Genomic DNA, 1,142,867 nt, shown 5'->3' with positions numbered 1-1,142,867 from the left:
CTAAAATGATGCTACAGGTTTAGATCTATGGTCTGTGTTACAATTAAACCATTTCTAGGGGCCCCTGAGTGTCTGGAGGCCCCTGAATGGCCCCTACCAGCAGCTACTAAGTTTTCTTTGCCTTGATATTCCAGTCTTATAATTCTAGGTCTCAGAGGTGCTAACATAAAAAATTATAAAGAGTTCACCCCTTTGAGCGTGTTGGATCTATAAATCAGTCTGCAGCCAGGTTGTTCTAGAGGTTATATAGATATTATTAGGGCTTCATTAGTAAAATGGCAGCAAATTAGCTTATTTCCTAACTTCATAACCTTTGACCTTCTCTCCTCCGGTCTGTTTAACAGCGACAGTCTCAGATCAGCTCGGCCCTCCAGGACTGTCAGCAGCAGAAACAGAAACTTTATACCTGTTGGGGAAAATATAGATTATATTTGCTTTGCATTTCCCTGCATGATGGCATTGATATAGTAGGATCCAATTAGATTCTTGATTAATATGGGTTGTTGCTGTGTTGTTGTATGGTGTTTTTGTTCAATGTGCCCCTTTTTTAAATTTGAGCCCCTGCTCTTCCATAGGTTTCTGCACGGCCCTGTAGGCAACGTCAAACATTGAGAAGTTTTAATTATTATTATCAAACATTATGAAGCAAAACAATAAAAAATAGAGCCAACCACGAGATTCAACTCTTTTTTGTATTTGTGTGAAAGCTCAGTTTCACACAAATACAAAGCAAAGCAGCCGCTTAGTTTGCCTTGCTTTGGTCCGGCCCTGCAGATAACAGCAATTGTTCTTCATCAGGCCGACTCCGTTCATTTCCATCTGCCTGAAAGTCTCGCTGATACATCTCAATGGCGAGTCCAAACATCCAAATTTGTGGCCAGTTCCACCAAGCCGAGCTTGAAACTCCTCCAAGGTCGAGTTCAGGAACCGTAGCACGTCTGCGATTCTGTAACAGGATTGAATCCAGTTTGCGATTCTGCTCAGACAGCATCTGAAGCTCTATTCTAACAGCGCTGTAAAATCAACACCCATACTCTAAAAACTTTACAGCACTTGATGTTCCACAAAATCCAGGTTATTGTCTCACATTTAGACCCTCACAGCATGTACTTTTTTAATGCACCAACATAAATGAGCTGATAATGGCACTACGCTCTAAAATGTACATACTCTTTTCTTCTTCAGTTCTCTCATAAAGACTGCTTATGGCAGATTATTGGCTTAGCGCTGGATCTATATTACAGAAACATCTGTAGGAGACTCCTTGATGTCCCATTTGTTGCAGTGACAGCAGCTCCGTCTGCCTCTGGGGGGAGGAACATATATTCAAGATTAGTCAAAGTAGAGGCTGTGACAAAAATGAACATTTTGCATTTGTCTCATTTGTTTAAATCCAGGCCTTGGCACTGACAGAGGCCAGTTTTTGGTAAGTAAAACCAAAAACATTCATTTTCAGTTCAAAATGAATGAAAACTGTTTGTACCTCCTGTGGAAACAGAGCCGTTTGTTCGTCCTGACCTTTGTGCTTCATGACTCCCGACCAGAACAGACAATCTCAGTGAACCAGATCTGCCAGTGGGACAGAGTTCAGTTTTTGATCCGTTTTGATTAGAAAAGCAGTGGTTGTGGCACGTTCACAATGTTTGCACGTTACTTAGACACACAGTTTAGTGTTTCCAAAGAACAGAGCAACACACCATTTTGGTATCATATTTCTATTTATATACATGCATTTACATTTTCAATCAAAAAAAATTTAAGAAGTCAACTTTGTTAGATTCTCTGAGAGGATTTCAGAAAGCCTTGCACTCTTTAAGAATAATATAGAGTCAGGGTGATCGTCATACAAAAAACATTTGAGTATGCTCTTTAAAGCTCACAAAAATAAATAAATAAATTACATTTTGTCATTGTATGTGTATTTTGTAATGGGGGAAACATATGGCACACCTTCAACCTTTCAACGATGTTAAAATGTGAACACCAGAGGGCGACAAAAATCTCCTAAAACTTGTTGACAGCAGGCATTGAAAGCCAGAGCATGTAAGGTCTGATGAGGTTAATATTTTTGATCGTGTGTAGATTTACAAAGCACAAAACAGTTTTAGTTACTTAATCTTCTGCAGTCAGTGAAGTTCAAAATGACTTAATGTTTGCTTTTTGGGTATCCCGACTTTCCCAAACAGTCCCCCCCAAAAAAAGACTCTTTGCTTCACTGGTTTTATTTCTTTCGTACTTTGACTGCTGGAGACTTGCACCAGTTGCCCATCTATAAACATGCAATGGGTGAAAACATTTCACTGTCAGACAGCAACTGATCTGTAACCTGTTTCTGCAGGTTACGTTTATCTTCCTCTGGTTAGAGTCCAACCATAGTCTAAGGACACAGATCTTGATCCCAAAAAGTGACTTAAAGTCTGTTAAAGCAAACTAATACAGCTTTAATCTTTCATTGTTTCACAGTGGTTGCTGCTCCAAACTATTTGAAAATACGTTGCAAGAGGAACCTGAAACCTTAAAAAAAAAAAAAAAAAAAAAGACCTGCGATTCTTTTGAAACTATTTATGCAATGAGACTGCAAAGCATGCAAGACCTTCCACTTTGCAGAGATCCTCTCTTCAGGCAGAAATTTGTTTTTTAAATTACCGCTCATTATCTTTTATCCTTCTCAAGATATTTATTTCTGACCTTCAGTTCTAGGACTTCCTGTGGTATTGTGGGATCCAAACCTTACAGTTTAGTCGGGCCTCCAGGAATATCCAATATGATGACGCTTCTGAATCATTCAAAACCACCAGTGTTGCCATTTGGCTCCGGTTTATTAGAATCCCAGACTAACTACATCCATCTGCAGGTACCTGTAATGTGTCACAACTTGGTTTATACAAATGATCAATACTATGTCTCTTCTTTTAAACAAACACAAATGCTGCAGATTTTGGTTTTAGTAGATTTGATTCTTCAAAGCACTTCAAACATGTATATACGGACTTCTACCACAACACACATATACAGTACAGTGCTGCTAAGAGATTAGTGTGATTGACATCTTGTCACATGGTTACAGGATTTCACACTAAGGGTACTATGCAGGAAGATGCAAGGTGGACACACCTGAGATGCTACAGCCTGTCCTTTTTCCTCTGGACAAAATAAGGTTCCCCGCTGAAATCATGTTTTCTTTTTACAGCATATCCATCTTTTTCCTCGCCCCCATGAGGATGGGTGCGACTTCCACCGCAAACCAGAACGGCCGTTTGTTTACGTATTAGCAACGCGCTAACCAGCGCATCACCAGTGTCCCACATTTTTGTGACTTTGTTCTACAAGGCTACAAGAAATTTATTTGAAGTTTGTACACTGTTTGGTCCGTTTTCATATGATCAGCCTGATGACAATTTGGAAAATTGGCTATTTGTCCCAGGGCCACACATTTCTCTTACTCCCATACTGAATCTACAATTAATATAAAGCACCGCTACATTTTCAACATTGTTATTTGAATCCCAGTCAGATGACAGTAGTAGAAACTGCTGGCTTCGACCACCAACACAACCAGCTTCGGTTTGATTGAAATCAAAGTCTCATAAATTTACATTGACTGCAAATGCAAATAAGAAACTTCACAAGGTTTGATCTGATTGATATCAGTCACTTGCAACTTTTCGTGGGTGTGTGCTGATGGCAATAATTTACAAGCAAAAAAAATAATAGGTGACTAATATTCTTACTACTAAACAAGTTCTTCTCCATCTAATTAGGAAAATTGCCTTTCCTCGACCGAACCAGAGCAGAAAAGTCAGGCTCATATGGCACGATTGTCTGTTTTTAAGGCATTCGTGTGTGAGAAGCTGGATTCATACGGATATGTTGATCCAAAACATTGTTATATAGATATTTATTTTATATATGTGGCTACTTCTCTGTGACAAAAATACTTTTTTTCAAAACTCTGTGCATCCTTCTTCCAGAAGAGAATCTTTCAGATCATAGGAACCGTCTTCGATGTGATGCAGCTTCAGGAACTCTCCTGTTTTGGTGGAAATCCTGCTGGATGGATTCCTTGTCAGATAATATTAAAACACGTCTGATACGATACCAAAAAAAACAACAAACCTTGATACATACTGTGTTTACACACACACACACACACACACACACACACACACACACACACATATTTGGGATGAAGAGTCCCATGTAAGTTTTCACCTGCACATGTACACAACTGGCAGAGTGACAGGAGAGCTTGCAGTTTTACAAGGTCCTAGTTAAAGCAAACTTTTTCTTCTCTGTGTAAAAATGATTAAATAAAATAAAGGCCTAAGTTTGTTTTTCCAAAAGGGATTTTGACAACAAAAAAAAAGACTCAGGCCATTATTTTAGGAAGGTGACGGTCTCTAATTTGCAACATGCTTGCTATCTTTCCAAAGACACATTTTATCTTTTTTTTCCCCTCAGAGTTCCTTTATTTACAGTAAGGATAAGAAAACTGATTCAGTTCAAGCCCTCCTTGAACTGAATTCAAGGAGTTCAAGGAGTTCAAGGAGTTCCATAGACTCTATGGAAATTAATAGACCGGTGGGACTTGACAAGTGACCCTCAGTATGACTGTACTAAACGAAACCTTAAGCTTTCTGATAATGACACCAAAACTGAGAACTTTAGTTTAGACTTTCTGTTCGCTGGATCAAATGACAGGCCTCATCTGCCATATTGCCCAGTGAGTCATAGGAAAAACTAACGTGTATGAAAGTTTGTTGTTGTGATTTGTGGGCAATGTAATATTACTACCAGTAGCCATGTGGCAAACTTTAATTTCAATCTCTCGCGGCTGTTTTGCCTTTTCCACATTTCTAATCTTTACAGCCGGTGGTCACGGTCAGTGGAGCTAAATGCAGGACAATAGCTGAGAAAATCACAGAGAGGCAAATGTTAATGCACTGCAAACTTTTCAGAATTTATTTTTTGTAAGAAAATAAATAAAAACCACACATCTTTCCATTTTACATGGATCCACTGGCAACCAAACGACGCTGAACCTTTTGGCTGTGACAAAGTTACTTTTGCAGGGCTCGCAAAAGCCCTGTTTGCCAAAAACAAATCGACTTGATGATCCGAGCACAGGAAGGTGAACGTTTGTTTCATTTTAAGTATTTATCAGCTACAAATTGCACACAATAAAATGAAAGAGCGACAAGAACGAAAAAATAAGAGCTAGTGCGGTGGAGCTCAAAACAAACGTCAACTTTTGCAGTTTTTCAGATTTGCAGCTCTGTTGGCTCTGAACGCACAAGTCAGTGGATCTTCTCCGTTCTTTGTAACGTAATCTTTTTCCTTCAAGGACAGCGCCATTTATTATCAAGACAACACTCATAGACAGAGTCAGAGAGTGTGTCTCTGAAACTGGGACGTTCTCCCAAATAACAGCAGCAGAGCTCCATCCCATCGCTGCAGGGACTGCACCCTTTTTTCTGACACTTCACCAACAACAACTCGTAGGGGGTCCACCACGTCTCGACTATTTTAGTCAGCACAAAAGCGTTCCTGGAATATACAGTATGCATTAAAATCTACGAATTGCTCATATGCCAATAAAGATGTGCACGACGCTTCAGAAGCTGGATTGAGAAGTTCACAGAGGCGAGCAGGGAGCTGCATGTGGGGGGGATTCCCATCCAACAGCATCAAGCTCTAAAAGCCTGTTTAGGGAGGGCAACACTTACAGCAGTTAGGAGACAACAAAAGCCCACTCATGATGCAAGATAAAGCTTCCAGCCTGGTGGGGACGTGGGAGAGCAAGCCCCACCACAGTGGCTGAACCTCGGGGGGATTCCCCTGTCCATATATTGGAAACCTATCTCTCTTTCTCCGTCTTTGACACTCTCTGCCTGACCCCCTTTTTCAGTAGTCGTGTTTCATCTTTCTGCCTTTTCATGTCTGCTCCGCTCTTTCAAGGCCAGACTAAGGTGGGATCCTCTCGACTGTTTCTGTTTGTTTCCTCTCTCTCTCTCTCTCTGCCACCATATTCTCACCTATTGATTTTCCGCAGAAAGTTGTTAGGTGTTTATCTGGGTTTCTCTCTCCGCTCTCACTTGCTCACTCTCCCTTGGAGTCCCTCTGACACTGATGCATAAATTGGCTTCGTAATGACTCAGCCGCCAGCAGAAACCTGTTCAACTCTGCTCTCTGCAGTCCCCACAGCCATCACACATGGTGTTTTGGCATACCAATAGCAAACAGCGTGGGTGTGTTGTCCAAGAAATGTGCCCATCGTCTCCCTGTGTGAATGAAATGGAAAGTGTGCATTTACCAGAAATGTAGGTTGCAGATCATTAGATTAAATAAATCATTTCTACAAATAACTAAGCATCTTTTTCTTTTTTCTTTTTTTTTTTTTGGTCAATCAGCAGAGAGAGTTGCTGCAAATTGTAAAACATTTTTCATTTCCAACAAAGAATTTTCACTGAGCAACCAATTTCATTGACACATTCATTCACGTCACAATCACAATTTAGGATTATTTTCGTCAGATTTTCCTTGACAGAACAACAACAACAACAACAACAACAACAAAGGTGTAGGAAGAAAAAAATGAGGCATGATTTTCAGAAATGTTCTCATTGCATTTGTACTCTGACACCCCCACAACGAAATCCAACAGTTCAAACAAAGAAAATGCAAACCTTCCAAGACATGGCGGTCCACCTAAACCCATATATTTTCCAAGGAGAGCTCTAATCAATAAAGACAGATAGATGAATAGATACAACCACATGTGCAGATCAGGCCTGTGGTAACGTTGAAGGAGTTGCAGAGATTCACAGCTCAGGTCAGAGAATCCGTCGACAGATCAGTCGTACACCAATTGTTTGCAACAGCAGAAAAAACAAAACCTATGAGGAAAGTCATTTAAAAGTACTGTCTGCAGGTGGAAACTAATGATGGCAAACAGGCAGACTAGATCAAGGAGCTTTGGTCATGTGAAACAGAAATGGAGCTGGAAAAGCACCTTTGTGGTAGGAAACTGTCACTGCACATCACCCTCCACAGCCCATCTCCGTGCCGACATGTTTTAGTTATAGAACAACCCCAGAGGTAGGGTTTGTCTTGGCAGGGGCCAGAAAGGTTAACGGAGTTGCAGGCGAGGTGTGTGGAGACAAGCCTTAAAGTAAATCTGTCAGAGGCTGGAAAAAAATTTAAAACGAGGCTTACGGTAAGAACAGATCCTCAGCCTCAGACTTTTCTGTGGTGGTGGCAGGAATGAAATCATAAGATGTTTTTGCTCCTTAAAAATGGTCTTTTAAAATAGTGAAAATAAATAGTTTGTATCAGCACATGTGAGCAAGCTTCAAAAAATGATGAGCTCAATGAGGTTCCAGTTTATTTGAACTAAAAAAAGAAGTCAAATATCTTTGCACCAAAGTGCAGCCTTGCAGCAGAATAACGTCAAAGTCTCAACACCACATTCAACAGAGACATTTTAGTCAATTAATTAGCAAAACATTCAGTAATTAATTTTTGTAGCCAGTATCACAATCTACTTCCTGCATCTTTAAAGAGGCTGTATTATGTATTTTCCAGGTGCGTAGCATAATCAGGTAACTATGTTAACTTACATTGTTATAAAAATTCTCTATATATCCAACATGACTTAAGAGAAATTGGACTTCGCAATTGGGCTTCTGTCTCTTTAAGAAGCTCCTACTCGTTCTGACGCGCCGCCTTCAAGCCCTTTACTACGTTCTCCGGAAAGTTACACTGGGAAGTAGTTCATATGATGAGCTCAGCAGACATGTAGTTTTCCACCAGGTATTTACTAACTGCTGCTGCCACTAGTCTGGAGGAGCTGAGTGGGTGATTTTCAGAGGGCTCTGTTTTTGTCTCTGGGAACAGACAAATAACATTTTCTAGACCAACAAAATGGAAAAGATTTGACCCTGAAAATTTTGGAAAGTATTTAAGACACTTTTTCAGACCTACGATATTTTTTCTTCTTTTATCAAAATATTGCTGAGAAGGTTAAAAAAAAATATTCACTATAAAATAATTAACGCCAACCTCCCCTCATTGCCTCTGTCCTTGTACAAAAATGCATGAAGACGGAAAAACAGGTCGTCTTATTCCAACCTTGAAGAGTTTTGTGAAAGGAGCTTGTGGCAAGATTTCAACATAGATGTTTTTCATCCAGTCTGGTTGACCTTGGGCCATTTTGCAAAGGAGAATGGCAAACATTTCCAGTCTTCAGCTGTGCAAAAACTGGTGGGAACTCAACACAACACTTTCAGCTGTAATTCCAGTCAAATGTACTTAAACCGTCACAAATGCACAGCACAGTTTCCAATTATTTGCCAAACGTGTTAAAAACTGTCGTTTTCCTTCGACCTCACAATTATTCTCTCTTTGCTTTTGTTGTCGCCTAAAATTTGTGACAAAATCTGATTTTAAACGGGCATGAATAATTTTGTGAGGCATTGATATTTCAGAGCCGGCTCCCAATAAGGTGCTAAAGATGCAGGATGTTTTTTCACTATTTCACCTTTGATGTTTACACAAGTTCACCTACAGACGGTTGATGGTTTTAAGCTACTGGAAAAAAACAAATCTAGCAATTCTGCCATACTTTTGGAAGTTTCTGACTGATTTAGTTTGTATCAAGATGAGTACCCAAAGGCAAGGTGTGGGCAGAGCTACTTGACTGATTATTGGAGTGAATCATCGTGGGGGCAGAAAAAACAAGAGCAACTGCAAAATAAGGGCACTGGGACACCATGAAATCACGAAACAAGCTGAAAATAGACCATTAAAAGCAAAATGATCTGAGAATGAGCCAGGATGTGCAAAAACTGACAAAATATTTTGATAGCGATGTAGCATTGTCTCAAACCGAAAAATTTAATTTTATTGTCTCAAACTTTAATCTGTGTCACCTCATATTTATAAGGCACAACTTACTCTTTAAACCTTTTTAGACACTCTAAGCAACTTAAAGTATTAATTTTAATTTAAGTGGTTAGCTCGGAGAAATTTGTGCTGTCGGTGATTGTGCTAAAAACTATTTCTTAACAAATATTTCCTTAAATAGGATTTTCTTCGCATTGATATTTCAGTGCAAGAATAACTATTAAAATTAAGAGCTACCAATAAAATTGTCTTTGTCTTTATTCTTAAAATGTCAGTACACAGTGCACAGGGTATGAAAACAAATATTGTTTTTTTTTTTTTGTATTAAAGTTGGTCCCATGTTGATGTAAGCTACATAGCAAGAGAGAATCATTAGCAATAAATAGATTTAGTTTGTCTCTACCTTGATGGATCTTTTCTGATGAAAAATGGTTTTACTAGTCTCGACTTCATTGTCATTATGTATTGAGAAAGAAAAATAAGATTCAGAGTTTAAAACAAACAGACAAAAAGCATGATGGAAAGTTTAATATGTAGGAATAGTTAATACATCTGGATTCATGTTTGGATGCGAAAAAATTTGTTTGAGAACTTTGCGCAGAGGTCAATCCAGTGAACTCCTGACACCCTTCAGCATTACTTTTTCTTTTAAATTAATGCTTCCTTGTACATGTTTCTCTTTTTGCAATGTCTCCAGCATCCATTCATTGTCCAACTTGGAACCTGTAAGTGTCTATAAGAGAGATAGAGAGATAAGATTTATTTGTCATTGTCATCAACAGATTACAACGAGATTGAGATTTGCTCGACTCGAGTTAAGATGCAGGTTATGTGTGTATATATAATATACAAAGATAAAGAAATAAATAGTACAAAATGAGAAATAAATAGACATCAGAAGATGGTTGCAGCGCCTGGAGGTGTCGCAACAGAATATATGAATGAATGATGAACATAAGCAGCAAATAGTTTGTCTTTGTGCTGAAAAACAGTGAAGCAGCTCTGAAAAGCTGAAGAACATGAAAACTCCTGAGCCTTGAAGCCTGCATTATATCAAGAGTAGATCCAAAATTCATCCTCCAATGATTATGACATCACATCTTTTTTTTACATTTTTTTATAAGATGTGATTAGTTTTCAAACCATGACTGAAATTCATGTCCTCATTACAGCAAACATCTGCAGTTTCCAGCACAACGCACGCCCGCCTTGTTGGCTAATGAGTTACTCCTCGCTAGGAGCGGGTGTCACGTAGGGGTGAAGTTACCAAGTCCTGGCTTTGAAAGAAACATCCGCCCACCTTTTCTCTGATATTTCATTCATGTCACCATCTGCGTCTCGCTAAATATTTGCACCGGGTTTGACTGACATTTGCCTTCAGACTTGCTTTCGTTCTTTGTGGCGTGTAGTAGAATATGAGGGATTTTTGAACAAGAGCTATGGTAGTTCACATGACGGCGTAATGCTGCAGACCCATCAGATGACTCTCCTGCTGTGAACTCAACATTAAGGTACCAGTTTGAGACAGAACGCTGTGACATGCGGCTGCAGAGAGCCACCAGACGACAGGCCCACTGATCCCTCTTTTCTTTGAGTTTTACATATTCAGGTGGGAGGCATCATGAAGCACAGGAAATGCATAATGATACAGGACTTTCCATTTAATACCATGCCAAGTTCTGTTCTCGTAAGTATCCAAATGGCTTCTTCTTAGAGAACCCTGTGCATGAAATCCCAAAAATTCATTACTTCTGGACCTGAAGGTTGATGCTGTTGTCTGTCAGCTTTATATTTCGTTCTTACAACTCTTCAGAGAAGCCTCACTTTCAGCTAACATGCTTACCGTGTTTATTTTGTTGTTGTTGTTGTTGTTTTGGAGAGCTGTTTCAGCCCAGATCATTTCAGGTTAAAGCACAATCTGAATGCAAATGAAAACGTTATGAATAGGAGGATATCATCAAAAGGCCTAATATGTGTTTGGAAAATGATACAGGATGGCTACAGGGCAGCAAAGGTTAATTAACAAGAAAATTAAGCATTAAAGTTGCACTAGAAATGTGAAAATAATGAAAAAAGTTATTATAGATTAAAACGTCAAGAAAATATGAGTAGTAAATGAAATAGTTCACATAAAAGATGTTTAAAAACATATTCCAAAAATGCAGACGGAGTCTTTTGGGTATTCAGTAATTTGGTTTCTTTGATGCTGATCCAATGGTTTCATAGTTTTGGGACAAAGTTACCAAAGGTTGAGCCTCCTTTCTTTTTTTATGCCTGTTATAGGAAATTTGCAGTAGATTGTCACTTTAATGGCTATAAAGCAGGTTTGTGATCTGGTTTGGTACAAAGCCACTTAAAGGTTTGGATAAGAATCTTTATCTTAAGTCTAAAAGTAATGGGATTTGATGTGTTTTCTCTTGTTTTGTGTCAGTAGCCCAGAAGTAATATATTGGGCAATTTTGAAGCAAATTTGACCTTTCGAATACTCACTCATATACTAAGATAAGCACCTAGAAAATATTGCATTGTTTATCTATTCCTGTTGATGCAGAGGCAAGAGTCATGTTTTTTATATTTTTGTTAAATTCCTCAGTTGGAGTTTAAGTTAAATAAATTACAGGTTAATTGGAAAACCGTAATGGTGACCACAGACATTTTCCCTCTCCATTCTTGACCTCTTCCAGGTTTTCATCATCACAAATGTTTTCACATTCACATAAATATGCAATCTGAAAGCTATCCTTTGTTTTCCAGTTGCCTGATGAGAATATTTTCATAGATAGCTCAAAATGTGAGATCAAGTGTGAGTTGTTTCTGTGGTTTGTTTTAGAAATGCTTGCATGCAAAGAAACATTTATGGTCTTCAGTGTTGAAGTTTAAAAATGGAAACGCCTGCCCAGCGCAGACTGATGGCAGACACTGAACACAGCATGGCCTCTTCTGTCGTACAAACCATTTATAAATCACCAAACATGTCAGGTAGGCAACAAGATGAAGATACTTCAGCAAATATTTTATCACGAGTTGCATTCGACCGCAAAAAAAAGTCAAATTGCAGTCGCTGCTGATTCTTTTTTATTATTATTATTATTTTTATCTAGACGTGTGATCGTTTTCTCAACCACAGGTGGTCTGAGACGGCGGCTCAGCTAGAAGGACAGCATTACCTGTGCCGCAGCAGGCAGACACAGAGGAAATCAGCTGACCTGCGTGGTTTAAACTCTGGTGACACGTAGGGGATGTTTATGTGTCATAGCGGAAAGACAGACCATGACAGTGGTGTGCATGCTAGGTTCCAGCTTAACCTCCCCCGGTAGATCAGAAGTAAAGGAAATGGATGATGGTGGAGAGATGTTATGTAGGCGTGCCCCGGTTTGACAGTACACACACACACACACACACACATGCACACACAACAGGGGGGATGTATAAAGCCGATCAGATGGGCAACCTGTTGGACTGTGGTATAAATGGAAAAATGAAGAGCTTAGTGACGTACGGCATCGCACCACAGACTTTCCCAAATACACGATAGAGGAAAAAAATCATCCGCTGACTCCTACTTGCCCCTGATAATAATGCTAAACATACATATAAAAATGTGGTTAGAAATAAGTTCACTGAGGACAACTTAAATGTCATACTTTCCATTTCTATGGTTAGTTAATAACATCATATTATGACACTTTAGCTCATACTACTGTTACTGTAACTGAGCATTTCAATAAATACCTAAATGCTACTGAGAGTGTGCAATAACTACCTTTTACATAATATTAATATTAGTGGCTTAGAGCAACCTCTCCACGTGACAAACCACTACCCTGCAAATATGGTTTTTACTGAATCCAATTTACTCCATTCAGATCAGTTCAATTCACTGTAACACAATCCATTTAAATATCTGTATTCTACAAAAAAATACCATTTGAAAGTCTGTGTTCCCTCTAGAACGAGATTTGGTTGAAATTGAATTTATGAGCTTTATATCATGCTATGATGTCATTCTCTCATCAAAAACACACCTGGAGGGGCGTGCCGTGGTGGCGGAGGGGTTAGCGCGACCCACATTCAGAGGCAACATGGCCTCGACGCGGCCGTCGCGGGTTCGACTCCCGGACCCGACGACATTTACCGCATGTCTTCCCCCCTCTCCTTCCCCCTTTCCTGTCAGCCTACTTTGAAAAAGGGACACTAGAGCCCACAAAAAGACCCCTTGCGGGGCGATAACAAAAAGAAAGAAAAAAAAAAAGTAAAAAAAAAACACACCTGGAGCGTCGCTTTGACTCATGCATGGCGTTTTGAGGAACCCTTGCATCTCCCGTGGCAACCATTTGAGGGTCCCTAAACACTTCCTGATGAGAGGCACCGCCTATTTCCCCAAAGCCGTCCCACACAGGACCCCTCCCCCACAACACAGCTCCACAAAAACCTGGTGCAGGGTAGATCTATGGGGCAAATACCCCCCACACCCATGTTAATTTACCAAAAATATATAATTGTAAGCACCAAGGGTGTAAGAAAATGGATGGATGTAATTGTAAATATAATCTCAGGTTCCTGAAAAGCATAGTTACGGCCCTGCATCAAACACAGCAGCACCTGCTGGTGCTGACACATTTAGGAGGCTGTTATTAGGAAAAACATAAAACAAATGTAACTTAAATTGCATAACCAGAAAGGCATACTTATACCTTTCACAATAAAGGATAGAAGCATTTTCTATCTTCCAGTCCTGTTTTTTAAATTAAACATAAAAACAGCAGCCATTAACCAAAGTGCTAAACAAAATGATTAAAATAGAACATGAGAATTAAATACAAATAAAATTATTAAAATTGTAATACAATACAATTCGGATTAAAATGAATTTAACAACTTATACCAGGTAAAAAGCCAAAGAGTGTAAATGGGTGTTAAGAGCGGATTTAAAATTGTGTGGTGAAGATTTTCTCATCAAACTGCAGCGGTAAAACTACAACGTGAAACGTCTGATTTTCTGAGCTTCAGCCGTTTCCTCAACACTTCCAACCACATCTGGTCAGCTGATCTGAGCGACCGAGAAGCGGATTGTTTTTATTTTGGCCAGTTGCATCCTTTAGTATGAAAAACATCACACTGACCCGGTCTAACTTTCCACTGTTCACCTGTAAATGTGACGATAGGCGTGCTGCTGCACTGTATGGGGTTAAACATAAACCCCCCACCCAAAAAAACAACACTTTGACCAGCTGCCAGTTCAGCCTGGAAACGATCAGGAAACCTCCTGAGCCCTGGACAGGAGAACAGGCGAGTAGTTGATCCATGAAGTGCGCCGTTACCTTGAACTGAATCTTTTCATTGAAGTAAACGGATATTCCCCTCCACACTGTCCAGGTACAAGCATTCGTTTAGGACTCTGAAAGCATGATATAAAAGTTTAATATAAGCACCACTGAAGACATTTCTCAAACAGTGTTATGAGTCACTTTTGGAACCACATTAACATGTGAGATAAAATTGTGACCATCTGTTACATCCCCCAGGCAGTCTAGGGGTTTTAGAGGGGGGGCTGTAACAATAGATAAACCAGAGAGAAATGAAGAGACAAAACCAGGAGGGTAAAGTTAAAGGTTTATTCTTTAAGTGGGATCGGAAGAAGTCTCAAAGGTGAAAATGAGAACCTAAAAGAAAAGATAGGGGAGAATAACAACAAACACCAGGGTTTCTAGCAGACAAATCCTCCATCACAGCACCACAAAGCTGCAGCACACATGCTGCCCAATTGGCCAAGAGGCCCTGAAAGTCAGTTTCCCAACTAGCCTTATACTCTGCTAATCAAGAACCTGAATTGGGGGGAAATACTACATGCAGCCACCACTGCATGTAACACCATCCACAAATGAAGCTAAGGTGGTTTGCTTTTCCATTCGTCTACCAAAAATGTGTTCATTTCCGATCACGGAAATAAGGCAGTTTTTCTATTTTTTTTTTATTTAAAGGTTAGACATACCACTCACTGTCCCAGCGGTTCTGACCAGTTTCCTACTTCACCAGCTGAACATTAATCCACCCCCACTTCACTGACTGAGTGGGCAGCCTGCTTTCATTCTTCTGAGAAACCTTAATACATGACCAGAGATGTTGATGCTTTTTAGAGACAGAAAGAAATAGTGAAAGTTTTCTTTGGTCATATGGTTGAAAATCAAAGTCTGGATGTTTGATTTAGGTTTTATTTTTCATATTACTGCCTTTTGTCTGTAATCCATAACTGAAAAAAAATACTGGAGCAACAAGCGTTAATTAAGGTAAAGTGTAAATGTTTTAGAAGGCGATACTTCATTGAGGACTTTAATAGAAAATGGAAATAAAAGTTCCCATGTGCTCACTTCTTTATCATCTCATCATCCTCCAAACACACCCTCACTTCATTTAAATGAGTGGAGGTGGATGTTAATACACACTCAATTACCGTAGAATTAAAAAATAAACTTCTGGAGCAGGAGTGGGCAATTATTTTTCCAAAAGGGTGTGTGTGTGTGTGTGTGTGTGTGTGTGTGTGTGTGTGTGTGTTGGTATATATGGTTTAGCCTGCCTTTTGACCTGAATACGTACTTACGTTACGCGGACCTAGGGGTAATACACGGACAGTGCCAATGTCCGCATAAATCATGGAGTGTATTTTAAATTTTGAGTATCTAAACAACACTTTTTCTCATAAATCTAAAGTTTTATAGGAACTATGCCAGTGTTTGCATGATTTGGACCATGTATTTGTACTTTTCATTGAATAAACAGCGTGATATCTCACTTTCTTTAATTGTCCTTTTATACCTGTAACCTGAGTTTTGTGTATTCCAGTGTATAACACAGCGCCACCTGATGTCAGTGTATGAATTGCAGTTTTACACACATTTTTATACACTACGCGCGCTTTTAGCCGGTCATCATCTGATTGGCTGGAAAAAAACTGTGGGTGTGTCTTATTACCAAACCATCCCAGACGCAAGGTTTTTAAAAATTAAATCCTCATTTGAAGCCGCAGCCCTCAATATGGACGTGTTGGTGGAATAACTGTGCACAGGTAAGCATTAATGGTAAATTAAAATAATTTTTGCCTAGATGAAGTTATTTACAAGTAAATAACTGCAGATGCAAGAAAGGTTTTTGAGCAAAATGAAATATTTTAGATTTTAATTTAGGTAACATTAAAGCTAAGCAACTTATTTTAGATATTTGCATCAAGTAGCTTAAATATGTATGCTTTTATGACTGAAAAGACTTACCTGAAGCAGTATAGTTTTTATTTCGAGTGTTTTAAAGTAAGAGACTAGCTGGGCTAGGAGAGCTAGCTTCCTAGCTAGAGCTAGCCTCCTAGCTAGAAACAGGTGTTTGACAAGTTGACAATATTTGGGGTAGGTGGTACCTGTGTGGTACCTACTACCTAGCTTTTGGTGATAAAAGTTGGGTGATGAACTGTAAGGTTTTCATCATTATATTTAACAATATTGGCGAACTGCTTGCTTTATGTTAGCTAATTGCACCGTAGTGATGCTTGTTAAGCTCGTTAAGCTTGATTTCAAGCAGGAGATTAATAAGAAGCAAACCCACAGGTTTCTGTGAAACTTGTTTATCTTTTGGAAAAGCACCAATGGTTGAAGGTTTTAATAATTGGCTGCAATAGGGCTGGTGCATCAATGGCTTTAAAGCTGTGTACTGTAATCACTTTCATGACTTAAATGCTGAAAGTGTAAATCAAGAGTCCTCAAATTTAGGCAAATATCGGTGTCCTTCAATTTTTAAATGTGTATTTGTACCTGAATCAATTAGCTGAATAACCTCCTCATATGCAGCCAAATTCTCCAGATTTCTGACCACATTATTTGACTTAGGTGTGTTGAAGCAGAGATGCATCTAAAAGTTGGAGGAGACTGTCCCTGGAAGACTGATTAAAACTGTTTAATTAAAGATAAATTGGACTTCTCTAATAAAATTCATTTGTGCAACAAACTACCCTTTTTCCTTAAAGTATGGCTCAAATGTTCTTGTAAGGCTGTACTATTGGCTGAACAACAATATATTGAACACTGAACTATTTGTAGATGGTAAAGCACTTTTTTAAATCAGTGATTAAATAAATTATAGTGTTGGTGTTTTATCTGAGCTGTGTGTCTTGCATGCATAACATGTTTCCATATTTATAATTAAATTTTTAGCTTTAACATTTGTAGGAATTACAAAGAAGCTTGTAATTCCTTCTTTGACTGTTATAACTTTTCATACATGTCAGTAAAACATGCAGAGGCGAAGACGCATAAATCCGAAGGAAGATGCCAAATATTATATTGATACCAAAACGGACAAAGTGGGGCTTGACGTCACGTACATCAATGCCTTTAAAGGTATGGGGATTTCTTTGGAGTGGTTTAAATACAATCAAGCCTTTATACTGTTTACTCTTTCTACTATTATTTTTGCTTTCTTCTTTAGGTCGTGGTATCTTTGCCACAACCTCTTTTCAGAAAGGAGACTTTCTGTGTGAATATCGAGGTGAACTGATCAGTAAAGAGGAATGTGAGAGGAGACAGAGAGTTTACCATGACAACCTTAAAGTATTCTTGTTTGAATTCTATTTTAATGGAAAACTCTGGTGGTTAGTATGTTTGTATCAGAAGTCTAATTAGAACTAAATGGCATATATATATATAAATGAATATTTTAATATTTAAAATTAAATGTTATGTATTTGCAGTGTTGATGCAGCAAAAGAAGATTGCTCCCTTGGAAGGCTTATAAACGATGACAATATCAGCCCAAATGCCAAAATGAAGTATCTGACCGTCCAACAGAAACCACATTTGTGTTTATTTGCAACTCGAGATATCAATCAGGGAGAAGAGATTACGTACAATTATGGGGACTCAGACTGGCCATGGCGACTCAAGGTACTAAAAAAATAAAAATGTATGAATCTTAAGACAATGTTCATTTAAGAAATGCACTAATAATGATGATTTACAACCTGAACCTCCTTTGTTTTACCATTCTTTTCACAACACTAGATGGCTGACTATACAAGACATTACTGGGCAAATTAACCAGTTGCCCACAAATGTATAATAAATAATTACAGTATAGTAGTATTTACAGTAGTGTTTTACGTACTCTCAAAACATTGTTACATCTACAATGAATTTGATATATATTCAAATTCAACAGAACTCCAGTGGGATGTCTTCAACTGGACAAGATGTTGAGGTGCCATCCACATCACAGTTGGTTTCATACTATGGACCGGTATCAAGCAAAGACCAAATAAAGGTGTGGGAAAATGATATTATTGAAAGTTTTAAGACAAAATCTGAATATAAGTGAGGGTATCTCTGTGAATTAATCTAGGGCAGTATGGTGTTGACTTGTATTTATTTTCTGTTTCAGATCAGAGCTGAAAATGACCCGGATCAGATGATAACCAGTGTCAAAAACGAGACAGATCCAGTCCTGGATTCACTCCCCATCAAGGTTGTGAATATTGGTTTGACCTCTGATAAATGTTGACTTGGCATCACAGAATATATTGGGAGAGTAAAAATTTTAATTTCTTAAAGGTTATAGAAAATATTTTTATTTTTGGTGATTTTAATCAAACAGAATCAGACTTCAATTTGGTCAGTGCTGGTGAAATTATAATAGTCAACTTGTTTCTTAGCATTCGTCTTGCAGACTGTTTCCAGAATTCAAAACACTTGGGTTAACCACCAAATTATTTTCTCTGCTACATCAGAAAATCTTCTGTGGGGATAAAACAATCAATCTTTCTTCTTTTTCACAGGAATTGGAGAAAGAAATGTCCCAAAGTCCTGACTGCACTCATTCAACTTCTACGGCTGGCAACACAGAACAGGTACAGAAGTTGGGTTTTCATTTTGAATTTACCAAACATTTTGGCTGGATTTAAAACTAGTTTCCTTCCATGGGTGATGGTTCTCATAGAACAATCATTTAAGTGAAAATATCTCTGTGAAGTAGTCAAGGGCAGTATGGTGTTGACTTGTATTTATTTTCTGTTTCAGATCAGAGCTGAAAATGATCAGGATCAGATGACAACCAGTGTCCCAAATGAGACAGACCCTGTCCTGGATTCACTCCCCATCAATTCAGAGGTATTTTATATTTAAGGTGCAGCTAAATGATGTCAGTCAGCCAACCTGTTCAACTTCAGTGTGTCTGTGTGTGGACCTGAATGCCATGTGGTTTATCTGGACATTGGTTTGTAAGGACAGTCTCATGTCATGGTTTTCAGTTTGTAAGTTCAGCGTGTGTATGTGTGTGTTTCATGGTCACCTGCCCCAATGTGATACAGGAGGACCATATTGTATATGGGGACCTTGCGTTATTGAATTGATAAAAACATATGTTTTGGTTCTTGTGACCTTGTGAATATTGGTTTGACCTCTGATAAATGTTGACTTGGCATTACAGAATATATTGGGAGAGTAAATATTTTAATTTCTTAAAGGTTAAAGTAGATGCATAGATTTTTGCTAAAATTTCTTTTAATTTCACAACAGAATCAGACTTCAATCTTGTCAATGCTGGTGAAATTGGAGTATTTTGAATATTTGTTAAAGTTTGCTTTCATTCAATGTGTATAACGTTCATCTTTTAAGGTGTTTCCAGGATTTAAAACACTTGAGTTACAATCGGACTATTTTCTCTGCTGCATCACAGAATTTCTGTGGAGAAAAAAATCAATCTTCTTTTTCACAGGAATTGGAGAAAGAAATGACCCAAAGTCCTGACTGTCCTTGTACAACTTCTTCAGCTGGCAACACAGAACAGGTACAGAAGTTGGGTTTTCATTTTGAAATTACCAAACATTTTGGCTGGATTTAAAACTAGTTTCCTTTCATGGGTGTTTTCTCTCATAGAACAATCATTTAAGTGGAGATATCTCTGTGAAGTAATCAAGGGCAGTATGGTGTTGACTTGTATTTATTTTCTGTTTCAGATCAGAGCTGAAAATGATCAGGATCAGATGACAACCAGTGTCCCAAATGAGATAGACCCTGTCCTGGATTCACTCCCCATCAATTCAGAGGTATTTTATATTTAAGGTGCAGCTAAATGATGTCAGTCAGCCAACCTGTTCAACTTCAGTGTGTCTGTGTGTGGACCTGAATGCCATGTGGTTTATCTGGACATTGGTTTGTAAGGACAGTCTCATGTCATGGTTTTCAGTTTGTAAGTTCAGCGTGTGTATGTGTGTGTTTCATGGTCATCTGTCCCAATGTGATACAGGAGGACCATATTGTATATGGGGACCTTGCGCTATTGAACTGATAAAAACATATGTTTTGGTTCTTGTGACCTTGTGAATATTAATTTGACCTCTGATAAATGTTGACTTGGTATTACAGAATATATTGGGAGAGCAAATATTTTAATTTCTTAAAGGTTAAAGTAGATGCATAGATTTTTGCTAAAATTTCTTTTAATTTCACAACAGAATCAGACTTCAATCTTGTCAATGCTGGTGAAATTGGAGTATTTTGAATATTTGTTAAAGTTTGCTGTCATTCAATGTGTATAACGTTCATCTTTTAAGGTGTTTCCAGGATTTAAAACACTTGAGTCACAATCGGACTATTTTCTCTGCTGCATCACAGAATTTCTGGGGAGAAAAAAAATCAAATTTTCTTCTTTTTCACAGGAATTGGAGGAAGAAATGTCCCAAAGTCCTGACTGTCCTTGTACAACTTCTTCAGCTGGCAACACAGAACAGGTACAGAAGTTGGGTTTTCATTTTGAAATTACCAAACATTTTGGCTGGATTTAAAACTAGTTTCCTTTCATGGGTGTTTTCTCTCATAGAACAATCATTTAAGTGGAGATATCTCTGTGAAGTAATCAAGGGCAGTATGGTGTTGACTTGTATTTATTTTCTGTTTCAGATCAGAGCTGAAAATGATCAGGATCAGATGACAACGAGTGTCCCAAATGAGATAGACCCTGTCCTGGATTCACTCCCCATCAATTCAGAGGTATTTTATGTTTAAGGTGCAGCTAAATGATGTCAGTCAGCCAACCTGTTCAACTTCAGTGTGTCTGTGTGTGGACCTGAATGCCATGTGGTTTATCTGGACATTGGTTTGTAAGGACAGTCTCATGTCATGGTTTTCAGTTTGTAAGTTCAGCGTGTGTATGTGTGTGTTTCATGGTCACCGGCACCAATGTGATACAGGAGGACCATATTGTATATGGGGACCTTGCGCTATTGAACTGATAAAAACATATGTTTTGGTTCTTGTGACTTTGTGAATATTGGTTTGACCTCTGAAAAATGTTGACTTGGTATTACAGAATATATTGGGAGAGTAAATATTTTAATTTCTTAAAGGTTAAAGTAGATGCATACATTTTCGGTAACATTTTTTTTAATTTCACAACAGAATCAGACTTCAATTTGGTCAGTGCTGGTGAAATTGTAGTATTTTGAATATTTGTTAAAGTTTGCTGTCAGTCAATGTGTTTACCGTTCATCCTTTAGGTTGTTTCCAGGATTCAAAACACTTGAGTCACAATCGGACTATTTTCTCTGCTGCATTACAGAATTTCTCTGGGGTGAAAAAAATCAATTTTTCTTCTTTTTCACAGGAATTGGAGGAAGAAATGTCCCAAAGTCCTGACTGTCCTCATACAACTTCTTCAGCTGGCAACACAGAACAGGTACAGAAGTTGGATTTCATTTTTAATTTACCGAACATTTTGGCTGGATTTAAAACTAGTTTCCTTCCATGGTTGTTGGCTCTCATAGCACAATCATTTAAGTGAAGATATCTCTGTGAAGTAATCAACCATTTCATATATGGGGACCTTGCTTTATTGAATAGATAAAAACATATGTTTTGGTTCTTGTGAGGTTGAGAATATTGGTTTGACTTCTGATAAATGTTGACTTGGTGGCACAGAATATAATCTTAGAAAAATGTTTTAAATGTTGTCAAAGTTAAAATATATATATATATATATATATATATATATATATATATATATATATATATATATATAAATTTTGTCTTTTGTATTTATCTACATCTTTACCACACAATATTTTTAATTCAACTATTTAAAAGTTTGCAGAAAAAGTTGTTTTTTATGACTGGAACCCTCTGTAATTATTTGTCTCATTTATTATCCAATATAGTATGATCCCAAAGGGGAAATTGCTTATTCATTGAAAAGCTACTCCATCTGAGCTAATAAATATAAATAATAAAATATGTCTGTCTGTCTGTGAAAACGTTTGGGCACCCCTATTAATCTTAATTATTTTATTTCTAAATATTTGGGGTTTTGCAACAGCTACTTCAGTTTGATATATCTAATAACTGATGGAAACAGTAATATTCCAGTATTGAATTGAGGTTTATTGTACTAACAGAAAATGTGCAATATGCATTAAAACAGAATTTGACAGGTGCAAAAATGTGGGTACCCTTATCATTTTATTGATTTGAAAACTCCCAACTACTTTTCACTGACTTACTGAAACACAAAATTGGTTTGGTAACCTCATTAAGCTTTGAACTTCATAGACAAGTGTATCCAATCATGAGAAAATGTATTTAAGGTGGCCAGTTGCAAGTTGTTCTCCTATTTGAGTCTCCTCTGAAGAGTGGTATCATGGGCACCTCAAAACAACTCTCAAATGATCTGAATACAAAGATTGTTCAACATAGTTGTTTAGGGGAAGGATACAAAAAGTTGTCTCAGAGATTTAAACTGTCAGTTTCCACTGTGAGGAACATAGTAAGGAAATGGAAAACCACAGGGACAATTCTTGTTAAGCCCAGAAGTGGCAGGCCAAGAAAAATATCAGAGAGGCAGAGAAGAAGAATGGTGAGAACAATCAAAGACAACCCACAGACCACCTCCAAAGACCTGCAGCATCATCTTGCTGCAGATGGTGTCACTGTGCATTGTTCAACAATTCAGCGCACTTTGCACAAGGAGAAGCTGTATGGGAGAGTGATGCGACAGAAGCCTTTTCTGCAAGCATGCCACAAACAGTCGCTTGAGGTATGCAAAAGCACATTTGGACAAGCCGGTTTCATTTTGGAACAAGGTCCTGTGGACTGATGAAACAAAGATTGAGGGGTTCCGGTGACGTCAACTTCCGAGATGGCAGCTTGAGCTGACTGCACCTCCAGTAAATCTTAATTTGACCGCCATTAATTGCCAAATATAACAAAAAATGAGTAAAATGGAATCTATAAGGGGGTCTAGAATGGGGAAAAGGGACGGGAATAAGAAAACCACGAATAAAGAATTGGCAAAAGAAAGAAAGACGGCAGGTAGCTCACCAACACATCAGCACCTCGGCGAAGCTAATGCTAATAAGCTTTCCACTGACTCAACTGCACTAGCGCAAATCCTGGGGGAGTTACGGGATTTCCGAAAAGATATGAAACAACAGCTTGATGACATTAAGTCAGAACTCATCAACATACACCAAAAAATTAAGGAGACGGATGACCGAGTCAAAACGCAAACCATTATCATGTCTTCTGGGACTACCCAATCATAAAAGATTACTGGAAAGAGATAAATAGTGCCTTACAAGATATTTTCAAGCAGAACATTCCTTTTGAGATCAAGCTTATGTATTTTACATAATTTCTTCAAAAAGAAATAAATATTTAATGACTATTTTATTAATAGCAAGTAAGAAAAACATTACAAGAAAATGGTTATCACAAGACAAACCAACTTTCGACGACTGGATCGACATAACATTTAACATGTATAAAATGGAAAAGAATCAACAGTCACAGGACTGAACAATTCTGTCAGTGGTGGCAGATTTGGGTAGAGATCTGATTTCATTTTTAGAGACCAAACTTGATTAAATCTCCTATGACAGCCATACTTCATAATTATTTTATACTATGTCTTTCGTTTATGTATTTCTTTTTTTTCTGGTTTGCTCTTTACATTTCTAACTTGATTCCTTTCTCTATTTTTGGTTTCTTCTTTCACACTCTCTTTATTCCTTGCTTTATAATCTTTCTCAGGGAAGTGAAGTTGCATTTTTGTTTTGACTGTTATTATGCAATGGTCTACATGTCTACCTTATTACAAATGTTGAAGTTAATCCTGTGATGTAGAGACCTAAGTTCATGTAAGTGATACTTTCTTGAGAATCAATAAAGATAAAATAAAAAAAAGAAACAAAGATTGAGTTGTTTAGTCATAAAAAATGGCGTTATGCATGGCAGCAAAAAAATACAGCGTTTCAAGAAAAACACTTGCTACCCACTGTAAAATGTGGTGGAGGTTTCATCATGCTTTGGGGCTGTGTGGCCAATGTCAGCACTGGGGATCTTGTTAAAGTTGAGGGTTGCATGGATTTCACTCAATATCAACAGATTCTTGAGAATAATGTTCAAGAATCAGTTACGAAGTTGAAGTTGTGCTGGGATATTTCAGCAAGACAATGATCCAAAACACCGCTCCAAATCTACTCGGGCATTCATGCAGAGGAACAATTACAATGTTCTGGAATGGCCATCCCAATCCCCAGACCTGAATATCATTGAACATCTGTGGGATGATTTGAAGCAGGCTGTAAATGCTTGGCGACCATCAAACTTAACTGAACTGGAATTGTTTTGCAAAGAAGAATGGTCAAAAATACCTTGATCCAGGAACTCATTAAAAGCTACAGGAAGTGACTAGAGGCTGTTATTTTTGCAAAAGGAGGATCTGCTAAATATTAATGCCACTTTTCTGTTGAAGTGCCCATATTTCTGCACCTGTCAAATTCTGTTTTAATGCATACTTCACATTTTCTGTTAGTACAATAAACCTCAATTCAGTACTGAAATATTACTTATGTCCATCAGATATATCAAACTGAAATAGCTGTTGCAAACACCCAAATATTTAGATATAAAAATAAGTAAGTTTAATAGGGCTGCCCAAACTTTTTCATATGACTGTATATATATGTATATGTGTGTGTATTTTTAAATATATGTTTAATTTGTTCTTTGTAGTGTCAAAAACATCACTTGATGTGCACAACAGTATCCTCTTTGGAGAAGTGTACTCAGTGTTTTGGACCTTGTTCTTCATTCAAGTGGGTTGGCTACCAGTGCAAAGGTAAGATATTTAGTTAATTTGTACTGTGAATTAATTAATTTTAATAGGATGTATGTCTTTGTTGAACTGTTGACCATGAACAAATTACAGTTTCAGAATTGAGTACATAGTTTTCAATACAATGCAATTTATGTCATCATGGTGACTTTCAAAGCAGTGGAAGTTTTCAAAGTACCTTAAAGCCTTTAACCGTGATCTTTATTTAAAACAGAACATAAAAATTTTATCCAGAATGTTCAATTTTGCACATTTGAAAAAAAAAAATTGTTAATCTATATTTAACTATTCCATCTGATCTAAACGTAAGGTGTAATGGTTTATTTGAGATTTTGGATTTTGCTTGTCTTCTGTGGTTTTTTACATTTAAATTTTTTCACAGGTTGTTCAAAAGTCTGGCATTCATCCTGCCTTAAACAAATTATAAAGGATGATGGATCTCAGGTGAATATCCACATACGTTTTTTTAGCTTTGCCTTCTAAGTCTCCATTATAACATAAATTATATTTCCCACTTCCCACTCCCAATTTCAGGCAAAAGAACTGTTTAAGTATTCCATAGCTGACTCCTCATCAGATAACAACACATCACCTTCCAAAGAATGTGAAATGTCAGATGATGACCATGCATCTGATATTGACTACATACCAAATTCAGAATCTGCAGAAGCTGATGAAGACTCAGATGTTAGCATCCCTCTTCAGCCCATCAAGTCTAAAGTTGGACAACTTCAAGGAAACCCAACAATACCCGATCTCACTTCATTCTTGCCAGACTCAAGTTCTGTGGTTGAACCTTGCACATCAAATTACTGGCCTCCTTTTCACACAGATGATATGGGTGATGGCACATTCGAAACATTCAGCCCAGCCAAGTCTACCAAAGACTCAAACAATAAACCAAAAAGTCAAAAGGAGCTTCACAAACAGGAATCCTCACAGCATATTTTGAGTGCTAAGAACTATTGCTTTGTATGTGGTAGGCCACAGAGCAAAATTTCACGCCATTTAAAAACCCACAAGACACATGCTGAAATTGCTTATGCCTTTTCCCTTCCGGAAGACTCAAAAGAGCGCAATGTTCTTCTAGAAAAAATGAGAAACAAGGGGAACTTCAAACATAACTGTGAGGTTTTACAAAGTGGGAAAGGATCGTTGAAAGTTAAGAGAAAGCCAAAAGCAAAGACTGGAACATTTATACATTGTATGTACTGCCAAGGTATGTACATTCGAAAGGAACTATGGAGACATGTGCAAAGATGCCCCTGTAAGCCACAAAATGAAGATTTGAACCAAGGACATGGAAGAACCAAAGTACTGGGTTTTGCTATGGCTCAAGAGTCTGCATTCTGTCAAGAGATTTCAAGTGGGGTTTGGAAGCTCCTCGGTCCCATGAAGCAGGATGATGTAGCCACAGTTGTGAGAAATGACCTGACCATTATTCAGTTTGCCCAGTCTCTCTACAACAGACATGGACAAGACCCTACTAAGTATGAGTACATCCGACAGAAGCTCCGTGAAATTGGACGTCTGTTAATATGTCTACGGTCTGAATTCTCTATACATAACTTGGAGGAAGCTGTGAAACCTGCTAACTTCCAAAGAGTTGTCCAGGCAGTAAAGATTGTCTGCGGTTTTGATGAAGAAAAGCATTCATACCAAACACCAAGTCTTGCACTAAAACTGGGACATACACTACAGAAAATCAGTGACATTATCCATTGCCGAGCGCTCATGGCAGAAGATGAAGAACTGATTAAGTCAACAGACACTTTCAAAAAGCTGTATACATCCAAGTGGTCTGAGTTAGTGTCACATACTGCCTTGAACACTCTGAGTCATGCCAAATATAATAAGCCATTAACCTTACCATTCACAGAAGATGTTCAGAGTCTTCATAGGTACCTTAAGAAATCTGGAGAAAATGCATTTTCTAACTTGAAAGAAGAGGTCAGCCCCCAGAATTATGCAGAACTTGCAAAAGTTACTCTTGCACAGGTCATTGTGTTCAATCGAAGACGAGCTGGAGAAGTCTCAAAGATGCGTCTCAGAGGTTTCCAGCAGAGAGATGACTCCAAGCTCCATGAAGATGTTGCTGCTGGATTGTCCAAGGTTGAAAAAAGGCTCTGTAGCTACTTCAGCCGTGTTGAAATAATTGGAAAAAGAGGTCGAAAAGTTGCGGTTCTCCTTTCTCCAGATGTGGTGGATGCTCTGACTCTGCTGGTCAGCAAAAGAGAGCAATGTGGTGTTTGCTCCACAAACATCTTTCTTTTTGCCCGACCAAGATCTCAAAGTCACTACAGGGGCCAAGACTGTTTGCGTGTTTATGGAAGCCAATGTGGGGCGAAGCATCCCGAGTTCCTCAGGTCCACGCAACTCAGGAAGCATGTTGCCACATTGTCACAAGTCCTCAACCTCAAAAATAATGAAATTGACCAGGTGGCTGACTTCCTGGGACATGATATTCGTGTCCACAGGGAATTTTATCGCTTACCTGTGCCAACAACACAACTGGCAAAGATTTCTAAGCTTCTTTTGTCCATGGAGAAAGGACACGTATCTACCCTGCAAGGAAAATCCCTTGATGACATCGAAATCGAAGGTTATTGCTGAATTTCTTTTGTGATCTTATTTCCATTAGTAGGACTTGTCTGACATAATCAACATTCATAAAACTGGTGGATTTAAATAAATGATTATTATTGGAAAATATTACAGTAGGGATTCTCTGTTAGAAAATACTAATAAATACAAAATGTGTTTTAAGCCTCATTTTGGTAATGCTTAGATATAATTTTATGTATGGCACTCATTTGTATTCTAATAATGCCTTTCAGATGAAATAGAACTAAGTGAGGATGAAGAAAAGGAAGATTTAAGTGATTTGGATGACTGCGATTCTGTGGAACCTGAGGAACCCATGGAAACCGTGGAATCTGTGGAACCTGAGGAACCTGTGGAACCTGAGGAACCTGTGGAACCTGAGGAACCTGTGGAGCCTGTGGAACCTGAGCAAAGCAAGAATATGGATGATTTGTGTATGTTACTTGAATCCAAAGATGCTATAACTTTTTGTCTATCTGTTTTTTGTTTTTTAAACTTTTGTTGTTTGTCTTAGTGGGAGCAGTGTCATCGACAGCAGAGGAAACTGTCCCTCCTGTTGAAGGCAAGTCAAGTTTCCTTATGAGTCTGTGTTTTGATCCTAGCTACATTTAGTTAAAGCATAATTCTACTGCGCTGACCATATTAACTAGTTCATGCTTAAAGGCCATGCAGTCTAGATGACCTCAAACTATATGCCATTTGCTTGAGACATGTGCCAACCTAGTGAAGAGTGTTACGACCGGCTCTTTGAGCCATACCAAAGACAGGAAGACACGGAGTTCAACAATAAATAAGCTCTTTATTGAGCACAAGCATGAAATAAAACTAAACTGAAACAACTTGTTTTTTGTCCACATGCCTCCATTTGGGAGATTGCTTTTGTTTCTGCTTGGACATTTCTCATTGTCCTTCTTCTCCACCCAATTTCCAGTAATTTCACATTTTTGAAGCATTGTATTCCAAATTTTTGTCCACTTTCTCAGTTAGTTGATTAGTAGAGAAACTTACAAACATGCTTGGCCAGCAGCCATCTTGAATGTTTTTCATTTTTTGTTTTAATAAACTGTTTTAATCATTTTTCTCTTTACTTTTTTCCCTTCAGAGACCTCCTCTGCTGCACCCAGAAGACAACCAAAAAAACCATGGTCAAGTGCTGAGGTTTCTGCTGTTATGAGGCATTTTAAAGCTCACATAGGTAAAGGAAAACTTGCCACTAAAAATGAGTGCAAACACTGCAAGTTGGTGGAAGGTCCTGTGCTGGCTCAAAGAACAGCACAAAATATCAGGGACTTTGTGAGAAACCGTGGAATAACTGCTATGAGGCAGGCACAAAAGAAAAGGCTCTAGATTTTATGTGAAGTAATCATTTGTTCAAAAGTGTTCCATTTTGTTCATGCTACTAAAACATTTTTTTTGTTGCCTATCGAACAATATTATCTGTAAAGTCCCGTGACTTAGAGGCTGTTTAAATGTATTTGTGTTGATAGGCAGAAAAGCGTTTTTCTAATGGTGAGGCATTTTTCTGTTGTCCAGCATAAAAATTATTCGAAAAGGTGGCAGAATTTTAATTTAACATTCTTTTACTTATTTATTTATATTCAGAATATTTGGCAACAGTCTGCACCCTAAAGCCCTTATTTTACTTTTGTGTACGTTTTGTTGAGGCACTTAAATTAGATTGTTTTTCTTTTGGTAATTTCAATTTGAGGCTTACTTTTATTTTTTAAAGAAAAATAATTGAATTATTTGGTCATATTTACCTAATAAAATATGTTCTGTTAATGCTTTGTGCTGTCAGGTTGTGTATTTATGCTAATCAGCAGGTTTTTAAATATGACGTAGTTGTCCCTTTAAAGTTCTCACAATACTTTGTTTTGTTCTCATAAACCACATTTGCTGATGTCCATACAAGCCACCATGTTGTCAGGCTGCTGAAAGAAAGGCTGTGTAGCTGCTATCTGAAACCTAAAGTGAGCTAAATTTTTTTCAGATTTTTTGCAGTGTTTTAAGCCACCTCCCATTGCTCTAGCTACTTGGGAAAGGGTAGTCCAGCTAAACCACCGTCGGGCCTGTTTGGCGAAAAAGGCAGGCTATACCTTATATACCTGTAGGGGTGTGTGTGCGTGTGTGTGTGTGTGTTTGTTATTTCATATACTAAGATAAGCACCTAGATTATTAAGTGGAGATCATAAATCTCGTCCAAGGAAAGTCCAAATTCTCCAAACACAATTTGGGTTTTCTCTCGATTTCTTTTGTAGCTCAAGCACAGTGTCCAGGTTTCCACTGGAGTCTTGGTAAATAAAACTAAAGTATTTATCAGGATAAGTAATTAAAATACTCACCTAGGATACTTAGTTAGTAATTGTGTTTTTATTGTTTTGTATTTGAGAGTCCCTTACATCTGCTGATAAAGGAAATATTACCAAATTGACCATCGAAGACCATTTCTGGGACCTATTTATAAGTCATTTGATCACAACACCTACATGCTGTATAAAATAGGATGAACAACGCATAATGTGTGAAGAAAAAAAAATCCCCTCACTGTCACAGTTTTTCTGTGGTTTGGAAAATAAATATACGTGCCACAAAGTCAAGTTTGGGTGAAAGGAACATCAGCAGACTTTGTCCCAGAAGAGTGCAAAATTTTGGAAAGCAAGGCTTAACAGGTGTTTTTTGGGGGGGAAATACAGAAAAAAAATGTTTTGTTTTCTCTTGTGCAAATGTTGTGGTATAGTTATTTGAGTGCAGAGGCAGAGCAACCAGCAGTTTACATCATACCAGAGAAATGGGTTTAACAACAGAGCAGGTAAACAGTCACCGTACATATTCAATGACTCCACACACTCTCCACTGACTGTTGGGATGTCAGGCAACTGTACAGATTGCGACGTTATTCGTGACAAAGTCCATCATTTCCCACAATCCAAACAAACACTGGCAAGTTTGATGAGTTAGCTGGATTAGCTTAGCCCCCCTTTCTCCTCCGCCAGGTCATCCACCGCAAACCGGCAGCCAGCAGCAGTACGGCTGGTGCTCGTCTTCGCGACTCTCAACCTTATCAACTCAAGAAGTTTCCAATAAACACAGATTCCCGGCGAGCAGATTGAAGATGCCTCTGAGCACACGTGTCAGGTAGACATCCACTCTGAGTCTGTTTTGACCTCAGCAGAATGAAGTTAGTTTGGTTATGTGGTTGCTCTTAATTGATGCAATAAGATTACTTATCATTCAAGCACTCGGATTGCACAAGCAATCAAGACAGAGTGGCCTGACTTGTCACTCCAGAGAACACGTCTCCGGCGCTTTAAGAATTTAGTTCCGGCATGTTGTAAACCATTTCCGGTGTCCCTAAGTTTCAATGCACTTAGGGACATAAACCTTGGAAACAGCTTCTTGGACTTGGAAACCCGATCCATTTGAATAGAAACAAAATATTCTTCATTATCCCACGATGGGGGAAATTTCTGTGCAACAGCAACAAAGTGGCAGGCAATCAAAGCAGGTGGACTCTCAGTGGATATAGAAACCGAATAAAAACTTTTGTGGCTTTACCACTTTGTGGTGAGGCCACAAAGTTGACTTTATTACCAGTCACGTTTACGCTATTATAACTTTATTATGACTGTGGAGTATTTTGAAGCGATGATCCTTTCAGGACGAGGGTAAAGTCTTTTTGTGGTAGTAAGCTGGAGCTCTCGAGAATGATCCGTTCTTTTGAAAATCTTTAGAGAAGATGCATGTAGGCATGCACACTGAATTTTATACACCAGTCACTGTGGAAGTTGCCCGGCCATTGCCTTCCAATGCAACTTCACTTGATTTAAACCTCTTTTCACTTCTCAGTTTGGGTTTTCTCTCATTGACTTAGACTCCTCCAGTGGAGTTTGCACTGGGCCGATCAGCCAAATAAATCACCCCAGACACCCGGATACACACTCAGTCAAAGAAACGCCCAACACCAGCAACTCGCACAGCACAAAGGACCAGAACCCCTGGAGGCCCTCTTAGCCCTCTTATTCAAAGAAAAGAAATACTACAGTTTATAAAAATTTACAAGGACTAAATAAAGTCATCCCAACCTCAAGCATATACCTCCATTAAATGTCAAGGCTTTAATTAAATGACTTAAAACCAAGGCCACTACCAACAGCTGGAGGCAACACAGAGCAACCCCAAATGAAAAAATAACCCCAAGCAAACAAACGTAGCAAGACAATTGATTTTGTTTAATTCACAACAAAATGCAGCCCCAAAACACGTTGGGGCTGCATTTTGGTATATGCAGCCCCAACGTGTTAGGCCAAAGCAGCTGAAGGTTGAATGTCTGCTGGCGATTTTTGTTTCACAAAACTGGGGAAACAAAACAGCAGGGAAACAAAACAGGGTGTCCACCAAGCTGCTGCAGCTTTCTATCTGAAATGGCATTTTAATAAGCCAGTTTAGGCAAATAGTAGCATGAAGAGGAAGCAGCAGCTTTCGCCTACCAGAGCTGGTTTACGCCAACTAGAGAGCTCCTTCCTGCCCAACGGCAGCAGCAGGATCAGCTTGCCAGTGATTTGCAGGGGATGCAGGGGAAACAATGCTTACTGACGTTAGCAGTTCATGCTGAAGTGTGACCATGTCAGGGTGTAAAGCAACAGGTGAAAGAGCCAAGTCAGCAGGTTTTGTAAAGGCCTGGTTGCTAAACATTTATTTGATCAAGAAGAATTGAATAAATCTGAGTGTTATTTCCCCCAGATGAAGCAACGCATGCAGGGCTTGTGGGCGCACGTGTTAGACAGAACCTGCGGTGTTACTTCTGGCATTACGTCACAATCACGGCATGCCGCTTTGCAGCTCCAACCTATCACGATTTGCATGTGAATTCACATAAGACGTTATCAGGGGAAGTTTATTTTGGTATATGCAGCCCCAACGTGTTAGGCCAAAGCAGCGGAAGGTTGAGCGTCTGCTGGTGATTTCAATAGCAAAAGAAACTTCTTCGTTAATACACAAGTGTAATACGCAGCTATAACACGTACGGTGCAAAAACACCACATTTTAAGACACGTTTCTGGTCTAGATTTGAGTTAAAATATGTTAGTGCACTTGATGTAAGACAAGACTAACTTATAACTAACTTTTTTTTAAGTTTTGTTGGCTCTAGGGGCCTTTATTTGAAAGTAGTTTGACAGGAAACAGGGTAATGAGAGAGGGGGAAGACATGAGGCAAATGTCGCCAGGCCGGGAATCGAACCTGCGACCACCGCCGCAAGGACCACAGCACCCTATAAGTAACTTTTAAGCAAAGTTGTAAATTAGTTTTGTCTTAATCCAGTTGCCCTAAGATATTTGCCGTAGAAATTAGACCAAAATGCTTGGTAAGATTTTGTGTTTTTGAAGTACACAATAACATAACATACAGTATATACAAGTCAAAACAGTATTTTAAATAGTATCTGTAGTCCAGGGGAATAAAAAAATTAAAAATATGTAACAGTAGCTGTAATTTTAGTGATTATATGTTGTCAATAACGGTAATAATCCTTTTGAATAGTCGTTTTTCTTTGCCTTCCTTTCCTTTCTGGTTTTGGCTGCTATTTTAAAGTGTTTGAAATCATTTTAGCCTATCATTTTCTGCACTTCTTTGTGGGTTTTCCACTCTTTTACTAGTTTCTTAATCAAAGAACACTCTCCCTCTGAACAGTGTCTCGAGCGACCCATTTCACTCTGTTTTTCAAGGACAAACTCACATCCGGCATCATGCAGCTTCAGTAGCCTTCCTCCTTAAATAAAGGTCACCTGCTTAACACCTGTCTCTTTCACATAACCAATGACCTCGCCAATTGAACTCGGCACTGTGTTTTGTTTTGTTTTTTTAACATGCCCCGTTCAGTAAATGATTTAGTTTCACAGAATCAGCAGCATGCACATCTTGCCTGTTGGATCTGTTGGTTTTCTACATTTTTGCTAAACCTTCTAGAAACGTGAAGAAATTTCAACTAAAACTGTGTTTTATCTTGCTAGTGATGTGGGACTGCTATTATTTAGGACACAACTGTGTATATATATATATATATTTCATTATAGTTAGAAAAAAAAAAAAAAAAGATACACACCAGAATTGTTTGCTAAATTACACAGAAATTTTACTGGACTGAAACGCAGTAAAATTGAAAATGAGACACACATATAACTATACTGCAGACAAACAAAACAAAGTTATTTTTAGTTGTTTTTTTTTATATATATATAATTTAGTATACATAAAAAATCAAGGTACATTGTACAGTATTGTACAGCGTATTTACAGCAGTACGTTAAATTAATTCCCCAATTTTTGAAAACTCAAAATTTAATAAAATACAAAAACATTGTTATAATTGAAAGAAGAATGTACAGAGAGAGAGAAAAAATAAACACATTAAAAGTTTACACGTTATTTTAGGCAACGTTTTTACACCATTGCGTCTGTTTCGGATTATTTTTTTACAACCTTTTAATGAACTGTGCTGTCAATTCACAGGTTACAGGTTTTCATCTTGAGAGATGAAGATGACTGTCAAGGATTCTCTCTTTGGTTCTGTTGGTGCGAAAGTGAGATTAACGCACACTTCGCTATTCCAGCGGTGACTGACAAGAAAGCAGAGCGCATTATGAATTGCCTTCTATATTTACCTGTTATTGAAATACTTTTACAAGCTGCAGGCTCGATTTTCGGGGTGAATCTCCCCAAACGGAAGCTTTGTGTTGATGTGGGCTCATCACAGGAGGTGAGTCTGCTTCCTTAGTGTGAGCTTTCACACCTACCTCTGCCTGTACGCAACTTTAAAAACAGCCTCATGTCAAGCGAAAGCAGGTATGCACTTGTCAAACTTGATTAATCTCTGCACAGCATAGTTTCACAAGTTATTTAGAAACATTTCAAAGCCATCCCGATCACACTTTATAAACATGAAAACGGCTGTCTGTGCAAGATTTGAGTTTGCCAGGAACGAAGAGACTTAATTTTGTGTTTTTGATCACTGGCATCTCTTCAAAGACAAAGAAGACGGTCTGTGTTTGGTCCGCTGTCATTTTCACTTCTCGCTTGTCGTTCTTATCAAAGTGGATGAGAGTGAGCTGCTGATGGGTAACCTCAGAAAACTTCACCCAGCCGTAGACTAGATACTTTGCAGAGTCGTCTGCTGTAAATATATCGTATGTTTCCTTGCGGTCACTCTCTAAAGAAGAAGTGAAAATAATTCCCAGTGAGTGCACTCAGACAACACAACGTTTCATCACTAGCAGCAGAGAAACGATAAACTGCACTCACCTTTCCATGTGCAATTTGTCATTAGTGTTCCAGGATCCCTCGCAGGTGGAGCTCCCTGTGTCTGATAGCAGGAAGCCACAGGAATAAGCAGGTAGAACCAGTATTAATACATGAACAAGAAGAGGGGAAAGCACAGACAGTATTTTTAGTATTGCAAATTATCATTTTTTCCTACCTGAAAGAAGCAGTAGATGAAGGCAGTCAGCAAAACCACAATGAGCAGTCCCATCACAGCAACCAAAGCAAGCACCAGCTTAAAACGTTGCTTTGATCTACTTGATCCACCAGTGGCTTCCAGAGCCCCCGGTGTCATCCTCTTGCCCATCAGCGTCTCTTCCAGTGCCACTTGCTGCTTTTCCATGATGCAAACTGTGAAAGCCACAGGTGAGGATGCCTTAATATAGCCGTCTTCCCACACACACAGAGACAGTGTGGGAATCCCACACTCAGACTCCGCCCTTGAGCAATAAGGAAAGAAAACAGAAATGAACGAGGGAATCCCTCTGCAGCTACTTGCCAAAAGCTGTTTAATTATTAAACCTGACCACAAGGAGCCGTCCCTACTTATCAGGAAGTTTTTCCTCAGGCAAAGGGAAGGTGACGGAGGCATTACCTGCCTTCTGGAAGTTGGAAACAAGTCCCAGTGTGTGATTTCTCTTTCCAAATCTAATCCTGAAACACATTCCTATACGGTTATAGCACAATGAATGACGTTACAATCAGAAAGAGAATTTGCTTCACTAATTCAATGCAGAAAGTGAAATTCAAGCGTTTTACAGAGTCATTGTGCACAGCGATATGTGTTGGATATTTTTATTTTTCTTTACAATCATGGGGGAGACAGGTGTCACTGAGGCCTCCACAAAGAGGTTAAGTCACAGGAGCTTGTTGTTAAAGATGCTGGCTGTTCAGACAGCCTCGCAAGTACGATAATGGAAAGTTGAGTCTTGTTTTTTTTTAAAAAAGAAAGCACAAGAAACGGAGATAACTGCAGACCTGACAGGACTTTGAAGCAAAGTCTTTCCATTCAAGAGATTTGGAAGAACAAGCCGCTTCCTGAACGTGGACTGCAACTTTTACACTCCTTTTGTTTAGCCATTTTTGATCCAGAGATCGTCTTAGTTAATGTCTTACCTGGGCCGAGGAGACAAAGAGCTGGACTACTACTCGGTCCAAAGTCCTCTTTTCAGATAAAAGGACACTCTGTGATTTCTTTAGGTAATCAAGATTTCAGAGTGCGGAGGAAGACGCAGAATACAAGTTGCTTAAGGTTCAGTGTAGTTTCCACAGTCTGGCTGTTTCAGAGGCCATGTTGGTCCACTGGGTTTCATCAAGGCCAAAGTCAATGAGGGAATTTTAAGGGTCTTCCATCTTCTGACAAGTTTCAAAGGGATTTCATTTCCCAGCTGGACTTGGAAGCTGCGCACACTGCCTGAAGCACCAATACCTGCTGTGATGACTGTGGTACCGGCAAGGCCCAGTGACAGACTGGAGGCTATGGACTGCCTCTCGCCCAATGACAGCCAGATATTATAGACGCTGTTTCCATTGAGACTCTTCTATGCATAGATTAATGCATATTCTATGCTAAATGTACTTAGAATATAGGACTGCCCCAAAGAGGCATGCAGATTTAGCTTGCACTTATCATCAAGTTTAGGATGAGATCATTTGCTAATGTTCTTTGTTTCTTCCTGCCCCTTGATTACTTTTGATTTTTCTTTTTAATAATTAGCTTCTAAACTAATATATATGTGTTTAATTATACAAATCATTACAGTTTTTTTCTACACTGTGATGTTTACGTGCACAGCACGGACTTTATGTCTTGCAGATCAGGCAGCTGTGCTATAGAGAAAACTGTTGATTCGAGGTGTAATTCGGACCCCATCACAATAATTCTGACACCTGAAGACACTCATCTCTGGCTTCTGTTATGATTTGTAACCTTTTCATAATCCCCATGCATAGAAACCGAACGGGCTGAGAGAAAGTTATTGACAGCCTTCCACAGCACCAGTGAGCCTGCACAACCTCCCATTCTGCTGCACCCAGGATATTATTACTCCTCCTCTATTTCCGCAAGATGCTTCAGTCCAAATGTAATGGTGAGAAAACCGAAACCCTGACTGAAACACAAAGGTACAGTGAAACATGAAGGTGGGCCCCCATCTATGTTTTTTCTGTTCTCTGCGCCGTAGCCTTGAAATACTTGGCAGGATCCTCCACGAGAGAAACTGCAGTGTTACATCACAGTCGTCATCCCGCCCACTCACAGAGATTAACCTCCCACTGACTCCCCCAGTTGCGTCATTTATCAGTCTTGACTTCCAGTCTCACTGCCGGTCATGCTTGCAGCGAACATTTCTGACAAAAACTGCAGATCTTTCTGCTTCTATTGTTGTTTTTCTTACATTACCTGAAACACTTCCTTATCTTGTTTGTGACTGTCCTGAGTTTCAGGTTTGGTGGTTTGAGTGCAGTTACACTTGGAGTTGGTTTCACACAAAAACATCACATATTTTATTGGAAGCTGCTGGTTACTATTATTGATTGCTGCCTGTTTTTTTTTTTTGTTTTTTTGGCAGTTCGAGATTCGTCAGCGATGAAATAATACAATGAGGAAAGCGTTTCACTCAAAAATCTAATTTAGATTTTTCCAGCTGTCAATAAAACCTCTTTTTTATTCTGTTAAATTTAACAAGTGGTGGTTAGCTACTAATATTATAAAGGTTTCCACTTGTCAAATGTTTCTATGAGTTTTCAACCATTTTATCACATTTTAACCACAAACGTCAATATATTTTGTTCCTTTTTTTTGAGTGGCAGACCAACGCAAAGTGGTGCCTAAAAGTGAAGTAGGAGCAAAAGTAAATGTGGTGTTAGTTCCACAAATAAGTGTAAAAAATGGTGGCGTGCTTTTGCACTCTGACCCCTTTACTCTGGTACCCATAAATAAAGTGCAGCTAGCAAAAACGGGCTGCAACACATTTCAGAAACTAACCTGCAACTAAATTAAACTGTGCTTACAATTTCTTAGCTTTTTCACAATATTTTACATGCAGAATAACTAAATATTCTTGAAAACACAAAAGAATAACTTTTTATGCAATAGTACATAGCCTACCAGCACAATGCATGTCCTAGTATGCTATGTACTGGCTGTGCACTGTGCATTAATCACGTGTAAAAGCAAAGTGACGAGACAAGATAAGATGTGGTAAAAAAAAAAAAAAAAAAAAATCACAATGTTTTGTCATTTATTTGAAGTGACTGTGGATTGTGAACAAACTGGACTGGCTTCTAAAATCTCTATTTTCTCAGCAGGAATGTCCGTTTTGCAAAAGGGAGTGGACCAACCCTAATAATCAAATTAGCCCAGACATGCAGATGGTTGATCTTTGGTTGAAACACTTGACAGTAAAAAAAAAAAAGAAAGATCTGCACTGCATTGTCTTATGCGGTGAAAAATTGTGATTAATGTCGCTGCATCTCTGCCTGCTGAAGACACAAATACAGGCATGCACCCCCTCAGCTAGGTTCCCTTGATGCTTCACATGTGGTTTTAATTCTGTCTGTCTGTGCAGCACATTGTCTGACACCTTTGCACATAACAGACAAGCTAAATACAAAATAAATACAAAAAATAAAAAACACGTGGCTGAAACAAAGGAACGCATGTTGATCACTACGTTTTGGTTAAGAGTTGAATTTTGGTTTAAGAAAGACTCAACCAGAAACATGTTTGAATTAAATTCGAAGGATAAAATGGTGAACTCTAGATTTTTTTTTTTTTTTTTAACAAAAAAGGGTTTTTTTTCACCCCTGATTTTTCCAATTAGAGCATATTCTAGTTTATATATTTTTTTTCTGTCAAAAAGCAAAACTGGGGGAGTGGAGTACAGAACCTTTTTTTTTTTGATAAAGAAAGAAACATCTCCTTCTTTCTAGGGTTCTTTCTGGATTAAGCTAAAGTGTTTGATAGATGTGAATTTAGTCACATTTTCCTTAAAAGTTACCATCTTATAGGCATGTTTCACAGTGACATCTATATTATCTGATCCATAGGGAGGCTGCAAAGGCTTCTGATACTGCAGCAGTATGCAAAATCAGAAACACCATCTGTGAAAAACATATGAAGTGAAAGATGAATAAAAAAGGCCTTCGTTTGTAAGGAAAAGCAGACCAAAGTGAAACTCTTTGCTGCAAAACGATAGAAAGCAATTCATGTTTTACCTCTCAGCCTTTGTTCTTTTTGTGGTTGCAAAAGGCAAGAGCAAAACAGCAGCACCGTAAAATGTCAGAGTTCAAGGTCTGCGTTTCTTTTTCTTCTTTTATACAACAACCGTTGCCAATTTTAGGACATTATCCGGTGAGCGAGACACTGCAGCAAGACATAGGAAAATTCTACTGGTTCGATCGGAAAGAGAAACTTGCCGATGTTGCAACTTACATAAATGTCAAAAGGCCAAGACTTTGCCACTAGGAAACTGCCCTGGGGAAACCTGTCCTGTGTTCGTACGCATGTCATCAAATTTCTTGTTCTACCAGGCGTCTTTTGCTGATGTAACATGCATGTTGTAACACGCAGAAGCTTCTTATTTTCTTTCTCTTTTTTTTTAATCCGTAAAAACAGATTTTATATCTTGAATGGGACTTTCTATAGTTGGGAAAAGGATCCATAAAAGGCAATTAAAATAAGATTAAAATGGCATTTACTACCAGTTGGCACCTGGCTGTTGTTTACTTTAACTGTAGTTTAAGAAACATTTATCCAGAACGGGGTCAAGTTGTGTTTTGTTTTACAGCTGTGCTCATCTGTTGACATTTAATAGCAGAATTTTAGATTTTTTCACAATTTGTTTCAGAGAATATGACTAACACCAGGTGTTTTTCACTTGTGGTTAGTGGTTAGGTGAAGCTATTTATTGTCAAACAATTGTACCACTTTACAAGTCATTATGACTACAGAAGCTACCCCAAATACCCTCATTAAAAGTTTACATGCCTTGGTGATTTTGACCTTATAACATGCACACAAGCTGGCATAGATGGGTCTGAATGGCTACTAAAGGAAACCATCTTCATCTGTGATTTGTTTACTTGTAATCAGTGTGTGCGTGTGTGTGTGTGTGTGTGTGGTGGGGGGGGGGGGGTGATTTTCTGGGTTCCAGACAGACCCTTGCATCTTTCCCCCAGTGCAGCATCGATGTTTCTGACTCACGGGGGAAAGTGAAAGAAATGTGAAATGCTCTGCTGGGAAAGGCGATTGAACAGTTTAATGCAGGAAATGGAGACACAAAGATGTCCAAGGAACTGAGAATCCCAGTCAGAGGTGAACAAACTCTAAAAATGCAACATGAGGGATTCTGTTGAAACCAAACCGCAGTCAGGTAGTCCAGCAAAAGTACAGCCACAGCTGCCGGGAAAACTGTCTGAAAACCCACAAATAACTTCAGCTGAAATGCAGAACTTCCTGAAAAAAGTAAAATAAAATGGCCGAGGCCGTTTCCAGATGCACTTGAAGAGAAATGGACTGCGTGCTAGAGTTGCCAGAAGAAGGGCATCACGACGCAAATGCAGCAAAGGTTCTCATTTGCTATACACCAAGCAGCGCAGAGACAAGCCTCAACCACAACCACAAACTTTACATTTGGAGACAAATCATCAAGGCCCTACGATGAAAGGTGTGGCATTCCTGCTGTGCAACACAGAGGTGGATTGCTGACGTTTTTGGGGGCCTGCAAAGGCACATGATGGCTGGTCAGAGTTACTGATGAGTTGAACGAAATACTGGAGAAAAATTTCCACTCATCTGCCAGAAAGCTGCGCACAGGAAACCCAAGGCCAAGTCAACCAGTTATTGGCTGCAGCAGGACACAGTGGTGTTTCTGGAGTGGACGTCTTAGTCTCCTGACCTCAGTACCCTACAGCCAGTCTGAGGAGAACTCAAACGCACACTTCATGCAAGACAGCCCAGTAGATTACAGGAACTGGAGGCTTTCTGCTAAGAAGAATAAGTAAGCTTTACCATCAGAGAAAATAAGGAACCTCGTCCGCAACGACCGTAAACGACTCCAAGTTGTCGCTGATGACAAAGGAGGCAACATATGAAATTACAAGCCGCGGTGTGTAAACTGCTGATCAGGGTCAATTGGGTAGTTTCTGTTGTCATTACGATTTAAAAGAGCAAACAGCTGTTGGACAGAAAATGGCTTCACCCACCTACTAAACTTGAGTCGTCATATTTTCTGAAAAATGGCCAAAATATCAAACAAATTAAACCAGGGTGTGTAAACATGTGAGGACATTTGTTCACTTCAGCTGTTGTTTTTCCTGTATGGATAGTTTGTAGCTTGAAATATCAATTAAATGCATATTCTTTTCATTTTAACATACAAAAATGTATATTTCTGACACCCAAGAAGAAAACAAAAACACATGCATGCACGCACTATTACCCAAAGGCGGTTAGAGTTGGTATCTAATCTAACTTGCGTGTTTTTGAAATGTCGATTAAAAACAGGAGTACCTTGAGAAAAGCCAATGAATGCATCGGGAGAAAACCCATACAGGAACAACAATCCTTTAACCACAACATTTTTACGTTGGAGGGACAGATGTTTTGCTTTTGATGCATCAAAGAAATGCTCCAAATTAGTATGAAGTGGTATTTGTTATGTTTTTACATTTGTAATAACAAGTGATTATGTCTGGGTTACTGTATTCTGTTTGGTCTCGGTGCTTTGATGACATACTGTAGGACTTTTCACTGCTTCTGGATCTCAGATCAAATGTTTAGCACAGGGAATTATTATTATTATTATTATTATTGCAGATCCAACTGTTTCAAAAAGCCACTTTAATAAAACTGCCAGGTTAAAATTTTGTCAAACAGGCTTGCGACCAGTGTTATAGTCAAGACCACCTAATCCGAGGCCGAGTCAAGAGCAAGACCGGTGCCCCGCGCTACATGACACAATAAAACGTGAAATATGATCAAAATTGCTTCTCAAATTGCTCTGAAAGATCCATATTCTCATAAAAAAAAACACCTAAATGTTAAATGCTTAGAGTTTAAATAAATTATAATTATTAATTCAAATTCTTCTTTCTTCTGTTTTGCTTCCATCTCTGTGCCACAATCTGCAGAGGTCTCAGATCATTTTGTTATCCTACAAGATAACGCCCTGGGTGGTTGCTCACATGGCCAAAGTCAGGAACCACCACTGTCTGCACCATTAAACACAACAATCATGACAATGCTCTAACAGTAAGCAACGCTCAACTATGAACACTGACCAAGGAGCAACAAGCAAGAAGTAACCAAGCACACGGAGCGCACAGTGACTGTTGTCACTCTGTCTCCCGCTGCATGAAGCCAGGCAGCGCACAGATGACAAATGATGAAAATAATCAAAGATAAATGAGCATTCTCTTTGTGTGATCTTACGGTCTTATTTATTTATTCGATGATTAAACAAATAATAATAATAATAATAATAATAATAGCTACTGCAGTGTGCGCAAAGCATTACAAAAACAAAGAACTGTTCTCAGTCCTGTTGTTCACATTGAAGAGCCGTTCAGAAGAATCGGCTCGTTCTTGAATCATTACATTCCAGACTTTGGTTACAGCTTCGTCGCACATGTGCAACACGTCAGTCAACACCCCCACAATAAGCGCAGGAAGTGCCTGCCAGCGTTTAGAATTGGAAATACAACATATGTGTCACTGTACAGCTAGCTTAGCTAACAGCCACATAGCTTAGCTAACAGCCACATAGCTTAGTTAACGTCCACATAGCTTAGCTAACGTCCACATAGCTTAGCTAACATCCACATAGCTTAGCTAACATCCACATAGCTTAGCTAACAGCCACATAGCTTAGCTAACATCCACATAGCTTAGCTAACATCCACATAGCTTAGCTAACAGCCACATAGCTTAGCTAACAGCCACATAGCTTAGCTAACGTCCACATAGCTTAGTTAATGTCCACATAGCTTAGCTAACATCCACATAGCTTAGCTAACAGCCACATAGCTTAGCTAACATCCACATAGCGTAGCTAACATCCACATAGCTTAGCTAACATCCACATAGCGTAGCTAACATCCACATAGCTTAGCTAACGTCCACATAGCTTAGTTAACATCCACATAGCTTAGCTAACAGCCACATAGCTTAGCTAACAGCCACATAGCTTAGCTAACGTCCACATAGCTTAGCTAACATCCACATAGCTTAGCTAACATCCACATAGCTTAGCTAACGTCCACATAGCTTAGCTAACGTCCACATAGCTTAGCTAACATCCACATAGCGTAGCTAACATCCACATAGCTTAGCTAACAGCCACATAGCTTAGCTAACGTCCACATAGCTTAGCTAACGTCCACATAGCTTAGCTAACATCCACATAGCGTAGCTAACATCCACATAGCTTAGCTAACGTCCACATAGCTTAGCTAACATCCACATAGCTTAGCTAACGTCCACATAGCGTAGCTAACATCCACATAGCTTAGCTAACGTCCACATAGCTTAGCTAACATCCACATAGCTTACCTTTCTTTGAGCTTCCTTTCAAAGTGACGCCAGAAGTTGGACATAGTCCCACCGTCTTTGAAAGCAAAGTGCTGCTGAATTCACATGTCATCAGATGCTTTCTTATGATTTATGTAGGTAAATTTATTACCGACGATTAGACACATCATCTCCCGCTCCGAGACAAACACTGGGCTTTCTCCCAGAGTGGCGAGGAGGGGGAAGCGACAGGTGGCAGTGGGAACAAAAACACTAATTACTTAAGTCACGTTACTGCTTGGACTTTGATCCAAGTGTTTTGCATCCAGTGAGAACAAGAATATTGACAAATGAACCGAACAGTATGCTGACAATTTTGTGACATTTCCACAGTTGTGGTCAGAACACCGGTCTTGAAATAAAATCCTGAGTCCTCAACGCCGAGACAGAGACCATCAAAAAGTGGTCTGGAGACTCCAGTACTACAAAACTACTTGCAACAGTTTGGAAATTGAACCAACACTGATTTCATTTTACAGTTTATTTGCATTTTTTCCCCACTATCTCCTAAAAGATTAATTGCATCATTTTGCAATTTTAGCTACAACTACAAATACATACTTTCCACCATTTGTTGTATAATATCTTGTCTGTTTGATGGTCATACGTAATGCTACATTTCTGCACGTCTGCTGCAATGCATATCGCCCCTCGTACTTTGAGCTCTCTGTCGACCATTGTTGCACTTCATGGGGTCTGACTCATGACAGCATCCAGGAAGCAATGCTTTGTCTGTTACTTAAGAGTAAAACATGAAAATGCATGCAATCCTTTTGTTGGATGGACCAGTACCTGAATCTCACTGTTCCACCACATGACTGGGTTGTGGGGTTTCAGTCTGTGCAGTTTAACCCCAAGATAAAGTCTAAGACATTGGACAAAGCTAGGATCACTAATGCTAACAGCCTGGTTCGATTAATTTGAAACCACAGGGATTTTTACAACAACAGCTTTGGCTTCACATCCATAGTTCAGTAGTTCTGCAGAACAGCGATGCGAAATGCCAGACATGTAATCAGCAGCGGTTTAGAGATCCCACAAGTGCGGACGATTGAGTTTTGATGTGCTTAAGAGTCTGTTGCTAGCTTTCCGAGGGCAGCAGCCAGCGTCAGGCCAATGTCGGCATTTGTTCCTTTTGGTTGCATAAACAATGTACAGGTTTCTCTGCACAGACAGACTGCTGATAGATGCACCAGAAATAGAAAGTCGACACAAAGTTGTTTTTTTCCCCCCACTAATTACAGCTGTAGGTTTTGGAGTATGTCTCTAACAGCTCTGCGCATTCAGTGACTGAAATTTTGTACGTTGTTGGCCTATTTTCGATTTAAAAATGTTATTGCATTAATTTTGACCCTGTGGGAATCCCCACGGGCCTCAGGGTGAACTGAGACAAAATACTTTTTAAAATTACTAGTCAAGTGCGAACCATGAAGCCCTGGAGCTCAGGAACAAAGCGCCTGGAAACCTAAGATGTACAGAAACATTTGGGTCTTTTAAAATCAGCCCCCCAAAAACATTTCTGTTTACTGCAGCTTACTGTAACAGGCCAAAGTTGCTTTATCACCGTGTCATTGCTTAAGCTTGCCTAAATGTTTCATTATATTTTTTGTAATTCAGAGTTGCGTTTTATTCATGACACTTAATTTGGCTCACTTTGATGCATCTCTGCTCTTTTCCAGTGCTCTGTGCTACACAAGTGAACTTGCCTTGAAGCAAAGCAGGAGTGCAGGTCAGGTTCAAACTTGTTGCTTTCACATGTATACGTAGGAAAGATTTTGTAACGTTTGCTGCTTTCGTCAGATGCACCTTTCAGAGAAAACAAAACCAAACCTTTTGATCTATTTATAGAACACAAAAGTTATAGGGCTAAAAATGCCGAACAGATTGTCCTGTTCAAACAAGAAACTAACTGCTGCTGCGAAATGAAAAACAACCTGAGGGTGTCTGATCCTAACTGGTTTCTATTTTTTGCAGGCTTGCATGTTTAGACAATGGACTATTTTTATGCCACTCTTATTTAAACCCTGGAGCAAACTTGTAATCAACGTTAATAAAAATGAACATTCAGAAGCGAACAGAGAAGACCTGCATGCAGTGCCTATAAAAAAAAAGGTTTTGGTGTTTACGTACGTTTTCGTTTACTTGTCATTGTTTTGGAGAAATCAGTTTTCAGTTTGACATAAAAAAATTTTTTGTTTTGTTTTGTTTGTCAGAAAGGCCAGATTTTGTTGGCCAAAAAAAAAAAAAGAAAAAGAAAAGAAAAAAAAAAAAGTACCAAAAAGATATCCAAATTGGTGAAAACTTTTTAAATGAACTGTACTTGAAGATTTACAGAGCTAAACATATTTGCCCATTTTTGCCCAGCATTCAGAAAGAGAAGAGCTTGTTTTAAGTCAGTGATTCTTGACTGTTCGTTAAAAGCAGCACTAGTAGTTTCTCTGGCAGATCTTTTCACTTATAACAAAACACTTTTCTCAATTGTGAACAAATCTGCCAATAAAACCCATAGTAGAATTACTGACTTAAAACAAGCTCTTATATCTTGCTGAAAAGTTACTTGTAGGTTAGTTCAGTTTTATTACAAGTGCACTGAGATATTTGCACTAGAAACTAGACAGACAATTCCTAGTAACACTTTCTGTTTTTTGCAGGGAAATATAACATAAGGGCCTGAATAAAATGCTGCGGCATGACCTCAAACAGGTGGAACTCATGAACATTTTTTTTTTACAAATTTCCCACGCAGTCTTTTCGGCCTTTGTGGCAAAACCAGCAACTGGTTTTATAGGACTTCTTCTTGCACAGGTGCACAAAATAAATCACTTAACATTAGTTTTGTACAAACCGACATCCTAATCTGACATGAAATCACGTCCGACACATCTGAAACATTATACCGTAACAACAGTGAAAACATTTGCAAGGGAAACAAATGCGTCTCGCATGTATTTACAGAGATGTCTCTCGCATTCAGATTTAATTTCAGGGCTCAGCAAAGATGACAGACGGCCGCCTGAAGCAAAACAGACGGTGTTGCAACACCGGGTCACTGCGTGACGTGACTGCTGGGCTTCCCCCCCCCCATCACCCCCCCTCTCTCAGCTCACTTTCACTTTTGGTTGAAGAGCGTTTGACGTATCAAAGCAGAGATGATGAAACTGTCTGGTCTCGCGGCAGACCCACACACACACACACGTGCCGCCCGAGGAGGCGTCACGACAAAAAACAAGGAGCAGGCAAAGATAGCAAGAGGGAAACTTGTTTTTATTAACGTTTCAACACAGAGACGAGCTGTGCCAGAGGTCAAAGGGGAGAATCAGCGCTGTAATCCCTGGGGTAAAGTACACAGGTCGTATCACGTCACACGGTAGTAGTTTCAATAAGGTCGGCTTTATTTCCCCCCCGTTTTTGCACAACCGCAAGTGAATACAACAGTAAACCTCTTATGTGCTTCACATTTTACAATAAGGATACAATCAATTGATGAGCTGCAACATCATTCATAATAATAATAATAATAGTAATAATAAAGAAAACATACAATCGCACACCATAATCCAGTACTTAAGAAACAAATGTCTGCACCATGAGTGAAGAACCAATAATAATAATAATAATAATAATAAAGATTCATTCATCTCCTGTCTGGCCTTTTCCCTTTGGCTTGTGTGCGCCAGTCCGGTTGTAACGTCAAACGAGTCTGAGATCAGTTTCCACAGACAGTGTTAAGACTCCACAGACACACCGGCACCGGATGAGTCGGGTCAGGTCGTGGACGTTTGGACGTTTACTGGAGGTAAAACTGTGGAGTGATCCGGCCGGACCGGCGCGCACGCAAAGGTTACAGGGTCAGAGCGGAGCTTCAGTGCACCAACAGCAAAATACATTCATTTGGTTCCATCCAGCAGTCAAGATCAAGTACAACCAGGGGAGCAGCTCAGCAGTGCAGAGCTGATGAGCGTCCGTGTGGTTTTCCCAGCTGCATAGTCAGATTTAGCTCTGCTGTTTCATGTCATGCGAAAATATGGAGAGTCAGTTATCATTTGGCATTCAAGTCACCCTAAAGCAATAACACCAAAACGCACCATCCGGCTATAGCTTTTGGGAAATGGTTTCTCCGAGCTTGCAGGAGAACCAGCAGAGCAACGTGTTGGTCACGCAGGCAATGCGACACGAAACTGTCACCGCAGCACCAAGAAACTGTGGCATTCCTTGCTTGGTTTGAGTATTAAATAACAACAATAATAATTATGATAGTAATAATAAAAATAATACAGATACATTTTTGATAAATTAAGAATTAGCTTCATAACTTGTTTTCAAAAGCCTTAAATATAAATGAACAAAGAAAGAAAACATTTAAAATACAGAACAAGGCACTTTGTTAAGGAGGTAAAATAGCTTCTTTTTTTTGTTTGTTTGTTTGTTTGTTTCGTTTTTTTAAGTGAGAAATTAAGACTAAATGTCTTCAACTGAGATGCATTGATTTGCTCTTGTTTGGACACGGACATTTCCTGCCGACAGTCAAACCACGAGGCTCAGCAACTCCGGCAGAGGAAATCAAACCAGACAGTCTCTTAGCAGGAATCAATCCCCCTCACTGGCTCCGTGTGTCTTCTCTTAATCCATCCAGATCCGGTGTCTTCATCTCATCCGCATTATTACTTTTTTGTTATTATTATTATTTTTATTTTTCATTTTTTTCATTCTTTGGATGGAGTCAATATTCACATTTATTCCCAAGCAGGTAGCTCAGGCCCATACTCACGTTAACCATCCGAAACCCCTTTTGTGAGGAAAAGCGGAATCTGACTACATCTTCCGCCATCAGGTAGACGATACTGTGGAGCCCCCTGCAGACCACATCTCGCGTTGCGTCCATGGCGAAGGAGCTGACTGGCAGAGTGTGTTTCACCAGCAGCGTCAGGCTCCCGCTGACGTTCGCGGTATTTCCCATGCTCTCGTAGCAGCCCTGCATGTGCCAAACGTAGGGCCCCGTGCACCTGATGGTGACGTTGCCGTTGTTGTTCTGCAGCTTGTTCCCGCTGGACGTCAACAACTCCAGATGTGTGTTTGATCTCAACGCTGGAAGATAAAAATATATATTTAAAAAGATAAAAATGAAATGGTAAAACTGAGGAGGAAAAAAAAGGTTACAACGTTTGGGGGAGGGAAGTGGGGCGGGTCCCCCAATGTTTGAGTTTTTGAAAGGAGGAATATTGAGAGTTAAGGTAATGTCCTCACCTGAGTGCGCTTGAAACTGTATGTACACGGTGTCTTCTGGTTGCTTAGAGAGAGACAGACAGAGGGACATATCAGAGACACGTGGTGGGTGTCTTGTGTTTTCTCCTGATGCTAGCTGGCCCCTCAAAGGCAGCGTGACTAACGAGAGCTGCAGAAAAGGTCACGCAGCGCAGCTCTGAGTGGGGATCCCTTGATGTTTCGTCTCAGGGAAGGAGAGACGGAACATCAAGCTTGTTTGTTTGATACCGTGGTTTAGCTTATGCAGTGTGAAAATAGACATGTTGACAGAAACCAGGGAAAATTTCACAGTGGGTGATTAATAGCAGTAGTGAGAGCAGTGTATCACAAACCAAACAGCACAGTGTAAAAGTAGAGCAGATGTTAGTCACAGAAAGCTGACATGTCACACAGAGCAGCGCTCAGCAAAGCTCCGGGGTTAACATGTCCGTTTAGTCATGTTCATGTGTTTCTTCCTCTGACACCGACTTTGACTCATTCAGATTCACGGACGCTTTTTGCAACTTAACGTGCACGACTGTGGCGTACGAGCCAGCTGCGAGTCACGTGACCTTTGAGTTAAAGCACAAAAACTTTTCAATTTGTTGTCAGGGTTTTTTGTTGTTGTTTTGTTTGTCATGTTTTTTTGTTTGTTTGTTTTTTTAACAGATGAGTCTTAATCTGTCCCATATTTTCTCAGTAGCTGTGTTTTGCTTTTTTAAAAAAAAAAACTTTTTCTGCAAGTTGCGGTTTTCAGCGTGAGAAGAAGAAGAGGAAAAAAAAGCACACGGAAATCCCAGGTTCACGCCGCAGGTTGATTTCACAGGACCGAGTCCTGCAGGATTAGAGCTTCCGTAGAATCTGTCCATCCGATTTGAACGACGAAAAGTTTGAAATTTCACACACAGATCCTTCTTTCACTGACTTACAAAAAAGTCCAGCTCATCATTAATGTCCAGCCCTATTTCTTCTTTTAATGCAAAAAGTATATATAAAGTAAATAGTAAACATGCACGTCCAGACTTCAAAACTGTAAGTTTCCCAAAACGTCTGCTTTACATTTTAAAATGTGGTTTTCCCAAATATGAGATGGAAGACAGATTTACAAACTCAGTCGGAAAACAGGTGAGCATAAATGTCACACATTAAAATTATTCATTCATTTATAACCAGGTTGTTTTTTTCTTCCTTTTACTTATATTCAGACGTCTTGCCCCCTGGTACCGCTAATTATCCTGCAACAGCCCTGCTGAGATAAACTTGTCCGTGCAGGAATTTATCTGAAAGGACTCATCTGGAACAAAATAAACCCTCATCGTGACTTTTAACTCTTCTCACAAGTTTAACAACAACATTAAACATTTCCCCGCCGCCGCCGTGCTGAACTCACCAACGCCAGAGACTCCAGGTAAAGGTAAGCGGTGACCAGCAGGCAGGTGACCACCAGCAGGTTCTGCACGGCCACCACGATCGCCAGCCTCCCCACTCTGCTGCTCCGTCGGACCGCGCGACCTCCCTCGGCATCCATCGTCCTCTGGTCGATCAGCGCTCTGAGCTCCCAGCCGGAGCTGCGGGGCTTTTTTAACTCGAGTGGGCTCGCTGAAAGGTGGGGAGTGACTGGAAAGAAATTGCTCATGATCGACCCTTTATTTTGTCTGAGCTTGTGTGGGTGGGGGCGGGCGAGGGGGGCGCCGATCGCGCGACATTCACGCCGATTCTCTCTCTCTCTCTCTCTCTCTCTCTCTCTCTCTCTCTCTCTCTCTCTCTCTCACACACACACACACACACACACACACACACACACACAAACAAACAAACACACGCGCGCGCGCACGCATACAGACACTTCTGCGCGAGCGCACTCTGAGGAGAATCGGGAGCGAAACCAGCGCACCGGACGCTGATTGGTTGACAGTGCGCTCATGCTGCGCGGGGATCCTCAGCTGCACAACGCTGGCACTCGAGACCGAAGCGAGTGAAACCTCCCACGTCGCGCAGAACTTTACGCTTCAATCACGGCCATGTTCCCGTCGTGCTCGCTCGGGAGGCGCGGGGACAGATGTGAGCCCGCCGAGAAAGTGAAGGCACGAGTTGTTTCTAAGAAACCAGAGGCACTTCACTCTAACCCGTTCAGTAGTGAGTGAGGGGGGGAAAGACGGTGGTCGTTCGTTTCAGTTCGTTTGACGAAGCCTGGAGTAGGTCAGAGGTCAATCTGATGCTGTGAGCATCTTTGGGAAGGACGTCACCGAGTCTGGTTGGCTGGTCAGAAATGCGTAACCTTGTCTCAAGGATGAAGGAGGCCATATTGGCGCAGATATACAGTACAGACAACAGCTGTGTGATTAACTTTTGTTTTATCAGTCAAATCACATCCGTAAAGCACCAAGCCGCAGCAACGCCAAGAGACGTTAAATAGTATTTACTTTTAAGAAGTGGGCAGGAATGCAGAGGAAGCTGTAATATTGTAAGTTTCGGCCCTGTGTGAGAACATTCATGACCTCAACTCATTAAACTGAGTTTTATGGCTGTTACTTTGAACTGCTCCCAATGTTGTCGCTCCATAACCACAAACATTAGCTTTTTGTAGAAATGTTATTTCATAAACCAACAAACGGGACTCAATTGTGAAGTGGAAGGAGGTAATAAAAGTTTTAGAATAAGGTGGGACACGGTAATAAATGCTGTTTAGGGAGCGTGTCCAAATGGATCTTTGTGGTTTTACATATTTACATGACTTAATGATGAAGCTGTAGCCGAGTCACCTTAATTCTACCATGCCAAACGTAACGTTTGACAGAGTTAAGTTGTAAAACAATGACAGCTCCTGGTTACCATGGAGACGCTGCAGAGAGCCACAGCTCGGGTGGGAGATTCTGGCAACTGTGACTTGTGCCTCCCCCCTCCCCCAAAAGTCACATTTACAAGCCACACATTAACCACCCGAAAGGCGTTGTGGTCAGATGAGACTAGAATTGAACCTGCCTGCAAAAACCCTGCTATGCCGCATTACCCTGACCCCAAAGTGAAGCATGGCGGTGGCAGCGTCATGCCGCAAGGAGAAGAAAAGCTGGTCAGAGCTGATGGATGGAAGTTAAATACGGAACAGTTTTGAACAAAAAGTCAACAGTTGAAAATCAAAATGATGTTTGCACTCTCCACCCGGTCTGATTAACCTTCAGTCAGTTTTGCTATAAATGAGGCAAAAACGTTAGTCTCACCTTAGTATGTGCTCAAGTTACACTGACGTATTCTAGAAGACCTTTGGGATACATCTCTATCAGCCGAGATAAAAATGACTGTCATGTTTTCACTTGTTAAGAAAAAAAACTGAATTTTTTCCCCCCTCTGTTCCCCTTAAAAGTTATTCTGTCCTTCGCATTGTCCTGCAGGGAGGTTCAATGAGGACGGGGAACTCGGTCAGCCGATTCATCTGTCTCCTCGGCGGTGATTGCCATGCACTCCCCCTCCAATGGAGCTACAGAAAGCGAAAGGACGTTCCACGTGTGAACACTCCCAACATGTAACCCGTTCTGACATGACGCAGCCTCCTCTCCGGTCAGCGCGTCTCTCCTGCAGTTTAACTTTTTTGGTGCAGCGCAGTGAAAGTTGCGCTGATATTTGGCCTGAATTGTCATGATTCACCCTTCTCGATTTCCATTGCTTCTCTTTCCCTTAGTAGCAACAAAAATGCTGTCTGCTGAAATCTTGAAAGGCGATATGAATCAATCCGAATGTTTGAAATAGGTCAGCCTGTACAGAAACGTACATAACGACACAATGCGAAGGGTTGTATACATTCGTCTCAACCAAGAAACAGCCTTCGCTGCTGCCAGGAGGCATAAATATTTTGAGCAGACATTTACTCGTGGGGTTTCCCCTGTCCTTCTGTGCTGTATGTGCTTGTAAACCACCTAAACAGATTTACGAAGCCAAGAGTTCAACCTGAAATGGAGAACTTCTAGAACATCCCTTTCCCTTGATGCAGGCTGTGCCGCTCGAACTGTTGCTCAGGTTTCGAGGCAAAGGAGGCATTTTATTGATAAGAATTGTACACTTGTGCACTTTATCAGTGAAATCTTTGCTTTGAATAACAACGAGTGAAAAGAGTGCAACTTAAAGAAACCCAGCTGATGGTTAAATCTACCAGCCAAGAGACTCTCGTAGCTTGATGGCTCAGGGTTCTGTGTCCAATTCTCAAACTATCCAATTTCTCTTGAGGAGCCAAAGCCAAAGCGGAGGAGGTCGTTCTTTTAAACTACCACATGCTAAGTACAAAATAACTGTAATCAGTTTAGCTTGGTCACACCCAGAAAAAAACAACAACATTTGTCTCATAATTTTATTGGCAGTTGTACAAAGTCCAAACGTTAAGACTTAGTTTTTGATACTAGCATATTCAAAACTTGAGGGACTTAGTACTTGCCTCTAAAATCTGCTCTAATTGAATTTTAAACACTCCATAGATTTCGATATGCAGAAAAAAAAAACTGTGATTGTAGTTTAAAAAAAATAAATTGTAAATTTAAAAAAAGAGTCGGTTTTGGTAACATGTGGTAGAGCGCCCGGTGTTTTTGATTTACCGCCATTAGTGCCAGTCCTCCTCCATTTCCTGCCTGATTACGGTGAATAAAGGCCACTGGAGCAGAGGCAGTAAACGCTGTTTAAGCATGCTGTTATGACGCATCCAAAATGCTTTTTTGTGGCTGCAGCATGACCTCTTGATGATGTTTTTGAAGGTTTTGTTGGCTCTAGTGGCCTTTTTATGAAAGTAGTTTGACAGGAAAGAGGGTAATGAGAGAGGAGGAAGACATGCAGTAAATGCCGCCAGGCTGGGAATCGAACCTGCAACCACCGGCACGAGGACTAAGGCCTCAATACATGGATTGGGCTTTGCCCCTGCACCACCACAGCACCCCAATGACAATGTTTTTAATGATGAGAACTTATCCGAGTGCTTATAATGCCAAATGTATCATTTGAAAATGTCTGACACCTGTAACTGTTTGGAAAAGAAGTTTGAACTATAGTAAGATCTTTTACATATCCTGGGAATGGCTACATATCCAGCAATTCCCAGCATTTTTCATGTAAATGAGTGACAGAGGTTTGTGGAATTCAGATGCTGATTAGAACCATTGGGCCTCCTTCCACAGCCCCACCACCTCTTAGGCCCGTGATTCATTTCTAGCAGTTCTTTTCTCTGGCACAGAGAAAAGCAAACACGGTCCGTAAATAGCTGTTAATTGCTGGGAATTGATCGAGTTAGTGGGTGTTCACAGGACAGGAAATCTGTTTTTTCTTTCTGTGTCATGTGTTTTTCTTGTGTGTATTCCTAATCAAAAGATGATTTCCTAATCTTTTGATTAGGAAATGTGAGCCAAAACAAGCCTAACATGTCAATTATTACACACACTAAATGAACTAGGTGAATCTATATATTTTTGTGACTTAAATCTGCAAATAAAGGGATCATTTATGTTAACTTGATGTTTTTCTACATTAATGTCTTGCATCAGGGCTTTAGCGGGCAAGTGTCACTTTAGTTTGTTGCAATTTTAAATTATGAACAATGGGATCCAGGATAAATGGTGTGCAGCAGGCGAAAATAAAAAGTGAGTGGAGGGGGGGGGGATGTAATATAGCTTTAAAAAAATTAGCCAGAATGACCATTGGTGACAAATTTACTGTGCTGTCCTTAACCACACTTCAGTTCATTGCCTACTTGCAAAAAAGTGAAAACACAATAAAGTTTTTCAAAATAGATACAAAACACCAGCGAGATCTACATCGACAACGCTTTTGACAAATCTGACCTTTGAAGGAGGTAAACATGTTAAACTGGTCAAATGAGTCCAAAATGAAACTCTTTGGCCTTCAAGCTAATGCTAATGCTAATGTAGGGATGTGTGTATTCAGCCCTGATGCCGGTCAGAGTCGATACATGGCGATAAACAAAAGGTGATCCTGGAAGAAAACCTTCTAGAGGTCACAAAATGCCACTAAGGCAAAAGGCAACTTCCTGCAGGATGTGGATTTAATTTTCAGTTCAGTTTATTGCAGTAGTGTCACATCAAATGTCACAAAGCCCTTTACAAGGCAGTCAGACGATCTATGTTGCATATTGCCTGAATAGGCAGAGTCGACGTTAGTTACATTCCTAGCTTGGTGTTGATCCTAGTTATAAAACAATACCTTCAAGGTTAGATATTAAGTTTTGTACAAACTGTTAAAACATTTTCTGCCCATAGAAACCCAGGTGACTGCATCGAGCTAAAAGCAAGCATGCATGTGGCAGCGGCGGAAAGGGAATCCCCCCTTTAACAGGAAGAAACCTCCAGCAGAACCTGGCTCGGTATGAGTAGTCATCTGATAAGACTGAATGGGGGTTTGAGGATACAGAGCACACACACACACACACACACACACACAAACACAAACAGTGATGACGGAGTTCTTCCTGCGTTAAAGAAAGAGCAGAGTTAGTGGCAGCAGTGGCTCCTCTTCATCTGGGAGAGAAACCGCTAAGCAGATGCGGCAGATCCTTCCATTGCAGAGTCGAGACCAAACGTTTCATTTCTAGAGGGAAAATGTGAAGTTACCGGGATGACGGTGGCTGGAGTTCGTCCTGCTCCGTATGTCTACAATATAGCTCAACACCGTCGGTGCATGAAAGTCTGAATGTAGTGTAAAGTGCTTTGTAGTCCTCTGGACTTGATAAAGAACACAGACCATTCTCCATTTATTGGCAGCAGTAGCTCCACTAATGCCCTTCAGAACATCAGGCCAGATGTAGCTTCTATGAAGAGGAAAAGAAAAAAAAAAACAAACAAACAAAAGCAGAACAACAACCTAAGACAAACAAACCTCCATTTACTGCTTTTATACCTTTATAATTTTGGCTGTATTACCTATTTAGGGATCATATTTTTCAATTTTTTTTGTTTTCAGGGCGTTTAAGTAATGTACTGTATATGTGTTCAGATTCAGACGTAGCCCTCAAAGGGGCTACGTCTGAATTTATTTCACAGCCACGCGACAAAGGCTTTTCAAATCAAAAGGTCTTTTTTTTTTTTTAAAAGGTTTTATTGTCTCTGGTGCCGTTATTTGAGAGAGGTCCTACAGGAAAGCGGGTTGTGAGAGAGGCTGAAACCTGTCAAAGTCATCTGCCACATCGTGGACCGAGGCCTCTCTGTGCATGGCTCTACTCCTGCAGCGTAGCGTCCCACAGACATGTTTTTTTTTATGTAATTTTTTAAAAATGAATTTAATTCATTAATTCATTTAATTAAAGAAAAAGGATTATATAAATAATGTAAAACTCAGCAAGATTTCAAGCTTGTGTTTTGCTTCATCACAGCAAATTCGGCAAATTCAGCTTTGCCGAATTTGCAGCTTCGGCAAAGCTGCAAATTAATCTGAAACTTAGGCCAAACTGTTTCACCATCGCTCACTTTGGTCTTCATTAGCTGGATGAAGCTTGGCCTTTTCCTCACAGAGGAGTTTTAGATTTCAATAAAAAGATTAACTGTGGTAACTGGTGCAGACCTGCTTCACAACCACGGCAAAACACATACATTTTGAATATTTCAGTAACAGTGATAGTTTAATTTATTTTGAAAGTTTTGAAAGTTAATTTATTTTGAAATAAATTAACTTTACTAATAAAGTTAATTTATTAATTAACTGACAAACCCACAGATTTTAAATGGCAAAACGTCTCAGTTTGGTGCTTAAATAAGCCCTGTAAACAGACCGGTTGTGTGTTTAATTGCGTAAAGTATGACGGGTTTTTGTCATTCTCAAAGGCCAAGCATAGGTCGTGTCAACGTATGACTTACCGAGGCAGAAACAGCAGAGTGATGAAACCAGCCTGCAAAGCCTCCTACGTTTTGGTAAAGAAGCCACCTTGGGGCTGTAATTGCATCATCTTTCGCCTCAGTGGTCTATCAGCGGTGGATGTAATCTATCCCCTTATGGCTTTGTACTTTCACATGACATCAATGTTCAACAAAGGCGTTACCAAGTCTGGGTTCTGTGCTGAAGAGGTTTAATGAATCATAGGTCAGTTCGGGGATATTAATTAAGAAACATCTCTCTGAAAACAGCCACATTAAAGGATCGGACCGCCAGAAGTGGTGATGGAGATTGCTGTGGAATATTACGAGAAACTCTAGCTCACTGGAAGCAAAACAAAAGGAAGCGTGAGGGGCAGGAGAGGCTGATGACATTGTTATACTTCAAAGTAAAGAACAAGAGATGTGTTGTTTTTTTTAATGAAATATCCCACATTGCTTTTTTGCTCAGAAAAATGACCCTCACTGCCTCATTTATAGACCGATAGCAAGTGAGCCTGTGGCACTTGGTTTGAGTCAAAACCCTCGGTGCCATTTCACTGCTTTATTGTAAGATACGACACATGAAAGGTCTGGTGATTTCTGCAAGCGTTGGGACTTGTACAGTGGCTGCCGCATTCAGTATTGGATTTAAAGTGCATAGTTCTGGGTTGACTACACTTCAATCCTCGTTTTTCTGAAATGTGTTTACTGCTTGTAAGCCACAAATGGATGGTAAACATAGAAGGGGGGGTCCGTGCTGTGGTGGCGGAGGGGATAGTGCAATCCACGTTTGGAGGCCTTGAGTCCTCGACGCGACCGTCGCGGGTTCTATTCCCGGACCCGGCGACATTTGCCGCATATCTTCCCCCCTTTCCTGTCAGCCTACTTTCATATAAGGGCACTAGAGCCCACAAAAAGACCCCCTGGAGGGGAGAAAAAAAATTATATATATAGAAGCGGGAAACAAAACTAACAGCACTGATGTGAAGATCGCAACCTTGTACTGTAAAGTGACACTCTGTGACAAGAAGGAATGATTCGAATGCCATTCTTCAAGACCATCAGAAGACCCTTTAATCCACCTCTGTGTAGAAGTGTTGCTTTTTCTTTGAACGTGTGCTTTGACATGACCTGACATGCCCCAACATGACAAACATTGTGGTTTTGTTCAAAGTTTCAATGTTTTGATATGTGTCCAAAGTAAAACACCTGCTTAGCAGAACCGAAACAGGTGTCCCACATCAGGAGGATGTACAACCACACAACAGAAACACACACGCACGCACCCCCCTGCACACACACACACACACACACACACACACGCATGAGATGCTGGATGAGGCAAGAAGACAGCTGAGAAAGAACATCTGCTCGTGGGAAAAGGGAGAGGGGTGTCTGCATACTTCATGGTTTCATAATGATGTTTCCCCTTCCATAAGCGCAACAAACACAGCTCAGGCAAAGCGTGCACGCTTTGCAGTCACGGTGCCAGCCCTGGCCATTGTTAAACACTTTAAAAGTAAATGTCAAGCGATAAGAATTAGCTGCTGTGGTGAAAGATGATGTGTATCAGGAGAGCATGCTCAGACGGGGAAAGTCCTTAGCAAGAGATACTGTAACAGTGGTGGATTAGCAGGGATGAGGGAGTTTTTTCTCTCTGTCGTTGGACACAACACGGGTATTTCTGCTTTAGCTGACACACTAAAACGGACTAGGAAAGATTGAGTCTGTGTTGGAGCAGTGAGATTTTGGTTATTCGTCGGCAGCCCACGCACATCCTGAAGGGTGCTCAGCCGGGTTTCTAAAATGTGACGACTCATGATCTCGCACCTGCTTGCTCGAGTCGGCCCCGGGTCTGGAGTCAGATCTTGAAGACAGGTGGAAGAGGTCGGCCCGCTTGCAGGTGCCCTAACCACAGCTGAACTCGATCAATCGCAGTGCATTACCCACAATACCTCACAACAATATTTCTGGTGGTTGTTTTGATGTCTAACTGAGCACCTCACCGCACAGCGGGGGACATTTTAGTTGTTTTGCTCCACCGATTTGCGAGCAATTTGTGAGCAGAAATTAAATCTGGATCTGACTGAAAGCTGGAAAAGTGAAAGTAAAAGGTTTGCAGAAGGCAAGCCTCATGAAGATGAAAAGTAAACTAGATTATTAGAAATGAGAGGAAAGTAACAAGTCCTGCGCCCGAGATAAGAGCCGTGACACATTCTGTGTCAAATCTGAGTGAAATAAAACACGGCAAACAATAAAAGTAAAAGTAAAACGAAAGTCCCTTCCAGAAAGCCCAGCATTTACTGTCTAGACAGAGACGGGGCTCTGAGAAACCAGCAGTGCTTTAACAGAAATCCTCTGCTTTGGTTTTTCTTGGCACTTTCAGACCGTGAGACAAAAACATTTTCAAATTCTGATTTCATTCATTAGTTGAAGAAGATAGCTGGTGGTGTCCACCGTGGCAGCAGCAACAGTGGATGGATTTTGGCCCACTCTTGTTTGCTATTGTTTGGATAACATGAATATCTGGTTTCATCACCATGCCAGTCAGACCACCATCGTTTTTCAGTAACGAGTAATCTAACGCGTTGCTATTTCCAATCCAGTAGTCAGACTACAGTTACTTATCGAAATCACTGTGCGTTACTATCTTCTTTTGGATTTTAATCGTATTTCCTCTACGCCTCTTGTCGAGTGACCGACGTCTCTATGCGACAGAAATGTAAACAATGGAGGGAGATGCGCATTTTGTTGGTGGACAAACTGGAACTATTTTGAGTTTCTGTCGCCAAGTCCGATTATTATAAGCGGCTTTGGGCTTTTTTTTTTATTTTATTTTATTTTTTAAGTAACTTGCAAATTTAATGAGTGGCGGGTTGCGCCTTTTTGGGCTCGTTTTTGAACGTGAAGTTACTCATTTGGGCTTGGAAATAAGCAGAGACTCATAATAAATCCCAGAATTTGTCCGTCATTAAGGTCAGGCTCTCCCTGCCCATCATTTCCCGGATGATCCGCCCTGCGGTGTCTTTGTTAATGTCAAGTTAATATATTACCTCTGAATGACGTCGAGCTTCGCGTTGCGCGCCAGAAAACTGCAAACATCGAGACTAATTTGAACAGCGCAATAAACGTGTCCGTAGTTGCCAATAATTATAATGGCAACTTAACGCCATTATAACTATTAATATTAAGATAAGTGTCACAAATCAGTGCAGCCATCTGAGTTGTGGAGCCGCAGGAGGAGCTCTGTGCGCTGCGCTTTGACACCAAACATAGGGCCGTAACGCAGAACCTGGAGGCTGGGGGGAGATATGGGGGCTTTAAAATCCTTCTTAGAGTTTTCCAGACAACAGTGGACCATGCAAATTACTCACGTTTTGTTTTTTTTGTACTGTTATAACCATTAAACAATCTCCTCTTCAGTTCAACCTTATAAATGGAGACACATTGTTGTTGTTACCATTATAAAATAGATTACAATTAAGTATTGGCAAAGATCAATGTCATTTTCACAGTGTTGTTGTCAGCAGCCGCTGAAAGTAACTATAAAAGTTACTTTTAATGTAACTTAGTTACTTTCCAAATCAAGTAGTCAGTAATCTAACTGAGTTACTTTTTCAAGGAGTAATCAGTAATTCGATTGAAGATACTTTTTCAAAGTAACTATGCCAAGTTGATATATATATATATATATATATAATATATTTTTTATATTTTATTCATAAATTATTGTTTGTATTTATGCCTAAGGAGAATTTAGAAACCAATTAACTAAAGAGTCATGATTTCAGACTGTGGCAGGAAGCCGGAGCGCCCGGAGAGAAACCTGCAAATGTCACGGTGAGAGGTTACCAGGACTCGAAGGCAAGCAACAACTACGGACACCAAACGCAGTTTAACAGATTTATTGAATAATGAGTGCAAATGGGGAGAGAATAGAGAGGTGTTGATCTGCAGCAGCAGGGAGGAACCGGGCCAGAGGAGGAACTGAGGAAAGGTGAGTGGTTAAACAGGGAAGCAAATGAAGGGAATGATGGTGTAACCTGGTGATGGCTTTCTGTCTGAGGGTTAGGATAAGCAGAGGTGGGTACATGGGTTTTCCAGCAGTCGGTGCAGTGTGGGATTTCCAGGTGGAGGAGTTCCAGCACGAGACTGAGGGTGGACAGGCAGCAGCTGGCTGGTGGTCGTGGAGGTATCCAGGAGCTAGTTTTAGCGGAGCAGCAAGGATCAGGTAATTTAGGTAGTCTGAGCACCAGGGGGTGATCAGAGCTGGTTCTCACTATTAAAGCAAACTCATCCGGCGTCTGCCTCAGGGAAGCCACTCCTATTTAAGGCCTTCGCTGATTGGTCTTGATGAGCACCAGCTGGATCCCGTCAGCCTGCCACCCTGTAAATGTAGAGAAACCACTCCCCTGCAGAACCCAACAGCAAACTGGAAACTACTTTTTGATATTTATGAAATTTAATTACAAAATGTATTTTTGACATTTGCTCAAAGTAGTTTTGGCCCTAGTAGCGAAACTACTTTAAGCAAAAGAGAGGGGAGAAGACATGGGGCAAAGGTCAGCTAGTCATCTTTTTTTACTATGGGAGGAAGCCGGAGAACCCGGAGAGAGAACCCTCTAATGCACTTGGAGAACATGCAAACTCATGAAGACAGAAGAACCCAGGCAGGGATTCAAACCCAGGGAACTGTTTTATTCACAAAAATAAATGTTTTAATCACACTAACAGAATTTAGAGACCAATTAACTAAACAGTTGTGATTTCAGACTGTGGCAGGAAGCCGGAGTTCCCGGAGAGAAACCTGCAAACAGGAAACCTGTCAAATCTTTTTACCCTTTTGTCCCGTAAATTTAAGTCATGTTTGGTCCCAGTCAGATTTCTCCAGCCTCAAGATGGTTACTAATTAGGTCTTCTAGGAATTTTTCTTCTTCTGAATTCAATATTTTTGGCTCCTCTCCAAAGGCACCTTTATCATCTTCCAGAGGAAAGGCTGGAGAAACTGTAACATCCGGTGTCTCATCATTTCTTACCTTCTCGTAAATGTAGATCAATCCATTTTTGGACATGTCTTCACTGCAATCGTCGTCTGCAGTGAAGACATGCCCTCCTTTTATTAAATAAGAGTAGAACTGGGTTGGCTTTGAATCCCCACAGATAATGGAGGAAAGGTGGAACCTCTCACTTCCACATTCACAATCTGCAGGCACATCCATGGTCTGATTGGCAACTACCTGGTGTATCCTGGTCTGCCTTTGGAGAAAAAACACCAGCACGTTGTTATCCGTCAGGCAGTGTTTCTTCTGTAAGGCTGACCAGCTGCCTGAACAGCGACCTTTGGCCCCCAAATCCAACCAACTGTTAAAAAGTTCAACTATGTCTGTTGGATACGTTGCCGATGGAAGGGCAACCAGGGGGCCGCTGTTCAGAAGTTCAGACATCTTGTGGGAGCAAGACCTTGCTTCAACAATCAGACGTAAAGTCTTGCGTCTGATTGTTGCTATGGAAACGATCAGATCAGTTCTGTATGACTCAAGCTGACATAAATGCTTAAATAAAAAGCTATTTTTTTTTAATTTATTATAAAGAGATTAATAGATTTGTATATGATTTAATTTTTGCATTTGTGGTTTTCCATACGTGCTGTGGTAAAGCATCAGGCAGTGATCAGACTCCATCAGGGAGGACTGTTTGCTAGAAAGTAGTGGGAGCAACTTTTTTGGCAAACACCTGAGACCACAGAACTTCACTGTCCACTAGACTTTGCAACCCATTCGAGCTTGAAGACGTCAGCAACTTTTCTTCTGGTTGGCGAGACGTGAAGCTCTTTGTAGTCTTATTTCATGTCACCAGATAGATTTGTTTGTTTTAGTAAATTTCTTGATTTGACAAGTGAGGTAGTAATTAGTGCTGGGCTTGGCTTGTGAGACTCCACGATAATAATCTGATTAATCACATTTACTACACATTTGACTTCACACGCAATGGCGTGATTAAGTGACCTTTTGCTATCTCACGTGAAAGAATAATGTGGGAGGTCAGCCCGCCTCTGTTATGCTATTCACTCACCAAATAAATGAAGAAGTCGGAGACCCGGATCGGCTTCACGAGTCGACGAGTGTTATAGCGATGACCAATGACCAGTTACTTTCTGACAAAGAAAGTGATATAATTTAAATTTGATGCGTTTGCTCAACTGTCAATAGGATCCTTACATCATTAGTGTAGGGTTTCACCAACTCAAACTTAAGATCTTCTAAGATAATTTTGAACAGAATTTAAGACCCATATCTCCACAGAAACTGCGATGGACTGGCGACCTGATGACTGGCCAGGGTGACACTAGCCTCTCGCTTGTTGACCGCTGGCGACAGGCACCAGCAGCCCTGGCAACCCCACTAGGGACAGGCGCGTTAGATTGGTGGATGGATGGATCTCCACAGAAATGTACAGATTTCGTTCAGCCAACTCAGAGTAAATTTGCACTTACTCATGATAGACGCAAAAAAGCTAGCTAGCTAGCTAGTCACAGAATGCAATGAAGATGCCCGAGTGTGACTCAAAGTTCGATGTGAAAACTAAAAAATAAAAGGGATTAACCCTCCCGCCTCCTTAAGAGACGGGGTTAATAGCAGGGTCATTGCAGGTTGGCACTGACCTCAAGTACACTTTTACAATTTTCTTTTATGTGTGTGGTTTCGGGAACTGACGGTCTGATGGGACACCACACTTTCCTGCTGTTAAACCATGACGATACTTTCCGAGGGTCACGCTAAGACCATTGGAGGGTCTAATAGTCCTGTTAATTCAAAATTTAAACCCTTTGATTAACGTATTAAAGGTCAACTTACTTTTCTGAACCAATTTAAGACATTTTAAGGCTTTAATTTGAATGTAACACTTTTTGCGGACTCCCTGTAATGTTTTGAAAAGAATACTATGAAGTCTTCCAATGCCTCCTGTACTGCCCACTATATTGTTTAAAACTCATTTGTACTTGATGTCACCATCTCCTTCTCTTATGATTTACAGTCACAGGAAACTCAAGAGGCAGCTTTTCTTGGCACGTTGATGAAGGAAATGTGTTGTGATAGAGATTACAGTTAACTCCACACTCAAAGCAAAGAATATTTTCACATAGGCTCATTGACTTGGATTGATTTCTTGCCATAATCAACAAATCCCCATTTGAAAATTGCTTTTAGGTGAAAGTCTAATGGCAAATTATTTTGGTGACCAGACTAAGAAAAAGACAACTTAGGTAGACAGATGTAGACCATAGTTTAATGCCAAAAATGAACTAAAACACCCTAAAACCTCTGACCCCCACCAAGATTCAAGTCTGTCATGTCAGTAGCTTTGAGTTACGGCACAGTATGGCACATCATCTCATTCTCTCCTTTTTACTCTCTCTCTCACACACACACACACTAAATTTCATTTAATATTATAGTCCAAATATTTATATCCCATCAGTTCATTAATCTACATCACTACTTAAATATGTACAATACTGAGCAAAAATGAGTCAACTATCAGTTCCGTTTAAAAGTCAAAATAAATTGGAGTATTTATATATATATATATATAATTAAAGTAACTTCTCAGTTTATTGGCTCCTTCAGATCTGGTCAGATGTGTGCCTTTCACAGAGATGTCGGAGTCTCATTTCAAGCTTTCACACTTCTTCATCCGTCGTCTGCGGATAATGAGGCGTACATCAACAAGCATGACCGATGAGGGAGGATTTGGCACGAGGTGGGAGGAACATCGACACCAGCAGTAGTAGAATTTGCTCGCAGTGTTTGCTTTCCTTTTCACAGCGGTCCTGAGAGGCTGGATGTGAAACAGTCGCACTCTCTGACTCTTTGGCCAGGGTTCTCCATTGAGGATGGCATTTCTCAGAGAGTCGATAAACGGATGGAGGGTGAAGAAACGTGGCGCCTTTCGCCCACCGTGCCGTTTCATTTGCTGCTCCTGCTTCCCCCGAAGCTGCAGAGCCACTGTCTGAAGACGGCTGTTCGGACGAGCCTCGCCGCTTGTTTTTGCTTTCCTACGGATGCGGGAGGTTCATCCGATCCTCTATCAGCGCGTTGTCTGGGCCTTGTGCTTCCATGCACTGCTTCACAGTTGCTATGACTCCGTTCAGACGCCTGTCCAGAGCTGCGAGGTGAGGCTCCGCCAGGACGGGATTAATGGGATCAAAAGCGAGCGCCTGTCGCATGGCCGAACTCAGGACTCCACCTTTCAGGAAGCTCAACCTGTTCCAGGTGGAAACACGAATCCTGCCGCAGGGAGTTGAAAGCAACAAAACACGCAGAGGCGATTGGTTATGGGAGAGACCAATCTGATGAATGTGACTTGACCGTGCGGGGACTTACATGCAGCACTGGTAGAGGGGCGCCAGGATGCTTCGCTCATCCAAAGAAGGATTGCCGAAGCTGCCGAGAAAACACAACAGAGATGAACAAGAGAAGTTAAAGGTGTGTGAATACTCCATGCATACATAGAACTATTGAGCTCTTGCCTCAAAATTATTGAGAAAGGACTATTTTAAAAAAGAAAGTCTTTATACTGAGCACCAATAGACAATAGATACATGTTAATGTTGCTCATATTTTTACACTTATAGGTGAAACACTCAGCCCCCTTCATTCGACCCACCAACATCAGGATCACTCATCCAAAGAAGCAAAAGTCATCAGACCGTGACCTACTAGTAAGGCCTCACATTATTCACGCTATTTTGCATGGGCAACCACCGTTAAGACAAAGAAAAGTACAAAAATGTAAATAATAATTATAATTACTGAAGAAATGAAATAACTATACAAATAAATAAAAAAAATAAAAGTAAAATCCCTGCTTGATGAGATTAAGAAGGTTTGGCTTTGAGTCTGCCTAGGCTTCCTGGATTCCAGAGAGAGAATAATAATTTATCCCTACAGCTTGTTAGTGTATGTCTGATATTTTTGTTTAAACTGCATCAGATCTCCTCGCTTTAGACCAGTTTTTATAGGGTCTTTGGATTTATATTTGTAATAAATATCCATGTGTGTGCAAGCAAAGTAGTGAAAGCAATGGTGTGTGTACGACTTTTCCTAATTATGAGGAAATATAGCCATTGCTGCTTTGGGTTGTGGATTAGTATTTAACCACTATGGCAAACAGGAAGAACTATTCAAGGAATAGATCTTCCTCAAAACTAAAGAAGTAGAAACTGTTGTGAGATATTGTCACATTCTCACTTTAATTGAAGACATTAATTGCCTTTCCTTTTACTCCATTTTCCTCCATTTTTCATCTGTGGCTCTGTTTTCTTTTCATGCTCCACTTCTTTTCCATAATCTCCTCCTTCTCAGATGTTCTTCCCCCCCACAGTAATAACTTTGTTGAAATAAAATTCTCCAATAGGCTTAAACCTCTGACTTTGTTTGTCTTTCTCGACTTCTCAGTTTGTGTCGCACCAAATGCTGCTCCAAAACCGCTAGCAGCAGTAGCAGCACGACCGTTTTCTGTGTCGAGATTTTCTTCTTTTTTTTTTTTTTGTTGCACAAAAATGCAACATTGTACGGGTTGGCAACGGAAGCGAGCCAAAGGCAAAAACCAACGTCGTCCCAACTGGCAATAAATTTGCAGTCGACTCAAACTGTTGCCTGACGAAAACTCCTGTGAGGAAAAACAAAACCCTACATGAAAGATACGAGATTAAATAGTCCTGCCACTACAATATTTTAAGACCTATGGGGAATGCATTTAAAACCATCTTATGTGTTTTTAAGTGAATTTAAGACTTTTTAAGGCCTTGAATTTTACGATTACGGCTTTTTAAGGAGGTATAAGTTATTTAAGGTGACTTGCTAGAGAATAATCCTCATCATCCACCCAATGTAAAACCAACACTCCCTCATCCTACCACAGCAGCAAAAACGAAGTGGTTCAATGTTCAGATGAATATCTGCTGTTTGGTCTAGAAGCAAAAAAAATAAAACAAAATAAAAAAAAAATCAGATACGAAATAATGTATTTGTTCTGCCAGGGAGAGACTTTAAAACCAGACAAAAAAAAAAAAAAGCCTGACACCATGCTTCTCAGAAAAAAAAGAGAAGTTATCAGTAAAACTGTTCACAAACCAGACTGTGTTTATAAAACAAACCAATTTAAGAGCAAGACTAGAAAAACCCTCTTCTTTCCATCCGAGGAGTGGGTGTGTATGACTCAGTTATAAAGCGGTTTCAGTGGCGGTAAGTTCTTGAAAAAGAGATGGGCAAACTGGAAGAGATGAGTGACAATTTAACAGGATATCAAAAGTGAGATGTAAAAAGTGGATTAACAATATCCTTATGGTGCCGATACGTTTACTAAAAAGGAGAATTTTACTGTAACTCTTCAGGAGTGACTAATCTGTTTGTTCAGTGTCAACGCTGCACACAGACTCCGCTCCAGAGTCTCAGTTACGGTAAAAAAACAAGGGACTTCTTTAAATTTGATGCAAAACAAACATGGTACGACTTCAAAGAATAAACGAATAAATAAAAAATGCAATCAAAATAATTTCATCTTGTGGTTTCATCACTCCTCACCTCTTGGCGTTATCTAGCAGGATGAGCATGCTGGCTCCGCCGTCATTCTGGAAACTCTCGTAGTGATGGCGATCGGCGTTGCCGATCAGATAGTCAAAAACGGCTGTATCAATCACATCAAGCAGCCGCGGCCCCGCGTCGTATGGGGGCATTTTCTTCACCGCTTCGCAGTAGCTTTCATCATACTCCCACCTATGTGGAAAAACAAACATAAAAGTTCTTTTGATAGATTAAAATAAGTTTGTTTGCAATGGCAACTGGAAGTACCTTCCTGTCAGCCCACAAAAGATAAGATCAGGTGGTTAGAGCCGCACTTAAGAAGGAAGCTAGGTTGACAGAAAAGTCATTAAATTACAGACATCACAGAAACTAAACGGCCAAATGAATTTTACAAGACAGGAAATGAGGTGAAACGTCGGGTCTGCAGCTCCGTTTTCTTCTCCCAATATGATTTCCTTGAAGCTCTTATTGCACAACAGGAGCCGGTGGAGTGTGCTCGTAGCTGCCCTCTGTCTACACGGTGCAGCTGTGCACACACAGGAGCCAGAAAGGAGAAACCAGAATTCACACAGACAGGAAGAAAAGTCAGTTAGGCTAAATTTAGATAAAGGGGAACAAACTTGTAGGTCTGGGCTGATGTGAGTTAAATTACTCAGAAGAGGGTACTGGCAGCCACTTAATATAGTTATTTCATGGGTTTTTAGCTCAGCACGTAGCAGCATGTTTGAAGAAATAAAATAAAATAAAATAATAAAAATAAATTGAGAATAAAATGCAAAATAAATGGCCATGGAGGAAGGTGTACACTTCTGCCAAGAATATCGAAAATATTGAGATTAATTTGACATTTTTAATATTAAAGAAACTTGGATATTGCCTGACGTCAAAGTCAAAGCCCAGAGAAAAATCTCTATACATTTACGATATTAAAAAGACATTCTGGGCGTGCCGTGGTGGCGTAGCGGTTAGCGCGACCCACATTTGGAGGCATTGAGTCCTCGACGCGGCCGTCGCGGGTTCGACTCCCGGACCCGACAACATTTGCCGCATGTCTTCTCCCCTCTGCTTCCCCGTTTCCTGTCAGCCTACTATCATATAAGGGACACTAGAGCCCACAAAAAGACCCCTGGAGGGGTAAAAAAAAAAAAAAAGACATTCTGACATGGTCAAGTCAAAATTTTGAAAAAGAAAAACAAAGTTGTCTGAAATTCTAAAGTCCACTTTCAGGTAGAACTTGGTTTTTTTTCTGCGTCAAAACATCTGAGGACCAGATTCGATGCAGCCACGTGTTTCTTACAAGTTTCTGAATTTACAATATCAAAGACTACCCTAGTTTTAATTTCATAAATATATATGCCTTTAATCATGATGAACTGTAACTTTGTTTTTCATGCAAATGTACAACTTTTCAACATCAAATAACATCACATTCTTTTGTTGTAAGCATTCTTTGGGCAGAAATTTATGCCTCAGTGGAGTTTTTTTCCCCTTTGATCTGTATTAATCATAACGGCTCAAAATTCTTTTAGTAAAATTACTATAATGATTTCTACACATGAAAATGCTTTGCACTCTATTACGCAGCATTCCCTGATCAAATTTGTTATTAATCTACAGAAACTGAGAAAAAAGTGACAAGCTGTTCAAATAAAACTAACTTTTTCTTTACAAATTTCCTGTATAGGTTGAAAAACATTTGAAGTTTTAACTTTTCTTTGGCTCACTTTTATACTTGTAAAGTATTTATATATTAAATACATTATTCCCATGTGCAAATATAGTCCTGGTAAGAGCTACTAACAAACATTATTTAGGTCTCCAAAAGTTCTAATTAATCTTGTCTGGTATTTCAGATTAGTATTATTAATTGTCAAAAGTTATTTAAAAGTAGGCATTACTACAGTATATTCAACAAGAAAATGCAGCCCAGTCTTGACCGAGTCTTCACTGGAGGTGGAAGAGTTTCATTTTTAAAAACTTTCCGTTAACCTTCAAAAACATTTAGTAGGTTAAGCTTCACCCACTGGTTCTAATAACGTCATTTCTGGTGCAATAAATGGCCAGGGAGTCTGCCAAATTACACAGTTTACAAACCACTTGTTGATGTTTGACAGATAAGCCGGTTTCATCATAGACCAAGCTTATTTGGCATTTATTAAAATGCATCTTTTGTTTTGGAGTAACGTTGGAGTCTTTCGTTATTGTCCAAATCAAAAACCTAGCAATAATGTTGTGATGTGTCTTTAATGCGTTAAAAATCAAGCTAACGATTTGAAGGAATCGTTCGCCCACCTGTAGGTGGATTTATATGACTACATTTTGAACAGAACCACTAGTAATCACCTGGAAATTTTTTTGGGGAAATATCCTGTAATTTGCTACTTTTATTGCATCCAGTTAATTTCTCTTTCCCAAAAATCAAATTCAGGGACTTCCTCTTTACGATGATTTTTTCACTGACGTCATTAAAGAATGTTACTGTGCTAGAAGTTCCCAGGCAAAATACCATTTCACAATAAAGATTCACCAGGACATCTCACTCTACATGGGTAATGATGCTTCCCTACATGTATCAGTCATCTGGACCTCCTCTGACTTGAACAGTCTTGGATTTATTGATACTCCTCTCTCCTTTCTGCCATCTCTTAACTAAGAGTAACTAATAAAATATTCTTCTTCACATAGACATGCTGTACTTTTTCTTCTACGGCACAATATTTAATTACCCATCATAAAAAAATACACCCACTAACGTTCCTGCTATCCGACAACATAAGCTCTTCGTGACCAGCAGTCCATTTTTCTAAAGCTTTTGACACCATCGTCCACTTCACATCACTCAAATGTCTTCCAGATGTTTATCCTAAACAAACTGTGAAAGGTTTGGAAATGATCTCATAAGTAGTACCAGGCAGTTCAGATGGACGGTTCTATTCGGACCCATTGCAAATACCCAAGGGAGTCCCACAAGGCTTAATTCTTGGCCCATTGGGGTTTTTTCTCTTGTTTTTAAAAGACAAAAACAAAATAACCTGGGAGAATTTAAACGTTAAGCTCGCCAGATATTCAAAAGTAAGACATGAATTGGAATAGAGAAGTGTTAGGTTCCAATCTTCGGAATGGAACAACCTGGCAAAACAAAGTCAAATATATAAAATAATGAGCAATATCAGCGTTGAGGACTGAAGATGTGGTAAGGCATTTTAGGGATCAGTATCTCCAGAATGTTTACTTCCCATTTTCTAGCTTGCAACATAAATGTACAGTTCCATAAAAAAGTATTTTTCCTCTTTTCTGACAGGTGTATACTTTGTAGATCAATAAACAAATTTTAATAGATGGTTAATAACAACAATTGCCGTGGAAGTGTGTCTCCTGTTTAAGGTCAAGCTAAACCGTCAATATATTGTTAGTCTGGACTTTGACTTTGCCTCTCTGAAATAACAATTTTGGTAATTTTTCTGGACTTGTTAATGTGTTTCAGATGATAATTCTATGTAGTAAAAAAAAAAAATCTTCTCCCAGCTATTTCATCACAAAACAAACAGAAATAAATAAAATAAATAAAAAAATGAACTGAAATCTAAAATTCTGACGGGTTTTTACAAAGATTAGCACATTGGTTGTCGTGGTGAGATAAGAGATCTGGTCAATTTTTCAACATATTATTATATTTTCTTACAACAGCTATTACTTCAGTAACAGTGGCTAATAATTTAGACATAAATGCTAATGACTTTGTCTTTCATCCATTGATGAATTGCTTTAACTGGCCAACTTCATGTTATCAGAGAGGTTCCATTTGTGTGACATCTTGATTCATGCGGGCCAGGGCGCCATCAGGCCTGGTTGATCTCAGTTATTTTTATTGGGGGACAGCCCTTGTTTTTCAAATGAGACCATTTTAAAAATAGCTTTTGAATTTACATCATGTCTGTTGTTACTTGAGTGCAATGAGGAAGCAAAAGCAGAATAAAGTAGGGGTCAGGGCTTCATGAGAAGTTGTGGAATGATTGTGATAACGACAAAAGTGACGATACAAACTATTCGGTTCTTTTTTAGGCAACTGAATGTCCAGCAATCATAGCTCCACAAATACAAATAATGCTCTTGAAGATTGGTAATGTGCTTCTTTGGGACACCAGTCATAAAAAAAAGTGTGATTTGTATGACTAAACTGTACACAGCAACTACATCTAATCATATTTTCAAATTTATTGATACGTTCACTGAACAAACAGCGATACAAACAATAATAGCAAAACTGACAATGCCGACAGTACAGATGCTTTTGTTTTTTTTTGTTTTTTTTAAACAGCGTTAATTGGAATTTATTGTGACAACTAATTAGCTTTCTTGTTATAAGAGGTTTTTCACTTTTAATGGCAAATTATATGATGAATGCCCAACCCTTAGAATAAATACTCCAATCCTTTCTGACAAAACGCAAAACATTTCCTCTTTGTGCAATAATTGCTAAAAGAGAAGCAGACCACCATCATCTATACCGCAGGTTTCTGCTCCATTCACCCATGTGAAAGCCACACTAACCATCAGAGGTCTCTTGGGAAATGATGGGATGTCTGAGTCTGCAGAAGGGAATTTGTTGCTGCAAAGCAGAACTGTGTGTAACTTCCCTCACCAGCCGAAACAGCGTACACACCCGAACTGCATTCTGACCTCATGCTATGAGCAATCAAAGCTCAACCACATTCAGGCATCAGCCTGAACAACGCAACATTTAAATGTTTCTTGATAACCATCAAACCGAATCGCGCTTGTGTCACAGAATTGTCCCAGGCGGCCATAAATTCCACACCCACCTGGCCAGTTTGCCCTCTCTGTATGTGCGGCCCCACGGGTGTCTGTGTTTCTGCAGGGGCCACACGTCCGGCAGCCAGAGGGTCAGCGAGCCCTCCATGGTCTCACCGTCCGCACACGCCGGCTCCGTCTCCCGGCAGTAGTAGCACTTCCCATAGAAACACGTGTTGTTACCTGAAGAGAGACACGATGAGAACGGGAATGACACGGCTGCTGTGATTTAGCACAAAAAAACAACAAAAAAAAACTTAAAATATACGTTTCGTCAGGAATAAGTCATGAAACTGACATTTTACGGAAAGTTGTTAAAAATATTCCAACTTCATGGGCAGCAGTGAAGTTATTGTGTTTTTTTTCATCGTCATAGAAAATGTACTCTGAAAGTTGCAGGTTTGACTGACGAGTTCAAACTTCATATGTTGCTCATTTGCATTATAGTAAAGCAAAAAGGAAAAACAACGAAGCAGAATATTAACCCGGGTTCAGAGATGAGTCAGCGTGACGTACTGAACCAGCGGTGAATTCACAAGGCGTTTAGATGCCCCAGTGAACCATTTTATTTTTTCATTTTTATTTTTTCTTTCCCCCTGCGGTGTGATGTGAAAAAAAAAAAGCTTTCCCAGATTTGTATGATGTTTTCAGATGATTTATCAGAGTGACTAAAATCTACAAAGATTAAATGTTTCTGTAAGATTTCAGAGTTGATAAAAAAAAAAAAAAACAAGGCATAAACTGTCCAGAAAGAAAGAAAGAAAAATACTAAATCAGCCAGAAAAGCTATTGTACCACTTGGTGTTTTGGTTGACAAAAATAAAATGTAAAAATCAAGACAAAAATCTAGTAGAGTAATTACAATAAGAGTCAGCAAAGGTCTGACGATGGCAAGTAAATTAATGTTAGCAAATTAAAAACTGTAAATATAGAACGGGTCCGAGTCAATTCAGCCCTTCATCCAGTCCAGGGGCCTCCAACCTGCGGCTCCGGAGATGCAAATGGATCTTTGAACCTTCTGCAGTGGCTCTTAATAACTTTGGCTAAAAATGAAAAAGAACCAGCTAATGTTTTTAAATTTGGAAATAATAACCAACACAGGTCTTTTAACAGTTACTTAGTCTATTTCTACAACATTTGCATTGAATTCTAACAAAGAATGACACTAAAAGTACTAGTAATATGTTTTTTGTCATTAATTTGTAATCTGTTTTATTTTACTTTTAAAAACAATCCATCCTCTTTTTGCTAAATTTTATGTTTATTTTAAATTCTACAAACAGAAATAAAATGGTTGCCGTGTAAAAATAGCTAATTTCCTACAGTAGACATTTACCTAAAATTATAAGTTGTTCTTTTAGTCCTACTTCCTGTTTCCTGTCTATGATCTGCCATTTCAGACAAAAAAAAACCCTTGCTACCCAGATACTGAACCACAGCGGATCCGTCTACTTTTCTCCACAATTTCGCATCAAAAAGATGCTCAGATTTTGCAGATAATTTAGTTCTACATTTTATCACCGTTTCAATTGAACTGGTTCTAATCCCACTTTGGATTGAAGGCTCTTACGATATGTCAGATTGTGACCTGGGACCAAAACTAAATAACTGCGAGACCTCCTGCAGGAGAACCCAAGTTACCACATTTTAACCTGAAACACTAAAACCTGTTTGTGTATGAAAAGGTGAAGGGCTGAAAATGATCTTCTCACAAAAACACTGAAGTTATGAAATGAGTCACAAAAATAAAAACAACACAAACATAATCGATAAGTCAAGTTGGTGACACAGAGCGAACTCGTGTGATTTAAATGGGCAACTTTGCTGCACTGTGTAATAAAAAAAAAGTGAGCCAGAGCTGCCTCTCTACATACTTCACAGAAAAAAACTCTCATATGCAAATTTCTACACATTCTGGATTTTCTCTGCCAGTCTAACACTCACACTGTAAGATATCACCTTTACCTGTGATACAACCTGATAAAGCTGCACAGTAATATAAAAGCCTCATCGATCATCATTTAACGTCTGAACTGCAACTCACCGACATGGAACTCTGTCGACTGTATTTATCTTCTAAGGTGGTTTTATGTAAAGCTTCTCCCAAATATATTGATTCGGTCTCCAGATCAGTGATTAAATGAATCATTTCAGCCAATCAGGCTGGAGAACTCGACAATCCCCAAAGGAAATGAAAATGATCGGCCATAAAGTTTCCACACTCCCCCCAACATCAACCTGTGTATAAAAATCGGCCTTTTTGCTTTTGTTTTATTTCAGGGATAATCGCAAAACTAATTATACTTTTCCATGTAAATTTCTGCCATCTGCCTGAAACTTGACATGTTTACCAGAGTCATGCGTTGATTAAACCTGCCATCTTCTGTAATAATTCGATTTGCTTCTTTTCCCTCGCTTTGATTTGATTTAGTCTAGAAACGTTATAAGATTCCTGCAAAGATGAATATATTCTCGCAATTGATCTTCTGTTTATTTTAGATTTATCAACCGTAATATTAACTAGATCTGGATTACTTTCTTCTACGACTGAAATATGTTCTAATTTTAAGGTATCTAAAAAGAAAAAGTTTTTTATCCCCTGAGAAAGTAAAATACCACTGACGTAAAAACACATCGTACATCGAGTATCTTTAATACAGAGTCAATGCATTTCTTAATCCTGCTATGGGAGTGTGGTGTGGGTTTTATGACTGAACTGAAAGGGCAAATAAAACCACATTTTTGAAATGTCTGAAATAAATAACAATAGATAACAGAATCAAACGCTTTTTCAGCATCACAAATCAAAATGATTGATTTTTCATTTTACTAATGTGTCCCATTAAATATAAAGCTCATCCTGCATCTGTTTGTCTTTAAGAAATTCTGTTTGGTCTAGCAATTATTTGCAATATTTAGTTTATGCTTGTTAGTTTAAAAAGAGTGCAATCAAAATGACTTGGTCTGACTTTTCCCCAAAAGAAATTTTAAGGAACAGAAACACTGGTTTGCTTCCACACGTCCAAAAATGGAGGAGGAGCAGCAGCTCCTCTTCATCTTTATGAAATAAAAACGGACTTACAGAGCAGATAAAGAACAAAGAGCATTTTTTATACAGCTCTTCTCTAAAATGAGGAGCCTCTCTGGTAAAGGCATCTACAAAGACTTAAAATAAATTCATCTTTTATTGTTGTGACATAATCACACTCTGAAAGGTCTAGAAAAAAAAAAATCGGGGTTCAATTTGAGTTCAACGGGGGAAATCCCACAAACACAGAATATAATAAAACATTTTATTAAAGAAATTAATCTCAGTAGTTTGACTCAACATGTGTTTATTTGTGTCTCAGAAAATCCAGATATTACAAAAATATATACATATAAATATATATACACTGCTCAAAAAAATAAAGGGAACAGTCAAATAACACATCCTAGATCTGAATGAAAGAAATATTCTCATTGAATACTTTGTTCTGTACAAAGTTGAATGTGCTGACAACAAAATCACACAAAAATCATCAATGGAAATCAAATTTATTAACCAGTGGAGGCCTGGATTTGGACCCACACACAAAATTAAAGTGAAATAACACTACACGTTGATCCAACTTTAATGTAATGTCCTTAAAACAAGTCAAAATGAGGCTCAGTATTGTGTGTGGCCTCCACGTGCCTGTATGACCTCCCTACAACGCCTGGGCATGCTCCTGATGAGGTGGCGGATGGTCTCCTGAGGGATCTCCTCCCAGACCTGGACTAAAGCATCCGCCAACTCCTGGACAGTCTGTGGTGCAACGTGACGTTGGTGGATGGAACGAGACATGATGTCCCAGATGTGCTCAATCGGATTCAGGTCTGGGGAACGGGCTGGCCAGTCCATAGCTTCAATGCCTTCATCTTGCAGGAACTGCTGACACACTCCAGCCACATGAGGTCTAGCATTGTCCTGCATTAGGAGGAACCCAGGGCCAACCGCACCAGCATATGGTCTCACAAGGGGTCTGAGGATCTCATCTCGGTACCTAATGGCAGTCAGGCTACCTCTGGTGAGCACATGGAGGGCTGTGCGGCCCTCCAAAGAAATGCCACCTCACACCATTTACTGACCCACTGCCAAACCGGTCATGCTGAAGGATGTTGCAGGCAGCAGACCGCTCTCCACGGCGTCTCCAGACTCTGTCACGTCTGTCACATGTGCTCAGTGTGAACCTGCTTTCATCTGTGAAGAGCACAAGGCGCCAGTGGCGAATTTGCCAATCCTGGTGTTCTCTGGCAAATGCCAAGCGTCCTGCACGGTGTTGGGCTGTGAGCACAACCCCCATCTGTGGACGTCAGGCCCTCATACCATCCTCATGGAGTCGGTTTCTAACCGTTTGTGCAGACACATGCACATTTGTGGCCTGCTGGAGGTCATTTTGCAGGGCTCTGGCAGTGCTCCTCCTGTTCCTTCTTGCACAAAGGCGGAGGTAGTGGTCCTGCTGCTGGGTTGTTGCCCTCCTACGGGCTCCTCCACGTCTCCTGGTGTACTGGCCTGTCTCCTGGTAGCGCCTCCAGCCTCTGGACACTACCTGACAGACACAGCAAACCTTCTTGCCACAGCTCGCATTGATGTGCCATCCTGGATGAGCTGCACTACCTGAGCCACTTGTGTGGGTTGTGGAGTCCGTCTCATGCTACCACGAGTGTGAAAGCACCACCAACATTCAAAACTGACCAAAACATCAGCCAGACAGCATAGGTACTGAGAAGTGGTCTGTGGTCCCAACTGCAGAACCACTCCTTTATTGAGTGTGTCTTGCTAATTGCCAATAATTTCCACCTGTTGTCTATTCCATTTGCACAACAGCAGGTGAAATTGATTGTCAATCAGTGTTGCTTCCTAAGTGGACAGTTTGATTTCACAGAAGTTTGATTTACTTGGAGTTATATTGTGTTGTTTAAGTGTTCCCTTTATTTTTTTGAGCAGTGTATATATAAAAAAAAACATAAAAGGATTTTTACATTTTGGTCCCGACTAGTAAAGACCGATACATAGTTTGTGCTACAGACAGAACGATCTCCACAAAATGGAAAACCAAGAAAACGTCGAAGCAGAAGGAGCTGGATGCTCAGAATGCTGCACCTGTTCATGGAAAATTGAGTGGAAGCGAAAAATGTGGCAGAAGGTTCACAAGCAATGAATCTGACTGAGAATCTGCAGAGTATTTTCAGGAGGAAGGTGTGAGAAGTAATGATTCAAAAAGATCAGAAATGAAAGTTTGGACGATCTCATACCGTGAGATTCACTTTCTGAATAGCACTCCAGAAATAAATTAGCGGTTTGATATTCTAATTCAAAGAGGCGCACCTGTTCCTTAGAGCTGGTGTGAAACCGAGCTGTACAGTAATATCAAAATAACATCATCATTCATCAGATTAGCCTGTCACCAACACATTGCACTTCATGCTACTTTTCTTCAAACTAATCTTCTCAATCTTAAGTCAAACTCTCTCCTGCAGTGGTGTGATAAATGTTCTCCCCCGCATTAAAATGTTTGACTTAGCAAATTCTAATATTGGATAAAGATAACCTGAGTCAATACAAAAAGACGTTTTTAAATGATTTTATCCTTAAGTGTGGGTGGGGGGAAATGAATCAAACCAGCCTGGGCCTCTAAATCATAAATCAGATGTCAGTAAAGTACATTTTTATGAAAGCTGAGCTCAATTTTAGAAGCCAAACTAAGGCCTGATAATCATCTGACCTTATATATTTTAAATAGAGTCTCTCTGAAGGCTGAAAGATTTCAAACAGTTACACATCATGTAAAACAATGTAAAAAAAACCTAAAGGTTACAAAATCATCATTTTAGACAAAGTCTAATAGAAGCTGCAGCAGTGCTGACCCTCCCAAGAAGAACTACTCCTAGAGCACATTGACAACGTTTTTCCCATGATTAAACTAAAGGTTGAATTTTTTTAAACTAATGATAGATAGATTTTTTTTATATACAAGCGTTCGAAGTGAGCATCTCTCATAGGGTGGAGGAGAAACCCAGAACTGACTGGAGAGGCTCGATTTCCCGTTGGGTCTGGGAGCGCCTCGGGATCCCCAGAATGAGCCGGAGGACTGGATGGATTTTCATAAAGTCGTTAAGGCTTTTATACTTACAGTAACTGTGGTGTTAAAGGTGGAAAAGTCCTGAAAATGTTTACAGAACATGACGCATCATCATAAAAATACAACTTTATAAAAATTTATTGTTTTTTTGGATGACCAAAATCAGAAAATCCTTGTTGATGCATGTCTGAAGACTTTTACAGACTACAGTTTCTGTGGTGTTTAATTTGACCTTTGTACCTGCAAAAAAAAAACCCCGAATTGGATCATCTGTAGGTTCCAAAAATAAAGAAAAGATTGTTATAGATAAAACAGACTTTTATCTATAAAAACCAGCTGAACTAACTTTAATCAGCTCTATTCCAAAATTTCAAAGTAAAGAATGGAGTATAGTACGCTGATAATAGATGTTTTTAATGCAGAGTTTGGACACTTTTTACCTTTAATTAGTTTGTCAAACTCTAAAAACAATTGTGCAAAGTCCTTGGTTTGGATGTCTAGACAGGAGATGAAACTGAACTTTTTCTGATTTCTTAATGCGCGTACATTCAGTCATTGTGTAAAAAAGCAAAATACTGATGGCTAAAATGTGAAACTCCTGGTATGATGTTGCAATTCAAAAATCAAGAATGTTGATTTCACATAAAGTAAAGGTGCCAACTGTGAAAACCGCTGCATTTCTTCAGCGTTTTTTTAATCTTTGTGCATCAAAACAAACACTATTTCTCCAACTCTTATCATTTCCATGTTCCATGGGAAATTATACAAGCAGATTCCCGGCTCAGGAAGAATAATAATTTGGTGTTTATGATGTACTTTGTCTTTTTAAATCTCAAGCTGGTCCGATGCATACTTCAAAGGAGATTCACACAACAGGTTTCAGATTATTTAGATGAAGCTGGTGCACCCAGACTGGTCAAACATGTTTATTCGGGTCATTCTCACATCCGTAATTGAAATTCTCCAGAGTTTTGCTTCATCACAAGCATCACCGATGCCACGCCCCTACGGGGTGGATTTCTAGACTTTATTCAGACTCAATGTGCGGCGAGACGAAGCCAGAGAAATACAGGACATGCCAGTTTGACGGAGAGTGAATTTGAGTCTCACAAAGCTCAAAACAAACTCGGAACGAGAAGAAAACTTGACAGAAATATACGAGGATCTTTTTTTCCAGACTCAAAGCCAGAGGACTGAAAACGCTCACCTCTCGTAAGAAATTTGCATGCGGAGCGGAAGGAAAGTGCAGACTCACCCTGCATGAGGAAAGTGCTCAGCAGTTGATCGGTGGCGACGGGTTTGATCTCCGTTCGCAGGTTGACGTATCGGCCCACCACCAGGGGCGCCCTCCTGAACCCCAGGATTCTGAGGATGAAAGGAAACGTCACGTATCGTTTTGAGCGAGAATAAAAGACAGCGATGTGTGACGCTCACATAAACACACACACACACACACACCTGTCCAGGTGGAAAGCAGCCACCTCTGCATTGTGTCTGTCGTATCCTGCGTACGGCTCGCCTTCAACCACGTAGTCTCTTTTGTATCTGAGCAAGAAAATCAGACAAAGTCAGAATTTTAACCACTTTAAATGGACAAGAACGCCACAGATGGATGCAAGCAATTACAAATTAATAATTACAATTAATAATTTATAATTTATAATAATAATATTTATAATTTATATTTATAATTTATTTATTTATAATTACAATTAATATAATTATAATTAATAATTTATTAGATCAAAATTAGTTCCAATCAATTAGCTAATAATGTCTGCTTAGATCTTGCTTTAGTGTTGTAGTTTGGCCTCCATCCAGCAGAAGGCGCTGCTGGTCATCCTTAACATCAGCCAATAGATACAGAAATAAAGAAGGCAGAGCCATACAAGGATGGGAAAAAGAAACGGTCCAAACAGAGTCCGGTGTGGGATGTAACATGAACTTTATGCTGTTTTGTTTTGAAATATAAACACTTGAAAAGCTCCTTTAGTTTCATCTTAACACTCATTCAGCCGAGCAGAATCAACTCCTCATTCAAAACTTACTCATGTGCCGCGAAGGCGAGGATGTGGTGAAAGAAAAACAGAGGTTGTTACGCAGAAAAATTATTTATGATCGGAAAAAAAACATGTCAATTAGCATGATTGATTTTAAAGACTATCACGACTTAACGCACTTCATGGAGCAAAATTTTACTATTCCGTCAAGAGCAGCCGCACCATGAACATATCTGTTCATGGTGGATTAAGTGTTTCACATATTTTCATCTTTTATTCTATTCAACAGGAGGGTCCTGTTTGGTTATATTTTCTAAATACGTGAGAAAAATCACAAATCTCTTTTTTATTCAGTCAGTTAATACAGTTGACAAAATAATGTTAAAATGCTATTTTAGTTTTTTTTAATTCAGCACATTATGAAAAGTGCATCCATGCCTTCATGTGTCAAAACCCAGGGTTTAAAGACGATGCTCATCAATTCATCGTAAGTCGATCAATCAACACATTAATCGATATCTAATCCCAGAATGATCTGAAGTCTGACCTCTTGGGTTTAAAGACCACTTTCTGGCCTCCGTCCAGCACCAGCAGGGCTTTGAGCTGCGTGCCTTTGTAGCCCACGTCGGCGCGCTCTATCCTGGCCGTGCTCAGCGAGGTGAGCACGGCGGCCAGCTCGGGGGTCTCCTCGGGGTACACCTCTCGGGGGCCCACCCACTGGCTCGCTATCTCCCACGGAGACTGGAGAGTGTGTGTGAGGTGGGCTCCCCGGGGCAGAGAGAGACCCGACTCCATCTGTGGGGATTATCGCGCAGTTATGAAAGCAGAATGTAAACACGGAACAGATGGACGGATGAACTGCCAAACAGATGAGGAAAGCTTTATACAACAAAAAAAAATTATTTTTATGCACAATCTCTTTCATTTTTATTGTGTGAAATCCTTTTTGATAAGACTTTATTTGAAGGGGTGTGCATAAGACTGACATGACAACACTTGTCATGAACATGAAGGAGTCTTCATGAATGCGGTCATGAAGTGTCAGTCGGTAAATAATGACACTTTTAATGCAAAAAAATCACACATTTATTGTAACTTTTCTTTAAAAGTGTCATTATCCACAGAATGACACTTCATGGCAACGGCCACAAGCATTCATGAAGACTCCTTCATGTTCATAACAAATGTTTTATGGTTATGACAGGGTGGTGTCACTGTCATGCACACCCCTTCATATAAAGTGTTACCACCTTTTCCAGGAACAGGAACCCTGTCAGCTAAGTATGTGCTGACCTTCCGGAAGGCGCGGAGGTCCCGCCGACTGGCCGCAGAGCCCTCCCCTCCATCCAGCAGGAAGATCTTGGCCAGGCCCAGAAGCAGGAGCACGGCACACAGCACCACCATGCGCTGTTTGAGCTTCATCTCCGCCTCTCCCGACGGCGTGTGTGTGTGTGTGTGTCCCTCGCAACGAGTCGGCCCTCACCGTCGACACATGGCGACCGTCCCCGACCTGCCGCAGCTGCCCCGGAGGATCGAATCTGTCGTCCCGGATTTTTTGCCTTTTTTTTCCCCCCCCTCGTGGACGTCAAACTTTTGAGTGTTCCCTGCAGGGAAAGAGGAGGGAAAGGAAAATGAGAGACGGAGCAGAACCAATCAGGACAGTTGTGCTGCTGATAACGTGTGATGAGGAAGGGATTGATCTGCTGCCCCGGTGGGTTATTCCCCTCCATCCTCTCTGCTGGGGGCGGGGGGCGACCCAGTTCTTCTGCCGCTCAGTGGAAGCCTACCCAGCATATAACCCTGTTTCAGTAACGACCGCGGCTTTATTTCAACAGCAGATAAAACAGGAGCTACTGCATCGAAAACCTTTGAAACCTTGTGCAAACTTTAGAAAACTGTTCTTTTTAGCTGTGAATATGACAACTGAAAATATCGTATCTACATTTTGTTTCCTAATTTAATAAGTCAATGATTTTATTTTTTGTCCTTGCATTGAATTTGTTTTTATCTTGTTTGATATGTTTTCAAACTCTCTTGATTTTTCTGCAAAGCACTTTGAATTGCCTTGGACACAAAATGTGCCACACAAATACATTTTTCTTGCCTAGAAAACTCCTGGAGTCGATTACATGAAACATGGAGAAGAAAAGTTTTTGGCAGAAAGAAAAAAGAGATAAATCATGCAAATGGAAATTATTGAGCTCGTTTTAATTTATCATGCAATTAATTGATTTATTGATTATTGTGACAGGCCTGGATAGCCTGTATGTATTTAGTGCTCGGCAGCAGCATAAACAGGTTACTATGCAACGTTATGATCCCATACACATGACGACATCATGTCCTTTATCTCCGATTCTGTTCTCAGGTGGGACTGAGATGGAGTCATCAGCAACAGACACACCAGGTGGGCTTGGTGTAAGACCAAGGATGAACAATATAGTACTGAAAGAAGCTAACGCTCACTAGCCGCGTTTCCGTCAATGTTTTTTTCATCCGCAAAACAGCAAAATTCAAAATAGTTTCTCCAGCTTTGCAAAAGAAAAAAATATAACAAGTTGGAGAATATGAACTCTTTTAAATACCATGGTATTGAAATAACCAGATTATTCAGGATGGATAATCTGAAAAGCAATGCAGATGTGGCTCACCATGCAGGAACTAAACCTTCTGACTCAACCACCACAGTCTCCAAAATGATGAGAGCCAATATCCTCTAGGAACAGGAAATTACTGAGCAGGCTTTTAATGCAACACACACCCACGCGCTCCACCATGTTGCCAGCATCAGATTAGACTACATAAAATGCTACTCTGAACATATGCTACACTTAAATAACAGGTAGTATAGCTGTCAGACGTTAAGGAGACCCTCAGTTGTATGTCAGATGAATGTCTCAGAATTACTTCGGCCGTTAATCTGGCTGTCAGTTTTTTTGGGTTTTTTGGCAATATTGAAAGTTGATGTTCAGAGAAATATTTCCAACCCCTTTGTTATTTTGCAAAGAGGAAATCGAAGTGCAAAGCTGATTACCGAAAAGGCTTGCAGCAAAAGCTGCTCTGTGACGTATCAACTCAGGCCTGAAAACAGATGCCTGCCACACTTTTCAGATTGTATTTAATAATTATGTGCCAGTTATGTGATGCTTTCTGTTGGTCATGCTCAGTCTCAAACACATATATTGAGGTTTGTGGTTGTTTTGACAGAATGTGGTTATTGACTGTTTTGTAAGAAAATATGTGTCGGTAGAGACTGTAATTTACATTTTAAACAGAACAATAACTTCACAAGAAATAACATTTATGTACACAAGAATCTGACATAAAACTCGGCTACTGTAAACTGGGTCACAGTAAGACCATTAAACGTATCTGGGTCCAGCGACACCAACACTGCGAGGCAACAGCCTCCTGACTTACTCTGACTCAGATAATAGACATATCATGATCCCCAGCAGTGGAGACTAGACATTATACGATGAATAATGATTCAAAACTTGTTCTGTCTGCTAAATATATTCATAAATATGGGTTCAACCTGGGTTACACTGTTGCATCACTTATAATATTTACCTGCCACGTTAGCCAGAATGTTAGCTAAGGCTGTCACACCCAGGGTAATCCTGTCAGGCTGACAGGTCAACATTTACAATACCGTAAATATGTGGCGTGTGAGCCACGCAGGCAGGCGGTCCTAAACAATCGCTCTTTCATGATGCTGCTGCTTAACACCTCAGAGAAAACCAATCCAGGGGTTAAGATCCATGAAAACAGTCTAAACCTTCCCACACTGCTTTAAACCAGACGCACGCCTACGTTTTCGCCCTATTAGGTCACTAAACCCTCCGCATCTCCCCGAAGAAAGCTACCAGCCTAGCAAGCCGCGGCTCATTTATTGCATTAGCTAAAAGAAGCCGCTAGCAGGATAGCTTCCGCTGGGTTCACGGACCGGGCTGACTTACCTTACGGCCTTTTTATGCGGCTCATCGTAAATGGAGCGGCCTCTTGGTTTATCGGTAATGACGTGAAAGCCAGGCATAAATTATTTCGGCTGCTAGATTAAAGCCAGTGTCATTTCCACAATCCAGTCGGCTGCTCCCGTTTCTCCGCCCTCTCCCTCGATCCCAGCTCTGCCGTTGAGCGTTCACTTCCGAAACACTTCCTCCTGCTGCCGCAGGGGCAGCAGCCGCCCGCCAGGTGGCGCTGTTTCACCGCTGCGCCATGACGCCAGGCGGCTTGCAAGCTAATCAGCTGGAAACAAACTGCACTTGAGTCACGGTGGTTCACATGTGGGTGTGACACCAAAACCACAGGATTGAATGGTCCACTATGAAACTATTTATCATTGTTATAACAAACCATATCCAGAGGCGTAACATCAAATTATGCGTGATATGGTTTTTTTAATGATTGCAGAGGAAATTCCAGTCTTTTATCAAGATTAAAAACCCCAGTTTTTATCTTCATATTATGTCTAAATAAATATATTTGAATCTTATGCTCTGACCTTTCACTTGTTGAGCTGGTCCCTTGATGGAAAGTTGGTACATTATGTGCTATGAAGAAAAAACAAAACACTAATGTAATGTGGTTTTGTGGCTTAAAAAACCGTTCAGTGCTCTATATCACGTCTGTGTTACAGAGAATAAGCTTAGATAATTAATAAGTCAAATATTTTTAACAACTCCCCGATTACAGTTACAGCTCAATAAAGGAGAACATCTTACAAATAATTTATTTCAGTAATTCAATTCAAAGAGAGAAATTAATTTATAAATCTATTTTTTTAAAGAATTAATTCCAGTTAATTTTGGTTATCATGACTTTCGATAATGAAGTGCTATGTTGTGATCACTGTCAGGAGGGGGAGCGCCACAAAAGGGGATTGTTAAAGAGGCCAGTTCGCAGAGCATTATATCCAAAATACGTTACTGGAAAGTTTAGTGGAAGGAAAAAGTGCAAAATTAATAGAAATAACTGCAACCTTCAGAGGGTTGTGAAAGTCCTTATAGGGTTTGATAGAGATTCACAAGGCGTGAGCGGCTTGTGAAGTCAATTTTTCAAGAGTCAGGAAAATGGGTTATAACTGTTGCATTGCTTGTGTTAAACCACTCTCTAACCAGAAAAAATGTCAGAAACATCTTAAGCCAAGGAGAAAAAGGACTGACCCATAGTCCTGTTTTCAGAGGAAAACACATTTTACGTTTTATCTCAAAGTCCCAGATCCCTGAAGACAGTGGAAGGACGTAGAGCTCTATCCATCTATCGATTAGTCCAGCTTCCACAGTCAGTGATTACTTTTGGAGCTCTGACATTTGCTGGTGTGGGATTTATAACTTTCAAAATGAAAAGAAATAACCAAACCACATGCAAAGATTTGAAACATATCACTCTGTGTGTATTGATAGATATATCGCTCAGATTTGAGCTGAATTACTGAAGCAAGCTGACATTTCAGTGACATTTGAGATTCACTTGTATTTTAAACAAGCCACTGTCAGATGGATCCCATCACATCACACGTCTCATGGTTTCTTTTATGTGGCCACATGGGGAAATCCCACTTTTTTTATCACACCATTTTAATTATTCTCACTTCTAAATATAAAACCTTGCATCATATACGTTGACCTTTTACGTGCTTATCTGGTGGCCTGTCTGCATGATGACCCCTTTGTGGAATATTGGTACATTTTGTCCTTCAAAGACAAACCAACAGACTGATCTGAGTTATTTCTGCAGCTCATGTATGAGGAAGAGGAAATATCTTGAGGTAACATCAATAAGATGAAGCTCAGTGATAGCTTTCCGTGTACTTCTGTGTATATTCATATAAATAAATGTATTGCATGTATAGATAAGAACACACAAGTTAATATTTATTCCTTAGAGGCTTTTGAATGAATGTTTAAAGTAATAAATACAGTGTACTTAAATCTGTTTTTATGTAAATACATGTAGAATGATCAGTAGGTTCTAAGCTACAATCAATTTTTTTAGTTCAGACTTTTTAAATTTTTCTTTGGCTTTTACTAAAGTTTATGTTACACCATCTAATGATGTGATTCTTAGCTTTTTTTATTTGTAAGTTAGCATCAATAGATCATGGATATAAAGAATAGATAAATAAAACAGCTGAGTTTTTCAGTACAACCTTTTCTGACAGAAAGCATAGAGCAATTTGAGAGCCAAATGCTTCACTGCATTTACACATAAATCTTAAAAAAAACTAACATGATATACTTTCTTTAATTTAGCACAATTATTCCTTTTATTTCATATTACTGTCAGCATAGTGTTAACTATAGCACACTGATTCCCATAAGTAAAATGAAGAAAAAACAATAATCTAAAGGATCACTAAAATTATGAGTAGTTTTAAAATAAGTGTGCGTATTGCACATAATACATTTTTTGTCTTTCTGCTCTAGGTATGAAGTAAACTGAGCTGATATTAGCTGTTCATTTAATCCGGCTCTCTGCTCAGGCCGCCTCTACGCAGCGAAATGTTCATTTGTTTCTTAAGCAATACAGTAAATGGTAGCAGCCTTCACCGACTCACCTCAGCAACAGGTGGGGGAGGGGAGCTGCTGCGACACTTTACGCTCCGACCAGCAGAAGAAAACTGGTCACTCTGGTACTTCCATTAAACCTCGTCGGGATCACAAATCCTTTAGCAAATTACACAAAAAGTAATAAAATGACTTTTTTTTCACTTAGATAAGTTTTATTTAATAATTAGGAGAGTAAGTGATGGTTTCACTCAATGTTGAGTAAACTGATCTAATTTTGAAAAGATTGTAAGGAAAATGACGCTGTAGCTTTTCTAGCAGCTTTGAGGTTTTCCAAACAGAGCAGCTTCCTGAAACGTGAGCCGTCTGTCACAGAACCGTCGGTCCGTTTTTATTCTGCTTGGCGACGTCCTCATCCTGAATAATGTCCCTTTTATCACCATCCCTCCTTTTGACTGATGCAGTGGAAAAATTCCCTGTATGACTGTACATTTCCTGCAGAGGTAATGGCTGCCATCTGTCCTGACCCGACACTCCACATCATCAGTATCTGGGAACACGGGCTGGTTTCCTTCAGCCAGACGCCTTCAGATGACACCAAATAAAAGCTCGGACATCTTTTCTAATGCAGATTCACTTTCATCATCCATGACCTCTACAACCCACTGAAAGCTTTTCATTTGTCCCTCTGTGGGTGTTTTTATTGGGCTTTTCAGGACGATTGGCTTCAGACGTTTTCTTCCCGTTCACCTTTTCCTTTTTATGTTGTGTATTTTCTATTGTCAAGGAATCTTGATTTGAGCTTTCAGTCCCAAAGATTCAATATCTTCCTTGGTCTTGCAATCTTCCCCTGATAGATTTTAAATAAAAAAAAAAAATCAAACTTCAATAATTGTTTAAAATACATGTTTAAGCTGTTAGGAAGTTTACGTTGGAGAACGCAGCATTGGTGCCAGATGGGATGATGGCACAGAGCAGAAATGTAAAAAAATGTAAATTACAACTTCTACAAACCAAATGTAGTGCTGTTCTTCACTTAAATGATAAATAGTTAAGAACAATTAAAGAAAATACTGTCAAAACTTTAATTTTAAAGTAGTTTGAATACTCATTATGTGCAACACAGGTATGTATTGCCTTACTGATCATAGTTCCTCAGATTTGTGCCGCTTAAATTTTTGCCAACTTTAGTAAAAATAGTTCTCTTTAAATGTAGACTATTTATTTTATCCCAGAGCTGCAGCTAATGAGTATTTGACAGTCAATAAATCAGTCAAAACGTTAAATTAGTAGCTGATTAGCCAGGGATTTAAATCCAGCCCAGATTTCTGCAGCAGCTGCACCTTCTGATACGAAAACATTTTCAAAAACTCCCACAAATTAAAATGACTCTTCAAATGTAAATTGGACAAATCAAAAATGTAGACCACCTTGGGTTAGGTAACGCCGACTAACTATGTCGATGAGAAAGTGGATAATATTTTTTTAATGAATAATAACTCAAGAAGAGAAATTAGCTTCAATTAATCAGAACTCAGTCTGTCTCTCTTTGAGCATGTTGTGAATCTGTGACTCGGTTCAGGCCTCTTTTCTGCTTCCCACCGGCCCACATTCAGCCCGCTTTCAAAGCTTCCTGGAAACGTCTCTGCTCAGCAGTAAAATGATTTTGAATTTCCCGAAAGATTAGGGCTATATTTACTAACCAGGTGACTTCTGAAGGCAACTGATTGCATTGGATTTAATTAGGAGAATCACAGACGAGGACTGGCTCCATATTCATGCCTCACTTTAAATTTCAAGTAGTGAACATAATTTTAAAGTTAAGTCAAAACTTTCTTGAACTTTACATCATGTTACATTATTTCCTCATCAAAGTCATATTTTTGAGAGTTGCCTTGATTGTTCAAGGCATGTTTGAGAAATCTAATCTCCCGTGGCAAATATTCAGCTGTGCCTGCGTGGGACCTAGTCCCGCCTTTAGAGACAAAGTTCTTCCTTGGTTTTCAAGATTCCCTCACTCAGTTCCTTCAGACTAGCCAGGAGCAATTAGCAAACACCTTATGGAAGCGCACATCTCCTGAGCTCATTATGCAAGCTACCTCTCTGTGATGACTTCCTGAAGGCAGCGTTTCAGAAAGAGGAGCTTTTAAAGAGACAGAGGCCCCATTTCATGGTGTTAAATCACATAGACAAAGTTCTTTTTAAGTCATATTTGACATCATTTTTATAACAACTGAAGTTAACATGGTAACTTGATTGTGCTATAAAATGATGTGGCTGGAAAACGCATTCATCCTTTTAATTCCCCTCAGTTACGCATCACTTTGTGCTGGTTCACTGAATAAAATCCCAGTAAAACACATTGTAGTCTTGGGGGCTTGGGGGGGAAAATTAATCATTTTTGCTAAACACTTACTAAAACAGTCTGAATATTAAACTTTAAAGAGAACAAAAACACAGAGCTGAAGTGTGGAGTAAAAGTAAAATAATAATAATAAAAAAAACAGGGCAGAGTGTTTATTGGTTCTCAGTCTTCACACCAGGCAGCGCATCACTCAGAGGAGAGATCACAGCGCTCGCCACGGCCGCGACACAAGTAGACAGAGACACACGGAGTCAGCTGAAGGTCAAGCCGTCGTAGCCGTTCTTGGTAAACAGTGAATGAAACCCGACAGGTGGCACAGAGTCACATTGGTTCAAAGAATAAACTAACACTTCCTCGGGGTTGAACGCTTTTGCTCGACTGAACTCAGGTTAGCGACACAAAGCGGGTAATACGGTGGAAGCTGTGCGTGTGCAGAGAGTATGGTCAGTTTAAAGGAAACAGTCTGGTGAAGCAGAGAAAAGTAAAGCCTGGCGCTTTAAGCTCTAAAGGGAGACCAATACTTGCAGTTTCTACTCCTACACAAAACAAAAATGGATCTCATGTCAATGTCGGCTCAGTATCTACGACTGAAACATCCCAAAATTAATTCAATGCGTTTCCATTATGTTGACCATACGCTGTACAGAAGTGAATAATAATAATAATAATAATAATAAAAAACAATGTAAACCCAGGTAACAGTGAGGGGAAAACGTCACAAAAAGTGCTTGTCATGATCATTAAACTCAAATTCACAGATAACCCATAAAGTACTTATTTGCTCTGGTATAAAACTCAGTTACATAGGTTGTAATTTCATTTGTCATTGTCAATTAGCATCAGATAAAGCAAATGCAAAGAAAGGTGATCGCCGTCAGGATGGGGATCCGTTCCCCCAGCTACTTTGCTCCACAGTCCTCTCTGCAGATTCTCACATCCTTCGCTTTGATTCTCATGCAGTCACCCGGTGCCTCACCGGCGCCGTCCGGTTAGGAAAACGGCCTCCAGCGTCCCCAGGGTTAAATACACTTTAACCTTCTTTGTCTCTTCGGGCCAAACCCCCGGCCGGGCCCGTCTCCACAGTTTGTGGCACTGTCCCTCTAAGCAGTCCCTTGTTCTGATCCGGTTCAGTTCCCACTTCCGAGTCCACCTTTTCTTCACACGTCCAGCGCAAAGCAAGCCGGCGTGGAGCCGTAGCGTCAGCCGTTAGTCACACGGATGATTGGGTAAACTGGCCGCCCGCCACCACTGCTCAGCAGTGGCAGGCCGCCTCACCTGGCTTTGATTACATTGCGTTTTTTTAAAAAAAATAATAGAGAAGTATGAACAGGCTCTCTCCCTCACACACACACTTGCAGAGACACATTACACATGCCTTTCTTTGGCTTCCTCATTCATTCTTCCACAGGTTCGTCCACCATAACATCTCTTTTTCTCTCATTTGTTTTCCTAACCTGATCCTGTCCATCTACATAATGTCTGACCTAAACAAAAGTGGCTCTTTTGAACCATTAAACTGTACAGTATGCTGGGCTAAAGGACAGATTTTCTACATCAGGGTGTGTGTCTGTGACGTTGGGGATCACCTCAGAGATGAAGGACAGGAGGTAAGAGTTAGTTCTGAGATTTGCCTCCCATTAACCACCTGCTCTGCTCCAGCACTGTACCTCAGAGACAGGCCACACATGTGCCTGTGCACAAATCAGCTCCTACTAGTACGGTACAGCGGGCAGAGTGAAGGGGTTAGGCTGTATAAACACACTGGTGCATCTAAATAAATTACTATTCCACTGAAAATGTGGCTTACTTCAGTAATTCAGTGACGTATAACTCATATTATATAGATTTATTATAAACAGGGCGATAAGTGGCAAGGTTTTATTTCTGTTAATTTGAACAAATGTAGCTAATGGAAAAGGTTACTGCTCAGGTCGGGTAAGCCACACAAAGTTGCTGCTAAAGAAGCTGGTCGTTCACTTGAGTATCCAGGCAGATTAAGGAAGGTTTAGTGGAAGGAAAAGATGCCCATTCAAGAATTTGGAAGTGATTCCGAAGGAGTGCCTGACTTTATGTAACAATTTCAATTGAAATAAGCTAACTTTTTGACAATTTTACAATTTACTGAGATGCACCAGTACAATGTAAACAAACACCTGCTCATAAAATGATTTGCTATTTCTGAATATCACTCCGCCCTCCTCTCCTCTCTACCAGGTTCTGCTCGTGAATCACGGTAGGATTTCTGCGGCCCACAGACTTTAGCTGATAACCCTTCAATGCCTCGTCAACCAGAGGAGGGAAAAGAAAAAAAGCAGTCAGGCTGATGTCACTTGGCACTAATCCCCACCTATGAGGCTTCCTTTTTTCCACCCAAGGCGCCACTTCGTTAGGAGCCTAAAACTGAGCCGGGATTAGTTAAAGCGGACAAGCAAAATTGATTTTTTTTTTTTTCTGAAAATTTCCTCACATCATTAATAAAGGGTTCAAAGAAAATATTCCAAAAGTAGAAAAAGAAAACAAACAAAAAAAAACATTCGTATGTAACAGACAAACCTCCGTTGCTGGGCAACAGTAATACTGTGAACTGCACCATCCCTCTCTCCCAGAAGAAAAAAAACCCCCAAAAAACTAAAACAACAAAAACATATACCGAACAACACAGAAAATAATAATAATAAAAAAAAAAAACAGCCTAAAAACAGACTCTGTATGGCTCCGGGTAGCTTCGAGTGTCTGCTCCAGAACGGAGGCTCCAACAAACCAAATGGGCCAGAGGGGAGCAGAGGAGATAAAATCACGAGTCATTAGTTCTTGTTTCTTTCCCTCCTGGACTTTTCACAGCTTCAAGTCTTTAGTGTTTTGAATGCGCGAGTCCAGGAAACGCAGCATTTCCTCTCTGGTGAAAACATTGGAATAATAATAATAATTAAAAAAAAACGACAACAAACAAACAAACTGGAAAGCATCCGTCCAACCACGAACTTAGCTTAGATTCTGGGTTTATCGTACCACTGTGGACCACAGACGAGATTTCTGAAAAATCCAAAGAAGCTCCGCCCACCCTGATGCAGTTGTACAAACATCTAGTAAATTCAGTAAATGACAGAAAAACAAGGGCAAGTTCTCCACTAAAAACTGTACACACTCAGGAATGGAGGGAATTGTTCCTGCAGAAGCTGGAGCCCTTACGTTCACACCGGTGTGATAACAGAACGTTGCGTGTGTGTTTCTCTGTGTGTGTGATCCAAGTAATCGTTAAGCAAAAACAAGCAACTAAAACTGTAACATTCAAGCAGAAATGGCTCTGGAGCGTGTTCTGACCGAATGTGAGCTGGAAGAAGACGTGATTAAAATGAGCTCGCCTCTTCAGAAAGAATACTAATGAAGCTGCAGATGTTGACATCGGGGTGTGTGTGTGTGTGTGTGTGTGTGTGTGTGGGGGGTGGGGGGTGGGGGGGGGGGGGGGGGGGGGGGGGGGGGAGATAGAAGTGTAAGGGCTCCGCTGGAGTGCTGAACAAAAGACACGGAGAGCGAGTGGGAGTCGGGAGCAGTGGTGCAGGTCCTTGTTCAGTGGTCAGCACATCCAAAGCAGTCGCTTGTCTCCACACAGACCTGCGCTCACACACACAGACACAACTAGGAACTCTGGTTAAGGCAGTAGTGGCAGGTGAGGCTGCGGTGAGGTCGGAGGGGGGTGAGAGTCGGTCTGTCGGGGCTCATGGCAGTGAAAGCTTCCACTTCCTCGTCCTCCTCGCTTCCGTTTCCTCAACCCTCTCTTCTCACCGTCCGCTCACTCAAATGACATCAGATTGGCTGGCACCTGCATTAAGAAACAATAATTTACAGAAAGCACGCAGTGCGTTTGTGTGCATCTGTGACCCATATGGTGTGTGGGTTTTTTTTTTCTCTTTCTTTTTACCTGTTGCCTATTGCTCTGACAGGCAGCACTAAGATGTTTGAACCAGAGCAAAGCGTTCATCCTGTTTCCTGCCTGGTACTTGTAGGTGTTACCTAGACAACAGAGAGAGAGAAAAAAAAAAAATAGGGTGAAAAGAGGAGCGCCTCGTTTCCACCAGCGCTCTCAGTGGTCTGCAAAGACGGCTGAAGTGCTGCTCGACTTTCAGGGACCCAGTAAAATGAAAGCAAAGCGACAGTGGATGCTACTCTCATGAGGAATGCCAGATTTGGAAACTTTATATGAATTTGTCCTCCTAAATAAAATCCAGTTTGACCGATTTTTGCCAAAAGTTCCCTAAATTGTACAGATGCCTATAAAAAGAATTCACTCCCCTCGGATGTTTTACACTTATATTGGTTTTACAAATCGGCACGTTTATTTGTTGTGAAATCAGATTTCGCTTTGACTGTTTTTTTTTTTGTCAAAAAAACCCTAATTTCGTCGATTCTAATTATTTTTAAAAGCAACAACAAAAGGGTAAAACATCCAAAGGGGATGAATACTTTTTACATGCACCTGACATATAGACTGGGGAAGTTCTTTGTTAAGTAATTTAACTATGTTTTAGATTAATATGTCTCATTTCACTTTGAGGGAAGCAAATCCAGTAAGCCGACTACAACACAAGACATTGTAGGTGAAGATAAATTATCCTCACAGCCACAGCTGGCCATAACTGAAATAACATAAACATCAAAGTAGCTGAGGTTGTATTTTTCGAGTCTCACCTTGCTCAGAGTCGGTCAGCAAGAAGACGTCAGGATGTTCTGGATCGTCGGCCATCATGGCCATGAGACCCACCACACACACGCTCTTGCTGGACGTGGACTTAAACTGAGAGGAGGACAAATAAAATGGACACAGTTAGTTTTTGCAGAAGCCTCAGAAGCCGACATCCTCCATAAAATCACTTCTGGATGAGAATAAAAACATAGTACTATGACTGCATCAGGAAAAAAAGGGGAAACGCCATGACTAGTGTTTGCATTTTTTTAAACAGTCGTTGTAGGTTCTAGATATTTTAGGGTAGATATCTTAATATTAGGACCAAACACTAAGTAAGTAACACAGTAAGTAACATTACGTGCTTTAAGTGAAAACACTTCTATTTGTCAAATATGATTTTATCCATTATACAAAGTGGAGCTACAACTCTGGTAATCAGTCTATTGAGAGTTTACGTTTAATTACATAAAGAAACCCTTTCTAGCTTCACTTTGAGCTTTTCTTAAGGAAAATTGTAAAACTTGTTTTTGTTTTTTTAAAACTCAAATGCTATAAAATGCATAAATATAAATATTTGCACTTACTCATGACAGTAAATGTGACTTTTTATTTCTCGCTGTATAGATCACGGGATAATGTCCGACATTAACTAAGGCTGCGGCAGCCGTTTAGTACAAATAAGAACATTTTCGATAATTTTTGAGAAAAATCTGGAATAAATCCCCAATTATTAGTGCAAAAAAGTGCAGGGATTTGTTGGTTTTGCGTGAATTTCCATAATAATTCTGAAGAAACTGTAGGGACTGATTGATATAATTTGGCAGTAAACAGATAGAAACTGCACTGATTTTATTGATAACATAATATTCTGCAGGAATAAATCACAATTAATGTTTAGGCTAGAATCTAGAGGGCCAAATAAAAAGCTACGGCAGGCCGGATTTGGCCTATGAGCCTCGAGTTTGACTCGTGCTCCAAAGGTTCCCCATAGAGAAAATACTAAAAAGAAGTTGGATGTATACAGGAGAATGATTTACTATACACATTATTGGGATACACAGTTTGTGAGGACTCCTGCTAAACTATTCAGCTATAATAAATGAGATGCAGGTAGGTTTTTTTTTCCTGTATGCTCTCTTTCATTTCTCTACTTTCCTAAAAGCCACTTATTAACAGAGGAAGCCTCTAAAAGCTCAAACTGAAGTGGAAGAATTACTGACAAAAGCTTTGTGTGAAGCCACTTAGACACGGCTCCTATTATCTTCTCTGCGCAAACTACGACCGGTCACTTCACACGAACCCAACAGCCTCTGGACATCTTGTCCCCTCGGCTGTTCCCTTCTCCAACCTTTCGGTTTTACTGAATCTTTTCTTCCTTCAAATTACCGAGCAGAACGATCCAGGGCATCACATAACATCTCGTTGAACAGCTTAAAAAGAAAAAAAAGAGGATGTAGCTTTTTGCCTTTGTTTTCTGTTAACAAGAACAAGCAAAGTGTTTTTCTCTGAGTTCATCGGGTAATTAAGCTGTTTTTAGAGGCAAGTAATGACCATCATGTGTTCACTCCTTATAAAATACACAGACGCTTTTGGAGCATTCCTCTCACAACTGCAGCTCATATGGAGAACGAGACACTGTGAGTCTCTGTGTTCTGTTTGTTGCCCTTGTCTGCCAAAACAACTAAAACAACCTTGGGCAGCGCTCTCCAAAACGCAAGCGATGACTGAAGGTTTCAGTATGACTTACATGCTTCCTCTCTGTGGCCTTCAGGGACTTGGCAGGGTAGTAGTAAAGCTGAGTTCCACAAAGCGCGACCCAGTATTTGGTCCAAGATGCCACCTGGACGCACAAAGACATATTAAAATGAACCCAACAGTGAATAAGTAGCCTCATTTTTTAAAAATCAATAGAGAAAGCACAAAAAAATATGTGTGTTCAGAAATATATGTAAAAGAAAAGTAACCCGAAAATTATTCGTTTTGATGGACTGTAAAAAAGCTTGCATGTCTGTTGCATGTTGTAACAGACATGCAAAACCAGAAAAAAACACCTGATATATTTTCATAGTGTTGCACAGGAAACAGAGGCATTCAGCAGATCATATTCTTCCTGCACCCATTCTACACATCCGTTCTACACTACCCAGGTGTTTCTGTATCAAGTTTTTACATATAAAAAACACACGGATGCACACTGCATGCTCCTGATTTAAATAAGCGTATCGGCATGTTCTCACGGTTGGTTTCTTGCCCTCTTTGAGCACGGTCTTCCGTCTCAGCACCCCTTGGACGGTGACGGCTCCGGGATAAAGGTGAACGGCAAGTTCCTCCGACTCAGCCGAGCTGCAACAGAACAGAGCCAGACATCACACGCCGTATAAACAAAGTCCCATGCATCGCCATGCAGAGCAATGAACCAGAATAAAATCGGAGAGAGACCAACAATAAAAGCAGAAACAATCTGCACAGCTACCTTTAATCCCGCCTGTGCGGAACTGTAACGTTTTTATGGAACATTTTTCTGTCTGCCTTTGACAGAACTGATATTTCACAGATATAAATCTTAACGCTGCCGTTTGCGGAGGCATGAAAAGACGCGGGGAAGGTGGTGTGCAGATTGTGTCTGTCTGGAGGATCAGAGCAGGAAACTCAGTGAAGAAGGCTGACAGATAAAGAGAACCACAGGCTTAAATATTCACCCTACAAGAAAAATATATGGAAGCAGAAAGCAGCCGTCCCCACTTTATAATATTATTGTTACTGTAACTAGTTTTGTTATGTCATATTGACAGATTCTAAGCACATGATGAAAAATATATGGTGAGGTTCGTCTTTAATTCAGTTTAATTCGTTAACCCTTGTTTGCTCTCCAGAGCTTTCCAGGGTTCCTACAGCTCATGTCATAGCTTCCAAAGTTCCCAGTCTCATTATTCATTGTGAAACAAAACTGTGAAGTTCACTGTGAACTTTTGGACAGATACATACAGACAGAGCGCGAGCTAGGTAGCAAGATAGACAGTCATCCATCTATCTCTCTAGCTGTCTATCTAGTTAGCTAGCTAAATTCCAGACTTTTTCCATATACATAACTAGCTACCTATTTTTTCATATTTTCCCAGTCAGAGTAAGAAACCAGCCTCTTTGTGGCAACACCTGCAGATAGCTATGATGATGCATTTAGGGACTTATCATAAACTATGTAACTCAAACTTGTTATAAAAACTTTATTTTCTTATTGCTAACAGATAACTTCACTGTAGTCCAGCTAAAAAATTTCCAAGATTTAACAATGTGATGTTTGATTATTTTGGATCACCACCACAGGACAGCCTACTGATGTTATGGGCAAATTATTGAACTTTGTGCATCCATATTTTTAAATCTTAAACATAAGTTTTAAGCATAACTGGATCTCTGTACTTCTCAGGATTTATTTGTATAGACAGATGTGTGTTTTTGATTGCTGACTTGGAGATTTCAGTCAAAGCTTTCACAACCAGATTAATTCTGCTATAAATTTCAAAGCCATCTGCAGTGAAGTTTTCTGACAGCAACACGAGATGACTCTTTTATAGCCAATTTAGTGTGAATGATGTAGTTTACTGGCTGTAATTAAATGCACTGTCACGGCTAGTCTGTATTTGTAGCCACATAACGCTCTGCGGAAGAGCAAACATGTCGACACCATGAACAGATGAACAGAAGGGGAGGATCAACAATTTGTCATTTTTTTGGACTAAAACATTGATCTCCAGACAAACAGCTTATCATGAAAAAACTTATTTCCTTTCAACATGAAAAATACGTTATTTTCCAATAATGAGATCCCAAGAAAAGCACATAAAAAAATAACAGCATTGACGGCCGGTTTCTGCTTCCGTAGGAATGTCTTCACTGATTCTCTTCGTTTCTCCATCAGCAATCAAGATCTACTTTGTGTCCATTAATATGAGGAGCGCAGCGTATCTGCAGGGATTCATTATGGCTCCAAGCTGTAGAATACTTTGGAATTACATTAAGAGCTAAAGTTTACAGTCTAGAAAGATCAGAATTGACACATAAGATGTCTCCCACCCCCCCTATCTAAAGCTTTAAAGTAATTTATTACCAGATAATATATACATAATTGTTCAACCTAGGAGTGGGCGATGTGACAGAAATATCAACATCATCGATTTACCGCAAATTCACTATCATGATTTTCACTCAATTTTCCAAGCAAAAAAACATTTAACAAAGCTTTCAAGTGGAAGAACTTTAAAAAAATAAATAAAAAGATTTTCATTCATTTGTGCAATTTTGCCAACTTCCATCAACCACGACTCAAACTGAAAAAGCACTCAGCCTCAGACTGTAGAGCCAAACTCAAAGCCTGCATTTTAATTAAAAAGGCAAACAACACCACTTAGGTAAATCTCACTGCAACTGTTTATAGCCGGTTTTATGAATCCAAAGCTGAAAGCTGCTTTAAGCTGCAATGGACAGAATTGCCTCACACAGGGTCTAACACTGTGCTGTTTAAAAAAAGTATTGAACCCCTCACAGATTTCTTTGGTTTTTGCTTTTTGTCAAACTGAAATGTTTCAATTAATCAAACGGATGTTAATATCAGACAACAGTGACACAAAACGCAGTTTTCAAATTATGATTTAAGTTATTAGGGAGGGGGAAAAAAAGCTGTCCATACCAATATGACCTTAAATGAGAAAGTTATTGCTGTGTTGTTTTTTGAGATGCTTTAGTTACTTTTTGTTGTCAGACAGGTTCATTTTAGATGATTTCATAACAGTGTTCAAGGCCAGGTCAATTTGATCATTATTTTTTCTTCCTAAGATATGGAATCATAACTATAAATCTGGTTTTTTGCACTTACTCACATTTGATACTTCATATTTATATAAATATGAAACAGGGTTGAGCAATATGGGCTTAGAATTTTATCTTGACATTTTGTGGTGCTGTTGTGAAACCGGTAACAATGTTTTATAACTATAGATTATTTCTCTTTTACTGTATGGCTGTGAACGCATCATTCATAGCACCGCAAACAAATTGTGTTCTTGAAAGCATTTCCTTTTCAAACAGGCTTCTTCAGGACACCACTCAGTTAAAGCAGTGTGATTTATATCACTAAGCTGCACACAGCAACAGCGTTTAACCACATTTTCAAATTTACTGATATTTATTGAAGCTTTCGTGGAACAGTGGAGAAAATAAAAAAAAAACATTTCTGATAATAATGTCAGTTATATATGTTTTTTTTTTAAACATCGCTAATTGGAATTTTTCAACAATGAAATCAAAAAACCTTCTACAATTGATCAACAATACGATAAATGCCCACCCCCTAGTAAGATATGGCATTGTACTTACTTTGACATTAAAACTGGTTTGTTTGACAAATGACAAAAAAGAAAAATCTGTAAGAATTAAAATATTTTTCACAGCACTAAATATAATCAAACGTTTATTGGCATTTATTTCCAAGTTGTTGTCATTACAAAGGGAGAAAAAGATCCCAGATTCCATCTACAAATTGTATCATATTCTCTGTTTTATAGCAGTTTTCTTATTAATTTCTCTACTGCTGTAATCAGGCCAGATTTGGCAGCTAAAATGTTTTAAAAACATTATCACATCGCCCACTCCTACTTTAAGCTGCAGCTCTAGTCATCCTTTCTGTTCAAAGCTATCGGAGGCCCACACCTCCATTTTAACCCCCCACCATGTGTGTGTGAGTGACAGACATGCAAGAACAAGAAAATCTAAGAAAAGCTGCAGTTAGAATACAGAACAACAGCAGCAAAAAGACAGGAACCTGCAGCCCCGAAGAGAACCTCTTCTCTGTGTCCCACCAACACCCGGCACTATCACCCCAAACCCCCAGATTATGCCTCAACTCTACACCGGCTAAGCACCAGCACGCAGCGGCTCGGCAGCGAATGAAGCGTGCGGGAAACAAAAAACAAACAAACAAAAAAAAAAAAACAAACAAAAAGGCTGAGAGAGATTTTTGGATCAGATGGAAGTTGGTTCTGGTCGAGGTGGGTGTACCTGCTGGGCCTCAGGACTCCTCTGTACGGGATGCGGGCCACACGGGTCACTGGGCCCAGAGAGTGATAGAACCGAGTCCTGTTCAGAAATTGGATAAGATAGGACAGGATAGGATACGGGGCACGGGTCACTGTTAATCTGTGTGTGGGTTTTTGTTTTTTTCCCCCGTTCAAACTGCACAGGTTAGCTCTGAATGAAGAGTGGTCAGTTAGTTGGAGGATTTAAAAATGGATGTGAGGTACTTTAAAAACAAAACAAAAACAATGGTGCTTTGGGAAAAGAGGTTAGGATGATTCTTCAGGCTTGTGGAGTTTTTAAAATGTTATTCCCGATCAGGTCAGTGTGGCTCCGTACGTTTCACACGCGCGCACACAAGGGGGCATTAGTAAAAAGATTTATCGAAGCACAGAAATGCATTTTTAGGCTGCTGGACAAGCAGTAGCGTCTGCATATCGTCGCTCGTTTTTGAGAGCAGGAGTGGCGGGATGAGGCGTGACGGCCTGAAAGCAAACGCTGGGATTGTTTAAAAGATTTATTGCAGTTTATTTGCACAGGCTTCTTTTAAAAAAAAAAAACAGACATGTGATCACAGCGATGACAGTGTTTTATGATCTGCACGGTAACCTGCAGAAATGGGATGCATTACCTCTCAAAAGCTGGCCAAGACATCTCTTCACTGAGCTCGGAGCCCTCACTGCTCCCTGTACCGGGGACAGAAACCATAAGGTGAATGTCACCGTGATGCAACCTGGCTACCGCTGTGGCTTTTTCATCAAGGTTACGGAGGCTTCAGTCTCACCGAGTGAAATGCCACTGGACAGAGTTGAGCTCTCTGCCTGTCCCCTGCTGGGACTGTGGCTCTCCAACACACTGTCATCCAGCAGATGACGGGAGCCAGCGTTGGGAAATGTGGCGCTTTTAAACTCTACTGTGTTCATCTTATGGATAAAACTGAGGAGACACAACACAGCAGAGAGGAGGGACATAAAGGGAGCTGACAGCACTGCTGTAGGATAGAAGAAAAATTAAAAAAAACCTTCGCTTCTCGCTTTCTAGCTAACTTAAAGCCATGATTGAGGGGGAGCTTAGGGGGTGGGAAATTAATAAATGAATGAATAACATAAATACGTGAATGAATAAATGGATGAAAGAATCGATGAGTGAAGACAAAAGTCAGACTGACTTGTAGCCCAGGCTGTGGCACTTCCTGTGTCCGTAGGGCAGCAGGTTCCTGGGGGACGGAGGAGTGGCGGGGACGTCGGCCGCTACGGAACCCTTACGACCGCAGAGAGGGGAGGACGACACTTCCTGACCTGTTAAAAAAAATGAAAATACAAATAAATTGAAAATTACAAAAGTAGAAGAGAGATCCAATAATTCTGACTTACCAACAAGATCCTCTTTGGAGGCGTTGGCTCGAGGGGTGCTGGTGCCTGGCTCGATCTTCTGAGACAACCTGGGTGAAAACTGTGAAATTAGGCGCTTTCTTTAAATTAAAAATGAGATGAATAGTGATTGTCGTTGCAATAACAGAGAGCTGGAAACCAAATCAGATTAGCACTGTGAAGCATTTTGGTGCCTCAGTGGAAGAAAGTTGTTTCAGTTAAATAACCAGCATAACGAGGGAAGATTAAAAAAGGCATAAAAACTTTTTTTGGGAGGAAAGCATGATACTGCCACCACCGTGTCTGGGATGGTGCTCAGGGTTGTTCGTGGAAACTCCTTCTCAAATATGTCTTTCAATGAATATGTCACATATAAGCATAGTAGAATGTGTTGAAGTCATTTAAGAGTATTTTTATCGCAAAACTGTTCTTGATTCTACATGAACGGTTCCTTGAAACACCACAAATATAAATATATTAAAAGCATCTGATGTGTGGCTTGCTTAAAAATACAAGTAGCTCTTATGGAGACTTGAAAACCCCTGAGATGTCCCTCTTAGAGGAACTTTGCCAATTCAGTGTTGTTTTTTTCCCTTTTTATCTTTTCTGATTATGCAAATAAATTTTGGGTCTTTATTGTCACAGTCCAGTTGTTTTAAACTTTTAAGTGTTTGTAGATGTGACTAAATTTAGGTAAATAGTTCATTTTGTGTCTCATGGAGATTTCCACACATGATGCACATGTCCTTTTGTCTTTCCTATTGTTAACAGTAGAGGTGTATGACATGGCTATATCTCAACAAAACAGAAACAGAAACATTAGCTAGAAACTAATGTAAAAAGTTTCAGTTTTAATTCCATTCTTTTGGTGCTAAATAAGTGAGCGACTTAAGTGTGTCTTACTTGTAATTTTCATCCTCCACAAACTTCTGCAGCTCCTCGATGTACCTGACAGAGTTCAAATACTTCTGGATGTGAGGCAACACTGGGATATCTGAGAGAGAAGACACATTCATGCACCAGAGCTGAAACATGAGTGAATTAATTCAATTTACAACAAAACAATAAAAAAAACCTCAAGATTCTGGTCTTAAGAGCCGGCAAAGGAATGGACGCACTCACCCAAAAAGCTACAATTTCCAGACTACTTCCTCTTTTAATCCAAAAATACTGATTTAAAACAATGATTTCTTTTTCTTTTCTTCTTTATTTCTCATTTAGGAATAGTTCAAAAGTTGTACTATGCCAGTATTTGTTTCAATATTGACGGTGTTCACCCTATGGGATTTTGTGGAATAAAAAACTCGCTGAACTATAAGAGGTAACGTCACAGTCTTCCCTCTTAGGGAACAGGAAATGAAGCGAAGAGATTGCGATTCTCGTTCCTCGTCTTTTTACCCCCTCTTTATTTTATTTTTTATCCTTAGTGTTTTGAATCAGCTTTCATCATGAAAAATATTTACATTTTTAAATTAAAAAAAATGCATAATGTCCACTTTAATGGATATGAAGGTGTCTTAATTTTCTCTAAACAACATATTAATTTAAAACTGCCAATAGTTGTTAAATGACATGAGATATCTATGTGCTGTTATCTATAGTCATGTATTACAAAATATGAACAAAATAGTCCTCAATTGATCCGACTGCTGGATATTCTGGCTCAGAGAAATCAACTGTGAACATCAGTGGGTATCCAGTAGGGGGCAGCGTACAGGGCGGCTAATATCTAATGTCTAATCAAGTAGCTTACAGTCCCAGTATAACCAGTAGGGTTGCATAAGGTTTGAACATTTAATGTCCAAAGGTAGTTAAATTTAAAGGGATTTTTTTAAGTATTCAAATTTGGAAGCTTTCCATGAGAATTCATTTATTTAAAGACACTGGATCATATTAAAACATTTTTGTTTGTCCTAGGTTAGTAAGGTCAACATCTGTTGTTACTATTGTTTTTAGTCTTTATTACTGTACAGAGTCTGAGTGTCTTGAAAAGCACTTTATAAATAAAATGTCTGATTATTATTATTATTATTATTATTATTATTATATGTAAAAAATATGAATCTTATAAAATCTGCAAAATTTTATTTAACGTATGTAGTTCATAAACCAAAATGTGTTTAGAATAAGTCTTGAGCTCTGAACTACAGCTATAGAGAATGTAGGGGGCATGGCCTCAATACCTCAGCAGTCAGCAGTGCGAGATGATCGTCTCATTTAAGAAAAGCATCTATATTCAAGGGTAAATACAGAAAATCTTGCTTGTTTTTTCTGACAACTGTCTTGTGAAACAGATCTTCCCTGACTGTAAACTGCCACATTAAATCGTTTTAAATTCCAAGTTTATCGCCGTTTATTTCCAAACAAATCCATTCTAATTCCTGTGAATTTCAGTTAATCTTCTTTGAAAGTTTCAAACGTTTTGAACATGACTGAAATATTGCCACCCAATCTACAATCAACACCCACACGCATCGAAGCAAACTACGTCCGTGAGTGCGTCTCACCGTAGGTGCAAGATCTCTGCAGGTCCGATATGATTCGGAGGATGTTGTTCATCAGGTTGGACCGCTGCTCGTTCTCCAATATGCTGCCTGTGGACGGGTAGGCCGAGTCGATGTAGGTCACGTCGGACAGGTACATCCCTGGAAGGAGGAGGAGGAGGAAGAAGAGATGTTTTATTGGGAGAGCAGAGCTCAGATCAATGGGTAAGCCCGGACGAGACGACGGAGCAAAATATCTCTAGGTTCACTCATTCAGGTGGGATGCGTTCGGTGTAAAACCAGCAGGCATCTTCAGACTATTTGAGTCTACATGTGTTAGATGACCACAAACAAAGCAGCTTTTTGAACAGACGTTGCTCCAGTATAAGCAGACAATGACAGATCTTGTTTTTTTGGCAGCCACTCAGAGCGAAAGGTAAAGGTTTATTACATAAATGATGACTTTAGGGGACAAACGCGGGAGCTGCTTCCCGCCACACTGGGAGATCCATGAACGATGAGCACATTTCAGGAGCAGTCTGATGGGGGACGTTTTTCTTACCCTCTTGTCTTACTCAATGGCTCTTTCACACGCCAGGCCAGAGATTGAACGCAGATGTGCAAAGTTTATCACTTAGCAGATGAGAAGAAATCTTTCAGTTGTTTATCCTCCTGGAGAACAGAGCCGTTCTCAGATGCTTGGACAAGCTAATGGCCGAAGTCCAGGACCAGAAACCAAAACAAAGATGTGTAGGAAAGGTTAAGTGGAAGAAGAAAAATGTTTTTTTGTGCATCAGGGTTTTCTACAACATGGCTGAAAACATATGACGATGTCAGCGTTTCATATCAGTCGATAGCCAATTATTGAATTTCTTTGGTTTTTAATATCTGAAATACCTCATATCTAGTTTCACTCCATGCTGTTGTTTTTATTTTTAAGCAAGTTTTTATTTTATTTATGAGGCAATAAATAAAATAAACCTTAAACTGCCTCGGCGCATGTTACTCAGCAGGTTGTTGCTAGGCAACCAAAGAGTGAGCGAGTTCGTTGATGCTACCAGCCTTGATCAGCTGGCTGTGAGGCTAAAGTCTGTCCACTGCCTGCACGCCGCAGAATGCTGAGCGGTTCTGGATCAGTGGAATTATTGAACATTTTATCAGATGCATCATCTATTGACATTGATCAGTTGTCTATCGCAACTTAAATTGTTATTGATTTATTGTCCAGTCCTACAACAACCCATTGAGGGCAAATGGGAAATGTTGCAGAACAAGCTCTGCTTGCACGAGACCCATTTAGAACTTGTTTGCATACAATGTTTTGGTTATGTGTAATGGAAAACCCAACACCCTGAACCCTCCATTCCCATTGTAAAACACGGTGATGGCAGCACCATGCTGTCAGAATGCTATTCTTTATTGCATTAGGAAGATGCATGGAGCAAAATACAAGACCGACACTGGAACCAGTTTCAGCAGGACAACAAACCTGAAGACGCGTCCAGAGCTACAGGGAAACAAAACATTCATACACAACATTCGTCACAATGGCCCAGTCAAAGACCAGGACGAAATCCAATTGAGAACATTTGACAAAACCTAAAAACTGATGCAGTCTGAGATTGAGATAGTATACGATGAAGAACGATTCAAAATGTCCATCTGTACATAACCAAAAAGACTAGAAGCAACACAGATGGGAGCTAAATACAAACGGACGCTTCATTTTATAGATTTCTATTTGTAAACCATTTTGTAAAGAATAAACTGTGAATGAAATGATGATGATGCACTAGTCTGTGTTGGTCTATGACATAAAATCCCCTCCAAAAATAAATCTAAGTTTCTGATTTTAAGCTACAGAGGTGTGAATACTTTTACAACACACCATGTTCAGCAGTCAAAGCTGAAAGAAGAACAGAACCGTGTTAAATAAACTCAGATAAAGAAAAGGGTGGGAAAGTGAGAATCATTTACAGGAATTTGGAGGCTGTAGCCGGGAATGTGAGAGCCTGACAGGGGAGGAGGGAAAGGATCCCAGAGGCTTAGCTGCTCTAGCTGCTTTCTGTGAGCAGAACAGCAGCTGGCTGGAACAGCAGCACAGCGTGGCCTCATGTTCAGGGAACCTGTGGTTAGGATGGTTGTTACGTGAGTTTACATGCACTGAAGCCAAGAGGATCAATAAAAGTCAGAGAAGTGAGACGGTTAAGAGCGAACTTCTTCCCCCCTCTGTCCTGTCTTTGTCTCTTGAGTTTACTGCTTAAAGAGGATAAGTCCACTATTCCTTTTTGTAGGAACATGACAGCGGTGATAAAACAAAACAAGCTGTCAACAAGTCTCAGGCAACACCTGGAGCGAGCGCTCTGCCGCGATAGCGCCACAAATCAGTTTTATCCGGCCGCTTGTGTCCAGCTGTTCTCGACAGGAAGGCGCCCGAAGAACACCCCGGCGGCATAACAAGCAACCCCTGTGGTTGCTACAGAAGACGGCTACTAAACAAGAGGAGGACATTCTCAGGCGTCGTACACTTGTAAAAGTCAAGCTCTTTTCAAGGTAAGTTTTCAAACTTTTACAGCACCACATTTTGGATATAAAAGCAAGACAGATAATATGAAGAAAGACTATTTCAATTCATTATTATCTGATATAATTCAGGGTTTCCTCAAGGAGTTTTTTACACCATGGATGTGGCGTTCTGGAGGATGGATGGGTGGGTGGGGGGGTGACAAAATGCTGCTGACTAAATGTAATCATGGAGTTTTCCAAAATGGATTTGAAACATTGCGGCCTACAATAGGCCAAATTATATTGACTACGTTGCTGTCGTTCAAATGCAACAAACATTAAGCTCATTTTCACAGGATTGAACTAAAAAATGCATTCAACTTCATTTTCTTTAGGTACCTTTCTTTGAATTTTTCACTCTGTTAAGTTTTCCTTCAATTCTGAGAGGAGCGAAGTGCACAGTAGCCATCTCCGCATATGTAGAGCGCATGCTTTTTGCTGTCAACATGTATGTTAATCAAAGAAAGAAACTTAATTCTGAAGGTGTGACAGATTTTGTTTTGGCTTATTAATGTCTTGTGATGGTATTCTACAGCAGGAACAAGTTAAATAAAAGATAATTTTATGTTTTGAAATGTTGGGACCTGACTGGTCCAAGAACAAAACACAAATTTAACAAAGAAAATTAAATAATGCTGTTTAACATATAAAACACAAACTAACCTTTAACTCAATCACAGACAAGATGCCACTTACATTGAAACAAGGCAAACACATTTTGTTAAAGTGACTGTACTACTCAAATTATGTGTTTAAAAATAATAATAAAAAGCAAGCAAAAAATAAACCACCCCGAAAAAAACAAATGTTAAATTTCCTGGCATTTTGTAAATAGAAATAATTTTGAAAATTCTAACTGAAAACAAGAAAAAAAGTCTCTTTTTTTATTAGGCGTATGAAAATATCTGGTTTCAATTGAAAATAATGTTTTCCAAATTTAGGCTTTTAATCAAACGCTAGATTGCACTTTATTACCAAACTGTACAGTTTGAATATGAAGCCATTTCAAGAACCTGACGCAAAAATTAAGAACTTTCCAAACCTTCAAGAACACCTCATTGAAATTCCAGCCTTCTCAAGGGATTTCAGGCACCTGAACGAACCCTGCATTCAAGACAAAACGTGACTCATTCCTGCTGCTCAAAACTCAGCCAACAGCCTGAGAAAAAAAACAGGCCTTCAATGTTTTTTTCATTTCAAGTCACTGGCATAGTAAGAGAAGCACCACCGCTACTGTTGAGGAAGCAAAGTTTAATGAAGTACCTCTCTGATTGTGTTTTATGGGTTTCTTTTCCTCAGTGACATCAGAGGGAGGCCGGACAACTCCCCCAAAAAAATAAACCGAGGGAGAGAGAGAGAAAGAAAAACAAGCAAAGCCCTCACTGCCCTCCCTCTCCGACATCCCCCCCCCTCATCCTTTGTGAAAAAGCTCAAGGCATCAGCGGTTGGAGCTCAGTCCGCTGAAGAGGCTGGCTTTTGAACCATGCCCCCAGCCTGAGCCCCGGTGCAGCCGACGCTTTAAGGAAGCAGGGCCTGTGCTAAAAGGCTGGCGGCTTGCTGCTACGCACGGGACGGAAGGGGCAAGTGAGGGGGGGAGCGGCTCAAACCACAAGGGACACGAAAAAAGGGATGATTCCTGGGCAGCACAACTCAATGAAACCTCAACACAACAGGCACGCTAAACCATAACCGGAGAAAACCAGCACCGACCCCACGACTGGTGTCCAAGCAGGTAAAAGTTGCAGAAGTTTGCTGTGGAAATTGGGGGTGAATGTGTGTGTGAGGGTGTGTGTGTGTGTGTGTGTGTGCGCGCAGAGGTCTTGTGATCAGAGTCTGCAGCTGCAGACAGGTATTTAGCAGTGCTGCTTCTCCTTTCCTCTAGAGTCTGTAGTATTCTGTAAGCAGCGTGCAAGGATGTGCAACACTGAGGATACTGGAGGAGATTTAAAAAGTTAAAACCCTTATATGGACAAGTCTGGAAAGAAAGGGAGGGAATGTCAAGAGAAATGCATTCCAGAAACTCTCGCAAATGATGCTGATATGATCAGATGGAAAGATCAGATTACTTGCAGCAGGGATTGTTTTTCGTTATGGTTTTTGGAAGGTCGTAATACAGCACCGTCTGAGTTCTGACTCTAAGAGAGAAGATAGTTTGCATAGTGAAGGTCCCATCCAGTCAGACATACAGATATGTACTGCAGCTTCTAAAATCCGGCATATCAGAAGCACAAGGACGCAGTAATTAACATCCCGTGGATGAAAGACACTTCAATCACAACTCTGGCTTCTCAGAAAAAGCTTTGAAGACCAACTACATCAATCTGGTGTTTCCACATCTTACAAATGTCTTCAAATGTTCCCACCGACTTCCTGCTGCAATGGTTGGAGACACATCTGCGAGCCCCAGACCTGACCACAAGCGACGCACGGCGGCCAGTAGGCAGAGGCCCGAGAAAAAAGCATAAGCTTCCTCGGTTTTCCCTCGCAGCAATAAATCCTAATATCGGTAACTCCAATAACTCAGGCTGAAGCAGAGAAGAAAAAGATAAAGAGGAGGTCGGAGGCATGGCCAGAACATTCCGTGCTGGAGTGCCGGAGAGCCTGGCCCCGACGTTCAGCGGGACCTTGAGGAGCAAGGAGACAGGGTGGGGTGGCTTTCAATGGGTCATTAGTATCAAACCAAACACCAACTATTGTCTTAACCTTCCACCTCTGCTTGATGTCGCTTCTGGGTAACGCTTTGGAAACTTCCCCAGTAAGTGGCAGTCAAGTAAGGACGTTCTGTTGTACTGCAGAGCCTGACTGATCGCTCATCCAGTCTGCAACAACCAGCTGTGGTCTTTGGAGGACAGGCATGCGAATAATCATATTTTACTGCTGAACCTGAGCCTGCGAGCTCCCACAGGAGGCAGAAAGCGATAGTACGCGTTGGATGCAGCCACAGATTGGACTGAAACCACTAATCCTGCCCGCTGACCACATGAGGTCAGATCCAGCCGCAGACCACCGCTCTGGACTCGTTATAGCGCCTGAAGCGAACAGACTCCAAACATGAGGAGTTACTAAAACTTTTTTTTTTCTTTTTAAGGTTGCAGCACAAACTCTGCAGCCACATGATGAAGCTCACTCTGAATCCCCCTTAATGAGGTTCTGGACACAGCCGAACAGACGGGTCACAACAGGGAGCGGTAAACACAGGAGGCACGTAACTCAGCCGAGGAGCTGGGTAGGGGGGCAAAGAGCTTATGCTGCAAATTTACGAGCTCCTCCGTGTTGATCCAGCTAATAGGAGACATGTGTGGCGTAAGAAGCGTAAGGGTGAGGTGTGACTCAGAGGAGAAATAAATACCAGCCGAGAGACTGCGAGAGGCTACGAGTCATCCACTGAATCAGAAAGTTTAAAAGCCAAAACGGAACGCCGTAACTTTTTAAATGCTCTCTCTTCCCGGCTCTCCGGTCTCTCCTGACTCCCCTCCAGATCTTTTTGGAGGCTGAAATGTTTGGTCAAAGCCAAGCATCCTCAAAGCAGTTCAAGACGCAAGCCACCTGTCACCCTGGGCAACAATACAACACATGAGACAAGGGCTTGGGAGGGAAAACGAGGCAAAAAAGTTGTTGGGATTTGATAAAAGAGAATAGATGAAGTATTATTGTAGTGGAAAGTATTTGCAGGCAGATATTTTATACTGTAATGGAAGAGAAACTAATGGTCCGAGTTACCAAAAAACCAGTTGGTTTTAACAGGATCAGCCTTTACATGTGACAAGTGAGGTGAATCTTTTTCCAACCATTAAACGCACCATGTTGTGCTAGCAAAAACACTCTTTTGTGGACGTTTTAGGAAGTGGACAGAGTTGGCCATTTCCAGTAACTAGGAAGAAAATAAAAAAATAAACTATTTTCTCCTGAAGCATGCCAGCTGCTACAAAACAGCCTAGTGGTAATTTTGCAATTTTGCCATTTTATGCTTGGAAAAACCCAACAGCTTGGTGCGTTTTCTGTCCAAAAGGTTATTGTGCTGCAGGGCGTAACTTCGTACCCGCCCAGGAAACACTTCATAGAATGGGCGAAGGAATGAACTGACCTCAAGCTGACTTCGGTAAAAATTAGGGAAAGTGAACGGCAAATGTATTGATTTATTTGTTTTTAGTACATTTGAACTTTTAACATAATTTCTCAGTATATTAAGAGTAAGAAGGGTTAAATGTCTGCCTTGTTTTGGGAATACTCACAGGGACTGCTGCTCATAGTTAGCCAAGCTAACCATGCTAATTGTGTTACTCACTGGTACAAAATGCTAAAGACTGTACATTTGTCACATTTAAAATGAGGAAGAAAAATTACAGCTGAAAACAGAAACAACTTAAGAGAGACCTAAACTGCATAAAAAAAAAGAATCAAAGTCAAAACTTTACAAAACCCAAATATTAGAGGTCGGTGACAGATCTGTGTAGCTTAGAGTCCTAGAAGAAGAGAAATAGTCAGCCTTATGTGAACCTCGGCCACCAGAATCCCATAAAGCTCCCCGCAAAACATATTTTTTTCCGTGGCTGTGAATGCTGTGCATGACGAGAAAGAGGGGGACCCCCGCTTCCCACAAAGACCAATTGATTGCAGGGTGTGTGAAGTGTTTGAGTGGGTGGGTAAAGGAGAGGAAGGGTGGGTCTACATGCCAAATCCCACATAGAGACCTCTGACCCCAACATCAGCCCACATGTTTAGCGTCTCTCTACACAAGAAGCAAAACAGATGAGTCCACCCAGTGGGGGGCCAGGAGGTGTTTTTTTTTTTTCCCTTACTCTTCACTTATACGGCATAGAGAGGGATGAGGTCTCTTTGCCTAGAGATGAATGCTTGGAAAACTATTAGAAAAAGAAACAAAAAAGAAACAACGTTAATAAGATGTGTCGAGAGGCAGGATTTAATCTCCGGGAACCTTGACGGTTTTGTTTCAGATTCCCGTTTATGAGTTTTCCTTCTTATTATTCCTCAGTGTGCGACGGTGTTGTTTTTTTTTTCTCCACCCATTAATTGTTTTTATAATGTCAGTTGTTTTTTAATGCATTGCCCGCTCATGCTGAGTGGGTTCCTCTTCGAAGCTTTGAACCGATTTGACCGCCACCTTTTGGAGTCTAACTCGCTTCCTCTTGTGGAACCGTTACCAAGCCTTCTGGCGAGAACATAAAACATTGCATGACTAATAATGTCGTTAACGCGTCTCTGTGAGCAGAAACGGTGCCTGGTGACATCACGCAATGGATGTTTCACTGGAAGGACGTCTGCATCCAGCTGTGCAGACACACAAAGGTTGACTCACATCCATGCTGGTTACCTTAAAGCCAAGTCGTTGTGGATTACACTCTTCTTTTGCTCTTACAGACAATATCTCCTCTTTTATTGCTTTTTTTATGAAAAACAATGAATCTTTCAGGATTGTTGGGGGTTTTTTTGTTTTTGGCTTCACTGTAAGAAAGTCTGAGGACCAGATAGGGGGCGGCGTGGAAGCACTGGATTTTGACTCTACTATAAAAATCCAAATGTATTGTTATACAAGTTTATGGTTCCCTGCAGCAGCAGTCAGTCAGGCTGCAGACTGGTAAATCTTTGCAGGAGATCTCGACAACAGGAGCCCTCAGACTAACGCAATGCAGATATGACTTTGGCAGACATAATGCCTGCGTGTTTCACACTTGGTTGAGAAGAGAGTAAAATACCAAGTCCAAAAGTTTTAAGTTTCCAACACAATCCACCGATAGACATTTATTTTTCAGTCTTACATTAATATTTTTCATCACTACAAATTTAGGACAGTTAGAGCCAACTAGCTGAAACATCTGTTACACTTTTTTTTATGTCTACATTAATTTTTTGTCGGTTTTGGGGTAACGCAGCACTGCACCTTCCCTATCTGTTGCTGGGTACTGCAGAAAAACTGGCTGAAAAAAGACTCCAACATATATATATTCCTTTATTTAATCAGGTAAACCCCGTTGAGATCTAGATCTCATTTTCAAGAGGGACCTCTCTTGTCAAAGAGAAAGACTAATTTGATTGTTTGAAAATATTTCCACTTACAAGAGAAACAACAACTGACGATATATGGGCGACATGACTGTAAAGCATCGGAGGGTAGGCTAGTTAACCACCAAACTAAACACTTAATGTACCGCTCTCTAAATAACAGAAAAAAGGTGTATTTTGTGCAGCATAGTTACACAACAAAATTCAAAATCATAACAACAGAAAAAGGATACTACATTATTTTGGCTTCAGATGAACACTTCAGCTTTTTCTTTTAAACAAAATAATCTTTGTCCAAATACTTTGAAATTGAGCTATTTTGTCGTAATATCGTACCTTGAGAATCTCGTACCAGTTATGTTTAGACAGCAGCATTAGAAACCTGCTTAAATGTTTTCATGCTATCAGCATCCCCACCATCTGGCCAATCCTTTAGAAACTTTCTGGAGGCGCCCACAAAAATCGAGTCCAAAAGTTCACTGGTTTGCCTCCAACCAGACACCTGCAGGGAGTCAGATTTCCACACAAACAGTTTGAATTGCACGTATATTAATCAATTTGTTTGGGGAAAAACTGATTTGTTCGGTGTTACAGGCTTTATGCCAATAAATGCAGTGTAACCCAAGGCAGTAGGATTGTCACATGGCTGTCTTTGTGAGGTACATCTACCATTCATATAGCAAGTTAAATAAAAGTTCAAAGCTGACTTTTCCTGTCTGGAAGGTACCCAAGCAGCCAGTTTACTAAATGACTCTTGTTCAAAACATGTAGGAAACAATTTAATATCACTTTCCAACCCAAAGATCCATGAGTAAAATCAGCTGCCACACACAGACTCAAGATGGATGAAATATTGTTTGTCTTGAGGGAAAAAAAATGCAAACCAAGATAAATGGAGTGGGGCGAAAGCGTTCTGGAAAAGTTAGTTATCTCAACATCACCTCATTTCTGTGAAGAAAGAGTCTAGAGGCCCCAAACTCTTAACACTGACTGGTTTAAACAGCAACTCAACAGGGATATAATGAGCAGAAACAATCAATCAAAGCACATATTGGATTATAAGTTTTATTTGCTTTAAACAAAGAAAACAAAAAGGAACATTGTTCAACTGGAACCGATTCCCAGCTGAAAGAGCGTGTTTTGTAGAGGAAGTAGGTTTAACCCTTCAGGCTGACCTTATTATTGACATAAGAATCAAGTGACCCAAAAGCATGGAGATAAAAAGCGAGTGAAGAGGAATTAAAGAGATAACCAAACACATTTCATCATAATTAGGAATTAGTATGGAGTGAAGACATCATGAAGCAACAGCGAAGATGTTCACAGATGTTGCCAAAACACAAGCCAGGCCAAGTGAACTGCAAATCCTTTTTTCCAGACGTTATTTCACTGCTTGCACAATGATATTATGACAATAAATAAAGTGTGTCGGCAAAAGCCGAGCCAACAGGATGAAGAATAATTCATATTAGCTTCAGGGGGAAAAGAATGTTCAAAGTTTCTATGAATCGTTAAATTAATAGCAGTGCTTGACTTCCATACGTATTTCAATATAGATGAAAAAGAATGGAATCGGAGAAAGGAAATACAGAGGACTGTAATCGAAACAAAGAGAGAAAAGAGTGCGATGGAAGGCTACAGCTGAAATGATGACGTAAAATAGGATTTCTCAGAAGTTATGCTGATGGCCCCTGGCCAGGTGGGATAAAGAGCCATAAGTTATTTTCTGATCACTACTTAGCTTTTCTTCCATTATCTGAATCCTGAGCTTTCTCTTTAATTGTTCATGATTTGTTTCTGCCTTGCACCAAAGAACCCAAAGCTCTGTGCAATGCAGCAAAATCATTTCTTCAAGATCAGAGTAAGAATGTCGGAATAAACCTGGCCACAAAGAACAGCTGCAGTACAATAGCAGCACCCTGCAAAAGTATCCATACTGCTTTTTTAAAAAAAACAAAAAACTTTTTGCCATGTTACGTTCAGAATTTAATGGATTTTAGCAGATTTTATATGATATGCCCACAAAAAGTACTGTACCTTTTACTGCATACATAAAATCCCCCAAAATTAGAGGCCGAACCATGACTTTTTTTTTTGAGAAAAAAAAATTGTTTTAAGCAAACTTTGTATACTCTATACCTTCATGTGACCTCTCAGCATTTCCTGGAATGCCTTTGATATGTTGTGGTTTCATGAAAGACGTGAGGCCCTTCATAGTCAAAGCCTCCAACTGCATTGGAGGAATTCAGACAAAAAAAAATTTCAATAAAAAATGAGGAGTAGCTGTGTCCGGCTCACAGATGAACTCCAACTCTGACCGTCTCGTTCATGCCCACCTAAGCGTTTTGCGAGCAGAGACTTTATAAAGCAAAGAGGTTTCGAAGAAAAGACACACAGGAGAAGAGATGCTGCTGGTAAAGTCATTAGCAGCTCTTACTGAGGTCAGCTGGGATACAGTACCTGGTTCCGCTGTCAGACACACAGTCTGCTGGAAAGAAAAAAGAAAAAAAAAAAGAAGAAAACCCCAACCATGAAAAATGTCTCCAAATAGTTATGCAAACACACACACGGCATATTCAATCACACAGACAGCCGTGCAAGCTTATTGCCTTGAAGCGTGCATGCACTCACGCAAAAAAGCTGCAGCACTGGCTGCCCTCCGGTCTCTCCCTTCAACATTGTTCCAAGTGACATAACGGCCAGAATTCCTGAGGAACCACAATGGCGTCATACGAGAGACACACGGGGCCTGGGCTTTTCGGGGCGGAGGCGCGGCTCAATGATGTGGCACCGCTGGGAAGGCCAAACGGAGTTGGTCTTACACGGCTCGAGGAGATGAATGCAGGCGTAGCGGGTCTGGCGGGGTTGTGTTTTTGCTGTGTTTATATAGTAAACAGAACAAGAATCGATGGGGGAGGAGGATGAAGGTGCAGAGAGCTACACCTCAAACAAAGATGAAAGAGGATTTGCTTTGTTTCACACCACTAGGGTGACGGGCTGCCACAGTGCGAGAGTCCCTCAAATCTTTCAAGTAAAATACAAACACCGCCTGCTGCCCAGCATCCCCATCGGCATGTTTAACCCGTCTCACGGGAAGCTGCACAGGAATTTAGGGTCGAGGGTTTTCTGCAGGGGGTTGTGTGATGGGAGTGGATGGCAACACTGAAAGAGCCTGCATGAGTGAACCCAAGGTTAAAACAGTCTTGTACAAAACACATGAACTTTTTCATGGTTTTTACATAACTGTACATACTACATCAACTTGTGTTTATGTCCACCCAATTGACTATTGCCTCTGAACAGAATCCAGCAACAACTTGCCTTCAGAGTCGGTGGACCTACTGAGTCCACCTGCATGAGATTTACGGTGCATTCACACCAGCCCCGTTTACTCCACTTTAATCAAACTCTGGAAAGTCCAGTTCGTTTGGGGAGGTGGGAATGCGCAATCAAACTGATGCGGACCAAAAAAGGGAATTCTGGTCTGCATAAAAACCTGGGTCTCAGTTCGGTTGAAGTGAACTCTGGCGCGGTTTGAATGCGTTGTTTGAACACAAATGGACTGGAGACTGAACTAAAAGCAGGAAGTGAACTATAGCACTGGGCAAACTGGGAGAACACAACGAACGCTTAGGACACATGACCCACACTACAGTGCTCCAAATGGAGGAGTCTGGTTTGAAGTTTTATTTATGCTTATTTACATATCTCATTTATAAACTGAGAAAGAAAGGCTAGAGTTTGAGGAGATTGAGCCTTGCTGTTTTCCAGAGACCACAACTAAGGCATTCTGAAAAGTTTCAAAAATGCTTCCAGGAAACAGTTTTACAGAGCTATGCCTGATGTCGGACTGTTAAAGAAACGCATTCTAAGATCACTGGAGAAAATGCAAGCATAAGGACAGAAAGACAAAGTAGAGGGACTTCTGGATCAGCAGGTCGTATTAGAGGAAATGGAGCAGAAAAATGAGCTGGGTGTCAACTGAGAATTCATCGGAGACAGAAAGCAGACCTCGTCCAGTTGGCCGGACAGAGAAGATTCTTTATGTCACTCTTTCCACCCAAAATTTATTCAGAAGACAACTCTGCTACTTCAGGCTTGTCAATTAAAAAAATCCTATACCTATTCATTACACTGGAGTAAAGGTTGGTCCAGGAATAACACACAATAAACAGCCTTCCTGGCTTCACTCCTTTTGTTAGTCACCGTTTCCTTAACCCATAAGGTCTTGTATTCTTTCAGGGAGGCCTGGAGGGAGCCCCAGTAGCCGTCCGTCAATCCATCCAGCCAGCCGGCAGCGATGCAGGGGCCGATCTGGAGCCTGTGCGCCTTGCTCTGCCTCTCTCTGTGGGAGGAAAGTTTCTGCAGGAGCTCAAGGGACACCCGGAGAACCAAAGAGTTCTCCCTCCAGAGGAGTAAAAGAGCAGCTCAGGATGCGGATGACAAAAAATGTTCCTATACATTCCTGGTGCCTGAGCAGAGAATCACAGGTACATAAAATGCAACCTCTTGGACGAATTCCAGTTTCTTGTTCCTCCCTTAAATGATTCATTTCTGTCATCAGGTCCGATCTGTGCCAGTACAACAGGCCCAGAGCCAGACAAAGACAGAGTGACCCGCATGGACATCGCAGATGTGCGGGAGGTACTCAACAAGCAGCGGCGCGAGATTGAGACACTGCAGCTGGTGGTGGAGGTAGATGGCAACTTGGTGAACGAAATGAAGCTGCTGCGGAAAGAGAGCAGGAACATGAACTCCAGAGTGACCCAGCTCTACATGCAGCTGCTGCATGAGATCATACGGAAGAGAGACAATTCTCTGGAGCTGGCCCAGCTGGAGAACCGCGTTCTGAACGTGACCTCGGAGATGATGCGACTGGCTTCGCGGTACAAGGAGCTAGAGGCCCGCTTCGCCACCATGGCCGGGGTGGTTAACAATCAGTCCATTCTCATCGCCGCTTTGGAGGAACAATGCATGAGGACGTTGGGACGGAGCGAGCTGCCCCCAGTTCCTCCGCTGGTGCAGGTGGTGCCGGAGAACATACCCCTTGATAACCGCTTCACCAATGAGATCGTGAGGAACAATCGGGCCTTCCTCAGAGACTCTCGCATGGAGGCACCTACAGCTAGACCCTTTGATCCCCCGCCACCCCAAGGGACGATCACCTCTGATGGTATGTACCACTTCACTGTGATTCCCCAGTGTGTTTTTGTTCCTTATGTAACCCACTTAAGCACAATTAGCAAAGGACAGCAAATTAAAATGCATTTTCTCACCCTAGTCACTAGTGCTGAGGCACAGTTGGCTTTCCCTTGGCATGCTACAGAGGCAATGAAATAATGCATTCCTCTGTTCCCACTTGGCTGTCTGTACTGGCTGCACTGCCTTCAACATATGTACTACATTAGAAGGATGTCGACTAAGTCTCTTTGAACAGCTCTGGGAGACACCTACTGCTTGGTTTGGACCAGAATATACACTAACTGTAGGAGGCCTGGTGAGGTAGAAGAAGAGTCACAGATCTGACAGGATGTCAGAAATTCATCAATCTACACCTGTCTGAAATAAACCATGAGTCCTTTAGCACAGAAAAGGTTTTCCCCCGAAGCTAATGCCCATTTCCCAGAGCTCGTCTCACTGTGACATCTGAAACGGATCATCTCTGAAATGTAACTCATTTGCAACTTTCAAATTTTACTTGGAGGGAATTCCTAAACCTCAGTTCAAGAAGTTATGTTTTTGCTGGCACTGAGAGTATGTCGGGGAATGCTGACGAGGTTCATCCGACCTGTAAGTGAAATGGATGAAGCATTCATAACATCCATGAGACAGAAGGAAGAAAGCTTTTCTGGACTAAAGGGTGGTAACCTAGTAAGGGGATATCATGTTTTCTGAGGCAATTTATTGACATTAATTGGACTAGTCATCTAGAAGTTGCATTAGTCGATGCTTCCACTGTCCTCATCCTCGCTGTAACCTAAACAAGGCTTTGAAGTAAAACCTAACAAAGAATTACGTTGGAAACATTTGGTGATGTAGGAACAGGAACCCAAAACTTTCCAATTTTATCGAGCTGTATTTGATTTTCATAGTGGTTTGCTTCATCTATTTACCTTGTTTCTAACTCAAATGTCTTGGAGTACTAGCATTGTTTGTGAAAGTTTGGGGATATTAGTTTCTCCTGCGACTTTGGTACATTTCTAGTCAGCAGATTAATCAGATTGACCTTGATTTAAAATCTATTTCACTTTTTACTTATTTTTAATTACCCAAGCATAATGTGAATTGTGATTAAATCCAAAGTTTTATGGATATCACCGTCTTTCAGAAAGCGGGTGTTTGTCAAATTCTATTGATTTTTAGCTCCAATACTGAGAAGCAGATGTGCAAAAAGGAAAAAGGCAGAGGTGGGAAAGTTTGTCTAAGAGGTAAAAAGGTGGGTGGAAGGAATTTGACTTCAATGGCATTTGAAAGATTCCTAAAAGAAAGAGACAGCAATAAAAAAAAGAAAAAAGACAGTAAAAGTTAAATTTTTCCATTTCACCAACTATTTATGCATAGCCACCGTAGACAGCAAAATATCAAACACTACTTCTAAATAGGTTCCATGTAGGTTCAAGCAGAACTATAATTACACCCTGCAGGACCACAGTTTGGTCTACTTAAACACGTTTTAGGTCAGCATGTAACACTTGATTTATTTAGAGCTTCCGCCTGAAGAACTTGAGGATGTTTGAAGAAGACACAGCTGGACAAAAACAAGCGTGTGCCGTTAGGTTTTAGATTTCTGTCCAGAGGCATTACTCTGGGTCCGTTCAGTCCAGAGACATTTTTGAACCAATCTACCAAAAGCCTGTAAGGTCTTTAGACCCTCCACCCCCAACACACGCACACAAAGCCTGTGTTCATGCTGATCTAATAAGTATTCCCACAAGGCGGAAACAGTGAATATACTGTATGTTGGTATAGGTTCAGCTGGTTCAGTTTTGGGTAAAGCTACATAATAGAATCAATTGAGGTTTTAAAGCCTATCCCCAGATGAATATCCGTGTACCAATTTAAGCATGCAAATTCATAGAAAGACATCGTTAGGCCAGCATGTGTTTGTTTTTGGATGGCCTAACTAAAAGCAGAGCTCACTTTAACAGTTTCAAGCCAACCATAACAGAATAAGGTATACAAATATAGCAGATTTTTCAATAGTGATGGCACTTAGTTTGATATGTCTCAAAAGTTGAACACCAGATCTGGTTATACAATGTCTTGAGTGTAATACTCACTGCAACTGAGAAGACCAGTGGGATTTTCTAATTATTGCTGTGTTGACTATTACTGGTGCAAATCAATAACGAATGAAGGAGTAAGTTTGGAAATAGAGGTAGGTAAAATGAAATCCCCATTGTCAAAAGTGCAAATAAACAATATACCTGAAACTTTCATCACACTTTACATCTCTAGCAGTCACATTATACAATAAACACAGGAAGCGACCTGTGAGGTCAAAACTCACACCAAGTCACCACTTTCTCTTCTTAGTCACCCGTCTACCCAATGATGTTTTTTTGTTGTTGTTTTTTTTAAATCAAGTACTCACTTTGCTTGAAGAATGACCTTAATGACTCTCTCACCCCAGGACCTTTCAAGGACTGTTACCAGGTGCGACGGGCGGGTCACTCCACCAATGGTATGTACCTGCTTAAGACTGATAACAACGAAAGCCTAATCCAAGTCTGGTGTGAGCATAGCCTCGACAACGGAGGATGGACAGTGTTGCAAAAGAGGAAAGATGGCTCCGTCAACTTCTTTCGGAACTGGGAGAATTACAAAGTAAGTTTATTAATGGAAGGATTTCGTTTTAGGAAGGAAAAACTAGTGAACCTTTCCCACAGTTTATGCTATTGTTCCTTCATCAGTGACCCAGTCTAAGCAGTTCAGTTTAGAGGCTCTAACCAAGCACTTACTCCAATAGATTAACATCCTACACAGTAAACTTGCAGCCAAGAAAAGCATCCAGAGACCAATGTACAAACAGATGCAATCTCCAAAGACTTGGAGGTTAAAGTAGCTCTCAAGTTGCTCTCAGTGCTTTTTACCCTGAGCTGATGTCCAAAAGTAAACTTAGGAGGGACAATTATGAAACGGATACCTTTCCCCGCAACAGAAAATGACACCAAAACCTACAATTAAAAGCTACTGGTCTTAGCTTTCTTTTTCAGGAATAAAAGGGAAATAAGCTAAGAGGTTTCCTCTGTCATAAAAATCAGGCTTTGAAATCAATACTAGCGTACTTTTTGAAATGGAAACAAAAGTTTGTCTAAGCAGCTCTGACTTTGCAGCATTTACTCTGTCAGGCGTCTGCCAGATCGCCAAAGCCTCAGACTTTTAGCTAATTTGTTGAGCGAAAGGTTGAGAATCACTTTAGAGTCCCAATTGGAAGCAGATGTGAAATTGTGTTGCTTGATTACAAGCACCAGCTACATTAAAATTCAACATTCTGAAATTTCATTAAACTCATTCAGGTTTATAATTTGTGTTCTTTGGACTGCACAACACCTACCACTAGATTAATGCCATACTGAAAACGCTGTGACATTTGAAAACTACTTTCTGTTTCCTACAGAAAGGTTTTGGCAACATAGATGGGGAACACTGGCTTGGGCTGGACAATATCTACAGCTTGGCAAAACAGGGCGACTACAAGCTGATGGTAGAGCTGGAGGACTGGACAGGGAAGAAGGTGTACGCCGAGTACAGCAGCTTCTACCTGGAGCCCGAGAGTGAAGGTTATAAGCTAAGGTTGGGGACCTACCAGGGAAACGCTGGTGACTCCTTCAGCAGCAACAACGGCAAACAGTTCACCACCCTCGACCGTGACAGGGACGAATTCTCTGGTAGGTCGACGCACCAGACAAATAATCTTCACATACCCACTGATTTTGTCTCCTGATCCTGTGTTCTTCTTCTCTTCAGGAAACTGCGCGCACTTTCATAAAGGTGGCTGGTGGTACAACGCTTGCGGTCAGACCAATCTAAACGGAGTTTGGTACAGCGGTGGAGTCTACCGCAGCAAATTTCAGGACGGGATCTTCTGGGCGGCCTACGGAGGGGGCTTTTACTCTCTAAAGTCTGTCCGTCTCCTGATCCGGCCAATTGACTGAGACTTGGGATGGTGGTTCATCCTTGCTACATCTTCTACCCATAAATAAATAATATCAAGAGGTGGAATCAGGAATCCTTGCCATCATAACAGAGTAAAAATCAGCTGAGAGACATTGGTCTATTGCCAGACAATAATAACTCTAGCAGATCAGCTGAAATGAATATTGTCTCCTACGATCTCGGGCGGTTCCGGGCTATCAGTATCCCTGAGGCCATTCAGTATTACTCCAATACATTTTACTTGATTCTGTCTTTCAAGACCAAGTATGTAATAAAGGAAAATGGTAATTTACTACAGATATGAGATCTCTCTTGAGCAGCTAATGATGACTTATTGAAAGTAGTGCTTCTTATATCAAGTGGCACCGGATATTTGTGCAACATAGTGAATGAACAACAATGAACAATATGAGTTGATGCCATTTTAATTTGAAATGTTAAAATGCCTAAAACAAAATCTAACAATGGAAGATGGATCTTGCTCAATTTACTGTCAAATTGTTTGTACGATTACTATAATTTTTTTTTTTTTACAACCAAAAGAAAGTGAACTCATCGATATGTGTGCTTGTTGATTGTGCATAAGGCTAAGCTGGCTTTAGTATGTAAATATTGTTGGCTTTAATTGTTTAATTTAAAAAAAAAAAGATATGACTCGACTCAGGCCTCATGTTCAGTGTTCCCACTCTGCTATTCTTTGTTGTTATTTATCAGTGTATTTATAGTAATTGTAGTTATCTCTGGCAAATTTATATCTATTCTTGTAACAGTACAAATGTTCTTATGTTTTTATCCCTTGTAGAGGTGCATTAGAAACCCCAGAACAGATGTACGCAGGGGAAAGAAAAAAATAAGGAGTGCACGTCTGTTTGACAAGTGGATGGAAAACATATGATGTGAACCCTCATCCAGGAAAAAATAAAACACTTAAAAAAAATCCTGAATGGTCTTTCAGGTTTCACTTTTAGTAGTATTCTGGGATTGCATCGATATTGGCCTGCAGAGGTATTTTGTTTTATTACAACCACAAATTTATTCTGACTTTTTGTAAATGGCCAAAACAAAGTAGTGCATAATTGTGAAGTGAAATGGAAAAATAGGCACGGCTTTCAAAATATATTTTTACAGTCAAATCCTGTTATCTTACTACACTTGAATAAAAAGAACATGAAAAAGTCAGAACATGGACAAATGAAGGGATGGCCTCCTAAACTCATGATATACGAGATCAAATATGTCTTTCACTGCCCATCATCCCTATGAAACTTGGTGGAGGCAGAATTATGCTGTGGGGATTGTTTGTTTTCTGCTAGTAGGGACTGAGAAGCTGGATAAAGTTGATGGAAAGATGGATGTGAGAGCGATAAAAAGCTGCTACACACACACACACACACACACACACACACACACACACACACGTTTGTAGCTCACATAAAATCCCAATGAAATAAGTTGTGAAACAAGGTAAACTAATGTATAACTAAAATAACCAACACTGTTCAAATGTACAACATTACATCGAGATAATATATATATGATAGTTTTGAAGTTATCTTAGCACTTCAATAAATATATAAATACCGCTGGATTAAATAATTTAAGCATTGTGAGAAGGATAATTCAGTCTATATATCCCCGAGGCACTTCACAACAAAAAACAAAAGTCAATCCATAAACATGGACTGAGGCAGCATTTTAAAATTCACATTATCCTTGGATGGAAAAATAGAGACGCCTGAAGGAAGTAAGACGCTTCAAAGAATTATACCAACAGAAAAAAAGAAAACTTTTCATAGGAAAATGGGCCCATATCAGAGAGAGAGCTGTAGATTAGAGCGGATGTTAATTAACGCTGTCGTGAAGGAATTTAGTCTAAATTGGAAGCTGAAAGAGACAGCAGCAAACTTGATAAAAACCAAGAAACATCTGGAGAAGACTCAGAGGAACATTCTTTTCACATGAAGCGTATATTGGGGAAGAATAAAAAATAAAAAGAATATAGGCATGTGTTGAAATGAGGGTTCTTCTCTGAACATCTTCTTCAAGCGGCACCGAAAAATCAGAAAAGATCAAAGCTTTCTGACTTAAAAAAAAAACAACAACTAATAAGACCACAGCAAACACTCAACACAATGTGCCTCATGAATTCAAAATAACAAACCAAGAAGGCAGATAAGCTTGCATCAAAAATGCGGCACAGTCGCAGGGGCCCCGACCTTGGCGAGGACCGGCTGTACTGGCTCGCAACACGTAGATCCATGTGTCAAAAGAGCCAGATGGGAAATTAGTCTCTCAGTTGGCTGACGTTTTTGATCGGAGACAACACTTTAATCCTGATGTTTTCCATTACATTGGTTGTTCCATACACGGCTGTCCGTGTCCCAAGGCAACCGTAACTCAGAGTAAACACAAATGAAGCCCTAGTGCATGCTTCTGGCCTTCGGCGAGGTCTTTCTCCACTGAACGATGCCAAACATTAAAAGAAGAATGGATCAGCTCATCATTAAACACAATAAATTTACACAGGGACCATAAAATATTAACAAGGCAAGTCACAAAAGCGCCATGTATTTTCATTGTTTCTCATTAGTTTCATTGAGTACATCAGTTTCTATTTTAACAACAGTAAAATTTAAAAAAGCTGAACCTGTACAACTGCTATCAAATGCTTATTTAGAGAGTTCAATTACTTTTGTTTTACACTGTTTGCCTACCTGCTGAGATATATATCTAGTTTCAAGCTCATTAAACTTAACTGCGTCATGCATTCACAGAGGAAAAACAGAAACTCGGTTACTGGAGATACCTGTTCCCCTTTCGCCCCACTTGTTAGAACAAGAGGTATTACTTTCAGCATTGTTTCTGTGCCTCTGGACAGACCTTGTCCAACTTCCAGCTGGCACGTTAACGGACTGTCCTTGTTTAACCGCCAACTGTTACTTTGTTTTGATTGAGTACAAACTATTGTTGGATTTGAAATGTGGATGCTATAGCGATATAATGACACATCCAGCTCATGAGAGAACAGTGCAGATGCTGAAATCCTCAATGAGAAAAGATGTTAGCAATATAATATAGCCAATATAGCCGACCAGCTCTCTCCCCATGATTTCAGCCCAAAGCATGACTCCACCACCTCCTTGCTGACGTCACAGCCGTGTTGGGATGTGGTGGCCATCCACCACCAATCCAGTACTGTGTCCATCTGGACCATCCAGGGTTACACAGCAGTCATCAGTGAACAAGTGTGTTTGAAAATTAATCTTCATGTACAGCTGGGCCCACTGCCACCGTTTCTGTTTGTCTGCTCTGGTTATTGGTGGCCGAATAGTAGCTTCATGCACCGCAAGCCTCTGGATCCTCCACCTTGAGGTTCCAGAGGCTCCAGCAGCTTCAAATAACCGTTTGCTGCTTTGTAAGGGCATTTTAACAGCTGATCTCTTAATCCGATGAATTTGTCTGACAGATATCTTCCTCATTATGCCTTTATCCGTACAAACCCATCTTTGTTCTGAATCAGCCACAAATCTCTTCACAGAACGATGATAACGCTTCAGTTTTTGTTAAATATCTAATGTTTTCATACCTTGTCATACGGCACTACACTATCTGATGATTTTCATCAGCAGAGAGATTCTTTCTCTTTCCCATATTGCTTGAAACCTGTGGCCTGCTTAATAATGTGGAACATCCTTCTTAAGTAGATTTCCTTTAATTGAGCTCAGCAGACAAACTAATCAACCAGCTCTCTGAAATTAATTATAGTGATTCAAAGAGCCCTGACACACAATACCATCTATAAGCTTAATAGCACAACAAAAAATTTAATCTTTATGACACTTAAATTCAATTTGCATAATAATTTGGAACCCGGTGTAGATGCTATGGCAACAATGGTATAACCCATTTCAAATGTAAAAGTGAAACACAGCCTTCTTTAGTCATTGATTAATATGGAAAGAAAAATGATATTTAGTTAAAAAATGTAGAAATGACACCAGTGAACTGGTAAGTAAGTATTTTTTCAGCATAAAGGGTTTTTTTTACCTCTGAATATTTTTTGTCATCGTTCAGATTTATTTTTATAAGTGACATTTTTGCTATTACATTTAACAACAACTTTATTTTAAGACTTCCTAGCATCTTTACCTGGGGTCTTTACGAATCTTTACCAATCAATATGGCGGTGATGTTAAAAAGCAGTCAATTTTATGTTGCAAATTAGATGCAAAGGAGCAAAAACATAACTCAAAGTTACAAAAGCATCCCAGAAATACATTTTCAAAATGTCAAATCCTTCTGTCTAGAAAAACACAGCAGCCATTCAAACTACATCCTGCGAGCTCTCACCAATTTAGACACAAATTAAGCGACTTCTCATTTGCAAACACACCAGGAAGCCCTCCCCCAGGTGTATTATTTATGCAAGCAGTGGTGAAGCTTACATTAGCAGAGAAGCACTGGAACAAGCTTCACTGTTTAAATCTCTCAGAGTGATCGAGAGAATTTATGATGAAGGGAAACGTTCCAGAGTGAGCCAGTGGCGATTTCCCTCCTCTCAGCCAACTTGGCCCGTTTCATCCCCAAAGACAGCCAGACGGTCACACAGCACACATGTGTTCACATCACTAAAAAGCTCATGTCATAGGGAAACACCATCCCACTCATACATTAATACTCAACGAGGCTCCACCCTGTGACAGAGCAGCTGGTCGCAAATCATCCAAACGCTTAGCGAACGGAAAGTCTTTCCCTTCTAACACGCAGTGAAGACATACAGTTAAAGCTGGGTGATGCGCGCTGCTTCACAGCCCCGAGTTTGCGTTCGTCTCGAGGAAAATGGCCACCTCCGGCTTTCTGTAGCGACAATAAAGCTTTTGGGCTGGTGTCCGTGTTTGTTTGTGCATATTTAAGTCTGCGTGCTTGAACCGCAACGGCAGCGATGAAGCAGGGCCTGATGGCTAAAGAGGAAGAAAAAAAACCAAACTGTTTGGCAATAAAGAACATCAAAGTCATCGTCGAGCCCAAACAAGAACAAACAGTACGGCAGTAAAACCACACACATGGACGCGAGCGTTTTCCCCTGCACTCCTCATCAGGGATTCCTGTGTGATGTCAGCCAGTCCAGCCAAAAATAAAAGAAAGCTTTTACATACAGAAGACAAAAAAGATGATTTTTTTCCTCCCTCTTCTTACTAATTCATGTGTTTGTTCTTGTTTAAAGGAACCTTGAGATGTTTCTCAACAGAGCACCAAATTTATGAGCAACATTTACTCCTCGTCTCAATTCCAAGAAGCCAAGCAAAACAAACAAAAAAAAAAAGAGAGGCAAAGACAGTAAACGAAGGAGCACAGGAAAAGCAAAAGCTGCAGCAGAAAGGTACAGCAACCTGAGAAAAAGAGAGAACATTAAATGATAAAACACGACCGACCGGCGTACTTAATAATCCGTACGATCAGAATACCAGGCACAGCTGCAGGGCCAGTCAGATGCTTAATACGCCGTTAATCATAAACCTGAAAACAGTTCGTAAAGTTTAAAAGGCTGGATTTTTAACGCAACTCAAAGACTTTTCAATACTGTTTCATAACATGCACGGCTGATATAAGGATCACTGTCAAGAATCTAGTTTCTAAAGGGTTTTTCTTGGGTTTCTATAAAACTAAATACGCCAAACGCTCTGAAGCACAGGACCACAAACGTGATGAGCAGCTGAAGAGACAAAACCCAGAGCTACTGACGAATGACCACCGAGACAAATCAACTTTAATTTTTCATTAATCTGCAGGAATCCCCTCTATGAATCAAACATGTTGTCGTCCTGCTACTTCTCCCCTGAGTAAACATTTCTGGAAAAACTTAGCACATTTGCACATTTGTCTGATTAACAGCAAGCCTGCGTATTAATGTGCAGGCTTTGTTCAGACGACCAAATAAAATTTGCTTCATTCCATTTTAACCAAACTGAATGGTGTAGAGAATGTTAAGATCTAAATGAACCAACTTTGAAACCAGACAAATTCTTGAACAACTTCACACATGAACATTTTATTTGTAAGTAAATAAATGGTAAGGACTTCTGTTTATTTTATTTTGTCATACTAGACGTGATTTTTTTGGGGGGGCGGGGGGGGGGGGGTCGTTATAGGTAGAAATATTGGTTTCTCTTACCTAGGTACGGTATGCAAGAGACCATGCTCTGGCTGCTGATGAAGTCTCTCAGACGTTTGTAGTTGTCTTCTTTGGACATCAGGTAGTCGAGCCTATCAAACGTAGACTTGTCCTTTCGACTCAGTAACTGTTAATAATAAGGCAAAACCAGAAGGCAAGAAAAGGGAATTAGAGCAAAAAGCATTTTTACAATTACAGTGTGTCAATTAAGCTGCCATATTTCACTGGAAGTGGTGCAAAACTCATTGGGCATTCCATAACCACATGTTTTAACAGTAAGGTAAATACACTCACCGCCCACGTTTTTGTGAGCCTGAAGATGGGCGCACTTTGTAACCCCGACACCACCGCCATGACAGCGTGGAGGTTGTTCATGTCACACAGTTTCTGTGAAAAGTTACACGACATCGAGCAGACATTTAGACACGTTCGCACAGTAAGACAGCCGTGCTCTGAATTTTTATTTTATTTTAGTTAATGCGTGATCCAAGTCGTTCAAGAATGGAAAGAAAGTTGAACATTCACAGTCTGATACTTAATAAAAATCAATAAAAGCAGCATCTATAAAGCAGTGATCCTCCAGACTTCGGTCATCCTAATGGCGGCACTTTATGCCAGCAGGAGTTTCTGTAGGTCTGAATTTTGTTTCCCCAACATATAACCGACTAAAACATGAAGCTAGTTATTACTAAACTCGTGTTTTGCTCCTGCTGTTGCCATCTGTAAAGGTGATAGGCCACGAGTCTGAATCCTTCAGACTCCAAAGGGACATTTTTGCCTTCAGTCCAGCTACATATGGCTCACTTAGAGCCACAAACGTTACAGGACCTTTTTTTAAAAGACAACATATAACTTTTCTTAAAATATCTACAAAAATAAATGTGTTGCTAGTAAAGAGCCAACATTTTTTGAAGGTTTTCAAATTAAGGAAGACATTAAACATTTGTGAAGAGGATAAATACATTTTATTCTGATATTTGTGGAAAATTATGCTCAAAAACATTTGCAAATTTTCAAAACAACAAAAAAAATAGATAAATTATACATTATTGGTACTTTTAGTGTCAATGTGGTGGAATATCAATGTAATTATTCCATAAAAAAAACTGCTAAAACTTGCATTTGTTATTATCAAAGTTGTATTGAAAGACATTAGCTGAGTCATTGTGGCCCCAGAGCTGCAGATTGCAGACCTCTGTGCTAGGCTAACTTTAGCAAGTTTGTTGTCCGTTTTGCTATGACTTGTTAATAATTGGCTCACAACATACCACAGTAAAATAACGCTTTCCAACTATAGAAATCTAGCGCTGTATTTAAACATAATAGAAGTTAATGAATAATCCCTCAGCTGCTTTCTTTGCAGCTGAAAACTTTGCAGCAAAAAAGTTGTCCAATATTTCAGCATAGCACACAGAGCAGGTCACACCTACAGAGGAAGCTACAGCAGCCAGTGTAGTCTCTCTTTTACAATTAATCTGATTATATAAAAAGGTAAATGAAACTTTCTAATATTTGTGTGAATTACAGTATTAATGTTGTGTTTTGAGTGGAGATGCATACCTTGGCAGTGCGGATGTACAGACTCAGCACTTCGGCTCGGATCTTCAGCGTTTGAGCGTGGAGGATCTCTCTTACCACCCAGAAACTTGTCTAAGAAAAAAAAAAATAAATAAATAAATAAAACACACACACCCCTTAGAGATTACTGCACCAAGCAACACAAAAGACCAAACAACAAACAAACTGGGAAACCATCAAAAGTTATAATCTGCAACGCAGAATCAGGACTTCAGGTATGTAAAAACAGGGATTGTTCTCCATCACTTGATGATCCCTTAATCTCTGAGCCAAAGTTGCAGCAAGCCGTGAAGCTCTGGGCTTGGCGTGGTCGAAAGTAAATCAATTCACCACAGGACAGCAACGCCTCATTTAGGCCAATTAGAAACGAGCTCTTGATAAAAAAAAAAAAACAAACAAACACAGGATCACAATCAGTTGGTAGATACAGTCAGGAACGCATGAAATGCCAATTGGTAAAGGAGAGAGAAAAAAAACAAAAAAAAACAGAAGCACACGTGTTTGTTCAGAGCACTTGGCCAGACAGTGAGGGATGTCGGAAATCTGTCTCTTTGGGGAAACTGCTGGCAAGACAAGATTCTGATTGCACATACGCAGTTAAACAGGTCAGTCAATCAATCTTGTTTAAACCCTGGGGATGGATGGAGGGAATGGGAAGAGGGGGTAGTGGGGAGAGAAATTTAACTTGAGGACTGAGGCCAGCAGCTGTCTGGACATTGTGTTCTGAACAGAGACAAAAAAAGGCAGTCTGTCTATCTTTGTGTCTTCTTCTGAGATAATCGTACTTTTAACTCCAACACTGTCTAAATTTAAACTTCTACCTTTTAAAATCCATGTAGAGGGGCAGTATTATGTTTTTTTTATAGCACAATCAAATAACTGTTAACTTCAGTCATAAAAAAAAAATGCTACATCTAAAATACGACTTAGAAGAAGTGTGACTTCATAACTTTGAAATTGCATGTATTGAGCTCAGCAGATGCCCGGTTCCACCAGGCAGTTGCTAATTTCTGCTGGCTAGTCTTAAGGAGCTAAATCTGAGCTTATACTGGCTTTGATTTTCCTGGCAACAACACTAAGGCTCAGTGTTTCACGAAAAAAGATAAGGAGTAGTGAGAGTATCTATCCCCTCATTTCTGCTATAAACACAATACCAAACTCAAACCAAGCTTAAATTACGAGAACAAAGTCTCAAAAAAGCCCAATCACAGCAATAGTGTTTAAAATGAAATCAAATGAAGTCTTCCAGACAAAATTATACTTCAACAAGTGCTAATCATTTCTCTCCTTTCGCGTTTTTTTAGTTTTGATTGTTTCTCACTACTCGATGCCGGGAAGGTTGACTGAATTACGGGCTGGTTGCCCCGTTTGATACATTTCACTTTTTAACCTCCATCTGTCATGGAAAACACTGGCGTTGGACATGTTGGCCATGTTTGGACATCTCAGTTAAACAAATCTCACATCTTTCGTGCTGGATTTATAAGCGTACCAAGTCCGCCAGATGAGAAGCTCCCAGTGTTTCAATAATCCTAAATAAGGTGGAGCAGCCAAAGCAAACACAGATGCATCGGCTGTAGATCAACCAATTTTCTGGTTTAATGGAAGAAACTGGTGAAGATGAAAGTCTTGCATATAAAAACTGTAACGATACGAGTCAAATAATCATCCAATCTCTGGCTGGGGAGCAATAGAGGTCTACAGAACAAACTGAGAAGTTAAAACCTAGCGTTCTCATTTGACCATAAATATTAACTCTTTTGGTAAGCTTTAAGGAACAGGTTACAGAGCATTTATCGTAGTGGTTTAAACTTGCTGGCAAATTGTCTCCTTTATTGGCTCCTAAAAGCACCAAGTCAACAAAAAATTTGAATCAGGGGGGGAAAAAAACAAAAATGGCCGCAGTTAATCTGGAATGGGCTTTCTGGGACTCTCTGCCTCGACAGGCCAAGACCGTCTGTCCAAAAAGCTCATTTTCCTTGGCTCGCAGCGGCCGAATGCGTGCGGCAAACATCTTGAATCACCGTTTGGGATCTGCCATAAAGAAATTTCCACAGAAACACATTCTTCTTGGATCATATTTACATGTGAGGTTGGTGAAGTGGGGCTCAGAAAAGACTGGCAAAAACAGAGAAAGTGGATTAAAGGGGATGGCTGCCCCTTGAATCATTCCCCACAGCTTCCCGTTGACGTAACTGGGTAAGGAGAGAAAGATTCTTCAACATGTGCACAGTCATTTGTTTACTCTTCAAAAATATTTACACCCTAACATTTTGCAACGCTGGCAGACTCGGACATTTGTGTCTTTGGGTGAAATAGAGAGAAAATCTAAATCGTGTGGAGTTATATTCAACTCTCAATGGTTGAAGAACAAACTTTTTTATTACAATAGCAGCTGCAGTAAAGTTTTCTTTTTGTTTTTTGCTTCCACCAGCTTTACTTATTTTGCTCAGAAGCCATCTCAAACTCATTCAGATTAAATTAGACACCTCCAGCATCACATTATTGCATTTTATCAGTATTCAAGTCTTGCTACAGATTCTCTTTTAGACTCTTTCCATTTTCACATAATGGGCAGAACAGAGCTTTTCAAAGCTGGGATATTAACTACTTCCCTCTGCTTATAGCAGAGGGTCTTGTAACCTGTTTTTATGCATTTTCTGTCTGTTGCTTAATTATTTCGTGTGTGTAAATGTTGGTTTCTTTCTACTTTTTTTAATAGAACTACATGCGCAGTGTTCCGTCCTGTACAGTGAGATGCTTTGTGTTTTTGTATTGACTTGTCTTAGGAGGACAAAGGTTGAAATGTAGCTATTGTGTCAATTCCTGCATATTTACACTGCCATGAATTGTGGTAATGTTGATTAATGTGCACTCTCCTAATCAAATACATCAAATCAAACTAAAATATGTTCGTCTGATGTGTTCCTTGGTCTTCTTGAAGCTGTTTGTTCCTGAATGTTCTCTGACATACTCAAAAGAGCAGCTTTCATTCAAAAACTTAGTTACAAAGGAGGCATCGATTCAATAATTATGCGATTTATAAAGCCAACTGGATTCATGTTAGGTGTATCAGAGTAAAGGGGACTGAATTTAAAAACTTTGTGAACAAAAAATAAAAAATAAAACCAAGTACACCTCTCTGCCACTTCTTAGTAATTCACTACTTCATGTTGGTCTATCACATAAAACCTCAATAAAACATATTAAATTGTGGCTTTAATGTGACAAAATGCAAAAGTAGTGTCAACATGTTTGCAAGAAACTACATAAATGTGAGTAGCTGAGGATACAAAGATGTCTGCCTTCAGACACGCGTCACCTGGGGACCACTTGTGATGTGCATAAGAGCATTTCACGTGCAAGGAGAAGACACAGGGAACCTTAGGAGCTGCCATGATAAACACAGCTTCAAAAACAAGCACATCTGGGAGAACTGGGGTGATGACTTGAGAGCAGGAGGATGGAGACGGAGGGCATGATGGAAATACGAGCTGTCATCCCCTCAAATCTCAATAGCCAAGCCTCATAAATCTCCACAACCGCAGGGAGGAAGACTTTCCCCTTCTTCTCTCTATTTTTGGGGGGCGAGACTTCAGATTGAACTCGGCTGCGAACGCCGAGGATGTCGGGGTCTCACCTGATTGAACCTGCGGGTGAAGGCCACGACATTCGGAGCGGAGCTGTGCTTCTCCTTCTTGTTCCAGCCACAGCTAGAAAGCTCCTGTAAACAACAAATGAAATCCAGATTACGTTCTGAGACAAAGGGAACGTTGTGGACGCACACATGCCGCTAATGCGTTTCACAGCGCAGTGGGAAGATTTGCTTTAGGAGATGGAAAAGAGGGAAGGACCAAGACATGACAGTAGAGGAAAGCGGCGGAGGAGGAGAAAGAATAGATGAGTGAAGACTGAAGACTTAAAGGGATAAATGAGGGAAAGAAAAACAAACAAACAGGTGAGGTCATACGGGAACATGTCTGTTTTAAATATGCAGCAAATATTTCTCTGCTCTTATAACACCGTCGTAAAGCTTACAGTAACAGGTAGGAGAGCACAAACAGGACACATTTTGGCACAATTCAAAAATTCTAAGGGTTTATTTGAGAGCTAAAAATATCTACAACACAATCTAACTTCAAAGTAACTAATTCAAGTTTAAGTGGCAACAGTTTTCAAGCCCTACTAAGTTTTTGAGTAGTTACAGGTTTTAAAAAACACAAGAGGAGTTTAAAGTCCTTTAATGAGAGGCCAGAAACATGAGGAGAGCAATGCTAGCTACTGATGAGTAAAGGCCACTAGTGACAAAACAAACCTAAAAAAGCAAAAATCTTTTTAAACTGCTGTTGCTAGCATACACAACTGTGGCCAAGTCTCGTCAGAAAACTAAAATCAACCCCAAAAATTCTGATTGATGCATCTCTACTTTTTATACTTTCTGTATTTTCTACAAAGAACTGCACAGCACAAATACCTAATATTCTGTCTGATAAGCACGATTGCTTTGAAATGCTAATAAATTTAGTGAGTGTTTCTTTTTAAGTTTACATATCAAAATAAATAAAAAATCTTTAAAAATAAAAATCTCATTATCCCCTTACGTATCATGGTACATTACAGTGGAAGCAGTAGGAATATGTTTTTAGTTTGTTTGCTTTAAATCAAAACAAATAGATCATGTTGTATCTCAGTATAAATGGTATTACATTACAGTGGCCCATGTCTACTCAACACGCAAAAATGTCTGCAAAAATCATCTGAGCTGAGACAGGAGAATGTTTGAGCTATCATAACTTATGACAGCTTTAATGACTCTGTTGCTAAGATGTGTATTGGTTGTTTTTTTAATTTTTATTAAAAAGTTTACAAATGCCCTAATAATGCTCTTACAAAGCAGCAGCAGCTGTGGACAGTGTGTTTTCTGTAAACTTGATTAAAAACAAAAGCCGTCGGAACGTTGGAAGATGAACAGAGAAAATTCCACCAACACTCAAACATTCATTTGTTTCTGTCTCAGAACCAGGCTGGAAGTCCATTCGGCCTTCAGCTGCCGTCCTCAGCAACGAGGTAGAACTGCACATCCAGTCCAAAGGGAACCCAGGTCCAACCCGGGCCCTCCACAGGATGTCCCAGAGACCAGGGACAGTGACATAACGTTGGTGGTGGTGGGGGGGGGGACTTTGTGTGAGCCCTCCTGCTAAACATTTCTCCAGCTCGGCTTACTTGGGACGCGGCCTGAACAGCTGAATCAGCCTGCAGCCGCTCAGTGACTCATGGCGACTGTCTGGAAGCAGCAGCGTCCAGTAAACCTCGCTGAGCTCCCCCGGAGCTGGACTGCATCAGCGTTATTTTTTTCGTTTGGTTTTGTTTGCAACGAAAGCCTGTGTTCATTCAGGGCTAAGTCTCAGAGTCCGAATATCAGATGCAGATGTTAAAAGCAGACATTCATGCGTGGGTGAGGTCAAGCTTTAAGTCTATGTTCAACGGTTAAGAGCGGAGATGTAGGAAAAAGAGGGGGGGAAAAAAAGGCTATAAAACTGAAACTGTCGAAGAACCGAGCGGGTCTTTTCACAACGACTTTTAAAATCAATGACATGAAGCATCACAGGTTTGCTTAATGAGACAAAGTTCAAACAGAGCAGGACATTTCAGCTCATTTCTATATTATTATTATTTTTAAATTAACCCTTACATTTATTTTATAAACCTTTTATTTCCTATACTTAGAGGCGAGTTGGTTTGTTTTCTCTGAGCCTCATGGCTCCGCCCTCTCTCTGCCACCCAGGCAGCGCAGTGGAAGCCACATTTACTGGCACCCCAGGTAAACACGCAAAAGCCTAAAAATAAAAATAATCTTTTAATGCAGCTGCATCATCTCACACTGAAAAATCCAACCGTTATTGGTGTTCACATTTATGCAGTAGGATGAAGGTAGCTGAAAGATTTAGTTTTTTAACTTGACTTAAATTTCTCAGATCCTAGAAAGGCTTAAATTCCAGTTTGTTTGTTTTTTTTTAAGTTAAACAGGTTTCCTTCATGTTTGTAATGTAAGAAGTGCAGAGCTGTAAAACTTTTTAGTGAATTTTTAAAATATAAATGACACAAAGAAGTGAAATGCATCGGTACCTGTTCGTTTCCGATACCGATACAGATATCTGAGGCTTGGTATTGGCCGATACCGATCCGATACAGAAAAACAGTGCCGAGTTGACTTAAAACGTCAGGCATGTAAAAACAACAACTTTAATTTGTTCAGTCAGTGCAATTAGGGTTAGTATAGAAACCAATGAAAAAATAAAGAAGCTGAAAATGACAAAAACAATAGACTGACTATCTTGGTCAAATGCACAAAAGTAAACTGCAACAAACCCTCTTTCAAATGGTCCAGAAAGTACAATTAGGAATTCTAAATATAATGTAAAATATAAAATATTTCAAGCAAATGGTCACAGACACCTGATCTAGAATTGTTTTCGATATTGGGACTGATACAGGTCGGATATCGGATCGGTGCATCTCTGCGAGGAGTGATGGACAGAGTAACAGAAGGCTGAACATGAAAAAAGGATGCAATGAAATGGCACAGATTGAAGGAAGGAACCTTTTGACACTAGAATAGGAAATTAAGTCTAGAAAAGCAAATATTTTTCCAGATTCACGTTTTCTTTCCCGTACCTCTCCAGATTGCATAGAAATCCTGTATAATAATGCCACAGTGGCCCATTTCCTTTGGGCACTAAGCTGGACAAGGATCCATTTACCTTGGCACCACAAATAGTGAGGATGGTGACGGTAAAAAGAAAAAAAAGAAAAGAAAAAGTCCCCAAGTTTCCATTTCATCTTTTAAACCAGGATGCCAACCAGTTGCTTGTAAGGAAAAAGCCCTTTCTGTCCTTCCATCGCATCATAAAAATGAGAAAATGAGATGCCTCTTGACTGAAAGTTAAACTAAACATTCTTCATTGTGAATAAAATGCAACCAAACTGAAGTTTGCAAATTATGACATTTTACAGTTTGACATTAAGAAGCTGCACTAAAAGACTAATTTGGTTTTTAACAGGTCTGTACTGTAGGTGCCAATAAAGAATTTTTTTCCTTTTTTTTTTTTTAACAACCCAGCAGAAACCTTGACACCAGACCGCTCGGTCCTCCTGTCCTCTCACTTTAACACACATCAAGTCCGTCCGGGTCGTTTTCCAGTTGAAGTCATTTCAAGCCTTCCTGTTGTTCGGTGGCATTATTAGAGAGTCCAGCTGCCCTGATCCGCAGCCATTCCAAAACCTATTAGGATTTCATTTCCTTAAATTTACTCGTGACTTTACTGCCTCTCCTGACAAAACTCCTGCCAACATAAAGGAGAGAAAGAGAAAAAAAGAAAAGAAAAAAACAACAACACTGGATCGCTCTGAGAAAGGCTTTGAAAAAGGCGAAGGTTTTAAACGCTGCAGTAAAACAGTGCAGTAAAATAGTTTGCTCTGCGAAACCACAGACAGCCAGTCATTTCCTCACGTTGCTTGAACCGAACACTTTTCCCCCCCGCCTAAGCAAAATCCTGCAGGTTTGAGAGAAAGTCGACTCCATCATCAACACTTTACTGAAGTAGAATTAACACAGAGGCTGTCAAAAAAAAAAAGTAATAACTGATCTCACTTCTGGCTTGGAAATAGGCAATTATCTACAAAAACAATTAAACAATATAAAAGATGCATCCGAACTAGAATGAGACAAAGGAGATTCACAAGCTAACAATTACAAAGTGAAATCTGAACAAAGTGAGGTTCTGCTGCGGAGCCGCAAATAGCGATGAGATCATGTGTGATGCCACAAGAATCCTCTTTGTTTTACGCCTGCTCTGTAAGTGGAAAACTGTGCGCCGGGACCCCCGGGGAGCCCCACTTGGAGGCCAAGGGCCACGGCAGGAAGCCCTGATAAAGATGAGCAACTTTATTGGAGGGGTAGAAGAAAAAAAAAAGGAGAAAAGAATAAAATAAAAATTGCTGCAATAAAGGAGGGTATAGCAGCGAAGAGATTTACAGGGGATGACAGGGAGGACCGCTGTGAAAAATGATCCGAGTTGTTTCTGTTCTCTGATTAGTGCTTTAGGATGAAGTGCGATGGAGGAACGCTGGGCTGATTGCCTGGTTATGCTTAATTTATGGCAGATCTGACTCCCTGCAAATCTGCAGGCCAGGAAAAACATGGGATGGCAAAAAAGAAAAGATAAGGGGAGAAGAGGAGGAGTAAAAATCTGCTTTTAAGCAATTTTTTTCCCTCTGCCTTAAACTTTCAGAAACCTTTAAACTAGCAGTCACCTCCGCTGCAAACCGCAGAGATCTGTTTTATTTTTCTTTCCCTTTCTTTCTAGGAAAAGACGCATTTGTTGACTCGCGTATGGAGATGGAAGGTGGCGATCAAAACCAGTTATCGGCAAGCCATAAACTTAAAATACATGCGTTTTCTTCTGATTGGTAAACCACATCGAGGCATGACCATGTCACGGCAAAATAAGCAACTTTTGATGCAGATGGTGACTTTGTTTTCAGTACCACTGACAAATTCTCCATAATGAAATCAGACGCAGCACAGTGTTATGGACATTTATGTTGAATCTTTTGTTTCTATTAATTTAGCTTTTTCCTTAAAGAAGTTACAATTTTGGGAACCTAAATGTGTAATTTGTTATATTTGGAAATGTTACGATTATTTTGTGGCTTCCTCCCATTAATTAAAGAGTTTAAAAACACACATGGACATGTGGTGGAGATGTTTTTGGTTGTCAAGGGGCAGGGGGGGTAAAGATGGGGTTTTTTTTACCACTTTTTGAACTTGTAAGATCGGGTTAAATCACCTCCAAGTTGTAAGAAATGTTCAGTTATTACTGTGTTTCCTGTCGCCACCCACAGATTTTTCTTGGAATAATTTTATTTTCGACGCCCCGACACACTGAGAAAAACAAACTAGAGCTCCAGGAAATACTGAATAATTATAATTAGCACAAAAAACCTGTTGGCCAAAACTGTTCACACGCCTGGCAGGTGTAGATTTGTGCTTAGAATGAAAGCCAAAAAATGATCAGGCGGTAAATAAATCTCAAAAGTCAGTAGAACAGAAAATCACTCATCAGTTCATCTCTACTCTTTAGTTTTGGTTTTTCCCCTTTCTAGTACATCGGAGAATGTGTTCAAGTTTATTCTCCTCGTAACTGTTGGTTCACACTTGAAGACGGCATTAAATATAATGACGAAATTACATCAACGGCGGTGGAAGAAATCCACCCGGACAATGGAAAACTTGTCACTCTGGGTTTTTTTTCGCTCTCTCCTGCCAAAGCGTTATTTCTCTCCCACTCCGACAGTGATAAATGCGTCCGGAGCTCGCAACTGACAGACTCCAGTCCGGCAGGGGGGAGGAGTGCGGGGGGTTCCTTCTTGTTTTTGTTGCATAGCGATCACTGTCCAAACAACATGCGCGGACTGTGAGGATCTGCACTGAGCTGTGAGCCAACAGCCTGATAGCCTCTTTCATGCACGGCTTCCCATCAAATGTGTCGGTGTCGGCTGGAAAATACAACTGGTACTGTAATTTTGTGACATTCTGTGGCAGACACTGAACTCTAGCAACACTTTTATATCGCTTTACACATAAACCACACGTGTGTGTGTGTGTGTGAACTGATTTGTGCGTACAGTAGTGGTGGTTTAATTCAAAACTTTTGTTCCAACTGTTTTACCAAAATTAGCTAGCAGTAGAAGCAGCTTATTGTTTCTCAGCGTCTCGGCCAACAGAACAAAGGAAAACTTTGAATAAAAGCATCTGATCTGCAGCCCAGATCCGTCCTCTGCCTGGGAAGACGTCGATATTTTCAGCTGTGGCTTTCGCCAACACAACGCAGCTAGAAATGAGAATATTATGAGAGAAAATGATGAGCTGGATTTGCATTATGGCAGACAAATCAGCGACACTGGAGAGGTTGTTCTGATAAATGTAGAACGGGAAGACTTGATTGATTGTGTTTTGGGTCCCCCGCCCCATTCATCACACTTTTTCCACAACTGTATCTTTGGCACGATAATATAAATCTCAATGTCCAGGATAGTCTTGTAAAGGATTTTTGATCTGGATGAGTCTTTTCCAGGTGAAATAAAATCCAATAAAATGACATCTCTTAATTATTCGCTGGAGGTATACCAATAGCTGCTTTCTGGCCAATCACGATCTTTAAAAAAAAAATAAAACCTGACAGCCTGATTCCGATATTTGTTTGTCTTAAAAAGGCAGTAAGTTGACAACAGTGGGGTGACTATTAACCACGTTAACAGTCTTCTCAAATGTGACTGAATCCTTTCAGTTGAACAGATTCAGAAACTTATTAAGAAGAGATCATGGACGCACCAATCCACTTTTTCACTTTTGATACAAATACCAATATCTGAAGTTTAGTATTGGCAAAAAAAAAAACAGCCCTGAAGTGACTCAAAACCTTTTTTTTTTTGTTTCTTTAAAACGCAGACGTAAATATACTGAATTACAAATTTATTTGACAACTCTGCTCCAGCACGGCACACATAAGCACACCAACAGCTTCACAAAACTGCTGGTCAGACATGTTTAAACAACTTTAATTTGTTCAGTCAGTGCAATTGGGAGCATAGCAGCCGATGTAAAATAAATAATAAAGACACTGGCAAAAAACGACAGGCTGACCATCTTGGTCAAACATGCAGAAATAAACCTCAACAAACCTCCTTTCAAAGTATAATAAGAAATTTTAAGTATAAAGTAAAATAAATAAAGCATAATGTCAATCAGAGCACAAAGCGTAGAATTACACTGAATAGATCTACCCTTATAGATTGGACACACTGGCACCGATACCGGATTTAGAATTGTTCTCAATAATGGGACTGGTCCACGTTAACATCAGATCGGTGCATCTATGCAAAAGATGGTGGCATTCTGATCTGTGCGTGTTTGAGCCGGGCTCGTGAAAAAGAAACATTGCCTGCCTTCAACTAGAAAGCCATCATTCTCTGCGACCTTCAGCGTGCTCAGAGGAGATCTGCTGTGGCTGATAGGACATGTGAGGAAGGCCACATAGTTCTGGGCCGTATGTAAAATGCAACCTGACTGCTGTTCCCTGAGAGCTGCAGCAAAGACCGCCGGCCAAAGCCGCTAAATCACTCAGCTTGGCTGTTGCCATGACTCTTGTGTTAAAAACAAAAGGCAGAGCTCTCTCTCTCTCTCTCTCTCTCCCTGAAGCCCCTCTCCATCACTCACACTCCCCCCCCTCTCAGCCACTATTTCATAAACATCCAGCTGCAGATCGTCAGCAGCGTGTCTGATTACAAAATCGGAAAAACAGAGAGGGAAAGAATGGGTTCTATTGTTTTCCCCCCGAATCAAAGTTCTTTTCTACTTTCACTTAACACATCATTTCGTCTCCTCCTCCGCGTCGGCACAGTTCATCTAAGTGGAGTCGCCAGCAGTAATCGCCGCTTCGTAAATTCAGATGAGCGGGAGAGATTTCCTTCTAGTCCCTTGCATTCATCCCTCCCTCCTCACTGTGATCCATGTTATCATATGTCATTATAATGGCATTTCACTCTGCTAAACGACAGCCAAGGAACATAACCGCCATTCACCGGAGGGCCGTAAATTAAACGACAGTCTGCTCTGCAGCATCGATTATTCTACGTCCCAAAAAAATACCGTCTTCTGTTGCCATCGATTGCGCATTCCTCTCTACTGAGTGAATGGCTTTCGCCGCTCGGCCGGCAAAGGGCTCCGTCCCGTTCACGTGGAAACGGCGCTCCTGGATCGATGTTTTGTTCGCTCGCCGAGTCTGCGGCGTCACGCCGAGACGTGTCTTGAAGATGAAATCCCTCTATCAAAGAGAGCTAGCGGCAGGTCTCTCCAAGTACAGGAGTACAGGATGTACAATTTTCTGGATCGTATGAAATAAGATGTTTACTTCCTGTCCAAAAGTCCTGGTTGGACTTTATAGTAGCCAGGACTTATGGACAGGAAGTCCTGTCCTCCTGTGAGGAGCAGGAGGGTTACCCAAAATGCTGGACAACTCATCCTTGAGGTCAGAAAGAACCCAGAAAAACACCTAAAGTTTTTAACAGTTTTCACTCCGTATCACTTTTTCTTTTGTTCACGTGGAAAGAGAAAACGCATCTTTTGTGGAAACTGACATTATTAGCCAAACCTCTAACCTGAGCTATGACCCTCAAACGCATCACATATAACAGCAGCAGCAGGTTACATGTTCATTGAGACGCTGCAGCAGCAACATTTTCTACAGCGTCAATTTATTGTTCACCATCCTGCTTTTCTTGTCGTGTTTATCGCTGACCTCACATGGGTGGACTTCCCATGTTCTATATTTAGCGCCACTTAAAGACCCGACAGAGTAAAAACAGCGTTTTGGGCCAATTTCAGTGTTTCTGTGTGGATGGGGAAAAAAAACACAAAAAAAACGTCTCTGGCATCTGTGGGATAACTCCGAGCTCAAAACCACTGCTGATCAAAAAGAACATCAAGGTCTCATATTTGCCCAAAAACCTCCTGATGATCCCAAAGACTTAGGAAACTATTCTGTGAGCTTGCAAAACAAAAGGGTAAGACTTTTCAGACTGTGTCCCTCCAGCCACAGTTTTCTGTAAAACTCGGGAGCATTTTAGAAAAGAGCATCACATTAACAGCTGAAGGGTACCAACGTGGCGGTCTGGACTAAATTTTTACCTGAATGTAAATTAATGGAACCATGAATTCTGCTGGAAAATCCTGAAGGAAAACGTCTGGCCATCCATTTGTCCCCCTAATATCAAGCATGCTGAGGTTACGCAGCAGTGCAATAACCTCTTAAAGTGGCCTAATCAAAGTCTGGACTTGAATCCTTGGATTTAAAAAAAGGAACGAGTCTGGCTGAATTGATACAAATCGGAAACGACAGGTGTGTCAAAACACCCTCACAAACCTCGAGGCCAGTGAGCGGAAACACTCGACGGCAGCTGTTGCCGCAGAGCGTGGCACGGCCGGTTGTTGCGTTTAGAGTGGGATTACTTTGCACTCAGGGCCGGGTCGGTTTGGATAGCATCCCTTCTGACATCGAATCATCGTGTGAAAACCGCGTTTTGTTTCCACATTCTCAGCACGACCTCCTCTGCAGTAAAAACAGTTTCTTTGATAATCCGAAAAATTTAAAGGCGATCAAACCTGTAAGGGTGCAAGCACTGCGCCACCTCCACTCAGCCCTGGACATAAATTCACAGCTTGAATGCTGTTTTTTGTTGATTTTTTTTTTCCCCACTGCCTTCACGGCACAAGGTGAGAATTTCTTCTTGATCCACGACGTCTGGCTGGACGTCCCAGGCTCTTCTCCATACATCTGCTTCGAGTCAGCGATGAAACGTTTAAGCTATTATCTTCTGTTCTACTGCAACATTGTCGGGATCATTTAGGCAAGTAAAAGTGAATCAGTGAGGGCTGTTGCTCTCCTAAAGAGTCTCACACGGGCTCTCTGTGTGATCTTGTGATAGTTATGAAGTGTTTATGGAGACTGAGTGAAGGAAAACAAACACTTTAATAAAAGCGCTAACAGCCCAAGTTATGAAGTCACGGTATTTAAATCTAGCAATAGCAGGATTATAAAATCCAGCCAAAATGTCTTGTAAAGGCATTTCTCTTTGTTGTCTCGCAAAAACAGAAAAGAAAAGATAGATGAAATTTATTGAAAATGTTGATTCCACTTTTTTCCTTTTAATTAACTTTTGGAGTTATGTTACTAAAAAAAAATCAGCCCTCAAAACATCTGGATTTGTTAAGAGAGTTTATAAAAGCAATAAAAATCTCCATTGAACGCGAACTGCCTTAAAGCTATGAAACAAAACGAGAGTGACATCATGCAGCGTCATGGAAACGCGAGCGATCACGGCCTCGTTTCCACTCTCTCACCTAAAGGGAATTATACACAATGTAAAAATGCCTCGGAAAAAAAAATATCCACGCCTCCTGAATTTTTCCACATTCTGCCAAGTTATGGCCTGAAAACTTCCAGGAATTTTATTGGGATTTTAAGTAACCTGACCAACGCTACACGCACGCCACAGGAAACATCACTTGTGCTCGCCCCCTTTAGTCAGATACCCCAAAATGAACCAAATCCCTTCAGACGATTAGCAAACAGAGCCATTTTATGTATTTATTATTGAAATAACTAGAGTGAAGTCATGAAAACATTGTTTTGGCTTAAACTAAAATAGAGTCCCAGAGAAATGAATTAAAATGTGTGGTTGTAACAGGATGTGGACTTGGGATTTTATTGTGATATTTTGTTGCATAATTTTCATAACGTTAAAATTATGATCTAAAAAATGATTTTCTTTGCTTCTTTTTTAGACAAATGCTAGATCTAAAACAGCATTCATAGCAGTACAAATAAATACTGTTCATGAACATCTTTCCTATTTGAAATCTTCTTCAAGATGCCACTCACTTAAAGACACTTAAACTGCACACATTACCTGCATTTAATCAGAATTTTAAACTTACTGATATTTATTGATCCTCCGGTGGAACAAACTGAGTGAGAAAATGTCAAAAATAACATTTCTGATAATGCTGTCACTTTTGTGTGGAGACAACGATGAATCAAAATTCTTCTAAGAAATTTTTTATGATAAATGATTGAACTTTTTCACATTTTGTCAAACGGTAGGAAATCTTTAGCGAGGTGCTGCACCAAGTTCACCTTCACGCAACATTCAATGAAACTAAACGGTCAGAGGTTAAAAGAAAAAAAAAAAAAAAGAAGAAAAAATGGGAAAATGGGCTGGAAGTCAATAAAAACACTATTGCATAACTCGTGGAATTGAGTTATTTAACATTTTGGGCCGTGAACAGAGCGAAGCGGCAGGCGTGCCTGAAGACGCACGCCCGGCTGCTTTTCCCATTATAACTTTGCAACGAGGACACGAGGAAGACAGCGGTGGAAGCTCAAGCAGAGTTCCCTTCAGTCATAGCGAAGTGTGTTTTCTCGACGAGACGGAAGAAAAACCAAAGCGCAGAGAGGCTCCATGGTCCGCTCTGCTGGGTCACACACTCTCTGCTCCTTCTCTCTCCCTCCAACACCAATCGGACTTCGACGTAAAATACCCAGTCCGCCTCAATTTTAACTCCTGAACAAGCTGGAAAAGCTACGGCAAACTAAAGGTATGCCAGAGCTCCGACTTTTCTGTTGTTTCCAGCAAAAAAAGAAATGTGCGAGACTCGAAAAGAAAACAGGATGACAATGAATGACAGCAAGTGCTGAACACAGTTTCCAGCATTACACAGATATGTTGGCATGCCGTTTCTCTAAGGCTACAGTGGTAAACCTTAAACCCTGCTAATCCGGACCTGCTGTCAAAAAGGCCCCAGCAGCTCAAAGGGGAAGACAGATGAGATCACAGTGACTCTCGATGGGCCAAATACCAAGAAACGGTGGGACACCCTTCTTCTGCATAGCTGTGATATGTACAGCGGGTTTGGGGGACTTTGGTTACTGATAACAAAAGTTGAAAGCAAGTGATAGGGGCACGAGATAGCAGATTTTGGAAAATTGGAAGAACTTTTAACCTCCAAAGCTGATAATTTTATTTGACTTATATACATTTTCATTTCAGAGAAAAGGGCATGAGGTCAGTTATTATTTTTTTTTTTTTAGACACAACTTTCTATAATATTTTTATAACACTGAGAATTTGAGCAAAATCTATTAAGTTTCTACATGCATCAAACGCAGACCGGTTTCTGAAAGTTTCACCAACTCATATTTAAGACTTTTTAAAGACCTTTATGAATGAAATTGAAGACCTGCATCACGACAGAAATTTGAAGAAAATTCTCTCGACAGCCTTAACCCCATAGAGTCGAGCTTTTTTTTACACAGAATGCACCGAGCATCGTATGGGTTGGCAAAAGAAGTCAGTCAATAGCGAAGGCGAACGTTGTCCAGCCAGCTGGCTACAGGTTTGAACTTTGCCATGACAAACAAAAAAAAGCAAAACAAACTTTGCTATATAGCTAGCAAGGCTAAATTAGCAGTTAATAGTTATTAGCTAGTTAGCGTTAGCCTCAACCGTCGCAGAACGCAATGAAGATGAGACTCAAACTTCATTTTAAAAAAATTAAATAAACAGAATTTAAGATCTATGATTAACATATTTAAGGTCAACTTACTTTTCCCAACAAACTGAATTTAAGACATTTTAAGGCCTTAATTTTAGATTCACACGTTTAAGACGACCTGTAATATCTGTAGGTTCCACAGCTTATGGAAAAGAAAAAAACAATCCTTTATTTTGCTTAAGATTTCTGTAGTGTGATAGTTTTACTGCTCTTTTAAAATTTAAAACTTCTGGACATTTTAATATAAGTAACTGAATAACCTAAAATAAATGATAATTTCTTTAGAAAAAATAGTGTCAATTTTGCTGCATTTATTCACTGGTTAAAACTCCTAAAAAAAAAAAAAAAAAGTCACAGGTTTTGTGCTTCACTAAAACTAAGACACCCAGCCTAAGAGACACAAGTTCAACCTGAATTTAAAAATGTGTGGCGGCCAAACAGGTCTTACTTATGACCATAATGTTAAATTTAATGTGTGAAATGAAAATACAAGAAAAAAAAAGATAAGTTAATACAGATCAATGTGAAAAATTTAATTTATCAATAAAATACAATAATGAACAGTAAAATAATAAAAGACAATTCCACGCTTCCAAAAAACAACCAACTCACTGACAAACTTCTGCTTATTTAAACTCAATAAACCAAGTTTCCCGCCATGAGTTGGACGCCTCTAACTAGTCATCCTACCAATGTTGGACACCTCATCCGTCCCTGTGCCACGCCACACACCAACACTAAATTGGGTTGAGGTCAGGTGAGCTCAGAGAGACGCCTATAACAGGCAACACCTCTGAGTCCACTGAGTATTTATGTCCACTTTACTGCTGTGGTGTAAATCCCCAAACCAGTGGGGGACAATGTCTGTGAGCAATAGAGAGATACTCTTTATTTGTCGAGTTTCACCAACTCAAATACATGCCGATTAACGCATATAGTTGAGTCGCTACATGTGGCCAGTCAGTGTATCATCATCATAGTGCTTCACTCTTTACATCAGCAGACACATTTACTGCTGAAAGTAAGATACAAGTCCGTAAACAGGAGCTTTTACAACCTCGACTTTACAGTTGTGGTGTACTTTGTTTTGGTCTATTACATGCAGCCTCAATAACATGCATTAAAATGTGCAACTGTAGAAAAGTACATTGCAAAAACAAAATCTTACCAAGTACTTCTGTTCCAGTTTCTAGTGCAAATATCCCAGTGCACTTGAAATAAGACAGAACTTCAAAGTTAATTTTCAGGAAAAAAACAGGAGATTGCTTTAAGTTAAAAAGTTTTTAAAAATCCTTAATATTGAAAAAGTATTAGTGGAACTAGCATTAATTATGCTAGTTCCACTAGCATAATTAAGGAATTATTGACTTAAAACAACCTCTTATATCTTGTTGAACAAATATTTGTAAGTTAGTTCTGTCGTATTACAAGTGTACCAAGATATTTGCACTAGAAAGTTGGCCAAAAATACTAGGGAAGATTGTCTTTTTGCAGTGTTGGACAAGTTCAAAGGGCGGTTCCGTTTCTACTCCAGAGGAATGTTAAAAGCATTTTTTATCATCTTCTGAGTTCGCCAGAACTCATTGTGGTTTCTGATGACTAATGCTGACTGGACTCGGTATCCAGCGGATGTTGGACAGTCTGACGGTGAGGTCTTTAATCAGGCAGCTGGCTCCTGTTAACAGCCGCATGATACGCCGCGGGCTTGGCGAATGGCACGATTACCTTGTAAGCCATGATAAATAAACACTTGACGAAACAATGTTCTCGTCTTTCTGCTTCTAGCTTTAATGTAAACTTTGACCTCAGATGAATGCGTGGAATTAGCTATTAATTACTGCAGTCCACGCAGCTCTTGTGAAATTCTTATTACTCAACTTTAATATTACAATGAATCTGCAACATACTGCCTTCCTAATTTGTAATCAACAACAGACGTTCAAGATTAAATCAATGAATGATGAAACATTTACAGTGGAGATGTTTTAGGTGGGAAAACAAGATTGTATTGAGCTGGATCTCTGGCTGCGGAAAACCAAACTGGCTCTTTAATAGAACCAGTAAGGAACAGAGTCCTGGTTTAGCACTGGCTCTGCTTTGATTAAAAAAAATAAATTAAAAAAAACCAATTACTGCATGCGACTGCGGTTTCAGGTCATGCTGCGCCTTCTTAGAAAGTTTAACCCAACCCAGTCCTGGGTTTAACATTCTCACTTCTGACAAAATTGCCCTTCAAATGTTGTCGGTGCTCACGTAATTTTATGATTAAACCAAATCCACCTTACAGGTTAAAGCATCCCACTTACAGACATTTAACAAAACTAGTGTCATTTTTTTTTCCTATTTTGCAAAGTGTGAAAACCCTGAAGTGTGAAAACTAGCTAAAATAAAAGAACTAAAGCTAATAATAATATCTATACTTGCTTGATTATAAAAATACACTCAAAGGATAAAGTTTGTAGTTATTAGCCTGAGAACCCCAGCCAATGCCTCTCACTCAGTTGAGAGAACTATATTAATTTAATGGTGTTAAATAAGCCGTTATCGCATCATATAGTTTGGAGACTCACGTCTGGTTGGATGGCTTTGAACACAGGAGCGTCCATGAGGGTGATCTGGCCCTGAAGGAAACAACACAGCAGATGTTAGACTTTCAGAAAAGAAGAAGATTGAAGTCACAGCTTTCCTCAACAACAAACCTCCAACATCAACATCATTGTTAATAACTCTTTTCAGCACACAGCTTTTTCAAGCTAGACCAGGCGTCTGCAACCGTAACAGTCAAAGTAGATATTTTTCCTCCCAGTTCAGCTAAATAAAAGTAATTTAGAGCAGCCAATGTTAAATGAAGTTTTCATTTTTGATAAATATTTGCCATACATTTTTGAAAACAAATTAAAACTTGACAACCTTCGTAAAAAAAAAAGTTTAAATCAAAAATGAATGGGATGTCAATGCAACTATGTAAAAAGAATAAAAAATGCATTTAGGTTCAACCTAATGACAAGACAAATAGTCATTAGCTACTTTTAGTGTCATTCTGTTGAAGAAATTCAATGCAATTATTACATTAAAAAATAAAAAAAGCTTCAAAAACATGAATTTGTTCATATGTGTCTTTAAAAATATTAAATGTAGTTCAAGTTTTAAAGAGCCATTGTTGAAGGTCCAAAGAGCCACAGGTTGCAGACTCTTGAGCTAGACACTTCTCAACTACTAGAAAACAACTCATTGAGGTCTAAGAGTGATTTTAAAACCTTGAGCACATTAGAAATGCCTTTAAATCTTAGAGAGGAAGGAGTTTGACACAAAACCGAAGATCAGACTGCCATCTTGTGGTCACAAACGGCAGAACAAGCAACAGCAAAACGTTTTAACCAGAGATCAAGAAAAGATCCTCGTTTGAATTATCACAAAAGGGAATTGGGAATCGCGGAATAAAGCCTGTAAAGTATTACAGATGTGACTCTGAAGTTTATTTAGAGACACCATTGGAGAGTGTGTGCAGTGGCAGCTGAGGGAATTCCCTGAGCGCCAACTTGGCACTGCCAAACATCATTAATTATTGCTGCTCCAGACCTCATTTCCTCTTATATCACTCCATCTCAGCTCAGCACTTCCCATCTGAGCTTACTGAACCACTCTGCTTTTAAACACTCACACGGACGGTTTAACTAGACGAACGGAAGGAAGCGGCAGATGACTTCGAACTGGACTCACCGCATACTCCTCGGGAGTGACCTTCAACACGTCGAACACGACGGCGTCAAAACTCTTCTTCAGCTCGGAAGAGGCCTTATCGCTGAGAGACTCTGAGCTGCTGCTCTTCTGTGAGGGAAAAACAAACAAAGTCAGGAATTATGGACAGATTTTTTTCATGATCAAATAGAGATTTACTATTTTTCTTTGATGATTGAAAGATTTCTGCTCATTTCAGTTTTACATGACTTCCTGAGGGTCACAATGAACAAGTGCATAATGGATTATGTACATACCCTTTCTAACTATGTGTAGTTATCTATATCGGGTCACTGAAACCTTTACAAACCAAAGAGCCGTTTTGGCCCGTATACCAGCAGAATGAAACCCGTTTAGAGCCGCAAATGGTACACAGGCTTTAATTTAAAAAAAAAAAAAAGTATAAACATCTACAATAAGAAATTTCAGGTCACTTTGTCATCATTTTATTTCTCTTTTCAGGTTTTAAGGCAAAATGAAAAAAAAATATTAAAAGAGGATTGATCATGTTTCTTCAGTAGGATGTTGTTTGTGGGAAATTATTTAAAACAATAAAAGCACTTCGTTTGAAACGTAATGATGAGAGAGAGAACTTACAGCTCTCGAGAAAATTATGAGCACTTAAAATGATCAGTTTCTCTGATTTTACTCTTTACAGGTTTATGTTTGAGTAAAATGAACATTGTTCCTTTATTCTATGAATTACTGACAACATGTCTCCAAAATCCCAAGCAAAAATGTAGTATGCATTTGCAGAAAATGAAAGTGTTTGTAAGCAAAAATAATAATAATTAAGGTTATTAATTGTTTTTTTAATAAACATAAATGAAAATTTTTTTCTTACATTTTAGCATTATGACATGGTGACAGTCAAGCCAATAGGGGAAAGTCTGATTGATTCTGATGTGGGGGCAGTGAACCCGTCCTCTACAGTCACTGAGACAAGACTATAAGAGATGTTGTGCAAAGGGGATGAGATGATCTGGGCGCAGGTGCGGCCTTACCTCAGAGGCTGTTGCAGCCGTGTTGGAGATGCTTGATTGGCCATTAGGGAGGTCCATCATTCCCATACCATCGAGCTTCAACGCAGGAGACCAGTCATCGCTCTCAGCTGCGGTAAAGCCTGCTCGGCCTCTCTGGACAGAAACACAACATCTCATACAACGTCCTCGTCGTCACTGCCATTAACCCTACAGTGCAGCAGCAGCACCCCCTAGTGGATAAAATGGGCATATTTATCACTCGTCTTGAGATCAAATCATTACAACAGCTCGAACTAAATGTACTCTTTAAAGAACGATCATTTGTGATTGTGATAAGAGTGTGTGTAGGCTCAGCTGCTGTCCGAGGAGCCATATGGACGGCCACTTTCACGGCCGGTCTTTACTACACACTTGAGGTCAACAGAGCAGAAGGAGCTTAGGCTTCAGCATTAAAGATCTCATGTTCAAGAAGTTTGGAGTTTGTTACGTCCACGGCACGAAACGTGGCTTAATCGACCTGCTGCCACGCAGAACAACAACAACAAAAAAAATGTTTTAAAGCACCGCAGAAATGAGGAGGTTATTTTTGTCTTTCAATTTATAAACCACACAGAGTAAACTAATTTTTAAAAAAAAGCTTATGTTGAAAATTTTGGTTTAAGTTTCTAGGTTAAAAGAAAATAAATAAAATCACAACTTTATCCTTTTCAAGGAATCTAGTCCTGTTATAAATAGACTGAAATTCAACTTAATGATATTTTAACAAGAATTTATTGATAAATACTTTTTCTAGCTCAGGACTGAAATCACCTTTATTTATTTATTTTTTTTAAGGAACAAGCTACTTCATAATCGTAATAGTCTAAAAATACAAATATATCAGTGCACTCAGTAATGTTGTTGCGACATCTTAATGCTATTCGAACAACAGATTTAACATCACATTTATTTTTTTTTAAATGCACCAATTCTGACTCATAAGGAGACAATTTAAACTAATAATTATTTTTACTTCTTTTTACTTCCACTTTACAATAATTATTTTTTTTATCTAACCTGTGTTCGTACCGTTTAAAATCCTTTTCATTAATAACTAGAAGGTGCTGGTTTGACTTGTTTCCAAACGTTGCTGCACATTGCCGGTCAGCTGGCTGAAAGAAGGCAACAACACTTTTACATCACTTCTGATAAAGACACATCTGATTCTTTGAAAAAACTCCCAGTCGCTTAAAAAAAAAAAAAAAAACGCAGACAGCCATGGAGTGGACACTAAAGGAGGGCCACCATCACACTTACTGAGGTAACAATGATCATAATTATAGTTTGTAATTGAATGCATAAACGAGATTAAACCTGATCTATTTATCCAAAGACCAACTTGTAACACCTGTTTGGATCGTCCAAACTGGTTTTCTTTCCTTTATTAGAGGATCAGAAAAGTGAGCCAACATTAAGTCGGTTCGATGCCAATGTGTCGAGCTGAGAGAACGAGACCATGCAAAGCTACACAACAGGTTAGTGGCAGGTTTCAACGTCAATGGAGATGATCATCAGACGAAATCCTAAGTTCTGGTATTGATTAATAACAACTGATCTTGTTTGACGACCCCAGAGTGCATTTTCCCCTCATGAATGGATTGTGCTTTAAGGACCATTAGCAGGCTTCCACCGCTGCTGCCCAGCAAAAAGCAAACAGCGTTACGTCATGCGAGCTGTCGGACAGCAGAGCCTGATTGCACAGGAAGCAATCGCTCCCTTGTGTTTACAAGTCTGAGTCTGTGGTTTATTAAATCTCATGTCTGTAATTATCTTTCTTTACTTCCTGCTCTGATGCCTTATGGATGCCTTGTTCTGTTCCAGACGTAATAATTTAGATTCTTCAGCACACTAAACATCATGATTTGTATAAATTCACATATGAACAGATTCCTTTTCCTCCATCGGTGGTGGGTCCTGAACCTTTTTTGTGTCGTGTTTCTTTCATTTTGTTTTGGCATAACTTTGTGCAAATGGCACAACATCTGACTGAGTTGTGTATTTTTGGAATGAGTAGTAATTTTTCATGATTGTTTTCTTTTCCACTGAAATAAGATTTCTATTTTTACTTTTAACTCCCTTTATAAATCTTTTCTAAATGATGTTTTTCCATATTTCATAAACTGAAAATATTAATTGGAATGAATAGGATTGAAAAGAGAAAAAAAAACACTATTTAAGGGGTTGGTAATTCAAGAAATATATAAATATATTGAGAAGAACTAAAATTCATAATGACTTTTATAAATAAATGTGGATATTTACTCTTGGAGTGATTTATTTAACTATTTTTAATCACAATCACTGCTACTGCAAAGATTTTTTTATTATTATTATTTTTCCAGTCTCAAAACCACATAAATCCCCCTTAAAATTACACGTTGCAAGTAGAGGGATAAGAAAATAGAAAATTACTAAAATGAAAAACAAATTTCCACTTTTTATCATAAATCTAGAAAAAATATACATTTTAGTTGGCAGAACTGATATTTAAGGAATATTAGTTAATATAAGTTAGTTAGCTAATTGTATTCAGAAAAGAAAGAAACATTTCAACTGTAATTATCAAAACTGAACCAGATGAAAGAAAACTGAAGGAATCAACAATTACAAGAACCTAATGTGTGTTTTTATGGATCATCCAGCTACCAATAAAAAGCTCAGATTCTGAAATATTCTTAAAGATGGTGGTGAAATACTCCTAAAATACCAAAATGACATATTACCTGAGAGGCAGAAACATTGAGCCACTGGAAACAAAGCACCACATAAAAAATATATATAAATAAATTAAAATAAGCTGTCCATACCTAGTAGATGTGTGTCAGATGCACATAGTGCCAGAGGGGAAGCTGCTTGTTTCTCTGTATTCTCTTCTCTCCCTCTCTATCGGGTCCACTCCTTCTCAGAGGTCTGCTTCTGCAGCCTGGGTGGAAGAAAAAGAGAGAGAAGCTGAAAATGGAAAGGAAAGCAGCACGATTGTTTTCTAAGAAAACCAAAAAAAGTAGCTGTAGCATGTGGCACACAGACCAAAAATCCCCAATAACACATCATAACACTCACCTTATTATGCTCAGCTCTTATTGTCCCTACATTACCAAAAGTGGCCAGTAGGTGGCTCACTACGCTCAGGGATTACAGCTCGTGTGATGAAATGAAAGCAATGTGTGCCTGCTGGCAGACTGACGCTGGCCTTTAGACTTCATACAGCGTCTCAGATCTCTTCATCATCACGATCAGCAGCAGATCAAACAAAAGATCAACATTCATACTAATCACAGTCATCTTTAAGGGCTTTGTTGGCCAAATCACAGGCCTTTCTTTCTGATCTTCTACCTTTACAACAAAAAACTGTGGATTCGCGTTTTTGAAGGGTAGAAAAGGCTTATAGCAAACTGCGTTCATAAAGTCTACGTCACTGTCGCACAGCAAGCCTGACCTCAGCGGTGTAAAAGCTCCAGGTTGAATGCAGGACTTTGCTCGTCAGTGTCATTCATTTCACCTGGAGCCGCTTGTCAGCCTTGGATTCAACCGTCCTCCAAGCGGCTTACGACTCCTTAAAGGAGCAGTACAGGTTTTGGGAAGTGAATTTCCAAGAAGTTATCAGCGACCAGACACGGAGTTAGAAATAAAGAAGTGGAAACAATAACATAATAAGGTGAACCATACAGCGAGCTGCTGTATATGTCCACCTGGTGCTGCGGCAGCATCTGATTTAGGACATTAAAGCCAAAACTATTTTTATTACTGAAAAAAAACCACTAGTACCTCGATTGGAAGTATGGATGAGGATTTTTTCCCCCCCAAAATGCCAGATTACTTCTTTCAGCCAGCTGACTAGCAGTGTGCAGCAACATGTGGGGGAGGGGCAGAGTTACTCAATGCTCTGCAGAGGCAAGGAGAAGTCCCGTCACTCCACCACTTTCTCTGTCGCCTCATCCTGGTTTTACAACTGTAACTTTTACCAAACTTTACTGCTTGATGTTGGACATCGTGTGACTGGGTACAACTGTGACGTTCAGCATTGTCAGGCATCTACTGCAGTCAGGCTTCATCCAATAAGCTGAATATCACAATACTTAAAATCATATCAGTAAACAATTATGGCATTTTGAAGCATTCTTTTGGATTAAGGGTGCACCGATAAATCGGCAACAAATTTCCTTAATTTTGGGAGAAACACGAGAAACTGATCTTTTCCACTGACCTTTTTACCTCAGCCCACCAGGCTGCACCTGTAACAGTAACCCCACTGTTGCCAACATTGCCGCAATATTTGACAGTTTTTCAGACAAAAAAATAAAATAAATAAATTAGTGTTAGCCAAAATCAGAATCGCCGGGTCAGATTTTACTAAAAATGATAACACCAGTGAAATCCAACATCTCCAACAGTATCCCATGTTAACTTTATTACAAACATCACTAGTAGCGATATCTTCCCATAGTTACAACAGTCACTTTAAAAAACCCCCACTGTGTAGGGTTTTTTTTATGGGTGCAGTCACAACCAGCCCTCACTTCTGATAGAAAAGTCCTGTTGTCTGACATCGACACACCTGCCAGGAAAGCAGACTGTTTAATGTACGGTGACATAATTCCTCAGGGCCGAGTGTTTGGCTTCCTGAGGTTCAGAGTCCAGGGAATGTTAAGTGTTCAGCTGACAGAATTTGAAGCATGCGGTGATAAGGATTTGGTTTGTATTTGGGCAGCCGCCAAAGCTCAACATGAGCCACGACAATGTTTTAGAAGAGCAAGCACGTCTTAAATAAGGCGAGCTGGGAACTGAAGGATGAAGCTGGAAAATACCAGAGGAAGAGTGACAGAATGTAGAGCAATTCGAGTTGAGGCTTGTAGGACAGAGATGTGTCATTAAACTGAATATGACTCATGGCAGTTGTCTTAAATAAGAGCCATTTCTCCCTCTATTCACATTCTAAGACATCACAAGCACATAAACTGAACTTCACATGCTCAAATACAGGCCAAGCTGCTGAGAGGTACATTTAGATGACTAGATTTTTTTTTTTAATGCCCCAATATGCCTGCGCTGGCATATTTGCGCATGCAACACACTCCGGGTACTGCGACAAGCATTTACACTCATCTCTCTGGAGGCTCAGAAAAGCAGGTCTTCAACACCTTCATCTAACAAACCCACTGTCCTCTTTACACTTCTTATCCTGTGTCCTTTTTCTCTTCACCTCAACCTGCCTTTACATACAACCGTTTCATCTGTTGAACTTAAACAGCATATAACACGATTTGTACCTTTTACCCAACAGTTATTGGATTGAACCTCACAATTGTGTATTTTAGTAGCTATTCTCATGTCTACAGCTGAGAAATGTATTTTTTTTAAAAGAACACGTACTAAAGAAATCAAGCACAAAGAAAGAGGTGGTTGGAAATTCTCCAAGTCAAAAATGAATTCATAAACAGCAGATTTCTGATTTCTCCAGTAAAGACGAGGAAGCCAGGAGAAATGTTTTCCGAAAGCCGTAGCTCTGTAACATCGCAAACCGGCATCTTTTCCGGGAATTTAAAAGCACTCTGGTGAACCCAGAGTACTTAGAATACATTTAACATATTTACTTATTACAAGATTTGTTTTAATACATTTAAAATGTGCAGATATATCTGCAACACCATTATTTAAAGCTAATCTACAGCTTGTTTTCTCAAAAGGATATGCAATTTAGTTTTTTTTAAAAAAGTAGCTTCAAGCTAATGCTACACAATACCGATGACAATCTGTTGTTCACTTGGCTCAGACACTGAGAAAAATTCAATGCTGGTGCAGATAATTTCTATTGGTAAACATGCTGGGGGAATTATCTGGAAACTAAATTGTCAACCAACACCCAGAGTCAGCAATAGACAATGGAAAAGCTGGCTGTGATCTACTTTTGTACCTTAGTTTTAATAATTTTTTTAGTTTTCTGCCTCTAAAGTACAGTATTTGAACACTGAAAGGTTTTTCTTTATAACAAATTTCTAAATATGCCAGCGCTACAGGAAATAACAATTACATGAAAACAAATGTGCATATTCTCAATCATTAAAGTCATTAAGCAGTCAAGATTGTCACTGCCCTGCACCCAGGAGACAACCTGAGGGTTAAAACATTTCTAAAGAAAAATGTTCCATTCGTCTTTCTCTTCTAAAACCATCTGTTGTTCATTGTGCAATTATTTGGATCCAACGTTTCCAAGGTTATTTTCATAATTTATTAATCTGTGGCAGCCATAACAGAGCTGTGGCACTGCTTCCCAGATGGTGCTGGGAATCAGGCATTCAGACCCAATGCTGCTCCACGGCGTTCCCTAATGTTAAGACAGAAACCGGAATCATCATGTTTTACCGCGTAAAGCTCCTCATGTGTCCAAAGAGCTAACTTTGGGATTCTCTCTATGCCCAGCATCGTGCGATCATAAACAAATCTCAAGCTGTCAAGGCTTTATATAAAGGGTCTGGTATGTTTAGCATTCAGCGCGAACAGAGCGGTTGTGACAGCTCTGCCAGTCGCAGTCTGCGGCACCACATTTGACACCTAACAGCCCGACGAGTCTCATGTCTGAATCTGTGCCCGCCGTGTGAGAGAATGCCACAAAACGCCCTCCCTCTCTCCCCCATGCTCGCAGATACGAGCGGTCATTTGAAGCTCGCGTGTTTCTGCGTTGCACGTTTTAGCTACCTGTGCTGTTTGTGTGTATTGTTTAAGAGTGTTCGCCTTCGAAGGAGAGCTTGCTGCAGTTGGTAAAGAAAAAAAAAAAAAAAACTGCAGCAAATGCACCAAAGTCAGGGAGCCAAAGTGGGTCAGTGTGCTGAGCTGAGCGGAGAAGGATGTGACAGGCCATTAAGCCGTGCTCCCATCGTCTTCTCTTTAGAGCACACGGATACAAAAAGCACCGACAGGGTCAAAGCGATAGTTTCATTTCTTTCTTTTTTTTTATTTCTTTTTCTACCTGGGAAGTAGGGCTGAAATGATTAATTGGATTGATTGTGATGAATCGATTACTAAATTAGTTGACATTTATCTCAATAACCAATTCATTGTTAATTGGACTCAAAAAGGTAATTTGCTGAAAGCAGCACCACAGAGCAGTAATTAAGACAAAACTGTATGAAAAACTATTTACATTTTGCATTTAAGAAAAAGAAAATCTTCAATATGCTCTACTCCGATCTCTTCAAGTCGCATAGATTTAGCTTCACCTGGTTCAAATTATGCAATCCAAATAATCTCCAATTAATCTTTTGCTATCAATTAATAGCACAAGATTCCTGCATGCAAGTATTTTTTTAGATGCATTCTTTGCTACAAGTGATCAAGCATTCACTAAAGGAATTCTATATCGTCGCATTTTAGCCAACATGTCCACATTTTTATTTGAAAAAACTATTTGTTTATTTGGATTCTCATGCGTTTTTAATATTGCATGAAATAAACTTAAGCAGTTAAAATGAAAAATTTACAGAAAGTGCCAAATTTTCTTTTATCTGATTAAATAAATAGAATAAATGGTAACTAAAATAATCATTAGCTGCAGCCTTACTGGGAACAGGTTCATTCAGTAACAAAAACAAGGGTTACATCCAGATTTGGCCACAGTGCATCTGTCATGAGGCTGTTAACCAACAGGGACTGAGTCAGCAGAGCTCCAAAGTAATTCTGTTAAAAACTGGATCCTCATTAAGCTGCTCGGGTTTGGCCGGGGGCCAAGGGGAGCCGTATCGATCCGGAACCACGAGGGGGCCAGGCTGATCACACATGCTCACTAATAGCACACAGGCTCGGTAATGAACCGAGCGTCACAGCAGCTCGATATGCGATGCTTCCACTCAGCAGGTCGGCCATTCAATCAGGGGCTGGTGGCGCAGCCTGTGGAGTAACTGGTGTGAGCATGTGTGAGAGTGTGTGCGACTTTGCTGCTGTTCAGGGAACATAACGAACAGCCCCTTTGCACCATCACTTAACATGCCGCTGATGTTCTGACCTCCTCTGAAGGTCAACAAGAGAATAGGAGCAGCTTCATGGTACTTTACACTCAGCGGACAAGAGAAGCACAGAATATGTTACAGCCGCAGCCATCACAGGTAAACAGTCATGGTGGCTCTATTCTAACGTTTTACGAGGCATGTTCTGCACACCGCTCTCCCTCGGTGTATTAGAAGACGTGCTACTTTCAGCAGAGGTGGTTAGTCTTTGCAGTGTTTATTATGAGACTATACAAGAGATTTTGTAAACATAATTGTTCTGTGAATTGATATGGCAACGTGAAACCATTTTCAAATATTTACCTTCGTCATGCCACTATGATGAACTGCACGTATTTACACATTCTGCCTGGCAACCGGGATACAAGTACACAGGGTAGGTTGAATGCTCAGAAACGTTCAACGCCTCTACAATAAAGGCTAATAAATTTCTAGGAATTGCTGAGTAGAAACTACTAAATCTGGGCAAATGTGTGCACTTGAGACATTTGGAGAGTGGGGAGAAGAGTTTATTTGATCTCAACAAGCAAAACCAACGTATAGTCCGTTTAACTGCTGTGTTAAACAGTTAAAGATCCAATGAGAGCATATTCAAGTTTAAACCAACAGACTGTACTGGAGTTGTGAAGTATGCAAACACAAGCATAATTGTTTAGTCTTTTATTTTAATTTTTTTTTCTAGGTTTAACATTTATGCCAAATTTGTACACACATCTTAAAATATTTTCCAGTTACTCTCGATTGTCAATGTGCTTACATTTACTTCTTAAGTTAATTGTATCTGTACTTTTACTGCACTGCGCCTGTTCTCATAAAGCTCCGCCCATTTCCACCAAGCTCCTCCTTGGAGTTGCAGTCTCTAGCTTTCTTAAAGAGACGGAAGCTAATTTAAAGCCGTCAAATTGCTGTCAAGTCATGTCTGATATACACAACATTTTAACAAACAAAGGTAACAACTTGATTGTGGGGCAAAACTATGTGCATGCCATTTTATAATATTGCTCCTTTAAAAATCTCTGGTGCTTCCCTCATAGAATAGAATAGAATTCAACTTTATTGTCATTGTACTGTCACAAGTACAAGCAACGAGATGTAGTTTGCATCTATCCAGAAGTGCTCTACGAGATATAAATATTTATTTACAGATGTACAAGACTATGTACGTATGGACTATAAGGGGTTATAGCAAAGAGATATAGATATTGTGTATAAATATAAATATGGGAGCTATATGTACAGATTATACAGATTATACAGAATATACAAGAATGTTAGGGAATGGATTATATATTTATATAATATAATACAAGATAAATAATGGCAGATAAAATTTACAGGTTGTATGTGTGTGTGAAGAAAACAGTCCGTGATGTGTGTGTGAGGATAGTCCATGTGTTATTGTTGTATCTACAGTCACCACTGTTTACTATTAATTAAACTAGTTCTTTTGCCTTGTATGATCTTGCTAAGCTCATTACTCTCTTTTTTCTTATCCATTATAAAACATTTGTGTTGACCTCACTGGTTATGAAAAGGGCTCTCTAAATAAAACCAAGTTACAGAAACCATCTCAATCCATAATTACTCAAAGTGGAATTGTGTGAATGTAATAAAACACAAACCATGCTTATACTTCTAAACTACAGCAGGTTAGACTGCATTTTCTCTGTGTTAACGGAAACCTTATAGAGTTCTTAATCCCCCATTATAAACCAAACTACAGCTTTTTGACCAGTTTCTCCTTCTTATGAAGATGCTTTAAATAATTTTTTTTTTTAAATTGTGAGGAATTCTAGTGTTTTTCTATGGAAAACTAAGACTGCATTTAGATGCAAGTTCTTTTTAAATGCGAGAGTGGCCATTAAACAGCACAAGAAGGAGAATCAGAGGAGTTTTCTCCAGTTTCCTTACGGCTATGTACATATTCACTGAACCAGAGTTTCGCCCAGCAACTCCTTCCCCTCAGGAGATTAGCAATAAGTTACAACACGACACCGTAATCTCCAGGATGTGTAGGACCAGACTTTCTAATCAGTAAAGCGAGATAATTTGGCTGTTTTAGGATGCTGAACTGACCAGTTGAACTGTATAGTTGTTGCCATATCTATGTGGCCAGTATCAGTCCTTCAAAAAAAAAAAAAGCAGCTACTGCAGTAAACGTGAGCTAAAATAGTTCATGTTTTGTTTTACAGTAAATTTATTACAGACGACGCTTTTCGTTTACAAAAGCAGAAAATGTTTTCTGCAAGTATTAGCTTGGCCTGGTAAGCTCATTAAAAAACAGAAACGGTGATGAATCAACCTAGTTGATTCATCATCAACATGGCAGCTGAAGCAAGATGCAAGTTGTTCCAGTCAAAACAAGTTGGGGTGCAACAGTGGAGCGGGCGCCAAGTGTGCAGAGACCGCAGGTCGTCAACACGGGCGATCTTAGCTGCTTACCTTCTTTCTTTTCCCATTTCCTGTCTGAATACGGTTGTCAACAGCCACAAGTGGCTCAAAAATTAAAAAAATAAAGAAATATGCTGTTGGGATGGAAATAATACATTTCATTTCTTCACAAAGCTGAATGGACAACTCCATATCTGGGCTGTGTGTTTGAATCACTGCTTACAGTTTTAAGAAACAACTAAAAACATATTACAAGAATAATTTGTTATAATTCTAATAGGTATATATGTACAGTATGTGTTTGTGTATTTACATGAATATCATAGCATATAACAGAGTAGACACCACTGTAAATTAATGTATACGTTTCTGCCATGTATGGAAAATCTAAAAATATTTCGCCATCTTAAACTATCAATTTTCTTTAAAAGTGATGGAAATATTTCATCTGTAATATGATTTCTTGCAAAGGTAAACTGACCCCAAGCAGAATAGCTGGTGCTAATCAGGATCTCAATAAACAGAAATATTGCGACATACACCAACATAATTGCATGTTTTCCAGATATCATGCACAATAACCTTTTACTAAGACTTAAAAAAACCCCACAAATATATGTTGTGCCATGGTGTCTTTCATCTCTTCACTACTCTCAATGCTAAGTAATCTAAGTGAAGATGGTCATCTTTATAAAAGGTTCTCGTGAAGACGTAATGTCGCAGCAGCCTACACTGATGTGATTCAACTTTTTTTATATATATATATTTTTTATTAGAGACACAGGCTTTCCTCCTCCTTATTCCTCCATTTGAGCATCCTAATGCTTCGATAATTAGAGGCCAGGCTGCAGAGACACGCTGCTCAGGCTTGTCCCTTCCTCCGACACATCCCACTGTGACAGAGTCACTTGGTATGTACCGTCACACACCTAGCTAACACCTTCAATCAACACCTCCATGCACCCCAGCTGCAATCTACAGCTCAGAGACGCCTTGGAAATGAATGAAAAAGCAGCTGCCACAGGATCCAAATGACATTGTCCATTTATCCATAAAATGAGCCAAAAAAAACAACAACAAAAAAACGGTTGAGTGGTGCCAAGCTATGGAGAAGTGGCATGAGGCAGGCCCTCAGAGCAGAAGGCTGTCACGTGTGGGCAAAGTACTGCTGTACAGTGTGTGTGTGTATTGGCTTGAGTTTGATTTGTGGCCCAAATGGGAGCAGGCAGCCAGCCCAGCCCAAGTTCAACCCCACTGCTGAGGCCTGGGCGACCTGAGCGCGGTGACAGATGAGAGCAGGGTGGAAAGGCAGAAGGAGAGGAAGAGGAGGAAGTGGGGAGGAAAGGGGGAGGAAGTACGATGCTGGCAGCGGCGCTGTTGTTTGTGGTCATTCCTCGCACGGGCTGTTAACAAGGAAAGGGCCGACGAACAATGCAGGGCAACAGAGCAGTCAGTCAGAGCCGTAATGTTTAGAGGAAGCCGATAGGATCTCTATGTCTTCCTCTATGAGCCTCAGCGGACTGGCACAGTCATAAGGGCTGAGCAAGCCTTGCTTTGAGTTAAAGTTAATGTCTTGAGAAAATTGCTGAAATGCTAAAAAGAGAAATATTGTCTTCCTAAATTCCTGCTTTCTACCAGCGAGAAAAAAACTCAGTAGGGCTTAAGACAAATGAGTGCCACGCTTCTTCGATTTTAATAAGGTAAGGTTTTAAGATGAGACCAAATTTCCCACCGCTACAATCCAGTTTTGATTATATTTTTATGATAAAAGAACAAAGCTTCAAACTAAAGTAAACTATGAAGTCCACTTTGCGAGCATTCCTTGACAATAATCTGGGAGTCATTTGTCAAGGTTTTGGAAGAAGTGCTTTTGAAAACAAACTATTGATGGACATTAGCACGCCTGTCGCGGTAACAAGTTTTGCTGGATGATAAATTGTTCCAGAATAAACAATATTATTGTTTTGAGATCATTTTCAAGTGATCTTATGGTAACGGCATAATAATGCAAGAACACATTCTCAAAGACCAATAAATGTTAAATTCCAATGGACATTTAACGCTGGAACTGCAAGACATTTTAAATATCCCAAACAAATGAAACAAAAACAGAAATGACAAATAAAGGCAAGTATGAAGTGTCTGTAAACAAAATTGTCCTAAACAAAATGGTGAGTTGAGACCAAAGACTTGTCATCCAATTTTAGAAAGAGAGAAAAGAAAAAAAAACACAGAAATTATGTACACGGAGAATATTGAGCTTGCTTTTATTTATAATGCAATTAATTTAATTATTCCAACAGGCCTAGACATCATAAGCTTTGGGTGTACAATCCAGTATGTCATTATCAAAGCAGTGCTTTGTTATTAATAATCAGATTAGAGTACAGTACAAGTTTGCAGTGATACAAGTTTGCAGAAATAAATAGAAACTTTTGTTTCTACAGCTTGATGTGCTTTAGAGGACATGACATTGTCAGAATATTAATGCACAATAACTACTTATGGTTGTGGACAAGTGAAGAAACATTTTTATTTGAAAACAGAAGAAAAAAAAACAATAACGAGAAATTGCATGCAAGTTTTATCCCCCACAGACAGGGGGCGCTAAGAGGATGGTGTTTTAAGGTGAGTAAAAGACAAACCAAACATTTGTGCAAACATTTGATGAAATAAAAAGGAAGCCAGGGCTACAAAATCCTCCAGATTTTCAGTTTCTCACTTTCCGCTTACACATTTCTAGGTAGACGAGAAAGGCGGCGACAAAATGAAACTCTGCACCCGACACGCTTAATATCGACACATGATGCTAAAGTTCACAGCCAATCAGTCCTGCTTCATGGACGGCTGTGAAACATGTACAGGTGTCCATGTTAATATGTAAGGTCAGGAAATAACTAGTGATACTAGTTCCAGATCTGACCCAGATTTCTCAGAAAAAGAAAAGTAGAGTTCAGCTAGTAGTTTCCCAGGTGTCTGTACCATTTTCAAATCTAATTAAAACACACCTATGTTTATAACATTTCTGCGATTAATTGTACCCTTTCTCAACACTTGTAACCAAAAAAAAACTGGTTCCCATGGCTACTCATCCTTACCATTGGGTCAGGTCTTTACGTCTCCTGCCACAAAATAAACTTTCCATTGATACAACCACGAAGACACAGTCTCAGATTTTCCCAGGACTCGACTCCCTCTGGGCTTTAGACCGAGAGCTTTTGACTCAACAGAAAGAGCATGCTGCAACCTGACAGACTGAACCATTATGTGGAAGAAAGAAAACATATAAACCCCCTACAATCCCACTGCAACAATGCCAATTCCAGACATGACAAACTAGGAAAATCCAGGCGGAAACTGGACAAATCCTGGATGTAAAAGCTTGATCCTATCATACAAAAGGTTCGTAGCTACTTTATTTTTCTGCTGAACGCTTACTTCAATGCAATTATTATGTGTACGACCTTTAAAAGGTTTTGAAAAGGGCTAATCTTGAATGTAAACTGGTACCTTTATGAAGAAGGAGGGATTGAGGAACATAAAGAAGGAAAATAAAAGAGGATTTCTTTAAACACAGGAAAGACATCAGTTCTTAAAAACAGCAGTCAAGTCCTATCTCTGTATCACCATAAGCCAACTTTGCTCTTAAGATAAGATGCTTAACCCAAAGCAGATGTACGAAAGCCATTAGTGTTCCTACCTGTTCAACATTTTCATGTTGAAAACAGAAACTTTTCTTATTGGGTGACAGACCAACACAAGATTTAATTAAACCCTTAGAAAACCTGTTTGTCTTCCTGCCTGCGGTGGCGCTGCATCAAGAACTACTGAAGGAAACAACACAAAAACATCCAAAGAAGACAGTGAGCGCAACTTTGTTGTTCACAAAACGTAAACAAAAACGGAGCGATTTTAGCGGTTGTAGCTTTTGTCGTTGGTAAATGACCATTAGCCATTTCTCCGGCTAGAACTACACCGTGTTCCAAATTATTATGCAAGTGATATTTTCTCAGATTTTCTTAAATGGTCACTGCAAATGATGGTCAGTATAATTTTCAAGTCATGAACTAGTCAAAATTCAAATCAAATTTTACTGAACAAAGCTCCCCATGAGAACAGTATTTTTTTCAAAAATAAAAAACTCAAAATGCATTGTTCCACATTATTATGCACAGCAGATTTTCTAAACATGTTATGGATTATAAAGAACTGCAAATGGTCATTCTTTGAATGTGCAGCATTAAGTTATCACATGTACTAAAATCAAAGCTATTTCAATCAAAAACATCTTAACAGACTGAGTAACATGTTGACATAGGACCCCTACTTTGATATCACCTGCACAATTATTGATCCATTGAACTTGTGAGTTTGTGGAAAGTTTCTGCATGAATTTCTTTGTAGGATGTCAGAATATCTTCCCAGCGCTGCTGGTTGGATATGAACTGCATTCAGATCTTCTGCTTGAGGAAACTCCAAAGGTTCTCAATAGGGTTGAGGTCAGAGGTCAGAGGAGGATGGTGACCATACCATGTGTTTCTCCCCTTTTATGCCCATAGCAGCCAATGACACAATGAACCATCTCATCCTTGCAGCATGAGATGGTGCATTGACATGCATGAAGATCATTTTGCTACTGAAGGTACGGCTCTTCTTTTTGAACCATGAAAGAAAGTGATCAGTCAGAAACTCCATATACTTTGCTGAGGTCTTTTTCACACCTTCAGGGACTCTGAAGGGGCTGACCAATGATTCTCTCCCCATGATTTCAGCCCAAAGCATGACTCCACCACCTCCTTGCTGACATCACAGCCGTGTTGGGATGTGGTGGCCATCCACCACCAATCCACCACTGCGTCCATCTGGACCATCCAGGGTTGCACAGCAGTCATCAGTGAACAAGTGCGTTTGAAAATTAATCTTCATGTACAGCAGGGCCCACTGCGACCGTTTCTGCTTTTGAGCTCTGGTTAGTGGTGGCCGAATAGTAGCTTCATGCACCGCAAGCCTCTGGAGGGTCCTCCACCTTGAGGTTCCAGAGGCTCCAGCAGCTTCAAATAACTGTTTGCTGCTTTGTAAGGGCATTTTAGCAGCTGCTCTCTTAATCCGATGAATTTGTCTAACAGAAACCTTCCTCATTATGCCTTTATCCGTACAAACCCATCATTGTTCTGAATCAGCCACAAATCTCTTCACAGAACGATAAATGACTCAGTTTTTGTTAAATATCTAATGTTTTTATATCTTGTCATACGACACTACACTATCTGATGATTTTCATCAGCAGAGATTCTTTCTCTTTCCCATATTGCTTGAAACCTGTGGCCTGCTTAATAATGTGGAACATCCTTCTTAAGTAGATTTCCTTTAATTGAGCTCAGCAGACAAACTAATCAACCAGCTCTCTGAAATTAATTATAGTGATTCAAAGAACCCTGACACACAATAAAATCTATGAATTTAATAGCACAACAAAAAAATTTATCTTTATGACACTTAAATCCAATTTGCATAATAATTTGGAAAACAGTGTACAGTATTTTTTTGTTGTTGTTTTGATGAAAAATTGTTAATGTCTAGATGCACAAAGAAAAATACTGCGACTTTAACTGCGGTACGTCCTAAAAAAAGACTTTTAAGACTTTTTAGAAACCTTTCAAAAACAATGTTTTGGTTTCCTTACACTTGGGTCCAATGTATTACATTTAGTTTATGTAAAGGGACGAAAAGGGTGTGAATACATTTTTCAGAGAGAGCGAAGCAAAGAATGTTTTTCAGCAACTTTTAACCTGAAAATTCAAGCGACTTTGAAGTTGCTTAACTGAGCAAGACGGAGTAAGATAACCGGGTCTCCACGCAGCAAGAGGCTGCACCGCACGCCTCACTTCCCCTAACACAGCACTGCCTGTGCTCCACCACCCGAAAGTTTAAAAATAATAAAAAAGTGAAACCTGCAGTGGGTACTACCAGGGAGGTGAAGCAGAAAGAAAATGAAATAAAAACAGAGTGGGCAGATGATGAAGTCTGCGATCAAAGTGTGTCAACATCTTACACCTGTTTTTAGCAGAGCGCCAAGAATGAGAGTCAAAGTCTTTCAAGAACCCTCGAACTACACACCGACACACAGAGCTGTTTGCTCCGAAAGGTCAGGGGGGTCAGAGATCACAAGGGGAGGAATAAAACTTGACACCGGCAACACACACAGAGGACTTCAGAGAAGAAAATGACAAAAAAACGCTGAAGATTTTCCTCAAATGACTTTGCGTTTACAGGGACGGGAAGATCCGCTCGGATTCTTCCATATCTGGTGCTGACTGGCCTGGCGTACTAATATGGAGAAGGAGTTACGATTCCCATCAGATAGCAGCAGGAGAGGGGTAAACTCTTTCATCTTCCTCTCCGAGCGAAGGACGGCGTTACACAGTGTGTCTCTTCCTGTTAGGGCGCTGGCGTGCGTCAGAGATAAAGGGAGAAAGCGAGTCTGCCTCGAATAAGAAGAGCAACAGCTGAGACGGGAGAAACAGCTGTACCGCTTCAATCCCCTCCCCCTCAAACCGCTTTTCTTCTTCTTCATCCTCGCTGCTCTCTTTTCACACACCCTTGTTCTGATCCTCTTCTCCCACAGAGCGCGTGTTGCCGCAGATATCACCGCGTTCCCTCGAGACGGCATTACCGGCAGAAATGTCGCTTTTGCTGTCCTTCATCACGAAATCCTTTTCAACCCCACTTTGGCTGGGGTTTACCCAACCTTTTGTTTTTCAGGAGCAAAGGTAAATCAGATGCAAGCCTGTCCGTCAAGTTTGTCTTCCCAGAAGTAGTTCATTCAGCAACACAGTCACACCTCCCTGAATCAGTTCCTTTCAAATTGTCACCAAACAAACACAACAGAATAATGCGATGACTTTCTAAAAACCTGACCAATGTAGTGACTTCATTTCCACTCTGACAGTTGGCAATGTCGAGCGTGAAACTCGGGGCATGCGCCTACAAGCCCGCGGCAGCAAGCGGAGACGTGAACTGCGGGAAATCCGACGACGGCGACAGGAAACGAGTGCCAGTGACAAAAGTATGAATGGACCCTTTAAGAATCGCGGGAACGTGTCGGTTTCATTTGTGAATCCTTAGCCATTCATGAAAAGTATTTGTCATCCTCTCTTAGATCAAACATATTCTATTGTGACACTGTAAAATGAAATCGCAGTTTTAAAATCCTTCATGAAGGGGGGGAAAAAGTCATCCACGCTTCAACCATAGTTAACCGGATGGGGGTATTTTTGGGTTCAGTTCACCTAGACAAACCCAGGCCAGCCTGATCTGTCCGACAACATGAAGGGTAAAAATATATTTTTAAATAAAGACTAAGTTCAGAAAAAGATCCTCATATTCACAGTCCACTCAATTTAGGATTTAGGGGGTAAATACTTTTTCGCATAGGTTCAGATTGGTTTAGGTAGCTTGTTTCCCCCCCTTAAAAACCATCAAAATGTGGAAGCTGCTTTTATTAACTCATTATCTTTGTCTGATTATCCAAAACATTTAAATGTGACATTTAAACATAACAAAGAAATGAAATTGTCTTTTTATTTTCTGCTTCTGTTTGTTGAGTTTTATTTTGGAAATATTAAATGTCTTCCACTTGAGGTGAGGAATATTCTGTATAAAATTAAAGTTTTAGACTTTAAGAAAGCAAACTTACATTATTATGCCATTATCAAATACTTGAAAATGGTCTTGAAATGACAATATTATCATTCATCGCAATAGTTTCTGAGACAATTTATCATCCAGCAAAATATGTTATTATGACGAGCCTAATTACATCATTACATTAGAAACGCATTAAAAGATAAATATATCCTGCAGGTTAGCTTATAGATAAAGTGGATTTGATTCAAATTGAGAAAAAACTAAATTACATGGTTAATTCATCCAACTATCAAAGTACTTATCCAACTTCATCTTTTTTGATTTGCTAGTTTTGATTCATTTACTGTAAAAGGAGAAAAACAAACATCTGATTTGTGGTCATTTCATTTGCCGGTCACTAATCGGAGCACGTCGAGAGAAAATAATCGTCTGATTCCGACATCCGTGCAATTAACCGGTGCGCTTTAGCAGAAAACCGGGAAGCCGGTTGTGTCTCAGGGGATAAAATGTGCAAAAGCAGAACGCAAAAAAGAAGGCGAGCACCGAGAGAACGGAGTGCTGCAGCCACGTCTGCGTGTGATATATTGTCTTTGGCTGCGGAGCGGCCCCCCCCCCGAGTTCACGAGTTTCCATGACATAGCCGGCGCTCAGCTCCAACGCGAGCCAAACTACTCCGAGACAGATAGATGAGGCCACACGCTGCGAGGCCAGAAAAGACCCGTCGGATGTCTGATCCAAACCGGTGGATCAGGACAATATGCAGAGGAAGTGGAAGGGTGAGGCATCTGTCTGTTTATGCTCATTTCAGCCGGTGTATAAAAGCTTTCTATTTGTAGAAGAAAAACGGCCCTGACACTTGCTATGCTAAAAGACATGAGGATTCACGTTGTTCCAGTGCCGCAGATTAATCGCAGAACTTGAGGCTGCAGGAGTTTTTAAATGGCAGAAGACACCCATGCTTTTCTTTAGCAGAGAAAGGATGCTGCAAGTAAAGGATGGAAGGAAATCCTGAAAACAAAACCTGCAAAAACTGGAGTGGGAGGTAATGGTCCAGTTAAAGTTCAGATCTACATCCGGTTGAGAATCTGTGGCAAAACCTTAGAAGCTGATTGTCAAACATGCTCTCTCTAGTCAACCTCACTAAACCCTGGTCCAATAAAGTCATTATAAAAATACTAAAAATTACAAGATATGAGAAAGGTCAAGAGGTCAAATATTTTTGCAAGGCACTGCAAAGTGTGCATTGCACTAGACTTAAAGCAACAGATTTAAGTCTAGTGCAGATTTTGAGTGGAAATGTACACTGCTGACCAGAAAAATCAAACACTGCTCCCTTCACTGATGCACACAAGAAATTCCAACCGTTTGAACTAGATACTCAGGTTGTATTAATGTGCAGTGAAAGTTTACTATTGAAGGAAATCCATGTTTGAGCGAGAGCCCAGAAGTTGCCTGCACAGCTATCAAGTGGGACATGTACATGTTTTTCATTGACAATCTTCAAAACAAAAAAATTAAAAGAAAAGGTAGAAAAGGAGGACATGCAGTTCAAGAAAGGCAGAAATAGATACTCCCATATTCAAAATCAAAGCAAAAATGTGAAACTTTTAAACTAATTGGAACTGTAACAAACAAGGACGGAGGAGACTATGCAGTCTCACTCAGTCCCATAAAGAACTGTAGAACCAGAACTGTAGGACTTCAGGTGTTTTTTAACGTTGGATACTTTTGCAGCAACTTTAAAGGAGGACAGGAGAATGTAGATTTGCCATAAAGAGCTACGTACATTAAATTTTGAGCATTATGGTACATTCAAATAATATCCCAGTTACATAGGTTTGAGAAAGAAAAGTTGCATACTAAAAAAAATACAAGATTAAACTAAAACTGGGACGTTTCACTGATAAATAAATCGGGGTATAATATTAATAATATTCAATCCCTGCTGAAAAACTGATCAAGAGCCGGGTGGTTTTTCCTTTGCTGCATAACATGCTGGTACCGACCAAAACAAACACAAACAAACAAAAAGCGAAACTGCTCTGCTGCATGAGCGGCACACACCATAAGAGTTATTACAATAGATACAGATGAGGAACGATTCAACAAGCACCATACAACCATAATGTGCAAGGAGAGTTTTGTTGTCTCAAATTTGACTAGGCTTATCCAGCAACACCAGTTTGGTCATCTCTGATAATAAGCACACCAATTTTCTCCCCAAACTCTCAGATATTCACCTTTCAGTAAATGAAAGAAATAATAAACAAAGAAATAATAATATTCGCCTGTAGCTCTCCATGTGGAAGCCGTAACAGTCCAGTCGATAAATGATGATAAAGCGCTACACGCTTTAAGGTCTATTGTTTTCACTCGCTCACTGACACAAGAACTCCCAACAGTCCAGAACTGTACACACAGACTGTCTGATGCATTTTAAAACCATGTTAATATTACAGGCAAAGTGAGCTTCAGTGTTTAGGCCAGGATGTTCAGACAGGAGGAACGGCTGTCTCTCCAACTGGAAGGAAAGGTCAGTACATGCAGTGCTGGCCACATTTACTGGCAGATGCTTAAAACACCTTAAAATAAGTGTATCTTTTACTGCAATGGGATGTCACACTGAAATTTTGAGGAAAATTCAACATTTTTGTGTTTTGTTTTGTTTTTCCCCCAGTCGGGGGATACGTGATAATTGCTTAGACCAAAACTAGTCGCAGGACAGCACAGTCCTGTGGGATGGAACAAACTCATATTGTAATGACGAGTGAAATTCAATTTATTGTGAATCTGTAGTTTAAACATGAGCAAATGAAGAGGCTTTTTTTAAACACCAAAAAGTTTAAGTATGTGTGACGTTTTTGAGCTGCTTCCAGTTTGACCAGTGTGAGTGTACTGGTATCAAGGGTGTGGCATTCAGCGTTTAAATGAGTAAGAACAGGGCATGTTATTTCTCCCATGAAGCCATCTTCATGTTAGCGTCACACCAAACCCAGAGGGAGAGGGAAAACCCAAAAATGGAAAGGCGTCAATCTTAGGCTGATTTGACCAAAGTATGTGGTATAAGTTGAAGTGCTGGACGATACAGATAGTGACCAAAGAGTTTCATATCAGCCAGTATTAATAATTGTCGCTAAGATTTTTGTTTCAAGTCTGAAATACTACCAAGCTGGTGATGTGACCATTCCTGTCCCACTCTTTTTGTCCTTTTATTTTTAAGCACTTATGAGGCACAGTGGTGAAACCTGAAACTCCAAGTTACTCAACAAGTTGTTGCTAGGTGACCAATAAGAGTGAGTTAGTTGATGCCACCAACCTAGCTGACCTCACACCTGCTCGACCAGTGTGAGGTTGAGCAGGTGAAGCCTTTCCTCTGCCTACCCCAGAATGTTGTGTGAGTTTCTGGAATCGGAGTCCAGTGAAATTATGAAACACTGTATCGGGCATATTTCTATCGATACTGTTCACGTGTCTATCGTTACACATATTGTTATTGATTTGTTGCCCAGCCCCAAGTTGAAGTCTCAACGACAACATTTAGGATTTATGCCAGAAACACCTTTTCTGTCCCGTTACAAACAGGTGTAGATATCGTCTAACTGGCTTTTTGTTCCAGTTTTTTAAAAGCGCACTTTGGAGAGTTTTGTGTTTTGCTTAGGTTTCTAGGATTAGACTCTCCTAGAAACTTTGATCAACTTAAGAAAAACAAAACTAGCAACATAAAAAAAAGCTTTGCTCACATTTATTTTAAAGCAATTGCTAAGGTTACCAAGAATTGTGACTCCAGTGATCTTATAGTAAATAATTATTTCCTACACAAGACTTATTTTCCCTCATCAATAAATGTATTCCAGATTTTTCAGTCAACATTTTTCAGTCAGATTTTATGATTGCAACACAGTAAAATAGGATAAAATCAAAGCCATACGTATATTTTTCCCCCTGCTGTGTATTTAGTGTGAATGACTGAGATTCTACTCTAACTTAAGCCTATGCTACAACTCTGCCTGTGGCCAGCAGCTCTCGGTGGCCTCTACTTCTCCTAAACAGTAGCTGTGATGACAACACAACAGGAACCACATGGCAAACATACACTCACACACAACGAGAGGGCAGCAGGGGAAACACCGTAGCATTACTTCCTCAAACGTCGTAGTGAATAAAAATGCAAGTAGCTCAGTCTGCACCTTGCAACGTGGTGCAAGCCTCTGAGACTTAAGAAGTGGAATCCTGCATTATCCTCCCCTCTTACCGTCCTGCTGCACATTTGCACACAGTCGTGCAGGCAGCTAATCAGGTGCTGGCCGAGCCCTGGATTGATGACACCCACTTCACCCGACTCCCGGCTGACATACAGTCCTCACCAAACCCACGGTCGTCCACAGTACTTTTATCAGTGTTCCAAAACAAGTCGTCGCGCGCCGCAGACCGTGTTTGCCCGTTCCCGACAGGAACAGAGAGAAGGCCGCTAAAAGAATAGGAAAAAAAAAAACAAACAACAACAAAAAGTGTGTGACGACATGTGACTTCTCAGTTCCATCTGTGCTGAATGGATATGCCAGACTCAAGCATTAAGTTACCGTGGCAACAGAGCTACGGCCCTGATTGGAGGTCACGCAGAGATGAAAGCTGACGCGGACTAGAGAAAAAAAAAAAAGGCTCAAAGACTATCTATAGCAGCCAACATGAAGATGGCTTGTTAACTCACCTGCACGCGCATCTAGAACCAACCACAAGATTGTTAGAAACACGCCTGCCATGACGGGACATGATGCAATACAGCATGGAGGAACATAATCTGAGAGACCGGGGCCTGCACTCGATGACGCAGAGGCCCCTTCAGCGCTTTATCCTGTTCTCTTGTAAACACGAAGCTCTGATTGTGAGAGGGGAGTTTCATTTCACACACACACACATACGCAGAGATGTAATCTCTGACTAATCACATTTGCAGACCTGAGACCGAGCAGTTACACCGCGGTCCTGGGCAGATGGGCCAGCGTTCGTCAGGCAACGCTGGGATTAAGTGGAGGTGCGGAGTGTAGCTACCGATGGGTGGCTTCCTCCAACCGGCCGCCGGCCTGAGTACATTACAGGGAATCTGTGTTGTTACTGCGTTCCTACACAGCTTTAATGAATCAAAGGCATTGTTATTAGTATTAGGGCTGAAACAACTCAAATTAAGTGTGATGAATAACTGGTATAAACCGACTCAAAAAGGCAATTTGCTGAAAGAACACAGTACTACACATTACTAAATGTCAAGGAAGATGGTTAAGAAAAAAGAGTGGGATTGTATCAGTCTCCTCTGAACAACACTACAGCTCTGTAAAAAGGCACGCTAGTCATGAGTCTGAACCTGAGACCTCTGGGTCATTTGTGAAGCGTCTAGAACAACAAACTCACACAGCCGTATGAAATATCAAAACGTAACGTTCTTGAATTTCTCAAAAGAAAAATCTCGAGTGGAGAAGAGGGAGATACGATGTCACCATACGGGGAGGCCGTTTGTGTGTGAGGGTGTAGAGGGGAATGCAATAGTGAAAGCCCCCAGAGCATTATTGTAGGTCTTTCAAAATCACATCTAGCTATTATGCAGCAAACAGAGTGCAATGTGTCGATATAGCAGCTAGAAATTGCTTAGGCATTCCATGGGTGGTTTATTTTCATTTATCCAATTCACAATACGAAATCATGGAAAAATGTAAACAATGGTCCTCTGAATAATATTCTCTCTACTCTATTCTCTGAATAATCAGAACAGCAATCAGGAAGCATTAAGGGATAAAATCGAGTCCTAGTCAGGGTGGCGCAGGACGTTTTCAAACCGAGTGTTCATGACTGCTCATACAGCATGCTCAAACAGCTGAGAGTCAAAGAGAAACTAACCAAAGGAAAGTTAACCTTCAACAGATATTCATGCACTATGCCCCTAGAACCTTTTCCACATTATCTCGCTTTACAACCACTAACTTCAACGTGTTTTACTCAGACTTTATAGAGAAAGCCACAATTGTAAAGTGGAAAGTTGTGTTCAGGTTGTGCGCTCAAAAAGTCGTGGGAACAAGCAGAAGTTTTAAAAGAAATTCCATAAGGAGGTTTGCATATATTAAATTAAAAAAATAATTTTTTTTTTTTTGGTCCATGTGTCCATTTTTCCTGTGTGTGGAGGAAAACTAATATTCACATTACTCTGAATACACCATCCTCATGATATAACATGGTGGTAGCTGCATCTTTGGTGATGCTTTTCTTTAGCAGGAAATAGGGAAGTTGGTTAGAGTTGATGGAAAAACTAAATAAAATGGCAATCCTGGACGAGGATACAAAAGACCCAAGATGAAGGAAGCCAAAACCTACAGACACAATGCAATGTCTTCAATCCAATTCATGTGTTACAGTCACACAAAGTCTATATCAAAAACCATAAGAGAAGTTGAGGGAAGACTTAAAAATTTACTTTAAAAATTTATGCTCCCCATCCAGTCAGTCTGGGAGAAAATGTTGTGAAATTGTCAATCATGTGCAAAACCGGTAGAGACATAACCCCAAAAGAAGTTGCAACGGATGTTTCTGCAAGTAATGGAGAAACAGAGATCCTGAATAAGAAGAGAGGTCATACTCATCACGTGTTGAGTATGGAAGAAAAAAACAAAACAAAGAAAGCCATGTATGCTTTTCATTTCACTTCCCAATTACGTGCTACTTTGTGTTGGGTCTATTAAAGAAAGTTAAAATGAAAATGCATTATTTTTGTAACGTGATGACATTTCTGATTCTGACTGTTTAGCTACAGTAGTGTTAACAGAAAACAAACATTTATAATTTACACAGTTTTTTTTTCCGACTGTCTACTTAATTTCAGGTCGAAAACCGCTTCCGGCCCATTTCCCAATTTCAAAATTCTCCTACTTTTCCTGTCGCATAGCTTTCTCCGATATGCTAAGGCTAAGTTTGGGGTAAGCCAAGGCTGCCCCCTCGGTATTGTTTGCGGGTGAACCCCCCGCCACACCCATAGCGTCCCCCCTCCTGAAGGGAGCTGTGCGGGGGGTTCATCGCCTATGAGCTCTCGGAGGAGGCAGCAGGTACTGAGCCTGCAGTGGCTGCTAACAGCGAGCTAACTAAACTGGCTGCCCCACGTAAACCCAGCGGCCTTTGAATCACATGCTGAATATGAACGAACAAAGAGAAAGAGAGGGAGAAAAACATAAATAAATCAGCAATGTTCACTCTCAGAGTCTCCCTCGCTGCTATTTATACGCCTCCATATTAGCATGTCACAAATACTGCTAACTAGCTTGACTCACTAGCTTGTAAAAGAAGGAGGGGGCGCATGATTTACTGCTGGCATCAGATCAAACACCCTCTGCGCTCCCTCTCTCTGTGTTTTAACCTCACCTGGCTGAGTGAAGAAAAATAAAATAAAAGCTTTAATACATCTCTGCACCTATAGCCACAGATACCAACAGTCTGCGCAAGAAAATCATCCCTGCATTAAGCGTGTCGGTTCTAATCACGCTTTCATTGTGGATTCACGGTGCTTTGCTTCTATATATATATATATATATATATATATATAAAGGAGCATCCTGTGAATAAAAACAAACACACCCAAATCCGTCCATGGGGATTTAACGTTGCCTTAGCTAGCTAGCTCGATGCGCGGGGGATTACCGAATTATGCGGCTCACGATATCCAAGTTGCCCCACCGGGCCATGGTGTGCGGTAAACTCACTGAAATGCCCCGTTTTCCTCCGTCTCCGTCTGATGGTACTCCAGCGGGCACATCAGAGGACGGCGCTTCGCAGTTTGCTATAAACCACAACGCTCCGCTGCACAACAGCGCGTCTCGCAACAGCTGTGTTGTGTTTTGAATGAGAGCTGAGGAGGCGCACAGCCGACCGACGGGCGGAGCTTCCAGGGTGCTAACTGGGGCAGGCTGCTCATCATCCTCAGCAGACCTGCCTTTAGTATCTTCAAGTACAGAGATCTCTTGTCATTCTCGGCATTATTGTTGACTAGTACAGTGTCGGTTTGACAGATGGGGGCCGCGTTTCTCTTTTGTTTATTGTTGCAGGCAGGGTGCAGCAGAACGCTTCCATGGGGCTTTGAAATGAGAGTAAAGTTCAAGTGTTTGATTCTGCTTCCCTCTAGTGGTGAAACCTTTTTACTTTTAGTTTGGTAGAAACAAAACTACCACAGGTGCATCTCGGTAGAGGTTGGTAGAGTCGACTACCCAAAAATTCTCAACTTTTCCAGTAGAATTTTGCAAATGTTTTACTTTTATCTGTTATTTTAAATGTTTCCTGTCACTGGAGGCTATTTTTAAGCTGTTTGTGACTGAGATGCAGCTTCTTAGGGGACATTTAAACAAATACCATCAGCTGCACATCTGGTGTTAATCAGTTAATCATTTTTACGTTACATAAAATCCACAATAAGCTCAAACATGTGTACCCAGAATAAAATCATTTCACCCTGGAAAAAGAACAGCTCAAAAATGTTTTAATAAGAACACAGCAACACCTTATTGTGCTTTGTTTCTCAATAACATTTTACTGTAACCTTATCCGTACTTTCTTTTAACAACTACAGGTTACAAATTGTAGAAGTACAGAACAAAAATATTAGAATTTCATTCATTTATTGTTTGGACATCAACAATTTTCTATATCACACAAATGTACACATTTCTGACAATCTTCCCATCTACAGATTGTAGTGAGGCAAACAGATGCATTGAAACAACAGCGTATCGGTATCCCTTAACTGCAGTTATCCCGTTTTACTCCAACAAAACTGCAGGAAGTGAAACATCGTGTGGCAGCGTAAAAATAAAAAAAAACAATCAAGCCATCATTTGACAGCACCGTGTCTAAAATCAATCCCCAAATTTCAGCTGCCTTTCCTTTTCTACACTGTGCAGCTCCCTCGCTCGGTTCTTCAGATCCTCTGCTTTCTTCTCGTCCTTCTCCGTGCCGTCCCCGAGTTTGCACATCCGACTGGCGTTGGCACACCCCCACACGTGTCCGAGCTCGCAAGCCCTGCTGGCGTACTTGAAGGCTTGACTCATGTCCGGTGGCGGCCCTTTGGCGTTGCCCTCGATGAACATGGCGCTGAGGTTGAAGCAGGATGGTGCGAAGCCGCCGGCGCAGGCCTTCTCGTAGTACTCCCGGGCCAATGTGGCGTCGGGGCCGCCGTCCAGAGCTCGCCCGTCGTGGGCCAGCAGACCGACGTTATGGCATGCGTCTATAGACTTCTTTCCTCCAGTGTTGCAGGAGCGCACGAAGCAGGAGTAGGCGGTTTTCAGACACTTGGTCACTCCACCTGGTGAACAGATTCAGCAGAGACTCACTAAGACGACAGAAATCTGTTATAACACTTAAAGTCTAAAAATTTAATTTAAATTCATATTAATTTAAAACAGTAAATGTAACTATTTATGAACAGAAAAACAGTCCATACACATCCCACGGTTCATTTGTGTAGTTTGTATGTGTTAAAGATGCATTAAATTGTATCTTTAATAGGATTAGGATCAGGAATACATAAGTAATTTATTAACTTAAGAATATATGTACAAGTACAACAATCCACAAGTCTGATTCATACTTGGGTACCAAAAGGGGAAAAAAAATCCAGAGGAACTTACTTGTTCCTCATCATCTTACTTATCAGTTTACTGTATGAGCAGGACATGCTGGGAAGCTGTGGCTGCACTTTTGTTTTTCAAGAATTCATAAAAAAATATTTAAGACAAAATACTTTAAATATCGCGTACAACAACGAAAGGGCAGATAACAAAACCAGAAGGAAAGTTTTTGTTGGAATGTTGAAGCAAAAATAAATCCATTTCAAACACTGACATGAAAAAAAGCTGACAAGTCATTGCTGGAGAGAAGGGCTTTCAATTCTAGGGTTTTTACATATCAGGACAGAAATGTTATCTAAAAAACTGTTGGAAAACAATTCTGGCTAAGTTTAATTGTTGGACTGATGGCCTCATATTTGACATACAAAGTGGTTCAAGGCCAAGTCAGTAGCTGCGAACTGAAATCATGACACCTCCACCACCATACGTCACAGTTGCTGTCCAGGGCTTTTCTACGACCTTATGTAGAGTCTTTAATGTGTTTGATTGGAAATCAAGTGATTGTCTTTGATTAGACGCTAATCAAAGACGTGGGCCAGCAGACGTCGGTCTGCTGGCCCACTGTCATTAGTTGTCAGAGTCAACTAATGACAGTGTTGACTCTGTGTAATGTTTTTACACATTTTAGGCAGTAATTAAGTAACTTTAGAGCCTGATTAAGGCCATGTGATTGAAAGCTAACAGTTTAAAAAGTGAGGCCGTTCTTTCTTTCCTTCTGGAAAAGCGGTCTGTTCACACACCTTTGCCGACGACATGGTAAGCTCCGAGTTTATAGCAGCTCTCTGAGTGTCCGTTTGTGTCACAGTTGTGTTTCAGGACTTGTGCTGCAGAATCATAGTTTTTCTTCACGCCATCCAAATAGTCTGCCAGCCTCTGGCACCCTAAGGACACGCATCAGAAAGTTAGTGACACAGAGGCAAACATAAGAACATGTCATTAAACTAAAACTATGACTCTGGGATTTGTATATATTATTTAAATGCATGTTGTTTGTTCTTTGTGTGTCCATTTTATCTTATATTTATTCTCCATCATTCTGAAAAACCTTTAAATCTTCTACTTTCTTTAAAAACCTTTACTATTATTGAGATATACATGTATTAAACGCTATAATACACGTAAACTGTAATATTGGGCAAATATCCGATTCCAACATATTATCATAACTTAAAAACAACAAAAACAGCATAAAAGCATAAAACAGATATATCTCTTAAAATAAAATAACTGATTATACAATAACTTAAAACAACAGTATGCTATAACGTATAGTAATATAAGGTAACAACAAAATATAGTAACTTGGAATGACAAAAGAATAACTTAAAATAATCTTAAAACTGTGTAAATTAAATAAAATAAATAGCATTGCAAAACATGAAAAGAACGACATAAGAATATAAAAGGCACAACTTTAAATAACATAAAATATAAAAAAAAACATAGCCTTATCTCACAGCATTACATAACAGTACAGTCATATAAAATACTGCAGCTCTATATCGTATAATAACGTAAAACACCATGAAACAACATAAAATAGCAAATCTTAAAGTAACATTATTCAGTCTGCTTAACAACGTGAACAGCTCAGGGTTGTAGTTACCTTCAGGGTCCTTCTCCTTGTAACACTGGTAACTGTACTCCACTCCCAGGTTGTCCAAGAACTGCTTCACCTCCTCCTCATCCTCAAAGTTTATAAGTCCAGCCATGACTCAACTTCTGCCAAGTCCGCAGTACAACAGAAACCTGAGCTGGAGCTGCTCAACAACACCAGTTGTGTGTGTGCTACCAAAGCCTCTCCTGCATGTGGACCCGGTCTGGTTCTGCTAGCACCAAAGCTGTCAGCTACCTTCCCTCATGTGCTGCTTAACCTCTAAAACCGAGGAGCGTTAGCGCTTTCGTAACCGTCCTGTGCGGGCTTCCGTAGTGCCGCCTCCTCTCCTAATGTATTTCCTGTGTTGTGACCTTTGTTTACTGTCTGTCTCTTCGCTTCAGCCAGAGAGAGAGAGGGGGGGAAACCAGACGTCGCTCGCAGTGGAAACGTCGCTCCTATCTCGTTCCTCATTTTGCAGGTTTTCTGTCGCTGCGGCGCTTTGGTCGACATGAACTCCGCCACCTCGGGAGGCTTCGGGTGTTTTAGCAGCGGGGCAGGTTTCTCAGCTCAGTGGCAACAACAAGTAAGCTAGCTGCTAGGTCCGGTCTTATCGCTCGTCCTACTTTCACTGCTGTCCCTCCGCTCCGCTCAGCTCTGTGTCAGAACAGGCAGGTGAAAAAGAAACTGAAAAGCTCTGATACAGACAGAAAACAAGCGAAGCTGCATTTCTCCTAGTTCTTTCTGACGCCAGCCCTCTGCTGCTTTCAAGCTACAACTATCCTCTTTATTTTCTCTATTACGCTATGGCTATGGCTTCTCTGTTTTTAAACACGGTAGGTTGTAATTTTCTTTTATTTTTTGCCAGTATGTTTTTTCCCCCCCTTCATTTGGAAAATCAACAGATAAACAAAAACACTTCTGCATTGGTTTCCAGGATGACGCCTCCCCGGCGGCTCTGACAGACCTGTGCCTCACCTATGTGAGCCAGAACCTGGAGTGTTTCTGCGTGAAGCTGCCTGACGGCTCCTTGTGCTTCAGGGAGGCTGTGCTCTTCCCTCAGGAGCTGGCAGACCAGCTTCTGGCCAAGATGGCCACTGAAGGTGAGCCTAACCTATATGGATAAGGGGATGCATGCTGTGGGAATCTGGGAGAGGCAGGTCAGCGAGAATTTGATGATTCTTAATAAACTGAGTGGATGCAAAAAGCCTAAAGGCACTCATTTCCATCTCAGTGTAGAAATGTTTCATTGCTGTGAAGAAATAATGTTCCCCTACACATGCTTTTTTTTTTTATTTGCATCTACTGATTTCAATGTTTTTCATTTATTGTTTACTTTCCTTATGGCTTTATTTTGTTTAATTAAGTTAACTTTTAAATCATTTCTCATTCGTCAACACTCTCTTGTCCGTCAACATTTGCGCATTTTACCCCTGTTACAGTTATGAACTTGTGCAGAATCAAAGTGAAGATGAAGAATTATAAGTCTGTTTTGAGAGTATCATCTCAGAGCAGCATCAGAGCCAGGGACCTAAAAAGGCTCAACAATCTGATTAAAAAAAAAAGAAAGTCTGGGTCAGTTCTGGGGATGACCGTGGGACCTATGGAGAAGAATCTTACATAAAATCAAGAAAATTATGGATAACCCTGACCATCCTCTTCATGAGATTGTCATAGAAAAACAGGGTCTTCAGTCAGAGGTTTCTTCAAATTTGCTACAACACACACCGCTACAGCATCTACAACTCCTTGAAGAAACTTGAATAATTTGAGTTACAACATTTAATTTCCTACAGGAAAGTGTTTTTGAAATGGAAAAGAATACATAGTCCTCAACATTTTTACAAATCTACATCTAAAAGAAACAGTCAATACTTCTAGCTGCAGTTACAGCTACCAGCTTTGCATGTCAAATAGATGTAAGTAAGACCTTAAATACATTTTCTTCCCTTTACTTGTCTTCATCCAAATATATGTTGAACACTGACCAGCTGCTCTGCACCTGCCACAACAATGTTTCACACATTTCGCATAGTATTTTGCATGCAAGTTAGAAAGGTGAATTTTTCTCTCATTTGACATCTTCCACATGCTTGGAGTGTTTCTGCTGCTGCTCCAGAGTCAAAACAGGCCTCTTGGCTGCTTCTCTTTTTACGGCTGTGCTTTGGCATGTTTTTGGTTCTGGGATGTTCCCGTCTGCTGTGCTTCTTGGTCTTCATGATGCTGTTTGTTCACTGATGTTCTCTAACAAGGCTCATGGACTCATGTTTATAGTTATATACAGGTGTACTCTATTTTATAATTAGCTGACTTTTGAAGTCAATTGGTGTGGTTGAATTTTACCGTTTGCTATATACAGTTTTGTTTTTTGTTTTTTTAAGAAATTTAAAAGCAATGTATGATTTTTACTTTCATTTCACACTTGTGTGATACTTTGTGTTAATTCATCAGATAAGAAACCCACTTCACAGGGAGACTTCAGCTAAAATACACACCTTTTATGTCATTTGAGATTTAATTAATTTGAAAAAAATATATAATACACTGACTGCCACAGATTATTGTATTTTACTAAATCTTTTGGTCATGTTAACAGGCTTCTGAATTGAAACACAAGGTTTTGTCGTGTTTAAATATTGGCTCCGACATTTCACTGTTACCTCCTCATGTCAGGTGTATCTGTTCCTCAAATAAAAAACAATGAAATGTTGACATGTTGAGAAATTGTGACGGATGATGCTTCATTCCCCTCCAGGTCTCCTGAATGACAGCACCGTAGGGGTGTTCAGGAACTGTCAGTATCTGCGGCTGAGACGAGCCTGCATCCGCACGGCCCGGATCTCTGCCGAGGCGTTCCAGAAAGCCCTCTGCCCGCACAGACTGCTGGAGCTGGACGCCGCAAGGGTCAACGCGGACCTCACCATTCCTGACATCCTGCAGGGATTGGCTACCAACAAATACTGTCAGGTAAAATAAACTGGGAGGTGTCACCTGCTAAGAACTCCATTCGTTGTACAACTTGAAGTCAGTCTGAATTTTTCTTTTTTTCTCTCTCCATGCAGGAGTCTCTCCAGCGGTTAATCTTGACCGGACTCACCATGGCTTCTCTGGAGGAACCGAGCTGGTACCGTTTCAGCGCCCTGCGCGGCCTGCGCTCTCTGTCTCTAGCCAACGTGGAGTTCTACGACTCCGGCCTTGTCGACGTCTGCTCCCTGCCTCGACTGGAGAGCCTGGATCTCTCCAACACGTCGGTGACCAACCTGAGCCCGCTGCTGGGCCTGAAGGAGCGCCTCCGCTCGCTAACGCTGCACCAGCTGAAGAGGCTGGAGATGAGCACGGCTCAGCTGCTCGGAGTCATAGGCCAGCTGAATGTGCTGCAGGTTGGTAGCCATCATTCTGGTGTTGCTAGGAAATGCACATTTACGGCAGCAGAGCGAGAACTCATGCTTGTGCTCAATGCAGCACCTGGACATCAGCGACGATAAGCAGTTTACCTCCGACGTGGCCTGTCAGCTGCTGGCACAGCGGGGGATCCTTCCTGCTCTCGTTTCCCTGGACGTCTCAGGCAGGAAACAGGTGCGTTTTCTTCATCAGGGCTGTTTCTTTTTCTTGTTTTTCTTAACAAGAAAAAGAAACACAAAACTTTTACAAACAATTGAGTTTTTAAAAAACACGCAGTCATCTATTAGAAAACGATTAACAGTGAAGAATACAAGGATGGGAGGAGTGGGGGAGGGAGTGGAGACGATTAATCGCGATGAATCGGTTATTGAAATAATAGTCAACTAATTTAGTAATCAATTAATCATTAACTGGAGTACACAGACTAAAGAAAAAAGTAATTTGCTAAAAATACATACATTTTGCATTTGAGACAAAAATAAATAAGCTTTGTCTGTAGAGACGTTTGACCCAGAACTCCTGAAATGGAAAAGTTTCAGCTTCACACAGTTAAAATTCTGGAAAAGAAATAAAACAATCTCCTATTAAGCACCTTTTGCTATCCAGTTATTAATTAGTTAATCAATACAACAGTATAATAGATCAGTCCTATGCTGAATTGATAAGTCGAGCAGAAAAAGCTGAGTTTTCACATGTTGATGTTAAAAGTATTTTTAACCTGCAGGTGCATCCTTTGTTACAAATGATCAATGATTCACAAAAGAAATGCTGTTGTATTTGACGCAAAACACATATTTGCTTTGTTATTTTAAAAAAGCATCTTTTAATGTATTTTATAGTATGAAAAAGGTTTAAGCAGATAAATGGAAAATCTGCAGAATGTGCCAATTATTATTATTTCTTTTTTTCAGATTATTCTTTAGAATATTCGATAGATCAATGGATTACTAAAGTATAATCGATTACTAAAAGTGTATATGTTCTGTCTTCATTTGTTGCAGGTGTCCGATAAAGCCGTCAGGGCGTTTGTCGAAGAGAGGCCCGGGATGACCTTTGTGGGCCTTTTGGCCACAGACGCCGGCTTTTCCGACTTCCTCTCCGGAGAAGGAAATCTTAAGGTAGGAGCAGGCACACAAGGATTAACGTGGAAACAAAGTGGAGGATTTTGGGTCTGCTGAGGCTTTTTCTGCATGGTAACAGGTAACAGGAGAAGCCAACGAGACTCAGATCTGCGAGGCGTTGCGGCGATACAGCGAGAGGGAGGGATTCGTCAGGGAAGCTCTGTTTCATCTGTTCAGCCTGACTCACGTCATGGAGAAACCGCGGCCTGACATTCTAAAGGTAAATAGTTCCCTCAAAATAATGCGGAAGGAAAAAAAAAAACAATTTTGCCATGGTTGACAAACAACAAAACATGGGATCTGTTGTTTCTAAGCAACCTTCAGACAGTTTCCCTTTAAATTTTGCCTTTGACTTTCTGTGCAGCTTGTAGTTTTGGGCATGAAGAATCACCCGGCCACTCTAAACGTCCAGCTGGCCGCCAGCGCGTGTGTGTTCAACTTGACAAAGCAGGACCTGGCAGCAGGGATGCCGGTCCGGCTGTTGAGTACCGTCACCCAGCTCCTCCTGGAGGCCATGAGGACGTTCCCCAACCACCAACAGGTAAAACGTCAGGAGTCCTTCATTGCTGCTCCGTCATAAAGTGCACATGTGCTTGAGTAATCTTCTACATGAGTCTGTGTGGATGCTTGCTATCATTCTTTACCCCATTTCTCTTTTTCTGCAACAAAAGCAGTGAAGTTGAAAGGTGCTTTTATCTGTCTAATGCTTGCTACATTTTATATTTTCACTGAACTTGGAGTGATTTTTAAAACTGCTAAGGATCAGCAAAGAGTTGCCACCCTTTTAGCACCAAATGTAATTTACACGAAACGCAGCAGAAGTCAAAACACAACTGTGAGGGTTTTGCATAAACCAGCCAGAGAGACATTGATGAAAATTCAAAATATAATCTTAATTTATTAACAAAAAGAATCCAAAAATGATAAATTGGGCCCAAACTGAGGTCAACATAACAAAGTACAACTCAGGTGGTAACAGAACAAACTCAAGCACAAACTGACCTAACAAACAACACATGAGGGGAACTTAAATAGTGGCTGATCAGACCATTAACACACACTAGGGGGTAATTAAACACACAAAAATCTAACAAATATTGGTCAGAATATTACTAAATCTATAAATGAAATAAATATCAGAATTTAACTAACTTTCCAAAAGAAGAAACATTAAATAAATGGTAAAATTAAACTAAAGACCAAATTTCCCCCTCCCCTGGTGAACAAATGGAACGGCCCGCTGAGGAAGTTTGACAACCATATATGGACACCAATCAGCTGGAGCTCATCTCTGATTTTCAGCCACAGGTCCAGAGGAAACTGGTAACTCAAAAGAAAAATAATTAATTTGTTGTGTTTAACAAAATATACAAAGAACTGACACATAAAGTTAACTAAATGGGTGCACAACAAATAGTTAACTAAAGAGTCAGACTAATGAAAACAAATTTAAAGATAAAAATCTAAACTACTCACTAATCAATATATAAAGTAATATTATGGGAAAACAAAAAACCATTACCAACAGTGTCTGCTTGTGACAGTCGGGACAGCTGTCACAGCAACCAACAAAAAGCCCAGAGAAAGTCCAGGGCAGGGCTGCATTTAGAAGAATCTGGAGCCAGTTTTGGTTCCCTATCCATTAAAAATGTATTTTACACATGAAAATTACAGTACACTGATTGGTAGACCAGCACATTGGTGGGTACAAATCAATGCATTGTTGGTTTAAAACGTCTGGTAGGCTGCTACATGCTAAAGGATGTTCTATAATTACATTATCTTCACATTCTGTTGATTTAATGACCTATATTGTTTATAAAAAATCACCAATATAAAAACACCTCTCTTGATGTAGGTCTATGAGTTTTGTAAGACCCAAACATGTCAGTTTGTAATATTGTTTATTATTGTATGCCTTTTGCATACTTAGATATTTTCTTAACAATAAGGTTTTATTTTAGTATGTTTTTTGTAGAAAAGGGCCACCTAAAGGACGTAATTGAAAATATATGAAAAGTGCTGTTTCACTTAGTCCAGAAAGAAAATTGAATGTGGTCTGGTTAATTGAGCTCTACACAGTTTTTGACCGTCAAATGTGGAATGCTGCGCAAGATTAAAAAATCCTTATGTAATGTCTGCTCAAAGAAAAGCCCTGAAGAAAAGTAAAGTTCGTCATTCGTCAGACTTTGTGTGGACTAGTAAGTGCTTCTTTAATGCACAAGAGCATATCGTTGGACAGAAACGCGTCAGCTGAGAGCTAAGCTAATGAACATCAACAAAAGAAAGAAAACCTTAGCTTGTTGAACAATATAGTGGCTTTACACCAAAACAAACAAACCAAAGCACTACAAGTTTGCTTGCAAAATATGTATCCATAAAAAAAAAATCTTTGGGTCCCCGAAACACTTGGGTAAGCAGTTTTTAAAATCTAGCCCCAGTCGTAGACAATAATTTTCAGTATGGTAGAAGATGGGGTCCATTAACTTCACTTTCATACATTTCTTAAACTGATTGTGGGAGGTGACAGGTGGAAATATAACAATTAAAGTTGAAACATTTTTGCCAGATTTATTGTCTTTATTCTCCCAGTTTGGGATATATTGTTGGTTTCAGAACAACTCGGCGTGATTGTAAGGAGCATTTTTGCTGCTCTTTTTATGGAACAAAATTTGACACGGCAAAACTCTTTGCTTGTACAATGTAAGCTTTTCTGATCACACACTCAGCAGGAGCATAAGCGACCCCTCTGGGACTCACAGAGCAGAGGAATTCTTTGCCACTGTGCTTTCCTGAGCAGAAAATGATTATATGAGAGCCTCATTTATCAGCAGCTATCTTAAATGATTATATCAATACCTCATACATCAACAAGTATCCGAATAATAATTAGAAAACGATCCGCGGCGGATACAGAGAGAGGTTAGATCATCACTTATTTAGTCCAACCAATCATTGTGTTGAACATGTACGCACTGAACGATCAAAGCTCTGTTTTCGGGAATTTGTGTGCGCCTTAGCGACGTGCAGGGAGTGGAACAGAGAGCGAGACCTCGTGGGACTAAAACCGTCGTTCTGAATAAATTGGCGACAGAGAGAAGTAGCTTTGTGATCTGTTCTCACATGACCAAATATCCAGAACCAGGTCTAACATGCAGATTTGAGCTGATCTGAACTGTTGGTGCTTTACTTTAACAAGAGTGTTGATTGGCACGACTTCAGTTTCCACCGTCGGTGTCAAATTTGAGATTTTATGTAAGTGATGGGAACGTGTAGCAGTTTTCTCTAGGCCAGCTGTGTGGCAGTGTGCAGGTGGGGTAGCGATGCCATACTCTGCTCCAGACAGTTGTATAAACCTCTGGGACGTATTACCTTATTTATACAAGGAAATATTTGTTTATTTGCATATTTAAATGCATTTCTAATATTGTACAAATAGGCTTAAGTGGTTAAATTTTTCTTTTTTTATCCGATTAATTGTCAGAATAATCGATTGAAATGTCGATCACTAAAATAATTGCTAGTTCCGGCTGTATAATGTACATCAGACATCACTTGCCTGAATTTGTAGCAGTAATAGTTGTCACCTTTGTGGTTCTGTCCCGGAAAACGCCAGAATATGGAAAAACTAACCGGTGTGAATCTGAAACTTTAAATGCAAACATGTGTTGTGACATCTTAAAATTTGAATGGAGGAACTTTCAACAATCAGAATTTTTAGCTTCCCTTTTCTTGTTCTGTTTTAATCTTTCACAACCAAATTTATGGGTCTAAGTGGAACTTTTTTGGCAACAACATGAAGATGTGTTTTGTTTTTTTTACGGGTTCTGAAATGTCTGTTTTGCTTTCTCTTTTTGCAGCTGCAGAAAAACTGCCTGCTGTCTCTGTGCAGCGATCGCATCTTACAAGAAGTTCCGTTCAACAGGTGAGAAACAGATCTTCGCACCGTCTCTAAATAATTCACATCCCACTATTTAACATCGTCGGGCAAAGTCTGGATTGTGAGTCGTCGTGCCTTTGTTCACAAGGTTCGAAGCAGCCAAACTGGTGATGCAGTGGCTCTGCAACCACGAAGATCAGAACATGCAGAGGATGGCTGTGGCTATCATCTCCATACTGGCTGCTAAGGTACACGTTGACTGGCTCACAGTCTTTTCTGCATTCCAGATCTTTTTCACGGTCGTGTTTGATCTTTGCAGCTGTCCACCGAACAGACCGCCCAGCTGGGAGCCGAGCTGTTCATCGTGAAGGTACGACTCCTCTCACGTCTGGAAAAATAATCACAAGTTTACCATAAAAGTCGACAACTTTAGACTAAATACACGCTCTCTCCCCGGCTTGCAGCAACTGCTGCACATTGTGCGTCAGAAGGCAAACCAGAACGTCGTGGATGCGACGCTGAAATTTACGCTGAGCGCGCTCTGGAACCTCACAGATGAATCGCCAACGACTTGCCGCCATTTTATTGAGAACCAAGGCTTGGATCTGTTCATTAAAGTGCTGGAGGTACACAGAAGCCTTAAAAATAAGACTCTGCATGCTGATTCCTACAGGAGTTAATCATCATTAGCAGCACATAGCACATTTGCATATCACTGTAAGGCATTGTGACTCACTTTTATTTTCCATCCTTCCCCTCCTCCATCGCTGCAGTCTTTCCCCAATGAATCTTCCATCCAGCAGAAGGTGCTAGGTCTTCTGGTATGTTTACTGACCTTTTCCTGCCCTTCCGAAAAAAACTCTAGTTTGCTTGACCGGCCAACTTAAGGGCCTCGACATTCCTTTTTCGCCCTCTGCCATGCAGAACAACATAGCAGAAGTCAGGGAACTGCACGGGGAGCTGATGGTGCAGAGCTTTCTGGACCACATCAGCGCTCTGCTGCACAGCCCCGAGGTGGAGGTCAGCTACTTCGCCGCCGGGATCCTCGCACACCTGACATCACGAGGCGAGGAGGCCTGGTCGCTCAGCCCGGCTCTGCGGAGCTCGCTGCTCGAGCAGCTGGTAGGAGTTCAGCAGAACCTCTTCAAAGTGATGGATGTAAAACATACGAAGCACCGTGGTCATTTACGTGTCCGCCTTTTCTAGCATGCTGTCATTATGAAGTGGCCCCCTCCGGAGTGTGAAATGGTGGCCTACAGGTAAGCTGCAGATGTGGAGATTTTATACAGCGCATGCTTGAAAACTTTTAAATTCGTCTATCTGAAATTAATTCCTTAAAATATTGTAAATTCATTTTTTAAAAATTAAGTTTACCTTAGATACGTTAATCACAGGTAATGTTTTGTCATGGCAGGACTATTTACTCTCATATATTCTATGTAGTTTGTTTGTTTTTTGAAACTTTTCTATCAGGCAAACATTTGAGTCGCACTCCGAAACTTCATTACGTTTTGTGATTTGAGGTGGTTGAGGCTACCGCTAACTAGTTGCTAACAAAACCTTCATAGCTTCTTAGCATCAATCATTGGTAAATGTTAATTATCACCAGTTGACCCAACGACATTCGTCTTTGTCATTGGACAACTTATGTTGCTAACCTGTTTGATGCTATGTGCTCTATGGGCAAAAACGCCTGACAGTGCCATATGAAATATGACATTTTCTTTTGTACATTTCTGTCATGAAACAGGTCTTAAATTTCATTCATAATGGTCTTAAAAATTTATTAAATCTGAGTTGGTGAAACCTGCAGAGACCCTGACCTTCCATCCGTCATAATAAAAAGTAGACATTATTGCTACTGTGGTTGTTTAGTAAATCTTTACAGCTTGTGAAAAAAGTTTAAAGTGAACTTGTCCTTCTCTTGTTCCTCAGGTCTTTTAACCCGTTCTTTCCCCTGCTGGAGTGTTTTCACACACCTGGCGTCCAGCTGTGGGCAGCCTGGGCCATGCAGCATGTGTGCAGCAAAAATGGTGAGACTCGGGACACTTTTAAATAGCGTTTCTTACACATCTGTTTTTTCTGCGCTGATGTACTGTATCGTAAACAGTCTGTCTTTTTCAGTGCTCAATACATGCACACATTATGTACATTTGTAGAAAAGTCATCAGACTCAGTTGTACGTCCTTTGGATCGCGAGTCCAATACTTTTATTTCTAATAAGTGGATAGTATTTTCTGTTTTAGTCTTATGCAGTATATTATTATTATTGTTATTTTTAACACTTTAAGAAATTTTAAACTTCATGTTGCCGTTGCACCTTAATTTCCCTTCGTAAGACAATTAAGGTGGCTCCTGTGCTATTCAGATAAAAGTAAAGGTATTGGTAATCCTTGACTTTTGGGGGATATGTGAGTTTTTGTCAAGATTTGTAAGTTCAAAGACGTTTTTTATGCGTTCTGCCTAAATAGATTGGCTAAAAGTTGGCTTACGCAGACCCCAAACTCAGGCTGGAAACAAATACCTGCCACACTTTTCAGATTTTTATCAGGTGAATATTTTGAAAACCCAGCATCCATTTCTTCACACCACCCCGCTCACCTCTCCGATGCTCCGTTGCCACTTTCCTGCAGCGTCTCGCTACTGCAGCATGCTGTTGGAGGAGGGCGGCTTGGACCAGCTCGAGCTCGTTCACACGCACCCGCAGACGCACAAAGACGTGAAACTGCTGGCCGAAAGCATCCTGGAGAACCTGCAGCGACATAGAGCGCGCACCGGCCAGCCCGCGCACACAAGTCATCGTCCGCCCGCGCAGTAACGCCACACAGGTGAAGAAAACTCAAAAAAAAAAAAAAAGACTTACAGCTTCAAAGACGTCTCATGATCTCACGTCTTCCCTTTCAGAAAACGGTGAGCCCTGATGAAGAAGAGGAGCCGGAACGCGGTCTCGTCACGGAAAAGGGAGTCGTGTGAGAGCGCATGCGTGGGCGATTGTGACGCCTGTCGCTCACGCAAACGCTCTCGGATGCTTCTGAAGAAAACAGGAGCAAAAGACAGAGAAAACGCAAACGTTTGCACACTCTAAACCTTATTTATTTCCTTTGTGTTCATTTCAAGACAGAAATATTTTGAGCCCAGCGATGGAGAAAATTGAAATCTTGATAAGCTGGGTTTTGTATTTGTGCTCGCTCTCGTTCGCCCGAGCACTTGGATGTTTCTCACGCCAGAAAACGCTGAGGTGTGTGGAACCCCAAACCGACTGACTAAGCGGTAGGGGGGAGCTTTCGATGGCTCCAGCTGTGTTGCCAACTTCTTTATTGTCTGAAATGGGGGGTAAACTTTAAATATATGCATGACACTGCTAAGAGCTCAAGCATGCTGGTGTGAATGCTCGTACTATTGGTTTTAATAAACGCCTGCACGCTTGATTGTAGCGGAGCTCCGAGCACTAAAATCATGCCTCTGCAGCGCCCGCTTTGTCTCCCTGCTAAAGGGGAACTTGATACGGATGTGCTCGGAGGGTCAAAATGTTCCCCAAAATTACTGAGAATTTCTAGTACATTGATATTTTCTATACTGGTTTTGAAACAAATCAGTTCCAAAACTCAGAAGCAGATTTTATTGGAATATTTAGCCCATTATGTCTGTTGTTTTGTGCAAGTATATTCTTCTGGACACAAATGCTAGTAATGACCTGGGCAGAGTAGGTGTCATCTGTTTTCTCCTTGGGAAACGTGTGTGTGTATGTATGTTTACGTTTTGCTCCGCTTCCCAACGTGCATTTTCTATATAGTGTATTATATAATGAGGCCAAAATAGTTCTCTGCCAAGGACGATTTCAGTTTTTGCATGCAGTTCTATTCAAATATTTTTATTTTTTTTCACCCCTAACATAAATAGGAATCGTGTTGAAGAGAAAAACTGCTGACTGTGATGCCACACCGTGTTGGATGCCTCTGCTGTCCTCAGATGCCTCTGCTGTCCGTACAGATGCTTGTTTTGTCCATACAGCTTTAAATCTGAAACACTTTTTAATTGTAGAGGACATATCACAGGACCACACAGAGTTGAGGTTCAGCATTGTGGGAGGGGCCATTTGCAGCAGCTTATTTTAAAATCTCTCAAACAAAATACCTTGCTAATACCTTATTCAATACTATTTGAACTTATAAAAATGTTTTTCCATTACAGCTTATTAATGAGCAGAGTGACATACTGATTTCATACCACGTCCAATTTTTTTTTAGATAGTTATGCATACCTTCCCTTCTTCAACAATGTACTACTTTGTTGCTTTGTGTTGGTCCATCACACAGAATTTAAATAAAATAGTTTGAGGTTTGTGGCTAACTGAATGAAAAATATTTGCTGCAAATGCAGTTTTTGTTCTCACTTAATTTATTAGTAGTTTGGAATCACTGCTTTGATATAAACATTTTTTTATACCCAAATGTATTTCTTTTAAATGCTTAACCAGACTTTGAATAATACGAGTTAATTGCATGTCCAGACTACATAGGAACCCTGAGGCCAGAGGCTGCCACTATAATTATTCACTAATTAGTTTCTCACCTTGCATTTTCTATGCAAGTCACATCAACCTCTGTTTTACAAACTGCGGTTAAAAACCGTGATGCCATAAAGGACAGGTCAGTTTGCATACATAACCAGGTGAACTATGACAGCAGGTCCAGAAACCAAAAAATATATATATATGTATATACTAGTCAGCAAAGCTTACCTACTGTACACCGCCTCATCTGCTCAGTGAGTTATGGCCTTATGGTTTTGTTAAATCTGTCATGTCACGTTTGTTATGCATCCAACTGGGACTGGATTATGAGTTTTAGTAAGGATTTCTGTCTCTTTCGTTGAATTTGGCTGTTTCGTCCATTGCTTGAACATTGCTCAGATTTAAAGCCAGTTTTAGTTTTCTTACAATTTATTTCAACTAGAAAAGGAAAGGGGTAAAAAAAAATAAAAAATACCGTATGTATGCCAAGACTGTGCCACACTGCTGCTCAGTCATATTTTCAAGTATGAAAATAAAGAATGTATGTTGCCATATAAACTGGTTTGCTTTTTTTTTTTTAGTCCACTCAAAAGATCATGAGCTATAAGATATAACACAATAAAAACATGGCCTGTGATATCAGTTTTCATAAAACTTAGGTACAGACTATCAGGAAAGCAGATCAAGAATATTTCTGACCAATGCCAATTAGTAGTTTTGAACATTTTCATTTATTTTATTTTTCTAAACACATAAAAAGAGCTATTGGTTCCTCAATAGAGGAGATATTTTTGCACAAAATAAAATATCTCCAACTAATCAAAACATATGCTTCTGCTGTTACAAAAATAAAGTTAAATTATCTACTTATGATCGATAACGACGATAGATTTGATCAACAGAACCCACCCACTCATATCCTACAATATTTCCTTCTGAACTTTGGGTCAACTAAGTAAAAAATAATTTTGCAGCCATCACTGACCAAGAACTTTAAAAGCTTCGTTGGATTTGGGGGGGGGGGAAATAATTATTTTGCAAACAGTGTTTTATAAATATCTTTCTTCAACTTTATGTTGGTATGCCGGTGGAGCGCTTTCATTCCCCAGTATAACGTGGCGGTCTCTTCTCGATGAATGCCGCCATGCCTTCCTGTCGGTCCCGTGTGGGAATGACCTGAGAAAGAAGAGACGCCACGAGAGGATTTGATCGATTTCAAGTGAAGGCAGTAAAGCTCTTCCTAACAAGTATGTCACATGGGAAGACAAAACCATTGGAATTGTCCACTTCTTTACATTAAAACAATGATTCGGAAACATCGCCGGAAAACTTACCCTGGCGTAACACAGTCTCTCTATCGCCATTGCTGACCCAATGTCAACCTGCGGGAAACGGATTGCAGTCACTCCTTGTTTTGATATAAAGACATTGCAAGAAGCAGATTATGAAGATGAATCCCTCGTGCATCACCTCAACGCCTCTATTTATTGCTTCTTTGGCCATCCGCACAGCAAAAGGAGCCTGGTGATCACAAAGGAAACAATGTTGGGTTTTACCATTTTTTAAATAGATGTATTTAAAACTAGACACAAAACCTTTTCAGTTTTTTTAATCAAACAAAGAACAAATTAAGGGGTCAGGAAAAGAACAAAAATATCACACGTACATTACTTCATATCCATGGCTTTCTCAATCAGGTCACAGTTTTGCAGAATGGAGTGTTATCAAGGCTCCATTTACTTCCTGAACTGTTTATGAAATACATTTCTGGTCACATTCTTAAAAGATTTAAAAGGATTAAAGATGTATATTTTTTATTACAATAGCGTCATCTTCCACTTACATAAAGTTTCATAAGTTTTATATTAAAAGAAATTGATTTGGATTATTTATTTCCCTTTTCATTTTGCCTAATTTTGTTATTTTGTAATCATTATTTAAATTATTCTCATTTTGGTCCTTTAAATAAAATACCAACATTTCCACATAACTTTATATATTATCCATCTGATAAGGTTATTTTTAAAATATTAAATGACTGATGTTTTGTTTTTACTTGAGTAGTCTTTTTACCAAATAGCTTTTTTTACTCGAGTAAATTTTCAGACAGCTATTTTTAAAATATGTTGAGGACCTTTTTTATGTACTCTACCCACCACTGGTCCATATTTATATCCCACTCTGGTCCTTCAGAACATTCAGATGATAAGACTGGACGGCCATGTTAGAATAATTATGTTTTGTTATTCTTACACAAGTAGTTACCAGCTTGTTTTGCATCTAAAGGTTTAGTATTCACACCCCAGCGAGGAGAAATTTGTTAAACCGTGTGAAAGACAAAACTTGCTTTTTCCCTAAACCTTGAAGCTGCAGCTGCTTATCTTGGGTTACTCCTTAAACTGCTTGTGTGTAGAATGTAGTTCTTCCTTGTTTCAGAATAGCCATTCTTTGATTTATCCCTCTCCCACATTTCACTCTCGACTCCCTTCTTTCTCCTGCTTAATAAAAGGACAGGCTTTGCTGAAGGGAGTCAGAACGCATGGTAAACACCTTGGAGGAGTGGTTTGCTATGTTTTCTCCTTCTGCAGAAGCTTGGTTGAAAACTCATGTCTGTGGTTCTCGTTTTATGTAGGTTTGAGAAATACCTATCAGGCCACCACTTATTAATTTGCAGCTAAAAATAGACAAACTGTGATCTAACCTGGGGTAGTATCTCTCTGGCCAGGGTCAGAGCCTCTTTGTAAGCAGCATCTCCGCTCTGGTTCTGTTCTACGGCTCTGTTTACAAGCCCCAACTTGAGAGCGGCCTGCCCTCCCACACGCCTACCTGAAAACACACAGAGACGGACAACCGCACTGCTCCATCAGACCCTCTGAATCTGCTCAGACGTCTGCAATTCTGTCTCACCACCACCTGTGAATATGAGCTCCTTGGCCAGAGTGACGCCGACCATCCGTGGCAGCCGCTGACTGCCCCCTGCAGAAAAACCCCGTCAAGGTGAACTTCTCGCAGCTCCTTCGTAAAACAAAATCTGTGCGGCTCGGGGTGATTTCTGTGAGCTCTGGTGGACTTACCCGCTCCCGGGAGGAGCCCTCGTGTTGTCTCAATCAGACCCATCTGGGCAGAAGTTGCTGAAAGACACGCACGCAAAACAGAGGACGGGTGAAGGTCAACGTCTGAGTGATGCCTCTGTCAGAGCGTCAGACCCAAACACCTGCTCACCTCGCTCAGCCGTACTCAACCAATCACTGAAGTGCCACATCTAATATAACCTATCGCACGGTGATGTATGTACATGCGCAGCTGGGCAGATGGCTATCATTAGAGCCACGGCTCCACGCCAGGTCATTAAAACACCTGAGACATTAAAAGGAATAGAAAACTTAACCCCTTTACTGCCTGAATTATTTGCTGCTATGTAAAGAAATAGATTGTAGATATAATATAGAGATATTTAGTGGGGAGAAAATCAGTTAAACCTTGACCACTAGATGGCGACAAAAGCTTCCAATATCACCTTTGGATAGTGTGGAATTTGCATCATCAGGCATTAGTTAGATAAATTAAGACTGGATAATATATGCTGGGAATTCACAATAAACTATCCGATGACCAAAAGTTATTGACTTAATTTCCTCCTAATCTCTAACATAGGCATTAGAACCCTAACTTCCCATCTGTTAAACTTGCATTTTCCATAGGTAAATGTTTTTAGATTCATATTACAAAGAGTTTCACTAACTTTCCCCACCCAAAAAAACTTCTTGTATCCAGAAAATGTTATAGTACTGTATACCAGCTTAATTTTGTCATCAGACTGAACAATTATTTACTGTAACATGGCTGAAATCTGCTTTTAAAAAAAAGCCCCAGTGTGGTTAACATTTAGCCTTCCTGCTCCATGACGATTTATCCTTGTTTCTTCAGTCAGTTTGGTAAGATACTGAAAACAGGCAAGTACCTCACATATCCCCGCCACTGTAAAAAGAAAACCCAAGCTATTCTGTTATTGCCGTTCACTGTTGATTTTTAGGAATCTTGTTCATTCTCGTTTTCTGCACACATGGATAATTTTTCAAATGGAAACATTTGTGCTGCGCTCTCACTTGGATAGTTTCCAAGGTCCTTTAAATTCCTCAGTGAAAAGGGAAGATAAACATGTTTGGTTTTTTTTGTTTTTTTTACAGCAGATCAGCGTTGGTACTGACAGGCACCTATGGTTCCTTGCAAGTATTTGCCCCACTTCAAATTTTCCACCTATTGCCATGTTTAAGCTACAAACTCCAATGTATTATATAACACAGAGAGGTGCATAAATATTTAGAGCAAGAAAAATGACAAGACTTTCCAATTTTTTACATAAGAAAAAGTAAGCATAACTCTGATCTTGAAAAGCTGTGCATAAGAATCGATGCTTTGAATTAACCCACATTAGGGTCCAGCACTTCCACTTCACGGTTTTTGTATGCTTTTTTTAATGGGATTTCATATAAAATACCATTAAAATACATTGAGATGGGGCGTGCTGTGGTGGCGTAGGGGTTAGCGCGACCCATGTTTGGAGGCCTTGAGTCCTTGACGCAGCCGTCGCGGGTTCGATTCCCAGACCCGGTGATATTTGCCGCATGTCTTCCCCCCTCTTCTTCCCTGTTTCCTGTCAGCCTACTTTCATATAAGGGACACTAGAGCCCACAAAAGACCCCCTGGAGGGGAGAAAAAAAAAATACATTGAGATTTGGGGTTGTTACCTCACAAAATGTGAATGTTAAAAACAGACGAATACTTTTGCAGGTTATATGCCCACTGAGAATATTTTTTTGTGAGACCTTGGGATGCACCAGTACTTCGCGGTGAGCGCCACTGCTCTGAGCAACACTGATGCAATCTGGGAACTGTCAGTCTAACGCAAAGACTGAAAATGGAAGTTCCTATCCTCCGTCACCCTGTGTAAACTCACCCGCTGACCTTATATGACTGGATTACTGACAGCTGCAAAGAGAACATGACGTCCCCCTTCCAGCTGAATTAGCGTCACCTGACTGAGCAGCCGTGCGCCTTTTTCCAGCCAGGCTTTTGAAAGGTGAGGTCACTCACAGGCAGTGCGCAGGTCGCAGGCCAGCGCGAGCTCCAGTCCACCTCCCAGGGCGACGCCGTCCATCGCTGCGATGGTGGGCGTGGGTAATATCGCTGCCGAGGCAGTAAGACGAGGTGAGGAAAGTTCAAAGCTCCACTCCAAACTCATCATTCAACCCCGTATATTGATTCTCTCACTACCTATTTGAGTCATGAGGGAGCGCAGGCTGTGAACAAACAGATCGGACTCGGAGTTGTCCATCAACGCTCGTTCTTTCAGGTCGGCACCTGTGAACAGAAATTGTTATTGGTTCACAGATTCACTGAGAACTTTCCTGCAGAGTCTGGTCTCCCACCCCTCACCTGCACAGAAGACCCCCGGCACCAAACTCCTGAAGATCACCACACGAGCCGCTGAGTCATGGGACAGAGTGGACACCAGCTCCCTCATCTGCACACAAAAGAGTTCAGGTCTGTGTCTGTACTGCGAGTGTGTGAATGTGTGTGATGTAGACAGGTCTGCTCACCTGTGACACAAACGTGTGACCGAGAGCGTTCCTTGCTCTGTGTCGGCACATCAGCACCTCCACTATTCCTGGGGGGCAAACAAAACAGAAGACGTTAACCCGAATGGTTAATAATGAACGGATTCATTAAACCTGTAGGTGTATAAGCTACTGATTGTCAGCAAAGTTCATCACCCCTTCCCTGCTCTGGCTGTGTGCAGTGGAAGTAGACTAGTCACTTCCTATTTTCTGTGAGTTTGATTTGTTGGAACTGGTGTGAAAATATTGAGCCAGCATGGGATTCCCAAACAGGAAAGCGACAATTATTCCTACAGCCGCTTATTTTATTATATTTGATTTAAACTTTATTAAACATCTGTTGTTTTTTTTGGAACCAGAAATATTTCTAAACAGTTTGTGTGTATTAACTTTTACTCAGCCAGCTGACAGGCAGTGTGCTTTGAAGTTTCCCCAAAGCACACTTGAATTCTCACACATTATACATCTCAAATTTTACATTTGCTGATAAAGAGCAGGCCTCTGAAACAGCTCATTTAGAATAGCTGATTTATAGACTTTAAATTGACCACTAGGGGTTCACTAGTTACCAATAGACCATCTCATATTAAATGTCCAGACAACAAACAATCAACGATGGACCATATTAAAAGATGTCAGCAGTGGTGGGTTTGACCGGAAGTGAAGCCCCCTAAAGGAAGTTCTTCTCAAGGCTCCATTGAACTTTGGCCCGGCTGTGGTTTCAGGTATAGCCGCACAAAGACATAATTTACTCTCTGATTTCCCTTGTGAGACAAACACAACTCTACCTTCTAATAATAATCCAGAAGTGGGTCACCTGTGGGAATGCTGCTGCTTCTTCCTTTATAAGTAACCAAGTAGCTGCGCGGATGCTTGCACTCCATACAAAAGATTTAACTATTAGGAAATAACCCACCAAATGAATAACATGTACCAGCTAACATGACTGCTGTCGAGCTATAATTATGATAATAATAACAATGTGGTTTTTTTTTTTTTTAAATGTGTCCCTACCCTCGTCCTGTCCCTCTAGCCGCTTTAGGTCCACCTCCACGGACACCTCCGCCGCTGTGTGCTGTGAGCGGCTGTCGGCGCGGCTGCAGGCCGCGAGAGAGCGACTTCCCCCGGCTACCAGTCGCGTCCCGTCCCGGTGCAACCCATGGTGTTCAAGTCGTTGCGTTTCCCGCCGTGGCACAGCCAAGCGCCCCAACAGAGAGCACCTCGGTACTGCCAGCCTGTAAAGGACAGATGCCATGTTCAGTTTTAAAAAAAAATATTTGGTCCTAAAAGAAGCGGAGTGAGAGGAACTAGGGAAAAAAGTGTCTGGTCGAGGGCAGCAGGAAGTTTGCTGCAGGTTCCTTCCTGAGGAAGGAGGGACTTGCCTGCTCCTGGACGCAGTCAACAACGACAGCAGCGACAACGCCGAGTGAGCGACGCCTTTTATTCACGGTTATGATCAGTTTAACTTACATTTATATAAATAGACGCATATCGAAATTATTTTAACTATTACTAGTGTGTTCACAGGGTTTTTTTTTCATGCTATACCTGCTAACTTTAATGCATTTTTGAATGTGAGAGACCTACACAAAGTAAAGAAAGTAAATAACGCATGGTTTTCAGAATGTTTACTAAACATGCAGTGGTAGTCACTATACTTTACCTTGATACCCACAAATAAAATGCAGCGCAAACAACAGCCTTCAGAGGTTACTTATTGATAAAATGGCACCCAACTCTGTTTAATCTCAAATAATTCAGCTGTTCCATGAAAGTTTTGCTGGAGAGCATCAGTGATCAAACATTAGTGAACAAGCAGCACCATGAAGACCAAGACGGCGGATAGGTCTACCCAACCAATCATCCAAAAGTTTGAGCACTATCTACAAAGAAACTTGACTCTCACACGTTTGCTGGCATTGGTCATTTTGGACCAAGCAGACACACACATGCAACTGAGCCACAGGTTGCAGCCGGACCTCTAGTTTTGTTGTTGAGGTAAGGTTTTCCATCAGACTGCTTCTGTCTAGTCTGACCATGCATTATTGAGCGCATCTTTTACAAGTTATGCAATCAGTCAGTGACAGAGGCACGTCGTTTGGAAGAGGAGAGAGAGAGAGAGAGAGAGAGAGAGAGAGAGAGCTGGATATCTGCATGCACGTCCACATGATCCGGGCAACCTGACAGAATCTGACCGGTTTTCAATCAGACTCCTTTTCTGTCTGTCACAACGATTTTCGGTGTCGGTTTTTTTTATTGCCGCCTGGCTTTGTTTGCTGCCCCTAATTAACTTTGATGCCGCCGAGTCTGTGTAGTGAATCACACTAATTAGCAATTGTGACGTAAATGAATGCTATGTGAAGAGTGTTCAGAGTGCAGGTGGCTGTGTGTAAAACTGTAGTGAAACTGAAACACCAATGAGGGGTTGCACATGTTCTTATGCTTGCCACACACTAGTCACTGAAATGTGGGAGAGAAAAAGATATATATATATATATATATATACAGTATATACTGTATATATAGTACAGACCAAAAATTTGGACACACCTTCTAATTCAATGGGTTTTCTTTATTTTCATGACTATTTATAAGGCAATAAATCCCACTTATTAACCTGCCAGGGCAGGTTGACCTATGAAGTGAAAACCATTTCAGGTGACTACCTCTTGAAGCTCATCAAGAAAATGCAGAGTGTGTGCAAAGCAGTAATCACAGCAAAAGGTTGATACTTTGAAGAAACTAGAGTATAAGGGGTATTTTCAGTTGTTTTACACGTTTTTGTTTAGTGCATATTTCCACATGTGTTATTCATAGTTTTGATGCCTTCAGTGTGAATCTACAATGTCAATAGTCATGAAAATAAAGGAAACTCATTGAATTAAAAGGTGTGTCCAAACTTTCGGTCTGTACTGTATATTGGAAAAATAATTTAAGAATCAGTCTTTTAAGTTGAAGTTTGAGTAAACTTGTGGGTGGAAATCGCAGCTGGAGACCGGCCTACAGGTTCTGCTGCGTGCGGCCGGCGCTGCGATGCGATACCTGTAGGATTTAGAGCAGAACATGTCGTTCAGATTTGATGTCTGGCATGTTTTCATTCATGTGCACCACGAGACGGAAAGTGACCCTGGCAGCTTGAGAGTGAGGCTGTCTGAGTGACAGACACCGAGCCTGATGGAGTACACTGCAGACGGTTTGTTCCTGGAAAAAAAAAAAAAAAAAGATGCACAAGTTGGACGCCAGAACCGCGCTCTGCTCTGACGCAAACACGTCAAGGTTGCTTAACGTCGCCTTGATTGTCAACAAAGCAGTTGCCTTCACGTCAAATCGAGTTGCACGCTGATTTTAATTTTAGGCTTGAGTTGGATCCGTTCGCACTCTCGCCTGCATGCTGTGCTTTTTTCTTTTTTTCCCCGCCTGAGGCTACTCCACACACCATTTTCCTCTCTGGTCCTCCAGAGGTCACCCTCATAACAGCAGGTTCCCAATGAGCTCATCAACATCTTTGAGCTTTTCTCCCATTTCTGCTGAGCCACATCTGAATCAGGTCTTTATTTGACTTTAATGTAACACAAAACATCCGCTTTCTTCCTCGTTTCTTTCTTCCCCGTTTCCTTCTTCCCGTCTCTTCGGATGCAGGAGCGAGTTGCTCACAGCCCTTTGTGTTCTCAGCTTCATCAAAGCCCAGGGCTGAATGCAAGCAGGGAGGCCTGGTGACAGGGTATGAGGTCAAGCATGAGTCACGGGGATGAAATGTCTGTAAGGAGGAAGATGGCAGGCACAGTGATGATCTGCTCAGGGCGAGTGCAATGAGTTTGACCTTTGTGTCTGATGATAGTAGAACGTAATTCTCTTGTTGGCTTTGCCTGCACCTTTAGATTCGGCTCAACATGTCGCACACACACACAGTTTACACTCCGATGAAGGCTACTGAAAAGCTCTTCCTCGGGACGTTAGATTGATCTTAAATAACTCTTTTTTTTCTCTTTTTTTTTGCTTGAAATGATTAGAACATGAATTGTTGATGACCCTCCAGTTGTTCTAATGCCATTTATATGTCAATAAATGCATGTATTTTTTTATTGTGATATAGAAAAATCTGTTAAATATTTTAAGATCAAGTGAGCAGACACAAAAACAAAATGAAATGTGCAAAAAAAAAAGCTGTGTGCTTTAGGTATTCAGTGTTTTTTCGTTGATATAGCAGAGAAAGAAAGGTAAAAAAAAAAAAAGTTTTACACAGGAAAAAATATACATAAAAGTTGTTGATTAAATTCCTGGTCATAATAAAAATACCAATACTTCTAATGATAGTGACACTAATAATAATAAAGCAATAATATTATTAGCTATGATAAATTCAAATTTTGGATTTCTTCTTTGTTTCTATTTTGACCACATCTTGCCATCTCAACCTTTTCCTTGTAAGTTTACCTATTTCCATCTCTTTGAATTTGTTTTCTTAGGTTAGTTTTTCTTTAAAATTGATTTTTTAAAAATCTGTTTCAGGTCTTATGTATTTCTTTACCTGCCTTCCTCCATTTCCTCTTTCATCTATCACCTCCCCTCAGCCTGCTTTCCACTTGGTCCAAAATAATTATTTAGTGCCTTATCAATTATAACATTTCATGAGCCCTGTTGGTGACTGTTTCGGGTTCCCAACCTACACTTTAGAAAGGAAAAACTCAATTCTTCACCCATTGGCATATTATGTGTATCATAGGAGAGAGCTGGAAAAGCTAAAGAAAATCTCAGATGATTATTAATTTAAGGTGCAACTTACTTGTCTGCATGAGAAAGGACGGGATGATACGTCTCTAGTCATGTGAGCCCGTCAGCACTCGGCCAAAGTACGTAAAAGTCCTTCTGCTGGTGTGGATTGCGTTACCAGTGTGTGTCGATACTGGAAATGCAATAGCTTTGAGCTTCCCAGCAGAACATCCCAACCTCAGAAGATCATACATGTTTCAGCAAACCTCAATGCCGGTCAGGAGCTGCTGGTCATTTTCAGTTGTTTTTTTTTCTTCTTTTCTTTTTTTTTAAACAATTCAGGGTGTTATTAGCTCATGCAGGGAGAGAGTAGGAGGTGGGGAGCAATATGGACTTATAATTTCATTGTGATATTTTGTGGTACTATTGTGATACTAATTATTAATTATTTAATGCTTTTTGTTTTTTTAGGTAACTGTATAGCTGTGACTGCATGGCACAACATTCACAGTGCCGCAAACACAAATGTTGTCCTTGGAAAAACATTCCCATTTGACACAGGTTTCTTCACCTAAATAACTTAAAGAAGTGTAATTCTCACAAAGTAACTGCATATAATGTTTTCGAAGTTATTGGTGTTATTGACGTTCTTGTGGAACAAACGGTAAAGAAAATAGTACAAATAACACTTCCGATAAAGCTGTCAGTTTAAAAAAAGAAGTCAGTAATTGAAGTTTACTGAGAAAACAATAAATCAAAATTCTTGTCATGATAAATTTTACATGAGAAATGAGGAACTCTAGGGTCAGTGATGACCTGATTATTGTGTGTTGAAGCAGAAACGCGTCTAAAAGCTGCAGGACCTCTGGTGTGTCACATAAAATCTCAACAAAATGCATTGAAATTTACGTATGTACTATAGCAAAAACGGACAAAGTGCAAAAGAGCGAGTTATTTTTAGCCATATTCTGATCCAAAAAGTGAAATCAAATGTCCCGTCTCTTCATGTCGATTCTTCTCCCTTTCCTTTCCAGACGATGATCACACAGCACTGAGCCGGTCAAGATGCACGGATCACTGACTGGTCTTGATCCAAATACATTAGAACGATGGAACCGGACTCACGACCCAAAGGACGCAGACTGATTGGACGAGAAGAAGAGAGGGGGAGAGTTACAGATCAGTCAGCTACCTTGGTAGGAAATAAGTTTCATTATTGATTCTAGTAAATCTCCCAAAGTAAAGAAAAACTGACCATGTGAGGTAATGGAGAGGCAGCAAAGGTGACACCTGCGCTGGCATGAGGTTGCCTCCTTCAAAGGTCGGGAGGATCAGGCAGCTGACAGAGGAGACGGAACACACCCTTAATAAAAAAATAAAGACACCTCACTGATCACGTTCTCAGAAGCCCATCCGTCAATTCGAGGAATGCGTGTGTGCCCCCTTGCCCTCCCCGTGCGTCCTTGCACGTGGGCCTGCGCTGCACACAAAGCCCTCTGGAAGCTGACACCGTTTAGAGCAGCCAGAGAGGAAAGTTTTACATTAAAGATTCTAATGGCCCATGGCTTCACCAAGCCAAACAAGAGCCAAACAAGCTCGTTTTCCTCCTGCTGTCTCTGCACTCGGCCGAGCTTTGCTTTAATAATGACACATCAGAGTCCAGATAGATAGCCGCGCCCGACCTCAGCGGCTCTAAAATGGAACGATGTTTGTGTCAGGGCTGCAGTATGTGAGCCTGTGTCGTAAAACCACCTCTGATTTATTTTCCTCTAGCCACAGGTTGCTAGTCTGGGAACTTTAAGAGCTGCTTTTTACTACCTTTGATTACTTTATTCAAGCAGTTCCTTATGGATGCAGAGCAGCAGGTAGTCTTAGAATAAATTTTAAGGAATGGATAAAAAAATAAAGAGAGAAAAAAAAACACAGTAGAATCCACTTTTTTGAAGGGAATCTGTTTTACAGTGTCCTTTTCACATTTCAGCTTCAAATTTCAATGTATTTCATTAGGATTTTATGCTGGAGTCCAACACGAACTACACTATGAAAGCGAGGCGTTACCGTGAATTAAACTGGAAAGGACATGTGGCTTTTAATAGTTTTACAAAAAGAACATTTTAAAAATCTGGCCTGCATTTGAATTCAGCAACACTAAATCAATGCTCTCTTAGGCTGGGATTCCAGCTGCATGTCTGTAGGGGTTTTTCTACGCCAGTTTACACATTGAATGACTGATGTTTATGTTTCTTTTCTCTTTGCAAAATAGTTCAAGCTCAGGTTAGAAGAAGATACTTTTCCTGTTGAAGTTTATTCACTAATGTTCTCTTAGCAGACCTCTGAAACATTCATGGAACGACTGGATTAATACCGAGATTAAATTCCAAACTCTGTTTGCCACTTATATCACTTCTGTGGCATGAAACACACATTCATGCCACACTTTTCAGATTTTTATTAGTAAAAACAACTGAAGGTTGTGCAGTGTTTGTGTCGATCCATAACGTGAAGGCTCAACAAAATGCCGTGAAGTTTGTGGCTGTAACATTACAATGAGATTATGAGTGGCTACTTCTGTGCAAACACCGTAATCCTCAAAAACCTTGCAATGATTTTATTTTTTTTAATCTAATTTAATCGGTGACCAGGTGGAAACTTAATAATGACACTCCAGCTGTATTCATCCACAGTTCGTCCACATGGATCAGTGTATTGTCAATATGTAGCTGAAATTTGGTTTGATTAATGTTAAACTATATTCGCATTTATTTTGGACTTGTCTTTGCTTACAGCCCCAGTTAGGTAAAAGTGATTTTTGGAGGCAACAGTAACTCACATGGGGATCAACAAAAAGTGATTTTTTTTCATTAGGATCCTCTGTCTCGTCTTCTTATGGTTTTTGGTTGCTTGTTAGTGGAAGTCTCCACTCCTCTCTCAATAGGAGGGAGGGAGTGGCCTCCATGTTACTGTTTCTGCAAGAGCTCTGCAGGCCTCCTTTGATCCGTCTCATCATTGCTTTCAAGGCACAATCACTGCAGCCTCCTGCAGACACAGTCCAACTTCTTGCACTGTTTTGCAGCAGCCATCCCTACTGCAAGCTAAGTGATTTAATTGAGATAGTCGAAGTCTCTGGGTCGAGTCCAGGAGTCTGTAGCTTTGGTTTTGGGGTGACATCCATCTCTTCGGTCTCTGCAGTGGATGTGTTTACACTGGCTCTCCAAACTGCACACACACCCCTGCTAAAACACCAGGAGCTTTGTCATGTAAAGAAAATCGAGCTTAATCATTTTTAAAACCTTCCGTACGGCTTAGGTACAATTATCTCAAAGGTGCACATGAGTACAATACTTTTTAAGCACTTAAAAAAAAATTCAGTTTCAACATTCAGCTTTCTAGAGTTCATGTCACATATTTTGAATGTGATTAATCAAATCCCACTCTCCTAATAAGATGATCCTGTATTCTGATGATATTAGGTGAAGCTGTAGTTTGCAGAAAGGTTGTGAAGAATCAAACATTGCAAAAAGCTATCAGAAGTAAGATGCAACAAAACTGTGACAGAGAAAAGCAAAACTTTTGTCTTTGCTGACCAGTCAAAGGTGCTGGTGCACTGCAGCAACATGGATGACTGGTTATTCAGGCATGGCTGCTTTAGGTATGGCACTTGTCAATCAATCTTTACCTAACAAAATCTCTATAAATTAATCATTATAACACAGTGCATCTCCAAGCCTCGAGATCCAACTTACAGACTCAAACTAATGTGATCGTCACGTTAATCATTTGCCGTCCTGCTTAGTTTTAAGGGTTTAAATCAATCGGACCTAATCATCTTTCTTACGTAACGTATTTAATTGCCTGAGGCTGACCTCAGTTCCAGCATTTAAGCTTCCAGTTTCAAGAGCGTCCTCATCAAAATGACTGTTTGGAGAATCAGGGAGCACAAGTGGTGACACTGGTGACAATACCGTGAGGCTATTGAGTTTATCAGCAAATAAATAAACGCATGCATTTTGACAGCTAAGCGTGTGTGACTTCACTTCCTTCCTCAATTAAAAATTCCACAATGCCAAACAATTAAGAGCCTAACAGAGCAAACACAATCCAATCTGAATGCGTTGCATTGTCAAGAAGCTCCGGGGGACACGCACACGGAGGAGAAATTAACCAGCGGACCAGATGAGATAAGGCCCTTTACGTCTGTGTGTGTGTGTGTGTGTGTGTGTGTGTGTGTGTGTGTGTGTGTGTGTGTGTGTGTGTGTGTGTGTGTGTGTGGCTAATGCCGCCTGCTTTCAAATGGGACTATGTACATTATTTTGTATTTGTTTTGCTTTTTTTTTTTTTTAAACAGTCCAACCACCCCCACAAACCCCAGCCTCCACATAAACACAGCAGCCAATCTTGGGCCCTAAACAGAATCTATTTGGGAGACGACAATTTACCACAAAGTCAGCTAATGTTCTCTTCATATCATCCGTGTTCAAAGCTCAAGCATTAGAGGTTGGGTGTAATCATTGTTATTGTCATGAAATGCAGTAGTAGATGGTGAGGTAGACGCAATGGACCCAGGTTTGGTGGGAGAAATGATGATGATTTAACGATCAAAAGCACAATGATCCAAAATCAAGGCAGCACAGAATGAGCGGAAGGCTAATAGCCCAATGCTGGTAGCAACTGGTAACAGGACAAACAACTGATGACGGACTTGACAGCTTGACAAGATGTCAAAACAAGGAATACAGGTGGGTTTAAATACACAGGGAGACAATCAGGGAAAACAAGGAACAGGTGTAACTATTCCAGGGGTAGACAGGACAACACAGAGACTCCACAGATCACAGAAACCTAAATAAACACACAGAAAATCTCAAATCCTCGCAGTTATAGTTTGTAACTGTAACCAAATGTGTTTTCTAACTAAGACAGAGTTAAAACATTTACCCTTCTTGTACTTAGTGTTGCCTTCTGGTTGCAGTAACTTCAGTGAGACATTGTCATCTAGTCTCTGAAGTCGGTCTGACAAAGGTTTGCTCCACTCCTCGTTTTCATCTGTGAGACGTTTGTGTGGTTTCTTACAAGCCACTCCAAGCATTTCTCAGTAAATATAAGATCTTGTTTCTTTCTCTCAACTCTCAGCTAGTTCTGGGTGGATTATTTTTATTATTTTTTGCAGATGGCCTCAGCTCTGTGGGCAGACTCACCTGCTCCTGGAGCTCCGGTGATCCCTGCATCGGTAAGATCTGCCCTCGTGGAACCTTCAGACTTCATCATCATCACTTTTTGTAATTAAAACTATTTCTTGCATTAGTTCTGCTGATGCATTGAGTCTGGACTGAACCATGACAAGCCAAGTAAAGGATAATAATCATCAAACTGGAGTCTGATAACTTCATCCTGGGTCACTTCTGAAAATTAAAAGCTGCAAATTGTTTCACTCTGGATCTATATATGGGATGATATGACATTCCAGTATCACATGACTGAGTTTTAACAAAAAATCTAAAGCTAAATTGGTAACATTTGCTTTATTGTGAAATGGAAAGGCAGCTATTAATTTCTTCTACTGCTAAAATCAAACAATATATTAAATGTTGAAACTATAATAATGTTATCAGACATTTGTTTTCTAGATTTTGAAACACAAAAACAGAGAATAAACAGCTGACAAATTATAAATGTGTTTATGAATATCAACTTTTTGTATGATCAGCAGTACATTTTTACTGCTAGGTATTATGTTAAATTCACATCATTCGTGATGTGAATTATTTTATATTCATTCTAGATGCAGTGCTATATACATTACACTAATCTCCATTATGCTGGAGGACACTTTAATCACTCTGCGACCTTCTCTGGCATCCTAATAATAATAATAATAATAATAATAATAATAATAATAATGTGTTAAATCGATCGACTTATGCGGCATGGTTCGCTTCTGCCTCGGGCCGGCCCTGCTTCTCACATTTTGTTTGCGCATCTGTGCACCGGTCGTCTGGTTTTCTGAAAAGGGCATCACCTTGTGACGTCACCAGCACAAATCACCTACATGGCTGAGTCACACACGGACACACACGTAGAGGCGTGTGTGTCCGTGTGTGTGCGTGTGTGTGTGTGTGTGTGTAGCTGTGGTTTGAGCGCGTATATGCAGAGGAGGAGGAGGAGGGGGGAGCGCAGTGGGGCGCGCTGAGCGGCAGACAGAGCGTCAGTACAGCGCAGCAGAGCGTCGCGGTCACACCGGGGAAGGACGCACCGATCTCCGAGGAGAGGGGGGGAAGTCGGCTTTTGTTTGCTGGACAGCGTCACACACACCTGACAGGCGACGATAACAAGACAAACAACAACAAAAGGGAGGTTGCGCAAAAGTAGTTGCAACATTCAGGATTTCAGCCAATTTCTGCAAGTCGTGGCATTTGTTTGGGAACTAGTCAAACAATGCACTCTGTCGGAGACGGCTGATGCCCCAAGATGAGACTCGGAGGAAGTTTTTGGCGACGTCCCGCTGTTTTGTGGTCCTCAGGTGGGACAAAGTCTGGTAGGTCTCTCCGGTCACCTTCTGCTATAATGCCTTGTGGCGGCGCGCCGGCGTGCGTGTGACTGACTGACTGACTGACAGTCTGCCCAAGAGAGAAAGAGAGGCTGGATAGAAACAGCAGACAGGCTGTCAGGCAGAGACGGCTGGACTCCCAGCGCAGGCTTCTCTCCTCTCTCCCCGCTCCCCAGACTCATGCAGGATGCCCGGGAAGCGCCGCCGGGGAGCGCTGGTCCAGCTCAGCCCGAGTTCATGACGCCCTGGGCGGCCTCGTCATGTGTTTCTTGCCCGAGCCCAGCGCCCATTCCCTCCGGCTTCTCTTCCTCTTTATCTTCGTGATGGGGGTGGCCCCCTCTCCGGCGCTCACAGCCGGCTGTCCCGACGGATGCGTGTGCGACGACCAGCTGGTGGTCCAGTGTGCCGGGCAGGATCTCACGCTGTTCCCCAACGACCTGCCCCTGGCGACCCGGCAGCTCATCCTCTCCAACAACCGCATCGCGGACCTGCCGCCCCTTCAGCTCAACTACCTGTCCGACCTGGTCTATCTCGATTGTAGCAACAACTCGCTGACAGACATCTCCGAGTCTACTTTCGGGAACTTGCGGAAACTCGCTTACTTGGACTTGTCTTTCAACACGCTCCTGCAGATCGAGGACCGGACTTTCGGGCCCCTGGCTTCCCTGGTGATGCTCCGGTTGACGGACAATCCGAATCTGGGGGAGATCCACCCGGACGCCTTTTCGGAGAACTTTGCCCTGCAGGTCCTGGACGTGAGTCGGAACAACCTGACGGTCTTGAACATCAGCAGTCTGATCGCCCTGCCCGCTCTGCGCTCTCTGGGCCTCAGCGGGAACCCGTGGAGGTGCGATTGTGACACCGAAGACCTCTGCCTGTGGGTGCAGATAGAGGGATTCAAGTTCCAAGGTGAGTTCGGTCAAAACCTGTCAGATTAGGCAGTTTTCAGCAATCATTGTTGATGGATGTAGGGGTAGGCGATATGGACTTAAAGTTTTCGATATTATCGCGGCGGGCGGGGAGGGGGGGGGGGGGGAGGGGGTATTTATTACCACCTTTTTAGGTAATTGTATGACTGTGACTGTGTGTCACAGCAATAACAGTGTTACAAACACAAACATGCTCGTGAAATCCCCAATTTTGATCCACCCGTCCAAGAAGTGTGTGTGTGTGTGTGTGTGTGTTTGTTTTAATCACTGAGCTGCACATGGTAACTGTATTATTATTGAACAAACAGTGGAACAAAGGGTAACACTATCAATCCTGCCAGGACAGTTTTGGGAGATTTTAAACATCATTCATTTGAATTGATCATAAATCAAAAATTTCTATCAAAAGTAATTTGTCACGATAAATGATAAATGATACAATAAATGCCTACCCCTAATGCATATCAAGTTATTTTTTATTTATTTATTGCAAGAAACATTCCAACATAAAATATCTTATGCATTGTTATTTGTTGAAAATGCCTCTATGTGGCATCTTTTCCTTTTTCTGGCTTGGAGAGTAAATATAAATCTATAAGCCAAAGCACCCCTATGCTCTTATCGACACTTTCACTCAGATAATCAGTTCTATTAATTTAGCTACTAATGAATGGCATCTTTGCTCTTTATGCATTTTGTGAATGTGCATGCACATCCTCTTTGTGTCTTAACAGCCTTGCAAGAATATTTATTAATTTTACCCATCTTGTCACATCACAACTGCAGCCGTAGTGCATAATTGTGAAGTCGAATAACAACAGCATGATTATTGTTTGTAATTTTCTTTACACCTTTACTCTGACATCGCTAAGCAAAATCCAGTGCATCCGGCGTCCTCTTAAAGTCAGCTAATAGAGCCCAGCTGGCTCTTAATGAATGAGCAAACTGCACCAAAGCCCAGGAACGCAGCAGGCAGGTCAGGAAGAAAGTTGTGGAGGAGTTTAACAGAACAATATCCTTAACTCTGAACTTCTCATGGAGCACAAGTCAAGCACAAGTCCGAACCTACCGAGACGTGGCCATGCACCTAAACTCACAGGCCAGGCAAGGAAGCCTTACTTGTGCATAAATATGAATTCAACAAGTCTGTCCTTTGTTAATGAGTTGCAACAAAATGCATTGTTGAATTGTAGTCACTAAAAAGTGCCATTGAAAGTTTGTCTCAAACTATAAGGGGAACACGTCATGCATGTGGAAGTAGGACGTTTTGACAACGTTTTGGCCTCTACAAAGTAGAGGAAGATCCTCCTGGTGGCAGCAGCAGGCTGTGTGGGTGTTTTTTTAAACGTGAACGCTGGTCAGACGGTTGGAGCATTTCTGGAATTAAACCATAAGAGGCTGCATAAACCTTGAGCGGACAACTACGAGGACAATACTGAGTATCGGAACTGATTAGGTCAAAGCATATTCGGTTTTTTGTTGGTTTTTTTTAAGAATGGCCTAGTCAAAGTAAGTCCAATTGAGAAAGTCTGAAGAGTTTCTTACCATGCTTCCTGCAACACACTCCCCTCAAGCTGCCCTTCACTACTCAATAAGGGTTTAGCGGGTTTTTGCCAACATGTCCATTAAAATGTAAAGAGGGACTTTGTCAGAGCGATTCCTCGAATAAGATAAACCAGGACATTTCCCTCCGATTGAGGACTAGCCCAGACGAGCTGTCTGTAAATATTAATGGAGCGTATACAGCTCTAAAGCAGGTGAGCTAAGGTCAGGACTCGTAACAATATGTGTGTTGCTTTTTATAGCTGATGTGTTCATCAAAGATAACTCAGTGTCTATAGGAAGCCTGAGGGCAGAGTCGGTGTTTAAGGGACAATGATGTCCTTCAAACTAGTTTTTTTTTTTTTTTTTTCATTGCTCAACACAATCCCCTTCTGGATACACAAACACACACGGAGATTAATCCACAGAGGTTCATCAGTGTCTGTGAGTAGGCATTAGCCAAACACACACTGCATATAAACTGGGGTGCGCTGTGACCCTTCAGTCCAGATGGTTAATGATGGAGCTCGAAAAAGATGGACATTGACGATCTGATGAAGGGCAGTGTGCGTGAATGTGGGTGTTAATGCAGGTGTGTGTGTGTCAGAGTGCTAATCGGTGTGCGAGCTGAGGGGACCTGGGGTGAAATGAGGTGCTTGAGAGGAAGCACTCCTCCTGGCACAGAGTCCCTAAAGTTGTTATCCGCCTTCAGCTGAGCTAGACTCTAAAAAAGTGTTGCACATAAACAGAGAGCTCACTTACTTTATTTCTGTAGTCTGATGTTGTATTTCTCAAAATCAGAGTTAATATTCTGACTGAGCAGCTTGTCTAGGTTTGTTTATGAATGCCTCATAGGTTCACATGCATGAACATGAGTCGCTTTGGTGCTTTGAAAGGACGAATAATAAAAAAAAAAAACAAGTTTGACTTTTTTGTAGACATTTTCTATCACACATGTAGTGAAAATGATTTATACAAGTTCCAGTTTGTTCTTACACCCCCTCTCTAAATATTTGGTGAAATATCCTGTAGCATGTTGCACGTCGACCAAACATTTTTGGAGCTTCTAGCCCAATTTTGGCTTATTTTCAAATTTAACTGTTTGTTTAAACTGTTTGGTTTCCTGATTCTGACTTGATTTTTTTTTGTTGTTTTCTGCATAATCCCCATGTTTTTGCACAATAATGGCAATAATGGTGTTTTAAAAGTTTAATATGAACTTACTTAAATGGTTCAGCTGTGTTCTTGGGCTCGTTGTCTGGTCGGATAAGTTTCATCTTACCCAAATTACAGTCTTTGGAAATTACCCAAGAACCACCAAAGCTTCGGACAATCATAAAGTATGAAATACTGAAACACCAGTGTCGTTATCAGGGAAACCAGTTTAACATCAGAACATTAACTGAAAACCTCCAAACTAATATTAATAGATTAGTTATCAATAAAAACCAAACACATTCAAGTTAAATCTACAGATTTTGATATATATAAAAAAAAGAGCGCTCAAATACGCAGCCAGAATTACACTGGAAGCTTATTGGTGTCTACAAAAAATGTGTGATTGATGTGTAAATTACTGCGGAGCGTTCATCCTAATATCATAGGGATTCATGTGTCTGTTTGATCCTATATGTGTAATTTCGTCCCTGTGTAACTTGGAAGAAATGAACAATAAATTCAAACTTGGTTTGAATTTATTGTTCAGCTGAATGTTAGAAATTCTTCAAATTTAGCTGAGTTTGTTTAAACTGTTTGGATTCCTTCATAGGTCCAGAATGAACATACCATTCATTATGCATCCATGACCAGGATGCATGCATGAATAAAGTCTCACAAAGACAAACCCGCGTACGCACACGGCACTCATAAACGACTGTAAAATAAACGTGAGGCACGGTGAACGAGGGTCAAATGAGCAGCTCTGTGTTGGAACCGTCAGCGTTTCCTCGGCCATGAAAGCCTGGCGGTCTGCCTGCAGGGATGTGAGTCTGACGTCCCCAGACTGCAGCCGTCGCCATCTCTCAGTGTGAATATGAATCAGGTGCGTACAGCGGTGGATGTTTGTGGGTTCAAAACTCAAAAACGATCACGTTGTTTTGCTGCTGGTGGCGTGGCTCATACTTCACACATGGATTCGTGTTTGGTCACATTTTGTTTCAATTTGAAGGCAGCGGTGGGAATCAGGAGAGGGGCAACGTGTCACTTTGAACACAAATAAACCAAAATAAAACCAGGGAAGCATATATTTTAATCATTAAAAAAAAAAGTATTTAGGAAAAAGTTTTAAAAGCTCTCTGATTCAGCATATTCAGTATCAAACCTTCTTTTCTTTTTAGTGGGAAAATTATGATTGTTTATAGGTGTAAGAAGATTTTAATCTTTGGTTTAATGAAATTGTTTGGGAAAAATATTTCTACAAATCAAATTAAATACTATGTGCATTACTAATGAATACTGGAGGAAGTTACCAATAAAGTTATTGATCATGAAATAGAAATGCTAAAAATTGCTCCAGGAATCTCATTTTTAATACACAGTTTAGAGAATTGGGCATGAACAGCTGATGTTGTCCCATATTATATGATATCACATATGATTTGTGTCAGAGAGTTTAACATGTCAGTGCACACAATTAAAATAAAATAATTTTGTTTGCTAGATGGAACATTTTCGAGTTCGTGCTACTTGCAGTTGATTTAGGAATTTTGTTCCCGAAATCTTAATAAACTTTATGTTTAGTCTGGTTACAGGCCTATTTTATTTTTCAACGCTACATTTTAATGAAATGGCTTGTTGTCCAAGCCAGCACTGGAAACAGCAGGGGAATTTATAAAAGTGGGAATCGCAAAATATTATATCAGGTCAGTTTCAACGCGTTTCAAAACTAGTGAATATGTTAAAGAAAAAGAAAAAATCGACAGCAAGAACCAGACTGCAGCTGAAAATGGAGTTTTGCTGAGGCAATGCTGAACTCAGGCAACAATTTATCCAGTGAGGTGGAGGAAGTTAGAAGAAATGTTTTCTGAGAGCAGAAGTGTAGAGACGTTGTAGACCGGCACCCTATCCACGACTTTAAAAAAGGCCAATCTGTCTTGATTTAGCAAGTTATCCTTTCAGAGAAATAATCTAAATTTAATCAAACCATTTCAAAATGACAAATTTTCTGACCAGGCAAGCTTTACACCCACAAATAACATCCATCGTCAGTCACCTTAATGGTCTGCCTGCTGATTTGTTGCTTAAGCGATCTCTTGTCGCCGTGGCATGAATTATGTTGCTTCTTTATTCTTCAGAGGTCTTTCTTTTCTTACGGCAAAGATTTTATCTGATTCACAACCCACAAGTAAAAACTGTTTTGAATAATGTGCCTGTTTTGGGTTTTTGCCTACAACAGGCAGGTGAGATTTGAGAATCTGGAGAGCATGTCTTAATCCGTGTAAGGATGATGCACTTCCTGTTTTGAGAGGTGAAGCTCTTACGACTCTCTTTGTGTCTACAATTGGTTTTAAAATGGCTTATCTTTCTCAGAAAAACAGAGATGAAATGTGATCTTGAAGAGCAACTCTTTCTCCTCTTGCTGAGCGTGTTTGTTTTTGTTATGGAGCCAAGAGGAAAAAGTGATGAAAATAATAATAAAAAAAAAAACAAAACGGCTGTTCAGTCAGTGCAGTTAAAGAAACACAGAGTTAGCTGAAAATCCTGCAGTTTCATGAAATTACAAAGAGAAAGGAGCGACACACTGCTGAAATTGTGTCACCGGGTGTCACAGAGCTGCATGAGAAAAACAACCATCGAGAAGCGTCCTTTTGTAGTGTCAGGAAATGGCTTGAAGAACTAAACAAACTGCACTCTCAGTGTTCCTCTGAATGGTTTGAACGGAGGGAACGGCTCATATCTACTCCGGGAGACAACTAGGTCTTGCTCAACATTCTCCCCTTGTACCTAAATTAAATTTGCAGCCCTTGATGCAAGTTTAGTGTGTTTCTGTGAAAACTCTGTGAAATATTTTCTTCCTTTTTTTTTTTTTTCTGCAAAAAAAGTTGACATGTTCTGACAGTCACCAAAGTCAAAAGTTTGGTTTCAGGACGGTGAGGTTGGCAGCTGCTTTCAGTTGTCTGTCTGTGGGGAAACAAACAGGAGGAGCGTAAAAAAAGTGAACAAAAAGCAAGAGGATAGAACTTAGTCCAAATAAAAAGGTCTGCAATGTTTTGTAAAAGTATTCAATACCTTTTAAGCTGAATGTTTTATAACCAGAAACTTAAATGTGTTTGGTTTGAATCTGGCAAAACAAGAGGAAATGTGAAGGGGATAAATGGTTTATAAAAATCTTAAAGGTGCAGCGTACTTCTGACCTGTTTATATGTGGATGGAAGCTTTTTTCCAGTTTATCCCCTGCTCCCTCTCTGCAACATCACCTAGGCACACTCGCATTGGTTTGAGAGCATCTGCAACCGTCAAATTTCAAATATCACTACGTATTTCCAGTTGTAATTCTGTCTGGACTTTGACTGGGCCATTCCAGCACATCGGCGCACTTTGATTTTAATCACTGCAGTGTTGCTTTGTCTCTGTGTTGAGGTCTGTGTTTATCTCCATGAGCAGCTTTCCTGTCCCGGCTACGGAAAAGTGTCCCCACATCATGATGTTGCTTAACAGTGGGGATGGAACTTCTAGGCTGATGGTTTTCCACCTCACGTTGTGTTCTGGAAACCAAAAAGTTACGTCTTGGTCTCACCAGCTCGAAGCGTCTTCTTTTACATATTGTTTTTTATGTTTTTTTAAACTTTTATTAAGACTATTTCATAGCATAAACAGCTAAAAGTTGTAACATCATGGATTGAACAGCCCTCTGTAGAATGTTTAAACATCTATGTGCCTCCATCGCTGACCTCTCTGACGCGTTTCTTGATCTTCATCTCGTTTCTTTTTTCTTCTCTAATGTTCTCTAACAAACCTCTGAGGCCTTCACAGAACAGCTGGGATTTGTGCTGAGATTAAATTACACACCGGTGAACTCTATTAATTATTTATGGCCTCTGAGGGAAATTTGGTGCTCTAGATTTTAGTTTTTTGAAAGTATCAAAATAAAGGGGATCAATATAAATTCAAATCCCGCTTTTTGATTTTTATTTGTAAAGACAAGAAAAAGAAAGGAAAGCACTGTTTTAATTTCTTACTTTGTGTTGGTATATCACTGAAACTGCCGATCAAATACACTGGTTGCGACAAGACAAAAGCACGCACACACACATACACACATTTCTTTGTGGGGACTTTCCATTGACTTCCATTCATTTCTACAGCCTAAACCTTACCTTTATCCTAACTCTAACCATTATATACCTAACCCTAACCCTAACCAAAACTCAATGCACACCTTAGTCCTAAATTTAACCCTTGACCTAAAAACAGCTTTTCCCCTTGTGGGGACCAGGCTTCGGTCCCCACAAGGAAAATGGTCCCCAGTTATTACATACACACACGCACACACCCCAAACAACAAATGGGCAATATCATTTATTATGTCACTGGTAATAAATTAATTGCTTATTGTTCCGCTTTGGCACCTGCGTTTGAACCATAACAGAATAAATTTTGTCCACTTAAAGCCGGATTGTGCATTCGTCCTTCCCTGTCGCTCTCTCCCTCACATCCGCAGCCGTCGGTTCCTTCCTGGCGTCGAGAGCATTCGTACATTTTCTTGTCACAATGTAACGCCGGAGTCGCTGAATGACTCACCGAGCTTACAGTATAGGGCTGCTGATTTTGATAAGTGCGTCGTTTTAAATGCACAGGACGTACGGCGCGTGTCTGACGCCGGGCTGGCAGCGTTACCGAGGTGACGGCCCTCGCGCTTTAGGGAAAGCGTTTCTGGCTGCCCCTTGGTGTCCTGGACAGCTCATAAGCGTGGGGCAAAGAGCCAGAGCTGGGGGGAGCACACACAGTCCAGGAGTTAAATATTCATAAAAGACAAACTGCGAGCTACACGACAGGCAAAATGGTGGAAATGCATAAAATTTCCAAAGAATTTGTAGATTATATAAAACTTTGCAGCAAAAGATGAAGAAGAAAAAGCGTGTAAATAAAAGCGGGTCACTGGCCTTCAAAGGAAGCTGAGGAAAACAAAAAGGGACAAATAAGGAGTTACCTTTAGCTGTGCCCCAGATCTGTCACTCCGGCCCATTAAAACATTCATTATGACAAGCAGGCATCGATTCACTTTAATACAGGTAGATGATCTATTATTCATCAGCTGGAACCGTTCCTCAGACCCATCGGGTGCTGAGAACCGTATCAAATTCAGCCCGCCTGCCCGGCTACTGGGAGCCTGCATATATTTTTATGTCCCGGCGCATTTCACGGCATGAACTTGAAACCAGGACTGATGTGATGCATGACGTGGGCGTGTTTGCAATGCGATCACCTGAGCTGCTGAGGAGTGTCAGCACGGGAGCCGGAGTTTGGATGCGCAACGAGGCTGCATGTGGGCGTGTGTGTGTGTGTGTGTACGGGAATGTGCGTGACAGCAACGAAATGGGACTGGAAATGAGAGAGGAGAGTGTGAAGAGCAGAAAGGAGGATGGATAACAGCGAGTGGAGGATGAGGGCAAACTTGTCAGAGTTGGAAGAAGAAGAAGTGATAAAGCAGAGGAGACAGAGTGACAGAAGAAGACTGCTCGGTGTGTTTCTGTTTGACCCGCTCTGCTTTCTGTTGCTGCATCCGATCTCTCGAGTCAGAGGAAGTAGGGATCATATAAATGATGGAGAGCAGCACGTCGGCAATCTGACTAATACTGCGTCTGTGGGACGAGGGAAAGTGTGTGTTATAAAAAAAAAAGAAAGAAAAGAGGGCAGCCAAGCATGGTGTTACGGACTGTCAAAGGCTCACCAAAAACTTTTAATAATCTTTTTGGCTTCTTGATTCCCTGGGAAACACACAGAGATGTAACAGTGACTTTCTTCTTGCCAATGCGCAAGAACTGGGCTAATCGCTAAGATAAAACTCTAAAGACTTAAAAGAAAAAGAAAAAAGAATTACTGCTCATGGAAGAAAAGATAAAAATATAGTTGAATGCTCTTCTTATATTTCCCCATAACATTGGTGTTAGAGAGGAACTGGCGCTGACTAAAATGGGAATCAATTGGAGTGATTACGATGGTCGTTATCGTAACTTCGCTGGTGCCAAAAATACAGAAACGTGTCTGGATATATTTTGTCCCACTCCACAGATCACTCACAAAAGCAAAAATTATTCAAAAACGTTTGGTAAAGACCTTGATGTAAAAGAAAATATCTCCAAATTTTCCAGTGAAATTGTTAGCTTTATTTTAAGGTAAAACATTTTGTTTCCACATCCAGACTTTCAACAATTGTGTCAGCAGACACAATTGAGACATTTACTGTTCGTTACCAAAATATTCATAAACCAACACAAAGTTTGCTTTGAGTGTCGGGACATAAAAGGGGGTGAACGATTATATTCCTTCCACTTCACAAACATTTTCTACTTCATGTTGGTTTATCACGTAAAATCTCAGTAAAGTACATCAACGGGACAGTATACTGTAAAATTGACTCCCCCACTCAGCTCCTTCAGACTAGCAAGCAGCAATTAGCAGACACTTGGTGGAACTTCGCACCAGCTGAGACCTTCATCCGCTGCTACTTGGAGAAACGCTGGTAAAAATGACGTTAAAGGGTTAATATAGGAGCCATGTTGCAATGACTTCCTGAAGGCGGAGTTTCAGAAAGAGCCGGAGTTTCTTAAAGAGACAGAGGCCCAATTTCAAGGCGTTATGATGTCAGATTTTTTTAAAGTCATATTTGATATATGTACAACACTTTTTATAACAACTGATGTTAACATTGTCACTTGATTGTGCTATGAAATGAGACTGAGTCTGTAAAATACTTAATACTGCCGCTTTAAAGTTTGTGGTTCTAAAAAATAATTTTAAAAAAAAGTTAATTTTGTATTTAAAGAATACTTACAGACATATAAACGCATAGAGACTACTTTACCTTGTATGCACAAGTTACTTTAAAGCTCTGTTTATTCTCTCTGTTAGCGGTTGTTTGTGCTGTCAGTATCTTGCTGCGTCTGTAGCTCAGTAAGATGCTTTCTGTGTATTTTCCTCTTATTGCTGCTGTTTAATTCCTGCAGTACTATTTTTATCCTAATAGCCCCTGGCGCTGATGGTGTCACTGAGCCGCAGGGCTTTGTGCACTCTCAGCGGCAGGCTTCTCCACACTTTCCGCCCTGCATGGCCACAATCCTTGTTGCATGCCGACGTCAGGACAGCGAGAGTCTTCATCATAAAAACAAACCTCAACTGCAGCCTGCTTCCTGTCCTCCTCTGGAGACGCTTCAGCGTCCATACTCAATAATAACACGACAGTTTTCTCCATGCTTGTGCAGATTTATTAATTTGTTTGCAAATGTTAAAGTTTTCTCCCCCACATCTCACAACGCCACGACGCTTCCTGACCCGGGCGTGTGCTGCAGGGTTTTCCAGGATGCAGGTTAAGATGAGGATGTGTGGAAACTGCAGTGCAGTAAACATGCAGAAGCTGTAGATTTTTTTTTTTTTTTTTTTGAGGCAGCAGTTACTTTCGTAAGAGGAATTAGACTGCAGGTTCCTGCTACTCTGCGGCAACAAAGGGGGGGACAGGTGACGCTCTTGTACATCTTTAAATTTCTGTCTGGTGTATATATTTCTCCCTAACCTCAAAACATCCTGTAGTTTGCTCCTGGGGTGTCTGTCTTTTTGCAACATTATGAAATGCTGCATATGCAGAGACCTAAAAGATGTCCTAATGAGCTGCAAGACGGTGGTGAAATTCAGTAACAAACACATGGAAGAGTCCCCGTCCCGAAAAAGCGAACAGTTTAGAAAACTAGAAATATGACAATTCCATTGATACAGGTCCGTCAATTTCTGATTTGTGGTTTTTGTCAATTTTTGAGACTCAAATAGTTCTTTACCAATTTATGGCTGAATTAAAGATCTTGTTGATAATAACAACATTATTCAGGACAGAGACAGATTTCACAGTTGACCTGATTGTTAATCAGTGAGTTAATGCAAAAAAAAAGAAAACGCCCTCTAACGGAGAATGCATCATACCTGAGCATTAACTGGTCTCACACAATATAGCATGTGTGAAGGTTGTTAGCGAAGAATGAAAACTCAGACAGCTAAAAACATTTTTAATAAAATCAAAGGAAGCAGAAAACATTTAAGAAACCTCTAGAAACGCAGCAGACATTTTCTACTGTGGCATTTTCTGCTGCTCATTCAGACTGATACCTTTATACAGGAAGTGAGACTCCAGCAAATATCAGAAATATTAACATACGACTGCAGTGATTCCTCTGCTTTATCCTTTTGAAGACTTCAAAGGGAATATAATATTGTTATAAGCAATGTCTACCTGACCGCCTTCAATAATATTCCTGTCAGAGGATTGCTAATTGTGCTGTTGTTTATTTACCTCTTTGCCGTGGTGCGTTCACTGACCATGCAGACCAGTCCTCCATAGTAACTGCACTCAAAATCCAAATTCTGCGTGACACACAGATTTTGAGCTAATCTGTTTCTGCTCAAAAAGGCTAGAACATGGAACCAAAAAAGGAGCGAATCAAGATTTTTATATTCAGCTCATTTAATATTTTACAAAGTTCTGTTCAAAAACTTAAGTGTTTTCTGCTCAGTTGAACAGCGATCCATATGATAATGATGCATTTTTGAGATTGGCATTTTTACAACGTTGACCTCATGATTTTCTGTATTCGAAACAATGGATTTTCAAAGAAGACTCGTGGGATTTTTGGTAGTTGGTGGGGGTTGGTGGGAAGTGCATATGAGCATGTTCTACTGAAGACAAGACTCAGCAGAAAAAGTGAGCACTGTGGTAAAAACAGAGGCAAACTGAAAATGTCAAGGGCATTGTGCCAGAATAATGTCTGAGTGGTCTGAGTGATGGGACGTGCGACAAAGAAAAAGACGGTGAAAAATGCCGAAGCGGAGAGTGAATCATCCTGACTGCCACCTTTTCCTGTGTTCTCCGGTAATACGCACATTATTTTCTCTTATCTCTGATTATAGCAATCAGTCATGAATTTTCTCTAAAATGTTGCCATGAATGTTAAGTAAAGACACAGCGTACGTATATATGCAGGTGGACTTTTTTTTTTTCCTCTGCTGGATTTCTTAAGCGAGCAAGCCAAACTGCTGGAATCCAGTTTTATTTTTCTTTTATTTTTCTACTTTATTCACTGTTTGGGATAATTGTCATTTTATCTGACATGTTTGGAATCAATGAAAGCTTACAGCGATGGGCTTTAAAGACTGAGATTGTCCTTTTGTTTCCAAAATTACCCTAGGAGACCATTTTATTTCGTATTTACTTTCAAGAAGAATGCAATGTCCTATGTCAATAACACTGCACAGCACATATAGCAAAATATGTTTTATCAGCTGAACAGAACCATTATGTCACAAAAGTTGTTTTATGTGTTGCAATACTCAATTTTTTGTACTCATTATTGTCAATATAAGCTCATTCCTTTGTATTTAGCTTCTTAATTTATTGCAATGTTCCATTTGTTGTGCTATTGGGTTTAGTCCTCTTAGTTCCTTCTGCTTACTTTGTATTTATCATTCAGTAAAACTTTCAGTTACCTTCTGCTTATCTCTGCACTTTATACTGCAAACAGGACATTTGAAAACAGCCAAGTGTTTTCAGGTTTCAACTGTCTGACCCAAACTATTCCTTCTGAATACAGAGAATTGGTTCTCACGCTCAGGAAAAACCAAAGACCCTCCCAGACTCATAAACTATAACAACTACAACAAAGTGGAACGTGTGCACCTAATTTTTGCTTGTGACCATTTTAGCGTAAAATAAAAGTGTAAATATCTCATAATTTTATCTGATGGTTATGCACACAGGCTAATGTAAATGTCTGACCAAAACTAAATGACATATAACCGGCTCAGTCCAGAGATCTATGGGTTGTAACACAGCAACATCCTGATGTCATTCTCTGTTTATTCCTCAACCAATGCTTTCAGCCTTTGCAGCCTCTCGTTCAGGAAGTCCTGTCGACGTTACAGATTTGCCTTCATTGCATTATTGGATTATTGCAGCTAATGTATTCGTTGTTTTCTTTAATTTTACAGCGTTATGGCAGCTTATGGTCAGCAGGACAATCCTTAAGGTTTGACTGATCATTGCTTCTTCCCCTATAAACTCTTACTTGAGCCTGTGAAACAAAGAAGGGGTTTTATTAGAGCATGCTTAAAGTAATTTCAGCTGCAAATCCTGACGCAGAGTTGTTTTATAGATCACTCCTGGCTTTTGTTAGTGTTTTTTTTTCAGAGAGGAGGCTACAGAGACATAAATCGACAAATGTTGAGCAAAGCTGAAAATGTTGTGTTTGAAAGAGAGATCAGAGGAGAAAAGAAAAAAATAGACCCAAATATCCAGAGGGACGTGTCCGTTCGTTTCTGCACATACAGGGTTTCCATACAGCTACAAAAATGATGCTGTGTAAATGATAATGCACAATCCTCACACCTAACTTGGAAGAAAGCCTGGCAGGGTATTGAGACTGACAGAATCGGCTAAACGGCTCAAACAATCACAACATGGGACTCAGAGTTGTGGACAGACAACCGTATGAGGTGATGCACAGAGAACCTCAGAGGAATGAAAGTATGGAGACATGAAGGTCTTTGAATGCCAACTCCCTCGGCAACCTGCGACGTATGTCACTTGACAGTGAACTTAAAGGCATAACGATATATATATATATACATATATATATATATATATGTAGATATATATATCAATCCCATCCGCACTGAGTTACTCACCTCAGCATGCTGAATGCTTAACAAAACTCCAACAGCACAGTAGTTCAACTTACTTTCCTTAGTTTATTATTTATTATAAAATTGTTAATGTATTATTTATATGATGCTATGTTTCTGCTCAAGGCAAACAGATGATCAAATCTAATCAGGATTAATAAATGATGACAGGAAATGAAAAACAGAAAAATTAAGACGAAAAAGCCACTTATTCTTGAGCAGGACGGTTTCCAAGTTAACAACACGGATGAAGCGGTTCTCTGTTTTAAATTCTCTCAGGGTTTTGCATTAGGCTCTGTGAACTTTCAAAGTAAGCATTTGCCTCAGTTTCTTCAGAGACCGAGGTAAAGTAAAACCAGCTTGATGCGTTTTAGTCTCCTTTGAGCTAAAGGAGGTGTTGTGAAACGTGAAGAGGAAGAAGATAATAAAAAACAGGAGGGTAAAAGGGAGGGTGACCACCACTTCGGTCGAGTCGCACACTGCCATTGCCTGTCAGCAATATCCTCATCTGAACTTTTACTGCAGAGCAACCTCCCTGTAATCTTAACACACGCCCAATCACTAATCCCACAAAATGCCTTAAAATAAAGTTAAAAGCTTCCCCAGCAGCTTAAAGTGTTGTGAATGCTCTTGGTATACCTGCACTGGGGACAATTGTCAGGTAAACACAAACACGTCTCAGCTGCTGTGTTAAGAAGCAAAGGTCCGGAGCACACATGACATAAAAGCATTAACAGGAGACGTTTGGTGAGACAAATCCTTGGGCGATTGCTGCGTCCGTATTGATCAAAAAACCTTATCAAAGCTGTGCAGATGTGTTGCGGAAATTCTCTCTGGTGGGCTTAGAGATAGCTTATCGGACCACCGAGCTGGCTAATTTTGTTACATTTAATCCTCACGTCCTACGTAGCACTGATCTAATCATCATCATCATCAGATGGATCTTGTCTTGTCTCAGGTTATCTGAAGGGTTGAATCTGAATAACACAGATAGAGATTTGTAAAGTGTGCATGGGTTTAATTGTTTTGTCTGTTTCCTGCAGCTGCGGCTGCTGTTGCTAAAAAAAAAATCAACCAGGCCCGGTAGATTGACAAGTAAAGATCCTATCCTGCTGTTCTTCGCTGCCGCTCCCTTCCTTGTCGTCGGGACTTTTACTGGTAGATAACTGCAGCTTAATTAAGATAATAAGGTAATCCATTAAAAAAACAAAAGAAAAAACTTCCCTTTCCTTCTAAAATCAGACTCATCATTTGACGCTTTGATTTAAAAGCATGTGGATGTAAATATTTTAAATCTGTGCACACGTTAGCATTTATTTTTTTCTCCGTCTGACGGGATTCTCTGCTATTATCTCTGTTCCCACTGCCTCTGGACTTTCATCTCTAAAAGTGCTGCCGCTGTTCGTCTTTCTATCTCTTCTCTGTCATCTCTCTCATTGTTCTGAGCTGGAGGAAGGAGAGAAAAAGATGCCCTTTCTGGAGCGCACAAGGCAATTAAAGAGGCAGGGAGGAGCAAGGGAAGTAGCAGGACTGGTGAAGATGGACTGATTGAAAACTGTGTTTCCTGCTTTCTTTCCTCTATTAGATGCGTGCAGAAGTCACTCTAATCGGCATAAACCTGGACAAACCCTTTTTTTATTGTTAGTTTAGATTTAAAGTTCAGTGGGGAATATTTTACCTATAATGCAATGTCTGTGTTTTTTTTTTTGTTTTGTTTTGTTTTCTGCTGTTTGAAAGTGTCAAGAATAAAAACTCGAACACAAAGTAGAAGTGTGCGAAATACCGTCTCGGTGTCGATCCAATACCAAGTAAATACAACACCACTGTCACCGATACTGATACCAATACTGATACTGGCGCTAAAACTATGTATTCTTGTTTGATATCTCATCAAACTTCTGATCATTTATGTGTTTTTTCCTTTTAAAATGAATTTGGAATATGGAGAAAGTTTATATGTGTCTGCAAAAATACTTAACACATCAACACCCTAAACAGAGAAAACAGAAAAACAAAACTTTTGAAAAACAAACTATTTGTGCCCTTTAGCATTTGAGAACAAATCAAAGCAAAATCTTTTCTTTTTTTAGATGGAGTTGAGAAATTATAATACCCCCCAAAAAATAAAAATAATTCAAGAGAGAATCTGAAACTAAAGTGATACCAACTTAATATTGATATTTATACTTTGGATAGAGCCACCCATCTCTAATGCAAATTATCTTTATAGTCGCCTTCCTAGAGTGAATTTTTGCCTCTTTAGATTTATTCAGATTTATCACTCTTTTTGTGTTTTTTCTTTTTTCAGCATAGACGTCATGAAAACCATAGACGGAGTTGTGGTGGGAAAACTTACCTGTGAATAGCACCTTAATGCACTGGTCATTATTTCATTTCGTTACTTTTAATAAATGCTTTGTTAGCTTGTCTGTCGTACGGCAGCAGTAGATCTCAGTTGAGGAACAATCTGTGGAGGGCAGAAGGAGAAAAAGCTCCAAATAAGACCACATTTTAAAAAGACAAAACTAAAATGAATAGTATTCAGTTTAACAGCATCGCATCACAAACCGAACTGCTGAGTTTCCTGCTATTTTAGTGGACATGCTGAAATAATCCATTAGTGTCTTTAAAAAAAAACAAAAAAACTCTGCATGCCCTTTTAAAGGCTGAGTGTTGTTGATCGACATGAACTTTTAGTGGCACCGCCGTGTGAGATCTCACAGCTTTTAAGCACATGTTTTGCAGCTGGGGGAGAATTTGCGTTGGTGTTCGGTGCAATATGTTTTTGTACAGCATTTTTCAAAATGCCTCCATTTGGTTGGAGGGTTTTCCCCTCTCCTTCCTCCCAAGGCCTTTGTTAAGTTACATGTTTACTTTTTAGCTTCTGATGCCGAATTGTGTTACGGATGCAGAAAGGTTTTCCTTCTATGACTCATCCATGAAAGTCGTATTTGTCTGCAGCGCACAGCGGTGAACTCCCACTGCAGAGACTCTGAACGTCTTCTGCAGTCAAAGTTGTGATTTCCAGCTCCGGGAACGGCTGACCCAGAAAAGGTTCTCCGTCCTCCTGACCTCGTCTTGACCTTCGACTTTTAACTGTTGACCGAGATCTCTCAGACACAAACTCATTTGCTACCAGTTCATAAGTCGACGTTGTCATCTTTGCTGGGATTTTATTTGCAGAGTCAAACAAGAACCTCCTAAGGGAATTTAATTGCAGCTTTTTATAGTAACTTTTTGTAAATGCATCCAAATACAAACCTTAAAAAGAGGTTTGTATTTGAGTAAAACATACTGGTAGGTTTGAGTGTCCTGCCCTAATTGTTTTTAGAGTCTAGATACTCACCATCCAATCTGACTGAGAATAAACAGCTTGCAAAGGAGAGTGAACAAAAATGTCAGTTTGTGGATGTGAAGGTGCCTTAGGGAAAATAGCTGTAATCTCTTCTCACAGACAAAAAAAACAAGAGAGATCTGCTTTTATGTAACATGCAATTATGTGTTGCATGGCGATCTTTAGTGAAGAATCTTGAAACAGAATGACACGTAGTTTCTTGGATGGAGTGGGCAGCTCAGCTGTGAAAGACATCGCCATCATCCAGAGCAAAGACCGCCGATGCTGCTATAATTCTTCTGCGTGTGACAAGTGGGAAGCTTGAGTTATAAAAAGAATCCAGCTTCTGTCTCAGTTTAGAAAGCAAAGAGCTAATGTTAACCTGTCGCCTTCGAAATGCTTTGTGTGCAAGTCAGTGGGTCCGTGAGAACGCTGGGTCTGTCACAAAAGTTAAGGGGTTAAGGTTTAGTGTTGTACACCCTGTTACCCACATGTTTGTAATTCAATCAAAACAAACAAAAAAGTTTTCCTTTTGATTTATTTTTGGAGTAAATGGCGAACAAAATCTCTACAAGAACAGAACAGTGTCGTCAGCGTAAAGACGTATCGACTCCGGCATGCTGATCGGTGCTCCTGATAAGCTCTTCGGAAACACTTTTAATCCCATAAGCCAGTTTGTCTGGCTGTTGCGACCTTTACGCGCCGAGCGGCGTCCCCTCCACCTCCAGATGAACCCTTTACTGTGCGCAGTGTTTTGTTCATGCCAATAATTCTGCGTATTTTGTGTGGTCAGCCGTCAGTCAGGCCGATTATCATATTCCTCATTACGAGGGCAGATGTCTTGTCAGAGAAAACATTTGTCTCCTTGTCTCTCTGCAGCAGCAGAGCCATTTGTTGGTGTTTATTGTCGGAGGCGGGAGCGAGCGAGGGAGGGCTGGTGTCACCTTTCCTTGTATGCATGCGTCGGTGTGTGCGGCATAGTAATGTTTCGGCGTCCTGCATGCCAAAGACTTCTGTTTTTCTTATTACTCAGAGGAAATGCGTTAGTGGCTTTTGGGATCCTTTATCACGAAGGTTATCAATGCATTGTTGAAGGCAATGTCTGTGTGGACGTTATTGATGGTCGCCCAGCATTTCCTCCAAAGCAATTACATTTGTTTTTGTCCATTCTGACACTCTGCCCTTCATCCTCCACCATATACACTCATTATTCTCAGCCCTGATGTCCTTTCATGCAATATCCCTTCTAATTAATTCCCCCATCTCACCTCCACTTCCAGATGAGGGCCAGACAATTTGCTACAACCCTCCGGAGCTGGCGGGCCAGCGGTTGGCGGAGGTCGGCATGCAGCTGCGGGCGGACTGCCACCAGGGTCTGGGCTACTGGGACTACCTCTTCTTCATCGCCATCGGCTTCGTCATCTTCTCGGCCGGCACGGTGTCGGCCTGGGTGATGGGCGTGCTCATGGTGCTGTACGAGCGCTACAGCAAGCGAAAGAGTGAGGAGCTGGACAGTGAGGACGAGGACGAGAGGGGGCCGATGAACGGGAGCGGCGGAGGAGGCAACCAGGGCAACGGGGATCTGAGCAAACCCAACATGCAGGTGTGACGGTCCGCTGCGGAGAGGCGTCCGGAAACGCTACTTGAAGGGAAGATGGACAGAAAACGGAGGAGGGACGAGTCAACGCCGTGAAACTGCTTGTCTCTTCTTGTTGCAGATTTAGATATCGCAAATGCTCTTTAACGTGACGAAAAGTGGGTGTTCTAGTGTGTGTTGGCGTGCGTGTGTGTGTGAGAGAGAGAGAAACAATCAGAGACAGCAATAAAGTTGCCTTTGAGCTAGGAGAACAGATTGACCTCTGAGATTATTGAGAGAAATAACCCTCCACATACAACCACAAGTTCCTCCATGCGATGTAAAGTGCTCTTTACCAACACCTTGTGTGAGTGGCACATCCAAGCACACGCGCACTTCATTCAGAAAAATAAAGGTAAAATAGGGGGAGATTCACAAAAAAAGAAGAAGAAAAAAAAGACCGACGCCTTAAATCTGCCACAGTCGAAACAGGGAAACTTGTTTATGTCAGTGTTTAAACGGTATCTTCACTTGAAATAGTCAACATTAGCTGTTCTGTGTTCAGGACGAAATCTGTCCACATAGAGCAAAAGGTCATTTTGGGGGCACATAATTAAACAGATAGAAAACACAGTAGTGTGATTGTACATAAAAGAAGTGACTCACAACTCACTGAAACACAAGCAACGCAGAAAGTTCAGGGACCCGCCGTTCAAAAGTCAACGCATTCTGTTCTTCATTGAGGCTGCTGAGATCAAAGCAGCCTCGGAAACTTTCCGTGGGGATCTTAGAAATATTTCAAACTGTAAACTTTTCATGGGAAATCACGAGGATGAACTGGAAATTTAAGGAAACCACATCACATACGGGCATGAATTTTATTTTATTTTTTGTAACTAAATTTCTATTAATTCCCATGAAAAGTTTCTAAGTTTGGCAACCGTATTTCTTATGTCAAACAGGCACTTTGTTGAGGTTTTTTTTTTGTTCTTTTTAGCTACAAGTACTATTGGAGATTATTTGCTTAATTGGTTTTGTAGTCTTTTTGACTGACAGCTGGTAAGAGGCAAAAAAAGCTGATGCAGTCTTCTCACACGAGAAATATTAGCAGAATTAATTGTGTGACATTTTTTTGAATGTAAAAACATCTTGGATTCTAAAAAGCTTTGCCGGTTTCTAACAAAACAGCTTGACACCACTTAAAAACCTCGTTTTGGGCTCATCTTCCAGGGTGCTTGAGCTTTGTAGACTGAAGCCTCAGTGCTCTTCTCTGCTAGGCGTGATTACAGGCTCCCGCTTGTTCCCGAGTTTCGAGTGGCCGTTTGAGAAATTTAGGCTTAGAGCACACTGCGCAGTGGCACAAATTGTACGTGACTTGGAACATGTCACCTTGTTTGAGCTGAGCGTTATGAAATCGTAATCTTTCTCCTGCGGGACTTGCTAATGCAGCAGAATCACAGCAGGAACGTCAGAGATGCAAGAGCAACACCCCGGCAAGTTTTGAGTGTTCGTCTGCCTTATTTAGAGTAAACAGGACAATGTTGGTTGCAGCAATACTAACATTGTTCTGTCATTGTTTCCTTTAACAATGACAGAACACTGATTTCTTCTCACAAGATTTTCTTTTACAATGGAAGATTTTGTCTAAAATGGCAGACAATCCCACATTTGTAGACTTTGGTCCCTCACTTGTGCAAGTTGTCCAAGTCAGAGTTGCCAACTTTTCAGCTGTCGGTAGGAACGATAATAAAATCTCCTTAATTCTAATGAGATTTGTCTAGGCAGAGTTAGAAGAAAACTCTGAAACGTGAGAGTTGGCAACCCTGCAGGAAGTCGTGTCTCCGGTGACCCAAGGGTTTCATTTGGCTGATTTGTGGCAGGTTTATATGGTGCATTTGATTTGTACTCAAATGCTGGAATCATATAACTCCAAATTAGGACTCCAAGTACACATTCAATAAATAGGCCATGCATGTAAAACTAATTGAAAGTCACAGCAATATAGTGGATATCGGCATTCCCTTGTCAGGGACCAAAGCCAGCCGCAAATAGTTAAACTCCAGGAGTGATTGAGACCCCCTCTAGAAACGCTTGGCTATTTTCACAGTTCAACACTAAATATACCTCTACGTACAGGGGAAACCATTTTAGCACTACCACAGAAGCTAACATCTACAGCGGTCTTCCTTATTTCAGCTTTCTGGGGTACAGCCAACCAGCACCAGTGAAAGTAAATGCAGCTCCTGCATTGGCTGCTTTGCAAACGGCAGCCAATAGCATGTCAAGTAGCAGGTCACCCAGTTAATCCAGCTTCCCGCCCTGCAATTTCCTTTCACGTGTTTTAGATGTGCGCCACAAAAAAAAAAAAAAGAATACTCAGAGTTTCTGCGAATAACTTTAAGTTAGGTTCCACAGTAAAATTGGTGAATCTGCAAAAAAGAATTGTGAATAGGTGGCAGTTCACTTGTACATCTGATGATTCCTTATCGACTTAAATCCGTATAACAATGTGAGAGACTGTAATCGGTACACAATATTCCAGTCCAGGACTGACCAGTCCACATTTGCATTATTCTGCTTCTAAGCCGACCCTAAATATTGAAGATTTTAAACTATCTGATGCAGCCCAGACTTGTCGACACAACTTTTTAAAAGTCTGTTAGCTCTGATAGGAAAATGTGAAGCAGGTTAACATTAAAACTATTTCTGAAGTGCTTAAAAACTTTTTGTATCTTGCCTCTGTCAAATATTCTATTTTCTAGTGAGTACTCAAAATGCTCCTGAATAAATATTTTACATTATGTGTAGGGTTTGTCAATGTTTCTCTTCAATTCTTCTTCCGACGAGTGCTGCATAACAAGGCAAGTCTCAAACAGATTTTTGAAATCATCCATTTCATTGCTAATACCAGTAGATCTGCTACTACAGCCCTGCTTTAATGTTTATGTTGCAGAATGTGCTCCTGTTACATTTCCCTGCAGACAGTTGTTAGCACAGCAACAGCTAGCAAATCTGTCTTTGTTTTCCTGCTGCCTACTGGACCGGGCTCAGCCCAGCTCTGAAGTCAATTCCAGAACCATTACTGTTGCACAGATCTTTGTTCCTGGACATATTTTCTGGTTTGGTGTCAATTTACTGCTCAAGCTTTGTCCCCTGTAAAGGCAGACAAAGTCTTCCTTTGGGGGCACCAAGTACTCCGGTGACCTGTGTATTGGCTTTTCTTTAGGTTTCACTGTGAACCTAAAGATTCACCACAGTGCAGCAACCATATCTAAGACGCTGGAGTTATAGAAGTGGGACAGATTCATGGTGGCTGCACATGAAGATGGTAATCAGACGGATTTAGTCAGTCAAGCACTTAATGATGACTTTATATGATGTGACTGGTCTTATCTCCTGGTTAACCTCATGTTACACTGAACATACAAGGCTGACAAAACAAATTTAATTCCTTTTAGTTTTTCCTTCTTTAAATTTTATTTTTTCTTTTGTCCTAAGTTTCAGGCACATTTTATTGTTAAAGAAAGTGAATCTCTTTTTGGAAACAAAGGCCATCTAGTGTTTGTGATGAGTGAAAGTCACTGAGGAGACATGCTGGCCCACTCATCTTAGTGTACATTTTCTAATTAATTTGAAGGATTTAATGCGTGAACATTGTGCAATTGGATCTAATTTAAGTTTGGACTTTGACACAGCCACCCCAGAACCTTAGTTCTTGTGCCTTTGTTTTAGTTTTAGTCAGAACTGTTCATAGTTGGCATTTGTGCTTAGTTTCACTTTCTTATTGTTAAATCCGGATTTTTTGCAACATCTGTCTTGGACTTTTTAAAACCATTACCACTGAAATTTAAAACCCTCAACTCAACAGAAAAGTCCAAACTTCATCCAGCCAACTGGCGATAAATTTGTACTTACCCACGAGAAATGCAAAAAAGCTAGTCAGCAGTGAGTTAGTGGTAGCCTCAACTATCTTGAGTGTCACGCAATGAAGATGTCAAAACATAGAACATACAAAAGTATGACAAAATTTAAGACCTGTGACTAACATATCAAAGGCAAACGTATTGCTTCAAACTGAATTTAAGACCTTAATTTTAGATACATAAATCTAAATTGAAGACTTTTAAGGATGTGCGGATATCCTGTGAATCATGTTTTATTAAATGAGTCGAGTGAGGCCTGCAATGTGTTGGGCGTTCTGCTTGCTTCTTGTGGGACCTCTCTGAGTTGTCAATGTGCTCTTGAAGTAATTTTGATAGGCCAGTCACTTGTGGGAAGATTCACCACTGTTTTATGTTTGGTTCTCATTTTGGTTCTGCGTTGTCCAAAACCCTTTAAAACGTGATGTCCTTCCCAGAAAGATCGATGTCCGCCGCTTTACCGTCATTAAGATCGAGGCATGATTTTTTGCTTTTTGACATCTCTCAGCCTACTTCATGTTGTCAGACAAGTTATATATAAGTGAATGTATTGATTCTACAGATTTGACCATAATTAAGCGTGGGTGTTGTTTGTAAACATCATCTTAATTGATAAAAAAAATAGGTCACCAACCCGTAGGAATGTGCTTGTTATTTTTGACCGCCATAATCTTTGTCCTTGTGGATCTAGAATGTGACAAAGAAAAAGCAAAAACAGAAGAGATCTGTGGCCAATACGTTGAAACAACAACATTCAAGGTCACCGTGGAACACCAAAAGTGGAGTGTTTGTTGGTGCGCGCGCGACTGCGTCTGTTTAATTGGGTCAGAGCGATCACAAAGCATCTCTGCGAGCAGCATGGGTGAATGATGTATGGATGGAAGACGATCAAAAGCCCCTTCGCTTCCACTCTGCGTCGCCTCCAGCCCGTCCGTCACGGGTAGGAGTTCGGAGATGATAAACGGCAAACTTGGGCGGGGAGAAGAGTGCGGACAATGTCAGAAGTGTGAATTCTTTCCGAACGACACGCTGAGCCGTTTGAGAGATTGATGGGCTACATTATTGTCCTTTGCTGAGAACGTAAACGCTTAAAGGATAAATCTCAAGAGAGCTCAATGCGTGTGTCACTGAGTATCTGTGAACACATGCAGGTGTATATTTATGGCTCCGGGTACCATCTTTTGATGCTGATGCACATGAGTGGCTTCAGATTTATTTACAGCTGTGGGTTAACTAGTCATCAGGGTAACACACCTTATCCGACACAAAGTCAAGCACAGGAATCAGCTCACTGTCTGCTTTCCACACACACACACACACACACACACACACACATCCAGCACATGCAAAATGAATCTCAAGGGCACAGTTAAAGTCAGAGCCGCGGGCCCGAGAACATTAACACTCCTGTTTTGGTCTCTCTTGCCATGCATTGCTACATCCTCTTATCCTCCCCTCCATCTTCAATCTGACGCCGTCATCAGCTTTAACACACACACACACACACCTGTACTCATAATTTGCCTCTGCTAAATCTTTACGCTGTCATTATCAGATCGTTTTTGTCAAAGGGAAGCTTAAAGCGCCGTCCGTCCGTCTTATATTACATCACAATCATTTGGCACACAAGGGCACGACCTCTCAGCCACAACATGCCGGTACTTATCAGAGGACAACAATACTTCCTGTCTGGAGTGCGTAACTATTTTTGGTCCGATGTACAGCGGACAGAGAGCGGCTGTTGCTTGCGTGCTATAGGTCAAAAACTGCAAGGGTTTGGCAATGGAAGCGATTTTTAACTGGTGCTAACATGTCGCCGCACCGAACAGAGGACAGAGTAAAAATACAGCGGACGTTAAAAGATGAGGGTTTGTGTTTGTTGACGTGTAGAAAGTCTCAAACGATCCTCTGAGAAACACATCTTTGGTCGATAATCGATTTATAGAGAATTTGAAAAACTCGTGGTTTACAGGTCTAGTTGAAGCGAGGTTCTCCGTAATAGGCATTTTCCCGCCAAAGCAGTTCTTTACTGGTTGATTTACTTTTACAACCCGAAAGCCAACTTGACATTACATCAATCAGTCAATCAGATTTGTTTGCATAGCACATTTCAGCGACAAGGCAGTAAAACTTGTGAAACCAGTAACAGAGATTACATTTTGTCCAGTGTCTTCATTAAAATCATCAATACGTTGATGTAAATGTTGCCATTATTATGGGACATCATTATAAACGTCTCATCCAGTAAATACTTTGTGGAGGATCATGGTGCAGGAAGACATTTTAATGTTATTAGTGTCAGTAAACAGATGTCCTTATCTCATTATGTTAATATATTAACACTATTTCACAGGTTTTGTGAATGAACAGAGAGATTTATTAACACCAAGCGATGATAAAGATGATTTTTATTAGGAAGTGAGTTGTAAATGGTCTCTATGGATTCACTGATTATTTGTGAGTGCATTGACCTCCTTAAGCTCCATGACGAGCGATTAATTTGATTACTTGCTAACACTAAAGGAATATGTTTTTAATTTTTGTTTTTTTGTGCCTAAATGAATAAAGACACTAAAAGGCCTATACATATTCCACAAGAACTGAGTAGGGCTGGGCGATATGAACTTACATTTTTATCACGATATTTTGTGGTACTGTTGTGATATCGATAAACGTGACAATAGGAACTATTTATTACGGCTTTTCTTGGTTACTGAATGGATCTGAAAGCATGACGCAGCAACCATAGCCCCACAAACACAAATACTGCTCTTGAAGAACACACCCATTTGTAATATGTTTTTTTTTTGGACACCAGTCGTGTGATTTGCAACAACAGAAGGTAGTAAATGCATTTAACCATATTTTTTTGTTTCTGAGCACTGCAGCTCAAGGCGTTTTTATGTTACCTTTTTACATGAAAAACAGCCATTTTCTCCAGTTACCGTTATGAAGTTTATGTCATTTTAAAAAAAGTTAGCCTGTTGCAAACCTAGAGCAGTAAATCTGTTAAGCACAGCGGGTGTTTAATCCGTATTTTTACTTTAGTCTTCCACCACTGTGTGCATCTGTTAATAAAAAAAAATAAAATAATTTAAAAAGTCTTTGAAAATGACCTATCATGAGACACAATGTTATATCAGCGGATACTGACTTTCTTCACCTTGCAGAAGACCAGTCCCACCTTTTACCAGTCATTCTGAAAATATCTCCCCTCACTGAAAAATGCCATTTTTCTAACTCGAGAGAAAAATAACATGGCTGACTGTCTTATTTAAAGGAATATTGCATATTTTTGAGAATTAAGAGCACAGCTTTTGCTGCTGAGGAATGAAAAGGTGAAGTTGTTGCTCAGTCAGTCACTCATTGCTGAGGGTGTTGATCTTTGCCTTGATCCAAGGAAGTGATGAATGAGAGACAGGGGCTGCTTTGAAACCTCTCCCCTCCACTCATAATCTCTTAACACATACTGTGTATGTGCGTGCATGGGTGCGTGGCGCGTGTGTGTGTATGTGTGTGTGCATACATGCAGGAGAAGATATCATTTCACCTGCTGTTTAGAACTCAGAGTGCTGTGATGGCTCGCTGCTAAAGCTGCAGATTTCATACATCCTTTAAGACTCCTACTGTCCTCCCTGTAGGTGTGTGTGCGCGTGTGTGTGCGTGTGTGGGTGTGTGTGTGTGTGTTTATGTGCGGGATTTCTGACACAGAATTTGACCTTCTGTACCTGCTGAGAAACAGTCTGTTATATGTTTTTTTTTTCCCTCTCCCTGTCATTTCTTTGAGATTTTCCTTTAGTTTTGTACGTGATGAAACATGAGCAATAAAAAGTTACCGAATAATTCTGGTTTCACTGAAGCTGAGTGTCGGAGTCCTGGGGGCTTTAGAGGGACGAAAGATGTTTGGTTAACTCCGTGACTGAGTGAGGGAATCCTCTAGCTCACAACTGTGAAATGACTGTAATGTAGAAATAAGTGTTTGGCTAAAATCGCATCTATAGTGCCTTGCAAAAGTATTCATATCCTCTGAACTTTTCCACATCACTCCGAATTATTTCAGTAGGATTCTCATCGACAGACCAACAGCAGTGCATAATTGTAAAGTGAAAGGTAAAGAATACATGGTTTTACAAATAAAAATCTTAAAAAGTATGGCATGCTTTTGTATTTGGCCTCTTTTGCAAAAAAAAAAAAAAAAAAACCCAGACTTGGGCCATATGTAGAGGCCTCAAGGTTGACTAGGAGTTTCTGTTCTGGCCTGCTATTCTTATGCTTTAAAGTCCATTTATGAAACGCTAAAGAAAGTACTGGCGAGATTGGATTTTTTTGTTTCTCCACAATGCTCCCCATTTCACAACTTCTGGCTACTACACACTGACAGTCAGCTGGCCGCTTCGCTTACAAAAATATATCTTAAAAACTCCTCCTGATTAGAAACAGTGGGTCACAAATATAGAGGGCCATTTCTGCTATCTGTGTGGATGTAAATTGATTAACATTGTCAAGTGTACTCCCATCATCCTTTTGATGCATTTATTTAGTTATCATTGCAACTAGACTCCATTTTTCCAATTGGTTTTGCACCTCTTGTTGTATTTACAAGCTCTGCGATGAACTAAAATTCCCATGAAATGAACCCAGAAGATCTTCAGATGACTATAAGTGATAAATTCAGCATAGATTACCTATAAAGTAACACTGTGTTCAAAATACGGCAGGCAAACTCCTACTGAGCTGTCTGTACCCATAGAATATGCACAACATGTTTATGAAGCAATCACTTCCTCAGGATGGTAATTTTGTCTTTTTGATTCATTTGAAATGAAATGACTCAAGTCATGACAAAAAGTAATTTGAAATGACTCAAAGAGAATATGAATTTTGTTCATTTGACAAAATTGAAATGACTGAAATGTACAAAATTTATTTTGAGTCATTTCAAATGAACAAAACTGACAAGCTCTGGATGGTGATTTTGCGTCATTCTGAGTCATTTGAACTCTAAAAGGCAAAACTTTTTCAGTACACTTCCTGCGTCCTTCCACTTGTGCCTGTTCTCGTTCTCACTCAGTAGATTATCAAAGGAGGAACTTAGGTGTGAATCCATGTGAGACAAAGCAAAAAACTAACAAAAACACCTCACAACTGTGACTCATTTCATATCAATGAAAGGACTGTTCATTTGGGAAGGTTGTAATGCAGAACTCATTGTGTTTAGCTGCAGCAAAACTTTCTCACTTTTGCAACAAAGTCTCCATCCTGTTTTAGTTCTTTACCCATGCTTAATTGAGCATTAAAGCAGGAGTATTACGTTAAGAACCCATTTTAGCTTTTAGCATGCTGAGCTTATTAAATCATCATTGGTCTAGACAGAGCATCGGCATAGCGTCATAATGTCACTAGTGAATAAATAAGATGACAGGGCTTTTTTTTTATTTTTATTTTGCAAGATTAAAATTAACAGTCCTTAATATTCTTTTTTAATTTTTATTATTTTTGGTAACTCAGAGCTGTCCTTCAGGTAAACACAACTTTTATTTTGTTTGATATATGATCTGCAGTGGATTATTCTGCTCAGACAGGTTACAAATTTATCTAGGTTTTTTTATTGACTTTACTGCAAAGTGACCTGTAAACACCTTCTGCCTGCTCGTACATAGCTTACCCTGTCAAGAGCTTCTCATGGTAAGGATGATTTTTTTTTTTTGTCTTCTGGTCTTTGAGATGTTTTTACAGTATTTTTAATCATAAAAAATAGATTTGGAGAAAAGAGAGAGGGAAAACTTGAACGTTTCTTTCTTTTTCCCTGTCTAAATGAACTGTGACTTGAAAACCGAGGTACCTCACCGAACCGTGACTTATCTGTGCCGTTACACCCGTGGTTTTACACATAATCCGCTGTTAGATATTGGCTTCAGTGTAAACAGCTTAATCTCCTTCAATTGTATCAGAACAGTTTCAGGTGACAGCTGAGTCAAGCCAAACATCTCTGCTGCTGCTTCACATTTAAAGGATGAACTGCAGCAAAGCGCTCCAGCTTCTCGCCTGAACCCTGCTGATCTTCCTGACTGGCTTTCTTTCACTACAACTACTGAGGAAAAAAAAGAAAAAAACACTGTCTTCACATCTCACTTCTGTAGACTTAACGGCATCAATGAAATCAGAAATGAAGTCCTTTAGATCACAATTTGAAGGTGATGCTAATTGTGTGCAACATTTTGTGTGTTTCTGCTGAACTTGCTGATTGGAGCTGATTTTCAGAGAAATCCATAAAAACGATAATTCAAGCTCCACTTCCTGGAAACTGGACGCACTCTGTCACAGATGCAGACAGAGTCGACATATATGCACATATAGTAGGAACTGTGATGTTGTTAGCAACCAGCTGATGATTTAAGTGAACATTTTTAATGAATATTTGCTCTCTCCTTTTCTTATCTGTCCTCACACCCCTCTCTCTGGCTAGTAGCAGCCCACCCCTCCACTTCTCTGTCTCTTTCTTTCCACTCCCTCCTCCCCTGATACCGGTTGTTCTGCCAAGTGCTCGGTCGCTGCGCTCAAACCACTGGCAGGGACTGAGCTCTAATCCATCACACAACCCCTGAAACTGCTGGATCTCCAAGCTCTGGCTCTCCCGAAAGCTTTTCCATGCAGGAAGGCTGAAGAGGCTGCAGAGCGGACCAAGCGAAACTAGGCAGACAATCTACAGAGGGACGCCAGGCAAACAATGTGGTGAGAAAAGTGTTTCCCCCTCAAAGATTTATTCTGTTTATAAACGTTTTCCGATCATAAAAACGTAAAATTGGACAAACAAAACCAGAGTAAATCTAAAAAGCAGTTTTTAAACGACGATTTCACCCGTTAAGAAGAAAACAAAACAATCCCACTCTTCTTTGCAGAAATGATTTCAGCCACACTGGAGGGCTTTCATGCACGAACAGCCTTTGTAAGGTCATATCACAGCATCATAATTTGATTTAAGTTAATTTCCAAAACCTTCATTTAGGTTTTTGAAGCTACTCAGAGATGGACATGCTGGGTGTTTTTTTTTATTATTATCTTACTTCACAATCCAAGTGCATCTGAGGTCAAAAGGACAAACTGATGATAGGATACACTCTGTCAGGATATCATGGTCGTAGCTCCAACTAAAACCTACAAATAATTTAGATCCTGAACCAGCAAAGCAAACCCAGGCCATCACACTACAGATAAACATTGTGGTGATGTTTAGCCGTCTGTGTCGTGATTTGAGTTTCTCTGTGTGTTTATTTTGAGTTTATGTGTCTCTGAGTTTCCGCGTTGTCCCGTCTCCCCTTGATTGTTCCCTGGTGTGTCTCGTTCCAGGATTACCCTCTGTGTATTTAACCCCACCTGTGTTCCTTGTTCCTCATCGGGTCCTTGTCTAGCTGTCATTAACCGTAAGTTGTAAGTCATCAGTCCATTTTCCCCGTTGCTACCTGTGTTGAGCCCTGGCTTCCTCTCAGCAGTGCTGCCAGGGTTTTGGACTGTTTTGGATTGTGTTGTGGACTGTTTTTGTGCCTTATACTCATCATTAAAACCATCATAACTCATTTTCAACCTGGGTCCACCGTGTCTGCCTCACCACCTCACACCATTTCATGACAGTCTCTTTGTTGTTGGGTTTTTTTGAAACACTATTAGTTTCATGAATGTTTTCCAAAAAGACTCAACAGAATATATTCTCAAAAGTCATTGTGATCATCCAGATATCTTTTAGAAAGCATGAGTAAGGCGTTCAAGGCTTTCGATGTTGCTCTGGGTTGCTTTTTGACCTCCTAAATGAATCATAGATAAACTTTTTGAGGACTTTTGATAGGCTGGCCGCTCCTGGGGAACTGTTTCATATTTCTCTGTTGTGGTTCCCTTTGGTCTCAAAGCCCCAGAAGTGACTCTTGTTCTTTTCCAGACACACAGAAGTCAATGTCCCAGTGTTATTGTAACCCGCTTCAAGGGTTTATGTTTGAGAAATTCATGGTTCTACAGGTCTGGCTGTAATTAGCCCCGCTAAGGAATGTAATCACAAAAATGTGGTCAGTTAATTTATTACAGTTAACTTTTGATTTAACAAGTGGGATAATTACTTTTCCCAATTGGGCCAGGTTAGTGTGGATAGCTTTGTTTCCCCCTTAATAAATGATTTTGTCATTTGAAAAATGCATTTTGTATGTAACTCTGGTTATCTTTGTCTGAGATTAAAAGGTGCTTTAAACCATTAAATGTGACGAAAAAGCAAAACAGAAGAAATCTGTGAGGTGCCAAATCTGTTGTTTTTCTTTGACACTGTTCTTGACACCAAGACATTTGCTGCACTAAAAACACAAATCACTTTGCGGTGTGCATCTGGGAGTGGGTTGTTGGACTGTCTTTAAGTTTGTGCGTTCCATCTGATCCGATCCCTTCACTTCCCCCGAGGGAAATTTCGGAACGGGACCATGAAGAGTCCACCTAATGCAATAAGTCAATAAAACATCCCATCATCTCACAGACACTCTGCACAAAAACCTCCTTCCAGGGGAAAGCAGGAGGTTGCTTTCCTCACCATTTCAACATTTTAACATTCTGGTTCACATCCCCTCATTTCAGACCTGATGATAGTGCTGCGGTGAGTAAAGTTAAAGCACAGATAAATCCTTCTTTCCATTTATATTAAGTGGTGTAAACGACGTGTGGAGTAATGTGCAGGAGAAGGTGAAACGTTCCGCATTGCCTTTAGAGTGACCCGACTTTATGAGGGTGCACATATACTTGCACTTACGAGCATTAAAGCTGTAAGTGGCATTTTGAGAGAAGAAAAGAAAGGAGTATATGGTCGTTGGGAGAGTTTCCATGCAGTTATATTAAGATTAGCTTAGTGAATAAATTTTCTGTCCATAAAAAAATACAGAAATACAGTAAAGTCTACTAGGTGGCCTAGTTTCTGTTATCTATGCAGTTATCAGCTTTGTTGATGAGATGATTAGAGTCACAACAAGATTTTGTCACAGTAAAAACACAAATGAAAAACGCTAAAAAAACATTTTGTATATTTGCATTGTATTAAACATTTTATCACATTATAACCACAAGTATCAGTGTATTGTTTTGAATTTTTGTGACACAGCAACATAAAGTGGTACAATATTGTGAAGTGGAAGCAAAATTATAAATGATTTCAACTTTTATTTTCTGAACAGTGTGGCATGCATTTGTAATCAGCCTCCCTGAGTCAATACTTTATAAAAAAAAAACAAATCATCTTTCACATTTGGAAAGGTCCTTTGTAGAATATCTCTACTAGATATGCACCTCTAGAGACAGAGATGTTGGTGCAGTTTTTGCTCAAGCTTTCTCAGACTAGATGTAGACGAATCTCTGAGCGTAAATGTTTAATAACATTATCAAGATATTTTAAGTGACTGACCAACGCAAAGTGGAATATCACTGCAAAAACGTTTCTAAAGTATGTTGGCTTACTTTTTAGTTTATTATGCTTAAAATACTGCAAAACTAACTTAAGTTATTTTTCAGCAAGAGACAAGAGACTTTTTTACATAAATAATTATTGAATATTGATAAAAAGAACTAATTCCACTGGCAGATTATTTCACTTAGAACATGGGAAAAATGTGAAACAATTGGCCAGTGGATTAAGTTTGTTTTTATTATTCAATGGTTATTTACTTAAAACAAGCTCCTATATGTTGCTGAAAATGTACTTGTGAATTAGTTTTGTCATATTTCAAGTGTAACAAGATGTCCGCACTGGAAACTAAACAAAAATACGTGGTGAGATTTTGTGGTTTTGCAGTGGATTTGTCAAATGAACATTTGTAAAAACAAACAAATAAATCAATTTTAAGAGATATTTCATTGACAGCACTGAAAAGAGAGTTTTTGTGACATCTGCTTTGGAGATTTGTCGACTGAATTCTTGTCGCCAGGTTCTTGGCTTTGAACTTCCCTTAATGATCTTAAAAAAAAAAGGACACCATCTTGTGAAAAATGAGACAAACAGTTTACAGACTCACTAAGGTTTGAATATAAAGCAAAACAAAGCAAGAAAATAAGCATGAAATAGTTCAAAGTTATTGGAAACACACTGTAGACTAAGGAAATCAAACGCCATAGTGAACACTGAAGCACCTTGGGGTTTCTGCTTGCCTCTAATCTTCTTAGTCTCTCATCTCTTTCTATTCTGATTCGAACAAATTACTGACACTGCTTCCATCTGATTTGCACTTTTAGCTATTTAAAAATGTTCCAACTTACATTATGGTTTATCCCAGGGGTGGGCAACTCCAGGCCTCGAGGGCCGGTTTCCTGCAACTTTTAGATGCATCTCTACTTCAGCACACCTGAGTCAAATAATGAGGTCATTAGCAGGACTCTGGAGAACTTGACTGCACTTAGGAGGTGATTCAGTTATTGGATTCAAGTGTGTTGGACCAGGGAGACATCTAAGATTTGCAGGACACCGGCCCTCGAGGACCAGGATTGCCCACCCCTGGTTTATCCTCTACTCTTATTCAAAGCAGTAGTTCAGTTTTGAACCAATAGTTGTACTTAGGTTCTTTTATAAAGGTGTGTTGTTTTAACTGGTCTTTTCTTGCTTTTCTGCAATGATGTAAATCAACACTCTCCTCCTTGTCAGCAAGGTAGAGAGCTGATTGATTTAGCCGCTGCACCATCGCCCTGGCACTGGAACAGGGAGTGACTGAAGGAAGACCGAACAGGAAACAATCCTGCAGCAGAGCTCAAATGTGTGTCCCTTTTTTATGTTAATATCTCATCTTTTCACCTCTTAAAATCCATTATTTTTATTTCTACAAATGCCTCTGGTGTGTCGTCTGACCACAATTTCCACTCTGCCTTCCTCCTTACTTGTTTTGTATCCTCCTCATCTTTCTGCTCTACCTCATGCAACTTCTTCTAATTTTTTTTTTTTTTTTTTTTTGGCAGGAACAGCACTTTTTTTATTGAAAGTGACCTCTGCCGGGATGGGTCAGACACTGCAGTGTGGGCCCATCTTCTTCGCTTGGAATTTAATGTAGGGATAAGTAGAAAAATGCCTTCCAGCTGAGGAAGGTAGATAGGGCGACGTCCAATCAGAGAGCCCATCAATCTTAGGTAGGTGTGAGGGTTAAGCAGGGCGGCCAAAGGTTTAAAGTACAGTATCTCTCTGTCTGAGATTTTGAGACTTGAGTCCTGGTTGCTGCATCCCTGCTTAGTTCATCACTTTAACTGACTTTCTGCTGAAGGACGGGAGACCAAACATGGCACTGCGGAGCGACACAGTGCCACGTTTGGTCTCTGCTGCCATCTCAGAGGAGCCTCGATCAGTTCTGACAACTCAGTGTGTCACCCGGTCAAGCTGGCAGAGGGAGGGAATAAAACAAGAAGCCAAAGCATCCTAGTCCTCCAACCAGTGTAAAAGTTGCAGACGATGTTACACCATTTTTTAGATCATTTGGTACTTACTTTTTGGGACTCTCAGCTTTAGCCTGCGTGGAATTTATTTGTCTTGGCTGGGGCCGGATTTACAAAGATGTGGGGCCCTGGGCTGGAGCAGGAGTTGGTGCCCTATCCACTAAGGACAAATTATTTTATGAATGCAAATTGCAGTAATAGGTAGTCTTATGCATCAGCAGGTATGACTTGACGCAGGGTAGGTTTAATGTCTCCCCTCCCCAATAACTTCATGTTGTTTCCAAAGAATTCAACTTGAATGTTGCTTAGCTTCATAAACAATACCCCAAGCTATTTATGCAACTCATCTCATGTTGACCTATGAATTTGTGTAAAACATTAAAAAGTAAAATAAATCCAAACCCGTCTCCCCAAAACAAAAAATTGTAGCCCTTTCTAAAGTCACATAAATTTCCAGTTGCTTCTGATAAAGTTCGTGGTTGTAACATAACAAAATGTAAAAAAGTTCAAAGGGTGTGAATACCTTTGAAAAGCTCTGTAACGTTCTTATTTTGAAATGCCATGCAGAGAGCAAAATATGCAGAGGGCTATTATGGGTATCTGGGGGCTTGTCCGGGATTTTTCTTAAATTAAGCAATAATTATAATCTTCCAGTTCCATAAAACAACAGGACTCATGTTTTGTTTTAATAATTAGACAAGAGAATCCTGGATCAAAAATAGAGCCGTGATGGGAAGTGTCTCCGGGAGACGCTGACTTTCTGACCTCGACCTGCTGACCTGACTCCAAATATCCCTGCAGAACTGAACTTCCTCAGAAAATGGAATTTGAGTTCTTATTTAGTGAATGAATAAAGGATAAGCACAGTTCAATCTTTAAAGAGACGAGAGCTAACCAATAAAAAGTGAAGTGAGAGGAAATCAATTTTGTAAAACAAACAGAGACTGAGCGATCCTATGAGACCGAGCCGCACTTTCTCCAGACTCCTCTCTTTCGACTGCGATGCAATCCGAGTGCTTTTCTTGCTTTATATTTGGTGCGTGGTCAGGGTGGGGAACCTGAATCTGTGCTGAGCTGCAGGAGAAGGTGAAAAAGGCAGATTAAACCTCAGAATAGCTGCTCAGTCTTCCTCTAATAGAGCTCATCTTCCTCTGAGACTAATAGCTCATTACCACAGAACTGCCCCCGAGGACCATCCCACACCCCGCTTTTTGTCACAAGCTCCTAACCCCTTTCTCTAAACCCCCACATCTGCATTAACAACTGTTAATAACGTCAAAGTAAACATCATCCAGCCTTCTTTTTTCATGTCACATTCACTCCCAGAGTGAAATCCACCATTCAGTCCGACAGCTTTAACTTTCAGTCGACTCTCTTCTACCTCTGTTCCCCGTCGTCCCCTCGCAGGGCGGCTCTTGTCGACACTTTTCCTGATTTGGAAGGCTTGGATGAGAATTCCCCACCTTAATCTCCTCTGTTTCCTTACTTAACCCTCCCAGGGGTTTCAGAGAGCTGCTCTGACCGGCACGCACCCACTGACGCGCTCAGAAACGACTGGATCACGATCATTCCCTTTATGTACACTTAATGAGGTCTTGCGTCTTTTACTCTCCCGCTCTCATTCCCTTTTCTTCCCCTTCCCCTCACCCTCCATACTATGACTCCATACATAATTGTCATTCGGGTCCTCGACTTTGGTGTCAGATCGAATCATCGGATAAAAAAAAAATAAAAAATCTGCTGAGCTGCTGTCAGAACCTAGCCTGGCTGGATAATTATTTAAATAGTTATGGTCGAAGCACTACGAGAAATATGAATTCAGCTCTTTATTAATCAAATAAATATTGACTATACATGTATGTAAGAAAAGAAGAAAGGAGAGGCTGTGTTTGTCGTTTGCCTTCTAAATGAGAAATTCTTTACACGCCTGCTGTTGAGACAAGACGTGTCGTCATGAATTAGATGACCTGCATGTGGGGGAGCATGCCTCATTAGGCTGGCTTGTGATCAGCTCCATCCCTTTAAGTATCGTCTCAAACGCCCGATGTGGTCGGGCTTTGATTTCTTTTTTTTTTCCACTTATAAAAATCTAAAAAATAAAAATAAAAAAATAAAAATGGTGGAGTATATTTGCATTCAGTCCTTTTTAAATCTGATGCCCCTAAATGAAATGTGTAATTAAGAAGTCTATCAGAGATTGTTAGTGATCAAACAGCATCTTCCAGCAGCTCAGAAATAAAGTTGCAGAGAAGTTTAAATCAGAGAGTGCCTGGAAAATAATATTCCAGCCATGTTTAGTTCATTATCTGAAAAATGAACTATGTTAACAACTAACAGCAAAGGCTGGACAGGAAACCAGCTCCATCTCATTTGCAAACACTTGTTATAGCAAGCGTTAGAGGAGAGCAAAATGAAACTTTCTGACTAAGATGCAAAACACAATGGTAGAAAACCAACACCGGAAAAAAAAACAAAAAACAACAACATGAAGATACTGGTCCACCTTAAAACATGGTGGTGGAAGTCAGACCAGAGGAGGCTGGGAAGCTGGTCCGAGTTGTGGAGCCAGATGCAGGACAAACCTGCTGCAAGAGACTTTGGGGAGCTTCACCATCTAATATGAGAAAAAAAAAAAACTAAACAAAACGGAAATACCAGAGCTGAAGTGAAATGGTTTAGCTCAAACAAAGTATGTCTTAAAGTGTTAAAACGGGCCAGTCAAAGTCCAGATTTGGAACAGCCAAGAATCTGTGTGGAAAATTGCTGGTCAGCTTGAGCAGCTATGAAAAAAATAGAAAAGAGCAAACATTTCAATCTCTAGATGAGCAAATTAGCTTTACAAAGTATTGACATAAACAGGCTGAACGCTTTTTTCTGATTTTAATTTGAAAGGTTTTTTAAAACCATGTATCCTTCTCTTGCACTTTGTAATTATGCACCCCTGTGTGTTGGTCTACTCTACTCCATGGAAAAGCTATAAAATACATTGAAGATTAGATAAACAACATGAAAAAGACACAAAAAAAAAAAAAAATCAAATTCGTGGGGTGAGTTTTTGCATTGCTGATTTTACTGTGACAATGTTGACCTCTCAGAAATGAATTCGTGCATTTCAGTGGAAACGCAAATAAATTCTCACATGTCCTTCCTCCCAGAAAGTGCTGGCTCAGCCCTTTGCGTGCCAGTCTATAGCTGCAGTCCTGGTGTGATGGATGGTCTGCTGAACCCCGTTTCCGATAAAACGCTGCTGTCTGACTCCCCTCAGGAGACGCCAGACAGTAAAAACCAACAAAGGAGAAACGGTGCGGCAACTTTGAGTCAGGCTAACTGACTTTGAGATGGACCCAACAGGCGTATGAGGAAACCTGGGACGTGGTTTTGTGGGAAAACCCAACAAAACACACAGGATGCAGATAATTACGCCTTTAATCTGTTTTCAGGTGAACTTCATCACCCAGAACACTTCTGAACTTTGGCTCTTTTCTCCGAAATATTCCGTGGATCACCAGGAGACTAAATGCTACATTTTTATTTTTTTTTACCATCATCTGTCTCGTACCCACTAATAAACCTACTCAAAACTTTACAAGATGATTCAATAGGAATAAGCGTTTGCCTAATGTGCGGGTTTACAAATCTGCAAAAGCAAGGTCAGCTGCACTGAGGCCTGCAGCTAAAAACAGCCTTTTATAGATCAATGCAAAAGCGAAGGAAGGGAGGCACAGGAAGAAGGCAATCGGAGCAGAAGAGGCGTAATTTAATTTTTTCCCGTCCTCCAAGTAGCCTCTCTCTTTTCACCAAGACGCTTCGCTATTGATCTGACATAAGAGCTGTGAGCGAACGAGTGAGGGGAGAGCAGATGAGTGCAGCCCTCCGCAAGACTGATTCAGCCTGACTGAGCTCCGAATGTGTGCGAGAGTAAATGAAAAACCGCTTTGAGCCTCGTTTGGAGGATTTACAAAGTCGATCCTCACATGAATCCTGACAGCTCAGAACGAGACATGACATATGAAGTACATCTGTGGGGGCTTGCTTCACCCTAAAATGAGGGTTTGTTTGGGCGTTTTTTTTTTGCATAGTTTAGAACAAGTAAGTAACGTACATTGCTGGCTATTGGTTTAATTTTTAAAATCAGATGAATATCTCATTGAAGTCTTTTGCAATGAATAATAATATGTCACTATCTGAACAAGGTTGTGGGGTTTATATGCCATGTATGCCAGGGTGAAATATTGTGCAAGGAAAAACTTTGTCACCGACCAATCACCCTTCAATACCTGCACTGATTGGCCAGATACTAAAACAAACCAGCAGTGTCAACACAACAACGTCAAAATGTGGTTGGAAATACAAACGCGTGTGTGCTTGCTTGTTTGTTTATGTCGTTTTATGATGTTTTAATATGCACTGTGACATTTCCTCTGTTTTTACAGCTTATGATTTGTGAAACCTTTCTTTAAAATACAAAAATATTTCTTTTAGCTTTCCCCAAATATTGCTAAAATCTCAATTTTATTCTCATAAACTTGACGACTCACTGAATGTCAGCCGAAAACCAGACTGTAATGTTAATATAAGATATTTTTAAAAAAGTTCATTGGTGAATCCTCCAACAGCTTTGACTGTTTTATTGAGGTTCACTTTAATACCGTCGTTCAAATCAGGACTAAAGCTCAGTTTCATCAACAAGATGGAGATTCAGAAGTTCAGGGATCATTAGTCAGACATTTCCTCTAGAGAAATTCCATAACAGGTAAAAAGAGATCATTAAAGCATTCTTTACAATATGGCGTAACTTTTTGTATGTGATTTTCCACCTACTGTCACCAAGTGCCTGAGAAAAGTCCTCTGAAATTACATAAGTTGCGAAATGATAACATACAAATAAAACTCACATATAATGCCCAGCTGCATCAAATTAAACACCAAGGTTACTATGGTTAACTGAAACTAATAAATTAAAAACTGAAATTAAGAAAACATCTTCGTTAACTGAAGTAAAAATGGAGAAAAACTATAACTAACTGAAACTTTATTGTGTGTTATAAAAACTAAAGCATATTGAAATTATAGATATATATCATTTTTGTGTTCATGACTCTGTTAGCCTTTTGAACTGATGTGAAATTAATATTTTCTTCCCCACTCAAGCAATTTGCGTCAGCTGTCAGAAAATTGTGGTTCAACAATAACTGAATACAATTTTTGAAAACGCTGCAACACTTTGACCTTTTTGAATTCTGCACTTAACTATTAACCCATGTATGAAAAAACTAAAACTATTATGAAAACTAAACTAAAACCAAACAACATTTAGCTAATGACAACCAATGAGAACTGGCGAACACAACCTGAAACTGACTGAGTCAGAGCAACAGAAAGTGACGACGAAACAAAGCTGAAGTTTATTGAGAAAGTCCAACCCGTCTGTGATTAAAACACTCACACTGTCGCTTTCCCTGCAAGGCTTGCCAGATAAATGGGAGCGATGCACATTTGTTTTCTTTGTGTTGGGTCAGATTAGAGCGCTCAGAGAAGTCCTCTCCAGCTGCGCTCAGCACCGGCAACTCTATTTATAGAGAGAGAACAAGGCGCGGGAGGAGAGCATTATGTAGTGTCAATATTTTAGACAGCAGCAAACTACGGTGATATGTTGCTCTAGTAAGAGAGTGGAGAGAGGAGATGTCTGTGTGTCTGAATTCACACACACACACACACACACACACACCCCTACACACACTCGGTGGCCTGGCCCATAATCGTTCCCATTTAAAATGCTAATTTGCTCTCTCCCGCAGGTGCCTGAGTGTGTTTTAGACTAAATTGCTCGTCATAGCGGGTCAATCTGAGCTTAATGAATTCATGTGTTCTCTCATCACACTTACCGATGCAGGATGTCGGACGGCAGGCAGGCAGGTGCTCTGAGCACTTCAGGGGTTTGAAAGCGAAGCCCGTGCCCTCTTCCTGCCTCCTCGGTGCGCTCAGATGAAGTTCCACATGTGCCCGTGAATATTTCACTCAATCTCTTGGATTAGACTTGACCTGTGACCTTCTTCGTTACGGGATAAATTTACTTAGCTCAGTGACTCTAAGCTACCAGTCACACAGGATGACTGGTCCTGGGGTGACCCTGACTTTGAGGTGAAACAGCAAATGGAAGCAGATTCCCTAAAATGATTGGGTTTCTGGCTCTGTTTGAAACAGTATTGGTACACAGCCATAAGTTCTCAACGGCGTTTGGGTCTGGACTTGGACTGGGCCATTATGACCCATGAATACAGTTTGGTCAGCATCATTTTATTGCAGTTAGGGCCTTACGCACTGCAAAAACGCAAAATATTACCAAATATTTTTATCTAGTTTCTAGTGCAAATATAGCACTTTGAAATTAAGACAAAACTAAATTACAAGTGACTTTTTTTGCAAGATCTTGGAGCTTATTTTCAGTAAACAATTCTTCAATATTGAAAAAACATTAGTTCCCCCAGTAGATAATTTCTCTTACACCTAATACTTTTTCATCATTTGTTTACTAAAAATAAACTCTTTTATCTTGCTAAAATGTTCTAAGTTAAGTTTGTCTTCTTTCAAGTTCACTAAGTTCTAGCACTTTACTTTCATGGTGCTAAAAACGCAGAAGAAAAATAAAATCTATCCACTGATGCAGCGCCATCATTTCAGCACAGGGTAAACATACACATACACATTTATCACATCATGCTTTTAGCTAAACTCTGTGCTTCATCATCATTTTCTTGCTATAGGCTGAAACCAATGTGGAGAATGCAAACCCAGAGACTGCAGCTCTCTGCGGTCTCTCACGTTGGCACAGGCCATTTTGCCTCCAGCGATGGAAGCGGGGCACGACGAGGGTTGGTTGTAAGATTTCCTGAACACTAAACGTTCTCCTGGCCGGTCGACATCGATCTTCTTGTGCTACAAAAATGGGGTTACAGCCCACCGACGTGAATCAAAGATAACGATCCGCCAAAAGGGAGGCTATCTGAAGGGTTAAGGAAACGAAGAGCAATAAAAGTCAAAGAGGAAAAACGTCCAGCATAAAAAGGTTGCATGGACGATGTGAACCTGGCCGCTGGCTGTTTGTGCTCCAAAGAGAAGCAATAAGGAATCAATATTGTAAATGTGACTGATTTAGTGTTCATCACCAGCTCTGATGTAATGCTCAATGCACGACTATAAATTAGCTCATAGAGAAGTGGCGCCATGGAAGGCTTTAACGAAGCACACACACACACACACACACACAAGTGTGCGCACACACAAGCGATGCGATCATTGTAACCATGCAGAAAGAAGCAAGAGGCTTCCGGCTAGCCTGTGTTAGCTTTTGCCTCTTAATAAAAATTCAAAAATCACAGGAAGGCTCCAAAAAATAAACTAATAATAATGTTTGAAACATATATATATGTATATCACCATCTGTTGTTGAGGCTATATTTTATTTAATTCCATGCAGGCCTTATTTGACTAAAACTATAAATCTGGAACAACAAACAGGTAAGATCAACTCCTCGTTTCAAAAATCACACACACATCCTCAGTGTTTCCTCAGGAGCTGCATTTCCATTCTGCAGCTCAGAAAGTGAAATATCTCACGTTTCCAGGGGAATTAAGTTCATCTAAAGGAGGGGATTACGGAGAGAGCCTTACACCTTTATGGTGTCAGGTGTTGGCCTGCAGATGACTCTAAATCGAAACAGGAAATGACACCTCGTGAATAGGTGGCAAAACTATTCATATCCCTTCAAAAAAAAAAAATTGCATTACGACTCAGTGTATTTTATTTAATTAATACACAACGCCATGTCAAAAATATCAAATTTTCCCAAAAATACACATAGCTCATAGAGTGAGAACGTTTGGAAAGGGTTGAATATTTGATTTACAGAAAAATAAGCATTGAAATATTTCAGTTAACCTGAGAAAAGTTTATTCAAGTGTGCGTTTATGTCCCTTTTATTAAAAAAGGGGGCGGAGGGGGCTATCTTACCTGATTCACATTGAGTAACTGGCCAGCATTTCGTGGAGATAAGAGTCTTTTGCATGAATGTGGACGAATCCAGCTCTTCCTGCCACATTTCAATTCGAGAGTTCAGTGTTTGTTTGTGAGGCTCGGAAAACCAGAGGAGAAGCGGCTGAAAAAAAAAAAAGGCCCGCTGGCGTTTTCTGATTTACTGATACCCAAATCGACCTGTTGCTTTATTTAACACATGTGCTCGGTGTATGTGGGCGTAAAAGGAGCAAAGCACTTCTGCTTTTAAGCTCTATCGGGGCTGGTAATGCGCTGCCTCTCCAGGCGTCCCTGTTCACTCCGGAACCCCCAAACCGCCACCGTCTGGCTGCAGGGGGGGGCATCTGAGACTGCTTAGTCAGCGCCGATGGTTATGATGCAGGAAGAGAAGAAGAAATGTGATTAAAAATAAAAATAAATTTATAGCAGTCTGAATATTCAGCCACCCTCTCACTTGTGTTCCTCCCTGCGCTCAGCTCCCAATTCCTCTGCAGCTGGTTTGCTGCTGGCCTTTCCCCTCTCCTCTTGTTAGCCGATGTCTGTGGGCGGATAGCGCCGCTTCACTGACCCCTCGACCCGCGGAACACCACTCATCCTGCGTTTCTCCACGTTTTCATCCAACTCTCAGCACCAGATCGTTCTGCTGCGGCATGCGAGCATGCAGCCACAGGGCAGGTGCAACGTCGTTTCCTTAAGATTTCAGAGAAGCAGCGACCACTTAGGTTTAAGCAGCAGCAGCAGCAGCAATGCGCCACTTCGCGTCAGTCTTACGGTACTTTGCTACGGAGCTGTTCTAAAAACGCGTTAGTGCGTCTAGTCAGAGGAAAAATGGCGGGTTTGGGAGATGGGGAAAAAAAAGACAAAAACTCCTCCTGAAGAGTATTCATATGCCTTCATCTTCCACACAACGCTTAGTTAGACAAGCTGCTGAGAGCAATATGGTGACTCTGGAGGAGATGCAGATATTCTCAGCTCAGGTGAGTCTGTGGGCAGAACAAGTAGTTTTTATTTAGACCTGTCCGTTCTGACCAACAACCAATTGAGAACATGTGGCAACAGTTGAAAATTGCTCAAAAGAGAAGTTCTCCATTTGTTTTTGCTGGAACTTGAATTATTTCAAAAGGAAAGTTGGGCAAAGAAAAAAAACAAAATCTACAAAACTGGCAGAGAAATTCCTCAAAGTTGTTCAGATCAGATTGTTTATGTAGTGTAAATTCACAACAAATGCACTTTACGAAAGAGGTCCAGTTTATACACCGAAATATGTCATCGGTTCAATCCAGACAGAATCGAAGTCGGTTTTAAACATCCCAGTTCCATCGCATTGATTAACAGTGAAGTTCATTCCTACTGGAGAAAAAGTTTAATATCTAAGTAAACCCACCAGATTGCATCGAGTCGCCAACTTCCATCAGTCCTAATCCAGCACACTGACAGTAGAGTGGTCAATTAATTCATTAACGTCATACTAAACGCGCAATTAATGACAGTAGAGAAGAAAAATCCCTCTTAGCAGGAAGAAATCTCCAGCAGAACCAGAACCTGGTTCAGTGTGAGCGGCCTTCTGCCTCAATCCGACTGGCGGTTTGTGAAGACAGAGCATCCGCACATACACATAAAAAAACAACAAAACAACGGTCCTGGAGTACATTCTATGTCAAAGAGAAAACAAAAAGTCAAGATAAACACATAAACTCTGTCCCAGTTGTAAAATTCGTAAACTATTGACGTAGAGTCCTGAAGACAAACACAAAGCCACGGCTTGAGATTTCTTACAGGAACATATATGTTGAAAACTATCTACCTTTTAGTTCCACTTCACAATTACACGGTGGTCTCTTGTACCATTGTGTTTACATATGTTAAAATTTATGGCTCTCATCTTCCTAAATCAGTATGTTTTACTTTGTACATGAAACCTGTTGCTGAAACCACCAGATATTCACATGGTGCAAGCAGCAGGGAGGTGAAGTGAAACAATGGTCTCAGTCCTCTCTGTAAAATGAACACCAAATCAGAGGAGTTGCTCAAAAACAAACAAACTGAAGAGAGATAAAAGATAAGAATGGAAGGGGAAAAACTCCAGGACGTCTCTGACCATGCTTTGTTTTTCTCCCTTTGCTCCAAATGTGTTAGACTGCAGTCTGAATTAAGTGCGTTCAGTTTAGAGGTCCGACAGCCATAACTCTCCAATCAAACCTTTATTTGCTACCAATAAAATGGAAAATAAAAAGCCAAATGGGACGCATTGTTATTGTTTACATCCTCGGAAGACGACGTAGGGTTGAGAATCGAGCTGGACGTGTTGCTGAGAGAGGCAGGATGAGGAGTGAGGAAAAAGGGGGGGAAGGAGATTGGGACGGGGCAAGAAAGGAGGGGAGATGGAGTACATAATTAAGTCCATAGTCTGGCTCTCTGCAGGCCTGCGGCACACTGCTCTAAAATGCTGATTCAGTACACAGATAGACCTAGCAGTACAGGAGACAGAAGGGGTGGGAGGCGGGGAGGCTGTACAGAAGAAATGCACTGAGGCGCTAAAGGATGGAGGGAGGTGTTGCAAAGAAAGACCTGCAAAGCTTTAACATAACCAAAGTTAAGCTTCTAAGTTATCCGTTAAAGAGGACACAGTTATGGGTCTGCAGTGTTAAACTTTAACGTCATCTGCAGCCAGTCCCGGACTCCATCAAACATCGAACATTTTTCCAGCTGCTTCAGAAACAGCAGCACAAACTCCCGGTCTGCGCTAACAGAGGAGGACACTGACACTCAGAGGCTCAAGCATGAAAGTGTCTGTCGCTGCAGAACGCCCTCCCATCACAGTGCAGCCTGGAGCTCCTCAGTTCTCTTCAATAACCAGATTGGAGCGAACAGAGCAGTGGAAACCGTTTGGTTCGAGTCTCGGACCGACACCGGGTCCAGCCGGGCGCCGAGCCGCCGACAAGCAGAGGGGTTAGTCACAGTTTAAAGTCGTCAGTCTGTCGCCGGCCTGGAGGAGCAGAGGGAGTCCACATCTATAATTCATCAGCCTGGCTGCCAGTTGAACCTGAGGCCGTACACACAATGCACATCAACAGAAGCAGGGGACTTCTTACTTTTTTTCTTTCTAATCAAACAGCAGTTTTTCTTGTCATAAGAAGACAGTTTTGACCAATTGGGCTTGTAAGAAATTTCGATGCAGATTTTGATTTTGTCAAAAAATGTATTCTTATATTGTTTAGTGTTCCGAAATCTGGGCAAATATAAGTAAAAAAAGTACCAAAGTGTTCATTCATGCTCAACATTGTCTAACTGACCCAAGCAGCGCACATTAAAACATATTTCTCTCATCGGTTTTTTTCCGTCTCTGGTTGAATTGATATCAAGAGGGAAAAAGCTTCACTGTTTCATCTAAACTTGCTGTAATGTGATATAAAATAAAAACAGTAGTAATGACATTGTCATGAGGTGCGGTTGGTGAAGGGTGGTGAGGCAAACGCAGCGGACCCAAGTCAGATGAATAATGATTTTAATGAAGAAAACTCGGTCCAAACAACGAGCAGCAGGCACATGGACACACTGACAACGAATAGACTAGACATTGACGACGACAAGGACCCGACGAGGAACAAGGAACACAGGTGGAGTTAAATACACGGGAGGGTAATCACAGAAACGAGACACACCTGGGAACAATCAAGGGGAGGACAGGACAACGAAGAGACTTAAGGACACAGAAAACTCTAAATAAACAAGGAAAAACACAGATCATGACAGACATGAATGTGCCTTCCTCTTCAAGTTACAACCAAACGTAAGCAGAAAAATCTACCTTAGGAAATTATGCTTCAGTAATATTTGGCATCCAGGGTCACAGTGAAAAAAATAAAAATAAATCAGCCTCCGAGGAACTAGCCACAGATTTCATGCTGTCATTATCTCCGGAATAAAAGCTTTTTTTTAATAGTTTCTAATTATGGAAATTAAGAGATTTTTATTGCTGCACAGCTTGCTCGAGGTCCAGTCACAGTATTTCAATTCGGTTGAGTTGTGGACTTTGACTGGGACATTGCAGCACATAAATTTGCTGCTGTGTGTCCAGTTAATAACCCATCTTGAGTCAAGTTTATTGTTGCAGCTGCATATAAAAGGTTGTTATTCACTGAACTATTGACAAGTTATCTATAAGTTAAACTTTAAAGTATTATCAATACAATAATCAAACTGCAAAGGTTTTCCATTGTATGCCCAAACCAGATGCATTCATCAATCTGCCTTGGGTAAATTCAACAAAGTGCGTCGACCAGTCGCAACGTCTTCTAATACCTGCGCACATTTAATTAATAAACATTCATAATACAATCATTCGCACAAAAATGTCCTCCTCTAGCTTCAAATGACTTTTAACGGAAACGTAAGAGCTTAAACCCCCCCCCAAAAAACACGCAACACCAGACTCAAACTCAGCAGGGGTTGAATGAAAACAAATTAAAGCAGCAGAGGGTTCGACTCAGGAGGCCCAGGTGTCAGCCGTGTCCGTTGGCCTGGTTCTGCTCACATGGGCTGAGATCAGGTTGGGCCTCTTCTTTTGGCAAAAGACCCCAACTCCTGAGCAGGGCGAGGCGCTGAGCCGGGGGAGTGGAGAAGTACTCCTTCTGTCTCTCCGAGTAGGTCTGTCCCACAGGGACGATGTCTCGGTAGCTCCAGTCCTAGTGGTAAAGAGAAATTGTAAAATGTGATTGTTAAAAAAAAAAGGCTTGGAATAATCTAACGTTTATTGTGTTTGGTATGTACCGAGCTTAATTGCTATTAGAGTAAGGCTAGAGAGGATTATACCAAATATATTGTCTCGGTCAGGGATTATGACGTTGTTGCTGATCAATTTCTAATGTCTGGTTCATCTTTTAGGCGCCCACATTTTAAAAACTTTAAATTCTTTCAGCAAATATCTGGGGGTTTTTTTATAAAAAAAAGAAAAGATTTTTAAAAAAAATGTTTTATTTATTCTCAGAATCTCCAGCACACAGGAGAAACTCCAGAGTTTCAGAGAAGGCGAAACTGCCACATGACTGCTCTTTTATTTAAAGGTTATCTGTCTGCAGTTGTTTGGTTTAAGACAGATTTATTTTTTTTGGTGTGTGTCTATAAGATGGCTTGTGAACCTGCCAGTGGAGGTTAAAGGCCTCCAGCAGCTTGATTCTGTCTTCTCTGGAAGCAACGCAGTCCGGAGGATCGGGCTGCACCAGCTCAGGGCCCACCGCCACATCCTCAAACACCAGCAGGGCCCGGATGGCAAACCAGCCGCCGAAGCTCGGGTGAATGCAAACTCCAAACATCTTCTGCCGAACAAACAGACGAAACGGATGAAACCTGAGGTGGAGAAACAGCGACAACAACAAATGTTCCTTTTTTTTGTTTTTTGACAAACAAATCGATGGCATTACTCTTCCGGCCCAGGGTTGGTCTGTGACGTCAGACTGCTGGTAGTAGAACGCCGCTCCAGACACGTGCGCGGCAGTCTGCGCCAAGAACTTTGGCTTCCTGCTTGGCAGCAGCTCATAGTCGTACCTCACATCCACCTTCAGTTCTGGAAAACACTGAGGGAGAGAAGAAGACGATATTTAGACATCCTAAACAAGTCAGAGATGACAAGAGCGAGCGGATATAAATTTGCGAAACGCAGAACGAGAGAAGAACTGTCAACCTCTCCATCAAACAGCAGATAACCTGTTATCTACTGTTTGACAGATAACTGTATCAGTGCCTGTAGGTCTTTAAAACAAAAGTTTGTAAGGATGCAAGGAGTCCTTACAACAGCATTTACACAACAGTTCGGTAGATATTCTGCTTTATCGCCACGCCTCCTTCGCTGATTCCTGTGTTACGTAAGAGACTCAACACGGGGGTTTGATCAAGCCAAGTTCATTTGCACAACCCAGTTCAGTAATAAAACAGTTTCAAGTGCTGTGCACTATAAAACATAATACAGAAACCAATTAGGAAATAAGCAACAATCAAAATCTTCTATCAAATACACATTATATGACGTACCCATGATACCCACAGGTCCTTCTATAGCTCACCTCAGTTGCTGCTTTGATGTGTCCATTTATATAGAGCAAAATGCATTCCCATCCTTAAAACCTGTCTCGTTTTGTCATATTGTGACCAGAAAGTTTACTGTATTTTACTGGAATTTTAGGGAATAAACAAAAAATAGCATATATTTTTAAAGCAAAAACAAATGATACAAGATTTTCATCTTTTTAAAAAATAAGGTGAAAAGTGTGGTGTGCATTTGTAGTCGGCCCGCTACTCTGATGCCACTAGATAACATCCAGTGCAACCAAATTAGTGCTGATGCCCTCCAATGTGTGATTTAATCTCAGTATAATCCCAGCTGTTCTGCGAAGGCCTCAGAGGGCTGTTAGAGAACATTAGTGAAGAAACAGCATCATGGAGGACAAGGAACACAGTAAACAGATCAGTGTGCAGAGACGTAAACGCGTTGTGTTTAGACGACATCAAAACTGAACTCTTTGTGTGATGAAAAGCTAGCACCAAACATCGATTTGAACACATTATTCCCACAGGTGAAACACAGTGGAGGCACCATCATGCTGTGGGAAGGTGTTTCTTCTACAGGTGCAGGGAAGACAGTCAGAGTCCTATTATAGGTGGCAAAAAGACCTAAAGCTAAGGTGAAAGTTCACCTAGTAGCAAAACAATAAAATGCGCTTAATTTTCTGGATGTAAGGCAAACTGCAAGAAAAAGTTTTAGTAGGATGAATACTTTTGCCAGGCAATGAGTCGTGATCAGAGTTAGTCTGCAAAGATATAACCTGGCATGTAAGCTGTGAGTTTCTGCAATAATTAGTCATAATATTTAATATAATGTAATAACCAGACTCCTGTATCTGTCAGAGTGCTTTACTTCTACTCTCACCTGTGAGACTGCAGTGGAGACACAGTGCCGGACACATTGGTCCACAGGGTCGGACGGCTTCTGAATGCTGCTGTGCTCCAAGAAGGGCAGGAAGGCTTGTTCAAACATAGCAGGAGTGCTGAGCACCACCACGGCCAAGGCATCATCTGGGTAAGGCAGGTGAAAGGAAGGAGGCAACACTGAGTTATACCAGCCTACCTACAAACATGGAGGAACAAAAACTCCGATAAGAGCAAGCAAGGGAGAAAAATGTGAACAATTTGCATGTAAAGCTAATTTGCTTCAAATCCCAGCTGTTCAAATTAGCTTTACATGTAGCTAAATATAAATAAGAATTAAGTAAAGCTAAACATTGATTCAAATTAGAAGCTAATTCAACTAATCAGGACGCTACCATACCTTTAGAGGGCACACTTCAAACCCTAGTTTAGTCAAAACGCTGCCTAGTGGTCCTATTACACCCTCCACACTGGCAGAGGAAGCCGCCATTGTTGCGTTGGTAACGCGAGGCATTGAATTGTGGGATATGGTGTTCTTTTGCGAGCCACATCGAGGACTTACGCCATGTTTCCGGTTGTTTCTGCTATCATTTGTGTGAAATACAAACGTATTTTATAATACAACAATTATAAAATACGTAGCGTCGTGTGTTCACTGAGTTACTGTTGGAATTTGTGTTTGTTTTTTACTTCTTAATCATAAGGTAACTTGTGAACAACAACTCCCACAAATCCTAGCTGCTTACGCTCCTCAGGAACTACGTAGTGGTTAGGCGTTTCAATTTCCCCCCCCACACAAATTGCGTCGCCCCCTTCTGGAGGAACGTAGGCAGTGCGGTTTGACCGGGAGTCAAAGAAGTCAACCAACTTCTGCGGTAAATAAAAACTTAATCTAACGGGTTACATCTTTCAGGTATTTTACAGGTGATATCTAGATCATTTACACTGTAAGTTATGCTACGTTTTTGGAGCAGGCGAATCTTGTTTTGAATGTCAAGTGAGCGAATATACGAACATTATAAAGTGTGTTTTGGTGGAACTAAAAGCAACTTTACAAGTGTGCTGTAACAGATATCTTCAGGTAGCAGCTGCTGTTTTGGAAAGCGAAAGAAACCGCTATAAAGCTGGCGAGGGAGTAACATAAGAGGATCAGGCTGAAAAAGTACAAATTATTCCTTTTTTTGTCTTTGAACCCTCAAATTTTACTTCTAAATTATTTTCATAACTGTTTCATAACCTATTTCCCTTTTGTCAAAATTGTATTTTAAAAATGTTTTGTATTTTTAAGCCAAAATTGCTAATACTGTATTTTATGATGGCAAAACCAAATTATAGCACAAGTACTATTAATCTATTTTAAAAAAAAAACACTAAACAAGGCCACAGCTAGAACCTTGATGACACTTTCAAGACATTTAGCTTTGGTGAAGGTTGGCCAGCAGGTGACGCCAGAGCTCAGGATATTTCACGAATACGGCTGATGAGTAACAGTATCAATAGGGGACAGGTGTGTGTGTGATTGCTAAGCTCGTCTTCAAGATATGTCACTGAAGTTTTGCCAAAATCAAGAACCGCCTTCAAGACGAAAACTTGATGCTCCGAAGTCGGAACAGTGTTGTTTCCCTCCACACTGGGGCTTCAGACAGCTCTCAACGGGACACGGAGCAATTATATATATTAATTTATCACTAATTTACTTATTTATTTATTTATTATAGGGCTGCACAGTGGAACAGTTGGTAGCATTGTTGCCTTGCAGCAAGAAGGTCCTGGGTTCGATTCCCGGCCTGGGGTCTTTCTGCATGGAGTTTGCATGTTCTCCCTGTGCATACGTGGGTTCTCTCCGGGTACTCCGGCTTCCTCCAAAAGTGACTGTCAGGTTAATTAGTCTCTCCAAATTCTCCCTAGGTGTGAGTGTGTGTGTGTGCATGGTTGTGTGTCCTGTATGTCTCTGTGTTGCCCTGCGACAGTCCAGTGACCTGTCCAGGGTGACCCCGCCTCTCGCCCGGAACGTTAGCTGGAGATAGACACCAGCAACCCTCCTGATCCCCCTAGGGACAACGGTGTTAGAAAATGGATGGATTTATAATATATTTATATTATAAGTCATACTTTTCCAGCGCAATATAGTACTAAAATCATATTTCATATATTCCTGTACCCTCTGTGCAAATTAAGTTATTCCTAGTGAGCGATTAGATAAAAAATTGACAGTAATGTCAATTCAATTGAATCCATGAAGTCTTTCTCAGGTGAAGTCTTCATGGATTTTATTTGATTTTGTATCACTTTGAAATAAACTAATAGAATAGATAAACTAGGAGTTTTTTCTGGATTCCAAGTTTGTTCTAATTCCTGCTCTGGGTTGAGCGAAATATCTTCTGGATCACTTTGTTCTAACCACTAGATTTGATTCCTGCTCTGGGTTGAGTGAAGCTGTTGCTGTCATCAATCAGGGAAGGGTTATACTTCCAAACTAAAGGAAGTGCACAATTATGCAAAAGATTTTTCACAAATACTCTAAAGAATGCAACAAAAAAAGAGCTCCTTGCCATTACAGTTGCTCAGTTTCCCCTTTTGGTAAACTTATTTTTAGATTATGTTTATCAGTTATTTCCTAAAAAAAAAAAAGTACTTCTTAGCAAGCCAAAGATGATAGCAGCTTCATAAACAGAAAATAGCACTAAAGCGCCAAAGAATTTCTCTGCGTACAGGTCATAAACTAACGGGGCGATTTATTTCCCACTTCCTCCTTATCATACGCTAAAGTGGAGTTATTTCCGGTCCCCGCAATAAATGACTTTTAGATAAAGGGTGGTGGAACTGTATTCTCTCATGCATAAGTAATTTCACTTTGCAGAAACATCCATCAGACAGAGCCAGGCTGCGTCCTGAGTGCCGAGGTCCAACACGGACACGCAGACTCGCGTTGGACACGGAACACGTGGCACTGCTGCTGCTGAGAGAGAGAGAGAGAGAGAGAGAGAGAGAGAGAGAGAGAGAGAGAGAGAGGAAGCAACAACAGCGACTCTCCTTCCTTCAGTCCCTCCAGCCACGGGTCCACAGGAGCTCCTGCTGCCGCTGGTGACCAGACCCGCTTCAGACACCCAGCCGCCCAGTTCCGACCTCATACACTGGAGGAAAGTCTTCCATAGGACCGCGAACGAGGCGGAGAGGGAGGTTCCTGCCTGAGACGTTTTTACAGGAAACGATACTCAACTCCGCAAGTTTTCTTTCTGAAGAGATGATGATGATGAAGAAGATCGAGATGATGGAGGCCAAACTCTGGTTTGCTCTTTGTGCGCTTTTGCTCGTTAACATGGGATCCGCTGATAAAGGTATATATATGTATATATTTATTTTTGCTTTATTGTTCAAATAGTGCCACTGCTGTTTTACTAAGTTACCGTCAGGGGCGCCTCTAGAAAGTTTGGGGGCCAAGAACAATCCTGGGGTGGCACACCAAAAAAACAAAAAAAACAACTTAAAACACAAGAGAGTATCATTACGTGTTGCTAATGACGCTCTTTAGCTGGACTTAACAGAACAGAACTAGTTTGAAAAGTAGAAGAAAAGAAAAACAAACTGTGAAAGTGTGGAAACTTGTGCTTGGTTTGTTAGATAGATTTGAATAAAGAAATATCTTGTAAATTTGGTCATTCTGTTGAAATTAATGTATTTATTTTGACAAATAACTAAATGTTGCAGTTCTCCAAAACTCGTCAATTGTTCTCTTACATTCATGTCTTTATTATAAAACTGCAAATGTCCCTGCTCCACCCACTGCTTACTGACACGCTGCATCATACTAGGACGACACGCCGCTCGTCGCCAAATATGTCAACATAACAATAACGGCCCTTCAGTTGTCATCACCCCTTTTTGATGGAGTCAGCTTTAAAAAAAATAAAAAAATAAAGTGATCACCTTTAACCTGACAAGTAACATAAATGGTTAAATACATTCATAATTATTTCAACATGTAAACATAAATACTCAAATGGGAAATGTATTAGTTAGGGTTGAAAACGCCCAACACACTGCAACCTAAAGTGAGCGTTCAGGAGCTTCGCTTCACCTCCACCCTGCTTTCATGGCTGCACACTTCGTCCTCCTCTGTCTACCTTCCTCTTCCTTTTTTCGAGTCATACGTCTCGCACATCCTGTGTGCCTCTCTCAAACCGCTTTCCGTTTTCAGTCCTACCTGTTTCAAACCACTTTGTCTTTTTGTTGTTGTTGTCATTTTTTTCCCATCATCACCTCCCACATGAAAGGAGAGAATGAGCCTCTGACGTTTGAAAAGGTTCTCATTGGCCCGAGCTGTCTACCTAAGCGGACAGAAACCAGCAGGACTCCGCCGGAGCGCATTTGTTGGCTGTAATTGACGAGAGTAGAACATTGTGATAAATGACACGTCTAATTATGCGCAGCAGCACAATGTTATTTTACGCACTTCGTGCTAATTGGCTTGCCTCTGTGGTGCAGCTGACTTTCTGCAGAGCCTTAGAGCTGCTTACTGTGAAAGGAAGGGGGAGAAAATTTTCACGATTTTCTCCGTGAAAATCTCCACAGCATAGTCTTGACCTTTGTGACCTCTTGAATCTTTCTTGTAATTTCTTTTTATGCATAGAGCAAACGAAACAAAATGCTTCCACTGACACAGAGAGCTTATTATGTAACATATTGCAATAAATACCATACACTGTAGTGGAAAAGTACTTACCCAAAGCGCAAGTAATTACAAAGTTGTTTTTTTTTTTTTTTCACATTATAGATTACCATTTAAAATCAGACATTACCTGAGTAAATACAAGACAATGTTTTAGTGATGACTTCATTTATTGAGAGCGGGGGGGAAATGACCCTCTAGCTGGTTGTGCTGCCCTTGGCAACAACATCTGCCACAGACTGTTTGTTATTGTGGAAAATAAGTCTTTTAAATCACAGTGAGGGGATTTTACTTTGTTTTTATGAAACCATTTTTAGATGAACTTGCTAGTGTTTTTTTTTCTTTCTTTCTTTCTTTCTTTTTTGTTCTGGTTTGGAAGCAGTGAAGTGCAGTGAACACCTGGTTGTTTTTGGGAAGCAGTGGTTTTCCCCCTGGGAAAACTACCATGGATGGCATTTTGCCTCTGCGTCTCTCTACGATGAAATCATGAAATGTGGAAGCCCCAAAGACTTGGAAAAGGCTTTGTAAGCCTTTCTAGACTGATAGATGTCAACCACTTAGTTTTTCATCCTTTTTTTTTAGATTTTAGATGTGTTGCTTCTTTTCCGCTCTTCTAGCCTACTTCATGTTGTCAGACAGGCTCTGTTTATGTGGTTTCTTGATTTAAAATATCTGAAAGTAAACCTGAAATCCACTTTCCAAAAAAAACCCAACAACAAATCAATTCCTTCATGACTACATAAGGAGAGCAGTTACTTTGTCCCGCATGTCTAGGTTGGCTTGTATCACTTTTCTCCTTTTATCAATGACACAAAGGAGATACAATGCCTTTTATATGTTCTCAGGATATCTTTATCTGATGATTTGACGCATTTTAAGTGTGACACAAATGTAAACACATTTGAGCCACAGCTACCTAAGTTCTTGTTATAACTTGATATCACTATCTGGGCCCTCCTGTGTCTTCTCTGTAAATTTGGACGGAGCTCTTCCCAGCAGTGATAGCTGAGTATGACTGCTGTGTTTTACTGGCAGGTTCAGGCGGTGAGGGAAATGCACTTCCCCAGGCATATGCTGCATTGCTCAGAGAGTGCATGAGTAAGACGCACTAATATCTTAAGAGATGGAAGAGCTTCAGTGGAAAACAGTGAGCCTCCTCATACGCCTTCTGCTCACACACAGAAACATAAACATAAATATATATATATATATTTTTAAAAGCCAGACTCTTAGTCCAGCGTTTGCAAAAGCCGCTTTCGGCGAACAAGGGCTGCATTATCCAGGCTACCACCTCTGTCTATTTATGAGTGTATCAGTTCTGGTATCATCCAGAGTTCAAATAGGGCCTCTCTTTTTCTCTCTCTCTGCCAGCGTGTTCTGTGTGAATGATTGTGGAGGTAATGAAAGGCATCAGGGTAGTGTGTTAGTGAACGGTAATGACTCCACATTAGATTAGCGCTCTGGTTTGCATCAAAGAGAGGAGCAGAGATGGATCTTTGGGAAATAGCGATGAAGACATTAAAGACAGGGCAAACAGAGGACACAAAGGTCATCATTAAAAGGATATAAGTGTGCTTCAGTGACTAAACACTACTTATTGGCAGCAGCAGCAGCAGGGAGCCTTGAGTACGGTGACTGGAAACATTAGACTGTAGCTGCAGTGCGTCCGGAAACTATTCAGCGCTTCCCCTTTTCCACTTTTGGTTATTCCAGATAGTAATAAATTAATCTCTTTCCTCAAAATCCTGGGTAAAGATAGCTGAATTAAGCCTGTGGTGTTGCGTTCAAAGACTCGAGGCTGTAATTGCTGCCAGAGGTGGACTAACAAAGAATTAATCAGAGGCCCTGAATGCTTCTGTAAATGTGATTCCTTGGTTTTCTATTTTTAATAAGTTTGCCAAATACTCAAAAAAAAAAGTCCACATTGTCTTAATGGGGAATTTGTGTGCAGAATTTCGCACATAATTCAATGCAATTTGGAATAAGGCATTAACACAACAAAATGTGGAAAGTTGTGATTACATACAGATAAAATCAGATATTTACATTCACTCTATAAACAGACACATACTTATACTCCCAGATTATGACATTAAATCGGACACATATTTCCCTGTTTTAGTGTGAGTGTAGGTAAGAAGATTTAAGACCACTTTGCCTTTAGTAGGCCTGTCACGATAACAAATTTTGCCGCGCGATTAATTGATTTACTGTTTATCGAGACATGCCTAGCCTTTAGACGATTCTGAAAGCCCAGGCCAGGTTATGGTTTCTGGACACACGGTACAGAGTATTTGAAATACAAGGAGACGAACCTGTGAATGTACTTCAAGGTAATAGCTTGTTGAAAAAAATCAAAAGATAAGCAAGATGTCAAAAAGAGAACGGTTGACCTCCAAAAGTCTGGTTTATGTTTGGGTACAATTTACTTCCTTTGTTCAAGCAGTTATACACAAGTCTGAGCAGAAATCATGCCTTCCAGGACATCTGGTAATAAATTAATAATCCATAGCGAAAGAAATCCTGCAACAACATGGGCAGAAAGGCCACTCGGCAAGAAAGAATCCAGAAAAAATGCAGATCACAATTTTTAAAATGCTTTCTCCCTCTGTGAAGTACAGAGGGAAGAGCATGATGTTGTTTGGGGTATTGCAGCAGGACTGCTGTGTTTCACAAGATAGAACTGGTGTACACTGAGTGAATGCAGTGTTCCTGCACTGCGTAAAGTTTCACATTTTTTAAAAACTGAGGATGTAATACAATGAAAATAGACCAGAGGACAGAAAAGTTGTTATAGACGTTGCATTAAACACACACGCATACACACCCCCACACAGTAAGTTGTGTTTTCATCACTGGTGGGGACTTCACATTGACTTCCTTTAATTTCTACAGCCTAACCCTAACCTTAACCTTTACCCTAAACCTAACCATCAGAGACCTAACCACCAACCCAAAAACTAAAATTTCCCTCATAGGGACCAAGAAAATATCCCCACAAGGAGCAATGGTCCCCATAACCCCACATTGTAGACAGAAATAGGTTCCCATAAGGATATAAAAACCTGGTACACACACTCACACACCCATGCATACAAAACAAAGAGCTTCAACTTGATTTGGGAAAAATTGGGTCAGTGGTTAAAGCTCGCATCTTTTAATGGGTCACAACGTCGAGGCCTGCGTCAAAGGGGGGAACGAGAACAACCACACAACTGCAAAAATGTTTTTTAAAAGAAAAGTAAAAAAAAGAAAAGTCATAAGCCACAACTCTTGTAGTTCCTCCAGCTGATGGTGGCAGCTCCCTTTGGCGTTTATGCTGTTACTAAGTGAATTCTTAGTATAAGTGAAGTCAAAAAGTCATTGGAAGCATAGAGATGTGCTAAGTTGATTGAAAGGATAAGGTCCATTATTTTTCCACAGCACATTCATGGATGACTCTTTCTTCTAGCTTGTTGGCTGCTAACAAGCTAAAGCAGATAACAGGAAGGCTGAGCAGCAAAGATTTTACTTTTTAACTTTTGACCTCTATTTTATGGATTGAGGTGGCTCTGAAAACACTAGCAGCTCTTTGGAAATGTCTGAGGTGAAAAAGGTCTGTGGGGAATAAAAGTCATGACTGAAAATCATAATTATTTTGACTTTAAAATGCCATTGAAACCCTGTCTTCATAATAGTAAATCAATAGCTTTACAGTCGTTGTCCCCTTCCTACTGCCGTTGCATGTGTGTAAATGAACCATCTCGTGTGTTTATTTCCCTTAAGTATTTAAATGAATTCTCAGGGAATAAAACCACAAAAATACTCAAAGCTCGTAGAATTGATCATTTTCGAAAACAAGATCCTATTACACCCAATTTAGTTTACTTTTGATTCTTTTCTTCTTGTATTAGCCCAAATAACTCATAAAATGCGAGGGATTATAACACTTTATTAAAACAAAAATAACTAACCATCTCCTGATAGATATTATTTGTTTGAATGACTTTTTCATGTTTCTTCAGTGCATCATGAGAGTGTTGAGAGAATGTAAAAATTACTTTGTTTGTCAAAACTGATAAGAATTGTTCTGCTAGCTGCTATTAGTAGAAGTCTAGTCCAAACATCCCACCCACAGACGGCTCCTATTTGTATCCAGAAATGTTGGGTATGAAATGACCCAAAACTACAAAAGAACAAGACGGCAAAGAGGCAAAATGACCAACAGCCTTCTTATATCTCCTGTTATAATTGTTAAAAAAGAAAGCAGAATGAGTGGGAATCGGTATGTGCAGGGGAAGGCTTTAAAATTAAAAGTTTGGTCGTTAGACCTTTTGTGTGCACATAACTTAGTATATTACTTCAGATTTCCACTAGCTAGACGACAAAAAAAAGACATATTTGTCTCCGTCCAGTTTGCATGATCTACCGACTCGATTTCCAGCGACGCCAGCGTGATCAGCAGCTCAACTGGACAGTACCCGCAGCACTTCTGTGTTCATTAAACTCGCATAGAAGAAAGAATTGTACACTCATACGCTATCCATATTTGTTTTGGTACGATGCCTGTCGGGGTTTTGAGGCTATTGTCTTTGTCTCTTTGAAGCTTATCAGCGCGGAAGTCCTAACGAACTTTAAAGGAGCAGGAAACGAGCAGCTGCTTCAGAGCTGAGCGGCTATCTTTAGCATGGTTCTTATCTCAGTTTTTCCATGTCCAGAAGTGGGTCGCAGCGCTTGCTTGCGAAAAGGTTACAATGCTACCAGACGTGACACAAACATAACACCTGCAGCCCCAAAAGAGTTTGCTACCTAAAACGTAGAGCAAAGAGAAGGTCAGACCGCCGGACTGAGAGACAGAAGCTGTGCCTGCAGTTTGTCTGGAGAATCGCAGCGGTGGATGATGTAAAAGTTAGTTAGGATGTGATTCAGATGCTGTTGGGGGGAGAAGAGAGAAGTGATTAAATGCTGTGTGACTTTTCACGTGAGGGTGAGAAAGGTAGAAGTGAGATCCTTCCCCCACCAGATATTCACACACTCATCCTCCGTCTGTCTTTCACACACTTACGTTGGTTCACACTTCAGATGTTTTCACTACCAGGCAGGCACCAAGTATCTGCACAATACTTAATGAAATGATTGAAGCAGGCAGAAAGCTGCAGTTATATTTGCCTTTTGAATTTTGATATTGGATTTTCATCCGTCCATCGTCTCTACCCACTGAAGAAAAATATTCAATTATTTATTCAAACAGATGTAGCATTATTCAACCAACGTCGCATATAAGCATTTCCTTCAACACTTATTCAGTGAAACATGTAGCTCACAATTGATGTCTGTGACTCTATAGAGCACATAAAAAAAATAAAAGGTAAGGTATTAAGTCGGTTTCCAACTTCCACCCATCAGAAATGGCACTTACTGTAAACATTTGTATTTTCTAACTTTAGCTTCTCAACCTTTTTTACACTAAGTTCTAACTTTTATAAGAAATTTTAATTTAACCTTTATGAAAGCCATTATTTTTATGCTCCCAACAAATCAAGTTGATAAAGGAATCAACAACAAATTAAGGCAACCAGACATTGTCGCATGCAGGAGCCACCGACAGCAATTTCCAGTAAAACAGTAACTTTAAACAATTTTAAAAACTCACTTATAAAGCATATTTGTCTACAAAAAATAGTGACATCAATGGCCTGTTATAGTCGAGACAATCGATCCTGTTGAATTGAGACGTTGTTGAGTTTTCTTTGCCTCATTGATTTCCTCCCGTCTTTCTTGCATGCCAGGTAAGAACTAAATAGATACAGTATCTCGCTGATGAAATACATTCTTAAGCTGAAAATGAAAAAAAATAATAAGATATTTGTTTAGGCTTCTATGCCATGCACTCTCCATGAAGAAAAAAAACCCACTTTATTAGTTTGGCAGAAAAACAGCTGTACTTAATTGACAAAAAGTTGTTTTCTTCCTGCAGATGCTGAAGCAACGACTGTGCAGACACCTGAACCGACCAAGAATTCAGAGTTCAGGACATCAGTGACTCAGCAGCCATCAGTGTCCCATGGTGCTTCCAACCTTTTCACTAAAGCCCCTGGAACTGGAACCAACGCCACAAACACGACCGGAGCTTTCTCCACACCCGCGCCACATACGACTCAGTCTACATCGAATCACACAACACCTTTACATGACGCTATAACCTCTTCGACGCCTTCAAACAACTCCACTCAAAATGAAACCTCCTCCCCCACTTCTGTCTCAGCACCTAACGCCACGACGATGGCGGCGGCAGCGGCTACAGCCGCCAGCACCGTTTCCACTTCGGCGTTCAACGCCACGTCGTCTCGAGACGCCACCACTTATCAGCCGTCCACAGCTGCTAATCAGGCAACAACTAAACTCTCCTCAGTCAATGCCACGACCCTGCCGAACATCACCTCCACCCAAGCAGAGAGTTCACCCCAGCTCACCATCAAGGGCAGCAGTAAGTACAAAATAAGTGTCCAGCTTTTGTCCAGAGTGAATTAAAGCGACAAAAGCGGCGTTGTTCTTTGTTTTCCAACTCACACCAGCACGTCTCTCCTCACTCACAAACACAAACGTCCCGTTGACGTCCTGTTCAGGCGCTGTCACCACCAAGCACTACGTGATTATGTGTTTGTTTGAGAAAGGGACAGAGGCGTCATGAGACCCAGGCTTTGACAATTCAGTTGTCTGTCTTGTATATCTCCCTGTTGTTGTCTGCCTTTCAGATGATTTGTATATCTGCAGCCACAGATATATGAATACTCAGTTTAGACATCTTTTGTCTTTCAGTAGAGGATTTTATCTAGGCCGTATGTATTAAAGTAAAAGAAATGCTTCTCGTCAGTGGAGCTTCTATTCCAGTCAAAGTTCTCACCTTGTTCTTCTCGCTGTGTGGTTTTATTAGGCCTTTGGGATTTTGTCATTTCCCATTAAGCAGAGGAACGGCTCCTTGTTGCTACTGTTAGTTTAACCAGAGGATGTCAAACAAAACTTGTAGGTGTATTAAACATTGCTCCATGGCAACATCCATTTAGGGAACTTCCTCTTGTGCTAAAATATACAGACAGCAGGACTGAAATGTTGAGATGCTTTCCAGATCAATGAGAGAACTTTGTTTAACCACATTTCAATCATAGGTTTATTTAATTTCTGATGAAAATTCATTATTTGTTAATTAATTTTCACTTTTAATCACATTGGAGAACAGAAACACCAATGTATTTCTAGGGTTTCATGTAAAAAAGAAAAAATCAACAGAAAGTGTTGTATTGTAGTGAAGTGGAATGGAAATGATTAATAGTTTACAAAAATATTTTTAGGAAATTTTGCCTGTGTAACTTAGCATCCCATCATGTTCGACTTTTCTGCCTGAAGATGCATAATAAGCACTCTGAGTGCTGCTACAGTGCCTCTATTTAGCTACAATCACAGACTAAAACAAATACTTTGGCATTTACATTTGTACCATGTTAGCCGAAAGTAAACACTAATCTCACATGGTGGACGATGCGATCGCATTAAACAGAGGAACGGCGCCTTACTGATTTTCTCCCTCCGACAGATTCTCCTGACTCTCCCAGACTGGACCCCCTTCTGGTTGGCTTGGTGTCGGCGTTCATCATCGCTGCCATCGTCATCACGCTGCTGCTCTTCCTCAAGTTCCGCCGAAGTCAAAGCGGACCACAGTTTCACCGGCTGCAGGACCTACCAATGGTAAACCGGCTGCCTACATTTAGTCAACACATTTAGTCTGTCAGATGTTTTCAAGCTCAGAGATTTCTTCTACATCACACAAAAATATGGTGGGCCTCCAGACTCACCCCTACTGTCCCAAACTGCTTCACTTCCTAATGTAAGTTTCATATTCACCCTCGCCTTGCAGAAGTATTTATTAAAACCACAAATTTAAATTTACTTTTGAGGGGCTTTCAAGTGAACGTGGTGCACAGTTATGAAAGTAAAAAGGGAAATGCCCAAGGAAATGTCAATATCTCCTGGCACTTGAGGCAAACAATGTAAGAAAGTACCGGTAATTTTCTTTTGCGTGTTTGATTGTTTTAAACATATAAGGAATTTAGAACTTTTATTTCTATTATTTAAAACCATGAAACGGCCCTTTTATTCAGAAAATGCTAATAACAGCAAAACCTGTTAGCATTAGCATGTTGAAATCAAGACCAAACAGGATCTACTACTCAAATCAAAAACTATGCTCCCACTAGCTACAGTATTTGCAAACAGGCTGCAAATAGCATGTAAGCTAAGATTGTGTGCTGTGCTAACAGAAGCTATTATTCTATCATTAGCTAATATGCTAACACTATTTAGCCACCAAAATAAAACATAATCGTATGGTTTTTATTTGCTAATTTGCAACCCGTGTCTGCAGTGATGCTAATAGCTCATTAGCTAATACATTTTGGTATGCTAACAACAACGCTCCTCACATTGACTCTTGACAAGTGTCCTCTACATTTGCTGTGTTTTCACCGGATGCTATTTTGGAGTGTCCGAGTTTAGGAGGCAGAATGCGTTTGGAAGCCACACTATTTACATTTTTATTGGTGGAAAAAGGCGCTGTGTATCCAGGCAATACTCAGTCTCTCTCTTAGACGCTTTTTATTTTTCAAGCGTAGCTCCACTGTTAAACGGATTCCCAGAGTCCCAAACACTTTAAATTCCCAATATATCACCTTTTTTTCTCTTTATATCACATGTGTACAATTTATGATCTGGTTATTCTCAGGTCATATCGGTAACCAATCTGTCCAGTACTGTGATTATTATTGTTTGTTTTTTTTTCTTCCATAGGACGACATGATGGAGGAAACACCCCTGTCCATGTACAGCTACTGAAGGGATGTGGAGGCCCAACCAGAGTCTTTTCTACTCTTCAGACCAGGACAGTAATGCTGTGGTTGTTGAACCGGATCCTCTTAATTAGCACCAGACAGAAATTCACATGAGTAGCAGTAAGTGTAGGCCTGGATTGCTTTTACTTACCCAGATTATCTGGGCGCTTAGCGGCCACGACCTAATTTAAATGGAAGTTTAACGATAAAGTCAAACAGCCAGGAGGAATCCATCTGGAAAGTGATCTGTGTTTGGTGTGTGATTTAAAAAAAATTTTTTTTTTTTAACTGGGGGAAAAAAAGCTTTTGTTCACTTCTGTACATGTAAAGTTTGAGGTTGTAAATATTGTTATGCACTTCAAATGGTTGATAAAAGGTAAAGCAGAAGGAAACTGCTTCCGGTCCCATCAGTCAGTGACGCTCAGACCCAGGCTGAGGTGATCGTGAGGCTTCGTTGGGTTTAAGTCGGTACAGAGAGGAAAAGGAGGGAGGGAAGAAACCTTCTGATTTTTCTGTTAAAAAATCTGCACTTTACTTTTCCGGGGTAAGTGATGAGGAAAAACATAGAGAAATTTGGATTCTGGGGAATTTGGAAAATTGATTTTGTAAATAGATTGTTGACATTGTGCTTTTAAGTGGGTTTTTTTGTTGTTGTTGTTTTTTGAAGTGTTAATAGATTTGTGTCTCTCAGTTGCATAACAGTGAGGAGTTGCAGGCATAGCAGGGATTATTTAGTGTTTGATTTTCATGATGTTGAAGGTTCTGTTGTCCTGTAGTCCAGAGTGCCTTACACATTTCAGTGAAAAGCCTTCCTTGATTTCTCAATTTATTTGCCAGATGAACAAAATTACTTTCCAGGTATTAGCAATTATCATATTAATGATAATTGCTAAAGTAATGAAGCCAAGTAATGAAGCCGCGCTGTTTACTTGCTGCAGGTCTTCAGTCAGCACCAATGGAAAATAAAGGTCGGACGCTTATTGTTAGCATTGCACATACTACTGATGTTGATTGCCAACATATATAGGGCGAAGAAGTCTCCATTCAAATTCAGCACAAATTTATAATAAGTGGAGCCACTTGGCAACATGGTGTTTTAAGTTCAGAAGTATTTTGTAGATTTTTTTCTGTACATAAGCCATGTTTTATGCAAATGTTCAAATGAAAAGGGTGAAAATGTGCGTTGTCTCCAGTTAGGGACGGGCTGGATATCTGTGTGACGTATGTACTTTACATCATTTGGTTTCTATTACCTTATGGATCTGGAAGTTTTATAATAAAGTATTAGAGAAAGTGCTGGTAACTTGATACTGCTGCAGTGTCCCATCCCCCTCCCCCGCCTGTTGCTTCACAATGCCAGTCGCCTTGCTGAAACAAGACTACGGCACATTCCCCTCGTTTACAAAAAAAAAAAAAGTAAAAGTAGTATCTTGTAAACCTTTCTGGTAACCACAAACACAAACGGTCGTAGGTTGAAAGCTAAAGGACAGACACCCATCCGGTCTGTACAGCACCTGGCACTTGGATGATGTTATAAAGTGATTTTGAATTCAGGCGTGACATTTCATGAGACTGTTTTAATTCTAGGTTGTCGTAGAGAAAGTCGTACTGAGCCATGCCTAGTTCCGATTCAGAATCAAACCCGACGAGTCTGAACTCAGTTTTTGTTGCATTGTATGTTTGCAGGAACCACTGATTCCATTAAAACGCAGCAGAATTGTTGAATGTGCAAGTTACACGTATTTGTTTTAAATTGTACATATTCATAAAGCAATGTTACGTTTTCCTGATGTTAGTTGATTTTTCAGCATCTCAAAGGTAGAAATGGTCTCTGTGTGGCTGAGGCTGCAGGTCTTTAAAGCCCACAGCAAATCATTCATGGATCAGTGTCATCATCACATGTGTTAAATGAATATTTCTGCCATTTGTAAGTCACAGATTGCTTTTTTTTTTTTTATGATTAAAGATGGGGGTTTTTCTCCCGTGTCAGACGTCTGCCATAGACAACTTCTGACTTCAGCGGCACCAACAGAAACTCTGTGAAAACGTCTGTTCGTACATTTTCTTCTGGGGCCCCCCTATGGATGACAACAAAATCATCCCCAAAAAAGAAAAAAAAAATCAACTGGGCACACACATCCTTCAACCAGACATAAACCTAAACACATATTTTGCTTTCAAACTCCACTGAAGTTTATTTCACACTTCAGGTTGCAACAAAACACACTGCAAACCATCTTTACAGTGAAACACTGTTGTGTAACTGTTTGGTTTTTTTCCCATTCATCCATACCGCTTCCCGCGCCCCCGGGGGGCGTGCCCCACACTTTGGGAACCGCTGGTGAAACGGAAGTACTGGTTTAGATGTTTTAAAATGCCTTAAAACAAAATCATATTTTATTGCAGAATTATAAAATCATTCTGGAAGTTGTAGAAAATCCAGCCCAACAAATTTTTAATTTTAATACTACTTTTTAAACAACTTCCTTAATCCTATAGGACAGCGCCTAGTCTAATATCTAATATTTCACAAATAAGGAACATAAAGAGAGATGGATCTTTGACTATTCCTCTCCATAGATCAGTCAGTCTCTTGCTCTATTCAGCGCATGCTTTTTTTTATTAGATATACCTTCTTTGCCTCCTGTGTGTGATTTCAAATATTGGTTTTCATCCAGGCCAGTGGTTCAACAAAAAAAGATTTCCATCTGGGTTTGTAAAACGCTTGGGGGAACCAATTGCCGCCTCCTACGTGGAGCTCCTCCTCAGAGCTGCAGTTTCCAAGCCGACCACAAGGTGGCCCTCCCCAGAGACACCCCCACTCAGCTCCTCCAGACTAGCCACAAACAATTAGCAAGCAAACACCTCTTGGAAGTGCATATCTGCTGGACTTGTTCTATGAACTATTTCTCAGTCTAATGCTTCCATGAACGTCTGTGAATGCTTGAAAGAGGAACATTGTTGTGTTGGCCAGCTTAAAAGCAGAGTTTTGGGAAGAGCAGGAGCTTCTTAAAGAGACAAGGGTGCTAAATTGAAAAGTCAAATTTCTTATAAGTCGTATTGGTGTAGACGGTGTTTTTATAACAACTGAAAGTGACATAATTACTTTATAGTGCTATAAAATGGCACTGTGGCTGGAAACACATAATACTTCCCCTTTAAATAAAGAAAAAGCTTTTTTTTTAATTTTCAATTGATTGTTGTTGATACTAATATCAGGGCCACCGGTGATTTTGTAAAAAAAAAAAAACAATAAAATGTTTATATTTAAGGCTGGATTGGACAAAACTTTTCAGTGTGAGTTTATGCCAATTGAATAAATCGTCTTTAGCAGGAAGTGTGTAAATGCTGTACAAAACGGAAATGAAATGTTCCAACTTTGTTTTGCTACAGTGGAAGCATAGCGTGTGTGTGTGTATGTTTTAGATTCAATGGCTGCAGCACACAGGAAAATCGTCCACCTCAGCAACACACAGCACGGCTGTGGGGGTGTTTGTGTGTGTGTGTGTGTGTGTGTGTGTGTGTGTGCCAACCTGACAGAGCAACTCGTGGCAGACATGACGGCACGAAGAAGAAGGCAGAGATCGCTGCGGAGAGACTGGCTCCTTAATATCGATAATGGTTTTCGATTTCTTCCCGCCTCCACTTTGGTCAGTTTAACGGCAGCCAAAAAAGCTTCCCTCACTGGATTCCTCCTGGGCTGGAGAGTGCACCATGGGAGGATAAGATGCCCATTAAAAATCCATTACTCTGCCCAGCGTGGCAGAGTAATGGATTCTAGCATTGTGCCATCCACGATACCCAGAACTTTAAGGCCAAGTCTGTGATTCTTTAATGTATGTATAGACTATTAAAAAGCTGTCTATGTGTTAATTAGTGAGCATAGCTGCTTCTTATCTTCTGATCAAATAAAGACATCACTTTAGGGCAATTTGGAGTTTCTTTTTGACTTTGCAAACGACCAGAGATCAGTTGTCTCGATGCAGATCCCACGGTTGCCCTGAGCAAAGTTGCCCACATCAAAGCGCCACTTCGCCCTAGCAAGCTATAATCAAACCTCGCTTTTTAGTCGTCTCTCGAAAAAAGAAAAATCAAACAATGTGGTTTAGCGATCAGCCTGTCACTCTGTTAGGACCTGTAATTTTTCTGTAGTCGGTGCCGCATGTGAGTGGAAGCTACGGCAGCTATTACAACAGTGCCATTAGTGAGGCTTTACGTTCAAATATTGTAAAAAAAAAAAAAAAAAAAGGAACCCACTGTTTCCCATGCTTTATCACTAACCATTATAAAACAAGTGAATGCCGAGGTCATTCAAAGCGATCTTTAAACAGCTGCCAGCCCGTGTTGGTTCCCACAGCCCAGGATTTGTTGGAACATGTGGGCCAAAGTCCCGGCAGAACCTCAAACCGGCATGAATCGGGAATAATTTGCTGAAATCCCCACAGCTTACACAGACATATAAATTTGGCATGAATTTAAAAATGTTTTAAAGTAAGCTTTCCCGTATGGCACAAATGGAGTTTACAAAATATCTACGGTTTCCAGGTAGGACTGCCCTACATTTAACTACAGCGCAAATTGTGACAGCAAATTTTTACTTAGTGTTTCGACAGAATTGTTTGTTTTAGTCGACTAATGATGAATTTCTGTCGACTACATCTACAAGAATTTAGTGGACAAAATTTTATGTTAACTGTATAGTGCTGAAACGACTAATCAAATGAATCAATTCTCGAAATAATCGTCAACTAATTTAGCAATTGGGAATTGCATTTTAGATAATACAATATTTCTTATCTTATTTTAAAAATGAATTTAATTATTTGCATATTTAAAACTTTCAATATATTTCTAGTTTTTTATTAAAAAAAAGGCTTAAGTGGCTAGATGAAAAATCTGCACAATTTTTTTATCTTTTGCTTGGTTGTCAGAATAATCGATACAATAATCGATTACTAAAATAATAATAATTTATTGCGGCCCTGAAAATGTGAATACTTTTTCACCAATTCACTTGAATGATCAACACAAAATTTTTTTTTTTTTAGCCATTTACGGCATAATGTTATTTTCTGAATATGCAACGACCAGCTTCCCTGTCCCTGCTGAAGAAAAGCCTTGGCACAGCATGATGCTGCCACCACCACCATGCTTCACTGAGTGGATTGTGCCGTTTTCTTTCCCTTTCTCATGGAGCCTCTAAAAGGAAGTGAGCCTTACGCTTGCTTGTTTGTTTTTGCCAAATTTTATTCAGTCTGCATCTAAACGCTGCTATTTTTACTGCTTCCCAGTAGATTACAAAAATGTCTTCTGTTTTTTTACCCCTCCAGGGGGTCTTTTTGTGGGCTCTAGAGTCCGTTTTTATGAAGTAGGCTGACAGGAAAGGGGGAAAGAGAGGGGGGAAGACATGCGGTAAACGTCGCTGGGTCCGGGAGTCGAACCCACGACAGCCGCGTCGAGGACTTGAGGCCTCCAAATGTGGGTCGCGCTAATCCCTACGCCACCACGGCACGCCCAAAATATATATATATTTTTTTTAATTTATTTCCCAGCATAGTCCATTAGAGGTCTGTCAGACTCAGGTCAGATTCTAATTCTGGGCAAACATCCACGTCATTAAGGAGATCATCGTCACCGTCATCCTCCACGTCTGATTTCGGAGCAGTGAAGTCGCTCCGTGTGGACTTGGCGCTCCGGGGTTTCCGTCGTCGTGGAGCTGGCAGAGACGAAAAAAGAAGCTGTTAATTTGTGAATGAAAGTCACTGCTTATCTCTGTTTATGTCATCGGGATTCAAAGGTTTCTTTTCTTTTTTACCTCCCCCTTCTAACAACTGAGTACTATTATCCAGCTCTCTCTCTCTCTCTCTGTGTGTGTGTGTGAATGCAAATTATTCTGATTTAACGGTCCCAAATTGCTGTGGGAAACATTTCCAGCACAGATTGTAATCTCTATCGGGAACGTTACAGGAAGTCTCAGGAGTTAGCAGCACACGGCCGACGGGAAACTAAACGATCCCAGAAAGGACCGCTGGACAGGAAACTATCGCTTACGAGCTTCATCCGCACATGGCGGGACTTTTAACGTATTCCTATGCTGCTGCACGTCATTAAGTGTGGATTTTACAGTTCTAGTCAAATATTGAAAGCCTAATATATGTGACTTTCTCAGGCCTTTAAATATTGTAGAGTACAATTAGCATTAGGTGAGAAAACAGCTCCTTACCGGACTTCAAAGTGGCAAACATGATGCCAAAAGTAATTCTATTAAAACAAAAGCAAAATTGGCAGGCAAAGGTTTCTGTTTCACTTTGTGAGTCAAATCCAACGGCATCAGTCGGACAGGCTGAGCCAGGTGTGCGGGGGAGGCATAACGAGTAAACTACAGGTCCCAACTTGCTTAAAAAATTTTTTTTAAATCCGTCACCCTGTAACCATTTGGTCGAACTGTTCTGCTGTTTGTGAGAACAGGTTTATGAGCTTGTCCCGGATAATGCTTCGGCACGCTCAGCTGTACGGTTCCCCAGGAGACACCGGGTGCATTTCCACGTTTTCCTCAAGTTGAAACCACAAACCTCAATGTGTTTCACTGGAATTCTATTTGACACAAAGTAGTGACAGTAATGTGGAAAGAAAAGGATGCGTGGTTTGCAAAAGCTACGCGCAGACAAAATTCCAGCGAAATGAATTACTTTCAGTTGTTAACTACTCAGAAAAAAATGTCTTTCTGTGGTTAACTTAATCTTGGTATAAATCCGGCTTACTCTTTCTTGCAACTTAAGTATCGATAATTTAATTAAAACTTTGTACAGTTTGCTCAGTGTTTTCCAGTTCTGGCATGTGAGTCAATTGTTCTTGTACTTAAGTTATAACTTTAATCCCTCTTACCCACAACCTGCAAAATATGAATCATAATAAGTATTGGCAGCATCATTTAGTCAATTTTTTAAAATACTTGTTTTTTAAAAAAAATATTTGTAAATATTTTGCAAAGCATCAAAGATTCTCCTTCCACTTCACAGTTACTAGTGTTGTTCATTCCTATGAAATCACTGCAGTCCAAAACGTGGGAAACCTCCAAGAAGTGCGAATAGTTTTCTGTAAATTCCTACCAGGCTCTTTGTCCTCCAGCCAGGACAGATCATCAGAGCTGATCTCCGAGAGACTCGGGGTCGGACTGAAATCCTCCGAGTCTGAATCCGCCTCATCAGCTGTGAGTCCTTTGCTGTGGCTCCGAGGGACCGGGAGCGGCGGGTCCCCTAGAAAGCGAACGATAACTGCGGTTACAGGCCCGTTGTGCTGAGGGACAAAGAACCGGAGAACAAAAGAGGGGCAAACCCGATGTGAGCTGTTGCGGCGAAGATGCTAACTCTTGTCCTCGGTGAAAGAGACTCCTCACTTCGCTCTTCAGTTCTGACACAGCTGTTCTGTAGGAGGAGACGACGCCATTTGTGAAGCAAAATAAAAAGACAAAGCACACACAGAATGCAAAAACTTTGCTTTTTTCCCACACACTTTTTCTCCATTTTGATGTGGTTTGTGTTAAGATAAAAGCAATCGTAAGTTTCACTGGATCAGTTTCAGACTGCTGCACCCTAAATACACAAAGAAGCGTTACCGCAGATCCTTCCTCCCAGCAGCTGTCAGACTTTAAAACCATCACTGCTTCCAGCAAAATCAATGTAAGTGTTTACATCCATGCAGGCGTTTGGACAATCTGCTCTGGTCTTACTCATCTTTAAATAATATTTCCACTGTTACTGCACGTCTGTTCTTCTGCACCAATATGCTGTATTGTAAATAGTCTACATCTTTTTTTTAATGTTCAATACGCATCATGCGCACTTTTGGAAAAGCGATCCGACTCAGTTGCACCTCCCTTGGATCATGAATCCGATACGTCTATTTCTAAGAACTGCACATTATTTTTTGTTATAGTCTTGTACAATATTATTATTATTATTACTGTTAATCCTGTTTTTTATACATTACTTTTAACACTTTAAGAGCTTTTTATGTGAACCTTTCTATCTGTGGCACCACAATTTCCCCTTTGTGGGACAGTAAAGGGCATTTCTATTCTATTGAATTAGTGAAAAAAAGAAAACACACACTCCCTCGTACCTCATCTGATGCACTTCTTGCTGAGTGAGCGAATAGCGGCAGAGCGTCCTCATCAGATCGCTGCTGTGTGTTCTGCAGCTGCCTGTCAGCTCCTCCAGCGTCTGAGCAACAAAACAACTGCTGAGGATCAGAGACAACACAAGCAACGAGCCTCAAGCAGACAGAGAGGTGTGTGTGTGCTTACCTTGTGGCTGTGTTCACATTGTCTTCTCGTCTCCCTCGCCTCCGTCAGCTGGAGATGCATGTCCTCCTCTTGTCTCCCTTTAACAAGGAAAGCAGGGAAAACATGAGGAGCGCTTTTCCTTTCTGCGGCTGAATCAATGAATTAAGAGCCGAGCTGCAGTTGTGTCTGCGACTCACTCATTTGTGTTTTCAGCGCATCCAGCTCTCTCCGCAGGCGTTCCAGCTCGTCCCGACCGAGCTTGGAGCCGAAGCTGAAGAAACAGACAGAAAGCATGTCACGGCACTGACAGGCAAAAAAACGTTCATGTCGTTGCCCTCGTGCGATCCGTTGAGGCGGCGGCTGCAGGAGTTTTGCACCTCTCCTTCAGGTCGCCTCGCAAGTCGTTTCCCCTCGCAAGGCTGCTGAGCTCACGGCCAACCTCTCTCCTCCACTGCTCCATCCTTCGCTCCACGTCTGAACTCAGGTCTGCCCTTTCTCTGTCCTTCTTCCAGAGCTCCCCACGAAGACTCCGCACCTCCTCTGCAACAGCCAGCGATGGAGTTAAATCAGAACAACGTCCTAATTTAGTTAATAGTGGGATACATCCTCTGCTGAAGAACAGTTGGGCGCCATGTGCTAATTAAGCTACTGGCGGTACTGTCATGTTATGGTTATGTGGCTTTTTGTGAATACATACTAAGTGCCTTTGCACAGTAAAAGAAGCTGCTGATGCTGCAAAAATCAAAAGAAAAAAAGGCCCACGCTTCTTTTTCTGCCAGCTACACATGCTGTGTGTTTAGAGTTTGTTCTCAGTGACAGAACATAAAACACTCATAAGCCCCTTGTCACTGGGGAGAGGTGGGGCGAGCCTTGGTCAAGTGAAGGAGCGGGAAGGAGAAGCACACACACTTTTACCTAAAAAACAATTTGGAATAACTGATTAGCCCAGCAGTTACATTTTTTCACTTTAGTCAACTTTAACAAAATTGTGCTTTAGAAATGATGACATAGTTTAACACATTATGATGTCTCTCTGTGGTTCTACCTCTGGCATAGATGGGAAGTGATCGGTAAAACCTTACAAATGAAAACGAATAACTTCCATTCAAATGTTTAAATGTCCCTGTTCTCAATCATTTTTACATTTGGGTTTTCCACTTGTGAAAGTATCCGTATAGATACACTTTAGTAACTTATAATTACTGTAACTCTTGTATTGCTTCAGGAATTACTTCCAACACCTTCAAGTTTTCAACTTCTCCCTAATAAAACGAGTCATTGCATGTGGTATGAACAAGAAGATAATGGCATCGAGTAGGAGATTCGGGGGAAAAGTTGTAGATGTGGAAGTGAGATACCTTGCAGAGTCTGGATGTGGTATTGCTGAGACTGCTTCTCCCTCTCCAGGCCATTGAGTTTCACTGAGAAGGACTCAATCAGCTGGAAAGCAAGAGCAGGAAAAACAAAGTCCAGGAATTTTGCTGCATTTGAAGGTAGTGAGCAACTCAGACGTTACAATCTCAAACGACACAGAAAAAACAAGCCCATGATGCTCCAAAATGCTGTAATGTGCCTAATTTTATTTTTAGGAGGAGAAGAAAAAAAACTCTGATGTCAGTTGTGGCAAAAATAGTTATTACCTTTAGAAAGCAGTTACTTTTCACACAAGTTCAGGTTTCTTCGGACGGTTTTGTTACAGCACAAAAAAGTCATAGTTTGAAAACGTCTGGTTGTATTAAATCAGGTAATATTGAAATTAGTTGAATGATCTGAAACATTTAAGTGTGGCAGTAGAAGAAAAGCCAATCCCTGCCACACTTTCAGATTCTTACCATTAAACATATTGAAAACCATTCATTCGTTTTGTTTCCAGCTCACAATGCCGAGCGACTTTGTATTGGTCATACACATAAAAAAAAAAACACCTGAGGTTTGTGTTTGTAACAGGATGAAACGGACACACACCTGACTCTGTATCTGGAGCTGTGACTGAATGGCAGCGAGGTCAGCCCACTGCACACCCGAACGGAGAGATGAGGGAGGCCTGTAGTCGGGGCGCGCTGTGCAGAAAGAAGTAGGAGGGTCCCAATGTGAATTTAATCCACTCCTCTTCACTGCAAATGCGAACCAAAGGTAAAACAAAGTCATCTGAAATGATTCAACTACAGTTTGAATAAAAGGAAGCTAAACCAACAGGTGGGAACTTCCCTTTTGAATCTGAAATAATTCACCTACCTTCTGCTCCTTCAGGGAATTTCCCAGCAGAGGTCAGTCTTTCCTGTTGACACACAAAAACTATTCAGAAATACAAGGGGGAACAACAAAACTCTCATTTGATTTTCGAGAAGCCACGAACCATTTTAAAACTCAAGTTGGTTTGGAGGCTTTGAAGCGGCTCTACTGCCACCTGCTGTTTTGCCACTAAAATTGTAAATTAGAAGTCGAGTCAAACTTGTTTATAACGCACCTTTCATTTGACAAATGAAGACTCGATGTGCTAGGAAAGGAAAGTAGAATAAAAACAACTATTGAAAAAAAAGAGATCCGGTAAAAACCTAAATTGAAGGAAGTGAAGATAGTTAAAACATAATAAGTAGAATGCCGTTTATGAAACCAAATATGCCTAACTAAAATTCTGAGAGAACGAGTATGTTCCGAGTTTGCTTTAAAGGCTAACAAGCTAGAAACTGATCTGAAGTCTTATGAAAGAGAATTTCAGAGGACAGGAGCATAATGACGGGAAAAACAAGAGCAGATCTAAAGTTTATTCTGGGTATAAAGCGAAAATAATTATTGGAAGACCTCAAAATAAAAATAAATAAAAGGCATGAATCCGTTTTTCTAAGTCAGGTTGTGATGGAAGGGATCTGACTTTGGATGTGATTCTAGGGTGATGAAATTCAGACCTTGGATGTCTTTTATGTTTCATAAAATTATAGTCACTATCCAAAGTGACATGTTGGTTTAAGATGCTGATAAGTTAAACCAACAAAGGAGTCAGATGTTTTTCAGATTATCAAGGTGCACAAAACGAATCTCAGTTTTGTCCTCATTGAACTTTAGAAACTTGACATCAGTGAGGCATTCAACAAGATTATTTACAAGGTCACCGTTGTAAGCATAAACATATATACACAGATGTGTGTCATCAAGACCAAGAAAAGTAAATTAAACCGAATAGGACCAAGAATTCATCCTTGTGGAAAACTGTTAATAACATAATCTTTCTTGGATTCAAAGTTACCAATAAAGACAAAAAAAATGTTGTTCCAGTAAAATATGAAGACAACCAATTGAGAGCAAAATCATTTAAACTAAATTGATGTTCAAGGCTTGAACAGTGCCACAAAGTGATCAAGAGTATCGAAAGCGTCACCAAGATCAAGAAAAGTTATAATAAAAATTCTAACAGCGATCAAAGTTAATTTTCAAGTTATACTATTGTAACCACGGCTCTTTTTGTGACGTACTTGGTTCTAAACCTAGACTTGTACGTATCAATCAAACTGTTTTGGATTAAATATACAGATATACATATGTAGGTGATGATAAACACTCTTTTCTATAAAATGGAAGATTAGGAATTGGTCTGCAATCATCCAGGAGAAATGTGTATTCTTCCTTAACGGTGACAATAGCGTGACTGAGAGCAGAAGCAAAACGTCCGCTAGGAGTCAACATAACCAAAGGAAGATTCTACACTGATTAAAAAGTAATGGATAATCCTTGAATGTACTCACCCTCATCTTAGCGACGTTGCCGTCGGCTACAGACAGGATGGAGTTTAACTGACTGTCCCAGTTCATATCCTGAGATAGAAGCAGAAAGTCAAACATCACAAGTAATTAGTCAAATTGATCATTGATCAGTATCCTTAAGGTTTTTCTATCAAAAATAGTAGTCAAGCTACGGTAGCGGAGTAACATGAGACCCAATTTGTTGCAGCTCTGATGCAACAGCTGAGTTAGGCTTTCTGACACTGTAAGGAGGATTATGTTGCAAAACCTTTTTGCAATTTAAAGTTGAAATCCAAGATCCTGGATATTCAAGTTGTCCAATAATGTGATAGACTTTAGCAAGAGATCTCATAACACGAGAGTGTAGTTGAACTGACCTTGGCAGAAACATTTACTGGGTCATGGTAAAAAAATAACGTTTTAAAACACAATTTCATTGTTACTTTTATTCCTTAGAATCAAACTCTTATTCCAACAGAAGAGGCTTTACAAGCAGAAATTCACAAACAAATCTCTAATTACCTCTGTAGACACATGCGTTTGTTTGTAATGTGACTATGCATAACTAACGTCACGGCATGTAATAGCTGATCAATTAGATACATTTTAACTGCATTTTACTGTCTTATAAAGACAATAAGTTTATTTCACAGCGGTTGGAAAGTAACGGCAGCTTCGCTCCGGGGTCTGAAATCTGCTACAACATTGTTACACACGTATCATAACATAACACATTTAACAAAAATAAAAACAGGTAAGACGCAATACAATTATATATTATAGCCTCTATCTTTTATTTATTTTTCTATTTTTACCTCAATTGGGGATCCAACTCTTAGTTATGGGGTTCAGTACTGTACTCCTCTCCCCGCTGTAATTATTCGCTACGTGAGCAACATGAAGATAAAAGTCAAAATAGTAGCATGGCAGAGAAGTTAGTTTAACTACAAATCCACAGAACAATATTGAGACACTTAATCCTTCCTCTCTTTCGGCGGGTCACCACTCAGAATAAATGAACTCCCAGCTTCACTCTTCTTCGTTTTTCTTCTATTTAGCGTTTTCATACTACAGTGTAATTTCGAGCTGTATACCGCCACCTACTGTACCGGAGTAGGCAAGGCAGACATGAAATACCAATACCCGTAGAATGTACTTTAGTTCTGACTAGAAATGTAGCTTCTTTTATGTGTTTTCTGTGTTTCGTTGAAACGTGTGCCATGGATACTTACTAAACACACACCCATATGTATTTTCCCACATTTTGCTGATCCATTCGTTTTTCAGATGAATATTGTGGAGAATGCAAAATTGTATTTTCAATTGAATCAAAATGGCGACGGCCTATCGTAGAATTAAAATGATATATTATCTATTATCCTGCAAGATCTATTCATTATATTCTGCATACATATAAAACCACTGCTAAAAAAAATGAATGAATAAGTAAACAAAACAAGAAGCTTCTCTTTTACATTTGCTGAAAATAATCTTGATGATCCCCCAAACTTGAGTAAAATTTCTGATAGACAAAACAAAAAAAACAACTTTTGGGTAGGCATGTGTGGTGTGATGTAAAATCTTACAGAGCACGTCAACAGTTAAACATAGAGCTGGTAGTGTAATGGTCTGGAACTGGTTTGCTCCTTCAGGTAAATTTGACAATTTCCTTCGTTTTATTGAACCATGAAATCTGCTGTCTATCCTGGCGGGGAATGTCCAGTCATCAGTTTCCAACTTTAAGCTCAAACACACTTGGATTGTGCGGCATAATGATTAGAAGCATAGCAGTAAATGAACCACTGAACGGCTAAAATAAATAACTAAATAAATAAAAAGAACAACAGCAAAAATCACAACCATACAAAGATTTTGGAGTTGGCTAGTCAAAATCCAGACTTAAATCTAATTAAGATGCTATAGCTTGACTTGAAACAGGTGGTCCATGCTCTGAATCATCCACTGTGGCCAAATTAAAACAATTTTCAAAAGAGCAGGCCAAAACTCCTCCACAGTGATGTACTCATCCCAGCTTTCTGGCACAGAATGGTGTTCAGTTTATCTTCCTCTGATATTGAAATGTTTTTTATCCAAAGGATTTCACAGCTCTACAGTTAATGAAACAGGTCTGTTCCATCATTCTTTATTTAAATGTGGTTTCTTAGGTTATAATAAGTTTATTATTCACCCTTGGGTATGATTTATTTATCCCAAATATAATACTACCAGGCTGCACTGTTAGCACTGTTGCCCTGCAGCAAGAAGGTCCTGGGTTCGATTCCCAGCCTGGGGTCTTTCTGCATGGAGTTTGCATGTTCTCCCTGTGCATACGTGGGTTCTCTCCGGGTACTCTGGCTTCCTCCCACAGTCCAAAAACATGACTGTCAGGTTAATTGGTCTCTCTAAATTCTCCCTAGGTGTGAGCGTGTGCATGGTTGTGTGTCCTGTCTGTTTCTGTGTTGCCCTGTGACAGACTGGCGACATGTCCAGGGTGACCCCTGCCTCTCACCCGGAACGTTAGCTGGAGATAGACACCAGCACCTCCCGACCCCACTAGGAACAAGGGTGTGAGAAAATAGATGGATGAATGAATGAATACTACCGTGATGCAATGCATTGTTTCACCCACATGGGGCGCCCTTGCCTTGTCCAGACAATCTGCTTGTGTTAGACATGTCTACATGCCACCACATTGAAGGACATATATATATATTTTTTTCAATTTATTTTTAATTAATTTATTTATTTATTTTTTTTTGCTACACACTTCATAACCTCTGCTCAATATATATGTATTTTTAACATCTATCATTAGAGTCAAAGCCTTTTCTTGGTCAAAGAAACCTTCTTACTTACATTTATGCTGCAATATAATAACAACTGACAGTAACAATTAAAAATCACAATAAAAAGCAAGGTGCTTCAATTTAGCACTATAACAGGCTCCTTAGGAGGAGCTGTCATGCTTTAGAAAATGGGTCCTTATATATAATTGAATATTGACATCAAATATACTAGTAACAGTATAATTAAAAAATATGCAGGAACCTGCATGCTTTACAGTATTATTTACAAAAATGTAAGAGGGTGTGTACGGGGATATTGAATAGTAATGAAAACACACACAATCTAAATAATATGTGTTTGTGATGGATATTAGGCAATAAACATTAAACGTACGCACGAGTTATGTGTTTAATGAAGCTAACAAATTGGTTCATTAATCAAGTGCTTGAAGAACATAGGAACAGTGATGTTTTTATTATTTTAATGAACTGTGCAATGTAGTTGAGCCCTTCTGTATCAGTGTACATGCATTGGCTATTGAGCAAAGCACAATGAACCTCCAGAGAGAGGCTCATTCTTCAAAATAACTGTAATTTGTTTGTAGCTTATCAGAAAAGAAAACATCTCTTTGACTTTAGTCTTGGTGTTTGGTTTGATTCTTCATTTAGGAATGTTCAATGATCTGCACGTAGATATAAATAATGTTGCATACATAAAGAGAGGTATATGTTTAAGAACCAGAAAATTGTAGAAATAATTAAGAAAACACTTTAAAAGAGTAAATATTTTTGCTAAACAGGAGAGTTACTCATTCCCTCTTTGACTAGACATGCAAAACATACAATAGATCATGTCTTTGCAGCTGATAAACTTATTTCCCCCCCCCACATTGTCCCAATGAAATTGGCAGTGACACATTATATAAATTGTTAGAGGATGTAATGACAATGTCTAACCTTGTATGGTTGAACACCTGTTTATTCTTTTTCACTGGAAAAATCATAGCTGTTTTCAACTGTTTAACCAACTGGTCAATTAGAAAATAAACATAACACATATTACAGCTGTGCGTCATTACACTTCACACGCACATGCAACCCCCTAAACCACACACACACACACACACACACACACACACACGCACACACACACACACACACACACACACACATATATATATATATATATATATATATATATATATATATATATATATATATATATATATATATATATATATATATATGTGTTGCCACAAGGTTAATTTCGCTGATTTTACTCGTGTGTTTGTAGAGGAAAATAAGAATTTCCACAGCACTCCGTTGTAAAGATGTAAAACAAAAATTTATTCCACCGTTTTTTGCGCCATCCTTTACAAGAGCAACCAAATTCCTAAAAATCTCCACAAAACAAAACTACGGTTGAAAAACAGTGTGGCTCTGTCCATTCTGCTTGCAGTACCTTTTTCTTCCTCCGCTCTCCTCCCACCCTCGTTAAGGCTCCAGCGTAGCACACCTCATTTACATAAATTGCAAAATGGCCAATTAAGTTATAAAGCATAAAATTAAACACTTATTCACAATAAAACATTATGAAATTAGCTACGTGCAATATAATAATGATACCTAAACCTCAACAAATGCACTTATTGAATTACTAATTAAACAAATAAGTTTTAACAGTAACTGAATATTCTGTTCATTAACTTGGCCTCCACAATATATATATATATATATATATATATATATATATATATATATATATATATATATATATATACAGTACAGACCAAAAGTTTGGACACACCTTTTAATTCAATGAGTTTCCTTTATTTTCATGACTATTGACATTGTAGATTCACACTGAAGGCATCAAATCTATGAATAACACATGTGGAAATATGCACTAAACAAAAAAGTGTAAAACAACTGAAAATACCCCTTATATTCTAGTTTCTTCAAAGTAGCAACCTTTTGCTGTGATTACTGCTTTGCACACACTCTGCATTTTCTTGATGAGCTTCAAGAGGTCGTCACCTGAAATGGTTTTCACTTCATAGGTCAACCTGCCCTGTCAGGTTAATAAGTGGGATTTCTTGCCTTATAAATAGTCATGAAAATAAAGAAAACCCATTGAATTAGAAGGTGTGTCCAAACTTTTGGTCTGTACTGTATATATATATATATATATATAAGAATCAGTACGTATCCAAATCTTCGAATACAGAATTTCCCATAGTTCTTGAATGCAGCAAAAAGCTCCTGGTGACGGAGAAGCGGTTGGGAGGGAGCAGCCAGCATCGTCTCATACCGTCGGTGGACAGAAAGGTGTGGAAATGACAGTCCTCTGAGCTTCCCTCAGACAACATACTGTCATTGCGTAGTTTTGACTATGTTGTCACAATAAGACTGTTTACATAATCGGATTGTTGCGTGTGTGCGCCCGTGTCCGGTTACATTGCTATATTAGTTAGCTTTGCGTTAGCATAGCCGCTTGCTTAGTGTGGTTTTTCTACTGTGGCAGGGCTAGCGACAGCTGGCTAAGCGTTAGCTTTCCGGTCGGCGTTTCCATGTCATCCTTAAAGCCCAGATACGAATTAAAGCAACGAAAATAAAACAGTAAGACAGGCTCCTGTGGGGAATATAGTAGTGAAATGTGAGTATCTGTAGCGGGAATTCAATAAGTGAACGCTTCTCTCCGCTTTACCCGTTTGACAGCTCCGTGTCCGCGGAGATATGGAGACGCCGGGGAGAATAGCAACCACACAGGACGCTCTGGACTTCACGGTGGAAAACGTAGAGAAGGTGAGTCTTCACATGTCAACAGCTTGTCTAACAATTATTATGCTGGTAGTTTAAAAAGCTGTTGTTTTAAGGTGTCTCACTTTTAAAATGGAACTTTATTTCTAATGTGACCACATAATAGATATATTTTTAAAAATGTATTTAGCAATTTAATTTGTAATGTACGGATTATATGGAATTAAAGTGATCAGCTCATGTCCTTGCAATACACTGTGGTTCTCTGGGTCTTGTGTTTTTCTTGTGAGGCACTAGGTATAGTGGTGTGTGTGTGTTTGCACGGCCCTGTTAAGTGCCAGGTTGCTGTGATGAATTACCCTTCTGGGCGGCCAATGCCTTGGACATACCAAGGAATGATGGGAGGGAGGGAGAGAGAGAGATGCTCAGTGGAGGAGCAGGATTGATGAAGGAAGATAAAGGTGAGGAAAGTGCCAGCAGAGGAACTGGAGGGGGCTTGAGGAGATTGGTGATGCGACAGAACTGATTAAAGGCAGATCAGAGGGAGCGATGCACATTCCTGCAGGGGAAATTATTTAGCATCTGGTTTCAGGTGTGATAGCTGTATGGGATTTTGTGTTTTATTCTGATTTATTTCTTTTGAAAATGAGAGCACAGAGTAACCTTGAGTAAAATGGCCATTGAGTTTAGCAAACAAAACAAAAACAACAAACAGGAATGCATAAAATTATATTATAGTTTTATTTTTTTATGATTTTTTTCCCTCTAGAAATAAAACAATGTAACAAAATTATTCCAGTAATAATAATGTTATATGGAATATTCTATATATTTCCTGGCTCTGTAAATAACATAATTATTACTAGTATAATAATATTGCATTTTTGTATTTTCTGACAGTTTAGTCTGCCTTCACTTGTACCTTGCCAACTGTGGGTCTGAGACAGCTTTAACTTCCTAAGAGTCATGGGACTGCTATTGCTATTTTTAGTTTCCACATCATGACTCTCCATGTTTTCCACACGCAAAAACATTTACAAACTGCCATATTTGTCTTTGTATTAGCAAGAGAAAAGTGTACAAGCTTTGTCTGTCGGGGTGACAAGCAATGTGCTGTGTGCACCGTATGGCTGGAGAAAATTCTTTCACTGACATTCGTTTAAAAAGACTTTAAACCATATAACAAAAATCATATCAAACCATCAAAAATGGTTTGATATTTTTGATATGGCAACTTTTCAAACCCTTGGTATATATCGACAATCACAAATGTCACATTTGTAAGCCACTGGGGAAGAAACATGATGCACTAAATTCAAATAAAATAGAGACATGTCGAAAGCGTCGAATTAACATAACAGGCAGTGTCAGTATGTTTGCATTTTTTACATATAGGATTCAGGGTTTCCCAAAGTGTAATGTAAGCCTGGCAGGCCACCAGGCTTTACTTGTGCCCCCACCAGGCTTAGCATTGCTTATTTAAGTTTTTTTTATTTTTTGTGTTTGGATTTTTTAAAACTTTACAGCTGGTGTTCAAGATATTAATCTTCATATCTTCCAGTGACACATAATTAAAGAAAATTAACTCAAAAACACGACGGACTGCTGGATGAATAACTGCCCTAGTGCCCAACCACCGGGTTTAGCAATATTTCTGGGAAAACCTTTTAACTATTTATTGTTAGTAGTAATTGTTGTTTTGCCTGAAAAAGTTGTGTTCGATGAGTTGGATTTATTATTATTACAGCTATTATACAGCTATCTGTTTTGCATCTTAAAATCTGTCATTTCCTGGATTTTGATAAACCCCATCGGGGAAAACAAAATAACACAACCCAATGTACATTTTTTCCACCTGAATTCTAGAGGGACTTTTTTAATTACAGAATTTATTAGATTCATTTTTATTCATGAGGAAACCTGCAACACACTTTTTTTTTTTTAATTTTAGATGTTATTGCCCTTAGGAATAATTGGTATAGCCTCTCTGCATCACTAATCGGATGACGTTAAAGCAAAATTGTAAAAACCCAAAGAGGCTCTTTTGAGGACTTTTCTTTTTACACTGGGACATTATCATTTCTCTTTCAGTGTTTAGAGTAAAATACATTTAAAAAAATAAATAGAATCAGTATGCACTGTTACAGTATTGTCTACATGGTGCCAGAGATGATGGTCCCTGGCCCAGAGTTTGCCTGCGTCCAACAGAAAACTCTTTGTTTGGTTTTGGGTCCTTTAAAACAAAGTCACACATTGTTGGTATCTTTGTACATAAAGAACTGGGTTGTGTGCCGGCTTACATTTGTCACTATACTAAAATGTGTTGCAGAGGAAATGTAGAGGTCAGTCCTGGGTTGTACTGCGCTGTTGAGATTTTATAATTCGGTCCTGAGGGAGTTTCTGTACAGTTCAGCATAATGCTCGGTCTGACCTGTCCGTCATCTTGCTCAGGGGTGATTGGCCAGTGGGTCACTTTGTGTCGCATTGCAATTGTCTCCAATCCGTCACAGCAAGCTTTAAAAATGAGCCACTATTAGTATCAGTGTCCATTCAAGACTGATTGGACTTTACACTTTTACCTCCTCTGCTATTCAGAATCAGTAGTGGAGCGTTTAACCTCTGTCTTGGAACAAAATTTGATGTTGGCAGATTTTTGAAAGTCTCATAGTAAAACTGGGAAATACACAGACTGCTCTCGTAATACTAGCCATATTAACCTTGCTAATAGTTAATATAAGATGCTAAGTACAGCTTTTAAATGTGGCCTCTGTAGTCATTTTGTCTCTGTGATACATAGAGGTCTTTGCCTTTGCTCCTAATATAAATAAACAATGAGCACTTATGGTGGGAAGACTGAAAAAAATGTGAATGTGGCTTTAATATCTTATAAGATAGTTCCTAAAATGAATTTAAAGTCAATTGAAATGTTTATCAGAAGGCAAGATTATTCTTTCCGTCTATCCATTGAGCCGAGCTTTAGAAATAAGAGTGATATGAGACATTTGTTTTGCTTTTGGGCTCAGATCTCATCACTATTGGCAACATCATGCTACTCTTAATTTTTTCTATGTCCGTGTGCTGTCAACAAACACCTACGCACGTACTGAGACAAATAATTCCTTCTTTTATTAATGAAGATATGCTTAAAGGCCTTTATTCACACAGATATAACACAAAGTCACGTTTTCGTCACAGTGATGGCCTTAACAGGGCAACTCCTGAAGGTTGGATGAGTGGAAAACTCTGATAACCTGTTATCGTGTCACGAGACCTCTTCTGAATATTTGGATGTAAACAATAGCTTTATTGATTTTATATTGTAAAAAAAAATCTATCTTCCTTTCTTTTTTTAGAGTCATTTGGTGTCTGTTTACATTTGTATTAGAATAATTAGTTGACACAAAAATAGTTCATTATCTCACTTCTGGTTTGTCCCTTCTTCTGCATACATCGTTATTCTCTATCGTTCACAGTGTGTTCTTTGAAGGTGCGCCGTTATTATGCTACCAATTTCAGTCATTTTGTTAGAGGTGTGATTATATATAGTCAAATCTAGAGACATTATCTAGGAAATCATCTGCTGAACAGGACCATAACATTTTACGCTCGACACATCAGAACTTCATAATCCAATCAAAAAAAAATCTTCTGTGCCCCGTACCTACTTGGTAGCAAGTTGCTTCAACAACAATGTTCATTGGAGATTCAATTAAGGAAGCTAATTCTAATTTTCCAGATAGTTTTGAATGTGTTTTACTTAAACATCTGATGCTCTTTGACATTTAAATATCATTAGGTAGCCTTCTAATGATTTTTGCTTGTTGTCTTGATCAATAATCAATTAGCAGAAAAAGGCTTCTTAAGGACCTTTATAGTTACAATACATTAGTGAGCTATTTAATGATTTAACACAAACTAACAATGTATCTGTTATGTGTTAATTGTGATATTTAACTATAACTAAGCAATATTTTATATGCTGTATTTTCAATTTATCTGGAAATATTTTCCTCATTATTATATAAAAAAAAGATCAGAATCATTTAAACTCAGGAGTGTCAGGGCAGAGCTTTGCACTGGTGGAAAGAACAGGATAATAAGTCATATTAATGTTTGATATGTCTGGCGGTGGTTTTTATTTTTGTTGAAAAAGGGAATTTTTGTAAGATTAAAGGAGTGAACTAACCAGCCCGTGTTGTGTCTTTGGTTTTTGATAATGACCCTTAGAAGACCCACTGAACTGTTTCAGATTAGATTCGGAGGGGTCTGCGGTCACAGAGTGGACTGCAGTAATGATGTGCTGCTTCTTTTAACTCTGAGATAATCACATCCTCATTTAGAGAAAGGCCAGAGTGGAGCTGGATGCCTGTTCAAAGGACGCCGTGATGATCATCCATTGAAAGACACAGTGGAAGCTACCACAAATTTTATTTTTAGCTCAATTGTACCATTTTGTTTACATTAATCCCCATAGTCTCCTGGAAAAGCACATCAAAGCCAAGTTTATATATGGGTGAAGTTTATTCTTTAAAGGGCACAAAATGGAGGTAGTTCTTTTCTTCTTTCGGAGCACAGAGACCCTGCCAGCCATGAATAAGTTAAAGCTGCAGGCATATTATAAATGCTGCACCTGCTCTCTACTATATATGGGTACCTACAGTGTGTCTCTGTTTCCATCCGTACAGATACAAGTGATACCAGGCTCTCTGCAGAAATTCAGCTTATTAACACCCAGTTTGACTTGTTCGTAGTCTTGCACAGAAAGGGGAGACAGATAATTGTACAGGATGATGGCAGACTGAGCAATTGCTACCTGATACTCTGCTTCCAGTTGGCTTTGACGTTGGTTTGATGTTCTTCTTTGCAGCTGCAAAATGTTTTTGTCTGACTCTGTTCTTGCTTGACAAAGAATCATTTGTAGTTTTTTATTGTATGTGTTTTTGTTTGTTTTTTTTCTATTGCAAGACGTTTGATATTGAATGCCAAGGGGCTGGGATGAAAATGAATGCAGAGTGTTGGCTTTAGGGTGGCAGCTGGATGGATGAAATGGAGATCGAAAGATTGTTGGTGGAGGATTTGATGTGACAAGTCTGCAGGGGTAAAAATTCAAGATCAGAAGCTCACAGAATGGATTTTTCCCCCCACATGTTCTTTGTAAGGCAGTTTACTCTGCCTGCCAGAGGTTTTAGTTTATTGGCCGTGTGTATTTGTGTAAGTGTGTTTGACAAAATGTGAGAGAGAAGCTGACATTTTTCAAAATCATTATTCCAGCTTTGCCAGAATTAGAATCATCAGTCTAATTGATGCCGATTAATCATCTTCTTTATAGCCGTCTCGTACTTGCTCCTCTTTCATACATTTTTCTTCGCCTCTCCCCTTTCTTTGTCTTCGTTGCACTCAAGTGCTCAAATAACTTGAAGCTGTGCTTTAAAGATGGCTGTTTTCAGTTCGTTGCATTCTACTCTGCTCAGGTTTTTGGGGTAATGTGTCTACTGTGTGTTTGTGTGAGCTCTACTCCAAAGTAACCTCTCTCTCTGACAGTCAGGAGTAAGGTAGACTGTTTTTTTCTCTTTTGCTTTTTCTTTTGTTTCGTCTTTGTTTCCTGGCTTATTTTCCCAGACACCCAACGTTTTCACCGTGTCAAGCATAGGCATGGTACCGTACCAGATTCTCATTGTATGATTACCTTGAGGACGCATGTTATGGTTTTATTGCCATTAACACTGAAATTTCAAACATGATCTAATTTCCTCTATTTTAATTAGAAAACTGACAATTACTTATGCAACTGCTAAAATAATTGTCACAATTTTGTGTTAATCACTTATTTAATATTTTAATGCACAGACTTTAGCAAAAAAAAAAACAGAATAAAACACATGCAAATATTTTTGAGGAACTTAATGTGTAGAATAGTACCTCTCTCTGTTCTGCTCTTCAGAATGAAACGAGTTTAATGAGCTGATATGAGCTGGTTAATTAGTCAAGCTATCTGTTTTTTAACATTTGTGCAGCCCTATTAAGCAATCATTTTGATTTTTATGTTGATTTTTTTGTTAAAATAAAAGCAGTTAGATTCTTGTCTACATGTCATTTTACATAAATGACATGATTCACTGAAGCTAGTTATCAAAGTTTGAGCTTCTTATAAATGTCCGTCCATACTTGAGGACCTGAGTAATTTCAGCAGTTTTGAATCTGTTGCTCAATAAATTCTTGGTATATCATTAACTGGCCTCTGTCGTGTGTTTTCTGACGTTTATTACAATAACGTACGGATGATTCAACTCTCATTCTGGATTCATAAAACTGCTGTGTTATTTTCTTTTTTATTTCTAGGCTCTCCATCAGTTATATTATGATCCAAATATAGAGAACAAGAATCTGGCCCAGAAATGGCTGATGCAAGCTCAAGTTTCACCTCAGGCCTGGCAGTTTTGCTGGGCCCTACTTAGCCCGGATAAGGTACATGATCCTCAAAAACTCAATAATAGTAACAATCTTAGTTATTAGTTACTTATTAGCTGAAAGGTTTTGTTAACTTCTATGTGTTTTCTCTCACAGGTGCCTGAGATTCAGTACTTTGGGGCCAGCGCACTTCACACCAAAATCTCCAGGTACTGGTCGGACATCCCCACAGACCAGTACGAGTCCCTGAAGAGCCAGTTGTTCTCCCAGATAGCCTGCTTCTCTTCCGGCTCCAAGATGGTTCTCACCCGGCTGTGCGTGGCGCTGGCCTCTTTGGCGCTCAACACGATGCCAGAGGCCTGGCCCGGCGCCGTGGCGGAAATGGTCCGGGTGTTTCAGGAGGAGGGGGGAGGGGTGGACGGCCGGGCACGCTGCCTGGCTTTACTGGAGCTGCTCACTGTGCTGCCCGAGGAGTTCCAGACCAGCCGCCTGCCGCAGTACCGAAAGGGACAGGTAAGGTCTGCCCGGGTCAGCTCCAGCTGTTTGCTGTTAATGCTTGTCTGAATTATTGCTGCTTTCCAGACCTCTGTGTACGCAAAAACTAAATAAACTATATATTTACTGTTATGAACACAGATTTTATTATTTAAAGAAATTATAGTAGGTGGAAAAATAACATATTAGACTAAAAAAAGGCAGCACAGCCATAAATATTAGTATGTATTGTACACATACATATATATTAGAACTAATAATTAATCAGATTTTTCTTTATGACTCAACTGTTGTAGTAATTGTCAACTAATTTGGTAATTGAATAATCATTAGCTAGAGTATGCAGACTCTTAAAAATTGCCATTCGTTGAAAGAACAAGATATTCAGAGCATTAAGCCAAAATTGTACAAAAAAAATGATACATTTTGCATTTAATATAAAAACACCTTTGTCTGTAAATATGTTTCAAACCCCTGAACATCATGACACTGCCTCCACCGTGCTTCACCAGCACGGTGGCATAGAGTGGCATAGTTTTAGCTTCATCTAGATCAAATCCACTATAGGATTAGGAAAGAAAATGTTTGTCTAATTTAAAAAAGGAATTTAATTAACTGTTTAATTTCATGTTTTAAGGTATTTCTGACATTGTATAAAGTAACCTTAAGTGGTTAAATGAAAAATCTGTAGACTGTGCAAATTTTTAAAATCCAATTAATCGTCAGGATATTCTATACAATAATCGATTATTAAAGTAATCATTAGTTGCAGAAGTAACATATATATTGCAGGTTACTGCACTTAATGCAGTTCACAAAATGATGTCTGAAAAATACAAGTTCATCTCAAAAAATCTTAATTTAAAACATCAAAATTGTATCACAAAGTGATATATTTCAAGCTCTTATTTTTGTTCAATTGATGATTTCTGCCCAATGGCAATGAAAACCTAAAATACAGTATCCCAGAAAAGTAGAATATTACAAAGGACTAAACAACTTAAGCTTAAGTCCTTTGTTTTTAGGCCAGATTATGGCCTAAAAACAATCATGAGGAAGACTCTCGATTTGACATCTCAGCAGCATTTTAAAGAAGCTTGTGAGCTCGCCTAGTAAGGGAAGGTTCAGTGGAAGGAAAAAGTATGGCCAAAAAAGGTGCACAAACAACAGGATTACAACCAAGTATTGAGAGCTTACACTGTGCAGTAGATGGACATGGCTTTCTGTTTGCTGATATTCCAATATGAAAATCTTTTTCATTCATCTTATGTACCGGTAATCCGATCTTCTCAGAAACTGAATTATGCCAGACTCATCAAAGACATGAACACTTGAAATGTATCGTAATTTGAAACATCTGCAACACCTCCAAAGCCTGAGCGACATGAAGTGATTCTCGGTCTGTCATTTGCTGCACGTTCAGGTGCGGGGAGCCCTGGGCCGAGAGTGGGGGTCAGTCTGCCCCTTACTGCAACAACTGCTGCGGCGGGCCGATAGCCCCGGGGCGGTTAAAGCCCGCGTGCTGCGCTGCCTGTCGTCATGGGTGCTGCTGGACGTGCCCCTCAACGAGAGCGAAGGACTGGTGCACGACTGCTTCAGCGCCCTGTCCGACCCGGAGCTCTTCGACACGGCAGTAGAGGCTGTAGTCAACGCCATTTCTCAACCCGATTCCCAAAGGTTCGCTTGTCGTTTCGCTGCCTATTTCCGCTGAATGTTGTGGTCATGAGAAAAGAAATTACACTTGATTTAATGCTGGAGTAGAATGAAGACACAATATGTGGGGGGACAAAAAAAATTGTCTGGGTCGGTACTGGAAAGCACCAGGGAGCGATAGATGGATGAAAGGAAGAAAGGGACTGGTACAGGGCAAGCTCACAGCCGAGAGGAGGAAAGCAGCATTTCTCGGTTGGATGGTGTTACTATGGTTACAGATCTGGGGGAGAGATGTCATCATGCCCTGGTTGATTCAGACATGGCAGGCACCCATTACCCCTCCCCTAGAGACAGAGCGGACAGGGGGTGGTGGGGGGGGAACTGAGCTAAGAGAAAAAGAGAGGAAGCTGTGTAAAGGCGGAAGACTGGGGGAAGGTGTGAAGCTGCCCAGGAATATATGGTTTTATTCTCCGCGCCTCAGACTGGGGTGCTGCTTCTGGCTGCTGCTGCTGGCAGGTCACTTTGAACACAATGGCATCTTGTCAAACAGATGGTTCGGCACATTGATGCCTTTTAAGTAGCAGCCACAATGCAGGAGGACTGTCGTTGCTCTTTTGACATGTAAAAGTTGTCAACTCTTCTTGCTCAGCAGTACAGTATAGAGCATCCACGATTAATGGAAAAAGATTAATGTATTGAACGAGTTACAAGACTTTTTTTCCCCCCTTCATCTTTATAAAGGATGTCAAAGCTCATCATCTTCCATCCTCCATGCTCCTGGCCTTGTATTTTATTTTCTCTCCCTGTTTGGCCGCTTCTTTCTACTCTTTCCCTCTCATCTCTCACCATCAGTTCTAAGCCCTCCTTCCTGTCTCTTGTTCTCTTTCTCTGTTTAAACACATTACAGTCAACTCATTTGGGGGAATGCTATTGGTCCAGCTGCATCCTGTTGCCAGGCAACCCGTTTCCCCTGTCTCAGAGCGTTGCGGTAATTGCAGAGGGGAACAGAGGGACAAAGGGAATGGGGGTGGGAGGGAGAAGGAGACATTAAAGGAGGAGTCTGTGTAAAACATCTGGAAGGAAGCAAGAAAAGGAGATGATGAGTTAGTGGAGATGCGTCTGCAGCAGATGGTCTCAGAGGAATCTCTTGAATGTCATCAGTTTCTTGTTTTTTTTTGTTGTTTTTTAGCAGAAATGAATAAATGCAAACAGATCCATTCTGGGCTGTTCATTGCTCCTCCATACACATCAAGCACTCCTTCTCCTGCACTGAGAGTGCATGACCTCTGTCTGAAAGGCACCTTATTAAAAATAAATGATCTTTAGAGTGTGTAAATGCACACACACACGCCATCACTCAGACAGTGAAGATGAGAGCTATTCCTGGCAACGCTTCTAAAGTTGGTCAAACACAGAGTATAGTCCAGTAGTAACACAAGTTTGACTTTTTTTTTTTATCTTGACCACATTTCAACAGAGGCTCATTCATCCTGCACTGCTGATTTGAGGATTTGCTTTATATGAGACGGCCATATGAAAGATTTCTCAGCTCATAAAAGGTCTGGAGTGAAATTAGTAAACTTAACGTGAGAGGAGCATCATTTTCATATGATTTAAATTTCTTCTTTCTTTTTAACGCATTTGTTTCCTTCTCAACTTACTCTTCAATAGACAGCTGATCCTTTGTTCAATGACAATTTCCTATTTTGCAGTAGATCTGCATGATTTGTGTTAGGGCTGAATCGAATAATCAAATAAATTGTGATTACTCGCTTATAGGGCTGTGTAATTTTATTGATTCTACAATATTTATTGATCATTTTTTTCCTCAGAAAGTATTGATTTTTCATCTGCGAGGATGGATATATTAAATCCTACTTTGAGTTTTATGTCAAATCCACATGAATTAAACAATATTTATTGTATTACACCATCAGTTCAAAATCACTCTGTCCCTCTAAAATATTTCAGAAAATCTTAAAAATGCATCGTTTGCTGAATATTGTTATATATAAATCATATTGTGCGTAGAATATAGCTTATCGTATTGTATTGTGAGATTAGTGTATTGCTACAGCCCTGCTAGTTTATAGAAATATTTGTCAACTAATTTATTTAATGGAATAATTGTTAGCTGGAGTACACACTCTTAAAAGGCCATTTGCTGAGAGAACAACCTTAGAGCAGTAGCTAAGCCACAACCTCATTAGGAATAATGCTCATTTTGCATTAAAGATGAAAAAACTTATTTCTCTGTAAATATGCTCTGGCTGCAGATGCATTCTTTTCTACAAATGATTAAGCATTCGCTAAAGGAATGCTTAGCTGACATTGCATTTTAGGCAATAAAATGTTTTTTGTTTTTTTTAATTAATTGAGTTATTTGTTTATTTGGATTTTTATATATTTTTTATATTGTATAACATGAACTTAAGTGGTTAAATGAAAACGCTGCAAAATGTGCAGATTTTATTGTTTATTATTATTTTTTAATCTAGTTACGATAATCATCAGAATAATCAGTAAGATATTACTAAAATATTCTAATGATATGCTAATAATATACCTAAACGCCAGTTTCTAGTTTGAATGGCTATTACACAAGCTAAACGTTTGCTACAAAGCTTTCAGTTTAAATAAGGACAAACGAACAAAAACAAAATGGATTATGAAGAAAGGTTTATTCTTCCTGACTTTATTTCTGTCTTTTTGTCCGAATCATTCCATCCATTCATCTGTCCATCCAGGTGCATGGCATCCATTCATACATGCACGCATGGATCCATCTACAGTGTTCGTCCATTGGTCCTTCAGGTTATCCTTGTTCATGTGTATCCATTGATTTGTTTGTCTGTTTGACAAACAAATCAATCTGTCCATCTGTCCATCCTTTTGTTTATGCATTCATCAATATGTTTGCCAATTTTCTATCCATCTGTCCATCTGGTGGCCTTTAAAATTTCCATGTTCAGACCACGACGTCTGAGGAAATATTAAAGATTGACAAAAAACAATCACAAAGTATTTTGGAATTTTGACTTTAGGGAATTCAACAATGAAAAATATGTAGAGAACGATTTCGAGGAATATTTGATTCTGTCTCAAGAAAATAGTTCAGCTCTCAGTATGAGCGTTCTTTTGCTTTTCGACATTGTTAGTCGGTTTAAATGCTTCCAAAGTCCCAACAACCTTTATGCGGCGTTGATGAATATTCATCAGCCTTGACCAAAACCCTTATTGCCGTTCTTCTGAAAGTTGAACCACGTACCACAAACCCTTTGGGGAGGCTTTATATAGCTTACAACTCATAAACAATCCTCTATGTGACATTCAGGGAACACATACTTGGTCCTTCATCTCCAAAAGTCTCTCCCACCCTCGCTGTCAGCGATGATGACAGGAGGAATGATGTTTAAAGATGTCATGTGCAGATGAGGAGCTGGGTGTGTGTAACGGTGTGTGTGTGATTTCTCCAGAGTGAGGGGAATTATAAACAGCTGAGACAGCAGCTAGTAGACATGACTATTACTGACAGTGGTGTAGCTCCAAGAAGGGGCTTTGAATAGATTTTCTGGTTCCTGTTAGATATGTGGGATCTTTTTGGTGGGTGTGCTGGATCAGAGATCAGAGGTTGGACTGAAATAATATTGGAAAGAAATGTTTGTCTTGGGGGAACAAAATATAAATCCATCAAGCTGGCCATGAAGAGAGTGAGTTAGTTTTCGACTCGGCAGTAAATATTTCCTCCACTTTTTGCTTGCTGTGTTTTTCCTGCTGTATATTCAATTATTTTAAAATAGTAGTACTCAATGCATTCAGGTCTTGACACAGAAAATATTCAGAGCTTTTGTTCATGGTTTGTAGATATGTGAACACATTACTGAAGCTGGTTCCTCGAGTGTTGGCCCTCCAGGATCAGCTGAGGGAGGCTGTGCAGAATGGAGACATGGAGACCTGCCATGGGATCTGCCGGATCGCTGTGACTCTGGGAGAGAACCACTCTAGGTGTGTCTGTGTTTCGGCAGATGTTATGATATTGATATAAAAAAAGAATCCTTAAGTGATCCTGTGATCGTGTTTCATTACGTCTAACCCCCATTTGCTTCCTTTGTGCCGTCACCTCATCTTGGTGCCTGCAGGACTCTGTTGGAGCAGGTGGATCACTGGCAGAGCTTCCTGGCTTTAGTCAACATGATCATGTTTTGTACAGGCATCCCCGGCCACTATCCAGTCAATGAGACCACTAGCTCCCTTACACTAACCTTCTGGTACACACTACAGGTAAGAACAGCTTTGAATGATGATATTTGAACATTTACCTACTTCTACTTTGGTCCTTCTTTTGAAATATTTTTCATTTGTCTTACATGGTACGTTGGGAGTGTGGCACAAAGCTAAAACCTTTGTTAGCCAATCAGATTGCTTCAAAACAACCACAACTTTTTCTTAGAAATGAAACCTGTAAGCAGAAGGTTCATTTGTGTGGAGAAAGATAAGTTGAATTACTTTCAGGATATAAAGTTAATAAAACACAGGACGATGTCCATTGGGAATCATGTCAAAGCAAGTATATGGATATATTGACACATTATTTGTCTCAGAGTGTAATAACCCTAAATTTTTGTTTTCCCATGTATAAAACACAGTTTTTGAAAATGTCCCCTTTTTAGTGGTATTAAGAGGAGTTTTATAACATAAAATTACCTGCTTTGTGCCTACTTTTTTCTCAGGATGAAATCATGTCATTTGAGTCAGATAAGCAGGCGGTGTACCTCCAGGTCTACAGGCCAGTGTATTTCCAGTTGGTGGACGTGCTGCTTCACAAAGCCCAGTTCCCCTCGGACCAGGAATATGCATCCTGGTCCTCGGATGAGAAGGAGCAGTTCAGGATTTACAGGTGCATATACTTGTGCTTGTTTTCCCCGATTTGTATTCCTGATTCATCTCTATCTGAAATTACTCACTGACCGGATGATTGGTCAGCAAATGAGTGTCTCTCTCTCTAATGGACTCTAAACGCACTGGTGGCTGAGGGGAGGGCAAAACCTGTCTGACACAGATTTAACAAGTAGGATTTCAAGACTGCAACTCGCCTGAAATGTCTGTCTGCACTCCTCTGTCCTTCAGGGTGGACATCTCAGACACACTCATGTATGTGTATGAGATGCTGGGAGCAGAGCTGCTGAGTAACCTGTATGATAAACTAGGGAGGCTATTGACGAATACAGAGCAGCCTACATCATGGCAGGTGAGTGAGATGGATTAGCGATGTTAAAAAGAAGGAGTGTAAGCCGTTTTCTGCTCAAAAAAGTCTTAGCTTTGGAAAAAATTTGACAAAAATATGCATAATAACCCAAAGTAAAGAATATTTTTCTTTTTCTTTCCCCATAAAATTTATATTCATCTCCTTTAGCACACAGAAGCTTTGCTGTATGGCTTCCAGTCTATAGCAGAAACAATAGATGTGAACTATTCTGACGTCATCCCAGGCTTGATAGGACTCATCCCTCGAATCAGCATCAACAATGTCCAGTTAGCCGACACGGTCATGTTCACAATAGGTAAGGCGACAGATGTCAAGACAAAAATATATATTATTTTTTCCTGTCTGAAAAATGAATTCATGGTGTCTCTGTAGGCGCTCTGGCTGAATGGTTAGCGGATCATCCAGTGATGCTCAGCAGCGTCCTGCCTTTGGTTTTACAAGCGTTAGGAAATCCAGACCTTTCCGTATCGTCTGTTTCAACCTTAAAAAAAATCTGCAGGGAATGCAAATATGACCTGCCACCCTACGCAACCAACATCGTAGCAGTTTCTCAGGTAAGTGGACATTTACATATAGTTTTTATTTTCTGCCTTGAAATGATGGCCAGATGAAGTAAATGATGATTTTCAGCTCAATTGGAGCTGACTGGTCAGTCGAAAACTGACCCACGATTTGTTGAAGTTGAGGGCTAGCAACGCATTTTTTTTACGTGGATGTTGTTACTGATGGAAGAAGACTCAGTTATTTGTTTTCAGTGTCAATGAGGTGTTAAAAAGGAAGCCCAGCGATGTAAGAAGCCTTTTTAGGTAAACTGCATTTTCTACAACATGTCCTGTTTCATTAAGGCTGAGAGAGAGAGAGCAAGACTTCTGCAGATAACACGAAGGCTAAATGCACAACAGTAAAGTTGCTTTGTTGCAAATTTTTCAGTTTTATACCTCTAGGGAATTCACTCTGTAGTGTTAATTGCTGTTAAAAGATGCTAAAGAAAGTTCAAAACTTTAATTTTGTTGCAATTTTGCTTTTGCAGGTACAGACTCATGCAATGTGATATCTGATCTGATCTTCTATTGAGAATATTTGAGATCATCATGGCAGGATAATCTGCTTTATGCCATTTATGATAATCAGTCATGCTCAATAAATTAGAATATTATTGAGAGGTTTACTCAACCCACTAAGTGGAACACATTATATAGATTAATTACATCCAGACCGATGTTTTCAATCCTTTATTCTTGTTAACTATGACTTTCTGCTTACAGCTAATGAAACGATGACATTTAATACTGAAATATTAAATCAGGTCAATAAAAAAACATTTTATACCGAATTGTGGGCTTAATGAAAAGTAATACATGATTAAAAGTTATTTTTAAAGGTAATTTTAATCTGACCAGTGAGCCTCATCAGACCCCATCTTCTGATGTATTATGACTGTAGCTCTTGAGGGGAAGTTTGAGTCTGCCAAAATTAGTGCCAGCAGTTCAAAGTTTGACATAAAAGCTGAGATTTGTCACAATATTCTGATTGGTGCATCTGTGATTACACTACGTCTTCTTCAAGGTGTTTTTATATTCCAGAAATAACATCAGTTGAGCTTAAAAATAGTTCCAGTTGCGTTTTGTTTAAAGCTGCTTTTTGTTTTTTCTATTGAATAATAGAGCTCTTGCTCTTTTTGTCTTTTTTTGTCCCTGAAGGAGGTGCTTATAAAACAGATCCACAAGGTTTGTATCTCTGTTTTTTTTTGTGCATTTCACAGGCATTTAAACTTCAAATACCGTGAAAGATTCTGCTCTCTGAAACATGTTTGCAGTTTTTCTTGTAGACATATTATTGACTGAAAGCTTATTGTTTGCAAAAACGGTCTCTTCACACAGACCAGTCAGTGCATGTGGCTGATGCAGGCTCTGGGATTCCTGCTTTCCGCTCTGCCTGTGGAGGACATCTTGAGAAACCTTCATTCCCTCATCACCCCCTACATTCAGCAGCTAGAGAAGCTAGCTGATGAGACGGTCAGTTCACACCCAATGCAAAACAACACACTCACACACACGCACGCATACTCGTTTGCGCACACAGAGACACAGCATGCACAGATGGACTCTGGCCAAAAGGGACAGGCTTTCTATCTGCGTGGTGTCACTGCAGTGGAGCGACTCGCTGCAGGACCAGATTGGGTTTGACCCTGCACCATTGGCAAGTGACTCATGTTGGATCACCAAAGACGTACTTTCTCTGACTAATGCAAGCACTGACTCTTGAATGAAATAAATGTATTAGGAAAAACATCCCCAGAAACGCACTTACAGTAGGTCAGGCCTTTGTGCGTGCAACATGCAGTCATTCAGAAATGGAATTAGAATCAACATGAATATCTTTATATATTAGAAACGATCCTTCTGGATTGTATAAAGAAGGAGCTATATGCATCTAAAATCAGTTTATTTGCTTTTTGTGTAAAAGATTTTCTTCTGACGTCTTTCGGTTATAGGTTGTTTATTTCTTTGTGTTTCTATGTTCTATAATAACACGCTCTCTGATCCATCCTAACTTTCTCCCCTTCATATTGTTTTTACCGAGCTTCATGTTGTCCTGACATTACGTCAGCTGAAGCAGTCAGGTGCTCTGTCTGTCTGGAGCCGGCCAAATACTGGCACCTAGTGGGGAGACCTTCGGCTTCCATTACGTCAAGGGTAAAAGAGCACAACGTCTGAAGGCGATGACCAAAAAAGGAAAACGATTGATTCACTCGGATGAGTCACTGAGCTCAATAAGATCACATAATTTTAATTTTCTAGACAGACCGTTATACAGAGAGGCATTAGTCAAAATCTGAAGAATAGTAGGAGGTGTTATAATCAGTGGGTGTGGCAGGTGTGTTGTTTGTTATTCTGATTGTTGGCTGTGTTACGTCTCCATGGAGACACTGATTTTGCCCTGTTGAAGCCGTGATTGTTCAGCAGTCAGTTAGAAATAGGCCGACACGTGACGCTCAAAGTCTGTTATTTGACCCTGCTGCTTTACAGTTTTATTTCAGGTCATAAGATTGTATTTTTATGGATTCTAACCGTATGAGTACGTAATCCCATAATGCATCTGAACCGCCACATCGGGTAGGAGATGTTCTCCAAGTTTTGTTTGCCGCTCAGTCTGTTAAACGTTGGCAGAATCAGTGACAGTTTATTCTACAAACTGAACATATTTAGCATCAAGTGCACTTAAATATTAACCATCTCAATATTAAAATGAACATTTATTGTGACTGTGCATCGTTTTAATGTTTTATTGCTGCCGAGCTGCGCACACAAGTTGCTGTGATGATGCCCAGACCACCTGAGTGTCCACAGAGGAAATTTCACAGATCAGAGCTTGATCACAGATGTTAACACACTGAAAAGAAAATATGGCAGCTGTGGTGCTTGTCTTTCAACAGAGCCCTGGTGCACATAGAGCCTCCTCCTTCTTCTTTCCTCTAACTTTACATAAACACTGCATTGTGGGATGAGAAGTTACTTTTTAACTTTTGACATAAAATGTGTTTTTTCTGATTTCTTGTTGTTGAATTTGCTCTTCTTATTTTTTAAATAAAAACAAGAACACTATAACACTGACTGATTTACATAGGATTTAATACATAAAAAACCCAAAATAATTTAAGGTGCTAAGTTCTTAAAGCTGAATTATATAAATGTAATTATGCCCTTTTTCCTCTTAGCAAAATGTTTCTATGCATTGTAAAATAGATAACTCTTATTCCTACAGTCTTTTTCACTGTAGGAACGAGTGGAAGAAAAATCCTTGTTGGAGTTAAATTGTCTTTCTCTTCTGTTTTTTTTCCTTTAGCCTAATCCATCCAATAAGCTGGCAATCATTCACATCCTGGGGCTGCTGTCCAACCTGTTCACTACGCTCGACATCAGCAAGCAGGATGATGAGTCGGCTGATGGCTCTGCACCACCTGTCAAAGCAACCCCACCCCCTCCAGGACCAAATCCGGTCTGTCACTACACACCATAACCAGACTCATAGTTAGTTAGTAGTTTAGGAGGACAGTCACTGACAAACTGAGTGTAAAGATGGATGATAGCATAGTGAATGCATCACTCAAAGGTACATGACAGTATTGGAGATTTAAAAGCCACATAATTCTTGGGACAATATGACTTTCTTTTCCTAAAACATCAACTTCAGTCATTGTAATTCTGCTGCTGACATGTTTAGTACAAATGTTAGAGGCTGTTTTCCTGTTAGTTACCGTTTTTCTTTACTTTTTCAGTGACTGTGTTCTCTCCACATTGTTTCCTGTGTTTTTAGGTGGTGGTCGTTTTGCAGCAGGTTTTTGCCCTCATACAAAAGGTTCTGAGCAAGTGGCTGAATGACTCGCAGGTCGTGGAGGTACGTAGACACGCCGAGCCAAGTCCAGTCACCTCTCTGTGTCTGCAGCCCACACATCTCAGTCTTCGATGTTTCACAGGCGGTGTGTGCCATCTTCGAGAAATCTGTGAAGACCCTCCTGCATGACTTTGCCCCCATGGTGTCCCAGCTAAGCGAGATGCTTGGCCAGATGTACAGTACAATTCCCCAGGCATCAGCTCTTGACCTGACACGACAGGTAGTCAGTCGACTCAAAAACAAAAAGCACAAACTTCCAGTCGCATCAAGAGAATTTAGAAAAGGGATTGTGTAAGCCAAAAAGCTGCCCATTAGTGAAAAATTATTTCGTTTTTAAAACATCTTGAGTATGATTCATAACTATAAAAGAAATTGTTGTTATGCGTTAAGTGTTATAAAAAATTTTCTGATTGGTGTTCATCAAAGAGGTCAAAAAATGGAACATTTAGTACAATTAATTTCATTTGACATTTGTCTTCTTGTGAGTAAGAAATTGCTCACATTAGTCACACAGCATTGGCAGCTATTTTTGTTGGTATGAGACCTATTGTTATGTTTAAAGATTAAGGCTTTGGAAATGCCAGATTTAATCCTAGTATGTCTATTAAAGCTTGGGGATGCAAGTTCACTCAAGTTGATTACTTTGGAAGAAATGTAACATCTATACATTTCTTCCACAAATTGTGCAGTTTTACCTTTATTGTTGTTTTTTAGGTTTGACGCTCATGATGGGTGTATTCATTTCAGTGTCTGAAAGTAAAAAACATGTTAGAAAACATATACAAGGAAGCTTCAGAAAAAAAGTGAGAGGAGAAAGAGGTCAGGAGATAACAGACTGGTGACCAACCCACATTTTCAAAGTTGCTCTGTCATTGGACATTTTATCTTTAATTCGTCTCAGTGGAGAATGGGCATTTGGAGCAAAATAATAACTTCGAGAACTAAAATTCAGGAAGATTTTTATCAACTCTGGTTCAGAAGAGCATACTGGTCACAGTTGTGTTAAACATAGCAGCAGTGAACGGAAGAAGCTGAAAGTCTCAGTGTTCTTCAATTAATCAGTCCGTCTCACTCCTATGTAGCTTTTAAGACATTATGCAGAGAATGCCATTTGCTGCTCATTCCCTTTGTCATGCTTCATAAGATTTTTTTTTGTTCTTGGACTACAATAAAAAAAGGTCCATAGATTCCTGCTTTGGACTCTAACTGGGCACCTTTATCAGTAAATTTATTGATACATAAAAGCTGGGTGTGAATGTAATCTGGATGGTTTAATGTGAGTAAAGCTGCAGCCTTACATTTTTTGTTTTAGTTGCCGTCTGACTTGCTGAATTGCTCATTTCAGATGGTGCATATCTTTGCCAGCGAGACAGACCACTTCCCACCAATCAAGGCTCTGTTTGAGCTGGTTACCTCGGTAACACTGTCCGTCTTCCAGCAAGGTAGGGGTCCAGCAGAGTTGGGAGTTTCAGGACTCTTAAACAGTTTCTATTCAGGTGAAGGATGGATGTTCAGATCAGGACAAATTTATTAATAAAACATAAATTTGTTTTGTGTTTGGCATAAGCAAAATTTCTCATTAAAGTTATACATTTTCAAAATATGCTAAAAAAAAGTTGGACTTTTTAATGTTTGCTTGTAAATATTTGAGGAACTGCAGTGTTTTCTGTCATTTTGGTGTTTTTAGAAGACGGAGCAACCCCTACCAAATACTGGATGTTTTTTGTCTGTAATAATAAGTATTATTTGTTTAAATGGGTGATGTCTTGAAGCTGCTAATATCTGAAAGCAGAGGAACGTGGAGGCCATTTCAATTTAGCCAAAGCAAATCCGTGAATAATCAACATTCATCTGCCAGAAATACCTGACTCTTGTCACTACATTACAGACTACAACCATAAACCTTGTCAGCTTTTCACATTTTCAAAATGTGGTGTTTGATTCAATTAAAAAGAAAACAGTTTGTACGTTTTAGTCGATGAATTTCCTCACTCACATGAATGTCAGTAGACTTTAACTTTTTTTGTTTCTTACTCAAAAGCCAGCCTTCTGTTCACCGTTGGCTCATGGGTGTAAATCTTGAACCAGAAAGATATTCAGTGGCCATATGTTTTTCATCAATGTGTCCATGCCTTTTGCAGCTTTAATAGGTTCTCTGCAATTTGGGACGGCATAATCAAAAACTACAAATAGCAGCCAAGCTAAACATCATTAAGGAAAAAAGTGCAAACATCACTGTCAGCAACTTTCAGGCACTACTTTTTCTCTACCTGTGAGCATTAAATACAGGAACAAAATTAACCACAAACAAAAGCCCGACTCAAGCCTACAAGGAAGATTTCATCAATGCAGACCTTTTTTTGCCCTTACTGTTTAAATCATTTTTCGACTTATGATTTGCTGTAAACACATGAAGTCAACATGTTATCATGTTTTATGTTTGTCTAATCTCTGCTTAATTTTGCTCTTCCGTTTGTTATTTATTTTTATATTTACAGATTAAGGCCAGGTCTTTCAAATGTTTTTGTGTTTTTTTTATTTGTGTTATTTTTATTTTTTACTGAATGTCATTTAGGGATCAAGAGATTGATCCTTTTTTTTTTCTAAAATTTTCTAGACTATTTGTATCAGGTGTGGCTGATGCCTCTGCTCTCTGTGTAGTCCCTTTTCTCCCCTCTTCTCTACTCTTGCTTTGACTGGTTAAGTAATGGCTGCCTCTCCTGCATTTTAAGTGATTTTATTTGTTGTACCCTCTGAGCAGGTTCCTGCAGTACACAATAATAATTAAACAGAGTACAGTCCCAGAGCAGGGGACCAGTGGCTTATTCATCAGGCCAGCAGGGAACATGTCCGCTGCCACCTCTGTTTTTGGACAAGAGGCTCTCTGAATAAGCCCTGTGCAAAAATCTTCTAAATCACTGACACGCTAGGAAAAGATGTTGAAAAAACCTAAAATAGATTCATTTTTTGCAGCTACATAATTTCACATTGAAGAATTTAGAAAACTACAACTTCTCAGAGCTGGTGCCAGTGAGGTTCCACATTGGCACCTGTATCAAATATTGTTATTTGATACAACAAATAAAAAACTGTATCAAAGTTTTCACTGATTTCTATTACTGTTGATTAAGACAAGACAGAAAGTGTCTATTTTTTGGTGCCGTTTGCTGATTTATAATGATCAATAGAGATTTGTCTGTCTTGATTAAAAGCAAATCAACTTAATCATTCTGCGATGTATTTTGTGGGCTCTTCACAACACAAACTAGACAAAATAGAACAAATTAGTTCTTTAATGGAAAGCACATTATCCTAACAGCAGTGTCATTAAAAGTCCCAATTTTATTGCCTTTCATCGAACAATTCTACTCAAATGGCAAAAAAGCAGTTTTTATGGAAGTTTTCAGAATGGGGTTATGTCATTGCATTAAAATATCATATTTTAGGCCTCTTCAACGTCTTTTCCAGGGTACCAATAATTATGGAGGGTGCCGTATCATCTCTAAAGTTTGTGTGATGTGGATGAGGGCTGAAGGGTTTTTCAGTAGGCCTGTTTGGAGTCTGGGAACAGGCTCACTATAGACACATGTTTTTCTCATCACTTCTAACTCATCTGAATTATTATTTTGAAAGAAAAAAGGAATTTTTCTGTAGACTCTTTAATGATGACTCAAGAAGATTTTTTCCCAATGTAAATTGTAATTTTTTTTAAATGACTCACATGGTAGTCTGGTAGTTTGTGTCCAGCACGATGGAGGTAATAGCACATTTGAATGTATCATTGAATAGTAGCACAGTACGTTCAGTTTAAAAGCCAAAGGGATCTTTGGAGGAAATGTGTTGCTTTTAATCTGATCACAATGCTGCTGCTGGTGCATTATGGGAAGGAGGGTGCGTTCAGGTTCAGTAGCCCTTCTTCCTCATCCTGTTGCAGTAACAGAGGTGCCTTCGGGGTTCCCACTCCAAACCCACCGTTGCTTCTTAGATTTCTTCCTTTTCTCTCGTTACTTCTTCTCATTTGGTTTCCCTCCAAGCAGACCCATGTGTTTGTCTTCTGCCTGTTATTTGTTTTTGGTTGGTCTCTTCTTCCAAGACTCTGCCAAAGCTTCATATGTCTGCCCCCCACCCACCCTTATCGCCCCCTCTGTTCCTTACTCACATGTAAATTATTTCAATGAAATATTTTTTGGTTCTCTTTTTATTTCCACATGACTGTTGAATCTATTAAGTTGCTGTTTGTATATTATTCTTATTCTCTCTTATGATTTCTTAAGTTTCATCTTTATTATATTATAGGACCCAGGGATCATCCTGATATTGTTGATTCATTTATGCAACTCCAAGCTCAGGTGTGTTTTTTGGTTTCTTATTTCATTCACTTTGGGTTTCTCTCCCTTTCTTTCCTTCTCTCTCTGACTTCTAGCTGTTTTTCTTTCTTCCTCTCTTCCTCTCTGTAGCTTTTGCTGTGTTTTGTTACTGGGCGTTAAGGTGTCCCATCACAAAGGCGAGGCAGTGGAATGAAACACTCGAGGGAACTGTTTGCAAAAGGGACATTTGTCTCTCCACGAATCCTTTTAGGCTCGAGCAGTCGCCTCACCACTCATATTGAGATTTAGTTTTACCTGCAGAAACCACTGATGGATGCAGGATGCTCTCTTAGTCTGTATATGTTGCTTTAGACTGTGATGGTTTAATACAAGTGTTTTTCAATAAACTGAAATATAACTAATTCAGTTTAAAAATTAAATTCTGTGTAGATACATAGATTTAAACACAGAGAGAAACACCTTCTTCAGCAGCGACCTGCTGTAGCTTATCCATCTTATGGAGAATGTCAGTAGCTGTCTGCTTGACAACTGTCTACTCAACTTCTCCATTATTTTATTATTATTACCTTATATAGAAATATTTCTTAATTAAACTCATTTTTTGTTGTTTTTCTTTCTTTTCTTTTTAAACATTTTCCAAGAAACTGAATTTTGGATTTTCATTAACTGTAAGCCTAATAACCAAACTTAACAGAAATAAACACTGGAAATATCTGACTTATTGAGTAATTATTTTATATAGTGTGAGGTAAACTTTAAGAATTTAATAACTGAAATTAATTACCTTCCCAGTTAAATGCTAATTTATTGGTTGTATCATGGTATTAACATAAAAATATACAACAGGATCAAATTGCTGTTAATCAGAAAAGCAACAGCTGTTCATAAGGCAGCTAAAATAAGGCACCAAATTTGACTTTTGCATTTATAATAATATCAATTATAACATTTCTTATCAGTCTTTTGGTTTTCATTTAATAGAAAAAGCAAAAATGTAAACACCCACCTTCAAAGCTACTCAAAGTTTCTGTCACCGTTTGATTCAAAGTCCTTCTAATAAGGTGCTGAAGTGACTAGGATGTTCACTGCCCCTCCCACACATGTTGCTGCGGACTGCTGGTCAGCTGGCTAAAAGAAGAAAACAACTATGAATCTATCAGCTTTGAAATGTTTCTACTTGCTAAAACACGAAGATGAGTGAAAACTAAAGAAGACTGCTCTTATAAAGATGATGCCGTCTTAAAGCTGACAAGACGTGACCTGATTTAAATGGAAGAATGTGATTTCCATCACACCTATTCCCATCATATTCATGATGCTTTTATTTTTCATTAAGGTCACCAGGCCGTGGAAAATCTCATGTTGCCAACTGTTACATTATTAGTAGTAGGTTAATGGCATTCTTTTAGTCCTGACAGTGTTTTCCTTGACTGGAAGCTTTTCCAAAACTGTTAAATGTGTTTTTATGTAAGCAAAGGAGACTTAATTTAGCCTCTATCAGTCAGCTGACCATCAGTGTGAAGCAACAGGTGGGGTAGAGGGAGCTCTACATTATTCTGTCCTTTAAGAATAAAGTTTTTTGCCTGAACATTAAAAGGTCTTTCAACAGTAAGATGTGGTACGACTGAAAAGTTGACTGCATTTTTAAATAACTGAGAGTTTAGAAATCCTTTCGTTACATTCCTTGAATAAAATTAGACAAATATTTAGCATGAAAAATATGCGATTTAAAACAGCCAATCTGGATCGTTACGCGTTAGGTTTTTAAAAACATCAACACCTTAGTCGTATTTTGGTGACTAACCAGATGACTGGTTAGTCTCTGAGCCCAGTCCCCCTCTGAAGTCATTCCAGCCCAGAGCCAATCAACGCCTAAATGAATTAATATTCAGCTAATATTAATCTGCTCCAACAAATTGGCTGATGGCTCTCTCGTTTTTATATTTTGTCTTTTGTCTTCATTCTTCCTTTGTTTTCTATCTTTGGATAGATCTGACCTTTTCTCCCTCTCCCTCTCTCCTCTCCTCCATCCTGAATAAGTTCATTATTATGAGATGAGTTGTCTTTCTCTTTATCTGCACATGTTAATTACTTATTACACACTTCTGTTGCATATTCTGTCCAGTCAACCAAAAACAAGGAAGATGCAATTGAGTTTGAAGAATCAAAGCCAAATCCCACCATTGCCTTTAGTTTTGACTTAAGTTTCAAATGATTTCAAAGTTTGATTTTTTGCAATTTGTTTGTTATATCTGCATCAGTTCTGCATTGGAGGATCTCTGGATGAGTTTGGATAAATTTCTTTGCTAACAGATGGAGAGAGCACTGTAGCCTGGTAGGCAGATCTGGTCCTCTGTTGCCATCAGATCCGGCTACCAGGCTTGGCGGGTGTTGTTTGTTAGCCGTACTTTTGAAGGAGCTTATGCAGTGGAATGTGGTGAAGCAGTAGCGGACGGGTCGGCCCCGCAGAAACGTAATGTGAACTGCTTTTATCTCGTAGGCCCTCAAACGGAAGCCCGACTTGTTCTTGTCAGAGAGTCTTGACGTGAAAGCGGTGTTCCACTGTGGTAAGTGAGCGCGAGTCTCTCACAGGCAGCACCTGCCCCTGTGCAGAGATGTGCTTGGCTTTCCAGCCAGCTGTGTTCCTGTCAGTACAAACTGTTCGCGTTTGACATCGGTCCTCAGTGGCTCCTGTCTCCTCTCTCCCAACTTCAGGAATCCTGTCACTCAAATTTCCCGAGGCCCCGACGGTCAAGTCGACATGTCTGTTCTTTGTAAGCACACGGATACACACATGCTGCAGGAACAGAAAACTATTGCAAATGCCTAAAATTTGACGACTGTTTGGTTCTGCTAGACTGAACTGCTGCCGCACTGCTCAGATGTGCCTCCGTTAGCCAGGGTGGTGCAGGAGGACGGCAAGCTGTTGGTCCAAGCTGTGCTGGAGGTGAGAAGCTGCGTTACTTCTCACTTTAATTATATAGCATCATGCTGTGGTGTCTCTTAGCAATGATGGAAAATAATACATATTTTTGTGTTCTCTTTTAAACTGTTATAAAATAAATATTCAGAAAGTATGGTGCATATTTGACTAGGGCTGAAACGATTAATCATGATGAGTTGATTATTGAAATGACAAAAGCTAATTTAGTCGGCGAATAAGCCTTAACTGGAGTATAATGACTTTAAAAGGGCTATGTATTGAAACAACATTCTTAGAGAGGTAATTAAGCTAAAAACTATACCAAAAAAATATATCTTTACATATGTTCTACCCACAGCACATTTTGTATGAAAAAGGCTTAAGTGCTTAAATAAAAAATCTGCAGAATGTGCCAATTTTGTATCCGAATAATTGATAGTTTAATCAATTACTAATCTAATCTTTAACCCCCTTTAACTTGATGCCGTTAAGTAAATGGTTAAGCAGAGTGCAACTGAATGTCACCAGAGGTCACATTGTTAGTAGCAGTCCATCTTTGAGTAATTTAATCTCTATGAATCCAGCTGATCTTTTAGAGAACACATGTAAAGCTTAAAGCTGTGTTATTAAAACAACATCCCAAAATCTGAACTTCTCACACAGCTTTGCTCACTTGATTATCTGAAAATGGAGAGTATTTACAAAATAAGACAGAACACACATTCCACACTGTAAAAGAAAGGAGTGGCAGCATTATACTGTGGTGAGGATTTTCTCCCACAAGATTTTTGTTTGCACAGTATAAAATACTAGGTTCCAAATTATGTATCAATTTGTCTTTGTCTTTCACACAAAATATGCTGCAGGTTGTGCACTGTTCTACATGACGACATGTAGAGAAGTTCTGTAGGTTTCAATGCTGTTGGTACGTCCAGACTAGTAAAGTATTTCCTTGTTTCTCTGCAGGGCATCGGGGGCGGAGCATCCCGGAGTCTGATGGACCAGTTTGCTGAAGTGCTGTTCAGCCTGAACAAGCACTGCTTCTCGCTGCTCGCCGTGTGGCTGAAAGAAGCACTGCAGCCTCCTGGCTTCCCGTCGTCACGCATCACCACCGAGCAAAAGGACAACTTCTCCCAGCAGATCCTCAGGTATCAAACCTGGAAGGTTATTTACACGATTACGAGATGAAGTCTAAGGGTTGGGCAACATTGTAAATTACCTACGCTCAGTGATTTGTTCTTTTCTCTCTCTCTCTCCCTCTTTTGCAATGCAGAGAGCGAGTAAACAAGAGAAGAGTGAAGGACATAGTGAAAGAGTTTACACTGCTGTGCAGAGGTCTGCACGGCACAGAGTACGCTGCTGAATACTGAAGCACTGCCCCACGTGCTCCCAGCTAATCGTAACCTTCGTCCTACCCAGATGCCACAGCAACAAAGTTCTCTCCAAGCCCATAAAGACATCGAGAAACGATTGTAACGATAATCCATCCAGCCGCAGGACAAAGACACGGAGCACAGACACGGAGCACAGAGCTGCCATCGGATCAGAGGACAAAACTCCAACTCCCAGCAGGCCTCAGAGAGAGCCTCCTCCTTGCTGCATTGATTCTTTCACTGTTAAAAGATTGATTGCCTCTTCCTCCTCTCTTCTCTCCTTTTTAAAGGTCATTTCATTGGAAGGATTTTGAGCAGCACACCCAGCATGCTGCCTAACACCGCCTCCTATCTCTGGCTTGTTCTGCCTTTCTAGCTCTTCCTGTGGTTCCCTAGGTTTGTTTCCTGGTAATTAGCATCTATATGAAATGGTAGTGGTATCGTACGTAGCTACTTGACATTATTTTTCAAAGTAAACCAAGGTAATTATATAAATGTATATGTAAATACAAATAGGTGGTTTCAGTCCTGCTGCTGCTGCTAATGGGATACAAAGGAGCATTGTTTAGAGGTGGAGGGGAGGGGGTTCTGCAGGAAGTTATCCCAATATTTGCTCCCGCTCATGCCCCGCCCTGTGATCTCTGCGTTTGTCAAATTATATTAATTGTTTTGTGATTTTTTTTTTCTATTTCTTTTCTTAAAAGGCCTTTTCTGGGGTGTCAGTAGGTAGGGTAGACTGAAAACCACAATGTTTGGACTTTATACAGTCAAATAATTCATCAAGCCCTCTTTATTAGGGGCTGTACCTCATGTACGTGTCATCCTACCCAGTCCTACTGCAGTCTCGCTCTTTACCACGAGGTAAAGCAGGACTGCTGAGAACAATGGCAGGAGGGAAACCGGATCCCGGTAACCAGCGCTATGACGGAAGCTGCTAAGAAGGAAACTAGGCATTTCTGACAGTGGGCTCCTTAGTCACTGTAATTGTGCAAAAATATTAATCCGAGTTGTGCATATTAACAGTTACTGCTGAACACTTGCGTATTTGAGTGTACGGGTGTGGTCGTATCTGTATGTACGAGAGGTTTGCACATATGTATCCTTTATTTCCCCCCCTTACTCACTTGTTCTGTGCACTTATATTGGACCTATGGTACAAATGCATCGTTTTCTTTTCGGCTGGTATTCAAAGAGCCCGTTTTGTCCTTCAAGCCACGCTCACTCAGGCAACCCTGTTCAGAAAGACTGACCTGGAGCATCTAACACTCCTTGAACTCTCATCGCCTCTTTGTCAAACCAGACTCGTCCATCCATGTCATTCTCACCAAGCACTTCTATTAACAAACGCTTGCGATCAAGCTACCCAGAATCCTCTGGGTCACTGCCTTGGAGAGGATCGGGAAGGGTCAGAGCACCACGACGTAAGATTGCCCGATAGAGAGAGTTTCCTCACGCCGACATTCTGTGCTCATCCTTTACGCCTGTGACGCTACGGCTGTAAATTAAAACTGTCTTTGTGAATCAGCAGCACTCGGCATCTAAACGTACCTTGTGATCTCTGATAAAACTTTTATCTCAGTATAATCCTTCTGTCTTATCCGAGGTGCCTGCAGACATGTAGCATGTATGTGTTTCGGGGTGGAAAGGGGATTTTGGGAGGGGGCAACAGTGGACGAAGACAGAGACCCAAGACAGGAATCACTTTTGATCCAAGCCGCTTCGCTTTAGTCCAATTAGTACAGTGAACGTCTTGCTGTTCAACACTGATCCCTGGTTTGTTTTATGCTCTTAGTCTAAAGTGAGAGAAGGAGCGGTGTTTATCACAGTCTAGAGTTGTAGGCGGATGAGGGGTGGAAGGAATTAAATGTACAGTGGTCTTTTTGTACCTTGGCTTTAATTTATTAAATATATCTGAGACTGCAGCTATTGATGTCTAACGGTTGTGGGTGTTTTTATTTTTCTCCTATCAGCACTTCTGTCAAAGATGTTCTTGTTTCTCTAGATGCTGGCTCAGATTTAAGAACATTATTTTGCCTGCGGACAAATATTGAATCACTTAGGTTTGTAGGATTACACCAACTTCATTCACTCAAAAAATATTCATCCTGAGTATAACCAATTTCTGATGAGCCTAAACATCCATAAATACTTAGGTGACTTATCAATGAGACACTTTGAGAGTGGGTTTTGTTTCTAACAAATGTCCACTGATGTTTAAAACACATTTTTTAATGTACAGTTATTGTTTTATTTGTATCTCTGATAGATCAAGTGAAATTCTTTGACAAAACCATAAAACTTATAATGCAGGGAAGCAATAAACCCTGTCATAAGGAATTATTAGCAGCCGACATTCAGCCCTCCCTGCAAACCTGTCAAGTCTTGTAGAGGACAATTTTCAGCAGAAGTAGCAGATGATGCAGCAGTTCTGCAGGAAGCATCGTTGGAAATTGAAAAGTATTTTAATGCAACACATCAACCTGGCCAAATGGTATTTATAACAGCTTGGCTTGGGAAGAAAAATCTTTGGTAATTAAATTTGTCCATTCCAGTCTGTCTTGTTCCTTTTCACAAACTGTTCCCATGAGTTGTGATGTTGCCAGACTTCATAAAGTCCACGCAACGCTTTCTTCTAAAACCTTAAGAGCAGCCCTGCAGAGTGCAATTACACACATTAGAATGAGGAATTTGAATAAGTACATGATATAAGTGGTTCTGGGTGGCTCAGTTGGTAGAGCATGCGCAATGACTAGACCTCGACGCGGTTGGCCTGGGTTTGATTCCTGCCTGCCTCCTGTTTTTAACAATGGCTACTTGTGCCAAAAGCAGAAGAAAAAAAGACATAAGTGTTGTTATTTTATTATTATTATTATTTTTATTTTTTTATTTTATTGTTTTGTTTTGTTTTGAGGGGGGTGTATATAGTTAGCGTCCCGATCCACACTCCATTCCAGTAGATGGCGGTAATGCACATCTAAAAGTTGTTTGCCAACCGCCATAAAAAAGGAAAAGAAGAAGAAGAAGAAAAAAAGACATGACGCAAATAGAGAGTGAAAAAATATGGCAAGCACAAATAGCTGTAGTCTAAGCACAATGAGCAGTTGCCTTATGTGACGTCACCCGAGGCGTGTTGAAGCTTGTTTTATAGGAGGGTTAGAGTTAAACAAATTAACAAAATAGCAGGAAACTGTATTGATTTGTTATGAAGGTTTAAAACTGTGAGAGAAGTGACGTTATAAGTTTTTTGAGCAATATGGAAAAATGTAAGTTTAATTCGACAGAACCTGGGCTTGTTGGTGTGAAGCTCTTCTGTTTTTATAAACAGTAGATACGGAGAGGTGATGCATTCAAGGTCTTCCCAAACTGTCTGACATTCCAGGATGTTCTCCCTCGACAATCCCCAGCTGCGCATGCGTGATGCGGTCAGAGCGGCGCACATGTGAGTGCTGATCTCCGTCCACCCTGCCCCCTGCCATCCTGCGTTGCCGACCCGTAAACAGACAACTTCCAAGCTTTCGTTCAGGAAGGCGAGTCTTGTCCAGATCTGCGGTGACTGTCTCAGCTTTTCATCCTAAACTAGTGAAGCTGCTGCACGTAAGTTAGCTTCCTGCTAACTCTGTGATCCATAGCTTTCAATCAGTAACTCCCCCTCCCCTTTGGATATGTTAGTGGTGTTACTCCTCATCTTCTTGCAGTCACTCTTGTTCTGTTGCTAATTGCTAAATTTGTAGTTACCGTGAAAATATGGCGTGTGTGTGGGATACAGACTGCAATTTTCTGCATAAAGCTCCTGATTTGTGCTCCCAGTTTTTGAATCATGACTGAGAGAGGAAGAACTGAAGTGAAAGAGTAAATCTCTTGTTAAAGACGTTTTCCTCTAAAAGCAACTAAAGGAATCAAAATACACATGATGATGTGCACGAGAGAAGAAGACATTTTAGAAACAAACTGATGCTGCAGATAAAAAAAAAAAAAAATCTTATTCAAAGCTAGAAAATCTGACTCAGTTCTGGGGTTTTTTTGCCTTCACTCAATGCTGGCGGTTAATCATAAACCATCGCAAACATCTTGTTCTTTTCACTGAATGTAGTGGTTTATATATCAATTTTTTGTTGTTGTCTTGCTAAAGAATGAATTTGAGTAAATCAGTCAAAGCACCTAAAGCAGAACAGAGGGCAGTCCTGATCTGAGCTCAGGACTGCCAGATTATTGAGGTTCAGTATCAGGGGTCGCCTTTTGTCAACATTTTATCTGTAGAAACCAGAGTTCTCCTCATCACCATGTTGTCTTTAACTGTGCTGCTGAGCTGGTCTTGAGTTGAGGAGGCAAACTTTGCGATTTATCAGTTTCACTTCAAAGTTTAGCTTAAAATTCATATTTAAAGAAAGTAGATTTCTTATTCAGAAATGATCTGTGCTTTATTTATTGTCTAACTTGTTTTGAAGTAGTTTATCAGTCTCTAATGTAAGGTTTAAAATGCATTGTGGAAAGTACATAAATTTAATTTGAAAAGTGGACTTTTCACATTTTTGTATACATGATTGTGACGTCTCTTTAATGATTTAACACGCCACAGCTTCATTTGAAATATGATTTGATTAAAACTATATAAGAAGTGACGTGAATACCCAAACTATTATAATAGTTTACCCAATAGTTTGGGTAACTACTGACAAAAAAAAAGCTTTGAATAAAAATATGTTTCGGTTTCCAGAATTTCATGAGTTCATGAATTTCGGGGTAAAAAAAATCTGAATAAAATTGTGGATTATTCAGATGTTTAGTTTAGTACATCAGTTATCAGCTACATTAACTCTGAAGAATTTTCAATTTACATGAGTCACAGCAACATTTACTTTCCCTTTGGGATTAATAAAGTATTTTTGAATTAAATTTGAATTGAATTTGAAGCTTGATTTGTCACAGATAATCTTAGATCGACCAAGTCTGGTTTGGTGACCAAGCAAAGAATTGACATTTGGGTTTTTTTATTTTGCGTTTTTACAAATAAAGTAAAATTAAAAGCGATCGCTAGTTGAACTTTAAAGAATCTGTATTGAGCATAAATGTCTCGTAGAGCAGGAATGATACAAGACGCTAACTTGAACATTGAGTTTTCAGCATTTTTGGAACATGCAGAAAATAATCTAAACATAAACTAGGTGGGTTTTTTTCAGATTTCTTTTTCTAAACTTGCTTCAAAAGTGGAATGTTTATCAGGAGTGAGCCTTGTAAACTGGATTTCTTTCTCCTCCTCAGAAAAATGGCCGTCCTGAGGTTCTACAGCAGTGAAGCTCTGATTGGACGAGCCTTGCAGAGAGCAGCGAAGCTCTTCCCTCACCTGTCCATCACGACCGAGCTGTGCTACAATGTGGAACTGACAGGTGAGATCGCGCCGATGAACTCGCTCTAGAAACGGCAGCCTTCCACCACGTCCTAAATGCTCTTCCTGATCTCCGCTGCAGGCTGCGAGCGTCTGGATGCGGAGCAGAAGGAGGTTCTCCTCTGGTTGTTTCGTCCTCCTCTGCAGGCAGAGCCGCTGTCTGACCAACCAAGGCTCACAGAGGGACGCGGGGACAAACTAGTGGAGATCGGACCGAGGTGCTGCTTATGATTTCTGCACACTGGAGTCTGGCATTTGATTAGCTTTAGTATAACAGTATACAGCGTCCTTAAGGGTGGCACAAAAAGAGAGGGGTCTCCTTAACTATTCCTCTTTGCATAACTGGTCTACATCCTCCAGAGGCCTGGTTTCTACGTCTGAGTGAAGTAGCCATGAAGGAAAGTTGATTTGGCCGTATATTAAAGACCATTATTCTGTGAAGTGACCCAGTAAAGGTCCATGTCCAGTTTTCAAAGCGCTTATGCATCTTAACGAGGTCCTCACTATTTTTTGGAAGAGAAACGAGTCCACATAATCACTGATTCTCCACTGAATTTGCTCAGATATGTATGTTGTCTAATTTTTCCACTGTCAGATGCAACAAAAGCTAAATTTATCTTAGGGCCTTCTCTCTACCTGGGGTGCTAATTAGCAAAGCCAGCATAATTTTTATAACTGGAACCTTGGTGAACTGGTGAAAAGGTATTCGTTCATTCATGTAATGAGGCTGGGAGGTTAACAAGACCAACATGAATATTCATCCGTTCCTATTAATAAATATTCATCAGAATATAATAATATTAATCATCATAAATGATGTATGTGAGAATGTGGCTGTTCTTTTTTTTTTTTTTTTTTTTGCCAGTTGTTTGTTGATTCTTGCGTTGTGTGTGAATTGTGAGACAGTTATTTTTTGTTTTTGGGCATGTGTACCGACTGATGGCACCCTTTGAATTTCGTTGTCCTTGTGACAATGACAATAAAGATTTATCTTATCTTATCTTAGAATATAGGCCACTGAGGTTGGACATGCCTGACACTTTGAACCTCAATTTGTATTAACTATATTCTAATGTGGTGTGCTTTAGAGGACTGAAATGAAAATTTGTCAAAATGTTTAAAGTGGAAATGGACCAATCAGGTGTTTTCCTGGCCAATATGGGTCGGCTAATAGGTCTGAACTTCTGAATTTTTCACAGATTATATGTTTTGTAAGTGTTAACACATAAAAGATTTTTTTTTAAAGTGCTGCAGGTTCTTTCCTAAATATTTTAGCTTTGAATTCAACCAGAATTTCTAAGAACATTAACATCAAGATTGTCCGATGTTTATCTTTTACTTATTATTCTTTTATTATGTATCGGTTTTGGTCGAATAAGTAAAACTGGGCTGATATTAACAAGCAATGATTATTTTCATGGTGGCATTTGTGCTTCTTAGTACTAATATTGAAATGTCAAATATTGGTCATTATCGGTTATTGACCATAACACCCTTAGTAATGCGGCCCATATTTTCATATATTTGCATCCCTAGAACATGGGCATCATTCTGAGTTGTGCATCAGCATTTTTGTCTGTGTGTTTTTAGGCTGAACTTCTCTACCGCCTGGTCAACAAACGCCGTGTCCATCTGCCAGAGCGCCGGCCTCGCCAACGTCACGCGAGTGGAGCAGTCCTGCAGGTTTCTGATCAAGGTCGCCGACGATGACATGGGAAGGTCACGATTCGATTTTGTTCCTATTTATTTATCTGAGTTGACCCGTCCATCTCCTCACCAGGCCGAGAACGGACGGAGTACGAGCGAGCTCGGCGCAGACATAAAGGAGCTGATCGGGTGTCTCCATGACAGCATGACAGAGTGCGTCTATCAACATCCCATCACCTCCTTCGCCGTGGAAACCACGCCGCAGCCGGTGTTTGAGGTGGACATCCTGGGGAAGGGCCGCGCCGCCTTGGAGATGGCGAACCGCGAGCTGGGTGAGGCTTTTTGGAAATGCTGCTCTGCTTTTACCTCTACACACACACACACCGAGTCTCTGGTGTTTATAACCTGGTGTGATCTCTCTCTCTCCTACTCTCTCTCTTTCATCTCTTTCTTCATGCCCTCTTTCCAGTCTTGCAGTTGTCCGTAAGTACTCTGTGCGCTGAAGGAGGCCATAACGTCACATGATGCATGACATTCCCACTTAGTTTAAGTCACAAGATGATGAAGCCGCTGCTGATTATCTGGCGTGTGCACGTGTCTTGTTTCTGTGTGCCTTACGATCGTAGTGAAACACTAAGCAGACTGTAGTGTTCGGTCTGAACATGCTTGATGTGGTGTGACTTGGGAGCAAAGCTGAAGATTTTGTGGTAAAACTAAAACATTCTGCGAAACGCATTCACTTCTCTTAAACGTTTAAACATTTTGTCACAATACAGACATAAACTTTGTGTATTTTAGTGAGGTTTGAAGTGATAGGCCACCACTGAGGAGGGCATTGTGATGCGGCTCCATGTTCTCTAAATTTTGTCCACCTTCATTTTGCACATGAATGTGTTTTTGCAATGAATTATGACAGCTGTATTATATTCGGTCACATTCATGGGATTAAAAGGCGTAAATCTTGTCAAGCCCATTTGGTAATTTTATTTTGCTTTGCTGTGGCGGAAAACATGGTTTATATTGCTAGGATCATTTGATCAGATTACCAGTCATCAGATGCATCAGAGCCAGACTGTGTTGGGTTTCTTTTCCCTTGGAGCAGTGTCGGTGTGTGTCGGTGTGTGTGCTGTTTATCTCTTTTCTCTGTCTAAATCGGTTTATGCTGCCTGTGTTTGCCTTGGTGTTTACGCTGCTGTCTGTGTGCGTGCTGCAGGTCTGGCCTTTGACTCCTGGGACCTGGACTACTACACATCCATGTTCCAGAGGATCAACAGGAATCCCACCAGCGTGGAGTGTTTTGACCTGGCTCAGTCCAACAGGTGGGGTGGAGGAATCCCCCCCGAGCGTCTTCCTTGTTTTTGTTTTTGACTCGGTTCCTGTGTGTGTCCCTCTGCGTCCCAGCGAGCACAGCCGCCACTGGTTCTTCCGCGGGCGGATGGTGATCGACGGGCAGGAGCAGCAGGCGACCCTCTTCAGCCTCATCATGGACACCCAGCGGCACAGCAACCAGAACAACGTCATCAAGTTCTGCGACAACAGCAGGTGGCGTTGGGAGACGCTCGTGGGTTCGTGGGCTCGTGGGCTCGTGGTCCCAGCCCCGCCCGCTCTGTGAAACATTTCATTTCTCTGTTCAGTGGCATCAGAGGCGGGGAGCTGCGGTGCATTTACCCAGCAGACCCCTCGGAAGCAAGCCCGTACGAGACGCGGCGCTCGTTGAGACACGTTATCTTCACTGCCGAGACGCACAACTTCCCAACCGGTCGGCGCCCACTTCTCCAATCCAGTCACAAGTACCGGTGTGGCTCTTATCCAAAATAACGATGCTTAGTGAACTCTGAATCTTGCAGGTGTTGCGCCGTTCAGCGGCGCCACCACGGGGACCGGAGGTCGCATCAGAGATGTCCAGAGCGCCGGACGAGGGGGGCACGTCGTCGCTGGGACTGCGGGATATTGCTTCGGAAACCTGCACATCCCAGGTAGCTCATTACGCCGTAGGAATCAGCTGCTCTAATGATGGCAGGAAATAAACTTTTCTTTATTGTGAACTTTATTTTTTTGAGCATTTTAAAAGCCTTAAAGGAAAAAAAAACTTTCATAAAGTACAGATGGATTTCAATATATTAGAATATCATCAAAACGTTTATTTCAATAATTCATTAAGTGAAACATTTATAGATTCCTTACAGTCAGTGATATAGTACATGATTATTTTGTAATTAATATTGATAATTATATCTTATTCTTGATTTAAAAAGAATTTTGATTTAAAAGAAAAGATGTTTATTGTAATGTAATGTCCTGGACAATCATGAGGAGGATTGTTGACTTGTTACTTGACCAGCAGATAGTTATTGACATTCTGCACAAGGAGGATAAGTCAGAAAACGTTATCTCTGACAGATAAACTAAGAGGAAGTTGAGTGGAAGGAAAAAGTGTGGTACTGAGCGATTCACAAGGCGTGGACTCCAACATCAAGAGCCGCTGTATATGGTCATACTTTTAGTTGGTGGTCGCAGTTAGTTTTTTGAGAAATTTAATTTTGTATTTTCATTCGCTGGAAACTATAACCATTAATATTCTCAGAAATAGTCAAATTTTAATATCCTATGTGCAATAAGTGAATGTAAGTTAAACTTTTTGACTTGAATTGCTGAAATAAGCGAATACTTAGGTTTTATCTTATTTTTCTGAGATTCTCCCTTAATTCCAGAACAAAGGCCAATGAGAGACTGAAGTTAGTCAATAAGGGATGTAAATCATTTCTAAAGCATAGAGTTTAAACCGGACGTTTACACACACCGACTAAAAACACTCAACTTTTTTAGTCTCACTATCTGGAGTTAAATTAGACCAGACTTGCTCTTGTTTTAGTTTAGTTAGAATTACCTAAATAATTTATCTTTCCTAAATGTCAGAATAATGGCCTAGCAGGTTTACAAACCTAAGTCAGGGTGAAATATTCATCCTGGAGAGGAAAAGTTCTCCAGTCAAGCTTTCCAAACTAGACATACGTTAGGGATGCACAATATATCGCGAGTATATCATCATTATAATACCACTGTGTACAATATTCATATCGCAAAGAATTGTTTGGAGTGCAATAATTGTTGGCTAATACATGTTATGAAGTTGAATTTCTTATGCTAATGTAATATTTAGCCAGGTGGACACTGTCTCGCAGCAGCAGATTTTCACACTGGATACTAATGATGACCAAAATGCTAAAAGTCATAAAGTCGTAGAAGCACAGATGAGGAGTAGAGAAAAGAAGAAAATATTGACTTAAGAGACTGAATATATTTGTTCAGTCTCTGAATAAATTCTGTATGTTTTGTGTGGTCTGATGTTGTGCTAGATTTGCTGGTGTTCCCACCTGCGAGAGCATTTTATAGGGCATATATAGGAACAATAGTAAATTATAGTAATTTAGGAAGACTAGTCTTAAAATAATTCAGAAAATCATTTCAGTTTCATTACTATACTCTCTGTCCTCACCTGCAGGGTATAGTCTCCCTTGGGAGCAGGAAGGTGAGGGCTGGGAGTATCCATCCAGCTTTGCCCCTCCACTGCAGGTTGCCATCGAAGCCAGCGACGGAGCTTCAGACTACGGCAACAAGTTTGGAGAACCTGTCCTCTCAGGTGAGAGAAGACGGTTTGTTCTTTAAGTTCGAGTTAATTCACACAACTCAGGTTATAAACAGTGTAAAACTAACATGTTTAGTATAACCACCATTGTTAAAAATTACATTTACTTTTTAAAGGTTCTACTTATTAGAGTAAAAATAACTCCAATCAATTAACTAATAACGTCCGCTCGGACCCTCTTTCGGTGTCGTAGTTTGGCCTCCGTCCAGCAGAAGGCACTATTTTTTTTTTGATTTAGCATGTCATGAAAAATTTGTTTTGAAAGATGGCTGACTCTCTTGATTCTAGAGAAAACTGTGTGTTTTTTTTCTTTTAAACGGCTGCTTATCAATTGTTAGTTGATCAATAAGATCTGTCAACTTTAGATTACTTCATTAATCAATATCTTGCACTGTTATCGGCAATAATATTTAATGTTGGTACTGAGGATGTTGGGGCTTGCCATATAAACATTTCAGGAGATACTTAATGAACTTACATTTCAGTAACATGTTTGGTTACTATTATCTTCTTCTAGGTTTTGCCCGTTCCTTTGGCATGCGGTTGGCTAACGGAGAGCGGCGGGAATGGATTAAGCCCATCATGTTCAGCGGTGGTCTTGGGTCGATCGAGGACGGCTACGTGAAGAAAGAAGAGGCAGAAGCTGGTAATGTTTGACTGTCTGCGTGAACTCAAGTAATCAATTCTGCAGCTATATTTACACGCGCATCGATCAGTGAGTCATTTCGTCTCCTCTACGGCTGTTTGCAATCAGGGATGGAGGTGGTGAAGATCGGCGGGCCGGTGTATCGGATCGGCGTGGGAGGAGGAGCGGCCTCTTCTGTTCAAGTGTGAACCCCAGAAAGGCTGGCAGCGTGCTTCCGTGACGCTAATGAGTTTTGCAACAAGGAAACTATATTCCTACTGCAGGTGCAAGGAGACAACTGCAGCGAGAGGGACCTGGGAGCGGTCCAGAGAGGAGACGCTGAGATGGAGCAGAAGATGAACCGCGCTCTCAGGGCATGCCTGGAAAGAAGCAACGGCAACCCCATCTGCAGCATCCACGATCAGGGTGCAGGAGGAAATGGTACGAGCTTCGTGGAGTTTGAAAGCATTTTAAACTTAGGAATGGGAGGCCGAGCGCTGACGCATGTTCTCGTCTTAAGGTAATGTTCTGAAGGAGCTCAGCGAGCCAGCGGGGGCTGTGATCTACTGCGGTAAATTCAAGGTAATTCACACAAACGTCTCAACGTTTGCTCAGGTTTGCACATCAATGCAGTTATTTTGCTCCAAGAAATTGGCCGGAAACTGGCCTTCAGGTCCGTCCGGTCGGAAACTCACAAGGTGGGTCGGTGAACACGCAGTGCCAAAGCTCTGGCAGGTCGTGGTGACAACAAACCTCTTTAGTGTACATGCCGTTACTGAAGGAACGCCTAGAGGTAGCCATTTTCAATATCAGTGAGATGCTTGAAATAAAACTAGAGGAAGGAAAGAAATGAAGCCTTTTCAGTGCTAACATTTTGTGGTTTATCTAGCCTGCAGGAAAGATCAAGACTTTAAGTAGATAACAGGAAGGCTCAGTGGAATACGATTTGCTTACTTTCATTCAACTGAGTTTTTAACAACTCTGTCCTGAAACATTCTGGATTTAATGAGCCTTTCAGAAATGTCAGAGTTAAAGAAAGTATCGACATTCTCAAGGAATACACAGTAAGGCTAGCTGTGCTAATTGCTATTGTAAGGTGCTAAAGACAGTGTAAGCTGTTGGGCCTCTGCTACTAATGTGTAAGTACTATAAAGGATTGATAGTGACAGGAAGACCAGAAAAAAAGTTTAAAAAATCTTTCTACATTATATTTCTTGAATCTCAATAAGAAATATCAAAATTATCATAACTATGGAGAGTGAAGAGTGCCAAATTCTAAATAATTAATGAATAAATTAATAAAATGTGTAATGAAATATAAAATATAAACGGCATAAATATAAAATTATTTTCATGAGCCTCAATTAAATGTAATGATTTCATTTTTCAGTTTTAAAAATGAAATTATTTTCTTAAGTTATTTATTTATTGTAGTCTGGCGCTGTTCATTCTCAACACAAAACCACATCACAGTGCTGTACACGATGCGATACAGTCACAAGATGCAGGGAAAAGGTTATCCTTTGCAACTTTTCTCTTTAAGTGTAATTAGTTTTATCTTGGTTTAAACGCATCAGTCCCTCTATTTTTCTGTGTGTGTGTGCAGAAAGGCGACCCCACGCTGAGTGTTTTGGAGCTGTGGGGGGCCGAGTATCAGGAGAGCAATGCTCTACTGCTGCGCCCGTCAGACAAGTCGTACCTGGAGAGAGTTTGTCAGCGGGAAAAGTGTCCTGTTGACTTTGTGGGACTCATCACAGGAGACGGAAAGGCATGCTTCATAAATTTTTGTCCACTGCGGCGTTAAAACTTAGCGGAAAATTGTACCGGGATGGCACCAGTTTGTTTATCTTAATGTGTGTGTGTTATTTATATACACAGATCGTGCTGGTGAATGACGAGGGAAGCGACGGTGATCGGGCAGACGGGGTCCGCCATCCTGTTGACCTGCAGCTGAAGTGGGTTCTGGGCAAAATGCCGCAGAAAGAGTTTCAGATGGAGCGTCTGGCCCCCACCCTTCTGCCCCTGAGTCTTCCTGCTGAGCTGACGGTCAGAGACGCTCTGCAGCGGGTTTTACGTTTGCCTGCTGTGGCGTCTAAACGCTACCTGACCAATAAGGTGGTGGTCATTTTTGCCAAAATAGTTTTTGTTGTTGTTGGGTTTTTTTTTGTTCCAGCATTTTGTGACTCTATCCCCACTTTGCTACCTCCCTCCTTTAGGTGGATCGCTCTGTGACTGGACTGGTTGCCCAGCAACAGTGCGTCGGCCCCCTTCACACCCCTCTGGCTGACGTTGCGGTCGTGGCTATGTCGCCGTTCGGCCTGCAGGGGGCGGCCACGGCCATCGGGGAGCAGCCGGTCAAAGGCCTGGTTTGTCCAGCAGCGGGGGCCCGGATGGCTGTCGGAGAGGCTCTCACCAACCTGCTGTTTGCCAGAGTCACGGCTCTGAAGGTGAGATCACCAAAATACCAGCAAAGATGTTGTCGAGCTGAAAGAAATCGCAAACCCCTTTGAATCCCAACTGATACGACGACTTTGTCGGTCACTTCCTGCTTGGTTTCTGAGATATTTCAAGTTTCTGTGTCACATTTCAGGATGTGAAGTGCAGTGGGAACTGGATGTGGGCCGCCAAGCTGCCCGGTGAGGGGGCGTGTCTGTGGGAGGCCTGCAAGGCTATGTGTGAGGTCATGGGTCAGCTGGGAGTGGCCATCGATGGGGGCAAGGACTCTCTGAGCATGGCGGCCAGAGTGGGGACAGAGACGGTCAAAGCGCCAGGTACTCTCACTTCAGTGCAAGAAGATCCTCATCTGGTTTATGGAAGCACATGGCAGTCGCACTGTACGAACTTTTGAGCAGCAGTCCTCCTTTACGTTATTCACCATTATTTATGCACCACAGAATTGGCAACGAGAATTTTCTTACAGATTTTATAAGGACAGGATCACAAGAAGAAAAAGATTGAACCTAAAGCTTCGCACACAAATAAAATCTCTGTAGCAGTCTGGTTTTTGATCTCTTATTTTCCAAAAGTAAATATAAAACTCATGTTTTAAGAGTGAGGAGTAGCAAATGAATTCAACAGTCCAGTGCAATATTGTGCACCCAGATGAAAATAAACTCTGTAAAAGACACAAAATCGGTGTGTCTTTACACAGTATTTTTGTCTAGGTTTTATAGCAAATATCTTAATTTTGTCTTACATCAAGTGCACTATCTTCCAAGTAACTCTTCAGCAAGATATAGGTGCTTGTTTTAAGTCAGTAATTTCTTTACTGATGAAAAAGTACTAGTTCCACCAGCACATTTATTTCACTTAAAACACAGGAATATGTTTCATTATCAATGTAAAGTCAGCCAGTGAAGCTAGAACTTTTTAAAAAAATCATTAGTATTACATTGGCCGACTTCCTGAGAAATCCTTGGCTCATTCACTGCTATCTGAAAGGTGTTTCTGTTTCAGATGCTAAAAGTCAGATTTTTCTTTGTATCAACCGTCCTTTTGTATATATGTGCAAGTTTTTTTTATTTCCTCTTTGAGTCATCCATAGCAGTCAACCTTGGACAGTCTATTCTATTTTTAAGCAGTCAGCCCTTCTACCCTTTAAAGTAAATGAAATATAACCTGAAATCAATATATCACTTGAAATCATGTGCTGCTGAACAATATTTTGTTCCGTCATGAACTAATAACACTGCGTCTGCTCAGCCTCATGGCCAGAATTAAATGTGTCCCAAAAAAAACAGCCAGGAAAATGCCTGTACAGTCCTGTCTCTGTTGTGTGCATGTTTCATTCTGTGTTTTTGTCTGTGTACTCATAATATATGAGTTTCTGAATTCAACGGGATTTAATCTGTTCCAGGCGCTCTGGTTATTTCTGCATATGCCGTTTGCCCCGACATCACAGCCACAGTGACGCCGGATCTCGAGGATCCAGATGGAAAAGGTGCGATATGCCGACAGAAAGAAAGGACGAATCCATCACTCTGATTGGTTGAAAGCAGGATTTTGACCTGAATTGACCAAAAGCCACTTTTTCCACACCGTCACAGTGGGGTTTTTTTTGTTGTTTTTTTTTTTTACCTCATAGGCGTGTTGTTGTGGGTCCCAGTCAGTCCAGGCCACCACCGTCTCGGCGGCTCTGCCCTAGCTCAGTGCTACAGCCAGCTGGGGGACGTTTGTCCTGACCTGGACCGGCCTGAATTCCTGATCGCCTGCTTCACCACCACCCAGAAGCTCATAGAGGGTCAGTCTGCCAACACATTCAAACTTTCAAATACCCAGATGAGCACATGCAAGTGTTTGCTTTGGTTAAGTCTGCCTAAGGTTTTTTTTCCCAACCCGAGCTCTTCCTTCATTAGCTATAACCGTACCTTGACCAAACTGCCCCCTGCTGGTTTGGTTGTTTATTTCACCATATAAAAAGCTGCCATTGATTTCCATCAGTGATTTGTAGAAGCCAGAGTATCAGTTTTGTTTTATTATTACAAAGCTGAAGTTTTTTTTCCCCCTCTGCTCAGATCGTCTGCTCAGCGCAGGACATGACATCAGCGATGGAGGCCTCATTTCCTGCCTGCTGGAGATGGCTTTCGCTGGGAACCGTGGGTTTGACGTTGAGCTCCCTTCAGACGGATCCGGAGGTGAATGAATGGATTTGTTCTGGTTCTCTGTCATAAAACATTCAGCCTCTTCAGGTCCTTATGCTGCTGTGACCTTTCACAGGCATTCATCTGCTTACAATCTTACAACAGGATCCATAGAAACGAATCGATAAGCGTCTAAATTATTTTAACACCATTTGCTATTTGGAGGCAAAGTGTTGCTGCTTCTGCTTTGCTGTTCAGCTGAAATCCAGAATTTCCTTATGGATTCTAAGCAGATCAACAATGCATCCATCAAAACAGTGAGAAATCTCTCAATGTTTACACAGGCATTAGAGGTATTAGTTTTAAAAACTTGAATTAAATGCCACCGACTTCCTCACAGATACTAATGTAAGAAAATCAGATCAGGTTTTATAAGAAGTACAAATATGATTCTTGCTTTTTCCTTTCGGATGCTGCAACATTTCGGATGCAAAGAAACTAAAATCTACATGTCTGTGTTTGTATAACTTTTAACTACTCAAATATTATAATTCCTAAACTACTTTTTAAGGGAATTATTGAGTTTTATTAAAATTAATTCATTTCAATATCAGGTTCAATTTTGAGGTTTTTATTTTTGTTCAGACTTGAGCAAATTTGAGGTTTAAAACAGATATTTTATATAATATTTCTGCTTAGATTTAAACTACTTCAGCAGCTTTTTCATTAAGTTGTATCCATTCAATTATTTTTAAAATACAACCTATATTGCAGATTTTTTAAAAAGTATTTAAAATTAAGACCTTTAAATATGTTTGCCTTAAATACATTAACCACAGGCCCTAAATTTTGATTAAACCTGCAGAGACCCTGTGTAGGGATTTCTGCTCCAGCCTGCTCACAGTATTCACTCTCCTTCCTCTCCTTTATTTCGTAAACTGTGGCGTTCCCTGTTTCCTGTGCAGTGACGGAGCTGCTGTTCAGCGAGGAGCTGGGTTTGGTTCTGGAGGTTTCTCAGACCGATCTAGAAGCCGTTTGTCAGAGATACAGGGATGGAGGCCTGCGGTGCCATCGCATCGGCAGAACCTGCGGCTTCGGACCAGAAGCTACGGTGAGACATCTGCAGTCCATGCCGAGACCCTCTTCTTTTCACGCTGATTGATTCTCTTCCCCCCGTCGGCTCCCAGGTCAGGGTCCGGGTGGACGGACAGGAGGTTCTGTCCGAGTCGCTGCCCGACCTCAGGGCCGTTTGGGAGGCAACAAGCTTCCAACTGGAGCGCCTCCAAGCCGACGAGCAATGTGTGAAGCAGGAGGAGGAAGGGCTTTCCAAGAGGACGCAACCTTACTTTAATCTGACCTTTGACCCCTCCGAAATTCCCAGCATACGACAGCTCGGTAAGATCAATATTATATTATATATATAAGATTGTATTGGTGTTGTGAAATATTCTCTTGCAAAATATTTACATTTGTCTAACTTTTGACATTGTGTCATGTTGCGATCATAAATTGCAATGTTTTCTTTTTTTTTTCTTTTTTCTTTTTTAGATTTTCTTTGATAGACCAACAGAATATAGTCCATAACGGTCGTATGGAAGAAAAAACCCTGTACTGCAAAAACACAAAGTCTTACCAAGTCTTATTTCACAGCTTTTTACAAATAAAAATCAAATGTTTTGTATTGATTTATTATTCTATATCCCTCAAAACCACATTAAAATTAGTGCTCCTAACTTTAGAAAATATTGAAAAGTTGAAGGGGTAAAAGGATATGTTTGTAAGTTTTTATATTTTATGGTAAATTAATCCCAAAATTAACTTTACTGAGTCAGTAATTTCTGCTTTTCTCCCTTCAGCTGCTGGTTTGCCGCGTGTCGCTGTGATCAGAGAGGAGGGCAGCAACGGAGACAGAGAGATGTCCGTGTCTCTGTTCATGGCGGGCTTTGAGGTCAATAACAAACACCTCTCAATCAGAGCTGAGCATGTGCATGAGTGTTCACCTCCTGGTTTAAATGTAACCCTGGCTGTGCAGGTTTGGGATGTCACCATGCAGGACCTCTGCTCCGGATCCTTAACACTCAAACCTTTCAAGGCGGTCGTGTTTGTCGGAGGATTCAGCTACGCAGACGTCCTGGGATCAGCTAAAGGTGAACCATGAAGCACTGCTTCATGACAGGATGCCTTAAGGTGCAGGGTTCCTTCTCGTCACAATTTCTTTCTTTTCTTCAGGCTGGGCTGCCACTGTGGCCTACAACCCCAAAGCTAAAGCAGAATTTGAGCGTTTCCAGCGGAGGGAAGACACCTTGAGTCTGGGAGTGTGCAATGGCTGCCAGCTGCTCGCCCTGCTGGGCTGGGTGGGAGGGGGAGAGGAAGGAGCAGGTGAGATCAGATCAGAACACTACATAACATTAATTAACAAAGAATATTTACACTGTCTTGGATCCAAATGTAGGAGCTCAGAAATGTCTTCAGACTATTTTAGGGCTAAGACTAGCGATTGTTTCAGCTCTTAGGTTTTTGAGAAAATAGCCGCTTATCAGTTAATTGTTAGTTGACTGATAAGATCAACCATCTTTAGATTCTCATTAATCAATAACTTGCATGCCGATTAGCCTGCTTAGAAATCTTATTACTTTACTTCTTTCTCCCATTTTGTTTTTGTCAAAATATATTATTTTTGGTTAGACTCTGAAGTGGTGCTGACCCACAATCGGTCCGGGCGGTTTGAGTCGCGTTTTGTCAGCGTTGGGATCCAGAAGTCGCCATCCATCTGGCTGAGAGGCATGGAGGGCTCTGCGCTAGGAGTCTGGGTCGCTCACGGAGAAGGTAAAACTCTGGACCACATCAGATCCTTTGGGTTCGTACAGCAGTTAAAATAAAAGTCAGGATTTTACATATTTACTTCCTGAACAGCTCTTCTCACTGTTAGGTTAAGTCTGGGGGGGGAAGCAGTGATTCATTTGCCTCAGTCGCTTCAGAGAGCAGAGTCAGCAGCCATGTTTGATGTTTATCCGCTCCACCCTGCAGGTCTAATGCGATTCTGCAGCCCACGGGCCCAAGACCTGATCACCTCTTCTGGTCTCGCCCCTGTCCGTTACCTTGACGACCAGGGCTCCCCCACAGAGGAGTACCCTCTGAACCCTAACGGCTCCCCTCAGGGTATTGCAGGCCTGTGCTCCAAAGACGGAAGGCACCTGGCCATGATGCCCCACCCGGAGCGCTGCACCCTCGGCTGGCAGTGGCCCTGGGCCCCCAGGGACCTCAGGCCTGCGCTCTCACCCTCGCCCTGGCTGCGCATGTTCAGGAACGCAGCCGCCTGGTGCAGCAACTCAGATTAATGTGATTCTAGTACTGGTCAACTATTACAGGATTCAACTTTTCACTTTCTGCTACACGTCTCTGTGTTTTTATTGCACAGTTTTTGTTGTCAGAGACGGTTAAGAACTCAAATGTTTACATATTGAACCATCTTACACTAATTATGTTAATTATGTCCTTGAAACATTTAAAAGTAATCTTCATAATAAATTTGTTAAAAAAAAAAAACGTTTTCTGGGACGTAAATAAAGATGAACGTTACAGTACAATAAATAATCTTTATTTTAACCATAAAAACAGTTTCATACAATGTCACATATATACAGGGAAAACATCACAGTACGGGCATGATGGCTGTCTGCAACCTGCTACATTTACAGGTTAAACTTTAAAGGATGAGATTTAAAAAGTCTTTACCAATATTGCAGCAACTAATTGATGCTTGTCAGCTCAGGAACGACAGCCGAACCGCCACACTGCATTTACAAAAGCTCTGTAAACACTCGACAAACAGGCCTGGAGTCCACAGTCTGAGGGGATCAATGGCATCCAACTCTTGTCAATATTCTCTCATCTGCTCATCCAACGAGGCAGAGAGCAGAAATCCAATAAAAGTCCATTTCAAACGTCTTACGGTCGAGCAGCATAAAACTACAACGAACTCCCCATGACTCCCTGTGAGGTCGTCCTGTTCGGAGAGTGTCGTCCCCCGTCTGGTGCAATTTGCTGGTTGACGTTAATGACGCAAAGGAGCAGCAGAATGACCACCACCAGGTCGTCCAGGACCCCCAGCAGTCCGCAGAGAGAGGGGTCCGTTTCCAGGGGGGTCGACGACGGCGCAGAGTCGACAGAGGGAGAGGAGGAGATGGACACCACAGTCCCCACGCAGCACAGGGCCACCCTGAAGAGGAAGAGCCAGACGAGACCTCCCATGGTGCCAAGGCAGTTACGAGCTAGTAGCTGCAGAAGAAGAGGCGTGTCGCAGAGGTAGTCCGTCACCTGGAGGGGACACAACAAAGGTCAAGTCAGACCGGAAGACATGCCAGAGGGTTTTGCACAGGAAACAAAAAGGCATAAGAGCAAATCTAAAGTTTAACCTGGTCCATGTGGTCTGTTCTGATCAGATGAGATCAAAATATATATATATTTTTTTGCACAGATGTAAAATCTTAGAAAAATGGATGGAGCTAAATACAGGGAAATCAAGCTGAGTGAAGTTATCCCTCCACCTTCTTCAAATCAAACAAAAATGGTGTTGAACGTGTGTGCGGCAAAAATTTTCATTTGCCGCTCTCATTTTAAAGATATTAATGAACGTTTCCAGAGCTCATCAAAGGTCCCCACATTCACAAAATCAAAAAAAAAATGAGCTAGAAAAATTTTAGCAGCACAAACCAGTACAAACATAGCACTATCAGTTAATACCAATTTTGTTTGGGAGGGGGGCAACTTCATTCTGGTCCTGAATGCATCGTCTCCACGTAGTTATGACATCATCACACTGTGGGGGTGCTTTTCTAAAAAATACTTTTTCAAAGGGACTGCAGGTTTATCTGCTTGTATTTAGTGTCTCACTAATCTGCCATGCTTCCATCCTCCAAGAAGCCCGTTTCTATTTCCTAACAGCGGTACGTGAAGCAGAGCCTTCTGGGAAATCAATTACCTTCTGCCTCTGCCATTGTCAAGTGTTAACGAGGTCATCTTTCGTCTGCCTTTATTTTTTTTTTTAGAATGAAATAAAACCTTGAGGTTGCATAAGAGGTGCTCCCATTACCATGCCCATTGTACTCAAATATAATGAAATTTTGTAATTTTCGTCTCCATCTCGTCTGATATTGCATTCAGCGCTGTGTCTTTGTGCAATCACTGACCCTTCGCGGGGCTCCAGAATAGCGTTTGTTGTAGTCCGTGATTTCCCCGAGAACTTTCTTGGACTGTTGATCTGATCGGCTCTCCTTAAACAGGTTGCACAGCACGCTGACCTGAAAGAGTGACAGGCCGCTTTTTATTACAGGTGTGACGCTCACCACGCGATCCGTGATTAACAGTAAATCTGTTATGTCAGCCTACCTTCTGTCTGCAGAGAGGACAGCTGACTGCGTCCAACCAGGAGCCATGTCTCCAGTAGGTGAGCAGACAGTTGGCTGCAGAAACAAACACAGCGTTTTAACACATTTGCCTCAAAACGTCAGTTGATTAAGCAAGATTTCAGTTTTTTTAATATCTGTAAAGAGTCTAGGCCAGGGGTACCCAAAGTGGGATCTCGAGGGCCGGCATCCTGCACCTTTTAGTTCTCTCCCTGGTGGTAGTAACAACCTTTTCAGCATGTCAGTGTTCTTCTTAGGCCTTCTAGCGAGCCGTCATTGGATCCAGGTGCGTTAAACCAGGGAGAAAACTAAAACATGCAGGATGCCGGCCCTCGAGGACCGACTTTGGGCACCTCTGCTCTAGGCAGAGCGGTTGTAATTGAGATATGGGCGTTAACAGTGAACGTGGGGGAGAGCATGTGTTTTGTAATCAGATAGTGTCAAGGTTAAACAGGAGTGGGTTTATGTCATAAATGCTATCACTATCCAGAGGCAAAGATTTCCAAATGTAGAAGCCAAAGGATTTCTTCCCCAGTAGGACACAAGAAACGTTGATAAAGTAGAGCCTGGCTGAAGTTTTAAAGCTCTCTGGTTGAAGTTCACTCAGAGATCCTATTTACTGCAGAAGAATAAATAGGACTTTCATTAAGTCCTATTTATGAAAAATATTTTTCCAGAATATTTTTTTCTTCACTTGAAGAAATATTCTTCACCAAGTGAAGAATATTTTTCCTCACTTTGTTTTTCAAGTGAAGATAAGCTCTGTGAACTTCTGAGCATCAATAAGGCACAATCAGGGCCCCTACAGCTGCTGTACACTGATTCTGAATCACTTGTTGACCAACGATATACTGTGCTTAGCTCAAGTATTCACACATGAACTGCTTTACCTTTACAACATCAAACTTTAATGCATTTCATTGGGAAATTTATGTGATAGACTATCAGAAAGTAGCACATAACTATGAAGTGGAAAGAAAAAAAAAACTTAATTTAAAAGAAATACTTTGTAGAGCAATCTTCTGGTACTTTGACCTGCATTTCTTCCACATTTCAGCATCTAGAGACTAAATTTTGCCCATTATTACTTGCAACATAGGTCAGAGTGACTTTGAATAGGTCATTCTAACTCATGAATATATTTTTGATTAAATCATTTTGGCTTCAGAGACATTGTCCTTCTGGAAAATGAACCTCAGCTCCAGAACAACAACTTCACAAATTGGTCTGTATCCCTACAGCATCACAGCCACCATTATATTTTCAGGACGATGTGCAGCGCTTGCTTCCAACCATATATGAAGATTTGCATGTGCATAAAGAATATTTAATTTTGGTTTTATCTTATGCAGATTTTTATTTCCAAACCATAACCCCCCACCCACACACACACTTTCAGTTATGCACAACTTTGTGTTTGTCTGTCACTTAAAATTCCAATAAAATACATTGAAGTTTGAAGTTATAATATGAGAAAACATTTAGCAACCTGAGTGGTAGAGATGGGTCACATTGTGTGTTTTTTGTGATCTCGTACCACAGAATAAATGGCCGCAGTTGGTCTGGACTGGGAATGTGGCCGTCTGCAGGCACACTGGGCAGTGGGAGTCTCTTGAGCTCATGGATGGACGAGACTGCGTTGATTCCTGAAGAGAGACACACGTAAGAAAATTACAAACAAACACACACACACAAAAAACCCAAATGTATAAAAGCATATAGAAGATTATCAGAAAATCCTTTGAACTAGTGCAATGGATTTCGTCTTGCATAAGCACATATGAGGAGCTGCCAGATTGTTACAGGCTTTGTTTGGCAACTACTCCCTGACGCCGATTACAACCCCTAATAAAAGTTGTGATCATTATAAGGTCGGACAATGGATGACATGATGATAATCACGTACTGAAGAACTCGCAGCTGTGGCTGTGTGTAACCGTGACACTCACCTTATGGCAGCTTGCGCACATTGTTAGCCTCTCGCTTGTGCAGGTCGAAGCTGTGGATGACGCCAGGTGATCCTGACCCACTAGATCTTCAGGCTGCAGATGGAGCAGTCTGCAATATGTGACATGACATGACGTGACATAAATGTGTCATAAACATGAGCTCATATAGCTGCCAGTGGTGAGAGATTGACACCTCACTACTGACTTGATCTTGATAAGAGTGATTAAGCTAGAATCCTCTCTGATTGTGGGTCACACATATTGATGCTCTGCAGTCTGACAGTTTACCTACAGTATTTAAAAGTTGCATTAATACATGTAAAATTAACATTAATAAATAATATTTAATTTTTATTAATTAATAAAATTAAACTGCTAACATTGGTACCCAAAATGTATTTTTACACCTTTCATTTGACAGTTTTAAGCATCACAAGTATGAAGTGCATCTACCATGAACAAGATAGACATTAAATAATAAACAGATCAGAAAAAAACACTAAAAATGTCCGAAATAAATCCCATAACTTTACATTTCTACACATACGAATTAATTCAGTCATTTTGGGAAGAGCAGTTATGAGTCTTTGTTCAAGAAAACATGAGGAAGTGCAACGTACCTGGACTGAGATGTGTGCAGCAAGGTCGCGGTTCTCGCAAAAGCAGACGTGTTTAGAAGGGAAAGGTACAATCTCTGTTTCCTAGCGGGAAGTGAAGTGCTGCCTGACAGCACTGCAGCAGATAATAAATCCCAGCTGCTCGTCAATGATTAACTGCACCCTACAATATCAGACGGGGTCCTTTGGTTTAAAGGTAGCGCTGCTGGGGTCGGATCAATGAGACTTTAGAGGAGCTACAGCAAAGGAGGCGTTTAATTTAGTTTAAATTGGACTGTGGTTATTAGTGTTTATGATTTATGCAAGTAATGAACCTGTGTCCCTTTTACTCTGGTCACCGATGGACAATCTGGATCATATGATCAGTCAGACAAGATTCCTCCCACGCTTTGTTTGGTGGGTAGGATCTGAATTAGCCAATCATTTACTTTTCGTTTGCTCTGGCAAACCTTCTCCACACAATATTTCACTCACAACGAACTCCTGGTTATGAAATCCATGAAGCAGGCACCAGAAATTATGCTATTTACCAAAGAATTTAAACCAACGACATCGAAATGATCTTAAGTTGCAAACAGACCCATGCAGGCTTTTAAAAGTTAAAAGCATTAAAACGCCTGTCCAGATTGGACTCGAGGTCCAATTTTAATTTACAGGAAGTAAGAAAAAACAGGTTAAGAGAAAGTTGAGGCATTTGCTTCAGATTCTTTAAATCTACCTTTAGCTTGTATTCAGAAACTTGTACTCAGAAAAACCTTACACTGATCAGAGGACTTAAAACTGGACAGATCGTTTTGAATTTTGGAATTGAAGTAAAATTTAGAGTCCCATGTTGAGGAAGTCATTGTTTAGCCTCTATTTAAAGGCTTTGACATCTTCTGAATGCAAGGTCTCCATGAACCTTGTAAGGAAGGCTGTTTCCATGTTGCCACTGCAGAATGCAGGAAGCCCCCATCCACAGGCTTGATGAAGATACAGCAAGCAAGTGACGCAAATGTGGCATTTTATTCCTCAAGTAAAACTCCCACATTTCTGGTCTGTGAATGCATCAGCAGACTGGTTGTTTTTAGTGCGTTTATTGTTTTGTCACTTCTGGATTCAAAACTACAACCTCTTTCAAAGAACCTGTTGCACTTTTTTTTTCTATCAAATTCAATCGGTTTATTGTCATTTTACGGTAGAGCTACTTTTGCTTCCTCTGACAGTCCAAAATCATAATGGTTAGATTGTGTGTGTATGTGGGAGCGCGCGTGGGCGTGCGTGTGTGTGTGTGTGTCTGAATGGATGTTTATCCTCAGTATGTCTGTGATGGACTGGCAATAATCTGTCCATGGTGTACCCTGCCTCTTGCCCAGAGTACAGGAGATAGGAGCCATTCCCAATGGATGGATTGTCCGTACCAATCCATCTGGTCTAAAAGCAATATATATATTTTTTTACATTTTGACCATTTGTCATTTTCTGTAAATAAATTCTCAAGGTTTTTAAGTAGTGTTTGAAAAGGTGTGGGGGGAGGCATATTTATCATCTTAACTATCAGGAGGACACTTATCTTTACATTATCTGAGATGTAAAGAGTTTAAAAATTTAAAATAAAACCAAAAGAAAATGCAAATTTTATTCAAACGAACACCAGCTTTTGCAGTTGTCTCTAAATTTTGCCTGATTTATGATACAACATAATTTATCAAATCAAGCAAAGTCTAGAAAAAAAACTTTGTATGCATGATTAACCTATGAAAGAAAATTTTATTTGGTGAAAATCACAGTCAGGAAGGGTAGGGTCTTTACTACTGTCGCTCGTAAAAGCCTGATTGGTGCGTACGTAATGTTCTCAGTTTGACTGAGCGGTCTCATTGCTGCTTTTAAAATTTTGATGAAGTCAGCTGTGCCAAACGAATACAAAAATTCAGAGCTTTTGATGTGTAACAGAGTAAAACCAAACCATAACGACTAAATGGTAGGACCGAACGAGTTAAATGCAGCTCAGCTTTCATTATGGAAAAAGACACCAACCAGTCTTGGATCTGACTGCTCAGACAAACGGAGATAAAGGATGAAAGGTGTGGAACAGTGGTCACTACAATCAGACTAACTTCACACTAGTTCTGTCATCATGGTGTAACCTGAAATTCAATAACAACCACAAAGTTTTCAACCCAAAAGGAGATGTGTCGACAGCAAACCAAGAGATGGAAAACTCCTAAATGGGGTGATATTAGTTAGAAAACTAGATTTTTGCATCACATCTTTTGACCAATTACTGTGTCAAAGTAAATAACCCAAAACGGTGCTCTTGATAATGCAGCGGATGTCAGATGTTGCCGTCAGTATTTCTCTCACAGACGTTGACACTGAACCTGGACATGACAGGCCTCACATAGTTCAGGCGTGTGTGCAATACAGGAATATCTTGACTAATATTTACTCTGGCACCCCAGATAAAAGCTGGAGAGTCTGCTGGCTTCAGGTCATCTAAAAATAGTCGCTATCAGTCAGTGAGGGTCAGTGTCACAGAGTGGCAGAATTCAGATCAAACCGCAGCGCTCACCAGCTGACATTTAAAACTGGCACAGAGGGGAACCGCTCCACCCAGGGTGGATGGGTAATGGCCAGTGTTCCCTCACACACACACACCTACATTCAGTAATTTTCTGGTGATATCATTTTGTAAACCATAACATAAAGCGACAATACCAACACAGAGAACGATGGGTTCACTGTCAAAGTACGAGCAATTAGAAGTTTGGGTAGTTTGTTTCAAACTTTGGCATATTTATCTTAAAATGAAGTGGTACTGTTAGAGAAGTGACTAGAGCTTCCTTAATTTAGTTACTGAAATGTTTTAAACTCAGCCCTTGAAATGTCCTGTTTATGAGTTTCTTGCTTTGTCTTAATAAAAATAAAACAAGGCTAATTTAGTCCTACTGTCTTCGTTGTTAACCAAATAGACCAGATCTGAGGAATCGGATGGATCTAAGAAGAAGACTTCTTCCATAGCAGCAGCTGACATGCATTCACCTTTTTGAGACTAATTATTCTGTTTTTTCTCAGACCTTAAACCTCGTTGTTTGGTTTAAAAAGTTTTGAGTTTTGTTTTTTTTTGTCTCAGCATGCATCTGCCTTTCTGATTATTTAATGGACCCAGCTGCATTTTCAGATTTAAATGTATTCAGTTCAATTGTCTTTATTACTTTTAGAAACCCAGTCTTGCTTTTATATAAACTATTTGCTTTACAATTAAAATCAACTTGATCTGAATTTATTGTTCAATAATGTGATTATGCAGCATAACACACTATTTATTGCCTGTCACAAAATACTGCATTGTTTGGGGAATTTTGAGGCTGCCAGGGAACAGTACTGGTATCCCATAACATAATCTACAGCTAAATGGATTAACATTCCCAAAGTTTTAGTTTTCTCAGCTTTAACCAATGAGCTTTTCCAACCTCTACTAACTCTATGGATGGGGGTTTATTTCAAATAAACACTGTCAAGCACAAATCAAACTTCAATAAAATATTTTTGCTGATGTAATAAATAAATGAAATACTGTTCTATATCAGAGTTTTTATCTTCTTGTTTTAGATAAATAAAACATTTCTTTGTGATAACTTGTTTTTGACGTGCATTTAAATTTTAATTATTTTCGTGTTAGTATTTCTTATTTTTAGAGGTTATTTCATCCTGAAAATGGGTAAATTAGAAATTTCCCTTTAGTACATTAAACGAGTGAAAAGTCGTTTGATCAGTGAAAGCAGGGTAAAACGCTTTAATCGCTTCTTAATCACAAAGGCGTATTCGGAATCCCAGTGCTGCACTTTCATTGGCTGGAATATTATAAATAGTTGTCAATCATATCTGAACTGAATGCTGATTGGTCAAGTCTTTGGCATCATAAACAGTCCTCCCGCCAGCAACTGAACGCCAAGTAGCTTAGCAGCAGCGTCATTCACCAACACTTTACGTGATTTCGTAGCGTAAAGCGTCCTAATTCGCTCTCGAGCTACGTATCTTTCGTTGGCAGTTTACCTTTGGCAGCAGGTGAGGTCAAATGCAGCGGGACAGAGCGGAAGAGCTTCGCTGACACAGGTGGAGGATATTTTTTTTACGTTTTTTTTTTTTTAGAAAACCAAAAAGGGAAGCAAATGGAAGACGGTGAAACAGCGCTGGTGGAAAGCCTGATAATATGGGTGAGTGTATTTGGTCAAGTGAATGTGAAGCTTAAAGGACTGCGGTATTTTTGTCACCTGTGTGGTGTAGGTGGTAGGGCTCTGCGGAAAGCTAGCCGAGTGAAAATAAAGAAGTTGTGTTAGAAGACACGGCTAATACTATCCTATGTGGTCTACAATAAACTGATAGTTTTTTTTTAGCGCTTAGCGTTAGCTTGAAAGGCATAGTTACCGTAGCAACACCAAGTCAACCGGTACAAAGAAAACTACAGCCTGCTGCATGTTACAGTTAGCATTCAACATATGCAAAGATGTCAATTATGGAGCGCTGAACGTGCCATAACCCAACAAATACATAATCATTAAACATAAAAACATACAATAAAAGAATATCGTTAATAAATAAAAGTTACATTAAAAGTGTTTGAAATAAATATAGAAAGTTGAGTGGACCAAGACTGAAAATCAATTTAAAAATTCCCTTTCTGTAGTCATACAGCTAATTGAATTAATCAGGAGATTTGTTTTGTGCTCCTGGAATTAAAAGGGGGGGGGGGAAAGCTATGTAACTTATTAAATGTGGCTTTATAACTCAAAAACTAGGAGAGTACCTAGTATTGTTTAAGTATGTTGACCTCATGTAGATTTATTAGATCTTACTGAGGATGTACTTATGTAAAAATATGATATTAAAATTGCAGACGACCACACCACTGACATTACTTCTGTGATGCTTCAGTTAAACATCCTATAGTCCTGCACTGCATCACTATCACTGTACATTGCCAAATAAATACTACAGGACCAACCACATCCTGTAACACATACACAAACGACAGCAATATGGAAATAAACTTTGGCTCAGTTGATAAAAATGACAAACAATACCTAATACTGATGGTGAAACCAATATATTATGTATCCCTAGATCATGTTTCTATTTTTATTTTCACTAGGTATGTCTGTAAAATGTACAAAAAGATCTGCATTTCTTTAATGAGCAATTAAAAAACACATGGGTTTAAAACAATCTGAAAGTTGCACTCTTCTACAAGTTCTAATACTATAAAAGTTGCAGGATACTAGTCACCTGACACCTCTTTTCACATTTAGTTTTTTGTGTATTTCTTACTATTAGAAATTTTCCCAAGGACAAGTCTAAATTTCTCAATAGTAGAATGGATGATGATGATGATGATAAATTAGGCTACACTACTATGATCATAACGATCTTGTGTTTTTCCTCACAGCTGCAGACATTCAACACTCCAGCACCTTGCAGCACCGTGGAGGAGCTCACCACGGGAGCAGCAATGTCACAGGCACTTCATCAGATGTAAGAAATCACATGTATTAAGAAAATAGATGGTATATCTGTAAAAAAAAAACATTTTGTGCAATGCCCAATGATTAAACAAATGACTAGTTGTTAAAAAGAAGGGGAATTATTACCTGGAGACTTTAAAAAAAAGTTTTTTCCCCCCGTTTGAATTAAATGTACTTTTTTTTTTTTTGCTGTTTTTATTTATTTTTTATTTAGTTTTGTGAAACCACTTTCCAACTATGCCAGTGAGTATAATTGCTTCAGGCATATAATCTCACAGATCAGTAGTCAAACGTTGGCCTTACCTAGTGATAAATTACTTTTATCATTGAAAAGAAAAATGATTTTTCCGTTTTTCTAAAAGATGTTACATGCAGTTCAACTATTTTTTCTTTCCACTGCTTGTGGTGCAGAGACCCCACGTGGTTCAACGAAGCATGGACGAGCCGTATCAAAACAGATGTTGAGGACAACTGGAGACTGAAGGTATAAAGACACATCCTCACTGTGTAGCATTGGCCCTCTCTGACTGAATGCACTGGTTGCTCCACATTTCATTTAATGCTGACCACAAACCTGCTCCTTTCTTGCTGTCTTTAACCTGCATTGAATAGATTTGTTGTGATTCAAGTGTGGGATTAATTATAATAATATTAGGATTAGATTATGTTGACGATCTAACAAAACAGTCATGATGATGACTAGAAGGCAGATTTTAGCTTGTGTGTGTTTTCTATTCCTCCTTCTTTATTTAGCTTTGTAAATATTTCTGTGGCAAATATGGATTTTACCTGGAGTGTGTTTGTCTTTACAATTAGAATACAGTTATTTGTTTATTTTGTATTTTTTTAAACTTTATTTCAAACAAATTACATGAACATACATAGGATCATTAACTCAATGACAAATATCAAAATATATTTAAAAAAATAAGAAGGAATAACTACGTACATTGACAGTGTTAATGTTAAAGTCTTGAAATATTTAAAGCAGAATGAATTAACTAAAAAAACAAAAGTTAAATAAACCTATATACATTGGTAAAATAAAACAATGTGTACTTTTTCAGTTATACTGTTTTCATAAGAAAAAGTGTCAGAAATACAATCAAATACATGTAAAAAAAAAGGTATATAACAGCAAAAAGAAAAACAAAAGTAAAAAATATAACAGAGGGATCTGCTTATGAGGTCAAGTAAAATTTCTGAAGTAGAGTTAAAGTTTTTACCAGTTTCTTATTGTTAAAGTTAAGTTTTTCCAACAGAGGCAGTTGGAAAAACTGCCTCTGTTGTTTTTATTTAGTATACTGTTACTTATATTGGTGTATGATGTAGCACTGCACAGTTCAATGCAAATTTATTATCAAAACTATCATTGCATGCAATACTAAAATAGAAAAGAACTGGTTTGGCTGCAGTAAATTTTAGCTAATAATTTAAGTAACATGGATTCTGATTCTATGTTGGTAACATATTTGATGCTTATTCTTTAATGCAGCAAAAAATTGTTTTAGAAGGTAAAGTGGTGGTGAAGTCATTAAAAAATTGCATATTTGGAATTAACCCAGAATGTTGAGACTAACGATGTTGAGTAAAATTTTTTTATTATTTATTGCAAGTCATATTCATATAGTGACTTTCACCAACATTATTGCATGTTGCATTTTGGAGCCTTAGTTGGCAATTGGTCTTTTTGATACATTTGAAGCTGATTATATTTTCAAATCTCTCTCCTCTCAGATGAACAATCTGAAGAAGATCCTTCAGAAGGTGGTCGACTATTATAATGAGGTATGAAGTCCATAGATTCCCCCTGGCTTCCTGCAGTAGTGGTTTTATATTGGTTTTTATTTGGCAATTTAGGAAGTGTTTTGTCTATAAAGGTTTTATAAGGTATATGAAGACATAAATAAGGATTTTATTTATGCCTGTGTATCACCAGGTCATCGCTCAGGACATTTCATACTTCCCTTTGCCGGATGTATCACGGGTGGCAGAGCACGCAGAGCCGGTGGAGATGGGAAGGTTGCTGCAGCTCATACTGGGCTGTGCTGTCAGATGTGAGCAGCAACAAGGTTTGTTACTGCTTTTACAATTGGAACAGATGTTGTATAAATATAGTTGCTTATAATTCTATAAGTCTTTCTGAAGTAAAAGCAAAAAATCCTCTTGTTGAGAAGATGTTCTCCTCTGTTGGCAGAGTACATTCAGATAATTATGACCATGGAGGAGTCTGTGCAGCATGTGGTCATGAAAGCTATCCAGGAGGTTGGTTTGTTAAGTTTATCTCTCATTTAAATTAGATTTTACAGACAATTCTAGTTAAAATTGGCACCTTGTTTTAATGTCTGAAAAAGTCTTTGAAAGGTGCCAGATGCAGAAGTTGCTGTGGAAAGAGCTGGATAGACCAGTCATTATCTGGCCTCTGTCTTTGCTGTGAACCCAAAGCAGAAAGACATTAAACCATCCACCCATCCATCCACTTTCTAACACCCTTGTCCCTAGTGGGGTCGGGAGGTGCTGGTGTCTATCTCCAGCTAATGTTCCGGGCGAGAGGCGGGGTCACCTTGGACAGGTCGCCAGTCTGTCGCAGGACATTAAACCCGGTTACCTATTTATGTGTCATTGTTATCATTCTGTTCACCAACATCATTTTATATTTTGATGCTTTTGTTTTATCATCCAGCTCTAATGTTCATGTCTGCCAACACTGGTAGTGACCATAAGGTTCTCTCCACATTTATTCTTTTATTTTGAAATGTAGAATATCATCATAGTTAGGTTTTCTATGTTCCTTAGTGATATTTTGTCACCACCCTGGTTTAACTAGGCTGATGTTTTGCAGCTCTTCTGTTGCTTATATCTAATAACCTGATGGCATTTTCCTCATCAGCTCATGAAAAAGGATAATTCAGCAGCATTAGGAACAGAGCTGTCAGGGGACCCAGAACAGCAGGTCAGTAATGTAAAGTAATTCTTCACTAATTGACATTTCATAATCAACAATGTTCAATGTTTTGCTGTAAAAGAATCTAACAAGAGCTGCATTGAATTTCAAAAGTATTGAAACTCATTGATATGTTTCACACTTTGTCACAAAGTATCACAAACTGTAATACAGAATCTACAGATCACATTTTCCATACTTCATCTGAACATGGAAAAACACAAATGCAATTCCCCCAAGACATTACTGTCCATATAAACTGACAGACTGAGCCTTTGCTGCTTGAATTAATCATTCAAGCAGCAAAGGATCCCATGGTAACTCTCCAGAAGCTGCAGAGATCCCTAGGTGGGTGAATGTGTTGACAGGACAAGTGCTACTTATGTTCTTTACATATACATTCTGTTCTGCATTTTGAATCCTTGCAAGGACTGCTCTAAGCTGCTTTTTATATTGACAGCATGTCATATTTTATTCTTATTTTATCTTGTCTACATTGCTACTCAGTGGTGGTTGTTGTGTGTCTTGTCTCTATGCTGCTGTAACTGTGAAATAATTTCCCTGCTGGGATGAATAAAGTAATTCTATTCTATTCTATTCTCCATAAACCTGGCCTTTTTAGAAGAGTGCAAAACAAACCTATTGTTAGGGTAAAAAAAGCCTGAAGGTGTCAGGTTCGCAGCTGGTCACAAGCAATACTGGTGACACAGGAAGTATGCAGAAGAACATTCTCTGGTCAGATGACCTCCGTCTTCATGCAAAACACCATTATGTGGACTGAAACTAACAATGCACAAAAACTCCACTATGCCATTCCCAGCTGTTCACAGTTGATCAGAAGATGGATAGAGCCAACTTGAAAACCTTTTAGAGGCTGCACAAGATACTCGGAAGGAGGTTCAACTTTCAGGAGGACGACAATCCTAAACATACAGCCAGAGGTTTACTGGAATGATTCACATTAAATCATATCCATGTGTTACAATGGCCCAGTCGAACTCCAGTTTTATGAGTTATTCATTCAGAAGTCTGAATATAAATGTTTTACAATTATTTAAAAAAAACCCCGAATATAATTTCTTTTATACTTCAGTTTTTGCTACTTTGTGTAAGTCTTCATAAAACCAAAATAAAATGAAGTTTGTGGATGACGCATGACAGAGGATGTGGAAAGGTTGTTTTTCTTATAAAATGCTTTGAGATGACATCTGTCTCGAATGGTGCTGTATAAATAAATTAAATTGAAATAGTTCTGATGGTTGACATTTGAGAAGTGTGTTTTCTAAAGTTTTATTTTTTATTTTTCATTGTAATTCTGTTTCTCAATCATGTGTCCAGGTGAAAAAACTCCTGGCAGACCTTTCTGAACTCATGTCAGACAAGGACGCCTTAGCCCAACGCTGTCAGGAGCTTGACTTACAGGTGAATATAAAGCTCGTGCACAACCTCATTCTGTTCAGACATAAAGTTCTTCATAAAGCACTTGGCAATAAGCTTTTTGTTTTTTTTGTGGACTCTAGAACATCTCATTAGTTTGCAGATTTTAACTTTGTCTGTGTTCAGACATGCATGCTTTTGGTACAGTGTAACCCAAAGTTTTGCAACTCTCTGTAATGCTTGGCTCCATTGTCTGGAGCTGCTGTGGCAGAATGACTGTGGACTCAGTCTGGGTTGTGCTGGCTCCACTGTGGCATCCAGCCTGCACTACCACCGCTAGTGTGCAGGGAGACCACGTATAACACAGGGACTGATCAACTGTTTACCTCGATTCTCAGCAGATTGATTTGGTCAATTTCCTGCCTTGCTTGGGTCTCTGGGCAGAGAGGTAAGTAAAGTGCAGCTTATCGTCGGGGAGACGGGAACTAAACCAATCTAAACCAGCTACTCGAATGTTTGCTCTAACTTTGCTAACAGAGGGCTCAAACAGGGTTCTGATGAGATATGCAAAGCTTGTTTAGTAATTTTTGCAATATTCCAGTATTTGAATGGGAACTTTACTAGCCATTTGTCCTCTTCTTTAGGGGAAAGCATGCTCAGAAATCCTTGAAATATGAAGTCAAGCTACATTAAATGACTATTTTATGTCCATATGTGTGTTTTAGGGGTATTGTCTTAATAGCATAACCTTAAAATCGGGCAATGGTTTTAGTCTTCCTAATTCAGTCTATTAGTACAGTGCTGTGAAAAAGTATTTCTCCCTTACTCATTTACGTTTTTTTTATGTGTAAATCTTTAGAAAATATGAGATATTTACTGAATGGAAAAAACTGCATAAACCAACTTGGTCTTACATGAACAAATAATTGCTGACTTTGGTCAATCAGTTAACTGTGTTCAACCAAGAAAGCTAAGTTCGGTCTTGTTAGCCCCACCCACATGAGACTACGAAGAAACCTTTAGAATCAAGAAATAACTTGGGCCTGTGTGACAACATGAAGCAGACTAAAAGGTCTAAAAAGCAACACTTTGCACCCAGTACCAAAGAAATTCAATAATGGATGAAAAACAAAAGGCTGTACAGCCATTTACAGGGCATATCCACAAATGAATAAACTTAGAATGGTGGTGAACCTTCGCCGGAGTGGCTGACCTTCTTAAATTACTCCACAAGTGGATCAGCAACTCATCCAGAGGGTGACAAAAGAAGCCAGAACAATGTCTGAAACCTGACTTGCCTCTCAGATCAATGTTTCTGATTCAACAATGTGAAACTTTACAGCTAAGCCATACATTGGAGTTGTGTTTTGTTTCTTCTGTCTCTTTTAATTCTCAGATGTAACTTTTCTGCTCTGCATGCTGTTATTGACCTGCAGGAACTTTAACACTGCAGCTCCTTTCTGCTTACTTTAATACACATCAACATAAAACTCCTAATGAGAGCTGCACTGACATTTTTGTTCCTGGTCAGGTGGCCGCCCTCCTAGAGGAACGTAACAGCATTCTGGCCGAGAACGATGTCCTAACAGACCGAGCCAGCCAGTTGGACACATTCGATGACCCCAGCACGCCATCAGGCAGGAAACACAGTCAGCTTCAGCAGCAACTGGAGACTCTGCAGGAAGAGAACTTTAGGTTGTTTACTGTGGCTTTAAATGCTTCTCAGCTGTGTATTTGCAGCGAAGACCAAATGCTCATGTGTGTGCGCATGCTACCTCTAGGCTGGAAGCTGCCAAGGATGACTACCGGATCCACTGTGAGGAGCTGGAGAAGCAGCTGGTTGAACTTCAGCATCGCAACGATGAGCTTACCAGTTTGGCAGAGGAATCACGGGCTCTCAAAGACGAACTGGATGTTCTGAGGTTTGTGTTAAACAAATGCTTCCAAAGTTGTTCTTTTTGTCATTTGTAATAAAGTTAATATCTGTACAACACTGATTTCTAAACTGTAGTTTAACTTTTCTAGCTTCTATTCACTCCTAAATACATTGATCTATGTGTCACCCTAATACTCTACCTCAGTAAACAATAAGTAGGTTGAACGAAATTGGCCTGCACTTCCATTTTACAGTGCTTGTAAGAGAATTCCAGCAAACGCATCAATGTTTGTAAAAGTCCAAAGAGTATAAATGCTTTTGCAAACTACTACTACAAACGACACTTCAGTCTCACTGCAACATTTGACTTATTTACTGGAAATAATTGTGTTGATTTTCTTCAGGAACTGCTCAGACAGAGTGGTGATTCTGGAGGCATCAGTGGAAACCTACAAGCGTAAGCTGGAGAATCTCGGTGACCTAAAGCGGCAGATGAAGCTGTTGGAGGAGAATAACATGATCTACATGCAAAACAGCGTCACTCTGGAGGAGGAGCTGCGCAAAGCAAACGCTGCCCGCGCACAGCTGGAGTCCTACAAAAGACAAGTAAAGAGCTTACTCTTATTGCAAGATTACATATCATTTTTTGATTATATGTCATATAATTTGCATTTGGAGAATGTGTTTAGTACCAAGCATATAGGGCTGCAACTAACGATTATTTTAGTAAATGATTATTCTATTCACTATTCTCACAATCTGATAATAAATTGCCACACTTTGCAAATTTTTTATTTAGCCTCTTAAGCATTTTTATTCAAGATTGTTTTGTACTATGTTTACAAAGAAGATTTTCATCTTAAATGCAAAATGTTTATATTTTTTGGACAGTTTTGGCTTAATATCTGCTAATATTCTAATATTCTTTCAGCAAATTATCTTTTTTGAGTTTGTATGCTCTAGTTAACAATTAACCAATTACTTAATTAGTTGACGATCATTTCAATAATCGATTCATCTTATTAATCGTTTCAGCTCTACAAACAGATTTGGTTTTTTGTTTCAAAAGGTCCAAGACCTCCACAATAAGTTGTCAGAGGAAACCAGACGCGCAGACATCATGGCGTTTGAGATGAAAAAGTTGGAAGAGAAGCATGAAACTGTGTTGAAAGAAAAAGAGGTTCAACATCTTATAACATTTCACCATTAATATGTACTATATATTGGCTTTGCTTAACATCTTTACCTTTTTTTAAAAAAAAACTTTACACCGTTAGCGTATCATCATTGAACGAGATTCTCTGAAGGAAATCAACGAGGAGCTGCGATGCACTCAGGCTCAACAGGACCAGCTCTCACAATCAGGTACTTCATCAATCAATTAATGATGCTTTTATTTACTACCTAAAGTACTGTGGAAATGATTTATCCTCACACTGATTTCTTTTTTTGTCACTCAAACATGTTTCAAATAAACAAATAATCAGCCTGACAACAACAACTAATTAGGTTTCGAGGGCAAGGAAGTTAATTTTATTATCTTGTTCTACCTTAATGACTTAAATTGTTAGAAAACTGCATTTTCTGTTTACTGATGTTATCTTTGTCTGGTTGGAAAATATAAGTATGGCAATAAAAAAAAAAGAAGCAAAACCAGAAGAAAATTGTAAGGGAGTAAATACTTTTTTTTCACATCACTGTACCTTTTTGTACTTAGGGATCCTTCCCTCTGGCAGCCCCAGCCATGAAAACCTGGCAGCTGAATTAATTCCCATTGAGTACAGGTAGTATTTTACTGCTTCATCGTATCCATTTGTATTCTTTCTGCTACAATGTTGTGTGTGATTACTGACTGTCGTGGTTATTTAGAGAAAAGGTCATCAGACTGCAGCATGAGAACAAGTTGCTGAGAGTGCAGCAGGAGGAATATGAGCAGGAGAAGATTGCCACCCTGCAGACCCAGCTGGAGGAAGCTGAGAAGACTCACAGCAAACTGGACACAGAGAACAGGTGTGCTGCATTTGTGCTCCTTTGTGTTGATTCTCTTTCTGCATGTTGACGTTTTTCTGTTTGCTGCTTCATCTTCAGATTGAGCCTAGAGCGCATCGGTGAGCTGCAGCAGCAGGTGGAAGAGCTGCAGAAGGCTCTGCAGAGTCAGGCTGCCAAACCAGATGATGTGAGGGTGCAAACATGCTCTGTCAGCAAAAAACAGAGTTACAATGTAGTCTGAAGCCGGACTGGAAAAAATGATAATTGAGTGAGAGAGATCAGGGAGTGGAAAATATTTAATTTCTTCCTTCTTGACAAATACATTTTCACTCCCTTTGTTACTCAATTACTTAGTGACTTAATTACTTAAGTTCCTAGTTACTAATTTAAGTATTTGGTTAATTTGCTTACGTACTTGTTACTTACTCACTTGAGTACTGAATTACCTGCTATTTGAGTAGTTTGTGTATTTAGTTACTTAGGCTCAATTACTTACTTGCATAATTAGACATTTGAGTTTGACAAAGTATGTGATATGGACATGAAAAATGAGGAAGAGCCTTCAATAGAGAGGCTTCATCCAGGATGTTGTGTTCAGTTTTGACATATCTTTTTCATTTTCAGTCAAATCTAAAGAGGAAACTGGATGCTCACATGTAAGTGAGTTTGCTCTCAAATAGAAATACAAGCTTATGTTCTCCAGTAGGTGGAAGTGGATCACTTGTTTTTCCTCAGGTCCCAGCTGAACGAGGCTCAGGATGAAATCATGAAGAAGAAAGAGCTTCTGGAGGACCTTCAGCCTGACCACACCCAGACATGTACGGTTTAAAAGTTTTAATGCAGTTGTGTTGTGCTTTCAACATGTAATAGAAAACTGACTTGTTGCTTCTCAGCTTTGAAAGTGGATGAGCTGATGGCTGCTCTGAAAAAGAAGGATGACGACATGCGGGCCATGGAAGAAAGATACAAGATGTATCTGGAGAAGGCTCGCAATGTGAGTTAAATTAATTTAGCATTGGTAACTCTTAGATGTGGGGTGAAATCAAATTACTTATCAGTATTTTCATCTTGAACCTTACTTTTGCCTTGAAGGTAATTCGAGCCTTGGACCCCAAGCTGAATCCTGCCACCGCTGAGATCCAGGCTCTCAGAAGCCAGCTGGCAGATCGGGACAAACAGATTCTCAACCTTGAAGTAATTGCAGCTTTATTTAATTGATTCTAGTATGAGTTTGCAAACAATTTGAGTATAGCATTCATTAATTGTGAAGCTGAATGTGTTTTTTTTCTTCTTAGCGTCAATGTGAGCAGGCCAGGCTAAGAGAGTATGAGGAGAAGCTGATTGTTACAGCCTGGTATAACAAAGTGAGTTGTTACAGCTTTAATTAAAAATGCATACTATTCACATTTCACAGTGGTGGCATTTACTGAAGTGATTGAGAGAACTTTAAAGCACTATCAGACTTGGATAGCAGCATAAAAAAACACAATGCTTGTATTCTTTTTGCAGACATTGACAGAGTTGTAACACGTTTCTGTTTGGGATCTAGTTTCTGACACTAGACAAGGTTGATCTTGTTAATAAACAGCTAGTTTAATGCGAAACCAAAATAATGCAGCATCTCACAACCAACCATAATACTCATCAGTAGCGATTCAATAACAAACGGTCAAAATAAAATGTCTAACTTTATACTGAACAGTAAATGCACCGTAGTAGACACTAAAATATCATGCTGTCAACAACCGTCTTCAATCTGGGTGTTGTTTCTGCGAGATTTGGTTAACTATATTCAGTTCTCTATCGGTGGGATGTAAATAAATAAAGTTAAAGGAAGCACTGAGGAATAAAAGCTGCATAAAAGGAAATTTTTTCTAATGCATGTCGCAAGGTGTCAAGTTTACTGATGCTGTGAGACGGCGAGTGAGAGCTAAACTTTCAGCAGATAACATGAAGTTGCTTTGATGTAGCTTTTTGAAAATAAATAAATCCTTTTAGTGGTAGAAGCTAACAGTTTTATCTGACACTAGACATTCAGAACAACTCAGAATAAGAAGTATTTAAATCACTAAGCTATTAACGCCACATAAGCAGAAACCAGGAGGCTGTCGTTGCATTTAGTGCTGTTTTTTTCCCCCAGCTGAACATCGTCTATGTTTTTATATGTTACCTTTGTTAAAGCCGGCTGTCAATCAGCGAAGAAGGTATTTTTGTTTTCCATTCTTTCCTGGCGACTGCGCTCACACGTGATGTTGCCTTCGCATTAAGATAATGAATGATTTCTCACCGCAGGTATGCTCGGTAAAAGTGTTGATTACTGTTTTTAGGACTTCTCGTATTATTGTTCTCTAAAGAGACAGACTTGGCTAATTATGATCGGCACATCTCTACTAATGACATTTTCAGTTTTCTTTAAATCAATGACTACAATTTACCTCTGGTTTCTGTGCTATTAGAGTTTGCACTTTCAGAAGTTGGCCATGGAATCTCGTCTCGGAGGCCGCGCTGCCGCCATGTTCCCCCCCGGCCAGTCCTTCCTGACGCAGCAGCGGCAAGTCTCAAACGCCCCACGCAGGGCCGCTACCGCCAGCGTGCCTGCCACTACCTCCAAATAGACAGTGTCATAGCACCTCACATCGATTAAACTAGGCAAAAATACACAACAGTGTAAGCACTCAAGTGACCTTAAATGCATCTGCTGTCAGCCTTTGAGGAGGGTCAGACTGCGTGTGATCAGTGAGAACTTATCAGACCCATCCCAGGTCAAAGCAGAGGTTGTTATTATACCCTGCTGTACATTAGCCTGAAGGACAACCTTGCAGAGACATTACCCCGAGTTGACCTCACAAGCCAAAGCTAGATGTAGATTTGCAACGACTATCCTCTCTGCCTTGTGATTGTTTTGTTTTTCTTTTCCATCCTCATATTTAGCTTTTACAACATAGCTCTCCTTGTATTGTGGTAAGGTCAGAATAAAAGGGGAAAATCCTTGTGGAAAAGAGGCCTGCTATTTTAGCTTTAGTTTAAATGGTGACTTGAATCTCTGAAATCTAATCAAATGAAATGATTGTACAAATATTTAAGAAATGTACGTCACAGTGGGGACACTTTAAAAGGTGTGGTGTAATCCAACAGCATGAATAGTGTTGATCCAGCCATATCTGGTGCCGGCCACCAAGGATTTCAAAGCATTAAACAAACACTTGTAGTTTTCTATTTGTCCTATAATTGAAAAGTTTATAATTTCAAATGCTGTTGAAACCAATTAAGTCATATTAAATCTAATTAACACTTGAGGTGCTGCAATAAGAGGTCTGGGAATAGTCCATTATCTTTTCTATATACTCTCGATGGGAACTGATGGACCTTTTTGATTACTGTATGTGTTGATTCTTTAAGTCAATAAATATGTTACTGATACAGAAATGAATGATTCAACACCAGCTTTTCATGCAGCCATCACATCCAGGTCGAACACTTTTAAAGCTCCTGCAAATTGTAACACTAAAACTTTTAATACATGTCAATGTTTTCCATTAGGATGCTGATTAAAAGAACATTTTGAAAAGCACTTATTGTCTTTTGCGCTAAAAGTGATCAGTCTGACACCATATAGTTAAATATCCACCACCCTGCAAAAATATTTAGTTTTGACACGCAGCAGCCACAGACACAGGCGGATTTTATGGTGACCTTTTGAAGATGGACTATTTATAAAGTTCTTTACAAATATCTGAAAAGTGGGGAGTGCTTATGTATTCAGTCCTCGGTCAATTCTCTGTCAAACATCTTTCACTGTGATCTCAATTAGGGCTGTTGTAAACGAATATTTTAGTAATCGAGTAATCTATCGATTATTCTTACGATTAATCGAGTAATCGGATAAAAAAAATTTATAATATAAACTATTGGCAAATCTGCAATAACACCAGTTAGTCCAGATCAGTCCAATATCTCCTTTTTGAGCATCCCTAACAGTTAAATGTTTGTAGTTTAGAAAGTTTACTTGTAACAGTAGTTTGCTTTAACCTGAAGAAAAGTTATACTAAGATATTAAATTATATTCAAATAATAAAGTGGCAGGCTCACAAATATGCTTATAAAAATGTCTATACTCCAGCTTTTAGTTTATGTATTTATCTTCAGTGAGTAATACACATACACGTAAAAGAACTAAGTAAACAACTCATTTAACTCTAACATTTTATTGATAATAACGCAATAACATTAAACCGCCAGTAAAGTTTCAAATCAGTAGTACAGCAAATCTCTTGCTTTTTTGTTCTAAAGTTCAAACAGAAAAGATAAATAAAGAAAATACTTGATTTAAAAATAAAACAAGTTTAGACAAAATAGTAAATACTGCATTTTATACAATATATTTTAAGTCTAAGGTGCAACAAATTCCTTGCTTTTTTCAGTGCTAACACAAAAGACTAAAAAAATATTCATTAGCTTTAAATAGAAAAGTTAAGGCAAACCAGAGAATACAGCGGTCGCATGTCTGTGATGATCATATTTAAAATGCTGTTTGTGAACTCAGCTGCTTGAACAACCGAGCATCCTGGAACCCTTTGAACAAAGCTGTCCAACGTATGACTCTTCGGTTCACTGAATAGAAGCACAATGTAATGATTATTTGTTTATTCCTTGTTATGAATTAAATGTATTTCAAGTGCACTAATTTGGATATTATAACATTTAATATTATTAAGTTGGAATCTGCACTGACAGCTCATCTGCCATGATAGCAGCTTTAGTTTCAGTTTTATTTTATTTATGGATTTAAGGCTTTCATTTATGTGTGAGTTTTGAGGATGCTTTAATTAAAAGCATTATTTTTAACCATCACAGAAAAATCTAAATGCAGTGAAATGTTTTTTTATGTATTGGAAAACAGAATGTAATCTATATGTTAGGAAAAAAATAAACTTACTCAAAATGTAAAGGTTTGAGTTTGTACAGAGTTCTGCAGCCTTAACTAGTCATGATAAAATGCAAAAATGTTGCTATTTTTATTAAAACGATGGTATTATTTATTCTTGATTGCTTAGGTATAAACAAATATAGAATTACTACAAAAAATATTAATCAAAAATTTCTAATTCATACATAACAGTAGCGAGAAGAAAAGACTGTAACTTTTCAGGATGGAAAGACACCAATAAATAAATGCTTTTCAGCTTATGCCTGTAATCTGTTGCTGCGTATTTTTATTAACAAACTTACATTAAGTCCTGCATAATTTCTCTCAGTTCCACCCTCACATACAATTTACACTACACCCGGTTAAGTAACCGCTATGTTTAGATGTAACGTTAGCAAAATAATGTGCCTCAATTTACATCTATAACATGGCAGATTATCACACAACGTAGTTAGCAAAGAGAACATAAACGTTACCTGTTGGCAACCGTGTACGAGTTGGATGCATGTAGCGGGTGTTTTCTCTTCAGATGCTGCAACATTGATGTCGTGCTGTACGCCAATTCTGCTTTGCAGTGGATGCATTGCGCTGTGTTGTCCTTTCTGTTTAGCCTAAAATGTTCCCAAACTTTTGACATTTTTTGTCGCTTTCGGGGTTCTCCTTCTGAGCATTCTCCGGTTCCCTCCATAGCTACAAACTTAGCACATGTGCTGCAGGCGCTAACGGAAGTGGTAGCGTTGTGCAACACAAAAACCTTCCGGCTAGACCAGTGTGCTGCGTATTTAACAGCATTGCTTATTACAATACAATAAATTTAGCGAAGCTTCGAGGCAGATAAATTTCCTCGAGGATTTTTCGTAATCGAGTTACTCGAGTTACTCAATGAATCGTTTCAGCCTTAATCTCAATTATGAATGCAGAGTCAATACAAAATGCTTGTCCCACTTTTCAGATATTTACTTAGACGAAATCCTATAATCCTTATTCCTTACACTTCATATTGTGTGCCACAAAACATCCCCAAAAAATTCATTGAAATTTGTGTTTTTAGAAGGTGTGTGAATTCCTTTACAAGACATTGTAAGCTGTTCAGGTTTAGCAGTCTCTTTACTGCCTTTTCTCTGTTTATTGTCAGCAGCACAAGATGTTCTGTTATACGGCCACATGTGGTTAATGGATGTATGTCACTTGAATCTCTTTCTTTGCAGCTAATTATTATTGTAAATTGCTGACTTAAAGGCATAGTCATTTAATAAAATAGACTGTACAATCAGGTAGAAGGTACACAGCAACCTGCATAATGCTAAATGTTTGTGTGTAACTTATTAAAGAAATGTATAATGAATTTTAGAAAATTTAATAGCTTTTTTGCTGAATAAAATCTTTTTCAAAAATTGCAGTTTATTTATTTATTTTTTTCAGTCAAATCTCAATCCTCAGTAGGTTATATTAAGGAAGCCGTGACTAATAAAAGAAAGCGATTATATTATCACATCATCCAGCATCAGTCTACTAACAAAAACAAATGCAGAAATGAATCCCATCATAAACACGATTCGTTGACAGGCTCTCAAAACAAAAACCTTGTGAGTAAATCATGGGGTCACATGAGTTTGAGAAGATTGGTGATGGTTGACTAGGATAAATGTTGGTAATCGGATAAATTATTACATATAGATTTGTCTGAACAAGGAGAATGTCAGATCCATCAACATTGCCTGGTTAAAAACACTGATGTTTCTGCAATTTGTGAAAATGGATCTGTTACTTTGGCTAAGTGCCTGTGGTCCATCCTGCAGCTTATGTTTTATCGCATGTAACCTTCAAGTCAAAGCGGGATTTTGCAAAGATCTTGAATGGATGTGGTGTGCGTGTGGCTCCAGTTATCCCTTCTGTACTCAGCTCAGCGCCATCAGGAGTGGAAAAGTGAAACTTCTGGAATAAGATGACAAAAAACAGGAAGAGTTCCATCCTTGCCAGACCTTCACCGAGACACGCTCGCTTTCCTGAAAAGAGAAAAAAGGTACCCTCATCACTATCCTTTAAACGCATGGTTTCTGTTTCCTCTTAGATCATTTTTACCAGTGTGTCTTTCCTGTTCAAAATCATAATTCCAAACTAAGTTTATGTGCAGAATTATCACTTAAATTCAATTGTTACCGGCGGAGAAAGGTAAAAATGCTTCCTTCTTTATGAACCTGCCGTCTTCATCCAGAAAGTGTTTGGGGTTGAAACTGTTGGGGGTTTCCCATTCGTTCTTGTCAAAAAGAACAGAGGTCAGGTTAGGCATCACAGTTGTCCCCTGCAATGAAAGAAAACAGACTTATGAGACGACAAGAGAGGGAGAAAATCATATGCCTTCCAAAAAGACAGGAAACTGGGAAAATAATTCTGTCACTGGCTCATGTATTAGATATAATTTTTTACATAATGTGTGAAGTGTTTTTGTCTGTATCTGAACATTGTTGGTCAGTTACATTGTCCTTTACAAACAGTGAAAAACAGAAAAGGCCTCAAAGGTAAATGGAATATTTTTTTTTAAATCCGGATTTGGGAGTTTTCACTACAAAAACCTACTCAGGTGGGAAGCTTGAGTGATGAGGTTAAGTAGGTGTTCCAGACTTTTAAATCTGAATATCAACTTTTAGATATCAAAATTAAAAAAACCCTAACCATTTAAATGACTGGGCTTGAAAAGAATCACTCAAATACTGGTTGCAGAAGGAAATAATAGAAAAAAATCCAAATACAGAAAGTTTTGTGAAGATACATTTTTTTTTTATACATTTACTAATGTCAAGTATCAAATGATAATTCCCAGAATATAAGGACATGTTTGATCCTGAATTGTGCAAAGACTTTACAACCAGAGCAACTAAAGTACACGGTAACATATTGGTTTTACTATTCTTTGTGGCAGATAAAATCACCCTGAGAATCTTCTGTGGCTTTTGCAAAGTCATCTGTTGTTGCTTCAGACTTTTGCTTGTTTAAAACATTCAAATGTGAGATCCTGCAGATGTGTTCGGGGGGATGATCAGACACACCTTTGGTATGAAGTAACCGCTCAGCGCTGTGTCCCTGGCAGCCATCCTGAGTGCGTTGAGGGGAACGATGTTTCCCATCCTTTGGATCTCATGGATAACAGCATCAGTGTAGGGCATGTTGGATCTGTCTGCCATGGTGGGCTGGCGGCTCTGTCCGACCACTTTGTCTATCTCTTCCTGGACTTTGTCTATAAAGCAAATCAAATCCAGTTGCTGACCACATGCAGTAGTCTTCCTTTGGTAATTTGATCTGTTGGTGAACATGGTTCTGATCTGAGCTCACCCTGGATGTGAGGATTTTTTATAAGGTACAGAAGTCCCCACTGCAGAGTTTTTGAAGTAGTTTCACTGCCAGCCAAGAACAGATCAAGACAACACAGAACCAGGTTTTCTTCCACAAATCCCACATCCTGCTTTCTGTTGTGCTGTTGAGCAACAATGAAGAGACAGATACACGGTCAAGTCTTACATGTGATACTTCACAACCTTTTTTTTTTTCTCTTTTTGTTTTGGTTGAACCAAAGTGAGTCCCATACTCTTTCCTCTATAAGGAAGTTGTCGATGTAATCTCGTGGGTTGCTTAGATCCAGATCCAGCTTGTGTCTTTCTATCTCTTTCCTGATGGATGCCTTCAGAGAGCTGGAGCTGCTGAAGATGCCATTGTGAGGCCCTGGCAAGTGTCTCATTATTGCTGGGAAAGCATCATAAAGCTGTTAAGAGATGAAAAAATAAGTGCATCAAAATGTACTGACTGCAAAAAAGTTTATTACTTTCTGACTTTTACACTATTAGTGGAATTTTAGAGAATAGCTTCTTTTAATACTTTGTACAATTTGGGGAAAATATTACGGTAATCTTCTTTTGCAGCAACAGTTGCGCTCATGTGAGGCAGATTGTTTCTCACCCTACTGGAATTTAAGGAAGGTTTGGATAAGAATGAAGCACTCCTCCATTTTCAGTGTTTCAAAACTCTTTGCAAACATCCTAATGCTGAGCCAGAAACATTCCCATAATGTGAAGAAACGTTTCATAACTCAGGAAAAGTGGGTAGTGACTCCATCTAATTGGATCAGACTAGACTGAACATGTCTGCTTGCTGTTCTCATTCTTGGTAGAATTAATAAAGTGCTGTTTGAGTTAAAATCACCAATATCTGTTCAGGGGAATCTTCTTTTTCATTTTTTGTCATTACCGTACACCCTGCAACTTTCTCTGTATCTTACCAGGGCCCATATTGAGCCTTCCAGGTAGGCCATGTCTGTCAGATTCCTCAGCATGCTCTGGAGGTCCTGGTCACTGTAGTCAAACCTTCTCCCAAACACAATCTGGCAGATGATGTTGGACACAGCATTGTTCAGAAGTGGCACCGGGTCAAAGGATTTACCTAGTAAGAAGACAGAAGTCTTTAAATACAAGACGCTATCTGTGCAAAAAATCTGGTCTGTTTTCCGCTGCTGTCAACCTTCCTCCTTCTCCATGGCCTCCTGCAGGTGTCGACTCTCCTGACAGATGTTCTTCTCCATGGAGCCCTTGGCCATACCAAAGGTACGCAACATGGCCATGGCAAAGCGCCGTTGTCTCCTCCACACCTTTCCATTGCTAAAGAAAAGACCACCTAGAAAAGGCAAAGAAATCGAACATCCCTCAAGTGTTGGTTGCCCTGATGCTCTAAATCTGACCAACCTGACTCACCTGAGTTTCCTGAGTAAATCCTGGTTGCCATTGGACTGTGAGGCCGGTCTGCAAAGTTTTCTGCCTGTGTTACTAACGCCTCTTTCACCGTCTTCCACCCGGACAAAAACACTGTTTTGTGTCTTCCCAGACGTATGCAGAACACATTCCCATAAACATCAGCAAGCTGTGATTGCAGAATCAGAGTAGAAGGGTTCTATTGTGGAGCATGTGACTCTAAAATAATGCAGTCAATTTGTTGTTGACACTGTGGCCAAGCATAATTTTTTTTTTGTTGCAATTTTTGAAGTAAAACATCTCTAAAAATGTAAGAAATTGTAGACTTTTATGAAAATTTGCAATTTTTATGTCAAGCAACAATTGTGTTAAAATGCTGCACTACCAATATTTTCTTATTTCAGCTGCTTTGCTTGTTTTTTTTTTTTTTACCTTAGTGAGGTAAATATGAGGCTGCTTGGATTCAATGCTGAAGATGTTCCCAAAAAAAGGAAGTGCAGGCGGTCCTGGTGGAAAGTGAGGCGGATCCTTTCTGTTGAACAAATTTATGACGATTAGGATCGCAAAAATCAAAATCAGCATCCATCTGAGACTGAACCACTGGCACAAGCTGCAGAGCCACATTGTCACAGTGAGGAGAGCAGGGAAGAAAGAAGGCTTATCAAGATTTCTGTCCACGTGGTTCTGAGATGGGCTGGTACTCTGCTGACTCCAGGTCTGGTAAATGTGAAGTGTGTGACTGAATCAGTCTACTCACTCATTTGTAATGTGCATCTGCTTTGGTCATCTGGGTTTCACGGATTTGGGTTTTGTTTGGGTTTTATGATATTTCAGTGGTACAAACATTTAGCATGAATTTTCAGAAACGGGATAAGAGACTGCAGGTCATTCAACTCTATATTCTCTTTCTTTTGGTGAAGTGTATGTCTGCCATTTTTACTTTAACCAACCAGCAGATGTCAGCAGAGTAAAATATTTGTGGATTTAAAGCCATGATGTGAAGTAATAATTAATTACTGATGATCTGCTGAGGTTGTACTCTGCCTCTCACCCATTGACTGCTGGAGATTATCCCCCATCACACCACCTATCAGTGCAAAGTCATCATGATTAAGGCAAGCGATGCATATTTATTTGCCTTGATCATGATGGCTTCGCTCCAATGTTTTGCAGCATATCTGGCATACACAAAAATGCAGCTGTCAGCTTCCCCACGAGAGCCCCTGGTTCTCCAGTCCCTGAAGACCAGCTTCATGAGTGCTGATGACAGAAGGCCCTTTTGTGACACTGACCAAGTTTAGTGCAGGCATTTGAGGAACCATGTCTGCCAGGAACTGCACTAATTCTGTCTTGTCATTGTGCCGAAGGAAATTGGATGGAATGTTATTCTTGTTTGTCACCTTGCATCTTCCTGCCTTGCCACGTTGAGACCTGGTCTCGCCTCTGAGGCTAGGTGAGTTGTACACATCCTAACCCTTACTGAGAACTTGTTAGCTCTTCTTAATGAGATGGTACTAGTGAAGGAGTTGACCTCTGATCAGGGTACAGGAAGCAGCAGGTGCTTCTATGTAAAACGTCGAATAGATGAGGAAACTGACAGACCTCATGAATGAAAAGCTTGTGAATGTTACTGAAAATAAGGGTGGATAAAGTGAAAGCTTTTTGTTTTACATGTAAGAAATATTTATTTGTACAATTAGACTGTTTATTATTCTGACATTAACAGCAAAATGAAAAAAAAAAAAATCATTCACTTCCATAATCGCATTATTATGGAAATTTCATTGATCAAAGAATGATAAGCTATTTCAATAACAAGAGAAAAATTTATCTTTGTCTTTAAGTTTCTTTGTTCGAAGGCAAAAGTGTTCGAGGACCCGTCTCACTGAACTCAGTCAGGAGAAGAGCCCTGAACGCAGTCACATCACATCGTTACATAGTCAGAGCAAGGAAAAGACCCACCCAAAGTCTGAGCTCTATTGCCAGATGGACCACAGAGACAACCCTCACCCCCACCTCATGAACTATCCCTCACCTCTTGGAGGGGACAATTTTGTGGCAGGAAAGAGAGTCAATAAGGATTTCAGGAGAAACTTCTAATTCTTCTTTGTCAGTCATGGGTGCAGAGTCAAACAAGGGTACAAACTACATTCCACACATGTCAGTTCTTTAAGACAATTGCCAGGCTTGGCATTTTACCCAAGATGTCTTCAGGTCTAATATACTATCAAAGCTGCGGAAACATCTAAACATTATCTGGAAACTTCTTTAGTGGAAAAACATATCTTGAAGAAATACAAAAACACAGCAGGTTATAATCAGTAAATAAATGGTAAAAAGTATCAGTTCCATCCATAAGGCTAAAAACCGAAATGTTCTATTACAGCATCATAATTGTTGTAGTCATTTATTGTGCTCTCTTAATTAAGCCAAAACAAAGTTGTTATAAAATAATTCCTCAACAATACAGTTTATCCATTCAGCCTGTGTATAAATATACACATTTCTGTATTTGGTATGTTCTTTTTACTCTGTTCAATAAAATGGAGGATGCAAACATTTCGCAAACAATATTTTCAGTTTCAGATTTAGTTTTAGGGAGATGCTGTTTAAGACAAATTCTTGCTCGGTCCTATTTGGAGTCAGGGCAAAGTATAATGCCTTTAATGGTGATTAATTCACTCAACATGCTTTTTTAACAAGCAGCTATGCCAAAATCATTATGGTCAGTTTTCTGATGAGCAGAAACAAGTCTGGTAAAACGTCCTCAGCTCAGCGAGCCTTAGCAGACACCTTGTAGGGATGAGGCACTCGTGTCGTTCCAGTGATTCCTTCAGTGCTCAGTTCAACTCCGTCAGGAACGGAGAAAGTGAACTTCTGCAGTAAGCCAACAAAGAACAGGAACAGCTCCATCTTGGCGAGGCCTTCACCAAGACACACACGTTTCCCTGCAGAGCAAACACAGATACACACCATGTTTTAATATGAAGAGTGAGATTATTATTCATAATGTTATTCTTGGAAAGCCTAGGTGGAGCACTAACAAATTTTCATCATAGGTTTTAAAAACTTTCCTTTAATCTTAGTCAGACCCGTCCCATGCAACCAAACCATGCTGGTTTGACATTGGTTGACATTGGTTACATGACATTGTCGGCAGAACATTTTGGTCACGGTGACAACTCAATGACAGGTCATAAATATCAGAGTGCTGTACCTGCAGAGAATGGTAGGAATGCTTCTCTCTTCACAAACTTCCCATTGGCATCCAGAAAATGTCCGGGGTTGAAGGTGTCTGGAGTTTCCCATTCAGATTTGTCAAACAGGACGGATGTCAACATGGGCATTAAAGGTGTGCCCTGAAAAATCCAAAGTATCAGTCAGTCATTGATGCGAAAACACATTTTAATACATTAACCATTTACTGCTCAGTAAATTTACCTTTGGTATGAAGTAACCACCAAGAGTTGTATCCTTGGAAGCGACCCTGAATCCGTTCAGTGGAACAATGTTCCCCATCCTCTGGATCTCATGGATCACAGCATCAGTGTACGGCAGGTTCTGTCTGTCGGCCATGGAGGGCTGGCGACTCTGTCCGATCACTTTATCAATCTCTGCCTGGACTTTCTCTGTTAAAGGATTTAAATATGATGAATTTGTCTTTGACTGGAGAGAGAGATTTTCTTTCTCAGTTTAAAACAAGGCATGTGTTTTACTTTGATTCATATCATTGAGAGACACAACTGAACTCGCTGCAGAGCTTTCAGCATGTTGCCATTACATTTGACAAGCAGATTTTACCTGGTGGTGCAGCTCTTTGACCAGTGTGCAATGGTCAGTTTTTAAGTTACTGAACTTGATTTAGCAAGTGAAAATGTTTAAATACTGTCATATTTAGCTTCTTTTATTTGTTCAGTTGTAAAAATATGGTAAAAAAGAAAAGAAAAAAGTTAATACTGCTCCACAACAGCATCCTCTCTGGTGTGTATCCTGGTCTTTGTCTTGCCTTTTCATTAGAATAAGCATCTAATGGACCTCTATATTTAGCAGAGGTCTATAATAACCCTAGTCCAGCAGATCTATGGTCCTGCTGTTTTCAGATGCAGGTTCCAACAAACCAGAATCAAATGAATGGCTCGTTGGCTTTGCTAAAATAATTTTATTTTGCGGTAATTTATCTGATTATTTTTAATGTCATTTTCAGTGATGCAAATTATGTTGGTCTAACACATTGTGTCCCTAACGTTTGTGGTTGCAGTGTTTGTGGTCGCCATGTGACAAAATGTGAGACATTCAAGGTGTGTTGTTACTTTTGAAAGGCGCTGTAGAAAGTCACTCACCTTGAACTTCAGGGTATTTTGTTAGGTAAAGCAATGCCCAAAGCAATGTGGTGGCTGTCGTTTCTGTTCCTGCCACCAAGAGGTCGAAGGAGCAGAAAGCCAGGTTGCTCTCTGTGAAGCCCAGGTTAGAGTCTTTGTGCTGCACCAACATATAAACACGTTGGTTAATGATTCAATCACTCAACAGAAATCGTTTTGGTTAAAGTGAAACAGCTTCAGTGGTGGATGGTCTACCTACGTTCTCCATTTCAATGAGGAAAGTGTCGATGTAGTCTCTGGGGTTGCTGGGATCCAGATCCTTCTTGTGCTTTTGGATTTCCTCAAGAAGGAGCTCTCTTACTGCGTTATAACTGCTAAAGATTTTGTTGTGAGGACCTGGCAGATATTTCATCACTTGAGGAAATGCGTCATAAAGCTGTTTGTATTGACAGAAATGATAAAACAACCAACCCATCATGATAAAAATCTCACCCGTCAGAATCAGTGATACAGAGCAGCTTCATTGAGAGTTAACAGGCTTACCTGACCCCATATGCTTCCTTCAAGCCTAACACCTTCAGATATGCACTTCAGCATCGACTGAAACTTGTGGTCATTGTAGTCAAATCTTTTTCCCATAACAAGCTGGCAAACAATGTTGGAGACGGCATTGTTAAAGAGGCCTGCTGGGCTGAAGGGTTTACCTGAAGAGGAGTTTTGAAGAATATACATATTAAAAAAACAGCCTTGCATATTAATATCAGTAAAGTGACCTTTACATTGTATCTAACCCACCTTTCTCACTCTCCATTTCCTCCTGCAGGTGTCGGACCTCCTCACAGATGCTGAGCTCCAGGGTGTTTTTGCCCAGACCAAAGGTGCGTAAAGTAGATAAAGCAAAACGTCTCTGTTTCTTCCATATCTCTCCATTGCTTGCAAAAAGACCACCTAAATAATAAGTCCACAGAGTTGTAAACATCAGCCCTTCAGTTTATAAAGCTCAGCATTTTATATACTGTGCACTGAGAAATAGAAACTGATTTTACACCTGAGGGTTCAGTGTAAATCCTCTCTAAGACTGCATTAAATGGCCGATCCACAAAGTTCTCAGCTTGTCCCACGATGGCCTCTTTCACCATCTTGTGGCCGCTCACAATCACCACAGACTGCCTGCCAAGACGCAAGCTGAAGACGTTTCCGTAGATGTCAGCCAACTGTGGACGGAAAATGAACAGTATTAAAACTGCTACATTTTATTTTATCTTATTTTTTACAGTTCAACCACATAGTGTCATTAACTGTGTACATATAGAGCTTCATTCAAAATTTTGTTAACATGGTTTAAATTTGCTTTTTTCTAATAAACTGTTTAAGAGTTTTCTTAAGATCCTGAATTTAACAATACATAATTGAAGGCAATCAAGCTGCTACAAATGATATCTTCCTATTTCTTTGCTTAATTTGTAATTACTGAAAGTATGCACAACCTCAGAAAACATTTTCGTATAAAAGCTCACAAGAACTTTTTATAAGCATAAGTTTGCCTTACTTTCAAGCCTTCGAGTTAAACTATTTTCATAAATTATGTCTTCATAATCCATACCTTGCTGAAATAAACGTGAGGATGTTTGGTGTCCAAACTTAAGATGTTCCCCACAAAGGGGAGAGCCTTCGGTCCTGGAGGAAAGCTTGCTGGTGTCCGGTTCCTAATGAAGTCGGCTATCAAAAGGAAGGAAAACATAAACAAAAGTATCCCCCTGACGTCCAAACTCAGGAAAACATCATCGAGCCACATGGTTGGAGATTCAAAATGGCAGCTGTTGTTTTTCCACCCTCTGTTTCTATACAGCCTGTTGAGAATTGACTGAAATATCTTGAGTTAAGCACATCAGTGTCAGGGAAATGAGAAACACAAAGTTCCTCTGGCTGCACGTATGGAAAAAATTGTTATATAATACACTGCAAACCACTCCTACCTGAACCATGAACCTAACCCCTGTTGCAATATGCGTGATGTAACCAGTGGTATTCTAACCTTCATGAGATTTCAGCGTGTGCCCTGCAATTTTGCTACAATCCTCTGTGAATTTCAATTCTGTCCTGAATTTTGGTTCTCCATGATAAAAATGTCTCAGGAAATCTAACATCTGACCTCAACTATCATAAGAATCTTGGGAGAAGTCAAAGCATCTTGATCCATGTGTCTACAGAAACGGACACATTTGAGTTTGTGCATGGAGAAATTGTCTCTGCGGTGACGTCTTTAAAGGTTAAACCAGTGGATCTAGACGTTAGCTGGCTTTTCTTGGATGGAAAGAAAGTCACCCCTGATGATCCTTTCTGCAGACCAAATTGTTGGGGCCTGCCATGCAAAGCAATGGCAGGAACCTATTACTATTCTCCCAACAAAGTGTCTCTTTAATATTCTTTATTTTTCTTCCGTAACCGTTAATGCGGCTCATACCGCTGGGTGCACACCTACAAATGAGGTATCAAAACGTGCAGAAAATTCACGCCATTGTTGCTATTACTTTTGGTGGGATTTGGGCTTAACGTGGCGACATAATTCGCAAAAAACTACGAAAAAAATCCCATTATAAGTCAATGGGAAAAATCCTAGAAATACCCTATTTTTGAGGATTTTCTGTGTCGTCACAAATTCACCTAGAAATGCCATTCAAATTTCATTTTGTAGATACGTCTGTGATCTCTTCGAAAGTGAAGACGGCTCGTCGATACCAGTTACGGTTTGTCCACAATTTGTCTCTAAGCGACCCAAAGTTTCTCATTTTTCCTAAAATTAGAGTGTGTCTCTGACTGATTGCCCCTCTGCTAGAGTGATAAATGAAGAGAATTTTTCACCCCAAAATAATTTTGAAATCGCCATCACGCCCACAAATATCGCACGATTGGTATCAAAATCGGTCCTGACATTGATACGCCTGTCTGCTCCGGTAAAATGTTTTTGAAATTTATCTAGACCGTACGGTTTTCTGTCACGGTGCTTCAGAGCAAAGTCATGCGACAGGATTTTCTGAGGCTGTCTCAGGCTTTCTCCAATGTATTTGAATAGAATTTCAGATCTGGGCACAACATTTCTTTCTCTCATCGCTATAAATGCTCTGAGTGAGGTACAGATATGAATCTCGGGACTATCGCAGAAGACCCATAGGCCTCTCATACGCTCCAAACGCTTTTCGAATATGTATTACGGTTCCCGAACAGGAAGGATTTGTTTCCAATGCTGTTTTTCAGTAAAACGTGTTTGCTCAAACACACAATTGTGTGTTTGAGCATGTATGACTCACAGCTCACACCTGCTGAGACCATTATTTACCATAGCAACGGAACTCAAGAGGCTATTGGCTGCTGGTTAGGACCACAAATACGCATCATTGTAGTTCTATCTATCCTCAGTTGAAACAGATCAGGACTGAACTGGCCTTTAGAACTAATTGCTGCTATGGGCTGTATATAACTGATTTAACTCAGTAACTGTTACACATGGGATTAGTTTTGAACTTTAAAATTAAGCATATTGAAAATTTCACAATAAAAGCCTTGAATATTTTTACATCACGTAATTGCTCTTTTTGGCTTTATTTGACTTTTTCATCCAAAGCACTGTTACACATGGTATTAGTTTGGCCCTTTGAAATGAAGCATACTGAAAATTTCAAAATAAAAGCCTTGAATATTTTTAAATCAGATAATTACTCTGTTGAGCATTATATAACTGATTTAACCCAACGACTATTATGCAGGGGATTAGTTTGGCCCTTTGAAATGAAGCTTAACATTTCAAAATAAAAGCCTTGAATATTTTTACATCAACTTCTTGCGTTTTCAGCATTATATAACTGATTTAACCCAATGACTGTTACACATGGGATTAGTTTGGACCTTTGAAATGAAGCTTAACATTTCAAAATAAAAGCCTTGAATATTTTTACATCAACTACTTGTGTTTTGCGCATTATATAACTATTTTAACCCAATGACTATTACGCAGGGGATTAGTGTGGCCCTTTGAAATGAAGTTTAACAAACATTTCAAATTAAAAGCCTTTAATATTTTTACATCAACTACTTGTGTTTTGCGCATTATATACCTATTTTAACCCAATGACTATTACGCATGGGATTAGTTTGGCCCTTTCAAATGAAGTTTAACAAAACTTCCAAAATAAATGCCTTGACAAAATTTTAAATCATACTGAATGGTGCACGTCCACCTTACTTAACGTTCTTGTGATTCTCCGCATGCCATTGATTACGTTGCGGCGTTCTTTAGCATCGATGCCAATTTGTAGCGTGACAACGCCTGGCCCAAACCGACGGGCGCACAAACCGAGGGGCGCGCCTTGGCAGGCCCCGGCTAAATTTCTTCCGAAATTTTCTAGTTTTAGAATTGTAGTCCATCTGTAGGTATAGCGACGGAAGTGAATGAAGCTGAACCTGGTTTACATTTTCAGGGACTTTAATCGAGGCTTCTTTAATAACACCCATCTTCTGCAAGCCAATATCTGTTGCTTTTGACCCTGTCAACTTTGCTGCAGTCTGCAAACGTACTGTTCAGATTGTGTGTTCTTGGGTAAAAGCCATGCTAACTGGACAAAGTACATTGATAGCAAAAGGCACAGACCATATTTACAGTGCATCTGATTGTAAATGAGCTTAAATCAGGTGGACTAGTTTACAACTTAAACTAGGCAAAAAAAGATAAAATAAGAAAAATTACCTTAAGTATTTAAAGTTTTTACTTGCAGTTGGCTTAAAAGTTGATCTGCTGCAGAGCGACATTGTCACAGTGAGGAGAGGAGGAAAGAAATGAGGCTGATTAGGATTTCTGTCCACATGGTTCTGAGATGGGCTGCTTCTATGCTGACTCCAGCTTTGGTAGACATGGTGTGTGTGTGACTGAATCAGCCTCACTCACTCATTTGTAATGTGTATCTGCTTTGTTCAGCTGGGTTTCATGGATTTGGGGTTTGTTTGTGTTTGATATTTCAGTGGTATAAACATTTATTATGAACGTTCAGAAAGTGGATAAGAGACTGCAGGACATTTTTATGGTTGCGCAGGAACAAAAGTGAAAAATGCATGTCTGCCTTTCGTACTGGAACCAACCAGCAGATGCCAGTAAAGTAAAACATTTGTAGATCTGAACCCATGATGTGCAGTACTAACATGCTGTGATAGACTGGCGACCTGTCCAGGTTCTGTCCCTCTTATCGCCCATTGTCTGCTGAAGATAGGCACAGACAAGCAAGTACAGAAAGTGGATGGATGGATAAGTAAGGAGATCCAACCCGCCCCCCAAAACTCTCTGACATCAAACAATAGACAAGTGAAATTACTACTAACTGCAGGTCTTTTTGAGTATTTTTCTATCAACTTTCTGAAAAAAAATTATCGACAGTTATTCCAGAACCGACCAGGCTCATTCCAGTTGGATCAAAAACATCTGTGAACATCAGTTTTTGCAGCTTGACTCTGATTTTCAATTGAATTCAATTATAGACGTAAAGTGGGTCGTTCTATCACTTCAGTATGCTTTCATAGAAACTGTTCTGTTGTAGCTCTGGCAGTATGTAGATTGTCCTGCTGAAAGGGGAACCCTCAGCACTTGTCTTAAGCAGCCCTCTAACCAGTAGTCTAACCATCACTTATGTATGTTTATTCTTCAAGCAATCGTCTGTATCGGCACACAGCTCTATGTGCAGTGGCCTGCAGGTCTTCACTGTGAGCAAATTCTCATACCGTTCCTTCAGACACTACAGTACCAGCCAAGATGGAGCAAAGCACAGTGAGCATACCAGATGATGTGTATCTGCATACTGAGGGAGGGTGTGGCTTAAGGAAATCAACACCTTACATCAAGGCAGACGGCTTTTATTCGTCTGGCAAAAGGAGCCAAAAAGACTCTGATATTGTAAAAAAAATTTCAGATTGATACAACGATATTCAAACAGTCAGAATATTGGTCACAAGACCATCAAACATCTTGTTGTAAATTGTCAACAGTGAAAAATGTTTAGACAAAAAAAATATATATATAGATTTGAGAAGGTTCAAACATGAACCTACCAGGAACCCACTCTCTCCTCTGTTGCTGCCATTACAGAACTGAAATCTACCTGGAGTAACTAGAAGTAGAAAATATCAACGCTTGATGCACTGGCAAAGTGCATCAAGCACTTTGGCTGATCCAGCTGATCCAGCAAAAATCCAGCAAAAATACCTGAAAAATGTGCCTTCAGACATGTCCTACCCCAGGTTATGTGTCTAGTTCAAAGGTTTAGTTAAATGATGTGAGGAGATTGACTCTCAATAGGCCAGAATGATTGGCCATGGATGGATAAATAACCAGGACATAAAGCCTCTTCCACTCAAACGCCAGGAAAGTGTTTATGTTACAAATGTTCATTTGTAAACAAATAAACATTTCTTAAAATGTAAATGGATTTAAAACATCTTTGCATAATAGCATCATAACTGTTGCAGGATCATTTAGTGTGCTCTCATAATAAAGCCAAAACAACAGGTTTACCTTTGTATCTTAATCAAAATTAACATACAAACTAATTGTATTTGTATGTTATTCAACAATTATAAAATTGTTGAATTTTGTAATTCAACAACTGTTTTTGGGAAGACGGGAATATCTTCATAAATACACACTTTACCTAGTTTCTGTACTTGGTACATTCTCTTTAATCTTTTCAATAAAATGGAGTATGTAAATACTCCATTTTATGGATTTTTAATATATTTTTTAGATATTTTTTTAAAATATATTTTTTGTTTTAGACTTATTTTTAGGAAGTCATAGTTGTAAAAGACAAATTATTTCTCAGTCCTATTTGAATTCAGTAACTCAAAGTATGATGTCTTTAATGATGATTAATTAAACTCTTACTCAGAATATCATCACATCTACAAGGACTCTTAACAAGCAGCAACCTCTAGAGCTGTGGCAGTCGACTGTTGAGCAGAAACCAGGTTTAGTGAAAAGTCCTCAGCTCAGCGAACTTTAGCAGACACCTTGTAGGGATGAGGCACTCGTGTCGTTCCAGTGATTCCTTCAGTGCTCAGTTCAACTCCGTCAGGAACGGAGAAAGTGAACTTCTGCAGTAAGCCAACAAAGAACAGGAACAGCTCCATCTTGGCGAGGCCTTCACCAAGACACACACGTTTTCCTGCAGAGCAAACACAGATACACACCATGTTTTAATATGAAGAGTGAGATTATTATTCAAAATGTCATATCTGGAAAACTCAGCACTAAATAGGTTTTTATTAAAGATTTTATGTATTTTCCAGGCTCATAGTGCCATTTTGAAGTACAATCAAGTAACTATGTTACCTTCAGTTGTTATAAAAATACTATATTTATAAAATATCACTTAAAAGATATTTGAAGTCATAATTTCATGCCTTAAAATTGGACCTCTATCTCTTTAAGAAAGTCCTGCTCTTTAGAAAACTTCGCCTACAGGAAGTCATCCCAACAGTTTCCTCTATTAACCCTTTAACAACGTTTTTTACCAGCATTTCAATGCGAGGTAGCTCCAATGATAAGCTTTGAATGTGATTACTCAGTACAGTCATATCTTCCTTTAGCCAGTTCTCTATGTTTGTGGAGAACATGTCTGATAGCTATCAAAAGATTCTCCACCCTTAAATTTGAAGCACATGTGCTGTACCTGCAGAGAATGGTAGGAATGCTTCTCTCTTCACAAACATCTCATTGGCATCCAGAAAATGTCCAGGGTTGAAGGTGTCTGGAGTTTCCCATTCAGTTTTGTCAAACAGGACAGATGTCAACATGGGCATCACAGATGTTCCCTGAAATATCCAAAGTATAACACAAACATTGATGCGAAAACACTTTTTAATACATTAGCCATTTACTGCTCAGTAAATTTACCTTTGGTATGAAGTAACCACCCAGAGTTGTATCCTTGGCAGCGACCCTGAATACATTCAGTGGAACAATGTTCCCCATCCTCTGGATCTCATGGATCACAGCATCAGTGTACGGCAGGTTCTGTCTGTCGGCCATGGAGGGCTGGCGACTCTGTCCGATCACTTTATCAATCTCTGCCTGGACTTTCTCTGTGAAAGGATTTAAATATGATGAATTGGGCTTTGACTGGAGAGAGAGATTTCCTTTCTCCATTTAAAACAAGGCATGTGTTTTACTTTGATTCATATCATTGAGAGACACAACTGAACTCGCTGCAGAGCTTTTTGACTTTGGAAAATAAAATTTTCAGCATCTTGCCATTACATTTGACAAGCAGATTTTACCTGGTGGTGCAGCTCTTTGACCAGTGTGCAATAGGTACAATTTGAGTTTTTTATGTCACTGAACTTGATTCATCATTGCAAATGAAAATGTTTAAGTCATATTTAGCTGCTCTTTTTATTTCTTTAGTTAAAAAAAACTGTTAATACATTTTCATTTTAGTTCCGGAAAAGTTTAGTAGCGTCATAAGCCTCCCTATAGTTACAAGTGGATCATTTATGCAACTTAACCTTTTTCACATGGTGTCAAATTACAAGCACTCATTTTACTGTGTCTTACAGGGATTGTATGTAGTAGAACAAGAAAACATAGAGCATAATTGTTAAGAGTAAAGACAAATTATGCATGGTTTCATCATTGTTTATAAATTAAAAACTAAACAAAAACTTAAAAACTATACAAACGGATGCTACTAAGTGTAGCATCCGTTTGTATTCATATCAAATTAGTCAAACTGCCTTTCGCTGCGAGTGCAGCTGGAAGTCAGATTAGTAAATATAGAAACTAAAAACTCTGCCCATTATTGTTTTATTAAAACTGGAAATCTGAAGGGAATTTTTTTGCCTTTTTTAGTGATGTAGGTTCAACACATTATGTCCCTAAAGTTTGTGGTCGCCATGTGACAAAATGTGAGACATTCAAGGTGTGTTGTTACTTTTGAAAGGCGCTGTAGAAAGTCACTCACCTTGAACTTCAGGGTATTTTGTTAGGTAAAGCAATGCCCAAAGCAATGTGGTGGCTGTCGTTTCTGTTCCTGCCACCAAGAGGTCGAAGGAGCAGAAAGCCAGGTTGCTCTCTGTGAAGCCCAGGTTAGAGTCTTTGTGCTGCACCAACATATAAACACGTTGGTTAATGATTCAATCACTCAACAGAAATCGTTTTGGTTAAAGTGAAACAGCTTCAGTGGTGGATGGTCTACCTACGTTCTCCATTTCAATGAGGAAAGTGTCGATGTAGTCTCTGGGGTTGCTGGGATCCAGATCCTTCTTGTGCTTTTGGATTTCCTCAAGAAGGAGCTCTCTTACTGCGTTATAACTGCTAAAGATTTTGTTGTGAGGACCTGGCAGATATTTCATCACTTGAGGAAATGCGTCATAAAGCTGTTTGTATTGACAGAAATGATAAAACAACCAACCCATCATGATAAAAATCTCACCCGTCAGAATCAGTGATACAGAGCAGCTTCATTGAGAGTTAACAGGCTTACCTGACCCCATATGCTTCCTTCAAGCCTAACACCTTCAGATATGCACTTCAGCATCGACTGAAACTTGTGGTCATTGTAGTCAAATCTTTTTCCCATAACAAGCTGGCAAACAATGTTGGAGACGGCATTGTTAAAGAGGCCTGCTGGGCTGAAGGGTTTACCTGAAGAGGAGTTTTGAAGAATATACATATTAAAAAAACAGCCTTGCATATTAATATCAGTAAAGTGACCTTTACATTGTATCTAACCCACCTTTCTCATTCTCCATTTCCTCCTGCAGGTGTCGGACCTCCTCACAGATGCTGAGCTCCAGGGTGTTTTTGCCCAGACCAAAGGTGCGTAAAGTAGATAAAGCAAAACGTCTCTGTTTCTTCCATATCTCTCCATTGCTTAAAAAAAGACCATCTAGATACAAGTCCACAAATATTTAAACAGAAGCCTTTCATGCCAGCAGTTAGAAGGTAATGTGCACAGAGAAATAGAAACTGATTTCACACCTGAAGGTTTAGGGTAAAACCGGTCACCGATTGCATTAAATGGCCGATCCACAAAGTTCTCAGCTTGTCCCACGATGGCCTTTTTCACCATCTTGTAGCCACTCACAATCACCACAGACTGCCTGCCAAGACGCAAGCTGAAGACGTTTCCGTAGATGTCAGCCAACTGTGGAAGTATTTCACAAAGTTAAAATGGAAACAAATAAGGCTACAGGTCAAAGTGCAGCAGGCAGAGTTACTGTATAAAACAGTTTACCATGTGAAAATATATGCTTGTGCCGTTACAGTTTAGCCAGATGTTGCCACCAGCTACTTATACATGTTTTCATTAAAATCACGTCGTGCAGTTTATGTCTTTAAATAAAAACCAACATTTGATTTTGCCATTTGAGACTTTGCTGTAGATCCTGAATGTAATTCTGAATGATGAAGGTAACCTGCAACATTGCTTTATTTAACGCTGCAATATGTAATAATGAAATAAAATTGGGTTCTAAAATGCAGTAAAATAATAGAACCGCAATGAGTAATAGTCGACGCAAAATGTAGTAAAATCCTTCAATATATTTTGAATAGTTTGACTAGGAGGTTAATGCCGAAGTTTCTGGCTATGAGTCTGAAAGGAAAAAAGATGACCAAAGGATCACCCATTTTTGACCAAAATTTCAAATTGAATACCGACAGTATTAGCAATGTAATATCAAAAGTATAATTAGGATGAACCCAAACATTTTGTGATTGTTTTGTACCTAATGCGCCACATTATTGTCATTTCAAAAAAATGCTCCACCTCCGCATTTTGTAATATCGGCACAAAATGTATTAATGATACATGTGCAGGAAGTATTTTATTACATTTTGTGTTGGTTATTACATAATGTGGTTTTAAAATATTTTGAAGCCAGATTTTGCTACATTCATACAGATGTTACCAAAAGAGGCGTCTACAACAAATTAAAATGGGTTCTTATTTCTTAGCTGAAATGATCATTTCTGAAAATATGCACGCCACTCACAGGAAATTTCTACAGGCATATTTATCTTATTTTCAAGCCTTCAAGTTAAAATATTTTTGTAAATTATGTCTTCATAATCCATACCTTGCTGAAATAAACGTGAGGATGTTTGGTGTCCAAACTTAAGATGTTCCCCACAAAGGGGAGAGCCTTCGGTCCTGGAGGAAAGTTTGCTGGTTTCCGGTTCCTAATGAAGTCAGCTATCAAAAGGAAGAAAAACATGAACAAAAGAATCCCCTTGAGGACCAAACTCAGAAAAACATTATAGAGCCACATGGTTGAAGATCCAAACAGGCGGCAGAAGAAGAAATGCCCTTTTGGTTTTCCACCCGCTGTTACAGTTTGTTGAGAATTGTCTGAAATATCTTGACTTAGGCAAGTCTGTGCTTGTCTGACTACTGAAACATACAAAGTTTCTGAGTTTCAGTGAAAATAGGAGTTACATAATACTCTGTAGACCACTCCCACCTGCCTCTCCATCAACATCCGTTGTACTGTACATGTGTGATGTAACCAGCTGTAATTTCTCTCTCGTGGGATTTCAGGGTGTGTCTGCAATTGTGCTAAAATCCTTTGTGAATTTTAATTCGTGCATGAATTTTGTGGAAATATATAAGTGTTAGAGTGGAAATCCTTGATAAAATTTAATGTACAAAGCACTTTATTAGGCAGCTGAACGATGGACATGGACATTTATCTCTCTCTTTTTTATTTGTTTTACCTTTTTCCACGCAGAAATTATACCATGTCCAATTTATTTAAATGTTCCAAAGTGCAAAACACATTGTTACTTCCTGAAATCTTGGACATATTTCTGTGTGAGTGACAAAGGAGAACCCTTACTCTCCAGCAGTTCATACATTATAATTCATAATAAGATAATGTTAACTCCACACAATAATAAATCTAATTTTGTTTAAGCACCAAAAGTATTACATGTTTCTATATTCAAATTCTTTTTTTTATGTGGACAATAGATTATCCAATGGACATTCTCTCAAAAGCATTCCCTTTATGTTAACAGTAATATATTGTGCTTTACACATGACTGGTACATGAACAATGTTCATGATGCAAATAATAATGAAAAATCTTTAAGTTACTTTAATGTAATCTTACAGATTACATGTTGTTAACGAAAGCAAAATGAACAAAACCAACAAAAGCAAGGCAGTTGCAAGCCTTTAAAATTCTGATGCTTTTGATGGATCAGATAGACTCAAGAAACTGAAACAGCAGGTGTGAAAGGGGGGGCCCAATTTCATTTTTTGTCATGGGGCCCAAGATTCCTACCTGTGCCCCTGGTGACAAACATTATGTGAGCTTTAAAATTAAGATCTGAGTCCATAGCCATACCAAAGATTCAAGCATACCAAACAGCTTTTAATAGGTTTTTCTGGAGAGGAGGGAATCAAGTTGGTTGTCTCTTCTGCGATGAGATTAAGATATTTATCCAGATTCAGAAAATCTTCCACTAAGTGACTGTAAGGAAATGTGGTTATGTGGCATCAGAAACGTATTGTTTCAGCAAACAACAAAAGTGGCCCAGGAATGGGTCCTTGACGACCTCCACGTGTGACCTTTCTTTGTCCACATTCAAGGTTGCCAAACGACACAATGTAGTCTCAGTGCACCAAGTAAAATTTGAACACATTTATAAGTGGAAATTAATGCCTATTATTATGGTCTCTCAATAAAAATGCAGTGATCAGGCACAACACAGAGATCCGGTAATGTTTGGACAGATGTTTTTGCTGCATCACTGTCGAGATGTATGCCTGATTTTACAATTGCTGCCTCTGAGCTGCTGTTGTTGAAGTCCTGATTGGAAAGTACAAATACATCGAAAAGCAGTAATTTGAAACACTTTTAAAACATTTTTGTGAGATCATCTATTACACATCTTCACCAGGGGTGCCAATGAGTTTGGAATGTGGTGTATGACCAAGGAGTTTACCAATCTTGAAAAACCTAACAATATTTACAATTAAAAATGACAGACATTTCATCTTTCTGCTTTATTAATTCAACGCAGTGGGAAACATATCAAATTACATATTTGTAAATCTTTACTTCACAATTTGATAAGTTGTCTTATTTTGCAATCAACTGGAGTATTTTAATGTCTTGTGAATTGTTTTTTGTCTGCCATCTAGGATTTCTTGCTCCTGAACTCCCAGTAGGAGTCAGCAGGTCACAGTATGTTGCATTGTTTGCTAATAACATATACTGTTACGTAAAACCATCACCCAGATTATAAAGTAGAGATGCATACAATCAGTCTTGCCGAACAAGAAGCACTGCTAAGACGTTTAAGAGCTTTTGCTACATTGTACTTATTCTTCTCTTGAGAACAAACAATAATGGCGGATCTGTCAGCGAGCCTTAGCAGACACTTTGAAGGGGTGAGGTACGCGCGTCGCTCCAGTGATTCCTTCAGTGCTCAGCTCAACTCCATCAGGAACAGAGAAAGAAAATTTCTGCAGTAAGGCGACCAAAAACAGGAACAGCTCCATCTTAGCGAGGCCTTCACCAAGACACACACGTTTTCCTGCAGAGCAAACACAGACACGCAAAGCATAACTATATATATTCTTGATTAAGTTATGTGGTTCCCAGTGGAAATGTGTTTATTTTAAAGCCAGTTTCTGACATCTTTTTTGCCAACTATTCAGATCGTATAGCACTTGCCAACTATGTAAGTGTTTTCTCTTTTAAAATTGAGGAACTGGACTTAGATTAATTAGCTTTACCCTGTGGCTGAGAATGGACTCTAGGATCTCTGTAAAGACAGGGTTACTACTTCCTGTGTCTTGCTTTCTGAGGATCTTTGAATCACTTCCAACCTAAACCCTTTTTGTAACACTGTACTTGCACTAAGCTTAGCGAAAAGTGAGGATATTTGAGTTTGGTTGATTATTTTTCATCTGTTGTTAAAGCAACATCTTGTTTAGAAAGCCTTTTTATTTCCCTTTAAATAGTGCCACATGTAGTAATTCTTACATTTTGTGGTGATGCCAGTAATTCTGCTTTAGAAGTTTGGAAACTCTTGACTCAGAAACATGTGTGCTGTACCTGCAGAGAACGGGAGGAATGCTTCTCTCTTCACAAACTTCCCATTGGCATCCAGGAAGTGTCCAGGGTTGAAGGTGTCTGGAGTTTCCCATTCAGTTTTGTCAAACAGTACGGATGTCAACATGGGCATCACAGATGTTCCCTAAAAACATCAAAATTCACTAAATAGAACAAAGCAAAACTAGAATTAACACTTTTATCTAAATGCTTATTACTTATTAGCTGCTCAGTAAATTTGCCTTTGGTATGAAGTAACCACCCAGAGTTGTATCCTTGGCAGCGACCCTGAATCCGTTCAGTGGAACAATGTTCCCCATCCTCTGGATCTCATGGATCACAGCATCAGTGTACGGCAGGTTCTGTCTGTCGGCCATGGAGGGCTGGCGACTCTGTCCGATCACTTTATCAATCTCTGCCTGGACTTTCTCTGTAACAACAAATTCAGTTTTTGCTTACATCTCTCTCAGCCATATATGATTCATCATATATGCAGCTATCTTTCTGTCAAATCTCCCCAGTCCTTGTCATGGTTCCACCTGTTCCTGCCTCACTAACAAACACTGATTCTGTTTTGCATCAGAGCTGGTCTCTGATATACTCTCCTTGAACTTTGCATCACTCCTACCTCAACTTACCTGTCTGTCTGTCCTTCATGTATTCAGTTAGTTTAAAATTAGCAACAGCATAAATAAAAAAACACAAAAAAAAGAAACAAAGTAACAGTATGTAAGAAATGGGTTTTTACTAGGGGTGCACCGATTTATCGGAGCCGATCTTCCTAATTTTGGGAGATCGGTGATCGGCTGATTTTTACACACGGAGCCGATCTTATCCACCGATCTTGTCTAGCTTGGCGAAAGTCTAAGAATCAACCACTATCCTCTTTTGCTCTCTGGTGAGAAAGGTTTGACTGACAGACCGGCCCTCCAAGATATAGCTGCACGTTTACAATTAACAATAGTGACTCCACTGTTGCCAATTAAACGACTTTCTTACTATATTGAATAACATTTCAGAGAAAAAAATTGGTATTGGCCAAAATCAGAATTGGCAGGTTAAACTTTTTAAAAGATTGGTGATCGACGATCAACCAGAAAACTACAATCGGTGCTCCTCTAGTTTTTACATTAGGTGAGCAAAATTAGTCCATGGTAACCACAGGTCAATGCTCTATCCAACCCAAACTTTTCTTTATTACAGTTGTTCAGAAATATTTATGAAACTGACATCCTTGCCATATGACCTGGAGCTTTATGCTCAAGATAATACTTTATTGTTGTGTGTCATACAACAAAAATGAATTAGGGCATTTTTACAATATAAAAAACAGGCTAAATTTAAGCAAAGCTGTAATCACTTTAGAGAGCCGAGCCTACCACCAACCTTGGACACCGGGGTTTTTAATGAGGAAAATCAAAGCCCACAGCAGCGTGGTCGCTGTTGTTTCTGTTCCTGCTAGGAAGAGGTCAAGAGAGCAGAAAGCCAGGTTGCTCTCTGTGAAGCCCAGGTTGGAGTCTTTTTGCTGCACAGAAATGTACAAAAGACAAGTTTCTTAATGATGGTAGAATGAAATGGGATGTGTTTGAGAGCGAAATAACTCTGATTGGTTACATACGTTCTCCATCTCAATGAGAAAAGAGTCAATGTAGTCTCTAGGGTTGTTGTGGTCCAAATGCTTCTTGTGCTCTTGTATTTCCTCATGAAGGAAATCTTGTATGCTGGTGTAAATCCTGAAGATTTTGTTGTGAGGGCCTGGCAAATATTTCATCACGCTGGGGAATGCCTGATAGAGCTGTTTGAAGACAAAATAAAAAGATGACAATAAAGACAAATATCACATATCCTCTTTTATAATACACCTCTCACATCGCGGTATGTGACACAGAGTGGTCCTCCATCGGGGTTATTGAACTTACTTCGCCCCAAATGCTCCCCTCCAGCCAAATCACCTCAGACATGTACTTCAGCATCGTCTGAAACTTGTGGTGAGTGTAGTCGTATCTTTTCCCCATGACAAGCTGGCAGATGATGTTGGACACAGCGTTGTTGAAGAGGCCGGCAGGGCTGAAAAGTTTACCTGATGAAGAGAAAGGCCCGGTTCAAAAAAGAGCCAAGGTGTGATGTATTTCACAGTGAATGTAACCCACCTTTCTCACTCTCTATTTCCTCCTGCAGGTGTCGGATCTCCTCACAGATGCTGAGCTCCAGCATGTTCTTCCCCAGACCAAAGTTACGTAAGGTAGCCAAAGCAAAACGTCGCTGTCTCTTCCATTTTTCACCGTTGCTCAAGAATAGACCAACTAGAAATAAGCATGCAGGCATGACAATGTTAAAGCCTCATATAACCCATGTTTGTCCAACGAAACCAAAATGTTTCCACACCTGAGGGCTCAGCGTAAAACCTGTCAGCGACTGCATTGTACGGCCGGTCCACAAAGTTCTCAGCTTGCGTCACAATGGCCTCTTTCACCATCTTGTGGCCGCTCACAATCACCAACGTATCCCAGCCGAGGCGGACTCTGAAGACGCTGCCATAGAGGTCAGCCAGCTGCAGAGAATGTAACAGGTTAATATGTACGGTGTCTTCTAAACACCCAAACAGTTATTGATTTCATTCTTTCCATTTTTTTAAAGATGTGGGCATAAAAGACATTTTATGGGTAACAGCAACAACAAAACGCCCTCCAATCATTGCACTTATCACCACTGTGTTTTAATATTTTTTGCCAGATGTGACAAGATGTACAGTTTACAAAGGGATTCCACTTTGTCTTGTCAGTATACAATATTTTTCTCCAAACTCTTGGGTGTTAATATAGTTTGCGGTAAATGTAAGTCCATTTTCCTCCACTGAAGTTTTTTCTAGATGCTGTTTTTGAATCTTTACTGAGGAAATTGTGGCCTGCAGTATTTTAGTTGTTGATCCGGGTCCTTATGTGATTCCATGGATAAATTAGAGATTCACTTTAGGAGAAAATTTAGTGGACTGTCATTATTGATGTATCTTTCCAAAAAAAAAAAGAAAACTAGTTAATTACAGTTAATTAACCAAGAGGTAAGTTCATTTATCCTCTGAGCTATGCTTATCTTAGAGGAAGATAAGATAAGCACAGATTTAATTTGTGATGATTCAATCACAGATGAAATCATCACTTTACCACATTTTTATGTATGCAGGTTACATTTTTCCTTAAATTTAATCATTTGAAAAGTTTTAATGTGGCAAATTGACGAACAACAATCCATCCATACATCCATTTTCTAACACCCTTGTCCCTTAGAGGGGTCGGGAGGTGTTGGTGCCTATCTCCAGCTAACGTTCTGGGCGAGAGGCGGGGTCACCCTGGACAGGTCGCCAGTCTGTCGCAGGGCAACACAGAGACAAACAGGACAAACAACCAAACACACACACACACACACCTAGGGAGAATTTAGAAAGACCAATTAACCTAACAGTCATGTTTTTGGACTGTGGGAGGAAGCCGGAGTATTGACACATGCACAGGGAGAACATGCAAACTCCATGCAGAAAGACCCTGGGCCGGGAATCCAACCCAGGACCTTCTTGCTGCAGGGCAACAGTGCTACCAACTGCATCACTGTGCAGCCCTTGACAAACAACAAAATATGTGAAAATCTTTTTAACGCAATGTATTTTTACTGTGAATTTTAAAAAAAGAAAAAATGAGAAGAAATTGCAACACCTATTTGCTTGGTGATGTATCTACCCATTCTTTCCTTAGTTAAAATTTAACTTCTGTCATTTTTTTTTGCCAGCCTTGTCTTCCCAGCCTCCCTAAAGCGTAATTCAACTACTGATATTCTTTAATATATTATTTGATATTCATCGTCCACCCTAGAAATGGGGGTGGTTCTCATCAGAGCAGCCCTTTTGAAAATGTTGTAACAAGAACATTTAGAAACTTTAATATTTCACAGCAGAATTTATCATCAGTAGGAATGTTTGAATCCCACAAAGAAGAGAGAAAGAAATCAGGACACCTGAAAACAACTTTTTAATTCACTTTTCACAATGAATTTAGCCAAACAAAGATACAACTTTAGACAAAGCAATACCTTGGTGAAATAAACGTGTGGATGCTTGCTGTCCAAAGTCAAGATATTTCCCACGAAGGGAAGAGCTCTTGGTCCTGGAGGAAAGTTTGATGGTTTCCTGTTCTTCAGGTAATCAGCTATCAGAAGAAATGATAAAACAAACAAAAAAAGCCCCTTCAGGTCAAAGCTCAGCAAAAAATGATAAAACCACATGGTTAAAGCGCGCAAAAACGGGCAGCAGCAGAAAAAAATACGCTTATCTTAACAGTCGTCTTGTTTTTGTAATGTCTGTTTACAGTCAAAGTCTGCAGCGTCGGCCGCCTGGCAGGCAACTCAAACTCACAGCACGCCTTAGACTGTGCAAAGGGGAAAGTGGTGTAAATGTTGCACAGCGTACCCGCATGCCCAGCCCTTTGCCAAGCCTAACCTTTGTAATCCATGGAAGATAAAACCTACTTTTATCTATCCCTGTTTAGAGTTCAGACATTGTGATAATGGATATTTAATATGATGGACGCCAACATAAAACAGCATTATTAGCTTCGCTACAGTCCTCTGTGTCAAATGAAGTTCCTCCGTTCTCGACTTGCTTGTCTGTATTTAATAAGAGTGAAAGTTTTGGAAGGCTTCCTGTCGGCATCTCCCCTAATTCGTCTGCCAGTTTGTGCACTTTTCAATCCTCCACCTTCGCTACTGATTGTGAAAAAACTAAATCAGAGATTAGCTGTTGACAAGAAAGCAGAGCCAGGCCCAACGACACAAAGTGCACCAGTGGCAAAAGGCACCCAGGAGATTTACTGTGCAGGAGTTTCAACAAGCTGGAACTTGAGAAAACTGGAGGAATGTCAGGCATGTGCCTTCAAAAATCCTTCACTGTGTTTTATTTGACAGATCGACACTAAATACTCCAAAATTGTGAAGAGAATAGAAAAATACATACATGGCAATTAAACCAGCTGCAAATAAAAACATTTGTACTATGTGATTTTAGTTTTGGGTGTCAGATTGATTGGGTCTAATTTCATATTAGACAACAAATGGCATCACAAAGAAAGAGGAAGGTCACAGTAAAAGATTTGAGCAAGTTAAAATTAGGGTAAGACTATACACAAGCTATGTGAATTATGCACTATATACTATATACATCTTAAGCTTTGAATGTCACATATCAACCCAAACTGGAGAGAGTGTGAGAAATTAAAGCTTGACAGAATTGAATGCAAAATGCTCGGAGCTAAATATAGAAGATCCCTGGAGGAAAAACTGTCAGAAAGCTCCAGAGGACCAGGAAGGAGTTTCATCTTTCAGCAGGACCTAAACATAACACCAAAGCTACAAAGTTGAGTTTTAGATCAAATCATATTCATAAGCTAGAATGGCCAAGTCAAAGTCCAGACATAAATTCAAGTCAGAATCCTTTCACAACAAGCTCTGCATCCAATCTGACTGAGCTTGAACTATTTTACAAACAAAAATCTGATGAGAATCAGATCTTTAGGTGTGCAATAGCATTAAAGACCTAATCTGAAAGGCTTGGAGCTGTAATTAAAGCCGAAGGTGATCGGCTCAAAGGGACTGGAATTGGAGACGACTACATTATTATTTTAATTAAGCTGAAGCTAAACGTTTGGCAGTCTCACGGTCAAACTGGAAAGACATGAGTTGTGCTTTACAGGGCTTTTATGTGGAGCTTAACTAAACACAGGCACATGATGACTGTGCAGAAAAATCTCCCAGCCTCTAACACAAATATTATTCAGCAAAATCACTAAATTTATCAGATATTGTCATAAGAGAAACTGACTTTTTCTTTCCAGCTAAGTTCCCTTTTTCTTCTCTTTGTTCTTTGAGCTGAACTGTTGTCACTTATTGGTAATGCAAAAATTGTCTGACAAATGAATCACCATTTAAAGACTATGAATGTTCATATTCTAAGCACTTTATTACATTAAAAGAATGAAAAGTTTATCTATCGGCATCTTGCAACATTCTCCCTTCTCTCTTTGGTTTGATGTTAAGCTGTTATACAATTGTCTTGAAATGAGAGGAACATGAAACATCATCTGCAAATTACAATCTAAATACTTCCCAAAATGCTCTCTCAATAGTTTTTTTCAGTTTTGTTTTTTAACATTCTCCAAATTACTGTTAAAGCGAACACTAGATTGTGCTTACGTGACCCCAGAACACAAAACACTTATCATGATTAATTGCTTTGCAGACCGCTGAACATTACTCTCATGCAGCAGCAAATCTGAGTCATTTAAAGATACAGAACCAACTTCACAGAGCTGCTTGTGTAGCATGACTAAGATATGGTTTTCATTTACAAGAAGAATATATTTTTCACAAACGTACAGGGATGTAGGACAGATTAATGAAGCACCAGGGCGATGCATCATAAACCTTTCTGGCTCGACACAGATGAAGAAACCCCATGTTACTAAGGTTTTTATATCAAAAAACAAGTAGAGTTTTGATCCACGTATTTTTGTGTTTCTTCTATTAACACTTCAAACTACCAAATGTTATCATATTTAGTCAAATTCAGTAAAGCTTTATTTCAGTAAATTATGAGGATTTCCTGTGTACAGCCAGTAAAAAACCTGACATTTATGATTGAAGACATCATCAGACCAATACAAACATTTTTAATCATTGTTGTCCCAATGAGAAGTACGTGAAACACATGTTAGCGCGGCACAGCCAGGAATCTGTACTCCTCAGGGGAATGAGTGAAGCCCATCACGCCCTCCAGGCTGGGCATTTCTCCTGGAACCGGGGCGAAGGTGAAACGTTGCAGCAAAACTGAGAAGAAGACGAAGAGCTCCATTTTGGCCAGGGGTTCCCCCAAACACATACGTTTACCTGCGTTGAGAAATGGGACATGCTTGATTAGCATATGTCGTAGCATATTTTACATGTGCATTTATTTTTGATGACGAGCTTAAAAGTGACGTCAGTGCATCTTTTGGTTTTCTTAGGAAGGTGGCGATTGGATCTGGGGCAGAGCCACGTAGAACTATGTTCATAAGGTAAGTCAATAAAATCTGTGGGATTCTAAAATCAATTGGTGACAATGTTTCCCTCCATTTTATACATTTAAAAACAACAGGAACATGCTAAAAAATATATTTCAGTTGTGAAAGAGCCTTTTAAGTACCAACGTGACTGTTTGACCCGTCAATATTTAGTTTTGTTTCATTTGTGATGAGAATTTTCACATGGAAACATTTATTTGAAACATCAAAATTCACTCTTCTGTATCTGATTCGACCTCCAGTCCACTTTAAATAACAAATATCAACTGAACATATAGATTGTTAAACTGAACTGACTGTACTTTACCGCTTCTGTCATGATTTTCATCACAGATTTTAAAATGTTGCTCATCTAAGTTAGTTCATATGCCAAAAAAGAAAACAATTAAATAGCCTTTTTATCACTCAAATGAACAGCTAACTTCAGTGTTGTACTCTTCTACGGTTTGTGGAGCAGACAGACAACCTCACATTTCCAAGTTAAACATTTAATACTTAAATGTCCTCAATTAGGTTGGTAAAAAGAGGGAACTCTGGAGTGAATATTGCGCAGAAACAGAGGAGAGCGAGCTTCAAACATAAAACTTGCAACCAACCTGCTGAAAACGGCAAGAAAGCATCTCTCTTGACAAACTTGCCCTCTGAATCCAAGAAATGCTCGGGATTGAAGACATCTGGAGTCGCCCACTCATTCTTATCAAACAGCACAGATGCCAGCATTGTCGTCATATATGTTCCCTGAACAGCGAGACATGTTTCAGACTTCAGCAGCTAACCAACGATTTCATCACATAAAATTTTGTTTTAACTGAGGTCCGTATTCTCCTACCTTAGGAATGAAGTATCCTCCCAGTGTTGTGTCTTTACTCGCCATTTTAGGAAATCCCATGGGAACGATATTTCCCATCCTCTGAACCTCGTGGACGACGGCGTCGGTGTAGGGCAAGTTCGGCCTGTCGGCCATGGTGGGCTGACGAGACTGCCCGATCACTCTGTCTATCTCTGCTTGGACCTTCTCTGAGAAAGGACGGAAGAGCGTTAAAATCTAACACCATTTTTGGTCTTAGTTGGGATATTTCAGTTTCGTAATGAGCCGCTGACCCTGTATCTCTGGGTAGTGCAACATGAACACAAGGGCCCAGCGCATTGTGGTGGCAGTGGTTTCTGTTCCAGCCTCAATGAGGTCAAGAGTGCTAACCAGCAGCGTTTCAGTGTTGAAGCCAGCCTGGGGATCCTCTTTTTTCTAACAAGACATTAAAAAATATCAGAATTTAATCTCATTACAACAAGAGCTCTGCTAACATTGCTCACTTTAAACGTAGTTGTGCATAATTCACATAGCTTGTGTGCAGTTTCTCTTGCCAGTGATCAATGTCCTGCAGTGGACTTTTTCATGGTTGACCAGCTTCTAAGGGTTTGGCTTTGCTGACGAATTCGACTAACTCAAGATGCCAAAAATGAAGCATGGCTTAAAGCTAGCAGGGAATATTTACACCACAGCTTCTTGTTAATGTTGTAGCAACATAGAGATGCCAGCAGACATGCAGCGTGTACAGTCACAGATAAGAGACAGCTGTCTTTTTGTTTTTGACTGTCTCCATGGCTATTTTTTAGTTACTTTTTCGTTTTGATTTCTTGATGAACGTGTGGAGACTAACACCACCCATTTGGTCAGTACCAAACATGGTAACATTGGAGATGTAGCACCGCCTGGGGGACGGTGGTGATTGCTGACCAAGGATTGTAGAGAGATTTCTTTCATTTATTTCTTTGCTGCTTATGCTTTAGTTGAATTTAGATGCTCCCAGCGCCTAAAAGCAGTTTCTTCCCAGAAAACGTATTCATAAAAGATGCAAAATAGAATTGTGTTACATTATATATTGTGAATAATTTATGAAAAGACAACCATTACTTTTTACCAGATACTTTTAGTACTTATGTTGGTTTATCAGTGATTGGATGGACTATTGGATCTAATAAATTATGTTAATGAATATTACACCATAATAAAATGTTATTAGGTTCATCTGTTCAACTGTTTATCTCTACTAGTCAAATGACCAATCACATGGCAGCAAAGCTTTTCAGTGTTTTGTCAAAACTCTATCATGTTGTATGAATTTTTCACCTTCTCCATCTCTGACAAGTAGACGTCGATATAATCCCGAGGATCGTCTGGATTCCACTCCTCCTTGTGCTTCTCTATCTCTTTTTCCAAAAAGACCAGGATCTTCCTGTAGTTGGCATGCACAGTCTGGTGAGGCCCCGGCAGGTGCTTCATCAGTCCAGGGAAGACGTCAAACAGCTGTTGATGGGACAGACTCTCAGATCAGCTGCAGACCAGCCAGCCAGAGTTTCCTTTCAGTGGATAGAAAAGAATACCTGAGTCCGAAGGGAACCAGCAAGAATAACGGCTTCATTGTCCAGCTCCAGGACTTCCTGATAGCTTGGGTCCGAGTACTCAAATCGATGTCCGAAGACCACAGATGAGATTATGTTACTCACGGCGTTTGTCAAGATGTAGTGGGGGTTAAATGGCCTTCCTGGAATTATTGAGAAATAACATTTAAATGAGCGCAAATCATAATTCTTTCACTGGTTTTGGTTAAAGTCTGCTTACCTTGCTCATCATTGAAGGCTTCGCAAAGAAAGTTGGACTCCACTTCTATGTACTTTTCTAAAGTTTTCTGTCCCTCTCCAAAGTAGCGAAGGTGAGAGTTGGCGAACTTCCTCTGTTTCTTCCACAAGTACCCATTACTCAGAGCTATACCTGTGATAACGTCACATCAGAGTATTTTTAAAATACGTTTTCAGCACAAATATTCGTGCTGGCATTTTCAAATAAATGAACAATAAACTGCAGCAGGGTCTGTGTAAAATAGGTTGTGTTGCCCTAGTTTAAACTGGTGACCTATTCAGCATCTCCCAGTGTCTTTCTCCCAAGGTCTGTTAGGCATAGGGACAAGCTAGTATGAAAATTGACCAAAGACAATGTTTTTTAAGCAGAGAATAATAAATTAACACACTTGTTTAGCTACTCACCAAGGCCCTTGAAGGTAACGTGAAAAAGGGGAACAATGGGCCGATCAACGAAGCTGTCCAGCTGGTTGATAAGAGCCTCTTTGACCATCTTGAGTCCAGAGACAAACACCAGCCTCTCACTGCCTTTTCTCACGCTGAACACAGGACCGTACTCCTTTGAAACCTACATGTAAAAAACAAATTCACATCGAGAATTAAAGATGATGATGATTCAGGAAAATATAGGCAGTTCTTTACCCAGTTAAGATGTAAAAACTTTCAAAGCTAGTGTAGATGATTTTAAAAGGCCACAACCAATTAACGTTAAAGTTTAGTTTAAATTTGAAACTCAGTTTTGGGAAACTTTTGGAATCACAACATGGCTTTCGTGGTTATTCCTTCCTATAAGTGAACACTATATTTCATAAATACATTCTTCCCTGTGATTAAAAGCATAAAACCAACTGTACAGTTCCACACACTCTTGTTTGGAGACATGCACTGACATGCCCCTATATAAACAAGCATTCTCGTTCACCTTATCCATTGTTTTGTAGTCCAACGGCGTGAAGATGTTTCCTACAAAAGGTGCAGCCCAGGGTCCGGGTGGAAAGTTAGAAGGCCTCCCGTTTTTCACAACATCAAATATCAGCAGGAATACAAACCCTAAGAGAAGCCAGCCGGTAAAGTCCATGCAATCAAAAAGAGCTTGGAAAATCATGGTGAAGAAAATAGTAAGAATGGCCCAGCTAAGATGAAAATTGAGCTTGTTCTTGCAACTAGTTCTGTGCAGAGTGGGCTAAGACAGGAAGGCAGATGTCGAGGGAAAAAGAAAAAAAAAACTGGCTCCAGTGGAGTTATGTAACACTGGTGGCCTCTCTGGACCCATTAACAGGAATAAACACGGCCAAAGTTGAAAATGTTCCAGACAACTGCAGACTGGAAGAATGTAAACTCCCCCGGTTGTCAGTGGGAGGTCCTAATAACTCAACCAATTTGTGAAGGAAAAATGTATTAACAATGTTTAAATAAATTTGAATGTACACTTTATGATGTTTTTATTAAAGGTTTGCACTCAGTTGCAGCTCAACAGGACATATGCTCTTCTGACCCTCTGCAAATAAGTTAAGAACAGGGTGTTCAGCGGTTAGAAATGTTAGACATGGTTTAGGTGATAAGCCTATTTTGTAGAAGTTCAGTTACTAGTATCTGTTCAGCCATCAGCAGAGAGGCCTTTTTGGATAAACGCCTAGAGTTGATCTGTGAATGTGTATGCAACCCTGTTCAACTGAAACTTACAGATAAGTAACTTATAGATTTTTGACTGACACTTGAGCCAGGGGGTGTGGCTACGTAACGTGTGATGTATCCTATGTAGATGAGGGGACGTTCAGCCCCAAGTCAGAGCTCATCCGATTCTCACTGAGATGTGAGCTTTGTATGGTTTCTCCATTTGCAAATGTTAATTAAAGTTGTGTTGTTCTCTCCTAAAGCTGAAGTTTGGTCTAGAATTTTGTGCAACTTAACCAATTAGTTTTGGATAACATGTTTTATTATGGCAACTTTTTATTTTTTAGAGAGTTTTTCAAGTCAATCATGTAAAAGCTTAAGCTTTTCGCACAATCATTGGCAAATACAAAAAAATAAAAAGACATGACGATAGAGAAAAGGGTTAATTCCAGCGCCGTCATAAAGAAAAGAAGTCCAGGGTGCAAATTAGTGCTGCTGCTTTGCATAAAGAAAGTCCGTGGTTTGAATCCTATCCTGGTGTCAGGACGATCCATACCATGGTACTGCAACAAACATGATTAAAATATACAAAAATATTTTTCTTAAATAAATGTTTTTCACATGGCTGAATATAATCTGAACAAATACACATCAGCCCATCACCTTTCTGCACCAATTTCCAGAAAAGTCAACTTGGCTGTAAAATGACAAGAGTCTAATCCATTGGATCAGGTTGCTGGTCTGTTGTCTATTCCTAAATAACAACAACAACAACAAAAACAACAACCCAACACAATCAAACAGTCTCACATAGGCTCCTTAATGTGGTACAACATGTAAAGGATCTTAAAAACAGGCAACAAGACTCTATTAAACTGTGTCACTGTTTTTAAATTGTTTATATTGTTTTACACTTGTGCATATATTAATTAGTTTTATTTTGTAACCAGGTTGCTGTGTATTGCAGACTTCTGCCCAGGTCTCTCTTGAAAATGAGATCCATATCTCAATGGGTTTACCTGGTTAAATAAAGGAAATAAATAAAACAGAAAGCCATGGAGAATATCTAAACCCCACACAGAAAAACCAACAAAGCCTCGGTTCAGACAAGAAAACGTCTTGATTTTAGATGATTTTCCTTGTGTGACCCAATGAAAAGAGACACATTATCGGAATATTGTTTAAAAAAATTGTTTTTCAGATGCCCTGAAATGCCCCATTACGGCAAAAACTGCACATCCAGAAGAAATCTTAGTTTACCAAAAATTAAATAACAAAAATATGAACAGCAGAAATGTATTCTCTTTGTGTGCTTTCTGTAAAAGATTTGCTGAAATCCTAGTAGTAGGACTTCAGCCTGTAGTGATCTCTTGGACTTAAGCTGACCCAAAATGCACCTGTCACTTATAAAAGTGCAGAAATGCTTTTATTTTGAAAGCTATACACACTCTGTAGTATACTCTCATAACCCGCCTGACTGACCTTTAGTTGTAGTAGAACAGTCAAGCGATGGAGGCAGTACATCATGTTCTGGGTTTAGACTGGCTCGACACCAGGGCTATTTTAATTTTTCTTTTTGTTTTTCTGCTGCTGAGCGACGTTTTGAAGAACTGGAAACCAAAAAACTTTCCTCCTGGACCGCTGGCTCTTCCATTTATTGGAGATCTTCACCGCATCAGACCTGCAAGACTTCACCTGCAGTTCTCAGAGGTGGATCACAGACATTACAAACATTTATGTTTTTCTACTTAAATTTTAATGGAATAAAGAAACTCATAATGTGGAACTACAAAAGTTTGGCTTATTACTATATGGCAATATAGTAATACTTTATGGACTAAAAATTGGCATTTAAATATAATTTAAAAAAATATATAAACACTGAAGAAAATTCAGAGAAAATGCTAATGAAACATGGACCATCATCTGCAGATTGACTTGATAATATTGATATAATATTATAAAAATGTTAAATGCTTTTGAGAAAAAAATTAAAACTCAGCATAGATAAGAGAAAAATATTGGTTGCAGCTGTCTTTTGACACAAACTGATTCGAAACCTTTATGGTTGCTCAATAATTTCTGTGTCACTCCTTTTATAGCTTATTGATAAATGATACATGATAAGTCATGCGATGTTTATGTCATAAAAAATAACATCTAAGACATATTTCTTTTAAAAAAAAAGGCAGGAGCTGTTTTTGTAGAAATGTATTTACTTGAAAATCCTTTCTGTAGGTAGTTGTACTCTGACATTTGAACTTAAGGGGCAGGTCCATTCTCTGTAGATTTGTTTACTCTGCGCTATTCAGCTGCCATCATGTTTGTAGGAAGAAGTAATTATTCAAGCCTGAAAAACACTGCAGCAAAATCCTCATTAGTTCTCTTTCTTCAGCTTGCAGAGAAGTATGGAAACATTTTCAGCCTTCACATCTTTGGGGGCAGAGCTGTGATCATTAATGGCTACAAACATGTGAAAGAGGCGCTGGTCCAAAAGGGAGAAGACTTCATGGATCGCCCCTCCATTCCACTGTTTTCTGAGTTTTTTGAGAATAAAGGTATATTTATATATTTACACTTGCATCGTGGATATAGTTCTTGAATATCTGACAACCCAAACTTAAATAATGACGCTTTTTTTTCCTTTTTCCATTAGGTCTTGTGATGTCTAATGGTAATCCGTGGAAAGTACAGAGGAGGTTCGCTCTTCATACGTTGAGAAACTTTGGTCTGGGAAAGAAGACAATGGAGCGATACATCCAGCAGGAGTGCCAGTATCTCACTGAGGCTATCTCAGAACAGCAAGGTATCCACAAAGATTTATTTTCACACTTAAATTGTGTCGATGCCATTTCTATGTTAGACCAGGTATCTTGGTAAGCCTGTGCAAACTGTGTGTACAGTTTCCTGTACTTGGAAGATATGAATGCCACCTGGTGTGGCCCTCTGCTGCTGCAGGCCCTCTGCTGCTGCAGGCCCTTTGCTGCTGCAGGCCCTCTGCTGCTGCAGGCCCTCTGCTGCTGCAGGCCCTCTGCTGTTGCAGGCCCTCTGCTGCTGCAGGCCCTCTGCTACATCTTGTTATGGATGCTGAGAGACACTGAGAGATGATTGTGCTCGAAATCAGACAGCGGTTTCTGAAATACCCCGGCCCATTTCCCCAACAACAGCAATCGTGCCACTTCCAAGTCACTTGACACCCTTTTCTTGACCATTACGATGCTTGAGTTAAATTTCATCAAGTCATCTTTACCGCAATTACAAGCCTAAATGGACTGAACTGTAGTGATTTGAAGTGTTTGTGAAACTCTTTGCTACTTTAGCTTTTCATCACTATCTGAATTTTTTTCACCTTCTGTTGATCTTGTGAACTTAAACTGATGAACCTTTCTTGCTCCCCTGATGCTTGAGATTTTTACACTATTCATAAAACTCTGTAAAAGTATTATTGATTTCTATTAGGTCTACTGTCAGATCTCCTGAAGAAGCTGTTGCACCTGACTGCTTTCTTAATTTACCAAGCTTTTTCTACCTTTTCAGATATTCGTTGTTTTAACAAAAGACCTTCATTCTTTTCATTCTCCACAGGTAAGGCGTTTAATGGCCAGGCACTGATCAACAACGCCGTGTCCAACATCATCTGCTGCTTGGTCTTTGGGAGTCGATTTGAGTACAACGACAAGCATTACCAGACTATCCTTAAGTACTTCAACGATATAATCCTCTTACAGGGAGGTTTGTCAGTTCAGGTAGGCCTTCTCTCTAAAAACACATGGCGTTTTATAGCAAAATTGTCCGCATGCAATTCTTGAGTATTTTATACTGCAGCCGTAGACAGTGAAGGTTCTTTGGATGTATCCAATCAACTTAAGAAACACTTTAGGATCTATTATGTTTTATTTATACACTTGAGGTTACTTTGAAATTATTTAAAAACTATTTCCACTACGTTCATCTTTCTCTTCAGATTTTCAACTCAATGCCCGGGTTGATGAGGTGGATCCCTGGACCACATAAAAAAATATTCACGCTCTTACAGAAGCTGCTTGACTTTGTAGACATTCGGATCAAGGAACACAGAGAAAACCTCGACCCAGCATCTCCAAGAGACTACATCGACGCCTTCCTCATAGAGATGGGAGAGGTGAGTCTTCTGTTCGCTCTCAAATATCCTCCGCACATGGCAAACAGATTCTTGCAGCTGCCTCTGGTGTCTTTGGTAGAAAGAGGACAAAGATTCTGGTTTTGATCTCTTCAACTTGAGTGCTTGCACTCTGGACCTGTTCGGTGCTGGAACTGAAACTACAACCACCACGTTACACTGGGGGCTGCTGTACATGATCTACTACCCTAAGATTCAAGGTTAAATATTATCTATAATTACCTTTAAATTTGTATGGTTTGTACTTTCTCACTCACAAGGAAAAGCATTTCTCTATCTCTGTGCAAAAACTCATATTTTATCCTGTTTTCTGTGTCTTCAGAGCGCGTCCAGGCTGAGATAGACGCCGTGATCGGTCCATCCAGGCAACCCGCGGTGACCGACAGAGAGAACATGCCCTACACTGACGCCGTCATCCACGAGATACAGAGGATGGGGAACATCATCCCACTGAATCTAGCACGACTTGCAAACAAAGACACCACTTTGGATAAATACTTCATCCCAAAGGTACAGTTTAAAAAAGTTACAGATAAAAAGTTACTGACATCTATTCGCCTGGAAAGGGTTAAAAAGCCATTTTTAAGATTTGTGGATCTCAATGAACCACAAGGAGAATCATATCTACGCATAGGAGGTAACTTAAAGCAGAGGTGAGCCCACCCAGGAGAGGCTGCTTCACAGAGCGAGGTAGTAACTAGTTACTTTTACTCAATTACATTTACTTGAGTAACTTTTCTGAATAAAAAGTACTTTCTGAAGTATTTTTTAACTATGCTGTGCTTTTTCCTTTTACTTGAATATTTTTTTTTTTATGAAGTATCACAAATTTTACTTGAGTAACATTTCTGTATTCTCTACCCACTGTGAGTAACTTCACTAAATGAAGAAAAAACATGTTTTAACTAAAAACCAAACCAAAAAAAGTTAAATACGTTTTTTAATTAAAAGAAACTGAATATATTTACTTTTGCCTAATTTTATTTTTTGGTACTAATATGAATTATTGTTATTTTCATCCTTAAAATACAAGAATTTCCACTTTTTGATTCATCTGATGATATCATATTAAAATGATTTAAAATCCATCCATCCATCCATCCATCCATCCATCCATCCATCAACCAGAAAACAAATTTGATCAACAAAGATTAAATAAATTAAATGTATTTATTTGTTTCTTCTTTTCATCAAGACTTATTTTATTCAGTTTAGGGAAAGTTTAAAATTAATGTTAGCGTTTTATTTTATTGAGCAGCTATATCTAATTATCTTTGGCACATCATTGGAAATGAACATTTCATCTTATAAAATTAAAAACCTTAAAATAATCACTGATGAATGTAGAGTAGGGATCAGACTTGTCTCTGTTTGCCTGCAGGTTATGAACTAATAAATAATGTTATTGATCCTTTTACTGATATTTCTAATTCTCAGGGAACCATGATTTTGCCTACACTTCACTCTGTCCTCCATGATGAGTCGGTGTGGGAGACGCCACACACCTTCAACCCTCAGCACTTCCTGGACCAGGACGGTAAATTTAGGAAGAGAGACGCCTTCATGCCTTTTTCTACAGGTGAGTTGTTTGTTTTGGTCCTTCAAAGTTGAACTCTCTTCTACTTCCTGTAAAGTCTTCAAAACACACAAACTGACAGACCAACAAATAATTACTGGTTCTTGTAATCAGTTTAATTTCATAGATGAACAATTGAGAAACTTTGTGGTCAATTTTTGTTCTGTTTTTTTTGCTCTGTGCGCGGTCCGGCAGGGTTGCACTGACCCTGTGTGCGCTTTTATGAGTTTAAAAAAAAAAAATTTTTATGTATTGTTTTGGAAATTGATGGTTTGATCAGACAACATCCCTGCTACCACACTGTCCGACTGTGACATTTTCTGCATAGCCTTATTATATGAAGTTGGTTCTCATTCACCAATTCAAAACGGTGTTCATTGAATTGGTAGACAACTATTCATCCCAAAACATTTGGGTACAAAACAATAATAACTTTATCAGTAACAGTAAAGGATCAAAATGACAAACACGCACCAATGTCTCGCTCTCTGCTGAAGCAGTCTAAAGGAACAATTGGCATCTCGGTTTCCTTTTAAAGCTTCTCACAGTTTTTGTCCTTCCTCCGACTTTTTTTAAGCTCCTCACTGATGCTGAAGAAAGTTAACTTTAAGGCTTCCTCCCTCAGTAACAACTTACGTGTTGTGAGTTCACTGAGCAGAAAAAGCCACTATTGTCAGGTTTCCCATCAGTCACCACACTGAGCTGATCCAGCTAAAATTCATCTGAAACAGGAAACCATCTGTTTAGCATCTCCAGGTTTATTTTTATTTGTTTCTAAATGGTAAACAGTCTAAATGTCAGCCGAGGCCTTTCTGTGTCGAGGTTAGACATTCTGCTTCTGCATATGTGTGTTTCTGGGTTCTCCAACTTCTTTCCACAGGTCAAAACAGGCTAAATTGTGAATCTAAATAGCCCTTAAGGTTGAGAGTGAGTCTGTGTACAGGTAATTGTCTTGTTCATAACTGTGTGAAGACCTGCTAAAGACGGGCACCACGCAGTCAGAGACGTCAACGCTTGGTTTTACACAACGCAGCCGGCATTATTGCAGTTTCCTATTTGTAACTCCTTCTCTTCAGTGTCCATGTATTGATTCAGTTTTATGATAAATGTTTCAATATATATTTTAAAGTTCTAGTAAGACAGCTGGAAAACCCTCCTGAAAATGGTTCAGTTGGAGGGGAGTATCATATCATGATCTCAGTAAGAACCAGAGAATCCTAAGTAGCTACGTAAAGCAAATAGAAAGCTCTGAAAAATAGCAAGTGTGTGCAGGACCTTTATTTACATTTTGCCAAAGTAAATAGAAGGAATGAAGCTCAGCAAGAAAAGACTAAACACCAGATTGTGTTTTGAAAGCGAACATCTGGACACACTTAAGATTTCGCAAGTTCACTGGGACGCAAAAACTAAACTAAATGAGTCACGTCAGATGATCGGCATTAATTAGTTACTTTGGTAGCAAAACAAATATAGGCTGTAGATGCACTGATCTATTATCTGCACACTCAACAAAAAGTCTAACAATTAGTCAATGATCACCAAGCCAACATTGCTCCTTCTGTTATGGATAACAACCAAAAATTGAGTAATTTTCATAGGATCTTGAGTTTGAGTTTTACCCACTGCTGATCCTACAAGCACTCATATTTTAGCTACAAAATCCCCCATTTAGCAGTAGGGGGTGCAATTCAGAACCTTCCGGCATGCAACGTCACCTGATGACCTCTCACCCTATTTTGCAATGTTCTACTTTTTCACAGTGTGACAATAAACCTTGTCTCCTGCATTGTTGATTTCCAGGTAAGCGTGTGTGTCTGGGGGAGCAGTTGGCCAGGATGGAGTTATTCCTCTTCTTCACCTCCCTCCTCCAGCGGTTTAAGTTCTCAGCTCCACCTGGAGAGCAGCCCAGCTTGGAGTTCAAACTGGGAGCGACTCGCACTCCCAAACCTTACCGCCTCTGCGCCATGCCTCGCTGAGCTGAGCTCAGCACAGCCTCTCTTTTCTTGTATTACATTGGTCAAAGAAACAACTCTGTCAGCTGTCAATCCTCTGAACATTAAAATTAAGCAGTGCAGTGTCTCTTTGTTATCAAAAAAACAAAACAGTGTTATATCTCTTTATGTAAAATCAGCTTAACAATTACAATTTGTCCTGAAAATTTGTTGATTGAAAAACATCACAGTTTCGTGGCTTTACAAATAAATGGTGTTGCAGTGTCTTGTATTCACCTGAATATTTTTTAGATTAATCAGCAATAAAAAGCCTCAAACATGTCATGTCATTCATTTCATCTATGCTGGGGCAACAAATGCAACACGTTCCTTTCACTCACAAATCTAGCGAGGTGACTATTGCTTCTAAAGTTTTAGTAGAAAGAAAACAAATGTTGCATTTTTATTTCTTAAAAAGGACAGTGCATTTAAACGAACTTGGTTTGCACTCTACAAGTACCTGAGCATTTTGCCCTGTAGCCAGAAACCTTTAGTGAGTTATGCTTTGATGATTTCTTTTGTAACCTGAATCTCTAAATCCAGCATCGCTCTGATTTTTAGTGCTAAATCTTTGGCTCCTATCCCAACATTATACATCAATCCATACTCTCATTTTAAAATGTATAAATCACATTTCATGCTTGCTCATATTTGGTCTGTGCAGAAAGATAAGTTTTTCTCAGTTGCGGATTGTAAAAATAAACGGAAACGAAGAACACTTCCTCCCCTTTCCTCTGTTTTCTAAGAAGAGGCACAGCCGGGGGCCGGAGAGCAGGGTGGGTGGGACGGGTCGTTCAGGGCGTTTGAGTCCAAACAACAAGCAGCCGATTTAAAAGCAGCCATAGAAAACTCAGCGACAGCCAACCAGTGAATCTAATTGATCGAAATAGCTTGAAATTTACATGAAAGATGCTTTATAAAAAGCTTAAGCTTCAACAGAGATGGAGGTGGTGGTGGGCAAACTGGGTGATAAGTGACTATAAGGAAGTTATATAACAGTTTCCCTGCTAGGAGTCTCACGCAACAGGAAAAACATGTGGGAGCTGGCCCCGTTCCAGCTGGTTGCAGAGGGGAAAACTATGCAGCAGGCCATTTTGTATGAAGATACAGCAGAGCCTGGACGATTTAAACAAAGCACTTTTTGACTAAGATTTCTCTGCGGCTGTGTGGAGAATGTGTGCTTGAAGCGATCAGTAAAAAGGCAAAACAGACTGAAGACAAGTTGTACAGGAGAATATTTAGCAGCATAAAAAGAGAACATCATTTTTTTCTCTTAAATTCTTTACTTCAGTCTTTCATAGCACATGTATTAATCAAGTGAGAGGAAGACCACGAGTCACAGTATTAGCAAAAATTCATCTCTACTTTGTTTATGGGTGAGCTTTAACGCTCCACTCTTTCTAGTATGTCCATTACTTTGACTTTAAATAGCAAATTATTTGACTCAACATTTTCCCATCCACATCTACATGGCTATTTTTTTTATTTATCTGAACACAAATACAGTTAATATAAAATGTAGCAGAGCACCAAGAACGTAGAACTTCAGATTACAGATCTAAGCAGAAACTTAGAGGGTTGTGAAACTGTTTTATTACAGCTTTTATGTTCACAACCTTTACCTTATTTGCAGAGTATGGTGTGTTTACTCAACAGTTACTCACAGTGCATAACAACTCTTATCACTGATAAACAGAATGGTTAAATATAAACATTCAGAGATTCTTTTGTTTCATTCATAGCTCACCTCACAGAGCTGCACCTGTGTTAGCAGAGCACAGGTTGAACAATGGACGCTTTATACAGTCTCCTTGGCTTTGAGTGGCTGGACACCAGGAGTGTCTTGATATATTTTTGTGTGTTTCTGCTGCTGAGCAATATCTTAAAGAACAGAAAACCAAAAAATGTATCTTTCATCACATTAAATTTATTGTACCATCAAACAATTTTTTGAATCAAATAAAGATAACCTGAGTAAACTGTTTACACTATCCTTGGATGGTTGGTGGTACTGGTGACTTACAGCGGTCTCTGGCCACTGAGGGCTGGTGTGTGAGGTTGAACAAATTGCATGTATTTATAGTCGGATTCACCATCATACATGACTTGCACTTTAGAAACAACTTCCTGCGACTCCCATAAAGAGAGACAACGCTCCTTCAAAGTTAGGAATCAGTCTCTGCCTCAACTATTTTGGTGTTTTGCTCACTGTTGTTGGCCGGATGGAGAGGGAGATGGATCTACAGATTGGGGCAGCACTGAAGTAGTGCGGCTGCTTCCTGTGCTGCAAAATGAGGTGGCGAGTGCAGCAGGATAGATGGATGTCTGGGTTTCCCTACTGGTCTTATTACCCACGATGACCCGGCCTTGCATAAATGGAAGACAATGGATGGACAAGTTCAAATAGTGCTGAATTTTGGACAAACAGTAAAACATGTTCCTCAGGTAGTAACTGTGTCTCAATGCCATTTTGTTGAAAACCGAAATCTGTTGTCTGTGTTCAGTTTGCAGAAAAATATGGCAATATTTTCAGTCTCCATGTCTTTGGAAGAAGGACGGTGATCGTTAACGGGTACAAACATGTGAAAGAGGCACTTGTTGAAAAAGGAGAGGACTTCATGGATCGTCCCTCCATTCCATTGATTTCTGAGCTTTTCAAGAACCAAGGCATGGTGTCTCTTTACATTCCTGTTGAAAATCTTTCTAAGTCACTCTTTCATGTTAAGCAATATCATTTGTATCTGACTCCACAAACCTCAATGTTGACACAGTTTCCTATTTCTGAAAGGCATTGTGATGTCTAATGGTAATCCATGGAAAGTACAGAGGAGGTTCGCTCTTCATACGCTGAGGAACTTTGGTCTGGGAAAGAAGACCATGGAGCGATACATCCAGCAGGAGAGCCAGTATCTCACTGAGGCGTTTGCTGATCAGCAAGGTACAAATTAAGCAAACAACCAAATAAACAAACATTGAATTATTGTCATTGCTGCAGTTTTCCATCTTCTTTTTTATTTTTTAGGTTTATTATTCCTCGCTTTTATTTAGCTTGCAATCTGTTATTATTTCATAGGCAAGGCGTTTAATGCCCAGGCACTGATCAACTACGTCGTGTCCAACATCATCTGCTGCTTGGTCTTCGGGAGTCGATACGAATACAATGACAAGCATTACCAGACTATCCTTGAGAACTTAAATGAGATTTTGCGCTTACAGGAAGGTTTGTGGGTGCAGGCAAGTCTCTTTGCACACATATTGCACACTCAGAATGCAGATAAAGTGTAGTTAAAGTTTCAACTCCCCAAATCAAAATTTGTTCGACAGAAGATCCAAATGTAGATGAAGATATACTTTACTGCATATTCAGCAAAACAATATTTGTCTAAAGGTTTTTTACCAAGGATGAGATTTTATCTTCTTTGATCCTCAGATATTCAACGTGATTCCCTTTGTGATGAAGTGGCTACCTGGACCCCAAAAGAAAATATTTGATCTTCTACAGAACATAGTTGAGTTTGTAGAAATCCGTATCAAAGAACACAAAGAGGACTTTGATCCCTCATCACCGAGAGACTACATCGACTCCTTCCTGACAGAAATGGGAGACGTAAGTGTTGAATTCAGTAATAAATTACATATAATTATTTGACTATTTTGGACGTTTGGGTTTGAAGCCATATAGCCTATAGTCTCATGTCAGTGTTCATTATATTTTTGCTTCAGTTCTGAAAGGCAGAAAAGTTCCTTTTTCCATACATAATATGTTCGTCTGTTATTTATGTCATTTTGCTTGCACTAAGCACGGGACGCCACACAGACAACAGTTTATACATAAAGAGCAAACATATTCAAATGGAAGATATTATGTAAAGTTGACCTTTTAGCTTCATATTATGTTATAAAGTTATTCCCTCATCAAAAACATATATGGAGTTTTGTTTTAATTCTTACATGCATGTTTGAGGAAACGTTGAATCTTCTGTGGCAGCTAAACTCTTGCTCCTACAAAACTCGCTCTCGGAGTTGCGGTCTCTCACAGAGCACGACATTGTATACAAAACATTTTAGAACAACTGAAGGTAACATGGTCATTTGAATTTACAGGAACCTTTTCATCCATGTTTCTCATTTGTAGCAAGAATAAACCATCACAGTCAGGGACATTAAAGTCTGCAAAAGTACTTTTGAGTTTCTCTTAAAAACAACATTAGAAAGTCTGGCTAAGTCTTAACAGATCAGAGGGAGATTAAAAAGCTTGAACAGCACAATGCATATAGTAGGTATGTAGACACATTGTCACTCCTGTCTCTCATATCTTTGGCAGAAAGAGGACAAAGATTCTGGTTTTGATATCTTAAATTTGTGCGCCTGCACTCTGGACCTGTTTTTTGCTGGGACAGAAACCACCACCACCACTTTGCACTGGGGGCTGCTGTACATGATCTACTATCCTGACATACAAGGTGTGTTGAGGAACACTCAGCAGACTAAAATATAAATATAAAAACAGAGTAAGGCATTCATTTTTCCCATTGCTCAGACTCCAGAGTCAGTTGTGTTTTCGTTGTGCTCAGAGCGTGTCCAGGCTGAGATAGACGCCGTGATCGGTCCATCCAGACAACCCGCGGTGACCGACAGAGAGAACATGCCCTACACTGACGCCGTCATCCACGAGATACAGAGGAAGGGAAACATCATCCCACTGAATGTGGCCCGCATGACAACCAAAGACACCACCCTGGATAAATACTCTATTCCAAAGGTACATTATTTACAGCAGACAGTATTTTAGTTAGGAGCACTGATTGTGGGTTAACATTTTCTCAGCACAGCCTTTATTTCTGACAAACCCACAGGTTGAGGGACACAGAAATAAACTAAAGAAAAAAACAACTGATTACTTTAAACAGAATTATTCATTCATAATTTACTCACAATTATTTTTTACATGTTTCTTTGCCATAAAAAACCTCCAAGAAGAATTGAAAACTCACCTTACTATCTAATAATTCCCCTACAGGTTTATTATAAATGGGTGCAAACTACTTATCTTTATTCACTATTTATCTTGTTTTGCTCCCTGTACAGATAAAAATCTACTGACAAACTGAGCAGAAATAAATGTCTTACTGAGCCTCTTGTCTTTTTTCAATCTCCAGGGAACCTTGGTCATGGCGACGCTTCACTCTGTCCTCCATGATGAGTCCATGTGGGAGACTCCACACTCCTTCAACCCTCAGCACTTTCTGGACCAGGACGGTAAATTTAGGAAGAGAGAAGCCTTCATGCCTTTTTCTGCAGGTTGGTTTCAGTCTGTTAAAATTCACTTTATTTCTACTTGAGTCTTCGTAAAACGATAATCAGCTTGATTGCATAATACGTATTTGTCTTTATTTTAAAAAAATGGAACAATTCAATCAGCGATCAATAAAAATAGCTCAAATTTTCTTTGAGTTAATAACTACTGAAAAGTTATAGGATAACTAGATTTTTCTTTGCTTGGTTTAAATATAAAGTGCCAGAAAAGAGATTGTGGTGTTGCAGACAGAAACTAATGAACCTGTAGCGTAACCAAAGTGTTTTTTGGACAATTTTGTTATGATTGTGCTCCTGTGTTTGCTTGCTTTCTGTTAAGTTGAAGATAAATAAAAGCCAACAAATTGCCACTGATGGCGCTCTTGCTATGTACAGGAGATAAGGAGCTGACACTGATCAGTCCAGAATAAAGTGTGGCCGTGTGAATAACTCCAGTAACATGCTTAAATGGTTATTTTATTCAACCTGGCATATCATATACAATAGAGAAATAAGCATTATAGGCAAACAAAGCATTAAACCAAACTGGAGCAATCTTGACAGTCTTTAGTACATCACAGTTGTGTAGCAATGGCGTTGTGTTGTGTATTCTCAGGTAAACGTGTGTGTCTCGGGGAGCAGCTGGCCAGGATGGAGCTGTTCCTCTTCTTCACCTCCCTCCTCCAGAGGTTTAAGTTCTCGCCTCCTCCAGGAGAGAAGCCCAGTCTGGAGTACAAACTGGGAGCCACTCATTATCCCAAACCTTACCGCCTCTGTGTCGCACAACGTTAAGCCAACAGAAGTGTTGACAGAACCTCTTGGATCCATTACACTGTCTCTGAAATCAAAGATCTCAGTGGCAGCTGTGTCTTAAAACCTATTTGTATTACAGCTATTAAGATATCAAATTGTGTAGAAATAAAGTTGTCCAAATTGTTGATGCTAGAAATGAACGGTCTGACTTAAATGGCTATATTTTAATCTAAAACACATTTCATCCTGCTGTGGAATATTTTGCTTAAATTTTGAACCTGTTGTTGGGAAGCAGATCAATAACCTGTTAAGTTCTGTTGGTTGTGATTCATGTCCATTTAATATTTTTTTACAGTGAAATGTTTTTGATGTAATGTTCACTTCCTTAAAAAGAAGCATAGAATGTATTTAAGCTAGAAGATATGAAAGACGACACAAAAGGCCAAAGGAACAGCTTTGAAATGATCGCATGTGATGAAATCATAACTTTCATGTTTTATCAGTATTCACAAATGTTTATAATCACTTGACTTCAATAATCTTCCAATTCTGGGATCAACAAAGTACATCTTGTCTTGTCTTAAATGAAAAGCTTTGGTTTTACCTCTGTCTTTAAAATCAGCGTATCTCCTGATAAGCTTTGGAGAAAAGTTATTGTGAAAGCAGCTGGATATTTTCAGCTTCAGGGGTAAAATAAAAGTTTTGGAGATAAGATAAAGCTGATCTACCACTGGGAGAAATGTCACTGATAAGTGCGAGTCAGTGGGGCAAAAGTAAAGCTGAATGCCAAGGCAGGAATCAGTCAATAAAAAGTAAATAAAACAGATGCACAACTGCTCACAACCCTTGAGCTTTTCCACATGTTGCCAACCAGGATTATATGATTACAACCATAAACTTCGGGGTACTTTTGTCATGGTTTTCGTGGAGGTGTTTTGTTTATTTAAGTTCCTTCTTTTGGCTGTTGATTTCTGAATCTTTTCGGTCATGGTTTCCACAATCAGTTCATTGCTTTGTTTTGGGTTTCTCAGTTCTTTCTTGTGGTCTGTGCTTTGTTCATTTTGTGTCCTGCTAAGGTTCTCCCCCGTACTATTTTCTCCTGGTTCTCATCAAATTCTGTTCATGTTTCATTTTCTCAGCTCTTGTAAATCTTTTCTATAATAAACAAATAAAAATAATTTTGATACGGCCCAAAATGAAAGTGAGTTTGGCGTTTCTAAATGAAGTTGATCTACATCGTAAATACCCACAGCAGTTAGACACAATAATTCAACTGAAAGACTAAGTTAACATGGCTCACCATGTTACGATCTCATTTCCCTGCGAAATTGTTCATACAATTATATTTTTTCTTCTTCGGGATTTTCCTGTTAGTTCCGTCCAGTTTCCCATCATGCAGTGGGAATATTGCAAAACGTATTCCCACAGCATGATGCTGCAACTACTGGCAATAAATTATTATACGTGTTATATTATATTTTATAAGATGGCACCAGTAGGGAGATTTTAGGCTCCCATGAATTTTACGACTAATAATTATTTTTTTCTTTCAATGTTCTGCGCTTACTGCTTTTACTTTGAAGGCCAACAGCGTACCAATGTGATTCTGTGACGTCACGTAGAGTGTTTTCTTCCTGCGTTTCTGCGTCCATATTAAAACTTAAGGCATTTTAATCAGACGCAGTTTAAGGAGAAGTCATGAAGTCCCTCTTGCGTGTTCTGGGGTTGGACTGGATCGACAGCAGCAGCTTTCTCATATTTGTGTTTGTTTTTCTGCTGCTGAGCGATGTTTGGAAGAACAGAGTGCCGAGAAACTTTCCACCCGGACCCTGGTCTCTTCCTTTTATTGGACACCTTCATCTCATCGACATCTCTCGGATGCACCTGCAGTTTTCTGAGGTATTCAATAAAATGCCAAATAAATCAAACAAATCTGAGTTTAATACTCTGAAACATTTTCAGGTTTATCTCTTTGAGGGTGATTTGTTTTCTCTGTGGGAGATGAAACTGCAACTCTTACATTAAATTAACTAAAATACCCCGATGATCCGGATTTGGAAGCAACTAGTGTAAAGGTATAGTGACTATACTATAGTCAAATGAAGCGCAGGATTTTCCCGACAATTTGGACCTTGGTCTGATTGCCAGATAGTTTTATAATGTATAGACTGTGAATACAAGCAGTTAGACTCAGAAAAATAAAGTATAATCAGAGGTGGGCAAAGTATCCAAAAATTGTCCTCAAGTAAGAGTAGTACTACTTCAATATATTTTTACTCAGGCCCCACCCCAGGATTCCGTAGTTTGTTGCGCCACATTTCACTGCAATTAAAGCTGCAGTGTGTAACTTTCACAATAATATTTTTTACACATTTCCTAACACCGTCGCTGTGTTGTGACAATGCAAGATGAGACAGATAATCTGTGAAAAGATTTAGCTCCTCCATCTCTTCCCAGTGGTATTCTTGCTGTCTGATGAAATGCACCAGAGCAAAAACAACCAATCAGGCCACCAATATCTGTCGTCATTGGTGGCCATGCTGACGGAGGGATGCTTACACCAGGGTGATTGACAGTGCTAAGACCCTCTTCCTTCTTCTGATGTGTTGTTTCTGATGGAGCAGTGTATTTCAGTAGACAGCAGGTCCATAGAGAGGAGGCAGAAAAGCTCCGTTCTTTTTCTCGTACATGTCTCGACAATATAAATGTGAAAAAATGTATATTTCTACAAAACTTACAGAATAGAGCTTTAAAGCAGCTAATGCCATTTCCTACATAGCTAACGCACAACCTTTTGACCTCTGTAATTGAACATTTTGAGGTGTTTCCAGTGTAGGTCTGGACTTCGACTTGGCCATTTCAAAGCCAAGTTCACACTATCCATTCATCAGCTATCTCAGCCCAAACATATAATGGTAAAATCATGGTGCAAGATCTCTAGATTTGAGGTTGAACATTTGGTCTGTGTTTCTCAGTTTGACAGTTGCACAAACAGAAATGTTGGTTTATCACTTAAAACTCCAATAAAATAAATTCAAGCTTGGGGCTGTACTGTAACAAAGTAGGAAGACGTTCAAGGGTTCTTTATAGATTTAGGAAGGCACTAAACCTCCGAACTGAAGCTTTTAGGGACACTGCTCCCCGTCTGACTGGGTGGACTGCTGGTACTGAGCACAAAAGGAAAGTGTCCTCAGTGTTTTGACAATTCATTTTCCTTTGTGTTGAGTCATTGGGGCCATTCTTTGTGCTCAGTTGGCAGAAAAATATGGGAACATTTTCAGTGTTCGCCTCTTTGGTGGCCGGACTGTCATCGTTAGTGGCTACAAGCAAATAAGGGAGGCTCTGATCCTTCAAGGAGAAGACTTCGTAGATCGTCCCGTCATCCCGCTGTTTGAAGAGTTAGTTGGGAATAAAGGTAAAGATTTTGTGTCCAAAGCTGCAGTTTTGAGTTTTGGTATTGATAACACCTGTTTCACACAAGAAACAAATCATATAGATGTTGCTTAATGGAGTAATTCCCAAATACCTTTACTGTAACATTGTTTTTTGCTTTCAATAGGTCTTGTTGGTTCCAGTGGTTATCCATGGAAGACACACAGGAGATTTGCTCTTCAAACACTCAGAAACTTTGGCCTGGGCAAGAAAACGCTGGAGCAATTCATCCAGCAGGAGTGCCAGTACCTCACAGAGGGCTACGCTGCTCATAAAGGCAATATATATATATATATATATATATATATCACTTGGACTTATTTTTTTATAAATTTTACACATATTATGAACACCAACCCTGAAAGCTGTGAAGAAATAAGAGGACACAAGTGGAGTAGAAACTTTAAGGACTTTTAAAAGAAAAAATCTAAACCAAGTTTTACATGTAGGTGCATGTTAATTAGAATTTATAGTTGATTTATATCAGTGACTTTATTTCAAAAGTGACATATTTAAAAAAATAAAGACATCCAGTTCCTTAGAAAATAAAAATGACATAGGACCGATAAAAGTATTTTAATACTGAAATATTAACTTACTGAAAAGTATCTAAATTTTCATATCTAACTATGGAAATTTGGGCCAATGTCGATATCTGATATTAATATTGTTGTTATGGCTGATAATTGATCTCATTAGCGTTTCAATACCTTTTAAAAAAATGGACCACACTGCTGTCTCCACCACTGATTCTCTGCTTCAGTTAAATTTCCCACAATCTTGAGGTGCATGACTGTCACCGTCACATGGTCAATCAAACAAATACCACCATCGATCTCCTCCAGAAGCAAACAAGATGGAAATAAATACTAATTGTTAACATCAGGCCAGTTTTATTTATCGGACCGATACCGATCTGTTAATAAATTACTAATATCAACCGACACTGACATTAGTGCAGGTTTATCGTGTATCCCTAATATAAAGGCTGGAAATATATTACCAGGAATTTATATACGAGTTTCCCTCTCAGATTTGAATTATTTAAATAAATGAACTTTTCCATTACATTCTAAATCACTGAGAGGCTCTTGTATCCTAAGAACAGAAACAGGACCAACCAAACAGCATGGCAAGAGGAAGCAGATCTGTGAAAAGCAAGATGATAATAAGAGTGAGGGACACAGTATTTCCCCAGATTACATAACAAAGAGAAATGAAGCACATAGAATAACAAAAAAAGTGAAAAAACTCACAAAGGAAGTTTAAAAACAGTGGAAATCTTACTGAAATTGTTCTCTATCTTACAGGTCAGCCTTTTAATTCCCAGACTTTGGTAAACAAGGCTGTGTCCAATGTTATCTGCTGTTTGGTCTTTGGGAACAGATTTGAGTACACAGACCAGCAGCAGCAGACGATACTGGAGAAATCAGATGAAGTTGTGCGCTTACAGGGAAACATAGTGGTGCAGGTGAGAACTCTCCAAAAAAAAAAAAAATCCTTGAATCAAAATATGGACTAAATCCATAACACATTTTTTGTTTTGTAGAGTAGATTTGTGTTGTTTTTATGAAGGTATACCTTGAAATAAAAATGTCTCTGACACCTAAAAGTGTATGTTCATGGTCTTTAGCTTTACAACGTAATTCCCCGGCTGATGAAGCGGCTGCCTGGGCCTCATCAGACGCTTTTCTCCTTAACAAGAAAGATAGTTGAACTCATAAAAATCAAGATCAAGGAACACAGAGAAAACCTCGACCCGTCATCTCCACGAGACTACATCGACTCCTTCCTCATAGAGATGGGAGAGGTGAGGACTCTGCTGTGTCTCATTAAGCACATGCTCTCATCTGATTCATTTATTTATGTTACTTACAGAAAGAAGACAAAGACTCCGGTTTTGATTTGGAGAATCTGTGTTTTTGCATTTTTGACCTGTTCGGTGCTGGAACTGAAACCACCACAACCACTTTGCACTGGGGGCTGCTGTACATGATCTACTATCCTGACATACAAGGTGTGTGAGGAAGCAAGTATTCCTATGACTTTACATATTCACCACTCACTAACAGATCAGTCTGATGTTGGGTATAATCTTTATAAAATTGACATTTCAGAGTATCAGTGTAACAATAGATTCAAAGGTTGTTCTTCTCTGCATGCAGAGCGGGTCCAGGCTGAGATAGACGCTGTGATTGGTCCGTCCAGGCAGCCGTCTATGACTGACAGAGACAACATGCCTTACACCAACGCTGTCATCCATGAGATACAGAGGATGGGGAACATCATACCGTTAAATGTGCCCCGAATAGCAAGCAAAGACACCACCTTGGATAAATACTCCATCCCAAAGGTATAAAATATGCAAACAACATTAATTATGAGTTTATAAATTCATCTTAACATCCAGGAACAATTATATTTCATCGATCATTACAAATTGCTTTGTACTGACTTCTTCAAACACAACGACTGTAGTCTCCTGCTGTATCAGGGCTCGTCTTACTGAATATTTTCCATCTTTGATTGTTTTTTTAAAGGTGATGTAAAAATCTGAAGATCATTTATCTTAACAAACTGCAATTCACGCATTTGACCACTTGGGGCAGACACACAGGAATTTAAACTTTATACACACTGTTGGAGCCTTTTAAGAATTAGATCAATGTATTTTTTGCTAAATTATTAATGTTTTAGATCCAAGGTTTTGTGAATGGTAGATCTATTGTTGTTTATTTATTTGTTTCAATTTCTTCACGGCGACATAAACAAACGTATTGGCAGACATATAAAACTGTTTTTGAAAACATTTAGGTGTGACTAAGAAGTAGGTGTGTGAAGCCGTGTATTTGCTGTGTTTTTTTCCTCAGGGCACCTTGATATTAGCTCCACTTCACTCTGTCCTCCATGATGAGTCCATGTGGGAGACTCCACACTCCTTCAACCCTGAGCACTTCCTGGACCAGGACGGTAAATTTAGGAAGAGAGAAGCCTTCATGCCTTTTTCTGCAGGTTAGTCTTTTGTTAAATTTTTTAAAAGTTTTTTATTCTGCTTGATACTGTTTAACAGAGTTGGCACATCTTCACTTGTAGTCAGCCAGAGCCTTTTGGTGACTGCTTGTTCTTACTTTGAAGAGAAGTAACATAGTGAAAGTGGTTATTGATGAAATGTTAAATTTTGCTCTTGTAACTTAAAAAAAAAACTGAATTAGAAGTTTATTACATATAATTTTATTTGTAGAAATATAATCGATTTTGATGTTTATTCATGTTAAATCAATAATATTCTTCAGAGAAAGCGAAATGTGCCTGCAAAACTCTTTTTAAGTTTATGGAATTGAACTTTTAAAATGTTTTTTTTTCTTTACCCCAATTACTACAAAGTACATAAAGGAACAAAAAAATCTAATCTAATTTAGGTTTAAATTTAAAACTGAACACACAAACTATCAAGGAACCCAAATATTTGTTGGTTAAAGTAACTTATTTATTGGGTATAATATAATTTAAATGACAATAAAAAGGTGAAATGGAGGAAAAACATGTAAAAATTACTAAAAGTATAATAATTTTTTTCAAATAAAATTATTATTTTGAGATTGTACAAAGACAGTATTGATGCATAGGCCTGCAGGAGCTATATCTTATGTAAATAAACAGGTTTAGAAACAGTTTTAGTATTTTACATTTTTCTATAAGACATTATCTACATTGCATCTCAATATTTTTACATTCATCAAGAAACAATTTTATAAATCTTTTTTTTACTGAAAATATGCAATTTTTCATTACATTTTTGTTAAATTTAATATCAAATAGAAAAGTAGGAAACTAATATTACTTTGTGTTGCATAACTAGTAACGATGTGTCGAACTGTGTATCCTCAGGTAAACGTGTGTGTCTCGGGGAGCAGCTGGCCAGGATGGAGCTGTTCCTCTTCTTCACCTCCCTCCTCCAGAGGTTTAAGTTCTCACCTCTTGCAGGAGAGCAGCCCAGTCTGGAGTGCAGGATGGCGGCAGTTCGTAGTCCCAAACCTTACCGCCTCTGTGCCGTGCCACGTTAAACCATAAAAATAGATGGCAATGACTTAAAATATTGCTATCTTGGCGTAAATCAAAAATATGTCGAATGAAATATTTGCTGGTAGCTTAGACACAGAATCAAGACATTTAAAATCACTGACATTTGAGTGACTTACATTTTTTAAATCATCTGTTTTTAAAGACTTTCAGAAAAGACTTTAACATTGTTGGGTTTATCTTAGCAACAACTTACTAAATAACCTGAAACAAGCAATATATCTGCTGTTGTTGTGTCACTTTTGTGTTGTACAAAAATAAATAATCTTGAAATCTTGCGCAAGTCTCAACAATTGAAGTAAATGTTGCATCTTCTGATGAGAACATTTTGCATCCGTTTTTCATAATTGCAACATTTGTATGAATGACATACATTCACATGTATGACATTGTATGACATACATTGTTATACAATGTATACAATGTATGACAATTGTACTTTATCATACATTGTCACAATTGTGATTGTATATAAATATTCTGAGTGATGTGATAATTTTAGCCTTAAAAGTTTCATGTACAGTTATTGCTTCACTGTTAAGTTGGGTTTCACTGTAGTTGAAAATACAGTTTGACAAAGAGAGTTTTACTCCATAAATAGTTTGTGATAATGTAGCGTACACTAAAAAAAAATAACTAATTGGATTAACATAAAAAAAAATCCTGGAAAGGATTTCCACCTGATAACTTTGCTTTATTTCAACACTATGTAATTATGTTACTCCAATTTAAAGCAAATGTGTTAGTTCAACTTAATTTATTAAGGTTGATTCAACTCATTTACTATAGTTGGACCCAATGTAATTTAATAGAGCCAGCCCAACTAATTCGCAATGTTTTGGACCAAATAATTGACTTTACTTGATTTAGATGAATGCAAATTTAGTTGAAACCACCTTATTTTACAGTGGTACCGTCACACTACTTAATTAAGTTGATCCAACTGATGAAAATTAAGTTAGCTCAACAAACATGCTTCATGCTGAAAGAAAGCTATTTAATCGTGTGGAAATCCTTTCCATGATTGAATTATGTTAATTCAAAGGCATTTTTTTTAAGTGGTATTACATTAAGTGTTTTAAGACAGCACTGGGTGAAAGGGTAGAAAGGACACTCAACAATTAGAAAAGGTACAACAATACTTGTGTAGTATTAGCTTATTTTGTTTGTGCGAATTCAAAGACCCTCAATTCTCATTTTTTCAGTGTAGTTCCTGGTTCAAAACAGCTTAAACCAAGCTGAGTGGTTTTATTTTGAAACTCAGCTGTTTTCACCTGTGAAACTTTGACTCAGTTCAGTTTGTCTTATCTGGTTCCCGCTGTGTTTGATAATAAAACATCTGGTTCCTCGGTGTTCATAGAAAACATGGAGACGATCCTGAGCGTCCTGGGCTTGGAGTGGATAGACCTCAGAGGTTTTCTGATATTTTCCTGTGTTTTTCTGCTGCTGACAGATGTTGTGAAGAACAGAGTGCCTAGTAACTTTCCACCAAGCCCGTGGTCTTTTCCTTTTATTGGAGACCTTCCTCGCATTAAGGAGTCCAAAATTCACCTGCAGTTTAAAGAGGTAGGAGAAAAACAGAGAATAATGAAATACAGTCAGTGTTATTGTTTAATAAGTGTGTATGGCTCAGCAGAATCCCATGAATCCTGTCTTTAAATACTCTTATTTCCCAAACACAAATAATTGACTCAAGCAATAAATGAATAAAAAACATATCTTAAAAAAAAAAAAAGTAAAATACATAACTGATTAAGTTCAGATAAAATGTTTTGCTTAACAGAAGATTATTAACTCAGCCAGCTTTACGTCCTTCCAGGATAAAGGTGGCTGAAATGGACTCTAACCTTTTTATTTTTCTCTTGTAGAGCAAAGTGCTCAATTTTAACTAAGCTATTTAACCTTATGCATACATTTATAATTTTTACTGTTATTCAACATATTTTTCCTTTGATCCTTTCTCACCTCTCCTTAAAAATATACTTTGTGAACAACTTTTTATTTTATTTTTTAAAGTGAAGTAAGGGTAGATATTTGCACGTAACAAAAAAAAGCATGGAAAATGAATTCACTTACATCTACATATGCGTGTATAATTACATAAGAACAGACAGAAAAGAGGAAAAAAACTGAGTCATATCCCTGAATATGGGTTTAAATGACAGGTATCCAGTAAAATTATACTATACAAGAAGAAAGTTACAGAAAAAACTTAATGAGTTGGTTACTTTAAGACAACAAATGTACTGAAAATATTTATATTTATGATTATTATTTGAAATGTTAGAAAAAATATCCTGACAAACTTCCCACTTCATATTTGAGCACATTAAAGATACATAAAGACAAAGACGGTGGGATGCGTAATATCTTTTTAAGTTGTCCTTGGGTTGTTTTTCTTCATAGGTTTTTACAAAGTTTATTTCTTGTGTTTTGAATGAAATATCTGCTCTGTGTTCAGTTTGCAGGGAAATACGGGAACGTTTTCAGTCTTCGTTTGTTTGGTGGAAGGGTTGTCGTCATTAATGGCTACAAGCTGGTGAGAGAAACTCTTATTGTACAGGGAGAAAACTTCCCTGATCGTCCCAACATCCCGTTGTTTGAAGAAGTATTTCAGAACAAAGGTGACATTTATTTGTGTCAAAAGCTGCAATCTCCAATCAAGCCCAAAACATCCATCTCATTTCACACAAAGAATATTAGTCTGTCAGTTCTGGCGTCAAAATAAACTTTTTTTTGTTGGTTTCTAAAAGGTCTTATAATTTCCAGCGGTAACCAGTGGAAGCAGCAGAGTGGACCTGCACATGTGTTATTTTATTTAGATTCTTTCTCTATTTTTACAGGTCACACTTTAATTAAAGTTCTTAGACTACACTGTTTGAGGAGATCTTTGTGAACTAACTAGCCTACACTGATTTTCAGGGCACCATCATCCTTACTATGCTGGACTCAGTTTTACATGATGAGTCCATGTGGGAAACTCCGTACACCTTCAATCCTCAGCACTTTCTGGAAAAGGACGGCAAATTCAGGAAGAGAGAAGCATTTCTTCCCTTCTCTGCAGGTTGGATGTTGAACTTTGATGTCATTTTATGGACAGCTCTTAAAATAAGACATTTTTGTCTGAGAGACCTTCAAAAACTTCAACCAGATGTTCAAAAACTTAGCATGCAGTCACCACATGTTGAATTAATGCTTGATTTCATTTCAGATCAAACCTGCTGCAGACAATGACGTATTTTAAGCATTAATTTAATAAAAACAGTTTGTTGTTAATGAAAACCCAAAATTCAGTTTGTCAGAAAATCTAAATGACTAATACAAAAATATTTTTCACAAAAAATATTTTTCTGGGCTACACAATATTCCAATTTATTGAGCTGTTCCTCTGTTTATGTATAAATACTATTTTTTAACTTGTTGTTTGAGACTTTGAATCAGTCTTTTTGACCTCATCTTGACTGTGTTGTGTTGTATATCTAAATGTAATAGGAAGCTTGCCTGATGACAGCAGCCATAAAATCACTATAAAATGAGTCATAATGTCAGTAAACATGAAAATTAACTTATAATGTGCAATAAAGATTAAAATGTTTGGAAAATGGCTGTTTAAGGAAAATAACATGATTTTATTGGACCACACTCAGTAAATAATTGTTTCATTTAAACTACATTTGCCCAAATATTAATGCACTCATGAAAACACTTTCAGGTAATAAACCTACTTAAGATATTTCTTGAATGTATCTTCTGTTTAGAAACATATTTATTTTTTATTTTGCATTATTATTTTTTGTCTCAAAGTCCATCTCTTTTAAAGGTTAGTCTCCAGTATTTACAGTACTTTGAACAAATCTATGATTCAGTGGATGCTGTATTATCATTTCTTTTCCTTGCAAATACATTCAGGATAATCATCAAGTCTCACAAATATTTGGCTGGCATCTTCAATGGTTTATGAATTCAAAATGCAAATTTAAAAGGATTTGCAGATGACCAAGTGTTATGACTTACGTAGATTAGAGGTCTTCAAGGTGGGAGTCGCGTCCCCCAGTGGCGTTGTGCCAGTACTACAAGAGGGTGTTGTAAAATTTCTGATTGATTTGACATATTCAGTTGTTTGTTTTTTATCCAAAGTTGTCTTTAAATACACATGAACATGAATCCAATATGCAACATATTCAAGAAAGGAGCCATTGAATATTGTGTTTCAGCCAGAAATACATTCGTTGACCAAAAATCAGTTCATCATGGTAAAAGTTATGAGTTTTATGAATTTGTTCATAACAGTTTCATTGACATGTCATCACTTTTGTAATCAAAACTCAGTAAATAAAATAAAAACGTGATGTAAAGAAACTGTGTATTATTTGTATTGAATGAGACATATAGTATACATACAAGCTGAGTGGTTTTATTTTGAAACTCAGCAATGTTTCCTAGTGAAACATTAACCCAGTACAGTGCGTCTTATCTGCTTCCTGCTATATTTGCTAAAACATCTGGTTCCTTTGCTTCACCTCGGTGTTCATAGAAGACATGGAGACGATCCTGAGCGTCCTGGGCTTGGAGTGGATAGACCTCAGAAGTTTTCTGATATTTTTCTGTGTTTTTCTGCTGCTGACAGATGTTGTGAAGAACAGAGTGCCTAGTAACTTTCCACCAGGCCCGTGGTCTTTTCCTTTTATTGGAGACCTTCCTCGCATTAAGGCGTCCAAAATTCACCTGCAGTTTAAAGAGGTAGGAGAAAACAACACAGCAATAAGGTATAGATCCTGTCTTTAAATAATGTTGTTTCCCAAATTTAAAGCAGTGACTCAAACAATAAATGAAGAAACAAATAACAAAATTATATTTCTTTTAAAAAAAACAAAAGATACCATAGATTAAGTTCAGATAAAATACTTTATCAAGGACATTGTTGACTGAAGAGTATAAAGGTGGCTGAAATGGACTCTAACCTTTTTATTTTTCTCTAGTAGAGTAAAGTGCATCATTCTAACTTCCTAGACTTTTTGCCTACATACTTTTTAACGTTCATTCATTGATTGATTAGTATGTGAAAACATACTGGCCCTTTTAGAAATATTACATGTTTGCTTTACATCCACATTTGTGATGTAAATAAATATATACATAACTGTGCTGCAACCATACTGTATAATTCATCTGGATGAATATTTGTCTCTTGGCAAAGAGGGAATGTTGTGGAATAAAGAACTACAAGACTAAAAATATGGTTTTAGTTATTATATTGTCACAATACAGGTTTCTGCTGATTTTAGCCTCCTACATTCTCACTCTCTTGTCTCTTTCTTCATTTGGCAGCAGCTTGCCTGAGAAAAGGCTCGGAAACCAAAGCAAAGCAAAGTCAGAAGTGTTCACCTAGTTTTCTGTTTCCCCACATTAATCTGATAAAACCTTTGTGAGATGCATCCAGGAAAGATAATTCACAGAGGCCACATTCATCAATCTTCATGAAAAAGAAAAGTATGAAGAATGGAGAATATAGTTGGACATCAAAGAATAAATAAACTACAATTTCAATGAACAAAAAGGTCAGCAAAGAGAACAAATGGCGTGATCAAAAGCAGGCTAAAAGCTAACAAGGATTTGGTTCATTTTAGACAGTTAAAGTACTGAGAGAAAACATAACAATGATTGTTATTTTTGATCTCAAATGTTAGAAAATGTATGAAAACAAACCTCAATTTTATCTTTGAGCTCCAGGATCTCAATGAAGATACATAAATACAGAGATGTTGTCCTTTGGATTTCTTTCTCAAAGATTTTTAAAATGTTTATTTTCTGAATTTTGAATGAAGGCAAATATCTGCTCTGTGTTCAGTTTGCAGGGAAATACGGGAACATTTTCAGTCTTCGTTTGTTTGGTGGAAGGGTTGTCGTCATTAATGGCTACAAGCTGGTGAGAGAAACTCTGATCCAACAAGGGGAAAACTTCATCGATCGTCCCAAAATCCCCTTATTTGATGACTTAGTTGGGAATAAAGGTGACATTCTTTATGTTTTGTGTCAAAAGCTGCAATTTCCAATCAATCTCAAACCATACATTTCATTTCACTCAAAGAATGTTTTGCTGTGTTAGTAATTACATTAATTTATCAAAGCCCTGAAAGGCAAATGGGACTTACGTGACTAAAAAGTAAGGAATTAAAACTTCTTTCCACTCTGTAGTTGTTTTCTGTAGAATTGAAAGGAATATAAGTTGCATAATCAGAAATACTTAATAGAAGAACACAATTGATCAAATTTTGCACCTCACAATTTTTTAATGCTCTCTTAAGTGGAAAGAATCCAGAAGTAAAAACTAAACAGAAAAAGCTTGGCAATATTTTTATTTAACATATCCGTTTTTCCTTTTTTTAAAATACTTTTATATGATATTTAAAGTTCAGGCGAAAACACAATTTGGCTTAGAAAATGGGTCTTTGAAAATATATTTTCTCTTTGCCGTTCAGGGCTTCTGTACTACAGTATTAATTTCATTCAAGTGTCAGCGTAACACTTTTTATTTAATTGGTTTCAAAAAGGTCTTGTAGGTTCCAGCGGTAATCATTGGAAGCAGCAGAGGAGATTTGCTCTTCACACACTCAGAAACTTTGGTCTGGGAAAGAAAACCCTGGAGCGATCCATCCAGCAGGAGTGTCGGTATCTCACTGAGGCTTTTGCTGATCTACAAGGTAAAAAAAATAACAAAAGGAAAATCTTATTTTGTGTTCAGAAAAAGGTTTTGTTAGAAATATTTACTGTATTAGATTTATTATGCTCACCTAAACAGTATCACATTGGACACCTTTATTATCTCTAGAATTGCTTTTACTCCTGATGGTGCAGGTTAACAAGATATTGCAAAATTTCCTCAAAAGTTTTGGTTTATATGAACATGATAGCATTGCAGAGGACCTGCAGGTTTTTTTTATCTTGTGTATCTGTTTCACCACTTCCCACAAAGACCAGGGTTAGACTGAGATCTGGAGCCCGATGGAGAACAGAGAACTCACGCTCATCAAATATTATGCTACCCAAGCCTTTAATACAAAACTGAACAGAGCCACACTTTAATGCCGTTTGTACAAAATTGTTACACTGGCATCTGAATGTTGCAGCTGAAATTGAGACTCATCAAACCATGAAACATTTTTCTATCTGTTAATGTCAAACTTTGATGGGTTTTCTGTTCTTAGCTGATAGAAGTGGCACATTGTCTGATCTTCTGCTGCTGGAGCCCATCTGCTTCCATGTTCGATGCGTTGACTGTTCAGAGATGCTAATTCACACATCTTGGTTGTAACTAACTGGAGAATTTTTTAACTAACTAATGAGAATATTTCAAGTCGCTTTAAGTCTGCCCAGTCTTCTATGACCTTTGACATTAGCAATATGTTTGTGTCCAGTCTACACCCACTCTATGGATTTTAAAAAAATATGTTTATTAATTGTTTGTTAAGAACAGATATATTTTTAGACCACTCTGTAAGTGTTTGTGTTAAAATCTGAACAGATAGTCAGTTTCTAAAATATTCAGGCCAGTTATAGAGACACTTGTCACCATGTTACATTCAAAGTCACTTAAATATTCTTTCTTTACCTTTTCTATGCCTGGTGTCTCTCTATACCTTTAATATATTGTCACATTCCTAAATTAATGGCCTATGTCTTTTTTTGTCAAAAGTGATTTTGACAAAAATAAATAAATAAAAAATAAAAAGGAAAGAAATCAACACCTCTCTATTTCCAAAAGATGTGTTAGGCAAAAAAAATATTCCTTTGATCAAAAAATTTCCTAAGGTGTTATTTTAGGAAGGTTATGATATGTAAATGTTATTTTTAAATACAATCCAACAAATAAGTTTTTTTCAGTTTCAAGTACTGAAACAAGTTTGCTTTTTATGTTATATGATCAATTTCCAACAATGTCCATAGAACTTCATTCTGCTTTGTTATTATTATTATTATTATTATTATTATTATTATTATTATTATTATTATTATTATTATTATACTAAACTCTGGATTCCACCATTTATCCCTTTCATGCATGAATTATGATCCTTTGTGTCAGAATTTTTTTTTCCATTTTAAAAAATTTTTTTCTTAAGGCATAAAAAAGGTAGGAAATTTTTTTTGTAAAAATCATTTTTTTTATTTTTTTTATTTTTATGTGATCAATTGTAATTTTGTCCAAATACAAAGTTGTTATTTGAAAAATACATCAGTAGTATTGTTCCTTAGGGGTTATCTGATGTCACAATATTTTTTTTACTTGCAAGAGTCGTCTACAGTAGAAGGAGGGACCGGGTCGGTTCTCATGCTTTTTTGTCTGTCGGCCATATTGTACTTAAAAAAAATAATTTCTTGCATTTGCAGCTGATGGCCAGTAGTTGATGGTATCTTTTATGATGCATTAGTGTCCACTTCAGTGGTCTGTGTGCATTTATAACATAGAAATCCACAGGAAGCACAAGAAAATGGCTTTTAGATAGCTGTCCACTGTAGTGACCACTATGCATGAAAGGGTTATAGTAAAATATGTGGATTCAAAGTGACAGAGTTTCAAACACCAAAACAAAATTCAGTACATAGTGAATTACTGAACAATGCTGTTGTCTAATGAGTTTTCTTGTTTTTGCTTCAGGTCAGCCATTTAATGTCCAAAGACTAATCAACAACGCTGTGTCCAACATCATCTGCTGCTTGGTCTTTGGGAATCGATTTGAGTACAACGACAAGCAGTTCAAGATCATCCTTCAACACTTCAATGAGACGATTTACCTCGAAGGAACTGTGTGGGCACAGGTGAGGACAAGTTTCCAAGAGAAGAAGAAGGTGGGGCTGTATGACTCTGGGACAGAGATAAGCGCTACTTAACCAATGAGCAACTTAATAAACCACAATTTCTGTTACCAATAATGGAAATCCAGAGACAGATGGGAAATCTTTGTTCAAGTAATTCTGGTCATAAAGACTTACAGCGATCTCTGATTCAGTCTAGTGAAGTTGGAGGTGATACATTCACACATATAGACTTACTGACCATTTAGATACATCAGTTCAACACATCATTTTTAGCACAAATAATGAGCCAGCCAATAACATGGCAGGAAGTTGGTGAAGACGACGATGACAATTTCAAATGGAGTATCAGAAAGAGGAAGAAGAAAATTCAAGTAGCTTTTAATGTTACATGATGGTTGGTGCCAGACCGGTTTACAAAGACTGGTCTGAAAATAGAGAAACTATCCAGATGTCTGTACCAATACCAAAATGCTCAATGGATGTCAGCATTCTGGTGGTGGTGATGTGATGATTGATGGAAACTCTGACTTCTCATTCATTACTTGGATGTCAGAACCACTTTGATGGAACAATCGATATTTCTCTGTCTCTTCTGTAGATTTACAACGCATTGCCCTGGCTGATGAAATGGCTGCCTGGACCTCATCAGAGGATTTTCACCATAACATACGAATTATTAGATTTTATTAAAGTAAGGATCAAGGAACACAAAGAGAACCTGGACCCTTCATCACCCAGAGACTACATCGACTCCTTCCTCATAGAGATGGGAGAGGTGAGACCTCCCTGCTGTGTTGAAGCTCTTCTCACCTCACATGACTCATGAAAACAACATCTGCCTCATGTGTCTCAATCAGAAAGAAGACAAGGATTCTGGTTTTGATATCGACAATTTGTGTTTTTGCGCTCTGGACCTGTTTGGTGCTGGAACTGAAACCACCACCACCACTTTACACTGGGGGCTGCTGTTCATGATCTTGAACCCACAAATACAAGGTTGGTTTGACTGATACATCTCTAAGTCTGTCAAACATTTTCCCATTGCTACACTCAACTATATTATAACATTATACAGTATGTTATAATATTCATCAGTCCAGCACATAGACTCAGATTGTTCTGTTCTTCTCTGCATGCAGAGCGGGTCCAGGCTGAGATAGACGCTGTGATTGGTCCGTCCAGGCAGCCGTCTATGACTGACAGAGACAACATGCCTTACACCAACGCTGTCATCCATGAGATACAGAGGATGGGGAACATTATACCGTTAAATGTGCCCCGCACAGCTAACCAGGACATCACAGTGGATAAATACTCCATCCCAAAGGTCTAACCTGCACATGCATTATAATTTCATTTAGATGCTTCCCCTGTTTCTATATCTCAAACTTTAATTGTGTCAGGATTGGTTTTTTTCTGTGTTGTTTTGAGTTTTCCGTGTGTTTATTTTTGGGTTTCTGTGTCTTGAGTCTCCATGTTGTCCTGTCTATCCCTTAATTGTTCCTAGGTGTGTCTTGCTCCTTGATTACCCTTTGTGTATTTAATGCCACCTGTGTCTCTGTGTCTTTGTCAGGTCCTTGTTGTACCAGTCTGTCAGTTCTGTCGTGGCGCTTTTGATGCTATCAGTCGCTACCAGTTTTGAGCCTTAGCTTTCTGCTCATCTGTGCAGCCTGGACCTTTGGATTATTTGTGCCTTTGTCACCATTAATTATTAGTTCATCATTCCAACCTGCGTCCTCCGCGTTTTCCTCACCACCCTACAACCGCACACCTTGACAAATTGGAGGTCTTAGATTTTGCCTTAGAATGACAAATAATGTGAGGAGAGAGGAAGTTTTCCACCATTTTTCAGACTGCACCGCTTTAGCAGAGCTTTGTGAACTAATTTTAGTCTCGGTGAGATTAACAACGTAAATACAGCTTTACAAGATGTGCATACTATAATGATTAGAGATTTTCTTGTTTATGTAAATTGGTTTGCAGCTTTTGGAGCTGACACAAAATCACTGATGTGGTAGAGTGGTAGATTTTGGGAATTAGTCAGTGACTAAATTTGCTTAGAAATGCTCTGATGAGAAAATCACTGGCACTTGGGTTTGGACCTGATATTTCTATTCATATCTGCTCAGCACAATCTCACTCCAAACACAAACTACTGCTATATAGCTCTAGAAATGATATGAAGTTTGACTAAAGAAAAAAATTTCCTTGCACTCCCCAATGCTTCTAACTGAGATTGAACTTCAAAGTAAGCCGATGTGCCGCCTCAGTTAGCACAGTCTGTGTAATTGTGGTTTTTACAATCAATTTCTATTGAAATATTTGCCTTAATTATCAATGTTACCCTCATCAGTGGGTACGCATGACAACTCTGAATCAACAGAGAAGCAATCAAGAACATTCAGTCAATTTCAAAGGCTAAAAAAATTCAAGTAGTGATTTTGACTAATTTCATTGTTTTTTAGATTTGTAATAACGTGACTTTCCATAAATCAGCAGTAAAATAAAGTATTCAGTCCTATCTGACTAACCCTACACTGATTTTCAGGGCACCATCATCCTTTCTATACTGGACTCAGTTTTACACGATGAGTCCATGTGGGAAACTCCGTACACCTTCAATCCTCAGCACTTTCTGGAAAAGGACGGCAAATTCAGGAAGAGAGAAGCATTTCTTCCCTTCTCTGCAGGTTGGATGTTGAACTTTGATGATGTCATTTTATGGACAGCTCTTAAAATAAGACATTTATGTCTGAGAGACCTTCAAAAACGTACTGGGAAACCTTTAAATTAAAAGTAGGCCCATTAATTAAACATGAAACTCATGCATTACGTATGTTTACGATATCAACATTTAAGAATTAATTTTATGAAAATGATATATTCTTCATGAAAACCCACAGTTTAGTTTCCCATACAGTTACATAGACCAACAAAAAACGTTTAATGGTTTTGAGTAATATTCTTATTTTCTGAATAATTTGGGGGTTTTGTTAGCTGTACGCGTCACTAGTTTACTTGTTGAAACAAATGAAATGAATTAAATTATTGGTGATGTTATTATTTACTGAGCTCCACATCTATTGATACAATATTGTTAACTTGTCCTTTGAGACTTTGAATCTCTATATGAGGTCTGCGGTGAAATTTAAGTATCATAAAGTTTTCTTCTCCTTTAGGAAGAATCTCAGAAGCTAAACCTTGCTTCACAAAATCAGACTGTAAACTCCACGTCTTCTCCTCTAGTTTTCTGTTTCCCATGACTAGAAAACCTATCAGCTAACATAATGAATTGATATTAACTGTATTGTATCTATTAAATGCATGTGACTGAACTTGAATTCATCTCTAGAGTTGGATCGATTAGATTTTGATCCATTTATCTTGTAAGGAAGCTTGTTATGAACGGGCTCTATTTAAATTTGTATGTAAACTGATTTGATATATAATGTCTCAGTGAAATACCACATCACACTTTCAATAATTGTTGCAACTGGCAATTTAAGTAAATTTTATGTCATAGTCTCTGTAACATAAGATCTGATTAAAAACGTTAAAATTCTGCGTCCTCAGGTAAACGTGTGTGTCTCGGGGAGCAGCTGGCCAGGATGGAGTTGTTCCTCTTCTTCACCTCCCTCCTCCAGAGGTTTAAGTTCTCACCTCCTCCAGGAGAGAAGCCCAGTCTGGAGTACAAACTGGGAGTAACCCATTGTCCCAAACCTTACCGCCTCTGTGCCGTGCCGCGTTAAACTGCTGCCTGATGACAAGAAATTACCCTGCTTATATTTCTCCTTTATAAATTTAATCATTATATTAGGAGGATGAACCTTTGTGATGCAATAAATATGAAATAATAATGCGAAATTGGCTGAGTTTGATATTTGGCTGATTAGACTTAGACTTAGACTGACTTTATTGTCATTTTGCATGCACAGGGTGTATACAGAACAAAATTTCGTTGCATACGGCTCAGGACAATGTTTTGAGGTTCCAATGTTGTGAGGTTACTCCAGAATAAAATAAAATACAGTATAAAATATGAATATAAATATGAATATAAAATATAAAGCGCAGGACTGACAGTAAAATGGAAGTTACTTAGCTATGTATATGTGCAAGGTATGAAGTGGAGACCAGTTTTTGAGTGCAGTCCAGTTAAGAGTTCAGCAGTCTGATTGTTGCAGTACTAACATCATCATCATTATCATCATCACATTTCAGTAACAAAGCTGTTCAAAGAGCTTTAAGTTTTAAATGCTTCACAAAAAACAAAAAAAAATACAAAGTCATCAACCATTGAAACAAGCTCTTGCTTTAACCACCGCTGGTTCTGCATTACTCACTACCTCCACAAGATGGCAGAATAATTTGGACAAAGGTAAAAGCGTTGACGTCACTCACTACAATGAACGAGCAAGATTAAGACAAATCTTGTTTAAATTTTCAGCATCAGATATTAAATATTCTGAAGTTTCAAAGTATTCTGATGAGATTTGATGTTTTATCAGGTCTCATAATAAATTATCACCAGAATTTTTATCAATTGGCTTAATGTATGTAGAAAGTGTAAGTTTCAGCAGCTTCTGAGTAAACTCCAAAAGACCTTTACTCAGAGAAACCTCCGCAGTTCAGTCAACAAGCAGCATATTGGAACGATTTAAGTTGTTGTTTTAAAAACAAGAGACATTATCAGATAAATCTTTGTAGAACAGTAAAGATAACGTTTGGAAATATTCATAAAGCCGTCATTTCGAAACCTTATTTGAACGTGTGTATCTAGTGGATGAGTGAAATTACAGAGAGGGCTGCTTGGATGGATCAATCAAAGCTTCTGTGATAAAACATGAGTCCCAGTCATTTGTAAATGACTGACTGAAGATGCAGCTCACTTAGATTTTCATTCCTAGAGTGATCAGTGGGGGACTGGTGGCATTAAAAGGTCATACGGCTACATCCTCACAGAAGAAGACAGAAAAGCATTACTCATACACCCACACCTTGGATGCCAGGATTGCTGATCAGATTGAAATGCCTTGTTGCTAAAATGTGCTGTACAAATATAATTTGATTGATTAATGATTCGTTACCCTTTGCATCTAAAGCCGGAAAGAAAGTGAATCTGAAACTCAGTGTGATTGAAAATGTACAAAATGTTGCAAAATATGTTTTTGAAAGGAAAAATAAAAAAGTTTTTTCTTTTAAATGGTTGTTGCCATTAACTTTACCGACTCTAGTTACAAATTGAGAGCTGAAAATGTTCCTAAAGATTTTGTTAATAGAAAGATCATGTTTTAGGAGGAAAATGTTTCTGAAGATGTAAAAAAAGCCACAAAAAAAAAAAAAAACGTAACTACTACCAGAAGGAAATATTTTAATTTACCTCCATAGCTTTCTGTTTAAGTAAATTAAGTATAACTTACTTATGTGTAAATGTGTCTAGGTATCCAATTACATAATTAAGGATAAAACAACAGCTATATCAACACATGTATAGCATTTAAAATGTAAATAGTTGAAGCCATGCAATCCAAAATCAAAGCAAATTTGCTTAAATCTAAATTTAAAATTCTTCAGATTTTATTTGTAGAGCTTTCAAAAGCTGAACATATTCACAAAAGAATAAAGAGTAAGCTTTAGTTTCACTTTGCCTCTTTTTTCCCTCCACCCGACTGAAACTGTTGATATTTTGTACAGACAGGTGCTACCTGTCTGGTCTACCGCCAGATTTATATCTTTCTGCACGCGCAGAACATAGTAAACCACTCATCTGCCGTGCAATCTCAAGCATTACCCCGACTTTCAAAAGCATTTTACGATGTTAAAACTGAAAAGTAAATGTTGACATTTGCCATTTTTTCAGTGCAATCTGAACCAAGTTTTATACAGTTCACATTAAAAATGAAATCACAACGCTTGGTTTCATTTTCAAACACAACCTACCTCATTTTAGATGATATTATAATTAAAAAAAAACATTGTTTGTTGAGTTATTCTTGGAAATTTTTTGTCATTATTTTTAAGTGTTGCAGGCAAACAAAATGCAATGTATTGAGAACTTCAAGCAAGGGATTTTACTCCATGAAGAAGACGCTTTACTTGATGCGCTCTCAGGACAAGACAGGAAAAAGTACGTTGACCTGACCCTGATTAGATCTGCAGAAAAGGAAGTGGCAAGTTCTTTCTTGCACCAGAATTACCACACAGCGTGAGAACAGTACATGAGTTAATTGCTGTCATTATCTCAAAATGTCTGTTTCAAATGGTGGAACACAAACAAAACCAAATGTTCACTTAGCAATCTTAATCTTCAATAGACCCGAATAAACCAGCTGTTTAAAGTGAGCAACTGCTTTGTCCCAATTTAAATGCTGCTGAATGAAAACAGCTTCTCATACGGTTGTAAACGTTTAAACGTGTCATAGAAGGAGAAACAGATTGCATCACTTCACAAATCTCAAACTGATTTTATTCACATCAGAGCAAAACTAAGAAATTGTTCCTGGTTTGCAACAACAATAGAAGCACCGCAAAACAGGTCGGCTGGGGTGGGACTGTGAAGCCATGCTGTTCGGTTGTGTCTTGCTAAAATACAGTACAGACCAAACGTTTGGACACACCTTTCTAATTCAATGGGTTTTCTTTATTTTCATGACTATTTATAAAGCAATAAATCCCACTTATTAACCTGACAGGTTGACCTATGAAGTGAAAACCATTTCAGGTGACGACCTCTTGAAGCTCATCAAGAAAATGCAGAGTGTGTGCAAAGCAGTAATCACAGCAAAAGGTTGCTACTTTGAAGAAACTAGAATATAAGGGGTATTTTCAGTTGTTTTACACTTTTTTGTTTAGTGCATATTTCCACATGTGTTATTCATAGTTTTGATGCCTTCAGTGTGAATCTACAATGTCAATAGTCATGAAAATAAAGGAAACTCACTGAATTAAAAGGTGTGTCCAAACTTTTGGTCTGTACTGTATGCCCGGGTTTTATACCTGAAAATATGCCATATCAATGGGATTAATTAAAATCACATGCACACAATTCATTGTACTCTGCACAGATTCAAGACAACCTGAGCCAGATGCAGCAAAACAGGCCCAAAACATAACCGAGCCTCCTCCATGTTGCACTGTAGGAACAGTCTTCTTTCTTTCTTTATTTTTCGCTCTGAACATTTTTTTGTGTGAGTTGCATAAAAGCTCCAGTTTTGTCTCGTCTGCCTAAAGGACATTCTCCTAGAAACCTTGGGGCAAATTCCAGTCTTGCTTTTCCAGCTATTAAATAGGAAGACTGACTGACTACAACCTTGAAGACACATGTACTGCCAATTAGAAAACACGCCTTAATTTAAAACGTCCCTATAGTCAATTTCATTTTTTAATCTTCTCTAGAGGGACCATCATTTTCAGACAAGCCTGTGTCTTTGAATGATTCTGTTGAACCACAATTCAAAAGCGATGCTCAAGTTATTTCAGTGGCTACCGACAGTTTTGCCGACATGAGCAGTCCCCTTCATAACTTCATTATTTCACTCAGATGTGTCAAAGCAGAGACACACAGAAAAATGACAAGAACTGGAGTGAGGCAGCTGGGTTTACCCATTAGTCATGTGCTACATGAGCCTTCGCCAATAAAACATGTTCTTTTATGGTCTGCAATGCATCACTTTTAGAAAAGAAAATCTACTTAGTATTTAAAACTGTCATGATATAGTGATAGTTTCCTATAGATAACCTATGAAAAGATGGAGGTCCTTCTGCTGTCTCTCTCTGCTGCCGTCAGCAGAAATAGACGGCTCCAGGTCAGAAAGGGAGAGTTTTTTGAAATGGAAAGCATCTTCCTTTCTGTCTTGGAGATTCGCCGTTCAGATTTTGCATGAAAGATGAAAGAATCAGATTTAGGGGAAACAACCCGATGATGATGGCAACATTAAGAACAGAAGCACACTGATCATAGAGATATTAAACCGCAACGTGTCATCTGCTTTTGGAAAATCTGTATTTTTTTTACCTTCAAAACATAAAGGGGAATTCAATCAGTTTTTGACTATTTAGAGAGGTTATGGACCTCAAAAACAGATTACATATATGCTTTTTATGTATTTGAAATCTGTTGTATTGTAATATCAAAAACATATCTGTGTGACAATTAATTACCTTTGTCATGGAGCCTAAACTGCTTATTTCATCCATCCATCTACACCTTGTTTATCCTTGCAGGGTTTCAGATGATCTGGTGCCAAACATCAGCCAATCCCTAAAAAACAGATATTTTGAAGACATATTTATCCTCAGAATCATAATGTTAGGACTTGAACTGGTCATTTATAGACTCCCACTTTTATTTTTTTAAATGAATAAGTGAAGAAACAAGACAAAATGGCCAAGAAATCAAGTTGTTTAAAACGAAATTCTGAGCAGAAGTGAGAACGAACATTTAAATTAGTAGGAAGGCAAACATCTTGATCATGAGGCAGGAGAAGAGAGCTTCCAGTTGGTTCAGATCCTCTTTACTTTTCCAACTTGACTTTCTGTTTCAAGTCCAGTCAGACGTGGCTTCTCTCTCTCTTAACTGGAAATGCCACCAACCGTTGGGCTCACAACTGCTTTCTGCCCCTGCAGGGAAGTTACTCTGTTGGATGTTTGATTGTTTCCATTCCCTGCAATTCAGAAAACATTAACATAACTAAAAGCAACACAAATGAATTTTAAATGGCTGGATCAGACATATGTGCAGCAGGCTCACTTGGGTCCGAACTTCTGGGTTTGGTGTGCGTCTGCCGGTCGATCCAACATTGTGCCTCGCAGACTTTTACAGTCTTTGCACTGACTCAGCAATGACAGCAAACAGAAGTCGGATTAATGGTTTGCCATAAATTTGAAAAGTAAAACCTTTGAAAGAAAAAAAATGTCGATTTTTTTTCTAAAACTCTATTAAAGGAGATTGTTTTAAAAAAGCAAGCACACCAAAGAAAGGTTCTTAGCAGAGATGTTTGTTGCATTTAGTCACCCAACATTTAGTCTCTCAGAAAAAAAGATTATACATTTAAACACTACTAACTTAACACAGAGAGAGGGATTAAGAAGGAAAACCGTATAGGAGTGACAAATGTTTGCACAAAAATACAGAGAAAACACAATAAGAAGCTTTAAACAGAGGAATCAAATCAATTGAGTATGGCAAGCTCTCACGAGCAATAATAAATGAATAAGAAAGCCCAGAAAAATGATTAGAAAGCAAACTCGACAAGAAAAGCAAAACCCAAACACTCATGAGAACAATAGCATTTGAACGATTTTAATGGGACCAAATTAGAAAGAGTACAGGTGTCGTGACTAATTTGCAATTCACTGTATGCCTTAAAGAAAAGGGGACGAGGACACTGTAGTGTTGTCCACATTGTCGTTTCAGTCTGCGGTTTGACATGTGAGGAAATTTTGAAATTAGATTGCAGAGCCGAGTCAAGACAGTCAGGCTGAGTGAAGCTTGAGACACAGAACGCATCAAGCAACAAATCATATATCAAAAGTAGCGCGTTCAATATTCACCCAGGTTTAACATTCTGCTCTTTCAACCCAAGCACTAATAGCGGCCCACCAATTTTGAGGTCTGTTTTATCTTTACGAGCAGGCGTTCTGCTCAAATTCTGGGTTTTCCCTGCAAAGCCGTTGAGGTTAGAGACGGAAAAAACTCGTAAAATTTACAAAAGCAAGCTTAACTGAAAAAAAAAAAAAAAAAAAAAAAGGCTCAGAGAGACACGCCAGTTCAGCGACAGGCTACAAACACCATCAAAGAGCTGAGCTGCAAAACAAATATGACATGTCAAGTGAAGCAAAGCAGTAAACATGTAAGTATGACTTATCTCCCTGTAGAAAACGCAAAAATAACTGTAATAGTTTTCTAATAGTTTTTGTTTTAATATAAATTCTAGCTTGGCTCATGCTGATAAACCATTTTTCTCCTCAGGGCATCAGCACTTTTAGCATTTACTGTAGGAAACTCTGAAAAACAGTCGGTGTTAGCAGGAAGCAGAGAAACCGGGTTGGATGGAAGCAGTGGTCAGCGCATAATTGCGAGCAGTAATCTGGGTTTATCGCTCAATAATCCGCTAACAGCAGCATGTTCACGAGAGCAGCCACTCTGGCGACGGTGACACTTTTACGTCAGATCAGCCTTTTGTGGTGATGAAAAACAGGCAGTTGAAGTAGGGCGCACAAGTACTGAGACAAATGTTCAAAGTTTCTGCTCTGACAGAATACCGCCAAACTAGGTCAGTGACCTCCTTAAGATGTGACTCTGTTGTTGCAAAGATCAGTCGAAGGAAGCGCGTGGAACAAAGCAGGTCGCGTTAGACAAGCAGACGGTTGTTGAAATTATCACTGGATAAGAAAAATGCTTAGAGGACGTAATTCTGGTGAGTTTTATCTTCTTTGGGGAAATAAGTGGGGGAAAATGAGCACAATTGGAAATAATTGTGCTTTCAGGATGACTTTGAAATTCAAGTCATTTGTGGTGATTTAAAATCACAATCCCATATTACAGCAGAATATATATATATATATATATATATGTTTTTTTTTGTTTAATGTGGCAGGGTGGATGTGTCACAGCTGCTGTGACGCACTTATGAGAATGTTATCAACAGGAAAACCTGCAGTGAGATAGGAGAGACAATAAACTGCTCTTCCTCCTCATGTTGGAAAGATTGGTGCCTTATTTCTGGACACGGATGGATGAGGTACAATCATCGTGTGCTTCATTCTTAAAGATGTAACCCATGATTTTTAATAATAGAATATTTTTTTCTCATCACTCTACAGGGTCCTCCGGTTTCAGAGAGATGAGCTGAGATGAATCTCTTGTTAGCCAGTTGGAGATGCATTATCTTGCTGTTTTGTTTTTCCATCAATGGTGAGTTGTTCGTCCACAAAGCCGTCCATCCGTTCTTCTCTGTTGCTCATTAAGTCTTCATTTGACAAAAAAAGAATAAGCATGCAAGAAGCTGAGTCTTGTTTCTGAATTTTCAAAGGGTTCTTTTTTTCTTGCACAGGCTGCCCTCTGTTCCCTGCAGGCTGTATGGACCTCATTTCCAGCGGCTATGCGACAGCAGAGCCGGCCACTGTCCTGCTCATGGGTTCAGACCTGACCGTGTACTGCCACACCTTCAAATGTGAAAAGGAGTGAGCATATTTGCTTTGAAACTTTGACAAATGCAGAACATATGTGTTTTTACAGTGGCGGATCTGGCAAGAATGCCACCCGGGGGGGGGGAGCCCCTTCCCCCTCATCACTCATCCTGTGCCTCATAAAAAGGACTTTATGGATGACCTGGCTGCATATTCAGCTTTTCAGGCTTCTCACGATCAGGGGTGGTCTTAGTGACAAGGAGAAACATTTTAAATTCTTCTTAAAATTGTAAATAGTAAATTCTTCTTAAAATGTGATTATAGCATCTCTGTTCTCTGTAGAACAGTATGGTTTTTGTTTAACCATGTCTAGATATCTACAGATAACCAAATGCGATCAGATTTGATTATCCGTAGCTTCGGCATCACTTGTCATGCCCAGAATCAAACACCAAGTTCAGCATCGTTAGAGAGGCTTTAAATCAGACACCTACTTCAAGCATCATCACCTGGGCTGCACGTCAGACACTAGCTTCGCTGTCATCAACCAGGCTTACTTTGCAATGTTTTCACTGGACTTGCAAACACTCAATAGAAAATGTGTCTGAAATGTAATTTATTATGCCACAGTGGAAAATTCAGGATTAGCAGCAGAACTAAAGCATATGGATTCACACAAAGATTTTAAAAAAGTATTCAAAATATATAAGCCCAAATAATAAATTAAGGACATGATCACAACTTAAACGTACTGTGCAGTTATCAAGTACTCTGATCCAAGTAATATGCAGCTGAGTAGGAAATTTTTTTAGCGTATATAATGTATGTGTGTGTGTTTGTTCATTAAAAGACAACAGACTATTTACAATATGAGAAACTAACAGAGATGTACAAAAAACATCAAGGATGTAAACATTTACTGAGTTTGTCTAACAGAGACCGTGAGGAAGGATCTCCTATAACGCTCCTTTGTGCACTTAGACGCAGCATTCTGCATTGTTTTTCTGAAATGATACCTTCAGATATATAAAACCGCCTTCTACTGTTGACTTTCAGGTTGAAGATGTACCTGGACCTGAATAAACAGACTGTGAATCTGTCGAAAAGAGTCAACTGCACCACAACGGCATTCTACCTGACCCGCGTGTCTAAGCCGCTGTCTAAGGTGGTCTGCAAGATGAAGAGCAGCCAGCTGCCTGCTCTGGAAATCATCTGTGGCCTAGATCTACGTCTTGGACGTACGTATGCCTGGGCGGGTCGGGAAGGAGGTGTGGGACAGGGGAGAAACTATTTTAATCTTCTCTCACAGTGCAGTTACGCTAAAAAAACATATAATAGACTGATAATTTTATATTATTTAAAAATATGGTATTTTGTAGAGACAATAATAAGCTTTTACCAAATTTTACAGGAATCTTTTAAATGTACCTTAAGCTAAATTTTGCCTATTAAACAATACTAAACCAAGATACGGTTTGGTTGTAGCGCATTAAAGCATATTGAGCCACCATATTGAGAAGGAATGAGTAATAAAGTATACACTGCTCCATTTCAGAACCTCATTGTGGCTGCTCAAAAATTATAATTTTATTAGCTTGTTTATACACACTCATGTTCAATAAATTAGAATAATATTGGAAAGCTCGTATATTTCACTGTGTGTTTCATTTTCAATTCAGAAAACACATTATCTGGAATCAGTGCACACACACTCATGTTTTCAAAACTTTATTTTTGTAAATTATGATGACTTTTGGCTTAGAACTAATGAAAACACGATCAGCATTTTACGCCTGACCATTAAGAAAGACATTCCTAATCCAGAAATGTGGATTTAATGAGAAGTATTGTTTTCAAAAAGGCATCTTGTATTTGACAAATAACTCCCAGAGGAACACATATGTTAATTTATTGAATGCGATTGTATAATCCAGTCTGAAATAACTGGAATATGCAGTTGTAATAACTATTGCTAGAATCACATTTTAGTAACAGTTAATTGTTAACTTATTGCATTACTTGTTAACTTATTGCATTACTTGTTAACTTATTGCATTACTTAATAATTTTCTGGGCAATACTTTTAAATCAGTCCCAACGGCTTTACATTTGTCTCACAAAATTGCAAAAATTTGTTTAGTTATTTTTCTTTCAGGGTCTGCTTTAGTACTCATTTTGTTCTAAAATATTGAACCTGAAAGATCTATCATCTTTCTCTCGGTTATACTGTGAGTTCATCTATTACCGCTGTGAGAAATCACCTTTTTTATTTCATATTTTGTGGGTCAAAGAAAATGACGAAGCAAAAAAAAAAAACAACCTAAAACGCCTTAAGTTGAATTGAAAATGAGTGAAAAGGCAACTAAAGAAAAAAAAAAACCTTCAGTAATTTTGCATTGTACTGATAACTTTCTCTTGTAAAATATTAGACCGCTTTAATCTAGTGCAGAGTTGTTACAGATGACCTCGTTTATTCGGTTTCTCCTCCGTTTAAGGGAGTTGTTACTCCCCACTGCTGCCTCATGCTTGTTGAGGAGGAGGGATTGCTGCCAAGTCAGTGACTCAAATGCAGACAGCTTGTCTTCCCTTAGATAACTTTTCACCTTTTGGCACAATATGATCAGCTAAATCTGACCGCTGTATGATGACCTGGATGGAGCTGAACATTTTCTACATTATCTGCTGCTCGATTAAAAGAGAGCTAGATCCTTAAAAACGCCGTTGGGTGAAAGCTGCAGTGAAGCCACCACATCATGTTTGGATTGGGGGATTTTTTTGTGAGTGCAGAGCAGATGCTAAACTTATCTCACAAATTAATCCTAAACATTTGTTTGCGCTTCCAGATGATAAGAAACATTCTCTTGGTTTTTTATATCACTACAGTTCCTCCTGACAAGCCTGCAAATATCAACTGTGGAACAACAAGGAGCTCTGATTTGATAAACTGCTCACTGGACAGAGGACGGGAAACGTACATCGACACATTCTACAACGTTTCAGTCCACAGGTATAGAGATTTGCTTCCTATTTGCTTCTTAGTCAGCATGTGCTTGTGGCCTAATTTTCCTTTCCTTTTTTATTATCAGGGAGAATGAAAGTGTTTTAGATCTGATCTCGGACGGGGAGGAAATCAGCGTACCACGAGCAATCTTAGAGGAAAACACTAAATACACGCTGACCGTCTCCGCTTACAACCGCTTTGGAGCGTCCCGGTCGGACCCGTTCATCTTTTCTCTGGCAGACATAGGTAACGCTTCAACATTCATTCAATGGGAGTGCATTAACCTAGTTGTTCATTTGAATTAATTAATCAGAATCATCACCGCTTAAAGGCTGAGTCATATGTCGAGTGGTTAGTTCAATCAGTTGTTTTCTCCTGAGTCTGACTAATTTGACTTTCAGTAAAGTTTCTCTTTTTGTAATGTATGTCACAAGGGGACAATTTCTTCTTTCTTTCTGCCACCTGCCCACTGCATGCCTTGTTTGAACTTTAGCAAGTTCACCGACAGTAGCTGTTCAATAGATTACAGAGCTGATTCATACATCAGTGTATTTTGTCGGGATAGTAGGTGTGTGATACACCTACACAAAGTAGTGCAACATTGTGGAAAGAAAATTATGTATTGGTTTTAAAGTTTTTGACAAATAAATATCTGAAAACTGTAGTGTGTTTGTATTTTTAATCAAAACTCAATAAATAGAGAGAGTTTTCACCTTTTGGCACAATATGATCAGCTAAATTTGACCATGTCAAGGATTGATGACCTGCTGGAGGGTGAGCCTGATCCTAGCTTCAAGTCTTCTGCAGGTTTCTCATAGCGTTACTTGACTTTTTAGTATTTCATGTACGCAAAAAAAATATACATTTTGGCCCTTCTTTGCTGTTTCCCCTGTATGGCTTGTGGGAAAACTGCAAACAAGGTCTTTGTTTGCTGCTTATTCTCTAATGTTCTCTGACAAACCTCTGAGGCTTTCGTAGAACATTCTGGATTTAAGCTGAGATTAAATCTCACTCAGGTCCACTATATGCTAAACAGGTGGCTTCTGAAAACAGTGGTTGTGCAGGATTATATTTGGGGTATCTGGATAAAGAGGCAGAATAGAAATGTAATATCCCACTTTTCATATTTTTATTTGTGAAAACCATTTATTTGAATTTCCTTTTCTAACAATTCTCAATTGTGCACTACTTTGTGTTGCTCTGTCACATGTTGAAGTTTGTGGTTGCAAAAGTTGCGAACGCCTTTAGATCTGTAGTTTTTATTTTTAGCACATTTGCCATTGCCTGTTCAGATCGCTTTATTGTTGTTTTATAATTCAGTGATACCAGAAACCCCTCACGTAGTTAAGGTGGAGTTCATGAATGACTCCATATCAGCCGTGCTGCACTGGAAAACCTTTGAGTCTTCGAAGCGCCTCAGATCCCAAATCAGGCTGCGAGGAAACAATACCTGGGTAAAGCGGCGTCATGTTGACTTTGCAGTTTTTCTTGTTTTAAATCTTCTCATGCAATAACCTAAAAACATCCCACACTCTTTCAGGAGCAGAGAGCGGGAGCAGAGCTGAGCGAGGGTCTGATACGAGTGGAGAACCTAAAGCCTGAGACTGAATATGAGTTCCAAATCAGAACGTGTTCCTACGCATCAGGACAGGCCACGAGCTTTAAAACCAGCCAGCGAGTTCTCTGCAGCAAATGGAGCCCGTCTGTGAAGAGGATGAGTCCTGGAAAAGGCAAGAATGAGATATTTGAAATATAAGGGAGTGAAAGTGGTTCTTGTGTGACACCTGGCAGAGAAACTTCATGCTGCGTCCGTTCCACCAGGTCCGTCTCAGCAGCTGCATGTATGGAGACGCTTAGGAGACCAGGCCAAACCCGGGCTGAGGAGCGTTACTGTTTTCTGGAAGGTATTGATATTTTCTGCTAATAATCTTCCAAACATCCATATAATTAGGCGAAATGTTGGATTTTTATGTTTAAGTTATTTTTTGATTGTTAAATTCATTTTCAAATTTTCCTCCTGTAATAGTTGGGAAGGTGGAAGTATGTATTTCCCATGCATTAACAATTTGATAAATGATCTTGTTCCCAGCCTTTGCCTGTGGAGGATTACAGTGGTGAATTGCTGCGGTACAGCATCGTCCTGGATGATGGCCGAGAGGAGATCTGTCCTGCCGCTTCCAGCCAGTGTTCAGTCCAGGCACCAGTGGCGGTTCTTGGACTGAACGTCAGTGCAGTGACCTCCAGTGGGGCGTCTCCGCCGGCTTTTGTAGATCTCAGACATGCAGGTGCAAATAAAGTTACACAAAAGGGACTGAAATGTTTCTAATACTTTACGTTTCTGTGGTAATCACTAAAATGTCTCGATCATTTAGGTGCTTCTGAATCTTTCTTTGATTCAGCACCAGGAGCAGACGGCAGCGCTGCTCGTGTCTCCTGGTCTACGACGGTTCAGACAGGTCTTCTGTACTTTGTAGTAGAATGGGAAAGCATGCCTCCAATGGGGCTGCAGTGGAAAAAGGTGCTTAGAGACATGAAAGACACAACAATCGCAGGTATAGTCATTCATTCACACACATGCATTTATTTATTGCTAAAATAAGACACATTTCATATTTTTATGAATTTTCTGGATATGCTAATTCTCCTCCAAATACCTTAAATAGGGCAAAGTGAAGATAAATTAATAAGGAAATATTCCTGTAAAATCCTAAAGTCCTTCACCAGTTGCTCTTGTGGAGACATTTTAAAAAATAGATTTTCCTTCTTACCTTAATTGCTCTTGGATTTGTCTGAAGTTAAATTTATATTAACCATTAAAAACAAACTCAGAGGATAATATGCAACTAAAATGAGGAGGCTGCTTTTTTGACTCAACATAAACTTCAACTCAAACAAAGACAGTGTATGACTTCTTCTCTGAAGTAAGACTGAAAAATGTAAGCAAGGGTAAACACTTGAAGCAAATACTTTTGGATTAATGAACAATATAATAATGAGGGCTGAACAGTGGGGCAGTTGGCAAGAAGGTCCTGGGTTCAAATTTGTGGTGGTTTTCTTTTATGAAAATTTAAATAACTTGTTCAAATTACAAAAAGAATAGTTGAAAATACATATTAGATTAGAATGAGAAAAGGAATTGTTGACCAGACAACACTTATATATACTCATATATATATTTATTCATGTTTCTGTCATTTCTTAATCTTCACAACATTACCTCTCCCTATAATAAAAATTATGCTGTCGCTTTTAGTTGCGGTGTGCCACCGTAAGACATCTAACCACGCTTTTCGAGAACTTTCTGGCATAAATCAGCAGATCACAGGGTGGCTTTTAAAAGCGGTCAAACAGCGCCCCCGTGTGGCCGTTGTTCAGTATAATTATTTTTCTGTCTTTTTGCCTTAATCACACTGTATAGGAAGCATAATATGTCACACCCACCAACCAGACATAGTGAAGTAAGCTACCTGCTTTCAGAATACAGAGCGGGTTTCATCTTCACACTCTGTTTCAGGTTTGATGGCGGGTGTGAGGTACAACGTGTCTTTGTATGCTGTGACCACCAGAGGCGTCAGTGCTCCAACATCCACACCGATCTACTCCAGAGAACAGAGTAAAGCAGACAGCTTTACTGTTTTTTTGTTTTTTTTTTACAGTCTGCACCAACCATTCTCTAACCATTGTGTCCATGTGTGTTTGCTTCAGGGCCACTTTCAGCTCCCGTGCTCCATGTTCTGACCCGTGAGGTCAGACGGATCCTGGTCCGGTGGGACGAGCTGCCCGTGGACCAACGGAGAGGCTTCATCTCAAAGTACACTGTCTACTTGCAGACACTGGACTCCAGCAGCGCAGAACTCAACGGTGAGCACTTAGGAAGAATACAAACATACAAATAACCCATCATGAGAAACTTTTCAAACAAGAGAACTATTAATAGCTCTCAAGTCTGGCCTTTTGATAGATGATTCGACTTTTTTTAAAGAAAGACATAAGAAGGTCTGTTTGCAATTTGCTACAAACAAGGTTGGGAAAAACATGAAAGAAGGTGCTCGGGTCAAGCGAGACCAAAATGTATGTTTTTGCCATGTGTGATGGAAAATGTATACTTTATTTGACCTTGAACACACCATCCCCTTTGTTAAACATAATGGTGGTTGCATCATACTGTGGGCATGATTCCTTTCAATAGGGAAAGGAGAGCTGTTCAAAGATTATGGGAAGATTAAATAGAGAAAAATACAGGCCGATTCTGGAAGAAAAGTTGAGTAAAGGACTTGAGATTGGGGTTGAAGGTCACCTCAAAAATACAGCCAAAGCTATGGGTCAAAGCATATTTATGTATTAAAATGACCTAACCAAAGTCCAGACCTAAATCCAGCTGAGGCTCTGCGAAGATTTGAACATTTTCAATCCCGTCTGACTGCGTTAGAACTATTTTACAAAGAAGTGTAGGCAAAATCTACAATTAGTAAATCAAGTATTGATTTACAAGACCCAAAAACAAATCCAAGTTAGATTTCCCTTGTGTCTTTAGAAAAGAAATATGAAAACAACGGCCTTTTTGTTTAACTTTTGTTTCATCTGGCCTTTCTGTTTACAGTAAGAAACAAACTGTAACCTAGTATTCTGTAGATTTCTTGATTATTTACAGATTGTCTGAACTGGATAATGTTCTGATGAGTTATTTTGATTCAACAACTTCCTCTATGCTCTGTGTCATCAAGTCTCTAGATAGACCCGAGACTTCCTCTCACATGTCTTCATGGCAGTTCTTTCATCTTGTTCGGTTTACTGCTGGCTGTGCGTTTTTAAGTCTTCTTAATCTCTCACGCCCTTTATTTGCAGTGTTGCTTCTTTGCTTTCCAAAGTAGACATCTTATTTTGTAGCATTTAAAAGTGCAGAAGCTTTCAACAGGGTTCCTGCAAAGCTGTCAAGTTGAAAACTTTCACAGACTCAATTTTCAAAGAGTAGTCAGATCTTTATTTATTCCATCATGCACGCTAATTTTCTTTTTTTAAAACTCATCCAGACCTAAAATGCTGAAATCAAATACTATACTTTTCTATCCTGGGTTTTCATGGCCAAGCAGCTGCATCCATATTCTACTTGACCAAGGGAAACGCAAATCGTCAGATGTGGTGATGTAAGGCATGCCAGTAGATTCTAGAGCAGAGTGGTAATGACGATCCAGTGGATGAGTGTGGATTTAGCTGTTGCCAGGGTAACACCACTTGCTTTACTGCATTGTCTCAGGTGTGAAGATTTGAGGTAAGTAGGGTGATTGTCAGCTTTTTCAGGAATTGGGCTTGGCCCCTGTAGTTCCAGTGAAAGGAAACCGTAATGCTTCAATGTGCCTTGACATTCATTTGGCATGAATTAAAGCGGAGACCGCAAGCTAGGACATCTCATCCAACATCAGTGTCTGACCCCACAAATGCGATTCTGGAACAAAAGGTCAAAAATGATCAAAAACATATAAAAGTGGGAGAGAAAGCACATGGGGGCTGGCATATTAAACCCCGGTGATTAAAAATAAGTCTTTAAATCAAATTCACATCTGTATGAATACTTGTGGCAATATAGTGTAAGTTAATGATTACTCTCAAATGCTCTGCATGACCAGACTTCTATTTGAAGCTACAAGATTATGCAGTTAAAGTATGAAGGAAATAATGCATACATTATTAAGGGATCATACTCTAAAGTAGCATAGTAGAACCAGTTTATTGTACTAAAATTGGAAATTGAAAGGATAAACAAATGAGTAAAAAGTTATAATGAAGTCACATCTTTACATATAAAATAAAGAAAACTACTAAGGATTTTGAGCATATTTAAACCGCTGCTATATTTTCAAACTCGGTTTACCCTGCAGTCTGGAGAAAGTCATTGAATGACTTTGAGGAAAAGAAAATCCTTTTTCCAAAATAACAACAACAACTTGATTATATCTGACCTTGAAATTAAGTGGAGCCTCTCATTCACAATAAAGCTCCATGTTGGTTTGAAAGTGTGGGAGGAAACACAACTTTGCAGTGAGTTTCCTGTTCTTGCTCATCACCGCTTCAGCCTGCCCTTGCCCTCCTGTAACAGCAAACATTTTTTGTGCGTGTGTGTGTGTCCTTGTACTTCACCTTGGTCTCAAGCAAAGGCAAACTCCTAACTCCAAACTCCAAACTGCTGAATTATACATTCAGCAGTTCGCATGCGTTGCGTCTCGGCACAAACCACACTTACAAAATGGAAAGCGTGCAAGTGGCAATCCATTGATATTCCCCTCCCTCGAAGTTTCAGTGCATCAGCAGGGTATTTTTCGCTCAGGCTTCCCGTAACGAAAAGAAATTCAGACGTGGAGCTCAAATTATTATTTCTCTGTTATTGCTAATCACTCTTTCAAAGCGCAAAAAAACACACACACACACACACATAGCAACCTAACATCAAAGCCAGCATCTGCTGGCAATCCAGTGTTTTTGACATTTGAAGAAGATTTTCAGTAGTGAAGAAACTGGAGCCAAACACGAGTTGATGTCGCTTTAGCAGCATCTTTAGAGGTTCCTCGAACTCGTTCTGACCGCAAAACAGGAAGCCGTGTGGCTTCATGCACATGTGTCAGAAGAGGCTGTTACCAGCTAGCCTGCCTGGTTCTGTATTTGTAGGACCTGACTATGAGAGCTCCTCAGAGCTTATACCTTTTCCTCTTTCTAAAGTGTCATGTGCTCGCTGAATGATCTGTGTTATCTTTTTCGCCGTTAGTCTGGTTGAGGGTTTTTGCACAAAATGATTCTGGTGTACTCTATATTAATTATCTGCTTCTGAATATTATTTGCAGGTTTTTCCTTTTGCCTGGTTTATTTTAACTTGTACATGTGCACAGAAACTTTTAAATGGCATCATTATGCACACATTAATCCCCAATCAGTTGGCTGTCATTGGATGGGTTTCTGGATCCTGGCATGGGGCTTGATGATTAGTTACAACAAACGCAACATCATATCTATTCAGGTTAACTGTTATTTTTGCTTTCTCCTTTTTTGTCTTCAAATTCAATATAGCAAAGTTTCAAAAAGGTAGCATTTGTTTTTTGGACTTCCAAGTCGCATCCAGCTCTTAAAGGTAACTTTGACTTTTGGCTGGGTGTAAGAACAGAAACTGGTTTAGTCAGTATGCAGAACCGTGCGGCTTCCTCAGCCTACAGTCTGTGGGTCAGTATTGACTGCAAATGTTCGTCTCTCCTACACTTCATGTGAGTTTCAGTACGAGTCTCTGACGTCAAACAGAATACACTCAGTAGCAGAGGGTAAATACTACTGACCGCTGACTTTGCCGAGCCAAAAGTATTTATGCATTTTCAACTTTTTTAGATTTTGTCACGCATCAAACACTTATTGCTGAAGTTACAGCCGTGAGTCTTTTGGGGCTTTGTTCGTCTAGAAAACAGAACTTTTGCCTGTTCCTCCTGACAAAACAGCTTAGTGAGTTTGCATAAGAGCATCTGTGAGATTCGATTTCTAATTTGACTGGTCCATGAATAACCTATGCCAGAGGTGTCCAAAGTTGTCCTGCATGTTTGTCGTTCTCTCCAACACATCTGAATCAAGCGATGGTTCTTTAAGAGGTCTCTGCAGAACATTGAGAGAGAGCTGAAACATGCATGGCACCGGCCCTTGAAGACTGACTGTGGACACCCCTAACCTATGCTCTCTCATCTAACCCCAAGTTTGCAAACAATGTATCATTTTCCTTTCCTTTTGGGTCAACTTTGCACTGTTTCAAGCTGGCATGCAGCACAATGCAAAGCCCGTGAGTTGAATACCCTTCAAACACTCCACGTCAATATTCTCAAGGCTGATACACAAGTTGCATCACTGGGCATATCAAGCAGCAGCCAACGCTGACTTTCAGTTCAAAAAGCTTTGCTCTAGGCTGAGCTGTTTTTCGTGCAAAAAAAAAACAAACAGCTCAAAAAACAGCTGCAGTGGTTTAAGTTGAGCAATCAAGCAAGAAACTCTTTAGATTCTGCAGGATGGGAAAAAAGCTAACTGTCGTTTTCTTCTGCACAGTGACAGTGTCTGGATCTGGCCAAAGACAGACGTGGCTGGACTGTCCAGAAGGAACGTTGTCCCTTCAGCTGACCGCATCGAACTCAGAAGGAGAAGGGCCTCGAGGGAGACAGACCTTATCTCAGCCTCCAGCTCCAGCAGGTCAATACATTTTCTCTATCTTTAGTCGCAAAATATCACCATATATAAAATCTTTACATACATAGTCTTAATTTCACCTGATCAGTACGGAAAAATAAGGTTCTGAGTCCGGGATTCATCCAAATAATGACTTTTTCTTTATATCTCTTACAGTGGGGCTGGTGATTGCGATTGTGTTCAGCATTACGATCTCCATAGCAATTGTAGCCAACCTGATGTGCTGGAGCTGTGTGAGGAAACGGTAATTTTACAAAAAGAAAAGCTTCCTTTTCCACAGAAAGCCTCAGTCATTTTACTAGACAAACTTCTGAGCTGGCGTCGTTTTTTTCTTCGGCTCTTTGTCCTGCAGCTTGAACGTTCATAAGTTTTGTTTTACGAGTAAAAGGGATGGAGGACCCTGTGGTTAATTTTTAGTGAAAAACCACACCGCAACATGAGTAAAAACCCACTTGGTTGTAGTGAACAGAAACCTAAACCTCATTCCGATGTTGCTATTTGGCTATCTGCATCATTAGTCATGACATTAGCATCTATGTGCGCTTCCTTGCAGAAGCTTTGGCTCCACTTGCACTTTTAACCACATATTGTCACGTCGCAACCACAAACCTCCGTGTGTTTCAATGGGATTTCATTAATTTAAACCGACACAAAATATTGGACCCACGTAATCGCAACGAAAAGCGCATTCTTGTGGATTCTTTTTTTTTGTACATAGTTCCAATCTCAGTCAGATTGCACAGATTCTCAATAGGCTTACGGTATGGCCTTTAATTAGGCCATTCTAACACGTGAACAAGCCTTGAGCTGAACTGCAACACAGAACACAGGACAGATGAGCATGCATACACACATGGTCGAGATCTAAAGGCAACTTAGAGTAGCTAGTTCATCTGACATGCACAGTTTTGGACTGGAGTACCCAGAGAGAATCCACATATGCGCAGAGAGAACATGAAAACGCCGTGCAGAAAGAACCCAGAACCTTCTGACAACAAGATAACAGTGATCTATGCAGCTCCTTCAGCGTCACCAGGAGCCTTTTTTATTTAAGGGTATGAGAGTAAAAGAGAGTTGCACAACAGTGTCCAGATATTATTTGTACAAAATGTTGAAAGCATGCATGATTTTGCTCCCTCTTCACAATTTTTCGCTAGTCTATGCTGGCCTTTACAAACAAAATGCTAATGAAATATAATATGTGGCTGATATGTGACAAAACGTGAATATGCTCATGGTTTGAACACTTTTTTGAAGTAATCTGTGTTTAACTTTGTCAATTCAGACCAATAAAACAAAGTTATACAACTATGCGTATCCAAAAAAATAAATCTTATTTCTTCTTTTGTTGTAGGATCAAACAGAAATGTATAGCATGGGGACCTGAGTGGCTCGTGGACAACTTGCCCAAACCAGGGCACAGCAACGCCATCAGGCTGCTGGAGGTAATCAACTCTGGATGTATTAGCACCTAAGACAGCCAGCAGCTACAACAGCTGCAAATTCGTGCCATTTAAGGATTATTCTAATATTAAACCTATAGAACAACGCTACAGGAAGAGAAACCATTGCTAATGGTCTCTTTTGCCCTTCTAGATCTCAATGTTTATAAAATGTGCATTTGTCCAACAAACATATTTGCCTTGTAGTGATAACTCAATATTTGTCAATCATTTTTTCCTGCTGTTTTCTTTTCTTTAGGACGACAGAAGTGAGCCTCTTTTCTCCTTCACCGACAGTGACCCGACCCTTTCCCCGATCCTCGTGGTCTCCCAGGACGAGAGGGACGAAGCGTACCCCAGCATCCACGTGGAAGAGTCCCCGGACGGAGCCCGACAGGCGAAATCGCTCCCTAGAACCATTCTGGTTGAACACACCGGCTACAAGCCTCAGATTGCCGCGCTGCTTCCGCTTGACGAGGAGATCAAGGATGCAAGGGAGGAGCAACGGGAACATCCAGAAAACGCAGAGGAAGACAGGCTTTTGGTTGGATTTGAAGGATTTCTGGGAGGCTTCCTGTCCAACATGGATTGCTCTAATTCGTCTCATTGGGCCACTCTTGGCTCTACCGGGGATCTTTTGTGGCCTAAAACCTTTGAAACGTCTGTCTGGAAAGGAGTCTGCTTGCAAGAGATTCCGAGAACACAGGAAGACACGGAGAACAATGTTTCCTCTCTGGATTTGCAGCAGGATCAGAGAGAGGCTCTCGATTCAGATGATACCTGCTCCTCTCCGTTTTCAGCTCGCATGTTCCTGAACAGTGGCTACTTCCCACAGGTGGCTTCCCTTGACGTTGACACTTGACACGCCAAGGTGGCAGCGATGTTGGAGGGACAAGAACTGCACTTTTAAGGATAATTTTGAGAAAGCATTACAAAAGCGCACATTTTAATCATTGTGCCAATAAACTGCCCGTATTGTAGTTACTGATTGTATTTAAATGTCATTTTTACTGTGGAAGCGAGTGTGTAAGAGGTTTTAATGGCTGCACTCTCAGGTGAGAGTCTGCTGATCTTTCTGGATGGATGTTCTGTCAATGTGTGCTACCTGTCTGAATAAATGAACAAAGATGTTGATTAAATTTGAAACTTTATTCCCCTAAATACAAATATGCTACAGTGGTGTAAAAATACGTTGACCTCCCTTCGTGATTTCCTGTTTTTGCTTGCTTGTCACAGTTAAGTGTTTCGGAACATCAAACCAATTTAAATATTAGTCAAAGATAACACAAGATGTCCATTATTAAGGGTAGAAAAAAAAAATCAAGCCTACATGGCCCTGTGTGGAAAAGTGATTGCCCCCTAAATTTGGTTGCGTCATGTTTAGCAGCAACAGTTCCAAACAAGCATTTGCGATAACTTGCAGTGAGTCTTTTGCAGCTGTGGAGGAATTTTGAGCCACTCATTTTTGCAGATTTGTTCTAATTCAGTCATATTGGAGAGTTTTCCAGCTTTTCAAGGTCATGCTGCAGCCTCTCAATAGGTTTCAGGTTAGGACTTTGACTAGGCAACTCCACAGACTGGTTTTAGTTTTTCTTCAGCCTGTCAGAGGAAGACTTTTCAGGTCCATTTTGAATCATGCTTCTGCTGCAGAACCCAAGTTCGTATCAGTTTGAGGCCAGACACGTTCGGCCGGACGTTCTCCTTCAGGATGTTTAGGTAGACGGCAGCATCCATCGTTCCATTTGTCACAGCAAGTCTTGCAGGTCCATGTTTTCCTGTTCGTACGATGTTCTTTATCTGAAATGCTGTTTTAGTTTCACACCAGATGTAACGAGATACACAACTTCCAACGAGTTCAACTTTTCAGTCCACAGAATGTTTTCCCAGAAGTCTTGGGAATCATCAAGATGTGTTCAGGAAAAACTAAGACGAGCCTTAATGTTTTTTTGTTTTGTTTTTTTGCTAGGCAGTGGTTTTAGTTTTGGAACTCTATCAAGACAAACTCTTGTGGTGGAGGCATGACCTTTGACCTTAACTAAGACAAGTGAGGCCTGCAGTTCTTTGAATGTTGTTGTGGGGTCTTTTGTGACCTTTTGGATGAGTCGGTGCTCTCTTGGGGTAATTTTGTTCAGTCAGCCACTCCTAGGAAGGTTTACCACTGTTGCATGTGTTTTTTTTTGTTGTGTTTTTTTTTTTTTTTCTATTTCTGGATAACAGTTCTCACTGTTGTTTGCTGGAGAACCAAAACTTTGGAGTCCCAAAGCTATAGGAACAACTTTGTACCTTTTCCAAACTGGGAAATCTCAATTGCTTTTTTCTCTCTCTCTTATTTGCTCCTGATTTTCTCTGGATCTCTGCATGAGCAGGATCTTTTGGTGTCCTTCACTTTGTCAGGCAGGTCCTATTTAAGTGAGGTATTGATTGAGAACAGGTGTGGCAGCAATTAGGCCCGTGTTTGACTAGAGACCGTGAACTCAGGTGTGACAAACCACAGCGAAGTAACAGTGTAGGGTTTTTTTTTCTCCCATAATAATGAGCATCTTCATTTAAAAACTGCATTTTGTGTTTTCTTGTGTTGTCTTTGGCTAATATTTCAATGTATTTGATGTTGATGTCCTATTAACTTGCATGTGAGAAACATGCATGAAATTAACTTCACTTTGTGTTGTCCTCTAGTGTTAGCTAATAACATTAATATTTTTAATATAACACCACACAAAGTGACCTGCATCCTGCAGCGTCATACGTTGCACCACATTAGCGTTTGGACAGCAGCCACTCTGTTTTACTGTCGTTTTAACCCTGGGGTGTGACCTCTGTGTGTGTGTGTGTGTCCCCTGTGTTTAGTGATCAATGAAGTGGCACAGAGAGGGAAATTATTCCAAAACAGGCAGAAGTCAGTTGGGACTTCCCCCGTGGCTCATGGTTAATAGGGTGACAGGTCCCTGAACCTTCAGTCCTACTCAAACTAGCACCACCTGCAGCGCTGTGCAAGTTTTTATCTCTTCCTGAGAGTCGTCTCAGTTCCTCCTTCTCCATGATCGCATTTTCACCTGGGTAACCCGACAAATAGAGTCTGCACGCTTTCTCTCCATGTAGAAGTTTGATCCCTGATGTTGCTTTTCAATTGACCTCAAGTTCTGAACTACGGCTGTGTAGTTGAGGTGCAGATTTTGAGGGAAAGTCCCAGACTGCACCACATGGGCATGTGTTTGTGAAAGCCACAGACATGGGCTGGGTGGAAAATGTGAGAACGCAGGTTTGATACATTGAAAAATGTGAAGTAAATAGAAATGCTAAGGGAGAATGTGAGCCACTTTAGTTGCCTGAATGACTTGCGCTTGAGCAGAAATACACACAGTGTATCAGATCATAAAGCAAAAAATTTTAACAATTTAGCAATAATTAATTTAGTAAATACTATAAAAAAAAATTGACTAAAACGATAAAAGCAAAAACTGGAGTTTTCAAATAGTTATTTAACTTATTAAAAGTTGAAAGCTAAACTAGCAAAAAATGTGAAAAACAACAACAACAATAATAATAATAATAATAATAATAATAATAATAATAATAATAATAATAATAATAATAATAATTCCCTCTAAACCTCTAAATATCTACTTCACTGTGGAGGAATACCAGCCCATTCCTATTAGCGGAATAGTTTTATGAAGTGCTGTCGATGTTCAGGCTGGGTGTGCTCAGAGTGTGTCGTCACTGATGAACTGTCTCACACACACACACACACACACCCCATTTGGCTGAAGTTTGTCACTTCAGCAGAGGCAGCGCGCAGTCTCCCCGCGGTGAAGCTCTGAGTGAAGAAGATGCGTGGAAACAGACGCGATCACGGATAAAGCCTCAAACCGCTGACAGAGGCGCTGAACGTGGCCAGGACGCTGGGATGCGAGTCGCTGGTGAGTTCTGGGGACGGATCCCACCCCTCCGTTTATCGCACCTTTCTTTTAACATAACACTGTCGCTGCATTTATGATTCCACATTAAAGATATGTTTACAATAAACATAAAACAAGTACACCATCAAAATGGAATCCTTTTAGGTCTAAGTGGTTGCCATAACTTTCCTTTGCCTCACATGTTTAGAACCGTTCGTGCCATAAATGTCTTTGGGCTTGTGCGCCCGTTTTTATTGTTCTCTTTTCTGCTATGTGTTTTTAAGAGGAACTAACAGGATCGGCGGCGATGTAAGACTCATACATGCCGTTTCTGGTGACTTACGTCGACGATGTTCCTCTCATGGTCTGTTACGGTCGTCGCGGTTGCCTTGCTGGTCGTGCAGCAGTGCGCAGGTAAACCCCGTATACGCATGGTAAACATAACTCAACAGTCTGGGGCGTCTCATCTCAATAAATAAAAAAACATTACACTTATATAAAGAGTTCATAAATTTATGGTTCAAACTTTTACATTTGTAATTTGAGTTTTAATGCAAAAAAAAAAAAATGATGGTCTCCTCAGTCATTGGGAAGATTGCTGTGTTACCTTTTAGACAGCTATTGACACCTCCACAAGGAGGCCAAGCCAAAAGGTCATTGTGAATGAAAGCTGTCTGTTCACAGAGTGTTGTTTCCAAGCATATAGATGGAAAGTTTAGTGGAAGAAGAAAAAGGTACAAAAATAACAAAACCACCGTAAACAGACATTGCATCGATCCTATTTAGTTTGAGAGGTACTCTATGTTTGGTGTCAGAGTTTACATTTCACACACACACACACAAACACCCTGGGACTTGGTGCCTTGCACAAGGGCACATCAACATGTGACTGAAGGAAGACAGACTTTCCAATTTCAAGACAACTGCTCTACCTGCTGTGACACAATAACACCACCAAACAGAGACGTAGCGATGACATGGGAGGAAACTGTCAAATGTAGGCAGATATGAACAAGATGTAAAATATAGTTACCTGGGCTAAGTGGATTTTTCTTTTCTAAAGAAAGTAAATTTTGCATTTGATTAAAAAAATTAAGAACCCCAGATTGTGGCGAGGGAGAGCTGAGAGAAAGAAGTTACCAACGCCTGATTTTATTTTATTTTTAATCAAGTCCAGAATTAGCGCTGTCCATTGGGAAAATGTTGATCCTTTCCTCGACTGACAAGCTTTTTGGAGATGTTGCTTTTATGTTCCACCTGGACGTGACACTTTCCAACACTGACAAAAGTACAAATACTTTGTAGACCTAAAAACCCACCTGCCACTATAGAGTCAAGAGGAAGACGTAAAACTGTAGAGCCAACAGCGCAGACGAGCTGAAGGTTGCCATCAAAGCGGTTTGGGCTTCCTGAACAGAGCCACAGGCCACTCCGCATTAATACAGTAATTCATGCAAAAGAAACCCCGAGCACAGTCAGACTAAAAGACATTCTAATTTCTTGAGACGCGCCTGATGTGCAATAGAAGGTGAATATTTCACCAGGGTTCTTCTGATGTGTCCAAAACGTAGAAGTGCGTCCATTCTCCAGAGTCCTGAGGAAATAACGAGCCTCCCTGCTTGCAGGTGAGGGGACGTCCTGTGTGCTGTGGTCCAGTGCTGGAGCCGTGGTGCAGCGAGGCTCCGGCTTTGTGGTGTACTGCACCTTCCTCCCCAGATGTAGGACCCAGAGATCCATGTACATCGACAGCCGCATCACATCCACACACGAACGGCTCAACGACACAACCATATTCCTGAGGGTGGAGAACATTACGGAGAAGAGGACATACAGCTGTTCGTCCGACTGCCACCCACCGCTGGACGCCTGTGGACTGGACATCTTAGCTGGATGTACGTGGGGCGTTTTATTTGGCTGAGATGAGTTTCTTGATGAAGCAGTTTTATTGCACATGACACAGCTGAGTTTGTTTCCTGTTTACATTTAATCTTCTCTGGAAGAACCGCAGAACATGTTCACATAAAGCTTTCCTGACTTACACTGGGATTAACTTTAGTAAGCTGTTAAAAAAAAAAAGCTTGTTCTGCTTTCTCTTTGCTGCTTGGTGACACACAGTTCATAACAAACCATTAGGAGATTTTTTTTGTTTTCTGGCTGAAGTAGGGTGGCTGTTTGTTTTCACACATGCAACCAGACAGTTTGATCATTGAACATTGAAACAGAGAAAAATGATTCTATTAGTCATAAATTTGTGGGGTTTTTTGTTTTTTTAACTACATCTGGTTCTGTAAGGATATCCATTCACAAGCAATGTTTGTCTCCTTTCCTCTCCAGACCCACCAGATAAGCCTAAAAACATCTCATGCATCTACAAGATCCTCAAAAATGATACCGGGAGTGTGAATTGCTCCTGGGACAGAGGAAGGGACACTCACCTTGACAACAGCTTCGTGGTGTGGTGAGAACGCTCTCTTCCCACATTATTCTGCTTGTAAAAGTTAGAGCTGTGCAGATGTTTTTGAACTGAAACTTTGCTCTGTGGGCTGCAGGGTTGGAACTTCAAGTGGAAACCAAACGGGACAGCTGGTGTGGAACGTGTACCGCAAGGGGACTGAGTCGACGTCTGCCTGTTTCACTTTGCCCAGATCTGTCCAGCTCATGTCGGTGCAGATTCAAGCCCTGAACTCCCTGGGTTCTGTTGAATCCTCCATCGTCAGCTACAACCTCAGTGACATCGGTAAGACTTTGAGCGCTTGTTGTTAAGGTACGGCTCTGCACAGATGAATCCACAGCGCGTCTAGTCACCAGCAATCGTTTCCAATCACTCATTCCTCAACCCCCTTTGCACCATAATCCTGTAAATCTTGCTATTACTTTTCGATCATAACACGTCCCATTACTTTGTTCTGATCCGAGCAGTGATGCCATCAACGCCCGTTATTGATCAAGTCGAGTGCTCTTCCAGGAACTGCACCATCAAAGTGGAACAGCCTGCTTGGACTCCGCATCTGCAGGTCCAGTACCAAGACAAGCGCCAGCGGGACTGGACAACTTATCCAGACTCTGTAAGAAGTTTTAAGTCCCCCAACCCTCGACTCTCTGAAAGCTTTTCGGGGGGGATTTTGAGTGAGGCGCAGAAATTGCAAAAGGCAATTTCAGGTCTTTGAATATGTTTGGCTGCTGAACTTGTCTTGCTCTGAGCTTCTGCTGATTCAGAGTTGGAGGCAGAGATGAGTCTCTCGGTCGACGTGTGAAGAAGTGAATTTGAGATGACTCACCTGTCTCAGGAATAAGCTGAAATTTTGACCTTTCAGGCTCCTTTGTGCGTTTTGCTCATCAACAGAAGCCCATCAAAATCGTATTCAAGTCATTTCAGCTTTTTTTTCTTTTTTTTTGTTGCATCAAGTAAAAAAACAAAACCATGACAGATGAAAAGATGTGATAGTGATAGATAACCACAAAGTAGTGCATAATTATTCAGTGGGAGGAAAATTTTTTATACTCAAAAGTCAAAAATTGTTCATTTGTATTTTTCCACAACAGCTAAAGCTGCGAGTCTTTGTTGGTACATTGCTGTCAGCTCAAGCTCAGTTAGACTGGATGGAGACCAGCCTTGCCACAGTTTGACTATTTGGCTTTGACTAGGCTATTCTAAAACATAAATGTACTTTCACATAAGCAATTGCATTGCGGCTCTGGCTGTATCTTTGGAGTTATTGCCTTCCTGGAAGATGAACTTTCACCCCAACCTCAAGTATTTTCCAGCGTCCAATTGGATTTTATTTTCTCCAGGATTGCCGTGAAGCTATCGTCACGCACCTGCACCTCAACCCTGACCAGCTGTACCAGCATGATGCTGGTACCCTGTGCATTTTCAGGGTATAGATATTTTTGTGGAATGGGTTTCAAAGTGCTCCAAAAGAAAAATCACAGGGTGTTGTTTTACAATCTAACCCTGCTTCGAAGATCTCCTCAAATTCCTTTCTCAAAAAAAGCTAAATGTTTGAAATGTACTTCAGCTGAACTCAAACAGCTGATCAGATACGTTGTGTGCATCGATCGCCTGCAGGCTGGACTGATGACTTCATTCGAGGCCAAGCACGTCTCCTCCTTGGAGCCCTGCAGTGTGTACAATTTCACTGCACGGTCCAGATTCAGCACCGGCCAGTGGAGCGAGTGGAGCTCAGTCATCTCCAGCGCGACTAAAGAAGAGGGTGAGTCTGAAGCCAATATTGATTTAAAGCTCTGCCCATTCTGTCTGCAGGCTAACCTCTCAGGGACTGTATCAATATAGGCCATCAGACAGTGCAGCAGTGCTTCCTAAAGTCTGGGTTTGTGAGGCAGCTATCAGATCACCACTGACTGACAAAAAAGAAGGGTTTTTTTCCGTTTTATCTCGCGAACATATCCGCTCGAGCTGATAAGGTGACCGATGCGCCTCGTCTCTGCTGAGATTTTATTGAATTGGTTTGGGCGAATTTAGTTTTCACTCGCTCTTGCATCAGTTGAGAGTGAAGGAAGCCAGTGAAGAGGAAAGCTATGTTTTATAGGAAATAAAGTGTGTGTTTTGTAGTTCTGATGGCGTGAAGATATGGAGATCTCGCCATAAAAATGCATGAGCTATGAATACGCAGCAGTGACATGTCATCAGTTTCCACTTCCGGAAAAACGCTAACGATGTTGAGTGAGCAGTTATCGAAAACATCAGCTGCACCGGTTTGTGGTGCCTTCCTCTTTTTTATTGATGAGGAAGGTCGTGTTCAGATTTTCACCTTGTGGGGCTGAGTTCATGTTGTTCTCCATCGTTTTTTGTTTTGTTTCCCCCCTGATCCTTCACCGCTAAGGCCAAAATTATTCATACCCCCAGGAGATTTACATATAATTATTTTCATCAAATAAACTATTGTCTTATGGTTGGAAACAAGACGAAGCTCTCCCAAAACATCATTGAAAGTACAAAAGGCTCTGTCGTTAAAAAAAATCTTTGTCATTTTCTATGTTCAAAATTATTTATCCCCTTCTTAGTAATGGCTGGCAAGTCTTTATTCGCTTTTACAGCAATCATGCATGTCTTTGTTGGTATCTTTGACCATTCGTTCTTTGTGAGGAGTTTTGAGGTCGGAAGGCCTCCTTGCCAACACCCTAATCTATAGCTCAGATTTAAACCAGGACTACAACTGGACCACGTTCAAAATGTTAACGTTAGTTGCTAGCTGACCGTTTCCTCGCTTTAGCCGTGTCGTCATCAGGATGAAATGTCCATTGTTGTCCGAGACGAAGTTTCTCTGCAGACGAACGTTGATGTTATTGTTTAGAATCTTTAGATTTAGTCTTTTTTTTAATGCCAGCCCCACTGGGTGAAAAACACCATCAAGTCGTAATGTTACCACCATTGCTTGACCGTAGAGATTGTGTTCTTTGGGTTACATTCATTTTATTTTTACGCCATGTGAAGGACTGCATTATTGCAGCCGAACAAATCTATTTTTGTTTCATTTGATTACTAAACAGAAGGTTAGAAGTCTCCCGAAGACTAAAAGACAAAGTTATTATTTTCTATCAAACAATAAGAACATTGCAGTTTATAGCAGCAACTTTCCAAGAGGATTTGCACCCATCACTGCGCTTCTGTCTGCGCTGTATGCCTGCGGCTTGTTACTCGTGCGTTTCTTACTCTGTAGTTTTTGCAAACGTCTTGTTCATCTCCTGAAAAAATGACCAATAAAAAAAAAAAAACGGCCAAATCGAGTTTGATTGTGCTCGTAACTGCTGGGTTGAATTCTTGCTGAAACTCATTTACAATCTGTCTTTTATATGTGAATGCAGACAGCGCAGCTGAACATAGAGCAGGGTGGAGAGGCGTCAAACACAGCTGCCAACTGTGCGAAAGTATCCCTTCCTGTTTTTGCTGCACAGTCATATACACCTGCTAAAAATAATAATTCATAATAAATTGCCAGACTCAAGAACAGAACTGCGATCAATGTTTTATTGTCGTAACTTGCTGAGCTGCAAATTCGAAAGCATCAGATTGAATTAAAGTTTAATAAAAAAGATTTCTGAGCTTTTCGTCACCAACTAGTGAATGAAACTTATCGAGGAATGTACAAGAAAAGAACGTCTTGTAGATTCATAAGTTTAAAGAGAAACATTTATCCAGTATCTATTAAAAACAGAGAGTTAAAAAAGTAACTTTTTAATGTTTGGTTTTAAAGCTCCTGCCCAACATCTGGATGTGTGGCTCGCTGCTGGCCCCGACTTCAGAACCATGAGAGTCTACTGGGACGTAAGTGTTGAAAACTACCTGTTTTCTAAATATGTTTTCTGATTATTATTAGTACGGTAGTAGTATTTTGAAATGGTGTAGGTAAGTTATTGAACTCCTTAAAAAGCATAGGCCTTTGCACAGATATAACCAAAAAAAAAACGAGGCGAATGTAAGTTTGAACTGAAAACTTGTAGAGACGAGTCCTGAGGTGCTGGATGATTGCAGCTCGACAGGAAAAACTAAAAATCACAGCCTCAGAAAGGTAGATTGGTTGACCCAGTTCCAGGCATGACACATCTTTTTCAAGGACAACGATTTGTTTTAGGCAGCAAAACACACACACATACATAAAATTGCTCTTTGATGTATTTCATTGCAAAGCCTTAAAAAAAACTCCCATGTCTTCAGAACGTTTTCGCATTTTGTTTATGTCACAACAACCAACTTTAATGCTGAATATAGAATATTCTGAATATGCTGAATATTGAATATAACTCTATAATATAGTGGAATATAGAGAAGTAAGCCAATACCAGGAAGCACAGCACGGTTTTCTATAAATAAATAAATCTTAAATATTGTGGCATGCATGTATTTATCGCTCACAGAGTGAAAATAATTTAGAATCACCTCAAAAGGTGGATCTGCATTTCAGTTTATGTCGACTTTCATTGATTGAATTAATTTATATGTGATGAGTTTTATATCAAGGAGAACTATGGCTTTATTTGGTGGTATTTACTAATTGGATCAGCGAAGAGCAATGGAAATCTGTCGTTATTTTTCTAATAATGATAGACCTCCACATCCAGATGTAGGTTATGGACACAAATTGCTTCCAGATACCAAAAAAAATATTGAAAGCCACTGAAAACATTGGAATTTAACCTTAAAAATTGCCACCAATCTTAAGAGATTCATACCCTTTCCCATGACAATGTGAAAATTTTTGTTTTGTCTTGATTAGGTATATTTGTTTTACTACTGCTACTTCATAGAACTTTATGAATCTGTTTTTAATATTCAGAAGGGGGGAAAAAAACATGTTCAGAAGCGTGTGTGCTTTCTGGATGAGGATGCTGTTTCCCCGTCATACATAAAAAGTCCATGTTAGATTTCACTGGAGCCTCATGAGTTTGAGGGTTCTCACATCTCCATTGTTCTCACACTGCTGCATGATCGCGGTGTTGTAACCATGGCAACATTTTCTTTCTGCTTCCCTGCTTTGTTCTGCACAGACTAAAGGTCAAACCTTGACCACATCTTGTGACATCCTCACGCACAGAGAGAGGGAGAGAGAGAGATGAACGCCCTTTCGCCAAATACAGAGTTAAAAACACACACCTAGAGTGTTTTAATGTCACACACACACACACACACACACACTCAGGGGTAACTGAAACCTGACAGTAGACGCACCGCAGTTTCAGTTTACAAGAAAAAGAGGAGCTGAACAGAAATGATGTGTCTTACACACTCATCTTGCGGTTTGGCTGTAAATCCTTGGCGACAGTAATCACTCACCGAGGCAAAGAACGCATTCACCTGCAGAGCTAAAGTTGATGTTTTCCAAACGTTTCAGGAGTCCAACATGTCCGTCTGCAGAGGGAGCATCGTTCAGTATGCCATCAGAGTGAACAGCAACAACCTGACGGTCGTCACGAACGTCAGCGCTGACGTGAAGAGCCGCTCTGTCCCGTTCTGCTCCGACTGCGAAGTGACGGTGCAGGCTGTGAACTCTCAGGGCTCGTCGCCTCCTGCAACCATGACAACGCGCCACACAACAGGTAAAAACCATGAACACCTTGTCGGATCTTCATCTGATGGTTCTGAAACGAGAGCTTCACTTTTATCACATACATTCGTGTGTTTGTGTGTTGTTAGCCAAGCCGATTCTTGACGTTCAAGTAACGGCGGGGAACCACACTGTCGCCATCTCCTGGAGAAAAGCTGAAGCTGCACCCGCCTACTCCGTGGTGGAGTGGTACCCGGAGGGGCACATGTTGGACGAGCTCAGATGGGCCAGACTGGACGGGAATGAAAACTTCGTCACCGTCACGGGTAAGAAGTTAGAGCCGAGTTGCAAAAATCGTATCGGCTGGGTTCAGGCATCATTCTGGCTGGATGTTTCCAGAATAGTTGAACATTTTTCACAAAATTTTCAATGAACTTGGGGTCCAAAATGTTAATGCCTTCTCCTTTCCAAGTTCCAGTTCTGATGTGTGTTTGGAATAAATGTCCTGTTGGCACACCCAGCTGATGTTTTAACCATCTACATGTTGATTTGAATCAGTGGTGTCTTCTTTTGAGCTTGAAAATGATTTTTTATTTTATCGTATCTGCTCAATAGTGAACAAAATGTGCAATAATTTCATGAAACAAACAAAAGAGACTTTTGTACAAGAAGGAAATCGTTGCAGATCCAAAACATACAAAGAGTGTTGCTGTTGAAAGAAAGGCATACTGTTTCCTAATTTTGGGAAGTTGAACGTGGGCTATTTCTTTCAAGATTAAGATAAATGCGGAAGCCTGGCTAATAAATTGCATTATAAATTTTCTTTCAACGTTGTGGTCAAGGGGTGCACAGAGTCATTCAAAAGGCCACAAACGGCCCCCGGGCCTCACTTTGGACACCCCTGCTTTAAAACAGACATGAAATGTTGAAGACAGTTGGTTTTCTTCAATATTTCATTCTCTCTGTGCAACACAGAGGTGCTGCTGGCAGCAAAACAAACCCTCAGAATGATGCTGCCACCGCCATTCTTGACATTTGATATTTTCTCAGGTTTGAAAGTCTCAGCTTGACTCAACCAGCAATTTCTTGTCACGTTAGCCAGATTGCTCTTACTCTGCAGCCTTTTCACTCCACGTTGAACTTCATATTCATATGTTTTTCTTGTTAATAACAGATTCTAAGTGTATATATATTTTTAAAATTTGCAGATATTAATCCATGGGAGTGCTATGAAGGAGCGGTGTATGTTTTCTACAACCAGAGCTCCGTCAGCAGGACCAGCTTTAAACGGATCGCCACGTTGGAAGCAGGTAGGGTTCAACAGCATAACTACGGCTTTTTACGCCCGAGTTTAAAATCTTAGCCGAAATGGTCACACATATTTCGTGTTGGTAATTTTGACCTAATCAACATCTCTGCGCGGCTCTGCCGTGTTGCTTGCAGCTCCAGAAGTGGGTCCGTCGGCCCAAGACAAGGTGGAGGGGAAAAAGGTGACGGTGTCTTGGACGCAGCTTCGCAGGGCACAGCGCAGGGGATGCATCACAAAGTTCACCATCTACCTGCAGAACAGCCGAGGAGACCTGAAGCTTTGTAAGAACCATTTAACTGTAAAGCCTCACTAAAGCAGTCGTGCTGCATTATGCCATTTTACTCGTTTTGTTTCACTTTAATGCTCATGACGAAAGGAGATGCAGCTATCCAGTGAACACTCGCATCTTGTTTTGCCATGTGAAGAGGATGTGGTTAGGGGTAAAAACACTGTGGTGCCAAAGCTTGTCAGAACGCTGCTGCCAGCTGTGTTTATTTAATAACCGCTTCCTATTCATGGTTATCAGTTTTATTAAGTCTGCCAGGCAGGGAAATGTTACTAGAATAAGATTTGAGCATTGGGCTGCAGAAAAACTACAACAAAATATTGGTTTTTGACTGACAGACGCATGAATAGTTTCACGGTGAATGTCTCCTTTTGTCCCAACCAGACTCAGCAAAAGCATCACAGAGGTCGCATCCCATCGAAGGTCTTTCTCCCGATTCCTACAGTTTGTGGATGAGCGCTTCCACTTCGAAAGGAGAAGGTCCTCCCGGTCAGAAGATCAAGTTCTACATCGAGGGTAAGTAGATTTTCCACATTTACCGGCACTCCTTGTGACGACGTGCAACACATTACGATAAATTAAGCTTTTATTCCATTAACAAAGTCTTGCACTGAAAACTTTGAGCATCTTCGTATCGGCCATTTGCATCGTCTGATCATTAAACCGGCTGTGGTGGCAGTTTTGACTCTTCTTGCTGATTTGATTGGCGCACGGTGTAACACTTCATCCTGCTGCTGCTGTTGCAGAAGACGACCATCTCTCCCCTGTGCTGATGTGCGTGTTCGTCACCGTGATGGTGCTGTTTACTCTGTGTCTGTGGAAGAGCTCAGCAGTAAAGCACAGGTATGTATGTGACCCCCTGGGGCTTAGCAGCACCACACAATGCAGTTGCACATGCAGCAGCTTGCTGCAGGTTCTAAAATGACAGAATGACATTTTGTCATTTTAGAAAGAGCAATTCTAATGTATCTGTACACAAAGTATCATATTTTTGAGAAGTGATCCTTCTTATTATAGCCCATTGACTCAATCTTTAGGTTTATCTGGGGTTGAGTAATAAATCAATAACAATAGCATTATACATCACAATAGACACATAATCAATATCAGTGGATATGTCTGACAGAATATTCAATGATTTTAATGAACTCCCAACCACAACCACACAGCACTCTGGGGGATGTAGGCATGTATATCTATCTGTCTGTCCGTCCATCCGTCCATCACTCACTCACTCACTCACTCACTCACTCACTCACTCACTCACTCACTCACTCACTCACTCACTCACTCACTCGCTCACTCACTCACTCGCTCACTCACTCACTCACTCGCTCACTCACTCGCTCACTCACTCACTCACTCACTCACTCACTCACTCTTTGGTTACTTAGCAACAACCTGTTGAGTAACTGACGCAGCAGCAGTTTCAGGTTTTTCCTTTAAATTGCTTAAAAATAAACAACATGGAGTGAAAACTGTGGATGAACCAAAGCAAGAAACTAATCAATAATTATCCATATCAACCGATATGAAATGCTTATGCTGTAATATGTTTTTCAGCCATTTTGTCAGCTCTAGGTTTATCCAAAGAGTTTCAATTAAATTCCAGTCAGCACTCTGGAAAGGTCTCTCCAAACTCTTAAAATTAGCTGGATGTAAAGAATACTTTCAATCTAAATCTAGGGGTATGATTAATTTCAAGCTACATTGCATGAATGACTTCCGAGAACTGCTGGTTAACAGTTTTCCATATCTCAGGTTCAAAGAGATTTTCCAGTGTCTGATGCCTGATGTTGTGCCAGACCCTGCAAACAGCAAGTGGGCAAAAGAGTGCACCAAAGACAAGGTAAAAATGTAGAAAACTTTAACGGATCAACCACTGGTCGAACCCGCCACAGTTCCGATTTGACCCTCTTCGTCCTCCTCCTCTCCGTTCAGGGCAAGATGAACCTGCATCTCCCGTCCCACAACTCCAGTTTCACTGACCCAGAAGAAGAGACCATCCTGGTGGACGTGGAGGAGCTCTGCAGGCGGATGGGGGACTCCTCCTCGCCCCGGAGCGACCGCTCGGCGTTCCCTCCCAAGAGCTGCGAGGGCCAAGAGACCGAGCTGTCGGCTCTGCTCTATCCTCCTCTGACCACCTACATCAAAAGCCTCTCGCACGACTCGGACAGCTCCGGCCACACACAGACCTCCCTGGACACGAACATGACCGTCGACTACATCTCGTCCCACGGGCAGGACAATCTGGACAACTCCGACCAGGAGGATGAGGAGGAGTTTCCAGGGATGCAGTTTTTCCCCAGCCTCAGCATCCTCATGGAGCCCGTGGGGTTTGGAGGGAAGCTGACCTTGGACGCAGTGAAAATCGACTGCGGTGACTTCTTTCAGAATGCTTAGAGCGACACGCCGAGCCTCTCCAAATTGAACTCTCATCCGAGATGTGCATGAACTACCTCCTTTGCTTTTAGAAATCACAAAGAACTGCCTCTCTGCAAGCTAAGCTTTCAGTTCAGCAGAAATCCTCTCTGGCATTACAGTTGTTTTCCAATGGAACGTCTATGGACACACTAAGCATAACTAAAAGGAAGAGACAAGAGGAATTTTACTAACGTTTAATCTCGAAAAGGCAGATTTGACTTCTCTTAGTAGGAGACGGTATCATAACGGCATCATCGTCCATCATGAACTTTAGGATCTACGCCTATTCTTCCTGTTACATGCGCAGATGTAACAGCTTCTATTTAAAAAAGTCTACATGTTTTTTTTATATATACTGCTGTATATTAATTGCTACGCTCTTCATTCTACCTCAATGTGGATGCAAATTTGATCAAATTAAAACCGAATCCTTTGTTCGATTTGTCTGACTAAAATTATTGTGAACACAGTGAAACTTTTGGAAGTTTTTAAGATTTTCATTCAGGTTCCAGAGCCGAATATAGAACACACACACACACACACACACACTGCAAAAACACAAAAGTATTTTTGGTCTAGTTTCTAGTGCAAATATCTTGAATACACTTGAAATAAAACAGAACTAAATCACAGTTGTGCTGAAAGTAACTTTTCAGCACAATATAGCAGCTTGTTTTAAGTCAATCATTTCTTAATACTGAAAAAAAAGTTTATTATTTCACTAATAGCTAGCACTTTTCCATTACTATTAGGAATTAGTGACTTAAAACAAGCTCCCATATTATACAGAAAAGTTACTTGCAAGTTAGTTTTATCTTTATTTCAATTGTATTCAAGATATTTGCACTAGAATGCCAGACCAAAACTTTTTGGTAAAGATTTAGTGTTTTTGTAATGTAAAAAAGCAGAGTTTCACATCAACATAAAAACGTGCATTTGAGCAACTTAGGTCAGTTTGACCAAAACCGTTTGGTCTTAATAGACAAAGACTCCAGTTTATTTGCCACTATACTCGCAAAAGTGCAGTAAAAGTAAAACTAGAGTAGAAAACCGCTTTGTTTTTACAATGCTTCGATGCTCTGTTGGAAGTTAATGTGCCACATCCACACTTCACTATGATCCCTTCATGCCTAGTTTACTACTTATGATGGCAGCCTGACAATGCAACATGTCGCCGAGACACAAACGTCCCACAAAAAATGTGACACAACTCGAGGAAGCAGTTCTACCCAATGAACTTGATTTCACCACCTCTCCACAAGAAATACCTGTTAAGGGGCTTTTAACTGCAACCGAGTCAACCACGAGGAACAACGGCATAGCAGAGGAAGAGCAACTTTGTTACAACTCTCTCCAGGTCTAAACTTCCTCCTCCTAAGCTCTAATTGGAGGAAAGGAATGTAGTATTGTTCAAAATTGACCTAAAAAGCCCTCACAATCTTGACAATACTGCGTGTAATGTAGTCGTAACAAATCACGTGTCGGCATTTTGGGGGTTTTAAGTGACAACGACCCAAACATGTAGGTTCAGTGACTCATGCAGCTCGTTCTTGTGAGCGTAACTTGCAGGCGTGATGTTTCCAACCCATGTTTAGAACTGAAAAAGCCTTCTGAACGGAAGGTGAAACATCTTAAAATAACAAGACATGAAGTCAAGCTGTCAAATCCCCCACGCCCTCCTAAATCACTATATTACTGAGAACAGAACTGGGATGTGACACAACTAGCACGTCGCTGGAAAAACTAGAGAAATGCTCCGAAGTTAGCTTGTGAATGTGTAGCATTGTGACATTTATCCTCAATTAAATAACGTTTCTCGCCACAGTATTGGTAGGCACTGGGCCAGACTTTAAAAAGAGCTTACTGGGGCAATTGCCCAGGGCTCCAGATTTTGGGGGCCCCAAAGACTTTTTTGTAATGACTGCAAAATAAATATATATATAACAACTTACATAAAACTTATATCGGGTTATATATTATAAGTTTTACATAAAACTTATATACTTTATTTTAAACTTATAGGCCTACATCAAGTGAAATGTATTAAAATTTTGGGACTTTTATTAACATAAACTATAAAATATTTAAAAATTAAGAAGATATAGTAATTTCTTTGGAGGGGGGACAACATGGAGCTAGTGACCAGGCGGACTTAATAAACCTACCATGGACCGATTTATGTCCAGGATTATATATTAATGTGTTGTAATTTTCATTAGTAGAAGAAAGTTTCTGTAGTGGACAGGGACCCCAAACTGGTTCCAGCCCAGGGGCCCCAGGTAGGCACCGCATTTAAAACTGATCTGAGCAAAAACAGCGAAAGTTTTGATATGTTGAGTTGAAGATGCTGGACAAATACCATGTAAATATTTTACTTTTTTCTCCAATATTCCAGATGTGCTTGTAATATTTTTATTTCTGGAAATCATTCAAGGTTTTATTAGAACGTTAGCAGCTCTGTTTAGTGAAATTGAAACTCGACTCAGATTAAACTATATTTTGTCCAAATTAAAGGGAAGAAACTGGAAAACATAAAGTTTGATTTTGAATTTTTATACTTTAAATCTTCAACAAAAAAAAAAATTTTTTTATTTATTTTAATCCGGCCCAATTGTGCTGAGGCATTGTTTTATTTTATTTTTGTCCCTCTTAATATTTTGAGCATAAAGGTTCACTTTTAATCATATTTATTGTGTATTTGTCAAAATTTCAGTTTGGCAACAAAGATACCTATTGGATCAATAATCCATTTTAATAATCAATATAGTTGATTGATTGAAATGCAACCAGCTTCTAAATCCACAGCACAGACAAAATAAAAAGTCTAAGGTCTAAACCATTGATGGTACTAATGAAGTGGTTGCCAATGTGTAAAAAAGTCATGTTTTTTTTATCTCAAAATTGCAGGAGCTTGTATAAAAAAACAGTAAATGAGTGTTCTTCACCCCTAACTTAAAAGACACTCAGGTAAATCTCGTCAGGAAGCAGGTGTATTAAAATAGGTCTGGACATTTGCAAATATGCCTAGAGCAGCAGTTTGTAACCCCCGATAACAGGACAGGAAAAAGCTTTTTGTTGACCACCTTTATTTACCGACAGAGGTCTAATAGCAGGGCTAGAATTCACACATTTGTAGAGCAATTCAGTTATTCCACACTATGGACAACTGTATTTCTTTCAGAGCAATTATGCAGTGATGCCATCGTGGAAACTACAGAACAAGTCACCAGCAGAGGAAAAACATTCAGCACAGACGGAAAGAAACCCGAGGCCGAGCAGAGTTTATATCTGTGGAAGGACGCCGAGTGGAGTGTGTAAACGAGAGGGTCGGAGGTTTTCCAGCGGGCTCCGGTCACATCTCAGCTGATGGGGAGGAAAAGGAAAGAAACGCCTCTCCTCGTCACTCAGAACTAAGAGGAAGGCAACAACTGACTCGCACGTGGCTGATGATGACCTAAGATGAAATGAGCGTGGGGGGAAGAAACGTCTGAAGATTATCCTTCCGATACGGGCAAATCGGACACAGCCCGTTTCTCGATTGAACCGAACCGGGGTTAAAATTTGGGACGCGTTTCCAATGTGTTCAATAAAAAAAATGACGAGCTTTTAAGAACGTTTCATTAAAAAAATGAGAAGTCCAGATTGCGTGCCTTTCCACGTACATTTCCAATGTAGGCAGCATCTCTTTCAAATACCAGTTGTTTTTTTTTTATGTGCACCATGTGAAATACAGTCTCTGAAAGAATTTATGAAAATAGTTGATTTACAGGCTGAAGATCATATAAGAATAGACCTCCTCTATAAAATATAAAACAATATCTCCATGCTAAAGTAAGGGGGGGGGGAAGCCCATAAATCTCAATGAGTGGAGCTGTAACTTCTGAAACAGCAAGGTGAGGCGGAGCTCGTGTTGGAGCTCTGGCGGCGCCCGCTTTAAAGCAAACAAGCAACAGCACTCACCACGCCAAAAGATATTCTTATGCTTACATTTCAAAATGCATATTTTCAAGCAGCAATTACAAAACTTTATTAATGGACAATGCATAACCTCTGAAAAAAATACTGTATGAAAACATCCCTGCTACTTTGTTTCAAAGTACAAAACCTCTATCAATAAGTTGCTCCAGAGTAGCAAGAAGTCCTTTTGTTTTTATGTGTTTTTTTTTTTGTTAATATCTTTTTGTTTTTTTTTCCACCTTTGTTTTGTTTTTATTGAATAAAACTCAGTCCTCACAGAGTGTCATAGCTATGACAGTCTTCGCCATCATTTGACTTTGCTGAAGGATCCAGGAACATGCAAGCCTCGTAGTGGAGGTGCTCAGGAGGCTCCTGAAGGCCTGAGGGAGGTTTGACAGCCGGAGCTTAAGCCAGGGCTGGGAAGGCCTCAGGGTCGTCCACGTTCGGCACAGACGTAGATGACTGCAAGCAAGAGCAAACGGAGAACACGCTTAGGATGGGAATTAACTAAGTGGCTAACAAGCAGCAGCTATGCTCCAGATTATTTACCCTGTCAGTCCTTCCTCCGCGTGCCGGCCTGGTGGTCTCGGCGCGCTCGGCACGTTCCCCACGCCCGCGGCCTCCCCGGCCACCGCGGGGTCCTCCGCGCCCGCGGCCAGGACGGCCAAGGTCTCCGAAGTTTATCTCCAGCTGGGACGTGATGTCGTTGGCTGGTTTCCGGAAGTGGTGCTCCTCGTCGCCCTGAATTACCAAAAAAAAAATTTTTTAAATCAAAAGAGGGTTTTATTAATTAGAAGCGTGCTTTCGCAGCCCCAACGCCGTCTGCATACAGGTTTAGATTGAGCCGCTGCACGCAACGAGCAACACTTTACCTTGGAATCATCGATGTCAAGCTCAGTCAGATCACCTTTCTTGTCCTGTGTTAAGAGAAGTTCAGAATATAATCATCACATCAGAAAAACCCAAACATAAGCGTGTACTAAAATGTTAAGAGACATTTGACAGCTAGTCTGACTAATATGTACAGCGACAGCGCATTAGGGGAGCATATTTACTGTATTATTTATCATGATAAATTTATTAATGTGATCAAAAATCTGATTTATTGTCATAAATTTCAATTAACAATGTTTAAAACTCCCCAAAATTGTTTGTATTGTCAGGACTGTTAGTTTTACTATTTTTTCCACAGTTTGTTCAATTAAAGTATTGATAAATATCAATAAATGTGGGAAATATGATTAAATGTAATTACTGTGTGCAGTTTAGTGATACAAATCACACTTCTTTATGTGACTGGTGTCCCATCACAAATGGGAATGTTTTTCAAGAACATTATTTGTGCTTGTGAGGATATGATTGCTGTCACAGCCACACAGTTACCTAAAAGGCTAACGAGCAGCAGCCTTGCTCCAGATTATTTACCCTGTCAGTCTTTCCTCTGCGTGCCGGTGGTCTCGCCGCGCCCAAGTTCTTATCGTCACTTTTACCATTATTATATTACTACTAAATATTGTGATAAAACTACATTCCTGTCACCCACCCCTACAATGAATTCTTCTTTCTGCTACACACTGGCATTTTGAGATTTTCCTAAAGCCCAATTTCACCTCCTCTCACCTGTTTTGTAGCACAACTAATAAACCATCCAATGTCAGCTCGTTCTACTAGTCTTAGTGTCATAACAGAACAGTGAATAGATATAATCTTGTTCACTCTTAACTAAAAATGTTTCATAAAAACTATTATTACATTTACTGAGCATTAAGCTAAAAATAAATAGTAAACATAACCCAACTACAGCACTAATAAGCAGCATTGTGTTTAGTTTCAAGTAAAATTAATTGGATAATGTTTGCAGTTTTCAAGTCGTGCCAGGATGCTTATGCCGACTTCAGAAACGTATCTAAACAGTATTTGCCTCTGTTAAAACGTGAGGTGGGGCTTTAGGAGCTTCGGGAAACGCCTCACCTCGGCCTTGGACTTGTGCAGCACAAATCCTTTGTTCCAGTCAGCGCCCTCGTTGGCCTTGCGGATGTTGAACTCGACCTTGGCCCGCTCTTTGTCCTGCATGGCCTTCCATTCGTCCAGAGTCATCTCCTTAGGACCTTCTTCCTTCTGTTCTTCAACCTCATTCTCCCTTCAACACACACAAACGCAAAGACATGTTAGCATGGGCATGTTTAGCAACAGTATCTTTAGTTCCACATTGTCTTCCTTCATTGGAACAACAACTTACTTGTTCTCAGAGTCGGCGGGTGGATGTTCCTCTCCTTCTGGGTTCTCCTCGGTGACGTTAGACTGGTCCAGCTCACTGCGGAGAAAACAGAAAAAAAACTTAATATCCTCCATTGTTACGGCTGCGACTTCCTTAGAAACTAGAAACATGTCACGTTTTTGCATCTGTCTTTTGAAAGCACTCACTTCAGTTCATCTTTAACTGTGCCCCAGTTGTGAGATCCACTCCCACCACGCTTGTCCTCACCTTTCAGACTACTGGAGAGGGAAAGAAAACCCCCCCCGAAACATCAATCATGATAACAACACACACGCAACATGAGCGCAAACATCTTGAGCACAAATGATTCGGTTTTAATTCAGACCATGAAGGGGTTCAAAGGAACACTTACGATCGGTCGCTGCCACTGTGTCTGTCAAATTCCCGTTTTCCCCTGGAGTCGAATCCGTCGCTGCGGCCCATGCCGCGGCCTCTTCCGCCGCGACCTCCCCTGCCGCCGCCGCCACGACCCCTCATTGGCCTATCACCAACGGGTCTGAGGAGAGAGAGAAAAAAAGTCAACCATAAGCAAGTAATTATGGAGATTTGTATTTAAACTTGCCATCAATATTTAGTTTTGAGGAAATAAATTACATTTTGTTTCTTATCTGCTACAGATTCAAGTTTTCTAAATGTTCATGCCTTTCTATGTATTTTCTCAATATTAATAACTTTAAATGATGAATTATGTTGGACTCCAAAATCTGTTCCTGCAGTCTTTAATAAAACATCAGGCAGTTCATCTGCTTCATAATTCATCAGCTAAATGTTAAATAAGCTCTTTTTTATATCTTTACTAACTACTTTATGCAAACAAAAAAAGCATAGATGAAAGTATTTAAGCTATTCCTCACTGATAGGTTTTGGTTTTTATTAAGATATGATTTAAAGATTTTTTTCCCCAAGAGAGATAAAACCAGTTCCTTGTTAGAAGCTGTAGTTATAAAACCAACAGAAAATCTAAGAAATACAAGATTAAACCCATTTATGCACATTTCCCTAACCTTCTTCTGATCTGTGATAAACTGTAAATGTCACATATATCCTGTAGGTTGATGCATTTATACATGGAGTTTGTAGTTTTGATGCAGTTATTAAATAGGGTAAAAAGAAAAACTAATGGACTACAAATTTATCATTTATTTTATGAATTTCAGACACACTGATGTGAAGTTTTGATTTATTGGGATTTTCAAAATATAGAAATATATAGCATGCATTTTAAAATCACATTAGTTGTGTAAACATGCACAACGTTGGAGATATTTAGACGAGACAAGTGGGGGTAGGATTTAATAAGCTCCATTTCAAACTGGATATGAAAATGTTATTACACTATTTTTTGTTTTCTCTGACACTTTACCTGTTCAAAATAAGAACAAAGATAACTAATAAAAGTTTTATGTAATTAGCTTAAAATAAATAAAAAAATAAATAAAAATACTCTTAAATGAAGTATCAGTTTTGGACTCTAGTTATGGTTCATGTGCCAGGTTGGTATATTATCAGTCCAAACTCACTTCTCCACGGAGAACTCGCCACCCTCGGGTTTCTCTGCGGCTTCGCCGGCAGGCCGCTCGAAGCGGCGGGGCGGCCGCCGGTCCACAGGCCGTCTGTCTGCGGGGGGCCGTCCGTCTCCCTGTCCGCCCTGAGGTCTGGAGCCTTCGCCTTCTGGTTTTCTACCCATTCTCCTCATGCCAGCACCTAGGAATTGAAATAATCATTTTTTTAAAAAGTGATCAGATGACCTGCAGCACTGCCGGATCAACACCCAACACTGAGTCAGGAGACAAGAAAAAGAAACAACATTGTTCCGCACAAGTGGAGCAAATAATTGCAATTAATGTGGTCAATAAAGACGAGGAGAGGCAGGGGTGGGTGGGGTTGTTGGCAAGTTGGTGATTCAGGATTTCTCTGAAAGGTTATTTCTCAGCCCTAACGCGAGTTTCATAATTTACTTTTAATTTGTGATAAAGTTACCTCGCCAGATCTACTGGGATTACTGGTGACCCAGTTATTTTTTTCCCTTACTTGTGTCAGAGCCACCAGCCCAGTGTAACACAAGTCCCTCCCATTGACTAAATCGCCTGATCCAGAAATAGATCCACTCCACTACACCACAGCGGCAGCTGGTGGAACCACCATCAATGCACCTGTCTCATCCTCTCTCTCAGGCAGATAAATATGATTCTACTTGTCAGCTGATGAAAACTCAATTAGGCAGAAAAGAAATTTTCAAATCTGATTCAGTCTAAGCTTTGTAGGCAGCGCCTTTCCACCTAAAAGTCACGCACAGGGCAAAAACCCAGTGATACAGAAACGATTAATCGTGTACATATGCGATTTGTTGCAAATCGACCGCGTGCGGAGTGTTTATTGTGTGCCAATAGGAAGTAAGAGTGTGGAGGCTGTGCCTTAACACGCCCTGCAGCCACGAGGTTCAGCTCCGCCGGAGCGGACAGATCCGCATGTCAGTAGAGAAATCCGCCAAAACAAAAACCCAAACTGAAGCTCACACCTATCTTCTCTACACGTGTTACTGCCCTCTCACATGTTCCGGAGATTTTTTATTTTCTTCTTTCGCAAATTTTAAACTTTAACCAATAATTGTTCGTTTTTTTTTAAATGATTCTCGATTTATGGAGCAACAAGTAGTTTGGCTTCGAGTGGCTCCTGAGCGGAGCTAACGATTTAACCGAAGCACGCTGGTAGTTAGGCTCTCTGTTCAACCAGGCCCTCTGGGGGTGTACAGCTAAAACTAGCTGGGCCGCAAACTGTTTATCTTTGTATCGCAGCAACCTCGCGTCCCCTGTCGTAAATTATGTTCGGGTAAAAGTCGTTGTTCGTGCAAATGTCATTTATCTTAAGGCATTAAAATAGCGAGTAAGCCGACCTCATGTCACTAAGCCCGGTTATAACGGCTAGCTGGTAACCGAGCAACTTAGCCTGTTAGCTTAAATTTCTAGGCAGCTCTTTTGACTAATTGGAGCCCAAAACGTGCATTAAATATTACCATCTTTCTTAAGTGGAACTGGAGCCTGGGTTTCCTCCTTCTTATCAGCCAGCGGGATCTTTCTGTCCTTTTGGGACTCCTTTTTGGGCTGCTTGGCAGCCTGCGCTGCAGTCTTGGCGGCACCAGGAGCTGCAGCCTCCTTCTTCTTCTTAACTTCGGCTTGCTTCAGCAGCTCGAACGGATCCGACTCGTCGTCAAATAACTGGTCGAACCGATTGGTTATGGCACAGCCAAAACCTTCTTGCATTTGTCCGGGCATGATGGCGCCCCTTCAGCAGGATTTTCCTCCGATTCTACGAGGCTTGGTGCGAGCACTTCGCTAGATGAAGCCACAAGATGGCTGGGAAAGGACCTTCTTCTCTTCCGGCACGGTAGACATCCGGGACCTCGGAGTTTGCGCGGGTGGGTTGTGTAGTTTCCGTGGAAACCCGTAGCCATGATAGCAGCTAGGGAGTAGATGAAAGAAAAACTCAATTACCCACAATGCAAATGTTTTTGAATCGCTTTGCAAAGGAAAGCATGGTCGCTCCGGTCTGCACTCTGTTGTTGTTTTGACTTTTAGGAAAGAACTATTTAGTTGTCAGGAGTGCTTTTCTCAGCAGTTTGTCCATTTTAAAACTTACATTAGCAGATAACCTGCTAGTTCTTTAATATAATTCAAGACCACAGAGGAAGAAATATCTTGATATTAGGGATTAATTTGTTTTTTTTAAAGGACAGGAAATTAGTTGGGCCTAATTATTTATCAAGTTCACAAGAAATGACCCCAGAAACACGTTTACACACTAATATCTAGATGTTTAAACCGTGCTGCAAGTTAAAATTATTTCACACTTGTTTGCCTACGCCCTTGCTTTTGGCAGTAAGTTTTAACCTACAGTGGTGCACATGTTACATTTGGGAATTACCCAATCAAGAATTGGCTTTTTTATTTGCAGAAATGTGTATTTCTTTGCTGTCGTCAATTTTTTTTATTGGTGTGGATAGCATCTTTACTTATTTTGTAGAATATGTTTACTCTCAATTGAGTATTGAGGAAAACAATTAAACAGGTTAAAAAAATGTTCATGTGGTTAAAACACATAATTGGAGGGTTCCATTAAATGACAGAGAAAATGCTAGGCTTATGCAGCTTGCCAGTGAAGTGCATCTGGAGCAATGAAAGAAGCTCAACAAAACATTTTCCACACTTTAAGAAATGCACACTTTTTTTGAAATCACATGGCTGTCTTGTGCATAGATTAATTCAACTCCAGTGTTTTATAAATAGTATTTATTACACATTTTTCCATCATAAAAATTTGTCAAAAATATTCAGTCTTTTATTTATTTTGAAATTGCATCTCCCACAACAGTAAAACTTACAGGGGGGGGAAAAAATTAAAATCTAAAGTACCACATTTAGAAATTAATTTTTTTAACAACACCACAAGGACTACAACTGTTGGTACCCCATTTTCAAATATATTTTCTCCTAATATTTGATAAGGTTACAGAATACATTAAAAAAAAGAGGTCAAGCTTTTCTACTGGATTAAGTTCTGGTAAGGTGGTCTAGTGAGTAAATTCTGTTGATTTATGTTTGGTTAATAATTCTACTAAAGGACCCAGTGGTGACCTATCAGGCACCACAGCATCCCAAGTTCTCCACGGTGCAGTAAAACCTTTTGGAGTGTTTGTGGTCAAAAGGTTAAATCTTATAGTTTCATCTGACCAAAGCACAAGGTTCTAGTCAAAGTCTCAGATGAACAAACTCCACACCTTTAAATTTGTGATGGTGTGACAAAAAAACAAAACTTCTCTTGCATCGCTTTCAAACAACTGGTTCCAATTATGCAAACCAGCAGAGACAAAGTCTGTCCATCTTTTCTGCACTTCTCTGTAAAAACCTCCATTATGATCATATTTCCCCTTTGTGAAGATAAACAGTTTAAAGCTTTTTAATTATTACTCTGATTGTAGGTTTGATCAACATGAAGGAGGCAGCTTTCCCATGTCTCCATTTTAAGATCGGCACACATTACTTGAACAGCATGTTCTCTTGTCTTTCCAGCATTGATCAGTGGCTGTGTGAAATTGGACTGTGTCACATAAAGTCATACAGTGACGTAAGAGGATTTACAACCCTGTGAAAATTTCCCCCACTGAACAAACTCACTTCAAAAATTGGTGGCCCTATTCAGTAACATTTTAATTATGTTCTCCCTTAAAAAAAAAAAAAAGTTTTTATTTGCAATAGTTTACTTTGAAAGCGGATTTTCTCTTGTTTTTAAGGCCCGGCCCCCTTTATTCATGATCACGGTGATGACCCGCTCAGCCGCTTCTGAGCACAATCAATGCTCCTGCTCTCCATAAAGAAAAATGACGTCTCCAGTTACTAAAGCTATGATAGAGTCCTATGCGCTCATGGTCATGGTCATGGGTACATTTTTCATCTACTTCTGCGGAATGGTGTGGGCATTTTGCAACCCCAAATTGAGCGAAGCGGAGGAGGGAGAGTGCGCCGCTGGAAACCAAGCCGGGGAGCCGAGGCAGCGCCGCTGGATGTGCGCACCAGGTTCCCCACAGCGGGACGTCAGGTGCGCCGCTGGGCTTCTGCAAGTGGCCGCGCCGCCGTACACCGCGGAGACACTCACACAGAGCACATATGTCAACTTCTGGGAAGATGATGACGACGACGACGATGATGATGATGACGATGAAAGTCTGCTGTCGGACAGCGCTGCGTTTTGTCTGGATAATTTGGGGATTGATAACCAGATTACAAACAGTCCCTCCTGGATTGCAATGTGATGACTGGACGCCAACTTCTTAGAAAATCGGTAATATTCTTATGTTATTGTTTTCTTATAATTTGCTCCATATTTCAGAAAATGCACGACCCTGTTGACATACTGCAAAAGCTACACTAAAATGTTTTGGGTTGAATAATTTGCATTAACTTTATGACCAACTGGATGAGTTTTCTTGAATGTGCCTGACGTTGAGCTATTTTACAAAACAGAGTGAGTAAAAATGTAAGAGTAGTTGTACCCAAAAAAAATACCTGCAGGCAGTGGCTAAATAGAAATGTTAGCCACATTTCTGAATTGTTTAGTTGTTTCGATAATCACAGATCCTCTCCTCCCCCCACTTCACAATTATCCAACGCTTTTGTCTCGTATATAAAACCCCCAATAAAATATACATTAAATTTTGAGGTTGCATAGAAAATGCAGATAAGTTCAACGGGTGTAAATTTTCCTGCAAGCTGCTGGTGGAAACAAAAAAATAGCATCTTCTTTCTTTCAGTGTGGAATGTGGATCATTCAGCTCCTTCAGGTCTTCAGTGAGGGGCCTGCAGCTTGTGTTTCTGCCAGCTTCTTCCTTGTGTCACTTTCAAGTTGAAGTAATTTGATATATAACGACTCTGATGTCTCAAAAGTAATGTCCATCTGCAAATGGGAAAGCACCACATAACATTTTGCTGTTTTAAACAGATTATTTTTTAAACATAATTCACATTTTAGAAAAATAACAACAAAAAACATCTAGTTACTTGCTGCACCTTATGTGGTTGGGTGTAGTTGTTTCCAAGCCCTGATGTTAAGCTGTGGTATTTAGCATAAGGATCCAGAGATTCAGGCTTTTGCCTAAATAGCCAAAGCTGCCAAGAAGGGTAGAAATCAGAACATGAATTTGCGCAGAGCTGTTTTTTTTTTTTTTTTTAAAGTGATAACATTTTTGTTTTACCCACCAAAGCTTCAGATCCATTATAAGGTGTCAGGGTAAAAGTGTTGGTAAACACCCTGATCTGTTGGCAGGAGAAGGAGATGTTTGTCGTTGTAGAATAAAAAAAAAAAAAGCATGGACGTTTTTCGTGTTGTTCTCACACTTCATGAAGCTGAACCCACCAGCCAAAAGACAGGCATGAGCAATGTCCACAGAAAGGCCGGAAACGACGGGAGAATGCCAAAGGTCAGGTTTGTCATCACAAATCCAGGGGAGACGACAGATGAGTACAAGCCCTAAAGCAAAGGCTCGTATTTATTAATTTTGTTAGCATTAAGTGACGTTAAATGCATGTTTCTTTTTTGATTTTCTAACCTGCTTGTTGTAGTGCTGATTGAGAGACAGGCTGAGCAGGTCTGTGGCGTATTTGGAGGAGCTGTAAGGCTGAGTTCCTCTCCGGTGCTGTATGTCTTCGAGACTGAAGGCAGACCGGTTAGCGTTACTAGAGGAGGTCCAAACCAGCTGCGAGGTTCGTCCTTCTTGGCACAGAACCGGCTCCAGTTCCCTAATCTGGGTCAAAACAAAGAATCAATTCTGGATGCGCATCCCCAAAACGTCAGAATCGGGTCATTTCTATCCAAACTACGGAACTCAAATTTATTTTTATGAACCAAAAGCATGAAGTTGCGCTTTTTTGAGTTTAATAAACACTGGATAAATATTTGCGATATATGCTTTAGTGCATGCTCAGAAATAAAAATGCTACCTCTATCAAAGAATACTGTTAGCTATTAGAAATAGCAATCGCTAAAAACAATCAAAGAAAACCGTAAATTAGTATCATCCTGAAAAACTCTGATTTCGGCTTTGTCTTCAGTTCAGCCTTACAGGGTAAAAAAACCAGATTTTGCACTGCACCAATAGCACCAATGATTCCTTGCCATCCAACCATGAACCTCGCAAAAGTCACTCATCGATGGCAACTTAATACAATCATAAATTCCCCTGCAGAAGCAAATTGAGCTGAATAATGTCTGCCGTGACCTTAGGCTCTCAATGTGCTGTTAATTTTTAATGAGGACAGTTGCTAAGTGACAAACGGATTCAGTGTCAGCCTTGCTTCTTTCCATCAAGGACACACAGGCTGCCTGCAGAAAACCAGAGACTGGCTGAAAGCAAACCTTTGTTTTTTTTTTTTATCATTTAGGAGTCAAAACATCCTGCAGCAGCGACTTACGAGAAGGAAGTGACCAAAGAGGTTGGTGGCAAAAACTTGCTGCAAGCCGTCAGGAGTGACACCATCTTTCTGAGTCAGAATCCCGTCACCGGTGGCAAACATAGTGATCACCTTACTGTAAGCACATATTTAACAAAATGAATGAGATGAAAGCACTGAAAACAACCAGTTACTTTTCTTTATTGATTTATTTTTAAAGATAAATTTGTTCCGCAAAAGGCCTTGATACAGATTAATATTTTATTAATTGAATTTAATTCATTTATTCTGTTTTTGTCTTTACTTACAAATATATGACTGAAGTCAGTCATTTACCTGGAGAAGAGGCCTCTAAAAAAGGCCTTTGCGTCAAATTCTGGATTTGGCATGATGCCGGCATTTAGGTAGAGGTAGTCCAGCCGATTGTACCTGAAAATGACAAAATAATAATAATAAAAAATGGAATCCTGTAGCACTTTTCTGAGGTGCAGACGTAAACTTAAGTGTGTTGCGAATTCTTTTTGAAAATGCCTTAAGAGGGGAAAAACTAAAAGTCCATCCTCCCACCTGACTTTGACTTCCTGTGCCGCTCTGAGAACAGAGGAGACGCTGCTGGTGTCCATCTGCAGCAGGTCCACCTGGGCTGCAGGGTGAGAGGCCAGCAGGGCAGCGCGCGCCGCCTGAGCTCGCTGCACGTTTCTGCAGGCCAAGCAGAGGAGCAGGCCCTCCGTGTCGTGTGAGAGGAGACGCTCGCAGAGCGCGAGGCCGATGCCACTGCAGGGGAACCGTTAGACCGTTTTAATGTTACAACTATACAATTAGGACATAATATAATAATTATACGCTCACATATGCATTAGCATTAAACATAGAAATGAAATGAGAAAACCGTTGGTGAATTGAAATGTTCGACTTCTTGTACAGACTTAAATCCAACATTTCCCCGATAAGTGAAAGCACCACACCTGTGCTTGTTATTGAGTGAAGAAAATTCAAGGTGATCTATTTCCAGGATCAGTGGGGTGTTTAAAAAAGAAGCCAGAGGAAGCACAGATGCTATAGGAAGCTGTTTATGTTTTTTTTTTCTCAAAGTGTTTTATATGACTGCTCTCCTGTGCATTCAGGCTTCCACAGCACAACTAGACGTCAGGAGGTGCTGGTCATTTTGCTCCATCATATGGCTTTTTTTGTGTATGAAACACCGAAGGGCAAAATGGATCTTGAGCGATCCAGAAGATAAAATGAAGACTATATATATTTTAAAGCAAAATTGTGTTGCTTGATCTTTTTGGGCTGTAAACCTCAGTCTGTTTGTGGGACATGTAGGATTTTAATATATTGTTAGCATTGTGGAAAACTCAAATCTAAGGTAAAAGATTATCATTCTGTTAGAAATACTGAGAGCAATGTTTAACGCACAAATTGCAAATATGTTGAATATAGTAAAACCCTGTTTCACACTGACCAATCTCTCTCTCTCTCACACGCGCGCGCGCGCACACACACACACACACACAGTGTGAGGTCTCCTCTGCTCCTTTTTTATGAAATTATTGACCTTTCACAGCAAGAAAGACATTTTAAAGCTGTTATAGTACTTAAAAAAAAGAAAAACAGGACATTTGAAATTGGTCGCAAAAACAAGATCAGTACACATTTAACTAAAAATGACAACACAGTTGATATAATCAATGTTTAATGGAACAATACTTTATTCTGCCTGAAATGATTGAACTTTTAATTGGTATCGTGAAATACGGGGCTTCTCATAATAGAGGTTATAAATTGGGTTGTTACCTGTTCGCTCCAGTCACCAAAACCACCTTTTTCATCTTGGTAAAGCCAAAACCTGTAGCGCGACAGGAGAACTGGGGGGAAAAGGTTGCGCGTCTGGTTCAGGAACTGGTTTCCTCTTCTGTGGAATCATAGTTTAGCTCCACCTCCCATGTTCTGATTGGATCCTGAGGCAGTACTCCGGCCAATAATATCTTATTACGCCTCAGCCCAGCCACAAAGGTCCCGCCCACTCCAGACACTGAAAAATTGGATCACAGGAGCAAAACAAGGAGTCCTGACCAAGAGAAAGAGTACGTTAGGACTTTTATTTGGATTTTCGCCATCAAGGTTTAAGTTTTGTTTACAACAAATCAAAATCTTGCAGAAATGCAACCATTTTCATACAAAAATATCCTAAAAATAAAAGAAACTAGTACTTTATTCAGATGTTTTTACTTTTTTTTGCACTTCTAACAATATTGAAAGAAGAATGAATGCAATGAAACTCATAAAAGTGTATCAATTTGAACCTGAGCTCGATATCTTTTTACCCTGCTAAGCAGAAAAAGAGTCACAATTGTCTTTCACGGGTGAGACGACTGGGCTTGTGTTTAAAAATAAAAACATAAAGCAAGAACAAGTAGAGAAAATCAACGAGACAGATGCTGCATGAAGTCCAGACGCGCCAGTAAAAGAAATGAGCTCTAAACTAATGCACTTAAAGTTGATCTTCATCGACCGTGCTCTTTCCAACCATCCAAGAAAATTCATTGTTATGGTGAAACTCCTAATTTTTTCTGCTTCAGAAAAAAATAGGAGTTTTTAGGAAAAAACTCCTAATTATAAGGAGCTATTTATAAGAAATAGCTATAGACATCTAGAACCAGAGTTCTTGTAAATCTTTCATGATATTTTCCTAAATTTCCCAACTTGTGACCCTTTTCTAATGTGTTTGTAAAACGAATGGATGGATGTCCCAAGGAGTTTTCTTCTTCATGCCTTTCGTCTGGAAAATACTTAGATCAAACTTTTCTCTTTTCCTGATTGTCTAGGATCCACACTTACCGTCTGTCTAATCACACCTGCTGCACACACACACGCTTTGCATCAACACACGACACACGACAACAACCCAGCACGAAGTTCCAACGGGATTTCTTCAAAGCATATTCAACTGCAGACAAAAGGATGCCGCAACAGATTTTGCAACAGAAAGAAAACGTATACAAATCAAAGAAGAAGAAGAAATGCTGCAATAAACCAAATATGACACTCTGGTTTGAGTGCATATTCTTATGCACATCTATAAACAAGTCATAAACACAAGTCAATATATAAATACTGATACAAAAAAAATGATACATGAAATTTAAACATATCTATTGGAAATACACAGTCATGTACACTTGTTAAAACTACTTCAGGAAAATGGCAGGGAGAAGGAAAAAAATGCACTCATTGTTATTTTTACTTTGTGTGTATGAAATTTTTCTGAACATGATGAAACTATTAAAATATAATCAAATATGAAAGTAATCATTGACTGCACTTTCCCTTTCTACATTCAAGCAGTCTTCCAAAAGAAAAGACAAGAAAGCAGTATTTCAAATAACACTGTAACATGGGATATATAAACCACTTATTACACATTGCATTTAGACATAAACCAAACAGAAATGGTAAGGAAATTCAGGTCTGGTGAACTGTTGCTTTGTTGTAAAAATGCTGGAACGTTGGCTACAAATCTTATTCCACTTATTCAACGTCTGTTTATTTCGCTTTAAATGGGGCCACATTTGTAAGAATAAAAAAACACAAAAAAGTTAAATCTTCTCTTCAGTATATTTTGTTATTGACTCCTGTTTGATGTTATCTGTTGGATTGGAGAATGGAGGTTTGAAAAACAAGACATGTTGCCACTTTAACATCCTGGCACATCCTTGTCATGTCTTAAATTGGACGATGTGATTATTTTGGTGACTTCAAGATATTTATTATGCCCAACCTAATCCCACACGTGTTCAGTGGGTCTGAAGTCAGGCCTGCAGGCCGGTCAATCCAACCTGCCTGTATCCAGTCTCTGATAAACCTCTGTGGGGTAACAAGTGACGACTTCACAGTACCCTGGTACTCAACCTTGCTGTTCAATGTATAAATGTGTTTTCCTTTTGAATGTGGCACCACTGTAGGGGACATAAACAGGTATGAGATTTTTTTTTTTTTTTTCCAAGAACAATTCTGCAACAAAGACAAAAAATGTCCAGACACAAGTCTCCCTACTTTTAGTGTTTAGTTTTAAAAGTGCCAAATGTCTCTTGCTACATTTAAATGTTGGCTTCCTCCACACCCACCCGACAGTCCATGCCTCTCTTTTCAAACTGTGATAAAGTACTTTGTCTAAATTTATGCTTCATAAAAATAAAACCTTTGCATTAACTGGAATACAGATCAACCTAGATTATTCAGTCCTCGAAAATGTAGCTTGGAGCCAGCAGGTGGCCTCCCATCCTGTCTCTGTTGAATAGGAGCGTAGCTTAAACCTGGACATCCTGCGGCCTCCGTTTCTCCAGAGATTTGCGCAGACTCTACAGTGTCTTAAACACTACGCAGGCTTAAGGCTGTAAATCCACCAGGGCTCTGTGTAATTCCTGGAAGGAGGGCCGCTCCTTGGCGTTCCTCCTCCAGCAGTTCAGCATGACCTTGTAGAGCGAGACCGGACACAGCACAGGTTGAGGCAAGTAGATCTGCGAGATCAAGGGCGAGACATGAAATACATCGCTAAATTATTTTCCCCACTCGTGAAATTAAAACCGTTTAGTCGCCCTCACCTGTCGTTTCTGGTCCCTGAAAAACTCCCCTGTGTTTTCTATCACCTGCTCGTCGGTGAGCTGGGAGTACGGCTGCTCCTTGCAGAAGTTCAGGATCTCCCACAGCGTCACGGCGTAGGCCCAGACGTCACTCGCCGTGGTGAACTTACCCTGCACAAACGGAGATGTTGCGTTGTACACGGTTCGACACAACTGTAGCAAAGTGGATTTACTTGAATACAGCACTTAAGTACAGCTTTTGAGAACTTGCACTTTGCTTGAGAAGGATTTTTGTGGAAAACTTAATTATTTCACTCCACTACATTTTAATGCTGAATTTTTTTACACCACTAAATTTTCATCGTGTTACTTCTGTTGGTCTTATTGTGTAGTGTCTACTGTGTTACTCTAACACACAGTAAATTTACACACTGCACCCCTAAGCGATGGGTGGCAATATGCAGCTTTAACCGGTTGCAAAAAGAAGAAGAACCCTTTTTGTCCTAGTAGTGTTGCCTTATGACGTGAATGAATAATACATAAAACTGCCTAGTGTCTTTGAGCATCCAAAAAAGCTAGAAAAATATAAGACATTATTATTGATGATCTGGGATCTGTCCAGAATAGCACTACACTCCAGTGAAATTTAAATACTTAAAGCACATACTACAGTTCTCCAACTTAGGTAATAATTTGACAGAGCTACTTTTACTCTTACAGGAGTAATATTTGACCAGTAGGAAAATTTCTTCCACTCAAGTAGTGAAACTAAGAACTTGCGCCCGGTACAAAGTCGTGTTTCAGCAGCGGCCCTCACCAACAGGATGCTCTCCCATGACATCCAGCGTATGGGCAGCACCGCTCTGCCCTGGATGCGGTAGTAGTCGCCACTGTACAAGTTTCTGCTCATGCCGAAGTCAGCTATCTTTATTGTGTAGTTTTTCCCCACCAAGCAGTTCCGTGTGGCCAAGTCTCGGTGGACAAAGTTCAGGGAGGAGAGGTACTTCATCCCCGAGGCTATCTGGGAGGCCATGTAGCACAGATCACTGAAGCTGAAGGGGAGATGAGAGACGTCACCATGTGGTGGGAAGACAAAACTACAAATGAAATGCGATGGTCGCTGGCTGACCTGACAGTAGGTGCGTTGCTGAGGAGAGCGAGTTGTCCCTCGGGTTCATGGCGGGACAGAAACTGGTTGAGGTCTCCATTTTCCATGTACTCTGTGATCATACAGAGCGGGTCGCTGTAGATGCACACGGCTAGCAGACGAATGATGTTGGGGTCCTTCAGACGCGACATGATCTTTATCTCTTTCAGGAAGTCATTCCTGTCCATGTAGAAAAAGTTTGCGCAAGTTGCTTAAGTTCATTTTTATATAAATCAGGTGAATAGTAACCTCATGTTTGCTTTCATTTGTCGTTATATTTCCAGCACCAACGACGAAGGCAGCGCACCTTGCATTCTTGTTGGCATCTGAGCGGAGCATCTTCACAGCCACTAGCACTGGCTGGCCCTCTGGGACGTCAAATAAGTAGTCCTCATTTATAAACTCCTGCATTCCCTCTGCTTCACAAAGATGCACCTGAACCAGCAAAGAATAAAAAAAAAAAAACAAACAATTAAGGGGTTTAACATTTGCTCGTGCTTTTTTTTTTAAGTGAAGTTGTATGTACGGCAGGAAAGTAAAGAACTCGCACCTCTCCAAACTGGCCCTCTCCCAGCTTCTCCTTAAATGCGAGCAGTTTTCGCGGGAACTCCTCCACAACGACGTCCTTCCCGGACAACAGGTCCATTGTCAACGCGGGGATGGCGTACGTGTTGCCTCCGGTGACGCCTTGCAAGTTGACGATGTCTGCCTCTGCGTAGTGGGGGGCGCCGTCCTGCACCACAGTTTGAGTTGTGGACTTTGAAGCTGCAGTGGCGGCCGAAGCTGCAACACATCATGAGACACAGTAGCTGAAACCACAACAGGATGGACGCTTCTCATGGGAAACTATTTGAACCTTTTCACGTTATAACCACCAACTTTAATGTATTTGATTGTAATTTACAGGCTAGCTAGACAAACACATCATGCATTTTTTGTGAAATACGATGGAAAGCTGCATGTTTATTTTGTATACATTACATCTTAAAATCTGAAAAGTGTGGTGTACATTATTGTCCAGCACCTTTAATGCTGCAGTATGTAACTTTAATAAAAAAGAATGTTTTTTTGTTTGTTTTTACATATTTGACATATGTGAAAAAACAAGCTCTTCTGCCTTCTCTCTGTGCTAACTAGGAAGAACCAATCAGAGCTAGGAGGAGGGTCTTTATACTGCCAATCACCCTCATGTACCTGCTGTTCACCCCCCCCTTCACTCTCCTTGCTCTCTGCACATTACAGCTTCTCATCGTTAGCTCAGTCTGCCATGTATGCTCAGGCTAGTTAGCGTAGCCACCGATGACAGCGTGTAAATAGTTTTCCTGTTATAAATTGTTTCTCCACAATTTGCACATTGAGTAGTTTGTACACAATTGTGTTTGATAGCACTAAGACTTTTCTCCTGGCTCTGATTGGTTGTATTTGACAGGGACTGGTGCATTTCTTCAGACAGTAACAGCATTGGGAGCTTAACAAATATGTTAAGCACATTTTTGATCAAAGTTGGATACGGCTAAAATAAAATCCACTGCAACCATGTGTCTTACATGTCAATTTATTGATAAATACACTACTGCTATGTGTAGTTTCATCTCAGGTTAATATAAAGGTCTCCATGCTTTTTGTTTAGAGTGTTTTAGTGAACAAATAGCATCATAAAGACCAAGAAACACAACAGACAGGTCAGTGTTGCTTAAAGCAGGCTTAGTTGAGGAAGCAAATCTACATTTTATGAAAGAGAGGACAGGAGGGGCACAAGAAGAAGTCCTGTTTCCTACATGTCAGACAGCGGAGACAGCATACATGTGGACGAAGTTGACCTTCTTCCACAGCGGCATCATGCTGTTGGGATGTTACTTTTCAGCAGGGACGGGAAAGCTGCTCAGAATTTATGGTATTACAGATGGAGCTAAAAACAGGGCTGGAAGAAACCATGTCAGGGGCTGCAAAAGACCTGGAGGGATTATGACCCTATAAGTAAACCATAGCTACAATGGAAAGATTCAAATGAAAGCAGATTAGTACAGTTGTCAACTGTACAACTGTGACATTTGTACAGTTGACAAAATGTCAGTAACTGGTGTTACAAAAGTGGTAGAGAAACCCTGTGAATTGTGGTTATAATTACTGTAAACTCAGGAGTGGCTGAATAAAAATGTATGCCGTACTTTTAGCATTTTTATTTGCAAAAACAAATGAAAAATACTTGCTTTTACTTCCAATTTGCAATTGTGCTCTGGATTTAATTGGTCTTGGATAAGCAAATTAGGGGGCAAATCCTTTTTTTAAAAAAAAAAAAAAGCACTGTGTGTTAATGTCCATGTGTGTGAGTGGATTTGCTGGCTTACCAGGTTCCTCTGAGCTCTGTGCAAACTCCGGCAGCTTACATATGAGGCGCGACGGCTCCTGGTAGTCTGGACCCAGAGGGAAGATGCGTTCGTAGGTGGAATTAGACTCCTGTTCGCCGGCTGTACCTGGCCGGTTGCCGGTGTGATTGTAGCTGAACGTCTCGCTCTGTATCGATAAGCTAGCAGTTAGTTCGTCGTCCAGGATCCGACGAGAGGCCTGGAATAAAACACGCATGTCAGGGAGTACATCTGACCGTCTCCGAGAGGAAAAACTGGAAATGCGTAAGATTATACTGTGTTTGTTAGTTGTGTCAATATATTTTAAAAAAAGAAGGGAGGGGAGTTCACCTTCTCCAGCATCTTCTGCCACACCTGTCTCCACAAAATGATGACAATGATGGCAACAAGGATGAATATGATGGCCACCAAACAGCCAATCAGAATGCGAGTGTTGCTGTCATCTACTTTATGGGTTGGGTCATCTTCTGGTGAAGGAGGAGGAGAGGTGCCTTTTAAAGATTTTAAAAAGAGACTTTAGTTTCACGTGCTTCCCAGTTAAATGAGAATTTTAAAAAGATACAAGTGTGTGAGCATCAAACAAATATTTATGTTTTTAACCAGCTGAGATATCGCTTGGCCTGCTTCACAACAAAACCTGGTATTTTCTTTGTGAAAAAGGTCAAAACTGACATGGAGCTACACTGTTTTACCAAACATTGTTGGTGACGTCCCATTCTCAACCCACGGAGTTTAAAAACACATGGCAGCCACAGTTTCCAGATGTACCAGCTTTAGTTCTTCTGGAAAGGTTTTTGACAGGTTTTAGGAGGGCTTTTAAGGGGACGCACACTTTAAAGTGGCAATGCACTTTAAAAATGCATATTTTTAAAGTGCATAAAATATGCACTTTTTTAGCATATTTTATTTACAAATGCATATTTCGAAACGCTTTCCCCAAACTATTACTGCGATACTCTGGAGGCCATTTGAAGTCTGGAAGACTGTGGAGTCTATACACCATCTGTGCGTCGTACCGCTCCTGGTTGGTTTTGGGATTTCATTACTTTAACTATCTTTAGCCTTTTCAGATTTGTGGACTTTTAATTTTTTTTAACTCCCTTTTACTATTAAACAGTTTTATTTTTATGTCTCTTCTATTTTGCCTCCCCTTGCCTGCATTTGGTTTCTCCATAACAACTAATGGCAGTGGAGACATAACCTGACATATTAATATTTTGTATAAATTTCACAGTGCTGAGGAATTCAAATCATATAAATAAACAAAACCTATATAAAATCATTTTTGTTTTTTCTATAAAAGAAAATAAAAGTTGTAATTTTTGAAAGAATTAAATTAAGACATTGCCAGATCTACTACAACTTAAAACCACTAAATAAAACACACATTGTGTGACATTAGTTGCAAATAATGAAGATTAATGCCCAGCATTTTGAAAGTTTAACTTGTTAGAACCTTAGATATTTAGCTTAGTGTGCTTCTGATTGAAGTTATTTCAACCAAAGAGGATACCAGTACTTAGTGTGCAATGTCCTCACTTCTTCCTAGCTAGAAAAAATATTTTAGTTCATTCTGTTTATTGAGTAAAACAAGATTAAGTTTTCATCAAATAATAAAAGACATTACACATGGTTAGGTGAATCTCTCTTAAAGAAGCATATTTCATGGATATTCCATCATAAATTAATCAAAGGAAAAAAATACCCCAAAAAAGTTTCAACTTCTCTAGTTGAATATATTACAAATACCAAAGATAATATAAATAAAAAAATATTTTTATACAAACTCTATGTTTCCAATTTTAGCAGGAATCAAGATTTAACCAAATTACTGAAAACGTTGCTCACAAATTATTAACCAAGCATTGCATGTGCATGTGAGATGTAGTTCCTCACCTGGCTTAGGAGTGGAAGGCGGTGTTGTGTTGTACATGGCTGTATCTGAAAAAGTTTCACCAATTGTTATTGGGGTTGAAAACTCATCTCAACAATTTCACTCCAGCACCAAATCAGCTCCGCACTGAATACCTGACTGGAAGGTGATTTCGCTGAACAGCATCCAGGCGTCAGCAAAGTAGAACTGGCACTTGATGGCGCTGGCCATGTGATTGGCCAGCTTGACGGTGATGAAGCGGGCGCTGGGATTCTTCTCGTCCTCCACGGGGCTGAAGGCGAGCGGCGTTGTCTCCCAGTCGGAATCGGAGCGGAAGTGGCAAACCACCTGCTGGAAGGCCTTGACGTGTCGGGAGAACATGTTGTTGCAGTGGACCTGCGCACACGAGGGCATTCTCTGTGATGACGGAGAACGACGCCGAAGGACTTTAACGCCGCCGGATTCTCACCTTCATGGAGGTGAAGTTTCGTATACGGTCAAACTCAAACATGATTTCAACAAATCCACCGGGGAAGCTCTCGTTGCTCCAGCCTACGTAGTCGTACCCGGGCCATCCGTTGTGGACGTGGCTGAGAGTGAAATCGTCTTCTCCACAAACGCCGTCGGTCAGCTGGCCTAAGCCCTCTGTCATACTGAGAAACACAGAAGCAAATCTGTAAAAAGGGAGAAATCCACAGCCAGTGAACTCCAGTCAGAAACATTTTCAGTCTTTTGAAGATTATATTAGCCTCCTTGTTAATTCCTTTAATGAAACGTCCCTGTTTGTTACTTACAGTGCTGCTAATCACAAAACCAGTCATGATTCTGTTCACCATGGTTACACAAACAAAGCAGTAAACTTTTGTTCTGTTTTCGAAAAAGCACAGCATCTGTGGTTTTCACAACCAGGAAGCTGAACTATAGTGATGGGAGACATATCCATCTGTGATCGAGACTTGATACTTTTAGCCTTCTTCATGCTGTCAGACGGGTTCTGTTTGAGGCATTTGTTGGTTCTACACTGGAAGTAGAGTTAATTTCTACTAATCATTTCAAGAAATGTTCCTAATTACAGTTAATTCAATAAAACAAGGAAGGTGATCTCTTTTTCACTTAGAACAAGGTATGGTTTGGATAACCTTTGAAAGAACGTTTATTTTAAATCTGCATTTTGTGTTGACTAAGTTTGTCTGCTATTAAAATTTGTTTGGTAGTCTGAAGCATAAATGTGACTGAAACAGAAATAATAATAAAGAAATCTATAAAGGGATAAATACTTTTTTCACTGCACTGAATGGTTTACACAATATTTTATGTTAATTTATATTCTTGTTCTAAAGCTGCACTTTTTATGAAAATGTTTTTTATATGCTTGCATAGACCAAAACAAATATATAAGAAACATTTTCATGAAAAGTTCCCTAATGCAACTTCAATCTTGTTTGATTTAATCAATAAATTGGCTCATAAATAAACTGTAATTAATTCCTAACACTAGGTGGCAGCATTACCAAACAAAATCCACTCTGTTACGGGTATTTGTCAGATTTTCTATTATTCCTCATTTTTGCTTTCCTCCTCCACTGTTTCCTTAACAGAGTGTTTCAGTGTCATGGAGGACATTATTCACGCTATAATCCAAACAAAACAAAAGCCCTGATTGGTCGATTCTGGGTCTAAAAAGTTATTCAGTCCCGTTGACTCAGTTATTCCCAGGAGAGGAGGTTTTGCCTAACAATAAAACACCCCGACCCACTCACACCGCTCTGTTTCTTTGTTTTTACCATGGCAATGGGAACTAACATGGTGAGGAGGAAAAGCAGCGATCATTAGAGATGAGAGCTACATCAAACTAGCGCAGGAAGCAAACGATGAGGAGGAAAAGCACTGAACCGTCATTCACCTGCGGATGACGGCTCCATCGTAGACCGAGTCGTTGAGGTAGACAGTATAAGCAGGAAGGTTCATCTGTTGTCCTGCAGGAGCGTTATACGAAACCAGGCCATCTGGGAAGAAATGACAATTTCCTCTTCAGTTGTGGGGATTTTATTGACATTGTTCAGAAAGCCACAAAGTTTGCTTTAAACTGCACAGTTTAAGGTCGCCATGGTAACAAATGCACCAAGATACAGGTAGGATGCATAAAAATAAATGTCCATTTTGAGAATTTCAAACAAAACTTACTAGAGCAACAGAAAACAAAACAAGGAGATGGAAAAATATTTGTGCTATGTGGGGAAACAGCACGGAAAATGGCTTAAACAAAGTCCTTTCCACAGACTGACAACTTGTTTGCAGCCTGCAGAGTTTCATTTATCAAAGAATGTGGGTCCGGTTTAGGGAAAGAAAGGGTGAAGTGAACATTTTCACATCTCTCATCAAACACAGCTTTTCTTCTTTGCACAACAGAAACCAGACTTAACGGGACATCCGTAAGTATGAATTTGTAGTTTGGTGACGGAAATTACATTCCACAAAGTCAAATATTATATTATCATAATATCCTTATCTTGTCTACTGGATTAGAGTTTACACAGCGCATTGTTATGCAATGATAACTGGAAATCAGCTGTCGCTCCCTTTCGTAACAGGCTCAAAGGTTAGTGTTGCTTTCACTGTTTTACGATCGTCCTTAAGAGGTCGCACTTCTTTAAATGCATTCTAAAGTGTTTCTCTCGGTGTTTTCTCTCCTGCATAGTTGAACTCAAACTCACCGAGCCACTCGCAGCCGTAGAGCTCCACTCTCATGCAGACGTTCATGGAGTGGTCAATGACAGGCATGAAGCGGACCAGACGAGCAATGATGGGGGGCTGCATGTCCCTGAGTGCGATGTCGTACGTGTTCCTGTTGCCCTCAATCACCTGCAGACGAAGCAAACATTTGATGACATCATGATCAGGCTAACTGATATCTGATCATCACTGTATTGTTTTTGTAAGAAAATTAAGCTCAATAATTAGTCACTTATTTGACTAAGTGGCTGGTCAATAAGTCACTAATTAACTAGTGCCTAGAAAAAGTTTAACCACCCCTTAAAAGTAACCTATAATACTTCCTTGAACTGGTTAGGATGGGCCTATGGCAGGGGTGTCAAACTCCAGTTCTCAACGGCCACTGTCCTGCAGTTTTTAGATGAGCCACAGGTATAAAACACTAGAATGAAATGGTTTAATTACCTCCTTCTTGTGTAGATTAGATATCCAGAGCCTTGCTATTGACCTAATTATTCTACTCAGGTGTGGTGCAGCAGAGGCACATCTAAAGGTTGCAGGGCAGTGGCCCTCCAGGACTGAAGTTTGACACCTGTGGCCTACGGGCTACACAAAACATGTTCATTGCATTTTTTTTTTTTTTTTTGCACAAGTTCATTCTTAGATAACAAGATTTTCGTCTGCTCACTTCTGCCTACTTTGAGCTCCTTTTAGAATCAGCTGTTCTTATCACTTAAGAAGCCCCAAATAAGCTGCTGCTGGCCATGTCAAAGTTTACACTCGCATGTGAAAATGGGTGCGAACAGATGCGCAATTACGCAACCGTGCATCTTTGAGAAGCAGAAGTGGAGCCTCCTGCCCAACCAACAAGAATGCAGCAACTGATTTCTGGATGGTAAGTCAGCAACAAACCACTTGTCTTTTCCAGCAGCCATTGTACAGCACACACAGCAGTAAAACCAGCTGACCAAACGGGCAGGAGCGCCGCTTGGGTTGCTAGGTGACGGGCTGAACGTCACTGGGGTTGACGACCTAGGTTACCCTTAGGTGAAGGGCTTTGTCTGCTGATTTGTGACGTTACATTTGCTTTTGAAACAGGTAATTTTACATACACCAAAATAATTAACTTATTCCCAAAAAACCGGCAGGGCATATTTTTTAAGTGCATGGGTTGTTTTTAGAAGCAGTAGAAACCCAAATGAAAGTACAAATGGAAATGTGAATACATCTTTTTTTGTAAAAATCACAACTTTCGGTGTAGAATCATGAAAATGCATTTCATGGGAAAGCACAAACATCTTCAAAGTTCTGATGAGGTGAATGTCACACATTTAAAATAAAAAAGAAACTCAAAAGTGAGACATTCATCTACTTTTACCCTTCTTCCATCCTGCTTCCTTGTTACTCTGAAACCTTACGGTAAAATCCATTAAAAACTGGTTGCCTCAAGTAGTCACTCTGTGTGCTATTTAATTCTTGGACCTCCATCCTGCCCCTCCATTAAATCCAAAATACTGTCAAAGTGAATTGTGGGGGTGGCACCATCATACTGTGGGAATGTTTCAGCAGGGAAAAGGTGCATAGATCTAAATTCAAGGCAATCCATGAGGAAACCTGATAGACTACATATCGGGGCACATTTTCCTTGTTCAGCAGGGCAACAACCATAAACACAACCTTATTCATGTGGTCCAGTCAAAGTCCAGCCTTACCTTACTTAAAGTCAGAAAGTCGGCGCAGCTTTTTTAACTATTAGTTAGAAGGGTCGACTCATATCATTATCTTCGACTTCTCGCCAGCAGGTGGAGTTACCTGTTTCCCCTGCCTGTTCCTCCATGAGATCCAGCGACTGCCATCCCGACTGTACTTAATCTTGTACATCTGGGCAAACTCGTTGCCCATTCCTCCAGCGTGACGGCCCTGGGTGCCCACAAGGGTGATGAAGTGGAGCGAACGCAAGTCGATCTGGAGGAACTCCTTCAGGTGGTCTGGCTCAACAGTTATCTCCGGACACCATGCGCCGTCTCCCTCCTCACCGTCCAACCTTGGAGGTAAAGATAAACAATTTGAAAACGTGGGAAGAAGAGGGCGCCAATGAATGGAGGATGTAGAGGGGGGGAAAGATGTCAGGATGAAGAGGAAACGTGGAAAGAAATGTAAAAGTGGGTGGAGTGGGGGATTTGAGCTCTTAAAGCCAGTTGTAAAAAGGTTCTGGTGAAAGGCTGCGTCGTAAATCGTTCAAGTGCTAGTTTAGGGGAAGGGCCTGGGAAGGGAGAAGGGTAGCAAGACAAAAATTCAACCCACAGTAGAGGCGGAAAGTGTCTGACTTCAAGATCCCGATACTTAGCAAAGGCCACCCAAGTTCTACAGCGTACAGCTTAGCACACATCCCCACACACCTGCTCTCCTAATGGCACGTCTGTGAGCAGAATCGGTACCCCAGTTTGTGGTTTACGTCTCATAATCAGGCACAGGCACCTAACTGAACAAGCCACCCATGTGTTGCATTCGTTATCATGCTAAGAAACACGTGTCTGAGCTTGTGTGTGTGAGAGATGTACCTGCCGTATCTGGCAGCGGTAGATTCAGACCACTGACTGGAGGCAGAGATGTCCTCATCCGGTATCTGCCCACTCGACATCCCCAGAGCGTATCGACACACACCTGGAACATCAAAAATATGCATCAACGCAAGGGTCACTGCTGTGGAAAATCAGACAGACACATAAGATGATGAGTGTTTAACCCCTTATTTGTCACCCTCAAAACACTTACATGTAAATCAATGGACCCATGACGACAGCAGCATTTCCACACCTGATATGATGAGTTATCACATCCCTGCAACATTTCTCCTACTGCACTGCTCTGATTAATAGTTTGCAGGGAAATTTTGAAGCTCAACTCAAACATTCGCTCCATCCAAGTTTGCGTGCACATAAAAACCATCAACACAGATTGGGTAACGCTGGACGAAGGGGTCGAGCCAAACTCTGAGTTCTCATAATAAACTTTAGCTAAACCCCAGCACTCAGACACATGAAGTTAGCAGGAAAGTAAGTGTGCTGGGTGAACAGGACCGGTACCGCTACCTCGTGGCTTTGCTTTGTGGTCAACAGGAGCAATATTCCCCCACCATTTCCTGCATGCCATCCCACCCCCTCATCCTCCATTTTCTGCCTGTTGCCCGCCTGTGTGGTCTCTAGCAAGTCTGAAACGAAAGTTGTGATTTTACCTAATCCTCCACTGATTAGGACTCTCTAAAGTACCGGCTAAATGAGACAAACATGGCCAACAGTGGATGCAAATGTCTCCAGGGTGAATAGCAAAAGAGTCTCATTCAGGGGTTGAAATTAAGAGGGTGTGAGCTCTGCAGTGTGAAGCTTAATGTTTTAGATGAAAGGGCCTTTGGGAAGTCTTGGTTCACATCGCTGTGATTGGCCTGGGCCGACGTCCACAGCTGAGCTGCATGTGGAGGTGAAAGGGAGTGTGGCCCTGTTTGCCTGGCTCCATGTGTTACAGTAAGCCTTTGAGAAGATGCCAGCAACAGCAGAGCTTGAGGTTCAAGACCTTTTCTGTTTCTCCAGCTCTCTCCTTTTTTTTCTTCATCTCACCCTATAATCATCTCTTCCTCTCTTCTTAACCTCCTCCAAATATTTGCTTACAGTTTTACTTTGTGGAAACACAGTTTGGACTGATGACCGAATACTCCGGCCGTTGTTTATATATAAATATATATAATCCTCCCCTAGTTTTGCTTTCTTTACTTCAGAAGAATAATAAAGGCATACATATTTATAAACAGAATCAATGAAAATCTGGCTTTGTGTTAGAAAGTGGACCTCTTACCTAGTCATGAGTATTTTGCTGCCTGTATTAGGTTTTCTTCCACCACTAGTCCCAGCTAGCTTCCCATCAACTTCCCTGTCCCTGTTAAACAAAACCATCTCAGCACCACAACCCTGCCACCCACCATGTTTGACAATGGGAGAGGTGTGTTCTGGCTGCTGTGAAGTGTTATCTTTCTGATGCAAATGGATCTGTACATGGGCATTATCTTACGCAAGTTGTCCTCCAGAGTTACCATGTGCCTCTTAGCGGTTTCTCTGATTGATGTTCCTGTTGCACACCCTGATAGTTTAGGTGAGGATAGTATCTAGGTAGATTTCCAATAGTTCGATTTTTAGACAATAGTTTGAATAGGGCACCTTGAGATGTAGGATGTTGTTTTATGTCCAAATCTTGATTTATATTTCTCTGCAAGTTCATCACTTTCCTGTCTTCTGTAACAAACCTCTTAGACCTTCAAACAACAGCTGTATTCTGTGCTGTTTACTATGTTGATGACTTTTGGAGACAGTTGGATGCATTTGATTTTAATTAAAGGGACTGCATTATGTATTTTCCCGGCATGTATATATACAGTATATATATATATATATATACACAGTACAGACCAAAAGTTTGGACACACCTTCTCATTGAATTCAATGAGAAAGTGTGTCCAAACTTTTGGTCTGAACTTAAAAGAAATTTGATGTAGCAATTTAACACCTTGAAATTGGCCTCTGTCTCTTTAAGAAGCTCGTGCTCTTTCCAACCTTCAGAGCGTCATCGCCACATTTCTCCATGATGCCGTTAAAACCGTTTTCAGGAGTGTTGAAGTGAAAAGTAGTTCCCATGATGAGCTCAGTAGATATTCAGATCCACCAAGTGACTGCTAACTGCTGCTGCCGCTAGTCTGGAGGAGATGAGTGGAGGAGTCATGCTCTGTGAGGAGGAGCCTCGGCTGGAAACTGCAAGCTTAAGGAGGAGCTTTGTTAAAATAGGCCAAGCTTGGTGAGAACGAGCGTTTAGGCACATCTGAATGACTCGTAATGTTTTATTAACATATATGCAATTCTTAAAAACTGTGTATCCTTACTGCTTTGTCTTGGCCTGTCACATAAAACCTAAGAGTTAAAGTTTTCTGTTAGGATGACAAAATGTGAAAAATTTCAAGAAGCAACTTTTTTTTGTTGTTTTTTTTTTTTTTTTTTTTTGCAAGGCATTGCAAAAAGAATACCGTTGGAGCAGGCCATAAAAGCAAAAAAACAAAAACAAACATGGCATATAGCTGTGGCAATAAAAATGCTATTTCCAACCACTTCACTAAAAAAACTCTTAGTCACTGCTGATGTCTTTCCATCTTGGCATTAACAAACTGCCAGAATGTCTGCATTTACAAAATGCTGCCACATTGGCTGATCCACTAATTATCTGATTTGACCACCAGGACCTTTCAGCTAATTTCCCTCTTAGCTCACATTAAAGCTGCAACACTCAAATTTGTTTGCCCACGACTGTCCGTAGAACTCGTCATCAGTCGCCATGGCCACCACATCCCATAGTAAGTCTAAGACAGAGGGAGGTGGCTTTCAGGATGTTGTCCAGGATGTATGAGCGCTCCTCCAAATGTTGGTTTTTGCTGTGTTTATTTACCTACCCGGCCCACTCAGAGGTGACTCTGGGGGCGAGTTGTGGGGGCATTAGAGAGTGCATGGTTGGAGGCAAGCACACATACATGGGTTTACTCAACCACCAGCTAAAAATATCCTCTCAGGTGGAAAAGTGTACGCCTTTGTGTTGTGGATAAATTTCAAATAAATGAGAAAGTCAAGTCTCCTTTGAGTCATGCTTGATTCATACATAATTTTTACAACAACTGAAGGGAACATACTTGGCTGTATGACTATTGCTACAAAAGTCCCTGGAAAATACATAATAATGAAAGTGGAGATTTGCACATTTTCCACTTTTCATTTTCATTAATCATAACAATGCAACAACTGAAAGGAAAAGCTACAAATAAAAGGGGAAAAACTGTAACAGAGGTGAGGGACGGGGGTAGAAATTGGCAAAGGGGCAAAGTGACGTATAGCCATACACTTAACGTGTCATGTTGCTATGATTTGTGTGCGTAATCGTTTGTCTCCGTACAGATTTTGACCAAAGGTGGCAGCAGTATAAAGATAAATAACATTTTGTTTCTTCTTTTGATTCGTGGCTAAACATCAAAGGTTATTGGGTCTGAGGAATGCCACCACTCTTTTACAGTAAAAGCCCAGTCGCGACACAATTTCCCCACACGGAAACAATATTTCTGAACAGATTTGATTCATTTAGTGAAGCACAACTGTCATCTAACAAGTACATCATCTGAGGTACACTGTTTTGCACAAGTAAAAAAAATAAAATAAAAATTTTAATTAAAATGATAAAGCGCAAACAGACTCGAATATGTCCTCTTGAGGCTTTAAAGCAGATTATGAAGATAAATATGGAAAATTAAGCTGAGTCTACTCAAGAGCCCAGAACAGCAGAGGACAGAGCGTGACTTTGGTGTCATTTATAAAGTAATAAAAGATAATATGATATCTAAAAAAGAAAAGAATCCAATATTAGCTGGGATTAGAATCAGCCAGTAAACTTAGGCATTCAGTCAGCATGCTCTCTAAGCGCTGTCCTCTCAAAAGGTCTCGTCTGCAAAGCCATTGCTTAATATTTGGCTGCCGGGACGGGGCCTGCCCTGGAGCCTGCCTCTCTCCACAGCGAAATAAAGTTCGCCCACTCACAAGCAAAATGGGAAAGACAGGGATGGTATAACTCCATTGCTAGGGAATTTTAAATAGGGGAAAGTTGGCAACTCGGCTCTGCTAAATTCAGCCATGAATATTTCCAGACTGTGGAAAAATGACCTTCTTCTCAATGCAGCAGAACCGAAGCATTCAAGAGAATTATAGGTGCGTCAATATATCAGAGCAGGTTGAGATCTGAGCTTTCAGCCACAGTGGGAGAGATGTTTTTTTGGGTTTTTTAAGCGTGGATGTAGACTTGGGTTGCACGCAAAAAAATTGCTTGAGTGGCGAACCTCGTTGAACTGTGACCACAATTAGATGCGCAAGCAGTCCTTTCCAAGACTTATGAGTGGTCAAACACGGGGAATCACGCACTGGACGCTCCTGTGCAGAAACACTAACAAAACGACACATAAACACTGTGGAAGAAAGACAGTGAATTTCAATGGACTTTCCTGCTGTCAGAATGTCTGGTATGCATTAGCCACAGACTCCAGTGGGATAGCTGGATCCACAGCATGCATGTGCATGAGGGAAAATCCATGCAAGCAGGCGTAGTAGCACACACACACACACACACGCCAACACACACAACGTACAAAAACAAAGAGAGTGAAAGTAAGAGGGTTCACCAGAGTCAAACAAGACTCCGGTTCACACTTTGCCAAATAGGTCAGAAACATATACATATAGAGCGGCGATACAGGCAGAAGCATTAGCGGTAGCATGCTCAGCTTAGCATCAACTTGACTATACTACCTTTTTTTTTGATTTTACATTTATATCAAAGTCAGGCCAAGGCATAAGCAAACTAAGCAGCTGCTATCAACTGGTGGAGTTGCAATGGGGACAAAAACAATAATATCCCTCATGCAAGTCAGGACAACAAGGTTTTTGTGTGTACAAATGGCAACAATTTTTTTATGACACAAAACACAACGATTTTTTAAAATAAAAACACTGTAGTCAGAGCTTTTTCTAAGCAAAATAATATTAGTAGCCTAACTGTTCTCATCAAAGAATTAAGTGTATGCTACAATAAATGTCTATGATGCAAAAATGTCTGAAAATGAATGATATTTACGGGATATCAGGTAGATGTGAGGGCTTATAGCCAAAAGGCTCCCTAGTCGAATTGTGCCAGCATTGGACAGGCCCTGTTTTTCTTTTTTCCCCACATCTCCTTGTAAATTGTGCTTCCATCTTGGATTTGGCACAAAGATCGAATCCAAGATGAACCAGTAGCCATCTACACAAAGAGTAGCTTATCGTCAAGAATTGCTTTTGTTCAAAACAACCCTTTGTCATGACTTAATACTTTTAGTTTTGGCTATTAAAATGGTGGGGGTGTAAAAAGCCAAATCTTAAAAAGTAAATGTGAGGTGGAGTTATCTGGCAATGGCAATAGGCTAATTTTTATGTGTCTCCTCTGTGACCATGGCGACGAGAGAGTGATTCACCAAAGTATTTGTGCCTCAGGGCACTTTTTGTTTTCACATTAGCGCACACTCTTCCTCCACTCTTCATGGGGGTTTATGTGATGAAGGGAAGTCAAAGGAAAATGTCACTGAAAACTAATATGAAACTATGCCCAGAAGTCAAAAACCCCACTGTAAATGTGGTGGCGTCAGTTTGCTGTCAATTTGCTGTGGTGTGGCTGGTCAGGGTTGATGAAAAGATGAGTGGAGTTAATGGCAAGTCTGCAAAAGAACTGAGATTGAGGAGGAGGTTCATCTTCCAGCAGAAAGAAAACCCTAAACATTCGCTAAGAGCTCCAGTGGAAGAGTTCAGCACAAGGCATATTCATGTCAGAAATGTCCCTGTCAAAGTCCATCCAGAAAATCTGATTGATAATCTGCCACAACACCTGAGAACTTATTTTTAAAGACTCTGCACGTCCAATCTGACTGAGCTTGAGCTCCCAAAGAGTCGCATTGGTTTTGTAGTTGTTGCAAAACTTGTAGAGTCATTCAGCAAAAGCTGAGTCAACAAATTCCCAACTCAGGAGGGCTTAATATAAATACGTTCAGATTTTCATTTGTTAAAGAAACGGAAAGTGATGTATCGCATGAAACCACAGAAGAAAAAAAAAAAACGTAAACAGCTCTGAATATTTTTGCAGATCACTGCATCATCTCACTTTTCCGGAGCCATTTGTTGCAGTTCAGATCTGTGTATGTGTCACATATTATTTTTGTTCAACAGTAAAGGAATCTCACCCTAATGAGAGAAGCTCTGTGTTGCCAGCTCGAGGTTTTCACTGGCAAATATCTCCTGTTCTTCCATTTTGTCAGCTATAACTAAAAACTCATTTCGGTTTCAATTTAATTCCATCTCTGTCTTTCCCACTCAATTTACTTGTTAAAAAACATTGATCTACATTTCACTTGATTCCAAGAAAACCACAAGTGCAGATGCTGGAAAGAGCTGGAAGAAAGGTGAACGTCCTTGGATCACTGGAGTCAAACCAGAGAGACGCAGGACCACAGGACTCTTACGAAGCACAACTTATCCCAAATCCGAGCTTCCTGCATGATTCAAATGCCGAGTCCAATTCCGACAGCTTCCTGTGGCGGCACAAACCTGGGTTGACCTGCGATGTGACGGTTCCCAGCAGTTGGATGACAATGAGCGGGAGGAAGTGAGTGTCTGACAGGTGCCTCATCATCGTGAACACACGACGTCCACAATCTGGAGAAAAATATGAAAACAGCAGGTCAGACATGTCCGAAGGATTTCCGATGTTACTTAACCACTAAAGCAAAAAAAAAAAAAACAACAAAAAAAACTAATCCCACCCATTTGTGTTTGCTTTTTGGTATTCATGGGAACAAAACTTTCATTTAGAATAGCCTACATGAGAGCCTAAATAGAATAATGCTTTTTTACAACCAGTCACAAAAACGCAGTAATTACCAGCTAACAGTGGAATTTCCATTAACCAACCAGTTTATTACCCAATGAGGGGGGAAAAAAACGATTAAACCTAAAACTGCAGTGACGTCGCGCCATCAACCACATGAGACGAAACAGCTTTGCATGCTTAGTTCTGAGTTGATATTCAAATATGCACCCGAGCTGAGAAAGTAAACGACGCCTGGATGAATGAAAGGATGAAAAGAGGGAAGGAGGAGGAGACGCTGAGGCCTTAAATCACAGACATGACTTCAGCCGGACTGACACGGAGCCAAGAAGCCACCTCCGACTGACCACTCGGTCCAGCAGCTCGGAAACCAGTTGCAACCAGTTTGTGTCCGCGTTTCATTCATGATGCGAGTCTTTTACGTGAAAGCTGACATCCGCTGGAGCCTCACAAACAACCTTTTCACTCTCAGTATTGTAGAGAAACGGTTAGATTTCACTGAGACTTTTATCTGTTTACAAGTTTAGCTGCAATTTTTGCACAACGTTTTAACATGAGAACATAAGTGGATACATGTGGATGAGTCTCCAGGTGCACTGCTGTTTTCTACAGACTTTCTGGCTGACTCATCTTCAGACTGCTGGCACTTTTTATTATGGCTCACAACACAGGGTGGCATGGCTTGGCGGGCGGCATCAGCAGTTAAAAAAAAAAAAAACTTAGTCATGCTCCAAATTAGTTTTTTTATTTTAGATTTTTGTGAAGCTTTGTGGAGGATCAGCATCCAAAGTTGTTTTTAATCTAAAATAAAGCTTAAACCAGAACGGAACCATGGTATTGAACAGATCTATATATTAGTTGATGAATATTGAGGCTCAAAAAAAGGCTTTACTCATTCATGCAAGGAACATTTTATAATCTAGAAAAATCTCTTGGTGTAAACATGATTAACACAAGCAGAAAAGTCTCAGCTTTAGGACTCAGTTAAGATCTCTACGTTTTTGAATTCTTATTTCAAACTTGATCGATTTCGCAACATTTCTGACTTAACTCCATTGTTGCCACTTTCCACAAAATTGTTTTGCTTTTTCACTGCCTTTTCCTGCCACCTCTCATCCCAAGTACTTACCACTAAGAAACCTCTACCAAGCCAAATTCCTCTGTTTTCAGTGCGTATGAAACACAAGCAGCTGATGTTTTTGCATTTGGAAGTCAAACACATGTTTATCATGTTCATTACACGTTAAAAACAGCCCGTGTTGCACAGGGGGCCAGGGGAGACCTGCCTCTGCTTCAACATTCATTACTGATCACACTTTCAAATTTCTCTTCCCCACTTGCTCCTTTTAGACTCAGCGGTGCACTTTTTTTTTCTTTTTTTTTTTTCGTTTATTTAACCAGGTAAACCCCGTTGAGATCTGGATCTCATTTTCAAGCTGTCAATATAGGTGTGCTCATATTCACACAAGCATCTCCATAGACGTTTTGAGTCCAAGGCCTCATGTAGTAACTTTGGCATCACTATAAATAAGGCGTCAACTTCACTAACTTTGAAACCAATACAGGTTTTGCTTTCTCGTCATTTTAAGAATGACCTAAAAGCTGCCAATTAGGGAAAAAATGTCCACGGCCTCCAGCAGATTCATGAACTGCGAACTCTGCAGTTTGCTAGCGGGAATAAAATCACAGTGAAGAAACCGGTCTTATCACATAACAGTAGTGAAGATAAAAAACGTTTTTTGTGTGTGTGTCTGTTTTGCTTGATCACAGTTGTAATTTCACATTCCCTATGCGTCTCAGAACATAAAGTACATAAGGATCCATCTTATAAAATAATCCCAGTCCTGGGAACTGGGAGCTGATGTGTCAAAATGCTCGATCCATGTATTTATTGATATCTTCTAGAAAACCAAAAAAATATTTGTTTTTTTATTTTAGTCACAGGGTTTCAGTATGTGCTCTAATTGGGCCTTAACAGTTGTTAACAGTTGCTAACCTTGAAGTGGTTAAACATTACACTTCATATCAGTTAGAGACTTGGTAAGATGGCTTTGAACAAGTCAAAGCACAGTGAAAACCTCAGAGGACAATAACATGACAAGCGTCTCTGGAAATTCTGATCCAGAAAACAAACCAGGGAAAATAATGATGAATACGACGAGGTCTGCTCCGGGAATCCGTATTCATATTCCTTGTGAATATGTCCTCATCTTGGAATATCGTTTGTTTGTGCCAATGTTTCATTGAGATGGATTTCCTGCCCGCCATGTGTTGCGATGCAGCATCTTCATGTCCCAGCTGTGCTCTCAGCATGAAGATAACAGCTGTTCCTCCACATCTGTTCTCCGCTGCAGCAACACGAGATCAGTAAACAGGTTGATAGAGCCTCAGGAGAAACTTATTCAGAGCCCGCTTCTGAGTCAAACGAGACTTTTTGTGCTTTTCACTTGCAAATGCCGGGCCTTCGCAAAAGTGTTCACACCCTTCTAACCAAAGCTTTTGTGAATGTTGCAACCGCAAACTCCAATGTGTTTCATTAGGATTTGTGTAGTGAGAAAAACGTGAAGCATAAAAAATGGTTTTCAGTATAAAGTTTTATGTGGATAAATATCGGAAAAGCTTGGTGTGCCTGTTTTCGGCAGCCTGAGTAAAGGAAAACAATTTGCTCTGTTTACAGCTGTTGTAAGTTTGGGACGTTTTCTCCGCCTGCTTTGCACGTGTTTTTCCCGTTCTTCTCTGAAAAATATCTGAAGCTCAGTCAGACAGAGCGTCTGTCACCGTCAGTGTTCACGTTTTGCCACTGAATCGCACGTGAATTTGACTTTGACTGGGCCCCTCTAAAATGTCACTGCCTGAACTCTTGTCAACATTCAAGCTCTGATCGTGTGTTCAGCGGTGGAGATCCAAAGGGAGGTGAGGTTCTGCAACACTCACCTTAAAACCTTAAAGGTTTTCTAAATCTATAAGTCTCTGAAAGATTGAAAGACTTTCTCCCAATTGTTGCTCTACAATAATCTCCATCAATCTTCCTGTCAACTTTGAACAGCTCCTCACAGCATGATGCTGCCACCACCATGTTTCAGTGTGAGGTCGTTGAGCACAGGAAAACGTGCATCGTTTCTGAGCAGAGCATCTTCTTCCTCGTTGGCACTACTCCTTCTCTGGCTTCTGCCAACATGTGAGATTTATGGAGTTTACGTCCAGATTTTAATCCAACCTGAGCTGTGAAGCTCTGCAGCTCCTCCAGAGTAACCACGCTTATCCCGACTGCTTCCTGCAGGTTAAGGTGGGAAGCCGTATCTTTGTAGGTTTGCTGTCGTGCCATACTCTTTTGGACTGAATAGTTTAAACATTTTCCAGATGAGCTGATCAGTGCTTAATGAAATTTTCAAAACTGGGGATAAACAACTTTGTTTATTCAGTGATATTTGCTCTGTAGCCTTAGCAGAGGAATCTAATTATTACTGACAACAACTTAAGTAAGATAATTGCACTGGATTTTATTTAGCAGTGTCAAAGTAAAATGGGCTGAACATTAAAGCAAATTTCAAATTTATTCTTTTTTTTTGGGAAACCATGACTCTTTTTTCCTTCCACTTAACAATTATACACTAAGTAGTTTTTGTCTACATAAAATTCCAATAAACTCTGTGGATTGCGGTAGTGTTGTGACAAAATGTAGAAAAGTGCTAAAGTTCTGTGGAGGGAAAAAAACATTAGGCCTCGTAAAATATTTAATCTGTTGCAAGGTCGATGTTATTGTAATATAGCAGTAGTTCTATTGATCATCTTCCATTTGTCATCTGCCATTTAGGTTATTATGTGTTGTAGATAACTAGAAATGTGCTGAGTGGTGCTTAGAAGTACGAGAGCTGCAACAGAGACCGTTCTCATATTTGCACATAAACTTCATAGATCCTGAGTCCTTCTGATCTAAAGCGCCTCAGCAGACCACAGGACATTTCAGAGAAGTGACTTTTTGCTGAAATAAGTGGTTTAATCATGGAAATAATATCTCCTTCCAGGAACAGTGTCCTTGATAGCTGCCAAAGACTGGAAAACTCAGAAAGCTTAAAGTCAGAGAAATGGTGTGATTGGAAGTAAAGCTACAATGGGAGTAACACAGATTGAACACGTTCATTTATTAAAGGTGGCGCTTTAAAAATTTCACTCGGACAATAAATTATGAGAAAAAGAATATTTTGTTATGACCTCTTCTGTCCTCACTGGACCTTCCAAAAGTATTGCTAGGACCGTTCCAGCCCCCTTTCTCTACTGATGGCAAATACTGCTGGAATGTTTTAAACTCTGATCTATTATTTTTCAAGGCTGCTGCTCCACACACCACTCCCTCTGGGTCACATATGAGGAAAATAAGCCACTGACACCTTTAGAAGCTTTCCGAACAGGGCCAGAAAAACAAACCGAAGCAGAAGGAGAGTAAAGCAACCAAAACATAACCCCCCCCACACAGCCCCTCTTTAATGTCATATACTGTGTCAGACAAATTTCAGTTTGTTCTGGGGATCATTTTTCATCAAACACTCATTTATAAGAGTCCCCCTAAAAAAAAAAGAGAAAGAAAGAAAGGCTAAATCTTTACGGACCAGAGGAAGACCGGATGGAACAATAAAGAAGAGATGGAAAAGAACATTACTTCCCCGGTGTGTGTGTGTGTGTGTAGGCGTGTGTGTGCGTGTGCTTGCAGAATGTTTCACATTTTGTTCCTGCAGGCCCTCTGCTGCATTAAATAAATTCGCATTAAATAAATTCTGCTTATGAAGTCACAAAGGAGCTTCGGGTTTCTGCAGTGTCATCTTTGCAGTGAGGGGACCGACTGGATCTGTCAAAAAATATTACTGCTTCAATTACTGTAACCATTAGATAGAGGGCATACCTAAAGCAATGCAAAGTTAAAGACAAGCTGACACTTGCAATGGACTTTTAATGCAACTTTTAGTGCAACTTTGCATTAAAAGTGTCATAAACATTCATGAAGACTCCTTCATGTTTATGACAGCGTCATGTCAATCTTATGCACATCCCTTCAAATAAAGTGTAATGAAAATTTCCTACCTTTTCTCTCTTTTGTTACACTTACAAGTTTGGGGTGTAAAAAAACGGCTTTCACAAAGGGCCCAATGCCATTTGTATCCTGAGTGTTACAACTTTGCATTGTGTGGGAAAAGCAAAAAAATGTTTTACTTCTTTTTGGGAACTGACTAAAGAGTCAATTCTCAATAACTAAAGAGAAACTCAAAATACGACAATGATTCTGACAAAAGAGCCGCTTCAAAACGAATATGAATCTTTCGAGATGAAATGACACACAAGTTCGCTCTATTTACAGGTAGCAAAAGCGTAAAAAGCCCAGGGTCTGTTTCTACGCTTGCGAGGCGATGTATGTACACGAAGCGTGGAGCATACCCAGCGAAACAGATGACTGTGGGATTGCGGTGGCCGCTGTGTTCTCAGCAAAGATCAGAAATGAGGACAAAAGCGTCCTCCGGTTGATGTTTGTAAATGTGGAGCCAGTGGGAGCCGCTGCACGCCCTTTCACATTCACCACAATCTGTGATGCATCAGCTTCCCACCTTAGAATAACATCTGTGCGCAGATGCAGTCCGAGATATCCTGGGCTAAAGTATCGAATCACAACAGCATCAACACTGACCGTTTCACATGGAGCATTTCCATCTGACACTGATCTCTAGCAGAAGGTAGGAGTGAGAGGATTCCTATTAAATCCTCTCACTCCTACCTTAAGGCTGAAATTATAAAGCCCAGGAAGCACAGAAGAGTCTATCAGAGATGTTTCTATAAATGCAGATACTATCAATGTGAATTTCTGTGGGTTGATGTGGGAAGAGGGGGGGGGCTGTTCTGTTCTCTAAAAACATCAGGTCCCTGCAGACACGTTGAGGAAGTGGTGAAAGACAGAAACTCCCCTCACTTACCCACAGGCCTGCAGAAAGCAGGGAATGAGCATGCACACTCTGTACCTTCATGTTGGACTCATCCAAATTTGATGATGTTTCACATTTGGACTGCTTACTGGAATCACTGTCCGGACCCGAATATCAGAGCGCACACCAACCTCCCTGGAGCTCTGCTGCAAGCACAGTCATGCATTCGCAGAGAGCTCAGTCTGGAGTTTTAATGCAGAACGTTCATCAAAGCCGAGTTACTGTGATGCCTGTACAGATAAAATGACTTTCTCAGGAGTGATAGAGAGCAGAGGCGGCGCACTAGTCGGTCCTGCAGCCTGGGAAAGCCTGCAAAGTCAACACACAGGTTTACTTAACTCTACTCCCTACCTCTGTCTTTTTCTTTCTTCTTCTTCGCATGCACACGCAAACATATTCAGGGGTTTTACATGAGGCTTTGCAGGGAGAGGAAATTACAGAGGCTGAGAGAGCTGAGTGTAAAGTCGACCATCAATCCACCACTAACTGGAACAGATACCAGGAGACGAGCAAAAGAGGAGAGAAAATTCTCTCCAGATTGTCTCCGGGCTTCAATAAATTACAACAGAGAGTCATAATTTCTATTAATCCATTAAATTGCACATATCTGGAAAATTTGCACCAAATCCAAATAGCAACAGGATAGTTTCATTTCCAAATTAGGCATAAAATATTGGATTCTGGACTATTTTCCCTCTTATTCGTATAACCATTGCTCTCAATTAATGTTGATTTTCTCTCGAGGAATGAAACCCATTAACACTTGAAGCCAAAATACATACATATTACTGCCTAAAATAACACAATACTAAAATAATACAATAAGGTATGGTGTTTTGGGGGTCTTACATGTTTCTCCTTTTTCCTACAAATGTGACAACTGATATTTTTGGCCAAAAACATTTTATCTCCTGTCACCAAAGAAAATGTCTTCTGAAAAATGAGGATATTTGCCTCTGATTGTCAGACTGGAAACAGATTTCCTTTTTATGTTGCTTTTGAAGTAATGGCTTCTTCCTTAAAGAGTGGCCTTTCAGTCAGTGTTATTAGAGGAGTCGCTCAGCTTCAGTCAACATCTTCACATCTTTTTGGCTATTTTTGGGTTTTTTGTGCTTTTTGTCCTGAGGTTGATGCTCTGAAACTCTTCCCAGAAAGCTGTGCTGGCTGGATATTCCCATAAGGTTTACACCATGTCATTGCTTGAACAGATGGAGCTCATATCTCGATGACTAGGCTTGTGAAGGTCCACATTTCTCTTCGTAATATCTGCGTTGGTCTCTTTTGACTCCTTTAATGACGCCACACAAGGAGGCGGTGCGTTTGAGGTGTTACCGTCACACACACCCGAAGCTGTGGCTCCCATTCACTCAAATGTTGCGAGATACCCCATGAAACGCTTTCATAGGTAATATGTGGTTTACCCAAATCGTTTATGCGCATGGTAATTAACGTTTAAGGGGAGGAAAAGAGGGCTGCTGCATGTAAACTTCTGGTTTTTAAGTGTGTGTTTCCTTTAAGGTTTTTTTTTTTAAACGATTCCTATAAACATCAGCATGCATTCACCTATTTTTATACCTGTTTAGGAAGCCTGATAATTCAGAGCACACGTTTCTGCTCATGCGTATTGATGTGGACTGTCAGTGTCGTCGTTGTTATGCAGTCAGCTTGTGCGCTCGGCACCAAAACCCCTCACATGTGCTTCCTATTAAATCCTCTCACTCCTACCTTAAGGCTGAAATAAAGCATCACATGTTTCATTTTTACGGGAAAGCATGAAATATGAACCACATTTCCCAATCAGACCCAGGTGGAGCCATGTAAACATAACGTTAGTTAAACTTAAGTTACACTCTGTGGGCGGTGCAATGGGGTCTCGTGGCAAAATCATTGTCAGGTCTTTTTATTCACCCTCTCTGAGCATTTCAAATTTTATTTTATAGCGTGTCTTTTGTTTCAAGATTTACTTTTGAAGACGTCGGGTTGCCTGAGGACAGTAGAAGTTTAAGCCAGAGCACAGGCTGAAGGCTGCCAGCTGATATTCAGAAGACGAGAAGCTGTATACTCGCCAGCTCGGCTCACCTGTAAAAACGCTCGGAAAAGCCGAACTCAATCCTGTAAAACCCAGCAAATTAATCTCACAAAGACTCAAAGTGTTCGACGTTAGAACCGTGCAAAGACGGGGCTTGTCTTTGTTATGTAAGGAGAGGAGGCTGAAATCTTTCTCTGGAGATTCATTTTGATGGAATTTCCAGACTCAAACATTTTACAGTTACACTTTCAGATTGAGGAAAAACACCAACCAACGCCAAGAAAACCTTTTTTCCCCCCATCTTTTCTGTTAAGATACACTTCTCTCTGCTGCACTTTGCTTAATTTTTCCATTTTCTTTCCCCATTTTTACACCATTCTGCTAAGACTACCCCGGTGTGTATGGACACCTTTTAAACCCAGATGTGACTCTTTATTTTTATTCTGAACCTCTGACTCTGTTGTTGACATAGTTCACAGTTTTAGAAACATTTCCCTTTTTCGCATACATGCTATTCCGGTAATTTTTGTATCTTCTCTATTTAGCAGTGACGATTTTCTATCATTTTCAAAATCTTTGCTTTTTAGATAGTCTAAAGCTACTTATTAAATATCAAAGAATGCATGTTCGCCCTTTATTTGATGTTAATTTTTAAGCTGCTTGCTCTATGATACAATATTTTTTTTCATCTTACAAAGGAGAGTAATGTTGATCGGATATTAATGGATGAAATGTGGAGGAGTCATCTGCCGGTGAGGCAGGAAACAACTATTCCACGGCTTTTTGTTGCTAATATTAAATAATCTAAGGAAGACAGGATGGATTATTTACAGCTGCAGGTACATCGGTAGCATGAAAACCTGAATGTAAGCAACAGCTGTGTTTTAGTTTTTCCGTAATCGCCATAGCAACCTGTCTCAATCCAAGCGGGTGTACTAGATGTTCTGGCAGGTAACATGTTTCAATCCACTCGATAGGATAGAGATGTACCCAGATGCTGACGTGAATGCCTCACCTCAAACACAAAGCCCAATAGGTGACTATACCGCCTCCTATTGGTCAGTAAAGCAGTTGGTCACCATAGAGACCACAGATGCTGGCCAGTGGACAGACAATGCTGATCAAGGAGCCATATTAGCTAATTTGTTAGCTTTCTATCTATGAAGGAAGCGACCTAATGCTTCATCAAAATAAATTTTGTTTCATTGTATATTTTTATTTTACCCTCCATCTAAAGTTAATTTCTTGTTACTTGTAAACAGAGCATTTTATCACATGCGATAATGTATGTCACAGAACATATATATTTTCTGTAGCATTGTAAATAGGTCATCAATGTAAAGGAGAAGAGGACTAAAAGTTTTCAAGCACAAACTCCTTCAGGTTTACAAAGAAAAAATATCCAGTGAGCCGCGCTGTGCGGATGAAAATGCCTTAACATCGGCTGCAACATTAAGTTGATGAGAGTTTCATCGTATCAGTAGTTCAAGTTGATGGTGATGAGGGGGATGTTTTTTTTCTGCTCATTTTGAGACCCATAGTAACAATCATTTCAACATCCCAGCACAATGTGTCCATCTTCTTAAGACTAACTCCAGCAGGGTAATGCACCATGCCGCAAATGATCTCAAACTGGTTTCTTGAACTTTGCTCCATATCGGCTTCCACAGTCACCACTTCTCAAAACGACACTTTGGGGTGTAATGGAGATTCAAGTTGTGGAAGTGCAGCCATCAAATCTTCAGCTGCCACCGCGGATCTTCCAACGCCTTGTTCGAACTGTGTAACGGAGAACTGAGGCACTTCTTATGGTTTATGGAGGTCCAACTCGATACAAGCAAAGCGCATCTAGTAAATTGGTGTATATCCCCGATAAATCCATTCAATCAGAACCTAAAATCGAGTTTCTCGCTTGTGGCTGCTTGCTGTAAAAATTGCTCTCTTCAAACGACCGCTGACAGCCCATAATCAAAGGAAGACAAACCGAGAGACAGCAAGGTGGAAGGAGCCAGGCAACAAGCACCAAGCAGACAAACAAAAACATGGTGCCACGTGTAAACAGGACAGGGAGAACGAAACACAAAGGCCACATGTACAAACAGAAGACGCAGTTGGTAGCTAGTGTGAGTTATGGATGACTTAGGTTACGTCTTTTTTCATATATTTAGTCTCACGGTCATTTGTGTGCACAGATTAAACCTGTGACATATGAGAGAACTGATTACAGCAGAGAATCAAACATCTTGTGCAACCTGAGCTGAATCTCTGGATGGAGGTTAAACAAAACTCACCAAACTCAAACCTGGAGTAATTATAAAACACCCTTCAGGCTACATGTAACCCTATCCACCTCGACGTCGCTGATGAGTGTGATAATGGTATGGGCCAAATAAGGTCAAAGTGCAAACAAAACACTGCAGTATTTTAGGCTCGATGTTTTGGAAAATGATACTATTTATACCAAATTACAAGCCAGAGAGCATCTGGCTCTCTGCTGCCAGAAGGATTGATTTGAGAATGCTCTCAATCAGACAGACGTCCGTGTTGAGTTACAGCTGAGCTGTGGTGCAGCATTTTGAATGTGGGGGTGAAATTGCAGCCTTTGCTGTGTGTGATTAGGGCTTACATGAGAGGATGTCAGTCAGCCACCAGGCTGTGGAGGGATGGGATGGCTGGTTAAAATAACAGACACATCATGACAACACACACAAAAAAACATTGTTCCTTTAAATTCAACCCATCGGTGTGGTTTCTGGGTACATAACTAACCAGGCTTCATCCACCTATCTGTCACGAACAAGAGTCCTTTAACTCAGCTTTCACCAAAAACCTTTTTATTTGATCTGTCATCATGAAGAAAGAGTTGAATATTAACAAAGGTAAATAAGAACAAAACTGCACGAATCAGAAAGGTTTAAATAATTAATTTCGATAAATAAAGACATTCTGGGATTAATTTGTGGTTAAGTCCTTAAATTAAATCTGTTGATGAAACAAAGCATATTAACCAGGCCATTGAGTAGATTCCTAGAGGCTTGGACTGTGTTTTAAATTTTACCCAATTGCTAACGTTTGCCTGTGATGTATGTAATGCGCCAGTTTGATGGTACTCATGCCTGGGAGAAGCGCCGATCCCAAAGTTAATCTAATATTTGTAATTGTGACCAACACGGACTGAACAGATTCCTTCACTTCCTCCTCTGCTGTTGATATCACTACAGGTGAACTACGATTCCAAAACAGCGCAAAAAAAAAAAAATCAACATCATCGTTCACAACTTCTCCTTCTGTTCCCTGATTGGCCTGACCGGAGACAATCCGAGTCAAGGGGAGAAAGCCCAGGCCATGCTGGAAGCGAGAATGTTTTTCGAGAGGAATTGCACATGAAGGCAATAGTCAGGCTACCATAGTGCTGTAGGGATGTGCTTCTTCCTACTATGACCATGCTGGTCATAGTAGGAAAACCTGCACAAACTGCAGAAGGCATGTGACAGAACCAGAAGTTTGGCAGAGCTACAACATAATGGTTTAGATCGACCATTATCTAAACCATTAGATGATGGTTTAGATAATGGCTGACCATTATCAGCCATTCTCAGTGATCAGAGAATGGCTGAGAGCCAGTCAGTGATCACTGAGAATGATCAGGTGAAAAAAATGTCTAGAAGTGATATCTGTGATAGATAAATCAACTGGGGAAAAAAATCAGTAAACAGTTAAAAGCAGGATGCTTTAAATTTTCTGCCAACTGCTGGTCAGATTGGAGAAACTTCTGCATTCACTGTGCTTCCTATGGAGTCGGATGCACACAGGCAGCAGGGCAAACTCTTCAGCTCGACCTTCCTGCAACAATATTTCCATTGATCAGAGCCGTCCCTCCTGGGTCTGCTGTTGACTCTGCAGCTCACCGAGCGACGAGGGTCAAATGTCAAAGCCGTGAGCTCATGCAAATCCAGGGCTCCGGGCAGCAAAGAGTCCTCTGTTTGGACGTCTTTTAGCCACATACCACAGAAAGATACCCGCATACCTGCCGCATGCAGCCCACAGCGCACCAGCCAACACAAAAACAGGACCAAAGAGCTTCAACAGACCACTGAGAACTTTATGAGGTTCCATGGAGCTATTGTTGAAAGTGTTGGACTAAATTTCACAAAAAAACATTCAAGCCACAATAAAGCAGCGCAAATATTTCCAGGCTTGAGACTTTGAGATTTTATTTGAAACACAAAGTATTTATATTAGTTCTCCGGGGGGGTTGGAGAAGGAGGGTTGGTCGTTGATGTCATTGTTGTTCACAAAAGAAAGAAACTTTAATGTGTTTTCAGAGTAAAAATTAAATTGGGATTTGATGAGCCTTGCACCCATGAGAATTTTTGTTTTCTTTAGTCAAATGATAAACGAGGAAAAACTGAGAGCAGGAATGAGCATAAATCACATTTGCGACAACCATAACAAAGTGAAACCGTGTGCAACGGCTTCTGTGGAAAGCATCTAAAGTAGATGAGTTTCTGCATCTCTTTCTCGTTTACTGAAAAGGTTCAGACACATCAGCTGCCCCAGACTAAAAATGCATCAATCAAACCTTGAAGTTGTCATGGAGGCTTCAGTAAGGCTGATACAAAATGTTAGGTTTCAAGTGTCAAAGAAAACTGCAAAGTTACAAAGATGGAAACCAACAAATTGAGACCACTTACTTTTGTCTTTCTTTGTCTTCAGACCATTTGCTCAAAGATTGGTTTAGTTTATTCCAGTAGGAGCGTGGCGGCTGGATGTTTCGGTCCTCCGTCGTCCAGTTGTCAGCTGCCTTCAGCAGGACTCACTCGGCTGATGTAAGACGCCTCTGCACTGTGGAAAAAAAAAAAGAAAGAAAAAAGAACCAGAGGAGAGAGACGGAGTGAAGCAGAGAGAGAAGGAGGAAAAAACCCTCACATTCTGTGGATTCCTGGGAATGTGCCAAAGTCCCAGAATTCCACACATATGGTTTCAATTAAGGCTGAATCCAAGTCTCAATCAAAAAGTTTTCTTCCACCTGAAAAGAGGCTTTCTTTTGACAACCAGACTGAAGCAACTTTAATAGAAAGTAACCTGTGCGCTTTAATCACTTCATTCACTGCTTTGCGTAAAACCGGGTCTGAGTCCAGGCATGGATTTCAGTTTGACAAATACAGAAAGAGAAAGTTGTGAGTCAAGGCATCAGGGAGGAGTCCTTTATTGACATTTTACAGCTTCTGCAGCCGTTTTGTCCGGATATATTTAGATAAACCTTAACTATCTGATATGGAAAAGTTTTTTCTTTTTTTTTTTTTACAGTATTCTGGTAATCTTGACTTGCAAAGCTGTTTTATGATGACAAAGTCATTCTAGCCTGTGGTAGAGTAACTCCAGAAATTTATATTTATAAAAGCAGAAGGATTTGATTTTATTGCCTTCTTATGTAGAGATTTTCACCAGTTGCAGAAATGGGGCTGGTTGAAAATGTCAGTTTAATTTTGTCATAATTTTACCAACGTTAATTCCCTGACAACTATCAACTCATTCAAAGGTAAAAGCTGAAGTTAAATATTATTTGAAAAGTTAAATATTAAGCTTAGTTGTTTTTTTAAAGCAACTCTAAGTAGCTCTAGAGCACCCGAATTCCTACTGAGATAAATATTGTTAAACATCCATCCATCCATCCATCCATTTTCTGTGCACCCTTGTCCCTAATGGGGTCGGGAGGGTTGCTGGTGCCCATCTCCAGCTACGTACCGGGCGAGAGGCGGTGTACACCCTGGACAGGTCGCCAGTCTGTCGCAGGGCAATTGTTAAACATTGTTTTTAAAAAGTTAAGCAACTTTAAAATACACCCTGAGCAGCAACATAGTAGTTCTAAAATATTTAACATTGCTTCAAATTTAAAACTGAAATTAATCCGAAATTTAAATGGATAAATTATTTGTGAAAAACTGCCCTAATTGTGGAATTTTATTTTGTAGGGTATATCTAAAATATTTGAAAGAAAATGCAGCGTGGGAAGTTGAACTAACTACTCAAAACTATTTTGAGATACATCTGACTGGTTTGTAAGGAACCGTCATTTATTTTCCTGCACACTAGGAAAAATGACAGTGATTAGCTATCGTCGCTAGCTTCTCGTAGGGAGTGAATGCTGCAAGCTAATAACTCTATGCAATCTACTGGGTTTTATTTGATGGAGCACTGCTTGATGACTAGTATCAATTGGTATGTGACTGAATTGAAATGACTGGCGCTAGTGGTAGCCATGGATACTGATTAAACCATAAAAGGACTTTCCAAACTCAAGGGTCTTTACATTACAATCACTTCAGATAAAGTCACTGCACTCAGGAGATTTCCATTCGTCCATTCGCTGTGAGCCTACAAACACCAACTGGCTGGACCTTTGTTGACTTAGCTCAGTAACTTTGAAAGGGGTGAATGTTAATTATTTTGCAGAAAACGTTTTTCACTTTGGGATTAAAGTTTTTTTTGTGTGTGGTTTTTGTTGATTGTGACTGATTTGCAAAAGCAATAAAAAGGGTAAAACCTCCATGGGTGCCAATACGTTTTATAGACACTGTAGCATCTGCAATACTTTCTCTAGTAGATCATGAAAATCAAACAAACTCTAGATATTGATTAGTTACTATAGGAACTACAATGCTGTGAAAACACTCTGCAGTCATAACATGAAATGCATATTCCAAAGTTATGCAAATTGAGAGTTTATAAAGAGATATTGACAAAACAATTTGGTTTCCATGTAGAAAGTGCATTTAATAAAAGATAAAAGCCATTGTATCCATCTAATCTTTAATGATTACACAACCAAAAGAAGCAGATATTATAAATACCCCCCACATCCCGATCCATGTGTCCTTATTACATGTACTGATTACTTAATCTCAGCCTATTCTTGTACAAAAATTACAAGTTAAATAGATGGTAAAGTCCATCTAAACAGCATTCATCAGGACGTATAAAAATAAGTCTCATAAGCAAAATAAATAGATGCACTTGCCGAATGCATAGTCCAGACAATAAGGATTTCATTCATAATTTCACAATGTGTTCAAGTGCTCTATGAAAGAAAGATAAAGTATGGCATCAGCATACAAACAGAGAAAAGACTGCGTACTTCATTAGCCTCATTCACTTAAGACTCAAGAACCTTTCAGGGAGACGCTTGTTATTGCACGGCGATGGCATCACAGTTTCTCTAAACAAACTCAGGAAAACAAAAAGCATGAGGTGATCTTTGGGTTGTTCTCCCGCGTCTGTCCTCTGTTGACTAAACGCCGTTCTTCACCAGTTCGTGGACTCCGCGCTCGTCGATCATCAGGGTCGCCTGAAACTCTCGTCCCTTCACCAACTCCTCGAGACCCTTTAAGAAAAAAGGAAAAAAGAAAGAAAAAAAAAAGTGGAAAACTTTGTCAAGCAGTGATTTGGGGACAACACCTGGATTTTCTGTTAAATTCTCCTGGCCTCACCTCTCCCGCGTAGGAGACCAGCGGAGAGATCTCGCATTTGATCGGAAGGTCGGTTCCATCCTTGAGGCTGCGTCGGAGAAAGAAGCGTTTTCAGAGGAAGGAGAAAAACAGAAGCAGAATGAGAGACAGTCTCATGAAAGACAGAGGGACGGTAGCTTAGAGAAGCGGCAGTAAATCCTGAAAAACAGCTGGGCTTTTACTAAGGCATGTGATTAGAGATCAAAGGTAGATAATCAGATGTTCATCGCAACCAGTGATTAGTACTCTGACCCGCAACACACTTCCTCCAGAAGCAAACAGATGAGTGCCTGGCAAAGTCTCCACCCAGTGCTTCTGAAATACTGGGGGCACTTCACACAAATCCTCACTCATCTTGCCCGCTTCACGGTAATTATTCCAGACAACAATCACAGATCCCACATCTGGAGAGTCAGAGGTTGAGCTGCAAGTGAAGGTGAATGACTAAAAGAGAAGCATTAGGAGCCTTAAACACATTCGTGACTCCAATGAATGTCAAAGAGGCACATGCTTGTGTTTTTACAGTATCTATAAAAAGCTTTCAACTCCTTGGATGTTTTTACCCTCTTTATTGCTTTTACAAAATGAGTCATGACTGACAAAATGTCTTTTTTCATAGGGAAAACCCCCCTAGAAAATAAAATATTTAATCTAAAAATAAACAATTGCATTGATGTCATATAGTTTTTTTCTAATTTTGCTTCTCAAATAAGGCAGACTTTGTTGATCAGGATTGATCTGTAGAAGCAATAAAGAGGGTAAAAACATCAAAGGGGGTAAAAACCTTTATAGGCTCTATATGTCTGAGCAAGCCAGTGAAGTTAAAACAAGCAGAAAACAGATGAGCCTGTAATGATCTTATAAACAAATCAGCAGGTTCAGAGTTCATTTAAAGGTTTGACAGACAAGAGGAGTGGTTCCCATTACCCAGCATGCAACATGTGCGTACGTCCTTTACGCACACAAGAGTCTCAGCACAGGCCTTGAGAGGATAAATTATCTGCCATCAGATCATTATGACAGAATAACAGCCGCTACTAAACTAAAGTAGATCCTTCATAACAACTGATACGGTTCCTTGAAGTATTCGCACCTCTTAAACCTTTTTGTTTTCACATGTGCTAATCCAGCCTCAATCCTCAATGTGTTTTATTGGGATTTCTTTGTGATGGATCAACATAAAGTAGCACATGATTGTGAAGTGGAATGAAAATGATGAATTGTTTTATATTTTTCATTGTAAATCTAAATCCCAAGAGAGTGGAGCACATTTGTAATTAGCTCCAATGACTGCATAATTTGTAGAACTATCTTTTCTAGGAATTATAGCTGCAGGATTTCTTTAGGCGGCACGACTCTACTGGGTCTGCACATCTTGGAGACATAAATGTACGTCTGTTCTCCAAATTGTTCCCTAACAAACACCTAAGGCCTTGTTGACTTTTTAAAGTTACCCCGGATTTCATTTAGGGGTATAATGTTAAAGGGGTCTGAATACAAATATGACAAAATATTCTCAGTACTCATATTTTAAAAACTATGCAGTGTTTACACTTCACTATCATGAGCTACTTTGTGCAAGAAAAAAAAAAAGAATCACAATAAAATACATTTTTTGAAGTTTAACAATCTGTAAAAGAATAACGTCCAAGAGGTACAAGTACTTCTGCAAGGAACAATGAAAAAAAAAAAAAAAGCTACTCAGTGGAAATGAAGGAAGTTGATATAAAGAATCAAAAGTGTTAACATCTGAGCGAGAAGATAAAAGAAGCCAAAATCCCGTCACCATGCACTCAGGACAGCAGGGGAATAGTTACTTTCTGTTGCCATCATCTGTGACACTCCCCGCTGCTCCGTCTCTGGAAACATTGTACGGGACACGCAGGTGCAACACCGAGCATGAGAGAAGGGGAAGGGGAGAGAGGGTGAAGCTAAAAACAACAAGATGTCTAAACACACAAAACACATCCAGGCCGGTGCGCAGAGTTACACAGCGTGAAGCGTGTCGGGAAGGTGGGAGCAACCAGGAAGAACCTACTTTGGTGTTTGTGCTCCACGCTCCGCGGCTGCTTACCTGGGTATGGCGGGCACGCGTCTGCCGTTCTCGTCGATGAAGTGGCCCCCGGCGTTCAGGACCCAGCGGTGGTGCAGGGACATGAGGGCGTGTCTGGCAGTGGTGGGCGTGTCCTTCCCGTCCTGGGTGTCCGCGTTCTTCAGCGGGGAGAACTCGTCCTCCCGCAGAACCTCGTACACCACGAACGTCCTTTTTTTGGGAGAACACGGCGTCACTTCAGCGTGCAAGCACAACAAGGAGACAGCAGGGCACAGCTGGAAAAGACTGGGAGGACTTTTATTCAACAGCTCTGAACCCAAGGGATGAAAATTGTCGAGCTTTTTGTGTTTTTTGAGACTACTGTTTGGGAATAGTTGAAGGATGTTTCGTTGGTTGTACCACAGATCATTGGAGTCGGTTATTATGTTTTAAGTAATGCTGGTATGAATGTTCAGCTGCTCATTTATAAGAAGTCGATGGTTTGCACAAGTATTCCTACCCCTTGAATCCTGTCGCATGTTTTAATATTTAAGCCACAAACATCAAAATAATCAATTTAATTCATAATTGCGGAGTGCAAAGAGAAAGACTAGTGCTTTCCGAGCTTTTTAGCATGAGCACATCATCCGAGTCATTACTTTGTGGACAATAGATCTTTTTTGCATTTCTCTACCAGCTTTCCACACTTAAAGACAGAAAGTTTTGGCCATTCTCTTCGGAAAGATGGCTCAAGCTCAGTCAAACTGGATGGAGAGCATCTGTGAACAGCAACTTTTAAGGCTAACCACAAATTCCCATTTTAAATTAGGTCTGTACTTTCACTGGGCCGTTCTAATAGAGGAACATGCTTTGATCTCGTCCAAAGTCTGAAGTTTTTTGTCACACAGACCAAAAAAACGTCGAAAGAGCTTTTGGGCAACAAAATTGTGTTTAATTTTTTTTTTTTAAAAGTGATTCAATTTTACTTTCTAAAACATAAACTAAGCCTAGAAAAAATAAATGAAACAACAAAGCTGGCAGATTTTTGCCAAAGTGGCATCTGCAATATAAAGCCAAAACATGCATTTTGCACGTTCACCTTTTTGAAAGAAATAGATATGATGTTCTATGTTTTCGGGGGAAATGTTTTCCATTTTCTTGGTATTAAAATGTTTTGTCCATTCTCAACAACAAGCATGAGGATTTGGGTCACTCTTGTAAAATCCTCGTTATATTTAGCCAATTTTAATGAATGAATGCACCAAATGTTCTTTTGAGTAAAAGTTACTGAGTGCTTTTTGGTCCTATTTAGTAGAAGAGTAAATTGAAAGCTAATACCATGGACAATAAAGCCAAATACTTAGTACTGTACCCCACATTTTCCATTTTAACATGTTTTTAATTTGTCTGCATTGTTTTTGAAAGGGTGTCAATCTGCTGTATTGGCTTATGCATGAATAGCCAAGTTTGTAAGCCTTTCTTTCTAAAACCAACCCACTGTATCTCTGACTGGATGTTTACTTGTCCTGCTGCCCCAGTCGGAAGCTTTTTTTCTGTTTCTAACAGGTTTTCTTTCATCTGCCCACCAACTCTGATCATATATACTGAGAACACATTGCAAACATGTCAACTCTATTCACTAAAATGGATGATTTTAAATAAGAGTAAATAACAGAGGATTTATTTAGAGTTGTCGGAAAGAAAAAAAAAAGCAGGTGAATACCAATGGTAGAAATGTCAAACGTTTCATATTTCTATTTGTGAAATATTTTTAAAAATCCTTCCAGTTCACAAGTATGTGCTACTTCTTGGTGGTCTACTATATAAAACCTCGTTAAAATACGTTGAGGTTTGTGGTTGTAATGTAACAGAAGGAGAAAAATTGTTGTTTACAAAGCACTGTAGCATTGCTCAACAGTGAGGATCATCAAAGCATTCGGTCAGTTTGATGCTGAAAGTTTTGTTTGCTGTCAAAGACCGAGACCCGAAAAACAAATGCGGACGTCCCCAAAAAAGTGCTACAAGCAGAACGCATAGTGAACAATGTGCATGAAAGGATGTTTTAGAAGCTCAAGTTATGATTCTCTCAATCATATGTTTCAAAATTGTAGTTTCTCCTGTTTAACCCAGTACTTATGACCAACAGGTTTTCATGAACAACATCCTAATGTTTCCAGCTCATTTCATAGGAGTATGAAGACATGTGGGTATCCTAGGCTCACTGCACTAAAACACAACAGAAAACGACATTGGACTTAGCTGCACCTCATGCTGTGAGGATCTGAGAACAACCATAATTCTACAGGCGTCTTTAGAAATGTGGCAGCTAGGAGAGCCGACCCATCTGGATTCTACTAAAACTGTCAGGGTGCCAGTCCAGGCCCGACTCCGAACCGTCCTCAGAGCAGCAACGCAATCGTTCCTCATCTGTTTTCATTTTGAAACACAGAGCATTTGTCTGCTGTGCGTTCCCTGTCAGTCAATTGCTACTGCCGTTCTGTAATTAAACGCAAATTTTGATTAGCAGTCGGATGACTCAGAGCTGATGTCATGAAACATTTTGAAGAGGAGGAACGAGCAAACAGCTCGTAAACCTTCATCCTCCTCCTTCAGAGAGTTTGGCAGACTTGGCCTGCTGGATCAGACTTCGGAGAAATGTCACGGCTGAGGGTGAAGGATATGGTTGGGGACTGGAAAGAAAAAAGAGGGGGATGGTTCCTGGATGCAGGAGAGTTAAAACTTTGTCTAGGAGACCCATAGGTAACATAGCCACCTCTCATCTAGAGCATACATTAGCCACTATCTTTAGAAACTCAGCTGCTACTCACTTTGCAAACTGGAAGATGTCAAAGACAAACTTTTCCATTTTAATCCCGTTCGGTTTCTCCGGTTTGATGAGCTGACCCTGATCGTCCACAAACGGGATCTTCTTCTGGGCAACGTGGTGCTGCAGCTGGGGTTCATATTTCCTGGTAATAAATAAAAGATTCTGTATTCAGACATCATTCTTGGTGGAACTCGTTAAAAGCGTTCGGGTGAACAGGAGGAATCTTACTGCACGACGTCTCGCAGGAAAGAGAAGCTGAAGAAGTGGTTGGCCACGTTCCCCGCGTTGAACATCAGGCGGCCGTCCGAGCTGCGCTTCTCAGCCGTCGCTAGGGTGATCTCGCTGTACTCCACCACCTGGTAATGCCCGTCCACCTTACAGACCACGCCCACAGCCTCGGTCGGATTGGTTTTCTCCACCACCTGAAAGCGTCGGCAGATATTTATATGTGCAAACAAACCCTGGGAATCCACGCAACACGTCAACGGGAGAGTTAACGAGAAGCTGCAGAAGACTTGAAGCTGGAGTGGAGGTTCAACATCCAGCATGACATCAACCCTAAACCCGCCTGCAGCCAGAGTTGCATTGGGGTGGTTTGGATCAAACAAATGTGTTAGAATGGTCAAGTCAAAGCACAGACCTCTACATACAGTTGAGGATCTGTGGGAAGACTTTCACGTTCACATGTGTACGCCATCCAGTCCGACTGAGTCTGAGCTATTTTGTGAAGAAAATATAAAACTTTCAGGCTCCAGGGGTGTAAAGCTGGTAGAAAGATTGGCCAACACACTTGTGCTTGTATCTACAGCAAACAGATGCATGAAAAACCACGTTTCATATTTCTTTCTCTTCACGATTATGAATTACTTTGTGCTGCTCCATTACATGCTTCTAGTTCACTCATGGTGACAGACTGACCGCTACCAGATTTCCTTCCTGCCCACAGCATCACCATTCACATTGACTCTTTGAAGATATGAGTTACCACAACATTTAATTTCCTTTTGGGGATAGATGAAGTAGTTTTCAGTTGAATCCCAATAGAATGCACTGAAGTTTGTGGTTGTAACAAATTGTGAAAGAGTTCAAATAGTATGAATACTTCTTTGAACAGCAGCTTAATAAACCATCCAGAAAATAAAAGATCTTGTGGTTGAACACTGCAAACAAAATCTTATCAAGTATGTTTGCTAGTTTCTAGTGCAGATATCTTACTAGACTTTATATATGACCAAACTAATTTACAATTAACTTTTCAGTAAGATATAAGAGCTTGTCTTAAGTCAGTAATTCTTGAATTTTGACATAAAGTACTAGCTACCCTGCCAAATTATTTCACTTGTACCAAAACATGTTTCCAATGTTATGAGAATCTGTCAGTGGAATTAATTCTTTTTGTCAATATTCAAGAATTACTGACTTCAAACAAGCTCTGATATCTTGCTAAATCAGTTTGGTCATATTTAAAGAGTGCCAAGATATTTGCACTAGAAAATACGGAAAAACACTTGGCAGGATTTTGTGATTTTGCAGTGAAATAGGTGTGAAAAGACTCAGAAAGTGACAGCAGTGGGCCTGTTTGTTAAACTTTACTCAAATAATCAGCGCAGTTCACCTTTTTTAGCTCCATCTGCTCTAAATGAAGACAGACCTGCCTTCACCCTAAAGTTGGTTGCTAATGACAGAGTTTAGTTATGATGAGGGGGTTGTTGAACGGGGGCCGGGGGGGGGGGGGGGGGGGGGGGGGGTTGAGAAGCCACATAAAACGTTAAAGGCTCTCCCAGTAATTTACGATGGGAGAGACTCTGGCTTGATGCACTTCTTCCATCTCTGCTGCACCACATTCAGCAGATCACCATCTGTAGCTCAGCCGCATCTTCAGATGCAGCTGAGCTGAGCACAGTAACATTTTACTGTGTGACCCCGATCATCCTGATGATTGCAACTGAGGCGTAACTCAAGAGTCTGTCTTAACAGTTCAGCCAAACTCTGGATGCCTTTCACAAAAAAATGACGTGCATAAACTGATGTGGAAACAGTCATAAGAAACAGAACAAAGGAAGTGATGTTGACATTGAGTTTTGATGTGGTAACCATGCCATGCCATCGTTATTAACTATATTCATCATCTGGTATTACCCAAGCCTCTGCTCCAGAGTCCATTTCTTCACATAGCAATAAGTCGGCTTGTCTTTAAAACGCTCAATAAAGTTACTTTCAGCGCTTGTAACTCCATACATCATTGATCGCCTTCATATTTTTTTTCCCTTTGAAATCTGTAAAGTGATAGTTGATGACTTTCTACTTTATCCATCCATCCATTTTCTTACATGCTTATCCCACTGGGGCCAGGAGAGGTGCTTGTGCCCATCTCCGGCTGTCAACGGGTGAGAGGCAGAGCACACCCTGGAGAGGTCGCCAGGCCATCGCAGGGCAACACAGAGATAAACCCCTTTCTACTTTTTTTGATGAATTAATTTATTTAGGTTTAATATGGTGAGTCAAAGTCCCTGTTATAGATCCTGAAATCACAGAGGTTTGTCAAAAAATGTAACCCGCCAGCTGTTGTTTAGCATAAATGCCATACAGGGTCACACACTAATCACAATCTGATTGGAAAGTCCAAAGCAAAAGAAAGTGTTTATGGTTGAACTCCCACTGAATGTAGACATATTTAAAGGGGCAGTATTGTGTATTTTCCAGGTACATATTGCCATTTTATAGCACAGTCAAGTAATTATGTTACTTTCCGTTGTTAGAAAATTGCTGCATAAGAGAAATTTGACTTTGCAAACTGACGCCTTGAATCTTTTTAAGAAGCTCCTAGTCTTTTTGACACTCCATCTTCAGAACATCAACCCAACAATGTCTCCCCATTTTGCCGTTTACAACCGTTCCTTCCGGCGTTGGACTGAGAAGTATTCGTATAATGAGATGCGCAGTTCCAACAGGTGTTTGCTAATTGCTGCTGCTGGTCTTAAGGATCTGGGTGGGGGAGTCATGGAGGAGGGGCACTCTATGTGATGGAAGCTCGACTGCCGACTTCCTCTTCAAAGAGTTAGCAATGTTGAGTTTTAAATCGTTAAATGTTTTTTGCTTGGTTTCTTCACCGAAATAATATGTAAGCATAACCATACGGGTGGACAGGGTGTGTTATATGAAACACACCAGGGTTTTTTTTCCCGATTGAAAACACTGATTTTGAGGAAAGCGAGAAGGCTGAAAGATTCAAAATATAAGCAAAAGAGCATCAGTTTTTAGTGAGCTTCACGTTTCTGTACCCAGTACATATTTAAATCCTACACCTCAAAGCAAGTGCAGAAATTACTATTAATACTTTATTAAAGTTCACAAAATTCCTACAAGCAAATCTGTCTCATGATTAATATCACTATTTGACTCTATAGAAAAGAAAAACTGTTTAGTATAAATCCTGTAAATACGTATAGAGTATGATCAAGAGAGGAACTGACGAGCCCGGACCCAAGGGTCTGATATCTGATTGACGTGCAATATTTACAGCACCATCCACCTTTGTAGGCATCCCTCAAAAGTTGCATTTATTTTACGGTTTCGTACGTATCTTTGAATGCAGTGGTACGATCTCGCAAACCATAGCTTTCAGAAAATCCATCCTGGACATCAAGCAACTTGAGGACGATAGAGAGTGAGGTAAAATAATAATAAAAAAGAAATCTGCGCCAAAACTGTGCTCCAGGACGACTGTAAACATGCAGAAGCTGCAAAACTCAACAAGAACCAGGCACTTTGGTCTAGGATGGAGCTTTTCAGCAACAAACACTTAGGAGGCGTTGGCCTGAAACAAAAGGTCAATTCATGGCTAACCACAAATACCTACTGTCTATCTAGCACAGCGGAGGATTTGTGATTCTCTGGTACTGCTCGTCTGCCTTTTATGCTTTTTCACTAAAAAAGGTTTCATTGTATTGGGATGTGCTATTCCTCTTAATAACTGTTCCTTTAACGCTCAAACAAAAAAAAAAGTTATATACCTCACGTAATCTCAATGACAGAAAGAAGGAAAAAGTTTCCCGAAGAGCTGAAAGAAATTCAGAAGAAAAATGAGGTCAGCAGCGCCACCCGGTGGTGAGTTACTGAAGGTGCAGCGAGCACACCACACCTTTAATTACACATTGTTCCTTGGAAAGATATGAAGAGCATGTGTCCTTGCTGGCACCGACTGGAAAAACTGGACTGACGGATCAGAATGGAGCAGGCTCGACTGCTCCACTGCTCTCTCGTCACGTCCAATACACAGGTTATTAGCAGCACTGGGTGATCATTGATTATCCTTGAGCTCTTGTGTTGTATGATACGTTCTTGTCTGATGAATATGAGATAAAGACACTTTATGAGAGGAGGAAGAAACCAGGTTTGCTGCTGCGTCAGCTGTAGTAAGTTTGCTTTTAAACAAACCATGTGATACGGAGATGCTTCTTTGTCCATAAATAAAATATTGGAGCATAAGTGTGGTCGTGGTTCATATTTTAAGACCTGAACATCTCTGCAACACATCCACCAATTCTAACTGGAAAGTTTCATATTTGCTTCTGTATCTGCAATGTTGAACACATGTAATTTCTGATTTGTCAAAGAAAGGCTTGTTCTTTGTTTGAGGTGTACAAACGAGCTCTTCAGCATTCTTTTATTTAATGCTTTCATTGGAATATGAACACGAGACAAAATAATCTTGAACTACAAACCAGGCAGATAATTAGCCGTGGGATTTGTGAAAGAAACTCTAGCCAGTGAGAGGACCTTGGGCTTTGTTCGGCTGCAGATCTTACACGCTTGAACCCAGCTCTGTAACATACTGCAGTGAAACCTATAAAGTTTATAATGTACCTTTCAATACATTTAAAAGGTAGGGGTTAAGTCTCATAAACTTTGTCTTACAAATCATTCATGCAGGTCACCGTAAAAGTCTATGGATAAAAACCCACATCATGCTTTGCATATTTCTACTTCTAAAACTCTTTGACCGACCTTAGCTCCGCAGTCCGCTCCCTTCTGCACACAAAACCCAACGAAGGTGGGATCGGCCACTTTGACCAGGATGTTGTCGACACAATACACATGAATGAACTCGACTCCCCTCCGCTGCATGTCGTCCAGGATTCCCTGGTTCCCAAGGGCTCTGTAAAGACCCCCGTTTCCATCTGAAAAGCAACCACACAAAATGGCTTTGAAAAAAAATGCTCATAAGCAAAATCCCCGTCCAGTCAGATCAATTAATCTTGTAGTCACCAATAATCTTTGGACCCACCAGGAGCCATGGAAAGCTTCCCCTTGCTCTCCAGGATGATCTTTCCAGAGTAGTCCATTGCTGGCAGCATGCCCTGCTGGAAGAAGATGACATTGTTCTTGTCTAAACCAAAGTATTTATGCTGCGAGAAGAAGTCCTTGGTGGATTCCATCGTCCTGCCGCTGGTCATGATGTACCTGAAGGCAGCACAGAAAGAAGATAAGACTTGGTTATTTAGGTTACACTGGCAGGTACACTGAGAAAAATAAAGAGGGCGGAGAGAAGCCTTGTTTTTTTAACATAAACTGAAGACATTGCTTATTAGAAAGCAATGTAAGAAGCTTATTTTTCTCAACAAAAGTGAATGCCAAATGTCAGTTTTCAAAGATTTAAAATTAATAATGAGTGAGACCTAGCACTAACCTCTTGCTAATACCATGTTCCCTTTTCAGACAGTAAACTACCCTTAGATCTGCTGTCCAGGGAGATAATCCTATTCCAGCTTTCTTGATTGAGTTTCCTTCAGCACCTACAGTGATCTGACCCAGTTATTCATCACGCAAACATAACTGGGACTCATTTACAAAAAGGACAGGTGGCTGTTTGTTATACTTAGTCTGTCTATTTCTCTTTGGATAAGAAAAGAAAAAAAAAGTGTCTCAGAGCCAGAGTCTCACCAGGGAACACAGCATTTGACTGTTGTCTTTTGCTCCGCCAGCTGCTGCAGCTTCAAAATGCGCTCCGCTTGGATCTGAAAGAGAGTTTTGTGGGATGGCAGCCCGACGTCGTACATGCCTTTAGGGTAAGAGACCCCAAGTCTGGTTCCCTGACCCCCCGCCAGCAGTAGGACAGCCACTTTACTCTGAGCGATGCAGTCCAGACCTGAGGGGGAACCAGAGCACAACAGTTTGAGTCTTTGCATGAAAAGAGCCAAAGACTGAAATGTTTGACCATTCTTATTTGCAAGCTCAAGCTAAGTGAGATTAGATGGAGATCATCTGGGAATACTAAAATTTATGCATCAATGTTAAAAGCATCAATGTTAAAATCTTGCCAAATGTTCTCAATTTTACGAACATCGGCCGATCCCAACGTTAATGTCAATATATCGTTCATTTTTAGTTTTTTCCTTGGAACGCTTCCATTAGACCAGATTTTGCGATTATTTCCATTTTCAGATCATGAGATGCTTTGAAAACTATTTTAAAACCTAATTGCTTTAAATATTTGTCCTGGATCACCTCTGACCCATCTGTTTTTCTTGGTCTTCATGATGCTGTTTGTTCTTAAATTCTCTCAAATAAACCTCTGAATCCTTCACAGAACAGCAGGATTTATACTGAAAACAGCTGGATCCACAAGATCCAGCTGTTCATTACTGTGACATGAATGCCTTCATTCATGTCACAGTAATGAAGGCAAAATAAAAATGCTAGTCTCACTCTTCAGATGTCTATTGCGAAATATTTTTAAAAGTGGTTTATCCTTTTATTTCCACTTCGCAATTGTCTACAAATCTTTGGTTAATCACTCTAAATCTTAATAAGATGCATTGAAACTTGTAGTTGTAATTTGACAAAGTGTGGAGAGGTGTAACTACGTTTGCACAACCTTCATTTATGATCTCTTCCATTCCAACTCTCTAATCTTCTTGGATGCCTTCAGAGCAATTAAATTGTCTTTGCAGGGAAATCTTATATAAATCATGATAAACTTAACTAAGCATCCATAAAGTTTACCATTAACCATCATTTGTAAATAAACTTTGAAGATGTGACATCATAGGCAGGATGTGAACATTGAACTCCTACATAGAAACTTTCAAATATATTTTAAAAAAAAAAGGAAATAAAACGTTTTTGACCTGACACAGCAGGCTTATCTCAAGTTTACTACCAGCTATCTGAGTCAACAGTATTTCTAGCAGCTGGTGCCAAGGGAGAAGTTTTACACCACGTATTGGGAGGATCAGCTAGACTTTGACTGCTCTCCCAACATATGAAGAGTCCTGCACAAACACACATACACACACCACACCCTGCACACACAAATGTGGTCACGACATGGTGAGATGACTTCATGAATAAGGGTCAAGAGAGGCAAACCCAGTGACGTCTGCCCCAAATCAGAACCAGATGTTTTCTGCCCGATCACATCTCCCGTTACTATTGGCCGCGAAAATAAAAGAAATAGACCCAAGTGATTCATTAGGTGATCAAATCGCATCAGCAACGCAGGAATTGCGCAAAGAGTCACATTAAGTACCCAATTACTCATATTTTGAAAAACCCCTCAGAAGCAAGACTGGGGCGAAGTTGAGTCTGTAACAGCATATGGTGAGTAACTGGCTGGTTTTCCTGCTGCTCAGGGAGGGCTTTGGCAAGTAGATGCACTGAAATGGTTTCTTGTGTGAATCTGGAAGTGGGTTCTCTGAACTTTCCTTAAGTAAGAAATCAGAAAAAGCACCAACCCATGTCCATCTCACTTCATCTGGACTGCCCTGTGATGCTTTAATCTCACTAAGCTTCCCAGAGTTATACCAGTAAATTGGTGCCCTGAATCATTAGGCAATGACCTTAAAGAAACTGGGTTTCAGCCTCTTATCTGGTAGCAGAAAGTAAAGACATTAATCTTAGCTTTTGCTGCTACATCATAATAAAGGCAAGAAACAATAATAAAACCTTTTCCTGCTTCCTTACTGTCTATTGAACAATAAAAACTCAACAATACACCTTAGAAGGAAGAGCAGGAGGTAGTCCTATAAAACTTCTAATTGAGCTCACCTTTGACCTCCCAGTCTTTCAGACTCTCCCTGTCCCTAGTCACACTCCCGAGCACCTCCCGGGGCACTGGCTCCATGCGCCCGTCCATCTTCTCGTGTTTGGTGCTGCTGGACGTCTCCATGGTGCTCTTGAAGAATCCGTTGATTTCCAGAAAGTCTATTCCCTGAAGATCCTGGAAAAGCTCCTGCTGGTCTTTGGGACTCAGCTCCTTCCAGAACTGGAGGAGCTGAGACTGGCCCGCTTCAGCCAACTTCTGCACAAGTCCACTGGTGTTTGGGTCCATGATCAATAATGATTTGGATGAACTCTGCCAAAACACAAAACAATACAAACATGCATTTGAGTTGTTGTTGTGACTTCCAATCAGGCAACCATTGGATTAAATTGTATTTCAAGAGGAGATCCAAATACATTTAACTCCAAGTTTAACTGGGGTTTTAAAGAAGGAAACAAAATAGAGGTTAAGTTACAATAAGATAAACTGACGACAGCTCAACATCCAGTAATTAATTTTCAAGTGAAACAATTACTTAAATTACTGACATTGTTCGCCTGAGCCCACACCCACAACAGGCAGCTTGTTTGAGAAGGAAATACTCCCTTTACTGGAGACGAATGGAAATATGATACTGGAGGGATGATGTTGCAATGTTCCATGCAGATTTAGGTCTTTTTTTTTTGTTAACTGAAACCATAATGTTAATACATATGACTTGACTCATAAAACTTTTAACACTTGAACGTTTCTTGGAGTAAGGCTCAAGTTAAGGGTTTACAAACACACAGGAAGGATGCTTCGTACCAGACCTAGCAAAGAAACTAAATACAAGCAGGACTGGCTTTATGAAGCTCTATTATGTCCATTAATTGTACTAATTTCTTAAACGTCATTTATCAACCTGCCTTAACAACAGCACAGACATGCGATTAGGACGCGGGTGCCGAGCACATTTATATTAGCCGCTAAATCATCGACGGAAAGCGGAAATAACAGTTTGGTGTAAATATTACAGAAGACAAATAAAAACAAACAAACTCTCACCTCTCTCACAGACTCTCGTTGACGTTAAGAGCATTAATATCAGCGGCTGTGTGGTTCCTGTCTTACAACGCTAAGCTACGACACCTCCCACCGATCCACGCCCCCAGCTACGTCACATATAACGTGGCAACAGCGTGAAGTGTGTTGCCTTCAAGTGCTCCTCGTAAATTTAATAGTCGTGAGGAGACTGAAAGATGCGCGAACCAAACTGCTGAAATTTGAATGTTTTCTTGTTTTTGTTGTTGTTGTTGTTGTTGTACCATTTCAATGATTTAGAAATCAAACTAATTTTAAAATTAGACAATAACCTGAGTAAATACACAAATTGTTTTAAAATAGTGGTTTTATTTATTTTAAATAGAATAGAATAGAAAAGAAAAGAAAAGAAAAATATAATTTATTGTCCCACCATAGGGAAGTCCACGTATAAAGGGCTGAGTACATTTTTGTTCCAAGTGTTGTACTGTAGATTAATGAAAAGGTTAAAAAAAGTAAAGAAATAAATGTTTTTTATTTAATCAAACACACCAAAAATCTTTAGTCAGGGCCTTTTTTCCCCAAAATGAAATGACACATTATGTTAATCATTACATCTTACAAGTTGATTGTCCCTAATATTTTGCCGACCTTGCTTAGTTGTAACTGTGAAACTCGGAGTATTTTATTATTTTATATTTTATTATATAGGTATTACATTTTTACTGCAAAAATATAATAAAAACTTATACTTACTGCTTATGTCACATATTAACCATGGCTCTGCAACTGATTAAGATTGCATTGAGCTGTAGGGACCCAATAAATTAGCATGAACTTCTCAAATGTCGCCACCCTATGGCACGTAAGGAAATTACTGAGAAAGAATATACATTTAAATTTCTCTTTAATCATCATATCAACATTATTTTACAGGGGGGAGTCGGACGTATTCATCACTTCAGATCTAGTTTAACTTGCAAACACCCACAAATATATTTGCACATTTTTAACATGTATGCAAATATATGTTAAAATGGAAACAGATCCGCCTTGTTCTGGAAATCTTTTTTTTTTTTCCATGATAAGACCGGGGAAAATATTTAAATCAAATACCAGATTGCGTATGAAGGTTTCTTTTCCAATTTTTGTTTTTTGCCAACAGCTGGGCTTTGTGACAGTCAAAAGATTTATGAACCGTTTGAAACCAGTAACGGTCACAGAAACGGCTGGTTGCGGCGGAAAACTTCACCAGGATACACAAAATATTTCTTTTTTTAAAGAAAACATCGGAATTGACGAAAGAAATGCCTTCAAGAGAAGCTCCAGTTTCGAGAGAAGGTCCCGTTTCGGTAAGACCAGCGGGAAAGTCATTTCTTTTTTTTAATTATAAGTACTTATACCGTATTGAAAGCGAACAGCTGTGCCGAGGCCAACGGTTGAGCTAACATAAGGTGCCTGTTAGAAAGGAGGAAACAGAATAACGTCTTAACAATTTGTTTAAAAAATATATTGTTTTTGACAGAGGGTCAGGGTGGAAGTTCAAGAGTGATTCTGCAGAGCATTAAGCGGATATTTTGTAACCAATTAATAGAGTGACGGTTTTATTGGTGATTGCAGATCCTGATCCTGATCGGTTCACATCATCAACGTCCAGTTGCCCAAACCATAAAGTCCAGTTTGAGACCATCTTGATAGTGATGTCAATGTTTCCTCAAATTATCTTGTGTTTTATGAAAAGGTTTAACAAGTTAAGGTGCATAAAAATGATCAAGCATTTTAAGTGAGCTTTCTATCACTTTATTTCTGAAGTTGATACCAACCACTGTCTATGCCTGGTGGTCTCCTCTCAGGACATTGAGAGAAGAAGGATGAGTTTGGGTCTGGTGTGGATCTCCTGCAGTCAGTGGGGTATAACTTGCGCAGGTCACATGTATTGCAAAAATACATAATTCAACATTTCTTAACTAATTATTAAGAGAACTTTTCGGATACACAGAAGGCCCGTTTTCCTTTCTGCTTTAACTTCATATTTTGAGGCTATTTTTTTGTAAGGAAATAGAAAACATAGAACTACATATGACTGTGTTCTCTGGTTTAATAGTCATAGGGGGAGGAGAGCTGAGATTTTAAACAGCAAGGAAGCCCTTATACCTGCCTCCAAACATTTCCATAATGGATGCACAAAACCCTAAAGCAAGCAAGTTTGGAAATGAAGTAAGTCTATTTTTTTTCCCTTGGCCTTTTGATTTCAGACAGCAGATTTAACCTATCGCTTAACAGTTTGCTAATTGCACTTCTTGCCTTGTTCAGGTCTATAAGAAGGAGAGAGAGGAGCGGAGAAATCTGCTCACCTCATCACACAAATACATGTTTGAAATAATTGCATGTGAGCTATCTTTGACCCCATCGGCAGTAGAGGAATTTGTTTTAGATTCTCCATCCGTAAGTCTTCCTTTATGGCTTTGCCTTCAAGAACAACAATCAAATCTGTCAATGAAAGGGAGGGAATCTTTGTATGGAGTAGCTGGTGCTGGATTGTGATTATGGGCTGGTATGAGTTTCTAATCTAATGAAAATCTGGAACGATAACCCAATGTAGAAGTTCGGTTAAAGTTCAAGCATTTACAGAAGACACCTGATGGTTTGGGGGCCGAACTGAGCCCCCAAAGTTCGCTCATGCCTTGGGTCGGTCTGGACAACAGTTTCACCATTGTCCTTTGGCAACTTTGAAAATATCGTTATCGAGGCTGTAAAGTCCTTGGTTTAAAGTGTATCTCTGAGTGCAACTGAAAGGGGAACTTTACATACACAGTTGTACTTTTTTTGCAGTATTTTTGCCCCCCTTTCCCTCATATATTTTGTGTTGTGATGCGTAGATTTGTATGTACAGTACTTTACAGTCTCTTCATAACGAGACTGTAAAGTACCGTGAAGCGATAATGAGCTGCTTAGTTATCGAGTACAGGCAGATGCCCGACTATGTCAAGCTGCTGTGTCAAACATCATGAACGCATCTTAAGTGATACAGTATTGCATTGCGTGCATCTTTTTTTCTTTCACTTTTTTGGGTTTGATTCGATGTTGTCTCTAAATTCAGAAATTTAGATTTTGGTTGGATTGGTATTTGATAGCTGCATCTCTGCTTTTTGTGTGTTGTGGACATGTTCTTACCATGTTTTGCTTGCTTGTTTATTTTTTTTACGGCATAGCTGGCTGCCTTTGATAATTTCTTCGCTGCTGGAGGTTGTAAAACGATCTCCTTTGTCTACCAGGAGTCTGACCCCCCAGGAGTAGGTAGGATTACCTGGAGAAGTCTGCAGTGTCAGACCTGAGTCTATCTCCTGTTCATTTTTTTTCATCTTAGGTTTCCAATTTTAGGGCTATAATTAACTGATTTCAGTTTTCTAAAACAGTAGTTGTTGCTCATGTCACTCACTTAGGCCATTTTGCATTTGGTTTCAGAATGTGGGCGCACACATCAGGGACTTGCCGCACTGGAAAAAGGACGCAGGCTGTTTTTAGCCGATTTAAGCAAGACCTGTCTGACCGGCATCTGCTGCTATTTTGATCGAACAGACGTGAACGATCCTGTGACTCCTGAAAAAATACATGAGGTAAAATTTGATGTAGTTTTTCTCTGTGACTTTATTTGTTTTATTTATTTATTTTTTGTGTGTATGTGCAAAGTTATTCTAGTTTTTAAGGTTCACTCATGCAAAGTAGGTAGATAGTTAAAGTGCTCACTCCCTGTTAAACGCGAAATAAATGATCTTATTTTACGTCACAATGAGAATGAATGTTTCACGCTGTAAAAGAGAGAGAAAAAAATACAATGTTAAAACATACATGTTCCCAAAAGTATTTGAGTCATTCACCATTGCTATCAAAATAAATAATATTACCTACTGTATGTTTATTATGCTTCTTCCATTCCTTCTCACAGTCTTTTTTTTTTCTGAATGTCTCATAGCAAATTTGTTTCTCTGTGATTGATGCCACTGAGGGCCTCCTAAAAGGATTAAGGAATGCCTATGGATTTCTGCTACCAATTCTTGAGGCACAGGACAGCTGGGGTGCATTGGACCAGTCAAAACACGGGGAAAAAACAAAAAAGTTGTTCTTGGATAACTTTAAACATTTTCTGGGCACGCTTGATGGTAGGATTTTTCTTTTTTTAATTTTCGCTGCATATTCTTTCAAGTTGGCTAAGTGTTAACAGACAAAAAATACATGTATGTTGAGAAACTACAAAACTCAAACAATGCTTTAGTAGAATTTTTATATATATATATATATATATATATATATATTACTTTTTGTCTGTTTTACCAGACCTTCAAATAAGAAACACCAGTGTTGTTCATTTGAGCAAACCGTCAGGTGTCAACTTTTCCAAACTGACGTGTCTTGAAGAGATGAAAGCCGCAGCTTCTGACTTTGAGGAAGTGCAGCGACTGGAAGAGATTCTGAGGCGCTGGTGCAAGGAAATTGAACAGGTTTGTAATCACAAACATTTATCTGTGATGTAGATGTCACAGAACTGCCTTTGATTAGTACTAGAAGTGGTTAAAACAGTATCCACAAAAAGACGAAGCGTTAGTTTAGACCGGTAGGGGTATCTAAGCTGCTAACCAAACGTAGCAAAATTGACAAGTTAAAATTACTAACAGGCCTTAAATTATTTTTCTACAAAGAGATGCAAAAACAATTTTTCTATAAATTCTTTTGACCTGTTCAAAAATTAAGTCATTTTATTGAAACTACAAAGTATTCAGATTTTCATAGAAAAGGGATTTGTAAATCACAATTGATCTAAAACATATAACATCGTTTAAAGAAAGACATTTAATTTTCCAAGTTATCTGGTTGATATTTTGTTGCTTTAGTAAAATGCTTCGATGTATTTTCAGGAACAACATTTAAATCTGCTGTTAAGTAAAAGTTTGCAGTCTTATGTACTCTGAAATTATAATAAAAGCAAACAAAAAAAAGCTTATAAATAGATTAATACTCTGTGTTGTACCTGATATTAAAAAAAAATTGTCACTGATAATCTTTGCCTGAAGATAACATTGAAACCAGTCCCCCAAAAATATTCTAATGGCCAAATATAGACCTGATCATACTTTGGATACCCCTGAGTTGCTTAAAGCATGTAGAAACCTAATTGCTAGTTAGAGCCTCCAATGCATCATTGGGTCCCCAGAAAAGCTTGAAACACAGACCGTACATCTAAAAGCTTGAGATTTAAGCATAGCAAATTAAACTTGGTCCCCCAGATTCCACCAGATCCCTTCTGAAATGCTGTCGGTGGTGGTGAAGTGAAGTTCTTTGCAGGAAGCTGGGGCCCAGATCAAATTCTGCTGAAGGCGAAATACAATGCTGAATTACTGTGATGTCTTTTATTTTCATCATGACCAGGTCCTGACTGAGGATGATCAGTTGAGGAAAATAGATGCTGAGGGACCTCTGAGCGAGTTAGAATACTGGAAGAAGAAGCACTCAAAGTTCAGCTCCATCGTCAATCACATGAAAAGTGAAGAGTGTAATGCAGTGGTAATGGTACTCCATATACGCCGTTCCAAAATGATAAAGGTAATATAATAAGATTAAGTATAGACTATAAAACATTTTGCACCGTGTAAAATTTTCAGTGTTTTGAGGTTACGTTCTAACTAACTAGGTTCTAAGAAAGTCGTATTTCTGTCAGGAAGATGTTTTAGCTTGTTCCTAAAATAACTGATATAAATAACTTAACATACCCTATTAACTCAATCCATATCCTTGTGTAGGTGTGGCGGGATCTGGATAAGAGGATAACAGATCGTGTAAATGAATCAAAAGACTATTTAAAATTCTTGTCCACACTGGAGAAAGTCTTGCAAGCACTGTATAACAATGACCCGGTATGTATACTTTAAGCGATTTAATGAAGAGCTAGAGCTCGTATGATACATTGAATGAAAATATTTTTAAAGGGGGAGTATGACCTAAAATTGACTTTTTTTTTTTGTTTTAGTTTATTATGTTGCAACATGTTGCTTTGATTTTTTTCATGCACGTTTGAGAGATCCCACCAAGTGTTGACTATTTCCACAAAGCTCTTCCTTGGGGCTGCAGTCCTTAGCCAAGCTTCCGCCTCCCGTCCCATGTCTCTTCACTCAGCTCTTTCAGGCTAGCAGCAGCAGCAATTCGCAAACACCTGGGACAACTGCATATCTGCTGAGCTCATCATAGGAACTACTTTGTGCAACGCTCTGAAAAATGGCCATAAACCTCTTAAAGGAGAAACGTTGTTGTGATGACCTCCTAAGACGGAGTGTCAGAATAGGAGCTTCTTAAAAAAGACAGAAGCCCAATTTAAATGTGTTAAATTGCATTTTTAAAACACTTAAAGGAAACATAGTTACTTGATTTTGCTGTAAAATGGCACTATGTGCCTGGAACATACATAATACTGCCCCTTTAAATACTAAATTTCGTTCGGCCAGACCATATATATTTATTAACTTTTACATATTGTTGTTATTTAAACTCAGTAAAAGGATTCAAAACTTTTAATTTTGTGTGCAAGAATTACATAATTTAAGATTGTACTTTGTTGAATTAGAGATTTAACAATCTCTAATTGTTAAAATGCACCAAGATAAGTTTTTATTTGACATGCAATTCATAATGTGCATTTCTCTGCCACGTAGTTGTACTACATGTTAGAAGGAAGTTCAACCCTTTCAGAAATTGTTGTTGCTTACAACCCTGTGTCTGCACATAACACTTCTGTATTATAAGTTGTTCATAATTCCAGGATTCCCTGATAAAAAGTGTGCATAGTCTCGTCAACGCCGTTGAATTAGTTCACAGAGTACCACTGTTCCGCAACATAAATGAAAAGATGCCATCACTGTTAATTAAAGTAAGTGTGTTACTATTATTATTTAAGATTTCAGTTGTTTTCTAAAAGTTAACCATTCAGTTATATAAACCTTGGTAATGTATACTTTTCCAGGTCACAAATCAACTGGTTACAGCGTGCAGAGCACATATTACTGACCATGGCAAGAGTTTAATATGGGATCAAGATTCCGAACAGCTCATGAGGAAAATGCAGGTGACTGTGATGCTAATACTTCTTATTGTATGTGTGTGCTTGCATTGGTTTGGCTTGACTTCAGCAATCATTACCCATTGCCTATTCTGTTCTGCGTAGGACTGCATAACTTTGTTTGAGGCGTATCGGTCCTTCTTCCAAGAAAAGAAACTAACGGCGAAATCAGACCAGAAGGAAAAGGGCTTTGTGCTTTCGGAGCGGCATATTTTTGGCATGTTTGAGAACTTCTGTAAAAGACTTAAAAAGGTCATTGCTATCTTTGAGGCTGACATTGTGGAGATAGCCAAAAATATATGGCAGCTGACAGGTGTAAACATGGTGCGAATGGTGCAATGAGCTGCAAACATATAAACGTTCACTAAGGGCGAAATGAGCGGCACACAGATAAATGAATCCAACTTCAAAAAACCCAAATGCAATAGCAAAATGGCGGAATCACAAATAAAATGCTGCAGTCACATGAAATAGAAGAAAAAGGATAAATGCTGTAAAAATGCAAATACGAAGAGCTGCAAACTTGCTCTGCAAAGCAGGAATGCTCCAAACCACTGGGGGGAGTCTGAAGTAGGTAATTATTACCAATGTAAAAATGCTATCGGAAGAGACTGTGTGTTTTAAAAAGAGATGAAGTATAAAACACCGCTTTCTTCCTTCCTCCACTTTTTTTCTGGACATTAATTCCTCACACCCTGTATTTGCTTAGATTCAGGTCCAATATGATTTGTTGGTCATCTCCCCCTAAGGGTCTGTAGCACTTCTATTTTCAATCAGTCAATCAAGTTTATTTGCGTAGCACGTTTCAGCAACAAGGCAGTTCAAAGTGCTGTACAACATAAGAACTCAAAAATGTAATTAACAACATTTGTTATCAATTGAGAAACCAACAACAAACATTACATTTTGTCGAGTGCCATCATCAAAATCATCAACACACATCACGTTTGTCAATGTTCCAGAAATTATGGGTCAAAAGCAATCCTAAACAGGTGAGTTTTTAGCCTTGGCTTAAAAGGAACTCTGTGTTTTGGCAGTTTTCTGGAGATTTGTTTCAGATGCAGAGTAGACTAGACACAAAACTCTACACAAGACTCATTTGGCCATCTGCTGTGTGTTTGCACCTGTCAGTCACCGTACAAATAGGGTAGTTTAAAACAAGTGCTCCTCAACAAGTCACTTTTACAATACTACCCCAAGAATTAACACATTTATTATCTTTTGTAGATCGAACAAATAATCTCAGTGTTCAAGACATTTGAATCTCTTGGAAAGTCAAAGATCGAAGGCATCGAGATTCTTGCCAGACAATTCCTGACTGTGTCCTCGAATTTGAAAAGAAAGCAGTATGACATATTGTCTCCAAAGATGACTGAATTTGACGGCGATTTTGTCAAGTTTATAAATGAAATCAGCCTCATTGAGGTATGTCTGTTCCTACATTATGTACATTGTCTTTCACGCAATAAAGGTACAAATTATTAATTTGACTGAGAGATGCGGGATTCAAGTCATCTTTTAACTCATAAGTTTCAAATACATTTTTGTGATAGAAGGAGTCTGTTTCAGAGTGACCCAGAGAGATTACCAACAAAAATCTGATAAAGAATGTATGGAGTGATCTAACAATTAGGGTGATAGTACTTAGGCCTTCCAACCTCAAAGACTTGGAGCTCACCATCCAAAAGAAATTGTGAAGGAAAAAAAACTGCAGAAACTTGCAAAATGGTTTTGGTTGAGCCAAGTGTTGAAAATTGTCAATAATTAAGTTAAAGGGGAAGTATCATGCAAAATCCACTTTTTAATATTTAGTTGTGTTCATTTTTCTCTATTCACTTTAATGTTTTTCTTTTGTATGACACACACTGCTAAACAAGTTCATGACTTCCGGCTAATCAGTTTTGGGAATCCGCCATTTATTTCCCCACAGCGATTTTGTAGTTCAACTTCAGTTAAGTTGCAAGTAGACGCATGATTCCTTACATTGCTTCCCATCATCAGAGCCTCTTCGAAGTGTCTGGTTACATTTTATTTTTCTCGGGAATATACTCACATCAGTAGGAAAAGTCTGTGTAGGGAGCACTTACAGACCACTGCTCAGCAACCTTTACCAGTATGAAGAGGGATTTTCTGAAAGACTTTGTCTGATTGAGGGTCAGTTCCTTCTCTCTACTGAAACGAGGGACACAGCAAAGCCGTAAGCTCCAAATAATGTTAAAATGACAGCAAAGCTTATTTTAGACACAGATATTGTGTGTTGATAATGATGTCCTGGCCATTGGTTTGACAGTATCATTGAACCTATGTTTACTACATTCATATTATGGTAGCATTAATATTGTCATAGGTATCTGATATTAATGGACACTATAGTTAAGCTGTGTTCCATATTGTAGGTAGTTGGGATGGATGGAGAGGGTGTAAATACAATAATAACACCATTGCAATGCATTCATTTGAATACATTCATTTGAATGCGTTGTAATGGCATAGGAGAATGAATGTCTTCTTCATTCTCCTACTCAGACTCTGGCTCCAACATGTAAGGTCGGATGGACAAGTCTTCCGTTGTTGATATCTTTCATAAACTTTGGAATACAAAATTTCTCTGCCAGTGGATAATCGTATTGCTGCCATCAAACTACATAAATGGCTGAACTGGGAGGAGTGGAACACCCTGCGACCCGGACAGGGGCGGGACGTGGAACGTCTCATTGCATTCAAAAAGGCGCCATTAAAACAAGTTGCTCTAAAACGCTCCTCAGAACAAGGGTAAACGAGGGGTCTGTGGAGCTACAATGGCGAAGAATTCAGACCAAAGCATCACAGTTCTACTTAATACAGACCATAAGTGAATGATTTACACGTGAAGAGGAAGAATTTAAAAACGTGAACCACTTATTCACAGATACAGTACATACGCATGTCTAAGGTTAACTACTTTACGTAGTCATATTTTTTAAAACCGTACAGAGTATTGTTAAAAGAAAGAAGGATGACTGGTGATGTAAAGTCTCTAAGCAGATGAGTGTTATCAGTTTCACAGCTTGAGGCTGAAACTCCATTGAAATTTAAACGTCTTCCTGTTCATGTCTACAGAACAAACTCCAGGTATTCATGAATGCATGCTTCTCAAAAATCTACTCATCGCAGCAAGCTCTGGCACTTCTACAGCGGTTAGTAAAATTCATCATATGAACATTTTACTGTCATTTTCTTGTTATTGTAATATAATTCTATAAACTTTCCTTTTTCATAGATTTCAGAAGCTGAAGCTTTCTTGTCTGGACACACAAATTTTCAACATTTTGCATAATGTTCTCCAGTGCTATATCACAGAAGTGGATAATATCACAAAGGTTTATAGTTTGATAGAACTTAGCAACACATAGATACATACTGTAATTTAAGAATGAAACAATTTCGACCTCTTTGTTGGTAGCTCTTTGACAAGGAGCAGAGGGATCCTCCGATTGCTAGAAACATTCCTCCAGTGGCTGGCAGAATTGGTTGGGCCAGGCACCTTTTTAAAAGGATTCACGAACCCATTTTTTTCATAAAAGTGGGTGAATATTTATTTAAAAAAGTAAGAGTTGTGCATTTCCTTGTTATTGATTGGCCTTTCTTCCTCAAAAGGAAAACTCAGATGTTCTGGCAAGTGCCGATGGGAAGAAAGTGCTCAGGCTGTACAATCAAACTGCAGCCTTACTGGTGGAGTTTGAATGTATCCAATACCAGACATGGAAGGATGATGTTTCCAAACTAGATCACAGTAAGTCCCTAGTTTCTTGCAAAATGCTGGCACTATTTGTTATAGGACACTTAGGCACTTTTTCTGCTCTTGGTGACAGTCCTAAATCATACTCTGCTGGTGCGTCACCCTAAGACCAGAAAGTTTTTGGTTAACTTTGATCCAAAAATAACTGAGGTCATTTGGGAGACAAAGTGTTTGTTAAGCATGGGTCTAGAGGTTCCAAAGCAGGCGTTAGCTCTTCTCAATATGGAAAGGAAGTTACAGGACAGTCACCTAAGGCTTAAGGTAAAGTACATTTTTAGCTTTTTCACTACAGTAGTGAAACAAGGATTGTAATAACCTGATACAAAGTCACTTGAATGCTTTTTTTTTTAGACCATTTTGGAAGAGTATGAATCCACCTGTGTCAGCATTCGGGATGACTTGAGCAGCTTGCTTGCTTCAAAAGTTAAAAATGTAAGTATTTTGTAAATTCAGTACACTACACTGTCTGGAAGTGTTACGTATTGAAATAACTAGGATTAAGTATTGAACTTAATTTTAGTTATTACCTAGGGCTAGACCAGTCTAGAAAGTAAGGGTTTGGAATAATACTTGTATGTCCAGACGTCTGTATTTAGTTGCCTATCGTATCCTTCTTTCTGTCTCCATCCTCAGATGATTACACCTGTCCTTCATTTCCTACTTTGATGTGTCCTTTGTATAATCCTTCCTTCTTTGGATATTTCATGTGTTTCTTCTGCCCCTCCCTCTGTCATTCCTTCTTTCCTTCCTTCTTACCTTCTTTTTTCCATGGGTCCTTCCTTCCTTGTTTACTAATGTCCTTGCTTGTAAAAGGAAGTTACAAGCAATTTCCTTTTAATTCAATCAGGAAATGTATGGAATTGTTATAGTTTTGTGGTTAAATTTTCTTTAATGCTTGTATATCGGTGCTAATTTAATAGGTTGAAGTTGCCCTTCGCTTTGGCTCACTGCTGGTGACGTGGCCATCCTTCCTCCTGGACAAGTTCATTGATGATGTTGAGACTGCTTTGACTGAGCTCAAACACGTTGTAAATAAGGTATGTTTCTGAATATAAAGAACTTCCTGCCTGGCAGTTTTAGATACAGTTTTCAGTGATACAAATATATATATATATTTTATAAAGACTTGAATTAAAGCTAAGGGAGTTATCCTTTGACAACCAGAATGTCTTAATATTTAAAGTTGTGTTGCATGTAGAAATGATTGACTATGTTGCACTTGACATAATTATGATGATGCTCTTTTCCATTAACTTGCCTCTTCTTTTTTCAAGGCACAACATATTTGTAAGATGCACATTGATGCTGTCCTGAAGGAAATCTCAGAGACGCCGGTGATTGATCTTCCAGATGATTACTCGTTGTCCCTGCCGGATCTCATTGCTCTTAATAAGGCATGATCATAATGAGTAAAAACTGGAATGTTGTCCTTCAGTTTTAGCTTTGCTCCTTATGTAGTTTTTAAATCCTTAATGTTCCGGCTTTTTCATTGTTTGCATGTTTTCTTTTTACCCTTTTCAGAACTTTAGTCTTGAGTGGGCAGGCAAATTGAATACCAGATTTGCTCAGGTTAAGTGTGCAATCAAAGAGCTAGGAATTGTATTGAGGGGCACTGATGAAAACAAAGGCCAAGACACATCAGTCAACTTCCAAAGAGTACGTTTGCTTACCTACTGAAAACATTTGTTTCATTCTGTTGTTCAGAGTATTTCACACAGTTTATGTGGAATTGCCTTTTTTTTCAGGAGTTCAAGAAGCTTTACGAAATCTTCAGTACAAAAGTGTTTGAAACTCTACTCAAGACAATTAGGGGATCCCTGGATATCCTTAAAAAGAGAATTTGTGGCGTAGGGTAAGTATGTCTGTTTTTTAAACAGCCCACTGGTATCAGAAAACTTTGGATGAATCACTTATAGACAAACATTAATGGATATTCAATTTAGTACTTACCAGAAGTGGAAGTCTGGATCAAGGGTGGATGTGATGATCAAAGCTGAAGCCCAACTTCACACCTCCAAAGTGGTAAGTTTCTTCTTACTTACCAGTTTAATTTAGCAGTTAAACTAAACACATTAGTGGTAAAATAATGCTTCTGTGTCTGATATATGTGTTTATTAGGTAATGATTCCCAGCATAGATGAGATCCAATGCGGTATAAATCAACTCTCTGATGCTGTGGTGGAAATCAGCAAAGGAATAGCATGGGATAGGGAGTTTAGCTGGGAATACTCTGAGGCAAAAGGTAACTAATAGTCAAAGTGTTAATTAGGAATAAAATAAATGGGTAGGAATTAAGTACAACCCAGTGACTAATGAACATCAGTTGAGTCACTCATTTTGAAGTAACCATTTTTCCTGAACAAACATGCGTTGCATTGCATTGAGTTGTTAACGTTACGACAAATGGCCGTTGTGTATAACTTAATACAAGCATACCCAGTTCCGAATTTTGGAATTCTTTCATATACAGTATGTGCAAAGTTTTAAAATCTACTTGAATGATTATTTGACATATAAAAATGAAATGGACAATTTACATGCAGATTTTTCTTTCAAAGCTCACACTAGCAGAATCTATATGGCAAACCCAAGAAAATACATCACATGGCTATGAACAATAATCAGCTCCTGAAAATGTTCACATTTAAAAATTTTAAGTGTTTCCAGTTAATTTTTCCATTCTTTTCCATTTCTTAAAAAAATTAGACTTGTGTGAATAATTAACAGCACCTAGATCCACAGTTTTCAGATTAACAGCACATGTGTGCTATTAAGTTTTGTTGAAATAGTATTCATATTGAAAATTTAGGGATTATGCCACAGATTACCCTTCATTGTGGATATGTATGTTCACAACAACATATGACATTTATTTATTTATTTAACTTTACTTTTACATTTGGTTAATGGTGTTGTTTGTCGCTTTTCTTCTTTTTATTCTTCTGGCCTTGCTGCCAAAAAAGAAAATTTCTATTCTTTGGTTCTTGAGCATAAGGAGGTTAGAAAGATTATTGCTGTTCTAAAAACTGCCATCACTACCCAAAAGTCATTAACAGCTGAGGCTCTGAAGAAGTTCAGTCAATTCCAGATGCTATGGGACGTGGACAAGAACCTGAAAGTCAAGGTTTGTTTTCCTTAAGTAGACGTTTGTAATTCAGAATATCATCCAAAAGGATGTATTTAAGAACATTTCTTTCACAAAATGAAATCCATGTATGAGGGCTACATTCAAGAATATTGACTAATTAAGCCAATATCTATAGTTAACAGAAAAAATGCTTTGAAAATATAACAAGTTGAATTTTAACCAGAAGAACTTTTTTCTTATAATTAAATATGTTTCTAAAGGAATTTATGGACAAGAAGCCATCTTTGGTCCAGATAAAGTCTGAAATCCAGCACTATGACTCAGTGGAGGAGGAAATTATAGCTGTCCAACCTTTCATTCATGTTGAGTGCATTGAGCTGTCAACAGGTATGGCTTGTTTTAGATAGTAACTGGATAATGTCCTTGTATTTATTTTTATTGCATATTTAATTTCTTATTTATACTTCACATTGTATTAGACTACATCTAACACACAGGGAAAGTTCATTTGATAAGTATTAACAAAGTGCAGTAGTTGTCATGAGTTGCGGTGGTGAGTTGGTGAGGCAGACGCAGATGACCCAGGTGTGATGAATAATGGTGATTTAATAATAAAGAAACGTCAGAAACAGTTCAAAACAAGTCCAAAACACAGGCAGCATGACTGAGCGGAAGCCAGGGCTCAATGCCGGTAGCAACTGGTATTATGACTGGACACACGTAGGACTGAGCGCACATTAGACGAGGACCCAACAAAGAACAGACACACAGGTGACACTAAATACACTGGGGGTAATCAGGGAACAAGAAACACCTGGGAACTAATCAAGTGGAGAACAGGACAACACGGAGACACAGAGACACCGAAAACTCGAAATTAACACACAGAAAACACAGAACACGACAGTAGTGTCCAGTGGAATTCCAACACATTTTGTAAAAAGTTTGCAACAGAATATTTTTATGTTTATTGTAATATTGCAAGATTATATTAAGAAATACACATAGAAAATGAATTTCAGTCGATTAGATTGCATAAGTAAATATTCCATGAAGCTGTAATCTGGAAATTTGAAGACAACCAGAGGATGACAACATTAACTAGGGACACTTGATGGTCTCTACACAACAAATTAAAAAGTAAATTTTCCAATCAGCTCTATCCAAATGTTCTCTTTTTGTAAAAGAAAAACACTCTGACTGTTAACACTGAGCGTAACCAGTGATGCCATCTAATCCAGAACTAAAAGGTGCTGCTTAGTTCTGGATTAGAGGATGTGATATTTTCACCTAATCCAGAACTAACAATTAAATTGTTTGATGTCGGGTTTTTGTTAAGTTCTAAAACTTAATAAAGAACTTTCATCAAACAACTCCATGGTAAATTATGTTCAGGTTCTCCCTGAGGAATGTGCTATTGTGAATGCAGGCTCTCTTAAGAAGACCTTGATAGCCGAGACCAAAGCCTGGAAAACACTGATTTGTAAATACCTGAAGGAGAAGTACAAGAAGAAAAAGATTGACGTCGCCATAGCAATAAACCGATATGGCGCACAGCTGTCAAAACCTGTGGCGGATCTGGAAGGTGCGCGTCAGGCAATGGCTACCCTGTCAAAGCTTCGTGAGGAAGAAATACACATTGATATGACACTGACTAACATCAAGGTATGACCCTCACAATTTACTTTTATATTGTAATATAAACTTAGCAGAAAAAGCAGGTAAAGTTGCTTTTGGTGCATTTTGTTGTTATTTTTCCCTATAGCAATGTTCTTAAGAATAAATCTTATATAGCCGGAAAGCTTACTTGTTTCCTCTGAAATAGTGCTACATTTCTAAAGGAAATTAATGTGTGGATTGGAAATATATATATATATATATATATATATATATATATATATATATATATATATATACAGTATCTACAGTATATAGACAGATATAGATATATAAATATAGATATTCAGACATACATCTATTTAAGCAATAAAACAATGCATAATAATTTTTGTCCATTTTCTGTCATTGCTACAAAAAAACATTTTACAGGAAGCTTATGAAATTTTGACCAAAAGCAAAGCAGAGATAACCAAAAAAGAAGTTGAGGGGGTGTACGTCCTGAAGACTTTCTTCACAGAACTTCAGGCTAAAGCCGTTCGTACTCCCAACAGACAATAATTCATTTTTGTTAAGATGTTATAATGCATTGTGTCCTGGACTTAAAAAAAATCTTTCATTTCTTAGAGGTCAATCCAGGAAGTGCTTATCATTATGCAACCCAACTTCAAAGAAGACCTTCTGGAATGTGTCACTGTTTTCAAGCAAGATGTCGACTCTTACATGGTAGAATTTGATCGTGTAAGTAACCTGCGTACATTTAAACTCTTTTCAAAATATTTTTCAATTACAAAACATAGTCTTACAGTATATTACTACTTGGACTCTCGTTTCAGGACGGTCCTTTGGTGCAAGGAATTGCTCCACAAATGGCTAGCCAGCGGCTCCAAGAATTTCAGGTGACACTGTCCTTTAAATGAAAACTTGCATTGGTTTAGGATTCATGTAACTTTTTTTTTGTCATCCCATTTAGAGTTCTGAACATTTCTGTTCCCATTTCTTAAAAAAATATATATTAAACACAAAAAAGAAAACCTATTGCAGCATTCATCTTATTCCTAGATCATGTGATATATTGTGTAAATTCCTTCGGTCTGGCTTTTTTACATTAGCAAATGCTCTTTTGAAAAAGACAACAAGTAGGAACATTAACCTTTGCGGATTATTAATTACACAAGTGATACCAAGGTTGAGAGATGACCCAAATAAATGACCCCTGTTTACCTTATCAGTTCCACTGGTTGAGAAGGACTGGTAGGGGAAAGACTGCAATGTCATGCGCTAGTAAGGCATTACTGGTCATAAAAATATTTAAGTAGGTTGTTTATGATTACTGCAAGATAAAATCAAACAGGATCTGTTCTCAAAAGTGCAGATTTTTATCCTCCCTTGGTTGAAAATCTGTTTATATTTTGCATAAAAAGAGCAAAGCTTTGGGGCTTTTGGTGGTTGTTTTAGTGTTGCATACCTTAACCACATTCACCTAGTCTCCTTGTTTGTTGGCAACAAATGAATGATAATTCACTGATTGTAGGAACACTCCAGCTTTAATATGCACCAGCTGAAGCTGCTGGTCAAGCTTTCTCTGATTTGTCTGATTATTTTATCAGACAAAATGAGAAGAAATTTAGTTATTAGAGTGCATAGAGACTAAAACAAATTACTCTGCTGCCGGTGCCTCTGTCATAAAGTTACCGCAAATTAGACCTCTTGCAACACTCTCAGGAATAAGGTGGATTACAAGAACTGAAATTAATTTATAAGGTTTTTATTCCTTCTGACCAATCAGTATCCTGCTCGATGTTAAATCTAGTGATAGCTTTTGTTTTAAATAACCTCTGTTAAACATTTTTGTGTTTGTTCAGGCAAGATTTGAAGAACTATGGAAAAATTTCACCACCTATACTTCTGCAGAGCAGCTCCTTGGCTTGCCAGTTACACAATATGAAAGCCTGCTTCTCAAAAAGTTGGTGAAGCTTTCTTTCCGTTACCCATAAATGCATTTCAAAGAAATTGTTTCAGTATCGAAAATGCATATTTTACAGCTTATTCAGCCTTTCAAAGCAGCAAGATGACACATGTATTTAAATGTTTCACATAGGAAAGAGCTTGATCTGCTTCAAAAACTGTACGGCCTGTATGATGCGGTGATGAGCAAAATTGATGGATACTACAAAATTCTGTGGACATGTTTGGATATTGAGAAGATCAACGCAGAGCTTTTGGAATTCCAAAATAGGTGAAGTGTTTACTATCATAGCTGTTTTGTTTCATTTTCTTTCACTTTCTTGGTGTATTCAGACAGTATTCTGTGCATTATCTGTACCCGTAGGTGTCGGAAGCTCCCCAAAGCCCTGAAGGAATGGCAGGCCTTCGATGACCTAAAGAAAACCATTGATGATTTCAATGAGTCATGTCCTCTGCTTGAAATGATGGCTAACAAATCTATGAACCGCAGACACTGGGATCGGATCACAACTTTGACCGGACACGAGTTTGAAATAGAGTCTGAGTCTTTTACCCTGCAGAACATCATGGAGGCCCCTCTTTTGACCTACAAGGATGATATTGAGGTCTGCTTGCAGTTTGCATAAACCTACTTTTTCTTTATTCTTAGATAAAGGGTTGCATTTGTTCATCTGTTTATCTCCTACGTTTTGGTGCTTTCTCAGGATATCTGCATATCAGCTGTAAAGGAAAAGGATATTGAGGCCAAGCTGATACAAGTGAAAGAGCTGTGGGCTGTTCAGAACCTATGCCTAATGAATTTCAAGAGTAGAGGAGAGCTAATGCTGAGAGGAACAGAGACGACAGAGATTCTTACCATCCTGGAGGACAGTCTGATGGTGCTCGGTTCACTGCTGAGCAATAGGTAAGAGAATCTACTCTTACTAAGGTCCACACATCCAATACAAACAATTAAAAATATATATAACACACATAAACTGCACAAATTCAAAAATAGATACAACTCCAAAAATAAAGAGATGCAAATACAAAATGGAGACCATGGATCAAAACAAAATGAATGCTATTTCAAAAAGCATTTTATGAAAGGACATTCACTTCAATACATTAAGAAACAAACATTCAGAAAAACATGCACAATCAATATAGGTAAATATAGGAGTAAGAAGAATCCTTCAGTATAGTTGTTTTTTTTTGTAAATGTCTTCTTAAAGATGTTTAAAATCTATTCTTATGTATCTCAGATACATTTTTCGATAAGGTGTTCCATGTGAATACAACACTATGTAAGGCTGACGTGTTCAAAGAATTTGTATGGACCTGTGGATGTATAACTCTACCTTCGAATGCATGTCTAGTTTGATAATCACGTACATTAATACTAAAAATTTAGAGTATATATTACTTGGCTGGTTTGAATTTATAATGTCTCTTATGAGTAATATCATTTTAAAACTACACCTCAACCAAATTCTTAACCAGGACAATTTAATATGCTAACACTACTTTTGGAAACACTTCTAAGTGCTTACCAAGATTAAACACCAGCTGAAAGTGGAAACTCTATGAACTCAATGAATACCCCAGGACCATTAAGCCTTCAAATTTATGAAATTATGAATTAATGTAAGAGATGTTGCATGAGAAAGTACAAATACTTTTCCTGGTGTTGATGATACTGTATCATTGCACATTAATATGATTTGGAATGCAGTATTTGTTGGTTGTTATGTACAACTGAAGTTAATACACCACTTGTATTACATTAACATTCATCCAGTTAGAGAAAGTCTCAATGTAACAGATGGCCACACTTCATAAATGGACCAGTTTAAGACACTTCAGGTCCTTCAGAGACAGTTATTTGTATTCATAAACTGGTGCAAACTTAGTCTTGGTAGCCTTGGGTCTGTCTATTGAGAACAGGCTGCTGGTTCCTAAAAAGGAACTGTTAGATAATGCACAATTTCAGTTATCAACATGGCATCTCTTATTTTATTGTTCTGTTGGACCACTGTTACCAGCAGCTGATTAAAATCACTGTTAGAGTTTATTATAAGATATAGTTTTTGAATAAATTAATTAAGCCAATGATCCGGTCATCAGCAACACAGTTAGTCCGGGCTCTTTACAAAAACGAAAAGGTCTCCCCGATTTAAAAAACAAATGATGAAACAAGAGCTGTGACGTCTCATTTTACAGGTATAGCGCCTACTACAAAGGAGAGATCCAGGACTGGGTCTCAAAGCTTTCAACATCTTCGGAAATTATTGAACTATGGATGATTGTGCAAAACCTGTGGATCTATTTGGAAGCTGTGTTTGTAGGGGGTGACATCGCCAAAGACCTGCCACAGGTGCTGTACATATTTTCTTCCTTCATAACCCGGAAATATAATAACTGCAATCCTTCCCTTTGTAAAGTTAACTTTTTTCTTCAATTACAGGAGGCAAAACGATTCCAAGATATTGATAAGGCATGGCTTCAGGTCATGAAGCGAGCTCAGACTTATCCAAACGTGGTGGAGTGCTGCGTGGGGGATCCTACTCTGGGAAAGCTCCTGCCAGACCTCCAGAAACAGCTAGAGCTCTGTCAGAAATCTCTTGCTGGGTAGGTATTTTACAAATAGCTTGCCCCAATATCAGCCCCAAAAAAATGAAAACAGAGTTTAACTATACCAACGTAATCTGGTGCTGAAAATTTGCCTTAATTAATTGAACAGTTACCTGGAGAAAAAGAGGCTCCTGTTCCCACGGTTCTTCTTTGTGTCTGACCCGTCTCTTTTGGAAATTCTTGGACAAGCCAGTGATTCTCACACAATACAGGTAAGAACAGACATGCTGAAATAAATAAAGGATTTTCTAAATGTTGTCAACAATCACACCTTGTCGAAGAATATTTTATTGTTCTTATTTTATGTCATGGTTGGGGTTTTTTTACATTCTGGTAGGGAAACATTATTTTGTTGTACGCAGTAAACAAACTAATTTAATTCAAAATCACAATAACTGCCAAACTATGTTTGTTAGGGAAAATATCCTGGTATCTTAATTAACATTTGTAGGGTAATAATTATCTTATATTTATTTTTATTTTTTTTTAGAAAACCTTTACTATTCTTGAGTTGGAGAAATGCACAAGAATCCTAATGTGCTTATACTATAATGTGTCTGTGCAAATGATAATAATTGTTCTGTCATAATTGTTTTTATTGGAAAAAACATTCTTCTCTAAAAAAAAATTTAGGCACATCTTCTTGGAGTTTTTGACAACGTCAATGAAGTTGAATTTGATGCGTCAGAGTATGATAAGATTTTGACTGTTATCTCACAGGAGGGGGAAAGATTACCAGTAAGTGAACCCAATATTTATCGATTGAGTTTCAGTGATTTGTTTGATTGTTTTTCCAATTCAGGATGACTGAGATCCAGATTTGTGTCTGTTTTATTGACTGCTTTTGATTTTAAATACATTTTATGTAAAAAAAAAAAATTTACATGTATGTTCACTGAATCTCTTTAATCGTAAAAAGGATTTTGCCTTTGAAGTGTTTTCAAAATGTAGTAGTTTTCCACTGTCAGAAGAAATATAAAACAAAAAGAAACTTTTGTAGCTGACTTAAAGCTTTTTATCTCTGATCATATAGTACAGTACAATTGCATAAAAAAAAATGTTTTCATGATTTTAGCTGGACAATACTGTCATGGCTCAGGGCGCAGTGGAACTGTGGCTTGGCGCGCTGCTACAGGAACAGCAGGCCTCGTTGCACTCTGTCATCAGATCCTCTGACTGGGAGATAAATGATGAGGAGTTTGATCTGCTTACTTTTCTCGATAACTTCCAAGCACAGGTCAGAAGACAACAAAGGCTGCTTATGAAAAATGACGATTTAAGTGATTTAATAGGAATATCAAGTTGCCAGTGATGGGTTTTTGATGTGGACGATATGGCTTCCTGTGAAGGGTGGCACACCACAGGGTGGCATCACGAGACCAATATTTTCTTTTGTTTTTAAGTCAGAGTAGGCTTTATGGGAATAGGTTTTGTATTTGGTTGTGTGGGGGGCAGATGAAAAGGGGGCTTATACAGGACACAATTTATTCAAGAACTGCCACTGTATTGCTTTTGACGTTAGATTTCAGATCAAGACCATGTGAAGACAGTATTTTGTAAGCATTTACTGCATTTTTACTTAAGTAGTAAAGAACTACAATGCGGGACTAAATAGCCATGCTGTACAATGAAACGTCCACACCTTTTCTACACAAAGCCAAATTAGATCAAACTTAACCAGTTTTTCCTGTCCCAGCATTAATATCCTTTTACTGTCTACTTCATCAGGGACATCCAAAACTGGGAAGTGTGCTGAGAGACATTATGGTTTTTTAGCATCTGATTTTGTTAAGACTGTATATGTTTTTGTGGGCTCTTTGGCGCTGGCTTCTAGGTTGGCCTTCTTGGAATCCAGATGATTTGGACAAGAGATTCAGAAGAAGCCCTACTAACCGCTGAAGTTGACAAGGAGATCATGGCCTTTATGAAGAACAAATTTCTTGAACTGCTCTCTGTGCTAATTAAACAAACCACACGTAACCTCAGCAAATTTGATCGGGTCAAGTACGAGACTCTGGTCACAATTCATGTACACCAGAGTGACATTTTTAATGACTTGGTAAGGTCTTTGAACGATTCTTCTTAACTTCAATCTTTAGTTTTTCTCATTTTGAGTCACGTCCAGCTGTATCTCTTTCACAGGTAAAGAAGCGCATACGATGTATCAACGATTTCGAATGGCTCAAGCAGAGCAGATTTTACTTCAAGGAGGACATAGACAAAGTCATTGTGTCAATAACCAACGTTGACTTTACTTATCAGAATGAGTTTCTCGGCTGTACAGATCGTCTGGTCATCACCCCTTTAACTGACAGGCAGGAAAAGAGGAACTTGATGTGGTTTAGTTACTTTTTAAAAGAGTTTTTCCATCTTTATTGCATCTAAAAGCTGCTTATATGTCTGCCTAGGTGTTACATCACATTGGCCCAGGCTTTAGGCATGAGCATGGGGGGAGCCCCTGCTGGTCCAGCTGGCACTGGTAAAACTGAAACTACAAAAGACATGGGTCGCTGCCTGGGCAAGTACGTTGTGGTTTTCAACTGCTCAGATCAGATGGACTTCAGAGGACTTGGCAGAATATATAAAGGTATCTTGAAGCATTTACAGAATTATTCAAGCAATGCCTTGAAAATTGAATCTGTGCCAACTGCCTGTTTTTAGGTCTTGCACAGTCAGGTTCCTGGGGCTGCTTCGATGAGTTCAACAGAATTGACCTACCAGTCCTTTCTGTTGCTGCTCAACAGATCTCTATTGTTTTGACGGCACGCAAGAAACACAAAACCTCCTTTATTTTTACTGACGGAGACTGTGTGGATCTGAATCCAGAGTTTGGGTTGTTTATTACTATGGTAAGAATTATCTTAAGAAAAGATGAAGTCTTTACTATGCCATTTTTTAAAGAAACCTCTTTTTTTAGAACCCTGGATATGCAGGTCGTCAGGAACTTCCTGAAAACCTCAAGGTGCAGTTCAGGACTGTGTCCATGATGGTGCCAGACAGGCAGGTGGGTTAGGAGTGTTTTGACTGAAATAATTCTCCTCCTGTTTACATTTTGTTTAGCGTCTCCTCACTGTTTTCTTTTAACAGATCATCATGAGAGTAAAACTAGCCAGCTGTGGGTTCAACGACAATGTTATTTTAGCTCAAAAATTCTTTGTTCTTTACAAACTGTGTGAGGAACAGCTTACGAAACAGGTGGGAACTTTACACGTTGTCCACAATTACACTTTTTTCCATGATAACTGGCATTTTTGGGACTCAATCTGTCTTCCTTGTCAGGTCCATTATGACTTTGGACTAAGGAATATCTTGTCTGTGTTAAGAACACTTGGGGCTAGTAAAAGAGCTCGTCCTGATGACACAGAGTCCAGCATTGTGATGAGGGTACTGCGTGACATGAATCTCTCCAAACTGGTATGGGTCCAAGAGTTTAAGTCAAAGAGGCGTGTTTCATTGAAATTCGTTGTATTGTGAATACACATGCATAGATTCAGTCTTGTACACATAAATATGTCTTTATTTTAGGTGGATGAGGATGAGCCCCTCTTTCTTAGTCTTATCAATGACCTGTTCCCTGGTATCCAACTGGATTCAAGTACATATGTAGAACTCCAAGCTGCTGTTTCCCATCAAGTGGAGCTAGCAGGTCTTGTCAACCACCCACCTTGGAATCTTAAGCTTGTCCAGGTATCATATGTGCAGATAATTTAGCTCTTGTTAACTGAACAACTTTTTAAAATTATTATTATTGTGCATTTCACCCTAAATGTTTGCTTCAAATGTTCATGTTAGCTGTATGAGACGGCACAGGTGCGCCATGGACTGATGACTTTAGGCCCAAGTGGAGCTGGGAAGACCGCATCTATCAACATGCTCCAGAGGTCATTGAGTGAATGTGGAATCCCACACAAAGAGATGCGCATGAACCCCAAGGCAATCACTGCCCCCCAGATGTTTGGCCGCCTGGATGCAGCCACCAATGACTGGACAGATGGAATCTTTTCAACGCTATGGAGGAGATCGCTCAAAGCCAAAAAGGGTTTGTAGCGCAAATATTTCTCATGTAATACGAAATCTCATGTTATAAATTATTCTCCATAAAGAAAAAAAAAAAGACGGATCTTTTGAAAGTCAGTATTTTTTTTAGATATGAGACACTGTTTCATCTCTTGCCACACATGCTAATAACTAATCATGGGTGTTATGCCTAAACATAAAGAAATCAATCTTTTCACTGATCAAATAAATCTTAGTTGACATGTCAACCGCTCCAAGAATTCAGCGTGACGAGGTGAACAAATTTTCATCAGTTCATAGTGTTTTGATAGTGTAGTTCAGCAGTTATCACACTTGTTCTAGATAAGATTTAAGGTCTGGAACAACTAGCGAAAATCAACTCCTTTAGATGGTAAAGGAGTTACCATTTGACTCGCTATTATAACGCTTTTTCTAGTCCACAGGACCCCAAAGCACTTCACACTACATTGATGTCATTCATCCACACATTCACACGCTGTACTAGCACCACCAGGCCCTCTGACCACCTCCAGTTGGCAGGGCGGGTGAAGTGTTTTGCTCAAGGGCACAGTGATGGAGACGAACGTTGTGCCACTTAGGCCAACAACCCACCAATTACAGGATAAACTCCTACCATCGTCTCCCCTTTACTTTGATTTTGCTTGAATTCCAGCAGTCAATGGGCGATAGGCAGGGTCACTCTGGACAGTTTGCCAGTCCATCGCAGGGTTGTATAACTAAACACCTAGAAGACACGTTACATAATCAACTTTTCTTTTTAAAACTACGTTTAGATTGTGGCTTATATATTTTTAGGAGAAGCCATATGGATTGTCTTAGATGGCCCTGTGGATGCCATATGGATTGAGAACCTGAACTCTGTGCTGGACGATAACAAAACTCTGACCCTCGCTAATGGAGACCGCATAGTGATGTCACCAACGTGCAAGCTGGTGTTTGAGGTGCACAACATGGATAATGCCTCTCCTGCCACCGTCTCCCGGGTCGGTATGGTGTTCATGAGCTCCTCTGCTCTCAGCTGGGAACCAATACTCCAGGTACAGTTTATTTTATTCAAATCATAGCAATTGTATGTTCATAAAACCTAAAGAGAAACAATGGTACATAACATGTGGATTGATTAGTTGAAAAAGGTCTTTATTTTGTAGGGGTGGGCCAAAAAACGCAGCGCAAGCGAAGCACAAAGCATTTTGAGTTTATATGACAAAATATTTGCTGATCTTTACTTGTTCATGAAGCAAAGTCTTAAACCTAAAATGGACCTTTTGGAGTGCAACTATATCATGCAGGCATGTATTTCGAGGAAACAATTACAAGGTAATTTAGCATAATGCTTTATGCTCATTTGGATAAACTTCTTTTCCTTCAGTCGGTTAACCTACTGGAAGGTTTTCTGCCAGCCAAGGAAGTACCCGGCTTTGCCGGAAGCAAGCACCTTGAGCGCATCTTTGTCTTTTGTTTGATGTGGAGCGTTGGAGCCATTTTGGAATTAGATGGCAGGGACAAACTAGAAGAGTACATGAGAGCTCATGAAAGCAAGATTGATTTGCCTAAGGCAAAGGAAGGAGAGACTATATTTGAGTACATGGTCGACAATAACGGTAAGCTGGAGTATGTAAAATAAGTTATGTGGATGTGTGGCGTAAATGTGTGACCACCATTGTTCTTGGTCTTTGCATTTTTGTCAAATTAGTCCCTGTGGGGTAACGGGTGTCTGTTTCTCCAGTGTTCCTGCCTTTTACCTACACTAGCTAGGATAGGTTTCAGGTTCCTACACTCTTAAAGGCTACTGTATCAACATAATCCATCGATTTTCACTTGCTCACCAGAACACACTTTCTAGTAGTCTAGAAGCAGTAGCTTATAACTCTATTTTTAAAATTGTAAAATGTACTTTTTCATTTGTACAATCAAGTGAGGTTTAGATGACAACTTTTGTTTTAGGAGAATGGTGTCACTGGAACAATCATGTTGGGGAGTACATCTATCCAACTGACGACGTGCCCGACTACACTTCCATTCTCGTGCCAAATGTGGACAACACAAGAACCTCGTTCTTGCTAGAAACTATTGCAAAGCAACGCAAGGTAATACCTGCTGCTATAAAAAGGCCTTTTTTCCCCTACAAATCTGTTTTTTATATATCTCTGGGTGTTATCCAACAATATTTTATACATTTAGGCTGTTCTGCTCATTGGGGAGCAAGGCACAGCTAAGACAGTGATGATCAAAGCCTATGCAAAGAAGTTTGATCCTGAGATAGACCTCTTCAAATCGCTGAATTTCTCCTCTGCCACTGAGCCCATAATGTTTCAGGTTAAGTCTAATATAATTTTTTTTTTTTACGTTATGGTTGAATTTTTACAAGGTTTTTTTTTTGTTGTTCTTTATTTTTGCACATGCTCATTTTCTACTTCCAGCGAACAATTGAAAGCTACATTGAGAAACGAATTGGCAGCACCTACGGGCCACCAGGCGGACGACGAATGACTGTTTTCGTTGACGACATAAACATGCCTGTTGTCAACAAATGGGGAGATCAGGTCTTGCAAATATTTGCCCTTTTTCCAGTGTTTCCTGCTGAGTCAGTTCAGAAATACACAATTCTTTCTTCTTTTTTTAACGCCATTGTCCAACAAGATCACCAACGAGATTGTGCGCCAGATGATGGAAATGAGTGGCATGTACAATCTTGACAAACCTGGAGATTTCACGATTGTTGAAGATGTACAGATTCTGGCTGCCATGATTCATCCTGGTGGTGGAAGAAACGACATCCCAGAAAGACTGAAGAGGCAGTTTACAATCTTTAACTGCACTCTGCCATCCAACAACTCCATCGACAAGATCTTCGGTAGCTTTCTGGAGGGCTCATCGCATTTATTTCCTTAATTTTATTTCATTTTGGACATTTAACATTTTGCCGATTCCTTTTTATTTAGGTATAATTGGCTGCGGATATTTCCATGAATGCAGGCATTTCAAACAAAGTGTATCAGAGATGGTCAAACGTCTAGTACCTGCTGGACGGATTCTCTGGCAGTGGACAAAGGTCAGTATCTTGTGTGAGGTTTAGTATAGCAAACTGTTTTATTAATACTGATGTTACACTGTATGATATTGTCACATTAAGATTAAAATGCTCCCCACACCATCGAAGTTCCACTACATCTTCAATCTGAGGGATTTGTCCAGAATTTGGCAAGGAATGTTAAACGTCAAAGCACCGGAGTGTTACAACATCCCCACACTGTTGGCTCTTTTTAAGAGTGAATGTACAAGGGTGATAGCAGACAGGTAGTGTGCTCACTTTCTCTGGATCCCCACTTGAAAGCCAAAAGTTAGAAGAAAAAGACCTAAGATATAGTTTTATTGCAGGTTTATTAACGAGAAAGACAAAGAGTGGTTTGAGGAGAAATTATGTCGTGCGATCCAAGACATTGATTCGAATCTTATGAATGGACTTCATCCCGAGCCATATTTTGTGGACTTCCTCCGCGATGCACCTGAACCGACAGGAGAAGAAGACGAGGATGCCACTTTTGAGGCACCTAAAATTTATGAACTGGTATGAAGTCGTTTTTAATCGCCATTCTTGGTGGAGTTGTAAGATGCAAACTGTCACCCATGAACTGTGTGAACTAACAATTTCTTAGGTGCCAGATTTTGACTTCTTATCAGACAAGCTGAAGATGTATCAGGCTCAGCACAATGAGATGATAAAAGGCATGAACCTTGATCTGGTTTTCTTCAAAGATGCAATGACTCACCTTGTCAAGGTCAGATTTAAAACCAGCATCAGAGATGCAAGTCTTTCAATGGTAGCTTAGTGGACAATGCTAACTTTAGAGTTGCCTTTCTTTAGGTTTCACGAATTATTCGCACCGACAACGGAAATGCTCTGCTTGTGGGTGTTGGAGGATCCGGGAAACAAAGTCTTGCTCGGCTGGGTTCATTCATAGCTGGATACAGCGTCTTCCAGATCACGCTGACCAGGTGAAAACAGCAAACATTTTAAACCAGGGGTGGCCAAAGTGCGTGATTTTGTTCAGCCCCCAACTGCAAATTAAAAAAAGAATACAACTTTGAAATCAGGCTAAAATAATTAAACATATCATTTTCATACGATGGAAGCTGTTAAGTACAACATAAAGATTTTGTATTTTTACCACCAAGCTTTTATAATAAGTAGAACCAGGTCTATCCAGAGTCTCCTGTTAAAAAGCCAACTTTGCTGCACACATATAAGCTTTTATTGAATTGCTTAAACTTGGCTGAATACATCTAGTGTTTTCAAAGAAAGTGACCCAAATCATGTTCTTATTACTGGAAATAAATTTGTTCAGTCGAGCAACAAATTTGTTACATTACTGTTAAGTCCTGGATTTACGATGAATAACATCCATGTTGTAAAAAACAAATCCAAAAAAAAGAACTATTATTATTTTCTTGGCCCGCAAGTACTTTTGACTCAGTTTTGGCCTATGTGACAAAAGATGGTGGACGCCTCTGTTTTAGTCCAACTGGAGGGCAGAAGGGTACAAGTTCTATTCTTGTCTTCTGCTGCAAGCACTGGGCAGTTCTTCCTCCCAAATGCAAGACTATTACTGAATATTTGTGGTTTGCTTTTCGAAAGATCGTACAACATGAATAATTTCAACGACGACCTCAAACTGTTGTACAAAGTAGCTGGAGGTGACGGCAAAGGCATCACCTTCATTTTCACCGACAACGAAATCAAAGATGAAGCCTTCCTCGAACACCTGAACAATGTGCTTTCTTCAGGAGAGGTGAGATCTTGCAATCATTACAAAACCTTGGAATATTTAATCCTCTAAGAGAATTTCAGATTCTAAAATGTAAGTTTTTGTTTTCAGTCCTGTTGATTTTATGCTAAATATGCCCGTCTGCAGGTCTCCAATCTTTTTGCAAAAGATGAGATTCAAGAGATCACCCAAAACCTCGTTGGAATCATGAAAAGGGAGTTTCCACGCACCCCACCAACCTTTGACAACCTTTATGAGTACTTTATAGCGCGGGCGAAAAAGAATCTGCATGTTGTTCTTTGCTTCTCACCAGTAAGTTAAAATGTGCATTTGTTAATTAAAAGCAACAGACTTTTCAAAATCTTTTACATTTTGTTTTACTTTTGTTGTTTCTCATATTATTTGAAAACTATAGCACTAAATTGTTTTCATTTCATTCCAAATGATCTTTGTTTGTTTGTCTTCTTTTAATAGGTGGGACAGAAGTTTCGGTCCAGGTGTCAGAAGTTTCCAGGCTTGATATCTGGCTGTACAATGGACTGGTACAGCCCTTGGCCCAGTGAGGCCCTGGTAGCTGTATCCACCTATTTACTGTCAGAGTTCCCAATGGTTTGTTCTCCTACTGTCAAGACTGCAATGATGGCCACCATGGGAACTTACCACGACAGAGTATCTTCTGCTTGTGAAAGTTACTTTGAAAGGTTTTACATTTGTCTCTTACATTCACACAAATAACATTTACTTTACGTGTTCCTGAAACATTTGTTGATAAAGTGCATGATCTCAAAGTTTTGATCGTTTTTCAGCTTCCGCAGAAGAACTCACGTGACTCCAAAGTCTTACCTCTCTTTCATAAATGGTTATAAATCGTTGTATTATGAAAAGCACGAATTCATCAACACTCTGGCAGAGCGCATGAATGTTGGTAAGACGTTTAGGAAGCTAGGCTAGCCTGCTGCTTACTAATTAACAGGGATAAATGTTTTTAATAAGTTTATTATGCATGAGCTTCACCTTTTGAAGTTCTAGAAGACATTTTAATTTATTCAGATTTGCATGTATAAATACTGCTAGAAGTTTCTTTTTTTTTTAATGACTCAGGAAGGATTTTTATTCATATTTACAGGTTTAGGAAAACTGAAGGAGGCCAGTGAGTCTGTGGCTCAACTATCAAAAGATCTTGAAGTGAAGGAAAAAGAGCTTGCTATAGCATCTATCAGAGCAGATGAGGTAAATGATGAACAGGCCGACCTCTTGTGCCCTGCAGAAACAGAAAAATTTACACATAGTGGTAGTCTGTCATCGTAAAGGCTAAGTACAGCCTTTGATTTAAGGCTTGCTGAACACACGCCACCAGCAGCAGTAACTTTAAGTAGTTTTTCTCGTATATTAATCAATCTATATTACCGGCAAGTTGTAATGTAGTAATTTTGACCTACTCTGCTTCACAACATTGGAATGATAAACTGAGATTCCTCAAATATAGATGTCTTAACAGCGTTTCGAGTATCAGAACTTCAGCTGGGCCCTTAGAGAAATGCTTTTGTTGTTTCCTTTTAAGCTATTTGATTGTAGATTGGTTTATGAATTTAGATTTAGCTTCAGACAAGTTTATGGCCAGCTGCAAGGTGCCTAAGTTCTCCAAAACAAGCCCAAATCATCCCTCTACAAGGCAACTGTCTTAGATGTTTTCAAATACTTTTAAATTGTGAGTTTGGGACATGTCTATTATTAATATATAGACAAATTATTGCAATTTATTTATTTATTTGGGTTATTTGTAGACGACTATGTAAAAAAAAAACATCCTGAGGTTTTAATTTTATGTCACGTGACGTTTGTTTTTTGCATTTAAAACTAGGTGTTAGCAGAGGTGACAGTTAGTGCTGAAGCAGCTACCAAAGTGAAGAATGAGGTCCAGGTTGTGAGAGATAGAGCCCAGAGACTTGTGGATGGAATTGAGAAGGAGAAAGCCGTAGCGGAGGGCAAACTGGAGGCAGCCAGGCCAGCTTTGGAAGAAGCAACAGCTGCACTGAATGTGAGATCTCTGTGACTTAAACTGGGGACTCCATTCACAACTGACTCACTCTTGACAGATTTTCTTTTTCTTTTTTAAATGAGGTGTTCACACTAATAGTCTGGCTATTATTGTACGACTGAAAGACAGGCTATGTTTTCTGCACCTGAACTAATTTGTATATCTACAACTTGAGCATTGTGCTAATCTTTTGTGTATTACAGACCATCAAACCAGCTGACATTGCTACAGTGAGAAAGCTTGCTAAGCCTCCTCATTTGATCATGAGGATTATGGACTGTGTCCTGATTTTATTCACCAAAAAGTTAGACACGGTTACTGTTGATCCTGAACGGCGCTGCATAAAGCCCTCCTGGATAGAAGCAATGAAGGTAAAAGGAAAAGTGCCCTTTTTTTAAACAACAGAAAGGCCTATAACACTGGTCCACTAATAGCATTAGGAAGTTACCACTTGTTTATCTTTGCAAATGGGATTTTTTTTTCTTCTGCTCTTTAGCTCCTGAGTAGTCCTGGGTTCTTGACCTCCCTTCAGCAATTCCCCAAGGACCAAATCAACGATGAAACAGTCGAACTGCTTCAGCCATACTTTGAAATGGAGGACTACACTATGGAGTGTGCCATGAAAGCATGCGGCAACGTGGCTGGTCTGCTCGCATGGACACGTGCCATGGCCTCGTTCTTCTCCATTAACAAAGAAGTTTTGCCACTCAAGGTTTGTTTTTGAATATTCTTTCTGCTTTTACTTCTTATTTTAAGGGTAGTAGGGAGACGACGTAGGGATTAGCTGGGATTGGCTTCCAAAAGTGATCCCTACCTTTTGAACCACAAACAGGACTTTATTGTATTCAGACCTTACGTGATGTTCCATTTCCAAGTAGCGCATAATTGTGAAGTGCAAGGAAAATTATGCAGGGCTTTCGTGTTTTACAGAATTTTCCTCTCACTTGACTATTATATACTATTTTGTGAAGAATTATCACATAAAATTTGAATAAAATGCATTTAATCTCAAATGCTTAAGTAGCAAGCAACTAGACTTCTGTTCTTATATCTGAAAGTAGTTTTACCTCTTCTTCAAACGCCTTAAAATACATTAGTTTGTGGATGTTATGACAAAATGTTGAAATGTTCAAGGGGTGTACGATGTTTATGCAATGTTATGTATAAAAAAATAGACTTGGACTAAAAAAACGTCTGGTATTCCCTACAGCCTGCTTTTGTTTCTTAAGTTGTGCTGTTATTTTTTTGTCCAGGCCAACCTGGCCATTCAAGAGAACCGCCTGAACATTGCTAATAACGAGCTACACAACGCTGAGGCCACGCTAGCTGAAAAGCAAGCAGAGTTTGATAAAGTGAAGGCTAAATGCGATGCTGCCATGAAGGAGAAACAGGTATTATCTACTCTTCAAAATAAAGTTTGCATTTAACAGTGTAAAAAAAAAAAATATGACAGCTATTGGGGAATTTTTCTGCCATAATCCAAGAGCACACATTTTCAGACTGAAAGCAGGATTTTGTGCCTTTCGTTCTCAAATCTTTTAATACTTGTTCTCAAAACTTTTGCTCTTTTTCAAATATTCACTGCGCTTTCTCAAACCTCAAAACTTGTCTTTTTGAGAACAAAGGACATGAAATCCTGCTTTCTGACTGAAAAGGTGTGCTCTCGAACTATGGCTGAAAAATTCCCCCTTAGACAACTATTGTTTTGTGCTCAGGACCTGTTGGATGACGCAGAGATGTGTAGGAATAAAATGCAGGCTGCATCTGCCTTGATAGACGGACTTAGTGGAGAGAAGGTCCGCTGGACAGAGCAGAGCAAAGAGTTTAAATCTCAAATAAACAGGTAGGTCACAAAGAAAAAATGGTCTTCCCAGTGTAAGGTGTATTATTGCAAGAGCAGGGGCTTATTTGAAAATACTGAGTGCGTTAAATAGGAAATAAATGAATTTTTCTTTTCCTCTTAGACTTGTTGGGGATGTGCTCCAGCTTACTGGCTTCCTTTCATACTGCGGCCCATTCAATCAAAGTTACCGCGACAAGTTGCTGAAGGACTGGCAGGCAGAGCTCCTGAATGACAAAATCCCCTTCTCAGAAAATCTCAACATTATCTCTGCCCTGGTGGATCCTCCGACTGTAAGGATAGCGAGCATCCGGTTTGATTTTACGTCAAAACTAGTTACAGATAAACTCCACTTAAGCTTTCCTGTTCGTCTTTAAGGTAAGCGAGTGGAACCTCCAGGGACTGCCAGGAGACGACTTGTCCGTTCAGAATGGCATTGTTGTCACCAAAGCAACGAGATATCCCCTCCTTATAGATCCCCAGACACAAGGCAGGGCATGGATTAAAACAAAAGAAGCGGAAAATGAGCTTCAAGTAAACAGCCAAATCAAATTATGTTGATTTTACCTCCACTTCCTTAGTTGCTTTGGTCACCTTGATTAGGGAAACTCTGATCTCTTGTCCAGGTCACATCCCTCAATCACAAGTTCTTCCGTACACATTTGGAAGATTGTCTTTCTTTGGGGCGACCGCTGCTCATTGCAGATATATTTGAAGAGCTTGACCCAGCGCTGGATAATGTGCTTGAGAAAAACTTCATTAAATCTGGGACCAGTTTTAAGGTACTCAGCTATCACTATTATGTGAATTATATCTGCATTTGGTAATTTTTTTTTTTCTTAAGTCTTTTACACACTTGTTAAAACCTTCTGTAATATGAGATGGATCAGCTGTGAAAAACTGGATCTCCTCTGCCTCCTCCCTGTGATCCAACAGCTATCTGCAGAAATAGCTGTAGATAGCTCCTCCTGGCTCTGTCAGTCAGAATCAACCAGACCGAGCCAGGAGGAGGTTGTTAGCGCTGCTAAACTATCTCGTGTATGTGCTCCTCAGACCCTCCCACTTGCTCTCTGTCGCGGTACAGTCTCTTCCCCACAGCAGAGCCTTCTTTGAATGCGCTCGCTCATTAGCATGGCCGCCGTCGATGACAGCAGATAGACAGTTTTCCTGTAAAACTAAGTTGTTTCTCTGCAGGACTTTCACCAGCTTGCTTAGCAGTTCTAAACCCCACCTGGCTCTGATTGGTTGGTTCTGACTGGGAGGGGTGCATTTCTGTAGATGGCAGTAGGACCTAGCAGAGGAGGTCTATTTTTCAGATTCTGTCTCTTGTTATACTGTCATGACATAGTAAAAGTTTTATGAAATATGCAGGAAAAAAAAAAACATTTTTATAAAAGTTACCCAGTGCAGCAGACAAACTATAAAAATGTTTCCACTCTTGGCTTCTTTGATCCATCTTGGTTTAGGTTAAAGTCGGAGACAAAGAGATATGTATAATGGACAGTTTCCGGCTGTATATAACCACCAAACTGCCTAACCCAGCATACACCCCAGAAGTCAGTGCCAGGACGTCTATCATTGATTTCACAGTCAACATGAAAGGTCTGGAGAACCAGCTGCTGGGGCGAGTCATCCTCAAGGAGAAACAAGTGAGTGCATGCTTTGTCTATTAGCATTTTTATTCCATTTTAAAATGTATTGCTGATAAAAAAAAGTGGTTATTCTTATTAGAGCGTTGCTGTAGCACACGCTGACCTTTGGTTGGATTTTGTTGAACAGGAACTAGAAGCAGAAAGATTGAAGCTAATGGAGGACGTAACTGCCAATAAGAGAAGGATGCAGGAACTGGAAGACAACCTGCTGTACAAACTCAGCTCCACTAAAGGTAGTACAGCTGTTGGTGTACACTTCTCGCAAGAGTTTTGACTCATTCCTGATGCATTGTTTGCGCTTTTGTGACTAAAGGTTCCCTGGTTGATGATGAGTCCATGATTGGCATCCTGCGAACAACTAAGCAAACTGCTGCTAAAGTTAGTGAAAAGTTAAGTGTGGCGGCAGAAGCTGAGGCAAAAATCAATTTGGCTCAGGCGGAATATCGTCCCGTTGCCTCTCGCGGCAGCATTCTTTACTTCCTCATCACAGAAATGAGCATGGTCAATGTCATGTACCAGACCTCCCTGGGTCAGTTCCTCAAAGTATTCGATATATCCCTTGAAAGGTAAGCCTTCGCCAAGACTGTTTTTTTGCACAGCAAACCTTATGCATTTAGCACATGCTTTTAAAAATTACACATTTTATTGCCAATATTTATTGACTGTGCCTTTGCAGGTCTGAAAAGTCCTCCAAAACCCAAACTCGAATTGCAAACATCATTGAATATTTGACTTTTGAGGTGTTCAAATACACAATCAGAGGCCTGTATGAAAACCACAAGTTTGTCTTCACGCTCTTGTTGGCCCTGAAGATTGACTTGCAGAATAACAAAATCGAACACAGCAAGTTTCAGATACTGATTAAAGGTATGAACAGTCATTAGCTGGTCTATTTGTTATGATATGCTGTTATATAATAGTAATAACATCTCTGGAAACACATATAGGTGGTGCAGCTCTAGACTTAAAGACCTGTCCTCCGAAGCCATTTAAGTGGATACTGGATATGGTGTGGCTGAACTTGGTGGAACTCAGCAAACTGACACAGTTTGCTAATATCCTAACCCAGGCAAGGCCTTACACCTGAATCTTTTGCAGCTCATACTGTATCGGTGCTGATAGTGGTACATTTTGTAGGTTTCCCAAAGTGAGAAAAGCTGGAAACATTGGCTAAATCTTGATGCCCCAGAGGAAGGTTTCATTCCTGATGGATACAACTTTGTCGACGTCTTTCACAAACTTTTGCTGATAAGGTGGGATTATTTTTGTGGCTTTCCCTCTTCTGTATGCATTCAAACATGAAATACAACGTTTTATACTGCAGATCTTGGTGCCCTGATCGAACCTTGTCTCAAGCCATGAAATACGTAGAAGACTCAATGGGCGCCAGATTTGCCGAACCTGTGATCTTGAATCTTCATGGCACATGGGAGGAAAGTGACACTCGCACGCCCCTAATTTGCTTCCTTTCTATGGGCTCCGATCCCACTGATCAAATTGAAGCCCTTGCCAAAAGACTCGAACTTGGTGAGTCCTCCTCTCCTGGTAGAAGTGGATATTTTTAGCTTCCTATATTATCCCTAAAACAGCATGTCATAAGATTATTTTGACCACATTTACACTTAGAAAAATAACTCCTGCCTTTACTCTTTCCTAGGCTGTTTAGCTGTAATATTTTTACAACTTCAAGTAGATTCCTTTTCGAGGCAGAAATGATTAATCGGATTAATTATGATGAATTGGAAATTGAAATAATCACCAACTAATTTAGTAATGGGTTAATCCTTAACTGGAGTACACAGACTAAAAGAAAAGTGTATTTGCTAAAAGAATAAAGTTCTCAGAGCAGCCTAAAATATACAAAAATATATGTACATTATGCATTTCAGAAAAAAAACAAAACAACCTTTGTAAAAATGCTCTACCTAAAACTCTTCAAGTGTCATAGTTTTAGCTCCATCCAGTTGAAGTTCTGTAAAAACCAAAATTATTATTGAGCACCTTTTGCTATCTACTTAGTAATTGGTTATTCCAAAAATAATGAATAGATTAGCCCTACTAAAGAACAACGTTTTTCATATGTTGATGTGAAAGGTGCGTTTTTAGCTGCAGATGAATTCTTTTCTACTAATGATCAAGCAAACACAGAAGGAATTCTATTTTGTAGCATTTTAGGCAATAAAGTTTTTATTTTCTTATTTAAGGAGCTAAATTATTTATTTGCACCGTTTGATGTATTTCTAATATTGTATAAAAAAGGCTAAAAGTAAAGTCTTTTTGTTTAGACGGCAGAATAATCATGGATTAATCAATAACTAAAACAGTCGTTAGTTGCAGCCACACTCCTTTCACTTTTAAGCAACCTGCAAACTTAATAAGTGAGTGCCCAATGCCAACATGTATGCGGTCTGAATACGACAGAAGTCACACCGTCCTATGCGTCATGACATTAACTATAATGTTGTAATTTTCTGTTTTTATTATGCAAAGCACCATTTCATCAGCATCACCTTGCTGATGAAATGTGCTTTACAAATAAACTTGATTAACTGACTGATTAAAGATTGATGAGTGGGTAATAAAACTAGAATATTGCAACGCAAATAAAGTCGGATGAGTTTTGCCCATGTACATATTGTGTTTTATAGACTGCAGAGCAATATCAATGGGACAAGGACAAGAGGTCCACGCAAGGAAGCTTATCAAGACATCAATGACGGAGGTACATGTACTCTATGTGGGATATTGTCTTCAGTTCCCCCTAATTGACTTTAGCTGTTACAATGCTGGTGTAGAGCCAGTACATAATACACAGGGTGTCCACTTAGCCTTAAAAATTATTAAACTCATGTGTCTAAAATTAGTGCATTAAATTTTTAAAGTAAGTTGGCCTCAAGTATGTTAATCACCGGTCTTAAATTTAGTCTTGACAGAACTATTCCATCTCATATATTTTATGTCGCACAAGATTGTTGCACACGTACACCATTGTGTTCTGTGACTCAAGACGTTTGAGGCTACTGGTAACTAGCTGTTAATGTGGTCGTGATAGCCAGCTAACTAGGTTTTTTTACGTCCATTATGGGTAAGTGAAAATTTATCAGGAATTGACTGGGCAGCATTTGTACATTTCTGTGGAGATACGTCTTAAATTCCAGTCATAATGGTCTTAAAAAATTTGAAATTAAAATTTTAAATATCTAATGCCATTCGTTTTGGACCATACATAATTTGTAGGGTTCAGTTAGCAAGCTCTTTTCCCTTCCAGGAGATGATTTTACTGCTCTCTTTCAACATTTGTTTCCTATTGTTCGTCTGATTGGTGAATTTGCCACTTCTGCTCTTATTGACACTGATGATTGATTTGTCATATCTAAAGGGACGGACTGAAAATTTAAACTTAAAGTGGATCTTTCACTTTGAACTCATGTTGGAGCCTTTGTATAGCAACGGCTCAAAAAGATTCATACCACTGGAAAATTTAATAACTCTCCACAAACCCTCTTCCAGGTCAAAGCTGGGACTCTGGCTGTGTTGTTGTCTCTGCTCTTCATGAGCGTCTTTCTTCCCCTCGCTGCCTCTGCTGTGTTATGGTGGTACTGCAGTTGATTTCACCCTGCTTTACTCTATTCTTCTGGATTCCATATAGTATTCATTCAGGTCGCTTTTGTTGTAAGCTTCAGAGCTGCAGAGCGCTGTGCTAGTTGGTATACTGTTGGTGGTGTAATTTTGCCTTCGCAGCTGCATGACTCTAACCCAAGGCTAAAATAAATGTTTTCCTTCCTGTTGTTTTCCTCTTGGCCCCCTCACCATGTCCAGACAAATTGCAGCCTGTACAGCTGCACATAAACAGGTTTTAACCACACCTGAGCGAACAAAACCTCCTTGAGCTCAGCAATCCTTGTATCTCCCTGCTGTTTCCTATACTTAGACTTTTTATTCCTACCCTGGTTATCAGTTGTCTTTGTAAGTTTGACTTGTCATAATTTTTTCATTAAAACCTTCAAATTCATTTGCCGCGTATCCGTATCTCTGCATTTGGGTCCAACTTCAAATCTACGACACGTCATGACAGTTTTCAAGCTGTTTAAGCCAGATTATTGAACATTTAACTTGATCTGTTGTACAGGGAGGCTGGGTCCTTCTGCAGAATTGTCACCTGGGGTTAGAGTTCATGGATGAGCTCCTTGAAACCGTCACAGTAACTGAGGACGTGCATGAGACTTTCAGAGTGTGGATCACCACAGAACCACACAATAAGTTCTCTATTACACTCCTGCAGGTAACACAGAGTAAACTTTACATTCTGACCTACTGGTAACTTAAACAATTACTATAGCACACAAATATCCTTCTCCTCTTCGTCCCCTTAGTCTTCTATCAAGTTTACCAACGATCCGCCACAGGGAATACGTGCTGGCTTGAAACGAACATTTGCAGGAATCTCACAGCACCAGCTGGAAGCGAGCAACCTGCCCATGTGGAAGCCCTTGCTGTACGGTGTGGCCTTCCTTCACACTGCTGTGCAGGTGACTTTCTTTAAGCGACATTGCTGCCTTTCTTTTTTCTTTTATTTATTTTTTTTTAAGATGAGCATAATATACGACGGAGCAAACGAAAAATACAAAATTATGAGAATAAAGTCAAAATGATACAAGGATGAAGTCGTAATAATACAACTTTATTCTCATAACATTGAGACTTGTACTTGAAATATTATGACTTTATTCTCATGTTATTTCAACTTTATTCTCATACAGCTCTATTCTTGTAATAATATGACTGTTCTTATAAAAAATACATTTACAACTTAGTATGTCAATAATACTCTTGTCATAAAAGATGCAGACCGGCGAGAACCAAAAATATGCTTTGACAAAATGAGTGACTCGTAAATAACCAGAACGTTTTTTTTTAACATACAATCCACTGAAAATGTTGAAAATGCCTTTATTGGAAAAACTGGGTTGAAAAAAAATTATGCTTTAGAGCAGTGGTTTCCAAATATGATCCTCAAGCACTCCTGGTCTGCATATTTTAGATGTATCTCTGTTCCAGCACACTTGATTCAAATGACTGCATGACGTCCTCTGCACCCACCAAATGCTGCAGAAGCCTGTTAATCCCCCGTTCATTTAAGTCAGGAGTTTGGAAGCAAGGAGTCTGAAAACATGCTGGGCTGATGCTTGATGAACCGGTTTGGGAACCACTGCTTTAGAGTAAAATTTTAAATGTTTTTTTTTGTCTTGTTAGTTGAGCTTTAAAGTTGTAACTAGATAATGTGATAATGTATCCCTAGATATTAAAGTACATCAATGTTTTGAGTATTCTAGTAGAACGTAGTACTTGGATTCTTAAAAAAAACAAAAAAGAACAATGAGCATTTAACATCTAAGATTTTTTTGAAAAATGTCTGCAGTTTCTGATTTTCTATGACGTTCTAGTCAGTGAGGGGAATTTAAAGCTGTTGCTTTTTTGTCACAGGAACGCCGCAAATTTGGGCCTTTGGGTTGGAACATACCTTACGAGTTCAACTCGGCCGATTTCTCTGCAAGTGTGGAGTTTGTTGAGAGACACTTGGATGATTGTGGGCCCAAGCAGGTAAGGATGAATCAAAAACGGTCCAAACGTCTGGAGGTCTCTGCCGAATTCATTAGTTTGTCCTTTTTTCCCGCCGCAGGATGTTTCATGGGTAACGGTGCGATACATGCTAGCTGAAGTGCAATACGGAGGAAGGGTCACAGACGACTACGATAAACGCCTGCTGAAGTGTTTTGCTCGAGTACTGCTCCCAGTCTTGTCTTAATTAGTTCCTACAAGTCCACTATAGTAACATTTCTGAAATATGTAAGACTATATTCTTTTAACTGCAGGTGTGGTTCAGTAAGAAGATGCTAGACCCATTATTTGTCTTCTACACGGGCTACAGAATTCCTGTTTGTGAGACAGTTGAGGAGTACATGCACTACATCCAGAGCTTACCTCCTATTGATGCACCCGAAGCGTTGGGCCTGCATTCTAATGCCGATATCACGTAAGATGCTGAATTTATGTGAAGCGCCGTGAAGAGCAAAAACCCGACGTCTGACATGGCTAGCGTCACATTTCTGCTGCATTTTAAACATTTCATAGATATCAGGCAAACACGTCCGCTGAAGTGTTGGACACGATCACCAATATTCAGCCAAAGGAAAGCGGAGGAGGCTCAGGTGCAACTCGAGAGTCCATTGTTTACCACTTGGCAGAAGACATGTTGGAGAAATTGCCTGACGATTATGTGCCACATGAGGTCAGGTTTAATCTTTTTTTTTATTTATTTTTTTATTGCACTAGTTCTTTTAGCCACGAAATCTGAAATGTGTATCTTCTTGAATGAAGGTCAAAGCCAGGTTGCAGAAGATGGGCGCTCTAAACCCGATGATTATCTTCCTGCGTCAGGAAGTGGATCGAATGCAGAAAATAATCTCTGTGGTGCGCACTAGTCTGATGGACCTGAAGTTGGCTATAGACGGCACTATAATTATGAGCGATGTAAGACTTCTGTTTGTAAATGTTTTATGTTCATTTCAGCATAAATTCTTTGAAGGACGACTGCAAATACTTTACATTTAAGCTCATTTCCAAAGCATGGAAATGAGCTTCCCGCTGAGCTATACTTTCTTTCCTAGAACCTCCGTGACGCCTTGGACAACATTTTTGATGCCCGTGTTCCCAGCCTGTGGAAGAACATGTCCTGGGAGTCTTCCACTTTGGGCTTTTGGTTCACTGAACTTCTTGAGAGAAACAAGCAGTTCGACAGCTGGGTGTCTGAAGGCAGACCAAAAACCTTCTGGATGACTGGGTTCTTTAATCCACAGGGTGGGTTTTATTATGCTGACGCAGATTTACACTGACGTTGTGACTAATTAGAAAATAACTAGAAAATACTCCACATTTCTTGTCAATGAGGCGGCAAGAAGAAGAAAGTTTTCTCTTGCCAGAACATGTAAGAAAATAACTCAAGTGCAGAACTCCTGAAAACTCTTCATAGCCCACTGCAGCATATGTCCATTTAATACCCACACACTCACTTCAAATTTCTGACTATAATAATCGTCAAACACCACACAAGCCACTCCATCATTCTGTTCTTTCAGGCTTGGAAGTCCATGCAGCTCGTCCCCCCCCCCATTCAAGACAGAGCTTTTTCTTTTACGTGTTAAAAAAACCATTATGTGATTGGTTAATTGACTGACTGATGCCAACACCCTGTAATGTCTACAGGTTTTCTCACAGCCATGAGGCAAGAAGTAACCAGGGCCAACAAAGGCTGGGCTTTGGACACCGTCACACTTAACAACAAAGTTTTGAAAAAGGCAAGGGATGAAATCACTGGCCCACCGACGGTGAGTTTCTTGCCACTTTTTGTCCGGCAGTCATAGCTGTGAGGAGCAATAACAGCAGGTGTATCTGCAAGGGAAAAAACAAAAACAAAACAAAAAAACTAAACCGAAACCTACTTTATCAACTTTGTTTCCTTAACAGGAGGGAGTTTACGTCCACGGTTTGTACCTGGAAGGTGCCGGCTGGAACAGGAAGAACATCCATCTTAGTGAGCCCTCGCCCAAAGTGTTGTTCACGCCCATGCCCGTGATCCACATGTTTGCCATCAGGTCCACTTCGCCCCTTGACCCTAAGCTTTACAGCTGTCCAATCTACAAGAAATCAAGACGAACAGACCAGAACTACATCACAGCAGTGGCGTTGCCAACCATCCTGTCACCAGATCACTGGATCATGCGCGGGGTCGCTCTGCTCTGCGACATTACATAAACATAGGCTGCGTCATGCCTTCTAGGTGTTCAGTAACTACGTGCCTATTCACATTTGTCTCTCAGACAATGCTGGATACCTTTTTGTGTTGTTGTTCTAAATCAGTAAATAAACATTTGTCTGAAAGCATATTTTGTGTTTTGAAAGATTTCATTCATTTAGATTAGGTGGTGTAGTTGTTAAAAGTACAAGCGAATAAGGTGATGTGGGTATTTTAGAAACTGCTGCTCTACTTGGAGTTTCACACACAAACATCTCTCTGGTTCTGTTTCTGTTTATTCCACCTTCCTAGGGTAAATCTTCGAGGGCGGACAGGCCAAGACTGGCCTGGAAAAGATCTGAGCAGTATTCTAGAAAGCACTTCCAGAATACTGTCTCCTCTATTTGAAAAATTCTCTAGAAAATTCATCCTCAGCACCAATAACATGCTTTTGAGAAGTGTGGCTACAGAGTATATAAAAGAGAATCAGCCAGAAGACGAGCAGCTTGGCCTGAAGAATTGCTCCCAGGCTCCCCACAGTGTTATAACATTATTCATGAAGTTTCAGTAAATATGACATTGTTTTTTTTCTTTAAATTTGATCAATTAAACAGGAAAATGTAATTTTATGCGCTATTACGTTACACAGGAGCTGTCATCAGTCAGACATTAAAGTGGGATAATAAAAAGAAAAGGTCACAGTGGTAAACCATAGTCTAATATCTAATGTTTCAAAAGTTTTAATGCCCTTTAGCTCATACTACAACCACAAAAGTCCATATATTTTAATGGCAAATTCTGTAATTGTCCACAACAAAGTAATATAGTGCATTATTGTGAAGTAGAGGTATATAGAGAAGTTAAATTTTTGCCCCTTTTGTGATGTCTAATAGAATAATTTGATCATTTTAATTTTGGGATGTCAGAGTGGAGAGAGTGAGTTTCATTTTACACCATTGCTTTTCAGATTTTTACATATAAAGAACTTAGAGAAATCCTTTTTCTTCTCCTTCACAGTATAAAGTACTGCATGTTGGTCTGTCACATGCAATTTTGAGTAAAACATATTGAAGTTTGTGGTTTTACCAAAGCAAATTGTGAAATAGGAGTTTGAAAACATATTCCAATGAACCGACAGAGCAACGTCACTCTGTTGCAGATACAAAACAAGATGCCTGATAACAAGAATGAGGAAGAGGAACCGGGGAAGAAAGGTTTAAAAGTTCCTTCTGAAACAAATATCGAAATGAAGCTATTAAACGTTTTTTTTTTGTTGTTGTTGTTGTTTCTAATTTGACCTTCAATAATAGCTTTTATTTAAACGCTAGTATAATGCGCATGTAAAGTCTGGTTTTGTCTTTAAGAGCTAGGTCTATTCCCCACCACAAGGGGGCGACGTAACTATTTCGTGAGGCGGAAGCAGTTTATTTTTTATGGATTTTGTTTTGGTTCTCCAACTCCTAGCTAAGTGTAGCTTGCTGCTGTAGAGCTGCTGATATTTTATTTCTGATGTTTTCTTTTCTTTAATTGACAACTACAGAAGATGAAGAAGTTATTTGACGACTTTAAAAAGGACATAAAATTTAAATCTGCGGGACCCGGGAAGAAGTTAACGGAAGATGCAAGGCAAATATAACGATTTATTGCTTTCTGCGGCGCTAACTATTGATTAAAAAAATAAACACAAACGATTCATATGTTGGCTTTCTTGTGTAGTTTTTTTTATTTATTTTAATCTACGAGTAGATAACTAATGTAATGCAAAGACGGTGGGAAACGCCCAGCTAACTTTGACCAGCAGATAATCCACCAACAAGCTTAGATCGCTAAATAAAGAAGCCACCTGATAACTAAAAGACGAAACAGTGCTGCCGTCTGTGTCGTAATCAACTTCGTTACATGTTGTAACTCGTGGAGGTCTGACTTGAACTCATGACATGTTGGTGATCGCTTCAGCAGCAAGCCTGCGGTGGCGCCGAGCAGCTCCAGCAGCAAGCAGAGTCGGCATGCTCCCAGCGAAGGAGCGCAGATGGCAGGGGCCGCGGCCCTGGCCCGGATCGAGCAGAAGCAGCGGCCCAAGGTGCACACCTCCCAGGACGCTATCAGGAACCAGGGTGAGAAACGCACAGTCCTGAACCCAGGCTCACCTGAACCCAGCTCCCGAGTACCGCTTTGGTTAAATACACCAACAAATGCAACTAATGATTATTTTAGCAAATGGATTATTATATTGATTATTCTGGTGATTAACCAAATACAAAAATGGTCACATTCTTTGGATTTTTTTTTATTTTGCCTCTTAAACCTTCTTTTATACATTTAAATAAATAATGCAATTCCTTTTTAAAACAAAAAATAACCTAATTGCCTAAATTCAATTCCAGCATTCCTTTAGTGTATGTTTGATTATTTGTAGATAATGGATACAATGGATACATCTGCCAGCTGCTTATTTAAAAAGTAGTTCTTTTTTTATTTACCCCTTAGCAACTGTCATGAAATTTACTGAGCACTCTGCATAAAACCTGTTGTAAAAACCTTCAGAAGATGCAAATATAAACATACTATGAAAAGAACTGCTATTATTTAGCAGCAGTCTAGAGTCTGAATTATGATGAGAACTTGCAGCGCACACACACACACACACACACACACCTCTTTAAATCACAGCGTTGACTGAACTGTACACAGCCACTGTGTACAGTAAAGCAAACACTAAACACTTAGGTTTTGTTTAGTCTTGCAAGAATCTGGTTAAATAATGCCAGTTGTCTTTGCTTCACAGTTAAAAGAGAACTGGAGGCGGAGGCAGCAGCTCTGGCTGAGAAGGAAAATGCAGTCACAGCTGAGGTACATCCAGGCTTGTAGCGCGTTCGTCTTGGTTTTGACACTTTATTTAATGAGCAAAAAGTGTAATAGCTGCAGTTATTGACAGTCATTTCTGTTCCAGGGATCCAAAGTGAAAGACGCGGCCTGCCTCTCTGTGTCCGGCGTTTACTTCACCTGCCCTCTCACCGGAGCCACGTTAACCAAGAGTCAGAGGGAGGTGCACATTAAAGAGGCCATTCTGATGGTACATATCCTCAACTCTTTGAAACCACAATATGCCTGAAGTTTTTTCTAAACATTATAAGGGGATTTAGAACGAGATTAAACGTGATCCTGCTGGTGTTGGCAAAACACGGTGTGTGTTTTTACCGTCAGCGCTTCGAGGAGGACGATATCGAGGCTTCTGTTATGATGGTCCACACATTTAACAAAGACAGAGAGAAAGTGAAGGCAGCTGTGGACATCATCAGCAAGTAAATTTTGAATATATTATATTATTTAGGCTTATATATGTTCATATTTTAACTTATCCATTTTTTCCTGCTACTCCCCCACATACCAGTCTCTCTCTTGTACCTTATATTTGTTTTTAAAAGCTTATTTGATCTGACTTTTTTTTTTCTTTTTCTTTTTTTACAGGTATGTTGACAATATATGTAAGAATCCATCAGAGGAGAAATACAGAAAGATAAAAGTTAGCAACAAGGTGTTCCAGGTAAGCTCAAAACCAACGTTCAGAACTAGGAAAATTTTTAATAATTTTTAATCATCTTCAAAATCACTCCTCAATTTGTTACAGGAAAAAGTAAGTCCTGTGGAGGGCAGTCGGGAGTTTCTGCAGGCTGTGGGCTTTATAAGTGTTATGCTTCCTGTAGAGGCCCAAGGTGAATTTCTCCGGCTGTTTTCATCCCAGTGCCTTACAAAGTCTTCATAGCTTTTAACTTTTCACAGTCTGTCAGGTTTCAACCACAAACAAATGCATTTTATGTGATAGACTAACAAAATGTTCCGCTTTAGTGAAGTTGAATGAAAAACTGATGCAGTTTTCCAAAAAAAAAAAGAAAGTCTAATGTGTTTTCACATTCACCCTTTGTATACGCTGATACCCTACAATAAAACCAAAAGCCTTTAAAAATTCGACTTGTATAACAGCAGCGCTTAGTCAGTGTCTACATTTTGTAACCCGTGTTTACGTTTGACGCGGATCAGAGGAGGAAGAGGAGTTCCTGGTGTTGCCGGAGCAGAGTGACGACGCCCTGGAGCTGATGAAGGAGCGGAGGGACCGCCTTCAGAGGGGAGAGCCGGTCAGAGCCCAGCTGGACCGGCAGCCTCAGGCTTTCCGACCGTCTCCCAACGCGCAGCGCTTCGAGCTGCCGCCCGAGTTCTACAACCTGTCGGCGGAGGAGCTGAAGAAGGAGCAGCAGCAGAGGTGACGTCACTGCAAACAAAACACTAAATCGTTCCATGTCTTTTTGGTCTAGTTTCTGGTGCGAATATGTTAGTGCACTTGAAATACAACAAAACTGACTTACAAGTAACTTTTCAGCAAGAAATAGGAGCTTGTTTTAAGTCAACAACTCCTTAGAATTGGTGAAGAAGGTGCTAGCTCCACCGGCAGACTATTTCACTCACTGCTTATTTTTCCCAGAACTGAACTGGTGGAGAAGAACGCCATGCTCCGCACAAAAGCCATGAGGGAGAGAGAGGAGCAGAGGGAGAGGAGGAAATACAACTACGCCCTGCTCAGAGTCAGACTGCCTGATGGGAACCTGCTGCAAGGTAAGCAGCAGCCAGGCCTCAGTGAACAGCTTAGTGTTAGTGGCTGCACTGACAGGCATAATGAGTTACAGCATTTAACTTCCCTTTAGAATCTATAAAGTTTTTTTTTGTTTGTTTTTTTTTTTTTGAGCTGAACTGAATTAAGCAGTGTGTGATGTCTTTTCCAGCCACGTTTTATGCCTGGGACCGTCTGCCGGCACTCTTTGAATTCGTCCGGGAGTCTCTGGTGGACGGCTGGCAGCCGTTTGAGCTCATCGCCCCCGGAGGACAAAAGCTGCAGGAGTCTGAGGAGGTCACTCTGGTCGAATGTAACTTGGTGAGTTGAAGATTCGCGTCGGAAACAAGCGATGCTAAGCACACTTAAAGCTGCAGTTTGTACCTTTTTAAATATTTGGGTTTTTTTTTTATGTATTTGCTAAAACTGTACGCGTTTCCTTTGGCCATATAATTGCGCAAATTTGAATTACGAAAATAAATTAATTGATTAATGGAAATGTGTCGATTAAAAAAAAACAGCAACACGTTTTTCACTAAAAGTTTTTGCGGTAGGATGAGGTGGTTGCATCAAAATTAGTGTCATTTGCAAAACTGCGACATGACTTTATGACACACAAGTCATGTTGATCCGGTTGTGATCAACAACCGGATGTGTTACCACATCCACAAACACCACAACCGGCCACAAACACAGGCGGAGAAGATGAAGAAGATGTTGGCGCGACGTGTTTTTTAATGATTAACAAACTCATTCACATGTAATTTAAATTGCGATTCTTATCTAATGGAAACAACGGCTTTTCGACATTAGTGGAATATCGACACAGTTTTGCACACATTTGTAATAGAAACGCAGCTAAATTGTGATAATCTGTTAAAGAAGTTGTTTTTCGTTTTCACAGATTATCTCGCTCATGTTATACTGTCAAATTTGAACAAATATGTAAAAGAAAAAAAAACTACAGATAAGTGACAGATCAGATAAATCATCCATCCTATTGTGGTTACATCAGTTTGACCTATTTTCAGTTTATTTGGATGCAATTATTTATTTTTAAGGAGTCTAATTTGCCCTTTGCTCATTTTAACAAAGAGAAACAAAAACTAAATGCGCTCTGTGCTACTTGACTGGATTTATATCAGTCTGGTTTATTTGACCAGCGAGTTAAAAATTATTTAAGTTAGAACTTTATACCAGCTTTATCAGACGGGACCTCTGTAGTTCTAGTAGTAATACCTCACCAGCACAAAGTAGCGCAAAGTTGTGCTTAGAAAAGGTATGACTTTTCTAAATTTGAACATTGCAGGAAACTGCAAGTTTCGTTTGGGTAAATTTGAAGGCTATTGTTTGTGCTGGGTTTTATTTAGGGATATCAAAGTACTGAGAACTAAAAAAAAAAAAAAAAACTATTAGCAGTTTTTAGTTGTAAAAAAAGGAAATTAAAACCATGTATCCCATTCCATTCACTGTGCAATTATGCTGTATGTTATGCTAGCTGTTCACATAAAATCCCAATAAAATCTTTTTAAGTCTGTGGTTGTAACGTCACAAAATACGAGGAAGTTTAAGGAGTTTGAATTCATTTTGTAAGTTTTGTATCTGATTCATGGTCTTGTTTGCTCTTGTCATTAAATAAGGCCACTTAAAGAGAAAAAAAAAAAGACAAGTAGGAGGGATGTGTTTTAAACTCTGTTATTATTCCAGGTGCCCGCTGCCCTGCTCACGTTTGCCTGGGATGCAGCCGTGCAGGCGGACATTGCCGCTGCAGGCGGGAAGAGCTCCGCCGCCCTCCTCAAACCGGAGCTGCTGGAGAGAATTCAAACCCTGAGCTGAGCGGAGCGGAGAGAGGGCGCCCTCTGACCCCTACTACCGCCTCCCTCTTCCTCACTCGCTGCCGAGGTGAAGTTGCCCCTTGGAGCAGTGCTGTATTTATTTTTACAAATTCTACTTAAAGTTAAAGATTGTAGCGCGGCAACTTCACCCTAAGGGATTTGTTTTAAACCTACCCCCCCCCTCTCTCTCTCTCTCTCTCTGCATGCGGGGACGCAGTCGCCCTCCGACATGTCTCAGCAGTCATTTGTATTAAAGAAGAGACACTACTAACATGTGACGGACATGTTTGTCTACGTTTCCCCCCTCGGTGTCTCGGCTCATTGTAGAAGTTGCATAGTTCGGTTCGGTTCGGTGGTTTAATGGAAATCTCGAAGCGACCGCTTTCTTTCGTCAGTGTTCAAGGTGAACTCCGTGTCGGCTGTGTGAACTCGTCACGTGACTCCGTAACTGTAATCGCGCGCGTGAGCTCCTGCTGCCTGTTGGTCGTCCGCTCGGCCTTGGCGTGCCGCTCTTTCCCGTGTTGTACAGCAGATGAATCAGAAGTCAAATATTGTTTTTATATATATATATATATATATATATATCAACCGGAGAGTTTAATAGCAGTACTTAACGTCACGATGCTGGCTTGTGCATCTTAATAAACTAGAGACAACTTGAAAAGGTTTGATTCAGTTCGGTTAATTCAAGCTTGCAGCTATGAAAACCGCAAATTTAGTTTCTATTGACATTAAAGCAGTCATTATTTCAAATGTATTTTGATGGAAATGTCTGCCTACTGAAGTAACTTTTCTAATATATATATATATATATATATATATATATATTATTTTTTCTTTTTTGCACTCACTTTCGACTTCATAAAACTTCAAATCATCACTAACTGTGGAAACTTTCCACTCTTTCCTGAAGCATCTTGGATTTTGGGCATCGCCACTCTGCCCTCCACACTCCAAAATCTTAATTCCCAAATAAATTGCAAAATGTAATTTTTGCAATTTATTTGGGTCAATTGCTTTGGTCTCTGTCATGTCTTGAATCTCCTCCAACAAATTATTTCTGTATTTAAAAAAAAAGTATTGAGATTTTTCTCAGAAACTGAATTTTTTGTTTTTTCATGAGCTGCGAGACATAAATATCAAACTTAAAAAATAAATGCCTGAAATAATCAGCTGATGTTTGTTGGGCCTGCAAAGTAAGAGTCTGACTTCCTGAATTTTAAAATCACTGAAGAATAATTTAATTGATTGAGACACACCTGTACTTTAGCTGTTTAAAGCACTTTGAAGGATCATTTGAGAACTGTAGGGAAATCAAAAGATTTGTTTATTTTGTAATAATACTCTGTTCGTTATGGCCACTAAGGGGATAAATGATAATAATCCACAAACTATTATGGATTATCAGTAAAGCTTATGTTGTTTCCAACATTAATTTTGCTTTTTTTTCTGAAATGTGTTTTGTTCTACCTTGAAGTCTTGTGTTTGTTGAGGGTTTACATTAAATGTACGGGAACAATCACCAAGTAGAGCTGCAACAGTATGTTTATATTTTTTACTGCCTCACCTCACTCAGGTGTCGCTTTTTATTTTCCGTTAACTTTGAGTTCAATGAGACAAAAAAAACATCTTCACTCTGAGATTCTTCTCTCTACAATACAAAATATTTACATAACGTGTTCTCCGTGAAAATCACATCTCCACATTTCAATCTTCCACCTCATAACTTGCAGGTTGGATTGTTTTGATTGGTGTAGATAACTTTCTACCTCTCATCATTCAGACTGATAAACCATTATTGCGAATAATTTTAACATCTTCATTTTATGTTATGTCCGACGCAGCTGCCAGTCAAAAGAGGAAGATTTTCCGTCGAAATCCTGATATTTGTGAAGGAAACTCGCCGCTTGTTTCTCCACTCTTCCAGTTGTAGCTCGGCAACCCGCCACCAACACACACATGGGTTTCAATATTTGATCAGCATTGTAACCTTCTTTAATAAATTATTGAGCAGCTGTGATTTAAATGTCATGCTTTGAGTTGTGCTGTTGCTTTTCAACCTGCCTGTTCTAAAGAGACTCCCTATTGCATATTTTTCTGTAATAAAAGAGTCATAAGTCTGTGTGTGTTGTTTCTTTAGAGGAGCCTTCGAGTGAGCAGCTTGTTTTTATATTATTGCATGAATGGGGGGAAAAAAATAAGGCAAGCATTATTAAGTCATTAAACCAGGCAACTGTCGTGCATCACAGAAATAAGGCCCTAACGCTGAAGTAGGCTTTTTTTTTTTTTTTTTACATATTTGCTAAAACTCACCATGTCGTGACAGAAATACACCGCTCCTGGTCAGAAACAACCAATCAAAGCCAGCCTGAGAAACTCCATTACAGGAAAAAAAAGAAACTGTTTATCCTCTGACATTGACGGCCATGCTAACTAGCATTAGCATTCCTGGCAGGTTCTGTTGTGGGGAACTAGCTGTAGCCCTGTGGTCTCAAACTCCAGTCCTACGGTTTGGATGTCTCTCTGCTTCAGCACACCCGGCTCCAATATTTGCTCATTAGCACTAGCTTGGCCGCATCCTAGTGAGCCTGTTTAGCCTATTAATTCAAGTGTGTTGGCCAACAGATGCATCTAAAAGTTACAGAACTTTAAGTCTCTAGGCCTTCAATAATGCAGTTTGAGACCATCGAGTGCGCAGTGTAGCAAAGGGCAAGAGGAAGGGTGTGAGCAACCCAGCATGATTGACAGCGCCAAGACACTCCTCTCTGATGGAGCAGTGTAATTTTGCAAATTGCAGTATGACCTTCTTTTTTCTTCTCACAGATTACCTGTCTTGGCATCAGGACATAGTGAAAGTTTTTAACAAATATGTGACATTATTATTAAGTTTATTTGATAGAGCCAGACACACATCGACATAGGCAAACTGAGCAAAGCAGCAGTCCCAGATTTGCATCATAGTGCAATAGCAACAGCTGATTCGCAGGCCTTGTCCCTAGATGGGCTTTTAAAAAGTACCTCTAAAAAATTGAAGTGAAATAAAACAATGCTCATGAAAGCCACATACTGTAGTTTTAAATTTTAGACAGAACTTATCATTTGGTGAATTCAACAACAAAAGAAAATTGGCACACGATAGGAAAAATATATATATAAAAGGTGCAGTAATTTTATTTGTTTAATGAATTTATCCTGTTCAAGTACTCTTGAGAAAATACAGAAAATACATATATTTATAAAACACCAACACTGTAACTAACTGTACACATACAGATCTCTCTACCCTTCCAATAAAGGCAGCATGAATGAAACCAGTAAGATCACAATGTACAGATGAACTCGGAGCCTTGTTTTCCAGCACTAACTTCTGATAAACTATGTACAATTGGACCAAAAGGAAAACAAAAGAAAAAAAAAAAAAAAACAGGTTTGTGGTTTCAAAAACCGTGATTATTGGTGTTCTTAACGCTTCTTATAACATTTATTTCTGCCCTTGTTCCATCTCGGCCCAAGCATTAGTAATAACAAGACTCTGATAAGTTGCTTTGATTCTTTTCACAATTTTCAACTTTTATTCTCTAAACATCTACGACACCTTGTTGGGAAACGGGTGAGGTGGACTTCAAAAACACCCAGCCTGGCTTCTGCTGGCGTTGAGGAGGCGACAGGTCACGTGGCCTGAACACTCGAGTCTCCTTTGGATGCAGAATAATGAGTCATGAAGGGAGAGCTAAAGGGGAAGAGCGGCCTGTGATTGGCTCAGGCTGAGGAGAGCGTGGCGGTGGGGAGAGCGGCGGTTTCAGAGGCGTCGACTACCATTGAACAGTCTTCCTCGCTGGAGGGCTTCTCTTTCTTGGGAGCTGCAAAGTCAGATCAGGTTTGGTAAACTGGAAAACGCATTTCTGGTTTAAAACTGAAGCGCTCACATGTATTCCTACTAGGGCAGGGCGACAAAATCTAATTTTTTTTTCATACCAGATCTAGTTTTAATTGATTTCTTTTTTTCTTCAAGAGAAATTACAAATATTTTTCAAAAAGTGACTATTTTTTGTCATCCCTTCCACGCGCTGTGATACAGACTGGGAATTTTTGTTTAACTACAAAGAATGTAGTCATAATAATAGAACAGAGATGCTATATTACCAGAAAATGTCTTAAAATTGAGAAAATTGACCTTATGAGAAAAAAGCTTTGACAGTTTTCAGATTCTGCAGTTCCTTTTTTGAAATAGACAAAGTTGTTTGCTCAAAAGCTTAAAAGTCCGGCTACTGATAACACTTTTAAAATCAGCATCAACCTATACAGTTTAATCTGTAAACTTATATTAAAAGAATAATTTCACAAGATGCTCAACATTCCTGATTTTAAATATTTTTTTTTTTGTTGGGAGTTCTCATTAAATTAATACTTTATTCTTCTGTTATTTCAACTGTTCTCGTAATTAAAAAAAACATAGCTTGACTCTAATATTGCGTCATAGAGTTGACCTGAATTCAAAATGTAAATAAATAGAAGCTTCAAAATACGCTTGTCAAACAAAATGGTCGCCTTGGGACACCCAAGGGGTCCATTGGTGGAAAAGTCCTGATTTTGAAAAAAAAAAAAATTTAAAACATATTTCCCCAGCCCTAATTTCTGCTCCTCTCAGGTAACTCACCGGTCTGTGTGGAGATAATGACACAGTCTTCGTCATAGTCATCCTCAGTGTCGGCCTGGAAACCGTCCGTCTCCGCTGCTTCGACCTGTGAGAGAACAATAAAGCCACATTAACAGATTGTTTTCCATCGAGGGGGGGAAGTAAAAATGTGCAGCAGGAGCTTTTGGCTTTTCGGAGGCATGCCTGCTCAGGATCGTTGCATCTCTTCATGAACTTAGTGATGGACATGCTACCGGCGCTCTTCCTCTTGTTGGAGGCCAACTGGGCGGAGGCAGCTTGGGGCGTGGTCGGAGAGTTTCCCTGGGAACCCGTGGCCGCCTGGGGCTCTTCGCGGGACTCGTCCCGCGCTCCGGCGGTGAGGTAGGTCCACTTGCACGGCACTGAGAGAGCGTCCTGGCCGAAGCGGGTCAGGACGTCGGCGTGCACGTACCAGCAGCAGCGCTTGAAGGAGGAGCGCTTCTCGTAAACGGCGTTGCTCTTGATGAGGCGCCTCACCTGTATCCTGAGAGAGAGGAAGACGGAGCGTCAACAGAACGACTAACCGGTAAAGCGCCAACGTTTAAATTTAGTTCAACGTTGCTTCACCTGGATGGGACGTTTTCTGGAGGGCTCTGAGGACTGGGCAGCTCAGACGGTGACGACGAAGACGAGGAGGAGCTCTGGTGACGGCAAAACTCCTGGAACTCAGAGATGATGACTTTGCCGCTGTTGGGGTTTCCGTGCAGCAGGGGGAGCAGCTGACCTAGCACTGAGAGAGGATTCACCTGAGAGTTAGGATGCTTATGAAAAGGTAGTGAAAGTGTCACCAAAACACTTAAAGGAACAGTTCACTAAATAACAACTTGACTTATAACAGTCACCAGGTGGCCGACGCAATAATGTAAATGTTTGTGAAATATGTCTAACAGATTAACCAAATATTTGGTGGCTAACAATTATTACATGGAGCCGTGTTTGCATAAGTCGGGTTTACATTTAAGCTTATGGAAGGCATGTTTGTCCAAAGTAACTATTTGATAGAAGAATAAATCAGTGTAAAAATTTTAATATAGATTTCAATTTCTCTACAGTATTTTTAAGACTTTCGGCCAATTCAGCTGAGCCATCAGCATGAGAAACATTAGATAAATAACTAATGATTGATCAATACAACAAAACTAAGTGCAACAATAAACACAATAAATAATTCTTTGGGGCACCGAACGCTAAATACATGATTTGTGCTTCAAGACTGGAAGTTGTCTGGTGGAATCAAATTGAATATGTTTTGCAAAAAAAATAATCTTTAAGCTATTATTGGTTTTATTAAGGGAGAAATGCTGCAACTTCCTTGTTGGCTTTTATTGATGATTTCACTCCAATTATAATGTTCCAGCTATGCAGATAAAGCTCTATAACCTCAGGCTGTTTAAACAAAGTCATTCTTTTATTCACAATAATTGCTTTGAAAAGGTTTGGGCTGTACGAGGAAGGAAAGCTAAGACATTTGAACATCACATTTGTGGCCGATGTCACATTGAGAGGAAAATGCGTTTTAAACTTACGCTGCTCCTCTCTCTGCCCCTTCTGCAGCAGCTCTGCGGGCGTGGAGCTGTTGTCCACAGTGGGTAACGGGTCGATCAGACACACAGCGTAAGGCTGGAAGGCCTCCAGACCGGCTCCGTCTTCGTCCCACACACAGCCTCTGACCACGGCCTCCAGCACCTTCATCTTCTTCTTGCTGGACATCAGCTCGTCCCACTCTCTGGCTTTCAGTGTCTGACGCAGTTTTTGCTTCTCCAGGTCGCCGCCGTCCTGCGAAGATGCAAGTTTGTTTTGTTTTTTGTTTTTTTTTTAACTAGTGACTTAAAGACACACTTAGAAAATGTCGGGTTTCTACAGCATTTTTTATTTCCTATTTCAGTGGTTCCCAAAGATTTTCTGGGCCCCCCTATGGATTACAATAAAATCCACCTCAAGAAAAAAAAATCAACTGGGCACACACATCGTTCAACCAGACATAAACTTAAACACATATTTTGTTTTCAAACTCCACTCAAGTGTATTTCACACTTCAGCTTGCAACAAAACTCAGTATAAACCATCTTTATAGTGAAACACTTTTGTGTAACCTTTTTTTTATTCATCCATGTCCATGATTGCCCCTTGCAATGGCACTGTGCCCCCCCTAGGGGGCGCGCCCCACACTTTGGGAACCACAGTCCTATTTAATGTGTTTCTTGTCCTTGAATTAAAACATTAAAGGGAATGGTACATATTTGACAAAAAGACCAGTCACCCCTTTAATCTAAATCACTGACAAACTCCCCACTTCAACTCAAAATAAACAAAAGATTTAATCACACCTCCTCCTCCAGAGCACCTTCATCGTCTGAGAGGTAGCCATGAGGAACGAAAAAGCCATCGTCATCGTCGTCGTCATCCTCCCCACCTTCCTCTTCCTCCTCCTGTAAATAATTTTTGTTCAGTTATGCAGTTGATGTGAAGTTACCGTATTTTTCGGACTGTAAGGCACAGTCCGAAATATATTTGCAAAAAAAATCGGCAATGCGCCTTATATTCTGGTGCGCCTTATGTATGAACAGTGTACCGTATGTTTTATTACGACTTTGGTAAGCGACGAAGCCACTCCCCTTGATTGTCGAAGCATAATAGCTGCTGGTCAGAAACCTTGTGGAGTCAGCTTTCTATGCTGCCTAGACAGACTTGTTTTGGGGTGACGAACCACTTCTCAACTGTCGTCCGAGCTTTCACGAAGGCCGGAATCATCAATGAACAGCCAAGCAACAGCAATGAGACTGAATCGGATGATGACGAGAGGGATCAGGGCTTGCTCGATGCCGCTATCACCCAACTGTTAAATTCCGACACCGAAGACGAGGAATTTGATGGATTCGTAGAAGATGAATGATTGAAAAAGTGAGTGTACTTTTATGTGTAATATTGACAGTTATTGTTAATGATTTGAATAAAGTCTGACCTATCCGACTACCGTATTTTGTTTCGCTTTATGCGTCTTATAATCCGGTGCGCCTTATAGTCCTAAAAACACGGTATTTAAAAAATAAACATTTTTCCCCCGTGTGAAGCCCTCTAAAATACATCTACACGCTGCGATCGGTAGTTACTCAGAATACAAGCGTTGCTTTAAACACTAATGACGTATGAAACGCATCATTAACATCCGAGAGAAAACATCATCAGCCAGATAATCAGCATTTTGAATGATGTGCGGTGAAAAAATTTAAAACATGCTAAAGCCTTAACCACAGAGACATCTGAACAGAAACGACTGGAAATCATTTATGTGGGCTTTCAGACATTTTACATAAGCTCCATTCACAGGATGATTATGTAATTATGCAAAAAGCAGGCTGATGTCTGATCAAGAAACTGCAAATGTTAAACGGTTTTCTTTCCAAGAACTCATAAATTGTGATTTACTTTAAGTTTTAAAACAAAAGCTGCTCTAGTGATAGTCCTCAAGGACTATCACCAGTCCTGTCCACTTACCCCTTCACTATGAGACAAAGACTCTCCGGGTTCCTCTTCCTCCCATTCTTCATCACTGTCCACCTCATAGTCCAACAAATCCTGCGGTGGAAGAAAACAGCCGTGACCTACACAACCATGACTATTTGTTTAATTCAAACAACTAATTGTTTCCGGAAACCAGCTTTACCTTGTCCTGCCTGAGGGGGCAGCGGGGAGAGATATGTGAGCTCGTCTTCCTCCAGGTGCCCCAGTACGCTGGACGGTAGTTCTCGTGGAACTGCAGCAGCTTCATCGGTCCGTAGCGTCTGCGGTCCGGTGTGTCATCCGGTTTAGACGGGTCCAATGCTATGCAGTCCCTGAAGGAGCAGAGCGAGGAGGAAACACTGGTTAACCGAAACTTAGAAGAGAAAATAAGGCAAATGTATATAAATATATAATTAATATCAACATTTTTATATATATATATATAACTGTATATTGGCATCTACAGTTCATTTCTAGAAGAGATTCGCCCCACACACTTTTCTCTGGCTTCTCCAAACTTTTACAAAAATCAATTCCAAACACTTTAAAAGCTTTTCCAGGAAAACACTTCTTACATAAATAGGGTTGAACGATTCAACTACTGCTGAAAGTAGTAGAAAGTTTGACAGTATGGGAAAAATGGTGACATGATTATGATTAACCCACTTTCTCGTGACATTTCTCTCTGTTTGGTTTCCACACAATCTCTACCAAAAGCTGCACCCAGGCTGTCTTTTGGCAGATGGTGTGATGTTGAGGTTTCCATAATTTATTTAAAACTCAAAGAGCGCAAGTGGAAGATTTTCTATTTCTTCATCTAAAAAGTAATTGATAGTAACGGTCCACATTAGAAATGAAATGGTTTAATTAATTCCCAAACTTTTAGTAAACATCTTTCACTCTAAACAGTCCAATGTGTTTTTTCTAATCTTTGTTTAAATCTAACTTTTCTTTAAATAAAGTTGGATCATTAAATTGCCAAAGTATTTAAATGTACAAAGTCAAGTCAGGTTGGAGACATTGTTCTGAAGCCAAAGGCACCAATGTAGAAATTTAAAACAAACCACAATCCACGTTTCTACTACAGGTTGTATAGATTCTATAAAAATGTTTTACCAAAAGAATCTAATAAATACGTCTAACTTTTAAAATCTGTCCATCTTAAAAAGACTAAAACAGCTTTTCCATCAGCAGAAAAACACAATTTCCTCAACTTCACACTCATTAAAGCATTAAAATCTGGATTTGAAAAATAAAAATAATCATCTTCTGACAAGAGGAATATGAGATTAAAAGTACTAAATTATAATGTACAATTATGTTTTCTCCTTGCGTGTGCGCATTATCAACTGAGCACCGGAAAGTCAGCAGAAGTGATCGTTTCTTTTATAGGAGCTTCAAATATTTATCGAAAAGACTGCAGCGATACGAGACTTGCTCTACTGCTAAGGTTAACACACCTGATTCTAATTATTGAATTACTCTCGCTCCTTCTTCAACTCCAGCAGAATCTTATGAATTAACCTTTAAATTGAATCAGGTGTGCTGCAGCAGAAGACATCTAAAACATGCAGGGAAGTTGGGAAAACAAAAATGTTGAGCGAAATGTGTTTGGGTCAGCAGGTCAGGATAGCGATTAAAAAAATAAATAAAATCGAATCATATTTTCAAGCATCTCCTGTGAACCAACACTGGACAATGATCTTTGCACTCAGCTCTGCTAATTGATAACGCAGCCTGTAATTAATGTCAACATTTTTAAAGTCAAATACTTTTGTAAATGTATAATTTTTAATTTCGGACACTTTTTTTTAACTATTATTATTATTATTATTAAGAACGACAGCAGATTTCCTCCACATCAAACTTGGAAGATTAGACCTTCCAGATCAAATAAGTCTGTTTAGAAACGTTTTATAGAATGCGCATAGTTAATAGACGTAAACGGGGTTTGGACGACTCGAAAAGTTTAGATTCGAATAACAGCAGGAGACGTGTGATGCGTGACAAGCAGCTAAAGTTAACACACACACATCGACAGAAACAATCTTTTTTTTTATGGCCCTGAATGCCCTCAGTGATGTCAGACGCTGTTTTCTAATAAAAACTTTAAACTCTTCATAAATTAATTCTCTTTGTGTCGGCATCTGCTGATGTGGAGGTTTTACGCGGCCCACCGCATCACTTCTGTTTATTTTAATCACATTTCCTGAGTAGAAAATGTTGATTCCTAAATAAATTAGATGGAAACTCAAATCCCGATAGAAACGTTCCAGTTTCTATTATTATAATTTAAATGAAAGGCTAGGGATCCCACTCGTATCTTAAATTTGTTTGTTTGCATTTCTTACGGAGTCTCAAATTTCTTTTTACTTTATAAACAATAGCGCTTCAATTAATATTTTTGCAAAAGTTGAGGTTCTGTCTTTATTTATACAGTCTAGGGTTAAACAAATAATCTAGTGATTCAATTCAATCAATAATTTAAAAAAAAGGTTCCTTAGAAACTTTTTTTTTTATTGTTATTTCTTTGTACTTATCAGTTCTGGGGAGAATGACCTTTGGTTACGTGAGCTTATTTGAAAAAGCGACAAGTACTTAGTCAGCAGAGCAAGAGACAGAGCGACGATGATACTAAAAAAAATAATAAAAAAACATCAAAAAAGTGTCTCAATGGAGGGAACTTTAACTAGAATAGGTCCTACAACCACAAAGTCCTGGTATCTACTCTGTCAGAGCGTCTGGTTCTTGAGCTAAAGATCAAACCCTCAGGATGTAAATCATCATTTTCGGACCAGGTCACCGAGCGTGGCCGTTCTCACCCGAGCGTGTCCGCCTGTCTGTGTTCGGTGCGTCCCGACCGTCTGGGTTTTTGTCCAATCCAGTCTTTCAGTGCGTTCAGGTTTTCGGCAGGTTTTAGCAAACACCGGTCCAGCTCCTCCAGAACCGAGTCGTCACACTGAACCCGACACAGAGGCGCCAGAGACATGTTCCCTTTAATTTCGAATGGAGCGAACTTCCCACACGCAGCTGCGAGAGTCTGAGGAGACAGAGGGATGGAGAGCACTTAGACACAAATTCAGAGTCCATGATGATGATGATGATGATGAGTCCCTAATCTGTAATAAAGGTGACCTACTGACCTTTGGGGCCTGCTGGATTTTGGGTTTCTGTAGAAACCGAGTAATTTCTGCTTTCTCAGCTTTTAGGCGCTGGAACCAGAAAGAAAACAGTCAAAACATTAAATATTAACCAACTTCCTCACATTCAGAAAATATTAGCTTCTACAAAGACCCACATCTTTCTCTTCTTTCAACCGTTTCTCTTCTTCCTTCATTCGCTTTTCTTCCTCCTTCTTCCGTTTTTCCTCCAGCTTTGCCCTGAGGAGGAGAAATGACATGAAATTTGTGACCAACTTCAAAGAAAAACAACAACATAAAACCCCTAACATGTCTTTATACTTACTCAAGCTTAGATTTCCGCAGCTCCTCCTTTGCTTTTAGCCTCTCCGCCTTTTCTTTCTCTTCCTTCTCCTTTTTTTCTCGTTTTTCCCGCTCCTCCTTTTCCTTCTTCTCCCGTTTTTCCCTTTCTTTCTCCTCTTTGAGCATGCGAGCCTCTTCTTTCTTCTTTTCCTTTGCAGCTTTGGCTTCTTCTTTCTGCCGTTCCTTCTCCTGCCGCAGCCGTAACCGCTCTTCTTGCTCTTGTAAACTCTGCAATCAGACATAATCAGTTTTCCTAAGGATTAATTCTGGGGGTGTAAAAGACACTTAAAGTGTTAAATCTTAACTGGAGGAACATTTGTAGAAACTCTTAAAACAGAGTTTCTAAAATCGCTTCCTCTTTAAAATCACCAACTTTTCCAGATTTCTGGGCCTATTTTTTACCATTTTACCAAATTTATGTTCCAAATTTACTGGAACATAAATTTCCAATAAATCTTTTTTTCAACAATGATCAAGCATCATCCTGAAAAACCTCCAATTATAAACAAAACAAAGAACAGGGAATAACAACTTGGTCTTTAATCCCAGTAGTAGAACGTCTGAAGCTGCTGTTTTTCCTCCAGTTTATTATATTTTGTTTAATATTATTCCTATGACATCAGTGATTAAGCTTACTGTAAATATTTTGGTCTGAAAAAACATTTTGATTGACCTAAAATGAGCCAATTTTTATCTTTTTATTTAAATCATAGTTGTTTTGAGATACTCACGTTTAAATAAATGAAAAAATATATATATCAACTGTTTTCATACATTAGGTCCTAATTCCACTGTAGCTATGTTTTCCTAAAATTCTTTAAGGTTTTCATTTCAAAACGGAAATTTTATAACCCGTTTTGTAACCCGATTGTAGATCGAACTCCAAGTTCTTTTGATAGCAAAATACGACCAGAAAAAAATAATGATTGTATTCTACAGTAAGCAATATAACTTTCAACAAGTCAATAAGCTAAAATTTTATTCTGAGCACAAACGGAAAATAAAAACAAAAAAACATTTCCAGCGTATGTATTATCACTTTTGATAGATAGATGCGGTATGTTGGATAGACAAATCAAAAATACCGCAAAATATACAGAATTACATCCCATCACCAATGCATTAGTGTGTGCAATAGGATTAAATGTTTGGTAGGATATGACATTTTATTTTATATATTTAAATTTTTTGTAATATGACGGCAATTAAATATCTTACTGAAATTGTTCAACATCAGCTTTAAGTCACCCGCCTATTTGTCTAATTTAATTTTATGAATGTGGGCGTTTACTTTGTAGTATGTGGAAAATGGGCGGTAAAGTCTAGAAAAGCAAAAGTTTTTCCATATTTATCCAGACCTGGAAAACAAAGACAAAGAATAACGTACTTCTTCCAGACTGTCAGGCTACATGTGAACCCTGGTAACTGGAAATGTCAAACTGCCTTGCAGCAGGAGCCGAACTTCACGAAGTTTACCTTTAATGAGCGCCTCTTGATCTTTTTCTCCTCTGCTGGTATCTCAGGGGTGGTGGGGGTCTTTGGGTCCTGCAACAGGAGAAAAAACATTGTAGGGGGTGTTTTACTGACAAAAATTAAAGCTAAATAAATTCTTGCAAGAACAATAATAGCAAATAAGAAGAAAATTTAGGCATTGTACTCTTTTTTTAAAAGGGGCTTTTGGTTATTCTTTTTAGACTTATTTATCAAAATGTAGAAAGCAAATTAATATTTAAATACATTTTGGTGATCATTTAATATCATTTCTTAAAAAAATATGGAAAATGGCAAACTGCACGTCTATTGAGTCAGATTTTTTTAGCAACAATTACGCAGTAGAAAACTGGGAATGGCATAAACTGCCCCCATGCTGGTTCGTACTTTAGGTGTAGTGGTTGGCGTCGAGTCGCCAGTCTTGGTGTTTTCTGGTGAGCTCTCAGACATGGAGCTGGCCGATGACGGCGACTGTGTCGACTTATTTCCCGACTCATTCTGCTCCTCTGGCTCGCTGTCTGAATCCTGAGTAGTAGTATCCAGCTGGGAGACAGATGTGGCGAGATCCTCCTCCTCTTCTTCTTCTTCTTCCGCCTCTTCGTCAGTAATTAAGACGAAGTCTGCAGTCTGTGTTTCAGGAGTGTCAGTAACGTCCTTGTGTTTCCCAGCAGCCTCTGTTCTGTCTTTGCGCTGCTGCTTGGTTTTCGCTGGGGGACGAGAAGCGGCCGGAGCAGGGGAGCCGCGGCGCTTTACGGGGGACGATTTGTCGTCGTCGGTCAGGTCGATGACCACTTTACTGTCCGAGGACGCAGAGGAAGCGGGGCACCTGCGCCTCAGGAAGCCGTCCAGCGGGCCGCGGCCGTTAACCAAAGGCGGGCCGCTGCGTTCGGAGAGAGGAGACGACTCGTTCTCGTTCTGGGTGTCCAGGTCTGCCGGTCCAGGACAGGAATGGGTGCAGGGACGCTTCGGCGGCTGGTTTTCTTTAGGTTCGGCATTCAGGCGCTTGAACGGGAGACGAGCTGGAAACAAGAGCAAAGAAAAGAAAAACAAGTCGATGGTTACAAATAAATTATATTGTCAATAATTCACTGTTATTAATCTGCAGTTGTATCACTAAATTAATATGCTCAGCTTTGCATCAACAACAGCAACCTTTTTTTTTTAGTAGAAATGCAGAGTGACTGTTTACACTGATAATTTTTTACAGTACTGTAAAAAAAATATGGGTTGAATTTTTAGTTAAAGTTTTTAGTAATTTTTAGTGTTTCTAATCAAACTGATCTATTATTAAACCAAGATAACCTAAGCAAATACATAAATTGATCAATGAATTATTTATTTTAAGTAAAAAAAAAGTGTTTGTGATGACTGGAAATTGGATTTAGATCTGGACTTTAACTAGGCCAAGCCCAAAACCTTCCTTTTGAATTTTTAACACTTCAGTGACTTTTGGTGCCTAAATTTCTTTAAACCCAGGAATGATGTGTTTGTTTTTTAAAGATCATTTTGGTCAATCATTTGCTGTCAGACGGTCTTATTGAAGTGACTTCATTTTTCCTAAAGGCCTAACATGGATTCCTGGTTTTGGATCGAACATGCAAATGTCTTTTTTCTTTTTTACAGGACAAAGTTGGTTTTAGTAGCTTTTTCCCCTGAACAAATTATATATTAATTTGGAAACAACACTGTTATTTACCCAATTGATCTTTGTATAATATTACAATATTTTGATGAAGTAAAAACGTTGCATCCTAGCATAGAAAAGGCAGCAGAAGCCATGTGTAGGGGATGAAATACTTTTACACAGAACTGTATTTGTAAGACTATACTTGGTTGTTATTACTGCAATGGAAAATCTATCTTTGATAACTTTTTGTGAAAAGCTTTTCAATTTCTGTCTTCATGTTAGAGGATGCCTTAATATGAACAAATTTCAACAACCCCATGTCACTTTTACCTTGAATAAGTTTCTTGTTGGCATTACTTGCTTTGCAATCCATGCCTGAAAGAAAACAAAATTAGATTAGAGAGATTAACTGATGACATGACAGATAAACGTGTCTCATTCAATCAAATGCCACCAAACAATAGTTTCCAACTACTTAATCATTTGTCTGTTTGATCGTGGATGCAGTAGACGTGCATCCACGATCAAACACTTTCTAGAACTGTAAGCGTGTTGAATCTAAAGGCCTGTGACGCTGCATTCATAAATCCTAACCCTGCGCTCAGAGTACAATATGAGGCTGGATGTAGTGGCCGTGTTTGGCTCACTCTCCCGCCAACCTGTGTCTCAGTCGGGGCTGCAGAGGCCCAACCGGATCGAGGCTGCAGAGTGAGCAGCACCTCGGGGTTGCCAGGTAATGTCTGACTGGCCTTCAGACAACTGGAAGCTTTGGGAAAACCCCACTCTGAACATCTGGAGCGCGCTGTGGCGCAACAGTCCGTAAAACGGACATATGAGAAAGCAAAAACAAGAAGTGAGCTTTGACAGCCCTCTTCAGAGAGCAGCTTTGATCTTACGTACTCGCTTTGAGCCTCCCAACCATGCTACAGGACTAGCCTTGCATGCTACTTTAATGACACTAGCCAGCTACCGTGCTACGCAACAACAGACTTAGCCAGCATTGCTAGCTATTAATGTAAAACATCTTCAATAGAAACTGTTGACAAGACAAAGGCGGCACTTAAATGTCTCCTACATGACAAATAAGGTAAAAAATAAAAAAATCACATTAGTATCATGTTAACAACAGTGTAGAGGGCAACTGCTTTCAAGACTGCAGCAACAGATTTATGACCCAAACAAGAGCTTTGTCATGAAATGACACAAGTACAGAAAATACATTTGAGCATAAATGATACTGGTAACGCTGACAAAGTCGCCACAGTGCAACAGAAGCTGAGAAATGTTATACCTGCAGTTAATTTGATTAATCAATAAGTTACGGTTTTGAAAAGGCGATTCGCCTGTGGCACAGCAGATAACATTTCTGCATGTTTTAAGTGTTTGAGCTTTCAAGACAAGGAATTACCTCTTCTGTGGGGAGTCGATGCTGCCAAATGTTCGTCCACAGATGAACTTTCCGCCGCCAACATCCCAACTACTGACCCGCTGCCTCTTTAATTCACAATGTTCTGCGGTTAAACACTTTTGACACACCGACAAGAGCAGCGTTAACGCCAAAAAGGCTCCCCACTGGTTATTAAATATCAAGTTCTTCTTTACACGTCATGCGATCTCAATTTATTTCACATAAGCATAACTAAAAGTCTTTCCGCATCTCCTGCGTTTTCCCTCTGTTCACCCCGCCGCTCACCTCGCGCTCCCCGAGTCGGAATTGGCGGGAGTCGGGTCCGTCCATCAATACCCTTCGCTGATTGGTCGAAATCAACTCTTGGCTCTTCCAGGGTACGTTGGAATTCTTCACCTGCTTTGCCCGCTTACGCCAGCATTCGTTCAAAAACTTTAAAATCTTGACATGTAGATGAAGAAACGCTCAAAGTTTTTTTGGATTTCAAGATGTCTTATTAAGATAATAAGGGTTGATCTCTTAAAATTAATAGAGGTGAATCAGAAAATGTAAATTATGTGTACGCTATCCGCATCGTACTGAACGCTCCTTGCCAGCAACCAAAACATGTCACATCTTTTTTTTTTTTTTTACAGGAAGTGCGTTTTGGCTGATGTTTCGAGTTATGTGATTGGCCACAGAGCTTGACTTTATCAACCCTAACCCGTTGCAGAAGAGCGACGGTCATCATGTCCGCCACACTGTGTGTGGCAAAATTTGCCTTAAATGCTAATAAAAGTGTGAAAAACATGTAAGAAGAACAAGTGCAGTTAAGCAGTTAAACCAATTTAGATTGAGGCTTTTATATGATAGTATAAGCAATAATAATGTTTGAGAATGATTTTGATATCTGAAGGTCAAAATGACCTAAATTAAACTTGCTTTAATCTATTTTTGAAACTATACCAAATACAGTAGTTTAATTTAATTTTAATTGCAATAATTTAATAATTCTAATTCAGCTACTTTTTCAAAACATTAAACAGAACATTAAAAATGAGATGAAAATTAACTAAATTCAACAAATGCTTAAAGATAATTCCCAGTATTATTTGTTTGTTTGTGGTTTAATTCATGAATGTCTTGCTTAATGTTAAACAGAACAGCCTGGTACTTCTAATCCCTCACAACATCACAACAGACCAGTCAGGCAAGCACATTTCAGATACTTTGAGAATGACTGTATGTTAGCAGAAAGGCTAGTCAATATGGAGGTTATTTGACCACGGTCAGCGTGTGTTAAGATAAAATACAATACACAATTTTGATAGTAAATTGAAAGTTATAATTTACTTCTAAGTAAGTTAATATGTCAAAGTAAGATGAATAAAGATATGTGTGAAATTAATCTAAGTTCCATTATTAATTCTTGTAATGGAACTTAGATTATTTAATAAAACTTGCATTACTTAGATAATAATTACAATAATAATATTATATATTTATTATAAAACCCACAGTTTTGCCCAACTCATTGAACATTTTTGATTAATGTTTTCAAAAGTTTTACAAGAGTTTCTTCAAATTGTTTCCAGTTGTTTATGAACAGGGTGGAGACGGGGGAACGGAATCACGCTGTAGTCACGCTTTTCCGCGTTTTCGAGTGCCTTCTGGGAAGTGTAGTTTTCTGTTCACCGCCCCGGAAAGGGCCGCGCCAACAAAGAGAACAGCATTAAACTACAAAATAATACGCGGCGCAGCGCAGCCGCAAAGCGTTTGTTTCGAGGACCCCTGCATTTGTCGACGGAAACGTGAGGAGAAACATCTAAACCTGGTAAAAGTAGCATTTATTTAAATACGTTTTACATTCACGTCATGGCCGGAACAGTTTCACTTTTTTTCCGCTATCAAACAGTTGCTCAAACAAAGCAAAATTTTTAATATAAACAGATAATTGACGCTCTTCTTTGCTCATTGTGGTTGGATTCCTGTACCAACAGAGCGAGTTAGCTGCTTTTCCCTTCCTGCTATTCCTTGCAACGTCAACATTAAATAACTTTAAATGTTATCTAATAAGTGCATAAGTTACTGCTTGCTTGTAAAATTAGTCACCAGTTAGACCAAAGTCGAAATGGGCAGAAAGGAGTTTCTCGCTGGTTGTATAGACAAATGTTTTTATCATATAAAATGTACAGCTCCCTTTAAGACGTAAATATTTGTTCCTGAAATTACAAATATTGTTGAACAGAGTAGCATGCAAATCGAAAGTGTGCATAATTATGAATATATTTACTAATTCACACAATTATTAAATATATATGAATATATAACATATGTTGTGTCTGTGTGTTCCCGTTATTTAGGAAGGAAGGGGAATTTCAAAATGGCAGGTTTGTGTGTTAATTAAAATTTTATTCCTATATGAATTCCTATTAATGGATTAACGTTTTCATTAATCCATTAATAGGAATTCACTCTCCCCAAAAAGGGAGTGAATTCTTATTAACGCATTAATGAAAACATTAATCCAAAAGTTAATGTTTTCCTAGCTTTTGGATTCTTAAACAAAAATGCAATAGGAATGACTGTGGATCCGTGCTTCCTCTTTTAGAGCGGGCAAATAACTTTCCTCCATTGCCAACGTTCTTAAGAATAAAGCCATGCTTTTACCAAAACATCGATGAAGAAATCCCTGCGCCGCACAAGCAGCTGGTGCAGAGAGTTTACAAGCTTTGGATGAGTAAGTAGTTTACACATAGATTTATCATAAAGAAAATATTCTTTTCCCTTAATCTCAAAATCACTCACTTCCTCTTTCCTCCCACCCTTTTCCCCTTCTGGTCTTCAGTGTATTCTGCCACACTGTGCATAAATGTCATTTCATGCATTGCCTGGTGGGCTGGAGGGGGAAGTGCCACAAACTTTGGTTTTTCTCTGCTCTGGCTCCTTCTCTTCAGCCCCTGTAGCTACACATGTTGGTTCAGACCGCTCTACAAAGCTTTCAGGTAAATGGTTTAAATCCTATCAAAACATGTTGCTTGTTGTTAAAAGCTGTGATTAAATCAGGAGTCGGCGCACGCCTCAAACATTTTCACACCTCTTGAACCTTTTCACGTTGCCACATTGCAAACCACAAATCTCACTGTGGTTTTTATTGGGATTTTGTTTAATGGTTGCATCTATTATGTCATCAACCCTGACTACTTTCTCTGTGCTTGTTGAAGAAAAGCATTACCACAGAATAGTGCTGTCCCCACCTGTTTTTCTACAACTGGTGTGTTCAAGTGATATGCAGTGCTAGGTTTAGTTGTTTAGGGGTTTTTTTGCCTCACATGGTTTTTTGTTTGGTACTTACAGATTTCACTCTTGGTCTTGTCACTCTTTACTTTTTTTTTTCATTTCCAGATGATTCAATAAACAAGTGGTGTCAAACTCGTCTTCATTTTGTGCCAAATCAAGATCATGAATGAACTTAGAGGGCCGTTTGGGCCAGTATGTATTGATAAAACCTGTTTACCAAACTGTTAAAATACCAATGAATTCTTAAAATTAAATAATATAATTGAACATCTTTTCAGTACCTTCAGGATTTTGTGCTTTTTTTGGCTATAAAAATCAAAGTGCTTGTGGTGCTAATTTGGAAATGTGTTCTCGCTGTATAGATCATGGATTATATAATTTGAAATCAATTAAAGATGAGGCATCTGTAAGTAAGAAAGGTTTTGACAATTTTTGAGAATAATATGCAATAAACTCCCAATTATGTATTGGCTCAAAAAAAGGGCAGGGATTTGTTGATTTCATGTGAATTTCCACAATAATTCTCAAGAAATTGGAGGGACTGATTGATATAATTTGGCACTAAACAGATAAAAACTCCACTGATTTGATTGATAACATAATATTTAAACACACTTAGTGCTTAGTCTAGAATTCAGGGGCCACATAAAAAGGTATGGCGGGCCAGATTTGGCCCACAGCCCTCAGGTTTGACATGCGTGCAATAAACAGTTCTCTCTGAGATTTTAACATGTTGAAAGCTTGTGAGATTACCTGTGTTTGCTAATTAGTTGACTCTAAAAAATGATTGGTTGGATTTATTTTCATTTAAGGGTATCTGAGTCAAGTGTACTGCATAAAATGCACATCACACTTTTAAGACTTTTATTTTTAGAACGTGTTCAGATGTGCGTTACACTTTGTTCAACTTTACTTGCTAATTTGTGTTGGTCTGACACAAAAAAGTCCAGATTAAAATATCTTGACATTTGTGGTTGTAATGTAACAAAATGTGAAAAAAACATAAAAGGTATAAATGCTTTTTGCATAATCATTGTTGATTAATTTCAGATATTTGGTTGATATCAGCTTTGATACAGTTGTTCAGCGATAATCTCTGTCAAAGGAGCTTTTTCTTCTCCATGTAAAATTTGTGACCTGGCTTTTCTGGTCTTTCCACTGCTTGTTTTGTTGACGGTATCACGTTTCATAGCGTCAGTTTTTCACATAAAAAGTTAGAATCAAACAAAATGGAGCAGCTCTGAATCTCTCCTGCATCATGACTTAATGTTTTCCTTTGCTATTCACAGGGCTGATAGCTCCTTCAACTTCATGGCCTTCTTCTTCATCTTTTTCCTTCAGTGTGTCTTGACCCTTATCCAGGCTATAGGCATTTCTGGATGGGGAACATGGTGAGTCTGGACCAAACTTACTGTCAAGACTTTGTCTATTATGTCCACCAGTTTGTTTGTGGTTGTTTTTTTCTTTATGAGAGATAATCTCAAGGATTTTTGCTATCTAGTCGCTTTTTACTTTATATCTACACCGTTGTGAGATATTTCACGTAAAACAAAGATATTTAGATTAAACTTGTTCAGACTCCATTGTCATTTGTGTTACATCGTGACGTTACGTAGCTGTTCGCCAGGTTTGTTGTGCCATTATTGTCCTAATATTTAATGTGTAAACATGGGAGGATAGACAAGGTGAGCAATTTAACGCTAACGCAGCGAGCGACGCCGATGTTTTAGAGAAACCTAAAAAGGTCAGTAAAGCTCCTGTATCTGCAGCAGTGAAGTAGAAAACCTCCTAGGTAGATGCTAGATATTAGCTTTTGGGACATGATGGTGCTCTGTTGGTCTGAGCTCAATCGTCAAGATGTGCTTTGTCCTTCTGTGGTACAAATTAATGGAAGAAATTGTGAATCAGCTGACAGCTCAGTCGGCTGTGAAGTAATGAAGCAATGAAACAAACCAGAACACCCCCCACCCCCTCCTTTGTTATGCCCACGTTTAGGTTTAAAGGCACTGGAGGCTAATGTGGCTAATGCTAATGCAGGTCAAGCTGGCAATTAGAGCAAAAAAAGTCCAGAAACCATGGCAACCTTCTCTAGGTCTGTAGATTATCACTTTAGAAAATTTTATGCAAAATTACTAGAAAGATAAATATTGTACAGGGCTGCTGCTGAACACATCTGCATGGAGCGGATCTTTGTTTACACTGTAAAAAAAATCTGTTTGGTATGCAGTAGATCCATGTTTGTTTTAAAAGATAGTTTATTTTAGTGTAGAATGATCCTTTATATGTCCTTCAGTAGTGACATTTTATTTGCATTATCAAAATATTGACAGGCAAATGGAAGCACACAAAGATGAACACTTATATTTAAATAAAATAAAATAGCTGCCTGGCTGACGCACACTTCCATAAATATATCAACTTGTATGCTAAGTGTTGTTTACTGTTTTGCTAAACTGCAAAGGGATACTTTCAAACTATATATATATATATATAAATATATATATATATATATATATATATATATATATATTGAAACAATGGCTGAATTGTCTTTTAATTATTGGTTTTTCCCAAACTAAAGAAGTTAAAATATTGTCATAGTAATTAACCCTATCTTTTTTGCTCTTATCTACAAAGAACCCTGTGCCTCCACATATTCAGTACTTTTCTTAGTACAGATTTCTAGTATGGTTGCAACCTTTTTCGTAGTTCTCTACATATTTGTACCCATGACCTAAAACCATCACTTATTGGTAATATTAATTGTTCTAATGACTCAGTATAGAAATACCGAAATCTGATGCTGTGTCATTCTGGCACTTTCTCTTTCATCTGTTAATCCGACTCTCCACCACACAGTGTAATGACAAATCTGGTGGTTTTGAGATAATAAATATTCAGACTTGGTTTAGCTCGACGGTAACCAGGCCATGTCGAGGTTCAGCTTGTAAGAGTGACGGATAACTTTACTCTTGGAGAAATAAAAGAAAACACCTAAAACAAAAAATATTCTTACTTTTAAATCAATGTTTTAGCATTTACTAGATGAATTTAAAGAAAAACACATCAATCTGTGTGAAAGAACGATGCATGAATGGCTGTTTAACCTTTTCTGTCAGGTGATGAACTACACCTGTACCACAAACTAGATGCATTAGGCTGAGGTACAGTTAGCTATTTATGCTAGCAGGTGGCACAGCCTGATATAATCAGAACAAATAAGCTTTTTACTGCATTAAAATGAATTTATTCTGCTGCAAGAATTTCATCATGTGAGTATTTTCAGTAACTTCAGAATATTAGTTTAGCATTCCTTCCCTTCAGCGAGATTTCTCTCTAGAAAAACCACATTGGAGCATCGGCCACAGACTGCTGCTGTAATTTATACTCACTCTTGTCAGTTGCCTTAAGTAATCCCTTAAGCCACCTTTTATTTTTTTTTATCTCTCCATAGTAAGACGCACGCAGCAGACGAAGGCATCAGGTTCTTGTAAAACGTAAAAATTTAATCTCTGAATCGTACTCATTTTGACTTTAAAAGTTGAAACTGATGAATTGCTCTGTTGATGATCAAGTCATTGTGCATTCTTCTTCACCTGTGTGTGTGCTTGAGGGACTTATTGTTTTATTGAAGAAATCTGTGATGTGATAAAATTTCTCCAGCTTAAAGAGTAAAGAAGGTGATTTCTCAGTAAACTAAGCATTTCTTTGTTTTGTTTTTGCATATCCAGTTTTTTTTTTCCTGCAGAAGATCTGCCTCATTTTCTTTTCTTGAAAAAGATATTTGTTTAAATTTTTCATTTTGCCTAATAAACATACAAAACAAAGCATGTTTTGGCAGTCTAAACATATTAAGAGAATTGCACACATGCTTGTGACTACTGTTCACTCGTGGTTTTAATAATGACTTATTTGATTATCTAGTGTGTCACCGCATCTCAGTTGTCACTGCTTAATAATGTTTGTATTAAATCCACTTTGCTGTGTGCGCACCGTCTGATACACTAACTCATACTACTTCCATCTCATCCTCACCGACACAAAGCGGCTGGATTGCCACAGTGATGTTTTTCAGCCAAAATGTGGGCTCCGCTATAGTGATGCTTATCACAACTCTGCTCTTCACTGTGGTGGCCGCACTAATGGCACTGGTTCTCATTAAGGTGAGTGAACAACCAGCTAGAAACAATTTTACCCTTCAGCGTAGTTTTTGAGTTTATCGACAGAAGTCAAAAAGACGGGCGAATCTCATTCAATTAGAACATCTTTGAAAAGTTGATGTATTTTTGTAATTTTGCAAAAATGTGTTTTGCTTCCTTTACATATTTATTCTGTTTGGGATTTTTTGGGGGGTTTCCGATCATCAATCAAATTCTAGTATTTGATAAAGATGAGCTGACCAAATGCAAAAACAGGTTTTAAATGATGATTTTAGTTAATTTAGGGAAGTAATATATCTAAACCAACCTGGCCTTCTGGGAAGAATTAAGGTTTTGGAGTTAGATTCGTTTGTCTTTCCTTCTTTTTACCTAATCTTTTACAAATATTAACTTCCCATTGACAAAAATGATAATTTTATTCCATGTTGTGAAGATGGCTTCAAGAAGAGCATCAGCGGTCAGAAGTACATGTAAACTGGTCCAAAAGACCCAAGCACCACCTCATAGATGAAAGTATTTTTTATTTTCTAAATCAATTTTAGCTGTCGTCATCAAAATGACCAGAAATAAATCTCTGAAACGAATCACTTTTGATTTGTATTACTACAATACATTAACTTTTCGGTGTTACTCTAATTAATTGAGACGTCCCTGTTCGCCAAAGTCATAACTTTTCTCCTGTTGTCGTGTCCCAGGTGCACAGACTGTACCGCGGCGGCGGCGGCAGCATGGAGCGCGCTCAGGAGGAGTGGAGCACCGGGCTGTGGAAGAGCGCCCCGGTGAGGGAAGCAGCATTCGACGGCGTCGCTAGGACAGCCCAGGGCCCAACTTTGCCTGAGTACCCCACGGCAGTGCCCAGTTACCCTGACAACAGCCACTGGTGATGACTGAGTTTCACCACGAGGGGGTGACAGATGATTGGTCATTTTCACAATGCTGACAAAAGCACTTCAAAACCAAACAGCATGTCACTCTCAAAGTACAGATTAGACAGTTATTTTAAACGTAAGTAAAAATAATAGCTATGAAAGACTTTTTGTTTTTTTAATTTGAAAGTTTTTTTTTTATCAACCTGAAACTGTTTGGATGGTTGCCTTCAAAATGTGCCATTCTGTTTCTACTTTGTTTACAAAAAGTTAATAAGACAAAAACAAATAAAGTCTTAGACTTAAATTGAAGATTTGCTTTTGAAGGTTTAATGGATTGCAGACATGCAGAAACAAAATGTGACTGATCACTTTAAAGCTAAGTGAAGAAAGTGTGCCTTATGGATCTGTGTAATGTTAGGATTTTTACAAAGCTGCATGCTACATAACGTAGAAGGGGTGAAATTGTTTTGTTTTGTTTTTTTTCATCATATAAGTTTGGGTTGTTAGTGATGCTTCCATGCTTGGCTTACTGTTGCAGATTTTGCATGTTTAAAAGTCTCCCGCTTGACTTGCGCCTGCCGTAACAAAAGCTGCATTTTGTTTTTTGTCTAACTAATCTTATGCTTCAGTGAAGGAGCTTTTCTGTTTTGATTTCTTACTGAAGACTGATATGCCAAAACACTTAACTCCTCCACTTTTACTAATTGAAGAGTCACACTCTAAGCAGCTGAGTTTTGTTCACTTTCAGTGGATGAAAGTATCTTATCTCCTGCTGCCGTCATTGTCATTTCTTTCACGTTCCGCCAGGTACAGATTTTGTGTTTCATCACAACAGGCTTGCATGTAGCCACTAAAACATTCATCTGAAATGAGCTCATATCTTGATACCAATATCCAGATTGATTGAAACCTGCATGGATCAATGGATTAACTGCAGGCTAATTTTGAGTTGGACTCAACTTTTGTCTTTCCAACACGATCCGCTATTTATGTATGGAATTAAAATCTAATCTTGCGCCTGTCAAAGCCTGCCTGAAGTCCACATCTCAACTAAAAGGAAAAAAACAGTGCCTCCGTTGTAGATTTGACATTTTATTTACTTTTTCTTGTTACTAAAGTGTCCTTCGAGGACAACTGCCAAGTGTAACTTCTTAAATTTTCTATATTAGGTTTCAGAAAATAAAGCGGACGTGTGAAAGTATTCTATACATATCGCAACATTTCAATAAATGACTTTATTCACACAGTGTTTCTGGCTTATTCCACTACATTGGACTGTTAAACTGCAATTCGTATCACAGTTTGCTTTCACCCACATTTTTCTTCCACAAAGCATTGACGCAGCAGAAGAATGCACCACTTTTGTGTTTTGTCACATTGTGTCATATATTTTGTTTTCGGTACTTTGCTAAATTTGAAACTCAAATGTCAGAGTAGCTACTCTGTTGGGATTCAAATCAAAGCATCATTAGCAGAAGAAAGTTGACACTTGGTTTTCTGGTCTATAAGAGTTAATGACAGACCAGAGCTACTAAGGAATAGGCATTAATTGATTAATGCATGTTTATGTTTTGAATGCGTCTAGTCAAAGTCCAAATGTATATGCACTACAGAATTTGTGGCAAAATTTATAAACTGTTGTCCATGGATGATTTCCACTCGATGTGAATTCGTTTTTGAGCTATTCTGCAAAGAAGGGTGAGTAAATATTTATAGATATGTAAATCGCAGCTGTAATTGCAACACAATGTTGACTTAAGGCAGATAAAATGTTATTTTATTTTTTTCAAAATCATGCCTAATTCTTTGCTTTGTGATTATGTATTACTTTGTGTTGGTGTGTCATAAATACTAAATAAGATACTATGACTTTTGAATTTGTAACATGAGAAAAGAATGTTCCATTCTTGCATTTTTAACTTTAAAAAGACCTGGCATCTGGACGACACCAACTGCTGTAGTGATTCGGAATCTCAGAACAAATCTAGGATTCATGGACTGTAAACATTACTGATAAATCAGTATGAGCCAGTCTTCCTAAGCCTTGTGGCACCAGCTGTAACCGGCTGATAGAGTATTGAAATCATGCATGTATTCAACAGCAGCAGCAATCTTTTTTTTTTTTTTTAAATCGCCCAGAAGCAATTTCAATCCCTAATTATGTACATGACAACTTCTTTATACCACGCTGGTAAATATTTAATGAGGATCTTGACGCATCGCTTTTATATCAACACTTGTATGAGATGAAACAGGATAGATTCAAGTGAAGGTGTGGGGGGATTTTTGTCACTATATAACCTGAGAACAGTGGGATTTATGTTCTTCTGTTCTCAAGTCTTCCTGAATCACAACCTCCCCAATAAGTGAAATCTCAAAGTTCTCAACTGTGTAAGAAAAAAGGAAATCATCACAAAAACATTTTTATTACCATATTCATTTTTACAAGGCAGTGTTTCCAGGTCAAACCCCCCATTACCTCTATTTTTTTTTATATACATATGCTGAACCGCACAATTGATATGCCACCAGAAATTTACACCCACACCTCTACATTCCTGCACCAGCTTTGTCTTTTTCAGAGTAACACAAATGTACAATTTGAAGTAAAGCTGTGTGAACCCCACCGAAAGGAATAAAGAACTGCCTTCCCAAATTACCAAATAATTACCAAAACAAAATGGTGATTTTTGTTAAGAAGTAGTTCATTACATGTGGCTTTTTTACTGAATGAGTGGTGAAAAAGTGGAGTAGATTAACTCAACCAAAGAGCAATGAAAAAATTACCCCTGTTGATTCCATACAGCAGGATCCATGAAATGAATTGGGCTTGGAGGTCGGTCACCAAGATGCTACATGTTCATTTCAAAGATTAGAGAGGATAAAATTAGAAAATGGAAATTTCCTCCAATAAATAGTCCAAAAAAAAAAAATAGCTCGACTGTACAGAAATATTTCACAGATTGGGATTATACAAAAATATGACTGTAAAAACCATTTCTGGAGTGGGTATTTATCAAGTTAAATGTCTTTTTAGTGAATATCAGCTGCCTGAAAAGACATTGGAAATCACCCAGGAAAGAAACAGGAACCCATTTACCATCTAAAGGCGTATCTCAATAAACTGGAAGATCTTTGGAAAGTTATTCTATTTCAGTAGTTCGGTTCAGAAAGGGAAACTATGTATATATATTTATCTAATCTTGTAATTTAGAGATAATAAAACATTCATAATAGTAACAACCAATGAAAAGATTTTAAGATCATGCTATGGCCTCTACAATCATTGGAAATGCTGCTGATTTGACATTTGTTCAGGAGTCAGTCACTGATTGAAGGTAAGCCATTAAAGCCAGTGTTCAGAGGACTGTTTTCAAGCATCTTAATGGAAAATTGAGTGGAAGGAAAAAGTGTGGTAGGAAAAGCAACAGGGATCGTCACAGCCTGGGGACAATTGTGAAGCAAAGCCATTATATTATATTAATTATATTATATTATATTATATTATAGTTCCTGCCTCATGCCCAATGATCACTGGGCATGAGATCATTGCCTAGTGATCTCATGCTGATCCCTGGAGACAGGGCCCAGTACCCCCACCATTAGACAATGGTGGATAATAGATAATAAAAACTTTATTTTTATTATATTATCAAAACCGACTAAAACAAACACTACTCTATGTAGTATGAATCTACACAGTACATGACGTTGAACTGAATTACTGAAATAAATCAGCTTCTTGTTTGAATTTCAATTTATTGAGACGTACCTAAACAACATATTGCAAGTACATTATTATTGCACCAATGCAGAACTAGGACTGAAGCATGAGCCTCAGCAGAGTCAAATCTCCGACTCGTCATGGATGTATCCCAAACCGTTCAGATTTGAAATGTTGGCCAGAGGTGGGAAGTGGTACTCCCCGTTCTTTTTGAAGTCCACAGTGGTGTGATTATTGTTGGCGGTGCACGGTTTGACCTCCGCCCCCAGGAGCTTATTCTCAGAGTTTCTGTTCTGATCGTGCGTGTAGCCCGACAACGGCCGCTTCCCCTCGCCGCCCTTGGAGCTCTGCGCCAACCCGAAGCAATTCCAGTGCCCTCGCTTCCAGAACCACAATATGACGGCGACGAGAGAGAGGCAGAGCAGCGACAGCAGAGCCACGGCCACCTCCAGGCGACTCATTCTCCCAGAGTCACTTTGATTCTCAGGCGTTGGCAGGTCCGGCTGTGACCCAGTTGCAGCCGTTTTCAGAGTTTGAATGAAGTATTTTGTGGCTGCTGTGCCGGGAGTGGGGCTCACTGGCTCAGAGGAGATTTGTAAATGATAAACAGCCACAGTCCTGTTGTACATCCTGCTGTTGATCTGCTCTACCGAGTCACAGAAATACGAGCCTGCGTCCGATGCGGTCGTGTTCAGGATGAGGAGGCCGTCGCTGTAGATGTAGTATTTGTGTGTAGATGAAACCTGTAGGTCAGAGAACCTCCAGTGGACCTCAGCCAGGTTGGAGTGACGCTGGCAAGGCAGCTGGATGTTGTTCCCTGGAATTAGAGCAACGTCCACAGCTGGCACTGGATCTGTAAACGTCACACACAAAAGCAGAAGGTTAACCCAGCCCCAGACTCATAAAACTGGCAGGAGTCATGATGGATGCACCTGGTGGAGGACACTGTGACACGTTCCCCTCCTTCAGACTCTGGACTGCAGCTTCGAGGGACGCAGACAGACTGGAGATGGAGGAGCACCGCTCAGCGGACGAGTCCCAAGCACAGTAAGGATCCCTGGACAGGATGCAGTCCTGGCAAGACTGGTACCGGCTGCAGTTACTGACCGGCATCTGGATGACACCAGATTCAGAACCAGCATAGAGTTGACCCTTTGGAAACAGAAATATTATTTTAAATATTTAGCCACTTTTGTATTGTCCTCATCATTTAGGCCATGATAACAAATTTTGCTGGAGGGTTTATTGTGCCAGATATTAATGAGATGACCAGTAATATCGTTGCTTTGAGATCGTTTTCAGGTAATATATTGACAATGGAATAATAATGCAAGACTAATAAACTTTAATTTTATAAAGAACACTCAACCCTGGAACTGGAAGATATTTTAAATATTCAACAACAACCAAAGCAAAACCATAAATACAACAGAAACGAAAACCACACACAAACAAAACCATACATAAAATGGACTATAAAGCTTCTGTAAGCAAAATTACCCTTCAAAAGACATTAATGGTCAGAACAGAAATTATGGAGCTCATTTTAGTTCATCATGCGATTGATTGCTTATCGCGACAGGTTTACATGCGCCGTTGTTACCTTGCTTGATGAGAGGCGTAAGACCTTGACGGCCTCGGGGTTTTCGTACACCTGAATCTGCTCGATGATGAACATCTCTCCGTCAAAGTTGACCGCCTTCTGAATGTAGCCGTTTTCTGCCAAGGAGACAAAACAGGAGCGTTTAATATATTTTACATCAGCACAAAGTAGGGCATATTTGTAAAGTGGATATTAAAATATACGTATTTTGCCACAGCTTCTCAACTGGACTGGACTTTGACAGGGCCATTCTGACATGTGAATGCGTGTTGATCAGAACTGCTTCATTTTATCTCTGGCTGCATGTTTAGAGTGGTTGTTGTCCTGGTCTAACGTTTTCTGCAGTTGTCTTCCAGAATTGCCCAATACTTCACTTCATCCATCTTCCTATCAACACTGTTTTGCAAACAAGTCACTTTATCTTTTCACCACAGAACAACATGTTTGTAGTGTATCCTGCATTAAATCTTATAAAACAACTTTATTCTTGCTACTCTTCCATAAAGGCCAGATTTATCAACAGTTTCTGTCGCCAGAGTTGTGGATCTCTGCAGCTCCTCCACATTCTGCTTTTTAAATCGGTGTATTTTTTTTTTGATGCACCACTCTACGCTGGTATAGAACATAAATACTTCCATGTTCGTGGTTGTAAAAAAAGACAAGATATTATGGAAGGCTGAATTGTTTTACCAGTTCCGATAAACATGACGTTGTAAGTGTCCCCGTCCAGAGCCAGCACGCTGTCCACCACGATTCGGGTCAGTAAGGGTCCCCTCTTGAGCAGCAGCGGCCCCCCAGTCAGCGGACGGACAGCCTCGTCCATCAGGGGCCGGTCTCTGATGAACTGGAGGGTTTTATCCGGTAAATCCAGGGAGCGATTCATCCCCTTTTTACGATCTATACTGTTGATGCACTGAAAATAGCAGCAAATTCAAAACCATTTCTTTTCTCCCAAACTTGATTTGTGTAAGTTTATCATCACAAGTTCAGACAGCAGAAAGCGCAGTTAACTTACCGCTCCCGGTCTGGGCTCCGGCACCTCCCCCGTGTACATCACCCATTTCACATGGGACGTCTCCACGGCAACAGTTGTCTTAAACTTTCCCTCATTGAAAATTTCTCGAATCGAAGCAACAGTGAAGGCACACACCGCAGAGATCTGAGACAAGCTCCTGAAACACACGGCGGAGGATTACGCAAAGTAAACACGAGCAAATTAACGACAACAGAAGTGTTTTCTTTTGTCTCCCTTTCCCCTGACACACACTCCATAATTTATATATTTCTATTCAGCTTCATGCTTTTGATTCTTCCTCCAGTCTGACAGATCAGCAGCCTCCTGACATTAACTAAATTCAACGCCCACTCGCAGCCATAAAAGCGCGTGGCTCCGGCAGTAAACACTCACGACTGAGGTGTGAAGACGGTGTAGAAGACGCTCTTCCTCCAGTCCTTGTGCCTTAGCAGGAAGACGTCCTGGACAACGGGGGGCAAGCTGGGTTCAGGGAAGGAACAATCCAGACGGGCTTTCAGGAACGAGGTCCATTTCTTCTGCAGCGTCCGCAGGCCGCCCATATCTCCCTAAACCAAGACAACAACAAGCTGCCATGTATAACCCCAACCCTGGCTCGGACGTCGCTTCCAACGCTCTTATGCAACGCTGCGTTGCCATGATACCTTGCAGACGCGGGCGACTCTGGACACCGTGACTTTTCTGTAGAAGTCGTACTCCATGGCGTTCTCGCTGAAGAACAAGTACACCTTGTCGTCGTCCCCGTCGGGGCTGTCGAAGCTCTCCTCCAAGAAGTCCATGTAGACAAAGTTTGGCTCTAAAAATCAAACGATGACAAATAAAAACCCAGCAGCATGAATGAAAACACCAGAATGCATATTTTAAAGATGTTTTATTGGTTTATTTAGTGACTTAATAACTCACCACTGAGCCAGGAGCTCTTGAACTCGGTGCGAAGAGGCGAATTTGAGCTGCGCAGAATCACAGGCTCAGAGCCCAGAAAGTTGATAGATGTAGCAGAGTACAGCTCAGTTCCTGTTGGACAAGAACAATAGAGGAGTAAGCAATCCTGGAAATCCTTCATCCTCATCAAAATAAAACAATAAAGCATTAATATACCCGCTAATGAACTGGGCGAACTTTGCATGTTGACATATTAGCATGCACTATATGCAGAGTGAGGAGGAGGCTCCACCAAACGATAAGCAATTGCAAGGAGCACGAACGCTGTGCGAAACATTTGTGTTGACACTCACCGACCATCAGGGAGGAGTATCTCTGAAAGGGATCAAAAGGACACTTCCCTTTTCCCTCCTCCTGCTTTCCCTTCAGGGTCAACTGGCCATTTGCAAAAGTCTGTCGGAAACAAAGAGACGCAGGGCAGGACAGAAGCAGGACAAAGATGGAAAACATTGTTTTATTCAGAACTGTGGTTAAAATAAAAGCTCCCTGGTTGCATAACGGAGTAAGCTAAATACATTTAGCCACAATTATTGGCACCCTGGTAAGGATTTAAAAAACCCCAAAAAAACCCCTCTCAAAATAAATCCATCTTATCTGTTGATGCAGCAGGATAATCTCACTCTGAAGAAGAAAAAAACTATTTAATTTGAGTACATTTATTCAGTGGGGAAATTTAATCCCAAGACATAATTGTCTTATACTAACTCAGCAGTGGCACAATTATTGGGAACTTGTAGAAATCCCTTTGAAATAAAATGTAATTGCATTTTTTTTTTTTCCATTTATACTTTACTTTCTTAAGTTAATCAGAGTTTCTTTGAACTTCTATTTAGCAATTCATTACTCCCCGTCTCTCTGGGGCATAAATGTGACGTGACTCAAAAGGTCTACTGCTACTTTCATATTTATTTTGTCACCACACAGTGAGGAGGAGAAATCTCCAAAGCTCATCCCTGGAGAACTGCACCATTGGACTAGACGTTTAAGATGGACGCCAAGGGAAAAAGCCTCTTCTGTCCTAATCATAAATGTACTTAACTGTGGAGGAGTTTGCACAACCCTGCTTGGACTTTTACCTGTAAATATAAAAGTCCTCGGTTAGACGGGACTAAGACTGACGTTTTTAGGAAACAAACACGCCAGGTCTCAACCTCATGTCGTCCGTGCGGTAGATAAACTGTGATGCTGCGGGCCTCGTTTGAGACCATGCTCTGCACAAGCTCTTTAAAATGTCAGATCGTTTTAAAGTGTGTGTAAAAATCCGATGGGATGTGCGAGTAAGCACAAACTGGGTAATCACTGCGTCCTTCACCGTGACATTGGTCCAACAGACAGAGCCAACACACAACGGAAATGTAAACAACCAGGCTCCTTCAATCCGAGTCTAAACTTTACAGAAAACCCGAGGGGTGAGCTAAAGAAAAGAGAGCATTATGGACAAAGATCACTCTCTCTGAATGCTCAAATGTTAGAAAGTGTTATAGGACTAAAAAGGTTGGAAATAATGTCCCCACTGTCCAAGTTTGTTTATAAAAGATTAATTTATTTTTTATGTTTTTTGATGTGCATCTTTTCCAGGGGTGCCAATAAATGTGGACAGCAATGTACAATACAGAAAACATTTTAGCCAGTAATGTTGCATATTTTCGTACGCACACTTCAGTTTTAACCGAACAACTTTAGATCACAATGAATAAAGATTTTCCCCCTAAAGCCTGTTACTGTTAGCTGCATCTTCAGGCTAATGACCCTGAATCTCTGTAAAATGCTAGCAGTCACTGAGTTTTATCACTCGTTTCCCTTTTCTTACCATTTCAACCCAAGAAAATGTGAAGAAATTAATCATTACAGGGGATATGTATTGTCTTAAATAGTAGTTTTTAAATGTTTTACTAAGCCAACATCACTTGTGTTTTAGAGCAAGTTATTATTATGTTCACATATCGTCTGCGCCTCTCATCTTCTGCCTTGTCCTTCAACTCTATTGTAAAGGGGATTTCTATTCTCTAAAGTAGCTTAACTTCAAAGTCAAACAGAATAAATTATTTTTTAAATCAAAGCACAAAACAGATGATATAGATCTGTTTTTTTGTTGTTGTTTTTTTTATATGAAAAAAAAATAGTAGTAGATACAGACTGTATCTACTTTTAAAAACAAAGTTGTTCAGTTCAGACAGCATCCCCGTGTGCAACTAAGATCGCTCCGTTCCCCGAAATGCAAATGTGCTGCCAAAATGCATTAAACAGGACATAAATCAAAATAATGGGTCAAACAAAGAAATGTGTTGTTTCCTTCCTATTTCGCATCGGACAGAGGAAGAGCTTCCTGGTAACAGACATGTTGGTGTGAAGCGAGGCTTCGGCATAATAGCCTCTCTGTCCGTTGATTCTTACGATTCCGCCCCAAAAACAGAAACCGTGTCTGACAACAGTTAACCAGGATGAAAACATGATCATGCTGTTTCTACATCTTTCAAATCCCTGACCAATTATTTTCTTAGTTTCACTCAACTGCTGCTAAAAATAGAGTGTGTGAGTGACTGCAGTCGTACCGTGGCGCTGGCTGATGTCTTACCTCATTAAAATAAGCAAGAGCACTGTAGTCATTTGTAGGCAACCCTACTTACATAATGTTGCTGCTGTAAATATTTACTGTCTCCAATTTGACTGGCATTTGCCAACAGCTTCAGTGTTCATCTTTTTAAAGCAGTTCCTTCAAAGTTTGTTAAAAAGAAAAAGCTGAGCATTTTTCAGAGATGTTTTTAGCACCTTTACTTGCAAAATTGCTCACGTATGAACTTTTTCACATTTTGTCACAACAAACATCATTGCATACGGTAGAACTGGCTACCACTTCTACCTTTTTGTTTCTAGAGTCAAACATTTTGCCAGTTGTTTTTTGCAAGAGCGCTTAGGAGCCCAATCTATCCTCCCCATCAGGTCTGATTGGTTTAATAATCCTACCATGGAAAGTTTTGTTTTTTTTTAAGATTTTTTTTTTTTTACCCTTTATTGACCTTTACCAAACAGGAACTGGCAGAGAAAGGCGGTTTCTCAAGGTCGGGCAATCGCCATTTAGATACCACACAGAAAGCATTTTGAATGTTTACAAAAAAGTTCATTTATCATATAAAATTCCAATGAAATACAGATTGAAGTTGTAACTTGGCCAAATGTGAAACATCCAAAATCTCTAAATAAATACTTTTGCAAAGAACAGTGCACTCACAGAATGAACTAAGGAACTCACCACAGGAAGTCAGAAACAATAGAAATGTGGACTAATAAAGGCAGGACGTGAAATTTATTGCTTCGGGGGCAGTTTTGCAAGAAAAAAAATATTTTAAAGAGCTTTTTTTCTCTTCAAAACCTTATGCAACTCAAACCATTCTCTTGAAGCAGATATTTTTAAATGATTAACATCAAAAACGTCAAAAGAAGGGCCTATTTTTACACTCCTGTAGATCTAATGTGTTCAGTAAAGCACACTTACCAGGTAATCGCACACTGGAGAAAAGGCGTTTGTGCCACAAACGTAGAGTGTGGTGTCGTTCACTCTGTGCAGCGTTCGTATGTAGTTGCGGCATTCCACCTGCAACAAAACCCATCAGAGGGAAGGCCAAGGTCGGCGTTTGTTAGTTCAGCCTTCAAATCACAAACATGCCAAACATGTACAGTTGCAACGCATGCTGCTCAGAGCTGAGCTGCTGATGGGCAAAAGGTCAAGGATGTGAATGTGAATGCTTTCTCCCTGCGTCTTTATTTGGACGGTCAGCTCAAAGCTATAAGCACAGGACTTCAAAGAGAGCTCTACATGTGAACTTGAAAAGGAAAAAAGAAAAAAAAACTAAACCCTCATATAAATGATTAACAGAAAGTGCCCGAGGCAGCAGGCAGTTTTCAGGCAGCAGTCGTCCTTTAGGTTGCATCCTCGCTCCAGAATTAGACATTAGACAGGCTTTGCTTCGGAAGGTGCAGCACAAACCTCTGCGTGTTTTCCCTTGTATGTGCACTCCCTCTGCTTCTCCTCGGTGACTCGCCAATACACCTGCATCAACAGACGGAGGGGATCCTGTCAAAACATGCGGTAGTTGTCTTGCAGCCCTGCAGCAATTTTCTATTTAAAATGTTTTGTTTGTCTTTAACAGCAAGCGCCGTCATTGCGCATGTCCCACTTTCGCTCAGAATGCTGAATGAACCACCCCAGCGGCACTCTTGAATTTGCTGAAACTTTGCAGAACACGAAAAATGCTAAGCAAAAATCTACAGTTTTGTTGACTTCAGTGGAGCTCAAAGTGATGCCAGTTTGCAGGTTTTGTCCCATCATCAAGCTTTCTTGCTATTTTTTTTCCCAAATAACAACAATACAAAATCTCTTAAAAAGAAAAACATTAAATAAAACACATCCAGAACTTCATTTTATTGTATTTTCTTAAAAGTCTAGACTATTTTTTTTAACATATACTATAATTTTATTTTTTATGAAGTTTTATTTTCAACAGACTACTGTGCTCTGAAGAGGTAACTGGTTGATTTAGATCAACTGCAAAGCCAAAGCCGCTGAGACACAGTTTGTGATCTTGTCTCGTGTTTCTAAAACATGCTTTAGACAGGAATATCAGAGGATTAGGTGGAACATCAAATCCCGTCAGTTTTTTGCTGCGACGTCTTGGTTATTCATTTTCTCATATTTAATGATTATTTCACAATCTTGGGCTAAAAGTTTAATGTTCAATTAGCAGATAATGAACCCATGAAGAGGAGGTCAGGGTGCCATCAGTCCAAGTTTACCTCCCTGTTGAGGTAGTGAATCTTCCTCCTTGCAGACAGAGTGTCTGCTTAGTGTATAATGAGACTGAGTAACATTAATATTTGATAAATGTTGCAACATTTAAGTGGCAACTGCATAAATTACAGAGCTGGTGTTCAAATTGTGCTCTCTATCATTATCAGATGGATAGGAAGGTAATGCTAGGACATTTACCTGAATCAACATGAGACAAATACGCAACACCTGTGATGTAGGTGTCAGAGGTCATAAAACATTCAGGGACTAAGAGGAAACAAAACACAATAAAGACTAAATCTTATGACGACAGCAGCACGTTATTTGTAATTTTTTATTAATAACAGTAACCCGAGTCGATGGGAAAGTCTTTAGGTCAATTCTCCCATTGTTTTCTTCCACACCACCATAGACTCGCCTACTTCTAAGGGGTCAAAGTCTACAAAAAAAAAAAGCTGCAAACTGCTTCAAGCAACCAGGCAAGTCCAGCCTTGAGTAGCTCACTAAATATTTGATCTTCTGGTCTAATCACTGCAGTAAAATGCCATAAAAATTCAACAAAGGATCGACTTTCTTGCTGCAGCATTTCACCAAGCAGTAAAAAGAGCGAGATAGCGGGAAATGCTGTTAATATGTAAACTGCTCTGCAGACATTTTCCTTATTCCAGACGTAATAACTCTGCACAGGTCCTCACCGCAGCCTTTTGGTCTGAGATGTTGTTGATGTCCAGAGCGTAGATGGCCTCTCTCGCCCCCAGCAGCACCACACCCAGGTCGTCTCTGATCAGCATAGTTGAGTAATTGAAGATCCCATCTTCTTTGAACAAATTCAGGTGACCTGGGCAGAGAAAAAGTTTGCATTGCTTCGCAGTCGCCTCGACTCCTTGGGAAAAAAAGTAATAAAAAATGCTCTCACAGCAAAAAGCAAAATGCAAATCTGTTGAGAAACTAATAAACTTGTCACTTGCAGCAGAAAAGAGAGGAGAACAGCTAAAGCCTTCCATCGGGATCGTACATCATGCGTAAAATATTCAAATGCATGCAGCGAATCAAACTGCTCCAAGTTCCCGTGTTTAATGGAGAGCTGGTGACTTACTCTGGTAGTTGACGGTCTTCCGTGGGACGCAGTACTGAGCGCTGAGCAGACTGAAATAATGCTGGAGCATCAATCCACAGACGATGCTTAGAGTTAAGAGTAGAGACATTGCTCGGGGTCCGGGGTCAGGCGACGCGCAGAGGAGCCGCACCGTCCAGCTGACGCCCAAAAATCACAGGTAGCGCATGGTTGAAAAACCCCGAGTCTGGATCCCGACAGCAGCTTATTTAGATGTTTAACCAGGACTCGAGCCTGAATTGGTTCAGTTTGAAGTTGATGGGTATCTATGTCGGCGTTAGCCTCCAGCGCAGAGCTAACGAGCTGCTGGTGTCCTCTCTGGAAGGAGGAGCAGGAGCCATGCTGGCCGGCTAGTGCTGGGGGATGCTGGAGGACTTCATTCTCAGGGTCCTGCCAAAGATACAAGAAGATCTATGAATAATCAAAGGGCGTGAGAGAAAGAGAAAGAGAGTTTCTCACTGAATTTTAAAAGAAATTCTTAGAAATATTCCCTCAGAAAGTGAAAAAGGCAGCAGCTTTGCCTCCTACGCCTCGTTTCTCTTCGCTTTTTCTGCTGTGATGTGCTTGAATGTTGGCGGATAATCACTACGCAGGGAGGATAACCAGGGTGAAACAAGGAAGCCGATTTCCTATCCTCGACAAAGTTTGAACCCAAAACGAATAGATGTGCCGTGCCTCGCAAAAGTATTTGTACCCTTTAAACCACAAATCTGTCTGCATCTTATTAGTACTGTCTGTGACACAGCAACAGAAAGAAGAAAGAAAAATCCTACATGATTTTCTTCTTTTTTTTTTTTACAAATAAAGATGTGCAAAGTGTGGCTGACTCAGTGGTTTGTCAGAGCACCCTTCTCTGCGTTACAGCAGCAAGTCTTTTCAGATGTGTCTCCACCAACTGAGCACATTTAGAGATGAAATGTGTTGCCAGTTCTTCTGTACAAAATAGCTCAAGCTCAGTCAAATTAGGAAGTGAACAAGAATTTTTTTTACTGAACAAACAGTGAAAAAAAAAGTGAAAATAATCCCAACATTATGGACAGTTTTAGGGAGTTTTAAGCATCGTTTATCTGAATTTATCGTGAGAACAATACATCAAAATCTTAAGAAATTTATCACGATAAACGATACAATAAATGCCCACTTCTAGTTGCTCTGTCGCTCAGACTCTCAATAAAACATTGAAGTTTGTAGTTTTCTTCTGGCAAAAAGGAGAAAAGTTCAAGCTCTTTTTGCAAAGCACCGTGTGAGCAGATGAAAATCCTGTCTCAAACTTCGGGACACTCTCAAAGGAGACAGATTAACCCCAGCCCCCCAAAAAGAAAGAAATGATCAAAACTGGAGCAGAAAATGACAGCAGCCTCAGAAGATGGAAAAGCGCCGTAAGAAAATAACGACGTCCTGGAAGAACTTGTCCTTCTCGCCGAATTCTGAAGGAGGCATTTATCAGAACCTCGAACTGAGACAAATGTAACTTTGTTGTTATGAGTCTGGCAGCGCGTACAGCTGTAGCTACAAGTCAGCCTCACAAAGGAAGCCCATGTCAAGTGGAAATCTGCAGAGTGCCACTCTGCCCTCCTACCCACCACCAACACTCTCACAGCATCTTCCTGTCCCCCCCTCCCCACTCCCTGATAAGAAGCAGCTTCCTCTGGGCTCTGCGGGGTTCAAGCTGCAGAGAGAGAAGAGAAGCGGAGGGCGGCGAAGGCGGTGGGTGGGTCATGGGCTGGAGGGGGACTCAGCTTAGGTTGGGGCATGATGCATGCAGATCATGGCCACTCACTGCACGAGCGTTACCGCTTCTTCCAAGAGTTTGAATCTGTTTTGACTAACTGTGCAGAGCGGCCTCATTCAAAATTCATCAAGGCCCTTTATCCCAGCACACACACACACACACACCCACACACACACACACACACACACACATAAACAAAGCTGACTTGTTAGCAGATGTCGAGGGGGGAGAAAAAAAAAGGTGGGAAAAAAAAACAAACTTGTGTGCTCAGACACTGCAGGTTCACACGACTGCTGTGCAACTGTTGCTGAATTATTATTATTTTTTGCTCCCAGGGGAAAACGTAGGGAGGATGCGGCAGAGATGCTGCCTCTGAAACACGCCGCCGAGCCCTCGCCTGTCGACAGACGGCAAAAACGACAGATTTCAAGTTTCCTCGACAGACAACAACCAAAGAGCGCACACACTCGACGCTCCCCACCCGACTGCCTCGGCTCTCGGTGCGTGTTTTGTGACTAATCACCACCACACTCCCGCCCTCGTTGTTGGTTGACACAATGGGACAAGCTGCCACATGTGCAGGACGGCTCATCTTGTCAGAGCGACGACGTCCTGAAAGGAGGCCGAGTGCCACAGCTGAAGTGAACGACTGCGTGTTGCTTCTTATTGCAGCTTCTGACATGCGGCTTCACATGGTGCAGACGGGTAGGAATGGCTGCAGTGACAGAGGAGCAGACGTCCCGTGTTCTCCTCTCCTCCGTTTATCCTCACACTCACATGTCAGTCGTGAGCAGCTGAAACTAAAACAGCGCTCTGCATTCATCGAGATTCCATGTTTTACACCAACGCAATGAAAAATTTAAGAAAAACTGTACGTGCGTTCCCACTTTTTTTCTCTTTTGTTCAGAAAATCTGACAAGTGTGGCACGCATTTATGTCTAAGTCTCTAAGGTGATAATTTGCAGATCCTCTGTTTGCTGTAATTACAGCTGCAAATCCATTGGGGTGTGTCGCTAACAGCCTTCGCACATCTAGAGACTAAAATCATTCCCTCCATATCCACTCAGACTGGATAGTGAGCGTCTGTAGAGAGCAGTTTTCAATTGAGGCCTATACTTTGACTGGACCATAACAACACAAAAATATAACTTTGAGCTAAATCGTTCCACTGCAGCTCTGGTTTTCTGTTTGACGTCATTGTTGAATGCTGAAAGGTGAACCTCCATAGCAGTTTCTGCTCGACCCTTCTTCCCAAAAACTCTGACTAGATACTTTGTTCCTGCTGAAGACAAAAATCTCCACAGCATGACAGTGTCACCACCGTGTTTCATGGTGATGCGATTTGTTATATTTAGCATTTATGCCACAGGAAAAGTATAGGAGCAACTGATCAAAGCTCCTTCTTTCATGAGTTCAAGCCTTATTGTAAACTTGAACTATTCAACAAACGGCCGTCTCCTAAAGAGGCTTTTTCACCTGAGGGACCTCTGGGTTGATCTCCTTCACACATCTGTATGTTTAGGAGGAAGACCATGCCTGGTTGGTTTCCAGCTGTGCCTTACTCTTTACGATTTTCGACCATGGGTGTTTAACAAGATGTTCAAGGCATGGGAGTATTTGTGACGTGATTCAGATTTAGATTTTGCAAATAAGATTTTACACATTAGCAATAATGTGTTGCACTTGATTTTTATTTGGGGCATCAGAGTAGAGGCGGCTGAATACAAATTCGCGACACCAATTTCAGATTTTTATGGGCAACCTTTATTGAAAACCAAAGTAAAATAAGCATTTCTGCATCATCACATCAAGTCTTTTTCGTCTTCTCTGTTTTTCAAAAAATAACTTGGCTGCTAATACATTTATATATTGTTCTTATATAATCCTATAAGGTTTATTATATCATACTTGTTTCCTTACACTTTTAGTGCTTGAAAACTTTAGTGAAATTCCTCAATTGAAGCAATTTTGCTTCTGATTCCTGTTCACATTAATGCGCTCACTCTGTGCTGGTCCCAGTAAAATCCCAGTAAAATGTGGTGGGTGTGAATACTTTTGCACAGCACAGCACACTTCATCTGACAGCTGCCTCCGGAGCTCCAACTCTTGGACTTTTCAAAGGGACGCTTTTGTCTGGGAACAGCTCATCGACGCGTCGCTCTCGCACTTCAGGTTGAATTCAAGCAGCCACAGTTTAAATGCTGGCATCAGATTTCGGTCAGACACCGAGTCAGACCTCGTCAGGTCAGGTGAGGTGTCACAGTGAGCTCAGCGCAGTTTTCTTTGTTTCTGACTCACATTTGGTTCCCAGAGACCGTCATTGTTTTTGGCTGCAGGTTTAACTTCCTGCCAACCACCGCTAACATTTTCCACAAAGCGACACCAGAGTGTTTGGGGTTTTATTGTACCGCTTCGTCATTCTTAGCGTATTATATGGCTAACTATGAATGAGCCATAACTTTGAAACCACGTGTGACCGGGGATGAAATCTTAGCTTTTATGAAGGGTCACATGTCTTTCTCTTTAGATCTTCATCCTGCTAAAGGAAACATGATCGCCTCTTACTGTTGAATACTTAATTACCTCCACCAGCTACAGTTCTGACTTGGTGTTTGGCTCACTTAACGGAGTATACTACTGACATGATAGAACTTTATTTCCTGAGAGAAAGAAAAAAAAAAGTTGACACAGTTGGCAGGAGCTGTAATTTTCCAGAGAACTGAGCTTTGCTACATTACCAGCAACACAAAACCAGGGAAACCAGATACTATTCACAAGAAAATGACTTTTGTTCACCTTTAGTTAACAGCGTTGTCTCCTGTGCCAACGTCAAGAAAGCCTCGATACAACAGAATGATTCACAGCCTGATTCAAAAACAGCACATTTAGGTCAGCTTCTGAGTTTTACATAAATATAATTTCAGGACTTTAAAATAAATACAAATCCTTCTCAGCACTAATTCCTGTTCTGAGTGGCGACAAAGTTTCTGCCCCAGATCTTTGACATTTTCTGATCCCACATTAGCCTGATGCATTTCTTTAAAGTGTTTGATTTAACTTCCTTTTCCTCTTTTTTTCCCTGCTAATTAATCAGGAAGGGCCCACCCATGAAGTCAAACATTGTGAAACAAGCATATGCAACGTCTTTATCAGACAAAACTGCTAAAACTGTTCAACATACAGTAAAGTTCATTAATAAAAATATATTTTTCACAACTAAATACAGCTATTTGTCAATAAAGACCTGCAGATTTGAGCAAAGTATTCCTATATATATCTGGTTATTTGTTCAGTGGTGGAAAAGAAACGGTTAAGAAATAACACTTTTAGTTGTCAGCCAGAGACTAACATATTTTGAACCAATAAGTCCTGGTAGTTTTAGTAAATAAAAGTGGGATTTTTAAAGAGCTTTTGGTGCATGCTTCTCAAGGCCCACAGCATCACAGGCCCTCCACTTGTCTTAGTATTGGAAGTGATGTGGTTTACTTCACTCTTAGTTTTTATATCTCAGACACACCACATTTTAAGTCATATTATGCTTCTACAATAAAAGATGAATATATTTTTGGGCTTTAGCAAATCTTTAAAAAGGGTTAAAAAAAATAAAAATACAACAGACGCTGTACTGTAATGATTTATTTTTGTTTCCTGTTTTTTTTTTCTCCCACTTTTAATCATGTTTTCTTTCTTTGGCACCTCAGAGAGCAAAGCAACAATAATTCAGAGCAATACTCGTCTGAGTTTTCGCGTCTGAGGAAACGTTATGAAAGGCAGGTGTGAAAACCGATTCTTAGCTTCTGTTTACTGGATCAATGCTGATTCCTGTGTAGCCAGTCAAACCTGCTGACAATAAACTCTCACTTCAAACTACAACCCATCAACAAAGGTGGCGGCTTACTCCGGAGGAAGAATTGACTTTCCAAAAATGAGAACAAAAACAAAAAAAAAAACAGAGAGTGACTAAAACCACTTCTCTGCCAGTATGCCAGCTCACCGCTGGTGGGTGAGCTGAACATCGAGACGTGAACAACTGTGCTGCACATGAACTTGTGTCTGAGGAAGCCCTGCAGCCGGATCTCTCCACACTCCGACCACTTGAAGCATGATGATATTTATAGCCTCCGCTTTATCTACAGAAACCCTTCAGGTTCAAGCGCAGCGCTTTGGAAAACTGTCCCATACCGCCTGAGCCTTTACACCGTTTTGTCACATTGCAACCGTGGACTTCAATTAGTCTTATATCAGTGGTTAAATGTAAAAGGTGGAATTAAATAATACACTGCTTTTATTTTTTTTCTAAGCAAGTAAAATTTTGAAAAGTGCGGTGTGCATTCCTGCGATGCCCCTAAATAAGACAGAGTGCCACCAGTTCCCAGGAGATCGCTCTCATGGAGTAATTTTCAAAAATAGAAAGAGCATGGCACAGCCGCAAATCTACCTACATCATGGCCGTCCACCTGACCCAGCGATTGGCAACATTCACCTTCTACAAAAGTCTAGAGTGACACAAACTACCAAAAAAGAAATTTGTTTTCTGGTTAAATTAAAAAAAAATAAAAAATCCACCATTTTATTCACATGCAATTTCAGAAGTGCTGACCTTCGAAGTGAGCAGGCTGAGTGGCCAAAGACAAACTAAATCTGTGATTTTTTTTTATTCCACTACAAAGCCTCGTGCATAGCATCCATACCATAGCTGTGAATACCGTGCCTACTGTGAAGCAAGGTGGTGGCAGCATCATGCTTTGTGGAGGCTTTTTCTACAACAGGGACATGGAAGCTGATAAGATTGGAGATAAACACAGAACAATGTAAGGCTGCACAAAGACGGGTTTCACCTCCCAGCTGGACAATGACGTTAACATGTGTGGAATTCATTAGATCGAGGTATATTCATGTGTTAGAATGGCCCAGTCAAAGTCCAACTGAGAATCTGTAGCAAGATTTTAAAAAACTGCCATTTACAGACGCTCACTGTCCAATCTGACAAAAATGTCAGACTCTAACTTGCTACACCGTATAAAAGTAAACACCTGGCTTTTTTGATTTCCATTTGCAAACTTTTGCAACTCCCCATGCGTCCTTTTCCTTCTACTTCACACAATTTCACCGATTCTTGTTGGTTTGCCTCAAAAAACCCAAACAAAAGCCTGCAAATACTTCGGCAACCTGCTGCTTACGACAGAAAACTTCACAGTGCAGGCTTGAAACGTGTACAGACACGCACGTTGTGTTGCCAACCAGGTGACTCGCAACACGTCTAGAAAGAAAAAAAAAACAAAAAACATTTATATACTGTGTTAACAGTCAAACAGCTGGAGTGAGTCACGCCAGCGTAGGCTTTAGAGTACGATGTCTTCATACGGCGTATCAGCACCGCGCTGCGTCACAGGGGCGAGGCCGTGACCGATTTACATGATTAACTGTTCCACAGGTCGGACGCCATCCCTGGATCACTTGCTTTTCTGTCTGTTTTCCTGCTCATCCCCTGACCCCGTCCGCCTGGCTGCAAGCCCGACGCTGATGTCCACTGGCAGGCCGGCGGCTGGCCCGCTGGCGTGTTGGCTCTGGTTCCCTGTTCCATCGCCGGGGCCCAAACAGGAAGCCTGTTGTGGGAGGGAGTTCACCTCTGACACTGTTGTCACAGACACCGCTGTGAAACATTCACTGGAAAACACAACCCAGTTCAAATCCGGGTCGTATTGTTGCAAGGCAAGCTCAAATTTTGTGAAATAATAATAATAATAATAGTGACAGCAGGTTGTCAGGTTTTATTTTGATATGCAGGCGAGCTGAAAGCAATCCTTTAAAAACACACTGTGTGTACAGTTCTTCCCGACCTGCTGCGACACGTATCATTAGCTCTAAGCCACCAGACAACTAACAGTCATTACTGCATTAAGACAACAAGGTCTTGGAGAAATGCAACCAGTTGAATAAGATCCTCCTCTTATTTTGACAAATCGCTCATCATTGATCAGACAAGCCTGCCAAAGTGTAAACGTCCTTTGGAAAGAACACACACCCACACACACCCACGCACGCACACACACCCAGACAAGTTGCAGCAGGAGTGTAATCCCGCAGGACAAACTTGTGACAGACGAGAAGAACTGGAAAATAAAAACTTGGGGATTGTGACATTTTAAAATTTTCGATCAAGAGGAGCAACGATTTATTTCAGGATTGAGAAGGGAGCCATGGAAAAAAATACCACAAATCAGCCTTCTGGGTCTGCATGTGATGACAACCTCCAGCAAAAGGTTTTCCAGCATCACAGCTTCACAAAAATGCACAACAATTATTTGAATTGCTAATAAAACAGTGTTACAATTAAATAGTTAAGATGCACCAATCAGAGGGAAGAAGAACATAAGAGGAAAAATGTGCTGCAGGTAATTCGATGGAGATTGCCGTTTTGAATCCAACCACAAGCATATGTTGCTAATGTTTATTTGATTTTTTTTTTTTTTTTTTAAATGACTCGACCAACAACTTAGTTACAAAACCAAAAGTGGTAGTAGTTCTTTGTTCTGGAGCACTTAATGAAAATTGTAAGACTTTTCAGTATTTCACTTGTTCAGCATTGATCCTTGGAAGATTTAATGATGCTTTCTCCAAGCAGAACATTATCTACATAGAACTGAATCATTTAAATGTGTGTACTGCATGGAATATTATCTGTAAACTGTAAAATAATCTAATTTAGTCAGATTATTTTACCCAGTCAGCTGCTGTACAGACACCTGTCAATGTTTTTTGTGCTCCAAAATATTTCCAAAACCATCTTTCTTTTTTTTTTTAACTTTTTTGATGCAAGCAATGAAAAGTAATAGCTTTCTTTAAGTCAGCTGACTGGCAGTGCGCACCAACAAGTCAGGGAGGGTCAGAAGTGGATTACCGCTGGTGAAAACTCAAAACGACTCTGGCACTTTCTCTGCCGTCTCATCTCTAAAGCAGCTGAGCAGATTTGAAACCAGGACTGATAAAGACCTCGGTAAACACTGACGACAATGAGCAGCCAAGTTACAAACAGAACAACACCAAGAAGTTTAGTTTATACCGATTTTCCCTCCACAGTGACGGTAATAAAACTGAAGCAATCCGGGCCTCCTGGCTAAAGATTAATAGCAAGTAGACATTAAAACTGCTGGAAACAATGAACTATTTTCAGGTGAGGAATGAGATTACAATAACAGTCGTAGTGGCAGAGACTGTAAGCTGGCACCATCAGTCACCAAAACATGTTTTGACTCATTTAGATGTCAGTAAATGAGAAAAGATGCGAGACGAAACTGCTTAATAGGCTGAGCTGGGTTTATGAGTTCAAATTTACACACAAACAACACCATTAAGAGGTTTTCTCCTTCCCCCCAACCTTTTCTTTCCGCCTAACTGTTGTGATTCTCACTCATCTGAGACCTGGAAACCACTTAACAACATGAGTCTGATGGGTCTGCCTGATCGAGATGACTTCTAAGAAGTCATTTAAGATCTTGCGGCATCAGGAAACTAAAACTCCCCTCTGCACAGTGGCAGCATGCATCATCTCCAGCTAGACCACAGAGTACCAGTACATGATACGTTGAGTTGTGCACACACACACACACACTGATGTCAGCCCACTGAGCTGCAGGGTGACAGCTAAACTGGGCCATTCTCCCCCGAGAGAAAGTGCATCAGCAACACTTAATGTATCCCATACAGATTTACATCATCCATACGCCCACAACGTTTCCACTATCTGGTGTCGAATTAATCCTTTATGTAGAAATGTAATTGTCCAAAAATATTTGAAATCTGAGGTGTGAATTTTGATTGCAGGATTTTACATTTATTTGGGTTACTGACAAAGAGGCGCAGGAATCGAGCTGATCAGCTAGAATTATTCAAACAGATACGGCAATAGAGTCTGAGGCATTTCTGTGGCTTCGGAGTTGTAAGATGCTTTAAATCCTGCCTGAATTCTTTTATCCGACTGGTTTCTGTGTGTAAAGTTAGGAAAAACATCACAGTCATGCTACCTCACCACACACAAAGAACGTCTTAGAAAGAACGACTGCCGAGCTATTACTGTCTTTTTTTTCTTTCTTGGCAGGTGATGCAGTCGTTCAACAGGAAACATGGTGGGGACCTGAAAATCATCTTAATGAAACAAATCAACCACACCCTGTGGGTTTCCATAACTCGGCTCAAAATAATCGCTGAAGCTCTTTGATAGTGAAATCTGGCCATTCCAGCTTGGCCTGCTCCTTTCCAAACGCTGCTACGTTTTCAAGAGTTGTATGTCAAATCATACGATTTCATCTAAAAAGAAACGTTAAAGAAACCATTGAATTAATACTGAGATAAGGTAGGTAGTGACCCAAAATTTCCAAAAGATTGCACCTACTTATTATATTAAAAAACTTCAGGTATTGCAAAAAATGTCAAACAAAAAAAAAGCAATGTTTGATTGATACAACATATACCTGTTTTAGTGGTTTAATTGACTTGAAAATAATTAGGCAAAAAGGTTGTTTGAGATTGTAGAAACTCATACTTTCACCGTTAACAACTATTTTCATTTTTGGTACAATCAAATGCGCAATTAGTTGCATAACTCCGTTAATTTTAAGTACATACTGATAACCATTTTTGTCAAAAGAGAACTAAATAAAGAGACAAACAACATAAATTTACAAATTACATTCTTGGCATGCAAACTCGGTTTTTGCCTTTTGTGACGTCACCAGAAGCACGCATGTATGCCAGTGTATCTTGTAACTTGACTGCAAAATGCTGCGCAATAACAACAAAATGAACCCGAAAGCTGACCGTTACCTGTTTAACAGGTGGCAAACTTCATCTAAAGAGTTTAATTAGTAAGACAGACAAACCTAACCAGAAGCTTTAAATGCTCCCTCATTAAAGTTGCAGCTACACCAAATGTACTGCATATGATGTTTTCCAAAAAAAAAACAAAATATATAGACTTATTTCTTGCGTTTAATCAAAAAAAAAAATGTCGTAAAGGTAGAAATGTGTCTGAGGGGAAATCTGTGTCCATCTCTGCTGAAACAGTTCGTCCTGATGGCCGCACTGGTCTGGCAGTCCTCCAGCAGACTGAGCGCGTCTCCCACTGAAAAACTATCCGCCGTGCTGCCAAGTGTTTGGAGGCATATCCCCCTACTGCTCACTCCAGCTCTCCTCTGCTATTATTAGATTACTTTATCCCGTAATCTGTAAATAAATCCGGGAATAGACGGCACGGGGTGCGTATCCCATCCGCACCTCGGTTTAAATCCCACATGCCCAGCAGCTCCGTGGAAACAGCAACAAAAATAACACAACACACGAGATACAGAGAGAGAGAGTGGAGCCAACCTGCACCGACACAAACAAGTCCCTAAGTCCCTGGATCTGACTTACCAGCACTCCAGCTGTCGGGATCTACATGGAAACTCCTCACAGATTGACTCGGTTCAGATTGTTTCAGGTTCCGTGTCGGCGCTTTCTCGGTCCACCTGTAACGCTCAGCCCACACCTAGTAAATCCTGCAGGGAGCGATAATCCAGCAGAGCAAAGCGCCAGATCACGTGACTACACCATACCTTTTCCTTTAAATAAAAAATAAAAAAAACTCCTCCACTTTACAGCCAATCAGAGGAGAGGGAAATCCCGTGAATGTTAAATGTTTATATAATGTATAACATAGTTTTCTAATTTTATAAAAAGAAAAAAAAAGTCTATCCAAATGACGAGCATAAAAAGTATCAGCTTTAATAACTTTAATATAAAAAGTGACAGTAAAACAAATTATAATAATTAGATCTGTATATAACTCATTATTTCGTTCACTTAACATGCAAAAAAATATTTACAATTTAATCATGCACACAGATGCTAAGATGTAAAAAAAATAAAAATAAAAAGTTTAGAAGTTCATAAAAGCATCAAAGTGCGTCATCTAGTGGCCAACAAAGGCCACTTCTCCATCACTTACAGAAGGCTTAACTTTGCATAAAAGTATGAAACAGAAATGTATCATGACTTCGCATTCAGCTGGATAATGTCAGTCTGTCGGTCTGTGAGGCTCCTCAGTATTTGTATCTCTGGTTTCCGCCCTCGTACCCCCGGGCAGAGATCGGCGTCCGCAAGTCCTGAGAGGAGGAAGCTGACTTCGGGTTGTCCGCAGGCATCAGCCGGGGTGACGGCTTGCCAGTACGGGTGTTTGCGTAGATGGGCTCCTCTGGGGGGGAAAGAGGAGACACGGTGAGCACAGCAAGGCTTATCATCAGGACAATTAACCTGAGAAAATAATGTATTATTATTATTATTATTATTATTATTATTATTATTATTATTATTAGTAGTAGTAGTAGTAATAGTAGTAGTAGTAGTAGTAGTAGAGTAGTAGTAATTTTTATTTTTTTATTTTTGTGAAAAATACCTTATGGTAATTCAGGCAGCATAGTTATTTCGCAGAAGCACTGGTTCCACTGATGAACAAAAATAAATAAATGAAAGATAAAAAATAAAAATAAAAATTCACAATAAGTGTACAAATTCAGCTTTTTAAATATGAGAAATCATAAAAAAACAGAAAAGTACTAAATAAGATTTCAGATGCAATATTGTTATCAATATTATTATTGCTGCTGATGTTATATTATTATTATTATTATTATTGTTGTTGTTATTGCTATTGCTATTGTTGTTGTCATTGTTATTGTTACAGTAATAATAACAATAATAATTATTGTTGTTGGATGCATTGATATTTTCTTAAAATGGACATATAATAAAAAACTGTAATAAAATTAAAATTAAACCAAGCAATATCAACCTCTAATATTTTCTCTATATTTGTTTTCATTTATTTAAAAAAAATACTACAATTGTGGAAATATTCAATTAATTAAGGTTTACTCAAATTGAAATAATTGAGAACTGAGCAAATGTTGTTTAACTCTTTAGGCCACAACAGAATATATATATTTTTTACATTTACATTTAAGTTACTTTAGCTGGAAATTAGAGTTAATTGTCGCAAGCTACAGACGAAGACGGAACGTTTTAACCTTAAAATAATAAACATTTAATAAAATCAATTACTAAACATAACTTAGGAGAGAAAGCATCAGTGACGGATTTCATATTTTTTCTTCCAAGTTAACGAAAGATGTTTATGTGGCAAATAAATATATACGTCTTTGCCGATACAAAAAGTAATTACATTTACTAACTCTCACCCTGCAGATATTCTCTAAAAGTCAGTTTATTCTGCTGTTTTCTACTTATGACTTTGCTCACATAATCCAAACATGAAACAGAACCTGGACCTCGTCTCGTCATTGCTTAAACATTTGGATATATTTTTAAGGGTCTTCAGGCACGCTCACTTACTAACCTGGTGTTCCAATAAGTACAGCAAAGAACTTAATTTGAAGTCAAAATATTAGCAACGTCAAGACATAAAGCATTGAACAGTTCTCAAATTGATTCTTTCCTGTCCTTCGTAATCTCTTTCAAATTATCAAACACTGGCCTTCAATACAAAGGCTCATTTCTCTTCTTTGTCAGTTTTGGTGATCATAAAATCCTTTTCACCCTGACAATAATTCTCTGTTCTTGTCCTACTTCTGCCTCCGTGGCTGTGTGGTCAAACCTGACGTAGGTCTGGTTTCTGTATTTCTGCCAGGTGCCTTGCTGCCATGACACCATTACTGCAGCTATTCTGCTTTCTCTGCATGATGCATTTCTGTTTTTTGGGGGTTTTTTGCAACACTTTTCATCAGGTGTTGCTGAAATCATCACTGATATCAAAATGATCTGCACCTATTTTTATCTCACCGGTGTCTAATGTCATATTGAAGTGCTTCGTAAAAAGGTGACGTTCGTGTTTTATAAGTGTAAAAACTACTTAACTATTTAAGCTTCTTTTCTTATTTCCTTTCTGAAAAACGTTGCATCGATTTATGGTCTGAGATCCGTTCAGCTGGTCGTGACCACTTCTCACAGTTTTTATAGACGCCAGTTTGTCCGGCTCTGACTTTCAGTGAAAACCACAGCGAAGATAGATACTTACACTTACGTTTGACTTTGTCTCACGCTTAGCTGCTAAACCACACAAACCCCCAGCTTGCTCAGTTCGAATTCCCCAGCCAGGACTCGGAGTCGGGACCTCCTGTTGCATTTCTACGACTTTTTGTCTTTTGTTCTGCCGCCCACAAGGATGGTCTCACCAAAACGAAAACCCTTCTGCATTTTACCTCTCCTTTCAAATGTAAATTGTAGCAGAGAAATGAATCAGCTACCGACTTGTGTCGATTTTATCTGACTCTGTTTTTGTGATGTTTTTATGTACCCTAACTGTTCTCTTTGTCTTGTGCCCCATTTTTTCTCAGAGCACCCACCATCCTCTGGCGTCTCTTACTTGCACAGAGCTTATCTACAGAAACAGTTCAGTGTCGCACTGTCAGATGGTTATCAACGCTTTCAAACCCAGAAAGAAAGAGAGGTACCTATGCTTCTGCTGCATCCCCTTTTCTGCACAACACGGATGACCAGCAGGGCGATCACGACAAGGACGAAAGAAGACGCCCCCACGATGATCCACATCCACAAGTTCTCACTTTGGTCATGGTCTTCTTTTTCGCTGGTCACTGAAAAAAAAGTACATTTGTATTATTGAACAACAGACCTATTTGATGGACTGAGATCAGTGTCAGGATGCGGGTGTTGTATGCACAGCAATCATCTAATCAAATATTAACCCAATTCTTCCTCTTCCTGTCCATTAAAAGAACAGTAGAGGAAACTTATGACCCCAGTTTCAAGTTGAGTCAACAGGTATCACTAGGGAGTCAATAAAGCGGAGTAAAACAACACAAACAAGCAATATATTTTGGGGGGGGGGATGTTATATTTGTAAGTACAGTTTTAAAAAAAAAAGAAAAATTTGGTGCAGGTAGCATCATCATTTTTCAATTCAGTTAAATTTCTCCGGACAGTCAAAGGAAGCTAAACTTGTTGATATTTGTTGATTAATTAAGGGGTTCAGCCCCATAATTTGCCAATCACTGGTCTAATGCTACATGTAGAACCATCTAAAATATCTGTTGTAAGCATGTAAGCGCTTCATACTACTAATACCTCAATCAGGGTTGATGTATTAGTTAGCAAAACTATTGTATGAATTTCAGTTGGCGCTGCCACCATTCTAGACATTTAAATGGCGCCTACAGTGGAAACAATAACCAACTCAGATTTCATTGAGACCGAAAGATACAGAATTGTTCATGAGAGCCGAGATCTGGTCAACACGCCCGCTCACATGTTCATGCACACACACCTTGGCTTTTCGTCGTTTGTGACTGAACCGTTGTGTTTTCCATAAAGTTCTCCACTGTAACAAAGCGGCATGAGAAGCATTCATTGGGTTAGTGCAGGCCATAATTTTTGGAACGTTGATTAATTCATTCATTAGGTTATTCCTAAGCAAAGCAGCAAAATTAGCATAGCCATGAGCAATTAAAGCTTGTAGTCAATTTTCTGCGACATTTTGACAGATTATTCTGCATTGAAAATCCGAACTTTACACTGTTTATAAAAACATTACAGTGTTACCGCTCTCAAATAACAAACACTACTGCTTGTAGTGAAAAGTTAGTTTTGCAGTGACAAGCAATACTTACCTATGACTTTAGTTTTGTAGCTCTGAAGTTCACTTAGTCTGGGAATCTCTACTTTGACTTTACAATAGTACCATCCAGTGTCTGATTCATTAATATTTGATAAGTTGCATGTCATGTTGTAACATATATCAACTAAACTGCAATTTGCAAATATAGTCTGATTACAGAGGGTTTTATTTTTTTCCATTTCAGTTAGATTTTTTCCAGAGGACTCAAAATGCCAAGAGATGTGACATCTTTCAGCTTTGTCGTGAGTCAAACAGCAGTGCAATTTCAGAGAGGAGCCTGAAGAAACTGTTCTTTCTCTTCTTCCCGTATAATTTGTTTCCACCAAATTTAGTCGGTCCTCTCTTGTCAGTACCAGGGTTGCTCCTATCACTGCATGTAAAAAAGGAAAAAAAGTGAAACTTTGTTTAGTTTCATTGATCTGTTTATGAGCAACAAAGGCAAAAACAAGCATGTAAAAGTTTCATCTGTTCATCACTGCATGTAGTAAAACACATTTTTTTCATACCACTACAGCTTTGTTCTGGTTCTTTGATCGTTTAAGGTTCAACTCGTACCTGTTAGCAACGCAACAATTGCGCCTTTGAGCCACATCTCCATCCTGCCTTGAGAGCGGTGGTCGTCCTCAGAGTCTCATCCTGTCTCGGCTGTCTTCCTCTCTGCATCAGACCAAGCTGCACGCTAAACCTGTGTGGGGGTGGGTGGAAGAAACGGAGGAGTGGCTTTCTGCTAAAGGGCTGTAAGAATGGAGGTGACTTTACTGGAGGAGGCTGACTGTAGTGGAGGTGAACATAAAACCTATGTAAGATGGAAAAGAGTGTAGGCTGTCAATAATAACAAAAAAAAAACTGAACGAAAAACAGAAGGAAGTTGTTTTTTTTAACCCAAACTGTTATTTCATAAGTGCCCTGAGTCAGAGGGCTTCAAAGTACATGTGCAGCCCGCATTTCTAAAGATGAATATCCTGCATGCTTCTGCGTCTTGGTGTGCCTCGGTGAGATAGACCTACATGAGCCAACTTGCTTTGTGCCATGTAACAAAGGCAGGCGCCTCATTGATAGCAAGAGTGTGTGAAACCCCATGTGGGTTTTGGTACAGAAGGTGCTAAAACCTATTTCACATTATCCCCTCAGTCAGCTGAAAAGAAACATTTGGCTTCCTGTGACAATAAGCAAACATGACGACATGATGAACCTTCCCTATCACAATAAAGAGACAAGAACGGCCATAGACGATGACATGTTGAAATGCAATCTATTTTCACTTGAAGAAAAACACACAAGAACATCGCTATTTGAAACAAGTTTATCTTGATATTTAATGATAAAAAAAAATAAAACCTGTTCATTGCACTTCAAGAGCAGAGTTGCTCTTTTTTGCTCTCATTTCATATCTGTGAGGAAAGATGAAAAAAAAGGTCGGGTGAAGAAGCGTCTGAAGATCGTAGGGGGATGTCAAACTTCTGCAACCTCAGCCTTTCTGATCTTTTTGCTGCACACTGAAAGTAGGTCCCATCTTATGCACAGCAATATTCTTCAGACTGTTTGCTTAGTTGAGTGGCTCTCACTTACATAGATTTAAATTGGTAATAATGAACAGATTTAACAGAGTTAAATAGTAATTAATAGTGTAAAAATACAGTAAGCTTACAGAAATGTGTAAATTCCTCTCATTGTAAACTGACCTCATTGTATTTAGATGGTTTAAGTGTTATCTGATTTGAGGGCGATTATATCTCAATCATATAAGCTGAATTTTGTCTTCCACTCTTTTAACCTGATTCAATGAGTGCTTCATATCTAATTTCCCAAAATTAAATAATTTCAGAAATTAGTCAAATTAGCTGTCTGACAACATGAAGCAGACAAAATGATTTAAACGAATGATTTAAATGCCTTAAACGAAATCGAGAACAGATGAGGAAGAAAACCTTTTTTAATTCTTTATTGTCCCATTTAATGCATAGATACCCATCATCACCTATGAATGGAGAAAACTGAAACACTTCCTAAGAGTGGTCAGTCAATCAAAACTGTCTGAAGAGAGCATTAAGACTTTTGAGAAAATATTCTGTGGACTGAGAAGACTAAAAAAAGGAACATTTCAAAAGGTTTTCACATCTGTGGTACAACAGACATCACACAGTCAGACACGGTGGTGGTAGTGTAATGGTCCGGGGCTGCTTCGCTGCTGCAGGAATCAGAGGGATTTGCTTTGACTGACTCAGCCATGAATTAGACTCTTCTGCAGAAAATCTTAAAGAAAAACATCTGGCCTTTGATGTGTAACATTAAAATCCAACAAAGTTGAATTACGGAAGCTGGAAAATGAGACAAAGCTGTAATATTACTTTGAATGACTCAAAATAATTCAAGTTTTGGAGTGGCCTAGTAAAAGTCATGACTTCAATCCTTGAGATTCTGTGGCAGGACCTTGATCAGGTCTTGCTCCTAACCGGAAAAAAAAAAGAAAACATTGTGGCTAAATTAAAACAATCCTGCAAGACTCATTACTAAGTTATCTCAAACTTTTGCTGGTGGTTGTTGCTGCTAAGGTAAAATCATGTAGTAGCTGAAAACTGTATGTTTGTTTTTTTTAGTCAGGTTTTCTTGTTTGCAATACTTTTTATACAGTCATGCAGTTATAGTAATGGAGTAAGATGCGGTTCAAATCAACTGGAAACTATTAGTAATCTTGCTGAAAAAGACCAGAAGTGAAACAAGCCAGAAAAGGAAGTAAAAGTAACAGAAACATTTGTTTTAGGCAACCACTATCACTCTATGACGAAATATAAATGATATCCCACTCGTAGTATGAGCTGCCACTATGAAACATAAATAACACATTTTTTCAGTTCCTAACAGCAAATTACTCATTTTGTGCATTGATAATTCCCCTTATGTGATTTTTCTAATGGGTGGGGTTTTGTGTATTTTTGTCTTACATCCATCCATCCATCCATTTCCTGTTCACCCTTGTCCCTAATGGGGTCGGGAGGGTTGCTGGTGCCCATCTCCAGCTACGTTCCGGGCGAGAGGCGGGGTACACCCTGGACAGGTCGCCAGTCTGTCGCATTTTGTCTTACATAGTTTTGAGTAAAAAGGCCACTTTAAATGACCTTCATTAACTATTTTTAAAATGGTAAATATACAATGCAATCCTCATCACATAAGCACAGAAAAAGTTACGTCATGGTGAGTGACATAATTAATGATTTCTTATCGTTCCCATCCAGAGCAGCAGAAGTTAGTTTTGGGCCCCCGGGATGGTTCGATGGGGTGTTGGAAGTGAAAAGTCTGGTGGTAAAACCTTACAGTTACAAACCAGATGAGACGGTGGTATAGCTGTGTTCAGGAAGCACAGAACAAGCCACAGCACCACTGAGCAGAGCTGAGGTGGGCTGTCGTGTCACGCTGCAGACAGAGAGCCCTCTTCAAACAGTGCAGCTGTGAACAACACACGTATCTGAGCCACAAAAAAAAACAAAAAAACAACAAACACGTGAATAATCACAGACTCTAAAGTCCTCTGCTCAATGTTAAGCTGCAGCAGAATAGAAACCGGATGACTGGAAGTTCATTACTTGTTCAGATCAAAATGAGATCATATGAGATAGCACAAGAACCCAAACCTTTTTATTAAAGAAGTGAAATTATTGCCATTTTGTGCCCTGACTTGACACTGAAAGAAAAACATATTATGATATTTTCAAAACAGAAGTACGACTACACAGCTCTTCCAGAGAGAGAAGAGAAAATCTTGGGCAATCACTCTCTAGACATCCAGAGACTGATTATTATTATTATTATTATTATTATTATTATTATTATTATTATTATTATTATTATTAATTATTATTATTATTATTATTATTATTATTATTATTATTATTATTATCTTAAATTCAGAAAAAATGAATGAGACACATAGTAAATTTCAAGTCTTGCAACAGATTCTCTGGATTTACTTGTAGACTTTAACTAGACCATTCTAACTCCTGAATGATTTCTATTCAGACCATTCTATTGTAGCCTGGCTGTGTGTTTAGAGCAGATGTTATGTTGTAGGGTGAACATTTTGACAGGTTTCAAACCTCAAACTACTTTTCCCTCCTGTGTTGCCTTTTGATTTTGCTCCTTCCACCTTCCTATTAACTCAGACCAACTTCCCTGTCTCTTCTGAAAAACAGTACTTCCACAGTATTATGCTCCCACCACCAAATCTTTCTGTGGGTCTGATGTGTTCAGGGTTAAGTGTAGTATTTTTTATGACTGGCAAGTCAAACGTGTGTCTATTGGTCTTGTTTGGCCAGTTACTTCTTCATGGTTTGTGGCAAACGGTGAACATGAATATTGTCGCCAGATTTGTGTATCGCACTTCGCAAATCTGTATATAAACCCAGTCATGGGTTTGGGTCCTGGCCCAATGACCTTTGTCAAACATTTATCACCTCTCTCTCAATGCACTCTCAAAGAAAGACCGCTAGAGCCTAAAACCTTAAAAGAAAATGTAAAAGTGTTGATAGGCACAAGTCCAGTAAATATTTCCATATCATATCAGCAACTATAATTACATCTGATCAGTTGCTGCAAGAACTGATTATATTTTAATGTTTTGATGATTTCAAATAGCTTTGCTCCATTGTATTTTTCAAAGACATTGAACTGGTGATGGGTCTACCCCGTCTACAGTTTATCTTTTATTTCAGTTTTAAATTTTTTTAATTTGCATATTTTAATATAGTTTTCATTACATTATGCTGAATTCTTTGTGTTATTGTTATTTAATCTTTTAATTCCCATGTATTCACTTGGTTTTAGTTATTACTATTATTGTTACTATTAGTAATAACAGTGAAGACAAATGAGTTTCATCATTTGTCTTTATTTTTCTGTACTACGTCATCGTGATTGAAATAAATTCCATTTTATTAATTAAATTAAATTAACTTAATATTGTCAGTGACAACAGCAACAACAAAGAGTTAAACTAACCTAAGTCGGGAAGTAAATAAAACAAATAAAAATTAAGAACTGTGCAGACAACAGATGTTGGTTCTTTGTGATGATGTCATAATGACGACGACGGTGATGATAAAAGATCATATTTCTTCTTCAATCAGAATGAAGATTTAAAAAAATAGAAAGCGTACAATCTGATGACTGAGGTAGAACTAAGATTACAAATTTTAAATAACGGGGAAAATAAATGAATAAATAAAAAATACTGAAAAGAAATAAACTAAAATCTAATTATTATTATTATTATTATTGTTATTATTATTATTATTATTATTATTATTATTATTATTATTATTAATGCTTAAAATTCATTGCAGATGAATCTGCCCAGGTATTTTCCATAATCCCTTTCTCAGGTCACAACTCGGGAACTTCACTACCCACAATCCTGTTCCGACGCATGCGCTCTAAGCACTACGGCCCAAAGGCGTTGGTGATCGGTGTCCGTCCGAAGATGCGTTACACTCCGGCAGCATCAGTACCAGTTCCGCCTTGCTAAAGCACCACAAACCGGGGGACGGAGGCGGAATACGGTCGGTGTTTGCGGCTGTAGCGGCGCCGGTGCATCTGGACTGGAGGATGGGAGACCAGAAGGTGGGCTGTGGCCGGAGAAACAGGTGTCTCTGATGGGGGGGAAAGGACCGTCTTCAGGGCGTAGTGTACAAAGGAAGCAGGCGGAGGGGCTGCGAAATTAGCCAGTCGTGTGAATGTGGGACTGAACTGGGAGTTCCCAGTAGTTTAATTGGTTGAAATGTTAGCTGTCGTGGTTTATCGACGGGTTATTACTGTAACAGTCCCGGACGGGACGGGTGGGGGGGCCTTGTCGCAGCTCTTCTCAAAACAACAAACATTTGCCAGTGTTTATTAATGAATGGGCTCTTTCTCTGCGGGTAGACAGCAGGGGAGGGCTGACCTATCCGAGGTCTGATCTGGGTAACAATGTGAGTCCACTCCCATCTCTGAATCATTGTGTGGGTGCATTATTATCAAATTATAGATGCGCATCCTGCCGCTCCTGAAGTGTCCTCCCTCTATGAACCCTTCTGAAGTGGATGCAAAGGGGAGCTCAGAGCCCAAACCCTTGTGTGTCCACTTCAGCTTAGCTCTTATCAGTGCAGCATCCACTTCTGTAGGAAAGCGATTGGGTAAAGGAGAAACCCACAGCTCTCCATAGCATACATAACACCAGCTTTCATTGTGCTTTCCTTAGGAGTCTCTGCGCAAGATCACTCACACGCTGGCCGTGAAGAATGAGGAGATCTCCAACTTCATCTGCACTCTCAAACAGAGCCTGGAGAACTTGGAGGTACAGGCTCTTCTGGAGGGACCGTGTCCTGACGCCACGTTCCCCTGATTTCAAATAAAATTCCTTTTGTTGGTTGCTGTGACACCAGGCGAACTCCAACCGGGTGCAGGATGATCTGCAGTCTGAGTTCGGCTCCCTGCACGCTGCTCTGGATGAGATGAAGGAGAACATGCTGACGCGGATCAAGCAGGAAAGAGCCAGCCGCACGTATGAGCTGCAGGTAACCGCTGTGCGTATTGCAGTAATATTTCAGAAGCACCACTGCCAGTTGAAAATTGTCGCTTTTTTTGTTGTTGTTATTTATCAACTTGGAACTTTTATTTTGGATTTTTTTGAGCGGGTCCAACAGAAAGTAAAACCTAATCTTGTTTTGTTTCCTCCTTTTTTGGGAAAAATGTGGCATGTGTTTTTATTTAGCTCCTCCTGAGCCACTAGAGCCACATTTTGCTTCAATTACAGCTGCAAATGTTTTTGAGGTGTGTGTTTTTGCCTTGCAAAGCTTTTTCGCATGTAAAATGAAATCTTTATCCATTCTGCTGTGCAACTCTTGACTTTGACTAGGCCTTTCTAACACATGGACATGCATTCAGAGCTGCCTCTTCACATGCTGGTTGTGTCCACCTAATACTTTTACACCCTATGCTCCTTTTTTTGTTGTGAATTTGTTGTTGTAAATTGACTGAAAAACGAAGAGAAAAGACTCAGACAACACATGACGTTCATAATGCATCAGCGTAGTTTTCAAAATGGCCGCTGCTTTGCTTCTGGCCATTTACATGTAAAATTGTACCGTTAATAACGCTGCAGATGAGCATCTGCTGACATTAACGGTGGCAGTTCTTGTTTTAGTGGCATTAATCAAGCGTTTTACAGCTTTAATTCACACCTAACTGCTGATGCTAAAAAAAAAGGTTTTATATTAAATGGATATTCGTTCAGGATTCTGCAGCCCCGGGACCCGGCTGTGACTCTCAAATGATGCAGGGAGCACAGCAGCCTCATTATTCTGAAAACAATCGTGAGAATCTAACAGATGTACTCCTCTGTGTTTTTCTTTCTTTCTCTCTTTGCCCCCTCAGAATCAGCTGAGCTCCTGCTCCAAAGCCCTGGAGAGCTCGGAGGAGCTGCTGGAGCTGGCCAATCAGACGCTGTGCTCCTCGGAGACGGGCAGCTTCACCCAGGTGACCGACCCCGCCGGCGGCTGCTGCTGCTGCTGTAACGCTGCTTACCTCCTACTCGCTGTTCTTCCGAACATTTTCATGCTGAATACCAGCATCCAAAAAACAAACAAATCTGTTAGACACGTGCAGCAAGTTGATCTCAGCCACTCAGCAACTTTTCATGTTAAGCAAAAATCGTTCCGTATCTCTTCTCTCCTTGTTTCTTCCCCCCTCTCTGTGCTTCTCGTCCCCAGGCGGCCAAAGACATTAAGGATAGGTACGGTACTCAGACATCTATTGCTTCCCTTTTTTTTTTTGTTTCTGGTCATACTCTCCTGCGAGCAGTGAGCCATCTCATAATGTAGCATTGCATGCATTCAGACCTGTAGCCACCACACCCATGTGTTAGACAATAAGCACGCTCTTGTCTGGTCTCTTTGAGTCTGTACCATCTAGTGTCAGCCCTTCCCTGGATGAACCCTGATCCCTCTGTAGCTCTGCTCAGTTTATTAGATAGAATCGTCTTTATTCAATCGAATAATAGCAGGTGCTTGTTTCCACTCCATGTTTTGTGTGTTTGTTTTTGTTGTTTTGTTTTTTTTTGTTCGTCTTCGTTTCTGCAGCGTGACGATGGCCCCGGCTTTCCGTCTCTCCCTGAAGGCGAAAGCCAGCGACAACATGAGTCACCTGATGGTGGACTTCAGCCAGGAGAGGGAGATGCTGCAGGGGCTCAAGTTTCTCCCAGGTTTGCGCCACTGTTTCTCAAAGAGAGAGCCGCTGACTGAAACAAAATGCAGACGCATCTCAGTGAAGTGGAACGGAAGATGAAAGTCGTAAAACTGAAATCAGGGTTTCCATAAAGGTTGTCAGTAGAACGAAGGATGAAGGGCGGCTGCTCTGACTTTGGACTGATTGGAAACCAAAGCAGTTCGGCGTCTATGGCGCTCCGCTCTTCATCCAGACCCATTTGACTTTGATTTCCAAATAACATCCTAAATTTTAAATCTGAAAATTGAACTTTGGACCAGTGAGCAACAGTTGAGTCCTTTCTCTCATCGCCCAGCTAAGACGCTTCTGATGCCGTCTCTGGTTCGGGAGTCACTAAACACCAGCACGCTGTAACGTACGGCTCTGGAAAAAATTACAAGACCACTTTAAATGATTGGTTCTCTGATTTTACTCTTTATAGGTTTATGTTTGAGTAAAATGAACATTGTCCTTTTAGTCTATGAACTACTGACATTCTGAGCAAAAACTTAGTATTTATTTGCAGGAAATGAGAAATGGTAAAAATAGCAAAAAGGATGCGGCGCTTTCAGACCTCAAATAATGCAAAGAAAACAAGTTGATATTCATTTAGAAACAACAATAGTAATGTTTTAACTCAGGAATATTTAGTAGAATAACCAGGAGGTTTTCAATAGTGCAGTTTCTCTTCATTTTTTTCCAGAGCTGTATGTCCTGTATGTGGTTCTCACTGTCTTTTCATACCACAGGTTTTCCTTTCTCTTAACTTTCCTTTTATTTTTCGTGAGTAAAGCACTCTGAGAACTTCCAACCTGTTTAGCGATGACCTTCTACAGCTTACTTTAATTAATGGAGGACAATCTAATTTCTTTTGGTTGAATTACTGAAATTATTTTTTTTTTGGATTCTAATTGACTGAGATGCACCTGTAGATGTTCACATGGCCACCAGTGTCTAATTTGACCTCATAAAGTTCCGATTTTTCTCTACATTTCTTCAGTACCTGTGTTTACGTTTGCAACTCTTCATGAAGGAATTTTCCTCTGGCCATTTATCATATTTTATAAATAAAACATACATCCTGTCTCTAAGTAGTTAGCTACTAACTAATGTGTTGATTCATACTTCCATGTGTATTTTCAGCATAGAGGCTTAGTGTGATATCTTTTTTTATATTTGTCTTTCCTGTGAAGAAAGATATCTCTCAAATATTTCAGTCAGAAAACTATTTACGGCATCTCTATGTCGGTGGAGAGCATCGTGGCTCCGACCTCTGTACAATCTGCCGTGATCGCACAGAGACAAGAGAGACAATGTGTCCTTGATTCAGAAATCCCAGAGTTATGAATGTTCTCGAGCTAGTTTAGTTTGATTGCGAGGAAATCGTGACAGAGGATCTCTCTTGAAATCTGTAGAGGACGTTTTTGTCCTGGGATCCCTCAGGGAGCTTTGAAGTGAGAAATCGGTCGGAGGGCAGAAGCTGCTGATCTGGACTCACTTAAAGTTCTCATGTATTTCTACAAACTCTTTAATAACACTGTTCCCACATCAGAGGCAGCTGCTGATGTGTTTATGAAGATAACTTCACAGATCTGTAGCTATTCTTTGCAACCAATTAAGATGTTTTGAAAAATGTAATGATTTAAATGCCCATGAATTTACTTAAACATTAAGAAGCTTCAAACTGGAGTTTAATAATGAATCAGTTCATCAGTTTGTAACGGTCTACATAACTTCTTTTCAACTTACTAGTGGTTATGATGCTGCAGGATTTGCTTTTCCAGCTGCATTTTCTGAAGAAAAACCTCATGATGCAGCTCTAGCAATGTCAACTTGGTTAGCAGAGCTATAGCCAAGTTACAAACCAAGAATGTTTTTACCAGAAACAATTTAGCTTTATATTTATTTTTTCTTCTAAGCTATGATTTGGCTTGCAGTTTTTAGTAAACACACGTCTTTCTCCTGCTGACGATGTCATGTAAAGCAGTTGCAGGTTAGTGGCACTATTCCTACCTTTTTGTTTTGTAACGTTGATAATTTAGCTCGTAACATAATACAGTACAGTTCAAATTAATTTTGTACGGGCAAAACTCACAGAGGTTTGTATGATATTATTTTGAGTTATCAGTTCTTTAGCTGTTCTCACGCTGCAGCTGCATTTATCTGTGGTGTTCAGGTCACGTGACACAGACCGCAGCCTTTTAATGGTGAAAGTGTCTCTGTATTAAAGTAGCAAAAAAATCCAGATATTTATTTTTGTAACTAAAAGCCAGAACTAACTTTCAGGCTTATTGAAAGTACTAAAAAGTTATTTCAGCACTTCTTTTGTAGGCAGTTATCGCCCATATTCATACAGAACACCAAATGCATGAGGTTTCACCTGTGCAGCAAAAATATTCAAACTATTTTGACTTCAGTTTACCTCGTTTCTGTCGTCTTATGAAAGTACTGTCTTTACATGTCCAAATTATTGTACTCAGCCTTAATTGAGTGATACTAACATCCTTCGGAAACTTGTAGGGTTACAAAAGGCTGCACAGCAAGCAACTTGCAAAAGTAAAATTAGATCTTTTGATGACACAAAGGTGAGGAAAAAGTGCACACAGCGAGGGCCTTTGTCTGCAGCACAGCCTGAAAACGGAGCTTGGAGCCAAACAAAGGCTTTGTGTCAAACATGTGGACTTCCTGCGATGTGCTCCACTTAGCCGGCAAGTATGACAATGAGTCAAATGACGACTCATAGTGTGAAAGGGGTCGCACTCTGAAGGGAAACCACAAAGATCTGTCATTTCACACCTGTGTAAGGAACCTTGGTTTTGAAAACTTAACAGGGATTTCATAGTCAGTTCGGGCCCACCAGTAGCTGCTGTTCGCTGCTGGTTTTACTGTTTCATGATGTACAGCTGTTAACTGGTCAGCTGTCAGGAAATGGGTTTTGTAGAGGGCAAGCTTCTTGCCCTTGGTGGAAAGTGTGCATGGTTTACCGCAGTCAGCCTGAATGGTGGAAGCCTGCCCCCTGGTGGGAGAACGTGATGCCTGAAGCTGTCCTGTGATTTCAAAGTACAATAAGAGACGAGCTCCTTTTGACCTTTCCAGAACCTGTTTCTGTTCTGAAATGAGTCTGAGGGGAATTGTCACCCGCCTTCGCCCTCCTCGTTTCAGTTCCCGCCACTCCAGAGATCCAGGTGTCAGAGTGCCAAGTGTGTGACAACACCGCCACTATCGTCTGGACCCTACCGGAACCCGACAACAAGATCGAGCACTACATCCTGGAGCACCGCCGAACGAACCACGAGGGCCCGCCGCGCATCAGAGAGGACTACCCCTGGATGGTGGTGGAGGGGATCCGGGAGATGGAGCACACGCTCACAGGTAGCAGGAGGCCTGCGGCCAAACATCCGCGGCTAAACTCTGACCAAAGTTACTCAGTGCTCCTGTTTTTATTCTCAGGCCTGCGTTTCGACACCCGCTACATGACGTTCAGAGTGAGGGCGTGCAACAAGGCCGTGGCCGGGGAGTTCTCTGAGCCAGTCACAATAGAAACCCACGGTGGGATAACCAGCAGGGCCGCAAACTAACTATTAGTTTAGCAATCTATAATTCTGACAATTAATGGGATCACAAACCTGATACATTCTGCAGATTTTTTTTCCATTTCACCACTTAAGCCTTTTTATTCAACATTGTAAATTAATTGAAATATGTGAATGACTCAGTTTCTATTTGAATTTTTTCTTTTTTTTAATTGCTGTTTTCATGCCTAGGATGCAATAACAGGATTCCTTTAGTGAATGCTTGACCATTTATAGCAAAGGATGCATCTGCAGCTAAAAAAACACTTTTAAAATTAAAACTCAGCCATTTCTGTTTGGCTAAACATCAATACCTGATGATCTGATCTTTAGATTTTTTTTTCTGTTAGAATTAATAATTGGATAGCAAGAGATGGTTTAATGACATGGTATTTGTAGGGGTCAGTGGATTTATTTATTTATTTTTGCAAACTTTTAATCGTGTGAAGCTAAAACTTTGTGTAGAACACATTTACAAAGTTCTTTTTTTGTCTTAAGTGTAAAATGTATATATTTTTTGTTTTCTTTCACGGAATGTCTGTATACTCCAGTTAACGATTAATCGATAACTCAATTAGTAGACGGATTATTAAAGTAATCGTTTCATCCCTAATGACCTTAGAAAGGCTTAGAAAGTTCTTCTGTTTGAGCTGCAAATCCCCATCCAATCAAGACCTTATTGTTGGTCTACGCAGCATTCACCTTCAAACTGGACTCCAGCTCGGCCCACCAGAACCTGAAGGTGGACGACCTGAGCGTGGACTGGGACAGCAGCGGAGGAAAGGTGCAGGAAATCCGCAAAGAGAAGAACAGGACCAACTCCCCTCTGCACTCCCCCGCCAGGTTTGTGTAAGACTCCGCCGCCGCACGCGAGGAACGTTTCGGTGTTTCCTTTGAGGGTCTCCAGCATCCGTCTCTCGTGTGAGTAGGTCGGCGCTGATGTCTCCCAAGAGAGCGCCGACAGCGCGGCCGGGCAGAGACAGGTTCACGGCGGAGTCCTACACCGTGCTGGGTGAGAGCAACACACAGCTGACCAACTGTCAGACAAAAGACAGGAATGTTTTAGCATGTCTACATTCAGGCCGATAGGCATGCAAAGCGCTTCACATGATAAAAACGTAGCACAATGAACAAGTAAAGATGAAACAGTACCGTGCAGTGGCAAAAAGAGAAGTCGTAAACTGGGACCGTAAACATGTAAATGTGAGCTGGTGAGACAATGAAGTCCCTTGAATGAATCCTTAAAAAAAGTTGACGTCCAGAAGAGAATCAATCCATGTTCTATTTGTAATTGATTACAAAATCAAACAAAATTTTGTGTCAATCAATTTTAGAGCAAAATGAATCTATATGGATTTTGCTTGATTTTGTTAATTTGGCTGGGGAGGGCAGGTAGATCTGAGGTGACCCCTGGAAACCTTTTTTTTTTCTTTCTTTTTTTTTAAATCTTTAAAACTGTAGCGACACAAACAAGATTTTTTTCTTGTTCAAGATTTCTGCAGCTCTAGAAAGGCGTTGATCGTACATTGTTGTCTCCCGACAGCCGACACCATGATCGACGCTGGCCAGCAGTACTGGGAGGTGAAGCTGGACAGGGAGAGCAAGGCGTTCGCCGTAGGCATCGCTCTGCGGAGCCTGGGCAGGTTCGACCAGCTGGGGAAGAGCAGCGCTTCCTGGTGCATCCACCTGAACAACTGGCTGCAGCAGAGCCTCACCGCCAAGCACAACAACAAGGCGCGCACCCTCGACTGCCCCATCCCGAACACTATAGGAGTCTACGTCAACTACGACGAAGGTGAGACCGCGGCGAGGAGTTCAGCGGGGCGGGCGGTGGCTGATTTTGGGGGAGGACACAGTAAGAAGGCCTTTAATTTATTACATATGTAACCTTTCAAAAGAAATAACCATACTTATTAAAAGAAAATAAACAATAAATCAAAACCAATCTACACAAGCAAGAGTAGCAATAGCTCAACCATGCTGCTTTTAAAGGCAACTCTGAAAAACGCGTCATGTTACAGTTTGTTAGCAACTGGCTAAATCGTTGCAATGGCTGAAAAAAAGTGTAGAATCAGAGGGCGCAGATACGGGAAGTACAGGAGACCATATTATATCAATTGAGGTAGGAAAAATAGAAAGTTGGCCACTCCGAGGATAGAAAAAGAAAAGTAGAATAAAAAGCTTCTAATCCAGACTGGGCATGGCTGACACTGTTGGCGGGCCGTGCAGCCAGGGCTGGTGAACAGAAGGATTTCTCCACCAAGTGTGATTTTTTTTTTTGCTGGTTTTTGTCCTGCAGGTGTTCTGTCGTTTTACAACGCTAAAACCAAGCAGCTGATGCACACTTTTCGAACAAAGTTCCAGCAGCCCGTCATCCCAGCTTTCATGGTGAGAAAACTTTCTCTCAAAGCGTCTGTTGCTAGAGTAACGGATCTGAAAACGGTTCTTGGATGTGCTTCCCCTCTGCAGGTGTGGAACGGGAGTTTCTCTGTGGTGACAGGCCTGCAGGTTCCCAGTGCGGTCCAGAGCGGCCAGAGGAAGAACAGCGGCACCAGCAGCTCCAACGCCAGCCTCACCTAGACGGCCGCCCTGAGCTCCACCCGGCTTCAGTCACCGCTGCAGGTCGAATCCTCTGCACCGACTGCAGGCGGAGACACACTCAGCAGAACAGTTACACCACTTAATTTCGGCCGTTTCTGCCTCGCATGGAGGCGGAAATTAGATTTTTTTTTTTTTTTTGAGAGGAGCAAACAGGCGATCTGAGTGACAGAATCTGCCGGCTGGTCGCTCTCCTTTGAGACTCATTAGGCCCAAGTATGAGTAGTTAATGTCTCGCTGCACATTCATCCAGCTGCTAGGGCGGCGATTTTTAGCGCTGGCCGCTGCTTCCTCAGCTTCACCTGAACGGTCAGCTGTGCCGTCGGCTGCAGCTTTATGAGTCACGCTCCGTCCCCGTGCCTTCCTTCTCAGGCCAAACCAAACACGTGCAGCCCCCCTCTATGTTCCTGCTTGTTCTGTTTTAAAGTCCTGCTCTGCGCCAGCTTCAGTATGAGGAGGTTATAGCTTTGTTGACTCATCAGTAAACCAGTCCAACATAAACAATGTCCAGCACTTAAGCAGCTCAGCACTGAACTGGATTATTTAACTGTATTGTGACGAGATATTTGACTTCTTGCCTACTCAACGGTATTTACAGTTACAAATGATAGTCATATGTTATTCAATGTAGGTCTTGAGCTTCCTGTTAAAACTTTCCGATGCTAACATTAAAGCCATGACACGTCCGTCCATCTGATGTCTCTGCTTTGATTGCAGTAGAGAGAGTGTCCTATGTGTGGCTCAGCAGTATTCAATAGTCTGTAACTCCTCTCTTATTGGCACTCATGGGAAATCTGTGTGAAAAGCCTTTAAAATAATTCACCTCTCAATGGATTGTAATAAACTGACACTGAAAAGCTATTGCTACAATATAAGCCTTCATTCCCAATAGGACAAAACTTCTTCAACATTTCACAATGTTGGAGCACATAGAGGGAGATTGTTTTGTAGGTCAGGGGTCTGAAACTCAATTATTTGGGTTCCTACAACTTCTGGGTTGTGCTTTGGCTTCAACTCGGTTTAATTCAGGCTTTTGATGCAAACATATCCCCCATAGAGGGGCACAGAGTTTGAAAGATCAACCAAAGTCCCAATGAGAGTCAACATCTCTGGCTGCGGCCGATAGATTTTTCTTGAAAATGTCTTGATGTTTCAAAGACTTCATGATGCAATCAATACAAGAGAAACAGGCCTAAACAAAGCCATAAGATGCTGTTCCAGTTTTGGTTTCTGGAAAACCTCAATCTTATTCTCATTTGACCAAAAGCACCCAGAAAACGTTAACCTCACATGTTTGTGATGGTTTTCGGGCAAGACTCACCTGGTAGGTATGTAGAAAGCTTCTTACAGTGGAAACTTGGTGACTACAAGTTACAGTACCAGTTGCTTTAAAATGATCAATCGCTCCGACCGTAGATACAGACACGGATTATCTGGATTAGCTGCTTACATCCGGTTTACATAAGTGACGTGTTGAAGAGTGGCAAAGAGAAATGGAATAATCCTGTCAATTAAAATATCTAAAAATTGTGAAATGCTTCGATTACATTTAATGTCTAGGATTAGACATTTTCACGCTTTTCAGGCTTTTCACGCAGAGGTAACCAATCAAAACGTGATTCAGAACCACGGGACGGACACGTCTTCAACTCTGTACTGCGACATCCATGTTGTGCGTTTCGAATGGTTGGTGTTCTAGTTCATCTCTTCCTGAGTAAATGTAGCCTGCTTTGCTTTACAGAACGACTCATCCAGCTGAGAGGCAATTACACTTTATTTCACATGCTGGCAACATGTCACGATTTATTGTAAATAGTTTCATTTTTCCACTATAGTGTATCAGTAATTGAGGTAATAAATGATTGAGAACGCTTTGTCTTTGGACATTTTTATTTTTTCAGACAACAGAAAAGTTAAAGCTGTAACAAAAAATAATGTAAATGTGAAAATGGATTACAAACTATACAAGTGATTAATTCACTATATATAAATTATATATGTTGCATGGCACATACGAGAAGTTTGTCATATCAAAGTTGATGAGACAAAGAGTTTTGCTCTTTACATTCACAGAGAAAAACACTGAAATAAGTGAATCCCATCCCTTATTTCTGTCACATTTTCTGTTTTGCACACAGATTTTGTATTAAGTATTAATACAATACTGTGTGCGTATTGTACCCACACAGTGTTTTCCTACTTGTACTGGGTAAAAGTATGTAAAATAAATTGATTATCATTTTATTCCAAGAGTAAGAGGGAAAGAAACACTTAACGGAAAGTCTGAGGCGGCTTAGTCAATAGCTAAAGTGCAAAATGAACAAGAGAAACGAGTAGATAATTTGTCCAGCCATCTTCACAGTCGATTGATTTGCTAATAAATGTCCAGAGGAGGCAAATCAATCCGGTGTTGATCTGCAGAGAGGTTTTACTGCAGACAGCTAACCGAGGAAGAGGAGGAGGAAGAGGAGGAGGAAGAGGAGCGGGACTCCTGTTTGATATCGTGCAGGAACAGATCTGCATGTGCCTCCATTCAGCTCTGCTTGTTGCTCCAATGTGTTTCTGTCCACAAGGATGATTGTAGAAGAAGTTAAACACGCAACTTGGACTTCTGCCCCAGCCTCAGTTTCAGCTCCGACAAAGCTGCGGGAAGAACTAAAAATAAAAAACAAACAGATATTTAGTTCTGTGCAGATTAATTTGCAGTAAAAATTAGACAAATGCTGTATAAAAATTAGGTTTTTTCCCTCAATGACGATGAACCAGATTAAACACTTCCTCCTTCAGATCAGTGAGGATTATTACAATTATTTCTACTTGCTTAAATGACAGAACTATGCAACATGATCCTTAGATTGTTTTCTAACTTTTCATATTTTTGTCATAACGTTTTTAAATTCATAAATTTACTTACACTTGGATCAATGACAAATGGTGAAACGCAGCATGATTATGTTTTTGTTGGTTTGTTTTTTGGCTTCCGGTACATTAATTCCCATTTTAGAATGTCATTATCCACACTGGAACATGCCTTATGTCCTAATGAAATGTAAGTTTGAAATATTTCCTTATGATGACCAGGGTCACATTTGGAGAAGATAGTGGCACTATGTGGGTATTTGGCTGCATTTCACTAAATAGAAATATAAAAAAAGAAACATCTCAAGCCAGGAAGTTAAAGCTTCCTTTGCAACTGGGTCTTCCAAACAGACAACCCTAGGCAAACACTCAAATCAGTTGCAGCTCATTGAAGGGCAACAAAGTGAGTGATTGGGAGTGGCCGTCACAAAACTTTGGCTTCTGTCTCACAGAAAATTAGCAGCCAGAATTAAAAGAAAAACTGTTTGGCAGCAAAGCGACCCATTTCTCCTGGTTCAGCTACAACGCTGGTGTAGCTGAAGTGGTCCAAAACCCTAAAAAAACATAGTAGTGGGTACTCAAAACTTTTGATTCAACTCATATAGTTGAATTAATTTAAATTCTGACTTTGAAGAAAAGAAAAAGATTCTTGCTCATTATTCTGGCATTTAGCAGATAGAAGTAATTTTGGTCATCCTAAATGTCCGCAGTTTAATTTGATTTAATGTCGGTGGGGAACAAAGGCTTTGTGTTTTTGTGCAGCGCTTGTAACTACGTAGGTCTGTCACAATAATCGGTAAATCAACTTGCTTGTAACTTGGCGCATAATAAGGACTTACTCTGCTTCTCCATTTCTGGATTTGAGACTGTCATGGGCTTCTCAGGAGCATTTGTAGGGAAAGCGGGTTTGGCAGCCGGTTGAGTTGGGGCAAATGTTCGTGGAGCTGGACATGGAGGTAGTTTCCTGGGTTCTGGTACCGCTGGTTATGTAACGCAGGGAAGAGCGAGCTGTGAGTTCAGGCGGATAAAGGAAACTATTTTCTGCTGATTGGAAACAGTCAGACGAAAGAACTTACGTCGAGTTTCACCAGAGGAGCAGCCATCCGTCACAGACGCTTTCTCCTCCTCTGTTGGAACACAGGTCGTTAGTCAGTGACAGACGCGGACAAAAATGAAGACCCACCAGTTTGTTTTCAGAGAACAAGCGGGCCGGGTGCCAGGAATGATGGATGGAATGACTGAGGGCAGGTCTACTTACTCTTATCAGTAGCAGGAGGACTTTCGACTGGTTCTGGTTCATCATTCCTCACTTTTCCAGTAACTAGAGAGAAAACATGCAATTCAGATTAAGAATGAAAATAGAGAGACACAGACGAACTCTTAACAGGGTGTGTTTAGTAATCCAGAATCATTTTATGATTGATCTTGGAAAAACTTGGTCAAAAATCATGACTAAGAACATGACAAGAAAAAATGAAAACAATTAACCAGTTTTTACTGTGTACAGCTAAAAAACCTTTATTTCCCCCCAAATGTCGAAAATGTAAGAAAAAATTGCCTTGCCAATGTACATTTTGCCACGTAGCAACCAAACTGAGCAAATCCAAGAGTCTGTAGCAAGACTGTTTTTTTAATCTGTGAACATCCAATTATCATCCTTTTATTTATATGTTGTTGTTTTTTTGCAGGGAATCTAATTTATGGTAAGATTCATAGCTAAATACAGTTGAAGTCTGCTAGAGACTTCAGTTCTGAGCCGCACAACAATCCAAAGCGCACAGCCTGAGCTGAACTCAAAATATTCTGTCAGAATAGCCTAGTTAAAGTCCAAAATTAAAAAATGACGTTCACAGTTATGCATTAGCCTGCGTTAGTCCATCAAATAAAATCCCAGTAAGGCACTCTGACATTTATGGTTGTAACATTAGCGAATGGCTACTTTCAGATGGAAGCGGCTCTGTTTACATTCTTTCTCTCAGAAACAAATTCTTCTTTTTTTTTTTTTTTTCTTAGAGCTCACATGTTTATTGTTGGTGTTTGTCCCTTTCTTTTGTGATGACATTTGCCTTTTAGTTTCAAAGTCCAGAACAAAAGTCGCTGAAAGGTGAAGGACGCAGGCCCTGAACGCTTCATCGGACGTTGAATAGGTGAGCGTGAGGCGGACAGAACCTCAGCGCCGTCATGGAACAACCTCACTGATAACGAGCCTGACGCAGGGCTGCTTCCGGTAACGCGTGTGTTAATCCACGTGACTGTCGAGATGAATTTATTTTTCCAAATCAACAACTTTTATCGCGATAACTTCTGTTTCTCGTGTCTGCGAGGGCTTATTCCCAAGTGATTCTTCCTGAAACTGCTGTAGCCGATTGGAATCACAAGAACGAGACTGAAACATAAGAGGAATTTCTCTTTTTGCTGATTGTCAAGGATGGAAAAACAATGCATTGAAGGACAGTACCTGGGATGGGATGCTCTGGTGGCAGCAAAGCCCGCTGGGTCCTCTCACCGTTTTCATTATCAGATGCAATAAAAGCTGCGAGAGGAAGGATGTTTACAATTTGATTACGAATACTTAGTTAAATAAAAACAAATAGCAAGTTTGTGTGTGTTTGGGGGGGAAAGAATAGAAAATCAGTTTGACATACAGATGTTCTTGTCGTAATGAGCCTCGATGTTGAGGGGAGTCAAAGATCCATCGGTTTTTTCCACCATGTAGGCGACCACGTCATGCAGCGAGTCAAAGTGGACCTGCACAAAGAGCAACGTCCTTAACCGCTGTAAAGCAATTCAATCCAATAAGGAAACAAAAGCGCGGAGTCTGCAGCGCGGGTCATGTGTGCACAAACTTTGGAAAGCTGAGTTTAAAGTCTCTTGTTTCATAACTTGTTCTAGTTAAAGCGAAACGTCATTCATCCACGTCTTTAATTTACACAACATTTTGGCAGCCGCCTCAACCTTTACTGGCAGTCGCCTCCGGCTTGATCAGGATTTTCATAAACCAACTCATTCATTCACTATCATGACAACGTCATAAAAAGCTTCAGCTATCCAGTGCATCAGGTTTGACTAAGGTTTTATTACCGCCGGGCTCCGTGTAAACAAATGCCATTAGAGTTCCTTGGAAATGGAGTCACACTCCTTGAACCTTCTCATCTTTTTATAAGTGAGAACTCCGTTGTATTTGATCTGGGATCTGTTTTTACAAACAAAAACCTGAAAAGCGAGGAGTGCATTTGTATTGTGCCCCCACCTGTAAGGCTCTCGGGGCCAAAGTCTCAAAAGTCGTGCAGTTTTGCACATCTGAAGGCTGGTATTTTTGCAACTCGTTAATAAAAAATAGTTGTAAGAAAGAACTTAACTGGATTTAGGTCTGAACTTTGACTGAGCCAAATAGATATATGTTCAGATATATACAGATATATGTTCTGATCTAAACCATCTCCCTCCCTTTATCCATTTTAGGAATAAAAGGTTTAAATCCAAATGCACAACACAGTTATGTAGCTTTTATCTGTAAATCTACAACAACAAAAACCAATGTATAACTTTTCTTCTACTGCACTACTTTGCAATCCACAATAATTATTTTGGCTGCAACCTTAAAAAATCCTTTTTTTCCCCAAGATGCTGCATTGTTTGTGTTCAGACGCTTGTCTGACTGCACAATTAAAGGGAAACTATATTTGAACAATTATTTCTATGTGGTGAAAATTTAATACGATCGATACTCACAGGTTTGTCCACAGCAATGTAGAAGCCTCCCTCTGGTTTTGGAAGTACGCGATAGTGACGGAACATCGGTCTGAAAGAGAGACCGATGAACTGAATAATAATAATAAAAAACAACAAACAACACGGTCGACTGCACGCCGCAGCTGGAAATGTATGTCCCAGGGGAAATCTGGTTGTGGCTGTTGTCACAATAGCGGCTTTAAACGTGTGTTTACCCCTCAAGATCCTGTCTGGTGGTTATGGCGAAGGAGCCCTTCTGCTTCCCAGGTCTTAGCAGCAGGTTTCCTTTGCTGGCTTCTCTCTCCAGCAGCAGCTCGGCCTCCAGATAAGGCACCTCGTAGTAGCAACTGCATCGAAGCACAGGGAAACCCCACTCACTCCCTCACTCATTTGTTCTTCTTCATCTCGTTTTAGAAGTGGTTTACTCCAGTGAGACTCACGCAGGCATTTCTGATTTGACAGCAGCAGGAGGACTCTGGTTCGGTTCTGGATTTATCAGCCTCTCCTTCTCCTTTTGGACCGTCTCTCTCAGGATGTGGACCTGACCCGGCAGCAGGTTCAGGGTGAGGGGTACCTCCATCTGCGGGAAGACACAATTTCATATTTGAACCAGGGGTGTGTGCACTTGTGCGAGTGGGAGTGGGAGGAACACAATATGGTGAAATGTGAACAATGACAAGAGGACAGACCTTAGCCACAGAGTGGATATATCCCTTCCAAAGTTCCCGAGATTCTGCATTTGAGGCCTGCAGAAAAAAAAAGAAAAGAAGTTTACACTAATATCTAGATACATTTTTTTTTTTAAATTAATTTGAACAAGCCAAATAACAGGAGGAGTGATTCTGCACGAATCCACTCACAGTAAATTTGATGTTTCCCTTCGTCATCTGAACGTTGAATCTGGCCGCGTCCAAGTTGGGATCTGGGCTGCTGTCGTCCGTCACCGAGACCAGTCCACACAGATCCAGCTTCTCTACGTACTGATGACACAAGCAAAGAGCAATGAGTAACAGACAAATCTGGGGGGTTTTATTGGAACATGTCTCCGAGGAAACTCACATCTTCGTCTCTTTTGTCATTGAAGAAAAAAAGTGTTTTCCCACACAAGCAGGTCCACAGCTTCCGAGATGTCTGCGCAAACACACAAGGAGACGAGCTCAATAAAAAAACACACACGGCGTGAAACCAACAGCGAAAACATTTTGACTCTGAGCAGAAAGAAAAGGTGGAAAAAAGAGAAGAAGGTGGTAAACAACAACAAGGAAGTAAGTAGGGACACTGTGACCGGAGCAGATACTATCTAGACTGGTGTTTATGAGTCAACATCAGAAACAATGTGTCATATAAATAACAGTAATTAGGTAGAACTGGCTGGATCTAGTCCAAATCATGCAACCACATCAACAGAACAGTGAGATTAAACCCAGAAATGTCAGGTCAAACTTTCCAAGGCATTTTTGGGAAGAGCAGATTATCATCCTCAAACAAACTGGCCTCAGGATTGGTTGTGTTTAGAGCTCGTGTCGCCTGTTTGACCCTTTAATCTCCGGTCAGTCTTTGGTTTGCTCCGATATTTGCAAAACACAGAGCAGTCAGACAAGCCATCAGACCGGTCGGACATGCAACTGTGCAGAAAGGTCCAATTATTATATTCTGCTTTCCTCACAGATAATTAAACTTTCATACACTTGCGGTGTCATTTTGTAATATCAAACATTCATTTGTAATAATAATAATAACAAGAAAAGATGTATTCCAGCTACTGATGCACCAATCTGGTTTTTCCTGGACAAAACCGATTTCCAGTTGCAGATCCAAACCATCAATACATTTTTTTTTTACTCATTCAATGTTTGTTTGTTTTTCTTTCATAAAATGGTTATAACACATAAAAGAACGTGTTGTCGGCTCTTCTGTAGAGTTTTGTTTTTATCCAACAGAAAACTAAGCATTTTTGTAAGTCATGCATCCGACTAAATGTTGCTGAACTTCATCCAATTTTCAGTGAAGTAAAAAAAAGCACAAAAACTGCAAAGTACATGCTATTGTCTGATGTTTTTAAAGACAGAAGCCAAAGCAAGTTGTTGGTTTTGAATCATTTAACAAAAAGCATTTCACAGTTTGAAACGCTGATCACACTGGACGAGCTGTCATTCGTTCAAAAAGAGTTTCAAGAGATAATAAATATGTGAAATTGAAATATTACTGTGGGACATTGCAGTGAGATTAATCCACATTTTCCTCATTTTGCATCATCTTAATTACCACACCAGTTCAGTGTCCTACACCCAAACACACACACACTGTCCTTTCCATGCTCTGTGTCTAATTTTTATAACATAATCAACATCCAGTCAAAACAAGTAATTGATTCTAGTCACAAGTCCATTCTTTTATCACCACAATTGGTTTGCAACTATGTTAGCAGTCACAACTCCAGCCTCTTAATGGGGATTATGCAGTTTTAAAACAATAATGTATCTTTGAAAAACTAATGAAACAAACAAACAATCAAAAACAAAAACAGATAAACAGAATTGCAGGATCTACCTTATCTTTGAAGGACCTCTTCTCCATGTAACCCTCATAGTAAAGGTCTGGCAGCTGGTTCTTCTTCCTCCCATTTCGTCTCGCCATCACTAAAGAGGTAGGTTCTTGCAGCAGCACAAATGAGTAATAATACTAATAAATGATCTCCCTGCTGATCAAATGAAACTTTGATCCAGAGCTCTTACACTAGAACTACACCTCGTGTTTTACCTGCCCGCTCGGCTGCTCATTGCATATTAAAGCAGCAGCAGCTCGGTCTGTGAAAAAAAAAAAAAACGATCAGCAGTTCGTTGCTGATTGGGCAATGTGCGAAAAGGGGCGGGGCGTTTCGAGCATACAGGTGAGACTGGTTCTGACGCAGGCTAGCGCGTGCTCACAGCTGGAAAGTACCTGTGCGTGCCAAACCCAGAAACCAGTAAGAAGCTCGAAGGAATTTTTGAAATTTAAAATAGCAGGGACAGGAAAAACAAGCTTTACAGTAAACGTAGAAGTTTAGAGGTTACTGTGTTTTTAAAATGGCTTAAAAGAGCAACTGTCCACACAAAGGTGGACAAGAGTGATATAATTGTAAGCTGTTGTAAGTTCTCCAAAGTAATCATTTTTAAAATATTGCAACAGTAATTTTTCTTAAATTTATGTTTTCTTTTTAAAATGGATTTTAAAAAGTCACTCGTTATACATCACCGGAAATGCTGAGTCTTACGTGACTCAGTATTCCTGGATTAGAAATATGAAACGTCATGGAAACCTAGACGTTTTTTTTGATTGAATTTGATCAAATTCAGCACTGAGGTGGTTTTTTTTTGAGAAATTTTGAAGTTCAGTTTCTCTAGCAGGTTGTTTTGATAAACTTATCTTTTTTTAAAAAAATGTATAAATGCTAGATATTAATTGATTAAATTTACATATTAAATTAAATAACTTTTTAAGACAAAATTAAAAGTTTGGGACTTGGACTGGACTCACGACTTCCATTTCTTGACTTTTGTTTTAATTTCAGGTGGAGGCGTCTTCATCATTTTTCTTAACGCTTATGAAGTTGTGAAATAATAATAAAAATTAGGGCTGAGGTGGATCAAATATTTTTTATAAATCTGCTGCATTTAATTGGGGATTTTCTCACCAACGTACAATATTTATCCTTTCAAACTCCACCAGTTTTCATATTTTTCCACAAGAAAATATTGCAAAAGTTACTAAAGTTTTTACTGTATAAAATGCATATATGTTTCATATTTTAGCAAAAAATAAAAAGTAAATATGAAGTGAGTTTTATTTTAATAACATACAAACAGGGGGAAAAAAAACACAATTTGAATGTCCTTATTTCAAAAACTGTAGTTATGTGAAGGTTTTAGTTATTGGTGCTGTGATTTAGGTGAACGGACATAAACACATGACTAACACTCAGTGGAAACAATCATTGTCCAGGCTGATGTGCTGCACGAGATCATTTCATATCAATGTACGATTCATAGGAATGTATAAACATAAACAGTACACTTACACTCAATAAAGCTGCTGTGCCAGATGAATAGTGACTGCACGGTTTGTCCAAAGTCCAGATTGCTACTCACTCTTAGGGCAGGGATTAGTTTGGATCCACCTGATGACTCACTGTCAGTAAGGTTTATCTGCAGCTGCACGCGTTATATTTCTCATTTTCTCACTGTGGGACGTGCAACTACACTGAGTTAGAGTTTAATTTGCAGCAGTCTGCTGCTCTCAGGAGCACTGCTTCATTTCTCATCCTCTATGTTCTTTAAACCTTATCTAGATCAGCCATGCAGCTAAGAAGGAAAGCATAATTTTTAAGCACTTCAATTACAGCAGAGCTCCGCTGAGGTATAAAGCACCACTGAATAAATGATTTCCAACAGCAGCAAAGTTAGTTTATTAGTTCGGTAATTGAGAGTATGTGTTTGGCACTTTCTACCACATTAACTGAGCTCTAATATTTCATTGGTAGTTTATGTTTATGCTTTAGGTTTGTGTAAATTCTTGGGAGCCCCAAGGTATAGGCAGCTCAGCTAATCAACTAATTCCACTGGTTGCTTGAAAATAATAATAAAAATAAAAACTTCCCCTCTCTTCTCTGTCTCTCCTGAAACGACAATAGTTAGAATGAGCAAGAGTCCGTAAATTAAATTCCTTTTGGGTTCTCATACAACCTGGTGTTATGCTTGTGGGTGGATGGATGAATAAAATAAGAATTCATAAACCTGCACTAGCCCTGCTCCTGAGAAATAAGTAATAGACAGAGGTGTACTATATCCTGATTTATATAGTCAGGATATAGTAACAGAAAACAGTGTTTTCTGTTAAATCTTTCTTGTATTTATTCTTCTGTGTCATGTTCTCTGCAGTTCGGTAAAAATGACATCACTGTGGGGTTAAAGTATGGAGAAAAGAAGGCATATTTCAATATTATTTAGTGAAATGCATTTTAAAAATGCATGAAACTGCATCCATGCATGAAACAGCATGCCTTTTGCATCACTCAAAATGGATTGGAGCTTTCTCTAAGTAAGTTATGTACTATATAATTTAGATTCTTACTATAGATATCTTGGGGGTTAGATTCTGATTCACCTCAATCCTCCCTTGACTCCTCCAACGTCTGATTCCTTCTCGGTGCTGTGTAAAAATCTCCCACATTTTAAGGGAAGTAATTGGTGTTCTCCACACTGCAATAATTTGCTCTCTAAGGTATGATTTTAAGAAATGTAATTAACTCTCCACATAAACAGCTCTCAGGCTAATGCCGAAGATATTCCCTGTTTCTCAGGAGGATATGAATTCCCAGAAATTACAGTGTCGTGTAAGCTTTGCTTCTGAAACCCTGTATGCTGTTAAACCGACCAGATTGACTGAGATTTTTATTTATTTATTTATTTTTGCGTATTTTCTCCACCTGCAGAAGCTGCGTAGCGGTACGTCACGCAGCGTCTCTGCTCCTCTTACGCAACGTGCGCCTGGTTCTCCTCCTGTCATTTCGGCGCACCACCACCCTGGTCAGTTGGGGGAACTATTTTCTCTCGTCGCCGCTCTCTCCTAGAGCTGTCTGAACGTCAAAATGGGGAACAGAGACGACGAGTATGACTTCTTGTTCAAAGGTGAGTGGAACAGACGGAGGTTCGCGTTATTTACAGGCTATTCTCAAAACTAGCATATGCTAGCTGCGTTATCGTCGCTGGTAAACATCAGCTAGCGGTGGCTAGCCGAGCTGTTTTTGTTCCCCGTTGACTCACTTCCTCTGTTTAATCCATCCCTTATTCACAGCTGCTTTAGGTGTGCCAGTGCTCGTTTTTGTGTCCAGGTCTGACTCTTCGTTTTCAACACGTTTTGGAGAAACCAGAGCGTGTTGTTTTTGGTGAGGAGTCCTGCAGGCTAGTGGTCAGGAGGATAGAACTAAAACACACTGGCTGTGTTTAAAACTTTATTATCGTCTGTCACAACTAGACTGTGCTTTTAACCACACAGTGAAATCTTATTCAGACGCTCACATGGCTTGTTTTTGTCTGCTTCATCTTCTCAACCCTAGGTTTTTGTTTGTTTTTTAAGAGTTGCTTTGTTGGATACTTGATCCCTGAGGGAGGAAACTCGCTCCCTGTCAAAGGAAGAAAGAGGAAACTCCATTGTTGTTTTTTTTCTGTCAGGTTTCCAATTACCTCTGATCACAGGTACTTTCCAATCAGTCACTTCTCTGTCAGTCTGATGACTACAAGCTCCTTTCTTTACCAAACAAAGCTGGATCTTATCAGACCACATCACTAAATCTGTGTCACTAGACCTATTTTTTTTCCTGGAGGAAGAAGGAAGAAGTCCAGTTTCCTGCAAACATGTACAGTATATGCTGCATATCCACGTCTTTATTTATTATAAAACTCAAATGAAGGGTTTTACAGTGAAGCTTGCCTTTCACCCTGCCAATGCATTATTAATACGCAGCAGTTAAAGGGGCCCCAGTCTGCTGCAGCCGTTTGGACTCTGGCTTCAGGATACTGATGACTCGTCAGGATGACACAGGAACAGAAGTCTTGAGAAAGCGTTGAGTCAGATTTCTCGGAGCGCAGGCCTTTGGCAGCTCCTTCCTGCCTGATTCCCAACAGGCCAGAGTCTGACAACAATCCCTCTGCATAGAGAAAGCAGAGCTTTCTGGCACTTTCACTTTGAAAAGTCACTGTGTGTTTCCAGTTCAGGTATGAGGCGGTGTTAGACTTTCACCTTGAGTAAACGTTTTCTTGCATTACCACAAAAAGTGAAAACAATTAGCATTGTCTAATAAGTTGGGGTTTTTTTTTAAAGAGAAACTGTAGCTTGCAAGGCTCTCCAGTAGCAGTCAGTGTTTCAGCCTCTGACTGAAGACATTGTTGATTTATGACTGCTGCTGTCTTATGACCGTCATGACACTCTAACAGCCCAATCTCTGCACAGCAGCTACAATATCTGACGGTAACCTGTCCCGAATGACGTCATCAGGTGTCGACAAGCACAGCTGATCCATCTCCTTTGCTTTGGCTGCTCCTCTTTAAATCTCTGCCTGGCCATGTCATATAAACAATGTTAATGTAATAAGAGACGTTGATGATTAAAGTTGTAACATTATAGTTTTTCAACTATATATATATAAATATGAGTTAGCAACTGCTAACTTCAGTTAGCATTAGTTAGCATCCAGTTGCCAGCTGGATATAGAACATTCAATCTTTTTGTCATCCAAATCTATTGAGGAACACTGAGGTTATTACAATTACAAGCTGATATGGAAACGAACCAATCAATTTTGCCAGAGATCATGGAAAACTTTTTTTATTTTTTTAACAAATTGTAGTAATAAGCTAAATTGACTGCATTGTTTGATAACCAGGATAAATTGCTCTAAGATGACATTTGTTGTGGATTGGTTGTAAAAGAAAAAAAAAAACAAAGAACTTGCTTCATTTTGAGTCTTCTACAACAGCATGTGACTTAATGCACATTTTTCTTTTTAAAATAAATAAAAAGTTATAATGAATGCTTTTGTAATCCTTTTTTTTCTATTAGTTCCTTTATTTTCTGATTTAAAACAATTTCCTCTATAAAAGAGCCTGCAGCACTTTTTTTTCTTCTCTTTTCTGCGTTGCGGTCCACAAAATATAAAAGTCAGAACCGGCCGGTCAGTCAGACCTCAAAGGAAGTTGGCGTCAACCAGGAAACGTCTTAAATGTGCTGACTAAAAATGTTTCTATGTTTCTAAGTTTATCTTCCTTGTAAGAGTTGGAAATATGTAGTGGCCATTTTTCAGCCAGCTGACCAGCAGTACGCAGCAACATATGAGAAAGGAGTACGCTCCACACGACTGAAAAAACCTCCCTTTAAAACCGAGTTAAAGGAAATTAGTCGACGTCGCAGATATTTGTCGCTACAATATAAGTTCTAAAATGTCCTCACCTCCCTTTGTGGTTCGTTTCCAGTTGTCCTTATCGGAGACTCGGGCGTGGGGAAGAGCAACCTGCTGTCCCGTTTCACACGAAACGAGTTCAACCTGGAGAGCAAGAGCACCATCGGGGTGGAGTTTGCCACCCGCAGCATCCAGGTGGACGGAAAGACGATAAAGGCTCAGATCTGGGACACAGCGGGACAGGAGCGCTACAGAGCAATCACCTCAGCGTGAGTGTTGCCTCGGTTACAAATGTTCACAGCCCGTGGCGTGACGAACCCCCGAAAGATAGAGCTGACTCTGAGCCCTCGCCAGGTACTACCGGGGCGCGGTCGGAGCGCTGCTAGTCTACGACATCGCCAAGCACCTGACGTACGAGAACGTGGAGCGCTGGCTGAAGGAGCTGAGGGACCACGCCGACAACAACATCGTCATCATGCTGGTGGGGAACAAGAGCGACCTCCGCCACCTCAGGGCCGTGCCCACCGACGAGGCTCGAGCCTTCGCGGGTAAATGACGGCGGAACGAGCACGACCGAGCCGTGCAGAGGTATTTCAAAAATGTCCCCCTCTCTCTCTCTCTCCCTACGTCAGAAAAGAACACCCTGTCGTTCATCGAGACGTCGGCGCTGGACTCAACAAACGTAGAAGAGGCGTTCAAGAACATTTTAACAGGTGGGAGAAGCAAGATTCTGCAGATTTGTCTCCAGAAGGGTTGAGAGGGGATACAGAATGCGATATATTCGAATTTGACAAAGTATAAATGTGACATACACGTTGAGATAAGGAGGTTTTACTCATTTAGTGGGACTCAGCGAGGCAACGCATTTTAAAAATGCAGAGATAAGCAGGTTCAACATTGGGCTGTACCAATCTTTGCTAAGGAGAAAACTCAGTTGAAGTATTTTCTCATCTATTTCTCAAGCCCCCCACCCCCCAAGTTCTATTTTTGTGATTAATAATGCATGAGATGCTTTCAGTGGGTGATCAGGTTCTGCTGCAGTGAAGATAGTCAAGAAAAAAAAAAGATGGGTCGATAGAAATGCAGAATATGGTTTGATAAGTCAGATGTGAATGTGCTGGAGGTAAAGCTTTCTGATTATAATACTGAATAATCCTCTGCATATTCATTTGGTAAAAAGATGACTGTATTACCTTAAAGGGCAGGTCAAAACAAAAGTGCCAGTGGTTTCGTCCTGACTGAAACGAAGAATCGGATTATTTGTAATGAATCGTTTTTTAAATAATCTTCAACTAATTTAGCAATCGATTAATCGTTAACTGGGATATACATACAAACTCAAAGAAGGACCATTTTCTGGAAAAAAAAAAACACACATTCAGAGCAGTAATTAAATGAAATCTGGGAAAAAAATTATATGCATTTTGGATAAAAAACAAAAAGCTACTTTGTCTGTAAATGTGTTTCAGTTTTTAACCAGGACAGCAGAATAATTTGCTTTCAAAAACATTTGAACCATTGCTTTTGAGCAGCTGTCCAATTATTAATCAGCTAAACCAGATCAGCCACTCACTGTATTGATGTTAAGTCAAACAGAAAGGGTTGAGCTTTTCACATGTTGATGTTAATAGTGTTTTTTTTTTTAGTTGCGGACGCATCGTGATGAAGTGTTCACTAAAGAAATGCTGTTGTTTCATATTAGTCAATAAAATGTTTATTTGCTCCCCTTTATAAAGGAAATTGAATGATTATTTGAACTATTTATATCCATACTATAATGTTTTTCTCCTCTTACTTTTTTCCCCCCCATCTCCAGAAATTTACCGCATCGTGTCACAGAAGCAGATAGCGGACAGATCTGCGCACGACGAGTCTCCGGGCAACAACGTAGTAGACATAAGCGTCCCACCGACGACCGACGGCCAGAAGGGCAACAAACTGCAGTGCTGTCAAAGCCTGTGACGCTCAGCCTGAAGACACTCGCCCTCCTCCTCTTCATCACGCCACCAGTGCACTTTTATTTCCCACGTAGCTCCCTTTCAAAGCCAGCTCCTTCTTTTTCTTTATCTCGCTCCATTTTCTTCTCTTTTTATTTTTGGCACTTTTTCTGAACCCGTTTCGTTTTATTTTGTAGGAGTACTTTCAAAGTCACTTGTTGCTCTTCTCTCCCGCCGTGAGGGATTTATTTCAGACGCCTTTCATGGCCAAGGATCAGCCAGGCGAGACGATCATGGAGTCAGAGTGAAGGTCCCTGCCAGGCAGGAACGAGGCCGCTGCCTTCAGGAAGCCGTCATGTTCCGCACAGCGAGGTTAGGAAATACATTTCAGCGGTTGCCACTAGGTGGTGCTGTGCAAAACGAACTAAGTAGAGTTACTCCAGCCTGACGAAGCAGTATTATGTATTTGATGGTGTGCTTCTTACTTCCATCTTTCATCATGCCAAAAATATTCTCACTAAGTATTTATTGAAGAAAAGTTGGCTTCATTTGTCATTCAGGTGAAGAACTGTGTAAATTTACAATAAAACTCTTGACTGAAGCACTTTGTCGGATGTTATGTGTCCTTTCTGAAAAACATTTCCTGCTTTAATAGAAATTATAAATAAGTTATAAAGCAGGCCAACCTTAAAATGATAAAATAGTATTTTGTTGTTGAACAGTGGATGATGGTAAAAGCACTGAAATAATAGCATTTGGTCAAAAGCTCAATCTTTTTTCCATTAAGACTGTACTGTTTTATTGCACCCTTGTTAAAGAACAGTGCACGTTTTATTACAGTTTTTGCTCCAAGGAAAACAAAATGACCTGGACAGACTTCCAAAGCATTCATGTATCCTAGTACGTTTAATGCAAAACATAAAACTAATCCCAGGTTAGTTTGAGGCCGAGAGCAGCTTGTGAATCTTCTTCCTGGCGTTTTTAAAAGCAGTTTAAACTCTCCCCTGCGCAGCGAACAAAGAGCTGACTTTTCGGGAGTTAAGTCAGAAATGAAAAGAGAAAAAACACAATTTAGAGGTCTCGCTCTCTCTCACTGGGTGAGTAAAACGTCATAAAAATCTGAACCAACAGTACCTTGCAAAAGGATTCCTCAGGCTATAGAAAAATTCACCAAGCAAAACTTTTCCACATGTTCCTCGGCATAAAATCCGTTTGTTCATTGAATGTGTTAGAGAACGTTTTGAAAGAAAGAAACACAGCAGAGTTTTGGACCAGTTTAAACCAGAGTTAGATTATAAAATATCTCACAGTTCAACTCAGGATCCATCATCTAAAAAGGAAAGAGTACAGCACAGCCTCAAACCTACAACAACACATCCGCCCACTTAACCTTTTTGCAAAAAATGGGCCAAAATGATTATCTCAGGACTACTTGCATGCCAAAAAATATTTTTAATTTTAAAAATAAAATGAACAAGCTTATTGAGAATATGTTTCTCTCTCGGCAATAAACTAAGCAAACTTTATACAAACGTAAATCGGTCAAATATTTTTGTAGGAAAAGAATGTGTAGATCATCGCAGATCCAAAACTTCAAAAGGGTTTCGCATGTCTTAAATTAAAAGGCAAACACTTTTACTCATTTATTTTTGGGCTCGGTTGAAGAAGACTGAAAAAGATTTCGATTTTTTGTTCTTTTAAGCAATAAAAACATGATTTAGATCACCGTTTTGAAAACACTTGGTGTATTAGGCCAGGTTTTAACAGGGTAATTAAAAGCAGATTTGGGTGCAAAAGACGGTGGGTAGACGTGGCTCTATGGAGATTAACAGGAAAGCAGAAAACTTGGTCATTAAAAGATGAACACTTTGTGTTTTATCCGACAATTTTGAGGAGGTTTTCTTTGGTCACAAACAGAAACCCAAACGGTCAATATATTAAGAGGACCATTTAAAACACAAGCACCAATAAGGTGAAATGAAGAACGTCAGCACAGCGTGTGTGAAGTTTGTGTTTTTAAAGTGATAAAAGCTAAAAGGAATTTTTATAGACTAAAAGTTTTCCTCACATATCAAGTCAAAATTCTACAAAAAATTTTTTTAAAACTTTTTTCATTTAAAATTGACCTTTTCAGGTAATGAGTAAAAATCAGAGTAAATATGTGAGAATTTAGGGAACAATGTATCAAAGTAGCCTGAGACGGCCGAGGATACAGAAATGTTTTGGGGTTTTTTTGCCCTTGTTTGATTTTTTTTTGTACCTCTTGCCATCAACAGCAGCTGCAAATCTAATACTTTGAACTCATGTTTCTCCAACTAAGGAGCTTATGCAGAGGACTGAATGAGGAGATGTGACCGATTTTATAGTAAAACCTGAGATTAGCGGTTTGTTTTCCATCAGGATTAGCGAACAGACGACCCCTCCTTCCCTCACCTCTCCCTGCCAGAGTTAAAGGATGAGATGTAAACAAGCTTATGGAGCTACGGGGTTTTTAAACCAGAAGACGCTTTTGCTACAAGCGTCAACCGGCTAATGATCACAGGCGACACGTCCTACATTAATACCCACGCAGCATTTATTATTACATTTTAGCAAACAATTCTTGGCTGATTGAAGGTGCCAGGATTTTTTAAAAAGACATCCTGTAATGTACCAGAAAACAACGTAATATTATAAACAAAGAACAGCGACTCAACCTATGGAGTACAAACAATCCTGCCTCTTTAAAACAAACAAAAACTACAAACAGGACAGAAATGTTAGAAAAACGAGTGACATTTACATTATTTACAATCATGGGTTGAATATACAGATTGACCACAGCGCAGAGAGACGCTTTAGGGATTTTTACATCTCTATGGCAACGCTGTAGCCAACATGGGTTCAGTTTTGCATAATTTTAGACACACTTAATAAAGGAAAAGTCAATCCATTTCTTTGTTGCGCAACAGACTGGTAGCTGCTGGTGTTTACGATGAGCAGGAAATCACAGCCATGATCCAGTGAAGTCTCAGCGAGGATATTAAATGCATTTTTTTTTTTTAAATAACCAGTGATAAATATTTACTGGAAGAAGCTAGTGTAAACATTATGGGAGTATAATAATATAATATAATAATCGAATACCCTTAACACACTTTTCTGTTATACAAAATCTCCAACAGAAGCATTTTGTGGCACAAGTTCACATCCTGAAAATCTAAGAGGTGGAAAAATAAGACCGTTTCATCCGCCCGGTTACTGTAAACTTAGTGTTTAAAACCAAGTTTTCATCCTGAAATTGCAACTACACTGCGCTTGGAAAAATAGATCCATCTACAATGTAAACATGCATGATCACTTATGTGATAATAGCAAACTAGGAAGTCTGATCTAGGTGTATGAAAGATATCATCTTGATAAAAACTGATTTATGGCATAAACTTTACTTGATGTTTAAAAACTGACAGTTTGGTTGAGATTTTTTACTGCTGTTGTCTGGACATATTTTTGGTTTCATGGGAGCTCCAATAAATATCAAAAAGCTTTAAATTAAATTAGCGGTAAAATACCAACAGCCTATATCACAACAGGAAATTTTTTATCTTTAAGGCATTGTGTTTGTGAAGCTTTGACAAACGGGTGATAGACATACTGTCAAAAAAAATACGGATGAGTTTTTCCTCTATATAATTTTTTTATCCTTATTAAATGGAATACCACAAAATATTGTAATAAGCTAGGTTTATAGTTGATGTATTGAACTGGGCATGAGGAGGCGAGCGCTTTTCACTCCAACTGGACGATTTGGAGGGTGTTCTCGTGGAGCAGCTCTTCCTGCACTGGCACTTATATGATCCCTCTAGAGCACATGTGTCAAACTCAAGGCCCGGGGGCCAAATCTGGCCCACCGTAGCTTTTTATGTGGCCCTCTAGACTCCAGATTACATCAATAAATCCCTCTAGTTTATATATATATATAAAATGTTCTTTTAAAGGCTGTTTTATTTTCTGTCCCTCCAAATAAACACTGACATGTTAAGTGCTGATGATACAAAAACCTTGCTGGCGAAGCCTGCTTCAGCTGGAAACAGGATATCCAGTCTAAAGTGAATTTAAAAATACATCAACAAAAAAACCCCCCCAAAATCACTAATTGTGAGTTTGACATGCATAACTGTGCATGTTAGTATCCTTGTTTACAGTAAAAGCTTCAATTTCCACTGTGTTATTGTTGCATAACCTCATGTTACACAGTCATCCCTCACTAGACCAGGAGTTTAAAAAAAAGAAAGAAACTGCTGCAGTGAAAAATCTGAGTCGAGCGTTTAAACTCAAACTGCATAATCAACATCTGGGTTGTGAAGTATAAATCAAAGACAGGAGGGTTTTTTTCCAACCTGCTCCAGTCAGTAACATGAGAGCACACTCGTACGGCAGTGAGTTACAAACGGCAGAGAGGCAGAGCAGGTTAAAACACGTCGACACAAAACACCCCGCTTAGGGTGCAGTTACCGTTTTCGTCACACTGCGAAATCATTCTGCAGAGCCCTGCAGAAGGTTTCCTTTAAATACTGTTGAGACGTTACACAGTTACAAACTGGGTGTCTTTTCATGGCAGCTGGTTACACTTTTATATGTAGGGGTATCAAAAATGTGAACTACATTTTTCAGGGTTTTTTTTCACAATAGAGGGTTAATTTGATGTTATGCCTGAATGGGCAACACTTCAGGGAGTGAATACTTTTGAAGTGAGGTTGCCGAACTATGGGGGACGATTACAAAAATCCATTTGTGGTTAGCAGAACCCCTCATCATCCTCACATCCATCATGATGAGTCAGAAAACATGTATGCTTCTGAACATTACATGCTGTCTCTCAGTCTGCTCTGTTTTGTTTTTTTGCATAAACTTCATCAAACATCCAATGATGAAAAACAAATGCGGTCCTGCAGAATGCATTTGTAAGATGGAGTGACAAAATATGCAAAAAAGGAAGAAAGCAATAAAAAGTAAAACAAATAATAAAAAAAAGAGCCCAAAAGTGCTTCTTTGAAGTCCAGTCAACAAACTTGATGCAAGCTTCCCACATGTCTCCATCTGCTCTCATACGATACTCTCACTGGCAGACTTCTTCAGTTTGTTAGAGAGCAAGGAATGCTGGGAAGAGCTGGACTCCCTGGCTTCGGGAATGAGAAGACGCACTTTCTGATTTGTTCTTCTCCACTCGGAGTAGAGCTGACAGTGGTAGCGGAAAGAGACCTGGCGGACGGAAACGCGGAAGAGACATCAGCAAAGGCATGAGGTTCTTTTTGCAGCTGGGCTGCGTCGGGAGTCATGCTCACCAGGGTCCAGAGGACGTAGATGGTGAAGAGGGCGATGGTGAGCGCGATGAGGCCCACAGCCTGCAGCCAGCTGCCCATGCGAAGGTGGTCCTGAGCCCCCCTCAGGCACAGCCAGCCGGAGATAGCCGCCAGCGGCGTGATGAAGAGGAAGCACACCATGTCGCAGAACAGCGTCCGCTTTTCGTTACGAGGGCCGGGGTCCTGCAGCCACTGTGGAGCGGGGAGGTGAAAGGTGAAAAACGAGAGTGGAAGAAAAGGGACATTGCAGATCTTCAAGCATAAAGTTCCCCGCAGATGTGTTCACAACCCCTAAGAAGATTTTCTCATCACCTAAACAACCGCAAACTTATTTTATTTCATTAGGATGTGTGACTCAACAAAAAGTGATGTGTAATTGTAAAAATAAGGAAAATGTAAGATAAGAGTGAACAATACAAAACATTTATAGTTAAAAATTGAGTCAGGTTTGGTCAGCCTGACTAAATAGTTATCTCGCAGAGAGAAAAACGGGGAAATTTCAAGCATGCAGAGACCAGGTTACTTCAAAGAACCTGACAATAAAATGACAGCGAAAAGTGGAGCTGAATTCAAAATGTGCGCTACATTTTTCACACTTATTTCAACTAAGTTTGACATAAACGTAGAGGGGGGGAAAAAAGTGCTAGTATGAAAACTCTTGCAAGGCCAGCGAATGAGACGAGAAAAAGAAGACGGACGCAGACAACGGTTACCTCTGTGAGCGGCTTGGGTCGCCTCTCGATGCTGAACTCTGTGTGACAGAGCTCGCAGTAGCTGGTGTTGGACGACGACAGCCACTTCTCCAGGCAGCTCTTGTGCACCGTGCCCAGCGTGCCCGTGCAGTCACACGGGGACAGGAGTCCCTCGCTGCTGCCCCCCTCGTGGCAAATGCGGCAGATGGGACCGTCGCTGATGCAAACGGACAACATTCGTTCAAACTCAACTCCTCCTGAATCCGGAGGAAACCGCTTGTCGCCATATTGAGATTGCGTGACAAGTCCGGGCCTCACCTTTGTACGCTCATGGGTTTGAGCACGGAGGACAGCAGCCGCCCGTCTAGCGCTGTGACCTGAGTGACGTAGAGGGCCTGGCATCCTTCGCCGCCCGCCTCCTCGACAATCTTCCACATGCCCCCCGTGCCGGCGCAGTCGCACAGGGAGCCGGGCAGGTGGCAGCACCCGCCTGTCGTCATGGTCGCCTTGTCCAGACGCTGGCTGCACAGGCAGAAGCGATGGCGTCGAGGGCTCTAGGCGCCGGATGGTCCGAGGACGGGGGAATAACAATGAGAGCGAACGTCTGCTGCTTTCCACCAGAGAACAATGCCTCTACAGAGAAGCAGAGGTTTGATTGAGTTTGGTAAAAAAAATTAAATAAATAAATAAATTCAGTTTGAAAAGGAAAAAAAAAGTCCTGGTCTTTCTCAGTGGAAGACATTTAAAAAGAGGAGCTAAACTAATCAGAAAAAAAAGACAGTAACATATTATGTTCTCAAATGCACCAGATTTTTACATCTCAAAAACTTGAATGTCACTGAAAATATATTTGCCACTTATTCCAGAAACCAAAATTAATTTACTGTAAAGAAGAGTGAAATATTTTACATCTTTATTTCTTGTGATTCTGACAATTATGGCTCACAGACAGTGAAAATCCAATATTCAGTGTGTCAGAAAATGAGAGATTACATAATAATAAAAAGTGGGTTTTTTTGTTTTGTTTTTTAAACAGAAATTTTTAAACAGAATTTTAAACAGAATCCTCATAGGTGTGTTCATTTCTATGCGCTCAATATTTGGTTGGGCCTCTTTTCGCATGAATTACTGCATAAGTTGCGAGATGCCAAGTTGGAAAATGAAATCGGCGTCTTAACAAAGCAGAAGGAAGCACGATGTTCTCTAGAATTTCCTGGCAGGCGGCTGTGTCGACTGTGGACTTCATAAAAACGCAGTTGGCCAACACCGCATTGACCACAACTCGTCACCGACTGTGGAAACTTCACACTGGACTTCAAGAAACGTGGAGTCTACGCCTCGCCACTCTTTCATTTGGATCTTGATTTCCAAATGAAACGCAAACTTGACTTTCCTCTGAAAACTGAACCACCGAGCAACAGTGATGATTTTTCTCCTCAGCTCAGGTAAGACACTTCTGACTTTCTTTCTGGTTCAGGAGTGGCTTGACAAATGGCACATTTGTGGTCCTTGTGTAAGATTCATTTGAGCGTTGAATTCCTGAATGGATTTTTTTCCTTTTGCCCGTACACCTTTCCTACCACCAAACTTTTTCTGAATATGTATTTATACACGGCATTCTGATCAGCTTCTTTGGTTATGGCGGGGTCAAAACTTTGAATTTGAACTAAATATACAACATATCACAATCACAACTCTAGGTAGGTATTAAATTAAGTGAACCAAACTAAAGTAGTTCAAGTCAACCCAAACTAACCAATCAAGCCAAATAAACCACCAAACCAGAAATCCAAGTGGAAGAGAGGGTAGGGATACGATTTGAAAATGTTGTGAAACATAATAAATTTAGGCCATGATCATCAAAATTACAAAAAATAAAGGCTTAAAATATTCCACCACGAGACGTCACTCGTTTCAGAAATGAGTAAAATTATCAGGAATCTTTTCATGACGTTACCTCGGCTTTACTCTGTTGACAACAAAACCTGTTCATTTATTTGTTGGAAAAGATGGGAGGAAGAAAAAAAAAAAACCATAAGAAAAAACAGATGCTTGTTTGGTACATGAATAACAATTCATTTATTTCTGACAGTTTCAGTCTTTTTCCTCTCGTCTCCATAGGATTACATGTAACACTCCATGCATTCATCTTTTCATACTTGCATATTTAATAAATTAACTCTTAAACAGGCCGATTATTCTTTCGTTTATAAAAATAAAAAGCAGAACGTCAAAGAGGGATGATGTTCTGATTAATAACCACATGAAAACAACCACTGAGCTGTTTTCAGTTCCATTTTTTGTGCAAATAAAATCCGAGTTAAAATCCAAGTAAATGACGTTTTACCAAACCATAAAAATCTGTGCTTACATACTTTACTATCAAAACAAACACTTTTCGTTTGATCGTGCTATACATTTGCACTAAACCTTTTTTTTTTTGAGTAAATGATGTAAAACAGGGATATTTTTACTCAATATTTCCAGTCCACATGTGGGAAACCACGAATGCATTTCCTGCCACGCCAGCAGAAACATTCTTCTTTAGAATTGCTTTGCATCATCTATGAGAAAGCTGGTATTTTGGAAACAGACCAGTTCTTTTTTTCTTCCCAAAGCAGTTGTTAAAAGACCAAAGTGATGTCAGCAGCCGTGACTGAGATGTGTGGCCCACTGATAACCAGCTGGTTGTCTCCAGATAACCCACACAGGAGGCTGAACCGGCTAGATTTGCATCCTAGCAAGCAAATTGGGGTGTCTTGCATATTAATTACAAATGAACATGACCAACAGAAATTTGTACTTACTGATAAATTTCAGTTTGGACATGCATGTCTCACTATTTTTGAATAGAGAGGAAATGAATCATTTTTTAGGAAATCTACTCAGACTAAAACAAGTGGTATGCAAAAAATAAAAATAAAAAAATTAAGAAGTTCTCCACTAAACCTGAGATCTATGTCAACTTGTATTAATGCAACAGTCTCCTGAATCTACAGAGGAACATGCAGGGTTAAAACATTTGGTTTAAGCTTAAGGGCCCAGATTTCAACTTCCTTCCTGAATTATTGAGCAAATAAGTTGATGCCTTACTTGATGCGATTAGGACGGTGTCACAATCCTTGACCCAGATAAACAAAGAGGTAACCAACCCCCCCTCCTCTCCAAATCAGAGACAACAGCTAAACCTAATCATTTACTGTCTGTTTCGACACGGGCCGAGTGTAAACACTGGGATTAAACCAGACACTTCTAGTTTTAATTCAGATAAACGCGTGGATTTAAAGACAACACGGCACACTGGTCGAAAACAAAAAAAGAGTCGTGAACGTAAATGGTAAAGTGGGTATGTTTTCTTTCTGCTCTGGCTTTCAGCGGCCAATGCTGCAGCTGCAGACAGATGTTGGGGCTTTGACACAGGCTATTGTCTGGAGCTCAGTAGCGGCGTCGTGACACCGAAAGCATACATCGGCAGACAGGCAATGGTTCACGAAGACAATTCCTGCTGATAGCTGAAATATTACGCAACATTAAAAGCTTCTTTATGTTTTCTGGTTAAAAACAAACACGCTGAATAGCCGAGCTGTGTTAGCTGTCAGTGAGCGGCTGCTAACACCCCGTTAGCGGCTATAAGACATAAAAGCTAACAGCTACTCACCTTCTTCGGTCTTCAGTGACTTTTCAAGGCAGCTTTCATCAGCGCCCCTTTAGCCTCGCTTTGTCTCCTCACTCCATTTTCACTGTAGGTCGGAAGGAACAACAAAACAATTGTGCAGCAGCTCAGCTAGAGCTGTCTGAGCTGCGCTAGCCGACTACAGCACCTCCCCGTCTCTCTCCTGTCAGCTGATAACTCGGCCCAGACCAGGCTTCCGCTTTCCTGGGGCTTTAAATACTGCCCCCGAGGATCTTCATCATCATCATCACCTTTTACAGCCTGGGTCTGCGGTCAGGGAAGGCGTGCACTGCCCCGAGGAGTGATGGTGGATGACAGATGCATGCTCATCAGAGGAAATAAACAGGGACGTGGGCTCAAAACTGTCAAAACAATGAACTGTAAACATTCAGAGCCACCAGGACAGAGGAAGCCTCTTTATGACTACTATGACATATGAGGACCATGTGGAAATATGATTCTCATAAATAGTTTGATACTAGTTAAATATTTTTTATAGTTTTGTCAAGACTTTGAAGTGGAGGGAAAATAGTACCTGGTTTTGAAAACCTGAAAATGTTACCTATTCTTTTGAAGAAGAAAAATTAAACTCGGTCGGATCTGAGTCGGTATGTTAGACGTTGATTCTTGAAGAAATTTTAGGTCTTGACTTTTGACTCTTAACTCACACGCTCCATGTTTAGGGTTGTTCTGCTGATGAAAATCATGATCTGGATATAGGGTGTTCAGTTTGTACCACCACCAGAGAGGACAGTTGAATTTTGGTCTGGTCTGAGCAGAGTGCCTTTTTCCACATTTGTGGTGCCTCTACATGTAGGAAGCTATTACAGGCACTCCTCGTGGCTTTTTATTATCTAACCCAGCTCTAAACTTCACAACTTTATCCCTGACCCGTCTGGTGTGATCTCAAGCAAACCTCTCTGAAACCTTCACAGACCGTTGAGAATAAACTGGCCACAGCAACCCATAACAACTGCTTACTATTCAGGCAACGGCTTTACACACTTCTTTTTATTTCAGCATCTCATGAGCAATGTCAAAGAAAACTGCTCACTTGGCATGCATTTATTTTGTGGAAATGTTAGATCACATTGTATAAATTGTACAGAACCCCCCCCCCCCAACACATAAGGGGGAAAAAAAACAACAAAAAAACATTTTATCCATTTACTGAAATTAAGATTTTGTGTTTTCAGGTCCTTTTTTCTCAGATAAGTGTAAAAAGTTAAAAGGTTGAATTTGTTGTGACTGAAATGTCATCAGATTAAAACAGATTTTAAATCCAATCCAGTTTGATATTTAACACATTCAACTGACAGCAAAAGCTGCACAAAAAAAAAAAAAAAAAAAAAAAAAGTGTTCTTGTGTAAGTGTTTGGAAATTATGATTGGATGTGTTTCTGTGAAATTGTAGGACATTAGTGCAAAAACATCAAAGTTTGATCTCAGCCAAATTAAGATAAAAGAACAGGAATCAGATCACCTGATGTCACATATCAAGCACGCAACAAAATAGCTCATCCATGGAGCATTACTCATTGTTTTTTTTTTTGCAGTTAGCCTGGAAAATGCATGAGGACTGCAATAGTTTTCCTTTGGTATCTTTGTGCTCTATGATCAACACACATCCAGAAAGACACACACATACAATTAAATCACAGCATTTGTTTCACACCCGCCCACATTAAATCAGTCAGTCACAGCCAGTGTCGCCAGTGGCTCTTGCCGATTTCATACCAGGATGGGCAAAAGGGACTCAAAGTAGCAAGCAGAAATTTCAGACCTTCTTTCTCCTTGGCTCCTCCTCTACAGCAGGACAGGGCAGAATCAGGTCAACAACAAAAGAGATGAAGAGTTTCCACTGTGGAAAACTGTGTCATGAGTCTTTATGCAGACTAGGAAGAGACCTGCTGATCCCTCACCAGTCCCTCGACGGGAGCGGGTCAATAGATTCGTCGTCTCATGAATTATAAACAGATTGTAGTTTACTACAGGCTCAGCCTGCTTAAAGCGCCTTTCACCTGGCCACACCAAGAGAGAAAAATATTTAAGATGTTTTTTCTTAGAAATCAAAGGAAGACCAAAAGAAGAAAAAAAAAACCCAGCAAAAAATGAAAGTCAAATTATAGTTTTGACATCCCGGCTGTTTTGAAAACATGAGATCGTAACGAGAGCAGCATGAAAGTTGAAATGAATCAGGAAGGAAAACAGAAGAGGTTGACAGAGAACACATGAGGGGTCACAGGCTTTGACAGCAGGGCAGCTTGTTCCCCCTCTGCCCATCCATGGTTGGAGGGACACTGATGTCCACGACGTTGTTGCCTGGAGAATCGTCGTGCGCAGATCTGTCTGATATTTGCCTCTGAGATACAATCCGGTAGATTTCTGGGGGAGGGGGGGGGGGGGGGGGGGGAATAAAATAAAATAAAATAAACAAAATAAACAAGGATGTGACGGAGTGGAAATGGTTTGTGTCAAACTGAATCGTTGGTGAGTCTCTTCTCCTACCTGTGAGAATATTCTTGAATGCTTCTTCTACATTAGTGGAGTCCAGGGCTGACGTTTCAATAAATGACAGAGTGTTCTTCTCTGAATTTGAGTCAAAACACAAAGAGATCAAAATACATCCTTAAAGTATGTTTACAGTCATTAACTGGGTGATTTAAACAGGAATGGATGGAGTTCAGATCCAGCCATTGACTGGCTTTGTCTACATGATCACATCAGGACAAATCGTGCATCTGATAACTCTCTAATGAACTACAAATGTTTTTAGATGTTTCTGAAGGCTGAAGTGATCTAAAAGTATGTTAGTACTTTGGGTTAAGAAAGGAAAAATGGAGGTCGGGAAGCTCTCGAGGTTTTGTTACAAACTGCAGAAGCAGAGGACAGGAGAAGCTGAAGAAAACTAAAAACTGCTTTAAGTAACTTTTGAAAACGTTGATGAATGCTCTATGAAGTTTGACAGGTTGTTAGTCTGCTAAGTTTATGTGCCTGTCTATATTAATGTGGAAACTTTAAGCAAAAGTTACATTTCATTTTATTTATTTCATCTTGTCCGAATTACATTCAATTATGCAGATAACTTGGTAATCTAAATAAATCAAATTTGAGTGAAATAAATTTCCCAATAAAACCTATTACTAGCTATATTAAAGCAACTAATATTGCAGTCTACAGTACAACTAATATTGCACTGTACAGTAAAGGTGTAATGCAAATGGTATTTTTTTTCCTTTAGTGTTTCACTATGATCTATGTTTCTTTATTTTCAGCTTAACCTCATTGTATTGAACGTTCTTGATCATTTTATTACATAAACAGTAACAATTTTACCATAATTTTAGGTACTTAGTTATTTGCTGGGACTAACAGTTTACATATATAATTAATACTTTCAAATATTGTAGCATTTTCTTGTATACAAAAACGTAAAAAGGTTTTACGATAAATAAATAAAATAGATGGATGGCTGGATACGGCATTTAAAAAATGGGACAAGTAATAAAGTTTGACACAATTCTGTCCTCCCAGTCAGTAAATAATGCTCATTATGGCTCTTTAGCATCTAAACACAGCTGAGCCTATAATAACAAACACACTTATTAAACAACTAACCCGCGAAGGCTCGAGCCTCGTCGGTGGGCACGGCCCTGAGGTGGCGGAGGTCGCTCTTGTTCCCCACCAGCATGATGACGATGTTGTTGTCGGCGTGGTCCCTCAGCTCCTTCAGCCAGCGCTCCACGTTCTCGTACGTCAGGTGCTTGGCGATGTCGTAGACTAGCAGCGCTCCGACCGCGCCCCGGTAGTACCTGAGGGCAAGAAAGGAAGAGTGAAAAAAAAACACGACAAAAAATGTTTATCTGAAATATTTTACATGTAGGCTTGTAACTTTGAATATAACGGGAAATAATCTGAAAAACAAAAGTTACAGGAGGACGAAGATTTCGTTTGCATGAGGAATAAACACCAACTGCTGAGCTACAATCTTTAACCAGAAGGCATATTTCTAAATAAGTAGCTGCTGTCAAAGGACTAATACAACACAGACTCACGCTGAGGTGATTGCTCTGTAGCGCTCCTGTCCCGCTGTGTCCCAAATTTGAGCCTTTATCATCTTCCCATCCACCTGGATGCTGCGGGTGGCAAACTCCACCCCGATGGTGCTCTTGCTCTCCAGGTTGAACTCATTCCGGGTGAAACGGGACAGCAGGTTACTCTTCCCCACGCCCGAATCTCCGATTAGAACCACTAAACGAACCAGGTACACATGTTAAAAAGCCATGTTGTTATGTTGTGGATGGCTGGCAGGTGGTTAAATTCAACCCCACCCAGATCACGCTGGCAGATTTAATGGGCTTTGCTATAAAACTGTGATGACAGCCTCGTGCTTATCTCATGGACGTGCATTTATCACAGTATGTAACGTAGTTTAATTTAGCTCCACACTCAGAAGCTGCAAAGCTTACATGATGTGTGCATAGATGCACCAATCAGTGGACAAAGAGATCAGAATCAGCTAATTTTTCTTTATTGCCTCTAATCTGAGAGCAGCACTTCAACTACTGGGAAACCCCCCAAGATTATAGGAATAATATTGTAATTCCTTCCTTGATGCTTGGTTTACAGAGTGCATCCTCTGTCGAAGAACCTGCAGCACACTTTCATAATGCATTACAGCCATAATGAGCAAAATCTGCGCTGTGTCTCATTGCACATGAGAGCAGAAACAGATGCAGCAATTTCTTTTCATTGTGATTTTGAACCATCCTGTGTCTTTTTTTTAAAAACACACAAATGACTCATTAGTTATATCAAAATGACAAAGTTCGGTTTCTTGGAAGAAATGATTTTTTTTGAAAAGAAGGATGAGTCAGGACTTCTCACAGTACTGTAAGAAAAGATGAATCAGTCAGGTTTCTGTAACGATCTACAATAATTTTGAGATTTGACATGACAGCTTTGATTGTGACTAGTTCTGAGCTTTGTTTTATTCCAAGGACGTATAAAAGTGCTCCTGCTCATCACTTCCCTTTCAGTTTCAGAAGAGAATAGGACATATGTTTGGAAATTAAAGTTTTTGTCCCTGACAGCATTAACAAACAGTAATCTGGCTTGTTTTCATATTGCTTTAGGAGTGATGGCTTCTTCTTTGCTCAATGGCAAATCATTCTGGATTCATTCTCTTTGCTTTTACTTCAGTTCTGGGTTTGATACATAAATTTCACACCAAAACAGAGAACACAGAATCATCTCCCTGCTGAACAGTGAGATGAATGGATTCCTATGGTACATAGGTACATTTTGGACAAATGAGTGACTTTGAAGAAAGTAACAAAATTATCTCTTATTTTACAAGTATCTGACAAATAGACCTATCTGACCTAGAGCGGGAACTGTTTAATCTGTTTCATGTCAAAGATAAAAAGGTAACGTTTGTTTTTATGCAATGTGAGTCAATATCTAGCTCTTAACTGTACATATCAAAGATGATATGATAACGTCTTAAATAGATACTTTAATTATGTTAGTAAGAATTATTAAAGGTGTAAAAACTTCATTTAGCAACAACATGTTTAACAGAATGAGCAGTGTCAAAAATTAAAGCGTTTCAAATAATTGTTTTTAAAATGAGAAGCAGCTAATATGTTAGCAAACAGCTTTGCATAAAACAAATTACGACCAAACATTGGACATCACGGGACTTCCTTTACAGAGACTCTACAGGAAAGTACAACAAAGATTATGCGATTTCCATCCGAAAATGCCATAAACCGAATTACTTAGTTGTCTTTTCTTATGTCACTTAGTGTTCAAGCTAACTTAGCATCTCTACAGCTGACTTCCTCACAGTTTGCTAACATCACGGAGTCACAGCAAACACGGTCTGTCCGCCGCCAGTCACCCACTTCCCCACAACCAATTACCTTTAAACAAATAGTCGTATTCGTCATCTCGAGTTCCCATGGTCGACCAATATCTTTTTCAACTTCGTATTTCCAACAAATACCAACAATTCTCTCCGTCTACCGGGTAGCTAGCAACCTGGCACCGCCCTCAAAGCAAGCTAAGAGCACGTGAGTTTGGAATCCTTGAGTTTGACCAATAGGAAGGCTAATCCTATTGACGGACAAATGTATGAACCAATCAAAACAGTTCTTTGGAGATGCCAATCAAACTACGTAAACAACGGAGAAGACGACAAGGTATTACTGCTTTTGGTCTCCTGACGTCCTGAAACGTTCCTAAGTGTCAGCTTTTTCCTCAGATTAAATCAAGTTAATTATCAGAGAAAACATTGATGTTTATATTTTGACTGCTTTCTTTAATACTATATTTTATTTTATATATATATATGTTACCCACTGGTAACCCAGTGCTCTTACTGAAAATCTAACATCTGGACTCTTTTAAAAAATGGCATGGTATTTCAAAAATATTCATAATCTTTAAACTTTTCGCATTTTTTTGGGACGTCACAACCACAAACCTCGGTGTATTTTATATACATTTAATGCAACAAGCCAATTTACATGACATGACACATGATTTTGAAAAATTAACATTCACAATTCCCTCCACCCAAAAAACAAGCCTGAAAGTGTGGTGGGCATATGTTCCTAGTGTCCTTTTAATATGACACCCGGAAATAAAACTCAGTGGAACCAACTGCCTTTGGTCTGTCTGTATGTAATTTCATCTCACCATAAGTAAAAGCTGTTGTGGAATAATCAGCTGAGACTAAATTTAGCTTCTGTCCTACATGAAAAAACACAGTGTGTGGAAGAAAACTAATACAGCACGCCAACACTACAACATGGCTACAAATTCATTCTGAGGGAATGTTTTCTTCAGCAAGTACAAAGAAGCCGGTCAGTGTTGACAGGATTATTTTAAATGGAGCTAAATATAGGGCAATCCGTGAAGGAAATGTATCTGAGGCTGAAGAAGACTTGAGACTGGGACAAAGGTTCACTTCAAATGGTTCAGATCAAAGCATGTTCATGTTTAAAATGGCTATGTCAGACCAAACTGAAATTTAATTTAATATCTACAGAAAGACCAACAAACAAATGTTTACAATCTCCTTCCAGCTTATTTTGAACTATTTTACTAAGGAAGACGAGGTAAAAATGTTCAGTTTCTACAAAGCTGATAGAGATGTATGCAACTTGCATACTTGAATTATAGCAAACAGTTAGTGCGAGTAGAAGCACACACTTTTCATACCTTTTAGAAATCCACAAGTATACGGCACTTTTTGTTGGTCTGTCACATAAAATCCCAATCAATTAAGTTTGGGGTAATGTAAAAAAGTTAAATTTTCAACTATTTTACTTGTATTTGTATGAGTGCCACTAGTTGTTGTTGTTGTAATTAAATTTTTCTATAAATCAGTTTTTTTCCACTGGGATAAAGAAAATCTAAATATTTTCAAGCATGCCAATTGATTGTTGAAGAGAAATACGCCCAGAAATGTAAGATAACGAATTAAATACTGACCATGTGTGTCTGGTTTACTGCTTTTAATTTCACTATTGTTACATTTGTACTTCATGCACTGTTTTTATATGACTACGTCCCCCTACAACACGTCGTCACTAAATAATTATAAGCATCAAACCATCTATTAGGACTACGAGCAAATGATTTCCCCCAGGAATAAATGCACAACATTTTCTCCATGGACAATTCATAGAACTGCTTTATTTCATATTCATTCTGATTGAGTCCAAACACACACACACACAGCCATCTATTTACTCCCATATATAAATAGATGAATGTACACAGATATACATAAAATACACGTTTCTGATATGCATATTTATTTGTGAAATCATGCTATGTCTTCTGCAACGGACTCTCCCTATTGGACGAGGGCACACGGCGATTTGAGAACACAACACGGCTGAACAGTTGGAAGAATCCCTATTCGATTTGCATGTAAGATAAAAACCCACAAGTCTTTCAGTTTCAGAAATCATACAAAGGAACAGCTGTGGGTTTTACACGCCATAGATGCACAGCAGCTGCATCTGAACAGACACACTGAAGAATGTGGTTTAAATTATGTAGATTGCAGCCATGCAATCGCTTCTTAACCATCAGCAAAAATAAAACCAAATAAAAATAAGATTCTCCGATTCCAATGGAAAATATATTTGTATATCTTTATATATGTATTTATAGATTTATGTACATATTCTCAAGAAAACAGCAATGAGGAAGGAAAAGAAAATAAATACAGGAATACAGGTGGAGGAAAAAAAGATATATATAAACAATAGACCCACGTGTAAAACTTTCCAAAAAGGCAAAAAAACAATCAACAGACTGTACAAAAATAAAAATGCTGCTATGGTCTTCATCTGATGAACAGCAAACTGATAACAACTGGCCACTGCACATCATGAGAACAAACTGATTTCTATTTTGCATGGCAGACGTTGATGGGTCCTCCTTTATGCTCACGAGTGCATGTAGAAACCGACTGAAGGAAGGAAGTCGCTCTTGAGTTTGCACAAATGTTTTTAGTTGAAACCCAAAGATGGGAAGCACAGACCCTACAGCAGACACTAACATTTAAAATGATAAACACACACACACACACACACAGTGGTAAAATAAATGTCAGCATCTGTGTGAGAGAAAGAAAAAAACCCAACTACAAGTGCATCTCAGTAAATCGGAACATTATGGTTCATTTATTCAAGCTGTGACTTTCGTGTAGTAAATGGGTTCATTACACACACAATGATGTATCTCATGTGTTTATTTGTGGTAATTTTGATGACTATGGGCTACAGCTAATGAAAACTCAAAGTTCAGTAAGGAAGTTATGTATGACTAAAAGAAAAATAAAGCATTTGATGCCCAACCGAACAGCATGTAGGAATGAAATGCAAAGGTTTTCTTTGCAAAAGTTACTGCATCAATGCGGCGTGGCATGGAAGCGATCAACCCCTGGCTCTGCGGATGTGTGATAGATGCGTTTCATAAAGGCCTTCAGCTCATCTGCATTATAGGATCTTGTGTCCCTTATGTCAGAATTTACAGAAACTGAATTTAGTTTTTTGTTTTTCTCTAATATCTGTGAACCATAACCTTCAAATTTAAACAGAAAAATACATGTTTGCAGTACATTTCAAAATGTACAAAAACAAAATCTTTGACGACGTTCTGATTTACTGAGATGCACCTGGATGACTTCTGCGTAATGTGGTGCATGTTTTATTTGGCCTCTATCACTGGTTCATCATTCAGGTCCCCGTATTAAGTGCAAACAAAGTTTAGCTCATTCACAAACTGTGTCAACACGGCAATGTAGTGCATTCATCCAAATATACAGATAACAGCTACAATATTGACTGCAAATACTACAACTGATAGTCTACAACTACAAAACGTCTAAACCGTTCACTTGGTGGGTTTCTGATGCGAGGAGGGGATTGCTAAGAGGAACAATGTCACTGATATTTACCCCCATCATCCGCCGTTCGAACTCTGAATCTTTTTTTTTTTGTGCATTTGTCCAAAAGGTGGGGCTCCAACTGGAAGACACTCCAATGGAGTTCATAAAAAAATCCTCTTATGACAATGTCCGTAGTTTCCATGTGGCGATTGACGTCAGCTGTGTGGAAGAAAAATTCCCGTTTGTTTCAGCGTACTGAAAAATGCACTAACACTGCATTTAAATGGCAAAAATAAAAGCTCTTTGGGTGCATTTAAGAAAGCTTTTTGTATTGGAAACCGCCCCCCCCCACTATGGGAGAATCCGAAAGTGGAAAACACTTAAAGAAAGATATGGAGAAACTATTATAAATTAAGTATAAATTACATCTATTGTGTAAATTCACCAAGATTTTTTAGCTAAACCTCCCGTTTTGCTCCTTCTCTTATTAAACTATGCTGCATATTTTTCTCTTCTGGGAATGTGCGGATGACAGAAATGTGCTGCTGATGGCTTCGATGCGGAGCCCTACAGGTTTTCTCACTGAATTCTCTCAAGTCTGTTTCGAGTTTACATCATTTTAACCCCGCCGCAACATGTGGAGTTAAAGAGACTCTCAGCTGGTGCACTTGGATGGACACGAGGCTGCGGTCGACTTAAGAACCGCTTCGCTTGGAAACCTTCCATCGTGTGACGATGCACTTACGCAGTTCACCATTTGGAGATGGTTGTTTTCTTTGTTTGATCTAATGAGGACTTTTTTGGCAGTACCTTGCAAAAGTATGTACACTGAGATTAAAGGTTAAATTACACACAGATGGGCTTTGTTTACATGTTAGTTGAACGACTGATTACACGGAGCTAGACTCATATGCACGCCACGATTTCCAGACTGTTATTTGAACGATATTTTCTAAATCATGTATCAATTTACCTTCCACTACACAATATGCAACAGACATATATCAAATACTATCTAAGTAAAATTTTTGGTTAAGACAAAATGCGGGAAAAAATGCAGTGAAATGGACTTCTGCAGCCACTTGAGGTTATATAAGGACAGGTCTAATCTTTGACAGAAACTATGGTTTAATTCCCATCTCTTGCCTTTGTAGGAACCTGCATTGGCAAGGTTGGTTGGTTGGTTTTCCATAGTATGAGCTCTAGTTAGATTGACTGTGGTTCTGATGTTTGTTTGGCCCAGTTCACTCTTCTAATAAACCACAGATTATGACTCCCTGATCAAATCAAAAATAATTTTAAGTGGCCTCCTCCTTTTGGTAGATATTTCACTGTCGGAGTCACGCAGTTTTCCTCAAGGCATACCGGGGCTCGTCCAATTTATGGCTCTCTATGTTCTCCAAAGTGGCTCTTAGTAACTTTGGTGTTGCGGTAATTGAAAGTTTTTAAATATAAAGGTAACAAAAAGATTTAATTTTATTTATTAGTCTTTTTTTTTGTCGTTTGGTCTCAAACTATTTTTCTTCTTTCTCTATTTCCATTATTGTCAAATGTTACGTTCAGGAAAACTGATCATTTTTCTCTTTTTAGAAGGGTGTCTTGCAACCTAAAAATTTAATATTGCAGGTGCAAAACCCGATGAGCCATCTATTAGAGGACGAGTTAGGTTTTGTCACCCTAATAAGCAAAATTAATCAAGGAGCAAAACTGGCTCTTTGGAGTGCAGAGGTTGCTGAGCCGTCCAGAAAATGACCTGTAATCATCGGTTCGAAGCATCCTCCGGCAGGTGCAAATTAACATGCAAAACGGTGAAATGACCCTCACCCTCGGACATAAAAAAAAAAGGTGACATTGCTGGAAAGAGCGCATTAAATCTGTTAAGACCCAACAATGCTGACTCAAATGTAAAACTGGTGCTTGAAGAGAGCACTTCTTAAAGGTGAACCCCTGAAATTTGTCACCTGCCTTCTTCACACTTGTCTTTACAAAACCTGTGCCTAACTAATTAGCTGTATTGTATACCTGTGGATGCCTAAATGCATCAGGGCATAGAAGTACGGATATGTAAACAAAGTAGGCTTCAAATGTTTCCAAAACCTCCCAGCCTCTGTAGATTCAGTGAGAAAATCTGTTTAAAGTCTGTTAAGAGGGGCCGATTCAGAAGAGGTGTTGCATGTATGTCAAACATATACTACTACAGCCTTTCACAGACTATGTCACACATATACAGAGATAAATCCTTAAATCGATATAATAAATTTCATCTGTCGAGGGTGAAAGGCAGGGATGGTTGGACATCAGTGAAGTCATCACTGTCAGGTGTTTTTTGTTCTTTTTTTTTTCTCGCTCCTCAGGTGTTCATGTCACTTTTTCCTCCGGATATGCTTACAATCCTGCTGCACGCAGAGATCGTGCTTCTGCTATTGCCGTCTGGACTTCAGACTGATGAGTCTTCTCTTTTGAGATGTTCACTCCTCTCTTTCTCTCTCTCTCCGTCTCTCTCTCCACCACAAAAACAGGGTTTACTGCAGGAGACAGACAGAGACATTTGACATCACTTAAATGCGAGTAGGAGCTTAATCTGATCTGGGAAAAACAGGGGCAAAGAAGTCAAACATTTATAAAAACCTAAAGGAAATGGGAGGATAGGAAGGTGAGCGCAGGAGCGGAGTTAAAACAAGGCATGCAGTGTTTTGGTCCTTGTCAGAAAAATTGGATTGATAAACCTTCGTGTGTCAACCTCTGAAACATCCAGCATTTTAGACCAGAACATCATGTAAAGAATAAAGTCATGGAGGCTCATAAATCTGTGAAAATTTAATTCAGATGGTTACTAAAACCAATTTGAATGATCAGTTATCGACTTTTTGTGGCCCCAAACTGAAGTGCTGAAAGGTGACAATGACAGCATCCCTACAACTAGTGATCGTTTGGTCTTTACTATAATATATGAAAGTATTAGTAAAACCCTACTTTAGAGTGACTCTGCCCTCCCACATGGAGTCACATTGCCTTAAAGAAAAATAACCTAGAGTTGGCATCAGTAGAGATCAGGAAACAAAACTCTGATCTCTTTTCCTTTACTGTAACTATTGGCTACACCCTATACAATACTGGAAAAAGAAAGAAAACTTAAACATATATATGTTTTTAAAAAGGGGCTCAAAACGCCTCTAGGCAGCATGTTTGAGAGTAGAAGATGATAAACAATGTTGGGAGACACACGTGATGGCTGACTGGACTAAATGATCAGGCAGGCAGGCGGGCTGTGAGCATTTCCATCCATTTATTAATGAAAAATGAATATAGGGACTGGCCTTGCTGGACACATATCAAGCCTATTCCTGAAACATAAATGAACCTAGACCTAGAGACCTGTTCCAACTTTTAACGAGCCGTCCTCTCCATCACTGTAACCAACACCTCATTCCTGATCTGAGGGAAATCCCTGAACTTTTATATAAAGAGATTTTTCTTTTTAAAGTCTGATGCTTATCACTTACTGTCTCTCTTTCCCAATCCCCATCTGGCAGGGTCTTACACTCTGAGCCATAGTGTAGCGGAGAGTACACCCAGGTCCTGTCCTCTGGAGGCTGTTTTTACACGCCCACCACAGCAGAGGGGGCCAGAGGGACAGAGGAAAAGGCCACAGGCACAGAGACAAGCAGCGGGGGCAGGCAGGAGAGAAAGACACCGGAGATCACAGGAGAAAAGACAAGACAGGAAATGAAAGATTAGGGATGCATAAAGGAGGAAATGTCTGAGACAAATCAGAGTGTGAATCTGACATGCTGAAAGAGCTAATCCTAAAAACAAAAACATGTCGATGTTAATAAGGTTGTTAGAGAGCTAGAGACAGAGAGAGAGAGAGAGAGAGAGATGCAGTAAATGTGTAAATACTAACAAAGCGTGTTTGAATCACATGTCTTTGTGGCTTTTGCCCTTATGGAGGAACACCAGGTTTAGGATGAGCTTCGGCATCGTGCAAGCAGGCAGTATGAGGAGAGAGGAGGAGGAGATGGGAGGAGCCAGGATGCCAGGACAGTCAGACACAGAAAGCATCCTCAGACAGAGCAAAGCAAGTCAACTGGCGGCTTGTTTTGTTTACCCTCCCCTCCCCCAAAAATCTTCACACACCAGTGACTTTTTCACATTACAATCTCAAATGTATTCATTTGTTGCTCCAACATTAACTCAGTGAACCAACACAAAGTTTTTATATGATTGTGAAGTGGACAGAAAAATGCGACACGGTTTTCTAACATTATCAACGTGAAGTCTGAAAGGCACCGCATCCCGACTCACTAGAACTCCCCTTCACTTCAGGGAGTGGGGAAAAATGTCTCCGCTATGTAGAAACTGGACTTTGTACTCAAATTATGTTTGCAATAATGCTCAAGCTTGTTCAAGTTAAATGGAAAATGTCTTTTAGCAAGTCTTGCCACAAATTCTCAGGTGTATTCAATCCACATGAACTGGTTTTTAATCACTCCACTAGGGCTCAAACAATTCATTGGATCAATCGTGATTAATCAATTATAGAACTAAAATATGATTAAACGCAGTTACTGTGTCCAGCTTAGTGATGGAAATCACACTTCTTTTTGTGACTGGTGTCCGAAAGAAGCGAGTTACAAATGGGAATGTATTTGTGTTGTGCATTTGTGTTGTGTAGTTATTTTATTGTGACAATTTCTTTAAAGAGTCACACTGTACATGTGCTGTTTACGGTATGTAAAGTCACACTGAGTCAGGTCTTCTTGTCATGGTGTCTAATGCACAGGAGGAGGAGTGGGGAAACAAGCAATCAACAGATGTGACTTGACTAAGGACAGCAATAAAAAGCCTGTCTTTTGTCAACCTTCCTCCTACTCTTCACTATGAGGGGAGATGGCTTTGTTTTTTCTGTCAACATCATCACCAATCCTCCAGCAGTGTAAAAAAGAACAACAAAAAAGAAATATGACAAGCAGAGCTCTAGATAACCCTGTTTCTTCTCAACACATCCTGTATGAAGCGCACAGCGTCAATCTAGGCTAAGATCAGGGAAGCTACACGGGCAAGGAGGCTACTGGCGCACTTACTGGCCAACGCGACTGGCATTTCCTCCTCTGCCTGAAGGGAACGAACACCCAGGTGCTCCCGTTGGGAAGCTGAGATGTGTTGCGCATGGTGGCAAAACAAAACAGAATGCATGGCGGGAGACGGAGAGGTGAAAAAACAGAAAATAAAGTAAAACAGAAAATGATGCGAAATGAGGTGAGAATGGATGACAGTCCTGAAGGTGAGACGTCCCTGCAGGGATCCACGGGATGAGTCAGTGGAGGGGTAGGGAGGGAGTGGTTCACAACTTCAGCGTCTTTTTATATCCTGCCTTCGTTCATTATCACCATCTCACTACTTTCAACAGTGACTCATGAGGACAAACACATGACTGAGACAGTGAAGACAAAGATGGAGTACGGTGCATTAGAAGACGACAAAGAAGTTATCTGAAAAGCTGGGGTTGAATGGATGAAGAGTCGAAAGAAGCAGAAATGAATCTGGTGATGGCAAAAATAAAAATAAAACTCAACTACAAGCTAGTCAGATTAACTCCTTTTTTGTGATTTATTAATCATACATGTCCTCTCTCAGGGTGAATTGTAGTCAAATGTTCTTTTTTGATCTATAAGGTAAACATCCTCCTTTAGCACAATTTGAATATAAAGGAAAACTTTGACCCGCAGGTTTTGTTTGTTTGTTTTGTTTTAGGCTGTGAGCTCCATTACCTCATGTGATATGTTTTAAGAAATGTGCAGCACAATAAGATATAAGATAAGACAAGATGAGGAAATTGTTTAGGATAAGGCCCATTGCCAGTTGTAACACTCTCTTTTTACATTTTGTCATGGTAAAACCATTAAAAGTGTGGTGTGCATTTGCATTGAGCCACTTTTACTCTGACACCACAAAATTAAATCCAATGCAACCAATAAACTTCACTTAACTACTTCACAGCTGGTCTGTGATGGATTTAGAGGTTTGTTAGAGCACAACAGTGAATTAACAGCAAAGTTGGTAGTGACATATGATAGTTGTTAAAGCATCATGAAGTGGTTCTGACTTGGGCTGAATCCAAAAGGACTTCCCAGTTTTCAGATTCAAATTTGTAATTTTGCACATTTACTAACATAATTTTTCTTTCACTGTACAGTCACATACTACTTTGGGTTGATCTTTCACATAAAACGCCAATAAAAATGCACTGAAGCTTGTGGTTGCAAAGCGGGAAAAAAACGGTTCTGATTGCTTAGCTGTGCAGTTTGTGTGCTGAGTAAATTGATTCCAGTTCAATTCCTGCTTTTATTGTTGGGGGGTCTGAACTAGTGTTTCTGGAAGATCCATTTGTCATGGATGTTGTGTTTCTCTTATTCATCAGGAGTCTGAAAATAAAGCTGGTGCTGCTTGAGCCAAAGCGCTTAATGTATGTAGGTAAAGTGATGGTTGTGTGGTTAAACATGAAAAGAGACCAGCAGCAGGTAATGGGTTATAGTATCCTTAAAGAACACTGCTGTCATAAAAATAAACGTGATAATCAGATGGAAAAGAATTACTAAAGCCCTTTGGTCCGTAAAATAAGCCAAATGTGATAATAGAACAAAACCTTCCAGAGCAGATTTGGTTTAGCCACAAACATACAGTATGTCTACATTCATTTTGTTTTTGTTCTTTTGCTTTAAAACATCCAGGTTTACGGCTGCAACTAATTTTTTTAGTCATCAGATAAAACAAGTGGCACATCCTGCAGATTTTTCATTTGACCATTTAAGCCTTTTTTATTTACACAATATTGGAAATACGTTAAAAGATGAGCAAATAATTTAATTACTTTTTTGAAATAAGAATATAACATTTTTATTTCCTAAAATACTATAAAATTCCTTTAGTCTACACTTCTTCATTTATAGCAGAGGATGCATCTGCAAAAACAAAAAAGAAAAAAAAGATAGTTTACTAATCTCTTTATTTTTTGGATTAATAACTGGGTATCAAAAGGTGCTTAATAGGAGTTTTTTTTTTTTTTACAGAATTTGAGAGGTGAAACTAAAAATGTAGTTCTGGGTTGAACATATTTAAAGAGGGTTTTTCATCTTAAATGCAAAATGCATTTATTTTTTCACAGTTTTGCCTACATTTCTGCTCTGACTGTGTCGTCCTTTCAGCAAATAGCCTTTAGTTAACGACTAATCAAATACTAAATTAGTTGACGATTAATTGATTAATCGTTTCAGCCCTATCCAGGGAGAATCTATATGTATGAAACATGTTTTCTTGTGCTCCTGCCTGGACTGATGCTGCTCCCAGAAGCCCTTTCTGAGCAGAAGCCTGCAGCATGTTTCAGTGTGGTTACACTTCACTGTCAGTGTCACTTTGCTTCTTGCAGAAAACAAACTCTCCGCCGCCGCACACGCAGGGAGCCTCTCTTCTCTCCTCCTACTGAAACACGAGCCGGCAGAGAGCGCTGTTAAATAACCGAGCAGCTCGTTGACTAACCTGCCTGCCATGAAGCTCTCTCATGACACATTAAGGGGTGTTTGATTCCTGGCAGGGGACAGCCAGTGGGAGATCAGGTCAGGTGGGAACGGTCCTCGTCAATCTCATGAATGTTTTTCATATTAAAGCCACAAACTGTGATACAATTTCTCACAATATTTCACAAAAATGAGGACGTTTACTACAAAGCCAGATTTTAGATTTTTGGCTGAAGAGAAGTATCCCCACAGGATGATGCTGCCACCTCCATGTTTTTGTGTTTTCTGAGTGATGTGCAGTGCTTTTTTTTTTCTTTTTCCTAACACATACTGTTTTTTATGATGCTGTTTGTCCTCTAACAATACTGTGAGGCCTTCATAGACATAATTCAATTAAATACAGCTGAACCCTAATACCTAATTTAGGTGATTCCTGAGCAGAGTTGGTTCCACCTGGCTTTATTATTGGGCGTCAGAGTAAAGAAGTCCACAACACACTACAGTTTTTCGTTTTTAATATATTGCTAAGCCTTTATCAAATTAGATCCAAATAAATTACAAATGTAACATGACGAAATGTAAGGGTTGTGAATACTTTTGCAAGGTCTGCCAGCTCAGTTTTAGGATGCATTACTGCAGATCTGTCTAAAGAAAGCCTGTTGCTTTAACAGGAGCAGGCATGAAGACCAAACATGTCCAGAATGCTTCAGCTGGTAATCGACGGTAATCTGATGAATTTACTGCTGCAGCCTGGCTGAAAACCACTTTAGGGAGGAGCAGGAAAGTAGAAGTTCACATGCTGTTATCACAATCTAGGACAGCTCAGATAAAAGAGCTGAACAGTTTGCTCAGAGACAATCTGGGGAAAAGACTTCCTTACTAAAAGGAGGATGAGAAAACTTATCTCACTCTCAAATCTGAAGCTGCCAAAACTGGATCTGTTGTGGGTTTTCTAACATTTCTCTTAGTATAGAAAGTAAATTAACTTAAAAAGAAGAAGCTCAAAACACAGCAAACAGGAGCTCAGCACACATTTATTCCCATACCCGGCTGAACTTCCTCAGCTCCTCTCAGTGCCTCTGTGGGACGGCATCACGCGGCTCGGTCAGTAAAAATGACTCGCATCGATCACACGATAATAAGCTGATCAACTAAAAACAGAAAACCAAATGGTGGAAGCTGATTTTCAACTTACAAAGTAGATATCTGAGACTGGCATGTCGTCGTCATCGTCGACCGAAGCCTGGCTGGTGCAGCCCGATCCGGACATCAGGCTGGCCCCGTCTGGCTCCACCACCACCACCTCGGGCCTGGGCGGGGCTTCCTCGGCCGGCTCTGGTGGAGCCGGAGCGGAGGCCGGGGCAGAGGAGGACTCTACTGCTGACGCCACTGCAGAAGAGGGTGCCGTGGCCTCTTCTGCGATGGCTGCGGCTTGAGGCTCACTGTGGTGAGATTAGACGATTTGAATTAATCCCGCAGCATCTCAGTGAATCAAAATCTCACCAGAAAGTTGGTTTGATTAATTCAGTTGAAAACAAAAAGTAAAACCTTTATGGAGTAAAATATATTTAACATATCTTTAGAAAAGATAAATTCAGTTATCTTTGATGAGCTAAAGTCTTGACATTTTATGAGCTGAAGCCCATTTGGGCTATTTAAAATCTGAAGTTACAAAAACTGGATTTCTCTTAACATAGAAAGCAAATTAAATTATTCTCAAAACACTTTTATTACTAGTTTCTTCCACAAGGAGAGTCAGTCACAAAAAATATTGCTAAAGAGCCCGACTCTGTATCAAAGCGAAAAAGTAGAAAGTTTAGTGGAAGAAAAAAGTATAACAGAAAAAGGAAATAACAGTTTGTGATTTGAAGTCAATTTGGGGATATTCACAAGGCAGATGAAGTCAGCGCTTCAGGGCCAGCACACACAGATGTATCCATGTATTAGGCTACAACGATCAGATTCCTTTGGCTAAGCCATTTCCAAAGCAGAGATAAAGTCTCTGAATTCTGAGAAGAGAAGGACCGGGATAATTCTCAGAGGTCAAAAGTCCTGTTTCACATGGAAGTACATAATATTCTACATTTCTGAGAATTTGGGGATTTCAGTAATCACTAAAATAAACAGATATAAACAACAAGAACATATCCTTGTGTGTAAGGAACCTATATAACAATCGAGATAATAATTTAAACTACTTTTAATTATGTAATTTATTAAAATGCGTGTGCATGTGCACCCTCTCTGACAGTTAAGATTTAGGATTTAGAAGACGATTATAAAAAGTAAGGAGCATTTAGGATTTTTAAGCCGCTTCTTTTGCCATTTCTTCATGTCTCTCTTCTTCTTTTTTTTGTTATTTAAATCTACGTGGATACAGAAACAACCCGTCAGTCGCTGCTGACATTAAGAGCTCCTTTTTTTAAAAGAGCAGGAGAACAAGCAGTTAAAAGAAAACTGCCGCCGACTAAAACTCAGCAGCTGTGTCTGTGGGTGTTTGCGTCGTAGATGTGTGAGCTCATAGATCTGCCAACTGGCTGCTTGCTGCCACCGTCCTTTATTGTTCCCGGCCAGATCATCAACTATTAGGGAGGATTTAGGCGGTCCCACTCCGGTTTCTCGCTTTCTGCGTCGTAGTTCAGTTGCATCAGGGAGACACAGCGGCAGCTGGCCAGTAAATCAAGAAGAAGAAAAAAACAAACCAAGAAACAAAAGCAAAGACTTGGAATCTCAAAGAGAAAACTGATTGGCTGAGTGAAGGACCGAGACGGACTGATGGTTGCCATGCAGAGAGACTCCTTTGAACCCGATCTCATCCCGCTTTCGCTCTCCTTTCTGTTGTCTCTTCTTCTCATTTCACCTGTTTCTTGACTTTCTTTGACTTGTCCTCTTTTAATCAATCACGCCATTCCTCTTCCTTCACCTCTTCTCACATTCATCTCTTTTTTTCCCTCCAGGCCTCCGGGCCATATGTCTAGCCACTGCCTTCTCAGCATCAAACCTGATTATTCAGTTGGTTTCACTTGAGCACAACTCTTACATGCCACCTGACCCAGCTCAGAAATACAGCCGTACCTCGCATAAATGGCTGACTCTGCTCCGAATTTCCTCTGATCTTATTAACTGCTTGTGTGTGTTTTTTAGTGTAAGCTGACTTAAAGGTAAAACCAAACAACATGGAGATGCACTGATAGATCAGCAAGAGCTTTAAATGAGTTTTCCTTTGATCTCTAATCAGCAGGTCAATTAACAAAAAAACAAATCCTTCTTTTCCTAATAATTGCTAAATGGATCAGTGCTAATGCTGCGTTCCAGTTCTTCTAGAGAATGGGAAATTCTGACTTCTTAGTCGGAAAAAATCAACTGAAACGCCCCAGGTTACGACTTTGAAAGGCCCGACTTCTTGTATTAACATGGCCGCTCCTCGCATCAACAGAAGTAAGCTGTCGTTAAAACATGTTTATTCTGTAAGACACATGTGCAAAAATGCGTCTAAAATTCATGCTACATGTAGCGCCTGCAGCTCTACAGCCGAACAAATTAAAAGTGGTGTTTGTGTATAGAAAATGAAGCTTAAAATGACGTTTCTTAGCTAGCTCCTTAACTAGAACGTTATTACTTAGGGTTTGACGTCAAATCTTGCTCCGAGTTCAGACTTCCCAGGTAACTGGAACGCGGCATAAGAACCACCATGTTGATCAGAAGATAATCGACATGCACTTTCATGCACATTATTGAGTTCATTAAAAGTCAAATAAAGGTTAGGGACACATGCTTTGCTGCGTAAATTAAGATACATATGTAAATCCTTTATTTTCTGCTACGTCATTGTTCTTAGAATTTAAAAAAGAAAGTTGGCCTAAGTCTCAATCTGAACCGGCAGGTCAGAGCTCCAAGAAAACCTGATCTCTATTAAAAACCAATCTCTAAATTGAAATGATAGAAAAGGGTCATCTTGGCTACATGGGAGCAGCTTCCCTCGGGCCTCCTGGCCCACTGTCCTACTTCTGCAGCCCAGTACAAATAGAGCATATGCACCCTCACCCCCAACCCCCACCAAAAAAAATATTGGGCCTCCGTCAGCCAGAGTCTGATCCAAACAAAACAAACGCACTGTGACACAAATTTACATGCATGTGTGCTCTTCCCTCACAACCCAATTACAGTAGAAGCCCCACACAGCACCTGGAGCATGTTATCCACTGAGAACAATGGACTCCTCACTCTAATAAACAAGTGGGCTAAGCAGATTAGAGACGTGCATGTGAGACAGGTGTGTTAATCCAGCAGCCGTCGGCTCTGGGTGAAACTCTGAGCATGGTGACGTGTCAAACTGAGCCACAAAGAGTGATTGATTGAGGTTTTATTTATCATTGTTTGCAAAGTTTCAGATGTCAGATGTCATCTGACGGTCTCTGCTAAACAAGAACGACAAGGCTTCCCTTTGTTTATTTATTTATTTATTTTTGCATCAACTTTACTCATAGGTCTTCTGTGATATCAGTACATTGAGATTTCTGCGCCAAACGCTCCTGGTAGGTGTGGAGTAACCAAATCAACATTTTTCCCAAGAGGAATGGTCAAAGATCTCACCCTTTGTATGAACCAACTATGAAAAACATTTAAGTGTTATTCTCTTGGTAAAAAGAGTGGGTTGTATGAAGTATTGGGAGTCGTTAAGGGATGAATTTGCTATTTATTTTTAAAAAATCAAACAAACAAAGTATCCTATTTTCTCCTATTATTTTTTTTTCTAAAATTGTCTGTGTAAATTCTTGGTCTTGCAATAGGACAAAGACATATTTTTGAAGCGTTTAAAATTATTTTCTATTGTTTTACCAGGGGTGCCAATAAGAGTGGAAACAAAAAATGGCATCAGGTGGCACTATTCTCATGAATGCCAGCAGTATTTTTTGCAGTAAGATGATTGTAATCGGATAGCAAAAAAAAAAAGTAAATAAAATGGATGTCTGCTTTAGACATAAATTTTTTTAAGGAAAACAAAAAGGTTTAAAAAAATACGCTTATGAAATTTTTTCCATTCTGTCTACAGAACTATGCTACAGACAATGCAATATGTTTTTAATGCTTGGTTTGTTTTATTGTTTCTAATATTAAAACACAATAAATGTCAACATAGAGCCAGACCATCGTCCGTGTCGTTCACCTGGCTTCAGGTGAGTGCTGCGGGACGGAGATGGTCGGCTCGCTGTCGTGTCTCTTCAGCTCCACCTCCACTGTGATGGTCTGCTGGTCCTCCTCGCGCACACGCAGCTCCTCCTGGGTCCTGACCGCACGCAGGACAACACAGGAAATGAAACACGCAAACAGAAATACACACGCAGGCACACCCCGGCAACGGGAAACAAGGAGCACCCTTGTAAACACACAAGCGTTCACCCCTTCTCTGCACCTCTCCACCCACCACACCCAGAAACGTTTAATGCTGTGAAAACACGCTGCTCCAAAGCGCTCCAGCTTCGTAAAACTCACCTTCCGTCGTGGCTGAGAGACTGGGTGTGCCTCCTGAGGACAAACAAAACACTATAAGCACGGGATTTAGAGGAAAACTAAAGCAGCTGGCTGGAGTATGGAATTAGAAAACACTTTACCAAGCTGATAACCTTAGCAGATTTCTTCCATCTCTTCTTTTTTAAATCATTACATGAATGTTTCAGGTCATCAATCAAATATAACTTGAGTAAATAAAACAAATGCATTTGAAATGATGACTTTATTAATGCTACTTATGACAACATGACCTTAAAACTGATAGCTGGCCCAGTCTTCTTCAAGGCTTTTTTAGCATAAGCTCACCCATTACCCTTGCTAACAAGAAAACTAATATTGCTGTTAGATATTTTACCTTCCTAAGTTAGATAATGACTTAGTTACTGGTTCGCTGGAGTCCCAAAGACACAGAAATGGATTTGTATCGGTTTCCACTCTGATGGATGTCAAAGTTTGTTTCTCACCTTTCTGTGAATTTCTTTAGCTTGTTCTTTTAGCCTACTTCATGTTGCCTGGTAGGTTCTAGTAAAGTCATTTTCTGTTTTTACAGTTTCAGGCAAAAATGAATGAAATCACAGTTCATTCATTATATTAAAAAGTTGGTTTGGATAGCTTGTATCACATATAATTTTATTTTTTGCTTTTACTCATATAAAACATGTAAATGTTTCATGTAATCATGTAAATATGATTAAAAAAAAAGAGTAAAATGGGAAATATATGAGGGAGTAAACTTTTCCAAAGCACTGTGGGTCCTTCAGTGGTCACATTAGAAACTGCTGACATCACAACATGCAGTTAAAGGTCGGTCTAAAGGACTTCAAATGACCTCTTAATATAAAAGAGAAAACAGCTTAGCAGGAGAATAAAGCAGAGTACATTTCTCTGCCTCATTCATTTTAAATCTATGAAAAAGAAAATTGTTCTCTATCTGAAATTAATTAATTTTGATAAACTATTACGGAGAAAAACCTGTGAAAGTGTCTTTGACAAACCAAAATAAATATATTTGACGCCTCTGGGGCTCAGTATTTCATAAATCTTTTACACACAAACACCCGATTAAATGTTTTAAGTAAATCGACTTATTTACAAGTTTCAGTTGTTTAGTTTAGTTCCAGTTTTCTGGTGCTTCTTCAGTATATAGCTTTAATATCTTCAAATTCAACCAAATCAATATCAGAGCATGTATTAATCAATGATTAAAAACTGCATCTACCAACACGCTGGAGAAGAAAAATGGCCTCTGGCAGCAAGTGGACTCTGTGGCTACTTGATAGGTTTATTTTAATTCCTATCTAGCAAAGATTCAGACCAGTCATCATTGTCTTTTCTGCAGAAAATGAGGGAAGATCCGAGACGCGACAAATCGCTGTAAAACACTGTCTGGGATCAACTCTGCCAGATCTTTCTCTGCATTTGGCTTTATTAGAAAATACAAGGAAGGAGGTTGGGCCTTCTCACATAGTCACACAAAGAATTTGACCAATGACCTTTTTCTACAGGGTGTCCTGAAACCTTCTGTGGACATGCCCTTAAAAGGGCATGGCTGACCACAACTAATCAGTTACGGATGGAGCTGATAACACAGGAATGTGCAAAGTCTCTAGCCTCCAGGCAAACATCCTACAAATGGTTAATAGTATTTCACAGAAGAAAAGAAGTCAAGTAACATCAAACAAAATAATAATATGAAAACATAACTTTTCAAATAAACTCACAAGTAAATGAACTTAGATAATTTTTCTAACACTACTGATCTAAAATCAAATGTGTCTGAATACAGAAGGCTGGTGTTACCGTCTGCCAGCGTCTACCTGTAGCGCGGATGCTCTGCCGTGTCAGACGGAGATCTTTCGGGGATGGACAAAGACGTTGTGGACGAAAGAGTGGTGGCGATCGACGCCGTGGTGGCTTCCTCGAACGACGGGGGCGTACACGGAAGAAGATCAGGTCGACCTGGAGGGAAAGGACACAGCTTGATGTAATCCGATAAAAGTTTTTCTTCTCCAAAATCACAACTACAAACCAGGGATTTTTTATATTTTTGCTAATAACATAAAAGAGACAGAAGTTATCAAAGATAGAGTAAAATGCTTACATTTTTATTATCATTTTATTTACCAAAGATCTCAGGAATCATATCACATCAGTGATCCTGTGGAAAGACTTGCCCATTTTAACCACATTTTTTGGAGGCGAAAAGCTTCGATAGACTTAAAAAAAAGGGTAATTTTTCTGAAATCAATGGACATGATTGCAGCATTTCACTAAAGAAAAACATATTTGTCCATGTAAACTGTTTGTTGAAATGTTAGACAGTCATGAGACGTCGAATTTGTAAAAGAGATTTTAAACAAAAACTCTGAAATATATTTTATCACCAAAGTATTAGCAACATCCTTGACCCCTTTTATGTAAGGGAGCAGGTTGCTTTTACCACTTTTAAATTTCCTGCACCAAACTATCTGCTTTCAGTAAGCGGTATTTTTTTTCCAACTTAATCTGCCTAATGGTAAAACCTCTGTTCTTAGAGAATATGAAGCTATTTGTTTTAAAAATACTGCACAAATATTGGTCGATTTGACTAAAAATGCAGTCGTGATATATATTTAAACGTGGGCAAACAGCGCTAGTGCAGAAAGAAGATATTTGCTCAGTAGTTATTTTAGGAGCAGGTGTGCTACATTTGGGCGTAATGAAATAAAAGGACATGTTAACTCAGATTGGCTCAGATGGTTTAGCACTCACAAATGTCTTGATGAGTATTTCAGGTACAACATTCACCTTCGTCCTCCAGCGTTGGGAAGCTGCGGGCTCCTCTCAGGTCGTAGATGTTCTCGTCCCTCTCAGAGGCGAGCTGGCTGGCGGACCACGCCGAACCAGGCCCGGCGCATTTAGGCACCGACAACGACACGCGACCCTTCTTAGACGGAGAGGACTTCAGAGCTGAGGCAAAAGGCAGACAGAAAAGCAATCGGGAAACATTCAATGATTTGTGTTACAAAAAAAAACATCAGCACCGAGGTCTACATAAGCTAATATGATTAAAATATTAGCCCAAAGTTAGAAAACAGAAAAAAAAGGCAACTTTATGCACATCTCAGAAAAAAACATCCTCTCTTTAAGTTGTGATAAAATCTTAAAATATGAAGCAATACACAGTAAAACCACTAAATCTTAGATCTTAATGCAAAATCTCTGCAAAACAATTATTTTTGTTTAATTTCTAGTGCAACTGAAATAAGACAAAACTAACTTACAAGTAACTTTTCAGCAGGAAATAGAAGCTTATCTTGTATCAATAATTCCTTAACATTGATGGAAAAAATACTACTTCCACTGGCAGATTATTTCACTTACAAGATGGAAAAATGTCTATTATATAAGTGAAATAATCTGCCAGTGATACTAGTAATTTTTCATCGATATTAAGGAATTATTGGCATAAGATAAGCTTATATTTTCTGCTGAAAAGTTACTTTATATTAGGTTTGACTGTTTTTATATGTACTACAATATTTCCACTAGATATTAAACAGAAACACTTGGTAAGATTTTGTGTTTCTGCAGTGTAGAGGGATCAAAGTGACATTTTTTCCCCTTCACACGACATTAAGCAGCGCCTCTCAAGGGTTTCACCGTCTGCATCAGATGTTCATATTAAGACTCAGCTGGGAAAAAAAAACAGTGTGAGAAATCTGTCTTTTTGTGGCTCTTCCCACACACAGCTCCAACTGGCTATTTAAGGGAGTGTCTGGGTGATGAAGTGAACTCACATGAGCTCTTCTTGAACACCGTGCTGCTCATGAACTTGAAGAACCTGTCGGCGTAGAAACCCGGTCGGTGGACCGACACGGTGTCCTGAGAGAGAGATGAGGAGAGTTTATAAGACAAATGGTGCGTTAATAAAATGATCAGAGCTAGATTAAGCCGCCTGTTTGTCCCTCTCCGTGTCCCAGTAATTTTTTTTTTTTCTCCAGGTCAAGCTGCTCTCCCGAGCATCGCACACAAACACGTCTGCCACGGACGCTTTGAGACACCGTCAGACGAGGCAACAGACACTCTGCTTCATTATTTATGTATCATCCCAGTGGGATAACACTGCCAACAGACTGACAGATGACACTTGGTGTTTGGTTTAGAGCAACAGAGCGCAGAAGGAGACTGAAGGAGACGGAGGAAGCGAGCGGGGAGAGAGAATCCGCGCTATTAGGTTTCTGCTTCAGCATCACTTTTAAACAGCATGAGTAACATCTTTTCTCACATTCATCAGCTGCGTGTAATATGAAGAAAGTTTGGAGTGTTCATCATAGTGACGCAGAGGAGGCGGCTTGCTCTCCTACACACGTCTTGTGAATTAGCGCGGCTCAGAGTGGGAGAGTTGGAGGGAAGACTGATGAGTCGGTTTAATCTCGAGCGTAGACTCGGGAGTGATGTAGAGCCTAAACCCGAGGTTTGGATGACAAGCAGAATATAAACACACGGGAAAACAAAATAATCTGTCATCAAACTCATCTGCGTGACGTGCACTTCAGGGGAAAAAGCCCAAGCAGTGCACATATTCAAAATTAACAAAGTTTCATTAAATGGATTCCACAAAAACACAAAATCTCAGCATTTGTCTAATTTCTAGAGCCAATACTTTAGTACACTTGAAATAAGACAAAGCTAACTTACAAGTAGCTTTCCAGCAAGATAAAGGACCTGATTTTAAGTCAATATGTCCTTAATATTAATGAAAACCCCCCACTAATTAATTATGTCACTTATAATGCAGGGAAAATGTCTTGTTATAAGTGAAGTTATCTACCAGTGGAACTTTTATCTTACTGCAAAGCTACTCCTAACTTAGTTTTGTCTTATTTCAAGTGTCCTAAAATATTTCCACACAAAACTAGACCAGAAGTACTTAAACTTTGTGTTTTTGCAGTGAATATCAATATAGAGGTTTTTTTTAGGTTGTTTTTAAGGGTTGCTCTTCATTATTGGTGTCAATATCCATAGTTTTTTAGACCCATATTTCCAGACTTCTCTGTCCTCTTTGGATATTTTCAATTTCCATTGGACATCATTTACAGAGATCAGCCATAAAATCGCTATCAGTAACATTAAGTGCATCTTCTTTTAGGGCTGGGACTTTAACAAGTTCATTTCAATTAATTAATCACACAGATTGATTTTAATAGGTTAAAAAAGTGTAAGTTGTTTTTTTTTTTTTTTCTTTTTTCATACAAAAATCCTGAGCCGGAACTTTTGTATTTTGTTTCTGGTGGGGCGGTGAATTTGACGCCCACATGATGTCCGTAAAACAACATTGATGGTTAAGCCGCTTCTTGGTTTATTTGAGGGTTCATGTTTGTTTCAAGAGAACAATCTGATCGGATGACTGAAAACAACATTGTTGTGCAAAAGGAGTTGGTGTATCTGACACATACACGTCTGTGAGGACCTTATAAACTCACCCCGTCATGAACCAATGCCTTCCACGTGTGCTCCAGTTTCTTTATTAGCCTGGAGAAACAAAGCAGAGCATTGGTTAAAAGATGTTAAGCGGGTCTAATATGGGAAACTCACCAGCAAACACTGAATATACAGCTGTGAATGTGTGGCCTAAAGCGATCAAGTCTGAGAAAAGACAGTGCAAGGCTCACTGATTTATGATCTAACTATTCATCATCGCTCGATTTCAAGGAGGATCACCTGTAGGACTGTAAAATATCGATGATTCCGATGTAGAGAAGAAGCCTTTCTCCTTTTCCGTTTACTGCCGGAATGCCACCCATCCTGGAATCAGACAGGAAGTAAAGCGGAAATGAAACATCTGTCATTAAAAGCATGAAAACAGATCTTGGTGGCGGTCAGACTGAGCGGCAGCCTCGGCTCTGTCAGTCTGCGTCAGGGCAACTGCGGTGCACCTTGGTGCTCCCAAATCTGCTTTTAATTGCTGCATTAAAACCCGGCTAAACGCAGCAAGTGTTTTCAAACAAAGACTGGCCTACATCCTGGTTTTTACTGCTGAGAACAGACTAAATATATTTTTGCTGGATGCCTTTCCATTAACAAGGAAAACGTACAAAAACCATTTGAAGCTTTGGAGCTACAATTTCTTTCAAACAAAAATGTTGGTCTAATTAAAATAGATCACGCTACTTCAGTTGTTTTTATTGAGTGGGTAATTGTTTTCTGTTTTAAATCATATTTTTGGTAATTTTAGTTTTTAAATTCTTTTTTTGGCTCATGAATTCTTTTGAACTGACGATTTGCGAGGACAGCCCTGTAATTAGCTTGTCATTAAATCTTTAACCTGTAACAAAAAACAAACAAAAACAAATTAATTATCTAATTTTCACGCAGGAAATCACAGTCTCGATACCCAGGCTCTACTTTATTTCAGCACTGATGAGAGAAAATGAAACTCAACTTTGCATTGTTAAATTTTTAAAATCATATTAAAAGATACAATTCCACAAGTTTTTCTGATTTTGTTTTCTTAAAACTATGGTTTTCTGATACACTGGTCCTTTCAGAGTAGGAAGACGGCCATTTTGTCAGTGTGCCGTTTAGCTGGTTAAACTCACGTGTCGTCTGTGTCGATGGACCCTCCACAGGCGGCGCCGCCCTGGATGGACTCCATGGCGGTGGAGTAGAGGGCTTTCTGCTGGGCCACGGGCCTCTTCTCGTCGCTGCCGCCCTGTGACCCCTCCAGCTGCCTCTCCCTCTCCGCCTGGTCCATGTTGTGGACCCCGAGCAGCAAGCTGTAGTCCATGATCTTAAAGCTTTCCAGCACCTGAAAACAGAACAAATACGGACGCATTTAAACGCGCAGCCGCTTACACCTATGCGACACCTAAACCTGAATAAAGGAGTTGGGAAATATACTAACAAACACAGGGAGAAGGCTCTCACTGAAAAATTTAGAAATATCAAACCAGGTAAAAATTATTGTTTTACTGCAGATACATATATAATATCTGGGGTTGGATTATTGGCAACAGGAGATTTTGGAAATTACTAAAAGGAGGGGTTACCAATAACTTTGCCACTAGTGACTTCGTTTCAAACAATTATTTCCCAATAAGGGATGAGTTTTCAGCAAAAGTGTTCAGAGTTCGATTGTGTTGCAGTAATAAAAGATTATTTCCATACACACCAGTACTAGAGGTGATGATAAATATGTTGGCATGTGTATATGAAAAACAATCTTTCACAGACACACTTTTCCAAACACAGAGCCAGTAAATGTAGACCTGATTTACAACCAAATATAGTGCTTCATAAAAGCCCTGATCATAAAAGAAGCTCTGTTTAAAATAAAGTCTTCACCTCCTATGGATGAAAGAATGAAACATAAACATCTCTCTCACCAGACAGTCTCTCTGTAGAGTTTTAACCATGGCGTTGTACGTGTCCTGGTCCAGCATCAGTCCGTCCGGCATGTCCTGCATGAAGTCCAGGTCTTTGAACGTGGGCCTGGCCTTCTCCCTCTCCTTCTTGGACGCTCGCCTCTTGTAGGTGGAGCCCTTCAGGTCGTATTTGAGGTGCATGCGGACCACGCGGGGCAGCACATTGTTCATGACAACCACGCGGATGTTCTTCCCGCCCGACTGGACGCAGTAGAGGCCGAAAAACTTGGGCAGCAGCGTACGAGGGTTCTGATTCAAGTTCTGGAGGAGGGCAGATCGGACAGGGGGAGGAAAACAATGGGTGACTCCTTCGTTTTAGAGGATAGGTGATGAGGAAAAGGAAGTCTGCAAATAAAATAAAAAATACTCCAAAAAAATAGACTTATTGTCATTAAGCCGCTGGGTCACTGTCTATTTGAAAGACCCATTTGTGCCGAACAATAATATAGGTGGAAAACAACTGTGCGTTATTTTTTAGGATGACTTTCATATGAGTTTGTTGAGTTTATTAACTTATTTCAGAATTTCTGATTTTATGCATATTTTCTCATAAGATCTCATTGTTCTCAGGACCAGTGAGATCAATTAAAACAGAACAAAAAGTTAAGTGAAGTTTATGGTAGGTGCTTCTACAGCTGTCAGGTTTTAACTATGGAAACTGCAACAACAGAAAAGGAAGTAAGGAAGAAAGGAATGAAAAAGAAAGAAACGAGAAAAGAAAGAAGGTTATACCTAAACACAGTCTGATTCTCTGCAGAACTTTTGACTTACTGAACAGAAATAAAGTTCATGTTGTGACTTGAGACAATACGGCGTCACATTACTGCCAATACTCATGGCAACACTCAGATCAGTTTTGGCTTGGCCAAACATTTAAACAAGACCGTCTAATATTCTTTAGACTTAAAATAGTGACTCCAGCTTTAATAGCTCCTCTTTTCACGCGATTCAGCCTTTTCTGTCTCCGCGGAGTGCTCGTCTCCTGTCTCCAACCTGTGCTGAATATTTCAGTAGTCAGTCCACACAAATGAGGTTAGTTGGACCGGGCGCTCCGAGAAAAAACCTGCCTTGACCTTGGGAGCTGGGCCAGATCTGTCCCATTAGAGAAATGAGAGCTGGGAAAGAAAGCGAGAGCGCGGCTACCATATAGAGACGCCGTGTGGCATTAAGGAGCAGAGAAGGAGAGGGAAGATGAAGATGTGGCTTAGAAGGCTGATTGCATGCCGAATGACCTTCATCTCGTGGTAGGAACGGGTGGAAAGAGGCGTTACGATGATGGAGGGCATGAGAACACACGGGGAGAAAGAGCGCCCTGCGCCCTCAGCAACACACGACCCTTCCTCCGATGTTAGGAGGGCAGGGTGGTGACAAGCCACCAGCGGAGACACGTGAGGAAGAGGAGGAATGGAGGACCAGTCTCAGCGGAAAGATAGAGTGACAAAGCATAAGGACAGGGACATGAGGGAGAGAGGATGGAAGGGACAAAGCATGTAAAACGAACAGAGAAGCAGTAGCAGGGAGTCGGTTACATCACTGCCATCAGCCAGCTGCCCAGAGCCAAAGAACCGGCTCCAAATCAGCTCCTTTTCCATGAAAACAGCAGTTTGCACATTTTACTCTGATGTTTCTGCTTAAAGTCTGCAGCGAGTGTGTAAAACAGGCTGCCATCCACCCATGTGAGGGTGACCGCCCGTGCGCTCATTAAGCCGCCTCCTTACAACCCATTAGTTAGACCTGTGAAAGTGTTTCAGAGGATGACCGCCATTATGGGAAGGTCGCAGTGACCGTGCTGAGCCTTTAACATCTTCAACTGATCAGTCATCACATTGGTTCTTCTAGAGGTGAAATGACTAATCGGGTTAATCGTGATGAATTATTGAAGCAATCATCAATTAGTTTAGTAATCGATTAATCGTTACCTGGAGTATACAGACTCAGAAAAAAAGGCCATTTGTTGAAAGAACAACAGGAGAGCTGTAATTAAGCCAAAACTGTACAAAAATATATACATTTTACATTTAAGATAAAAAAATAAAACGTTTGCAAAAATGTTCTACTCAAATTCTACAAAAAAAAAATTCTATTAAGAATTCTTTGCTATCCAATTATTAATTGGTTACCCTCAAAAACTAATCTCCAGATCAGCCCCAGACTGTACTGAGATTAAGTCAAGCAGAAAGAGCTGAGTTCCTAAAACACCACAGAGGGGTAAAATTATTCCAACACTGGTTTTTGCCTGAGGCTGTCAAGCACATGAATAAACACCAGGCTGAGGGTTCATGAACCTGAGAGGCTTAAAGCATCGCATGGACATACATGGAGCTGCTTCGTTCAAAAGCGGCTCGTGGACTCGGCCACTCTTGGTCAGAAGAGTCGTGCTCCGTTAGGCTCGACTGCTGAACAGAACATCCGGCGAGAGCAAAACAGCAGCCAGTGGCTTATGAAACCGCCTGGCCGCGGGCCGCAGTCAGATCTGATAAGAGCCGCTAATGTCTGTTTTGCATGAAAACCGACCACAGGGACCTCCAGGATCTTACATAAACCTCGGATCTAAACTGCATCATCAGCTAAGATGAAGGCACGAATTGGTACACTGGAAAACATATGAATTTGGTTTAACTTGAAAATGAAGGTTCTCCTGCTTCCTTTAAAATGCAAAAAATATATATTTGTGTTGTAATTCAGAAAGTAAAGTTCATTAGGCACAGTGTTTAAACATTGTGGTTTAAAGTTCTGAAAGCTGGTTAATCTTAAGTTGTGAGTTCATATAACTTAAAGCTGTGATTTAAACCAAATTATTGTTTCACATAATGAAAGAAAAATGTCCTCACCTAGCTGAACAAGAACACAGTTCAGTATTATTTTCAATCACTGCTTATTTTAGCAGTTGTCTTAAATCCTTGATTGAAATTGCATGAACAAAATATCTGAGAATGAATTTTATTAAACATCAAACTGAATTCATCAACATTTATTTTTAACAACTAAGCACTGTGATTAGTTGTCCTCAGCCAAAACAAAATATATATTTGCCTTAATAACACACAAAAAAATGTAGGTCATTGTGACTCATGGTGCAACACAAGATGTAAAAACCTGCCACTAAGCACCCTAGGAAATGGGTGCTTAGTGGCATTTTCTTTTTAGTTTTTTTTTAAAGTGCTAACTCTAGCATACTCAACTCTTGAAGGTAGTAAACAACAAAAGGATAGAAAAAGGTGACACAAACTCACACGTATAAATTCAAAATCTAAAACTTGCATCTAAAACTAGCTACAACTAAGTGTGGCTCAAATGTTTTACAGTGTATGCGTTCACCTTTAAACTCATGCTGCTTAGGAAACTTTGCCTTATTAACTATAGAAAAACAGGCTTAGTGATATATGTGCTTAAATCAGCGAACCAGATCGATTTAATACCATGAAATGTGTCTCATTGATTACGGAAAAAAATGCCACCAGGTAGGAATGTTTCTTTTGACAATGGGGTTCTGAGATTTACCCCCACATCTGTATTTTTCAAACTTTTCAGAGTCATTCCCACACATGCCTGGACTTAGCTTACCATGTAGTATCCAGGCAGCAGCTTCTGTAAGAACTCAGCCTCCTTGTGCATCACGGTTTTGATGATGAACTCGTCGTCCTTCGTAAGGTAGAAGACGGAGCCGCTCGCTCCGGGGTTGGACAGCTCGATCAGGGGCTCGTTACAGAGGGAGTACTGCAGGGAGACAGAAACCGACCACACTAGTAAATTTTTTAAATGCATCACTGTTCATATTCTAGGAAATCAGCATCATTAAAGTATATCCTTAATATCTTTTATCCTTTTTATATTTTTTAGCATAATTTTAGCTTGATTTGTTTTTAATTTACAAGTATGTTACAGGACTGGACATATGTGTTTGATAAGGGCAGAAAAGACGACATCCTTTGATAAAATAACTATATTAAATACTCGTTTATCCTATCTGTATATTAAGATTTTACTACATTCTGACTCGCAGTAGAAGCCAAGATTTTAATTGTTTCCATACGCTCACTGTCACGGCAACTGTTGCCACAGCTACGAAATATGTGAAATATCCATCAATGCAGACCCCTCATCTTTATTTCAAGCATAACCTTTCATTAAACGGGGTTTTACACAAGCTACAAAAGTCAGTATTCCATATGCTATGATTAAAAGTCTGATATGATTGTAGTTGCGCTGATGTACATGAACATAATACAATGTAAATTACTTCATTTCTCTAAGATTTTGTACATGTTGCTTCTAAGGAACTAGATTTTATTAGACTCTGTTAAAGTGGACCTTTCTGAAATTATTTAAAATTTTAATTTTAATTCAATATTTCAAAATAAATAAATAAAAATAAAAAATAAAAAAAATAGGAAATTCTCCACAAAAGCAGCACAAAGTCAAATTGAAACCTATTTATTTCTACTTAGAAGAATAACTTTAGATAAGAAAGTGCAAATGTGAACCAGTGCTGGTTACCTACTGCTTTGCTCATCATATTGTGAACTTTATGCCTTCGTATTTTCATTTAGTTTTTAAACAATCTAGGTACATTTTACCTGACATTTTACACAAATGCTTAATATGCTGCACGTTTGGAGCTGCAGTAGGGGAAGCATTTGTAAAAAAAAAAATAGGCTAAGTTATTTTTCAAGCTATAATCATCTGTTAATGTGGGAAAAATAGAAACCATGCTTCAATCAAGCCTGTGTCCAGTCCGTTGGCTCTGTGCTGTTAGGCTGTAATAAATGACGCATGAACAGAAAACATCGGCCGTCTGTCAACACGAGCTCAAAATCGCTCGGCGTGTCGAGTGAGTAAAGGTCAAAGTTGTCAACCAAGAGTCAGCGGAAGACAGAAGAAGCCTAACATGATGTTTATATTATTGGTATTAAATGATATTTAGGACTCAGGAGATGAACGTGAACACACTTTGCTAGGGGATGATGCTGGTGTGAGCCTTCCATCATTTTATGAAGACTATATTAATATGAACAGCCAAAATATTTATGAGGATTCCACTGAGAAAGAGAAACCAACCAGTTGTTCATGCAGAATCTATCGCCCTGAGAGCTAATTAGTTGAAATTCAGGAAAATAGCTGGTCATTTTAAAAATGACTTGCATAACCATAGCTTTAAACTAAAACTGTCGGACTGCATTATCTCCTTTATTCCCATAAAAGAATGTAAAAACATCTATTATATATGCAGAATATTAAGCCTTGTTCTGCAGGGCCACACTTGTCCATTCCTGTTGGCATCTTAACAACATAGCCTGACAGGCTTTATATTTGCTCCAATATTTTCTTAATAAGACATCTGCTTTAATACTTTTGCTACGTATTTAAAGAGCATTTCCCCTTTGCTTTGGATCATGTATTTCTTGTTCTATATATACATTTTTCATGATGAGAACAAAACTGAGCACGCTTGACCTCGTACTGTCGATGGACGGCCTTGTTGCAACTCACTCTGACAGTTTCAGAGCGAGAAGCATGACTGTGGATCTGTCAGAGACGGTAATAATGTGCAGGCCATCATCCTGTTCAGAGGCACACTCAAAATAATGTGTGTGCCAAAAGGTTGTCGGTTTTTAAACGGGATCGTCTGGCCCCGACACCTCACCGTGAACTAATTGGATGGTGCTGAGCTGTGGAAATACGCGGATAATGTCCGCGGGACCTACTTTAGAACCGATTAGGTGATACTGACAACTCATGTTTTTCATGGACAGCCATGATATTAATAGCAATTACATAAAGTGCCTTGTCCATTCCTACACAACTAACATTAGGGAAAGCAAACACATTTTGTAAAAGGAATAAAATATTTAAGAAATAGCCAATAGAGGTAAATTTACTGATTGTTTACATTAATGCCCAAAATAGTAGTGCACCATCTGTAATTTGGAAGAGGGCCCTGCAGGAAAATGGCTCTGACTTTGTCTAGAGACGCTTTACTGATTCTCTACAAACTTTCTGAACCTGCTGCCATCGGGCTTATCATACCGCAACAACTGAAGCAGAACCACCAGACTGCTACACAGCTGTCTGCCAAAAGCTGATAAAATGCTGAACTGCTGTTAAGATCACACTCCCCATATAATTATACTAATTTTGTATTCCGTATTTTTATTACTGAACAATTTGTTCACACCAACCTGTTGAAGATTTTAAATAGACGCTGTCTTGTTCTGCTGTTTGTTCGTAGCTATGCAGTTAAATTACACATGTGCAGGCAAAAAAAACAAACAAACAAGCAAACACATAACTAAACAGTGGTTAATTGTCTTTTTCCATCAGAGTATAAAACCAACGTTGATTCACCACCCTGTTTAGAGTCGAAAAAGCACAATGTGTTCCTCTTGGGTCTGCAGCCATAATGATTCTGAAACTCCATCTAAATAAACCTTTCTCCGTGACTGAGAATGATTAAGTGCATACGTACAAAAACAAAATCTACTACAACAACACTGGAAGTAAAAACAGCGGGTCTTACCAGGTAGTCGTCCGGCCTGATGCCGAACAGTTCTCTGAAGTAGCGGAAGGCCACAGGAGCGTACGTCTTAAAGCGGAAGTCTGGGAAATGATGGGCTGGAGTGAGGTTGCTCCCTTCACTGAAGAGCAAAACAAAACCAGTAAAAAAAATTATTAAAAAGCATTTTAAATAACAGATTTAAATAAGCAACTACAAAAGTGACATCAAGCTAAGGTCTAGTTTGAGTTCTGTGTTTACTTGTAGATCTCGTTTTTTATTGATAATCTGTTTTCTGTCACACACATCCTGTCTTCCCAGAAATCCCTGTTCCAGAGTTGCTTTGATAGTTTTAGTCTTTTATTTCTGGTGGCTCTTGTGTTTGGTCAGGCTCTGTTTAGTTTTCTTTTATCTTAGCATTTCATTGTCTTTGCTTGTGGTTTATCATGTTCTTTATCCTTTCTCAGTTGCCCTTTGAGCCAAGCTTCACAGCCGTTTCATGTTCAGTTAACTAGTCTCACCTGTTCCTCGTTTAAGCCATTACCTTCCCAGCATATAAACCTCTACATCTCGTCAGCTCTTCCTATTGTGATCCAGGATTAGTTGCCAGGTCCTTCACCTGTTCTCACGTCTCACTCCCAGACTCTCCCTGTCCCTTCCAGTTTGTTTTCTGTTTGTTTTTGTTTTCCATTTCACTTCATTTTCATAAAAACACAAAGTGACTGATACTGCCAACCTCCTGCCTGAGTTAGGGTCCAACTCAGCCACACCAAATTGTACAGCGTTCTTCTATTGCATTCTGAATTTATGTACATTTGACTGACATCTAGGTTACAAAGTTTCGCATAAAATATTTAGAAGTGCATCATTTTGCATTGTGTAAAGTACTGACCTTGGGAAAAAGATGCTTTCCACCACGTAGAAATCTTGCATCAACACATCTCTCTCCGGCTTGGAGCTCAAGTTGCCGACTGTGTAACCGATTCCCAACTGGATGGCACCTTTCAACGCTGATGATGTGGTCTGCAGTTGGTGACGGCCGAAGAAAAGACATAAATAATTAACTTGAAAACAAATCAAAATGCATCGAGGGGTTTTCCAGAGTCTCTTAGCATTTCACAGCACCTTCTTGTACGTAGTTTCTCCTGATGCATCCACCCCTCTGTGGCCGATCTTCTTTCCTTGGCCAGGCTGGCCTGAAGATGAGGGCATCTGAGAAAATGGACAGAGGCAAATAGTTCTTATATTGATATTTGTACCAGTTTAAATGTCAATAAAGGTGATCGCTATAATTTTTACAAGGTATGGGAGTGTAGAGGCTCAGGCAGAAACTATGATGAGAACCAAACTAACCATAACTTAGAACATGGCTTACAGAAAAACCAGGCTTTCATTAAATACAGTTACTAATACAATATTAAACACTTTACATCTGGCATTTTCATTTCACAAGTTAAAATTTGAACTAACTGAAGTCAAAGGTTTTTACAAGTCAGATTTTCCAAGTCTTGAGTCTGTCAAGCGTGATTCTAAGTCAAGACTAGAGATTTTAGAGCATGAGTTCAATTCATGTCTCATGTCTTTAAAATGTCTTTAGGTTCCAGTCAAATCTGAAGTTTTTGAAGAACAAGTCCAAATCAAGCCTCAAGTCCAAGTCAAGTCTTGAATCTTTAAAGGACAAGCCCAAGTGAAGTCTAGAGTTTTTAAGCACAAGTCAAGTCTCTAGTTTTTAAATTAAAGGTAATCCTTCTGACTTTAAGGTGTAGGTGTAAAGTATTGACCTGAATCTTTGTAGCACAAGTAAGTCAGTTAGTTTACAGTGTGAGTCCAAATAAAGTATTGAAGTTTTGGAGTACAACTTAAAGTCAAGTCAAGTCTTCTATTGTTAGGGTGAAAGTCCAATCAAAGTATTTGGATTGTAAGTCTAAGTCAAAACTAAACCTTTTTTTTTTGGGTGATATTTAACTCCAACCTGAGTCAAAATCTCAGACTCAATTCCCATTTGTGGTTTAAGTATCATGAAAGACATTTTACCACTTTAGTCAATCAGACCCAAACTGTGCGTTGCATCTTTATATAATTTAGAAGCTGAACTGGATGTCTTAAATGTTATCCAGGTAATAATATGTCTGGCACTATTGCACGAAATCCCAATTGAACTCGAGGATTTAGTTGGCATTTAAGGAGAATTAAATTCTCAGCAGAGAAAAGTAAGACAAATTGCGATGTTCTTTTATCATTTCGCCTTAACGAACTGTGCATTGTAGGTAATGCCAGAGAAAGGGGGCTTTATTCAAAGGAACACAAATTTGATATTGAAAATACTTAACATGTCTGATTTTAGTCAGCGCAGATCACTATGGTAAAAAATAAATCATATTTATGATACAAATGGATCTATAAAGGTTGATTGGATATGTCACAGTAAAAGATTTTAGCTCACCTCTGTGATGAAGGCTTTCCTGGCAGCTGCATCTGCAGGACAGAAAAGAGAGAGAGATACAGTAGCTGCGTTAGCTCCTGTGTGATAAGGTTGTCAATCACCGTGCCCTGTAAGTGCTCTCTGTGACAAAGTTGGATCCCTAGGGCTGCAAGAAGCCACCTGACATTATGTAATAGTGTCAAAGACAAAGCGAGGCCTCCCGAAGCAACTACAGCAAACAGAGACATCGGCTGCAAGGACGCGCAGTCCTTCCTTAAACCTTGTGCATTTTGTGTGACTTCATGATGTTTGTTTCTGCTCTGTTGAAACCAAACCACACATCATACTGAGTCATTTAAAATAATCTCCAACTTTCTGACACTTCATAATTACTGTGTGAACTACCCATTTGCCTGGAAAAAGCATAGACACCTTTTTTTCAAGTTGGTTTGCAGATATAAATGATATAATGCGTGTTGCAGTCATGCGGTCTTAACATCTGCTGTGTTATGATCATCCTTACTTTAATAACAGGATGTAAGCTGTAGGGAAAGGCAATCAGAGGACTGTTTTCACCAGGAAGCCCTGAAATAGCTCTGTAATTATGGACACATAACACTCAGCATAATAACGGAGCAAAGGGTGAGGAAGATAGGAAAGAGAAAACGCAGAACGAGCAAATGGAAGAGTGGAAAGAAAGCAGGAGAGGGGACGAGAGAGGGCTTCGACAACGACAGAATTAATCAGCCTGTTCTGTTTTCATTTTAAAAATTTAGTGGGTGACATTTATGAAGGGACTGAAGCAACCGCAGGCTGATGGCTAAGAGGAGCAATCTGGTGATAGGACAACTTAAAGCATACTTTTCCAGCAACGTGACACTCTGGACGATGCTGAAGCAGCCCAGCGCTTTCGAACAGTTCCAAAGTTAAAATACTATTTACAGAATTTGCCAATATTTTTTTCTTCACTGGTTCAGCAGTAAATAACTTTTATTTCAAATGACATTTTTTTTAACTGCTCTTCCAGAATCAAAACACTTCTTCAAAAATGATATCTGAGTGAGGCCCGTAACATCTAACGCACCAAAAAAATAAACCTACGAGGTCGAACATCCTCACGGCTCGATTCTGTTTCTGAATGAACTGATGGCCAGCCTCCTCCTTCTGTCTGCGGGCCACTCGTGGACGTCCATGTGACAAAGCCAAGGCATTGCCACTGTGCCACTGCTCAGCTCTGCCTCTCGCTTTTCCACATATTTGCGCAGAGGAGAGCAAACCGAAGCGTGCCCATGAAGCTCCAAACCAACTAGCACTACAGGAATAACTGTAAAGCAAAGATCCAGAGAAGGAGAAAAAATGTCAATGAAGGAATGCTTACAACGCAGATAATTAAAGACACGCCTCTGCTACTTTTTACCACAGATTTGCGCCTGTGTGTACATGTATGTGACTGAATTGTGTGATGTAGTTTCATGTTCTAACAGTTTTTCCAAGCTCCTTTTTATTAACTAAAAATGTCCACATTTCTGCTCCTTTTAAGAAATCTAATAATATGTCTGTTCTAACAGATTAAAACATTTTTGAGTCTTTTTATCTTAAAAAGATCTTCCGGATTCATAGAAGTGTTTAAGCTGTGAATCAAGTAATCAGACTCAGAGATATGTGGAAATATATTTTACAACAATAAACCATCCATTAAACATTGCATGCATTGTTGGATATAATTCATGTATAACATTTGGAAGCGTGTCCAACACGTTCGTTCATTTCCTCCGCTGCCATTGCTAAACTACAGGTGGTCAACAATTCTAAAACGGTGTAGAAAATAAATGTCAATAGTTGACAACTTTTCCTTCCGTTTGTTGATTGGTCTGGTAGAAATTCTAGTGGGGGAATTCAAGTGAAGGGGAGAAAGCCCAGACAGTGCTGTGAGGGGAAATGAGAATTGAGAAGAAGTCAATTCATCAAGGCAATGACCAGGCTACTATCTTGAAAATATTACAGAACTTTGAAAAACTATCTGCACTTTTACATATTTCTTCTGTTTTTACTTTTATTTCAAATTTATGTTTTAAATAATCAAGCAAATTTTGGTGACTTAAGGCCACTACGCCACTTCTTTCTTCTGTTTTCAAGCGGTGAACCTGCTGGTTTGCTTCATATTATGGTCCAACTGTATAAGCTACAAGTTAAGTTTGAGATGAGAAACTTCTTCCCAGATGGATTCCAGCAGGATTTTCTGTTTTGAGAGTAAAATTCATGATTTTACCAATTATACCAAGCCATTCAACTCCTAAACAAGTTTATCATACATCCATCCGTCACCATGGTTGACTGTGAGTATGATGCTGTCTTCTTGGAATATGGTGTTAGTTTTTAATTGCAAGTATAATTTGTCTCTTATGTATTGGGAATTATCAAGACGTTTTTTCTAACAGAAAATGTCTGTATTGCTTGTGGTCAACAAAGGATTTATAAGACTGTAGACGTTTAGTCTATCGTCCTACTTATTGTTGACTCATGAACATTACTTTATTGAGGCAAGTGATGTCTGCAGTACTGTAGATGCACAATTAGACTAACTTTGGGAGGCTGGACGCTTCTTAAATGGTTCACCGCCTTTCTATGTTTTCTTGATTTGTGGATAATGTGTATGTCACTATGGTTCACTTGAGTCCCAAAGTCTTTGAAACTGCCTTGTAATTATTTCCAGACTTAGATGCCAGTCACTTTACTTGTTATTGAATTTCTTTCCAGTGAGAGCTATCTTGTGTTGTATTTGAGATGTTTTAGTCTACTTCATGTTGTCAGACAGGTTCTGTTTAGGTGATTTGTTTTTATTTTTATATGTCCGGCAGTTTTTTAGATCTGTGTAGTGAAAATGAAGGTGAAACTGTTGAACAGTTAAATCATGACTTAACAAGGGGAGGAATTACTTTTTCACACATGGCCAAGTTGGGTTGGATACCTGAAAACTGTTTTCTAAAGTCATCAATCAAGTTATCTTTGTCTGAACTGGCAAATAATTGGATAGTTTTGTCATTTCAGCATGACAAAATCTGCAACTTAATCTTGACATATTGTTAGCATAATGCCATAATTGCCTAAGTCCTATTCCTTAAAATAGGACTTAGGCAATTATGCTGTTAGGCTAACAATATGTTTTTAGGTATACGGTAATTTAAATTTAAACTATTAAATTGACGTTAGTACAGTACAAGCCACTTTATTAGAGCAACACCAAATCAAACGTCGGTGCAATAAAAAGAACTCTGTGATATTGTGGAGCTATTAGAGGAAGTAATAACTGCTGCACAAAGAGACATTTACCAAATACATTAGAGAAAGTCAGTGAAAAGCTGAGAATCAATATGTTTTATGAGCAGGATTAAAAATATTTTATTATCATTTCCTCATTTCCTTTTAACAGGTTTCCTTGAGATTCAATTACAGGAATCCTTTGAAGGAGCACATGAGAGGAAATGAATCTTCCTACACCGTTATGCGGCGGCAGGCTCTAAAGTTCTTCAGGGAAGGGAACAGCAAACAGGGCCTTTCAAATGAATAGCTGCTTGCACAATGTGTTGCCTAGCTGACCTGCTATGCCTTGGTTTACAACTCATTCTCGCAGCCCTTGAGGGAGGAGTCCATTATCAGCTGGTAATGGCAACGCATGGCAAAGTGAGACCCAGGACGCACAACTGCACCATTCTCACATACAAACCCTGCTAGGGACACATGAAACTAATCATGTGTCGAACCTGATCACAGCAGAAGAATGAAAAAATTTGCCAATACACACATTACCTTCCATAAAAATGCCTGACGAACCACAGAGCTGCTATATTTGCTTCTGCTCATCCGTTTTACTTCTCATGCAAGCACTACATAACCCAAAAGTACTAAAACCATTCGAGCAAACACTTCATAAATCAAGAACACCTTTCAAACTCTAGAAAAGGGAAAATCACTTGAAGCAGTTAAAATGTGTCTGTGTAGTGCTTTTGTACCTGCTAGCTGCATACAGACGACAGGCACACACATGTAGAATGAATTCCTGTCTGAACTTGCTTTGCGATGTGCAGGGGTTGTGCAGGCCTCCATACTGGCTGCTCATGGATAACTGGGATCCAGCAAAGGAAAGCATGTTTTCTTGTTCCTTACATCTGCTCCCTAATCCCCAAAAATCTACGTGATCCGACGTACAAATATCTGAAAATCTTACATTATTCCCAATGTGCTGACATCGAGCTGTCAAGATAACCTGCAGTACTGGCTGTGTCCTTGACAATTTACTCCTGGCTCACGCACGTTTTTCCACTCAAGCGCACCATTCCTCCCTCTTGTTACCATGGCGCCCTGAATTGAGGTCAACCAGCATTTTTATAACTAACGCATGTGCCCAGATTCAACAGACAGATGCCGTCTCCATGTCCTCACATGATGCTGAATAGGGCATTAGCTCGGCCACGTAGCAATATTTGGTACAGCTTACCCATACACGTGGATCCAGAGAGTGACTGTTGGCTCACAGTTCAAAATAAAGCCAGAAGTGAGAAAAGAGATGGATGAAAGACAGACAGATTAGATAAATAGAGAGCGCATTAGTGGAGTAAGAACCAGTAGTCACCAGTGGATTGAAATAAGAAATTGCCAAAACATTTGACAAGTTTACCAAAATATAAAAAATATCATTCAAACTGCATTTGATTTGTTTTACTTTTTACTTGTACTTTTCATTACATTACTTGAGTACATCCATTTTTACAGTAATTTCCATACTTAAGTACAAGATGTTTCAGATACTTTAAGACTTTAACTCAAGTAACATTTCAGTCAGTGACTTGGACTTTTACCAAAGTCATATTTTGGAGAGGTACTTGTACTTTTACTTGACTCTGAGATTTCAGTACTTTATACAACACTGTTTACAACCATACTGCATTTACAACACAGCAGCAGAACAATGTCCTTACTGCTTACAGTTGTTGCTTCTGTAAGAAACTTGATGAGAAACATGACCTAAACCTCTACTTTAGGCTTATTTTTTTAAACCCACATAATAACAGGTTTGGGGTTGTGTTACCAACCCCAAACATCAACCAATCAGACAGCCTTTTCTTGTGTGTCCAAACATTTTGCAACATGGCCCACAATTGGCAAACCAATATTAAAATGAAAGCAAGAAAACTAAATACTAAATTAAAAAATATATATTTTCTGTTGTACCTACATTTTTTAAAGAAGATAAATTTTTTCTTTAGCAAGTTAAAAAAAAATACAATTACAATTAAGTTAGTTTGTGAAAGGAAATGAGAAAGACATTTTTCAAAATAAAACCATGAGTATCAATTTTATCAGTTATTTTCTTGCATTTAAATGTAAATCCAAAAAATTACATGTTGAAAAGTAGCTACAACTTCTTAATAATGATTGAAAACATCTTTATATGCACTACTGCAACCAGATCCTTTGTGATGACTTGGACTGAGTTGGTCCCTCTAAAAATCCCTTCATGAGTATTCCCAATGTTTGCTTGATTTATTGAACAAACTAGTCCAAGCAGACAGTGAGAACACCCCGGTCCATTATTAGCAGTGCATATTCTTCATTTTATACAACACAGTAAAAGGATAAGAGAAAGCAGACTGTTGGAAAGAAATCCTTTAACCATGCCAACCCATCCATTAGAGTGAATAGTGACAGAGAAAGAGGCAGAATTAATAATAATGGTAATAATAAAAATTCCTGGCTGTAAGTGGCTTATAAACTGATTCCTTAGAGAGACTCGGATTGGAGCTATGGTGACTAATGCAAAGCAAACACAGTAGACTAACGAAAACAGAAATATAAGAGACTCTGAAAGCCCTGTTACAAGTGTCCCAGGTCAGTTCAGGCTTTCTTCCCTTCATGATGATGTTAGGGTTAATGGTCAGTGAATCAGCTTGTCTGTTGCTGTGTTCAAGACGGAAAAGTCCCAATACATATTTGAGGAATAGCAATAAAATTTGGGACACAAATTCCTGCTTCTCATGGGAAAATGATGCATGGACCCATAAATACAAGAAACTGGAAGCAAGTGCAGGGCAGTGCACTCTTTTCATCCAGTACTGGGACAACTGCGACCCAAAGTCAGTCCTCAACACATTACCAACACTAAAATTTACACTTCTCTGCTGCTGACGAATCGAACATAAGTTTTATGAAAAATAAATAAATAAAACACTACAGCTGCTACTGTTCTGTACTGCTCTTCTTCACCAACTAATTTCACATACAAATTGAGTGGAAAGTGGCTAAAGTGACTACCTTGGTTGTTACTGACAGCAGCTAATGACTCTAGACGAAATTTCGCCGATGTTGTGAAGGAACCCTCATGATTACGTATTAATTTCACACCGTGGAACAAACTAATGGACCAGGTGGGAATCGAAGTGTAATTTTTTTTTCCCCTCGGAGAGGCTTGAAAGCTCACTGGACTTTGAAATGGAAATTTAAGTTGAAGGAGACCAGAGAGAGATGTATATTAAAGAGAAACCTGGCAGTTCAGACAAGGCTGATTATAGTGCCTTGCGAGTTTACATGTCCCTGACTTTTTCATATGGTGTCTTGTCAGATCCACGATTCGTACTGTATAATATTCAGATTGTATCCACCTGACCAACACAAATCAGTGCTCAATAGTAAAGTGGAGGGAAAATGACCCATTGTTTCCAGGAGCTTTGCAAATAGCTAAGTAGTGAATAGCTCAAATCTAAAAAGTAATGAAAAAATACTTGAGGCCCCTTCTAAAAATGCAAAAACTACCTGATTTAATCGTTCAAACACCCATCAAGTAGCATTACGCCAAGGTCTTTCAGCTTCCCTATCTGCCTTTTCTGTGAAATATTTTAGATATGCTCACAAAAAAAAAAATCACAATTGGGGGAATAATAGAGTTACAATTGGCAGAGAAATTTGAGACAAGCTGCTTTGGCAAATACTCAACCACAAATAGGCAGGTGGTTCACTGTAATGCGTCAGTGCGCCACAGTTTTCAGGAGTTTTTAAGGATTCTCAATATGATTTACGCAAGCTGGACCATTCTAACACATGAATTATTAGTGGGGAACCAGATGACAGTGATGCTTCAGAGCTTTGGTTCATCAAAATGAAGCAAAATGTGAAATGTGGAAGGATTATGGAAAACTGACTTTTTTTAAGTCTTATATCACATTATAATGTTATTCACTCATCAAAAACACACCTAGACTGTTACTTTGATTTATTCACAAATGTTTGAGAAACCTTGATCCTTGAATATTTACACAAAGCTCCACCTTCATAAAAAGCAGAGCTCCACTCGACTAGCAGCAGCAGCAATAGTTTGTATGAACTTATCATACAAACTACAACGCTTTGTTTCCCCCACATGCATAATAGCAAAAGGCAAACAGGACTTGTTTCAGATTTCGTTTTACCAGTCTTAGTTAGTATACGGCCTTTTAGCTGCTTTTCTGATCAATGTTAATAAATCTCTAGTTTAAACAGACGTGTCTTTGTAGAGCTGCACATGTCCTGTGTTGTATGGAGGAGTAAAGTAAATGGGTCTGAAAACAGCCTTCACTTTACAAATGTTCTGGTATTAAAACATTTTCCAATAAATGTATTTTATTTCCTCCATTTTATGCACTACATTGTGTCGGTTGGCGAAAAAAAAATGTGTAGTTGTAATTTGCCAACATGTAAAAAAGTGTTCAAGCTTTACAGATGTGTAGCTGTGTGTTTGTGAGAATGTGATGCCCTCCCAAGAGTAGGTCAGTTTGTAAAAATACAACAACTAATGAAAATAGGTACTCAGACTGATCTATTTCCAAAACACCCACTATAATAATTCAAACGCATCTGGACTACTGACTCACAGATGTCCCCTTAATGCATCTCGATAAACAGCCTGGTTTTCTGAGCAAAACTAAAAACAGTCAGCAGCAAAACGACTCACACACACGTAAGGGCACACATAATTATGTAATTTCACTATGTTGTCCATTACTGAGGTTGTGGGTCAGAATCAAGCTTGATCCTCGCTGATCCTTAAAATACAGCTGTCAGCCAAGAGAAAGAGGCCCTTATTTGGACATATGAGAGAAGAGAGAGACTGATAATAGAAATAAAGAGAGGGTTGGTCAGTCTCAGCCCTTTGTTAATGATGAGAGCAGCACCTTGTCCAGCCGTGGTGACTCAGTAAAGTAATCTGCTCTAACTACAGAAGGAACAAAGCTGCACAACAATACGGGTTCGTGTTGGCGCCATGCGTCCCACGCAGGCAGAACCAGATCTGCTAATCGCAACCTGCTGTAACGATTAATCAGATTAATTGTGACTGAAATAATTGTTGGCCAATAGTCGATTAATCACTAACCAACTCAACTGCTGAAAGAACAACATGCTAAGATAAGTAATTAAACTAAAACATTTTCATTTAAGATAAAAAAAACAACTTGTCTGTAAATATGCTTTATCCAGAACTCTTCAAGTGGCAGTTTTATCTTCACCTGGTACAATTTCTGTAAAAACAAAATCTCCTTTTAAGCATCTTTTGCTACACAATCGTTCATCGGTCAACACAGATCAGCCCTACACTGTATTGACGTTCAGTCGAGCCTGAGCCTTTCACATGTTGATGTCAGAAGTGAGTTTTTATTAGCTGCAGATGTGTCCTTTGCTACAAATGATCAAGCATTCACAAACAAATCGTGTGAATGCATTTCAGGCAATAAATTGATCATTTATTCTTATTTAGAAGGCAACATCATTGTTTGTTTAATTGCATCTTTTAATGAATATCTAATATTGTAAGAAAAGGATTAAGCTGTTAAATGAAAAATTTGCAGAATGACAATCGATTCATGTGATTAATGGATTACTAAAATAATTGTTAGTTACAGCCCAACACTGTTGATCAAATTATTAACAGCTTCACACTTTGGTCACAAGCTTCTGGATCTTTCTCTGCTCTCGTCCCAATATCGATTTAATTCTTTCTTGCTTCATGATGAGAACAGAGTGAAGATGATCTACAGTCTTGGGTATTTTCAGGTATTTGGTAGTTAGATCTGTACATCTTATCAATCTGTAATGTTCATTGCAACATCAGTCTGCCCGTATTTGAAGTTACTAATGCGATATTTTGTTAATTACTGTGCTTTTAAGGGTCACGAGGGTCACACTCTGCATGCCGGTGGTATATTTGGGTTACTGGACAGACTCTCCCTGCTCTGGATATAAATTTTATTGACAAGATGCGAAAGCCAACGGAGAGAAGTGTGGATACGGTGATGAAAAAGAGGAGCAGAGCGAGAGATAACTGTGCCGTGATGATATGGCAATAGCATGTTTCCCTGTTATTGTGCAGCGCTACATTGGCTGCCGAGCAAGACGCACTCCATGAATTTACCACTCCCCCACTTGAAAGAAACCTGGCTCTATCTGCCTCCGTGCAGAGTGAGGCTGCAGTAAGTGTGGCTTAAGAGGGAAAATCCTTCCTGCATCTGCTGGAGGTCAAGATGAATGCTCAGAGATAAGCCAAGAGCAGCAGCCCCAGACTTTTGCAAAAATACAAAATAACTGAGCCATTAACTTGGTTTATTGCTGCTTATTTAGCTGTAACTCTGCCCACAAACAGAAACTGACTGGAGAAAAGCAATAATCATATATACTGAGGTAATTCAGCAGCAGGGAAAAGTACAATAAAGCGGCACAACAACCTTATACCCGTAGAAGTGGGGGTTAGCTGAAAATGTGTGATAGGAACATTTATATAAATCTTTGAAAGTGTTCCTAGGGTTGCTAATTCCTGGCCTTTCTGCAGCTACAACCAAATAGCTAGCTACTTTTGTTCATATTTCTAGGAAGAGATAGTCAGGTTTGTTAAAAGACAAACAGATTAAACTTTATAAAGCTTCAAACAGCAAGAAATGAACATATTAGCAAACTGTACAACAGATTTCTGACACAAAATTGTTTTTTGGCCAGAGAGATTACAACTGATATTACAGAGGTTGGATACTTTGGTGAAAAAAATGCAGGATGCATTCACATCAGATACAGATTATTCTGTTTTTTTTTTGTTTTTTTTAACTCTGACCTTTGAAATTGTGTATTTGGTCAGGTTTGATTTTCTGCCTGAAGACCACAATGCAATAACTCAACTTTGCTTTAGGGTGCATTCACACCAGTCCTGTTTAGTCCTGCTTCAATTGAACTCTTGGTTGTTTGCCTGGAAAGTCTGATTCGTTTTGTGAGGCGCAAACTCTAGTTTGTCTGAACACCTCGGTCTCGGAATGCACATGTGAATGCCAAGCGGACCGGAGACCAAGGAAACGAATCATATTCCCACTAACAGCGTGAACAACTAGAATAATTTGTGCCGCTTTTTTCTCTCAATCCACAGCACCGTCGAACGAAATACGAGAAGACTAAACTTGCCAACTAGGCCCACACTGTTTAATGAATGAACATCTTCTGTCACTGCTCAGATCATATTAAATATACATGAACCCCCGCAGCATCTTTCTCTCTATGAGCCCTCAACACTGCCAGCAGAGCTACAGTCCAAACAGGCAGACTTATTTGAAGATTCCCGTGAACATCTGAAGGTTCGGTTTAGCCGACCGGTGATGCATTTTAGTATGTTGCTGAGAAGTCAAAGATAATCCTTGTAAGAGCAAGAGTTAAAAACTTCAAAGCAATTTTAATAAAACCAGAAACCTTTTCAAATTTGCGAAGCTGAACCTTAATGAGACTGGATAGAAATGCAGATCAAAAGGCAGAGTAGATCTATTTTAGAGCAAGACAAACAAAAAATATTGAAAGTAGAAAGCCTAGATAAATTGCAATTGACCTCTCGTTGTTTGTGCTCGCTTTTCATCTTTGAAACTTTTCTTGCATACTTATTTTTGCAACTTTGCGATGGAAATGACTCCAACCGCCAAGAGTTACATCCCCAAAGACAAATGAAAAGGAAAAGTTGTACAAACAATGTACGCTCTTCAGAGATAAAGACTTATACTCTCTCATAGCTCAAACCTGTCTTTACTCGGCACCAAGTGGCTGAGACATGAGGTACGAAGTACAGTTCAATGTCTAACTAAGGGCTGAAAAACACGAGCATGACCAAGTGAGGTTGTGAGCAGGCAACACGTACATAATTACTTTGAATTTTCTGTGGGCTGTTCAGATAAAACAACGGTCTTTGTGCTGCTGTGTGAACGCTCTCGTGCTCCAGGTGCTTCTTATGAAATAATGATAGCCTGCACAGTGGGCAAGTAACTATTCTAATTGAAAACAGCAGGCCTTCACTGTCTTTCCCCTCGAGGGAAGTCGTGACAGTGCAGCCATCTATGAGTGAAACTGAGCCGGAGCCGGGGGGTTTCAAAGCTGCAAAGTCCCCTTAACAGACATTAATACAGCTAGTTTTATTCACTTCTTCTTCTTTCTGATTTTTAATCCTCTTTTCGCATCGGATCAATGTGCATCATAAGCTGAAAAGGGTCAAGTGTGGCTCCTACTGGCTCGCCTCTCTTTGGTTCCTGTCTGCAGCACACATCCCCCACTTACAGGGAAAAACAGAGCGCACAAAATGTAAAGGAACCGCGTCATCGTGTACGTCAAATATTCTGACGTCACATGCCCTGGCATATGGCCAAAACTCCTAGTGCATGCTCCTTGGAATGAGCCACTTGGATGCAAATTGATCCTGGTGAGTGTAGTCTCGGAGACGACAAGGAGTGCGCACCAAGACCTTGCCGACGGAGGAAAGGGAAGGGGGGGAGAGCAGATGGATGTTGAATTCCACAGGAGGCATCTTTGTGCATCTGTCAGCAGTTCTGACAGACCAAGGCTAAGGAGGCAAACAGAAAAAAAAAAAAACATACAAGGGAGGTCGGGAGACTGACGGTGAGAAGTAAGAGGCAGAGTTTAGGGAATCGCTCACCGAGGAGGAGGTGGACAAGATGCAGGGAGTAAAAGAGAGGAGAGTTTATAAGGCTGAAGGTGAGAGGAGGTGAACCTGTCAGTGGGGTTGGTGAGATCAGAGGTGTTCATGCTGTCACGCTGGCAGAACACAAAAGGGACAAATTACAACCACCTGAGGAGGAGAAGCCTTAGAGGAGGTCTAAATACTCTGGCAGCTTTTTAAACAGCCAGCTGCGACTCTTACTCACTGCTGCATTCACACGTTCAGAGCAAAGTCATAATTACACATTAGAAGGACCTGATGTTAACCAAATGCTCATGTTGAGCGCCGTCATGTGCGAACAGTAACGGCTTTGATAATCCAGTAAAACGCAAGAAGAGCCTTGGCTATGAAAACTCCCGTTCCTTTCTACCGAACCGATTTCAAAGCCCAGCATGTTTCATGACAGACAGAGGTTGGGAGCTCAAAGGAATAAAACAGAGTAATGTTTCCGTACTCGCTCTTTCTCCACCTGAATGAGCTGCAGACGTACCTACAACAGACGTGTTGTGGAAAATGTAGTTTTCTCTTAAATGCCTTTTAAAATCTCTGTGCTTCTTTTGACTTAATCACGTCACAGAAAATAGCCAACTGTGAGTCTTTCTCACTTGCATCCATATTGTGGATTGTTGTCCTCACTTGATAGTGACTATATGTGACGCATTTACTGCTTGAATTTTGTGGATTCTGATTGGTGGGGGACGAGCCACCAATCAGAAGCGTAGGAAGCAGAATTGGCTTCCCACGCAACTCCGCTCAATTCTCATCTCCCTCCAGTGATTTCTCCCACTGAGTTTGATTTCTCCAGTAAAATGTCAACCGGGCCAATCAGCGAACAGGGGGAGAAGCTGTGAACGATGACGTTGATTTTCTGCGCTGGCTGCATCAAAATTGTAGTCTGCCTCTAGTTTGGCAACGGCAGCAGAGGAAGTGAACAAAGTCATTAAATTTAACAGCCATCTCGTTCATTTCTCCCCTTGGAGTGAGAGGTGGTTGTTAAGGGTTAGCATTGAACTGCTACATTACATACGTCACGTCCAAATGTTAGTGACTGGTAGAAATTTAAGACTTCAACAGAATCCAGACCTCCAGCAAGCAATCGTATCTCAGTTGCCGAGGATCCGAACCCTTTGTACGAAGTGAAGCGTAGAACAAGGTGCTGGTTTTTACCAGGCTAGTCAGGAACCATCAAGCTGTCTGCTTCCTGTCAAGAGTTGCTGCCTCACCATATTTCTGCAAGTTTAACTCACAAAACCATAGTAATCCCTTGGTCCCAATTTCATGCCCTGAAATGAACCAAGTATCATGATGAGCTGTAATATTAAACAACATTGCACACATGTACAGTATAAACCTGTATATAAGTTCAGCTTAACACTTTGTAGGGTAACTTTAAAAAAAAATACTGCGCTAGTAGCCTTTTTGAGGATTACTACAAGGATATTGGACAACATATTGATGTATTAAAATTGTCTCTACTGCGTTACTAGGTTGACAGGGTCAAAGGCTATGTTAAAAACAATATGGTCAGATGGTCCAAAAAGCTACTGGATACACCTTTTGGATAGAGTAAAAGTCTATCCAACTTTTACTCTTATAGTTGAGATTAGACTAAAGATTTTAGTATTTTCTTCAGCAGAGGTGAATAGAATTTGTAAACTCAATGTCTTTATTTAAATGACGTAGAAATGTTCACATCTCTTTTTGACAAAACATCAAACTTTTTCATTTTGTTAAAATATTGAAAAAAAATGAATTTTTAGCTTACTGTGGCACAGTTAAAAAGGTTTTAGTTAAAAAAATTTTTTTTTTACATGAGTCCTTTTGAGTTGATGTTTTTGGCACATGTGACAAAAAGTTTAGACTCTACTAATGTTCAGCCAAAGTTCAGCCAAGCCAAAGGCTGTCCTATAGACAAAATATCTATCACTGCCAAAAATGATCTTCATAAAGTATTGAACGATCTATTCATTAAATAACTCAGAGTGGTAAACGATGTTCACGACACTAATGTTTATTTTATTTGTTTTGGGTCAAATGAAGTCTGGCAACCATCCACTAGTGAATGGCTTAGTAGTCTATCACAGCGCCAACAGCACAAACAAGCACACACAAACGCTCTCATGTTTAAGGACACCACTTAACACAACATGTAGGTTTTTGTACTTTATAATGAAGCAGGAGAACCTGAAAAAACAACAACCTACAGGGTAGTATTCGCATATTCTACCCACAAAGGTAGATTTGGACCAACGACCCCTTCCTTACATGGCCCTATCTCAATAGCTACATATTAACAATAAAATCATACTTCAATACATAAGAAGATAACAAAATGCTTGGATATCAATTCCTCCTCTCACTAATAAGACAGACAAGAACAGCAATGGAGAAGTTAAGATGCTACCTGGGGCTAAAGGATGTTTTTATCCAACTACAGCTCCAGAAATAAGAGACGAAACCTCTTGATGTTGACACCTAAAAAAAAAATCTAACGCAGTCATCCACAATGTTTTCTAAAATATTTAATTTCCAATCTTTGGAATATTGAAATATTTAAACTTTGTGAGTCACCAAGATCTTACTAGAGTCAGGATGATGTGTGGAGTTAATTCAAAGTCCAGAAAGTCTCGGTATACAGTATTTCCACAGAATCACCTCTGAGAACTGAAATAACAGCAAGAATTTTTGATCTACATTTGTCAATACTGACTTCCACTAATGAGAGTAATCAGGCCCTTAGCATATAAAATTAGCCCGGCCATTGCCTTCCTACGCAATTCCACTCAATTCTCTTCTCCCTTCTGGGCTCCGTCTGAGATTTCTCCAACTGAGCTCCCTTTCACTGGCTGAACTTCAACCGGGCCAATCAGCAAAGACAAGGAGGAGTTGTGAATGATAGATTATTCACTGTTTTAGAATTGCAGCCTGACTGTAGTTCGGCAATGACAACAGAACAAGTGAACGAATTTAGTCCGTGTTGGCCACGCGTCCAAATATTGAAAAATTAAAGTCAAAGCAAGAGGAACATTTAAGATATTTTATTAGATATCATTCGGGTTGGCATTTATCTCTTCACAGTGCGATAAGGTTGTTTACAGTGCATGTAATCCTGTCTAGGCTTAATAGCGAAGCTTCCTTCGCGGTCGAATTAGCTAGCGCACTACATACGTCATGGCCTAATGTTAGCAATTAGGGAAAATCAGATCCAATTTTTTCAAACTTCAACAGAGTCCACGCCTCTAGCAAGTAATTGTTTCTCAATAGCCGAAGGTTCAGATCCTCTGTACGAAGCAAACCGTAAAATATGGGGCTTGTTTTTACCAGGCAAACATCAAAGAGGGCACTGACAGCTAAACACACCCACAGAATGATTCTACCGCCACCATGCCTGACAGCTGGGACAGTGTTTTCTTAGGTTTCAAAAACCCTAACCCTCACTTTGACTCTTGTGAACATACTTTGAGAATCTGGCCCCAATAGCGCAATCCTCTGAGCACAAAACCTTCTACCAGAACCTATTTGGATGATTATCGGCTTCAAACTTCACCATTGCTTTTGGGTCTGAATTTTGTAACAGGATTTTCTTGGTTGCAGATTGTGACAATGGTATTTCAACGACTTCCAGTTTGTGGCTGGCTTGATTGTTGGTGGTTTCTGGATATTTTTGAACATTATGGCAAATTTTCTTCATCCAGAGGGTGACAGTTTATTTCAGATACTTCAGATAGACCTCAGACATCCAAGATGGCTTCCGGGTGAATAAACAATGTCAAGACGAAACTTCGGGAATACTTCCCACCTCAGCCTCACGGAAAATGTAAGGACTTCGCCTTGTGCAACTCAGGAAACAAACCATTTCAAATTAACTCCTCCAACTCTGTTGCTAAGAGCGGTCAAACATCAACAGCAACAAACTGATTCGTCTTCCTTTCGAATTAGAAGTTACAAGAAACCGAGGATTCTTATCTTCACAGCTATTAAGAACAAAACTTCAGGTCTCCGTTTGCTAGTAAGGCAGCAGTCCCAATAACAGCTTCAGTTAAAATCTGGTCTTCTCATAGCAAAACAAATGCATCGTTTGCTTTTGTTCATTGAATTGAGCACAAACAGACCTCATCTTACCTGACTCCTCATGATTTTACCTGACTCCTAACAAACATGCATAATATGTAAACGAAGTCAGAAACCTACAGCAGAAGCATTTCTTCCCCAAATCTCATCACCAAGCACAGGCAGTTCTCATTATGAGGGTGCTGTGGAGGTCCCCTGCAGGGGGTAGCTGATTTTATTTTCACTGCAGTTGCCGCTTAGTTGTCGCTGAGCAGTGCCTAAGAATACGCTTTGACTGTGCAACTTGGAATGAGCGGCCCTACAAGATCCATAGTGACAAAAAAAATAATTTCTTTATCAGTAGATATGAAGGTTATACAGCAAGCTGATAAACCTGTAGCAGCTGAGTTTTTTTGTAAGCATAAACCCCAAAATGAAACAAACATTTTAATTTTGTGAGCGTCAAAGAGGAGGATTACAGAAGTTGAAGAACAATATGCAGGAATTATGGTGGATAGTAAAGTCACAGCTTACATTTAATTAATGATTACATTTGGTTTTCTTCTTCAAGGAGCTGCCTTTGCTACCGTGAGCAGCCGTTTGTTGTTTTTTCTTGAGTGTTTCTAGCTGCCGGTCGTGAGCAAACCCCTTCTAAAATACATTTTTTACAGTATACCTGTAAAGTGTACATTAGCTGAAGTAAGCATAAAATCTTAACCCCCAATAAACCCATTATATTTTATAATGTACAAACTGCTGGGGAGGGAGGGTTCTTTCACCAAAATCTTGGGTTTATGTTGTGACATTACACAACAACACAGCTCACTTTCTTTTTTGTTGGGGTATAATAAACATGAAAATTATCCATTTTCAGGGAGGGTGGCGCAATTGTCCACAACTGTTGCCTCACTGAAAGACGATCCAGGACTTTCGGTGTGAGGTTTGCATGATCTCCTTGTGTATACATTGGTTCTTTATGGGTACTCTGGCCTCCTTCCACCATGCAAAAACATAATTTGTCACCTTTCACTTCATACTCAGATGTCAGGAAAACAGCAACACCTCCTCAAGTCGGAATTCCAGCTGGGAAGGTTAGAATGTTTTCCAACTCGCACCTGAGACGCTCTAACTTATGAGACCAATTGAACACAGCTTGTCCTTAAGTGTGAGATTGTGTCTGTGTTGCCCTGTTCAGACTGCATCTTGCCTCAGTATAGGCACCATCCACCAGCAATCCTGCAAGATGTCCAAAAAAAGGGTGGATAAAATGTATGAATTTTGCTTCATCAGTCTTTTGGGTTGAAAACCTAACCCCATGGCTCAAATTCAAACCCAAACCTGTTGTGTTAAATCAAAGCAGGGCACATTTCACCCTGAAGCGAATCTGTAAAAATAACACAAATTTGGTTTGTTTTGAATGCAATGGTTTTTACAGTTCATGTTTTTAAAAAACAAAAAAAATCTTCTTTATATTTCTAATTAACAAGAAGCACCAGAACGAAACATGCTGTCCCTGTTAGAGAGGTGGTCTAATATCCTAGTGTAACAGAGTTACAAATGTGTTTCTTTGTAAATTATTATTTGTTATTCATTTTATATTGTGAATTTGTGAATTTTATCTTATTCAGTTATTTTTATTTATTTCGTTGTTTTTGCCTGCGGGGGTCGCCCTTCTGCTCTCCGCCTCGTTTGTGTTTCCTGGGCTTCCGTAGTCTATCCCAGCCCTCGTAGCTCCTCTGCCCCCCTTTTCCCTCAGAGCGTTGTTCTGCGCTGCTGTGGGTAAGTCAGAGGAAAGTTAGCTGCTGAGATATGTTTGTTTTTCTGTATGCATGTTGTTCTTGTTGAGGTCTTTACCATATGTTGTTTATTATTGTTTGTTAGTGTGTTATTTTGCAGTTTTGACCGTCATTGTGGTTTTTTTCATAAACAGTTTTATTATAATTTCCTTTTTATTTTGGCGCGAACGACCGGTGCTAGTCCAGCACAGCCCGGTTGAACATTGTTTTTATTTCCACATTTTTAGAGTCGGAGTGCAGGGAGAAGGAGTTGAGGAGGTTGTTCATTTGTTTTCCCTTCTTCCCCCAGAAAAAAAAAAAAAAATATCTGGTTGAGACCCACCTGAACGACTTCTGAGACTCATTGATGCCACCTGTTACACTAGCAACGCCTCTGTCTATTTTTTTTATTTCCCCCAGCTTACTAGTACATTTATCAGCTCATACATATATAATAACGCCCATTTGCTTGTCTAATCTTGTCCGTGGTTTGTGGTGTTTCTAGCCGCTCAGGACACGCACACAACACGCTGCCCAGTGCCAAGAACTGCATGTTCATAACTTCACCTGCCCTCCTCACCCATTACCAAGCTACTAGCTTAGCTTTCCAGTTCCTGAGGCTAGCAGAGATGAGTCGGGACTTTCTGCTCACAGCAGCAGAAAGAGAAAATCTAACAAATAATAATAAGGAGGAAAATAAGCGAACATTAAAGAGGAATGGAGGTTAATGAATACGTGATAAAAAAATACCCATGTCTGCGGCGTCCATCCCGTAACTGACTCCCACAACCGTCTCCCCATCATCGGATGCCATGGCCCCGGATAGAGGGCTCCCTTCCCCGGCCTCCGACAGTCCGACCGCTCCCTCGGCTGCTGCTTCCATTCAGCCTCCCGGAGGAAAAAGAAAACAAGCGCGTCCTCCGAAAGACAGACCTCTTCTCAGCGGCGGTGAAGTCCCGGCGGAAGGCGGAACGACGCGTTGGTGGATGTGTCACGGTTAATCACCGGGAGCAATGTGAGACGGTTCTCAGCGACGGTCCCCTCATCAGTGCGGTGTTCCCTCACGAAGCAGCGCAGAGCCCGCTCGTCTTGGCTGCACTTGCTGCTGCCTACTGAGCAGCTCCCGCTGCTGGTGCCTGGTTGGTGTTGGTAAAGGAAGCTCTGGCTCCATCTGCAGGCATGTGGGGGAACTGCAGCCAGAACCTCTGAAGACTTGGACATTTTCAATGTGCGTCTCTTGTTGTGAATCCTGGAGTCAGCAGTGGCATCTTTAACTTTATTAATTCTTGAATACTTTTATAAAAAGACCGTCAGAAAACTGCACTATGGATTAAAGTAAAGTGATTCTAATAACTCAAGTAAACATATGAAGGGTTTTTTTTCCCCCCCAACTACTTCATCAAAACCCATCCTTAAATTTTCTGTAAGTAAATGGATAATAAATTATTATTACTACTACTAATATTTTTTAAAGGAACTATGCACAGCTCAAACATACACACACAGACTCATGCAATTCTTACCTGCACAGTTTTTAGCAGTTTTTCCAGATTAAGATTTGGGAAATCTCAAAGAGCTGCAGCTCCTCACATTATCAATATCAATTATCAATAACAGTATAGTACAATTGGGATGGCACAGTCTTTCACAGATGATATTCTCATTGGTCAAATTGTGGAATTAAATAGATTATAAAAATGTTGCTATCACCCTCCAAACCAAGGGTGACAGCAACAAAAACACACACCTTACACTGCATTCTACATGTACGTTTTTTACATGTTGCAAATCACTAGATTCAAAATGGGAAATGTATGGCTTCTAGATACAGAAGTTATGCCCACAAAGATTTCTGTTTCATATATTTGTATCCTTCCGAGGCTCTAAAAATCTATGAACTGTTTTCTAAAATATAGTCAAGCAGTTTTAAACTCTTCCCTCTCCTCATTCAACTGGCACCCCTTTAACCATTTATTCACAGAAAGCCAGAACCCAGCTGTAAGTAAACTAAGAAACATACGGGGCCTGATCTGGAGCAAAAACATTTATTTATGAGCTTTTTAAAAGCAATTATTAATTTACTTTTGACCTAGAATTGTTTTCATTTGGCCTGTTCAGAGAGGAAATACTGTCCAACACGTGCTAAACTGGTAGATTATTGTTCAGAAGTTTTAGGCAGGAATGTGACACAAAGCTGGTCTGATTCATTTCATTAATTCAATTCCAAAGATAAATAGGTGAGACTGTTCTTACAGAAGCTGCAAACTCAATGCCAACTTCAGTCTATAAAGAGACAATATGCCAGCACTATTTAGCTAAATTGTAGCTTAAGGAAAATATTAGAAAAGTTAGCATCTTTTCCAAACTATAATCATAAGATACACACAAAAAAAAACCTTAAGAAACTGGAGAAATGTAAATATTTCCTTATCAGTGAAGCAGTTCAGTTATGTGTTCATTTGTTTCACATATGTTTGAATTTTTATTTTTTACTACAGAGACAGTCGGCCAACATTTTCTTGCTGTTATTTATTTATTTTTATTTCTTGGAAGGGTTCAGTTTTTAGTTCTTGCGGCAGCGCCCCCGCCAGAAGTTGGCGTCCTGAGCAACTGCCAATATTGCCTATTCCAAGAGCCATCTATGGCCATCATTCAGTGATAGTTATTTAATAAATAATGTCAACTAAACACAGTTGGCATGTTTTATCTGCAGAATTTGTAATCAATTAAGCCCTATAAAAATGTTAGTATGCTGGTGATAGCATCCGCATTAAATAAGGCCCCCAATAAAATTCTGCCTTGGGCCCCTTTTAATCTCTGGCCGGTTGTGACAAAAGCAACACTAACGAGAAATTTCACAGACCAGACAAAAACTACAATTTGGATCTGAGCAAATTTATTAAGAAAAAAAAAAGGCATCACTTTGTGTAGATTAAGAGAATTATTGATGTGCACAGGAAACCCCGTCTCCTTCTCTCCAGAGAACCAGATTCATATCAGTTTTGAGATCCTTCCAGTAGGTTGGCACGCCGTTTTCATCAGGTCTGTCCTGTCCACGATGCGGATTTTGGGACAGACCGTCACTGGTCTGGGACGGACCTTAACCATATGAATCGGTTCTTGGAGAGGCAAAGACACAAAAGGAAGCATTGGAGATGTAATATGATAAGCATGGCATCAGTAGTCCAGGAATGATTGGGGTGTATTAAAGGTATTTGGGAAGATCCTTCTCCACCACCTGGAAACAAAGAAAGAGTAAAATGTCATCTGGAAATGTTCCAGTTCCTATGAATAATGACACAGAAATTAAGTTAGTTTGTTCATTGTTTCCCACTTAACACAAGTTGATTTACAGGGAAGTTTGATCAAGGTTCCTGCAAGTCTGACACAGCTCAGATCAATTCAGTAACAGAGGGAAGGATTTTGTACGTACGCTTGGATCGTCCAGGGGTCCGTATCTTTTCACCACCTGCCCCTCCCTGTTGATCAGAAACTAGGTACAGAAAAAAAAACAAAAAAACACAAACTAACTTAGCATGAGCTTTAAAAAAAACACACCGAACAATTAAGTAGTAGAGTAGTTTTCTTATTAATTTAGAAAAAAAGAGAAGACAAGGTCAAACAATCTAAACTATTAGTTGGGATTACCTTAGTGAAGTTCCACTTGATGCTACTGCAGGATTGAAAAAACAGGCATGTCAGAAAAATCATTTTTCATTTGATTGACCTTCATTTCAGCTTAAATAAATCCCTGGCACTAAAGTTGATTTTATGAAACATGGTCATCTGCAGCTGTGGTTAACTGGTATCCAACTTTTACAGACTAGTGTCTTACTGAAGTTTTTTTTTTTTATCAACGTACTTTCCGAAGGTCCCCTTCCCATTGGGCTGCTCCTTCATCCACTTCCACAGTGGGTGAGCGTTCTCACCGTTCACTTCGATCTTACTGAACATGTCAAACTGAGCATCGTAACCCTGGGCGAACTGCTTGATCTGAGTCTCGTTACCCGGCTCCTGCAGGTAAAAACCAGAAGGCAAACGGATAGTTAGTTTTAAAAATATAAATGGAAACTGGTGCTTCCAAGTCATGTTTCCAGTCACTGCTGATTTTGTGCTGATTTTCTTAAAAAGAACACATAAAAAAAAAGTTATTAATTCCCAAACTATAAACTACAATGATGCTAATGAAGACTGTGTGCAAGTTGCTGACCGGTACTGTCTGCCACAGAACAGTCCTGAGTCACACAAATATTATAATGACCTCTTTCTTGGCCTGAACCTACACCGACTTGAAGGTACCTTTCTCTATTTACGTTCTTATATTACACCGAGCTTCATAAAGCTGGCAGCTTCTGGATAATTCTGCTGACTAACAGGCAGAGATCCAAAACAAACACATTCATAAGAACCTTATCTACTCACTGGCAGCACTGAAAACATTTATATCTGGAACTACGTCTGTGGTCGTGTAGATTGTAAAATCTGTCATCAAAATCTATTCGTTTTAGCATGAAAAACTTTTCTTTGGTCACAGTACAGCTGTGCATCAATACAATACAATTTAAGTGAATTTAAACGTACCTGGTTCCCAAACTGGTTGGATGGGAAGGCAAGGATGCGTAAACCTCTCTCAGCGTACTTGGCGTGCATCTTAGCAAACTGAGAGTAGTTTACAGGAGTTTTACCTCATTTAGAGGCAACGTTGGTGATGATTACAACATTTCCTCTGAAGACACACACACAAAAAAAAAAAACATTAAAGAAAGATACTGTGGCTGTCATATTAGAAGAGAAATGAACACAAGCAGACTTACCTGTACTTCTCGAGGGACACCAAATTCCCATCAATGTCTGTTGCGTTAAATTCATAAATGGACGTCGCTCTCTGCCAATCCTCGTTTGGGGTAGACTGTTGGAAAAAAGGGGTTAAAATTATATAAAAAACACGTCAGCATTTCTACTTCGAACTATGTATAAAAAGGGATACAAATACTGAAAAAAATAACAAAGTTATGAATAAAAAATGAGAGTAAGATCCACCATTTAAGCCCTGATTTGATTCCGTCTTACCAGCGCCTGCAGCAGGACAGAGAGCAGCACTGTGCACCCTATCAGGCGCATGACTGCCTCTTACTTTGTTCCTCTGAAGACAGAGAGAACAATCAGCTCCCAACGCCTCGCGATCTGTGACTAAAGCTTACAGCCTCAGACTGACAGACAGAGCACACACCAGGTTGTTCACAATCTACCACGGGGTGGGCGCAGATTTACAGAAATGACAAGCTGTGACTCCTTGGTTCTAAACAAATAAATCCAGATCAGATGGGCACGTGTCCTGTAGTCCATAGTTCAAAGTCTTTTGATAATCTTGGGCAAAACTGAGCTGCGTGCGGCCCCCGGGGGCAAAGAGCGGTGCTCAGAGCAAACACACTCAGACTGTTTGTGTAATGCGATTTAATTAAAAAATCAAACTGGAAACCAGTCAAGTTTGGGGAACACACGCAGGTTGAAGAAGTTCATCTGAGTGCCAGAGCTTAAAAGCAACCAAATCGTAATCCTAGACAACAAAAGAGTGTGTGTTTCAAGACGTTTTAAAGCAGCGTTATACAAGCTGATGTGGGAAATCTGCAGTGTGAGTACCAAGAAAAACATTATTCAATAAAAAGCAAAGTTATCTCGATTTGGAAACATGTTCAAAAGATTTAGAAGGATTTTTCTTACATCATGTTTAAGCAAGTTTGTGTAATATTCACCCTTTTCATAACAGTAATTTACTAATACAGAAAAACGCACACAACTGGAAATGTTATACTGTTATATTTTTTAAAAGACTTTGAAAAACCTGTTTTCATTCCAATTCCAATTTATTCCATCAAATATAACTGCGATAAAACATTTAAAATTTATGGTTGGAATGTGAAAACAAAGGGTATGAATATTTTTACGCTGTGATTCAGTTACGCAACATGACCAAAGGGCACATGCAGCTGTGTTTATAAATGATGAGGTTATCAGCAGGTGACATGACCCAGAGGGCAAGAGGGACATTGACTTGAGTGTCATGAAGTACAATCCAGTCACAGTACTTTGAATATTTGTCCACAACAAAGTACACAGTCTGTGCAAACTGTTTATAGGGAGGAGCAGTACAGGTTATAAACTGTGCAGGGGTAAAACCAACCAGAGAGCCCTGGAATGCTAATCAAGGGCTCGCAGCATGATGACAGTAAGAAAAACAAGCTAACAGAAATATGGTGTTACAGCTGCGGAGGTTCTCGCGTCACACGAAACACGTCACGTATCAGGGTTTTTTACATTACCGTCGTGGATAAAACAAAGTACAGTATCAGCGCCAGCAGCGACCCACTGCTCGCCAGAGTCCCTACTGCAAAAATAACATATAACGGCCTCATTTTGGACAGCTTTGTAAAAATACGGGGTCCATCTCCACACCAGCTGACCGTGACTCCGCCCTGCTGAGCGACATGTTGTGAAAGAGCTGCAGAGGGCGGAGCAAACTGTGAATTATTATTATTATTATTATTATTATTATTATTATTATTATTGTTATTATTGTTATTACGTATTATTTCAATATTTATTCGCAACAACATTGCAATAATAATCATTATTATTAATGCCATATTATGGCAAAGACCATGACCCTGATTATAACTAAAACTGAACTGAACAAAAGTGTATTGTGGAGCTGCATAAGAGTTTTCTGTATTACAAGCACAAGATAAATATAAAATTACTTGAACGTGAACTTCTGTGAGCCTTTTAACCAGGAAAAACATCCGCATATAAAAGAAAACAAAACAAGACACTGTTTCCGGTGGGTAACTAATACGAAGCTGCCCCTCACAATATGGCAGACGCACTGTCTCGCAGCACGTGACGTCATTACCCTGCGTTGGTAAACGAAAGCGTGTGTCGCCTTGTCTAAGACGAGGATCAAAACGGTCTTATCCATTAAAAAAAACTCCATATTTTTGTACATTTTTTTCACCTGGGTTATTTAAGGCGATATGGATGACGAGGAGGAAACTTACAGGCTGTGGAAAATCCGCAAAACCATCATGCAGGTGCGTTAGATTTGAAAGTTATCTTCCTTAGCATGTTAGCTTGGCGAGTCGCTTGTTTCAATAACGAGCTCTTCTTTGTGGTGTTGGAAATCCTGGGGTTTCATCGAGTTTTAAACTCTTGTTGACATTTAGCATTTTCAGTGGAAGTAGCAACCTAATAAAATAAAACCCAATAAAATGAGTAACGATACGGTTGGAGGTAAATATTCTCGCTGTAAGGTTTCTGGACTCCTCTAACTAACTATCATTATTTGAATATAAGCTTATACTAAAAGTAAGAGCCAGTGATGGATAAAGTCTATATGATCGGACTGTCAGACAGGACAAACTTGCTCTGAATAAATAAACCAACGTTGCTTCTGATTCTCCCACAGCTCTGCCACGACAGAGGCTATTTGGTGACGCAAGACGAGTTGGATCAGACTCTGGAGGAGTTCAAGAGTCAGTTCGGAGACAAACCCAGCGAAGGTCGACCCAGACGTACAGACCTTACAGTGCTGGTGGCACATAATGATGATCCCACAGACCAGATGTTTGTTTTCTTTCCTGGTAAGATTTTGCGTTTACAGTTCAGTCTTTAAACGGCAGTGTGCAAAGTATTTGATTTACTTTGAAGCATTCTGAATTTTTGTGTTTTATTGAAGAAATTTTGAGCAAAAAAATTTATCTTAAATTCCTTTGAAGCTTTGTATTAAATATTATTTTACTTCTTACTTTCAGTCTACTTTTTGTACATCATTTTTATATTTATGAGTTGTCAAAGAAGGAACTATCACTGATATCTTTTGATTATATTTGCTTCCCAGTATCAGCACAAACACACAATGTTAATTTGTAACCCTCTAGTTATAAATTCATAATGGCTTTTGCCAGCATAATAATAATAATTTTAATAATAAATGATCATTTTGAAATTCCTTCATTTTTTGGGATTAGAAGAACTACAACATGTCTTTTCCTTTATATGTTCTAGCTTGGGGAAAAAAGTAGAAATCAGCAGGTCAGTGCTTGGTACATTCCAGGAAACGGCCTAATTGACAAAAAAATAAAAACTAAATAAAACTGAAGTTTCATCCTTTACATATTTCAAGTGACAAGAAATCTCAAGAAGACTTGAACCAGAAATTGAGATATGCAATACTACGTTTTGAAAGAGTTATCAAATATTCATGAATTGATGCAGGAAAACTTCCTTTCCATATGTGTCAAACTGCCCAATCAGGTGTAAACAGTTCTAGTCTTTTCCTGAGAGAAAGATGCAAAGTTATTCAAATTCTAACTTGAACAGAAAGAAATGAGGCACAGTAAATATTATTGTTTTATTTGAAATTGAGACGTGTTTGATCTGATGGATGAAAATATTCGTGTTCAACGTTTGGTCGTCCCTGCCAGAGGAACCCAAAGTGGGGATAAAGACCATCAAGATGTACTGCCAGCGGATGCAGGAGGAGAACATCACTAGAGCCATCATTGTGGTTCAGATGGGCATGACGCCCTCGGCCAAGCAGGTGAACAACTTTCACACTCATGCAACGCTTCGCGTGAGAAGGTTTGGAAAAGTGACTCTTTCCTGGATGTTTTTCTAAATCAGTTTATTGATATTTGTTGCAGTCTCTAGTGGACATGGCACCCAAGTACATACTGGAGCAGTTTCTACAGCAGGAACTGCTTATTAACATCACAGAGCATGAGGTGAACAACAATGAGTTATTTTAGTTTAGTTTTTAACATAAACTAAAAACAGCGGGTTCAATTCTGCATCCTGTCTTTGACTTTCAGCTTGTTCCTGAGCACATCGTCATGACAAAAGAGGAAGTGACTGAACTTCTAGCCAGATAGTATCCTGGTCGTTCCACCTCTGCAGTGTGTGTTGCAGTATGCCGAGAGGTTTTATGCTTTGTTTTCCGTTTGTGCCTTTGTTCTCCTTAACACCTTTTAATTTAGCAAGTTAAAGGAAAGCCAGTTACCAAGGATACAGGCCGGAGACCCCGTGGCTCGCTACTTTGGATTGAAGAGAGGACAGGTACGGTAAACATGCAGCGAAGACAGACAAGCACAATGCATTAAATATGAGTAGAAATAATCTGTAACATCTCTGAGTGGGGAAACTCCAGCAAGGTGACAGGCAAATCCAAACATGCAAACTCCCACAGAGGTAGAAAGATAAAACCATAAAATAAGAAGTGCCTTCACCTGAAAGCAGATTTGACATTTAAAGAACTGCACAAAAAGTCCAGTTGGTTCTGTAAACATGTTTTTCTCACGGGTGCAGACCAACAGTGCACACCACAAATGTCCTCACTATCAGCCACGATTCACTTCAAAATGATTCACTTCAAAATGAGCTCTCTGTTTACTGGAACTTTTATGAGCTGTACAGTTGTGTGATTTGAATAAATGTTTTGACAAATGCAAAACACCATCAGCAGTGTTATGGAAACAGAAAAGAAAGAAAAAAACAAATGGAAGCTATTTTTGTGAATTTTACAGGTTGTGAAAATCATCCGACCCAGTGAAACTGCTGGCAGGTACATCACCTACAGGCTGGTCCAGTGATGGGCAGGTACGCAAAACAACTTTTAAGACATTATCCAGTTTTAAACTCTCTAAACCATCCATTTGTGTTTTGAGTTGCAGAATCTGACACACGCGTCTGTTTTGTTTTCTAGTTCTACTGAATCGACCTTCAGGACCGCTGAAATCCAATTTTTGCTTGTGGATGGAATTTCTCCTTGTTTTTAACTTCTTTAGATTCCATTTTTGTTTGTATTTACTGATTTTTTGTAAAATAAAGTCAATTTAAATATGTTTGCCTGAATCTTTAGTTTAAAGCAAAGTTTTACCGGTGTGCAGAGCTGTGTCAAGAATGTGAGTACCTACCTTCTTTTTCCTTTTGAAAGGCATGCTGTAGCTGCTGTAGGCTGGAGTTTCTAATGCTGATTTTTTTTAACCTCGTCTCTCACAGACACTTCCTCTTTATGCCCTCCCTAAAACCAGACTAGTGGCATCATGACGGGGGCAGAAACTACGCGCTTCCTGCTCTCCATTGGTTCCTTTTTCTGTTAGGTGAAAAATGCTAAACAGAAATACATGAGGAACATTTCAAAATAAAAATCAATTTTTATTAGAATAAGTCAGACATTCAGAGACAGATGGAAAACATGTCAGAAATGGCTAAAGTTAAAAATTTCACAGCACTTTAAAAAGGAAACTGTTCAGTAGTTGAACTAACTACAAACTTATCTGACAGATATTCACATTAAGCTTGTAGAACTACAAAAATGCTGGAAAAAAAGTACATGAAATCAAATTTCTTGAAGTGACGGTTAATTCAAAGAGCAGTAAGCGTGCAGAAGTTTCTCTGCCAGATTAATGACCTTTTACAAAAGTGGAATAAAAACTCATTTTAGTCTCATCGTACATCCTCGACTGACTTTAATGTATAAAAGCACATTTATTTATTTGTATCTTGCAGACGTCCAACTCTGTCGGTTGAACTTAAAATCCTGTAATCAGACAAACTCAGGCTCTGTGTCCCGCCTCCTCGTCAGCGGTAGATTCTTTCTGCACAGGCAGGCCAGCGGGACGCCTGACAGGCTGGCTATGGGGGAGCTCAGCGGGTTGTTGTTGTTGTTGGACTGGTTCACGGTGAACTCAGCCAGTGAGGTCGTGACTTCCTGCTCTGCTGCGTCTTCCTCTGGCGGGGCGCTCTCCGGCACAGCGGGGGGCTCTCCTTCTCCGTCGGGGATGTCCTGATCCTGTTCCGGGTCGGTGTGGGTGGCGGAGTGGCCGGACAGGTCCAGGCTGTCCCTGTAGCTCAGCTGCTCGTCCTCCGTGCTCACCACGCTCTCCTGCTTCATCAGCCTGCTGGAGCTGTGGCTGCCCTCGTCCAGCTCCGAGTCGGAGTCGGGGAGCGGGTCGCTGGAGCCCAGCGATCCCAAAGAACTTCCTGGTTTAGAAATGAGCATCCAAACTTAAAAACCTTGTTTACTCAGAGAGGATTTCAAAAGATTTGAGTTAATATAGAAATTCACCGCAGCCCTCCTCCTGTCTGTCTGAGTCCGGCTTGTTCTGGTCGTCTTTGCTTCCATCCTCTTCTCCATCTCCAGTGCTTTCCATCTTAACTCCAACACTTTCCTGATTGAGTGAGGCGACGGGGGATGTTTGAGAGATTTGCTTATCTTCATTTAACACATTGCATCACATGAGAATCTTAAAATAGTTTCAACTGAACAGTTCCTGGGTTTTATGGGGGGTTTCCAACCATATTTATATTGTTTACAAAGATGCTTATGTGCATTTCAAATGGAAAATTGATGCTTACAACAGATGTGGTGTTGATCAACTTTCTGTGCTCCTTAGAGCAAGGAAATAAAAAATTGATCATTCAAACTCATTTTCATTTCCAGCCACACCATGAATGTCCTCAAAGGTCCGGTTGAGGCAGAAATTGATCAACTGGTAAAATATTGTACCTTTATGAAAAAATTATATTTAAAGGCCAAGTAATTCATACAAACAGAAACTAATTTGACTGATAAAATAATATTTAAACACACAACTATTATCTTGAAGTTGTATTTCTGTGGCCGCCTGGTGGGCCATAGAAATAGTTCTGGTGGGCCGAGTTTGACATATGCTTCAATATCAATATTATATTGAATAGATTGGTTGGAAAATCTTAAAACTGCTTCATATTTTAAAATTCGTCATGTTAGAGGAAACTAATGTATTTAAGTGGAATTTTATGAGACATCACTCTTAAAAATTTTTATATTACAATTAGGAACAATGTTGGAAGTTTGTAGTAAGAGAAAAGAAAAATTTCTAGGTTAATGAATATTTGTGTACTGACTGAAATATTTCCCAGCACCTACCTGCTGCGTGGATGTAGATGTGGAGCGCGCGATTTTGTTGGTCTGGGAGGTTTTCGACTGGAATATTGAAGAGTAGAAGACGATGAGGGCCTCCACAATGCGGGCCTGGTGAGGGTAGTCCACCAGAGAGGACAGGGATATTGTGGCCCCGGTGGGACGGGGACGCATCAGGGAGGGCCCGAACACAATGCCCAAGTTGCTGGGGCTCATCTTGTTGTCCTCCTCCAGCTCTGCAATCCTGGATCAACAGAAACTTAGTCGTTGGGACGCATGGAAACTAGTGGTTTTATTTAGAGCTGAAATGATTAATCGAATTGATCGTGATAAATCAGTTACTGAAAGCGTCAACAGATTTATCGATTAATTGTTAATTGGAGTATAGAGACTCAAAAAAATGCAATTTGCAGAAAGAACAGCAACAGTAATTAAACCAAAATTGTACAAATATATACATTTTGCATTCAAGAGGAAAAACCCAGAACTCCTCAAATATTTTAGTTCAAAGTCTGCACAACAAATCTATTAAGCATCTTTTGGTTATCCAATTAGAGGTGTTTAATCCAAAAATTAAACATATTAACCCTACAACACTGTATTGATGTCAAAATCAAGCAGAAAGGGCAAAACTTGAAAAGTATTGAAGTATTTTTTGCTGTTCACTAAAGGAATGCCATGTTGTTGCATTTAGGCAATAAAATGTTCATCTTCTCATTGTAAGAAAAAAAAGGAACTGAATTATTTATTTGCATTTTTTTAATGTTGTATAAAAAAAAGGCTACAATGAAAAATCTGCAGGATGTGCAAATCAAATGTTATCCGATTAATCGTCAAAATAATCGATAGATTAATTGAGAACAAAAATAATCATTAGTAGAAGCCCTAGTTGCCAGCTGACCTTCGAAGGTGGCGAACGATGTACCGCAACGTAGCAGAGTTGGGCTTGGGCAGCTCCTTCACCAGCTCCTTCAGACTGTCCACCAAAACAAGGACTTCCCGGTCCGAGTCGGGCCCCAGGTCCACCAGCTCGGGGCCCCGGACCGCTACTGGGTTGGCGCTGCTCGATTCGGCCTCCTCTCCCTCGGGCGCGTCTCCCTCGCTGTGCAAACTCTCCTTGGCCAGACCCATCAGTGTGTTGTACAGACGGAAAGGCATGATGGGCTCCGGCAGCTGGAGGCAACAGGAAACAGATGCACAGAATTCAGATAACATGGAAACGAGGACGACTGGAATCAAATACCATGCAAAATGAGGGCCAAGCTCTCACAGTTTTAACAGTTTCTTGAGGTTCCTGCACTGGAATCTAAGCCAGAGTTGAGATTTATGCAAAACATATCTATAACCTAGTTTAGCTTAAAAGTTTAAAAATGGCACCTTATTATCCGTTTTTAAAATTTGACCGACTTCTGGCCAATCTAGGGGAATAATATATACACAAATTTTAATTGCAATGATTTAATACAGAAAGATATAAAAAGTAAAAACTATCAAACTTGGCAAGTTCAAATATTCAGTAATCTAATGTCTTACCATTTTACCTCTGGTAAACACAATCAAACTGAGAGACTAGAAGAAGTGATGAAGTGTGGGTACTTGTTCTAGGATGCTTCGTGTACCTGTCTGAGGTAAAGCTTGAGGACGTTGCTGATGTCATGCGGCGAGCACTGAGACAGCTCCACCAGCTCCTTGCCGTTTTCGAAGGCCTGACAGAGTTTCTCCACGCGGGTCTTCACGCCGTTCACCCTGTAGATGCCCTGTGAAGAGGAGGCAGCGATTCACGGCCGACACTTTGACACCGGCCCGAACGTCTTGAACGGAGAGATTGGGAGCCTCCTCACCTTCATCTTGAGGGCACGCCTCTCGATCTCAGAGATGCACTTTGTGATGATGAAGGGGATGCCGTCGCTGGCGCAGCTCGCCACCTGGGTGAAGTCCCGGCCGAACAGCTGCAGGCGGCCCTGCAGCTTCTTATGGCCACACTGGATGGCGAGGGTCTCCAGGCAACGCTTGTGACACGACAGGAAACACTGGGAGGGGATAGAAAAATTAGCCTGAAAGTTTTCGGGGTTTTTTTTTCTTTTTTACCGTGATGTCACACAATGAAAAGAAGTGCAGACGAAACCAGAAGTGCTTCTAGTTATAATTGATAAAACTGGAAGCATGCGGAGGCTCATCTGGAGCCCTCCATCATGAGCCTGATGGTGATGTATGCAAAATGTAAACATAGCTGTCACTGCTGTACAATATTGTCTGAGTATTTTAGAAATGGCTCATGTTTAAACTGAATCCATTTACTCAGTGGGGAAAACAATCCTTGTAAAACAATAACTGAGTTAATGTTGATTTTGACGATTAACAGTAACTTAGCAATAACAAAAACTAACTCTTTAATTATGCTTTATTTTTCAACGTTGATCAAATGCTTAGAAAATTTTAATCATTAATTTACAACAGAAGGTTGTAAATATAACTTTGGCACTAAAATATAAATTTGGCATTAAGGTAGGTCTTTAATATCTTTAAATCTATCTCGTCAATGATGATAATGTCTATTCGTTTATTTAAATATTTAAATTACATTTAATTAACTTGATCTATAAGACAATGAAAATGATTTTATTGTGTGGCCCCTCAACACCTTTTGTCTCCTGTTAAAAAGTTTAAGAACTCATGTCAGCATTTTATAAAAATACATAATTTACAGAAGTTAAAAGCATGTATTAAAGACTGTTACTTTTCCTCAAAAAGGTTTGAGAAATCAACACAGATAGATTTCCTTGTTGATTTGAAAAACAAAGTCTAAAAGAACAACTCCTCAGAAAATATAATTGTACAGAGCTTTTGCAAAATAAATGAATAAAGTCCTGATGAAGGACTCACTTCCTCGCACTCGGCCCCTTGGAAGTAAACGTAGCTGTCACATTCCCGACACTTGGCAGGAGTCCTCAGCTTCCTCAGCTTGTGGGTCTGGGCCGCTTTGGACAGGCCGATGTTCCGGAAAGGTCTGGTGGAGACCACCACGTCTGGATCCATGCCGTTAATATCTGCACAGAACCGTCGTCGTCACACACAGAACAGGAGAAGTCGGCCACAGAAAGCGCAGCGGAAGGACGATCCTGTGCTAAAACGTACTTGGAGTTTCAAACGATGAAACGTTTCCATCTTTCTCATCCGTCTCCTCATCAGACGACATTGTTCCAGTCGAGGACGTACGAGCCATTTTGGAAATGTCACCTAAAAATTTTACGGCTCAATGTGAGATTTTTAAAAAAATTTAATTTACCTTTGACCTTTGTAAAACCAGATGTTTATAAATCAGTACACAGAAAATTAACTTTCAAAGAGCTTATTGGTTTGTTAGTGGCACGGTGAAGAGGTAATCTTCAGTTTGCTGTCAAACTGTTCACCAAAACAAATTTGTGACTCACTGGTGCTGGCAGTGGGAGAATCCAGCCCCGTGTCTACCATACTGTCATTGCTCACTGTTGAACCCCAGGATTTATGTCCCTGTCCTGGAAAAATGAAAAACAACAAAATGAGAGGAGAAGCAAACATTGGAATAGCAGCTTAGCTTTAAAGCCTTAATAACGATGTCCACGGTTCTTGGAAGGCATTGCTTACTCTTACGTTGAGCCTCCGTCTCTGCAGCAGTAGGATCCACACTGATGGTGGGACCTTCAGTCTGACTCGTATGTTGATCGGTGTTGAAACTGTCATTTCTTGGTCTGTGGCCGTGGCTGAAATCATTTGTTATATTCGGTTTAGCATTTTATATGGATGTCTGTTCAACACATCTGAAGATTTTCCTTGCACCTTTTCAGATTTTCACAGATTTTAATGTATTTTAGTGGGATTTTTATGTGCAAGACAAAGAAACTGAAATCTGAAAAACCTGAATTTGAATTCAAATCCTTTTAATTGGAGAAAAAAAAAAGATCTTGTTGCCCTCACAACAAGTTTTCTAATTTGTGTTTTCCTTTAGCATGAACAGGGAGGCTGGTCTCAGTTGTGATGTTCAGCAGTCTCCTATGTGTTAAACTCGAGGTCTGGGGGCTAAATCCGGCCCGCCATAGCTGGTTATGTGGCCCTCGAAACACAGGCATATGAAGAGAACTTCAATGTAACAACTGTTATTTTGTCAAATCAAATTACTTGTTTTTGGATAGTTTCAAATTACATCAACATGAAAAGATGCTACATTTTCAGAAATACTCCCCAAATACAGCGAAAGCCATATAATTCAAACAGTTTTGTCAATATGTAGTTTTATTAATACATTCTGCCACAACTAGCTCTTGAAATGAGAAGGACTTTGACACCCCTCCTCTAAGGGTTTTTTTGTTTGTTTTGTGTGAGGTGTTTGCTCTGAGAGAATCCCCCACCTGGACGATGAGCTGGTCGGGGAGTACGTCTCAAACGAGTAGTGGACGCCAGGCTGTTCGGGCAGCTGCAGGTCTCGTACGTGGGCTGCGTACTGCTGGCCGGGGTCGTACAGCTTACTGCTCTCACACAGGGTCTGGTAGTGGACGGGCAGCGCCACGGTCTGCATGTGCATGAGCTGGTAGTAGGAGATGGTGGCCTGCAGGAGGAAGGACAAAAGTGTAAACACACTTCAGCGTCCGCAGCAGATACGAGGCGGCGGTGGTGGCACTGCAGGACTGGTTATGCGCGTTCTGACCGATCGGAGCGTCTGGTCGCTCTGTTTGATGACGTCCTGAAGCTGCCGCAGCACCGTCACCTTCGTGTGCTCCAGCTCCAGCTGCTGAGTGGTGGCATCTGCGATGCATGTTCTATAGGTGGCCTCCGCTTCGACTGCCTGTGTAGATATAAAAACACAAGTTTATGCTTTAGCTTCTCTAATAAGTATATCACATTGAGCAGCTCAAAAAATATATTCAAGGTGCATCTGTAGGCAGACGGATGTCTATTGTCATGTAGTTGTAGAGGTAAAGGTATGAATCAATTAAGAATACTCATAAAGACCTTGTTGCGAGCCTCTTCCTCAACACGCTTCTTCTTCTCCACAGACTTTGCAGTAGAACCTCCTCCCTCCTCTTCGGCTCTGCAGGCCGCCGTTTTGGCCTTCTCGTACTCCTCGCAGCGAACCATGTAAGCTTGCTTGGCTTTTCGCAGGTTTGCCTCGCACTCCAGCTAACCGAGAAAAGTCATTTTCAATCGCAAGCTGAAATCCGAACCAGCCATGTACAATTCAAAACAAAAAAATGTCCTACCAGCTTTCTCTTTGCTCGAATCCAGAGCTCCTTGATGTCCTTTCGCTTCTTCTCGTGCTCCTGCTTGCGTTGCAGCAGCGGCTGTGTGGGGAAGGCCAAATGTTAGGTCAAGGGTTGGATTGAGAGCAAAAAGGTCAGAGGTGCAGAAGCTGCGTTTATGATGCAGACACCTGAATGAAAGTCTGACTGTGCAGAGTGGTGTTGGCCTGCTGCAGCCCTATGCTTTGCTCCTGGTCCTGCTCCAGAGCGAGAGAGTAGATGGAGTAGAGGGGCATGTGGGGCTGAAGGGAGAAACACAACACTTCACATCAGTGAAAGAAGATTCAATGATACCCTCAGAACTTTTTCATAGTAATTTTTGATATTTGGAAATAGGAAGAATGGGATTTACGTGTGTTATGCTGTGTTTGCAGGACTGGTATAATCTCTGAAGGCCTTTGGAGAACTCCGCCTCTGTAACACAAGAGAAGCAAAACCTGTTGGCACTGTAGCTCCCCCTTGTGGTTGTTGAAAAGTTTAGAGACTTAATTCCACACTATACAGAGAATCGTACTGCTTCACAGCGAGTGATGTAAATGTGGTACAGCTAATGTTTTAATGAAGAATAAAAAGCAAAAACAACAGCCAAGACCAAATCTACTCTTGTTGTTCTTATGTGCTGACAGATTAAGACTTGCAGCAGAGCTTGATACTTTTAAGAGGTTGAAAAAGTAGTTGCTTAAAATATTTCAGATTTTTTTTTCTTGTTTTTCACTTTATTATAGTAGAACTTGCAGTAAAGACCTTCGTCAAGCAATGACTTGTTGCCTGAAGAAAATTTGCAAATAGTGGCATCAGAATTTTACGTCAGATGCGTTCCCTGAACGTAAACATCTACAGTAACTCACAGTAATATTAGGACTTAGTACATCTGACCAAGATTTATAAAGTAGCAACTAAAAATGAAAAAATATGTCACGCATTTGCGTTCAGCTGCTTTTAGAATAAGATACACATAGGTTTTGCACACTTACTAGTTGGGCAACTGCTGAAGATAGCTGGTTGAAGTGAAATTTTTTTTAAGAGCATCGTAGTAAAGGGAGCTAAATAAAAATCTTTTTCTTCCACTTTCATAATTGTCCGTCATGTAAAATCCCCCAGAAAACACATTGAACGTTGTGGTTGTAATGTGTGCTCTATTGTAAAGTTCCCTGTGAAATACTTTCACAAGCCACTGTGACTTCTAGATAACCAGAAAACAAACAAAACAAACATTTTCTGTTCTTTAAATTTCCATGCAGGACATTTGTCCTCTGAGAGCCTTAACTTGAGGCATTTCCACTTACCCAAAGTGGTTCTCTTTTCCACATAAGTTATCAGATCCTTCATGTACTTAGAAATGGATTTGGCATAGACCAGAGCCGAGTCCACACCTCCCTCACTGCGCTGGAGAATCACATCCACTTCCTCAACTTGGCCTGTGAAATGACACGCAAACCTTCGTCAGTCGACGAACTCAAAACAAAGCAGTTTTTCCTACCAATTGTGATTTGATTCGAGCCTCCTTCTGGTACGCCCAGGTTTGCAGTAGTTTCTGTAATGGTCTCAGGTAGAAGATTTTAAATGTCTCAATGCTGAACATTTACTTTAGTTGTTTCCAGTGTTTGTTTGTTGTACTTTTTTTCTTACAATACTTAAAAAAATTTTAAGCTCATATGACATATGACTAACTTGAAGGTTTCTTCAAGTTAGAAAGAAATCATTCCTTTCCACTGTTGCCTCACAGCATGTCTGTTTTTTTAAGAATATACTTAAAAATACTTAATATTACTAAGACTGATATATATTTAAAAAAACCTCTGGGGTTTGTTAAACATTAAAAACAGATTCAATCTGGTCCAATCTGAACTGGGAGACGCATCGGCATGAATACAAGTTGAACTGAATAAAATTTGTAAAGTATGGAAGTAAAAACCCGAATAATGTATTTTTTAAATAGTTATAGGAGACTTCATTGATGCAGAGCAGGACTAAAGAGCAGAGAGAGAAGGAGGAAGTTCAAACCATCTCTACCATCGATCCTATCCTCAAGTCCAATGTTTCCATACACCCAGGTAGACATTAAAAGGAGGTCAAAGGTGGATGAGGCGAGTTAGGAGTTCTTACCAACAACCCACTGTGTCATCCAGGACATGTTACTGTGAAACATTGCGTCTGCTGCCCAGAAATTGAGCTTTTAGCTTGTCATATAGGGGCTTGGGTTGATTTTACGCAACGTTAATTTTAGCAGTAATCGGAGCGGAGGAGCTCATCACCTACCGTTGTCATGCAGGTCACTCCTGAAGTGTCCCCCTTCTACTCCCTGACCTGCTGCAGCGTACAAGTTCTCCATCGACTGAAACCACAAGACATTTGGCGGTGAAACTTTCTAGATTATGGTTTTCATTGGGAACAGTAGTAAATCTGTTTAAGTTGGCATGTAGGATGTAATGGATTCAAACTCACTCTGCTTTTCTCTGTGGGCAGCAGGGAGAGCAGCGTGCTGCTGTCCACTTCCCCCATTAGAAGCTCGGACACACTGGAGAGGAAGAAACGGGTGCATTTCAGTGAGTTTTAAAATGATTACTTCTGCCAATTTTATTATGACTCACCACAAATGAAAAATAAATAAATAAATTTAAAAAAAAACAGCATTTTTTAAAATTATGCAAAAGTGTTATGGTCCGACTCATCAATTGTCAATAGCTCCACCTTAATAGAAATTAATGTCTCTTTTTTAATAATACTCATTCTCTGAAATTACATTTTAGGGTTAAATGTAATAGGGCTGCAGCTACCGGTCATTTTAGTGAAAAATTATTCAATCCATTAATCGGATGAAAAAATTGGCACATTCTGCATGTCACCATTTAAGTTTTAGTACAATATTAGAGATACAAAACAATTCAATGTCTTTTTTTTTCAATATGTGAGAAAATAAACACTTTATCACCTGAAATGCAATAAGAGCATTGCTTAGTGAATGCTCGATCATTTGCAGCAAAGCATCTGCAACTAAGAAAATACGTCTAACATCAACATATTATCAACATAGTAGGGCTAATTTTTGGATTAACTGATTAATAATTTCTCTAGCTATGAGATAACAAGATGCTTAAGTGGACATTTTATTAAACAGAATTTGAGTGAACAGAGTTTTAGTGAAGCTAAAACTATGCCACTTCAGGAGTTCTGTGAAGAGCAAATTTACACAAAAAAAAAAAGTTTTCCCTTAAATCTAAAATTTATATATTCTTTGCACAGTTTTAGCCTAATTACTGCTCTGAATGTGTTACTCATTCAGCAAATAGTCTATTTTTGAGTCTGTTTACTCCAGTTAAGGATTAATGTATCACTAATTTAGTTGGTAATTAATTCAATTGTTTCAGCCCTAAACTGTAATTATAGCGCTAATGTATACAAGATTAACTTTTTAAAGAGTTATTTAAATACAGCAACTTTTAATGATATTCCCATTTATTGATATTCCTATCAATAGTCTATTTTAAATGATATTAAACACATTGTAGCAGAGGTGTAGAAACTACGGCTCAGACATTAGTCAGTTTGGTTTTGTGAACAGTTACGCTTTTAGAAGAGGAAAAAAGGGAAGAGGTCGGAGCCTAATGCGAAACCTTTTGCAGGTACAGCAGAGACAGGAAGTGACAAAGATAAAACTTTTGAACCAAGTCACCTCTATCAGGTTCAATCATTTTTCTGTGAAATCAATAAGTTTGTTTCCTGTGAAACCGGGGGTTGTCTGGCAACATGTTGGACAAACAGCAAAAGCACAAAAGCGGGTACTCCATGTTCAAGTTGTTTTGTTGTGACAGAAAGGTCGGTCGGAGGGAGAGCGGAGGAGGGAATGAGGAAACAGACACGTCAGGCAGATTTCAACTGTCTCTGCCAGCTCACTTCCTCCTAAAACCGACGGCTGTCTAAACCCTGAAGCGGCACAGACACTTCGCTCTCTTTTCACCGGTTTACTTTTAAGAAAATTAGTAAATGAAAAAAAAAAACCACAAACTAATCTCGAATCATTTTTAAATCGTTGATTTGATCCGCTTTCCTCCTGTGCATTTAATTTCCGGTGATCATTCTCACACCGTCTCGTTGCTTCAGACTGTGCCGTTAGATCTCAGGTAGTCAACAGAAGTTTCAAGTTTTGGTTTTGTGACGGTAGATGAAAAAAACAAAAAAGAAACAAAAGAAAAAAAACACAAAAAAAACAAGCCACTTCCTGTTTTCAGCTTTGGCTCATGCAAATGTGTCACCATCAAGCACTTCTCTCTGCTTCCCAACATCAGACTCTCAGCTCACTACTACACACACACCTAAGCGCACACACACACCATTAGAGTATGTCAAATACATGTGGACACCATTACGAAGCCAGACCGTTATCGCCAACGGCAACAAACACCAGCTTCACTTACAGCTGCTAAATATAACCTTGCTGCACTTACTTGCTACTGAAGGCGACTGCAATGGTCTCGATGGCCTTCTCAAAGTCTTTCTTGTCCGTCTCGTTGGACGCCTCATAGTGGAACCCTGCAGCAACGTCCAGATGTTCAGGTTGCAGCAGTTTCCCCCAGAACATTGAAACCCTCCTCCACCTTCTCCTCACCTTTGACCTTGGAGATGAGCTTCCCAGCAGCAGTGAGGATCTCCACCGTGTTCAGCAGCGGGTACGTGTTGATGACCTGACGCAGGTTTCGCAGCACCTCTCCCAAACACTCGTGTGCCACGGGCCGCTGGCTCTCCTTACCTGTGTGAAGGAAGAGCTGGGTGAGACGAGCATATAAAAAGACCGCAAAAAAAAAAAAAAAGGAAAGAAAAAAATAAAGAGACGGTGCCACAGATTGTGAATGTTTCCGTTAAACAATCAGCATCTCTGCGAGAGCCGCTCTCAGACGTAATTAAATCTGGTATAGGCTTTAATTATTGCTGCTTGTGAGCTGCTCCATGATGTAAATATACACTGTAAAACGCTGAGATGCAAGGAGGAGAATTATTGGTTTTATTTCCACTGTAAAAGTTTGCCTCCACAACAAACGGAAAAATATCCACTTTGCAGCAGAGAGCCTTTAGTTCCCTGTATTTTCTGTTGGTCGTATCTTTAAATGGGAGCAAAAACCATTGTCCTGTCATCCTGTGTGTTATAAGCCGCTGAATTACCGATTACGTTCTGCAGAGCTCTGATAATGACAAGCACCACACCAGTCCTATAGGACAGACATTGTTTTAGCTTCGTCAGGCCGCAAGATTACCCAGCTGCTGCTGAAGCTTTAATTTCTTCCTTAAACTTCATCATAAAAGTACATTTCCTTCTGGCCGTTGAGACCAAGCCTCTTGCACTTCATCAATTATCCACATGATAAATTAAAATGCGTTTGATAATTGGATTCTGAATATTTTTTGAAGTGCAGTTTTGTTTACAGAGACTTGATGATCCATTTTATTTACGGTTTCGATTATGTATGGGTTTTATTTCCGTTTTATTTATTGTTTTTGATTGCCGTGTTTTATTTTGGATATTTAAAGTATCTTCCTGGTCAAGTGTTTAGTTTGTCTTTGACAGGGAAAACTTGTATTCTTATATCATTATCAATGGCTTCAAATATTACTAAAAGTTGCTTTCTAGGACAATTTACTGTGCAGCAAAATTTGTTGTGACTAGTCTAGCTGAGACTAATGTGGAAATGTTTAGACTCCAAACCGAAAGAGGTTTAAAAAAAAATCATTCTGGTACGAGTTAGCAGTACGAGTGACATTTTCTCTTTGACTGGGATTTTGATTTGAAGGATTGCAAAAACAACTCGAGGTAAAACCGATACAGAAGTTTTCCTCATTGTGCACACACTCCTCTCAGCTCGTCGTTCTACAAAAAAAGAAATCCCCTCATGGGCCAATCTTCAGCCAAGAAGACAAAAAAGAAAAATGAAAAACCATATTAAAATATTTTTAGCTCTAAAAAAAAAAAAAGGTGCTGGCTGTTCCACTCCAATTCCATTTTCTACTTTTACTTTCTGCTGTGAGGAAATATTGGATGTGAATAATATTCACCAGCAGGAGGTAACTCAGTTATTCTAGTCTGATCAGGGATTATAATCTGTCAATCGAACCAAACAGGGATCAGAATTATTGAAAACAAGATGCAATACAAGATTGGTGGAAAATATACAGTTGCATTCAATATTACACGCCAGTAGACACACATATATACATATATATATATATATATACTGTATGTACCCAGCTATTGAGAAAAATGAATTGATACTGGTAAGTGTGTTGGTTTGTGTTTAGGAAATGAAAGTAGGTTGGGATAAAATAGCAGCACTCTGGTATGAAAATGGGGCCATCAAGAGGCAAATAGATTTGGAGCTTCTCTAAAATCTCATGATCAACAGGAAATAAGACATGAATTAACTGATTAGCATAAATAACTAAATAAACCTGCTTTACTCATACTGTGATTTGTAAATGTGTTAAAGGCTCCAAAACTGCTCAGACTAATTAGGACGTGATTAATTGTTGAATTTGGTTGTTCTTGTTTGGCCTGGAAGCCAAAATGCTCCATACAAGTATTTACAGCCACTGAACTGTTTCACATTTTCTCACATTATAAGTCAAAAACTTTGGAGAATTGTATCAATAGTCAAATAAGTAAAAATCTGAAGAAAACAAAAAAGAAAAAGAAGAAGCAGCGTTTAGTTTTATTCAGCCTCCATCACTACGATATCCTGAAATAAAATTTAATTCAATCAACTCTCTTCAGAGGTTATCTACTTAGCAAAAAGATTCAACCTCAGTTGTTTTGTGAAGCGTTCACAGAAAATTAGAGCACAAACATGAAGAAAAAGGAACACCACAGACGGGTCAGAGAGAAAGCTGTGGAGAACTTTAGAGCTGGGTTAGGTTTTAAAACGAAACCCCAAACTTTAAACATCTCACAGCGTTCTCTTCAATCATCTCCAGCTGGGCTGAAAGGCCCAACAAGGAGGAGTATTAAATCCGACGCTTACCGGGAGAATCCATCCACATGACAACTGTTAAAAGTCTGGCCTTTATCAGAGAGCAGAAAGACGAAAACATCAAGAAGTTTTCCACAATTCATGCTGAGGACACGACAAAGAGGAAGAAGTTGCTCTGGTCAGATGAGACCAAATATTATGTGGCCTACAGGCAAACCCACAGTGTGACAATGCACATCAGCCTGAACACACAGCCCCCCTTGGTGAAACATGATGGTGGCAGCCTCATGCTGCGGGCTGCTTTTTTGTAACGTGGACAGGGAAGCTGCTCAAAGTTGATGGAGAAATTATGTTGAGCTACAAATCCAGGATGCAAAGAAAATCATTTTGAGTTTTTTTCTCAAGATGCATCATTTCCTTCCACTTCGCGTACAGTATTAATAGAGTACATTAAAGCTTGTGAATGTCAAGGTCATTTAATTTATATAGCACATTTTCAGCAACAAGGCAGCTCAAAGTGCTTTGTAATGAGAAGAAAAAAGAAAAAAAAGAATAGTTTGGAGGGAATTTCGACAGTACAAAAAAAAAAAAAAAACCAGCCGTCTAGCTTCGCTTCACAACCAAAAAAGCCAAGGCAGCATGGTTAGGAGGCAGCTGAGTGGCAGCAATCGCTTTATTTCCCTTTTGGCTAAAAAGCAGACAAATTCCCTAGTCACAAGGTGTTACAAAACAAAGAGAACAGTCAGTGTGAGACCGTCAAGTAAACTAAAGGTCAGCTTTGATCCCAGTGAAGCCACTACAGCCTGCTTAATTGTGTTCTTCACACACTTTTTGTTGTTTTTTCCTCTCCTTACAATCGTCTTTTTGCTACCTAGCGCCGCCTGCAGCTGGAGGAGGTAAGACAGCAGCTGAAACCTTCATTCTCCCACAGTCTGTCAGTCGAATTCAGCCAATGGTGGAGGAGCACCAGGTGACCCAGAAGGGAACAGTTTTGAAGCGGTGCCACAGAGGATGTGGCCCTTTTTCGAGATTTGCAAGATTAGTCTTCAGCTCTGGTAGTCTGCTGTAGCTGCTTCCTGTGGCTCACGAAGGCAGGTCACCTTGATCGCAACTGAAAACTAAAGTAAAAAAAACAAAAAAACAAAGTGGCACCATAACTGTAAAATAAAGAGCTTCACAGTAGGAGCACAATGTAGGTCAACCCATCAGAGTAGGAAGTGTTCAACGAGGCTTTTCTGTCTTCGAGTTATCCATCATGGCTTCCTGTTTAGAAAGCCAACATGGGTGGAGAGCGTGACTTCACAAAAGATAGCCAGGAGACGGAAAAATATTTCAGGATCTGCCATAAATAAATATGTTGTAACTAGATTATGGAGGAAGCTGGACGACAGTCTGAGAAGTTCTGCTTGTGGAAGCCGGTCCACTGTGGGCTCTGCCGCGTCGCAGGCCATTTCAGGCTCGGCTGCATCGTGCAGGAGGGGCACAGAGTGCACGAACACAGCTGCAGTAAACAAGAAGCTGGCTTCCTGCAGGAGACAAGAGCGCGGTCGCGTCTGTGGGCGCAGCGGAAGCGCACTCGTCAACTCAAGAGAGAGGAAGCTGCTCACAGAGGCTCCGCCCGCCGCCGCTGTCACTCACGTAAAGCACACGTGTTTGGGCTGATGTAAGAGCGACAGGAGGGCCTTCTGATAGATCGCTCGTGAGAAGTTGAATAAAGTCACCAAAAACAGCATTGTCCTGCTTGAGAACTCCCCCCTCCCTGTGAGAACAAACATACCTGTCTCCACAATGACACAAAGATGTATTTTGTCTGCCCCGACGTGAAAACAGGCAGTATGTTATAATATTTCATGCCGATTACAGCACAGGAAGCGGATATACAAAGTTAACTCAAATAGAATAGCTCCAAAATGTTTGGACCCCTCTCCCTCTTTGCTCGGGGGTCTGCCTCTTACCCTCAGCCAGCACGACATCCTTGAGCTTGTCCACGGCCTCGGCGAAGCGCGCCACGTCCCTCAGCAGGGCTGGGATGTCCTCCACCTCGATCACGGTGCTCTCCGGTACTTCGGACTGGGGGGACGGGCTCAAGGCCCCCTTTCCCTGACCTTTAGTGTGGACCCACGATGGCAGCGGGAACCCTGGGGAGACATGGAAACACAAGACGGTCAATTTTGCCTGGAATATTCCACCTCTGAGACGTTCTCAAGAGAGTAACTCCTTGGAGACGGTTCCAAGAAAGCTCTTCAAAGTGGACACAAACTACCCTCAGAATTACGATGTAAATGAAGAATATACAGAACACACAAAGCAAATTTAGAGGTGCAGTTAGGTGTAGGAGAGATTTGGGGTACAACGAATTTAAGAGCTTTGAATGTTAAGATTTCTTTAAGAATAATCAACCTTCAAAGTTGCTTTCTGTTTAGAGTCCTATCATCCTATAAGAACTAGGATGCTCTGTTGAAGCGCCAGAGTCGCACACATCCACCCAGCTGTTGACACAGAGGGCCACGCCTTCAGCAGCCAGGTGTGATGACTTTAATGAGACACTGTGTAGAAGTGAAGGTTGTTCTTGAGGCTGACCTGCGGCACTGGCGTGTCGACTCAGAGCGGTGGGCCTCTTCAGGGTCTGGACAGGGGACGGACAGCCCACCCCCTGCATGGCGGCCAGCTTGGCATGCTGGGGGCTCGGGGTCCCCGGGCAGGACAGGGACAAATCCTGGAGCCCCGCTGCGGTCGGGGTGAGGCTCGAAGAGGCGGTGGAGGAACAGGGCGAGGAGAAGAGGGCGGCGTCGCCCGCATCTTTCCGAGGCTGCTCCGAGAGAATGGACAGCTGGGAGAAAGAAATGCAGATTTTAAGTTTTCCACTGGAGGTTCGTCCGATCCCACTCATTAATTCCTACAATAAGCTGCTTTTTCTTGGTCAGTTAAGTTTTAAATAAAAAATAAATAGAACAAAATACATCTGAGAGATACGTTTCTTCTGACTGGGAGTATTATTATTACTCAGCCAGAGTTCTGACTGAATCTGATCTGAATCTATGAAGGTAGAAGATTAGGGTGATGGCAAGAGGCCTTCCCACCTCTGAGACCTGGAGCTCATCAGCAAAGATAAATCATCAAAATATTAGTGGAAATGTACGCTGCTCCACAGTTATATGAAGAGTACAACTATTTTAACATGCCAGTCTAAATGAAATGAAAAACAGACTTTTTTAAAAAAAAATGATACCCTTTGAACATCGTCTTCTCATCTTTTGGGAGATCTCCGTCTCATTTTCAACGCGAAACAAACTTCTTGGTTAAATAATCATCATTTTGATTCTAAGTTTATCAAGTGTGTGACTAAATTTGGGCCCGACTTTATCTGAATCTGTCTACATCTGCATTGTTAAATCTGTTTTTATACTTATACTTCTGAAAATGAACCAGACCTGTTCATCTTTAAAAGTACCCTGAGAAGGCCTGCGGTGTGAATTCACCCATCCAAAAAGTAACTCGGTTGAATTCAGCTTGGTATACCAACATTCATCCGATTCTTAATGAAGCAAAATATGCATTTAAAGCTCGATGTATTTGTAAGCTGAAACGGTAGCTCTGATCAACTTTTGGAACGGGAGAGAAAAAGCACTGAGCCGCTTCAGTAAACGATCGACGGCTAGAGACCGTTAAGGCTCCCTACAGAGAGGAGTGACCTACGATGGCCCCTATGGCCTCCGCCGCCACCGCTAGCACCAGCAGCAGCAGCTCTGCTGTTGGTAAACACACATAGGAAGCCTTTCACAAGATCCTGAGCTGCATTGTGCAACACTTCCTGACTCCAAGCTGCCTCGGGTGTGGTAATTTGACACATAGTGTCGAATGTCATGATGGTTGAAGAGGCCACACTGGAAATTCCCCCAAATGAAGTGCAAACAAGACACACTGAAAAAAATTTAGGGGTTAATGTCAAACACATTTCTGACCTGACCAAAAACATCTCGGGTCAGACGTAAGGAACTAGAATATTGCACGTATCCGGATGGCGTTGAAGAGAAGTAGCCTCCTACCTGTTTAAGCCATATGCTGTGCTTGTTGGGCAGTATGTCCAGCTTGTCCTTGCCTTTGGACTCTGCTTTCTTAACTCTCTGAGTGGTGGAGTAAGGGTTGTAGCTGTTTTTATTGCTACGTTTCAGCATTCTTCTCAATCTAGCTGCAGCTCCAATCCACTTCTGAATGCAGTCTCTCACCGAGCCACTGCAGAATGGCTCGCACGAAAAAGCTGAACGAACGAAAACCCGCAAGAGATGAACCTCCTATGCAACACTTGACCAGATGTGAGCCAATGTGGGATCGGGTGCCAGTGAGCGCATTTTGCCCTCATGACGCTGCGTTTTGATGATTGCCTTCAAGAAGTTTCATGCAGTTGACAGTTTCTCACACCATGCAGCCAGCAAAGCAGATTTTTTATTTTTTTTTTTTAAAGCTGAGAGCAGGCGTTAAAAGCCCCTCCACTCTCACACAAATAGAAACACCCCTGGTTTGGAGATCTGTCCAGCCTGTCTCCTCCAGATGAAGGTTATCTGACTCTACACACACACACACACCAACAGACTAACAAGGGAGAAACCAGAAGTGATGCGCTACTCACAGACGCCGCGCCGCTCTGTGGCCCCGGGCTTCCTGTTCGGCTCTTCTTTGAGATGGACGGCGTCTTGATGAGCTCCCGCGGTTTCTTCCTGAACATCTTCAGAGTGCCCTTCCCGTCCATCCCGACTTCTTTGAGTTTGACGCACAGACCCCCCACCCACCCCCCGACTCGCCACTTGTTCCGTCTGCCGCTGGCGTTCAGCGGGAACTCGGTGCCATCCGGACCAGCTCTGAGCCACGATAGCTGTGTGTGCGTCTTCCTCCTCCTGTGGCTGCTGCTGTTGCTCACCGAGCCGCGCAGGCTCACTGACTCGCAGAGACGCACCGCTGGGCTCACCGCAAAACTGCGCGCTCTTGGCATCCGCTCTCTGCGCACGCGTGGGCGTGGGGGGAGACACAGAGGTGTATTACACCTGCTCTACAAACTTTCAACGGGAATATCTCAGCTCGGAGGCAGATTTGTCTCATGGGTGAGAACCGATGTGATGGAGGGGGGGTGCTGCTCTCTCTCTCTCTCTCTCTCAGTTGTCTCTTCGCTCCATCCAGCAATTAGCCCATCCTGACACAGGTGCGTGTCCAACACGTGACCCGGGCTGCGTCACCTGCTCGAGACGTTAAAACGAGTGTTATCAATGCAAACAAGATTTTTACTCCCAGTGTGGAAAATGCAAATTTAGGGAGCTCAGGAAGATCCCGCTAAACTCTGGTTACAAAACTCAAATCCCTAAAAGCGTGTTCTGATAGAAGCTTTAAAGGTCAAATATTTACTTCAAAACTATATATATATATATATATATATATATATATATATATCAATGTCTTTTTGCCCTCCAGCGTTTCTCCCTTTGCTCCACAGCAAACGGAGAAACCATTAAAGTACAACTCGAAACCACTTCTTTCTCGCTCTCTGCATCAGCGCAGACTCGCTATGAACCTCACCACACGTCACTACTTCTACTTTTAATGTAATGCCGTTACGGGGCTTTAACATGGCAGGTGAAACATTGACGTATTAAACTACAACTGCATTTTGAGTTAGAAAAACACATCCTGGGGCATGTTGTGGTGGCGTAGGGGATCGCGCGACCCACGTTTGGAGGCCTTGAGTCCTCGACGCGGCCGTCGCGGGTTCGATTCCCGGAATCCGCATGTCTTTCCCCCCTTCCTGTCAGCCTACTTTCGTACGAGGGACACTAGAGCCCACAAAAAGTAACGTGGAGGGGAGAGAAAAAAAATAAATACACATCCTGTCATCATCGACGTGACTCTCGTATTAAATTTTGTCTTTTAATAAAAGATTGGAACAGTTCCTTTTTCGAGGTGAACTCATAAGGCAACAGAAAACACCACTGACATTTAAAACAAGCATTTGGTGCACCACTTTATTGGATGTAGTGGAAACCAGAAGTTTATATACACAGAGTAAAACGACAGGTATGCATTTTGTTTCCTGAAGTTAAATCAGACCAAACTTCCCTTGTTTTAGTTCAGTTAGAACCAAGCAAACAATTGACTCGCCACTTGTTCCGAGTGTTTTTGGTTTTAAGGAAAACCAAAAACACTTGACCTAATTAGTCATGTAGCTCAAATTCAATGCTGCCAAATATTGAAATGTATTGGCATTAAATAAATCTCTAATACTGTATTCTCTCTGTGTTGTTGTAGCATTTAGCAAAGCAACATAATTTGAGTAATTCTAACTCAAAACAAGAGAAGCTTGGTCTGATTTCATTTCAAATGAGAATAAAAGACTTTAGTGTCTTTTATTTGGTGTATGGAAACTTCCTTCATCAACTGTACATAAATCCACCCCATCATGTCTGCTGTAATTCTGCCTGGATGTTTGACCTCCATTCTCATCAGAATTTAATGTTTGAGCTTATAAACATGGTAATTTCTGGCACAGTTTCAGATGATTAGAGTCTCATATCCAGCCAGATTTAACTCTTGATTCATGTTGATGGCTAAAAAAAAATGTGTGGTCTCTTTGTCAATTGCAAAGGGACATTTAGCCAAATATTAGTGAGGGTGTACATACATTTGACTATGTGTAATTAATTTTAAACCTGTATATTAAAGAAAATCCACTATAAATTCTTGCCTGGAAATAAGAAAAATAATCTGTGCAGTTGTATGTAGGGGGGTGGAAGAGACTTCTGAACTGAGCTGAATTTCTTCTGCTAACCCCCAACATAAAACCAAAAATAATTTGCACGCAAATTATTTTTCTATGTACGCAAAGCATTCAGTCACATGGAGAAAATATTTATATACCAGGGTTTTTCTTCCCTTCTGTTGGAGCAAAGTCATTCATGTTAAGTTGTCCTTTCTGCTGCAGCAGGTTTTATAGTTTGTCACATATTTATCCTTAGTACAAAATGTACAGTGGATATCATCCTCAGTGATCGTGGTTGTGTCTTACACTTAAAAGACTTCATAAACTCATTGTGAAATTAGAAAAAACTCTTTATTGTAGAAAAGGTTTAAAAACTGGTTTCTTAATTGGTCTTAAGGGTAGGTTAGGGGTAGGTTAACATCACTTTGCTTAATGATTTCTAAAAAAACTAGAATTTGTACATTACAGCAGTTAAAACAGACTGAGTTGCTTTAAGTATTTTTAACATAATAAATATAAAAAGGAAAAAAAAAACAGGCACTTTGATCTAAAATGTTTTCAGTGAGACATTTTTTTGGTAATTTGTCATACATTGAACAACATCGCCCTCTTTAGAGAAACTTTAACAATCCTCCGAGCATCTAGAGTTCAGTTGCCGGACCCCATTCAATATCGTCGGCCTCTTCCTCCTCGTCAAACTCGTCCTCGTCGGAGCTGTCGCTGCCTTGGATCTGTGTGCGTCTGTACTGGACTGCTTGGTGGTGATGGGCCAACCTGAGGAGGTGACGGGCAGAACGGTGAAGAGTCAGAGTGGATCAGTCTCGTTTTAACCAATGAATCCCACAAAGAGGGAGCCAGGACTTACACGATGTACGACGGGCCTTTCTTTTGCTCGGGCTGGGTCTGTGGTTCTGCCGCACGTGTCTGGAACAGAGGGGAAAACACATTTAAAACTAGAACAGATTCAAACTCTTCATAATAAAAGTTTGCTTTGTTGTGTTGAAATTCTGCAAAAACAGCAAAGCACTCTGATTCTCGTCAAGGTACAGCAGTACTTCGCGGGGATTTTAATTTATTTTGAATTGAATTAACTTTAGATGTAACTCTACATTTGACTCAAAAACTGTTTTGCAGCAGAGTTTCAACCATAAAGCTCTAAAACACATAAAATGGAGCATTTTGTTTGTCTTCCTTGGCTGGTTTTCTAAATGGTAGGCAGGTGAAGACAAAAAACATTTTAATCTGTAAACTCTGGGGCAACATCTAAAATGTCTTTCTGTAGCCAGGAAAGTGTTTACACTTTTCTGGTCTACAATATTCAGTCACTATTGTGCCAGAAGCTCATTCAAAGATGCATTTTCCAAATATTAGTAGAGTGTGTGTATATATTTGAGCCTATATTTTAAATTTTATTACCCTGTGTGGATTAGACAAAATCCAGAATAAATTAAAATTTGTGGATTTTGTTAAGTTTCATTGAAGCCGTATTTAGTCTAATATCATTTTATAGAAAAATTAAAGTTCAAGTAAACCAAAAAAAGGCCCAAACTAAATGGGAACTTTATGCTCTTAGTGAGTGTATGTTAAGACCTTACTAACTTTGTAAATTGTTTTTTTTCTTTACATAAGGCCAATATGTGCCAAATTAAAAACATATTGTTTAAAGCAGGGGTGTCAAACTCATTTTCATTTTGGGCCGTATCAAAAATCTGAATGTTCTTAAAGGGCCGGTTGTGCCAGAATCTATTGGTAAAACCTATTAAACTGTTGAAATACGTATAAACAGATTTTTGTTTCAATAAGTGTTTGCTAAAATGAAATAATATGAGACATCTTTTTACACTGATCAGTCCATCCAGAATTTTGTGATTGTTTTGTGGGGTTTTTTGCAATCAAAGTCATAGATTTTGTGGTGCTGATTTAGAAATATTTGAAGGGATATTTGTGCTAATGTATGATGCTAAATGTGACTTTTTGTTTTATTGTTGTATCGATCGCTTGACATCAAGTAAAGCTGAGGCAGCAGTCACTTAAACCCAATGGATTTGGCCAAGTTTGACAAACATTTGCAGTAAAATCAGGATCAAATGTGGGGATCGGTTGACTTTGTGTGAATTTTGCGGATTTGTGAATAACTGGATGTCTAGAGGGCCACAAAAAAAGCTGCGGCGGGCCATATTTGGCCCCCGGGCCTTGAGTTTGACACATGTCTTATAAGTTATTTCCATGTTTAATTCCAGTAAGAAGCTAGAGGAGGGTTAAGCTGTTTCTCAAATATTGTGACGACCATAACAATTCTCAACTACCATAGATTGACTTTAATAAATAAAACTCAGGTTTCTGTTTGGACAAACCTGCTCTAGTCTCTCCTCAATAGCAGACAGGGGGGCAGGTGGGAAGCTCTCCGGCTCCTCCTCGCCATACGATGTCTCGCGTACCGATCGTCGATTTGATGGGTTGGGGGCTATAAAGTCTGGCGGTCCGTCTGAGAGAGTGTTGGGTTCGTCTACATCGAGACCATCAAAGTCAGAGTCTGTAAAGCTGCGTTGAGACGGCTCTTCCTGCTCTGCAGGGCTCTGGGGCGGGCTGTAGTCCTCCTGGCGGGGTGATCTGGGCTCCGGCACATGCATCAACGGTGGGACTTCTCTGTCCGAATAGCCATAGTCACCAGGCTCCTCATCAGCGGCTGGAGTGTCGTACTCTAAGGCGGGTTCAGACGATCGGGCCAGAGCAGCTCCGGGTCCCCGGGAGCTTTGTGGGAACCTGGCGGCTTCCTGACCTGGATAGGCCTCCTCCAGGTCCTCGTTGTCGGTGTATGCCTCTCCGTCGGTGATGGCTTCTCCGTCGGTGTCCTCCAGATCGCTGGCAGCGCTCAGGTAGTCCATCTGGCTCGGGTCCAGAGCATCCAAGTCCTGCACCCCTCCGCTCTCCAGCTGGACAGAAGAGAACATGAGTGGAGAGGTTTTAAACAAATGAAGCTGAATAGGAAGAACTTTATAATTGCACCACAGCGCCCCCTAACTAAACCTGTCGTGTATTATTCAAACTGCGCAACATGCAGGTTATAAAATGCGTCTTTTCAAATGTACTTGATTGTAAGACTGGGTATTTGATGGAAAAACAAAACGAATTCCCCCACTGTGTGATTCTTAAAAGTGCCTCACTTCAGTCAGTTTAAGATCTGTCCTTGTTTTTTTTTTTGACAGGCACAATTTCTGAAAATTAAAGTCATGAAGCCATCTTCCTTCTTCAAAACAAAGAACCTGGCTTGAGAAACGCCTTGAACACACAAGTGTGTGTAACCACTGTGAAGATGTGGTCAACATGAGTAAACTTCAGGATGTGAACAAATCGCATGCATGTTGGCTCAAACAGTTTGCAAACTGCAAACCGACAAGAGAGATTTGGAGAGGTTTTAAAAGTCCACTTGTTCAGCTAAGAGTAGCGGTCTATCCAGGACTACAGAGAGCTTTATTATACCAGATTATCCCCAGTGGTCATTGGAGCAGCGTGACATACCGTGATCTCTGACACCCAGACAGGTTTGGATTGCTGGTGCCGGATGCTCTCCTTCAGAGAGTCGTACCACTTGTGGGAGCCGGGCTGGAGGTCTATCCGAGCTGAAGGGCAAAACCAGGAGAAATACCGTGAACGTTGCTGAGTCACAAGTGAGGGGAAAACGCTTCTGTCCCTACTAATGTATCTTGCATTTAACCGTCTAACATGAGGGATACCTGCGAACAGATGGTTGGCGTGTTTCCTCATCTTGACGGCCTGGGAGTAGAGGCGTCTGGAGCTCTTGTTGGAGTCGGGCTTGTACTTGTGCCTCATTGCCTTGACGTCTTTGCGGTTGTGGGGGTCTAAGAACAACACCATCGGGTGATACTGGATGTAATTCAGCCGCTCCACTGCAGTGGGAGTGATGTCCAGCAGGGGGTGCTTGTCCTGGAAGAAAACTCAAATAATTCAGAAGATGACACAGGAAACAAAATGTCTACTGTTGAGAAATAAAGCATTTAAAGTTGAATTTGAATGTTTTCTTCTCACCTTCTCTGCTATTCTCCTAACAGTGTCCAGTTTAATAACTGTGGAGCCATTGTCTCCTCCGCCGCCCCGTGGAACCATCTCTGTGGAAATAAAGTTCAACACAAATAATAATCAGGTGCAAGCCTCAATATGTGCAATGCCTTTCTGTTATTCATGAGAAAGGTTAGAAACTGACCTGCCACCTCATATTCATCAGGCATCTCATGGGCCAGCTTCTCCATGGCGATATCATTCAGGGGTCCCAGGATGACAATTGGTCGTTTGAAATTAGCTGGTAGAAAAAAACAACAACCAATCAGCTGCTTCAAAACTGAACTGAATGTGACTTTCTGAACTAACAGTGTCCATGTGTTCGTGTGTGAGACCCGTGCCCACCTTCCCTGAGCAGGACCCTCTCATAGGCCGGGAATTTGCCCTGAATGGTGAGCTGCAGCAGGTCTTCCCGAGTCCGTCTGTTATTCTTCTCGTTCTTTTTGTTTCCACGAAGTCCTCGCAGTTTCCAGAACTCTGCCCTCGGGCCGGTTCCCTGCCTTTCTCCAGTGGACCGCTGCGTTCGCTCGATGGTGGCCAGCTTCTCTGCCCTGCGGGAGGCGATTGTTGGAAGAAAATTTTAATCTGGGGATTTATTCAAATCCGTCTTCAGATTTTGCCACATTACACCGTCGAGCTTCAGTGTGTTTAATAAAACTTTATATGACAATAATACACTGAGTGAAAGAAAAATCCGGCTTGAATTTTTACTTTTTTTGGTGGCAAAAAGCTGGGAAAATTATAGAAAATGGAAAGAGAAAAATATGGCCATGCATCTGAACTGAGAAACAGGGAAAGAACTATAATAAGAAAAGCTGCAAAGAGACTGGATGTAACTCTGGAGGAGCTACAGAGAACCACAGCTCAGGTAAGACATCAGTTGTGTGCTTAAATATTTTATAAGTCAAATAATTTTTTGTTTCTATACTACCAAATTATCAGTGTGAAAGGATAATAAATATTTATTTAACTTTAAGAAGAACTCATTGAATGCAGAGACAGTTATAATGTTTTAACAGTTCACTTTTATTAATACATCTTGCCACAATTGGTCTTTTAATAATGTTCACAGAAATGAGTTTGACCCAGCTGGCTTAGATCAAAACTGTTCAGGTGTTAAAATGGCCTAGTCAAAGTCAATACCTAACTCCAACAGATTCTGTGCTAAGAGTAAAAAAATGTGGTTTCATGCCACACTTTTCAACTTGTTATTCGTAAAAAATAAATGAATAAATAGTGCCTTTGTCTTTCAGTTATGCTTTACTTGTCTTGGTTTATCACATAAAATCCAAATAAAATAAAGTTTGAGGTTGTAATGTGGCTGCATATCAAAGAGCTTAAGGAGGAATATAACGCGTTTCCTCACCGCTCCTTGTTGGGGATGGTTCCTTTATCCATCTCATGCAGGTCGTTCCCCATGCGGACAGCAAGCCAGTTGCCGATCTTCCCAGTGAACATCGTATCCAGGACCCTGAACACCTCACCTCTGGTGAAGCTCAGGCCCTTGGGGTTATCTGCCTCGTGGTCAAAGTGCGTCCGGACGTAGAAGTTGTCCCCCAGGTTGGACTTGATGATCTTCTTGTAAACTGAAGATAGAGTAGAAGTTAGGACTGACAAACACTAAAAGTAAATCATACCATGATTAGCTGCGCTCCACACTTACGGTCCATCTTTTTCTGAGTGCACAGTTCCACCCGCTCTCCCGCTGGAAGATTGAGGAGGAAGTTGGCAGCTTCCTCTCGCGTGAAATGGGCAAAATCAACATTATTTACCTGAAAATAAACAAAGACCAAAGGCTTGATTCAGTTTAAAAGCCAAATAAATCACCAAATTTATTCATTTACTTATAAATAAATTATTTTGAACAGACAAAAATGAAAGCAAGAAAGAAGGAAAAATAAATAAATTATCACGCCCAATTGACATGCAATTTTATATAATCTATTCAAAAAGGAGCAGGTAGAAGATACAAGATCTTATGATTTCCTGCCCCTTTCATACTCATCAACATATAAACAATTAAATGTCCAAACACCAGATAAACATAAATTATTTCTACCTTACAAGACATTTAAAACACCACATTCTCATCTTTAGATGTACAATTTATTTACACACTTTTAATATCATCAATAGTATGGTCTTTGAAACGCTCATACAACATATTTCCCAACAAGCTTCTTTTTAAAACAGGTTTTTAAGTTGGTTTATATTTGTACTTTTTTGACCTCAATCCAATAAAATAAATAAAAATGTGAACAAGTCAGATAAGGTTACCTTGAGGATCTGGTCTCCCTCCTTCATTCCCTCCTCGTATGCTGGGCTGTTTGGCTGAACTCCGCCCACAAAGATCCCAACATCGTTGCCTCCCACCAGCCTGAGGCCCAAACTGCGCCCTTTGACAAACCTCACTGTGTTTACGTCAGAGCTGTACCTACAGAAAACAAAAGAATGAGATGCCAAACAAATCAGATCACTGGAATTATTTTTATGAAGTTTAAATACAGATGAATTTTGTTAAGAATATATTCCTCACCCAGGATTAGATGATGGGTAAGAGTCAGGAGGTAGGAAATAAAGAGGCTCCTCTGCAGGTTTGGCTGCAAGAGAAATCAAAACATCGCAGTTTAGCTAATTTCATGGATGGAATTATAACTATGGTAACCATACAATAAGAATTTTAAAAATAATTTTAATAAATTTAGATGTTAAACTTTCTTATCCCGAGGCTTACAGTAGAGCTCAGGGTTATTCACTGAAATCCCAGACCGGACGGTGCCGCCTCCGTTTGCAGCACGAGGAACACTGCAGAGTAAAAAACAGATCTTTATTCTCCAATCTCACTGCTGCAGCTTTTTTATGTGGTTCAAACAAATATGTCACACAGATTAATCTTAATTTGATGGCAGATAAAGCTAGAGGATGGAGAAAACAAGATTAATTAAATCACAGAGAACTTCAGAGAAGATGGATTAACTATGAAAGAAAAAGATTAATTGAACAACAAAATAAAAACTAAATCAGCATGCTAACAAGAGTTGAAATGTGGGTAACTTTTTGTTTTGTTTATTAATTTGTATTTTGAACAGGTACAAGAAAAAAGTGGCTTATTTGATTTAAAAAAATCTGCACATTTTATAAATCATCTGTACTTTTTTTTTTTTTTACCAGCAGGACACCAAGTAATCCATTATAACCTTTTTTAAATCTCTGTCCAACAACTAGTGTAAATTAAAGGACTCTTAATATATGAATGGAGTGATTTGATTCTTATTTATTAAGTTAACTGAACTGAGAACCAGTTACATATCTTAAAATAAAAGTTATATTTACTTCCAACTTCTAATTATTTTATTTTACTGTAAAATTCTGAAGAGGTTAAATGAACAGAAATGGATTTAATCTAGGTCTGTTAAAAGGCACCTTTCTTACTAAGTTAATATATTGCTGTGTTATATTCTTTTAAAGTATTTTAAAGTATAAAAATCTATTAAAAATCCATTTAAAAATGTGTCCAAATAACTAGAATATCAAGATAATTAAAAATCAGTTTAGAAAATAATAGGTATGTTTCTCAATAGCCCACTTTAACTTGTTTTAAAAGAGATGACACCTTTTAGGTATATTTGATAATAATAATAATAATAATAATAATAAAAAAAACCAATCCAGTTTTGGTTTAATTTGTTCAGGTTACCTGCGGTGGTCCTGCTCTCGCTCAGAGCTGCCAGACCTTCTGAGATGTGAAAGCTCGTCTGACTCGGAGGAATCTGAAAGAGAAACAAAAGAGGCTTTTCAGAGACTCTGCTGTCACGGTTTGCATGGTCAAAAACGACGATAACAGCTCAACATTAAGGAGTAAACCCACCATCTGGAGGCGGCCTGGCGGGGGATTTGACTCGACGTGAAGGCTCCCTTCTTGCAGCAAGTGAAGTTGCTTTCTTAGACAGGACTCTAACAAAAAAATGTCAAAAAGAAACTTATTTGTCAATAACATAAAGACTATGAAATAGAAATTAGTGGTTTTCTGCTTAAAATATTCATTAGTCATGCTTCAGCTTATGCAGACTGGAGAAATTTAACATAACCAATAAAGATTACAAATACAGATCAACTGGAGTATTGTTATGCGAGTCAGATATAACTCCTCTCTCTGATCCACTTTGCTTTATGTCAAAAAGATTTAGATATTGCTAATAAATATATGTTGACAGATATATTTAGCAACAAGGACTAGTTTAAAACACAAACAATTTGTTGTTTGGACGATGGAGTGACGTAATCCTGGTGTATTTTGGATTCTCAGCAGCTGAAATGTAATGTGATGCCATCTGAACAGGAAGTCATGTCATGTGCACCAGTGTGTGCAGAGTGTAAATTAAAAAAAAAAGTGATGGCAGATGAGTTTGTGTAAAACAAACCAAACACTCTTGTTTCTCTTGTTTCAAGAAATTGACCTTCTTGGTTCTGTAAGTGTATATAAATTAGGTTAAACGCTCCTGTGTTAGTAATTGTACTTAATAAGCAAATAAAAGTCTGAAATTGTGTTTTAAGCTGAAAATCTAAAATGTAAGACTAAATATTGGTATTTTTGTTCTACCAACAATTTTCTGGACACTTTCACAGGAATCTGTAATGGCAGATTTTTCAAGCCATTTCTAAAAAAAAAAAAACTATTTAATCATACAATAGATTTTATTTAGTGATAGTGGATTGAATATTACCTTTAGGAATTTTAAAATCTTATTAAAATACATTGGTGTATATTAGAACATTACAAAACATAAATAAGTACAACAGGTATTGATACCTTTGCAGGCCTCTGTGGGCCTATAAAGTGTGATAGGATTTTTATGATCCGACTGTCCACCTGCTCAGGTTTACTGTCAACAGCTGAGGTTAAATTTAGTTTCTTCGAGGAACTCTCAAGTCAATTGTTTTGGAAGGTTATGTTTATACAAAAGTGCCAACTCATGAAAGCTTCCTGGTGCAGGAACCCAGTGCTTGGTAGATTACAGACATTGTAGAAAGTAGATGAAGCCCACCTGAGAGTGTGAGATGTATCTCACCTGCGTCTCCCCTTGGCTGCGTTTGAGTTTCTGCCCCCTGAGGAGTCCTTGCGGGGGGCGGATGCATCACTGGCATCTGACTCGGCGTCCGAGTTAGCTGTAAAGGTCAGTGAATATATGGAATGTGGTTTTAAAGCTACTTAATGCAATCTAAAAAAAAAAAAAAAAAAAGAAAGAAAGAATGAAAACTGAGAAGGTTTTTCCATGCTGACATTTCTTTGGCAGTTCGCTGGTTTCGCTCCATCGAGGCGGCTCGACGGGAGGCTGCAGAGAAACCTCTGGCAAGGTCCTGGAAGATAAACAAAAAAAAAAAAGAGGGAGGTGGGAGTGAGGGAGGAGGAAGACAACAAATCTCAGTTATGTTTGACGAGGGGGGGACTCGTGGCTATATTGATGATAATCTGAGACTTAAGTGGTAAATATTCACCTTATTACCTCTGAGGTGAGCTCTCTGTGAGAAGGTCAACTGCATTGTGACCAATCAAAATGATCCATTTTAATCATGTGGTAGGTAAAGCCTCTGGGCCAGTAAATATCTGAACTAACCTCATTTTAAAAATCATGCTTTGAAACACAGGCAGATTTTCAGGAACTGATGAATGATCGGTTTATTGGCGTCTGATTGGAGCAGCGCTGCTTCATTGATAAGTACTCTGATCAATACAGCCACATACATGTTCTGTAAAAAGCCACCTTTATTCATTTTATTATTAGTTAACAAAAATTTTAAACACAAGTGATACACAGTTGAAAAATAAATCAAGTAAAAAAAAAAAAGAAAAAAAAACTGGTCCAGAATAAGCAAACGAATAAACAAACACACACAAAAAAACAGAGAGGGCTGCTTCAATTGTCAAAATCAAACGACAGTTTGTGATTAGCTAAGGGTAAAAGTGGGGGAGCCGTGAAGTCTGGCCAGTGTCCGCTTCGTGAACTCTTGCAGAGTTTCAGGTGTGGATTTTGGAGGACCATCATCTGTACCTGTATCTGCTGATCGAGTCCTGGCTGTACGAAGTGCTGTTCCTCTGAGGAGGCGCCGACGTGCTGTCCGACTCAGAATCAGAATCTGGAAACGAGGATGGCAGAATAACTCTTATTACAAAGTAAACTAACAGCAGCACCACAGAGCTCTGCAAACACGTTCACATCCCAGGAAGATTTTTTTACACTTTATCTTGTTGCAACTGCAATTTATTTGGATTTAAGAGCTTGATTGATAAAGTAGTGCATATTTGTGAACTGGAAGGAAAATGAAAAATGTTTTAAAACTGAATTTTTGAGGTACATCACTAAATCTCTCTGAACACAATAACCTCAATATGCAACAAGGTGGAGACAGCATCATGCTGTGGGCAAGTTGGGGAATGAAACTAATGACTCAGAGGGTTTAAACAGAAATGCATTGCACATTTTTTCAGTTTCATTACTGAACAGTGTTTTTACACCATACATCATTTTCTGTTTCACAATTATTCACTACTTTGTTTTCGTTTATAATCTAAAATGTCAGTAAAAGATTAACATTCAAGGCTGTAGTGTGACATTTTCTTTGTAAATTATTATTCTAATTATAATGTTTTCATTTTGTACCGACAACTAGGGCGCTAATCCTTTAAAGTTAATGAGTATTTTTTAAAGCAACTAGCGAAACATTCATAGAGGTGTCAAGCACTTGTGTACTTGGCCATCTCTTTTTACACTTTATTTTAAGCACTTAAAACTAGAATAAATATTGTCAGGGAGTTGTTGAGGGTACACAACGTCACAAGGAAGCTGGATTATTTTGTGTTTATACAGACCTGGGGGTGGGATCCTCACAGGGGAGCTGACTCTTCTTGGTGGCTCTTGGCGAACTGTGATGGGGGAGGATTTCAGACTAACATGGGGAAGATCAGAAAGAGATCTGCAGAAACAATGCAAAGGAGATGGGAATCATTTATTATTATAGTTTTTTAAATATTTAAAAAGTCAACTATTTCCTTATGTTCACCATGTGATTTGGTTATCTAAATATTTTAGCACACCAGCGCTTCAAATCTCTCAGTGAATTAAAATGCAGTCCGTACTTGTATCTGGTGTCTGGGAGGGCGCTTTCTCTGTGTGGAGGTGGGGAGGCGCTGCGGTCGGAGTCGGACTCAGACACCGGCCTGCGTGGCTTTGAGGAAGAGGAGGAGGGACGGGTTAAGGTCCAGTTCTGCACAGGAGAAGATCGTGGGTTTGGGAGAGCGGCCAATCCTGGAAGAGCTCTGCAAGGAGACGAACATCATCAAAGTCTTCACAGTAAGAATCTTTATCACTTTACTGTACAAGGAGCTAATAAAGATACACACTTTTTAAACTAACCCACTAAGATATAATTATTAGAAAGCTATCAAGTGAATGCAGAAGAGTAATAGCACAATTATGAATCAGCTCATAGAGAAAGCAGAACTATTAAAAATAGATTTAAAAATAACTAAATGACATGGGTTCAAAAAGGAACTTAAAATCAAGCTATCAAGTAGTGAATGTCAGTGAATGTCAAACTTCAAAGCACACGTCAGAAACCTCTTTAAATAATTTTTAACCTAAGTTAACTGACTTGTATTTGCTGGGGTCCTTCATTACTGGAATCTCTCTCCTGGCAGGAGGAGAAGTGCTGCGGTCCGAATCGGACTCAGATGGAGCTGACGAGAAAATTATTTACAATTAGAAACAACAATAACAATAAATGTACTTCATCTTACTGCCTACATGTGATTTGTTTAGTTGGTGGACCTAAAAACTAACTTGCATACAGCTCAACTCATTTAGCTCAAAAGTTGTTTGTTTTCCAGATGATCATTTTTATTGCAACAATGAAATGTGTATTTTTGAAAGGAAACAAATTTTCTGGAGGATGTACCTCTGCGAGGGGCGTAAGTTTTCGGAGCAGGCCGGGTCAGTGTGGAGCGTACAGGCGATGAATCCCTGGACTTGGCTTGGGGCGGTGGCTCAGCTCTCGTTCTAGGTTAAAAATATTTAACAACTTAAAAATTAGAACTAACGAATGAAAGAAAATGTAAAAAATGGTATGGGTCTGTACCTGCGTGTTCGTTTCTCTCGGGTGTGTTGACGTGATATCCGGCGAGGGGCGATGTCCTCTTCAATGTCTGAAATGTCTGATTGGTCACAGAAAGCAGTTTTGATGGAGTTACCCAGACAAGCTGCATGCAGAGATGATGAGCCCAAACTCTTTCAGATTTACCCTCCCCGCCTCTGAGCAACTCTTACCCTCCAGCTCTGAGCTGCTGCCCTTGCGCAGCTCGTCCCCGCTGTTTCGGGGGCTGTCGTCCACCTCCGGGATGGTGACCAGGAACTTGCGGTCGTCTCTGAGGACCGTCATGGTCAGCTTGCCCCTGCTCTTCTCCACCAGGTGCTTGGTCTCCAGGAGGGAAAGGTTCTCCGTCGTCATGCCGTTGATCTATTTCAACATGGATTAATGGAAAGCAGTGATTAGATTTCTTCCTTCATAACAGATAGAGGAAGTTTTCATGCTTTTCCAACCAGTCTGTATGCAGCATTCAGAAATCTTCACCTTTAGTATTAGGTCTCCTTCTTGCAGTGTGCCTTCCTTGGCGGCCAGGCCGCTGTCTGTCATGTGTTTTATAAATATCTGACTTCCCAGCTTCAGTCCATATTCTGCAAAACAGAATTTAACGATTTCAAGAACCAAGATTATTTTGGTACTAAAACAACCTCCAACCAGTGCTCCTACCATCTGTGGCTCTCTTTTTAACCAGCGTGGTTTTGATCGGTTTGTCTGGAGCGTGGTTCTGCGGCAGCTTCTTGTATCCGGACATCAGCGGCAGCGTCCCAACCTGCCCGTTGCGCTGAGGCGAGGGGCTGGAGCGGGTGTTGTAGCGTCCGCCATCCCTGTTGTCGCTGCCGTCTGAGTAGCGGCGCGCTCGTCTCGGCGGATCTTGATCCAGCAGGTTGGACTGAGAGGCGGCCCTCGTCGGCCTGGAGGTGGCCGGGATCTGGATCTTTCGAGGCCGTTTTACTGTCTGCAGGACAGAAAGGTCGGAGATTTACAGAGAAGGTCAACCGGTGAGCATTGGCAGGTTATTAACATTTTGTCACAGTAAAACCACAATGTGAGATGTTTAAACTATGAGATATTGTTTTATAACTCAACTCTGCTTCCTCTCTGACCTTTATGATGCCAATTATTCGCCAATGTTCTGCAGCCTTAACAGAATAGTGGCTTTTATATTGGGTTTAAATTACTCATGTTAACAATTGTAGAATTTTATTTGGAGGTATGAAGTTATGCTTTAAGTTTCTGTGCTATTCTAAGTAATTTTAAGTAGATTTTAAGTAATTTTAATTACTTAAAATCTTAAGATAAACTGAGGATTGTAGAAGTGGTGTGACATAATGTGATAGGGTTCAAGGGCTGTGAATATTTTTACTTGGTGCAGAAGCTGCTGGCCTGTCACAATAAATGACAAATCAATTAATCACATAACTTAAAAGAAACTCAATAATTTAATTTGCTTGATTTATCATTTTTCTCTCTTCTTTCTCTTGTTACCAAAAACTGAATAAAAGTCATCAGTCTGGTGCTTTGGTCTCAACTATCCCTTTTTTAAAATAAAATATTGTTTACAGAGACTTCATAACTAATTTTATTTGTTGTTTCTGTTGTTTCCTTTATTTATTTTGGATATTTCAAATGTCTTCCAGTTCCAGTGTTTATCTTTTAGAATGTGTTCTTGCATTACTGTGCCATTGTTACTATTGTATTACTTTAAAAAACATTATCGTTTATCGCAATAAGTTCTGAGACAAGTTATCATCCAGCAAAATTTGTCATGACTGGCCTAGCAGCTGTTTTATTTTTTGCCTCTGCAATTACTCACAACGTTTGCCGTCTTGCCACATGACTTGAGGACCTGAATGGTGTAGTTAGAGTGAACATTATCCATCGAAACTCCATTGACCATGACAATTTGGTCTTTGTGGCTACAAAATAAAAGCACAAGAAGCCACACATATAAGCCTGTTTCTGTAGGTTGATATAAACACTTTTTTAATCAAAGGAGAAACCTACTAGAGGCGTCCCATGGCCGGTCCATTAGGCAAAACATCCGACACCACCACAGCTGTGTCCCCGGTGTCTGGGTGAGCCTTGTCCTTCCCTCCTGATAGAGCAAAACCAAAACCCACCTTTGGGTCCTGAAATGAAGAGATAAAGAGGGAGGACTGAGATAAGGAGAAAATTACACAAAGCACATTAAAGGCAGAGAAGGAGTGCAGCAAAATGAGAGGGTAGAAATGCAGGCTAAGTGGGTGATAGAGCGTAGCGATAGAGAGAGAAGCACATTCCAGCGCCAGGATGGTGACGAGCCAGTTGGTGCTGCGGGGCGCAGCAGGGTGTGTCTCTCTGAATTCCTGCTGGGAAGCTAGATGTCTGAAGCACGGTCCACCTTAGACCCCCGAGTTCCTCGCAATGGCCTTGACAAACACCGAAACAACACCCAGCCTGCTTGTTTCCATGGAAGTAGCCAAAAACCAAACAGCACGAAGCACAACAGCAAAACATTTTTCATACTCATTAATGTTTTTCCCCTCATTTATCAACGATTCTTCATCATCAGGATGACAAAAACAGGTGCTTACTTTGTTTAGTGTTATCGTGTGCTGCTCCCATATCGTTAACTCATCCATGCCTGGTTTCTGAAAAGACAAAAATAACACACATACACAAAATTACATGAATAACTTTCTGATTTTAGCAAAATAGGTTTACAGTTATGCTAAATGAAAACATGATAAGTTAATTCAGTCATGTAATGCTGGACCTTACACGGCGGACAGTCGATCTTCAGAACAGAAAGGCTGCTTGTTCGCCTCAACCCGATATGAACGTGCTCACACCTGTTTCAATCCTGCCTGACCGGTTAGGAGGCGGAGTTACCTGCTATGTTCATGTATGTATGCACAACTGGACAACAGGTGAGACACAAGCCTTTTTTAAACCAATAAAACATAAAAAATAAAACTACCGTCCTGATCTCTGAGTCTTTCAGTATTACTAATGTGGAGTCATTTACAAAAAGTCTGACGACGTCATCAGATTCAAATTTTATTCTAACCACAAGACAAGAAAAGTTCAGCAATCATAGATAGAAAATGATTGCTGAAACTTATGCAATCGGCTTAATGATGATCCATTTACAGTTTCACTACGTCTCAGTAACGCAGCATATTTCTGTGTCTGATTATGTAAACAGTCATTGTAAAACAACATTTGATCTCTTCCGCAGTTAAAACTTTTGTCGGTTTATGCAAGCGTTAATTACTTTGAAACACTAGAGCCTCTGTGACAGGGCTGCACTGTATTCAGAAAACAAGAGATGATATTGGTTAATATGGCAAAAATCGATATTGACTAAAGTATTTTCAGAACCCAGATAATGAGCGCTCTAATCCAGATCACAGAAAAAAAAAAAAAGTTATTATTTCTATCTCAGCAACAAAACTTTATTAAAAAATTTGTTTCATCTGCCGTTTTGGAATTAAAACAACTTAGTTGTTGTTTCTTAACTTCACCATCTTACCACAAGTTTAACTTTTAAATAATTTCAGGTTGTATGTCACAATATATGGTACTTAAATAATTTGCAAGCACTTGTTTGGGTCTAGGCAGTTCAACGCAATATGTATTTTTTGCTCAGCGATGATAAATTGCTATATATTGTGCAGCTCAATTGTGAAGTAAAGGAGTTGATTTTACGTCGGAATCAAGACAGTTTTATCAGATCAATTTAGCAAAAACGTAACCAAATAAAAAAAAAAAAACAGACATCTTTTCACCAGCGATTCTTTTAATTTGATGAAGTGCTACATTTCCGTCCAGGAGTTTTTGTTGGAAAGCAGCAGCTTTCCAGCAGTGAGAACACTGGACCTCAACTTCCTGAACAAACGACTGAAATGCCTCGCATGATTTGCATTTTCCACACACAGGCCAAAGAAGGCACGAGCTGAACGTGAGCTACGTTTTCCCCAAGTAAACGGAGGAAGATGCTTGTTACAGAAGAACAGGTAAAGCAAGATACTCGCCGTCATTGAGAGTCAAAAACAGGTTTGAAACATTTAGAAAAATTTTTTTTTACTTATAATTGTACTTTGTATTATCTTGTAGTTTCATGTTATTTAGGTGTCAAAAAAGTTTACGTTTTTATGTCAAAGTGAAACAATTTTTGGATTCATACCTGTGAAAGGTGCTGCATAAATTTAGCGTACTCACCTATCCAGAGGTTATGCTTATGATAATTAGCAAATGCTGAAGGATCAGCAGAGTTTGACCTTTGGACAGGTGGCCGACTGTTTGACTAAGTTAATCATCAACTGTGAGAATCCTCTAAATAAAAGCTGGCTGTGACCTGATTTCATGGCAGGCTCCCGTCTGAAAATAACCTGACCATGATACAGTTTGATTCTGTAGTTTTATCATAGCTCATTAGCTGCATTCTCCTGACTGAAAGCTCATTTAAAAGGTCAAAATGTTTCTCCAGAGTCACAGAACGCCTCGTTCAGCCCATCCCTAAGAAAAAGTACCTTGGAAAATGAATCAGGAATGACCCTCTGTAAAAATCAGAGAAGGAGCAAAGAGCAAACACAAACAAGAGCATAAATCTCCTATTGAGAGAAATGGAAAGGAGGCCAAGGCGACTGCAGAGCAGACCTACATTTACAGCAGAACTACTGAAGTTAACTTCCAGGGTGTGTTTTATCACTGTCCTCTGCTTAAAGTACACAAAACCAACTTTGTCAATAAACTAAATACGGTTTGTCTGTCAGAAAAGTTCAGAAAAATATAAGAAACTACAGAAACATAGCTAGCTTTGTTCATCTTAAACATGTCCCTGCAGAAGGAGTAAAATTAACACATAAATCTAAAAATTCGACAATAATGCAACATATCCTCATAGACGTTTTATAAAAATAAAAAATGATTGAAAAAGTAACTTTCCCACTTTAGCTAATGAATCAAACATATTTTCTATTCATTTTTAATCCCAATATTTAGAAGCCCTTTTAATATTACATCATATGAGGGAAACAATTGTTTGTTTTCCACCTTCTCCACTCACCATGTGATCCTTGAACCTTACTTCCATTTTCCCCTGGGGTTTCTAACCTGAACCAAACACCTGCGGCCCCATGCTCTCAACAAGCAGCTCGCTCTTTATGTTCCATCTACTGACGAACGCACAACGAGAACGCCCAGGACTGCAGCCGTCCGGCCGCAGAGCCTCTCCCTCAGATTCACTTCTGTATGGATGGAGTCTGCAGTCCAGCAGAAACCTGATCCTCCCGCTGAAATTATCTGTAATATGACCAGCTCTGGTAGTTCTCTGCCTCTCCCAGCAAGCGAACGGGGAAGCATTTCAGAGACCTCACCTGGAGAGCGCTCCTCCCCCTTGAGCCTTTGCCCACTCTCTAGGTCTCTGTAGAGCTTTTTAGGTAGATAGAAGATTTAAGGTGGAGCAGAGCCGCCTTTAACCTCAACAGACTGATATGAGATCAGTGAAACAACCTTAATCGAGACAGCTACTGTAATCAGAGCAGGAGGACTTCAATAGTTGTACAACTGAGAGGTTAACTATTAGAACTTCAGCATGAGTTGGTTACCAGCATTCAGGTGCCTTTAAAGAAAAGTTTCTGTTTCAATACTGCTAAAGATTTCAATCTTATTGCTTTGAAATGATAAGAACTTTCTCTGGCTGAAGTGTAAAATAATGTAGATTTCCTCCTTCCCTACCTATTGCTGTGCACTGATAGTCAGCTGGCTGAAAGAAGGATATTACATTTATATACAAGAAGACAAAGTTGTTTTTTGGCAATGTTTCCAATCACATAAAAGGGATAGTCAACATCCATGTTATTTTGTTACTATTGTTTTGTTATTTAACAATAACTGTACTATTAAATTTGTTTGCAGTAATAGAAATGCGTATTTTAAAAAAAATAAAAGATAATGTTCAAGTCTTTTGCAATCAAGTAATTAATCGCATGATAAATTAAAATAAGCTTGATCATTTCCATTTTTGTTTATATAATCCATGTTATTTATAGTTTCTGTTCTGTGTGATTTTTATTCCCATTTTATCGATTTTTTTTGGTTGTCATATTTTATTTTGAATATTTAAATTATCTTCCTATTCCAGGGTGAAGTGTTCTTTACAAATTTAAAGTTCAATTTTCTTCCAGAGGGCTTAACTTGCATTATTATACCAGTCTGAGTGGGTTATAGCAACAAAAATGCAACTGAAAGAAAGCTGAAAGTATCAAAATAATGTCAAGTTATTAGCGTACAATTGTTGTGGAGGTTTTCCTCTGCATTCACTGGTCTGTAAATAACTTGTTTACCACAAAATTTAGCTGAGAGCTTAATAATTCAGATTTACATATTTTCAGTCTGGTAACAATTGTGTCACATTCTCATATTTGGATTTCAGTATTTAAACTGATATTTAATCACAACGGCATCATGGGTTTTGGTTGCGAAACGCTGCGGCATTGCTGTGGGTGCAGCCTGCTTAGAATGCAAATGTAGAGAGCAATCCCTCCCATGCATTTGAATTTGTAAAGTTTAGAAAAACACAGCAGTCAAAGCAGTCATTATTTACTTTTTTCAAGGTTATGATTGGATTTAAACATGTTCATGATGCAGTTTATCACAACTGTGGTAAATTAAACTTTTGAATTTTAACTAACATTAAAAGCTTAGTGTTATCTAAGCTGCTTAAAATAATCTGCTTAAAATAACCCTAAAAATAAATAGTAGATGCACTTGATCAGATTAGTAGACTGGAAGATACTTTGTTTAGTTTTAAATCCCCGTTTTGTTCCTCGACTACAAACCGACCGGATCAGATGTTATGTTTCTAACAAAAGCATTACATCTGGAGCGATCCATTCACTTACAGGCACCTCCAGCAGCGGCGGCGGCTCCGGGGGAACAGACCCGAAGTGTTTTAGCAGTTTGAATCGCTGTGTCAGTTTCATGATGAAAGCAGCGTTGCGGTCGTCTTCTTCTCTATGTAATTATCCCCGGTTTTGTGCCGGTCAGTGGAGAACCTGGCCACTGATACCAGGATGCTCAATAGTGAAGAAATTAAAAGTTAAAAACTAAAAATCTCTTCTTAGTTTCTTCCATCAAATAATCCATATGCGTCGGCCAATCCGATCTTTGGCGATTCCTTCTCTAAAGCCAAACAGGTCCACTTGCTCCCAGTGTCAGCACTGTGTGGGCATCCTGGTCAACTTTTCAGCGGCTGCAGGTCCCAAGCTGCTGGCCGAGTTTCAGTCTGCTGGGTGCCATGGTTACGACAGAGGAATGAGAGCACTGGTCTGTTAATAATTGACGGGCTGTTTGCTTCAATATAGATCCTCTGGCCTGGAGTTGGGTTTCCTGGGTTCCTACAGCGGCTCTGTTGTGTCTCAGGACCAGGAAATGGCACCGTGGCAACCGCGAGCTTTGATGTTATCTCTGCTTCGTGGATGGCGTTTATCCACGCCCCGGGGCGTGGGAGTGCCTTCGAGGTATTGCTGTCTGAATATCAGCACCCTGCCTCTTTAAGGCCACACTGACCTGTCCCTAATCTGCATCAGAGGGGGGGAAATAAAGGTACAGAGAACGACCTGCCACTTCCGTATTCAGAAGCGCTGCGTTTATGACAACACAATGTGTTGGTTGTGTATTGGCAACATAGCAGGTGCAGGAACGTTGCGTGGGATCAGCTAGGTGTGACCGCTGGAGGCAAACATGAGTGCAAGTGAGTTATTAATCTGAGGTGAAGAAAGTAAGAAGAGCTAGTTCTCTGACTTAAACCAGACATGTAATTGCTTATCCCTGGTTTGTCCAGCAGCAGAATCACTCAGATTGTAGGTTTTCTTTCATTCTAAGTCATAAAGACACTCCTGCTGAACATCCAACATGCAAACTGCCTGCTCACTCTCTAGACGCTAGCCAAGATTTCAACTTAAGACATGGAAAACAACAATCTGTTTATGAATTTATCATCATTGTAATAAAAACAAACAAACAAATAAAAAAAACCCTTCTGAAGCATTAGAGATGAAGTGTCATGAGAGGATTGGGCTGTGACTGGCCTGTGGTTAATGAGGAAAAGCAAGATCTCTTTGTGTAAATACGCACCGTTCCACCACAAACACTCCAGAGGTTTGCAGAGTGGCTGAAATTACACAGAACAGGACATTTCAGCTTCCACTTTCTTCTGTGAAGTTCCCACTTCAGAGACAGTAAACAGCTACCTGGACTGCTTTACACATGCCTTTTCAATAGTCAGCAGGTCTTGAAATTACTGCAGATATGCACAAATCAATAAGATCATTTCTCCCTGATGAGCTCTGAGAGGCGATTGATTTTATTACCACTATAATGGCTTTTTCAGCAACTTTTCAAAGAACTTGTCTGACATATTGTAGTTACTTTTATAGAGCAAACAGAACCCTCCAAAAACAAAACAAAAAAACAGGTCAAAATTAAAAATGTGAGGTTCAACCGTCAACAAAACAAAAGCACCAAATTAAAGTCAATATTTGCCAGGAAATTTTGGATTCGTTCATCTACTCTTAAAATGCAGAAAAGATCAATTAAAAATAGGGCATTCTTAAGGGAATAAGAACAGCTGTGAGGCATAAAGTTATTAAATTTAAATGCAATTCTCACTGCATTAAGTCACACTGCATATTTATAGCATTCTTCTCCATCCATCCTGCCAGCCAGGGAGGCTGCCGTCTCTCTCCATCAACCAGTGGGTGAGAAAACTAGAACAAGTGGAGAAAATCTTGGTATGCTTTGAGAACAAGTAAACTAACAAAGAAAGATCCAAAGTCACACTGATACCAGAACTGATTCAAACGTAGGAGTGATGCTGCAAGGCAAAAATCCTAAAAACTGCACTACTCTAAATGACTAAATAATGCACAATAAATAGGCTACACTAATTTTATATCAGTATGTTTCAGATCAACATTGATTTCACTCCCCACTATCATTTCCTACACCAGTTTCTGTTTCACTTAACTAAGTACCCAAACTTGACAGCTACCACACTCATAAAAGAAACAAGTATTGACACAAAGCAGCAATATTCACATATATATCCATGTACATTTGTATTTGTACATTTTCTATATTGTGTTTTAATACTTGATCCAAACTCAATAAGTTTATATTGCATATCAATTGAAAGACACCACCAGCCAGAGCCAAAAGTCTTGAGCTAATCTAATTCTGATTTCATGTTTTTAAATACATTATTGTGTGTTTCTTTTTTTTAAAAGATACATTGATGATTTTTCGTCTTAATTTTAAGTCAAATGTCAGCAGGCAATTTTATTGAAAGTATTTTATCCAAACGCTCTCAACAGATTCCTCTTTATTCTCAGTGGTGTTTCCAGAAACGATCATTTAATCAGATCCAGACTCTGATTCGGATGGAGGCGGAGGAAGACGCAGCACTTTGGGAATGTAGCCGAAACTATTGTGAAACTCTGTGGCAGGCAGGTAGAAACTTGTACATGTGGCAGAACCAGTAAGGCGAGGGGAAGAAAAGAAAGGAAGAGGGGAGAGAAGGAGAGGTGGGCCTGCAGCTGTCTGTCAGTCACCGTTCAACACCAAGAACTGCAGCTGGGCTTCACAGAACCCACGGACATCAATACTGAGCAAATATCCAATTCAACATATCTAAACAACAATACCGGGGTTAAACCCGTACAAAGAAATTCTCTAATACAAAAGGAAGGAAAAACAAAAATTGCAAAAATCTTCTGAATATCATTTTGTCCAGGTTGGAGTTTATAAGAGCTGAGGAAGAGCTGCTAGATTGTAAAGCGTTGAGACACCTGCGACATTAAAGGGTGGTTAAGATAACGAGCCTCTAGTCTACAGCGATGGAAATCACCTGTTTCTTTAGAGCTCGATTCTCCTTCCAAAACCTGACCCTTTTTTTTTCTTTAAACAAAAAAAGCGCGTAAAACACCAATTAGAATAACAAACCTGTTTCTTTCCGCTATCTTTCTCTTCGTATAAGCAAAGTCCTAAGTTCCAGTAGAAGTCTTTCTCCGCGGTGTCGTTTTCTCCCTGTGGCTGTTTGGTTTCTTGTAAAAGTTTGCCTCAAATCTTCCTGCGCTCAGGTGAGCACGAGGCGTGGCCTGATCGGACGCTGAGTTTCACGACGTCATGACGTAGTTTACTGACGGTAAAATGACGGGTTTACTACCACCACTTAGCTTAGGTTTTGTAAGGCATGACCTTTGACTGCAATCACGTTAGAAAAACATCATTATGCGTCTGTTTCTGTTTTAAATGAGATAACAGATTATCTAATGGTCTAACTGGCTGTGAAGTTCACTTCTGTCATCATTATAATTATAGTAACTATTATTAGCATTATTATTAATTATGATTATGATTATTATTATTAGTAGTAGTAGTAGTAATATATTTTAGCAATACAGTACTTCAGTTTTTATGAAACGCAAACTAAAATCTGTGTGCACTACGTCACCTCACAAGATTGGTCACACCCCTGAACATTTTCACATTTATTTTGCAATCATTATTGTACTGGGATTTTGAGTCACGTGAAGCTGGACATACCAGTCAAATGGATGGAAATTTGTTTTGTAACAACAAAAAAACAAAACAAAACGAAATAAACACCTGAAACGTTTGGCCAGTGCTTGAACGAATCGCTTTGGTTCTTGTCCTTGTATATTTTTCAGAATGTTCTTCCAGATTTGTTCAATATTTAGCTCCACTAATCGACTGGATTCCCAGCTATCCCTGCTATGATATACATCCTCACAGCATGATGTTGCCACCACCATGTTCCACCGTTGAGATGTTGTGTTCATGATGATGCGCAGTTGTTTCCCCATCAGACGCAGCGGTTTACATTATTTCTCAAAATTCATTGTTGTTCTGCTTTGACCACATCAACTTATTCGACATTTGCCTTTAGCTAGACGTTTAACAGGATCGATCTCTGCTTTCTTTCAACAACTTTCTTCCTGTCACTTTTCAATATGCATCACATTTTCTCCAGGCTGAGCTGTAGATTTCTTCTTTTCCATCAGGTTAGACAGGTCTCTGTCTGTTTGCAGTTGTGCTTTACTCTTTCCCTTTTTACTTCCTCCTCGATTGTTGACTGAACAGACCGCTGAGATATTCAAAGTTCTCTGAGACCTTCGTAGCTTCATAAAATAAACATATTCCTGCTGATTAAATGACAAATCTGGAGTTTAAAAGTCAGTTTTCATGCAGTTGCATCATTCATCCAGAAGAGGGCGATCAGGGCACGTTTTTTTTAACTGCTCAGTGCAACTTCTTCTTCATGACATAGTTTAAAATATGAACTCAAAATAATATTGTAAAGTGTAAAACTCAAATAAACAAACACGACTCCGCTTCAGCAATCTTCAAGTTTTTATTTGTTTACAAAGTTAAGATTGCAGTTTCATATAGTCCTTCCTTTAATGAGTAGAAAACCTTTTCTTAAAGAATTAGTCGAAAGGCACAAATTTTACAATATATACATTTAGATCTAAATTATAAATATATAGAAAACAAAAGCAAAACCCAGAATAAAAGTGCTGAACACAGTTTTTGTCTTATTTTTTTTTTTACAGAAAAAATAGGCTTTGTTTAAAAATACATACAATCAGTAGCATGTTTTTGTGTCATTTTTTTTTGTTAGCAATAAATTATTTCAGAGTGATAACATTTATATAATAATATGCAAATGGTGAAGGAACGAGAAACATGGTTACAGTATACAGAAAGCAAGTGGAAAGAACAGGGACGCCAAGCTTGCACTGCTCAATCATAGCCAACACAAACAGTAACTGGATTATGCCATTCTTAGTGCAAAATGATATATGATTAAAGGCCTACCTAAGCAAATAAAATAATAAAATTGCTGTAAATATAAATTTGTATATCTATAAATCCCTCAGCGACAGACTGGCGACCTGTCCAGGGTGTGCCCCGCCTCTCGCCCGGAATGTAGCTGGAGATGGGCACCAGCAACCCTCCCGACCCCATTAGGGACAAGGGTAAACGGAAAATGGATGGATGGATGGATAAATCCCTCAAACACGTAAAGCTTTAACTTTTGTGACAAACAAAGAAAGAAAGAAAGAAAAAAAGAAAAACACAAAGAAAGCTTTTGCAGACTGACGTCTTGGAATGTGCCTGAAGAGAAATATGAGAAAGAGAAATAATTGCTTTGAGTGAGTCTTAACCATCTGTGAAACGAGGTGGGAAAGGCTCATATCTGTTATTTCTGTGTTAAAATATATCCTAGGTGTGAATGAAGCTAAAAAAAATGGATAAAAATAAAATAATTGTCCGCAGAAAAGGTAAAATTTCTTAAACGAAAGAGGCTTTGATCTTTGCCCTAAGATGGCATAAACATTTAAAATCACTAGCATTTTCACAAGGACAAATAAACTAATCACATTAAATCTCCAACATAAATACAGCAAGAGTCACAGCACAGAGTTAAGAAACAAACAAACAAACAAAAAAAAAGACAACACAAACCCCAGAAGCATTAGTTTCATCACTGTTACAAGGGGAAAAAAACAAACAAAAAACGATATAATTGTGTGAACGCCCTGACACGGTGGGTTTCTTCCTGAGATTGATAAAAGGTCTCGCATGTTGGAGCCAGTATCTTTAGGGGTGTCTGTCTGTGGAACACTTTGGTATTTCTGGGACGAACGGGTCGAGAGGACAGCGGGAGCTAAAATAAACCCAGACACTGTACAGCAGTACAGAACAGTGCAATCTTATTTGGTGGCAGGTTATAATAAAAATTTGTTTTACTCTTAAGCAATCTTCAACACAAAGTAACTTCCCTGACCAAAATATACCACGGACTATTATAAGAAGATAGCATATCTAAAATCTAAATATCCCTTAAATATAAATAACAATAGGTTTCAGAATAGCAATAAGTGAAACACCAACTCGTCACGAGTCAAAGTGTACTTTACAAAACGAACGTGACGAAGGATTCAAACCACAACTACGACTACAGCCGCAGAGCTTTGCCTGCTCGAGCGTAAACGTTTCGCCGTGTTTTTTTTTTGTTTTGTTTTGTTTTTGTTTCGTTTCAAAAACTATTGTATTGGTTATTGCTTTTTCGACAAGTTGAACTCCTGGCAATTTGTCACGAACCAGCTACAGTGCATTGTTTTCACACACGAATATCACCAGATGTCAGGTTTAGGAAACACCATACACGCTGAGAGCTGAAAAAGGACAGCAAAGCTACTCAAGCTTTCTGTTTTCCTATGTCGAAGATGATGGATAAAAATGAAAAAAACAACAAAAAAAAACAACAAACAAACAACAAAAAATGCGACTTTCTCTGTTTTTCCACGGGTTTTAGAGACTGAAACGAGGCATGAGCTGGTTACAGTTATCAAGGTTGACAGTTTAAAGTTGCTTCACATGAGTACCGCTGCTCACTACTGGTCAGCTGGCTGAAAGGTAGCTGATAAACACATAAATCTAATAGATAGAATTATTTTATACAGCAATAGTAATAAATATTTGACTATATTTTAGTTAGAAATTGTTTCTTTTCTGTTTCATTGAAAATTTCATTGTCATTTTTACATGAGAATCTCATACCAGCCCATGCCTACAGAGGGAAACAAACTCAAAGAAGACAAATAGTGACGCAAACACACATTTAAAAACACTCAAAGAGCTCCAATATAAAACAGAATCTGCATCGGATGAGTGCTACAAAAAAAATCGAGACAAGACGGAGATTTTGAACAGGAAGGAGGCGGATGAAGATGAAGAAATGAGGAGGAGGGCAACAACAGAGAAGAGATGCAATCTGGTCCTGCTGCGAGAACGTGACGGGGCTTCTCTGAGCGTAGTGTTTTCCGTTTCAGAGACCTGATAACCTCCGAGCATCTAACCAGGTGTTAGCCAAGCTGTCATGTGTGAGTCTGTCCACTAGCTTCACCTCTCGGCACCCTGAAACCTTCCCCTGGTTTGTTTTCCAACCAAAGAGCAGCAAGGCAGACCGACTAAATGGCGGCTGACTCACTCACTCATTCATGGGGTCAAAGTTAAATACAAATACACGTGTATTAAATTAAGAATAAAACCACCGCTCAAGAGTACAAATCTATACATTAGGCTACATGGAGTATTAAAGACTGCATTTATAGGTTTTTTTTCTGAAGGCACTGTTTGTCGCAACAGCAGGCTGATCTTCCTCCCCTTCTTCTTCCTCGCGCTAGTGTTAATAGGAGCAGGGAGAGAACCAGGAGGGACGATGTGGAGGAAATAACAGAAAACGGAGGCATTTCGTGGCTAACCAGCTAAAAGATTTCATGTTTTCTCTTTCAATCTCTCTGTTGTTTTGTTTTGTTTCACTCAAACTCAGCATACTTTTTTTTCCCCCAGAAAAAGCAAAAGTTGTAAATGGTGAGAGGCGTTTTTAGAGCTCCCAGCAACTTCACTCGTTACGAATCAGCAGCGGGATTTGTTGTTTTGTTTTTAAAAATTTCCATGCCTCAGTGAATAAGTTTTGTGTTTCTTGACAGCTCCTGTTTTTTTTTCCCACTAAAAGGTGGTTAGTTTTTCACTTCCTGTTTTTATTTTGTTTTGTTTTTTACTTGTAAAACAGCTGCCTTTTACTGTGTAGGGCACACTTTGGTGCAGAAATCTGTTATTGACTGAGTCTGCCATCACCTCAGGGGGCGTGGGGGCGGGAGGGGGTCCAGCACAGGACAGGCAGTGACGTGACTATAGGCCCTGAGGGGATCAGGGGTCAGAGGGTCAGGGGGAGAGGAAGGAGGGTAGGACAGGTTCTAGACAGCTGCAAACAAGATGCGATCTGCTTTAAAAAAAACAAAACAATAAAACCAAAACACCAAAAAAAAAAAAAAGAAAAAGACAGATTCCAGACAGTTTGTAACGATTTGAGCTCTCAGTCTTGCTGACGGTACTGGATGACGGACTTGCGGTCGGGTCCGGCTTGCAGCATGCTGTTCAGAGCCTCGCGGACGTCCAGCGCGCCCGCGCCGCACTGGCCGTTGGGTAAAGGGTCCGAGAGCGGCAGCAGCGAGTTCGCCGGAAAGCAGGAGGAGTGCGCCGCGCTGGAGTACAGCGAGGACGAGGAGGATGACGAGGACGAGGAGGGCGGATTGGGGTAGTGGGACAGGGCGGAAGACGACGAGACGGCTTTCTGTGCGGACGGGAGCGGAGACAGGCCTGCGCAAAGTAGCTCTAGTATGTCCTGGTGGTTGTTGACCAACAAGTCGCGGCTTTGCTCCTGCGTCTGCTGCTCTTGCTGCGGCTCCGGCGCGCGCTGCAGGTCGAACTGGCTGGACGGCGTCGCCGCTGTCTCCGACGTGTGCTGCAGGATGTGCTGCAGGTCGAGTTGGGGCAGCTGCGTCTGCGGGGCGGTCAACATGTCCGGCGCCGTCTGGCCCAAGAGAACGTCCAGGTTGAAATCTTCCACGAACGCGGCCGGGTTGGCCGTGGTGCTGTCCGGAGACGAAGAAGGCGGGCTCACGGTCAGGTCCAAGATTTCGTCCAGAGGGTTCTTGGAAGACAGAAGGGGAGCCGGCGAGAACTGGGTGAGCTGGAGCGGCGGGTTCTTGGATTGAGGGAAAGACATGAAAGACGACGAGCCGTAGAACGGGGGGAATCTGTGGCTGGGCTGGCAGACCTGGCCGTTGGTGGCGGAGGAGGGAGAGGACAAGGAGGAGGAGTTGTTGGGCCAGCCGTTGAGAGGGAACAGTGACGGGCTGTGGGAGGACGGCTGGGAGAAGCTGCCGAGCTGAGTCCTCTGCAGAGCGTTCAGGTTCTGTTTGGGGAACGGGTTGGACACCAGAGGATGAGAGAGCGTCTGGTTTTGGATGGGCTTCCGGCTGAACAGGTTCTCCAGAAGGTGCTTGTTCTCCTGCTCCATTTTGCGCATGCGCTCCTGCTGCTCCTTCTCTTTCCGCCTCCGTTTCACCTCCTCGTCCATCTGCAGCAGCTCCTCGCGCACGCGGGCCACGCAGTTTTCTGGGATCTTGATGCCTGTGTGCAGCAACAGCGGAGAGAAAGAAACCAATGAGTCCTGAGAGACCGATCGAACGCTTCTTAAACACATCAAACAACTCTCTATTCAGCAGCCCCCTTAATTAAAACATAATGTTACCTTGCAAAAGTATTAATTTAACTGCAAATTTTGTCATGTTGCAAACTACATGAAGTTTGGATTCTTTGTGATAAAATTACAAAAAGTAGTCATGATAGCACATTTTTCTGGACAGTAAATTGTACCAGAAATTATTTTGATAAACGATAATATAATTGTTTTGAGCCAATTTTCAAGCAATATATTGATAATGGTGCAAGTTTGCTCTCTCAAACTTGCAAATTTTGAAGACTAAGAAATATTTTTTTTCTGTGGAAAATATTTTTCCACAGAAGTGGAAAATATTTTAAATATCTAAATACAATAAATGAAATGGAAATAAAAACCACATATAACCGAGACCGCAACTAAAATGAATTGTAAAGTCTCTGAAAACAAAATTGGCCTTCAAGAATGTCAATCATCATCAAGAATCTGTGGCAAAACTTAAAGATGGATGCTCACAAACTTCAGTCGAATATAAGAACATTTTATTTTCATGACATTTGCAGCTAATTCTTGTGAAAATCATTCACACGTCTTCTCCAAGGACTTCCACGCAGTCGTGTGCACGACGCTGGAACGTTGGATGCACTCACCGACTTGCTTGTTGTGCTGCTTGGTTTTGAGGCGGACGATCTGCAGAATGCTTGAGCTGGTGATGTCGGACACAACGTCGGAGACCCGCTTCCACACCCGTAACAAAGCTCCGCACAGCATGTGATACTGGCGGAGACGCATCCCCGCCAGACACTCCTGGCCCTCCTCGATTTTCTTACACTTCCCATTCCTTGAAGAGGCAGACAGGAAATGGATTAACAGCCATCCAGTACTTGACAAACACTAAGGTAGAAGGCAATTGGATTTCTTCTATTTTTATTGTTTTTATTTGCTAAGTGTGACATTTATTTATAACTCCAATGATTTTACAAACTATAATAGTTAGAGACACCGGACTGATCAGAGGAAGCTTAAGCTGATAATCCTCGGGGATGTTGTGGATGTTTTTGTTACTCACCAGTTGGCGTGGCTGCAGTTCTTAAAGGAAAAGGTGAACTGGTTCTCCCAGCTCTCCTTGGCCTCCAAGAAAGTAACCTGAAACAGCACAGAGTCAACATGATAATCTGTTGAAAGTTCAGCAAGTACAGACTCGCAAAGCACTAACACGGCTTTGGCGAAACAAGTCCACCAGGGGGCAGCAGATTCTAGGCTATGAACACCCATCTTTTTCAAAGCAATTTCCAGAGCTACTAGTTTTTAAATGGCAATGTCAGGAAATAGTCAATATTTGCTAAAATTAAGGTGGAAAAAATATATAATAGACAAGAATACGATGAAAGTAGAAAACGTTTGCTTAAGTGTGCTAAACGCAGTGGATAGGAAAGCAATATGTCCAGTTAGTTGACTTCTTGCCTTTCTGTAACGTTGCTGCAGGTTGCTGAGGCTCTCGGGCTGCGTCTGCTTGCCAATGTTGGGCTTGTAGATGTTGAAGTTTTTACCTCTTCCCTGCTCGGCCAGCAGCACACATGGGCTGTTACCTCGCAGCTGGAGAGAGAACACACACCCACACAATTTTAGTATTTGATCAATTTAAAGCACACAGGGAAGCTTTCGGGAGCCTGGACAGAGATGGACGAACGGACCTTATGGGAAAGGTAGAATCCCTCCTCAGGACCGGTGAGCTTCAGTGACCTGTTGTACGCCTCCTCCCATGGCATTCCTCTGTCCACGCTGATCTGCAGGGCAAAAAACATGAGGCTCAACCGTGTGATGTGACTTTGAAAGACAGAAAAATATCTGTCTTCAAATATCGTAGTGATCTAACAAATATCCAAACAATAAACTCACTTTTTACTTAAAGAAATGAGAACACTGCCCCACAAAACTTGGCCTTAAGAATTTAGGTGTCTGCAAACATCTGTTCAACAAATATTGAAGACTAATAAAGCAACACTACAAGTTAGCTACAAGTTAGCGCTGTAAGCTACTAAAACATCTTTTAGCTTTACCGCTTCTTATGTTTTGTAATTCCTAACAAAAATGTAATAAACCTTAATATCCTATGAAATATTTATTTTGGTTTTGCTGTGTAAAACCATCATCTATTTCTACATATTTCTGCCACTTGTTTGTTTCTGGTTATTTGTTAATCTTTCAGAGACTCACAAATGCAAGCAGGTAAACCTTTCAGGAATGTCTTATAAATAATTTTTTACTTCATGTTTCAGTGGGGTGTAAATAAGACATGACACAGCCACTGGGTCCTATGCTGGATGAGGATCCTTATTTATATTGGCAGAACACAGAGTGAACAGGACGCTATGGGGAGCAAAACAATCCTACAGCTTCATACCACTCAATAATCATTAGAACTATACTTATTAAACTTTGCGACACATCATTCACATGCCGACAACTTGTTTGGAAGAGATACCAAAAAACAAAAACATTTCCTGTCTATGAAATTTTGTTGGACTTTAAATTTTCCCAGTAATTATTCCAATAGATGATAATATTGCTTTTAGATCATTTTCAAATATATATTGATAATGTTATAATAATGCGAAGACCAATAAACTTCAATTTTCTAAAGAACACTCAACACCGGGACTGGAAGATATTTTAAGTATCTAAAAATAAAACCAGGCAACCAAAATCAATAAATAAAACAGAAACAGAAACCATAAATAAAATGAAGTCTCTGTAAATTCATCTTAATTTATCATTTGATTCATGACTTGTTGCAACAAGCTTATTCATGTCCTACCATCACAAACATAAACATGCAGCTTGTGCTGTAAAGTCTTCTAGGACTAATGAGAGTTAATAAACTTTAGTCAGATGAGATTAAAATGTATTTTTTTTGCCAACAAAGACCTAACGTCGGTTTTAGTTATGGTGGACATGTATAAGCACATGATGAGCACAGCAGTGGCGCCAATAGGTGTATCACCAGGAACATCTTATGCAGAAGCTCCGTGTGCTGAAGCCAGCCAGCAGGGTCTGACTTAAAAAACTACAAGCGGAAAAAAATCATTTTCACCAGACTGTTCTCTGTTATCAGACGGTCCTAGACTCACACAGGTGAATCTAACCACGTGTAACTCCCTCTCTGAGCTTATTAAAATGGTCTCTGTCCGCAGGATTCAGTTTGACGGCCGACTCCGAAATGTCAAGTGTAGGTTAGCCTGAAGCTGGCAGTTAAAAGTGGCAGATACCAGTAATTATCCTGTTGCCACCTACAACTAGAATCTGCATGGGCTCCACAGCCCCAGGCTAAACTTGTATAATCATAGTCTTACTGCTGGCAAAGTGACATCAATCAAAACTCTAATACTGCAGTCGCAACCGCTTGGGGGAGGGCAGGTTACATGGGAAAAGTTTTTCATTTTTTCTTCATATCAAACGATGTTCTGATGCAAAATCCACCTGAAAGCCTTGAAATCGTGGCTGTTGTTTTTATTGTGAGTGGATGACTAAGCTGCTTATTAGAGCCCTATAAATTTACCTGGATTAACAGGAAGAGGCAGCAAGAGATTAAAGAGTTTTTCCAGATAAAGTCTAAGCGAAGAACAAAAACACAATGTACTGTGAAAACATGCTGGTCATACCTCACTATGACCCATCTACCGTTATGTTACATATCTGAAACATCATTTCTTTATGATGGGTAGCACAGTATTTCAACTAAATGATGTCATAGTGGAGTTTGTCCACTTTTCCCACAGTAAAATTTAAGCACTTTTCAGGGAACGTTTGAAAACTTTTCCAGCATCACACGAGATAAAAACAATACAAGTGAATCTAATGGATCTAAAGAAGACAATTTCAATTCCCTAATACATGACACCATTAGCTACTGTTATTAATAGCATATTGTGATTGTATTCTACATAGCGGGGGCAATGGAAAGTAAAATACACCATTTTTTTTGGTTGAAAAGTCTCTCTCACTCACCCTATACACCTGAATGAACTAAGAACAAAATACTAAATTAACAAAAACATTCCACAGTTTCAATAACTGTAATGTACAAAATGTAAGACAACCTTTAATTCAATTACACAGATCAATAAGTCATGAGTCATTAGGAAAATGAAATATTCATTAGGTTGAACAAATTGCTTTGCACTTAGTTAAACAACCTTCCTGCTCAAATTAAATGCTTAAACACAACATAAATAATCATTTGACTTACTGTAAAGATGCTTTGTTGCTAAAAGTTTATTATAACTTTATTACAAAACTGTGCAGACAGAATACCAAGCACTTTTGAAACCTTGAAAACACTATGGATAGGAAAATATTCCTATTTTCTAGGATTTTAAGCATCGGAAAATCCTTAAAAATGACACTGACAAGAGTCTCGCAGCTGACATAAACCATAACACACCGGAGGTGAGGTTGTGCAGTACCTACCTTATAAAGAACAACCTGTCCATCTTGAGGATTTCCGACTGTCAGGAAAGTTTCCTGCTTCTCCTCATAAATCTCATCATTGCCGGGGGCCAGATCTGGGAGAGTCGCAAGACAGTAAATAGAGGATTACACTTTATTACCTGTAAACCAACAAATTATAAACCCCACACCCACCAGAAGCTGTTTGTGTGGCAATAAAAGATCCACATTAGTTGTATTTTATGAGCTATTTTATGTTTACCCAAAAAGTAACCCTGTTGAGTAACACCGTACCTAGGATTCCCATGTCATATTTTCCCTCCTTCTTGTCCTTCTCGATCAGGTAGTCGAAGTTATCTGTGAAGTACTGGAAGAGGTAGTTCTGCTTGTGGACCTCCAGGCCCAGGATGCGGTTTAGGAACTTGGTGATGCTGCAGTCTGACATAACACAACACAGCTTTGTGACGAAACCCGAACACACGGTTCAAACAAAATGCCTTTTGGAAAGTCTTACCTTTCTCAGTACTGATGCCAAAGCGAGGCTCCTTACAGATGATGCCCACATCCATCATTCCAACTTTCATGTCTAAAATAAAAGATATAAAAACATTTTAGGTACCAGACAACAGGGGACTGTAAATTGGAGAAAGGTGTTCTCTGAATCTAGTCTGACCTCTGAAGAACATGGCGTCCCCTTCAGGGTATCCTTTGGGAGGAGGCACCTTGTTTTCTATGTAGCCATTGATTGATTTGGTGATTTTATCCAGGGCCTTGGTACCATACTGCGGAAAGAAAATGTTTTTGTAATCTTATGAGCGTATTTCAAGAAACTACATAATTTTAATATATTAGGGTGAGTGTTACATTCCAGTAAACTACTGCTGAAAACACACACCTTGTTCTCAAAGTTGTACTTGCTCAGGTCCCTCGATTCAGTGGCTCTTCTGTCACCGTGGGTCAAAGCACCCTGCACACAGGAATAGCAACAACAATTCAATGTCATGAGCTTCAATGCTCCACCAAGCAGCAACATTTTACCACCTTACGCATTGCTAAGGTGGTATTCATTTGGACCGCACCAGAGGTCACCTCAGTTGAACCGTGACCAAGGGTTTTTAAGCAGACCAGAATGAGCTTTTCTGGTCCACATCAGAGTTCGATTGTGCATTCACACCTTCCCAAGTGAACCAGACCTTTTAGACAAACTAACTAGAGTTAAACAGACTAAACACGCCTGGTGTGAATATGTCCTGAAATCACCTAAGTCTACGCATCAAAACCAAGAGATAATATTCTAAAAACTTTAGTCTAAGTGTACTGAGTTCATACTTTGTTCAGTCCTTTGTTTAGCATCTCACTGCAGTCAATACCCATACCTGACACACAGATGACAATAAAATTGTTGCTCTACTTTCTTTGTTTGTGAAATGAACTTTAAATGTATTCACATTTGTTCAGTTCTTTTGTTTTCTCTCACACCATAATCACGTTCAAACCAAACTCTGAGTACGTGAGGGAAATGTCAGACAAAGCCAAGTCTCAGGCAGCGGCAGCTAAAATAAAGGAATGATAGGAAAACAGCGGGATCTCTTTGCCAAAACTGATTCCACAACTATTCTCGTGTCCATTGGCTGCAAAGCTGTCCGGTTGGGCTGACTGTGTCTGGTTTGAGCACACAGCTGGATCAGATGCGAACTATTCTTGATACATATTTACCACACACTCAGCTGGCGAAAAGGCAGAAACGGCTTCCTGGAACCACAGTTCCCTTCCCCCCTCCTTACCGTTTTCCCCTAAAACAGCCGTCATGCTGTGTCACTATAGAAACAGATGAGTGCTAGCGCAGAAAAGCTTCGATAATGATGGAAAAATAACTGTAGTCTTAAATCATTAAGACAGGGGTGCTTTTGCTTGGCTCGCTCGGCTTTCCGTTAGGGGAAAGACCCAGAATGTGTTGAGGTTTGTGAAGAAACAAAGAATCCTCGGGCAAACATCCCAAAGGAACAGGAAGGACAACGGGTGAAGTTGCAGTGAAAACCCAGACTCCACAGAAAATAAACACAAAGAGAAGATCTTCTTTGTTTACAATAAAACAATTTTTTTTCACAGATTTAAAAAGAACAGAACACCTCAAGTCATGGAGAAGATTTCCTCTGGTGAAAGGAAAAATAAAGATGCAGTACAAACCATGACAAACACATCAAACTGGAGATGCACCGTTAAGATTTTTGGGATGTCAGTCAATTCTGATTTCACCTTAAAGGTTATTACAAAAAAATATTTCAGATCAGCATAAAAATGATTGCCTCCCAGTCTTCCAGTGGTTAAAAAATGTATTTGGGGAATACTCCATTTTTACTGTTATTTTGAAAACAACAAAATTCTCATGCAGTTGTGATTATCCAGTATTTCCAAATTAGCAGTGACCAGGTGTGTAATCCTGACTAATTATCGATTCAGATTTTTAAAACGCATTTTATACAAAAGAACATCCATATTTTAAAAAAATATTCCACATCACGGCTATTAAATACAGCTAAGTCTAAGTCGTCTTCCTGCAGTAACAACTTCTACACTGAAGAGTGTTTTGTTACCACCACCTGGTAGACATGATGCTTTCACTGAGGACAAAAATGACTGGATATTTGAGTCTCCAGCCAGCTGTCCACTGGTTAAAGTTGATCAAGCTGAGTTTTTTTCAGGCCATGTCTAATCACTTACCAGGCTCTCGAGTCTTTTAGCCACAATAGATGCGAAACGTCTCTCCCCGGCCAACTCTGAGATGAGGAAGATGTACTCTGGTGCTGTGACCTGATTGGACCGGTGAGTGCGACCTGGAAAAAAACAGAAGACGAGGGGAGGTGAGTCTGTACCTACAACTTCTGAAGATGATGACAACAGATTGTTGCTTAATTCGTCCTCTGTGTAGTGATTCACAACTCCACACCTTTCATTAGAGTGGTGTAGGTGCATTGTATGTCATGTGAAAAAGTGAAAAAACTTCATTCCATGTGAGGTTTCCTAATGACATACAAGTCACTGTCACAAGACTGCAGATTATTTTTTTTCTTTCTACCCTCCAGGGGCTCTTTTGTGGGCTCGAGTGCCCCTTATATGAAAGTAGGCTGACAGGAAGGAAGACATGCGGCAAATGTCGCCGGGTCCGAGAATCGAACCCACGACGGCTGCGTCGAGGACTCAAGGCCTCCAAACGTGGGTCGCGCTATCCCCTATGCCACCACAGCAAGCCCCAGACTGCAGATTTTAAGATAAGACGCTCTAAATGGTAGAAACGAATATAAAACAAGTTGGGATGTTGTTTGTTACATATTTCGGATTATGTAACAAACAATATAAACAAACACAGTTTTGCAGAAACTGTGAAAACAGGCTTCATGGTAAGAGGTGACCATGAAGTCTGAACAGATTGATAGGATGAATAAAAAATTTCCAATGTTTTTTTTCTCATCAACCTTCTGCAACTTGCACATAAATGTTTCACGATGAAATACACTATTTATGCTGGCTCACAGATAGTGGAAACTATCTGTGTGAAACAGCAAACTAAACACAAAAACCTATTAGAGTAAATATATAGCTGGAAAAAAAAAAGTCAAGCAAATGAATGAAGGTATTTGTGGGAGTGTGCTCTTGCAGAAACCACAGAGGAGGAAGAGGACGTCACTATTCAGCTCAGGTATAAAAACAAGCAGAGTCAGGGCAAAACAACAAGAGAGAAAATTGCAGAATGATTTTATAGCCACAGCTTTTATATTTTCAGAAACATTTGGGAGAACTTTTTCTCCTCATTTGGATATAAAGGCAACGTTTGTTTAAATCTCTTAAAAAAAGACCAACCTACTAATTTAAGACCTTTGACCTAAAGTCAAAGTCAAAGACTCTGACATTGGAGCTAACTTTAGAGAGCTGACATAATCCTGGGACAAATCTAAAAGTTGGGCAGGGGGGGCAGTCTTTAACATAACCTATACTTGCTGATGATTCATAGAAAAATAATTACTCTGAAGGCTGCATATGGGTTCTGAGGTCAGTGATGATTTTCTGACAGAGAAAAAACAATTTTGTGTTTTGTGCTAACAGACAACAAAAACTGCTTCAAAAGGTCAAAGTTCCCTAGCTTTGTGTAGAAATAGCTTTTACTAGAAAGGGACTGATTCGGAGGTTCATTTCCCTGACTTACCGAACTGCTGGATGGCCCGGTCTGCACTCCACGGCAGCTCCAGGGTCATGTGGACCCTTCGCCTCTGGTTCTTCACTCGTTTGTCGGCCTGCAGGGAAATCCCTGAGCTGGCTGCTTCTGAGATGATGGCCACCAACTGCAACAAACAAGCCTGGATCTTAATGCACGTCATGCAGAAGGACGTCCATAAAGAAGCCACAGGAAATCCTTCCTGCCTGTAGCTATCAGATTATACAACAGCCAACTTTAAGTGTCTTTGAGTCTAAGTTTACGCTGGAGTTATTTATTTATACATTCTGTGTATTACTATGTACATACTTATTATTTAATTTATGTATTTTATATTTAGGTCATATTTAATAAATGTTATATCATGTATTTGTATTTGCCAGTACTTAACACTTTGAATGGAGTAGCTTGTCAACAAATAAGCCATTTCTCCTTGGAGAGCAGTAGATTCTATTCTATTCTATTCTATTCTATTCTATTCGCTGTTTCAACAGTGATGGACCCTCATTTTGTTAAATTGTCTTTGCTGACCTTTTCTCCACACATGAAGCGGTCTTTCTCCTTGATGTTGATTTGGTCGATGGTGGAGCCTTGCTCGGCCCGGGACTCGTAGCGAACGGTGCCGTCTGGACGTCGCACCACGCGACCTTTACGTCCAGTCATCTGTTAAAATACATATATTTTTTTTAAAAATCAGACTTTCAATTCAAACATTTTCAGCAAAATATAAAAATAGACAAACTTCATACCTCAGAAACTTTATCTGGTCCTCCAAACCTATCTATGAGCACGTCCAATGTGTTGAGAGGTAGTTCTTTTCCCAGTACAGCAATTTTATTGAGCAGGCTGTGCTTCATCTCATCTATCCTAGCTGTAAACGCAAAAAAAGAAGAGAACAGTCAAGCCACAGACTTGTAAAATTTACCCTGTTTGCAAGGCAACAGTGGAAAGACATTGACGGTCAAAGGCTCTACCTGACTGGTGGCTAGTGTGGTTAACAAAGATGACGTCATCGTTGTCTTGCAGGGAGTCTGGCGAAGAGTTGGAGTCGGTGTCCATCCCCTCAGAGTCACTGCTGCTGTCGTCAGAGATGTTGATCACACCGCCGCTGTCCACTGTGTGCTTAGGCATCTTTGCCTGGCGACCTCGAGGCTTCCCTGAATGGAAAATTGGAGGTGATGTTACAGTAATCACTTGATTGTGTTTTACTCCAAAGATCTGGACTTAGGGTCTGAAACTTCTAAACTCTTCGGGCCTTGTAAATAAGGACTGGGGATTTTTTTTTTTTTTTTACACAAAATACAGATTATTTAAAACCAAGTTTAGTGAACATTGGAATCTTTGTTCTATTAAAAACAAAGAGTTTTAATGGTTTGTCATTTTGCTCAATCACAGGTCCCGTTAAAGCTGCATTTAAAGTCCAAAACAGTGATTTCATTTTTTATTATGAGTGTGAATTCAGTAGCAAGTCAAAAACCGAAAATGCTGAAATGTTTTAAAAAATCATGCTGTGATGAGGCACAGTACAGATAAAAAAGTTCTTTAGTGTGTCTTTTTCATACTTTTCCACACCCGGGAAATAATAAAAGCTAATTTCTTACTCTTCCATACTTTGTAGAAACCCTGTCATCAGCGGTTTTGTGAGTCAAATCGATTCATTGTGCTTTGTACCTTTTTTTCTTTTATTCCCTGGTGCCTTCTCTCTCCTTTGTTTCTCTGAAGGAAAGTGCTTTGTTACAAGAGACTGGAATACTCCCCTGGAGAGAGGAAGAAAAAAGAGAGACAAACTTTTTTTGTGATGTCAAAGCAATAAAGACAATGAAGCGCAGATTTCCAACACTGTGCAATCCTTCTTCAGGCTTCCTAAAGCTGCCAGGTTCTGAAAGGCAGATGAAGATGCTACTGGACGACCTAATATGAACCGGCTTTCAGACATGTCAGCACCCAAAACTTCCTTCCTTTTTTTTCATGAATGAGTCATTCTATGATTAAATAGTTGCAGCTAACAAAGAGGTAACACGCTTTAAACTAGCACAAACCAAGCTGTATGACGCGAGCCACTCACACATTGTGAGGAACAACCTCAAAAATTGAATCACTACTTGATCATTTGACGCAAAAAAGACGCAAAGTGAAATTAATCCAGACATCAAACAGTGAAAACAAGGTCAATACCGTCAGTCATATACTTAAAATGAAAGTTTGAAACATTACTATTTTAATGCTGGTGTGGTTTTGACTATCAGAAATGAAACCAAATAACCAGAAAAACTAGGACAATTTTTTACTCACTCTGCTGCAGAAACAAATCTGTCAAGATGCCCATCGTTTTCATCCAAGACCTCTCTGGTGCGTGATTCTCCAGTGGACTGCAGCCCGATAACGATGCACTATGATGGAATAACAATAAAAAGAATTTACATCAGCTTTTCTTGAATATAAACCAGCTTAAATAGAGACTAACTTCTAGATTTTGTTTACTTAAGGACTTGTTTTGGAACAGAAAGATGCAAAAATTATGAGTAAATTCAGTACTTGAATTTCTTTTTAGCTCATTTTAAAATCTAAATTCAAAGGTTCACACTAACATTATAGCAAATGCCTCCACATTGGAGCATCTTTAAATATGGAACCAGAGAAAACAAGACACTACGTGGCCAAACAAACAAATAAAAAAAAATAATTAATTGATAATTATTTTCAGAAAATGGGAGTTTTTCAAAAATGTTTTCTTTTCCCATACTTATCCAGATCATAAAAATACAAATAATCAATCTCCATTCTTTTTCACAATGTTTGACAAAAACAAGTTGTAGAACAAATAGTGAAACTGTGCCTGAAAGTATTACGAACTTAAACAAATATTCCACCCTTTGCCAGTGTGCAGAACAGCAGCTGATGCTTTAATCTTTGTCTCATAACAATAAGAAAAATAAGACTTGTACTCCACGGTGTGCTGTACTGACCTTTCCAGCCTCCAGCTCCTTCTGAGCCAGCTCCACCAGGCAGCGCACCTTGGCAGCGATACAAAGGTATTTGAAGAAGCGCTGGTGAGATGACCAGAACTGTCCCCACAGGGACTTCCTGCTGACCAGCCCCAGCTCATCAGCTGCCTGCATGAACATTTTCAATGCCTCCGCCCACTGCACACAGAGTCAAGATGTCAGCTGAAAAAGCTCAAGATGTTTGTAAAAGAAATTAAGACAAAAGAACGTGAAAGGCAGGGTGATCCGATTCACTTCTGAGAGAGAGGCAAAACTCACCAGCTTGGCAGCTTTGTTGTAGACCTCTTTGAAGTCGCTGTCCAGGCCGATCTCCTCGATGCGGAAAGAAACGCCAGAGAAGCTTAGCTGTCTGGCAATATACATGCCGCTCACTTTCATGTCCATGGCCACAATCTCCATAGCCCCGACCCCTCTGTAAATAAATCATTTACATGATTAACCGATGGGTGAAACAGAAATAGCTGCATCTGTAAGGGTGTTTTACTATCAGAGCTAAAGCATCAAAAGGATTTAACAGGTTATCTGCAGGTCAAAACTAAGACTTTTTAAGACCCTTTTAAAGTCACATTGAATGAAATTTAAGATTGGAAAACAATAAATATAAGGGATGGTTGGCAGATCCTAGTGAATTATAATCATCATCGCAAAAACCTCCATAGTGCTTAAAAGTTTTTTTTCTGCACCTAGCCTCGTTTCGGTTGGCAACAGAAGTGAGCCAGTGGCAAAAACAAACGTTATCCAGCCAACTGGCAATACATCCGCACTTACCTATGACAGAAGCAGAAAAGCTAGCTAGGTAGTTAGCAGAGCTACATTAGTAGCTAGATTAGTTCAGGATGTAACCTTCGAGTCAGAGGCTCGAAAGATTTTTTCTTTCCAAATAAATAAATCACATTCTACATACCTCTTCTCAATGGCATGCAGGAAGTCGTCAAAGGTCCTGAAGGGTGTGCCCTCGCCCCAGATTCCCAGGCGGCTCATATAAATCATGTTCTTTGGCTCAGAGGCACCTGAAAGACACGTATATTTTCAAATCCTGTCCCATATCCTTCTTGGCATCAGCTGATGTTTTTTTGTCATCTTTACCTGTGGCACTGGCGTACACCACTCTGGCGTGTGGCAGCTTGTTCTGCAGGTCAAGAACTGCCTTGCCCATTTTTGTGGATGTGGCGTTCTTGGCTTTGTGGCATTCATCAAAAATAATCTATGGCAGCGAGAGGTCAAGGTGTGAACGACAGAGATGGATTTAGAGTTCAAATGAAAGCAGAAATGACAGTTTGTGCAACATGGACATCTGTGTGAAAGGATACAACTCCATCAAAGTCCTGCTTGCACCAGTCCAGGATCTGTTTGATTCTCGTCCGGTGCTGGCCTCCTGCCTGGCTCTCTCCGATGAGTGCAGAGTAAGTTGCAAACAGGACTCCTTCTGAGGTAGCTGTGTCTCCATACTTTATCTATAAGAACATTCAAAATGATTGAAAATAAAGAACCATCCAAATTGATGCCCGCATGGACAACAGAAACAAATCCTTTTAGTTTTACGCTAATTGCTTCCCTTAACTGACCTTGTTTAAGGCATGCACCGGGATATTTGGTGCATCTATGTCTTTGAGATCTCTCTCTGCGTCGTATTTCAGGTCATTGGATATGCTGAACCTGAGGAAAGGAGCAGAAAAACAATATGTAACTCTGATCGCTATTTCACAGGCTCTAACATGATAAGCATTATTTAGTGCACAATAAGCCTAAACTTACTTCATTAAACCCACCTCCTTCTAGAACTACAGCTGAAGTCTTTTGGGGTATGTGTCTATTATCCAGACTCTCGTTTTTGTCAAATTGTCTTTGCAAAATTCCTTCAAAATATACCCACAGCATGATGCTGCCACTACCATGTTTCATTTTGGGGTGAAAAATGATTAGTGTTAGTTTACCCCAAAACTAAAATGTTAAAGGGATGGTATTATGTATTTTACAGTTAGATAGTGCTATTTTAAACTAGAAGTAACAATCAATTGTTGTAAAATACCACATACATCAATCAAAGCTTCAAAGAAATGTCACTTTGACGCCTTGAAATTGGCCTCTGTCTCTTTAAGGAGACTGGAGACTGCAGCTGTTGGGAGGAGCTTTGTGGAAATGGGCGGTGCTTTGTCAGGGCAAGCGTTTTGAATGGTTGCCACAAGAGATTAAAGGACTTCTCAATCATGCATGGAAGAATTACAGCAAATCTCCAGGTATGTCTTTGATGAAGAAATAACATTATAACATGGTGTAAAGCTCAAAAAGTCGATTTTACATAATTTCCCCTCTTTAAATATTGGCTATTTATAATATAATAAAATACAGAGTACCTTCTTCCACCTGTTTTGCACACGTCGCAAACGCTTTTAAGCACACCATGCTTTTTCGGATTTTTATTAGTAAAACATAAAAAGCAAACTTTGGTCTATCACATAGTAGGTTTATAGTTTTAGAATGACAAAAAGATACAGCAAGGCACTGTATTTAGCACCTCTCTGATGTGTGTATCTTCTTACCACAGTGCTTTCTTTCGTCCCTTAAGATAGTTCTCCAGAATGATTCCTGCCACGGTGCGTCCCTTTCCAACGCCTGCTCCATCTCCAATCAGGAAGCCTGCTCTCTGGTTGTTCTGGAGAATCACCTCGTGTTGCTGCACAGAGAGAAGAAAAACATGACTTTAGAACTGAATTGAACTAATGAACGATTAAAGATGATTTGAAGATTTTGTGCAGGTATTTTCACCTGACAGGCGTAGATAATGGCCTCTAACTGCAGTGCAGACAGGAGGCCACTGTTAATAGTTGAGTCCGGAATAGATAGAGTGTATGTGATGTCCGGAGGAGGGACGCTGGACAGCGTGTTGGTTTCCACAACAATGTCAGGATGTGAAATTCCTATTGTGGCTAAAATAACAAATAATAGTCTTAGAAACGTATAAAAGGCACAAAATGAGAAATACGAAGGAATCAAATCCTGATATTGAGTCTAGCAGCTCACATTTTGAGGGTTTGTACTCTGCGTATGTGTCAACATGGCCGAGCTCCTCTGGTTCCTCCTCCTCAGCCTCCTCTTCTTCCTCTGGTGGTGGTTGTGTTACTGGAGTCTGGAAACACCAAAAAAATGATGCAAAACACACTTTGACTTTCTGAATTTTGACGTTATACTTGTTTAGTTACTACAGAAGAATGAAAAAAATCTGTGAAACATGTAGGCAGAGAACTGTATAAAAAACAACAGCATACTAGAGTCTTGACACGAAAATATTATCTGAAGATCAGAGAGAGCAGAGGATCCTTTTCTTTCTGCAGGATGTGCAAGGATATTTATTTATGATACGTGAAATATATGTTACAGTGTGACTGATCAAACTACCGGGTCAAAACAAGATCTCTAGATAAGTGAAAACAATATAGGAATTTTCCTGATTTTCAGACACACCCAAACAGGCTTGTATCTGTATGTTAGTGAGAACTGATAATGGAGAGGCTCATTTGGTTAAACCATCAGACGGCTGGAGACGGTTGCTACCTGGAGTCCTAAAGCTTGCGTGCTGATTATAGCAGAAATATCTTCCAAACTGGTCAAGCCTTGAAACCTGTCGCCATTTTGCTGTCAACAAAACATAAAATGAAGAAATACTCAAAAACTCAAATAAAGATCACAGAGCTAAATGCAATAAATGAACAAATAAAAAGAAAGAAACAACAAAAAAAAGAACACAAATCTGAGAAATGGTTGTGTTTGTTTGTCAACCTATGGATCTGGGTATTTCAGGGATGTCTTTCAGAGAACCACTCAACAAATGCAATTTGTACGTCTGGCGCTGAAAAGCCAACGACAACAAAAAGCAGATAAAGTGGCACGTGTCTGGGAAACATAATGGCTGAAATGAGGGCAGAATGAAAAGGAAAATATAAAAGCTTTCAGCAAGTCGGTGAACTCAATGAAGTCTGATCATATCAAAAATATCATTGGGCCCATCTAGTTTCATAGGCCGCTAACAGGCAGCAGCGCATCAAGAGCATGGGGTAGAAGAGTTGCTTTTTTAAGATCACCGACTTCATCAAAAGCTGTAAAATAAAACTGGAAAATAATTGAAAAATAATAATTAATAAACTATAGATCTTTGATATGCAATAAAACAAGAGAATAACTCTTGAATTAAAGAAATGCTAGTATCGCTAGCATAGTAAATGTAGAAAAAGAACATTATTTGAATACTGGTAAAATGTCAGATAATATCTATATTTGTCTTAAAATTTTCCTTTTTGCTTTTATTAGCTGGAGAACTTTTCATCAGAGGCAGGACAGTCGCAATCTGTTTTTTATACCTATTTAGCTGAAGTATGCTGGTATCCATGGATACAAATATTAACAAGTACTCTTCTGGGGATAAAACCGCAATTGAGTTTTACCTCTATGCAATAAACAAGCTAGGAAGGACAAATGGATTTCCTTAACCAGAAAAAAAAATCAGTTTTGCAGAAGGTAATATCAAATCAAACACTGATGAAGGTTACATTTTCTTTTGCCAGTTGATCTAATGTCATTAGTCAAAACAGTTTTAGTGCATTTATTTAATAAATAATATTCATACGGATTTGAGTTAGCCTGTATATTGCCATAGACGACAAAACGTAAGAGTGAGCACAGCAATAATATTTACAAACTGAGGAGAATGTGACAAAAACGTGATGTTTTTCCTTTAACATCACCCTTCCCAGTACACTCATTGAAACAAATCTCTCATAATTAGCATTCAGAAGTGGTTATAGTAATAGCAGTTTTCGTGCTACTGACCTCTAAGTGGCTCTGTGCTTGTGTGGTGGCGGGGCTAGTGTTAATGTCCCAGAGTGTGGGAACTGGATCCGGGTGATTGGAGGGGATGTAGGACTGGGTGTCGGCGTACTCCGACAGCGAGTCCGCGGGAGAAGAGAACAAAGAGTTTGAGAGGTCATCAATGCAGGACAGGTCCTAAAGACAAGAAGAAGACAGGAGGCATTTATTAAAACCTCGACATCAATGAACAAAAAATGATAAAAGCTTACACTAGTTGAGGCAAGCATACAAATGCAGGTACAAGCAGCATCTCTAGCCCGCCCTTATAGGAAAGGTTAAGCAAAAATGAATAAATGAATCAAAAATAAGTCAAATGCAAAATGATTACAAGAATCATGGAGATTCTTTTAGATTAACATCGGTACAGATGAGCTGCATCACGCTAAGCGCTACCAGACTGAGCTGACAACAACAATTCATCTGAGTGCTGAAGTTGTTACTGAGTGAAGAAGATAAGGAAGAGCGTGGATGTTAGCTTCTGCTGTAAAGTCAGCTTTCAATTTTTGCATTAGTGCATATCAAGCTGTTTGATGTAGGAATTATTAAAATAGGCATGTTTGGAAACCCTTCCAGGACTATGCTGAAGGATGCTGACGAAGAACACATCAGCATCCTGTTTCGAGCATTTATTAGCTTAGACTCGGACTATAAAATGATCAAAATGTGTAAGCCCCCTAACTTTCTATTTTTCCTCACTAGACTGCACTGCTGAGCTTTTCTTTTGTAAAAATGAAAATTAATAAATATATTTTGGAAAAACAAAATAGGCAGGTTTAAGTGCTCTACGATGTAAAATATTTGCATATTTTAGTTATTCCCAGGTGGTTCTGTGAATACTAGGAGTCCACTGTAAAGTGAAGTTGCACAATTTTATCCCTCTAAGCCAGTGGTGCCAACGTCGGTCCTCGAGGGCCGGCATCCTATGTGTTTAGTTCTCTCCCTGGTTTACCGCACGTGGATCAAATGATGTCTCATAGAAGGCCTAAGAAGAACATTGACATGCTGAAAAGGTTGTTACTACCACCAGGGAGAGAACTAAAACATGCAGGATGCTGGCCCTCGAGGACCGACTTTGGGCACCCCTAATGTAGGCTTTCAACCTCTTGTTTGTCCTGGTCTTAAGTATGTTTGGAAATATAATCATACTTTTCAGGTAAGGCTCTGCACTGATCATGCTAATGGCTGATATGAGAAGTTAATGAGAGTTTCAAACATCAACGTTTGATGATTTTGTCTTCGCTTTAAAATACTAAACTTCAGTTTAACCGCTACTTTCCCACACACATGGGTGTGACATGGCCTTTGCTTGTAATGTGAATAATTGATGACTACAAAGGCTGTAAAAAAATATCTCGAACGGCTCTCCTATTATCCTATTATTACAGCTCTTAATAAGAAATCATAACAGACAGGCATGTCAGATCTTTACAATAATTTTAAAAAATCCTTCAAACAAATGTTTTCACGTGCAGATGTGTGCGATACAAAGCGGAGAAGTGAGAGCTTGGCACTCTGAGTTTTGTGTGTCATTTCAGCTCTGGCTGCCTAGCAGTTCACCCTCCACTCATAGCCCTTTCTAAAATCATTTGCATGCCAAACTCTTTAACTAGACTCTCCCAAACCACCATGGCCCCCCAGAGACATGTAAACATAGAAGTGTGTAGGTGTGTGTGTGTGTCTGTGGGGGGTGATGGGTAAAGGTTAACCAAGCTGTTTGTGGAGATAGATCATTATAATTTAGCACATAGTCAATGAGAGTAATTTCATCAAAGTTCACTTCCACGATTTGCTCTCAGCTACGTGTGGAAATTCCCACACCCTCTGCTCCAGAAACTCACACATGCAGGCATTATAAGCTTTGTAAATAATAGCCCATCACACACTGCAGGATATCATTGTAATTATTGTGCCAGAGGGAGCAATGCACCACTTCCTCATGTGATCTCATGAGAGAGGAAATGTAAACAAAATGGAGACTCTTGTGAAACAACTTAGTTTAACGTTAGCTAAACTGTGCAGAGAGAGAGAAAGAGAGGAACAAACAAATCCAGATGATCAGAAGAATTATGACAGGAAGCAATAGCTAGGGAGACGAGAGTGACCGGTAGTCTTTAGCAAGAAATTGAAGACGAGGATTTGGCTGTCGGTTTCAATATTTGTCATGAACAGCTTGTTAAAAGGGCTGAAATGTTTGCTGATGCTTGACAAATGCTCAGCTGCTGGTAGATTTTAACCATTGTGATTGTAGCTAAAGAATTTAGACATGTTTTATGTTAGATTTACCTTCTAAAAGTAAATCTGAACTAAATCTAGAGTAGGCCCTGTTTTCCAGTTTCCAGGCATGCAACTGAACAAAACAGTGAGACAGAGTAGTTATTTCTTCTAGTAAAAGTACAGACTAGAGAAGCACGTTACAAGGGATTAACCCAATGACTTAGAAACAAAGGAATATCAATTTTACATTGCTTTTTGAAAAAAAAATTGATTTCTGACCCTCCATTAAGGTAGTTTCATAAACAAAGTTGTGCTTACAGGCAAATGTATTCACACCCATTACATTCTTCCACAATTTGTCCAAATAAAACCACAAAATTCATTGTATTTCATAAGAACTTTAAGTGACAGATCAAGCCAAAGAGAGCTAAATGCGATTAACTGCTTTAGACTTATGTTTGACGTATCAGACTGAACAAACAGACAAAAGAAAACAATCTTTCCACCAAATTACCTAAAATGGCCTTTCACAAAAGAATGACACAGCTCTTAGGAGGAGAAACTGAGTGAAATGGTCAGCCGTCATACTGACTCACTGTTAACCATATGCTGGTACTGAAGACTGCCGGGAAGCTGCTAGGACGACTGTCATGGCTACCTACTATGACGTTACTCACAGTTCATCTGAAATAGTTTCACAACCATGAGAGGATGAGAGCTCCCAGTGTCAACATGACGACATCATGCAGGAATGGTACACAGCGCGGATGATATGAGGCAGCAGGACTGTTAGCTGTTTACATGTAGCTTACATGTTGGATATGGTTCACAGATTGCAAGTCAAAAAAGCCTTTTCTTGGTGTGCAGCATTCAGTTTTCAATGTTTTCTGGTAACTCTGTGACTGACTCTTTCCTTTTCTCCTTTTGTCTGGGTGTCAGTGTTTGCTGACATCCTGCCCTCAGGATCCTGCCTGATCCTGAGGGCAGGATCAGGCATGAAAGCTGCAGGAAGTCTGCAAGGTTGCTCTCTACCCAGGATAAAACAAAGTGGGACAGCCCGCTTTTATGTAGTGATCCACATAACCTGTCGTGTTCTACCTGTCCCATGTCTGTTTCGTTAAAGTAATCTCTGTCTGTCATCGCATCGCATCCCTCTCTTTGTTGGCATCCACTGCCCTCGGTACTTTAGACTTGAAATAAAAAAGGACACAGAACAAGCCTTCACAATGGAAAATGAGAAGAAAACCAGACATTGAATGAGAGATAATAGAGGGACAATTCTTTTTTAAATAGGAGTTCAAGGAAAATAACGACAATTTATTCAGTCTGGAAACTAGTCTTAGAAATAAAGTAGTCATTCCACATTTTCTTCTAATGAAACATCCATTACTTGACTGTCTGGCCATTAAGTCTTCAGAGATTCCAAGTCATTGTTCTGTGCTCAGCGCTGTTATTAACTCGACCAACCCGACGCTGAGGAATCAGAGAGCTGGAGCGGTTTTAACTAAGACACGTCCGCGCTCGGTACCGTGCTAATCGGGTAGTGCAGCCGGGTGTAACAGAGGCAGCAGTGTTTGCCCCGCTGCAGGCCCGTACCCAGGGCTACTTCATTTACCGCTCCTGTGAGTGGGCCCTGCCAAGCAGAGATAAGGCTTGAATTCCAACTGGCCCGATGGTAATCTGACTGCTTTCACAGCACACAGCTTGTAGTCTTCTAACTGCTAATCCTGCCTCTCTCGCTCTCTCTCTGTCGTGCTAACACTTTCTTTTTTCTTTCCTGCTTCTTTCCTTCATGATCTGCAAATATATGCTAATGTGTCTTTCATTGTTGGTTTCTGGGAAATAATGCTGTCTGAAAGCTTAATGAATAGTTTGAGTTGTGTGTCTGAAACCCCACCGGCCTGGTTTTTCCTGTCGTTTGTTCACTCTGTTGTTTGGCCTTTGACTTATTCCTGTTTTATTTTTGTTTCTCCTCTAATGTGATTTTTACCAGCCTAAACTAACACCACCAACATTTGCTGCATTAATCTATATATATTCGAGATACAATGTGTCCATTAAGACAGCATTTTCCAAACGCTACCACCACTTACATGCCTGATGATGATTAATGCATGCACACGGAGACAAAAACAAGCTTGCAAGATATGTGCAAAGCTGCAGGGGCATTTTTTTTTGTTTTGCTGTGGCAGAAGGTGTTGTTTATCAGATCTAAGAATCAGAGCTGGGACATAAATCACACACCTTAGTCATTTGCTGTGTAATAACGGTGAAGCTTCTGGATTAGTATAAGTAAAAGACAAATTCAAAGGTCAGTCAGAATATGTAGCTTTTTTTGAGAGGATATGTTAATTATTATCTATTTGTCTACTTCAATTTTAAATTAAACACAATTGTTGAGTGCACTTAATTTTGTTGTATGTTTTTACAAAGACAATAAAAAAATCTACAGATGAATGATGTGTCTGAAACCTGAATTTCAGTTCAGGTTAAACTAAACAGGAGCTGCATAGTGGCACAGCTATCAGGATTGTTGCTTTCCAGCAACAGGTTCAGATCGTGGGGTGGGGAGTTTCTGCATCGAGTTTGCATGCTCTCGCAAACGCATTGAGAGCATGCACAATCTCACCCATTGACTGCTGGGAAAAGGCACCAGCCCCCTTCTGACCCAGCAATAATAAAACGGGTAAAGCATTATTTTATACAAATTAAAGCTATTCAATTTACTAGAACTAAATACTACAGTAATGATGTGCAAAACATACAATAATCTTCAAACTGTATTCAGAAGTTGTTTTAAGTGAAAGACACAAAGTTTGAACTTGGGAAAAATTTAGGTGTTACTCTACTAAAGGTCAAGACAAATATCTGAAGCTGTTGTCAATCTGCCTTAGGAGTGAACATGTGAAGTAAATCTTATCGGGAACTAAGAATGTTTTATACACCAAGTAAATGTTTTAAAAATGCCCCAAAGAACAGTGGTAAACTTATAAAAGTGAGGTATGGTTGTCATTATTTGTGAGATATGTTTTGCCCCAATCCAATCTACACTTTCAGTATAAAACCTATGTTCCTTTTTGTTTCTTTTCTTTTGTGCTATAAGAGTGAATGCTACAATATAACATAAAGTTATTAAAGTGTGGCATAAACTATAATTCATACATAGTATTTCCAATTGGACTTAATTACAGTCGGTTTACATTTAATCTTCTCTTAATATGACAGAAAAAAATAAACATATTTCATTTCGACTCCTCCTGTTGCAGTTAAAAGTAAATTCAGACAAATATATATAAAAAATTAGCAAACACCAAACTGGGAGCAAAGCTTTCAGTTGCCACGGGAGAAGCTGTCTGTCAGGAGAAATGAGGGACAGACGTTCCCGATCCACTGACACCGGATATGACACAGTGGCAGTGATAAGCTTAGCTGCTACCGTACATGGAAATCTAGCAACCACGTCTCTTACCAAGCTTTCATAAACCTTCATTCCACTAAACTTAGTTCTCCTTCCTACTAGAGCAAACTTGCAGTGATATTTTAAAATTTAAAACTGTCCTTTTACTCTCCTTTGCTTACAAAGATCTGTCCACGGACATGACTATATTCTTCCAAAATTGACCACAAGCTTGGATACAAACACGCCACTTTCAACAAGAAATGAATTGATTGTAATCACTCAATTTCTTCAGCTTAAATATTGAACTTAAAGTATCTGTATTTGTGTATCAAATGAAACAAAACTCAGTACACCTTCCAGTTGTGGTCTATAAGCACATTACTAGCCACATCAACATTGATATCCTTTTTCTTGAGTCAAATAAGGCTCTGATAAATGGTCATGATAAATGCTTTAATGGCAACAGAAACCTCTATCAAATCACCTGCAGTTAGATCATTTTTCTTTTGAGAGTCCTTGGAATCAGTCATATTTCTCAAAGAAAAACGGTAATCTGTACCAGCTATAAAAAACGCCTGACTGGTGAATCTCTACTGAGGTATGAGCCAGTGTTTATCAGTCTTGAGCCACATCCTGTTAAACTCAATAACCTGCTTTGGTGCACGGTCAAAGACTGAGGTTTGAGTCGTGCTTTGCCCAGGGCTTTCCCCTCCTACACACTGCCAGCTTGGCTGCTTTTCCAAGGTCGGGAGACCTTGGAAAAGGCCTGGCCACCCCCTTTCCCCTGCACATCCACCATGACACACAAACAAAGTGACACCTAAAATGACCTCACCATTTCAGCTGTACATCCCTTCATATTTTCATTCACTCTGCCATATTAATAAGGTACAGACCAACTTGTTTTACTCACTTCTGCCCCTTTTTTTTCCATCTGGTCTATTGACTTCTCTTTACATGTGTCCATTTTCCAAAGGCTTCTGTCACAGCACTGTTAGACTTAACACTTCACTGGTAATCTGTTGTAGTGTGGGGATTTTTGTTTTTATGGTTGCGACATAAGAGTGACTTTAACAAACGCGGCTGTGAAAGTCACTCTGTAGGAAAATTAACACAAATTTAACACTGACTATTGTTATCTGTAGATGCTGCTGAAAAAAAAAGACTGCAAAAACAGCAATGGAGGCAGAGGATGTGAGTTACACTTTGGTCATGAGATCGATATCTAAAAATCCAATGATGTAGCAGCTGTTTGTAGGCGACTTGAGACTTTGAAAACAAGCCATTTACGTGCCCCGATATCTCATCTGCCAGTTTCTGTGGTTTCCTTGTGTGTGTTTGTGAGGGGTGGTGGAGCTGTGAAACATCTCACACCGCCCCCTATGTCCAGCTGAATGAAACAGCTCCCATTTGACTCTCTGCCCTCAGTGGCCAGCTGTTGACCATGTCCATTCAGTCCGGATGACCCGACTGATGGATTTTGGGTGTGTGTGTGTCTTTATGGAGTGAGTTTGGGGTTAGGAACAGAAAATACTACTGTGTGTCTGTGTTTCTGTCGGGATTATGCGTTGGTCAGCTGTCGTCTCTGGTCGGTTAAGACATTTTAGGACAGCACTAAACTTCATAGATGTGTCTTGATTTTCACCCAGACTAAAAATACATCACAAAAGTATTCAGACATAACTTTTTCATGCTTAAAAATCACAACCGCATACTTAAATTGGAAATTTAAATGACAGACCAACAATTAGTAATTATATCAGTCGCTTTGAATGGTGATTGTCTGTGAACATCGACCTGTACGTTTTGCCACAGATTCTCATTTATTTAGGTTTGGATATTGATTGGTCCAATCAAGCATGCACATTTGTTTAAATCTAAGTCCTTCCTTTTAGCCCCAACTGCATGTTTATGATTGCAAGGGCCGCAACTTGCAATTATTTTAGTGATCGGTTATTCTATCAGTTATTTCCGTTATTAATTGAATAGTTGGATTAAAAAAGTGACGTATTCTAAAGAATTTTCATTTAACTACTTAAACCTTTTATTATGCAATATTGGAAATACATGAACAGATGCAAATAAACAAATAGTTCAATTCCTTTTTCAAATAACACCATAAAAATTGTATTGTCTAACATTTAATAACACAGCATTCCTCTAATTAGTGCATGTTTGATCATTTGTAGCAAAGGACGCATTTGCAGCTAAAAAATACTTCTAACATCAACATGTGAAAAACTTACAGCTTTCTGCTTGTTTTTTTAATCCAGATTGTAGATATTTTGTACAGTTTTGGCTAAATTACTGCTCTGAGTGTTGTTCTTTCAGCAAATGGCCTTTTTTGAGTCAGTATACTCCAGTTAAAAATTAATCATTTACTAAATTAGTCAACAATTATTTCAATAATCTGATTAATATTGATTAATCCCGATTAATCTTATTAACTGCTTCAGTTCTAGTGCCTTTATAGAAAGTGAACCACCATCCCTGCCTCAAATCCATAATACATTTTCTTCTAGTACTGCTTTATATTTCACTCCATCCATTTCTCACCACCTTTGACCAGCTTCCCTCACACCTACTGATGAAAAACATGCCCACAGCATGATGCTGAAATCACCATGTCTCTTCATAGGAAAAGCGTGTTCAGAGTGATGCACAGGTTTAGTTTTCGACCACAGATGGTATTTCACAGGCTCAAAAGTTGATTGAATGTTGGTTTCATCTCTCTGTAGCACTTTCCTCTATATGTTGACATTGCTTTTAGCAAAATGCAAAAGATGACCCAGGAGTTTTGGCTGCTTCTTCTGTTAATCCTTTGTCAGCCTGCCAGTTTAGTTCAGTTTGGATGACAGACTGAACATTGCTCTATAGGATGTCCAGAGCTAAATAAGAAATTAAAGTACCTTACTCTGCTCTAAACCACTTCATATCTTTATTTCAGTCCTGTCTCCTATATTTCTTGATCTTAATAATGTGCTTTGCTAATTAATGTTCTCTAAGAGTCTTCACAACTGGTTTTATTCTAAAACTGAATTAGACAAAGGTATTTGCAAATTATGTTACTTCCGAAACAACTAGTTGTAGTAGATTATATTTCAGAGTATCAGACTGAAGGAAAATAAAAACATCTGCAGGTCACACTTTTCAGACATATTTCTGAATAATGGATAATTTTTCCTCCACTTTACAATTATTTGTGATTTTCTATAACGTCCTCAATTAAACATATTGAGTTTGCAGATTTATCTAAAAATGTGCAAATGTTCAAGGGGTATGAATAGTTTTGTGAAGTACTATAAAACGGGGACTGCTCGTGTCAACCAGCTGCTTTTGGTTAACTTGACAGTTAAAGTAATAAAATGATTTGTTGTGGCTTGTGGCACGCTTTACCCCAGAAGTTTCCTGGACAGTATGAATCATCTTTGATGTGACATAAATCAGGTTTTCCTTTGATGGCTTAGAAGAGCCAATTTGTCTGGCAGCTACTGTTTTAATACACACTGAAGGCTTCAGGTTTGCTCTGACCCAAAAAATCTATTCAAGGAAAACATATTCAAATACTTGGTTGTCTTCAATGAAAAGCCTCAATTTCAACAACTTCAGAGATCAAAAAAAAAATAGAAACGTTTTCAGCGGAATAATGAATGATTATGTTTCAATGTTTAAACTTTTCAAAGCCTAAAGACTCAAAGCGGTTGTGTATTTGACCAACGCACAGTGAGTCCAGTCCATCCTGTCCCAGACCTGCTAACCGTAGCCAATCAAAGTAATATACCCAGTTCAACAACCTCCTGAGAAGCAGGCCTTCATGGTGTGCCAAGTCTTTAAGCAGCAGGCCAAGGACAGCTTGCTGCTTACATTCCTCCTTGGAATTTTCCACTGTTTCCGTATGTTCTGGAAAATAAAAGGATGCAATGTCAAGTGTCCCAACGAGCAGACGAAGCAAGTTCAAAGCCCAGTGCTACAAGTTTTGTAGAGAGCAGAGCCTAAAGCCCATATAGCAGGCCTTTTTGGCATTTAATTATCTCAAGGGAGGATGTTTAGGGGCAAATATCCAAAATTCAATCTTTCCAGTAAAAATAAACATTTGAGACATCCGAGAATCCTGTCCTTCCTATTCGCAAGCGACCTTTCAGCGATCTCAAACGTCAAATGTGACACGTCACATTTTCTGTTCTTGTGTCGGCTTGGACATATGGCAGAAGAGAAACTGAAATTGCAACAAGTAATTAGATAATTAGGCAATTATCTAAAATTACCTAATTTCAGATAATTAAAATTAAAAACTATAACAGATTTCACTAAGCTAATTTCAGACATCCAGAGATCTTATAAAAGTATAATTATAATTTGGATTATCTATGATTCATATTTTTCATGAGTTTAAAAGCACATTTAGACCATAGTAATTAGATTAGTAACCCGCAACAATACATATATTGATTATTTAGAGTTATCCACATAACAACAGGACTCTGGATAAGATAAATTAGATTTTCTCCTGGCAGCAATTCTGTTGCAGACATCCACCACATTCATTCTGGATAGGACGGACGTATTTATGCAGCTGCAATCTTAAAACACAAGTATGGGAAAAGTGATGTAATTTCTTCTTTGAAAATTGATATTAAAGCCATCTGAAATTAGATTTTTAATATAAAAATATTTCACTCTGGAGTTCTGAACTGTTAGTTGTTATGACTAAGAACTGATTTATGGATATCCAAATTGCATATTCAAACTGGCTGTTAAATGTTAAGACTCCATAAAACATTTTGGGATTTTCAGACATTCTTGAATGTACTTCATATTGGAATATGAAGGCTGTGGCAACATTTACATACTATTTATACTAGTAAGAAAGTATTAGTGGATATCTTTTATTTTATTTTCTACCAGTATGAATGTTATTTCCTACTTTCTTAGATTTTTAAAAAAAATAAAAATCTAAGAAAACAGGTTTTCCAGATTAGATATTATGATTGAGAAAGAAACCCACATGCTGTGAATGCCATAAATGTGAAATGCACAAAAGGCACACTCCTATTCTGCAGTGGCTTCAACCAGTGGCAAAAATATGAAATAAATTAAATTAAATGGTAAGCATGTTTCTCCTGGCAGCTAGATTTCTGAAAGCATCCTAATAATGCTCAGTGAGGATTTATAGATATCAGGGTCCCCACAGCAGCTGCTCCCCAACCAGCGCTTTTTGTCACCGAGAATGATTCCTACACAGTTTTATCTTGAAATTCTCAACAAAACGTCTAGCGATGAATTAGAAAGAACTATTGTGACTAAATATACACCAAAAGCCACATCAGCCTTCTCCAAGGATGTTTCACCCAATTAAAAAAAAAAAAAAAAACTAAGACAGAGTCTCAATGTATTTATGTGTCATGTGACAATCTGTGCACCCCTAGAGCTGAAATAAGTGAATGTGAGAGGAGTGTGGACACAAGTTATGGAGTCACAGTCACAGTCACAATCATGCATGACATTTTAAGAAAGAACACTACGCAAAACTTTTGCAACACTGCGGCGACCTCTGCCATTTGTGACAGTTGCAGAGATCACAGACGAGCTCTTGCGTTAACTCTGGGACTTTTGGTGATGTTGAAGAAAACTAGTTCCTCATACACAGTCGTCCAAGTTTATTGGTATTTCTGGTTAAGATATATGACAAACCTTATAACTGTAGCATTATTGAACACATACTATATGTTTATCATTGTGCTTAGGAAATTTCTTTTCATAAACTCCGTCTTCATTGCCCTCTGATCTATAAATAGGATTCAATAGCGACATCCATATCTCTTTGCCGCTTTTTAGAAAAGACAACAGAATGAGAAACTCAGGAAATGGCTACAAGAAAATAGCAACATGTCGAAGTTGCCCCATATGTACAATTAGAGCAATAACTAGAACTGGAACAAAGACACTGGAAAAGATCTAAGGTTATCTCACCACAATGCAAAAAGAAAAGGATGGCAAGGAAAATATCTAAAAAGATCTCTGCAGCCGAGTTGCATCCTGGGGTCACCATGACAACCATACTTTAAAGATTTTCTTTGTTGTTTAGCTCCATTAATGTAGGAGGGTAATATAAGAAATGTGTACTATTTAAAGATGTTAATCATAAAAAAGAGAATGTTCTTGAGTCTGAAATAAAAACATCTGCTATTTTTTTCTCTCCCTCTAATTGTGAAATCAATACAAACTGAATTCAAACAGGTCAGCTTTATATATTGCCTCAAATACCCCTAAAACCTGTACATGGGAACACCCACATTGTCACACGCCAATGGTCAAAGATCCAATGTCTCTCCGTGACTCAGAGCTGTGAGGCCGGTGCCCGTAAATTGTAAAGTTGGTCAAAAGCCAAGAATCGTGTGAAAATGAGCAAAGATTTTCTTTTACAAGCTGTTGACTGCTGGGTGTTTGCCCTGAATCAAACATTTCATCCCTGACGGAGCTGCAAGATATTAGGTTGAAAAAAAATAAATAAGAAAACATAAAACCAATAAAAAAAAGCCCATGCAGACATGAACTGACTCTGTTTAAAACTTCTGGTGGGCAAAGGAGGAATTTTCATATTAATATGTTTTCTTACAGGTCAAGTGTGGAATATCTCACTGAGAAGTCAGACAAAGTTAATAAATGTCGGCGTTCAAGAAGCATCTCAAGCTTTTCAACTAATATTCCACACACACTTCACTGTCACCTTCAAACTACAAGATATTTCTTTATGTCGTTTTTTCTCCATTGTACAAACTATGTTGGGGGAAAAAACAATTCAAACACTGTATAAAATACTTCTATTACATTTCTGGCACATTTTCCTAGCAGCTGTTCGTATCTTCTGATGTCGAGCAACACAAACCAATTTGCTGGTTTAACACAGTGAGTGTGATCCACGTGGGAATAAAGAGGTTAGTCCCTCACACAAATCAAGGTTACGATATAAAACGTTTAAAAGGATAAAAATACTGCTTATTTCACACCAATTCTCCTCACCTCTCTCAGAGAGCAGACCCCGCCCCGGCCCTCTCAGCCCAATGCTTCTCACTCATCCTCTCCATTATTGTTTATTCACTTCCCGTAAGCTGCACGCACAGGGTCATACTTGAGGTTTGAAGTAATACCAGGAAACTGACAACATGTGCCCACCTAGAGAGTCTACCCATGCTTTTAAAAATAGAAATTAAGACATTCTCACCACACAAAATGAAAGCAAAAAGGTTTGATTTAAAGTTTGCGATGGCCTACTAATAAAATCCAAGTACAAATTGTAAAGTGCTTTACAAATTGATATAACGTTGTAGGTTGAATGTAAACAAGAAGAAATGACGTTAAGCAGGAAACAAACAAATACAGGGACAGAGATATGCTACTAAAAATATACATTAAACAGAGACACCAACAATCAGCTTCACTTTCATACTTGTTTACCGAATATATTTTGTACATGTTTAAAAATGTAAAAATTATGATGATTTTTTTTTTTTACTTCACTAATTATAAAAATATAAATGATGAATGTATCTTGAAATGAGCAGGAAAGTAAAGTATAAATAACTATTGTGGTTTTGAGAATATAAGAAGAACTCCTTTTTTATAACCAGAAACTACTTTATGAACATAACACCACAATGCACTAATTTAAAAAAAAGACATTTTTATTGTCTGCCTTATTTATAAATACTTAAATGCCTCCTTGCCCCAATGAAGTCATATTACACAGATATGAACTGCTATCTAACCAGAATATCAGCTAATGAATTGGTATGAGAAAAAAACAGGTGGCTCTATTTACAACTCATAGCGAAAACAGCTACATTTAACAGCTGATAAGACAATGTACAAGAGTGCTATATAGTCTGACGGTATCAGGTTGTAGCACTTACTGGAAGGAAGAAAGGAACAAAGTAGATAATTATTTGTCAAGAGTTCCTGTTGGAAAGGATGAATCTCAGTGGAGCGATGGAGGATCGACTGGCACAGGCTCTGATTACTTACTGGATGACTTCTACTTCAAATCCTATTTAACAAATAATAATAAATGAGCTCAATGTGTTCTTGTTCACTGGAAGCGGACCCGCATGAAAGCTCTATGTCAGTCTGTAATGAAAACGAACTCTATTCGCAGACATCTACAAGTCTTAAACTGGGCCCTGTTCAATTTAAACATCAAGTTTAACTCAACTAGAACTCAATCGATTCAGTCAAGTTCCACTTCCCCTGTCACTTTTGCGATGTGAGAAACCATAGAAGGAGGAATCCACTGGAAAACTGGAAGACTGTTTTGTACTTTGTTGTAATAAGCCTATGTGATCTCACACATGGGTTTTCCTTCGGAAAACTACGTTTTTCCGGCCTTTATGATGACGCTAACGATGAAAGAAAAGCAATGGAGAGAGTGTATTGGTCACTGCAGCTTTCTGCTGGGATGAAGCTATGCTTTTTTACAGTTTTTTCATTAAAATTAGGCAGCATTTCTTACAATTATAGATTTGATTACATTTTTCATGTGGAAAACATGTGGCGAGGGTAAAATTATAGAAGAAGATAAAGAGAAAAATTTCATTTGAGATATTACTTCACATTTATTGCTTTTCAGTGCAATAAATGCAGAGTGGCTTGAAATTTGAGCATAATTATCTCAATTACAATGAAATAATCTGATTATTTCTTTACCTATGATCAGACAGCCATGTTTTACACATAAAAACTGCATGTTCCAACAGTATAGTTTGTCACTATTATTGTTCTATGAACACTATTGTTTATACCTGATCAGGTCAAGTGTACTAAGTGTGGACTTAATTCAAAAGATAAAATAATCTTGTAACACAGTGAGTATAAGGAAGTATGTTCACAATTCATTCAAGGAAGTTAAAAATTCAAGCACATGCATACACTGATAATCAGCCATTTCTTAAACAAGTCTTGCTTGTGTTAAAAACAATTAACACAAGCAATTTTCATTTAGAAAGACAATGAATCAATAAGCTATAGCATTATAGAGATGGTCAAAAGAAAAAGAAAAAAGAAAAAGAAGTGAACAGAACCCGTACCTTGGGAAGCGGGCGTCCCAGCTGAGCGTATAATTTAGTCCAGAGCTGCATGAGAGACATGGGTCCAACCGCTACGGTACGGCATGGGTGAAAATACACACAACATAAGCTCCTACTTCACCTCAATTCCCTGAATCCGTCAGTCACTTCCATGAGGAAGCCAAAACGCCGGTGACCACCTCACAGCTGGAGGGCTACCACCCCATCCCGGACCCTGGCTGGCCCTGTGACTGCTTCTCCCTGGCTCACCGCAGACATCTGCCTCAAACCCCCCACCACACACAGGTGCAGACAGAGACACGGGCACGTCTAAAACATGCTCCTCTGCTTCGCAGGGACACAGGCAGGTATTGACAGAGAGGACTCACTAATAGTGATTGTGGACTAGTTCATTTGAGTGCAGAAAGGTGGTTGGAGAGTGAGTGAGTGAGTGAGTGAGCAGGGGAGGGCAGGGGAGGGGAGAAAAGGGAGGGAGGAGGGGAGGAGCTTTCAGGAAATGATGCTTTTGTTGGTAAGTGACTAGAGTTACTGGCAGTCAGGCCCATTTTACTGTACATGGTGTAACTCAACCGCATTTGTAGTGTAAACAGTGTTGCGCTGTGGACTTGGCCGCTCCTCACACAGCGCTGCTTACAGCTATGTTTAATGGGCCTGGCCCAGCATTTAATGATTATTATATTTAGAGACTGACTCCCCACTAGACTGTGCCTCTGCTTTTTGTTTCTTTGTTTTGTCTGCAAATATTCAATTTCAGACTCTTAATTGCAAGAGTCTGCTGCTCTTGCAATTAATTTGAATTTTAATCTCTGTCAGTAACTCAGACGCGGAAAGGCAAGTAATACCTGATGAGCGTGATTTAAAAAATAAAAGAAGAAGTGAGTCACTAATGTGAGCATCCAAACACAGATCCAGGAGCAGATTTCATTTAGAAATAAGTGTGTCAAAATATTGTCTCATTAATAAAAATCTATGATTAAAGACAGCAGAGCTCAAAATGTAGAAGTGACTCCTCTAAGACTATTCTAAAAGCCTTAAAATTGTGAATGAAACAGGTCCAGGGTGAACTGCAAGTTTCCTTTTGAGGAAGAGTTTTGCATGCATCAGCCAGTATACACAATGACAGACAAATCCTTCATCATAAAAAGTCATTCTTGCTTACTGGAACTGAGGGCGTGATTGTAAAAGACATACAAGTGCACAAAAGCTTATTCTGGGAATCTTCTCTTTTTTGCAAATTGGACAATTCAGACAAATCCAAGACGCTGATCAAGGATGACATATCAGTTTTTCTTGGTGGGGAAAGCAATTTGACTGTTTATGATCCTCGTAAATAAGAATTTAAAATAATGCAATTTGTCTCTTTCATACAGGAGTCGGTCCATTTGTGCAGTCAGCTTCCAGGAACAAATGATATCAAGCTGGGACGGTGAGGTCCTGTAATGTCCATCTCTGCTGGACAGAAGAGGAGTCAGACTCTTAAGAGGCGGCGTGGCGCCTATCCATGGTGTCATCGTTCTATGAGTGGGAATCCTCTCAGTAGTTTGTGTGTGAGTGTGTGTGCGTATATTCGTGTGTTTGGAGGAGCACCGGGGGCCATCAGGGAACACTGAATCACTATTGATGAGATTCCTTAGACTCAAACAGCCAAAGCACTCACCTTATTGCATTAAAGAATAAAAATAACAGCATACATAGTTTGAACAAGGTTAAAAAAGCATCTGTAATGACACTTTTCTATAATATCTCATCTACATTTCTTAAGTCCTGCAAAATTGTATTTTTGTTTAGATATTTGTAAATATGCCTTGCAAAACTTCTAGTACTTTGTATTGTGTTGAGCAAGTAGCACAACTGTCAACACTTTTCTGTATTAATATCAATGTGAAAAAATATTTTTTAATAAACCCAGGAATATTTCAAACTCCAAATATAACACAGTGCACAATGAGTGTAGAAATTAACGACTCCTCAACTGTAAACTGGGATTAAAATACATTCTAAATCCACTTAACATACAACGAGATACATGTCAAGGGTGGGAACTGAGATCAAATTTAACATGCATCTTGAAGCTAAAGTAAATCACGTGTAACTCCACAAAAACAGCACGCTTATCAACTTTCAAATTAACCTTTAACTTCCTCCTTCAAACCGGGCCACTAAAAACACTTTCTGTTTGACTAACCTACAGGGAAGTAGCCCAGAATTACAAACACATTCAAGTCCTGACTGACTTGGAAAAATGTGAAGAAACGCCCTTGTTAGTGTTCAGTTGGATAAAGATTTCTTTTCCGCTTCAACAATGTTTTAATTGCCATTACCAAACAATTCAAGGCTGTATTGAGCAGACTTGAATGAACACATCTAGCATCTTTTGAGTGAAGTTGTAGTTTTGAGTCCGAGAGAAAACAAAGTCATTATAAGATTATCTAATCTATACATATGAGTTAAATGGACGCTTTTGAAGGAAGTCAGGAACCTTATTCTGAATGTTACTGTTTCTTGATGTAGTAACACATGAGAAAATGAGTTTTCAGCTTAATGCATTTACTGAATTTTTTAAAATCTGTTCTTTTATTTTTTGCGTATTGGACCTGTGGATCATCAGTAAGATCACAAGATCATGCAAGAATGATTGACTACTGCATCTAAAAAGATATTTCTTAAAAGTTTCAAGTTGCATTTAGAATGTCTGCAGAGTTGCAGGAGTTTTCAAATACAAACACTTAGTGCTGCTTTTACAGGAACCTCTGTTTACGTATTCTCACAAGAGTCTTCCTGTTTTCTGAAGCAGTTTTCTCTTTTACTCCTGTGTGCTGGAATTATATCCCATTTTAAATCTACGCAGGGACACAGTATGAGCAACTGTCACAAAGAAAGACATTATTCATCTTATGTGGGTGTTAGTGCGCTGTACAAGCAAGGTCGGCTAAAGACAAGCTGTTTTACATGTGATATATCCTGCAAATTTGAAAAGAGCTGTAAAAGGATATTTGATGCAAATGCACTCTTCCTTGAACCGCACAGAGCAAAAAGATTAGTGTAAAAATGGGAGGAACGACAATGAAGAAGAATAGTTTGTAGAAAGACCCTAAAAGGACCATGTTTATATGTGCATACCGCTGAGTAACATGCAAAAACATACAGCATGCAATGTACTTCATATGTCAAAATCTGTGCTTACAAAGTGTTCTTCACTGTTTGAGGTTAGCCAGAATGCTGAGTGAATTGCCTTTTTTCAGCTGCCTTCCAGTAAATGTTGCAACGACTCACATTCTCTGCAGAAATATTCACATTTTTTAGGGGTTTTAAACCACATTTAAGCCTGGGCAGGTATGCAGATGTGACTGTGAAGAAGTGTGCCGTTCTTTTAAAACCACAGAGGCATGTGATCGATTTTACAGTTGGTTCTTTCAGATTGTTGTTTTTGTAATTTACTTTTGTTCTTTTGATTCTACACAAAATAGTCTCCTTAAAATGTTATGCTAAATATTATTCTGCCAATAATTACTTTCCACGGTTTATAATCCTTTTATTGCATTTTGAAGTGGCTCCTATTTCAAAGGTTACTTTGTTTACGTGTTATTTCTGGGGAAATTTCTCACCTTGTTCTGTACGTTGGTGATTAAAAAGAATGCATGTTTATTCGCCTTAAGCATGGGGAAACAGTTTTGGGAAATAGTAAGTTTCTCCCCTCTCCATAAGTAAACTGTCTGAGAATGAAACTCTATGACTCCCCCCAATGGCAGTGGGAATAATTATTAGCTGTATTAATCAGAAAGCAGCAGTCAATTGGAGCCACTCCAAGCACTCAGAATGCTTAGGTAAGTAATCCTTCATCAGTGCAGCTGGAGTGACTGCATAGTGTATCATGAAATAAGGTGATGTATTATTTCATCATTCCTGTGGCATTTAAGTAGCACTTTTCTCAATTTTATCCTAGAGGGTATTAGCGCTGTCAATAAAACTCATCTACTCGCTTTTCACACCCTCCCCCTTCTCTGTGATCTGCTACTGCTCCTGCTGTAAATTCACACAGCAGTTAGCATGACCGTCGATGAGGGCAGAAAAACCGTGTTCCTGTGATTGCAAGGTATGTGCTGCTTGTGTATGAGGAGCGTGTACACGAGCATGACTGAAAGTGCTAGGACCATTCTCCTGACTCTGATCGGTTGTTTCTGGTCAAGCAGTTTATTTCTGAAGAGGCCTCTGGAGGAGGCACAGGAGCTAGATTTTGTCGATTTATCTCATAACTAACAAAATTTTGCATATTTGTTAGTTTTAAAAATTATGAAAAAAACAACAAAAAAAACCCAACATAATTTTATAAGTTAGCTATTGTAGTTTTGAATGTATTTAAAGTATTTAAACTCAATACCTAATTATTTTGACCGTGCACGCATTACATAATGTAGCTGCTTTTATGCAGCCCACCACCGCTACTACTACTCCACCTATTACTATGGCGACAGCTACTACTGCCGCTTGAAATTATGATATAACACTAGGTTTGTTGCCTCATTGTTGATGTACAGATGCACAGAAAGAGCAAGAGAACAAGTGTTTCAACATGTACGCCTACTTAACACACCAAGACTCACGCATACACAACACTCTGACTTCACAGAAGACATTAACAGTCAGCAGAGACACTGTAGCGCCAGTCTGTCATGCTAAAAGTGTTTAAACAAGATGTACACTGGATTCAACAGTAAGTAATACAGGCTGCACTTGAGAATAGCTTGTTGATGTAAGCAGTGATGTCGACAGTAAAGATGAACCCAAAGTAGATTTTCTAAAGCTACTTGAAGCTAGGCAAGCTGTCTGTTTACTACATTTCTTCCAGAAGACGTTTTCAGGGATGCATTTAGATCCATGTTCACGGATGAATTACGTGCCAGTGTGTCAATGTGCAGAGTTTGTGCAGATGACAAAATAAATGTAAGTTTACCCTGTTTTGGTTACTAAGTGTGTAGCTAATGGTGATTTCTAAATGAATCAAGTAGCCTTTTTCAGATTGAAAAAGAGGAAAAGAAGTTTTTAATCTTGTTTTTTTTAATCCTGGTAAAATAAAGGTTAAATAAAAAAATAATACTTCAATCAGACAAAGACATAGGTAATACATATATTAAATAAAGGAATTTGTAACTTACATGGAAATACTAGCATGTCTATTACTTCATTTCAAGTAAAAGGTAGTAATAGAAAGAGATTCTTTTTCCTTTTGAGTTGCAGTTATGGGTGAAAAGGTCCTATTTTTGTTCATTTTCAGTTTAATCTAATGTATGAATACATAGTCTTTTTTATTTCAATATTGAGTGTACCATTTTATTTGCTTTTAGTGTGCTAATGGAGGAACCTTTCACATATTTTTGCATCCTTCACATTACAGTTTGCTGCTTGTATTTTATGTCATGTTATGCAGAAAAAAAAGCTTTTGAAAGAAAATTTGTCAATATTCAAAGAATCAAGTTGCCAGATTCATAAAAAATATTGGTAACTCTATACAAAAGCTACGATTTAGCCAGACATTTGAAATTCTCTCATTCCCTTTTCATGAAGCGGTGCTTAACAAACTACTGCTTGTTAGTCAATTAATTGTGTCATTCTGCTCAGTTTTGAGCCACAAGTGGGCTGTTTATTACAAGGTACCTCTCAGCTAGTGTCAGTTTTAAAATGTTATCGTGATAGAAGTGGTACACCAGTCAACAACAAATTAAATGTTTTGTTTTGAAAGTCACTTCTGGATTTTGAAACGCGCTCCTTATTCTGGCAGTCTTTTTTTTTTTTAGAAGAAACAAAAGTTCAAATGCTGAACCCAGCAGAGGGATTTCAGAATATATTAGAGTATAAGGCATCCCTGAAGTTTATATCTTTGATAAACAGCTCAAAATGTAGAAGCAATATGAGAAAAAAAAATTAAGCGATTTTAAAGCTGTTTTCGAAATGGTTGTATACTTGAAAAGTAACTTCTGATTGGTGAATAAATGATCTTTAATTAGTTTTTCAAATAAAACAATCTCCTTTTCAATCAGACTCAGCAGAAACTTTCAAACACATTGAATATAATTGCCTGAAATTATGGCAGAGCTGACCAACACCCTTTTATATTACAGTGTTACGCAGTTTTACATGGAGATAACTGAGACAAATTCACATTATCTGATTTATATGCCAGTGTCCTCATATGTCACTTCAATTATTGTCTTGTTAATCTATTATCTAGTAATTCTTAGGGTGTATACATAGAGGGGAGCCTCTTCGTTGTAATACAAAACAAACCTCTGAAAGCAACAGATATAAAGAAACACATTCTGTCCACAGACTGCAGCACCGTGGTTCCTTATATGTGGATATTCGAAATGAGTTCTGGTGCATGCATAAACAAACCCTCACACTGTGGGAAGCCATGCAAACCAAAAGAGATTTCCCTAATGACCCCATTGCAGTAAATAAGAAGAGGAGATGGAAGTAAACACAAACGTCACTTGATAAACTAAATAACCTCATAAACCAATCGACCCGGCCACACAACTCTGAATATTTACTTTAATACAATTCGGCGACTCAACAGACAGTGGATATGATGCCACCAGACAGCAGACTGAGAAGGAGGGAAAAATAGGGCAGGACTGGCACAAATGGTGGGAATGAAATGGAAGAAAATGGCCTGACAGTGAGGTGCGGCATTATTAGTCATGATGACCCCATGACTTACATTTTCTCTACATGACTCACATGACGCCATGTGTCCAAATGCAGCGAGAACAGCTGAGAAAGCACAACACAAGCACAAAACGTCTCTTTTTTTTGTTTTTTTCCTTCACAGAGATGCTGACAGGCACAAGAAGGCAGAGCTTGAATGCACCAACCAAAATTGGAAAAGTTTAAAATAAAGTATGCAACTGTTTTACAAATAAAGTCAAATGTAGAATACAATATGACTCAACCTGAATGACTAATGTATAAAATGACTTCTTTAGGAAAAAAAAACTTAGCCGGACACAACTACACAGGCTCATGTGAAACTAGGGAATCCCCACATTATCGATCCACGTGACAAGGGTGACGCGTTGCTTTTCTCTCTTGAAATCATTCATATGTTGCTTTTGTTCTAGAAATAACTTAGCACTTTGTTCCAGTCAAGCATCACACCCATTTACACACCTGGAAGCTGAAGCGATGTGAAGCTGCTCTGCTTCAACTTCGGAGTCACTTCTTTAAACCAATTACAATAAACGGTTTCAGAGGTTGCACCTGGAAATTTGATTTATTTTCTTTATTTAAGAAATATGAAAAAACATGCATGATCATTATTGTTGTGTCGGTCATATAAGGTTGTAAACAAAATATTTGGAACATAAATTCTGATGCAGAATGCTTCACTTTTGGATATTAGTATTGCTCAAATGTGAATAAGCGGGTTTATCTTGAAAAGATACCAACACACGGATCATGTTGTCTGCATAAGTCACTAAGATGCAACATAAACAGTGAAATCCTCTGAGACTTGGTGAAAGACTTGTTAGATTCTCCATTACACAGCTAATGTAATGGACTTGGACACATTATGAAACTCAATGCTCTGATGTAGCAAACATGATAAATATTGTTAGATTTTTTTTCTTTATAATTGAAATAGGACCTACTAAAAATGCAATCTGAAGGCCTTTTACAGAGCAAATCAGTCAAATTCATATGTATATAGAATCCAGAATTGTCCAAACTTTTATTGGTTTAATGCCAATAAGATTCATCCCCATACATTCTAATCATACAGACCATTTTGATTATTATTTATACTACAGTACAATCAAATCCAGTAAATTTGAAAAAGTAACTTATCCAAGAAAGCCCAGACGATTGCATTGGGTTGATAACTGCAGCAATCCTGCAAGTTTAATTTCTGGTTTTCTAGTATTGACAGCCTCCATGTTCTACACTTCTACATGCGAGTGCTTAGTTAAAAGTGGGTGTTGTGGAAGTAAAGGGACAAAGAGTTTACAGCTGTCACCTCACTGCATAAGAAATTATTTATTCAGCTCCCTAAATTTCCTCTGGCTGCCTCCTACAGTAAAAACGTAAACATGTTGGGAAAACTGGTCACTTTAGATTGGCAATGGTTAAGGTTTTTGGAACGTTCTGCATTATTTAAAGGATTAGTGACAATCAGGCAAAAAAGAGCACACATCAGTCTAAGATAACAGTCAACTGATGTTGAAACACTTTACAGACCTTCTTCAGGAGTGTGAATGTGGTTTACTGAGGTGATGGAATAACAGTGTGTGAACAGTTCCTAATCTCTGGGCCCTGACCAGCTGCTGTACTTCATTCATCATATTTGTTGCATTAAGGTCTCAGAAATTGTGCTTTTTAATTTGTTTTGCTCACTTGTTTTGTCAGTGTGACTCAGTAAAACACAACTTTTCACTTTCTTTAGAGTGAAGGAATTGACAATCGCAACACAGTGAAGCTACGGTAGCCTCAGGGTTTCCATAGCTTTTCTTTTCATGGTGTTTGGGAGGTGACAAAGTGACCGGTGTTTCTACAGAAGACAGTGCTGTCCCTCCCCAACCTATTACTACACGCTGTAGGTCACTTGCTTACAACAACTCAGATGTTTGAAAACATTCCCAGTCGCAAAAGCCAAAGGTAATATCAGAGTGGAAACTAAAGAAGCATCCGTCATCACTTATTAAGGTAATCGTGCTTTGAAAACTTGGTTAGCTACAAGTGGCATATCTATTCATTTGCCCACCACACACTTTACTGCCACAAAAAGCTGGACTACTTGACCAGCTGATATCAGCTGGTTTTAAACTTTGAAGAGAAAAGCAACAACAATATCGTCAGCAATATGCATTTTAGGACTACTGCTAAATTTTGCAGCTGTTTATGTTTTTACTAAAGTCTGTGTATCAAAATCAAGGCAGGCAAAAATAATTGCAAAAAATATTATTGTAACTGCAACAATCAATATGTTGTAATTTCAGCAGTAGCAGGAATATTTCTCATGTTTTTTTAAACACAAAAGCTATTCGATTATAGTGTAACAACAAAAAACTGAGACTCACTGACCCAAGCCTATATTTGACAAGAGCCTAAATGGATTCAGGATTTAGAAATTTACCCATCTGTCTCATCACAGTAGCTGCTGTTAGTGTCACTGTAACTAAATGAACTAAAAAGGCAAGAAGGCACACACCATGTTACACTTCAGTCATAGATGAACATGAAAGATGAGCTGCAGGAGGTGGTGGGTCACACGTGTGGCCCTTTCTCATCACATGAAAGTAAAAGCAATCACTTGATAGAAAGCTGCTTTGGAGGACATATTCACATTTATATTGCTCACATAATTCCAGCATGTTACATTTTTTTTGTTGCAGATGATCAATGAATACAGTAGTGAAATGGAACCAACCTGGGCGAAGTCTCCATTCCCATTTTTAGGGAGGCTGGGAAAGTCCATGTCAGAGAATCCCGGGTACATGCTCATGTGCATATCAGGAATGTTGGTGGTAGTGCTGTTATTCAAGTGGTATTGCCTGTGGACAAAAAGAAATTGACATTTAGTTGGTTTAAAGTGCATTGTACGGAAGCAGAACAGTCTTTGCTGATGTTTTCATTATTACGGGAAGTGATATCAGCTAAGTTTAAGCTGCTACTTGCTTTATAAAGCAGTGAAATATAAACCAAAATTAGTTTTTGGTAACTATACTTAGCAGCAAGAAGACAGGTAACAAATCAGCTTCAAAGAATCCCAAACACAGTTTATTGTCACAGAAACAAAACTTACATTTAAAAAGCACTAAAGTGTTCAGTTTCAATCATGTAGTTAAAAGGTGACTGGTTATCTAACGAATGAATAGACGGCATATTCAACGGACAAAGAGGCAAACAAATGAAACTTTGGCTATTTGCAAACCAGACAGACAGGGTAGAGATGATAAGGACAACAGCCGGGCATCGACAGCAACCTAAGCAGGACAGAGAGAGCTCCTACCCTTTATCACGACCCACGTTTCCTGAACACCAAACATCTTCTGGAGCCTCAAGTTAACTTCTGCCACAAACAATCAGATCCTGTACCTCTAACATGATATGTTTTCAGTTTCCTACTGAGTCGATAAGTCACAAGCCTATGGAGAAATCCGCAGAGCAGCAGGGTTGCGTGAGCATTCAAAGCAAAAGCAAAACTAAAGACGCGTAAAGGTGAAACTGTCCTGCTATCCAATCAGCTACCAGAGCTCAAACTAAAACAACTGGAGCTGAGCCAAAGCTATTCAAAGGATTAGGCTCCTGTGTCCTAAACTCCTGGTCAGAGATCACAGTTACTGATTGATTTGGTTTCAAAACAGCCTAACCACCATAAGAGGACCACCTAATACTGCTATATAGAAATTTAATTAGTTGATGTAAAAATTATTTACAGTTGTCTGTGCTTAAACCGTATATATGGCACCTCTGTTCAAAATTAAAGCTATTAAAATAACCACAATTTTTACAGTTACACAAACAACAAATTCTTTGCCAGCACAGGGAAAATCACTAACACAGGTGTTAATTGCTGATGATTAATGGATTTAAGGAGAGCAAAGGAGGAAACGCAGTGTGATTGGTAAAAATCATCCAGACTGGAAATCCCCTTTGTGGTTTTTCTTTCCCTAGCAGAGGAGGATTATTACAGAAAACGTCTTGGCAGACCTGGTATCAGCAGCTTTCATCAACAAAGCTGGTTAGGGGCTCACAGGCACAGCAATGGACTGACCTCTCTGTGTCCCACAAGTTGTCTTCCCTCAGTTTTTAAAACCCACAATTCATTGCTTCAAATCCCATCATTCAGCAATGATGTCTCACTTGAGCCAAAGTAGTTAGCGGTTTATTTTCTGGTGGTGCACGATCTCTAAACTTGGCACAAGCACCACATCATTTTAAAAAGCAATTATGCACTGAAACTTCTCTATTTTTTATCTTCATAGATAAATGTAGCAAAATTACTGCTGTGATTTCTTGGAACATTAATTGGAAAATTAACAAAACCAAACAGGTTTGAGGTAGAAATGACTGGGAATACGGGATAAAAATGAAATACAAGTCCCAGGAAATTTAATTTATAATTCCAGTGAAGGTTAAGTGATTTTAAAAAAACAGTTTTGGAAGGTGACAGCAGGAATTTCTTCCTTTGTGGACAAATTTCATCCCAATGATTATCAACAGCTAAGCACTACTTCCATAGAAATGATGATTATCAAGTTGTTGCTTATGCGTGACACACCACTGAAGGAGCACACCCACACAAACACACGCATGCACACACAAAGCTGCTAAGGTTCCATGGAAGAACACTTCCTTGTAGCCAACACAAACATGAAGATGAAGCTCTAGTAATAGGAACTGAATGCATTGCGCGAACCTTTGGTTTTAGCTGTGGAAAGCGTGTGAGCAGGAAGTATTTTTGAATATTACACAGGAAGGAGCTTAAACCAAATGTAGGAGTTGCCACCGAGTTTCAACATGTCCCATTATCACCACCGTGGATCAAAACTTTGGCTTTGTAATGTGAGGATTTTTGCAGTTTGACCTATTTTTCCACGAGATCATCAATGAACTCTATGAGATCATCAATGAATGCAGCATGCACAAAATATGATTGAACCCAGTCATTGAGTACTGTTTTGCAATATAGCTGCTTTTCTTTTTTTTTCTTTGCATTTTTAATCACTATTTTTGTCTCATTGCATATAATGCCATAAAATATTATAAAACTTTAAAGTCCTTTGTAATAATAAGTTACGTAATTTATTTTTTTGTCATAATAATTCTTAACTTGGACAAAAATCTAAAATAAATATATTTGGCAGTAGCTTTCAACATATTGCTAAGCTGAATATGATTTTTTCCCCCTTTCTACTCTTTCTACATTAACAGGCTGATATTGGCTGATTAGTTTTGTCTGGCTGCCTCAAGTTGGCTAATGAGGCACCCTAAAATGTAATTTTAAAATGTATATAATAGTTTTAAAATTACATCAAATTGATAGTTTCTAATCCTTAGATACATGTTTTTTAATCAAAACTTTACTTATGCTAAGATTACTATTCATTTAAACAATTTGGGAGAGTCCATGTGATAGCATAGCTTTACACAGTAATGATTAATTGGCTTTTGATATATATTATGACAACCCCTACACACACTGCTCCTTTCTGTTGCATCATAACAACAGATTAGCCAAGATAAAGAGAATTTGACCGCCACCAGCCAGGTTCACCATTGGGTTCAATTCTAGATATCTGAAGGTGCTGCTATGAACCAGAGATTAACATGCTTTGGTCCGAAATGCGCGAATAAACCCCAAACAAAAGCAAAACACCATGTGAAGTTGTTGGGCGAAGCTGGACCGAAAGTGAAGTATTAACACATCAGTCCTGTACCAATATGGGCTGGAAGGCTGCTCAGAGAAGAAGAAGCTTTTGCTCAGAAAACAACATAAACATAGAGATTATGGTTTGCAAATGTACTCAGGAGGGTTCTATTTTTTACCAATAATGACTTTGAAAAAAGGTAAAAAAATAATTCATAAACTGAATAAAATGCTACTTAATAAAATGGAATGAATCTGCTCAATATTCTGGCATGTAGGAAATCTTCTTGATCCTGACTGACCTAAAACAGGGAATATTTAGTTTATAGTTAATGTCAGAAAAAAAAAGGTTACAGGTCTCTTTATAAAACACATGTATATCTGGTTTCAACTGAATAAAAAGACATAATTTATTTCCTCTCAGTAGAATCTGAGAAGGCTCGTGTGAGCGAGGTGGACTACAAACCTGACCCTCACCCTAACCTGGGTTGTGCCGGTTCTGTCAGGAGGAAATGGGACTCAGAACTCAAACTATTGTGATACCAGCAAAGGCAATAGTACCAAATACTGAGGAAATGTAAGCAAGCTTATGATTTTGAAGACATCAAAAAATAAATCTCTGATCCCATTAATGTAACTTTATTGAGAAAAATGTCACATTAATGTGTCAATATTTAATTTCAGATAGGGAAGAAAAAAATGTAGGAAATTAAAAGCCAACAGCTGTCTAGAATTAAAAACTCTGACATTTATTTTACACATGATATGTTATGTACTGTAACTATGTAAACTATCAACAGTGTATCAGTTTTCTAAAAAGATAGTGTTTGATCACATACAGTACGCACAGAGGTTTCTGTGGTCTGTAGAAGTCTGGTGCTCGTTCCACAAAATACATCAGAAGATCTGCTGCAGCTTCATGCTGCACAGCAAGTTTTAACACTTTCCAGCACTAAAACAACAATTACGGTAATGTAGCATGATCTGCTTGACTAGCAATTTGAATGCTAACACACAAATTAAGAGGATTAATTATGAAGAGGCTGATATAGTTGTCTTTATGGTTCTTATGATCATTCATAGGAACAGTATGTACTTTGCAGATGTGAGTGGGCACTGTAAGTCAACATTCGAGCAAACATAGCACTTCCCATGCATGTTTTCTCCTCACTGGTGTCATGTGATCATCTCCCTCCTCTGCACGTTCTCAACAACAGTCTAAGCAGGCAAGATTGCACTTTCGAGTCTAACCAATTTTACTTTGGACAGGAGAGTGCAAAGTTACCCAGGCATCAGGCGGCATGGTGGACTTACAAGGTCGTGAGAATCAGAAAACCAGAAGCAAACACAATAAAAGGTAGTCATACAAAAATTACTGCTTTATGTGCTCTGTCCTGTTTCGTAAAAACCTGGCCTAAGTGTTCCAGGAAATCTCTGAAAACAAAAATTTTACAAACGCAAAACCATTGAAGATAATGCAAATTTTAGGCTTTATTTTTTAAAGGTTACCTCACTTTAATTGTGCTCGATAAGGTTCAACTAGCCCAATTCAAAAGAAATTGATAATCAATCACATAATTTTTGTCTGAGCCAGACCCTTTTTTGCATCTCTCCTGTACATAGTAAGATAGAAAGTGAGATAAGGTCCTTACTATGAGCTTGACATTATAAAGCTCCACTTTGAGTGAACTTGAAAACCACACAAAGCGCCTTCACGTCACCAGATGTTATAACTTTCAAAGAAACACATCGCAGTAACAAAACGAAACTCTTGATGTGAAGAAAAAATTCATCATTCATAGTAAGAAGAAAAGAAAAAGTAAAGGGCCCATTTCGAAAGAATTAAAAGTAATTTAAAAAATGCAGCAAATGGGACAAAATGCTATTTATTACAATAATCAGCTGCTGGACAGTAAATTACAACACAGACAAACATAGGCAGAAATTATAAATTAAACATATCAAGCCTTTTTTTTCTTTTCTATTTGTTTTTTATTATTGTTTTTGTGGGCTCTAGTGTCCCTTTTTCAAGGTAGGATGACAGGAAAGGGGGGGCAAAACATGCGGTAAACGTCGTTGGGTCCGGGAGTCGAACCCGCGACAGCCGCGTCGAGGCCACGTTGCCTCTGAATGTGGGTCGCGTTAACCCCTCCGCCACCATGGCACGCCCCCATATCACGCCTTTTTAACACAAAAAATTCAAACCTGCACTGTGCCATATAAACCATGCTCTTTAATACAGACTTAAATTGGCGGTTGGCCAACATTCACCTGCACAAAGCAGCACCGTTTCTGTACACTCAGATAGATTTCTGCAGTGTTTTCTTGTCGGTTCACAGGAAACAGAAACACAACAACTGACTGATAAACACTGTGTTCAAAATGACACGTCGTATTTAGTGGCACGATCACACAAGCAGCTCTAACTTGCAGGAAGTCTAACACTCAACCCCCTACCCCAAATGCAGGCTGACGTCAAGCCGCCCACAGCAGGAAATAAAAGAGGTCTCACAGATTAGACCAATCTGGCGTGAAGTGAGCTGGTGGTGAGGGAACTGCATTAGGTCACACCAAGTGGGTGCATTTGTGAAATTTAAGTCGAGAAATTTTGTAGCCGTTTCTTTAAAAGCTGAAACATTTCCTTTCTGTTACCTAACGGTCAAATTTTACTGCTGTGTAATGTCAAACTTTATTTCACTTGCAATGTTTTTGCTGTCAAAACTGGAATTTGAGTCTTGTGAAAGCGAGTTGTGATTTTAGATTGACTTACTGGTTTCCAGATTGCATAGGGCAGTATCCAGGCTGCTGAGAAAAGGGTCCCCAGGTACCAGAGGAGGTAAATATTGAACTCTGAAACATAGAGAGACAGTTAAAATAACATCTATTTTTTTTGGGACTTGATAAATCCACTCAGTTATGACCTAGAAGTCAGTATAGTTTTGTCCGCAGTCAATATGGTTGTGTTTTTTTTTTAAATTTTTTTACCAAAAAATTATGACCAAGCAGTTCGAACAACGGTCTTTTTTGTTACATATTTCCTCTATGTGACTCAATGAATTCAACAGAATTTCGCAGAAGCAATCATCCCGATGTGGTTTCAATTTACTGAGTGGATATTTTGAGAAATTCTCAGGAGTTTCAGACAATAAAGCAGACATGGTAGGATTTTCTTTTCTTCTTTTTTTTTTTTTTTTACGAGTTAAACATTTTAGGGAATATTTCTTTGGTCGAGGGAAGTTTAAACTAAGTTTGACTTTGGCTTTAAAAATATTATTTTTAATTATACTGAAACCAAATATCCACTTTGTATCCAAGCAAAGTTATGAAGAAATATGGAGCAAACACCCTAAAGGCTGCTGGCATAGTCAAATCAAATTATATAATAATTATATCTCATAATACTCTGCAAAGGGAAGGAAAACCCCTTGGTCTCAACTCTGCAAAACGTCCGCCAGAGGATTGCTTCCTTTTTCTATTGATTTCAGGTCTCTAGTCAAAATTTCTTTCTTATGAGCACTGGCACAAATGATAGGCACACCTGAAATTTTTGGACCACATTGCATTTGACATAGCAGTTTCACAGGTTCACATTAAACAAAAGAATAAAAGTCACTGTCAATAAAGGCTTGTAAATGATCAATTAACAATCAAGTAAACATAACACTCTCAAGCAAAATAATACCGGACAAGTAACCTACTGAAAAGTGTTTGAAGTGCTTCTGTGTATTGAAATTTAAACATAAAAGAAAAATCTTTACTGTATAAAGAGCTAAAACCTTCAAAGTGTCAGGGGGAGTTAGTAATTATACAAAGTGTTTGTCAACTACAGAATAAGAATAAGCTCAATCTGACAGAGAATCTGTGAAGGCAGATTGCAGATTATGGTGATGACGAGGAGGATTTCGAGTCTGAATGAGTCTGTGCTCTTCACTGAAGAAAAATATCAAAACACCAGCGAAACATGCAAAGAGTAGTTAAAAGTGAGCTTGAATGCTGTATAAAGATTTTTGACATGCCTTTTTAAAAACGTGCAATAAAAACAATTTTTACTTCTTTTATACAATGTTATATTTTGAGCCATATCCGTCTCGTTTTCTGCCTACTTCTTGATGGAATTACTTGTGATCTGCCAAATTCTGAATCATACTGGGCGTAACTTTATTCAGTTTTCATTTTACTACATTTTAGATGTAGATGTGATTTATACTATCCATTTTTGCTGTCTATCTCGGTACAAAAATGTTTCACAGGAATAAAGTTGACAGCTGTTTTTCAGTGATTTACTTAGGAAGGTGGGTTTTTGTTTCCAGTAATTAATTAAAGATTTTATGGTCAAAGGTTTTAGGCAGACTTGGTATTTATTCTCTTGCTAGGAAAGGCGTAAAGTATAAAAATATAAACCACAAAGTGTGTCATAATCATACATGTCAAACATGAACTACTTTGTTTCTGTTGGCAAATATAAATCGAAGCAAACAAAGATCACATGAGATTATATGAGAAGTTCCTCAAGGCTTCATTCTTTGATCTTTTTTATTCAGCATGTGCATGCTCCCCCTAGCCTAGCTTACTGAGCATTGCAACATTTTACTTTAACTATATTTACACTGATGACATGCAACTTTACATTTATGTGTCAACAACTGACCACAGCCCCTCACAGAATACAGTAGATGCATATAATATCAATGAGTGGATGGGACACAACTTCCTCAGGCGTAAGACAGTCAGCACAGAAGTCAATGTTTTTACTTCTGAAAATTCAAATTTAGAAATGAATATTTAAGTAGACTTAGCAGAGGTAAAAATGAACAGTCTAATGAATTCTTGTTAAAACAAGATCAGAACATGCTTTCCTCTTCAAGAGGTTACATTGACGTAAAGATTATTTTGCATGTTACAACAAAAAAAATCCGATACATTAAATTTCTGGCTCCTACATATCAGCACTGAAAATCTTGCTGTTTATGTCAGCTTTCAAATATAGGCAGAAGCTTATTTTATAATCTATTTTTAAAATTTTAATTTAGTTTATCATGATGTGCTATCTTTAGATTTTGCAATATTTGTTTTTTTATGCGGTGTTCCCTTCTCTTAGTTCTTTTGGATGCATCTTAAAATTGATCACTGCATGAAAACATGCCTGCAGATGAAACCAGATGTTTACTTACGCTCTATCAAAAGAACAAAAACTTTTTTTGTTACAATAAGTAGGTCTAAAATTGCCTTGTTTTATGACAGAATTACCAAAATTATTTCTATTGCAAAATACCCCCCTATAATGGAACAGGGATTTAAAAAAAACTTTCTACAAATTCAGAAGCTTACTTACACCTACTTGCTTTTTGGAAACAATGTCTTTTAAACAGTTTTAAAGTGTATTTCTTGGTGTAAAATTGTTAGGTGCTTCCACAAGCTTCCACAAACAGCTGGCTGGAATTTTGGCCCTTTACTTCTACAGAACTGGTGTAACTGAGTCAGGTTTGTACCCAACCACACACCTTTTCTCTTCTGCCTAGAGTTTTTTTTGTGTGTGTGTGTGTCTGACATTGGGGATTCATGAGGGACACTCCAAACATCGACTTGTTGTTTTTAGGCCACTTTCTAACAAATTTGTTGGTTTGTTTATGGTCATTGTGCACTTAAATACATTTACGTCCACGTTTAAACTTTCTGACGTCTTGAGATGTCAAAATTTGTATATATGGGACTTTAATGTAGCTATCTGTTTTGAGAAGTCCACCAGTCCTTTCTGCAGAAAGATACCTAGAAATGATGGTGCCACTACCACACTTCAAAGTTCTGATGGTATTCTCAGCATTACAAGCTTCTTCTATTTTTCTATTATTGTCTGGGTTTTTTTATATTGCTTTTGGAGTATTGTCATCTTCGCAGCTCTGAGATCTCCCTTATACTTGTTTCAACAGATGAAAGCGGCACCTTCAGCCATTTAGACATCAGTGAACCAGACTTGTGGGGATCCACTATCCTTCATCATATACAGTATCTTACCTGATTTTAACTTTTGTTTTTTCAGGGTATCGCAGAAGAAAGTACAATATTTGATGAGTTGCCTTAAAAAATTCCCAGCTAGTCTTTAAATTAGTTAAAACTTTAACCTGTTAGAAGCCATTTCAAGACAGCGTTATTTGGGGTTTCCTAAATTATTTAAAAGAACATCGATGTTGGTTTATAAATTGTAAGCAAACTTCTGAATTTCAAGAAAATAAAATAAATATCCAGTCTGACTTAATTTGAGACAATGATAGAAACTGTGTCTTACTATATAATGCATGTAAATTATTATTATTTTTGCAACCACTTCTCAGTTGTCTAAACTGACGCCTGCTTGTGCATTTTAGCAATTACTTAAAGGAAACAATTAATTTTAACCAAAACACTTGACATGAATGCGATTCCTGCATTTCTCATTCTGAATTTCAACAACGAGTCTCAACAGCTTTAATGCAGATACATGACTTGCCTCCATGCTTGAGGCGCCCACTGAGAACATGCTGCTGTTCAGCTGAGGGCCTTCTGGATGCAGGTAGTTCTCCCCGTCCATGGCCAGCACTGAGGTAAGGGTGGACATCAGACCAGAGCTTCACACATGACTACCAGCAGACTTAGACTATGCACCTCTCTACCGCCACCCACGAGCTGGCTGTGTCTGAGTCAGTACTTCAACAAGGACAAGTGCTCTCCATGACCTGGGGAGGGTGGTGGGGTTTCATGGAAGGGAGAAGAAAAGGAGAATGTGATGTTAGTAAATTATTTATGCCGTACAAGATCAACATCATATTTAACAGAAGCACATTTAATACAGGTTTTTGAGTCATTTTTGAATTTTCCTTTCTTCATATTGAGAAACCAAAACAACAAAGGTAATCAAAACTAAAAGGGTGTCTAGTCTCACTTCTTTCAAATAGTTTTCGACACAACAGTTATGGGAGTTTCTTTTTCTCCCATAATTGTCTAAAATAGAAAATATATCAAGGATGTAGACACAATTTTCATGGTTTTGCTCAGATTGAGTTGTAATATAACATCTAAAAAAGTTGACCCATATTAAATTTATTAAAAAGATTTTTTTAAAGCCTCCATTTTAAGCATAATTCCAGCTGTGTTTGATCTCATACATTAAACAAAGTTCAAAGTTTTACTAATTGATTGATATCCTTCATTATCTGACTTTACGAAATGTTTTAAATTCATTAGAGAATCAATACAAACCACAACAGAATACGCTTTGAAATGTTCCATACGTTTACAAGCAGCAAGCAGGAACAGTGTGCGGTTGGAAAAATGTGCATGTACAGGATTGTTTCCATATGAAACCACCATATACTTGTCTGCTTTACAATCCAAAGTGTATATGTGTCAAGCATAAAGACAGGTCAGACCGGCTAGACTAGAGTAATGACGCTCAAGAAGATTTCCTGCAATGCCGTCAAACTTACAACTTTAACAGTACCATCTTGTTCCCCGGTTACAAAGACACATCATCTCCTAAGCCTTCCCACTGTTTTATTGCATTAATTTTAGTGAGATTAACAATTATAATGCCATTAACATAAAACAAAATTAGCCAACAACATAATTTTTCATGCTGGACCATTTAAGACTACATTTTGATTGACTTGTGGCTCTGATGATGCTAACCCAATGTAAATTTATATTTCTCTTCTCTGTGGCTTTGGTTCAATGGAAACAATTTATTTTTTATTTTGAGTTTAGAGAAACTATCTATGTGCTTTAAGTCAAACAACAAACTCCAAATTTAAGGATGACAGCTCGAGTTTCTGCTTCCTTAGTTGCAGGATTTATGAAATCAACTAAAACACTTTGGATTTCGAAATGCGTCTCTCCCTTAGACATAGTTGAGTTTCTCTTCTCTGTTACAAAGGCATTGTGTGAAATGCTGATCCAACATAAAATATGGAAGAAAAACAAACACACACACAAAAAAGTGCTGTGCGGCGACTATATTAAATGCTTCATAAATGCCAGTCTTCCTGTAATTTTCACAAGAAACTCTCTGTTTTGTCCCTCACTATTTCACACCATCCTTACTTCAGTCCTTCCCCCAGTTTGCTCCCAGTCTGGAACACATGCCAGACATGTTCACTATGAACAATGAGGTAATAAATACTAATAGAGTTCATGTGGGTCTAACTAAGAGCTGCTTTGTGTGTCCAAGTGGGGGTGCATGAAATAGACCTGACCCAACATATTCCCCACTCACAATGCCAAGAGACACAAGGCGGAAGCCATTTTCCTTGCAGGCTGCCAGCACTAAGCAAACGTGAAGAAGCAAAGAATGGGCTGATTTCTAAGACAAAGGACCTGAAAACAAAACTGGTATATTCCAGATAAAAGGTTAATTTGAAAAATAAGCTATCCTGTGAAAAGTGAGTTTAAGAAGGCTCTATAAAGTGTGGTAGTACAAAGTTGTGATGACTGAGACCGCTAACGTTTCCATCATTAGCCCGAGGAGACAGACTTCACCACCCTCGGAGCATCAAAAGGTGAAACTGCATCTTGTTAAATGTGGTCATTTATTAGAAGCACAAATTCTTTCCAATACTTTGATCTGCAACCACCGACACGAATGCCACCAGGGTAATGCTGGTGACTATCTCAGTGACAGAAAATTGTGTCCCCTTGCTGTTCTCAGTTCCCAACACCCACCCCTGATAATCAGTACGGCTTCTCAGGATAATCGATACTGATTACGGCGAGAGTTCACCCAGATAAACCCCCTTCCTGTAACTGTTCTCATTACGGGAAAACAAACAAACCCCCCACCCCTACTACTGCAAACTCCTGCAGTGGAGGGAGACGGAGGTGATGAGGCAAGCTGTTACTGGGACAAAAACGAGTATCGTCTATGTGAGAGAGACAGAGTTTAGTTTAGTTTACACAAAGAAAAAAGGAAACAAGGATTCTCCGATGCCAAAGGAGAGGCTTGTAAATTGTGTACATTTTGTACATGATTGTTAAAGGTTCAAAAATAATACCTCAATTTCCGGAAAATCTCCATAAAACCTCTGTAAACAGGTACAACCAGTTTGAACTCATTTTAATTAAGAGTGTTTTGGATTGTAGTTTCTTCAGTTTGCTCATACCGTCAACGGTTACCTTTCTTTTTCTTTTTTTTGTCCTCCCTTTTCAAGTGTTTCAGCCTCGCTATCTCCCTGGGTGGTCTTATTCAGCAATGTGGTGAAACCAGATTAGTCAACTTCACGTGTGCTTTGAATCTAACAAAAAAAAAAACTGAGGCAACTATAAACACCTTCAATGGGTTGAAAATTTGAAAGAAGGAAAATGAAGTATTATGTTGGAAAAACCTCTGAAGACTACCTGCTTTGGTTTAGGTCTGCATGAGTCGAGGAGGGCTAACAAACAGACCTCTCCCCCTGTCATCACAAAACCACGTTGCGTGTATGTGTCTCAGTTAAGAGCATCCAACATGTGCTTGCAATAGGTGGCAGGTGGATAAAAGTCAGTGTGTGACAAGAAATGACTTCCTGATGTGCGCTGGTGGCCTTTCCTGTCCTGCCAGAGCACATGGAGATCACCCTGGGTAGTGTGACTTCCTTAAGCTGCTAAGTCACAATTAATGCTCGTGAGGATAACAGTCGCCCTGCTTGGCGCGTGTGTGCCTGACAACAAGCGTTTGCACAGTCACATGTGCCTTCAAAATTGTACCATACATATGGCTGTTTGGCCCCAATTTATACCTTTTTTGGTTTATTTAGTGTGACGACTTTATTAAAATGTGGGGACAAGCAACATGCAAAAGAAAAATTAGAAATGAGTTAAGAAAGGAATATTAGGTCCATAAGTAGCTTTTTCTATGTCTTTTTGAAAACTACATTAATAAACACGTCTAATTCTAATTAGAAAACTATATTAATAAGCATCTATTCTAATTAGTAAATAAATGTGTCAATGATGGGTGTGTTGAAGCAAATCAACCTGTATAGCAATGTCAAATAAATCTTATCATTTTGAAAATCAGTTTTATTTTGAAAAACTTTGATAATTGAAGATGTCACAATCCACTCACACATATCACACTTGAAGCCCCTGATGAATCTCAGCTTCTCCCACAGTTTATTGTATTTTATACTTCCATTGTTGTATTATATTTTGTATTGTCTACAAGCATGCCAGACAAACCAACAAAGGGAATAACTTATTGCTTGCCCTGTTTTCATTTTGCACAGCTAGAAATACTCTCAGATGAAGCATTTTCGTCTTAATTTAAATAGGACCTGTCAGCCTGCACAAATTAGGCCAAACAATCTCAAAGAGCAAAACATTTACGTAATCCTGATCTAAAGAATTTCAAGACGAGATGAGAAAGTCACCGACAGCTATTAGTCTGGAAATGGTAAAACGGCTTTTTTTAAAAAGACATTTGTACTTCAGTGTCAATTATCCACAAAGGAACAGGAACAGTGACCTTTCCACCAAAATTATCACAAGTATTCTGCAAGGATTCATCCAGAAGCTCACAAAAAACTTAGACCACATCCAAAGCACTGTAGACATCTGTTGCCTCAGTTAAGATCACGATTCAACAATAAAAAAAAGACTGGTCTAGGTCTGAGGCGGATTATCATGGTTTAAGCCACTGCTCACCAGAAAGAAACAGAAACGTTCTTCTTCCTCCTCACATTTAAGTCTTAATGATCCTCCAGACCTTTGGGAAAATACTTTGTCGACAGTCGAGAGTAAAAGAAACTTTGTAGAAGGTTTGTGTTTCACTGCCTCCTGTTTACAATTAACATAATTTCAGACAAAAAACATCTTATTGACTCTCAAACATCGTGTGATTGTCAGAGGCTGCTTGTCTCCCTGAAGACTGGGACAGTTTGCCATAACAAGTTAGAAACCTGAATCCTCTCTACAGGAAATCCTGAATTAGAAAGTGTGGCCATCAAATTTGTGACCTTAAACTCAAGTGAACTGGGCTTATGAAGGAGAACAATCATCTGAAGAACAGCAACAAGCTCATCTTTACATTCTTTAGAAAAAAAAAAACAACTAAATTGAGACAAAAATGGTTTTTTTGGTAAGCCAGCTAATCTTTACAGTAAAGTTAACTTAAATTTAAAATGCAGATGTGAATTGAAACAGTGAAGAGTCAGAATTTTACAATTGAAGAATACATTCAATTGAGTTTTACATTCAATTGAGAAGCACAAAACATCTAGAGTCAAAATTATTTTCCACTTCCTTTTATGCCCATTTCTGTATTTAAGTAAAGGACCATGGTCATACCAATCAATTTATAAGCTGTCCTTTGTTATTATTGTTTGTTGAAAAGTACTCCAGTCATACATACTTATATCGAGCAGAACATATGGCTTATTAAGGGATCAAGTATATAGGTCATGTACACTTAGAGCTGGGACACTGTGTCTGATTAAATCAAAGAATCTGATGAAGCGAAGAAAAAATTATCTTCTTCATCGAAAAAAACTTTAAACATGAGTCTTGCAGCTTTAAGCATATTATGCCAGCATTTATCTTGTAAGAAAAAAAATAGTTGAAGAAGATGGAGAGACAGTGAGATTAACTATAATTATACACAAAATAATGAGACACAAAGCCAAGAATTCATACATGTGAATTACCTGGCCACTGTCTTGTTCACAGAGCACCAACGTTTGCCTGACAGAAAGAAATGAGTCGAGTGACAGAAACACATTTAGTATTTGTTCTTCGCTCTCTGTCACTTTGACTGCCTTTTTGCCTGTCTAGTCACCTTGTGTTTCTTTGAGGTTAAAAGTGCAATATCCAACTTTTTAAAAAATATGTCTTTTACATATTTGTTAAAACTATCACCATAATGTGACAGTGTAATATAAAATATATAATCTGCTGTGAAAAGCTTTACTGCAGCAGAGAATAAGCATGGTAAGGAGAATGGGAGGTGAGCGGCACACACATGGCATGATTGGCAGTGCTAAGACCCGCCTCCTGGGTCTGATTGGTTGTAGATACTATACTTTCTCGACGTAAAGAGAGTTTCAACAACTATATAAAAAAATATATTTTTTATAAAAGTTACACTTCAACTTTAATGTGGTTGATCAGATTGCTTTCCGCCACCGTTTTGTTACTTTCTGCAATATTTCCAGGGCAAAGCACAGAGCTCCATGTGGTAACATGGCCCTGTAGAGCTAATTCGTAACCCAACCATGAAATGAACACAGCTACACTTTTGACACACTTACGTCTGCTGCATTGGCGTCAGCATACATATTTTCCTCATGTGACATACAAGCCCTCTAGCATTTTTCTGTCCTGCTGGATCTGTCTTTTCTACAAACAACCCGACTTACTACGGTCCTTCGGTCCACTGAGCAACACTGAATCATCACCAGCCTGAGTCCATCTGCATCAAAAGTGAACAGGTCAGAAATGATGGCGGGGCCAGCTGCTTTAACATCGGAGCAGCAACGGGGCCGTTAGTTGGTTATAATTGCTGTGACCGGCTGGATTCATCATCTGCAGCGATAAAATATTCATAAAAGGAACAAGTTACTTCCTAGGGAAACACAGGGTTCAATGATTCAAAACAGCATGTATTATTAATTAGCACACAAAAAGGTCTAAACCTGGGACACACATTGAAGGAAAGTAAATCAAAGAAGGACACGGACATAAGCCTTCTTTCAGTCTTAATTTCCCCTGACTGAATGTGCATGTAGAATTACAGCCATGGCTGTGAACTGCACACTAACTTAGTAGAGTGTAGCGATCAGATGACTGTAAGTGAGTCTGGTGTCTTATCGAAAGCTGGGAAATGGAAACAAATTTGGTTTTAAGAGTCTGTTGTTATTGCATTTTCACCATTCAAATATTTATCGGCAGTCCCTTCGGACTGGAACAGAGAACACAAACAAACTGAAACCAGAGGGCGTTAATGTATATTACTTGTATTACTGGGATTTTATTGAATAGTCCAGCAGGAAGTAGCACACGATTTTGACGCAGAAGGAAAGCCATATTGTTTCTAAAAAGCTAAAAAGCCTGACCTTTAATTGTATTCAGTTCTCTTTACCAGAATGTCACACAGAATTTCCTTCAAAAGTTAAAGTTAATCTACACACTAATTACCACTGGTGTGTTAAAGCAGTGTTTCTAACTTCTTGGCCAACATGCACAATGGTATGGTACAGTAGTGGCAGAATCATGCAGTGGGGTGAATTTCTGCACGAGGGGGATGGACGGTGGTGAGAGTTGACAGGAAGATGGATGGAGCTTAATGCAGGGGAATACTGGAGGGACACCTGTTACATGTTCCTAAAAACGAACAGCTTAAGTTACCATGACAACATGTCAAAACCATGTATCATTTTTCTTTCACTTCACTCTATATGCATTACATTGCACTGGTCGTTTACATAAACTCTTAATAAATTTAATGAGGTTTTTGATTATAACGTGGCAAAAATGTGAAATAGTTGACGGTATACAAATATTTTTTTACCACGTTTCTGACAAATAACAAAAATGTACCAAACAGCAAGGAAGGTAAGTGCACTGCAGGTTCTGACAACCAGGAAAGTTGTTGAGGAGCACAAAGAGCAAAGGATGAAAAACATTAGATGCTCTGCAGCGGCTTGATGACACTGATTTCAGAGATAATACCCCTACTTCAAGTTCCACCACAATCACCAACCAGAAATAGATCAAAGGCTGAACAGATCAAAGAATAACCAATCCATTTCAGCTGCTTCTTTGCTCCAGTTTCCTCTATCATCTAATTTTCTCAGAACTAAGGGACAAAAACAGATGCTAGCTTTATGTGGCTTTTTGCTTTCCTGCTTAGGTTTCAGCTCGATGTTTTACACAACTAGGGGCGAGCTTGTATGGGTATTATTCAAATGCAAAAAGACTGTCTTACATTTAAACTTAAAGGATAAAAGTTAATTTTAAAATTTAATCCGCAACGAGGTAGAGTGTTATATATGGAGGAAGACATTAAAGGGGCACTTCAACAGTTAAAAGAGCATTTTAATAGGTCACAGGAACAAACCAAATATTTCTCTTTCTTGTGGCAGGGCTTGCTTTCAGATACTTCCCACCCTTTGGTCTAATCTACTCATACCGGCCCTTTCGATTCTCACATGGACCATCTCCTTCTCCGTTTATGTCACACTCCCACGCCTTCATCTCACTTTTTCGTCACACGGCACATATTATCTTACTGATATTGTGTGCCGTGTCTTCTACTTTCCTGTGACGGTTTGTTGCAGTTTTTTTTTTTTTTTAATTGTAATATTTCCACCACATTTCTTCCATTTCGAGAGCGCAGGAATGAGAAAGCAGAACGACAGGGACTGCTGAATTACTGCGCAGAAAAATCACATCGGTCTTTGTTTTTAGATACAAGGGTGAGTGAAATTCAGTAAAATGCCGTCTATTTATACTGAAACCCAGACAGTGCTGTGCTCCACTCTAACTGACCTCACTTCTCTGGCAGGCGTGAGAACATCGGGCCACGTGCTCAGCGGCAGGGAACCCGTCTCAGTCTATCTGTGGCACCGTGCTTAGCAAAGTTCAGCTCAGTTCATAGCGTCTCCTGGGCTCGGAGCTGGCGGATTAAACCAGATGGCGTTCACACTTTTTAACAGAAACGTCGCAGTCAGATGGAAAAATAATTGTGCTCCTTACAATTGTAGAATAAAAGTAACAAAAAAATTTAATTACAGCATGTAGTGTAGCTGTCTTTTTTTTTTTATCAACAAAGGTAAGTTGAACAATGAGGCAAGAAGAGAGAAAAAGTATCAACACGTCAATGTTTTCATTCATCAAGCTGCTAGCTTCTTTATTTGCACTTATAATGGAGTTTTTACTATGACATGACCTTATAAAGAAGTATGCTTAAATTAGCATAATAGGACCTTCACAGTCCATCAAAGCCAAAGGAGTGGGTGACTGAATGTCACTCTGTTTTTTAACGCAATATGCTCTATGAGTATCTTTTTAGATGTCTTCTTAAAATCATTCCAGAACTGTTTTTTAAAAAAAATTTTAAACAATATTTGCATGAGCCAACCTTAGAAAGAGACGGCTGTGATAAACTGTAGAGCTTCGGAAACGTGAAGGACTTTCAAGGCTGATTCTTTTCTCTATGGTTCATTTGTGTTTTTACATCTGTCTTTTTTTAGTTTAGATATTGTCACTATATATATATATATATATATATATATATATATATATATATATATATATATATATATAAAAAAGCTACATATTTTAATGCACTGAAATGGAGTCGCCTGAAGAAATAGTTCCTTTGTTTTCAATGCCTTAAGAGTTTGGTGGAGACATTTCAGATGAACCACAGTCATTGTGTTTAAAGATTTGATCCGCCTCGCATCGTGCCTCTAAGGAACAGAGATCGGTCCAGTTGATGACATCAGAATTACTCGCTTTCGGACCAACTGCTGGTCGAACTCCTCGTTCACTAAGGTTACAGCTGATTGAAGGTTTTCTCTAGCCTGGACGCACAAACCGGCATCCCTCGGTTTGTGTTTAAAAACTATAAAATAATGATCAAAAAAGGCTGGCCTGCCTCTTGACAAGAGTGCATCCACTTCTCTATTTTTAATAACATTTTGCCAGATCTGTCACTAAACTGTGATTTTAATTTAACAGATTTCATGTAATTTATATTCTTCAATTGTAAAATTCTGACTCTTCACGGTTTCAATTCATATCTGCATTTTAAATTAAAGTTAACTTTACTGTAAATATTAGCTGGCTTACCAAAAATTTTTTTATTAAAGTAAAAATCTTTTTTTGAGCAGCAAATTCTACACTGACATCAGCAGCTCACATTTTTATCTCCACAGAAAATACTTACTCAAAATATTTCAAGCTTTATGTAAACACAGGGAACAAACTAAACGTCAGCAAAAAATTAATCTCAGTAAATTTAGTATGAGCCCATGGATTATTGTACATTATATAGAATGTACTGTATTATTTTAAATGCGTAAGTAATAAAACAGAGTAGAATTTGGATATGACATTGATATTAAGACAAAAATCATGAAAAACGAATATGTCAACTTACCAAACATCAAGATTAAAATCAATGTGAGTATCAATGGAGTCATTATAATAATCCTCCCTACTGATTCTCCTCTATTCAGTTTTGCCTTAACATCCACAATGTTAAGGAAAGTAGAATTCCCAGTAATTCTACCTTGAGCTTTAACTGGAAGATTTACCAAAACAAAGAGTAATCCCTTGCTATCTTGCAAATAAAAAAAAGAAAAACTTTAATCCAAGTGGAAAATGTTTTGAGTACCGAACCGCAGAAGACTGCCGATTTTGGAAACACATGTTAGACAGGATGAAGCAGGTTAACATTTGACACAGGTAATACGAAAATAGACTGGCAGAGCACCAGGACAGGCCAACCTGTATTTTCAGTGGCACGATGTTACACCTTCACATGTACAAAAAAAGGATTCTAAAGTGACTCAAGAGTTTGTTACCTATAATATGCAGCATGCTGACTCACAATGATAGCCAACTCGCAGATCTTTGGATATAATAAGGTTATGAGATCATGTTTACACTGACACACAAAGACGGTGACTTCTAGTGACAACTTACTAAAATGACCATTTTAGCTAATTTTATTTGGACATCTTAACTCCTTTAAAGACCCTGTGAGCAACACAAACAGGTGTAAAACCATAGCTACCACTTAGTTTAAAACGGCCATTAACACAAAAAACAAATGTTTGTATATGAATTTTCTAAATTAATGTATTTAAAAGTTGGATATTTTGTTTAAAAATAATTTCACTATTGTGCATGGTTTGGTTACAAATATCAAGAAGCTCAAATTTCAAAGCCAGAAACTATTTTTTATGGTTTTAAGCCCTTCTAATAAAGTCTCAGACGTGTCAAAGTGATCGGCATAAAGTGATGCATTGTTGTTCCTCCAACTTCACGTTTTGTCTGTGGTTATGATAAATTTGGGTCTTTTTTTTCTGGGTTCAACCTTGTCTCTCTCTGCTGGACAAGACTAATGAAGAAGCCACTTCTTCATTAATATTAGTGGCTTCTTCTATCCAATCGTAAGCAATGCTCGCTAAAAGCTTCCCTGTTTAGCTGTGTTTCTTTCAGACAACGCAATAAAAAAATTACTCATAAGATTCATTCTGGACACTTTGTATTTAGAATAAAAACTATAATGCCGAACCATGCCTAATCAGTATTGTAAAAGCATTTAGACAGAATTTCAAAAATAATTTTTATTCAAGCATAAAACGTAACATAGTTTTGGAAAGTCCATCTAACTTGGGACAGTGACCTAACTGAATTTACAATTTTGTAACCATAACACTTTAGCATCGGCTTACTCCCTTTTTATAAAGCATTGCGTTGTTGAGCACTGGCTATATGAGACAGCAGATCTTGTGACCTCTTGTGACCTATTTAATATGGGTTCAAGTGTTCATGTAAGCCCTTGTCCTTTCCAGTTCATTGCACGCACTTGGCTATAAAACTCATCTGATCAAGGAAACAATAACAAACTCTGTACTCCTTCATCTATTCATAAACAATAATAATTCTCTCATATTTCCTTCCAGGATGAGCTCTATTTTGATATTCCTGTTTGACTTTCCTGTAACAAATCTGACACATTTAAGAAGCTGAACTGGAACGCGTAGCAGTGAGGCACACCAGAGTATAACCAAGTATTTCACAATATTCATGTACACACCATTCACGCCCATATATAAGAGACAGAACATGAGACATTAAGACAGTCATTAAAAGTAAGTACTTCACAATTACATGTTCACCATTGTTCAGTTGTTCCACTCATCTCTTCTAAATAAAAAACGGTACCTATTGAAGGTTAAATTCCTAGGAATCCAGGTCTAAATCAAAGATATTACTGAGGAACAATCCACTTCCTCCACTTCAGATTTTTCAGCCTCACTCTAATCAACTAACGGGCTATAAATAAGATTTATTACTGGCATCAGTTGAAGAGGGGAGAAGAAAAAAGCAAGCAGAGACATGGGGGGAAGGAGAATGGAGGCTTAGCCACAAACAGCAAAGGGCATGAACTGTTTGTTCACCAAATACATTTACCCGTCCCCCCCCAAAAAAGCAAAAGTATTTTTTTTGCGATAAATGTATTAGATTTGTCAAATAAATCTTGAGTATTGCTCCATCAACATCAATACCAGTAAGAAGACAAATAAGCTTTCAAACTGACTGTTCCTGATTTGCTAAATGCCTCCACATTCACTGTATATCATCCCTAAAGTTCCTGAAGGAAATAAACAGCACACAACACATATTGTGTTTCATGACCCTTAACATCCCTGCAGGGCAAACAGTCATAGACTGTTTCAGTGGAAAATTAGCCATGCAGCAGAAGCCTACACGTTAGCACGCAACACACAGAAGTTACTAATATTCCTCTGTTAAGAAGATCAGAAGATAAAAAATATGTTTTGCTACCCATTTATCAGCCTGTCACTAGGATTACACAACACTAACCGAGCCAAATTTAATGAAACTCTGTGGAGAGGAGAAGCACAGGCAGGAAGGACCCATCACATTTTAGCGTGGCTCCAGATAACTTTCATTAAAGCTGCATAGCAAAACACTGGCCTGGAGGAGGGAAAGGATGCTATGAGTTCCTATCTGGCTGCTCATACAACTGCAGCAGTTGCACATATGAAGGCAATAATTTAGGCGCTGCTTGTCAGTAAGCAACATGCAATTTTATCAGATCCCGTTGCTGAATCTCTTGTTATAAAAACATATAATAAGCTAATAGTACACTTGTAAAAAAAACAACAACACAAAGAAATGGTTTCCCTGTCTGTCATATTAAAAGTCTGGGCTGGGGAGGAGGAGCCAGACCTGACTGCAAGACAGATTTCACAACAAATAAGAGAAACGCCACTGACTGTTGAAAGGGCGTTAAGAAACGTGCGTAAAACTGAGAGAGGAACCTTGCATGTTATTCATTTCACAGCAAGGGGGGATGACATAATTAGAAAAATAGCCAGCCACCATGGCAACCTGCTGTGTCAAGACTTGCAAGAGGCTTGGCTAGCCTTTGCTGCAGGCAACAGACACAGTGGAAACCAAAGAGCGAAAATTGCAGGAAAGAAAAAAGTCCTAGAGGGGACAGCTTTAGGTGAGCCATTTCCATTTCATTCTAGTAAACCACTCACCTCTCCAAACCTCTCCTGATGTCTTATTGTGTTCTTAACACATTAGGACAATGTTTTGGGGTTCAGTACCTGTCTTTTGCAGCAAAAATACATACCGGTAAAATAAAATTTGTAAAAAAATACATGCTTAATGTATTAAGATTGATACGATGCACAGACTATTAAGAAATTCTGATGGAATGACAATCTTGAATAGAAATACAGCAACCTAAGAAAACTACAGAAAATAAAAACGAAACATGAATAAAATGAGCTTTTTTAAAAATCAAAAATGCAACAATAGCTTCTACAACAGAAATATACGGATTAATGCAGTGCCATATATGTTATCTATACCCATTTTTTTTACTGTAATTATTTTCCCTTATTTCAAATTCAAATAAAATTCAAACTCAAACTGAAAAATACATTATTAATCCAAAAAGGGGTTCAATTTAATAATTGATTTCATTAAATTCTAAATTTTAATAAAATCATCCTGCTTGTAACTTACAGACTGCAGTTTTAAAACAATGTTAGCTTAATGGCTCCACGTCTGTCTGCCCTTTTTGAACCCTCTCATAATCATTTTCACCCATCACACTTTTGTTAAAATAGACTTTTGATACGATTTTAGCTTATGATCTCTAAGTAGTTGGGTTGTTTTGATTAATTACTGAAAAAAAAAATCCCAAAATGCTCAAATCCAATTGTGTATTATTTTTTAAGAGTTTACATTATCCTCTTTGATTGCTTTCCCCATGTAGCTTAGGTGGAATAAATAGTACTATGACTTTTAAAGAGTTTCCAAGTCATGACTGTCAATGTTTTTCACAATTGTGAACCCCTGATATTCACAAGACTTAAGGACCACGGCCGTGCACAAATGCCTAAAATCTGTGAATACTTGAGACCCTTCTAAAGACACGAATATATCTTAGTATGCATTAATAACTAGTGGAAACCATCTTGACACTACTGCATAACTTATTATGTACAGTTTTCAATATCTCTGCTCTTAGGGGTAGAGCCAATCCATGCCAAAATTTGGCTGCTGCTCCTGCCTGGATTGGCTGCTTAAAACAAAAGCACTTTAATACTTTAACCGCTAAACTTAAGACATTATTAGTTGTAATTATGTTTATAATATTGTAGTACAGCTTGTTGATTGTATTCGGTCCAAGCCTTGTTGGTACAAGGTTACAACTGATCAATGTACATCATTCCTTATTTCATATATAGATATATATATATAACACAACTGTTACACATTACGGGCATTGTAACTTAATTTATCAGGTTTCGAGAAAGAATGATCTCCACTTTCAGCCAGCAGCTACAAGAGAGGTTAGAACAACTCAGCATGGCTTTCTGAGAGCGAGAAGAGTTTTCACCTTAAGCTGTTCACTCTGTCTATTCTGGAAGGCTTTATTTAAATGCCACTAAAGTACGTTTTTTTTGCGTTTGAAGTCCAAATGTACTACTGCAAACTTTTAGGGTTTTTTTTTTTTTAATTATTTTCTTAAAATACCAGGGGAAACCGAGATACAAATCCCACCAAATACATTTTAAAGGTCCTCTGAAGAGTACAAAGCACAAAGGAGAGCAGCCAGAGCTTTACGTAGTGTTACACAGCTACTACTGTTAGCTAGCCGGACGGTTAACGATACATTTAACAAGCTGTTCAAAAACAACCAAAGGGGCTTAAACACAACCACTGGTTAAACAAATTGTTTTCTTGAACAACAGTCGAAGAGGTCAAATTCTACATCAGTTTGCCGCAATAAGCAATACTTTTTAGATAAATAATAGAGATAGCTAGGTTAGCATCGCTCATAGCCTTTTTCAGACTTTGGGTATGTTTGTTTTGTAACATCGATGGAGCCGCGTTCAAATGTACAAGGTTTTTTAAAAACATTCTCTAAACTGCAAAACTGCGACAAAGACTTAACTTTCTTGTAGAAATGTAGTAAAATGGGTTAAGCGATTAAACGTAACTTTAGCTTGTGTTTTTGGCAGTTCCCAAGGCCTGCTGATTTCAGTTGCTAAATTCTGATAATAAAATAATGTAATAGTATTATTATTAGCACACTCTTGTTTTAAAAATGTATACGATACACCGCTTTGCTTATTTGATACAAAACTATAATAGACTGAACCTCAGCCAAAGTCGACCAATACCATATAACGTAATAACGCTGAACTGAAACAAACTGCTTAAATCCCTGGGTAACCCGCTGTTAAAAACGTGCGCACCTAGGAGAGGCTGCCTAGAATGCGTCTCGTTATAAAGCCGATGTGTCGCTTGTCTGTGAAAAATATCCCCGATTGAGACTCACCGTGGGTGGGCTATTTGTAGTTAGTCTTATCCACGAAGACAATCGCCTGATTTTGAACGAGAACTCGGGTCGAAGTAGCTCAAACTGGGATATTTATCCAAGTTAGTCTTCCTAGTTGTTTTCCTTACTTCCTGATTGAGACGGTGCCATTTTGAATAGCGAAAAAATATTTCCGCCGCTGTCGTCACGCGCAGAGCCGCTTGTTGATCAAGAGCAGCAAACGGCCAGGCCAGAAATAGTTTCACAGCAGCAATTAATGGACCATACCTGCCTGAAGTATTTGCTTTACAACAAGCCTAACACTTTCACCATCACCACATTACAGCATATTAAATTATAATACCATAGTCATAAATTTAGTTGTAGTGGTGTCCATAATGAGAAAACAAATGTATACCAGCACACACAGATACTGATTAATGATATTCAAATCTCTTTAAATTGCACGGTAACACCTAGTTATAATAAATCACATTAAGAAACTCTAAAAGAGTTCATGTTTGCGTTTATTACTATGTTTCAGCTTCCTGTTGCCTATAACAACCTTTACTAGACAAGTTTAACTGCGAGCTTATCTTTAAGACTAGACCAATGCTTTCCGAATATTTACTTTATATAAAGTAAATGCACAAATCTCCTTTGTGCTTTGTAATCTTCAGAGGGCTATTAAATAGATATAAAAAGCTGAAATAACAAGATGTATAAACTAATATTTATTTACTGTATAAAATGGTGTTGAAGTTTATGACTGCAGTGAAATGTAATAAATAACGAATTAAAGTAAAGGTGCAACAAAACTACAGACACAATAAACTTAAATTAAGTTTAGGAATAATTAAAAAAAAATCTTAATTCCAAAATTAATCTAAAGATAAGTTGAAAATTTGGTTAGCATCAGTACAATAGTTACCAGTCTGGTAAGATAGACTGCTGCATCACTGTTTTATACAAGTTTATCATCAATTGAAGCCCCTCAGCACGCAGACATGACTTGTGCTCATAAAGTGCTCATTTAATATCTAGATGATAGTTGAGTTTTCTTTTTAAGAAAAAAGAGGAATCATCCAGTCCAAGGCAAGGGGTTACAATAGTATTGGGGTTTAGCATATATAGGAGTGACCAATCCATCTATTGTTGAATAGTTCATCTTCTTTTGTGCCTCTTTGTTTTATTGCTTCCCATTTATTTTAGCCAATCTAAACAATCAAGTTCCACGTAGAAGTAATTATATTTAAAAGCACATGCGCAGAAGTAATTATATTTAAAAGCACATGTCACCTCTGATATTAAATGCAGTAAAAATTCTCTTATCTTAAGCTCATTGTCTCATTTTGGCATTCATCAGTCCATTTTGTGATATTGAACAACAGAGCTGGAAGAGCTCCAAAGGCTTCCCGCAAACATACGCTGCCACCTCTTTCCTGGTATCTCAGTCTCCCCTTTTCCCAACAAAGGAGTGTGATTGTGAAAGTGGAGAGTGGTGTTTCCACGGTGAAAGACTCTCACAAGGTTGTCCTTATACTCTCTGATACTTCATCATTTTTCAAGTGCCAGCTGTCAACCAGCTACGTGCAATGAAACAGAAAGTAAAAGCAGAATAAATCCATTTTCGCGGTGGTTTGGTAATTTGTCTACATGTCAGGCTTAAACTAAAGAGAGTATAAAACATACATCTGTCTACAAATAGCACATATTTTTTCGTCAAAAATATGCTAACCAGTGTATTTGTTTGCATAAGAAGTGTAGATAAAACAATGTTTTGTTTTTTTTAATCATTTGGCACACCCTGCTGGAGAGTTTCTGTAAATGCACTGTATTCACAAAGTGTAAAACAAGGGCACATGAAAGCAAACATTACTATTGCTTTTTTTTTTTTTTGGTATTCAACTTTTAGTGATTATGAGTCACTGTGAGTGAGTTTGTTGCTTTAAATATTCTGAGCAGAAAGGGCATAATTACCCCAAACACTGTTCCGTTTCAGTGGGTCGGATGGAATGATTGGGCAGATTTTAGGAAGGGCATAATTTTGTATTTCCCTTCAGAACATCTCCAAAGCTAAATCTCTTGTTTGGTATCCATGGTCTGCAGTAGTCAGTGTCTATCAAAAGTGATTCTATGAAAAAAGAATAGTAATCAATGTAAGCACTAGAAATGTGTACGAGAGCAACCGAGCAGTAGATGGAGGTGAGTTGATCTGCCGTTTAACTGATGTCGGTGCCTTTTTGTGAGTTTTTTGTCTGCACATCACTTGACACAAATATGTATTTTGGGAAGAAGGAAAGATGGCAGAATCAGGATGAGGCTTTGGGAAATTTGATGCTGGAAAAAACCAGGACATGCCATTTATGTCTCTAGCCTAAGAATTCCTGCAGACCTTGTACACCTTTACATGTAAATGGTATTCTCTAATGTCTGTGGCCTCTTTCAGCAGGATACTGCACCCCGCCTCAAAGCAAAAACACGGTCCAAGATTGGTTGGAAGAGCACAACAAAATGCTGACATGGTCAACAGATAACCCACATCTGAATCCAATAAATCACCCGCACTGGACAAACAAGCCAGGCTCATTGCCTGACTGCGTATTTTGCAGAATTTATAAGATCCTGTTCTGGTTTGACCATTTACTGGCCAGTCTTGGACCTTTAACAGTCAGAGATTACTTTCTCATTTCTCTCACATCTTAGCTTAACAATTGATTAAATTCTGGTATTTTAAAAATTTTGTTGTTTTTATGTGGTTATGTTGTTAGTGTTTTGATGCATTCTGTGTTTTTATCTCTGTTTGCTGTTCTTCTGGAGAAACAGAGATATAAAACGCATGGTGCACGATAGAGCAGCACACATTCAGAGGGTTTTGCAGGTAGAGAGGAAACCCAATAAACTCATGTCACACGAAAACACATAACGCATTCCAGCAGATATTTGAACACAATAAACAGCTCACTTATGGAACAACAAGAGCAAGCTCTTAGGACGAAGCACTATGTTTACTATATAAGGTAGAACTGCAGAAGGAGTCTGTAAATTCCTCTGGGAGCATTAACTCAAAGTACCATTTATTTTATCAAACGCAGCATTAATTGCAGCACAACACAGGAATGAGTGTAACTTAAAATCCTCTAATACGACTTAGGTAAATCTGCTAACACTCAGATTGCATAAGTTTGACTCAAGGGTCTCTTTGTTGCCCACTTCGTTCTTTTCCAAGCAAAATCCTTGCGTGGCTCCGGCCAGCTGTAGCTCGATTAATCCACCAAAAGGGTAGCCAGAAGGTAAGAGTCTGCTCTGTTTCTATAGTAAATCTTATTTTTTCATCTTAATACGTAATAAATTATTTAGATATCTTATTTTTTCCAAATATAGCACACTTAATGAATATTAATTTATAGAAACAGATCAATGATTTGATATTGGTTCAACAGGCATAATATAATCAGCTTTTATGTACAACTTTTCTCCGTTTTCTTCAGGGTGGGGGCCGATAACCACTTGAAGAAATGGAGACTTTAGTGTTTTTATTTTCGTTTTCTGCCCTTGGTGTTCTTTATGCAATGAACACCACCTCTGAGTTTCAAGAGTAAGTAATAATATGTTTAGTGATTTATTTGTTATTCTTTTGCTTCAATACATAGTTAGTCCAAGAGTTTTGCATATCCAATAATTTATTGTATCACAAAGTGGTATTTTTTTAAAAAGTGCTCGCAATACTTGTATTCATTAATGATTTAAACAGTTGATTATATGCAGTAAATCAAAATAGATTTTCTTTGGAGAACAGCGTAAAATATTGTAATCCTTCCTTTGTTGTGTGATAATATGAACTTTACCGCCAGTAGAGGACTCTGCAAGCTTACAATTGCCTTTATCAGCCGCAACTAAGCAATACATCATATAATTACTACTTTCGTGAGACTATTTTAATTGCCCTTCCAAAATATAAAGAAATCTGACTTTCTGGGGGGTATAGGAAAGCAAAAATATCACAATAGAAAACAGCAAGCTGAACCTGTGGAGACATTCTGATATCATCTTGAACATAATTACTTCTTTCAGCTGCAAGGAATAATTTTCCCATTTACTGGTCACATGTTCCAGCCAATCCATTGGATAAAAGCTGCATAGCATTTGCAGCTTTTCACGGTTGCTCATGGCAACCCTTAACTCTATATAAACAAAGCCCTATAGGGCAATCCTTCTCTGCGTTTTTACAATGCATCTCTTATCTCCAAGGACTCTCGTGCATCTCTTAGGCGAATATTTCAGCTGGTTCTGTTTTTTTTTAAATTATTATTGTTATTATTTTTTCAAGTGTGTCTGTGATGACAGTCAATTCAGACTGCACAGAAGAGTTTGATGAATTGCTCTTGACAGGCCATATGCCTTGTGCTCTTACACTCTCCAAACAAACAGTATAGTGTGCATAAATCTTCCCGTACAGTCGAGTTGGGGAGGCCTGCCTTCCACGCTGGTGCCATTTGTTTTCCTTCTGCGAGCAGACATGGAGAGTTTCCCTGCGGTTGTTGTTCTGCTTGCCTGGAGATATCTCGGCCACATTAATCTTTTCCAGTGGCACGTTTGGCCAGTAAACACTGAGAGCTGTGCTGAACTTACATAGCCTTACCTCAGTGTTTCCTCTCTTTGATGCTTATGATTGATTAAAGCTTTTTAAAATGGCTCCTCGTGAGTTCGATTACAGTCAAACTTGCAATTCTGGTTTAGCACAACATTTGGTAACCGTGTTGCAGAGATGATGCGTTTTCAGATCGATGTGACTAATTAACATGATGTAGTTTTAAAACAATAGATAGGGAATATTTTGTCTGAGCATAAATATTTATAAGAAACACGGCACAAGCATTTTAAAGCTCCGAAGCTGCTGCATGTGCAAAAAATGCTTTCTATTAGCATTATGGATCATTTCCCCCGCTCTCTTCTTTTAAAATGTTGTAAAGCTAAAAAAAAAGATATTTGGGTGTTAAGCTATAACATTTACCTAAGTTGAAATGTGAATGTGCTTGATGCTTTATTATTATTCTACTACTTGGCAAAGCAAAATATGATAATTGTGAAAAGAAGGAGGGACAAAAACAAACAACCAGTTATTTCTCTCAAATCTCAGCATGTATGTTGTGCAATCTGGATTCCTGTGAGTCGGTAATTTAGCTTCGCAGAGAAGATTAGCACAATTCCCCCGGAAGAAACTGTTCAGTCAAAAAGAATGAGGCAGAGAAAGAATTGTGTTGAGAACCTAAAGGTGTATTGTAATGCTGGAATCGCTGTATTTCCAGTCACGTGTTTGTTTCCACAGGCCTTATGTGATCCTGGAGATTGGCGTCGCTGTGCTGGTAATTGTGTTTCTCTTCTACTACCTCATCACTCGTGGCAACCCACCTAAAGACTTCTTATTCTTTGGTAATCAACGCAACTATGTGCATTTCTCAACCCATTTGCGTACATACAAGGTTTCGAAATTCTCCAGATTTGAAAACCTTAAATACCTTCTATGCTTGGGTACTGAGCTGAACTCAAGGATTTCCAGAACCTTCACCCACTGCTCACTATAGCAGAGTGAAAAGCAAGAATTTCACCCAATATGATCTTGCTTGATATGTTCAAAGCTGCTTATACTGCTCAGGATCAGAACAAAGCCTAATCGGACTTTTCTATGGCATGACTGGTTCAATTCCCCCCTCCACAGACTGGGAGTCTTTAGCCATTGTCTTAAGATTTTGTCCCAATGTGACCGTGTATGTGGAAAGTGTGAAGCTGTTTCTAAACACATACTATATAACACAAACTGATTCCACATGCAGAGTTTAAAAATGTTGGCGGTACAGCTACAAACGTCAATGAATTTGATTGAAATTTAAAGTGATAAAGCGAAGATGCTGATAAAAGAGCTACACATATCTGATGTTTTTCTTTGTATGCTTTTCTTGCTTTCTGTTCCTGCAGGGATGCAGAAGAGAGTGGCTGCAGTAGCCATTTGAAATTAAAACCAACGGGACTGAGGGGAAATCATGCTGTTTACTTCTGATATTTAAAACACTCAGTCCAGCCCACATTATTATGGCTGTCAACATTTCAGTCGGCATGCGTCTTTAATGTGTCATAATAGCCCAACATGGCACCCCAGAGCCGCTTCGTACATGCAGTGTTCACAGAATATGAACTATTTTAAAAAATTTTGAGGCACCTAATAATGCAAAAAAAAAAAAAAAAAAGCAAGGTGATACAAAATAGCAATTAAAATTATTACCTTTTCAGAGATTATGGTGTGAGGGCTTTAGCTGAATTCTAACACAGTTTTATGTTGCCTCCTCTATTAAATTCTGCTTGCAGGACAAGTCCTTTCGGCTCTGCTGGGTGTTAAACCTGAGAATAGGCTTCTCACTGTGATTAAAACATGCCCCCAGCCTACCATTCTACTCAAGACTTAATTTACCTCCCCACACTGTCCAATAAATCAATGGCTTGCTAGTTGAAGGCAAACATTTCAGAGCTCAAAAACAGCTCACAGAAAAGCTGGATAAAGGTTGATAGTCTGAATAGTTTTTCTGATTCCCAGTGGTATACATGAATAACTTTAAAATAATAATAATAATAATTTTCATGTTTTTCTTTTCCCCAACAGAATTGGATAACAAAAGATATATATCATTAACAAACCTTTAACTAATATTCTTTTTCCATTACAGTTTTTGCAGAGTTTTGTTTTACATGTGTCATTGACCTGACAAGTGCCTTGGAATATGATGGCATAATTTCTGGCTTTATGGATTTCTACCAGAAGACAGTAAGTTATATTTTATTACTGTTAATAATCGTGTAAAACAACACCAATCCAGAAATAATTTCATAAAAAAAGAGCAGAAATCCATGTTAAATATTTATGGCAAGAATTTTTAAGGCATAATACTCATTAATGTTTTAGGGTGAGCCGTACCTGGGGACTTCATATGCCATCATGATGTGTTACTGGGATGGAATAGCACACTTTATCCTCTACCTGATGATGATCAGCAGGATAACAGACAGGTGGGCGGCCTTGAATGCAGCTCAAGTCAAGTTGTGTTCACTTATCTTTGCCTGTCTTGCTAAAGTAATCATACACTTTTTTATGTTTTACCAGGTTACAATCACAAACTTCTATTTTTTTCTGTTGGAATTTTATGTGACGGGCCAACACAGAGTGGTGCACATTTGTAACGTCAGAGGGAAATGATGCAAGGTTTTTGACATATTTGTTGAAATAAAAATCCAACAAGTGTCTGGATACATTATACCCAGACCCTCTGTGTGAATTATTTGTATACCTTTTAGAGTTGTAGAGTGTTTCTACCAGACTTGCACGTCTAGAAGTCGAAATATTTACCCATTCTTCTTTCCAAAATACCCCAAGCTCAGTTGGATATGATGGAAATCATCTGTTATCATTGATTTTTAAATATATCCATGGCTCTGTCTGTCTGTCTGTCTGTCTGTCTGTCTGTCTGTCTGTCTGTCTGTATGTATGTATGTATGTATGCATGTATGTATGTATGTATGTATGTATATGGGATTGTTGTTCTACAGGAATGGCAACATTCACTCCAATCCTAAGTATTTTGGAGTCTCTCATAAGTTTTCTTTCAGAATCAGATTTATTTTCCTATAAACTTCCCATCCAAAAGTATCCTCACGTCATCCCCACGTTTCACTATGTGTTCTTGGGGTTGTAGAGTGATAGTTTTCTGTCAAACAAAATTTTGGCTGTTGGCCAGAGAGTTCAGTTTTGTTCTTCTGGTTTTGGTTCATTATGGTCTCCTGAAACTAATTTGTTGTGCAGGATTTTGTGTAAGGATATCAGATTAAAGAAAAAAGTTAAAAATAATACCTTCTATTCCTTCCACTTCACATTAATGCTGTCCTTATGGGTGGTCTGCCCCATAAAATCTTAATAAAATTAGCTGAAGTTTGCCAGTGTGATGTAACAAAAAATTTGAAAAAGAGGTAGCAATGATTTTCTAGACCAGTGTATACATGATTGGCTGCTTGTTGCCAAAAGACACAACAAATGGTGAGCTAGCTTTATTGAGCTTGTCTGAAGGTTTTGTAGAAAATCTTTGTTATTATGCGCGAGTTCTACACAGTGGCCTGTTTGATTTATTGTAGATAATTAACTGGATCTGAAAACTGATTATAATCTTAAATTGTAAAAGGAGGCCTTGTGATACATTCAAGCCACATGTAGAACATTGTTGAATTCAGTTTAGCAAAGCAGCGCTTTTAGTTCTTTAAATTGTTTCTGTAAATATAATTGAAGATCATTAAAAAGCAAATATCTTTTTGTTTCTTCCACAGGAGAGCCTATCGTACACTGGGCCTGTTCTGGGCCGGCTCCTTGTGCGCTAACATGAGTGTGTTTATTACTGGGATAGTGGCAGGTGAGCCTAATATTCCATCCTGTCTCCCACCAGTCCCATCTTTAATCAAGCAAACATCTGCCCCGCCATGTACCATCAGCATCACAGTTCAGGCGGCAAACAAAGCATGTGCACGCCTGCCTACACATCCCACAGAACAAAGCACAAAACCAACTTGAAGCATCTGTTCTTGGCATTTCTAACTACATGCACAAGTGTCACAAGATCAAACTCCTCTGCTGGCAATGTGCTCTTCGCTCTGCTGTGCAATCCAAGGCAGACTGTGCAGCATGTTTGAGAGATTTTATCAGGAAGTTCAATAATTGGGCTACGTAGATATGTTTGCAGCCTTTGTTTGAAATGTTAAGTACAAGCTGATAGATGTGTGCTTCTGGCAGGTAAATACGGGTCAGAGATTCGTCCAGCCTTCTGGCTCAATTTTCTCTTTCTTTTGATGCCCGTGCTGGGAGCCATCACCCTGTTCACTCGGCCCAAGGACAGACCACTTATCGGTGGATACAATGTGAGTCTGATGCATTAGTGATTTGACCTTCGATGTGACTGAAGAGCTTTATAGGTACAGTGTTTATGCTTTTTGATCGGCCTGATAAACTTTACCGTCCTTTTTCTGTGATGGGGACTCATGCCCGCACTATGATAAGTCCGATGCTGTATTTTATATACACAGTGGCAATGTGATAGCGTGAATTTACATTGCATTTACTTGAATCTGAAAACTGAGAGTTGAGTTGTTGAGCGAAATGTTAGCATTGCAGTCTCGTTAATAAATGAAGATTCTCTATTAAATATTCACTTTTTTCCAAAACAAGTGTTCAAGTATTAATGTCTAATCTTATTTTTTATTTATCTTCAGAAGTAGAAGTTTAATAGTTTTAATTGCTGGTTAATGCCAATGATCAACCAGCTTTTTACTCTATTAAACAAAGGATATCAACAAAACTATGCATTCCGACTGTAAAAAATAACTTGGAACACATTACTCTGTAAAAGCTCTTGCAGCAATAGCTGCAACAGCAGTGAGATGCTTCTTGTAGCAACCTCACTTTCAGCTACATTTGATGAACTTCTTGCATGTACAGCCAGTCTGAAATAAATCCAAAGCACAAGCGTGCATTTACTGGAATGTTTTGGTCCATTGTCATGTTACTGGATCCAATTCTGCTTCAGATTTAGAGAGTAAACTTTTACATTTGAGCGGTAAAATGTTGCATGTAAAGTTGAAAATACGATCAAACATCAACCTGGGCTAAGCCCCTCTGTGCTCTGCCCTTGTTTCACGCCTGCTCATAGGCCCAACACACTCAGACCATGAAGCTAATCTGGCGTCCCTTGGACCTCATCCTGGTGGTGCTCCTGTTGGTTGCCATGGCTTTCACCGCCCTCAGAGGCTTGGTGAGTACGTCACACTTACTTACCTACCGCTATTACCAGAGTTCAAGGAAGAGTTTTGGAAGTCAGACAGTTTTCAAATTGGGTCAGCATTTACAGAGAGACAATGTACAAAACTACTTACGCAAACAAACAACAGTACTGTAGTTAGTACTGGGAGAACTGAGAAATGGCAGAGGAGCTAAATTTTTTCACAGATGATCTGTCTCATACTATATTACCACAACATAGTGACAGTTTTAACAATGTTTTATTTGATAAAAGTTACATCCCCTAGCTTTAAAGGGAAAAAAAAACATCAACATGTGAAATTATATTTTTATCAATATATTTTGGGCTTTCTAAAAGAATAGAAGAGAGATTGCATACGTTTCGTAATACATATTTGTACTGTAAAATTGAATGTCACTCCATCTTATTCGCAAAAGCTACTTATTGTAAATATATCTGTGTTTAAACGCATAAAAACTGACCTTTTTTTTGGTCTCAGACCAATAACTGCATGATTGAACAAAATGTAAGTTTCATTACTTATACAGTGTGTTACTCTAAAATCTAGTTTACATCATTGATAATCACATACTGTATATCAAGACATTTGTTGTGACAAGATAAAGAATCCATTAAAATTTATGGTCCAGAAGACGTAGATTTAAAAAAAAAAAAAATGTAATTCTTGTTGACGCTGTAATTACATTGTCTATCTGCAGGTGGCTCTGGACTCCCCACTTGAAGCCTGCTCTGTATACCTGAATCAATACGAACCCTACCTGAAGGATCCTGTGGGCTATCCCAAGGTGATGGTGGGTATTTTTCTCTCAGCCTCCCTTTGCTGCTGCTGTAGTGTCTGAAATCTCTTCTCTGTCTTGTTTCGAATAACAAGCCACATGAAAGGCCTTTTTCATAGGTATCACTCTGAGCATGCTGGAAACTCGCCCCAATCCCATCTGCTGGCTGAGCTGGCACTTGAACACGAGGCCATTTTTCATCATTAAAGCCGAGATGAAGAAGGGTCCAAAGGCCAACGCATCATTGTCGCTCTTTCATTTACTTAAGATGGATAACAGATTATACTCTGACTGGCAGTTGGTCCCCTTTCGGGCTTGCTTTTCTTCCTCTGACCCCTCACTCATTTGGGTTCTGTTTGTTTTGTTTAGCGAGCGCTGTTTTGTCAATAGGTTATCCAAAGACATTGCTGCAGCTGCAGTTCGGGCACAATTGCAATCATTGATCAGACAGACAAACCGCACAGCGGGGACTTGATAAGCTAATCCCCCCATCCAAAACCTCCCATCAACATCTCCCTGGGTGGGAGAATGGTGTGTGTGGGTGTGTGTGTGTGTGTGCGTGTGTGTGTGTGTTCAGCAAGTGAAATTATGTCTTAGTTATCTGTGTTTGCAGATCTGCGTGCCTAAATCATCAGTGCCTGACTTATAATTGTATTAAAGGATGAAAGAAACAAAATGAAGTTAGGCACATTGTTAAACTTCTTCAAAACTCACCAGCCTCTGTATTCACTGATGATGTAGGATATTTAATAGATTAACGTGGCTGAAATAACAAAGACATTTCAACAAAAGACTGAAGGGCATACATGATTGGCTTTTAGGCTTTGAGCTGGACTCATTAGAATTCATCTGGACCTCAGGCCGGCAATGAAAAGAAACCATTTACTGCTGTAATTTGGGGGTTTTATAAAGTGGCAAAGTGGCTTTCATGTGCCAGACGTTTTTGACTGAAGGTTAAGAAAGTTTCTGCAGTGACCCTTGTATGGAAGGAATCATTTCTGCTGAGTTTGCAGACTGAGGGTTTTGGAGAGTGGAGAGCTGGAAAGGAACAAAAGATACTGCTGCACTGACTTTATGATCGCTTCCAAGATATCAAGATGATCAGTGTTCTCATTTGGTCATTTTATCTCACTTTTGATTGTTCTTTTTGTTCTTGGTCATTTATTGAACTCTGTACTTGATGAATTAAATTTGACAACACAATGTTACATCCTGGATAGGACTGAAGTGATGTGAAAGATCACAATCTGCCAATAGCCTGCATCTTATTGGTGGTACCCTGAAAGTTATTTACTTTATACTACAAGGATAGTTCAGAAATTTTAAAGTGAGGTTCTCTTTAAAGACTCTTAGCAATTAATATCTTACCTGTACCTTAATTTTGAGTAAATCCAGATTAGTTGGTCCCTGAAGATGAAGATAATGGTTACTCTGAGAGAGACCAAGAACAAGACATACTCATATTCCATTGCTAAAGATCCTCATAACTGTATATATGAAAGTTAATTTATGACTCTGAATATTTTTGTTTTGTTTTTGGCTTGCCATTTACACATAAACCAATGGTTATCTATAAAAGAGATAGAGGTTATGTTTCCAGTCAGAGTGAAGCGATTTAAGACCCAAAAAATATGATGGTGGTGTAAATGCTACTTTATTATAGTTTACACTGATTTACAGACAATTAGACAATTTTCTTGTCCTACGATCAGAAGCTGATTGACAGAAAGATTTGTAGTGGACACCTTCCTACTTCCATTTCTTGTCTAAATTGTAATAGGGTTCTATGGAAAACCCATCCAAATAAGATAAAACTGTAAAGGTCCATAAATAATAATATACACACAACCATCACTTTAATGGTATCTGATATATATTCCTATCAAATGACATGAAATCAAATAAATGATCAGACGGTATCAGGATTTCGAGCTTAAGCCTGCTATGCTCTGTATTCAGTGAGTGTAGGTGAAGCGTTGCCAGGAGAGAAAAGAGATTCTCTGTGTTAATACTCTGCTGAAGTGTTGGCTGGCACGAAACAACAACACAGAACGACATTGATGGAGTCTGTTTTCTTTGGCTCGGCACCTTCCTCTTTATCCAGAGGTGAAATCTCTGGCAACGGCCCGGAACAACAGTGATGCGTCGCAAAGTTTAGTATGCAGTGAAATCAACATTTTATTGTTAGCTATAGATCAGAGTAGTATAGATTAGAGAGGAATAACAGGAAGGACATAATTATAACAAACTTCAAATTCTATGAAAAAAAAGATTGTATTTGTTTTCCTAGATGCTGCATTTGTTCTTCTATGGGCTGCCTCTGCTGGGTGCGTTTGTCTATGGCCTCCTCAAACCTGGGTGTACGTGGATGTCAGACTGGACAACGTTCTTTGCTGGTGCCATCATCCAGGTAGAACCATAATGGCGGACGTTCAACAAGCATGGATGGCTCTGAATGCATGATTAATGATGAAATTGTCGCACGCTCAATTGGGTTGTACTGACTATTTGTTTTGCTGCATCAAATACTGATAGGACTTGCTGGTGTGCCAGTGAAACAATGTCCCCCAAAACATTCTCCTTGTATAGATAGAACATGAACCATATTTATCATTTAAAGCATATTCTTTATAATAAAGTCCCAGTATTGATCTGAATTAAGAGGATGTCCTTGATTAAAGCTTGTTTTACTTGCAGATGCTGGTTGCAGATTGCATCCTCCCTGCCTTCCAAACAGTCAGCTTGTATAGTCTGAACACCTCCTCTGCAGCGGTTAATCTTTCTGGTTAGGGAAAAACATTCAAGACATTCCGCTGGGAATGTATGACAAAAAGGGAGGCATGCATTCACCTACCATCAGTCTGAAAAGAGAACAAGACAGAGCCGAATGGAATCAAATTTGTTTGTTTTATTTCCCTAAGGCTCAACTCTTTATCTTATTGTGTTTTCTTTCAGTGCCAGTGGTCCCACATCGGGGGGTCTCTCCATTCTCGCACCACAACTCCATTTCGTATCCCGAATGATGCTTTCTGGACAGTTCTGGGAGCTAATCTGCTCTACGCAGCCGTCCCCATCCTGGTGGCCATGCGGGTTCACAGTAACCCCTACTTCTTTCTAAAAATTGCCCCCTTTCCTGGGCAGACTGGTTTGCCAAACAGCGAGGAGAAAGATACCAAGTACAAAGAAACATAAATCAGAATTCTCACTGACCTTTGGAGATAATCACTTATGTCAAGGTTCATAAAGAGCTTTTTATCACAAATGTCATACTTGAAAATTCCAAAATAAAAGATTATTTTGCTCAAAATCTTTGATGTTTGTGTGCCTCAAATCGATTCGCAAAATGATGCATAAGTTTAGAGCTCAAGAAAAATGCGTCGCAATGAGCAAAACCGACTGAAATTTCAGAAAACCGCTCACGCTCCAGGAGAATAGTGTTTATTTTTAATTTTTTTTTTATCTCTGTGTGTTATAGTGAAGGTTTCTTTCAGTGATTAATGAAGATACAAGTTTGATGATGGACAAGTAGGAGAAATAAGATGGCAAACTGCTGGGGAGAATGGCTGTCAGCTGCTTGCTGAGTGGTGATGCATGGAATGCTCTGTGTTTGGATACAGGAGTTTGGCACCAGAGTCATTACAGGCTACGACTTAGAGCCGACCTGGTCGAAACAGCTACAGTACATGACAGCATTCTCCATGGCAACGCATGTGAATCCAACAGTACACAGGCGTGTCTTGGTGTCGCACAATTAAAGCTTCAGCTTCAGCTTCAGGAGTGTTCTGTCTCCTGCAGACTTCATCTGGAAAATCTTTTTCATAACTACTGAAGGTAACTGATGGCTTGATTGTGGGATGAAATAACAGTATGTGCCTGGAATATGCATAATACTCCCCTCCTTTAATATAGGCCTATTGTGTCTTTTTTTTAAATGTCATTTTAATATTCAAATGACCATTAAACTGAGTTGTGGGGTAGTGAAAGACACACGTGCTGTATAGAGGCTACCTGTTAAGTTATTGTTTTTAGCTCACTGAACTATCATAGCCCCAGCAGCTTTTCTTGGTGCCAACATTTGTCATTGTTATTATGTCAACACGAGTCACCTTTGGGTGAATTATGAAGTGCTTTGTTGACTGCAGCGCATTTTGCTGCAAAGGTTAACTGATTTGTTCAGCTCTGTGTTTGAAGGCTCACTGTGTTAAATGCTTATCACCAGTGTGTGAACCCGGAGATGTAAGCAGGTGTGTGATGACTGAGTTGTCTCGCTTCCTGTGCTTCTCAGCACTATCGCCACCCTGTGCATAAATCCAAGTGCTCATAGGCAATATCGTGTTTTTGTGATATCTTTTAGGGCCGAGAAGACACAATAGGTTTCCAGCTATTGCTGCTGAATGGAAAAGAAATCAATATTTCACCCAATGAAAAAGCAGATATCCAAAAGATAGGGGAGACCATGGAAGTGCTTAAAGTGAAGAATGGCATCATCCTTACCTTTCAAGGACTTTCAGTTGTTTAAAAGAGGCATATGAAAAGTGTTTTCAATTATATTCAGTCTCTTCCAAAAGTTGCCAGCTTCATACTGGTGGGGGCACAATGGTTAACTCAGTCTAACTTCAGTCGCATCTCTTCTGCTCTGCACATACACAGAGATTACCTCTTCAAGGACTGACTATGGAACCAGCAGAAATTCCTAAACCAGGGTTTCCCTCAGCGTATTGTAAGCCTGGCGGGCCACCAGGCTTCACTTGTGCCCCCACCAGGCTCAGCATTGTTAATTTATCAGTTTCTTTATAATGACTGGCTTTTTTAAAGACTTTAAAGTTGGCGTTTAGGTGTTAATCTTCAAGTCTTCCAAAAATGCATAACTATCAAATGGTATTTTTACATTTCCTGTCAACTTTAAAAAAGTTTTAACTCAGAAACACGGATGACTGCCCTTACACCCTGAACACAGGGCTTAGCAGTTTTCTGTGGGAAACCCTGCCAAACTCATTTAAAAATGAATAAATTTACACATAATCTACAGAAAATATTTTTTTCCCATCAGTCTTGTAATCTACCTTCATTACAGGATTTGGAGCTTTAGCTTTATACATGTTGCAAATCTAAAAAAAAAAAATTTCTTGAGGTCGCTCTCATTGGTCTGGAAAAATTTTAATCTGTTTCTTTAAATGTGAATTTATCTGGCCATATTTCGTAGAAATGTGCTATAATTTCTGTTCTTCACAGGTCTGCAGTCCGCAGCTAACGTTTGCAAACAAATATCTTAACTGAGATTTGTACATGTTTGCACAACACAGAATGACAGACTGAATGCATGCATCACTCAAATGATAAATTGGTCCCAGAATTAAATATGTCAGCCCAAAACTATTTAAAAAGATAAATGACAATGACAAGGATATCCTGACGTGATCTTCGGAGTTTAATGCGTTTGCCAAGAGCAGCGCTTGGAAAGCTCTCAAATTCTGCTCTCATCTGTTGTCTGCCTTCAGCTTTAGGTTGAAAGCTTTTCTTATAGAGCTTAAGTAGGAACAACAGGATAGCTTTTTTCTTTGTTTTATTTTCTCCCCCGTCTGATTCCTGGTGCACAGATTGCCAGCATTTCATCTTTTCTCTTTGGTTTTGCGATCGTCTTTGTTTGCTTTCTGATGCTGGATGCAGCAGTTGCATGTGGGTGGCACAATAAGTGGTCTGTTTCATTTCTCACCATTCTGTTTGACAAAGGCATCAAATGTGTTTGCAATTGCATGAAATGCAATGGCACATTCTAAAAGATTTCTTTTCCCTTAATAGGATAAAGCATTGTTGATGTATGACAACTGTGGTTCTTATAAACGTACAAAAAGTGTTTATAACAATGTACCAATTACAATTGCCAAATACTTTTCATCTGATGACTGTTTACAGCATTTTTTTCTAAGCACAGCAGTGTAACCCTTCTTTTGATCCATGTTCCATAACCGACTGCTAATTAATTACCTTTAGTGATTTGCTGAGTAATACGCAGACTTGTGCAGCTTGCTCTCCCTCAGCAGCTTTTTTATGTGCTGAAGTGTGCCTGCTCTCCTGCTTGTACGGCTGCATTATGTTCATGTGACAGAGGCTTTAAATCAAAATATGGCCTCTCCAAAACAGCTCTATAATCTCATGATGAGAGTCATGGGGGATCTCAGCTGCAGATGTCTGCTCGGCTGTGCAGGAGGCCCCGAAGATCTGTGGAGCTGCGGCTGTGAAAAATGCAGCTCAACATTTTCGACGTCAGCATAACAGGACTATCAAGTATATAGTTACTCACACAAACAGGACAAACGCTGGGCACAAGATCTGAACATAAATGAAAACAAGACCTACTGTTTGTATGTTTTAATCTTATAAGTACAATCCCTTCTCTTTGTCTCCGCTCCAATGTATTTTTGTTTCCTTTTATGAGAATGAAGTAGGCAATATGGCTGTCATTTAGTCAGAAACATAAGTTTGAATGCAATAGCCTTAAATTTTCTGACCTTTAATTTTAAATTGTATATATATTTGAAATATAGCTGGCTCCTGAAGGAAATCTCAGCTTGTGCAGTGCGCCGGGGAGACTGTTACGACACATGCCTCCCACATTTATTGTAACTTAGAGTGGTGCTCATGCTTGAAAAAAAAAAACTAGAGAAATGTATCATTCAGACAAAATTTCTTAGTAAAAGGAACATTGTGGCTTTAATATTTGAGAATGAGGTTTCTTTAATTTTCAGACTTTTATATGCATCTTAATTATGTAAGAAATGTCCCGGAATTGTTTTTGGGAAAACTTACAGGGAAGCATAGATTTGACCATCTATCTGATAGTTGGAAAATGTACTTCAGTGAATAATGAGTAGTTCTGTTTACTTTGACAGGTGTTTGTGGATAAAAAGTACATCAGTGCAACTGACAAATACCCTAAACCTTCCTCTGTGTTTGGTTGTATGACTCAAGCTTTCGCATGTTAGCATGTTTGGTACTTCTACAATAAAATGCAAATGTTTTTCCAGTTTTAGGCCAGTGAGTGGCAGGCTTTTGTATTGGTCAGCATGCTCTGGACATTACACGCCGACATCAACTGCTTGAAGATGCAATTGTTGATATTCAGACAATTTCTTGCCGTTTCACATTGAACTTTACGGGAAATTCAAAAAGATGGCTTCATTATTTTACATTTTTGTCCATGTAAAATAATCCTCAAATTTGGAAATTTATGGCAGAAATTCTCAGTTTTTTAAAAGCATTTTATATAAGAAACCTGATTTACAGGACAAAATCAATGCTTTTAATTGTACTCAAACAAAAACATGCCTTAAAATTATTAGCTTGAATAATTGCAAATTTCCCATTTGCGAGAGAATATGTAAATTTGAGCAAAGGTACATACCTTGTTCAATGATAACCACTGCATGCTTATGGCTTTGGACTCAATTCTGGTTTTTGGCTCACGTTCATAAAGCAACACTTCATTGTGAAAGTTTTGTTGTGTTTGCATCTCATATTGATGGATCTGCTATTCCTTAGAGAGGGAGAAGCAACATGAGTGCATGGAAAGAAACAGCTGCAGATCACTTGGCAGGTCCTGTTCAAGGTTTTGTCAGACGTTCCTAGTCAGATTAAATCTCAGCTGCAAAGAACCACCAGAATGGTTTCATTTTGAAAATGTTTATCTGCATGCAACGTTTAGGTGGATTTCACGTCCCTTCACTTTGCCAGCTGCAATCATCTCAAGGGCCTTTCTCATCACATCGCATGGAAAACGGATTTACTTTCAGGACATTATGCATATAGCGTGTCTTAGAGAGTTTTTAGTGTAGAAATATCAATGAAAGTGTGATGTAGCTGAGAAAATATGTCAGTTCTTTAGAGATTCATGAACAGATATGCTTCTTCTCTGAAGCAGCATAACAACTTGTATCCAACAACTAAATGACAAGATCATAAGCAAAAACCCACGCTTATTGAAGCTTGTTTCATATTACTGGAAATATTCAAAGTGATGCAGGCATAAGGCAATTATCATAAAACATGAATTACAGCTTTAACAAAATTTAAACTTACTCTATATGTCTTTCAACAGGCACTTTAAACATCATTTTGCTTTTAAAAATGTAATGTAATTACAATCACATTATGGTTCATAGATATATTTTGACCTATTTTCTAGGATACATACACTCCAAATACAAAATATTCTGATACTGTGGTGAAGCTGTAGCCTGTTTTGGACAACCCAATAAATTAAAGTGACTACTTTCAAACTTTAATTAATTTAATGTGTATTATTTGTGAAATTTCTTTAGAACATTTTATAATAATGCTTGTTTTCTGTTTGTTGGGACATGCCTTGTATTGTCAGAGAATTATTGCCTCTTTTTTCCTTTTTGTTTCCTGTCCAAACTTTTGTAAAGCAGCATTCACCGTTTTTCTCACTATAACAGAAATAATGCACAATTTGTTTTGGAATTTTTGGAGTTAGGTTTGCTCTTTGAGAAATGCCCAAACTCTGTATAATATAAGAACGGTCATGTTACCGCAAAAGAACCCCCCCCCACCAAAAAAACCCCAACAAAACTGTGATCTGAAGCCTGTTTGTTATTGCTCTTCCTCAGTCATGTACATCTGATTATGTCAATTTTATTAGTCCAAAAACCAAAAACTGGACATAAAGAGAAAGCCTTCAATGAAAACAGCTTGACACAAACACAACACAGTGACTGTTTCCAGTGGCAGACTTCTGCTATGTCTCACATAGACTCAAACAAATAATGTGCTGCGTCACTAAAGCACTGCGGGACCCACAAACGCTGGTGGTTCCCCTGCAGTGTGAGGGAGCAGCGATGGAGGGAGGGAGAGAGGCGAGTGCTGCAGCAGCAGAACAACATTTAACCCGAATGAGGACTTAAGCGACAGAACATCTGCTTTAAATCGGGTTGACAGCCATGGTAAGTTGAAAATGACTTCTGTACTCTGTAAGTATGGCTGAGCTCTGCAGCTCTGCACACTGCATGACTGTACAACTGCTAGGATGATCTCTGGAATAACCTCAAGAGGAATGATGCTGCAGGGTTGTTTGCAATGTGCAAGGTGCATGCAAAATGGCAAATTTAGTACATTTGCCACTGAGGCCTCCGGTCATGTTAAGTCTTCATATGCCGCAGCAGCGCTTCAGTAAAGGAGAAAAACAGTCAGTTGCACTGGACCCACTTGGCACTGCTTTTGTTGTGGTGATGAATTTATCCCCTCAGGACCTGCATGAGAAACCAAACAATGGACCTGAGCGTGTGTTCTCAGTTGTGTTTCGCAGAATGCCTCTCTCTCCCATGCAAGAATTAATAGTTTAATATGATGCAGCACCTTTACTAGCTTTATGTGCTGAGTCAAGCTGTACACTTGTCTGTAACTGCAGAGCTCTGTGCATCCAAAGCAATGACAGTTAGTGAGCATTTTAGTAAAATGAGCTGAAAGCACCTGTTTAACTAAAAGAAGCTTACTGCAAAGTAGTCACGTTGTTCCCTTTTTGATAAAATGCATTATTAAAGTAAAATGACAGGTGTAATTTCAGGGAAAAAAACAACATGCAGTTATAATCATGATACAAAGAAAATGCATCCTCTTTCATGTTAAACAAGAGCTGTTCTTCACCAGATTATAAAACAATTAGAATCTAATCTTATGTATTTTGTGTCATTATTTATGAAAACAAAAAAGAAAATAATAAAGCCAAAGAGAATGGGTTGTGAGAACAACCCATTCTCTTAAATCTTCTTAAAAATTTAAGAGAATCTTCTTAAAGATTTCTTAATTCTTCTTAAATCCATTCATTGGATTTAAGAAAGGAAATAGTTGCCAGTTGCTGCACATTAAAAAGCAAAAAAAAAAAAAAAAGAAAAAGTTTTGGTTGGCTGCTGTCATGAAGCAAGCAGATGTGGTTTAACAAAATGTAAAGAATCATAGACCTTAGATAAGTAACCACCACTTCACATGAGACTGGAAAGGATTTTCTACACAATCTGTCCACCTAACGACAATAAGAAAGTTATTTTCTCAACAGGAAGACATTTAAAACTGTTTCCTTTTTTTGTAGGTGTATACATCCCTGCAAAGAACTCAAGTGCTTGGGTTTGGAAGGAGGGTTGCAATTAGGGTTGAAAGGGGGAGGCTGGACCCTAATTCCAACCTTCCTTCCAACACACCTTATAAGCCTAATACACATTCCAACCCCAACTCCAACCCTTATTCCAAACCTCATCCAGACGTAGTTCCAATCCTAGTTCCAACCCTCCTTCCAACCCCTATTACAACTCTATTTCGACCCCTCCATGTGACCCTAATTTCAATTTTCCAAATTTCTTCACAGCGATGTGAAATATTGAAAAAGTCCTTCAGAAAACATCGGTTTGAAGTTATTGTTGCTAAAGTTGGGTCTACAATCTACTAAAATATGAGGTGCACTTAGCTTTTATACAGAATTTTCTTTATTTCATAAATGAGTTATCAGTGTCAGACGTTTGTGTATTACTGGGTTCATATGTGTTTGTGCAGATGCCAGTTCCCCCGTTGATCGTTTGTTTTCTAATTGGAAATTAAAGGGACGAGTTGTTTTTATGCCCCAACATTTTAGAGATTTCCAGTTCTCCCTGACATTTGTTATAAAAGATAGAAGGGTAAAATTTTTGTCTTCTATTTTTTTTTTTTAAACAAAGCTCTGTTTAAAATCAAACACAGTTAAAACAACTAATCCTCTAATACCGTACCTTGAGAAGGCCAGAGTAATCTGCTGTCTGCTGCCTTACTTTTTCCTCTGTACACATACAGGCAGTTCTTTTTTAAATCTTTCAAAGAGTTTCAACATTAATGCAAAGGTTCAACCACAGACTATGTTTTTGAGATCATTTATATCTTTAATAAATGCTACTGTGACATATCCTGCAGCTTAACTCTTTTTAGGTCTACTTAAGGGTTTTTCCTTCTTAGGTAAGGCTGTGATGCTGATTTTTAATGTGCTCTCCTTTTGCAGTCCTCAAAGCAACGTCAGCTTCAGATCTTTGGTGAAATGTCCTTTGTAATCTTCATCCTGACTTCTGCCCTCTCTGTGTCGTCCCTGCCCGAGGATCTGATGGAATCCAGGAGACGAGTGGTGCACGTGCTCGGTAATGATACCTCCACGTGTCTAACAGCAGCAAGTCTGATTTGAGTCTGATACGCGCTCAATTAACATTGGAGAATGCCTGGAACATTTTGTAAAAACTTTTACATTTCCAAAAGGCCTGTTCAGGTTCAACAACCTCTGCACAAAGTCGACTTAGTTATGCTTTTATCCCTTGAAGATGTTTCAAACTTCTCATTTTTGAAGCATAATATATTAGCTAACCATAAAGACAAAGCGAAGCGACACAAAATTTTCTTATAATCTAATCAAAAAAAGATTGAGCTTTTTTGTATGTTTAAAACAGTCCTCGACACTTTCATGGCAGACTCATAAGTTTGAGAAGAACAACAAGCAGGGACGGGTCTAATTGCTATTATGGCATGGATAATTGTAGGTGCCGTTATCTGGGTGTCATGTAGCAAAAAGCCTTTTGCAGCTCTGAATTAAACATTTATATGTTTATGCCACAAGTCAAGTCAACATCTGCCAAAAGAAATAATTATACTTGCCTGCTATTAGGTTCAATGTACAGTGAGTCATGTTGTGTAAGAGTTTAGGCAACTGTGATCTTCTGTGGCCTTCGGTATTTTAGGCAACGTCATGTGTGGCAAGGTTGAGCATCTGCTGTCATGGGACTAAATATTACATTAGCATGAAAAATACAAGTTCGCAACACTTGTAATGGTGACAATTATTGCACTCCAAACAGATCTTTGTGATATGAATTTTGAATACAGTGATAATGCGATGGGGATATGTCCGTGACATATTGTGCAGCTTTAATGGTACCTCACCAATGTTGCTGAAATGGGTTTATTTACCAATCCTAAGCTGGTCTCAAACGAGGACTCTTTGTAAAGCCAAGCCCTGTTAGCAAGAATTGAACCTCGGGGAAAAAAATGACATGATGGCCCACAAACATACTTTTGAAATGTGAGTGATGTGCATAAAAGTGTCAAAGGTCATTTGAACTGATGATCAGAAAGCTTCACATAGCAGTTCTGTGTCAAAAAGCCTAAAAGAATCTATGAGATTTTACTACATAAATGCAAGTGTTTCATTTAAAATGCCGTTTGTTTACGGTGAGCTTCGTCCTCTTCCTTCCTCCAGAGGATGAGACTGGAGCTGTGATTGTGCAGACAGCCCCGGGTAAGGTGGTGACACATCGGGGTGGCTCCATCACGCTGCCTTGCAGATTTCGTCATGAGCCGGAGAACACAGATCCCGCTCGCATCCGGATCAAATGGACCAAAGTGACAGACGCCCTGCAGTTCGAGGACGTCTTTGTTGCACTCGGAAGGTAAATTCAGCGTCCTTCTTTCTAAATTTCCATGTATTTTTGGCTGTTAGAAAAGCTTTTAATCTTCAAACAGCATCAAGCGATGACGTCGGATTTAACGAGATGATTGTGACTCCTGACACATTTTTTTCAAGCAGTAATAAATGCCAAGCAGAGTTCACTCTGAAAGAGCTGGAATATTGCACTCGTTGATCTTGCTGCTTCCCCCAGGCAGCAGCGTGTGTTTGGCTCATACCGGGGACGTGTGTTTCTGGAGCGGGCAGGACCAGGTGATGCCTCAGTGATCATCCAAAATGTCACCCTGGAGGACTACGGGCGCTACGAGTGTGAGGTCACTAATGACATGGAGGATGATACGGGATTCGTCAACCTTGACTTAGAAGGTCAGGAATCAGTTCCGCCTCCTGCTGACATTTTTCCATCTATAAACATTTTCAGCTAATGAAGATTCATAATCTTGGCAGCCTTTCACTCCAACACCATTTCTGTTTGGGTCGCCTGCAGGAGTGGTCTTCCCCTACTACCCCCGCGACGGGCGCTACAAGCTGAACTACCACGAGGCAGAGGATGCCTGCAAACATCAGGACTCCATTCTGGCCTCTCATTCTCAGCTGCACAAAGTGAGTTCAAACTGTGGTGTTTGTTCTGTTTTGGGAATGAGTTTTGATTGGGATGGTATGACATTTAGCTGGACAGCCGAGCCGACATCTAGCTGTTTTTAGGGAGTAAAACTGGATTTTTAGAAACTTTATTTTGCAGCTAATGAGGATAAGAATGTTTAAATCTTCCTAAGATCTGGGTGGCGATTGTTGATTCTACCCAATGGTAGTCATTCATCAGGATCTTGGCTTATCAATAACCTAAAGCAAGACTATTCCACTACAGATGTTTTATAATAACATAGTTAATCCATTGTGCTATAAAAGGCCACCATATGCCTGGAAAATACGTAATACAGCCCATTTAAATCCCTCTGGAAGCCGTTCTGCAGGGGATCTAACTGATTTTGCGGACTTTATTCCCTATCCCTTTATTGAAATGCTGTCCTTTCCTTGTAATTATAGTTATTCACAGTAAAATATAAATGTAAAACAAGTAAGCGCAAACTAATTAAGAGCTAAGACTAAAAAGCTACAGGAAAAGTCGGCATAACTTCTATCAAAAGAGAACTGATGGCATGTATTTCTGCCTTTGTTTGTACACATTTTCAGCCAGAAATTTCCAGAGTAGTCTGACATGAAAAGATGGCAACCCCTATGCTCTTTACTTAGCATTTTACATGCGTTCATGAAGAACAGGAAGACATGTACAGTATATGAGGAAGTCTTCCCTGCATCTGGTGGGGTTTGCTGTGATGTCTGGACAGCCTGGTAGATCAAACATGCAGTGCTTTCTTTGGGATTTTATCCTTAAAAAGCACGTCTTTGTCACTCATGTGTGCTCTGGAGCAGAGATGATGGACAACTTGAGTGTTCTGTTCTTGACACAAGCTGGTCAGATCAGCCTTCATCTTGTCGCCTGACAAAACCCTGCACACATTGGGACCGTCCTTCCATGTTCATGTTATCTTTGGCTCAATATTGGACTAAAACTTTTAGGCTTTTCTGTTTTTTCTCTTATTTTTACTCAAAAACTCTTCCATGAAAGTGTCAAGTGAGAGGATAAATTTGTCACAGTCCTGTGTGAGAGACCTACATTATGTCTATCACTGAAGGATGCAGTGAGATATTTGACTGACACTACATGGTGCTGCCTTGTGCACACCAATCATCCCACTACGGCAATCTTACAACAAGTAGCAAAGTGTGGTGCCCACTGCACCTTGCAGGTTCTGCCGGTGTCGATGTGGAGTTTTTATTGTCGCCTATATGCCAAGGAAATGGATTAACATCTAAAGCAAAAACCATCTTCGGTGTCAGAGTTTACGCATAGCTACCTGTAGCATCTGTTGTGTTAATGTCTCTTTTTTACCTTGCAAGGATTGCAGGTCTGCCATACAAGGCTTTGGTCTGTTTAAGTGTAAGAGTAATGGAGTTATGACAGAGGCAATCAATTCTATCCCCTCTATTGGTTCTAATGTCTTTAATCCTTCACTTTGGCCACTGGCTCACATTGTGCTCCTCAACAGGCCTGGTTGGAAGGACTGGACTGGTGTAATGCTGGATGGCTGGAGGACGGCTCAGTCCAGTATCCCATCTCCAATCCCAGAGACCAGTGTGGCCGCAAGGACAACCCGGCTGGTGTTCGCAACTATGGCTACAGGCACAAGGAGGATGAGCGCTATGACGCCTTCTGCTTCACTTCTAAGCTAAATGGTGAGATGAAACAGTGAGAAACTACAGATGCGTGCACACGCCTTTACACTTGGCAGCCCAACGGTTTGATCACACAGTTTCAGTGTGGTTGCCGGAACTGGTATCTGTGGCTACGCTTGACTGGGGGAGAACAATGCTTTGTCAGAAACGGCATTGTAAAAGCGTCACTGTAAAGAAGAAGTGCGGTTTGATGATGGGGGAACTGAGGCTTAATTTGATTTGATCTCCGACTGTGATCTTGGACGCCTGAGGCTGCTAGATTTAAATCAGACTCTGAGTACTCAGTCCTGTAAGGGACACAGTGTCCTCTGGGTGCAAAGCGTTGCCTTTCATCTCCCAGAGCTTTAATTTACATCACATACCCAAACAGAGTCTGAGCACGGTCCTTTCAGGTTCATACACCCAAACAGAGTTTGAACAGCCAAACACTGGGTTCATGTTTGCTCAGTCAAAGGCATGCACACTCCCATGGGGGTGTTTAAACGTGACATGACCCAAATGTATGACAAGAAATTTGATTGTTGCTGGCTTTGTGGAGATACAGAAAATATTTAAGCATATTTTACTGTAATCTTCATTTAGACGATGAAATTATATTCTTGCAAAGTTAGATGCAAGTCATTATGTTTGTTAAAAGGCATTAGTTATGATCTGGATTATGAAAAGCTTTAAGATGTCGAGTGAACCAGACGTATCTTAGCGTGGAACAGATAAACAAATAAAATTTTTAATTTTAAAATTATGAATCCAACTTAATTTTTTTTTTTTGGTATGGATTAAGCATACAGTGCCTTTCTAAAGGATTAAAACCATCCCTACATGATGAGAGTGCAGTGGGAATGGTATTGACCTCTGTGGGTCTCCTGGGTTTTTCTCCTTGACCGTTGTGTGGTCCACAATGTGTCTCCTGTCCATATTTGCCCCCGGACTGCTGTGGTTTTATCCATGTCAGCAGCCCTGGGAGACTGCTCCCAGATTGTTTTGGATGTACCCCCTGCAACCCCTTCATCGTCCTTTCTCCACAACTTAATTACAGATAACCTCGACCTCCACATCTGTGCCCCCTTTCACACACCTACTGAGATACTCACAGGGGCTCTAAAAGGGTTCTCCCAACCCATTTTTGGATTTTTGCTCTCTGTCCTTGACATACAGCCTGCACTGCCTTTTATTTTATAAAGTCAACTGGATCAGGATGAATATCCTATTTTCCCCCTTTTATAAAGCAAATCTACCACTGACACAGCAAGGTAATCGATCATGCCGTTCAGTTTGCCTAAGCTGAGTCGTAAAGATCTCAGAGGTTTGTTAGAGAACATTGATCAACAAGAGCATTATGAAAACCAAGCAACAGTAGGGAGACAGGGTAGATTAGAGATAGTAGTGCTGGAAATGAAGGGAGGGCAATAAAACATTTATCCTAAGCTTTTAACATCCTTTAGGGCAGGGGTGTCAAACTCAGTTTCACCAAGGGCCACTTCAGCATATTGGCCACCCTCAACGGGCCACATTGACGGTATAAATCAGGAATGCCCAAGTGCAGTCCTCCAGACTGCAACTTTTAGATGCATCCCTGCTAAAACATACCCCAGACAAAAGGTTGACTTCCCTCATTAGCAGCAACTCAGTTCTGTAGACGCCTATGAATGAGTCAATGATCCAGGTGTGTTAGAGAAAGAACACATCTAAAGTTGCAGAGTGATGGGTCTGGAAAACTAGACTTGGGCAACCCTAGCATAAATGTATGAAAATACAATGTTAAAAATAAATTAAACAACACCTCATATTGTTAAATAACTGATTTTATGTGTTCAAGTTTTAAATATTACATTTGAGTTTGCATGGATGTAAAATTTAAAAATTACAATATTTTTAAACTGAGCAGTTTAAAAATATGCTCAGTATTTTTAAACTGCTCAGCTAAACTTCGCTCTTTAGCTTGTTAGCTTGTCGATGTTTCAGTTTTATTCGCTGGGAAATTTTATCTTTGTCTGCTTTAAAGATAAGCAGACAAAGAATAAAAACAAGTTTTGATATCAACTCTCAACTTCATTCACAAAACTTTTTCGTTATTTATTACACAACGAACATGTATTTCACATAAGAACCAAACAATCAGGTGATGTTGCACACGACGCTGATCCCTCTTCACCCTGTCACCAACTCACACATCCTCATTGTGTTGTGTTGTGTAAATAAACACAAAACAAGCAAAATCAATAAACTATATACATATTCCAGTATACTGAGTTTTGGTTTTACATTCATTCTATTTAAATTTAGTTTGTTCGTGCTTACCAATGTTTTCCCCTGGTCAGTTCGTCCATGTCTGGTTTTAGTTCTTGTGCTGAGGAAATCCGCAAAATGGCGTGTAGGTTTTCGTCAGTAATGCGCGATCTGGTCTTGGTCTTGTTTAAATTCATTATTGAAAACACAGATAGGTGCTTCCAAACATGGACAAAACACGAGCTGCGTGGAGTCGAAGCTGTGGCATCAAATCAGAGGGCAGTAGATGGTAAAAGTCCTCGATTGAAACATCACGGAACTTCGCTCTTTAGCTTGTTAGCTTGTCGACGTTTCACTTTTATTCGCTGGGAAAATTAATAATCAGCTTGAGGTGACTCTGCTGCACTCTAGTGGCGAGAAGCCGTAATGTTGGCTGGTAAGAATCGGAAGGCATTATGGGAGATGTAGTTTGTAGTCAATTCGCACCCAAAACTTATTTGAAGTCAATCAATGGGGCTGTAAAATGTTGGTAGGGGGGAGAGGGCCACATAAAATGACGTAGCGGGCCACATGTGGCGGGCCTTGAGTTTGACACATGTGCTTTAAGGCATAGTTTGTTATTTGAAAATAGAAAGAGTATGGCAGCTCCAGACCTACCAAGACATCATTTTCTACCCAAACTAGGAAAGGAGGGCATTAATCAGAGAGAAAAACGAAGAGCTAGTGAAAGATTGTGTTGATCATTTCATACTCCTTGGATACTTTCCGTCATGAGTTGGTGGTGTGAGGTGGTGAATCAGACGAGATGGAACCAGGTATAGCAGGAAAATTATATTTTAATGATGAAAATAGTCCAACATAATCCACAAAATCAGGCAGCACGACTGAGCAGAAGCCAGGGCTCAATGCCGCTAGCAACTGATTAAACGAATGGACACCAAGAAGGACTGAGCGCACATTAGACAAGGACCCGACGAGGAACAAGGAACACAGGTGGAGTTAAATACACAGAGGGTAATCAAGGAAACGAGACACACCAGGGAACAATCAAGGGGAGGACAGGACAACGAAGAGACTCAAGGACACAGAAACTTGAAATAAATACACAGAAAAACACAGATCATGACACTTTCTTTGGTCTAAACAGGGATACTGGTGGCAGTTTATGGCTGAGTTTGTAAAGGAACAAAAATAACATTTGGATCTCTAAAAGTTCACAGCTGGTAGAAACATGTTCTGAATTGGTGCAGCTGTAATCACAGTTGTTTGTAAAATATAGGAAATTCAAATTCAGTTTAAAAATATTTTATTACTCCCAAAGGGAAATTAGATGTTACTGGAACTCATATTATCCAACTGTTCTTCAAAACGAGTTGTTGTTGAGTAAAAATGCATGACACACGTCTTAGATTTTTATTTGGCAAAATGCACTACAATGCACTGCTTGGAACTGATCCATCACACACAATTTCCATAAAATACATTGAAGTCTGTTGCTCCAACATGACAAATCGTGAAAAAGCTTAAAGGGGAAATTATCATTTGTGCTTCCTAAAATGTTTAACTTTAACAGTTTTAAAAACATAATTTCTGCTCTGAAAAAAAGAAACATGAATTCATGTTTATATGTTTTGACCTATATTGAGGATTGAAAACATTCATTAAAAAAAAAATAGTTCAAACTAAGATAAAAGTTTCTTATAGGCTTCATAATTGGCGTTCAGAAGGAGCATCCATGTTTTTCCTCAGACAGAAAAAGCTGATTTGACAGGAAGCTGACATAACTGCTCATTGCTTCCCATGTGTGTTAATTACTGCGGACAGTCTGTTGCAGGCAGGAGGTTTCAGCGGTGGCCCAGTCAGATACTGTATCTCAGTCCAGCTGGAAGGCGTTTTACTGAAAGTCCCCTGGGGAAATATGAGACAATATTCTGCCACTCTAATAGTCAGCAGTCACATAAACAAGCAGAAAATCCATAGCTGAGCCACGAGTGAAGCTGAGGCTGCTGACGTGATCTTTATGGTCAGATTTGGGGTGAATCTTAAGGTTTTATTTTTGAAGAATTTTTTTTCCTGTAATTTCATTTTAAAAGTCTCTTTTTTATTTTATTTATTTTTTGCTGGCACCACCCTGTCACGGTGGCCATTTTCAGTTGATGGTTAGGCAACTTCTGAGACCAGTTGGTTGCTCTAAGTTTTATTTGGGGTTATCTCACTTCCCAATGTTATAGTTTTAAAATATTCCACTTATTTGCTGCTTTATGCTTTTTTTGTCACGTAAAATCCAAATAAGATACGGTGCAACTTCTTTACAGGGCAAAATGTAAACAGGTAATTATTAATCTACTGGCAACCCACTGTGTTCAAATCTCTAAACAAAACCAGGCATAGGGGAACAAAATCTGTCCCCAGGCTCAACTAATCTCATTTTAATCGGTATGATTTATTCACGTTTTGCCTCTTTAATACATGGATTGTGTTTCATCCATATTTTCACATGTTTACACAACCTCTCCATTTCTTAATGTACCTTTAGGCAAAGTGTACTTCCTCAAACGCTTCAAGAAAGTGAACTACGCCGAGGCTGTGAAGGCCTGCATTCGAGATGGATCGGCTGTGGCCAAAGTGGGTCAGCTCTACGCAGCATGGAAGTTCCAGCTGCTGGACCGCTGCGAAGCAGGGTGGCTGGAAGACGGCAGCATTCGGTACCCCATCGTCAACCCTCGCTCTCGTTGCGGAGGCTCCCACCCAGGGGTCCGACACTTGGGCTTCCCTGACAAAAAGTTCAGGCTGTACGGGGTCTACTGTTTCCGCAAGTACATGGATGAAACAGCAGGTGGTACCAAAGTGACAAAACCCCTGAAAGAAAGTTTGGTAAAACGGAAGAGCAGCAACAGCATCCCAGTGAATGCCACAAACGCTATTTAAAGCTGACAGCCTGGGAGCCGAGGGGCGCACAATTATAGATTTGACTGCAATCGCTCAGTGTCCATTCACTGCTTTTAGAGCTAAACACCCACCAACATGATGTAGTCATCTGCTGATTTGCCAGAGCGAAAGACGGGGGCCGTGCAAAATTAATGGTGACGTCTTTATTAAGGCGATTTCCCTTTTGTCTGCAGTCAGTTGATTATCTTAGGGAGCGTGTCAGCACAGATCTGTCATCTGGAAAATTGTAAGATTAAATAGCAGCTTAATCGTCAGTCAGGCACACATCAAAATCAAGCAATCGACTGAGTATAGTTGTTTACGTGATATTTTTGAGTCAGGGGCTTTAAGTCTAAGTTGGAGCCTTGATGCCAGGGTGAAAATGTGAACTACCTGAACATCGTTGAGAAGTTCAAGTTTACAGTGCCTGTGCTTCACATTCGGGTGGCAAGTGTCCTGCAATCTCATCTTTTAGAACTAAGTGAAGTAAATATTGCACTAGCACAATGATAGTTGCACTTCAGATTTAAAGAGCTCAATTTTATAAACGCGTCCTAGTTACAGATCAAGTGTGCATGACGTTTATGGCTGAGAGCTGCTGCTGGGGCTGAATTTGCAATAATTTTGAAGTACATAATAGTCATTTACACTCCAAAGGTCAAAGGTAAGACTATGTGCATTAACAGCATATGCTTGCAAATTTGTTTATGGCGCTCGATAAGAAAATAAAAAGTCCTGAATTTGTTTACTTGATCAAGAGCTGGTCTTGCCTCATTTTGTCTCTGTGGAAACAAAATAATGCATGGGTGACATTTTTTTTTTTGTGTGTATCTTTTTTCATAAAAAAAATGTACATCTGAATGCATCGATAACTAAGGGTTGCTACTACAGGAAGTATTGCAAATAAGCAGAAGATTTTTATCCAAGAAAGTTTCCGTTTTTTTCTATTCTCCACATATTAAGGTAAACTATTAGCCATTCACATTGTCACTTTTGTTACAGGTACCATAACACTAAACATGACAATTATTATGCAAAAAAGGTTATAGGGCTTTTTTTATAATCAGCCATCTTTTAATGTCTCTCTCTTGATGAACAGCATTGATCAAAACATGCTGTGTTTTTGTTTGTGACCAACTCCATAACACTGCTTCGAAATCCAGCTGCTTTAATTCATTGCATCCTGATTCCGAGGTGACTGTCGGAAATAAAACCTTAAGCTGTAATGAAAGCGGTGCAGTCTACTACGATTCATCAGAAGAATACACTGATGATCACCAGAGGTAATTTGACTAATTAACGAGAGTTGATGGAAAAAAAACATACAAAAAGACATAAATCAGTAAAATGATTTGGTGAGGCTGATGTAAATGTTTGAGTACGAGTAACTTGTGGCTCTCTGATTGACGTGTTGTGATGTTTGCCAGTGATTGTGTGATTACTGAGCTGCAAAGACAGCACTGAAAGAGTGGGAGCTGCTGGTTTCTTGCCAATACAGAAGAACAAAACTGTTCTGTTGTCATAGCAACTGCCTGCACAAAACACAGTGAAGTTCACGGAAAGTCAAGAAGAATGACATTACCAACGATGGTGATGAGTTTAAGACGGGAGAAAAAAATGCTGCTTATTGTGTTAATCTCTGATTATTAAACAGGAACGAACCTTGATTATAAAATCTGGTGGCATTGATCATTTTTATTCCTCCCACTCTTCACACAGCAGTATGAAAATAAAGTCTGAACCTTTAAATGAATGAACAGCAAATTTTCATTGATAAATGATGCATTTAAAATCTGTGAAGGATTTACATCAGTATAGAAAAAAAGGCAGATTGCTGCGCCATTCATAATACGTTTTTGACATTTAAAGTGCAAAAGTTACATCAACAATGTAACTTGATCTGCAAAGGTTTTGCCTGCCAACTTATTGCCAAGTGGATATGTGAAGAGTACAATGTTCTTGTGGTGGTATTGAGGATAAGACGTAGCTACATAGCTTATAGCAGCAAATTAGCAAACAAATAAACAGTTCCACTGAGTGAAAACCTTTTCCTTAAACGAGTAGAATATTAGAGTTCACATTAATTTAAATGCTATTTTGTAATTGTATGAATTTCTTTTTTTTTAATCTATTTTATAGTGTCTCACAAAAACATTCACACCTTTTGAAATTGTTTAAACGTTTTGTTTAATTTACAAACTAGTAGGAGTTTCTCTAGATTCTTGTTCTGCTTAAACTCGATGATACTTTCTGAGTTTGTTCTAGATTTGTAAAATAACAGGAGTTTCTCTAGGTGAGGGAACTTATGCTTGCTATCAGTACGTTACAGAGCATTGCCGGAGCATAACACGATGTTGCATTTCTGACAATGAAAGGAAAAGGGATTCGGATGGGATCAATAGCCAGAGAGAAGAAGAAGAGGAAGAGGAAGAGGAGAAAGGCTGCATGGCGGAGCAGTTAGGAGGCAAACAGAGTCTCACAATGACCGAGGCTGGGCAAAGGGTGCAGCCAAATGTTGGGAGAACAGCTGTGTCCTCATTGACACAATTATTTAGGATTGTGAGAAAATGACTGGCTTTGCAGGTAACTATTGTGTTTTGTTACTTGTAAAAAAAATAATTTTGAGTAATATTTTGCTAATGTTGAGGATAATTTAAGAAATGAAAGAAAGCTTTAAGAGGTTTGCTACAAGCCAGGAGAAGGACACAACAACCACACAGTCAGATGAGACCCAACAGGAATTCAAAACACATACTGTGTATTCCCTCCACACCTCACTCCTCTACTCATATTCAGATTGCTATTATTTATCAGATGCCACATTTTACTCATTACAGCTGCTTCTTTCTAGGATTTTTCTCTTAAAATGATGTCACCTGCGCCCCCCAGGAATCCATCCTTGGCTGCTGTTTTCTGACAGCCACAACCTTTCAGCCTGTTTATCTGCTCTGCTTCATTCATTTTCCTCCTGAAAAGCTCCAAAAGCCCCTCGCTGTTTGTACTCACTCCATCTGTTTCTGCCCTCGGGTTCCTCTCCATTACCTGTAATACCAGCATACTAATTAGTTCAGCAGCAGCAGAATTCGAACACATCTTGAATTAATGTGCACAGGCAGCAGAGAAATAGGCTAAAAGAATGACTGAACAAGTTAAATGAGGCAAAACAAACCATCATTGTCAGTAATATGGTTTATCAGCTCTGTCATTCGCTGTGCCACTCATTATTTATATGAGCGCCATTGTTTTGTCTGTTTCTCAGTGATTGGCCACTTGGGAAATTTAAAGGCCTATAAAAACATGTAAGAAGAAACAAAAGATTTGCCTTTGATTAAATAAAACTTGCGTAAATGCCTATTGTGGATCTGGAGAAGGTGATTCCACAATGGATTTTGCGTTGGGATGATTTACAGGTGACCCCGACCTTGTAGCTGTTTGAACCTCTTGACCCCAACTCTGCTGTTGGTATTCATGACCAGTTCTTTGGACTTTCAGTGTGCGCCGGAGTGGTTTACAGCTGAGCTCTACTCAGCTAAGTAGAGCTCTCCACTCTACTTAGCTGATTGTAGAGCTAAGTAGAGGGTTTCGTACAGGTAGAAAACAATGGATGGATGGAGGGTAGAATGTTGGGAACCCATTGGGAATCACTCTAATATTCAAATCTAGAGGATGTTTTGTAATTTGCCTGACCCCATGATTTACTTACAGACTACATACTTTGGATGACAAAAGCTACCTACTCGACATCATTCACATCTGCATCACATCATTAGATCACATTAGGATGCCACATTGTTAAGACTGAGCGTACAAGTAAACCAAACGCCATTAGCTCATTGTGGGACACAGCTAAAGAAATGACTCTGCCCCCTAAATGATCTCCATTAGCGTCTTATGCATTCTGTGTGAAGTTCAGCCGCAGTAAGCTGCTGCTGATAGATATTATGCATGGGAAGAAATGGGTTTGTGTGACAGGCAATTAGCCAATTTGTGAGGGGTTTCTCTAGTGTCAGGGGTGCATGAAGCAGGCGTTCGTGTTGAGTTAATTGAAAGTGGTAACCATCCTAATGGAGTGTGCTGGGCTAAATAATGGGAAGAGTTTTGACGTGATATCCATGGATAAGGAGTGTAGCTTACTTTCATCATAATACGGGCCATCTATTGTTCCTCTGGGTACTGTCTTTAGCAGCAAGCTGTCACTCAAACATTTAGTTCAAAAGTGGATTTGGTTTTATTTCCCTGGAAAAGGAAGAGGTAAATCAAGAGTTTTAGTGTGATAAGGCAAATTTATAGCATAGTGTCTAAAAGGAAGCAGAGACCCACTGGAGAAGAGGAAGTGTAGAGGAGAGATTGCATGGACGAAGAGAAAGATTTGTTTGGAAAATATGAGGCAGAATGATAAAAAAAAAGGGGGAAGAGGCAAAGAAGTCTCTGAAATTCAGAACTGAGGCAGCCGCAAGAAGACCTGGCTATCTAACCACTGACAGGCCCTAGAAATTGGTTGGTCAGCAAGCTATTGTGGCTCTGTTAAGAAAATATGAAACTGAATAAATTCAGGAGTGCACAGACCACCAAACTTTATCGTCTTTTAGTCACAAGAAAAAGTTACAGCTTAGCACTTGGCCTCTGTTCACTTTTCTCTTTTAGTAAACTTGAAGCTGCCTGAGGCCTACATTTGAGAAAAGTTTGTGCTATTTAGACGTGGAAACACTTTGAGTCATTCAATTTAAAACAGATCATTAGAACCACGACAAAACATCAGAATATAATTAATTGATCGATTGATAGATAAATGGATAGAGAGGTCTTAACATAGCAAAATGCTTTCATTTATCTTTGTCAACACATGGATATCTTGTTGATTTCATGCCTCCACATCTCCATCTTTAAATATGCAAGTTTATGCTGCTGCCTTTACCAATTATGGATGATGAGAGGCACCAGGCTGACTGAAACACAAAATGTAAAATGTAAAATGAATTAGGAATGTTCGAGCTTACTGAAAACCTCAGCTTCTGAGTTGGAAAGGTTTCCCATCAAAATTTTTTAAAAAATGTGGATTTGGCATAATATCCTCATAATAATCTACTTTTCTGCTTCTGATTATGTCAGAATGTCGGCCAAGTTGGCCAAGTTTGTGCAAAGAACAAAGCGTTTGACTTTGGTAATTTAACTTAATGATAATACTGTGATTACAGACTTCATTTCATCTGTTCGTCTCATTGTCAATATACGTCAAAGTCATTTACAGCATCTCAATTATGCTATTTTACTCTGACTTTTAAAATCACCCCTTTGTTTTTATTTCACTTTTGTGAAATTGCGCAATTAATCTTTTTTCTTTGCAGCAAAGTCTGCAGATGTTCTTTTTTTTTTTTTTTTACATAAGATAAAAACACATTCATCAGTAATGAATGCACCAACTGTGGCACAGAAAAGAAACATAATTTACAGTAATCATTTCCGGCAAGTTATTCATTTACTTTTTAATGTTATTCAAAAGTAGTTTTGAGAATTATTGCTAGTGTGACTTTGATGAAAACAGCCTTATTACTTTCAGTTTTATAGTGCTGAGCTCTACTGTACATCTGTCTGACATTACTTTTACTGCAAATTAAAACACTTAAGCCACTGGATACTTGCCACCAAAAAGTTGCTGTTATGACAATTTTATTTTAACTTGTTAATCACAAGTCAACTTACTTAAAGACATATAAAAAAAAGGTTGTTTCGGCCCAAAATGCAAATAATAGACACAACTGCGCGGGAGCAAAATCAGGACGGGAGCAAATGAAGTCGGCTACCTTTCGCCACTCATGACAAGCTTGCAAAAACCAACTCAGCCAAGCCAAATCTGCAGATCATCAGATGGGGTCATAAAACGAGACACTGAGCAGTGCACACACAGCTGGAAGAGCAGGATGCTGGTCCGGTGGTGTGTGAATGACCTGGCTGAGTCTGAAGCTTTTTCTGGCTTTGCTCTTTGTCTGATTCCTGCACACAAAGGCACATCACTGTATAAAAAAAAAAAAACAAGCCAGTAATGAGATGATGCTCCACCATCTGCAGCGTGCCGTCGTTAAGATGGGTGCAAATGCAGATTCATGGGTGAAGCTATTCAACAACCTGACTGCAATAAAGATTAGGAAGATAAACAGAAGTAGGAAGCAGATTGTCTGTTTGGATCTGGATACTTAGATTTGTGCAAGTCTCTGGGTGTTTCTCTTTCTTTTCTTTGTTTTTGAGTGCAGCCTTCAAGAGATTAAAAACAGAACTTATTGAGGTGTCGGCAGAGAGTTAGTGACTGTCAGGCGCTAAAGCCAATGTTGATTATAATAATCTTCTTGAACTTTGGCAGCGCCATTAGGCAATAATGTAGGATAATACCAGCGATCCACATTGATTCGCCACGCCTGCCAGATGAGCCCGATATTGATCCAAAAACAAGGTTATGAAAAGCAGTCTTTCCAGCTACTCCTCCCCGACTTACACAACAAGAAGCACTGCACGCTTTGGGTATTTAAGCATATATTTGCATTGTGTATTGTGAGAAAATTCAGTTGGAAAGAGCGATGCTCTGCAGGGGTTTCTGTTGCATGCTGCTCCTAAATGTGATTACAATGCCTTACATGTATGAATACTTCTCATTTCCCACATTTTGTACTATTACAACCACACACAGTATAGTTTGTTTGGATGTTATTCAACAGATCAACTCTCAACAATGTAAGACACCGTATTTCTTATTTGTTTTCTGCATTGTGTTAACATGTACAGGTCTGCCTCTATCAGTTCTGATCTTTCTTTTTATGGTTGAAGAAAGATATTTTTGAAACTTTTAAATATCATTTAAATATATATATATATATATTTATTTAAATTGTTATAGATATATATATATATATTGTTTTTTTTATTTATTTATTTTTTTTATTTGGACAGGAGCCATGAACCTTAAACATGATCAGTTTTTTGTAATTTGAAGGACTAGAAGAAAAATCTGTCAAAGTTGGATTTAGTCCAGGGATCCAAAGTCTGTCAATTACAGTCCTGTCTACCATACATAAAACATAAAACATAACATAACATAAAAAAAAAAAAAAAACAGATTTTTTTTTGTAGCTTTAATGTGACAAAATGTGGAAAAGTTCAAAGTGTAGGCATAATTTTGCAGTGTTAAGAGCGTGCATTTCATTTCCTACGGTGACAAAATCCAGTTGGAAAACGTTTGATTCTGCAGAGATCTGCTCCGCGATTCGGTCCTGAATGTGAGTGGCTGTGACACGTCTTTCGTAGCTGCAGAGCAGCAGAGGATAGAGCTGAAGGTCATTTCGAAAGGGAAAGGGAGAGATTGAGAGAAAATTCCCGTTAAGCAACGCTAATGAGCGTTGTGCAAACTCGCCGTGCTGGGCTGAAATCGCCGCTCAGCCGGCCAGAACCGAGGGGAGGTGCAGGAGGGGGGGCATTCAAGAGATGAAATAATAAGTGTGATTGATTGTCTGATCCAAACAGAACCCAGTACGGCGGCGTCTTCAGGTGTTTTTGGAATAATAATGGAGCGAGTCAGTCATCTATTAAAGGGCACGGGGAGAACGGTGCAACAAAGCAGTGGGGAAAGATAGAGATACGGCTGTGTGAGTGTTTTGCAGGAAACATTGCTGCGAGGTGATGAAACCGTCCATTCACAAGTGAAGGCTCTGTGGCGGACCTTCAGGTTGAGCTGAAGGTTACATAGCTGAACAGTAGATGTATTCACAGACTGTTTGCTGCCAAAATACACCACCCCTCCCGTCCCATCGCATGTCTTTTATCCCTCCCACTTGTCTGTCTCTGCTGCTCTTCATCCTACGCGGCTTTTCTTGTGCTGCTGAGGGATTTGCCCTTGGCAACCCGCTTTGTTTGCTTCAGCCAGAAATTGTTGGAACGTCAAAAAAAGAAGAAAAAAAAAAAAGAAAAACGGGAGCAAAACTGTATTTTTTTTTCTTCATACAATATTCTTGGCACAGGAGAGAATGGCTTGCCTCTTCACCCAGATTTGGAAATGGATCTCCTCTGCACATAAGAGGTCGTAAAATGGGTTTTGGAATAAAAAGACTGAAAGTATGTCAGATAAAATCAATGCTAACACGGAGAGAGAAGGCAAAGAGGTCAGCAATATTACTGTTGCGCCGCTGTATAAGTTAGAAAGCCACGCTGTGGGCTTTGAAAGTTGTTTAATATTGAAAACTGCTTAAAAAAAACGTCCTTCAGAATTGCTGTTTTATTCTTTTAGAATGAGTACACAAAGCAAACAACCCAAATCATAAAATACTTCTGTTGAATTTATTTTAAAGGAATTTTTTAGAGCACCAATAATTGTGGCGCTGAAACACTAAATATGGTGCAAAGTGCTTTAGAAGTCCCTAGACTAGATAAATCACTCTACAGGCAATTTACCGTTTAATTGTGCGACCAAAGAACAATTGAAAAAAAAAAAGTTCCCAGTTAAAAAATGTAAGTTGCATTGATTGCAGTTTTTTATTATAAATCTCTGCACCAGCTAAAGAAAAGGTAATTTGACTTATTTATAATATTAATATTTTATTCTTTCTTACTGTTCTGCGCTGTATAATAAGTGGCTTGGTCTCATAATGGCTTTGAAATAACTTCACAAAAATCAAAACAATGAGTCCAGGCAAACAGGTGATGGATCCAAACAAGGGTTTCCTTTAATGGTCATTTGTCTTGTAAAGAATATAATACAATAACAGTACTAGAATTAAGAACATACACTGATAAATATCAATAAATACTGGTGAGCCACATTCACACAGCCATATGCAACATCAGCTTCAGTCTTTTATATATTGCATTTGTGTTCACTGTAGAAACCTGCAAGCTGAGACGCTGCGCAGAGGGAACAGAGCCAACAATGAAGTTTGTACTGTAGATGCCCAGCTTTGCTTCGGGCTCTCCTGCAGTGCCCGTGTTGACCAAAGCGCCTCTGTGTACCTACTGCAGCAGTTTCACAACAGCAGCAGTGTGTGTGTGTGTGTGCGTGTTTGTGGCTGTGTGCAAGAAAGAGAAAAAAATCAGATGGAGCTGAGATTCGGGAGAGCTTTCACCGGCTGTGTGAATGCGGCCCAGAGAGGCTAAGCAACGAACAAACACACCCAGAGTATAAATGGATTGTAAGGAAAGGACTAGAGTAACGCGTGAGGAGATATGTAACGGAGGAAAGAGGGGGAAACATCTGTCACCGGCTCCTGCACTGCGTTTGTCTCAGTCATTCTTTCCTGACAATGATGAATCGTCTCAGCTCAGTTCCAGCGGTGTAATGCTCTACAGGTACCGCAAGGGGAAAGGCCGGAGAATGAAATGGGAGTGAAAGAGAGTTCGGAATGGAAACGAAAACCCGTGAAAACAACGAAACGCGCAGAGAACTGTGTCTGTTTTCCTGTCATTTAGAAAACACTCAGCAGCCAGTCGATGCGATTGCGCCGTCGATGCCATTGACAGACTTAATAAGAGAACAAGACAGACTGCCTAATCATGAAATCAATAGTCTGTCTGTGTGCAACTGAAGAAGGACGGCAGCCACTGCATCGCTGTTGTCATGCTGTCATTACCGACTCTCTCTTTTTTATTGCATGCGCCTCCTTCAAGCTGCTTTTTGACAGACAGACAAGGTGGAGTGTCAGCCCATCTTTCGACTGACCCGCTGCATGTTTGCTTGATTGATTCAGATGGACCTTTTGTTAAAACCCCTCCATATTTAGCCACATCTCAAAGAGCTAAATACTGAAAATCGAGCTGATTAGTGAAATTTCAGGCGTGAAGACGCCCTGAACATTTCACACCTCTCTTCGACTCAACGAGCAGAAACGGACCCACCGGCTCCCCCAAGGAGTCGCTCCCGCCTCTGACCTGAGAGACAGCTGGCCGAAGCATCTTAACAAGCTCAATGTTATGATTATGATTTGCAATGATAAGGCTTTGTGGCTGTGTGTTTGTCTGCCCTCAGGCCTCCGACTGTAGCGCCCGGAGAGGAAAAGCAAGCCGAGTGGGAGTGAGGAATATTAAAAGGAGGATTTTGAAAGGAACCAAACACTGTGTTTGAAGTCAGAGGAGGAACTGGTGTGTGTGTGTGTGTGTTTGAGCTCATTTAACATGTTTGAGGTAAAAACGCTTTTGTTTTGTATTCCTGTGAGAAGCGTTGATGGCTGGATTTAAAAGAGGGCATCTCTGCGTGAGGATCCCATGGTCTGTTTTTGTGCTACAAAATGATCCGCTTCAGTCACGTTGGATTTGGTTTCTTCAACGTGCTTGCCTCGTGGATTTTAGGCTCGGAGCTCAACTCAGGTTCTTGCAACTTTATCACATTATTTTGTTTTAGGTCTGGTCACGCGGCCGAACCTTTACCCAGCTGTAATTACCCTGTTTCTCAGCATCAAGTCTGCAGTGAGAGGGTCGTCTGTCTGCCCATCTATTCACCCACCCATGGTCAATCTATTTTACAGGAGCGACAGGGGGGGGGAAGAGAAAGCAGCCTGACATCTGCAGAGCAACAGGGGTTTGATGGCTGTGACAGCCACCATGTACCCTCCTCTGACTGTCCATCAGCATTACCCTTCCCCTGTCATGGCAGCTCTGTGGTTGGGCTGATAATGCAGCTTGTTAATTAGGCATGCAGGAGATTAATTGAACTGATACAAAGGTGTACGATTACTGTTGTTGTCCCAGTCAAGGTGAGAGGAGACAAACAAAGGCAAAGATATCATCTGCAAATAGCAGACTTCGCCTCAACGCTGCTCATAACATGTAGCACGTAGAGAAATCATCCGGTGGCCGACTGGGACTGACCGGTGAACAAGAGTTTGGAAACTGAAAAATCTCATCTTATTCTGACTGAGGAATGTGCCGTACTGAGGCAGTCAGGATGCAACTGGGCAAAGAAGACTGAAAGCTAATTTTAGGTTATTTTGCATGGTTAAAATGATGCTCAGAAATGTAAGAAGCTGTTTAAGATTTATTTTCTCAAAGACACAAGTCCGTGGTAAGTCCAGGCTGCAAGAAAGCGAGCGAGAGCAAGACATTCAGCAGAAAGTAGGTAAGCTGTTCTCATCCTTTTGAGCTTTCCACTCCTGTCTCTGTAGGATGACAAAGTTATACTACAAATATACCTTCAGACAAAGGCGTATTTTTGCAATGATAGCCATGCTAACTGCCCTCTTTGCTAATATAAAGATACAAAAGACAAAGCACTACATGGCTTTGTAGTGCTTTGCGTATGGAGCACAGGCACCATATGCTGAGGCTACAGTGATCAGTGCAACTTAGTTTGACCATTTACTGCATGTCTTCCTCTTCTCTCTGTACAAAAACCCCCTTTAAATCAGCTTAAGTCAGGATCTGTAAGTACTAGTTTTACAAAAACCACCCAAAAAAAAAAAAAAAATCGGGCTCAAAATTCTGATCCATGCAGCCTCAGGTGAAAGCTACAGTACTGAAAACATTAACGTTCTGTTCAAAATAAAATTGTAAAAGAGAAAAAGGAAGAGGAAAGTGGATTGGCAAAGATGGATGAATCCTTCAAAAGCACATAGGCACTAAAGGAGTAAGAAAAAAAGATCCAGCAAAAGATAAAGAAACATCAAAGCTAGACATGCCAGAATGAGGGTCATAATCCCACAAGCACAAACCTCGAGGGTCGGCTTTAAAAAGAAGAGCAACGATTTATCTGGACAGTAAAGCTGAGAGAAGACAGAGCAAAGCGTTCTTTCTTTTTTTTTCAGTCCACCTCAATCTCCTCTTTAAAGCACAACACGCAGCACGGCCATCTTCAGGTGGGAGTTTCTGTCTGACCCAGAAACAGCAAGCCTTAACCTCACTGACCCTTTCCATGGTCAACAACGGCCTCAGCCGCCATCACTCTTTCGTATCGTAAAAACACATGAACGCCGAGTTCCTACACTCAACGATACAGCTTCATATTCCCTGTGATAATGTTCGACCCCAGTCAGTCAGTACAGCTCTGACAAATGCCTTCACATCAGGCAGTGCATGTCTGAGTTGGTTATGTCTGTTAAACTCAATCAGCTGTTGGGGGAGATAATTTTACTGACAATCGATAAAAGCAAATATTATTAAGCAACCTAATGTGATGTGTAACTTATCTGATAAAATCATGTCGGCTCTGTCTTCACTCTTTTGTCATTTTAGTTGCTAGAGCAACACTAACTACATGTCAGTAGGAAAGTTAACACAAGAAACAGGACTGCAGTGAATTTTACTGGTGATCCAGAAATTCACCTCATCTGTAAGCCATGAAAAAGAGGTTATATCATATCAATGTGTTTGAAGATTGATTATAAAGAAAGAGAACAAAAAACAAAAAAAAACAAAAAAACAAATGGGGATTGGATGCATTTACTTTGATGAAACATGAGATGGTTTCTTACACAAAACACTCAGGAAACTCAGTTGGTTATCTCAAAAACAGCTGATTGGGCAAACCATCTGTTTCCTTTTTATGAAAAAAAAATAGCACAAACATTTCCTGTACAGTGGAGGTATAAAGTACATTTGCTCCAATTATATTTGATTGTGTGTCTTAACTTCAGTCTACATTTCATATTAGATGCCTATATAGACACAACATCAAGATGAATGCATTTGAATTTTTGCATTATTTGAACTCAACTCACTTTTTCCAGAGTAGACTGATAACAAGGGTTTTCTGAAACTAGAATTGGGTGCACAGGTGTGATTTCATTGGAGATTTTATTGAATCCATAGAAGACTTAGATTTGAGAAATGGAAATATGTTTTATCACTATTCTGTAAAAAAAACAAAAAACTTTTCCAAGTTTGAGCTAGCTTGTGACTTGAGCTAAATTAAAGTAATTTGGAGGTAGCCGTCTATTTAGTCATTTATGTGTACAATAGGGCTGAATGACAAAAGTAAAACGTGATCATGTAGAACGCTGCGACAATTGTGTAACTTGTGATGAGTAAACCAATAATTCACAACCGTCACAGTGTTTCTGCTTCACCTTGCAGCAACCAAACCCAGTAGCCAACGAAGAATCTGTTTAACCAAGTCCTTTAAAAAAACATATTAATCATGATTTCCATCTGAACAACATCTGTATCGTTTCCAGCAGATTTGTCATTATGGAACGCTTGAACATGAGTTGGTTTATCATTTTCTCTGAACATCCAAATTGATTTTCCGTCGTCTGAGTGCGACTGTTAAATCGCTGAAGCTTGTTTAGATGATCTGGATAAGACAAACGAATGAACAGACGGATGAAATTGAGAAACTCCACTGGACATTTTTACTTGTGCAACTAATTGTTGCATCATATTTTCATACTAAATCCATATTACAGTGATATTTCTGGCACGACGAACGTTTGAAAACTTTTCACTGGAGCTTCTGTGTTGGGATTTTAGTTACTCACTTAAATGTTAGCTTAAGTTAAATTCGCTTAAGTTCAGCAGATGAAATCACAGTGACTCAAGATATCTTTACATGGAGCAGGAAGACTGTCTAAATCTTATGACCCTCACCGTTCTACTTCCCCTTTGTTATGAGAACAGAAAACAAATGTGGAAGTTTTGAGCTGAGTTGAGACAATCGGTATCAAATGTGCAGGTTAACCCTGGAAGTGATAGGGAGTGGGTGGGGAGAGAAGGTGTTGGCACACCTTCAACCGTTCGGGATGCCTCAGATGATTTATTTAGGTGAGCCAGAAATCGGAGCCATTATCCATTTTTCCTCTGGGCTTTCATCATCTGATCTAAAGCAACTGTCTCACACTGACAAGAAAAATACAACGCTAACAATCAAATAACTCAATTACAACCGCCTCTGGTTGAAAAATCAGCAAAATCTGTATCAGAACGACGCAGCGGCGGCGGCGCTGCGAGTCCGCAGCAGTGTCTTACAAAGGGGCAAACGGAAAAGCAGCAGGATCAGGAGATAAACACAGAGCATTTGTAAAAAATAACTGTTCGATAGACAAAAGGCTCAAGTCAATATCACGACGTCTCCCATTGACTCGTCTGACTTTGATACGGCATTTTCAGTGATGTCACCCCTATTTACAGTTCATACTAAAACCACTTCTCGCCAAACAAAGTCCATACTCAAACAAAAAATTTTTTTTTTCTTTTCGTACTCAAAAAAAAAATAAAATAAAATAAAACAGGTCAAGGGCTGAGCTCAGAGGGAGAGTTACTGGAACATGTGAGAGGACAGACAAAAGAGCTGGAGCCCAAAAATGAAACAAAGAAAAGGAAGAAGAGGGGATGTCAATGTGGTTGTTAAGAGTCCTGGCTATACCTTGGCAGCACTTTGGCAGGCCTCAGAGGGGACGAATAAGCAGGTTGCCTCTGTGCACCAGGGGGTGAGGAGGTGGGTGGGGGAGTAAGGGCAGAACAGAAAGGGGGGCAGGGAGTTTATGGGCTGAGAGTTTGAAGTGGTATTTGGGGAAATGAGGACAACGGGGAGACAGGCAAGCTGCAGGTTGCAGCAGGGAGAAAAAAAAGAGGGTGCCAATCTTTTTTCTTGTGTTTTTTGGTTCAGAAACGGACGTGGTTGTGGCCTTGGTTGAACTCCCCTCCGTGGTGTCCCCCCTCTCTGTGGCCATGCCGCTTGTGCTTCCTGCGCTCCCTCCTCGCCTTGTGTTGGTGGCGTCGGTAACGGTGGGCCCGCCGAGCTGGCGAAACAAGAGAGAGAGAGAGACAGAGAAAAAAACAGTGTGATTTATTAAAGTAGAATTCTAGAGTTAAAAAAAGAGAAAAACCAGGAAGACAGACATGCATCCCAGGGGGAACATCACAGGCTTTCAGGTGGATTGTCGAAGGCAGGTGGAACCAGGTAGGACGCAAGGGAGAGGGGATCAAGGAGCAGCAAGGTCAGAGCGTCCCATTCTCTGTGCAGAGTGTCTGAAACACTGAGGGGTTATCTGTTTAATCTCACACTGTGTGGACCGGGCGCCTTTAGCAAGCGCGCGCCGAGATAGCCACCCACTCCCATCCTCTGTGAGAGCTCGTCCCGGGGTGCGGTGCCAAATCGCATCGGTCCGACATGTCATCTGCGATGAACGCTTACAAATTTTATAACTTGTGGCGCGTCAAAACAGCCCGCTTCCACACATTAGGAGTCAGAAGAAGCGATGCCATCTTTATCAGTTTGAACAGAAGCTACATTATTTCAGTATTTCATCATTACTGTAACTCTCTGAGCAGAGCGATGTGAAATGCGAGCCTCGGCTTGTAGAATATTAAAGTGAATCTTGCTCCTTATGTGTCCTCTTGAAGAGGAAAGACATTCTGCTTCCTGTGTAATCTGAGAGTCAAATCTGATCAGAACAAAATTAACTCGAAATGCTAAACAAGAGGAAGGTGTGTGACGGAGGGAGAATATTTTACATCAGGGGTGTCCAGAGTCAGCCCTCCAGAGTCCTGCTTGGTTTAGTTCTCTTCCTGGTTGTAGTTGCTACCTCCTCTGCATGTTCTGCAGAGGCCTGCAAACGAGCCATCATTTGACTGAGGTGTGTTGGACCAGGGGAAGAAATGTAACATGCAGGATATACCGGCTCTCGAAGACTGACAGAACACCCCGAAAAGGATGAGGTATGAAATCTGACATTTTATAGGGCCTTGCAAAGTATCGACTCAGGTGGGCTAGAGATAACTCTAGAGATTTTGTTTGTAAAAAAAACAAACATGTATTTCTAAAATCATTTTTCACAGTGTTGTTACTGTGTTATGGTGTGTCATATGGTGATTATAACAGAAAGTGAAAGGGTTTAAGATGGATGAGCGAGTGCCTGACTGTTTTATTCCTGTGTTTTGCATCGTGAACATGCAAAATATAGAGTAAAAAAGGCTGAACATTTTCCCTTTCAGCACACATCTATTCTATTGCATTGAGTCTGTACCTGTTGTAAAACATGTTTTTAAAGGAAAAAAAACCCCAAAAACAACCTTGAGCATAACGCACTTCAAAGGATACCCAATCACTTCTGAGCAAGCCCAGGGGAATTAATTCAGGCCACAGCCACGGTAATGTTTTTGCTTGCAATTATTAATAATGAGAGCAGGGCTGGCGAGCCACAACGCTCACAGTGACAGCCGAGCCTCAGGGCTGCTAATGTAGGTTCGATGTTCGGGACCCGTGGCGGGGAACGTGCTAAAAATAAAACAAACGAAAGTACAGCTTTAAGTAACGTCTGTGAGAACCGTGCTGCGTGAAACTCACATCTTATGCAGATGATTTTGGGTCGGTCCCACTTGCCGTTGGCACGACACTTAGCAGTGGGAACATGGCGCTGCAGGAAGCCGTCGCCGCACTGGTAGCGCACTACGGAGTGGATGTCGTAGTGGGAACGCTTCCGACCAATTAGAAAGGCGTTGTCCACGCTGGGAGGGGCGCCGCAAAGCACTGGAGAGACACAAGGGGCACAAATAGGACAAGTTCAGAGCAGGGGAATCCAGGGCGAAAAAAAAGACAGCTGGGCCTGACTGAGGCGAGCACAAAGGTCCTGGATTAATCAGTTTCAAAAACATCGAGCCGGGCTTAAACAAAGCAGCTGATTTATGCCAGGATTAGGTACATGCTCACTGATGCCTTCAAAAGACCATGAGCCAATGCTGATGCGGACAAATGTTGAACAACATATAAACATGGATTTTTTTGCAGCATTTCAAGCTCAGAAGGATTAGAAGTGAAAAAGTCACTTCACAAACACATTTGAGAAAAAAAACCTGATAACTATAAACTACAACTGTCATGATCTGTGTTTTTCCTTGTTTATTTAGAGTTTTCTGTGTCGTTAAGTCTCTTCGTTGTCCTGTCCTCCCCTTGATTGTTCCCAGGTGTGTCTCGTCTCTGTGATTACCCTCCCGTGTATTTAACTCCACCTGTGTTCCTTGTTCGTCGTCGGGTCCTCGTCAATGTTAGCTTCTGTGTCGTCAATGTTTAGTCTCTTCGTGTTCAGTGTGTGTTACTCCTGCTCGTTGTTTGGACTAAGTTATTTTCATTAAAACATCATATTCATCATACCTGGGTCCGCTGCATCTGCCTCACCACTCTCACCACCCGCACTTCCTGACAGAAGGACCCGACCATACCGAACGGTGAGAATGCAGCATATGGCCCAGCACGACCAGGAGGCATGGTTCCAGCAGCAGTTGGAGTTGGCTCAGCGGGATCTCTACAAGGACGTAGAGATCCTGCCATCTCCGCTGCTGCTGGAGGAGATGGGACTGGACTCAGACTATACCCTGGCATTTAGAAGATGTCAGATCCCACCAGTCACCACCCCAAAGCCCTCCGGATTCGGCCCCCGCCGTTACTCACGCCGGGGGAGACAGCGACGTGAGCCGCCGGTGAACCCGGCCCCTCGTCACCTTCCGGATCCGTCACCTCCGCTGTCAGCCCGGAGACGGCGACGTGAGCCGCCGGCAGACCCGGCCCCTCGTCGCTCTCCGGAGCCGCCACCTCCACGGTCAGCCCGGAGACAGCGACGTGAGCCGCCGGTGGACCCGGCCCCTCGTCGCCTTCCGGAGCTGTCGCCCCCGCAGCCGTTTCCAAGGCTTCGCTGCGGCTCGCCCCCGGAGCCCGTTCCGAGGCTTCGCTGCGGCTCGCAGCCGCTTCCGAGGCTTCGCTGCGGCTCGCCCCCGCAGCCGTTTCCAAGGCTTCGCTGCGGCTCGCCCCCGGAGCCCGTTCCGAGGCTTCGCTGCGGCTCGCAGCCGCTTCCGAGGCTTCGCTGCGGCTCGCCCCCGCAGCCGCTTCCGAGGCTTCGCTGCGGTTCGCCCCCGCAGCCGGGACCGAGGCTCCGCTCCGGCTCACCTCCAGCCGGCGCACCCGAGGCAGAATCAGCCGGCGTTCCAGCCGGCGCACCGGAGGCAGAATCAGCCGGCGTTCCAGCCGGCGCACCGGAGGCAGAATCAGCCGGCGTTCCAGCCGGCGCACCCGAGGCCGAATCAGCCGGCGTTCCAGCCGGCGCACCCGAGGCCGAATCAGCCGGCGTTCCAGCCGGCGCACCCGAGGCCGAATCAGCCGGCGTTCCAGCCGAGACCCCGACTCCCGAGACTCTCTACGTTCCCTCCGAGACCCCGACTCCCGAGACCCCCTGTGTTCCGACCGAGACCCCCTGTGTTCCAACCGAGACCCTCTACGTTCCTTCCGGGACCCCGACTCCCGAGACCCTCTGCGTTCCTCCTGAGACCCTGACCCTCTGTGTTCCTCCTGAGACCCCGACTCCCTGTGTTCCTCCAGAGACTCCCTGCGTTCCTCCCGAGACCCCGACTCCCGAGACCCCCAGTGTTCCGACCGAGACTCCCTGCGTTCCTACCGAGACTCCCTGCGTTCCGACTCAGACTTCCAGCGTTCCACCCGAGACCCTGACCTCCAGCGTTCCACCCGAGACCCTGACCTCCAGCGTTCCTCCAGAGACCCTGACCCTCTGCGTTCCCTCCGAGACCCTGACCCTCTGCGTTCCCTCCGAGACCCTGACCCTCTGCGTTCCCTCCGAGACCCTGACCCCCGAGACCTTGACTCCCGAGACCCCGAGGACCAAGACCCCCTGCGTTCCTCACAAGACTCCCAGTGTTCCGACTCAGACCCCCGGCGTTCCCACCGAGACCCCCTGTGCTCCACCAGAGACCCTGCCTCGGGGGGCTCATCATCGCCACCTCCCGGGCCGCGGACAGCCGCTGGACCGCCTCCTGGGGTCCCGCCTCTGTGGTTCCCGCCTTCAGCGCCGCGGACGGCCGCCGGACCGCCTCCGTGGTTCCCGCCTCCAGCCCCGCGGACGGCCGCCGGACCGCCTCCGTGGTTCCCGCCTCCAGCGCCGCGGACGGCCGCCGGACCGCCTCCGTGGTTCCCGCCTCCAGCGCCGCGGACGGCCGCCGGACCGCCTCTGTGGTTCCCGCCTCCAGCGCCGCGGACGGCCGCCGGACCGCCTCCGTGGTTCCCGCCTCCAGCGCTGCGGACGGCCGCCGGACCGCCTCCGTGGTTCCCGCCTCCAGCGCTGCGGACGGCCGCCAGACCACCTCCGTGGTTCCCGCCGCCGCGGACGACCGCCGGACCACCTCCGTGGTTCCCGCCTCCTTTGCCTCCGCCCACCCTGTGGGTAGTTTTTTGTTGTTTTTGGACTCTTGGCCCTTCTTGTTTTTCCGCCCACGATGGTGGGTTGTTTTTTTTTTTTTTTTTTTGTTGGTTTGGACTCTGGCCCGCCGTCCGGCACCCCTCCACCCACCCTTGCTGGGTTTTTTGGTTGTTTTTTTTTTCTTGGGCGTCTGGTAGCCGCCCTTGAGGGGGGGGTACTGTCATGATCTGTGTTTTTCCTTGTTTATTTAGAGTTTTCTGTGTCGTTAAGTCTCTTCGTTGTCCTGTCCTCCCCTTGATTGTTCCCAGGTGTGTCTCGTCTCTGTGATTACCCTCCCGTGTATTTAACTCCACCTGTGTTCCTTGTTCGTCGTCGGGTCCTCGTCAATGTTAGCTTCTGTGTCGTCAATGTTAGCTTCTGTGTCGTCAATGTCTAGCCTTGTTGTCGTCAATGTTTAGTCTCTTCGTGTTCAGTGTGTGTTACTCCTGCTCGTTGTTTAGACTAAGTTATTTTCATTAAAACATCATATTCATCATACCTGGGTCCGCTGCATCTGCCTCACCACTCTCACCACCCGCACTTCCTGACAACAACAGGTCATATAGCAAAAAAGTATACAGATAAATCGTATTGCAAAAACTAACCTTTCCCTTGCTACCTTCCAATGTTATTATCTAGAATCAAGTAAAAGTAAAATTTACTAAAATTACTGGTGTGCTAAAATTGTTAAACTTTCAATTGTCATTTATTGGAAAATGTTCTTTTAGCCCATTTGAATATTTATGTAAACAGTGCATTATAGTGCTAAAACTAGAACTACCTTATAGGTTTAACAGCTAAAATCAATTAGCTAAATAACTTGGCTACCAAACATTGTTTAGATGTTGTTGATGTGCAGCAGCTGTAATGCTTTAAATACCCATTCCATTTCTGATGAGTGAGCGTTCTCTGTCATTTAGAGCAGTAGAAAAACAACAAGAGCGACTTTTAATACCTTTAAGATATAAAATAATAATTAAAAAAAATGTGCTCCCGGTTTTATGACAAAGCAATAACTTGAAAGAAATAAACTAATAATGAAGAAATGAAAAGATTATACTTCAATGCATATGTGCCTAACTTACATCTTATTTATTTTTTTATTAAACTCAAAAAGACTTACTTCAAAGTAAATGATGCAGGTTGATGCATTAATAGATGAAAAATGATTGGTGGAAACAAACAGATTTTTCAGTATTTCACTTGCCACTCAAAGATCAGGCTGACTGCGGGTAATTAATCTGTAGGCTTTATTAATATTATTTTAATCCGTAAAACAACACAAAGTAAGATAGACTTAAGAAAAAGATTAAATGTTTTTGAAGCCGTTTTTTTAAACACTTAACTAACGATGATTGTTAACCTGATTTGGGGCCGGCTGACTTCACAGAAAACAACTCAAAACTTAGATGTCACTTCTTTAGCAAATACAAAATCTAAAAACATCCCGTCTTACTTCCTCTATCTAGATTTTTAAAAACAGTTTCCAAGTTGTCTGCTTTAGCTTGGTTATGCCCCCTCTTCATTACACAAGTAGTCTTTAAATTGCAAGGATCTTATGGGTTCATCATCCCTACAAAATCCCAAATTTAAGGACACATACAGACACACATTCAGACTTTGGCTTACAGTTTTCTTAGAGCATTACCGCACTGCAAGCATCATAATCTGGATTTCGTTTCTGCAGGACAGCAAAGTCAGTGTAAGGCTTGAGTGTGAGTGGGCGCCTGTCAAGGTAAAAATGCAATTTTGACATATGAGAAGAGGAGCGAGGATAAGGAAAATGTTTACAGAAGCTGCAGGAGATGGGACCGACACGCTGTGCAGAGACTGACAGGATGGGAAAGCCACAGGGAAGCACTCCAACAGTCTCCTGTGGTAATGCTGGATGGGCTGAGACTGTCTGGTTAGGAGTCACAGAGCTGACACTCAGCTGTCACCTGCTGTACATTCAATGGGGAATAATCTCCGTTACATGCATCTATTCTACACTTAAAAGCTAATGCAAACACAACTCACAGGTAGATCTTAACTAAATATTAGTGATGGACATTCAGGATCAGTTCTGAACTAATCACAATGGTACAGTTTTATTTCATATTAATCCTGAACTGCATGTCTTTTTAGGCAGAATTGTGCTAAAAATCATCATCATCATCATCATCAACAACAACTTTACGTAGCGCTGTAACACCAGCTGCACCTGAAACAAAGTACTGAGCATCACGAATAGATAAATAATATAAAGAAGATATTAAAAACATGCATTTAGACAGAAAAAATCTATACGAAAAAAAAATTGTACTAAAAAGTACTGTTAAATTGACTTCATTTATTCAACAAGTGAGAAAAATCAAACGTTAAGAATTAATAGGTTTTTTTTTGTGTCATCAAAACCTTTGGTACTTTTGTTGTTAATACTCTGCACAACTACCACTCTTCCATAGGACCAAATTCAGTTTTCTCCAATAACTTTTGCTCAGACTTGTTGATCCACTTTTGTGTTGGCTTGTTTATACTTTTTGAATCATTAACCTATCGAAGTACATCAGTAGGCTAATAGGTACTCATGCGCATTTTTAGTTTTTTTGGTGGAGTTCACCAGATTTTTTTCATTAAAAATGTAAAAAGTTAATAATGTCGTGCATAACAGGGCTCCTATGGGTCTGTGTGATTTTTCACAAGATACATTGCTGGTCGATCAACCACTGACTCATCTAACCAGCATCAGTGAAGCTGAAGAAACTCTACATGCTAACGTTTGTGATGGCGGTATAAATATCACCTTGTTTTCCTGGGAAAATGTCAGAACCTGGTTTCTTCTGGGCTCCAACAGCTGTTTTGGAGATTTGATAAACTCAAGATGTCACCCCTGTCTGTAGTTCTCCAACTGTGAGTTTTGGAGATTTTCTTTACCTCACCTAACATCCTGGTCACTGGCAAGATAAACACAATATATGTCATGTACCTTGGTGATCAGTGGTGATGAGAAATGTCCTGAGTCACATCATATTTATAGTCCAGAGAAACAGAGGGCTACTAATTAGTCATAAATGAATAAATACAAGTATGAATGAAAATGCTTTACTTTCATTTCAAATGGATTATTAGAGCAGGCGCCACCAGTGATTCTGCTCAAAACAATTCTTTCCAGAAGACGAGATTTTCCTCCAATGAAGAAATGTACTCAAATTAAACGTTCTGTTTTATAAATTGTTCATGCTCGACTTTGCTGCTGCAATAAAAGATTAATATATTGTCAGGCGTTCTTCACATCATGTTACCATTAAATGCGGCATGGTGCCAATAAATGTGACTTTCACTGTAAATATTGTCCGACTGTCAAACTACCGCCAATTTCTTCCATGAACTTTATTCGTGCATCACAGGAATAACCAAATATGCAATCAGAATATCTTTGTACGTTTTCCCAACGTAAATGATTTAACACCCTCTAAAAGGCGAAGCAATATCATTAATTCAGATGGAAATCCTAATGCCACATTTACAGTTTAATGGGTTGTGAAAGAAGAAGGGAGGGGAAAATCAGACTCTTTTTGACACAGGAAAATCACCGAGTCAACGAAGACTGATGGCTAAAAGGTAGTTTTCTCTTTGCCTACAAGCCTTTTCCCGATGTGGAGTTTTTTCTTTCTTTCTTTTTTTTTTATTTTGCAGCAATGGCAAGACAAGTCAGATATACTGAAAGATGGATGAAAGCAAATGTCACTAAACCCAGAAGAAGCAACCAAAGCAGAGATTTCACAGAGCACTTTTTAAGTCAGGAAAGGTCTTTGCAGCATAAAGCCCTGGATGTCAAACTCTATAAGTCAGAATGAAAAGATCTACACCAGAAAATTCACAAAAATTTTTGTGAATTCCAGGGTGACCCCGCCTCTCGCCCGGAACGTTAGCTGGAGATAGAGACCAGCACCCCTTCTGACCCCACTAGGGACAAGGGGGTTAGACAATGGATGGAGGAATCTAGTGTAAATATTTTAGTGCACTTGAAATAAGACAAAATTAAGTTCAAAGTAACTTTTTAGAAAGAAATGGAGATTGTTTTAAGTAAATAATTCTTTAATATTGATGAAAAAGTATTAGTTTCACTGGCAGATTATTTCACTTATAACTTTTTCATCACCAAGAAATTACTGACTTAATACAATGTCTCATATCTTGTTGAAAAGTTGCTTGTAAGTTAGTTTTGTCTCATTTCGAGTGTACTACGATATTTGCACTAGAACCAAAAATACTGAAGAAACACAAAAATCTTAGTGTGTCCTGCAAACGTTTTCAGATCCCTCAAACTTTTTAAGATATCATTAGATTCTTGTGTGAGTCCAACACAGAGTGGCTTTTGGCAAACTGAAAGAGACTAAACAGAGGTTTTTCAAGCAGTGAATTTCTTCTGGCCACGTTTCCATCAATGTTACGTTTGTTTAATACGCAACATTCGCCCACCTGAGCTGCAGATCTCCGCAGCCCCACCAGAGATACCAATAACTCAGCCTTACAATCCATATAAACCGCCATGTTCTGGCTTCCCACCTTAATACGTCTTTGCATATCCTAGTTGTCATTTCTGCCACTTTGCTTTTCTTGAGACTTTTAGACTATGGAAATTCTCAAAAAAGAGACTAAAAAACAAGAGGAGCTGAAGAACTATGGAGGGCTCACAGGACACCATGCAAATTCCGCTTCCAACCTTTAGCACACAATAATCCATCAAAAGTGTAACAATTTCAGACTGCATATCCTCTGAAGGTGAATCCCCCTCACACTTTTCTTTTTTTATGAAAGAGCTCAAAGCAAATGACTGAGATTTCCCGGGTAGGCTTTCCAAATTCAAATGCACAGCCTAACCCCTAATAGGTCTAGTTTTCCAATTTTCCTCAAAATGCTAATTAGTGGTGCATTATTGTCATAATAAAAATGTCAAAAAAAACATACTTTTATTAAAATATGTTAACACACTCTATCTCGTCTACGAAAATGCAACATGTAGCATTTGACACCAAGTTTAGCAACTTAATATTATGTATTAGTAATGAAACTGTAATCCAAAGGTAAACAATTTTACCAGTTTCAACAAGTAGATCACTAATGAGGCTCAGTATTTGAACAGCATCTAAAAAGACTGTTTTGTGAGGAGCCTGTCTGTACATATATATGCATATAATGTTACTCATTTTAATCTCTTTCCTCTTCTGAGTTAAGCAGGAAGAAAAATCATTGCCGGCTGCGTGATGCGCCTCCTTGGCTGCCTCCCAGGTGGTCGATCAATGTCTGATAGGTTCATGTGATGAGAAGACAAACAGATCACCTGAGCGGGGGTAATTAGAAATCCGGCAGGGAACTCGCAGCGTGGCGCTGACAAACTCCACTGATCGGACAAGACAGTGCACGGGGTTACTTGGAGTGAAGAAGGGGCTGACGGCGGGGAGTAGCGGGAAGATGAAAAGATTCTGGTGATTTCAAGTGACTGATTGAGGTCAGAGGTGGGCCCGATGCTGGGGACTTGTGAGAGTGTGCTTCAGAGGTGGTGCAACACCTTCCTTGTGAAGGAAATAGCTCTGCGCTTATTCTGAAATGGAGCAGGACCGCCTCCAGAGGGCTCCACGTTACGTCAGCGACAGAAGGAACGCTCTCTGTGTTTTGGAGAAGCAGACTTGATTTGGTTAAATTATCATAGTGACTGTCTAAAAAAGGGCCGAGCTTTCTCCTTTAAAGCTCTTTACTGCGACATCCTCAGCAAAACTTTTAATTAGTTGTAGATCTATTTGTGTTTTTGGTTTCTCATCTCCATTATCCATAAAGCCTAGTGTTTTAAAACAACCAGTTAATTTTTGATTTAAAGATCAGTCAAAGAGACGCGCAGAGAAATTGGCTGATGACCAGAAATTCACTGGTACAGGCTGGACAAAAAGTCAAAAATCTTTCACCGATGTGTCATTTGTTGGTGCTTCCTGGTCGCACTGACAAAAAAACACTTGTGGTGTGGAAGTTGTCGTTAAAAGAAGGAGGCTCATATGCCCGTATCTTAGCCTTTGATCATAAATGCGTCCTGTATGTACATCAGTGGCAGTTTTCTGGCTGTAGAACAGAGAGAAACCTCAACAGGTGACAAGAAGTTCACAAAGGGACAAACTAATTAATATGTTTGCTCTGTTGTCTATGAAGACCAAGCTTTATAAGAATAATTTATGAGCAGCTTGCTGAAAGTTGCCTAATGTCAATGAAAGAGGATGATAAGACTCTGAAGAGCTGAACATGTCCTGATTGAAGAGGCTCAGAGGTAATCTCTTCCTCCTTACGGGAGACCTGTGTAATGTAAAGTATGACATAGTCAGGGTGTTCATAATCATTTTAAGTTTTTTTTTTTTTTATCAATCCCTGAGGTTTAACAGCAGAGGGGCTGGAACACGTCTGAACTGATTTATATATATAAACTAAAAAAAACAAAATTCTCTGAAGAACTTTTGCTCACCTTTTTTTATACCTCATAATTGCACTTTTAAGTCTCAAACTGAGCAGAGGAGCAGAGTTGTTTCCACTGTATCCGTCTTGCTCAGCCCCTGCTCCTCAGTCTCACTCTTTAAATTTGATGAATTTCTCCTCCATCCTGCTGAGTGCTGCTTCGTACTGCAGCCCCGGGCTCTCACCTGTTCCCTTCTTGCAGACGTAGGGCAGATTGTAGTTGCAAGGCACGTCGTTCCATTTGCCGTTCTCGTGGGCGATCATTACCACGCAGTCCTCTCCTCCGGCAAAAAAATTGTCAGGCTGGTTTTCCCGCCAGTTTTCGTATTGCTACAGACGTAAAGAAACGTACACATGCAGAAAGTTAAGAATGACAACAGCTGAATAAAAAACTAAACAAAACATGTGTTGAATGTTTTTGATTATACAGTTTTACTCACTATGGGAGGCAATAAGATCTCATTAAAACGGCATTAGATTTCTTGTCAAAGTGTCATCCATCTCTAAAAGTGATTTCTAGTTGTCTGTTGAAATGGATTTGTGCTTTCTGTCAGCTCTGAAGCGCTTTGAAACAGATGCTATGTTTGAGATGTTTATTTTGAAGTGAGAAAGGAAGTAGTTCTTGTGCTGCCCTGATATGTCGACAGAGTCAGCTAATGAAGATTTGGTAGGACTTGCTGATAACATTTGGTTACATTAAGATTGGAAAAGCATCCATTACCTTAAAATAGTTTTTGTGGGAGTACTTTGGGTTATCTGCAGAACAGATAAATGGTGGCAGGCGAACAAAATGAGGTAAAAACAATTTGCAAGTAGTCTGAGAAAACCACACCTGGCATCTGATACAATGTAGTTTCCTGCTGGAACTAAAGGGCCATTTCAGTTTTCTTAAGGTGTCTGGGATCCACTAGGTCAGGCTTAATTTAATTTTAAACAATTTGTAATTCATAAAACCTCTACAGTATTTGTGGAAAGAAACAAATGTTGTATTTTTGGAAAAATACAATCAAAATTCTCATGAAACCAGGATTGCGCAGTCTGATCCGAGGATCTGTTCACAGTACCTGGATTTTATAAAGTTCTTACTGCATTTACTGCTGTGTTTGCTTTCATTGGTGTGGACTATTTTCCAATATTTACCTTTAGTTTAAATATTTACCTTTAATATAAACCTTTAGTTTTATATTAATGTTACTGACAAATTCTGCAATGACGTTGGCAACAAATAAAGGGCTTGGTTTTAATGTTGAGACAGTTTGTGTGTCAGCGGTGAAATCCAAGTGCATATCATATAAATCGATACATGCTAAAGGTAGAGGAAATTACATATAAGACAACAGAGTCTAAACAGGAAAACTCAATTCTGTTAAGTGATTCGTTACATAATAATCAAGTTTATTTTTTAAAAAAGTACATCAGTGATCATGATATTTTTTTGTATAAATTAGATATTATTTTTTGTCTCATCACATCCCTCATATGTAGCATTTTAACTCTGCTGGTTAGCAGTAATTGCTTCCTCACCAGGTCTGTCTTGTCCGTCCACTGAAAGTCATCCTCCACTGTACGATCGTTCAGCCCAATCCAGGTATTGTCGTGGCTCAGACCTGCGTCAGATGTAAGACAAATGAATAAACCAAGTCTTAGAAATCTTATATTTAACAAACACTTTTGCCAAAGTGTAATGGTGTTCTCCAAGTCTGTCTAAAACACAAAGAATGTATGATCGCATATGATTTTAATGTCCAAAAACATTTATTAGGTTGAGAAATGAAGTTTCCTGTGTTAAGACTGAAGGTCCTACTTATTGACTGCAGCAGAGAGACAATAACAGCAAACAGCAATGTCTGAGATGCAAAAAGGATGACTGTTCAGTGTTTTTTTTTTGTTTTGTTTTTTGTGAATGAAATTTCCCTAATGGAATTTTGGCTTAAACTCATTTGCATGTGTGGGCGTGCAAAAGTTCCTGCACATATTGTACGTATTAAAATTTCAATCACGTTGATGATTAATATCATTAATGGGTCCATTAATCTTGCTAATGGCTCTGAACCCTTTATTGCAGGGGTGGAGACACCGATTTTCAAGGCAACTGAGCACTGTTTTTTTTTTTTTTTGGAAATTTAAAAAAAAAAAAAGAAAAAAAAGAAGAAGCGGTAGATGGATGGTACTGTGGTCTCACTGAGACAGACAGCGAGTTGAACATTTCAGGATCATGCTGCTGGTGATCCTGATGTCATAACTCAAGTGGCGATAGAGTGCTGCTGGAGGGGGAAAACGACGGGGTTGAAGAGACGAGGCGCCAAGAGACAGAGCAGAGTATGTTCATGCTGAAACAAACTGCTGACTGTGGTCAACAAACATACTGTACAGTGAGTCTAAGACGGGCAGAAATATAAGAATCAAACACTCGTTTGACTAGAAAGCTTGCAATTCTCTATTTACTTGCCATAAAAAACGCCAAGAGCTAAAAATATGTATTTGCCTTAAATGAAGTAAGTGTAGCGTACATAAGCTGAGGTTACTATGTCTTTGCACAATATACAGACACCCAGATGTTGATATTATGGCTTTGTTATCTTTTACTTCAATGAACTGATCTGAGTTAACTGGAGGCACATCTGTAGATGTATTTTGAAGAATCACCACAAACACACTACTTCCTTGTGTGACATCGTAAAAGAAGTCATCGAGGGGGAAAAAAACGTGAACTTTGTCTGATTCGTTCTTGGATCAAAACCTCAGAAGGCTGAAAGTGAACTGATCTCCTTCAGATTGCTCGACAAAAAACAATCATCATCAAAAGGACAGTATCTGTCAGTTTTGCACTGTACTTTTAAAATCAAAAATAATGAATTATGAAATCAGTTTATCGTTGCTTTGACCATTTCCTCCCTTAATTAGCCAAATTAAAAACTTTGAATAGACCACATGTCTAATACAATTTTGATTTCAATCAAATCGTTTTATTCCATAGTTAATCTGTCATTTCACTTTCTTTTGCAAAGTACGTGGTCACGTCTTGATCACAAAGGTCATTAAGAATTCTGCAGTCATATATGTTTTTGCTCCTCTGTTGAGGATTAGAAGTTCTCTGTAAATTAAAAAAAATATATAAAAAAAAACATTAAAACACTTTCTCTCTCCAGTTACTTCTGCACCTCCTGTATTTGTGACTATTTATTACAATGTGCTCAGTGAATCCAGCAGCAAAAACAAAAGAAGTAGCATATAAGCAACAATTTCAAATAAATATAGAGACTGCACTGCTTGGTGAATTTCCCTCCTAGGTGTGGTTTCTATGGGTTTTCTTTCTGTGAATAGATTGCGACCTCCACCCACCTCTGATGAAATTCTGCTCTGCTGCAGTGTGGATGCTGGCCAGGTGACCGCTGTGCTCCCTGCAGTCCTTCTCGGCATCCTCCCAGGTGTGTCTGCGGCTGAAATACCTGTAGCAGTGGCCGTGAAACTTTCTCCACGAGTGCTCGCAGCCCTCGATGTCTGCGAGAAGGAAGGGAGACAAGAAGGGTTAACTAAAAAAGGCACGTTACTCATCTTAAAATTTATGCATGCTTTTTTTTCTTTTACTAAAATTGGTAAACATCCACACTGTAACAAAACAGAGAGAAGGAGAGTGTATGACTATAAAAAGGGAGAGGTTATTAATCTTTTCAGATTTCTTTGTGTGTTCACACAGCCCGTTTTCTGTCTCGCGGCGTACAGGATTGTTGCGGTTTTTCTTCTCTCGTGAATCTTTTCTCCCCCCTCTTGCACCGTGTTGCCTTAAAGTGCCCTTTGTGACACTGTTCTCTGCCTCCGTCCCTTTTCTACTTTATGCCTTCGACTCGACTTCTAATCCACCACAGAAACAAACTGGCAGTGAGACAGCCTAGTCCAGTGGAAAGGCGTTTTAATCCATTCAAATAACAACAATCCTTAAAAATTGCTTCCAGCATGCAGCGCTCGCTTGGTAATTAAGCCCCGTCACAGTCCTGTCAGCACACTTACTCTCCCTCCACCCATCCTGCTTTCTCTTCCTCCTTCTCTCCTTTCATCTTTTACATCTGTTCCCTCCTCTGTCATCTCGGTGAGGGCTGCATTGTGTCACGGTGTAAAACGTGATGTGTGCGTGCCTTTCAGCTTAAGCTTTGCACCGTTTGAATGGGCACTTGTAAACGGGTTTATGTATAATCGATGGAAAGTCTTTGCCAATGGTATGATAACCAGAAAAAGAGCCCAAGCTTCTCCAACAACAAATATGAAGCAACATCGCAAATTTTGGCAGCTCAAGTTGGACCTTATGGGGCCCCTCTTAGTATGAAGAAATATCTAGATTTAACCATGAAGGACATAAGGAGAAAAAATAGTGGAGAATTACAAAATAGGATGTTTTGAGACGAAATACGAAGTAAGAGCCTGAAAATCTCGCACTCACTGCAACCTTTTTTGGAGTTCAGTGCCATGAAGAGGAATGACATAATTTCACCAAATGGAGTGGAGTATGTTATTGTGACAAAGCCTGCCGCACAGGGTGAGATAAAGCATATTTTGTGTTTCCAGCTTTGCAGGCATGTTGTCTTCAAACTAAACAAAGTGAGTTTGGACACAGAAATTCACTGCGAAAAACATGAAACGTGAAGGTACAGCCGAGGTCAAAGTCTGAATAACTCCATAAATAAAATGAGGGCTGGTCTGTAAAAAGTCTGAACTTGAAATATTTTTTGGCGATTTTCAGTAAGTTTGTACAGTATCACTTAATGCTTTGGCCGCTTTTGCACTGTTTGAAAATGCATCTTTACCAGTGAATTATGCCCATCCTCATCTCCATCTTTGTTAATTGCAAATGAAGGGGAGAGAAAATTCTTGATTTTGATCATTTTGTGGCTCCCTGCAAGATCCTCTTGAATACAAACTTTTTAGATTTTTCCACATTGCATATGGTTTTATTAATACGCTAACTGTGCTATTCTGGGTACTTTTAAGCTCATATTACACAGTTTTCAGTCTTGTGTTGCTGGACATTATTGTGTTAACGTTATTCTAAACAAGGAGGACTGAGGCCTGCCATCTCATTAAGGATTGTGTGAGGCTTGCTCTGATCAGTAGATGTGTGTTGGGATCAGGGGTGTGGGATTCACAGTGTTTTGCTGAGTCCAGACAGGATGCGTTACTTCTGCCATATTGTCTCAGTTTGAAGTTTTTCTGCATTTAAGGATCAACTGACCATGTGGGATTTTAGTTTCATTGCTTTTTGAGTTTCCTCCAAGTGACCGAAGCGTTATCGTTCTGAGAAGAGATTTGTGGCTGATTCAGAACAAAGATGGGTTTGTACAGATAAAGGCATAATGAGGAAGGTTTCTGTTAGAAAAATTCATCGGATTAAGAGAGCAGCTGTTAAAATGCCCTTACAAAGCAGCAGACAGTTATTTGAAGTTGCTGGAGCCTCTGGAACCTCAAGGTGGAGGATCCTCCAGAGGCTTGTGGTGCATGAACCTACTATTCGACCACCAAATAGAAATTATTTGGAGTATCCTCAAGCACAGGGTTGAGCAATCCTGGTGCTCGAGGGAAGGTGTCTGCAACTCTTAGACGTCTCCCTGGTCCAACACACTTGAATCCAATAGCTGAATCACCTCCTAAATGCAGTCAAGATCTCCAGAGTCCTGCTAAGGACCTCATTATTTGACTCAGGTGTGTTGAAGTAGAGACGCATCTAAAAGTTGCAGGAGACTGGCCCTCGAGGCCTGGAGTTGCCCACCCCTGCTCAAGCAGAAGATCTGAGGGTGGACTGCAGTTCACATCAAAACAGCAGCTCTGGGAAGGTATTCTTACATCCTGCAAAGAAATTCCTGCAAAGAAATTCAAGCAGAAACTTTCCACAAACTCACAAGTTCAATGGATGAATAATTGTGCAGGTGATATCAAAGAAGGTCCTATGTCAACATGTTACTCAGTCTGTTAAGATGTTTTTGATTGAAATAGCTTTTGATTTTAGTACATGTGACCACTTAAAGCTGCACATTCAAAGAATGACCGCTTGCAGTTCTTTATAATCCATAAAATGTTTAGAAAATCTGCTGTGCATAATAATGTGGAACAGTGCATTTTGAGTTTTTTACTTTTGAAAAAAATACTGTTCTTATTTGGAGCTTTGTTCAGTAAAATTTGATTTATACTGTAATAGTTCATGACTTGAAAATTATACTGACCATCATTTGCATTGACCATCTAAGAAAATCTGAGAAAATATCACTTGCATAATAATTTGGAACACGGTGTAGTTCTCCTCCTCAGATATCTCCTGGTGATAAGAGATTTTAGTCTCAAGACCTCAAAATATGCTGAAAACATAAAACTCAATTAGCCATCTTAACAGGTTTGGCTTGTTCCCGGTACTCAGCAGCCCCTCCGGTCCGGCTCATTAATTCAGGGCAAAACGAAACAGGGTTCAACATGAAGTGAGACTCTCGTTCATTTGACATTCTGGATGTTAGTATTTAATCTTTCCCTGAAGACTTGGAGCTCAATCTTTTGTTAGACAGAATAAAAAAGTCACATTTTTTTCCACTGTGTTTTACCAAAAGCCTTTTTCTTGCTCAGAGACAAGCTGATAATGTGCTTCACTAGAACCACTTGGGGAAAAAAGAATTGAAAGGACTTTTACCGCTGTTTTTACACACACTAATGATGCCAACTGCAGAATAGAGATTTGAAGAGATTTGAAGAGATATGAAAACTCAAAGAACTTAAAAGGAATGACACAAAGATTTACTGAAGAGCAAGAAAGTTTGCAGAATGAAAAACAAATACACATATAAAACAAAGGTCTGACAGGACTCTCTGCGAATTGTGTGGACGGGAACGACAAAGATCCGAGGCTTCAACCACAACGAGAAAGAGCATGACGAAATCCTGGACAGAGTAAAGAAGCTGAGTGTGGCTTTCAAGAGCTTCATCTCAGTAGGACACTGTGTGCTGTCTTCACCCGCTGCCCCTGGCAGGTCCCTGCCAGAGCTCACATCTTCCACACAGAGCCTGTCACAGCTCTGCAGTCACACCCTGCAACAGAGTTCGGGACCTTAATGCAGCGTCACATATAATGCCCCACTCACCAGGACACAGTGAGCTACCCGAGCCTCACCTACAGCCCTTTCTGTCTCCAGCACTCAACTGAGAAAAGTGACTGGAGCAGCTGAACTGAGACTTGGTTGCATATCCAGTTGGTGTGAGCTACTGGGCTTTCAAAGCCTGTGCAGTAAGTTGGACTCTGCAGGAAATCTTTATTCTCGTTAAGGATCAGGAGAAGGCTGTTGTGTTCTGGAAGGCATTGCTGCCATGTTTCAGTAGTGGTTCATCCCCTACCTTTAGTAAAAAGTTTAATCTGTAAAAGGAAAATGGACGTTTTTTAAAGCATCGCCTCGCTAAAGTTTCCATGCCAACTATTTTATTGGGATTTAATGTTACAGACCAACAAAAAGTACTTGTGAAGTGAAAGAAAAACGATACATGGTTTCTTATATATAAAAATCTGCAAATCGTGGCATGTAGGCAGTCTACTTTACTCACCTATTTAGTAAACAGAGTGTGCATGTAATGCTAATTCCAGCAAAGGGCTGGGCGATACAGCTGAAAAACGTATCACAATACAAGCATTTTATATCAGTCGATATTGATAATTATTGATTCGTTTTTTGTTTTAAATATCTGAAATACTGGCGGTGTGACCTTTCCAATCCTATCCACAGTTTTCATTCCAGTTAGGAAGCATGATGGCAGGACCCGAAGCTGCTGCTGCGCAAGATACGCAACAAGTTATTGCTAGGTAACCAAAGAGTGAGTGTGAGTTAGCTGATGCCACCCATCTTGCTTAGTTGGCCGTGAGAGGTTGAATGACTAAAGTCTTTCCTCTGCCTACATTCCCCAGAATGATGTGCGGTTGTAAATTGGAGACAAAGTCCAGTGAAATTACTGAATAATCTATCATGATGCATCTATTGCGATATACAGTATTTTGTTATTGATTTATTTCCCAGCACTGGTCCAGCATCAGAAGACAAAAGATTATGTCACAGCTGTAAAACTACCCAAGTTTTACTACTAAGATGTTATACTAGGAAAAGGAGAAAATGTCTGTTGACTCGTGAGCAGTTTGCCACATGCCACGTATAACAAACAGTGAAGAGGTTTGTTATATTTCTTCACTTGGTAGTGAGACCAAAATCTACCTTCTTGACTCACAAGCAGAAAACTTTTTGTGGCACAAAACTACCAAAGTTAAACTGACACACTGAAACACAGTGGTGGCAACGTCATGCTATGGTGGGTGCTTGTCTTCAGGAGGGAAGCTGGTTAGAGTTTATGGGAATATGATTGGCAGATGGGTGAAAACCTGTTAGAGGTGGACCAGATGTTCAACTTTAAGTCCGACAATGAAACTAAACCCAAAATATAAAACCACAGCTACGGTTTAGGAGCAACAAACTCCAAACTGCAAGAGACAGTATGGAGCACCAATAGGATAGCCTCTTGGTTAAACACAGCTGAATCAAAAGGTTCATTGTGAGGTCACTGCTCAACTTGAGAATAAGAGGGGTTACATTCATTACCACAGCTGTGTAGGAGCAATGACATGTAAAAACATGGAGTACACCATCTATTACAGTGGGCTTTCCTGGTTAAAGTATTACATCTAAGTACGGGTCTGTGGTAGGACTAAAAACGTGATTCTGTGAATCCAATCTAATTGATCTTGAGAAAAGAAACATTTTCTTGTCTCTAGATGTACAGCAGCTGGTAGAAACAAATAAAAACCAACAAAATTGGCACTTTAACTGCAGCGAATAGTGGTCCTTTAAAGACTCAAAGGGAATGAATACAAATGTATGCTACACTTTTCAAATTTCCATTAAAGAAATCACTCAACGTGTAATTGCTTCAGAGGTGTGGACGGCAAAGAGCTGAAGAGAGTCTACATTTCTCAGCATGCTTGCAAGCACAAACAACCGATGAGCAGCAACCAGCCCAGTGTTGTCTCGGGTCTTTTGGAACCAGAATCAGGCAGTGCTGGTTGTCATTTTATCTGCTGACAGCCAACTTTGGCTTTTATACCAGCATCTAACCTAGTTGCTGGCTGCTAAAAGTGTCCACCCACATGGCAGCTGGTACATTGTATTAGCCCTGGGAGTTGGTCCAGTTTGGCTCATGGAGGTAGAGAAAGGTTTGTTATCTACAAGAACAGGGACAGGAGACTCAGGGTAGGTGTGACAGGAGGGGAAAGAGAGAGGAAGCACACAGAAATTCACACTTTTATACACACCCTATGTTGGGGAGGGGGAAAAAAAAACCTGACTGGTGTCCCAGTGCTGCTCCGATTAGAGCCTTAACCAATGGGTTTGAAATATAAGCTGTAAGCGAAAAGCAAATTCCTCAGGAGGACTAAAAAAAACCAAATGAGCAGCTAACTCCAGAGTGGGTGTAAAGAAAACAGACAAAGAAAGAAGAAAAAGATATAGAGATGAGAAGAGAAATAAAAAAGAGAGATCAAAAATAAAAAGCCATGTTTTCTCCCCTTCAGATCTTCAACGAAGTCTCTGCTGATTTCTTCTCCCACTCGCTGACAGCGAGACTCAAAGCCCGACATCACATCAACCTCTTCAAATATTTAGACATTATTTAACTTGTCTCCTTTTTCTCATTTTTACTCTGTCAGACAGCGAGAGGGAGGTGGGGGCCGATTAATATTCACAGAGACTCTAGCGAACAGCAGTTAGGAAATAAAAGGCCATAAACTTCCAGCGAACTGATTGGGTCGTTTATCCACATCGTCGAGTGATGTGTCGGGTGCCTGGCTCTTTTAGATCCCCCCGAATGATGAAGCGGCTGTTTGCATTTACACACGTGGTGTAGAGGTGTGTGTGTGTGTGTGTGTGTGTGTGCGCGCGTGCACCGCCGTCTTTGAAAGCTGACAGCTCAGTGTGCCGTTCGCGAGAGGGCAGATGACAGTGGTCCGCCGAGGAAAGGAATGAGTGAGAGTGAGAATCTGCTGATAGCCAGTGTCAAAAAGTGCGAGTGTGTCAGGAATGTGCAAACGGCTGAGGAATTAATAATGGCTATTATGAACATGGTGTTGATTAATGGAACATCTTAATAGTGTGATTCTCACAATTAGCACTAATGAATGTTACCGTGTTGGAGCTAGAGAGCACAACAGGAATGACCGATGCCAGTCTGAAGACTCATTCTGCATTATTATACCCCAGATGAGTCTTTGCCAATTGATGCCGATGGAGCAGGCTGATATAAACAGTGTTGTATAGTAACGAAGTAAAACTACTTCACTACTTTACTTAAGTATATTTTGGAGTACTTCATACTTTCCTCGAGTATGAAAATTTTTGATGACTTTCACTTTTACTTCACTACATTTCCGAACTTAATTGCGTACTTTTACTCCGATACATTTTCAATGTGTGGTTTAGTTACTCGTTACAAAAAAGCGCGAGAGAGAAATGCAAGTGTTTTGACCCACCTACTGATTAGCAAGTAGCAAGCAGGCTACCGAACAAAGTCCGTAGCCTGCTTGCCTGGGCTTGTTCATCACCACCAATAGGATACACCTGTTTCGCTTCTCCCATTAAACACAAAGCAAGTCTCGCAATCAGCAGCAGTCACATGGAGGAGGAGACGGAGACCACAACGACTGCAACTACGTCGGACATGGCTCCAGGGGAACCACCAGCTGGTGATGAGAGCCCATGGCCTTATTTAAACACAATATACTCTTTCGTGGGTGTTAAAGATTCGTCGTACCGCATGCGGTTTATGTTATTCCTGCCTGAAGATGTGGAAATCCTATCTTACAAAAACTCCCCGTCCAACTTGAAGAAACACATCGAGGTAACTTCTTATGAAATGGTTATAATCCTCCTGTTTCAGTAACTATAGCTTGGTCACTAGACACTACTGTATTGTGAAACGTTGACCATAAATGAACTTTGTTTGGCATTGTTTCAGTTCCACACGTGGTGTATTTAGCTTAGGCTTAATGTTGACTGTATCAGGCTACCTAGACTCCTCTGTTCAAGGGGGACAGAAGCCATAGCGATAGCAATTTAGACTAAATTTAACGAATATAGGAAAGGCATGCAAGTTCAAAACCAGGTTTACAGATGCCAATAAGCTGCATTTCCCTCCCAATTCTTTTTCCTTTTGCATAATGACCAGTTGTGTGCACCACCTACTGACTGTAGCATTGACTGATTCACTGATTTGTGAAGTAGAGTAATCGTAACAGCTCTTTTTCTTCATGTTGGCCGCATTTTCTGTACTATTTATTGTTCTCATTTTCAGCACTGACCTTACTTGAAGGGAAAACTTAAGGCTTACAAAAACTTTGTATTTTCTGTCCTGGAGGGTATACTAAGAAGCTGGCTCAGTTGTAAAGCAGGTTAAGTTAACCTTGTGCTATAGGTAAAGCACCTAATTTTATTAACTAAATGATGCCTGCAGGTATATCTATTAGCAGGTTTAATTTTGCCTGCACTTGGTTGTGTACATTATTTTAAGTGTATTTGACAAGTTTACCAAAATATTAAAAAAGTCATTCAAACTGCATTTGCTTTGTTTTACTTTTTACTTGTACTTTTCATTACATTACTTGAGTACATCCATTTTTACAGTAATTTCCATACTTAAGTACAAGAAGTTTCAGATACTTTAAGACTTTAACTCAAGTAACATTTCAGTCAGTGACTTCGACTTTTACCAAAGTCATATTTTGGAGAGGTACTTGTACTTTTACTTGACTCTGAGATTTCAGTACTTTATACAACACTGGATATAAAGCACAAGAAATTGATGCCTTTTTGTCTAGAAGGGGGAAAAAAAATCCAGAATATATGTGTGTGTGTGTGTGTGTAGGCCAGGGATTTTAGCTAGTGGCTCACGGGGTTCTTAATCCTTATCAGGAAAAACTCTGATCCCGATATGTGTTGTACATGGAGTCTGTGATTTTCTTCGAGCACTCCAAGCAAGATGTTTGTCAGGCTTTTTTTGCCCTGCCAGTTGTGAATAATTTTCATGTGCACAGCTAAAAATAACAACAAGAACAACAAAAAAAACTGCACAGTTCTCATCAAAGTCTTAATACAATGGAAGAAATTACAAGTATTCACAATCTGCGGGGAGGGATCAGAAATCCTGGTTGTAAGTGGAGCCTCAAAATACAAAGTAGAAACAAGAACAAAAGACAAAAATGGTAAATTATTGAATATCATGTTAAATGTAGCATGTAGATTTAAAAGGTTGCTTATTGGCCCATCAAAGGTTTAATTTGCACATAAATCTGGCTTTCATGTCATTTTCTGTCAGGCTAAAACACTGTCAGGACTCCTTCATGGACAGGTAGAAAAAAGAGAAAACTGAAGTCACCACACGACTTCTTAGTGAAGTGTTAGCCATTAAACAGTGTTATTTTACTGCAATTTAAAAAATAAATTTGAGCATGTACATGGGATTGGTGTAACTAACTTTAATCAAGCTTCAGACTGTAATTCAGTTCACACATGATGACTATTCTTAAGACTAGAAGAGCATTTATGTCACAGAATGAAAAAGAAGTAAATGAAAATTGAAGGAATTTCACAAAGCCAAAGCCCCAAAGTTTATTCAAATTGGAATATATGGTAAATGTCTAAAGGAAGAAGGGAAATATTTGGACCCATATTACATGATGTCATCATTATACAATTGTACAAGTTTTTTTCCCCAACACTAGCAAAAATATGGCCAATTCTACAGCAAGTTGGTTACTGTTGAATCTCCATAAAACCCCACAATGAAAAAGAAAACACGTGTAATTGAAAAACGTGCCTAATGTAATTTCTCGTAAATTCTGAAGCGTTGTAATATGAAACTCTGGTTCTCCTTGTTAAAATATCTGCTGATAGTCCATCCACTCAGAAGAAATCTAGTCTTTTCTCTGTATTTTGTTCTTTCAAATACTGTAGCAACACCTTCAACTGGCTACTCCTTCCTGTGTGAAAGATCCAAAGGTACACAAATCATCACAAGCGCAAATACACTTTTTGTTTAATTAATGAATTGTTTGTTAATTTGGTCCCAGCTTTGATACCTAACCTACCTACTTACTCTGTATTTTGTGTAAATGTTAAGGAAATCAAACTGAAAAGCTTCCAGATCGTTTTTTTTTTTGGTTTAGACAGCTCATCTTCTGGGGAAATGAATTTATTTCCACATGTGCCTCTACATCTTCTCAAAGACATAAAAACGTTTCAGTGTGAGTGTGTTTGGGAGAATGAGCAAAATAAACAGAGAGCCAATTAAAACTCAGCTAAATCAAAAGTGAATTTCGCAACAAGCAGGACAAAGTCACCAGATTGTCCCTGTTTTATGCCTGATCCAATTCTATTCAATGTAAACAGAAATCTGATTGCAATTACTTTGCTAACCCCAGAGGTGATAGCATGTCTGGGTTTAGCGGGTTAATCAACAGCAATTCAGCTTAGTAACTTAATTAATATACTTCAGGAAGATTGTGTAAAAACAAACCCAGTTGTTGGCTTTCTATTCAACTACATCAAAAGGAGAGAGAAAAACAATTAACCAATGCTTAAATCAAAACACTTAACAGTCAAATGTTTTGGAGTTTTTTCTTACATTATAGCAGGCACTCTGTTGCAGATCTTAAAATAGAGCAAGCTCTTTGAATAATGTTTGAGACAGAAACTCCAGCAACAAATGAAAATCAAGAAAAGGAATCTGTTTTTAACTTTGCTTTCTGAGCAGAATCTGATTTATATTAGAACGAGAACGGGATATTAGAACGAGGAGGAAAAGAAACAGATTCGACATGAAGCTTTGCTCAGAGGTCTGTTTTACACCTCTCCATCAGACATGTTCATTATTGCACAGGGGAGAAAAATAGATACCGCTCTTACTATTGTGCTTTTCCCCCCCAGTTTTGTGTCTCCTTTCTTTCTTCACAGTTTCATTCCCCTCTGTCTGAACTTATTTTAAGTGAGGAAAGAGAAAAACAGTTCCTTAAGAAAAAATATGTCTATCTATGCACCTTGAATTAGAATAACTCTCCTGCTTTTCTGCATGATGTGAGATTTGAAAAGAGCTGCATTTAATATAATCTTGGGGTGAGAGTGACACCGTTTGAATAATCCCTCTTGGTTTAGACTAAACTCCAGGAAAATTATATGGGTGTGTGCATGTGTGTGTGTATTTTTTTTCTCTGCGTGCAACTGCTGCAGACGAGATAACCAAATGGGCTCCAGCTTCTTTTCTTCTTAGACTTAACCGTGTGTCCCTCTTAACACGTGTTAGAAGCAGAAATGTTTACTGCAAAGATGGGTTTTAAGAATTGTAGAGATGCGCAAAATTTCATTTCATCTTCCAAGCAGCTTGTTGGTTACAGATGTAAAGAGCTTTTGCAGGATCTGTGATGGCGTGAAGAAAATGTGTCTCTTACTCTAATCTAGGCTCACTAAATTACATAAAGAACAATAAATAAATAACTCAAACACAGTTTTCCAGTTTAAAAGTATACAAAAATGAAACACTCCAAAATGTCCAATAGTTGTTTTACAACTGGATAGAGTCACGTTTGAGTGAAAAGGTAAATATATTGGCTAGATTTTTAATATTGTTAAGAAAAACTGAAAAAAATAGGGTTAGTCTGTATACAGATATTATGAAATACAGAAGTTTACAAAAGTACCTGTTACAAATATACAGAAAACGTTTTGTCAAGCCATTACAATCTTTAAAGTGAAAGTACTAAGATGCCAAAGAAAGTGTTGGAGTTTTTCTTTTTTCCAGTTTTTCCAGTATGAAGTTTTTCATGGAGAGCTGGCTGAGAGAAACCTGCCACACAAACAAGAAAAGTGTTTATGTTGTGAAGAAGCGTACGGAGATACAATCACTTGATGATACCGATTCATAAAACTCTACACAGTTTGGCTCCAGCCTATTTAAATTCTTTAAGAAAAAATTTCTCACGAGTTCAAACAGAAAAAGGGAAGCACGCACTCAGGGTGACGGCTCCTACAGAGTGAACTAAAGATGTTGGATCTTATTTCATTGGACTTTTTTCCCGAGCGGATCTTAAAAACACGCAACATGAATCTATCTATCAGTGTCTTTGCTTTTAAACTATTTTTCAATTAGTTTTAAACTTGTGCATAGGTTTCAATTTGTTTTACCTTTGTGTAACCAGGTTGCTGCATGTTGCAGATTTCTGCCTAAGTCCCTCTTGAAAATGAGATGTGAATCTCAATGAGGTTTGATCTGGTTGAATAAAGGAAATAAAATAATAATAAAAAAACACAGACAGCCACGATGAGCATTCATTAACCCAGCTACATAGTTCCACTAATGTATAAGCTAATATCAGCTTGTTGTAGCATTTCCCTGCTATATAAAGTTACCATCATTAACTTGTGTGTTTAGGTAAAACAGAGACCTGGTCACTCATACTGAGTCAGATTTTTCTGGAGCTGCTTCTTATTGAAAGGAAACTGCTGCTCTCCACTGTCCCCCACACGCTTTGCTGCAAAGCCAGTGACTCAGTGGAATTGTCTCCAGACAATAAGAAAAGACTCTTATGTTAGGTTACATGTCCAATTTGGGCAGAGACCGACTTCAAGTGTTAAAAGTGGCAACAGGATGAGATCTGCTGTCTTGTGATGCACTCCCTGCTGTTGTTAGTGACTTCCGTCTTGCTCTGCTCCTCATTAGTTTCAGAGTAAATCATCTGTTGGTTGCTTCCACCTCACTGCACTAGTGTTGCTGCTGGCATAGACACACTCAAAAGTATATCTGTTTGCCCCAGATTCACCTCTTTAGGAGGTAGGTTGTGCTCCACTTTGCCTTCGGTTCCCCATTATGCTGTCTAGTTTTTGTTTCCCTGTCAAAAGCAAGTTTAGTTTTCTATGTCTAAAGTAGGTGCAACTCCGTTGTGCTTGAAAAGAATAGCTGACTTTTCCACAACAAGGGCGTTGTTTTCCTTTAATTCTTTCAGTCAAAAACTGAATGCAAAACTGAACTCTTGCTGCAGTAAGAGCGTAGTTGTCAAATGTATATCTAAAAATGCATGTTTTGTGTGTAAATTCTGATGTTATAACCTTCTTAACCCGTCTTTGCTAATAGGTTTTGATGAGGCAAGAGTATGCATAAAATTTAATGAACCGATGTTGTGATACACAAAACAGGTATTCCCCTAAATATAAATTTATAAATTTGGTTTCTGTCGGTTCAGTCAAGATGCATCAGAGGACTGAATGAATTTCTCTTTTATATTGAATAATTAATTTAACTTTATACAATACACATCGTAGGAGCCACATCCACTATTAAATATTTAATCCCATTTGATGAGTTATGAATATAATATATTTGAGAGGATTCTTCTGAGGTACATCAGAGACTTCATCCCCGCAAACCTGGACAGCCTTCAGTTCGCCTACAGAGCGAACCGGTCAACAGAGGATGCTGTCTCCATCACTCTGCACACAGCCCTGACCCATCTGCAGCATCCCAACACCTACGTCAGGATGCTATTTGTAGACTTCAGCTCAGCATTTAATACCGTCATCCCAGACAAGCTGGTGCTGAAGCTACTCGAGGTGGGGCTGCCCGCTTCACTGTGCCACTGGATCAGAGACTTCCTCACCAACAGGCCCAGGTGGTGAGAATAAGTGGCTCAACATCGTCCCCACTGGTCCTCAACACAGGCACGCTGCAGGGCTGTGTGCTCAGCCCAGCTCTCTTCACCCTGTTTACACACGACTGCGCGGCCATCCACCCCACCAACACAGTCGTGAAGTACGCGGACGACACAACAGTAGTGGGTCTCATTTCAGACAACAACGAGACCCACTACAGAGAGGAGATTCTGCAGCTCACTCAGTGGTGTTCAGCCAACAACTTGGTGCTGAACACAGGGAAGACCAAGGAGGTCATTGTGGACTACAGAAGGTCCAGGAAGACGGATCACACTCCCCTTCTCATAGATGGAGAAGTGGTGGAACGTGTGGACAACATCAAGTTCCTGGGCCTCCACATCACGTCTGACTTCTCCTGGAACACAAACACCTCCCACCTGGTGAAGAAAGCACAACAAAGGCTCTTCTTCCTCAGGAAACTGAGACGGGCTGGACTTTCCTCACGGCTGCTCGTGAACTTTTACAGGGCGGCGATGATCGAGAGCATCCTCTGCCTCAACATGACTGTGTGGTATGGTAGCTGCACAGCATTGGAGAGGAAACAACTGACACGGGTGGTGAGAACAGCACAAGGCATTGTGGGATGCCCCTTCCCAGACCTGGACTCCATTTACACAGACCGGGTCAAGAAGAGAGCTGGATCCATAGCCATGGATTCCAGCCACCTGGGCCACAGACTGTTTGTGCCGCTGCCATCAGGCAAGCGGTAAAGGAATATATGGACTACAACAAATAGACTGAGAAACAGTTTCTTCCCCACAGCCATCAGAGCCATTACTCCCTGCCGCCCCCCCCTCCCACACATATCATAACCTCGCAGTCACACATACATATCCCCCACCCCCACACAGCCATATTGTTCTGCACTTTGCACTGTCACATTATCTGTACTTTGCCATAATTGGACCTGCTGCTACTTCTTTGGTGTGGTTGAGTGCCTTTAGTTAATTTAGTTGTATATATTGTTATTATTATTATTGTGTGTTTGCTTATTTTTACTGTATATATTTGACCTTTTGCACGGGAGCTGCAATGGAAATTTCGTTGAATTCTGTTCAATGACAATAAATGCTATCTATCTATCTATCTATCTATCTATCTATCTATCAAAACATTCTACAAACGAATGAGGCAATTGGTAAAGATTTTGACATTTGTCAAACAGATTGACAACAGCTCCACTAACCGACCGAACAGAGATGACGTTCAAGTGTACCTGGAGTATCAGAACCATAAAAGTAAAGATTTCCCACACAAAGACCAGAACATAATACCCCAAAGTTAACATTCGGTCCAATACAGGGAAGGCTGATTAGCTAAAACTTGCTAAGCCCGGTGGTGGGGTACTAGGGCAATCATTCATCCAGCAGTCAGCTGTGTTTTTGAGTTAAAAAATGGTTAAAGTTGACAGAAAATTTGAAAATATCACTTGATAATCATGTCTTATTGAAAGATTAATACCTGGACACCAACTATAAAGTCTTAAAAAATGCAAACATTTTAAAAAGACTTAAATAAATAAGCAGTGCCTAGCCTGGTGGCCTGCCAGGCTTATAATACTCTGGGGGAAACCCTGACCTGCCCGAAATACACAACACATGAACATGCTAAGATTGCAAAAGTCAAGCTAGCAAAACTGACCTTTACTCATAAATATAGCCACCATTATTAGCCCCTTTTTAATTTAAACTTTTTACTGACCTGCAAAATGTGACCAAATTGGATCACACTGTTATCTTGTTATCTAGTTGTAGTGTTGACAATTAGTAAAACATTTCATCCCCTTTTCAGGTATTTTTGCGATATTTTGTCATTTTCCCAACCACCAGTATCGCTGACGTAATGCATTGCAATGGTGCGTGTGCATTGCATGTTAATCACAACATGTCCAGTCCAGTAGTATAATGCTGTCATTAAATGCTAATTTAGTTTTAGAGTCCCAGCAGGTTTGAGGTTGTCGAACTCTCTGTCAGACTAAATTGACATCTAAAGGTAATTAGTTGCACAGTTTTTTAACTAGGACTACCATATAAAAAGAGGTTTAATATATATGTTTAGGTCAATTTTCTAATGTTTATTTTTTTAAATGCTTCGAAAACTGCAGCCGAATAAAACCCCCCCAGGATTGTGATTGTAACATAAAGAACATAAAATGTTGTGTTTGCACGCTGATGGGTTAGAGAAAAGATGTTTGCTTTAGCTAAAAGTTCTCCAACCTTCACACATCCAGACAGTGGTAAAGCGCCATGCAGACATCTACTAACCTGCGACATAAATCATTGTTTTCAGCCCCACGCGAAACAAAGCGACAAGTTCCCACACGGAATGACACACGGGAGTGCAAACATGCGAATGCTAACAGAGTACAACAATAATTTTACCGCCGCACCAGAAGAAAAGAGACAGAAATGCAGAAAGCGGAGGGAGAAAGGCAAGGAGGGAAACATCAAACAGAGATAGTAGCGAGATAGCAGAGCAGCAAATCCACACTCAGAGATGTACACATATTGTCAGTTTTTTTCTCTCTAGACAGACAAAAGAAGGAAGAATCATAAGCAAAGAAAAAAACCCGAATCACTAAGTTATAGATGTATTAAAAATGAGATTGGAACAAAGCAACTGAAGAGGTATTGTGCTTTCTTTGTCGATTTTCGTCCCAGTCAGGCTGCAGAGGAATCATTTGTGTCTTCTCTGATTAGGCAAAAAAATAAAAATAAAAAATCTGCAGGAGAGACTCTGCTTTAGTTTTTGCATGAGTCAAGACTAAATTGAGGTTTATTTACCCACTCTATTTCCTGTTAAAATGTATTTACCTTCAATAAATTTAACAAAAGCTGCAATAAAGTAAAGCTTAATAGTACAATTATTTTTTACTACAGGCAAAAGATGATTTCTAATCCTTAAACTTCAAGTCTCAAAGTGGGAAATTGAAAATGAAAACAAACAAATGTAAAATCCGCCGATAAAACCTGTGAATTATCAAATGTTCTTCTTGCAGTATGGTCACTTGAGGACTTGAGCACTGTCAGCTAACTTTTATTGACTCCAAGATGGGATCTCCATGGTAACAGACTGGAGGAAGCCTGCAACGGACCGTATCTGGCCTGCATCTGAAGCTCGCAATGCCTACCTCTAAACATAATCAAGCACAAACACTCGGGAACACTTGCACCGAAGCACACAACGAAAAAAAAAGAAGAGAAACTGGAGCACTTTAGTGGGAAAGGGATCAACAGGATGACATTTAAATGGATGGAGGCTTTGGTGGAACAAATGAGTTCATTTCTGCTGTTCTAGTTGCAGTTCAAACCTCCCTCTGGATATAAAATGGTGATCCCGCTGAAATGACAGAGCGACGTCTGTTGAGAATTGTACTCTTCCCTGCTGAATTCCCCATTTCAGCAGGCCCAGGGCAACGAGAGATAAAAGCAACAGGAAAACAGAGAGTTTAGTTATACACAATCAGCCCTGCTGCTCCCAATCAGTCATGATGGTAGCAACACAGCACGAGGGGGAACAGAGGCGCCGCTCCAGCGAATGTAAAAACGCGTGGCACACAAAGGTTGTGTTGGCGTGTGTGTGGGGGCGTGCGCGTGTGTGTGTGTGTGGGTGTGTGTGTGTGTGTGGGGGACAGAGTAAGGCACAAAAAAGCAGAAGATAAGTGTTCACAAAACTGAAGGTTAAATAGAATGGAATGTAGGAAACCAATCAAGTGTTTGTACTGAAGATGTACATTAACGAGAGTCTCAGCATCAATTTAACAAAATTGCCAAGGTACACTGCCTGGCCAAAAAAAAAGTCGCCACCTGGATTTAACTAAGCAAATAGGTACAAGCCTCCTATTGGATAAATACTGCATAGGCGATCATCTTTCAGCTGGCAACAAGTTATTTAACCCCAGTTGATGCAATGAGTAACTCCTCATTTCTTAAACAACCATGGCAAAAGACACATCCTGTGGTCGTGGAAAAGACGTTAGTCTGTTTAAGAAGGGTCAAATCATTGGCATGCATCAAGCAGAGAAAACATCTAAGGAGATTGCAGAAACTACTAGAATTGGGTTAAGAACTGTCCAACGCATCATTAAAAACTGGAAGGATGGTGGAGAACCATCGTCTTCCAGGAAGAAATGTGGTCGGAAAAAAATCCTGAATGATCGTGATCGGCGATTACTTAAACGTTTGGTCAAATCAAATCGAAGAAAAACAACAGCAGAACTCAGGAGTATGTTTAATTGTGAACGCAAAAGCATTTCCACACGCACAATGCGAAGGGAACTCAAGGGGTTGGGATTGAACAGCTGTGTAGCCGTAAGAAAACCTCTAATCAGTAAGGCTAACCAGAATAAAAGGCTTCAGTTTGCTAGGGAGCATAAAGATTGGACTCTGGAGGAATGGAAGAGGGTCATGTGGTCTGATGAGTCCAGATTTACCCTGTTCCAGAGTGATGGGCGCATCAGGGTAAGAAGAGAGGCAGGTGAAGTGATGCACCCATCATGCCTAGTGCCTACTGTACAAGCCTGTGGGGGCAGTGCTATGATCTGGGGTTGCTGCAGTTGGTCAGGTCTAGGTTCAGCAACATTGTGTGCCCAAAGAATGAGGTCAGCTGACTACCTGAATATACTGAATGACCAGGTTATTCCATCAATGGATTTTGTCTTCCCAAATGGAACGGGCATATTCCAAGATGACAATGCCAGGATTCATCGGGCTCACATTGTGAAAGAGTGGTTCAGGGAGCATGAGACATCTTTTTCACACATGGATTGGCCACCACAGAGTCCAGACCTTAACCCCATTGAGAATCTTTGGGATGTGCTGGAGAAGGCTTTGCACAGTGGTCAGACTCTCCCATCATCAATACAAGATCTTGGTGAAAGATTAATGCAACACTGGATGGAAATAAATCTTGTGACATTGCAGAAGCTTATTGAAACAATGCCACAGTGAATGCGGGCTGTATTCAAAGCTAAAGGCGGTCCAACAAAATATTAGAGAGTGACCATTTTTTGGTGGTGACTTTTTTTTTGGCCAGGCAGTGTATAAAAGGTCAAACCGTAATGTATTATCCCCCCGATGATGCATTACATGCTAATGTATCACAATTTCTACTACTATAAATAGAGATTTCGATGAAACAGGTTTATTATTTTACCTGAAACATCCTACCAGTATTCAAAGCTGCCCTTTTAGTTATCCACAATCATTTTTCTACTTCAGGGCTTCAGTATTGCCTATCTCTAGGTATCTTTTTGTGCATAATAGTTTGTTCCTCTATATTTAACACTTTTATTTCTGCTGCTGCTTTTTGTTATTTGATCAGTAAACCTATTTCCAGTAGAGACCTCATTGGTACCTATTGTGTGAGCTACACACTAACAAACTGCTAGGTTAGCTGGCAGTTGTTTTGCTTATAGATGATCTATTAGCAAAGGTGCATTTTGTTACTGTTTTACCTGTAAATATGGTCAAATTTATCAAGGTAAAACACCACTAGATGGCCACAGTTATCTCTTCTTGCTTAGTTAAAAATGACCATCCTGAAATTAAACCAAAATCTCAAATCCTCTCATTTAAATATACATTTATAAATGTAATGATTTATAAATTTATATTTAAATATAAATTAAATATATATCAATTAATTGATATCAATTAAAACTTTCCATATTATTTCATTACTCATCAATCATTTGCTTACTTAAACAACCCACTCTATGGAGGAAATTGTTTCCTGAATTTAGGAAACAAAAACTACATCAAAATCCTGCGTTATGCGATGATAATGACTTCTCTACAACTTCCTATAACCTGTTTCCAAGCAAAACCCAAAGGTTTAAAAAGCCTATTTCTATGTTCCTTAGGAAAAAGTTTCATTGGATCCTTTGCGATTTTAGATTTCACAATTTATGTTTAAGGTTACTCCACTAGCCTGAGTTATCTCTATTGTCAGATGGACCACAAAACAAACCCACTCCCCCCTTCATGAACCTCCTCTCACCTCTTGCAGGGGCAGGAAAAAGAGCTGATAAGGATTTCAAGAGAAACTCCTAATTCTTCTGCTGCTTCATTAGCATTTGGCTCTTGTATCATGAGATATGTTTTAGTTTCATCTCATTTTAAAATTTGGGAGTCTTCTGTTGCTTTACTTCTAAAGTTGTAACTTTTTTTTATCATGCACAAGTGTTTTGCCAGGGGGCTTCATATGGTGGTCAGTTGGACCTGGTGGGGGTCGGAGTTGCAGCACCGCTGCAGCTTCTGCCTGTTCTCCCCTGCTGAGCTGCTGCAAGCGGCTGTGAGCAGGAGTTGCAGCTCCTCCCTGGTGCTTCATTGTTCTCTAGTCTAAATAAACATACTTGTTGCTTCCTCCTGCTTATTTTTATTTGCAACACTCTCTTCTTTCTGTAGTTGCTTTTAATCATGTCTTATTACAGTTTAGTGTTGATTCTCTACAAGTAGCTCCTCATGCACCAGTGTCACACAAAAATATCTTTTCCCCAATAACCAATAGTTATTTCAGGCTTAATGTTAACCATTGATGGCAAATTGTGTAAATTTAGCAAAACTTCCTTTGTTTGATCAATTTCCATTTCATTCACTTCATCTCATTTGGGATGCGATGTCTCATTATCAGACTCTGGTTCACTCAGAGCTGATTCTAATTATACTCAGGCGTTTTGTTTTTCAGGACAGTTTCTGGCCAAATGTCCTTCTTTTCCACAACACCCTGAATTATTTGATCTTAGATTTCCTCTTCTCCCTCTAACACCTCCTTTTTATAAAATATTCCTGCTGAAGCTTTTTTTAAATGTTTACTACCTTCTCAGCATGGAGGGAAATAATTCACATACTCATCTAATGTTCCAGTTCCCAATTCTATATAAATGATTTACTCATATTAACCCATAATTTACTATCCATTTGTTCAGTAGTTTTTATTTTCAAAAGGGTTCTGCCTTTCAATAACCTTCCAATCTTTACACTGCAGTTCATCTTTTGGTTCACACTTACTGCTGTTTTACCCATTTTGAACAATTTAGTCCAGTTCATCAACACATAGGATGTTCTAAAACTGGGATTTTTTATTTTTTTTTTACCCCTCCAGAGGTCTTTTTGTGGGCTCTAGTGTCCCTTATATGACAGTAGGCTGACAGGAAACAGGGAAGGAGAGGGGGGAAGACATGCGGCAAATGTCGTCGGGTCCGGGAGTCGAACCCGCGACGGCCGCGTCGAGGACTCAAGGCCTCCAAATACGGGTCGCGCCAACCGCTACGCCACCACGGAACGCCCCTAAAACTGGGATTTTTATAGCGGGGTAACAATTTAAAAAAATACCAATTGTAGTAATTCTCATTAGAGTATTTCTGAAACCGAACTGAAAAAAGAAGCAAGTTTATAAACAGTGTACAGAAACAATAAACCCCAGAAAAAAACACTAAAGTAAAAGCAAAACCGTAATAAAAATAAAAAGCACAAGAAACTCAAAACAAAAAACAACAGTAACAGAAGTTGTACCACTATGGTCTGGAAAGTGCTCTCTTCACAGGTCCAAGCTTCTAGTTGATCACTCGTCAAACTGAAACTTGACTTTCCAGACTCGACTGTCTCCCCTGAGGGAAGATAGGAGGAATCCTTTCCTATGGCAGTGGTCTGGGCAGCACTCGGTACCTGGATCCAGCAATCAGTGGTGGCCTGTGTCCCATCGGTTTGTGCTGCCTTGGTCAAAGCCAAACTTGAGTTCTCAGACTCAACTGTCTCTTTCTCCGAGGGAAGATTGGAGGAATCCTTCCCTCGGACAGTTTCCTGGATGGCGTCTTGGATCCAGGAACCAACTGCCACCTGGCACCAATCTTCTATTGCTGCGTTTGTCAAAATAGCACTTGAGTTCTCAGATTCAAGTGTTTCTTTCTCCGAGGGAAGATTGGAGGAATCCTTCCCTCGGACAGTTTCCTGGATAGCTTCGTGGATCCAGGTATCAACTGCCGCATGGCACCAATATATTGCTGCGTTTGACAAACTAGCACTTGAGTTTCCAGACTCAATTGTTTCTTTCTCTGAGGGAAGATTGGAGAAATCCTTCCCTATATCAGTGGTCTGGACAGCGCTCTTTTCATGGGTCCAGTCTTCTTGTGCCGTCTTCATCCGAGCAAAAGTGGAGCCTTCGGACTCAACTTTGGGGTCCTTACCAGCCGGTGAAGGACCAAAAGGAAAAGGACAAAAATCATCGTGCTCAGAGAAGCAAGCTTCCCCAGCCGGGGAAGCTTGGATCTCTGGCGAGGAAGGCTCCTCTAAAACGTCCCCAACCGGGGAAGGTTCAAAAAGGAACGCATTAAGATCATCATTCTGGGAGAAGCAAGCTTGCCCAGCCAGGAAAGCTTGCTTCTGTGGCGAGGAAGGCTCCTCTAAAACTTCCCCAACCGGGGAAGGTTCAAAAAGGAAAGCATCCAAATCATCATACTGGGAGAAGCAAGCTTCCCCAGCCGGAGAAGCTTGCTTCCCAGTCAGGGAAGGCTCGCAAGGAACCTCCGCAGTGGAGGAAGGTTCAAAAAGGAACGCATCGAAATCATCGTATGCAGACTCAGTGCTCTCGTCCTTAGAGACACTTTCGTCTGAATCGCTACCAGGAAAGATTTTGTCAAAAACCTTCTGCATTCTGGTGCTAACCAAATATCCAAGTCCAAAACCCAGAGGAAAAAACACGCCAACTAAAATCCTGTTCATAATGAAAAGCTTTGCTAGACACAGTGATGAAGTTCGAAGAGCTGACTGAATATGAACTGATGATTTGAAATACAAGCCCTCATAACCTCAGAAGTTCTTTGATCGTTTGACCACATCACAGATGAGGTCATAGCTACAATGAGGTCACAGTAGTTCTGAGGCAATGTTTCGTTTCTGCTCGTTTCTATGGAAACACTCAGATCAGTTCCACATAACCCAAAGAATTGACCCTTTGCAACTGTGTCACTTAATCATTCGAGGTGCCATGACAGATGTTGGAAGTGAGGATGGGAGTATGGAACGAAGCGACGAAAAGTTTTTAAAAGTTGTTTGGAGTCGGTGTTTTTTTTAATTGTTTAAAAAACTTAATAGCTATGATAGCTGTTTAGTTAAGGTTTCCAGCAAAAAGGCGTGAAAATCTGTTAAGTATTTAGCCATTTATGATGAATTAAATGCGCTGATACTTCACTAACATAGCACCGAGTGGAGCGGGCCGCTCTAAGATGGCGGCTCTATGTGACGTCAGCGACAATAGGCCGGAGCGGTCCATATGCCTCTGGTTTCTTTGCCTGCTTCTTTGCTGTTTGGACATTTTCTGCTCTATTTTTCAGCTCGCAGCCGGTTCTGGTTTTAGTTCTAATAGTTCATGTAGTGAAAACAAACAAACTTAGAGTTGTTCGAGTTCTCCAGAGCCGAGCATGAACGGTGAAGGATTAGCACTTGGTTCAGTTCACTTTAAAACTACTTTGGTAGTTGTTTATAAAAAAATACATAAAAACACTATGTTGTTGGTAAAGAAACTAACAGACTGCTTCCGACAGGAAGGTGAAACCCATAATAGCCTAGTTAGCTTACCTGACTTTCCGTGTTTTTCTCTTCATGGCAGACTCCTCTCCTGCCTCTCAGCAGGTTTTCACCTCAGCTCAAATTAAAAATGGTGCTTAATTTCCCAAAATGGTCTTATATTGTTTTATCCTAAATTTTGGGGGGAGTTTTTATTGTTAAAAAGCTCCTGTGCTGCTTCTTCGGGTCATTTAAGTTTAATCAGTTCGGCCTATTTTGAGCTTTTAGAACGAGCCGTTTTAAGACTTCTTGTTAATTTAAATGCAACTAAGCTGCCGCTAGCTACGTCCCCATCACGTTTACACTCGCATTTGAAAATGGCCGCAAACTGATGCGCAATTATACAGCTGTACAGCTTTGAAAAGCAGAAGTAGAGCCTCCTGCACAACCAACAAGAATGCAGCACGTGGTTTCTGGATTGTAAGTCAACAACCAAACACTTGTCTTTTCCAGCAGCTTTTGTACAGCGTTAAAATCAGCTGAATAAAGTCCTCCTCCCAAGTCTTGACCGGTCCGCAGTAATACAAAGGTTGGGGACCGCCGCTCTAGAGATTTGCAATGATTTCCACATTTTACTTTTCACATAGAATCCACTTTGTAATATTTATGTGTCTGCACTGAAATGAATCAGATGCAGTTTGATTCATTTTACCTTATGAATTGTAAATGATCAGCTTATTATGAAATTTTAGTGATTCTTTTTGACAATCTGTTCTCAATTTCTTTGATATGGGACAAGATATAGGACATAACGTTCTGCATCACCTTCGTTTACTTATGCTTATATGTGAAAATGATAACTTCATCATAAACGGCTTTAAAATGTTGACGTTTGACATAAATCCTTCTGGTGAAAACTAACAAATATTCTTTTAGAATATTCTTTTAGAACAAGTAGCATGTTTTTATTGATTAATTGGGAAGATCTATGTGTTTCTGAAAAAAGCACATTATACAGTACATTAACTGTGGCAATTGGAATGTTCAGGCATAACATTATGACCACTGAACGCCGACGTTAGTAACACTGATTTTACCGCATCATTGCAGCCTGTAGTATAATTTAAGGTCTGTCCATTTTACAAAAATTTCTTGAACTTACCAATAATCTATGAATAAATATGAATGTGTGACTCCAGTTAATAACATCTGCCAACAGGAAGTATATTAGTTTAACCAGAGGTCACAGTACATGCAAGTTAATTAATCAATCAATCAATCAATCAATCAATCAATCAATCAGGTTTATTCGTATAGCACATTTCAGCAGCAAGGCAGCATAAAAACACAAAAATAAAAGGTCATAAAAAACAACATGCAGTCACTGATCGAGAAACCAGCAACCAGCTTTGCGCAGTGGTCAGACTCTCCCATCATCAATAAGATCTTGGTGAAAGATTAATGCAACACTGGATGGAAATAAATCTTGTGACACTGCAGAAGCTTATTGAAACAATGCCACAGCGAATGCGGGCTGTAATCAAAGCTAAAGGCGGTCCAACAAAATATTAGAGTGTGACCATTTTTTGGTGGTGACTTTTTTTTTGGCCAGGCAGTGTATTTAAACATTTATATCAGATCAAATGAAGATCCTCTGATAAAAACTGAAATAATAAAAAGGTATTTTTAAAATATATCAATTTATGGCACACTTGGACAAAGTCCAGCTGATGTAGCACAGGTACTGGAAACCTATTTTATTCAACCTGAACCTTCTTTAGTAAAGTGCTGTAAAAACTGTCAAAAGGACATTAAGTCAACATACACACCAGGATCAATATGTGAAGCAGGGGGGTTTAAATTTGCTGCATTACAAACACATTTAGAGCTAAACACAAACATTTTCAGAGAAATCAATGCTTCCTAATGCTGCACTGTTAGTGATTTTAGAAAGGATGCTGATGCTGTAATACATGTGCTATGCCAGAAGGTGGCAGTAATATTGACATTGACTACATTAAAATTTAGAAGAAGTAGATAGCATTTATTGTCATTGAACAGAATTCAACGAAATTTCCATTGCAGCTCCTGTGCAAAAGGTCAAATATATACAGTAAAAATAAGCAAACACACAATAATAATAATAACAATATATACAACTAAATTAACTAAAGGCACTCAACCATCCAAAGAAGTAGCAGCAGGTCCAATTATGGCAAAGTACAGATAATGTGACAGTGCAAAATGCAGAACAATATGACTGTGTGGGGGTGGGGGATATGTATGTGTGACTGCAAGGTAGAAGTAGATCTTGAGGATGACCAAAGCTGAGCTAGACTAGAGATTCTCACAAAACCAAAGCTGCACCTGTAAAATGTGATTCAATGTGTAGCTCTCATTTGGAATTTTTCTAAAAATTAACATTTTTGCAGGTGGATTACAAATGTACAACATGACAAATCACACAACATTAATGTGTCCAATACTGCACTTGCAAAGGACTGCTTGAACGCAAATTTTTTTTTGTTGATTTTTAGTTGAATATTACATTTAAACTGCTATGTAAGTATATTCGGCCTGCTTGTAAAGTATTTGCAGAATTGGGTGGATTTTCCATGCCCTCGATACACAAAAGTACTTTTATTGCCTGATGTTGACGCTTATTGAGAATTGTGGGAACAATGTGATGTAAAAGAAAGGAGTCAGTAAAATGTGAGCTAATCTTAATCGATATCTTCTTTGCGGTATTGAACAATATTGTCCCGATAACATGCTTTCCTGATAGTGTACAGCTATAATGTGGATGGTGGATGCACATCGAGGAAAAAAATGTCTAGTTTCATGTGGGGAGAACCTCAATCCTTTTTTATTGCGTTTCCAAGCAGTTAAAATGGGAAATAGGAAATCCAAGATCTTTTTGTTTGCCAACTAGATTCCCACAGAGCACCGTACAGGGAACAACACCCTTTAGTATGGTCTAATAATGTGGGTATCTGCCTGCATCATCTTTGTGGTGAAAGAAGAAAATAAATTGTCAAATTTCATATCAAATGTCACATGCTTGCTCAGCTGATGTTGTTGACATCTGAGTGTATTAAAATCAGTCGTGATGCGTTTCCAAAAGTCACAGCGCAGACGCACACCCAAGCATTTTCAGGGCTGGTAAAAATTCTCACTTTTAAAAAATGTGTAACCAAGACTAATGTACAGTTTGAAAACACAAAATATGTAAAAAGCAAACCCTTTGATCTCTTTTCAGACTGGTTAGGATGAACTTCTACACTTAAAATTAACCCAAATTAGATTGTCACCCCAAGTAATTCCAGCACTTTCTTGTGTCCAAACAACTGATCATTCATAAACAGAGGCAAATATAATAAACTGGATCAGGAATGGAGAACATGCAGTTGTTGCAAAAGCAAAATAAAAAAATAAGATAAATTCTGAGCTAATCGGTCAGTTTTCTCTGTTTAAATCTTCCAAATAAAGCCATTGTTGTTTAGATGGCATTTATCATTTAATAGTTCGTTATTTACTGTGCTTCATTTTCTGCGCTCTGTCAGTTTGGCATTGATTGCTCCATCCTGAGAGTGTAACAAGACAAGGTACTCCACTGTTTTAATGAAAAACTGCAGTAACTCAAAAGTCAAGATGAACGATGAGTCATAAGTCAAAGTCTCTGAGCATTTTCTGCACGTTGATCTCTCGCATACTCAAAATTTATGTTTTTCTTAAAACCTCCTATTTCTTATGTTCTCTCATGCCGTTGCTGAAAAACAGCAAGGCGTGTTATTTTATTGAAATATGATAGAATATATTAGTGATATTTTCTGTAATATTTCTGCAAATATCCCCAAGATGAAATTCTGGAAATGATTTCTATCAGATGAGTTGAACCGAATCACTAATGCGTTTGACGTGAATGCTGATTTATCGCCATGCCACAGATGTACGTATTTGGTAAATGTAAGAGTTTGGAATTGATGTTTTTACGATGAACTGGCGACCTGTCAATGTGACCCTGTTTCCCACCCAATGACCCCTGAATTTAGCCTCCAGCCCTGCTGGGACCCTGCAAGAATAAACGAGTATTGAAAATAGGTAGAGGACTGCATGGACCTTTTAATTGCAAACTGCTAATAAAATAGGAATTAGTATAGAAAAACAGACAAACTTTCAATCAGTTTCTCCTGAATTTCTGCTACTCTGTTCTTCCCTAGCTGTCAGTTTGTTTTTTTCAGTTTGAATGAAACGGGCTATTCTTGTGTTTGTGTTGAACAGGAACACACAGCGAGGGTCAAAATCAGGTCAGAAGGAATACTAATAAACAAAGCAGCTGTGGGTTTTTCCTCTCCGTAGCTTTGGAGTGAACATGTCTGTCATATTTCCATCTAACCTTCTTCCACTGCCCTCTCCTCACGTGGGAATTTGGGTAATTTCCATAAAACAGAAATTCCCCTCATAGAAAACAAAACCATCTGGACGCAGGTGTTCTGTATTAATCCATCATATTATCTCTCAGGGCTTCCCAGTATTTATTTCTCTTCCTCCTCTCTTGTTCCTGCCCTCCCCCTCTTCCCTCCCTCCATTCACACACCCTCATTAAACTTCTCAGTCTCGTTTTCTTCACTTTCTTTAAGCATGCTCCTCTCCTCCTATGCCCATGTCATCAGCATCTCCCCGCATCCTTTCCAGTTCTTCAACCTCTACTCCACCACCTCGCATCTGCAGCCTCTTCATCTCATTTTTGTGTCTTTCTGTTTTTAAACTCATTTTCCAAACTTCTTGCTCTGCTCCCAATTATTTCCTTCCCCTCTATCATCTACATCTCTTCATTATCATCTTTCTGCTCTTCTTCTGCTGCCACGCAACACAACAAAAAGAGGAAGGCAGCGCTCGCTGCCTGCATTGTTACCTTTTTCGCAAGTAGCTCCGCCGTAGCTGGGCAGGCAGAGGCACACAAAGGAGCTGATCTCATCGATGCAGGTTCCTCCGTTCTGGCACGGATTAGACTGGCAGTCGTCAATGTCTGAAGGGAAAGATTGAAGGGAGAACAGGAGATGAGTCAAAGTCACATGTTTACTTTGAAGAAGTGTTTGTACTCCTTGAACTTATTCACATTTTGAGACACTACAACCACATGTTTCATTGGAGTTTCATGGGATTTTCTGTGACAGAGCAACGCAAAGCAGAGCACACTTGGCAAGGGGATAGAAAAGCCTACAATTATCTATTTTATTTTTGACAAATAAGAACCTGAAAATCGGTACTGCATATTTAGTTATCCCACATTGATCAATATTTGTATAACCCTCTTTTAATTGCCATGAGTGTAGCGATATGCTTCTACCATTTCCAGCGAGTAAAATACATAAACATTCGCCTTTGTAAAACATGCAAGTCATCATCAAGTTAGATAAGGATGTAATGTTGATTGTGCAGTGTCACGCTGGACTCTAATTTGGATTTAGGTCTGGGCTTTGACTAGGCCATATCAATACATGCCTCAACTCTTCCACAGGATTGCCCTGTAAGTTTTTTGAGCATATTTATTCAAAGTAGAGGAGGAGGAGACAAAGTGAATGCCAAACTCTCCAGATTGCTTTTTTTTAAGCGGCCACCGTTTTAAACTACTTTGTGTTAGTCCGCCATTTAAAATGCCAATAAACCCCATTTATATTTGAGGTTGTGATGTCAGAAGATGTGTGAAAATTAGGACAAATTAACACACTCTTTCATACACAAACATCCCTCTACAAACAGCAGTTTATGCAGCTACCTGCCACAGCTCAACGCTAAGTTTTAGTCAGATTAGAGGTGTTTCTGTGAAAGTTATAATTAGGGCAAATTGATTGAATTCATCAGCGAGCTGTTTGGGGATGCAGTGGAGCGCATGAAGCTAATTGCAACGTGTTTGCAGGACGTGGCGCAGAGCTGCAGTCAAACCCTGAGCAGCAAAAGCAACAGAGAGCGCATGCACCGAACACCCACACACACCCACACCCACACACACACAGAAGATTCAATTTGTACCAGTGGACCCAATTCAAATTCTTCACCCATTGGGAACCACAAAACATATATACAGATCAATTTTAATTAGGCAAACATTCTTTAATTCTAACTTAAGAATTATGTTGCCTTTATAAACAAATTCAAACACATATTCCACAAAAGCTCATGTTCAGTAGAAAAATGCCAATTGTATTTTTTTTTTCTTCTTTTTTTTGGCTGATCTCCGCCTGAAGGCACAATCATTAAAGCTGCAGCTGGCAACTTAACAATCCTCAACCATCACAAGCTCTGAGAGACTCTCTGAGGCTCTGACAAGAGGTCATGGTGGGAGGCAGAACAACGTCTGAGGGCTGAAGGAAGATATGGAAATGAGAGGATGCTGAAAATCGGTGCAGAGCTGGGTGAGGAGGCTGAGGGGATGGAAACAAGGGTGGAAGTGGAAAGACGGAGCGGAGGTGATACCATTCTGCGAGGAAGTTAGTGATTTTTGGGGTCGGATTACAGCAGCTTTGTAGGCGGCAGCGTTTGGGCGGATCAGCCCGTTTGGTGCGAACAGCATGACAGCTTTGTTGCTGTTGCTCCGCTTAGGGCCGGCTGATCTCAAAGGCTAAAGTCGATGCGGACAAAAGATATCGAGCGAGAGGAAATGGAATAAGACGCTCAATTTATTCTGAGGTCGGACAGCCGTGTACATCTGTCCTAATGTATATCTGGCGTGAGACAAGAAATGATGACAAAACGACAAAAAACAAATTACTTTATCTGCCATAAAAATGAACTTCACATGCTGCATCAAACTGTCTTAAATGGTTATTCTTCTCCTTTCATGTTCAAACTGCAGGGATTTGAAAAGGTTCCAAACAACGCAGCTGTGAAAATCATGTTTCACCTTGCAAATGTAGTCATAACCATTAAACCTTTTCATATTTTGCCAAAATTACAAACAAAACTTTGGTCTATTCCAAAAAATAAACATGTTTTGATCAGATATATTCAATTGCAGCTCTGTGTGTTGAGGATTATTATCCAACTGGATGATGAAACTTAGTCCTAATCTTAATTCATATTTAGTCCAAGTCATTCTTTTTTGCATGTGAGCCAAAATGTTAAATTTTAGTCTCATTTGACCAGCTCACCTTATTTCACCTGCCGAGTCCCAAACATGTCTTGTAGCATACTACAAACAGAACTTTTTATTACTTTCTTTCAACAATGGTTTCATTTTGTCAACCCTCAGATTTGAGGAGTGCATGACTACTACTGAATTGAAGTTTGAGGTTTTAAAGTGACAACATCATAAAAAAGGTAAACTGGCATGAATACTTTTGAGAAGCACTGTCAGTGCAATCAACCCAAATAAACTAGTTCAAAGAATATCTGTAGGTTTACAGAAAGGTTGTGTCTGTGAATAAAACATGATTAAAAAAGTTAAAAAGGAAATAAAAAAATACCAGGAAAGAAAAATCCTTGGGCTCGCCTTAACAAATATTTCTACCATTTCTCATTTTGTTGTGTTAATTATCTGTTTATTTCAGATAAACAGAGTTAAAGATCACCTCTACCCAACCGTCCACATTTTCTCTCCCCTGCGGTCTCTTTTCCTTCCAGCACTCAGATTTATGTCTTCAATTCTCTTGTAAAATACCCGTGAACTCTGAAGCCAAATAAACCCAGACAACTCTTTCTCATAGCCATATAAAAGTGTTTAACAGATATGAACAATTTCACGCTCGTGAACCCTTGAATTTGTCTGCGGTCCTCCATAGGGTTTTTTTTTTGGCTTTCACTAAACTTGTAATCTATCTCTACTAAATACCGACTGCATAACATTTTATATTTTACCGAATTCTGGTGAAAATCCATCTCTCCATTTGCTTCACAATCGGTTCTTTGTATGGGATGTAGGAAAAGTAATTTTAAATGTGGTTTCTTTACCCGAATTTACCTGAAATCTAATAGTCAATCATGTCTGCTGTGCTTTCCTCCTGTTTTCTGAGGAAATGCTTTTACTTTGACTAGTTAGTTGTTTTTGTCTCTGGTTTTAGTGAGTGTCAATTATTGTCTCTCTCTTTCTGACCTGATCACCTTCTACCCTATGAGATGTCTCAGCTCCCCATAACCCTGTGAAAGATGAACTGTGCATAACGAACAGATGGACGAAGGACCGCACTAATAAGGAAATAAAATCCAGACTAAAAATATCCCATCTTTCAGATAATCTAAAAATCTATTTCTGTTGACATATACCCTACATATTGTGTTTTCATGTTTTGTTTTGAGAGCATATAATGTGCAACAGTTATTCTTTTCTCACCTAGGTATTGATCAAAACACTGGTAATTATTAGCATAGGCTAACTGGTTAGGCTAATGCAGGGGATGCATCTAGGAAGCAGATGCTCAGTCGCTGTAACCTCTGAGTTCTCTGTGAACTGCTCGAGTGAATCAAAATGCTGCGTCACGTTTGTAAATCTGTAGCTACTGACTGGAGAAAAGCTGCTGACCTCTGTGCGCTGTGCACCTCATCATCCACTGACCCAATTCACCGCTGCATGGCTCAGCTGCTCTTGTTCCCAACCACTCCGCTTCGACACGAGAGCTACACATGTTTACAGACATATAAATGATATAAATGTTTATAGCCACTTGGTTTTCATAAGTGCTCGCGTGTGGATGCGTTCACTCATTATCTGCATTTTATTTTTTTCTAAATGTGTGACAGTGAGCTGTTTTGCATAATGCCCTATTTTCTATTTTCAACAGTAAAAACGATCTGCGGCAACTGATGAAAAGAAACGTCAAAAAGGGGAACATTTGAAGTATTTTTACCCTTTCTGTAACACAAAAATAACCGCAGCTTCCTTTTCTGTTATTCTTGAAGTCGCTTTTTAATAAATGCTGCTCCTGTGAAGATGGAGTCTACTGTTTTTTTTTTCTGAATGCAAAAACTAATGGCTTTTTCTTATCTAATGTTTATGATGACAGCTATTCATTTATCAAACTGATAACTGTTTAAAGATCCCAATTTTGAAAGCATCTTTCAAAATGCCTTAAGTGTTCCCTCTTTGGTTATCTAAGATTAACTAATAAAACATGGAGTGGGAAAGAAGGAGAACAGCTGGTTAGACATAATGAAAATTTAACATTCAAGCAAATTTTAAAAAACGATGGCAACAAATACAAAACACAGTATTCCTGTGTATATTTACCTTCTCTTCTGTGCAGATTTATTATGTAAATATGCATCTACAAAGGTTGGAGGGTGCGAAAAGATCTCATTACGAGTCGCATTCTTCCACAACCAGCCTCAGTAGGTGGCAGCTACGGATAAATGAAACCCCGACAGAGCACGAAGGCACCTTTTTTCCTTTTTTCCTGTACAAGACTAAATGCCAGCCGTAGCTACAGATCAAACAGCCGACTGATCAATTACACAGAGAACCTTTGAACCAGTAAATGCCACCCAAAGACTTCACGTCTAACAAGGTTCTACAGAGGTCATGAGGGGATGATATTAATATCAAAGAGGAAGACTTTTTATTTTGGCAGACACCCAGAGGAAAATGTACATTTATCAGAGCAAGCCAGAGCCGCACTCTCGTGCTAAAAGCATCGGCACGGAATCCAAAGCTAAAAATCGTACGGTACGCCAGCGCAACCCTCCGCTTCCCTGGAACTCTGACAAATCGGGTCAGGCTTTCTACGTTCTCCTAATTGCAGCTGAACCACAGCTGCCGTTATGTAAAAAATAAACCGACATAACATGCTGTAAAATAAAGGCTTTGAAATGGAAATGTTTTTTGTCACACGAAGGTTCTGGTTAAAAGGCTTTTTGTGTTTGTCGTCTTTTATAGCGGCGACCCTGGATGATTGACTTCCCTTTTGGTTTGCTGAGGGGCATTGACATTTCCAAAGCCTTCTACAAAGATGGATACCTTTCTGTTTAGCTGCTGCTCATCCAGACACCGTGAACGCTCAATGGGCCATGTTGCGCTTTTTCAGAAAGCAGATTTTCTGCGTGAGTATGTCTAAACACACTATAAATTTTGGTTTAGTTGTCTTTGCTGCAAAGAACAAAGACAGGAACAGCAACAAGTGTTTGTATAAACATTGTAAACCTCTTCATTTGCTATTTTATTTATTTGCAGAGTAAATATGTGCTACTAATTCACATGTTCGTTTTACAACCATCTTTATCAGCAGAAACTCCTTTTTTCTTTTTTAATTACACAATAACTTTCTTTAAATGATTCTTTCCCTTTATACCATAGGGATTACTGCTTACACCATTACTGCTTATTGGCACACAGCTAATTGTTTTGTCGTTTTCGAGCATGCACTGTTATATTTCAGTTAGTGTCTGAAAATATGCACTCCACGAAAAATGCCACCGGGTAAAATGAATGAATCCAGATATTTCCCCCTAAGGATGCAGATCAGCATAGAAAACAGTGGTGTAATTACTAAACCAAACAGCTCACATCTGTGCATACTTATTCTCTAGTTTTCTTAGAATTTTTACTGCTTGATGATGTAAAGAGAAAAGAAAAAACCTTATTTTGTTTACTGATGAGATCATGAGTATTTAATATTTATCAATCACTATTTAAGTGTTCAGAGCAGCTACACAGCATAGTTTTCCCCAATACCAACTAAACAGAGTTAGAAAGATTATGTCCATATTTCTTAAAGTACAGAGAGGTATATTGTTGCACTGGAATTCAAATTTTTTTTTTTTTTTACCCAAATGGAAAATTAAATTGACTCATATCATCCGGGTACCTTCAAAGATACTTGGATCATATGAGGGAGACTGTGGGCAGGAAGGTTCTCCGGTAGCAGTCAGTCTTGCAGTGAATCTGATAAGGCTTCTGACTGAAGACCGTTGCGCTCTACAACCTCATGACTGTCATGACATGCTAACAGCTCAATATCTGGGCAGCAGAGATGCTATTCAACATGTCCTGGATGACACTATCAGTTATTGGTAAATACTGCTATTCCACCTCATTTGCTTTGGCCTCTCCTCTTTTAAACTCTCTGTCCATATGGTTAGAAACCTGGGCAGAGAGACAAATTTGGGAATGTGATCATTTCTCATTATGATTGATGGAAGAGATGGCTTTAGCTTCCTCCTTCTCTGTCTGCCCTTTAGTTCTGCTCTGCATCCATTAAGTCTATTTTTCAACTCCTTTGGGATTGGAGAAGGATGTAAAATGTGATTATTCTTATTCTTCATTAAACGTTCACCAATAAATGAATATCGCTTCAGCCTGTCTGCTTTTGGGTCCAATAAAACATGGACATGATGGACACCACCTAAACATGATGACAAAGTTACAGATACGTGTGTGTTTGCTTCGACGATGTTTACATGTGTGATAAGAGAAAAGTTTCTCTGGATGAGGTCGCCGAGATTCGTCCTTAAAAATCTTGTGCTTTTCAGTTGTTTGATCTCCAAGGAATATTGTTGAATGTCGCTTAAGTGCAAGTTCATTAAATAAGAAACAGCCTTGTTCAGCGAGAAATTTGCGGAAAATCTTAAATGCCACACATGCATATTGGAATAAGTAAAGCACTACACTGCACTTAGAGGCAATCAAAGAGCATTCATACTGAGTTAAGTGAAGACTGACGGAGGAGTAGGTGTGCAAATAATCAGAATAGTTCCGTGTATTTGCTCTGGGTTTTATTGCAGCATCACAGACAGGCTCAGTAGGAAGAAGAGAAAACAAGAACATAAATGCAGCGCGATTGAAAGCTCTGAGCTATTCTTCAGGAAAATCTGAGAAACCCTGATCAACCTCTGACATTAAAATAAAATAACGTATTTCTGGTTTAAGCATTTCATCATCTGTACTTGGCTAACATGTAAGGATGAACAAAGATATGTTACTTCCTCATTCCCCTCAGACAGAGTGGTACAGTACATCATGTGCAGCCACATACATACAGGCAGTGATCCGAATCATTGTGGTTTAACAGATATTTCCACACATCAAGGAAATGTCAGGAAAGTGAGCCTAAGAAACTGGCTGGTGGACATTACCAGAATATCACACAGGAACATCAAATAAAGAGAGAAGGTATATCTCCATCTCGCTTCCTGATGGAGCGAGATGGAGATATAAATATGGGAACGTGTGTGTGTGTGTTTTATTTTTATGTGTGTGTGAGTGGGGGGGAGGCTCACAATGTGTTTCATACAGGTCTGTGCTTTGTTTGACAGCACTGCTCCGACATTCATAACAACCTAGAAAAATGTAATGAGGTAAAATGTCACAACATCTCACATCGCCGGGCTAGCCTTCACTTCTGACACCCTGACTCTGCTCACCAATGCTGTACGTATGGATGTGTGTGGGAGTGGGCGCGTGTGTGTGCATGTGTATTTGCTGCTTGTGTCTTCAGAGTCTGTTTATATTTTGTGTGGGATGTGGATGCCGGTGACCAGGAGAAAGAAACGCCAGCTGCCACCAGTATCATTCAACCACACACTATTTCTTTCTCTGCACAGAGAAGGAGCAGTGAGCAGCAGAAGTATGCAGGACTTCAGGCTGACAGCAAATGCAGAGCAGAACCGGACAACCATTATTCCGGGCTGTGTGGTGTTAAATCTGATTAGCAGCAATTGCACCCGGTTGTCTGCGACAGACTGGCGACCTGTCCAGGGTGTACCCTGCCTCCCGCCTGGAACGTAGCTGGAGATAGGCACCAGCAACCCTCCCGACCCCATTAGGGACAAAGGGTGAACAGAAAATGGATGGATGGATGGATGCACCCGGTTGTAAAGCCACTCACCTTCTCACTTAGCTCACCCAAGGGTAAAATCTTAAAACAGATGCTTTCACATTTCTCTATTATCTATCCTTCATAACTTCTTTTTCTTTCTGCGCAAACATCTGTGAATGTCCAAACTTGGAAAAAAAAAATAAAATACAGCAACTTTAAGTGGAACAGTTCCCAGGAGGGGTGAATGACAGGCTATTCTCTGCCTCCTGTCGTTATTTCTGACACACTTAAAGTGGTAATATTAGAGGGACATTATCTTTTTTTTCCCATTCAGCCCTGTCAGTATCATTTCATCACTGACAGTGAGTTTATATAGTATTGCGTTTCAGAGCGCAGAGCGATGCTGAAGTCTTGCGTCTATTTCTGTAAGGAGAGGCCTCCTGAATCAAAGAAGTGCCCTCTTAAGGAAGAATTATTTACTCTTTTTATAGATTGTTTGGCTCCTGCAGTCAATAAGAACTCCAGCATATAATATTAAAAGACTTTTTCTCTAAACTCTCTTTCAAGTTGTATACCTCTGCCTTTTATTCTGTCTTTGACCAAATTTTTCCTCATCTCTGAGCAGCTGCTTTAGAAAGAAGACCAAAAATCAGCTCAAGGAAAAAAAAAACAAGACAATGATATTGCCTCTTCCTTTTTGGTTCAATCAGTTAGTAAAGACAATTTTGAAAATAGTACAAGTGAAATTGACATACATTCAAATACAATCCCTTTCAAAAGTATTTACATCTCCTGAATTTTTCACCGTTTATCACAATTTGAAGCCTAACTTCAGTGTGTTTTTTTAGGATAATTCATGGCTTCCAGAATTTTTTCCCAAATAAAAAAACTGTAAATCTGCTGTACATTTGCAGTAAACTCTCTCAATTAATACTTTGTCTTTTGCTGCTGTCACAGCTGCAGGTCTCAACCTGTTGTGATCGATGGTTGTTTCTTTGGCTGGATCCAAACGAAGACAGGAAGTCAATAGAAACGTGGTAAATATTTATTTAATGAAGATAAGAAGCACACAGGAAACAAGTCAGCATAGCAGGTGTCTGGATAATCAGCTGAACACACAAACAAAGGACTGATTGAACTGGGAAGTGCATAAATAGTGTTGAGTGTAAGATTTGGGCAAGCATTGGAAGGAAGACCAACGGCTTCAGGCTTTGGCTGATGACATGATTTTATTTTTCTTTCCTTAACACTGAGCAGATTAATAGCTAAATAAAGATGAAACTGAAGTCTTAGTTTTTGTACCCAACGACTAAGAATCAGTGCCACCTTCGGTCTGCTGGTTTAAAAAGCTCAAAGTCAAAAATCTGAGGGTGATTTGAATCTTGATGACCAGATGAAATTTATCATAAAGGCAGCATATTATTACCACGTGCATTAGTTCATGTCTTTGTTTACAGCAGACTCGATTATTACAATGCTGTTCCAACTTCTTCAAAATGCTGCGGCTGGAGTATTTACAAACGCAAGAGATCAGCATATCTGGAGCTCAGTCCAGTTCTGAGCTCTTACCCTTTGCTCAGTGAACTGAGTTTAAGAGCAAACTAATTGTTTACAAAGCCCTTCACAAAAAGCTTAGAATAAGTGGACATGTGGACCGACGTGCTTCTCCTCGAACATTGGATCTACACGTGTAAAACTGGCTGGGCGACATATTGTGCTGACGGCGCACAAGTCTGACAGCGTTGTGACCAAAGTCTGCAGTAGTTGTTGATTTTGGAGCAGAAACTTTAGGTGACTGAATCATTTAGGATTTAAATCTGTTCCCATGGTATAGAGCTTCCCTCAACAGGACTCTTCATTTCCATCTCCTGCATGACTTCACATCACAGTGCACTTACAATCTTCCAAGCTGAGAATATTGCGCCACTGGTTATTTACAAGGGCAATAGTAAAATGCAACACTGCATATTGCTATCTCTGCATCATTATTCTGTCAACCATTAGATGACCTTTTTAAACACAGCATAGCAGGAACCAACAGCTGCCATTTTAGGTTGTCACTTCAAACATGTCTAAATGTTGGCGCCGATGTTATATTTACACGGCACACTCATGTCAGATATGATTAATATTTTCAGAATGAGACTTAATTGTATTTGGCAGTCACTCCACTCGAGGGCCGTTCCGCCGCATTTTGAGCAAAAATGACAGCCGCTGAGATTACAATCCATCAGAGAGGCCAAGTAATTGAACCATTTTGAAAGAATATGAGTAAAAATAAGCTGACGAGATCAGTTGGAGACAGCAACATCAACATCGGTTTTAAAATTTCTACTATCGGTTCTCCTAAGAGGTAGAGGCAATTAACACTGGTGCTTTGATTTCACCTGCTTCTCTTTTTTTTTTAAGCCTTCACCATAAGGTAGATCAGGATAAAGGATCTGATCTACAGCTATATAAGATACAGATGCAACCTGAACTACAGTAAGTTAAGATGTGAGCATTTACAGCACATCTTAACTTAATGAAATGCCATTAGAATCATCTACTGCAGCCGTTCTTGGAGTGAAGCAGCAATATTTCCTCAGTGATGGCTCCTACGGGTTAGGGCAAAACCGCAACAAATCAGTCCTTAAGAAGCAACAGCCCACACTATTTACATCTACTAAAAGGTGTTTTGCCACTATTTTATTATATTTTGTCTTCTGATTTTAGTTGTCGCAACAAATTTCCTTGCTATCTTAGAAGCCTGTACAATATTTATGTTGTCATTTTGTCCTTACTTTTCAATATATTATTGTTACTTTTGTTTTTGCTTATTTTCTATACTTTTATCTTTACAGGCTTCAATTTCTTACATGCACTTTTGCTGCAGTTTCACCCAAATTTCCCAACTGTGTGACAACAAAGAGCATTTCTATTCTATTCTATGTGTGTGTAAGTGCTAATAATTTTCTTTGTGTGTTTTGAGGAGGTCTAGAAACTCTGTCTCTACCTTGACAGAGTCAGAAAGCACTGTGATCTTGTCAAGGTACAGCTTGTGGATTCCTGCCCCTGTGCAATGTACTCAAACGTCTGTTGTAGTTTTTTGAAATCTATCGAGCAGCATACAAATGAGCATTTTTTTTTTTCTTCCCCAACAGCAGAGTTCACAGATACTTGTTATTCACTGTGTGAGTGTTTCTGGAACGCTGATAAGGCCCCCCATGTGTAAGAGCCTGTTCCCGGTGTTCATGGGAAATCAATTTGACCCTCTTATATGTGACCAGCCTTTATATCGCTCAGCTCCTCCTACAGCTGTCATCCAGCGGATCAAGATACTTTCCTTCTGACGCGCACACACACACACACACACACACACACACACCCAAACACCCCTGCACGTATTGAGGCACATATACAAACCCCCTCAGCTAAATCAAACACATGTAAGCCATATTCATACATATTCATTCGCTCTACCTGGCACTGAAGCTGAAGAGTAAATTAGAAAGAAGATGAAGCATTTTTAGGTGGTGGCAGGTGAGAATATTTCTGCTGAAGCACAAGAAACCCCGCCCGAAAAATAACAACAAAAAACGGTGAATTCTGGCAACTCAGCCAGAAGCTCATTAATCTACGGATGTGTTTGCACAAAAGAAGATACTTTTGTATCACGTCCACACACCCACCCGCAGACATCATGCAGCTTATTCTCATTCGGCTCTGCACTCAGTATGTCCTTTACTTCTCATTGTCCCGACAAGTGAGGGGAGCAGGAAGAGTCCACCCTGATTGAAAACTGAAAATTAAATGTTGCACACAGTCCTTTCTTTAATGAATGCAATGTAACTTTAATCTGGAGGAGATTCAGCGGTGTTTACGCTGTGTCACGTGCATCTTGTGTGTCTTCTTGTGTTAATTTCATTATCCAAAGAAGGAGAAGCCTCTCAGACAGCTGCAGGTCCAGCAGCTCTAATCAGTACCAAATCTTTTGGCCTTCCAGCTCTGGAGTAAGAGCATACATGATACAAACGATGCAAAGGGGTGAAGGGGAATAGCCAACTCTAATGCTGATTGAAGACTCCACGGGCATGGAGGAATTAATGAGGCATGGGGACACAGGCTGTGCCAGCCAATCATGGCCTGTTAAGAGCCCCTCAGCTGCCGACAAACTGTGACAAACTGCAAGCCATCAATCATACAAAAGACACGTCTTCTGTCATTTGCACACTTACTGTCACATTCAGCCTCATGCGTGACTCACTAGAGTCACCTCGCTGAGTCGATTGTTGTTTTATCAGCCTCACACTGCTGTGGCTGCAAGGAAGACCTAGAACATTTCACCAAAAGTACCATGGTCTGAAAGCGTATGAGATCAGACCAGAGGTCTGAAAGTCAGTTTTTAGGTTTTGCACGTGCAGCAATGCATCATTTTCCAACGGTGCATGGCAGAGGGGTGAAGGTCAGGAAACTGGGGCCAAAAAAACCAACGGTATGAATCCAACCTCTGAAACCTGGAGGACTTGGTGCCAAAAAGGGTAAAACCAAGACATAATGAATGAAAGGCTAAGTAGAATATCCTAAAAGAGCAGCATGGCAGAAATGCCTCCTTTCATCTGTCTTTCTGCATAAACTGCTGCAATACACAATTGGGGGAATTTAGTAAGCAGTGCAGTCTCTTCAAGTTTTCCTGTCATTTGTGTTGCCTACGTTTGATTTGTTTTTCCCCTGCAGCAGGTTTGTAAATCTGATTAAGCTCTTATCAGCCAACTGATTAGATAAATATAAAAAAAAGTTTGACATTTTAATATCATAACTAAGAGAGGACTCAAGGTTCTCAGAAAGAGACATTTCTCACAACTTTCAGAACAACATCCAGCTGGATGAATCACGTTAGAATGGCATGCTGATCACCAGAGGTGGGGACTCGAGTCACATGACTTGGACTCGAGTCAGACTCGAGTCGTTAAAATCACGACTTGAGACTTGACTTGAAAAAATGCTCAAAGACTCGGACTTGACTTTGACTTTCATGCCATTGACTTGGGACTTGACTCGACTTGAAGCTGTTTACTTGAAAAGACTTGATATTTTTTACTCAGTCTTAAAATTTAAAACACATTATTTATAAAGTGGCGTCATTAATTAATTTCACTCATTCCTTATCAATATGCGCAGACCGTCACTATGGTTTTCCTCTCTCCTTATGTATGTATGTGTACGTAGCTGCAGCACAACCAATCAAATTAACAGGATTTGGACGTTTAAAAAAACGCGGCAAAGCTGCAGAGCTCAGGGAACGAAATACGAAATAACCGCTCGAATATGCTTCCGCGAGTAATTTCTTTTGGCTACGTAGGTTATGAACTTTCGACTAAAAAACGAACTGCAACTTGTAAAACATGCAAGAAGAGAATATCGGATGGAGATGCCACGACGTCCAACTTTGTCCGGCATTTGAAGCTTCACAAAGATCGGTAGGTGGCGCTTTTCTTTTGCTGTAAGATAGCTGACTTTAGCTAACTTCGTGTTAGCATGTGTACTCCGGGTTAAATTGGTGATTATTTACCATAAATCCGGTCCTTCAAATGCCTCCACAAATAATGTGCACCGTGTTAGCTCAGGAAGCCGGTGGATAGTGAGCGGGGCTCCGGAACAGAAAGCAGATTCTGGACCTGAACACAGGGAACAGAGTCTCTCTGTCCCATCATGATGATGAGCCGGGTCTAGTATCATCTAAGGATGGTTGGTGTATTTGAAGACATCTACGTTGGGAAATTATATTGACAATATATTGTTTTGACAGGTCAGAGAAAAGAGGAAAAAACTGCTGTTATGGTTCTTTGTATTGTGCTGTGGAAATGTCAGCATTTTCCTCTTTTTTTATTGAATATCAAGTTTAACAGAACTGGGCAATAAAGTGGTCCAATTTAAAAATGTTTTTTATACTTTGTGTTCAGCTACACATGTTCTATCATTTGAGATAAATACATATTTTAAAACGAACAAATGGTCTATTATTTGAATTTTTTGTATAATTGCAAATTATAAAAATAAAATAAAATAAAAACGACTCGAAATGACTTGAAATTAAAGGTTCCTGACTTGAGACTTGACTCGACTTTTGCCTGTCTTTACTTGAGACTTGACTCGGACTTGAGGACAAAGACTTGAGACTTACTTGAGACTTGCAACACAGTGACTTGGTCACACCTCTGCTGATCACACCCCAGAAAATAAGCTAAATATAACCAATTGTGTGTGGTTGCTAGGGAAAATTGATAAGCATTTGGTCAATCAGCATCACTGAATTTTATGTCTTTGGGGCACTCAAAATTTGATGAATTATGCAAAAAAGTTTTGCTTCATCGCTTGATGAAGTTGGAGCTGAAGCTTATAACTCTGACTTCTCCACCTGCACGACACCAGAGGATTTTCCAGATGTCCAGTAAGTGACACCCTCCACTTCTCTGTATGTTTCATTGGTTCTTGCTACCATACTGCTCTGCTCTTTTTTGTTGTTTACTTTTCCCGTTCCTCAAGTGCTATCATTTGCAGTTAATCAGTCATGAATGTTGAAGTGGTTTATTTGATGCTTATGTTGCTCTGGTTAGCACAACGCCAATGCTGCTCCGAATAAATGTTGCTAAAATGTTGTTTTTTTAATTATTATTCATGGTGATGCTCATGTTGCCTTTTATGACACACATACTGGTTGATATAATGGTGTTTTGTTTTGTGGTGATGTACCAGAGGAGTTGAAGTCCTGTTTGCTGACTCAGATCTGTGAACATTCGTGTCTGTAAGGTTTCACTGAGAGCCTGATTGTCAGATAAATCCAGGAGGATCACTTGGTGTTTTTGTTCCTCAGAACCTGGTTAAGTTTTTTTGTGTTTCTGGGTTACTTTTTTGTTTGTAGCCATGATCATTTTATCCTTTACCAATGTGATTTAGTTCTTTTAGGTAGGAAGGCCTCTGCTGCTCGGTGTTATTAGTCAATTCCCTTCAGTTTTAGTAGAATTTAACTTGTTGTCTGTTCAGCGTTAAACCCATATGCATTAGTTTAGTTCTTCACAGTTTTGAATCTGATTTGGTTTTAGCCGTTAGCACTTAATTAATGATTAAAAACGGTATATTTCGCAAGTTACTCAACAAAGCTTTTACTTTTAGCTAGTTTAACCCTTCGTATTACTTTCCTGTATGAAGAATGTTATATTAGTGTGGAAATGTCATCATTTTTGTACCGTTCATTTGAAACCTTATACTGACTAGGAAAGGAAATCCATGGGCCCCACCACAAATTCTTTTTCTCACCAGCCGCCACTGATCTTCAGTAGACCACAATAGAACAGAAACTACGCTCAACCACCTCCTGCCCTTCCCCTGTCTTTGACCTCATTGCACAGATCCGTGGACGCTTTGGCGAGGTCGGTTCCGGGAAACGATATTAATAGCGTCGAACTCATGAATCTTTCAGACTGAATCACATGAGCTGATATGAGTTGATACCGTCTCAGAGGATGAATTAGTTAATGCAGAAACGCAGCAGGGCGAGATTTCTCATAGCCTCCTAGAACATGAGTTATGCATCAGCTCCATATACGGTCTCTGGTACATATTGATTTTTTTGTATGATAGCCCAAAACAGGTGCCAAGTATCAGAGGTCAGATCCACGAGAGACAGCAGAATATATTTTTGCTGCACTACCTTGAGTATATTTAGCAACTGGAATATGTAGGTGAGTGAGTCGAGGGGCTTGGATAAGTTTACTTTTATGCATAAGTACAGCAATAAATAATTGTGTTGGCCTTTCACAGGAAAATAGTGAGCCTGGAGGGAAAAAAAACAAAAAAACAGGGAAATGAGCCAGAAAAAGAGAAGTGTTGAGGGGGAGAGGTTAGAGGTTGGAGGAGAGTCAAGAAATGTGGCAGAAAATGAAATGTGTTACTTTGGAGACGTGCAGAGGTGGCTCCATGCTTGTATTCAGCTCGATGACTGCTGTGCTGAGCAGTTTCAATATTTACCATAGCTGATGCCAAATAGCACTGGAATATACTGGAACAGTCACAGGAAGAAGGGATGGCAAAGATGTTTAAAAAGCTTTAGGTCTTTGGACTAAAATGTCCCACTGAATCAATGTAGTCCAATCAAAGTCAGTTTTTTTCCCTCACTTTGGGCAACGAATGATGACTTTGCCTTGTAAGGCTTTCTGCTCGTTTTTAACAGGAGTGCCAATTAAAATGGACGGTGCTGTAGATGGAATAAAAAATGAAATAAGTAAAGAAAAAAATAACATTGGGATGAAATAAAGCGGCAAATACGAAAATTGGATGTGAGAAATCAATTGAGGAACGGAAAATTGACGATTGATAAAATAAAGATATAGAACCGGCAGGGGAAAGAGAAGTGGAAGATGTAAATCAGATCTAATCAGCATGATTGGAAGAGAGGCAAGAAAATGTGCGAAGTTGCGGGTTAAGAAAAAAAAAACCCAGCAAGTTTTGTGCCAAGGAAAAACCAACCTTGAGGACATGCATGCAGATTGTTGCAGCAAAAGATGTGAAATTTTCTTAGCTCAAATTGACATCAAAATTAATATCTCTTTAAAAAAGTTGAAATTAAAATAATTGATTTTTATCCTTTAAATTGTCTGCTGAATATTATTAAATGTTAAAATAAAACTAAATGTCGTTCTGCAGTAGATAAACAGAATCCTGCCGAAGGCACCATTTACTTACTGATTTTAGCAATCCACCTTGTGTAATGAAAATGTCTCTACTTGAATTATATAATTGCAACTGATGATGAAATTCTTCATTTGTTTGTGAATGCAGAGACATAGTATTCCTCACGGTTCCTCACCCAGAGTGTTTAATTCAGTTTCAGAAGACTTAATTCTTTGCAAAAATGAAGTTATCAATGTCTAATTCAGAAAAACAATGGAAATTAAGTTGAAACTTATTTCACCCACATTATCTTTTTTTTTTTTTTTTTTTTTTTACATCAGCACAGTTGCCTCTATTTCTTTTTACTAAATCAAGGTTGAAATGAGGAAATAATAATAAAAATTAAATAAGCAGGAAGGGATTCCACACATGAGAAAGCTCCATGTGGAGGAAACAGGAGTTGAATAATGGAAAGCAGGAACAGAGTTACCAAAGTAATTTTCTCTGTGTAGCAGGATCAATTACCATCTTGACCTCACTCCACAGACTGAGTTTAAACCCAAAACAAACACTTTATCTAAAAGCAATTTATTTTGATTCTGTTGTTGGAAACCCTGAAAAAAAACCCAAACAAACAATGGCAGCGATTGCCTGTTTTTAATATTATTAATGTTGTTGATCATCAAGCGGAATATAAATGGGTGACGGAGTGAATTTATTCACCCTCCAGCTCTCTGTCTCTCGCTTAACTTGTGGACAGATGGGCTGATTGAGGTCTTCCAGCAGCTGACCATAAATAATTTGCCCAACTCGTGTTCCATTTAAAATCAAAGCGATTTCCTGACCCACAAAAAGAGACAGATGAGACAGGTTAATACGTTTTTTTACCACAGAAATCCATGTTTGAACAGAGCAGGAACAGGCGCTTCTGACCAAGCAAAACCCGGACAGAGAACAATTAGAAATCCTATCAATTTCTAGGTTCTTGAATCTGAAATATTTTTAAGGTCTTGGAACTTCATCGCTTATCTTTTTTTATTTCTTGTAGTGTCCATAATTCTTGGCCTATTCGCGTTATCTTTGATGTTTGAAAGGATCAAATCTTTAAATAATCAAAAGACAGAAATTCTGCTAAAATCAATGTGGAAGAGTGAATTAGAACATGAATGTTGGGCTATTAACTCGCCTGCTTCCCGAGGAAGGGTTTAACATGACTACATACTCGGGGTGCCATTTTGTCAGGGGGTGGCAGAAACATTCAAACAAACAAACAAACAAACAAACAAAAACAGTTACTTGCTAATTTGGCATCCCAAAAATGTTCTATTTCTTGTTTCCATGTCCATTCATTGAGTTGACTCAATGTTAGAACTTCAAACCTAGTGTTGTTTGACTCTGAACAGAGATACATTTAAAATAAATGCTGTGATCACTCAAGCCCTTATTAATGGTTTAGCCTGGAAAAATGTGATTTCCAGGCTTTTGTACCACCTTAGATTGAGAGAAGGATGAGAAATGTAAGAAAGCAGGAAAGACTTTGAATAAAATATTAGACATGGATCACTAAGTAGTGAGATATTGACTGTACTTTGGATGTAGGTGTTTAGACACCTAAGTACTGGTTGTTGCTGCAGATTTTTTTAGATCAACTAGACGGAGCAAAAATCAAGGTTTCACCGCTAAAGAAACAAAAGAAAACTTGTGAAAAGCAGTGTGCACCTTTCCTACACATCATGACCATCTTTGTGTCTGTTTATTCACTTTCTATTAATAGAAGCAAATATAAGTGACATGTATGTACACCTTTCAAATGTAGAGTCATAGTCAATAAATTTGAAAATGGGTTCCAAAGAGGAACTTTTGTCAGATTAAAAGTACCTTTAGAAAACAAACTTTAAGCTGCTATTTAACATATTTTTCATCAAAGCCACATTTCTGCATTATTTTTTTTATTAAAATCTTAAATGTCATGTTGTCATTAACTGTAAGCGAGAAATAATCACCATTAACAGAAATAAAAGCTCTACTACATCAGTCAATGTTTTATTTGAGAGCTGAGTTACTGAAGCACATTAACTTTTCATTAATATTCTAATTTATTGAATATGACTGCATATTATTTTTAGTGTTTGTGTCGGACTGAATTAATCTGCTGTCAAAACAGGAAAGGATAAACTGCATAGAAAACAGACTTTAGTGAAACTGATAACTGTAAATAACATTGCAATATAAACATAAAAGCATGAATTTAAGTTGCAATTACTTGCAGAGCAAACCATGACTGGACTTTAGTTTAGATTCTCCTTGGTCAGTCTGCTTTTATAATTCCACAATAGATGCATTCGCTGAAGAATCTTTTTAAAGCTACAGAATCTTAATCTCCACAAAATAGTAAGCATGGTTCATTACCATATTATTTTAAAACTGATTAAAGATTATGCAGTAATTGTTTGAGAATTAAGCATTTAGAATATTCATAAACGGAAGGAAAACATGTAGAAAGATCCAGTATAATGGACTTGTTTGTATTTCCTTTTTGAAAAATGAAAGACAGAAAAAATAAAAAAATTTTCATGCTGTTGGTGTGGCATGAGAAATGATGGGCAATAACTCCTGGAATATAAACCTTTAGATGGTTTTTTGTCAGATGTCATGAAAAAAGACAATTTTATTATTATTATTTATTTATTTTTCACCTTTTTTTCTTAGTCATTGGGATAAAATCTACTGTCTGCATGTCATGCAATTGTAAACAAATATTCATGCTAGAAGAACTATAGAATGTATTATTGTCACATTAACACAGAGCCATCAAGCTGTCAAGCTGGGACTTGACTCACTAATCATTTATATTCAGCTGCAGGATCTACAGTTTATCATCAGTGGGATTCCCAAAAAAATGCAGAACTTTAGATTAATTTTGCTTGTGTCTTGACTGACAGCCACTGGCGGTTTAAGTAAAAAAAAAAAGGATTTATCAGATAGAAAAAGGTGTATACTGCACTTCATGAATTATAACCACATAGTAGGCCATAATCAATTTATCTCCATTAAATCTTTTTAACTTTCTACACAGCATTAGAACCACCTGATGGTCTACTGCATCTCAAAGACGAGTTCAAGTGTCACTGGACTGCAGAAAATTTAGAAAACCTTATATCAGTGTGAAGGCAATTATGACCATTCAGCATTCGAAATAGGTACAAATTTTTTCTGCTGCTTCCTTGACCATTTTGTTACTTCCTATTACTATGTATTTGCCATGAGAATCACATTTGTGGCTTCTAATAAACTATTTACAGCGAAACTTGCATTTCCCTATAAATACAGGTTTCTTTTCCTCTAAAACTATTTCAGCCTCTGTGTAAGAGGAAGCACAGCATTTTAATCCACCTGTCAGAGAATGCATGCAAGCTAGTTATTTGTATAAATACAGAGCACAGTGAAACTTGAAATTTTACAAAGATTTTTTTAGCTTGTTGCACCTCAGAAGGAATTATAAGTAGAAATCTGAAATCTTTTTTTTTTACTGATCACGATGAGATAATTTTCTGTGTTGTACCACAATTACCTTAAAATGTGCTACTCTCACTGCTGAAAATGATATCCAGGTCTTATCTTTGACAATCTACTAAATAGCAGCCAGATAAGTGTCAGAACCACAAAGCTGTGCCACAATAATGTTACCTTTTATATCAATGTACAATCTTTGTCCAGTGTTTTGGGGCTAAATCTGGGGTTTTCAAGTGCAATATTAGCTTAAAATATATTTTCTTTTACCTACAACAGATGTCATAGTGAATCCTGTATTGGTTTGAATAAAATTTGGGTTGGGAGACCCTGAGTACTACAATGAGAACTGCCATGCTCAGGGTAGTGTTTCGTTGCACTGGCAAAAGCAAACTGAACCATTTACTGATTGAGTAAATTAACCATTTTGGCCATAAAAACCATAAACTGCACAGCTCTTAAACTGATTAATCAGCAGGAACACACTTTAAAAATATTTGACAAGTGCAGTTAAACTCTAAAAAAGAGAAATATGCCCAGGGAGAAGGACATGGAAGCAATCAATTAATAGAAAATTATAGTACTAATGGACTTTCATATATCTTTACCCTGATATAAATGTCAGCATTTACTTCAGGTTCCAAAGGAAAACTGATGAAATTCTTTTAAACCTAATAAAACATCCAAATAAGCTAGACCAAAGCAAGGCATTACTGTATTAGCCTGTGTGTGTAAGTAAAACATGCTTTTAAATTTAAAAATGATCTATCCTGTGGTTGATTGATCTCCAAGTGAATAATGAGGGTTTTTTTGTTAGTCCTTGAAGGTTACTGATAATCAGCCAAAGGAAAATATGCCCTTCTTGACCTTATTCATCTAACCTTTGACCTTTTTTGAATAGTGAGTCCCAAAGCCACAGCTCACAGTATTGTGTCTGTGTGGATCAATAAGGTTTACAGAGCTCCAACATAAAGGCATTTAGGAATAAGCAGTAGAATAACCTTGAACTCTTAACTCTTAGGGTTTAATTTAAGAAATGTAAGGGGATAAACTGAGACTAAACTAAGGGCAAAAACATTAAACTGGAGTTTCTTCAATATCTATATACTAGCATACTGTGGTTCCTGTAAGCAATCCATATTTTTTAAGCAGTTCAACCCACAGTTATTTCCCCAGGAGCCACAATCGATGTGCCAGATTGAGTGCTGTTTGCAACAACTTTGCATCAATAAAAGCTGGAACAAGGTTGTGCATCAACATCGAGATCCTCCGTGGAATGTTAAACCTGGAAAACCTACACATTTACTGCAAATAATACTTTGCTTTAGCAATTACTTAATAATTACTGAAACAAAGGAACAAAACAAAGGTCTACGTACCTCTGGAAAAACAAGTCTGAGAAAAACACAGCGTCTGGCACAGACAAAAAAGAATGGATGTGAAACATTTTCCCTGAAGAAATTAATGCTTCACCCTCTCATTTTAAAACCCACGGTTTGGAAAAAATCTCACAAAAGGCATTAAGAGCATGAACGATATGCAGACTTGACACACCAAATGGATTTAATGATTGCTCCAGCCTGAAATGCTTTTAGTTGCTGGTGAGACTGCTGACCTATCCAGGGTGTTCTGACCTTTTGCCCATTGATTACTTGAGATAGGTACCAGCCCCCCAGCAAACCCGAGTGAGAGGATACAACATATAGATAGACACAGGGTAACGGACTGATCCATGAACAGTTGAGATATTCAAAAGTAACACTCACACGAACTAAACTCTACAGTAGTACAGAAAATGAAGGGTGAAAGTAAAGAAGAAAACTATTGCAAAGGTTATGAGGGTGAACTCCTCTCTCCAGGTCAAGGGTCAGTCTCAGCCTTAAGCAATGATTTCAAGAGTCTAATTTATAAGCAGCAGGATGGAGCAGGACATAGATAGATGGGGGCCTCATCTACAATGATGGAGTAAATTATTGAGTTTAGGAAAAAGCTGAACCAAGAAGCTATCAATTTACTGATCTCATACGCTTTGACTCTAACCTATGGCTACGAGATACGGATAAACAATGGGTGAAATTAAATTCCTCCATTGAGTGGCTGAGATAAGGTAAGGTACCGTTAGGGAATTTTAAGGAAAATGGCTTCTTTTCCTGTCTGATAGAAGTCAGCTAAGGAGGTTCAGGTTGCTCATCAAGATGGGTTTGGGTGTTTCTGAAGTTTGGCAAGTACCAAAAAAGAAGAAATCCCAGGGGACGCACTGGAGGAACTGTATTTCTCTTCTGGCATATTATTTTAAAAAAGCTTTTACTGTCTTTGTTTTTTGATTACTGTTTGATTAAGCAATACAACTTCTGCCATTATCATTTTTTTTTTTTTTATGTCTCCCAGCTCCATTTTGTGGGATTGATAGGAGTGAAGCAATGCGGGGCTGCAAGTGCATTTATTGTGCAGTGCACTGCATTTGTTAGTCTAATAAACTTTTGCATCTTACTTTCTTTCTATACTCAACAGAAAGAAAGTTGGAAGACCCCAACTCCTCTATTTAGATTTATATCATGCATTCTTATTTGTTTTTCGATGGCCTTCATATATTGTAGATTTATCAAATGCACCACAGACGCTAAACTGTGACCTGACCATCAAGCAAATCATTATGACCCAAACCAAGCAAATTTCAGGAACAAGATGGCTATGTAAAGATCACATTACCTTGGATGAGGACAAGTAAGTCAGTGAGAAATGCACTTGAGCTTGCCATAAGCTGACTGGGTCCAAAATGCTTATACTTTACTGCTCTTTATATCCAAGCCTCTCAGAATTTTGTTCTCTGACTTTTTCTGAATTGTGTGTGATGAATAAAAATTACCTCAAGTCAAGCTCCCATGTATGAAGAATCTGGCGTCATATAATATCTGACTGACCCGAGTAAAATATAAAAGCTGACTAATGAAGGCTCTCCTCTCACGTGGTTAAGCGTGTCTTCATTGCAATAAAGTGAAATGTCAGGTTTATGTTTTCTTTTAATTGAAAATCAAAGATTTACAGAAAAAATGCTTGAGAAATAGAGACAAGAGAGAGAAAGATAGAAAGAGAAAGTGTGAGAGAGAAAATATCAGCTTTAACCTCTGCTATGGAAGATGCTGGATTTAAAAATGTTGATGGTTTTTTTTTAAAGTATTTGACTTAGGGTAAGGAGTTCCTTCCTTGGGAATATATGTGGAAACTAATATTTCAGTAATGCTAACCACGCTAAATGTAGCAACCAGAAATATCCAGAGGATCCAGTGGCACTGACTTTATGACAGTTTCGCTTCTGTCAGTCGGTCCCAGATGTGGTTACAATGTAGCTTACCTAAATCAGTGTTTGAATGTGTATATGAGTGGGTGAACCACTGACTGTAGTACAACAAACTTTGGAGTCATTTGGAGGCCATTCACCACGTTTTCAATGTGCTACACATCATCCTATTATATTCAGTAGTTCTTAAAGAGCAATCAGAAACAGCTGAAAAAGTGCTGGCAGGTCAAAGCTGTTGGTTGGAAATCCGCGACAATGCATCTTTGTCCAAATACTATAATGAACTGACTTGTTTAAAAGGCAGCTTATTTTCAGCTGAGATGCTGTTGGTGATTTTCCCAAATCCACTTTCACAGATTTTCTTATTCTTTCTTTTGTTGTTTTCTGTCTTGTCATTGCAGCAGTTTGTGCTGCCTGCTGCCACTGCACTTTAATCAGCTACTCCACCCCTCGCTGAGCTCACAGCTCCTCTGTGGACAGTCTGTCCTTGCATGCCTCTGTCACACACACAAACACCCCCACACACGGACAGAAAGGCTCATACACCTAAATCACTGCACCATCATTTTCTGTCAGCCACACTCTCCCATCTCACAGTTGAGTGGAAAGATGAGCTGCCTACTTCTCACGGGGCAGAAGGTGAAAACACACACATTCGTGCGGAAATAATCGCACACACAGTTGAGCATCTACACCACCAAAAGTCTCTGTCACACACGACTGACTTATGGATATTCCCTTTTCACTTTCAATCAGGTAGCCTGGCCCAAAACCCCTGGACCTGCCAGCGTACCAGTCGCTTCTCTGAGATTGGATCCAGAGTTCCAGACACTGACTGGAAATAAAAGCCTGCAGAGAGAAGCTGGCATTTTTCCTCATGAATCCAATGCACAGCGGAGTACAGATGTTAGCCTCAGCCTATGACAGCCATTATTTCCCCGTATGCCACACTGACGCCGCATGCGTATGCTGACCTATACGAGGTGTCTGCACTCTGGCTTAACCTGGCCGAGACTTACCGATCTCGCAGTTCTCTCCAGAGTAGCCCTGAGGACAGTAGCAGCTGTAGCTGTCGCCTTCCTCCAGGCAGCTTCCGCCATGGAGACAGGGGCTGGTCTGACACGGGTTACTCTCCACTGTACAAAGAGATGGGCAGAAGGTACAAGAAGGTTAACTTCAAATTATTTATTTTTTAAAGAAAAAGAATTACAAATGTTCCTTAATTAGCTAGAACATGAGCAGCAGCAAGTCATTGTCTGACAGATGGCCCACGCTGTCTAATAGAGATGGAGCAGCAGAGTGGGCTGACAGACCGTTGATTTGTCCTTGCTTCTCTTTCTTTCCACAAGGTGATAGATCATGCCTGTTCGAAAGAGTTCCTCCTCTTTCCTGTTGTTCTTTTCTCTCACAACTCAAGTATTTCCAGTGAGTTCACGTCCAAATTAATTAGTTGCTCATAAGTAGCGCAGAAATCCATGTATATTCTATATTGCTGTTGCGCACCAAGTGCAATACACTTATTTTAGGTGGCTGGTGATTGCTCTTTGTTCTCTTCATGGGAAATGCTTTGGCGGATAAATGCTGGAGATTGAGAGGATTAAGTTATAATCACTGCTCTTAAATTTTAGAAGGGGACTGACTGAGAGAGAGAAGGAGACTACGACAAGGACAGTTAGAGCAAAGAGTGATTATCACAGAGTTTCCTACTATGTGTGCAAAAAAAGAGACTGTTAGGCACTAGGTAGATTAAGTGTCTTTTTAATTTCTAGTCCTGATAGGATAGCACGGCCCTGACACAATCTGTCAGGCCATCTAATATACGGTGTTCTTTCTCCATAATAACACCCAGACTCACTTAATGATATATGAGCATGGAGGATGCTGAGCGCAGCACAAAGTGCAATTCACATGGAAGCACGGAAATGCCCTCAATTAGGTGTGAGTTTGTTTATTCATGGGGACCTGTGCAAAGATAAGCGAGTGTATATCAAGATACATACATGTCTAACCATAACTAAGGGACCATGTATAGCAGACAAATACAACACATATGCTGTATCCACATGCGTTTTCACATTTTGCTACATTACAACCACAAACCTTTCTGTATTTTCTTTTGATTTTATGTGAGGGAAATGATGCATACAGCTTCACACAGTGGCAAGTCTTTTGTGGTCGACAAAGCAATCTAGAAACTGAGGTTTTTGCCCATTCTTCATTGCAAAACAACTCGAAATTCAGTCGTATTGGAAAGTTTCAGTGAACAGCTATTAAAATCTTTAGATTCTGAAGAGGGTTTAGGTTTGGACTTTGACCAGGACATTCTAACAAGACTGATTTAATCTAACCAGCTATGACAGCTCTGGTTTCATGTTTAAAGTTCTTGTCCCACTGGAAGGTGAACCTTCACCCTAATGTTAAACTATCTGCAGTCTCTAAGCCACTTTTCTTACAGTCATGCCCCAAAATTTAGCTCCATCCACCTTCAACCAACAATTCAAGAATATAGTTCCCACAGCATGCTGCTGCCACTGTCAACATTTTGGGAATGCTGTGTTCAGAGAGCAGTTCAATTATAAAAGGAAAGTAGATCTGGACATTCTCAACACACTACGATTCATTTGTGTTGAAGTTTGTCTTCCCCCCATGATGACTGTAAATTTGGTGAAATGTTACATCCCTAAGAGTCACTTTGAAAAATTTCAGTTCTCATTAGAAAGAGAAAAAGAGTCATGTTACTGTAACTGTATTTGCCAGGATACACTAATTATCTCAAGATTTCTAGCTTTGCCATGTCAAGTCAATTACTAAGTTGGTATGACAACAAAATAAAATTGTAAGATCATCCTCCTAAGATATCATCAATAAATATTATTTCTAAGGATGTATTTTCTCAATTTCTCCGTTTAAAAATAGCAGCAAAGGAGCCCAGAAAACAAATAAGAAAATATTTGTGCAACAGATTAGAATAAAGCTTGTGCAAGTCCCCACTTTTAATTAGGGGATAATTAGATATCACACAATGCCATAAAGAACACGTAAGCTTAGAAACCTGGTGGATGTCACATTTTTGCAAAGTGTACGACCCAAATGGAAGGAGGAGGCAGGCAGAATCATGGTGCAGTTGAGTAATAAAGATAAAATGACTTAAAAATAAAAACAAAAACAAGGTGCATCAATGGGAATGAGAAGAGGAAAAGGTCACCACAGACAACAGGCAACAGGGGGATCTAAATCAAAAGTGAGAGAGGTTTCAATTTTGGGGAAGTCGTTACTGGAATGTAAAACAAATTAGTTAAATTAGTGAATGAGCAACAGCAGAGGCAGAACAGGGAGCTGAGGCACAGAGGGGAAGTTATGGGTAAATGCTGGTAACACAGAAACTCGGGAAATTAAACTGTAAAGTTTCAGAAATATTCACTGAACAGAACATGAATTACCACTGGGAAATTTAACTATTTGAAATAAACCTCACAAAAAATCATTTCTCTGGTTTGGCTTAAATTAAATAAAAACAGAAAACTTTCGTAAAACATGTTGGATACATTGTCTTCTATGGGATGTTGATATCTGTGCAAAATGATGTAAAAAAAAAAAAAAAAGAACAGTTTCTAACCTAATGAGAAGAAGAATAGATAGTGTTAGTGTCACTCTGTTAGGAGAATTCATTGCAGGTATTTTATTAAAAAAACTGAAAAACCTGTTTAAAAACCTGAACCAATTCTTTACTATTTTTCACCAGAGTTATTAAAAGCCAATATGGAAAGTCCAAAGAGCCACATGTTGCAGACAACCAAGACTTAAGACTTAATCTTTGGGACTTCTTTGGTTCGTCTGAACATTTAGTAAAACTACATCTTTCAAAATCCCATTTATCCCAATAATCCAAACATCAGCATTATAATTACTGAGATGAATGTTTTGAATACTTATTTGAAGTCTGCTTGACTACTGTTATGTAAACTATGGTATTCTATAATCCTGGGTCATTAAGAATAGCGAGATCTTATGAAATGTGCAAACCCTATATAGACCTAAAGAGTCATACGAAGGTGGTTCCCAGAAATCAATTTGACTTTACTAAGTTCTACAATAACCCCATATTCACTTGATTTTTATTCTTTCACTTAAGATGAAAATATGCATCAAAAACAAAAAATGCTAATATGAAAACAAAGAAGTTGTCAGTTGTCAGGACTTAGTATTTCTTTTTCCTGTTTCATCTGTTTGGACCAAAAAAATAAATAATAATCTGCCAACTTTGAGAGGACACAGAAATTCTGCTGCTCACAACAGAAGGACCACATTTGTCCATGGAGACTCAAGTCTTCTCTGTGTGTGACACCACATGTTATGTAATTGCAGGGCGACAGTGTCATTTCTTTTAGCTACGGTGGGACAAACAGTCTGGCTGTGAATGACAAACTCGACAAATTTCAGAGGACCGACTCAGCCGTGTGGGTGGCAGAGGTGGACAGCGAGGCGATTTTCCATCGAGAACAATAATACCTACACGGTGTCCGTCTCCCAAGAACTAAACGATTACAGTAAAAATCACAGTTTCTTTTCATGTTGCAGTTTATTTCTATGGCTTTTACTGAAATGTAAATCTGCACAGTTTTACAATATTCACAATCATTGCCCCACATTACCTGCATTTATTGACATGTATAAAACGTGGGATTTTCATAAATATTATGTTATATATATATATATATATATATATATATATATTAACGTTAATCCAACTGTTACACAGGATAAAATGACTTTTGATGTAGCTACACAGTTTTAATGCCTGGCAAAGATATTTATTGTTTCACATTGGAACCATATACCACAATGTTTTTCAGTTATGCAATTCACAGAAGCTCAAGATTGTAATGTGATAAAATGTAAAAAAAAAAAAACAAAAAAAAAAGTTCAAGTGTTATGAATAGTCTTGTCAGGTATTGAGAAAACCCTTCCAAAATGCAAAACTAGTGCAGATTGTTTTGAAGGGTAGTAGGCAGAGTACTGACAACATTATTCTTTCATCTGCGAATCCCTGCTTGCAGCATTAGTACAACACCTCAAACAGCAGGAATGTGACCACTGAGACAGACACATGTGTCCGCCAAGGAAAAACAGTGGTGGTACACATAGAGTATAGCTGACAGCAGAGCACCAGTTCATCAAGCTGTCATAGTAAGTAAGGTCTCACGAGCCGCAGATGTGAGCTTCTCATGGTTTCTGCTGTCAGTCATTCCACAGTGGGTGATAAAGTAGCTGCAGCTCCTGCCGCAATCCCCATTAATGCAACACACAGCATTTTTTTTTTTTTACCGATGTCAAAAAAATAAAAAAAATCTGTCATTCAGAAGCTGTTTGGGATTTGAGAACATTTTGATGGTTTGTATTTACTCCTCTGAGGCTGAGCATGTTCTTACGCCTTTGAAAGCACCCTTCTATTGGTCCAATTTCCTCTTTAAAAGAAACCATTTCTCAGCCTAATTAAATTGGTCCTAGCGAAATTGCTTTAATAATGACTTTAAAAGGACTTGTCCTCTAGCAGCTATCTGCGAGAAGTGAAATATGGCGGTCGCGCTGTCTGTGGTGACACAGTGAGCTGAGCTGCAACAGAACAGGACATTGATCCAATCTGCAGACAATTAGTAACGACTTATTACACCCAAATGGGGCTGCGTTCATCACCATCTGTCCACCAAGAACAGCCTGCAGGCTCCGTGGTAAAATTCCAGGTATCGATTGTGTGACGAAAGCAACATCTTACCACAAAGAAAATGCTTAGCTTGAATACACAAACTCGTATGGCTGGTTTTGTGTTAAAATACTTAGATTAGTACATTTTCTTTTCTAGTTTCCCAACGCCTTTTGCCGTTTAATGAGGAATAATTGAGCAAAACTTTAATATGCAAAAGAAACAGATGAAAAGAGCATGTAAGAAGGGAAAATGGGATAGGGAGATGCCCTGGTCTGCAAAATAAATAAATAAATAAAATGGGATGAGAGGATTAAAATTTAGCATGAAGAAGAGGGTGAGAGAAAAACCATAATCTGGGGGGGATGAGGGAAGCTATCATACATTTCTTCATGTCTTAATGCTGGCTGCAGCTTATGATTAATTACACACCAGTCTTAAAATAGGTTGCTTCCCCATTCCCTACTTTGTGTCTGTCTTCTGCCACACAGAAAACGAAGCAGAGGAGAGAAGAGTCCAAAGAAGGGCACGGATGTCCTGTGCAGAGCCGGATGAAACAGACAAATGAAGAAGGGCAGACACAGTAGAAGAGAGATTATGTAAGACTCTCAGAGTTCCAGCTTTGGGAGTTGAGGTCCCAGATTGTGGGAGACTCAGTATGTCTGCCACAAATATCGAACTCAGCGAAGTTTGTGAAATTTAAAACTTCCTGGCAAACTGAAAACCTTGGGATGTACCGAACAGAGGAACATGTGTATGCAATGTTGCACATCCTAAAAACTCTCAATCTGAGTTGCTTCCAAATTCAACTGGAATGCCGTAATAACAAACTCTGCATGTATAAATGTGCAACACACACACACACACATAAAAAGCAACCTTGCACATGCACTGTATATACACCTGCTCATCCAGCTGCGGCGTGGCTATGCTTAGACTCAGTGAACCTTGTAATAGCTTTGCTGAGACAGAGATCATGCTTCAGCCTGTTCAAGTGTTGCCCATCTATGAGAGTGATAAGCCATCACCTGGGCCCGGGAAGAGCTTTAAACTTTAATGCTACACTACGTCGCTAAGAGGTACTGGAGCACAGAATGGTTAGAGCCATATGCACGGTGGAAATAATCTCCAAGGTAAGGTCTTAAACGGGGGCCGCTGCGATCGTCGCGCAAGCTTGATGAGTCCTAGGTGTAAAATATTCATACCGTCTCTTGCATGATGGCTGCAAAAACATGTGTTATATGATTTAAGAAGGCATGAATTATGCATCAGCAAAAGCAGCCTCATAACAACGAAACTATATTTCACCTCGAAGGTCTGACAATACAGTTACGTTTGGAAAGCCCACAGTAAGTCGGGAGCTTTCAGCGTCTGAGCTGAACAAAGATAAGAAAACGTGGTATTAATTTTAAAACATTAAAATAAAAAGTTGAAGTATGTCTCATCAGAAAATGTTGTAACAGCTACATTTATCTATAACTCGATAGAGAATTACAGGAATACAGTCTTAGAGATTGTAACATTGCAAAACATCTAAAGGTTGTTGCTATGTGTAGGGCAGCAAAAAGTAATGTGAATTTCTGTGATTTTCCTGCTCCAAGATAAGCTTTACCTTATGCTATTTTTAAATAGGAAACTGTAATTTAATTTGTTATAAGTTGAAATAATCAAGTGTTAAATGAGATGGTTGAAGAAATTGAGGAGGAAAAGAAGAATACATGCACCTTCTAGAAATAAGTCTGAAAAAATAAAAAGTCTCTCAAGCTGGAGTCACATGGCAGCATTCCAAAATCAAGCAACTCATTGGACCAGACGAGCTATAATTTCTGCCACAGCAAACTAAACAAGTCAGGGATGGAAACAGGAGACCCATATTTTTGAAATATAGACCAAAATGCAGTCTAATATGGGGGCAAAGAACCCAGTGCATACTTGGATTTCTTCAAACTGGTTCATTTACCAAGCTGGCTTGTGAGGAGAAACAGAGGGCAAGAGGTAGAGGACAGGCAAATATATTAAACTGTGTGTTGGAGCAGCAGATGTCACAGCAGTCACCATTGAAGTGACAGCAACTGTTGTTCTTACTCTAAAATCTGGAACCGGTTTTCCTCCTAGTCATGCTCCCAAAAGGGAAGACTTCACGTTACTGAAAACGATTTTGCTCTTTGGTTGTCATTCTAAATAAATGCCAAACATTAATTAGGGATGGATAATGAGCCAGTCAAACCAGTCTACTTCCATTATTAAAATACAGTACACGTTACCTAGGGTCTCATGTTTTTCAAATTTTGCCACATAAATTATACGAGCTTAGAAAAATTTTAAAAGCTTTGTGCAGCTTTGCTGTTAATCTGAACATCATTTCAGCAGCAGCAACATTTTGGATAACTCCAACTTAATCTTTCATAAAACTTGATTTGGGAGATAATGATCCAATTTTTTATATAAATAATAGATGTGGGAATTCATTTAAAAGGTAAGAGCTTGTGACTGCTGTGTATGTGTGTGTTTATGTGCGAACAGTAGAGGCTATTACACATGGAAATACATTATTTTTTTAATGTCAGCCTCTCCTGTTGCTTTAATTTTAACAATATGAACTAAAAGCTCATCCTCATGCACAATTGATGTGATATGTTGCGTTGCTTCCATGGATAATGTAGGCAGAGAGTAAGACCAGCCGGTAGCTGGTTAAGGATGAAGTCCTAGTTACCGTTACCCCAGAAACATACAAAAAACAATTAAAAACAAAACCAACTGGTCCATGAAAGCGCATCCTTACTGCATTTCAGCATCTGGACTTGATCAAAACTGATTCGCTGAAGTTCAAACAGAATATCAAATTGGGAAAAAAGGGATATTTGAAATAAATATAGGTTGTTTTATCAATGTGCAATAGAATTTCTTCAAAATAAATATCTCCAAAATTCCAAAATATTACTGTAAAGGTAAAAACGCGAGACATGTATGCATTAAAAGAAGGAAGGTCAATCAGTACATGTGGCTGTACCGTTCTTTCATCGCTATTTGAAGATCAGGTAAGCACCCACCGAGTTACAAAAGTGACTTTTAGTGAAACAATGGAACCTCGACTCCACCTCGACCAGAGTCTCCGGATTCCCCCCCTGCACAGTTTGGAAGTGCGTTCATGTTTTAAAGGGAAAGCTGCACATGGAAGAGGCGCAGTGCTGTCATTACTGTGCCGTTCCTGAGCATTGCAGACTCTGACAAACTAGGACTGATGAGCACAGCAGGGGTCAGAGCCGCTATTTCAGTTCTTCTGACCACATGCTGCGCTCTGAGTCCAACTACACATACACACTTGTATGTGTCTGTGTAACAGAGTGTCCGGGGATGAAAACATCTCTGGATGCTGAATCTGCTCGACTATGTCAGGCATAGCATTTCGTTTCTAAACCATTCGCCGTTTAGTTTATTTAGACCAGCTCAGTCAATATTTGTGGGAATGCCAGTTACTTATTAGACCACTGTTAATTTGGTTGACACTTTAATGCTCCAAGTTAACCCAGTAAGGTACAGAGCCTTGAAAAGCCTCCATACACTTTTCATATTGTGTTTCATTGCTTCTTTGAAGAGGAAAGGAAATGAGACGAGGTTTCCAACATTTCTTACAAATAAGAATCTGAAAAATGTTGAATGCATTTGTCTTCACTGCCTCCGAGTTAAAACTTTAGAAAACAAACTTTTGCTGCAATTTCAGCTGCATGACATTTGGGGAGGCAACCAATAGCTTTGCATCAACATACTGATTACTTATATATATGGTAGCTCTGCCTGTATGTTTAGGGTTGTTATCCTGCTGGAAGAGGGACTCCTTCTTCAGTCTCAAGTCTTTGTCAGCATCCAACAGTTTTGCATTCGCTGACAAAACGTTATCCTGTGAACAGATTCTCCAACATGAGCAGAAGATATCTGCAGCTCCTCCACAGTTATCTTTAGCTACTGCTCTGATTTACAACCTCCATTACCATCCTCTCAATTGATTTGGATGTGCTTTAAAGATTTGCAGATATACATTTCTTGTTCAGCTTTGGTATAATGGACTGACATCTTATGAAATATTTAAAAGTCGAGATTTTCTTATATAACCTAGCCCCGTTTTAAATTTCTGTTTATCCCCGACTCATCCCGTTTGTGCTTTGACATTCAAGAAGCTCTATGAATACCTCTGAAAGGCCATGTAGTGCATGTGGGTTATCAAACACAAAAATGAAAAACATGAAAAAGGAATCATGATAAAATAGCTCTGAGAATTACCAGCTGTTCTTTTGTGTTTTCTGGATACACCCAGTTACTGTAAATTACTTTCTTCATTGCCTCTTCTCAGCAACGCATACTGTTTTCGTCAAACCAGCACAAGCGAAACACCAGTACACAAACTCAGAAAAGAGCTTGTCTCCAGCCCGCAGCTACACGGCCAGAAGCCCGAGACAGCAGAAAGCAGCAGATGTGCTCGCAGTGAGAACCTTGTAGCTCGAGCATCACAGTGAATCGGCTTGGAAAGGTTGAGGGAGGAGTAATGTGTCGGCAGTTCAATCCGCTGGCCTCCACGGTGAGACTGACACACAAATTGAGAGTCTATTGTTACAACACCGGCCTGGTAGCATCCCTGCTCATCCTGAATAAAAAGCATTATTGGCAGGGAAATAACCTGTGGTAGTCTTTTCCTCTAGCTCTCATTGATGTATTTTGGTTATTTTTTCAGGACATTTTCAAGACAATGCAAAGTAGGACACACCCCTACGTTAACACATTTTTATTCTCATTACTCCATTTTGTGCTCAACACTCAAATGTAGCACATTGAAAAGTTTAAGCTGACTTGTCTCACAGTGGATCAGTTAATGTGCAGGAAAACCCAAACATACAGATAGATGTGTTAAATCAAAATAATTTGTGCACAATTGAGTAATCAGTATTCAAGTATTTCCATTTGTGATTATGTGAAAAGGAAGATTACATTCAGATAATATTTTAGAGTGGCGTTATGGCAGCAAAAGAATATGTAATAAGTTTACAATGTTTTTTAACCAGTTCAGCCAACTTACTGACTGAATTTATGCTTTTTAGCTGAGAAATAAACCCATAAAACAGCAAATATTCAGTTAAAAAAGGATTAAAAAAACAGTAGATGTGTTGCTGTTGATGTGTTTTCTCTCAACTGGAAATTCGAGCAAACACAATTCTCTTAACTAATGTATGTACCAGGTGGGGTGTGAAATGGGCAGAATGTGATGGGAGCATAAAATGGAAAGCAGCAATCTGCTCTGATTATAGTTTATGTTTCAAACTTCCCTGTAATTTCAACTGGTCCTGCATTGAGGTCAACGTGAATCTGTAAGCAAGAAAAATATAAACCTTTAGCTGTTATTGCTGCAATTTATGTCCATTTGCTGGAATAGCTTATTTCCTCATGCTGTCTGTCTACACTTTTCACTTTATTTCCCACAAATATTTGAAGTGGTATTTATGTTATGTTTAAAAATGCCATAATTGGACAGACCTTAACAAGCTGTCCAAGCTATGCATGGAAAAAGAAGCAAACTTTGAAATGCTGCTTTAGAAGTTTGAGATGCCTTCTCTTTGGCCAGTGGCCCATGTTTTTGTCTTTTCTTTTAAAGTTTTTAAATAAAATTTTAAGCAAAAGTTTTGGTCAGTTTTGACCCATTGGTGGATGAATGGATACTCCATGTAGACAAAGGCCTAATCTAAATCTGGTAAACACTTTAATCAAGCTCTATACTCTCTTTTGGATTCTTTGTGTGGGTGAATAAGTGTGAAGGGGTGAGGGCGTGTGTGTACATGTGTTTATACAGAGTAGGTGTGTGTGTGTGGAAAAGGTTTTTGGTAGTTACACTGGTGAGGATGGTAGCTCGCACCACTTGGCACAAAAAACAGCCATGGGCAGGTAGTCTTGGCTCTTGGAGCTCGCTGCAGCCTCAGGCAGAAAGACACCTGGCACAGAGGCAGGTCAGCAGTGAAGCGTAGGAGTAGCAGCCCCCAGGCCAAAGAGGCACAGAGAGAGATGCAGAGAACAGAACCAACACCAACGCATCGCCACGTCCCCCAGCAAAGGCCAAGCCCAGCGGCCAAGCACCACTCCCCTCCCCCTGGTGTTTGCAGGGTATATTTGAGTCTGTGTTAAAGTGAAATGTTGCTACAAAGGCACGCCTGTGTCCAGCATACATTCAAATTGTGTGGAAGATTACAATATTTAGCTTAGTTTCTTACTTTTTGAGTGCAATGCCATTGTTTGTATCAATTTCTGCTAAATGAAGCACATTGGTTTATGTCTGAAGTTTGATTTCTTCATTTGCTCATAAAAGATGCTCTTCTGTTTCGCTTTAATTGTGGGGTTTAAACAAAATAGGCTATACGTTATGTGGTACAAAGATTTTTCTTTCATAACAACCCATTATTGACCTTTTAAGAGACCCTGATTGACTCAAAGCTGGTTAATCTGTCTCTCTTTTGCTGAAAGGATTTTGATGGAAATTTTGCCATTTCCATCGACTTTATAAAGTTCAACAAAAGGACCATAAATAGAAGCATTACAGTTAAACGGTTTAAAGTTTCCGAGCCGCTGAATGCCTATTCCCAAGTAAACATACTATTCCAGTTTCACTGAACTCCTGAGGTATTCTGACAGCAGGGTAGACAGAAAGATTGGCTTAAATCTTTCTCTGAATCCTAGCAAAGACCCATCTTATACAATGCGAATGAGTTCCTGCCACTAGCAGCTCTGAAAAAGACTTTCTAGCACAGCTCAACATTTTTCATAATTCACAACACGCCGTCTATAATCCCTGCATTTTTAGAGACCTTCCGCCTTTTGTTACTTGTCATGTTCTTGCCTTCCCACAAATCTTTGCTGCAAGGACAGATCAGTGGTCGTGTCTGTCATAATGAGCACAGAGAGACCCCCTCCATCACATCCACCTGCTGTGGGCTGGCTGCCGCATGATTCGTTTTGACTGATGCCCGGGACCACCAAACGCCTCAGCCACCTCGGCGCCCTGAGTGGGAGAGAAGTCATTTAGGCAATTTGAAAGCTGAGAAACTCCAGATGGGTGCACTCGTGCTCCCCACCTCACACTTCTCTATAGATTCAAAGTAACCTCAATTTGGACTCATACATTTCAGTGTTAACCTTCATGGCGGCTGACTCCATTTCCGAGGATATGAGCCTTAGCGTGTTTTTGACTAAACTGTTGATGGATATGCATTTGTCTGACAACAACTTTAAAAATAGACCTTGAATAACAGCACAAGGATCCAGCTCTTCAAATCCACGCCATCGCTCACCATGCCTGGATTCTTGTATGTCAGATGTAACATTGAACAGTGCCGTTCAAGCTATTCATACAGCTTTTTCTTAGATTTAGTCACAGTGGCATTTTATGTGACATACCAACATGAAGAGGCACATTTTTTGTGAAGTGGAAGGAATGTGGGAGTTTGAAACTTCTTTTTTTGCCTCTACCAGCATTGTGCATCTTGAAATTGAAAGTTTTGCACTTCCATTTTTAGCAAGACAAGCTTAAACTCATCATACTACCACATTTTGATAATTTATTTGGCCACTTGGATGGACTTCAACTGCACTGCTGTTCAAATCTGATGTGTGTCTTCACTGGCTGAGATTATAAAAGTCACAGAGAGAACTATACATATTTTTCTCTCCCTTTCACAATTATGCATTATTTTGTGTTGGTCTGACATGTCACAAAATGTGCGAAAAAGCGGTATGAATACTTTTCAGGGCACCGAACATGCAATATGATCTGAAATCTCAGCTTGTTTCCTGTCTCTGATCTCCTGAGGGACCAGCTGTTGGATACAGGTGGAAAAGTGAAATATTCTTTCACCTGCAGGAAGGATTTTCTGGTTTTTAATCTGGTTTAGTCTCAATGCTCCATTGTGATGCTTGCATAACCTCACCAGGTTAGACTTTTCCAGTCTGCACATACACACAACGACTCCACACAGAGGATTTTATTCTGTCTGACAGTTTGCTGTCAAGCTATCTGTTTCAATCCATCCCTTCCGTAATCTCCCAATTGGTGGCATACAGAGGTGATGTTGTTCTTTGCTTTATGAAACTCTGCGCACCATCGGGGGCCCCAAGGCTGAACCTGACAGTAAACACTGACACGAAGGGATTCATAGTGGGGAAGAAATAAAAAGGCCTCTCTCACTGAACTGCAGCCTGAGATTTTAATGGGGTGACATAAGGCTCAGCAGAGGTCTCCTTTTATCTGGTTTAAGGAGGTGTTTAAATGAAAATGACTGCAATAAAAAAAGGTGCACCCGGAGTAGATGATGGCTTCATCTGCTGTGTGGCTAAATGTTTTGTTCTTCCCCTCAGTGAATCATTTGATCTAAATAGTCCGATACAATTACAAGAAGAAGGAGAAAATGTTTCTCATACTTGGCTTGTATGAAACATTCAGTGAGGTAAAAAGAAAATGTATATACAGTACAGACCAAAAGTTTGGACACACAGTTGTGTCCAAACTTTTGGTCTGTACTGTATATATGAACTTATTCTGTGTAATAATAATTTAAAAAAAAACATCGTTTAACAGCATGTTTTTCGCTCAAGAAGTCCAGGAAGTGAATTTAATTTAGCACATGCCTTGCCCTCCATAACATCTTAAAGGGCTACAAAATGAGAAAATATTCATAACAGTATAGCATTTTATTTTTTATTGCACCTGGAGGTTTTCTACGAGAAACAATGATTCAGTCATTCCTCTGCCATAACAGCAGCTTTGGGTGATGCAGTCCAAAAATATAAAACAGAGCTTCCTGTGATGAGACTCCTGGAGGCTGAATAATCACCAGCAAAGATAATAAAGCACTTTATGATGCTATAAAGAAAAGTCGATTCCAAACAGCTTTGGTTTGCCTTTCTGACTATCTTTAGTACGTTAAGTGAAAATCCTGATGGTTCATTAGCTTTACAAACATAACAGTTTGATTGACTTTTACATCTCTAAATGAACACTTTCAGTCAAAATGTCACTGAGCAAAGATAACGGCTACTTTCCATCACAAGACCAGAAATGTTTTGTTTTTTTCTATCGTTGAACACCAAAGTGATTTTGTGCAAAATAGATTAAAATTCAAAGTGTTTTGAAAATAGTACAAATGTATAAAATGTAACACTCCTCAATACATGATCTTTCATGATAAAGTACTCCATTATGCCCACAGAGAGTCTGTGCGTGTATTGGCTGCTGCAGGTCCCTCTCTCTATGTAATTGAGCTCCGTTACAAATGTGAGTAAAACTTTACTGATATTCTGCTAATGTTGAAAAAACACTATTTTGTAATTGCGCTGTTTCCATTAAAATTACATCTGAATAGGTTTGTTAAGGAAATAAGTCATTAAAAATCATACAGCGCCATCATTCCCCTACCACTTCCTGTCGTCTTCATTTTTCCAGAAATAGTAACATCCGGTTGTTGACCACATGACTCTTGTGATGTGAAAAAGGTGTTTTCATTGCAGTTTTTGCCAAATACGCTCCGAGGTTTACCAGAAATCGTGTGCCATTACATGCTATTACAGAATATTAGCGATCAGAAATGGACCAATTCTTAAGTATTAGTTCTTTTGGAGTTTACTGAAATTAACTAAAGTTATCAAGATTTAAAAAGTTGTGGTACCAAAGCTGCTTAAATTTTCACTCCTCTGGTTTTTACAGGCTAAAGGCCTTTTAATGAGATGCCACAGAAAGTGCAGGAGTGACTGAAGTCTATCCTGGCTGTATGGAGCAAAGCAACGCCCCTAACCCAAATGTTGTCATGGGCTGCTGGTTAGCTGGCTGAAGGGAGGCAACTCAACTTTCCTCTTGCTTACAGCAAAGTCCAATTTGTGTGTTTTGGAAATAATTCAGTGCCAAAAACACAAAAACATTCAATATTTGTGGTTGATAAGATTACAGTAGTCAACATGTTGTATTGTCTTATCAACAGAAAGATAAATCTGGCTTTAAATTGTTTTAAAATGAGTTCAAAGTTTTGTGAATATACTTTGGTAATGATATTTTTACTCAAGGTAATCAGACTATGAGAATCTCACCGACACTCGATTAACATGTTTGCATAAAAGCATAATTCCACAGTATAATCGGTCACTACTTTCTACACTCTTTACTTTTCAAGGGGATACAGAAAGACTTTTCTCTCTCTCACCACACAGTGGTGTGTAAATCCATTTCATCATACTCTATGATTGAACCTGGTGTCCCTAAAGGGCACATTGTTACAAATCCCATTCATTTAATAGGGGGCTGCCAAGTGCACCGGATTAGATTCAGCAAGAGTGTTTGATATGAACAAATTGAGGAATTACACCATTACACCATTAGAAGAAAGAATAAGAGAAACTTGCTGAGGAGCAGCAGAGCGAACAATGGCAGATTAAGCCGTGGATAGATTTACAGGGAGGTGACTGGTGAGGTTCGACGAGTCCAGAGGACATTTACAGTTCGACAGGAATTGACCGCGCCATGTTGTAGCACGCTGGAGTTCAGGAAGCTATCAAAACATTATGCCAGGGGCTGCCTCACCAATGACCAGAGGAGTAATACAAGGAAAAGTCAGGGATAAGAGAAGCATGGGAGATAAAAAAGGAAAATAAGTAGGAGATAGGGAGAGAAAAAGAGGGTTAGTGGGAATAAAGATGGGAGCAACGGGGAGAAAGACAGTAGAAAAATCAATAGACTTCTATATGCAGTGTTGAGAACATGCCCTCGCTCTGCTCCAGACAGCCTATCCAAGGTCCCCAACAGACAGACTGAGCATCCATCCACAGACCCAATCTGACAATTTGCCACCACAGGCTGTCCCTGTCACATGCACACACAAGCACACCCCCACACACTCATCGTGCAGGCTCTTCTCCTCCAAATCTAGCGCTCTAATTTGGTTGTGGGCTGGGTGCCGTGTTATTGATGTTGCCAGGGGTCTGATCCATCTTTAGTCTGGGACAAGGCTTTAGTCAAGATGACAATAACTCAGAGGCATCCTGTTCCCTGCTTGCCAGAGCATCAGACTGGCATCAGTAATTTAGAAGCTGGATAGATAGCCAATAATACTATATGCCCAGCGTTGCTTCATCACCCAAGAGGGGCTGGATGTCAGTGTTGCCTAGCCTCCTTGCTGTAAATTTCCATTATAGCTTGCATGTTTTGGACTGGAAATCAATTCTGTAATTTTTACTAAATGTTACAAAACTTTGTGAAATCTCGGGTTGGGAGTTGCACAGTATGAAAGAAAGAGTTATTACAAAAGAAATATAAAATGAAACGTGTGTACTGCCTTGCAGGGTATGAAATGAGGGATTAAGACATTTTCTGAGTGTGTTTCTGTGTTTGTTTTTAATGGTGTGACACAAAAGATAAATTATTGAATTTTTCTCCAGCGTGAACTTGCCTCGCTTGTGCTTCTTTGCTTAGATTTAGCTGGATAATGTGTGTATGCGTGTGGGGGTGGGCGTGTGTGTGACCTGCTTTGTGTTGTTTTTAGCTGGAGGCTACCACATTGGGGAATTGCAAAAAGTTCATGTGGAGTTATGTAGTCCAGTGTCTTACCAAAAACAATATGCTATATAAACAGAGCACAGAGGGGCCTGAGCCTGGTCTGATAAAAATGAATGACACGTGAAACAGAAAAAAGAAATGTGGGAAAAAAAACAAGGCAAAGACAGAGAGAAGCAATATAGTCTCTGTAGTTGTGTGTTAGTGTAATCTCTGATCATTGATTAAAAAGATGCATGTACTCATACAGACAGCATTGTTGACGACATGCTTTCTCATTTCTTCTTCTCCAAGAGCTGTCTGTCCTCCTTCCCTTTCCCTCTTCTGTCTCCATCCCCATGTATGAATGGTTGCTGTGACTTCAGCTGCACCAAAAAGCAACAGCTACAAACGACACCAGCTAGGTACTGTGCTTCTTATTCCCTGCCAACTGCAAGGCCAGTCGCACCAATGAAATATGAGCTGGATGGAGAAAAACATTCTCTTGTCCTGACTGATTTCATTAAATGTTGTTTTGCAACCCGCAGGAGAATGACATGGCAACAATTTTATGTAATAAATGACAGAAAATGACCTTCAGACATGTAGCTACGTGAATCAGTTTTTGTTCTGCGAACAAATCAATCTGACATATTTACACATTCACCAAATTAAATGGCTGCATAATGGGTCACTGTCAGGCTAGACAGCAAGCACACAGAATATATTAGGTGCAAGCACTCAGTCTGGAGCAAACAGTGTTTGGTCTGCTGTGATCTATTGAGACCATGATCTAATCAGAATATTCCCTTGCTCCTCTTATTATATGGATTCAGGTGAGTCCCCTGCTTCAAATCACACAGTAAACATGAGCACAATTCTCAACAAAGGCAATTGCTTTGGGGAAGAAAAAAAAAATACAATAACGTGCAGTACTCTGGTCTTTGTAGATAAAACATAGACATAAATGACTTATTAATCCCAGCAAATTACCTTCTCTGTGGTAGATCCAGTTAGGCAAAAACAATAAAGCAACGTTTTAAAACAACAAACACAGTAATAGAATAGTAAAACATACTTCCCCTGTAAAACATCACAATGAGAACTTTTTTTGACATATCATTACTGAAGTATTTTCACAATTGATCACTTCACAACCACAAAACACATCAAATCTTTATGTTATGTACCAATACACAGAAACATGAATCAGAATTTGAGGTAAGCTGATCAGCAAACGGTGTTGGTACAGCTCATCACCATCATGAAGACAAGAAGACAGCAGACAAGTTAGGAGAAAGTTTGAATCAAGTCTTGGTTGTAAAACAACAACAGTTGAAGCTCTTACTAAAGACTGTTCAACATATCTTTAAAGACCTTTTGACAACGCAACTAATAGTTATGAACTTCAGCATTTCATAAGAAGAAAGCCACTGTTGAAAGAAAGTCCTGTTTGCAAACCACCTAGAGAACAAAACAAATGTGGAAGAGTATGGAGATAATGTGCTCCATACGGTATTAGTTTAAGAAAACATAGATGGAGCTAAAAACAGAGAAATCCAAGAAAGAAATATTTTAGAGGGTGGAAAAGACATAAAACTGGAGAGGAGGTTCACCTTTCATCACAACAATCCTAAATATAAAACTGGAACTACAAGAAAATGAATTAGATCAACGTATATGACACACGCTAGAATGACCCAGTCAAAGTTCAGACCTTTTTGTTTTCATTTCATAATTGGGTGTTTCTCTATGTGTGCTGCACTCTTGGGTTTCAAGAACCCCCAGTGCGTTAAGTCAAATAAAAGTGTTAAAACGTTATTTCCCATTTTATTTGGTTGCTTTATTTAGTCTTTAACCTTGTTTTTCACTTATTTCCTGGTTGTTATAGCTTCAAAGATGAGCTTAATGCTTTGAAAACTGCTTTTATCCAGTGTTCATTGAAAAAAGTTAATTCTGATTGGAATATACCGTAATCAGATTTTCAAGAGGAAAATCTTCATAAAAATATCTTGGAGAAAAAAATGTAATTAATAAAAAAAGAGAGGTTCTTAAAAAATCACATTATATAACATTTGAGCCTGCACATGTTTATTATAATTTAGACAAGAAGGGACTAAGTGGCTATAGAAAGCAATGTTTGTTAATTTACTTTGCCACAGTAGCAAGTCCAATTAAAGAAATAAAAGAGAGAAAATCAATTCAAGCGCAGAGACAAAAAAAACCCCAGAATATTCCCATCATGGTGCACAATGAATGCGTGAGAAAAAAAGTTGAGGCCAGCACCCAAAACTGGAACAGAGTAAACGCGAGCAAACTGGAAAATGAGAAGAGACCGCAGTCAATTACAAGTCCCATCTTGTAGTTTGTGTCTGCATTGATTTGTCGGGCACTAGGTTCTCCGTCGCTCCCCAGTTCATCTAATTGCACTCACTCTGACCCACTAATTACTTGCCTAAGACCTAGTTGGTCTCACCTCGCTGCAGTGCCTCGCTGTCTGCAGCTGTCTCTGTAATAGCGTGGGAGTGAGAGAAAAGAAAAGAAAAAGAAGGAAAAGGCTAAAAAAATAAATAAACTGAGAACCAGGGTGGAATAAAAATCCATTTTAGACAAGGAAGCAGAGGGGACTGGCAAAATGAAACAACAGGAAACACAGGGGAGGAAACAGGGGAGTGGATGTTTTAAATTTGAGACATTTGATAGAGACTCTGAAGTCAGATGGTGTCCATGCAACAATGATAACATCCTGCTGGCACTTTAATCCTTTGCTTCTCATCAAGTCCCCTACAGACAGTGCCTTCCAGATATCTTCTGTTATTACTTTTTTGCCACAGATAGATGTTAGACATCTAATTAAAATACATTTTAATATCAAACAAAATTATTTATTTATTAAGAGGGGGAAAAAAGTTACCCTAAACAACCTGTAGTTTTCACCAAGGAACTTTTTCCATGGATTCAATTTTTGCCTCGTTCTCGTTTTTGAATATTGAACACAAGTCAGACCCACCGTGTTTTAAATGATGTTCTGCGTTCTTTGTGGATTACACAATTGTGTATGACTGTGCATGTATTGTTTGCAGTTATTCTATGATGACCACAAGACTAAAACCTCTAAGATCTTGATTGGTGGGCAATGGCTTCTACCACCAAACTGCCTCCATATCAAAAGTTATGCTAGTTCTTGCTTTGCACCAGTTCTTCATATTCTAGCTCCTAAAAACTGGTTATTTTTCGGAAAAAAAGCAACAGACAAGCAACCAATCAAAACCTTGTGAACTCCAGGTGTAAGACTGTAACACACACACACACACCCTGCTTTTTCCATTAATAAGACAGCAGATTAGGATAAGAAAAAGGTACAACCTGACATTTCATGTCCTCCCACTGTTTATTTTTACACCACCTGTCATGGAGGTCAATGTGCCACATAGAGTTGCACTAACAGCTGAAATTTTTCTCTGAATCTATAAATCTCATTTGTGACTCAAGGTCCTGGACAGGGGCATGATGTGTTGCTTTTAGAGACCTTCTAAAACCTTAAAAAAGGAAGGGCTTTTAGAGACCTTTCTTCATGTGTTAGAAAAGGTTTTACACAAAAGCAGTTTATACATAATTGAGCGCAATCAGATCAATGTCAACCACAAAATGTGATTTAACGAGGGGCAATTGTTCACAATTGGAGAACATTTAAGAGTGACACAAACTCAAAAATAGATTAATTCAGTCAGAGGTAAAACATATTTCCACAGCAAAGCACTTAAGAAAATTCCTATTTATAAGCAAAATCACTGATAGATGTGACATTATCAATGCGTTCATTTTCTGGTAATATAAAAAGGAACTTACCTGATGGAATGAGGCCGAAAGCCCAGTCAGGTACGAGACTGCCAAATGGGTTGCTAGCATCCTTGTCCTCTGTAGCCTCTGTGGTTCTGTGTTCCTCTGGTTTTGACTCTGTGGAAGGTGTCCGGACACTTCCCACAACAAAAGATTCAGTGACTGCAGATCTGGATTCCATTTCTGTCAGGCCAATTTCAGAGTTTATGGCTTTGGTGCTCAATTGAACGACTCCAGTTTGAGCTCCTTCAGTAGGCAACAGAGTCACAGAGAGAAGGTTTTGCTGGTCCGGTACACTAATGTTCTGCTTTTCCTGAACCCATGAAATGGAAATAGATGCTTCCTCTGTGGAAGAGGTGTCTGAAGTATTTTCTGAGATAAGGACGGTGGTGGCAGGATATGTTCTAAGTGGCTCTGTGGCCAAAGGCTCCACTGTGGTCACCTCAGAAGATGTCAGTACCTCCAGCAGAGCTGCAGGTGTGGAAGCCATCCCCATCTCTTTACTCTCATCTTGTGTTTGCAAAGAAGATGGCAGAGAGAGCATCTCAGTTGGTCTGTGGACATACAGTATCTCTTCCTTTGCCTCCTCAGCTGTGTCTGACTCCATGGCACCCTGAGGAGAGGTGGTGGGTTGATTAACCAGCGGCCACTGAGACAGAGTAGTGTGCTCTCCCACTGTCACAAAACTGCTTGGTTTGGGTGAAACTTTGGATGTGGGACTTAATTTGACACCAATGCTGGACAGTGTGTTGACTTTCACTTCAAAGCCAGCCGGAAAGCTGCTTCCATTTCCACTTCCCTCCACGTCTTTCTCTTCTCCTGATACAGCTCTGCCTTTGTCAGTCAAAGCACCTTCTAGATCCTGATCTTTGCCTTCACCTGAGTAGTTCTCCAGGTTCTCCTGATGAAGGGAGTCGGGCAGCGTCATCAACTCCAGAGGTCCTGCTTTAGATTCTTTTGGCTCCCAAGATTCTTGCTCATCCAGGTAGGCCACATTTTCAGGACGACCTTGTTTGGGACCATTTTCTGACTTAATTGGCCAATGGAAGTGAGCATTGGAGACGGAAGCAAGGAAATGGCCTTGCTTGGAACCCTGAAGGCCAGATTTGTTGACATGTTTGTAAGGTGAGGAATTCTCAATGGGATCAGAAGGAAGAAATTCTGAAAGAAAGAAACAGACATGGAGAAGTGATTAATATGATTTGAACACTTGGGGTGGTGAGGATCTAAATCTATGGATTTGTAATTGTCAATAAAAACAGATCACAGTTTTACAATGATTAGGAAAAGGTGACCACATCTTAGCACCAGCTTGGCTTTATTGAGGCGAGCCATTCTCAGGTTAATGGTAACCCAATGCAACTTCTTCAATGGTATTTATATATTCAGGTTTTTTTTTCTTTAACTAAACAGCCTTTTTAAAATTATAGAAATATAATTAAATGGAGTCTGACTAATACCAAATGAAACAGATTTCTTTACAGATAATTTCTGACAACTTAGCACAGTTTTGCTATCCTTCGTTTCCTTTTCAACACCTCATCATAACTTATTCAAGATGTTTTTTATAAAAATGTTCTCTATTTACTCATTTATTTTAATGGCATTTCTGTGGTCCCCAGCAGGAGACTAAAGGAATTTTTCTTTCACATTTTTTTCACATTGAAGATAAAAATATTTGAAATCGAAACTAGTGTTCATCTGTAGACAAAAGTATAACTGTGAAAGTGGGTAAAGTGTAGCAAAACGACTTAAAATAGACCACTAAAGAGAGGACATACGCTTCAAAGTGACAGAAAGGGATGGTGGAACAGGTGACTGATCATAAAGTTTCGTTTGAACAACCTACTGTTGTTGACAACGAGGTTTGCTAACAGCAAATAAACAAAAATTAACACTAGAATGCAGAAAAGTAAAGAAAAATATGCAGCAAATGCACACACATCAAATGAGAGCCTATACCTGAACGTAATTTCATCTACTACTCTCAGTCCCTGAGGAGTGTTTTACTCCAAACAGCCTCTTGCTGATATACAGTTACCTGCAGCGGTGGAGGCCATACGGAAACAAACAGGAGTGTTTGCAACACAATAGTCAAATAATTAGCTCTGCAACCAGCTCCATCTGGGGTCATTTTATTTAGATTAAGTGGTCCACTGTACCTCATCAGCTTACAAGCTTTAAACCTGACTCTGTCAACACGATCAATAATTCATTCTGCCTGCATGAGTGAGTCATGGCTGGTATGAGGTGGCTTTTTTTAGGGCAGCGCTGCAGCTGCATCTGTGAGGGGCCGGTGCATGCAACATTCATCTTCGCTCAGCTCCGTCTCCGGCTTGCTTAACATGTCCTAAAAGTGCAGCGGCACAACAAATTACAGCACGAGCCAGAACATACACAAAGATGTCCATGCATAAAACATTAAACCGAACGTAAATTATTCAGAAGGTGCTCCGTTGCCTTATGCCTAAGTGAGGTTTATGAGTTGCGGGTTCATTACCATAAGAGCCTTGTAGCCAGACATAATTGTCCTATTAATAATCCAAATAGGTAATTACATAGTTTTACTTTGCACGCTGATGGAAGTGGGAATAATTAAACACATTAATCTGGTTTGATCATCTACGTAATGACCCATGTAACAAATAAAATGTGACGATTAGGTGAAGGTTTGGATGATTTCATGGCAGCGTTTAGAGCACCGGTTAAGTTCATCTGTGCTGCTGTAAATCTGTCGGCAGCAGACCGAGAAGAAAGGAAAAATCAACCCGAAGCAGAAACGCTGCAAAACAAACTTATAATAAGCCCCTTTCAGACTGTAATTGCGTGCTTCCAACTGTAAGTGCCTCTGCCTCGGCTGCGTTCACTCCACTTCACCGGGGTAAGCGGGCTGCAAGAATCTCCTGGGTCAGGCAGACATGATATTAAATTGTGAGAGCGGAGCCCGACAAAGGGAAGAAGGGAAGGGGAGCTGGAAACAACGTACCATCTACAGATACGGCGTCTAATAAAATCCACTGAGGACTTATTGCAGGGATCTATGAACCATGTCAGGAGCATCTACATTACATTTTTCAATGGAACCAGTTCAGGCTCAGGGGTGATTGGGTTGATGTGAGACGTGTTGTGTATGTGTGTGTGTTTTTGTTGTTTTTTTTTTTTTAAAGGGAAAACGTGGAATTAATAGAATCAAAGAATTGTTTGATAGTTAAAAAAAACCAATACTTACAGACTGAAAAAATTTGTGTGTTAGCCTGCAAGATATACTCTCTTTCAATTTAAGGGCGCCAAGCATGCCTAAATGGAGAATATGTTGAATTAAAAGTAATTTCCAAATCTGCTTTTTGAATAATAAGTCTAGTTTATGACAAAAGAGAGAATTTACCACAAGCTGCTTTCCCTTCATTGTGAATTCATCTGGTTGTCAAGCTGTCCAAATATAATCAGTGGCTAGTTTCTGGAAAGTCATCCTGACCTAGACCTTGTCAATTGAACATCTCCAGAGGGAGATAGTCATGTGATTGTGCAAATCTGCAAAGTGCCTTTCAAATGAGTGACATCGTGTATTTTCCAGGCACATAGTGGCATTTTATAACATAGTCAAGTAACTTTTTTTTTTTTTTTAGAAAAATGCAATATATAGCAAACATAACTTAAAAGAAACTTAACTGGCAATCTGACATCTCAAGTTTCAAGGATTTGTTTTCCAAATATGCATGAAAGAATCAGAGAAACACTCCATGTATGTTTTTTGATGAGAAAATAACATTGTAACATGATATAAACCTAAAAAAGTTGATTTTACAAAATACTGCCCCTTTAAAATGGCTGGGTTTTCGATTTCTCCCCAGAATGGCTGAACAGGGCCAAAAGGCCCTGAGTCCACCCTGACGACTCTGATGGCTCAAATTAGCATTCTTCTTCAATTGTAAATGTGGCCGTTGACCGTCAGGCCAGAATGTAGGAATGTGAATAGTCCATGTTGGGGGTGGGTATCTATGATACCTGCAGGAGATCAGATCTCCTGTAGGTAGTGCTCTTCAGTTTAGTTTTGAAGCATACATGAAGTGTTTTTGGAGAGATGTGACCTTTTGCAGCTGATCCATGATGTTGTGCTGCATTATCCAGGTCATTTTGCCAAATGTACATAGAGTTTGCAAAACATACAATCTGTTTCAAAAAATATGCAAAGGTTTTTCTAAAAGAAATTAGTAATGTTTCTCTTTGAAATAAAGCTAAGAGGGTATTAATTGTGTTGATCCACCTCAAAAAAATCATGCAAAAAGTGTAAGCAAAAGAAATCTGGGAGACTTAGCACATGCAAATTTGCATGCAGCCTTTTGTGCTGTGGAGGATAAATAGGTGACTGCTTCACCTATTTAGTTCACAAGAACTAATGGCATTTATTTCAGTCATAATCTTGCGGGGGGTGACCAAGGTTCCATCACTATGTGACAGCTGGTCAGCAAACCTGGCAAACATGATTGACATGGCAGCACTGAATGCACATGTGCTTTATCAGGCATGCATTGGGGTGCAGGAGAGACGGGTGGACTTCCTGGTTGAGCTTGCAAAAGAGTTGGGTAACTCTCATGTGAGTGAGAAGAAGGCACACAAGGAGAAACTGCTTCGGCAACAACCTTCCACACCCAGCTCAGGCAAAAGGGCGAAGTGTCAGGTCAACCATCGATGCAGGATGCGTGTCCTGAGGCCGAAACATCATCAGTGATCCCTCACACCCCCACCATGGACTGCTCTCCCTGCTGCCCTCTGGAAAGAGGTTCTGCAGCATCCGGTGCAGGCCCGCCTGGTTCCGAAACAGCTTTTTCCTACTTGCCATCAGACTGCTGAACTCTTAACTGGACTGCACTCAAAAACTGGTCTCCACTTTATACCTTGCACATGTACATAGCTAAATAACTTCTATTTTACTGTCAGTCCTGCACTTTATATTTTATATTTAGATTTATATTCATATTTTATACTGTATTTTATTTTACTCACATTGGAACCTCAAACATTATCCTGAGCCGTATGCAACGAAATTTCGTTCTGTACACACCCTGTGCATTGAAAATGACAACAAAGTCAGTCTAAGTCGAAGTCTAAGGAACAATTGTGCAACTGTGAGATGCGTTGAGGCCATTACCAGGGTACTTCTAAGGTAATGGCCCTAGGTAATGGCCCTATTTACTGAACAAAAGGGCTTCAGTGCAACGGGCTTCAGGCCAGTTGGACTATCTCTAGCCTGAAGAGGTATATGTCCAAATGGCCTAACTCCAGCCATTCTAGTCAGGAGGGACAAGTGGAGATCGAAACGTCTCCCATTTCCTACCATGATTCCATTGAACATGTTGAAAATTTGAGCTTCTACCATCGGGTAAAAGATTCAGCTAAAAAGCATAGACCACTGGATAGTAATTATATTTTGTTCAATCTGTCGTTTTCATTTATATTGTTTTCAGTTTTGACGTATCTTTTTATACTGCTATTGTAGCAACAATGAAAAGTATATTTTGATTTTTTTTCTGCTATGAAGATGCTATTTATTTGGCTGAAATTATTCCACTCTCAGTTTTTTTATGCAGTTTTTAATGTTGCAGCAAATCAAATATCAACAATACCTATTTTGTGCCAGTAGTTGGCAACAACCTCAACGCTTTAGCGATGAATGTTTCACCAGAATGCATTGCATCCATGGCAAAGCAAAGCAAAGCGTTCTACTTAATCAAAAACTCAACATGTCACTTTTAATTGCAAAGGACCGCTGTGATCCAGCAGACATCCTGCAGTGTGCTGTGGCAGAGTTAGCTCAACCCTCTGATGAGTCCATAGGAAGGAACCTAAGCTTGGCAGTTTCCCATCACAGCAGCTTCAGAGAGAGAGAGAGAGAAAAAAAGAGAAAAAACTCTTCACCTCACCGTCTTTTCTCCATCTTTCTCGTTTCCTCCGATTCCTTGCTGCGGTCTTGTTTGTTCCCCACCCTCTACTGTGATCATTAGCGTCTACCTTCAGAGGAGCCGGGCCCTTAATTGGCTGAGACGTAGATGGAGATTGGAGTGAGCAGAGGCGCAGGCCTGCCTCCGCGTTAATTGGATAAGGCTGTAAATAATGCATGGCGACTAAAGCTTGAGTTTTCGTTAATACCTTGATATGGAGTTGCCAGGGGATTTCAGGTAACACAACGGTGAGTATTAATATTAATAAAGCCAGGAACTGTAAGGTGAGAAAAGCAGAGCACTTATTGAATAATTCTTCTAGCTGTCTGCGTGAGAGTGTTTGCCTTACTCTCTGTCCTCTCCTTTTGTCATGGCTATTAGAAGCAAAGCTGCCTCCCTTCGCCATGAGCTGTGCTACACCTTCGTCTACAGCTTTTGTGTGTCTCCCCAGTCTATTATTATTATTACGGTAGATGTATTGCTTGGTTAGTTTTCGGTGCAGGAATCTTCTAGCTTGTACGATGCCTTAGAGAAGTAATAATACCTCTTAATCGTCTTTTTAACCTAAAATTTCATTAGATTTTTTTTCTCAGGTTTGGGTTATAAATTATGCATGATTTAGATTTCTTTTATGATCAGAACTAATGTGTGGTATGCATATTCATTCACCCCCCTTCACTGTAGTCCTCATAAATGAAAGCCAGTGCAACCAGGTGTCTCTGGGAGCCATCTGAACAGTAAACAGAATCCATTTGTCTGTAATTTAATCCCAGATTAACTGCAGCTGTTTGCTGACGTCCTCAGCAAGTTTGTTAGAAAACATTATGGAACAAGCAGAGTCATGAAGACCAAGGAACATGGCGGACATGCCAGAAGAAAAGTTAAAGCGGGATTAGGATTTAGAGCAACATCTAAAGCTTGGAGGCCCTGTTTTTTTTTTCTCATCTTCGAAATGAAAAGAGTGTGGCACAACCTACCAGGACATGGTAGGTTGTGCCATTTAGACTTATGGGCCAGAAAAGGAAAACATTAATCAGAGACTCATGGAGCTGTAAATATTCTTTGCTATGGTGGGAAAAATCTATTTGAAACACTCCACAATGCGACGTTTATGGAATTAAAATTGTTTTTTTTTTAATTATTGAAAGGAGATAATCAGAAATCTGCTCTGCAAAGTCATGTTGTGGATATCTAGGTGATGGTCGGAAGAAGCAAAAGATGTAACTTTTTGACTTGTGTGCAAAAGGCTGTATGTGGTAGAAACCTAAGACTCTGAAAAGACCTCACTCATAAAACATGTGGTAGACAGCAACATGCTGTGAGGACTCCTTTCTTCTGCAAGGACAGGGAACCTGGGGAGGGTTTATAGGAAGATGAATGGAGCTTAATGCAGAGCAATTCTGGAAGAAAGCCTATTAAACACTGGGAGAAAAAAACCCACTCAGACAAGGTTTCACCTTCCAGCAGGACAACCCTTTACCTTGAGAATTTGTGGCATGATTTGAGCCTTAATGATCCCAGACGTCCTTCATTCAGTCTGGTTGACTTTGAGCAATTTTGCAAGAAGAATGGGCAATAATTTCAGTCTCAACAAGAGAAAAGCTGATAGAGAAACACCCTAAGAAACTTTGCCCCACATTGACTCATTGAATAGATATCCAATCCACACTATTCAGGAAATGGGAAAAACCCTGCATACTTTATCCTTCCCACATTAACTCTCTGTAAAGTCGCAGTAAGTCTGTTAAAATTAGGGTTTTTAAAGCATATCAGCTGAAAATAAACTGTTGACCTTTTCTATCCACACATTCCTCAAAGAAGGCCTTCTTGTGTTTTTGGTTAACAAAGACCAAAATTCTATTTTGTTTTCTTTTCATTTAATTTATTCACCACATTTAATCTTTTAAGCCTGATGCATCTTTGACTCATAGGAATAAGCTTCAAGTTTGGATGCAGGTCGGCTTTGTTTTGAACGAGAGGAATTCAAGCTCGCCAGGCTTGCACGGCAAACAAAGCACCGCCGATAGGTTTCTATACAGTACATGACGCCTCCCTTTTGTTTGTTTGCAATTACAGTTTAATTAAATTTCACGCGATGCCTCAAATTGCCCTGCGGAGGAATATATTACAGGATCCTCGAGGGGAAAGAATTGAAAGTGTAGCGCAGAGGTTGAGACTGTTTGAAAAGGGTGACATAACTAGATCCCGTATTTACCAGCAGCATTTAAATGCACCATGCCTCCATTCAAAGCCAAACAGTTTCTGTTCGGCTTGAATTCAAACGAAACAGCATTGCTTTTTTAAGTTCATGTCGGACATGTGAAAATCACAGATGAGGTCTTACCATTAAACGTGGATTGCAGGTTGTCAATGATCAAGCTGGTTCCTCCGTTCGCAGGGTGAGCGCTGCTGGGCTTCTGCTCGGTATTTTGGATCGTAGGCACCAGGTTAATGAGAGGCATCAGCTCTTTTTCCTGCTCTGACAGCCCCTTTTCTGAATTCTGCAGTCCGCTTTTGGGAGCCCTGGGGGGGAAAGTGCCACTTCTGTGCTCCAGGATGGCATTGTCCATGCTGCCCTTGTTTCCGCCGGATTTAGGGATACTCAGATTTTCGCCAAACGCCTCTCCCTGCGTTTGATTCTCTGCAGCGTTTTCCTCAGGCAGTGTGGGTCCCCTCTCTGTCTTGTCAGTCCCTTTGCTCCCTGTCCAGAACTTAAAGGGCCTCATGAGAGTGTTAACAAATTCAGTGAGAAGACTGTAACTTGCCTGAGGCTGAGGGGTGGAAGAATCAACGGAGGACAACACTGGCACGTCTGATCCAAGATAACTGCGATCCAGGTCCTCATGAGCTGAAACCCCACGCCTCTCTGCACTTTCGAGGTCCGGGAAGCCAGAAGTGATGTTGCTGCCAGCTCCATCAGATGCGTCTATCGGGCCGATCGTGGATCCATTGTGTCTTTCATCCCACTTTTCCTCAGGCTTCAAGTCGATTAAATCATGCTCTTCGGATGTCTCGGACGACTCGTCGTTCTTACTAAATGAGGGGCTTACGGTTTTGTTTAAGGAAAACCAGTCAGCCCAGATGGACGTTCGGGCGGAGGGGCCCCGTCTCTGGGCTTCAGTGACTAAAGACGAGGCCTCCAATGCTGGTCTCCGAGGCTGGAACGAAGCCTTCGCCTCAGAAGCCTGGATCGCTGCTGGCTGGTGGCCTGCAACACACAACATTCACATTTCGCTTCACTTGCTTTATCTGCAGCTGCACAACACCTATCATTATAATCAGTGCTGGAGTGAATGCAAAACATAAAAACGACACGTCTGCTTGAGGTTCTGATTTTTCAAAACAAGCTCCTGTCATTTTAAACTAACAAATATAAATAGGTCTTAATGAGATTTGTGTAAGTAAAAATTGTTATCAAACAAATCACATTACAATTTAACATCTCACTTTAGCAGGCATGATTTGTATTGAATATTAATGCAAATGTGCAGATGGATTCATCCATCATATGTTTGTTTTGACAGATTCTCAGGCGCTCTGTTTCCACGCCGCTCTTGCTCACTTAAAATGATTTGAGGTAATGCAAATGGTTCACTTTAGCGATGACACTTTGAAAGATGAAACTGGCATTTTTCTTCATCTATGGAAATGTCAGTCTCGAAAATGAAGCCGGTACATTTTATAGTCGGCGCAAGACGACAAACCAATACGAGGCCATAAAATTAGAAGCAATAAATCAGTGACCCAGCTGAAGTGCATTGGGATCAATGTGAAAATAAAACTGTAACTTGCAACTTTGTCACATCATGACCACAAACAGTAACTTTGGGCGGATTTTGAGTTTCAGATTACATAAAGTAGCGCATATTTGAAAAGGTGATGGAAAAGAATACATGTTTTTAATTTTTATTTTATTTTCACAAAAGTAAACGGCGTGCCATTCATTTGTATTCAGCGCTGCTGAGTTAATGCTCTACATCTATTCTCTATGGTTACAGAAAGTCTCGTCTAGATTATCACATTTAGACACTTAAACTTTTGCCTATTCTTTTTTTGCAAAATAACTTTATCCCCATCAAATTGGATGGCAAAGCAAAGCGGAATATCATTTTTCAATTATTGCCAAGTATATTCTATTAAATTTAGGTCTGCACTTTGTCTGGTCCTTCTGTCATAGTCTTAAGCCTTTTGCATCCTCTTATTAAGTCAGTAATACCACGTGTTTAGCTTCATTCGCTTCCCCACACTGAAACATGAGGTTGTCATGTTTCAGTGTCTAGATGTTTGTATAGTGTGACGTGTTAGTCTACTCCTTGCAGCTCCTGAGATGATCAATGCTCAATGTTTTTTTTTTTTTATAATTTAACCTTTCATTCAATTTCAGGTAAAAATTTAGTAGTAAATATAGTAAATATTTAGGAGTAAAGTATTAAAAGTGTTTAGAAGAAAAAAACTAAATCAAATTATGTGCTAGAATGTTGCGTGTCACAACGTGACAAAAATCTGGACCAGCTCAGAAGATGTGGATAGTTTTTCTGTAAATTCTTCAACTTTCATCTGACTCGAGATGAAATGGCAACGTCAGCCAATAATCAATGTTCTTTGTTCTCGCCTCTTCCTCTTTTCATCTGTCTCTCAGCCTCCTCTGCACCCAACACACCAGCTCTCAAATCCACCAGGAGGAACACAAATGTCACAGGCTTCCTCCAACTCCTTCATGTGTGACACACACACACACACTTAGTGCTAATTAAAAATCTGAATGGGAAGCAAGTCCCGAGACCTCACAATTGTTGCTATGGCAATTACCCAAACAGTTTTACATTGACTTTATCAGACACCAGAGAGCTCTCGGTACCGCTGTAGCAGAAGGCGTCGAAGAGGGCGGTGGTGTCCGGGAAGCCGGTGCGGTTTGGGTTGTTGTAGACCGTCCGCACCCCGGGCTCGTCTCCGCCACAGTTCTTTCGTGGGACGTTGATGGGGTAACGGACGCTGCCGTCGGCCAGCCAACCGGGATCACACTGGTCAAGACCAGCCTGCCAAGCCAAGTAGAGCTGCCCGACGGTGGCCAGTTGGGCTCCCAGAGAGTGGCAGTGGGTGGAGGCGGCGGCCAGGCTCAGTTTCTCTGGCACCGTGGAGTAGAACACTTCACCTGGAGATGGAGACGTTTTTGACAGGCTTCATGGTTGATTTAGCTTAATAAATACATTTGAGTGTAGCTTTTCGTTGTTTTATGATGAAAAAGTGAATACTTTTAAGGCATGAAAGCAGCACCAGCTTCTACCCTCCTTTCACATTTTTCAAAATCAAATATCTTTAAACAGGAAGAAAATTGCTTCAGTACAGTTAAAGCCAACAGTCAAGAAAATGCAATTTTGTGTTCAACTCAACTCAGTAATCAAGACAAAGTGAAATGAAATGATGGGGAACCAATTAAAAAGGAAACTAACTGTTAGAAATAGTTGCCATTAGTGATGAAAATAAGCAAGAAAAAGAATGTTACGTATGCAGATATGAAATAATGCTCTGTAATGGACGAGGCAACCTGTCCAGGATGCAGCTTGCCTTTTGCCCTTTTACCTCTAGGTCTAAGCACCAGCCTCCAGCAGCCCGTCAAAATTCAGTAGATATAGGCAAATAGACGGATGCATATTTTTCACAATGTTCTACTGAGTCATTTATTGAAAAAAAGATAATTAATTGAATCAGTCAGCCTTTGCCTCCTTAGCATCTCGGTGGCATTCTACATATAAATAAAGTGTAAATAGCTCTAGAAAACTCTGACCTTTCTCCATTACATTTGATGATACCTGCGGCTGGACCACCTCTTAATAAACGACCCAAATAAGCTCACCCACTGAGAAGGTCAGACTGTGGTTTTAAAAGCCTGCTGTTGTATTAGTTGTTCTCCGGAGTACAGAGGAGGTCATTAAAGTACAGCAAACATCCAATTTCAGCCTGGCAACCAAAATTAAATAAAATATCAAGGTGGATTATGTACTGGGTTATTATTTGGTCTGGAGATGCCTTTCAAAATTAGCATTGATGGCTGACTCAAGTCCGTACAGACTGTTTATGGATCAGAAACAGGTTGCAGATAAAGTACTCTGAGAATATTTTAAAACTCCGACAAACTTTTTTATCATACCGTTGTATGGTTTAAATTGCTTTTGGCAGAGAACAGGCTGGAGTGACCAGTTTTCTTTAGAGAAGTGAGAAAGGCAGTCGCCATTCTCCACCTGCTGTGGCGCCCAGCCAGACAAACTTGAGGGCTACTACTATTTTTTTTCCTCTTAGAATGCAAACAATATTTAAAGTCATGGAAAACAGTTCTGGTGGAAACATTAAAATAGCAAGACCAGCCAGTCTTATTAAACTAACACTGTTTTTAAAATACAGCAGATAAATTATAAGTGTCATAAGCCATAAGATGACTGTAGGCTGGTTGCCTCAGCAAATTTAACCAGTTGACAACATGAATGCCTCATGATAAATAAGTAATTCTGTGCTTTTTTTGTGCCAAACTTTTTGTGTGCAAATGCTGTGATCATTTCCCCTGAGATTTTTAAAAAATACAAATATTTGCAAAGTCTGAACTCCCGAAGCGTTCAGAGTCTAATATAAGAAAAAATAAGTGTAAATCGATCTTGCTTCTTATTATCTTCAGAGTTCACTACACTTAATAGACCCATTTAAAATTTATAATAAATCTGAAACTTTGTAAATACCTGTTGGAGAGAAAAAGAACCTTGTATTTACCGCAGCAAGTGTCGAGCTTCTGGGAATGCAAATGCAGTTTACAGTGACAAGAAGTTTTGTGCATTATGCAAAATTAATGAAGATGTTGAAAAAGGTTTGCTTTACATCTCACAGTAAGCAAAACTAAACCTCCAACGCTGGATTTTAGCAGCTAAAATGCTGTTTACACACAGCTGAGTTTGAATTCATTGAAGTCTGAACAGGTTTAAAGGAATTTCTTCACAGCTGGGTTTGAGCAGAACTATTTCACTGCGTGATTCTGGGGAAAAACAGAAAAAAAACCAGTTGAGAAGCTGCTGGTGGAGGAACAGGAAGAGGAAGGAGAATGGGAACGTAAGGCTAACCACAAACCAGAGAATAAGGAGACAAAACTAAACACCTGCAGCATCGGGATATATTTATTTTGGTGGAGTTTTCCCCTCTGGAATGAACATTGCACAGGGGAGGAGTTTAAGCGGCAACTCAGGAAGAAAAATAGTATGCTCTAAGTGGTAGCTATAACTTTTAAAAATTTTTTAACTGTAACTACTGTGTCGAAAGGGAAATAATGAAGGTGCTGCAGCTTCTTCTCCCATGAACAGTACAACTCAAATTGCTGTGCAAACATTGATATTAACAGTGACTTGTAGGGAGAATCTACAATACCGTTCTATATGCCAACCTTAAATTATGTTAAGCAGGAGGAAAAGGGGAGAAATTAATCATTTAACAGTAAAGCCATATGAGAAGAAAATAAATAGTGGGTTACTAAAACTTCTCCTGTGTAATGTTTAACACAATATTGTGAAGTTGTTCAGAAATTAACATGAAGGGCTCCAAATCTACTGAAAACCAAACAGTATTTTAATTTGGTTTTAAGTGTTGTCGATCAGTTAGTCATTTTGAGGGGAGTTTTTCCCACTCAGTGGAGCATTGCTGCAGCTTTCAGCATAAGCCAAGACAATATTCCTAATTACTGAAGGCACTGGACACTAATAGGTTGCATAACAATAACTGGTAAAATTCCAATAGCGCAAAAAAATTAAATGTTACAAAAGTTGTAAGAAGCATTTAAAGAGGAAAATAAATAGAGGTTTATTCATGCGATATAGAGTTAGACTTCAGTCAGTAATGGTCATTTTGTTTCGACATCGTTTTATATTTTTGCAATTTGGTAGCTTTGTATCTGACCACTAATGAAAACAGGGACACACTGATTGGTGAGCAAGAGTAATTTAATCTGTAGCTGTAACTACATTGTAGAAGTGATACCGTTTTATTGTTCTGGAAATTGGAGATTGGAAATCGCACAATGACAGAAATGTTATACTTCCTTTAGGAGTACACAATCTGCTGCCTATGACAGTTTACTTAGGAATCAGTAATCCTTTAGTGTATGTTTATATGGACAATTATAAGTACTGAATTTTATATTAACGCAATACTGAGGCGATTCAAATTATTTCACGAGTAGAAGGAAAACCCCAAACAAGCAAGAGAACAAACAGCAGAGACAAACCCCATTACATTGCAGAGTAAAGGAAAACAATCGCAGGTTGTTATTAATCAAAGGCAACCCTAAACAGGTGGGTTTTACCCTCGATTTATAATATTTGGCTGTTTTGCCGTTTTTCTAGAAGTTTGTTCCAGATTTATGGAGCATAGAAGCTGAATGGTGATAATCCATGCTTGGTTCTGGTGCTGTAGATGGAAAAGCAGACCAGAACCAAAAGACCTGCTTGAATTAACTTAAATTAATGGCTTCCTAGCACTTACCTTGAAGTTTTTTTGCAAAGCAGTAGACATCAAACAGCTCATCAGGAGCCCTATTGCCATAGTTACGCACACCGGGTGAGTCCTCCCGATCACCATAGCAGCCGGGCCGAGGTGACTGGATGGGATACCTGCAGAGGAAACCAAGTGGAAGGAGCAAACACAGAGAGAGTTAAAGAAGAAAGAGCAAGATTTATATGGCTTGGCCATAAAAAAAGCAGCCGCAGACAGACCGAGTCCCCCAGGGATGGGTCCATGCTCCCGAGTAGAAGATGAAAACCCAGCAACACTTTTATCATTTTCTGCTCTGAATACAGCAAGTTTAAAGACATCTTCCCAAGGAAAACCCCCCCCAAAAAACTCAAATCCAGAACCCTGGCAGTGAAAAAAAGTAGAATCTATGTCCTGCCAAAAGCAGGATGTACACTGTGTATATTCCCTTAACTCTTTTTAATTGTTTTGTTTTCAGCTATATTTTACTGTCAAGTTATGCATAAACTGTTGTGATATATTTCATAAGACAGAAGCAGAGAAACAGTGAGAGAAGGAGAGGCGAGAAGCAAAGAAGAGGGTAAAACAATCAGTAATTCCTTCAGTGACTCGGTATGCCTGAACAGCAGAAAGAAACAGCGATCCATATTGGGGCCAAACTTTTATACTTATTCCTCCAGAACATTGATTTGTAGCACCAGGGCACAACAAAGAACCTGATTAAAAGATTTCAATAGGTATACAGGGACTTGTAAAAATAAACATATTATATATATATATATATATATATACCTTTGGTGTCTGTGGCTTCTGCTGCTCTATTTCTGTTTGTGGCTGAACAAACAACAATGGCTTTCTTTGTGCTTTTCCTCTTGGATTAATTGGACACCTCCCTCGTGGCTGATGTGCCATCAGAAACTCTTGAATCTAGACCAATTAGTTAGCTACCAAGTAAAAACAGCAAGGCTGCAGGACAGAAGGAACAACTGGGAAAAAAGAAGTGTCACTGCAAGGAGGCAAAGAAGCTGTCAGGAGGACAACAAACAGAATGTCTGCCTGCTGAAGCAACAGTGATTTGGAATTAAAATGGAGATACGGGGAATTAGACAAGATCTCATTGGGAGTTGTTTTTTTTTTCAGGGGATTTAATAGAAAATGGTAAAATAAAGCACATGCGAGCCTCCTTACAGACGGCTCTAATGGTGCAGATGTAACTAACTCATTTTCCAGCCATCAAACAAGCAATCAGTTTCAATTCTATTGCATGGTTTTAATTTAGAATTCACATATTTTGACAAGATAAGAAGTGAAGCTATTTGGAAGTTCTTAAAATATTCACTTACTGCAGAAAGCCTCGTAACTGAACTGACAGTCAGATATAGCTGTAGTGTGCATGAAGAGCATTCTATTCAGCCACTTGGATTCCAGACAATTGTATATCTGGCTACATTTTCGCCGAAGGAGAAATAACAGAAAAAGACGATATGCTGCAGAGAGACTCGAGTATTATTTATTCTATTTCCATAGTTTTTGGAACTCTATATAGGAGAGGAAATCTTTTTGCCTCACCGTACAGTCTGGTCTGCCAGCCAGCCGGCATCACAGTTCTCATAGCCATCGGCAAAAGTTGATTGCAACTGGCCAGGTGTTGCAATGGTAGCCGAGTTCTCTATGCACACCCTCTTGGCATCAGCGAAGGACAAGGCGTAGCGATCGTGAGGGGCCCTGTAGTGGAACACTACACCTAAGATATAAACAAAGATAACGTTTTAAAATCATTGTAATGGCTCCCTGTAAGTCTCAGAATATGTTTTAAATTTATTTTAGTGACTTTTAAATAGTCTAAATGGTCTTGGGCAATCCTTTCTTGCAGAGTTGCTATTAACTTACAAACAGTGAGATCCTCAGGCAATTGTCTATTTACAGGCCCAAGAATACTTAAGGAAATACTGCTCTCCAGTATTACGACAGCCATCTGTGGACCAGTGTGCTCTCTGAGTGCCACAGAGAATGTGGCACTCAGACACTTTTTGGCTGCAGTTCCTGAACCGGATCATCCGCGCTCAGTCCACACATTTTAAAAAGGTACATTTCATTTTGTGGGGTTATTGTTTCTAGTTCTGTGTAGCACTTTGACCTGCTTTTAGTAGGAAGGGTGCTTTATAAATAAAAGTGATTGATTGATGGATGAGACACAAGACACTAGAACAAGCAGGGAGGCTGCTCCAGAAAACAATACAAATTTACGGCCTGCGCCCTGCAAATCTAAGCACGTTTTATGAACAGCAACCTTGTGCCATTAAAGCACGAGCACGTTCATCCGCGGAGGTAAACAATGGAGCCCTCTAGCTCTAGTCATCATGTGTTGACATTGTTCCATCTGTGCAGGACAAACCAGCAGAGTTGGGGTTCAGCAACCTGTGTGTAATGTACATGTCTCTGATTTACCCTTTGTATACAGTGTGTGACAAGCAGTGGGGATATTTATCTTACTGCTTTAGCTCTACACACAGAGTCCCTGTGCTGAATTTTGCCCGCTCCTAAGTTCATGATGGAATGACAAGCAAGGCAAACAAAGAAACAGAGCAACAATGCTTTCTATAGCCGGGCAATCCTACCAGGGTGTAAAATCCCTGTCACTCAGCGGCTGCTGGATGTGGGTACCAACAGCGCTGTCAGGTCGCATATTAAAGTTAGATGCATAGATGGAAAGCTTTCAGCAGGTATGTGTATTGAATTTTTAAAGGCAGTGACTCTTTAGCATTTTTACGACAAGTATCACATTAGTGTTGCGTTCTGTTGTCTTAAAATGAAACTATCAAAGTTAAAAGTTTCACAGTCAGAATTCTAAATTTCAGGTTGGAAAATCAAAATGGCTGTCTTGCATATAAAACATAGGGATAGTTACAGTGAAAAGAAAAATAACATTTATTCAGACTTTTGGTGATTAGTATCTTGTTAGATCTTTCAGGCACCGTTATGTACAACCATTTGTGTGAATACAAATCAGAGAAATGCATATTGGTATTCATCTGGCCACACGGAGCACATCCATTTGAAAAACCCACAAATTATAATCTTTGAACTGAAGCAGTTTGTTATGCTTTGATTGTAGTCTTACATCAGCATGAATTATCTCATAATAAACAAGGTATGATTTCAAACCAGCTAAAAATGTATGTCATAATTTATGTCACACTGGGAAATGCTCTGGCTTTGTTACATAGCATGAACAGTACTGGGCCTCATATGCATGTTGATGTGCACTGATGGTCAGCTGGCTGATACATGACTTCTTTGGTCTTTTTTTGTTATGAGTATCAGAAAGAGAAATGTTGTTTATTGGATATGTTTTCAGTTAAAAAAAACCCCCATAAACATTCAAGGCATGACAAATGAAGGAGAGCTGTTTTATAATAACTTAGTATAAGCTGATTGACAAACTGTTCTTTAAAAAATAACAGATAGCATAAGGTGATTACCTTTTCTTAAAACTATGACACCGTTAAATTGTAGTAAGAATGATAACAAGCAGTCAAAATACTGTCATCGGAGCTTGTGCCACAATGTGCAAACCAAGGCTTCAGGGTACGCACAAATGCTGAAAAAGGGTGGTGAGAAAATAAAATTGACTAGAGGAAACTAGCTTAGTTGAACTGTGAAAGATTCACACGTCCATCTACCAATCTCTGCCTGACATTCACACACCCCTGAGAACCATCCAGTGTCATACAAGCTTGTGTGCTTCTGCCTCCTTTATCCTCTATGACTTTGTCTGGGAAAGTGAGAGATTCCATGTGAGACGGATGCCAAAGAGGCAGTTTAAGTATAAGAATAACAGAACAGGCTTTAGTGTGAAAAAGCTAGCACCAGTGTTTTGAACATAAGATGCAAACAGAATTCTCCTCGGTCTCTGCAGACTATCTGACTATTCGGTCATTCTCCTTCTCTGAGCTATATGGAGCATAAACCCTCTGAAATATCTCCTTTTTTTTCTTGCCCTTATTTTCATCCTCCATCCCTTTGATTTGAGGCTGTGGGACTTTGTCCAAATAGAGATGCTAATTTGCTCGTTAATATGTGCGCAGGAGAGACAAATAACTTTCCTTTCAGTAAGAGGAAACCCTGTCCTGTTCCACAAGAGGGTTGAATGCCCAGCACCTTATGTCTATTTTTACCCTCAGCATCTTTGCACATTCTCACATGGTCTCTAAGGGGAAGAGCAGAGAGGCACCATATGTGACTGAATGATGCCCTCATTTTAGCATGGTGAGTAGCTGGTACTCTTTGCCCCCCTGGCAGGGTGCAGCGTACTAGGCAAACTCTGTCTGTCATTGTTAGACAAAAAAAACAAAAAAAGAACAGTATTAATTTGTGAAAGCAGAAAAAGCACACGCAGAATTTCAATTCAAGATGACTCTGAAACAACAGGAATAAAACTTGCATCCAAAACATAAAGGTTAGGGCATAATTCTATGAAATATGCTCATCTGCTTTCTTGCTAAGAGTTAGGAGGAAAAACTGCTCTTGATTCTTGGTGCAAAATTACAGAATAAAAACTGGAAATTAGACAGGACCTGCTTAATAAATCTTTTTTAATGTGGAGTTTTAAAACTCATAAATTATCACAGCAATACTACTAACTTGGATTTTTTTATACCTTGGTTAGTTTTATGAGAATGACTAAGACAGTCCAGTTTAAAATCCAAAGAAGAAAACAATGTAATTATCTCTAAAATCATTCTTAGATATTAAACTGATAAGACTTTAATGCAAGATGTCATGAAACAAATCACAATGAGAGCACATAGGAGTCTCTATAGTTTCTAATCACTAAAATAATATTCCAACAAGCAGTAAGTTGATGTGTTGCTTGTTAACTAAGAATTATTATAGATTGTATTTACTGCCCAACATATACTAAATAACTATTTAGGTTTAGATATAAATAAATGTAAACGTGCCACATAAGAATAAATAAAATGTTATACTAAGCGACTATACCATTTCTTTAGATTTACAAAGTTGTTGATTTTGTTAATATAGACTAACTTTCAAGTCGATCAGTGTCTACTATTTATTCAAAAATGAGAAAAAACAGTATAACAAGATATTCAAATGAGATGTCTGTTTGTAAAGAAGGGCCAAAAATGAAATTTCTACTAATAAAGTTTCATTTTCCCACAGCGACAACAACAATTTCATCATTTAGAGGAACGGAAACAGAAACAAGATGTGAGCCTATTTTCTTACAACCAACAATTTCCTCTTAACATGTTGCACTCATTTTCTCCTTTCACTCAACTCTGTTTTTTATTTTTATTTTGTTTTTTAAACAGTTATGGAGAATAGCGGTGAACAGATTCTCCACCAGCCCACCAATAATTGGCCCAACGGGGACATAGCTTTTTTTAATGTCAGTGCAAAATTATTTTGTAGCTTTTTTTTAAACACATCTACAAGGACTACCAATGAATGTGAAACACATAATATCTATGCCTCAAGAATAATAGCAAACAAAATTCCTTTATAAATTTCAGAGCTGTATTTAAAGCGGCTCAAACTATTATGGAGCATAGCACAAATATCTTCAGAAAACATTTCAGAGTTGCATAATATCTGCCTCCTGACTTATGTTAGTTGTATGAAGCCACTTACAAATCTAAAATGGATAAGTCTTGTAAAGCAAATATATGAATAAGTAATCACAATTGCTTTTTAACCATCTTCAGGGCTGACACACCATCTCAGTCAGTGACATGATGTCATATGTTAGCACTATCCATGTAGCTGTTGGGCTGCATCCAAGAAACATGACGGTTTAGCCCAGGAGAACACAGGAAAAGCAAAAATGGCAAAAAAGAGGACAGAGGCAATCAGAGAGAGATAGAATGAATATGTAGGAGAAGAAAGTGAAGATTAAAAAATTAAGCACAGTTCTGAGGATGAAATGAGTGGTGTGGAGTATGATGTAATGATACAGCCGAGCAGTATCAATACTTGCGAATTACCAATTTGATACCTGAACAGAATTAGCGAGAAGGCTGGAGCACTGTCACGTCGCAGGACTTGCCAATAAAGACTAAACAGCAGAGGCGGTTGCTCTTCACTGGCTTCATAAACAGTTTCACTCTGAACAAGTGGCATTGATTGGCCAAGAGTTGCAGGACACAGGCTCTCAAAAGCATCATATCAGGGTTAATGAAGATGCTGCTATTTAAGAAGGGAAAACTGGGCTCTAAAAAACCTAGAAAAATGGAAAACAGATAAGACACAATTGCCAGATTTTTCCCTGTTGTAGTTTGCACGTATTCCCTTAAGGGTAATTTATGGACAAGGAGAAAATGATGTTTGTGCTACTTAAAACAGTGGCTATTGTAGCATGCTGTGCCTCTCAAAAATAATAAGGTCACTGCATTTAGAGCTGATGTTGGCTATATTTATACAAGCAAAGTTTGCTCCAAGGTGTGCAGTTGCTCTGGTGATTATAGCAGCTTGCCATTAAACATAAACTTGAGTGAACTGGACATAATGTGGCGACAGCTTTATAACTACAACACCTTAACAAAGTCTTTGAAACTCTCCAAGCTATTACTGAACGCCTGACTTTATTTATTAATGAACTTTAATAAAATTCCAGTCTTGACACATAGGCTAAAAGAGCTTAAAGATTTGAATCCCCCTTGCAGCTATAAGAGCAGTCTGCATGCCTTTATATATCTGTGGCCATGGAAGTGATTGGAACAACTGAATTCAATAATTTGGAGGAGGGTTTCGGTACTTTTGGTAATCTAATGTTAGTTGAAGACGTTATACCTCAAACTGGCATTTTAATAAACCCAACCATGGAGCCAACTCTTTGTTTAGTATAGCCATAAATAAAACTAAGGCTCTGTTTACACAGAGCCGATTTTCAGTGAAGCCATCACCTTTTAGTGATGAGAAATCTGATGCTTGTGTTGTCCGGCTGAAAACCACGTGACCGAACACACACGATACCTCACATTACATTGGACATGCCACCACTTTATTGTGCGTGTTTCTTTTCAAAATAAAACTGCGATGAACCGTACCGCTTTGACATATGAGGAGAGCATTTGTTATCAGCAGTGGCTGAAATGGAACTAAGAAAAAAAAAAGAGCAAAACCTCCCCCTTCTGGGAATACTTTGAGATGGCTTTGAGATGGTTAATTATGCTAAAAAATAATTAACCACATGTCCACCGGCCCCCAAATACTCGCCCTGCAGAAATTTTATAGAAATTTTTGCTATTGTTTGCAGCTTGATCAGCAAAGACCTATCAATCTCACACAACTGAAACAGACTTAAAACTGTTGGAAGAGTAAACCTCTGTGCGTAGCTAACTGTAAAAGATCAGAACCAGCTGGAAATCCCAATAAAGGAGAATTTAGAAGAATTTTAGTTTTTCAGGAACAAAGTCAAAACACAAATAACACTATCTGGCCCAACAAGCACAGCACCCCCAAGAAACTAAACCACCAAACGCCTTTATTGTTAAATCAGTCCATGACACAAGACAAAGCAAAACGATTGACAGTCTCTAATGCTGGCACTTTTGCAACCTGGTGTCAGAGTGAGCCTTTTTGTGAACACAAACCGTGGAGGTGGGAGATAGTCCACAGATGTGAAAGCACACCTGTGCAGAATGCACAGACACTGGGTTCGTTCTACGCATGCCTGGGTGGATAACAAAGACAATGACAGATAGCATTGTGCTTTGTGTGCTACTTAATGTGTTCAGTTTAGCACAAAATCTGATGAGTATATGTGTGTTACATGATTACTTGGCTTGTAGGGGCGTTTTCTAAATGAGGTGGAAGCTAAGGGTAAAACGTCCACGCGCGTTTCGATAACATGCTAACATCCGTGTAGAGGCCTGGCATGACAACTACAGCTGACTGAAGGAGGCTTGTCTCAACGTGGAACGTTTCTCCAATCATCATCCAAAAATTCTCACAGTTTCCAGACAGTGATCTTCTATAAACACAGCCTGAGTCGATGCAAGTGCAGAAATGTTATTTTGAACAAAGACGGTATTTTAAAATGACGTAGCGTTTATACAGGAATCCATTGTTATGTGCAGCATAGTCCTCACTGATCCTCTCCGAGTATCTGGGTTGATGAGTAATTATGAATAATCAATTAAACAATTATAAATATCCAAAGAAATTACAGCTGCCGTAAATCAGCACTCTGTCTCTTGTTGAAGGCAGTCTTATCGATCAAGCTGCTGTATGTGAGACATCCAATTAATTTTGAAAGCAAAATCTTATAAACAGCAGCAAATAAAGGCTCAGAGAGCCATTTTAGTCCTTGCAAGATGTCAATCAAACTGTTAGGCACAAGGATACAGAATTGATTCTTTTTTAAATTCATTTTACAAACATTTTGATTTTTGGCTTAAGAATAAGCTCAAGTTTTAGCATATTCTGTAATCTAATGCTCTTAGTGTTTGATATTAGTACAATCTAGTCATTTTGATATGTGTACAAACTTATATTAAGCAAAGTTACTAGACAGAGAAGAAATAAGACTTAAATACATAAAGGAGAACTTGCTTAATTGATTAAACTATAATTGAGTGGAAATGACAGTGAAGCTGTTATGAGCCTTAAGACTTTGATTTTGTACTTTTTCATGACACAGTCTTGTTCTGTACTATAGGTTTTCCAAATCAACAAAGGAGCAACATTTCCTGTCAAATAAAGTGTTACCAAAAACAATTTACAGTTATACAAGTAAAAAAACACAAAAGGAAATAGTCACAATCATATGCAGTTTCACAAATCCTTGAAAAGTCTTGAACCAGCACTACAGTGTGCTTCCAAGCTTCTCGTTGTTTCTTGTCTTTAACTGTTCAAATAGAGATAACACTTTGTTTACCTGTGACCTCCAGTGGAACGGTGTCCTGCTCATCATTGATGCCCACCACAACTTCACAGCGATAAAGTCCAGAGTCGCTGGACCGCAACCCAGTCAGAGCAAGACTAGCGTTGTAGCGGTCCTTACTGTACCCGGGCAGTGACACACGACCGTGGAAGGCCTTTTTCACCTGAAAAATGTGGAGAAAGAGTGAATAAAAAAGAAGAGATGGAAATAACAGTAGAGCAACAGTTAATATCCAGCGAAGTGATTCATATTTTATTGGTCACTGCTATACCTTGACCACACTGTCTTTGGCCACCAGGACCGACTGCTCCTTCTGCAGGCCGTCGGAGCCTCTCTGACCCCAAACCTTGGTCCATTTGATCCTGGGGGGCTCGGGGAAAGAGCTGGCACCAGGGCGAAGGGTGAAGAGGCAAGGGAGCAGCACCGTCTTAGACAGCTCCTCGGTAATGGTCTGATGAGTCACCTTCCGCATATTCACCACAGTGTCAGCACTGGTTAAACCTGAGGAGAGCAGAGGTAAAGGGGAAGAGAGAAGTAGCGAGATTAATCAATCCGCTCTCGTAAATGCGGCCGCTGAACGCTATTCCTCATTACTCTGAAAAGGTTTCGGTTAATTGATTCCCATGGCCGAAAAGTGCGATTTCCTTCCAGTTTCTTTAGTTCTATTATGATCCTCCTGTTTGTGGAGTAAAAGCAAAATAGTCAGAAACTCATTGAATGTCTTTGATGATTGTCAGTGATCTAGCAGAGCATTATTGTTGTAGCTGACAGAACAAGTCAGTGAATAGGGAAAATGTCAAACATGCTTGATAAACCTTACATCACTCCTTGAATGTGCATCACAAAATCAATACCAAACACCTCTTTGCTATTTAAAGCATTACCTCCAAGAAAAATGTGTTTGTCATAATATAACTATTAACAAGATCTCATATTTGTCTGCTTGTACAACACCTATAATACATGATCAAAATGCTCTAATGCCTTGTTTGACATAAAAAAATTGCATCATTTGCATTGCAGAAATAAACACCTTAGAAAAGCGCTTCCAACCTCTGATCCATATGTGCTTGTTTATATCCAACACAGTGATTTTTGTTTTCTTCTTTTTCTTGCTCCCTTATCTTTTCCTGTTATCTTTCCTGTTACATCTAAGAACAGTATAAAAAAGGCACTTCCTCTAAATTAAGTCTCTACAAATCCCAGTGGCAGTACATGCATGTTGAATCAGCCGACCAAGTTGTTAGCCACGCTGCTAGAGGCAGATCTGTCACTCAGTAGAGCACTTTGGTATAATCCTCACTCGCAGACTGACACGCTGCTCAGATGATCCCAACGTTACAAATTGATTAAAGTACTGTCTGTTGTCGCTTGGTCAACCTCAGGTAGACAATTTAGTTTTGGTGGATGTATCTCAAAATACCCGTTTCAACAACTGTTGCAGACTAAAGATATAATTGTATGGATTTGGTTTGATTTGACTTCTTCTGTGTGTTTATTTGGGGTTTCTGTGTCTTTTGAGTCTCCGTGTTGTCCTGTCATCATCATTTCTCTCAGTTACTGCGTCCACTGCATCTGCCTCACCACCTCACACTACAAATCATGACAGTAACAGAACTAAAATGCTAACATTACCCTTATTTCATCAAGTTTTGTTGAGATCTAATAAATGACATTTTAGTTGTTGTATATTTTTGATACTCTTTGACCTGAAATTTAGCGGCATTTTCAGTCTGACCATTTAAATTGGCTATTTTAAAGATAAGTGCACAGAGTCAAGCATGAAAACAAGCATTCAAAATACACCAAAGTATAAAAAGAAAGAAAAGTAAGAAAATCTCAGAGCAGGTTTCAGACTTTGAGGGAATGTAGAGCTTCGACATGGTGATCCTTTAATCGAGTCTCTCTAGAACACTCGCATTGAAAAAAGTATATGAAATTTTTTTTTCCCTAAACGAAATCTGCCATCAGACATGGCAGAAACACTATTCTTCTGTTTGCTTCTGAGTGGAATCAGTAATGTGCCGAAGAGCGATGAAGCAATAGAACGAGACCATGATGCCTCTCTGACCAACTACACACACATCAAACCACGCAGCACATGGAGTTGAGCTAAACAAATCTGGATTACAATTTAACCATGTTGTGTCATTCACTGGAACACACTTTATGTTTTTGGGAAGACATCTTTGCAGGTTGCTTAAATTTGCTCCAAACATCCAGCAGCCCTCCAGGCTGAGTTTACACTCCCCGGGCAGACGGCGTCTGAGTGAGCCACAGATGCAATTTTTTTTGGCCTAGAGAGACAATGCTGAGAAACCCGACCGCAAAAAGAAACAAGCAAAAATGAAGAAACGAGCTGAGATATCCCATACAGCAGGTCCCGAACAGCTGAATTGAAACAACTAATTTCTGTTTTCATTAGAGCGGAGTTCTGCAGCAATAAAAAATGTTTTTTTGTTTCTTTTTTATTTTAATAAATGGCCTTAGGGTTAGATGTTAATTTAAAAAAAACATTCCACTGGTCTCTCATGAAATTATATTGTCACATTGCATAAATATCAGAACAAAAACTGGGTCTGTGTCGTAAAGAGCTTTCAGACATGATTTGTTGAGAATTGGTGCCACACACATACATGGAATCGAAACTGAATGTCAACATTTGTGATGAACAAAATCACACCCTTTCATTGTTCTTTGCAGTCAGCTGGCAAATGGTTGAATCTATACTTATAACACGTTCCACAGAAAAGGGATCCAGCTTTCTGTTGTTGTTTTTCACGATAAAAATAATTTAAATTCAATCGTGAATCTGTCAAAAATAAGGCATCCCAGATACTGTATGCCCACTTGCTGTCATGATCTCCCTGGCTTTGAGCCCCTCATCAGACAGTCTCATTGTGACAGCGGCTCTCACCGTGTTTGCCTCGCTCCGTCTTTTTTACATCCCAGCTAACATCTCTGACAGCTGGGTTATTCTCACAGGAGTGGTGTTGGAGCAGAAGCTGCCTGTCACAACTTCTGCCCTTCTCAACAGCAAAGGGGAAACTTTTTTTTTCTTTGTTTTTCTTTTCTTAGTTTTCTATTTTTTTTAGAGACATAGAGATGCAATCAGACATGGGGGTGGAAGGCATGTGCTGCTCTAATTTTCACTGTTTCTTTAATTTGGATCTTCATTCCTTTGATTTTTTTGTGGAATAATTTTGTGGATTTATTTGTGGAATAAACTCACTGTGACCTTCCTTATTTCATTCTTTGACTATTCAAAATCTTTACGTTGCCATGCAAATTCGTCACGTTAAGTCAAGGTGCAACAAGAAACAAACTTTGATACATTTTATTTCTATTTCAAACCAATTTAACTCCCAATTCTGAAATCATTAAAAAAAGGACTCAGTTTTCAAATTTATTTTGCAAATTTGAAAAGTGTTGCACACATTTGTTTTCGGCACCCTTTCCACTGAATTCTAGAGCAAACCATTACCTGTTGAACTAATGATAGTAAATAGACTCCTCCTTTGAGTGAATTAATCTCAGTTTAAGCACAGCTGTTCTGGGAAGGCCTCAGGTTAGTCAAAAGCCCAACCATTAAATGTGTACTTCACATATGGATAGAAGGAAGCAACGACTGAAAGGAAGGCAAAATAAATTGCGTTCAAGTTGCAAAATGCTAAAATGGAAAACTAACAACGTGAACAAACCTTTTCCATGCTGAAGCATGATGGTGGTAAAATGATCATGTTTGTTCTTTTCTTCAGCAGTCAGTTAAATGTTGGAAATGTGTCAAAGTTGTTTGCAAAATGAAATGAGCTGCTAGTAAATACAGCACAACGCTGAAACCAAAGTCATCTAGACCTAACCACAAACAATCCCAACCACCGATTTTTGTCTGGATATTTAGTTTTGAAGGAAGCTGATGAACATTTATGATGTCTGTTGATTACAAGTGAAACACAGATGACGATGGACATCCAGGAAGAGAAAGATCTCACTGATTTATTTCCATTAGTGCTACCGTCCACTACAAACTATTTATTTGTCCTTCTGCAGACTCATTTGACTGAAAGCATGTTAAAGCATTACTCCCCACAGGACCAGCCTGTCCTGTCTGTAATTAAATGTCAGATTGTTTGAACAGTAAACTTGCAGCAATCACAGACACACTGCTGTTTTGTCATTTTGCCCCCCCGTGTCCTGCTTATTCTCTCCTCTCTATTCATTTCCTACAATTCAGGCTACATGCCAGTTTTAAAACCCTTTATTTCAACTCATCTTTTTTTCTCTCTGTATTTTCTCTTCATCTTTGTATGACAGATTTACTTTTTAATTTGTCCTTGTTGAAAAGATACATTTACATTAGGAATCACATGATGGGAACAAGGTAAAGAAGAGAAGGCATGGATGCATTCATGTTTTTGTTTGATATTTTTTCACAAGTTACCCATCTTCCTGACGATCCTTAAATCAAATTTATCGTCTGTAGTAAACATATGAAAACTGAAATATTTCTTATCTCCTGCAAACTACTGAGTTAAATTAACTTATGTTCTTTGGAGCAGCTTTAGACCTTCTAAATAATACCAGAGATTATAGGGCAGCGTTCGCGAAAAGGTGTTGGAAAGCCACACACTACCGATGTAAATAAATATTGTCTAACGAAAATCTTGAACTCGTTGAACATGCTTCTCCTCTAACTTTGCAAATATATATTGCCATTTTTTTTAAATCTTGAAAAGTGCAGGGCTGTATATATGCTGTTGTTGTACATGTCCAACAACTGGATGACCAAAGTCTGCAGTGATTGCCTGTCTTAGAGCAATGACTTTAAATGACGAACGGGAGCTGAATCATTTAAGATTTAAATGTGTTTTTATGATGTAGCTTTCCTCAACAGATTCCATAGGCTGCATGACTTTACATCACGGATTATATGTATTACAGGGGAAAAGAAATCTATCCAAACCCACCGACCTCCAAGTAAAAAAAGTGATTGCCTGCTAAGCCAAGTAACTGAGTGTGCCACCGTTGGCAGCAGCATCTTTCACCAAGTGTTTTACAGACCTGGCAAATAAAGTGTCAGGTCTCGAAAACATTTTTGTTTGTCTGTGGAAAACAAAACCAGCCCCTCTCTTCTTTGAGGAATTGCTTTAATTCAATATATAACCATTTTTAAGCATTGCGTTTTAAGGTCAGGCTACTGCACTCTCAAACATATTTAAGCCCAGACTCCGAAATCTTTAACCTATTCCGAAGCAAACTTGCTGGTATGCTTCAGATTCTGGTCCTTCTGTATAACCCAAGAGAGCTCAAGCTTAAGGATATTCACCATTTAGTACCATTTAGTTGTGGTAAGGAGCACAAAAGCCCCAGATCATCCCACTTCTACCATCGTGGGATACAGTGGGTGTAGGGTTCTTTCTCTGAATTGCTGTTTTCATTGACACCACATGTAACTGAACACACATCTTCCAAAGTGTATGACTTTAGTCTGATTAGTTCACAGAATGTTTTCCAAAAAGTCTTGGGCTCGTCAAGTTATTTTCTTGCAATTGTGAAAGGGACACGTTTGTTCGCTTTAGTTATTTTCTCTCCTGTGAAAGGCATTTACCCCGCTCTCTTTCTTGTTGTACCATAATGAACCCTGATCTTAAGGGGGGAAGTGAGGCCGGCAGCTCAGATGTTGTTCTTGTTGTTTTTGTGAGCTACTGAATAAGATGATTCGCCACTCTTCCATCTTTTATGTTTTTGTGAATAATTGCTCTCACTCTGGCTTGCTAGAGTCCAAAAGTCATAAAAATAAAACTCCATCACCTTTTTGGATGTTAGTGACTTTGTTTCTCATCTGTTCTTGAATTCCTTTCATCGGGACATGGTGCGTTTGGATCCCTGTTAGCCTGCTTCATGTTATGGTACTTTCATTTCAGTAATTTATTGTTTACATAGACCTGGAAGCAATATCAGTAATATAACTTGAGTACATGTATTTACTCATCAGCTTATATTTGTCTGACATTAAAATTTGGTTGATTTTCCTAAACATTTAGATGTGACACTGGAACCAAAAGAAATGTCACTTTGTGACAAAACTTTGACAAGTTAGACACTAAAATTTTAGCAACATATTGTATATATTTTCACATTTAACAACATTGGATCACGTGAACGTACAATAGTCATAAATTATCCCTTGCTGTTTGGCCAATGTGCCTTTGAACACACACACACACACAGACACACACAAAAAGGCACATGAATAATTGTCATTGCTCATTCGTGCAGCCGTTATGCCTTTTCAGTTGTTCACTGTGAGAGGTTGAGTGCTTCTTCCCTGATAGCTTAACATCAGCCCTCCCATCACATTTTCCTCTCCCCACAGGCGCATAAACACACATAAATATCCACTCCTTTGCTTCTCCTAGTGGCATCGCTTAGACAAGCGCTACTTGTCTAACTCCCACCCCAGCTGGTCTATATTACTTTGGCTAGCAATATGAAACAGCATTTGTGCTCTGAAATGGCCTCTGATTCAGCATTCAAGAGGAGCTCAGCCCATCAAGTGAGATGACCTGTGGAAAAAAAAAGAGCGAGAGGGTTTTTGAAAGCACAATAAGAGGAGGAAATGAAAGAATTGGGAAGGAAAACATACAATGACTAGCCTGATCACACAAGCAACTTTTCATCTGATAATGGTTTTGGTATTTGCACTTTGAAAACAAGTTCTGAAAGAGATGAAATAGAAATATAACTCTAGTATAAGAAAATGATTTAATCCCAATAAGAGTTGTAGAAAACAGAACTAGAGCACGCTTCCAATATCCAAAGAGTAGCTTCAGATGTCGGTAATTTTGTCTCTTTTGGTGAAACCAAAATGTCCTCTCAGGTTACTGCGGAGGTGAGCACTTTATCATCCTCTGTTTATTTGGACTGGTTAAAGCCTCTTTTACAGAGATGAAACTGAGGGCAAAACTTGAAGCATTCTTACCCAATCAGGCTAGATTCCCTTTAATGCACTTCACTTCTGAAAATTGAATGTATGAACATTTTTCTTTTTCAATGTAGGTAAATATAAAACAATACGGACCGAAACATCACCGTTGTCTAAAATCCGCTTTTACATGGAAACATTGTCAGAGGCGCAACTCTCACATGGTTGCCTTTTGTTTGGTTATCTGTCTGGGTGTCATATTTGTCTTTATGCTTTATTTTGAGTGAGCAAAGCCCCGCTAGCTCTGAAAGTAAAGATAACAGAACATAATTTCACTCTACAAATACTCTGAAAAAGATGTATTTTTAAAAAATAAAACAAGCACCTACTCAGTGTAGTAAATATCTACTGAAAACAACATTTTCATCTGTAAATATATTCCTAATCAGGCACGTAACATTAAATCTATACAAGGCAGGCATAACAACCCAAATATACCACACATAAAAATCAACACAGATTAGTTGATTTGTGTTGATTTACTGTCAGCAAAAGTGTGCAAACTTTGGATTTTTCATGTAAAGTATTGCAAAATGACAGAGTAAATAAGTGTTCAACATATTCACTGAAATTTAAAAAAATAGTTAATAGAAAAGTCTTTGTTGGTTCTGATACCTTCGAGATATTTCCCTTTATGGAGAAACTATTTGCAAGCATAATTTTCCCACAAAACCAGTTTTTGTAGAGAAATCCATCTTCATAGTTTGATTCTTATGAAGAATGACCCAGCAAATTGTACAATGCACATCTCTGGTGTTATTTATCATTCAAGAAAATTTCAAGAGACTGACCGGATTAGTGGTCAGTATTGCCTCATGGTGTGATCCAGAGTTTCAAAACAAAAAAATATATTTTTTTCTTGATTTTCTTTATCCAACTTCTTTTCTTCATGTATTAAATTATATTAGTCAGGATGCAACTTAATTATTCAGTGCACATAACTTAATACATTTACTAATATTTCTCGATTTTTCATATGCATAAGTCACTTGGGCTGTTACTGAAATATAGAGTGATTATCATGTAAATACCCCCAGTAGAAAATATCTACAACAACAAAATGAAAAAAAAAACAAGACTGATAAGAGGTCTTTTAATAACCTTGTCTTTTGAGAGGACAGATATTCCTCCTGCAGCTTGGAGATAGAGAAACCTGATCACCAAGGTGATTGTCAACATTGCCTCATCTTCCTTCCCTTTGTACGTAGATGTATGCAAATGACCAAAAACAGCTGCAAAGGCTTTGGGTGTCTGATGCCAAGTTGCACACAGACACAGGGTGGGCGGCAATGGCATTTTCATTTTAATAGGAACACAATTGCAGACGCCGCTCTGCAGCCTCCCTCTCTGCAGCCTCCCTCTCTGCATTCTTCTTTTTCTCTTCGGTTGTTTTTTAAAATTCTTGCAGAAACATTTTTTTTTAAGATAAAGACAGTTTGTGCAGAGTTGATCATTTAAACTGAAGAGCAACCAAAACTGATCGAGGGCATCCACCGCAGCCGCCGTCAATCCGCTCCTTTTTCCTGTATATCAGCTTATTACGTGTGTGTGAGCGTGTGTGTTCGTGCAGAAGGATTTGTAGGGTCATGAGTCATGACACAATAGTGTCTGACAGGAGCTTGTTGTCATTAGTTGATCAAAGTATTAGGAAATGACAGTTGAAACAACAAAACAACCGGACTGTGGCTGACAGTTTGCTTAGAAGTGGTGGAAGTTGTTTGCGCTGCTCAAATTAATTCAGATTTAATTAAATGATATTTACATATTTGTCTTTAAAGATGCTGCATCTTAGATTACTTTTTAGAAGAGTTAATAAAGCTGACAGATGGGATGATATCAAGTACTGAAGTGGTTACTAAAGATTAATTTTGAAAAATTCAAAGAAAAAAAAATCTAAATTCAGAGGAAACATGTCTAAATTCTTATGGAAAAAGTTAGAATTAAAAATGTTTCTTAGATTTCTGTGAAAAAAAAAATCAGAATTCTGAGTATGCATTCTCAGAAAACAAGAAAATCAAAAGAAATAAAGAAAACAGGTGTAAAAAATGATGTGTATTATAAAAGAATTAAGACTCAATGTAGCACACAATCAGTCTCAGTAACACTTTATCAGTAAGCATCAATTTTCCAGATTTTCCACAGTTTAATCAGATTTAGCTGTGGATCATCATCTGGAAGCCAAAAAGCCACATTTGATAAGTCCTCACTGACTACAGTATTTAATATTATTGGGGACATATTTTTGCACTATTACACAGTGGAAATTAACATTTAGATCACGTACACATAACTGGTCTGTCTGCAGACAGGGAGGCAGAACAATTTTAGTTGTTCTAAATAAGCCTTAATTAACACTCCCTAAAAGAAAAAAAGGAACAGCGAAGGTAGTGAGGCATGTATAGACGCCAATGGAATCTTAAATTTTACACTTTTATATAAACAATAGGTTCAGACAATAGGGAGAGACTTTATTAATCTGGAGGAACTATGAGATAGTTTGTTGCTCACATACAGACACAACCATCCATACAAATACTAGATTAAAAACATTATTTAATAAACTTAATAAAAATGCACAATAAAGACATAAAAACTATGACAAAAAGAAACAATTTCCTTGTTTCCCACCCATCCTCCTCCCACCAGGAGCATTACAGAGTCTAATGGCCCGTAGCACAAAGGAGTTCCTAAGCCTCTCAGTTAAACAGCCTGCTGACAGGAATCTGTCCATGAGAGCGTTCCTCTGCTGGGACAAAACAGTGTACAAGAGCTGGCTGGTATCTTCCAGAACTGCACTCAATTTGGATAGGGGCCTTTATAGGATGGGGCCTCTTTTTCACCACGGTCTCCACAGACTTCAGGTTCATCCCAACCACAGAGCCACCGCTCCTAATTAGATGGTACAGATTTATGTACAGAAGAATCTTGAGTTTTGATATGTACCAATAACAAAGCAGTACTACCAAGTTACAAACCCCCCAAAACAAAACAAAACATTTGAGTAAATGTCCCAACTTCTGCCTTCAGTTATTGCAAAACTACTCAACCCCACTCTTTCAGACACAAGCGGCGAGTGACTGAGGGTCACTGCGTGTAACACAAACCCTGTAAATTATAGACACTAACAGGTACCATAGAATTGCACAAATATCCGTGAGGGACGGCGGAGTCCATTAAAATGCTGTCTACATCGTTTTAAACTGTGTGATTGTGAGCGTGAGTGGGAATAAAAATAGCAATAGGTATTTTGTTCCATATAACACAGTAGGAGTGTAACAGGTAAATCTTCTATGGATGCAAACTCGACTAAAAAGCCACCTGTTTAGGATTATATTTGAAACGTAATCAATTACAAATTTATTGATGGAACCTGACTTAATGTCGTGTTTTGATTGTTGATTCTATGTTGCTTTGTGTTTCTGTGTTTGTAATGATGTAAAGCACTTTCAAATGCCTTGTTGCTGAAATGTGCTACACAAATAAAATGTGAATGTGAAGCCAGGTGAAAGTTTGTTTCCCAGTACATTCCCCTAAACTGCAAGGCTGTTGTTTTTTTTTCTTGTCTCTGTTGGTTTATTTTGAATCCTGTTTCTCCATTTCGCCTCATCACGATTTGTAATTAGCACGCTCAATGTTTCGCTCATGTGCAATTATCCCCTTACGCAACTTATGAAGTTGTGAATTTCTCTTGTGCACCGGCATATTTTGATGCATCTTTTGTTCGCCGATCTCTTGAGTGGTTTGCTTTAGTTTAAAATTGCCTCACTTTATTTTCCATGTTTTCTTTGCTGTCTTGGGTATCCTGTTTTGACTTTTAAATATATTATGCCTATTCTTTTTTTTTGTCTGCAATTACCTTCCCTATTCTTCACCTGCCTTTGCTTCTCTCGTTATTATTAACAATTCTTTTCAACAGTATGAACAATGATGTACGCCAACATTTTAATAATGACAGTAAAGACAGACTAAGTCAAACATAAATTATACATTTTAAATAATATGTTTTAATTACAAGTGTTTTTTAAGACTTTATAACGTTTACTCTGGTAAATGAGATTAAAATGCAAAGCTTATGGCTGACTTGCACTGGGTGGAGTATAATGTAGTGCAAGTTCATTCATATTTTGAATCGATAGTTTCTTCACCACTAGGTTTTTTTAAAATCTCTTTTTAACTTCTTCTACAACTCATATTTCTTGGAAAAAACTACAATAAAGATTTAAATTGCCAATGACTGCTTTCAGCTGTCTGTGGGGACACACGGAGTGAATCTTTCAAATTAACAATTTCAACTGTTTGTTTCGAGGCACAAATAAAAGCAACACATAAGCACCCTTTGTAGGGAATTGACAGAAAACATATGCTTCTCACATCACTTTAAAATTCTTGCACCCTAAACATTTAGTTTTTTGGGGGGTTTATTTTTTCCAAATGTATGCAGTCTGTGAGGTTAAACGTTTCTCTCTGGTCATCATACAGGTAACTGAAATACCAGCACAGATGTTATCTTTGATTTTTTCACCTAGGATTAAATAAAATCTGGATTTTCACCAAAGAAAATCAACGTAGATGTGCTTTTAAAAGAGACAATTAGAAACAATGCCCTGATCGACATCTTCTCTGTCAATCTTTTAGAATGACTTTGGGTTTTGGGCAGGTATTAAAAACTGTAGTTTATGAGTGAAGAGAACCAGATAATGATAATTAAACTGATGTAAGTATCTGGCAAGGCCAGGTCACATCTTGATGCATATTTTTACTAGTTATTTCAGAAAATATGATCATTAAAATAGAACAAATTCATGTGGGAGATAAAAGTTCACCACCTGCACGCTCTAAACATAAAATAATTCATTTTAATCCGAGTGGAGTTGTTTAGCCTGAGAGATCTAGTTCTTGTTAAGTGTTAACTGGCACAACACTTTATATAAGTGTAATGGTTGTCACAGAATAAGTCATCAATTAAAGTTTTAATGTTGAAAGTCTTTTCATTCTCAAAACAGGAGCCAACCCTCTTTCCGTACTCAACCGTATTTGAAGTCAAATTTCAGCAAAACTCTTAGTCTGGGAGGAGCAACTCCGAGTTTATCATCAGACAAACACAAAAATCACAGTTTTGTACCCAACTGTGGAAACTCACACAAGAAACACACTTCTGGTATAAAGTACAAGGCTCTGAGAAATCAGATGAAATGAATAACCATACTGTTCTGGCTTTGTCTGATCGCCGGCCTGCATACGTCAACACAAAGTGAACACAATCCGAAAGGCGCATAGAGAAACATTAAGATGGATTCCAACCACCAGCTGTAACTACAGCTGTTTAAAGCAACAGTTCTGTGTCTATTTGGTTGTGTGCTCATGTTCACTGGCAGAAAACAAGCCCGTTCAGAAATAAAGTCTGAAAGCTGACATCCTCTCACACGAGATCCGCTCCCTAAATAGTTTCTGTAGCTTCTCATTTCCTTTACTTGAGATCCAAGAAGTCAACCTCTCAACTTTTCCATGTCTGCGTTTCCCGTTGTATTTTCCACCAACATCTTATGCTGGATTGCGTCATCTCTAGTTTTTCTTTGAGTCGTTTCTATCCCCATGAATTATCTGCTTTCGTTTTTCCAAGCTTGTACTGCTTGTGAAAATCCTGATGCATTCCCATCAGATTGTGGTCGATAAAAATATCTCCAGCATGTCAGAATTGGGTTTGACATGTTGCACTCACAGAGCACCTTTGTGTTAATATGATTTATTGCTGCATGTACAAAAAGGGTAGAAATACAGATTTATAAAGTAAATATAAGTTCAATTCCACTGGAAGTAAGCAAAAAATAAGCAAACAGATTTGTTAAGTGCAGTTCATAAGCTTATGTCTGGAGAGACTGTATAGGGTCGGGTCTGCGATTTCTACTTCTCCCCCTAATTGCCTCCTGGAGACTTCTTCAGTTAGTTTTTTTTTTTTTTTTGCAACCCTGCCCTGAATAATTTTGAAACATGCCTTTATTTCTCTACAACTTAAAAACAACTCAGTTTCACAACAACAATTTTAAGCTAGTCAAAAAATAATACAACTTGAACTGTATGCCAAAAACTAACTTATAGAAAATATGGCAAAAAAAATTAAGCAAAGCATAAGATAAACAGTTTATAACCAGAGGAAAGTAGATATATGTCTTCACTAATAACTTTTCTAAGAAAACTTGAAGGCAGGCTTGAAAATGTAGGTTTAATGCAAATCTGTAAAAGCTTGTTTACGTCTCTACTGAGTTTCCTACGGTCTTTACTGCAACTTTCACAGTTAAAGAAAGACTACTGGCTGCTACGTGTTCATGTTTGTGTTATGAGAGCTGTTTAAATGTTTAAAGCTGCAGTATGTAACTTTTAGAAAGAATGTTTTTTTTCTGTTTGTTAACTAATGTTTCCTTACAAATCTCTAAGATCTTCAGAGAAGTGAAACCTTTTCAGTAATTAGGTGACGTCTGGAGGAAATGGATTTATAAACCCTACATGGATTATATTTAGGGTCATCAGAATGATGGGGAGCAGAATGCATTTACTTTTCCACTTCTACTGTAAACTTAAGTAATTTTAATATGATACGTCATATAAAATCCCACATAAAAACGTTAACATTTGTGATACCAACGTTTTGGATCCTCTTTCTGATCTGACAAACCTTTGCAGCCAAATAGGAGCAGATCTCTGAATATCACCAAGGTATATTCCTCAAGTGCTGCTGTCCAATCAGAGCCCTCAAATCCTCTCTGACCCCACCAGCATCCTCCCATCAACTCCACCTCTCTCTCTCTCTGAGACAGATATTAACCCTCTCGCAGCAGCTCTCTTCCCATCTCAGCCGTTTCAGACCAGGCTGCGCTGGGATTTACAGAAACTCCCCTGAAGCTTCTGCCGTGACTAATTTTGCACCTTCTGTGGCGTTCTAGTACATTTATCTTGTGTGACAAGCTCCCAACATTTTAAAATTTATAAGCACGATACACAGGCAATGGAGTAGTGGCGCTAAAAGTGCAAGCACAGTATTACCAACGCATATACACACACACACACGCCTGCAAAAAGCTTACACCCCCGCTCCTTAATCTGCTCTCTGCGTTCACATCCCACCCTTTTTCCAATTCTGCGCCGTCAAGCGAGGTGTCATGGGGTGAGCATTAATGCCAGCCCTCCCAGTGGTCCGCTTACCTCCCTGTGACTTTTTGCTTAGCTGGAAAAATAAAAGTGCAAAATCCATGAAGGGAGGAGGTAACACAAGGTAAATCAGGGTATTGTAACACAGTTAGAGTTTCTTGGGTGTTTTTACACATTCATATAGACACACAGGAAAGCTGATTGGATTTTTCACTGTCTCCGTTCTTCCAAACTTGAGGCCCGAGTCAACACCGAGCAGAAAAACTACGACGCGGAGCGAAGCATACGGTCGGCGAGGACACCAGGGAGCAGCGGGGGGCGTGAAGTCTGCCCTACATACGCAGAGACACATATAGATACACACAGATATCCATCAGCAGTGCGCAGGCAGGGTGCAGAAAGGCCGGAGAATGACTGACGGATGTGAATACTTTCCCCCGCCCTCCATTTCCCGCACAGCCCCCTGGAATAGACAGATAAAACTGCCAAACAGACAGATCGGGAAGCAGCTGGGGCAACCAGATCCTCGGCACAGATTGACAAATGACTCACAGTTTCACACGATTCTCTGCGAATGCCCGGGCCTTGTTCCTCTGCCACACTGTCCTTCGCTCATCAGCATCAGCGGTTTCAAAAGGTCACTCAGACAGACAGGCAAACACACGCAAAATGTCAAAACTCTCGCCAAAGTTTGGATGACTTGATGATGTATAATTACATAATTAACATCCTAAATTTCAGCTTTTATTTTTTTTTTTAGACGAATCAAAAGAAAGTTTAATCAGCTTTCCTCACTGGAATTGGATATAATATCGCTGAGGTTTAATCAGGCCTAAAATATATTTCAATTTCTTAGACGTGGCTTAAAAGATAAATGTAAGCTCTGTGGATCAGAATGCTTCTGCATCTTTACATCTCATGCTTTTATTCTCTTCTTAGAGTTGCTGGGGTAATTACAAGCCTAAGTCGGAGAGATGGTCAATACGCTGTGGACGTCTGCCGAGTGTTTAGACAGGAGCCAGAGACAAAGCAGAAAATGGACATGTCAGTGTGACTGAGGGATCCAAAAAACTGTGCCTGGTTGGGTTTGATCCCACCAAAGGTATTTGCATTTCAAGCTTTAATATTACCTTTATGGTAAATCATCCTTGAATGCTCCAGGGGTTTTTTTGATGCTTGGCTGTTTTGTTTTTACCAGAGTGACCTTTAATTATGCTAATAAACAAACAAGCAATTTGGCAGTTTGGTAGAGAAAAAAATGAAGGAGCTGAAAAGCAATTTTCTTCATCAGCTTTGCACGATGAATAATTAAGCTCAAAAGGAAAACAACAGCAAAGTTTAAAGCAAGCTGTGATCCATTTTTGATTATGTCACTTTCACAGGATTTGAAAAAAAATTCAAGCTCATGAACTGCTTAAGCAACTATATCATGTGACACTTATTAAAGCTTGCTCTTGGTTAGAATTAGACCTAAAGGCTGAGTTTTCCCATGGTTTTGTGTTGCTTCTCCAGTTGGTCACAAAACTGGAAATTTTACCTCATGTGTGATTTTTAAATGTTAACATTTCAACATGTGGAGGTTTTATTGAAAGCTTTTTTTTCTGGTCAAATGATCATTAAGACTTTGGGCATTCGGCTGACTTCCTAGCACTCATTATTTACACACAACAGCAGCTGGCTGAGGTCTGTGAAGCATAACTAAAACCCCAAATTTCTTAAAGTTGGTGAAGATGCCTTGCAGGAGGGTGACTTAGATATTGGAAGAGAAGGGTTAAACCATTTAGTCTTTTGGTTACCATGGGAAATGTTAATTAAATGTGGATATTTTTCTTTAATGATGACTTGGAAGAACACCTTTCGTGCCTCTCTACCAGCCTATAAGTCAAACAGAAAATCACGACAAAGCAGCATTGTCTTGTTGAACTGTTCAGCTCTTTACCTTGAACACAGAGAAAGTTAACTTTGAGATGGAGTCGATGCATTCAGACCTCAACAGCTCAGTTGTTGCCAAGCTACAAAATGAAAATCTAAAAGCAGGCCAGCTATTTCCTATAAAGTCTACCCTTGGTAATAAGCACTCACCTGAATCGGCTGTATGAAGCATTATCAGGGCCAGCAAGAGCTTTAGTCCGTACACAGGCTGCGCACCCAGCATCTTGCTGCACCTGAAGGCAAAGACGAAAACAATAAAAAGAGAATGTGAATTCACAAACTTTAGATTATTTTTTTCTTTCCCCATAAATGAGTTTTAAGCAGAGAACTGCAGCAGGTCATGATGAACTGCAGTTAGCCGTTTCACGACACGGACAAGACAGAACCATTGAGATTACAATTAAGAATTTGTGTTGAATCTGCTGTGTTCCTCCCTCACATTAAAGTGTTGCTGAAAATAAATTGGTTCACTCAGCAGTGCTCGAAATTACTTTGTATCCAAGGTGATGAAACCAATAGCAACATGCCATGTCGAAGACGGAAAGAAAACAACCCGTCTTTCATAGGTGACAAGACTTTAAGGATGCTGATGTCAAGATGCAAACATTCAAATAAACATTATTCATTTTCTTAACAAAAGCTGATTGTGTGTCACAAGTCATCAGTCCATCAAAGTGGCTGCACTGGGGAAAAACTAGGCATAAAGCCTGCAAAATCCAGCATTATGTCAGTAATCACCAGCACATTTATTAAGTATGATCTTTATACTTGTATAAGAAGCTGGAATATCTTGTGAAAAATCCAACATATGCAACAAAGAAAAATTGAAAATTTTACACAGGAAAGCCTGCCAAATAAAGCTTGGTACTTCTTTCTTTGAGTCGATACTACTAATGACACAACCTGGTAAAAGTGCTAAACATTCAGCACCTTGTAAAAAGTGTCAATCCACATTGAACCCTTTTCACACTCTGATGTTACAAAAATAATGTATTTTATTGGGATTTCACTTGACAGACCAAATTATTAATTAAAAACTGTTGCTTGTGACATATTTGTATTGATTAAATCTTTACTGACTAATTTTTTACTCATGTTATAGCCTCAGGTATGATTTTGTGTGTCTACCAGTTTTGCTCATTCAAAATACCTCAAGATCAGTTAGGTTGAAAGGAGAGTCTCAGTGTACATCAGTTTTCAAGCATTGGCAAAGATTGTGGTCATAGTTTTTGGGCTAGTCCACTTTCATAATTTAATGTGCCTTGATTTAATGAGTTCCACTTGAGATTTGACTGTTTGGGGTCATCCTGCTATATTGGAAACCACTCTCCAGTCTTTTTCTGTCTCCAGCAGGTTTCTAATCAGGGTTCCCCAGTATTTAATTTGATCCATCTTTCTAACCATGTCCAACTTTCCTGTTGTGCTGGGAGAAAAAACAAGCATATCCACAGCATCACACTGCCACCACCATGTTTTACTGAGGTGACTTTTGAGTGGAAGTATTTCCACTAGACTTTTAGGGCTAGCCGAGTGAAGAGCTGCTAAGTAGAAATGCTTAAACCAGTTTTTGCTTTGTCCGTTTAAACTTTTGAAATCCATGTATCATTTTCCATCCTCTTCACAGACATGTGCTACTATGTTTTGGTCACACAAAATCTGAACAACAAAAATACTGAAGTATGTTTTTGTAACATGCCAAAGCTTTTAAGGCACTGTAAAATGTACTTAGTAAATAAACCAAACAAAAGCAAAAAGAAAGTTAGAGCTAAAGAACAGCACAGACAAATAATGACGCATTTCAACAGCAGAATTTAACTGGCTGTGTCCCTGGCTGCAATGTACTGAGCTAAAGCTCAAATGAGCAGAAGTATCAAAGTTGCATTGATGTTATCCCATAAAATAGAGCAACATTCATTTGAGACTTGGGCTGCCAGAAGCTGTTTCTGATACATCTACATAGGATTTTTTGGGAAAACAATATGTGTATGTTAAAAAAGCCAACAAGGGACTTTGTTGTTTTTATCCCCCCTGCCCCCCAAGTCTAACAAATACACCGCCTTTGATTCTTCAATGAAGATGCCTCGTATAAAATATACACTATGAAGGGACTATCTCTACTGTCAGAGTTGTGAAATGCTTCCTGGCACAAATTTCTTCACAACCTCTCAGGTTTGTACAAGTTGTCTCAGAGCGTAAAGATAGCAGCGAGCAAACAAGAGGTGGAGACACACATGGCTCAAGTAATTACCATGTCTGCCTGTGTTTATATATCAAATTTGTTTTGTTTGTATGTGACTATCACTTAATGTGCGTCTCACAAGAGGCAGCCGGCAGAGACGAAATTAGTTAAGGCGGCCTCTGCCGTGGGTCCCGAGCGTAAATATTGAAGACGGCACCTCAGGAGACGGAACGGGCCGATGGAGGCCGCAGGGCAGGGAGGAAGGCGAGAGGAGGTTTCAACAGATGGTGGAGCAGAAGGTGAACATTACAGCCGGTGTCAGTTACAGCGGTGCCGACCCGTTTGACTCCGAACCAAAGGTACAGCCAAGGACAAAAACACTGACCCGATACAATACAACTACTGAGTAGCAGCCGGGTGTTTTCAAAGTGGATTTCTTGCTTTGAATTCATAAGCTGAATTGTCAATAAGCAAAGCATTAATAATAATAATAAGAGCCAGTAACTTTCATAACCCATAGATGGTTGGTATACTTTTACTTTCATCAATGTTTGTGTTATTTATTTATTTTTTTATTGTTTGTTTTATTACTTCTTACCATCTCGGTTTATCCCTTGTGTCAGTTCAGTTAGTCTTGTGGTTAGTATTTTGGATTTATTTATTTACATTAATGTTTCTGTTTACTATTTTATTAGGTCCAAGTGTTTTCTTATTCCCCTTCTGATTTATCTAGGCTTTTACTAATTTTTTTCTCCTTAATCTCACCCTTCCTGGTCCCGATCCCAGCTAATAAATTTGGCCTCACCTGCCCATCCATGCTCCGTTCCCCAGCTGCAACCAATTATCTGTCATTTGCTCCTAGTTCTTTATCATTTCCACTCCCTCTGCAGTATATTGAAGCTCCCCAGTGAAAATTGTTCTCTACTGGCTCCTTTCATTTCGCTCATCTGCTATCCTGTTTCTTAAATCCTACGTTGTTTTTGCCCTGCTGCTACCTGCCTGGCTTAATTTTTATAAGTTCTCCATTTTGCTAATAAATTCTTTATGTCTATTTGAGTCTCCAGTTTGTACTTTGGTCCTCCTCTAAATCCACTCAATATGACAACGACACTTACGTACTTAAATAGAAATACAAATTAAATTCAGTTGGTTTAAATGGCATCAATTCAGAACAAATATTATCTCAAGGCACCTTATAAACTTGTCCAACTATTGCCCAGGTTGGTAGAAATGTTCAATAAAATCTGTCCAGTGATTTCTACTACAATGAGATACAATTCAATCTAGTTGTTATTATAATACAACAAAAAATTTAGCTAATAATATGCCAGTAGCTACAAAGTTATCTGAGCAAGTTCAGCTGACTCTGCAGCAATCCGTCATTGTGAGCAAGCACATTAACAGGAAGATCCAATTTAACCAGAAGGAAACTAAGCAGAAGCCAAATAATATTTGTTTTAAGGGTCACAGCAGCAAGTAGAGCAAAAGAGAACAGCAAAAACAGAAGTTTTTTTATTTTCTCATTTCCGTGTGTGGATTTATCGTTAAACAAGTTCCTCGGTAGTGCATTCAATTTGCCTTTGGAAGTCAGTATTCTTGAGCTACACGCCAGGAATAATTAAAAGACAAAAAATAAAAATTCACAGTAAAAAAAAAAACAAGCAAAAGTTTGTCAAGTTTGAAGGATCTCGTGTTTCAGCCTCTTAGCTCAGGTCCTGTCTGAACTTACTCAAAACAATGTTTCAACTCATCGTCAACAGTTAGTCACCAACAGTTCAAGATTAAACGCATATTTGAGAAGTCAACGCTGCCTCGTCATCAGCACTTGCTGACCAGCCATGAGGCATAATATGAAATCTGTTAGGTGAAACAACACAGCAATGTCCTCCCTTCCTGCACTTACTGTAAATGTGATGGGACGAAAGACAGACAGCTGAGATTGTTATATACAGATCAACAGACAAAAAGACGCACATACAAACAGAAAAAGACAAGCTGTTACATCTTGTTTTCAATCCCTGTCAGAAGCCTTTTTAAGCCCAACCTTCTCTTTTCATGGCGGATGACTCGTCCAACCCATCTGTCATTCAGTCCTAATCTTCCCTGCAACCTTTTTTTTGTCTATCTATATTTGGACAAAATTGGCTGCCAATCTGCACTTGTTTCACTTTTTTTTTTCCCTGAAGAAGTCTTTTCATGTTTGTTTTTTGTAATGTGCTCATCCTCTATTTTCGTTCTTCCCCCTTCAGATTGTCCACACAGCCTTTCCTCACAATAGTGCACCACCAAAAAGGCTCATTAATCACTCAAGCGGCTGTCAGTCTCTCCATCACTCCACATCGCTGCTGTCCACCCCACCTCCACCTCCTCTTCCCCACACACACCAGAACTGCTATCACAGGGGGTGTTAGGCCAATCAGTGTCTGTGAATAAGTCCCTTTGAATGAAAAATGAGGCTACCCTTCAAGTGACAAAGGCCTGTTTCTCTGCCACAGAGACATTACCAAGGTTTTAGCATACAACCTGTCACGCTGAGTCACACATAAATGTTTTTTTCCCCTCGCAATAGGAGAACGTTCTGTATGTGCGTCTGCTTCATGGCATGAGTCTTCATTTGTCACTTTCTTTTGTAAGTGCAAGATTGAAAAAACTAGATGAGTGGGTGAATTGTTTTAAGACTCAAAAGATCTGTATACGCTGAAACAGAATGATGTCATGTTCATCAGAAGATTTATATAGGATTCAAATATGGAAATTACAAATGCAACAGAGTGAGTGAGTGAGAACTCTAAACAAGACAAGACAGAAAATATGGACATGGAAATAAATGTCAATTGTAATTGAAAATTGGAAAATCCAATTTTATACTTTCCCAGAATTTTCAAAACAAAAAGTTCAATAAAGAAACATAAACTAGAGCAACCTGAGGTAGAGTTACTGATATGATAACTTATTTATCAACCCTATTATTATGAAAATTGGGAGGGATCTTGGAGCAGACAGGAAAAAAAAAAATTTAAATGGTCGGTATTTAGCCAAATACTGTGAGGGGCATAAAGGGGAGAAAACAAACAGAAAAAAAAGTCTAAGATATAAAAATAAATCTAAAATTTAGGCAAGAGTATTCCAATGCTGTAGTATAAAAAAATATACTGTGTCTTAAGAACATAATCCAGATCATACGAGTTTAATCCAGAAAACTGTACCCTGACATACTCCTATCCCATAACACCTTTGCCCAGATTCTACACACTCAAATAATAGTAGCCTACCTTATTTACTGAGTTGGAAAAATATGCATGATGTGACAGAAAAAAAATATCATTTTTTAAAATATGCTGGATATATTTGGAACACTGAATCCTGAACATAAAAAAACACTTACAGATGCAGATATACAAATATAAATATGGCTGAGTAAGAAGGATGAAGTGTACTAATATGGACAGAGGAAGGACTACTTATTGCACATTATATATAAATAAGAGAAATATGTGCCAAATACATGGAGGTGCAGAAATAATCAAAAGACAAGTTTTATATGTAATTTATCAAACCATGTGCATCTCACTCATGCACAGTGTTGTATAAAGTACTGAAATCTCAGAGTCAAGTAAAAGTATAAGTACCTCTCCAAAATATGACTTTGGTAAAAGTCCAAGTCACTGACTGAAATGTTACTTGAGTTAAAGTCTTAAAGTATCTGAAACTTCTTGTACTTAAGTATGGAAATTACTGTAAAAATGGATGTACTCAAGTAATGTAATGAAAAGTACAAGTAAAAAGTAAAACAAAGCAAATGCAGTTTGAATGATATTTTTTATATTTTGGTAAACTTGTCAAATACACTTAAAATAATGTACCCAACCAAGTGCAGGCAAAATTAAACCTGCTAATAGATATACCTGCAGGCATCATTTAGTTAATAAAATTAGGTGCTTTACCAATAGCACAAGGTTAACTTAACCTGCTTTACAACTGAACCAGCTTCTTAGTAAACCCTCCAGGACAGAAAATACAAAGTTTTTGTAAGCCTTAAGTTTTCCCTTCAAGTAAGGTCAGTGCTGAAAATGAGACAAATAAATAGTACAGAAAATGCGGCCAACATGAAGAAAAAGAGCTGTTACGATTACTCTACTTCACAAATCAGTGAATCAGTCAATGCTACAGTCAGTAGGTGGTGCACACAACTGGTCATTATGCAAAATAAAAAAAGAATTGGGAGGGAAATGCAGCTTATTGGCATCTGTAAACCTGGTTTTGAACTTGCATGCCTTTCCTATATTCGTTAAATTTAGTCTAAATTGCTATCGCTATGGCTTCTGTCCCCCCTTGAACAGAGGAGTCTAGGTAGCCTGATACAGTCAACATTAGGCCTAAGCTAAAAACACCATGTATGGAACTGAAACAATGCCAAACAAAGTTCATTTATGGTCAAGATTTCACAATACAATAGTGCCTAGTGACCAAGCTATAGTTACTGAAACAGGAGGATTATAACCATTTCATAAGACGTTACCTCGATGTGTTTCTTCAAGTTGGACGGGGAGTTTTTGTAAGATCGGATTTCCACATCTTCGGGCAGGAATAACATAAACTGCATGCGGTACGATGAATCTTTAACACCCACGAAAGAGTGTATTGTGTTTAAATAAGGCCATGGGCTCTCATCACCAGCTGGTGGTTCCCCTGGACACATTGAGCCGTGTCCGACGTAGTTGCAGTCGTTGTGGTCTCCGTCTCCTCCTCCATGTGGCTGCGGCTGATTGCGAGACTTGCTTTGTGTTTAATGGGAGAAGCGAAACAGGTGTATCCTATTGGTGGTGATGAACAAGCCCAGGCAAGCAGGCTACGGACTTTGTTCGGTAGCCTACTTGCTACTTGCTAATCAGTAGGTGGGTCAAAACACTTGCATTTCTCTCTCGCGCTTTTTTGTAACGAGTAACTAAACCACACATTGAAAATGTATCGGAGTAAAAGTACGCAATTAAGTTCGGAAATGTAGTGAAGTAAAAGTGAAAGTCATCAAAAATTTTCATACTCGAGGAAAGTATGAAGTACTCCAAAATATACTTAAGTAAAGTAGTGAAGTAGTTTTACTTCGTTACTATACAACACTGGTCAAGCATTTATTTACAACACAGATGAATAGAAGACAGTAAAAAACAAACTTCTTTTAAATTTTTAAGTGACAACATCTCTAATAAGCATTAATAATTAGAGACAAACAACACCTGAGGCATAAATCCTCGCACAAATAATGTATCTGCCAACGTTCTTTAAAAACGTATTATTTTAATAGCAGAGGTGTCCATCATTAGTATTTAACGGTCACACATTAAAAGCTGGATTCAGTCCAACTTCCATCTGACAGCCATTAGACTAAAGTAGCATGATATTAAGGAAACATGCCATGTTCAATAATGTTGCTGAAACAATCTGACTTGCGGTAAACAAACAAACACTTAAACAGTGTTAATGTATCTGACATGTGGCAGATACATCTGTCCATCAGTACTGATTGATGAGAGCCATCTATAAATGGTGCATCCTCTGTCACCTTCGAAGAGGTGACAGCACTTGGTTTCATTGTGGATGATGAAATTGACTTAATAGCCACTGATTGGATCTATAAAATCCTTCCCTCCGGTGCACAACGACACACAAAATATTCACAGCACTGACATTTTAAATCAGCTTACATGATTGTGCTATTTAATCCTCCATGAAAACGGTCAGCAATTAATCAAGTGGCAGTTATAGTCACACGGTCCAGTTTATATTAACATATGTTTAAGTCCTCATCCTGAGAAAACCCGGGCTTGGTCACAGCTGTCTAAAATATTTCCTATTTTAGAGCTAAATGTTTTATTTACTTATTTATTTGTTTCCATTATGCTCCATCGAGTCAAATAAGCAAGCAAAAAAAAGGACAATATTTTCTGCTTTGATCTTCCACAAAATGTAGATTACTGAAATGATACAATTTTGTGCAGCCCATGAATCATTGTAACAAGATTTAAGCCACAGCAAAGATATCCATTAAAGTCCTGCTCTGATCAACTTCATTTTGTGCTTGTATAGACTAATCACATCTTCCACATCTTCATTTTCTATGATGTGTTGCAAGTCCATATTTGTATAAACCTGCTACACAATCTGAGACTTGGTAGGGGATTCAAATTTTTATACTCTCACATTCAAATCCATAAATCCAAAAGATCCATTTTAAAATTACTTCACCTCCATTTTCCTTCATATAGGAATTTACGTGTTTGTCAGCTTTTGTGTGATAATTTCACCAGTTTTCTTGTGTCATGCAAATCTAAACCTTTTTTGCACTTGCCTTTTTGCTACTGTGCTTACTATTGCTACACATATGTTGGCCATTGAACATGAATTATGAGCTCCTTTTGCCGACAGGAAATGTTTAGTTTATCTAGACTTTAGCTGAGAAGGACAGGTTGAAAGGACTCTTTGTTGAGAAAAGATTCAAAGGAAAAAATGAGGCTAAGATTGTTGCAGAAATTTCATTACATAAAGCAAAAGTGCTGTCAGTTACAATGAAGTGCTGCCCCACACAATCTCACCTTAACTCGAAAACCGAAACCCACAAAAAGAACATTGTATGCTGTTCATTAAGGAATGTTGTTGGACTGAAAGCTCGCACTTTGATCCATTTTTGATAAAGTTCTTCAATTCTGACCTCCAATTTTAATCAATGAGGCAAAAATACACATTTAGGACAGGTGTCTTATTTAGGATTGCTAGCTGAATTGAACATGTGAAGCACCCTGATGGTAAAGAGGGCAGCCCAAAACTATATAGAGAGCTATTACTTACAGCTGAAAGCCACTCAGGTCTTTCTTATTTACAACCGTCAATGCGGCCAGGCCCCCTGTAAAGATAGCAAAATATCTTCCATTACTTTGCCTCAAACATATTACCTGGCTCTGTAGTAGTAGAAACAGCAAGCTCATCTTATTTGTGAATAAAGATGGGCCAGATTGGGTGAGAAAAAAAAAAAAACATATTGAGAAAGGGAGGAAGACACCGCAATGAGAAAATGAAAAGGGGCAAGGAGAAAGCAGACAGAGGAACAGAGAGCTCCTCCAGAAATATGAGGTGACAGAAAGCTTTTTACATCCATGATGGGTGGGGGTATGGCAATTTTCAAATGTCTCAGACTTCTCATTTGCTGGCCTGCACAGCCACTTTGTAAGGTGGCAAATGTTAAACTTGTTGTGAGCACATCAAGGTCTCCTTGGGCGTCCACATTCGCCTTGAATGTGAATGTAGCTCGAGGCGAATGCATGGAAAAGAAGCAATTTTAACGTTTTGTGCACAAGCACAGAATAAAGGCAGAGTGGTAAATACCTCTGAGGAAAGAGTCTGTAGGTATATCAATGAATGAATGAGGATTTTAGACCAAAACAAAATGAAGAGTTAGTGAACGCTGCACAGTTTGGTAATTTTTTTGCTAGCTTTCCTGTTTGTTTCTACTATTGTGTTGTACTGAGTTAGAACTGTGTTTATATTGTTAGTCAATTTATAGACTTCACATTTAATGCTATGTAGTACATCATGTTATTCTGAAATACTTAATATTATTTTATAGTTTTTTTTTATTTATCTAAAATTAGCATAAAATTATTGTAACAAAGCCATGGGTGTATTTTTCCTTACATGATACCATTAAAGCAGTGGTCCCCAAACTACGGCCCGTGGGCCAGATGCGGCCCGCCTCCACATTTGGTCCGGCCCCCTGAACAATACCAGAGTATTTTCATATATTTGCATTTTTATTTGATAAGTTGGACTTTTGCAATAAAATAAATGTTCCTTAGTAATGAACTTTATTTATTATTAACTACTAGTTAGTAACTATTTTATACATGCATATAATTGACCCTAACCCTTTTTTTATGTGGAGAACCCAGTGTTATTTGGTTATTATTTATTTCATAAATAGTGTTATTTCCTGACTTTTGTTCTCTAAAGAATCCAGAAAAGGTTATTTGATTGTGCTTTCTGAAAAACAATACATTTTTATGTTTAGCACTCTTACAATCGTCACACTTTTTCTGTTACAAACTGACCCCGGCCCCCCATCAGAGAAGGGACAAGTTATGTGGCCCTCACAGGAGAAAGTTTGGGAACCCCTGCATTAAAGGGAAAAAAAGAAGAAGTTTTCCAACAGTGTAATATTCATTGCCAAGAATCATTATGACACAGAAATAGACAACCAAACACAAACTTTGGTACTTGTTCTCCTAAGTATAGGTGTCCTCTATTCAGTTTTTATTTTTTGTGAACTCTATATTTTCTTATGACATTACTGCTGATTGTTACTTTGGTCAACTGTTTTAAAGGTCTTGTAGAAACAAAATGGTCAAAATAAATACGCTGACTAATCTTATTTGTTATTTACAATTAGACATTTTAACATACTAGACACTTGATCATACCCAATTTGATCAATTGGGTATGATCAAGGGTGTAGTATTTATCCTATATGCTATAGATATTTTATTTAGAATTTTCTTATCTACACAATCCACTGGACTCGCGACAAAACATGAAAATTTAACAATTTTGTGTTTTCATGGTAAATTATCTTGTCTCAAATGATCTTTGAATTATTTCTTTAAAAGTAAATGCGTCTGTCTTGATCTGAGCACACAGATCACTGAGCACACAGGTTTAAAAATGTTTGATGTTCAGTTGCAGATAGTTGTGGTGAAAGGATGTCATCGATTTATCACAGCAGAGCTGGGAGCGGGACAGATTTCAGGTTGGAAAGCTGCCAGATTTGTCCTGTCTGCACTTCCTTCACCCTCTCTTTCACTTTTCTCTATGTCGCTTCTTGTCCCCCTCTCTTGTACTCCAGTCCATATGTCTTGGTATTTTTGTCTCTCTCACACCTGAACATCTCTGTCTGTTTTTCTGTCTTTGTGGGATCCCAGTGTGAATAAGAGCTAATAAATCCCAGCTGTTGACTGCAGGTTGTGAAGGCTCCCCTGTTAATCAAACTCAGAGGTGCAGAGGTATTACATCATGCCGGGGTAAAGGCTCTGGAGCTGCTCCTGTTAACCAGCATTATCAACCCTGCACCGCAGCCACAACACATTTTACATTCAGTGACATTCCTCTGACCAACAGGATGCGATCACAGGTTTATAATGATGTGTTGATTGTGTTGGTTTATAGTTTTTTTGTGCAGTCATGCTACTACATACCTATATAGTCAAATAAAAACTAGCATTTGAAATATTCGAATCAAATTGCTGCATTAACCCAAAAATATGTTTCAAATAAAAATGTTCAAACTTGCAAATTCATTTTCAAGATTACTGTTGTAAAAATGTTATAAAACACAGATTTCACATTAAATAAATAAATTATAAGTTCATAAAGATTAAAGGACTGAATTTACTCAGGAACATCAGGTTAGTAAGATAACTGGAATTTTTTGAAATGCCTTATTTAAAGCTTGCAGGAAAAGCTCTTATTTTGAAACAGGAAATGGAAGTGGGATGTTTACTTTGAGCTTTGAGCTAGCAGTAAATTACTTAATTATTTTTGATTTGATCAAGGGTCACACATTCTCATTTCTCATTAGAGTCACCTGGTAAAACTGATATTCATTACAGTTTGATTAATGGAAATAAGGAGCGATATAAAATCCAGAGAAATTGTATACACAAATTATATGTGATACTTTAGCATTTTATGATTATGTACATAAGCCACACGTCTACGTAACTACCAAGAAATGAACGCAATACATCAGTATAATTTATTGTGTCGTACTATTCATGTGTCTTCATACTATTTTTCTTACTAAAAATAGTATGAAGTGGTATCAGCTGGTTACAAAATCAAGACCCAGAACCCCACATGGCAGTGCTGTACATGGCAGTGCTGTACAGGTTATAAACAGATCTTTGTGTATTTTACATTTCTAATTATCAACAATTCATTTTAGGTAACAATGTCCTTTAGAGTAAATAAACTAAAAGTGATCAAATTTTATGAATGAACAAACTCATAGTTAACATGTTGGCAGCAGTATAAGCAGTCTGACAAATAATGAGTGAAAAATAAAATGATACAGAGCAAAATAAACACACTTAAACTCAAAACCAAACTACTGTTACAACATAGTTACAACACATCTAGTATAATATTCAAAGATTCATTTGTATTGTGTCCGACAATAATCATATTATATCCACTACCAGCCCATGGAAGCAGGTAAAACATTCATCACCCTTTAAAATACAGACTTCATTTCTTCACTACCTTCCACCTACCCTGTCATGCTGTGCAGCCACACTGAGGGACCAGACTAATTAAAAGAGGTATGAGAGCTGCTCGTCGTTCAGGAAGCTCGTATATCCTTGCCCTTTATTTGCCCAAGGAGAAGCTAAGAGGCAGCCAGAGAAAAAGAACACAGATGAAGCGACAGGAGAGTTCAGGAGGTCTGAAATTGTGGGGGAGGAGGAGCAGTAAAAGAAAATCAGTCAGATATAAAGAAAGGAGTACCCATATATGGCACAAATTGTGTGCGCACAGATAAATTTGTATGTCTGACATGCCCAGTGGCTCCGCTTTTAAAGATCTAAAGTCATTAAATCAACTTTCATCTTGCCAGTATACTGACATCTAAACCGGGCTAAATCCTGGGAACCATCCAGATCTGCGACCTCTGTCACAAAATCACAATCTGCTGCTTTGATAGACGGCTAAAGCAGTATTCAATTTATAACAAGCACAGTATCTGTGTCTGCCGGACAGATACATCAATCTGAAGCACACACACACGCACACACAACATGAACCCCACAACAATCTAAGGAAAGGCTTGCCAACTTTTGAAAGGTGTGTTCGCATAATATTCACAGAGGTGGATATCTGATCCAGCATGACAAATATTTATGAAGAAGCCTCTTAGCCACAAAAGGCTAAGAAAGACTTGACCTCATACATCAGCTACAGACTGACTGAAAACCTTTAGGCGCAGCATCAATCAGTTAGCTGTAGTGCAAAAAAGTAGCATTCAACTTAAACTAGCTGTTTAAGTGGAATCCCCTTTACTAAAATTAGGGAAATTCAGCTTCACATGAACAAAATCTTTTACATATCACATGATATCATTATTTTTAAAAAAATGAAATGCATGAGAACTTTGTGAAAAACTAAACTGATGCTTTGTCCTTCTGAAAAAACTAAAATGCTGATTGGTGCAGCGAGGCACAAAAGTGCATTAAAATGTGATGTCCAGAGTCAGTTCTCAAAGGCCAACATCCTGCATGTTCTAAGTTCGTTCCTCGGTTCACACACAATCAAATTTGTTGGCAAACCCTCTGCAGAGCTTTGACATGGTGAGGAGATAGTTGGGCCATAAGGCCCTGATGAATCAGCTGTGGTAGAGCAACAACACATCTGAAACTGGCAGGCAATTTCAGAAGTACAATTTCTGTCTCTACAGTTAAACGTCATTTCAGTAAAATGTCAGAAGCAGTGCGACGGTGAGCACTTACTGCTGTCAGTTGAAAATACGTCTAATCAAGCTCTAAATGGTCCATAAAAGTCTGTGACGACGTCTCGGCTTCAATTGGTATATAATTGCTTTCAAGTAAAACACTTTTTATGTCTGAAACAGTTACTTTAGATCAGGAGGTGTCCAAAGTGTGGCCCCCGGGGGACAATTGTGGCCCCTCAATTGATCTTGTGCGATTCCCGACTGCAAATTAAGAATGGCGCATATTTGGCTTGTCAGTACAAGCAGTTGAGGCTGAGGGAGATTTTTTTTTTCCATTAAGGCAACATTTTTCTGACAAACTAAAATCTTACTTTATTTGTAATTGCATAATAAATAGAACCACAAAAATATCCAAAACAAAATGTAGAAAACCATTTGGATACCTGTCCTTTAAAACTCTAAAAATAAAACTGCTCTTAAAAATACAAAAAATACCTTTTTCAAATATTTTTTTTTACCACACTATCACAACTGGGGGAAAAAAAATCCAAATTACTGCCCATTTGATGATTTTCGCTGGATCACGCAAATATCTCACATTAAAATATCTAAGCCAGGCCACATTTAGAACAAGTTTATGCCAAGATGGTTTGTTACGTCTAAATTTAGATAAAATATCTACATCTAAACTGGGGTTACGCATCAACTCAACATTGATAAGCCAAGAGAACTGAGTTTAATTGGGACGGAAATGCTAATCAGGCTGAATTCATTTTCACGCTGCACTTTTTAAAGGGGACAAAACCGTTTGACAAATTAATACACTTATATCAGCTCCTCACTTGGGGCACAATCACAACAAGCTACTCAGTAAGAACAGAGGCAGAAGCAGCGGCTACACAGCATGCTGCTCTTCATACATCCAATGGAAGCCGCACTGCTGAGAAAAACAACAGAGAGCAAGAGACTACATACAGCTATGGTTATATCGATGCTTACGGAGGTCTTGCAAGAACTAAAAAGTTCAGATCATATATTTATAATTTCAATCATATGTCAACCCTTTCTGTGTTCCCGCTTCCTCTCTTTGGTTCACGACAGTCTGTTTGATTTCCTGTGGTAACTGAACTGAGAAAAGAGATCCTTTCAAATTAAACCAAGAGTCATTTTGTTCCCTTGTTTGGTCTGAAGTAGAGTTCAGATGGGCAATTAGAGCTCCCAAACAAAGTCGACTGTCTAAGGGAACTAACTTTGACCAGTTTAAAGTGAGCCAAACAGCAGCGGTGTGAAATCAGCCCAGATGAGTTTTCGACATATAAATAAGGACCAAAATAATCCTTCGTTTAACTCAGTCAGAAGTAGAAATATATTTGTCTTAATACTAGAACAATTGGGTCAAGAAAAGTAATTTTACTCAAGGTCATCATATCCTGAGAATCTCATACAGGTCATGGCTCATGGTAACGGCGATAGAGCATTTAGCTTTCTCCAGGTCTTGATGATTCAGTTAAATATCAACACAATGCCAAGGAGGAGAGACACAGACAATGACTCTATAGGGGAAACAAAACATAATTTATTGTCACTCTGTAATCTGAGAAGGATTATACCAACGTTCCACAATGAGAAGGGACAAATTGACAAAGGATATGCTGAACTCTTGTTTGTTGCTAAATGTACTACGATGTAGATTTAGGGGAAAGACACAAAAAGCAAAATGAGATGTTATGCTGGATGTGAGACGAGATCATTTGAAAACCTGAGGGAGAAGAAAAAAAAATCATACTCAAACTGAGGCCATAGGGAATAACTGGTTAGAGAATGAAATGGCATTAAAGCAAAAACAGTGCAATTTCTTCTGTGCAGGCAGAAGAAAAAAAAAATCAAAGTACTGGAATGAAAGAATAAATCAAATGCTGAAAACACTAATAAAAGACATGCCAAGAGGCGAGGAAGGGAGGAAGGAGAGTAAGCATGCTAATTGTGGCAGTGGCTTCAACGTGCGCCCCGCTCATTAAATAATCACATGTTGAGGGGCTAATGAGTCATGAAAGTGTGCAGATGTTTCCAGACTCCTTTTTAAGAGAGGCAAAGCAGCAAGAGTGCTGGTAAAGTGTAAATAAGGAGGGTGAGGAAGGTGTGAGACGGTGCTCCGATGTGCAGCAAGGGAAGATGCAGAGGAGACAAACAGCTGCGGGGAGGCCTCAGAGCAAGAAGATGAGAGGAGAGACCGAGGAAGGAGAAAAGTGATGGAGCGGGAGAAAGGCGGGCAGAGAGGGGTTTCATGGCAACACATTGCTATTTCCAGCTTTATTGCAAAGGGAAATGGTGATGCCTCAGTGCAAGCACAATTCCTGGGTCTGAGGTGGAGGCAGAGCACGAGCCCTGAGCCGGATCGATCCTCAAGCGCACTCATTTGAGAAAATGCGAACTGATGAGACCTGCCTTCACTTATTTATCTGACGCTTGCCCTTGCCCTGTTCTTTTCGGTCCGAGGATAAAGGAGTGCCTGCTGTGGCTTCCAGCAGCTTGCGCTGTCGCAGAGTGACAACTAATGGTAGATGGTGATGCACTGAGCATGCAGTGGGCTGGCTAGGCTTGTACATAAATCAAATTGAGACAATAAACAAAAAAAACAAAAAAAGATATCTCCCGGGGAAGGGGCAAGAGGGTTTCTTTCGAGCTGCGCTTGATTGTTAGTTTTGGGCTGTTTTGCATTGTCTTTACGGGCCTGTCTGCTGCCACCGGCATCAATTTTTAACCAGCTGTTGCCTTTACTCTGCGCTGCAAAGTTTACATGCTGTCATCGTTGTAATTCAGCTGAGATACCCAGAGGCTTTCTCTTCTATTGACATTGCCTTATGGCCTGGATATCTTCTCTTTAGATATACAGCCCAGCATTTTTCATTTCCAGCACTTTTTAACCCTTCCTAATTATCACCATGGTTAGTAAATTGGTCATAAAACTGATTGTTTTCTGTGAGGCTAATAGGGTGGACTGAGGTCTCAGAAGGAAAATGTGATTGCTCCTGTTTTATTGCAAGTTTGTGTCCCTTCTAAATCTATAAGGTGTCGCACCCTTCTTACGGCCAGTAACTGGCAGGGTGGTGGCTAAGTGTCAATTTCCTGGGTGTGTGACCAGCTGTGTGTTGGGTCCACATGCTCCATTGTTTGGTGACTGTGATAGGTTTGGAGGAAAACTGTTTTAAATCGATCATTTTACCGATGTAGTACGTGCTGATGTGGTGTTTTTATACAGGGCCACATTGTTACTGACGTTCCAGTAGTAGCATTGCCTGGGTTCAACATATTTGGGCTAAATGAGTAAAATGATTTTGCCACCTTAAATAGCCCCCAAAACCGTTTAATGCATATATGGCATTTAAAGACTAGGACTGAACATCGATGCAATGTAATTTTTTTTATTGATTTTGTAAAACAACCGATTTCTTAAGGTCTTTACCTTTTCTTTTTTACTTGCCATCTTTCTACACAACCCAAATCCTGGACTCTGATTTTGGCCACCACGGTCGTGTAAACTCCACAGACTGCTTGATAATTGATTTCAGCAGACAGTTGAGACGTTGAAATAAAGTAATTAGCAGCAACATGTTGAATCAATCTTCGGCACAGCGATCATTTCTCTGGCTCCGCCAGTCTCTCTGGCGGATTATGGTATCCATTATGGTATACATTCAGTATACCATAATGGATGGTATACTGAATGTATACTGTTTACATATGTAGACGTGCATGTCGGTACACCAGCAGCTATGGGCACATGTTGGTGTGACGCCATGTGCGCTCACTTCCTGATCTGGTGAGAAGTCATTCGAGTGTGAGCCAGATGCAGCAGAGCATCAACACCCCTGCTTTCCCTCATCTCTTGAGACAGGAACAAAGAAAGCAGACTACATGAGGCAGGTCTTTGATCATCTTAGCTCTAACATGTTCCTACCAGTAATTGACAGTCCCTCACATCCTGGATGCTTCTTCTTCCACCTGCAACTAATAAAGGCTCTGATGGACCTCAGATGATTCAGAGAGCCTTAACAAGGCGTGTGCACAACCGGCAGTAAAGTCCTGTGAAAATATCTGTGCCAAACAAAAGTGCAATAATGAGGAATTCAGTAATATCTGGTAATAATGTTATAATCCTGGCCGCTGCGTATGCAATTAAGCTTTCATGTAATAACTTACCATTATTCAGAGTTTCCTCCAGTGTATTATAAGCTGGCGGTTGTCTGAGTGTCGAGGCCTAACAGGTTTTACTTTCACAAGTGGAGCATTATGGCTTTTGCATTGATGGTCCACCGATGATAAATTTTTAGACAAACTGATGGAAGAGAGAGAGGATGCAATTGGCAGAAGGCAAATACATCAGCACACCACATAGACAGCCCCGCTCATAAAAGATAATCAGTAAGACAACGTTAATCAAATAAATATTTCGCCATTGCTTTTACCATTTATTCCACGGTGTAAAGATCCACCTAAAACGCTGGATTTAACTGCGAAGGAAACAGCAGTAGCAGTGGGTACATTAGTAGTAGCAGTAGTACAATAACGATATTGCTTTGGGTTTATTTTAATTGCAATGGACACAGAGATAAAAAAAGGAGAAATGAAAGGGAGAAAAGTGGGGGAAATGTTTACAGGGATAGAAGGAAATACTTACTAACTTACTAACCCACTACCAGTAACAGTGATAGCAAAGACATGTTAAGCTAAACTCATAGTTGACACATTAAACTGGATGCGAAGGAATACGTACCAATCACGGCATCCTACCTGTCGCAACACCAAGTTGTGCTTCTCTGGATTTTTGTACCTTAGCGTGGATCATGTGAAGCACCTTTCAGTCAAAATGGATGATTTGGACGGTGTTCTCATTTTGGGGAGAATATTGTACTCATGTAAATTACTGTAAATATCTTTAAAACCATCTGGAGTAGTGTAGCTGTGTCCTAAATAACACAGCTACACTTTCATGTAACCATTGAAAGGTTTTAGGCAAAGTCAGAGACTATTTTTGCAACATTAAACAAGTAATTTAAAAAAAAAATCTGTTAAGAAAATGCAACCCAACTCTTGCTCAAGTCTAATTAGAGACATGCAGAAAGTGCTTAATCACATCTGTACCCATCTTCAGGAAAAAAATAATGAGCCCCAGTCTGACCTTACAACAACAAAGTGACCACTGATATTTTACTGAAGGAGAAACGGCCTGTTTAACAGCTGACAACAGTGTTAGCGGCTGAAAGAGAGTACGTAGCCAGAACAGTTCACTCGTCTTATTGATCAGTCCAAAGTGTCAGTGTTTTCCCAGGAACTATGTTCAACCCTGGAACAGAGCAAAGCAGAAACTGAGCAGCTCAAAAATGAAACTGCAAAGCAACTGATTGTAACATAACTGAATGAAACTACTATTATTTCCTTTGGTTGCTTCTTTATCAAATCAGCTTAATGAAATGAAACTGCAGTTACACTTTTTTCTTCAAACTAAAAATGCTTATGTTAGGGTGGAGAGGTTTCCTTTTAAAAAGACAAGACATTGAACCCAACAATGCCCCCCAAAGGAAGCCATTTAGATCAGCACTTCTGCTAATTAAATGTATTGTAATAATATAAAAGTCTAAAAGTACTTATTGTTGTACGACGCTATTATTGCTTGAAAGCAGAGCTATTAGTGTGTCATATCAAACTCTCTGTTTCATGAGCAATGGCTTAGTGTTCAGGACCAACCAGTTCACGGCAGTATGAATTTTCCTGTGACATATTCAGTCACACTGCAAGTAAATCCTGGTAACTAAGCAAAGGTTCTGGCAGGGAAGCACCCGTTGACATTTATATATATCTTTATTTATAGAAAATTATTCAGTCCATTTTCTAATTTCAAACCTCATGTTAGTGTCTTTCCCATGCGGTGCGCTAAAGAAGAGATTAGGGCGCTACTACACAAGCCAACAAAGACAGACTTTTGCAACTGATGTTAAACAAAGAGCTTCATTTGGGCATCAGTGCCAGTGTGACCTCTGACCGCCTGCGCAAAAGTAGAAACACGCAGTTTACAAATCACCAGAGAGGCACATCAGCAGAGAGAAGAGCAGGTCAGGGGGCACAGAGAGTGTTGTTAAAGCATTCAAAGAAAACCAATAATAATAAAAGAGAAAGGAATGCAAAGCCAAGCAGACTAAAAACTGGAAGAAATCGTTAATGTAAGAAATTATTTAGGAGTTGAGATAGTGGGCAAAGTTAACTTTCTTCCTCCTTATCAGGCCAACTTTGTTTAGACCATCTGTTACACGGAAACCCACATGTACACAACGACCACAGATGGAGAGCCTATTTCTGTGGATGACACCCTACTTATTGGGTTGTTTAAAGTGGAGATTTATCTCCCTGCTCCTCTGTATTCCCTCACTGAACTATTTGCTGAAGCACAAAGGTGCTTTTAATCGGAATGAAGAACATTTAAACCAGTGCATCAAAAGGCTTTTAAACCTGCAGATTGAAATGAACTAAAGGTTTATTGAACTATTATTTTCTGTCTCAGACTCAGGATACAAACTGACTTTTATGTAGTTTATATTCAAAGTGTGTGCATAAGTATGCAAGTCTATCAAAGGTACTGCTTCAAATACTTTCTTTGCTTGCTGCGTCCTGCTCTCATCTCGTTGGGATACATTAATCTAACTCAGGGTCGTTAGCGATTCTGAATATGCAAAACAAATGTATTTGATTTCACATAATTCTAATGTGCTGTGTCTCCTCAACTTTTATAATGCGTTTTTTTCTGCTTGTCCTTCATCTGTAGTCTGAAAATGGGACATTTCTTTTCCACTCTTTTGAAAGCTCACTTCAGCACTAAAAAAGTATTTATGTCCTTTTTTTAAACATACATTTTGATCAAAGCCACTCCATTGTAGCTCTGACTCCTTGCTTGTTTAGGTTCACTGTCCCATTAATAAGTGAACCTTTGCAGGTTTCTCAGGTCCTTTACAGCGTCTGATTTTCTTCCAGTATTGCCTTCTGTTTAGCACAGTCATCTTTTCATTAATGCTGGCCACTTCAGATTTCAAGATGGAGATGGTGTGTTCCTGGTAAAGTACAGTGTTAGTTTTCTAACCCACTTATATTTCTTTAGCATTTTAGGCGAAATGTGCTATGTAGCAGAAAGCTCAATTTTAATCTAAACCAAGCCCCATGTCATGTATTAGTTAGCTTAAAGTTATTTTTGTTATTTTCTCTCTATTTCCAGATATTTTGATTCTCAAAACTTGTAATATTGGTTTGTGACCTAATCCTGCTTTAAACTTCTCTAAAATGTTGTTCTGGTCTGCATGATAAATGAGAATGTTCTCTTGAGCACACATACAAAATTTTAATGACTCACTTGCAGACTCTCTTTACCAATTGGATACATTTTGAAAATAACGGGGTTGCACTAGATTTAAGCACATAAGAAACAAAAGGGGGACGAGAATGTAGCTGCGTTCAACACTTTTCGATTTTTATTGTTAATGAAATTAAAACTATGCCTTGTTTTTAATCCACTTCAAAAATTATAGAATTATGTGTGTTGGTCTGTCACCGGTAATCCAAAGAAAATTATGACAGTACGACAAAAATGGAAAAGTTAATCAAGTAGAAATCCTTCAGAGCATAATGAGAGAAATAATATTTTATCTCACATGTTGAATCAAATGTATGAACAAGTTTTAAGGGTAGAAACAAAGGTATCAATTAACTAATTTTCGCTGTATATCGTCATTTTGTGAAGTGAGAACTAATTACCTTCCAGCCACATCATATGCTTAAGAGCTCCTCTGTATCTAAATATAGCAATTGGTGTTATAAAAAGCATTGACCACTGTAAAGAAATTTTAATGAGCATTAAACTATCCTGAAATGTGTCTGTTTCTTATTTATGCTTCTGCAAACATTCATTGTCTATCTTGACTTTGAACCGTTTCTTCACCTTCCGGGCTCCTGCCTTGTTGTTCACTCTCTGTGTGATCACCGGTGAGTGTCTTGGCACAAGTAGGGCCCATTGAAGGTCCAAACCCCCAGGAGCTGTAAACACAGTCCACACACACACCTCCACACACAGCTGCGTATCCCTGCCTACAGAGGACACTGCATGGACTTTCTCTTTTTCCTAGAGACTTAGAGGTCAATAATTATAGGGCCAACCCAAACCCCACACTTTTAAAACAAGTCTCCACCACAGAATTTATTGATGCTCTTTATGGCAACTTACATTTTGTTTGCAAAAGTAAAAAAAAAAAATGTCTGCCTAATGTCTGCAAGGAGACGGAAACACAGTAGCTCTGCCTGGAACACAATAAACACAATCACATATGCCTCTGCGAATGTGCATAGCTTCACACCATCTAGAGTGCTACCATATGAATTTACATGAATAAATAACTCTCCTGGTATAAATCAAAACCAGTTATCCTTCAGCTAAAAATGCCAGCTCTACTGTTTTGGCACTGTGGTGGTGCATGCTCGGTTTCCCCATATGGTGGAAACAGGCATCAGTTCTCAACAAAGCACTGAAGTTTGAAGGCACCTGAATGGAACCAGTTCAAAAATTAGAGTTCTTGGCCAATAAGGCACAAGAAGGTCTCAGATCTGACTAAGTTTGTTTCATCATCTTGATATTTGACTGCTGTGAATTTAGAACTGGGTAACGCACGTAAGGACATTATTACTGACAGAACATGCCCAAGACTTGGAGGAAAAGTAAAACAAGCATCTTTGTAAGGAACTCGACACAACAAATTTACAAACATAGCAATGTGCAAGTGTATAATGCACAAAAATGTAAAATAAAGACTATATTAAGTACACAGAAATCCTTCAAGTTGATCTGGCCATTCGTTTACAGGATTACGGAAACCTCTTGCTGGGTTTTGGTTCTTTTCATGTCTGAATTTGTGCGGTCTGCTGCCTCAGAGGCCAGACTTCCCATGGTGGTGCCATCACAGAGGCTGATAAGCCATTCAGAGAAATTATTCAGATTGCATTCAGCTTTCTCATGCAACAACATGGAGAAGAGGACTCTGTTATTTGTTACATCAACATAAACCACAGCCGTATCTAAAATTTGATCTCAAGTCGAGTTCACATTTAGAGTTTAATGCATAAAAAACTGATGTTTAAAGTTATGACAAACTATGGATCAAAAAAATATATATACAGTACACAGAGATTCTCGAACATCACCATGGGATGATCATTTGGTGAAATGTGAAAGGTAAGAACATTTTGAGGTTACCTGAAGAAAAGATGTTCCTATATATGAGAGTTCAATCTGTGTTCATGTACACCAAAACCACAATACGAACAAAATCCATATTCTTTTTGTACCACATCATCACTTACTTCAGGAGCAAATTTAATTTCAGTTTCTGCAAGTTTATTTGCTCCTTGGCACTTCGCAGTCATTACTTCCTGTGCTACCAGCATCTCCCCTCTTCACTCTTTCCCCTCTCCGAGACCCTGCAGGTGCCAGCTCTCAGTTCCAACTCGGCACTTAATGACAAAATTGGAGCAATTAATTACCCTGATTGGTGATGTTAACCTCCACCTCTTCCACCTGGACTCTTAGCAGTGCAAACAAGGTGCCTGATTCATACTGTAGCCTTGCACCCTTGTGTACCATTTATTCACGCTGCAGCGGAGCTATTCATCCGCTCTGAATGAGCAATACGCTGTACGGTGGCAACAGCAGGAGAACACGGCTTTTGCATATCGACACTCAGGCAGAAAGGTAAACCAAAGAGATATTGTCACGTTATTGCACAAAACCGGCACAACCTTGAATTTGGCATGCTGCGTCACTGGCACATTCCTCTGACCTCTCTTCAGGCTCATTTGCCGCCATCCCTCTTGCACCTGCAGCAGTTTGTCAGCCGGCTTTGGATAATTACACACCTCGCTATGACCACACACAGCCACGGGCTCCCTCGCCCGTCCTCCCGCATTTCCAGCAGTAATGGGACTCTGCAGGCATGATGCACGATTCTGATTCTTGTATCAGATTGTAGGTCCCACTGCTGCAACTGAGTCAAATTGCAAACACAGTTGGTAATTATCTCCCGGAAAAAAATCAAACCAAGTTTGATCTTTGCAAGCAATAATGTGATACATCAGCTGAATGCTGATGTGATATTTATGAATAGGCCTATGCCTGTTCTCAGTGCTATTACTTTCTTTAGTCTCATACCTGGTAACCTGCTGTGATCCATCAAGCTTGATAAATGCTGTCCTGTCAGAGCAGCCAACTGTTCCACTAAGGGCTTCATTTCCTCCCTCCGTTTCCTGTCTTCATCCGGGGGAAAAACGGGGATGTATTTGATTCCAAACGTTGCTTCACATATGCACTTCAATTGATTTCTGAGAGAAATGCGCTGATTTTAGTTTCAAGACCAATGTACAAGCTACTTTCTATTAAACTCAAATGTCAGAAGAAGAAGAATATGTTTTTCTCTAGTTTCTGCGTCATGCCTTAAAAATAGGCGTTCCAGGCTTCCGTACCATGCTTGCAAGCTGCAATGAAAAGTACAGGCTCCCGTCGAAAATATAAGACTATAAAGGGAAATGCATATTGGGAGCACTGCTGTGCATCTTGTTAATACGGTATATGGCCATTGCCTGGCACCTTAACCATAGGAAGTGCGTCTAGACAGAACAGATTACCTTACTTCAGCTTCAATGCTTCAGAGCGGGAAAGTTTTGGAAAAATACTGCTGGTGGAGATGTTTAGCAGGAAATAACCCTTTTTGAGAAGCATCACTGACTAATATTTCTACTGTTGCCATGTAAAAAGGCACAGGGGGAAATAAATTTAAAGGGATATAATTTTATTTTTTTATCAAGACAATGCAACCTACAGGTTTGGAATTGATTTTTCTTTTTACATTTTATGGGTGTGCAGTTTCATTATTTGATTGCAGAACAAAAGATGAGAATATGTTGATGATCTGCCATAGAGGTTTGTTTACTCTTTTAGCATCCTTAGTTAGCTTTTATGTAGCAAAGGCATACTATTAAATACATATTGTTTAAAACAGATTTTTGGGTTGAACTGTCCCAGTATTATGGATCTTTACCTTACAATTGTACTTCATGTTAACTAAAGTACATACATGATTAAAAATCTGTTTTCAAATTTATGAGCATTTTTAGTTCAGTCACAACCATGCATTTTTGTTTTTATTTTAAGTGTTAAATTAGCTGTTTAACTATGTCACTGACAGAGTAGAAAATGACAAATATGCAGAAAAATATGTATAAAAAAAAGAGAGAGAGAGACAAAACTGAACATGATAATCTGAAGGTCAGACTAAAACATAGGTGTCTTTTGCCAATGGCGAGGGCACAAAGCTATGAGCTCCGATAACAGGAACACGAGTTTTCTGGCAAAATGCTAGCAGCTAATAGCTATGCCCCAAAACAAAGACAGCTGGGCCAAGACCTGCCAAAGCTGGCAGCCAAGGGTAAATAAACAATGTGGCTGGAGCCGAATATTTCTTTTCAAAAACTAACAGAATGAAGGTGTAAGAGTAAATGTGCTAAAAAATGTATACATACATTTTGCACAAATGCACTCGCATTACCCAGATTTTATGAATCAAGAGGAAACGAAAGCCAAGCGATATCTTACGTTATTAGATAAACTTCCTAAAAGTTCCTAACACAAAGTGCACAAGGAATGTAGACAACTTAAAAGCCTTTTTTTATTGTCTGTATTAATCTTTTCATAATCAGTGCCTTGAAAAAAAGATGCAAACTGTTTGAACTTTTCATATTGTTTGAACTGGAGGAGCTGCAGAATTCGACAACACTATTCTCTGTGTAAAACATGGTGGTAGCAGTATCATGCTTAGGGGATTTGTACAAGCTAGTTCGAGTTGACAAAAAGATGGACTGAGCTAAAGATATGACAAACCTGGAAGAAAACATATCAGAGGCATCAAGCAGTTCACCCTACAGCAGGACAAATGGATCTAAACATGCTAAGGAATAGTTTAGGTCAGAGAATATTCAAGTTCTAGAATGGTCCAGTTAAAGGCCAAACCTCACACCAACAATACGTTTTTAAATAAGAAAAGTTGGCATACCTTAAATAAGTTACAGCTGCAACTGCAGGGAAAGGTGGTTTTGACTCAAGAGAGGCTGAATATAAATTCCCATCACACTTAAAGGATTGTTGGTTGTAAAGGTTTTCCAAAATCATCTACAGTTTCTCTTCCACTTCACAATTGTGGACTACTTTGTGATGGTCTGTCACTTAAAATAAAGATAAAATACAATGAAGTTTGTGGTTGGGCAACATTTGGCAGTGCAGTTTAGGAATAGAAACTCTGTAAAATTGATAAAAGAATTGTCTGGATACAGACTTGATGTTTTCTACCTAAAAACTGTGCTACATTTGATCCATTTTGACAGCTACAAGAATCCCTGAAACATCCTGTGCTGTCGGGAGCAGACAAAAGACTGCAATCCCAAATCTAAGAAAGGCAACGGATTGGGATGTTTCTCTCATTCTGCTAGACCTTTTCACTGTATTATATCTCATTTACGGAAGCTTTGACTAGATACAAAACAGAAAAAATTACAATTCGGGGTTAAGACATGTCCAATTAGGCAACCAAAATGAGCAAAACAGCAAGAGGAGAAACATTACATCAGGAGTCATAACAGTATAGGAAAGCTCAAAGTCACTTTATAACTTTCATTAATGCATTTTATGTTCCACTTCTTTGTCTATTTGCTTATGTAACATTTGACTTATCCCCATCATTAACACCTTCCTCTTATTTACATATATATATATATATATATGCAAAATAATTAGAAAATTAAACTAATCAATTTTGATCGTGCAGGTCTTCACAACCACTAAAGAAGTGAGAAAGAGAAGTGAGGGTGAGCTTTGAAAAGAAAATAATTAGGTGGAAGATGGATGGATGGAAAATAAAGTATGCAATATTTTCCAATATCCAATATTTTCCAGCGAAGAGCTGTCATATTGATTCACTTTTGAAATGTTTCAGAAACACCTGATCATTCATATAACTTCTTTGAAAAAAATACTTCTTCAGAAATGTGAACTGTGGACACTTCTGTAAATGAGATACAGTAACTTCTGTAAATGAGATACAGTACAGTGAAATGGTCTAGTAGAATGACAGAAATATTACAATCCGATCTGTTGCCTTTCTTAGATTTGGGATCATAGTTGGAGACCTCTGTGATGCTGCAACTGCAGTAGTAAAAACCAGTTGCTCAGTAAATAGTAGGAGAATGAAAAGCAATATTAAAAGCTAGGTTTGAGACACAGATGGCAGTCACCTTACATGATTTGCGGTAATAGGCTAACACTTTGGAGTCATGGGTATTTCAAAGAGCAGAGCCTGGCCTGATCAGCAGAGCTTCCTATCCCCACTGAAGCCACCCTGACCTTTTGAAAGGTACTATTCTGCCAAAGTAAAGCAAACAGCTCATTTATCTGACAGCCAATGTAAAGAGCAGATGCCACAGGGGAAACGAGGTGCTGCCGTTTAGATCCATGACAAGATAAGCCGCCGCAAATTCTTACTTGCCAAAACGGCTGTAGTCGCCTATGGAGTACATGTTGCTGGGAAGTACTCTCTAAATGCACACAAAAACAAGAGTTCTTAAAAAAAAATAAGAAAAATAATCACTTCAATTGTGGTCTTGAGAATTACAATGCTAATGCCCATCTCCATTAGGAAATGGTGCTGTTAAACCTGCAAAAGGTCTTCATCAGTTCCTCCTTTATGCATTGTGGTGGCAGGAGATATGAACCCCAATTAAGGCTGTTTGTAGTAACACATAAGAAATCACAAATGCTGTGATTACTGCGGTGTGTGCTGATGAGCTGTTGAACACGCTGTCCTGTCTGAGATCCTGATTAAGAATAAACACTCCAATCAGGAAGCATGATTGGCCTCTTTCACGGAGCCAAAGTTCAGTTGCTGCCTTGATTCATCGACTTAAAAGGAGAACAAAGGGGAGAAGCTGACATTTCATTACTCGAGTAATAAATTTAAGGCACCATGATAGCAAACAATTTTATACACTCGGGCACAAATCACTCAAAGGACAAACTAATGATTCCCTGTGAACTTCTACCTACCACTTGAAATCCACTCAAGTATGTGCCCACAGTGTCTATTGCCTTTAGGTATGTAAAGTAATGGCAGGTGGTCTCAGAAATGTTTACCAGCTAAATCATGGGGGAACTTTTAAAATCAGTGCACAGAGGTAGCAGGGCGCATTGCCTTTCCAAAACACCTGAAGCACACACAACTTGACTACTAATGGCTCTGGGGTAAATCGTATTATGCACTGCAGAGCCAATTCATTTTTTGTGAACTCTCTAGATCCAAGGCTTGCGATTCCACAATCAGGAGATACACAAAATACAGTCTAAAAGAGAGAGAGAGAGAGAGAGATACACAGCGCTAAAACATCTAGTCCACAACCGCAGACAGCTTTGATCGTTTTGGAAAAACTTAAGGGGAACGGTGAGCTAATGGCTGCTCGAACATCCTTTCCTCCCCTGTTAAGGTTCGTGGTTTGACATGAAGAGGACAGTAACAGGAAAGAGGAGCTAACCTCGGCTTCAGGGCGTCTTCCTCCGATTCCCTTTCTGTCAAAGAATGAAGGTCATGCCAAGACAAGGCCCAATTAGAGCTCAGCCTTAAATGCCTGAGGTGACCGCAGCCTTCCGAGCTTGAAAAATACTTATTTTCTATGTGTTTATTGGTTGGGTTTTGTACAAACAACTGGGCTTGTAGAGTACACATCTCAAGGGCTTTCAAAGAAAAAGGAAGGACATCAACAAAAGCAGGCACTAAATGTAAAAAATATATATATTAAAAAGCAACTCTAAAATAGCGCTACCAAGCGAATAGCTTCTCTTTTTGTTTGTGTAGTTTGCTCACATTCGAATGAAATGGCACACATGCATTTGTGGGAAAGCATGCCCGTATTTGTGTATATTGGATCAAGAGTGAAAAGCGTAACATTCTGTAAGACAACAGCTATTTATGTTGCATTTATTGCATGATAAAAATACACATTGCAGAAAGATTATTGGAATATTGGTAGGTCATGGAAGTGTTGGTAGGTCAGTTGTCCAACTGTCCAAGTGATGGACAGCTGGACAAGTGGTTTTTTTTTATTCTGATGTAACAACAGCTTAGTCCAGTATATTGGTGTAGCGTCGTAATAATTATATAGTCCGATACATTTTTTTTAATGAATCAATTTGTAAAACGCGTTTATCATTCCACAATCTTTCACAATTTACAGCATTCCCTACTGATTTAGAGATGCCATTCTGACAAGGATTCCTCCAGTAAGATGTCTTTAAAAGTCTGAATGCCTGAATTTGATGTTCTCTGCTAAATGAAATAACAATAGTAAAATCCTTTCCCTACCTCGATCACTTTAATGCTGTCTGCTGTGCATTTGACTGAAGACAAAATGAGTACAGAGTACTCCCAACTGCTGGACTCGAGTCTGCACATAATTAAGGCAATCTGCTTTGTGAATTTGATGCAGAAATAAAGTAGACAGCATGTCCGAAGTGGCTAAGATTTGAAAGGACTGCACAGCTTTTGTAAATTCCCTCCAGAATTTCTTTCAGCTGCTCTCCACTATAAGAAGATGGAAGACTAATGTAAAAGTAGGAGCGAGTTAGGACTCAGTGGAGAAGTTAGATTTATTTATTAAAGACTCAGCTCTCCGACGGTCTCCAGAGCAGCTGTTGTAACCCCTGCAGTGACAGACTCGAGTCAGATGGCTCAGCCCACAGTCCAGCAGAGATCCATCACAGACAGAAGCCCCTCTAACCCATAAATCTCTGCACTGAGGGCGTGGACACGTGGGGATGTAGCAGCAGAACTCCCACACCAACCACTCTATCACACACACACACACACACACACACCCACTCACCAGCAGCCGCCCAGCAAAGCATCTGAAAGCAGTAGCCAAATTTATCAAAGGAGTAAGGGAGCAATCCAGGGGGCTCCAGCACTTAGGCTCAAAGGGTATTATTAGGACAGACAGCCTGTTTAATTACAGCTGTTGAAGGGTAGAATCCCTATCGAACACGGACGGAGCAAATGAAGCCTTCTTCAAGCCGGAAACAGATGTTTCAGTTGCACATTCACACGCAGACAAGAAGAGACAGACTCACAAACACACAGAGACGATTAGTATAATTTTTGCCGAACTAGCGATTGAGTGACTGTAGCAAAGGCTCTTCATTTTCATCTCTATTAATTCTGCAGGGTGACAGTTAATTACAAAACAGAAGTGGTATGCACCCCAGCAGCTCATTGTGAATTTATTGTAGCAGAACTGAGAAGCTGCACTATTCACCGAGAGGAACGTGCATGCAGAGGACGCATGCTAATAAGCAAAGTGGTAAAACTTGAACAAGCTCACAGAATCCCGTGCAAGAGTTTTCAAACCCCTTGATTTTTTTTTTTTTGTCATGTTGCCACCACAAACTATTTAATCAGCTAAAGAGATTAGTATTTTATATAGTAAAGAGTATTTTAAAGAGACATAATTTGATGGCCCAACACAGAGTAGAACATACATGTTAAAAAGTACACATTTTCAACATGTTTCCACATAAACTCTAACAGTTTTGGCTTTATAAATTTGTTTTCACGCACGTTAAACAACCTTACACTGCAATTACAGCTGCCCATTCCCTTCTGTAACAGCTAACGCTCAGATGAAAAGCTTTTGTGAAAAGTCATGTTTTTTTAAGTCTTGCCACTGAGTCTCAATAGCATTAAGGTCTTGATTTTGATGGCACTATTCCAACAAATAAATAGGATTTAACCAAAAGCAGTGATTTTCAACCTCGTCATATTTTGCTTTTACATTACGTATCTACAGATTATAACAGTGTCTACAGAAAAAAAAAAACAAAGAATAAATATAAATGCAACATATTAACTGATGTTTTATCACCAGCTTGCCTCATTTTGCTGAGTATTCATTGGACAATTCAGCTCGTTGCATATCTGCTTAATCCTGGAAGCTTAGCCCTGAACAAAAGTACAGTGATCTCCAGTAAATTCGAAAATGTGTTCTGATGAAGCTTGTTTGTCAGATTAAACGAATAAGCATTGTGTGTCATAAAAACTAAAATCCACATTATATCCACATCTCTCAACAGCTCAGTAGCTTCCCTTTGTCAAAACTTGTACATGTCTGTGTTTGTAACAAATTGAGGACCTACAGCTATTTAAATGTAAATTTCCTTTAACAAGTGCAATTTTCTTGTGCGGGATCAAACAAAACAAATGACCTCCTTCCACAAAAAACTAAGCCTTACATTAGAAACACGGCTGAAGAGAAAGTTTGAGGCCTTTACTTGTTCCCACACACACCTGCACCGCACTGCCTTCCTCTGCTACCTTTAACTCTAATGCCTCAGAGCTTTAGAGGAAGCACGCTTCATGGCTCCACATAAAAGCCACTTTGGTAGAACATTGGCAATCTCATACCAACTCCAGAACTACACTGCAAATTACGCCGATGGGACATCTGACCTGCTACGAGCCTTACAAATTATGAGTTAAATCAGATTCAGTGTTGTTTTTTCATTATTTCTTTGAACGAGACTCAGAAGAGATTTTTTTTTATATGTTCACAAAGGATCAGAGAAGGGCCAAGATGTTATCATTTCACTGCTGTGTATGGCACAGAGAAAACCTGGGAGAACTAATTGTGAACAAATTAGGTGGGAAGATTAGTCAACGTCTAGCAGTGAATGTCAGGGATGTCAGCGCTTGCACATAACTCTCTCACTGGCCTTTTCACCCTTTTTTTAATTCCTTTGCTCAGTCTGTTTAGCTCAGCAGATCTGTGGATTTCTCAAACCTATTCACACACACACACACACACACACACACAGATTGCTTTCACAAAACCACACATAGCGAAAGGGTTGGAGTGACGTTGCTATCAGCAGCAAAACTGGCATGAGCTACAAACACATTTGAGACCTAAACCAGGTGTTTGTCCAATTCTGACCAAAATCCCTGAAGATTAGGTTTGGTGCTGTTCCTAAATAGTCCTGTGCATGTTTTTTTCTAAATCTCTTGATCAAGTGATTGTGGTAAGATATTTTTTGTTGATTTGTTGAATATTTGTAGGGTCGCTAACAAATGTGCCCATATTTGGGTCTTTTTAGGGCTGCTAGAACCACAGCTTTCCACTCAGATTTTTCTCTATGCATTTAGGCTCTCACTGAATCAGACAATACAGTTATTCAAAATGGGAAAACAACAAACCTACCCACTTTGCATTTCTTCAGAACAAGCTGGACACTTGATTTCTTCTTCTGCTCCTTGTCTGACCCTTTCCTCTGTCTGCTTTATTTGACTACACCATCTGAATTTGATCTCACCGCCACCCTCCACATTTAGTGCAGTTACAAAAATCTGTGCCTCACATCCACCCTGGTGGAGAGTTTTGGCGGACCCTGGTGGGCAGGAGCAGATGACAAAATTTAAAAAGCAAAATACCCCGGCAGAGTGTGGCGCATGTTTAAAAATATTACAACATATTATTATTACAATTCAATAATATCTATGTATTTGATTTTTTACTGGAATGTAAATGAAAGTATAAAAAGGTAATCTCCAAAATGGATAAAAGTTTTCAAGTAGACATTGTAGACTTTTTGATCTTTCAGCTGCACTTCTCTTCATAGAGTAACATTGGTATTATGAGCTGATATTAGCTGATTAATTTGTTCAACTACCTGCTGGAGTTTAGCCTTTAATTACTAGACATGCTGCTTCTATGTTGCCAACTACAGTTTCCAACAAAGGTTTGATATTTAGTATTTTTTCCAACTGTAAATATTTGAGAACATTTGACATTTTCCTTACTTGAAAGCAATGAAAAGATGTACTAGCCTTGTTTCAGCCAGCTGACTGTGAGTGAGTGTCAACAGGTGCTTCCTTGATTTCAGCCAATGAAAACTCCTGGTCACGTCAACATGTTTTTCAGCATTTTAATATGAGAACATTGAACAACAGGATTTTGAAACTGAAGCTAACACCTTAGCAGATCACTTCTGGACTTATTTTGTTAGACACAAGTTGCTGAGAGACATTTAAGATCATTTATTTTATCTATTTTGTCAAGTTTTATGAAGTTGCTGAGTCAAACATGTTCTGCTTAGTGTTAGCTAAAGACGATAATCCAGAATTACTTCTTTTCCACAACTGGAGACAGTATCGGAGTCTTTCCTTTAGGTTTAAACACCAACCAGCTTTGGCACAATTGTCTTGCACATTAATCCATTTATCATGTTGAATTATGACACGTTTCACCCAGTATGTCACCAAAGAGAGAATTTTGCTTCGATTCTGCTGCCCTTTTATGCAGGCACAGTAACTTCATCCAGGTGTTTTCATCTATTTATATCATCATCTATTTATACGTCTGGCTGCCTGTATGCGAATCCACTGAAATGGACAAAGTCGCTGGTTCAGAAAATTAAATATCAAATGATCTGAAAAAAATATAAAAGCCGGCATAAACTCCAATCCATTAAGAAAATGTAAAAACATAGAATACATAACTCAAATGCACAGATAGACAGACAAGTGGATTAAAGGAAGAATGGTGTCTTCAGATGAGACCTATAGCTGTACGGTTTGTGGGGGAAAACGAATAGAGCCCCATAAACTAAATATACAGTAACATCACAATGAAACATAGAAGAACCGTAGGAGGGAAAGGGAAGCTCGTCAGAGATTATGGGAAGTCTGGAAGATACTTTATGCAGAGAAGTCATGGAAGCACAACAACTCTAAACATAGAGCCAGAGCCACAAAGAAATGGTTGAGATTAGGTCTTAAGCACATAAGAATGTTGCATTCAAAGTCCAGGCCTAAATTCAATTCAAGAATTGAAAACTGAAGTTCAAGCATGCTCTCCATCCAGTCAGACTGGCTTTGAACTGATTTGCAAAGAAGAATGGACAAAGTTTTAAGTCTCAAGATGCAGAAAACTATTAAGTACCGACTCAATGGGGCTCAACTCGAATGCACACAACACATTTTTGATATTCAATTTCGAAAACCATGTCATTGTTTTCACTCTCTCATAATTATGCATTACATTGTGTCTGTCTTTCACATTTTAACCCCAGTAAAATAAATACAAAAGACAAATCTTAAACAAAGCAAGTCCACATGTTCAATCCCCTCGCCTTCAATAAGAACGACCAACAAACACAACAGAAGCCACCAAAGACAACGCACCAGACCAGTGGCAGCATTCTGAATGAAATTAATCACACAACTTTCCCATTCTCCCTCACTTTCCCCTGTGATTGGTTTCGACAACCCCAGAGCGACGTCTCTGATTAGTGAGGGAGACTTTATAAGTGTCGCACGGCTGCCTCGGCTTTATAAATAGACCTTCTGTGTGGAATCCACTCAGGCAGGGTGAGGCGGAGGAAGAAAAACAGAAATCACTCTCGGGAACAATAGATTGTTCTTCTCCAACTTTAGTCGCGATGCTCCTGCCTGGATTAACTCTACGAGATCTGAGGCATCCCTCAGATGCTACAAATTAAAATGGAAAAAAAAAAAAGAAGCAAGCCTTTCCTTTGGGAATTTAAGCTCACAAGACAGGGAAAACACTGGCCATCTGTGGCCTCTCAAGCACTATGTGTTTACCAGCTCATCAGAGTCTGACAGCTACAGCCTGTACACAGTGATGCTTACATTGTCAGTGTGCTTAAGTAACGCATCCCTATGTGTGTGATGTTTAAACCCGACAGTTTATGTAAACATGAAAGGGAAAGGGAATAAAACGGACAAAACAGACAACTTGGTGCCCGATGCCGAAGCGGCCAGAGGGAGCTTTGTGTTTTCCAAGTATTATCTCAGCCAGGAAAACACGGAGATAATGGCAAAATAAACAGCTTCAGCATATTTGCTTCTTCTCCGGTGTGGTGTTGAAGGTGACTGATAGAGACAGACACGGTCCCATTCTGATCCACTGACAGCCCGGCTGACATTAACAAAAGAGCCAAGACAAAGAGAAAGCACTGAGAGGAGAGATGGCTGAGCAGAAATCCACCTCAACACCACCTCCGATTGCTACAAAATACACTCAGCTGTCATTAATTCAGCAGACAAAACTGTTACCAGATGTCATTATTTATTAAAAGTATTTAATAGGGAAAATGCTACCTTTGAATAATGCATTCGGTGGGAGAGGGGTGCAGAGCGGGGGCCTCGGGGGCGGATGGGAGGTGGGTGATTGATGAATATTAACGAGCAGTGTCTGAAGGGATTGTGGTAAGCTACCTTTTTTTTTCTGCCTCTGCGTCTCCTGGGCTTTGTGTGCTCAGCCGCTGACCAACGATGGCCCAGCTGCGCTGCTCATTTGCTTGGCTCCTATACATGCAGTAGCTGGCTCAAAGTGCCACACCAGGCTATTTTATTCTCAGCCAAAGCGAACCAAGAAGCAGCCCACTCCTGCTCAGCCCCATCTGCTCAGTGGCACAGGGTTGGAGGGTTCCGGTGGACGTGCGGCTGACACTCAAGCTGAGTGAAGTGCCCCTGCGAGGACAGGTACAGACTTCATCGAGGTAGCGACAGCTAAGCATCTACCTTGAAGCAACGGAGAAACTAGGTGTTGCATCCCACCTAGCTTCTTTGAAGCAACGGAGAAACTAAGCGGATGGCAGTCGGAATGGTGACGTACCCTCATGTACACTGCACCTACGTAGCTTTGGAAGGCAAGTCAAAGCATGTAGTGTCATGATTGTTTATAGTATCTGCATTGAATAGGGTGTACGTAGGCTGCTGTGTGGGCTTTCACTGCTTAATTGGATCAGGGTTATCCAAGTCTGAGAATTACCTCTTCTATGCAGGAGTCTTTGGCTTTCTCTTCTGATCTGCCACCTTGTACTAAAGCTGTATATTCATTTTTGTCTACACTAAAACTTGCACTCTGCAAGATTGCAGTGAAAAACACACAAGTAAAAATCACAGTTGATGATATTAAAAGCAATAAACTGCCAGTCCAGAGTAGAAGCAATGCATCAGCAAAATAAGACAGCTTTACACCAACAGGCTACTTCTGCACTGTTTGCCTGATGTGGCTCTGAAACGCAGCCTGGACTGAAGGCAGTGATCTCCATAAACTCTTAACTTCCTCTCTTGCTTTCCTCTCTTGCTTATCATGCTGGTAGGGAGAGGTGTTTGTTCCGAGTTCCCAGTTTTTTCCTGAACCTGTTTCAGATCCAAATGGTGTTCTTTGACACGGCGAGGTCATCATACACTGTGCTCTGAGGAACCTAATGTTCTCCGCTCTCTCTACGACTGAGGGGTTCACATTCAGGTCCTGATTTCTGAAACTTCGTTGCTATGCCCGCTTTGAGCTCCTTGTTGTGGACTCCTCTCTGTACATTGCACAATGAGTCACACATTTTTCTGCTATAAAAGTACAGGAAATATATTCAGCTATTAGCACGACAGGACCCCAGCTGACTCATAGCACCACAGATCTAAAAATTTTATTTCAAGCTGGACTTGACCAGGTTTTTGGTGGACTGCCAAAAATCAAACCGATTGACCTTTCTGATACTCTGCATTTGCATGGCTACACTCAGCCTTTATTTTTGCCACACTAAGTCAGCTTTTAGTTTAAATGTAGTAGAAGTTTTATTGTTAGAATGTTAACATCGTCCATTACCAAAATAATAGCAAAAATTCAAACTTCACTAATTTTCTTGGATGAAATTCAAGGGCTAAATTCAAATGTACTGAAGGTTGAAAAAGAGAACGTGGTTTCAGACTCTGTTGGTCCTTTTCCTGTTTTCCGAATCCCACTAACATTGTGAGTAAAATTTAAACAAGCAACACAGAAATCTAAGTGACAGAGCAGCCATCCACCAGCAGGGTCGTTGAAGTCTTCCTCACAAGATGCATTCTTGAAGACAGTAACGAAGGATAAAATACAACAGGTGTCTGAAAGTCTCCAAAAGTCTGAGCTACATATGGCTATTTGAAGGGACAGCAAAATTTACATCGCAAATTGTGGTGGAGTGAATTGTAAAACAGGCTGGAGAATGTGCATATGCCATTAGTCAGCAAATCCTTTACCCTTTCATGCATTTTCATTTTGGGTGGACATGTTTGGGGTTTTGAATTTATAAAAGTCTTATGAGATTTCCAAGGTAGGTTTTTTTAAAAAAAAAAGAGAGATAAACACAAATGGATTTGGATTTTCAGCTGAATTTGACTTCAGCAACCAGAACTGAGCCAAACAGATCGTCTTTCTGGAACCGCTTGGCTCCTCGCAATCTTTTTGTGCCCTCCATTACCACGCCAGACTAGCTTTGTTTGGTTTAAGCGTAGCAGAAGGTTCATTGTTGGGATATTAACGTCTTACATTAGCAAAAAAAAAAAAAAAAAAAAAAAAAAAAAAAAAAAAAATCGCTGTAAAAAATTCACAGTTTACCAATTTGCTTGGACTCAAGAGCACAATTGAATCTGTGCCAACCCCTCCACCCCCATCTTCAGCTACAAGTGTCTGCACTAAGCCAAGTACAGCCAGCCAGAAAAGACACATTATTGAAATATGTGACAAATGCAACCCCATGCAAGGAGCAGATAATGCCGTCAAACTGGCCCCGGGCTCTTTCCGTTTCCCTTTTTCTCCCCTCCTTCCATCGCTGGTGAGATGTAATGACAGCATTTCAGCGCCGCTTTTGGCCTTGACCACACTTGGAGTGAAGCCACAAAGAGGCAACGAGCCTCTCTCAGAAGAAATATTGTTCATCCATTGCGATGCCTCATCGCACACAAAATGTGAGAATAGGAGCAGCGAACTGGCAAAGACATAAGAAGAGAACACCTCTTTTGAGAACAATGACGATGCCGCAAGATTGATAAGCGGGGGGCTGCAAAAAGACTAAGATCTTGAGAGAACAGAGGGGACAAGGAGGGAAAACACAAAAGATGATCTGCATTATATGCATGGAAGCACAAGAAGAGGGTAGTCTTAAATGGCAGCAGGGGGACTTAAACATTGTTCTGTGTAGAACCACTTCCCTATTCATGCGCCAGAAGCAAAGGATGCCCAAGCGAATTAGAAACTAGCAGCAGCTGGCACGTATCTGCATACACAGAAATCCACACATGGCTGCTCAATTAAAAGCAGTTTGGCTTGTTTGTAGGTTCTGACTTGGCTTTCGGAAGCGGCCTGCCCACTTAAACACAAGCACACAACAATCCGAGGCAAAATATACCTGTAGCAGGAGGTCGGTGTGGATAATGGGTGGTAAATTAATAATGAAAAGGAGCACTGGATCAGTTTTTGAGAAGGACACCTTGTCTCAAACTCCTACAAAAGGCAGCTTAGATGATTGTGCACCCATGCGTGAGCAAATACCTGAGACATGCCGCAAGCACAAGGCAGACAGACCGAAAAAAAAGGCACGAGAAAGGAAGAGGGAGTAGAAACTGTTTCACAAACTGCTTGGTTGGACCGCTGCTTAATTTCCCATGGGGTCATAAGAAGCTCTCCTCTATTTCCCCCACCCTCCACCATCCAAAATCTGAAATGCTGCCATATACTCGTTAAAATTAAAACAAAGGGGAGAGGAGGGAAATGAAGCCGCAGAGTTTCTCTTTTCATCCTCGGTAACCAACAATACCTTTCACTAGGAGATATCCAACCGAGCCGCAGAACATAACTGTGGCTTGGACCTCCTGTTCTTTGGTGGTTTTTTGCAGACGCTTACTCCTAGAAGACGAAGTTTCCTCCAGCAGAAAGTATTCACAGACTTTTTTGGCTGATTGTTAGCGCCACCCAAGATACTGTCTCAGGTTTTTCTTCCCCCTTTGTTTTGCTGTCGGCTCTGATTGTGGCATCTTTACACAGTACTGCCTATCAACTTTAGTCTCATTCAAAACATGTCTGAAGCTTTTCGAGAGATCAGAAAGCGGGATTTACAGCAAAACGTGGTCTGTGTACAGTTGATGTCTTTTTAAGCGAAGGAAAAAAGGGGGGGAATGTGACTTTCAACATACCTCTGCAATTAACAGATGATGCATACTAAGACACTTTTTGTCATAAAGCAAAGCTGTTGAAAAGGTTAGCAGCATATAACTGCCTTAGATATTACGGGCACGCAATTACTGAAAATGCTCATAAAAATCAAAAGTGCGCTCGTTTAGTGTGGGTGCTGCCGAAAGTGGATTCAGCTTCACAGCTCCGTCTTTTCCAAGCTTATGCCTAATTTATCTGCAACCCTTCTTACTTTTCATTCTACAGGCTCAGTCAGCACCTAAAATGACTTTATTTCCCATCATGGCAAATCAGAAGCAGATGAAACAACTTGCGCTCACCTTTGAGGAATCCGGCTCCGTCCACAGGAATGCAGAGTGATGCTGAGTCTCTAACAGGAGCGTCGCCTTGATAGAGTGCAGGTGGTGGCGCCACAGAGAGTGAACCTGCTAAACCATCCAACGGACGCCGTAGAAGATAATAATAATAATAATAAAAAAATTATATATCAAAGCCTTTGAGTCCGGCTCGGTCGGGTCCAAAGTGCCGCTTCTAGGTGTCACGTCGGCAAACAGAACGGCAGAAAAGGTTTGGTATTTTTTTGTGAGTGAAAATGCACCTGGAGCTCCAACCGAGTCCGCGCGTCCTCTGGAGAGGAGGAGCCGCGTCGAGAGGATGAGCGTCAGCCGGAGTGGTGCTCACCTCTCCAGGAGCTGAGCGCTACTGAACAAAAGAGAGCTCGGAGGGCTCTCTGTTCAAATAGCAGAGAGGGGTGGCGGGGAGGGGGAAGGAGACGGAAGACGAGGGGGCCCAGCGTGAGAAAGACTGTGGGTGTAGATAATGGGGTGAGTGGGGGGGTCTTTGGATAACACAAAGACCAGGAGTTTCTACAGAACACTATGAAAGGAAACTCGAAAACATTTTTTATGATCTATATCATTTTTTATGATATATATATATATATATATATACTGTATATACAGTATATAGCTATACATATATATACATACCTTACAAGTTTTTTCCCTGAGATTCTACTGTACCATCAAAAACTTATTTTTTAAGCATTTAATGAAATAAAAATATTTTATCCTTCTGAGGTGGATAGAAAATATTCCATTTTCTGTTTGGTTTTTATGTTTGATATGTTCAAGGTTGTCCTTCTGAACAACCAGAAGAACAACCTTCTGGTCGAGTCTCAAGTCTTTTGCAGTCTTTATCAAGTTTGCTTCTAGTATCGCCTTGCTTGAGCTCTATTCCTCTTCCCATGAATTCTGACCAGACTCCAGGTCCCTGCTAAAGAGAAGGTCCCTTGCAGCATAATGCTGTCATCGCAGTATTTCAAAGTGGTCGTAGTCTGTTAATGTCTACTAATGTTTAGTTTTCTGCCACACAGAATTTGTCACAGAGGCCAAAATGTACAATGCAGATACTTTTGAAAAGCTCCGTGTCCATAAACACCATAATATCATTTCTATAGTGACTAAATGTTGACCTGTTGAATTTTGGTGCCTATTGACAAATAATTTGACTTCTTGGTGAATGGCGCTTCACTGAGTCCTTAAATCTTTTTTAGAAAACGATAAGATGCAGTTATGATTTTGATATCCTCAAGCTAAGGTGCTCCACTCAGTCCCTTTTGGTCTATAATGATTAAATAATGTTTTCTGGCTATGTAGCAATGATCTCAACAAAGGATTTTACTTGTAACAGCCAATTTAAGGCTATCAAATTAGATTTACATAGAAAATATCCTAGAATTTTGCTTAAAGGCTGGCAACAATCAGGTTTGGTTTCAAATGCCTTCTTTGCATAATAGAAGTTATTATAAAGTCTAGGGTACATGTGGAGGAAAACAAATAGAAATATAGGGTTGGACTAATTTAAAATGGCTTGCAAACTAATTTAAAACTAATTTAAAATTGCTTGCAAAAGAGTTGTTTGTATACATTCATAGGAAAGACAAATCCAGCACTTTAGGAGCCACTATGTGAGGACTAATGATTCCCTGGGAGCCTCTATGGCCATGAGAGGAAGATTTAGGCTTTGTTCATAATGCTCAAGCATGGCTGGGATTGTTTGTATTATTGTTTTTCTGGTATGAAATATTTATTTACAGAGCGCATTATTTCCATGTGCAGCAAAATGATCCAAAGGCATTTTGCAGGTGACCCTTAATAGTTTAAGAGCTACACATCGCCACTAGTCCTTGGACTATAGGAGCTGTCCACGGTTCTGAACCAGCAGCACTGCGGTGCTTTAAAGACATGAGAAAATGTCTCCTTGAATAAAACTGTTGCGTCAAAAGTTAAAAGAAATGCCTTGTAAGCCTTTTATTTTTCTCTTCAGAATTTTCAGAATTCAGCAAAAGAGCAAAATTGAGTCCAATAAGAAATAATCCAGCTGCAGGTTTAAAATCATGCAATTTAAAACTACACAAGAAGAAAAAAGAAAACCGGCATAGAAATTTCTCTCTGTTTTTTAGAAACACGTACTTTTTTTATTGTTTAAATCACATGGCAGTGCATCCCAGAATGTTGTCCTTACTCATTATACACACTACTGTCATTAATTCTGGGCTTTTGATGATGTTTGAACTATTCTTTCTTCGAGACTGTAACAATGATCATCACACAGCACCATGCCATGCAGGATATGATCATACAAGAACCAGGATGGAGGATACAGAAGAATAGAGAAGTGAGACAGAGAAACAAAGGAGCTGTAATACTCTGGAGATGTAATCGGTGAAATGACGACCAGGTGAGTAAAATCAAAATGCAGAGCAGCTGGGGCAGAAACTGAATGAAAACACAGCACAGCTGTCTAACTAAAGCTAAGGACTGAAACCAATATATTACACAAAATGTCCAGAACACAAAACAAGAAAGAATCAAAAACTAAACACAAAGAAATGAACTAACCTAGAGAGACCCTGATAACACTGAAATGATCAAAATACAAACATAAGTGAGAAACAAAACACAAACAGCTGAGAATAAGGACAGTTTAAATTAGTTTTACCAAATATGAAGACTATTCAAACATTCAGCCATGATTATTTATGTAGCTTGTTAATGAGAAAAAAAGATTAATGAGGATGTATATGCAGGTTTTAGTATGTATGCATAATTGTGGCCCTTTTTCATTGGAAATCACCTATAATTTAAATCAAATTTAGTTTGATTTTATCAATGTATTGTGTACTCTTGGTGAGTTAATGTGAAATTCAGAGTACACTTTGGAATTACTCAGGTGATAGAAATGCAGCTTCTGTCATTATGTCAGTATTTCTTTATGCATCGCGATTGAACCAAAAATCTGGCATACAACAATAGAAATATGAAAAATAAGTGTTTGGCTCAAATGACCAAAAGAAACTGCTTAAAAGACAGTGTTAAAGTGAAGTGAGAAATACTGCAGAGGTCTTTCGAAATATGTTGCCTTGGCCTTATCTCATCCTTGTCATTATGTAAATACTATGCTGACAAAGTATAACTTTAACTCATGAGAAACTGTCAGCAGTTTTATTGACCTTAGCTCATTTGGCCGCCTATTGGTGCTCTGTAGATGAAGAGTGGATTTTAAAAGTCCTGGCCAGGAAAATGCATAAAGGCCAAATAATGGCCACAGGAGGACTCTGGGTTATGCAGCTAACCCCTTAGCTTTGTTAGACAAACTTAAAAAGCATATTCAGGGACATAAGGGTGGTAATGGATTTCCTTCCATTTCACCTCAATCAAAGCTCATGCTCAGAAGTTGCATTCTGCTTTGTCTGCAGTTAAATCAAAGCGTTCACAGAGCATAAAAGAGAATATTAGTTGTGGCTTGTGGTGTTTTAATAACATGAAATAGTTGCTCAGTGCCTGACTGTGAGAGATAGGCTTAGAGCTTATCCCTTTTAGATGATGAAAGACCTTTTTTAGAACAACAGTCATTTTCATAGTTCAAATCAGAAATCTATATGATGCCTGCTTATAAATCTCAGTTTATCGTAGAAAGCTGCACACTTGGTTCATGAGCTCTGTTCTGTGCATCAGAGTGAGCTTACTCCCCATATAATGAGCTTTAGGAATCACTTTCACTTCCTAAAATCCAACCAATCACATACTGAGAGCAAACACATAAACACAGTGAAATATATTTGTTGTTGCTCTTTATTTATTTCAAACTGGACAACGCACAACACATAACTTTCCCTGAGTTAGCCATAAAGGCTAGGGAAATATTGATGTCTAAAAGTCTTGAAGATGTATCACTAAGTTTTTTTTTGTGCCTAGTAAAAGGTAAAAGTTGTTTTTCACATCAGCACATAACAACCCCAAACTTTAATACATCATATTTATCATATACTGCATATTTTATTTGATAGACCATCAGCAGCATGTATCAGTGAGGTGCGAGAAAAATGTCTTTCAAAAAATCTGAAAAATGTACCATTCATTTATATTCAGTGTTTCTCAGTCAAAATTTTGTAGTACAAGCTTTTACTACAATTACATCTTATGGAATCACTCCTTATGGCCCTTTTCAGCTAATCCTCAGTGAGACTTGACTCGACTCCACTCTACACAACTTGGGTGGTTTTCCATAACAATCGAGTGAGAGGTCCAGTGGGTGGAGTCATTATATTGTGAGCAGCCCCAGAGTCCGAAAAGTAGTGGGACATGATTTGTATGCTATGCAAACACAGTGCTACAACGGAGGACATGAAAGCTACGCTGAACAGTCGGCTCTGCCTGTGACTTTTAATCTGAATCAAAAAATAGAGCGAGAGATGGCTGTGGGCAGAAACACAAGAGTCACTCTTGTGATGCAACCAGCGGCTCCTCAAAAGTGCTTATGTCTCCTGCGGATACAAAAACTGGATAGTGGACTACTTGACGCGAAATATCAACATTGCTTTTGGAGCACATGTCTGTATAAAGCAAGGAAATACACTTCTGACCAAACACAACACACTGCGCAAAATAGTTCAACCTGCGCCTTGTGTCGAAAAGGGGAGGCAAATGTCTTCCTACGAACATTGAGTAAGTAAATAAGAACCACTTTCGACAGTTTGGGTGAAGTATGAGAGAACCTTAAGGAGTGGCTCCATCAGAATCATTTCGAGTGGAGTAGCTCAGTGTTTGCTCTAAACCTAAACAGTATGAAGAATATTTGGAGGGAGCTACAAAGCCTGAAAGACCTGGAGAAGATCTGTTTGGTGGTGATGGCCAGAATCCCTACGGGACGTGTCTGACACGTACTCAGTGCATCCATATAGCTGTGCTCTCTTTTGAAGCGTCCTCTGGCAAAAGTTTATTGGATTTTGTTAATACCTTAATTAAGCCAAGCTAAGAGATAAATAAATCCACGGAGAACACTGTCAAGCAACCCCTGATACCCTGAGGAATAATTAGGCAGAGCAGAGAAATATTTTCCCCAGCCCCTCCCTAGAGCACTTTGGAGTAAACTTTGCTTCTGCCCCTTCATTTGTGACAGGGGATTTTTTTAATTTGCATTTTGGCTTAACTCTGTAAGCTGTAAAAAAAAACCAAAAAAAAAAAACACACACAGTACAAATGAGCTGGAACAGTAAGCAACCGAAAACTCACAGGGAATGTTTAAAAGCATTGTTGCTGCTGGGGCTTTTCCAATGAAGTCACTGAAGCTGTGTTGTTACTTTTTTATTTTTAGTGACAGACGATTTATTTGTTAACAGCAGACATAATGACACTGAGGAAAATGTGTGCTGTTCTGTTTTCCCATCACTTGAGATTTTAATTTAGCTGCAGTCTCCATTAGAAAATGCACTTCTGTTTTTGAACTCTACTAATATTTGTCTCTTCTTTTAATTACAGATATCTTGCACATGTGATATTAAATGAAATAACATGGAAGGAGCTTATTGCCATAACTTTATTTGAAATATAATTTTTTTTCAATTTACATAACTATCTCACCTTCTGAAAACATATCTGTTTACTGGGCCTCTTCTCATTCGCACAATAACTTGGCTTGTTTGACCCTCGAGCAATCATTCAGGAACATTATCATTTCCAATTATAGCTGAATCTGTGCAAGAAAACACCCTGCCGTCTTGCTCCAGGAGATGCGACTATTTTCTATGTATTGGCATTTTGAAAAATCAATCAAAGTGTAAATATGAGGAAATGAGGCAGATTTTGTGCAACATACTTCCTGAAATGTTTTTGAATTAGTCTTTAAAGCACCCACGGCTTTGAATAGTTCATGTTTACTGGGATCAAAGGTGCGGAATTCCCATTGTTCTGCTGCGTTAGAACAGGGTACATTACTTTGTGTTGCCACAGAGTGTTTGTGTATTGAAAAATAAAATGAACTAAAGGGTACTATTGCGTTACTATTGCAACACTTTTCTAACAGATGTAAAGGCTTTAGCATGGGCTCACATTGAGTGAGAGAACCTCATGCTGCACAGTTGTTTTGAGAGGTACAAAAAACTTGTGGGATACTTGGTAATCTAATGATTACATTTTGTAGACTATAGTACGAACTCCATAGGAAGGCAATTATTGAGCGTTATTTACCTTCAGAGAATCATTCTACTCAATTTAAATGCAAAGCAGATATGCAGTACTATGAAGGGGGCTTTATGGGGACATATGCTGCATGGTGAACAAACCCTCTCACAACTACTCAAGTTAATATACAAGGCACAACTTAAGGATGTATTCATTCATTTCTGTGTCCTCCTCCACCATTGAACAAGCTTTTGTTATTTTTGTGCCTTCTTCTCTTTCTGTGTCTGTTGCTCCTGTTCTGTATCTCCCCTTTCTTTTTGTACGTTTTACGTTTCTCATACCTTAAATCATTCTGTTTGCTTTCTAGGGCTTTGCATCCTCTGTATGCATTTCTCTTTGAGGCTTTAGATTGCTTCCTCCATCTTTATTAGTTTTATCTGCTCTTCACCTGTTTACCATGCAGCCCACAGCCATACATGCCTTTGTTTTTTGTCAACGTGTTCTTGATCTTTGTTGCTGGTATCACCATTGTCATATTTTGTCTTATCCACCTAGCATTTTGTTGCTTTGAATTATTTATCTATGACTCTGTTTCTAGTTCTGTGTTGAATTAATGTTTCTTGATAATTCTCCTTCCACCTTTTGTTTTGTATATTGTCTGAGTTTGTTTCAGGGCACTCTGCCAAGTTTTAACATCCTTCAGCAATCGGCTCATTGATTTCTGTCTTCTGCCCGCTTCTGTCTACACACTAAGTTCAAAGGTCTAAACTCTATATTAAGCATATTATTTATTTTACAAAATCTTGTCATCTGACATCTTTATGAGTTTCACTTATAAGCTTTAATCAAAAGTACACAAACACAAGCATCCGAATTACAGCAGCATTCTCATTTCAGAGCTCAGATATAGATGTCACTGCTTAGTTTTTGTTTTGTGCTCAACGACATTGAACGTTCAACACTTATTTAAAAAAAGAAAAAAAAGATTGTGAAGATGTCATAACCAAAGATATTGCAGATTATTATATTATAATGCCGAGATAGTTTTAGACAAACATTTTTACCTACTTTTCTAGTACCTCTGTGTACGGAACTAGACATCCCTGCTGGTCTTTGTGAGGAAGTTTGTCATGTTTAAAGGTTTGCTTTATGACTCAAATGCACTAAAACACCAGAAGTACAAATGTAATGTTGCTTCGTTTCATGTCTTCCTTCGGTGTTTGTGGGCAAGGGGAGAGAGAAAGACAGAAGAAGGTAGATTAAGGATGTTGGATCTGTAGCTCTTGTGTGATTTCTTTCCAGGTACGCACTACAGAGATCGTCTAAACCAGGAAGATGCTTGAAGAGTCAAAAAGATGCTCTGGGGTGTGCTGTGGTGGCACAGGGGTTAAGCACAACCCATGTATGGAGACCTATCAAATAAAGACCACTAGAGCCAATAAAATCTTCAAAAAAAAAAAAAAAAAAAAGATGCTCTGAAAGAGACCAAGTTTCCAGTTTGAACATTTACAGCACAAAATCAGCCACTTTTTCTTGTGTTTCTGGGGAGTTTTGGAGTGTCACTCTTATCCACTAGCGCCAACTGGTGAGGTGGAGCAAACCTCCTAATCCAGAGCACTCACTGACACACCAGGCCTCTGACCTGACCCAGAGCAGATGTTCAACTCCTCCATGAACAGCCCATCACCCATTGATTCTTTTTTTTTTATTATTATTCTGTTTCTTTTATTAATATGGGTTTTATAGAAAAATACTGAGAACTTTATGGTTAAAAACTATTATGGACCATGAATTTAAAAACCAATCAACCAGACTTAAGAATATTAAATACAGAAGAAGATTCACTTAATTTCTTTGTAATTAACCGACATCTATTCAACCTAGAAGTCATATCAAAATACTGTACAATGTAAATGTGTCCAAATTAAACCCCTTTGGTTTCACTTCGATCACGTTTATTCCTACTAATTCACTTAAGTTTATTTCAGTGCTGTTAGCTTCAAATGTAACCCCGTAGTTTTATGAAGTCTTTTTCTATGTTGTCCATTTGTATTAAATTTGACATACTTTTTTATAAAATAAAGTCAAATTGACCATCACAAAATCCCAAACCGTTGTCCTGCTAATGAAGCCAGCTAACTGCATTAAACCTTCACTTCAATTCAAACCCCCGTCCGGAGCATGCACAGAGCAGCAGGCGACACCAGAGCGCAGAACGCTCTTTTAATGGGAAGCAACCTCCTGCAGAAACCAGACAATGAAAGGGAAGCCATCTGCCTCGAAAACCATTGGGGGGCACAGTCCCCCAAACCCCCAGTGGAGAGAAAAAAGAAGGGAGTCAGACAGTCAGACAGTGAGCAAGCTAGACATACCTGGAACAAAAAAAAAGGAAAAACAGTTAATCACAGCAGCTCCCAGCACTTAACCCCTTCCCTGGAGCCATGCCTTCAGCACAGTCCCACCTACAAATACATTTATCCCCACAAATGCATGCACATGGTACATTTGATCAACAAAGCAGAAAGCATTTGGCACAGATATTGCTTCTGCCCTCCTGCTTCCAATTAGCCTGAGAAATCTTTGCATTTAAATTTTCATGTAGAGGTAGAATATCCTAACAGGTTGCATAACCATTCCCGACAAACTGATGCTAATTTGCAGAGAGGTGGAGCACAAACTCCAACAGCGGTCCTCCTCTGAGGGAGCTCATTTAAAGCACCCCCATCCTGAGCTGAAACCACAAAAAGAATAATAATAGGAGGTGGAACTGGTTGATTTTTTTTTTTTTTTAATGTGGCACTGCAAGTGCATTTAGAGGCAACATTTAAAGAATAAAAAAGGTACAAGTATCAGGTTAGTAACAACAGAGACTTGGCCAAACAAGGTAATGGAATATTAATCAAAAGCAACCTCAAGGCCAATCAATAGATGTACATTTTTATAGGTCAATTAGTCTATGATAAATGGATCCTATAGCTGTACAATGTTTAGGCCAGCTAATGATTATTTTATTGCAGGATTAAAACTCCAAGCCCAGTTCTATTAACGTGACAAGGGGATAAAAGAATGTATAACAGAACACACATAACAGGAGAAGCTGCCTCAGTATTTCAAAATGTTTTTTCCTCATTCCTGTTTTGTGACGTCAACTAGTTTCCCCTGCAAAACCCCCACAGAATATGATGCTGTCATATTGTGCCTCTTCACAGTTGGAATTGTGTTCTAAAGGCATGCACACAACCCCTTTTCTTCCTTAAAGGTAACAATAGTTATTGTAGCATCACACACACACACACGTACTGTATATAACCAAACCACATGATGTGTTTCAACAAATTAACATCTTTGTCCTATTTAGAATCCATTAAGACACAAGCCATCTCCTTCCTGAAAGGTATGATGGCTGAACATCCCCATGGTGTTTCATATAACTGTTTGAACAGATAAACGTAGCACCCTCAGGCATCTGGAAATTGTAGTCGAGTAAGAACCCGATATGTGGAGACGTACAATTCTCTTCGTGCTATCTTCGCTCGTTTCTTTTGGTTTTCCTCCATGATGTCATAAAAAAAAGAAGCAATGAGTTTGAAGTGTTGCCTATAAATATGCACAGTCTGTAGTAATCGTAATGTATGTAAACCTTCGAATTTAAGGCAACAAGAAATTCTTTAAAAGTGCTCATTATTCTGGTATTTTAGAACATGAAAATAATTTTGGAAACCCTAGCTGGTCTTTTCTAATTTAATGTCAGACGGTGGAAAAAGGTTTCACTTCACAGTCTGGTGCTTTCATACAGTTCGTGTAAATGTCTGATTTCAACTGCAGGCTGAGGGAAAAGATGCCTCTGGTATTGGCTATTTTCTGATTTCTAAGATACCCGACCAGGTGGTGTGACTTCAGAATCAGCTTTCGATAGCCACTAAGAAGGAATTATCAATAGAAAGGTATTCCGAAAAAACATAAACAAAAGAGAAGCATTGAAATGCATAACTAGCAGATGGCTAAAACCAGGGCCTCCTACATAAACACATGGATGCAAATAGTCTGGGATATTTATTTGATGGAAGAAAGGCTTCAAAAACACTTTTTCATATAAGATGGACTAATTAATTCAGTGACAAACTTAGAAGATTGCCCTTTTGTACTGGTTTAAACCATCATTGCGCTTAAGAATGTGTGGACCATCTTACATCACAGGGGACTTCATTGTGTGTTTTTTATTTATTTTATTTTGCTTTCATCTCTCTTTTGTTATCACTCTCTCTGTTGTATTCATTGTTATAACGTCTGTCAGTATTATTGCTGTCTCATCTCCTTTTGTCAAATTATAATGCAGAAGATATACATCAGTGAGAGACAGAAGAATGTAACTGGAAAAGTGTCACTGTTGTTAAAAAATAAATAAAAACTAAGTTTTTAAAAAAAGAGGGGAAAAAAAGGTCTGTTGTCACCTTCATTTTTGGTAAGCGTGCTCGTGTGTAATGTTTTGGAGTCAGAACCCATGGAAATCCCAGTACCTGGGTCAGCGACCTCGAAAAGACCGACTCCAGCATTAAAAGGCAATCAGTGCACTGCGCTCAGTCATTTATCATCAAGAGGGACCCTGCCTGAATGAGGAGTTAAATTACCTGATGGTAAAAAGTGAAAATGGAGAGCAGTAGAGGGATCTAAGGACGGCAAGAGGAGAAAGAAGACAAAGGCAAAGAAAGGAGGGTTGCTGATGGGGGTTTGAGACAGCAACACCAGGAGGCCTGTTAGGCTCCAGTGAAAGAAAAAAAAAAAAAAAACAGGAGTCAGCAAATGAGGGAGAAGAGGAGCTGTAAATGAAGGAGTAATGAAGCCGTGCTGGTGGGGGCAGGAGATCTATAATGAATGAAGCTGGGGGGGGAGAAAAGAGGTTGTTATCTGGGCCTTCCTTGGTCTGTAATAAACACTCGTCCAATCACAAGCTTTCTGACTGACCTGGCAGAGGGGCAAGAAGCAAGAAGGCTTTGGTTTGATGTTTAATGATCTTCACAGTCTGGTTACCTGAGAAATACAAAGATTGATGTGTCCTTTGTAGTTAATGGCAGAATCCATATATGTTCCTGTGATGGAAGAAATTGTTTTTTTTTTGTTGTTGTAAGTAGAGAGGAAAATCCAACATTGGAATATATATAGAAGGTTTCAGTTCAGTAAATTAAGATTGGAAAGGGAAAAGAGAATTAGTGAAATAGCTTTATGAAATTGAGAATCTAAAGATATTTAGATATCTTTAGATATTTAGATCTGATGATGGTGAATATTCCACACAATGAAAATGGGAACATTTTGAAGAAGTTTGATCTCATGCAAAAAATACAAAAGGACTAATGTGGAATAAATAAATTTGTGTTTTAGACACGAGTCTACAATGTTTCTAACAAAGTGGTAGTGCACCGATAAGGAAAAGAGTGCTTAGATAAAGCCTTGTATGCTCTACGTTGCTACAAGATCTGTAGGTATTAGTTGTTGTGTCCATGGGCAAGGCACTTTACTCACTTTATCCACCGGTGCAGATTGAATAGCAGCTTCTGTCAGTCTGACCTAGTGTAGCTTTGGCTGCAGTGTAGCTAACCACCATCAGTGTTTGAATGGGTGAATGACTGATTGTAATGTAATGTGCTATGGAATCCTATCATATCAGCAAATGCAATCTATTTACTATTTTACCACTTTACTCTCTGGGGTTTCAGGTTTTCAGACTTTTACCCACAATTCAACGACAACTGAAAATTCTGTATCATATGTTTTACAAGCAGAAACACAATCACTGAATGCACAATAATGCTGCAAGAGCCTCATTGTTCCAAATGAATCACCCTCTGATAATTAGACTGTGACACAAAAGAAGGTTGCTGTGATAGATTACACGTAATTTCAACTCTCTAAAAGCTGAGTAATATTTAGCACTGAGGGAACATAAAGGCAGAGCAGAGAACAGAAAATCAAAGATATGGTTCGGAAAACAGACATCGGTAACACAGGGATCATTTCAAGATAACAGCTGTAATCGCACAAAACTATATGCTCCTAGCCTCAGAGTAGTGCCGCTTGTAGTGTGAATGATATGGACATATCATCTTCAGTCAAAAACATAAAGGCTTTTCTGAGCCACCCTGAGTAACACACAGGAGTAATGCTAACGCCATGTCTTTTAATGGAGCGCTATTTTTTCCTGCAGTCAACAGCTCTATTGAAGACCTGCTATAAATCAACATAATGAGCCAGGGATCAGCATTAATTAGCATATGGTTTTCACGAACAGTGTAACTCTGTAAATAATGGCAGATCTCATGCAGTTTTCATTATCAGCCTGGCGAGCGGCACATATCACCAGATCATCTTTCCCTCGTCATTTCTTCACCAGAATCTGTTAATTTGCCATCCATGTGGCGGGTGCTTTGCTTTTAAGCTGTTCAACGAAGATAGTAGTGACTGATGAAAGGAACAATAAAATAAGTGCTTCGCTATGTAAGCATGTCCTGCTCATCAGCCTGTAAAGAATGAGAGCAGCACAGTTGAGTACAAGGAAAAACTCAACCCCCCCCCCCCAAAAAAAACAATGAAACCGGAGGCGAAAGATGCGATAAGCTTCCAGCTTTTGTTCTTCTAAATGTTTCCTTTCTGTAATTTATTTATTTGCCTCCCCCAAAAGTGTTTTCTTTGAACACTTCTCCCCTATCCTCTCCGGCTTCCCAACGAGAATCCAAACAAACCAGGGGTGTTTATAGAGCCGGCAGTCGACTGGGAAGCAAACCCGCTGTAAAGGCTCGCCTGCTGGACGGTGAAAGCGCACCCTGTAGAGGCTCAGCGGAGCGATCTGTCAACTGAAGCGTCTGAGAATGCCTCTCTCAGTCTGCTGCTTGGCATAATTAAGCCTGGAGTCGCAGCATGCGGTCCAGACCCCCTTCAGCCCGGCTTTATCTGAGGAGACAGCATGTGCGAATAGACTGGCGCAGAGAACTATTTGTAAAATTGAGGGCCACAAAAAGCCCTGGTATGTTTTAGTCCATATGCCTGGTGTCCAGCTGTAGAGGCCCCCTATGGACTGCGACACGGTGGGTTATATTCATCTGTACATGCCAGAATTTTTTTCTTACATCGTGCACATAATTTTCTTTCATCTTTTTCACTGTGCCGTTCTCTCTGACCTTCAGCGATTTCTGGTGCTCTATTAAGCAACGTGAGCCGAGCGTTAAAATGTCAGTGCTACTTGAGGTAAATCATGAAAAATTAGATGAACCACAGATAAGACTCAGTGTTGTAAAGGGCTCTGCGGAACGTTTCACACTGTTTTAATTACTTTTATGCTGTTGCAATGCAACCATAACTTTCTGCATATTTTTCTGAGATTTTATATAAAGACACAAGTAACACGGAGTAAATGTAAAATGATTAACGGCTATCTAGTTTGCTCTAGAAATTAAAATCTGAATAGTGCGCTTGGGCAGGAGGCACATGTGAACTCTGGAGGAGCTGTAGAGATCAATTATTGAATATCTTGAAATAAATTAATTAGAAAATGTGTTTATTTGCATATTTTAAACTCTTTGAGTTAAAGACAAATTTACCACAAACCAGCATACAGTCAATGTGGATTAAGCATAACAGACACATGACAACGAACCTGTTTTGCTTGTGCTATATTTAAATGAGCAATCTGTGCAAAATTAAGAATTTGCTTGAAAGCACATTTTTACAACAGTAAATAAATTGAGGCAATGACGGACGAATGCCAGAACAGCTGCTCTATTTGGTATTATGAAATGGAAAGTAAATAACCTTTCCTGATTATTCTGCACAGAGAGAGGAAACCATAATAATCTCATCTCGCTATGGATTGTTCACCATGAGGAGATAAACCTAGGGCAATATAAATTTGCTTCCGTTTCATGTTGATCCTTCTCTTGTCTTTGCGAGTCAAATGAAAAATAAGAGCAGCCACAATGCTGCCTCCTATATCATTACAGTTATGTTATACAGACAGGCATCATGCTGTCTAAAGATGCATAATGTCAGATATCATATGAATCTGTATGAATGTAAAGGCCTGCGTAAAGAAGAAAAAAGGAATCTCTAGCAATGACTCAAACAGAACGGCAAAACCACCAAGCCACTTTAAGTTCAAATGTACAACTTTTTCTGTTTCTTTAGCTCTGTTATGTCAACTATTTTAAACCATCTGAAATTAAACTAAATTTTGTATCTGTTTTTCATAATGGACACTTTCCTTAGACGCAGCCGTCAATTTACTGCTCTGCCTCCATTGTGGTGTCTGAAGGGTGTGCCTGTCATAAAATGGACTGACCCGGGCAGCAGCTGTGTCCATATTGTTACCTCCAGTTTCCCCCCTGATGATCTTGATGAAGAATACATTTCAGGACCCACAGATGTTTGCTGAAGTGTTTGTGTTAAAGATAAAGCTGTGTATCTTTTGTGTGTGTTTATACTCCTCTGGTACAAGTTGATGTTACAGATACCAAAATGGGTGTCACCCTTTTTAAGATGTGCTCATGTGTCGTGCCCTTTGATGGAAATGGCTCTGCTTCGTGAGTTCTTGAACTAAAACACAACTGTAAACACACACACACGCATCATGAAAACACACATTAGTTAAATAGATGTGGCAAGGCAAGTGAGATTTTAGAGGAGAGGTTGTGTTTATATGTCAAAACCTTTCAATAGCTTGTCCTTTTGCCTCACGGATGACCTTTGAAACTTGAGCCAAAGGCTTCTAATATGTAAAACAGTGAGTGTTCTGGGATTTATGATTATGTGTGACTGACAAATATTGCAGTATATGGCTTACTGACATGTATAACGACTGATCTCCTACAGCAGAGGTGTCAAGCTAATTTTCTTGTCAGTCCACATCAAGATCACGAATGTTCTCAACAGACTAAAAGTACAAACTGCTAAAATTGTTATATTTGCATTTTAGGAATGTAAATGGGTCAGAATTTCTCTTTGTTTTATTTTCATCATGTCTGATAACAGAATGAAGATTTCAGGGTCCAATTGCCAAATGTTTTTTTAAGGTATTAAAATGCTATCTACTGCAATAGGAATTAATTATATGTTGGCAAAATTTGAATTTTTCTTATCTTTCAAATAACTATTGATTTTTCTCTTTACATTGTTGCATATAATGTTGTATTTTTTTTAAACACTAAAGGTAGTCTTTAGTTCTTGGAGCCAGAACCAGCAAGTCAAGCCCATCTCATTGCTGACATTCTGCCTGACAGACCAGAGCAGAAGCTGTGTTGTCTTTTCAGGAGATGTTTCCTCCTGCCACAACTTAGCAGCTAAGTTCTAAAAATAACAAAAGGTCATAATGCCCAGATACAGCCTAGCGAGCTTACGGCTATTTCAGTAAATAACAGGTTAGCAATTGCAATTACCAACTAAACTGTTTGGTCCTTATGTGTACTGTGCAGTTTCTTTACAGTGATACAAATAGCTGATTGTGCTCAGTTGTGAGGATGTATGCTAACAATACCCTGGACTTACACAGATTGACATTTCTGCAGACATGTTGCCAGAAGTCCATTAGTGTTGCACAACCAGTGAGAGTATTTTTTTAATTTTTTCCCACTTTCATAAGGAAAAAATGCAGCCACATTCATAAACTGGCACCTCTTGTCTCATTTTAGAGTTGGTGTAACGACCGACTGTTAATCGTGCAGGAAAATGCCAGAAGGGGCAATGACGTTTATGGCACGCAGCTGAGAAAATGAAACTATATCACTTAAGTTTCAGAAGTAGTCAAGAATAATTAACTAATTTAAAAAGGAATTTCCCATAATGTTCTATGCAATCGCCACAAATAATCCTTTATGATCCAGAAAGATCAAATCACATATTAGTCCTAATTAATTTTCAGTTCTAAATGGAACCACAGCTGCAGGAAACATTATTTTCCTTGTTTTTGTAAAATATGTAACAAAGTGAGTAATTTACTGAATTCGTGAAGGGAATGCAAAATGTGGAAATGGTCTACCTCATTATGGAGCTCCATGAGCAAAAGGCATCAGCTGGTGGATTTCTTCTGGGGCATCTTGTCATGTTCTGAGTCTTCTATTTATTGTGAGCCATGGCATTTTGGCTATTGGAGAGTAAAGTGAGTAACTGTTCTTAAAATTAAAACAATGGAAAAATACCTAGCCCCTGGTGTTCAGATGGGAAATCCACAGCCTAACGATTCTGCAGATTTTATCAGCAGAACTCCATGTAGTAGCTGCTCCTGCTTTCTAGTGATTCTATAGATTGTCTTATATTATGTAGTCACAATTTTGAGACAGTTGTAGCATATTTGTAAAAATAATATACTATATTTTCAATAAATGCAAATGGATTGTGACCAATAAGATCAATGGGCTAGTTTTCACAGAAGGTAAGTGCGACTCATGAAGGCGCAGACAGACTAGAATTTTGCAGTGGCGAGTGCCTTGTATTTATAGTGTGAAAAAAAAAATTATATACATATTTACAACAGTGGAAACATCCAAATGGCCATATAAAAATGTGCAAAAAAGAAAGAAAAACAAAATAAACAAAAACCAAAATTTATCAATCCTTCAGTTCCAACATAAATGGACTCACACCCTTCAGTTCATCTACCCCCAAGCTGGGGTTGATTAGAGGTCCCAAGCAGATTACAATTAAAGTGCTTGGTGCAGTGCAGGTCATCAGCTGACTAAAGTCAGATCAGAGTGGGGACAAAATTGTTCATTAGCTGCAAGGAGCCTCCTACCAGCCTGGCAGGAGAAGCAGAAGTCTTCCAGCACCAAAAGTGCAATCTTTTCTTGGGCTCTAGCTCGCCATCGAACCTGGCCTGAATAATAAACAGGACCATTTTCTCAGTGTATATATATATATATAAGAATAACCAAAACATTCTAGTGTGCACACAAATTCATTAAATGGCACTCTTTGCACTATAAATAATTTTAAAAGTCAAATTCAGTTAATATGCATTTTCAATCATTATTAAATTCAATATAAATTACATCCATGAAAAATCCAATAAATATGCACCATATAAATTAGTTAACATGAAATGTAAAAAAAACAAATCTAAACAAGTGCGCAATAAATATTTAAGGCACCTTATTGTCCATCAAATGGGTTAACAGTCAGTCATTTAGCAGCTACACCAACAAACAGTGACAAAGAGCTAATGCTAAATCACACACGGAAACACTCACCAATTCCGCAGTTTTATCTCACACAAACAGATTTTTTTCACCTCCTTTATGGCTCTCAGTAGTTGGCTCCTACAGTTTAGCACATTATGTATAAGCATCATAGAGATTTAAGGTGAATGATGAATGACACGACGCTCAACTAACCTGCAGCTCTGCTCCTCCCATCGCGTCCTAACGTTTCACACCTCCCGGCTAATGCTAATATACCTAGCAGATAGGCTGCGATGGTACATGTGACACTAATTCCCAACAGCGATTGGCTGTGTAGAAATCTCGCGAGAATCGCTGGCATTACATTAAAGATATCGCGAGATTTGAGATAAAGTGGAGAAACCGGATAATGGGGGAGTGGAAGTTAAAATTTATACACAGTTTAATGTGTAAAAAAAAAGAAACATTTTGTTTTATAAAAGTTACGTACTGGAGCTTTAATGTCCAATTAAATTGACTTCACTGTCGGTTCATGACAGTACAAGAAGAAGAAGATAGCACAAGTAGGCTATGACTTGTTTTTGAAGAGTTGCCAGGAGAAAGCCTATTTTCTGTAAAGAATACGCCAACATGAATTAGGTTTGCCAAGTCACCCCTGAGTGACCTGTAAGACTTACTTGAGCAAAGGACACCAATGTTAAGATCTTTACTAAAAATGCAAAGCGGCATCTCTTGAAAAAATCTGACACAGCATATCAGCTCAAACACCTTTCACTAGCTATTAAGCACGAGGGTGGAGAAGAGGATTTGAACTTACCGAAGGATGTGGGAACCTTTGAGCAAAACTATTTTACTGACATTTTTATCCCACCTGGAAATCTACAATAGAAATGCAGGAAAAGAAAAGAATCAGCGTATTGCACTTGTGACCTGCTGTGGTGGATTGTTTAGAGAGCAAAAACTAACGTCTCCAGATCTCAATGATCTGAAACAATTATGAGGAGAGGAGTGAATACAAATAACTAGATCTCATTCATAAGATTGGTACTTTTCCACACAGATTTTAATATTTATTGAAACTCTTGGATGCTTTTTTCTTGCCTTTTCCAGCTTCTAAGATTAAGTAATTTTAGAACATGGACCATACCAGTTTATTATTTATTAAATTCTGATGCATGAATCTTACATTGAAAAAAGGAATACTTATTTTTACAATGACTATTGCATACTTCTTTTTGTTAATGGCACAAATCTTTGCTCTGAAAACTTGCCTTGCTGTTTTTCAGCTATTCCAGCTGAAAAACAGCTGGAACAGTTTATAAACAATAAACATCTGTTTATTGTCGATTATTGTTCATTGTCCTCCTTCTTACCGTCTATTTCACTTTACCTTGAAATAATCCAAATACTTAGAGTTTAGCATCAAAGTAAAACTCATATCCAGAAAAACATTTACACATGCATGTTGAATGGATCAATCACAATTAATCTGGAAAGCTATTATTTAAGCCATCATGGCTTAGATATGCCATGCTAGTGCACATTTGTACTGTTGGAAGGAGGCAAGTCAGGCAGAGAAATAAACACAAAAATAAGCAGCAAAAAGCTATTTTCTTTCCTGTGCTCGGCTTGACCCTTGCTGTAGAAACAGCCCTTCAGCCCAATGTACCTTATAAATGCTGGAAAATCAATAGCAAAAATGTGACTGGGCTGACAGAATATGATGGTGTGAAGGATTGTTTCAGCTCTATTAGTTAAAGATGCCCTGTGGGCTTCTGATAAAAATATTTGTTCAATCTTATTTTTTTTTTTTTTAGTCTTTCACATAAAAAGATAGCTTCAGTTTTGATATTAGAGCCAGGCAGATACATTAATCTCAGGTTACACGCACTTTATTAAGAGTTTACCGGATTTACAAACTGAAATCGCTGGTATGAGGGACAGGTGTCAAAAAGCTTATAAAAGTCATTACATTTGTTTTGGTGTCAATTAATTGAAAGCTTATGCTTATCAATATTTTACCATTCTAATGACTTCTCTGGTTACGGTTTCAAACTTTCTTTTATCAAAGTGTCTGATGTTAAAGAGAATGTGTTGGTATGGACTTAAGAACGGATGAGTGTACTGAGAATATTAAACACCACACTGTCAAAACCAAATGCAGTTTTCCATCAGTCCCTTTAAAATCCTTACTTACTGGTTATACAATCCAGACCAGCTAACCTTTTGCACATTTATAGGAAAAACAAATATGCTGTTTGGAAACATATCCAGTCATGACAAATACAGCCAGTGCCATTATTCTTTTCTTATTGTAAAAGTGTACTTTTGCTTCACATAATGATCGTTTAATTATGCTCACCATGTTATGTTGGAGAAATATTTGTTTTTCATTAGGCAAAAATTGCAACAAAAGAGTTTAGTGTAAAACACCACAGGCTCCTTACAAGATATTTGACTGTAATCTCTATATAGATAAATCTGAAGTGCAAAACTGACATCTCTATAAAGCTTTACATTAAAGGTTTCACATGAATTTTACGTTTATTTTTTATTTTTTTGAAGAAAAGAAAAGTCTTGAACTCAAAATTCCTGACAGAAAGTTTTTCCGAAATTCATAACTGAGGTTGTTGCCTCTGCTGTCTGACTGAGAGTTGATTAAAATCTCCCCACTACACCCCGTTTAAGACATCTGAACTACACCCTTCAGAATCACAGTCTGCACTGCAGCGAGGAACCAAGTACTGGTGTGCTGGGTTTATTGTTATAGCACATTCATAAACCTACATCTCTCTGAGCATGAAGCTCAGTAGCTAGATAGAGATGAAAGAGCAAATCAAATTTCTCGCCATAATCTCATTCTTTGCAGAGTGTGTGCAGCCCTGAACTTCCATATCCATCTTTAATGTCTACTTTCTGTGAATGGAGCATCTTCCTATATTCTTTTAGATATTAGGTGTATAGAGTTAATTTCTTCTTTTTCTGTATCACTTCACCAACCATCCACACCTTAGCTTCTGGTAAACAGGCTGTGGAAGGCAAACAGAGCAGTTTGTTTTCATTTTACCAGGGTTGGAAACTTATTTCAGCAGATGCAGAGAAAATCATATTTCACCGCCAGATATCAGTCCCCCTTGATGTTGATGCATTACCTGAGTCAAGAATATTCCCATTCACTCTCCAAGTAATTGCATTTAGATTTCACCACCTGCAGACAAGTTGAAAAATTCGGAATTGTAAACAAAGCAGAAAAACACAATTATCCCGTTTTGAAAATGCTCCGGAGGGGTTCAGAGTAAATTATACTATCTGGGACAGAGGAATGTTTGATAGCTGGAGCGCGGCATAAATAAAGCCCACATCAGCAGTCCACTCAGTCATAATTATGCTGTTGGTCAAAACACAAATAAATTAAATGACAACATTCAAGTGATGTTAATCCAGATTATTTTGAGTCAACTTTTCACTGCTATATTCTCAGCTAAGTAAAAAAAAACTGAAACAGTAATAATTAAATAATTAAATAATTAAATTAATAACTCTGGCAGAGTTCAAATAAACATTTGAAAATAATTTCAAAGACTTGGCAATCTGCGTCTTGTTCTCTTAGCAATTATAAGACATAGCTCATACTATGATTATGAAATCTCTTGATTTACTTTTGTTTGCGAGACAGTGGCATCTGTTGCCATTTTAATAAAATTGTTGTTTCTCTTTCTGAACATTGATGGTGTATAGAAAGGTGTTCAGTTTCTGATAGATTTTTGCAATTTGCTGAAGATGGGTGCCGCCACCTGGAGAACGTTGTCACACATTAAATTGTATGCCGCTTTCTTATTGGAAACCCCGTGCATGGAAACTTCTAATCTAGATGATGAGGAAAGTTACAAATCTGTACCTTATGCAGGTATGCAGTGTCTTTAGCCACTAAAAAGTTTCATCTAGAGCAAAGAAAACACCAATTTGTTGTCTACCACCATTTCCCAAAGGTGCACCCAGCTTCCATCTTATTATGGGGATGTGAAATATTCAATCTAAGATGATTTCACTGGCTCTAACTGATGCATTTTTTCCTCAAAAGATGGTTAATCTCCCATCTCCTTTTAAATCTATGTGCAGAGTTGCCTGCTCTTGAATAGCAAAAGGGATGAGACCGGTATGAATGAGGTCAGCATTAAAAAAAAGTGTGAAATTACTAATACTTCTTAATTTTCATGAAACATCTAAAAATATGCTTTGGTCAATAACATTTGTCATGAACACAACTGAAAAAGCTGCACATTAAAAAACCCATCCACCGTGGTTTGCTCAAGACACTAAAAATATGTAACAAAATACCACTGTGTTCAGAATATTGAGTCATATCAGCGGTGTTTGAAAAATTGCTTTGCTTTGGCTGTTCATATGAAGTGAGAACTAGTGTAAAAGTGATTGAACCTCAGAAGAATGAGACTTGGTAACATTGCTATTTGCCAAGATAAATGTATGAAAATGCCTACGGGTGATAAATTATAACTAATAAGCAGATAATGTAACTACAGATAGCTGGCTGAGGACATTACCCTGATTTTTTCTTTACCTTCCAGCCATCAGAGAACTGTTTTACCACATCTAGCTCGGTCCTGCATCCTGTGCAATACAACATAATTGGATGGTCTATCCGAAGGTTCTGCAAGAGAACTTGAGATGGATGGATCTCCAAACCACTTGTTTTGACAGATAACTTCTCTGCTTTTAAATGTTGTAGTTAATGAGGCTTAACCAACTGCTGTCTTTGCTGTTCACTCTGGCTGCACACTGCCTGACCCCACCAGAAAAAATGCCACACAAGCTGCTGTGAGTCTGCTGTAATGGAGTTGGAACAGAGAAATCTTTTCTTTATGGTACTTATGTTATATACTTATGCATTTTGAGCCCTTAAGTAGGAGTTGCTTGAATCCCAACAATAATTACATGTTACCATTTGTGCACTGTTGCCTGCTCCCCAGCACAATAACGTTTTATTACAACTTTCACAAAATGCATCCCTCTCTCTCAGAGTTGCATAATGTGCTACGCTTTTCTAATTTAAAACATTACCATAAAAGCACAGTCCTCTTCTAACTTTATCATTAAAGGCTCTACAGAAGCAGAAAGAGGGAGGTGGGAGGGAAAAATGGGGGGCTGTTGAGCGTCTACTGATGGACTAACTCAATTTTAGGGAACACAATGGAGCCAGAAACTGATTTCCAAAAGGCAAATTGTCATTCTCAGCAGTATGGCACCTGTCTAGTGAGTTCATCATCCTGTGCTGTGGGTGTGCTTGTGAGAGGAAGCCGAGACCAAAGGAGATGGCCGCATTATTGTGAGGTCTACGACTGGGAGATTTGAAACGGAAAGTGTTTGAAATGCATATGAAACGCACAGAAACAAAAATCAGCAATGCGCTTGGAATCCATTCATAGAGGCACTCAATTGGTTTTGGCCAGATTGAGTGGGCGAGCAGGTGGGGATCGAGCAAATCGACCCAGACACTGATGCTGTTGCCTCGGAGACAGACTGAGAGCCCCCTGATCCCCAGGACAACATGTCGCCTTGTCTTTGTACTTCGAACCCCCCACTTCCACACCAACTAACCCATCTGCACCCCTCTAAACACACACATTCAAGCCCATCCTCCACCTCTATTATTTCTTCATCTTTTAGGCTGGGGGTGCACCATCAGATGCGGGTTCCTCCCTTCTCCATTTAGGGCTCCAATTACAAACCTGTCTGCATAGATTAAGGAGGAAGCCCATCTGACAGCTGGAAAACACCTCCACGTGTTAGCACATGCTAACACACAGACTGCGCAGTGCACGCCAAGAACACAAGCAACCCCTGATCGGCCTGTGCAAACCAACATCACCCTCGTGCTCATCACTTTGCTGCTTCGCTCTGCAGCATTAACACCTACCAGATCTTCTCAGTGACATATCTGTACCCACACTGTCACCTCGGCAAACCTGCACACAGAAACCCCCCTTAGGAACAAAGCAGGGCTTTGCCACCTGTCACATTCACAAAGAAACAACAAGCTTTAATGAGACGGAGAACTCCTAATTGGAGGCGCTATCTTCTTTAATTGTTGTAGAAACAATTCTAGGGGTTAAAACAGATGATAGTCCATCTCCCCTATGTAGTTCAGATGCACAATCACAGCTGCCTGAACATCTCTGCCTGAACAGCTTTGTTCAGTTTGAAGTATGTTGCTATGCTCGGTGACAGCCTGCAATACCAATTCAACCGTTCTCTCTAGCTCCTATAGGCGTACAATGTTTTCTTTCACAAGTTCACACTGGTGAATAATGGTTCTCCGTCCTTATTGTGAGGTAGGGGGAGGGTGATGTGGTAAGGCTAATTGACATTTTTTCGAGGGAGTTAGTCAAACAAAGCAGAATGAGCTGTGCTTCCAAAAAAAAAGACTGAAAAAAAAGAGTCTGTTTTAAATATTATATCTTTTTGTATCTGTTTTCACATATTTTAACCAGATTAAGGTGATGAGGGTTTGTGTTGTTAATGTAGACATTCTCACCCACTGGAAAACATACAATAAGAATTGGCTGTCCTCCAAGACTTAGCAGCTTTTGCCTGAGGGAAGAGAACACAGACAAGTGTTTGACTTCAGAGAAAGGAAAACAAGCACCAGTCTTTTCTCTGTAGCTGGTGTGTAATTGCAAAATGCACCAGCACCTTCAAGAAACAACAGAATGTCACAGCCTTTTCCCTCCACCCAATTTCTCTCCCATTGTTCTGTTCTCCCTCTACAACCAGAACCCGTACATTCAACAGTGATTTCTTCAGCTGCAAAATCCCCCGTTATTCCTCAGGACAAATCCACATGACCCAACCATAAAATGACACGCTCGAGCATCTCATCACACCTCGGTCTGCTGTGAGACCTGCCGGCGCTTCACTCATTACTATAGGCTCAGATATCAGAGGCCAGTGATGTAGTTATGGTTGTGGGATTACGGGCTCGTACGGGGTGGGGGGATCGAAGCTTGTCCTTTGGGCCTTAAACCACATCACGAGCAAGCAGGGACTCTGACTGCTGGTGCATGAAGGAGGAGAAGGCACGTTTCATGAACCATGACCTGTCACTGCACTATACACAGCCTTCAGGAACCGTACCCCTGGTGATTGTAAATCCTGCCTTCAGCTATATGTAGCAGCAAAACACCTGTCTTATAGTCCACTGACAGGCATCAGCTAGCCTGGTCTTGGTAAACAAGTCTCTAGAGAGTGTTTGATTTTTGATTTTTATTTTGTGTTCTTTATCTTCTAACTAGCAAAGCAAAGTGTGTCCACTCCCATGCTGTATTCCTAGCTTTGTTTCACCTACCAGTCTATCTCTCTATGGTGTGAAACTGCAGCGGCATGTTGGTCCACTTCTGAATTTACAGCATCCAGCCATCTTTGGTAGAAAATACAACATATCGTGACAACATTGACAAGAGCTTCGGCTTCCATCCAGTTACAAACTATACATGTGGTCTGCATGGGGCAAACATCACCCTCTAAAGGTCAACTGATTGTCAAAACCAGCTCAGTATGTGAAAGCATGCTGTGTACACATCAAAATGTGTGAATGAGGAAAAACACATAATACTAAGTTTTTACTAAAGCTGTTTTTTTTTTTTTTTGGGGGGGGGGGGGGGGGGGGGGGGGGGGGGGGGGGGTGGAGGGTATCTCCGTCCCAAACATCAATGGGAAGACTTGCTATAGTGTGTTTGTTGTGCTGTCATCTGCCTTTATTTATTGATGCTTATGAGTATTTGGATGTAGCTCAGTCATTCTGCTGCTTCATTTCTGTTCAGTCTATAAATTTGTTTTAGGATTTGAAAAATCCCTTTTTGTTTTTGAGCCATCTTTGCATGCATACATGACACACATTTTAGAACATTGTGCTTTGGAAAATGCTATTATGTATAGTATTTTTAGACCACTGGAGAAAGGCCCCAGCTTTCCCCAGCCCTCCACATCCCCCGTGACCCTGAAAAGATAAGGGGGTATAGAAAACTGATAACTGGATGTTTTAAAACATAATTTTATTTTACTTTTGTTGTTTTGCTGTTTTTTAAACCTTCATCTGCTTTGTCAATGTGTTTGGACTATGATATTTCTGTTTCCTAAATTTTCAAATTTTCAAAATCATTCTTACGAATTTGTGGCTTTTTGTAAATCACCATATGCGCCGTCTTGTATAGCTTGCAGTGTCTTGGGCCTTATTTTCAGATTTTTCTTTTAATGAATTGTTGGGAAATATCTTTGAAATGGCTGGGTGTTACGTGAAATAAGATTTCCATGCTTCAATTTGCTACTGTACTTTGTTTCTCTTGTGATTACTACATTGATGGTAGATGGTAAAGGGTTTTGGGGCACTCTGTTACTTTGTAACTTCAAGCAGCAGATGTAGGAATTATTTTTAAATAGCTGTAATAGTAGTACACCTAAATGTCTGAGATACTGAATTTTGGGTGTTCTTTACCTGTAAGCAATAATCACTAATCATCACTTTCTGAGATGACTAGCAAGGAATATTGCACTTGTGCTTGACTTGTTCTAAAAAGAACAAGTCAGGGGATGGATACAAAAAAGAATCTCTAAGGCACTGAACATCCTCTGGAGTTATCTTGTCCAGAGTGCCCCAAAACCCTTTACCATCTACCATCAATGTAGTCATTGATGGTAGTGAGCTACATTGCATCCACAGCTCACCTAGGGCAGGCTGCTGTGCATCTTGCCACTGGTGGCAAGACTCCTTGCCACAAGCAGGCAAGGTCTTTCATCCAAGGACAAAACTCCAAAAAAAATCAGAAAAAAAAGGTTTTTAAAAAGAACAAGTCAGGGGATGGATACAAAAAAGAATCTCTAAGGGACTGAACATCCTCTGGAGTTAAATTCATCATCAAGAAATGGAAGAAATACAGTATGACACGTGTGTAAAACTGAATGGATCATGTTGTCTTCACAAACTGAGTGAGTGTGCAAGAAGGAGACCAGTGAGCAAGGCCACCAGAACACTTCTGACTTCTAGAAGGAGCTAAGATGGTTGGTTGGAGAGAGTCTGCATGCAACAAATGTTGTCTTTATGGGAGAGTGGGAATGAAAGACTTGACTAGAGTTTGCCAAAAGGGACTTGGGAAACTCATTGGTCAAGTGGAAGAAAGATGTTTTGGTCTGGTGAGACCAATTAAGCCACTCGACAAGATACTATGTTTGGTGAACAACCAGCAAACACGCCACCTTCCCCATTGTGACACATGGCGGTATCATGTTGTGGGGAGGCTTTTCTGAAAAAGGTAGAAGATGAAATAAATTAATCAGAATAAAATCCTGGATGGAAATTTGTTTCCATCTGCAAGAAAAGTATGACTTCAGGGAGCATTTATGTTCCAGCAAAACACTGAACCAAAACCATCCGGCTAAAGCTACACAGAAATGGTTTGGAGACTACAAGGCGGATGTTTTGAAGTGGCCAAGTCAAAGTTCAGACTGGAATTCGACAGACGATTTGTATAGGGCGTAAGAAGGGCTGTTCACAGCTGATCTCCATGCAACCTGACAGAGCTGGAATGGATTTTCAAGAAAGAAAGTAGTAAAACTGCAGGGTCCAGGTGTGAAAACCCAATTGGGACCTGTCTACACAGATGCCATATTGTGAATGCAGCCAAAAGCCTGTCTACTAAATAATGGCTTGAAGGGGATGAATATTAATATCGTGATTGATTTGCAAAAACAATAAAAATGTAAAGCATCCAAGTGGGGGAGTATTTTTATAGGCACTGGACATTGGGTTTCTGAATTTGCTGATACATACTGTATTGAAGTTTCCCAAGTAAAGGGTACAATGTTGTATTACAGTTTAGGTTTTGAGCTAACCTCCTTAAGACCACTTTGGTTGTCTGGTTTTATCTAGTCACGTACACGACACAAAAAGAGCACATGTGTTCTCAGAGCAAATGACCCACTTGCAGCCCACCTTGGGATCATTAGAGACCCACATGGGCACCATTTTATGAGTCAGAACAACAGCTCATCACTCACTCATGAGAGACCCTCGTGGGACTGTTTGCCAGGTGGGCATCGCACACGGCTTCGGTTCAGGATATTATTTTTGTCATGCAGACTAATGAGCACCTGGTAAGTTAATTGTGGAGACAGCACATCTGATTAACAGCTTTACATATACTTAAAGGTATTTACAAACCAGCCAAACAACTAGAGTGGCTTCCGCCGAATAAATTGCTGCGCCCCATTCTTAAGCTCGAAATATTTCCCACCTGGAAGTCATGTGGGTGTCCTTCTTGCATCTACCTAATCGCTGTTTGGGAGCAAGCATTTCCTCTAATAGATCACAAAGTCAAAGTGACATTGGGTGCAGATACGGTAAGAATGTGATTGTGTGTGTGCGTGTCTCAGAGGGGGTCCCTGAATAAGGGGGTTGGGCAGAGTCCAAACCTGACAATACAATCACCCTTCAGTACTCCCTTATGGGCAGTCTTCAAGGAGCCTGGGTTTCATCAGGTTTTGTATTTCAGACCTATTGATTATCTGCACTGAGGGGACTCTGTGACAAAGCCTCAGCAGGACTTCTCCATCAGTAATGAGTAGGCTAACCTCTTCACAAATACACACACATAGTCACACACACATGCTCTTCCGTGTTATTGGTTGCCAGGTTATGAAACAGAGACGTGGGGATATGGTCCCTGGGAAAAGCTTTAAAATCTTGAGCTGACATTGTTTTTGATTATTTTTATGCCGCATATGCAGTCACCTGTGAAATGGCAAAAACATCAACGTGTACAACCTTTCCCTTTTGTTAATCTTTTCGTCATTTGAAGCTGACTGACTCAACTTCACTGACCAGGCTCCTCTCTTCTGAATACATGTTTATCTCGGTGACCTTTAATCAACAGTGATCAAGGCAGGGACATGCTGGAGAACTGTAATTTCACCTGTAATGACCAAAGAGAGTTTTTAATAAGTAAATAAACAATACTGTGTGTTATCTACGGAGATCTTGATTAATATGCGCTGACTTTAATTTCCCCTTTCTGTGATATCAGTAACAGACATAAATGTGTTACTCAAGGAGAAGGTGAAGATGGATCGAGGGCTCCATCTAGTGGCCGTGGGAAGCACGATGTTCCATGTTGGCCGTCGTAAAAATAACACCACGTGGACACAACGCTTTACGGCAAATTGTGAGTATGGCTTCTCAGCTGATCTGTAGCGAAACTCAAAGCAGGTGAATAAAATTGTTATTCATTCAGAAATAATTACTATGCTCCTCCAGGTACTAAATATCCCCCAATTCTTGTCCTTTTAGGGTGAGCTCAGTGCTAAACAGAGACGTAAAGCAGTTTGGGAAAAAGTTCATGTTCGACTGTAATGAAGAAACCTGCTGGAACTCAGACCAGGTAAGAAAATAAAGTGACAGCTTTGTTCCAAGTTCATGTTATTATTGTTTTTATTATTATTATTATTTTTTTTTACAGTAAACAGTGTTGCATCGTGAAGAAATAAAGCTGATTTAGACATCTAGTCCAGTGAAGATGACTTGAGTTAGAAACCAAGAGTGAGAAAGAATGAGGATTTAAGTGACTTTGTACCTCTTGTTTTGTGTAATATTGGGGTTTTGATAGTCCAAAAGAAGAAGAAAAAAAAAAATATCCAGGGAGTGGTTACTGTGTTAACAAAAACCCCTGGCAAATGTCAGAGTAACCTTCAGATGGTTAAGTCAGAACCTGATGTACACAACATTAAGAAAAAGGTTTGGAGGTGGTATAATGGTCTGGGGACACTTTTCTCTGCACTCTTTAATCCCCGTAGCATGCCGACTTTGACCCTAAAGCCTGGTTACTCTGTTTTTGTTTGTCTGATCGCTCAACTTTCTCCTTCTTCTTCGGTTGTGCAAAAAGTGAGTGTAGCAGCCAAAGATGGTTAGTTTGACTCAGTCCTCATATTTTCTATCATTTGGGATTTTTTTTCTCTAACATTTCTTCTTCTTGAAAGTCAGACTTGAATAGAAAAGATAAAAAGCTGAGACCATGTTGGCCTAATATTGATAAGGATGCTTTTTTTTAAATAAGCGAGACATTAAATGATACCGTTTGCCTCAACACAGTTAGCTTTATTGAGTTAAGAATTACATTCAAAATAAGTATGTGCACCAAGCACAGAATTACAAAACATTCATTAGAATTAGCATTCTGTTGGGCATTTAGGAAACTAATTGACCAGATTTTTTGCAGATAAGTTTCTCTAGCTTTCTAAAGGTGCAACTGCAGCATAACTTATTAATAGATCCTAAACCTTTTAAAGTTGACAACAGTGATTGTCGGCAAAAATAATTATTTCAGCTGAACATTCCTGCATGTAAATGTTCTTTTACTTAATCAGAACTGAAGATATCAGAATTTCTTAAATTTGAATTTTGTTGAATACGTATTTACTTGAAATGATTATAAACAATTAGGGTTTTGTTCCAATGTGCAGCATATTTTCTAGACTTCCAGGGGTTCAGAAAATAGAAAACTGCATTTTTTTATGACATATTGTACTGTCCACGTCACAGTGTGGCTCAATCGTTGTCTTCTCTTTGTCAGGGGGACTGTCAGTGGGTGCTGCTGGAGTTTCCTCGATCGGTAAAAGTCTCCGTGGTGAAACTCCAATTCCAGGGCGGCTTTTCGGCTAAAACATGCAGATTAGAAGGTAAACGCTGCAGTTTCTTGAAAGAAGTATTTGCCATTCTAACTTTAGAGTTTCCTGTAGCAAGCGCGACAAGATGATGCAAACTATATTTGTTTGTGCTTTCTGCAGGTTGCTGCAAAGACGGAGACTTCACAGAGTTGAGCCAGTTTTACCCAGAGGACAATAACTGTCTTCAGATATCCTCACTCAAATGTTTACATTAGGACTACTGTCATGCATGTTGCATGTTCACAAGACATGCCTGCAGGTGCTTCTCATTAAATTAAACATTAGGGAAAAGCTTAATATTGCCACTAAAGTCATTTTTTGTCAAAAGTGTTGTTTTTTTGTTGTTTTTTTGCCTAATTCATATTTTGGCAATTAAAAGGCAGCGATATATTTTCTTTCTGCCAAAATCACTTTTGGCAAAAAAAATTACTTTTATTAAGGCGACAATACATTGTTAATATTTTACTTCAAAACGTGAAACTTGTATGTTCACTACTACTTGTCTAAAAGATTTTTGTACTCATTAATCTTTGTGTGATGAATTTATATGGTTGGATTTTCACTTTTCCAGCTGAAAAACATTTATTGAGAAGCACCTGCACGTTAAGATGACTTGATGAAATGAAAATATTAGTAACGGCTTAAAGTCATTTTGAAGTGCCATTTAAAAATAAAAAAAAATCAGAACAAAAACATTTGCATTAATTACCTAATATTTTTTTCTTGTATCCAGCAGTTAATATAAAACAGAAAATGAAACAGTTTTACGCATTTGCTCTTCTTACAGAAATGTAACTTCAAAGAACAGCACGCTTCCTGTTGCTGTTCTGTTCGGCTCATAATAGTTATTGGACAATATTTTTCTGACCATGTTGTTCAGTATCGCCACCCGTATTTTGTTCTTAACTCCACACCCACAGCTTTCCCATACAGGAGGCCCCCACCGTGGACAAAGTAAAAATACTGTTTGAGAACAGCACCGACTTTTTTGGGAGAATCATTGTTTATTCCTTGGACCTTTTGGGGGAAAAAACCTCATGAGCATTTTTTTTTTCATGCTCTCATGAGAGAGGAAATAACCCGTGGCCAAAGTAAAGGGTGGTGTGGTGACACTTGGAAAACATGTCATCTGTAATGCCACCTTGTGAACTGATGCAAACGTGGCCTTTTTTGGTATTGCTGCGTTCAGACGTCTGTGTGGAAGTTTCACTTCACGTCAGTGAAACAGGAAAATGCACACATTGGACACGTTGATGGCCATAGTGATGTGAAAAGTTTGCTGCGTTTAGAAATGTATATTGTGCCTTTTGAATTACACGACCGCTTTATCGAAAAATAGCATTTTATTAAGGCTTTTTTTTCCCCAATTCCATTCAAAACAATTCTACAGAACAATTGACGTTTCATTCATTCTTTCAAAATAACTTTTACATAAACTGTCAAAAAAAACAACTGTTTTTTTGGGGGGGTTTTTTAAACTGTAAGTGCATAAATAAATCCATTTTACATTTCTATCTTCTGTTGTGTTTTGTCGATGTGACGGATGTTTTTACCCTCTAAATGTTGCATTGATGTGAGCAAAGCGTCTTCTGCCTAATGTTTCTACGGGTTTATTTGACGTCATGTTGGCTTGTAGAGTTTCAGGATGTGGTCCTCCAACACTTTCTGAACTAGAAGAGAAAGGGAGGAAAAAAAATTGTTTGTTTTTTTACAGATAATTTATGACAAAAACTTTTAAAAATGGTTTAAATTGATACTTGTAATTATTGCCTTGCAAAAGTATTCATATTCCATTAACTTTTACACATTTTGGTTAATTACAACTATAATCTTTAATTTCTTTATTTGGGATTTTATGCAAAAAAGAAAAGAAAACTAAGCAAAAATAGTAATTCATGGTACATGGATTCATGGTGTTCCTTTTTTTTCTTTTTACCACAAATCTGAAAGTGTGATTTTAATATTTATTCAAGACGTTTTAACTTGCCATGCCTGAATAAAATTTTGTGCAACAGATAACCAGAAGTGGGTAAATAGTTTTGAGTGTATTTTAATCTCAGTGTAACTACAGCTGCACTTTGAAGGCCTTTGATGTTTTGGGGTTTTTTTTCTTTTAAAGAACATTTGTGAACTGAGCAGTCATGTAGAACAACAAGGCCATGAATAAATTTGTTGGGTGGTTTGAAATCGGGTTACGTCAAATAATAAGCCACTAAAAGCTAATGGCAGAACAATCTGATTAAAGATTTTAACTTGTTAACTTGCATTCAAAATGATTTTTTTTTCTATCACATAAAATTCTAATAAATTACATTGCAGTTTGTGGTTTTAACATGACAAAATGAGAGCAAATGTAACTCCTTGGAACAATCTAATACATACGTTTTTTGTGTCCAAGTGCAACAGCTAAGGCCATTGGACTGTAGCCAGAGTCTGACTCTATGGTCATATCTGCTCCTTTCCCTGTAAGAGATTACCATTGTTAGAATAAACCTGCTTTAATCGAGTGTTACTACTATTATTATATATATTCTTTTATTTTGTAAAAAAAAGACATGCAATGTACCAAGTAGAGCTTCTACACATTTGATGTGGTTCCCTCGTACAGCATAAAGAAGAGGAGTTCCACCATTCTGGGAATAAAAAAAAAAAGCAGTGGTTATATTTTAACATATAACTTGTTCTGCTGATATATATTCAGCATGTGTGAAGGAAATGTCTAAAGTCCCAGCTGTACCCAGTCGTAGGTGTTAATGTCCACTCCATGTCTGAGGAGAGACTCGACGATGTCCACGTAGCCGCCAGAGCTGGCCAGAGTCAGGGCGCTCTCTCGCTCCCTTGCAATTGTATTGGGATCCGCACCCTTTAAAATATATTTCTATGAAATTTTTATTTCATTGAAAATGACACTTAAGAGTTTCTATGTAATGCATGTCTTGTTTTTTTCTCCTAACCTTTTCCAAGAGAAAGTCCACCATAGCTTTTTCTCCAAATGCAGCCGCCCACATGAGGGGCGTAAAACCCCGATCATCCTGCGTGGTGAGCACTGAGCCGTCTGCAAGATAAAAACACAAAACACTCGGGATTGTAGAATCAAGTACTTTTCAAAACAACAGGAAGGGATTTTTCTTACCTTTACTTAGATGTGCAGCCACTTGCAAAACGTCACCCTGAGCTGCCAGCTGATGTATGGACAGAGCTGTTGGGAGGTTAAAAAATAACTGATGCAAATAATCCAGAAACGATGATGAAACACCTACTGTTTTGACCAGAGGTTTACACGCATTCATGGGGGTAATAAAAGTCATCTCCATTTTGGGCTTTTAACTATTGACAACTTTTTATCTTGTTTTATTTTTATTTTTTCTGGATGGACTGATATGACAAACAACTTCAAAGAGCTAGTAAAACACTGTTCATTTGAATTTATTGCAGATTTTGTCTAATACATAAAATCATCATGACCAATGTTTGGATAAATGTTTCTTAGCCATAAATACCCCTACGGAATACTTTTTGTAGCTATCAGCAGGCTTCCGGCTGAATATATGACCACTTGTTTGGGTGAACCAACACATTTAAATGAACTTTTAAATTCAAGCATAATTTTAAGCATAGTCCATGAATTTATCAATTATGGTTGAGGACGGCACTGAAATACGTAATGGCGTAATTGTTAAGGTGTTGAAGGATTTGAGCTGCCAGCTCTCCATCATGGTGGACATGGTGATCTTTGGTTTGAGAACCATATTTTGGCAACTCCAAATGGACTTCTTGTCAATGTGGAAAACAGCTCAAATAGTTCCCTCTGGATCTGCACCATTTCAGTTCATGGCCCTGTTAACTACTGTCACTGTGGACAGTGGCACTGGTGCTCCAACATATTCCAGGTTATATTAAGCTTATGGAAAACATACTATAAATTATAGGTGTTCTACTCAATTATTGTTTTTTTAAACACTGCCAATGTGTGGACGGCTAGGATGCACCATCAAAAGTCCCAAATAAATATGGACTTTTGTGCCTGCAAATAGTCTCCTGGTTTTTGAAACTGCACGTTTCTAAGTGCATTTACTTACAGTCTAATGTTGCTGGACGTACTGTTACTTCATTCCCACGCTGCTTGTTGGTCAAAGTAGTGGAGTGTTTAAAGATGTCATCCTCCTCCACATCCATCTCTAGAGTACCAATCAGAGAAAACACATCCATGTTAGTGGACATAGACAGAGGGGATATTTTATTTACAGTCCATCCAATCTAAGACTACCATAATCAGATGACATGGAATACTCTGGTAGTGTAAAGTGGGAAGAATGTGAGCACCTGTGGAAGATATAATACCGTTTGGATTTCCACGTGTTGAACTGGAAGAATGTTCAGCAGCATTAGGCTGCTGAATGTGATGGCCATTTGTAACCTCTTCATCATCTCTGCTCTCCATCATAACTACAGAAAACAATTTGACAGTAGATTATGCGTCTGCACAAACAAGTGAGAGTCAACAAAAAAGAGTTTGTAAAACCTGCGGGGGGAAATTCCTTACCTCATCCAGCCACATTCACAGACCCACTTCCTTTTGGGAAAACAGAAAGTGTAAAATTTCCGCTCGAACACCGGATCGTTTCGGTTTCCGAACAGTTTGGAAAGTACACTTCTCACGTTGTTCGGTTGTTTTGCTAGTTAGAGACAATGTTAAGGGAGCAGACGAGATGAAATATCGTTTGAATCAGCAGTCCGTTTCGGGTATCAAAGCATCTCTGACTACATTCGCTGAGGAAAAACGTTTGTTGGAGTCAGTGTTTCTGTCCGGAATCTCGTCGTGTTGCACAGATGGACAATAATACGGAAGCAGGAATCAGCTGACGCCGTTCTTCGCGCTGTTGTGATTCTGAGAGGAGATACAAGCTTTTGTCATGGACGACCAAGAGATGCAGCTGAAAGTGAGGAGAGGTAAACAGCAGCAAAACAAATCCGTACATGACTTTTTATTGTAACCATACATTAACGTTACAGCGCTTAGAAATGGTTGCTTAAGCTAGCGGCCACGCTAAGTCTTACATATAATACCGTTAAGTGTTTGTTTCGCTATTGTTATGTTTCATGGCACGAATCACACATTTAATGCTGTGTCCTGGCTTGTTTGACTCCACAGTGAGTGACAAATTCACGGAGAGTATGTATGTCCTGGCTAACGAGCCATCAGTGGCTCTGTACAGGCTGCAGGAGCACGTCAGGAGGTCCCTGCCTGAGCTGGTGCAGCACAAGGTAAGCCTCCTTCAGCTTACAGCTGTCTGCAGCATTAAAAAAAGAAAAAAACTAAATCGTCCAGCAACACATTGTAATTTGAGTGAACAATCATCTTTAGACTATCCAGTTATGAGTCTGAAACTTAGTTACAAACAAATATTGGCTCCTGATCTGCCTAACGCACTAAATGTTGTGCTTTTTAGCTATGAATGCATTGGATAGTTTAACTCATCCTTATTTAATTTATTGATCCAGTGTAAGATGCTGACCTCCCCTAGTTATTCATATCGATGTTAGAATAATTATAGTTTTATTATTGCTTACATTTATATATTGTTTAGATTGTAAGACATATTTAAGACACAGGCTGTCACTCCAACTTTCTTCTTTAAAGTTATTTTAAAGTCGTTCAAATACTTTAAACTATGGGAATTGTTGAACAGAACAATTGCGGGGGGGAGTTGTTGTTATGTAAAACCAAGCTTTGCTTACCATATACACTAAGCATACTGAGCTGTGTTACCAGCCAGCAGCAGATGATGAATCAAACAGTTCACTTGGTGTTTTGGAGAAGCTTGTTTTTATTTGAATTATGCCATCATTGTGTTTATTGCTGCACATTAGCAACAAGGATGTGTGAATTTATTTTTTTCAAAGTTAAGATATATATTTTTTAAAAGTCATTTAAAATGCCTCTAAATAATATATTGTATTTTAGGGAATTCTGATCAAATTTGTCAAAGTTCTGCTTAATAAACTTGCCATCTTTTCCCCATTGTCTCAATCTAATACTCAGTGGTCTAAAATAACTTGAGTTCAAAATTAAGTGAATCACAGCTTATTTAAAGGAACACACAAACAAAAAGTATCTTTTTTTTTCACAAAACCTTTTTTTTTTGCTGTTGAAATAATTTTTTCCGAGAAGCATGCTACGTGATGTCTTTTAATCAAGTTGCACTGTTAACTCTGTATTTTGATCAACTCTATGTTGACATTTGTTTCTTTCTTTGTTCCTTTTTTTCACAGACAGACATGCAGAGCTGGGAGGAACAGAGTCAGGGAGCCATCTACTCGGTAGAGTATGCATGCAGGTGAGAAGCTTCACAACGTTTGAATTAAGCCGAACCCCATCCGACAAAGTTAATTCTGTGTGTGTTTTGCAGTGCCGTGAAAAGTATGACAAACAGCAGTGTGTATTTCAAGAACATTGACACCCTTCTTCGACAAACCATCACCATGAAGGAGCAGATTAGTAACTTTAATGGACGCAGGTACAAACATTTTGTAAATATGTGTATAAATGTAACCCGTAGAAAGTTTATATCCCCATCTATAAGCCCTAGTACTGTATGTACCTTATTGAAGTACCTTAAGCAATTCTAAACAGCCTTAGAGTAATTTTGAAGGGTACACTGGATAACTTTTTTATATATAAAAATAAAAGTATACGGTATTCCATTTGCTGTGTTAAATTTGAACAAAACATTTTAAATGAGATACTAGAAACATGGAAGCATTACTAATAATCCTTGATGTCTCTAAAACACAGTGGTGGTAGAGTAAAAAAATATAATATCTCATGGACAGCTGAACCTTGAGCCTTATTAGGAAAATATATAACACATTGATCCAGAACACAGTACCAAAGGAGACCTATAGAAAACCAAAATAATCAAATTGTTGTTTTGATCTAGTCAAAGTTCAGACCAGCACTTGAATGAAATGCTGTGGTGTTATCTTAAGAGCTGTGTTTGTCCCCTACCTAAATTTCACAAGGGCACAGCTGTGTATGACATGTGCTTCAAAATAAACATTGGCTTGTTTCAGTTGACTTTACTCCATTCTTACATTAACGTTTTTAAAATAAAATAAAAAAATGAGTACAAATGACCTTTCATTTGTAGCAAAATCCTTTTGTCTGCCAACTGTTGGTTAGAAAGAATATTGTCAGGTTGCCATTATTTATTACTTTTTTTGTATTTTGTAAGTTCAGGTGTCCTTTATCACTTCAAACTTTTGAACTCACCTTGTATGTCTCTGAAGACGGCTTTCACACAGTTCTTTCCACAGACCATAAATAGTGAATACCTGTGTTTACATGCAGTGCAATATTTAAGACTATTGACCTTGGTCTCCAAATTCAGAACTAACATTTTTACCAGAATCGACAGTCAGAACTGAGTAAGTCTAGCTCACATCACCTCTACCCTTACAATGAATAAATTGTACCTACATTCTTGAAATTATCAAGCAACATTAGGGTTTTTTAAATTCAAATTATACTGTGGCCAAAGTAAGTTACCATATTTTTCAAAGTGAGTAAGAACTGTGTTTTCCCCAAAAAATAATAAAATAAATAAAAACATAAATAATTCAAAATAATGCCAAAAATTGCTCCTAATGTGAGACTGAAATTAAGCAGCAGGTTTGTACAATAGAAGCAATCATGTATATTTTCATTATATTTGGACACATTATTATTTGATTGAAATGTTAGCAAATATTGAAAAAATAATATAAACAATAAAAACTGAATGCAAGATTTCATAACATGCACTGTATTTTAAAAATTGCAATTTATTTATTTGTTTAATGAATAAAACAAGATAAATTTTTGCTCGCCACCTCCTGTTGACACAATTTATTTCCTAGGGATGAAAAAGTGGGATGTTGTACTTTTTCACACGGCTCCTTGGTGTATGTTGAGATTTTTTTTTCTCTCTGTAAAATGTGAATTTCTCTGAGCTGAAATGGCTGTAAAAAGCCATTGAAACGTTTGTATCAAAGTTTGCATCCCATGTAAGTTTGGGCTTTGAGTGTCCATCTTTATACAAATGATTTTACCTTATTTGTCCAGATTTCCTAATAAGGTAAACAAATTGACAGTTACATGACTTTGTGGTTTCATTTTTTAATTTGCATCATATTACCTTTTTTTTTTTTTTGCTGTTATTTTAATTTATGCGTATTTTGAACCACTTTTCAGTTTTCTTGTTTGTTTTTCTGTTTATTTCATTGCTCATTTTCTCCCATCAACACCTGCATGCAGACAAAATGATGTGACCGCATCTCCTGCTCCCTCCGTACCTGCTCCACAAAACTCACCTGCTTCCTCATGAACATTGGACACGTGTCCAAGGTTAGTAGTTCTTCTAGATATACCTAGAAGATATGTTTTAAGTAAACAAGTACTTTCTTTCTACAGTTTATTTAAGGTTCTACATGAAATATTTTTGAACACGTCAAGAAATGCAATCGCTCCACGCACACAATTCCGACATAAAACACTTTATAAAGTGAAATAATGTATTTACAGTATTATGATAAAGTTTGCAGATGTGCCAGCTCAATATCCAGTTGGTGTATTATAGCTCATTTTGTTGGACTGGTCAACAACATCAAGGTTTTAAAGTTGTTCCTATAATTTAAATTCCACTGTGTACTGCTGATCAGCTGAATTAATATTTCCCATAATATTTTCCATCACTTCAGAGAAAGACAAATACGGCTCTTTGGAATCACTTCAGTTAAATTTCTACATGAAAAAACACTACCAGTTATGGTTTGAAATTGAATACAGTGCCACAATAAGTAGTGGTCAATCTATGAGCAGCATGACATTTAAGCTGCAGGCTGGCTACTCGAGCATATTGTCAGAGTAATTATCAGCTTGTTATTCATCTATAAAATGCAAAAGAGGAAAACATTACAAATTATGCCCAATTTTTTTAAAAACATTCTGTATTTGACAACTACTGAATAATGTTAGAAATTTGTTTGATTCCTGAGGAGGATCTCAGGAATCAAACTTATTGATTTGCAGCCCATTTGGGGTCGTGATCCCTGCTTTAGAACTGCTGGTATTTCTAACATCTATGGCTGTAATTATGTTGCATCTAGTGGCTTTTTTGTTTTATAGAAAAGCAATTTGATCATGTAATACATTGTTGTTTCAATTTGTGGTGTAAATTACACAGTCCTGTAAAACCAGGGGTAGTTTTCGTTAAGGTTATCATACTGTCAGCATCCAACACTAGTCAATACCTGTGTTATTCAGATTGGTGGATCATGTTTAAAGTTGACTGTATACCTGAAACTTGGCCATTTTGAATGCAGCCAGACAAGATAAACTTGCCATCTGTACACTGAAGAAACAAAGAGCTTTCCCTCTGCGGTGGGGGTTCACTTGCTCCACAAACTTCCAGTCAGATATCAGTTCTCTAATTCCTCATTCCTCTGAAAAGAATGTCAGCTCACACAAGCGTTGAGTCTTTTGCTGAAATCCCTGATTTGCGTGCTAAAACGCTCCTCATCTCGTTGTTGACTCCATTCCAGGGTTTCACCTGGGCCTGTAGTAAGCCAGATTCAGTAGACAAGGTCCGGTGCATTCGAGGGCAGCTCTCTTCTGCGCTGTATCCATCTTTATCGCTAGAGTGGCTCTGAGAGCCTTCGGTGGGGGAGTACTGCTGCTGATAATGCTCCCTCTGCCTGACGTTGCCACACGTTGGGTAAGAGATCGGATGCTGCATATGATGAGACTGGCTGCGGTGAATACGCAGTTTGTCCACTCCGACTCTTAGCTCACAGGGCCGTGAGATGGGCACGCTGCTGCTTCCGTGGTCGTTTTGATAGAGGGTGTCAGCTAGGTCGCTTTTGTAGTGCTTGGCGCTTCGGGAAGCTTTGACCAGGGAGTGTATCACCGCCACCAGCAGGATCAGGATCCCAGAGGAGAGTATGCAGGCGCTGGCGATGCCCGTTTCCATCTCGAATATCAGGAGCATGAAAATGGACATTGCTGCCGAGAAAGAAGAGAAGGTCGTGGAAAACTTGATTTACCTGTGCAGGCAGTATTTTAATGCACTATCGGCAAACAATATTAGTCATTAGAGACCCAGATAACTGCAAACCAAACACATACTGAACGCTGCTTGTCTCATTGATATCCTGTTTGCCTCCAGGAAACGGACCATAGACCCAGGAATGTTGAAGGAAGGGGCAGAAAGGCACAACTCTGGGATGTAAAGAGACCTCCTGAGTTGGCCTCCACAACCATTTGACTGTGGCTGAAGTGGGGTCAAGGGGAGACGACCAACCATCACAATGAAGTGACCCCCCTTCCACCCTTCTGCTAAAGTAACTCGCCACTCTGTGGAGCGGGGTGCACCAGCACTGCCAGGTTCAGCATTAGAAACACTTAAGTCATGGCTGCTCAAAGAATGCATTGTTCTCTGAAACTGGACGGCTGGATTAGAGGAAAAGCAGCAGCGCTGGTATGCCTCTGCTGCTGAAAACACAACTAACACAACATTGCTGTGGAAGCTTTTTGTGGATTTTTAGCTACAGAGAGGTGTCTATGAAGTGCTTTAGTAGTAAATAGTGATTAAGAAAAAATGTGAAAATGTACTGTTTTGTTTTCTGTCTGTCGTTCCTACCTGCCAAATAGACAGACACCCCCAGGCAGAATAGTCCAATCGCCACATGTCGTACAGCTCTGCTATCCAGAAGGAACCAGTCTGCTCTGTTGAAAGAGACCCCATGTCAGCACCTACAGTATGTTTGCACTTTCGCGTTGATGCTTCACTTTTGAAATCAATGTATTGGTTAATAAAAATAGAACAATATCTTTGTGTTTGTTTTCCCAGAAAAGTTTGTTTTGTCAATCGAAAATCGTGGGATTACTGGGTATTTGGGTTTATTTGATATGCATATTGTGACACTAGTTATTATTTCCCCTTTTTCTGGAATGCCCCCTTATGTCAGCAGGGAGGTCCCAGGCTTTGGTGTTGAATTAGTATACCGACGTGGGAAAGGGCCAGCGCGAGGCCGTGTGCTGGGTGCATAATAAGAGGAAGGCCATTGTTTAGATAGGATTCATAAGAGTTGTGGGGGGTGTTGACCAAAGGCATTGCAGTCCTTTGCTCTCTGACACATAAGCTAGCCCCATTTTTTTATATATATATACTTCTGAAACCATGTTTTCTTTACACAAAACCTAATAGTTAAATTTAGTATCCAGGACAAGGCTGTGGTTAGTAGCATTAACAACGAAAGAAGATTGTGTGGGCACGAGGAGAAACACATGCAAACAGCTTTTTTTTCATTTTTTTTTTCAACGGTAGCAACAGTGTTTTGAACAGAAAAGAGGAACCAATGTAGGATGTGAAGCAGAAATACTTTCTTTTCTTAAAATTAAGATAAGTGATGAATTCCAAGGACTTGCCCTGCTTAGGACATTATTTTCATTTATTCTCAAGAAGTACGAAAGCCATGAGAAAACCTAAGTAATGATACCTGTGAAACACATAAAAATGTGTTTGTTTAATTTATGTACTAAACTAACAAAACAATATTGATTTAAAAATAATATATCGACTTTTGGAGGAGCTGCATTTATTACAAAAAGATTCACCTAGGCTAGAATGTCAGACTTATCCGAGCTTGTGTTAACTTCACTAGAACCTTCAGGGAATGTTCCCCAAAGTTTTGACCAGGTATAAACCTCAAATTGCTGTCAGGAAATGTTGGCCATAGGTTAATGATATGATCTTCTGATAACCTTTAGTAAATGTTGCCTAAAGGCATAACTTTCTAAACACACAAAAGAAAGAACCATTGATTGAATGTTCTCTTAAGGATTTCTACAATTCACAGGTAACATTTTGGAGGCTACGCTAGCATACCAGACCGTACCAAGCAAATACTAACCTTACTAGAACCCAAAGGGGAAAAAAGAAGAGTCCTATTGAAAAAACATTCAGACAATTCCCTCTTAAATGATATTCTAACCTTCAGGAAACCTTTAGAGAATGTTTCTGAAAGGTTAGTTTCAACATTGTCAGCGAACGTTTGTGGTAAAGGGGAATAATGTTGGAGGTTCCTTATATGTTATCTACAACTTTTATGTTGAGGAACGCTATGGGAACATTCCCGAAATGTTATCTGTTATCTGTGTTTATTTATGAAATGATCTTTAAAGAATCCTCAGACAACGTTCACAACATTTACAGTTTAATCTCGGAGAACATTCTTTTTGGAACTGAATGGAAAATTAAAGAACAAGCTGGGCTAGCATTCAAGACCTTTTCAAGCAAAAACTACCCTTACTGACCCTAAATGAATTATGTTTTCATAAGATTATAACAAGTGACCCTCACAGAAAATTCAGAAAAAGTTACTGATTTTCCATACTGATACACACTGACACATAAAGTTTCTGAACTTGCACAGAATATAATAATCTACAACTTTCAAAATGTAACATTGGAGAACCTACAAGTTAGATTCTTAGCGTTATCTTCAACTTTTGTAGGATTTTCTGAGTACTCTGCTGGTTCCCCAAATTTTATCTACAGCTTCCACAACCTCAGGGTGTATCTGCATGTCTCATTATTTAGAGGAACATCTATTTTTAGAAACATTTAGAGAACCTTTAGGGAATGTTACCTGAAGTGTTACTACAACTTTCCTAATGTAATCTTAAGATAACATGTGGAGGACAGAATTACAGAAGGTTCTAATATCAACCTTTCTGAGAGCTACTTAAGTTCCCAGAAGATTCAGCAACTTTTAATACAGAATTGTAAGTATTTTTTTTTTTTTTTACATTTCCACCTTAAAACACTTTAAAAGGAAAGTTTTTCGTTTTAAAAAAAAACAGCCAGTAAGGTTAAAATGGTGTATTTTTCATCAATAATGTTGGAGGCTTTTGTAAGTTTTACAGCCTGATAAACAAGGCAGTCTGCTTGCCAAAACTGAACAATTTTACTTCTCAGCGACAAAAAAGTGAAACATAAATCTGTCCCATTTTGAAAGCAGTTCCAATACCCCTCAACAGGTTGAATTAATATTCTAATTAGCTTCAAATTATGGTTTAAATCTGCGTCACAACTGGCTGCTCCTTGAACCAGCTGCTTCAGCTGCAGCAGGCCAAATACCTCTCGGTGTCCTGCTCCCCTCTGCAGACCTCCGTGGAAAAGTAGCTGTGGAGGAGACTGACGACCACGGAGCTCAAGTTAAGGGTGAGGGACAGCGCTGAGAGCACCGTGGAGACGGGCAGCAGTACTGGCCAGACGTGAGCGGGTATGACCGAGGAGGAGGCGACGGTGGTGGACTCCTTCACCGCCGCCTGGTGGGACCGCAGCTGGAATATTAAGATCACCGATAAGACGGTCATGATGGCCGACAGCACTCCCAGGAAGGACAGGACAATTAAAGACCTCTGGCTGTACTTGAGCGTCATGTTTATCCTGAAATTGGCTCCAGAAGGGCGGAAAGAGAAGCTCCCCGTCGTCCAGTGGGACTCCCCAACTCCCTACAGTCCTGCGCCGTGGGCAGGCATTGCAGCGTGTGGAAAATGTTCCCGGAGGTCCTGTCCGGAGGGAAACCTTTTTCTTCCTCGGTATGGATTTCAGCTGAGTGGCAGGGCGCCCCGCTGCTCTGTCTGAGCATGTGATGGGCTTTAAATCCCCCAGATTAAAAAGTTCGCGGCAACAATGGACTTTTTCTCCGGGAACGTCGGAAACAATGGCTTGGCGTGTTCACGGGAGAGCGCGCAGAACACAGTCATCAAACAATGACAGGACTGAGCATAATGTCCTACATACGATATGAGTGGATAAAAAGTGCTTACTCTTTTATTTGTCTTGTGAGAATTACAACTTCAACTGATAGTTATGAGCCCACTACTTTAAAAGCGTTTAGTTATTAAATAAACTAATACTATTCTGAGTAAAGCAGGATTTGCTCTTCTTAAATACATTTATTATCATTATTGTTGACTTAATCTAAATTATTATTTATCGTCAGTTTTCATCCATATTTGTTTTCACTGAAGATGCAATATATAGCACTCTAAATACTTGTTCTCACTCCTGGTAAGTGTTTTATTAATAATAATTTTAAAAAAGCTCTGTTGGAATACAATACATTTTTATCACTGTTATCAGGGCCACAATTATGAGGATGACGGTCCCAGGGGCCCTTTTATAAGAAGCTTTTTATAATTACTATTGCAATCGCATCAACTGTAGTTGTCCATTCTAAAAATGTCCCTTAGGAACTTGGCAAAGTTTCTATAAATGTCTTCCTCCTTAAATAATTGTTCCCTGATTGTTATTACAGTTGACTGTACACAGGCTTGCCGGTTGTGACCATTTTCAACAAGTTGCAGATTGAGGTGTCTAGACAAGATCCACAAAATTAAACCCCCTCACAGTGACGGGCTTAAAACGTCTCTTCTTCTTTGGATATGTTTCTCACCTCTCCCAGCATCCTCCTCGCTGTGCTTCATGTCATGAATGTGCGTTCTCTACAAGCTTCATTCATCACAGTTCTAGATGGTTTAAACTTTTCAAGTTTTGCTTCAACTAAAGTGAGCAAGTTTAGTCCAGAAGCTAATTTTTTTTTTTTCAGCATTTCCAGCTTTAAGATCAACAAAAATTAGTATAAATTAAGCAACATGGTCTCCTGTCTTTCCCAGTGTTAGGAGTGGCCAAGAGAAATGGGCCCCTGTGCCATGTCACATTTCTAAACAAAGAAAACAGTAAGACACGGGTTACGATTGAAAGTTAGTGGACCCTCTGATCAACCTAAAATGTAATGTGTTGCTAACAAATACAATGTATTTTACAAGAATTGTTAGTGCGCCATTAGATGTGATTTCAGAAAAAATGTGTATATGTTTTTTATGTGACACATTTCTTCCCAGCTATCAAACATGCTCACATTAAAGGTTGTGTGTTTACCAATTGATCAATTAAGAAGATGATGCTTCTGTGATAAACAAGAAAGCTTCTTACATATTTTTACAATGTGTAAGAAGAGGGAGATGTTTCATGTTTCCTTTGGTCAGATGTCCTCAACCAAAAGTGGATGCATTTGCTTATTACAGGTCATAAACAACTGTAATAAATATATTTAGGAAAAAGTAATAACCTCACAACTGTAGCGCAAAATCAGGCTTTCAACTCAGCTCGAGTAACTTCAGATTTGTTTATACAGAGTAGGTTTTGCACAGAAAGTATTGTAAGTAATAATCTCTAAAAAAAAAAGAAAAGTTTAACAAAAACATTTCTAAGTCAGTTTCTGTGGATTCCTGAAATCTAGCATTATTTAACTCACTCAAATTACACAACATCAATGCATCTTACTATGCATACTTCTACATCTTGCAAAAATAATCGGCACATAAATGTGTATATGACAAAAGGCTCCAGTCTACTTTAAGATTAGCCTACTTCTTATGCTGTAATATGAACAGCCACCCTCTCCTCGTGAAGTGATTAAAGGATTACTGCTGGTCTTTTCAACAGGACACTACTTTATCTACTGCAGGTAGAATAAAGCATTTAAACTGAGGAGAGACGTAATAAATAACGCGAATGCGTTGGGCATTCTTAGAATTTCTTGTGTTCAAAATGGGACCTTGTTAGCTGTAAGCTACACTGAAGCTTGAAGACTTTGCAGGCAGCTGAGATCTCTCTTGTGGCTTATATTCCCTATTTTGTAAAACATGCTTTTTAATTTTTGATTTTTGTTCGGCCTTTTCGTAAAACCTCTCTCACTTCTGCAGAAAAAGCATGACTTATCAAAGATTAAATTTTTTTTCATAAGACAAACTTTTTTTTTGCCAAATTTTTACAGCAAGTTCTTTACCATTCGCTTTAATCCAACTGAAAGGAATTTTTTTGTAATTTTTTTTACGTGCTCTTCATAAACACAGTGATAAACCACAAGTACCTTGACACACTTAAAGCCTGCGACTTTTGTTACAAAGGCCTGTCTGTTCTGTTACAAGTTGGGGGTTGGTGGGAAGGTAAAGGTGTAACCCTTATTCTGCTGAGATGCAGATAAGGCTGTAGCTATAAAGACGCACAATGTGAAGAATTGCTCTCACACATGTACACTGACCATGCAGGCTATTTCTGAATCCGACAGCTTCACCACATGCTCTAAAAGGGACGCGGCTGATCTTGTCGAAAGCAGAAGTGAGACGTTTCAGGAAAATGAAAAAAAAAAAGAAAAAGATGAGAAGATCTCAAAGGCACCTTTATCTCCGCACGGCTCTTCTCCTTTACTTGATTTATCACTGATTCCAAGTATGGTATGAATATGGTTGTGATTCGATTACCCCGACGGTCCACCGCACTGCTAGAGGTTTCACCGAAAGTCACAAATATATATATATATATATATATATATGTATATATATGTGTGTACAAAATCCCACTTGGAAACATAAAGTTTCCTCTCCACAGCAGGTGATCTGCTTCTTGTATGAATAGAGGGGGACCTGGCATTATTCGTCTACAGACGAATCCTGAAGGTATAGACTGTGGCGGTCTGCAGCGGATGTTGCTAAGTATTGCATCAGATGTACAGTTTGAGACTAAACCCCTCGGGATTTCAAACTGTGTGTGTCTGAACCTGCATTTTTGAGTGTGTCTGTGCCTGCATGCTGTTCGTCTGTGTGAGGCAGTGAGATGGAGCTGTTATCCACACTTACGCAGATTATCTCTGCTAATAATTTGTCGCCCTATTATTTTTAGGAGGACCATTTATTGTTGTGCCTCCCAGAAATAGACAATAATGTGGCTCATGCAGAGATTCATTTATTACCTCTAAATATAAAAACTGACCACATGTCTGCTCCCCGTTTTGATTTTGATCATCCTATTTTTCCTTCTTTTTTTGTTTGTTTTTGTTTTGATACTTGTTATTGGTCACCTGCTCTTTATATTTTATAGCTATATTTAGGTGATCTAATCCATTTCAGGAACAGATTCTGATGGCCTACATGCTTGTTTATAATGAGAGATTTGAGTTTTATTTAGAAATGGTTCACAGAAGGTTACAGGCGCATCGCAATAAATTAGAATGTAAATGTAATTCAGTTAAATAATTGGGTTTTTTTTCTCAAAAAGTGAAGCTTCTATCCTAGAATTATTGCAAAGAGTTATACATTCCAAGCATTTATTATTGGTGATTTGGTGATCACAGCTAAAGAAAACCCAAAATTAGGTTTTTCAGAAAATGAAAATGTGACAAATAGTCAACAAAAAAAAAAAAAAAAGATTTCAGTACAAAAAATGAGGCTACTGAAATATATATCTTTGTACTGAACAACAAATGCTCTCAGGGCTGTTACTTATCCGGCCTCTTTTCGCATGAATTACTGCATCAATGCAGCACAGCATGGAGAAAATCAGCCTGTGGTTCTTCTGAAGCGTTCAGAAAGGCCATGTTGTTTTAATTTTGACCCTCAGCTCCTCCACATAACTCTTCCGTGTCCTGTCTTCCTCCTGACGATCCCCCACTGACCCAACCTCACTGAAGTTGCATCAGGGAATCTTCTGCAAGTTAGATGATTGCTTCTTTTATTTACTTTTACCGATTTTAGGCGTCATTGCAGAGTTTCTAGATTAACGTACGGTGGCAATATACGTATGACAGACAAGAGTGGCTTGCGCAGGATAGTGAGGGGAGCTGAACGGGTCACTCATCTTTGGGGCCTCCCTCTCTGTGCAGGATCTATTTCAGGGTGGCAGCAGGAACAGGGCTCTGAACATTTTGAGAGACTCAAATGTCTCTCAACAGTCGGAGTCAGGCAAATGGTGCATCAAGTACAGAACCACCAGAGCCCATGCTGAAAGCTGTGAAAGTGCTGAAGATGCTGTTAATTCAGAAGTGAGCCAACATGCTGCTGCAGTTTCATACCATAGAGAGAAAGACTGATAGGTAGCGGCGGCTGGTGGTGATATTTGAAGGGTGGGCAATATATATATATATATATATATGGTAACACTTTATTTGATGGGTTGTGAATAAGACTGTCATGACACCGTCATAACCATGACATAACACCTGTCATGAACATGAGAAAGTCTTCAGGAATATTTATAACTGTTGTCATAAAGTGTCATTCAGTAAATCATGTCACTTTTAATAGAAAGTTCACATTATTCAAAATGTCTTCGTTATGACAACTTGACATTAACCAAGAAATTATGATCTGACATAAATTTGTTACTAAAGTATTACTGATTAAACTTTAGCTTTAATAACATAAAACTACATAATTTTTAAACTTTAATCAGTAATACTTTTGTAACAAATTTATGTCAGATCATGATTTCTTGGTTAATGTCAAGTTGTCATAACAAAGACATTTTGAATAATGTCAACTTTGTACTAAAAGTGTCATGATTTACCGAATGACACTTTATGACAACAGTTATAAATATTCCTGAAGACTTACTCATGTTCATGACAGGCGTTATGTGATGGTTATGATGGTGTCATGACAGTCTTATTCACAACCTGTCAAATAAAGTGTTACCATATATACAGTATATGTGTGTGTGGGGGGCGCGGGGTGGGTGTGCGCGTGCATGTGTACATGTATCTTTTTCACACTACATCTGTTTAATAATCCCTGATGAACAGTATGCAGTTTTTGCATACTATTTGCTATTCAGTGACATGAACATAAATTGATTGGATTTGATTCGATTCTTGCTACAAACACTAATTCAGTCGCTCCAAGGCCTGAGCTCATCTGACTCAGTCTTCTCTTCCTTATCAGTCCAAATGCAAATGTGGACTGAAGACAGATCAGTAAAGCACACAAACCTTTCTGCTTTTTCTTAGCAGGTGAAGTCCAGGTGTTTCAAAGTGGATCCAAAACATGGGCTAATTTGACCACAGAACAAGGGTAGGCTGTCTTTCTGTTCATCTGAGGTGAGCTTGTTACGAGGCTTTAAAACACAAAGCCAACATGTGGAATAGAGTTTGAGATTGCACTAGATTCTGATTTTCAAATGTTCTTCCAATTTATACACCAGTCATGGTGATGTGAGCGATTTTTCTTCAACAGAAGACTTAAATGGTTTTCGTAATATCTTCACTAAATGTTTTAGGATACTTAAGTTGATTGGTATTTTGCACTGGCCTATTCTTTCTTGAAAAGATGAAGCCTTTGCTGATCTCTCCCCTTTGTGCTAAACTGTGACACCCTCACGTTTCACTAAATTATGGACAGGACCTTTCTCACCTCTGCCTTCTGCCTTCTGCATTTGAAAATGCAATGGATATACATTAAAATAAAGCGCTACAATTTCTGCTAACTTCTCAACTTTTCAGGAAATTATGCATATGAATTTATTACAAGTTTGCCATCTGTATGACTTGGGATAAAAGACAATAGTAATTTACTGAACCAAATTACTACTTCTTCATCTTCTAACACTTTTAATGCTGCATTAATTTTATAGATTCGTGGTATGCCGTGCAACCTTTCCCATTTAAGATTGATAACCCCTTTTTTTATTTTTGTAAAACACAGAAAAAATGCATATTCTTTTTTTTTTTTTTTTAAATAATAGGCCTTGTAAAGATTCTGACAAACCTTAAAACCACACACTGATCTATTGTAGACTGATTTATTTTTCAGTTAATGTGAACATAAATGATTATTTTTAAGGAAGGTTGACAAGGCACTCATTTAAATGTTTTCTTTTTCTTTTTTCCCATGTTAAATTTTTTTAACAAGATGTTTATTTACCGATTTAACGATTTTCATCTTTGATTTCATTCTTGTTTGGACAAAATCTACACAGTGTGACTCACTATAAAACTTGGTTAAAATTCTGTGGTAAATTCCCAATTAATAGGCACTCAGTGACATAAACGTTTATTTTGTTTGGGATTTTTTTCTAAATAAAAAATTACTCTTCAAAATAAATTGAAATGCTATGTTAAAATGAAGTCAGACAACATTAGCATGCTATTTGATTCCAGAAATATGAAAACTTTATTCTGCGCTTTCAGTTGTTATCTTCAAATAGATATTTCCATTATTTCTATAGAGAGGTAATGCCAGTTGTATAGTTTTTGCAAATTTGTTTTGCATCTTTAGGACCAAGGTTTTGCTTTGAAATAGTTTTCTTTGCCCTTTCATGCTGTAGCACTTTGAAAGATGTCTTACGATATGTCAGGCTTCAAAAACACATAAATACGTGACCTTCTCTCTAATATCTGCTTCATGATTATGCAGTGTTTGGTATTTTAAACTCACTTGATATCCAGGTTGCAATCTCTAAAAGGGGAAATGACTCTGAACTGCTCACAAGTTTGCAAATGGTGACGACTTTTCACAAGAAGTCAAGGCTTTATATAGCAGTATCTGCTGCAAGGCTTGGGCAGCGTAAATCAACATTTTTGTACATGGTCTTAAACGTACAGAGGAAACGTTCTTTTTAAACATTTTAATCAAAACCAGTCAATACCATTTCTGGCATACCTAACAGATTTAAGTTCACTATTAATGACATAGGTCAGAAGCAGATGATGCAGATTTTAAAGCTTTTCCAGGAATCAAATTCTTCTAGTTTTGCTTTGAAACTCAGCTGCCTTAAGCTTTTCTGGCGGACTGAAGATAATGTCAATTTGATAAGTACAGAGCTACATAATAACACCTTTCTGACTGTTAAACACAGTGGAGGAGTTGTCATGGTTTGGGGTTGTGTTACTGACCTGACCATGATGGAAAATGAGGCGTTATTTCACAATGCTGTTTTCTGAGAGCTTCTGAGCAAGTGGGCCTCAAGATCCAGAACTACTCTGTACTGACCCAAAATATACAGCGTTTATTTAGCTCTTTTCCATATCAGTACTGAATGTTATGAATCTTTTAGGCTGAAGCCACTACAAGATTCATAACCATTCGTAAAGATGTTGCTGTAATTAACACAGATATTTAAAGCATAAATGTATTGCAGTATATAATTTGTTTCATACAAAAGAAAACATGTTAAAATAATGTGACATGAATTATTACAGTTGAGACAAAGACTCATCGCTGTTGTCATTTTACAACAGCGATGAATTAATGTGGATGGGTGCCTCTCCTTTTATTCCCATGCCATAAATATCCATGAATAAAAAGCAACAAACTGTGGAAGTGTGTTTTATGGGTGAGAGTGGGCAGCAACATGTTGGGGGAGGGCAGTTAAGATAACCTATGTTACAACTCTCCAGCACTTTGACCTCAAATTGTAGAAATGCTTTTATGGAAAACCTGTGTGGTTTTGAAATTTTTTAAAACAGATTTTGCTACATTGAATACGGCACATGCCTGCTTTAAATCTACTAGTCCTGGCCTAAATTAACATCAGTGTGTGCTTTTGTAACTATTTTAACAGTTTATGTGGGATTTCAGATGAAAAACGGTCATACAATATGTGACTTTTTCCAAGGCGGATCTTCTATTTAATTTAGCGCTTTGCTTAATTTAATGTTAAATATATAATCACGTAATGATTAAAAGTTGAATTTAAGTGGCATTTTCTATTTGCACCGCAAACCCTGCCAACTTTCCTTGTGAAGACCTTTAAGTCACAAAAGAAAAATAACATAAAATAAAAACGTTCAGAAATTGTCCCGGTCTGGACTAGTTCGTCTGCGTTGTCTTTAAAAAGTACGATACAATACTTTTCTTCTTCTTCTTCTTTTTACTTTTTGTTCAAAAACTGCGGGTATGTTTTGGAGAGGGGTGCGTTTGAATCTGGATGGGAGGCGGAGGGGGACTGCGTCCAATGGCAGGGGTGGGGAGGCGGTGTACGGTGGCGGGGAGGCGGGCGGCGCAGCAGCAGCGGCCAGCTGTTGGAAAGCGGCGCGCGGCGCTCCTGAACCTCCCGCTGCGTCCGCATCAGGTGGATATTTGTTCATCAGCCCAGCAACAGAGTGCACACGTCGGGACTCCTCCTGCTCGTTTTAGTAGATACCTGCGGTTCTTATAGTCGACTTCACGTTTCTTTTTTCGCGTCTCTCAAACTGGTCAAGTGTGGCGTAACACTTGCTAAACAAATCAAGTAGGAACAAAAAGAGAGGACATCGACAGAAAAAAAAAAGAGAAAGGTAAGCTTGTTAACAGCGTACGTTTAGATATTGTCATTGTGTAATTTTTTGGGGGTGTTTTAAGGGAAATGAGCAGCGTTTCCTTGGGTTTCCTGCGCGGCAGATTTCATGACACAGCTGTGTGTTAAGTACCTGTTGCTGTGTTATTAAGATCTGTCTGTAGATGAAGCTATATTAGACAGAGGTGCTTGGCAACTCGGGGACAGGCGGGCTATTCTTATACGCTCTATTTTGACTGACGTAAACAATACATTGGGTTTAATAATGCACAAACATTTCCCCCAGTTTCGTACCTTGGCATTATTTTTTATTTCTAAGGTTATAGAGGTCATTGTTTCAATTTACATCTCTCCTTTGTGAAAATTGGCCCATGCCATGATACCTCCTCTTCCAAATTAGATAGATAGATAGATAGATAGATAGATAGATAGATAGATAGATAGATAGATAGATAGATAGATAGATAGATAGATAGATAGATAGATAGATAGATAGATAGATAGATAGATTTTTGCAGGAAATTGAGGTCGTGCCATTTTGTGGTAAGCTTTCACTGACGGCTGGTTCCGATTTGCAGGAAATAAAAATTCTTTAAATGGCTGCCCACCAAATACACAAAGTCCTGAAATCTTTCATTCTCTATTTACTGAAAGGTCAAATGTCCTGATTGCGCCCGGAGTATGCACCATTGCTTCTCCGATCAAAAATATCAAGGCAATTGAATTATCTCCAGTTAAAATTAGACAAAAATTTCCTCACCATTACAGCGCTCGGGCCTGTCGTGAGTTTATGAACTGTCTGACCCTCAAGCTGACACACACCCCCGTACACCACCCCCCATACACACACATACACACACACGCACACAAACATAGGCTTTTGTGCTACATGTAGATGTGAATTATTAAGAAGCTATGAGTTATCATAAGTACATTTAAAAATACACATGTTTTTAAGAAGTCTAACTACATAACTCAAAAGTTGTTTTTTTTAACCCAAAGTTGATGCAGTACAACTTTGGGATCTGGAGTGCTTACGCTTCTTTGCACGTGAATTAAACTTGAGTTATCAGTAGGTTGACTGTGTCTCTGCTTGGACTCACCTGGTGCTGATTTTTTTTTCACTCCTTCCCAGTCCGTCTCTTTAGATCATTTATTACTGGAATCCCTCTTTCGTCTTGAGTGCCACTTAGGCAAAAAAAAACTTTCTTAAATTGAAAGGAGGAACCGAAGCCGTCTGCGCAACGTCTATACATGCCACATAGTTTAGCAAAATATTATTTGATACAGTATTATAAAGTAGTCTTCTGTTTATGCGACCTTAATGGATTCCTTTAAACTATCTGTGATTTGTTTGCATTTCTTTTGTTACATTTGCAAAATAAAATATATAAAAAAAATACAGAAGTATAGTTTAACACTACTGCAGTAATTAAATATGGTTCAAAATGAGGTACAAATAATGTATGTTTAAAAGGCTGGTTGTAAAAAAAGATACCGAGATGCTGTTCAAATCTGACAAAGCTGCTCTCGGCATTGGCTGAGCCACTATATTATAATTCTTTAACTGTACTCGATCTCTCCAGACCTGCTTGGTGGGGGGAATCTTCCGCAGTGGTCACTGTAATTTAAAAAAGTTTAAAAAATCTCAAGATACAATAAATTGTCAAAAAATGAGCGACAAACACTGAACAACTAACATTGTGGCACTATTTTAAAAAGACTGCAACTGACCTAAATATACAGAAACGGTTTCCTGGACTTTATTACAGCCGTGTGGAAGGATTTCTGTTACCAAGCGTTACTGAGTGTTAAACATAACGCTACGTCTATGTTAGTGTTGCTGACATTCATGTTCGCTACATGCTCGCTTCGGAGGAAGGATTTCTGTAAAGTCAATGGCTCAAGGTGGTCCGCTGCTCGTAGGTACCCTGCTTTTTACCAAGTGGTGTTAAATGATCAGCTATGATTAGGATCAATAATGCTGTGATCAGGATATTTTATTGGTGCTGGATGTGACATTCAGACCTTCTTAGACTGAATTGACCTGGTTTGGACTGAATTTGAACCTGTGAATTTGAAAATATATATTTTTTTCTGCCAAGTACCTTGAGGCTTTTGTTGTATGTTATGTTAATACAAATAAACCCAATTGAACGAAACTAACATTTTCCCCAAAGAACGTCTCATACGCTGTTAGAGATCAAACCCTTTGAGGATTAAATATTGTTGGTTTTGAACCTTCCCTAAAAGTACGCTGCTCTGTCAGAAATTTTAAAGGAAGTGGATTTTTGTGTCTCTAGCTACATTTACAGAACTCAAAAATATTTTCTCTGGAATGATCAAACTTTATTCAGCTGTAATTATAATTTCATATTGATTATGATGTTATGCACTTTGCTCCTGCTGCAGTTAGATTTTGTAAACACTTGTCTGAATTTTCTCAGGTTTCTGTCAAGAACATTAATAATATTGTTTTACAGCAAGCTGAATAACACAGTGACTCAGTGTCTCTTGCTAATACGTGTAGGCTCCTATAGCCACACTTAACACACGTTAATTCCTGATGACTCCCTGTACTCTCTTTTGATGTCAGATAATCAGCTATAATCTGCCTCAGTTGATGTGCCTGCACGTGTTTACCAACTTTCTGAAACATTTACTCGCCACCATGCTCTGAATGACTCATGGAAAGAAAACCATCAAAGCAGAACCCTCAATTCTGTGCAAATGCCCTACTTTTTTCCCTTTCTCATTCATGCGTGAAGTTTACTTCAGCATGATCACATGGTGCATACAGTGTAAAACAGTCAGTGTGAGTTAATTGGAATCGAACTGATTGAAATGGACCTGTTTGATTTTTTTTCTCTTCTTTTTACTTTTCTCTGCACCTGGTGCAGTTCCTGGTGATCTGCAAGAGGATCCCGGTGTGTTGCAGAGCCGGTGTGTTTTCTGCTGTCTTTTGGATCTAATAGTCATTTTCCATCACAGACCCATGAGCAGCTTTCTTTATGTGCAATCAACACTCTATGATCGTACTTCTGTCTCGTATTCACGAGGTTTTCAAGTACATGCAAACGAGACACGTTTCTTTTTCCTTTTCATCTCCACCTTTTCTCAGAGATGGCTTGCTCAGGAGTCGACCTGCGAGATGAAAGGTCACAAGGAGCAGGTAGATTCTGGTTTACCTTACAGATCTGCACACACGCGGACCTCAAATAGCCGTTTTAATATGGGAAATCTTGCATTATGAGCCGTGAGGCACAGCCAGGCTTTTCCTGCCCGTCTTGGCCTTTAGGCTCTTGACAAACCTGTGAAACCACAAAGAGCACTGCAGCCAGCTCTGCGCTGCCTGGCTGGATGCAGGGCTATATTTACTCATTTAGTGATGTGTTTTTCACAGAGCAGTCTGTGGCGCTTGGTAGCTGTAATTTGGTTATTTGGAAGACGAGGGGAACCTTCTGTAAAGACGCGAGATAAAGATCTTTTTGCGCTGCTTAAAACATATGTCCCACTTCCCTGTCTTTCCACCCATAAAATGTCTTGATATGAGGTTAAATTGTCTCACTTCTGGTGTGAAAAAAGCTAAAGAGCTTGCCTGAGGCCTTGTGTGAATTCTTTGTGGTATCAAGGTTGTCAGTCAGACAGACCAACACTGGTTTTTGTGGTCCTATTTGTCCATTACGTCCTCTGTTTCGCCGAAGGGCATCGTAGGTTTAGTGACGATGTGTCACATGTCCGGTGCATTGGATTTCATTTAACTTTATAAGGTAATTGTCAAAGAAGCAGATTCCACCAGAAGTGACCCAGATGTCTTTGTGCCAAACTTATGTTGAGGGGCAAGCGGGCACTTCAGGGGTCATGGGAACATGGGCGCCATATCCGCTCAAGCAGCATCAGCGGGGGCAAGCGACTAAATTTAGAAAACTCTGCTACACGTCTAGAATTAAAGGGGAAAACCAGGGAAAATTCCTCAGGGGTTTGGAGATGCATCGTACGGTCATCATGAAGTCACCAACAAGAGGTGCAAGTTAGTGTTTTGCTGCAAAGCACGGAAGAGTCCAGCAAAAGTAGCAAATTTTTATCTACTATAATCCCATGGTCAGTAGAAGAGGAGTGAGAGCGAGGTTTTTGACACCAAGTAAATAAAGAAAACAGAGTTTCAAAACATTCTCAAGCCAGCCGCAATCCATCCATGTCTATGCCCTCTGCCCCTCAGAGTCCCGCTTTTTCTCCGACCTAGCTGTGCATGAGAGAGGAGTGGGTGGCTCACGTCGTCGGGCCATCTTTCAAAAGCACACATACAAACACACCCACACACACGCGCACGCACATACCGTTTTCCTTCTACTGTTTGGTTTAAGCTATTGCCTGCTGAACCTCTAAAAAGGAGCCGTGGACTGTATTTTTAACCCCGTCTCTTGGGGCCAAGCGGTGTATTCGAGCACCGCGCTGCTAGGCTGGGGAGGGGGGGAGAGTAACACACGCAGACTGAAAGAGTCTGCGTGGACAAATGGTCTGGCAAAAGTGGCTCTGACTTCAGACCACATCGCCTTATGGTGGTAAAAATAAACATCTACCCCCCACCCCCCATGAACTGAGAGGAAGGAACCTGAGTCACTTAAACCAAACTGAGGATATTTTCTCATCAGAAATATACGGATGTGAGAGACTTTTCTTGTGTTTTTTTTTTTTTTAAAGAAAGGTGGATTTTGCTTGAAAAAGTAAATAATTTTGTAAAATCTTAAGGTTTGCATTTTTTATTTTAGTTTTATGTAACCAGAAATAGGCTGAGTTAACTCCGTCAGGAGTCGGGATGTAGAAGTGTTGAACTTAAATATGTGCATTCACATAAGAATAGAACAACATAAAAATGTCCTTTATTCTTATATTTTTTTATTTATCAGGATTTTGCCTAAATGACACACAAGATACCACCCCCAAAAAACTCCTGTGTTGCCAGTTGCCTTCTGGAGTCACCTGCTCAATAAAAAGTCCAGATGTGTTTACTTTAATTTTTAAAATATATACCCAGCTGTCATGTAAATTTATTAGAGAACATTATTGAACAAAAATCTATTAGCGACAGACCACACATCCAGCTTTTATTTAAAAGTGGCAAGACAAAACAGTTGGTGGAAGAAAGCCATCAGAAGTGCCATTTGCATTTTCCAGAAAAACATAAATGATGGGACCAACTTCCTGATGAGGAAACGTGGTAGTGGCAGCATCGTGGTATGGAGATGCTTTTTTTTTTAACCTTGAAAGGGAAGCTGGCAGGTTTGCGACAAAAATGCAAAAAACGTTAAAAGTCCTGTAATCAACTGTCATTTGTTTTCAGACTCGTGGGAGAAGACATGGGGAGAAAGAAAATCCAAATTTCTCGTATTCTTGACCAGAGAAACAGACAGGTGAGCCTTCACGTGCCACAAGCATAACTGTCTCAGACGTTTTTGTGAATTTTTAATATCAGTCTCATAACTGTTGCTAAGAGATGTTTGATACCAAACTGACTTTTTTTTTTATTATTCTGGCGATATTCTCTTTTTCATTATTGAAATTCTCATGTTCAGCAAAGCAATACAATAGATGGAATGTCTAATGTGCTTCATCAGATAAATAAAAGCTGCGAAGATCAAAACTCAGTAAAATACGTTCAGGAAAATCAAAGCGTAGGAACGGGCTAAAAGAAGCGGCTAATCCAACATAAAAGATCAAATTAAAAGCCAACGTAAAAAAAAAAGTGTTTTCACCTCTTAAAGCAAAAAATACCGTAGAGACTGCAGTTTGGATGTCAAGAGTTTGTTATTTTCAGTGCACATATTTTTATCAATATCCTTTAGATTTCCATGTTAGAGATAAAGAAAAAAATATCCCGTGCTGTTTTGCGTGTTCAAAACAACCAGAGCGAACACTGCCCTATCTGACATGTAAATCAGTGTGATGCGATTAAAATGTTCTGCTTCTACGCATTTATGAACTTTTGCGTTTAGTCAGAAAATGACTTTTAGACATTTGATTAGCAGATAGGCAGAAAAGCTCGTTGTGTTGCATTTTGACAAGGAGGGGTTTTCTTGTTTTGTCTTGGGTTTATACTTTGCTGCATCTCTGCTAACCTCTGCACACCTCTCAAGTTAAAAAAAATAATAACAAAGAAACACTTTGCAAACTTCTATATTTTTATAACATAGATACAATACAAAACATTTGTATCTTCAAAATATAAAGGAAATGCTTTCAGGAGTAATAAGGTTTTGAAACTATTATCTAAGTCTTGACAAGACAGAAATAGTGCCATCAAAGTGGGTCGATATGATAATTTGCTGAATTGTCTGGTAAGAGGAGGCAACTTCTGCTATGATGGAGAGCTCTAAGTCTAATCAGGTCTAAGTCCTGGTTGTCAACAACTCAACTTTTTCTTATTGCCTATAAATTTATGTAACCTGCAGAGGTTTTAGAAAATGAATTGAGGACACCAAAACACCAAAATGAAAAGAGGAAATTGGCTTCAGGATAAAGAAAATAAATATTTTAGAGTCAAGAAAGTTTATATACAGCGGTTTTTTTCTATGTAGACACTAGACTCTGAGGTATTTGTGCAAACCTGCAGTTCAGGGACGATTATAGTTTAAAAATACACGGCGAAATCCAAGATGAAAGAAATTTGAGGTCACAACAGAAGAGGACTGATGTTCGCAGCTTGTCCGTTGAACACTGTTCTTTTTGAGTTATTTGAATCGGAGATATTTTGAGTATCTTACATGTGTGATGAAAGACAGTCCTTATTACTGTACATATTGTGAAGTCCAGGTAGAAAGTGCCTGTTTGAGGATGTGCTCTTTACAGTTAAGATTTGGGGTCAGCAACCTTTTCGGTTTAAAGAGCTCATTTTACCCCGATGCTTTAAAAAATTACATTTGTCTGGATCTTATAAATTTGAATAAATACTTGAAAAAATTTGAAGCTAATGAAATTCAACTTATTAGATTTTAGAACAAAATAAGTAATCTTTTACAAAACAAAACAACAACAAAAGACTTTATTTTTTGAACGAGGCCACCTGAGTGAACTCTCTCTCCATTAATGAAAACCTTTTGTCATTGGTGCCCTCCTGTTGTTTATCCTCATTAACAACATGCAGAAGAACTGATGAATGGTACTAAAAATGACAGTGTTAAGCTCTCAAAAGGACATGACATATTGCATTTATTCACAGCATGCTGATTTGTCTTTTGTTTGTCTTTTTTCCCCTTCACTGTGGAAGGTGACCTTCACTAAGCGTAAGTTTGGCCTGATGAAGAAGGCGTACGAGCTGAGTGTGCTCTGTGACTGCGAAATCGCCCTCATCATCTTCAACAGCACCAACCGTCTGTTCCAGTACGCCAGCACTGACATGGACAAAGTTCTGCTGAAATACACAGAGTACAGCGAGCCGCACGAGAGTCGCACCAACACCGACATATTGGAGGTACTGTGAGAGCTTTGTAAAAGAAACCCCATGAAATTAGAAAAATCAAGTCTAGGCAAAATACATCAGTTGTTGCTAAATTGACATCACAAGAGACTGTTTGGAGTGCAATAATTGGGTGCTTTTATATTCCACATATAGTCACAAACTTGCATGCCATTAGTATATACTGTATTTGAGTTTGCATATACACATCTAACAGTGCCGAAAATACAAAAAGTAAGAGAGAATGTTGGAAACGTAATTGAGATGAGAAACAGAGAGAAGAAAATCTGAATTTATTCTAACTGATGTCGTCGTTGTAGCCCTGCTAGAGTTTTATTAGCAGAATGTTTTACAATGTTTTATGATAAATTGATGCATTATAAAGTTGTAGATTGCAAACTCCGAAACAGATCAACGCAGGAGGATGTGTTTCTACACCATTTTTCCATGATTGGCACGTTTCAACATGCAATCTTTTTTTTCCTGCATCAGACGCTGCGCAGGAAAGGCCACGGCCTGGACGGCTCCGAGCTCGACAGCGAGGAGAGCGCGCAGGCGGCGGCCGACAAGTATCCCGGCAGCGACAGCATGGATCTGTCTGTGGCTCGCCAGCGCTTCTGTGTCAGTCCACACACACACTTCTGCTTTCACTCGCTCGAGTCGACACAGATTTTTTTTGCAGCACAGATGCTCAGGTGGTGACAGTTTAGAAGTTGCGCTGTTGTTCTGATCCTCTGTGCCGTTCCTCATGTCTTCCAGCCTCCCTCTCTTTTGTCACCGGAGACTCAGTTCCTCGTGTCCGCCGGGTGTGAGAACGGCTTCCCCAACTCTTCGGCGTCCGGCGCAGCCTCCCACCGGCCCCCTGGGTTTAAAGCGCTGAGCTCTCGTCCGGGTTCTGCGAGTCCAGCAGGACCGCACCCGGCGTTCATGTCCCCACATCCAGGTGTGCACAGCAGCTCTCATAAAACACCAAATGAATTTTTTTTTTTTTTTTTTACAAAAGCAAAGCCTGAACAATATCTTAAATCATTTACGAAATTACATTTCATGCTAAGTCAAATTTGAAACATTTATTGTAGAGCTTTCCATTTGAGGCAGAGTGAACAGCATAAAAAAATCCATCCAGCATTCTGTTATATTCTCACAGAGAGTTCACAGTGAATTTCATGTGTATGCTGTCAGCTGTCTGTGCAGCTGGCTGTGAACTCACAGGAAGTGTGTGTGTGTCTGTGTGTGTGTGTGTTTGTGTACACTAATCCACACATGCAGTGAGCCTTTTTTTTGTGAAACTGGCCCTCCACCAGTGTAACAGCAGCTATAACCAGTTTTGTGGTTTTTGCACAGAATGCATCACACCTGCCTGTCATGTCGGCCTCTTTTACCATTTTCATCTTTACCTGCCGATCTCACGTAGCGATTCAGAATGATTTTGGTTTTAAATGACAACATGTTTACCTCTGTCATCTCGAGACAGATTCTGTCACGCTGCAAAAAAGCTCCTGTGGTTTTTTTTGTTTGTTAGTTTTTTTTTACTTTCATCAAGAAATGTATTAGTGTTGAGCTTTTAGTTTCCAGAAGAAGGAGGTGAAGAATGTGGCACTTAATAAATGAGTCGTCAATAGGTGAGGTAAGCTTTGGACTCCATTCACGCCCCGCTGTTCTCTCCCTCTGATTAGGCATCGGCTACTCCATGTTCTCCCATGGCAACCTGAACCGAGCTCTGGACATGAAAAGCCCTCCTCCTCTGAGCCTGGGCAGCGAAAACCTGCGGGCAGACGCTGCTAATCAGGCCATGGGGGCCACAAGAGTAAACCACAACTCTGCTGTGGGTATCTATTGCGTTGCGATCAAAATGAAACAATCTGCCACTTGCTGAGCTTATAAGCCAATGTGCACAACTCTTTTACCTGCCAGTTGTAACATAATTTCACAGTTTTCTTTCTCACTCATCCTCATCTCTCACTACAATAGTGGTTACAAGTCACAAGGAGTGACGTCACTGCACATTTTGTGTTTCACTATTTGTACTTCTCCTCATCATCAGAGGAGTCTGCTGTACCAGGGCCTGCACAGCAGCAGCTCGATGGTGGCGATGGGTAAAGCGGGTCTCCTGAGTCACAGTTTGGGGGGCTACGGGCTCCCCCCTGCTGGAGCCTCTGGTAAATCTGTTTTCAATTATTTTTCTCTACAGTAAAAATATATATATATAATACAGTGTACACAATGCTTTGAAGATATTTGTGTACCCTATGTAAATTTTTTCTTTTCAAATTTTTATTTTTAAGTTGTATTGTTTTAAGTGATTTGATGTCACGAACAGAAATCATTGCATAATTGGGAAGCAGAAGGAAAAAGAAAATATATATATTTTTTTTTTTTTTACAAAAACAAAATCTGAAAATTGTAGCCTGTGTTTATATTCTGCCTTCCAGACTAAACTTTGTTGGAATACTTCCTGTCAGCTTCCTCCTGAGCTGTGGATATCTATAGCTCTTCCAGAGTTACTTTGCTCTCCTTGCCTGGCTTGTTAGTTTAGGTTTTAAAGCCTAACCCTGGCGTGATTTTATCCGGCCCTTTATCTCTGCTGTGTTCCTTGGTCTTTATGATGCTGTTTGTTCACTAATGTTCACAAACCTCTAAGGCCTTCATAAATCGGCTGGATTTATACTGAAATTACATGACAAACAGGGGGAGTCTATCTGCTAAATGTGACTCATGAAGGTTGCTCCGGATGATATTTGGGGATATCAGAGTAAAGGGGCCAAAGTACAAATCCAGATCATATTTTTAACATATACATATATGTACAAACAAAACAAAAAAAGAGAAAATATTCATTATTATTCTTACCTTCTCAATTTTTCACTAATTTGCATCAGTTTGTTTCCTTAACTGAATATATGTTGCTATATAGCATAATGGACATGCAACGGACCCAAGGCTAAGGTCTATGCTAAAGGCTGAAAAGCCCTCAGTAAAGCCAGGCCCAAGATAATAGTTATACTCGACTTGTATGTAGGGCTGACAAATTTTGACCTCACAGCAAGACCACAAATGTAAATGCTTGTGCTTGAGGTGCAGTCAACCTGCTGCATTCTTCATAAGTTAAGACTAAAAATGGCAGGTGACACTAATAAGAAAGTGACACCTCTATTGCATTGGGAACTACATCCATTTTAGAGACGAATCTCGAATCTGTCGGTAGTTTCAACTTCCCTCTTCTATTTTTCTCTTAAGCTTTTTTATGTTTTTGTGATTATTTTTAACTTTCCTGGTTTACCAGCACAGTGAAGCCTCCTCGCAGTCTCCTGACTCGAGCTCGCCCGTTCCTCAAAGGCGGCTTTCAAACAGCAATTGGCAAGTTAGTGTTCGCTGAATGGTCAACAGCTGTCCGCACCGACTACTATGAAATTGGCAAATGAAACCATAAATGTCATTTTTATCTCCAAAAGACTGATGGAGTTCGATTGTAACGGCGTAATTACGAAAGACAAATGTTCCAGCATACTCCTACACCAATGTTTGGAGACAACCAAGGACATCAGGTGACATGAAGTGACAGTGACTATTGTAAAGTGAGGCCTCGAGGTTCTGCTGTCAAGCTACTTTTAGATGTGTCCTTGGTCATGAATACCTGAGCTGAATTCCCAGATAACCTCCTCAGCGTACAACTGAGCCTTGCTCAAGTTTTGAAGCAGAGGCGCATCTTGAAGTTGCAGTACACCGACCCACAAGGACTGGAGTTTTACACCCCTCGTGTAAAGAGTGAGAAATACTTAAGGGAACCTCAGTTTAGTTTGCTCAACCGAGCAGCGAGTAGTTTATTGTTCAGTTTTTCAAGCTTTGCGCCCAAATTCAAAAACAACAACCCTAAGAAAGGAAGCTGGTTTGTGTTGTTTCCTAAAAGAATTAGCTGGTATATCTTTTCATACAGCGTAGTTGTTTTGCTGTTGTTGTCTCCCATCTCTCGGAGATTATTTTCTTGACATTCCTGTCTGTCTCTTTGTTTTAGAGTACAGCCAGCCTGGTTTCTTTCACTCTGTCAGTTTACAGCGAGGACCGGTGAATCCCTGGCAGCATGAGTCTCAGACTCCTCATATCAACTCAGGGTAAGTCATAAAGCTGGTCCTGCGTCTGCAGGAGATTGTCTCTCGTTCAAATGTTCATTTCGTAGTGTCCACCTGTGTTTCATAAAATTAGGGGAGTAAAATGCACGAACCTGTCTCGCGGCGATGTAACGGATTTCCTGAAGAGAACCAACTGTAGACGTATATTTTATTTTAAGCAAGAGGAATAATGTTGCAGGTTTTGACTTATCAAACAGAGACACATCTATAGATACCCTCAAGATAGAGTTATGTGACGGAAAAGGGAAAATATTGTTTTTATCTATCAGGTCACTGAGAGATGACAGAATACAGTGCTAGTCAGACTTCTCTATGTTGAAAGTAAAACCAAAATTGACACTAGCTCTAATGAAACGATAAATCGTGAGAAACGAAAAGAGCGAAGCAAATGACACATAAAATAGTATTTGTTTCTGTCTTTCTGGTAGCCATGACATGCGAAGCGTTTGTTGATCTCAACCTTGAAATAGAAACTGCAGGCGCCTCGGGAGGAAGTTGTCTAAAAGTCTTAAAAACCTTGGTTTTCAATCTGTGTTCGCATCTGAATCACAAATGTGGAAATCAAAGAAATAAATAATTCATTCATTGATAAAAATGCATGTCACACTGTGAAAACGGGAAAGACCAAAGTACAAAATAGGAAAAAAAAAAAGAAATGATGATTTCTTCTTCTTATATATATGCAGAAATTATGTGCAAAAGCACGATATAACTGTCCCCCATTGTCTCCCATTGCAAACACAAATGTCTTTGTAGTTTTTAGTGAGTTTATGAGAAAGAGTAAAAAAAAATGTATAAAAATGCATAATTATTTAGAGGAAGAAAATTGTGGCTTGCATTCATCTTCAGTCAGTACTGTAGTAGGGTCAGCAGTTTATCAGCTATCTTTTTTTTTTTTGCCATAATTACATCAGCAAATGTTTTGGAGAACGTCTCAACTAGCTCTGCATCTTTGTAGAAAAGCACAACCTCTGTCAGATTGGCTCAACTTTGACATTAACAAGATATTTTCAAGCAATATGTGAAATATGATTTGATCTGAACTATTTCTTTGTAGCTCTGGGTGTAAGTTTAGAGTCATTGTGCTGCTGGAAGGTTTACCACTACCCAGGTCTCAAGTCCTCTGTGGTCTCAAGCAGGTTTTCTCTCAGCATCGCCCTTTTTTTAGCCCCATCTGTCTTCCCATCAACTCCGACCAACTTCTCTATCTCCACTGAAGAAAAGCGTCACCGAAGCATAATACCACCACTACCTTATGTCACTAGGAGGACGGTGTGCTCGATCTTAGTTTTCCACCACGCATAACGTTAAGCATATGGGCCAAAGGCTACATTTTGGTCTTATCTAACCAGAGCACCTCCTTTGATAGGTTTGCAGTGTCCCTTTATGACTTGTGGCAAACTGCAAATGAACTTTATTCCAAAACTGATTTTATTCTCTCTACAATTCTTTGAAGGATATATTTTTTAAACATTTTATTTTATTTCAAAATTCTTTTTCTTTGACTTTACACTAATGAGATATTTTGAGTTGGTGTGTAAAACATAAAAGCCAAGAGGCTTGCTGCTTTATCGGGATAAATTGCAAAAAAACAAACAAGCGCAGGACAAGGGGAAGGAATAGTTCAGCACTGTACTGGACACTTAACTAGTATCAGTGATTCAGCAGGGTGATGGCCCTGTGGCGTGAATGTGCCGTTAACTAATACTTTAACTTGTTGTTCCCAGAATGTCCAGCGGGGGGTGCTCCTTCCCACCTCAGTCTTGCTCCTCCAACTCCTCTCATCTTGCCTCCTTGAACCTCAGCATCAAGTCGGAGCGAAGCTCGCCTGACCACATGTGCTCTCCGTCCTCCCCTCGTCTGCACCACCTCAGGCAGCATTCGCCCACGGGCAACGCCGACGTGGCGCGCCACAGCCCTCCGGAAGCCCACCCGGCCAACAGGACGAAGGAGTTTCCCAAAGCCGGCTACCCGCAGGACGGAGAGGAGCGAGGGCAACCTGTCAGGCAGCTGGAGATGAGCGACGGCTGGCAGAGATAGCCAGCTGCCACCGCCTCCCGCTCAACGGCTGCCAACAAAACCCGACAGGGTCGAGATGTTTTCTAGAGCGTCCCCCCCCAGCCCCGTTGGGGACGTCTCGTCTCGCAGAGCTGGGCTCTTCAGGGTAGGAAAGAAATCCTCCCTTCAAGTCACTCGCTTGATCCCACGAGGCGATGGACGCATACAGACTTTCTCCTTCTTTTTTTTTTTTTTTTTAGATTTTTCTGTGCTGAAACAAAATACAGTTTGATTATGTTTTTTTTTTGTTTGTTTGTTTTGCACCTTTTGGAAAATAGTTCAAGACTAGCTGAGACCAGGTTTTCAAACTGGGGAAGAGTTTTCCCCAGTTTAAAAACCTGGGAAAAAAACTTCCCCAGGTTTTGGGTTAAAGATTTCTGAAAGTACATTTGGCCTTTAAAACAGCATCTCTTCCAAGTCAAGACTGAACCAAGACATGAAACAGCATTTTTAAAGGCTATGAATAAACATTGAAATTTATTTTATTTTAGAAAGTGTAGATTTTTTTTAAAAATGCTCAAGCTAATTATTGACTGACTAATTGATCAGTCAAAAACAGACCTCTAAATATAATAAAAAAGGCTTTTGAAACTAGCAAGAGGCTTGATTTGAAACTTAAGGATTCAGTCTGACATAAATAAATATGTTGATTAAGAACCAGTCTAAAAATATGCAGTGAAGTTCATTTGCATGCAAAAGCAATCTTTTTTTTAAATTCTGTTCTTCGATCATAAATGTAAACTTGAAAAGACTAATTTTCCCCCTGTAGGAGCAGCTCTTGTTCCGTGATGCTAAGCTAATCCGTTAACGTCTAAACCATTTTCAGACTCCATGTGAACACGCCTGACTTGTTTAAAGCAGAGTTCTCAGAATTGGAACCTGATGCTTTTTCTTCTTGCTCTCAGGTTTGACACATTTTAAGCTTTAACTCTCTTTTTTATATATATATATATCTTCAAATGAGGGAGATTTTTTTTTAATAATGCACAAATGTGATCCCCAAGCTTTATGTTAAATCCTGCGAAACCAAAAGAAATATCCACATAGTCCTGTGCACACATGTGCAGCCCGGGTAAAGATGTGTAAAAGCGTTAGACATTGATGGCGGCAGCATCATGTCACACTGAAAGTCCTGGATCCTCTCTTATCATCTCTGATGAGCTCCTGAAATGACCAGGATTATTTGCCTGATCAGCTATTTGGCTTAATTTGCTCACGTGTTTAAACATCTTGAGGCGACACACTTTCAGTCTTCTGGTAGGAGTCCAGTAAATTTCCTTAAATCTTCTGGTATTCACAAAAACAATAAACATGTGATGAATTGTAGCAGGTTTTCTGCAACCTGCAGAAGATAATTAGCGTCATAGATACTCCACCATACTTATGAATAGAAGTTAGATAGTTTTCCCGACTTGGCTCCCCAAAAGTAAGTCGATATATAGATACGATTTTGATATTTGATAGTTATGATAACTCCACCTGAAAAAAAATCCCCCATTTGCTCAGATTTTCCTTCTCCCCTCATTCTGTTCACTGTGTGTTGGCACAAAATACATGCCTTCCTTCTAACAAGTTGCCGAAAGAAATGGGAATCATTAATAAATTAAAGCTTGCATTTTTCAGTGTAATATTACGCTACAATAAAAAATAAAATGAAAAAACCCAGTGAATTTATTGTATTCATCTTTAATACCAATAATAAATGTGGATGGGTGCTGAATTGAACGTGGTCAAATAAGACTTTGTTACCATGGCTGCCGTCTCTCGCCTCTTCATGTTGTAGATATTACTGCTTATGCTGCTCACAGATATGGGACAATCTGCGTGATAAATCTTTGCTTTTCTATTGTATTGATGTGTAGGAAAAACTGCTGGTGGCCGTTCAGATCATTTCCTCTTCTTGTCCTCCAGGGGGTGGTATTATGTCACACTATCGCACCTAATAAGGCTGAGGCTGTATGCGGTAAGCTTTCTGTTGCTGATTGGTTAACTTAAAAAAGGATGTCCATGACCTGATGGAGGTTCAGGTTCATGTTTTACCTCAGTGAAAAGAGGTCGCCACATCAAACCTCTGCGGCGGAGTTAGCTTTGTTTTTATTTCATGCGTTTATATCTATCTAAAAAAAAAAAAAATGTTTTTATTAGTATTCTTATTTTACTGCAGATTCTTTTCTTTCCTAATGTTTGTTGAGTTCCTCTCCAGCAGAACAGAGACAGATTTTTATTTGATATTTGTCGTGAATCCGTTTAAATAAAAACATTTTAATTTGTACCTTATGCTCCTGGTTTCTTTCCTTCTTACTTTCGTCCTTTTTTACGTTTTCTTTAACATCTAACATTTAGTTAAATATCTCGCTTTGAAGAGAAAATGCGAATGTTTTGCATTGTCTGAAGGCTGATAAAAAATGCCATTTACTGCGCACCTTTTATGTTTCCCTTTATTTCTTCTTTTCTCACCTACTTTCTGTCTTTTGAACCCACATGCAAACACACTCCCTCATTATCATGTCACGGCCCTGTCACGCTCCTCACCACGCAGCCGCCAGAGTGGAGAACGAGAATGGGCTGCTTAAAAGCCCAGAGACCTTTATGTCTGGCTTGGAGAGAGAGAAAAGAAACTAAAATTGTTAAGTATAAAAAGGCTCATTTCCACAGCTGGTTGTCTCGCGGTGACTGTGAAGGGGCATTTGACGGAAACCCCACCTGCGGAGAATTTGCCTTCCCGCTCACAGCCAAACGGGGAACGAGGAGAGGCTGACCCCAGCATGGACCGACTCTGTTGTCTTCCCTCCAAAAAAAAGAGAGAGACTTTCACCAGGGTCATGTCTGGTCTGCTCCCCTGAGGACAGCCTCAGCCCAGTCTGTAGGGGATGTCTGGGTCCCCTGCACAGACATACATAGGAAATCACTATAGCAACCGTAGCCAGCAGCTTTTGGTTGAGGAGGCGCAGAGAGGTCTGAAGTGACCAGAGGCCTCCTGCACAGACATCGGTGAGGAGATGGAGTCACCTTTCAGTACGACGTCGGACACAAATTCTCCCCGATTTATTATAAATGTGATATTTTATTAAACTGCAACTCAAATTTCCTCTCCTGACTGCTGTCATGGGACATTTGTGATTTAAAAAAAGAATGGAAATAAAGCACAATTATCAGAAATTTATGTCAGATTTAAGATAAGAACTTTCTAAGAAAACACAGGGTACATTTCCCTTTTTCACATTCCAAAACTTTATCAAAGTTTCAAAATTGTGGCGTGCATTAGCCTCCTTTCCTCTGATGCCACTAATTAATTGCCTTCTTTTGCATGAATGAATGGAAAATGTTGGAGAACATTAGAGAACAAACAACATCATGAAGACGCAGGAGCAGAGCAGACAGGTCAGTCAGGATGAACGTCACTGCTAGCCTTCGATGGGGCCTGGGATGAGGAAAACTGACCCTGAACGCATCACCCCCACCATGAAACACAAAACCAAATGTAAATGCATGTCACAATTGCCATATTTTTATTTGCATTAAAAAAAAACCCAGATATTGCATGGTTTTACTTCCACTTTACATGTACAGCAATTTTATGTTCAACTTAAGTTTGCTCTGTCACCTGAAATCCTAATGAAAATGCATTGAAATTTTACAAAAGTATTAAAACAGTTGAGAGGTTTGAAACGTCCCACCGTCTTTACAGGGACTATTTTTGTCACAGTTAAGTTGAGCAGCGGCAAACTTGATTTTTCCGGACTGTTCAGGCCCATCAGGCTCACAGCTATCACCAGTCCTTGAAGTGTGATCCTCTCTGGAGGCTGGGGTCGAAGGTCAGGACCCTTCAGCTCAACTAGACCTGGAGGACTTCCAACTCCAGTCCTCGAGGGCCGGCGTCCTGCAGCTTTTAGATGCGTCTCTGGTCCAACGCACCTGGATGACCTCAGTATGCGGTCACGTTCTCCAGACTTCTGCTAATGATCAACGGAGAGCTACTTCAACAAAAGAAACGTATCAGAAATCTCCCAAAAACAGAACAAAGTCAGAATGTCTGAAACGCGTAAAATCAGAAAGTTGTCTTTAATTAGGCTACGCACACACACGAAAAAAAAATCTTAAGACACAACACACCATGCATTCAAAATCTGAAATCTCAGTAAAAACTTCACAGCATAATGATTTTTGGAAAAAAAAAAAAAACAATAAAACTAAAGATCAAAACGTCAAAATCTGCTAAATTCCTCTATTACTTACAACATGAGGTGACGCACAATAAATAAAACGTAACTCATTTGTAGCATGAAATGTTTTAGCTATCTAGCGTGGGAAAATACCATATCTGCTTTTGTGAATATATATATATATATAAACGAAAATGTGATTACGCTGATTTTAATAAATACAAAACAAACAAGGAGAGAGGGAGTTTTAGAGAAACTAACAATCCCTGACGCTCCCAGGCACTTGGGTCACAACAAGATAACTCTTCAGTGTTTGGCTTTCAGACACTTTCAACACAGCTTTGTCTATTCTTGATGAATTCTGTCTGAACTCATTCACATAAAAAAAAAAGAAAAAAAAGAAATTGTTTAGCACTCTTAAATCGGTTCTTTAAAGGGAAACGGAGTCCCTCACACAAAATATATCCTCTTCCAGCTCTGGGAGGAGGCACAAAAACCTGCACTGGTACAATTACATATTATATAAATGCAGCATTAAACAGCAGACTGTCCACATTACACTTATACAGATGCATGGCAAAAGCTGCAGAAGATGCTTTTACACTGAAGCTAAGGACTGGAAGGCTGCACAACAAAATTAATGGAAAGTTAATCGTTATGGTGTTAGCAGACACTTAATAGCTGCAGATCACCATGAGTACATGCTCCATAATTTCCACTTTTTAAATATGGAAAATATGTTTTGAGGCAATTTAGAGCAGCGACAGCAGGAAAAGGGACTGAAAACTGGCACGGTACTAAAAGGAAGGTTATGCTTTCTGGGTTCACAGAGCATCGCGAGTAACAACAAAATAATAATAATTTGTTTAAAAAACACACACACACACACTCACACACACAATGCTTTAAGAATAACTACTGCTGTGTCTTGCTTGTGCAGGCAAATACTGCAACTTTTAATTGAGTTATATTCATGAACTTTCCTGGAAAGAAAATCTGTGTCCAAGGTAAGTTTCTGCTAAACTCAAAAAGCTGGAGTCAAGGCGAACCAAAGGGATTGCAATCACCATGCTAGTGGCAGCCGATGAGTCAAAGATAGAGTCCAACATCAGAGTCGTGAAAAACTGGAACTGGCAGCACAGACAAAGTGATGCATTGTGAGTTATAGTCAAATCTAGAGAATAAAATATTTTTTTTGCCTTCTTGATGCACAGATGAGTGGTTCAAACGATTCGCCTTCGTTTTTACATATAACTATGACTGATGTGAGTGTGGCTCCTCAGATCTTCCAGAGGTTCTTGGTAACTTGGATCAAACATGATAAGAGAATCAAGAAATGATTTTAAATATAAAGGCAACAGAAATGTTTTTTGTATAAAATCTGCAAAGAACTTCCACAGCAGGATGACACCACCAGTGCCAATGTTTTTTTTTTTGTTTGTTCTTTCTCAGACCATTATTGCCATTTTGAAGTTACTGTTCATCATGTGCATCATATATATGCAACCGCCTCAAGCTGGCTTTTTCTCTACTCAAGAAAGCTCTTTTCCCTCTGGAAAAGTTTGCAGTTTTGCTTTAAAATTTTAAAAATTAACTGGGAATCCTTCATTCCCAGGATTCACAGTTACAGTCACACCAATTCAACATAACATATTTATAAATCTTAAGTCGTCCTTTCACTAAGGGGACGAGCATGTTTTTGGAAATGGAGACAATGATTTATTAGGAATGAAGGCAAGAATGAAGTGGCTATTTGGATTCTAGAGCACAAACTCCAGTCCTGGATGGCCACTGCCCTGCAACTTTTAAATGTGCCTGTGCTGCACCACACCTAAATAGAATAATTAGGTCATTAGCAAGGCTGGGAGAACTGATCTACACAAGGAGGAGGTAATTAAGCCATTTCATTCCAGTGTTTTGTACCTGTGGCACATCTAAAAACTGCAGGACACCGGCCCTTGAGGACTGGAGTTTGACACCCCTGATCTAGAGTGAGAATTTAAAAAATGGGTTTGAATACCTTTAAAGTTATACAGTCAAGTTAGATCTGAACCAAAAAGAAAACATAGATCTGTTCTCAGTTATTCCTCCTTTGCTAAAAATGCTGCTTCCATGATATGACCAAGTGAAGTCGTACAAATTGATACAAGCTGAACTTGCTTTGTGAAACAAGTCATGGTTCTTTCTCTATATTTGTGTCACTGATGCCAGAGGCCTGCTGGTTTACCTCTTCCAACCAAACTCAGTCTCAGTCTGTGGTCATCCACTATTGTCCCTGTGTCCATCACCCTTCCAGCAGTGTCTCGTACAGCGAGAGTTAGAAGTGACTTGCGTGTATCCGGCGCTCCAGTTTCCTCAGTTCTGCATCAGGTACTGGTGGAAGTAGACGCCAAACAGAGAGCTGATCACTTGGCAGGCGGCGACCCACCAAGTGAGGAAGGCGAAGAGACCGCGGAGGAAGAGAGGAGTGAGGACGGAGCGCAGCGCGGCGAACGTCTCTGACAGGCGTGCCACCGTGGCCTGGATGTCCTCCTCCATGTCTTCCATCCCGTCCTCGTCCTCGTCGAGTCCGCCAGACGGCACGGGTGCTGCTGTGGGGAGCACCAGCGCTGGCGTCACACCCGGTGTCTCCTCGACATTGAAACCCCAGGAGAAGTTCCCTAAAAAAGCATAAAGTCATGACACTTCGCATTCAAGGTTTCCTGATCAGGGTTTCTCCAGAAAATTTACTTTCCCAGTACTTCACTCACCCAGCACCTTGAGTGCCAACGTGGAGAAGAGGATGAGCAGAATAGGTACCAAATACTGAAGTGTAACCACCGTTAGGTAGCAAAACACACGCGTGACCTGACAGAAAGTGGAATAAGTTAAAAGGTTTCTCCGTGACAGCGATTAAAATCGTTCTCATTTTTATGCCAAAAATTCTCTTGTCACAAAAAAAGTGTGTCTGACCTTCCGCTGGATATCGATGGCAGCGATTCGTCCCGCCTCCTTCTTCATCTGCTCCACCCACTTCTGAGCCAGGTTAAGGTAGGCCTGCAGGTGGTACCGGGTCAGCGCCAGACGCAGCGCGCACAGGGCCACGATGATCCACAGGCGCATGCTGTCGAATGCTGCGCTGCTCACCCTGCCGAAGACAAACCGCGAGGTTTCTTCCTGCCGACAACTTCCCAGCTTAATTTATACTGAGGTTAAACAGTTAGTGGAGTAAAAAAAAAGTTAAAAAGTACACTTACAGGGTGACAGAAGTCTTTCCCATGGGCGCGTTGGCCAAAAAGTCTCTAGCAATGGGTTTTACCCACAAAACCAACACGACGACGGGAGATAAGAAACTCATGTGCAGCAGAATCCTGTAGAGCAATCAGAGAGATGCAAACACAATGGTAAATGTCTTGGAAAAAGATGGGACTACAGTTTTATTTTTTTTTCTCCCTCCCTCTAAAAGTTCTTACTGAATGAGAGGGCGGTCAGAGTTCATCTGTACAGCATCTAGATGAGTCTGAGCCAGCCTGAGTCCAGGGAAGGCCAGCAGGGACCCGATGTAAGCGCAGACAGCAGCGAGGCCCAGCTTCACACTCAGCTTCGTCACCGGGATCCTGTTGTCAAAACAGCCGCAAAACTCAGCATGACGGCGTCTCCCGACGCGAGCGCGCCTTGCTGAGTCCACGTCTCTACTTACGACCAATCAGCATAACCCTGATGCTTAGCGAACGTCTCCAAGTTGTCGAACAGGCTGGAAAAGCCGGGCTCCAGGCCGAACTCCAGGTATTCCTCTCGGACCACCAGAACCAGCATGGCCACCAGCAGAGACAGGAAGCCGAAGGCGAGGCACACGGAGCGCTCGCCGCCCTCCTCCGAGCGAAAGTAGTGACTCATCAGAGTGTGAAGGGCCTTTCTGAAAAACGACGGGCTAAGGAGGAGCGACCGGTAGCAGGCTGAGAGCCAATGGGAAGCAAAAGACGACACAAACACAACTTCATACGTGGAATAAAGAGCAGGTTAAAGGATTCCTGAATATATTGTATTTTAAAGTTACATTATTCGACCTTCTGAAGTTCTCAACCATTTTTGTCCAATTCTAAATTTCTTGCAGATATATATATATTTTTTTTTACAATATTTTTGGTTTAAATATAAAAAACCCACAAAGACTATTAAGAAAGAGAGAGGAAAAAATACTCTGTCAAAAATAAAAAGAAACGGAGTAAAGGAGACGGGATCTCCTAGACCTTTAGCTCTGATAACACCATGTGTTTACTGTCCCATTTTTTTCAATAAGCCTCTGCAGGATCTTGTATTCATAATGGTAGAGTTTGAAAATTACACAAAGCCCACATCCCAGACATCCTCAATTGGGTTAAGGTCCGAACTTTGTGGTGTAGTTTCTGCAAAATTTTCAGACGTTTTCTCTGCTTGATTCAATCTTTCTTAAACATACCAGCATCTTTTCCACGACCACAGGGTGTGTCTATGACTATTCAAGAAATGTGAAGCTACTTATTGCATCAGTTGGAGTTAAATCCATCTGACCATTTTATTCAGGCCTGTAACGATCGACAACTGATTGAGTGAATGGATGGAAAACAAAACAGATGTCATATGGACTAATTGAAAGAAGTGTAGATACTGGACAGAAGGACGGACAGAGACTTAAAACAGAAGTTATTTTCTAATGCATCTTCTTTGCTCCGTCTCATATTTTGATATAAATGTATTCCAGTGACACAAATGTGACGAGAGCATTTGTTGCCTCTGCTATCCCAACACTGTTAAAATGCTGCTGTAGCTTTAAGACAAAATCAGAAGGATACAGTCCAAACACAACCGTTAGGACACACCAGAAGGCTCCGATGTTGACCTCTTTACTGGCGTCCGCCACACTATAATAACACTCAGTAAACAGGAAGACGCCCATGGCATAGACAGCAAAATCCACAAGCCACTGGTACTCCAGGAAAAAACGCAGGACTGCAAACAGAAATAGTAAAACAAAAAGGCTCTGATTATGCCATAGAATCTCTCAGTTTGCAGATTAGTAACAGAGTTTAGACTAATAATATTTGCAATGCACATAGAGGAGTGCCTTGTTTTACCAAGAGCATCCATCACGTTGACCGGCGCTTTCTCCAGGTGAAGGTCAATGTCTTTGGGCACCGTGAGAGGCTTGTTCTCTCCATTCTGTCTCCTTAGGGGGAAAAAAACAACACAGAGGGCAAATTTGGAGCAAACTCTCACGATAACTATAAGCTGAGTTTATTGATTAAAAAAAAAACCACTCACCTGTCTCTTCTGTTCTGTTTGGGCATCTGTTTTCCTGCCAAGGCGAACAACTCTCCCTCTGACGGGTGTTTGAATCGGAACAAACTGGGAGAAAACACGCGTGTTAGCACAGTCTATACTACATGTATGACACACAAACTGATACTTGAGTGTGACATTACCTGCCATTGCAGACGAGCCACCGTGCAAATGAGCAGTGTGGGGCCATCCTCTGCATGACGCTGGCGGCCAGCAAGCTGACCACCAGTTGAATCCCTATTAGTGCCTGGCAGAGGAATGAAGTACATTTTTAACAACTGTAGTTAGGTATGTTTGCAGCTTAATTTTATTTATTTTTTGTTTGTTTGTTTTGCTCGAATGGTTTAATTTGTGACTGCACAATTTCAGTTACTAAACATAAATGAGCCCCCCAAAAAAAGTGTCCAGAAAACAAGTGATACTCCGACTTTGTTGTGAAGAAAAACGCTTGCAAAGAGTGAAACCGTTCGATGAAAAAGTAATAAATTAAACTACATATGTTAGCTGAAAAGCCCCAGGAAGAATGAATGAAACTCAGCAGATGTCTGTCCGGCTAAATTTAGCCAAAACTCCAGCACCTGTCAGCCCGCTGCAAGTAGCATTTAGCATTAGCTAAATGCTCGCTAGAAGTCCATAGAGCGAGTCTGTTAGCCAGACAAATACAGACTGTTGAGTTAATATGTAAATATTTACCATAATCTCTGTCAAATGTGGATGTAAACACCAGAGTAGCACCCGGAGCTTCTGTACCAGGACACTCTATGGGAGCTGAACCGACCTACATGTGAAACTACTGAATGCCCCGGATGTAGAATCGGGTTCCGAGTTAGCTTCAGGTACTTCAGTAAAGTTAGGTAAATTATAATGATCAAATCAAGAAGAAACACGAAAATCGTCAGTTTCAAGTTTGTTTGTTTTTTTTTTGTTTGTTTGTTTGTTGTTTTTTTAACATATTTTTGAAGCTGCTTCCATATGCTGTTCTGCTAATAAGTTATTTTTCACTATTACGTCAACATTTTCTAAATTAATTATGAATTTTTAATATGTCAGTTGATGTTTCTGTTTGGGGTTTCAGAATTTAGTCAAACTTTAAATTATATTCTCCGTGCTACTAACATTTGAGGTTTTACAAAAATAATAGTAATGCATCGGAAATATAAACATCCGATGCAAAAGGAAAATTTTCCGATTTTCTTGAAGGCACCAGAGGAATAGGTTAAACCGTGCTTTTTTGTCGCCTCTCAGTGTTCCAAAAATATGAGTATTATATATATATATATATATATATATATATATATATATATATATATATATATATATATAATGCAACAAGACGTTGCACTAAGAAAAGGTTTTAAAATGATAAAACTTTCATATAAAGAAAATGAAATATTTTCTTAAAATATAAATTTAGCTAAATAATGTTGTAAGAATAAATCACAAAAAAATTTTTTATGTTTGAATAATAATATAAAGAACAATATTCTTTGAAGAATTTTCAACAGCTTGTGAAGATTTAGTTAATAATTGCTGCACTTCTCTCTTTACACATTGACCACCATACGTAAAAACTGTGGAAAGCTTGGAGAAAACCAACACAAACAAGGAAAACCTCTTAGCAGTTTTAATTTACCATCATGCTTCAACTCATCAAATCTTTTCCAAATGTAAAGTTTGATCCTCTTGTTGTTCCTCAGCATACCCCTGAATGCATCTTCGTGATCTTCCTAATGATAATCCCCAGGTCTCATGCTTCACCATCATGCATCTTAACATTTCACTGCATGAAAACAAACAATATGCAAATGGTGAAGCTTAAGGTCTCAGATATGCTCCTCTTCCTCTCTTCTTTGGCACTAAAACACTGCTCAACAGGGATAATTGTGTGATGTAATTGTGCACTAGAGCATTCTTTTCCACTTTAAAGGATAAAACTCTGAAAAGCTTCATCGTGGTGCACATTATACACCAAGGTAATGTCTTTGTTGCCTCTTAATCTGCCCACATGTTTTTCTGCACCCTAAAATCCACTAACATATGTACGCTGTGTTTAGACGGCAATGCATGGCAAAAGCTCGGGGTGCACAGATGCCTTGCTCAGGCGCAGCTTGGTCAGTGTTAATGAGTGAATGACACAGCCACAGCCTGTACATGCATTCAAATGTCAGCTCATCCCCATGTGCCACCAACAGCGAAAAGTATCTGCATCTAAACCTCTTAGACCAACAAGATTCAAATCTGTGTTTAGGATGTGAGCCTGGGTATGTTATTGAAGCGCTCTTCCACTGTGGCTTTGGTTCTCAGTTTTGGCTAATTGGCGACTCCCTCTCTGTTAAAAAGAAAACATCTGATCCTTTGTAGTTTGTTCACAAGAGCGTGACATTTCAGAGAGGATTAGGAATTTGATGAGATGGAGATTCATGCTGTACTTCTGGTAGGAAAACCTCTGGAAATGCAGCTCTGGAAGAACCGAAGAGCCCACTGAACCATTGAAAACCTCGTGGTTATCCCAACAAATATTGATTTCTGAACTCTTCCTGACTTAAAACATTAGTATTGTTGTTTCCAAATGAATATGAACTGGTTTTCTTTGCATTATTTGAGGTTTGAAAACGCTGCATCTTTTTTGGTATTTTGACCATGTCTCATTTTCTGCAAATAAATACTAAATTTTTGCTTGGAATTTCAGAGTCATGTTGTCAATAGTTCATAGAATAAAAGAACATTGTTCATTTTACTCAAACATAAACCTATAAAAGGTCAAATCAGAGAAACTGGTCATTTTGCAGTGGTCTCTTCATTTTTTCCAGAGCTGTGTAAACCAAATCATATTACTTGGTCAACTTATATTATTGGTATTTTAGCAACTATATGTTTCTGCCTGAATTTGAGACACATTGAGAAGAAAAAACTGAGTACACTTTACTGACATTACGACTATATCGTTCCTGACAAGAATATTAAAACTCCTTGCCTTTGTTTTAGTTATAACCACAGACCTTAGTGTATTGCATTGGATCTTAGTGAGATAGACCAACACAAATTAGTGCATAACTGTGAAGTTGAAGGAAAATGATGCGTGGTTACAAAATCATTTGGAAAATAGAAAACAGTGGGGTGCACATTTAAGTCCCCTGTTTTCCTGTACCCCTCACGAAAAACAATGCAACAAATATTTTTGAAACATCAAGTACTCAAGTAATGAAACAATGCAGCATCAAATTGAAGGGTCGTGGTGTAAATGATTGAAAAACCAGGGTCACGAAAGCCGTCAAACACACCAGACAGGCCAGATATAAAGTTATGGAAAGGTTTAAAACAAGGTTAAGTTGTGAAACAGCATCTCAAGATTTGAACATTTCACATAGTGCTGCTCAATCCATCCTCTAAAAGTGGAAAGAGTATGGCACAAAACGTACACATTAAGAATGGCTGTCAACCTACACTGACAGAGTTGAGATGGAAAATCATTATTCAGAGAAGCAAACTGTGGCATTGAAAGAAAGCCAGAGGATGGCCTCTTTACATTTTTCTAACCTGAAATAATATTAGTGACACGTCAAGTATGTGGAAAAGGATGCTATGAATGCCAGATGAGACCAGACTGTTTTTTTTTTCGGTGTGCAAACCATATGTGGAGGAAAACTAACACTGAACATGTCCATGAACTCAATATGGCGATGGTTGCATCATCCTCTAGGGATGCTTTTCTTTAGACGGGATACCAAAGCAGGTCAGAGTTCAGTGAAACGTAGATAGAACTAACATGGGGCAACGTGGAGCGAAAACATGGCATGGCTGGATGGATGCTTTTGCACAGTGCTGTCCTTAGAAAACCAGTTGCTATCTCTTTTTTTTTTTTTTTGTCTTACTCAACATCCATTAGGCACATTGTGAGTTGCTGAAATCATTCAGAACAGTTTAGGATTTTTTTGTAACTCTTAAAATATATAAAACACATTTTTGAAGCAAGAATAGACAACAAAATGATCCAAAAATCTATTAAATGTTTTTAAGGTTTGCCCATCATGTCTGACATTACCGTGCCAGTCAAACAAAAGGACGAAAAGTCTGTCTGGGTAAAAAAAAAAAAACACTTCCATCATTATCATCTTTGACACAAATGCTAATCGTTCTATCATGTCCGCCATCTGTGGCTGAAGAGCAGGGGCAGAAATTACTGAGCAAAATGGACACAAATAAAATGCAAATCCATCACGGGCTACAAGTGGCTCCCCTCCCTCTGTCCAGCTCCTGGGGCCTCTTGGTTCCCACCACTTCCCTCGGTTTCTCCCAGGGTGCTGCTGGAAGACTGGAGGCAGCCTCTGAGCCTGCAGCAGGAACGCAGCCCTCCCATTGGCTCGTCTTTGTCAACCCCCACGCATGGCATTCACCCCTTGATTTGAATATATGCAAATGCTGCAGAGGTGGCCGGTCAAAGGAAACTGCCCCTTTCCCTCTGTGCTTATTGTCCCCCCTATCATCTGCCTTGATTTTACCCGCTTTTGTCTGTTTTTGTCTCAGTCCTAACTGCTGCATCTTCTGTAATGTGTGTGTGTGTGTGTGTGTGTGTGTGTGTGTGTGTGTGTGTGTGTGTGTGAGAGAGAGAGAAAGAGAGAGAGAGGAAGAATTGTGGGAACAAGCTAAGGAGGGCCAGATCTGTTTTGTCACAGGGATTTTTTAAAACAGAACTCATGACTGTTAATTAGCAGGCTCATGGTAGGCTAAGGGAAACAAGGAAGTGCATGGAATGAGGCTGAGTAGGTGATACATTGTCGTTCA

At 39.6% G+C, this 1,142,867-nt stretch overlaps 56 protein-coding genes and 5 long non-coding RNA genes across 113 annotated transcripts; 27 read left to right on the top strand and 34 right to left on the bottom strand.

Annotated features, from left to right (window-relative positions):
- Nucleotides 1–15,860: 15,860 nt before the first annotated feature.
- LOC114150317 (histone-lysine N-methyltransferase mes-4-like) lies at nt 15,861–29,755 on the top strand. The gene is made up of 15 exons (XM_028026663.1): nt 15,861–17,285; nt 17,374–17,536; nt 17,636–17,828; nt 18,103–18,204; nt 18,322–18,405; nt 18,716–18,787; nt 18,957–19,046; nt 19,654–19,725; nt 19,895–19,984; nt 20,597–20,668; nt 20,838–20,927; nt 21,541–21,612; nt 24,945–25,050; nt 28,166–28,213; nt 28,754–29,755. Exons 1-15 carry the CDS (start codon nt 17,180–17,182, stop codon nt 28,996–28,998), a joined length of 1,605 nt encoding a protein of 534 aa, XP_027882464.1. The 5' UTR covers nt 15,861–17,179; the 3' UTR covers nt 28,999–29,755.
- Nucleotides 29,756–46,783: 17,028 nt separating this feature from the next.
- Nucleotides 46,784–50,415, bottom strand: LOC114150464 (uncharacterized). Its single transcript, XM_028026864.1, has 3 exons — nt 50,170–50,415; nt 48,783–48,825; nt 46,784–48,623 (listed from the first exon to the last, which is right to left on the bottom strand). The coding sequence occupies exons 1-3, from the start codon at nt 50,413–50,415 to the stop codon at nt 48,259–48,261; spliced, it is 654 nt and encodes a 217-aa protein (XP_027882665.1). The 3' UTR covers nt 46,784–48,258.
- Nucleotides 50,416–63,879: 13,464 nt separating this feature from the next.
- Nucleotides 63,880–84,283, bottom strand: fam20b (FAM20B glycosaminoglycan xylosylkinase). Its single transcript, XM_028028374.1, has 9 exons — nt 84,079–84,283; nt 81,410–81,720; nt 80,664–80,911; nt 79,575–79,661; nt 79,372–79,481; nt 72,024–72,195; nt 67,201–67,392; nt 64,999–65,058; nt 63,880–64,902 (listed from the first exon to the last, which is right to left on the bottom strand). The coding sequence occupies exons 2-9, from the start codon at nt 81,536–81,538 to the stop codon at nt 64,671–64,673; spliced, it is 1,230 nt and encodes a 409-aa protein (XP_027884175.1). The 5' UTR covers nt 81,539–81,720; nt 84,079–84,283; the 3' UTR covers nt 63,880–64,670.
- Nucleotides 84,284–92,534: 8,251 nt separating this feature from the next.
- On the bottom strand, nt 92,535–176,092 carry ralgps2 (Ral GEF with PH domain and SH3 binding motif 2). 7 transcript variants are annotated; one of them, XM_028026965.1, is made up of 21 exons: nt 175,800–176,092; nt 152,836–152,951; nt 150,011–150,142; nt 148,989–149,096; nt 147,839–147,889; nt 132,735–132,818; nt 129,077–129,166; nt 127,811–127,903; nt 127,517–127,643; nt 103,624–103,761; nt 102,020–102,110; nt 101,120–101,187; nt 100,915–101,044; nt 100,531–100,682; nt 100,378–100,432; nt 99,732–99,809; nt 95,915–96,020; nt 95,425–95,517; nt 93,680–93,785; nt 92,913–93,004; nt 92,535–92,813 (listed from the first exon to the last, which is right to left on the bottom strand). In XM_028026965.1, exons 3-21 carry the CDS (start codon nt 150,074–150,076, stop codon nt 92,784–92,786), a joined length of 1,758 nt encoding a protein of 585 aa, XP_027882766.1. In that variant the 5' UTR covers nt 150,077–150,142; nt 152,836–152,951; nt 175,800–176,092; the 3' UTR covers nt 92,535–92,783. The 7 variants fall into 7 exon arrangements, with proteins under 7 accessions (XP_027882766.1, XP_027882769.1, XP_027882767.1 ...); XM_028026968.1 differs by having other exon boundaries at nt 150,011–150,138; XM_028026966.1 differs by lacking the exon at nt 175,800–176,092 and adding an exon at nt 172,316–172,410.
- angptl1a (angiopoietin-like 1a) lies at nt 105,738–122,288 on the top strand. The gene is made up of 7 exons (XM_028026973.1): nt 105,738–106,152; nt 107,464–107,896; nt 116,428–116,675; nt 116,750–117,358; nt 119,819–120,012; nt 120,806–121,076; nt 121,156–122,288. Exons 3-7 carry the CDS (start codon nt 116,486–116,488, stop codon nt 121,341–121,343), a joined length of 1,452 nt encoding a protein of 483 aa, XP_027882774.1. The 5' UTR covers nt 105,738–106,152; nt 107,464–107,896; nt 116,428–116,485; the 3' UTR covers nt 121,344–122,288.
- Nucleotides 176,093–176,689: 597 nt separating the features above from the next.
- coa7 (cytochrome c oxidase assembly factor 7) lies at nt 176,690–179,588 on the bottom strand. The gene is made up of 3 exons (XM_028027369.1): nt 179,323–179,588; nt 178,457–178,597; nt 176,690–177,391 (listed from the first exon to the last, which is right to left on the bottom strand). Exons 1-3 carry the CDS (start codon nt 179,426–179,428, stop codon nt 176,946–176,948), a joined length of 693 nt encoding a protein of 230 aa, XP_027883170.1. The 5' UTR covers nt 179,429–179,588; the 3' UTR covers nt 176,690–176,945.
- Nucleotides 179,589–179,646: 58 nt separating this feature from the next.
- zyg11 (zyg-11 family member, cell cycle regulator) lies at nt 179,647–193,246 on the top strand. 2 transcript variants are annotated; one of them, XM_028027365.1, is made up of 18 exons: nt 179,647–179,896; nt 180,248–180,413; nt 182,066–182,277; nt 182,373–182,690; nt 182,773–182,886; nt 183,714–183,830; nt 183,913–184,053; nt 184,198–184,374; nt 187,694–187,758; nt 187,862–187,961; nt 188,033–188,083; nt 188,178–188,339; nt 188,487–188,534; nt 188,638–188,835; nt 188,920–188,972; nt 189,649–189,746; nt 190,347–190,541; nt 190,618–193,246. In XM_028027365.1, the coding sequence occupies exons 1-17, from the start codon at nt 179,822–179,824 to the stop codon at nt 190,529–190,531; spliced, it is 2,280 nt and encodes a 759-aa protein (XP_027883166.1). In that variant the 5' UTR covers nt 179,647–179,821; the 3' UTR covers nt 190,532–190,541; nt 190,618–193,246. The 2 variants fall into 2 exon arrangements, with proteins under 2 accessions (XP_027883166.1, XP_027883167.1); XM_028027366.1 differs by having other exon boundaries at nt 179,707–180,146.
- echdc2 (enoyl CoA hydratase domain containing 2) lies at nt 192,173–199,212 on the bottom strand. The gene is made up of 11 exons (XM_028027367.1): nt 198,859–199,212; nt 197,827–197,894; nt 197,663–197,750; nt 197,501–197,587; nt 197,321–197,413; nt 195,301–195,357; nt 195,140–195,202; nt 194,928–195,052; nt 193,697–193,747; nt 193,561–193,608; nt 192,173–193,402 (listed from the first exon to the last, which is right to left on the bottom strand). The coding sequence occupies exons 1-11, from the start codon at nt 199,097–199,099 to the stop codon at nt 193,325–193,327; spliced, it is 999 nt and encodes a 332-aa protein (XP_027883168.1). The 5' UTR covers nt 199,100–199,212; the 3' UTR covers nt 192,173–193,324.
- On the top strand, nt 199,142–236,122 carry lrrc52 (leucine rich repeat containing 52). Of its 2 annotated transcripts, XR_003596826.1 has the most exons (4): nt 199,142–199,270; nt 203,589–203,750; nt 207,722–207,781; nt 228,064–228,123. XR_003596826.1 is itself a non-coding variant. In XM_028027368.1 (2 exons), the coding sequence occupies exons 1-2, from the start codon at nt 209,359–209,361 to the stop codon at nt 228,390–228,392; spliced, it is 978 nt and encodes a 325-aa protein (XP_027883169.1). In that variant the 5' UTR covers nt 208,742–209,358; the 3' UTR covers nt 228,393–236,122. The 2 variants fall into 2 exon arrangements, 1 of the variants encoding a protein (XP_027883169.1); XM_028027368.1 differs by lacking the exons at nt 199,142–199,270; nt 203,589–203,750; nt 207,722–207,781 and adding an exon at nt 208,742–210,007 and having other exon boundaries at nt 228,064–236,122.
- An 18,247-nt stretch (nt 236,123–254,369) lies between these two features.
- Nucleotides 254,370–259,176, bottom strand: mmachc (metabolism of cobalamin associated C). Of its 4 annotated transcripts, none has more exons than XM_028026720.1 (6): nt 259,063–259,172; nt 258,664–258,861; nt 257,162–257,314; nt 256,880–257,056; nt 256,276–256,426; nt 254,370–254,784 (listed from the first exon to the last, which is right to left on the bottom strand). In XM_028026720.1, exons 1-6 carry the CDS (start codon nt 259,150–259,152, stop codon nt 254,753–254,755), a joined length of 801 nt encoding a protein of 266 aa, XP_027882521.1. In that variant the 5' UTR covers nt 259,153–259,172; the 3' UTR covers nt 254,370–254,752. The 4 variants fall into 4 exon arrangements, with proteins under 4 accessions (XP_027882521.1, XP_027882519.1, XP_027882522.1 ...); XM_028026718.1 differs by having other exon boundaries at nt 256,884–257,056; XM_028026721.1 differs by having other exon boundaries at nt 256,884–257,056; nt 258,664–258,809; nt 259,063–259,159.
- A 2,131-nt stretch (nt 259,177–261,307) lies between these two features.
- On the top strand, nt 261,308–274,301 carry LOC114150456 (putative protein TPRXL). Its single transcript, XM_028026855.1, has 4 exons — nt 261,308–262,000; nt 269,288–269,797; nt 270,902–271,053; nt 272,152–274,301. The coding sequence occupies exons 1-4, from the start codon at nt 261,907–261,909 to the stop codon at nt 272,194–272,196; spliced, it is 801 nt and encodes a 266-aa protein (XP_027882656.1). The 5' UTR covers nt 261,308–261,906; the 3' UTR covers nt 272,197–274,301.
- A 3,421-nt stretch (nt 274,302–277,722) lies between these two features.
- LOC114150455 (uncharacterized) lies at nt 277,723–285,273 on the bottom strand. 2 transcript variants are annotated; one of them, XM_028026853.1, is made up of 12 exons: nt 285,029–285,273; nt 284,217–284,285; nt 282,712–282,754; nt 282,442–282,590; nt 281,835–281,916; nt 280,854–281,016; nt 280,674–280,747; nt 280,498–280,574; nt 280,314–280,414; nt 279,528–279,616; nt 279,302–279,448; nt 277,723–277,908 (listed from the first exon to the last, which is right to left on the bottom strand). In XM_028026853.1, the coding sequence occupies exons 2-12, from the start codon at nt 284,280–284,282 to the stop codon at nt 277,754–277,756; spliced, it is 1,146 nt and encodes a 381-aa protein (XP_027882654.1). In that variant the 5' UTR covers nt 284,283–284,285; nt 285,029–285,273; the 3' UTR covers nt 277,723–277,753. The 2 variants fall into 2 exon arrangements, with proteins under 2 accessions (XP_027882654.1, XP_027882655.1); XM_028026854.1 differs by having other exon boundaries at nt 282,442–282,536.
- Nucleotides 285,274–289,221: 3,948 nt separating this feature from the next.
- On the top strand, nt 289,222–318,537 carry LOC114150454 (importin-13). 2 transcript variants are annotated; one of them, XM_028026851.1, is made up of 23 exons: nt 289,222–289,327; nt 289,718–289,804; nt 296,099–296,224; nt 296,324–296,680; nt 298,086–298,339; nt 302,180–302,320; nt 302,455–302,596; nt 303,046–303,212; nt 303,443–303,563; nt 303,729–303,876; nt 303,954–304,135; nt 305,282–305,308; nt 305,462–305,596; nt 307,428–307,580; nt 307,899–307,979; nt 308,059–308,196; nt 309,322–309,418; nt 312,273–312,325; nt 314,805–314,871; nt 315,020–315,078; nt 315,162–315,251; nt 316,194–316,375; nt 316,501–318,537. In XM_028026851.1, the coding sequence occupies exons 2-23, from the start codon at nt 289,736–289,738 to the stop codon at nt 316,595–316,597; spliced, it is 2,886 nt and encodes a 961-aa protein (XP_027882652.1). In that variant the 5' UTR covers nt 289,222–289,327; nt 289,718–289,735; the 3' UTR covers nt 316,598–318,537. The 2 variants fall into 2 exon arrangements, with proteins under 2 accessions (XP_027882652.1, XP_027882653.1); XM_028026852.1 differs by lacking the exon at nt 289,222–289,327 and adding an exon at nt 289,334–289,618.
- A 1,463-nt stretch (nt 318,538–320,000) lies between these two features.
- Nucleotides 320,001–335,868, top strand: pfas (phosphoribosylformylglycinamidine synthase). Of its 3 annotated transcripts, XM_028028481.1 has the most exons (28): nt 320,001–320,194; nt 321,860–321,984; nt 322,066–322,201; nt 323,574–323,679; nt 323,764–323,962; nt 324,844–324,949; nt 325,032–325,172; nt 325,265–325,389; nt 325,478–325,606; nt 327,133–327,270; nt 327,794–327,922; nt 328,031–328,104; nt 328,186–328,342; nt 328,422–328,483; nt 329,508–329,669; nt 329,780–330,016; nt 330,118–330,348; nt 330,492–330,672; nt 331,758–331,841; nt 331,986–332,141; nt 332,416–332,535; nt 333,447–333,592; nt 333,669–333,876; nt 334,338–334,429; nt 334,514–334,628; nt 334,711–334,860; nt 335,167–335,307; nt 335,509–335,819. In XM_028028481.1, the coding sequence occupies exons 2-28, from the start codon at nt 321,864–321,866 to the stop codon at nt 335,817–335,819; spliced, it is 3,957 nt and encodes a 1,318-aa protein (XP_027884282.1). In that variant the 5' UTR covers nt 320,001–320,194; nt 321,860–321,863. The 3 variants fall into 3 exon arrangements, with proteins under 3 accessions (XP_027884282.1, XP_027884283.1, XP_027884284.1); XM_028028482.1 differs by lacking the exon at nt 320,001–320,194 and having other exon boundaries at nt 321,864–321,984; nt 335,509–335,868; XM_028028483.1 differs by lacking the exons at nt 320,001–320,194; nt 321,860–321,984; nt 322,066–322,201; nt 323,574–323,679 and adding an exon at nt 324,100–324,113 and having other exon boundaries at nt 323,871–323,962; nt 335,509–335,868.
- A 195-nt stretch (nt 335,869–336,063) lies between these two features.
- On the bottom strand, nt 336,064–340,604 carry LOC114151337 (E3 ubiquitin-protein ligase RNF170; the record flags this gene model as incomplete). Its single annotated transcript, XM_028028485.1, has 6 exons — nt 336,064–336,798; nt 337,671–337,781; nt 337,870–337,943; nt 339,424–339,532; nt 339,836–339,944; nt 340,456–340,604. Coding segments are annotated over 6 exons (900 nt in total), but the record flags the coding sequence as incomplete, so codon positions are not given.
- Nucleotides 340,605–344,366: 3,762 nt separating this feature from the next.
- Nucleotides 344,367–357,763, top strand: hook1 (hook microtubule-tethering protein 1). 2 transcript variants are annotated; one of them, XM_028027714.1, is made up of 23 exons: nt 344,367–344,499; nt 344,584–344,648; nt 345,878–345,963; nt 346,365–346,437; nt 347,691–347,741; nt 347,893–348,025; nt 348,151–348,218; nt 348,844–348,906; nt 350,236–350,319; nt 351,806–351,969; nt 352,056–352,196; nt 352,555–352,756; nt 353,220–353,330; nt 353,428–353,515; nt 353,868–353,934; nt 354,020–354,160; nt 354,239–354,326; nt 354,764–354,795; nt 354,875–354,957; nt 355,033–355,133; nt 355,232–355,333; nt 355,435–355,503; nt 356,596–356,754. In XM_028027714.1, exons 2-23 carry the CDS (start codon nt 344,604–344,606, stop codon nt 356,752–356,754), a joined length of 2,151 nt encoding a protein of 716 aa, XP_027883515.1. In that variant the 5' UTR covers nt 344,367–344,499; nt 344,584–344,603. The 2 variants fall into 2 exon arrangements, with proteins under 2 accessions (XP_027883515.1, XP_027883516.1); XM_028027715.1 differs by lacking the exon at nt 344,367–344,499 and having other exon boundaries at nt 344,506–344,648; nt 356,596–357,763.
- Nucleotides 357,764–360,104: 2,341 nt separating this feature from the next.
- LOC114150918 (cytochrome P450 2J6-like) lies at nt 360,105–364,464 on the bottom strand. Its single transcript, XM_028027716.1, has 9 exons — nt 364,235–364,464; nt 363,806–363,971; nt 363,576–363,728; nt 363,337–363,497; nt 362,650–362,823; nt 362,397–362,538; nt 362,114–362,301; nt 361,227–361,368; nt 360,105–361,072 (listed from the first exon to the last, which is right to left on the bottom strand). Exons 1-9 carry the CDS (start codon nt 364,424–364,426, stop codon nt 360,867–360,869), a joined length of 1,524 nt encoding a protein of 507 aa, XP_027883517.1. The 5' UTR covers nt 364,427–364,464; the 3' UTR covers nt 360,105–360,866.
- Nucleotides 364,465–365,631: 1,167 nt separating this feature from the next.
- Nucleotides 365,632–370,048, bottom strand: LOC114150923 (cytochrome P450 2J6-like). Its single transcript, XM_028027728.1, has 9 exons — nt 369,725–370,048; nt 369,170–369,335; nt 368,917–369,069; nt 368,665–368,825; nt 368,381–368,557; nt 368,143–368,281; nt 367,244–367,431; nt 367,020–367,161; nt 365,632–366,750 (listed from the first exon to the last, which is right to left on the bottom strand). Exons 1-9 carry the CDS (start codon nt 369,914–369,916, stop codon nt 366,575–366,577), a joined length of 1,494 nt encoding a protein of 497 aa, XP_027883529.1. The 5' UTR covers nt 369,917–370,048; the 3' UTR covers nt 365,632–366,574.
- A 4,938-nt stretch (nt 370,049–374,986) lies between these two features.
- LOC114150924 (cytochrome P450 2J6-like) lies at nt 374,987–379,570 on the bottom strand. The gene is made up of 9 exons (XM_028027729.1): nt 379,240–379,570; nt 378,140–378,305; nt 377,895–378,047; nt 377,643–377,803; nt 377,359–377,535; nt 377,121–377,259; nt 376,055–376,242; nt 375,831–375,972; nt 374,987–375,323 (listed from the first exon to the last, which is right to left on the bottom strand). The coding sequence occupies exons 1-9, from the start codon at nt 379,429–379,431 to the stop codon at nt 375,148–375,150; spliced, it is 1,494 nt and encodes a 497-aa protein (XP_027883530.1). The 5' UTR covers nt 379,432–379,570; the 3' UTR covers nt 374,987–375,147.
- Nucleotides 379,571–381,154: 1,584 nt separating this feature from the next.
- On the bottom strand, nt 381,155–387,018 carry LOC114150925 (cytochrome P450 2J6-like). The gene is made up of 9 exons (XM_028027730.1): nt 386,308–387,018; nt 384,613–384,778; nt 384,378–384,530; nt 384,147–384,307; nt 383,846–384,022; nt 383,614–383,752; nt 382,470–382,657; nt 382,231–382,372; nt 381,155–381,706 (listed from the first exon to the last, which is right to left on the bottom strand). The coding sequence occupies exons 1-9, from the start codon at nt 386,497–386,499 to the stop codon at nt 381,531–381,533; spliced, it is 1,494 nt and encodes a 497-aa protein (XP_027883531.1). The 5' UTR covers nt 386,500–387,018; the 3' UTR covers nt 381,155–381,530.
- Nucleotides 387,019–388,209: 1,191 nt separating this feature from the next.
- Nucleotides 388,210–393,205, bottom strand: cyp2ad2 (cytochrome P450, family 2, subfamily AD, polypeptide 2). Its single transcript, XM_028027731.1, has 9 exons — nt 392,887–393,205; nt 392,370–392,532; nt 391,948–392,097; nt 391,710–391,870; nt 391,456–391,632; nt 390,429–390,570; nt 390,157–390,344; nt 389,924–390,065; nt 388,210–389,154 (listed from the first exon to the last, which is right to left on the bottom strand). The coding sequence occupies exons 1-9, from the start codon at nt 393,067–393,069 to the stop codon at nt 388,979–388,981; spliced, it is 1,482 nt and encodes a 493-aa protein (XP_027883532.1). The 5' UTR covers nt 393,070–393,205; the 3' UTR covers nt 388,210–388,978.
- Nucleotides 393,206–395,054: 1,849 nt separating this feature from the next.
- Nucleotides 395,055–419,213, top strand: LOC114150922 (cytochrome P450 2J2-like). Of its 7 annotated transcripts, none has more exons than XM_028027727.1 (10): nt 395,055–395,288; nt 403,809–403,971; nt 404,093–404,242; nt 404,378–404,538; nt 404,735–404,911; nt 405,629–405,767; nt 405,879–406,066; nt 406,464–406,605; nt 407,216–407,391; nt 418,361–419,213. In XM_028027727.1, the coding sequence occupies exons 1-9, from the start codon at nt 395,088–395,090 to the stop codon at nt 407,389–407,391; spliced, it is 1,497 nt and encodes a 498-aa protein (XP_027883528.1). In that variant the 5' UTR covers nt 395,055–395,087; the 3' UTR covers nt 418,361–419,213. The 7 variants fall into 7 exon arrangements, with proteins under 7 accessions (XP_027883528.1, XP_027883527.1, XP_027883525.1 ...); XM_028027726.1 differs by lacking the exons at nt 403,809–403,971; nt 404,093–404,242; nt 404,378–404,538; nt 404,735–404,911 and adding exons at nt 395,974–396,136; nt 396,235–396,384; nt 397,164–397,324; nt 397,543–397,719 and having other exon boundaries at nt 395,056–395,288; XM_028027724.1 differs by lacking the exons at nt 403,809–403,971; nt 404,093–404,242; nt 404,378–404,538; nt 404,735–404,911; nt 405,629–405,767 and adding exons at nt 395,974–396,136; nt 396,235–396,384; nt 397,164–397,324; nt 397,543–397,719; nt 397,799–397,937 and having other exon boundaries at nt 395,056–395,288.
- Nucleotides 397,572–412,596, bottom strand: LOC114150928 (uncharacterized). The gene is made up of 2 exons (XR_003596860.1): nt 412,538–412,596; nt 397,572–397,662 (listed from the first exon to the last, which is right to left on the bottom strand). It is a non-coding gene; the product is annotated as an uncharacterized LOC114150928 (long non-coding RNA).
- Nucleotides 409,051–415,142, top strand: LOC114150919 (cytochrome P450 2J2-like). The gene is made up of 9 exons (XM_028027717.1): nt 409,051–409,251; nt 410,605–410,767; nt 410,912–411,061; nt 412,095–412,255; nt 412,418–412,594; nt 412,663–412,801; nt 412,950–413,137; nt 413,655–413,796; nt 414,673–415,142. The coding sequence occupies exons 1-9, from the start codon at nt 409,051–409,053 to the stop codon at nt 414,846–414,848; spliced, it is 1,497 nt and encodes a 498-aa protein (XP_027883518.1). The 3' UTR covers nt 414,849–415,142.
- LOC114150920 (cytochrome P450 2J6-like) lies at nt 415,249–427,545 on the top strand. Of its 2 annotated transcripts, XM_028027719.1 has the most exons (10): nt 415,249–416,430; nt 417,326–417,488; nt 417,618–417,643; nt 421,442–421,565; nt 423,521–423,681; nt 424,280–424,456; nt 424,539–424,677; nt 424,821–425,008; nt 426,230–426,371; nt 427,255–427,545. In XM_028027719.1, the coding sequence occupies exons 1-10, from the start codon at nt 416,230–416,232 to the stop codon at nt 427,428–427,430; spliced, it is 1,497 nt and encodes a 498-aa protein (XP_027883520.1). In that variant the 5' UTR covers nt 415,249–416,229; the 3' UTR covers nt 427,431–427,545. The 2 variants fall into 2 exon arrangements, with proteins under 2 accessions (XP_027883520.1, XP_027883519.1); XM_028027718.1 differs by lacking the exons at nt 415,249–416,430; nt 417,326–417,488; nt 417,618–417,643 and adding exons at nt 419,355–419,604; nt 420,713–420,875 and having other exon boundaries at nt 421,416–421,565.
- Nucleotides 427,546–433,445: 5,900 nt separating this feature from the next.
- On the top strand, nt 433,446–448,595 carry il23r (interleukin 23 receptor). 3 transcript variants are annotated; one of them, XM_028028928.1, is made up of 18 exons: nt 433,446–433,532; nt 434,331–434,423; nt 434,506–434,596; nt 434,736–434,865; nt 435,868–436,049; nt 437,695–437,818; nt 437,898–438,058; nt 439,133–439,266; nt 439,353–439,542; nt 439,634–439,716; nt 439,902–440,097; nt 440,185–440,364; nt 441,327–441,425; nt 441,518–441,673; nt 445,877–446,017; nt 446,171–446,258; nt 447,369–447,459; nt 447,716–448,595. In XM_028028928.1, the coding sequence occupies exons 3-18, from the start codon at nt 434,536–434,538 to the stop codon at nt 448,316–448,318; spliced, it is 2,619 nt and encodes an 872-aa protein (XP_027884729.1). In that variant the 5' UTR covers nt 433,446–433,532; nt 434,331–434,423; nt 434,506–434,535; the 3' UTR covers nt 448,319–448,595. The 3 variants fall into 3 exon arrangements, with proteins under 3 accessions (XP_027884729.1, XP_027884728.1, XP_027884727.1); XM_028028927.1 differs by having other exon boundaries at nt 434,280–434,423; XM_028028926.1 differs by lacking the exon at nt 433,446–433,532 and adding an exon at nt 433,542–434,099 and having other exon boundaries at nt 434,280–434,423.
- Nucleotides 448,596–451,211: 2,616 nt separating this feature from the next.
- Nucleotides 451,212–463,817, top strand: il12rb2 (interleukin 12 receptor, beta 2a). Its single transcript, XM_028028889.1, has 16 exons — nt 451,212–451,376; nt 451,640–451,769; nt 452,981–453,247; nt 453,690–453,813; nt 453,905–454,092; nt 454,275–454,420; nt 455,425–455,569; nt 457,571–457,641; nt 459,206–459,410; nt 459,508–459,684; nt 460,567–460,668; nt 460,802–460,948; nt 461,338–461,469; nt 461,700–461,796; nt 462,715–462,802; nt 462,895–463,817. Exons 2-16 carry the CDS (start codon nt 451,706–451,708, stop codon nt 463,354–463,356), a joined length of 2,415 nt encoding a protein of 804 aa, XP_027884690.1. The 5' UTR covers nt 451,212–451,376; nt 451,640–451,705; the 3' UTR covers nt 463,357–463,817.
- Nucleotides 463,818–466,446: 2,629 nt separating this feature from the next.
- serbp1a (SERPINE1 mRNA binding protein 1a) lies at nt 466,447–472,998 on the bottom strand. 4 transcript variants are annotated; one of them, XM_028026670.1, is made up of 9 exons: nt 472,626–472,998; nt 471,133–471,316; nt 469,965–470,108; nt 469,759–469,830; nt 469,574–469,648; nt 469,306–469,477; nt 468,207–468,251; nt 467,884–468,075; nt 466,447–467,796 (listed from the first exon to the last, which is right to left on the bottom strand). In XM_028026670.1, exons 1-9 carry the CDS (start codon nt 472,882–472,884, stop codon nt 467,740–467,742), a joined length of 1,200 nt encoding a protein of 399 aa, XP_027882471.1. In that variant the 5' UTR covers nt 472,885–472,998; the 3' UTR covers nt 466,447–467,739. The 4 variants fall into 4 exon arrangements, with proteins under 4 accessions (XP_027882471.1, XP_027882473.1, XP_027882472.1 ...); XM_028026672.1 differs by having other exon boundaries at nt 469,759–469,827; XM_028026671.1 differs by having other exon boundaries at nt 469,306–469,474; nt 472,626–472,997.
- Nucleotides 472,999–474,842: 1,844 nt separating this feature from the next.
- Nucleotides 474,843–479,517, bottom strand: hsd17b7 (hydroxysteroid (17-beta) dehydrogenase 7). Of its 2 annotated transcripts, XM_028026674.1 has the most exons (9): nt 479,350–479,517; nt 478,120–478,326; nt 477,889–477,981; nt 477,574–477,688; nt 476,712–476,906; nt 476,519–476,632; nt 476,362–476,418; nt 476,173–476,271; nt 474,843–476,059 (listed from the first exon to the last, which is right to left on the bottom strand). In XM_028026674.1, exons 1-9 carry the CDS (start codon nt 479,382–479,384, stop codon nt 475,943–475,945), a joined length of 1,032 nt encoding a protein of 343 aa, XP_027882475.1. In that variant the 5' UTR covers nt 479,385–479,517; the 3' UTR covers nt 474,843–475,942. The 2 variants fall into 2 exon arrangements, 1 of the variants encoding a protein (XP_027882475.1); XR_003596715.1 differs by lacking the exon at nt 474,843–476,059 and having other exon boundaries at nt 476,197–476,271; nt 476,498–476,632.
- Nucleotides 479,518–480,266: 749 nt separating this feature from the next.
- Nucleotides 480,267–512,587, bottom strand: ddr2a (discoidin domain receptor tyrosine kinase 2a). Of its 2 annotated transcripts, none has more exons than XM_028026669.1 (17): nt 512,403–512,587; nt 499,434–499,541; nt 492,795–492,897; nt 492,046–492,277; nt 490,236–490,383; nt 489,425–489,527; nt 487,991–488,174; nt 487,677–487,917; nt 487,545–487,589; nt 485,979–486,115; nt 485,631–485,847; nt 483,833–484,065; nt 483,590–483,717; nt 483,265–483,462; nt 482,953–483,187; nt 482,157–482,306; nt 480,267–482,072 (listed from the first exon to the last, which is right to left on the bottom strand). In XM_028026669.1, the coding sequence occupies exons 2-17, from the start codon at nt 499,516–499,518 to the stop codon at nt 481,941–481,943; spliced, it is 2,571 nt and encodes an 856-aa protein (XP_027882470.1). In that variant the 5' UTR covers nt 499,519–499,541; nt 512,403–512,587; the 3' UTR covers nt 480,267–481,940. The 2 variants fall into 2 exon arrangements, with proteins under 2 accessions (XP_027882470.1, XP_027882469.1); XM_028026668.1 differs by having other exon boundaries at nt 485,979–486,139; nt 512,403–512,586.
- Nucleotides 512,588–513,435: 848 nt separating this feature from the next.
- On the top strand, nt 513,436–525,074 carry LOC114151080 (uncharacterized). The gene is made up of 3 exons (XR_003596877.1): nt 513,436–513,469; nt 520,831–520,834; nt 522,476–525,074. It is a non-coding gene; the product is annotated as an uncharacterized LOC114151080 (long non-coding RNA).
- uap1 (UDP-N-acetylglucosamine pyrophosphorylase 1) lies at nt 514,421–529,295 on the bottom strand. Of its 2 annotated transcripts, XM_028027991.1 has the most exons (11): nt 529,167–529,295; nt 528,125–528,431; nt 526,019–526,223; nt 525,363–525,538; nt 525,083–525,255; nt 520,304–520,497; nt 520,077–520,217; nt 517,291–517,479; nt 517,034–517,075; nt 515,199–515,265; nt 514,421–515,092 (listed from the first exon to the last, which is right to left on the bottom strand). In XM_028027991.1, the coding sequence occupies exons 2-11, from the start codon at nt 528,405–528,407 to the stop codon at nt 515,000–515,002; spliced, it is 1,563 nt and encodes a 520-aa protein (XP_027883792.1). In that variant the 5' UTR covers nt 528,408–528,431; nt 529,167–529,295; the 3' UTR covers nt 514,421–514,999. The 2 variants fall into 2 exon arrangements, with proteins under 2 accessions (XP_027883792.1, XP_027883793.1); XM_028027992.1 differs by lacking the exon at nt 517,034–517,075.
- A 940-nt stretch (nt 529,296–530,235) lies between these two features.
- Nucleotides 530,236–571,588, top strand: LOC114150351 (dynein heavy chain 8, axonemal). The gene is made up of 92 exons (XM_028026705.1): nt 530,236–530,494; nt 531,247–531,359; nt 531,456–531,587; nt 532,355–532,439; nt 532,608–532,759; nt 533,116–533,302; nt 533,478–533,641; nt 534,567–534,740; nt 534,938–535,051; nt 535,951–536,058; nt 536,152–536,253; nt 536,353–536,499; nt 537,475–537,672; nt 539,347–539,423; nt 539,507–539,606; nt 539,690–539,809; nt 539,884–540,019; nt 540,099–540,286; nt 540,377–540,457; nt 540,946–541,062; nt 541,300–541,419; nt 541,547–541,681; nt 541,771–541,877; nt 541,969–542,047; nt 542,144–542,267; nt 542,989–543,149; nt 543,374–543,500; nt 544,543–544,778; nt 545,163–545,267; nt 545,358–545,471; nt 545,567–545,629; nt 546,596–546,696; nt 546,832–546,969; nt 547,063–547,303; nt 547,403–547,602; nt 548,901–549,054; nt 549,145–549,308; nt 549,421–549,523; nt 549,945–550,049; nt 550,387–550,548; nt 551,146–551,370; nt 551,454–551,626; nt 551,720–551,898; nt 551,973–552,160; nt 552,229–552,315; nt 552,399–552,506; nt 552,591–552,725; nt 552,837–552,998; nt 553,104–553,350; nt 554,145–554,386; nt 554,498–554,638; nt 554,719–554,950; nt 555,294–555,436; nt 555,531–555,665; nt 555,770–555,892; nt 555,990–556,203; nt 556,292–556,401; nt 556,483–556,646; nt 556,728–556,917; nt 557,006–557,128; nt 557,215–557,345; nt 557,986–558,139; nt 558,263–558,427; nt 558,590–558,816; nt 558,922–559,040; nt 559,242–559,345; nt 559,977–560,153; nt 560,357–560,524; nt 560,650–560,865; nt 561,407–561,544; nt 561,869–561,996; nt 562,118–562,286; nt 562,372–562,527; nt 562,620–562,775; nt 563,460–563,642; nt 563,773–563,878; nt 563,959–564,211; nt 564,322–564,512; nt 564,593–564,714; nt 564,783–564,898; nt 564,970–565,172; nt 566,294–566,367; nt 567,775–567,927; nt 568,019–568,174; nt 569,130–569,246; nt 569,326–569,427; nt 569,519–569,679; nt 569,778–569,934; nt 570,024–570,176; nt 570,314–570,503; nt 570,909–571,030; nt 571,170–571,588. The coding sequence occupies exons 2-92, from the start codon at nt 531,318–531,320 to the stop codon at nt 571,455–571,457; spliced, it is 13,539 nt and encodes a 4,512-aa protein (XP_027882506.1). The 5' UTR covers nt 530,236–530,494; nt 531,247–531,317; the 3' UTR covers nt 571,458–571,588.
- A 1,280-nt stretch (nt 571,589–572,868) lies between these two features.
- Nucleotides 572,869–578,517, top strand: ubxn6 (UBX domain protein 6). 2 transcript variants are annotated; one of them, XM_028028414.1, is made up of 11 exons: nt 572,869–573,063; nt 573,394–573,551; nt 574,223–574,287; nt 574,388–574,510; nt 574,642–574,739; nt 574,906–574,981; nt 575,066–575,150; nt 575,476–575,695; nt 575,915–576,045; nt 576,213–576,361; nt 577,748–578,517. In XM_028028414.1, exons 1-11 carry the CDS (start codon nt 572,981–572,983, stop codon nt 577,874–577,876), a joined length of 1,317 nt encoding a protein of 438 aa, XP_027884215.1. In that variant the 5' UTR covers nt 572,869–572,980; the 3' UTR covers nt 577,877–578,517. The 2 variants fall into 2 exon arrangements, with proteins under 2 accessions (XP_027884215.1, XP_027884216.1); XM_028028415.1 differs by having other exon boundaries at nt 572,870–573,063; nt 573,397–573,551.
- Nucleotides 578,518–581,015: 2,498 nt separating this feature from the next.
- Nucleotides 581,016–594,383, bottom strand: chaf1a (chromatin assembly factor 1, subunit A (p150)). Its single transcript, XM_028026775.1, has 16 exons — nt 594,060–594,383; nt 592,982–593,026; nt 591,412–592,043; nt 591,010–591,078; nt 589,517–589,761; nt 589,350–589,431; nt 589,195–589,263; nt 588,874–589,091; nt 586,215–586,383; nt 586,046–586,126; nt 584,878–584,979; nt 584,077–584,326; nt 583,118–583,280; nt 582,716–583,034; nt 582,533–582,617; nt 581,016–581,735 (listed from the first exon to the last, which is right to left on the bottom strand). The coding sequence occupies exons 1-16, from the start codon at nt 594,121–594,123 to the stop codon at nt 581,635–581,637; spliced, it is 2,694 nt and encodes an 897-aa protein (XP_027882576.1). The 5' UTR covers nt 594,124–594,383; the 3' UTR covers nt 581,016–581,634.
- A 1,350-nt stretch (nt 594,384–595,733) lies between these two features.
- On the top strand, nt 595,734–603,613 carry scamp4 (secretory carrier membrane protein 4). Its single transcript, XM_028026777.1, has 7 exons — nt 595,734–595,872; nt 596,402–596,428; nt 596,650–596,778; nt 596,887–597,043; nt 598,628–598,729; nt 601,384–601,501; nt 602,194–603,613. The coding sequence occupies exons 2-7, from the start codon at nt 596,422–596,424 to the stop codon at nt 602,380–602,382; spliced, it is 702 nt and encodes a 233-aa protein (XP_027882578.1). The 5' UTR covers nt 595,734–595,872; nt 596,402–596,421; the 3' UTR covers nt 602,383–603,613.
- A 1,161-nt stretch (nt 603,614–604,774) lies between these two features.
- Nucleotides 604,775–626,867, bottom strand: LOC114150404 (semaphorin-4E). The gene is made up of 14 exons (XM_028026776.1): nt 626,713–626,867; nt 615,552–615,959; nt 615,151–615,293; nt 613,655–613,717; nt 613,163–613,261; nt 609,963–610,062; nt 609,631–609,741; nt 609,372–609,523; nt 609,103–609,275; nt 608,710–608,866; nt 608,385–608,607; nt 607,695–607,810; nt 607,024–607,243; nt 604,775–606,944 (listed from the first exon to the last, which is right to left on the bottom strand). Exons 2-14 carry the CDS (start codon nt 615,658–615,660, stop codon nt 606,214–606,216), a joined length of 2,397 nt encoding a protein of 798 aa, XP_027882577.1. The 5' UTR covers nt 615,661–615,959; nt 626,713–626,867; the 3' UTR covers nt 604,775–606,213.
- A 234-nt stretch (nt 626,868–627,101) lies between these two features.
- LOC114150434 (uncharacterized) lies at nt 627,102–631,766 on the bottom strand. 3 transcript variants are annotated; one of them, XM_028026825.1, is made up of 5 exons: nt 631,544–631,766; nt 630,981–631,358; nt 630,638–630,691; nt 629,808–629,948; nt 627,102–627,532 (listed from the first exon to the last, which is right to left on the bottom strand). In XM_028026825.1, exons 1-5 carry the CDS (start codon nt 631,584–631,586, stop codon nt 627,381–627,383), a joined length of 768 nt encoding a protein of 255 aa, XP_027882626.1. In that variant the 5' UTR covers nt 631,587–631,766; the 3' UTR covers nt 627,102–627,380. The 3 variants fall into 3 exon arrangements, with proteins under 3 accessions (XP_027882626.1, XP_027882628.1, XP_027882627.1); XM_028026827.1 differs by having other exon boundaries at nt 630,638–631,358; nt 631,544–631,761; XM_028026826.1 differs by lacking the exon at nt 630,638–630,691 and having other exon boundaries at nt 631,544–631,760.
- Nucleotides 631,767–636,408: 4,642 nt separating this feature from the next.
- Nucleotides 636,409–647,261, top strand: fsd1 (fibronectin type III and SPRY domain containing 1). Of its 2 annotated transcripts, none has more exons than XM_028027581.1 (13): nt 636,409–636,601; nt 637,218–637,313; nt 637,402–637,533; nt 638,393–638,494; nt 638,728–638,750; nt 639,097–639,218; nt 642,383–642,592; nt 642,671–642,769; nt 643,488–643,641; nt 643,722–643,804; nt 644,336–644,587; nt 645,092–645,180; nt 645,262–647,261. In XM_028027581.1, the coding sequence occupies exons 1-13, from the start codon at nt 636,587–636,589 to the stop codon at nt 645,370–645,372; spliced, it is 1,488 nt and encodes a 495-aa protein (XP_027883382.1). In that variant the 5' UTR covers nt 636,409–636,586; the 3' UTR covers nt 645,373–647,261. The 2 variants fall into 2 exon arrangements, with proteins under 2 accessions (XP_027883382.1, XP_027883383.1); XM_028027582.1 differs by having other exon boundaries at nt 636,410–636,601; nt 643,488–643,635.
- Nucleotides 645,516–654,776, bottom strand: LOC114150853 (signal-transducing adaptor protein 1-like). Its single transcript, XM_028027583.1, has 13 exons — nt 654,532–654,776; nt 653,041–653,112; nt 652,842–652,961; nt 652,671–652,727; nt 652,422–652,561; nt 652,197–652,328; nt 651,982–652,051; nt 650,895–650,997; nt 650,708–650,782; nt 649,508–649,570; nt 649,326–649,376; nt 649,089–649,229; nt 645,516–648,045 (listed from the first exon to the last, which is right to left on the bottom strand). The coding sequence occupies exons 1-13, from the start codon at nt 654,616–654,618 to the stop codon at nt 647,981–647,983; spliced, it is 1,176 nt and encodes a 391-aa protein (XP_027883384.1). The 5' UTR covers nt 654,619–654,776; the 3' UTR covers nt 645,516–647,980.
- A 2,702-nt stretch (nt 654,777–657,478) lies between these two features.
- On the top strand, nt 657,479–662,455 carry LOC114150855 (ras-related protein Rab-11B). Its single transcript, XM_028027586.1, has 5 exons — nt 657,479–657,647; nt 659,988–660,183; nt 660,269–660,462; nt 660,547–660,627; nt 661,731–662,455. The coding sequence occupies exons 1-5, from the start codon at nt 657,608–657,610 to the stop codon at nt 661,874–661,876; spliced, it is 657 nt and encodes a 218-aa protein (XP_027883387.1). The 5' UTR covers nt 657,479–657,607; the 3' UTR covers nt 661,877–662,455.
- A 1,949-nt stretch (nt 662,456–664,404) lies between these two features.
- On the bottom strand, nt 664,405–671,869 carry marchf2 (membrane-associated ring finger (C3HC4) 2). Its single transcript, XM_028027585.1, has 5 exons — nt 671,544–671,869; nt 668,204–668,518; nt 667,907–668,102; nt 667,176–667,385; nt 664,405–667,092 (listed from the first exon to the last, which is right to left on the bottom strand). The coding sequence occupies exons 2-5, from the start codon at nt 668,383–668,385 to the stop codon at nt 666,937–666,939; spliced, it is 744 nt and encodes a 247-aa protein (XP_027883386.1). The 5' UTR covers nt 668,386–668,518; nt 671,544–671,869; the 3' UTR covers nt 664,405–666,936.
- A 680-nt stretch (nt 671,870–672,549) lies between these two features.
- On the bottom strand, nt 672,550–677,638 carry LOC114150856 (ras-related protein Rab-11B-like). The gene is made up of 5 exons (XM_028027587.1): nt 677,485–677,638; nt 675,613–675,808; nt 675,176–675,369; nt 674,066–674,146; nt 672,550–673,942 (listed from the first exon to the last, which is right to left on the bottom strand). The coding sequence occupies exons 1-5, from the start codon at nt 677,522–677,524 to the stop codon at nt 673,797–673,799; spliced, it is 657 nt and encodes a 218-aa protein (XP_027883388.1). The 5' UTR covers nt 677,525–677,638; the 3' UTR covers nt 672,550–673,796.
- A 1,604-nt stretch (nt 677,639–679,242) lies between these two features.
- pip5k1ca (phosphatidylinositol-4-phosphate 5-kinase, type I, gamma a) lies at nt 679,243–729,472 on the bottom strand. 2 transcript variants are annotated; one of them, XM_028027579.1, is made up of 18 exons: nt 728,892–729,472; nt 710,340–710,371; nt 709,022–709,108; nt 708,789–708,919; nt 707,921–708,038; nt 704,968–705,120; nt 701,365–701,664; nt 700,579–700,787; nt 699,701–699,784; nt 699,463–699,511; nt 697,777–697,861; nt 696,785–696,946; nt 695,815–695,956; nt 693,980–694,012; nt 693,654–693,773; nt 689,682–689,928; nt 684,476–684,565; nt 679,243–683,497 (listed from the first exon to the last, which is right to left on the bottom strand). In XM_028027579.1, exons 1-18 carry the CDS (start codon nt 729,022–729,024, stop codon nt 683,495–683,497), a joined length of 2,178 nt encoding a protein of 725 aa, XP_027883380.1. In that variant the 5' UTR covers nt 729,025–729,472; the 3' UTR covers nt 679,243–683,494. The 2 variants fall into 2 exon arrangements, with proteins under 2 accessions (XP_027883380.1, XP_027883381.1); XM_028027580.1 differs by lacking the exon at nt 684,476–684,565 and having other exon boundaries at nt 728,892–729,471.
- Nucleotides 697,790–698,604, top strand: LOC114150858 (uncharacterized). The gene is made up of 2 exons (XR_003596847.1): nt 697,790–697,897; nt 697,981–698,604. It is a non-coding gene; the product is annotated as an uncharacterized LOC114150858 (long non-coding RNA).
- LOC114150857 (uncharacterized) lies at nt 718,009–728,460 on the top strand. Its single transcript, XR_003596846.1, has 4 exons — nt 718,009–718,021; nt 722,297–722,302; nt 728,123–728,145; nt 728,390–728,460. It is a non-coding gene; the product is annotated as an uncharacterized LOC114150857 (long non-coding RNA).
- Nucleotides 729,473–731,015: 1,543 nt separating the features above from the next.
- Nucleotides 731,016–738,148, bottom strand: gpx4a (glutathione peroxidase 4a). 3 transcript variants are annotated; one of them, XM_028027533.1, is made up of 7 exons: nt 738,110–738,148; nt 732,956–733,050; nt 732,723–732,867; nt 732,004–732,155; nt 731,790–731,814; nt 731,575–731,634; nt 731,016–731,379 (listed from the first exon to the last, which is right to left on the bottom strand). In XM_028027533.1, the coding sequence occupies exons 1-7, from the start codon at nt 738,131–738,133 to the stop codon at nt 731,347–731,349; spliced, it is 534 nt and encodes a 177-aa protein (XP_027883334.1). In that variant the 5' UTR covers nt 738,134–738,148; the 3' UTR covers nt 731,016–731,346. The 3 variants fall into 3 exon arrangements, with proteins under 3 accessions (XP_027883334.1, XP_027883332.1, XP_027883333.1); XM_028027531.1 differs by lacking the exon at nt 738,110–738,148 and adding an exon at nt 734,462–734,641; XM_028027532.1 differs by lacking the exon at nt 738,110–738,148 and adding an exon at nt 733,212–733,426.
- polr2eb (RNA polymerase II, I and III subunit E, b) lies at nt 735,034–738,037 on the top strand. The gene is made up of 8 exons (XM_028027530.1): nt 735,034–735,229; nt 735,604–735,778; nt 736,622–736,737; nt 736,841–736,921; nt 737,009–737,067; nt 737,174–737,252; nt 737,720–737,792; nt 737,899–738,037. Exons 1-7 carry the CDS (start codon nt 735,173–735,175, stop codon nt 737,783–737,785), a joined length of 633 nt encoding a protein of 210 aa, XP_027883331.1. The 5' UTR covers nt 735,034–735,172; the 3' UTR covers nt 737,786–737,792; nt 737,899–738,037.
- A 181-nt stretch (nt 738,149–738,329) lies between the features above and the next one.
- On the bottom strand, nt 738,330–757,324 carry arhgap45b (Rho GTPase activating protein 45b). Of its 3 annotated transcripts, none has more exons than XM_028027528.1 (24): nt 756,957–757,324; nt 754,910–755,159; nt 754,285–754,467; nt 749,980–750,120; nt 749,819–749,903; nt 747,819–747,891; nt 747,633–747,708; nt 746,660–746,791; nt 745,726–745,787; nt 745,505–745,615; nt 745,335–745,415; nt 745,087–745,254; nt 744,782–744,919; nt 744,486–744,682; nt 743,725–743,834; nt 743,532–743,615; nt 743,236–743,337; nt 742,984–743,147; nt 741,942–742,130; nt 741,720–741,857; nt 741,002–741,273; nt 740,107–740,344; nt 739,264–739,366; nt 738,330–739,178 (listed from the first exon to the last, which is right to left on the bottom strand). In XM_028027528.1, exons 1-24 carry the CDS (start codon nt 757,314–757,316, stop codon nt 738,742–738,744), a joined length of 3,894 nt encoding a protein of 1,297 aa, XP_027883329.1. In that variant the 5' UTR covers nt 757,317–757,324; the 3' UTR covers nt 738,330–738,741. The 3 variants fall into 3 exon arrangements, with proteins under 3 accessions (XP_027883329.1, XP_027883327.1, XP_027883330.1); XM_028027526.1 differs by having other exon boundaries at nt 743,725–743,840; nt 756,957–757,265; XM_028027529.1 differs by lacking the exon at nt 756,957–757,324 and adding an exon at nt 756,376–756,898 and having other exon boundaries at nt 743,725–743,840.
- Nucleotides 757,325–759,403: 2,079 nt separating this feature from the next.
- On the bottom strand, nt 759,404–781,410 carry tjp3 (tight junction protein 3). Of its 5 annotated transcripts, none has more exons than XM_028028923.1 (30): nt 781,275–781,410; nt 773,861–773,917; nt 773,292–773,416; nt 773,101–773,203; nt 771,954–772,242; nt 771,774–771,877; nt 771,470–771,659; nt 771,282–771,357; nt 771,102–771,202; nt 770,799–770,883; nt 770,284–770,463; nt 770,017–770,120; nt 769,199–769,283; nt 768,430–768,506; nt 768,218–768,314; nt 767,017–767,102; nt 766,846–766,918; nt 765,883–765,953; nt 765,685–765,748; nt 765,426–765,582; nt 764,812–764,920; nt 764,515–764,734; nt 763,494–763,699; nt 763,294–763,389; nt 763,119–763,198; nt 762,806–763,016; nt 762,591–762,691; nt 761,426–762,004; nt 759,937–759,995; nt 759,404–759,845 (listed from the first exon to the last, which is right to left on the bottom strand). In XM_028028923.1, exons 2-30 carry the CDS (start codon nt 773,906–773,908, stop codon nt 759,713–759,715), a joined length of 3,909 nt encoding a protein of 1,302 aa, XP_027884724.1. In that variant the 5' UTR covers nt 773,909–773,917; nt 781,275–781,410; the 3' UTR covers nt 759,404–759,712. The 5 variants fall into 5 exon arrangements, with proteins under 5 accessions (XP_027884724.1, XP_027884722.1, XP_027884723.1 ...); XM_028028921.1 differs by lacking the exon at nt 781,275–781,410 and adding an exon at nt 778,175–778,312; XM_028028922.1 differs by lacking the exon at nt 781,275–781,410 and adding an exon at nt 776,338–776,609.
- Nucleotides 781,411–784,363: 2,953 nt separating this feature from the next.
- On the bottom strand, nt 784,364–852,715 carry sbno2b (strawberry notch homolog 2b). Of its 5 annotated transcripts, XM_028028915.1 has the most exons (32): nt 852,546–852,715; nt 837,462–837,687; nt 833,748–833,827; nt 828,035–828,158; nt 803,878–804,051; nt 802,606–802,686; nt 802,075–802,180; nt 801,820–801,980; nt 801,594–801,727; nt 800,619–800,709; nt 800,364–800,507; nt 800,140–800,257; nt 799,958–800,063; nt 799,312–799,465; nt 799,015–799,191; nt 798,341–798,438; nt 797,720–797,805; nt 797,023–797,205; nt 796,798–796,919; nt 796,580–796,711; nt 796,040–796,175; nt 794,560–794,672; nt 792,734–792,805; nt 792,512–792,620; nt 792,353–792,424; nt 792,133–792,276; nt 791,860–791,954; nt 789,084–789,176; nt 788,854–788,985; nt 788,459–788,535; nt 788,040–788,230; nt 786,241–787,340 (listed from the first exon to the last, which is right to left on the bottom strand). In XM_028028915.1, exons 2-32 carry the CDS (start codon nt 837,567–837,569, stop codon nt 786,241–786,243), a joined length of 4,713 nt encoding a protein of 1,570 aa, XP_027884716.1. In that variant the 5' UTR covers nt 837,570–837,687; nt 852,546–852,715. The 5 variants fall into 5 exon arrangements, with proteins under 5 accessions (XP_027884719.1, XP_027884717.1, XP_027884720.1 ...); XM_028028918.1 differs by lacking the exon at nt 802,606–802,686 and having other exon boundaries at nt 784,364–787,340; XM_028028916.1 differs by lacking the exon at nt 852,546–852,715 and having other exon boundaries at nt 784,364–787,340; nt 837,462–837,569.
- A 2,917-nt stretch (nt 852,716–855,632) lies between these two features.
- On the top strand, nt 855,633–866,455 carry tm6sf2b (transmembrane 6 superfamily member 2b). Its single transcript, XM_028027054.1, has 11 exons — nt 855,633–855,817; nt 856,016–856,122; nt 857,854–857,957; nt 859,244–859,341; nt 859,480–859,583; nt 860,889–860,971; nt 861,349–861,473; nt 862,262–862,363; nt 863,071–863,163; nt 865,439–865,558; nt 866,104–866,455. Exons 2-11 carry the CDS (start codon nt 856,043–856,045, stop codon nt 866,338–866,340), a joined length of 1,146 nt encoding a protein of 381 aa, XP_027882855.1. The 5' UTR covers nt 855,633–855,817; nt 856,016–856,042; the 3' UTR covers nt 866,341–866,455.
- A 5,502-nt stretch (nt 866,456–871,957) lies between these two features.
- hapln4 (hyaluronan and proteoglycan link protein 4) lies at nt 871,958–883,841 on the top strand. Its single transcript, XM_028028881.1, has 7 exons — nt 871,958–872,108; nt 874,184–874,316; nt 875,426–875,615; nt 875,826–875,998; nt 876,120–876,235; nt 877,744–877,930; nt 882,693–883,841. The coding sequence occupies exons 1-7, from the start codon at nt 872,106–872,108 to the stop codon at nt 883,082–883,084; spliced, it is 1,194 nt and encodes a 397-aa protein (XP_027884682.1). The 5' UTR covers nt 871,958–872,105; the 3' UTR covers nt 883,085–883,841.
- Nucleotides 883,842–891,766: 7,925 nt separating this feature from the next.
- Nucleotides 891,767–1,063,172, bottom strand: ncanb (neurocan b). Its single transcript, XM_028028165.1, has 16 exons — nt 1,062,795–1,063,172; nt 1,023,815–1,023,897; nt 1,007,876–1,008,105; nt 1,007,599–1,007,767; nt 1,000,263–1,000,437; nt 998,706–998,833; nt 995,050–995,343; nt 992,536–993,399; nt 984,262–985,413; nt 964,183–964,299; nt 939,876–939,989; nt 912,049–912,207; nt 910,231–910,313; nt 908,892–909,036; nt 899,334–899,516; nt 891,767–897,786 (listed from the first exon to the last, which is right to left on the bottom strand). Exons 2-16 carry the CDS (start codon nt 1,023,885–1,023,887, stop codon nt 897,650–897,652), a joined length of 4,023 nt encoding a protein of 1,340 aa, XP_027883966.1. The 5' UTR covers nt 1,023,888–1,023,897; nt 1,062,795–1,063,172; the 3' UTR covers nt 891,767–897,649.
- A 16,240-nt stretch (nt 1,063,173–1,079,412) lies between these two features.
- Nucleotides 1,079,413–1,080,333, bottom strand: LOC114151297 (uncharacterized). Its single transcript, XR_003596914.1, has 3 exons — nt 1,080,311–1,080,333; nt 1,080,167–1,080,235; nt 1,079,413–1,079,793 (listed from the first exon to the last, which is right to left on the bottom strand). It is a non-coding gene; the product is annotated as an uncharacterized LOC114151297 (long non-coding RNA).
- A 10,975-nt stretch (nt 1,080,334–1,091,308) lies between these two features.
- On the top strand, nt 1,091,309–1,094,339 carry nr2c2ap (nuclear receptor 2C2-associated protein). Its single transcript, XM_028028155.1, has 5 exons — nt 1,091,309–1,091,372; nt 1,091,454–1,091,544; nt 1,092,733–1,092,838; nt 1,092,947–1,093,014; nt 1,093,745–1,094,339. The coding sequence occupies exons 1-5, from the start codon at nt 1,091,335–1,091,337 to the stop codon at nt 1,093,865–1,093,867; spliced, it is 426 nt and encodes a 141-aa protein (XP_027883956.1). The 5' UTR covers nt 1,091,309–1,091,334; the 3' UTR covers nt 1,093,868–1,094,339.
- rfxank (regulatory factor X-associated ankyrin-containing protein) lies at nt 1,094,296–1,097,514 on the bottom strand. Of its 4 annotated transcripts, none has more exons than XM_028028151.1 (9): nt 1,097,370–1,097,514; nt 1,097,150–1,097,272; nt 1,096,906–1,097,004; nt 1,095,960–1,096,025; nt 1,095,781–1,095,881; nt 1,095,564–1,095,704; nt 1,095,393–1,095,459; nt 1,095,209–1,095,289; nt 1,094,296–1,094,496 (listed from the first exon to the last, which is right to left on the bottom strand). In XM_028028151.1, the coding sequence occupies exons 2-9, from the start codon at nt 1,097,268–1,097,270 to the stop codon at nt 1,094,447–1,094,449; spliced, it is 726 nt and encodes a 241-aa protein (XP_027883952.1). In that variant the 5' UTR covers nt 1,097,271–1,097,272; nt 1,097,370–1,097,514; the 3' UTR covers nt 1,094,296–1,094,446. The 4 variants fall into 4 exon arrangements, with proteins under 4 accessions (XP_027883952.1, XP_027883953.1, XP_027883954.1 ...); XM_028028152.1 differs by having other exon boundaries at nt 1,095,564–1,095,689; XM_028028153.1 differs by having other exon boundaries at nt 1,097,168–1,097,272.
- A 116-nt stretch (nt 1,097,515–1,097,630) lies between these two features.
- On the top strand, nt 1,097,631–1,103,694 carry borcs8 (BLOC-1 related complex subunit 8). 2 transcript variants are annotated; one of them, XM_028028156.1, is made up of 6 exons: nt 1,097,631–1,097,776; nt 1,097,979–1,098,091; nt 1,099,100–1,099,164; nt 1,099,237–1,099,344; nt 1,101,123–1,101,212; nt 1,103,032–1,103,694. In XM_028028156.1, the coding sequence occupies exons 1-5, from the start codon at nt 1,097,740–1,097,742 to the stop codon at nt 1,101,190–1,101,192; spliced, it is 393 nt and encodes a 130-aa protein (XP_027883957.1). In that variant the 5' UTR covers nt 1,097,631–1,097,739; the 3' UTR covers nt 1,101,193–1,101,212; nt 1,103,032–1,103,694. The 2 variants fall into 2 exon arrangements, with proteins under 2 accessions (XP_027883957.1, XP_027883958.1); XM_028028157.1 differs by lacking the exon at nt 1,101,123–1,101,212.
- On the bottom strand, nt 1,101,266–1,107,673 carry tmem221 (transmembrane protein 221). The gene is made up of 3 exons (XM_028028150.1): nt 1,106,008–1,107,673; nt 1,103,506–1,103,591; nt 1,101,266–1,102,868 (listed from the first exon to the last, which is right to left on the bottom strand). The coding sequence occupies exons 1-3, from the start codon at nt 1,106,310–1,106,312 to the stop codon at nt 1,102,327–1,102,329; spliced, it is 933 nt and encodes a 310-aa protein (XP_027883951.1). The 5' UTR covers nt 1,106,313–1,107,673; the 3' UTR covers nt 1,101,266–1,102,326.
- A 7,037-nt stretch (nt 1,107,674–1,114,710) lies between these two features.
- mef2b (myocyte enhancer factor 2b) lies at nt 1,114,711–1,130,540 on the top strand. Its single transcript, XM_028028149.1, has 9 exons — nt 1,114,711–1,114,987; nt 1,120,328–1,120,397; nt 1,122,251–1,122,454; nt 1,122,932–1,123,060; nt 1,123,199–1,123,382; nt 1,124,116–1,124,264; nt 1,124,484–1,124,598; nt 1,126,452–1,126,548; nt 1,128,294–1,130,540. Exons 2-9 carry the CDS (start codon nt 1,120,344–1,120,346, stop codon nt 1,128,604–1,128,606), a joined length of 1,245 nt encoding a protein of 414 aa, XP_027883950.1. The 5' UTR covers nt 1,114,711–1,114,987; nt 1,120,328–1,120,343; the 3' UTR covers nt 1,128,607–1,130,540.
- A 4,256-nt stretch (nt 1,130,541–1,134,796) lies between these two features.
- On the bottom strand, nt 1,134,797–1,138,896 carry tmem161a (transmembrane protein 161A). The gene is made up of 11 exons (XM_028028731.1): nt 1,138,779–1,138,896; nt 1,138,229–1,138,332; nt 1,138,068–1,138,151; nt 1,137,881–1,137,972; nt 1,137,599–1,137,755; nt 1,136,467–1,136,682; nt 1,136,240–1,136,383; nt 1,136,024–1,136,137; nt 1,135,740–1,135,914; nt 1,135,538–1,135,634; nt 1,134,797–1,135,447 (listed from the first exon to the last, which is right to left on the bottom strand). The coding sequence occupies exons 1-11, from the start codon at nt 1,138,779–1,138,781 to the stop codon at nt 1,135,143–1,135,145; spliced, it is 1,491 nt and encodes a 496-aa protein (XP_027884532.1). The 5' UTR covers nt 1,138,782–1,138,896; the 3' UTR covers nt 1,134,797–1,135,142.
- Between the last annotated feature and the right edge of the window lie 3,971 nt (nt 1,138,897–1,142,867).

Source organism: Xiphophorus couchianus, chromosome 9 (assembly GCF_001444195.1).
Source record: "Xiphophorus couchianus chromosome 9, X_couchianus-1.0, whole genome shotgun sequence".
NCBI lineage: Eukaryota > Metazoa > Chordata > Actinopteri > Cyprinodontiformes > Poeciliidae > Xiphophorus > Xiphophorus couchianus.
Note: the sequence above shows the minus strand (reverse complement) of the source record. Positions and strands in the feature narration are given on the sequence as shown.

Excerpts from the sequence above, each read along its gene's own strand:
- LOC114150920 (XM_028027719.1), top strand. The coding sequence starts at position 416,230 with ATGGAGACGATCCTGAGCGTCCTGGGCTTGGAGTGGATAGACCTCAGA. Across the intron at positions 424,457-424,538 it reads TCCTCATAGAGATGGGAGAG|AAAGAAGACAAGGATTCTGG; the intron begins GTGAGACCTCCC and ends TGTCTCAATCAG. Across the intron at positions 425,009-426,229 it reads ATAAATACTCCATCCCAAAG|GGCACCATCATCCTTTCTAT; the intron begins GTCTAACCTGCA and ends ACTGATTTTCAG.
- borcs8 (XM_028028156.1), top strand. The coding sequence starts at position 1,097,740 with ATGGACGACCAAGAGATGCAGCTGAAAGTGAGGAGAG. Across the intron at positions 1,098,092-1,099,099 it reads CTGAGCTGGTGCAGCACAAG|ACAGACATGCAGAGCTGGGA; the intron begins GTAAGCCTCCTT and ends TTTTTTTCACAG. Across the intron at positions 1,099,345-1,101,122 it reads AGTAACTTTAATGGACGCAG|ACAAAATGATGTGACCGCAT; the intron begins GTACAAACATTT and ends ACCTGCATGCAG.
- ralgps2 (XM_028026965.1), bottom strand. The coding sequence starts at position 150,076 with ATGGGAATGATGGACCTCCCTAATGGCCAATCAAGCATCTCCAACACG. Across the intron at positions 127,904-129,076 it reads TGTACATCCGCACTGCCAAG|AAACTGTGTGACATGAACAA; the intron begins GTATGCATCTCC and ends AACTTTTCACAG. Across the intron at positions 100,433-100,530 it reads GTCCAGTGGCATTTCACTCG|GGAGCAGTGAGGGCTCCGAG; the intron begins GTGAGACTGAAG and ends TCCCCGGTACAG.
- coa7 (XM_028027369.1), bottom strand. The coding sequence starts at position 179,428 with ATGGCTGGACTTATAAACTTTGAGGATGAGGAGGAGGTGAAGCAGTTC. Across the intron at positions 178,598-179,322 it reads CAAGGAGAAGGACCCTGAAG|GGTGCCAGAGGCTGGCAGAC; the intron begins GTAACTACAACC and ends GCGTGTCCTTAG. Across the intron at positions 177,392-178,456 it reads TTACCATGTCGTCGGCAAAG|GTGGAGTGACCAAGTGTCTG; the intron begins GTGTGTGAACAG and ends TCTGTTCACCAG.
- rfxank (XM_028028151.1), bottom strand. The coding sequence starts at position 1,097,270 with ATGATGGAGAGCAGAGATGATGAAGAGGTTACAAATGGCCATCACATT. Across the intron at positions 1,097,005-1,097,149 it reads CGGTATTATATCTTCCACAG|AGATGGATGTGGAGGAGGAT; the intron begins GTGCTCACATTC and ends TTGGTACTCTAG. Across the intron at positions 1,096,026-1,096,905 it reads ACGTCCAGCAACATTAGACT|CTCTGTCCATACATCAGCTG; the intron begins GTAAGTAAATGC and ends ACCTCCCAACAG.
- LOC114150351 (XM_028026705.1), top strand. The coding sequence starts at position 531,318 with ATGGATGCACAAAACCCTAAAGCAAGCAAGTTTGGAAATGAA. Across the intron at positions 531,588-532,354 it reads TTGTTTTAGATTCTCCATCC|CTGGCTGCCTTTGATAATTT; the intron begins GTAAGTCTTCCT and ends TTTACGGCATAG. Across the intron at positions 555,893-555,989 it reads TCAACAAATGGGGAGATCAG|ATCACCAACGAGATTGTGCG; the intron begins GTCTTGCAAATA and ends TTGTCCAACAAG.
- marchf2 (XM_028027585.1), bottom strand. The coding sequence starts at position 668,385 with ATGACGACAGGCGGGTGCTGCCACCTGCCCGGCTCCCTGTGCGACTGC. Across the intron at positions 667,386-667,906 it reads GACCCAAGCCGCTCACAGAG|TGGCTGCAGGACCCCGGCCC; the intron begins GTAACCGTTGTC and ends CCCGCTCCACAG. Across the intron at positions 667,093-667,175 it reads TCTACGTCCTCTGGACCCTG|GTCTCTTTCCGCTACCACTG; the intron begins GTGAGCATGACT and ends TCCGTCCGCCAG.
- LOC114150924 (XM_028027729.1), bottom strand. The coding sequence starts at position 379,431 with ATGTGGCTCTATAATGTTTTTCTGAGTTTGGTCCTCAAGGGGATTCTT. Across the intron at positions 376,243-377,120 it reads AAAATACCCTGAAGTTCAAG|AGAAAGTCCAGGCAGAGATT; the intron begins GTGAGTGACTTT and ends ATCCTTTCACAG. Across the intron at positions 375,973-376,054 it reads GTGGTTACTTCATACCAAAG|GGAACATCTGTGATGCCCAT; the intron begins GTAAATTTACTG and ends TGGATATTTCAG.
- ddr2a (XM_028026668.1), bottom strand. The coding sequence starts at position 499,518 with ATGATGAGGCACCTGTCAGACACTCACTTCCTCCCGCTCATTGTCATC. Across the intron at positions 489,528-490,235 it reads CTACGGCTGCGAGTGGCTCG|ATGGCCTGGTTTCGTATAAC; the intron begins GTGAGTTTGAGT and ends ATTTCTTCCCAG. Across the intron at positions 488,175-489,424 it reads GATGGAGCCGTCATCCGCAG|TATGACAGAGGGCTTAGGCC; the intron begins GTGAATGACGGT and ends TGTGTTTCTCAG.
- polr2eb (XM_028027530.1), top strand. The coding sequence starts at position 735,173 with ATGGATGACGAGGAGGAAACTTACAGGCTGTGGAAAATCCGCAAAACC. Across the intron at positions 736,922-737,008 it reads TTAACATCACAGAGCATGAG|CTTGTTCCTGAGCACATCGT; the intron begins GTGAACAACAAT and ends TTTGACTTTCAG. Across the intron at positions 737,253-737,719 it reads TTGGATTGAAGAGAGGACAG|GTTGTGAAAATCATCCGACC; the intron begins GTACGGTAAACA and ends TGAATTTTACAG.
- fsd1 (XM_028027581.1), top strand. Across the intron at positions 642,593-642,670 it reads GATGGAGCACACGCTCACAG|GCCTGCGTTTCGACACCCGC; the intron begins GTAGCAGGAGGC and ends TTTTATTCTCAG. Across the intron at positions 643,805-644,335 it reads GGAGTCCTACACCGTGCTGG|CCGACACCATGATCGACGCT; the intron begins GTGAGAGCAACA and ends GTCTCCCGACAG.
- LOC114150317 (XM_028026663.1), top strand. The coding sequence starts at position 17,180 with ATGCAGAGGCGAAGACGCATAAATCCGAAGGAAGATGCCAAATATTAT. Across the intron at positions 17,829-18,102 it reads ACTGGCCATGGCGACTCAAG|AACTCCAGTGGGATGTCTTC; the intron begins GTACTAAAAAAA and ends CAAATTCAACAG. Across the intron at positions 20,669-20,837 it reads CAGCTGGCAACACAGAACAG|ATCAGAGCTGAAAATGATCA; the intron begins GTACAGAAGTTG and ends TTTCTGTTTCAG.
- nr2c2ap (XM_028028155.1), top strand. The coding sequence starts at position 1,091,335 with ATGGCTTCTCAGCTGATCTGTAGCGAAACTCAAAGCAG. Across the intron at positions 1,091,373-1,091,453 it reads TGTAGCGAAACTCAAAGCAG|GGTGAGCTCAGTGCTAAACA; the intron begins GTGAATAAAATT and ends TTGTCCTTTTAG. Across the intron at positions 1,091,545-1,092,732 it reads CCTGCTGGAACTCAGACCAG|GGGGACTGTCAGTGGGTGCT; the intron begins GTAAGAAAATAA and ends TCTCTTTGTCAG.
- tmem161a (XM_028028731.1), bottom strand. Across the intron at positions 1,135,915-1,136,023 it reads GGAAAGACTTCTGTCACCCT|GGTGAGCAGCGCAGCATTCG; the intron begins GTAAGTGTACTT and ends TGTCTTCGGCAG. Across the intron at positions 1,135,635-1,135,739 it reads CCATCGATATCCAGCGGAAG|GTCACGCGTGTGTTTTGCTA; the intron begins GTCAGACACACT and ends ACTTTCTGTCAG.
- echdc2 (XM_028027367.1), bottom strand. The coding sequence starts at position 199,099 with ATGGCATCTGTCCTTTACAGGCTGGCAGTACCGAGGTGCTCTCTGTTG. Across the intron at positions 195,358-197,320 it reads CTGCGACCTGCGCACTGCCT|CAACTTCTGCCCAGATGGGT; the intron begins GTGAGTGACCTC and ends CGTGTCTTTCAG. Across the intron at positions 195,203-195,300 it reads AGGGCTCCTCCCGGGAGCGG|GGGGCAGTCAGCGGCTGCCA; the intron begins GTAAGTCCACCA and ends GTTTTTCTGCAG.
- hapln4 (XM_028028881.1), top strand. Across the intron at positions 875,616-875,825 it reads GTCTTTGTTGCACTCGGAAG|GCAGCAGCGTGTGTTTGGCT; the intron begins GTAAATTCAGCG and ends TGCTTCCCCCAG. Across the intron at positions 876,236-877,743 it reads CTCATTCTCAGCTGCACAAA|GCCTGGTTGGAAGGACTGGA; the intron begins GTGAGTTCAAAC and ends GCTCCTCAACAG.
- hsd17b7 (XM_028026674.1), bottom strand. The coding sequence starts at position 479,384 with ATGAAAAAGGTGGTTTTGGTGACTGGAGCGAACAG. Across the intron at positions 476,633-476,711 it reads ATCAGCACTACAACAAGCAG|GGCTTGTACTCATCTGTCGT; the intron begins GTTAGAAAATCA and ends CCTTTGCTTTAG. Across the intron at positions 476,272-476,361 it reads ATAATGGATCTGAAGCTTTG|CTTTGGCTATTTAGGCAAAA; the intron begins GTGGGTAAAACA and ends CCTTCTTGGCAG.
- sbno2b (XM_028028915.1), bottom strand. The coding sequence starts at position 837,569 with ATGTCCACCCTTACCTCAGTGCTGGCCATGGACGGGGAGAACTACCTG. Across the intron at positions 801,728-801,819 it reads CCATTATCTACGCCTGTCAG|CAACACGAGGTGATTCTCCA; the intron begins GTGAAAATACCT and ends CTCTCTGTGCAG. Across the intron at positions 792,277-792,352 it reads TGGCATCAGTACTGAGAAAG|ACTGCAGCATCACCAAGTTC; the intron begins GTAAGACTTTCC and ends GTGTTATGTCAG.
- LOC114150922 (XM_028027727.1), top strand. The coding sequence starts at position 395,088 with ATGGAGGCAGTACATCATGTTCTGGGTTTAGACTGGCTCGACACCAGG. Across the intron at positions 404,539-404,734 it reads AGGAAGGTTTGTGGGTGCAG|ATATTCAACGTGATTCCCTT; the intron begins GCAAGTCTCTTT and ends TTTGATCCTCAG. Across the intron at positions 404,912-405,628 it reads TCCTGACAGAAATGGGAGAC|AAAGAGGACAAAGATTCTGG; the intron begins GTAAGTGTTGAA and ends TATCTTTGGCAG.
- serbp1a (XM_028026670.1), bottom strand. The coding sequence starts at position 472,884 with ATGCCCGGACAAATGCAAGAAGGTTTTGGCTGTGCCATAACCAATCGG. Across the intron at positions 469,831-469,964 it reads CACAGTGGCAGCGACCGATC|TAGTCTGAAAGGTGAGGACA; the intron begins GTAAGTGTTCCT and ends TTCCCTCTCCAG. Across the intron at positions 469,478-469,573 it reads CCCGCCGACTCTGAGAACAA|AAGGGAGAATGAGGTTGAAG; the intron begins GTAAGTTGTTGT and ends TTGTGTGTGTTG.
- LOC114150918 (XM_028027716.1), bottom strand. The coding sequence starts at position 364,426 with ATGTGGCTCTGCAGCTTGTGCCAGTGGTTCAGTCTCAGATGGATGCTG. Across the intron at positions 362,539-362,649 it reads ACTTCCTTATAGAGGAAAGA|CACAACAGAAAGCAGGATGT; the intron begins GTATGGGACTCA and ends GTTGCTCAACAG. Across the intron at positions 361,073-361,226 it reads ATTTTTACCTTTCTCCGCCG|GAAAGCGAGCGTGTCTCGGT; the intron begins GTAACAATTGAA and ends TTCTCTTTTCAG.
- LOC114150923 (XM_028027728.1), bottom strand. The coding sequence starts at position 369,916 with ATGTGGCTCGATGATGTTTTCCTGAGTTTGGACGTCAGGGGGATACTT. Across the intron at positions 367,432-368,142 it reads AAAATACCCTGAAGTTCAAG|AGAAAGTCCAGGCAGAGATT; the intron begins GTGAGTGACTTT and ends ATCCTTTAACAG. Across the intron at positions 366,751-367,019 it reads ATTCCTACCATTCTCTGCAG|GGAAACGTGTGTGTCTTGGT; the intron begins GTACAGCACTCT and ends TTTGCTCTGCAG.
- LOC114150925 (XM_028027730.1), bottom strand. The coding sequence starts at position 386,499 with ATGTGGTTTTATCATTTTTTGCTGAGCTTTGACCTGAAGGGGCTTTTT. Across the intron at positions 383,753-383,845 it reads TTCTCATTGAGATGGAGAAC|CAAAAAGACTCCAACCTGGG; the intron begins GTATGTAACCAA and ends ATTTCTGTGCAG. Across the intron at positions 381,707-382,230 it reads ATTCCTCCCGTTCTCTGCAG|GAAAACGTGTGTGTCTTGGT; the intron begins GTACAGCACACA and ends TTTGCTCTGCAG.
- ncanb (XM_028028165.1), bottom strand. The coding sequence starts at position 1,023,887 with ATGCTGGGTGCGCAGCCTGTGTACGGACTAAAGCTCTTGCTGGCCCTG. Across the intron at positions 1,000,438-1,007,598 it reads CGTTCCACTGGAGGTCACAG|GTGTAGTGTTCCACTACAGG; the intron begins GTAAACAAAGTG and ends TTTATATCTTAG. Across the intron at positions 939,990-964,182 it reads TGGAGAGAACTGCGAGATCG|ACATTGACGACTGCCAGTCT; the intron begins GTAAGTCTCGGC and ends CTTTCCCTTCAG.
- pip5k1ca (XM_028027579.1), bottom strand. The coding sequence starts at position 729,024 with ATGGAAGCAGCAGCCGAGGGAGCGGTCGGACTGTCGGAGGCCGGGGAA. Across the intron at positions 708,039-708,788 it reads GAAAGCATCTTTTTCCCAAG|TGAAGGGAGCAACCTCACTC; the intron begins GTCAGTACTTTA and ends TTTGCTCTTCAG. Across the intron at positions 684,566-689,681 it reads CAGTCTCAGATATCTACTTT|CCTCCAGAGGACAGGACCTG; the intron begins GTAAGTTGAAAA and ends GTGTAAAAACAG.
- LOC114150456 (XM_028026855.1), top strand. The coding sequence starts at position 261,907 with ATGATGATGATGAAGAAGATCGAGATGATGGAGGCCAAACTCTGGTTT. Across the intron at positions 269,798-270,901 it reads GCTCACCATCAAGGGCAGCA|ATTCTCCTGACTCTCCCAGA; the intron begins GTAAGTACAAAA and ends TCCCTCCGACAG. Across the intron at positions 271,054-272,151 it reads GGCTGCAGGACCTACCAATG|GACGACATGATGGAGGAAAC; the intron begins GTAAACCGGCTG and ends TTTCTTCCATAG.
- tm6sf2b (XM_028027054.1), top strand. The coding sequence starts at position 856,043 with ATGGAGACTTTAGTGTTTTTATTTTCGTTTTCTGCCCTTGGTGTTCTT. Across the intron at positions 859,342-859,479 it reads TGGATTTCTACCAGAAGACA|GGTGAGCCGTACCTGGGGAC; the intron begins GTAAGTTATATT and ends TTAATGTTTTAG. Across the intron at positions 859,584-860,888 it reads ATCAGCAGGATAACAGACAG|GAGAGCCTATCGTACACTGG; the intron begins GTGGGCGGCCTT and ends TTTCTTCCACAG.
- lrrc52 (XM_028027368.1), top strand. The coding sequence starts at position 209,359 with ATGTGTTTCTTGCCCGAGCCCAGCGCCCATTCCCTCCGGCTTCTCTTC. Across the intron at positions 210,008-228,063 it reads AGAGGGATTCAAGTTCCAAG|ATGAGGGCCAGACAATTTGC; the intron begins GTGAGTTCGGTC and ends CTCCACTTCCAG.
- LOC114150454 (XM_028026851.1), top strand. The coding sequence starts at position 289,736 with ATGGAGACGCCGGGGAGAATAGCAACCACACAGGACGCTCTGGACTTC. Across the intron at positions 302,321-302,454 it reads CTGGGAGAGAACCACTCTAG|GACTCTGTTGGAGCAGGTGG; the intron begins GTGTGTCTGTGT and ends TGGTGCCTGCAG. Across the intron at positions 303,564-303,728 it reads AGCAGCCTACATCATGGCAG|CACACAGAAGCTTTGCTGTA; the intron begins GTGAGTGAGATG and ends CATCTCCTTTAG.
- LOC114150856 (XM_028027587.1), bottom strand. The coding sequence starts at position 677,524 with ATGGGAACTCGAGATGACGAATACGACTATTTGTTTAAAG. Across the intron at positions 675,809-677,484 it reads ATACGACTATTTGTTTAAAG|TGGTTCTAATCGGAGATTCG; the intron begins GTAATTGGTTGT and ends TGGTTCGTTTAG. Across the intron at positions 674,147-675,175 it reads CGAGGCTCGAGCCTTCGCGG|AGAAGAACACTCTGTCATTT; the intron begins GTTAGTTGTTTA and ends ACTCAAATTCAG.
- scamp4 (XM_028026777.1), top strand. Across the intron at positions 596,779-596,886 it reads AGTTTACAAGCTTTGGATGA|TGTATTCTGCCACACTGTGC; the intron begins GTAAGTAGTTTA and ends TCTGGTCTTCAG. Across the intron at positions 598,730-601,383 it reads ATTTCTGGATGGGGAACATG|CGGCTGGATTGCCACAGTGA; the intron begins GTGAGTCTGGAC and ends ACCGACACAAAG.
- LOC114150853 (XM_028027583.1), bottom strand. The coding sequence starts at position 654,618 with ATGGCGAGACGAAATGGGAGGAAGAAGAACCAGCTGCCAGACCTTTAC. Across the intron at positions 650,783-650,894 it reads TCATTACGACAAGAACATCT|CTTTTATTGCATCTGATAAT; the intron begins GTATGTCAAACT and ends TTCCTCTCGCAG. Across the intron at positions 649,230-649,325 it reads CTCCTCTGGTGAAACTCGAC|CGGTACCAGAACCCAGGAAA; the intron begins GTAAGTTCTTTC and ends TTACATAACCAG.
- mef2b (XM_028028149.1), top strand. The coding sequence starts at position 1,120,344 with ATGGGGAGAAAGAAAATCCAAATTTCTCGTATTCTTGACCAGAGAAAC. Across the intron at positions 1,122,455-1,122,931 it reads CCAACACCGACATATTGGAG|ACGCTGCGCAGGAAAGGCCA; the intron begins GTACTGTGAGAG and ends TTCCTGCATCAG. Across the intron at positions 1,126,549-1,128,293 it reads ACTCCTCATATCAACTCAGG|AATGTCCAGCGGGGGGTGCT; the intron begins GTAAGTCATAAA and ends TGTTGTTCCCAG.
- tmem221 (XM_028028150.1), bottom strand. The coding sequence starts at position 1,106,312 with ATGACGCTCAAGTACAGCCAGAGGTCTTTAATTGTCCTGTCCTTCCTG. Across the intron at positions 1,103,592-1,106,007 it reads GGGGAGCAGGACACCGAGAG|AGCAGACTGGTTCCTTCTGG; the intron begins GTATTTGGCCTG and ends CTCTTTCAACAG. Across the intron at positions 1,102,869-1,103,505 it reads GGTGTCTGTCTATTTGGCAG|CAATGTCCATTTTCATGCTC; the intron begins GTAGGAACGACA and ends CTTTCTCGGCAG.
- il12rb2 (XM_028028889.1), top strand. The coding sequence starts at position 451,706 with ATGTTCCTCTCATGGTCTGTTACGGTCGTCGCGGTTGCCTTGCTGGTC. Across the intron at positions 451,770-452,980 it reads GGTCGTGCAGCAGTGCGCAG|GTGAGGGGACGTCCTGTGTG; the intron begins GTAAACCCCGTA and ends CCCTGCTTGCAG. Across the intron at positions 460,669-460,801 it reads GATCGCCACGTTGGAAGCAG|CTCCAGAAGTGGGTCCGTCG; the intron begins GTAGGGTTCAAC and ends TGTTGCTTGCAG.
- LOC114150434 (XM_028026825.1), bottom strand. The coding sequence starts at position 631,586 with ATGGAGATGTGGCTCAAAGGCGCAATTGTTGCGTTGCTAACAG. Across the intron at positions 631,359-631,543 it reads AATTGTTGCGTTGCTAACAG|TGATAGGAGCAACCCTGGTA; the intron begins GTACGAGTTGAA and ends TTTTACATGCAG. Across the intron at positions 630,692-630,980 it reads CTACAAAACTAAAGTCATAG|TGGAGAACTTTATGGAAAAC; the intron begins GTAAGTATTGCT and ends GCTTTGTTACAG.
- LOC114150404 (XM_028026776.1), bottom strand. The coding sequence starts at position 615,660 with ATGTCTCTACTCTTAACTCTAAGCATCGTCTGTGGATTGATGCTCCAG. Across the intron at positions 615,294-615,551 it reads GAAGACCGTCAACTACCAGA|GTCACCTGAATTTGTTCAAA; the intron begins GTAAGTCACCAG and ends TTCTCTGCCCAG. Across the intron at positions 606,945-607,023 it reads GTCACAGTGTCCTCCACCAG|ATCCAGTGCCAGCTGTGGAC; the intron begins GTGCATCCATCA and ends TGACGTTTACAG.
- hook1 (XM_028027715.1), top strand. The coding sequence starts at position 344,604 with ATGGAAGACGGTGAAACAGCGCTGGTGGAAAGCCTGATAATATGG. Across the intron at positions 344,649-345,877 it reads TGGAAAGCCTGATAATATGG|CTGCAGACATTCAACACTCC; the intron begins GTGAGTGTATTT and ends TTTTCCTCACAG. Across the intron at positions 351,970-352,055 it reads CTGCAGGAAGAGAACTTTAG|GCTGGAAGCTGCCAAGGATG; the intron begins GTTGTTTACTGT and ends TGCTACCTCTAG.
- pfas (XM_028028482.1), top strand. The coding sequence starts at position 321,864 with ATGGCCGTCCTGAGGTTCTACAGCAGTGAAGCTCTGATTGGACGAGCC. Across the intron at positions 324,950-325,031 it reads GACCTGGCTCAGTCCAACAG|CGAGCACAGCCGCCACTGGT; the intron begins GTGGGGTGGAGG and ends TCTGCGTCCCAG. Across the intron at positions 334,430-334,513 it reads TGTTCATGGCGGGCTTTGAG|GTTTGGGATGTCACCATGCA; the intron begins GTCAATAACAAA and ends CTGGCTGTGCAG.
- LOC114150464 (XM_028026864.1), bottom strand. The coding sequence starts at position 50,415 with ATGAGCAATTTCTTTCCAGTCACTCCCCACCTTTCAGCGAGCCCACTC. Across the intron at positions 48,826-50,169 it reads ACCTGGAGTCTCTGGCGTTG|CAACCAGAAGACACCGTGTA; the intron begins GTGAGTTCAGCA and ends TCTCTCTCTAAG. Across the intron at positions 48,624-48,782 it reads ACAGTTTCAAGCGCACTCAG|CGTTGAGATCAAACACACAT; the intron begins GTGAGGACATTA and ends TTTATCTTCCAG.
- fam20b (XM_028028374.1), bottom strand. The coding sequence starts at position 81,538 with ATGAAGCTCAAACAGCGCATGGTGGTGCTGTGTGCCGTGCTCCTGCTT. Across the intron at positions 80,912-81,409 it reads ACCTCCGCGCCTTCCGGAAG|ATGGAGTCGGGTCTCTCTCT; the intron begins GTCAGCACATAC and ends TAATCCCCACAG. Across the intron at positions 65,059-67,200 it reads CTGCTAGATAACGCCAAGAG|CTTCGGCAATCCTTCTTTGG; the intron begins GTGAGGAGTGAT and ends TTTTCTCGGCAG.
- uap1 (XM_028027991.1), bottom strand. The coding sequence starts at position 528,407 with ATGGACCCAAACACCAGTGGACTTGTGCAGAAGTTGGCTGAAGCGGGC. Across the intron at positions 520,218-520,303 it reads TTCCTGCGAGACGTCGTGCA|GAAATATGAACCCCAGCTGC; the intron begins GTAAGATTCCTC and ends ATTTATTACCAG. Across the intron at positions 517,076-517,290 it reads CGCGTGCCCGCCATACCCAG|AGACGGAGCAGCGGGGAGTG; the intron begins GTAAGCAGCCGC and ends CAATGTTTCCAG.
- zyg11 (XM_028027365.1), top strand. The coding sequence starts at position 179,822 with ATGAACTCCGCCACCTCGGGAGGCTTCGGGTGTTTTAGCAGCGGGGCA. Across the intron at positions 184,375-187,693 it reads CGTTCCCCAACCACCAACAG|CTGCAGAAAAACTGCCTGCT; the intron begins GTAAAACGTCAG and ends CTCTTTTTGCAG. Across the intron at positions 187,962-188,032 it reads TCTCCATACTGGCTGCTAAG|CTGTCCACCGAACAGACCGC; the intron begins GTACACGTTGAC and ends TGATCTTTGCAG.
- tjp3 (XM_028028921.1), bottom strand. The coding sequence starts at position 778,255 with ATGAAACTGACACAGCGATTCAAACTGCTAAAACACTTCGGGTCTGTT. Across the intron at positions 770,464-770,798 it reads AAGGACCCCAGCAAATACAA|AGCTCTTCCAGGATTGGCCG; the intron begins GTCAGTTAACTT and ends GTCTCCTTGCAG. Across the intron at positions 765,583-765,684 it reads TACCCATCATCTAATCCTGG|GTACAGCTCTGACGTAAACA; the intron begins GTGAGGAATATA and ends TGTTTTCTGTAG.
- chaf1a (XM_028026775.1), bottom strand. The coding sequence starts at position 594,123 with ATGTTGGCGGCGGAAAGTTCATCTGTGGACGAACATTTGGCAGCATCG. Across the intron at positions 589,762-591,009 it reads TCAAGAGGCGCTCATTAAAG|AGTTTACAAGAGCAAGAAGA; the intron begins GTAAACTTCGTG and ends GTCTGATTGCAG. Across the intron at positions 589,432-589,516 it reads CTGCGGAAATCTAAGCTTGA|GGCAAAGCTGGAGGAAAAAC; the intron begins GTAAGTATAAAG and ends TCTCCTCCTCAG.
- arhgap45b (XM_028027528.1), bottom strand. The coding sequence starts at position 757,316 with ATGCCAAGAGCGCGCAGTTTTGCGGTGAGCCCAGCGGTGCGTCTCTGC. Across the intron at positions 740,345-741,001 it reads ATCGTTCGCCACCTTCGAAG|GATTGCAGAGCTGGAGGAGG; the intron begins GTCAGCTGGCAA and ends CTGTTGATCCAG. Across the intron at positions 739,367-740,106 it reads CATCTACATCCACGCAGCAG|GAAAGTGTTGGAGTTAAGAT; the intron begins GTAGGTGCTGGG and ends TCACTCAATCAG.
- mmachc (XM_028026718.1), bottom strand. The coding sequence starts at position 259,152 with ATGGCGGCTTCCTCTGCCAGTGTGGAGGGTGTAATAGGACCACTAGGC. Across the intron at positions 256,427-256,883 it reads GAGGCCTTTAACCTCCACTG|GACTGGAGCTACCGAGACAT; the intron begins GCAGGTTCACAA and ends CTTTACCACTAG. Across the intron at positions 254,785-256,275 it reads CCAACCTGATCTCAGCCCAT|GTTCAACTGGCAGCCAGGCT; the intron begins GTGAGCAGAACC and ends GTACGGCCTCAG.
- il23r (XM_028028928.1), top strand. The coding sequence starts at position 434,536 with ATGAATCTCTTGTTAGCCAGTTGGAGATGCATTATCTTGCTGTTTTGT. Across the intron at positions 436,050-437,694 it reads CCTAGATCTACGTCTTGGAC|TTCCTCCTGACAAGCCTGCA; the intron begins GTACGTATGCCT and ends ATATCACTACAG. Across the intron at positions 441,674-445,876 it reads CAGCAGCGCAGAACTCAACG|TGACAGTGTCTGGATCTGGC; the intron begins GTGAGCACTTAG and ends TCTTCTGCACAG.
- angptl1a (XM_028026973.1), top strand. The coding sequence starts at position 116,486 with ATGCAGGGGCCGATCTGGAGCCTGTGCGCCTTGCTCTGCCTCTCTCTG. Across the intron at positions 117,359-119,818 it reads AGGGACGATCACCTCTGATG|GACCTTTCAAGGACTGTTAC; the intron begins GTATGTACCACT and ends CTCTCACCCCAG. Across the intron at positions 120,013-120,805 it reads GGAACTGGGAGAATTACAAA|AAAGGTTTTGGCAACATAGA; the intron begins GTAAGTTTATTA and ends TGTTTCCTACAG.
- ubxn6 (XM_028028414.1), top strand. The coding sequence starts at position 572,981 with ATGAAGAAGTTATTTGACGACTTTAAAAAGGACATAAAATTTAAATCT. Across the intron at positions 575,696-575,914 it reads AAGAAGGAGCAGCAGCAGAG|AACTGAACTGGTGGAGAAGA; the intron begins GTGACGTCACTG and ends TATTTTTCCCAG. Across the intron at positions 576,362-577,747 it reads CTCTGGTCGAATGTAACTTG|GTGCCCGCTGCCCTGCTCAC; the intron begins GTGAGTTGAAGA and ends TTATTATTCCAG.
- cyp2ad2 (XM_028027731.1), bottom strand. The coding sequence starts at position 393,069 with ATGATTTTCCAAGCTCTTTTTGATTGCATGGACTTTACCGGCTGGCTT. Across the intron at positions 391,871-391,947 it reads AGCCTTCAATGATGAGCAAG|GAAGGCCATTTAACCCCCAC; the intron begins GTAAGCAGACTT and ends CAATAATTCCAG. Across the intron at positions 390,066-390,156 it reads GAGGATACTTCATTCCTAAG|GGAACATATATGACGACAAT; the intron begins GTAGGAGAATAC and ends CTCGCTGTTCAG.
- LOC114150919 (XM_028027717.1), top strand. The coding sequence starts at position 409,051 with ATGAAGTCCCTCTTGCGTGTTCTGGGGTTGGACTGGATCGACAGCAGC. Across the intron at positions 413,138-413,654 it reads ATAAATACTCCATCCCAAAG|GGCACCTTGATATTAGCTCC; the intron begins GTATAAAATATG and ends TTTTTTCCTCAG. Across the intron at positions 413,797-414,672 it reads CTTCATGCCTTTTTCTGCAG|GTAAACGTGTGTGTCTCGGG; the intron begins GTTAGTCTTTTG and ends GTGTATCCTCAG.
- LOC114150455 (XM_028026853.1), bottom strand. The coding sequence starts at position 284,282 with ATGAACTGGGACAGTCAGTTAAACTCCATCCTGTCTGTAGCCGACGGC. Across the intron at positions 282,591-282,711 it reads ATTCCCTGAAGGAGCAGAAG|TGAAGAGGAGTGGATTAAAT; the intron begins GTAGGTGAATTA and ends TCGCATTTGCAG. Across the intron at positions 281,017-281,834 it reads CCACATCCAGACTCTGCAAG|AGGAGGTGCGGAGTCTTCGT; the intron begins GTATCTCACTTC and ends TGGCTGTTGCAG.
- LOC114150855 (XM_028027586.1), top strand. The coding sequence starts at position 657,608 with ATGGGGAACAGAGACGACGAGTATGACTTCTTGTTCAAAG. Across the intron at positions 657,648-659,987 it reads GTATGACTTCTTGTTCAAAG|TTGTCCTTATCGGAGACTCG; the intron begins GTGAGTGGAACA and ends GTTCGTTTCCAG. Across the intron at positions 660,184-660,268 it reads TACAGAGCAATCACCTCAGC|GTACTACCGGGGCGCGGTCG; the intron begins GTGAGTGTTGCC and ends AGCCCTCGCCAG.